At 41.7% G+C, this 1,139,386-nt stretch overlaps 3 protein-coding genes and 1 pseudogene across 5 annotated transcripts; 2 read left to right on the top strand and 2 right to left on the bottom strand.

Moving 5' to 3' along the window:
* Positions 1–6,453: 6,453 nt before the first annotated feature.
* On the top strand, positions 6,454–144,498 carry LRCH2 (leucine rich repeats and calponin homology domain containing 2). Of its 2 annotated transcripts, XM_040323666.1 has the most exons (21): positions 6,454–6,844; positions 44,757–44,901; positions 45,038–45,164; positions 45,286–45,391; positions 46,673–46,809; positions 49,318–49,451; positions 53,624–53,711; positions 53,926–54,034; positions 59,890–59,987; positions 60,070–60,137; positions 63,753–63,863; positions 66,590–66,667; positions 75,453–75,498; positions 77,838–77,948; positions 90,195–90,239; positions 100,627–100,677; positions 102,500–102,557; positions 105,736–105,848; positions 127,602–127,739; positions 138,755–138,832; positions 143,467–144,498. In XM_040323666.1, exons 1-21 carry the CDS (start codon positions 6,520–6,522, stop codon positions 143,584–143,586), a joined length of 2,286 nt encoding a protein of 761 aa, XP_040179600.1. In that variant the 5' UTR covers positions 6,454–6,519; the 3' UTR covers positions 143,587–144,498. The 2 variants fall into 2 exon arrangements, with proteins under 2 accessions (XP_040179600.1, XP_040179602.1); XM_040323668.1 differs by lacking the exon at positions 66,590–66,667.
* A 142,702-nt stretch (positions 144,499–287,200) lies between these two features.
* Positions 287,201–362,414, top strand: IL13RA2 (interleukin 13 receptor subunit alpha 2). 2 transcript variants are annotated; one of them, XM_040323664.1, is made up of 10 exons: positions 287,201–287,325; positions 330,886–331,013; positions 336,587–336,735; positions 341,011–341,164; positions 346,553–346,667; positions 349,477–349,661; positions 350,197–350,342; positions 352,562–352,709; positions 359,247–359,364; positions 361,814–362,414. In XM_040323664.1, exons 1-10 carry the CDS (start codon positions 287,216–287,218, stop codon positions 361,860–361,862), a joined length of 1,302 nt encoding a protein of 433 aa, XP_040179598.1. In that variant the 5' UTR covers positions 287,201–287,215; the 3' UTR covers positions 361,863–362,414. The 2 variants fall into 2 exon arrangements, with proteins under 2 accessions (XP_040179598.1, XP_040179599.1); XM_040323665.1 differs by lacking the exons at positions 336,587–336,735; positions 341,011–341,164.
* A 99,363-nt stretch (positions 362,415–461,777) lies between these two features.
* Positions 461,778–1,107,943, bottom strand: LOC120913597 (5-hydroxytryptamine receptor 2A-like). Its single transcript, XM_040323663.1, has 6 exons — positions 1,107,233–1,107,943; positions 891,667–891,901; positions 778,241–778,352; positions 620,858–621,462; positions 497,532–497,732; positions 461,778–463,332 (listed from the first exon to the last, which is right to left on the bottom strand). The coding sequence occupies exons 4-6, from the start codon at positions 621,237–621,239 to the stop codon at positions 462,497–462,499; spliced, it is 1,419 nt and encodes a 472-aa protein (XP_040179597.1). The 5' UTR covers positions 621,240–621,462; positions 778,241–778,352; positions 891,667–891,901; positions 1,107,233–1,107,943; the 3' UTR covers positions 461,778–462,496.
* LOC120914705 lies at positions 747,281–747,416 on the bottom strand (annotated as a pseudogene).
* Positions 1,107,944–1,139,386: the final 31,443 nt, after the last annotated feature.

Here is a 1,139,386-nt window from a genome sequence, read left to right as displayed (position 1 = left end):
TCTCCATGTGTTTGGGCAGTCTTGCATGGTGTAGTAAGCAGCAAGCTGCACCTTGGTGCAGCAGGTTGCCGGTTTGGATCCACCATGAGGCTGTTACCTGTGACGCTTTTATTTATTTTTCTTGTAAAAAAAAACATTAAGGTACCCTATTTTAGAATGTTTAAAAATACCCCTTATTTTTAAATAAATAATTCTTTAACCACTTCCCACCCGGCCACTGTACATATACGGCCGGGCGCTCTCTGTTTCTGAGTGGATGTTCAGGAACGTCCCTCAGAAGGAGGGGGATCGCACACGCACGTTCCCGATGCACTCGCGTCACCTGGAGACGGCGCATCTCAGATCTGCAGGAGGGCTCTGTGATAGGCCCTCCTGATCACATGACGGCCGTCTCCAATCACAGCCATCATGTGATGTAAACTAAGCCGGTTGCTAGGCGATGGGCTCTCCTCTCCTCACACAGAAGTTGTCGGTGAGGTGAGGAAAGGAGAGGAATCGCTGCTGATCAGTGAGTAGGAGCTGTTTTTTTACAGCTTTTTACTCACTGATCACCAGCCTAGTACAGGGCCGGATTAACATAGGGGCTATTGGAGCTGCAGCTCCAGGCCCCTTTCTCAAGATAGGCCCATTTGCCCAAAAAAAAAAAATCGAAAGAAAAAAAAAAAAAGATTGACTTCGAAGATTGTAGCTCGGCGACCAGGGGCCACAGAGACCCCACATTTGTAGCTGAAGACCCATCCCACATCTGGTCAAAATATGGGGCTCCTATCATTTATGGTTCCAGAGATTTGGGGCTGTCAGAAGCTACATAGAGAACGGCCGGTTTAAATACAAGCTGACACACTCTGCAGCAGCAGACTAAGAGGATGAGATCACAGGGCTTATAATAATTATTTGTATATTACTTACGGTAATTAACCCCTCGCCACCCAGGCCGATTCTGACACTTCTCTCCTACATGTAAAAATCATCATTTTTTTTTTTTGCTAGAAAATCTCTCAGAACCCTCAAACATTATGGGGCAGATCAACAGAGATCTGCACCCGCGCAGCGTATCAGACATACGCTACGCCGCCGTACCTTACCTGGCTTTAGTTTGAATCCAGGAAGATTTTGCGCCGTAAGTTACGGCGGCGTAGTCTATCTCTGGCGACGGAATTCAAATCGGCGATTAGGGGGCGTGTTTCATTTAAATGAAGCGCGTCCCCGCGTCGAATGAACTGCGCATGCGTCGTCCCGCTAAATGACGTCGCTAGGACGTCATTTTTTTTAACATAGACGTGAGTTACGTCCATCCCGATTCACGGACGACTTACGCAAAAAAAAAAAAAATTCAAATGAAACGCGGGAACGACGGCCATACTTAACATGGCAAGTCTAACTATACGCCACAAAAAAACAGCTTTAACTATACGCCGGAAAAAGCCGACTAGAGACGACGTAAGAGAATGCGACGGCCGCGCGTACGTTCGTGGATCGTCGGAAATAGCTAATTTGCATACCCGACGCGGAAAACGACGCAAACTCCACCCAGTGGACGCCGAAGTATTGCATCTACGATCCGAAGGCGTACGAAGCCGTACGCCTGTCGGATCGAACCCAGATGCCGTCGTATCTTGCTTTGAGGATTCAAACTAAAGATACGACACGGGAAATTTGAAAGTACGCCGGAGTATCAGCAGATACGCCGGCGTACTCTCTCTGTGGATCTGCCCCTATATATATAAAAAAACACTAAAGTTAGCGATTATCAACCCTGTCCTCAGGGCCCACTAACAGGCCAGGTTTTATGTATTACCTTGGAGAGATGCACACTAGAACACTGCAGTCACTGAGCAGCAAATGATATCACCTGTCATGTATTTCAGTTATCTTGCAAACCTGGCCTGTTAGTGGGCCCTGAGGACAGGGTTGATGACCACTGTCCTAAGCGATGCTTTAAATTTTGTTTACAGGTTACATGTTTAGAGTTACTGAGGAGGTCTAGTGCTAGAATTATTGCTCTCGCTCTAACAATCGTGGCGTATGTAACCTGTGTGTATCTGGCTCTGATACTAGCCAGGGCCTTCCCAGGGACTGACTAGTACCTCTCCCCGGCCTGTGCCCACTCACAATATCACCTGCTGACCTGTGGATAGGGGAATCACTTCTGCAGTGTTATTGTGTTCTGCTTGTGAATACAATGATCAGTGTTTCTAACTATAGCTGGCAGCACTGATTGTTTTGGGAAAAACCTGACAGGTTGGTTGTACTCGAGTCAGACAATAGATTGACTTGTGTAAAACCAGCTAGCCCATACATAGATCGACTATGGCTGGTCTCTGCTTAATTGGCATAATTTCAATCCATGTATGTACCGCTTAACCACTACGCAGTCCCTAAACATCCTTCCACAAACCTTTACATTTTTCCTTCACAGATTCCTTCATCCTCCTCACCTGTACATACTCTCCACACTTCTCTCCTGTACATACTGCTCACTGTCATACCCTCCACACTTCTCTCCTATACATAGTGCCTGCTGTCATTCCCTACACACTCCCCTCCTGTACATAGTGCCCGCTGTCATACATTTCTCTCCTGTACATAGTGCCCCCTATCGCACTCTCCACACTCCTCTCCTGTACATAGTGCCCGCTGTCATACACTTCTCTCCTGTACATAGTGCCCACTGTCATACCCTCCACACTTCTCTCCTATACATAGTGCCCACCATCATACTCTCCACACTCCTCTCCTGTGCATACTGCTCACTGTCATACCCTCCACACTCCTCTCCTATACATATTGCCCACTATCATACCCACCACACATCTCTACTGTACATACTGCCCACTGTCATACCCTCCACACTCCTCTCCTGTGTATACTGCTCACTGTCATACCCTCCACACTCCTCTCCTATACATAGTGCCCAATGTCATACCCTTCACACTTCTCTCCTATACATAGTGTCCATCATCATACCCTCCACACTCCTCTCCTGTACATACTGTTCACTGTCATACCCTCCACACTCCTCTCCTGTGTATACTGCTCACTGTCATACCCTCCACACTCCTCTCCTGTGTATACTGCTCACTGTCATACCCTCCACACTCCTCTCCTATACATAGTGCCCATTGTCATACCCTCCACACTTCTCTCCTATACATAGTGTCCATCATCATACCCTCCACACTCCTCTCCTGTACATACTGTTTACTGTCATACCCTCCAAACTTCTCTCCTATACATAGGGCCCACTGTCGTACCCTCCACACATCTCTCCTGTACATACTGCCCACTGTCATCCTCCCCACTCTTCTTCTGTACATACCGCTCACTGTCTTACCCTCCACACTCATCTCATGTCCGTACTGCTCAGTTTCATACCATCCACACTCCTCTCCTGTACATACTGCTTGCTCTCATACCCTGCACATTCCTCTCCTGTACATACTATTGTACATACTATTGTCATATCCTCCACACTCTTCTCCTGTACATACTGCTCACTGTCTTACCCTCCACACTCATTTAATGTACATACTGCTCAGTACCATACCATCTACACTCCTCTCCTGTACATACTGCTCACTGTCATACCCTCCACACTCCTCTCCTGTGCATACTGCCCACTACCATACCCTCCACACTCCTCTCCTGTGCATACTGCCCACTATCATACCCTCCACACTCCTCTCCTGTACATACTGCTCACTGTCATACCCTGCACCCTCCTTTCTTGTACATACTGTAACCCAACCTTGCCCCCCACACTCCTCTCCTGTACATACTGTAACCCAACCTTACCCTTCACACTCTACATACTGCCAACTATCTTTCTCTCCACATTCCTCTACTGTACATACCGTCCCCCCCCCATCATACCCTCCACACTCCTTTTCTGTACATACTGCCCACTGTCATACCATCAACACTCCTCTCCTGTACATAGTGCCCACTGTTAGACCCTCCACATTCCTCTCCATCACTGCACATAATTCCCAGTTGTATACCATCCATACTCCCTCCTATGCCTCTTACCCACAAAAACAGTTCTTTAAAATTATACTGAATATCCTCAATGTTACCAGCTCTAGAATGGGCACACTTTTGTTAGTTCAACTAAAGGAAATCTTCTCAGTCCTCATATTTGTTCTGCCCATACTTATTTAATTTTGTGATTATGACTGTGATGTATAAAGGAACATAGGGGATCTCAGCTACTCTAAATATAGCGCTTGTAAAAAAAAGTGTCCCTTAAAAATATTTTTGAAATGTTGGCAACTATGCACTTAGGCAATGCCCAAGAGCACCGGGTCAGAAAGGGGCTCCATGAGAGGCTCCTGTGATAATAAAGCGGTAGTAAACTTCACAAAAAATACTACTTTTTAGAGGCCCTGAGGTAGGTTATGCCACAATGTACAAGAATGCACAGCATATTAGCACATTAGGGTACACTTAAATTGTCAGACTGAGCCCTCCAGTGCTGCGCTGTGATCAGTCCGGCGGGTCCCAGGCGCTTCCATCTTCACTCCGGTCTTCCTTCTGGGCTCTGTGCCTTCGGTCACTTGCCTTGGCTGTGCTGCGTTGATGTCATTCCCATTCATGCTCATGTGCATTCTCTCTCTCTCATCCCCCCCTTTCTCTCTCATCCTCCCTCCCTTACCCCTCACCCCTCTCTCATCCTCTCTCTCTCTCTCTCTTTCTCATCCTAGCTCTCTCTCTCTTTAATTGTATTTATTATAACACATTTTTTTGTATATTTGTGTATTTATTATTTATAAAAGGCCCACCAAAATCCTCAGCACCAGGCCCATGACAAATGATGGAGCAATCACTTGTAAACAAACCGGTGTCACGTCCGGTTCCTCTCTCCCCTCTCTGTACCGATCGGCACAGTGTGAGCGGAGAGGGGAGAGATCGGGTGCAGCAGCGATGTGGGCTGCAGCTCTAGTTCCCACAGCGCTGCTCTGTGCCCATTGCGGCACTCATCCACCCATCCATGCTCAGGCATCCCAACCACACTCAGCCATACCCAACCATACTCAGCCTTATGTTTGTCATTTCATAGAAAACAATAATAATCCCTCTTAACGTCAAGTTTGGACATCATTCCTGAACATAGAGAGTATGTCTGCTAAAGATTGATCTGATATGACCAATTGTTCTGACTCCAGGTCACATCTTGCTTCCCATTATACTCTATGGGCATTCCATTTTGTCTTATGTTTGCCATTCCATAGAAAACAATAATAATTCCTCTTAACGTCAAGTTTAGACATCATCCCTGAACATAGAGAGTATGCCAGCTAAAGATTGATCTGATATGACCAATGGTTCTGACTCCAGGTCACATCTTGTTTCCCATTATACTCTATGGGCATTCCTTTCTATTTTTTATCTGTCATTCCATAGAAAACAGCTGTAATCCCAAATAATCTCAATCTTACAATCTGCTACTGTACATGTGGAACACCTGTGGGAAAGGTGAAGTGGCTATGTCTCCAAGATCTGTGTGGAAATGAGTTTATATATTCCCTTCTGTCATTTACCTTTTTATGGCATAAAAAAAAAAAAAATCCCAACTAATCTCAATATTAAACACGGCAAATGATATTTAAAAGTAGGTTTGCAAAAAATAAATTTGATATGTCTAAAGACTCTGTCGCAAATGAATTTTTAATTTTACCATTATTCTCTATGGGCATTCCACTTAGTTCCATTATTCTATATGGGCATTCCATCTCCCTGTTAAAGTCTATGGGCATTCCATTCTGTCATTCCTTTTAGTATGTCCCTAAGTATATGACTTTTGATTGACAGCATCAAGTTATACTGATTGGATATGCCTCCTATAGAAAAAAACAGAAGCAATTGCAGCAGCAGTCATCTGACAGTTAAACTATCACTTACTCTATAGATTTCTCAAGGTGTTTGGGCAGTCTTGCATGGTGTAGTCTAGTGGGTAGCAAGCTGCACTTCGGTGCAGCAGGTTGCCTGTTACCTGTAACGCTTTTATTTATTTTTCTTGTAAAAAAAAATGAAGGTACCCTATTTTAGAATGTTTAAAAATACCCCTTATTTTTAAATAAAGAATTATATACACATATATTACTTTATGGTTTATACAACGTGCGCTGAGAATGTCCACCAAACATTTGCGGAGGTGAATCATCCAGGTACAGGCACAATGCTTCGCCTGCAGTGAACGTCATATCCTCTGTGGCAGAAAAGAAAGTTCCACTTCTCCATGCAGTATTATTGTCGTTTATTATGAACACCTCAGTGTGAGGCCTGGAGTGCCTCCCTCAGTGTATTGAGCAGGTTGGATCCCCCCCCATACAGCGACATTGGCTCACTGCTCTCAGAGTTGCAGCTTTGTTTTGGTTTGTCCCCCGTGCAGGTTTCAGAACCGCCCACCCCTCCTCCCCGGCTTTTGGTACGGCCCCTCTCTCAGCGGCGGACGCGCATGCGCACAGAGCCAAGCACTTGCTAACGGAGTCATTCTAGCAGGGCTATACCCTGGCAGAAATGGCGGCGAGTCAGACAGCGGCGGTAGCCGTTGTGGGGTTCCCCGGTGGACAGGGAGGAGGTGGTCCCGGCCCGGGAGGGGCGCTGCCTGGTGCGGGGGTATTGCTGGGCACGGCGGGTGGTATGTTCCCGGGGGTAGTATCAGGGGTGCCCAGCTTCCCCCATGGACCGCACTGGAGTACGGGCACCATTCACCAGAACACGGCGAGGAGCCTGGACCGGGCCCTGGAGGAGGCGCTCTACTCCGGCATCCTCAACCTGAGCGGGAGGAAGCTGAGGGACTTCCCGGGCAGCGGCTACGATCTGACGGACACCACACAAGCAGGTGCGGCCATTGTCAGTCACCCCCCGACCGATCCCACCACACCATTGTCCTACACCGACCCTCCATCATACCTCCCATCATCACTCCCATCATCCTTCTGTCATCCCTCCATCATAACTCCCATCATCCTTCTGTCATCCCTCCATCATACCTCCCATCATCCTTCTGTCATCTCTCCATCATAACTCCCACCATCCTTCTGTCATCTCTCCATCATAACTCCCACCATCCTTCTGTCATCTCTCCATCATACCTTCCATCATCCTTCTGTCATCCCTCCATCATAACTCCCATCATCCTTCTGTCATCACTCTATCATACCTTCCATCATCCTTCTGTCATCACTCCATCATACCTTCCATCATCCTTCTGTCATCCCTCCATCATAACTCCCATCATCCTTCTGTCATCCCTCTATCATACCTCCCATCATCCTTCTGTCATCCCTCCATCATCCTTCTGTCATACCTCCATCATCCTTCTGTCATACCTCCATCATCCTTCTGTCATACCTCCATCATCCTTCTGTCATCCCTCCATCATCCTTCTGTCATACCTCCATCATCCTTCTGTCATCCCTCCATCATCCTTCTGTCATCCCTCCATCATCCTTCTGTCATCCCTCCATCATCCTTCTGTCATCCCTCCATCATACCTCCCATCATCCTTCTGTCATCCCTCCATCATCCTTCTGTCATCCCTCCATCATCCTTCTGTCATCCCTCCATCATCCTTCTGTCATCCCTCCATCATCCTTCTGTCATCCCTCCATCATCCTTCTGTCATCCCTCCATCATCCTTCTGTCATCTCTCCATCATAACTCCCATCATCCTTCTGTTATACCTCCATCATAACTCCCATCATCCTTCTGTCATCCCTCCATCATAACTCCCATCATCCTTCTGTCATCCCTCCATCATAACTCCCATCATCCTTCTGTCATCCCTCCATCATAACTCCCATCATCCTTCTGTCATCTCTCCATCATAACTCCCATCATCCTTCTGTCATTCCTCCATCATACCTCCCATCATCCTTCTGTCATTCCTCCATCATACCTCCCATCATCCTTCTGTCATTCCTCCATCATACCTCCCATCATCCTTCTGTCATCCCTCCATCATCCTTCTGTCATCCCTCCATCATCCTTCTGTCATCCCTCCATCATAACTTCTATCATCCTTCTGTCATCTCTCCATCATCCTTCTGTCATATCTCCATCATAACTCCCATCATCCTTCTGTCATCCCTCCATCATAACTCCCATCATCCTTCTGTCATCCCTCCATCATAACTCCCATCATCCTTCTGTCATCCCTCCATCATCCTTCTGTCATACCTCCATCATACCTCCCATCATCCTTCTGTCATCCCTCCATCATAACTTATATCATCCTTCTGTCATCTCTCCATCATAACTCCCACCATCCTTCTGTCATCTCTCCATCATAACTCCCACCATCCTTCTGTCATCTCTCCATCATAACTCCCACCATCCTTCTTTCATCTCTCCATCATAACTCCCATCATCCTTCTGTCATCCCTCCATCATAACTTCTATCATCCTTCTGTCATCTCTCCATCATACCTCCCATCATCCTTCTGTCATCTCTCCATCATCCTTCTGTCATCTCTCCATCATCCTTCTGTCATCTCTCCATCATCCTTCTGTCATCTCTCCATCATCCTTCTGTCATCTCTCCATCATCCTTCTGTCATCTCTCCATCATCCTTCTGTCATCTCTCCATCATCCTTCTGTCATCTCTCCATCATCCTTCTGTCATCTCTCCATCATCCTTCTGTCATCTCTCCATCATCCTTCTGTCATCTCTCCATCATCCTTCTGTCATCTCTCCATCATCCTTCTGTCATCTCTCCATCATCCTTCTGTCATCTCTCCATCATCCTTCTGTCATATCTCCATCATAACTCCCATCATCCTTCTGTCATCCCTCCATCATAACTCCCATCATCCTTCTGTCATCCCTCCATCATCCTTCTGTCATCCCTCCATCATCCTTCTGTCATCCCTCCATCATCCTTCTGTCATCCCTCCATCATCCTTCTGTCATCCCTTCATCATAACTCCCACCATCCTTCTGTCATCCCTCCATCATCCTTCTGTCATCCCTCCATCATAACTCCCATCATCCTTCTGTCATCCCTCCATCATAACTCCCATCATCTTCAATCATACATCCAAAATGCTTCTGTCACCCCTCCGCCGTCACCCTTCTGCATCCTTCCAACCTTTCCTCCAGCATCCCTCCAACCACTTTCTAACCTTTTTTTCAACTAACCCCAGCACCCCTCTAACATCTCTCTATCATCCCTCCAACCTCCCTCCAGCAAACCTGTAAAATCTCCCCAACATCCCTCCCACCTTACTTGGACATCTTCCCAACTATTCCTCCAACACTTTTTCAGTCTGTTCTCCAGCATCACACCAACTTGTAACCAAGACTTCTCGTCTGCTCAGCCTAGCAGGGGTGGGCCTGGACCTTTACAGAGGCGTAGGGTTAGGATCTCTGGGACATCTCCTCCAAGCTCTGTGTTTCGTGTCCTCTCTACTAGTCCACAGATCTGTATAATTTCATAGCTCCTTATTACATTTAGGACTTTAGGGCCCTTGCACACTGCGGTGTCCAGGTATTGTATATGAATTTCAGTGTTCTGGTACACCCAAGAAGCACAGGTGTTGCTGCACCAAGTAGTACTTGGGTTTAGGGCCCTGTGAGCTCAGGGACAAATGCCCACTCAGTACAGCTTTCAGCTCTGTCCAGCCAAAGCCTGCTGTAGACTTTGACAGGGGGGCTAAAATGCCGGGATGCACACACAGCAGCTAGACTCCCCCCCTGTGCAAGGGGCCTAAAGCAAACCTGTCACATAGTCTATAAAGGTAAACGACCCCCATTGTGCTGCAGACACAGTCCAGTGATATACATCCAACTGTTGTGATATTTATTTGCCAGTAGAATGTACTAACAAGGCCCCATTAAAAACCTGAACATTGATGCAGAGGGCACTCTTCTTGGCTTGCCACAACGCAGTGCTCTGTGAGAATAAAGTCCCAGTCAGGTCCCATTCACACTGTTGCGCTGTTAGTGCATTATGCCGCACATTGACATGCATATTAACTGGCTACCTAAGGCACCAAATGTTTTTGTAAAGTCGGAAGATTATTTTTTTTATCTTGCATTAAGATAAAAAGCTTTCTATGTGCATCAGCCCCCCTAACACTTAGCTGAGGCCCCTCTCTGTCCAGCGATATTCCTTCCTGATTGGCTGAGACACAGCAGCCGTGCCATTGGCTCCCACTGCTGTCAAAGTCAGTTAGTCAGTCAGGGGAAAGAGGGGGTGGGGTCAGGTTGGGACCCCCCGTCTGAATAGACACAGGGAGCTGTGATTCGGCTTGGGTGCCCCCATAGCAAACTGCTTGCTGTGGGGGCACTCAACAGGAGAGAGGGGGTCAGAAGCATAGAACAGGGACCCCAGAAGAGGAGGATCCGGGCTGCTCTGTGAAAATCCACTGCAACAGAGCAGGTAAGTATAACTTTAAGCCTTGCACCCCAGTGCATGGTAGTGTGTTACTGTGCATTGCGCTAAATCGCATTTTCATTGGCAAGGTGTGTGCCATTCAGAATGATGCACAATGGTGTGAATGAGGCCTCAGACCTGTTTATTTTATTTATTTTAAATCTGTTTATTAAGGTAATAAACACAAACCAAAACAACAAACAAACAACACTGTGTTGTGATTGATTCTTTTGGAGGTGTTTTGGGTTAATGTGTTGTGGTGTCATTAACAATAAGGGGCATGGCAACATGCTAACACTCGGGAGAGGTCTGACTAGGCAATAGGCTCCAATTAGTGCTGTCACTTTAAGGTATTCTTATAGCCCTGATGGGCAGCTTGTTGCCCTTTGGTACTTGTATGGCATGCAGACCCCAGCAATTGATAGTGATTTGTAAAAGATCTGTAATGGCAGTGATTTGTTGCATGTGGTTAATCTCTATCATCTACAACATGTATGCCTACAGTCTTCTCTAGAATTTCACACTCTGAATATTATGTGTGGCCCCTGGGTGATGTACAAGGTTCCAGGAAAGGTCTGTTGTATCTTATAAATTTGGCCTAGACCAGGGGGTCTCCAAACTATGGCCATCCAGTTGTTCAGGGACTACAATTCCCATCATGCTTAGTCATGTCTGTGAATGTCAGAGTTTTACAATGCCTCATGGGATGTGTAGTTCCACAGCAGCTGGAGGGAGGGCCATAGTTTGGAGATCCCTGGCCTAAACTAGGTGTTTTCCACTTTCAGATGGTGGATCTGCATGGTGTCTTTGGTGGTGTAGACCAAACTGAGATGAACATATTGATAATTAGATTGGGCACTGGAGAGCGCTGGGGGGGTGGTTATGTTTTTTTTTTTTTTTTTTTTTTTTTATAAGGTTTGTTTCCAGTCTCCTATTGTGTGAAAACTCTAAATCGTTCCTTTTGTTTATCAGAATAGGAAGCAACGCAAATACCCAACCTCTATGCATTACCATATACTTGTCATTATACAGGGGAGCTACTGATGCTGGCTACCCTCCATTACTTGGTGTCCCAAAACGTTACTGGCTTTGTAAGGCTACTTTCACACTGCCAGTACGGGGGCGACTTACCATCGTTTTTGCGGCGCTTTTAACCCCCGCTAGCAGGCACAATGGGTTAAAACTGGCCGCTGCAGCAGTGCTTTGCTGGCGGATCAGCGGAACTGCCCATTGATTTCAATGGTCAGGAGCGGTGTATACACCGCTCCTACAGCACCTCAAAGATGTGGCTTGCAGGACTTTTTTTTTTACCGTCCTGTCAGCGCACCGCTCCAGTGTAAATGCCCTGGAGTGTGAGGGGCGGCTCTTTCAGGGCACTTTGCAGGCTCTATTTTTAGCGCTATAGCGCCTGCAAAGCGCCTCAATGTGAAAGGTCATTGACTTGGTAGTAAGAGTTTACAAGTCAGAAAGCTTTTAGATTTCTGTCCTGATGGCTTCTTTTTATTGTAAAGGATTACAAGTTGTATGGAGAATTTGCAGCTTTAAGTAACAGAAAAGGAGAGCTCTGCTGTGTTGAACTGTTGGGTAGTTTACCTATCTTGGGTGATGTTTTAGGGCTCTTTCACATCACTCTAAAAGCTTCAGTTTAGTGTGCTGGCAGCTATCAATTTTCGCAGTGAGGGGGCAGAGTGATGTGCGTTTTAAGTGCATCACACCGTCCCCCCCCCCCCTTTTATTTTATCAAGTTCTATTTGAAGTGCACTAAGTGACATTTCATTCATGTCTCTGCACAGTAGTGCAATGTGCTGTGCAGTTGTGCAGTGCCATTCAGCGCTTACCTGTGCGCTGCCATAAGATGCTACATGTCTGTGTTTTACCACATTGCAGTGTCAATGGGGCCCTTGGAAAACAATTGTTTTCTATGTGCCCGGGCGGTGTGGAAAAACACCAGTCACTGCAATATGTGGGAATGAGTTCTTAAAGCGGCTCCATCAGTTCTTTCACATCACTAGTACTTCACTTCTAAAGCTGGCCAATGGCCATACACAGAGCAACTTTTTCCCTATGAACAAGTCGCTGTACCACGTGTCAGGGAAGGAGCCATGTGACGCCAGCCTGCCGACAGGAGGCAAGTGGCCATTTTAAAACTTTCCACTGGATGGATGTTTCCATGTAAAAGGACATTTCTGCATATGGTGATACCTGCCTGAGAGTGAGAAGTGTGATGTAGTTTGATCCTGAGGTCTGTTAATGTTCTCATGGAGTGATTACACCCAGTGGTCTGGGAAGGCTTGTGCTGACCTACCTTTATGGGGGTCTCCAGATGAGGCAGCTTGAGTACAGAAGTGATTACTATCTGGCACTGCATTATAAGGGAGCACACGTGTGTGTGTATATAGAACACAGTGAAACAGAAAAATATATCGGGAGTGGACTGATTTGGCAAGGAACTGCACAGAGGTGTACTTTTTTTTTTTTATATATATATATATATATATATATATATATATATATATATATATATATATATATATATATATATATACACCTTTTTGTAAATTGATACACTTTAAAATTAAAATATATTTTTGTATATGCTGATGTATAGATTTGCAATATATTGATTATAGATATACAGTAAAACTTTGGTTTGAGATTAACTTGGTTGGAGAGCGTTTTGAAATAAATTTTGCCTTAATATACAAGCGATTGTCTCGATATAAGAGTAGCATCATGTCACAACTAAGTATAAGACCTCATTCACACTTGGCGGACTCCGTTGCTATGTAGTCCGCCTGCTCCTGTCGGCTCAGCGGGAGATCAGTCCGCAGATCTCTGCTGAGCTGATGGATTACAAGCTCCTCTCTGCTCACTGAGCGGGGAGGGGCTTGTCGGGCACCGCTGTGTCCTATGGAGTGATCTGATGAAAACGGACAGCATGTCTGTTTTCATCAGATCTTATCCGATCCGCACGTGGACCCCATACCTCTGTTTTTAATGGGTCGGATCAGGTCGGATGTCAGTGGACATGTCTCCGCTGACATCCGACGCTCCATAGCGATGCATGGAGCGGCCGTTCAGGTCCGTGACAGACGGACCCGAACGGCCCTAAGTGTGAATGAGGCCTAAAATAGAAGAGAGGCGCCTCCTAAGTGTAGCAATATGATTACATTTAATGAAGGTACAACATTTAGAAACTCACATGGTTGATGATTAAAACAGACACATCTAAGTATGCAGGCACCCGGGGTAAAGGTGTCCTCATAGACCATCCTCCTCACCGCCATTGTGGACACCTTTACCCCGGATGCCTGCATACTTAAATGTGTGTCTTTTAATCATCAACCATGTGAGTTGCTAAATGTTGTACCTTCATTAAATGTAATCATATTGCTGCACTTAGAGGCGCCTCTCTTCTCTTTTATACTCTGTAGCTCCTGCTGGATTTTGCTTCTAATCCCCTTGTGGAGGCTTCCATTTGTGGATGGACATGTTATGGTTAAACAACATATCACGTTGCTATAATCTTTTTATATGGACTATAAACTGAAGGACCTATGAATAAATGGTTGTGGAACGAATAATTGGAGTTTCCATTATTTCTTACGGGGAAATTTGCTTTGATACACAAGTGCTTTGGATCACAAGCATGCTTCCGGAACAAATTATGCTCGCAATCCAAGGTTTTACTGTATAAATATTTGTTTGGCTGCGCCACACTTTTTTTTTTTTTGTTTAACCACTTCCATACCGGGCCTATTCTGGCACTCCTCTCCTACATGCAAACATTAGCAGACACCCTAGGAAATAAAATGGCGGTCGCTGCAACTTTTCATCTCACACAGTATTTGCGCAACAATTTTTCAAGCGCTTTATTTGGTGGGGAAAAAAAACAGTTTCATGATTTAAATAATAACCCAATTTTTTTTGTATAATGTCAAAGATGATGTTATGTCGAGTAAATAAATATCCAACATGTCACGCTTTAAAAGTGCGCACACTCTTGTAAACATCCCTTGTAACAGGAATCGTTTGTGACAGGTCCTCTTTATGGAGAGATGCGGGGTGAGTAAGACCCCACATTTCTCCTCTAGGCTGGAAAGCATGAGATTGGGGGGAAAAAAATCATGATCTCATGCTTACCAGCCATGATTGCGGCTTTGTTTACAACCGCGGCCCGGACATGACATCATAACGTTGCTCCTGGGCCTCCAACGATCATAAAGATGACTGGGGACCATCTGGTCATTGGAAATCTCTGTGGACTTGTATTGCCATTCAATTGTATTGGAGGCTGTATGTGGTAAGCCAGGTGCAGGAAAGTGTTGGGGGTTTTGTACACAGGACCTGCTAAGTGTGTATGGGGCTGTAGTAGTGAAGAGTCGTTATTCCAATGCTACTGTGCATTTGACTCAACAGCCATCTTTTTTAAGATTATTCTGTTCTGTGTATGCTGGTTATTTTACACATCAGTGTTGGCTTTGTTATTATTGTAGTTGGTTTAGTATATGATCAGACATGAAGAGAGTACTAAGACTTGTCATGATTAATATTCTCCCTTTACTAGTCAATCCTTGTATAGTGACCTAATGGTTCCTTGTTGGCTCAGGAATCTAATAATTAGTCTATGATTTTTTAATGCACATGTAGGTCTCTTTCTACTCCCAAGGTACCTCTGCTTCCACAGGCATTCTGCTTATTCAAGGAATTCCCCTCCTCCTTCTCCCACTCAGGGAATTCATTTGTTTCTAGTATTCTCTCTTCAGTCTAGATATGTTATATTGTTTAGTTCTGCCACCCTTGAATGTACTGTACATACTTTAAAGGGGTTGTAAAGGAAAACAAAATTTCCCCCCTAAATGGCCTCCTTTACCTTAGTGCAGTCCTCCTTCACTTACCTCATCCTTCCATTTTGCTTTTAAATGTCCTTATTTCTTCTGAGAAATTCTCACTTCCTGTTCTTCTGTCTGTAACTCCACACAGTAATGCAAGGCTTTATCCCTGGTGTGGAGAAAGCCTCTTGAGCGGGCGCGCAGGAGGGTCAGGACGCCCACTAACACACAGCTCCTTTCTCTATCTGCAAAAAGACATTTAAAAGCAAAATGGAAGGATGAGGTAAGTGAAGGAGGACTGCACTAAGGTAAAGGAAGCTATTTAGGGAAAACAATTTTTTCCTTTACAAGCCCTTTAACCACTTGACACCCGCCCGCCGTCAAATGACGGCGGGCGGAATGCTCTATTGTTCTGACAGGACGTCATATGACGTCCTGTCATTTTAAAGCCTCTAGGGCGCGCACGCCGCCGGTGGCGCATGCGCGCCCGTCGCGTCACTGGGAACACAGTGCCCGGCGGCCGTGATGGCCGCCGGGCACCCGCGATTGGCCAGTAACTGAGCAGGGACGTGGAGCTCTGTGTGCAAACACAGAGCTCCACGTCCTGTCAGGGAGAGAGGGGACCGATCTGTGTCTCTTGTACATAGGGACACAGATCGGTCACCTCCCCCAGTCACCCCCCTCCCCCTACAGTTAGAACACACCCAGGATACACATTTAACCCCTTCCCCGCCCCCTAGTGGTTAACCCCCTCCCTGCCAGTCACATTTATACAGTAATCAATGCATATTTATAGTACTGTTCACTGTATAAATGTGAATGGTCCCAAAAATTTGTCAAAATTTTCCGATGTGTCCGCTATAATGTCGCGGTCCCGAAAAAAAACCGCAGATCGCCGCCATTCCTAGTAAAAAAAAAAAAATCATTATGTCCCCTATTTTGTAGGCAATATAACTTTTGCGCAAACCAGGTTATTGCAAAAAAAAATTATTAACCAAAAATATGTACAATAATACGTATCGGCCTAAACTGAGAAAAAAAATATATATTTTTAAAAAAAATTGGATATTTATTACAGCAAAAAGTAAAAAATATTGTTATTTTTTTTCAAAATTGACACTCTTTTTTTTTTTTTTGTTTATAGCCCAAAAAATAAAAACCGCACAGGCGATCAAATACCACCAGGTACCAAGAAAGCTCTATTTGTGGGGAAAAAAAGGACGTCAAATTTGTTTGGGAGCCACGTCGCACGACCGCGCAATTGTCAGTTAAAGCGACGCAGTGTCGGAAGCTAAAATCTCGTCTGGGCAGGAAGGGGGTGTATGTGCACTGTAGGCAAGTGGTTAAAGATGCCATAGCCACTTCCTGCTGGTTGCTTGTTGGGAAAGCATAAACCTATTTCTTGCCAAATGGCATTGACCTTGTTTTGTGCCCGTTACTCATATTCAGTCAAGCTCTCTAGCTGGAGAATTGCTTATCTGTGTTTAGTGTGCATGGTGCTTTTTAGAATCTCTGTTGGTGAATACATTTAGGTGGTCTGCCCTTGGAGCACCCTTATGTTATTGTAAGGTAATTGTCTTGAGCTTGCTATGGGGACGAGAACATCTACAAGGATAATTGCTCCAATATTTGCCGTCATATTTTTTCATGTATTTTTATTTCATTTGCAGTGTGTGTGCAAGTACTGTGTGCCATTATATTTCTATAATTGCATATTTCCCTGTCTTGTCTCAAGGAAGTAGTCTGCTTAGCCATATTACAATCTACTTAACGCAAAACTAAATCTGCTTATTTAACCACTTCCATACCGCGTCATTGTGAAATGACGGAGGCAGGAACCCCTCCTCGATCCGGGTGAACGTCATATGACGTCCTGTGTTTCCCGGCGATCTAGGGTGCGCCCGCGGCAACGCTCGTAAAACGTTGCGGGTGCCCGCGTTTGCCGCCGGGCGCCCGCGACTGTCGGTAATTACAGCAGGAGTGTGGATCTGTGTGTGTAAACACACAGATCCACCTCCTGTCAGCGGTGAGGAGACCAATGTGTGTTCCCAGTACAGAGGAACACACATCGGTCTCCTCCCCTTGAGAGTCCCCTCCCCCCTACAGTTAGAACACGCCTTAGGGAACATATTAACCCCTTCAACGCCCCCTAGTGGTTAACCCCTTCCCTGCCAGTCACATTTACACAGTAATCGATGCATATTTATAGCATTAATCGCTGTATAAATGTGAATGGTCCCAAAAACGTGTCAAAAGTGTCCGATGTGTTCGCCGCAATGTCACGGTCACAGTAAAAAATCGTAAATCGCCGCCAATACTAGTAAAATAAAAATAAAAATGCCATAAATCTCTATCACCTATTTTGTAGACGCTATAACTTTTGCGCAAACCAATCAATATATGATTATTGCGATTTTTTTTTTTTTTTTTTTTTGTTTACCAAAAATATGTAGAAGAATACGTATCGGCCTAAACTGAGGAAAAAAAAAATGTTTAAAAAAAAAAAAAAAAAAATTGTGATATTTATTAAATAAAAAAGTAAAAAATATTTTTAAATTTTTTAAATTGTCGCTCTTCTTTTGTTTATAGCGCAAAAACTAAAAACCGCAGAGATGATCAAATACCACCAAAAGAAAGCTCTATTTGTGGGGGGAAAAAAACATAAAGATTGTCATTCAAAGTGCAACAGCGCTGAAAACTAAAAATTGGTCTGGGCAGGAAGGGGGTGAAAATGCCCTGTGTGGAAGGGGTTAAAGTGGAGCTTCACCCTAATAACATTTTTCTCAGAACAACTTCTTTAGACTTCTAACATGTACAGTCCGCAGGCGCCGTATAGAGCCGAGTAGCAGATCTGCATGTTCGGCTTCTTTCGGAAACGCAGTGACTCGGACGCGCCTACGCATTACGGGGGGCGGGGCCTTATCCGCCGGGGGGAGCTTTTGCTGAAAAGACGTCAATCATCTGGGCGACCTCCCAGATGACATGCCTCCTCAGCTTGGAAACGCCTACTCCCGCGGGGAGAAGTCCCCAGAAGCCGGAATGAAAAGATAGATTATAAGGTATGTACAGCGTAAAAAAATAAAAAAAGTTGCGGACTGTACATGTTAGAAGTCTAAAGAAGTTGTTCTGAGAAAAATGTTATTTGGGTGAACCTCCGCTTTAAGTTTTCTCAAAAACAGAAGTGAAAGTAAAGGCAATAAAATGTGAACAGACAGTTTATTGCAGAAGAGACATGTAATAACTAGATACAGTAAAACCTTGGTTTCAGAGCATTTTGCAAGACAAGAAAAAAGTTTTAATAAATTTTGCCTTGATATACAAGCGATGTCTTGATATAAGAGTAGCGTCATGTCACAACTGTGTATAAAAAAAGAAGAGAGGAGCCTCTAAGTGTAGCAATATGATTACATTTAATGAAGGTACAACATTTAGCAACGTATTGCTACACCTAGAGGTGCCTCTCTTCTCTTTTATACCCTGTAAAAACAATGCTTTGGATTACAAGCATGTTTCTGGAACAAATTCTGCTCGCAAACCAAGGTTTTACTGTACCGAGCTTGTTTACCATCCTCTGTGGAATGTACACCGTGCTAGTGTGCAGGGATGAATATCTACCATGCATGCACAGTAGTGACATCATCCAGCACCAGCCAATCAAGATGGCCCGAAGACCAGCGCCTGGAAGGGTTCAGTTCTGCTTTAAAGCGGGAGTTCACCCAATTCGTTTTTTTTTTCTCTTTTCCCCTTAGATGGATGCTCGTTTTGTCTAGGGGAATCGGCTATTTGTTTTAAAATATGATCCGTACTTACCCGTTTTCGAGATGCATCGTCTCCGTCGCTTCCGGGTATGGGTCTTCGGGATCGGGCGTTCCTTCTTGATTGACAGTCTTCCGAGAGGCTTCCGACGGTCGCATCCATCGCGTCACTCGTAGCCGAAAGAAGCCGAACGTCGGTGCGGCTCTATACTGCGCCTGCGCACCGACGTTAGGCTTCTTTCGGAAAATCGCGACGCGATGGATGCGACCGTCGGAAGCCTCTCGGAAGACTGTCAATCAAGAAGGAACGCCCAGTCCCGCAGCCCATACCCGGAAGCGGCGGAGAAGATGCATCTCGTAAACGGTAAGTACATGATGTACGTCATTTCCTGCAGTGCCTCTGCTCCTGGGAGATGTGTCATTATTCTCAGGAGTCTGTGGGCATCGGCCGCATGATTACATGGTGTTATTTCCAAACAGGAAATGACGCAATGCAAGGCGGATTCAAGCACCACTTCCTCCGACACCACCCGTTGTGATGACAACCAGATACAATCCCTGTGTTACACCCTTTGTGTAATGCGCATGCTTCAGATTGGGAGGTACATTCATGTCAGATCTCAACATGAATACCAACATGTAACGTGATATACTGAAACTGAGCATGATCCCCTCCCTTTAGAGACTGGGCCACGGGGCAGTATTACAACATAATGACCCCAAACACACCTCCAAGACGACCACTGCCTTGCTAAAGAAGCTGAGGGTTAAGGTGATGGACAGGCCAAGCATGTCTTTAGACCTAAACCCTATTGAGCATCTGTGGGGCATCCTCAAACGGAAGGTGGAGGAGCGCAAGGTCTCTAACATCCACCAGCTCTGTGATGGCATCATGGAGGAGTGGAAGAGGACTCCAGTGGCAACCTGGGAAGCTCTGGTGAACTCCATGCCCAAGAGGGTTTGGCAGTGCTGTAAAATAATGGCGGCCACACAAAGTAATTGACACTTTGGGTCTAATTTGGACATTTTCACTTAGGGGTGTACTCACTGTTGTTGTCAGCCATTTAGACATTAATGGCTGTGTGTTGAGTTATTTTAAGGGGACAGCAAATGTACACTGTTATACAAGCTGTACACTCACTACTTTACATTGCAGCAAAGGGTAATTTAGTCAGCTTTGTCACATGAAAAGTTATGTAAATGTGTGTATGTGTGTGTGTATATAATTTTATATATATATATATATATATATATATATATATATATATATATATATATATATATATATATATATATATATATATATATATATATATATATATATATATATATACCTTTTTGTTCACCTTTAAGGATTTTGTGCCTACTTCATAGATAGACATGAGTCTGCATGTTTTTTGCCACTAAACTCTTATGCCCCGTACACACCATCACTTTATGTGATGAAAAAAAACGACACTTTCTGTGAAGTAAAAAATGACGTTTTTGAAACTTCAATTTTCAAAGACGAAGTTGCCTACACACCATCGTTTTTCTCACAATGTTCTAGCAAAGTGAGGTTACGTTCCACCACGTTTTTCCATTGAAGCTTGCTTCATAAGTAGCTTCTGGGCATGCGTGGATGAAAAAACGTCTTAGAAAACGACGTTTTTTGCTACACACGGTCAATTTCTGTGAAGTAAAAAGTGCACTTTTGAAAAACGACACATAAAATTGAAGCATGCTTCAATTTTTTTTGGTCGTTTTTTACAAGACATAAAACGACGTTTTCCCCCACACACAGTCAATTAAAGTGACGTTTTTAAAAACGTCATTTTTTTTCATCACATAAAGTGATGGTGTGTACGCGGCATTAGCCTAGCCTTTGCTGCTCACATATAGCGTGTAGACAAGGAGGTATGTTGGATATTCAGTCATCTACCCCTTTCTAGCATGTGTTGGTTGTATGATAGAACAAGGGGTTAATTTATTTTGTTGTCCTACCTTGTATATGCAAAGGAATGACAGTTTTATCTACTGCTCCAGAACTTGACAAATGATGATCTGATAGTATGTTCTGTGTACTTGAGCCCCTAATTTCACACAGCGCTGTCCTGTGCAGCTCAACATGCTGGCTGCACCATTGTTCTTTTTCATTTTATTGGATCGCTGACTATGAATGAATTGCTGGTGATCCAGAGGAGAAAAAAAAAATATATAATTAAAAAAACAGAGAAGCTAGTAATAAATAGTGTGTGCCAAGCTTAAATTTTGTAAGTGTTGTGGCTTGAAGCATTTCATTGTGTTTACTGACTGTATCCCATTTCTAAATGTATTGTTTTGAAAATGGCTATAATAGAACAATCCAAACGTGGGATTCTTATGGCCAACAGTTCTTATTTTGATTTAATGTTAAAGATTTGATGCTCGTTAAATCCCAGATTTTTTTTTTTTTTTTAATCATGTTAATTATATATGCAGAAACAAGGCTGAGTGTCTATAATGGGTGGTTGCAGAATGAGCGATCATTATCCATCCCCCTTTTTACAATCTTTTTCATGTTAGCTGGCCTATGAGAGGTGCTTTTGTAGCTTGAGGCATGGGCTTATTTATGGTCTTTGTGATGTCTCGCTGTGGAATTTGAATGAGATGAAATTTCTAGCACTGAACATTGTGATTTTTAGTTTGTGTGTCAGATGAGTCAGGTATTTTTTTTAAAATATTGTCTTTTTTTTGTATGTATGTATGTATGTATGTGTATATATAAATACATTTTTCTGCCCTTTTTCACTTCATGAGTGTAGAAAGCATTGTTGTAAAAATCTTATTTACAAAATGAGCTGTTAAGAGTCGGTTCACACTGGGGCAACACGACTTTCAGCACGACTTTGGGAGGCAACTTGAACACGACTTGAGTGTGAATCACAACGCGACTTAGCCCCCGTTCACACCTAGGCGTATATACGCCTGTAGTGCGACGCCGCTGCAGCACCGAGACGCTGGAGGGATGATTTAACATGCACCTCTATGGAGATGGTTCACATCTCCACCCCGAACGCCTGCCGCCTGAAAAAAAGTTCCGGACCTTTTTTTCAGGCGGCTTTCGGCGTTCGGCATAGGAGATGTGAACCATCTCCATAGAGTGGTGAAGGCTGCATTCACAATCACGGCGTTTTGTCGCCGCAAATCACAGTACAAAACGCCGCTATTTGTCGCAGCAATTCGTGGGACAAAACGCCGCGATTTTGTACGCCGAGGTGTGAATGCAGCCTTACAACACGACTTGAAGTCGCCTCCAGGAGGGGGAACTCGATGCCAAATTTTAAATAAAAAACCGGCATGGGTTACCCCCCAGGAGCATACCAGGCCCTTAGATCTTGTATAGATTTCAAGGGGCACCCCCTACGCCGGAAAAACGGCGTGGGGGTCCCCCTCCAAATCCATACCAGACCCTTATCCGAGCATGCAGACCAGCCGGTCAGGAAAAGGGGTGGGGACGGCCGAGCGCCCCCCCCCCCCACCTGAACCGTACCAGGTGGCATGCCCTCAACATGGGGGGTGCTTTGGGGCAGGGGGGCGCCCTGTGGTCCCCCCCCACCCCAAAGCACCTTGTCCCCATGTTCCCGACAACCCTGGTCGTTGGTTGTCGGGGTGTGCGGGCGGGGGGCTCATCTGAATTTGCGTTCAAAGTGCAGTTTTTTGGCGGGAAAAAACACAAAAAAACACAACGCTCAAAACCGCTGGTGCCAGCTTCCCGCAATTCTACCGCAATTCATCAGGTGACAATCGCGGCGAGATCTGGGGGCCGTTGGAATTGATAGGGATATTATGAGGGCATCCCACGATTTGCTGTTTGTGGTCTGGGACGCCTAGATGTGAATGCAGCCTTAGGGAGATTCTCCATTTGTCCTGTTTACCATTTATCATAGAAAGTTAAATTAAAAGAAAATCTAAAAATTTGGGGTTGTGGGACAGAAAGTGAAGGGCAATCTCTGAAATGTAACTCAGATGGCAAAAAAATAATAAAAGATCTGACCGGGGTTATAACCCTCCCTTGCTCTATCCAAAATGAAAAAAAATAAGTATTGCGTATAGTTTTTTAGTTTAACTATTAACTCTTTACTATTGTAGTATATGCAGTTAGTGTTTTATAAACTAGATCTATTTGTCAAAAAGTGTGACGACATCAGCCCACCTCTGCCGTTTAAAGGAAGCTTTGTATTTGTTCACGGAGCAGCTCAGACCTATTCTTATTTTGATGCGGGTGTGAAACGGGAAGTCTCTGTCTCACAGCCTAGCGCTGTGAACGGTATGTAGCTGAAACTCTGAATGAAAAGGTTAACTTGGCCTTTAGGCTGCACACTGTGTGGCACAGCAGGTGTGGTCTGGTGCGTCCCCATTCACCATTTCAGGTCCAAATTAGGCATGAAATTCGGACCTGAAACAGAGCCAAAGACGTACAGGACCCTTCTTCTGTGCGCTTTAGGAAATTCGTGAACTGTCTCCATTGAGAGCCGGTCACACCTCTCCTGCTATGCGAATTGGATGCAGAGCAATCCACATCCAATTTGCAGAAATGTGAACCCAGCCTTAAAGCAGAACTTAAGTAATTTTTTCAAATTTCCATCTATTAAATCTTCTGCCCTTGTTGTTTTAACTTTGGGTAGTAAAACTTTTTTTTTTCTGCCAGTAAATACTTTATACAGCCCACTTCCTCTTTCTTGTCTGGTCATTAGGCTAGGCTTATGACATCATGCACAGCTCTTTCTCTCACTCTCCTAACAGTTTGCCAGGAAGGGAGGGGGGATGGGCCAATGAGGGCTGCAGAGCTGGAGGTGTGCCAACAACAGCTTCAGCTGCCCACAGTTAAAATGGATGCAGCCAGACTCGGTGGAGCGAGATTTCTGCAGCATATTTGGCAATTACAGATGACTATGAAAATTGTAGGAACCCATGAGTAAGTCGCGTGCCTGTGACGTAACGCGTAGGGAGGAGCCTGCGATCGAATCCGAGTGCATCGGATCGAGCTGAGGAAACGGCACACTGAGCGGCGTTTTCATGCTTTACTGAAAGCGGGGATTCGTGAGTGCATATGTCAATGCTCTGATTACATTTTTGATCTGTCATCGAATATTGCGCAATGAGGTTTTTCTCTTTTCTTTCATGCAATCCCTGTCTGTGAGTGCCTGTATCATCTGATCACAGCGGTGGAGGGCTGGATTAGAATTCAGATTGAAGAGAGTGATTTTTCCCTGCATGGAATCCTGCTAATCACTGTGCACTAATTAAGGACATATTAGTAATTCACAGTTTATGGAGTGTTCTCCCTGATTAGTTTTCTTTGTACGTTTTATCACCTTTTAAGTTAATATTAGCGCATCTATATTTTATATGTTTCACTGTTTGGATTTGGTATCACTCAAGATAGCAGCTATATTATTTGGTTTTTTATTTCGGTGCACGTGGAATTGATTATTTAATTAGCGCTGTAGTATATTTTTCACATTATATGAAAATTGTAGATTCACACTGAAGGCATCAAAACTATGAATTAACACATGTGGAATTATACATAACTGAAAATATATTTCATATTCTAGGTTCTTCAAAGTAGCCACCTTTTGCAGCAGACACATCTCTAGAACTGGTAAGAGGAGACTGTGTGAATCAGGCCTTCATGGTAGAATATCTGCTAGGAAACCACTGCTAAAGAATGGCAACAAGCAGAAGAGACTATTTTTGGGCTAAAGAACACAAGGAATGGAAATTAGACCAGTGGAAATCTGTGCTTTGGTCTGATGAGTCCAAACTTGAGATCTTTGGTTACAACCCCCGTGTCTTTGTGTGACGCAGAAAAGGTGAACGGATGGACTCTACATGCCTGGTTCCCACCGTGAAGCATGGAGGAGGAGGTGTGATGGTGTGGGGGTTCTTTGCTGGTGACACTGTTGGGGATTTATTCAAAATTGAAGGCATACTGAACCAGCATGGCTACCACAGCATCTTGCAGCGGCATGCTATTCCATCCGGTTTGCGTTTAGTTGGACCATTATTTATTTTTCACCAGGACAATGACCCCAAACACACCTCCAGGCTGTGTAAGGGCTATTTGACCAAGAAGGAGAGTGATGGGGTGCTGCGCCAGGTGACTACCTCTTGAAGCTCATCAAGAGAATGCCAAGAGTGTGCCAAGCAGTAATCAAAGCAAAAGGTGGCTACTTTGAAGAACCTAGAATATAAAATATATTTTCAGTTGTTTCACACTTTTTTGTTATGTATAATTCCACATGTGCTAATTCATAGTTTTGATGCCTTCAGTGTGAATCTACAATTTTCATAGTCATGAAAATAAAGAAAACTCTTTGAATGAGAAGGTGTGTCCAAACTTTTGGTCTGTACTGTGTGATATATATATATATATATATATATAATGTGTGTATGTGTATATGTATATGTGTGTATATGTATATATGTATATGTATATTTTATTAAAGCTGCACGATTCTGGCCAAAATGAGAATCGCAATTTTTTTGCTTAGAACGAAGATCACAATTCTCATGGCATAAAATCTTTTACATTTATACAAAAAATGGGCTAACTTTACTGATTGGGCTGATTTGGGCGTTTTTGAACGTTTGCATTCCCATAGAAACTAATGGAAACGATTGATTCAAGCGTCTAGCGCGACAATGAGCGTTTCTATGGGCGTTGTTGACGCTTTAATCTGTTATGTGAAATAATAGAATATTCACCCAGGAAGAATATAAAAAAAATCTACAAACATAGCAACAAATGATGAAAGAGATGAGCATTTTTCCTATTGGCTAAAATAAACGACAAAGTTCAAAAACGTCGGACAATGCTGTATGCAAACGCGCAAATACGTAAAAAAAAACGACCGAAAATGCTACGCTCAGGTGTGAATGCAGACTTAATGAAGGTACAACATTTAGCAACTTTTAGCAAAACATTTAGCAAAACATTTAAATTTTCTTTTTTATACCCTGTAAAAAAATGGTTTGATATACAAGTGCTTTGGATTACAAGCATGTTTCTGGAACCAATTATGCTCGCAATCCAAGGTTTTACTATATATCTATCATTATATATATATATATATACAGTGAGGAAAATAAGTATTTGAACACCCTGCTATTTTGCAAGTTCTCCCACTTGGAAATCATGGAGGGGTCTGAAATTGTTATCGTAGGTGCATGTCCACTGTGAGAGACATAATAAAAAAAAAAAATCCAGAAATCACAATGTATGATTTTTTTAACTATTTATTTGTATGATACAGCTGCAAATAAGTATTTGAACACCTGAGAAAATCAATGTTAATATTTGGTACAGTAGCCTTTGTTTGCAATTACAGAGGTCAAACGTTTCTTGTAGTTTTTCACCAGGTTTGCACACACTGGAGGAGGGATTTTGGCCCACTCCTCCACACAGATCTTCTCTAGATCAGTCAGGTTTCTGGGCTGTCGCTGAGAAACATGGAGTTTGAGTTCCCACCAAAGATTCTCTATTGGGTTTAGGTCTGGAGACTGGCTAGGCCACGCCAGAACCTTGATATGCTTCTTACAGAGCCACTCCTTGGTTATCCTGGCTGTGTGCTTCGGGTCATTGTCATGTTGGAAGACCCAGCCTCGACCCATCTTCAAAGCTCTAACTGAGGGAAGGAGGTTGTTGCCCAAAATCTCGCAATACATGGCCCCGGTCATCCTCTCCTTAATACAGTGCAGTCGCCCTGTCCCATGTGCAGAAAAACACCCCAAAGCATGATTCTACCACCCCCATGCTTCACAGTAGGGATGGTGTTCTTGGGATGGTACTCATCATTCTTCTTCCTCCAAACACGGTTAGTGGAATTTTGACCAAAAAGTTATATTTTGGTCTCATCTGACCACATGACTTTCTCCCATGACTCCTCTGGATCATCCAAATGGTCATTGGCAAACTTAAGACGGGCCTTGACATGTGCTGGTTTAAGCAGGGGAACCTTCCGTGCCATGCATGATTTCAAACCATGACGTCTTAGTGTATTACCAACAGTAACCTTGGAAACGGTGGTCCCAGCTCTTTTCAGGTCATTGACCAGCTCCTCCCGTGTAGTCCTGGGCTGATTTCTCACCTTTCTTAGGATCATTGAGACCCCACGAGGTGAGATTTTGCATGGAGCCCCAGTCCGAGGGAGATTGACAGTCATGTTTAGCTACCTCCATTTTCTAATGATTGCTCCAACAGTGGACCTTTTTTCACCAAGCTGCTTGGCAATTTCCCCGTAGCCCTTTCCAGCCTTGTGGAGGTGTACAATTTTGTCTCTAGTGTCTTTGGACAGCTCTTTGGTCTTGGCCATGTTAGTAGTTGGATTCTTACTGATTGTATGGGGTGGACAGGTGTCTTTATGCAGCTAATGACCGCAAACAGGTGCATCTAATTTAGGATAATAAATGGAGTGGAGGTGGACATTTTAAAGGCAGACTAACAGGTCTTTGAGGGTCAGAATTCTAGCTGATAGACAGGTGTTCAAATACTTATTTGCAGCTGTATCATACAAATAAATAGTTAAAAAATCATAAATTGTGATTTCTGGATTTTTTTTTTGTTGATTATGTCTCTCACAGTGGACATGCACCTACGATGACAATTTCAGACCCCTCCATGATTTCCAAGTGGGAGAACTTGCAAAATAGCAGGGTGTTCAAATACTTATTTTCCTCACTGTATATATATATATATATATATATATATATATATATATATATATATATATATATATATATATATATATATATATATATATATATATATATATATATATATATATATATATATAAAAAAAATTAGTGTATGTATAGTTATAGCTTGGTATCCTGACCATACAGGGGGAGGAGTTGTAGTTCAAATTGCACGACAAGTCACACCCTATTGTCCACAAAGGAAGCCGTCAAATCCGTGCTCCAACCTCATCAGAGTCCCACTGATTTTGAAACTAGTTCTTGCATTACTTTTTGCACGTTCCAGTACAACTTGCATAGACATCTTTGCATGAAATCACAGATGCCTTCCAAGTAGCACCTGAAGTAGTATTATTATTGTGCTACTTCAAGTAAATGAGCACAATTCCAATGTTATGTTTACCCAGCCTGTTTTTTTTATTGTGTATCCATGTCTAGAAAACAAACGGGTCGCTATTTTTTTGCTTTATGGAGTTTCATGTTTTTGCTTGCCAGTCTCTGATCTGTGCTGATGACGTACATACAACTTTACATCTACTCTCTTATCTTGCCTAAACACTGGAAAAAAATGAAGCTGATTATCAGTTTTGAAAGTCTGTACTGGTTTACTTTAGAAGCTGTCATGCCCACCAGTGTGTATAAGGCAGCAATATACTCTTCATATAACTGCACTGCTGTAAGTTGCAGTACATGCTGGAGAAATCATTAAAGGGGTAGTAAAGGTACAATTTGTTTTCCCTAAATAGCTTCCTTTACCTTAGTGCAGTCCTCATTCACTTACCTCATCCTTCCATTTTGCTTTTAAATGTCCTTATTTCTTCTGAGAAATCCTTTTAAGAACATTTTAAGAAACTGTAGGAAGTGCAGCTGTCCAATCTTTTTCTCCAGTCCTAACTGTAGGGGGGGGTGGAATTGACTTGGGAAAATGACAGATCGCTTTTCATACATTGTATGAACAGATGATCAGGCATTTCTCCCCCTGACAGGACCAAGAGCTGTGTGTTTACACATACAGCTCCCGGTTCTCGCTCTGTAACGAGCGATCGCGGGTGCCCGGCGGTGATCGCGCCTGCCGGGCACGCGCGTCGGGACCAGGGGTGAGCGGGGGGCGCCCCTATTGGCTGATTAGCGAGATGACGTATAGCGATGTGATCTCGCGCAGCCGAGCCGACCTGCTGCTGTATAACTGCGGCGGCTGGTCGGCTAATCGTTTAAAAGTGCAACTCCAGTTTATTTTAAAATAATTAATTGCAGGTGCTTAAATAAAAATAAATCAATTTTTTTGCAGTGCTCCTCCTCTTCTCCTCCAGCACTGTGCTCTGCAAACCCTCTGCTCTCCAGCACTATCCGGCAGGGGGCGGAGCCAGGATGCTGGTGGAGGACTCTAGAAGAGGAGGATACGGGCTGCTCTGTTTCAAAACTACTGAACAGAGCAGGTAAGTAGAACATGCTTGTTTTATTTAAAAAACACAAAGCAAAAAAAAAAAGACTTTCATATTACTTTAAGCTATGTATATTGTTCATTATTAAATGTATTAGGTGTGGGTGGGGAGGGGAGGGGAGCGGGCAGAGCAAATGCAAAAACCTGGAGCTCTGCTTTAAAGAGTTAAAGGATAAGTTCACCTTTGGAACATGTTCCACCCATTTTTAGGGTGGAACATGTAACATGTTGTTGCATCTGTACCTCCCCTTCTGATCCCATACTCATTGTGACAGCAGTCTGGGGATTAGCTCCCTGTACCCACTGTCAATTTAATAACAGCACGTCCGTGTGGGGCTCGGCCCTCAAGGATGCATCATTCATTCAGTTTCCTGTAAATGGATAGACTACAAGTACCCCAAGGCATTGCAGCTGATGGCTTGTAGTTCTCGCTGAATTACGAGGGCATTGGTGAGTGCTCTAGTAGTTCATTGATCTTCCTGCTCTCAAGTAACTGCCTGCCCGTATTGGAAGAGCAGAGAGATATCCGGAGTGTCTTCCGGAGATGGACCTTGGACTCTTCATTTGCTGATCATGGGTGCAATTTTTTGCAGGCTCCTTAGAAAAATAATAAATGCACATTTTTTCTTTTTTTATGTGCAAAAAGATGTGCATTTTTTTTCTTATTTTCATTGAGTAAACTTGGTTTTTAAAGCAAAACTTTTTTTAGCCCAGGTTCACACTGGGTACGATTTGGTACGATTTGAGATGCGATTTCACATGTCAAATCCAGGGCTGTGGAGTCGGTAGATAAATACTCCGACTTCTCAGTTTTATGTACTTCCGACTCTGACTCTGACTCCTCTATTAATATGCGAATGTATTTTATACATTCCTTGAGGGAAAGAAACGCAACCTACCACAGGACTACTGGCTGGGAAGCCAACAGTCTACTGTATTGCACAGTTTAAGCAAAAGACAAACACAATGAAAACAATCAAGTGGCTGGATAGTAGCAGCAGGCATAAACATCAGGAACGGGATCTTTACCAGTTTAAAAATACAAACCACATTATTTGGTTGTTTTAGAACAAAAACAAAGCTTATCTATAATGAACCAAAAACAAAATCTGTAAAACCTAGAAATGGTTTATACAGGGAGTGCAGAATTATTAGGCAAGTTGTATTTTTGAGGATTAATTTTATTATTGAACAACAACCATGTTCTCAATGAACCCAAAAAACTCATTAATATCAAAGCTGAATATTTTTGGAAGTAGTTTTTAGTTTGTTTTTAGTTTTAGCTATTTTAGGGGGATATCTGTGTGTGCAGGTGACTATTACTGTGCACAATTATTAGGCAACTTAACAAAAAAAAATATACCCATTTCAATTATTTATTTTTACCAGTGAAACCAATATAACATCTCAACATTCACAAATATAAATTTCTGACATTCAAAAACAAAACCAAAAACAAATCAGTGACCAATATAGCCACCTTTCTTTGCAAGGACACTCAAAAGCCTGACATCCATGGATTCTGTCAGTGTTTTGATCTGTTCACCATCAACATTGCGTGCAGCAGCAACCGCAGCCTCCCAGACACTGTTCAGAGAGTTATTTTGCGCCTTGGTTTTTCCACACGCTTCTTGCGACCCTGTTGACTATTTTGAATGAAACGCTTGATTGTTCGATGATCACGCTTCAGAAGCTTTGCAATTTTAAGAGTGCTGCATCCCTCTGCAAGATATCTCACTATTTTTGACTTTTCAGAGCCTGTCAAGTCCTTCTTTTGACCCATTTTGCCAAAGGAAAGGAAGTTGACTAATAATTATGCACACCTGATATAGGGTGTTGATGTCATTAGACCACACACCTTCTCATTACAGAGATGCACATCACCTAATATGCTTAATTGGTAGTAGGCTTTCGAGCCTATACAGCTTGGAGTAAGACAACATGCATAAAGAGGATGATGTGGTCAAAATACTCATTTGCCTAATAATTCTGCACTCCCTGTATTAATCTTGAAATGTAGTTATAGGCTTAGCAAATGCAAATCAATTCAATGTAGAGTTCTAAGGAAGAGAATTGCCTCTGGCAGATCCTCTTTCATAGAGGCTCTTAAGTCAGACTTTATTATTTTTAGGGCTGAAAATAATCTTTCGACACTGACTTGGGTGGGTGGCATTGCAGTAACTATTCTGGCCACATCACTAACGATCTCTGGATAAACAAGGATGGCTTCTTCAACAGTAAGTTTTGATGAGCGATCATACTTTTCAACTTCTTTTAGTGCTTTATAAAACTCCTGTTGGAATTTTTTTATTTGGACACTTACTGGTTCTCTAACATGCGTTCCCTGTAAAAGCAGAACACAATACTATGGAAAGTATAAGTATTGCAGCTCCTAATTGTGCGTTGCGTGCCATATAGTGAAGCACATGAAAAGCGTGCTTCTTCACGGTCACTTAACGTGTTCGTTTTGCGGTTACGTGAGGCACTGCATGCATTGGTCTTTATTCTTACAGTAGAGAAGTCATTAATTATAACTTTTTGTGAATTGCGACATTTAAACTTGCTTTTTTTTTTTTTTTTAATTCCAATCTAAATTTAGTAGGAGTCGGTGCATTGTTTGCCGACTCCGACTCCAGGTACCCAAAATTTCCCCCGACTCCTCGACTCCACAGCCCTGGTCAAATCGGCGGCATTTGTCGGCAATTGTCAGCAATGGCACCGTCCTAATCGATGCGGCGCTCCACCGATTTCAAAAAGTAGTTCCTGTACTACTTTTTGCGATTTCGGGCCGCGATTTACATTGAACACTGCACATATGTCTCTTAAATCGCGGCGAAATCGCAGCCGTAAAATCGCGATTTTTACCACAATTTTGAATTTGCAGCAGTGTGAACCAAGCCTGAGGGTAAAGGCCTTCTCTCATTGTAAGAGGTGGAGATTGGATCAGGTGGAGTGGGGCAGTGATTTCACAATTGGATAAAGCCGTGTATACATGAGAAAATATACACATTTTTCAATGAATGTTGGCAGTGCCGAGTGGGCGATGTCCTTTGAGTGTGCAGCTCCCGCTGTATGTAGCATGGACTACTACAGTGAGTTGCAGCATCCCCAGCTGCCCTTCAGTTGTCACATAGGAATACTTACATTGATCCAAGCTGGCGTGCTTTAAGTATGGAAAAATTATTATTCCTGGAGTTTAGCTTTAAGTACTTCGGTTTTTCCTGATCGGTATATTTGTCTGAGAACAGCGGCTTGGAAAATATTGAAGTCCGTCTCACAGTAGTTTCCTGGGTCAGAGGAGATTTATAGAATAATCCATTGAAGTCAATCTCTATCTTGAATGCATTTCCTGCGCTGTATTTCTTCCTGATGATGTTTCTCTGTGAAATAATCAATAGTCTTAATATCCTGCCAGTCTGCATGCTGCAAGGTTTTCACATTAAAATAGTTCTAATCATACCATATTCTTCTGAACGTTTCCCTTCTTTTAATTAATGCTTTAAACAGCTTTGTGTTGGTATCGTGCTTTTTTACCAAACATCACAGCCAGGTTTAAGACATTGCCTTCTTTCTATGCATCTGATTTGGAGAAAGCTATAAATGCTAATTGAAGTTGCAAATTCACAGAAGACTGGCTGTCTGAAATGTAAATGTGAGGAGATTTTGATGTGTGTTTTTTTTTTTTTTTTTTTTGGAATATGCCATCTGAATATGTCACTGTGGTTGGTTTCTTAAGAGCCCACTCTGTCAGATTGAAATGTTTTATATTTGCTTAAAAGTAGGGGTGCAACGGATCGTCATTGATCCGAACCGAAAAAGATTGATCCGAACCGCACACACGTGATCCGAGGATTGTTTTCTAAAAAAAAAAAAATAATAATAATAATTTGCGCATGTTCAGTCCACACACAGCGTGGTCATGGCGAATGGAGGAGCTTGAATGCCCCGCGTCATTTAAATCCCCTGTATGGGAGCATTTTGTCTTCCATGTCAAATATAATGATGAAGGAAAGAGGTTAGTGGATAAAACCGTGACGGTGTGTAGGCAATGTGGCACAAGAATGCCATACGACAGTGGGAAGACATCAAGTATTGTCACTAGGGGTGCAACTGATCCGTATGGATCAGCACCTTCAGGTCGGGACACACGGCGATCCACGGGCCTCCCGGTCCATAGGAAAGGCCGCGGCTTCGGTCTAGCTATCGAAGGTCCACCCGGCGCGGGGGATGCAGGCTGCTCCTCGGAGTTTGTGGGCACTTGAGCTCAATACGTCATTGACTCCTAACAGCCCAGCGATGAGCTCCATGCTGCACCTTGAGGAATCCACACGGGGAGCCGCTGCCGCCGCCGCACTGGGCGTCCTGCTGCTTGCCAGAGAAGAGAGAGGAGGCGATCGGGGGGATCTGTATGGACTGAGCACATAGGGGGGATTTTCACTAGACACTCAGCCCGCCGATCAATGACACTAAAGGGATCTGATGATTGGGATAGTTCAGGTCACAGTAGGGAACTGGTGACACCACTTTCGTACATGGGGCTGCGACTTCCACTTGGCTGCACATATAAGTATTGCGAGATGCAGTTATTTCAACACAAAACAGAGCTTATACGCTTAAATACAGTATTTGTAAATCTGACGGACTGTTTAAATGTGAAAATCAAGAGGTGTTCTGTCATATTAGCAATAAACAGTCCGTCGGATTTCCAAACACTGTATTTAAGCACATAAGCTCAGTTTTGTGTTGAGAAGAACTGTGAAATCTAAAACTCTGGTGGGTGTAACAAGATTTGTCTTTTTTTTTTTTTTTTTGCTGATCCGAAAATGATCCGATCCGTGACTCCTGATCCGAGGATCGATCCGATCCGTGAGTTTTTTGATCCGTTGCACCCCTACTTAAAAGAGAAGTAAGGGATTTTTATTTTCCCATATTCATACTTGCCTAGGTGTATGCAGCATCGGACCGATTTTTGCATCTGTCCCCCACCGCCTCTTCACTGAGAACCGAGCCACCGAACATCGCCGATGGCTCAGTTTTCTCGCCTCCCTGAGCAGAGAGATGCTGCCTGTAAGTCGGCATCTCTCCTGCTCCTCCATGCTCATTGGAGTGCCGAGCTGGAAAAAAAAACTAAAAAAACTGACATGGGTTATGACCTTCCTGTACGCTATGTTCCCAAAATGGGTAATAAGGTTTTGCCCATGGTTCTACTTCATGGTAAAAAAAACTTTTAGGCTTTAGAAACACTGCTCTAAGCAGGAAAGGGAGGTAAAATTAACTATTTGTGGTTTCCTCGTGCCTTTTGTGAATTATGTGGGAATGAGTGAGTGAGTGAGTGAGGGACTTGTAAAGCGCAACACATGCGAACTGAATCGCCTCTGGGCGCTGTATCCATTTCATGGGTAAGGAACCCCTTGACCTCAGAAGAGATGGGTTTTAATCTTTCTCCTGAAGGCCAAGTGGTCCAACTCCAGTCGGATGGTGGTTGGTAGTGCATTCCTCAGGCGAGGTCCCTGGACTGCAAATCTTCGATCTCTTTTGGACTTGGGTATCTGGAGTAGGTTTTGATTGGTGGATCGCAGAATGCGATTGGGGTTATGGGCTTTTATTTTTTCGCATAGATATTGGGGGGCGTTGCCTTGAATACACTTATGTATTAGGCAGAGTGCCTTGAAAGTGATTCTGTCTTTTTTACTGTCAACCAATGAAGGGATCTCAGCGAAGGTGAGATTTAGTCCCATGGTTTTTTTCCAGTCACTAGTCAAGCGGCCGTATTTGGAACGACTTGCAGACGAGTGATTTGGTATTTGGGGAGTCCTAGATAGAGGGCATTTGCGTAGTCGAGTCTGGAATTGATGATTGTTCCCACCACGACTGCAATGTCCTCTTTTGGGATAAAGGGCGTGAGTCTGCGTAGTAGGCGCAGCAGATAGTGGGATCCGCTGACTACTGACCCTATTTGTGCATCCATTGTCATGTAGGTATCGAACATGACTCGGAGACTTTTGACTTTGGTGCTAGGGGTGATAGTTTTACCCAGAATGGGCGGGGGAGTCCATGTTGACGCGGGGTGATTTTTCCTTTGTAGCGCCACCTTTTACGGCTATCACAGCTCCAAGTCGCTTTGGATAAGTCTCTCTGAGCTTGCCACATCTTACCACTGGGATTTTTGCCCATTCCTCCTCGCAAAACTGCTCCAGCTCCTTCAAGTTGGATGGTTTGCGCTTGTTAACAGCAATATTTAAGTCTGACCACAGATTTTCTATTGGATTGAGGTCTGGGATTTGATTAGGCTATTCCAACACATTTACATGTTTCCCCTTAAACCACTCAAGTGTTGCTTTAGCGTATCTTTAGTGTATTTGGGGTCATTGTCCTGCTGGAAGGTGAACCTCTGTTCTAGCCTCAAATCGCACACAGAATGGTACAGGTTTTGCTCAAGAATATCCCTGTATTTAGCATCATCCATCTTTCCCTCAACTCTGACCAGTTTCCCAGTCCTAAATGCTGAAAAACATCACTACAGCATGATGCTGCCACCACCATGTTTCACTGGGGATGGTGTTCTTTGTGTGATGTGATGTGTTGGGTTTGTGCCGGACATAGTTTTCTTTGATGGCCAAAATGTTCACTTTTCGTCTCATCAGACCAGAGCACCTTCCTCCATTCATTTTGGGAGTCTCCCACATGCCTTTTCACAAACTCAAAATGTGCCATTTTGTTTTTTGCTGAAAGTAATGGCTTTTCTTCTGGCCACTCTGCCATAAAGCCCAACTCTATGGAGTGTACGGCTTATTGTCCTCCTATGTACAGACACTCCAGTCTCTGCTGTGGAACTCTGCAGCTCCTCCAGGATTACCTTAGGTCTCTGTGCTGCCCTCCTTGCCCGGTCCTTGAGTTTTGGTGTGCGGCCGTCTCTTGGCAGGTTTGCTGTTGTGCCATTGCCTTTCCATTTGGTTATGGGATCATCAAAGATTTGGATATTTTTTTTATAACCTAACCCTGACTTGTACTTCTCAACAACATTGTCCCTTACTTGTTTGGAGAGTTCCTTGGTCTTCATGGCAGTGTTTGGTTAGTGGTGCCTCTTGCTTAGGGGTTGCAGCCTCTGGGGCCTTTTAAAAAGGTGTGTATATGTAATGACAGATCATGTGACACTTAGATTGCACACAGGTGGACATCATTTCACTAATTATGTGACTTCTGAATGTAATTGGTTGCACCAGAGCTTTTTATGGGCTTCATAACAAAGGGGGTGAATATATATGCACATGCCAATTATCAGTTTTTTATTTCAGAAAAATAGTTTTATGTATATATTTTTCCTTCACCAACTTGGACTATTGTGTTCTGAGCCATAACATATAATTCCGATTTAAAAAAAAAAAAAACATTGACTGTAATGTAACAAAACAGGTAAAAAGCCAAGGGGGGTGAATACTTTTGCAAGGCACTGTATATAGCCTAAAAGCAAGTGGTCACACCAATATCATGGTTGCAGCTGTCACCTGCCCAAAACTATCACATGGGAGCTTGTTGGCACCCTTTATAATAGCAGTAAGGTTTAAATAGGGAGAAAAACGCAACATGCAAATGCAAACGTGCTCAGAGGTTCCAAAAGCACATGTAAACTGCAATTGCACCACATTCAAGGTATCAGTGGAAACGTCAGAATGAGAACAATAATTGTGACGGTGCACGTGTTTTTGAGTCTTGAGATGTTTGGTATCGATTTGCTCAATGGCAACATCATCTTTTATATGTTTAATAAAAATTGGGTTTTATATTGTGTTTGCTTTAATCAAAAAAAAATGTAGTGTATTTTTTCCTTTAAAATTCATCAACACCTGTGCAAATCCCATGTTTATATAAAAAAAATTGCATCCACCATCATGTTATTCGCCAGGGCCTCTGCTTTCAGAACTATATCATATATGGGGGTTCAAAGTAATTTTTCAGCATTAAATACAGATTGTAATGTGTGAAAAATAGTGGTTAAAAAAGCACTTCATAAACCAATCAGTGACTTGGCAACCAACACCTATCGAGATAAACACCTTGGTCAGAAGTGCTGTATGTAGTGTAAAATGCAGCACAGAGCATAGTGGTTATAAGATCTGTTCACCTTTCCAGAAAAAAAAAAAGTGCATTTTATTTATTTTAGAAGCCTGTAAAGCATTGCACCCACAATCAGCAGATCACAAGTGCAATCTCAGACTCCTGCAGAGACTGTCTGTGTAGCTGTCTGCCTGAACCCCATACTGGCAGGTAGTTACTGAATGACAGGTAGAATCAATGAACTACTAGTGCGCTCACCGGCACCCTGGTAGTTCATTGAGAACTACAAGCCATCAACCTCCAAAAACTGTCGACACTTGTAGTTCATTCATTCACAGAACTCGAATGAACGACGAGGCCATGTGGGAGGAGCCCCGCATGGCTGCATTATTTTCAAACTATGACAGCGGGTGCAGGAAAAAGATACCTGGCCTGCTGTCACAATTGGAAGGGGGATCGGGGAGAGGTCGCAAGAACATTTTTCATGTTCCACCCCAAAAACTTGCTTTTTTCAGGAGTGTGTGACATGGGGTGCAAGTTTTAGGAGTGTGTAACATGCCGGCCAATGTACAACCATAAATCCACCCCCACCCCCAAAGGTGCAGGGCTCTCCGCCCAAATTGGCTCCAGTGTTTCACTGAACTGATATGAAGGGAAATGTGTGAACTTTGGATTTGCACTACTTTGCAATGTGTATGAGACAAGGCTAGAGTGTTTGGACTGCTGAATAAATAGATTTTCTGTGTCTGATTGCAAGTTCCCAACATGCTTTGTCCTCTTCTCTACCACCTTCAGCAATTTCATTTCTGGGATTTTTTTCTTTACTCGCTTTTATAGCATGAGTTTTGCACACAGCCATGCTGACATCACTGTCATGATAAATTATGACGGTTATTATTAACAATCCCTAAATAAACACAGTTGTCTTAGTGGTGTCTTCTTGATGTTGGAAAGATAAATGAGAACTGACTAGCACATTATAAGGAAAGCAAGGGTCACTGCCAATGAAATCTGGTTGTGTGTATGTGTATATAGTTCATATACAGGTGAAACTCGAAAAATTTGAATATCATGCAAAAGTTCATTTATTTCACTAATGTAATGTAAAAGGTGAAACTAATATATGAGATAGACTCATTACATGCAAAGCAAGATAGTTCAGGCCAAGATTTGTCATAATTGTGATGATTATGGCTTGCAGCTCATGAAAACCCCAAATCCATGATCTCAGAAAATTAGAATATTACATGCAATCAATAAAACAAGGATTGTACATCGAACAATAACGGATCTCTGAAAAGTATAAGCATGCATATGTACTCAGTACTTGGTTTGGGCCCCTTTTGCAGCAATTGCTGCCTCAATGCGGCGTGGCATGGAAGCTGTCAGCCTGTGGCACTGCTGAGGTGTTATGGAAGACCAGGATGCTTCAATAGCGGCCTTCAGCTCTTCTGCATTGTTTGGTCTCATGTCTCTCATCTTTCTCTTGGCAATGCCCCATAGATTCTCTATGGGGTTCAGGTCCGGCGAGTTTGCTGGCCAATCAAGCACAGTAATCCCACAGTCATTGAACCAGGTTTTGGTGCTTTTGGCAGTGTGGGCAAATGCCAAGTCCTGCTGGCAAATGAATTCAGCATCCCCATAGAGTTCATCTGCGGAAGGAAGCATAAAGTGCTCCAAAATCTCCTGGTAGACGGCTGCATTGACCCTGGACTTAATGAAGCACGATGGACCAACACCAGCAGATGACTTGGCTCCCCAAATCAACACAGACTGTGGAAATTTCACACTGGACTTCAAGCATCTTGCAGTGTGTACCTCTCCATTCTTCCTCCAAACTCTGGGTCCTTGGGTCCAAATGAGATACAAAATTAGCTCTTATCAGAAAAGAGGACTTTGGACCACTGAGCAACAGACCAGGTGTGTTTTTCTTTAGCCCAGGTAAGACGCTTCTGACGTTTTTTTGTTCAGGATTTATTTGACGAGAAATACGACATTTGAAGACCATGTCCAGGCTCCGTCTGTGTGTGGTGGCTCTTGATGCACTGACTCCAGCCTCAGTCCACTTCTTGTGAAAGTCCCCAACACTTTTGAATGGCCTTTTCCTGACAATCCTCTCCAGGCTGCCGTCATCTCTGCTACTTGTGCGCCTTTTTCTTCCACACTTTCCCCTTCCACATAACTTTCTTTTAATGTGCTTTGATACAGCATTTTAGAAACATCCAACATCATTTGCAATTACACTTTTGAGGCTTTCCCTCCTTATGGAGGGTGTCGATGATGGTTTTCTGCACAACTGTCAGGTCGGCAGTCTTTTTCATGATTGTGATTCCTACTGAACCAGACTGAGACCATTTAAAGGCTCAGGAACCCTTTGCAGGTGTTATGGCTTATTTAGCTGATTAGAGTGGGACACTTTGAGCCTAGAATATTGCACCTTTTCACAATATTCAAATTTTCAGAGATTGTGGATTTGGGATTTTCATGAGCTGTAAGCCATAATCCGTCACAATTATGACAAATCGCTGCTTTATAATATATATATATATATATATATATATATATATATATATAATTTATATATACCGTTTTTATCGGCGTATACGCGCACTTTTTTGCCCTGTAAATCAGGGCAAAATCGTGGGTGCGCGGTATACGTCGATACCCGCTTTCCCGCGCCGAGTTTTGAACACTGCGCCGACCTATACCGAGCGCAGTACACTCGGGTATAATCGGGCAGTCTCGGCAACTTCCGCGCTCACGTCCTGGACGTACAGGACGTCAGCGCGGGTAGCCGAGCATTGCCGACAATACAGGAGTGTCAGAGCACTCTGGCCCTCGTGTATTGTCGGCAATGCTCCGCTACCCGCGCTGACGTCCAGGACGTGAGCGCGAAAGTTGCCGAGACTGCCCGACTATACCCGAGTGTACTGCGCTCGGTATAGGTCGGCGCAGTGTTCAAAACTCGGCGCGGGAAACGAGCGAGGACGCCGCAGAAGGACACCGGACACGCCGCAGAAGGACACCGGAAGCCGCAGAAGGACGCCGGACCCGACGAGGCCGCCGCGCAAGACACCAAAACTGTAAGTACAAAAAAAAACGTTTTTTTCCACAGGATTCAGGGTCACTTTAGGGGTGCGCGGTATACGCGGGAGCGCGTTATACCGCGATAAATACGGTATATATATATATAATATAATTATTCTGGGCGCCTGCCTTTTACATGCACATGAATTTTAATGGCATTCCAGTCTTGGTAAGTAGCGTTCAATATTGAGTTGGCCCTCTCCTTGCAGCTATAACAGCTTCAACTCTTCTGGGAAGGCTGTCCACAAGGTTTAGGAGTGTCTATGGGAATGTTTGACCTTTCTTCCAGAAGCGCATTTGTGAGGTCAGGCACTGATGTTGGACCAGAAAGTCTGGCTCATAGTCTGCTCTAATTCATTCCAAAGGTGTTTCTCCACCCCAAACTTGTTCATCCATGTCTTTATGGACCTTGTTTTTGCACTGTGCTGTCATGTTGGAACAGGAAGGGGCCATCCCCAAACTGTTCCTACAAAGTTGGGAGCATAAAATTGTCCAAAATGTCTTCGTATGTTGACGCCTTAAGAGTTCCCTTCACTGGAACTAAGGTGTCAAGCCCAACCCCTGGAAAAAAAAAAACACTCCATAATCCCCCCCCCCCCTTTTAATAGTTTTTTTTTCATCCATATACAAAATGCAAAGTGAGTGAACAGAAGAAAAATTCAAATCAATCTTTGCTGTGACCACCCTTTTGCTTCAAACGAGCATCAATTCTTCTAGGTACACTTGCACACAGTTTTTCAAGGATTTTAGCAAGTGGGTTGTTCTAAACATCTTGGTGAACTAACCAGAGATTTTCTGTGGATGTCGTCTGCCTTCAAATCCTTTTGTTCTTTTTACGTAATCCCAGACAGACTTGATGTTGAGATCAGGGCTCTGTGGGGGGCCAAACCATCATTTCCAGGACTCCTTTTTCTTCACGCTGAAGATAGTCCCTAAAGTGGATGTAAACCCTCATATACAGTGGGGATCGAAAGTTTGGGCACCCCAGGTAAAAATTTGTATTAATGTGCATAACTAAGCCAAGGAAAGATGGAAAAATCTCCAAAAGGCATCAAATTACAGATTAGACATTCTTATAATATGTCAAAAGTTTGATTTTATTTCCATCATTTACACTTTCAAAATTAAAGAAAACAAAAAATGGCATCTGCAAAAGTTCGGGCACCCTGCAGAGTTAATATCTTGTACTGCCCCCTTTGGCAAGTATCACAGCTTGTAAATGCTTTTTGTAGCCAGCCAATAGTCTTTCAATTCTTGTTTGAGGTATCTTTGCCCATTCTTCCTTACAAAAGTCTTCCAGTTCTTGGAGATATCTGGGCTGTCTGTCACGCACTGCTCTTTTAAGGTCTATCCATATATTTTCAATTATGTTGAGGTCAAGAGCTTGTGAAGGCCATGGCAAAACCTTCAGTTTATGCCTCTTGATGTAATCCCCCATGGTGTGTTTAGGATCATTATGCATTTGTAGAAGCCATCCTCTCTTTAACTTCAGCTTTTTCACAGATGGCATCAAGTTACCATCCAAAATTTGCTGAAATGTTATTGAATCCATTTTTCCTTCTACTCGTGAAATATTCCCTGTGCCACTGGCTGCAATACAACCCCAAAGCATGATAGATCCACCTCCATGCTTAACAGTTGGACAAAGGTTATTTTCATTAAATTATGTGCCCTTTCTTCTCCAAACGTACCTTTGCTCATTCCAGCCAAAAAGTTCTATTTTAACCTCATCGGTCCACAGAACTTGTTTCCAAAATGCATCAGGCTTGTCTATATGTTCATTTGCAAAGTCCAAACGCTGATTTTTGTGGTGAGGACGTAGAAGAGGTTTTCTTCTGATGACTCTTCCATGAAGACCGTATTTCTTTATAGTGGAATAGTGTACCACAACTCCAGTGTCTGCCAGATCTTTCTGGAGGGATCGTGCAGTCAAACGTGGGTTTTGAATTGCTTTTCTCACAATCCTGCGAGCTGTTCTGTCTGAATTTTTTTTCTTGGTCTTCCAGATCTTGCTTTAACTTCCACTGTTCCTGGTGACTGCCATTTCTTAATTACATTCCGAACAGAGGATATTGACATCTGAAAACACTTTGCTATCTTCTTATAGTCTTCTCCAGCTTTGTGAGCGTCAACTATTTTCAGTTTCAGTTTTCTAGACAACTTTGTTAATTAAGTGTTCTTGCATAGCAAGACCACTTACTGTTATCTCACATATATATTATTCTTTTAGCCAAATTTACCACCCTAACTCCTCCCACAGCTTTTACACTACATAGACAGTAATATACCAAAACGTGCGGATTGTTCCTGATTGGTGTGCTATTACTTTGTGGAATGTTTTGCCAAATGGTTCATGAAATATATAGTAGTTTTTGCAGAGAAACTGGTCCCATAGAAATGAATGGCGAAACTAGAGTGGGAGCTGACAAAAGCTGAAAAATCAGGACATGATTTCAAAACTGCCACCACTCCCTCATTTTCAAGCCCACCTATCAAAACGTTCAGCCATCCCTGCTGCCACTACACATGTCCATGCTAAGCCATAGTCCTGATAGTTTTCACAATATGACCATTTGTTTGCAACTCGCGCCATCCATTGACATTCATTGAAACTACACTCTAGCCACCTAAAATTTGAAGGGCAATATCTAAACTGTGACTGTGCCTTCAATTTTAATATTTCAGAGACATACTATGCATCAAAATGTAGGTCTGGGTCTTGTGATTCTCACAATAAAAAAAGCTCTTCGCTGTAGGATTTATAGTTTTTAAATACGACTGTTTGAAGAATAAAATGTATTCAGGAGAGACAAAATACTTTGACCTGTGCTTAGAACCTGCATAAACAGGGCATGAACGTTGCCAGGAAACATAGCTCCTTCCACACAGCGCTGAGGGGAATTGTAGCTCCTCCGACAAAGCTCTGAGGGGAATTATAGCATTATTGCTCCTCCCATACAGCTCGGAGGGGAGTGAGCTTTGGGCAAAAACGTTGCAATTAAATGTGCTATATAAATAAAAGTTGAAATGCATTTCTCACTCTGTCAAGCTTGTCATGTGCACTTATTAAATTTGATCAATCAATTGGTTAGTGTAATGTTTACTATCTTTACTCACTCCAAACACGCCACACAGTTACTCTGCCCACTCCATAAAGTTACTCTGCCCACTCCATAAAGTTACCCAGTCCAACCTTTCTACAGTTACTCCAGCCATTCCAACCACACAACAGTTACTCAAGCCACTTCACCCAGTTACTCCGCCCACTCCAGTTGTAGTCTACTGGTGGAGGCAACAACACTTCACACAATTTCCGCAGAAATTGTAGCTTTTCTAGTTGATAAAGAATAAACTATTTACACCTCTATTTCTGACAGCATTCTTAATTTTACAACATTTTTTCCACACCTGCCTAAAACTTTTGTACTGTGTGTGTATGTATCTGTATCTATATGTATGTGTAATATATATATATAATGTATGCGCGCGCACACACGGAATTATATAGCCTAGCAGCCCAGACATCGGGTTCACCATTCAGGGGCAGCATGGTTCAGCCATACTGACAGACCTGGAAACGCGCTCCCAGTGTGTCCTTCTCAAATGCTGCCTTGGCAATAATGGCGTTTACAAGGGAATCCACCTAAATGTCCTCTTTAAAGCCTGCCACAACCGCTTGCACGTGCACACTTCAAAACTTCAGGATCTCCCCCTTTTGGGCCAAAGCTGCCTGTGGTTAAGCCCTGAAAAGGCTTTCACACTGATGCAGTGTGGTGTACCCATAGGTTTTTGCAGGTTACCTGTGCTTTGCTATAGACCTTTATTTCCTAGGGTGGTTTTGGTGTGTTTTCAGCAAACTGAAGCTCCTCTTTAAGACCCTGCCTTCTCCCCTTGTGTAATAAAGAAGCATAAATGGATATATACTGTATAAGTAATATTTGTACTAATATTAACACAGTTTCAAACTATCATTATCTTTTTTTCTTGTTTTTTGGGGGGAAAAAATCAGACCTCCCCCTTCTCATTCTTAAAATCAGATTTGTAAGTAGATTATAGATGTCAGAATCTAAATTACTGCCCAGCCTGACCAGGGAATACATATATACAGTTACAGCCGGTTCACACTGCAGAGGCACGACTTCGGGGGCGACTCTGCAAGTCGTTCTGAAGACGACTTCAGAGGCGATTAGCAAAATGACTTCTGTATAGAAGTCAATGCAAATCGCCCTGAGCCGCCCCCAAAGTCGTACAAGAACCTTTTTCTAAGTCGGAACGACTTGCGTTGCTCCTATTAGAACGGTTCTATTGCATAGAATGGGCTCAGCCGCCTGACGAGTCGCCCCAGTGTGAACCGGCTCTCAGGCTTAAATTAGGCCCCTATCAGACCTGTGAGTTGTGGTAATGTGTGTTTTTAAATGTGTGTTATTGTAATGCAGTCTATCACATTATTCGTATTAACCCACTTCATTTTTTCTTTTTTAGACCTCTCTAAGAACAGATTTATAGAAATACCACATGATGTTTGTCTGTTTGCACCGCTCGAAACCTTAAATTTATATCACAACTGCATCAAGTGCATTCCGGAAACCATTAAACACCTTCAAATGCTAACGTATTTAAATATCAGGTAAGTGAGCTATTTTCACAAAAGTATCAAGTGTTCCCAGTTGCTCTCACATTTCACCCAGGGTGTTTTTCTTTTCTTTTATTCACTAGCTCTACCTCGTGTTCTTCCTGAACATTACATTTTTTTCTTCTTTCAGTCGAAATCTCTTATCAACATTGCCAAAATATCTCTTTGACTTGCCACTGAAAGTTTTGGTCGTTAGTAATAATAAACTGGTTTCTATTCCCGAGGAGGTTGGGAAATTAAGAGATTTGATGGAGCTGGTGAGCGTTTTGTTTACGTGTGTGTGTGTGTGTGTGTGTGTGTGTGTTTTTTTTATTTTATTCCTGTTGTGATTCATAGTTCTTGTGGTTTAATCTTGATTTGGTTATATGCATTTCTCAGGATGTCAGCTGTAATGAAATACAAGTTCTTCCTTCACAAGTAGGAAAACTCCATTCACTCAGAGAACTTAATTTGAGAAGAAACAATCTGCAAGTCTTGCCAGATGGTAAGCTTTGTTGAAGCTTTAAAAAAGTGCTTTGTCCACAAGTTGCACCAATGGAAATGCTTTGTAGTATGTTCATGTGGGCGTGGAAATGTCTGTCTTCTGATGTAAAGACTCGACCCCCTTACCACGTGATCAGCTGTCAGCCAATGATGGCTGATCATGTGATGTAAACAGAGCCGGTAATCGGCTATTTGATAGCGTAAGGAGAAAAAGAAAAAGCTGGTCACTGATGGCTGTTGGAGGGACATTGGTCCCGATCAGGGAGAGCTCATTTGTGCCACCAAGCAGTGCACAACAGTGCCGCCTTCCAGTGCCCACCAGCACCACCCATCAGTGCCCACAGTGTCACCTACCAGTGCCCATCAGGATACTGATAGGGTGGTACCTATCAGTAACACCCATCAGTGCTGCCTTATCTGTGCCTATCAGTGCCTCCTTATCTGTCCCCATCAGTGCCTCCTTATCTGTCCCCATCAGTGCCTCCTTATCTGTCCCCATCAGTGCCTCCTTATCTGTCCCCATCAGTGCCTCCTTATCTGTGCCTATCAGTGCCCACCAGTGCAGCCTATCAGTGCCCACCAGGGCAGCCTCATCATCGCATATCAATAAAGGAGAAACATTACCTGTTTGCAAAATTTTATAACAGACTATGAAACATGATTTATTTACTTATTTTTCAAAATTGTCCATTTTTTTTGTTTGTTTAGCAAAAAATAAAAACCCCAGTGGTGATTAAATACCACCAAAAGAAAGCTCTATTTGTGTGAAAAAAATATATAAAAATGTCATTTGGGCACAGTGTAGTATGACCGCGCAATTGTCATTCAAAGTGCGTCAGCGCTGAAAATTGGTCTGGTCAGGAGGGGGGTTTAAGTGCCTAGTAAGGAAGTGGTTAAGCTATTTTAGGCAAACATAAAATAAAAATTAGACCTATTTTTATATTATTGGAATGCCAAGAAATTGGTTATAACACATCACTAACACTTTGCAAAATGGCATCTTGTGCGCCTACAGTTTCACAGATGTGTCCGCTGCAGCTAGTGAGATTTGTTAATCGGTGCTCTGCATTACTGATCAGCTGTCAGATGGCAAAGCCCTCTCCTCGGGGGAGGGGTGATTACAAAGCATTGTTTGACTTTTTTTTTTTAGCCAGTGATGACTGTTATTCTCTTTTATAGGCCTGTTTATATTTTTACATTTTTCTTTGTCATTTCTAAATATTATGTTAGCTTGATACTAACTGTGCAAAATATTTACATTTCTTCCTTTGTATTGCCTTAGAGTTATCTTCACTTCCTTTGGTAAAGCTGGATTTTTCATGTAATAAGATTACAGAAATCCCTGTTAGTTACAGGAAGCTGAGTCAGCTTGAAGTATTAATATTGGACAATAATCCTATGCAGATCCCTCCAGCACAGGTGAGTGTTCAGGCCATTTAATTAACTTTTGCTGTAATATAACCAGTTTTAAAGCTGTACATTTAAAGTAGTGCATGCACATTTTTTTTTTTTTTACTTTAAATAAATGTTGACAAGATGGTCTGCTTTAAATTCATATTGGACCTTTCCTAATACTCTCAAGTTACCCAGGGGCAAAAAAATTATATTGCGCTTTTTAGGATCATTATGTACAACTAAAAAGCATATCTACCTGCTCTTTGATTTGCTACCTAATACAGGCGGTCCCCGGGTTACAAACTTCCAACTTAACGATTCCTTCTTAGCGGTACATATGGAGATTGACGACAGAAAGTGAGAGGAAATATACCCCTAGGAAGGAATATTCACTCCTTTTAAAGGGGTTGTAAAGGTTCGTTTTTTTATTTTCTAAATGGGTTCCTTTAAGCTAGACAAAAACAAATCTCCTGCGCTCCGGTATTTTTTTGGAAAAGTGTTTGAAGAAAAGGTGAAACTCAATTGCAACTCAATTAAAAGGTATCTTCTAAAGTCTTGCAGCCCTCCTCTGAATCGTTGGAATTCATAGAACTAAAAGAAACAAAAAGAGGAAAACGGAGGGCGCACCGACCTAGTGTGATACTGATTGGTGGATTTTATTAAAATATTAAAAACAAATCATAATACTCACAAAAGGAGTGTTAAAAACAGGCCTTGAGTAACAATGCAGCAAAGAACCAACACCATCGGCATAACACGATATTGTTTCAATCCGTGACCGTGGCTAGGGCTGACGCGTTTCAGGGTAGAACCCCTTTCCTCAGAGCTTAGTGGTCTGCAGTGCTTCGAAGCACTGCAGACCACTAAGCTCTGAGAAAAGGGGTTTTTAACACTCCTTTTGTGAGTATTATGATTTGTTTTTACTATTTTAATAAAATCCACCAATCAGTATCACACTAGGTCGGTGCGCCCTCCGTTTTCCTCTTTTTGTTTCTTTTAGTTCCTTTAAGCTAGTGCATTGTTGGTTGGTTTTTCCTTCGATTTCCTTTCTATATTTTTTTTTCTTTGTCTGAATTTCTCATTTTCTGTTCCTCCTCAGTAAGCTGTTCAGTAAGCTGTTCTGGCTGACTAACCACAGCTCGGATGATGGTGGAAAGCTTACTGAGGAGAAACAGGAAGGGAGAAATTCAGACAAAGAAAAACAATTTTTTAGAAGGGAAATCGAAGGAAAAGGTAAGCGAACCAACAATGCACTAGCTTAAAGGAACCTATTTAGAAAATAAAAAACAAACCTTTACAACCCCTTTAAGGCTTCATTCAGACGAGGCGGACTCCGTCGCCAAAGATGCTGCTAGCAGGACTTTTTTCACCGTCCTGCTAGCGCACCGCTCCAGTGTGGAAGCCTGAGGGGCTTTCACACTGCAGGGACAGCAGCGGCTCTTTCAGATTGGTTTGCAGGTGCTATTTTTAGCGTTTTTATCACTTGCAAAGCGATCCAGTGTGAAAGGGGTCTTGAGGTGAATTGCTATGTGGACTTGACAGGTAGGAGAGCCTTTTTATGGATTGTGTGCAGTGATGTTGCAAGCTGTCACAAGCAAAAGCATCACTCTTGCACATGCATTTATCTTGCACATTAGATGTTTTCTATAGCCATTGAAATAAAAAATAGATTCTTAAATGGGGCTAGCTGCAGTCATAAATTATCCAGTACAACCTGAAACCAAAACCAGTACTGTAGCCTATGATGTCCACCATTTTTTCCCGTTTATTCTTTATTGTGTTGTTTGCAGCTGAATACGTCTGTGTATGTGTATATGTGTGTGTCTGTGTGTGTGTGTGTGTGTGTATATGTATGTGTGTGTGTATATAATATATATATATATATATATATATATATATATATATATATATATATATATATATATATATATATATAATCCGTATTTATCGGCGTATACCGCACACTTTTTTGCCCTGAAAATAATCAGGGCAAAATCGTGGGTGCGCGATATTCGCCGCTTCCCGCACTGTGTTCCAACCACTGCGCCGACATATACCGAGCGCAGTATAGTCGGGCAGGCTCGCCCGAGTGTACTCTGCTCGGTATATGTCGGCGCAGTGGTTCGAACACAGCGCGGGGATCGAGTGGGGAGGACACCACGATGGCCACAGAAGGACGCCGGACCGGACAAGGCCGCCGATGGACTCGATGGACGACGGGCAAGACACCGACAAGGGGCATCCAAACTGTAAGTATTTTTTTTTTTTTTTTTTGCAGGAATTTTCCTTCAAGTTCAGGGGTGCGTGCTATACGCCGGGGCGCGTTATAGCCCGATAAATACGGTATATTAGCACTGCACTTTTTTTTACATTTAGAATAACAGCCCAGTGGAAAAAGTTCTCTGCACAATTACCTTGTTGTATTTGTCTTACCTATTACGCTGTGCTTTTTATTAATTTGTGTTTATGAATACACCTGTTTCTAGTGATTTGCATTGATGTAATAGTTTCATTTCTTTTGATTTAATACAGATTTGTCTGAAAGGAAAGATACATATATTCAAGTTTTTGAATATTCACGCATGCTGTCGGACAGAAAAGAAGCCCGATTCATTGGACTTGCCATCATTAGTGAAAAGACTGCCTTCACAACCTCTCACAGACAGGTATGCCATACCGATGTTTGTTTGATGTCCTTGCATTGTAATGAATTCCAGGCATCTACATTTCTGAATGAAACTTGGCATCAGTTATATTTGGTTTCATTTGGCCCAGTCAACAAGTAGAGGGCGGAACCACATTGAATGGCTATTTCCATCAGATGCTACTGAAACCTATGACAGGTTCACTTGATTTCCATTTTAAAGTAAAGCTGCAACCTTGGAAGAAATGATTTGTGCAATTCACACATTTCAGTATACAAACAGATTCCTCACTGTATGGAACCAATGGTTCAGCACGCCTATGCATTGTTTTCACCTGAAAGTCTTACCTCTCTCAAACATTTTATCCTGGATGGGAGGATTCGGGGGATTCCATCTGCAGGGTTGCACGTTCTAATTAAGTTCAGAATCCTTCCTGCTGCTGCAGTTTGTAACAGACATGTATACCTGTTTTGTTGTAATTTTGCTGAAAATCTTAAAGATGTGGGTGTGATTTTACATATACTGGATATGATGGAAAAGCAAACCATTAGTTCTATGGGCTATTCAGCAGGGGGGAGACTAGTGTTTCCATTGCTGCTTTGTTTTGTCTACCTTCTCACTGACTGAGGTCCACCCTGAACTCTATTCTTCATCTTGCTTCCTTATCTCCATCTATAATTCAGTGCCTGAAAACATTTAAAGCAGGGGTATTGAATTAAAATTCATGGAGGTCCGATAAGTAAAATTTTCTTCCAGCCGAGGTCCGCATCGCAGTTTCGTGCAATTACCCCAATTCTTTACATTGCAGCCCAAGGGTGCAGGCACGACACACCATTCGTTTGAATGGGCTGCTGCGCCTGTGTTTCTGCTGGGAAAAGGTCCTGGCATCTTTTTAAAAAGGCAGCCACAAGGAAACTGCATGATGCGTTTGTACCATGCAATTTCCATGTGCAGAAAATTGCACTTTGCATTTTAGTGCATTTAGGAGTCAATGGTACCCCTTTACGTTTTCTGTGCAGCACCTCATTTTGTGCGCAGCTGGTTGTCCGCTTCACATCTTCCCCACCACAGCCCTGTCCCCCTTCACATATCCCCCCACACAGTATTACCCCCTTCACATATCACCCCCTTCACATATCGCCCCACACAGTATTACCCCCCTTCACATATCCCCCCACACAGTATTGCCCCATCACATATCCCCCCCACACAGTATATTACCCCATCACATATCCCCCACACAGTATTGCCCCATTACATATCACCCCACACAGTATTACCCCATCACATATCTCCCAACACAGTATTGCCCCATCACATATCCCCCACACAGTATTGCTCCATTACATATCCCCCCACACAGTTTTGCCCCCTTTACATGACCCCATCACATATCCCCCACACAGTATTACCACATTACACATCCCCCCACACAGTATTACCACATTACACATCCCCCCACACAGTATTACCACATTACATATCCCCCCACACAGTTTTGCCCCCTTTACATGACCCCCATCACATATCCCCCACACATTATTGCCCCATAACATATCCCCCACACATTATTGCCCCCTTTACATGACCCCATCACAGATCCCCCCACACAGTATTGCCCCATCTAATATCCCCAAACACAGTATTGCCCCATCACATATCCCCCCACACAGTATTGCCCCATCACAGATCCACCCACACAGTATTGCCCCATTACATATCCCCACACAGTATTGCCCCATCACATATCCCCCCACACAGTATTGCCCCATCACAGATCCCCCCACACAGTATTGCCCCATCACAGATCCCCCCACACAGTATTGCCCCATTACATATCCCCCCACACAGTATTGCCCCATTACATATCCCCCACACAGTATTGCCCCATCACATATCCCCCCACACAGTATTGCCCCATTACATATCCCCCCACACAGTATTGCCCCATTACATATCCCCCACACAGTATTGCCCCCTTTACATGACCTCATCACATATCCCACCACACAGTATTGCCCCATCACATATCCCCCACACAGTATTGCCCCCTTTACATGACCCCATCACATATCTCACCACACAGTATTGCCCCATCACATATCCCCCCCCCCACAGTATTTCCCCTTTACATGACCCCCATCACAGATCCCCCCCCCATACAGTATTGCCCCTTTACATGACCCCCATCACAGATCCCCCCCACCATACAGTATTGCCCCATCACATATTCCCCCCCTCCACACACAATATTGCCCCATCACATAATTCCCCCCACACAGTACTGCCCCCTTTACATGATGCCCCCTTTACATGACCCCCCCTTCACACACACAGCACTGCCCCCGCTCCCCATCCTTATCATTTTCATACATTTTCCTCCCTTCCTCCCTTCCCTCTCCACTCCTACCTTTCACAGAGCGCGGGGCGGGAGGCGGGACAGTCGTGGACTGAAGGCGCGGGAGCTGTCGGGTTGACTTTTCGGCGAACTGGTGATTGGCTGCTAGGACCGCCTCCTAGCAGCCAATCACCTCCCATCTAACACGACAGGCAGCTACCTCTCTGGTCCCGCCTCCCGCTGTCCGCTCCTCTGCTAATAATAGCGGAGGAGGCTGGGGACCAAAGCGGCGACTAAATGGCGCGATCGCCGCGGTCCGGAAAGAGCAGCAGCTCGGGCCGGACGCGGACCGCGGGCCGCCATTTAGTGATGCCTGATTTAAAGGGTTGCTAAACCCAGGACCCTGTATTCGCTCTATCTGGTCTCCCACAGTACTCAGAACATGGACATGCAATTTTAGCACATCTAAACTGCTAAATACCCTTTCTCATCAGCAGTTAGAGCAGTCTTGTGACTTCTGTCAGTCTCTGGTTAAAGCTTGTAGGAGGAGTTTTCATTCTCCCCTAAATGTCCTATGAGGCTGCAGGACCCCTGACTCTGTCTGGACAGTGCTGATTGGCCCTGTGCTGATCACATTCTCCCAAGAAAAACAAAACAAACAACTCTCTAGCAATACACGCCAAACTGAACATGTTTCAGCTTGCCCCTAAGGCTCTGTTCTATAAGCAGATTGGGGACAGTGGATGAAGAGGAGGATCAGAGAAGACAGGATCAAACACCTTTCTTTACACAATAAGGAGGATTAACCCCTTAGGTCTCGCAGTGAGTATAGCAAGCATGCTTTACTGCATATACAGACTGATTTTACTGTTGTGGGTTTAGTAACACTTTAAGGTTAGCAGGCTTGTGAAATGCAGTTGCAACTGTTTGCCCTACAACATTCTACCTTGCTCAGATTTCTTTTTTTCTGAAGATTGTGGGGTAAAGTAATTTTACAAGTAGTATATATATACTGTACGTATGATTATTTTTTACCGAAGTACATTACTGTACTTCCTGTTTTTTTCCCTTTTTAGTTAACAGTCTTTTTACCAGGAGTTATATGCAGCTACCTTCAGGTAATTGAACACTGGCGAGGAAAAAAAGAAAAAAACCTATTGGAGAATTCCCTATATAAAAACCCCTTTCCCAGCAAGCTTTTTTTTTTTTGCTAGTCTTTCTAGGTAATGGACCTCTTCTCTCTACTGAGAGGGGGTTACCTTCTTCTATGGAGGTTTTTTCTCTCTTTTCTGATTCTTCTTCTATCAGGATGTTTCATCTACCTGGCTGTACCGTAGCCACTTTTTAGCTTCTGGATCGGTTGACTCTTCTGCTGGGTTTCTGGGTCCACCATGGATAGCGATGCTAGGATGGAGTCTGACCCGCTTTTATTCCTGCCTATACAGGACATCTGCCAAGAGTGCAAGATAGAAGCCCTTTAAACATTCTGGCCCGGGTGCCTAGATATATGCCCTTAGCAGGAAAAGGATTTTGCTGCGACTTCAGACTGTAGTTGTCCTGGGGACCCCTATACTATACAGCAAAAAGTTACTTTGCATTGCACTGTTTCCAGCATGTCTGCACTGCATCCTTCTCACCAACTGCCAGTGGCTGCGTTCCAACTGTTGGTGTACATGAGTTCATAGTGTTTAGTATAAAGTTGAAGATATGTTACTTTAATATTCTGTATACATTTTACTGTGCAAAGGTGTATATTCCTGATGGGTAGCAGTGTGTTTACATTGCAAAAAATATCTACATCCTTTTAAAATAAGTTCCATTTGTTTATTACAAATGCCTGTGTGTCTTGTTGCAGCATTGAAGACTTTTATCCAAGTAAAAATCATGGTCCTGACTCTGGGATTGGTAGTGATAATGGGGATAAACGTCTTTCGACGACAGAAGTAAGTTTCTATAAACTTTGTATGAAGCCAGTTCAAGTTTAGAAATAGTTTATCGCTTATAGCAACTGATAACATTGTATTTATCATTTTTGTTTGGTATTTTTATTAGGTGTTAAGGCAAAATATATTTTTCCACTGCACTTTGTAAACTGGGTTTGGTGGAGACTGGTTAATCAAGGTAATTCTCAGTGATCCAAGCTTTCTCTCTTTTCAGCCTTCAGACGATGATACAATCAGCCTTCACTCTCAGGTATCAGAATCAAGAGACCAGGCTCTGAAAAATGACAATCACCTAATAGGGAATAAACAGGAGTCCCAAAAAGGTAACCATATTTTGGCACAGTTTGTTACTGACAGAATAATTATGGGGAAGACCGAATATATTGCATATATAACAGTGGAATTATTAAATCTATTTATTATTCTTATTATTGAACTGATAAGATAAAGTTCTCAAAATATAACTTTTTATCTTTTTTGCTTGTGTATTTATACTGTCGCCTAGTATGTATTTTTTTCCCCCTGCATTTGGTGGCCAGACAGTTCAAACATGGGTAAATATGATGGCACTTCCACCAACAGTCATGATTTCTTACTTGTCTATTGAGGGACACAGGAAGTCTTAAACCTTTAGGTATACTGTTGCCTATAAGATTGGACATGGGGAAAAGCCCCAAAAATATAGGCCGTCCCTGGGTCAACATGCCTCAGCTTTTACTAATCTCCTGAAAGGACATGTGATTTTTTTTTTTTTTTTTTTTTTGCTCGGCTGACTTGTCTTAATCTATTATTTCTTGCAACATTCTTTTTCTCTTTAATCAATTTTATTCTCCAGGAGGTCTCTTTGCTTTTTTGCACCTACCTGGCAGTTGTCCTCTATCTCAAATGATGGTCTTATTGTGAATGGACCCCACCAGACTGGCTAAGTTTGCTCTGGAGTACTTTCCAGGCCCAGAAGTGTAAGCATGGCCTTTGCATTGCAGATGCTCTGTCTCTGTATACTCTTCTGTGAGTGGGCCATTTGGGCCAGGTACTGGGAGCTCTCTTGTTTTTCATTAGTCACTGGGTACCTAATTTTGAATCCCTTATCTTCCTCCGGCTTGCCGTGGGACACTGTGGAACTCAATGGTGAAGTCATTCTACGTGAGTGTTGCATGCATGGGCTTCACAACCTCTTTTCTGCCAGACAGCCCTGAGAAAGCGTCTCGCCTGCTGCTTCTGCTTCAAGAGACACATGAAACTTCAATCCTGGATCAGTTTTTGGTTACCTTCGAACTTGAGTACTGTACCTTGATGACTGCCCTTGTGGCTGCAGCATGTTTGATTCTAGATACGGGGTGGAAAGTTCAACTATTCCGAGTGTAATGCCACACTGTACACTAACAAGTTGAGGTCTGCCTGCAGCGCGTACCTTGAGAGGTCTGACACACATAGTGTGCAGCAGTGGTAGTGACCAAGGTTGTGTCTGTCTTGGTGTCTTCTAAATGCTGCTCTGACATTGGGGAAATAATTCCATCCAATTTTTTGAAAGAGCCAGTCTGTCAGGCTGGAAGGAGGAAGGTTTGTATATGTTGTTGTTGTTCATGGAACCATGGGATCAGTACACCACAATCTATGGCTTTCCTCCCTTGACACTTCTTCCTCGACTGTTTTGCAGGATCAAGATGGAAGGTCATTCTGGTAGTTTTCAAAGTTAGATTGACCTAGGAGAGTGTGGTATGTGGACCTGGTAAGACTTCTCGAAGATGCAGATACAGTGGGTTTTTGTCAGAACACTTGGCTCTTTTGGCCCAAGAAGCAGTTTACTACCCTACTTTTTGGTCACTGGCTTTAACAGTGTTGTTGTGTTGTTACTGAAGCTCAGGTTACGAGGGACAGGGGCACCACTTTTTCTCTGCCATGCTCAATTCTAGGAAGTCTACTTCCCAAAGCCACAATTTGGCCCTTAGTGCGATCAAGGGTCAGATCTCCACTCTTGCCTTTGTATTTCTATCTAATAAAGGTTTCACTTTGCTACACTTAGTTTGATGCTTTTTTGTACTCGATTTTCCCGGACTGTTGGCTTCCTACTTGCTGATCAAGACATTTTGTGCAAGGGGTCACCAATGTTTCCCTAGTCAATCCCCTCTTCCTCCGTAAGGTTTGAGTTTGGTCCTTTCAGTGCTTCAGAAGCGCGTTTGGGAACCCATCAAAGACATCCATCTTTCTAACTCTAACTTACAAAGCAGATTTCCTTGTTGCTATCAACTCGGTTAAACGAGTATCTGAACATGCAGCCTTTTCTTGCAAGAAGCCCTTTTTGGTCCTGCTCAAAGAAGGTGATGTTGAAATCTAGACCTTTCTTCCCAATGTGCTTCCCCCTAATCAGGTCATTGTCCTTCACTTTTTGTATCCAGTGTATCCAAGGTGGTTTGGGCTGTTTGAGTGCACCTCTCTGCTACTTCTGTATTCTATGAAACCGATTATTTCATGTTTTTGCCACCGAAGGCTCAGGTTCCACTCTTTCCAGTCAAGGCTTTCTCCAGCAGGACTGCGAGTGCTTTTTGAGTGCTTGATTATCAATCTTTTGTCTCTCAGATTTGTAAGGCTTACGCTTGGTCTTCAGTTCACAAGTTTTCCACCTTTTACCACATGGATGTTTCGGCCTTTTCTGATGCAAGCTTCAGACTTCATGTCCTTCAGGCAGCTATTTGATGTACAACCAGTCCAGAGGGCATAGGCAGATAGATAAAGCCAGTTCAGTGGAGTTCAAGTGAAGGGCCAGATCTGGTTAAGCTTCTGGAACTGGACAGCTGCCGGCTCTGAGAAGAGATAGAAGGTACTCTGCATGAAATAAATAGGAAGAAAGAGCAGCGCCATCTAAGTGCAGCAATTGAGGCAACGTTTAATGCAAGGTGTGTGGAATAAAACTTGCAGGACAATGGATAAACCTTATAAAGGAGCACGCATGCTTCTAACGCGAACCCCACCTTCTCCACCTTCCACCCGAATGTGATGTCAGCGGTTCTTCTCGAGTGTGCACCCGAGTCCCAGGAAGCGCCGAAAGCCACCAGCGCAGCCGAGATGAGTGGCCACCCAACCATATACCGGACCACGTCTTCCCCCTAAACGGATTAACCTTGTTATTTTAAATGCGTTGGTCTATTGTACTGTGAGTTTTATTCCACACATTGCATTAAATATTGCCTCAGTTGCTGCACTTAGATGGAGCTACTCTTTCTTCCTATCCAAGTTCTATTTACTTTCAGCTTGTTAGCAGTTGTTTGCTATTAGGGATGGTCCTGATGTTCGAATCAAACGTAAGTTCGGCTCAAAACATCAGGTGTTCATTTGTCCGCAAACGGACCGAACATATGGGGTGTTCAAGGCAAATTCGAGCACCGCGGAGTGCCCCATAATGCACTGCGAGATTGCAGTGCAATGATGACTGCTGATTGTTCAAAGCATGCACCTGACCTGCATGCTTTGGCCAACCACAGGGCGATCTGCTGGGAGAGCCATGATTGGCCAAAGGCATGGTGCCTTTGACGAATCGTGGCTCAGGGGCCTAAGTCCATGCCCCACACTATATGAGGCTGCTTACACAGCAGCTGTATGTAGTGTGATAACGTGAAGAGATTGAGAGAACTTGAGCTAGATTAGGCAGTTAGTGGCGTGCAGGCAGTTTAGTGTATGTATATATATATATATATATATATATGTGTATATGTGTGTGTGTATGTGTGTGTGTGTGTGTGTATATATATATATATATATATATATATATATATATATATATATATATATATATACACACACACACAGTGCAGGTACAGTGCCTTGCAAAAATATTCACCCCCCTTGGCTTTTTACCTATTTTGTTACATTACAGCCTTTAGTTCAGGGGTCTCAAACTCAAATTACCTGAGGGCCACAAGACAAGTTTTCATATGCCATGGGGGGCCGCATGCAAACTTTCAAACTTCAAAAACAACAGTACTGGTGTCAGCGAGCGCATTACTAACCCCCAGCACTGGTGTCAGCGAACACATTACTAACCCCCAGCACTGGTGTCAGCGAACACATTACTAACCCCCAGCACTGGTGTCAGCGAACACATTACTAACCCCCAGCACTGGTGTCAGCGAACACATTTTTAACCCCCAGCACTGGTGTCAGCGAGCGCATTATTACCACCAGCACTGGTGTAAGTCAGGGTTTGACAAATTTGCTTGGAATCTAGGATCCAGCTAAAAAAGTTAGGAGCCAGAAAACGCACCCCGTCCCGACGAGCTTGCGCGCAGAAGCGAACACATACGTGAGCAGCGCCCGCATATGTAAACGGTGTTCAAACCACACATGTGAGGTATCGCCGCGATTGGTAGAGTGAGAGCAATAATTCTAGCTCCTCTGTAACTTAAAACATGCAACCTGTAGATTTTTTTAAACGTCGCCTATGAAGATTTTAAAGGGTAAAAAAGTTTGTCGGCATTTCACAAGCGGACACAATTTTGAAGCGTGACATGTTGGGTATGAATTTACTCGGCGTAACATTATCTTTCATAATATTAAAAAAAATGGGGATAACTTTACTGTTGTCTTATTTTTTAATTAAAAAAAGTGTAATTTTTTCCCAAAAAAGTGCGCTTGTAAGACCGCTGCGCAAATACGGCGTAACAGAAAGTATTGCAACGATCGCTATTTTATTCTCTAGGGTGTTAGGATAAAAAATATATATAATGTTTGGGGGTTCTAATTAGAGGGAAGAATATGGCAGTGAAAATAGTGTAAAATGACATTAGAATTGCTGTTTAACTTGTAATGCTTAACTTGTAATACCAACGGCTCACCACCAGATGGCGCCAGCTCCCCCCACTTCCACCCTGCCTGCGGGCCATTTATAACTGCTCCGCGGGCCGCAAATGGCCCGCGGGCCGGTACTTTGAGACCACTGCTTTAGTGTTTTATGTGTTTTTTTTTATCTGAATTGTACGTGATGGATCAGAACACAATAGTCTAAGTTGGTGAAGTAAACCCTTTAGTTGAACTGCTTTTGGATTTCCCAAAGGTGTAAGACTTCTATAATTCCTTACTCGACTAGAAAGAAAATAGAATTTTTGTACTCTTTAAAATCTTTTTGGAGTTCAGTGGGAAACCGTTACCTTCCCTCTGAGTTTATGATCACTGCTTTGCTACTGAACCATGACATGTTGGTAGTAGAAGGGGTAATCCCAGGCCTGGTCTGAAGTTTTTGTTTTTGTTCAAAGTAAAATTGGCTTTTTGATATTTTTGGCATATTGTGCTATGATATCCTAGAGTTGTGCTATGAATTTGGCTTAAGACTGTGCTAAAATAACATTGGTAAAAAACAACTCTAGCATGACTTAAAGAGGTGGTTCACCCTCAATAACAACATTCTAGCATCAAATTAAGCATAGTAGCGCGAGCTACAGTATGCCTTTATTTATTTTTTTTGCCCTGTACTCACTGTTTAATCCTATAGTGAAGATTCAGACTCCCCGCGGGGAATGGGCGTTCCATACCTAGAGGGAAGATGATTGACGGCCGGCTATGGCGCGTCACGCTCCCCGAAGATAGCCAGAGTAGGTTTCGGCTCTTCACGGCACCTGCGCACAGACTAGGCGCAGGCGCCGTGAAGAGCCAAGTCCTATTTCGGCTATTTCCAGAGAAGCGTGACGCGCCAGAGCCAGCCGTCAATCATCTTCCCTCTGGATAGGAACGCCCATTCCCCGCGGGGAGTCTGACTCTTCACTATAGGATTAAACGGTGAGTACGGGGCAAAAAATAAAAATAAAGGCATACTGTAGCTCGCGCTACTATGCTTAATTTAATGCTAGAAAAAAAAAAAAAAAAAAATGTATAGGGTGAACCCCCTCTTTAAGCGCTTCATTTATTTTGCAGCTTGATAAATCAGGACCAGTAAGTGGTGATGTTGCTGCTAAATATTTACATACTACATTGTAGCATTAAAACTCCCAACTAAAAAAAGCCAAATCTAAAAAAGTTGTCTTTCATGTAGAAATTTTCTCATTCCTGAACAAACTCTTGTATATAGTCTGTGGGGTGAAGGCATGTGTTTTTTTTTACATATTTAGATGGCAAGCTAATGGCAGAAAACATGAAGCTGCACAATCTCTAAGCAGATAAGTAACTTTTACTCTCTTCATCATCATAACAGGTCAGGATGGCTATGAATATGATCCCAATGGTGAAGATGCTACCCTGTCAGATCATGGTGATGTACAACTTAGTGGTCCTTTTGTTTCTTATATTAAGGTAACTTTTACGGAGTGTTGATGAGCTTCGCTATACTCTTATGAAATGCCCAATCCTAAGATTTGTGCCATTGGGTTTTTAGGAACGTGGAAAACTTTGTGACAAGTCGGAGAAGGCAGATGAGAATGAAGAATGGGAAGAAGAGCAAAGGTAGATAATTGAGTTCATTCCGTGGCAGTAGTTTAGAAGCCGCAGCTTTAGAGGCGATCACTAATGGACAGCTCTTCTGACCTTTCCTCGCAACCTTCTTTGCAGCTTAAAGGATAAGTTCACCTTTGTTCACTTTTTTTCTTCTTCTTAATTCCAGCTCCCCTATGTACCAATAGAGCATTCTTGTACTTTTTGTGCAAAAACATTAACGCTTTCCATTAATTCTACGTACACTTACTCTACTTGTCTCCTCGTCTCATCATCCATGTTTACAGACTTATCTATTAGTAATGTCTTACTTCTTGGTCAGACTATAGGTTATGACACAGGAAGGAGTGGACCAGCTGACGCAACCCACAAATAGTCAAAATGTCCCATTAACCACATGTAGTGCAGCCAATTGAAATCAACCGGCTGCCCTATGCTTGTCTCAGGAAAAACGAAAACGTTTGCTCCCACTATGCTAGATGTGAATGGGGCCTGAAAGTGACATTTTTAAAGCGGTCGTTTTTTTCATCATTGGTATCCACTTCAGAACTCCTAAAAAACGACCGTTTTTAAAAGTTTTTTTTTCCATTGATACATGTTTCCTCGGGCAAGACCCGGGTTCTCAAAAACGTTTTCACAGGCATACTATAGACACCCAGCAGGTTCAATATTTAAAGGAATTATTTTATTTTTATTTAAGCATCATTAAAATCACTGCTCTTGAATCTTTAGGTGCAAACTACAGAGCACAAGTGCAGTACACACCAAGTAGTTTAGGTGCAAACTATAGAGCACAAGTGCAGTACACACCAAGTAGCTTTAGGTGCAAACTAAATATTTGTCCACTCACTTCTATGTACTTGTATAAAGATGGCCATACACTATGCAATCTCATTGTATATTTTGTATTTAGTGAGAAGGGTGATCACTGATTGATTGCATTTCATTTCATTTAAAAAAGTCCAGCTAGGAGTGGGTGGGTAGATGATGCAGAGTGTGTGCTAATGAGATCTGCTGGTCAACTCCTTCCTGTGCCATAATAGTCTGTCCAGGAAGTAAAACATTACTAATGGATACGTCTGGAAACATGGATGAAGACAAGTAAGAGTCGTCTTCAGGACGCCTTGCCGAGTCGCCCCCGAAGCCGTGCCGCCCCAGTGTGAACCGGCTCTAAGTGTATCTGGAATTAATGGAAAGCATTGATATTTTTTGCAAGAAAAGTACGTAAATGCTCTATTGCTACGTAGGGGAGCTGGAATAATAATAATAATAAAAAAAAGGGAAACTTGTCCTTTCATTTTCTGAGTCACCGATTTTGCTTTCTGTATTCATCAAAAGCCTTAAACTAATAACTTGTAACTGCTGCATATAAGCAGAACTACAACCTTATCATTTAGTTTTATACGGCTTCTGAGGACAGACCTGAAACTGATAAGTTGAAAGAAAGCTTATAATGGCTTGTAGTCATTTTATTTAACCCCTTCAAATCCTATCTGAACACAGTTTTTTTTAACTTTGAAGAACTCTACATATCACAACTTCTTGGTGCATCTTGGTGGAGTATACCTTGTTTTTTTAGGACAAATTGGGCTTTTATTTCGTGGTAACTGGTAATGGATATCTTCTGATTTTTTTTTTTATTAACCAATTAAGGACCAAGCCTCTTTTTCAGACTCAGTGTTTACAAGTTAAAATAATTTTTTTTGCTAGAAAATTACTTGGAACCCCCAAACATTATACATTTTTTCTAACACCATAGAGAATAAAATGGCGGTCATTGCAATACTTTGTCACACCATATTTGCGCAGCAGTCTTACAAGCACACTTTTTTTTTTTTTTTAAATACACTTTTTTTTAATAAAAAAATAAGAGTTGGCCCAATTTTTTTTTTTTTTAATATTGTGAAAGATAATGTTGCGCCGAGTAAATTGATACCCAACATTTCACGCTTCAAAATTGCGCCCGCTCGTAGAAGGGCGACAAGCTTTTACACTTAAAAATCTCCATAGGCGGCGTTTAAAAAATTCTACAGGTTGCATGTTTTAAATTAGAGGTTTAGAATTATTGGGCTCGCTCGAACGATCGCGGCGATACCTCACATGTGGTTTGTACACCGTTTTATTTTACTTTTATTTTATTGATTTTAAAACTGTTTAAAAAATAAAATAAAAAATTGGGTCACTTTTATTCTTATTACAAGGAATGTAAACATCCCTTGTAATACAAAAAAGCATGACAGGTCCTCTTAAATATGAGATCTGTGTTTAAAAAGACCTCAGATCTCATATTTGGACTTAAATGCAATATAAAAATAAATAAATAATTTGTCATTTAAAAAAAAATAAGTCAAAATTGGCCCTTTAAGAGCTATGGGCGGAAGTGACATTTTGACGTCACTTTCGCCCTGCTAGGGTATAGAGACGGATGGGGGCTATCTTGTCCCTCACTCGTATTCATACCCAGGAAGGAGAAGGACCCGATCGCCTCTGCTGCTACCGACGGCTCTGGTAAGCTGTGGAGAGCGGCGGGAGGGTGTAACGGTGATCTTGTGGCGAATCTGTCACAGAGACTACCATTATCGTAAACCGGACCGCCGGCTGAAAAGATGGATCCCTCAAGTATGGCAGCAGCTGCTGTCATAACTGAGATATCCAACTTTAAAGTGCCGAAGTGTATATATACAGTGGGCGGTCCGGAAGTGGTTAAATGGCTTTTTTTTTATTTAGCTGTATATTTCTTGCTATTACCATAACCTACCCAAGACAGGTTCTCCTACTGACGATTGCAGCAATACCACATATGTGTGTGTGTGTTTGTTATTTGTACTCATCATAGGGGCCAGAAACAGTTGTGCACATTTTGCTTTTTTTTTCCCCTACATAAAACACATGCTTTTTTTTATTATTTAAATCCTACCTAAAATACCCAGACCTATTAACCTAGATCAAGGAGAAAGGGGTACAATCTATCTCTCCATTTAAAGTGGAACCTCACTGCATCTTTGCTCCACAAACCAAAGTGCTTTTTAATTAATTTTTAATATTCAAAGCAGAGCTCATCCATCCATGTTTCATAATTTTATATTGCTAAGAAATCACATTGAACCCCCCCCCCCCCATGGCCATCTTGAGTAAGACCAGATTAATTTAGCTTTTACTTCCTGGAATCCATTTGCCCTTAGCTGAGGAATGCAGGCAGAAGGGTGTGCTTGGCTAAGAAAACCCCTCCTGAAGACTCCTCAGATGTGCGACAATAAAATGCATATGAATTTTGTTGGGTTTTGAAAAAAATGACTGCCATTTGAATTGGAATGGTAATTTTTTTATATAATCAAAGCCCAACTCAAGCCAAACTTTTTTTTTTTTTTTTTTTTTTTTTTTTTTGTTTAGTTGTTGGGTATGTTGTACCAGTCAGAACCTCTCTCAGCCTTTGTACTGATGTTTGTCTCCCTGCTTAATTGAACCTTCTTCTTTCTGTCTGATGGTGGTCAGAACCAGACCTGAGGAGATCACCCCCTTCTTCCCAAGAACCCCCATCTCGCAGAGACACATTTTCTTTTGATAAGGCAGATGATGATTATGGCAATATGTAAATTTGTTAAGCTTTGAGCTTTGGTTTCCCTTCAGGCTTCAAAAAGAGCAGCTTTTAGTAGAGGCAGAGGAAGAAGATGAAATAAAAGAAGTTACAGATCTGAGGAAAATAGCAGCACAGTTACTACAGCAAGAAAGGCACAACAGGTGTGTATATTGTGTTTGTGGATAAGCCTGGAGTGACTTTTTCATTTGGACCTTTGTGAACTCCAGTGACTTAAAGAATAAGTACTGCTTTTTTTACTTATTTGCTCTTATAAAATATCCTTTAAATGCATACATATGGTATTTTATAGAAGAAAGTAGGTTTGGCATGTGAATTACTACTTAACTAGCTGGGGATTGGCTGACAAGGCTCAGCATAATGGCTTTAGATGTATATATGTCATTGGCCAACAGAGATCATCTAAAGGTTTCCTGTTTCCAAGTATTTTTTCTTTCATACAGTTCTGAAAAACTGTAATGCTTTCTAACACTTCACAGTCGGCGTGTGCTGTATAGAAGTAATTATTTTGAGGCACTTATGAGGAGCAACATACAGTGGATATAATAAGTCTACACACCCCTGTTTAAAAATGTCAGGTTTCTGTGATGTAAAAAATGAGACAAAGATAAATCCTTTCAGAACTTTTTCGTCCTTTTACTGTGACATATAAACTGTACAACTCAGTTGAACAACAAACTGAAATCTTTTAGGTGGAGGAAAGTAAAAAATAATAATAATATGGTTGCATAAGTGTGCAGACCCTTAAAACGAATACTTTGTTGAATCCCCTTTTGGTTTTATTACAGCACTCACTTTATGGGTAGGAGTCTATCAGCATGGCAGTCCTTGACTTGGCAATATTTTGCCCACTGTTCTTTGCAGAAACACTCCAAATCTGGCAGATTGCAAGGGCATCTCCTGTGCACAGCCCTCTTCAGATCACCCCACATATTTTAAATCAGATTTAGGTCTGGGCTCTGGCTGGGCATTCCAAAACGTTAATCTTCTGGTGAAGCCATTCCTTTGTTGATTTGGATTTATGCTTTGGGTCATTGTCATGCTGAAAGATGCAGTTCCTCTTCATGTTCAGCTTTCTAGCAGAAGCCTGAAGGTTTTGTGACAATATTGACTGGTATTTGGTATAATTCCCTCTGCCTTGACTAAGGCCCCTGTTCCAGCTGAAGAAAAACGGCTCCAAAAGCATGATGCTGCCACCACCATGCTTCACGGTGGGTATGGTGTTCTTTTGGTGATGTGCAGTGTTTTTGCACCAAACATATCTTTTGGCCAAAAAGTTCAACCTTGGTTTCATCAGACCATAACACATTTTCCTGCATGCTTTTGTGAGACTTCAGATATGTTTTTGCAAAATTTAGCTGGGTTTGGATTTGTTTTTCGGAAGAAAAGGCTTCCGTCATGCCACTCTATCCCATAGCCCAGACATACGAAGAATACAGCAGATTGTTGTCACATGTACCACACAGCCAGTACTTGGCAGATATTCTTTCAGCACCTTTAATGTCCTGACTGGTTTTGTTCTTGTTTTTCAATCATTTTTGGGGGGGCATACAGTTCTGTTGTGCCATATTTTCTCCACTTGATGATGACTGTTTTCCATGGTATATTTGCCGCCCTTATTTACAATGAGTAGGCTGAGGTTCTTGTATCATTGATGTTTAATGTACATATCAAGTTCTTATACCGATATTTGCATCAACACTGTAGAACTGAATAAAGAGAACAAATATGAAGGACAAATCATCAGACATACAGTGAATTGCATTTAAAACAAACAGGACTTGAAACTAATAACTAGACAGAAATAAATCTACGTACCACTTTTGACTGCTTGTGAGCTAAGAGAGGGGTTTGTATCTTGAAGATTCTTGGTAGATGGCTTACTTTTACACACCAAAAAAACAAACACTTTAAACCTTGTGAGGACAGCACAGATAATCTTATTTTAGTTGTAAGAAAAACAGACAGGAAGCTAGCATGTACTGCATGAGGGGGGAAATAAATGAACACGCAAGCACACGTGCGCCATCTAGAGGAAATTAACTGTATAGTTACAGAAATGTTGTGCTTGCCAGTACAGTATATCTAATGCCTTGAAAATTCTTTTGTACTTTTCGCCTGACTGATGCCTTTTAACAATGAGATCCCTCTGATGCTTTGGAAGCTCTCTGCGGACCATGGCTTTTGCTGTAGGATGTGGCTAAGAAAATGTCAGGAAAGACTTGCTAGAACAGCTGAGCTTTTATTTGGGGTTAATCAGAGGCACTTTAAATGATGGCAGGTGTGTACTGACTCCTATTTGACATGAGTTTGAATGTGACTGCTTAATTCTGAACACAGCTACATCCCCAGTTTTAAGAGGGTGTGCACACTTATGCAACCACAATATATATTTTTTTTAACCCCCCCCCCCCCCCCAAATATTTCAGTTTTGTTTTAATTGAGTTGTACAGTTTATAGGTCACATTAAAGGTTTAAAATGTTATGAAATTATTTATCTTTGTCTCATTTTTTTTACATCAGAGAAACCTGACATTTTAACAGGGGTGTATAAACTGTTTATATCCACTGTATGTTCTTTGTTTATATATACATACATACATACATACATACAAGATTGCACATATTCTTTGAGTCTTTTTCTAGAACCATTTATCGTAGGCACTTGGCATGCAGTGCGGCATCATTTGAAACTCCCATTTGTTTAACATTTCTATTTTAATCTCTTTCATTAAATGAAATCTTTTTTAATTTTAATCTATCTCTTCTCTTTTCCTTCTGCAAAACTAACATTTCCCTCGCTTTCTGGTCTCTCTCCTTCTTTCCTACATCTTTGGGTTTGGTTGGCATGTTTGAAATATGGCTACAGACGGAGACCATTAAGTTATAGAACTTCATTCAGTGAAAAGCTCTTCCAGAGGACGAGAGCCGCTGGGCGGGCTTCAAGGTATCCCATTTGAGATTTATTGGGGCCTGTGACTTTGAGAAATTAAACTTCTTTAAAAGCAAGACATTTTTAAGGAGAACTACTGTCAGATGCTTAAATGCATAGTTGAAATGCATGTATGCAAATTATTTACCAGACAAAATATTTGTAAATCTGTTCATCCTTCCTTGTGATTCACCATCCTCTGTCATTCTATGTGACTAGGCCAGTGACACCTGTCACCCATTTCAGTTTTCAGGGTCACTTGCCTGCCCTTTGAACAGTGTAAAAGCGCTTTTGTTTGTTCCTGGTGTTTTTTTTTTTCTTGTGCTTATTCTCATACTTCAAAGGCACAGACCAGTAATAGGTTTGCACATAATCTGTGTGAATGTTCAGAGACAGACAGTATTAAGGTTAGATGAATCCCAGCAACCAATTTTTTTTTTTTTTTAGGAAGAGCTAAATGGTAAAAAAATATTTGGTGGCTTGCAAGGTACTGAAGCCAGGTAAGGGAAGGCTGCTCCAGAGCCCGTACACCGGGGGTTGGCAACCTGTCGATCACGATAATCTGACAGGTGGATCGCAACCTGACATGCTGCAAGCTTCTGATCAAGCCTGCCACCTGTCGCATCAGAGCTACAGCAACAGTCAAGCAGAGCTGAGCTGCTGCATGTGTGATATGTTCTGATCGCAGTGAAGTGCCATGTTAACTCCTCCACTCGGTACCAAAGTAAAAGGCATACATTTTGCCAGGCGGAGTAACCTCTACCCGACAGATGGGTCGGAGGGGGCGCTGAAAGGGTTAATAATGAGTGTGCAGCATGAAGGGGTTAATGTGCAGTCACTGGTGCATTAGTGATCAATGGCGGTTAATTAACACCTTTGTGCTGCATTAGTGGCACCAGTGTCACTGTTAATTAACCCCTTAATGCTGCAGCATGAAGGGGTTATTAAACACTGCCCCTGACCACTAATGCAGCATAAAGGGGTAATTAATATTGACACTGGTCACTAATGCATCATAGAGGGGCTGACTAATTGGAACTGCCCACTGCCTCACCCATGACCATCATTGTAGAGAGGCAGCGGGACGAGGGACACTATTCCGTCACCTATACAAGCAGTCCAATGTCTAATTGGCTTCTAGATTGCTTTTACAAAAAACTGCATCGCCTGCCTGAAAGAAAAAAAAAAAAAAAACGATACCGGGGGGGTTTCCCGTAGCTGAAGGCATCTCGGTATACCACTTGGCAATGTAAAGGTACGTTAGCAGGTCTTAAAGTGGTTAAAGGAGAATTCCAGCTCCAACCCAACAAGCTTAAAAAAAATAAGGGACACACTTAAGTAATTAACTGCTATAATGCTTCTTTATAGATCAGCATTCCAGTTAAAGGATTTTTTTTATTAAAGGCCAAGTTCACCCTTTTCACAAAATTATTTTTGGAATCAAGGGACATCATTAGGTTTTACAACACTGTACAGCTTTGTAAAATGTTGATTAAAGTGGAGTTCCACCCATAAATATAACATTACATCAGTAGTTTTAAAAAAATGTCATTAGTCCTTTAAGAATTTTTTTTTTTTTTTAAATGCCTTCAAAGTGTTGTTGCTAGGCAGAATAGTTAATCTTCCCTCTTCCTGCACCTAGGTGCTTAAGCTTCCTAACCTACACCGCACAGACTCCTGGGAATGTAGTGGGTGTAACTTTCCAGGAGTCTGTGCACTCCCCAGTCTCGAAGAATCATGTGACTTGGACAGTACAGGTGCTGAAACCTTATCTGAAACCTATTACACTGCTTGTGCAGCACTGAGCATGTGCGAGATCTGCAAGGCTGAAATCCAGGAAGTCATACAGTCTGGCTTCATGATGCCCACACTTAAGATGGCCCCAGTCAATTTCTATTTTATAAAGTGTCTAAATGCTGTAACAACCTAACAAAACGGACCTTAGTTTACAGACTAACTTCACTAGAATACATTAAGCTTGTGTATTACAGGGGTATTTATATTTAAAAAGTGAAATTGTGGCAGGAACTCCACTTTAATTTAAATGGCATACCTGTAGACCATTTGCCCCCCCCTGGAAGCCCAGCTGAAAAACTTTGAGTTGGCAACCCCCACATCCTGCTATTTTGCCAGGATGTGAAAACTGTCGATTTCACTCCTGTAATGTTGGGACTGCGCTTCCATTGGTTTTCCATGTTCTAGCAGGATGTGGGGATTACTATTTGGGAGTTTTTCAGACACATTTATGGGATGGCCAAAATGGCATACGGGTATGACATTTATAACCTTCAACAAAGCTAAAAAAAAAAATGTAATTGGCACACACCTTGACTGCATATTTAGTTTTCTTGAAAGATTGAACTTCACTTTTAAGTATGTGCCAAAACGACTTTGACGGTTGCATCACTGCAGTCTGTAAAATATTTATTTCTAGACTTCTAAAGTGATTTAACAAACCGTGACATGAGATCTAGAAATGACTGGGACTGTATGTGGTTTAACCCTTTCATGACTAAGCCTATTTCTGACATTTGGTGTTTACAAGTTAAAATCAGTATTTCTTGTTAGAAAATTACTTAAAACCCCCTGAACATTATATATATATATATGTGTGTGTGTGTGTGTTTGTGTGTGTATATGTATATGTATATGTATGTATGTATGTATGTATGTATGTGTATATATATATATATATATATATATATATATATATATATATATATATGTATATATGTGTGTATATGTATATATGTATTTTTTTTTTTTTAAGCAGAGAATGAAATGGCAATTGTTGCAATATTTTATGTCACACGGTATTTGTGCAGTGGTCTTTTAAATGCAACTTTCATGAATTAAAAAAAAAAAAAAAGAAACATTAAAGTTAGCCCAATTTTTTTGTATAATGTGAAAGATGATGTTACGCCAAGTAAATGGATACTAAACATGTCGACCTTTAAAATTGCGCACACTCGTGGAATGGCGTCAAACTACAGTACCTAAAAATCGCCATAGGCGAAGCTTTAAATAAACAAATTAACGGTTAGAGTTACAAAGAAGGTCTAGTGCTAGAATTATTGCTCTCACTCCGACGATCGCGGTGATACATCACATGTGTTATTTGAACACTGTTTACATATGCGGGCGCGACGTCCGTATGCGTTTTTTATGCTGCTTGTGGGGACGGAAGCGCTTAAAAAAAAAAAATCTTTTAATCACTTTTATTGCTGTCACATTGCAGATTGCAGAAAACTGCGAGTCTGAATACCGTATTTTTTTTTTTTTAAACTTGCGCCATTGGCAGCCGAGTAAACCGGAATTGACGTTACTTCCGTGTTTACAGAGAGAAGACTGGAACAAAGCCATTTCCGGCTTCATGCCAGTCTGTCTCTAGCCTCCGGAAGCGGCTGATCGAGGATCGGGTCTCCCGGTGGGACGAGAGGCCCAGTTAAGAGCGGTGGGAGGGATGTCTCCTCCTGCTCCTCCTGGATAACAACTGAGCAGCTTTTAGCCGCATCAGTTGTTATCCCTGGAAAGCCAACCGCCCGCTCTAAAAAACGGTACGGGATGGTTCCTGCAGCTGCGGTCATCATCCCGATATAACCCCCTAAAGCCGAGGACGCATATATGCGTACACTCGGCACAAAGGGGTTTTTAAACAGTGTTGCATAGATCAGTTAAGAGTTATTCTGTAAAGCACTCATTCCAGCGGATGTATGTCATTCAGGGTTCATAGACAATGCATAACCAGCAAGAATTGGAAGAAAATAAATTGGTATATATTTTTTTTTAATTTGATTTGTGTTAGGGCTATTTCACACGGCCGGCCCGTTCAGGTCTGCCTGCCAGTTTTTTAGGCTGACCTGAACAGGCGCTCCGTGCTTCTCTATGGAGCCGCGGATGTCAAAGGTGACATGCCCGCTGATATCCAACCCGCTCCAATCTGCCAAAGTGTGACGGAGGAAAAACCTACTTTTCCATCCGTCTGGCGGATCGGATCGGGTGAACATGGACAGACGGTCCGTGTTCATCCGATCCCCCCATAGGGGAGAGCGGAGAAAAGACAGGGCGGTCCCTGCACAGTGTGCGGGGACCGCCCTGTCATCTGACGGCTCAGCGGGGATCAACGGAGCGATCCCCGCTGAGCAAGCGGAGGTTCATGGGGCGGATCATTACTGATCCGCCCCGTGTGAAAGGGGCCTTACTGTCTTCGAAATCTATTATCTAGAGCAGGGGTGCCCAACCTTTTGAATAGCTAGTGCCACTTAAGCGACTTGGTAAGCGTTCGTGGGCCACATTGAGCAGAGTGGGCGGATGACGGGTCCGTGTCCGCTCTGGATGACGTGTCCGCTGTGCACGAACACAGCCCACTCTACTCTTTGGGCCCTTCGATTCGGCCAAAACAGAAGGGGACAGATCCCCTTCTGTTTTTTTTTTAAGCGGCAGAGAGCTTGTGACTGTGAATCACCGGTGTCTGCTCTGCCCCTCACTGGAGCACTGTGTTGTGCAGGGGGTGAGAGTGGTTGGCTCAGGCTCTCAGCAGCTCGCTGAGAGCCAGAGCCAGGTGATTGTCCAGGCATGTGGGAGGATCCCGACCATATGGTTGCGATCTTTCCCATGCCTGGAAAAGCTCTGTGACGTCAGCCAACAGCGTGCTTTAAACAGCTGTTTGTTGAAAACGGGTCACAGGAGTGCTTTTCCTTTTAAGATTGTAAAAGCGCAAGACCAGATCTATCTAAAGTCAAATCTACAAATAAATAGTTTTACCAGTCAGGAAGCGAGGGAAAATCTGCAATACAGACAGAAATAAAAATTAAACCGTGCAGGGGTCTAGTCGTCACCAACTCTACTAAAGAAAGCAAAAGCATTTTGTCAGTGTTGCTGTAGAGAGTTCCCCCTACTTTCTGTTTGATAAAATGTTGTCAGCGGCAGTACAGGAAGTGAGGGCATATCTCTGTAATGATGCCCTGGATTGCCATAAAAATCACACCTGGCTTCCAATCCTTCTGGGCAAACACTTTAAGAAAAGGTAAGCAAACACATCCCTATGTAGAAAGTAGTTTAAAAATGATAGTATTTTATTGCATAAAGCAATTTTTATAGATTTGATATCTCCACACACTACATATCCCCGTCATGATTGATTCACCACGCCACCAAAGCACATTAAATTTTGTATCACTCCAAGGCTAGGTTCACATATGTATATGTCTGGTTGATGCGTTTTTATGGCATGTTTTTTTGCGCATGTTCAAGTGCGTTTGCATGCCTTTTTGTGCATTATATATATTTTTTTGGAGGACTGGTTGTTGTATGGGATGGGGGGGGGGGGGTGATTCCTGAATCTTTCCATTGCAGTGAATGAGACCCGTAGGATATAATGTTAACTGGATTGTAGTGCATTTCTGTGCTTCTGCAGATGCACTAAAGATGCATAGATGTGAATATTTGTAAAGTATTTGTTGCGTGTTTTACTTATTTTGCAAAGTTACACAATGTTTATTATTTAAAATGTTTTTATGATTTTTTATCCATATTATTTCATCTATAATGTTGTCTGTACTCTTCTTTTTAGAGCGGCTTTCAGTAAATGTCTAGCTATAGACTTGGAAGTGTAGTTTCATTAATGTAATCTTTTGTAGCCACTGGGGATAACTGTTAATTTACCGCATCAAAACTTAGTCCTGAGGGTGCTGTGATCTTTATTCATTTCTCAAATAATGCTTCAAAGGGAAAGCCTTCGGGTTTGGTCTTTATAGAAATAGTCATTCGTCTTCCAGGTGAATTTCCAAGAGTGCCTCACAATATGCTTTTGAAGCCTCAGTCTAAAAACAGAAATGGCATATTTAGCTTGCGATGATTTTTTTTTATAATTGCCACATGCAAAACAGCCTGCATTGAAAGCCTACATTTAAAACCTTAATGATTCATTAAATATTAAAGTAGTTGTAAACCCTTTACAACCACTTTAACCTACAGGTAAGCCTAGATTAAAGGGGTTGTAAAGGTAAATGTTCTTTCACCTTAATGCATCCTATGCATTAAGGTGAAAAAACATCCGACAACAACGCCCCCCCCCCCCCCAGCCCCCGTTTTACTTGCCTCACCCCTCAAAAGTCCCGCGCTCGTCCCCGTCATCCTGTTCGGTTCCCAGCCTGGCCGTTGATTGGCTAGGTTGGACGGATTGATAGCAGCACAGCCATTGGCTGGCGCTGCTGTCAATCACATCCAATGACGCGGCGCACCAGGGGGCGGGGCCGAGTGATGCAGTTGGCGGGTATGGCGCCAGCTTTACGATCACGGGGGGGTTGAATCGAGATCGTGATTTTTTTTTTTTAACGATAAATCGTGCAGCTCTAATCTATACCTATAGATGTATACATTTCCAAATTTTGAAAAAAGAAACAACACCCCTTCAAATGTCATTATAAAGATATTTTGCATGTAAACAACATACCATTTAAAATTAAAATGTAAAAAGAGGGCAGCGCTAAAAACAAATATATATAAAGTGCATTTGTGCTAATGCAAACAAATGTACTAATATGCAGACAATCAATTATATATAAATAAGTGTGAATAAAGTCTGAAGACACATATGCAAAATAACATTATATGTGAATAAAGTGCAAACAAATTCATATAGCGCTGGATTCCATCAAAGAAAGTCCCATGGGAGAAAAGAGTGTTTGCCGATTATACATCTGACGGCATGACACTCACCACCATAATCAAAAATGGAGGCTTACCGGAAAGCCAGCAACCCCTTTTACTCAGAGAGGTCACACAGTGCTTGGTTGAATTTCTGATCCGCTGAGGAGGTAATCTGGATGTTCCTCTCCTATGGCCGTGGATAGTATACACCAGGAGGTTCACAGCAACTCGGGGTACAGAGTACAGGATGCAGTATTGGGAAGCCTCCATAGCAGAATGTTTAGTAGACAAAAAGACCCCACATAGTGTGATACTGTCTCAACATTCAGTTTATTAAACAGTACACTTGCATAAAAGTCCAAGCTATGTTAATGTCACAATCAACAAATGAAACGGATAAATTCCTTGTGAGTTTTAAGCAGTGATCGCACAGCATGTGTACGTGGCTATCCCGACGATCGTTTCATCATAAATGACATCGAGGGTATGTACACATGCCCAATGCTTCTCTTTAAATAGTTCAATTGAGAGACAAGGAAGCGTTGCCATAGGTCAGATAGAAATGACCTTGACATCCATTGGAAAACAAAACATGTCTCACCATAGGTTAAATGAATGACCTGTGCAACCATTGGTAAAAGAGTATGCCCATCAATCAAGGCAAACAGTTATTCATAATCCACTAAAAAAAGGGAATTGAATGCACAGCGCCATCTTGTGGATCATGCAAAATCCCCATAAATCTAAAAACCTGAATATTTCAATTATAGTGGACATGATTCCTCGTCATCCCAAGTATTCACAAAATAGTTTATATAATAATAAAAATAAAAACAATATAATCATAATTCAAAAAATGGTTAAAATATAAAAAAAATCTAATTATGAGGTTTATATTACGATGGAAATATTCAGATTTCCGTTACTGCCACGCCAATGGGGAACATATTTAAGGGCAATGAAAGTGGTGCCCTTGGGGTCCCTGTTGTGTTTTAAATAATCTGTGTTGTGTTTTAAATATTTACAGAGCCGAAACCAATTGGATGTACAAATTAGGCTCTCATGTGCCCCATGGTTTGAATGTTGACTGGGACATCAACTGTTTTATTACTAACAGTTGATGTCCCCTCCACCACAAACTCATCACCATTTGTCCTTCTAATTTTATGGTCAAATAGGATAATTAGATGACTTTAGGGACACATAATCATCATATGTTGTCCGATTTTGAGGTTAAATTGAATGGTTTAGATGCCCTTAGGGATACATATGTTGTGTATGCATGTGTGGTTCTATAAACCTCATCGTATTACTGTTTAATATTTTAACCATTTTTAAATTATGATTAGATTGTTTTTATTATTTTATATACTATTTTGTGAATACTTACTATGTATAATACAGCAAATGCCCTGCTTTCTGCTCACTGGAAGTCTACGGAGACCCATGGATCTTTAAAGTATAACTAAGGGCAAAACCTTTTTTAGTTTTAGAGAGTGGAGAGAAATTCTAAAATCAGGTTTTTATTGGTGTCCCCCTTAGACCCCATACACACATTTTTGTAGAGATTTACAAAAACCATATAATACGAGGTCAAGCCTTAAGAGTTTCAATTTGTATGCAGTCAGGCAGGCCCTTGTACTACATGTTTTGGTAAATCTAGGGACAAAAATCTGCAGAAAATCTAATAGTGTGCACCCAGATAGAAATTTGTGGCAGTATTGGAGGCTCGGTTCACACCAGTTTTCTGCTGGCTTTTTTTTTGTGAAGTAGTTGAAAACTGTAAAAAGTGTACTGGTGCTGTATTTCGATGAATGAGCTTGACACTGCATTGTGACTGCTGTTTCAGATTGGCAATCAGAGAATGCAAGTCTAAGCTGCCCAGTTCTAGTCGAGATGCCGGTCTGCAAGTACTTTGGTGTGTGGTGATGGAAACTTTTCCCATGTCAAGCTGTAGCTCAGATCTTTACATGTCTATAGTCGGACTTCAAATGTCCGGAGGGCACAGGAGATGTGGAAGCAGTTATTCTGTATACCTTCTGCGGATACTCAAATATATCCGATCTATGTTCTAGTTTACTGGTAGGCAGGGATTGCTAGTTGTACCGTTTTTCTAGTACTGATGTGATGTATTGTGTGCTCTTTTTAGTGGCCCATCTGGAGATCACGCACAATTATCACCATGCAGCTGGCCGGTAAGGAACAGTACTTGATAAACACATTTTCATTCCTAGACACCCTGAATGTTATCTGTCCAGAAACATTACTATGTTATTTTGGCTTGTAATGTGTAGCTTAAGCTCATTCAGGCTGGCAGGTTTCCCAGTGTGACTTTTCCAGGACCATGCCTTTGTGATTGCCACAAACAAACCACACTGAGGAACCTGCCAACTTCAGTGCTTCAGCTACACACAAGCCCATTTAGCTTGTAGGTGGGTAGTTTTAAAGTGGTTGTAAACCCTTACATTTACCCAGTGAATTGACTGGTCTTGGGTGATCTGTAGTCTTCTCTACATCCACATAAAGTCCAGAATTTCCAAGCTTGTCTGAGTTGAGAAAAAAGTGGGTGGAGAACTGAGGTTACACTCTGCAGAGCTTAGTGAGGAGAGCTCTGAGAGCTGATTGGAGGCAATTGACACAGGCTGTCAATCAGCTGGAGGTCCCTTCCCTGTCACATTTTTTCTCTTGGTGTCAGGATAACATGTCAGAAGTGATTAATGCTGGCTGATAGCAGAGTTACAAAGCAGCAGACAGAAGTGACAGTTAGGTGTTTATTTACTAAAGCTGGAGAGTGCAAAATCAGGCTAGCTTCTGCATAGAAAGCAATTGGCTTCTAACCTCAGCTTGTTCAATTAAGCTTTGGCAAGACAACCTGAAAGCCGATTGGTTTCTATGCAGAAGTGAGCCTAATTTTGCACTCTCCAGCTTTAGTAAATTCCTTTGTAAGTAAAAGTGAGATGTACACACTATAGAGGGATATGCTTTGTTCATAATTCATGTCTGAGGATTGCAACCACTTTAAGATACACATATGTGCATAAACAGCCATTGAATAAGGTGAGGGGAACCATATAGTCACCCAATTTATTTCTTATTAAGAGAGGAATTCTTAGACATACTTTACCATGTATTTTTTTTTCTTCAGTACACCATGGGTATAACTACCCTGATTTTTTGACTAAGCTCTATGATGTTCTGTTAGAATGCCCAGAAGGACCACTATTCTGAACATATTGTATTTTTATTATTGTAATTAATACAGTTAGTGACAATATTCGGAAAATTAAAAAAATAATAAACATTTGAAATAGGGTTGATGTGGTCAAAAGCCCAATTTCTTTGCTTCAGTTTCTGTTAACCTTGTGACTGCAGATAACATTTTGATTACTGTACATTACATCATGTCTGACCCTCTCTTACATGACTATTGTTACTACCTGCTGTTTTTTAAATGATTTTGTTGTATTTTCTCTATAAAAAAAAATGGATTGATAGAGTTCTCTGAGGATCTTCAGGCTTATAAAATTTAGGAACATGGGGTTTTAAATTTTAATATGTGATTCAGAGGCGTAAGAAATATGGAAACATTGGCTGCACCATCTATGTTACAAGAGCAAGCCGGTGTCACTCAGTGGGCTTTTTAAATCTTTTAACACCTCTGTGTGCTGTGCCTAACTTTGCTTGCAGATGTAAATTTGTATTTTACACTTGGGAGCAAAATGGCAGCCAACAAATTTGTATTTGCTTTTCAGGTGTGACTGTTTTTTTTTTTTTTTTTTTAATTATTTTATTAATTTGACAAATATAAAAACATTTTGGGCTTGTGAATGAAATCTGGAGAAAACCTAAAGTAGTTCCCCCATATCAGATATTTGTGTTTAAAAATAAATTAAACCCTGATGGGGTTTACTGCCTCTGTCTCCCTGCAAAGTTAACGCACAATGGGCTACTATGCATCGCATAGTAGCCCATTATGTGACACTTGCCTGCAGGAGATGCCTGCGATGTCACCATCTTCCTCGCAGTGGGCATCCATTCTTCTTCCGGGGGGGCACAAACTCCGGGCTCTGTGACTGGCTGGAGTCACATGACGTCCCTCCCGCACATGCGTGCGGGAGCCTCCTTTAACGGCATGACCCCAGGTTGAAAGGGCACAGCGTGCCCTTTCAAGACGGCGCATGCACCGTTGAAGGAGTCGCTTGGGGAAATTGCAAAAATCTCCTAGACCGTGTAGGTCTCTGAGATATTGCAAGCACCTACAGGTAAGCCTTAATCTAGGCTTACCTGTAGGTGTAAGTTCTCCCTGAGGGTTTACAACCACTTTAATACTTTATAAAAGGGAAGAAATCTGATTGGCTGCTGGGTATAGTGGTTCCACTTTTTTTTGCTTTTGTTTTTTTTTTTAAATACATCAGCTCCATTACAGCCTCTGTGATTAGAAACAGTTTATTTTGGGAAGCCACGTGTGGGCTAAATAGATTTACTTTGCATAATCTGTTTGTCATTGATATCCCTTTCTTGTCTATTTCTGCAGGGAGGAGAAAAGGAAAGGGGTAATGAACGAGGCTGGGCAGTAGCAGAGAGTTCAGTGTGGCAGACAGAGGAAAGGCGAAGGTCTAAGCAGACCAGGAAAGAATATTTCAAGGTATTTGAATATACAATACAGTGTCCCTTTGAATGTTGCTTTTTATTAAAACCCTCTTATGCATTTTTATTGGTATTTTTGCTGGGTTAATGTGCTATTTTTTTTTTTCTGTATTAATCATTTCATTTTGCACTCTTCATTTGCATATAGAGCTGATCAAGGTATCACTGCCCTTGAAAAGCAGTTCATGTGTATTACTATGGCTTTGACTTCTGAACAATTTTTATAGAACCATTTGGAAAGCAAGTGCTATCTGCAGCTCTCCCTGTGTCTTCCTCTGTCCTCCTCCCCCCTCCCCTACCTGCCTCTCAGCTCTCACTAGTGCTGCTCTGCTCCTCTACCCACTGCTTCAAAACAAACTTCTTATTATATCACCCCCTCTGTCACATAAAAAGCTGTGCTTTATGAAAAAAAAGTTCTACCTGATTTTAACAGTGTCTTCCAATGATCACATGACTTCAGATGACTCCAGGCTTTCTGCTCCTCATCTCCCCAGCTGACGTCAGCAGCTGAACCCCGCCCGCTGGAGCTATCGCACGAGGATCGCTGGAAGACACTGTTAAATCGGGTAGAAATCGCCTTTTTTTTTTATATATAAAGCAAATGCACCATGACTGAGCTTTTTATGTGGCAGAGGAGAAGATATAATGATCAGTTAGTGGCTTAACAACCACTTTAATGTACACGTGACATTTTAAAACCTCTCCTGAACAATTTAACTTGACAGATAGTAACTAACATTTAAAAAACTTTCTTTTTTTGCCACGTTTACATGCCATGTTTAGCGTGTTTGCGCTTGGAGACGTGTTTTTTTTTTTTTGTCAAAAATGTATCTCCGTTGAACGCCTGTAAAGGAAACACGGTTAAGCGCGAGTTACCGCGTTTACAAGCTGTTACAGGCATTTGGCGTTTCAAATGCCTCTGAACATCCGTCCTGAAAGGATTTTCTTGCTTTTCAAAAAATGCTTCTAAACTCAACTGCCTAGAAACGACTATGAACGACCCTGTGTACATGTACTGATACGATAACTTAGAGGAGAGTTCAGGGGCAGCTGAAAAAAAAACACCCAACTGCTCCTAAACGTCCATTTACCAGCAACAGTGTACATGAAGCCTAAATGACACCTAACCTTTTCTGTATAACACATAATTCCATTACATGAGGTTGTGCCTAGTATCTCCCCAAACCTTATTTTCCCATTAACCTCAGCTGCATTTTAACAGTCATACACTAGGTGGCAGCATTGACCCACAAATACTTTATCATATATTTATATATAGAGATATGTGTGTTTATATGTATATAGAGCGAGATAAAAATATAATTTTTAACAGCCCTAGAATCACAAGTTTAGTTTCCAGAAGTTTGCAGTACCTGCGTTTAAATTCATTTCCCATATCTTCAACAGTTTTCTCAGTTTTTCCCAGTTACCACAAAGATGCATACACCTCCCAAGGGGGTCTACCCCACCATTGCATGCATGCATGCTATGAAACCTAGTTAAATTAAGAATTTATGGGACTTGTACCTGACCACATTTTAAGACAAGACTGCTGCACTAAATACATTTCTGAATACTGGACCACCACAATTTTTATTTTTTTTTAAATAATATTGCGCTATTACTTAACTACTTCAGCCCCGGACCATTTGGCTGGCCAAATACCACAGCGATTCAGCACTGAGTCGCTTCAACTGACAATTACGCGTTCGTGCGACGTGGCTCCCAAACAAAATTGACGTTTTTTTTCCCCCCCACAAATAGAGCTTTCTTTTGGTGGTATTTGATCATCTCTGCGTTTTTTTTTTTTTTTTGCGCTATAAACAAAAATAGAGCGACAATTTTGAAAATAAAGCAATATTTTGTACTTTTTGCTATAATAAATATCCCCAATTGTTTTTTTTAAAAAAGCAAATTTTAGGTCGATAAGTATTCTTCTACATATTTTTGTAAAAAAAAATTGCAATAAGCGTATATTGGTTTGCGCAAAAGTTATAGCATCTACAAAATAGGGGATAGTTTTATGGAATTTTTATTTTTTTACTTGTTTTGGCAGTGATCTGCGATTCTTTTTTTTTTTTTTTTTTTTGACTGCGACGTCCATCCAAGTGCACGAAAAATGCTCTGTGCTGAAGGTTTCTATGAAAATGCTTTTGTATCTCAACTGTGCTCCTCAAGGCAAACAGGCTGCTTACCAGACCAAAAGATCTCACAAAGGAGATCATAAGTGCTTAAAGGTGTTCCCCTCTGGATGACTGACACTATTCTTGACCAATCCCTACTTGTCGTGGTATATTCCACCAGCTAGGTCCCGCATGTGCACGGATTAAAAACAATCCCATTGTGTAATGTATCAAGTAGAAAGTCATTGCTGCTGAAAACGCTGAGGTAAGTAAATCCAGTCTCTTAAGATCTGGGTAATAAGGATGATGGCCAGGCCCATTGGCCTCTGGAGCGTTGAGGCAATGGATGAGGAGGTCGCTGGCGGTTATCTACATTAAAGGAATGCTAATTCAGCACTTAGATATGTGTGATGTTTAGAAACATAAAGGAGTTGTAAAGGCAACAGTTTTTTTTTATCTTAATGCACTCTATGCGTTAAGATAAAAAACCTTTTGTGTGTAGCAGGCCCCGCAGCACCCCCTAATACTTACCCTGAGACCCATTTCCAGTGATGTCCAGGATTCCCTCAGCCATCCAGGACTCTCCTCCTGATTGGTTGGGGCACAGCCGTGGCGCCATTGGCTGTCAATCAAAGTCAGTTAGCCAATCAGGAGGGAGAGTGCGAGGCCATGTCGGGTTCCGTGTCTGAATGTATACATGGAGCTCTGACTCGACTTGGGTGCCCCCATAGCAAGCTGCTGGTCTATGGGGGCACTCATCAGGAGGGAGGGGCCAGGAGCAGAAAAAAGGGACCCGAGAAGAGCAGGATCCGGGCTGCTCTGTGCAAAACCAACTGCACAGAGGAGGTAAATATAACATGTTTGTTTTTGTTTTTAAAATAGAGCTTGAAGGAGATCTGGATGGTAGAGTGTGAAGGTCTTGTTTTCTTTGTGGATCATAACATGTAGGGGATACAGTGAGGGGAAAAAAGTATATTAAATGCCCACTGACAAAGACATGATCAGGCTATAATTTTAATGATGGGTTTATTTTAACACTGAGAGACAAAATAACAAAAATAATCCAGAAAAAATAATTTAAAAAACGTTAAGTCTTGATTTGCATTTTAATGAATGAAATAAGTATTTGATCCCCCTATCAATCAGCAAGATTTCTGGCTCCCAGGTCTCGTCTATACATGTAACGAGATGAGTTTAGGAAGACTCTCTTTCTTAGTCCGGGTTCACACTAATACGAAAAAAGCTCCTACATTGGGAGCTCATGATGCATGACGTGTGAATGAAAAATCAATGTTTCCCTATGAGAGTCATCTTAACTGGTCCGACACTGAAGTCGGATTGCCGTCTTAATTGATCCGACTTTGGCATGAGACTTGTGCTCTGATGATTTTGAAGGGGAACTCCACGCCAAATAAAATAAAAATGGCCTAAAAAAAATGGCCTGGGTTCCCCCTCCAAGAGTATACCAGGCCCTTTGGTCGCAAATGGATTTTAAGGGGAACCCAAAAACCACAATACCAGACCCTTACCTGAGCATGCTGCCAGGCAGGTCAGAAAAAGGGGGTGGGGACTAGCGAGCACCATGAGATTCTGCCCCCCCACCCTATGTGAATGAGTGTTGGGTACATTGTACCCCTACCTTTTCACCTAAAAAATAAAATAAAAAAGTATCAAAAATAAAACACAGTTCACAGGTTTTTAAAGTAATTTAATAAAACGGCTCCGGCGTCGCTTCCAATCTCTTCTTCCCTCTCCGGCTGTTCTGCCTCCACCGCTGATGTCTTATGCCTCTGCCGTTTCTTCTCCCCTCTCAGGGTCTTCTCCGCTGATGTCTTCTAGTCCTCTCTGGTTCTAGGTCCTGGGACCTAGATCCTCCCTCCACCCCAGGGTGATCTCTACATCCCTTCTTTTCCTGTCACTGAGGATTTTATCCTCCCTTTCCACTGTCCTATCTTGAAGAACACTAAGGAGATTTCACTCCATATACAAGTATAATAAGTGGGGTGTTTGTGCGCTACTCAAAGTGTCTAACGATTAATATGTGTGAGAGTGTTTGAATCAATATGTATAAAGCTGCTGAACTTCTAAAGTGTCACCAACACCAAATGATAAATTATAACAGTTAAGTGAACAGCGCTATATAAAAACACTCCAAAATGACCAATAAATGCAGCAAGATAATAAAGTGCTAAATAAACGTAATATAAAGTGCTAATAATATTATTGTATTGAGACTAATATAAGGTCAAAGTGCAACTGTGCAATAAACGATAATTAAAAAAAAAATTGTGCATAACATTTTCATAAATTGTTTATAGTCTCTTCAGCTGTGCAAATTAGTGCAAAAAAGGAGTAGAAGAAAAAAGTGTTGATGTGCAAAAAATGGGATTGAATGTGATAATGAATTGCAGATCCCTTATACCAATCCACACCCAGTGTGCTCCTAGCTGCTCACTTCCAATATAGACCCCAATGGGTCTAGTCAAGCATCAAGGTAATCACTTGTGGTAAGCTGTGTCTCCTTCCTCTGTTGTTTCCGCTGAAGAGACCATGAATTATTTATGAAAATGTTGTGCACAATTTTTTGAATTATCGTTTATCGCACAGTTACATTTTGACCTTTTATATTAGTCTCAATACAATAATAATAATAGCACTTTATATTCCTTTTATATAGGACTTTATTATCTTGCTGCATTTATTCGTATTTTTTTTGTGTTTTTATATAGCGCTTCTTCACTTAACTGTTATAATCCTATATGACCTTATAAAAGCAATTTGGGTTTAGAGAGAATAGCCATCGTTTAATAAACATGTTCACACTATGCTGTTCTTAGCCCCCCTTTTCTTTTGTGAAGTCCTTTTGAAAAGATATACATTTAATTTTGAAGATGGAGATCCCAACATTATTTGGAAGTAAAATGGCTTCTTTCATAGTTAACCACTTGCCGCCCACCAATGACACATTGACGTCGGCAAAGTGGTTGCAGAATCCTGACTGGACGTCATATGACGTCCTCAGGATTCTGAGCCGCTGCGCGCCCCCGGGGGCGCGCATCGCGGCGATCGTTGTTGCAGGGTGTCAGTCTGACACCCTGCAAAACCGATCAAGGTAAAGAATCTATCACGGAGACTCTTTACCATGTGATCAGCCGTGTCCAACCACGGCTGATCACGATGTAAACAGGAAAAGCCAGTAATCGGCTTTTCCTCACTCGCGTCTGTCAGACGCGAGTAGAGGAGAGCCGATCAGCTGCTCCTGTGACGGGGGGGGTTTGTGCTGATCAATTATCAGCACAGCCCCCCCGAGGATGCCCACTGGACCACCAGGGATTAAAAAAATAAAAATAAAGGTATGCCACCCTAGACCACCAGGGATGAGGACACAAAAAATGGATGCCAATCAGTGCCGCAATGGATGCCAATCAGTGCCCACAATGGGCATCACTGATTGGCAGGCATTGTTTGGCACTGATTGGCATCCATTAGTAAAACACATACAATAATGCCCATCTGTGCCGCCTATCCGTGCCCATCTGTGCCGCCTATCCGTGCCCATCTGTGCCGCCTATCCGTGCCCATCTGTGCCGCCTATCCGTGCCCATCTGTGCCGCCTATCCGTGCCCATCTGTGCCGCCTATCAGTGCCCATCCATGCCGCCCATCAGTGCCGCATATTAGTGACCATCAATGCCACCACATCAGTGCCACATCATCGGTGCCCATCAGTGCCGCCTTATCAGTGCCCGTCAGTGCAGTACCATCAGTGCCCATCGGTGAAGGAGAAAATGTTTTATAATGGAAACACAAAAAAAAACGTTTTTTTTCAAAATTGTCGGTAATTTTTTTTTTTTTTTTGGCAGAAAATAAATATCCCAGAGGTGATCAAATACCACCAAAAGAAAGCTCTATTTGTGGGTACAAAATGATAAAAATTTAGTTTGGGTACAGTGTAGCACGACCGCGCAATTGACATTCAAAGTGCAACAGCGCTGAAAGCTAAAAATTGGTCTGGGCTGGAAGGTGTATAAGTGCCCTGTATGGAAGTGGTTAATATCTTTAAAAAAAAAAAAAAGGTTTGAAAATTTGTTAGACTAATGTTGATGAGTATGCTGTAACTATAATCTACCTCAAGATGGCACTGGAGTTCATGTAGTTGAGAACTGGGCTAAAAATAGCACCTGTAAAGCGCCTGAAAAACGGCTCCCCTGCAGTCTGTGTGAGAGCCCGAGGGCTTTCACACTGAGGCGATGTGCTGGCAGGATGTTAAATAAACTCCTGCAAACAGCATCTTTTGAGTTGTGAAGGAGCGGTGTGTACACAGCTTCTGACCATTTAAATGAGTGGTCAGCGTGACCAAAGTGCCGCTTGCAGGTGGCTTTAACCCTTTTTTGGCTGCTAGCGGGGGTTAAAAGCGCCCCGCTAGTGGCCGAATACTTCCGCATAAACGATGTTCAAGCACCACTAAAAATAGCGGCGCTTTGCCGCCGACGCCTCAGTGTGAAAGCAGCCTAAGAGAGGCTCAAACTATTTTATTAACCACTTAAGGACCGCCACACGACTATATACGTCCTTAGTTTGAAGAGGGATATCTCTGTAATCATAGGCTATGATTAAACACTAGGAATAGTGTGAAACGCATCAGCTGTCCCGTTTTGCTGTGGCTTGTACTGCTGTTGTATTTTAATAAAGGCAACGTTTGTTCGGAGCGCGGCTGTCCAGAAATATACTTCTTTATTCCTGTCTTCAGGCGGTGGTCCTGTAAACGATAATAGTGGTCTCTGCAGCGGATTGGCCGTGAGATGACCGTTATCTGCGGCGGGAGAGGGGGCACACCTCCCGTTGCTCTCCCACGCCGCTTACCGCAGCCGTCGGCAGCGGCGGAGGCTATCGGGTCCTTTCTTGTGCTGGTTATGGATACGAGTGAGGGCAAGATGGCCCCCACCCATCTCCATACCATAGCAGGGCGGAAGCCACGTCAAAACATCACTTCCACCCATACGTCTTAAAGGGACAATTTGTATTTCTTTTTTATTGCATTTTAGTCTAAATATGAGATCTGAGGTCTTTTTGACCCCAGATCTCATATTTAAGAGGACCCGTCATTCTTTTTTCTATTACAAGGGATGTTTACATTCCTTGGAATAAAAGTGACTAAATTTAATTTTTTTTTCTTTAAACAGTGTAGAAAGCAATAAAATCTAGTAAAATAAATTAAATACATTTTTTTTTAAAGCGCCCCGTCCTGACGAGCTCATGGGTAAAAGTTTGACGCCATTCCACGAGCGGGCACAATTTTGAAGCGTGACATGTTGGGGATCAATTTACTCAGCGTAACATTATTCTTCACAATAAAAAAAAAATTGGGCTAACTTTACTGATGTCTTATTTTTTTTATTAAAAAAAGTGTTTTTTTCTAAAATAAAGTGCGCTTGTAAGACCGCTGCGCAAATACAGTGTGACAAAAAGTATTGCCATGACCGCCATTTTATTCTCTAGGGTGTCAGAATTTTTTTTTTATAATGTTCGGGGGTTCTAAGTAATTTTCTAGAAAAAAAACAACTTGTTTTTAATGTGTAAACACCAAGTCTGAAAAACAGGCTCGGTCCTTTAAAGCGGGGGTTCACCCTAAAAAAAAAAATTCTAACATTACATCCAGCATACGAACGACATTTACAGTATGCAGGTCTTTTTTTTTTTTTTTGCCGTACATACCGATATAGTTTGATTTTCTCCCCGGGTTCTGATTCCTGCGGGACTGGGCGTTCCTATCCCTGGGTTAGATGATTGACGTGTTGTGAAAAAGTTCCCATGTCGCACAAGGCGCGTCACCAGTTTTCCATAAATAGCCGAGCTGTGAGTCGGCGCTATACGGCGCCTGCGCCCGCCGTGTAGAGCTGACTGCACAGGCCCCGACTCGCAGCTCGGCTATTTACGGAAAACTGGTGACGCGCCTTGTGCGACATGGGAACTTTTTCACAACACGTCAATCATCTAACCCAGGGATAGGAACGCCCAGTCCCGCGGGAATCGGAAGCCGCGGAGAAAATCACACTAACGATATGTACGGCAAAAAAAAAAAAAAAAGACCTGCATACTGTAAATGTCGTTAGTATGCTGGTTGTAATTCTTTTTAGGGTGAACCCCCGCTTTAAGTGGTTAAAGCATGCATTAAGCATTCCGGGTGGAGCTTTTGACCTTTTGCTGCCACTTTATCATCCTTTTATGCTTTGCTTTTAGTACAGGAGTATTTTGAATCAAATCTGTCAGACTTGGTGGCTAAAACGGGCACTCTGATTGTTGTGGATGCAATAGGTGCCAGGGCTTAGCTAGGGAGGAAGCTTGAGTTCTTCTGTGCAAAGTAAAACCAAGATCAGAGAGGCACACAGGAAAATCTTGTCTGGCTTACAATGTTAACACAACTCAATTAAATAAGCGAGTCATTTAGTTGAAAGTAGGGTTGTCCCGATACCACTTTTTTAGGACCGAGTACAAGTACCGATACTTTTTTTCAAGTAGTCGCCGATACCGAATACCGATACTTTTTTTAAATGTGTCCCCAAATGCAGCCATGTCTCCCCCATATGCAGCCATGTCCCTCACATATGCAGCAATGTCCCTCTAGCCATGTCCCTCACATATGCAGCAATGTCCCTCTAGCCATGTCCCTCACATATGCAGCAATGTCCCTCTAGCCATGTCCCTCACATATGCAGCAATGTCCCTCACATATGCAGCAATGTCCCTCTAGCCATGTCCCTCACATATGCAGCAATGTCCCTCTAGCCATGTCCCTCACATATGCAGCCATGTCCCTCTAGCCATGTCCCTCACATATGCAGCCATGTCCCTCACATATGCAGCAATGTCCCTCTAGCCATGTCCCTCACATATGCAGCAATGTCCCTCTAGCCATGTCCCTCACATATGCAGCAATGTCCCTCTTGCCATGTCCCTCACATATGCAGCCATGTCCCTCTAGCCATGTCCCTCACATATGCAGCAATGTCCCTCTAGCCATGTCCCTCACATATGCAGCAATGTCCCTCTAGCCATGTCCCTCGATGCGGCGGGGGGGGAAAGGGGGGGGGAAGTATTCTATTTAGGTATCGGGGGTATTTGCGCGAGTACGAGTACTCCTGCAAATACTCGGTATTGGTCCCGATACCGATACTGGTATCGGTATCTGGACAACCCTAGTTGAAAGTACACCCACTTCAAAGCTCTTTTTTTTTTTTTTTTTTTTCAGGATGGCTGACATTAAAATCAGAGTTTTTGCCAATAATAATAGGATACCTTGTTTTCAAAAATTAAAAGTATCTGTTACTGGCGGTTGTGCAGATTTGAGAAAAGTGACATATATGAGCGTCCACAGCTGGGTGTGCAGTTGATAATAGTCACTGCTTTGCACACAGTTTGCTTCCTGCTATCATGTTGCTATTAAGGATTTAAGATTTATTTGAAGCATAAATTATAATCCAAAAATGTGTAAATTTGTAGTTTTCCTTGGCAGTAATGTAGTTTCCCAGGGCCAAATTATACAGTGCAAAGTAGAAAATATAATCAGCGCAATAAACCACATAAAAAAACAAGCAGCTGAACACTGGGATTCAATTAATAAAATTCCTTAGGGTGAATATAAAGTAGATAGTGCAGCGCTTAAAAGTCCAACAATAGAAAGTCCAAATAGAATCTTTTCTAAAGTGACTGGTGATGAGTAGAAATCATGCAGGTGCTGTAGCGTGGAAATAAGAAGAAACACCTCCACCAATGGTAGTAATGGCCGCTCACCTCACAGCTATGACCCTCTGTTAGATTAGGTCATAAACAGCATTCCCATAAGGGTATATCCAAAAGGAAATCCAGCAATGATACAAATGGTCTCCAAAGCAAGGTCAGCAATCAAGCATCAGATCCAAATCTTTTTTCCGTTTTAATCCTCAGAGGATTAAAACGGAAAAAAGATTTGGATCTGATGCTTGATTGCTGACCTTGCTTTGGAGACCATTTGTATCATTGCTGGATTTCCTTTTGGATATACCCTTATGGGAATGCTGTTTATGACCTAATCTAACAGAGGGTCATAGCTGTGAGGTGAGCGGCCATTACTACCATTGGTGGAGGTGTTTCTTCTTATTTCCACGCTACAGCACCTGCATGATTTCTACTCATCACCAGTCACTTTAGAAAAGATTCTATTTGGACTTTCTATTGTTGGACTTTTAAGCGCTGCACTATCTACTTTATATTCACCCAAATTATACAGTGCCTTGACAAAATGTGCAACATTTCAAGAGGGTAGGCCCTTGAAATGTTGCACATTTTGTCATGTTGCAACCAAAAACTTAAATGTATCTTATTAGGATTTTATGTGATAGACCAACACAAAGTGCCACGTAATTGTGAAGTGAAAGGAAAATGATAAATGGTTTTCAATTTTTTTTTACAAATAAAATTTGTATTTAGCCCCCCTGAGTCAATACTTTGTAGAACCACCTCTTGCTGAAATTAGTCTTGTTGGGTATGTTTCTACCAGCTTGGCGCATCTAGAAAGTGACATTTTTGCCCATTCTCCTTTTGCAAAATAGCTAAAGCTCTGTCAGATTGGACGGAGAGGGTCTGTGAACAGCAATTGTTAAGTCTTGACACAGATTCTCAATTGGATTTGGGTCTGGACTTTGACTGGACCATTCTAACACATGGATATGCTTTGATCGAAACCATTCCATTGTAGCACTGGCTGTATGTTTAGGGTCATGGTCTGGCAGGAAGGTAAACCTTCGCCCCAGTCTGAAGTCTTTTGCAGAATCAAAACAGGTTTTACCCTGTATTTGGCTCCATCCATCTTACCATCCTTGACCAGCTTCCCTGTCCCTGCTGAAGAAAAGCATCCCCACAACATGATGCTGCTGCCACCACGTTTTGCGGTGGAGATGGTATGTTCAGGGTAATGTGCAGTGTTAGTTTTTTGCCGCACATAGCATTTTGCTTTTAGTTAAATTTTGGTCTCATCTGCCTAATAACAGTGGTCATCAGCCCTGTCCTCAGGGCCCACTAACAGGCCAGGTTTGCAAGATAACTGAAATACATGACAGGTGATATCATTTGCCGCTCAGTGATTGCAGTATTCCAGTCTGCATCTCCCCAAGGTAATACATAAAACCTGGCCTTTTAGTGGGCCCTGAGGACAAGGTTGATGACCACTGCACCTTCTTCCACATGTTTGCTGTGTCCCCCACATGGCTTCTTCCAAACTGCAAATGGGACTTCTTATGGCTTTCTTTCAACAATGGCTTTCTTCTTGCCACTCTTCCATAAAGGCCAGTTTTGTGGAGTGCACAACTAATAATTGTCCTGTGGACAGATTCTCCCACCTGACCTGTGGATCTCTGCAGCTCCTCCAGAGTTACCATGGGCCTCTTGGCTGCTTCTCTGATTTAATGCTCTCCTTGCCCGACATGTCCATTAAGGTGGGTGGCCATGTCTTAATAGGTTTGCAGTTGTACCGCACTCTTTCTATTTTCGGATGATGGATTGAACAGTGCTCTGTGAGATGTTCAAAGCTAGGGATATTTTTTATAACCTAACCCTGCTTTAAACTTCTCCACAACTTTATCCCTGACCTGTCTGATGTGTTCCTTGATTTCATGATGCTGTTTGTTCACTAAGGTTCTCTAACAAACCTCTGAAGGTTTCACAGAACCGCTGTATTTATACTGAAATTGAAATTAAATTACACACACAAGTGGACTCTATTTACCAATTAGGTGACTTTTGAAGACCATTGGTTCCACTAGATTTAAGTTAGGGGTATCAGAGCAAATGCACGCCATACTTTTCAGAAATGTATTTGGAAAACAATTAATCAATTTCTCTTCACTTCACAATTATGTGGCACTTTGTGTTTGTCTATCACATAAAATCCCAATAAAATACGTTAACGTTGTTGGTTGTAACATGACAAAATTTGGAAAATTTCAAGGGGTATGAATACTTTTGCATGGCACTGTATTTTACATGTTTAATTATTTTGCAGAAAAAAAAAACCCTGAAAATAATGGTTACAAAATCATCTAACGCCTTTATTCTTTTTTTATTTTTTTATTCTGTTTATATTTACAGTACAAGTCTTCTCGGAAGTGCTCAGGTGGAAATGACAACGATGAGGTGAGACATTTATGGTAGTAACCTTTCGTGCTTAGCAAGGAAACCTTTTTCTCCAAAAAAATGTCAGTGCAGCATTGAGAGAAGGCTCCTCCCATTGTCCACCATTATATAAAAAAGAGCAACACACCCCTGAGCCTCAGTACAATGTGTTTGCTCCGGAGCAACAAGAACCATCAGATGTTTGTTGTTTTACACAAATCTTTCAGGCCGACGTGCTTGTTGCAGGGACCGACCTGTTTGGCTAACTATCACACTTTTTTTTTTTTTTTTTTATACCGGTTTGTATGCCTAGACAAGGTATGTAGGAGAAAAAAAAAAACACAGCTGTGGTGCATTTGGAGAAGATCCCCCCCCCCCTTCCCCCGCTTTATAGCAGTTTCCCAGCAAACTCTATTTTTCTCTGCCCTGAGGTTGTGGCCCAGGCGTCTGAAATAATGGTGGCACATCCGCGTGGCTTCCAATATGTCATTTTAGGCCTTAATCCTGATCCGGGATGACATACGTCCGGTCAAAGGGTGAGCTGCGCAAAAACACAGCACTGCAAACATATTTTTTAGTCTCAGCTGAGACCAGGGAAACAGCAGAGCAGGGAAACTTTGAGTTTCCACCATACATAGCTTGGGAATAGCTGGCGGAGGGGCCAGAGCTGAAGTGTGGCTAGAAATTTGGAGGCAAATGGAGCAATATGTAGATGACCATGTCAGAATCAACACATTACCTGCCCTGCAGATCCTGTCACACAGGAAAGCTCCAAGGTAAGCTGGGTATTGCACATGGCAAACCTCCTTGTTACTTACCTGCGAGCAAGCAAAGCTTCCCCTTTTTGTTGGATATACGCTTTAAGTGGTAATCTACACAACTCTGCTCCCACCAATATCAAAAAAAGCCCCATGGTCCTGCAGGGGCTCAGGCTTCAAATACCATGCAGGGCACCTGACATTTGCTTTAAGATGTGACAGAGGACAGAGTTCTTGCATATGCAAGAATGTGCGTCCGATGCATCCCTAGTTGGTGACTGGCAGTCTAGCAGTTTCTGAGTATTTTTTTTCTATAGTGATCAAAGGGCTCATTTCATTTTGCCCATTTGTACACTGATGGACAAGGGCATTATTTGTTTAGACCCGACGGCCTCCAAAGTACAGCCCATGGGCCACATCTGGCCCACTAGGATGCTTTTTCCGGCCCACAGCTCAAGTCCTCAGGCTCACTGCAAGGTCATTCTCTGCTCAAACTGTCGGGTTGCAGGACCTGCACTGCATACTCACCTCTGTCAGAATGCAGCGCAGCTCCCACAACCCAAAAAAGCCTGCCTAACCCAGCACCTCACTGTGTTGGTTGCTAGGACCGCTGGTGTCCTGACTACTTTATTGCGCACCTCCCAATTCCTGCCCAACTGTTGGCATCAGTGTCCTTTTACCACTGTCATTTTTTATACAATGTGCCTGTGTAACCCTGATGGGAGCCAGGAGGTGCAGCTCTGCTCTGAGCCTGGTCTAAACAGTCTAATCAATGTAAAGGACACTGGTATAAGTGTGGGAGACTGCTGGTGATATAAATATGCAGGGGGTGCGGGATGTGTTTCTCTGATGGGGACACAAGTGTGACGGGGAAGGGGGGGGGATTCTGAGTGGGGGGACAAATGTGGGAAGGGGGCTCTAATGGGGACACAAATGTGGAAGGGGCCACAGATAGGGGGGGTTCTGATGAGGCCACAAATATGCAGAGGGACTCTGGTGGGGACACAAATGTGCAGGGGGAAGGGGGGTTTTGATGGGTATACCAATTTGTGTGGAAACACTCATGAGAACACCAATTTGGGGGGGGGGGGGGGGCATTGAAGGGCAGACAAATGAGCAGGGAGCTCTGATGGGGACACAAATGTATGGGGAAACTCTGAGGGGGACAAAGGTGTGTGGGGAAAATCTGATTGAGATAGAGATGTGAGGGGAGACTCTGATAGGGACCAGATGTACAGGGGGGGGGGGGTTCTGGCGGGAACATGTAAAGGTGTAGCTTCCGTTCATGAGGCTCTGGCATTAAGGTGTGGGCAGCCTGTCAATATCTATTCTTTCTTGCTGCCTCTGATTCATTTATAAATAACCAGATTTTTTTTGCCCCAAGAATTTGTAAAATATACAGGATAAAAAGTTTTGAGATGCTTGGTTTAGGCCAGTTTCTAAGTAGTAATTTTGGGCACTTCAGGAGTTGCAGTAGCATGCTTTAGCTATCATGAAACCCTATTATTCTGTTTTTTTCCCAGTCTTTGTGGTTCTTACAATAGTTTATCCCAAGACAGGGCTTAGGAATTGATGATTTCCTCCCTATTCTCAAACCCATCCAAAGACAAAGCAACGTCTCCATACTTGCTGTGGCTGATTGGCCTCCTGTTGGGCCAAAGATCAGTGGCACTCTGTGAGCCATTCTGCGTTACAGCAATAAGCGTTTTCTCATTGCTCGCAGATGAATTGATTTTTGATAAAGGATTCCTGAAACCTGTAATTTACTTCAGGGGTCCCTTGGAGTTAAAAACTGAGAGGCTGCTATAAATAGTTTTAAAGGTAGAACCTTTTAGTGTATTTAGAAGTCATTTCACAAGTCTTTGACTTCAGTATGGACATAAGAGGGGTTTGCATCAACACCTCTGCAGAGCTACCACCCTTTTCAATTTTTATATGGTGTTTCAACATATCCATATGACCCTACTCTCCTGTCAGGAGTAAGCCCCATGGAATAGGTCCTGCAAGCAGTACATCCCCACTTTAAGATATTATTTCTTGTTAATCCTCTCAGTGTCACCCTGCAAGATGACTTGAGAAAATGGGTAACTCATTTGTTAGGAATCTTCTAGGGCTACGCAGCTTCCCGTCCCTATGCTCCTAATACTTTTAGAGGTTTTTATTTAGCATTTTGTGGTTATATGAATGTTTATCTGTTCCCTCAGTACTGTTATGTTATTGAGGCTCAAAGATATTTTGCTCTTTTTTTTATAATGTTGGATGATATGTTTCCTTTTTCTAAGTGAGAGAAGCCTTCTCGCAAAGCTACCCTGGACGATTCCTAGAAAATTATTTATTAGGTACCTAAGTGTTTTTTGTGAAATTTATAAAAGGAAGTCTCTTTAATACAAAATGCTTGGCTTGATAAATCCTCAGTGTCACAAATTCAAATTTCCTCTATTTAATGGTGCTCAGATTTGAACTAGTTAGAACAAGCATAATATTGGCAGAATGCTTTGCAGCTGTGCACAGAAAGTTGTTCAGTGTCTCTCACCTGCCTCTTAAGACCAAGAATACCAGTGTGTTCCGTACACACAGAGATTCCTGCAAACAAGTGCTGACCTGTACTCCCTGATGCATATTTCGCTACACAGAACTTCAAATCCCTTTGCAGTGCTGCCACCTGGTCCTCTGCTGTTCTAGCTTTGTGGACATTCAGGCTTCATCTGATGCCAGCTTTATTAAGTTGACCTTCAGGTGGCTCATTGAGCAACAGGCAGTCCTCAGTTTTCTGTTGTCTTGTCCTTTTAATGACCCCAGATCTCTCCATAAAGAGGGCCTGTTGCCACTCACAAGGGATATTATAAAAGAAAGGTGATCTGGTGTCACCGGTGACCCACCTACATCTCTGTAATATGCAACAAAAGATTTGCCCTTTTAGGACTTTAAATGAGGTGGACACCATTGGGCCAATAAACATAGTAGCAGTAAATGCAGTATAAAGTAGATACGTTTATTCAGATAAGAGTAATGCAATGCATGAATGGATATCATCAACAGTGGCCAATTCTAAAACGACATACATATAAATTGTAAATTGGTACGTGTATAGTAAAAGACATGTGATACACGGGCATCTAATGTACCCGACATGACATGTTTCATGAGACCCAGCTCACTCTTCAGGGGTGGATGCGTGTACCTAGGATGGAAAAATAAAGGTGGGTATGTGGTATAATGTTGGTGGAATGAGCATAAGGTATAGGGAGCCGTGGTAACGGATCCCATACTCGCCACTAAATAGGGCCAGAACAGCAGGTGGGTGGTTCCCAGAGGCAGCAGCAGGTGTCTCACCGGGGAGCTGAGGAGGCGGAGCCAACCGGGACCCGAGTAGGGCAAAATAGAGGACAGTCACGGTGTGGATGTGAGGAAGTGTCCCCAGTGGGCTCATTATATTGTTCATCCCTTGTGATATCAATAAAGTTCAATCAAAATAAAAATTATACAGTGTAAAATTTTGTTTAATAAAATACTAACATTTTTTTAAAGTGCATAGATCGCACCACAAATGTGAGTGAGGGCAATAATTGTAGCACTAGACCTCCTGTTTAACTCTAAACTGGTAACCTGTAAAGGCTTTTAAAGTGTTGCCTATGGATAATTGAGTGTACCCTAGTTGTCGCTATTCCACAGATGTGCACCTTTTTAACCACTTCCTGACGGCCGTACGCCTATATACGGCCGCAGTGTGGTTCTAAATCTCCGGGACGCCGTCTTTTTACGGCCTCCGCTCCTCCGGGCCACTGGGGGGCGAGCGCGCGCTGCCGGCGGCATCACGGAGATGCCGTTGCGTGTGCCTGGCGTCCGCGATGTCCGCCAGGCACCCGCGATCGGCGGATACACAGACAAGGACGTGGATCTGTGTGTGTAAACACACAGATCCACGTCCTGTCAGGGAGAGAGGAGACCGATCTGTGTCCCTTGTACATAGGGACACAGATCGGTCACCTCCCCCAGTCAGTCCCCTTCCCCCACAGTAAGAAACTCTATGCAGGGTACACATTTAACCCCTCCCTCACCCCCTAGTGTTAACCCCTTCAATGCCAGTCACATTTATACAGTAATTAGTGCATATTTATAGCACTGAGCAGTATAAATGTGAATGGTGCCAAAAATGTGTGAAAAGTGTCCGATGTGCCCGCCATAATGTCGCAGTTCCAATAAAAATTGCAGATCGCCGCCATTACTAGTAAAAAAAATAAATAAAAATTCTGTCCCCTATTTTGTAGGCGCTATAACTTTTGCACAAACCAATCGCTTATTGCGTTTTTTTTTTTTTTTACCAAAAATTTGTAGAATACGTATCGGCCTAGACTGAGAAAAAAAAATGTTTTAAAAAAAATTGGGCTATTTATTATAGCAACACGTAAAAAATATTACATTTTTTTTTCAAAATTGTCGCTCTTTTTTTGTTTATAGCGCAAAAAATAAAAACCGCAGAGGTAATCAAATACCACCAAAAGAAAGCTCTATTTGTGGGGAGAAAAAAAGGAGGTCAATTTTGTTTGGGAGCCACGTCGCACGACTGTGCAATTGTCAGTTAAAGCGACGCAGTGCCGGAAGCTGAAATTTCACCTGGGCAGGAGGGGGGTATATGTGCCCAGTAAGCAAGTGGTTAAAGCTTGACATGTTGGGTATCTATTTACTCTGCATAACATCATCTTCAATATTTGACCAAAATATTATTTGTGTTTGTGTGCACTAAATTCATTACTGTATTTTCCTAAAAAATAGCTTTTAATTAACCACTGCACAAATCATGTGACATGCACAGTTGCAACACCCAGCAATTTATTCTCCAGAATAATTTGGCATACAGAAAATATATACTGTTTGGGAGTGCCAAGTAATTTTTCTATAAAAAAAAAAAAAAAATGCTGATTTTTTTTCCCATGTGTATGAGAAATGTTTAAATTGGCCTGGGCAGTAAGTGGTTAACGGACACTTGTGCTCGCGGTAAAAAAAAAATAATCTTATTTTGGAATCCATTGTACTGATGATCATGCTGTTGGTATACAGTAGCTTTGCAGTATAACTTCCTGAAGGTGAATTGTTTCCTGTGTCCCTCCTGTGTCCCTCAATGAATTTTATGAAGAGCACAAAAATTTTTTTTTTTTTTTTTTCTCTTTTTTTTTTTTTCTCTTTTTTTTATATAATTGCTGAGAGTACAAAGGGAGGAAGGAAAAGGCATGACTGAGAGGTGCCCCTGACCTGTACATACTTTCAGATGTCAGAACGACCTTCTGTGCTCCTAATAGAAAAGGTGCGGTGTTCATAAATTAAGAGTTCTGGCAAGTTTCCCAGAATACAGTTCAGATTCTCAGTTGGCTGTTGACAGCTTGGATCATGAACTTTACCTCGTCAGGTCATGCAGCGCAATTTTCATAGTACAAAAGTAAATTAATTGAAAAAAAATGTATCTCCATTGTCAGCTCAAGCCGCATCTGAAATCGCACAACTGCGAACCAGGGCTTGGCCTTTTAAAACTTTTAGTGGTAAGTGTCTTGCCTAACACCAGGCACTACAGGGTTGTGGGCTACTCTACGTATACGCCCTGGGCTCAAGAATGTGTATAGAGGAGATTTTAAGGTTTTTCAAATTAATAGCAGGCATTTTTTTTGTGGGTAAAATGTTTAATTTTAATTCTAAATGGTTAACGGCTTTACTTTTAAACTTCTAAGAAGACTACTTTTGACAGACACAAAGGAAAAGAAATTACAATATACCGGATCATTATCAAACATCATTTTCCACCAAGACATTTTTTTTAGGAATTGAATGCATGTATGTTTGTGTGTGCATTTAAATGTACTAGTATGAGGTCTGGAACTTTTAATCTGCAGTGATCTCATTATATTTCCAGTTACCGATTTTGTCTTTTTGTTCCATAAATATTAATCAACCTGCATGTCACATTTTACATGAACCATGTTATACAACGAGAGAATCATTATATAATTGGCAAAGCTAGGTGAAACCAACACTGTTTTCAGAAAACTTTTTCTCAGTGGACACCATCCTTAATTTTTTTTTCATAAATAGCTTCCTTTACCTTAGTGCAGTCCTCCTTCACTTACCTCATCCTTCAATTTTGCTTTTAAATGTCCTCATTTCTTCTGAGAAATCCTCACTTCCTGTTCTTCTGTCTGTAACTCCACACAGTAATGTGAGGCTTTCTCCCTGGTGTGGAGTGTTGTGCTCACCCCCTCCCTTGGACTACAGGAAAGTCAGGACACCCACTAACACACAGCTCCTTTTTCTCTCTGCAACGTAGAGAGCGTCCTGACTCTCCCGTAGTCCAAGGGAGGGGGCGAGCACGACACTCCACACCAGGGAGAAAGCCTTGCATTACTGTGTGAAGTTAGACAGAAGAACAGGAAGTGAGGATTTCTCAGAAGAAATAAGGACATTTAAATACAAAATCGAAGGATGAGGTAAGTGAAGGAGGACTGCACTAAGGTAAAGGAAGCTATTTAGGAAAAAAAATTGGCCCAGATTCACAAAGCACTTACGCCGACGTATAACACGTTACGCCGACGTAAGTGCCAATATGCGCCAGCATATGTGGGCGGCAGACCCACGAACCAACATGCGCCTAAAAACAGGCTACACCCCGCCGATGTAGCTTGCACACGCCGGCGCAGGGTGGGCGCACATATAGGCTGGGCGCATGGTGCTGCTCCCATTGATTAGCCATTCAAACATGCAAATGAGGGAAATACGCCGATTCATGAACGTACGTGTGCCCGGCGCATGCTACGCAAGCTGCGCGTAAGTTGTACGTCCGGCGTAAAGTTATTCCCCATAAATGAGGTGCAACCCGGCAACAGACATGCACAGGTCTGCACCAGGGAACACAAGCCGGCGTATTGTGCGTTGGACATGTGTCTGGCTGGGCGTACGTTATGTTCACGGCATACGCGGTGATCCGACGTAGCTTAGGCAGTTGTGCCGGCGTGGTTTTGAGCAGGCGCAGGGGGGTGCTGTGTATGCGTCCACGTCACGGCGCATGCGCAGGTCGTGATACGTACCTGTCTGGCGCTCGGCCCATCATTTGCATGGAGTCACGCCCACTTCCACCTACGCCGGCGTGCGCCTTCGAAACCTACGCCACGCTGGCGCAGCGTTGGGAGCACTGGCTTGCTGAATGCAATGCTTTCCTCTCCGCGCTACATTGGCGTGGCGTACGGTGTGTGCTCTACGGCCGCGTAATGTGCGCCTTGCTCTCTGTGAATCTAGGCCATTGTTCCTTTACAACCCCTTTAATTGAAACATAAATTGAAGGCCCAATGCTGCCTTTAAAAGGTGGGAACAGGCTAATACGAAATTTATATGTGCCACAGCGAAATCACAGAATTATATAGGATCATTCCAGTCTTTATTACAAAGTAAAAAAAAAAAAACAGTCAGACATAGATATTTTAAAGAAATCTTCTGTTTTATGCAAGTATCTGTTATATCGGATCAGCGAGTTTCAGGAAAGATTCGCTTCCCAGGATCTCAATCACCGGGACATTTATATAAAATTACTCTGCTTAGACGCCATGGGCAATATATGACAGATGCATTTAAAACCAGGAGGAGTATGTAGGCCTAATATTATGCTCTGAATATATGGGGGTCTCCATTTACATCTTATCACTATCCCACATCTTATCACCTGGCGCTCAAACTTATTGTGTGAAGTTTGGGAACTAACAAGATGGGACCCTGTTGCATATGTAGGCCCCTTTCACATGTGCGGACCGTATGTCCACATTTTCATCCATCCGTTTGCGGATGTAAACGGGACATACATTGGTCCCTATGTGATTGTGGGTGTCAGCGGATTAACATCCGCTGACACCTGTAATCACCGCCTCCGCAAAGCTCCGTTTTTGCGGACGGAAGAAAATCCTATTTTTTCTTCCGTCTGCGGATCGAATCGGATAAACACGGACACACGGTCCATGTTTATCCGATCCCCCCATAGGGGAGAGCGGAGAAAAGACAGGGCGGCTCAGCGGGGATTTTACGGAAGATCCCCGCTGAGCTGACGGACACACGAAGGCGGATCATGAATGATCCGCCCCGTGTGAAAGGGGCCTAAGGTTCTTCCTTTGTCTTGGTGAATATTTGTGATTTAAATGAATGTCCTGACAATTTCCATATGGTAAGACACCCTCTGTTTTAAAGAGAATGAATTGACTTACTGTATATGTAAGGGGCATATGGATCCTGAGGAAGGGAGTCTTTTTCGTAAAATGCTTCGACCCAAGATGCCATATATACTAGATCAGTGTTTCTCAACTCCAGTCCTTTAGGCTGCCCCAACAGGTCATGTTTTCAGGATTTCCCTCAGAGGAAATGGCTGTAGTAATTACTAAGGCAGTTAAACTGATCAAATCACTTGTGCAAAATAAAGGAAAGCCTGAAAACATGACCTGTTGGGGCTCCTTGAGGACTGGAGTTGAGAAACGCTGTACTTGATACTTGCATATACAGAATATTTCTTTTAAATGTCAGTATTATTGTTTTTTTACTTTGTAATAAAGATTGGAATGATTTTATATAATTGTGTGATTTCTCTGTGGCATCTAAATTCACAATTGCCTCTTCCTGCCTTTTTAGGGGTGCGGTATAGGGCCTTCAAATTATATGAATTGGCTCAGCTGGCTATATGATGCCTGTATAAATTAATGTGCAATATGTACACTATAAAAGCTAGACATGCTTTCAGGTTTCAGTTACTGTATAAAAACAGGGCATCATTGGCTAATGCCACGTACACATGATTGGAAATTCCGACAAGAAAACCGTTGATTTTTTCGACTGAATTTTGGCTCAAACTCGTGTTGCATACACACTGTAACAAAATTCCGACCGTAAAGAACGCGGTGACATACAACACTACAACGAGCAGAGAAAACGTAAGTTCAATGATTCTGAGCATGCGTGTTTTTGTGCGCATCGGAATTGCATACACAAGAACTTTTTCCGTCTTAAAATTTTTGCTGTCTGAAATTCCGACAAAGTCTGATGGGGCTTACACACGGTCAGAATTTCCGACCAAAAGCTCACATCGAACTTTTCTTGTCGGAAATTCTGATCGTGTACGCGGCATAAGAATATTACTGTGTTTAAAAAAAACAAATCTGTTAAATTGTTTGTCATCACTGTGATTTATGGCATTAATCACCTTAATACTGACAAAACCATGACTTTGAATAATAAATACATTACAAACAGCGATTCAGTCTCCAAATATGTACATCTGGATACAGTTACAAATGTACTTTACCGTTTTTATAGCTGTATTATTTATTTAAAATGGTAAACACATCAGTTTTATTTAATGTGTTTAGTACGCCAATACTTGATTAAAAAGATTACATTTGACATCCGGAGAGCAGTCACTGGTTTAATGTAATGTTTACACTTGTTAAAACCAAGTTGTATTTTTACAATATACTATTGTTTGATGGTTTTTCCTAAAGCGGTAATTCCAGAAAATCTTAAAAACAGAATTGCAGACATAACATTCACATAGTTCACTGCTTGGTCTACACATGTAATGTAGAATAACTACAGTCTGATAACTATTTTATTTATTTTTTTTCATTTCATTTTAGCAAAACAGTGATAGTGCAAATGTGTCACCTTCATCTCCAGTGTCATCAGAGGTACATGTTATGTTTTGGTTTTCTTTTATTTCTGGGTCTGGTCCACCTAAATCAAAATTTTAGTTACGAATGAATGCTGGAGAGATAAATTACACACTGGGTGTCCTAGCTGCTTTGGCTTCCATGGAGGCTCTGCTTCTGTTGCTTTCTTCATATAACAAAAACAGTTTACATTTTAAAGTCGAACTATAGGCAAAACGTATTTTTTTCAATTTGGATAGTGGGGGGGGGGGTTCACCTTCACTTCCTGCCCCGTAGCCAAAACAAGAAGTTAGAGGAAATCCCTGCCACTTAAAGGAGCTGTAAAGGTTTATTTTTTAAATAGGTTCCTTTAAGCTAGTGCATTGTTGGTTCACTTACCCTTTTCCTTCGATTTCCCTTCTAAATGTTTTTTTTCTTTGTCTGTCTGAATTTCTCACTTCCTTTTACTCCTCAGTAAGCTTGCCCCCATCATCCGAGCTGTTCTGGCTGGGGGTTAGTCAGCCAGAACAGCTTACTGAGGAAGAACAGGAAGTGAGAAATTCAGACAAAGAAAACAAAGAAAAAAAAATTAAAAGGCAAATCGAAGGAAAAGGTTAGTGAACCAACAATGCACTAGCTTAAAGGAACCTATATAGAAAATAAAAAAACAAACCTTTACAACCCCTTTAAAGCAATCTCTTGGGGATCCTAGGTCACCAGAACTAGTGTCCCCATTGGGAAATGTTCCCTCTATTACTTTTCTGGGGACAGACCAAATTTGGGGATTTTCTTTTACTTCCACTTTAAGTGATAATGGTAAACAGGACAAACAGAGAAGATAAATCTCCCTAATGGGGGCACATACAGCAATAAAAACTGACAGGGGGTTCTACATCCTCTCCCCTCTTATCCAAAACTTAAAAAAATGTTTTGCATTTAGCAATACTTTAAATGTTACTAAATGAATAACACCCTCCTCTGTTGTGCTCTTTTGGGAGGCCATAGCTGGGAACATGGCATGGTATTTCAGTTTAAATCTTGAAATATGTACATTAATCTAGTGTGTGTATCCATTGGCAGCTGCTCGCAACTGAAATAATAATTTGGATGAGCCAACCATTTAAAATGTTTTATGTTCCATGTTTTTTTTTTACTAGAAATTATTTTGACATGTTTAATTCATGGTTTAGTTTTTTTTTTTTTTTTTTTGCTGATCTCAGCAGATAGTGGGCTGAGTGGTCTGCCTGTTCAGCAACACACACTGAGCTTTGATGGCATAGGCTAAGCAAGTTGAGATGTTTTCAGAGAAAATATTATCATTTTTTCATTTTCCATTTGAACAACACCAACCGGCCTCCAATTAAACTTGTGATGAACAGACTAAAATGGATCGTGGGTGCAAGCACTGGCCCTTTAAAGACCACTTCAACCCAAAATTGATTGCAAGAGAACGAAGCCAAATTCTGATCTCTTAAAGACTCCAGTGGCAAACTTTCCCCTTAGACATTTCTTCTGAAATTCAGGAATTTGTTCTACCTTGTGGGAAATCCAACGTAATGGCTTGACAGGAGCAGTAGGCTGAAAGTCAATTCTTACCACTGGAGTCCCCAAGAGATTTGAGATGCCAGCTTGTGATTCAACTTCACAACATTCTCTGAAAGATGAAAAATCTGAGTTGCCTGTTAATTGGAAAAATTGAATATACATTACCTGTGTAGCCTTTTTATCTTGTTCTTTGTATACCAAATGAATCATTATCTATTATTTGCATAGACCCATCAGTACATGAGCTAGAAACACGTCAATTTAATTTTGAAGAATATCTAGTTCATCATAACTTTAATGTTTATTTCTATTTTAGGACTGTGAACGGTCACACAGTAGCTCTCCAACGCCATTTGGATTAAAGCCAAGATCAGGTAAGCATTACCAAAAACTGAAGTTTTTTTCCTTTTATTAAAAACATTTGGTTGATGAGCATAGGGTGTCAAACCAGGTTATTTTGGAGTCCAACTGAGTGAACGCCCTTGCCATTTTCTTACAAAGTAAGTTGTCATTTCAGATTTTATCTACAGCACAACCTACAGGTTAAACAACAATGACGGATGTAATGGTACTTTTGGCTAAAAAATAGCTTATATATTGCATTTAATTGATTTGTAAGATTTAAACAGCCACCTCTCCGAGGCAGAGATTCTTAAGTTGAAGCATTCAAATCCAAAGCTATGACAACCAAATGATGGGTGTATGGAATTTGACCTTAAAATACTTAAAAATAAATAATAATAAAACGTTTAAACCAGATTTCCTGCACTATTGAACCTGAAATCAAAGTAGAGAAATTGTCTTGCAAATTAAATCATGCTTTGCTGTTTTTTTTTTGCTATCTTTTGGATCAACTGTGGGTATAGGGCTGTAAGTTTTTGTTTTTGGATTTTATTGGTTGAACTAGCTGTACTTGTGTCTTTTTCAACCAGACTAAATATGTAACTATGTCATCGGTTATATGCAGCGTATCATCATGTCACTGGCAAAAAAACGTCCGGAGTTGAGGTTCATACACACTATAATAAAATCGGGCAAACATTTTCATCCAAAGAATTCTCGTACGATTTTCGAACTTTCGATTCTGACTTTTCATACGAAAATTCCCGAAGCGACAAACTCCAAAAATGTTCTCGTATGGGAACAGAATGAATGAATTTAGTTTAATGTGTACTGTTTTCGTACAATTTTTGTACAAGAAAAATCAGAAAAGAAAGACTGCGTAAGATCTGAAACAATACACAACAAAAAAAAGCCTTTTCGTACAAATTTACATTTCTTGGTTCCGATTTGCTGTGAAACAACGAGGAAAATTGGACGATTGTTTGCCCGATTTTTTTATAGTGTATACCCCACTTTAGTCTCAGGATGATGATGTAGCCGCAATACTAGTGCCACCTTCTGTACGTGTATTGACCTGGCTTTCTATTGATATGTCAATTTATTTTTGTATGCTTTGCAGGATATCTCATGAGCAGCAGCATTCTGCATCTGTTAGGTTTAGGCCTCATGTACACTGCTGCTGGTTAACGGACGTTTAGGAGCAGTTTGGCATTTTTTCAGCTGCCCCTGAATTCTCCTCGGTTATCTTATCAATACATGTACATAGGGTCCTTTTTATAGTCGTTTATAGGCAGTTGAGTTTAGAAGCATTTTTTGGAACACAAAAATGCCAAATGCTTGTAAACTCATGTAAAAGCTGTAACCGGAGCTTAGGCACATTTTCGTTTATAAGCGTTCCTAAGGAGGGAGACAGGCAGAGAGGGAGGGTGACAAGCGGAAAGAGAGAGCGAGAGAGGCAGCGAGGCAGCGAGGCAGCGAGACTGACACTGACACACACACACACACACACACACACACACAGAGAGAGACGCACAGAGAGAGAGAGAGAGAGATTGGCACAGCGCGAGACAGACTCCATAGTTAAAGCACACTGCTCTCTCTTCTCACAGAATGTCTGAAATAGTTAATAATTTACATATTTTCCTGCATTCTGAACATTTGGGAGGGTCTCCTGAGGTTATATTTAAAAAAGCTTCTAACCTCAACTGCTGATAACTGCTGCTATGCTCAGTATGTAAAAGCTGTTAAACGGAGGTTTTTCACTGACATTTATCAGCTGCCGGTTTCCAGCATTCAGAATATTTTCAACTGCCCCGTGTACATGAGGCCTTAGGGCCCTTTCACACGGAGCGGATCCGTATTGATCTGCCCCGTGTGTGTCCGTCGGCTCAGCGGGGCATCAGGGAATCGGATGAATACGGACCGTGTGTCCGTATTCATCCGATCCGTTCCGCCAGACGGAAGAAAAATAGGGTTTTCTTCCGTCTGAAAAAGAGCATCTTTGCGGACGCGGATCGTTACGAACGTTATCGATTTCATCATCCGCTAACGTCTGCAATCCCATAGGGATACATTACAAGTCCGTAAACGGTCCGTTCGTCCGCCCGTGTGAAAGGGCCCTTATTGTACACGGGACATTTTAAAACCTCTCCTACGATTTAACTTGACAGATAGTAACCAACGTTTAAAAACATCTGTTTCGTTGCGTTTACATGCTGTGTTTGCATTTTAGAAGTATTTTTTTTTTTTTATCTCCATTAAAAATGCCTGTAAATGAAATGCGGCTAAACTCAAATTACTGCATTTACAAGCTGTTACAGACATTTGGCGTTTCAAATGCCTCTGAACATCCGTCCTGAATGCAATTTTTTTTCCAAAAAATGCTTCTAAACTCAACTGCCTAGAAATGACTATAAACGGCCTGAGTTCAGGGGCAGCTGAAAAAAAAAGCCCAAGGGCCCTTTCACACAGGGCGGATCAGTAATGATCTGCCTCCGTGTGTCCGTAAGCTCAGCGGAGAACGCTCTGTATATCCCCGCTGAGCCGGCGGCTGACAGGGCGGTCCCCGCACACTGTGCAGGGACCGCCCTGTCTTTTCTCCGCTCTCCCCAATTGGGGATCGGATAAACACGGACATTGTGTCCGTGTTTATCCGATCCGCAGACGGAAGAAAATTTTTTTTTTTTATCCGTCCACAAAATCGGATCTTTGCGGAGGCAGGTGATTACGGGTGTCAGCGGATGTTCATCCGCTGACACCCGCAATCACATAGGGACCAATGTATGTCCCTTTTTCATCCGCAAACGAATGGATGAAAAAGCGGACATACGGTCCGCACATGTGAAAGGGGCATAACTGCTCCTAAACATCCGTTTACCAGCAGCTGTGTACATATGAAGCCTTGCAACCCACCAGCAAAAAGAAACAGATTTGCACCACCTCATAGTAGGCATATTATTGAACTGCTGTCCAACAGTTTCTAATTGCTTTAGCGGCCATAGTGGCGCAGTACAGGAACATTCTTCGCTGTTGGTGTGTCCTCTATTTAAGTCTGGATTGCAAGATCCTAAAACCAGACCAATGCAAAGTCTTTCATAGTGACCCACAGTAGAGTTAGTTGTCCTATAATGGGTTTGAGATATTCTCTGTTGCAAAAAATGCAAAACCTTACCTGTTCTTTGAGAGTATTAATTTGTGTTCTTCCTGCAGCTTTTAGCCGTTCCTCCCGACAAGAATATGGATCTTCAGATCCGGGCTTCACTATGAGAAGGAAGATGGAACATCTGAGGGAAGAGAGAGAGCAAATAAACCAGCTGCGTAATGTATGTTTTCAGAATATAGTGCTGGCTGTGGGAGCATGACTTCATTTTTCTGGGAAGTAAAAAGGAGACTCTTAAGCCTCGTACACACCATGAGAATATCGGACAAATGATCATCTGTTTTTTTGCATGCTAGTCTCGTATGAAAAATAAAGAGGTTACTCAACAGAATACAATTTTGGAAGTGATGTAACGTATTGTAAAAAGTCCAAGCCTCTTTGCAATTCCCTTGTCTACTTCAATTAATAGTATGTGGCACCTATCATTTTAGGCCCCGTACACACGACCGGATCTATCCGCTGAGATTGATGCGCAGTTCAGTTCCAGCAGATAGATCCGGTCGTGTGTACATCCGAGCGGACATTTCCCAGCGGATAAAAATCCAGCCGACGGATTCCCAGATAAAAATTTCTTAGCATGCTAAGAAATCTATCCGCTGGAATCCAGTCCCTCGGACTCATCCGGTCGTCTGTACAGACTCACCGGATAAGTCCGTCCGATCCCATCCCTCGCATGCGTCGTAATGATTCGACGCATGCGTGGAAGTATTTACCTTCCAGGGTCGCGACGGCGCGGCCACGTCACCGCGTATGTATTCCGCAGGGATTTTGATCTGATGGTGTGTACAGCCATCAGATCAAAATCCGTCAGAGGATTTATCCGCTGGAAACGGTCCGGCGGACCGTTTTCAGCGGATATCCTCTCCTCTGTACGAGGCCTTAGAGGTATCCACAGGACCACTCTGTGTTGATACAACCAATATTGTTCAAACGCATTGTAATGTATTCTTTCATTTCCAAGCATGCATTGCCTTTGTCTTCAAAAAATGTTTTGGACATAAACTGTACTGACTAAGCCAAAATTGTATGATTTGGTATCGTACGAGAAAAATGTTCGTGTTTGTCCCTTTTGGATAATTTCAGATGAACTGTCGTGTACTAAAGAACAGATTATCAGACGATTGCTTCGAAAGCGGTATTTTTCAGCTGCTTTTCTCATAGTGTGTACTGGGCTTTAGTGGGGTTTACAAACATTACTGCCCTAATTTATTTGAATAACCGGGGTCTGCCATGTACTAATTAACCACTTAAGGACCTTGCCTGTTTTTCAGACTCGGTGTTTACAAGTTTTAAAACAGGTTTTTTTGCTAAAAAAATTACTTGGAACCCCCAAACATTATATATTTTTTTCTAACACCCTAGAGAATAAAATGGCGGTCATTGCAATACTTTGTCACACTGTATTTGCGCAGCGGTCTTACAAGCGCACTTTTCTTTGGAAAAAATTAGCTTTAAATTAAAAAATAAGACAACAGTAAAGTTAGCCCAATTTTTTTTAAATTGTGAAAGATAATGTTATGCCGAGTAAAATGATACCCAACATGTCAAAATTGTGCCCGCTCATGGAATGGTGTCAAACCTTTACCCTTAAAAATCTCCATAGGCGACGTTTAAAAAATTCTATAGGTTGCATCTTTTGAGTTGCAGAGAAGGTCTAGGGCTATAATTATTGCTCTCGCTCTAATGATTGCTGTGTGTGGTTTGAACACCGTTTTCATATGCGGGCGCTACTCACGTATGTGTTTTCGCTTCTGCGTGCGAGCTTGTCGGGACAGGGCTCTTTAAAAAAAATAGATTTTATAAATGTTTACACTGTTTAAAAAATAAAAAATGGGTCACTTTTATTCCTATTACAAGGAATGTAAACATCCCTTGTAATTACAAAAAAGCATGACAGGTCCTCTTAAATATGAGATCTGGGGTCAAAAAGACCTCAGATCCCATAATTAGACTAAAATGCAGACGGCTCCGGTAAGCGGCAGGAGGGGGGCCCCTCTCCAGCCACCGATTAACGGTGATCTCGTGGCGAATCCGCCACGGAGACCACCGTTATCGTTCAAAGGACCAGCCACGTTAAAGATGAATATTCCGGTTGTGGCAGCAGTTGCTGCCGTTACCGAGATATTAATTTTTAAAGTGATGACGTGTATATATACGTGAGGCGGTCCTAAATTCTAGAATTTTTTTTTTTATTCATAATAGTTTGAATATATGAAAATGGTTTGTGATAGATGCGGTTCTGTAAGTATAATTCATAATTCATAGTAGAAAAAAAGCACAACGGATGAAGCAATCTCCCTTGCCAGATCTTGTATTTAACCACTTACCCCCCGGACCATATTGCTGCCCAAAGACCAGAGTACTTTTTGCGATTCGGGACTGCGTCGCTTTAACAGACAATTGCGCGGTCGTGCGACGTGGCTCCCAAACAAAATTGGCGTCCTTTTTTTCCCACAAATAGAGCTTTCTTTTGGTGGTATTTGATCACCTCTGCGGTTTTTATTTTTTGCGCTATAAACAAAAATAGAACGACAATTTTGAAAAAAATGAATATTTTTTACTTTTTGCTGTAATAAATATCCCCCAAAAATATATAAAAAAACATTTTTTTTCCTCAGTTTAGGCCGATACGTATTCTTCTACATATTTTTCGTAAAAAAAAATCGCAATAAGCGTTTATTGATTGGTTTGCGCAAAAGTTATAGCGTTTACAAAATAGGGGGTATTTTTATGGCATTTTTATTAATATTTTTTTTACTAGTAATGGCGGCGATCAGCGATTTTTTTTTTGGTATTGCGACAATATGGCGGACACTTCGGACATTTTTGACACATTTTTGGGACCATTGGCATTTTTATAGCGATCAGTGCTATAAAAATGCATTAGATTACTATAAAAATGCCACTGGCAGTGAAGGGGTTAACACTAGGGGGCGGGGAAGGGGTTAAGTATGCCTGGGTGTGTTCTTACTGTGGGGGGGGGGGTGGCCTCACTAGGGGAAACACTGATCCTCGGTTCATACAGTGTATGAACCGAAGAAAAGCATTTCCCCTGCTGACAGGAACGAGAGCTGTGTGTTTACACACACAGCTCCCGTTCCCCGCTCTGTACCGAGCGATCGCGTGTGCCCGGCGGCGATCGCGCCCGCCGGGCACACGCACGGGAGTCGGGGGCGAGCGGGGGGCGCGTGCGCGTGCCTCCGGCGGCGCGCGTGCGCCCCTAGTGGCGGCTAAAAGGTAGGACGTCATAATACGTGATCTCGCCTAGGAGAGCCACCTTGTGGACGTATTATGACGGTGCGGCGACGGCAAGTAGTTAAGTAGGCACAAAACCCACAGCTGACTGAATACTTGGGACAGTCAGACATGGCCATCGATGTTTTAGATCAGATGGAATTTGAGTCTTGTATGGGTAGCTGTTAGACAGTTGCCACCAGAATAGGTGTCCCTTTGAAAGATTTCCCGTTACTTTTCATTATCGGTGACAATTGGCATAAGGACAGAAAGAGGGGGTGAATCTTCCAAGCAGGGACATGGACCGCATTTATTCTTGACAGTGATTTGTACATACTCTATCCAGAAGAAAGAAAAGTTTTGGGTTTACATACACGTTAAGAAATAAGAATTTTGTTCAGGCAGATCACATTTTTACAAAAGTTCAGTTTTAAAGTCCTTCACAACCTGTAACTAAAAATATATAATAAAACTGACCATGAGCCATTCTATTTTTCCTACCACCAAACGATTGTATACAGCCTCGTATAGAAGTGAATAAACCAGGATCATGGTTGAGGGCGCAAGCATGATCCCGGTATCATTTTTTTTTTTCTGCCAGCTGCTGGATTATTCTGGATTTAGTGTCCCACCCCCCTCCCGCTGCCATCTTCTCCTGGGTTCTACTGTCCGATCGAGGAGTTCAGTAAGGGTGCAAACGGGAACATCGGCTCCCCCAGACACCGTGAAAGAAGCTGATGTTCCTCCCACCGTGTGATGCCAGAAACCGGAAGTGACGAGGATTTTGTCACTTTGGTTTTAGTTTGTTTACAAGCAATTGCTGGCTTGTGAAGCAGCAGATATGTTATTCATCCCTTGTGATGGCAATAAAAGTGATAAAAAAAAATTAAAAGTACAGTGTCAAAATAAATAAAAAATTATTTTATTTTTTTAAATCCCCCCCGTGCTCATGCGCAAAGGTGAACGCACGTGGCTGTCCAAAAAGCACATGTAAGCAGCAATCGCACCATGCACGCCCACTGGACAGAGGGAGAGCCAATCAGCGGGTCCGTAAGACCCGATGTCCGCGGGCTACCTGCGATTGTTTCATAGAGAGGCAGAACGGTGATTTTCCTATGTAAACAAGGCAGATCGCCATTCTGACGGGGGAACACGGAGATCTTTTGTTTCTGCTAAGCTGGAGGATCTCTGTGTTCACCCAGTCAGCCCATCTACCCACACAGTTAGCAAGAACCTCCTAGAGACACAGTTAACCCTTTGGTTGCCCCTTCCCTGCCAGTGTCATTAGTACAATAATGGTGCATATTTCTCTTTTGTTCATGGACGGACACAGCCTTAATCTTGACAAAGTGGGTATTGGCCTTCATTCAGGAGTGACTAGGCAGAAACTTATAGAAAGTGTTAAACACATCACACACCATACAGTACCTCTCTCTGCATCTCACAGATCAGTTTTTTCTTCCTAGCTAAGCAGAAGACATGGCTCCCTTCGGGCCCATAGATCTGGAGATCTATTCCAAATTAAAAACAGTTTGATTGTTCCTGTGATCTACGATCAACCACCGACTGGGTGAGAGGCTGGATCCCAGATCCTTGTAGTCTCCCCAGTTTCGGCCATCGAGCGTTTGCGGACTGTAGCTATGCGCTGGGTCGTCCACGACATGCCCGTCGCTCTACGGGTGGCTCGTGAGCTACACGCTCCAGGGCTAGCATATGACTAGTCTATAGGGCCGAGTCGCAGAGGCCGGGCCGACAGTCACCTCCGTAACCATGCGGAAGATGGTCTGTCTGGGATGCTTCCAGCTGAATCCACGCAGGAACAGTAAGTAGTAATCCCCTGCTTCGGCAGGAGGACATAACTGGACATTCCCAGGGAGGTCGAGTAGGGGGTCTCATCCTTCCTTTTCTCCCTCCCTTCCCTCCTCCCTGGGCTCTCCGAGCTAGGCTGACTGCTGGGGTCGGGGGTTCACCTGGGGGGCTTCACCTGTGAGGGAACTGCGCTGTACGTCCGCTTACAAATGCTATAAGCTGCCATTAAAAGTTTGCTTACCTGTGTGTAAGGATGAGCTCTGGCGTGTTCGCATAGAACACGTGCAGAGCCCGCCAGGAAGTGTGCACGGCGCTGCGCTAATCACAGCCAGGGAGACATTGTCCTGATGCTCGGCTGCAGGGATCGTGAAATGTCTCCCTGGCTGTTATTAGCGCAGCGCCGTGCACACTTCCTGGCGGGCTCTGCACGTGTTCTATGCGAACACGCCAGAGCTCATCCTTACCTGTGTGTTTCCCTCCATGCTGTCGGCAGCCATTTTGTCTGTGTTCTACACTGTGTTTGGCCTCTATCTGCTAATCGGTGGCCATTTTGCCTGTGATCCACACTGTTTTTGCCTCTAGCTGCCGCTCGGCGGCCATGTTCTTGTGGCCTGCGGCGTTTGGCCTCTATCTGCCGCTCAGCAGCCATTTTCTTGTGGTCCACGCCGGATCATATCATTTAAATGGCACAAGCTTGCAGACACACGCAGCGGTCAGACTGACACAGACAGCTGACAAGGAAGCAGCTTAAGCAGGAAGCGGCAGCCATACTATACTGTTCCAAGGGTGGTGAGTCCTCTGGGGGGGAACCCCTCGTCTCTCTCGCAGCTAGGAGGGTGGGTTGTTGTACCTTGCCTTGGAGTCCCTGTGGGTGTCAGGCGCGTGGGTCAGCATGGCGTCAGAAGCAGACGCCTTTACCCCTGAAACACCTGGGCTAGCAATTGATGCCCCTGCACCCGATGTATGTCGGCAATCCTTGATGCTTTTGTTGCCAAGGTGGAAGCGGCGCATAGGAACACTGGGGGTAAAACCGCCCCCCGCCATCTTCTGGGGACAACTCTGATGCAGAGCCGGGTCCAGCTACAGCTCATGACCGTGGCTCTGATGTATCTGAGGACCGGCCGGACAGTGAGGATGACTCCGGATTCGGGTCAGCACGTGAAAAGGCTCTGGTCGGTGATCTTCTCACCGCAGTGCGAGATACTCTAAAAATAGAGGAGTCTGCGGAAGCAACAGAGACTTCAGTCCCTTTTGGGTTCCGTAAGCCAACCCGCACTGCTAAGGTGTTTCTTTGTGAGCCTTATCTAGACAAACTTTTATACAAGGAATGGAACAGACCACAGAAGATTTTTTTCTGTCCCTAAAAATTTGGCGGTGCGTTACCCTCTTGAGGATCGTTTCCTGATAGTGGACCCTCCTGTGTCCAGACTAAACAAGGTAACCACGATTCCGGTGGAAGGGGCTCCTGCTTTCAAGGGCCCTTCGGACAAGAAGGCTGAGGCGATCTCCCGCAACCTATACACGGTGGTGGGCTTGGCTGTGCGCCCAACGATAGTTGGGGCCCTGGTGTCTCAGACATTCACTGAATGGGCAAAGATGCTGCACAATGGGTTGAAGGCACATCAGGCTCCCTCGGACGAGGTAGCGCTAGCCGACCAGTTGGTGCAGGACCTAATATTTGTCTGCGAATCTGCCTTGGACACTATTCCTCGAGCTATGCAGTGGTGTTACGCCATCTGCTCTGGCTAAAGTGTTGGTCTGCGGAACAATCTTCCAATAAGGCCCTGATGGATTTGCCCTTTAAGGGCGACAGACTTTTTGGAGCATCCCTGGATGACATTATTAAAGATGCCACAGGGGGTAAGAGTACGCTGCTCCCACATTTCAAAAAGGGTAAGGAGCCACGCCGTAGGCAAGGGCCCTCATTCACCTCGCACAATCGTTTTTTTGTCCTCCCAGCGCGGCCAGTAAACGATTCCAGGCCAATAAAGCACTTGCTAAGGGACAGAAGGGTCCCTGCTTTTGCAAGCCCAACAAGCCTGCGAACAAATCCACGTCCACATGAAGGTTTGCCCCACCCATCTCTCGGGTGGGGGGACGTCTTCGCAAATTTACGACAGGGTGGACCGGTGTGTTTGAGAAGTAGTTTCCTCAGGGTACAAGATAGCTTCTCTCTTGCCCACCAAACAGATTTTTTCCCTCCAGCCTCAGCCGACCCGTCGGACAGCCCTGTTTGGCACATTACAGGATCTGCTGGTATGCGGGGTAATCATTCCTGTCCCTGTACAGGAACGATTTTAGGGGTTTTACTCAAACCTGTCGCTATCATGGGCTACTTGTACTATTTTCTGAGGGCCACTTCAAGCTCAGAATTGGAGGTAAGCGTGTCTATAACCTGTCAGACCCTCCGAGATTTTGGTTGGGTGCTGAACTCTCAGAAGTCAGTATTGGTGCCGACTCAACGCCTAGTGTATCTGGGGTTGATTTTGGACTCCTCAGAGGCAAAAGTTTTTCTCCCTGTGAAAAGGTTGCAGACTCTTGGGGCTGCAGTGCGGCAGTTCATATCCCAAAGATGCTTGTCACTCCGCTTTTGAATGCGAGTCCTGGGTCTCATGGTAGCCTCCTTCGAGGCAGTACCGTATGCTCAATTTCACACTCGAGTGTTGCAGAAGGAAATTCTGTCCACATGGGATTGTCAAATCCGGGTGAGCCACATAGTCAGGACCTCCCTGGTTTGGTGGCTGACATCACCGGCTCTTCTGTCCGGGAAGTCGTTCCTTCCTTTTCACTGGATGGTGGTCACAACGGATGCCAGCCTTACTGGTTGGGGGGGGGGGGGGGAGTCTGGGGGGTCCAGTCGGCCCTGGGTCACTGAACTCCGGTGGAATCCCACTTACCGATCAATGTCCTGGAACTCCGGGCAATCAGGCTGTGCCTCTCCACATGGTCTCAGAGGCTACAGGGGCGTCCAATCAGAATCCAGTCGGACAACGCCACGGTGGCGTTTGTCAACCATCAAGGAGGAACAAGAAGGTCGCCCACATCCTGAGGTGGGCAGAAAGGAGCATACCGGCCCAGTCGGCCATATACACTCCGGCCGTGGAAAACTGTCAGGCGGACTACCTGAGTCGCCAGATGCTGGACCATGGAGAATGGTCTCTGCACCCGGTCTCTGCACCCGGAGGTGTTTCAGCTCCTTTGCCAAAGATGAGGCACGCCAGACGTAGATCTCCTGGCATCTCGACTCAATCGGAAGGTATTGAGGTTTGTGGCCAGGTCAAGAGACCCATGGGCAGACGCGACAGATGCGTTGGTGGCACCGTGGAGTCAGTGCCGGCTAATCTATGCCTTCCCTCCTCTGAAGCTCCTTCCTCATCTGCTTTGCAGAGTGGAGGCAGAGGGGATCCCAATGATTCTAATTGCTCCGGATTGGCCTTGGCGTCCTTGGTACGCCGACCTAGTGCGTCTAGTAGCAGACGTCCCTTGGCGTCTGCCGCTGAGAGAGGACTTGCTGTCGCAAGGTCTCCTACTTCATCCTGCTTTACAGTCGCTGGCTTTGACGGCATGGCTATTGAAAGCCAGGTGCTAAGAGACCGGGGCCAGTCGGATTCAGTGATTTCTACCATGAGGAGGGCTCGGAAGCTATCCTCTAGGAAGATTTACCATCGCACTTGGAAGGCCTACATATCCATTTGTGAGGAAATTAGGTGGAATTTGAATACTTATTTCGGTTTCCAGAGTCCTACTGTTCTTACAGCGGGGGGTGGACCAAAAGTTTGCCTTAAGTACCATCAAGGGGCAGATTTCTGCCCTGACTGTCATTTCAATGACCCCTGGCCGCTCACTCCATAGTGAGTACATTTGTGCAGGGGGTTCTGTATGTGGCCCCTCCGGTCCATTCTGCACTACCTCCGTGGGACCTGAACCTGGTCCTCTCGGTGCTTCAGAAACCACGGTTTGAAAACATTAACTGAGGCTGTTGCATCAGTTAGACGGGTTTCTGAGCTGTCAGCCTTGTCATGCAAGGCGTCCTATCTAAACTTCCACAAGGATAAGGTGGTGCTGCGTCCACAGCCTTATTTTCTTCCTAAGGTTGTTTTGGCCTTCCATCCAAAAAGGACATTGTACTTCCATCCTTGTGTCCTTGTCTGTCGCATCCTAAGGCGGCGGCGTTGCATTCCTTGGACGTTGTCCGAGCTCTGAGAGTATACTCGTTTGCTACTGCTCTGTAACGGAGGTCAGACTCACTTTGTCGGTGGCTGGTCCTAAGAAGAGACTCGCAGTCTTGTTGGCCACCATCTCTAGGTGGATCCGACAGATCGTGATTCAGGCTTGCGGCATAAGGGGTTGGGCACCACCCTTTGCTATCATGGCGAATTCGACCGGGGCAATAGGTGCATCTTGGGCTTTCCGACATCAAGCGTCTGTTTCCCAGGTGTGTAAGGCGGCGACCTGGTCGTCCGTTCACACTTGCACTCACATCAACCTTATAAAATTGAGTGTATCTTCGAATGCTTCTTTCGGCTGCAAAGTTTTGCAGACGGCTGTTTAGAGTTGCAACTCCTCAGTTGAGGAGCTCTGTTTGTGTTTTGGGGTGAGGTTATTTTTATGCTGTTCCCACCCCTCGTTTTTGACACTGCTTTGAGACGTCCCACTTTGTCAAGATTAAGGCTGTGTCCGTCCATGAACTAAAGAGAAAATTGGATTTTTGTACTCACCGTAAAATCCTTTTCTCCGAGTTCATGGACGGACACAGCACCCACCCCCTCCTTTTTTATGTTTGTACTGCTTTTTGATGAACTGATCTGCGAGATGCAGAGAGAAGGGTTATACCCAGAGGGACCTCCCCTGGGTGGTACTGTATGGTGTGTGATGTGTTTAACACTTTCTATAAGTTTCTGCCTAGTCACTCCTGAATAATACCCACTTTTTCAAGATTAAGGCTGTGTCCATCCATGAACTTGGAGAAAAGGATTTTATGGTCAGTACAAAAATCCTATTTTTTAGCACGGATCACTGTAATAATGTCACTGGTTCCCAAAAAAGTGTCGGGTGTCCGATTTGTATGTCACAGTCCTGCTAAAAATCACTGATCGCCGCCATTACTAGTAACAAAATAAAATAAATAAAAATACCATAAAAATATCTCATATTTTGTAAATGCTATTATTGGGATTTTTTTTCCAAAAATATGTAGCCCCAAAAATAACAGAGGTGGTCAAATACTACCAAAAGAAAGCTCTATTTGTGGGGGGAAATTTGTGTACAGCGTTGCACGACGCATGCTGATTGTTGACAGAATTGGCTTGGGCAGCTTGTGGTTAAAAAAACGTTTCACTGATTATTTTTGTTTTTTTCCCTGGATGAGGTAATGTTTCTTGGGAAAGTACAAGCTGTCAATTGCAGTTCCTTCAACCGATTAAAAAAGTGTCAGGTTACTTCAGCATTTTAAAAGGCGTATGTTTGTTTTTTTAATTTCTTTGTAAGGCACAGCTTGTCTCTTACCTCATAGTACTAAACCATGCAAAACTAAAACATATGTTGTGCAAGACTTTTTACTTAATGGAATTGTTTTGTTTATGTTGTAAGTTTCCTAGAATCCAATATGTTTACGTATTTTAGTGGAAATTTGGAAAGCTACTGAAATAGCAGATCCAGCCTTCGCCCATCACAGTGCGTAATGTGCCAACCATGGGTTCCCACTTAGAGGAACCTCATCCCTGGACATGTAGAAGATTCTGCCAGTAACTTTTCGTGCCACAGTTGTATTAGTACACCAAAGCCTGGATCCCAGAACCCAGACCTCCGCAGAGAGACATTACAGGCAAAACTTGTTTCTTCTTTACACAAGGCCAGGGTGCCACCCATCTTAGGCTTTTGATATCGGCCCGAGGCATGGATCCGATTATAGCTCCTAGGCCTCCGCAGAAAACCATGAAAAGAGCTTTTTTCTTCTTGGCACATGTTCAACGTGACCAATCACCTCAGAAACTGGGGGGAGGGGGAAACAACTGAGGTACTCTCTATTTGGGAGGGGTTATATAGGGGAGGAACTCAATTCGAATTGGGTTTGCCAGTGTCCAATCACCTGTGATTACTACATAACCCATTAAGTAATTAAGGCTCTATGTCCCATGATGTATGAGCAAGAAATTTGGTTTACTTTTTCACAATCCGACTTCAAACCAGAGGAAAGGTTATTTAAAAAAAAAAAAAAAAGCTGCAGGTACAGCCAGATGTTTGCATTCAGTTGTGGGTAGGAAGCCTATACAAATCAATGTCAACATTCCTGGCTACATTCACACACACAAGTGAGATCATGGAGTACAGACGTAGTCGCCCTCTAACAGGAAGTCAGATCACAGAAACAAAACAAACGGTGTTAAAAACAAAAAATCACGATTCAAAGCTTGGTATCATGTAGATTTTTACAACAATTTCCACCCAGCCCCTATAAAATACTCAAACACGTCTTCCCTTTTGCCATGAGGAGTTCACTACAAGACAGTCAACACCTAGGTTGCTATGTGTCCTTCTCCAGAGATGCTTCCCCATGAGTACCGCACACAATGACAGCCTAAGGGATGTCAACAAGAGAAACCAGGCGCAAGGATACTGTGGCAAAAATTCAGGCAAACCTTTGCTGTTTTAAGGATTTGCAAAAGGCTCAAAGTGACCATTCTTCCCTTGCACCAGAGGAGGACTCTATTTTAACACTGGTCTCTGCACCTGATTTTAGCTGTAATTCAGGCATTAAGGGCCAGATCCTCAAAAGGGATACGCCGGCGTATCTACTGATACGCCGTCGTATCCCTGTTTCTATCTATGGAACTGATCCACAGAATCAGTTTCACATAGATAGGGAGAAGATCCGACATGTGTAAGGGACTTACACTGTCGGATCTTAGGATGCAGTACCGCAGCCGCCGCTGGGGGCATTTCTCGTCGAAATGCCGCTTCGGGTATGCAAATTAGCACTTACGGAGATCCACAAAGCTTTTACGCTTCGTTTTTTCTCCGTAAGTGTTTGCCGTCGCAATATTAGGGCTGCTTTTACAAGGACTAAACTGTTTAGGCCTTGTAAAAGTAGACCCTTCTATCCCGCGTCGCTGTCTTCTTTTTTTTTTTTTTTTTTCCAATTTTTTTTTTCCCGCCGCAACTCGTATTTTTTTTTTTTTTTTACACCCGTCGCGATTCTCAAAACCCGGCGCAAAGTAAAACCGTGCAAAGCACGTCGGGAAAATGACGTCGTGAGCATGCGCAGTATGGCCGGCGCGGGAGCGCGCCTAATTTAAATGGGACTCGCCCCATTAGATTAGAAACGCCTTGCGCCGGCCGGATTTAAGTTTCACAGCCGAAAATTTCTAGGTAAGTGCTTTGTGGATCGGGCACTTAGGTAGAAATTTTCCGGCGGTGTAACTTAAATCCGAATATTTAAGTTACACCGGCTGGCTGTGGATCTGGCCCTAAGTGACTGGTCTATCTACCAAGAGAGATTTCTCTGCAACTGTGTGAGACTTTCAAAAACCATTGCAGCTGCTTCCCCATCTCAACCTTCTATACCTGAGTTGAAAGTGAATCGACATGCTCTAGAAGCAGTAGAAATAGGAGACTGAAAAGGACCACTTGGAGTTGGTAATGGATGATGTTATAAAAGATTTTTCACTCCCAGGCTCCTATAAATCTGATACCCTGGCTTCACCAAAATACTTTCTCGCCTATACTGTGTGCAAAAAACCTTGGCATAGTAAAGCTGGCAATACATAATATAATTTTCTTATTCAATTTCCTTTAGATTTACCTTCAACTATGTAGTACAAGGGCCTGCCTAATTCCATACAAATTGGGTACTAAGAGACCTGCTATGTCTAAAAAGATATATTGCATCATGAACAAATAGAATAGGAGTATGTCTAAAAAGACTTTCATTTCTCTAAAAATCACTGCTGAGCTCTATCCAGTGGAAAATGAATTCAGTAAGGCCCCATTCACACCTGAGCATAGCGTTTTCAGGCAGAAAGTCGGGCAATTTTACCACAATTTTTGCGGCGTATTTTTGCTGCCTTTTTGCCGTGATTTTGTACAGGTCAAAAGGTCACCAATGTAAAAAGCAGAAAAACGCCCAAATCTGCAAAAAAAAAAAAAGTCCCAGAACGTGTTTGAGCTTCAGGTGTTTTAGAGCTTCTGGCTTCAGGCGTTTTGGAGTGGAGATGTGAACCATCTCCATAGAGAATAATAGATTTTTTCCCCTTCAGCGTTTTGTAGCTTCAGGCTTCAAGCTACAAAACGCTCAGGTGTGATTGGGGTCTAAAATGTGGACTGTTCCTGTAGTGGACTCTGCTGTCTGTCTTAAAATGTTACTGTGCCTTTAGAAAATGTTCCTTCAGTTAAGGGTTTTGCAGATTTGAGATGTTCTTCAAAACTCTTTTCTCTAGCAGGCTCAGCTCTGTAACCATCTATTGATACTATCTCCATTTGTCAAGCTGCTTGAAGCAATAAATGGGATCCTGTATTCCGAGATAGTTCAGTGTCCTAGAACAATTCATGGTGCAAATTAAATTTTAAAAGTGGCCCTCATTAATGTCCAGATATGCAGAATCGTGTGGCAAAAATTGTAGACCGCTGAATCAGCCTGCAAGGCTCCTTTTAACATGGGGCAGACTGTTTTGATTAGCAAGCCATCTGTCCACTGATCCCCTGCTGAGCAGAGCAGGTTGATGACAGGTCCATGTCCAGCTAGGCAGGTGTAAACAAACACAAGTCGGTTTACATCAGTCAGTCCATAATGGGGAAAGGACCCGTCCGATCATCTCAGCCTGAAAAACTGACTGACTGACCTGATCAGAACAATTCGGTGACAGGGGTCTAATAGATGTCTTGCTCATATGCCCTCTGATTTTGGACATCTCTTTAGTGATGCACTTGACATGTTAATTAAGGAGGTCACAGGAGGAAAGGCAGTTCTCCCACGATGAAAGGCTCCAAAACCTCCCTCTTAGGTGGCGTTTACTTTCTTTAAACGAAGAGCACTTTGTCGCGCTCTCCAGGCTTCACCTTTACAGCCAAAATTTAGCTCTTCCTTTTGAGTGCAAGACTTGGAGCACTAAGTCCACCAAGCTCACCAACTCCTTCTCCACAGTGAAGAGTGAAGAGACATCTGTTGCAGTTTGAACCTATTGGTCTGGGTTGTCTGAGACACAGAGGGATACATTTGGTGGTTTCCAAAGGGTACAAAATTATTTCAAACCCTATCCCTTCACCAGTTTCTTCTCTCAAACCATCCAAAATCTGCCGAATGAAAGTCAGATTTGCAGACTTTTCTTAAACTTTGTCTTGTCCTGATCCTGTGGGGATATACCTCCTATTCTGGATCTAAAATCCCTAAGCAAGCACCTGCAGGATCCATAGTTTCACATAAAATCAGAAGGTTGGTAATGACTCCTTTGAGAATATCTGTATTCTAATAATTTAATAATCTGTATTTATTCAAGAGGCGTATCTGCACGTTCCCGTTTACCCACCTCATCAGCGTTTTCTGCATTTTGCAATAGGAAACAAGCATTTTCAACAATTTGTTGCACTGCCATTTGGCCTATTCTATGCCCCCAGAGTATTCAGAGGTGCTTGACCTAAGAACTTTTCAGGTCATAGGGTACTTAGACAACCACTTGAAGAATCCATCACCTTGTATCCCCATTTAAAGTTACCTGCAAACATCCAAATGACTAGGCAGATGCTCCAGGTCTTCGCCTGGGTAATTAACCTTCAAAAGTCTGTTCTCCATCCTTCACCTTTTTTAGAATACTTGGGCCTCATTCTAGACAGGACCCAGGTAAAGGTTTTCCTCTTGCAAACAAACTTGCCTCTCAAAGATCCCTTGGAGCCTAAAGGATAATTTCACCTTTTGACAAAAAATAATAAATGCACATTTTTTTTCAGGTTATTTTTTTGTTGCAGAAGCCTGTAAAGCATTGCACCAATGATCAGCACATCGCTGGTGCCATGCAGGTCTCCAGCAGATCTGTCGGTGTATTGGCTTCACACAGCACTGTGATAGTCCATGGAAAATTACAAGCCTACAGTTGCAAAGGCTGCTGGACCTTGTAGTTTTTCATTCACAGAGCACTGTGGTGGGGCAGACGGAGCCACACACGACCATGTTTTGTTTTAAAGTTTGACAACTAGCGGGGGAAGGAGATCTGTTCATAACCTCTTACACCAATATCCAGGGTGTAACTTGTAATGATAGATGGCTTTTTTTTTTTATCTTAAAGTATAAGTTCACCCATCTATGTAAATCTTCGTAAGGGTCCTAGGTCTCATGGCAGTCTCATTCGAGACTGTTCCTTTTGCTCAGTTCCACTCGAGGCCTTTTCAGCATAACATTCTGTTGGCCTGTAACAATGGATGGAGGCTGAGGGGAGTGTTCCAGTCTCCCGCAAACCAATGGAAGCCAAAACTCCCCATCAATATCCCGGAGCTCATAGAAATAAAACTAGCTATGCATCACTGGAACACCCTTCTTTAGGGTGCAACTGTACAAAGCTACAACAGTGGCTTATATGAACCATAAGGGGGTTTTCAGAAATCAAGCAGGAATTAAGCCTGATTCTCTCCCAAGCTGAGAACCATTGTACAGCAATCTCTGCTGTTCACATTTCTGCAATGGACAATTGACAGGCAGATTTTCTTAGCTGTTACCACCTGGGCCCCATCCCAACATCTTAGATCTCTTATGCCAGAAATGGGGAACTCCAGATGTGGACATCCTGACCTCCAGAGTAAACAACATTTACTCTATTTGTGGCCAAGACCAGAGATCCTTTAGCCTTGTTAATTCCCTGGACTGCATTGTGATTAATATAATATATATATATGCCTTTCATCCAGTGCAGATTATTCCCTTAATGTATTGCAGAATAGAAGAACAAATGGCTACTTTCATTGCACTAAACGGGCCCAGATGGATTAATATTTTTAATGTGAATTTAATAATTCACTTCTTTACGCTATGGATTCCTAATTATATGTACATGGAATGCTCAAATGGGGTCTGTTTCCTGGAGTCATATAGAAAAAAGCGCTAATGGCGCTACATTCTAGTTTGTTTTCTGAACAGATGGCTGGAAGAGATACCATGTGGATTGAAATGGAGTGAAGAGTGAACACTATATGGGACTTAATTATATTAACCCCTTATATTGCTGGAAGATTTAAGACATCGAAGTGAGACTTATAGGCCATTCTGGCAAAAAAAAAGTTAACTAGACACTTTTTTGACTATTTTCACCTGGTCATGCTGCTTTTTGCAGTATTTTGCACAATTTATGCTACAGTCGCACTTTCTAGTTACATTTTTGTACATATTAGGTTTACATATGAGTAATATAAATGGAAAAAGTTTAGGACACAAGATTTATGGACAGGAATTACACAAGCATAAGATATTATTATATAGGACCTGTTGTTTATATTTTTGCACATACCAAGTTTATATATGAGTACTTGTACAAGAATTTTCGGATATAAGATTTATGCCCAAGTACAGCAGAATAATTGAATAGGATTTACGAGTTTTTAAAATAAAATTTGGATTTTATTTAGCCCTGTAGATAACATACAGTACATATTCATGAGGGGTTCCCACCATCCCTGCACTGAGTAACCGGGTCTGTACACCAGCTGTGCTCATTATGAGGGGTTCCCACCATCCCTGTGCTGCATCGGCCCCGGCACCCCACATCGGCCCCGTCACCCCGCATCGGCCCCTGACACAGCACCCCGCATCGCACCCCGCATCGACCCCCCGCATCGGCTCAGGCACCCCGCATCGGCTCAGACACCCCGCATCGGCTCCGGCACCCCGCATCGGCCCCCGACACAGCACCACACATCAGCCCCCCGCATCGGCTCCGGCACCCCGCATCGGCCCCCGACACAGCAACCTGCATCGGCCCTGGCACAGCACACTACATCGGCCCCGGCACCCTGCATCGGCCACAGCACACCGCATCGGCCCCAGCACATCTCATTGCCCCCTGCCAAATTGCATCACATCGCACCAGCACATTGCATTTCCCCCCCACCAAATAACATTGCCCCCCCCCCCCCAAATCGCATCGCCCTCCAACAAATTGCATAACATCGCACCAGCACACAGCATCGCCCACCACCAAATCGCATCGCCCCTCGCCAAGTCGCATCGCCCCAGCACATTGCATCAACCCAACACAGGGCATTGCCCCCCGCCAAATCACATAGCCCCCATCGCACCAGCACATTGCAATACCCCCCCATCAAATCACCGCGCCCCCCACCAAATTGCATAACATCGCACCAGAACATAGCATCGCCTGCCATCACATCGCCCCAGCACATTGCATCACCCCCCCACCAAATCGCATCACCCCAGCACATTGCATCGACCCTCGCCAAGTCACATCGCTTCAGCACATTGCATCAACCCAACACAGGGCATTGCCCCCCGCCAAATCGCATAGCCCCCAGCACATTGCAACGCTCCCACCAAATCGCATCACCCCCAGCACATGGATGCGCTTTACGGGCACAGTGAAACAGCGTTGGGCACAGTGGATGTGTTTGATGGGCACAGTTAGGCAGCGTTTGGCACAGTGGATGCGTTTGATGGGCACAGTTAGGCAGTGGATGCGTTTGATGGGCACAGTTAGGCAGCGTTTGGCACAGTGGATGCGTTTGATGGGCACAGTTAGGCAGCGTTTGGCACAGTGGATGCGTTTGATGGGCACAGTTAGGCAGCGTTTGGCACAGTGGATGCGTTTGATGGGCACAGTTAGGCAGCGTTTGGCACAGTGGTTGCATTTGATGGCCCAAGTGAGACAGAGTTTCATGGCACAGTGAGGCAGCCGTTTCATAGCACAGTGGCTGTGTTAGCTGGGTGCTTTCTCACACACACTACACCCCTCGTCGTCGTTCTCCCCCCCCCCCTCCGCCGAGTACATAACTATTGCGGTGGGCGGGGCTGTTAACCATGTCTCCGCCTCCGCCCGCCCGCTCCGCTCTGCTCCATCTCCCAACACTGTCCCCCCCCCCCCCCCCCGCCGAGTACATAATTAGTGCTGCGGTGGGCGGGGATGTTAACGTTGTCTCCGCCCGCTCTGCTCTATCTGCCGACACCAACATTCGTCCCGCCCGCCGAATACATTATTAGTGCGGTGGGCGGGGCTGTAAACCATGTCTCAGCCTCCGCCCGCCCGCTCGAGTTTTTTTTTTACTGCGGCTGAAGTCCCGCGATACTTCTGCCTCCTGGGCTCGATAACAAGCATCTCCCCAGGAGGCATAGCAGCGCTGAATCCGCCGCGGCGGGAGAAATAAACTTATCGGCAGAGCACAGTGAGTTTTTAAAAAAAAACAAAAAAAACATGCCAAATCTATTTAAGGGGGCAGTATTAAAAGGGATGGTTCAAAGTTGTAAAATAGGGTGGAACTCCGCTTTAAGTCCCTAAAATCGTTTTTTAGGACGCTCCATCTGCCTCTGACTTTGTCATTGGTGCCTATGTGCACCATGACGCCGGGTCTTCCCCAGCCCTTCCAGTAATCGGTCCACCAGAGCTCCTGGTAGACGGCATACAGTTTGGCGCTTCAGGTCTTTGTTACAGGTTGCCCTCTCTGTCCTTCTAAGAATTGAGTCCCCTACCACCAGAATCTCTTTCCTTTCCCTTCGCTTCCCTCCCACTCCCACTGGAGAGTCCCTCAGCTCCAGCAGTGCTGGTCCCTGACTGGTTTCACCAATGTTACTCAATGGAGTGTCCTTATTGTGATGTTCCAGCCCAGGGTTGGCCTCCCTTGCAATTTCTCCTCTATCCTTCCTGACTGTCGCCCATCTACTCTTTTCAAGTGCCTGCACCTCTTTGTCTCCACCCGCCTCTGTGCTGGTTCCTGCCACACTTGCATTCCCGGCTCTCCTTTGGTATGGAGGGTCTTCTCAGTGCTGACAGTTGCTCAACTAGATTCAGGACCTGGGCTTCCAGGGAAACAATGTGCTTACATTTTGCACAGCAGTATTCGCCCTCAGTTAGGTGATCAAGCAACATATACATGCCGCGAGATGTACACCCCCTGGGCATCGTACCTACTAATTTAATGAGTATTGGAGATTATACCCTGTCCAAATTAACTAACAATTAGCTTCCTGACACTACTACTCAACAATACACGGGCACTCGCAGCCTACATGCACTCATATACAGGTACTGTGTGCCGGTCTGCTTGTATGAAGCAGCTACATTGACATTGTGTGTGTGCGGGCCGCCCGCCCGTGTCCTGACATCCAGTGATGTCATTGGTTGCTAGGGGCAGATTGGGCACCCGCACAACTTTCTGGGTTGCTGCTCTGGTGCTTTCTGGGATAAGCTGATTGCCTGTTCTGTCTGTGCAGCTGTGGAGGCCATGTGCGTGTGTGAGAGAAGAGAAAGAGGGAGAAGGCTTGTCAGTGGCTACACATGAGCTCCTGTGAGCTCTGGAGGTACAAGGCTATAGTGTTTTTTTGATGGTGGTAATTTACCTCAATCAAGCTTTGAACGTTAATGCAGTAATGATGTTTTTACCACTTGGACTTTGCATTTAAATTGTTAAATATTAAATGTAATGCATATATGTTTTTTCATATGTGGTTTTCATTAGTTATTTCATATGTTTACTTATGTGGTATTGGTGGTTCTGTTTATGTTGGAGGAAAACAAAACTGGACTTTATAGGCACTAATCGTTGAAACAAAAATATATTTTATTTGCATCAATAAAATATATTTTTGTTTCAACGATTAGTGCCTATAAAGTCCAGTTTTGTTTTCCTCCAACATCAATTTTTCCTACTACAGTTAGGATGTGGCACTGTACTACTTTAAGACACCCACAGCCCATCCTGTGGTTTGTGTACTTGTACTTCTTTGAATTGGTGGTTCTGTAACTACTATAGCACTGTCTCTCATTTATTATATGGCTTTCACACTGCCCCCTTACGGTTTGGCTGCTGTGCATAATGCTGTCATAATGGTTGTAAGGACTTCGGCTCCTCTGAAAAGCGATCCATACTCAGATCACTTTTCATAGGCGTTTGCAAGGTGGTGCAGAGTTGATGTATGTCTCCTTCTCAGCCCCTGTTTTAACGCCCTAAATGCAGCCGACGCGGTGTGTAATGATCGCTGTTGCAGGGTGCTTGCAGTGCAGCCCTATTCACCTGGGAGTATACTTCCTGCCACGGCCACAGCATGTGTATGACCTTGGCTGCTGCTCCTGCAGCTAAAGGGGGAGCAGTTGGGGATGATAAAAACAGCTCAACCATGTGGCTTTTACCGTCCCTTTGTTCACTTTTCTCTGGCCGAGTGTAGGGCAGCCTATTAATTTCAGTGGGCTGTCCTACCCACCGAAAATTGTGTCGAACTGAAAATGTACCTTGCTTACCAAAGCGTACAAGTACCAGTAAGTCTGCATGTCGGGAACGCGCGCAATTTTACTTTTGTTCCCCAACACACAGCAATGTGAATAAAGCCTTAGACTGGGGTGCCTCGAGACTAAAAATACTTTTTAGGAGAGCCCTGACTGGAAAACAGTTAAAAAACACTGCTCTGCTGTACAATTAAGGTGAAAGAAATTTTGACTTGCCTGAGAATCCCATTTCTTGGTGTACTGGGACATGGGCCACCCTCCCATCTGTTCTGTATTACTCTGCATTGCTTTCTTGCTAAAAAAAATCACAAAAAGGGGGCAGAGTTTTGGGGCATACCCAAAAGCTTTGACAGTGTCCAGCTTATAACTCTGTCTCCATGAATATCCAGCCGTTGTCCTGTACTGTACTTCAAGATATGGAATTTACAGGCAAGTTAATATTTTTATTTTATTTTTGTTTTTGTGACTAGAACTTTTACTTACTGACCAAACACAAATTAAGGGCGCACAACCAATATTCTATAGCGATATACCTATAGGTAAGGTGTGAATAACGAGGTTAATCAAGCTCCAATGAATAGTCCATGTAACAAACAAATGGTTTAAAACACTAAAATTCCATTCACTAAGCGCAGGCGCCTAGTGGGAGTAGAAACAGCAGAAGAAAACAAAAAGAAGAGGAGCCTCTAAGTGTAGGAGTATGGGTTAATTTTGCCATTTGTCTTAAGTAGAGTTGAGCTCCGGCGTGTTTGCAGAGCCCACCAGGAATTCGGCACTGCGCTGTGCTAAACACAGGCAGTGAGACATTTCCCAATACAAGGCTGCAGAGATCGGGAAATGTCTCCCTGCCTATGATTAGCGCAGCGCAGTGCCGACTTCCTGGCGGGCTCTGCAGGTGGGCTTTGCGAAAGTGCCGGAGCTCATCCTTCGCCTTAAGTCATTAAATTGTGCCATACTCCTACACTTGGAGGCGCCTCTTTTTGTTTTATTTTACTGACCAGCACCCGCCCATTTTTCCTTGAGTACACAATTGTCTCCCGGGGTACATGTCCCTGTTATAAACTACAAGTCAACATGCATTCACATGTCTGAGCATCATAAAACAGCCTAGTAATGCACTAGGTCACTAGGAAATTTCGTGTTTTTTTTTTGGATACTTCACTTGTATGTGCACCCCACACGGCAAAATGATTGCAAACAAATGGAAGGTAGTAAACTAACATGCATGTATGTAAAGTATTAACATGTTATATTTTCTCTAATAAATAAGATTATTAAAAACGTTTATATGCTGTTTCACTAAGGGGGGAATTTAATGAACATTACTGTTTTTATTATTGTTTAGTTCTACTTTATGTGTTTTTCATGTGTTTTCATTGTGTATTTTCTAGAATTGCAGTTAATACAGTCCAGAGTAACAGGAGAATATCATTACACTGTTTTCACAGAATCTGGAGTCCAGGCTTAAGGTTATTTTACCAGATGACATTGGAGGAGCACTTATGGATGGTGTTGTGTTGTGCCATCTTGCTAACCATATACGACCCCGTTCAGTTGGCAGCATTCATGTTCCATCACCAGCAGTGGTAAGATATTCTGTTTATATATGTACGTGAATAGTCCACTTGCACAGGAGTTTGCACGTGGAGCTCTCTGATGTGGACCGTGACCACCTTCTCTGAGATGGCAGGCCCAGATCACCGGTTGCCGACCTGCCATCCTAGAGCATCAGTGTTTGGAATAAAGCCGGTGGTAGATGAAGCAAGTGGCTGTGCAGCAGAGCCACATAAGCTGATGCTTCCTGTATAGCGCTGACTCCTGTCACAGGCGGAGTGATATCAAATGCACTCCCGCGGGACATCAAAAGCCGGGGGTACCTGAATAGAAGACTTATTAGAGGTACGTTTATTATTAAACTCAGTGTATATATGCTTTGCAGTGGTTACTGGGCTGCTTTCAAACTGATCCACCGATGCAGCACAGTGTACCTGCGGGTTAACTCCACTGAGACAGAGCTGTTATTTCCTGCGGGTTTGGTGCGCTTTCAGAGAGTGCATCACACCTGCAGGATATCATAGAAGTCTATAGCAAAGTGCAGCTAACCTGCAGGAAAGCCACAGGTACAGTGCTCTGCACCCACGGGGTTGGGTAAACCATAGCACATCAGTATGAAAGCAGCCTTAGGCCATTTTCACACGATCGGTCGCAATCTGATCCTCTATTCAGATGTAAACGAACACAGTCCATTAACAACCGCCAACCTCCAATCCAATCTGCTAAAAAAAACAGAAGGGGATCTGTCCCCTTCCATCCGGGACAGATTGGAGGGCCCATAGAGTAGAGCGGGCTGTGTCAGTGTCTGCTCTGCATATGCAGAGCGAACACAGACCGGTCATCCACCCACTTCGCTCATTGTAGCCTGTGACTGATTACAAAGTCGCTTAAGTGGCCCTCGCTCTTCAAAAGGTTGGACACCCCTGTTAGAGACTGTCAGCAGACCATACTATATTTTTACACACTTCTTTGTAGGACCACTAATATAATGCTAAGTAAAGCACCACATATACTAAATATCTACAAAATATCTGGCCTTAAATACCTTTATATAAGAGCAGTAGTTTATATACTTTTCTATGAAGTGCTACCGCAGGTTTTGAACCACTCATTAGAAAATATATAGTTGCGCTAAACCTTGAATAACGTTAATAAATTGTGTTACTAATGGTAGTGGACAATCCTGGCGAATCTCCACTGCCCAAATCCCAACAAATTGATTAAAATAAATGTGAAAAAACATAATTCCAAAAAAACGTAATTAGTGTATAGACAAATATAGTGAATAATAATCAATCCATAGAAAATTGATCTTAAAGTGCGTGAATGATAATGCAAGTGCGCCATCAGTAAAGTGGCCACATATCATAAAGTGCAAAAAGAGTTCATATATTTTAACAATAAAGTCCACATGAATTGCGAAAATAATTCACATGTTGTAATAATAAAGTCCACCCGTGAAGATATCCAAGTGACAACCGACTGTTCCGCTGAGTGATTGACAAATGCAATCCACCACCATGGAGTAATGTAGATCTGCTTACCAGAACAATTTGGTCCCTTATGACAGAGGACCTAAGGTCACATGTAATGAATCCCAATTGGATGGTTAACCCCTATGTCTGCAGCCTCAACGATCAACACCTCTCACAGTGTTAATGGTGGAAACATATAAAAAGAAAGGAGGTGGAGCCTCGATAGTGTAAAATCCTTGATGTTTAATATATAGACAATACATAAAAACACACTCACATTATAAAAATGAAGAAGAGCCTTAAGCCTGTTGTGCTGGCCGGCCGCAAACAGGCAAACCCGTCTGTATGGAACTCGAGCAGTTGAGGGTGATGACGTCAGCACGCTGCTTGTTCCGCCCTACGCATTTCGTGATAGGTCACATCGTCTCGGGGCGTGATCAGTCGCATCGTTTCGTGATAGGTCACGAAACGTGTAGGGAGGAATGAGCGGCATGCTGACGTCATCACCCTCCACTGCTCGAGTTCCATACAGACGGATTTGCCTGATCTACATTAATCCTATGGTGGTGGATTGCACTTGTCAATCACTCAGTGGAACAGTCGGTTGTCACTTGGATATCTTCACGGGTGGACTTTATTATTACAACATGTGAATTATTTTCGCAATTCATGTGGACTTTATTGTTAAAATATATGAACTATTTTTGCACTTTATGATATGTGGCTACTTTACTGATGGCGCACTTGCATTATCATTCATGCACTTTAAGATCAATTTTCTATGGATTGATTATTAGTATACACTGTATTCACTATATTTGTCTATACACTAATTACGTTTTTTTGGAATTGTGTTTTTTCACATTTATTTTAATCAATTTGTTGGAATTTGGGTAGTGGAGATTCGCCAGGATTGTCTGCTACCAATAGTCACACAATTTATTAACATTATTCAAGGTTTAGCGCAACTATATATTTTCTATTGTTTATCCACTGTTTTATGTTTTCAGGTTAGTTGCTGCTCATAACGAGAGCTTCAGGCATTTTCTTTTGCCAATATTTGTCTCGCAGCGCAGTTTCTTTCCCCCCTTTTTTGAACCACTTATGACACTGGGAGAGTTTGGAAAAAGGTATTGGGCTTTGTATAAGCACAAATCCATGACTCTAAAGCTGAACTGTAGACGAACTGCTACAATGTACAATGTTGAATTATATAAAGGAGACTGGTTTACCTGCCAGAGTATTTTTACAGTGCCTTGAAAAATATTCACACCCCTTGAAATTGTCCACTTTTTGTCATGTTACAACCAAAAACGTAAATGTATTTTATTGGGATTTTATGTGATGGACTATCCCAAAGTGGCACACAATTGTTAAGTGGAAGGAAAATAATCAATGGTTTTCAAAAGTTTTTACTAATATATATCTGAAAAGTGTGTACATGGCCGTCCACCTAAATTGACAGGCCGGGCAAGGAGAGCATTAATCAGAGAAGCAGCCAAAAGGCCCATAGTAACTCTGGAGTAGATGCCGAGATCCACAGCTCAGGTGGGAGAATCTGTCCACAGGACAACTATTAGTCGCGCACTCCACAAATCTGGCCTTTATGGAAGAGTGACAATAAGAAAGCCGTTGTAAAAAGAAAACCATAAGAAGTTTTGTTTGCAGTTTGAAAGAAGCCATGTGGGGGACACAGAAAACATGTGGAAGAAGGTGCTCTGGTCAGATGAGGCCAAAATTGTACTTTTTGGCCTAAATGCAAAACGCTATGTGGTGGAAATCTAACACTGCACACCATCCCCACCGTGAAACATGGTGGTGGTAGCATCATGAATAGGGAATGCTTTTCTTCAGCAGGGATAGGGAAGCTGGTCAGAGTTGATGGGAAGATGGATGGAGCCAAATACAGGCAATCTTACATGAAAAAAAACGGGGTGGAGGTTCACCTTCCAGCAGGACAATGACCCTAAACATACAGCTACAATGGAATGGTTTCGATCAGCGGTCTAGTAACTGTGGCCCTCCAGTTGTTCAGGAACTACAATTCCCATCGTCAGGACTCGCATTTGAGATGCAATTCATTTGAATGACACCTAAAATCGTGTTGCGGGTCTGCCGCCCAAAAGTAGCTCCTGAACTTTTTTGGGGTGACATGCTTCACGCATTGCGGGTTACCACGATTTATTGCGCAAGACCCGCATTGCAATTTTAGGTGTCATTCGGATGAATTGCATCATCACCATCATCACCATGAGCCATTGCAAGGCTGGCAGTTACAAGCATGACTCCCACAGGCAGAGAAATTATGGGACTTGTAGTTTTGCAACAGCTGGCGGGCCAGTTCATGAACTGCGTCAGATTGGCTCTCCTGGACGAAATCCTATATATATATATATATATATATATATATATATATATATATATATATATATATATATATATATATATATATATATCTCTCTATTTGTGGGAAAAAAGGACACAAATTTTGTTTGGGTAAAGCATTGCATGACCGTGCAATTATCAGTTAAAGTCACGCAGTGCCAAATTAATACAACTTGGTACTCAGGCTGCCCTTCGGTCTGTGATTGGAGAGAAGCATCAATAGAGCTCTAATTTGCTCAAACTGCTGCTCATCCCTCTTCCAGACTATGTAGGGGATTACAGAAGTGTTATGGGGACATAGCCTGAGTTTAGCTACACTACAGCAGTCAGAACCTGCTGTAGACGATCCACTCACGACTCACAAGTTTCTATAGGTACAAATGTTTGATGTTTGCACTATGTCGCAGGGCAGGCCCTTTCTAATGCTTCAGTGTTAATGCAATGTTGAAAAAGTAAAATTAAGTTGTCTGGTGGAGCCTACATACAATTTTAGCACATTCTTGGGATAGCTGTACTTCAAATTGTATTGGAACCAATGTAAAGCATGTGTGCTGCTGCATGATGAATAGAAGTTAAAAAAATAACTGGTTGGAGTAGTTTTTTGTTGTATTTTGAAACTGAATTTAGATGGTTCAGCAGTTTTTTACATCACCTTCCACTTCATGTTGTGTGAGAGAACCTGTGAACTACTGTGGCTTCACATTCACACATCCAAACGGATTCTGAAACCGGCCATAGATGGAGTAATTTTCTTTCCTGCAACCACAGGAAAATAGCTTGATTCTCCTATCGGCACAGGCAATAATCACATGGAAAATCTGACAGGCAGGCTGCTGAACCGGGCAAGATTCAAACCGTCTATGGCCAGCTTAATTTATCTAGTAGATTTGTTGTTGAATTTACAAATGAAAACGAAATTTACCTATCTATTACTGATTGTATAAAACATTGTTCAATATTACACACAGTACCAGTGGATCCAAAGTGTAAGGCATTTAATGCAGACTACCAAGACTAAATTAGCGTTTCATGTCCTTTCATAACAGCACATGTAGTAAACCAAACATACTCTGGTTCCTGACCTACAGTGCACTTACGTTTCTACTTTAAATAGCTCTTATGTGCAAGCATCATAGTTAGTATTCAGGTTATTTCTGTGCCCTAGAATCCCTTGGACTTCAAGCCAAGTTCTTCATGGATGGGGCCTTGAATACTGTCCTAGATCAGAATAAGCCACACCCTTCCAGCTCTAAGCCCTATTAAAGAGGACTTCTGCAAAGAGGAGCTGTTGCCACGATTGTCTAGGGGGAGCCTAAAATTAATGTCTGCAAGGTAGACAGACCGAATAGTGTAATGATTCTGTTAAAAAAAAAGAGTAAATACCTATCACCTCCGGCGTTCTAGTTTCTGTTCTCTCATTCACTTCCTGGTTTGTGGCGCTCGTTCATGTAAGACCTACATTTCCCAGTATGCATTGCGGGAAGCCCAGTAATTCACACCTCCTTGAAGTCTCTAACACGTAGAGAGCGTCCTGCCGCACAGATGTAGTTCCCAGGAGGGGGTGAGCACGTCACTGACCACCGCAGTAAAGCCTCCCTTTACGGTGGTGAGTAACAATCAGACAAGTAGGAAGTGAACAGAGAAGAAATAGAGCAACTTCTGAGCAAAAACAAACAATGAGGAAGTGAAAAGAGCAATGTCTGCAGGTAAAGGATGCTTATTATGAAAACATTTTTTTTCCTTTACAACCCCTTAAATAATAGTTCAAAATAATTATTGAGCTTTGAGCCTTCACACATCAAATCGGCCCAATTCCTGCACTATAGACTTTAGATAACCCCATTTCCTGCACCTTCACACCTCAGATCAGTGCCAACTCCTGCACCTTCACACCCCAGATCAGCCCTATTCCTGCACCTTCCCATCTCAGATCAGCCCCAATTCCTGCACCTTCACACCTCAGACCACCCCAGTTCCTGCACCATCACATCTCACATCACACAAATTCATGCACCTTCACATTTTGGATCAGTCCAATTCTTGCACCTCTGAATTGGTAGTTCCCAATAGCTGGTTAATTACCAGTCCAAAATAAGAGCAGGCAGCTTGAAGTGTCTGACTCAACACCAGTACCAGATCTAGCCTGTCTGATTTGGGGGTTGCAGTAAAAAATGCCAGCAGTGCAGGGGACAGAAGTTAGTAGGGCAGAGGACTGGGGTCAGCACGGCATGGGTCAGCATGGCATGGCTCAACTGCAGCTGGCTTTGCTGATGCGTGGGAGGTGAGTGTCCCAAGCACCCCCCGCGTGCCAGCCTAATGTGGCTGCATACCATACCTGACACGTGTGTCGGGGGTTGCTGACCCCTGGTCTAAACTTTGCAGGAGCCAAGGCCCCATGTACAGCCTTGGACTTTAATCCAAAGGACTCCATTGGGTACGACTTGGTGGGGTATATAGATATGTGCGGGCATCACAGGGTATCGGCACCATATCACTGATACATTTTAGGCAGGGTCAGTTTTTTGCTTCTTTTATAGCAATCTCTCCCTAATTATTAAGTCTCATGTGATTTGTTAAAGACGATGGGGTGCTGATAGGCCCTCTTTGTAAAACTCTCCTCCTGTGTGTTTTAGTTTTGCTTTGCAACTTAGGGCTTGACTTCTATGATGTCATTAAAATTTTTACAGACGTTTTTTTCAATAATCCTCGTAATGATCTATCTGTGTGCAGTTACTAAAAATATGCTACACATTCTTTCTCTTTTATGGGTCTCATGTGGCTCAAAGCAGTGGTGGTCTGTCTTTATTATTCTGATGAAGGTGGAAGAAAAAATAGTGTAGACATCCCAGCAAAACATTACATGCATAACGCCTTCACAGCTTTACCAAGTAAATTAGTTATTTGGAAAACTGATTAGAAAGCAACATTTTAAAAGAAAGCACCAGACCTGTGACTGTGCAAAGGATCATTGGTTCAGTTACTGGAAGAAAACAATAAACCTTCTGTCACAGATCCTTAGATCTGCAACTGATGAATGCAGAATAAACAGTTTACAGTGCTTCAAATTCCCTCTCAAAGCAGGCATTCCTTCACAGAGTTTGGTATAGGCTTTCTATTACATGTTTAACTTTTATGAATATGAAGCTTTAACAAAGTAAATAGTTTCAGATATTCTGGGGAAACATGATCCTAAAGGAGCAGTAGCTCAAAAATGAAAAGCTTGTCAAAGTGGACACATTGTTATAGAGGAACCAGTCAGTTCAATCCAAAAGTCTGTTACTGAAATTATATCATAGTTCCTACTATGTGCCATTTTCTTTCCCTGATCAAAATTGACTAGATTTACTGGTGGAAAAAGCCTTTACTCCCCATTGCAGATGCTGTGGCTGTCTGGAGCCCAACTTGGTACTACTGTGCCTACACAAGCGCATTCTGTATAAATGAATGGGGCTGTCTGGCTCTTCTGCCTGTAGGCCTAAAATGCCAATGGGGACAAATAAATACACATAGTAGTCACTGTCTTTTCATTTTATTTACTCATTTAAAATAGTGGTCATTAAAGAAGAGGCAAGTTTCTAAATCCAGTGTTGCAAGCCATTCTCCAGGTTTTACAGGCTGCATTCTAGTAGCTTCCCTTACATTGCATCTGAAAAAAGTTCCACAGACCAGTTCAGTGCACTACTAGTCCCCACTTTCAGAAATGTCCGTCAGGAATTTCAGCAAGATTCAAATGGCTATCAGTATGCAACAGGAATCATGCAGCCTCCAGTAGAGATCTGGGGAGATCCAGTACGCTCAAATGACAAAAGAATAGTAGAGTGAGATCCTCATTAGCATAGTAAGAATTATTTATTGAACAATTAAACTAGCACACTTACATGTAGGATTTTTGACATTCAGCACAAGGATTGCATGTGGACAGTGCAAAGCTGTTATTGATGTGCATTGGTAGCTTTTGCTTCACAAGCCAGCATAGGGAACCAGATTTGACGGCTGTCAAAAAGCCGCCAAAGCCTGTGGCAACCTCTGTGATACTGAAAGGATGGACCGGTGCAAGGGGGTGGTAACGTGTTTCAAAGTAACAGTCCTTTTTTGTCAAAAAAAGTTTTACATTAGATCTAAAAAGCTTTGATTTCGATGTCCAAAACAATCCTTCCTGGGTAAATTGTGTGCATTGTAAATATGTTTGCAGAATTCATTGCAGGGTCCATAATATTTTGCCCCTTGATGCTGCTGTGATTGTTTTAGTTGCCAGGATAGGGACACATTTTTTGGCAGTGTTAGAAGATGCTAGCAGATTGTCATTGAAGACTGTATATGAAGTTCCAATTATGTATACGTGCATATACATGTGTGTGCATCTGGAAAGTATTCATAGCGCTTCACTTTTTCAGGATTTTGTTATGTTACAGCCTTATTCCAAAATGGATTACATTAGTTATTTTCCTCAAAATTCTCCAAACAATACCCCATAATGACAACGTGAAAGAAGTTTGAAATTTTTGCAAATTTATTAAAAATGAAAACAATCCCATGTACATAAGTATTCACAGCCTTTGCTCGATACTTTGTTGAAGAACCTTTGGTACAAATTACAACCTCAAATCTTTTTGAGTATGATACTACAAGCTTGGCACATCTATTTTTGGGCACTTTCTCCAATTCTTTGCAGGACCTCTCAAGCTTCATCAGGTTGGATGGGGAGCATCGGTGCACAGCCATTTTCAGATCTTTCCAGAGATTTTTAATGGGGTTTAAGTCTGGGCTCTGGCTGGGCCACTCAAGGAAAGGAGATTCGCAGAGTTGTCCCATAGCCACTCCTTTGTTATTTTGGCTGTGTGCTTAGGGTCATTGTACTGTTGGAAGATGAACCTTAGCCCCAGTCTGTGGTTCAGAGTGCTCTGGAGTAGGTTTTCATCAAGGATGTCTCTGAATAATGCTGCATTCATCTTTCAATCCTGACTAGTCTCCCAGTTCCTGCTGCTGAAAAACATCCCCACTGTATGATGCCACCGCCATGCTTCACTGTAGGGATGGTATTAGCCAGACGATGAGCGGTGCCTGGTTTCCTTCAGAGATGACACAAGTTCAATCTTTGTTTCATCAGACCAGACAATTGTTTGTTTCTCATGGTCTTTGAGTCCTTTTAGGTGCCTGTTGGCAAACTCCAGGTGGGCTGTCATGTGCCTTTTACTGGGGAGAGGTTTCTGTCTGGCCACTCTACCATACAGGCCTGATTGGTGGAGTGCTGCAGAGATTGTTGTTCTTCTGGAAGGTCAATTTGGCCTGGTCGCCTGCTCTAGGAAGAGCCCTGGTGGTTCCAAACTTCTTCTGTTTACGGATGACAGAGGCCACTGTGCTCATTGGGACATCCAATGCTGCAGACATTTTTCTGTACCCTTCCCCAGATCTGTGCCTCAATACAATCCTGTCTCGGAGGTCTACAGGAAATTCCTTGGATTTCATGGCTTGGTTTGTGCTCTGACATGCACAGTTAACTGTGGGACCTTATATAGACAGGTGTGTGCCTTTCCAATCATGTCCAATTAACTGACTTTACCACAGGTAGATTCCAAGTTGTAGAAACATCTCAAGGATGATCAGTGGAAGCAGGATGCACCTGAGCTCAGTTTTGAGTGTCATGGCAAAGGCTGTGAATACTTGTGTACATGTGATTTTCTTTATTTTAATACATTTGCAAAGATTCCAAACAAACTGCTTTCATGTTGTCATTATGGAGTATTGTTTGATAGAATTTTGAGGAGAATAATGAATTGAATCCATTTTGGAATAAGACTGTAACATAACAAAATGTGGAAAACGTGCAGCGCTGTGAATACTTTTCCAGATGCACTGTATATATCTTGTCTATGTAGAATGTTTTATGTGAGCTGTTCCTTGAGGCAAAAGGAGGCTTACTAGTGGCAGTTGTCCAGGATTTGACTGGACTTGACATTCGTAGTAAATGACTTCCTTTGGTATTAGAGAACATGAAGTACTTTTACTGTAATCAGGGAGATTTATGGGGTGTAACATGGACTAAGTGTTGGATGTTGTGAGACAGATGTATTCTAGCAAATTGATAAGATGCCCATCTTCCTGTTTAAAAGTAACTCTATCAGTATAAAACATTTACCTGACCACATCTTGGGGGCATCTGTGTTTTAAATGATGCAAGCACAGAGATAAAACTGACATGGATTACAAGCTGTGCCAGATTGCAGACCTGAATACAGATAATAAATTAAGAAACACGTATGGATTTGTACAAGATTGGGACATAATTCTAAACCAGGTTTGATTTTAACCACAAAATGCAATTGAAAAACAGAAAGGCAGTACAAACAAATCTACATCTTTTATACTTTTAACAGGTGCAGCTTGAGGAAATTTCATAACAAATGAGTAAACCAATATTAAGATGTAATCTACTCCCATCATGCAATGCCTGGGTCTAGCTATTATTTGTTGGGTCTCTAGACATTGTCAAGTGATGACATGGCTCTTTGTAAACTTCGAAGCATGGTGTTTTGCTGTCACGTGAGGGGAATGAGTGCCAGGGGATTGTTGCAAAAACACTAGGAAGGCGAGAATAACTGAGCTGGTGGGTGGATTGTAAAATAAATTCTGTCTTTTTGCCCAGAGTGGGCAAGTTGACAGAGTCTCTCTTTAAAATCCTAAAGGAGATGGGCTTTGTCAGTGTGGATATAAATCTATTGATTGTGGATTTCAAAGCTGGCCATATATGGAGCAACTTTCAGTCCGTTCCTGATAAACTGACCAGATTCGCTCAGTGGGTTAGCCGCTTCCTTTCCAGCATCCCTAGATTGATCATTTTCCACCCAGCTCCTTCGGTTTATGTTTTTTTATGAACAATGCCTGCATCTAATCAGATGCAGGCACCGTTCTGGTATTTTGAGAGCTGGCAGGGATGGCTGTAAAATACAATTGCCATGGCAGTAGATTTGTCCATTTATACTGTGTAGCATGGATCCGGGAATCTGATAAGATTTTTGTATGGACATTTTAGAGATTTCTGTGGACAGTTAAGGATCCACTGTTTCACTCTTCTTAAGAAGGGTGTTTTTATTTTACTGTGTATGTTTTGTGTGTACGTTTGTGTGTTTTTTTAAATCAGTATTATGTATTTCCAAATTAACTGTATGTGGTCATTGTATGTGTTTTAGCCTAAACTCAGCATGGCAAAATGCAGGCGCAATGTGGAAAACTTTTTGGATGCATGTAAAAAACTTGGAGTTCCACAGGTGAGTCTCGTTTTCATACTTGGGTTACAAATACAGATTATTTATCAGTTTTACTGTCAGTGGAGTGTTGTAATCATTTCAGCAGTTTAGCTTTCAGCATGCATACTAGTTTTTAGTACATTTCACCCTCTCTGCCCAGCTCTGGTATCCCTTTTAAGTGGGTTTATGATTAGCTGTCACAGGGGTCACCTGATCGGGAGACCATCCTGCCGCCTCCCATCCGTATCAAGAGACCAAGTGCAGTCAATGATGGCTTGGCCACTATACTGGGATTGTGCAGTGCGCATACTCTTAGTACAGAAACCTCAGCTGTGCTTGGACACATATATGCATTACATGGGCAGCAAGAGGTTACTTTTTTAATGTGTGAGGCTTTCTAGAGTGTTTGTCGAGTTTGGTCAATTTAGCTGTTCTCTATCACTCTGATCTTTATTTTGGTTACTTGTGTTTTCTATTTCCTTTTATTTATTTTTTGTTTAAATCAGAGCATGCACTGAAATGCAAGGTATGCTTATTTCCCAAGGTTTTTTCCCTCCCCCGTGCCAAAATGCTGAATTACAATTACAAAACAAAATGACCCCCACTTTCTCCTGCAGCTACTGGATGAGGGTAGTGTCACCATTCTTCCAGTGAGATCCTGTGGAATACTGAATAGCACAAATCCAGCAAAAAAAAAAAAAGCGCTTTTACACTGTACTGGAGTGTCATCACATATGTTTTGGGCTATTCAACATGCCTTAGGATCGATCACTTGTCAGTTGGCCACGGTGACATTGCGTTGTATGACAAAATACCAGAAAAAATCCTAATATGGTTCTGATCCTAGCGCTCTATGGTGAAAAACAATTGAAGCAGTATAGCAGCTATTATAAAATAAAGTAAATTAAGTCAAATATGTCTCATTGATAATAATAAAACATTAACAGCGCTATAGCTGCTATACTGCTTCAATTGTTTTTCACCATAGAGCGCTAGGATCAGAACCATCTTAGGATTTTTATTGGTATTTTGTCATACAACGCAATGTCACCGTGGCCAACTAAAGAAATGCAGAGCTTTATAATCCTGGGCCTTCTGAATAGTGTATATGTTTGCACAACATAAGTGCACATTATGGAAGATTTATCTGGAAAAGTGCAACATTTTTATGGCCAGTCAAGCTTTAAAAAAAAAAAAAAAACTTGTTATTTTACGTCTTACCTCTGGCATTTTTTTTACTGCAGAAAATGACCCCACTATCCTTCAGAAGTGATCAATCCTAAGGCATGTTGAATAGCCCAAAACATATGTGATGACACTCCAGTACAGTGTAAAAGCACTTTTTTTTTGCTGGATTTGTGCTATTCAGTATTCCACAGGATCTCACTCGAAGAATGGTGATGCTACCCTCATCCAGTAGCTGCAGGAGAAAGTGGGAGTCATTTTGTTTTGTAATTGTAATTCAGCATTTTGGCACGGGGAGGGAAAAAACCTTGGGAAATAAGCATACCTTGCATTTCAGTGCATGCTCTGATTTAAACCAAAAAAAGAAAATAGAAAACACTTGTTTCTCTGACAGATGAAATAAAGGTGTAGGTGTCTTCCTCAGCAGATTTACACAAACCAAAATAAGAAAGGGCTACTTACCAGATCCGTAGGATCCCTATCACAGAGATCAAGCGGGCTCAGCACAACACTCCTCACCTGGTTGAAAAGCTTACCGATCTCCTCTTCTGCTAGCAGTCTGGGGATACTACGCCAATCGCCTGCAGATTCCTTCTAGGAGTAATACACCTCAGGGTGTTTTGTGGAAGCATGTTGGTAAAGGAAGAAAAAAGTGCTTCATGGTGCAGTATGTTTTAAAAAAACATCTTTAATTCCGCTCGCTGGATAAAGCTGACCTCATAAAAGCTTCAATAGTTACAAAGTATCCGATAAGCATTTGAAAAAACAAACAAACCAGCCACGGTTCGAGCCAGCCAGCTGGGGGCGTGGTGACGTAAGTTGCTATCGCTCCACCCGACGCTGCGTTTCTTCCTAATGGGCATTGGCTGGGAAAGGATGCCCATTAGGGAGAAACGCAGCGTCGGGTGGAGCCATAGCAACTGACGTCACCATGCCGCGGCTGGTTTGTTTGTTTTTTCAAATGCTTCTTATCGGATACTTTGTAACTATTGAAGCTTTTATGATGTCAGCTTTATCCAGCGAGTGGAATTAAAGATTTTTTTTTAAAACATACTGCACCATGAAGCACTTTTTTCTTCCTTTACCAACACGCTTCCACAATACACCCTGAGGTTGATCCTACTCCTAGAAGGAATCTGCAGGTGATTGGCGTAGTATCCCCAGACTGCTAGCAGAAGAGGAGATCGGGAAGCTTTTCAACCAGCTGAGAAGTGTTGTGCTGAGCCTGCTTGATCTCTGTGATAGGGATCCTACGGATCTGGTAAGCAGCCCTTTCTTACTTTGGTTTGTGGAAATCTGCTGAGGAAGACACCTACACCTTTATTTCACCTGTCAGAGGAACAAGTCCGTATTGGAGTTCCTATAATCGTGTGTTTATTGAAAGGACACTGTTTTTATTGTGAATTCCGCTATTGGAATAAGGACACTTTTTGCAATTTTCATTGTCTTTATTTGGTTGCGCATTTTTTAAAAAAAATTCAAAGATGATAGGTATCTATTTATATCTAACATGTCATGCTTTAAAATTGCGCACCCTCGTGGAGTGGCACCAAACTTCGGTATGTAAAAATCTCCATAGGCAATGCTTTAAAACTTTTTACAGGTCGCCTGTTTAGAGTTACAGAGGAGGGCTTGGGATAGAATTGTAGCTCCCGCTCTAACATTTTTTTTATATCACTTTTATTCCTATTGCAAAGAATGTAAACATCCCTTGTAATAAGAAGGTCCTCTTTACAGTGAGATTTGGGGTCTATAAGTCCCCAGATATTGCCTCCAGCCTGGAAAGACTGCAATAAAAAAACAAAAAAAAAATCTTATGCCCTGTACACACGATCGGTCAATCCAATGAGAACGGTCTGATGGATTTTTCCATCAGTTAACCGATGAAGCTGACTGATGATCGGTCGTGCCTACACACCATCAGTTAAAAAAACGATCGTGTCAGAACGCAGTGACGTAAAACACGACGACGTGCTGAAAAAAATTAAGTCCAATGCTTCCAAGCATGTGTCGACTTGATTCTGAGCATGCGTGGATTTTTGACCGATGGACATGCCTACAAATGATCATTTTTTTTCTGTCGGTTAGGTATCCATCGGTTAAATTTAAAACAAGATTGAATTTTTTTAACCGATTGATAAATAACCAATGGGGCCTACACACGATCGGTTTGGTCTGATGAAAACGGTCCATCAGACCGTTCTCATCGGATTGACCTATCATGTGTACGTGGCATTAGCCTTTCCAACCGAATACACTGAAGTGTTTACGACTGTCGGCCCAGACGTGAGTTCATAACATCGTTCCCGGCCTCCGAAGGTCATATAGACTGTTGGGGACCATCTGGTCGCAGTATCCTCTATGATGGTCTTCCACTGCCAGCAGATTCCTTCCCTGGCTCGCAAACCGCACCGCTGAGATGGTAAAAGCACTTGAGGGCATCGGTATAGGGGGCACGTCCCCTTCCACCGCCTGTAAAAACAATTGAGTGGTTGAACAGCTGTTTGTTTTCACAGTGCAGGAAATCATCGGCAGTAAAGAATGATATATGAATGATGCCTGTAGCTGCAGGCATCATTAAGATATACCCACTCAAAGCCCAAACACAGGAAGGAGTTAACCAGCTGATTACATTAGCACACACCCTGCATCATCCACCCACAGCTGGTCAACTTGTTTCTATGTAATGACCTAAAGTCTGTCCAGGAAGTAAGGCAGAAGTAATAGATGAGTGTTTTTAAACAGCTATGAAGAGAAGTGAAGTAAGCATGTGTAGAATATAAATGGAAAGCAAAATAAGAACGTTAATGCTATATTGGTACATAGGGTGGCTGGAATTTTAAAGAAAAAAAAAAGGTGAACAAAGGTAATCTTGGCCTTTAAGCTCTGATGAAGGATGAGTGTTTTTCTCTTTTAAAACACATTAAAATTATTCTGCTATGAATTAGTTTGATCATTAAACTACCTTGGACTCTTGGAAGTTTGGCACTCTCATCGGATTATATGTGTGCCAATCCTAATTTTTGTCCAATCTCCACTCCAACAGGGCATGTTGGGTGGTGGTTAAGGATGAGCTTTGGCGTGTTCGCATAGAACACGTGCAGAGCCCGCCAGGAAGTGTACACGGCGCTGCGCTAATAACAGCCAGGGAGACATTTCACGATTCCTGCAGCCGAGCATCGGGACAATGTCTCCCTGACTGTGATTAGCACAGCGCCGTACACACTTCCTGGCGGGCTCTGCACGTGTTCTATGCGAACACGCCAGAGCTCATCCTTAGTGGTGGTGAAGGGAAGGGACCAGGGGTTCTTACATTAGAACACCACACTGTCCTCTAACGGGGCAACGTTTTTAAACGCTTATTTGAATTTTCGAGTTTTAGAATTCAGACTTTGTATGCCCGCCCTCCATTTCTGTCATGATCACTTGAGATTTCATAGTACATTATTTGTCTTTTGTTTGCTTTGCAGGACAAGCTGTGTTTACCCCACCACATCCTAGAAGAGAGGGGATTGGTAAAAGTTGGAATCACCGTTCAGGCACTGCTAGAACTTCCACTGCTGAGAGCTTCACACCTTTCTTCAGTTTAAGCCCAAATTTAGTACGGACACTAAGGACGTGATCTCAAGCCTCAAGTCTGGACTGTTCTGAGATCCGCTCTTCCGAAGCTATGTTAGCCCTAAAAGGGAATTGTGCACACCTGCTGTATTATCACTATTTCTAGTGAACCACAGTGGTATATTTTTAGACATTTAACATATTTTAAATTATTTCTGTCTGTGAAATGAATCTGTAAGAGGTGTCTTTTTCTGCATGTTTGTGTGTTTATGAATATATGACATATTCATAAATACACAGTTTTAACACCATGAAAAGCCACCTTAAAGTGAACCTGTTAGTTCTGGCCATAATATTCCCTTGTATAGAGCATAATGCCCTTTGCAGTCAAGCAAATGCACAGCAGTTTTTGGACCAGTGTTCTCATCAAAGGGAACATGTTAGAATTTATCAGCTTAGCCTTGAAGTTTTGTATAAAACATGTCTAGAAAAGTGGGGGATAAAGTTGGCCTGTAAAAGAAGAAGCTCCATTACTTACCTTTCCTGGGGTGGTGTGTTGAAAGAAATGCACTTTTATTGAAGGACATGTTACCATAAACTCCAGGACATGTCGTATACCAGCAACACTCAGAGCTCTTCAATAGAGCAAATGTTTCACACACCCCTGCCAGAAAGGTAGGTATAAAGCTTTTTTTTTTTTTTTTTAACAGTCGGAAACTGACAACTTCTTATTTTCGCCCAATCATAAAGTGCTCTATGCAAAATATAAAGGGCTACTCTGACTGAAACTGACAGATTCTTTTTTGATTTCTTATAATATAGTGCTGTAGAACAATGTAAATAATTTAATCTAGTCCTTGTAGTTAATTTTTCACCAGTGAAATCAGTTTAAAAATTATTAGTTTTGAGGTATTATTTATTGCACTTACAGTAATTTATATGTATGTGTGTGTATATATATATATATATATATATATATATATATATATATATATATATATAGTCTTATTTTAATTTTTTTGGCATCCTGGGTATTTTAAGTTTTGTGATTTTAGTGACTGCAAAAAAAGGAAACTGACCTAATTTCTCTGGGTTTTATATATGTATATATTTGTAATTTTTTTTTAGTATTATTTTTATAATCTGAGTTGGTGCCAAAATATGTTTTTTTTTTTTTTTCTTCTTCTGTTGTAGACTGTTTACATGTGAAGTGCCTGTGTAACTGACCTTTATAGAGTCCACATTTTCACAAAGTGAACTGAGACTTCCCAATGTCAGTTTTGTAATGTCAAAAATTTAACAGGGTTTCACATATTTGTTTTTTGTTACTTTTTAGGTTACTTTGTAATGTGGCATTTACTTTGCAGACTGAGCACTGGATTTCCATTGTAAATATTTTTTTTATATAGTTTTGAATTTAAGCTAAAACAATGTTTGAAGACTGGATCTTTGATTTGCTCGGGTAAACATTCTTATTGCATTTCATTATTGAAAGTAAAGATCTTTTTATATAAATACTCAACAATCCGTGTGCATTGAAGAGTGACGTTCTCACTTATTTGTACATTCAACACTAAGTAGAATCTACTGTGTGAGAGAAAAAAAATGCATCAAGTCACATTTCTTAAAGTGCCCCAAAGAAAAAAAAATGTTGGCTAGGAACCTGCTATCTTTATCTCCCATGCTTTAGAAAAATTAAAAAGAAGAATGTGATCTGATAGTTTTCATCTGCAGCAGTCTCTTCTTTTCTTATTAGAGGCTCAATCCGCCACCATTGCCAAAATGCATTGCAACTCATTTTAAAGCATAGTCCTTTCTAAAAACTTATTGGGGTTCTTGTTTTTTCCTTTCACTTCTCCATTCAGGGTCTTGAGCTGTATATGTACGAAGATTATCTCCTAGTTTTTGATTGGACCAGAGAATAAGAACTACAGCAGTAAAGCAATGCTGGGGTTACAGCTGATGCACCTTTGAGCCCAAAGCCTTGAATTTAAGTAAACAACTATGCTCTACTTGGAGCAGGATATTGTGTTCAAATAGGGAACAGATAAAGTCCACAGATAAAGTCAATAAATATACTATGAATCACTATCACTTCCCCTACAAAGTCAGAGCAGATATTGTGCAGTCCAGTGTCTTGGTACTCAAAAACATGTTGTGTGCCTATCCCCTTCCTTAGTAATATATTTGTAGAAAGAGGTTAAAGGCCAAGTTCACATTTCCAGAAAATATCCTATGCTGTCAAGGGGCCCCAGTTGTATTGCAAAACTGTGTGGTTTTGTAAAATGTTCATCAATGTAATACTAAAGGCATTTTATTTTTTTTATAAATAGGAGGTTATACTTTACCTGGTAAATGACATAATATTGCACAGAAACATTTCTTTCCTCCTTATATGGCAGTCCCCACCTGCGCTATCCGCTCCTCCCTCCTTTAGGTGCATGCTCCTGTTGGGTTCTGAGTCAGGCTGGGTGTGTCCTTAGACACATACAGCACTGGTAAGTCATTACCCCCAATACCTCCTTACAGAAACGTGACTAGCGGCAGCAGGAGCCTATGGTCCCACTGTCCTCAGTTACTCCTGTGATAGCCAGAAGTGAGGGGAGCTAGGTGTTTGAGGACAGGGAGGGAAGGACAGGTAGTGGGTGTTTTTTTATTTTTTACCTTTAAAGTGGTTGTAAAGTGACATTTATTACTTTGATCCTCTGTTTTGTACAGTGTTTGTCTTTTCTTAAAATTGTAATGCTAAATACCTTCTTTGCACAGTGCTGCTTTACAGTCATGTGTCCAACCTATGCTTTCTTTCCTGATCTAAGAGACTACAGTGGGAGAGGATGAGATTTCCTTCTCATGTATGCAACATGGTAGATGGATGACACGTGACTGCACAGCAGTACTGTTCAAAGAAGGTATGTAGCATTAAAATTATGAAAAACACACACACACACACACTGTACTAAACATGGAGCTAAAACAGAGAGGATCAAAGTAATCAATAGATGTGACTTTACAAGCCCTCGAGCAGCTGCAGAGAATAGTATTACTCAAGGCAGGAGGGGAAGGGCAGGGAAGAAAATTGGCTTCACAGTTCACACGCAGACTACGAAAATGACAGGGTGAGGGGGAGGTTGAGATACAGAGCCACAGAGGAGAGAGCAGGATTATGGAGGCACATAATTTGACCACTATATCCTGGATCTGCAGCCATGATCAGCATTATCATGACACATAAAGGAAGACGGGAACAGGCAGGATGAACCAGATGTATTGACAACATGGAAAGTTCCAACAGGCTCTGCAGAAGCACTATGCTTTTCTTCTTTGTATTTATTTTTTAGGGCTACAGCCACTTTAATGCAAAGAATGGTAAACAATGTAGACCACATTCATTTTATTGTCATACCTCTAGGCCATTTAAGCGCTGAAAAACTTCAAGTTACTAATCCCCACATCCTGCCTTGTTGCTAAGATGTGAAAACCTATGGACACTCACTATCGGCATTACAGGATTGAAAACCAACAGTCTATGTGTACTAGCAACAAGTCAGGACATAGGGGTTACTAACTGGGAATTTTTCAGCCAGGTTTACAGGGGTGCTTAAATGGGCGTCATTGACAATAAAATTAATAAGCATTTTACAAATCTGCACAGTTTTATAATGCCTACTGTGGCCCCATGACTGCGTAGGCCGTTTTCGAAAAAAAAAAAAGTTAACTTGGCCTTTTAATGGTTGAGTTGTGTTTTTTTCTTTTAAAGGCCCCTTTCACACTGGGGCTGGGGCGGTGTCTGCGGTAAAGTGCTTTACCGTCAATTTTGCAGCGATATTCATCCGCTAGCTGCATAGCGGCGATTTTCCGGCGGTATAGCCGCGGTGCCCCATTGATTTCAATGGGCAGGAGCGGTATACACACCGCTCCAAAGATGCTGCTTGCAGGACTTTTTTTTTTTTTACCGTCCTACTAGCGCACCACTTGGGGCTTTCACAATGGAGAGACAGCAGCGGCCGTTTTAGGTCGGTTTCCAGGTGCTATTTTTTGCGTTTATAGCGCCTGCAAAGCGACCCAGTGTGAAAGGGGCCTAACTCTTCTGTATGTTATATCTCTTAAAGGAGAAATAAACTTGTTATGAGAAGAAACATACATACTGCTTTTGGTAATCACTGCTGAAATATTTTTTTTTGCGTGGTGGTCACAATGACCCCCTTGCTTCCCCATTTTAAGTTGGTGTCCAGGAAAGAGTACAAAGAAAAGAACTTTTGACTTTCCTGATCAGAGTATTTGTTGAATGAAACCAGTTTATTAGCAGAACAGCCCAGCAAGTAGCATTTTCAGATGTCGGCATAGGGATCCTCTGTGCTTTTCTTTTGACAATTTTTTCATAGAAGATAATGGTTCTAGTTCCTGTAGCATTCTGGGTTTCTTTGCTGCCTCTACTTCAATCGGACATCGTATTGGCCAGGGTAGGATCTTCTAGGTTTTGGAGGTGTTGTAGAACACAATTCCTTGGTTACTAACGGTGCTTGTTTTCCTGATATCATAGATCACATGGCCAGTTACTGTGGCCTACTGTAGTCTTGGTTTATACAGCAAACACAGTTCATGTCTTCAGTGTACGGAAGAGGAGTGTGTTCAGGGTTTTTCATTTGACTGTTTTTCTGCAGCATTAATCTGAAAATGTTTTAATATGCTCCTATGATTTTCATGATCGTATTTGATACAAATCTCAGTTTGTTATGGCATGTATTCCACAAATATTCTTTTGAGATTCTGGTCAAAGTGCATTGCACAATTTATATTGATTTGTCAGCTGCACATTCATGCTGTGAATCCTTACTTCTGCCACATCCCTAAAGTGTTATATTGCATTCAGATCCAGTGACTGGCCTACCATCTGTGCGTCTCAGCAGAAATCAAGATTCATCAGATCACGCTACATTTTTTTTCTGTAGCCTTTCTGTCAATGCAAACCAGTCTGTCTTTTTAACTCTGACCTCTCATCAACAAGGCATTTCTGTTCACAAAATTGCTACTCCTAGGATGTTTATCTTTTTGCACCATTGTGAGTAAATTCTACAAGCTGTTGTGTGTAACATCTCGGAAGATCAGCAGACATACTAACTGACATGTCTGGCATTTTGGAAGTTCAGCAGTTATAGAAATACTCTAACCAGCACATCTGACACCAACAATCAAGTCCTGTCAAAAACGCTGGGATCACATTTTTTCCTATCCTGATGTTTTCATGTGAAGCTCCTAAATGTATCCGCATGACTTTATGCATTTTGCTGCTGCCACCTGATTGGGTGATTAGATACTTGCACAAATTATCAGGTGTTCTTAGTAAATCTGTGTGTTTGTGTTAGATATTTACACACATACTAAGGACTGAGAGAGAGTCTCATGCTTTTGAGAGTGGTTCTAGCAAAAACAGTCTAGGATCTGTAGCATCCAAAGTGTATGTTTTAAGGAAATTTCAACATTGCAACGAACCTTCATCATTTATCAAATCCTGTGTTGTATATCGCACACACACTTTTATAATAAGCAGTACTTTTGAAGCCATATTGAAAAACAAGGGTCCCTGTAAAAAAAACCTGGAGGACAGTGGAGTGTAATGTGATGATCTATCTGTCCTCATTCTATTGCAGGTCAAATCATGAATGCAGGCAGTTGTTTGAAGTTGGTATCCACTTTTCCTCCAGTGTTTTATACAATACCCTTTACTACAGCCAAGGTGAAAGCTGCTTTTACTACCTCTGTATAAACATTGAAGCTCTGTATTTTGGCAAACATAAAAATATAACACCTTGTTATATTGTGATTCCAGGTAAAATGTATTTTCTTTTCATGATACAGCAAGCTATTTTTAGTTTTTCTTTTTTCATTACTTATTTTATTGCTTTTTGTTTAAACTTTGCTGGAAGGAAGGCACAAATGTACACTGGATGTAACTGCAGAATTAAAAAAAAATTGTGCTGCAGTTAAGTGGTTGTGTTACGTTTCTTCCATATAATGTCCATGCAGTTTCTTTTAAAGGATTAGTTCACCTTTACCAAAAAACTGCCTGTGCAGAGAAGTGACATCTGTAGATGAAAACAAGCTTGTGCAACTTTGGCCGAAATTGAATAATATCCTTGCTATATTTGGTCATTTACATACCTCATGAGACTTAACCTGAAAATTCCCTGGTGACGTATTTATGAGCTCAGAACTTGAGAGCTCACTCCTGTGATGGTGAACAGTAATAGCTGGGCCTAACTGTGCAATGTCCTGGAAGATTTCAGGACACCAATAAATGGCCTACACCTATAACAAGGGATTATTCCACGTTCGTCAAGTTTCACAGTGTGTGTTTATCTACAGATGCCCCTTATCTGCATTGGCAGTTTTTTGGTAAAGGTGAACTAACCCTTTAAGTGTTTGCTCTATGAAAAGGAGGTCATAGGCCACCTACCTGAGTCCAGTAACAACCTGTGGAGGCCGTGAGACTTTCCACAGGGGCCAGCAGAAGGGTCAGAGATTTTAAATGTTAATTCAGGCACAGAAATTGCTACACTTTGGCTTTGTATATTTACAGCACTGTTTGAACCTGTTTATGCCTAAGGCTGCCTTTCTTTTGACCTTATTCAGATAAAAAAAAAAGTGCAAAGACATTTTATTGGTAGTGAATATCATGCTTTTAAATATTATTTATAATAGTTTATTGAAACACATGACAAATTATTATTGTTTCATACCCATTTAATACTTTAAAACTGTATTATCAATATGACCAACTTCACAATTGGAGTGATAAACATGTATCAAATGCCCATATTGTGGGGTGCCAATAGAAGCGGTTATATGAGAGTTGCTTACTTTTTCATGCAAACTTTTTTTGACTACATTCATCCAAGGTGTTGAGTGTTATAGTGGATAACAAATCTAACAGCGTTTGAGAGCAAACTATTTATGGACAGAATTTAGGCAGAGAAGATCTAGGACTATAGCCAGTACTCTGCACATGTGTGGGCAACTATAAGTGCCTGCTGGCTCTCTATTGGCCAACCTGAAGGTCATATTTTTTTTTCCATGGTTCATAACTTCTTTTTTGTATACATTAATGTAATGCAAGGAGCCTTGCTATCCTGCGCCTTTTATAATAGTTGCATGGTCTATTATATATAGTGTTACACCCTTGATGGTGTACTGCAGTGCAGTATTGTATGTGGGCTTCATTTTTGCAAGATTGAAGTGCACTGACCTGACCACTATATTTGGTAGATAGAGAATGTTCTTTTAGTTGAGATGACTGGAATTTGCTTTATTTAATCGTTTGTACTCCATTGTCTTAAGCACTTCCTTATTGGTGAAATTCTTTTGAAATGTTTGTCATCTATTTTTACTAATTCTGCAAAAGTTAGGAACCCGCCGCAATGGAAAGTTTATTTTCAGAGGACATCTGTTTAACAAAGCTTTTGACAATGCCAAGTTCTTGCCTGTGTTTTGTGAGTAGACAGATGTGCCCAGCTACCTGTAGCAATAAGGTGACTACACACTGTCCAATATTTTAATTAGGTGTTAATAAATCACACCTCTTGTGCAGGGTTTGCATCCTGTCAAGTTTCCATAGGAGTTGATGAGCACGTACCACCACTATTCATCTTTTCCATGCAGATTTTCCAACTTGCAAATGTTGTTCTTTATCTTTTCTAAAAAGAGCATCTCATCCTGGGTGCACTACTATATTTTGTTGGCCACATGCACCAGAATATCACAGGAAGACCTGAAAAATTATGAAGTTTGACTGCCCATAATTCTCTGCTATCTGTCTGTCATTGTCCACAATTAGAATTTGGTTGTCAATAAACAAAGAGATCAGGCAATAGAAATGCAATGCCTGCATATCGATGCTCGCATCACAGAACTGCCATGTCATCTTTATAACTTTAGTGACATGCAGTTCCCACGTAAAGACTTGCTTTCTTTTTACCATAGAAAGGGAAATAATCAGTTAACAGTTACACAGACATTTCTTATTCTTTTGGAACAATTTCTATGATAGGGAAACTGGAGGGTGGGAGTTATATCAATAATTAAGCATGTGCAATTAAATGTTCTGCACTGCATGGTCCTTACAGGCATACACATCTGAAAGAATCACAAAATATAGCACTTGTGTGGCCATGCATCCTTCTGAAAAATTACACTGGATGTGGGTTTACATGGTATTCAAATTTATTTGATTTTTTTTTACAAATTTTTTACTAGTTTGAGAGATCTAAACATCTTTAAAACTCGTGAATTATGGAAGTGATTATGTTTAGAGTTCTTCAAAGTAAGCTTAGTGCCTTATATGGCTTGACAGCAAATCCTTGGGAAACCGCTGTAGATTTCATGCAGGATGGAGATTGAGAAGCACTTTTTATTCAAACTGTTACTCAGATTTTGCCTATGTGTGTTTTTCCTTGTAATTCTTCTCTTACACAAGAGTCTATGCTTGGAAGCTCTGGATACACTTTAAAACGTGTAAATGTGATGCAAGAATCGAAGTATATCTAAAGCAGGGAGCAGGAAACTAGTACTTTGTGGCCAGGAAAATCCATAGTATTGCAGAAGAAATAACATTTTTTTCGTACCCTAACATTACAGCTGCAGCTTTCAAAATTGACCTGTAAACTCTTAAAATGTTACTAAACCCAGGACCCTGCATTTACTATATCTGGTCTCCCACAGTACACAGGACATGTAAATGCAATAGTTTCAGTAAATATAAACTGCTAGATACCTTTTCTTATCAGCAGTATATAGCAGTCTTGTGACTTCTATCAGTGTCTGGTTAAAGCTTGTGTGAGGAGTTTTAATTTTGCTCTGTCCTATGAGGCTGCAGGACCCCTGGCCCTCTGTCTAGACAGTGCTGATTGGCCCTGTACTGACCACATGCACCCCCTCCCAAGAGAAAAAAAATACTCTAGCAATACACACCAAACTGAGCATGTGCAAAGTGACTCCAAATGCTCTGTACTTTTAGGGGATGGATTGGGGACATTGGAAGTAGTAGAGAATCACAGAGAACAGACTCAAACAGCTTAAAAGATGGAGGATTAACCCCCTAGGTTCCACAGTGAGTATAACGAGCATGCTTTACTGCATATACTGACTGATTTTACTGTTGAGGTTTAAGTAACACTTTAATAGGTTGTGTATTTTTTAACATGACCAAGATTAACCTGGACTAAACACAAAAAGTCACCTTTCCATTTGCTAAGAAGGTATACAAGAGCAGAGTCTATATTTTTTCACCGAAGGAGTAAATTAGTTTGTGATGGTTGGCAAAAATCACCTTTGTGTACGTGAAAGAATTTTGCAGAGAACATGTAGAACTTTATACTTCTGCCAGTGCATTTCAAATCGATAACAATCTCAAATCTCAATCTCAAAGAATGGCAATGATTATAGCATATTTATTGGTGTAAATTATTTTCATTTAAGTTTTCTTTTTAGATGTCTGATAAGACAGACCTTTTTCCATTTTATATTTATTACTTGAAACTAGGGAGGGGAAATCTGCAATCGCACTCGGTGTGCTGACTTAAAATGGACTTATTAAAATATTTTGTTAGCAGTCTTTCTAGGATGGATTTATTTGAACTAGTAGATGGACTGAAATGCTTTTCCTAAACAAAATGCCTGTTGCCTTTGGTGCTGGCCACATATCAGAAGGCCTAGGTAGAGTTAGGAATGTGGTGTCCTTTGAATGAAAGCATCAGAGTTCAAATTGGCTGATCCTCCCCTTTACTGGAGATCATGTGACAAAAATATTAGGACTTCACACATGTCCAACACTGATGGCAGCATGGAACAGTATCTTTTTAGAAAGGATAACTAAACCATTTTACTCATGTCAGTCTTATCTATTGCTCTTCCATTCCTGCATGACTGTTATTTGAGAATAAGGCTGGGTACACACAGACCGACCGGTCACATTTAGGTCCTTGTGTACAGCTCCCTGTCTGACAGCCGGTCTCACGACCAACTTCTGTCAAACGAGCATGCTGGGAAAACCCAACATCTCTGTGAGCACTGATCAGTGTGTTCTGGTGGGGAGGCAGTCCCCCATCAGAATTTAATAGCTCAGTGGGGGAGATTGCCACACTAATGTCACTTGTGTTGGTACGGCGATCTTTGTTTTTTTGTTTTGTTTTTTTTGTTCAGCCCGCTGGGTTGAACGAAAAAAACTTGGTGTGTACCCTGCTTAAGTTCAGTTTAAGATCATGTCTCCATTAACTTTCTTTAATTTGTTCACCGTTGGCAGATTTTTTTTTAATTTGTTTATGTAAATATTTGTAATACCGACAACATAATGAACATGTAAATACTTTTAAATCTTTAACTTTTTCATTCTTAAAAAAAAAAACTGCCATTTTTTTGTCAATGCTTCCAGATTTTCTATGTTAGTCTTCAGATTGTTTTTTTTCCTGCAACTGTAAATAGGTTTTTACTGATCTTGCATGAATAACTTGCCTAAAGCTGTATATATTCTATGAATAAAATACAACTTTCATTAACAAAGTTGTAAGGAGTCTTTGTTATGCTTCTACAGCAAGTCAGAGCATCAATTCTACAGAAAACCTAATTTAAGAGAAATGCTTTTGCAGACATCTTTCTGGAAATGCAAATTATCTGGCAATCATGTTGATCATTTAGTTCTGTTTCACTGACCTCTGAACAAGTATTCAAGAATAAAGAATATAAGGAACAAGAATTGCAGTTATGGTCTGCTCATGACCGCAGGCAACTAGCATTTTCATGTTCGGTTTCCTTTAATAAGTTATGCGTTCCCTAAAACAAACAATGTTAAAAGGTAACAATAATGTATCATATTTCTTATTTTTATGTTATGTAGTTCTGACTCTTAATAGGAAATAATATACAAATTTGCTAAATGTTTGCCTGAATTTTATGTTGGTAGCTTAGGCTGGTAGTTGGGGGAATGCAAGTAAAATGGGTACTGTAGTTCTGGAAATCGGTGGCTCCTATTTAGCACATGTTCATAAATAATACTGCTAGACAAGTATGCTTAGGCCTTAACCCTGTCAAAACCACTCCAGTCCCTTTTATAACTGTTTAGTCCACAGGTGTCAAACACAAGGCCCACGGGCCGAATCCGGCCCTCCCCGGCCATTTCATGTGGCCCTCGCACCTCTCCTGCAGCTGCAGGGAGCTCCAGCCCTCCTCTGGTCCTCCACCAGACCCTTACTTTCTGCTTTCAAACAATGCATCCAGCTTCTTCCCAGCAGCAGCATAAGGAAAGGGGGGTGCACTGTGAATTAAGGGATAGTGGGGGACTCAACCTCTGATTATGGTGTGGCTCTTGACATCTAATGTAAGGGGAGGGAATGCGCTGGACATCTAATCTTACAGATACAACCGGCCCTTTGAGAACAATCATAATGCTGAAATTAAGTTTGAAACCCCTGGTTAAGTCTATAGATTTGGTAATAGCTTTGTCTTTAGTTTATAAAAATACATATTTTATATAATTTTTGATAAAAGTAAGGTTTGCTCTTGGCATTATTGTCTTTCAAACATTGTTTTATTTTCTTTGCAATCTATAGATAAAAAGTAACTAAATAAAGAAAGCACTTTTCTTGGCCCAATGTCATTTAATAAACAAATGTTAAATTTTTTAGAAAAATGCATAATAATGTACAGTATAATTTGTCCTCTTTTTATATAAGGACACTAAAATCGAGTTTTATTTACAACTAGTTTTAACTACCATTGGTGCACGTTTTTCTAAAATATGTACCATTTTCAATGACACTGAAATTATGCATACCTTTATTAGAAAGCATGGAGAAGTTACAGTGAGGGGAAAAAATGTATTTTATTCCCTGCTGATTTTGTACATTTGTCCACTGACAAAGAAATGAACAGTCTATAATTTTAATGGTAGGTTTATTTTAACAGTGAGAGACAGAACAACAACAAACATATCCAGAAAAACGCATTTCAAAAAAGTTATAAATTGATTTGCATTTTAATGAGTGAAATACGTTTGGGGCTCCATGCAAGTTCTAAATATAAATAACAGTCGCACGTGTTCAAAGTGAGCCTCAGCAAAGCCAAGGAACAATATACAAAATGTGTTAAAACAAGTTAGTATTAAGACACAAATATGTGCGACAATATGGTAAGCGTCTGTCGAGTAAAAGTGACCAGTGAAATCTTGAATCCACAAATAAACAATTGTAGTGACAAAGTTCCAACAGGATTAAGTCTTCCAAAGTTTTACACCACCACCAAGGGGAAAATAAGTTTTCGTGTGAAAAAACACTGAGTGGGAACTCTTACCAGACCTCTTTATGAGTGAGGTCATATGCTCTTGCAGATAAAGCCCTCTGCAGGGTCCGATGGCTCGCCTTGTCCCAGAGCTCCCTGGCACTCGCTAGAGAGCCTCCTCGATGTCCAGTATGCATCTGAATTTCATCTAGGGGTCTCCATCAGCTCAGTAACGTAAGATTTCACTGTCACTTTTACTCTACCAAGACACTTATCATATTGTCACACATATTTGTGTTGTAATACTAACTTGTTTCAGCACATTTTGTATATTATTCCTTGGCTTTGCTGAGGCTCACTTCTTACAATCACTTTTAACAAGTGCGACTGTTGTTTATGTTTACCGTGAAGATCCCTGCGTTCTGTTGTTGCTTTTTATACTTATTGATCACATTTTTTTTCTTCTCTTTAGAATTAGCATGGTATTTTTTTTTTTTTTGTATTTGATTTCCATGCAATATCTCACCTCGTGGCGTTTCAGTGATCATGAGAACGGTGCGGAATCAGCCCAGAACTACACAGGAGAATCTTGTCAATGATCTCAAGGCAGCTGGGACTATAGTCACCAAGAAAACAATTGATAACCCACTACACCAAGAAGGACTGAAATCCTGCGGCGCCTGCAAGGTCCCTCTGCTCAAGAAAGCAAATGTACAGGCCCGTCTGAAGTTTGCCAATGATTCAGAGGAAGACTGGGTGAAAGTGTTTTGGTTAGATGAGACCAAAATCAAGCTCTTTGGAATCAACGCAACTCTTCGTGTTTGGAGGAGGAGAAGGAATGCTGCTTATGACCCCAAGAGTACCATCCCCACTGTCAAACATTGAGGTGGAAAAATTATGCTTCCGGGGGTTTTTTCTGCTAATGGGACAGGACAACTTCACTGCATCTAAGAGACAATGGATGGGACCATGTACCATCAACTCTTGGGTGAGGAACTCCTTCCCTCAGCATGACAATGATCCGAAACACACGGAGTGTCTCAAGAAGAAATGCATTTTTCAGGATAATTTTGTTGTTCTGTATCTCACTGTTAAAATAAACCTACCATTAAAATTATAGATTGATAATTTCTTGGGCAAACATACAAAATCAGCAGGGGATCAAATACCCTTTCCCTCACTGTATTTACAAATGAAAGTTAAAAAGTCCCCCCCCCCCCCAATTTACTGACATTTAAATGTCCCTAAACAAGTGAAGTAACAAAATAAATGAAATTGGATAAGAAATTGAAAAGCAACTAAATAAGGGGGAGAAATTGATAACTTGGGGTTTACAGTATACGGTTGGAAGAAGTGATGCCTTATTTGCACAAATATAATTTTTCAGAACACACAAAAAATTAACTTTTGTGTCAAACACAAGTCAAAATGTTCTCAAAGTTTTCGTTTTCTAAATCAATATTAGATGCATATTTATAACAACTTTCAACTCCTATAACTGTCTCATTCAATCTCATAAATATTTACGGCTTCTGTGATTATTTTTCGCTATCATTGGTAAAGCATGTGGTCAATATTCCAAATAATTTTTCTAGTTTAGTGAATCAAGCATTTTTGCCTTAAGTATGACAAATAGTTGACTTTTACCAATTTCTGTGCTTGCATAGTTTCTTTTGATCCATAGTACATGAAGGAGATCACTCGGACATTGAAAAATAGTGGACGAGTTCCAACCTAAATGTTCGGTGGGAAGTCAGAATCTGCAAGATGCAAGGATTTTTAGTGTTATTGTTCTTTAAAATTTATAGAGGAAATCCTTTATGATACCCTGACAGTTCTGTGGAAGTGTTTTTTTCTTTTTAATGTGGATTTCCTAAGAGAGACTGCCAAAAGCTTGTGGAACACAGGTTGACGGCAAAATAAAAAAAAAAAAAATATGTTCTTGCAATGTAGTCTGCATTTAGTGTGAAAATGTTTTTTTATATATATATATATATATATATATATATATATATATATATATATATATATATATACACACACACACACAATCCTAAATAGTATGCATGTTTAAAATTAGTATTGTTTTTTCTTTAGTTAAATTTACCCAGAAAATTATTAATTACTGTAGTAGAAAAATATTTGCAGACCTCCGCTTCTGAAAATGCTAGTTGTCTGGCTGTCTAATCGTCTTACTTTGATGCTTTAAATAGATAAAAGCCCTGCCCTGATTAAAATGTATTTAACTGCATGCTCAAATGTCAATGCAAACTATTCAAAGCAGGGAATCAGCATAACAGTTGGCCAGCAGCATTTTTTTTTTTTTGTATCTTTAACAACCCTAAGCGCAAAATTTAAATACTTACCTGTCTGCAGGGCATGTCAGGTTAGGGGGGGTCATGTCATCTGAAGGCAGAATGAGGAGTCATGTGACCCACAAAAGCTCTGCATTGTGTGTAGAGTATTCCTTTACTTTCAATAAAGATTTTGTCACCATGTGTTTACTTTGTGGTTGTGGAGTCTGCTTACAGGTAAATATTTAATCTGTAGAACATTTCCTTCCCCTCAACTCTACCTTCTTTAGGGTTCAGTATTTGTCTTAAAGTTGACCTTTCCAGCAGAGTAGTAAAAATATATGGTGCGTGCTGCTCCTAAAATATCTGAACATTTACCTTGTAAAACAACTTTTTTTGTGTAAAATAGAAATGCAAGGCAAATACTTTCTAAACACGTTTTTTTCTTTTTTTTTCTTCCTTAAGTGATTAGCTGCATGCATAAGAGTGGGGTGGAGACTCCCTGTAGAAATGATTGGTGGAGGGGCAGAAGTAGCTTCTTGAATGGAGCAGAGATTCAGTCCAGTGTAAAATGCAAAGACAGAAATACACAGTGAGGAGCTGCTGCAAGGGGCATGTCAGCAGAAAAACGGCAGTACATTTATCTCCCTAGTGAAGAGCTGTACAAGGGGGGGGGGGGGGGTGTCAGCAGAAGGCAGATAAACAGCAGTACACTGATCTTCCCAGTGATTAGCTGTGTAGGGGCATGTCAGATTAAGTCTGACCACTGGAGTACAGGAAGGCTGTGCTCCCAAGTAAAATGTTAAGAAGCAAACTGACCATGCAAAGATGGATGTGCTTCCACCTCCTCATGAGGTCAAAAATAAATAGGAAAGGCAGGGGTGGATTGGTGGTCCCACATTCCAAAATACATTTCCTGGTGTCTCAACTCCAACTGGCTGGATGGGGAATTGGAGAAAATTCAGACCCTATAGCTCAATTAATCTCTCTATCCAACCCCACTTTTACAGCCGATTCTCATTTAGAAATGGATCTCCCGGGTATTCCCCTGAATTCACACCTATGCAGTTTTAGTGCTTTTTGCAGATTTGCACTACAGTCCATTTAACATGGTTTCCTATGGAACACGTTCTGCAGGGCAAATATGCAAAAAGCAATAAAACTGCATAGGTGTGAATTTAGCCTTGTCTGTCGCAGGCCCTATGGACTTCACTCCATTGGGAAATAATCCTAATTATCTTGAATTGTGTAGATTGCAGGGATTATCCTCATGGAAACAGCATGGGTTCTGGTTCTTTCTCCAGCTGTATAATGGTAGTACTTTGAAGGCATCTGATCAGCTGTGTGCGGAGTTCTCTCTGCAAAATAAACAATTCTATCAATCTCTTCAACTCTGACATGCAATCCAGACGCAAGCACGAACGCACTCCTTAGTTATATCTAGCTCCTTGCTAATGCGAGAAATCCTATACGCTAACACTCACAAGGGTCTGATATTGAGGGCCTACTCTGCCTTGCTGTCCTCTATTCAGGATCACACATTGTTAAAAATTAGGGCTCGTTGGGTCACTGATATTGAAGCCATAGATGGGGATCAGTGGGATATGGCCATAGAGGGGGCTCCCTGCTGTATCGTCCTCTGCACATAAACTTTCCCAACTTTTTTTATCTTACACAGAGCCTACCGTACCCCTTATGTGCTGTACGATTGGGGCCGAAGGGACACCCCCCCCCCTTATGCCCAAAGTGCTGGATGGTCAGGGGAGACTTTACACACATTTATAGCTTGCCCGATATTAGGCAGAGATTGTGTAGGTTATTTCTGATCTTGCCCAAATACCTATACCTCTTGATCCTCTAGTGTGCTTATTGTGTGCAATTGATGCTGGTTATTCTACCTAGCTAGAAAGCTGATCCCCCAATTATGGTTGGCCTTCTAGGGCACAGTGGGTTGCCTACGTTAATTATTTTCTACTTAGAGAGCAGTTGGCTTATCGCCATAGAAAAACAAATTTAACCTCATTTGGCAAAGTTGGCTTGATAACCCAAGTCTTGTCCCACCACAATTGGTGATGGATACATCATTACAATTATAAGACCACTTGGAGTTATCATGGTTATAGCCTGAGTTTTTAGAATTTCTCTATTGCGCATCTTAGAGTAGACAAAGGAGACTTCTGCTAAACCTCCCACAATTTTTTTTTTTTACTGTTTTTGTGTTTTAAAAAAAAAAAAAAGTTTGGGATATGCTTTACATATGATGTGATGCTCTGTACCTGGTCCTATATGCCATGTTCAATACAAGTGTTGATGGTTGACATTTATGTCTTCCAACTTTATAATGTACAAGCACTTTTTTTTTTCTTCCTTGTCAATAAAAAAAAACTTTTGATTAAAAAAAAAAAAAAAAAAATAGGAAAGCAGGGGGACTGGTAAAGTAACCAAGGCAAGAAAGATGTCATCAGCACATACAAGGATCTTCAAAACAGGTCCAAAGCTTCATTTTTTTTTTTTACAGGTACTTACAAAGGACATGCCTGATGAAGGAATACTGTGATGCTCTGAAACGCTGCCTTTGTTCATATGATGGAATCACTGAATAAAGCCATATAAAGACTTATGCCGCGTACACACAATCCGATTTTTCTATCAGAAAAACCTTGAATGGTTTTTCCGACAGAATTCCGCTTAAACTTGGCTTGCATACGCAAGTCACACAAAAGTTCTCTGACCTTTTGACCGTCAAGAACGTGGTGACGTACAACACTACGACGAGCTGAGAAAATGAAGTTCAGTGCTTCCGAGCATGCTTTGGAATTGCTACAGACGATCGGATTTTCAGATAGGAATTTTTTCCATCGGAAAATTTGAGAACCAGCTCTCAATCTTTTGTTGGCAGAAATTCCAACAGCAAAAGTCCGATGGAGCATACACACGGTCGGAATTTCTGTTCAAAAGCTCACATCGGACTTTTGTTGTTGGAATTTCCGATCATGTGTATGGGGCATAAGGGTCTATCAGGCAACGGGCTAAAGAAGGGGGCTGAAATAGTGGGGAGGAGCAGGGCTCAAACTAGATGGCAGAAGTATTGCTTAAAAAAAGTAGTAATGATAAAATATTACATGCTAATACAAAATTTAAAGGTATGTTCACAAATTCAAGATGCTTTGCAAACAAAATGCATGAGCCAGAACTTCTGTTATTCAAGAAGCACTTTGACTTTGTAGAAATGTCAGAAATTTGGACAGTCAGAACGCCCACTAACAGAGCTCCTTTCTCTATCTGCAACATAGAGAGCGTCCTGACTCTGACACATATGCCGGCGCATATTGGCACTTACGTCGGCGTAACGTGTTATACGTCGGCGTAAGTGCTTTGTGAATCTGGGCCAATTTTTTTCCCTAAATAGCTTCCTTTACCTTAGTGCAGTCCTCCTTCACTTACCTCATCCTTTGATTTTGTATTTAAATGTCCTTATTTCTTCTGAGAAATCCTCACTTCCTGTTCTTCTGTCTAACTTCACACAGTAATACAAGGCTTTCTCCCTGGTGTGGAGTGTCGTGCTCGCCCCCTCCCTTGGACTACGGGAGAGTCAGGACGCTCTCTACGTTGCAGAGAGAAAAAGGAGCTGTGTGTTAGTGGGTGTCCTGACTTTCCTGTAATCCAAGGGAGGGGGCGAGCACGACACTCCACACCAGGGAGAATGCCTCGCATTACTGTGTGGAGTTATAGACAGAAGAACAGGAAGTGAGGATTTCTCAGAAGAAATAAGGACATTTAAAAGCAAAATCGAAGGATGAGTTAAGTGAAGGAGGACTGCACTAAGGTAAAGGAAGCTATTTAGGCAAACAAAAATTACCTTTACAACCCTTTTAACACTCATTTTATTGCCATCTCACTAAAGGTACCTCTGTGGTTGAAGGAAAAAAACAGGTAGAAAAGGGACTCTTGATGTGAACAAATCACCACGTCCAGATAGTTTACACCTGCTCAGCCTTAGGGAATTTTGCTCAGTTATAGCCAAGATGGTATTTTAATGTTGAACCCCTTCTCACCCACCCTATAGCTGAATGACAGCTACAGTGCAGGCTTACTTTGCCGAGAGAATGTCTATTGACATCCTCCCGTGATTTCGCTTCCTGCGTGCCCCATGTGATGCGCTCTGTGATTGCCGAGCCCTTCAGACGCAGCTGATCACAAATCGGGTCAAAGGGCCAATCACAGTGGCCCTTTACCACGTGATCAGCTGTCAGTCCATGACAGCTGATCAGAGTGGTTAAAAGCTTATACATTTTTGTTAAAGGGACATTGACACTGATTATCAGTGCAGTCCCAATAGTGCCCACCGGTCCCGCCAATTCGTGTCACCTATCAGTGCCATCTCATCAGTAAAGGAGAAAAATTACCTGTTTGCTAAATTTTATAGCAAACTATGAAAAATATATTTTTCTTGACTGTTCCTATAATTTGCTATTCTATTAACACTGTGATGCTATAACCAATATTGACTATAATAATAATAAAAACAATGCTCAAAGAAGAAAAGAAACCGAAAAGTTTACGGAATATATAGAAATAAAAGCGCAATGATACGTAACTTAAAGCATTAGTATGTGTAGGGGTTGGGGTGAATGTGGAATCACAGACTCCTACAAAGGCACCATCCCTTGGAAATATGTTACAAAAAAAGGGGGAAATTGGAACAAGGTGGGACTTTAGGTGTGCCTTTGAGGAGTGTAAAAAATGAAATTCACATACAATAATTTATGAAAAAGTAGAAAGGTTTTTATTATTCTGCTAACAAGCAGTACATACTAAAACCAAAATAAAAAGGATTTACAGTCTTGGAGTATTGAATATGGGGTGTGCAGGTCCCAAACAATGAAAACAATAGGGCCAATGCGTTTTGCAGACAATTCTGCTTCCTCGGAGGCCTTGAGATTTGCACAGCAGGATTCCAAATAATTTATATGAATGAAATATTGATAAACAAAATATTTAAATAACCAAGTTTACCTATGTAAAAAATTCAAGTACATAATACATACATTAATATATTCATTTAATATGAATCAAACATGCATTTCCTTTAATATTATACAGATATTATTGTAAGGATTAAAAACAGTCATATTTTTCTAAGATACACTACGCCGCCGTAACTTTTTTTTCGAATCCTCAAAGAATTTGCGCCGTAAGTTACGGCGGCGTAGTGTATCTTTGGCGGCGTAAGGGGCGCGGAATTCAAATGGATGTGATGGGGGCGTGTTTTATGTAAATACGTTGTGACCCGACATAAACAACGTTTTTTTTTTTAAAGGCGCATGCGCCGTCCGTGGGGGTATCCCAGTGCGCATGCTCGAAAATAAACCGGAAAAAGCCAATGCTTCCGACGGTGACGTCATTCTAGGCAAATCCCTATTCGCGAACTACTTGCGCAAACAACGTAAAAAATTCAAAATTCGACGCGGGAACGACAGCCATACTTAACATTGAGTACGCCTCATAATAGCAGGGGTAACTATACGCCAGAAAAAGCCGAACGCAAACTACGTAAAAAAAATGCGCCGGCCAGGCTACGTTCGTGGATCACTGTAACTAGCTAATTTACATACTCGACGCGTAATTCGACGGAAACGCCACCTAGCGGCCGGCGGAAAAATGCATCTACGATCCGACGGCGTACTAAGACGTACGCCTGTCGGATCGATCCGAGATGCAGTCGTATCTTGTGTTGTAGATACAAAACAAAGACAGGTTTTTTAAAATTACGCAGCGTATCAATAGATACGCCGGCGTAATTCTTTTGTGGATCTGCCCCTTAGTATTTATAATGAAGAGGTACAAATACACAAATGTGCTATAAATTCGTGTTCTCATTCAACCATATAACGAAATGTGTATAGCATTTATGGGAAGATATCCGAAGGGAAGATAAAGGTGAGCTTCACAATTGGTGATAGCCTGGTCGGAGAGATTCAGAGACCAGGTTTAGTAATAGAAAACAAAACAAAAAAAAGTCAGTGTTAATGCCCAGCAGGGGAATGAATGTGTGCCTTACCTAATGAGCTTCAGGGGATGTCTTTCCTCCACGTCTCTCACATCCAAAGAAGTGAGCCGCTGGGGAAAGACTGAAGCAGACATACCTTTTGTAGGCAGGGAGGGGCCGCCATTGGTTGTTCACAGGGCGTGCAGGAGGGAGGTCCTTAGGGTTGCTTCAGTTGCCCGGATCAAAACAAAAAGCAGTAGTAAACCACTGGATATTTTTTATTTGTTTGTACCCTGCAGTGTAATGTCATAATGTGTCTAGTATGCATTGCAAACTAACACATTATGATAAACTTACCTTAAAATGAAGCCCTTCCAGTGCCAAGATGTCAGAGCTGCAGGCACTCCCATCTTCACCCGTCTTTCTTTTGGGTTCATTTACTCCAACTGTGTGACTAACCAGAGCCACAATGATGTCACTCCTGCACATGACAGTAAATATCTCCTAAACGATGCACGTTTAGGAGATATTTACACTACCGGTATGTATGCTGCCTTATAGGAGTTTATTTCCACTTTAAGCCCATCCTCAAAGTTCTCTGTCTTGGCTGGGCTCCAGGAAGAAGAGAGGGGACCATAGCTGTCCCCCCTCACATTTTATACCACTCATAAACAACACCCACATTGGCCCCTGTCTGAGAATTATGTTGCTGTTCTTCAGCAGATGATGTGGTCACACTGCGGGCAAATGCCTGGACCCAAGTCAGCAATTCAGCACCAGCTAGCCCTTCAATGTTCTGGTAGAAACTAGACACTTTAACCTTCACATCACCAGAAGGTCTGAGGCAAGGCTCTCATAACCATATCCCACCAACGGGGTATCCGTGAATCCTTTTCCAGACAAAGAATCCTTATATGTACTCTTCTGTTATGCACACCCTGCTGGGTAATCATGCTCCACTGACATCCCAATATTACCCCCAACAGTGTCCAGATTACTTAGGTAAGACCAAATGTAAGCAGTCTAGAAATGCCTGATATTAAAAACATGTTGTGACTTCCAAAATCATGTGATACTAAGGCTTCATGTACATGGGACATTTTTACAACCTCTCCTGAACAGGGATTGGAAGGGTTGGGGGGATTATCACGGTGCCAAGATAGAAACCAGACAAGTTATTTTATATCAAAAGTAGAATTTTTTTTTTAAGGTTTTACATAATAAAAATCTGATTCAAGATACAATAGAGCAAAAATAGATTGTGGGAGCAATTTCTAGAGATATATTTTTTGATCGAGTCAACCCTACTAGTTTCGCCAGACACTGGCTTCTTCAGGGGAATTAAGACAAGATCGTCTCTGTGAGATACTCTAAAATAAAACAAAACAGTTTTAGCACACACATAAAATGTAAATTACATTAAATATATAAGCATTGTTGTACAAAAATTTGACGGTATGTATGGTATATAAGTTTGGCTGGGATGAGTGGCGAGGCATTAGAGACCATAGTCCCTAAAGAATTAAGGTGCACACAAACTACCCAATACTTCCCATCACCCCGTGCTAATCAACCCATGGGAGGGGTTGACAGCATTATCCTTAGGGTAGAAAAATGCAAAACCTACCCTTAGCTTCATATACAGCCCGCCAAGGTAACCCCTCAGGGTAGATGTTAAAGTCTTGACCCAAACGAGGTAGCTGATATATTAAAGAAATATTGAAAAACATTATTGGAATATAATATATTGAAACCACATATTAACGCAATAAAGCAGGAGTAGTTATGTCAGAGAAGATAAGCAAAGAGAGACTATCTAAGTAATCCAACCATACCTTAAAGAATGATAAATAAAATCAAAATTGGAAGGAAAGGGCTTAAGATGCCTACAGGGACACTGAATGACCAAGATGTATCTGGAGAAATAATTGAAAAAAAAAGAGAGATATATATGTATCATCATATACTAAGAATTGAGAAGTATATCCATTTCCCAGTGTAGAAACTTACATAGATTGTAAAAAACTGGATAGCCTGACTACAGACAAGCATCAGCTGATATCAATCACATGCAGGTGTTTGTTGCAGAGGTCAGGGAAAATCCTTTGAACAGACAAAAGAGAGGACAACAGAAAAATTAGGCAAGGAAGGTTCCAAAAGTGCTTAAACAAAGCACAAAAAGATGATGAAGGTTTCACAGCCAGGACTTACCTTTGGGGAGAGTAGAGAACCACAACAGTGTCCCTGCTGATAGACAGGTTGTGGACGAGCGGCGCATCGCCTACACTCCCCACAGTCCTTTGCGCTCGTATGGCTGCGTCATAGATAGGCGTCAGCCAATCGGCAGCGCAACGCCCGGGAATGACGCGCATGTAAACAAAAAGGAAAAGAGACGCTGGTCTAAGAATAAATGAATAAGATCAAAGCAGGGCCGGTGCCATTCACACCAACAAGTGCACCAGGCACGCGCGACCACAGGCCAAATTCCCAACCTGATCCAGACATAGCAGAAAGCTATATATACCTGAATAAAATTCTATTCAATGCAAGATCGTATTGTTCAATATGTGGTTTGGGAAGAGAGGGACCAAGAGCGGGGCAGTACAGAGCGGGGGTGTATAGAAGCTGATGGATGGAAGTGGGTGATAAAGGGAAGAAGGGGGCACGCATGCACCAAATCAGGGACTAGTTAGGGTTCAACCCTGTCCCACTTATGGGCGGACCCAGATTTAGGTTACAATGCCTAGCCAGAGATCCAAGCCAAAGAAGAAAAAAAGAATAATAAAAAATATATCCATATAATAATAATGTTGTAAATTATACACATCTGTGAATTAATTCTCAAAACCATTATAATATTTATCGGCTTCTATATTTCCACCTATGAGAGCTACAGTGGTCTAATCATCCTCTTCCTCCCATATTCCATCCTGCTTCATTTGTCATCTTCCCAAGGGTCTAACCCTAAGCTGACTCTGTGATAATCAATTCATGCCCCACACTCCATTTATGGGGTAGATTTCGGTTTGGGCTAACTCAACTGGACTTTAACATCTACCCTGAGGGGTTACCTTGGCGGGCTGTATATGAAGCTAAGGGTAGGTTTTGCATTTTTCTACCCTAAGGATAATGCTGTCAACCCCTCCCATGGGTTGATTAGCACGGGGTGATGGGGAGTATTGGGTAGTTTGTGTGCACCTTAATTCTTTAGGGACTATGGTCTCTAATGCCTTGCCACTCATCCCAGCCAAACTTATATACCATACATACCGTCAAATTTTTGTACAACAATGCTTATATATTTAATGTAATTTACATTTTATGTGTGTGCTAAAACTGTTTTGTTTTATTTTAGAGTATCTCACAGAGACAATCTTGTCTTAATTCCCCTGAAGAAGTCAGTGTCTGGCGAAACTAGTAGGGTTGACTTGATCAAAAAATATATCTCTAGAAATTGCTCCCACGATCTATTTTTGCTCTATTGTATCTTGAATCAGATTTTATCCTGTAAAACTTAATAAAATATTTTCTACTTTTGATATAAAATAACTTGTCTGGTTTCTATCTTGGCACCGTGATAATCCCCCCAACCCTTCTAATCCCTTTTCTTAACTACCTAGGGATGAGGTGCTGTATCCCTACTAGGACTTTCGATCACTAACCCCTCAACCTCTCCTGAACGTTTTAACTTGACAGATACTAACCCACGTTTAAAACGTCCTTTTTGCCGTGTTTAAATGCCGTGTATAGTGGCGTTTTGCTGCATTTGCGCTTTGAAGCGTTTCAAATAAAAATATATATATATTTTTAAATAGACAAAAATGCCTATAAACACCGTCTGAACACATTTTTTTGCTTTCCATAAAAAAGTCTCTAAACTCAACTGCCTATAACACATAAGATAACATTGAATGAGTTCAGGGGCAGTTGAAAAAAGTGTCCAACTGCCTCTGAACGTCCGTTTAGCAGCAGCAGTGTACATGAGGCCTAACTTATAAATAGTAAATCTATAAAAGGTCTTGAGATCGTATATACATAAATAGGAAACTGGTTACATGAACTGGTCCAAGGAGTAGTGACAAATGACTAATTCTCTCAATAGTCTAGTTGGGGTGCCCTAGGGTTCTTTCTTGGGGCCAATGATGTTCAATTTGTTTATTATTGATATAGTGGTTGGAATTAGGAGCTCAATTTCAGTTTTTGCTGATATCACATTTTGCTAGGAAATAACTTACAGGATACAGCATCATTAGAGATAAAGCAAAAATTCTACCTCACGTTCAGCCTCATCCTAAATATGCAGTTCAGTTTTTGTCACTTGAATTAGAAAGAGTTCAGCAAAGGGTAGAAAAATGAATAAAGGGGATGGGGAATCTCAGCTATGAGAATCGATTACAGTTATTCACTCTGGGGAATAGGCTTGCAAAAGGGGATATTATTACAATGTACAAATATATCAAAGGTGACTCTAGTAACTGACAAACTGTTTACACTAAGGTCCCTGCGGAGGCCATATGGCCACGATTTAAGGTTAAAAGATAGAGCAGGTAAAATGTAGAGCTCCCTCCCAGGCTGAGAGTGTCAACTTCTTAAAAGAGAAACAAACTTTTGGATGTCTTCCTCAGAAAGTGAAATATACAGGTCTACGGGAATTGTTAGAGAATAAAAATTACACATACAGTACACTAGATTACCAAAAGTATTGTGATGCCTGCCTTTACGCGCACATGAACTTTAATAGCATCCCAGTCTTAGTCCCTAGGGTTCAATATTGAGTTGGCCCACCCTTTGCCGCTATAACAGCTTCAACTCTTCTGAGAAGGCTGTCCACAAGGTTTAGGAGTGTATTTATGGGAATGTTTGACCATTCTCTCAGAAGCGCATTTCTGAGGTCCGGCACTGATGTTTGAAGAGAAGGCCTGACTCGTAGTCTCCACCCCAATGCCACGTACACACGATCGGAAATTCCATAAAAAAAAGTCAAATGTGAGCTTTTGGTCGGAAATTCCGACCGTGTGGAGGCTGCATTTGAGAGCTGGCTCAAAATCGAGTTATGCCCATGGCACGGAGCTCTGAAGGGATGGCACAGTGCTATGATGTTACAGTCTGCATGCAGTTTGAATATCTCCTAAACAGTGCAAGTTTAGGAGATGTTTACCTGTATGTACAGTAAATCTTAGCTTAGGGTTACCTCTAGGTACAAGTGAAAAAAAGGCTTTACTGCCACTTTAAAATCTAATAGCCAGATTCAGAGAGAGTTACACCGGCGTATCAGTAGATACGCCGTCGTAACTCTGAATCTGCGCCGTCGTAAATTTAAGTGTATTCTCAAATTGAGATACACTTAAATCTAGCTAAGATACGACCGCGGGCGCCATCGTATCTTAGCTGTCTATTTAGGCCGGCCGCTAAGGGCGCTGATTTACGCCTAGAATGCGTAAATCAGCGAGATACGCCTATTCACGAACGTACGCCCGGCCGTCGCAGTAAAGATACGCCGTTTACGTAAGGCGTTTTCAGGCCTAAAGATATTCCACCAAAAAGATGGCGCAGCCAATGTTAAGTATGAACGTCGGACCGCGTTGAATTTTAATATTTTTACGTCGTTTGCGTAAGTCGTCCGTGAATGGGGCTGGGCGTAATTTACGTTCACGTCGAAACCAATAAGTATTTGCGGCGTAATTTGGAGCATGCACACTGGGATATGTCCATGGACGGCGCATGCCGTCAATCACGTCGGGTCACGATTCATTAGCATAAAACACGCCCACCTCTTCACAATTTGAATTAGGCGTGCTTAGGCCGGCACATTTACGCTACGCCGCCGTAACTTAGGACGCAAGTGCTTTGTGAATACAGCACTTGCCTCTCTAACTTACGGCGAATTAGCGTATATAAGATACGCTACGCCTGCCTAACGTTAGGCAGGTCTACCTGAATCCAGCTATATAAATTTTCCACAATCTGGGCGAAGGTCTGCCTTTAGTGAACCCAACCTCAAAGTTAAATCCATGGAAAATCTCCTTTTTCATGAAGGCCCATTCCAGCCACAGGAATGACCCTTAACCTCAGTGTTGCCCAACGTTCTCTGTGGTTTGGAGTCCGACCATTGAGGTAAAAGGTCTCATGACATCTAATTTCAGCAGCAGGGTACATATCTAAATTCACATCTCTGAAAAAAATAAGGAGTTTAGGATAGGTATACTCTTTGGAGGTAATTTACTAAAGGCAAATGGGAATTTTTCTTTAGCCTGGTGACTGGTCAAAATTCACTTTGCAAAGAATACCCAATCACATGCAAAAGGCAAATCCACTTTGCACTACAAGTGTGCTTGGAAGTGCAGACGCTGTAGATCTGAGGGGGACATGCAAGGAAAGTAAAAAACATAATTTTAGCTTGCACATGACTGGATGATAAGATCAGCAGAGCTTCCCCTCATTTCAGATCTACCCCTCAGATTTACAGCGACTGCACTTCCAAGTGCATTTCAGTGCAATTTTAAGTGCACTTTTAGTCCAAAGTGGATTTGCCTTTCCTAAATAACCTTCTATGTGTTTTTATTGGATGCTTTATTTATTTTTTAAAGGACGATGGCAAGGACCCCCCCACGGAATCCTTGACTTCCTACATGTTGTCTAGGTAGATCTCAACCTCTGAAAGGCTGCCTACCCCAGGCTTTATAACACTAAATATAAAGAGCCAAGTGCAGTGCCACTTTAAAACACTGATAGGTAGATTCACGTAGGGGCGCCTAATTTTAGGGCGGCCTAGTCTTTTTAGGCTACACAGCCGTAAATTAGTTAGGCTAGTAGTGATTCTCAAACCACTTACCTGCTAATTTTCGGCGGCGTAGCCTAAAACGAGCGGGCGTAAGCGCGCCTAATTCAAATGACTTGGAGGGGGGCGTGTTGTATGGAAATGAGGCTTGACCTCACGTTTTTTGACACTGCGCATGCGCCGGGTGACTACATTTCCCAGTGCGCATTGCGGCTACGTAGGCCGTACGGGCCTATTGATTTTGACGTGTACGTAAACAACGTAAATCCCGATTCGTGGACGACTTGCGCAAACGACGTAAAAAATTCGAACCTCGCGGCGGGAACGGCGGCCATACTTAACACTGTTATTCCACCTCATAGATGGAATAACTTTAGGCGGCCTATCGCGTACGGAAACGATGTTAATCGACTGCGGCGGCCTCGCGTTCGTTCGGGAATCGTCGTAAATGCTCATTTACATAATCTACGCCGGCCACAATGGAAGCGCCACCTAGCGGTAAGCCAAAACATTGCAATCTAAGATAGGACGGCGCAAGCCGCCCTAGCTTAGATATGTTTAAGTGTATCTCTGTTAGAGAATACACTTAAACATAGGTCGGCTTAGATTCAGAGTTAGGTCGGCTTATCTGTAGATGAGCCGGCCTAACTCTCTGTGAATCTACCTATGAGTATCCCCAAGTGCAGCAAATGCTTTTCACAAAACCGTAGGATCTCTAAATTTAAATAGGTCTAAGAACAATTGGTTGACACACAGCCCTGACAGCCTTATAGTACCCAGCAACACCAGCTTGAGCTCACCAACACATGTAATGGAGCAAAACAAATTAAATCACAATACATTCCCCTCTATAAGTGCATAAATATAAACGATCACCATACACCATTCCTACAGTCAAGCACTGAGATGGAAACATTATGCTTTGGTGCTGTTTCTCTGCTAAAAGGTTATAGGCCAACTTTGCCGCATTGATGGGCCAATAGACGGAACCATGTATTGTAAAATCTTGGATGGGAACCTTTTTCCCTCAGCCAGAACACTGAAGATGGGTTGTGGATGGGTCTTCCAGTATGGCAATGACCCAATACATACCGCCAAGGCCACAAAGGAGCAGCTCAAGAAGAAGCACATTAAGGTCATGGAGTGGCCTAGCCAGTCTCCAATCCTTAACCTTATATATATGTGTATGCAAACTTGGTAACCAACTACAAGAAGCATCTTACCTCTGTGCTTGCCAAAACGGGTTTCTCCACCAAGTATTAATCAATGTTTTACTTGGGGATCAAATACTTATCTTACTCACTGAACTGCAACTCAATTTATAACATTTGTATCATGTATCTTTTCTGGATATTCTGTCTCTATCATTTAAAATACACCTATAATAAAAATTATTCCTATGTGAATTGGCATTACATGCTCACTTTCTAGCAGATAAACAGGTATTTTTTCTGTACTTGCAATATTTTAAAGAGATGCCACAAGGAAAATAGTCGTGTATTGGAAAGATGCACTGTATATGTTTAATTGTTTCCAAGAAACTGCAACACAAATGCTTTAAGTCTAACCACAGTACTGCCCTATTCTTAGAAAACTGGTTCATATGTATTTCAACTAACCACACATTACAGATATATTTTAAAGTGATTGTAATATAGAATGAGCTCATACAATTACATTGATTTGTCAGACAGTACAAAGAACATCAAATTATTCCATCAATGCATTTCCTGATACAGAGTCCTTAAAACAGAAATACTGGAGAAAGGAAGAAACGTTTCCTGAAACCCAAAAAGCCACGCAGAGTTTACGGGGCGACATGGAAGTCAAGTACATCGGGGGCATAGTGGTGTCATCCTAAAAAAAAAATGTGTCACAGCTATATTGTGTGATTGTATGTTAACGTGATATTCAGAGACTTTCCCAAGTATTAATTTTAGGTATTATCTGGATTTTTACTTGGAACAAATTGGAGTAATATATATCCCAACTAATGTGCGCTTAAAGTGTTTGTAAAGGAAAAAAAAAGTTATACTTACCTGCTTTGAGCAATAGTTTTTGCACAAAGCAGCCCTGATCATCCTCTTCTCGGGTCCCCCTTGCTGCTGTGATCTGACTTCCTATTAGCGGGTGGCTATGTTTGTTCTCCATGGTTCCACTGTAAGTAAAAGCATAGCCACTCTCTCTTTCTCAACCTCTAGATGATGCCACCACTATCCACCTCTTCTTATATAGCTGAGGACAGGGTTGCTTTTATTCATCCATGGAGATCAGTTGTCTGTTTTTTCCTGCAAGTTGGCGGTCATTGGGCATTGTGACTGATGTGGATATCTTTTGCTAGACTTGATCGATGATAGATTTACGACAAGTGTCATTTATGGTGGGAGGGTTTATTTTTTTTTTAGGCTAGGCAATTAGTAATTAGAAACAGGTCATCAGCAGCCGTGGTCCTCTCCAGGTTGTTTTATGACCAATTTCCTTTGGGGGAAAATGATTATGCTTTCTGACATATTCCCTTAGGGTGGGTCCACATATATGCGAATTAGTTGCATTTTAAACCGCATCAATTTGCATGACATGTGACTGTAAGCGGCTCTCACGGAGCCTGATCATACATGCCTGGGGCGGTCGCGATGCCGTTTTAAAAAGGGTCCTGTGCGTTTTGGGTCTGGTTCAGGTGCGAATGCAGGCAAAAATGTGTACCTGAACCAGTGAATAGAAACACACCGGTCTCCAGACTGAAAACCACAGCCGCACATATGTGAACCCAAGATTAAAGTAGGAAATAAATGATGACAGGTAGGATTTGTTTTGACTGTTGTAACTTCTTTCCTCTGCCTGTCAGCGTTAAAGAAAGCTAAGCCGCACATGCACATGTAGCCTTGGTCCACAGTACTGACATAAGAGGTGTAGCTGCATGGACCTAGCTGTCTTTTTGGATTGCTTGAATTGCTGTGAATGCTGGAAGAAACTGAGGATTGTGGGAGAGATAGTTCCATACAGACTAAGCCTGATTTATGCACTGGGGCAAAGGAACTATATTTCCCAGGTTCCCTGGCGCTCTGTGTGGAGAAAAAAGGGAAGGCTTGTTCCTGGGCTTAGGGAGATGTGAGGACATTCTGAGAGGCAGACTTTGCATCTGTTTGCTTGCAGGCTGCTTCCCAGAGATGAGCTAAACGCTCCCCCCCCCCCCCCCGGTTTGGTTCACACCAGAACTCTCAAACATCGCAAAAGTTCAAGCCTGTACGACGAACCCCATAGAAGTCTATGGGACCTGTACTGTAAAAATTAAAAGTCCCTATTTTGAAGGATTATATGCAAGGTATTGCCCATAAAAAAAGGGTATGGGGGCCCAGGTACTGCCCTGGGGGACATGTGCCAATACAAAAAAAGTAAAAAAAAATAGTTTTTGAAGGATTAACATTTTTTTTTATTAGCCTGGTGTCTTTTTCGCAGACTTTGAATATAAGTAATAGGTGCAGAAAAAATGGGCTTTGGGTGTTGGTGGTGCCTTCACACCGTAACCTTCTAGAGGTGCTCTTGATGAAGGATAGAATTGGCCTGACTGTAAAAAATGTAAATTTGATGCCTATGTCAAACAGTTGTGGAAAAATTGGTCTTTGGGTGTTGGTGGTGCCTTTACCTCGTAACCTTCTAGAGGTACTCTATGAAAGCAAAAATTGGCCTTGCTATTTATCTGTCACAAAACCTGCAGCAGCAATGAATGCCTGGTCAGAAAGCACGCTGGATACAGGGCAGCCCAGCAGCTCTATTGCATACTGAGCAAGTTCTGGCCAGTGGTCTATTCTCATGACCCAGAAACCCAGTGGATCGTCTCCATGTCCGTTTTTGCTCCTAGATAATCTTACACCATATGATGCATATGGGATGTTAAAAATGACAGCCCTGGCGCTGAGGACTTATTTTTTTTTTATTTAATGCATCATTGTTCACAGGTGTGGGTTTGTTCACAGGTCTTCACAGGTGAGTATAAAGTGGCTGTACCAGCTCCCAGAGGAGCTGGCTCCCAGTTGATGGTGGCCTCACATGTGCATTCTTTGATCAAAAGTGCCGGAGTTAAAAACCTGGAGTTTGAAACAGGAGGTAAGACAGGAGTCTCATTATTTTTTCCAATCACTGAAACAGAACAAGCTTGCAGCTAATAAAGTTGGAACTCTTGATATACCGAGAGCCCCCGACGGCAACTCTGTATTCCCCGGCTTGGCGCCCCCCCCCATACACCATTCACCTGCCAGCTGCACATCAATCCCCCCTGACACCAGCAGGACCCCCCTCTTCCCTAGGGCCAGAACTGCATCCCGGCAGCTACCGGCGCACGCTTCCTAGGAGTAGGAGGTGTGGCCCACGGGATGTAGATAGGTAGGGCCCCATCCCCCTCCCTTCATCGCCGCGACCGAGTGGCTCCCCACTCCTCCCCTCCAGATACCAGCCTGCTACCCCCTTGTAATTGGGTCACCTACCACCATCTCCTAACTCAATAACTACCAGTTGGCTATCCCCCCCCCTGTCCCCCCCCTCGAGGTCACCACCTTGGCTCTTTGCAGCCGGAGTGGTGGCCATCTTGCAACACCCTAGCCCCACTCCCCCTCTCTCAAATACCATTTGTACTTGATCCAGGGTTTGCCCGATCGCCTCTCAAGGGGTCAGGAAGGAATTTTTTTCCCTGTCGTAGCATATTGGCTTAGCACAACCAGGTTTTTTTTGCCTTCCTCTGGACCAAGTCAGGATCGAGGATTTAATTAATCCTTGATTAATCCCCCCTCCCTCCTCCCCCTGGTGTTTGGCGACTATGGTTAATCTGCAATATTCTGCAGAAACCATTGGGGATCTGAGACAATATGCCGCAATACTACCAGCCATCACTAAAAAAGCCCTAAGAACTGAGCGACTTTTGAGAATCGATCGACGATCGACTATCAAAAATCTCAGCCGTTTACCCCAGCCTAAGCATATATCGTGTGCTTTGATCAACACAAGATCGGCAGTAAAACACCGACTGGAAATCCATGATTTCATTCTACAATATGATTTAGACTGCCTCTTTATTACAGAGAGCTGGCTTACAGCTGACTGTAACACCATTCTCGTGAACTGGTGCCAGAAAACTATTGTATCATAACTGAAAACAGAATAGGGCAAAGAGGAGGAGGACTGGCGGTGATCCATAAGACTCATCTTGCAATCACTAAACCTGTCCTTCAAAACCCTCTTCCATTTATGGAAACCCTTACCCTGCAACTACAAACAAACTCCCAGGAGACCGTCCGGATTCTACTCTGCTATAGGCCACCTGGCCCAAAATCGCAGTTTCTCCCATCATTGACGGACCTTATCTCCACCTATAGCCTTAACAGCAAACACCTTTTGCTGCTCGGGGACTTCAATCTCTGGGCCAACTCCCCGCAAGACCCCGTTGCCGACGCCTGCATTGATCACTTCGAAGGATTAGGGCTACAACAACTAGTATGTGGGCCCACACATGCTTCAGGTCACACGCTCGATCTTATTTTCAGACAAGATATGGAAATAAAAATCTTGGAAAATGAACCATTGCCATGGACAGATCACCATGCAATTAAATTCATTATTTCCGATTTCCCACCCTTAACTAAAACATCAAATCTAGTGACAACACACTGGACTAAATGTCAGAAGAAGCTCCACTCGGAACTCTTCAAAACCACGTTAAGGAAAAAAATAAATACAATTCAGCCGCATCAAACGGCTGAAGAAACGCTGGATACCATAAACACAGCCCTATTACAGTCAGCCGACTTAATAGCGCCGAAACGTAAAACCCGCATTCGGAAAAATAACTCCAGCTGGTTCAATAACCAACTGGCATTACTGAAGCAAGAGCGTAGAAGGGCGGAAGCCGCCTGGAAAAGAAGCTCTTCAGATGAGAACCTTATCGTCTACAGAGCAACAACAAGAAAATACCACAAAGAAATCTTCAAAGCCAAGAAAAACTATTTTTCCGAGGCTATCAACAGCGCCCTTAATCGCCCACGCGAACTCTTTAAATTGGTCACTGAGACCATGAATCCAAGATGTCTTGAAGCCCCCAATTCGGACTCACAAGAATTTTGCAGTGAATTGTCGGATTACTTCATTAATAAAATCAAGGGGATCCGACAAAGCATTCAGCAAAATAATTCCCCCCTCAACTCTCCCCGTAATGATTTACACAATACCTGCAGTAATTCACCACAACCAGGTAAGTTCACGCTGGAACCTATCTCTATCCATGCCACTAAAAATATCATCGGTACTCTGCGTAACAGCACCGCGCCGAATGATATCATCCCCACTAAACTGCTGAAGGAATGCGCCGACATCCTGGCACCTCCTATCACGCAGCTTATCAACCAATCCTTCAGGGAAGACATAGTGCCCTCCCAGTTGAAGGAGGGTATAATTCGACCCATCTTGAAGAAACCCAACCTGGACCCCAAGGACCCACTCCACCGTCGTCCAATAACAGGTCTAAATGTACTCTCAAAGGTAATGGAAAAAGTAGTGGTACAACAGCTGCAACATCATCTAGATACCCACAACCTACTTGACCCATTTCAATCGGGATTCCGGCCTGGACACGGGACAGAAACCGCATTGCTCAAAATATGGGACGACGCTCTTGAGGCCGCAGATGAAGGAGAATCTTGTCTTCTGGTTCTGTTGGACCTGAGCGCAGCCTTCGACACAGTAGACCACAAGCTTTTATTGACTCGGCTAGATGAAGTAGCCAGAGTCGCAGAAGGCGATTTATCTTGGTTCTCCTCTTTTTTGGAAAACCGATCGCAAATAGTGAAGTTAGGACCTTTCACTTCTGAGAAACGCACGATATCGTGCGGAGTCCCTCAAGGATCCCCCCTGTCGCCGGTGTTATTCAACATCTATCTTCGCCCTCTTTTTGAGATTATTAGCAGTCAAAAACTGCTCTACCACTCATATGCAGACGACACGCAACTATATTTCCGCATTTGCAATAAAAAGGATCATCACCTCAATCTAGAGACATGCCTCTCTTTGATAGAGGACTGGATGACAAAGAGTTATCTTAAACTCAACGGAGAGAAAACAGAACTTCTCCTGTTTCACACCAAGCGTATGAATCAACCTACAACAACTTGGACCCCCCCACCCATTCTGGGCAAAATCATCACCCCTAGCGCCAAAGTCAAAAGTCTCGGGGTCATCTTTGACTCTCACATGACATTGGACGCACAAATAGGGTCAGTAGTCAGCGGATCTCACCATCTGCTGCGCCTACTACGCAGACTTACTCCTTTTATTCCCAAGGAAGACATAGCGGTCGTGGTGGGAGCTATTGTAAACTCAAGATTGGACTATGCAAATGCCCTTTACCTCGGACTCCCCAAGTACCAAATCGCTCGTCTACAAGTCGTTCAAAATACGGCCGCTAGACTTGTGACTGGGAAAAAACCTTGGGAATCAATCTCACCTTCACTGAGAGCCCTTCACTGGTTACAGGTAAAAGACAGAATCACTTTTAAAGCACTCTGTCTAACGCATAGATGTATCTATGGGAATGCTCCCCATTATCTATGCGAAAAAATAAAAGCTCATAATCCCAATCGCGTTCTGCGTTCCACCAATCAAAATTTCCTCCAGATACCCAAAGCCAGATACAAGTCCAAAGGAGAAAGGAGATTCGCTGTCCAAGGTCCCAGACTATGGAACGCTTTACGAACCAGCATTCGGTTGGAGGAGAATCACTTAGCATTCAGGAGAAAGATCAAGACTCATCTCTTTTGATACCAAAGGAGACAGGAACAACAAGCGCCCAGAGGCGATTAAATTTGCATGTGCTGCGCTATATAAGTTTTCATTCATTCATTCATTCATTCATTCATTGACCAACAGAAGCCTCAAAACTAGCTTTTCCATGAGACTGTATCCTACCAGAGTCTGGAAGTTGTTACATAAACTCTTCTTTAAGGTGTCCTCAATATATTTCATCCTGTGCTCCCTCTGCGAGGACAGGATGAGTTTGAGACCTTTCCCCTTGTATTGATAGTCAAGGAGGGTTGCCAACCTATATTGATCCTTATCCTTGATGCCACAAATTCTCTGGTCCTTTCGCAGGCTTTGAAGAAGGCTTTGAAGAATAAGGAAGCCCCTGCGAAGGCATGAGAAACAGAGTCCTCTGGGTCACTGAGGATTACAGTATCTGGGACTGCCTCCTCCAGGCCATGTACTATTTCCAAGGGTTCTGGGGGAAGCAAAACCATCTTTTAAGGGTTGGCGTATGTCTTCTCTGCTTCTATGCCTCCAAAACTGCCAGAATCCTCCCCCTCTCCTCTTGTGTGTTCCGTAGCCTCACATGAATAGTGTCTGTATGAAGCGGGCCTTGGGAGGAAAATAAGTCCTCCTCTTCCTCCCGCTGGTTTGCCTCGAGTGCCCTGTCCAAATGCCATAAAGTAGAGTATGCTCCATCAGGAACAAAACAGGAATTGTGTTACTGATGCACGCATTGTCACGGCTCACCATCCTCGTCGCCTCTTTAAATGGTGACAGTACAGTGCATGCATCCTTTATCAGCAGCCAGTGACTTGAGGAAAAAAAAGCTAAGGTGCCTTGAGCCTGTCCTTGTGCCATACTGACACAGGTACTCATTGGCAGCCCTCTGCTGCATGTGCAGCTGCTGCAGCATTGCCAAAGAGTGATTTCCACCTGGTGGGCATGTCACAAATCAGGTGGTTTATAGGCCGGTGGAATTCACACTGAATTTGAGTCATCCAAACACTGGCTGTGTATGGCTACAGACTCTTCTGGCCTACTTTAGAAGATCTAGCAAACCTTGGTATCTGTTTAAGAAACGCTGCACCACCAAATTGAGGACATGTGCCAGGCATGGCACATGTGTCAACTTTCTCTGTTGAAGGGCGGACAGAAGGTTAGTGCTATTATTACACCATCCCTGGCTGAAATATTCTCTGTTCTGGTGTGGCTCCTGTCCCCTAGACAGACCAGCTAAAGCACTGCATGGCATCTTTTAGCCTGACTCGTTGAATGGCCCATTGAATGCTTAGGTGGTACTGGTGGATCATAGGACAATCCAGCAGAGGAGAGCATAGGGGAGGAGGAGGGGGTGGAGTTTACAAATCTTGCATCATCACCACCAGCTGTATTGTGCACAACAAGCTCCAGCACTGAGCCCTGTCCTGCATCGTTCCTAGTTTCAAGCAGAGTTACCCAGTGTGCTATGAACAAAATATATCGTCCCTGATCATGCTTGCTGGACCACGTGTCAGCACTAATGTGGACCTTGCAGTTGACTGCCTTGCCCAATGATGACAAAACATTGCCTTCCACGTGATGATACAGAGCTAGAATGGCCTTGTTCCCTCCTTCACTGCTGATCAGGAACAGCAATCTCTGTGTTGTCCCAGTGACCCCAGCCCCCACACAGTTAGAACATACCCAGGGAACACAGTTAACCCCTTGATCGCCCCCTAGTGTTAACCCTGTCCCAGCTAGTGTCATTTATACATTGATCAGTGCATTTTTTTTAGCACTGATCACTGTAATAATGTCACTGGTCCCCAAAAAGTGTCACTTGGGGTCAGATATGTCCACCGCAATGTCGCAGTCCCGTTAAAAATTTCAGATCGCAGCATTTACCAATAAAAGCATAAAAAGTGAGTCCATAAATCCATCCCCTATTTTGTAGACTAGGGGCCAGATCCACGTAGAAGGCGTAATTTTAAGCAGGCGTAGCGTATCGTAGTTACGCTATGCCGCCGCTACTTTGACAGGCAAGTGCAGTATTCTCAAAGCAAAGTTGCGGCGGTGTAGCGTAAATAGGCCGGCGTAAGCCCGCCTAATCCAAATATGGAACATATGGGCGTGTTTTACGTTAATGTATTGTGACCCCGCGTAAATGACGCTTTTTACGAATGGCGCATGCGCTGTCCGTGAAAGTATCCTAGTGCGCATGCTCCAAATTAACCCGCAAAAAGCCAATGCTTTCGACGTGAACGTAAATGACGCACAGCCTTATTTGCGAACGACTTACGCAAACTACGTAATCGACAAAATTTTTTACGCTGGCCCGACGTCTATACTTAACATTGGCTGCGCCTCATATAGCAGGGGGTAACGTTACGCCGGAAAAGCCCAACGTAAACGGCGTATCTGTACTGCGACGGCCGAGCGTACGTTCGTGAATTGGCGTATCTAGCTGATTTACATATTCTAGGCATAAATCAGCGTACACACCCCTAGCGGCCAGCGTAAATATGCAGTTAAGATACGACGGCGTAGGCGACTTACGCTGGTCGTATCTTAGCAAAATTCTGGCGTATCTTGTTTTCTGAATACAGAAAAAAGATACGCCGGAGCATCCTAGAAGTTATGCGGTGTATTAATAGTTACGCCAGCGTAACTTCTTTGTGGATCTGGCCCACTATAGTTTCCTGACAGACTCCATGGCAGCCTACGTGTGGGTTAATCCCGCCCCTCATACCTCATAGGACCCTTCTCTCATAAATCTTTGCTCTGGGCCAGAGGCTGTGTTCCTTTTTTTGTCCTCCTCCTAGGACCAAGATATAGTCTTACCTTTTCATTAAGTTTACTGTAATCCAGGCCTGGTGGTGTGCACGGCTATACGTTGGTGGTTAGTGGTGATCCTCTCTGCAGTCCAGCAATCCTAGCTATTAGCAGGTGGAAATGGGCGATATGATGCGATACCAGGCAAGCGGCAATAAGGCCAAACATCCCAGCTATTAGCGGGAGGCCTTGAAAACGCCCGATCATGCAGTGGGTCGAGCGAACAGCTCTTCAGTCCCAGGTTCTGGTCCGGATTGTGCCATGGTGGTGGTAAAGTACAAAGAATTTTTTTTTATGGCAGCCGTATCTCTATATTTTGTTTGTCTCCTTATTTTCTATCAAACTCCAGTGAGGGGTCATGGCGGCTGGAGCGCAGCTGCGTTCCAGCTCGCTGCTTCAGGAAGTCGCCAAGACCTGTCTGCGCATCTTCAAGCCATGAACGAAGATTCTGTGCTTGGTTCGTGCAGGCGCGGTTTCGCCAAAATGGTAGCGGCGGTTGCGCGCGCAATTGGTCGCCATCGTGTCGCAACGTTTTTCCAGCGCAGGCGCGCTGTGGGGGCGGTGACATCATTATCGGCGACAGATTTAAATAGCTATTCCTTGGGATGACTTGCAGGCTTGTGCAGCGGTTTCCCTAGGCACTGGTCTCTGGTTTACAAGGTAAATTGTTTGCTGCAGGCTCCCTAGGTGCTGGCTATGTTTGTTATGTGTTCTCTCATGCCTGTTGTCACTCCTGTTTCTCATAAGGCTTTAATGGTTCATTTCAGTTTCAAACTGCCTTCCCATGCATATGTCACCGCCCTCCTGTGGCCCACCCTTGCGCTGCAGATAGGATTTAGTTCTTTTCTGCCTCTGATGCTTGGGTTCACTCATTCAGGAGCTATTAACCCTTTCTTTTTCACACAGCACTTCTAGGTCTGAACACCAAAGGATGGCAAAGACCGTCCTAGGTCTCAACGTCGTCACTCCTCTTCAAGCTCCAGATGTCATAGATCTCCCTTTAGATCTAGGTACCACAGAGAGGAGTCTAAAACCACCTCTGGGCGACACTCTCACCATCACTCCAGCAGCTCTTTGTCAGGAAAGGTTCCATCCGCTGGTGCTATTTTGGTCTGGCTCGCAGTACTGCGTTTCACCAGCAGGTGTCTCCTGACAGTTCCCAACTGTCAGGAGAACTTCTCCCTGCTGGTGTTATATCACCTTTGGGACACAGTACTGGTCTCCACCAGCGGATAGACCCTGGCAGTGTGGAGCATACGGCCCTTCCTGCGCTCAGGTGTGACCTGAACTTGATTACCACACCTCTATATATACCCGGCGAGTGCAAGCATACCTCGCCCTGGTATCTTTCAACCATCCGGACCCTGAGCCTGCTAGCCCGACCCTGAGCCTGCAATCCTGACCCTGCTCCTGATCCGACCTGATCCCTATCCTGAGCCCATCTTGGACCTATCCTTTCTGTTACCTGTTTACCTTGGATCCTGTTTACCTTGGATTCCTGCCCCGCAGCCTGTCCATCCATCCTCTCCCTGCTCTGTTGTGTTCCCATCCTCACCAATCTGCTGTTATTCCCTGGTATATGATCTCGGCCTGGTTTTGTTTAGGATTACGGTATCTCCCCTTGATTTGTATATACTATTTGCTGTTAATTGCGCACTGGTTGTTGTCACATGTTTGTCACCTTGTAAATAAACACCTTTTTATTTCACTTACATACATGTTTGGTTTCCTCTGTGTAGTCACACAGTCTGGTCTACTAGATTCCTTGACACTCTTTGAGGAAATCGTGCTGGGTATGCGGGGCCCAGGTTCCTGAAGGTAAATCGTTCTGCGAGCGATGCTTTTATAAAGTCGCAAAAGAGAGGGTGGAGACCAACAAGTGGAAGCACTGGACAGAAAGGTGGTCCATGAATCCCTTAGTAAAGCAGATTCTGGTCATACTCACAACCCTGCTGGCAACACTGTTAGTCCCTATTAGGGATGATCTCGAGGCCCCAGGCCCTTCACAGCCGAGCCATTCCTCAATTGAAGCCTCAGACAGCGGGGTGGAGGTAGATGACCCTGGTGCAGGTTTTGAATTTGCCCCATTACCACAACTGGTCAAAGCTGTCAAAGAAGCTTTGAGATGAGAAGAGCCAGTGGTGGCACCCTCCAAAAAGAACGCCCTAATCCCTACTTTTTGGGTGAACTTGGCGCAATAATTACCGATGAATGTGGTGGTGTTGAAAGGAAGTATTGTCTGTTAACAAAGGTGTCAAAAATGTACCCATTTAAAAGCAAGGATGTAAAACACCTGGAGTCGGCTCCTCTTATTGATGCAGCTCTAATGAGGATTTTGAGGCACGTCACACTGCCATTGGAGGATACTGTTTCCTTTAGGGATGGCCTAGAAAGGAACATTGAGACCAACCTCAAGCGGATCTACATTACAGCGGGTATGAGATGCAAACCAACTCTAGCTCTCACAGCTCTTTCTAAAGCGATGGAAGTCTGGGCGGACAACATAGATGCTTCTCTGAGGAGCATCTCAGAAGAACTGGCCAGGGGCTCATCTATTCATGGGCTAGGGTTGGCTGGCTTTTTTGGGTGAGGCTTTCCTAAACATAATTCGCCTGGTGGCTCAGATCATGCTGTCATCTGTCACGGCTAAGCGTGCATTGTGGCTGCGCCAATGGGTAGCTGACCCTGCCTTCAAGCAGGCATGGTGCAGGATTCCCCTTGAAGGTTCGTCCCTCTTTGGGTACAAATTGGACAGTGCCATCACCCATGCCAAAGGGGGCAAGTCGGGGTTCCTTCCCCAGGATCGCTGTCTGCTAAACCAGAAGAGAACACAGCCCAGGCAAGGTTCAGATCGAGCAAGGGATGCTCGCTACTATAGGCCTGGCCGTGAGTTCAAAAAGACCTGGAAGAAAAAATAGCCTTCAGGCCAGAAGTTTTCAAAAGGGGCATCTTCCGGTGGACAAGAATCCCCTAAGTCTTTATGATATTGCGCCTGCCCAGACAGAGTGAGTCGGCATCCTTGCCTCTCTCGGAAGAGAAAAAGCAAATTCTTCTGTCCTATGCAGACACTCTTGTGGCTCACGGCACTTCAATTCCAGTTCCAGCCGACAAAAGGTTTCAAGGGGTCTACTCGCCCCTCTTCATGGTGTTGAAGAAAAATGGCTCCTGGAGGCCAGTTATAGACCTAACCCACTTGAATAATTTTATCAAGAATAAGTTCAAGATGGAGATACTACTCATGATCAGTCAAGCAATCTAACCAGGCGATTGGCTTGTGTCTATAGACCTGAAAAACGCCTACTTCCATGTTGCGATAGCGCCAGAATTCCAGAAATACCTTTGCTTTGCTGTCGATCAAATCCATCTGCAGTTCACCTGTCTCCCCTTCGGGCTTACGACATTGCCTTGTGTGTTTTCAAAACTCTTAATGGCTGTCGTGGCTTTGATCAGGACCAGAGGTATCAGTCTGTATCACTATCTAGACAACCTGCTTTTGTTATTTCGGGGCAGGGAGCAGTTGCTAATCCACAGATCCCAGGTCATCTCCACTCTGCTCGAGTTTGGTTGGCTTCTGAATCTGGAAAAGAGCCATCTGGATCCTACGCTGTCCCTGGTATTCCTCGGGGCACACGTCAACACTATCAAGAGCATCATCTTGTTACCCCTGGAAAAATACCAGTGATCCGGGACAGAGTTCGGCTTGCAATGTCGTCCTCATCTCTGATCATCGGCACCATGGTGGCAACAACACCCATGGTAAAGTGGGCTCAGTGGAAAATACAGCCCTTCCAGAAGGGTTTCCTTCAGCAGTGGAACCCAGGGCTTCGGGATCACTCTATCCAAATAATCTCATCCATGCGGGAGAGCCTTCCTTTGTGGCTACAACAGAGGAACCTCCTCAATTGTCACTCCATCGCACCTGTGTCTTGGGTCACCATCACTACAGATGCCAGCAACACGGGCTGACAGAAGTAGCCCAAGGCATATGGAATTTTTCCTCACAGGATAGTTTCCAATGTTCTGGAACTCCGGGCAGCGTTCTGCGCTCTGTAGGCCTTTCACCACTTAACAGCAAAAGCCTCAGTCCTCTTAAGACTGGACAACACGACGGCAGTCACATACATCAAGAGACAGGGGGGTACTGGACCCAGCCTTCTCCCTTTTTTGTTCACAGGTGGGCAGGCTGAATCCCAAAATCCCAGAAATAGCAGCACACAAATTAACTCTTCTTCCCCTAGCCTGGGCCAGCCACAAGCTAAGCTTTATAATTCTATAGGCAACCTGCCTACAAGCCTGCCATAATCCACTAATATGCTGTGCATACTAGCATATTATGGCTAACAGCGCCTGAAGTCCCATTTTTTTTGTTGCAGATCATTTTGAAATATACTGTATTTCTCCCTTTCTGTGAATATTATTTGGTAAACTTTTTTTCAGTGAAACTATAGGTAATTTATTACCTGTTATATATTATGGGCCTAATCCTCAAAAACCTGGCGCAACGTAACTTTTTCCATTTAAGTTACACCGCCGCAAAATCTCTAACTAAGTGCCCGATCCACAAAGCACTTACCTAGAAATTTTGAGCGGTGTAACTTAAATCCGGCCGGCGCAAGGCGTTCCTCTTCTCCAGGGGGCGATTACCATTTAAATGAGGCGCGCTCCCGCGCCGGCCGTACTGCGCATGCTCGTGACGTCATCTTCCCGACGTGCATAGCGCGAAATTACGTTACGTCGGGCTTTGTAGATTGCGACGGGACAATAAAGTTGCGTCGGGTAAAAAAAAAGATACGGAGCCAAAATTTTTTTTTACAATTTAAAAAAAATCGCGTCGCGAGCAAGAAAGGTCTGTTTTTACAAGGTGTAAACAGTTTACACCTTGTAAAAGCAGCCCTAATTTTGCGTTTGCAAAATAAAACTTACGGAGAAAAAACTAAGCTGAAAAGCTTTGTGGATCTCCGTAAGTCCTAATTTGCATACCCGAGGCGGCATTTCGACGCAAAATGCCCCCAGAGGCGGATGCGGTACTGCATCCTAAGATCCGACAGTGTAATTCAATTACACATGTCGGATCTTCGTCCTAACTATGGGAAACTGATTCTGTGGATCAGTTCCATAGTTAGGACCAGGGATACGACGGAGTAACAGCAGTTACTCCGTCGTATCTCTTTTGAGGATTTGGCCCTATGTTTTTACATTGAAGTGATTAAACATGACTGTTGGAGTTTTTTGGAACCATAGGGCAATAATTCCCTGAGTCAGAACTAAGTAAAATACTTACTATCCTAAACTCGATGAGTACACAATAAGTCATACATTTACTATCCACATGAGCTCATGCAGTTTTAAGGACACTACATTTATGATAAGCATCTGGTTTCAATACCACTTTTCTTTTTCCTTAGATTTAAATGAGCCCTATTGTATATGGTTATAGTAAAAGTATGTGTTTTTTTTGTTTCATTTTTTCTAAATATGTTTATTGATTTTTAGAGAAAAGATAGCAGTACAAAAATCCAACGAAGATTTAGGAACAAATCATAACACCTTCGCAGTACGCAGTAAAAGAAGGCATGTAAAAGACATTTTCACACATTAGGCCACAACATGACACACAGCAGGATAATTGCTAGCTTGAGATACGTGCAAAAGTATGTGTTTTTTTTAACTCAGCACCCTAACTTCTTTTAGACAGAACACAAACACTTTTAAACATGCATGAATGCACACGTAAATGTATTTCAATGGCCAGAATAATTCACATTCTGCCAAGTAGAATGCATATATGCTCAAAGGCCATACGCACATAAACGTGCCTACATATTGTAGCTACCAGACTGACTCTCTGGAGATCTCTCAGGGCAAGGTAGGTAAGATTTAAGCACACCGCTATCTTCCAGAGAGACCTGCTACATGTGGTAAGTCTCTGCACCGTGCTGTGGTACTCACACTGTCCTGCTTGCTCCTGCTGCCTCTCAGGGAAGTCTCCTTTCAAACTTTTCCTGTTGTCAGAATCCTCCCAGGCCAGCTCCTGAGCCCTAGCGCAAGGCAGAGCACCCCCCCCCCCAGACTAGTGGTTCCACCTCAAGGGCCACCGACAGTCCCCTCAGCACTCCATCTTCCACCTGGCTCCCCTCCCAGGATGACTTATCCCTATCTAATGGCTCATTTAGTCCCCTGCCAGGCCCCTAAATATGCAGAACAGCCGTCCTAGCTTCTGCCCTCCAGTTTCAGAATGTTCTCAAACTTTCCAGAACCACGGGGTGGCACCAAAGAGCTGTCTGTATGAGTCATGCTGCCCTGAACAATTACAGATTCACTGGAGGGTGCCACAGGAGTGCTAACAGCCAGAGTCACCTGAGTGCAGAGCAGAGAATGCACTGATCACTGTGTGTGACCGGATGGTGAGATGCAGTTGTGCTGGGACTGGTGAGCTGCTGCTGTGGGGATTTACCAACTGTTGCTAGAGAGTCTGAGCCCTTTAGGAACTGACCATACAGACACCTAGTAGCCTTATTGCTGCTTCAAGCTTGACTGAGACTATTCTCATATGCACCAATGGTACAACTGGTCCCCATAGATAGCCAGCTAAAGAGTTAGGATTAAAGACTGCTACACAGAGAAAATGGTTACATGGCAGTCCATAAAGATGGTAAACAGTCCTATAATAAATTGGAAGGAGAGAGAATTGTAGTACTAACAATTATTGTGCCATGTTCTTTGTTCTATTTTCTAATTCCCATTCAAAGGTCACAGCCCTCAGTCCCTAATAGGGATGAGCCGAACACCCCCCCGGTTCGGTTCGCACCAGAACCTTCAAACGGACCGAAAGTTCGCACAAACTTTAGAACCCATTAAAGTCTATCGGACTTGAACGTGCTAATTTTAAAGGCTTATATGCACGTTTTTGTCCTAAAAAGGGTCTGGGGACCCGGGTTCTGCCCCAGGGGACATGTATCAATGCAAAAAAAAGTTTTAAAAATGTCTGTTTTTTCGGGAGCAGTGATTTTAATGATGCTTTAAGTGAAAAAAAAAGTAAAATATTCCTTTAAATATAGTACCTGCTGGGTGTCTATAGTATGCCTGTGAAGTGGCACGTGTTTCCCGTGTTTAGAACGGTCTTGCACAAAATGACATTTATATAGGAAAAAAAAAGTCATTTAAAACTGCTTGCGGCTTTAATGTAATGTCTGGTCCCTGCAATATGGATAAAAATCATTGAGAAAAATTACATGGGCCCCCCCCCCCCCTGGTCATTACCAGCCCCTTTGGGTCTTGTATTGATATTAAGGGGAACCCAGCACCCAAATAAAAAAATGGAAAGGCGTGGGGCCCCCAGGCCCTATATACTCTGAACAGCAGTACACAGGCGGTGCAAACAAGACAGGGACTGTAGGTTTGTTGTTAAGCAGAATCTGTTTGTAATTTTGAACTGGTACATTTTTAAAGTGCAGCTCCAGCCACAAAATCTATTTTTAAGCTTTTTGGAAAACATAGGAAAGGGTTATCACCCCTGTAACATTTGTTTTGCTGTCTGTGCACCTGTTCTGAAGATTTCACCTCACTTTCTGTTCCAATGACAATTTTTTTGTTGTTGAAAATTCAGGGTTTTTAGTGAAACAAGGATTGGTGATAAAGCACCAGTGGAGAGGTGACACCCTTTTCCCATATTAACTCTTACAGGAGATAATTTCCCTTCCTAGGGGTAGATTTCCTCTCACTTCCTGTTGTCTCCTTCCGTTTGCAAGTAGGAGTCGTTTGTAAGTTTGATGTTTGAAAGTAGGGGCCTGCCCTATATACTCTGGCGAAATTTGGGCCTTACGTGTTGGTGTTGCCACAACACTGTAAGCCCTCACAGTTAGTCTTGGTGGGTGCTGGAACGCCCTGCTGTGAACTGTTATATCAAGAATTGTAATTACATGCCATTGTTGAACAGTGGTAGAAAAATTGGGCCTTTGGTGGTGGTGCTGGTGCCACAACACTGTAAGTCCTCACAGTTACTCTTGATGGGTGCTGGAACGGGCCCTGCTGTGAAATATTATATCAAGTATTGTATCTACCGTATATACTCGAGTATAAGCCGACCCGAATATAAGCCGAGGCACCTAATTTTACCACAAAAAAATGGGAAAACTTATTGACTCAAGTATAAGCCTAGAGTGTCCATTTGCATGCCTCACTGTGCCTCACTTTGTCTCAATGTGTCCATGTGCATGCCTCACTGTGTCCATGCCTCAATGTGCCCATACCTCACTGTGCCCATGCCTCACTGTGCCCATGACTAGACTGACGTTTTAACATGGGAGTCTATGGAAGGGGTGCCCGGCTTTGAAAAATCGGTGCTCCCCAGCCATAGGTCCCCCAGACAATAAACAGCTACGAGTAAGCATCACACAATGTGAAACATGTCAGCCATCCTATTCCTTTTGTTCACTTCTTTTTGACTGCAACATTGTTGGTTGTTTTTTGTTTTTTGGATTTCACTTGCTGAATAAAGATATCGTTTGAAGGAGTGCGGCAGTCCAGGACCTCTTTGACCTCTTTGACCTCCAAGACAATAAACTTTGCACACTTGTAGAGGAAGAGTGTGTACCAAGTTTGGGGTCCAGGGGACCTATGGCCAGCCGATACCGGGTCCCCAAAGTCCAGGAGATCAGGTGCAAAAAGGTTACTTGAGTATAAGCTAAGGGGGGGGGGGGGCATTTTCAGCACAAAAGAATGTGCTGAAAAACTTGGCTTATACTCGAGTATATACGGGAAAATGCACCCTTCGAACAGGGGCATAAAAATTGGGCCTTTGGTGGTGGTGGTGGTGTTGCCACAACACTGTAAGCCCTCACAGTTACTCTTGGTGGGTGCCGGAATGGGCCCTGCTGTGAAATATTAGATCAAAAATTGTAATTACATGCCATTGATGAACAGGAGCAGAAAAATTGGGCCTTTGGTGGTGGTGGTGGTGTTGCCACAACACTGTAAGCCCTCACAGTTACTCTTGGTGGGCGCAGGAATCGGCCCTGCTTTGAAATATTAGATCAAGAATTGTGATTACATGCCCCTGTTGAATAGGGGCAGAAAAATTGGGCCTTAGGCACTGGTGCCACAACACAGCAACCCCTCACAGATACTGTAGTTGGAGCGCAGGAATGAGCCCTGCTGCAAAGTATTGCATCAAAAATTTTAATTGTACGCCCCTGTTAAACAGGGGCAGAAAAATTGGGCCCTAGGCACTAGTGCTGGTGCCACAACACTGCAACCCCTCACAGATACTCTAATTGGAGCGCAGGAATGAGCCCTGCTGCAAAGTATTGCATCAAAAATTGTAATTACACGCCCCTGTTAAACAGGGGCAGAAAAATTGGGCCTTAGCCACTGGTGGCAGTGCCCAGAACCAAAAATGTTCTTACAAGTGATCAGCATGATCATTGAGGAGGAAGAGGATAGTCACTCAGCATAACAGGATAGTAACTCAGCATCAGCATAGGCAGTCTTGAAGGGATCTGACATTTCAAAAAAAATATTCGGTTACATCAGCATCAGGTGCTTGGTAGCTGGTGGTGATCCAAGACTGATTATTTTTTCTGAAGGTCAGTCGATCGACCGAGACGGTGGAGAGGCGCACCCTGTGATCGGTTACAAAGCCTCCAGCAGCACTGAATGTGCGTTCTGAAAGAAGCAAGCTCTGGCCAGTGATCCATCCTCAAGACCCAGTAACCCAGAGGATTTTCGATGGGAAATGTGTCAAGTCTGATCTTGCCCCTAGGTATTCCCACACCATGTAAAACAGACACTGGCGATGGTTGCTGGAACCGATCATACCTTGGGGCTGCGGACTAAAAAATTGTCTGAACGCATTGGTCAGACGGCCACCTTCTCCTCGCTCCTTCTTTGACTGACTGAAGCCTCAGCAACACGTTGTCCAGAATCAGGATTTTGTAACCTCCCAGTCTCTGGGAACGCATTGCACAGACCTTTCTGCAAGGCCTCCCGAAGATGTTTCATTCTTTGCTCCCTCTGCAACGGCAAGATAAGGCCTGCAACCTTACCCTTGTAACGTGGGTCAAGGAGGGTTGCCAGCCAGTAATGATCCCTCTCCTTGATACCACGAATACGAGGATCCTTCCGCAAGCTTTGCAGGATCAGGGAGGCCACACAGCGTAGGTTTGCTGAGTCCTCTGGGTCACTCAGGATGACATGATCCGCAGCCACCTAACATTGCAAGCAATTTAAATACAAAAATATAAGGCCCAATTATCACATTCCTCACCCCCTCTGATGCCCATTATAAAGATTTTAATGGGCTGAATGAATTTGGGACCCCCCCAAAAAATAAAAACTCTCAGAATTGAATGTAAAAATATACTTTAGAACACATTTTGGGGGGGGGGGGGGTAAAGCACTACAATGGAGCTGACAAAATACATTGGGAAGTGACTAGGCTAGGTGTGTTTGGGCCCAGGATAGCATGCTGGAGAGGTTAGTGAAGGGAAATATGCATGTAGGCCAAAAAAGGGGCATTAGAGAATTACACCATGCATGGGGAAAAAGGGGACATTCACAGCATATTACAATCATGGTAATTAAGATGAAAGAAATACAATACATTAGCAAGCATTAAATACATAGAATGTGATGTTAAAGGAGAAAACTTACCCTCATATAGTCCTCCTGCAGGACTTGTATTATGGCAGAGCAGGTTTCTGAGATAATGATCCCCAGAGCCTGGGGGGGAGATGCCTGTCATGAACTTCAGGTCCTGCAAGCTTCTCCCAGTCGCCAGATATCGTAACGTGAGCCTTTGCTCAGCTGTGATGGCTTCCTGCATAAAGGTGTCCTGCCTGGTGATATAGGGGGACACCAAAGCCAACAGATGCTGAAAACGGGGTCAGACATCCTAAAAAAATCCTTTAGTCATTAGGGTTATTAGGGTTATTCTCCTGGATCTCCCGCAGCAGAGGCATGTGACAGAATTGGTCCCGCTGAACGCCTCCTCACCCTGTTCATGGACTCGTCTTAGTCCAAAACAAGAAGACTAACACAAAATGACTGCACAGTACGAACTCTATGACGAGAACGTACCCGCAACATGGCTAGAAAATGAACGTCTGATCAGATCGAACTAAACAGAACGCACTGAAGAACAGCAAGTCTTATGAAGAACGACCTGAAAATCAGAAACGAGCGGACAGGAACGCAATGTAAAACAAATACGACCTGACTACACGCCCTGAAAGACAAGATGCGAACCCACAAGCACAAACTGAACTGCAGAAAACGATCTGAAAGCACGAAGACTGAAAAGCGCAAATTGTCTCTCACCAAACTTTTACTAACACACGGTAACACGAGATTAGCAAAAGCAGCCCAAAGTGTGGCGCCAGTAGAATCGACAAGATTTTGGCTTGACAGTGTGTATGTAAGGAAAGCTGAACAAGAATCCCGTCAAGCTTGACAAGAATCCCGTCGAGAAAAACAACGTTTTTTTTACAACGGGATTCTCTAAACTACTAATACTCACAATACTCTAAATTACTCACAGTACTCCACGTTACTCACAATGCCCCAAGATACTCAGTGGATCAGTTACTATCATTGACTGTTTGATTTAGTTGGCTGGAATCTTTTCTTGATGCAGCCAATAACTTTGTCAAGCTTTCCTTTTTTCCCTCCAAATCCTAAGAAGAAAAAAAAAAGTAAGGCTTGGATAAACAATGTTTGACCTTACATACTCAGAATTGGTTTGCCTGAAGGCTTCATTTAAAGATCTCTTTATCATTATCATTTAAAGACACTCCTAAACTGTACTTAAGTGAATGTTACACTTGTTAAAATATGCTTCTGGAGAGCATCCACGTGTTCCGCTCTTTCAGCACCCAACTTATCTCAATCATAAGTGTTTGTTTTCTGAGTTATTAAAGCCACACATCACATAGTCATTTATTACATGATAAAAAAGATAAGCAGGAAGTAAAGCCAACTTGTGTAAAAAAATAAATAAATGATATATATATATATATATATATATATATATATATATATATATATATATATATATATATATATATATATATATATATATATATATATATATAGTGGATATACAGTGGATAAAAAAAGTCTACATACCCCTGTTAAAATTTCAGTTTAAAAAAAAACTGACAAAAAAATGAGACACAGATAAATCCTTTCAGAACCATTTCCACCTTTAATGTGACCTACAAACTGTACAACTCAATTGAAAAACAAACTGAAATCTTTTATGGGGGAGAAGTAAGAAAAAAAAATGATGTGGTTGCATAAGTGTGCACACCCTCTTAGAACTGGGGATGTAGCTGTGTTCAGAATTAAGCAATCACATTCAAACTCATGTTAAATAGGAGTCAGTACACATCTGCCATAATAAGTGCCTCTGATTAACCCTCAAAAAAGTTCAGCTGTTCTAGTAAGTCTTTCCTGACATTTTCTTAGTTGCATTCTACAGCAAAAGCCATGGTCCGCAGAGAGCTTTCAAAGCATCAGAGGGATCTAATTGTTAAAAGGTATCAGTCAGGAGAAGGGTACAAAAGAATTTCCAAGACATTAGATAAAAAATGGAACACAGTGAAGACAGTCATCATCAAGGGGAGAAAATATGACACAACAGTGACATTACAAATAACTGGACACATCTTAAAATTTATGAAAATACGAGAAGAAAACTGGTCAGGGAGGCTGCCAAGACCAAGAGGCCTACAGCAACATTAAATGAGCTGCAGGAATATATTTGGCAAGTACTGGCTGTGTGGAACATGTGAAAACATAATTCCAAATGATATGTTTGGTACAAAAACAACAACACTGCACATCACCAAAAGAACATCATACCCACGTGAAGCATGGTGATGGCAGCATCATGCTTTGAGGCTGTTTTTCTTCAGCTGGATCAGGGGCCTTAGTCAAGTTAGAGGGAATTATGAAAATACCAGTCAATATTGGCACAAAACCTTCAGGCTTCTGCTAGAAAGCTGAACATGAAGAGGAACTTCATCTTTCATCATGACAACAACCCAAAGCATCTATCCAAATCAACAAAGAAATGGCTTCACCAGAAGGAGATTAAAGTTTTGGAATGCCCAGCCAGAGCCCAGACCAAAATCCAATTAAAAATATGTGGGGTGATCTGAAGAGGGCTGTGCACAGGAGATGCCCTTGCAATCTGACAGATTTGGAGTGTTTTTGCAAAGAAGAGTGGGCAAATATTGCCAAGTCAAGATGTGCCATGCTGATAGACACATACCCAAACAGACTGAGTGCTGTAATAAAATTAAAATGTGCTTTAACAAAGTTTTCGTTTAAGGCTGTGCACACTTATGCAACCATATTATTTTATTTTAAAAGTTTTACTTCCCTCCACCTAAAAGATTTCAGTTTAAAGGTCACATTAAAGGTGGAAAAAGTTCTGAAACGATTTATCTTTGTCTAATTTTTTAACATAACAGAAACTTGATATTTTAACAGGGGTGTGTAGACTTTTTACATCAACTGTGTGAATGAATGAATGAATGAAAAACTTATATAGCGCGGCACATGCGAACTGAATCGCCTCTGTGTGTGTGTATATACAGTATATATATATATATATATATATATATATATATATATATACATACACATACATACATACATACACACACACACACAGTATCTCATGCATTTCATTTTTGTAAATATTTTATTATATCTTTTCATGTGACAACACTGAAGAAATTACACTTTGCTACAATGTAATGTAGTGAGTGTACAGCTTGTATAACAGTGTACATTTTCTGCCCCCTCAAAATAACGCAACAAACAGTCATTAATGACTAAACCGCTGGCAACAAAAGTTAGTACACCCCTAAGTGAAAATGTCCAAATTGGGCCAAAAATGACAATATTTTGTGTGGCCACCATTATTTTCCAGCACTGCCTTAACCCTCTTGGGCATGGAGTTCACCAGAGCTTCACAGTTTGCCACTGGAGTCCTCTTTCACTCCTCCATGATGAAATCACTGAGCTGTAGACATGTGCATTCGTTTTCGTCCGAATGCATTTTCGTCCGAATTTCAGGTATTTTCGTTATCGTTTTAAAAAACGAAAATGAACGCACAGAATACGAAAACCGAAAGATCCGACATAAACAAATGCTTTATTTTTGTTTTCGTTGGTCGAATGTGCCTAATCTTAACTATTAGTCCAAGATTATTCTACATAGAGAGAAAAGATTCGACATTATAGAGAGAAAAGATTCGACATTATAGAGAGAAAAGATTCGACATTATAGAGAGAAAAGAATCGACATTATAGAGAGAAAAGAATCGACATTATAGAGAGAAAAGAATCGACATTATAGAGAGAAAAGAATCGACATTATAGAGAGAAAAGATTGCTGCTGGAATTGGGTGGGGGAAGTAAAATAAAAATAATGATGAATGTTATTGGCTGATTGTAACCAAAGAGGAGGAGCAGTAAAATAGCTAGAACTAACTTGACAATTCAACATGAACGACAAAGATTCGACAAAGCATCGAAAAACATACAAACGTCGAATCTGTCATTGAAGGCTTATGGTGTCTGTTGATAGTTCTAAGAAGATTTGACGGAGCAGCTAAACTGTACGACGCTGCAATCGTACATTTCCGGTCAAATGCTCGGCCCATAGGCTATAGAAAATGTGAATGTTCGTTGACTAGTAATAATAATTAAAAAATATAATTATTACTAGTGTCATACAACATTAGAATTCTACTATAGCTTGTAGGCGGTACATTCGACCGGAAAAGTATGATTGCAACGTCATACAGTTTTGCTGCTCCGTCGAACTTTCTTTGAACATTTGACAGACACCATAAGCCTTCAATGACAGATTCAACGTTAATCCGTTCGGATTTTCAGACGAATGCAATTTCCAAAGATAAACAAAATATATAAAAACGAATTTCGGTAGTAACTAAATATATGTATTTTTCGGGCGAAAACGAAAATCCGAAACAAAATATTTCAGTATGCACATGTCTACTGAGCTGGATGTTAGAGACCCTGCGCTCCTCCACCTTCCATTTGAGGATGCCCCACAGATGCTCAATAGGGTTTAGGTCTGGAGACATGCTCGGACAGTCCATCCCCATTACCCTCAGCTTCTTTAGCAAGGCAAGGGGGGGGATCATGCTCAGTTTCAGTTTGTCACAGTACATGTTGGCATTCATGGTTCCCTCAATGAACTGTAGCTCCCCAGTGCTGGCAGCACTCATACAGTTTTGCTGCTCCGTCGAACTTTCTTTGAACATTTGACAGACACCATAAGCCTTCAATGACAGATTCAACGTTAATCCGTTCGGATTTTCAGACGAATGCAATTTCCAAAGATAAACAAAATATATAAAAACGAATTTCGGTAGTAACTAAATATATGTATTTTTCGGGCGAAAACGAAAATCCGAAACAAAATATTTCAGTATGCACATGTCTACTGAGCTGGATGTTAGAGACCCTGCGCTCCTCCACCTTCCATTTGAGGATGCCCCACAGATGCTCAATAGGGTTTAGGTCTGGAGACATGCTCGGACAGTCCATCCCCATTACCCTCAGCTTCTTTAGCAAGGCAAGGGGGGGGATCATGCTCAGTTTCAGTTTGTCACAGTACATGTTGGCATTCATGGTTCCCTCAATGAACTGTAGCTCCCCAGTGCTGGCAGCACTCATGCAGCCACAGACCCTTACACTCCCACCACCTTGCTTGACTGTAGGCAAGACACACTTGTCTTTGTACTGCTCACTATGGATGAGCCGAACACCTCCCCGGTTCGATTCGCACTAGAACCTGCAAACGGACCGAAAGTTTGTGCAAACTTTAGAACCCCAATAAAATCTATGGGACTCGAACGCTTGAAATCAAAAGTGCTAATTTTAAAGGCTAATATGCAATTTACTGTCCTAAAAAGGGTCTGGGGACCGGGTCCTGCCCCAGGGGACATGTATCAATGCAAAAAAAAGTTTTAAAAACTGCTTTTTTTTCGGGCGCAGTGATTTTAATGATGCTTAAAGTGAAAAAAATTTGAAATATTCCTTTAAATATCGTACCTGCTGGGTGTCTATAGTATGCCTGTGAAATGGCATGTGTTTCACGTGTTTAGAACTGTCCCTGCACAAAATTACATTTCTATAGGGAAAAAAGTATTTTAAAACTGCTTGCGGCTTTAATGTAATGTCTGGTCCTTGAAATATGGATGAAAATCATTGAGAAAAATGCCATGGGTTCCCCTCCCCCAGGCCATTATGAGCCCCTTTGGGTCTTGTATGGATATTAAGGGGAACTCCGCACCCAAATAAAAAAAAAAGGAATGTCGTGGGGACCCCAGGCCCTATATACTCTGAACAGCAGTATACAGGCGGTGCAAACAAGACAGGGACTGTAGGTTTATGGTTAAGTAATTTTGAACTGGTACATTTTTAAAAGTGTAGCTCCAGTCCAAAAAATCTATTTTTAAGCTTTTTGGAAAACATAGGGAAGGGTTATCACCCCTGTAGAAGAAAAAAAAATTTAAGAAAAAAGGTAGGTTGTGCTCAGAGTCACAACAGATAATGTGAAAAATACAATAAACAAAATAAATATAATTATAAATGAAATAAATATGTGCAAGTGTATCAATTGAATTAGAAATCCATACAATACCCAATAGGTATAAACAACATTGGAGGCATTCAGGATACCATGTGGACCAAGCGCTAATTGTCTCTAATATGCTATTAAGAATAGCACTAATCGCATAAAGCGCAAATGAGCAGTCCCAATATAAACAGAGCAGTGTCCAAATAATAAGGGCAATAGAAAAACAGTACGATCCAATAATCAATCCACCATCAGATTCAAATTGATGAAGAAGAGTACTGCAATCACATCAAGGCAAGTAAGGATATGCTCTTACCAGATCCAGGATTTTAACAGGCATGTCAATCCACTGAAGCCATGGAGTAGAGGCACGAACTCAACCACTTCCGCTGTGTTGGAATGTCCACTGGGATATCTTCCGTTGCACTCAAAACTCCACATCCCATGCAGGGAACCGTGGAAGAAATAAGGCTCAGATGGTGAAGTACTGATAATACGGTTTATTTAAAAATTGTGCAGCATATGCAGCATATACAGCAATAAAAAATCCGGCTAACCAGGCTTACAAACAACAGGGTTGCAAAAACTACTACGTGCGCCCGTGCTTCCGGGGTCACGTAAACGCGGTGACGTTGGTGCGTGGCTCCGCCCTGACTGGTTTCGTCATAAATGACGTTGTCAAAGGGCACGGGCGACGCACTGAACGTCCGCCTTAAATATCTGTAGAGCGGCAACCAAGCCTCTCTTTAATTTTACAGCATCCAATGAAATTCAGCCGCAAGACTAGTAAACACGGAAGTGGATGGCGTCTGGGAACCCGGAACTAACCTCGCAGACGGGACTCGCCGGTGACACAGATAGGAATATCCTATGTCTCCCGCATCCGGTCCCGTTCTTAAATGTGTCCTCATTCGCCCCCAGACACCAAATGTCACACTTCTTATGAATAATACCAACTGGTTATCGGATTACTGTCTGTCACAATATAGGTTAAAACAAACTTATACATACAAGTAATCCCGTATTAATTTAAAAAATATTAAGAGGTAGACTCTTCCATGCCTCAATTCCGCGATCTGGCGAATCGCAGAAAAGGAGCCATCAAAAATCAACACTTCTCAAAATAAATTTAAAATTTGAAAATTAAAAATTAAAATTAAAAATTACACCATAGAGCAACCCCAATTGAGGCAGAATGAAAAATAGAATTAATTATATCACACACTACCTCCTCAGAGCTCTCCAATAGTTATAAAGATAAAAGAGCAATACATCACCACTAATAGCAACACATGCACTTAAACCTATCTCTACTAGTGAACTGCATGATCAGCAAATCCATTAGTTGCCATGATACGTACAATTCAATCACAAATTCTCATAGAAAAACTTACATTATTAGTCTCTATGTTGAATGAGGTGGAACCATGAATATTATACTTATCTTATATATCAAAAACATATATCCAACATTTATGTCCGGGTTTGAATGCAGACATAGTTGCCTAACTCAAAGGTAAATAAGAAATAAGAAAGGGGGGGGGGAGAAAAGAAGGGGGAAAAGAGAATATTGAATTCAAAAACTAAGATCCTGAGGCTGTTCAGGGACTGCCGGACCAAGAATTGTGTCCTCTTTAATGAGATGCCAATGCTTTCGGACCAATTTTTTAATCAAATAATGTTGGCTCGAGTAGCTGGTGACAAAGGGAGATATAAATTGATTGTTTTCCATAGTAGAGGCCCGTAGAGGCCCGTTTGTCCTGTAACAACAGACCTCTATCAATGGTTTCAACTTCGCATGTCTGTTTATGAAGATCTTCCGCTGAATACCCCTTATCCAGAAACCTAGATGTCAGCATTTTTGCTTGTTCCCCAAAGTCTTCAATTTTGCTACAATTGCGTCTGAGGCGCAAAAATTGGCTCCTAGGGACTGAATCCAACCAAGCTTTGTGATGACAGCTATCACGGGGGATAAAGGAGTTGCGATCCGTTGACTTGAAATAGGTAGAGGTCACAAATACGCCCCCCTCTACTCTAATTTCAAGGTCCAGGAAGTTGATCTTCCCCTGGTCCGCCTCGTATTTGAATTCAATCCCCCTATCATTGATATTGAGAGAGCTCATAAAGGCATCCAGGGATTCCCTGGATCCCTTCCATAGGAGGAGGACGTCGTCAATATACCTGGCCCACAAGACTCGGATTCTTGGTCCGGCAGTCCCTGAACAGCCTCAGGTGGTCTTTAGAGGGGTTCCCTCATTAAGAGATTCATTGGCCCCAGGAGTCATCGACCCTCCACGGAATAAACCAATGTTCTTTCAGAACATTATTGGTTATCATAAATGTAAAAAATGTGCTGTATGCAAAATCAATGAAGTCAGGGAACGTAAGACTTTGAGCTTTGTCTCAAATAGTACCTCACAAACATTCAATATCCGGTCATTTATTACATGCTCAATGACCCATGTGGTGTATTTAATAACTTTCCCATGTGGGTTACAGTATGTTGGATGTACAGTGAGAACCTTTCAGATAAGAGTCAATGAGCATATTGGAAACATAAGAAGGGGATACAAAAAACATTCTGTTTCCCGGCATTATAGAGAAGTGAACGCCAGGGACCCGAGTGGCACTTCCTTTATCGCCATTGACGTTCTTAAGCCTCACTGGAGAGGAGGATCAAAAAGGATAGCTATATCAAAACTAGAAATGAGTTGGATTTATTGCATAAAATGTCTTAAGCCGCATGGTTTGAATGTAGACATAGAAGTCAATGCTTTTTTGGACAACTCATAGAGATCTTAGTTTTTAAATTCAATATTCTCTTTTCCCCCTTCTTTTCTTTCCCCTCCCCCCTTTTCTTATTTCTTATTTACCTTTGAGTTGGGCGACTATGTCTGCATTCAAACCCGGACATAAATGTTGGATATATGTTTTTGATATATAAGATAAGTATAATATTCATGGTTCCACCTCATTCAACATAGAGACTAATAATGTAAGTTTTTCTATGAGAATTTGTGATTGAATTGTACGTATCATGGCTTCTAATGGATTTGCTGATCATGCAGTTCACTAGTAGAGATAGGTTTAAGTGCATGTGTTGCTATTAGTGGTGATGTATTGCTCTTTTATCTTTATAACCATTGGAGAGCTCTGAGGAGGTAGTGTGTGATATAATTAATTCTATTTTTCATTCTGCCTCTATTGGGGTTGCTCTATGGTGTAGTTTTTAATTTTAATTTTTAATTTTCACATTTAAAATTTATTTTGAGAAGTGTTGATTTTTGATGGCTCCTTTTCTGCCAGATCGGGGAATTGAGGCATGGAAGAGTCTACCTCTTTATATATATTTTTTAGATTAATACGGGATTACTTGTATATATAAGTTTGTTTTAACCTATATTGTAACAGACAGTAATCTGATAACCAGTTGGTATTATTCATAAGAAGTGTGACATTTGGTGTCTGGGGGCGAATGAGGACACCTTTAAGAACGGGACCGGATGCGGGAGACATAGGATATTCCTATCTGTGTCACCGGCGAGTCCCGTCTGCGAGGTTAGTTCCGGGTTCCCAGACGCCATCCACTTTCGTGTTTACTAGTCTTGCGGCTGAATTTCATTGGATGCTGTAAAACGAAAGAGAGGCTTGGTTGCCGCTCTACAGATATTTAAGGCGGACGTTCAGTGCGTCGCCCGTGCCCTTTGACAACGTCATTTATGACGAAACCGGTCAGGGCAGAGCCACGCACCAACGTCACCGCGTTTACGTGACCCCGGAAGCACGGGCGCACGTAGTAGTTTTTGCAACCCTGTTGTTTGTAAGCCTGGTTACCCGGCTTTTTTATTGCTGTATATGCTGCATATGCTGCACAATTTTTAAATAAACCGTATTATCAGTACTTCACCATCTGAGCCTTATTTCTTCCACGGTTCCCTGCATGGGATGTGGAGTCTCGAGTGCAACGGAAGATATCCCAGTGGAGATTCCAACACAGCGGAAGTGGTTGAGTTCGTGCCTCTACTCCATGGCTTCAGTGGATTGACATGCCTGTTAAAATCCTGGATCTGGTAAGAGCATATCCTTACTTGCCTTGATGTGATTGCAGTACTCTTCTTCATCAATTTGAATCTGATGGTGGATTGATTCTTGGATCTTACTGTTTTTCTATTGCCCTTATTATTTGGACACTGCTCTGTTTATATTGGGACTGCTCATTTGCGCTTTATGCGATTAGTGCTATTCTTAATAGCATATTAGAGACAATTAGCGCTTGTTCCACATGGTATCCTGAATGCCTCCAATGTTGTTTATACCTATTGGGTATTTCATGGATTTCTAATTCAATTGATACACTTGCACATATTTATTTCATTTATAATTATATTTATTTTGTTTATTGTATTTTTCACATTATCTGTTGTGACTCTGAGCGCAACCTACCTTTTTTCTTCTATTTGCTTTGCGTGTATATCACATGTTTAGTGTTGCTGCTAGATTTATTCATTTATACATTTATTCACTTATTATCTCAATTTGATTTATGCACTTAATCAATCACAATTCTTTAGCGCGAGAAAATCCCCTTTGTTATTATCACCCCTGTAACATTTGTTTTGCTGTCTGTGCACCTGTTAAAAAGATTTCACCTCACTTTCTGTCCCAATGACAAATTTTATTAGAAAATATGTGGTTTTTAGAACAAGGATTGGTGATAAAGCATCAGTGGAGAGGAGACACCTTTTTCCCGTATTAATTCTTACAGGAGAGAATTTCCCTTCCTAGGGGTAGATTTACTCTCCCTTTCTGTTGTCTCTTTTCGTTGAAAGTAGGGGCCTGCCGTATATACTCTGCAGAAATTTGGCCCTTAGGTGTTGGTGTTGCCACAACACTGTAAGCCCTCACAGTTAGTCTTGGTAGGCGCTGGAATGCCCTGCTGTGAACTATTATATTAAGAATTGTAATTACATGCCATTGTTGAACAGTGGTAGAAATATTGTGCCTTTGGTGGAGGTGGTGGTGGTGCTGGTGACACAACACTGTAAGCCCTCACAGTTACTCTTGGTGGGCGCAGGAATGGACCCTGCTGTGAAATATTAGATCAAGAATTGTAATTACATGGCCCTGTTGAATAGGGGCAGACAAATTGGGCCTTAGGCACTGGTGCAACAACACAGCAACCCCTCACAGATAGTCTAGTTGGAGGGCAGGAATGAGCCCTGCTGCAAAGTTTTGCATCAAAAATTGTAATTACACACCCCTGTTGAACAGGGACAGAAAAATTGGGCCTTAGGCACTGGTACTGGTGCCACAATACTGCAACCCCTCACAGATACTCTAGTTGGAGCACAGGATTGAACCCTGCTGCAAAGTATTGCATCAAAAATTGTAATTACACTCCCCTGTTAAACAGGGGCAGAAAAATTGGGTCTTAGCCACTGGTGGCGGTGCCCAGAACCAAAAATATTCTTACAAGCGATCAGCATGAGCATTGAGGAGGAAGAGGATAGTCACTCAGCATAACAGGATAGTCACTCAGCATCAGCATAGGCAGTCTTGAAGGCATCTGACATTTAAAAAAAAAAATATTCGGTTACATCAGCATCAGGTGCTTGGTAGCTGGTCGTGATCCAAGACTGATTCATTTTTATGAAGGTCAGTCAATCGACCGAGTCAGTGGACAGGCCAGTGGACAGTACAAAGCCTCCAGCAGCACTGAATGTGCGTTCCGAAAGAACGCTGGATGCAGGACATGCCAGTAGCTCAATTGCGTACTGTGCAATCTCTGTCCAGTGATCCATTCTCAAGACCCAGTAACCCAGAGGATTTTTGGTGGGAAAGGTGTCCAAGTCTGATCTTGCCCCTATGTATTCCTGCACCATGTAAAACAGACGCTGGCGATGGTTGCTGGAACTGATCATACCTTGGGGCTGCAGACTAAAAAATTGTCTGAACGCATCGGTCAGACGGCCACCTTCTCCACCGCTCCTTCTTTGACTGACCGAAGCCTCAGCAACAAGTTGTCCAGGACCAGGATTTTGTAACCTCCCAGTCTCTGGGAACGCGTTGCACAGACCTTTTTGCAAGGCCTCCCGAAGATGTTTCATCCTCTGCTCCCTCTGCGATGGCAAGATAAGGTCCGCAACCTTACCCTTGTAACGTGGTCAAGGAGGGTTGCCAGCCAGTAATGATCCCTCTCCTTGATACCACGAATACGAGGATCGATCCGCAGGCTTTGCAGGATCAGGGAAGCCATGCAGCGTAGGTTTGCTGAGGCATTCGGTCCGGACTCCTCTGGGTCACTCAAAAGGACATGATCCGCAGCCACCTCCTCCCAGCCATGTACAAGTCCTAGGGTTTCTTGGGACTGTTATTGATCCCTTGAAGACTGCTGCTGATGCTGAGTGCTAGGCTCCACCTCTATGCTGACACAATCCTCCTCCTCTTCCTGTGTGATAGGCAGGCCAGCAGGAACACTGTCTGGATAAAGGGGGCCTTGAGAGGTAAGGAAGTCCTCTTCCTCCCTCTGTTCTGCCTCAAGTGCCCTGTCAATTATTCCATGCAGCGTGTCCTCCAACAGGTGGATAAGAGGGACAGTGTCACTGATGCATGCACTGTCACTGCTCACCATCCTCATGGCCTCCTCAAATGGTGACAGTGCATGCATCCCTGATCATGGCCCACTGGCGTGGGGAAAGAAACAAGCTCCCCTGACCCTGTCCTGGTGCCATATTGCCACAGATACTCATTGATGGCCCCCTGCTGCATGTGCAGCTGCTGCAGCATGGCCAACGTAGAGTTTCATCTGTCACAGATTAGGCTGTTCTTGGGCAGGTTGTATTCTTTTTGGAGGTCAGCCAGCCGAGCACTGGCATTATATCACTGGCGGAAATGCACACAGAGTTTCCTGGCCAGCTTCAGGACATCCTATAAGCCCGGGTACCTGCCCAAGAACCGCTGCACCACCAAGTTAAGGACGTGAGCTAAACAGGGCACATGGGTCAGTTGTCCCTGTCAGAGGGCAGAGAGGAGGTTGGTGCCATTGTCGCAAACTACTATTCCTGGCTTGAGCTGGATTGGCAGCAACCACAGCTGAACTTGCCCCTGCAGAGCTGACAGAACAGGTCAGGTTCCAAGGACAAAGCACAGGAAGAGGCCATGGAGGAAGAAGAAGAGAAGGGGTGGAGGATAGAGGTGTGTCACAATCACCAGTAGTAGCATTTTGGAGGTGTTGTGGCGGAACAACCTCCAACACTACTGTACCTTGTCCTGCATCCTTCCCAGCTGCCAGCAGAGTCACCCAATGCGCCGTGAAAGATAGGTAACATCCCTGTCCATGCCTGCTGGCAGGGAGTCAGCAGTAATATGCACCTTACCACTGACCACCCTGTTCAGCGAGGCATGGACATTGCCTTCCACATGCCTGTAGAGAGCCGGAATCGCCTTCCGTGAGATAAAGTGGCATTTAGGAACCTGCCACTGAGGTACCGCACATTCCACAAACTCACGGAAGGGGGCAGAGTCTACTAACTGAAAAGGCAGCAGTTGAAGTGCTAGCAATTTAGCCAAGCTAGCATTCAACCGCTGGCCATTTGGATGGCTGGGAGCAAACTTCTGTCGCCACTGCAGCAGCTGGGGCAGGGAAATTTGCCTGGAACAATCTGACGTCGGTGTACAGATAGCAGATTGGCCCACACCAAAGAACTTTTGGAATAACGCGGCGAGAAGCAGCGCCCTGCACATGCGGAGCTCTGCGGTGTGATGCAGTCAGTGTGCTGCCCTTAAGCTGCCCTGCCTCGTTGGAGATGTGCCTATTCCTCCTCCTCCTCTCTCCTATCAGGAACCCACGTGGAGTCAGTGACCTCATCATCCCCTCCCTCCTCATCACTGGAGCAAACCTGGCAGTATGCTGCAGCTGGGGAAACATGACTTCCAGATTGCTGTCCTTCTTGGTTACCCCCTCTCTCTGGGCTCATGTTACTGCCTTCCTCTAGCTGGGAACCATCATCAGAGCCTTCAAAAAGCTGCGCATCCTTCTGCAGCATGTACCCAACACTGTGGTCAAACAGTTCGGGACTCCTCAGGGGGACATAGTGGGGGCTAGGGAAGGGAAGGAGTGACTGATGCCATTGAGCAGAGGGAAGAGGCCGCGTTGGCAGCTGCTTTGCCAGACAAAGTACCCTGAGCCTGGGTGAGAGAGGATGAGGAGGATGAGGAAGGCTTGGTCATCCACTCTACCAAGTCTTCGGCATGTTGTGGCTCAACACAGCCAGCTGCCGAAAAAAAGGACAAGCATGTCCTACGGCCACGTGCTGATGAGGATGCACCGTGTCCACAACCAGCACCGTTGCCTCTGGATGCAGAGCCTGTTTGCCCTCTTTTATCGGCTTGTGACTGTCTGCCTCTCCTTCTTGTCCTTCCAGACATACTAATGGCCTGCAGGGAGATGTAGCTGCACAAGGCTGGGATGTAATATATATATATATATATATATATATATATATATATATATATATATATACTGATTATACTGCAGCTAGCAGAATCAACTGCCTGCCTGTAGTATTATTAGTAGGAGAACACCAGCAATTGTCTTCAGTTAACTTTAGTTGCACACTGTGCAAAGGACACAGTACACTAAGTGAAAATACTTGCAGCTCCATGCCTGTGCTATTAGTATGAGAATACCAGAAATTGTATTCAGGTAGCTTTAGGTTCACACGGTGCAGGGGACACAGTACACTAAGTGAAAATACTGCAGCTCCCTACCTGTGGTATTAGTTTGAGAACACCAGCAATTGTATTCAGGTAGCTTTAGGTGCACACTGTGCAAAGGACACAGTACACTAAGTGAAAATATTAGCAACTCCCTGCCTGTGGTATTAGTATGAGAACACCAGCAATTGTATTCAGGTAGCTTTAGGTGCACACTGTGCAGAGGACTCAGTACACTAAGTGAAAATACTGCAGCTCCCTACCTGTGGAATTAGTATGAAAACACCAGCAAATGTATTTCGTTAGCTTTAGGTGCACACTGTGCAAAGGACACAGTACACTAAGTGAAAATACTTGCAGATCCCTGCCTGTGGTATTAGTATGAGAACACCAGCAATTGTATTCACATAGCTTTAGGTGCACACTGTGCAAAGTACACAGTACACTAAGTGAAAGTACTGCAGCTAGCACAATCACCTGCCTGCCTGTCAGTATATTAGGAAGAGAATACATGAACGGATCTAGCTAAACTGAATACAGTGTATAAATATATGTACAACACCTGGGATGCATATTTATCCTCTACACACTGTAACTGCTGCTAACTGACTCGCCTGCCTGCTCTATCTAACTCAAATGAAATGACACTCTCTCTCTCTCTCTGTCTTTCACCACCGCCGCAACACACTACACAAGGCCGCCACGCAGGCAGCCTTATATAGTGTGGGACGTGTACTAAACCCCCTGAGACATAATTGGCCAATGCCACCCCTTTAAACTCTGCAGTAATACTGGCAGCACTCTATTTCCCAAAGACAACCTCTGTATATGACGCAGAGCATGTGCACTCAACTTCTTTGGTTGAGCATGGCGAAGCCCTATTCTGAGTGGAACCTGTCCTGTTAAACCGCTGTATGGTCTTGGCCACTGTGCTACAGCTCAGTTTCAGTCGACCAAAGAAGTTGACTGAACATGCTTAGCATCTTATCCAGAAGTTGCCTTTGGGAAATAGAGTGCTGCTTGCATTACTGCAAAGGTTGAAGGGGTGGGGAGTCAGCCTGTCAGTGTTTAGCCCATACGCCACACACTGCACGAATTTGGTCTGCATGGCTGTCATCCCAGAAGGATGCCCCTGCTAAAGATGATGCACAAGAAAGTCCGCAAACAGTTTGCTGAAAACAAGCAGACTAAGGACATAGATTAGTGGAACCATGTGCTGTGGTCTGATGAGTTCAAGATAAACTTATTGGGTTCAGATGGTGTCAAGAGTGTGTGGCAGCAACTAGGTGAGGAGTACAAAGACAAACACACCTCAATACAACCACTGCCTTTCTAAAGAAGCTGAGGGTAAAGATGATGGACAGGCCAAGCATGTCTCCAGACCTAAACCCTATTGAGCATCTGTGGGGCATCCTCAAATGGAAGGTGGAGGAGTGCAAGGTCTCTAACATCCCTAGCTCTGTGATGTTGTCATGGAGGAGTGGAAGAGGACTCCAGTGGCAACCTGTGAAGCTATGGTGAACTTCATGCCCAAGAGGGTTAGGGCAGTGCTGGAAAATAATGGTGGCCACACAAAATATTGACACGTTGGGCCCAATTTGGACATTTTCACTTAGTGGTGTACTGACTTTTGTTGCTAGCGGTTTAGACATTAATGGCTGCGTGTTGAGTTATTTAGAGGAAGAGCAAATTTACACTGTTATACAAGCTCTACACTGACTACTTTACATTGTAGCAAAGTGTCATTGTCTCATGAAAAGATATAATAACAAATTTACAAAAACGTGAGGGGTGTACTCACTTTTGCGAGATACTGTATACACACAGACTGTATATATTGTATATGTGTGTAAGCCAAGTAAAAAGAGAAACCACAGTTAACATATAACTTTCATTCAGTCAGTCAGGCTCATTCACAGCATAGTTGTTCAATTCTTAATGGAAAACAGACTACTGTATATGAACTTGGACTTGGTCGCAAACATTCATGAAATTCTCCAAGACTAAAAAATAAATTTAAATAATAATAATACAAAATAAATGTCCTTACCCCGCATTCATGCCCGTATGCAAGCACTTGTGTAAATGGCAATTGCATAAAATGTGTTCATGTTGGGAGAATGATTCTAGGGCCATCATTTAAGATTAACTCTAAATTGTTGAGCTGCACAGGTTTTCATAGCATCTACAAGTATGGGTATTAAAGTTTTTTTATCATTTTGGCAGAGCAACCATTTTTGAAGCTCAACGTACTTGGTATTTATTTAGTCAAAACAGTCTTTAATTTTTAACAGAAAATTTGGAGATTATGTTGCATTTGTATGCATGAAAAATTAGTTTTGGTGTATTGTTTTTTACCTAAAAATATAGATTTATAGTTGCCTAAAAATAGCGCATCATTTTATTCTATAGGTCCTCTGTCCTCAGAAAATATATATTGTTTTGGGGGTATCAGGTAAAAAGCTATGTAATTGTTAATGACATTAGATAATGTTAGCATGTAACAGTTAATAAATGAATTGTTTAAAAAAAAATATATATGCTGACTGGAGCAATGAAAACTATCCAGGGAGGTTATTTCAGAGTAAAATGATTTAAGTTCTAAACAACTTTTTTTTAGACTTCTGTTTGCAGTACAATGGAATTGCAAAAACATTACCGTGTCTGCAGTTTCATATACTAAAAAAGAGGAAAGGTCTGGTGTCCCCAGTAACACAATTCCACCCCTGTTAGATATAGTCAAAACAAAAGGATTCGCCCCAGGACTTTAAATTAAGTGGGTAATGTTTCCGCCAGTAAAGATAACAGTAATTGTATAGTATATAATTTATTCAAGTAAAATTGTTTACATGCGTAAAGTAAAATTGTTACATACATAGATAACACCAACAATTGCCAATTGAAACGATACATAAACAATAAATATTAATACACAAGTATAATAGTGGACAGAGTACACGGGCATCGTACTACCCGACTAGCCTAGTTTCGCAAGATCCAGCTCGCTCTTCAGGGGTGTGTAACACTGTACCTAGGATGAAAAAGTACCGTATTTATCGGCGTATAACACGCACAGGCGTATAACACGCACCCTAACTTTAAGAGGGAAGTTTCAGGAAAAAAACATTCCACAGCCCCCTGCGTATAACACGCATGCACAGTTTACTCTCTATTTTCAGGGTAAACAAGTGAGTGTTATACGCCAATAAATACAGTATATATGTTTGGCAATCTGGCACAGTATTAGTTGTAAAGGCACAGGGCAGGAGGGGTTGTGGGTCCCCATACTCACCACTGAGCTTGACCATGGCTACAAGTTGTAGCCATGGTCAAGCTCAGTGGTGAGTATGGGGACCCACAACCCCTCCTGCCCTGTGTCTTTACAACTAATATTGTGCCAGATTGCCAAACATATATACTTTTTCATCCTAGGTACAGTGTTACACACCCCTGAAGAGCGAGCTGGATCTTGCGAAACTAGGCTAGTCGGGTAGTACGATGCCTGTGTACTCTGTCCACTATTATACTTGTGTACTAATATTTATTGTTTATGTATCATTTCAATTGGCAATTGTTGGTGTTATCTATGCATGTAACAAATTTACTTTACGCATTTAAACAATTGTACTTGAATAAATTATATACTATACAATTACTGTTATCTTTACTGGCGGAAACGTTACCCACTTCATTTAAAGTCCCGGGGCGAATTCTTTTGTTTTGGCAGTTTCATATACTGTACATTTACTTCACAAAGAACTGAGAAAAAAGCCTGAATATATTTTAAAAAATTATAACTGGATTATTTTCTGAATCTCAAAACAACAAACATGATTAATGGGATCAGTAACCTGACAAGTATGATTAAAAACGTGATTAGATGATGATGGAGCAAAGAGTACATGAATGAAAGTCTAACTTTTACCAGGAAACAAAAGTTGACCCCTAATTGGTGGTAATGGGCAACAGCTACTATGCAGCAGAAACATGAAAAAGAAGAATTACTCATGTTTGCAAAGAAAATAGATTTAAAATTCTTAGCAATTTTCCAGGGGGTTTACGAGTAGACTAAATATACAAATAATTGTGTACTCAACAGTTTTAATTAGGATAAATTAGTTATTTCTCCATTGTTTTCCCAAATTTCTACCATTTAACAATATACAGTGCCTAATTCCCTTATGTTCCCCCTGTTCTCTACCCATACAATCCTCCCCTTTCTTATCTTTATGTCTTAATCTCCCTTCAACCAATCTCCATATCACCGATACAAATATCACCTCTCCTAAGTGATGAATATTTGCACAAGTCATCCCCTTTACATGTACCACTCCTTCCGAATATTTCTTTCCAACATTCCACACCATCCCTCTGAGGATCTTTCTCGGATCCCCTCCTCTTCAATTCACATAACAGATACAGAACACATATTTTCCTTAAGCTATAAAACTGCAGATTAAGCCTACTATAAAACACTCCTTCCTGTAGAGGTTGCTAGTGGTCCTGTGACCGTAACCCTACGTGTAAACAACACTTCTAAAACCAACAGGCTACTAACAGGAAGAATTATGTAACCATTAGGCGACAATAGATTATATATTTCTTATAGCTTCCTATTTAGTGAGCTTACCTACGACTACTTCTAATCCCATTACCATATACTGTATGAGACTTACCCCGGCCTATTATGTAACCAGTAGGCGACAATAGATGACATACTTCTAATAGCTACCCCTTTAGTGAATTTACCTAAACTACTTCTAATCCCATCACCATACATGAGATACACCCCAGGCCTATTATGTTACCACAGATTGGCTCTTATTCCTAAGGTCTGACCTTGTCCCACTATATATTTTAAGCTTTTTATTTTATTACCCATACACTTACTCCACTGATATTATTCCTTTGGGGTCTTAGTGGGTATTATCTATACAGCCTTATTATCTGTTATGTTTTATTAAGCTGCTTTTTTCACTGCAGTAGATTCCTATTTTGCGGTTAGCCCCTGTGGAACGCATAACGGCGTCCATAGAGAGGTTTGGACCGCACAGTAGTTTCTCTCCAGACCGCCCCCACCTCCTCTGACACTCACATCGCAGTGTAGTCATGTGCACCTATCCGCCTGTCACACATGGCTACACAGACTCCCTATCAGAGTGTGGTTTCAAAACGAGGCGTGGAGCGCACGCTCCGCCGCCATCTTGCTATACCCTGGAAGTGCGGAGATTCAGCACTCCTTATTTCAGGCTACCAGCCCCTTTTAAGGTTTTTTTTTTTCTGATCTTGTCTGCAAATCTGCTATGGGGCAGCCACACCCATGACACTTGGAGCACACACAAGGATGCTATTAGACGCAGGTGCTAATAAGAGTAAGCTAATTGCCTCCTCCCAGATGGTGAATTGCATTGTGGGGGTTTTGTATAAATATTGTTGCTGGCCACAAGAGAGGAATACCCCTTTGAAAACGTGTGTTGACACGAAATGCATCAGGGATGACCTCATTGTTGCCATGCGCTGTATTCCTTACCGATATGTAAGTGCAAATTTTTTATTACATTTTGATTGATTTTTACGGTGTCACACTATGGCGTCCCCCCTTCTCTTTTTTACATTCATGTGGGATCTGTAAACACGGATGTTTATCTCCTGCAATTCCTGAGTGAGAGGTTCTCCAGTCTGGTTCCATGTTCCAGGAATTTCGCTTCACATCCATCCTGCAGAGATTTCATACCTAGTGTTCAAACACTTATCAAGCCCGATCGACTCTGGAAAAGTAATTTTCACAGAGTCCATTCATTCTGGTAAGCCTGCATCTATACCGGTGGTGGGATTTATTTCTTTATTTGGAATTCTAACTCCATTCACATTCGCTTCATCACTGAAAGTTATTGTTTTAAATCACTCAATTCCGGTTTGAGTTGATTGGTCTTTGGACTATATGATATTCACTCATCACGTGGCACCATTTGGACTTTATATGTATATTGTTTGACGTATTTTTTCCTTTTCATGTGCATTTTTCATTTATTTTGTTTATGCAAAAACAATTTTTCTGACTTCATTGTCACATTTATTTTGATTGTATCAGAGCGCTGCACTCCTTTGTCCACATTGTTTGTTTGCTTCTCACTTTTCAGTTGCCGTGTTCAGCAGCTTGATACTTATATGTTTTGGCAGCGCAGTAATTCATACCACACTACTATGTTACCACAGATAGAATATATAAGAATTGATTGTCCAAAGCCTCTCTAACTAGTAGGCTCTCTGATATACACCACAATGGAAATTACTACACAAAGGGCCAGATTCTCGTAGAATCATGCAAAACTGCGGCGGCGTAACGTATGTCATTTACGTTACGCCGCCGCAAGTTTTACAGGCAAGTGCTTTATTCTCAAAGAACTTGCCTGTAAAGTTGAGGCGGCGTAGCGTAAATCCCCCGGCGCAAGCCTGCGTAATTCAAATGAGCCGGGTAGGGGGCGTAGAGCATTTAAATTAGGCGCGTTCCCGCGCCGAACGTACTGCGCATGCGCCGTCAGTAAAATTTCCCGACGTGCATTGCGCTAAATGACGTTGCAAGGACGTCATTGGTTTAGACGTGAACGTAAATTGCGTCCAGCCACATTCACGGACGAGTTACGCAAACAACGTAAAATTTTCAAATTGCGACGCGGGAACAACGGCCATACTTAACATTGGATACGCCACCTAGGGGGCATGTTTATCTTTACGCCGCGTATCTCTTACGGAAACGGCGTATCTTTACTGCAACGGGCAAGCGTACGTTCGTGAATGGGTGTAATGACTCATTTGCATATTCTACGCCAACCTCAATGCAAGCGCCACCTAGCGGCCAGCATAAATATTGCACCCTAAGATACGACGGCGCAGGCTGTCGTATCTTAGGCATGTTTAAGTGTATCTCAGTTTGAGAATACACTTAAACATACGACGGGCTTAGCAGTCTCAAGAATGTTCGCATATTATTACTCATCATTTCATCTTCTATAATACCTAGGAGGCCCAGGAGTGGACTACATATGTTCGGGAGATCAAAAGTGTCAGCAATAAATTGGGTAACCTGTGACCACAGCGGACGAATCCTGTTACACTCCCACACCATATGAATAAAGGTACTTTCTGCCACCAGGCACTTATGACAAACAGGATCATCTCTTCTGCTCATCCTATATAATCTGTGTGGAGTGTAATACATTTGGTGTAGGTACTTTAGTTGTATCAGTTTGTCCCTAGCAGAGATTACTGTAGGTAGATGAGACATCAAAACCTCCTCCCACTGAGTTTCAGTCAATTCAGGGATCACAGTATTCCATCTGAGTCTCACTTTCTCCTCCCTCGGCTGCTTCCTACCCATAAGCACAGCATAGTAAGCCGAAACTCGTTTGGTGTGTTCAGGCTCCATTATCAATAATTCAAACTTAGCAATAGGTAGGTATGTGTTGTCTTTCTGCTGCGTTTGAAGGCCCCATGGTCTCAGCGACCCCCATGTGGAATGGACTCAGTTGACCCTAGAAGGAGTGCAGGCCCTATGCCAGGGGGCCGAACTCCAGGTGGGAGGAGGATCCCGGGCCAAAGAGATTAGGGTTACGCCTGTTGGGGTACCCAAATGTTATTGTACCGTAACACAAGTGGGAGAAGAAGGCTTAACAAAGTTGTCTAAAAAGGACTTAAGGAGAGATCAAGAGGGAGTCTCTCTGGGAAGACTAGTATTGAAGGCATTAGAAGAACAATGCCCAGATATGTTACTCACAGACTCTCCGAAGGAGGCCTGACTGTTACATAAAGAATGGGACCGGTTGCAGATACATAAAGATACGTCTAGAAGAGAAGTGGGAACTGTTCTTACCCACTAAACACAGAGAAGCGGTTTTAACTGCCCGTCAGAACAATCATGGTCATCTAGGGCCTGAAAGAACCTTCCAATTAGTGAGAGACAGGTTTTACTGGCCCTACATGCGGGCTGAAGTGGAAGGTTACTGCCACTCCTTTATGCGGTGTATCCAGAGGAAGACCCTGCCTCATCAGGCCACCCCAATGGGCCATTTTCAAAGTCAGGGACCCATGGAGCTGGTGTGCATTGATTTCTTTTGCCTAGAGCCTGATCTGAATGGACAAGGGAATTTTTTAATAGTGACTGACCACTTTACTCGATATGCTCAAGCATTCCCAACAAAGGACCAGCAAGCTTCCACCGTGGCGAAGGTCTTAGTGGAAAAGTTATTCGTCCATTATGGATTACCCCAACGTATACATTCAGACCAGGGGAGAGACTTTGAGAGCAATCTCATAAAAAAACTGTTGGATTTGTTGGGCATTAAAAAGTCCAAAACCACTCCTTATCACCCTCAGGGGGATGCTCAGCCGGAACGTTTTAATCGTACCCTCCTAGACATGCTGGGAACATTGAGCATGGAGAAGAAGCAGCAGTGGAGTAAACATGTAGCCGCCATCGTGCATGCCTACAATAGTACTACAAGTGATTCAACGGGGTACTCCCCTTAACGGCTGATTTATGGAAGAGAGGCTCGACTTCCAGTGGATCTGGCTTTTTGCATATACCTTGACCACACGTCAGCAACCTCCCACAAGGGGTATGTGGATCGGCTGCGGAGAAGTCTGGAAACGGCCTATGAGAAAGCCCAAGCTACATCAGATCAAAGAGGGTTAAGGAATAAGAAGAACTATGACCTCAAGGTCAGGATACAGGACTTGCAGCCAGGGGATAGAGTACTGCTGAGGAATCTGGGCGTTCCTGGAAAGCACAAGTTGGCAGACCGCTGGAAATCTCAGCCATATGTTATCTGCAAGCAGCTACTGGGCCTTCCAGTATACCAGATCAGGCCGGAAGGGAACACAGGCCCACTAAAGACTTGGCACCAGAATCACTTGTTGCCCCTGTCTGAAGCAGTTCGCCTACCTCCGGTGTCAGATTCCCAAATGGGCTCCTCAACTTCTCGAGAGTTCCGGTCAGTTACCCGGTCTCAGTCAATAATCCAAGAAATGGAAGGTGAAGATTCTGAGGATGAGGAAATGGAATCAGATTGGCTGTGGTCGTCTCAATTGTCAGAGCTCCTCCATCCCCACCTGAGGTAACTGAAAGTGAAGGCCCCTGAGTTTGTACCTTGCAGTATGTTTCCTGAGGAGTCAGAGAGTAAATCAGATTCCCCGTCAATAGGAGACCGCGAAGGGGCTTCATATCTTTCAGAAGGAGAGCCAGATGCTCCAGAAGAAGTAGAACCCAGTGAGGAAGAGGAAATAGTAACAGAAAAGGGTTATAGAGACAATGGAGTCTGCCGCTCTTGAGACTTTGTCACCAAGGGAGCAAAGAGAAAGAAGAGTTATTCACCCCCCTAAAAGACTGACTTACAATAATATGGGTGAATGCTCTGAAGAAGCAGTTTTTACTTCCAAAAGGACAGTTGATATGCCTGGTCCTTCCACTGTGAATTTAGTGGAGGGAAACCCTAGCTCACCCCCTGGCACATCTTGTCAGGCTGTACCCATTGAGGTGGCCTGTGGACAGGGCAGCCTCCTTTCCAAAGCTTGGTGGGAGGTTCCTCTGCCTGGTTCTTTTGTGATGGTGAACTGTCTTATGTCTGTGTATACTAACCATGTTTTTCCCATGTTTTTCCCCCATGTATTTGAAAAGCATGTACCGGGTTGTGAATTGCAACTATCTTTGGGGGACCAAAGACTTTGAGTGGGGGGAGTGTGTAGCAAGGTGCCACTTTTGATGTGGATAAAAGACTACCGTTTGCAGATGCAGAAGGAACTCAGCTCCCTCTGGTGGCCAATTGTTGTTATAGCCACCTCCTGTTTGGTTTTACCCTGGTGCAGCAAAGGAGGATAGGAATTGAAGTACAGGGACATAAAGACTCCATTGCCCTGGTTAATTGACAGACTGCAATGTCCAGAGTGCAACTGTGCCATCCCAAAGTACTTTGTACCCCGCACAGTTTGCTGGGTGAAGGAATTTAAGGAGGAGGACGTCTTTCTACTCGCTCTCTTGGGACCGCCTCTTTAAGCAAGTAGGAGGCCTGTGTTGAGGCCTGTCTCTGGAAGCCTAGGTCTGAGAAGCCTGGGCCTACACACACCTGTGCGGATCGCCCTAAAATTTTCCTTGGTTAAGCGCAATTCTGTGTGCAGTCTATCTAGTGTCTCGTGTGACCAGAGGGCAATATAAGGTAACAACTTATGTTGCAAGTCTTATTATAGTGTGATATTATTGTGTTCCCCAGGAACCAGTGGGTTCCACAATCTTTGCCTATACCAGTTGTGCCAAGGCAGGGTTCGAGACAGTTTCAGGGGTTGATAACCAGAGTACAGATCCAACTAAAAACAGCATAAATGGTAGATAAAATATCCTCTTTCATAGATAAAAACGCCAATCTCTTTTAGCCTGGCTTTTCTGGGGATCTTTAAGTAAAACTGCAAGTATGGTGAGAGGTTTCCTCCCCTGGTGCAGTTAGTTCCCGATAAGGGGCACCACAAGGACAGAAATGTATTTGTTTATCAGTTGGCCCATATAGGAGAAACTTCTCTTATTTAAATTCTTCATATTAATTATTTAACATTCTAAAACTTTACTATCATTTTAATGATATGTCTTTATCTACAAAATAGTAGTATTTATTCTAAGAGGTCACCTACCAAATCTTATTCATAACAAGATGTACCGTAATGTACTGAATTGTAATATTTATTTTCTGAAAATAAAATATTTCGAAAGAAAAAAAAAACCCTCTCCATAACTTCCTGGACAGACCTTGGTATGTAAGTTCAACAGCTGACCTGATTAGCACACACCCTGCAGCTGCCTTCTACTTCCAGAAGATCACTCCCACCCACCTTCTCAGGTGCATGGTTTTCCTATGCAATGAATCAGTGACCTCTAGTCTCAATAATACACAGCCAATGTTTTTATTTTTTACTTTAACCACTTAATCTCCAGAAGATTTTACCCCTTCGTGACCAGGCCATTTTTTTCTATTTTATGCAATTCTATTTTAACTAGCAATTTTGCGGTCATGCAATGATATATACAAATTAAATTTATATCATTTTTTTTTACATAAATATAGTTTTCTTTTGGTGGTATTTGATCACCACTGGGTTTTTTATTATATAAATTAAAAGCTTAAAAATTTGGATAAAAAAACCCAATGGCCCAAATCCACAAAGAACTTACGCCGGCGTATCTATTGATACGCCGCGTAACTTCTACGATGCCCCGTCGTATCTTTGTTTTGTTTTGTATCCACAAAACAAGATACGACTGAATGTGGGCTCGATCCGACTGATGTACGTCTTAGTACGCCGTCGGATCTTAGGTGCATATTTACGCTGGCCGCTAGGTGGCGCTTCCGTTGATTTCCGCCTAGAGTATGCAAAGTAGCTAGATCCTCAAACGTACGTCCGCTCCGGCGCATTTTTTTACGTCGTTTACATAAGGCTTTTTTCGGCGTACCGTTACCCCTGGGTCTATGAAGTGTACGCAATGTTAAGTATGGACGTCGGGACAGCGTAAAATTTTCCGTCATTTACGTTGTTTGCGTAAAACGTTCGCGAATAGGGCTTTGCGTAAATTACGTTCACGTCGAAAGCATTGACTATTTGCGACGTGATTTTGAGCATGCGCACTGGGATACCCCCACGGACGGCGCATGCGCTGTTAAAAAAAAACGTCATTTACGTGGGGTCAAGTTGAATCAACATAAAACACGTCTACATGTTAGTCATTTGAATTGCGCGCCCTTACGCCGACACATTTACACTACGCCGCCGTAACTTATGGCGCAAATTCTTTCTGGATATGGAAAGTACGCTGTAAGTTACGGCGGCGTAGTGTATCTGAGATACGCTACGCCTGCCTAAAGATGGGCAGATCTTTGTGGATCTGGGCCAATATTTTCTATTTTCTGTTATAAAACATATCCAATAAAAAAAATCATAAAATCGAAATTCATCATAAATTCAGGCAAAAATGTATTCTGCTACATGTCTCTGGTAAAAAAAAATCCCAATAAGTGTAAAATAATTAGTCTGTAGTAAAGTTATAGGCCCGGATTTAGAAAGGAGTTACGTTGGCGTATCTCCAGATACGCCGTCGTAACTCCGAATGAGGGCCGTCGCATCTCGGGGCCTGATTCATAGAATCAGATACGCCTCAATGTTGCCTAGATACGAGCGGCGTAAGTCTCCTACGTTGTCGTATGGTGCATATTTACGCTGGCCGCTAGGTGGCGCTTGCGTAGATTTCCGCGTTGAATATGCAAATTAGCTTGATACGCCGATTCACGAACGTACGTGCGCCCGGCGTATCAAGATACGTCGTTTACGTAAGGCGTCAGACCGCCGTAAAGTTACCCCTCATAAAGCAGGGGTAAGTCATGTTAGGTATGGACGTCAGAAACGTACGAACAGCATCTTATTTTACATCATTTGCGTAAGTCGTCCGAGAATGGGGCTGGGCGTAGGTTACGTTCACGTCGACTAAGCATTGAGCGGGCGGAATTTACTTTGAAAATTCGACGTGATACTGCGCATGCGCCGTTCAATAACAGCGTCATTTACGCGGGGTCACAAAACATTTACATACACCATGCCCCCTACCAGCCTAGTTTGAATTAGGCGGGCTTACGCCGTGTCAGATACACTACGCAGCCGTAACTTACAGCGCAAGTTGTTTCTGAATACGGGACCTGCCGCTCTAAGTTATGGCGGCGTAGTGAATCTGAGATACGCTACGCCCGCCTAAAGATAAGGAGATCTCTCTGAATCCGGGCCATAGCGTCTATAAACTATGGCATACTGTATATATTTTAAAATTTATCAATCTGCTGATCTCATTTCTTGAGGCCCTTAAAATATCAGGACATTACAAATATCCCCCAAATTACTCATTTTTAGAAAGAAGACAGTATGAAGTATTAAGTGAGAGTCATGGCAAGTTTTTTAAAGTTGTATTTTTTGTTGTCACAATTTTTGGGAAAATTAATGAATTTGTTCTTTTTCACAATTGCCACGCCCCCATTGTTATTTAACCACTTGACCACTGGGCAATTAAACCCCCTTAATAACCAGACCAATTTTCAGCTTTCGGTGCTCTGACAGTTTGAATGACAATTACTCAGTCATACAACACTGTACCCAAATTAAATTTTTGTCCTTTTTTTCCCACAAATGGAGCTTTCTTTTGGTGGTATCACTGTTATTTTTTTTATTTTTTGCGCTATATAAGAAAAAAGACTGAAAATTCGGTAAAAAAAAATATTTTTCTTCGTTTGTTATGAAATTTAGCAAATTTGTAATTTTTCTTCATAAATTTTGGCAATTTTTTTTTACTGCTACATATCTTTGGTAAAAACAAGTACAAATTGGTATATATTATTTGGTCTTTGTGAAAGTTATAGAGTCCACAAGCTATGGTGCCAATATCTGAAAATTTATCACACCTGAAGTACTGATGGCCTATCATTTTTTGAGACCCTAACATGCTAGAAAAACACAAATACCCCCCAAATGACCCCTTTTTGGAAATAAGACTTTCTAAGGTATTTCGAAAAAGGCATGGTGAGTTTTTTGAAGTTGTAATTTTTTCCCACAATTCTTTGCAAAATCAAGATTTTTTTTATTTTATTTTTCACAAAATTGTCATATTAGCAGGTTATTTCTAACACACAGCATATGCATACCACAAATTACACCCTAAAGCACATTCTGCTATTATGAAAATGGGGGGGAACTAATGCGCAAATCAACCTAACCAAGGTAATAATAAGCTAAAATACAATAGATAACATATATAACAGCTAATAAGCAGCAGCCACTACTAAAAATGCTCACGCACTCAAAGTAAATGAATAACAGGTTGGGTGTAGTAGCGCTTGCCCAATAAATAAAATAAAATAAATAAGGTGACAATCCAGAATAAATGAAGGTAAAAAACGTCAATCCACCACCGACTGTGGGTCTAAAAGTGTTCCACTCAAATTAATGTCCAAAGAATGACCACCCAACATTTAGAAATCAAATGTGGTAAGTCATGATGAGTGGTAAATAATAATGGATAAAGAAACAACAATTATGCCAATCTCAGCACAATGTAAATCATTAAGAACAGTGATCACAATAAAGATAGTGACATCCAAAAAAGTGCTTCAATCAAAAAAGTGCATGGTGCAACATGATGCAATACAAAATAGTCCACAAAATAATCCAAAAAAGTAGCATGCATAAGTGAGCATGAACAAAAATAATTAAAAATTGTAAAATGTGCCAATCAAACAAGAAAATCAAATGAAATACTGGCAGTGCAGTGTTAAAAAAGTGTGTCCAGTGCACAATCCGTGCAGAAAAATAAATAATGTTCTTTAAGAAATATTTCAATCAATAAAATTAAATAAAAAGGTGAAAATCTATATATACAATATAAAGTGCAAATAGTGCTCCAATGAATCCATTAAAGAAAACTTGAGTGGTTGATGCTGAACGTGCAATCGTGCTTGTATAGAATCCTTCAGGCTCCCCACAGTGTCTGGAGAATAGTGTGTTCCAGCCCCTTACCTCTGGAGGGCTTTTCATAAAGCCTCTATGTTAGTAATCCCAAATACGGCGGCTTGCTGCTCCACTCCCATATAACACGGCTCATGGGTTAAAGATGACTCTCAAATGACAAAAGGGAAGCCTCCATAGCATAAAATCTTACGATTTATTAGGTAAAACAAAGTAAAAAACACTCACAAACAGATGAATGTAAACAGCGTGTCTGTCGTTGTGTCTCCGCTCTGCGGCCGCGAGTGGATGACGTCACCAGCAGCTCTCCACGTCCTCACGCGTATCGTGACTGACAAAACGTCACTTAATCATAGGATCTCCTATGATTAAGTGACGTTTTGTCAGTCACGATACGCGTGAGGACGTGGAGAGCTGCTGGTGACGTCATCCGCTCGCGGCCGCAGAGCGGAGACACAACGACAGACACGCTGTTTACATTCATCTGTTTGTGAGTGTTTTTTACTTTGTTTTACCTAATAAATCGTAAGATTTTATGCTATGGAGGCTTCCCTTTTGTCATTTGAGAGTCATCTTTAACCCATGAGCCGTGTTATATGGGAGTGGAGCAGCAAGCCGCCGTATTTGGGATTACTAACATAGAGGCTTTATGAAAAGCCCTCCAGAGGTAAGGGGCTGGAACACACTATTCTCCAGACACTGTGGGGAGCCTGAAGGATTCTATACAAGCACGATTGCACGTTCAGCATCAACCACTCAAGTTTTCTTTAATGGATTCATTGGAGCACTATTTGCACTTTATATTGTATATATAGATTTTCACCTTTTTATTTAATTTTATTGATTGAAATATTTCTTAAAGAACATTATTTATTTTTCTGCACGGATTGTGCACTGGACACACTTTTTTAACACTGCACTGCCAGTATTTCATTTGATTTTCTTGTTTGATTGGCACATTTTACAATTTTTAATTATTTTTGTTCATGCTCACTTATGCATGCTACTTTTTTGGATTATTTTGTGGACTATTTTGTATTGCATCATGTTGCACCATGCACTTTTTTGATTGAAGCACTTTTTTGGATGTCACTATCTTTATTGTGATCACTGTTCTTAATGATTTACATTGTGCTGAGATTGGCATAATTGTTGTTTCTTTATCCATTATTATTTACCACTCATCATGACTTACCACATTTGATTTCTAAATGTTGGGTGGTCATTCTTTGGACATTAATTTGAGTGGAACACTTTTAGACCCACAGTCGGTGGTGGATTGACGTTTTTTACCTTCATTTATTCTGGATTGTCACCTTATTTATTTTATTTTATTTATTGGGCAAGCGCTACTACACCCAACCTGTTACACATTCTGCTATTCCTCCCGAGTATGGCAATACCACATGTGTGAAACTTTTACACAGCGTGTCTACATACAGAGGCTCAATATGCAGGTAGCACCTTCAGGCGTTCTGGAGCACCCAGGCCAATTCTGACATTTCTCTCCTACATGTAAAAATCTTAATTTATTTGCTAGAAAATTTATAGAACCCCAAAACATTATATATATATATATATATATATTTTTAGCAAAGACCCTAGAGAATACAATGGCGGTCGTTGCAACTTTTTATCGCGCACAGTATTTACTCAGCAATTTTTTTGTGCTTAAAAAAAAAAAAAAAACATTAAAGTTAGCCCATTGTTTTTGCATAATGTGAAAAATGAAGTTACGCCGAGTAAATATATACCTAACATGTCACACTTCAAAATTCCACACGCTCGTGGAATGGTGCCAAACTTCGCTACTTAAAAATCCCCATAGGTGACGCTTTAACCTCCTTACAACCGCACGCCGTCAAATGACGGCGGGCGGAATCCCCTGTTGTTCTGACAGGATGTCATAGGACCCCATAGCTGCTAGGGGGCGTGCGCGTGCCGCCGGTGGCGCGCGCGCACCTGTCGCATTACTGGGAACACAGTGCGCATGCCCGGTGGCCTCGATGGCTGCCGGGCACCCGCGATTGCCCAGTAACTGAGCAGGGACGTGGAGCTCTGTGTGTAAACACAGAGCTCCACGTCCTGTCAGGGAGAGGAGACCGATCTGTGTCCCTTGTGCATAGGGACACAGATCCCCCCACAGTTAGAACACTGACTAGGCTACACATTTAACCCCTTCCCCGCCCCCTAGTGGTTAACCCCTTCCTTGCCAGTCACATTTATACAGTAATCAATGCATATTTATAGCACTGTTCACTGTATAAATGTGAATGGTCCCAAAAATGTGTCAAAAGTGTCCGATGTGTCCGCTATAATGTCGCAGTCCCGAAAAAAAAATTGCAGATCGCCGCCATTCCTAGTAAAAAAATAAAGAAAAAAAAATCATAATTATGTCCCCCTATTTTGTAGGCAATATAACAAACCAGTCACTATACGGTTATTGCGATTTTATTTTTTACCAAAAATATGTAGAAGAATACGTATCGGCCTAAACGGAGATAACATTTTTTTTTTTTTTTAATGGGATATTTATTATAGCAAAAAGTAAAAAATATTGCGTTTTTTTTCAAAATTGTCGCTCATTTTTTGTTTATAGCACAAAAACTAAAAACCGCACAGGCGATCAAATACCACCAAAAGAAAGCTCTATTTGTGGGAAAAAAAGGACGTCAATTTTGTTTGGGAACCACGTCGCACGACCGCGCAATTGTCAGTTAAAATGATGCAGTGCCGGAAGCTAAAATTTAGTCTGGGCAGGAAGGGTATGTATGTGCACAGTAGGCAAGTGGTTAAATATTTTTACTGGTTACATGTTTTTAGTTACAGAGGAGGTCTAGGGCCAAAATGATTGCTCTCGCTCTAACGTTCGCAGAGATACCTCATGTGTGGTTTGAACACCGTTTTCATTTGTGGGCAGGACTTACGTGTGCGTTCGGTTCTGTATGCAAGCACACAGGAACAGGGGTGCTTTAAAAAAAAAAAAAAAAAAAAATTGTTAATTTTATTTATTTATTTATTTATTTTCGTTTTGACAAATTTTCCCCCCAAAATAAATGTTTTGATCACTTTTATTCCTATTACAAGGAATGTAAACATTGTAATAGGAATATGGCATGACAGGTCCTCTTTACAGTGAGACATGGGGTCAATAAGACCCCACATCTCACCTCTAGGCTGGGAAGCCTGAAATAATAAAAAAAAAACGTTCCTGGCTTCGATCGTTGTGGTGAGTCGGTAGAAGCATCGGAGGGCGAAGGCATTTTTTTCCAGAGTATTTTACAGGTATTTCAGAGTATTGGCCGGGTATTGCAGAGTATTGGCCGCGGTATTGCAGAGTATTGGCCGGGGTATTGCAGAGTATTGGCCGGGGTATTGTAGAGTATTGGCCATGGTATTGCAGAGTATTGGCCGTGGTATTGCAGAGTATTGGCCGTGGTATTTCAGAGTATTGGCCGGGGTATTGCAAAGTATTGGCCGGGGTATTGCAAAGTATTGGCCGGGGTATTGCAAAGTATTGGCCGGGGTATTGCAAAGTATTGGCTGGGGTATTGCAAAGTATTGGCTGGGGTATTGCAAAGTATTGGCTGGGGTATTGCAGAGTATTTGCAGGGGTATTGCAGAGCATTTGCAGGGGTATTGCAGAGCATTTGCAGGGGTATTGCAGAGTATTTGCAGGGGTATTGCAGGTCATCAAATGATGCCGTTTTGTTTACAAGTGATCGCTCCGTCATTGGACGGAGCGATCACGTGGTAAACGGCCGCTATCAGCGGCTATTTACCACGATCCGTGATGCGCTAGGTCCTCTGTGCACGCCCCAGGAGCGTGATTCTGGGAGGGCGTCCATAGACGTCCTCCCAGAGTTAACGAAACACCGTGTAGACGTCTTTTGTCTATGGGCGGGTCGTTAACTGGTTAAGAAATACAGGACATCGACAACGACAGATCAGCGGGATTCAGCATCGGAGGAGGGTCGTCGGCAGAGGAAGAAGAACACCGGAGAAATAAGAGCGTAAGAAGAAGCAGGGGGAGAAGGAGGAGAATAGAGGAAGAAGATGCGGGAGGAGATGGAGGAAGACCGGAGAAGAAGATATTAATAAAAGACTTGTCAAAAACTGTCTACTGTTGTTGTTAACACAACACTACTTTTTTTTTGTGAATGGGTAGGGGTACAATGTACCCCATACTCATTAACATAGGGTGGGTGGGATCTGGGGGCTTTAAAGGGGGCTTCCAGATTCCGATAAGCCCCCTGCCCGCAGACCCCGACAACCACTGGGCAAGGGTTGTTGGGAAGAGCCCCCCCTGCCCCAAAGCACCCATTCCCCCATGTTGAGGGCATGCGGCCTGGTATGGTTCAGGAGAATGGGGACACTCGCTCGTCCCCTCCCTTTCCTGACCTGCCGGTCTGCACGCTCGGATAAGGGTCTGGTATGGATTTTGGGGGGAACCCCACACCATTTTTTTTATTTGGTGTGGTGGGGGGGTCCACTCCGAATCCATACTAGACCCAAGGGCCTGGTATTGAGCTGGGGGGACCCCAAGTTGTTTTTTTTCTTGATTTTGTTTTTGCCGGCAATTTTTTTTTTTTTTTACATTCAACCGGAAGCCCGCTGACAGCTGATGACTCATAGGTTGTTAAGGATGCGGTGGCCAGCTCCCCATCCCCCTCCTTGGCAAACAGCTAGATACAGTGTAAACAAATGCAAATCGCTGCAAAATAGCAGTAAAATCGCGGTAAAACGCATATCCAAAAATGCGGCAAGCACCGCAAAAAACACTGCAGAAATGCTCAAAAGCAACATGCATAGATGTGAATCGAGCCTAAGGATGCATGTCTAGATGTGTCTTCTTGACAAATCAAATTATTGCACAGGTTGTAAAGTTGACATATGCCATGCCCCTTGTGCCCTTATTACCAGCACTGTGCTGACATATTGTAGTTGGTGGGTGGGTAACAAGTCAAACAATACATCCCCAAGTACCTAAACAGTTTGATTAAAGACAACAGTGGAGAAAATATAAGTATTCCACCAAATTACATGACAGGTGACAAATAACTGCTTCTATTTCAGATTCCCTTGTGAAATACAAGTTGGCTGGATGTTATGTCGCTCTTCCTTCTTTGCTATTAATCAGACACTGACCTTGAATAACTATGGAAATTGGAGGTACTTCCTTCCATGCTACTTCTAGATATGTGACTTACTAAGAAATATATTTATAGACTGCCACTTAGTGTTTTTTTTAAGAATCATAGAGTTGCATAATTTTTATGTCTTTTTTAGTTTATTTTTATTTATTTATTTTTTCAAAAAGTGACTTGTAGTTTCATCATATGTCCTTTCTATTCATATTTTTTTGATTGATTTATTTCATAAAAATATATATTTATAATAGGGCTGCGGAAATTAACTATTAATTCTTCGATTAATCGTAAAACATTTTGATAAATCAAAATTCTTTTGATCGGTACTAGCGGTGCAACGGATCGTAAATGATCCGTGATCCGAACGGGTCACCATATGCGGATCGGCACACCACGTAATCCGCGGAGCTCCTCTGCTGCCTCGGCCATAGAAAAGGCCGTGGCTTCGGCCTAGCTCCCGGAGCTGCGGCCATCTTGGTCCACCTGGCAGGGGCCTAGGTGAGCCTGGAGCAGCGCACTAACGTCATCACCCCGCCTCAACTGCTCGAGTTCGGCCGGCTTCTCTGGTAAGACTAAGCAAGCGCTAATCTTCCTATACAGTAGGGGAGATGTGGACCATATTACAGTGGGGAGATGTCTGTGGATTACAGTGGGAGATGTCTGTGGATATTACAGTGGGGAGATGTCTGTGGATATTACAGTGGGGAGATGTCTGTGGATGTTACAGTGGGGGAAGATGTCTGTGGATATTACAGTGAGGGAGATGTCTGTGGATATTACAAGGGGGAGATGTCTGTGGATCTTACAGTGGGGGAGATGTCTGTGGATATTGCAGTGGGGAAGATGTCTGTGGATATTACAGAGGGGGAGATGTCTGTGGATATTACAGTGGGGGAGATGTCTGTGGATATTACAAGGGGGAGATGTCTGTGGATATTACAGTGGGGATATGTCTGTGGATATTGCAGTGGGGGAGATGTCTGTGGATATTGCAGTGGGGGAGATGTCTGTGGATATTGCAGTGGGGGAGATGTCTGTGGATATTGCAGTGGGGAAGATGTCTGTGGATATTACAGAGGGGGAGATGTCTGTGGATATTACAGCGGGGGAGATGTCTGTGGATATTACAGCGGGGGAGATGTCTGTGGATATTACAGCGGGGGAGATGTCTGTGGATATTACAGTGGGGGAGATGTCTGTGGATATTACAGTGGGGGAGATGTCTGTGGATATTACAGTGGGGGAGATGTCTGTGGATATTACAAGGGGGAGATGTCTGTGGATATTACAGTGGGGATATGTCTGTGGATATTGCAGTGGGGGAGATGTCTGTGGATATTGCAGTGGGGGAGATGTCTGTGGATATTGCAGTGGGGGAGATGTCTGTGGATATTGCAGTGGGGGAGATGTCTGTGGATATTACAGTGGGGACCATATATGGTGGTGATCTGAAAAATGTATGTGCGTTATAATTAATCGAAATTAGTAGATTAAAAAAAATCGATTAATCGAACACGAACATTTTAATCAGTAACAGCCCTAATTTATAATGAATTTACCTTATCTCTTAAAGTTATTGCAAGTACATTGAGGAGGCACCACTATTTTCCTGCTTACATCTCTTGTTTATATTTAGGTCTCATTTACACTGGCACCTGTGTTTATTTTCATCTATAGGACATTGCTGAATGCATATAAATACATGTAATGTTTTTTCAATGGTGCTATTCATACTGTACGCGTACCTGTGCTTCCGTATGTAGCACCCTCTAGTGTGTGCTACTAGTAGTGTGAGTAGGACAATTGTACTCTGACTCATGGTACATGGTGAGTCTGTAATTGGGTCAGAGATATAGGAGTCCAGGGCTGGATGACTCATCCTGGCAGCTCTTTGGTGCCTCCCCCTGGTATCTGAGAAGTTGGAGAATGTTCTGGTACTAGTGGGCGGAAGCTAGGAGGTGCTACATTAAATATTTATGGGTTTTCAGCCAATTCCCAGGAGTGGGCGTGGCAGTGAACTATGAAACCCTTAAATAGACATGGGTCATACCAGCAGGGAAGTCAGATGGAAGATGGAGAAGCAGTTCTGAGGAGAGAATGTCAGTGGCCCTTGAGGGACCCCCACCGGGAAGTTACCTCAGGGTGGAGTTCGGGAGGCTGGCCTGGAAGGATCCCACCAAAGGAGACAGGTGGAAGGATTCACGCCGGAGAGGCAGCAGGAGAAAGCAAGGAGAGACAGCAAGTAAATAAGCATGGTGCAGGGACAAGGGGAGAGACTGCTAGCTGTAACAGTGCTATTTGGAAGACCGCAAGCAGCCAGGTGGGCTGGTATTTCTGTAGTGGTAAAACTGGGCTATGTGTAAAAACCAGCTCTGGAAATAATTTCATACCAGCCCTATAACATTATTATACCAGCCCAAAAGCATAATGTAATTTTTTCTTGTTCATAAATGGAAAAAACATGCAATTTAAAGCACATTTGAAGAGTGTATTATACTCACCAGTGCCCATCAGCGAAGGCTCATTAGTGTGCATTAATGCAGCCTCACCAGTGCCCATCAATGCAGCCTCACCAGTGCCCATTAGTGCTGCCTGATCAGTGCCCATCAGTGCAGCCTCACCAGTGTCCATCAATGCAGCCTGATCACTGCCCATCAATGTAGTTTAACTAGTGCCCATCAGCTCAGCCTCATGAGTGCCCATCAGTGCAGCCTGATCAGTGTCCATCAATGCAACATCACCATAACCCAACAGTGCAGCCTGATCAGTGCCCATCAATGCAGTGTCACCAGTGACCATCAGTGCCCATCAATGCAGCCTCACCAGTCTCCATCTAATGCAGCCTGAACAATGCCCATCAGCTCAGCCTCACCAGTGCCCTTCAATTCAGCCTCACCAGTGCATGGGGAGAGAGTAGAGCTGCTGAATTACACAGAGCGGGGATCTCCTGCTTACCCAACGGCATACCAAGTCCAGCCTCCTAGACTGGCTCATATGATGGACGTCACAAGTCCTGGCAATGGACCAGTGTGACGTCCATCATAGGAACTGGTACAGGAAGCAGGACTTGGTATGACAGCGACCACCAGGTAAGCGGAGATCCCCGTTCTGTGTAATCTGGCGGAGCTCCCCCCTACCCATCAGAGGCAGCCCAATGTACCCAGCGGCGAAACCCATGGTAGGGCCGGCCCTGGGCGCCCCACTTTGCACCCACCCTGGGATCGACCCTGCAAAGTAGCCCCAGGGCAGATGGCCTACCGGGAAATTTTCCCGCTATACCGGTGGGCCAGTCCAGCCCTGTCTACACGGAAGCAGAAGGACACGCTGTTCACTCCACATTTGCTACCTTATCCAAAAAAAGTCTGTAATGGGCTGTTGCTAAATTAACAAAGAGAAAGCAAGGGAGGCACACCTAAGGGTAGTATTATAAAAATATGGTTTAATGCACAAAGTATTGAACTTACATTATAGAGGAAATATAGACATATCTGTAATAAGATGTCCTCCTCAAGGGGTGCCTGCTATCCGGTATCTCTCAGTGTCCAGATGGTGTCAGAAGGCTGAGCAAACGCTTAACCAAAACAGGAAGTGCAGGGGATCCAAAGGCTTGGACCGCACAGAGGGATATGACGTCACCCGGTGGGTGGGCCTCGATGGAAGGATAGAGGACTGAAGACTAAGCTACACGCTCAAAGCACACAGCTCCTTCTACTGGCAGGCACCCCTTGAGGAGGATGTATTTTTACAGATATGCCTATATTTTCCTCTATCTTGTAAGTGCAATACTTTGTGCATGCCTGCCTGTAGAAGGAGCTGTGTGCTCTCGGCGTGTAGCTTAGTCTTCAGTCCTCTATCCTTCCATCAAGGCCCACCCACCGGGTGACATCAAATCTCTTTGTGCGGTCCAAGCCTTTGGATCCCCTGCACTTCCTGTTTTGGTTAAGCGTTTGCTCAGCCTTCTGACACCATCTGGACACTGAGACGCCAGGAAGCCTTTGGATCCCCTGCACCCCCTGTTTTGGTTAAGCGTTTAAGGATGAAGGGTGAGCTCACTCACCATATGGCAGTCAGCACCTCTCATCCACATGCATTTGAGGCTGCTGGACTTTAAATTTCCATCCCCAACTTTCCTTTTCTGAGGCACAGCGGGTGGGGGGGAAGAGGTGCCGATCGACCCTCTCTCCTCTCCTGTCTGTGTGTGTGGGTTTGGGCGGGGGGGGGGGGGGGTTTGTTAGTGCTGCTTTGGGCAGTGTGAAAGAGTGTAACCGACACTCTCAGCTTAGCCAACTGCAGCCAGCAACCCTGCTGCGAAGCCATAGTCTAGTCTAAATAATGTGTCCAGTTTCAGACGGTCTAAAACTCAAACGCATGATTCCAGACCCGAACTGTCGGGTGAATCCTGAACAGGTGGCAGTCCTAGAACCAGCTCTAGGCAGCATTCATAAGTAAACATACAAATTGTAAGCTCTAACTAGCAGGGCCCTCTGATTCCTCATGTATAGGGATGAGCCGAACACCCCCCCGTTCGGTTCGCACCAGAACCTGTGAACAGACCAAAAGTTTGTGTGAACTTTAGAAACCCATTAAAGTCTATGGGACTCGGACGTTTGAAATCTAAAGTGCTAATTTTTAAGGCTAATATGCAAGTTATTGTCCTACAAAATGTTAGGGGACCGGGTCCTGCTCCTGGGGACATGTATCAATGCAAAAAAAAAGTTTTAAAATGGCAGTTTTTTCGGGAGCAGTGATTTTAAATGACTTTTTATCCTTCAGAAATGACACTTTGTGCAGGGACAGTTCTAAGCACGGGAAACACGCGCTGCTTTACAGGCATACTTTACACCCCCCAGGTACGAAATTTAAAGGAATATTTCACTTTTATTGTTTCATTTTAAGCATTATTAAAATCACTGCTCTTGAAAAAATTGCTGTTTTTTTAAAACTTTTTTTGCATTGATACATGTCCCCTGGGTCAGGACCCGGGTCCTCAAACCCTTTTTATGACAATAACTTGCATATAAGCCTTTAAAATTAGCACTTTAGATTTCTCCCATAGACTTTTCCAGGGTGTTCTGCGGCTTTTCGAATTTGCCGCGAACACCCCAAATTGTTTGCTGTTCGGTGAACAGGCGATGTTCGAGTCGAACATGAGTTCGACTCGAACTCGAAGCTTATCCCTACTCCTGTATTGAATTGTATTGTAACTGTACTGTCTGTCCTCATGTTGTAAAGCGCTATATAAATCCTGTATAATAATAATAAAAGCATATGGTAAGTTTACCAGACTCCTTTATGTTATGGACATTGTTAACCACTTCACCCCCGGAAGGTTTTACCCCCTTCCTGACCAGGGCACTTTTTACAATTTAGCACTGCAACACTTTAACTGGTAATTGCGTGGTCATGCAATGATGTACCCAAACAAAATGTGCCCCCTTTTTTTCCCCACACATAGAGATTTCTTTTGTTGCTATTTGATCACTTCTTTGTTTTTTTTTGTTTTTTGCGCTATAAGCAAAAAAAAGCGACAATTAAAAATATAATTATATTTTACTTTTTGCTATAATAAATATCCCCAAAAATGTTTTTTAAAAACAAATTTCTTCATCAGTTTAGGCCAATATATATTCTTTTACATATTTTTGGTAAAAAATTGCAATAAGCGTATATTGATGGGTTTGCGCAAAAGTTATAGGGCCAACAGAAGAAGTACGCCGGCGTATCTACTGATACGCTGGCGTACTTTCAAATTTGCCACGTCGTATCTTTAGTTTGAATCCTCAAACCAAGATACGACGGCTTCTGGCTTCGATCCGACAGGCGTACGGCTTCGTATGCCTTCGGATCGTAGGTGCAATACTTCGGCGCCCGCTGGGTGGAGTTTGCATCGTTTTCCGCGTCGGGTATGCTAATTAGCTTTTTCCGATGATTCACAAAGGTACGCACGGCCGTCGCATTCTCTTACGTCGTTGCTAGTCGGATTTTCCCGGCGTATAGTTAATGCTGCTATTTCGTGGCGTATAGATAGACCTGCCATGTTAAAGTATGGCCGTCATTCCCGCGTCAATTTTTTTTTGGCGTAAGTCGTCCGTGAATAGGAAAGGACGTAACTCACGTCTATGTTCAAAAAATGACGTCGGTGCGACGTCATTTCGCGCAGAGAACGGCGGGAAATTTCAAAACGGAGCATGCGCAATACGTTCGGCGCGGGAACGCGCCTAATTTAAATGATCCACGCCCGGAGGCGCATGCGCGCAGCATTCAAGATGGCCACCGGCGTCTGAAGCTCCGCTCCACCACGGCCTAACGCTGCACACCGGAGCTGACTGAGCGCCCCCACAGCTACCACACCGGGCCGATCAGGTAGGGGAAGCACCCCCGAACCCGCGGATGTCGTTACCGCCAGTCCGGAGGGACTTAACAGGCCAAATGGCGGCGTCTCCCGGCCCCCTCAGCTATGCCAAGATGGCGGCTCCACGAGGCCCAGAAACGGAGCAGAAGGAGGACTCCATAGCCGACCAGGATCATTCCCCCCCGCAATCCCCAGGCACTGGATTCCCCCCCTTAGCAGCAGCAGCTTCCCCATCATCCACTGAATCACTGCTGGGCAGGATGGGATCTGCATTCCCCACTACCCCCATGCTGGACCCACATACAGGCCTGCTGCTTACTGTCAGTGAGGTGCAGGAGGAGGCCCCCATTCCCACTGACTTTCCCTCTATGATGGCTGCTTTCTCCCAAATGCTGTCCAGGAGCCTGGCACTGAACGCAGCACAGATCACATCATCCATCCATGCAGACTTGCTGCAGCTGGGGATGAGGATGGACACAATAGAGCAAAAGGCGGACCAGGCAGTGGCGCGAATCAATCAGAATTCCACAAGGTTGCAAGAGGTGCAGGATCAACTGGAGATGGCTTTTTCTAAGATCGACGACCTCGAGAACCGTTCGAGACGCTATAATTTTAGGGTGCGGGGGCTCCCGGAGTCGGACAAGGAGGTGCAAGCGGCAGTGAAAACCCTGATTAAAAGCCTCATCCCTGATATCGCTGAGCACCGTCTTGAGCTAGATAGAGCACACAGAGCCTTACAATCCCCCCGATCGGATGGCCTGCCCAGAGACATCATTGTGAAACCGCACTACTATGCTGTCAAAGAAGAGGTGATGAGGAGAGCTAGGAGATCAGACAACCTCACTTTGAACGGCCACAACATCCAAATTTTTGCGGATCTGTCACCTTACACAGTGCAGAAGAGGCGCTCACTTAAACCGCTGCTGCAGGTCCTTATGGGAAAAGAAATCACGTACAGATGGTCCTTCCCGCTACGAGTGAACTTTTCCTACAGAAACAAAAATTTTGGCTTCTCATCATTCACAGAGGGGGAACGCCTGCTAACCCAACTAGGACTGATTGTCCTGGAACCGCCATCCTCACAGTCCGGCAGGGGGACACCTGGATCCACGAAGAGACCGCCGCCCGCAAGCCCGCTGCAGAAGAATTGGCTGACACAGAACCACAAGCGCTCCAAGGAGAACTCTTTCACATGAGATTCATCGGCTGAAGTACTACCAGTCCTGACTGGTCTGAACCACTGAAGAACTACCCATCCCTTACGGGGGTGGAGGGTCCCTCTTTCCCCCCCGGTCCCATCGTTGGCCCTTGTGGGAACTGACTTCCTATACCACTATTGGGTTGCCTTGTTGAGGCCTATCGGAACTCTGATAAGCAGTTTTATTTATCTTTTTATGTTACCGTTGGCGTATGTTGCTTTTTCGGCATGGTATAGGGACTGGGACTCTGGCCTGGGACTCTGGGGGGGGGGTATAGTTTCGGGAGCTCTGGGGCTCCTGGGGGGCCCATTTTCTTCAGCTTGGTCGCTAGGGATTGTTGAATATCACACATCTTATTCTTGCTGGGGAGACTAGGGGGAAAATCAAGGTCACAGTTTGATAGAGCGGGGGGGGAGGGGGGGTCGCAGTTCTAGGAGACGTACTAGGAGAAGGGGGGGGGGGTGGGTTCATGGCCCACAGGCCCCACAGGCGGGCAGCTTTTATTACGGATTAAGTTACTGGATGCTGGCCCTTTTCCTTCTCTCCCTCCTCCAGTTAGTTCATGTTGGGGGCTCGGTTACAGTTTGTGGGTCTAGCCTACACGGTAGGGGCGTTCAGTTTATGGGTATCATAGGCTCCCGGTTAGCCCTAAGTGATAGATTAGAGGTGACGGGCCGTGGTGGACTCAGTGCACCTCCATTGGATCAGGATCACCCTTGGTGAAGCCAGATCCGTTACCGGTAGCCCGGCTTTAGGGTTATTTCGGTGCCCTAAACTTTTTGGGGTGAGGGCAGTATTGCCCACTACACCCCGGGGTGGGGGGGGGTCAGGGGACCCCCGGAATACGGTCAAGAAATGTTTACCGAGTTTGAGGTTTGATTTGCTCGGCAGCAGCTATGTATTAATGTTATCTTTTCTTCTCCCTTCTTTCTCTTTTTCACCTCTTTTACTTCTGTCTTCTCCACATTCCCCTAGGGGTGCTCCACGATTCCGGGGTGTGTTCCAGAGCCTCAGTCCAGACCCAGGTCTCGCGACGCTGCAAGGACCAGAACTGCGGAAGGAATACTCCCGACAGGATCCAGGTAGGCAGCATTGGTATAGGGGGGCTCCCAAACCTCTGATCCATGGCTGACACATGTCCCCCCCCACCAACACTTAAGATCATCTCCCATAACACTCAGGGACTAAATTCCCCCGTTAAACGCAGGAAGCTCCTCCAGTCATACCACTCTATGCACGCTGAAGTCCTCCTACTGCAGGAGACACATTTCCCGTCCACCTACAGACCCACATTCCTCCACCACAGTTACCCCCAATTTTATCTTGCCTCGGCTGACAATAAAACGAAGGGGGTGGCCATATGTTTCGCCAGACACATCAACCTGTCTCTGATGGAATCTATAGTGGACCCGCTGGGCCGCTATATCCTGGTTTCAGGCCATATCGACGGGGAACTATACACCTTCGTCTCCTACTACACACCGAATAAGGGCCAAAGACCCTTTTTTGAATCACTATTACGCAAACTACAACCACACTTGAGGGGCACTGTCTTCCTGGGGGGAGACTCAAATACGGCGTTTGACTTCTCACTGGATAAGACGGCTAACGGCGCACCTAAACCTAAACGCCCCTCCAAACAGAGCGCTAACATAGCCAAGCTCCTCCATTCGGCGGGGTTGATTGATGTCTGGCGGGAGGTAAACCCACGCACAAAAGATTACACCCACTTCTCTGCCCCCCACAACTCCTATGCCAGGATTGACCACGTTTTCACCCACGCCACGACACTGCCATTAATTTGTAACGCCAGGATTGCTGACACCCCCCTGTCAGACCACTCAATGGTCACTTTGCTTACTAGGAGGCCAACGGGTTCTAGAAACCCGCCTCGCTGGCGCCTGAATGAGTCGCTTCTAAGCGATCCGGTCCAATGCTCCTTACTAGAGAAAGACATTAAGGAATATTTCCTTATCAATACAACGTCTGAAGTCTCCCCTTCCACGGTCTGGGCAGCGCACAAAACGGTCATCAGGGGGAAACTGATACAGGTAGCCGCTAAACTCAAAAAGGAACATAGGGCTGACATTATCAGGCTTACAGAGTCCTTTAACAAGTTGAAAAAAGCACACAAACGCCAACCCACGGCTGACTCTCTTGCCCGACTGGACGAAGCGAGAGCGCTTCTGAACTTAGCACTGACAACTGCGGCCGAGAAGCACCTCAGATGGTCAGGGGCTAGGTTTTATTCCCAAACTGACAGGATAGGCTCACGCCTGGCTACCAAACTGAGCCCCAAACAGCGGGCGCTTGCTTTTCCTAAAATACGGGTCCCCACAGGGGAGCTGACGCAGAACCCAACTAAAATAATGGACTCATTCCTTCAATTTTATGAGGGGCTATACAAGCCTGCTCAAACTCCACCCTCCCCTATAGGAAGGGATTTTCTAGAAGATCTCCCATTGCCATCCCTGACGGGGGAACATAGGGACATCATGGAATCCCCTTTCACTCAAGAGGAAGTATTGTCCACAATAAAGGCCCTCAAACTGGGCTCATCGCCGGGTCCAGATGGCTTCTCCACTGGTTACTACAAGAAATTTGGGGCATGCCTGGCCCCACACCTGACACGACTGTTCAATTCTCTCAGGGATGGAGCCCAACTGGGGACAGACCTAAACTCTGCCTACATCTCGGTCATTCCGAAACCGGATAGGGACCCGAGCGAGGTGGGTAATTATCGCCCCATCTCACTGATTAACAACGATATTAAAATCATGACAAAAATACTAGCGAATAGGCTGTCCGGCTTCATAGCCTCATATGTACACAAAGACCAGGTGGGCTTCATCCCTGGGAGACAGGGGACAGACCAGATCAGACGGGCTATAGACATCGTTTCCCTTCTGCAATCACAGTGGGACGGAGGACCGCGGCAGGAGGGCTTCCTGTTATCTATAGACCTACATAAGGCCTTTGACACTATAGACTGGGAGTACTTGAGGGAGGTTCTGAAAAGGTGGGGGTTTGGACCCAACTTCATGGGCCTCATTGGGTCACTTTACTCCAACCCCTCCGCCCAGGTGCGACTTATGGGCAGATATTCTAAATCCTTCCCAATTGGCAGAGGGACCAGGCAGGGGTGCCCTCTTTCCCCGCTCCTATTTGCGGTGGCTATCGAAACGCTGGCAGTAGCAATTAGGACGAACCCTGATATCAAGGGGGTATTCTGTGGACCAAAGGAACACAAATGTGCCCTGTACGCGGACGACCTCCTACTCTTTGTCACTTCACCCCTTACATCCACAACAAAGATACTCCAGACCCTAGGGGTATTCAGTGAGGTGTCGGGCCTGCGGGTAAATGTGGGGAAATCTCTAGCTCTTAATATTTCAGTCCCCCCGGACCTACTTAAACAGCTTACTGATAACTTTGATTTCCAATGGGCTTCCTCACATATTACGTACCTAGGCATTAAGCTCACATCCCATATCGGAGGCCTCTTTAAAGTGAACTACCCCCCGATGATCAGCAAGTGTAGAGGGGACTTGGGGAGGTGGGCCAAATGTGGGCTGTCCTGGCTGGGCCGGGTGAACGCGGTAAAAATGACCCTTCTGCCACGTTTGCTATACCTGTTCCGATCGCTCCCGATCGCGGTACCGAAACATTTCCTTAATAAATTCCAGGCAGAGATTACCCGGTTTGTGTGGGGGAAAAAGGGGTATAGGTGTCCATCGGGAGTTCTCTATCGATTGAAAACTCAAGGAGGTATGGGGCTACCAAGTTTATGGGGGTATTTTCAAGCGGCCCAACTAACACAAATTTCGACGGCCTTCCTCCAGGGACCGAAACCGGACTGGCTTGCAATGGAGAGGCAGTCCATACCATCACATACCATTGATTATGTCTTGGGGTGTGACCCCAAACGCAGACCAGCCATCTTAGCGCCCACGCTATCTCACTCCGTAGCCCTATGTTCTAAACTATTTTCTCGTCCCGGACTGATTTCCCCTCTGAAACCCCTCTCGCACATATTCCATAACCCAGACTTTCCCCCAGGGATGGACATCAAGGCGTTCCGGTGGTGGACAGATAAGGGAATGTACAGGATAGGTCACTTCCTGGCGAGAGAGGGCCCACTGTCACTAAATCATTGCAAAAAACAACTTGACATGCCCGATGAGGAACTCTTTAGGTTATCTCAAATATCCCACTATCTCCACACTATCTGGAAGGACAAGTCAGCGCCCCCCAGGATATCGCCATATGAAAACTGGTGCGCAAACTCTAGGGATCAGAGGGGTGGGACCTCGTTAATTTATGTGACCCTGGAGTCCAAGACGGATAAGCCCTCGTATGCCTGGGTCTGGGAGGAGGAACTGAACACATCTTGGAGCACCGCAGTCTGGCACCGAGCAACGGAGCGAGCATATAAAGGTATTCTCAATACATGTCTCATTGAAGCTAGTCTTAAGGTGATGTTTAGGTGGTATTACGTCCCCTCTAGACTGGCTAGAATGTTCCCTGGGTCCTCTCCATTATGTTTTAGGGGATGCGAACTGGAAGGTAACATGCTACACACGTGGTGGTCCTGCCCCCGCATTAGATCCTTTTGGAAAAGAGTTTTCCGCACTATGGGCTCCGTGCTAGAGAAAAGGATACCCCCTCAGCCTAACACGGCGCTTCTAAACCAGTGCATCCCAGGCCTACCTAAACACTCCAGGATATTATCAGTTTTCATTTTATTGGGGGCCAGGATGACCATAGCTAAAGCTTGGAAGAAACCCGCAGTTTCTTTCCGGATGTTTAGGAGGAAAGTAACCTGGATTATGTCACAAGAACAAATAGTAGCGAAGCGGGCGGATCAGACTGACAAATTCAGGTCTATATGGGAACCCTGGGCTACCTTCTGCAATGTTTCTCTCCTGCCTGGGGCACCGCCTGGAAGCGGGAACACTCCACTCCGATCTTAGCTAGACCTCTCTGTCATTTCTCTCTTTAACACGTTTCTCTATCTCTTTCCCTCTACCCCCCTGTAGGCACCTCCCTTGGTGCTAGATGCTGCTGTTGGGTAAAAGGTTAAAATCCAGGTGGCACCCCTTTTAGGGGGGTTGCCCTGAGAGCGGGCAGACCTCTTCCCCCGAGGGGGCAGAGCGCGACTGATTTAAGCCTGCCCGGGCCCCTGACCCTGGTACGCGGGACGCAGCGTGATCCCTTGTAGGGGCGTACGGTGTGCCAGGGGTTACGGGATCTGGGCGGTACTAATGTATCAGGAGGCACCCTGAATTGACGCTCACACTACCTGAGTTAACAATGTGGGCTGCACGCTCTTGAAGAGTAAATTGAATATGTTTTTGTTTAGGGATAGGGGAGATTATCTCCCGACATGTATATGTGAGATGGAACTGTCGCTTCATAAACATGTACCAATGTTAACTGACATGTTGTGCTTTTGAAAAATCTCAATAAAAACATTTAAACGATAAATGATCCACGCCCCCTACCTGGATCATTTGAATTAGGCGGGCTTGCGCCGGAGGGATTTACGCTACGCCGCCGCAACTTTACAGGCAGGTGCTTTGTGAATCAAGCACTTGCCTGTAACACTTGCGGCGGCGTAACCTAAATGCGATACGTTACGCCGCCGCAGATGTACCTGAATCTGGCCCATAGTGTCTACCAACTATGGGAAAGATTTATGGCATTTTTATTATTATTTTATTTTTTACTAGTAATGGCGGTGATATGCAATTTTTAGCAGTATTGCGGCATTGCGACGGACAGATTGGACACTTTTGACACATTTTTGGGAGCATTGAAATTTATATAGCGATCAGTGCTATAAAAATGCACCGTTTACTGTGTAAATTTCATTGGTAGGGAAGGGTGTTAACACTAGGGGGCGATCAAAGGGTTAAATGTGTGTTCCCTCGGTGTGTTCTAACTTTATGGAAATGGGACTGAGAAGGAGAGGAGACATATTGCTGTTCCTACTTACTAGGAACAAAAGACATCTCCTCCCCTCTGACAATGCAGGAATTGGTGTGTGTTAGCACACACCAATCCCTGTGCTGGCGCTTGTGCATGTGATCGCGTGTGGCTGGGGGCAATTGCGACTGCCGGCCATGAGCATTTGTTCCCTTGCCATGCAGCGTGGGTGCGCGAGCCCCTCCAGCGACTCTTAAAGGAAACCCTGTATGGGTACAGGGTTTTGCGCAGGGGTGCCATTTTGCCCCCATAATGAGACGTGAGCCGGTCGGGAACCGGTTAATGTCATCAACAGAGCATATAGGTTTATCAATAGGTGATAAGTAAAAAAAGAATAAAGAGACATGGGATGCAAGGGAATCAGGGAAGGGGAGCATGGGGGTAGATGGGGGGGGATTTCCCCCCTCAATGGTGCACACAAGTATGTTAAATCCTAAAGGCTCTAAGGTTCAAGAGGGCATATGAAGACCATGGTATCCATAATTTCAAGAATTTTTCATAGTTATCTAAAAGATAGCTGACAGCTTCTCTTTAACTAGTTAAGACCTGGACCATTATGCAGGTTAAGGACCTTGCCCCTTTTTGCGATTCGGCACTGTTTCGCTTTAACTTACAATTGCGCGTTCGTGCAACGTGGCTCCCAAACAAAATTGCCATCTTTTTTTCCCCACAAATAGAGCCTTCTTGTGATGGTATTTGATCACCTCTGCGTTTTAATTTTTTTGCGCTATAAACAAAAATAGAGCGACAGTTTTGAAAAAAAAATAATATTTTTAACTTTTTGCTATAATAAATATCCCCAAAAAAGATATAAAAAATGTTTTCCTCAGTTTAGGCTGATACATATTCTTCTACCTATTTTTGGTAAAAAAAAATCGCAATAAGCGTTTATCGATTGCTTTGCGCAAAATTTATAGCGTTTATAAAATAGGGGATAGTTTTATGGCATTTTTATTAATATTTTTTTTTTACTACTAATGGCGAGGATCATCGATTTTTTTCGTGACTGCGACATTTTGGCGGACACATCGGACACTTTTGACACATTTTTGGGACCATTGTCATTTTCACAGCGAAAAGTGCTATAAAAATGCACTGATTACTGTGAAAATGCCAATGGCAGTGAAGGGGTTAACCACTAGGGCCTGCTGTAGGGGTTAAGTGTGACCTTATTTGTTTCTTACTGTAGGGGGGCGTGGCTGGACATATGACGTCAGTGATCGTCATTCCCTATATCATGTAACAGACGATCACTGACATTGCCACAGTGAAGAAAGGGGAAGCTTTGTTTACACTCACCTCTCCCTGTTCTTCAGCTCCTGTGACCCGATCGCGGAACACCCACGGCGTTTGGGTCCGGTCACGGAGCTTCGGACCAGGTCGCGAGGGCGCTGCCGGAGGCGTGCTCGCGACCCACCGCTGGGCTCTTAAAAGGGACGTATATATACGTCCATGTGCCCAGCCGTTCCATTCTGCCGACTTATATAGTCGTGCGGCGGTCCTTAAGTGGTTAAGAGCCCTTTCATACTTACAGCGCTGCCGTGCTAATGGTAAAGCGCCACTATGTTTAGCGGCGCTTTACCATAATTTTTGAGGAGCTTTTTGGCCGCTAGCAGGGCGCTTTTAACCCCCGCTAACGGCCGAATATTGTGTTAAAGGCGCCCTAAAAGTGCCTGAAAAACACCTCCAGTGGTCTTATAGTGGTTCCATTCAAACTTCCGAAGTTCAGGGTGGGAGATTTCTATGAGTAAGGTGAAAAAAAAGGTGACGATTTTTGCTGTTGAACGTGAGACACCCTTAAGGGGCCGGATTCAGAAAGAAGATACGACGGCGTATCTCCTGATACGCCGTCGTATCTCTGAGTCCGGCCGTCGTATCTATGCGCCTGATTCATAGAATCAGGTTACGCATAGATATGCCTAAGATCCGACAGGTGTAAGTGACTTACACCGTCGGATCTTAGGCTGCAATTCCAGGCCGGCCGCTAGGTGGCGCTTCCATATCTTTTACGCGTCGAATATGCAAATGAGCATTTACGCCGATTCAGAAACGAACGACCGCCCGGCGCTTTTTTTTTACGTCGTTTGCGTTCGGCTTTTTCCGGCGGAAAGTTACTCCTGCTATAGCAGGGGTAAGTGCGGCATATCCTATGTTAAGTATGGCCGTCGTTCCCGCGCAGAGTTTTGAATATTTTACGTCGTTTGCGTAAGTTGTTCGCGAATATGGCCGGACGTAATTTACGTTGACGTCGAAACCAATGACATCCTTGCAACGTCATTTGGAGCAATGCACGCTGGGAAAATTTGCAGACGGCGCATGCGCTGTTCGATCGGCGCGGGGACGCGCCTGATTTAAATAGTACACGCCCCCTAGCCGCAAAATTTGAATTCCGCCGGGGGATTTACAATACGCCGCCGCAACTTTAGAGGCAAGTGCTTTTTGAATAAAGCACTTGCTTCAAAAAATAGCGGCGGCGTAACGTAAATCAGATAGGTTAGCGGATCTTTAGATCTACGTAACCTATCTGAATCTAGCCCAAGGGGTTTATTCAGTAGTTCTTGTGAAAGAAAATGTTTCATAGAAGGCTTTGTTCACATTAACAAGGAGCAGCTCACAGCAGGAGTTAGGTGTGTCTCCATTCACTGTTTTTATTCAGAATTCATGTACGATAATCTATGATGATTATTATTATCATTGTTTTTTTATGTTTATTGTGTCAATGTATAAATACATTTTATATCCTTGCAAAAAAAAGTTTTTTTACCTTCAGAGAGTCTCCATACAATGGTGATTCTCATCTATAGCTAATTGCATTGACTAATGAATGGGAGTTGTTCTAGTCATTTGTATATATGTTGGTGCTGGTTATGTGGGAAACTATGCTGTTAGCAAGGTTCTTTGCTGAAGCATGTTAGCAGTTACTTTGTACTTGGTGTATATCGAATAAAGAATTTGGAGGGATTCCAGAGTGCGGGTTCTTTCCATATACAGTATCCATTCACAGTTTTAGGTCCGATTTCAGGCCACATTTTTGGCTGAATTCAGACCTGAAATGGACCAAAAGACGCACAGGTCTTCTGTGTAAATCACCCGCTGCTAGGGTTGCCAACTCATCCCTTTAAAACAGAACACATATTAATTACACAGGTTCTGAGGCTAATTTAATGCAAATAAGGCACCAAGTGAGTTTAATTACCTCCTTAATCAGCCACAGAACCTGTGTAATTAATATGTGTTCTGTTTTAAAGGGATGAGTTGGCAACCCTACCCGCTGCAGAGATATGTGAACCATCTCCATGGAGAGCCGGTCACAATCTCCTGCTATGCGAATTGGATGCAGAGAAAAAAAGGTGTGAACTCAGCCTAAGATTGTCAAAACTAATGTAGCCAAGTCTCGGGTCCCCTTTGGTCTAATGAGAACCTCCAGAGTTAGGGATAGCTGACATCCTTCTATGTAGAGTGGGTTATGAGACATGGTGAGTGTGATGCACAGTAGATACATGGGCGCCAGACACTTCTTGAATGCAAAGAGATTTATTGTCTCTTAAACTGTCAGAACTGTGTGTGAGAGGGTTTAGGGCCAGGACACCCTTTAGTAGTTGCGATGTTAATTGGCAGACTCCGAGATATCTATAGGTAGACAGCCATGCTGGGAAAGGCGCCCAGCCGGGCACCACATCTGCATGTGTAGACTCGCTGTCTCCTATAGCAACAATCTTAAACAGTTACTAACAGAGGTTACAATGAACTCTTTCACTTCCTCTACAATCTACCTATTGTAGATCTTCACTCAACTGAGCTCTCAGTCTCTCTCTCTAGACTTGCTGATCCGCTGCCACTGGATCTCCCAAGCACTTCCAACCTTCTCGCTCAGTATCTTCCTCAAGGGTCACCCCTGCATACCTGCTGGGTCCCTAGCTTGGCATCCAAGAAACTTCCCAAGCGTCACCCTGCTGGCCTGCTCGGTCCCTAGCTTGATACACATGGCTGCTCTGCAAGTGTCACCTGCGCTGGCTGGGTCCCTGGCTTGACTTCTGCTGAAGCTTCCCAATTCTTCTCCGTCTCTGGTTTGTGAGAGTAATGCTCTGGTACTTGCTTCCGCTACTTACAGTGGTCCCTGGTAACAAGGTGGATGGTCCCTTAGTGGCGACAGCTTGCCCTCTACCTCCATCCATGACAGGTTCTCCAGCTGGCAGTACTGTCACTTCTGGTTGGACTGCAAGCCGCAGTCTCAACCCTACACTGCTCTTTTGCTTCTGAATAGACCCTCAGACAGCCTAGCAGCCAGATGTCCCTGGGATATGCCTCAGGCTCTGGCCTAGCAGCCCGGGACAGCATAACACATGTTCACCAAGACAGCCATCCAGGTGGCACAGAACCCCAATCACCTGACCTCATCCAAATGCCCTACTGACACATCCACTTCCCTACTGACACCATCCACTTCCCTACTGACACCATCCACTTTGCTACTGACCAAGTCCACTGTGCTACTGACACTGTCCACTGCCCTACTGACATTTAACCTCTACCCTACTGACACTGTCCACTGCCCTACTGACATTTAACCTCTACCCTACTGACACTGTCCACTGCCCTACTGACATTTAACCTCTACTCTACTGACACTGTCCACTGCCCTACTGACAATTAACCTCTACCCTACTGACACCATCCACTGCTCTACTGACACGTCCACTTCCCTAGTGACACCATCCACTGTTTTACCCCAACCTCTACCCTACTGACACCGTTCACTGCCCTACTGACACCAACCTCTACCTTTCTGACACAGTCCCCTGCCCTACTAACACTGTCCACTGCATTGACACAAACCACTGCTCTACTGACACTGTCTACTGCTCTACTGACACCACCCACTGCTCGTCCACTGCTCTACTTACACCAACCTTTACCCTACTAACACCATCCACTGCGCTACTGACACCATCCACTGCTCTACTGACTGACACTGTCCACTGTTAAAGGGGTTGTAAAGGTTTGCTTTTTATTTTCTAAATAGGTTTCTTTAACCACTTGCCGCCCGCCAATGACAAATTGACGTCGGCAAAGTGGTTGTAGAATCCTGAGTGGACGTCATATGATGGTAATCGGCTTTTCCTCACTCGTGTCTGTCAGACTAGAGTAGAGGAGAGCCGATCGGCTGCTCCTGTGACAGGGGGGGGGGGGTTGTGCTGATCGATTATCAGCACAGCCCACCCGAGGATGCCCACTGGACCACCAGGGATTAAAAAAAAAGTATGCCACCCTAGATCACCAGGGATGAGAAGGACACAAAAAATGGATGCCAACCAGCGCCGCAATGGATGCCAATCAGTGCCCACAATGGGCATCACTGATTGGTAGGCATTGTTTGGCACTGATTGGCATCCATTAGTACAACACATACGATAGTGCCCATCTATGCCCATCCGTGCCACCTATCAGTGCCCATCCATGCCGCCTATCAGTGCCCATCCGTGCCGCCTATCCGTGCCCAGCTGTGCCGCCTATCCATGCCCAGCCGTGCCGCCTATCCGTGCCCAGCCGTGCCGCCTATCCGTGCCACCTATCCGTGCCGCCTATCCGTGCCGCCTATCAGTGCCCATCCATGCCGCCCATCAGTGCCGCATATTAGTGCCCATCAATGCCACCACATCAGTGCCACCTCATCGGTGCCCATTATTGCCGCCTTTTCAGTGCCCGTCAGTGCAGTACCATCAGTGCCCATCAGTGAAGGAGAAAACTTACTTCTTTACAATGTTTTATAACAGAAACAAAAAAAAATTATTTTTTCTAAAAATTGGTCTGGGCGGGAAGGTGTATAAGTGCCCTGTATGGAAGTGGTTAAGCTAGTGTATTGTTGGTTCACTCACCTTTTCCATCGATTTTCCTTCTAAATGTTTTTTTGTCTGAATTTCTCACATCCTGTTCCTCCTCCACGTATTATGGGCTACATGTTTTCTTTTGTTTGAACAAAAATGATATGCGTCCGCAGGGGATTTATGCTGTAAGTAATTTTCTCAGGAAGAGAGTCTTACTGCCTTTACTGGGTTACTGGGTTTTCGAGGATTAGCTGGAAAGTACAAAATATCGCCATATATTGCGGTATCACTGACAGTAAATCTTAAGCCAAATTCTTTCAGTCTGTGCACACAGTTATATACAAGCTGGATTTATTCGCTACACATTACCAAATATTTTCAGCTTACAGTAAAACTCTCTTGTGCTACCCTAGATTTAAAGGAAATAGCTATTGCCTGTTTACAGTATTTGTATCCATAATGGTAATATAAAATTACACCAACGTTCTTTTGCAATTTTTTTTTATTTTTAGAAAGAAAAAAAAAAACTCAGTTTCATTAAATCTCCATTGCTCATAACTGTAACTGTAGGAACACAAGAACCGATTTGGAGTTTTGAGTTTCCTTTTCTGGTTGTGTGTTTGATGCATTGTACTATACTGTAATGACGTGTTATACCTGTAGATCTTTTATTTAACACATACTTCATGAAGATAGCACTTTTCTGTCCCCTTCAGTGATCAGGCTAGGTTCACACTAATGTGGGGGAGGGAAACGCACAGTGGAATTTGGTCCGATGAGAATGAACCGAAGTTCATTTTCATCGGACCAAACCGACCATGTGTATAGGCTATCGGTCTGTTTTCCTTCGGTCCAAAATTTTAAAACATGCTTCAAAATCGAACCGATGGACCGCTGCAGTTCAAAACCCGCGCATGCTCAGAATCAAGTCGACGCATGCTTGGAAGCATTGAACTTCGTTTTATTCAGCACGTCGTGTGTTTGACGGCTCTGACCCGATCGGATTTTGGACTGACGATGTGTACACATATCAGGCCGTACGGCCACTTCAGAGGTGAACCGATGAAAACGGTCCGTCGGACCATTCGCATCGGTTTTGTCCAACAGTGTGTACGGGGACTCACTCTTAAAGCGGAATCCCACCCAAAAGTGGAACTTCCTCTTTAAGGCCTCCTCCATGGCTTCTGTTTGTGAAACTGAGCTTTTTGAGAGGAGGGCGGAGCAGGTACCCAAATTTGACAGGTACCTACTCCCACTTCCGTTCTGGTCGCCTAGGCGACCAGAAGCAGAAGCTCTCCTTCCCCAAGTCTTATGGGACATATGAAAGATCCTAGAAGACTTCGGGACCAATCACAGACAGCAGCGCCGCTCGTGCATGCGCAGTGGGCACCCAATTGTGAAGAAACAAGCTGTCACAGCCGGGTGCCCACATTACAGTTGTCGGCTCCGCTGAGGGAGAACATGGTTGTGGTGAGTACACCGCTGGACCGTGAGACAGATGAGTGGCTGTTTATTAAAAGTCAGCAGCCACATTTTTTGTAGCTGCTGACTTTTAATAAACAAACAAATAACTGGAACTCCGCTTTAAGTGTGACAGTGCCAGAGCCAGACCCTCCAAACGGAAACCTAAGCAGGAGCCCAGGGTCAAGTGGATGTCCATGGGCACCAGTTAAAGCTCCTGCAGTAAACCAGGGAATAACACAATTGTTCAAAGCTGTGCAGTTCGATGTCTCTTCACAATGCAGGATGCACTTGGGGGTCTTAATAGATGACAGGCTCAGCAATGGCATGCAATGCAAAGCTGCTGCTAACAAAGCAAACAGAATATTGGCATGCATTAAAAAGGGGATTAAAGAGATACAATTATAATTCTCCCGCTCTACAAGACTCTGGTCTGGCTGGACCTAGAGTATGCTGTCCAGTTCTGGGCACCAGTCCTCAGGAAGGATGTACTGGAAATGGAGAGAGTACAAAGAAGGGCAACAAAGCTAATAAAGGGTCTGGAGGAAACTAGTTATGAGGAAAGGTTGCGAGCACTGAACTTATTCTCTCTGGAGAAGAGACTTTCGAGAGGAGATATGATTTCAATTAACAAATATCGTACTGGTGACTCCACAATAGGGATAAAACTTTTTTGCGGAAGTGAGTTTAATAAGGCACGTGGCCACTCATTAAAATTAGAAGAAAAGAAGTTTAACCTTAAACTACGTAGAGAGTTCTTTACTGTAATGCCTCGTATACACAATCAAAATTTTCTACAAGAAAACCACGTTTTTTTTTCCAGCAGGAAAACGGCTGAAATTTGTCTTGCATAAACACAATCACACTAATCTTGGCTGAAATTCCGACCATCAAGAATGCGGTGACGTACAACACGTACGACGAGCCGAGATCAATGAAGTTCAAAAAGCAGTTTGGCTCTTGCTTGATTCTGAGCATGCGCGTTTTTTTGCGCGTAGTAATTGCATACAGACGAACGTGATTCGCGATAGGAAATTTTTCCTGTCACGAAAATTGAGATCCTGCTCTCAATCTTTTCTTGGCAGGAAAGCTGACAGAAAAAGTGTGATGGAGCATACACACGTTCGATTTTCCTGACAAAAACTTCACATCGCACTTTTCCTGTCACAAAAAACGATCGTGTGTACGAGGCAATAGAGTGGCAAGGATGTGGAATTACCTTGCACAGGCGGTGGTCTCAGCGGGGGGCAGCGATAGTTTAAAAAAATTATTAGATAAGCACCTGAACGACCACAACATACAGGGATATACAATGTAATACTGACATATAATCACACACATAGGTTGGACTTGATGGTGTCTTTTTTCAACCTCACCTACTATGTAACTTGTACACAGTCATTGATTTATAGGACATGTCATACCAGTACAGGCAAGCAAATGGGGCAGCTTCTCTGTACCAATTACAATCCTTATCAATGTAAATGGTGTCGACCCGTCCATTAAGGGAGCCTGAGTGCCACCCCCTCTATCCACAGATGCCACCCCCATGTTCTATCAGCCTCCATCCCCTATTCATGCATCCGGCCCTTTTCAGGATGCCGCACGCTTGAATTCCAGTGGTGGGGTTTTCTTTTTTTAAGCACCTGATTAGAGCCAGAGGCTCTAATAGGCTTCAAAATAGGATGGGCTTGTGGCGCAGAGCATTGCGCTATGAGCCCACCCAGGTGCTAAGGGAATTTGCATCTGACTATTCCTGGCTGCACATTGCCCAGGTCATTGTGATGCTGCAGTGGGATTTGAGCAGGTGTTTCCAATTAGGTGTGACTGCTATTGCCTGTATAAATCAATGATGGGCTGAGAGGCTCAACAGCTGTCCCCATATAGTGCAATTACCTGGGGTTACGGATAGATGCAAACAGTGTGCATACAGAGAAGGTCATCTGTCCCTATCTGCATTTCTACTTGAGCAATTATGTACGCACAGTATCAGCCTGTCATTGATTTGTATTTGTAATACATTGCTCTGGGCAGTGTGTAGCCACGGATGAAGATGTGATTGTACCTCAATGCGCATATGAGATTTTAGTGATTGGGTCTAGACTTGACCTCCGAAAGATTTACCCCCTTCACGACCAGGCTATTTTTTGTGATACAGCACTGCATTAATTTAACTGACAATTGCGCCATCATGTAACTCTGTACCCAAATAAAATGTAACATATTTTTCGCTCCATAAGATGCACTTGACCATAAGACACATCTAGGCTTTAGAGGAGGAAAACAAGAAAAAAAATATTCCGAACCAAATGGTGTACTAAAATATTTAATAAAATATAACAGAATAATATTTCTACACTGACAACCAATGTAAGGAGCACCCTACACTGATCCCCAATGTAACTGGGCAGTGGCGTAACCAGAGTTATGGGCGCCCGGGGCAGAATTTTTTTTTTCGCCCCCCCCCCCTTATATAAACATCCACTCTGGCCCTCCAAGAGGATTACCAATAATAACACTTCCAGGAATCCCCCGTGTACGGGAATCCCACTGCCCGCTGCACCCCCGGCTACAGGGATCTGCCAGGAATCCTCCGACCCGCTTATGATGGAAGCAGTGAGGACCCGGCCGGCACAAATACATATGATTAGCACTGACACAGGGAAATGCGGGGCCAGCCGGTGTGGTTGCCATGACTACAGTGCGGCCCGTCTACACCAGCGGCCTGGCAGTGCCGAGGGAGGGGCAGCAGGCCGGGCTCTTCTGTCTCTCCCCAAGTTTGGTTCCAGCCATCAGCTGCCGGGCCGCCATCTTTATTCTTGCTGCCTACAAGCTGAGTAGGAGGGGGAGACACCGAGAGCTGTCATATAGGATGGACCGAGGGGCTTCCCCCGACAGCCCGGGCCGAGGGGACACTTCACAGCTACAGTAATCAAGAAAAAAATGTGCAGGCAGTGGAGCCATGGCTCGGATTTCTCTGCAATGCATAGAATGGTTTTTGCATCCCCCCCACTCATGCTATGCAGGAGCCAATAAAGAAGGCACTGAGTTACTCTGAGCTTGCCTTAACAAATCTTATGGCAAATAAGTAATTTATGTCTGGTTGTAAAGTGTACTAGGCTGCAATTGCCCTGCTTTATCACCAGCTAGTATAAAAGCAAATCTTGTTTTTTTATTACAAAGCTAAATGCATTAATTACCAGTACAGTAAATGCATGCATTAGATCAGTCATCTATGATCTAATGCATGCATTTACTGTACTGGTAATTAATGCATTTAGCTTTGTCATAAAAAAAAAAAAAAAAACAAGATTTGCTTTTATACTAGCTGGTGATAAAGCAGGGCAATTGCAGCCTAGTACAATCACTGAACTTCGGTAAAAGTGTCGGAACAAAGTGACAGTGCTGAAAGGCTTTCAGGATTTGAGGTGCCGGTGGAGAACACACACTCACATTTAATCGCCCGCTCCTTTTCAAGTTGCTGTTACTTCTGTCCTGTCTGTGAGAGAAGGCATCCTTGCATCCCTGTGGATGTCCCTTCTGCCTGCTCGTCCCTCTGTCTCGCTGCATCAGCCCAGCTCCCACAGCTTCTTTTAGCATCAGCACCCAAACGGTAAACTTTACCGTCCTTGGTGGACATGGCTGGGGTGGCCGCTCGGCGCTGTCGGTGACTCGGCGAGCGGGCGGCCTCCTCCTGGCAGCTCCGGACTGTGACCTCACAGTCCGGAGCTGCCAGGAGGAGGCCGCCCGCTCGCCGAGTCACCGACAGCAGGGAGCGCCGAGCGGCCACCCCAGCCATGTCCACCAAGGACGGTAAAGTTTACCGTTACAGTCTGTGAGGGAGGGAAGAGGAGAGAGGGAGGACACGAGCGCGCACGGCTTCAGAGTGACGGACGGTAGCCGCTGCTAGCAACATAGCGGCGCCCGGGCTGACACAGCGCAGGAATCCGCCCAGCATCCCGGTATAATAACCGGGGGGGGGGGCGACGTCGCCCCCCCTCAGCTTAGTGCCCGGGGCAGACGCACCGGCTGCCCCCCCGGTTGTTACGCCAGTGTAACTGGGACATTTACACTGACCTCCACACAACAGGAGTATTTACACCAACCACCAATGTAATTGAGACATTTACACTGATCAGTGATGTAACATGTGTATTTACAGTAAACTCCCTCATCTCTCTGCTAATTTAAAAAAAATATATATATTTTTTTACTTTCTGCTATAAAATCTATTCAATATATCTTTTTTTTTTTATTGAATTTCTTTATCAATTTAGGCCATTATGTATTCTGCTCTATATATTTGGCAAATAAATCCATTAAGCGTATATTGATTGGTTATAGTTATAGCGTCTACAAATTATGGGATGTTTATTTGTTTTTCATTTATTTTTTTACTAATAATGATCAGCAACTTAAAGTGGAACTGCAATATTGCGGCGGACATTCTGACACTAACTGACACGTTTTGGGGACCATTGAAACGAATACAGCGATCAGTGGGAGTTGCTTTTACTAGGGGAAGACATGGATCCTAGTTCCTGCTTTGCAGAGACACAGGATTCATGCCCTCTCTCTTCTCAGAACCACAATCTGCCTTGTTTACATAGGCAGACCACTGTTTTGCCTCTCTGATGGATGATCAGTAAATGACGGCGGACATCTGATCAGCAGGACCTGCCACTGGGCTCCCGCTGTGTGTGATCACAGTGGGAGTGAGCCTGGAGCGACATGCATGTGTGCTCCCTACCTGGAAGAACTGGATCACGTATATAAATGTGATCTGGCGCACAGGTGCTGCCCTGTAGCAGTAAAACTGATTTGGAACAAAGTCCCTCTGTCCTTCTTTCCTCCTCATTTGTCCCTCATTTTGGTCTGATCTATATAGTTGTATATAAAATGTACTATTTATCTTTCAAAAAGTGTTTCCCAGTGCTATTTATAAATTGCTGCATTTGTAAATTTCAAAAGCCAATATAAAGGAATGGTAGTGGTAAAAAATGCACCTGTGGGTTTAAATAATAAAATTTTTGGTGTAAGTCACCTTTAAGGGGGCATGGCAGGGGGTGTGGCCTATGCCTACATATTTTTGTTGATAGGTGTCCCTCGTTTCCATCTCAAAAAGTTGGGAGGTATGGTTTTGGTACATTTTTGGTACACACTGAGGCAGTTTTCAGGCGTTTTAGTGTAAAAATAGCACCTGTAGAGCGCCTAAGAACTGCCTCTCATGCCCCCCCAAATGTGAAAGACCGAGTACTTTCACACTAGGGCGATGTGCTTGTGGATTGGGTAAAAAATTCCTGCAAGTAGCATCTTTGGGATGGTGTAAGAGTGCTGTATACAGCGCTCCTACACCGCCCCTGCCCATTGGAATGAATGGACAGTGCTTGCGAGGGTTAAAAGTGCCCCACTAGCGCCCAAAAATCACTGCTAAAAAGAGTGGCGGTTACAGTGTAAAAGTAGTCTTATTGATGTTGTTATCATCAATATCTCAAAAGGATTTAACTGTGTGAGTAATTTTTGTTTAAAATTGAAAAATATTTCCAGGAAACATTTCTGCTAAGGATGTTACTAGATATATATTAGCAAATAATGGAAAAATCAACTTGCAGGCAGTTGGCCAGTTCCCCTCCTGTGACCCTGTTTATAATAATAAAATCAGCTTAGTGGTCATTTGTTTATTAGACTAGTTATCCTGACAAATGCAAGCACACTAATAAGATTTAAAGCGGAGGTTCACCCAAATAACATCTATATAAGACCAAATTATTTATACTTCTAAGGCCCCGTACACACGACCGAACATGTTTGCTGAAACTGGTCCGCGGACCAGTTTCAGCAGACATGTTCGGTCGTCTGTACAGCCTAGCGGACAGGATTCCAGCGTAGATTTGCCCGCCAGACTGTTTGAGCGGGCAAATGTTTCTAAACTTGCTTAGAAACATGCCCGCTGGAATCCTGTCCGTCGGACATGTTCGGTCATCTGTACAGACTTACCGTACATGTCCGAGCGGCCGCCATCCCTCGCATGCGTCGAATGACTTTGACGCATGCGTGGAAGCATTGAATTGCCAGGGCCGCGCACGTCGCCGCGTCATCGTCGAGGCGACGGCGCGGCCTCATCGCCGCATATCGTGTATGCGCGGATTTCTGTATGATGGTGTGTACAGCCATCATACAGAAATCTCCGGGCGGGCATGTTCGCTGAAAACGGTCCGGCGGACCGTTTTCATCGTACATGTTTGCCCGTCTGTACGAGGCATAACATGTACAGTAGGCATTTTTTTTATTTTTTAGGCTGTACGTACCTTATAATCTATATTTGCAATTCGGCTTCCGGGTACTCACTCCCGCGGGAGTAGGCGTTTCCAAGCTGAGCCGCAATGTAATCTGGGAGTTCGCCCAGGTGATTGAAGTCCTTTAGAAAATGTTCCCCCCGGCGGATAAGGCCCCCCCGTATTGTGTAGGCGCGTCACGAGAGTCACAGAGTTTCCGAAAGTACCCTAACATGTAGAGCCGCGAGTTAGCTCTACATGGCGCCTGCGCACCTACTAGGAGCCGTGTAGAGCTGACTGCGCAGGCGCTGTATAGAGCCGACTCACAGCTCTACATGTTCGGCTCCTTTCGGAAACTTCGTGACTCTCGTGACGCGCCTACGCAATACGGGGGGGGGGGGCCTTATCCGCCGGGGGGAAATTTTTCTGATAGACATCAATCATCTGGGCGAACTACCAGATTACATTGCGGCTCAGCTTGGAAACGCCTACTCCCACGGGAGTGAATACCCGGAAGCCGGATTGCAAATATAGGGCCAGATTTTCGTAGTTCGGCGTATCTTTGCGCGGGCGTAATGTATCCGATTTACGTTACGCCTCCACAACTTAGACGGGCAAATGCTGTATTCTCAAAGCACTTGCTCCGTAAGTTGCGGCGGCGTAGCATAAAAAGGCCGGCGTAAGCCCGCCTAATTCAAATTTGGAACAGGGGGGCGTGTTTTATGTTAATAACTTGTGACCCGACGTGATTGACGTTTTTCATGCGCTGTCCGTGGAATATCCCAGTGTGCATTGCTCCAAAGTACGCCGCAAGGACGTATTGGTTTCGCTGTGAGCATAAATGACGTCCAGCCCCATTCATGGACGACTTAAGCAAACAACGTACAATATTAAAAATTTGATGCGGGAACGACGTCTATACTTAACATTGGTACGCCGCATGTACACCACCATATAGCAGGGGTAACTTTACGCCGGGAAAAGCCTAATGTAAACAGCGTAACTGTACTTCGTCGGCCGGGCGTACGTTCGTGAATTCACGTATCTAGCTGATTTACATATTTCTAGGCGTAAATCAGCGTACACGCCCCTATCGGCCAGCGTAAATATGCAGTTACGATCTGACGGCATAAGAGACTTATGCCGGTCGGATCTAAGCGTAACTGATTCTAAGAATCAGGTGCATAGATACGACCGCCCAGACTCAGAGATACGACGGCGTATCTGGAGATACGCCGTCGTATCTCCTCTGAGAATCTGGCCCATAGATTTATAAGGTATGTATAGCCTAAAAAAAAAAAAATGCCTACTGTACATGTTAGAAGTATAAAGAATTTGATTTTATATAGATGTTATTTGGGTGAACCTCCGCTTTAAGAAGAAAAAAAAAAATTTCCAACCAGCAAAAATTTTAGTCATTGTGGTTGTATGAATTTAATTTTGGCTGCCTAGCAGTATTACACATTTGTCCAATAGTTAAAGAATGTGGTTTACTCACTATGTGTGTGAAAGCCACAGAATGAAGCAGAGTATGAACTTTTCCATTCACTGGATACAATTATTTAAAGAAAATTTTAGGTGGTATTAAACCCAGCATCAAAAATGCAATATATTGCAGCTTACCAATCATTAGATGTGGTGGCTGCATTAACTTTTTCTTTTTATGCCGCGTATACACGACCCTAAATTCCGACAAGAAATCCGTGGATTTTTTTCTGACGGAATGTTGGCTCAAACTTGTGTTGCATACACACGGTCACATAAATGTGGTTGGAAATTCCAACCGTCAAGAACGCGGTGACGTACAACACTATGACGAGCCGGAAAAAATTAAGTTCAATGATTCCGAGCATGCATAGGATTTTTGCGTGTCAGAATTGCATACAGACGATCGGAATTTCCGACAAGAACTTTTCCCGTCGGAAAATTTGAGAACCAGCTAAGCTAAGCTAAGCAGGGCAATAACTTCTCCGCAGGATGTGGAAACCTTACAAAAAGATCTGAACAAATTATTGGGGTGGGCAACTACATGGCAAATAAGGGTTCAATGTAGAAAAATTTTAAATAATGCATTTGGGTGGCAAAAATATGAATGCAATCTATACACTGTGGGGTGGGGGGGAGGGGAGAACCTCTGGGGAAATCTAGGATGGAAAAGGACCTGGGGGTCCTAGTAAATGATAGGCTCAGCATTGGCATGGCTGCTGCTAACAAAGCAAATAGAAAATTGGCATGCATTAAAAAGGGGATTAACTCCAGGGATAAAGCGATAATTCTCCCACTCTACAAGACTCTGGTCCGGCCACACCTAGACTATGCTGTCCAGTTCTGGGCACCAGTCCTCAGGAAGGATGTACAGACGAGGACAAAGAAGGGAAACAAAGCTATTAAAGGGTCTGGAGGATATTAGTTATGAGGAAAGGTTGCGAGCACTGAACTTATTCTCTCTGGAAAAGAGATGCTTGAGAAGGGATATGATTTCAATTTACAAATACCATACAATAGGAATAAAACTTTTTTGTTGAAGGGAGCTTAACAAGACACGTGGCCACTCATTAAAATTAGAAGAAAAGAGGTTTAACCTTAAACTACGTAGAGGGTTCTTTACTGTAAGTGCGGCAAGGATGTGGAATTCCCTTCCACAGGCGTTGGTCTAAGCGGGGAGTATTGATAGTTTCAAGAAACTATTAGATAAGCATCTGAACGACCACAACATACAGGGATATACAATGTAATACTGAAATATAATCACACACATAGGTTGGACTTGATGGACTTGTGTCTTTTTTCAACCTCACCTACTATGTAACTATGTAACATAATTACAGTTCATGAGATTGTGCAAGAGGAATATTTCAGGGCAGTCAGTACGAAGTGCAACATGATTTGTAGTGTACTGTCCAAGCACTAAATATTTCTAATTGAGTCTGTGTAGCAGCAAGTGTTTGTAAAATTGTCTAATACATATTCAAGAGTAGGGATGAGCTTTGTGTTAGAGTCGAACCCATGTTCAACTCGAACATCGTATGTTCGATCGTTCGTCGAATAACGAACGTTATGGGCCGTTCGCACCAAATTCGAGTGGCGTGTCACGGCCCATAATTCACTGCGGCATCGCAGTGCATTGCTGGCTGATGATTGGCCAAGCATGCACTATGACCCGCATGCTTGGCCAATCACAGCTTGCAAAAAACGGGTTTAGTACACGCCCCACACTATAAAAGGCAGCCTGCAGGTCGGCCTTGTGTAGTGTGTTGCGGGGGTTAAGAGAGAGAATACAGAGACAGAGAGAGAGAGAGAGAGAGAGTGTCATTTTTTTGTAGGTAGATAGAGCAGGCAGGCTAGTCAAAGTTACAGTGTGTAGAGGATATATATGCATCCCAGGTGTTGTATATATATTTATACACTGTATAGTATAGCTAGATCCGCTCTTCCTAATTTACTGGCAGGCAGGGGATTGTGCTAGCTGCAGTATTCTCACGTGGTGTACTGCCCGTGTCCTCTGCAGTTTGCACCTAAAGCTACGTGGTGTGTACTGCCCGTGTCCTCTGCAGTTTGCACCTAAAGCTACGTGGTGTGTACTGCCTGTGTCCTCTGCAGTTTGCACCTAAAGCTACGTGGTGTGTACTGCCCGTGTCCTCTGCAGTTTGCACCTAAAGCTACGTGGTGTGTACTGCCTGTGTCCTCTGCAGTTTGCACCTAAAGCTACGTAGTGTGTACTGCCCATGTCCTCTGCAGTTTGCACCTAAAGCTACGTGGTGTGTACTGCCTGTGTCTGCTGCAGTGTGCACCTAAAACTACGTGGTGTGTACTGCCCGTGTCCTCTGCAGTTTGCACCTAAAGCTACATGGTGTGTACTGCCTGTGTCCTCTGCAGTGTGCACCTAAAGCTATGTGATCCTCTGCAGTGTGCAGGTCATTAGTATGTCTGGAAGGACAACAAGGAGAGGCAGAGAGTCACGAACCGATAAAAGAGGGCAAGCAGGCTCTGTGTCTAGAGGCAACATTGCTGGTCGTGGACACTGTGCATCCTCATCAGCACAAGGCTGTGGGACACGCTCGTTCTTTTTTTGGCAGCTGGCCGTGTTGAGCCGCAACATGCCGAAGACTTGGTAGAGTGGATGACCAAGCTGTTACTCATCCTCCTCATCCTCTCTCACCCAGGCTCAGGCTACTTTATCTGGCAAAGCAGCTGCCAAGGCGGCCTCTTCCCTCTGCTCAATGACATCAGTCACTCCTTCCCTAGCCCCACCATGTCCTCCTGAGGAGTCCCCCAAACTGTTTGACCACAGTGTTGGGTACATGCTACATGAGGATGCGCAGCATTTTGAAGGCTCCGATGATGGTACACAGCTAGAGGAAGGCAGTAACGTGAGCCCAGAGAGAGGGGGTGCCCAAGAAGGACAGCAATCTGGCAGTCATGTTCCCCCAGCTGCAGCATACTGCCAGGTTTTCTACAGTGATGAGGAGGGAGGGGATTATGAGGTCACTGACTCTACGTGGGTGCCTGATAGGAGACGGGGAGGAGGAGGGGGCACATCTCCAACGAGGCAAGATGCCCTCCAGGGGCCAGCTTAAGGGCAGCACACCGACTGCATCACAACGCAGAGCTACGCATGTGCAGGGCGCTGCTGTCTCTCAGCGTTATTCCAAAAGTTCTTTGGTGTGGGCCTTTTTTGAGACGAGTGCATCAGATCGCACCGCTGCTATTTGCAACATATGCCTCAAGCGTATCTCGCGTGGCCAAAACATCACCCGCTTGGGCACCACATGCTTGACCAGACATATGTCGACCTGCCATGCAGTTCGTTGGCAAGTATACCTCAAAGACCCACACCAAAGAACAAAGTGGACCTCCCCTTGCTCCTCATGAGCTGGGATCTCCAACCCCACTATACCCTCAGTGCTCTCTGAAGCCTGCACTGATAGGACTGAAGGTGTAGAATTAGGTGTGTCACAGCCAAGTACTTGCTGGCAATCTACTATCGGTACACCGATGGCAGATTGTACCAGGCAAATTTCCCTGCCCCAGCTGCTGCAGCGCCGGAAGAAGTTCTCTCCCAGCCATCCACATGCCCAGCGGTTGAATGCTAGCTTAGCTAAATTGCTAACACTTCAACTGCTGCTTTTTCAGTTGGTAGACTATGTCCCCTTCTGTGATTTTGTGGAATGTGCGGTACCTCAGTGGCAAGTTCCCAAATGCCACTTTTTCTCACGGAAGGCGGTTTCCGGCTCTCTACCGGCATGTGGAAGGCAATGTCCATGCCTCGCTGGACAGGGCGGTCAGTGGTAAGGTGCATATTACTGCTGACTCATGGTCCAGCAGGCAGGGACATTACCTATCTTTCACGTCGCATTGGGTGACTCTGCTGGCAGCTGGGAAGGACGCAGGACATGGTACAGTAGTGTTGGAGGTTGTTCAGCCACCACGCCTCCAAAATGCTACTACTGGTTGGGACACACCTCTCTCCTCTACCCCTTCCTCTTCTTCTGCCTCTGTGGCCTCTTCCTGTGCTGATGTGTCCTCGGAACCAGCGGTGCTCCGTAGGCGTTTAAGGGGCTACGTAGGAATGCAGGCAAAGAGATGCCATGCAGTGCTTGAGCTGGTGTGCTTGGGGGGAAAGGAGCCACACTCGGGCAGAGGTTCTGTCAGCTCTGCAGGGGCAGGCTCAGAGGTGGTTGACGCCACGCCAGCTTAAGCCAGAAATGGTGGTTTGCGACAATGGCACCAACCTCCTATCTGCCCTGCGACAGGGACAACTGACCCATGTGCCCTGTTTTGCTCATGTCCTTAACTTGGTGGTGCAGCGGTTCTTGGGCAGGTACCCGGGCTTACAGGATGTCCTGAAGCAGGCCAGGAAGGTCTGTGTGCATTTCCGACGGTCATATAATGCCAGTGCTCGGCTGGCAGACCTACAAAAGGAATACAACCCTCCCAAGAACCGCCTAATCTGTGACATGCCCACCAGGTGGAACTCTACGTTGGCCATGCTGCAGCAGCTGCACATGCAGCAGAGGGCCATTAATGAGTATCTGTGCCAATATGGCAGCAGGACAGGGTCAGGGGAGCTTGTTTTTTCCCCCCATGCCAGTGGGCCATGATCAGGGATGCATGCACTGTCCTGTCACCATTTGAGGAGGCCACGAGGATGGTGAGCAGTGACAGTGCATGCATCAGTGAGACTGTCCCTCTTATTCACCTGTTGGAGCACACGCTGCGTGGAATAATGGACAGGGCCCCTAAGGCAGAACAGAGGGAAGAAGAGGAGGACTTCCTTACCTCTCAAGGCCCCCTTTATCCAGACAGTGTTCCTGCTTTCCCATCTATCACACAGGAAGAGGAGGAGGAGGATTGTGTCAGCATGGAGGTGGAGCCTAGACTCAGCATCAGCAGCAGTCTTCAAGGGATCAATTACAGTCCCAAGGAACCCATGGACTTGTACGTGGCTGGGACAAAGTGGCTGCAGATCATGTAGTCCCCAGTGACCCAGAGGACTCCTCACCGAATGCCTCAGCAAACCTACATTGTATGACCTTGTATTCGTGCTATCAAGGAGAGGGATCATTACTGGCTGGCAACCCTCCTTGATCCACGTTACAAGAGTAAGGTTGCGGACCTTATCTTGCCGGCACAGAGGGAGCAGAAGATGAAACATCTTCGGGAGGCCTTGCAGAAAGGTCTGTGCAACGTGTTCCCATATACTGGGAGGTTACAAAATCCTGGTCCTGGACAACGTGTTGCTGAGGCTTTGGTCAGTCACAGAAGGAGCGGTGGAGAAGGTGGCCGTCTGACCGATGCGTTCAGACAATTTTTTAGTCCGCAGCCCCATGGTATGACCGGTTCCAGCAACCATCGCCAGCGTCTGTTTTACATGGTGCGGGAATACCTAGGGGCAAGATCAGACTTGGACACCTTTCCCACCAAAAATCCTCTGGCTTACTGAGTCTTGAGGATGGATCACTGTCCAGAGCTTGCACAGTACGCAATTGAGCTACTGGCTTGTCCTACATCCAGCGTTCTTTCGGAACGCACATTCAGTGCTGCTGGAGGCTTTGTAACCGATCACAGGGTGCACCTCTCCACCGACTCAGTCAATCGACTGACCTTCATAAAAATGAATCAGGCTTGGATCACCACCAGCTACCAAGCACCTGATGCTGATGTAACTGAATATTTTTTTTTCTAAATGTCAGATCCCTTCAAGACTGCCTATGCTGATTCTGAGTGACTATCCTGTTATGCTGAGTGACTATCCTTTTCCTCCTCAATCATCATGCTGATAGCTTGTAAGAACATTTTTGGTTCTGGGCACCAGCACCAGTGCCTAAGGCCCAATTTTCTGCCCCTGTTTAACAGGGGAGTGTAATTACAATTTTTGATGCAATACTTTGCAGCGGGCTCATTCCTGCGCTCCAACTAGAGTATCTGTGATGGGTTGCAGTGTTGTGGCACCAGCACCAGTGCACAAGGCCCAATTGTTCTGCCCCTGTTTAACAGGGGCGTGTAATTACAATTCTTGATCTAATATTTCACAGCAGGGCCCATTCCTGCACCCACCAAGAGTAACTGTGAGGACTTACAGTGTTGTGGCACCAGCACCAGCACCAAAGGCCCAATTTTTCTGCCACTGTTCAACAATGGAATGTAATTACAGTTCTTGATATAATAGTTCACACAGCAGGGCGTTCCAGTGCCCACCAAAACTAACTGTGAGGGCTTACAGTGTTGTGGCAACACCAACATCTAGGGCCCAAATGTATGCAGAGTATATACAGCAGGCCCCTGTTCAACAGGGGCATGTAATTACAATTCTTGATCTAATATTTCACAGCAGGGCCCATTCCTGTGCCCACCAAGAGTAATTGTGAGGACTTACAGTGTTGTGGCACCAGCACCAAAGGCCCAATTTTTCTGCCACTGTACAACAATGGCATGTAATTACAGTTCTTGATATAATAGTTCACACAGCAGGGCGTTCCAGCGCCCACCAAAACTAACTGTGAGGGCTTACAGTGTTGTGGCAACACCAACATCTAGGGCCCAAATTTATGCAGAGTATATACAGCAGGCCCCTACTTTCAAACATCCAACTTACAAACAACTCCTACTTGCAAACGGAAGGAGACAACAGGAAGTGAGAGGAAATCTACCCCTAGGAAAGGAAATTCTCTTCTATAAGAGGTGTCTCCTGTCCACTGATGCTTTATCACCAATCCTTGTTTCACTAAAAAAAAAAACATTTTCAAAAATCATTTGTCATTGGGACAGAAAGTGAATTGCAATCTTCTGAACAGATGCACACAGACAGCAAAACAAATGTTACAGGGGTGATAACCCTTCTCTATGTTTTCAGAAAAGCTTAAAAATAGATTTTATGGCTGGAGCTACACTTTAAAAAAGTACCAGTTCACAATTACAAACAGATTCTACTTAACAACAAACCTACAGTCACTGTCTTGTTTGCACCACCTATATACTGCTGTTCAAAGTATATAGGGCCAAAGGGGCTCGTAATGACCTGGGGGGAGTTGGGGGAAACCCATGCTATTTTTCTCAATGATTTTCATCCATATTGCAGGGACCAGACATTACATTTAAGCCGCAAGCAGTTTTAAATTACTTTTTTCTTATAGTAACCTCATTTTGTGCAGGGACAGTTCTAAACATGTGCCACTTCACATGCATACTATAGACACCCAGCAGGTACGATATTTAAAGGATTTTTATTTTTTTCACTTTAAGCATCATTAAAATCACTGCTCCAGAAAAAACGACCATTTAAAAAAAAAAAAAATTCCATTGATACATGTTCCCTGGGGCAAGACCCGGGTTCTCAAACCCGTTTTCCAACGATAACTTGCATATTAGGCTTTAAAATTAGCACTTTTGAATTTGAACGTTCGAGTTCCATAGACGTCAATGGGGTTCTAAATGTTCGAGCAAACGTTCGGTCCGTTTGAAGGTTCTGGTGCGAACCGAACGGGGGGGTGTCCGGCTCATCCCTATTCAAGAGTTAAAAGGAGGGGAAGTGAGATGTTCATGGTCACAGTATATAGGTTATAAAAGAGGTTTCAAAGGGGATTGGAGTTGAGCGCTCTCACAGCCTGGTGGAAAAAAAGTTGTTGAGCAGCAAATTTCTGCATACTAAATCTAGGATTTTTTTTTGCTATTTCAGAATTAGGCAGAAGGAAATTATCATTCATTAAAGTTGTTTTGTAACTGAAACATCTTTTCTCATGTGGTAAGAATCAGGGCTCATTCACTTCATAACACATGCAATAACAGGTATTTAATTGTGAGTAATGACTCTTAACTTTTGAAAGGCTTAATTTGAAATTCCTTGAATGGTAAACAGCAGAATAGTGCACCCAAAATACAAGATGTTTTTTTTACTGCACTGGTATGAAATGACTACATTGGAAAGGATAGGTCATCTTATCTTTCTGCCCTGGAAAATAAAGTAAGATATCAGTGCCTGTGGGGGAAAGTCAGTGACCTTATCCTCTGGTTAGAAATTCTCAGGAACCCGATAAAAGAACAAATAGTTGTATCATAGTGTTAGATAAATATGCAAAGTTTGTTTCATATTGAGAATTTGTTCCATTCCACAAGAACAATAAGCTGCTTTTAACTCTGTCCAGTAATACAGGCTCGTCCTTTCTAATCCAGTAGTCCATCATTAATGAGCTCAATGCCCTCCATGGGTCAGTCTATACAGTATAAACATATACTTTTTAGCAGGGCATCTGTCTGGTAATGATATCATACACCCATAATTGAATGTCTGGAATTGATACTACACCCTCATTTAAATTTCTGCACATTTGGCTTTTTTGTTATTTATAAAGTTGGACAGAGCTGAATAAAACTCATTATGGTTTTGAAATGCAACATTCAACATTTGAAAAAAAATAATAATGAAAACCAGTTTGAATTGTGTGGTATATGTGGGGAACTGCGCTGTTGTCCAAGAAGAAATACTTTGGAGAAAAAACGAGGGGGGGTAAGCTACACTGCACTCTACACTCTAGACTTTGCATTTATTAATCTAATCTTAAATTTATTTGGCAGGGTGGAGGGCATTATGATATTTGAATATATGAGTATAGTGAGTGGTGGCATGCCTGTTCGTGTAAAAAGACCTATTTGTGTTTGTCCATTATTCGTCACGAAGAACAATGACCAAATCGAAGGACTACCACAAAATGGCTACCAATAGCATTACAGATCTTCTCCATATTTAGTGGTTGGCATCAGACATTGTGGCTTAAATTCATTATTTATCTTTCTTCAGATTTAGGCCCATCTAAAATTATATAAATATGTATAAATATATATGAATGGTGTGAAAATAACCCAAAAGACCATAGCTTTTTTTTTTCCATTCCGAAGATCATCATTGTGTGCCTTACATGAGTTTATACTTCTTTCTACATAGCCTTGGGTTATACTGTAAGTATATAGTATTTAGATTTTTGTGTTGAAGGGGAATCTCACTTAAGCCTCATACACACGACCGGTTTTCCCGGCAGGAAAACTGCCAGGAGAGCATTTGGCCGGGAATCCCCGCCGTGTGTATGCTCCCTAGCAGTTTTCCCAACAGGAAAACTGCCAGAAAAAAATAGAGAACCTGTTCTCTATTTTCCAGTCGGGTTTCCCGGCAGAGTGTTTCTTGCCGAGAAAACCGGTCGTCTGTATGCTTACCTGAAGAGGAAATAATGCTTGATAACAATTAGACGCATGCGTAGTAGCATAGAACTTAATTTAGCCGGCTCGTTGTAGTCTTTGACGTCACCGCGTTCTTGCCATTCAAAAGAATGGCAGGTCTTTTGTGTGCCCGTGTGTATACATGTCTTTTCAAGGCAAGCTTGGCAGGAATCCCGTTGGGAAAACTGACGGTTTTCAAAAAGACGGGATTCCTGACCGTGTGTACAGGGCTTAACAGAAACAAAGCAACAGACCCCCCCACCCTCCCAGAGGTTTTAACCCTCTTTCACCATGTCCAAGCTCCAAAAAGAAAAAAAGAAGATCGGCAAGAGTTCAACTTTAATACCCCGTACACACGATCGGAATTTCCGATGGAAAACGTCAAACTGACTTTTTCCATCGGAAATTCCGACCGTGTGTATGCCCCATATGACTTTTTTTCTGAGGAATTCCATTGGAATTTAGATAGAGAACATGTTCTCTTTTACGATGGAATTCCGATGTAAGTTTGGCCGGGCAAAAGCCTGATAGTGTGTACGGGCATTATGTGAGAAATTTGCAGGCCAAAAATAACAGGTTAAATTAAATCCCAGAATGCTTAAGTATGCCTTCCCTTTGCTTTCCTGCACACAGCTCTGATGACCCTGATGATTTTGTTTAAGATCGGGTTCCCTGCATTCAATTCGCAATAGCAGGACATTTTGACCTCTCTATGGAGCTGGTTCACATATCTCCACTGTGTTTCCAGTGCAAATTTGCACAGGAGCCCTGTGCGTCTTTTGGTCTGTTTTAGGTCCAAATTCATCCAAAAATTCAGGCTGAAATTGGACCTGAAATGGTGACCAGGGACGCACCGGACCCCTGCTGGGAGCTGCATGTGAAGATAGTGTGAATCCAGACTTAATAGGGCAGAACAAGTCAAACCTATGTCTGAACTGAAAAACTCCAGTTATGTCCTCTTCAAAATATTATTATCCTAAATGTGCATGTTATTTTACAACAAATTGTCCTATATGTTTAAACTATTTGTTCAGCAAAGATATTCGGGTGTACATAATTATAATTAATATTATATCTGTTATTATGGCTTAGCTCGCGGGTGTCTAACTCAATTTCATCGTGGGCCACATCAACATTATGATTGCCCTCAAAAGGGCTGGTTGTATCTCTAAGATTTAATGTCCAGCGCATCCCCCCCCTTACATTAGATGTCAAGAGTCAACATCACAGTGCACCCCTCCCCCTCTTACCTTATGCTGCTGCTGGGAAGAAGCTGGATGCATTGCTTGAAAGCAGAAAGTAAGGGTCTGGAGGAGGACCAGAGGAGGGCTGGAGCTCTCCGGCAGCTGCAGAAGAGGTGCGGGGGCCACATGAAATGGCCTGGAGGCCGGATTCGGCCTGCGGGCCTTGTGTTTGACACCTGTGGCTTAGCTGAAGGTTAAAATTTCACATCTCTAAAAGATCTTTTTTAGACCTAATGTCATCACTGGGCATTTGTGCAGTGCAATCAGCTCAGGGATGGTGGTAAGGGCCAGCAGAGTGCTGTACATGGCTTCCTGAAAACATCACAGCATCTTGCTGTACCCTTTCCCTCACCAGCTCTACTCTCAGCTCTGATGCAAGCAGTTATGCAAATATTTCATTTGTTTGATTGGTGGATTAATTTTAAGGAGTGGGCATCCCTAGGAATGCTGCCTTTGCATAAAAGCCCCTTTATGTAACACCCACATGGAATCCCTCTGACATCAGACGGGGAGATCACATGGCTGTTCAGCCCCTCCTGCGTAGCCCTGGAAACCGGCTGAGAGTCATGTGACCGGCCTGAAGATCGTACTAAACAGGTATTTACAAGCCTCAATTTTAATAAAGACTTACACGGTGTGCTATACCAGGCTCTAATAGAGGAGCTGGCAGTGAGCATTGATCATTTTTTGTTTTAATAATAGTGGTGGGGGGAGGGGGGCGGAGACAGAGACACAGACATGGAGCTGACAGGTAGGGAAGGAGGGGGTGAGGGGTAGAGAGGATAACAAAGAGGAGGGCTGCGGATGACGAAGGGACGTATGCTGACAAAGATGGTGGTCAGTAAAGAGAGGGGGATACAGGAAGTGGCAGGATCAGGGAGTTTTTTTTTTTTACAGTTTAGAAAGGGGCATATTACACAGCACAAGCTGTGCTGTGTAATCTGTTTTAAGGGATCAGGATCTGCATTTTTTTTTGTTGGGGTTAACAAACACTTTAAATAAATAAAAGCTGGCCATTTTAAGCATCCCTGTCAGTAGTAAATAATTTGTCTCAACACTGCTACATTTGCAGGAAAGCTTGTTCCGTTTAAAAACAACAAACTTACTCGCTGAATGACCAGATGAAAATAAAGGAAAGCAAACCTAAAAAAAAGAATGAATACAACCATCATTAAACAAAAAAGTGCTAGAAATTGCCCTAACTACAAAAGCACCGCTCAGCGCTTAGGATCTAGCAATTAAGAAATAGAACAGATGCAGTGAGATGTGAAACCTAAATATGAGCAGCTGCTTAAAATTTGATACACATGGGAAAAACAGTATTATTAAAAAACTTCTAAAACTATAAAAAGTCCAGAGTTCAAAATTATTGCTGTAGCAGCGCTTGAATCAAAAGCTTGTTTGAAACAGTTCTCTATATCAGCTGAATATAGGTAGTGATAGTGATGTGGATGGAACTGGAAAAAAAACATCAGTGCAGAGTGCTCCTTTCACCAAAAAGATGTCCACCACGTGGGGGGAAAAAACTCCCCTTTTGGGGATGCACTTACCAGAGGTAAGGATCAGAATAGGCATAAACCAATGCTGTCCATCCGTCTATACTGCTGCACTATCCACCATCTAGTTCTATCAGTTTTTATTATACTTCAAATACGACCCACATTCAAAAACAGGTTTCCGAGTAGCAGGTGAGGCTTCTTCTTCCTCCTTATTTTCTCTTTTCAATTATTCCTGCTCTCCCCGGTTCGCACACAACTTCCGGTGTTGCCTTACGCCGGTCGAGTGACACGGAAAGTCAAGAAACACACGTTACGAATATCGGATGAATCATCGTCTGTTTTTTTGGTTTTTTTTACAAGCTAGCCTCATATCGAAAACCAATAAGTTACTAAATGTATGAAAATTCTTGTATGACAGAAAACAACTTTGGAAGTGATGTAATGCATTGTAATCTATTCTTTCATTTTCGAGCATGCGTGGTCTTAATCACACAATTTCTTTTGAACAAATACCATACTAATCAGGGGTCAAGTCCTGGGGAAAAAAGTGTGGGAACTCCCACCCAAGATCCACTCCCCCACCAAAAAAAAAAAATGATACGCTCATATGCATAATTACTAAACCGCATGTTTTTTTTTCCGATCCACTGTACGTTAGTAATCCTTTGTTACTGGCTGCTTCCTGTATATGGATTCATCGGGTAGTGTGCGGGTATTCCGTCACTTCCTTGATGCCGCAATGTCTCCTGGGAGCTTTTGAAAGAAGCAATTTTTTTCTAAATCCTGCGATAGCTCGCGGCAGACCTCCTATTGGTTGGCCCGGCTCCCAACGTCACTTCTGGTGCGAAGAGGGTACGTTGCGCTCCACGTTGACACGCACGCTGTCTTGAGCGGCGCATCTGGTTCCCTGCTTCCTGAGGCTCCTGAGATACTAAACCTACGTTACATCCAGCGCTCCTGTTGACCGAGGAATGTGGATCGGGACCAAGCTACCGCTGACCACCCGTAGTGACATTGGGTCTGCATCATCATCTACATGCCCATTTTACCTCTCATGTTTGTGAGTAGTCATTTGGCTGTTTATGACATATTATTCCTTTAATAAATATCCTGCTTACTGCACTTAGATTGGCGCATCTCTTTCTCCTTCTACTATATGACTTTCTGTAGCTTTGAATGCATACTGTGGGAAGCTAATAGTGTGCAATAAAATCAGAATAAGTGATTTCTGTACAGAAGAGGAGCCTGGAAGGTAAGGCTGGAGTTCCGTCTTAAAATGACTAATTTATTCGCTAAAATACAGGAAGTGACTTCATGTAAACAGCATTCATAATTGTTTCATTGTTCTACTATTTGCACATACTTCTTACAGAGAATGTAAAACAACGTTTTTCTTGGCTCTGCAATAAGGCACATGTTTGGAGTGAAATAAAAACACTTGTCATACACTTCGAAATGTCTACAAGCCCAGAGAATTTGCACAGGCAATATGGCTCACAGGTTATTTGAGGCCATCGGAGAAAGGTGAAAGGCCCACATCCCTGCCAAGCTGCTCTCACTGACACATCACACTTTATAGAATTATAATGGGGGTTATTTCCGAAAGGCAAATCCACGTTGCACTAGAAGTGCACTGCAAGACAAGTGCACTTGGAAGCGCAGTCTCTGTAAATCTGAGGGGGACATGCAAGGAAAATATATATATATATATTTTTTAGCTTGCACATGATTGGATGATAAAATCATCAGATCTTCCCCTAATTTCAGATCTTCCCCTCAGATCTACAGCGACTGCACTTACAAGTGCACTTAGTGCAAAGTGGATTTGCTTTTCGTAAATAACCCCCAATGCTGATATTGACATGTTGGTCCTAGAAGTGGCAGCCAATAGGACCCATGCACACTGGAGGCTGTACGCATGTAAATGTTGCACACACGCTACATGCATATAACAAATATGCAAAGTCTTTCTGACAGCCTCTGCCACTAAGACCCCTCCATATTATATATATCAAAGTAAACTGCGGCAAGTAGGAAACCAGATATCAGGCTGGTAAAAAGCAATCTTAATAGATAATATGAATAAAAGCACATTCAGTCCAATAAAAAGTTCGTAGCAGCACCATTGTCAGCAAAACTTCAGTGTGAACACACCACCACCAAACTGAAAACCGCTTACCAGAACCACCCAAACATTAGGCAGATTCTATTCAATGGGCTCCACATCAGATTAGCATCAGACTGGGGAGGGATCCAGGGAGCAGATCTCAAATTGCACCACATCGATGATTGAACATATCCTCGGTATATATATAAAAACGGACCATAGCGTGATACCGTACGAAATATTTAATAAAAATGCATAAGAATAAGTACTTACAAACATCTCATGATTAAAAGCTTGTATGTATGCCGGCTGGCAATAGGAGCCCTTCCTCCTTCAGATGGAACGCGGTGACGTCAGTGTGCACCTTCCGAGACGACGTTTCGTCATTAACAGACGTTCTCAATCCAACGTTCTCTCCATATTATGTGGACGCAATTTGAATATATCTGTGTGAAAATAATTTTCAAAATGTTACTTTTTATTAGAAAGTAAAGTTGTATATATGGAATCTATTTAACTTGCTTTGGTTACTCTGAATCTTTGAAAGCTATAACCCACGTTAGCAGACCTTAAAGGGTAACTCCACTTTTGTGGGGGAAAAAAAAAACAAATAATGAAAATAATATAGCGTGTACAATTGCGACACAAGTCATATTGTATTTAACTGTTATTAAAAATGACCTTTCCTTTTCAATCTGCAGCTCTGAATTTCTATGCAATATGCAATGCAGTATGGCTACCTGGATGTGTTCTGTACACAGAATGTGTACAGAACACACCCCCAGAAACATAATTTCCTGCTTGTGTGATTGGCTCACTGATTTTCCTAGAAGTCTGTTGTAAAATACAAGTCTGATTTCAGGCATTCCCTGCAACAAAAAATTATTTTCCAATAGGAAATCAGGTCTAAATTGATGCAGGCCAAGAATAATACCCTGCAGTTGCTTGATAATTATGAAACCACTCCCATTAAATTCACTTTCAACATGGACATAACAAAAGGTAGGAATCTGCAACAACGTTTGTTATAATCCTTGCAATGTACATAGATCACCCAGAGGGGAATGATTATATTTTTTTTCAACAAAAGTGGAGTTTGCAGATAGGGAAAGAATCTGTGTGTTAGTGGGCATCCTGACACTCCTGCTCGCATCCCTCCCCCCACAAGAGGCTTTCTCCACACCAGGGAGAAAGCCTCGCATTACTGTGTGTAGTTACAGACAGAAGAACAGGAAGTGAGGATTTCTCAGAAGAAATAAGGACATTTAAAAACAAAATTGAAGGATGAGGTAAGTGAGGGAGGACTACACTAAGGTAAAGGAAGCCATTTAGGGATTTTTTTTTTTTTTACCTTTACAACCCCTTTAAGGACCGAGCCTGTTTTTCAGACTCTGTGTTTACATGTTAAAAACTATTTTTTGCTAGAAATTTACTTACAACCCCAATCATTATACATTTTTTTCTAACACCCTAGAAAATAAAATGGTGGTCATTGCAATACTTTTTGTGACACCGTATTTGCGCAGTGGTCTTACAAGCGCACTTTTTTTAGAAACATTTCAATTTTTTCAATAAAAAAATAAGACAACATTAAAGTTAGCCCAATTTTGTTTTATTATGTGAAGGATAATGTCACGCTTCAAAATTGCGCCCGCTCATGGAATGGCGTCAAACTTTTACCCTTAAAAATCTCCATAAGAGACGTTTAAAAAATTCTACAGGTTGCATGTTTTGAGTTACAGAGGAGGTCTAGCTCTAATGATCGTGGCGATACCTCACATGGCGATACCATCACACCATTTTCATATGCGGGCGCTACTCACGTATGCATTCGCTTCTGCGTGCAAGCTCGTCAGGACGGGGCGCTTTACATTTTTTTTTAATTATTATTTCTTTTACTAGATTTTATATATTTTTACACAGTTTTTTTTTTTTTTTTAAATTGGGTCTCTTTTATTCCTATTACAAGGAATGTAAACCTCCCTTGTAATAGAAAAAAGAATGACAGGTCCTCTTAAATATGAGATCTGGGGTCAAAAATACCTCATATCTTATATTTAGACTATAATGCAATGTATATATATAAACAAAATGTTGTCATTTGAAAAAATTACAAAAATAAATTGGCCCTTTAAGACGTATGGACAAAAGTGAAGTTTTGATGTCGCTTCCGCCCTGTTATGATATGGATACGGTTGGGGGGCCATCTTGTCCTCACTTGTATCCATGCCACAGCACGAGAAAGGACCCGATTGCCTCTGCTGCTGCGATGGAGGCTGCGGGAGAGCAGCGGGAGGAGGGCCCCTCTCCCGCCGCTGAGAACGGTGATCTCACGGCGAATCTTCTGCAGAGACCACCATTATCATTTACAGGACCGCTGTAGCTGCCATTGCCGAGATATCCCTCTTCAAACGTAGGAACGTATATAGTTGTTGCGTTGGTCTTTAAAGCAGAACTGCACTCGTCAAGTCCTGCTGGTCTGCTCCCTTTCCCAAGTCTGTAACCGAGTTACATTTTTTTTTTGGTGGGAAGGGAGCGCTGACTTTTATTGGTTCCCGCTCTAACTTCTGCAATCCTAGCCTAGGCACCCCTTTTCACATCCCCTCATACAGCCAGGCTGTAATACAAATTCACAAAGCACAATGTGAGCATGTGCAGCAGGGTTCTGGCTGTGGTTTCTCAGAAAGCCACAGGCAGCTCCTGTATCCAAGATGGTGGTGCCAGGGACCCACAGCGGTAACAAGAACTAGCAATGGGAGCACAGCGCTGGATCCCAGGCACTGGTAAGTACCTGATTTTTAAAAGCCAGCATCTACTGCTGACTTTAAAAAAAATTTAAAAATAAAAGAAAGTTTCTCTTTAACTAGTACAAAAAGTTGATGCAGCAAGCTTCACAATTATTTCAGTAATAAGAAAATGCCAGACGTTCTAGGATCTTCCCTGATTACAGGGCATTTTTGCTTGCTGACTCATCATGAACATGTAACACAGAAATAGAATAGGATGTCAGTTAGCCAATTAATGATTCAGATTTTGAAACAGAAGTACAGAATTTAAAAAAACATTATTTTTGTTTAGAAAAGTCATAGTTCAGCATTGTAGTGAGGATCAAATCTGGAATCTTTGATTTTTACATGGAATTCTGATTTGCCTAAATATTTGCATGTAGATCTGTCTGATCACTGAAGACTCATAAAAGTCAGCGTTCCCAGCAATAGTGAGACATCAATGTGAGACATGTTTTGATGAATACCATACCTGCATTGAATGGTATTCAAATGCCAGTGGGCTGTAAGAGAGCTTAGAAAAGTGTGTACAGTATGCTTTTTATAAACCAACTTCTATTATGTGCTAGAAATGCTATTGCAATGACCAACATACAGCTGCTTTTAATGTACCCAGCCCATGTAGCATTCCGAACATCCAATTCTTCTTTTATATAAAAAGCAGGCATTCAGTCTGGAAGGAATTACACTTCATTAAGTATAATTTTGCTTAAAGCGGAGCTCAGCCGTAAAAAAAAAAAAAAAAGATATTAAAAGCCAGCAGCTACAAATACTGCAGCTGCTGACTTGTGATAAGTGGACACTTACCTATCCTGGAGTCCAGCGACGTCGGCAGCAGAAGACGAGCAATTGCTCGTCTCTCGGCTGCCCCCACCGCCATCATCGGTGAGGGAATCAGGAAGTGAAGCATTGCGGCTTCACTGCCCATTCCTTACTGCGCATGCGTGAGTCGCGCTGCACCGTCCTCACTGTTACCCGCTGTGTTCTGGGAGCCGTGTGTGTTTCCCACAACACAACAGAGGGGGGGGGGGGGAGTGGCGTATTGCCCATAGTTTCCCGCAGGCTCTATGCCCGGAAGTGGGTGCAAATATCTGCACCCCCCTGAAAGGTGCCAATTGTAGCACCGGAGGGGGGGAGGAATTTGATGAGCGGAAGTTCCACTTTAGGGTGGAGCTCCGCTTTAAGGTAGAACTGAAGAGTGAAGACAAAACATATTTTGGATAGGGTTATAAGCCCTGTCAGTTTTCTTTTGGCCTGTTTGTCCCATTGGGGGGATTTAATTTCACTCTCTGTCCAAAATTCAAAACAGCTATTGTGTAAAAATCCATCCACAGTGAGGAAATTCCTAGTTGTCACCAGAATCCCCAAAACTATAGCGTCCCTGTTGTAAGATGTCCCCTCTATTCCTGTTCTGGTGACAACCCAAAATTTGGGATTTTCTTTCACTGTCAAGTGTAACGATAAACAGGACAAATAAGGGTTGGTTTACTAAATCAAATAAATTGTGCACTTTGAAAGTGCAGTTTTATTAATTTCCCCCAGAGTTTAGTGATTGTGGTAAATGTTCTCTTTGTAAACGATACCCAATAAGGTGCAAGAAGAGTTAAAAATATATATTTGGAAATTTGAATGATGAAAATCAGCAGAACTTCACTACATTTGCTAAACTATGGGGAAAATAAGTGCTACTTCATATGCAAAGCAAACAGTAGTAAATCAACCCCATACAGAGGGTGAATTTCTCCAATGGAGGCACATGCAGAAATAAAAACCTGACAGGTGTTCTAATCACTCTCTACTCCATTCAAAACTAAACAAAAAAAACTTTTCAGTCCTAAATTTTCAGTCCTTTTTCCCCCAGGTACTATTATTCACTTACATGCATATATATGTTTTTAAAAAAATCTGAAAACGATACTCATTTTCATGCTGAATGAAAGTATTCATGGAGTATTGTATGTTTTTATTGAAAAGTGTTTAATAAAAAATGTTTTTGAAAAAAACTAAAAACGAATCCTAATAAACAAATTACATTTTTTTTACTTGGACTACAATTTAAAAGACATTTTGATCAGGATCAACAATGCCAATGAAATACAAGGGGAAGAAAATATTATACTATCAAAACTGTGCAGAATTGGTGAAAAATTAACACCTGCTGTTTTTTTGCCTGAAATAATAATTTTAAATAATTAATAAAAGTGCACATACATAATACTAAACCCCTGCTGATGATGGCCATTCATTTTGAATCTAGCGGTTGTAATAATGTAAACTAGAGATGGGCCGAACACCCATGTAACCTGAATGGCGAACTCTATTGAAGTCTACGGGAGCCGAACAGGGAAAATCAAAAATGCCCATGTTTAAGGCTTATATGCGAGTAATTGCTCATAAAAGGGGTATGGGGGTCCGGGTACTTTTCTTTATAACAATTGTTTTTTTAGAAGCAGTGATTTTAATGATGCATAAAGTGTGACAATAAAAATAAATAATTCCACTAAATATAGTGCACGGGGGGTCCTCTTAGTCTGCCTGTAATGTGGCACATCTGTAGCATGAAAAGGTATGATCCCTTGTGCTACCAAGTGAACTATGTAAATAAATAAATAAACCAAAGAATGTACGAAAGATGCTGCTGGATCTAAAGTGAACAAGTGCACAAAAATTGAATATGAATAAATAATGATCAGCGCAACTTCCTACATAGTGTATAATAATAAAGATATAATTAAAACGTCCACACTTTTCCACAATCCAAAAAGCGTGGTTCTTCTAAGTGGTGCAAAATCAAAAAACAAAAAGCACATATTAATCTTCAAAGTGTGACAAAATTCTTACAAGTAATGTGTCAAAAAGCCTTCTCAATCTCATGAAACCAGGGCAAACGCCAACTTCCGATCTCCCAGGATCTTGAGTTCACGATGATGCAGTAGCCAGTTAGGGATCTCCAATGATACTGATGGTTTTCTAGATTTCCAACTAAATGTGGATCTCCCGGTTTCAGATTTAATAAAAAGATAAAAAAGAGCCTCCCATGGCATAAAAACTTATGATAAAATGATTTATTAAATGGCCAAATGGGCTCTTACATTTAAAAGCAGTAAAACAAACAAATCGCCTTCAACGTCACTTCTGGTTCCCATGGTATATCCGCCCTCGCCCTACGCATTACGTCATGACACGTGACTTCATCAGGGGAACCTGATTGAATCTCAAATGCTTCCATTTATACGTGAAAACAGGAAGTGAATTGGCGGCCATTTTGTTGGAGAAAATGTCTCCATCCTGGTGGCGGCCATCTTTTGAGTGGAGAAAACAAACTACAGCGGCCATTTTGCTGGAAGGGACTAAAAACATGTCTTAATCCTGATGGTGGCCATTTTCTTGGTGGATGCTCTTAAAGCGGAGTTCCGGCCACAATTTCACTTTTTAAATATAAATACCCCTGTAATACACAAGCTTAATGTATTCTAGTAAAGTTAGTCTGTAAACTAAGGTCCGTTTTGTTAGGTTGTTACAGCATTTAGACACTTTATAAAATAGAAATTGACTGGGGCCATCTTAAGTGTGGGCATCATGAAGCCAGACTGTATGACTTCCTGGATTTCAGCCTTGCAGATCTCGCACATGCTCAGTGCTGCACAAGCAGTGTCAGATCAGGTTTCAGCACCTGTACTGTCCAAGTCACATGATTCTTTGAGACTGGGGAGTGCACAGACTCCTGGAAAGTTACACCCACTACATTCCCAGGAGTCTGTGCAGTGTAGGTTAGGAAGCATTAAGCACCTAGGTGCAGGAAGTGGGAAGATTAACTATTCTGCCTAGCAACAACACTTTGAAGGCATCTAAAAAATTTTTTTTTTTTCGGAAAGGACTAATGAATTTTTTTTAAAACTACTGATGTAATGTTATATTTATGGGTGGAACTCCACTTTAAGGTTAAATACTGAAATACGTTCACTGTATCAACATATTGTAATGCAATAGGAATAAAATACAATACAATACAATACGAAATCAGACTATGCAAATTACACTTATTGTATACCGATAAATGTCCAGCAACATTAATCCAATAAATAATTTAATAAAAAATCTTAATATATAAAAATTGTAATTATATATTAAAATATATGTATCATAAAATTATCGACCTCTAGGTGGAATTGAACTAGACTAAAAACTTGGACTAAAATCACCAACCATCTAGGCTGTAGAGGTCTGTGCATTGCTCCATGGATGTGCCGCCTCAGATCATCATTGACCCACCACCAAACCGGTCATGCTGAACGATGTTACAGGCAGCATAACATTCTCCACAGCTTCTCCAGACCCTTTCACGTCTGTCACATGTGCTCAGGGTGAACCTACTATCTTCTATGAAAAGCTTAGGGAGCCAGTGGTGGACATGCCAATTCTGGTGTATAATGGAAATGGCCCATTGAGCTCCACGGTGCTGGGCAGTGAGCACAGACCACCCTCATGAAGTCTGTTTCTGATTGTTTGGTCAGAGACGTTCACACCAGTGGCCTGCTGGGCGTAATTCTGTAGGGCTCTGGCAGTGCTCATCCTGTTCTTCCCTGAACAAAGGAGCAGATACCAGTCCTGCTGATGGGTTCTATGACCCTGTCCAGCTCTCCTAGAGTAACTGCCGATCTCCTGGAATCTCCTCCATGCTCTTGAGATTGTGTTGGGAGACACAGAACATCTTCTGGCACATATTGATGTTGGACTGCCTGTGCAACCTCTATAGGATCCAGATATCGCCTCATGCTGCCAGTAGTGACACTGACCATAGCCAAATGCAAAACTAGTAAAAAGCAGTCAGAAAAGAGGAGTAGGGAAAACAATTTCAGTGGCCTCCACCTGCAAAACCATTCCTGTCATCTCATTGTTGCTCATCTAGTGCACCTGTTGTTAATTTCATTAACACCAAGGCAGCTTAAACTGATGTTGGAAGAACAACAGCGTGTATTTTAACTATGTAAAGTTGTTTTAGCAATGTGTAGCAATAAGTTGCTAAATGTTGTACCTTCATTAAATGTAACCATATTACACTTAGAGGCTCCTCTCTTAGCTATGAGTAAGCATCGGTTATTGATGTGAAACGCGTCAGCTCTGTTACCCCACTGCTTGCGTTTTTTTTTGCTGTTGTAGTTTTTGTTTTACTGGAATAAAAGGCACCATTTTTTATACTTTATTGGAGTGCGGCTGTCCATCATCTCCTCCCTCTTATTTATGTTGCCATCACAACGGCCGGCGTACTGAGTAGGTCACGCCCCGTTGTGAAGACATACACTGCGAGTCACGTGACCCGCGAGATATTGAGGGATTACAGCACAGCGCGTCTCCTGGGATTCTCATCACTCACTCCCAGGAGACATAGTGCTTGTCAGGGGAAAATCTAATACATGCCCACTCCCGCGGGGAAACGCTGATTGACAGAAGACTAATTGCTGGATTACAAAGGTAAAGATGCCGATTAAAAAAAAAAAAAAACGGATTGGGTATAGTCGATGGGTAGTGGTTTAATTCAGGGAAAGTTGTATTTTTGGGTGAACCTCCGCTTTAATTAAATAAAAATAATGCTGCGATAAGTGAAACAAAAAAACAAACAAATATTAAAGATATACTCTTACCAGAGAGCATTGACCACCTATTACAGGGGGTCAAAGAAGGCTTAGTATCTCAACTGCTCGGCTCCATCTCCATAAGCCTTCTTTGACCCCCCGTAATAGGTGGTCATTGCTCTCTGGTAAGAGCACATCCTTTATTGGTGGTGGTTTATCACATGGCGGAAGATTTCAGTTGGTTTATCAACAATCAACATACTCATCTATATTTGTGTCACCTGTGTGACTCATAGACTCACATTGTTTGTTTTTTGTTTCACTTAGTGCAACATTATTTTAATTCTTTCCTATTTTTGTGATGTAATCTCACTAGAGTGTTGCATCTTATATTTACTTTGTTATCACTAATGCAGTTTATTTCTGTTTTCTATTCTAGCACTTAATTGCAATATTCTGCACAATAGGTTATGGGCCCAGCAGGCCCCTGCAAACCCAGCAGCACTCAAAGACACTGGAAAGAATTCTACAGTGAAGTAATGAGTACTGTAAACAAACAAACTACTGAAAGATGGCAAGTGGATCAGATGTGAAGTTTGCTATAGCAAAGCTGAACAATGCCAATTACCAGCTATGAAAGTTTAAACTAGAAATGTTTCTGAACAAGGATGACGTATATTGAACCTGAAGAGTTTACTAAAGTAATGAAAATTCTCTTATGACAGAATAAAAAATTGAAAGTGATGTCATATTTTGTAGTGTATTTGTATTGTATTTTCGGACAGCAACTGTCCGAAACTGATTAGACAAAAATCGTACGATCTGGCATCGTACAATTTTTTTTTCCGCGTTTGTCCAATCGGATAATATCGGATGAACTGTTGTGATCGGCTCTCGAAAGATCTGTACTAACAATCCGATTATTGTATGATCGCTGTATTTTTCTTCCGAATTTCGGATTGTGTGTACGAGCCATTAGCCGCAGCAAGAGGTAAAGAATCTCTATCTTTCCAAGGACATAAATATCAACTCTTTGCAGACTTGGCTCAACTAACCATCTATGAAAGATTGGCTTTGAAACCTTCAAGTGTTGCAACGCAATCAACTAACTTACCAATGGGGTTTTCCCTTTTCTGTATGTTTTGCATATCAAGGCTCCAAATATATCGTATTGCAAATGACTTACAAAACACCCTTTAAGACATGCATTTGATGGATCCACCTCAAGACCCAGAAGACACACATCGTAAATCAACCTCATGCTCAGCACGCAAGTCATCTACCCCATCAGGAAGGAGCGAACATCACAGTTCAAACAAAAGAGGTCACTTTAGGCCCCATGCACACAGGACGCCGGTGCAAACTCTGCTGAACACACGTTTTTAAAGGCTAAAACCGGTGTTTAGAAACATCCGTTTTGCCGCGATTTTCGCAGCGTTTTACCGCGTTTGCGTTTATAAGCGTGTAGTTAAGAAACATCATAAGACAATGCCTAAGCTCAAAAAACAGTATTATTTAACCATTTCAGCCATTTTGTGAGACCAGAGTGAGTAGCAGCTGAGCGAGCAATAGTGTACTTGTATTTAGCATGTCACTTGCCACATCACCTGCCACAAGTTGTGGATTGTCCACTGGCCATGTCACCTGGCCACGTAACCTGGCCACGTCACCTGGCCACGTCACCTAGCCACGTCACCTGGCCATGCCACTGGCCACAAGTTGTGGATTGTCCACTTGCCAAATCACCTGGCCACGTCACCTGGCCACGTCCCCTGCCACAAGTTGTAGATTGCCCAATGGGCAACTTCACCTGGCCATGTCACCTGGTCATGTCACCTGCCACAAGTTGTGGATTGTCCACTGACCACATCACCTGGCCACATCACCTGCCACAAGTTGTGGATTGTCCACTTGCCACATCACCTGGCCACTTCACCTGCCATGTCACCTAGACATGTCACCTGCCACAAGTTGTGGATTGTCAACTGGCCACGTCACCTGCCACGTCAACTGGCCATGTCACCTGCCACAAATTGTGGATTGTCCACTTGCCACATCACCTGGCCACGTCACCTGCCACGTCACCTGCCACGTCACCTGGCCATGTCACCTGCCACAAGTTGTGGTTGTCCACTGGCCATGTCACCTGCCATGTCACCTGCCACAAGTTGTGGATTGTCCACTTGCCACGTCACCTGGCCACGCCACCTACCACAAGTTGTGGATTGTCCACTGGCCACGTCACCTGGCCATGTCACCTGCCACAAGTTGTGGATTGTCCACTTGCCACATCACCTGGCCAATTGACCTGCCATGTCACCTGGACATGTCACCTGCCACAAGTTGTGGATTGTCCAAAATGCAATGCAAGCAATTACAGTTTTTTTTATATTTTTTTAATGGTTTTTCATCATTTGCCATCATTTTTGAGATTTCTAATGTAAAAAAATAGGTCACCTTTAAAAACGCTTATAAACTAAATCGCGTCAAAACGCTGGTACCACTTTTAGTGGCGTTTAGCCGCATTTTGCGCCTGAAACATGGAAAACTTTTGCGTCTGAACCCATTTTATACAGTACTGTGATCTGTAAGGAGACACAGCAGAGGAGCTTGCACACACAGCGGGAACACGTTGTAGGATCCAGGGACAAGGTAAGTAGCTTCCCCTGTATCCTGCAATGCAATCCTAAGTCTGGCTCGGGGTTACCGCTTTTGGTATGTAAAATTCACCTCGAGCCAGACTCGGGAATACCACTAAGGAGGTTAATAAACATATATCCTTAAAATGTTTATTTTTATTTTTTTTACCTTACTCATATGCATTTAGCTATGGGATATTTTATTCGTTTTCATATGCTCAACTTTATATGAATTATTTATCCCACTCCTTCGCAAGCTAAGACAGATATCATTTTTTTTCCATCCTTTTCTGGTTGAACATGTAGTACGAGCTACCTTAACTGATTTATTACAAAGTGTTATCGATACCACTTTGTTTCAGACGTAAACAGTAATGCCCTGTACACACGATCGGATATCTGATGGAATCTAATCCGATGAATTTTTTCGTCGGAATATCCAAAAAAGTTGACTTTCATCAGTCTTGCCTACACACCATCAGTCAAAAATCCAACCATGTCCAACGCGGTGACGTCAAACACTACAGTGTGCTGAGAAAAATAAAGTTCAATGCTTCCGAGCATGCGTCGACTTGATTCTAAGCATGCATGGATTTTTCTCCAATGGAGTTCCACACAGACGATCGTTTTTTTTTGTATCAGTTTTTTATCCATAGGAAAATTTTAAAAAACACGTTGTTTTTTTTTCACCGATTGAAAACAAACTGATGAGGCCCACGCACAATCGGTTTGTCCGATGAAAAAGGTCCATCGGTCCGTTTTTATCAGACAAACCGATCGTGTGTACAGGGCTTTAGAGTTATATGAAATGTGAGTCCTTCTTCAGTAACCTTATGTTATAGTTTTCAGGCCCTCAATGCATGCTTGGGCAATTTAGTTCTTGTTTATTAAATATTTATGGTAATATATTAATAGTTGGCTTTCCTTATCATTCAGGGATGCTCCCTGCTCTCCCTAATTGCTACCCTCAGTTTGCTCATAATAATAGTGGGCAGCTGACAGTTGCTAATGTACCCTTAGTGGGAGATTTTTTCTCCCCTCCAATGTACATGTTATTTGAATATATATGTTTTATTTAATATTCACAACATTTAATTTTTTTATTATACTTTTGATCTTTCCCCTTTTTCATCTTTCGTTATCTCCCCTCCCCCGGAAGCAAATTCTTTCACATGTTGTTTTGGACTACCTAAAAATATACCTTATATTTCTAAATTTCCATGGCTCCCTTAAACATATTATCCCTGAATTTACAGGGATTCAATATCCCACAAAAACACACCAAAACCTTCAGCTCCTTTTCCTCTAGGAAGGCACATATTTTATGCCTTCAGGAGACACACTTTACAACACAATTCACTCCTAAATTTTTCAGTACGCTATATCCCTAAGTATGTTCAGTCTAATGCATTCACTAAACAGCATAGTGTACTTATTGCATTTGACTGCAATGCTCCATTTACAAAAGGAGATTAAACTGCGGGCAGGGGGCTTATCAGAATTTGGAACCCACTTTAACAAGGGGACCCTCAGATCCTGGCTCCCTCCCTTATATGAATGAGAATGGGGTACATAGTATCCCTACCCATTCACCAAAAAAGTTGTCAAAAAGTAATAAAACACAGTAATAAATAAAAAAAAAAAATTGACAATTCCTTTCGAACTTTATTACCGAAACCTCTATAACATTCCTTCCAATCCTAAATGCCCGCAGAAATCAGATAAAAGAGCGAAACTTATACAAGACTTCCTAGAACAATATGGCCCTCCCTAAATTTCAGGGAATGCTGCAAAAGAACTAGAAAATCCCATCTCAGGCCCAGAATTTGACAGAGCTATCAAAGAAATGAAGATAGGCAAGGCCCCAGGCCCGGACGGCCTACCCTTACAATACTATAAAACTTTCACCGAAATACTGAAACCGAGGTTCTTAAAGACGTTCCAATCTCTTCACTCAGAACAACACCCCCCCAAACAACTTCTAGAAGCACACATTACGGTGATACCCAAAGAAGGTAAAGACGCGACCCAGGTTACCAATTACAGGCCTATCTCCTTAATAAACGTAGACGTGAAAATCTACGCTAAAATCCTTGCAAATAGGATCCTCCCCTTATTAACTTCTTTGGTTTCCTTAGATCAAGTGGGATTTATCCCGGGTAGGGAGGGTCGCGATAATACAATAAAAGCTCTTAACATAAATCATTGGCTAACCTCTAAGCGGAAACAAGGCTTCTTCTTGTCCCTAGACGCCGAAAAGGCGTTCGATAGAGTGGCCTGGGATTTTATCGATGCAGTACTAAAACATATAGGTTTTTTGCCCCAAATGAGATCATATATTAAGGTCCTGTATTCTAATCCAACAGCAAGAGTCAGGGTCAATGGCCACCTATCGAATGCCTTCAACCTTCGCAACGGAACCAGACAGGGATGTCCCCTATCTCCACTATTATTTGTTCTAACACTTGAACCCCTGCTTAATAAAATTAGATCAAATAGAGACATCGTGGGAATCGAGATTCATGACAAAACATATAAAATAGCAGCCTTCGCTGACGATATGCTTCTTTTTCTCTCGAATCCTCATATTTCCATACCTAACCTTCTAAAAGATCTAGATCACTTCCACTTACTGTCAAATTTTAAAATCAACCACTCCAAATCCAACGCCCTCAACATCTCATTACCCAATGATAAGGTAGAACTATGCAAGAAAAATTTCCCATTTAGGTGGGCCAACCACAGTATCACATATTTAGGAATTGAAATCTCATCAAACATGAAAGACCTCTTCCGCCTCAACTTCGAACCCGTTCTAAGAGAAACACAGGAAGATCTGAAAAGATGGAATGCCCTAAATGTATCCTGGTTTGGTCGAGCCTCCCTGATTAAAATGACCATCCTACCAAGGTTTCTCTATATTATGCAGACAATCCCAATCAAAATCCCCTTCATTCAGAAAAGCTTGCTCCTTATTCATTTGGAGGGGTAAATTCCCTAGAATCAAATTCTCGCGACTAATTTTACCCAAGAGCAGAGGTGGAATTGCCCTACCCGACCTTAGGGAGTACCATCAAGCTACCCTACTGACGAGAATTGTAGACTGGAATATACATCACACAGTGAAAGACTGGGTCTCCCTAGAACAAGCGCAATACCCTCATGAGCTAAAAACTTTACCATGGATCAACCCCAAGTATCACCCAAACTTCCTAAAAACGCATCCACTTATTGGACCTACACTCGAAAGCTTCTGTAATACTTTTAAAGTAAAAAATCAGTCTCCATGGCTCAGCCCCCTTACACCGCTACGACACAACCCTGACTTTCCCCCAGGCATGGAAAAATCGTTTCCAACACATCAATGGCCATACAAAGAGATCCTAGCAAAACACTTTGTTAAAGATGGGAAATTACTCTCTAGAGAAGACATCTTAAACGATATCAATCCGTCCCTCTTATCTCAATGGAATTATATTCAAATTAGACACTTTTTAACCAATAACGAGAACATCCTTCACTGGAAAAGACCCCTCACTTCGCTAGAAAATCTCTGCACTAAAACATCCCCACACAGACATATTATCTCGACTGTTTACAACTCTCTATTTGAAGACGACAATGACTTCTCCAGCTCATCCTGTAAAGCATGGGAAAGAGACCTCGACATAGAATTGACTGAAGATGACTGGGAGACAATTTATCTTTACGCACACAAAGGATCACTAAATGTGGCCACACAAGAAAGTGGCTTCAAGATCATCACCAGATGGTACAGAACCCCTACATTTCTTCATAAAATTTCACCCCTGGTGTCTGACAGATGTTGGAGATGTAAAAGAGAGGAGGGCTCTATGCTACACATTTGGTGGTCATGTCCTCTAATTCAGTCCTTCTGGGTATCGGTACATGAAACAGTTAAATTAGTAACATCGTCAAACCTAAGCTTTACCCCGGCCCAGTATCTATTACATTTCAGTTTGTTGCATAACAATCAGTATTTGAAATCACTCCCCATGTTCATGATTAATGCAGCACGGCACTGTATCCCTTCTCACTGGCGGTCTTCTAACACTCCAACAAAAGCTGAGTGGTTTAGGAGAATAAATAGCATGGAAAAAGTTGAGGAACTCATTAGTATTTCCCAAGAAAGAATTACTAAATTCTACGCAACCTGGTCCAACTGGTCAACATTCAAAGACTCTCAACATTACAAATCTATTATAAAATAAAGTTATAGATAGGAGTAGATATTGAAACATTTCAGGACTTCTAACCTTTTTTTTTTTTCTTTTCTTTTTTCTCTCTTTCCCTCCCCCCTCCCCCTCCTGTCCCCACCCCCCCCTTCACAAATTTGCTTGACCAAGCAACTATATTCCCTCATCTTAGTTCTATAATAAAGGGACTTTTGCTACATATATGCCTTTATGAAATTGATTATTTGCAACCGCTTTATGATTGTTCATTTTTTGATGTATACAATCCTTCACAGTTATTGTGCTTCTGTAAGTGTTTGATGTATTATGCTTTATTATTCACCCAATAAAGACTCTTTGTGAAATAAAAATAAATAAAAATAAAATAAATCAATCAAAAATCACTATATCAATGCACCACCGACCCAAAAATGAAAACGAAGAATAATCTCTCTGCCCGCCATAAAGGCAAACAGCCGAATGGCTGGCTTGCCATTTGACAGTTCTTATATGGCTAAGGGCGGGGCTACATAGTGACGTCACCTAGTGGCACAGCCCCCTGTGACATCATCAACTGGTGCATGATGGGGCGGTAATGTGACATGGGGGTGGTGCCAAAAAAACTGCCTGTGTTTTTTTTTTACTTTTTAAAACTTTTTTGGTGAATGGGTAGGGATACTATGTACCCCATACTCATTCATATAGGGGAGGGAGCCAGGATCTGAGGTTCCCCTTGTTAAAGGGGGCTTCCAAATTCCGATAAGCCCCCACAACCACAGCCCAGGATTGTGGGCAAGAGACCCTTTAGGGGCATTTAGGCAAATTTTTTCAAGGAGTTAAGTATCTTCATTTAACCACTTTCCGACCAGGTTATAGCCAAACAACGGTTACAGCACAGTTGCCTAGTTCTGGGATGCCAACATTTCTTCAGTTACTTCCTGGTTTCTTGCCTAGGCAAATTATGTTATACATCCCAGGTGTTATAAGGAGGGGTGGATTTTTTTTTTATCAGCTACGTACAACCTCCTGCCTGAGCTAAAGGTAGATGGATTTTAGAAAGTAAATGCCTCATGAATCATTTGCCCTTACTCAAGATGGCCACAGCCAGAATACTAGGGGATATTTCAAGGTGATTTCTCAACAAAATAAAACACAGAGACATATTAAAATTAAATAAATAGGGGCAGATCTATTGATACGCCGGCGTAATTTCAAAATTCCTGCGTCGAATCTTTGTTTTGAATCCTCAAAACAAGATACGACAGTATCTCGGCTTGATCCGACAGGCGTACGTCTTCGAATCTTAGATGCAATTTTTCGGCGGCCGCTAGGTGGCGTTTCCGTCGAAATTCGCGTTGAGTATGCAAAGTAGCTATTTACAGCGATCCACGAACGTACGTCGGCCCGGCGCATTTTTTTCCGTCGTTTGCGTTCGGCTTTTTACGGCGTATAGTTAAAGCTTCTGTTCTGAGGCGTACTCAATGTTAAGTATGGCCGTCCTTCCCGCGTACAATTTTGAATTTTTTGCGTCGTTTGCGTAAGTCGTTCGTGAATAGGAATTTGCGTAGAATGACGTCACCGTCGTAAGCATTGGCTGGTTCCGGTTTAATTTCGAGCATGCGCACTGGGATACCCCCCAGGGACGGCGCATGCGCAGTTAAAAAAAAAACGTCGTTTACGTCGGGTCACGACGTATTAACATAAAACACTCCCCCATCACTTCCATTTGAATTCCGCGCCCTTACGCCGCAACAGATACACTACGCCGCCGTAACTTACGGCGCAAATTCGTTGAGGATTCAAACCAAACAAAAGTAAGTTACAGCGGCGTAGCATATCTTAGATACGCTGCGCCCGGCGCAGATGTATGTGGATCTGCCCCATAGTGGGCCAGATTCAGGTAGATCCGCGCAATATTTGCGTGGGCAAAGGGCAACGATTTTTGCTCTGCGCCCACGCAAATATTTTGATATGCCCGCGATTCACGGAGCAGTAGCTCCGTAAATTGCGCGGGCGCTATGCTAAATAGCCCGGCGTAAGGGCGCCTAATGTAAATGATCCCGCCAGGGGCGGGAATCATTTAAATTAGGCGCGCTCCCGCGCCGAGCGAACAGCGCATGCTCCGTCGGGAAACTTTCCCGACGTGCATTGCGGCAAATGACGTCGCAAGGACGTCATTTGCTTCTAAGTGAACGTGAATGGCGTCCAGCGCCATTCACGAATCACTTACGTAAACGACGTGAAATTTAAATTTCACGAGCGGGAAGGGCGGCTATACTTTAGCATTGGCTGCCCCTGCTATAGCAGGAGCAACCTTGCGCTAAAGTCGCCGTACGGAAACTCCGTACCTTGCGTGCGCAGGGCCGCGCAACTTTTGTGAATCGGTGGTAGTATGCAATTTGCATACTATACGCCGATCACAATGGCCGCGCCCCCTAGCGGACAACGCAAGAATGCAGCCTGAGATATGAAGGCATAAGGAGGCTTATGCCTGTCATATCCTAGGCTGCAGTCCGCGTAGCGATGTTCCTGAATCAGGGGCATTCGCTACGCGGGAGCAAAACAGCTATTGCGCCGCGCAACCTATGGTTGCGCGGGCGCAATAGCTTCTTGAATCTGGCCCAGTGTTTTTAGTTTGTGGTGCTTAGATGCAGTGAAGATCTGCTGTAATTCAAAAAATTTGATGCCTAATAAGTAAATATATTTTCCTTTTAAAATGTTGTTGAATACTGCAATAAAAAGTGACTTACTTCCTGATAAGCACATGGATAGTGAGTGATAACGTCATGACTCATAGTATTATATAATACTGTGTAATAATGATATTTTTCTACAATTGGGTGTTCGGGTGTTTACTGGCAAATGCTTCTTTTGGCCACACCTCTCCCCTTTGTATACATAAATCTCTACTACAACTGTACACTGACAGCAGCAAGAGGCACAGATGTGGATGCTGATCCAACTAGCTCTAGGTGAGTGTTATTCAGCTATTGGGCTCATAGGGGATATTAGAAGCTGCAGATTTTGTAATAGAAATAAAAAAATTCCTTGTTGATGTAACACCTTTTTAATCTTTACCTTTAATGAACAGAAAGAGTAGGATAACAGTAAAAAATGAATCTTTTTAGATAAGTTGTTAGAGCTAGTCGTTTATTCCTTAATGTCTTCTAATATGTACATATTTTTCATTTTCTACATTAATGTCCTAGCTCTAACAATTATGTCATTGAGCTATTATAAACATTTGATACATTTATGTTATTTCATTTGCAGTTTAGGTTAGAAAAGAATCTATCCAAATCTCAGAAGATATAGGAATATGATGTCTTGCATAATATTTTTCATTTATTTTGTTCCAATATTTATTTAACTATTTTTTACCCCCCCCCAACCACCGTGTTTCTAGAGCCGTTTCTAAACATATTAATTCTGATTGAGTATAATGATGCTTTTATAGTCTATTTAAAGAAATGAAATGTTTTATAAGCAATGTGAGGACTTCCATGGCTAATCTTCTAAACATGTAAATGGCTCAACTGTTATACTAATTCAATGGCTTCAATATTTTCATAGTATGTGACCCTGGAAGAAGTGACAAAGATTTGACATTATTCTGATTTCACATGCTGCATTCTTGTTCAAAGTTAATAACACATAAAGCATTGACCTTAGAGACCACCCAGCAGCCGTTGTTCAGAACAGGGTCAGCATGTTTTTTTTTAATGTGTATGTTCAGGAATAAAATAACCAAAATGTTTTAGGTTTTATGTGTAGTGGGGAAAGAAGAACCATTGTCAGGTTTTTTTTTCTTTTACCCTTAGCTTCATTAGAGAGATTTCTGTATATACATTTATGGAAACCTGAAAGAACCCCTTTTTGGGTAAACACAGTTTTCTGGAGTCAGACCAATAAACTGTAAGTTATTACAGTTTAACCACTTCCATACATGGCACTTATACACCTTCCTGCCCAGACCAATGTTCAGCTTTCAGCGCTGTTGCAATTTGAATGACAATTGCGCAGTCATGCTACACTATACCCAAACAACATTTTTATCATTTTGTTCCCACAAATAGAGTTTTCTTTTGGTGGTATTTGATCACCTCTGGGATTTTTATTTTATGCAAAAAAGAAATGAAGACTGAAAATTTTGAAAAACAAATGCTTTTTTTTTTTCCGTTACAAAACTTTGTAAATAAGTATGTTTTCTCCACTGATGGGGCTGCACTGATGGGCACTGATAAGGGGGCACTGATGGGCACCGATGAGGTGGAATTGATGGGCACTGATGGGCACTAATATGCAGCACTGATGGGGCACTGATAGGCGGCACAGATAGGCGGCACGGATGGGCACAGATAGGCGGCACGGATGAGCACTGATAGGTGGCACGGATGGGCATGGATGAGCACTGATAGGTGGCATGGATGGGCACTGATAGGTGGCATGGATGTACTGTATTATATTGTACTTATGGATGCCAATCAGTGACAAACAACAATGCCTGCCAATCAGTGATGCCCATTGTGGGCACTAATTGGCATCCATTGTGGGCACTGATTGGCATCCCTGGTGGTCTAGGGTGGCATACCTGGTGGTGGGCATCCCTGGTGGTCTGGTGGCATCCCTGGTGGTCTAGTGGCATCCCTGGTGGTCTAGTGTGGGCATCCTCGGGGGGGCTGTGCTGATAATCGATCAGCACAACCCCCCCTGTCAGAGGAGCAGCTGATCGGCTCTCCTCTACTCGTGTCTGACAAGGCTGATTGGACAAGGTGGTAAAGAGTCTCCGTCAGAGACTCTTTACCTAGATCGGTGTTGCGGGGTGTCAGACTGACACCCTGCAACAATGATCGCTGCAATGCGCGCCCCCGGGGGTGCGCAGCGGCTCAATATCCTGAGGACGTCATATGACGTCCAATCAGGGTATTGAAACCACTTTACCACCGTCATTTTGTAATAGGGTGGGCGGCAAGTGGTTAAACATAATCATTGCCCTGCACTTTCCTATTGAAGAACCACCCTATCTGGTCCTTCTCTTTAGTGGGAAGTTAAGTAAAATGGTATTCCTACTACTCTCTAGAATACCTCAGCTGTCATAGGGAGAGAGGGGTGACACTTTACTGCTGAGTTATGCCGTGTACACATGATCGGAAATTCCGACCGTGTGTAGGCTCCATCAGACATTTTCTGTTGGAATTTCCGACAGCAAAAATTTGAGAGCTGATTCTTAATTTTTCGGCGGGAAAAGTTCTTGTCGGAAATTTCGATCGTCTGTATGAAATTCGCAAAAAATCCTACACATGCTCGGAATCATTGAACTTAATTTTTCTTGGCTCATTGTAGTTTTGTACGTCACTGTGTTCTTGACGTTCGGAATTTCCGACAACATTTGTGTGACCGTGTGTATGCAACACAAGTTTGAGCCAACATTCCGTCGGAAAAAAAATCCATGGTTTTCTTGTCGAAAATTCCGATTGTGTGTACGCGGCATAACAGATGGAAAACAAAGAAATTTCTAGGTAGCATGTGCTGATGTGCTACTGAGTAATTGGTAGGTGTTTATGACAATTTCTAGGCTAATAGTGCTGCTGTGCAATGGATGAGTGCACAGAGACATTTCCATGGGCATTATGATCCTAAGCTGGGGTGATCCAGTGGTATTTGAATGTGGGGGGGGGGGGGGTTATTTTCCCTGGGACACTACATTGCTGGTTTGCAGATGAGAAGAGTGATATCTCTACATAAAGTTATTGCTGAGGCACAAGTGCATTTCAGTGCCAGTTCACACCGCTGCATTGTCCAAGATCAGATGTGATTTGCCCCGCACTGCAGTGCAGATCACAACTGATCTCTGTGCGATGCGATTTCAGCCATACAAATAGTATGGCTGAAATCGCAACAGGACCCTTTTTTTTGGGCCACAGCAGAATCAGATCGCTTGGTGTTCACACCAATGCGATCCGATTCCTGTTCGAATTTGCAGATTGCACTGCGATATGCAAACTGATTTGGGGGTGTCATGAACTTTTAACTGCCACTGGGAGACATGCGATGTGGGAACTCGCAGTGGATTTACAGGGTTCCTGCATCGCAGCAGTGTGAACCGGCCCTAAAGGGACATTTAGGCTGATTTATTCAAGGAGTTAAGTATCTTCATTTAACCACTTGCTGACTGCGCTATGGCTGAATGACGGCTACAGCGAGGTCATCTAGTTCTGGGATGCCATCATATGACAGCTTCCCATGATCGCGCCTGCCATGCACCCACTCAGGTAATGACTAAGCGCTAACATTTGCGCGAAACGCGTCTACCTCTGCTCCATCTGTTAACCACTTGTCAAATAAAGCTTAAAAAAAAATAACTTTTGGAAGTGTTGCTGTCTGGAATAATTTCCTTATGTTACAAAGGGTGCCAAAAAATACCTGGACACTGCTGATCACAGATTGGTTCTTTAACTCAATCAGTGGCTCTTTACCATGTGATCAGCTGTGTCAAATCACAGCTGATCACAGAGCTAACCAGATGGCGGTTATCAGCACACCTTTCCTCATGCTGACAGCATAAGCAGAGGATAAGAGAGTCGATAACTGGCTTCTATAAAAGGGACATCTACACTGATAATCAGGGCACTGATTATTAATGTCCTGATTATTAGTGCAGTCTCAACAGTGCTGCAAATCTGTGCCCACCAGTGTTGCCAATCAGTGCTGCCAATCAGTGCCCATCAGTGCTGCCAATCAGTGCCTCCTCTTCAGTGTCACCTATCAGTGCCGCCTACCAGTGCCCATCAGTGCTTACCAGTGCCCAAAAATGTAAAAAAAATGTTTGGATACAGTGTTGCATAACCAAGCAATTGTCATTCAAAGTGTGACAGCGCTGAAAGCTGAATATTGGCCTGAGCAGGAAGGGGGTAAAAGTGTCCAGTGGGCAGGTGGTTAACATTTTATGTAAGTTTTGACTTTAATTATCCAATTATGTGAAAAGCTATTTCCTATTCATGTTGAATACCCGATCTGAGTATTGCATATTTCAAGACTGAATAATTAAATTGAATATTTACTCACGCCATCAATAAATCAGCCCAAATGTGGTGCTGAATGGGGTAAATGTAAATGATAAAAGGGTGCTGTAAAATAAATTAGTGCTGCTGTTAATAAATTACAGCTATACGTGCAATGTCCTGCAGTGATTCTGAGAAGTCAGATCAGAAAAAGATTTTTGGCATAGTTTCAGCACAGATTTAGAGTGCCTTGACCTGATATGTTTTCCAGAGAAATAAACTGCAATGTAAAATGTTTTACTATCAATTTCTCCACAATGTTGCTATGAAATTCCGCCATATATTTCTCATACTGACAAACTGTATATCCCGGGATTCTGAAAGTAAAATGTTTTAATTACATTTGGATGTTCTTATGTTTCTTCTCTTAAAGGATTTATCTGGGTGGGATTTGATTTTTTACTTTACACAAGTTAGTTTAATTAGTTTAAAAGTATAGCTATATTGCTTTTTGTTTTTGGGGTGTGGTGTTCTTATAATTGATTTAAAGGGTATCTCTACTGTCATGGAAAAATTGCCAATATAAAAAAAATGATAAAAAATATTGCATATATAGTACAATTGCTACACAAGTCATTTTGTTGTAGCAAACCCCCGAGGGAGCTGCTTTTGTTTGTTCAGTCCATTTCAACCTCAATGAACTGTCCCAGCCCCTCTGGCACACCTAGTAATGTGATTCATAGAATACCTCAGCAGGAATACACAACACAGCTCTTCTTGTAGTTTACTTGAAGATAAGTAAAATTCAGGTTAACATTAGTCAGCTAGGACCTGTGTAAGGCACAGGACTTGGTTGAAACAGTTTAAAGAAAACAGTCAGGAACACTATGCAATCAACAAAAGCAATAGGTAACAATATGTACAGATTAAATAGACTCCCCAATATCTTTTGGTGTGTGTGGGATGCTGTGGCTAAAGGGGAACCCAAGGCCGGCCTACGATACCTTTAGTACACACCCAGTGAAATGATCTCAATATCCGTGGTGTGTCCCCTTTAAGAGAAACCGTGGCAATGTCCTGGAAGCAAAGCTTTGTGTTTTGTTATCTTCACTGGCAATGTAAGAGCTCTGTGGACAATATTTTGATGTGGTATTCTATGAAAAACATTAAAGGTTCCTGGGCAAAACCCCCTCACCAAATCCTGTACACAGTCAGTGGTCCTCCCCTGAGCGATCGATAGATCTTAGATGCAAGTGTGTCGCAGTGGCATTCAGTCCTTGAGCTGTTGCAGGGTGTCCTTCTTTAGCATGGGTAGTCTGTTCCTCTGGGCTGGAGCTGCATAAACAATCTGTTCCTCTGGGCTGAAGCTGCCTGAACAATCTGTTCCTCTGGGCTGGAGTTGCAGGCTGTGTGCCCCTTGGTAGGCCACAATTCCACACACACATAGAGTGCAGATGCTCTCCTGATGGGGTGCAGGCAAAAAAGAGGTTCTGGCCTAGTTCCTCTGTCTTTTTATCTCCTCTCCCACAGTCCTTTGATGTTGTCTAATGATTGGCTCAGGCTCTTCCAATAGGGAGTTTCCAAACAAGCAGTACTGAGTGTCTGTGTGTGAAGAGAGAAAAAGGGGGGGTGATAAAGCCCACGCTACTGCAGCAGACAGCTGTCCCCTAATAGATTAGATCAGTCTGGAGAAGTACCTGCTACATTGTAATTTAAACATTTTGATCTGCAGCCACTGTCATTTTCTATAAAAATCAATACACTATGGCAACCTGGAGCCCAGACTGCCCCCATAAAAGAAATGTTTTGCTTGAGTGATTTGCTCACTAATTTTTCCAGAAGACTGCCAAGTCACATTGGTGGGTCACATTTGGTGAGATACTCTACAAGGGTTAAATGTTTCTAAAGGAATGCCAACACTGCAGCATTTCTCATTAGAACACTGAGAGCACACTAGCTGATTATGATGAACCAGTACTTCCCATTTAGAATCAGTATCCGAAACTGTGAAAATAAACAGCTTTTTCTTCAGAACAAAAAAAAGATAGGAATCTGCAATATAGTTTTAAAATCCTTGCAATGATCACCCAGAGGGGATAGAACAAAAATTGGCTGGACGCCCGCACTCTGTTGCAACATCTTTGTGTATATATATATATATATATATATTTTAATCTGTTCATCTGTTTTGCCAAAGAATTTGTATTTCCCTCTCAAAAAAATAAGTTGCACTAGTGATCAGAATGTCAGTAAATAATAGTAATTAATAAAGTCCATCCGATGAAGTGACATTAACTGGCAATATATAACAGTGCACCCAAGGAAATGTAATGCGTAAAGGGATAACTTCCACTTCTAGTTTCACTGCCACTTACCGACTCCCTATGATCTCCTATTACGGGAGATCACAAGCGCTTTCAGCTTAATACCCAGCCAGGGCCTTTGATGCACACAGCAGCAGCGTGTGCATAAACTTCCATCACCCATAGAGGACACGATGGCACAGGATCCCCAAGAAGAAATAAAATCTTTGGGTGTTTTAATGTTAAAAGTGTTGTACACTTACAATTAAGCAGATAAATTCAAGCATAAAAACAAGTCAGCTGGCTCAAATCAGCCTGTCACTCCGGGACCTGCGCAAACTTGGTGATGTCAGCATGTCGCTCTACCACGCGCGTTTTGTCACAAATGACGTCAGCCGGGGTCACAGGCGGCGTGCTGACTCGCCACCTTAATTACATCTTAAGGAAAAACCCTGTCTCGTTCTGAGCTTCAGGTAGCGGGTTCCTAGGCTACTCAATTTTAAGAAAAGGAAAAAACACGTCTGTGGAGAGATAATGCTGCTCACCCCGAGAGCAAGTATCAAGGGTATTTTCCCCAATGGGGTTTTTGGCAGCTCAATTAAGGAATTATAGACAATGTATAAAAAGGGGGGCTTTTTATTTTATATCATGTACAAAAAGGATGTAGTAGTGGTTAAGACATGAGTTACGGTAGTACAAAAATATTTAAAATTCCATACATATAATAGGCAAAAGACAACAATTTAACATACAGCTTGGAATGTGTAGGTACAAGCATGTAGCAATTTCTAACGCATTTCAACCCTTAACTGGGTCTTCTTCAGAGGTTTTGTTGTAGCTAGGAGAGATTACAAAATTATTGTTTTTTTTTATAAATGTCCCCCCTATATATATCCCCCTTTCCCCCATTGATTGCAGGGGGAAGGAGAAAAAGAGGGGGGGGATACACAAACAGGTTTACATAAAAAATTAGCAAAAAGGTCAATATGTATGGGTATGGAACAATCTGGACCGAACTCTTCAATCAAATAAAGGAGGCCCCAAGAAAAATCCCCAGGCTGGTATTCCGACCCCTCTGCACCCCAGTGAGGATCACTCAATTTTAAGGAAGGGCAAATTCCCAAAACTATGATAACCTACAGGGAATGAGGAACTTGTAAATTAGCAGTGATAAAAACTATTTAAAAATCTAAACTTATAAGATTCAAACAATCTTGAAATTTTCCATAATCCTGATGTAAATGAAGATACTAATAAAACTCCTATGTCAATGTGCAAATTCCATCAGACTTAATTTGGTTAACATATATTCCCAACAAAATCAAATCTGATTGGGAATAATTTCACCTATTGATGGGTGCAAAATTAAGCACCACCTACTTCTCAGGAAAGAAAAAAATAAAATTATTAATAACAAAAAAAAAAGGAAGAAAGTTCTCCGCCAGTCTATTAGACCAAAAGAGAGTCAAAAGGCATTACAGGAGACACCCACTTATAGAGGCATAGCGGGCTCTAGTGGTAATTCCTCTAAGCGAAAATATAACAATCCAACATGTTCAGTAATTGTGTAAATAACATATTTATCTCTAAAGCGGTGGTGCATCAACTTCCAAGATTTTCGATGTTCACACCCTCTTATACTCTAAAATGGCTATCCATGTTCGAATGGCAATGATAACATTTCAGCCATCATTTAGGTGTCCTTACCAATTAGACAATAATGCTGGTCCAATTGTGGAAAAAATAGCTATGATTGTTTGATTTTCGCACTTAGGAATAAATAAATGGTAAACTAAAATTATTACCCAGTTGAAAATAATTTTCACCCCTCCCCCATGGCCTAGAAGGAGATAGAGAAACCTGATTAGGGACATCCAATCAAGGAGCCTACCAATCACTTCCAAAACCCACACTAATACATAATCAGTAAAAATATAAGATTATTTTGGCAACAACTGGGTCTGCTACCCTGAAGCTCAAATTGAGTTTACATGTTTGAATGTGTCAATCTAAGATGTCTCAAAAATGGCTTTTAGGAATTATCAATAAAAGCGTTCACATCCACATCCATATTCAAACCATGAGGGGTATACAGTAGCATCGATTCCTATGTATCCATGAAATTTCTAATTTTGACAGCTCTCTCACCAAGGAGCTACCCCTCCAGTGGGCATTACATCTATCTATAGCTCAAAAAATTGTTTTGGCTGGATCTTTATTGCGGTGTGTGTCTGTAACAGGCGTTTCCTGCGCCGTCCTGGTATGTCCCGGAGTGGAGCGCATGCCGTGACCGCGCGATGACGTCATCAAGTGGCGCCGCGTGCGTTCCACCGTGGAATGCGGAAGTGCGCCATAGCTCATGCCGGTTCTTTTCGAATCAGTGCTAATGCACTGCATCTGGTCCCTATCCTTTAAACAGAGCGGTGTGCTGACTGCACACCGTTCTATTATTGTCAGCCGTAGCTCGGCCATGCTACAACCAAATGTGCCATCATTCCCCATGCTGAGATTCTGATCAGCCTGCAAATCCTCCATCAATGCTGCTACACTTGCTGCAACAGACTGTCGTTTCCGGGGACAACCTTTGAGACCTTCCTTGCTGGCACCCTACACTACGAAATCCCTTGTTGCTACACTGAAGCTCTTCAAACGGATAAGTAGCAATTGTGTCACTTGTAGTTCTATAGAAACATCTGCTGCATACTTTCCACCTGAAACAATTGCTGATATTTATAATGGCTTGTGGCTGTTAACATACTACTTGGGATAGATTGTTGTGCCTATGACTTTAAGGAATATCTTAAAGGGACATCTACTCTCAATTACCTGAACTATAATTGCATTTCATATGCAACTACAATTACCTGAGCTATATTTGCCTCTCATATGCAACTATTAGTTGTCTTAACAACTCCTATTTACTACGTGCTTGACATAAGTGGAAATTGCTTATGGGCCTTGCCCTGACTTGCTGAACATATTCGCTCTAACTTTTCTATGCTAAGGGTTGATGGTATTTCATACCAACTCCCTCAGTGGCCTAATACATCTCTATATGTTTAAGTGATATGATGTAGAGAACCCCCAAACTCCTGTTTTCGTGGAGTGACGCCTGGGGTTCCATACCGATAATCACTTGCATATAGAGGTGCATTGGATTCTTTAAAGAGTATACTATAATTTTAAACGCTAAGCTCTGGTCGCATGTTGTAATGTGTCCATCCTTAGTAGCTCAACGCTTTCTTTATGTAAGACACAGATGATGTAGAGAACCCCTGTTTGTTTGGAGTGACGCCTGGGGTCCAATACTGAATTCTCACATAAAGAAGTGCATTGAATTCCTTGCTAACCACAGTTGTGGTTCACTCCGTTCACCAGAGCTGTTACAGTGTCATAATGTTTAGAAACCGAATAGAACTTGAAACCATTTTTGATATTGTTGATGTGTTCACCAAGGCACGCTTGGTCCTGCCCACATATTGCAACCCACAAGGACATTGCAATAGGTAGACTACACCCGTCATAGAGCATGTGATAAATGGTTCAATCCGATGGTCAACAGATGTACTTGATTAAACAAAGACATCCTCCCTCCTATTTTTACATATATTTAAGGAGCAAACTTGACACTTCAGCATTGATAATAGCCAGTTATTTAAATTTTGAAAAAAGCCAAGGCTCATAAATGTTGGGAGCAATTTTATCCCTAAGTAAAGGGACACCCTTAAGGATGTAGCTGGAAAAAATGTTTTAATTACTTGATCATTGCCCAACAAGTGCCAATGTTTGTGCCAATGAGTTGTTTAATCTGATAATGTTAAATGGAAAAAGTGGTGATAAATGGTACTGAAGTACCCCACCACCATCTCCATTATGAACTTTCTCAATCAGCAAACTTGATCTATCTACCACACCCACCTGTTCAATGGTATTTTGAAAAGACTCTGAGCTGTAACTTTTTTGACAAGCCTATTCAAAATACTAGCCTGAGTTCTAAAGTCTCCTACCTCTGTGTAATTGCTCCTTATTCTCAAAAATTGGCTTTTGGGCATCGACTTGAGTCAAGAAGTAGGTAATAGTATTGAAGCCCTCCCTTCTTGGAAATAGTTAGATCCAAGAAATTTACTTCTGACAATCAGTGGCAAGTTGAGACTAGCCTCATGCACAAACCCTATCATTATTATTAAGGGAAGTAAAAAATGTGTCCATTTCAGGACCGGTGCCATCCCAAAGGAGGAGGACGTCATCTATATATCTAGGCCACAGAATCAAATGGGGATTCCATTGGGAATAGATGACTTCCTCCTCCCACTTGGCCATAAAAAACATTTGCCAAACTAGGGGCACATTTAGCCCCATAGCAACTCCTTGTTCCTAAATAGGGATGAGCCGAACACCCCCCTGTTCGGTTCGCACCAGAACTTGCGAACACACCAAACGTTCGTGTGAACTTTAGAACCCCGTTAAAGTCTATGGGACTTGAATGTTTGAAATCTAAAGTGCTAGTTTTAAAGGCTAATATGCAAGTTATCATCCTAAAAAGTGTTTGGGGACCTGGGTCCTGCCCCAGGGGACATGTATCAATGCAAAAAATGTTTTAAAAACGTCTGTTTTTTCGGGAGCAGTGAATTTAATAATGCTAAAAGTGAAACAATAAAAGTGAAATATTCCTTTACATTTTGTACCTGGGGGGGGGGGGGTGTGTAAAGTTAGCATGTGAAATAGTGCATGTTTCCCGTACTTAGAACTGTCCTTGCACAAAGTGTCATTTCTGAAAGAAAAAAAGTCATTTAAAATCGGACTTGCTGCTATAATGACATGTCGGCTCCCGACAATTCAGAGAGGATTCATTCATAAAAATAAAAAAAAATAGCGTGGGGGTCCCCCCAAATTCAATTACCAGGCCCTTCAGGTCTGGTATGGATATTAAGGGGAACCCCGCCATCAATTAAAAAAAAAATGACATTGTGGATTACCATCGCTGGATTTTTTTTCTTTTTTTTTATTAATAAAGGACTTTTTTCTACGGTGTGTGTGTGTGTTTTTTTTTACAACTATTTACACTTCCTTCGTGAAATGGTAGGGGTACAATGTACCCTATTACCAATTCACATAGGGGGGGCCAGGATCTGGGGGTCCCCTTTGTTAAAGGGGTCTTCCAGATTCTGATAAGCCCCCCGTCCGCAGACCCCCACAACCACCGGCAAGGGTTGTGAGGATGAGGCCCTTGTCCCCATCAACATGGGGACATCCTCCCCATGTTGAGGGCATGTGGCCTGGTACGGTTCAAGAGAGGGGGGCGCACTCTGTCCCCCCCTCTTTTCTGCGGCCGGCCAGGTTAACGTGCTCGGATAAGGGGTCTGGTGTGGATTTTTGGGGGAACTCCACGCCATTTTAAAAAGAAAATTGGGGTGGAGTTCCCCTTAAAATCCACACCAGACCTGAAGGGTCTGGAATTGACATTTGGGGGAACCCCCACGCTTTTTTTTTTTTATGAATGAATCCTCTCTGAATTGCCGGGAGCTGACAATTCATTATAGCCGCAAGTCTGGTTTTAAATGACTTTTTTTATTTCAGAAATGACACTTTGTGCAGGGACAGTTCTAAGTACGGGAAACATGCGCTATTTCACATGCTAACCCCCCCAGGTATGAAATTTAAAGGAATTTCACTTTTAGCATTATTAAATTCACTGCTCCCGAAAAAATTATTTTTTGCATTGATACATGTTCCCTGGGGCAGGGCCCAGGTCCCCAAACACGTTTTAGGACAATTACTTGCATATTAGCCTTTAAAATTAGTACTTTAGATTTCTCCCATAGACTTTAACAGGGTGTTCCGCGGCTTTTCGAATTTGCCGCGAACACCTCAAATTGTTCGTTGTTCGCTGAACAGGCGAACAGGCAATGTTCGAGTCGAACATGAGTTCGACTCGAACTCGAAGCTCATCCCTATTCCTAAAGAAAGAATTGGATATTAAACCAGCTGCAAATTCTCCTGTTGAACTCCTGTTGATTAATGGGCAAATTTAATAGTTATTCTAAATAGGATCTCAAATTGCGACGTAATAGAGTCAATGCCACTGACTATGGGACGTCCCTAGGGTGGGGGCAAGTAGCACTCTTGTATATTTTGGGCAAGTAGTACAGGATTGGTATGCAGGTGGCCTTAGGCACCAAAGACACTATCTTTTTTACTTAAAACATTAGAATTGGATTCAAAGCCTTTTTTGACCAGTGCTTCTAATGCTTTCTTGTATTTAATGACTGTATTTCCACTTAACGGAGTGTAAGTGTCACGATCACCTACTATTCTTTGCATTTATTTCAGGTAATCACACCTATCCAGTACAATAATCCCCCCTCATTTATCTGCGGGGCGGGTGACTAGGTCCTTGTTGTCACAAAGAGAGTCTAACCCCTCTTCTAAATTCTTGGTGATTTTGGAGTTAACTTTTATGGTTTCTAATTCTCTCAAAACTACATCCCGAAAGATCCTCAGAGATGGGACAAGCACACCCAGAGGGTTAAAGAGGGAGGCATTCGAGAGACCAGAATGTTGATATTCAGGCAAAGTCGATCCTGCCTCTTTAATAGGGTTCAACACAAAATGACGTTTCATGTCAACACTGCGTACGTATTTATGTAGGTCCATATAGGTTTGGCAATTTGTTTCAATACCCGTGTATATTCATATGACGTCCTTGGGCCCGCAAGTGCTGATGCGCATGCCTGGCGGCCGCAATGTCCGCCAGGTAACCGTGATGGGCAGTTACATAGCCAGGGACGTGGATCTCTGTGTGTAAATTCAGAGATCCACATCCTGTCAGGGAAAGGAGGCCGATGGCGTGTCCCTTGTACATAGGGACACCGATCGGTCACCTCCCCCAGTCAGTCACCTCCCCCCACAGTAAGAATCACTCCCTAGGGAACACTTTTAACCCCTGATCTCCCCCTAGTGTTAACCCCTCCCCTGCCAGTCACATTTATACAGAAATCAGTGCATATTTATAGCAATGTTCGCTGTATAAATGTGAATGATCCCAAAATGGTGTCAAAAGTATCCGAACTGACCGCCGCAATATCACAGCCCTGATAAAAATCGCAGATCGCTGCTATTACTAGTAAAAAAAAAATCATAAATCTATCCACTATTTTGTAGGCGCTATAACTTTTGCGCAAACCAATCAATATACACTTATTGCGATTTTTTTTACCAAAAATATGTAGAAGAATACATATTGGCCTTTAAATTGGATATTTATTATAGCAAAAAGTAAAATATATATTTTTTTTACAAAATTGGCAGAATTATTTTGTTTATAGAGCAAAAAATTAAAACCGCAGAGATGATCAAATACCCCCAAAAGAAAGCTCTATTTGTGGGGAAAAAAGGACGCCAATTTTGTTTGGGAGCCACGTCGAACGACCGTGAAATTGTCATTCAAAGCGTGACAGTGCTGAAAGCTGAAAATTGGCCTGGGCAGGAAGAGGGTGAAAATGCCCGGTATTGAAGTGGTTAAATTTATCTGCACAACCCCAGTGTTAGTAAATTAGGTGCTTATGGCGTGGGATAGTACCCATGTGACTTAATCCTGGACAGTTGGGAGGTTTTTAGACTTCCAGTTTTTGTAAAATAAGCTTTCAAGCCTGAAATAATGCTCTGGAAACCACCTCTCTGGTATGTGCCTGTTTTATAATATCATCTAATATAGCCAATATACACTACTTAAGCTCCATTTTGACATCAGTCTGGAAAGCTATGTTAATCCTGCTTACAACAATGGGCCAGTACCTAGGAAGCTTGGGGCAGAGCCATATCATATGTATCAAGTTATCGTGAGCTCTACAACATTTATTGCAAATCACTTGTAGCAGGCCCAATTCTAAACATATAACCTGTTTTTATGAAAGAATTTTACAGTACAAAGTGAAGCCTTTGCCAAGGGCATCTCTAAAGTGATTAAACTCTTGACAGTTAATTGGGCACAATGACATAAACAGTCTCACAACACAAATGTATACATCTATATACATTGTATACATCTCATTAGACATCTTAAAGTGTACATATATATGGATAGAGTAATATAGCTAGATTCAGGTAGGGGCGCGTATCTTTAAGGCGGCGTATTTACGCTACGCCGCCTTAAGTCAGAGAGACAAGTACTGTATTCACAAAGCACTTGCCTCCTAACTTACGGCGGCGTAGCGTAAATGGGGCCGGCGTAAGCGCACCTAATTCAAATGAGGATGGGGGGCGTGTTTTATGTTAATGTTTGGTGACCCGACGTGATTGACGTTTTTTTTACGAACAGCGCATGCGCCGTCCGTGTACATATCCCAGTGTGCATTGCTCCAAAGTACGCCGCAAGGACGTATTGGTTTCGACGTGAACGTAAATTACGTCTAGCCCCATTAACGGACGACTTACGCAAACAACGTAAAATTTTCAAATTTCGAGCGGGAACGACGGCCATACTTAACATTGGCTACGCAACCTAGGGGGCAGCTTTATCTTTACGTGGCGTATCTCTTACGGAAACGGCGTATCTTTACTGCGACGGGCGCAAGTACGTTCGTGAATCGGCGTATCTAGGCTTTTATATATTCTACGCCGAACTCAACGGAAGCGCCATCTAGCGGCCAGCTGAAAAATTGCACCCTAAAATACGACGGCGCTGTCGTATCTTAGTTAGGTTTAGGTGTATCTCAGTTTGAGCATACACTTAAACTTACGACGGCGCAGATTCCGAGTTACGTCGGCGTATCTACTGATACGCCGGCGTAACTCTCTTTGAATCTGGCTAATAGAGGGTAAAAAGTCCTTTCAGTTTATTTTTTGCTGTCTCTCATTGAGGAGATTTCCCTTCACCTTGTGTCCCAAAGATGCAACAGGAAGTGATAGGAAATTTTAAGAAGGGAGAAAGGGAGGGAGGGCCATTTTACTGTAGCCAGTATAGGGGGGAAGCTAAGGGTTTGGTCTAAATTTTGCATGTTTAGTGTTTGGTGAGTGGCCAATCTTAATGAGGCATTCAGATGAGATAACCCTCCAGCTGTGAAACTTTTAGAACCAATATTACAACTAGTATAGGGACAGCTTCCTGTTTAGGCTGATTGTTAGGGAGCCAGCAGCCACCAGTGTCCAAACAGCCAGTGAGGCATCCTCACCCAGCTCATTCAGCTGTCAGTTGGGATTCGCAGCTGACAAGTGTATGTAAACAAAGAGGCTGGGATGATGCCTGGCATAAAAAAAACTGTGTTGGGTCCCCCAAATGTAAAAAGATTTCAGGGGGAACCCCATGCAAAAAAACAAGAAAAAAACATCATAAAACCATAACAATCCACATAAGGTTGTGCAGGTCTACAGGCAGGTGACTTATTGGAACCTGGAATCCCTCTTTTAAAATAATGGGGGCCCCATATATCCATCCCTCCCTCATTTCAACTCCTCGACTCATCATTACTAATTGTGCACTATGCAGCACACTGATTGTACTTAACTGCCCTCTCATCTCACTTGACATTTTTGGATTGAGTTCTGACAATAGGCGTTTGCTGTAATAAATGTAACTTCCAGATGACTTCTTTAAAATAAGAAATTTATGGAACAGTAATTTGGAAAGAAGGATAATTACACTGCTTAGCATACAGATTGCCACTTAAAGGGTCACTAAAGGAATTTTTTTGTCTCGCTAAATAGCTTCCTTTACCTTACTGCAGTCCTGGATTCATGTCCTCATTGTTCATTTTTTGCTCTGATGTTGCTGTAATTGTTCTCTGTTCTGGACACTTCCTGGTTGTCTGTTTCCTGAGGACCACAGTACTGGGAGATTCTAGTTTCATTTTCCAAACCATCACTGCTCTATGGCTCTGTACATGCACACAGGCAGGATAACATGCAAAAGGGAAACTAAATGCAAAAACGAAAGTAGATGCAAAAACTAAACTACAGGTACATTATATGATTGATTTGTATCTATTTTTAATCAATTTTAAAAGGAATCAGAGCCAATATGTGCCTATATTTCACTGTCAATCAAAATATGACAAAACAAAAGATAAAAAAAGTATAAGTGGTCTATGTTGATCCAGATGTTTTAAAAAAAAGTGAACCACCTTCTTTTCATCAATTATTTTCATACACACATCATATTTTCTGTGACTATTTTTGACTATTCCTATGACTACCATTTTCTATAGATCTAGCTATCTCAAAAAAGTTAGTATTCTTTACCAACATAGCTTTTAGCTTTCCTTTTGTCCTTGCATTCCCTATATAAAATAAATTTAAAGCCAAAACTTTGTAATGACTTGTTAGCACTCCTCTCAGAATTCGTTTTTCCATCTACAATATATCCCATTGGGGGAGATTTCCCTTCATGTCTAGTCCTGGAGACACAACAGAAAGTATCAGAAAGCTCTTGGTGGTGGTGGAAGATACATCTTAGATGTCACCATTAGGGATGGGCGAACAGTTCGGCCCGAGCATAAGTTTGGGCCGAACTTTCGTTGTTCGGTCGTTCGGGAAACAGCCGAACTTCCCGGGACGTTTGACAGTCTGTTCACACCCGAACCGACCACAATGCATTGCGGCGCTGAACAGTGCATTGCAAGCCCTGATTGGCTGAAGCAGTGAAAGCTTCAGCCAATCAGGGCACAGAGCACTGTCAGAGTCATGATTGGACACTGTCATCATGACTTTATCCAATCATCCATAGTATAAAACTATTCTTGCAATTGCAGCCATTATCAGTCTGTTTTTGGCATCGAGAGAGATAGAACAGGGCTCTGATCAGTGCTTTTAGTTAGTTAGTGTGCTATACTGTGCTTTTTTGCTTCAATTGTCAGTGTAGAATATTAGTTTAGTGTCAGTCTAGGGATAGTGTGAGTGTAGTGAAGAGGACCATCATTCAGCTTTGCATAGTGTGCAGCTAGAGTAGGAACAGCTCAGATCGTTTCAGTGTAGTGATGGTTGAACTTCGTCTATTTGATTGCGTTACTGCCAGTTTAACACCATTTACTTCTGTGTGCTTTACTGCCAGTTTAACGTCATTTACTTCTGTGTGCCTTACTGCCAGCTTAACGCCATATCGTTTTGTGTGCGTTACTGCCAGTTTAATGCCATATAGTTTTGCGTGCATTACTGCCAGTTTAACGCCACATCATTTTGTGAGCGTTATTGCCAGTTTAACGCCATATAGTTCTATGTGCGTTACTGCCAGTTTAATGCCATATAGTTTTGCGTGTGTTACTGCCAGTTTAATGCCATATAGTTTTGCATGCATTACTGCCAGTTTTTAACGCCATATGGTTCTGTGCGTCACTGTACATTTGGCGCATTATATTGCAGTATATTATATTATATCTGTGGAGTGTGTCTGTGTAGTGTGAGCACTCAAATTAAAGGGCACCAAACACCTCTTTACATTGATTAAAGTGCATCTACGTACAGATTTCAACTTCTCCTTTACATTTGCTAATAAGCACCGCCCCCTCCCTCCCAATAATGTCTTGGAGGACAACAAGGAGAGGCAGACATAAGGAGGCCAGCAACAAATGTGTCGACAGGCAAAGGGGCACGTGGTGGTCAAAGACCAATTTTTCAGCACCTGTCTGACAGGTCCATATAATTGCAGTTTTTTACAGCAAGGCAAATTCTTGCTTTCATCAAGATTATTTATAGGGTTACGGTGGGAAAGCGACACGACACCCAAAGACCAATTTTAACGCACCCGTTACTTCTATCCAAAGTGACACCAGAATGTATCCCAAAAATCACTAATCTTGTTCCCAGTGCACTACATTGTGGCCTCATCATACACACTGGTTCCCCAGCTGTTGCTGAGCAAAATATAGGCAGTTTGCAGGAAAATTCAATTATTGCTGCAGCAGATTCTAGACATGGTACAGATCTGCCACTTTACAGTTAGACTAACTGGCACTATATTGTAAAAAAAAATATATTTTTAGACTTTCACTTTAAAAAACTCACTGCTCATTTAAAAATTATGTTTTTCACAAACTTTTTTTTATTGTCCCCCAGGGCAGGACCCGGACCCCTATAACCATTGTATGCCCAATTACTTGAATTTAAGCCTTCAAAATTGGCACTTTTGATATTTGACATTCGGGTTCCATTGACTTTAATGGGGTTCGTTATTTGGGTCTGAACTTTTGCGGTGTTCGAAAGTTCGGGTCTGAACCGAACAGGGGTCCATTCGGCCCATCCCTAGTCACCACAGCAAGTGTCGCAATTGAAAGATTTCCCCTCTATTCTTGTTTTGACTGCTCTATACTTAGGTTTTACCCTGATGTGGTTCTGATCACATTGGGCAACAGGAAAAATAGAGATAGTGATTGTTCCCAGTGGGTTCACAGACAATTACCTCACTTACAGTCCTGATAACAATGGTTACCAGAACAATGGTTGCAAGGACAGATGCAGAGAGTGACTCTACTTAGCGGGATACATAAATCATATTAGAACAGAGACTGCAGTGTCCAAGATCAAGAGATCTGGCACTGTCAATCCCTGAGTAAAAAAAAGCCCCAATGATGTTGGATATGTTTCATGTCATACACTAATGAGTGATTTTTGTTGTTCAACTGGCTGGAGCTTCCAATAATTCTGTTCACAGCATTGTTTTCCTACCTCCACAGCAATAAAAACCACAGAAGGCCAAACAGAAGTTGTAACCCATCACCATTCTATGCATATTGAAAACAAAATGTTTTGGCTTTTGCACTTTCCTGAATGTTTGAGATAGAAAAGAGTAGAGAGGCTGAACTGTAAAGTAGAGCTTGTGACATATAAGGGGACATTTTTTTCCAACAAGAAATAGGAACGTTTAAATGAAGGCCAATAAAGACCAGTATGCATGGAGGATTTAAAAAAATCCTAGGGATCTATTTTGAATTAGTGTTTTTTGGCAAAATTAGCTGATTAACCTTTTGCCGACCTGCAGCAGTAAAAATACTGTGGCGGGGCAGCTCCTACAGGTACAGCGATGTCCCCGTACATTGGTGCCTGTCTGTTTGTCAGCAGATCCTGGCCAATGATTCATGGCCAGGACCTGCTGATCAGCTTTGTCAAATCACAGCTCAGAGCCCTGTGTTGACAAACAGAGGGAATGATCAATTTGTTTCTTTTCCCTGCCAAGCAGGGAAAAGAAACAAATAGATCGGTAGTAAAAAGCAGCACCTAGCTGTGGAAAGGTGACCTAAGGGAAATTTAGGTTTATGGCAAAAAAGAGAAGGCATGAGAGGGATGAGTGTGTGAAACGGATGATGATGAGGAAGAAGATTGATTGGTTAGGATGATAGAATCAGATGGAGAACTAGATAGATCTAACTGTAATGCCGCATATAGGGATGAGCCGAACACCCCCCTGTTCGGTTTGCACCAGAACTTGCGAACACACCAAACGTTCGTGTGAACTTTAGAACCCTATTAAAGTCTATGGGACTCGAACGTTTGAAATCTAAAGTGCTATTTTTAAAGGCTAATATGCAAGTTGTTGTCCTAAAAAGTGTTTGGGGACCTGGGTACACGCGGCCACGTCACCGCGGATCGTGTACGCGCGGATTTCTGTCTAATGGTGTGTACAACCATCAGACAGAAATCTCCGAGGGGACATGTCCGCTGAAAACGGTCCGGCGGACCGTTTTCAGCGGACTGTCCCCTCGTCTGTACGAGGCCTAAGAATTAGTAAAAAATAAGAAAATGTCTCAATAAAGAAATAACTTTTTTTTTTAAAAAGCAGCACATATTACACACATTACACATTGTTAGGAACCCAAATAACTCCTTGATTGCCCCTAGATGTTAACCCCTTCTCAGCCAGTGTCATTAGTACAGTGACAGTGTATATTATTAGCATTAGCACTATCACAGTCCCACTATAATAGCTTTGAAATAAAAGGATAATGAATTAATGCCCTATTGAACCCTCCCAATTTATTCCTGTAATGCAGTTAGGCTGCATATACAGTAATAAATATTCCTCCTTTTGTTTACCAGGGTGGCAAGGTTTAAAGGAGCCTATGCTGCCAGCACAAAGCAGAGTCAGACTGCAGCTCTTATGCCGCGTACACTCGACCGTTTTTTGTGATGTGAAAAATAATTTTTTTTATGTCATTAAAAACGATCGTGTGTGGGCTCCCGAGCGTTGTTTTTCATGTTGTCATTTTTAACGTCGTAAAAATTGGTCGTGTGTACGCGGCATTACACACACGCTCTCCTGTGTCCCAACACAAACATTTAGGCACTGCTTTAGTCAACATTGTTTTGCTCCCTGGGCATTTCTGTTAATAGGTACAGTGTTTATAAGGATTGACTTAAAGTGATTGACTGCTGTGACTTTCCAGAATGAATAGTAGAGGCATTTTAATTATTGTATGTACAGCCTGGCTATATTACAATAATGAATTAAGAGGGTTCAGGTGTACATTAATGTGATTTAGAGGTTGACTGGAACTACTTAAAAGATTGGCATTGGCATAGAGGTTACAGACAGTGATTAATGAGGTGAGAGTCATTTCAAAAGCTGACTCGTCAGTTTTGAGGTAAAGGAAGGGAGGTTTAAAAGTCTTTTGTGTTGTGTAAAGGGTGTATTTTTATACATGCAATATGTGTCAGGCTCCATGCACACTGGGCTTAAAAGGCGTTTTTTATACAAAGTTTAGACAAGTTTAGGAGAGTTTTGCTCTTTTTCTGCCAGAAAGCTCCAATCAGAAACGCAAACCATGTTGAAGCTCTACTTGGAACCTTGTTAAAGCGGGAGTTAACCCTAAAAAAAAAATTTAAGATTAGATTGATGCTCATTTTGTCAAGGGGAATCGGGTAGTTTTTTTAAAAATGAAGCAGTGCTTACCGTTTTAGAGATAGATCTTCTCCGCCACTTCCGGGTATGGGCTGCGGGACTGATTGATAGTCTTCCGACAGGCTTCCGACGGTCGCATACATCGCGTCACGAGTAGCCAAAAGAAGCCGAACGTCGGTGCAGCTCTATACGGCGCCTGCGCACCGACGTTCGACTACTTTCGGAAAATCGTGACGCGATAGATGCGACCGTCGGAAGCCTGTCGGAAGCCTGTCGGAAGACTGTCAATCAAATAGGAACGCCCAGTCCCGAATACCATACCCGGAAGCGGCGGAGAAGATCGCTCTCTAAAACGGTAAGTACGGCTTTGTTTTAAAAAAAACTACCAGATTCCCCTTGACAAAATGAGCATCAATCTAATGTTAAAAATTGTCATTTCCGGGTGAACCTCCACTTTAAGATCCAACAATGTAAAATATGATTTTTTGCCATTTTTCAAGTGGTCTTAAACTTTTGATCAGGACTGTTTATGGTTTCAAAAGTGTAGAGTCCATTAATGGAGTCTTTAATAAAGATAAATATATCTTGGTGTTCAGAAAGCTGAGCCTCTAGTGAAAATTGGCAACTATGTTGTATTGCAATAGCAGCCACTGTGTTGCTCAGGGAATTTCTAAGGTAACACAAGTTATCGTCCTCACACACTAGCGGACCGTTCGTCCGCTCATTACAAGTCCGTTAACGGACTTGTAATGAATCCCTATGGGAACGCGTCCGTTAGCGGATGGAGCATCCGCTAGCGTCCGCGTCAGTCGGGATCCGCTTTTCCGAACGGAAGAAACCCTATTTTTCTTCCGTTCGGCGGAGCGGAACTGATGCAGACGGACAGACGGTCCGTCTGCATCAGGTTCCCCATAGGGCAGAGCGGAGCAGAGACAGGGCGGTCCCTGCACTGTGTGCGGGGACCACCCTATCCGCCGACAGCTGAGCGGGGACCCCCGCTGAGCCGACGGAGACACACGGAGCGGACCCGGAAACTGTCCGCTCCGTGTGAAAGAGCCCTTAAACATATGTGTGGGTAATTAAGGCACAGAAGACAGTCAGTAAAATTAGTCTCCTGGAGCATCATTACACGTGGAGCCAATTGCTTGAGCTCATTTTAGAGTTTGTTCCAGTTAGTGGGTAAGCATAAACCTCTGATGTTATCTTTCATTACTTCAAGTCTCAAGGAAGCCATAAGAAATATGGTGTGTAACTGGATAAGCTTCCCTTAGAATACAGACTCGCACATAGCCGGAGAGCCCAGAAAATGCACGTAACATGGAGTAAACAACATATAAACAAGATTTTAACAGAACTATTTCTCTTCTCACGGTGGGGCCACCCACAAACCTAAGCGTGGTGTATCTCCCATCTGAAGAGTGACCCAGCATTGGTAATGCTCTAGTCTGTTGAGCTTGGCCTATTTGGGGAACATGGGCAACCATTCTGGGGCCTAAGGACCCCTGCCATCTCCCAATTGTTTAATTGGCAAGGGGATGTTAAAGATGGCCAAAAAAAAAAATGGCTATCTTATGAAACAATCAGTGAACATACATTGGCCAGGTAGGTATGGTAGGATGGCTGACCTCAAACAGGTAAACGTATATGAAAAGTATGTCCTACTCCTCACCACAGTGAAGTCCAGGAGAATATTCTTTCTTGGGATTTGTTGCAAGGCTACACATACAGTATCTCACAAAAGTGAGTACACCTCTCACATTTTTGTAAATATTTTATTATATCTTTTCATGTGACAACACTGAAGAAATTACCCTTTGCTGCAATGTAAAGTAGTGAGTGTACAGCTTGTATAACAGTGTAAATTTGCTGTCCTTTCAAAATAACTCAACACACAGCCATTAATGTCTAAACCACTGGCAACAAAAGTGAGTACAACCCAAAGTGAAAATGTCCAAATTGGGCCCAATTAGCTATTTTCCCTCCCCAGGTGTCAGATGACTCGTTAGTGTTACAAGGTCTCAGGTGTGAATGGGGAGCAGGTGTGTTAAATTTGGTGTTATCCCTCTCACTCTCTCATACTGGTCACAGGAAGTTCAACATGGCACCTCATGGCAAAGAACTCTCTGAGGATCTGAAAAAAAAAAAATTGTTGCTCTACATAAAGATGGCCTAGAGCAGGGATATGCAATTAGCGGACCTCCAGCTGTTGCAGAACTACATGTCCCATGAGGCATAGCAAGACTCTGACAGCCACAAGCATGACACCCAGAGGCAGAGGCATGATGGGACTTGTAGTTTTGCAACAGCTGGAGGTCCGCTAAATGCATATCCCTGGCCTATACTATAAGAAGATTGCCAAGACCCTGAAACTGATCTGCAGTTCCACTCAGAACAGGCCTCGACCAAAGAAGTTTAGTGCACGTGCTCATTGTCATATACAGAGGTTGTCTTTGGGGAATAGATGTATGAGTGCTGCCAGCATTTCTGCAGAGGTTAAAGGGATGGGGGGTCAGCCTGTCAGTGCTCAGACTAGACACTGCACACTGCATCAAATTGGTCTACATGACTGTCATCCCAGAAAGAAACCTCTTCTAAAGATGATGCACAAGAATTCCCACAATCAGTTTGCTGAAAACAAGCAGACTAAGGACATGGATTACTGGAATCATGTCCTGTGGTCTGATGAGAACAAGATAAACGTATTTGGTTCAGATGGTGTCAGGCGTGTGTGTAGCAGTAACCAGGTGAGGAGTACAGAGACAAATGTGTCTTGCCTACAGTCAAGCATGGTGGTGGGAGTGTGATGGCCTGGGCCTGCATGAGTGCTGCTGGCACTGGGGAGCTACAGTGTATTGAGGGAAACATGAATGCCAACATGTACTGTGACATACTGAAGCAGAGCATGGTCCCCTCCCTTCAGAGACTGGGCCACAGTGCAGTATTCCAACATGATAACGACCCAAAACACACCTCCAAGACGACCACTGCCTTGCTAAAGAAGCTGAGGGTAAAGGTAATGAACTAGCCAAGCATGTCTCCAGACCTAAACCCTATTGAGCATCTGTGAGGCACCCTGAAATGGAAGGTGGAGGAACGCAAGGTCTCTAACATCCACCAGCTCTGTGATGTCATCATGGAGGAGTGGAAGAGGACTCCAGTGGCAACCTGTGAAGCTCTGGTGAACTCCATGCCCAAGAGGGCTGGAAAAAAATGGTGGCCACACAAAATATTGACACTTTCGCCTCATACACACGACCGGTTTTCCAGTCGGGAAAACTGCCATGAGAGCTTTTGGCCGGGAAAATCGGCCGTGTGTATGCTCCATCGCAGTTTTCCCGACAGGAAAACTGCCGGAAAAAAAAAAGAGAACCAGCTCTCTTTTTTCCCGCCGGGATTGCTGGCGGTTTTTAACCCGGCAGTTTTCCTATAGGAAACACTGCGATGGAGCATAGACACGGCCGGGATTCCCTACCAAAGCTCTTATGGCAGTTTTCCTGTTGGGAAATCTGGTCGTGTGTAGGGGGAAAAAGTTACCGAGCAGGTTCTCGGTTTTCCCCTCAGGTTTCCTGGCGGACTTTTTACCGTCGTGTGTACGAGGCTTTTGGGCCCAATTTGGATATTTTCACTTAGGAGTTTACAATTTTTTTTTTACCAGCGGTTTAAACATTAACTACTTCAGCCCCGGGCCATTTCGCTGGTTAAAGACCAGGCCACTTTTTGCGATTTGGCACTGCGTTGCTTTAACTGACAATTGTGCAGTCGTGCGACGTGGCTCCCAAACAAAATTTATGTCCTTTTTCCCCACAAATAGAGCTTTATTTTGGTGGTATTTGATCACCTCTGTGTTTTTTTTTATTTTTTGCGCTATAAACAAAAATAGAGTGACAATTTTGAAAAAAAAACATTATTTTTTACTTTTTTCTATAATAAATATCCCCAAAAAATATGTATAAAAATATATTTTTTTCCTCAATTTAGGTACGATACGTATTCTTCTACATATTTTTGGTAAAAAAAAAAATCACAATAAGCATTTATGGATCGGTCAAACACTTTTGACACATTTTTGGGACGATTGTCATTTTTACAGCAACCAGTGCAATAAAAATGCACTGATAACTGTGAAAATGTCACTGGCAGTGAAGAGGTTAACCACTAGGTGGTGCTGTAAGGGTTAAGTGTTCCCTAGGGAGTTATTCTTACTGTAGGGGGCGTGGCTTGCTGTGACATGCCACTGATCTTTGTTCCTGATGACAGGGAACACGATCAGTGACAGTGTCACTAGGCAGAACGGGGAGATGTTGTGTTTACACTAACATCTCCCCGTTTTATCTCTCCGTGAGACAATCACGGGTATCACCGCGGGGATCGAGTCCGCGGTCAAACTCACGGAGAAGGCGGCAGGGTCGCAAGCGCGCCGCCAGCGGCCCACGCGCGACCACGTGGAGGCATCTTAAAGGGGACTTACCTGTACGTACCTATGCCTGTCCGTGCCATTCTGCCGACGTAAATATACAAGCGACGGTCCTTAAGTGGTTAATGGCTGTGTGTTGAGTTATTTTGAGGGGACATCTAATTGACACTGTTATACAAGCTGTACACTCACTACTTTACATTGTAGCAAAGTGTAATTTCTTCAGTGTTGTCACATGAAAAGATATAATAAAACAGGGCTCAAAATTTCAAGTCCTGAGCTACTAGCCAGGCCTTAAGAGTTACTCGCCACCAGTTGCCCCACCCAACCCCTACCCTGCCCTGCCCATAATTCCGCCCCTAAACACGCCTTCATAAATTATCTCATTAAATTAAACTGTTAAATGTTTTATGCAGAAACAAGTTACAAAAATAAATATTAACAACTTTATCAGTGCCCATCAATGAAGCCTATCAGTACCCATCAGTGCAACATATTGGTGCCCATCGGTGCAGCATCTCAGTGCAGCTTATCAGTGCAGCCGCATCAGTGCCCATCAATGCAGCCTCACCAGTGCCTATTAATACAGCCTCACCAGTGATTATTAATACAGCCTCACCAGTGCCCCTCAATGCAGCCTAATTCGTGCCCATCAATGCAGCTTTACCAGAGCTGATCAGTGCCCATCAGTAGAGCCTGATTAGTGCCCATCAATGCAGCTTTACCAGTGCACATCAATGCAGCCTCACCAGTGCCTATTAATTCAGCCTCACCAGTGCCCATCAATGCAGCCTAATTAGTGCCCATCAATGCAGCTTTAACAGAGCCAATCAGTGCAGCCTGATCAGTGCCCATCAATGCAGTCTTGCCAGTGCCCATCAGTGCAGCCTCACCTGTGCCCATCAGTGCAGCTTTACCAGAGCCCATCAATGCGGCCTGATCAGTGCCCATCAATGCGGCCTGAACAGTGCTGATCATTGCAGCCTCATCAGTGCCCATCAATGCAGCCTCATCAGTGCCCATCAATGCAGCATCATCAGTGCAGCCTCATCACTGCCCATCAATGCATCCTAATCACTGCCCATCAATGCAGCCCCAATGCAATGCAGTGAAATTGGAGGTATAGGTATGATAGATTGGGGTGGGGGTGGAATTGGAGGCATAGGTATGATTCAGACCTATGCCTCCAATTTTACCCCCACCAAATCCATTATACCTATGCCTCCAACTACCCCCCCCCCCACAAGCACATGTACTGCTTCCAATCACAGCACACTGGCACATTGTCATAGTTACCATTGTCCTGCAGCCACAAGGGTTAAGAATCGGTGCACACTGAGGGTGGACCGAGAGGGTTTGAGCCTGCCCACTTAGAACAGGCTTGAGGCATGCACCGCCCCACTCCTTAGATGTGCAGGGGCGATTTCGGGCCGCTGATTGTTCCTGTTGAAATGCCCATGCTGCTGGAGGCAGGGTGTGCAGCAAGAAGGGAGGGAGAGGGGCGGTCGCATGGCAACTGACTATTGCTATTGTAATAACCGTGCTGCGAATGCGAGGGCGGGATGTGTGGCAAGGAGGGAGGGAGAGGGGTGGTCCCCAGCAGCTGACTATTCTTATTGTAAGGCCAGCGCTGCGAGTGCGGGATGTAGGGCAAGGAGGGAGAGGGGCGGTCCCAGGCAGCTGACTATTACTATTGTAATGCCCGCACTACGAGTGCGGGGGCGGGATGTGCGGGAGGGAGAGGGGCAGGCAAAGGCAGCTGACTATTACTATTATAATGCCCGCGCTATGAGTGCGGGGGCGGGATGTGCGGGAGGGAGAGGGGCGGTCCCAGGCAGCTGACTATTACTATTGTAATGCTCGCGCTGTGAGGGACAGCGCAGCCCTGTACATACTCGCACTTCTCATAATTCCACTCACAAAATGCGAGCAGGCGAGTGGAATTTTTGAGGGCTGTAATAAAATATTTATAAAAATGTGAGGGGTCTCACTTTTGTGAGATGTAAGAAAGCCACCAAGTGCCATATCAAGTGTGCCAATATAGATCAGTAGATCCTGGATACATCATTCAGGGGGTCTTTATAAATGTGTGTTAGGCTACACAAAAGAGAAACATGGTTATTGCATTGTGAAGGCATGGTATCTCCAGAGAGAGGTACTAATGGTAGTACTAGCAGAATTGAAAATCCAGAGCTTTATATAGAGGACTTTTCCGGCATTCTGGCTTTGACCTGGTTCAGCATCTCTGTTGCATAATCTGGAGTACTATTTACATGAATATTCTAGTGAGTGTAGGAATCAAATGCTGAGATTGTGTGGGTTCTTGAGGGTCTGTTAAAGGTATGTTTTGCTTCTATTCTTGTTGTAATCAAATTGTCATCAAGTTGCAATAATGAAGATTCAGGGCCATATTCTCAGAAGAGTTACGACGGAGTATCTCAGGAAACTCCGTCGTATCTCTGTTTTTTGACCCGCGTATCTATGCGAGTGATTCCTAGAATCATTTTCGCATAGATACGCTGTAGATCCGACAGGTGTAAGTCACTTACACTGTCGGATCTTAAATGTAATTCGCCGCCGGCCGCTAGGTGGCGTTTACGTTCAGGTCTCATTTATTTATGCAAATGAGCCTGATACGCCGATTCCCGAACGAAATCGCGTCGCGTAACCGCCGCTTACGTCGTTTGCGTAAGCGTAAGGTTACCCCTGCTATATGAGGGGTAACCTTACGCCAGTCCGACGTATGCCATGTTAAGTATGGCGTCGGGTCCGCGTCGTCTTTTCCCGTCGGGTACGTCGTTTTCATAAGTTGTTCTTGAATACGGCTTTACGTCAATGACGCACACGTCGGCGTCATTGACGTTTTCCGCCGAGAACTGGAGCATGCGCACTGGGCTATTTTTAGCCCGGCGCATGCGCAGTTCGATCGGCACGGGGGCGCGCTTAATTTTAAATATAAGCCGCCCCCTTTGAATTACGCGGGGATACGCCGGGCCTTTTACACTACGCCGCCGCAAACTACGGAGCAAGTGTTTGGGGAATACAGCACTTGCTTCTGTAAGTTGGGGCGGCGTAGTGTAAATAGCTTACGCAACGCCACCGCAGGATCTTAGAGAATCTGGCCCAGTGTTTTTAAGTCTTTTCTTTTAAGAGCTCAAGTAAGTGAATCGCATCATCATATTTAGCCTCCAACGTCTCTAATCTATGTTCATGCTGAGTAGTTTTAGGTTTGAGCTCCATATTCTGCTTGAATTTTTTTTACTACTCTGTGTAGGAATTGCTCCAGTCCAGATATGCTTTAGTGAGTAGTGATTTAATGTGTAAGATTAAGGATCCAAGTCCTGGTCTATATCTTCTACGTCAGACTCTGCTGAAAGAGCCGTGGGAGCTGGTTGTAGTAGGACAACTCTATTTATCTATATCTCTCTGTGGACTAGGAGCTGTATCTACAGAGATAGCAGAGAGAAAATCATCCCAAACAGTATGTTATGACACCATCTTGGATGTGGCATGTGTTTCCAAGTGCTGTTTTGCTAAAAAAAAAATGCATACAGGCACCGTTAATAAAGGAAAAAACCCTCCAGCTTCCATATCTACATACATAAACTAAGAAAGTACCATTTTGTGGTTGTGATACTGCCCCACTGTTGTTGGCTGTGGGCAGGGGCGGACTGACCCTCTGGTCTCTCGGGCACTGCCCGAGGGCCCCATGTGTTTTTTTTACATCTGTCCCTGAGATGTCCCTTACCGTCATCCTTTTGGTCTAAAAATCCCAAGATTATAGCTGTCCCGCCTCTCCAGTACCTTTTCAGTGTGTGTATGTGTATTCTGTGTGTATGTATACTGTGTATGCATACAGTATTTGTGTGTGTATACTGTGTGGCCCCATAATCTCCTATTGCCTGGGGGCCCCATAATCTCCTATTGCCCGGGGGCCCCATAATCGCCTATTGCCAGAGGGCCCCATAATCTCCTATTGCCAGGGGGCCCAATAAGTTGTCAGTCCGCCCCTGACTGTGGGGCACTGTTTAATTCCATCTACCATGCAAGGCTCATGACAGTCTGATTCTAGTCCACTCTTTCTGTAAGTGCAATTCATACTTATGAAAATAGTATACTTAACCACTTGCTTAATGGGCACTTAAACCCCCTTCCTGCCCAGGCCAATTTTCAGCTTTCAGCGCCATTACTCTTTTAATGACAATTGAACGGACATGCTACACTGTACCCATATTATATTTTTGGCATTTTTTCCACACAAATTTAGCTTTCTTTTGGTGGTATTTATTCACTACTGGGGTTTTTATTTTTTGCTAAACAAACCAAAAAAATAAAAAAGACTGGAAAAAAAAAGCAATTTTCATAGTTTATTATAAAATTTAGCAAACAGGTAATATTTCACATTCAATGATGTGTGCTGATGAGGCTGCACTGATAGGCAGCACTGATGGGCACTAATAGATGGCACTGGTGGGCACGGATGAAGCTGCACTGATAGGTGGCACTGATGGGCATGGTAGGTGACACTTATACCGCGTACGCACAATAATTTTTCGGGTTGTAAAAAACAATGTTTTTCATCCTCTAGAAAAAGTTTTTTCAAACTTCATCATTAAAATGACATTGCCTACACACGATAGTGAAAAAAAAAATGCTCTAGCAAAGCGCAGTGACGTACAACACGTACAACGGCACTATAAAGGGGAAGTTCCATTCGGATGGCGCCACCCTTTGGGCTGCTTTAGCTGCTTTTGTGTTGGTAAAAGACGATTCGCGCTTTTCTGTCTGTTACAGCGTGATGAATGTGCTTACTCCATTACGAACGGTAGTTTTGTCAGAACGAGTGCTCCCGTTTATAACTTGCTTCTGAGAATGCGCGTTTTTTTCACATCTTTAAAGCCCACACACGATCATTTTTTACAACCCAAAAAACAACATTGTTTAAAACGTCGTGAAAAAATAGAGCATGTTCGAATTTTTTTTGTGGTTTTTCATAACCCGAAAAATGCTCTGAAGCTCAAACACGATCGTTTTAAGTTACATTTTTAAAAAACTTCATTTTTTACAACCCGAAAAATTATCGTGTGTACGTGGCATTATGGGCAGCACCAATAGGCGGCACTGAGGATGAGGCACTAGTGTGCATTGATAGATGGCACTGGTGGGCACTGCTTAGCAGCAGTGGGTCTGGAGTATGCAGGACTGATTACTCCAGACGGTGATTGGCTTTTTTTTCTCCTCACGCTAATAGCATGAGGGGAAAAAAGCTGATTACCGGCTCTGTTTACATCACATAATCAGCTGTCATTGGCTGACAGCTGATCATGTGGTAAGGGCCCAGGATCGACACTGGATCTGTGATCAGCCGAGTCTCATGGACTCCCTGATCACAGAGCAAGCCGCTCGTGCCCCGCAGGGTGTGCGCAGGCATCACATGCATGGACACCCTCCCGGCAATTTAGGCCCACGCTGTAGCTGTCTTCCGACTATAGTGTGGGTGGCAAGAGGTTAAAAGCTAAGGCTAACTTCACTTTAAAAATAAAATAAAAATTAAGACCCCCTATATAACATTAATGTACTTCTTTTGCAGAAAAAAAAAAAATTTCTATTTTCCTTAGACCAGGCATTGCCTCGGTGTCCTGTTAAACTCCTCCATTAGCTGTCCTGATTTTGGTATTCAGTATGGGAAAACCAGTAGAAGGAAGTAGTTCATCAGCTGACTTTATTAACACACCCTGCACCTGCCCTCCTCCTCCAGGAAATCGCTTCAACCCACCTCCTCAGGTGCATGCATTTTAAATGCAATTAGCGACCACCATTCTTACTAAATATACAGCCATCGATTTTTTACATAGATTGCACAGATCACTCATTTGGCAGAGTGTGCTGGAGCTGAACAATCACAACTTATGTGGAAGGAGCTGTAGTTTTAAAAACAGGAGAAGTGTGTCCTTGAAGTCATGTAAGCTCACCATACACTATATAATCTGATTGTGCAATCTGCTTTAGATTTACCATTAACTATGTAGTGCACAGGCCTACCTGATTGGCTACAGAGTGATTGGATAGATAGATGTCTCCTCCTATTAAATAGTTTTGGTAAATCTAAAAGGAGATCATACAAAGATTGTACAATCAGATTTTATAGTGCATTACCACCTAAAATAAACTAGTACAGTAATAAGCTGTTGGTGACATTAATAATGACACCCAAACACAAAAGCAAAAATTCAACAATATACACAGTAAAAAAACATGTAAACTGCAACATGCCAAATGCCCTGTACACACGATTGGTTCATCCGATGAAAACAGTCTGATGGCTTTTTTCATCAGATATCCGATGAAGCTGACTTTCATCAGTCGTGCCCACACACCATCGGTTAAAAAACCGATCGTTTCAGAATGCGATGACGTAAAACACAACGACGTGCTGAGAAAAAAGAAAAGTTCAATGCTTCCGAGCATGCGTCGACTTGATTCTGAGCATGCATGGATTTTTAACCGATGGACATACCCATCGTTCTTTTCTATCGTTTTTTTAACCATCAGATCATTTTAAAACAAGTTTCCAGTTTTTTCACCGATGGATAAAAAACCAATGGGGCCCACACACGAACGGTTTGTCTGATGAAAATGATTTTGTTGCCTATAAATGTAAAGGCATTCTGTGACGGTATTGGTATGATATCCCCGTCAACGTTCCCTTCTTCCCATAATGAAAATTACCCCAATATTCCACGAGAAGGAATATCCCTGGAGTCGCCCAGAAAGCCACACATGCCAAGCTTACTGCTGGAACAACACAGAGTTTAATGTTATAACACACACAGCTTATATGTCATTTCCAAAACTGTTACAATGACAAATCTCCGCCCCCCTCTTACACAGTGGGGGGTCTTCAATACAGCTCCTTTGAAATAAAGATATTTCTTTGAACTAATCAGTATCTAGCCGGTTCGGCACCGCATATAGAGAGATAATTACCACAATGAAGCAATCAGCATAATTAACATGAGCCACTTATCTAATCACAGTAACCAGTAAACACAGGGCTAGAACAATTAACATTTGAAACAGGACTAGCTGCAGAAGGGTAAATACCATAACAGCCTTAAACAAGCAGGGAGGATTAAACTGAAGCATATAGGTAAAAAGTCCTTCACAATGGCCCCCCTTTCTCCCTGCTCCAGCAAACCCGGTTGGACCTTCCCTGGTCCAGTAGGGTTGACGGGTTCAGAGCTTTTAGTCCGAGGTTAACTCCATTTGGCGTGACTGACCTCCCTTGGCAACTGCTTCAGACTCAGGTATGCCACCGGGTCGTCAGATCACACGCCGTTCAGTCCCCAAGTCTTTGTGCGATCTGCAGAGTCACCAGAAGTCAGTGTGAAGACGGCGAATGGGTCTGTGCGCCGCCGTCTAGGTGTCCCGCTATGGGAGGGGCAGGCCATGGCTCTGAAGTGACAGTCACAGGAGATTCATAAAAAGAAAAAGTTATATTTGTTGAAATGCTGTAGCACCAGTGCTCAGAGTCCGGGGGGGGGGGAGGGGACTCAGAGCCCCATAAGGTCAGCCACCCCCTGCTCCCTCCGCAGCCGCCGGTTCTCCTCTTTGAGCTTCTCCAGCTCCATCTCCAGTTCATGGAGCCTGGGGGGGTCAGCCCGCTGTGACCTCAGGTGGTTGTTCTCCTCCTCCATGCGGCTTATGCACTCCTCCAGCTCTATGTACTCACGGATCAGATCCTGCTTGCTCATGTCCTGCAGGCTTTCCACGTGGTCCTTCATCATCAGGAACTGGGTGGTGGTGTAAGGGGCCACCGGTGGGCCCTTGGCGAACATCTCGGCCCGCATCTGGGACGCCCGCTGCGACTCCCTCTCCTCCAGTCTCTTCGGAGGCGTGGGTTCGAATCCCACTGCTGCCACACCAATTGTGACGGTATTGGTATGATATCCCCGTCAACGTTCCCTTCTTCCCATAACGAAAATCACCCCAATATTCCACGAGAAGGAATATCCCTGGAGTCGCCCAGAAAGCCACACATGCCAAGCTTACTGCTGGAACAACACAGAGTTTAATGTTATAACACACACAGCTTATATGTCATTTCCAAAACTGTTACAATGACAAATCTCCGCCCCCCTCTTACACAGTGGGGGGTCTTCAATACAGCTCCTTTGAAATAAAGATATTTCTTTGAACTAATCAGTATCTAGCCGGTTCGGCACCGCATATAGAGAGATAATTACCACAATGAAGCAATCAGCATAATTAACATGAGCCACTTATCTAATCACAGTAACCAGTAAACACAGGGCTAGAACAATTAACATTTGAAACAGGACTAGCTGCAGAAGGGTAAATACCATAACAGCCTTAAACAAGCAGGGAGGATTAAACTGAAGCATATAGGTAAAAAGTCCTTCACACATTCCAAGTGCGGATAACAGGCATGCGTTTGCCCTGTGGCAAATGCTCTGCAAACACACCAAAAGAGCATGGGGTGCTTAACCACTTGAGATCCGCGCTATAGACGAAATACGTCCGCAGCGCGGCTCTCAAGTGCCAAGTGGCCGTTTAAAAACGGCCTTTATGTGCATTACCCGCGCGCGCCACTGGGTGGCGCGCGGCGGGTAAAAACTGTCCCGACGCATCGCCGAAGACCCGATGCGTGTACCTGGCGGCCGCGATGTCCGCCGGGTACACGCGATCGTCGGTGACACGGCAGGTGACAGCAGGGACGTGGAGCTCTGTGTGTAAACACAGAGCTCCACGTGCTGTCAGAGGAGAGGAGACCGATCTGTGTCTCTTGTACATAGAGACACAGCATCGGTCCCCTCCCCCAGTCACCCCCCTCCCCCCACACAGTTATAACACACCCAGGCTACACATTTAACCCCTTCCTCACCCCCTAGTGTTAACCCCTTCACTGCCAGTCACATTTATACAGTAATTCGTGCATTTTTATAGCACCGATCGCCGTATAAATGTGAATGGCGCCAAATTTGTGTCAAAAGTGTCCGATACGTCCGCCGCAATATCCCAGTCCCAATAAAAATCGCAGATCGCCGCCATTACTAGTAAAAAAAAAAAATAATAAAAAAAATCATAATTCTGTTTCCCATTTTGTAGGCGCTATAACTTTTGCGCAAACCAGTCGCTTATTGCGATTTTTTTTTTTTTGTTACAAAAATACGTCGAAAAATACGTATCGGCCTTAACTGAGAAAAAAAATAGTTTTTTAAAAAAAAATTGGGATATTTATTATAGCAACAAGTAAAAAAAATATATATTTTTTTTAAATTGTTGCTCTTTTTTTGTTTATAGCGCAAAAAATAAAAACCGCAGAGGTGATCAAATACCACCAAAAGAAAGCTCTATTTGTGGGGAAAAAAGGACGCCAATTTTGTTTGGGAGCCACGTCGCACGACCGCGCAATTGTCAGTTAAAGCGACGCAGTGCCGGATGCTGAGATTTCGCCTGGGAACGAAGGGGGTTTATGTGCCCAGTAAGCAAGTGGTTAACGCTTCTAGGGCATCTCATTCAAGTGAATGGGCTGCCCTGCATGTGATGAGTGGAAACTTACCCCCCAAAAATGCATGCAAGAACGTGAGTCCCCACTATGAGTCCCCACCACGCAGAGATGTAAACGAGGCCTGACAGCTGAGTGTCTCCATCCACTCCCTCCTATATACTTGTTGTGGTATTGGGGTTGTTAGCTCTCGTGGTAGATGCGTTTTCGTGTAGTGAGTCGACACCAAACAGGCGTATATCGTCAAGGGCCTGGTAGCCCACGTTTATTAAATGAGAAAAACAAAACAAAAGTCCACTCAGGAATCCCACACAGGGGTTTAAACGATGATCAGAAATAACTGAAAATACTAGCCCACCTGGCTACTCTTTGACAGCACTGCTGCCATAGGTACTGGTCCCTTAAACCAGCTGCTCCTCCAGACCCCCAGTCTTGGGTGCACAAGGCTTTGAAGCCGTCTGTCCCAACACAGAGACACCAGCAGCCACTGGTCCAACTCCACCTTCCTCTCACTTCTGTTCTCCCCAGCCCTTCATTATATGAGCTGTGTGCACCTGGGCACACAGGTTGCAGGCTGTCTTTAAGCCCTGGTTCACATTGATGCTACTTTAAAATCGTGCTACTTTACTTGAAGTAACGCGATTTCAAAGTAGCAAGGTCAGCGCGATTTCAGATGCTACTTGATAGACATTTGTGTGGCTTCATGCACAGATGTCTATTAAAATCGCACCTGAATTTGGCAAAAGTAGTGCAGGAACTACTTCTGCAAATCGGTGCGGCACCGCAAAATCGGTGTCGCACCGATTGGAACAGTGCCATTGCCGCCAATAGGCTACGACTTGTCATGCGATTTTATCTCTCAAATCGCATGACAAATCGCTCCAATGTGGACCTAGGCTAAAACCCGGACACAGGGTTGGAGATCCCCTCCCACCTATATCTCTGAAGGATCTCCAAGCCACAGAGCCCCATGTAGAGATAGAAAAATATGAGAAAACTGCCAGAGTAGTTTTCTCTGTTTTTAAATTTCAGCCGATATGCAGACTCTGTGTCCATTTCAACACCATTTTCATTGGGACAGAGCCTCGCTCTGCCACATAGTATAAAGATGGCTATACACTATGCAATCCAATTGTATGGTCACTGTAAAATTTCCTTTAGATTTACCAGAACTATTGAGTAGGAGGACACACCTGAACAATACATTACATTTTTATCAAATCGGACAGGCTCGTGCTCTACATAGCTGATGGTAGATCTAAAGGAGATTGTACAATCAGATTGTACAAAAAGTAGTTAGAAATAACACAAGAGTAGGTATAGTAATGAGAAAGGTGTGGTCCAGACAGATTAACATGCCCTAGTATGCCATAAAGACATTTTTAAGAAACCAAATAAACAGATGAAAATGTAAAGCTTCTATAGAGGGGGTAAATGAGAGATAAGCACATTGGGATGGCTGGGCCAGCGGAGGTCCACCCATTTAAAAGTCAACAGTTACAAAAAGTGTAGCTGCTGACTATTAATAAACAGACACCTGTCCCACGGTCCAGCGATGCGGGCACGCTAAGTCTCGCCCCTCTTACCCACCTCTCTGCGGCGCCGGCATCGTAACTGTGGATGCCCAGCTGTGGCTTCACAGCTGGGCACGCACTGCGCATTGCGCGAGACGCGCAGCACGTTGTGAATGTCCGGGTAATCTTCTGGGACCTGTGATGTGACATCACAGGTCCCAGAAGATTGCAGGGAGGGAGGGGGGAGAGGTGAACTTCTCCTGCGACAGGAAAGAAAGTGGGAGCTGGGTGCCTGTCAAAACTGGATACCAACTATTTTTTCATCTCCTACAGGTACATGTTCCCACGTTCCTTACGTATATCTGTGAGAGTTCTGTCAAAAACGTTTTCCATTCTATATTTTTGCTCATTCTTCCTCGTCCTTCTGCCATATATCAACCAAGTGGTTGTTTTGTTTACGGATTGACGATAAGACAAGGGTTTTTAAACAATATATTTGTACCCATAACCCACTCATGGTAGCACCAAGGGCATAAGGTGTTTAATCTTATACATTTTAGTGCTCAGCATGATCATTAATATATGTCTGTATATGTTTTAAATTATTTTATTTTATTTGTTTTTTTGACTAGAGTCCATTCAATGTGTTGATATACATGTATTTGGTTATTATGAAATACTATAGCTGTTAGATATGGTTTATATTTTCAATCTCATCTTTATTCCTATTCATGATGTTCTTTATGTCATTGAGTTCTAAACTAAACATTCCTTGATATGGATGTCTAGTTATTGTTATATGCGCAGTTATTTTCCTAATGCTCAGCCTACGGCTAGTTTGACATTATATTCTTTGGGCTTATGGACACATGTGATTGGGAAACACACCCTACACACAACAATTTAACCAGACATTGCATGGTGTTTTCAACTAGCAAGACACTAGCTCTTTCTGGCCTGCCCTTTCTGGTTAACCCATTGGTTACCATACTTGCCTGCATGTAACATTTCTCAGCACTACAATTTTTACAACTATGAAACATTGATAGGAAGTGTAAACCCCCTTCCTTTTTTTGCAATAAATATCGCTCATGGGATATACCGCACTATTAATGCAGTTTAGTATTACTGTTCATTTTATTGAGGAGACATTTGCACTCCCTTTGTCTAACTAGGATATTTGCTTCTAAATAGCTATATTAAGAGTATTTCTTATTCCAATTCCATGTTATCATCAATAAGTTCTTTATATCTGTTTTTATACTAGTTTTTAAAACATGTTCACCATCCAGCATTTTGGAAAGGATATCACGGCAGTTTCATCACATCAGTATAACACAGTATAGTATAACATAACATCGCAGCTGCATTAAAGCGGATGTGCCACGGGGAAAAAATATTAAAAGCCAGCAGCTACAAATACTGCAGCTGCTGACTTTTAATATTAGGACACTTACCTGTCCTGGAGTCCAGCGCCGTCCGCAGCAGAGCACGAGCGATCGCTCGTCTCTCTGCTGCTCCCCCCTCCATCCACGCTCAGGGAACCAGGAAGTGAAGCGCTGCGGCTTCACTGCCCGGTTCCCTACGGCGCATGCGCGAGTCGCGCTGCGCCCGCCGATTGGCTCACACGCTGTGTGCTGGGAGCCGAGTGTTCCCAGCACACAACGGGCGACAGACGGGATGTGACGGAATGCCCGTCTTTCGCCCGTAGCGTGTGGCCGGAAGTGGGTGCAAATACCTGTCTTTAGACAGGTGTCTGCACCCCCCTCCCCCCTGAAAGGTGTCAAATGTGACACCGGAGGGGGGGCGGGTTCCGATCAGCGGGACTCCACTTTAGGGTGGAGAACCGCTTTAACATCATTATACCCCGTCTTTTAATGTCCCGGTGTATCAGTCATGATTGATTACCTGGATCCATGACGAGACGCCCCACAATTTTGTTGAGATTTTTAAAATTTTTAGTTTTAACCACTTCCTTACTGGGCACTTAAACCCCCTTCCTGACCAGAGGACTTTTTGCGATTCGGCACTGCGTCGCTTTAACTGACAATTGCGCGGTCTAGCGACGTGGCTCCCAAACAAAATTGACGTCCTTTTTTTCCCACAAATAGAGCTTTCTTTTGGTGGTATTTGATCACCTCTGCGGTTTTTATTTTTTGCGCTATAAACAAAAATAGAGCGACAATTTTGAAAAAAATGCAATATTTTTTACTTTTTGCTATAATAAATATCACCCAAAAACATATATAAAAACATTTTTTTTCCTCAGTTTAGGCCGATACGTATTCTTCTACCTATTTTTGGAAAAAAAAGATCGCAATAAGTGCTAAAAAATAAATAGCTCAATTTTTTTTTTTTTCTCAGTCTAGGCCAATACGTATTTTACATATTTTTGGTAAAAAAAAAAAAAAAATCGCAATAAGCGAATGGTTTGCGCAAAAGTTATAGCGCCTACAAAATAGGGGACAGAATTATTATTATTATTATTTTTTTTACTAGTAATGGTGGCGATCTGCGATTTTTATCGGTACTGCGACATTATGGTGGGCACATCGGACACTTTTGACATCGCGGCCGCCAGGCACGCGCATCGGCATTCCAGTGATGCGGCGGGCGCGGGCGCCCCCCAGTGGCCAGGAGGAGCGGAGGCCGTATAAAGACGGCCACTCAGAGAAGTAGAGCCACCCTGCGGCCGTACAAAGTCGTACGGCCGTCGGGAAGTGGTTAATGTGGGTTTATAATCATGCCGATTTGCTACAGATCATTCTAGTCCTTTCACAAACCAAGAAGTTCGAAGTTCATGCGTAATGTTTGAAATCTGAAGCTCAGAATAAAACAAGTCAGAAGAATAAGAACTAAAAACAAATAACAATAATTAATAATGAAAAAACAAAAAGTGAAAAATAATAACAAATAATAACAAAAAACAAGAAACCAAGATTGAAATGTAAATTAATTTTAATTAATCTTCACTCTCATTTATTATTAGTATGTTTATTATTATTCACTAATATATAACATATTTTTTAGCACTATAATACACATGATCCGGAGTATAGGGATCTTGTTTAAAAAAAAAAAAAAAAAATTCCATACATGAAAACACACGTTTTCGGGTCACCCTATGCATGATGTTCACATCTTGGCTCTCACTATATATTTTCTTGTTTGTTTTGTTTCGATATTCATCACCCAATCCACAAACAACACGTATAAACAGTGGTTTTTGGATACATTCACACCTCACCGCATTACACATTATGTTTAGCATTTATCACTATATCACTATTTTTTGTGATCTTTATTATTTCTTCTTACTACACACTAATATATTCGCTACATATACATTGTTTGACCTCATTTATTTATGTATTTCTTTATTCATTAAGTCACCCCACACAACATATCAAGATACAATTCACATTCATTGTCACATTTTTTTTCCCCTTGTATTATCACAACATCCAAACAAACAATACATATAGATTTGCAGATAGTGTGTGGGTGTGTGGAGGGGAAAAGGTTTTTCAATCACATGTCTGGATTCACCTGGGTTCACAGGAGACACTTGTTTACCAGTTTATTGCTCGTTCACTAGGCCTCCAATCATCATCTCGCTGATCATGTGACCAGTGAGGTGAAGTATATATATTTTCAACAATCATTTGATGTGTGTACTAGCTATGACTAAGCACTGAAGCTACAGTGCGAAACGTTAGCTTTTGTTCCAATCTTTTTTTTGCTGTGGCATGTTTATTTTGTGATCGATTTTAATTAAAAAAAACATTTTTGGAGTGCGGCTGTCCAAGTTTCTCTCGTATTTTTGCATTGTAGTTTTTTACGTCGTAAAAAATGATCGTGTGTGGGCTTTAACGACGTGAAAAAAATGCGCATGCTCAGAAACAAGTTATGAGACAGGAGCGCTCGTTCTGGTAAAACTAGCGTTCGTAATGGAGTAAGCACATTCACTGAAAAGCGCGAATCGTCTTTTACTAACACTAAATCAGCAAAATCAGCTCAAAGGGTGGCATCATCCGCATGGAACTTTCCCTTTATAGTGCCGTCGTACGTGTTGTACGTCACAACGCGCTTTGCTAGAGCATTTTTGTTTTCACGATTGTGTGTAGGCAAGGCCATTTTAATGATCGGGTTGAAAAAAACTTAATTTTTTCTAGACCCTTAAAAACTTCATTTTTTACAACCCGAATAACGGACGTGTGTATGCGGCATTAGCAGCAATTGTCTCTGACAATCACCAATCTTTCCTGATTTATTTAGAGGTATCGCTTGGTCCTTTCCGGTCCTTGCATCTCTACACCTTTTTTCCTATAATTGGCAGTATAAAGGGGAAACACACCCATATTTGAAATTGATCACAATAATGTTTGTTAATTGTATTATATGAAAAAATATCTAAGCAGGAATCTGTATTAGCTTAATCCAGTGAACATATCATGTGCATGACTATTCCAGGTGATACATTCTCTATTAAACTCTTGCATTTACCTGTCAATGCAATCATCCCATACAATTGTTTTTATTTACTGTAGAAGAGACCTGCAACAAAATCTCTGGTCCAGACATTAGACTTTTCAAATCAGTTTATTTTTCCCTCTTTCACTGAGAAACAACACATTGCTACCTGAACACTTAACACTTCTACCACCTCTCCAAACATTTCCTTGTTGACTTGAATGAGGTAACTAATATTTTCTTGAAATGTCATAGTTCAAACGCTAAAACCGCTTGATGAAGGTTCAGTTCACTCAGAATAATTAATTAATTAATTGCTGGATATTGGTAGTGTGAACAAATATTGTGACCAACAGTGAAATCTTCCTGCCTGAGTTCCCCAGTCTGTGTTGAATCTGTCAATGACCCTCTCTTTCGTGTTTCCCTCCGTAAACTATACTTTCCATAACATAGGACAAACAAGAGTCCAACAGGGAGAATAAAGTATATCTATAGCCAAAAATGTTTTTTTATTTCTTTTTGGATGGAGTAGGGAATGGGTTAAACCCATCCGATTTGGTTGTTGCATTGAATACATTTCTCTTCACTTATTGTCCTGTAGACTTAAAAGTGAGAAGAAATATCTTCAAAGTGTGGTGAATCCCTTCTTAGACAGCTGTCACTAAAATGAGTGTCACCATTGAGATTTCCCCTCTATTTCTATTTTGGTGACCACTCAAAATGTTGTGTTTTCACCTCACTTTTAGTCCTAATGGCAATTGTTATTGGGACAAATGTAAAGAGTAAGTAAACAAGACAGCAATAAAATCTGACCATGATTCTAAACCCCAAAAACTCTATCCACAATAAAAAAAATCAAAATAACTAGCTTTTAGATACACTTGAATCACATTTTGAAATGGCTGTGGCTATAGGTTGAATCTGGGATTCAATGCAGAATCTTACCATTATACAAAAGATAAATAAAAAATTGGGGTGTTCATTCAGTAGCATCTACCTACAACCAGTGGCGGCTGGTGCTCAAATTTTTTTGGGGGGGGCGCAAACAAACGAAAAAAAATCAAAAAAACAATTGCAGCCTCACTGTGCCCATCAATTGCAGCCACTTTGCCCATCAATTGCAGCCACTGTGCCCATCAAATGCAGCCACTATGCCATACCATCAATTATCGCCACTGTGCCATGCCATCAATTGTTGCCACAGTGCCATGCCTTCAAATTCAGCCACTGTGCCATGCAACACAGCCACTGTGCCATCATTTATCGCCACTGTGCCCATCAATTGTCACCACTGTGCCATGTCATCAAACGCAGCCACTGTGCCATCAATTGTCGCCACTGTGCCCATTAATTGTCACCACTATGCCATGCCATCAAACGCAGCCACTGTGCCATCAATTGTCGCCACTGTACCATCAATTGTCACCACTGTGCCATGCCAAACGCAGCCACTGTGCCATCAAACACAGCCACTGTGCCATGCCATCAATTGTCACCACTGTGCCATCAATTGTCACCACTGTGCCATCAATTGTCACCACTGTGCCCATCAATTGTCACCACTATGCCATCAAACACAGCCACTGTGCCATGCCATCAATTGTTACCACTGTGCCCACATCAATTATTACCACTGTGCCCACATCAATTGTCACTACTGTGCCCACATCAATTGTCACCACTGTGCCCACATCAATTGTTGCCACTGTGCCCACATCAATTGTCGCCACTGTGCCCACATCAATTGTCGCCACTGTGCCCACATCAATTGACGCCAATGTGCCCTTTAATTGTCGCCACTGTGCCCTTTAATTGTCGCCACTGTGCCCTTTAATTGTCGCCACTGTGCCCTTTAATTGTCCCCACTGTGCCCTTTAATTGTCCCCACTGTGCCCTGTAAAATGCCTTCCTCTTGCCCCCCCGCGTGGCACTTACCTTTCTGGGGTTAGCCATCCTCCTTCCACGGTCCCTCAATGTCTTCTCCCGCCCTCGATGACGCTTCAGCCAATCAGGTTACTGGTAACCAGAACCCGGTGAACCTGATTGGCTGAGACGCCTGTCAGTCTTATCCAAGGAACACACCCTGTGTTCCCTGGATAACTATTTGGAAGCCGATTACAGTCTGAGGGCTGTAATCAGAAAGGCTATCAGAGCCACTGGCTCTGATAGGCACTTCTATAGCCGGTTAGCTGCCATTATTCAGATGGCCGGTGCTCAACGGGCCAGCCATCTGAATAGTGGGCGGCAGCAACAATACACAGATTCATGCAATGCATGAATCTGTGTATTGTATTCAGCGGTGATGCGGGAGAGAGAGGGGGGCGGCTCTCCTGCGCCCTCTATGGACGCACCACCACTGCCTAAAACTGCAATGTCTTCTGACCATTGAAAATGAATCTGTTAAATGAGTTAGAAAACAGACACAATTTGCTTCCAATATATATGTTTTTTAAATATTATGTTGTTGTTTGAAGGAACATGTGGAACCTAAACTCCAGAACTGGATCTAATGTTGTCAGAAGTTTACATTTTCAATACATATCTGGAATTATGATCTACCTCATAGTAAAAGCAAAATTGGCAACACCATCTGTGATAGACGGTAGGTATTACATTTATGTATTATTGTAAACCTTCCTTCTACCCTTCACTACTTTTCTCTCTTTGTCCCTCCTTCCTAAAATGAACCTAAAGGCAAATGTTAATTGTTAGCCCAAAATGTTCCGTTTAGTTTTGGATATACAGTATCTCACAAAAGTGAGTACACCCCATTTTTGTAAATATTTTATTATATCTTTTCATTTGACAACACTGAAGAAATGACACTTTGCTACAATGTAAAGTAGTGAGTGTGCAGCTTGTATAACAGTGTAAATTTGCTGTCCCCTCAAAATAACTCAACACACAGCCATCAATGTCCAAACCAATGGCAACAAAAGTGAGTACACCCCTAAGTGAAAATGTCCAAATTGGGCCCAAAGTGTCAATATTTTGTGTGGCCACCATTATTTTCCAGCACTGCCTTAACCGTCTTGAGCTTGGAGTTCACCAGAGCTTCACAGCTTGCCGCTGGAGTCCTCTTGCACTCCTCCATGATGACATCAAGTTGCTGGTGGATGTTAGAGACCTTGCACTCTTCCACCTTCCATTTGACGATGCCCCACAGATGCTCAATAGGGTTTAGGTCTGGAGACAGTCTATCACCTTTACCATCAGCTTCTTTAGCAAAGCAGTGGTCGTCTTGGAGGTGTGTTTGGGGTCATTATCATGTTGGAATACTGCCCTGCAGCCCAGTCTCTGAAGAGAAGGGATCATGCTCTGTTTTAGTATATCACGGTACATGTTGGCATTCATGGTTCCCTCAATAAACTGTAGCTCCCCAGTGCCAACAGCACGCATGCAGCCCTAGACCATGACACTCCCACCACCATGCTTGATTGTAGTACTCCTCACTTGGCTGCGACCACACACGCTTGACACCATCTGAACCAAATACGTTTATCTTGATCTCATCAGACCACAGGACATGGTTCTAGTAATCCATGTCCTTAGTCTGCTTGTCTTCAACAAACTGTGGGCATTCTTGTGCATCATCTTTAGAAGGACCACAACCATGCAGACCAATTTGATGCAGTGTGCGGCGTAAGGTCTGAGCACTGACAGGCTTACAACCCACCGATTCAACCTTTGCAGCAATGCTAGCAGCACTCATACATCTATTTCCAAAAGACAACCTCTGTATAGGACGCTGAGCACGTGCCCTTAACCTCTTTGGTCAACCAAGGTGAGGCCTGTTCTGAGTGGAATCTGTCCTGTTAAACCGCTGTATGGTGTTGGCTACCATGCTGCAGCTCAGTTTCAGGGTCTTGGCAATATTCTTATAGCCTAGGCCTTCTTCATGTAGAGCAACAATTCTTTTTTTTCAGATCCACAGAGAGTTATTTGCCATGAGGTGCCATGTTGAACTTCCAGTGACCTGTATGAGAGTGTGTGAGCAATAACACCAAATTTACCACACCTGCTCACCATTGACACCTGTGACCTTGTAACACTAAGGCCCCGTACACACGAGAGGATCTATCCGCTGGAATTTATCCGTGGATCGGTTTCAGCGGATAGATCCGCTGGTGTGTACGACCCAGCGGATATTTTTCGGGCCGATGGATTTCCAGCGGATAAAAATTTCTTAGCATGCTAAGAAATCTATCCGCTGGAATCCAGTCCAGCGGATTGATCCGGTGGTCTGTACAGACTCACCAGATCAATCCGTCCGATTCCCTCCCTCGCATTCGTCGTAATGATTCGACACATGCGTGGAAGTCCTTATATTTCAGCGTTGCGCACGTCGCCGCGTCATCATCGCAGCGACGGCGCAACACGTCACCGCGGAGGGAATTCCGCGCGGATTTTGATCTGATGGTTAAATCCTCTCGTGTGTACAAGGCCTAAGATGTCACATGACACTGGTGATCGAAAATGGCTAATTGGGCCCAATTTGGCCATTTTCACTTTTCTTAAGAGCGGTTTAGACATTTATGGCTGTGTGTTCAGTTATTTTGAGGGGACTGCAAATTTACACTGTTATACAAGCTGTACACTCACTACTTTACATTGTAGCAAAGGGTAATTTCTTCAGTGTTGTCACATTAAAAGATATAATAAAATATTTCCAAAAATGTGAGGTGTGTACTCACTTTTGTGAGATACTGTAAGTATGTAAATGTTAAAACTCTTGTCAGTTTCTAAATTTATGTTTGCATCACCACTGCATAGTTCCTTAAAACCAGTACAGAAAGTGATGTAAAATACAACATTTTAGAGCTGCCACCATAACAGAGGGTGAGAGGAAATCTCTCAGTAAGGATACCTGTTCTAGTGGCAATTTTCTAAAAGGGAATTTCCCATCGCTTTGGCGAGATTTGCACATACTTCCTATTTTGTCTCTCAAAACAATTGCTCTTTTACTCCGTAAATATCAATTGCAGAGTTTACAGCATCTTTTGTAGTTTGAAGTTACACATCTCATTACATCTAAATGGCAAATTTTGGGATCTTCTCCGACCATTTTGTCCCAAATAAAAAATAGTCGCATTTGCTCATAGGCATTTGTGTACCATGCATGAGCTCAAAGTTTGGAATTGTTGATAGATATTTTTTTCCTACGAAATTGCCTCCGCAACTATGCAAATAGATTATACATATTTTAACAGCAGTTAAAGATATAAATATCAATGATCCATTGTGAAATGCTTTGTATGTGTTTTAGAGTGGAAGTGAAGGCAAATTTTCTTTTTCTCAGTTAGCTATTCATATTTCTAATTTGTGTGCCTCACTTTTTACATTTTTATATTCCAGACACATTGTTAATATAATAGGCAGTAAAACTCGGAAACTTCCGCTGCCGCAACAGTTTAATGTAGTCACTGGAGCTAAAAATGTTATATCAATATCATTGCAAGGTTTATCAGCATGACCAGGGCTTTTTTTCAGGGGGAACTTGGTGGAACCCAATTTCACCACCTCTGGCTCAGACCCTTGAGGGGGGGGGGCTGCTCACCACAATCACTTGTAAATACAGAAGTCCGGTTTTGGTGTTTACAAGTGACAGCTCTTCACTTTGTGTGTAACCCCCCTGAACTCTGCACTTTGTATGTAATGCAATCCTGGTATTTAATTCCCCCTTAAAACCCTACTACTGTTTGTGAAATTTGACTGACCACACCCACTGTTTGATGTTATTTGGAGGGTGTGTGTGGGTGGAGAGGTTTTGGGGGGTTGTGGTTGAGTTCCAGAACCTATTGTTTGAGGGAAAAAAAAGCCCTGAGCATGACCATATAGGTTTTAAAACAAGGAATATAGTATATATTTGTTTAGTCTTCCAAAAATGACACAAATAATGAGTCGTGGTTGCATGGTTTCCTAAAGAGTACAAGTCTTTGAATATCAGACAAATTTGCACAGAAATTTAAAGTGGAATCAAAATGTACAGAATTGACGATTCTTTCTTGATTTGATTATTGGTATTTAAAAAGTAGCTCTGCCACATACAAAAACATTATTAAAAAAATATGTACATTTAAAGAAGCTTAAGAATATTTACCTTTTCCCCTGCCCACACCGCCAAACACTTGGATGTTGAGAAATCCTTGGCCAAAGTTTCTTCAGAGACTGAGGGCCTAATCCTCAGCCTGGAAGCGTAACTTAACTTTCAGCAGTTAAGTTACACTGACTTAAAATTTCTACCTAAGTGCCTGATCCACAAAGCACTTACCTAGAAATTTCAGGCCGTGTAACTTAAGTGCCTCCGTCGCAAGGCGGTCCTCCTCTCTGGGGGGCGTTTAAAATTTAAATGAGGCGCGCTCCCGCGCCGGCCGTACTGCGCAATGACAGCGTCGCTCAGCATGCATTCCTGAGAGGGAGAACTCCATGCCAATTTTCAAAGAAAAAACCGGCATGGGTTCCCCCCCCCAGGAGCATACCAGGCCCTTAGGTCTGGTATGGGTTGTAAGGAGACCCCCCCACGCCGAAAAATCGACGTAGGGGGTCCCCCTACAATCCATACCAGACCCGTATCCAAAGCACGCTACCCGGCCGGCCAGGAATGGGAGTGGGGACGAGCGAGCGCCCCCCCCCCTCCTGAGCCGTGCCAGGCCGCATGCCCTCAACATGGGGGGGTTGGGTGCTCTGGGGCAGGGGGGCGCACTGCGGGCCCCCCACCCCAGAGCACCCTGTCCCCATGTTGATGAGGACAGGACCTCTTCCCGACAACCCTTGCCGTTGGTTGTCGGGGTCTGCGGGCGGGGGCTTATCGGAATCTGGGAGTCCCCTTTAATAAGGGGGCCCCCAGATACCGGCCCCCCACTCTAAGTGAATGGATATGGGGTACATCGTACCCCTATCCATTCACCTGGAGGCAAAAAGTTAAAGTTATTAAACACACAACACAAGGGTTTTTAAAATAATTTATTAGTCTGCTCCGGAGGCCCCCCCTGTCTTCTTTATTAGCTCTAATACCAGGGGGGGCTTCTTCTTCCGCTCTCCGGGGGGGGGGTCTTCTCCGCTCTCCGGGGGTCTTCTTCTATCCTCGCCGCTCTCCGCTGTTGACTCGGCGAACCCCGGTTCTTCTGCAGCTGTCCGGTGCCTTCTTCTTCAGCGCTGGCTGCCTGCTATCTTCGTGTGTTAGCTCAATTACTAGCAGGCAGCCATCGCGGTCTTCTGTGACGTCACCTTCTTCTCTTCTGTTCTTCTCCCCTCTTCCGATGTTGACTCGTCGCCTCTTGTCACTGCAATGATGGAAGCGCGCCTTGCATCCCATTTATATAGGCATCACCGTCCCATCATGCTCCGGCAGGTACCCACGTGGTGGGTGCCTACCCACGTGCACCCACCACGTGGGTACCTACCGGAGCATGATGGGACGTCGATTTTTCGGCGGAGGGGGGGTCTCCTTACAACCCATACCAGACCTAAGGGCCTGGTATGCTCCTGGGGGGGAACCCATGCCGGTTTGGATTTTACAAATTGCCGTGGAGTTCTCCCTCGGGAATGCATACCAAATGCCGTCGCTTGAATGTGCTTTTACATGGTGTTACTAACTTTAGACCATGTAAAAGCAGCCCTAATTTTACACTTGGCAAACTAAAACTTACGGAGAAAAAACGAAGCTGAAAAGCTTTGTGGATCGCCCTAAGTGCTAATTTGCATACCAGAAGAGGCATTTCGACTCGAAATGCCCCCAGTGGCGGATGCGGTACTGCATCCTAAGATCCGGCAGTGTAAGTCCCTTACAGATGTCGGATCTTCTGCCTAACTTTGGAAAACTGCTTCTGAGGATCAGTTCCAAAGTTAGAACCAGAGATACGACGGCTTACGCCGGAGTATCTCTTTTGAGGATTAGGCCCTGACTCTTTTGGATTGTCAATTTCCTGGGTCCCTGCAGTTCTCAGTGTTCCTCATGCTTACTTTCATGTCACTACTGTATACTGAAATTTGTGTAAGTAAGCCAGAAGAAGCACTGAGAAATGCTAGAGACCCTTTTAAAGGACTTTTTTGGTAAGCAACAGTGTCCTTTTAAAGTTGTAAAACGGGAAATTATGATTATAATGCATACTTAGCACCTAACTTATAAACAATAATGGATTTAACAAATTGTGCATACTGTGACTACTATTTTAGTTGACCCGCCTTTGAATGTTAGGGTTGAAGATCTTGGATATTTGGGATTGATGGATGTAACCTGGGAGCCTCCAGTTTCACTAAATGACAGTCAGTGCACAGCACGATATGAATTACAACATTATGATACTAATGAACAGCGTTGGAAGGTAAGATTTAATTTATAAATAGTGTTTTAAGATTTTTCCGTTTCAAAGTTCTTATTGAATCTTAGCAACAAGAAATCAACAATAAGAACATAAGAAGATGTCAAAGATGTTTAATTTTTTTAACTGATGGCTGTAGCCAAAATTGAGTTATAGGATTTGCACAGATCCTGATCCTATAGTGGCATAATTAAATTGTTACTAAAGCATACTGCCTGCAGCAATCAAAAAGCAATAAAAATGGGTTGTGCATGTGTACTGGACAAATTCAACATAATTATGGTAAGTTAATTAAATGCATTGAAAATGTATTTGCTTGCTTTTGATAGGACTTTGGTTCCTTGTGCTACAGTACATCCTCTTTTAGCAGGTTTGTTTGCTGCTTTTGAATGTGTACTGAAGTAAGAATATTAAGGATTTTAAACAGCTTCAGCACCTTTGCATGTTTGTTACAACCTCTATGCCTTGCAAAGTGCACTAATTACAAAAGAAGAATATTATTGAAAACCCCATCTTAAAGCGGAGTTACACCCAAAAGTGGAACTTCCACTCGTTGTACTCCTCCCCCCTCCGGTGCCACATTTGGCACCTTTCGGGGGGAGGGGGGCCGGGATAGCTGTCTTTCACAGGTATCTTGTTCCCACTTCCAGGAGCCTCAGCTGCTGGTATTGACGTCACCACCCGGGCTCCCTCTTCCTCCCTCCTCCATCCCTGGCTGCCGGGCCAGTAGGAGAGAGGAGCGGAGCCTCACGCATGCACAGTAGGGTTCGACCTCACTGCCGGGTTCCCTCACTTGCAATGGAGGCGGCATGCACTAGACAGCTGATGGAAACATTGCTGGACTCCAGGACAGGTAAGTGTCCGATTATTAAAGGTTAGCAGCTGCAAACATTTTTGCAGCTGGGGACCTCAGACCTCGGATTTAATATAAGTTAGAGTTTTACATGTTTTATGTTAATTACATAGTCAGCCAACTAAATTTTGGCGTTGGATAGATGCTTTGTATGTCTTGGAGATTATGTTAAATGTCTGTGTTTGTATTTTTGGGTGTGTTCATGCGCTGAGGTGATAATGATGGGTCCTACTAAGTGATGTACCTAACACGTCTGGCACTGGGATGGGGGAATAACTGCACACTAAAGGTGGGAGCAGAATTGCCCATGTGTGGGAGGGGAGACTAAACTTAGCACATCAAGCAATACTTTGTGCAAATTGTCTAGGAGGGATCCCTTGAAGGGGATCAAAAAAAAATCTATTGCGTTTAACTTGCTGCACGCTGATCATTTGGAAGTGTGGCTTGCCGAATAAGTGGGTGTCACTTCATGGTGTATGGCTTGTAGTGCAGGAGTAAATAAAACCCATCACTTGTGTTAGTGGCAGTAATAGTAGCCCCCAGCACTGGCGGAAGTAGCTGCCCCTTTATTGATGGTCAGTGGTAGGGATGAGCTTCGAGTTCGAGTCAAACTCATGTTCAACTCGAACATTGCCTGTTCACCGAACAGCGAACTATTTGGGGTGTTTGCGGCAAATTCGAAAAGCCGCGGAACACCCTGTAAAATTCTATGGGAGAAATCTAAAGTGCTAATTTTAAAGGTTAATATGCAAGTTATTGTCATAAAAAGTGTTTGGGGACCCGGTCTTGCCCCAGGGGACATGTATCAATGCTGTTTTTTCGGGGAGGTGTGAATTTAATTATGCTTAAAGTCAAACAATAAAAGCAAAATATTCCTTTAAATTTCGTACCTGGAGGGATGTACAGTATGCCTGTGAAGTAGCGCTTGTTTCCAATGCTTCGAACTGTCCCTGCACAAACTGTAATTTCTGAAGGAAAAAAAGTCATTTAAAATCACTTGCAGCTATAATGAATTGTCGGCTTCTGGCAATACAGAGAAAAGGCATTGAAAGTCATTAATAAAAAAAAATGTGTAATGTGTTTAAAGACTTTAACAGGGTTCTAAAGTTCACACAAACTTTTGGTCTGTTCGCAGGATAAGGAATTGTCGGCTCCCGGCAATACAGAGAAAAGTCATTGATAAAAAAAAAATGCGTGGGGGTCCCCCCAAATTTAATTACCAGGTCCTTCAGGTCTGGTATGGATATTAAGGGGAACTCCACCCCAAATTTAAAAGTAAATGATAAATGATGTGGGGTTCCCCTTAATATCCATACCAGACCTAAAGGACCTGGTAATTAAATTTGGGGGGACCCCCACGCATTTTTTTATCAATGACTTTTCTCTGTATTGCCGGGAGCTGACAATTCCTTATCCTGCGAACAGACCAAAAGTTTGTGTGAACTTTAGAACCCCGTTAAAGTCTATGGGACTTGAATGTTTGAAATCTAAAGTGCTAGTTTTAAAGTCTAATATGCAAGTTATTGTCCTAAAAAGTGATTGGGGACCAGGGTCCTGCCCCAGGGGACATGTGACAATTCAAAAAAAAGTTTAAAAAAATGCAGTTTTTTCGGGAGCAGTGATTTTAATAATGCTTAAAGTGAAACAATAAAAGTGAAATATTCCTTTACATTTCCTGGGGTGGGGGGTGTATAGTATGCCTGTGAAGTAGCGCTTGTTTCCGTGCTTAGAACTGTCCCTGCACAAAATGTAATTTCTGAAGGAGAAAAAGTCATTTAAAACCACTTGCGGCTATAAGGAATTGTCGGCTCCCGGCAATACAGAGAAAAGCTAGTATTGCCAGGAGCCGACAGTTCATAGCTGCAAGTGATTTAAATTACTTTTTTTCCTTCAGAAATGACAGTCTGTGCAGGGACAGTTCTAAGCACGGGAAACAAGCACTACGTCACAGGCATACTATACACCCCCCCCCCAGGAAATTTAAAGGATTATTTCACTTTTATTGTTTCACTTTAAGCATTATTAAAAGCACTGCTTCGGAAAAAACTGCAGTTTTTAAAACTTTTTTCTGCATTGATACATGTCCCCTGGGGCAGGACTCGGGTCCCCAAACACTTTTTAGGACAATAACTTGCATATTAGCCTTTAAAACTAGCACTTTAGATTTCAACACCTTCTACAGTAGAGTTCTATAAGGTTCTATTGCAGAAGTGATGTGCTTTATATTAGAAGTAGGAGGCAGTTGGGGTCAACAAACAAGTAAGTATTATTTCATGCCACCCATTGCAACGCTTGCTCTTCTGTGGTAATTTCACCCTACCTTATTGTGAAACGTAGGCCTTAAAACCTTTGTATTTTTCAAATTTTTAATGAGCTATCCTTTTTTGTTATTTTACTCTTGGGCTTTTATTTATTTTTTAAATCATACTTACCTAGGTGGATTCTGCATCTGTCCCCACCAGCTCTAAAACAGAGAACCAAGAAATCAAAGACCACTGATCGCTTGGTTCTCAGAGCTCCGTGAGCAGAGAACTGGTCAGTCACCATTCTCTGCTCTGCACCCCCCATCCTCACTGAGAGGCTGAGCCAGGTGCCGCTCCAGGCATGCGGGCGGATCCTGACTTTATTGTCATGATCTTGCCCGAGCCTAAACTGGCTGTCTGCTTTTCCTTTAAAGAGTATGTAAACCCAACATTTCATATTCCTGATATGTACCTGCTGTCCCGTGTACTTATATAAAAAAAATATCCTGTTCTATTTGTATTGCTTCCTTTTGTGAGAAATCCCCAGTGTTCCTGCCAATTCCTCTGCTTTTCTATTAAAAACTGACCACACTAAACAGAGAGCACACCATGGTTAGTGCTGGGAACTCAGTCTGCTTTCCTCCACTGATCAGACTTGTCCCGACATGCCTCCCCTGCACAACCTTTCATTTTAAAGAGCAATGTGCTGTTGCTTCTCCTCTCCCAGTAACAGAGGAAAAAAGGTATTTATAATGTTTTTTATATCTGTAAACAAAAGTCTTACCTTAAATTTCTATTTTTAACTGAATGGGTTGTTATACAAGGTGATCATTTACAATCCCTTTAACAACAACTTTGTTCTTATTTTACAATATGGTATAAATAGAAGTGATGTGCAACAGCTTTTATCGGGCATTTTAAAAGCAGCTTGCATTAGCCTACCTAAACTAAGCAGCTGATTGACTGCACTTTTATTTGTTAATAAACAATCCCCGCTGTGTGATGTATTGCCTCACAAAAAACCTTGAGTCCTTTATAGTGTGGTTGCAAGATTTTTTTTTTGTATATAAACAATGGCTTACTCACCGGAATAATTCTTACCGTAATTTAGAAAATTATGTCACAAATTTAATGGCATTTCTAATTTTTCATGTCAAATGTGTATTTTATTTATTTTAAAAGTCAGTTAGGACAAAGCAACAAAAGTACAGAGCTGCATTTAATTTTGGGAAGGAAATTGTCATAAAAATTCGAACTTACTTGAAAGGAGCATGTACAGAAGATGAGGAAATATGGAGCAAGTGGATACAAATAAATGAATCCATGCCTATGCAAGGTAGAATGAATTAGAAAAATAACTTTTTACTATGATTGATGTTAATTGTAATTTGTTATGAGAAGTTACGAATGATAGCACAACAACAACATTAGTGAATGAACCTATACCTACAATTTTTGTATAGCACTATTTTAACATATTTGTTTTTATCATTTTATGTTGTAACCCAGTTATAATTTAATCTACTGTCTTCAGTTTCATTTAGAATGCACACACAGCTGAATGTGTCAGAGGCAGTAAACATATCCTCCCTTTCTCTATTTTATATGACTCTATGTAATTTCAATGAGTGAGAGACCCGTTGAAATTCTCTCAACGAGTGAGAGAACAGCTAAATCAGGGCTATTTAATTTGAAAAATAAACGCAATAACAAAGTAAGATAGAAGCAATTAAATATGCCTACCGTATTTTAAAATGAAGACTTAAAGAAAACGATATAACAGATTAGGTTACACATTTGTAAACCTATATAAATAATTAAATAAAATGTAACAAAAATGTATTGTTTTATTCCATAAAAAGTAGTTTATTTTGGTTAGCTGTACTTACAAACATAAAAAAATTAGGGCTGTGGAAATTAACTATTAATTCCTCAATTAATCGTACATTTTTTTGATCGATCAAAATTCTTTTGATCAGTACTCACCTCTCTGCTGGCTTCTGGGTGTTCAGGGAGTTCCGCCGAAGATCCGGTGACGTCACGGACACCGGCGGGGCTTGCCGTGTCCATCTGAAGGGCTCCTTTGCTGTGCCTTCATATCTGCATGCCGGCGGGACCTTACTATCTGTATTTTTCAAATTTTTAATGAGCTATCCTTTTTTGTTATTTTACTCTTTCCCTTAAAAGAAAAGTTGGGATTTTATTTATTTTTTAAATCATACTTACCTAGGTGGATTCTGCATCTGTCCCCACCAGCTCTAAAGCAGAGAACCAAGAAATCAAAGACCACTGATCGCTTGGTTCTCAGAGCTCCGTGAGCAGAGAACTGGTCAGTCACCATTCTCTGCTCTGCACCCCCCATCCTCACTGAGAGGCTGAGCCAGGTGCCACTCCAGGCATGCGGGTGGATCCTGACGGAGACCCGTTGAAATTCTCTCAACGAGTGAGAGAACAGCTAAATCAGGGCTTTTTAATTTGAAAAATAAACGCAATAACAAAGTAAGATAGAGACAATTAAATATGCCTACCATATTTTAAAATTAAGACTTTATAAGCTTAATTTTAAAAAAACGATATAACAGATTAGGTTACACATTTGTAAACCTATATAAATAATTAAATAAAATGTAACAAAAATGTATTGTTTTATTCCATAAAAAGTAGTTTATTTTGGTTAGCTGTGCATATAAACATAAAAAAATTAGGGCTGTGGAAATTAACTATTAATTCCTCAATTAATCGTACATTTTTTTGATTGATCAAAATTCTTTTGATCAGTACTCACCTCTCCGCTGGCTTCTGGGTGTTCAGGGAATTACGCCAGAGATCCGGTGACGTCACGGACACCGGCGGGGCTTGCCGTGTCCATCTGAAGGGCTCCTTTGCTGTGCCTTCATATCTGCATGCCGGGGGGACCTTACTATCTGCCACACGCAAGGGCTGTTACACTTCCCTCTATCACTTCCCTCTATCAACTTGGGATTCTACAGCCATCCACTGGGAGTTGTGATAGTTCCCTTCACAGGACATCTACATGCCGACAGACTAATGTTAACCCCTCCTCATCTGGATTCAGCAGTGGTATTGTTGTACACATTTTAATATCAATATCATACTTAGCTACATGTTTTTATGACTGCTTTTGCTACCGTTTGGTATTACTCGTACCATTTTTACAGTTTATATAGCTACATTGATTTTATCTCCAGTACAATATTTATTTTATTATCTACTTGAAGACTATAAAAGTTTTAATGCTATTCCCATCGAGCGCTGCCTTTGTGTGTTTTTTGTATCCTGCTATCCATTTTTCCAGTGGTTGGTAGCTGCACTGGGAATCAGCCTGCAAGGAGATCAGCTAAAAGTGGTTGGATCTGTATGTGCATTATAATTAATTGAAATCAGTTGATTAATCGATTAAAAAAAATGTGATTAATCAAACACAAAAATTTTAATCAGTGACAGCCCTAAAAAAAATGTATTGAATAAAACCAGTTTATAAATATCACGATAAAACTGAAATGTCAATTCAGAAGAGATCACAAGAAATTCCAATTAAAGAAAATATTATCATCATTTTTTTAGTATTCTGATTAGAGCAGTGTAAGGATCCCGATTAGATGCTGGTTTCTGCCATGTTTACTCCAGACATGACCCACTTCTTTGCAGGGATAGTCACCTACCTATTGTTTAGGAGATACTCCACCATATTGTGTCACACTTTTCCCTACTGGCCTGAGGCCCACCTCCACCATTTTCCTAGCGACAGGCCTGCTACCCGGAATAAATGAATGTACAATCCAGTCGCATTTTAAACTAGGCAACTCAATCAGTGGTTTAGTACAACTCTTGTAAACAGACACTTTACAGCTTAGCGTCTAATAATATGACTCACTGAGCAGAAGTCTGATGTGTGGAGCACTATTCCTCCATTACATGAATTCCTGAACAGAACAGCAGCCCCTCAAGTGCAGAACACTCACAATGTCACAGAACCATTACAGCCATCTTCCCAGACAATATCAGCATCTTATCCCAGCACATTATGACAGACTTACATATACAATGGAGCCCTCCAGTGGTGCATTGTCACCTCTGCCAGTGCTTCCATCTTCACTTGGTCTACCTTCCAGGTACGCAAGCTCCGGCTGTTTTATTGGCATGTGCACAAGAGTCATGATCGTGGCACAGCTGTTTGGATTGATGGCACATTCGGTGTCCCCTTAATTCAAAGTGAGTTACACATGCACCAGTGATGTCACCAGCTGCAGAATTTGTATTCCTTGTGCCTACCAGTGGGCTTTATTATAAGCTTATCTGTGGATAAAGTGACCAACAGAGTTTGCTCCCGCTTTAAGTACCCAGGTCAGCTGCTAGAAATTATAAGAAAGGGTTAGAGTTTAAGAAAAGAGTTCCAAGTTAGTGGACATGTGAATATGTCTTAATGGAGATCAAGTGATCAGTGCTGCACCTAAATAAGGAAATTTGAATTATTGACGATACCATATAACAATGTAAGTCTTTTGTGCAAACATGTAGGTAATATTCCAAGTGATAAATGTACAATGAATAGGTAAAGGGAATCAGAGACCGTGCAGAATAGATAAAATTAGACATATGTTCTTTGCTAGCTAAATGATCCCCTCTGGTGGCCAGAAGTAGTACTGTGCCATTTTATAATGTGATTTTGGATATGAGAATTGTGTGGAAATTCTTGCAAACCATCAACGCTCAAGAAACAGGAATGAGATTCCAGATCACAAAATCCAATATTTTTTTTAAAACACTCAGCTAAGGATCGCAAAACACATTTTTCATCTGTGTTGTCCCAGGATTAAATCAGTCAGCATACAGCATGTCTAATGCTGCACCACCTCAGCCCTGTGAACTGTCATCCTCTAGTCATATACTGTATAATAGTATCGCCAATAAAAACAAATATTAATTTTCACAAAGTCTGCTGCCTCCATTTTTATGATGGCAATTTGCATATACTCCAGAATGTTATGAAGAGTGATCAGATGAATTGCAATTAATTGCAAAGTCCTTCTTTGCCATGAAAATGAACTTAATCCCATAAAAACACATTTCCACTGCGTTTGTGAAGCAGGCTTCAGGGCACCCAAGAAAGTCCAGCAAGTGCCAGGACCGTCTCTTATAGTCGATTCAGCTGCGGACTCAGGGCACCACCAGTGCAGAGCTTGCTCAGGAATGGCAGCAGGCAGGTGTATGTGCATCTGCACGCACAGTGAGGTGAAGAGATTTGGAGGATGGCCTGGTGTCAAGAAGGGCAGCAAAGCAGACACTTTTCTCCAGGAAAAACATCAGGGACAGACTGATATCAGTAAAAGTTAGAGAGTCTACAAAATAGGGGATAGATTTATTATTTATTCTTTTACTAGTAAAAGTGGCGATCTGCGATTTTTTTAGCAGGACTTCAACATTGCGGCGGACAGATCGGACACTTTGGACACATTTTTGGGACCATTGACATCTATACATTGATAAGTGCTATAAAATGCATTGATTACTGTGTAAATGTCACTGGCAGGGAGGGGGTTAACACTAGGGGTGATCAAGGGGTTAAATGTGTTCCCTGGGAGGTATTTCTAACTGTGGGGGGATGGGACTAACTGGAGGAGGACAAAGATCGCTGTTTCTAATCACTAGGAACAGCAGATCTATCTCTCCTCCGCTGTTAGAATGGGTATCTGTCTGTTTACATTGACAGAAGCCCATTCTGGGACTCTGTAAATGGGATCGTGGGTGGCATCGGCTCTGACATCGCGCCGCGGGCGCCCTCTAGAACTCTCACATCTGTCACCAAAACAAAAGGTGACGAACTCTTCCAATGGGACCACCTGTTCTGTTGACATCTGTCCTAAAGGGAAATACCTCTCACTTTGTAGAGATTTCCTCTCATATCCTGTGGTGTCTTAGGGACAGAAAGTAATAGGACACAAACTGTAAAAGTAAATCTGTAGGGGTTTAAGCCCATCCCTTCTCTATCCAAAACAAAAAAAGAAAAATAGTTTTGTCTCTGCATACACTTAAATTACATTTTAAAGCTCCAAATGTTCTATTAACCCCTGCAGCACCAGAAGATTATGGCAGTGAGGGGGTGGGGGCCATGGACAAAGGAGGATCTAACCTAATAAAAGTGACACATCCCACTGACTTTAGGTTATGTCCCTTGTAATGATTATTGTGTTTTTTGATTTTGTCTGTACTTAAGCTTTACCTGACAATTGTTTAATGTCAATCTTCAACAACTATTCTTTTAAAAAATCTTTAAAAAAATGTGTATGTCAGATATTTTTTTTGTCTGTCCCCCAAAGAAGATTTCCATTCACTTTATTCACTTCCTTACCCCAGTACTAGGGGGTCAGGAAGTAGAAAAAAAATCTCAATGGTGTAGAAACATCAAAAATAAGTAGAGTGAAAAAAAAAGGCTAGCACCTCTTTTAAGGTTTAATTTGCTTATGTGTTTTTGTGTCCCAGTGACACCCATCTACCGAGTTACTTGCTGTCACAGTGACAAAAAGTATTGGAAATCTCTGCAATGGGATCACAACCAGCAATTTTTAACCAGACAGATGTCCTATACATTCCTCACTCTATCCAATACTAGAAAAAAAGTTTTGTCTGAAATGTATTTTTAATTAAAGTTTGCACCTATACTTAAGACCATACAAATTGAGAGTCACCTTGTTAACCTTTGCAGGGGATCCTGAATCAAGCATTAAAGGCTTTTACTGCATCTATTACAATTTTGAAACATTGAGATGTGAGTGGAAAGCGGGAAAACTCAGCAATGGCAATTACGAGTTACAATACTGGTTTGTATTCTTTATTTACAGAACCTCACCTAAACGAACCTCACTGTATTTACTTTCACACGACTCGCTCCTTCTTGCAATTTTGGGTTTAATGTGTATGTGAAGCCAACATTTTTTTTAAGGATACCGTATTGAAGGGTTTAGACCCTTATCAATTTATTGACTGTCTGCATCAGACTGTGGAGATTTCCTTTTACTTCCTGTCCTGGAGACGCAACAGGAAATTTCTCCCAAAGGCTCCCTCTCAGGGAATATCTGAACAATTAATTCAGTCAGCTTAATCATTTAATTGACTATACATATAGGCCCAGATTTACGTAGCACTTACGCCGACGTATCTCGAGATACGCCGCGTAAGTGTAAATGTGCGCCATCGTATCTGTGCGCCGTGCCCACAGAACTAGAAATGCCTTAAAATAGGCTTCTTCCGACCGACGTAAGTTTCCTAAGTCGTTGTATCGTGGGCGCATATTTACGCTGGCCGCAAGGGGCGCTCCCATTGATTTATGCTTCAAATATGCAAATGAGTGAGATACGCCGATTCACGAACGTACTTGCGCCCGACGCAATAATATACGCGGTTTACGTAAGTCGAACGTCCTGCGTAAAGTTATGTCTCATAAAGCAGGTGTAAGTCAGCAGCATCAATGCAAATGGCTGCACCAGGGAACACAGCCGTAGTTATTTACGTCATTTACGTAGTACGTGAATAGGGCTGGGCGTAGGTTACGTTCACGTCGTAGGCAGTGATTCAACGTATCTTAGGTGTTCGATCTGACGTTATTCTGAGCATGTGCACTGGGATACGTCCATGGGTCGGCACATGCTCCGTTCATTATTCGTATCTTGATGGTGCTCGTCCCATCATTTACATGGGGTCACGCCTCATTAGCATGGCTCACGCCTACTGCCATTTACGACGAGTTACGCCGAGGGAACCCAGCGTAGATTTGGGGGCAAGTGCTTTGTGAATACTGTGCTCGCCGCTCCGCACTACGTTGGCGTAGCGTATATTCGATACGCTATGCCGGCATAACTATGCGCCAAGGTATGTGAATCCGGGCCTTACAATGTAAATAGAAAGTTTGGTCCCTCACACTCAAGTGAATCAATCTAATCTAAATAATAATGTGGAAAATTTCTGCCAGACCTAAAGTGTACACAGTGCACAAAAATCGGTAATAAATAAAAAAGTGATCAGCACAACTTTCTAATAGTAAAAAAATCACATGTATGTGCTAAACTGACTAATAAATAATGCAAATATCTACTGTGCAAAATGAGCAATAATCATACTGTGCAAAGTAAGCAATATATCAAACTGTGCAAAATAAACAAAATGTCAAAATGACTGTGCAAATAAGCAATAACAATTTTAAAATAACTCTGATAAGAAAAGTGCTGAAATAACGTCCACAATATCTTTTGTAAACAAATAAATAAATATATATATAATGTTTGGGGGTTCTAATTAGAGGGAAGGAGATGGCAGTGAAAAAACACATTAGAACTGCTGTTTTTTGCTACTTGTAATGTAATGTAACCTGTAATGCCAACGGCCACCACAAGATGGCCACTCCTAGATGCCTCAGCTTCCTTCTGTGAAGGCCGCAAAGCCGCGGCCTCAATTACCGGCCAGCCCGCGCTGGCCTCAGCTTCCTTCTGTGAAGGCCGCAAAGCCGTGGCTTCAATTACCGGCGGGCGTGGGCCCCGCGCCGGCCGGTAATTGAGGCCACGGCTTTGTGGCCTTCTGCAGCCCTAAGCTTCATCAGGCGCCAGGTCACAATTTCAGTAGAGATAGATTAGTGGAAAGCGAATTTCCAGTTGATTAATATGAATAAGAATAACTTTAATTTGTAAATCATAACTGGTTCTTGGCATATGCAGATATTTTCCAAAAAACAGAGTTTTTTAGTGACTATAGAAAAGCTGAGGTATCCCTGTCAGTTAACATGGTCTCCTCTCCTGTGGCCAAATGAGAACAAAACATTTTTTGATGGAGTTTTAAATGTCATATTTGGCCCAAATTAGCCAATTTTGGTTCTAGTTGTGTATAACCATATCTATGGAATGTTAAGTCTTCCCTGTAACTGATTTGGCCATCACTAATGGGGCCTACACATTATATGATAATCGAAAGGATAATTGCGTATTCAGAATAATCATAAGATTTTTATATAGTGTGTACACAAATCTCAAGAGTTAATTCAGACCTTCCAAAATAAAAATACTTAAGGAGCATACTGCAAAACATAAAGGCAAGCACAGGGCTGTATCCGGCCTCTGAGCCACAGTTTGGAGACTACTGGTCTAGAGCAGGGGTCTCCAAACTTTTCAAACAAAGGGCCAGTTTATTGTCCTTCAGACTTGAGGAGGGCCAGATTGTGGACAGCAGGGGCAGAAAATGTCACGGGCCTGGCATGAGTGAGAATAAATATGGCCTTAGGGTTGGTGGTCAATAGGAGTAGGAGTAGTGTCCCTATTAGTAGGAGGAATAGTATCCTATCATTGGTATCGAGGAAGAAATAGTGCCCCATTGTTGGTGTCAGTGGGAGGAAAAGTGCCCCAAGGACCGGAAAAAGGCTAGCAAAGGGCCACATCTGGCCCTCGGGCCGCAGTTTGGAGACTCCTGGTGTAGAGCATTATACATATCCTTGCTGGCACAGAAGGTTAATGTATTTACAAATATGGGCCCAGTAATCTTAAAGCCCAACTGTAGTCTTCTCAAAACCTGTAAAAACCAAGTCACCTTGATTCAAAAAGCAATTGCTAGGTGGATGGATGCAGTAAATATTCTTTCTTTTGAAAGGCAACAGGGGATGTCTGAGAAAGAGACCTGCGATCACTACTTGAAAACAAATGGAAAAAACACTGGATGTACATTTGGAAGACAGGAACTTCAGCTATTCTCCAATTTGTTTGTTTGTGTCACTGGATTCCCTGGCATGGATCCAATTAGACCTTCATACTTTACTTTCCAGCTTCAAAATATAGGTGAGACATCGGAATACCCTGATTGTTTCATTTTGAAATGGTATGCACTGCTATTGACCAATTTTAAAGAAGATCTATAAATCTTAAATTTGCCATGCTCGTTCCCACAACTGACCAGATTTTATATAGATAGTTTTAGTAAAGGCCTACCCAATATAGGACACTGCGATTTCTGAAACCCGTGTTTGCAAGGTTGTAATACTGTTCTTCCTATTTACTGTATATTAAAAGAAAAAAAAACAATCTCTAAATGTCATCTGACTATGTGCTGTAATAGAAAATACTGTTTATATGGTTACTAGGGATGAGCAGAGTGATTTCCACAAAACTGATTTGACTGTTTATCATTTGCAAAAATCTGGAAACTCTCAATTTATACTCACTGAGCCGTGTAGTTGAACATAGCTTGAACAAAAACCTGAGCTGTCAGATTTGGTTTCCTTAGCACAAATGTCCATAAGAATAGTTTACTTTTGGAACTAAAGCAAATGTAGTGTGGAATTTAAAAAAAATCACATTTTTATTAATGTAATAGGTAAACCTGGTCCTCCAGAAGATGTAAATATCAGCAAAAGTCAGGTTGATGAATTCACATTGGATTGGACACCACCCAATGGCAAAATTCCTTCACACTGTTTAGAATATGAAATTCAGTATAAAGACCAAACAGATACTTGGAAGGTTTGTATTCTGTACATTTATTCTTCCAACCTCTTTTCCATATTTAATTTCCTACATGTTCTGAAGATCCTTCTACTTTTTATCATATAGTTTATTACAGGTTTGTTAGAAATGTTTTTGTAATGTTTAGGAGTCTAATAAAATCAAACATTTTTTTTGTTTGCAAACATTCTGTATTTGTTGAGTCCTGCCTGGGGTATGTGCCTTCACTTTTTGCCCTAGCCCATTGTCAATTGTACAAGTGTCCTCACAGAAAGTTTTTCCCTCACCTCCTGTTCATGTGATAACATAAATATCAATGATGGCAACACGGATAGTAATAAAAATCTGTTAACTATTGCCATTACCTGTTTCATGCAAAACAAAAAAAAAAAAAACTATTGTAAAAAGAGAAGTGTCAGCTCCTAGATAACCTCAGCATTGATCTGAGCTGCAGCTGTTCCCCACTGGCACTACATTGAGAACTAAGTGATCAAAGACTACTGATCGCTCAGTTTGTAGGTTTGCTCTGAGGACAGAGTGGTGGCTGTCAGTCACCAGCTGTGTGCTCTGCCCCTCCAGCACTCACTCAAGTCCCAGACTGTGCAGGGGGCAGGAGTAGATGGCTCAGGCTCTCAACGGCACACTGAGAAGCTTAGCCAGTTGCAGCTCAAAAATCTGGGCAGATCCCAGCATTATTGTCAGGATCCCTACCCAGCCTGAACCATATCTGTGATGTCAGCCGACAGCAGACTTTAGCCCGCTGTTGGCTGAATCTGGAATCACAGGCGTTCAGAGCTAAGTGCACTCCTGTCACTCACTTTAGATGCATGGCCAAATAAGGTTTGGCTATACTTATTTTTTCATTATACAGAATGTACTTTACTAAACCCTGACTTATACAGAATGGATTAGGATCAGTTGCTGTGAGCCCTGCTGTTCACCATTGACAAGTGGTTCCTTGAAGTAGCAGCTTCCATCACTGACATCTGCATGCAAATGACAGATGTGCATCTTCTGATTCATTCAGAAAACATCTGCATGCAAATGACAGATGTGCATCTTCTGATTCATCCAGAAAATGTACTTAATGGGGGTAAAGATTGGGGTAAGGATGGGGTAGAATTGTAAGGGCCCATTCACACTTATTTAGTCCTATGCACTGCATTTTTGTGCGTTGTGTCACACCATAACATGCAATGTGTTAAACTAGCCTTTTCAATTGGAATGGGCTGCCAAAACACAGAAATGTTCCAAGAAATTTAAATTCAGTAGATAGTGTATTGCCATGGGTTGTGCTGCACTACAATGCAGGTGATGTGTCTTTGCTTTGCCTTAATGCTAACACACTTAACATGCATTGCTTTGTGGTAAAGTATGTGTTACCACAACACACCACAGTTTAAAGGTGTGCTTTGGCCCTAAAGGATAAGTTACCTTATTTTGAACATTGGCATCTTCACCTTGGGTGCTTGAGTATCTTGTTTCAGCACTGGCCATACAGACCCCAGATGCAGATGTTATTTTCCATGACTTTTCCCTGAAAGTACAGTTTAAAGTAAAACCTCTTTCTGAAAATGATCAGCACTCAGCACTTTTGAATTGTTAGGGCTTGTTTACACTTACTTCAAAACATGGCTACAGACACCGTTCTCTGATTGCTAGTCAAAGCTCTATCACTAAACAAAATGGTTAGCTTACAGTCCTGTTTAAACCTTGCGTTTGCTTTAAAAATAATTCACCATGTCGCTTTAGTGGTGCTTCAAAGCATCTTCAAAGCCTCCTTGAGAGGCTTTTAAATACAGCTTTAGCTTTGCTTTGTTTTGGAGGTATTGCAGGTATAAAATATCAACACACACACACACACACACACACACACACTGCATCTGTCAAGCTTTATTAAAGCTTTAAACAAGCACCACTGAAGCATCATAGAAGTGTCTCAGAACCTTTAAAAAGTAGTCGCTTTCATGTGTGTTGAAGTCGAAGCAAGTGTAAAGGAGCCCTATCAGCCATTGTTTCCAGAACTCGTAAAACTATACACAACTTTAAAATGTTGCTTGGCTTTGACCTGACCTCTAAAGTCCTTTTTTATTTATACACTTTTTACAAGGGTTCTAACTGGTTACAATTTTGCAAATATTCATTGAGTCCTGTTCTGACTGTGAATAAACCAGAAGACCTTTAAATTGTTTTTAATACTTTAATTTCAATTTATTTGATCTTCTTCCTTCTTCTAGACAATTGCAGAACAAAGAGAGTCCTTTCATAGCTTTAACATGTCTGGGCCATTGCCTGGATTCTGTGTCCGTATCCGTGGAAAAACAAACAGATACTGTGCAGATGATGGATATTGGAGTGATTGGAGCTCCGAAAGCTGTTGGGAAGGTAATGTGTAAACTGTAATTACATTGTCAGAAGAAAATGGAGAAGACAATGCAGGTTGAATACATGCAAAAAGAATATCATTAATGGTTTCCCCCTCTACTTCTGTTTGGAACGCATCAAATAGACAGGAAGTTAGAAGAAGTATTTCAAATGGGATTTCCAAGCAAATGTAGATAAGTGCATTCCATAAAGCATACATACCTCCTAAAAGAGTAGATACTATAAAGACATAAATAGATGGTGTGGTTGTTAGTAGAGCAATGCAAAGCGAGGTATGTCACCTGAATAATAACATAATTCCCATCAGGATTTACTGGAGTCACATAACAGAATGATGCAATGTTTCGGGGGGCTCAAGTGGACCTCTTCATCAGGAAAATAGTGACCATCACTCCTGAGACACCAAATAAATATCCTCTTTCTGTTATGTGAATACAGAAAATATTGTTTTATGGCAAATATGCCAGTGTGCTGGTGAGACATCTCACTTTATATTTCAAATAGGGACATACAACTGAAAAATAGTCTAATCCTTTTCTGTTCTATAAAACCCTAAATTAATAAAAGTTTTTCGCTGGAATTGGGCTTCAACACATTTTCTATTTTATGTTATTTTTATGACATGTCAACTAAGTACTAAAAACAGTGCTAGATCATAAAATGTTACCGTGAGAAGATCTTAGCTGGCTTATACTATTTAACATCATTGCTGGGAATTCAGTCAAATAAAATATTGCGCACAGCGGTGTGGAATTTCACACCACATGAAAACAGATTTAATCATCTGCCTCATAGACTAACCTGAAAAGGTTTTTGATCATGTTCCAATCTATCCTGGACAACAAGTTTTACTTTAAAGGAACGCGTACATCCACATTATGTAGAAGATACAGAGGTTCAGCACTACTAGCAATTTTTGGATATTACATAATTTCCCAAGGATTTTTTGTTCTGTTTACTATAGAGCAGGGCTCGAAATTTTTAAGTCCTGAGATACTAGCCAGGCCTCAAGAGTTACTCGCCACAAGTTGCCCCACCCAACCCCTACCCTGTCCCGGCCTAAACATGCCCTCATAAATGATCTCATGAAATGACACTTACATGTTTTATGCAGAATTAAGTTAAAAAAATAAATATTGTTGGAGCTGCGGTGGCTCAACGCGATTGGCACTACGCTGACAAGCCATTCACCTCTGCAGCTAGGGGTTCGGATCCCGGTCTCGGCTACATGTGAATTGAGTTTGGTGGTCTCAGCCCGGCTCCCGGTGGGTGTGCTATGCGCGGTAAGCCTGCGCTTACTACGCCCACTCCCCTCCCACAAAAACCACCACACTTACACGCACTCGAAATTGGGTTAACATGCACGCACTTTGACCACGCGGTCTCTAAAAAGAGAGGCGAAGGACTAACGGGGCTGGTTGAGCGGGCTAGATCCTCTCACTCCCTTATAGGGGGTCCCTCTGCCCCGTTGGGCTTCAAAGCGGAGCAGGTAGGGCGGGCTGTGTGGGAGGACCCCCTCACACACCCGCCATTGCCACCCGGGGCATGGAGAAAGGTGGCAGATTGCCTCTGGGGGAGGCCTGCCTACTCCCAACTCCTGCAGTCCGGCTCCTCTCTCGAGTACACGCACAAAATACACTTTAAGCCGCATGATCAGAGCACAGGGAATTTCACAGCTTTCATTTCAATTGCTGTGTTTTCCCACGTACCGTCACATACAGCCCCTCCTCTTTGTCCGGGCACTTTGCTACACTTTGCTACACGTCACCTGTCCCAGGATTGGACAGGTGATCTGTCTATGAAAAGTGCACGGACAAAGAGGAGGGACTGTAAGAGACGGTGTTCCGCCAGATAAGGTGACACTTCAGAATGTGTAATGGAAGTAACGTTTCGTCACCGCCATGTTGCTACACCCCACTCTCCTCCAAAGTAAGGATACACTGAGAAGGTGCAAGCAGACATCTTGTTACACCCACCAGAGTTTTTAATTTTACACTTTTTTACAGTAAACTGAGTTTATATAGTGAAATACAGTACTTAGAACTCCATCTGACTGTTTAGATGTTGAATTTCAAAAGCAGCGGCAAGCCTTCTGATCTCACAGGTTTGCTAATCGGACAGAAGTTTGCTGCTTTTAAAATTCAACATTTGCACAAAATTCTAAGTACTGTATTTCACTATATAATCTCAGTTTACTGTTACAAAAAAGTTTAAAATGCAAAACTCCAGTGGGAGTAACAAGATGTTCGCTTGTCCCCTTCTCAGTGTATCCTTATTGTGGAAGAGTGCGGGGTGTAGCAAGATGGCGGTAACGAAACGTCACTTACGTTACACATTTGGACGGGTCGCTTAATCAGACGGAACAACGGCATGTAGCGGGGGAATACACAGCAGTTGAAATGAAAGCTGTGAAGTTCCCTCGCGCCCTGATCATGCGGCCGCCGGCTGCTCTCCTCCCTCTTCTCGGATTGGAAAGGCTCCCACCTGCCAGTAGTGCTCACCCCCCTGCCAACAGGCAGCCCTTTCCCGGCACCCCTTAAATTCCACTCGCAAAATGCGAGTAGGCGAGTGGAATTTTTGAGGGCTGCTATAGAGTCATTAATGCTACCTTCCTTTTTGGTTTGCACAAATATCATAGCTTCCAGTGGCTTCTTATTTGGAGGGCCTGTCCTTCTTTTGAAACCAAATCCCTTTGCACATCAATGCTACTCATACTTTGATTAAATGTATGGATCTGCTTTTTTCAATACCCTTTACCAACTAAAAGTGGTATACTAAATTAGACCATTGATCCAACCTATAAAAGATTGCATTTTTTTTAAAGCCAGTATAAAGAAAAATTAAAGGGGTTGTAAAGGTTTGTGTTTGTTCACCTTAATGATGCGCGCGCAGGGGGGCGGGGGCGATTTATACAGTCAGCGTCTATGGACGTCGAGTGTATGACTCAGGACTGCACCCACAAGGTAACCCCCTCGGGAGAGCGCTTCTCCAAGGGTGTCAGCTAAAGCGGGGAAGAGCCGCGAGAGCCGCAGAGTGACCCCAGAAGAGGATGTTTGGGGCCACTCTGTGCAAAACGAGTTGCACAGTGGATGTAAGTATGACATGTTTGTTATTATTTTTTTTTAAAAGGAATTTTTAGTGTCACTTTAATGCTGAAACTATGTGCTTATGGATTCATTCATACATTTTTAAGGTTTCTTTTGCCTACCTACCTTGTGCCAAAAGTTGTTCCTCATACCTCAACCCAGCCATTGAGAGGTATTAAATACTTACTGGCAGGTAAAATTACTGTCTACCACAGAAAATTTTCAATTTAATGTTTTTTTTCAGCTTACTTCTCCATGTGTTTGGCTTAAGAGACCAGCCGCCCTGGCTGCTTAAGTAATCTCTCCCCAAAGCATGGCTCTATCCCAGCCCCTATCAGGGAGCACTGTATTAATCTGTGCACTGCAAGCCTGTTTGGCTTCTGTGTGTTCCTTGCTGTGCATTCTACGTCTCATTCTAGTTACCTATCTTGGCTTGTTCTTGACTGTCTTCGTCTGCTTCCTATCCCGACTCTTTTGTGTCCTTTGACTATCTGCTTGTTGCCCCAATCTTTGGCTATCTCCTGAACTATCCTTTGTTGTCACAGTCTGCTGCTTCCTCTTTTCCTTCCTGTAGTCTACTGTGAGCATGAGCTGGGAGGACCTGGGGGTCACGACCTGGAGCCAGACTGCAGCTAAATCCATCCCCACCACCCAGTGGCTCTTAGATTCTGCATCCTGGGAAATCTCATGCTCTAGCTCCCAGTGTGATCTGTCTTGGTGCTCCAAAATACCTGCTCTCCTGAATCACCCAGAGTTCCATCCGCAGCAGTCAGTTGTAGGGTCCACTACTCTGCGGTGCACTCCTGACCTCAACGGGGTGCAGCTGTCACCTGGACACCTGACAGTTTGATCAGCCATGGACCCTGATGTCCCGCTATCTGCAGATGTTCCGTTGCAGGGCATAGTCCGCAAACTTGAGACTCAGGAATCGAATTAGGCTCAAGTGATGCGATTTCTCCAGGATCTGGCTTCCTGCTTCGAGCAGCTTCAGGCCTCCTTGTCAGCAATATCAATTACAATTGGCGGCTGTACCTATCCCAGTCGCAGTCACAGCCACACATTCACTACAACTGCCATATCTGTCCCGTTTCTCTGGGACTCCAAGGCCTGCAGGTGGTTCCTCAGCCAATGCACCATTCACTTTGAACTCCAGCCTCAAAACTTCCTGTCTGGTCGGGCAAAAGGTAGCCTTTATTATTTCCTTACTCTCCAGGGAAGATTTAGCCTGGGCTGCTCCCCTGTGGGAGAAGAACGATCCCCTGTGGTTTCCAGCCTGTCCGACTTCTTGAAGCTCTTTCGGAACAGCTTTAAAGAACCGACTGGAATTTCTTCAGCGGCCAGTGCCCTTTTATGTCTTCACCAAGAATCTTCTTCAGTGGGACAATATGCTCTTCAGTTTCGTATCCTCAAAGATGAGTTGAGCTGGAACAAAAAGGCCCTAGTTGCAACCTTTTTACATGGCCTTTCCTATCGAGTGAAAGATGAATTAGCAGTAGGAGCCATCCCCACTGGTCTGGACAATGTAATTTCCTTGTGTAACCAGATCGATATTCATTTTCAGTCCCTAGATAAAAGATGCTAGCACTCCCTGGTCCCTAGCCAGTCTGACCTGCCATCCCTTCATCCCATGGAGCATCTGCTGTCTGCTAAGGAACCTATGCAGCTGGATCGGACCAGGCTAACCCCAGAAGAATGTGTTAGGCGGCAGCACAGAACTCTGGGCTTGTGTCTCTATTGTGGGGGCAAGGGTCATTTTCGTGACTCCTGCTCGCTTCATCCGAGGAACGCTTGGATCTAATACATCTGGAAGGTGGAGTATTGGACCCAGAAACATCACCTTCTTTCCTGTGTTCATTCATGTAGGCGCTGCCCCTTAATCAATGTTTGCATACCTGGATTTCGGGCTGCTTGCAATTTTATGGACTGGAGAACTGCTTCTTCCATGAAGCTTACCCTTTCGCCCCTCACTACACCACTGGTAGTCTCGGCAATTGATGGCACTGTTTTCCCAGGGGGCCCTATCTGCTTCCAGACTCTCTGTATTAAGATGTCTGTAGGGATACTCCACCAGGAGTGTATATTCTTCCTTATTCTACCCAAGGCCTCAACCCCCATTGAATTGGGCTATCCTTGGCTACAACTCCACATGTGGACTGGGCTTCTGGGCAGATCCTGGCTTGGGGTTCATGTTTCTCGTCCTGCCTTCTCAAGGTGGCCCCCAAGGTGAGACTTCCGGTTGCTACCACATCTGTATCTTCTGTTCTTACCGCTGCATACAGTAATTTTTGGGATGTGTTCTGCAAGAAATCAGCTGAGGTGCTTCCTCCTCACAGGTCCTTTGACTGTGCTATTGACCTTGTTCCCAAAGCAACTCTGAAACAAGGGTCGTATCTACCCTCTGTCCATCCCAGAGACCCAGGCCATGTCAGAGTATGTCATCGAGAATCTAGAGAGAGGTTTCATCTGGAAATCCTCATCACCTGCAGGAGCAGGGTTCTTTTTCGTTTTCGTAGTTTATTGGCGTCTTGGCTTTTTTTTTTAAAAGCCCAAAACTGCATTCTATGTTAGCATATGTGTTAGCAAAACGCTAAAAAAAGCAAAACCCAGATAAACACTAATAAACGCTCAAAAACCCAGCTCGCCAGTGTTTTCCGCGTTTTTTTATCCATTGAAAAAAAAAACTAAGGAACGCTACACTGAAAAATGCTAATAAACACTATTGCAAAAACGCTAAAAAACATTGAAAGGTTCCCTGCAAAGCTGCTGCTGTTTTTTATAGTTTTTTTTAGCTTCCGGTGTGCATGGAGCCTTATACTGAGACAGGTCGGCTCTCCTGTGGAATACTGATTTGGGTTATTTTCACCAAGGAAATGTAGCAGAATACATTTTGACCTAAATTTATGAAGAAAGATTATTTATTTGCAACATTGTATAATAGAAACAAAGAAAAATATGTTTTTTCAAAATTGTTGTGTTTTTGTTAATTTAGCAAAAAATAAATACCACCAAAAGAAAGCTCTATTTGTATGAAAAAATAAAATAAAAAATAAATTCATATGTGTACAGAATTCCATGACCATGCAATTGCCATTTAAATTGTGACAGCGATGAGCGTTGAAAATTGGCCTGGGCAAGAAGGGGGTAAAAGTGTGTTGAAGTGGAGAAACAGACATACTCATAAAAACTAGAAAAAGCAGCGCTGCTTTCTATGAAACCATTTAGATGATTGGTTCCAATTTCTCTGCATCCCTTTCACTTTAGTTTGCACTAGACTTCACAAACCATCCCCTGAACAAGCTATCCCTGCAGAAAAGCCTTGATCTGTTTGCAGAGTAAGATCCTTTAAATATTTGTAGAATACCCATGCTATAATAACATACTGTAGATAGAGTTTGCTTTAGGTAGACTTTTGCCATGATAAATACATAATGAAATCTTTTCCTTATTTTAGAGTCATCGCCACTACCTGAGATACCTAACATGAAATGGGTCTACTGCATTGGTGTTTTTGCTGCAGTTCTATTGGGTTTCTTTGTGATTGCAGTGCTTTATGTAGTCAGGAAGAAAAGGTAAGTGTCCACAAATAAAATATTTATTAGATGTAATGATGTAATATTGTTTCTGTTGGAACTTAATGGTATTACTATAGTTTAAAGTAGGCAGGATCCCCCATAACTGCATGAAATTTGATTTTCTAAAATGTTGTGTATCAAGCACAATTTATTTTTCATCCCAATGCTGCTGGTTTCCTGCAGCCTCTTTTAGCTCTTTTTTTGTCTGCATGCACTCGCATAGCATCGGCTGCACATCTGTGCCCTGGACCAGCTTCCTGATAGAGACAACAATGGACCTTCCCTAGATCCATCAATGATTTATGTGACAGGGGGACAACACAGGAGCACAACTGGGCTACAATTGTCCCCCTACCACAGGAAATGCCTGGTCTTAAATCTCAAATGCTTAGCAATTATGCAGACAATGTCCTGTTTTTCCTTTTATATTTTGAAACCTCATTAAATACAGTGATACAAATGGTTGGGGAGTTTGGACGATTTTCTGGCCTGGTTATCAATTGGGAGAAGTCGGCCTTGTTGCCGGTTGACCCACTTGGTAACCAATTGACCAATTTCTGGCCTGGTTATCAATTCTCCCAATTGATAACCAGGCCTGAAAATCGTCCAAACTCCCCAACCATTTGTATCACTGTATTTAGAGAGGTTTCAACATCTCCAAGGAAAAACACTCTAGCTGGAACTCCCCACGTAAAAATAGTTGCAAACTTGAAATATCTGGGTGTTTGGATTACGAGCGATATAAATCAGTACATTAATAATATTACTTAAATTAAAGCAAAAGGGAGATATCTGGAACCGACTCCCTTTATCTGTAGCAGGGCATTGCAAATTAATAAAGATGATATAGTTACCGCAGATACTATACCTGTTCCACAATTCCCCGGTTTGGATAGGTCAAAAGTGGTTTAAAAGAATAGAATCCCTTTTTATGGAATTAATTTGGAAGAAGGGCCAATCTAGAATTAGCTTGAAAACTATGCAATTACTGATTAAAGAAGGGTGCATGGCGGTTCTGCAACCAAGATCATATTTTTTGGCATCCCAGCTGCAACATCTAGTGGGCTGTGGAGCCCTAAGAGGTGGGAACTCCAGCCGCAGAATGATGCTAACGGGAGCCCCACATAGTATTTTAGTGGAGGCAGACTCATTTATCCATAGATTCCCAAAGAAAAGTGTAGTACTAAATAAATATGAGGAGGATACCGAAATGGATATCATAATTAGTATTACAAAATTAGTGATTAACACCATGCTAGAAAATAATGACTGAACAAACTAAAGTGCCAATCACATATGAAAGTCCAATAAATTCAGTGACTGAAGAAATTGATAGAGGATCCACCACCAAATGTCTGAAGGCTCACCGGAGAGATTGAACCCAGATGAGCATATACCCACTAGGTCAAACAAGCTTGTTAGCAAGGCGACAGGAGATTTTATTCCCATGGTGTGGAAGTGCCTGAAGTTATTTAGATATTGGGTGGAGATAATAGATAGGATACATTAAATCTTCAGGACCACATTAGAACCAGCGGCCAAGACATGCCTGCTAGGGAGTATGGAGGAATGTAGAGTCCCGGCCAGTACTACTGAAGTAGTGCTGTGATGCCTATTTTAGGCGAGGAAATTAATCACACAGAAATGGCAGGCACAGACCCCCCCAACGGTGAGAAATTGGGTTGAGACCATTAACTCAACAGTTTGGAGTGAGAGACTGACATACATTAGGCGTGGTAATTACGGAACGTTTGTGAGGATGTGGAGGCCTTGGTTGGATGAGATGGGGTATCGCCTATGAGGGGATGGTGGTGAGCGGATAAGAGTTTCTTCCCCGCCATCCCTAATGGGACATTGGATTCCTTTCTTTTCATTGTCATTCGCCCCTTGGGGCCCTTTCACACGGGTAGACCGTTCAGTTCCACCTGTCAGTTTGTTAGGTGGACCTGAACGGGCGCTCCGTGCTCCTCTATTGAGCCACAGATGTCAGCCGTGACATGCCCGCTGACATCTGACCCGCTCCGATCCACCAAAGTGTGATGGAGGAAAACCTTACTTTTCCATCCATCTGGCGAATTGGATTGGATGACAAAGGACTAGAAGGAGTGATCCCCGCTGAGCTAAAGTGGAGCCCGCACACGGACAGCCCCGTGTGAAAGGGGCCTAAGAGTGTTTTTCCTCTTATTTCCCCGCTGAGGCTTTACAACTAATGGAAGTATATATATATGTAATTAATGATTGGGTGGTGTGGGGAAGGGAAGGTAAAGTAATAATTGTTTTATGTACTGTAAGACATCATATAACGTTTCACAGTGGTGTATTTTTCTTTGCTACTTGAGAAACAATAAAGTATTTTAAATAATAAAAAAAAACACATGCTATCCTATTGTTTGCTTACAGTAGAATTATTACCATCCTAAAATTAAGCTCTTATTTGTTTTTACAGGCACTGGTCAGAGAAGTTACAGCACAAAGCTAAAGAAATTGTTTACTGATCGTTCCAATGCTATGAACAGAATTATGGGTGATGCATCATACAATACAATAAAGGTCATCAGACAGCAGCAAGATGAACGTTAACGCATAGCTTCCATGTTACACTGGACTTACCATGTTATAGCACTTTACAATGAAGAGCATTTAAAAAGCTACCTAATTACAATTTCTTATGCTAGCTGAAATTTCCAAAATGGCCACATTTCAGACTGTTTAAATCTTTTTTGTTCCTATCTTTTTAATAAAAAATCAAAAAAAAATCCTAAATCAAGCCTTCTAGTTGTGCCCCTTAAAGGGGAATTTTTAATTTAAGCCTGGTTGGGACCCTTCCTTGTAATAACACAGAGATATCCCACCTCCAGCAATCCACAATTTGGAGCGAAAAATACGGAAGCATTACAGTATCTAAAAAATATATTTTTTTCATTGTAACTGTTAATATTTAATAGTTATTCCTATGTATTTTATATGTCTATTTTTTAAAATGATGTAAAACGAAACTGTCTGTAAATGGATGATTTATCTATTTATAAATAAAACAATTTAAACTATAATGTTGTAATCCATACAAAGCACGTCTGATGTCTGGAGTTTGCTTTAAAATTGTTAGTAAAAAAATGAGCTTTTATTTCTAGTAGAAATAGTTTATTTGGAGGCACTAACTCCCACACTGCTTTTTAAGGAAAACTGCCAGGGGGAAAAAACTGCTACCTGCGCACACCAGCAGCAGTTATGGCTGAATGCTGGGCCAGATAGATGCTTCATGATAATGCAGATGCTTGCCTGTCTCTTGTGTGTTTAAAGTAATAAGCAAATGAGAGTGTGTATAGGATGGAAGGTAACCGTAAGTTTTGATACTCCCTAGAAATGTTGGAGCTTTGGCAATCATAACAGCATGGGGTTTGCCCATACCTGCAGGCTGAAGCCTCGTACACACGACCGAGAAACTCAACGGGCGAAACACAAAGTTTTGCTCGTCGAGTTCCTTGTTAGGCTGTGGAGGATCTCGGCAAGCCAAATTTCTCCTTCCCGTTGAGAAAAAGAAGACATGCTCTCTTTTTGGCTCCACGAGATCCTCGACAGTTTCCTCGTCGAAAAGTGTACACACGACCGGTTTCCTCTGCGAAAAAAAAATCCCAGCAAGTTTCTTGCTGGTTTTTGCCGAGAAACTCGGTCTTGTGTACAAGGCCTAACAAAAGGTTGCTGCAGATAGTTCAGGCACTTTTATATGCCTGTAATTTATCCCTGCAGCTGTTCTTTTTTTATTTATTTACAGAGACTCTTTAAAGCAAGGGTCCTCCAGCTGTTGCGAAACTACAAGTCCCATGAGGCGTTGCAAGGCTGACAGTTACAAGCATGACTCCCACAGGCAGGGGCATAATGGGACTTGTAGTTTTGCAAACAGCTGGAGGGCAGCCAGTTTGAGACCCCTGCTTTAACCACTTCAGCCCCGGACCATATTGCTGCTCAATGACCGGGCCCCTTTTTGCGATTCGGCACTGCGTCGCTTTAACTGTCAATTGTACGTGCGACGTGGCTCCCAAACAAAATTGGTGTCCTTTTTTCCCCACAAATAGAGCTTTTTTTTGTGGTATTTGATCACCTCTGCGGTTTTTAGTTTTTGCGCTATAAACAAAAATAGAGCGACAATTTTGAAAAAAAATGAACATTTTTTGCTGTAATAAATATCCCCAAAAATATATAAAAAAAAGTTTTTTTTCCTCAGTTTAGGCCGATAAGTATTCTTCTACATATTTTTCGTAAAAAAAACGTATCAAGCGTTTGTTGATTGGTTTGCGCAAAAGTTATAGCGTCTATAAAATAGGGCATAGTTTTATGCCATTTTTAATAATATTTGTTTTTTACTAGTAATGGCGGCGATCAGCGATTTTTATCAGTACTGCGACCTCATGGCGAACACTTCGGACACTTTTGACACATTTTTGGGACCATTGGCATTTTTATAGCGATCAGTGCTATAAAAATGCATTGATTACTATAAAAATGCCACTGCCAGGGAAGGGGTTAACACTAGGGGGTGAGGAAGGGGTTAAGTATGTTCCCTGGGTGTGTTCTAACTGAAAAGGGGGTGGACTGACTTGGGGAAATGACTGGTCGCTGTTCATACATTGTATGAACAGACAATCAGGCATTTCTCCCCCTGACAGGACCGGGAGCTGTGTGTTAACACACACAGCTCCCGGTTCTCGCTCTGTAACGAGCGATCGCGGGTGCCCAGCGGTGATCGCGTCCGCCGGGCACGTGCGTGAAGACCAGGGGCGAGCGGGGGGCGCGCGCCTCCGGCGGCGCGCACGCGCCCCTATTGGCTGATTCGCAAGATGACGTAATATTACGTGATCTCGCGCAGCCGAGCCGACCTGCTGCCGTAAAACTGTTTTACGGCAGCTGGTCGGCAAGCGGTTAAAGAAAACCTGTTGCTGATTTACTAAAGGCAAATAAGCTGTTTGCTTTACAATGAAACTTTTCTTTTGTTTAGTGAATGAGACTTTGCTAACTTCCGTCATCCAATTGCCAACAAAAACATTTTTTTTACATTGTTCTTGCACATAATTGGGTATGCGTTACAAACCGAATTTTCAACATATTAACTAAGCTAAGTTAAAATTCCCTTGTAAAGTGAAACTTCATCATGTGAAATTAACATGCTCTATTTTTTTTAGTAAAATTACCAAACATGTAACCCCACTAGTCTTTGCAAGGGGGCCCCCAAAAAAAACCACTTTTTATTTAAGATGTTTTATTTATTTTATTTATTTAAGATGCTTTAACTCCCCTTTGCTTATGTCTCTTTTGCAACCAATGGCAATACCCAGCATTTACGCGTATGGGGGAGAATCTTACCTCCTCTCCTTTGACATTGCTTGGGTCTAACAGCCAATTGTTAGCCCCATGTACTGATTTATGACCAAAGAAAGCACACCATATAGTGAACTTGGTATTGAGTTATTCGTAAAAGACAAGTGTGGGAGAAATGCTTTGACAGCATCTATGGGTAATGTGACGTTAGTAAATATAGATGTAGGCTTTGAAGGGCCACTGATAAGGCTCCTCCAAGCTCGTAATGATGCTACAAAAGTGTCTGGAAGAGAATCTAGGGGTACCGGAGACCAGGTATCTGCCAATAAAAGCGATCCCAAACTAGAGACTGGCGACATAGAGGTCTTTATATTCACCCAGAGATTATCCAACATGGGGGTGAAAAAATGTTTCATTTGATCTAGCAGAACAGCTATATAGTTGTCATTAATATCGACTAGGCCTATTCCTTTCATTGACCTATGTTTCATGATTTGGGAATTGTTACGGAAATATTTATATCGCACTTAAAAATTTAAAATTAGCGATTAAAACCTTTTTGTCTATATAAAAATTAAATCAAAGAACAGCGGTGTGAAAATGAGAAACGAATAATATTCATTTACATAGAAAAGGAACTTGTATTAATCCAATATTCGTGACTATAACATAACAAATACCACCTTTAAAACCAAGATGATACCCATGTTACACAATAATACAAATAGGAATATGGCTATAATGGACACATCAGTAAATACTGACAAGTTGTAGTTAAATGAATCTATGTGGAAAGCAAAGGAGAAGTGAGATTAATCTTAGGCCAAATCTTAAAATATTAGGGTGAGAGAGGGAGAGAGAGAGAGAGGGGGAGAGAGATAGAGATATTACGTCACCATGTGGGTCAGGTCACCATCTCCAGGGAAGAGCCCTCTCAAAGCTTTCTGTCTGACCTTTATGCTCCCCTGCCCTCCTCTACCCCCCCTCTCCAGGATTCAAAATCCTTAGGATGCTATTGGTGTAAAATTGCCTTACAACTGGATTAGTTTAATCTCAAGCCTAGATATTCATTGTTTCTGAGTTCCATCAGAATCTGATTGGTCGCATCTCAAGCTTCTTTCTAGCATGGCCAAATCTAAAAAACTCTCAGTCTATGGTATGTCAAACGATCCTTTGATGCGTAGTTTGACCATTTGCTACATTAGCATGCTAAGGGCCCATGCTGTGATGGAGCCTTTCAGTCTGTCCGAGCTTCTCTTCAAGACAAAAGGATGATTTAACTAATTTAATTAACACCTGACACCTTTTACTGGTTCCCAAGACAGGAGATGAATACAGTATAAGCAGGGCCCTGTCTTCATAGACCAAATATAACCAGTCCAGTAAGACATGTACATCCATCTTTTCAATGGTTCCCCTGGTATAAATATGAATTTCAACATTTCTATCACAGAATAGGAGCACCTGGCTCTCTTTCGTTTCCAAAGGTACCGCTTGAAGGTGGACATGAAGGTAGCCAGGAGGGATGGCTGGAGGGGAATAGGGAGGGCTCCGAAATAATATAACTTTTATGGAAGTATAAGAATTTTCAAAGTGGCCAATCTGCCTGACCAGGACAGTTCAAAGCTAAAAAGATGTTGTAATTCTGTAGTAATTTTATCTATCAGGGGTTTAAAGTTGGATTCAGCTATATTGGCACAGATGGGGGTTAAAGTAATACCTAGATAGGATATCCCAGACGCTGCCCAGGTATAAGGGAAAGAGTAACAGAAAAAAGTGCTGTACTAAAAAATACCCCTTTGTGTTTTTTACACATATATACACACACTAGACTATGTAGAAAACCACATGAGAAATACTATAATGACACCACTAACTCAAATAACTGTAACTCTGTGCTCAATTATAGTGCAGCATGTGAACTATTAATTAATTTGTTTCTCTACTTATCCATATATCCACGCTCTATTAATTGCCTATAGATCACATGCATAAAGTGCTACTTAGTGCCACAACTTAATTCGAATTAAAGTGATTCTGTGCGACAAATAAAAATGATATGCAGTAATGCTAAAATAACAACATCTGTCATAAAATACATCCAATATAATTGTGCTCAAAGTATTCACAAACATGTTCCCATGCACTACAAAAGTCATATGTGCAAAGTGCTATTTTGCTTGATTCACAAACTGACATGCATAATATATGTACAGTCCATTCACAGTTCAAAAAAATCCAAAGCAACTGGTGATAGCAAAATGGGTCCTTGTGTCCACTCTGGTGCTCCCCCTCCTGTATATGCGCTCACCTTAGAGCGTGTGACCCTGCAATTAAACCTGGTCGGAACACGCATATATACCACCTCTGGGTTCAGTGATTATGTTGGAATCTTGTGCTGGTTGCTGGTAACGTGTTTCACATGTGTATGATGAAAAAAAACAGATAGAGTGATATAATTTAAACAATTTATTGTGTAAATAAAACGTAGCCCCTACGGTGGGGTACTCACCTTTCGTGGGTGCTACAGTGTACCACTCTTTACAAGCTCAGGGATACTGCTGAAGTAATGTGTCCTTAGGCTCCACTGCCTCCTGCACCATCCTGTCCCCTCCCCTACGCATGTCAATACTGAGATTAACTTGTATCTTCCTCAGGGTATCTTCCTCATATCCCCCTGGGGAAGATACAAGTTAATCCCGATATCAACGCACGTAGAGGAGGGGACAGGATGGTGCAGGAGGCTTGATGGCCTTTAATGAAGCCTATCTGATCTGGTTTAATAAGGGAGGGCATAATATTCATTAGGCAGTATGGTAAAACTTTGGCATAGAGTTTAATATCTGAATTTAATAAGGATGCCAGCCTAAAGTTAGAGGGGGTGGTAGGGTCTTTCCAAGACTTTGGGAGCAAACCAATGTGTGCTTTTAACATCTCCTGTGTGAAAACAGCTTGAGATTGTGTTGCGCTGAACATTTTAGTAAGATAAGGGGATCGGTGTGGGCTAAAGGCTTTATAATATTCATTTGTAAACCCACCTGGGCCAGGTGATTTTCCCGATGGTAAGGTTTTAATAACTTTCAGACGCAGTAAAAGGGGCATTCAGAAATTCAGGGTGGGAGTCAGAAAGGGTAGACAATTTCAATTTCGACTAGAACTCTGTTATCTCACTGTTTGATGGTTGTGGAGTAGCCTGGTAATTTTAAGTTGTAGAGAGAGCTATAGTAGTCAGCAAACGCATCAGCAATGCACTGGTGATTGAGCAGCTTCTGGGAGGTAAACTAGTGATAAAGAAATGGGATTTTCTCTTTAGCTCATCTGGCTTTAAGTCTGCTAGCTAAAAACTTCCCAGCTTTATTATTGTGAGAGTAGTACTGGAGCTTCAGCATTTGTCGTGTTGGGGATAAGAATGTTCATTAAGTTCTGTTCTCAGTTTGACAGGGCAGGTAGAAATAGAGTGACACAGATTTGTTTTATTCTGGAGCTCTAAAACATGTATGTTGCTTAGGAATTTGATTATTATTTAGAGTTGAGTGCACACCCCTCATAAGTGCCTTTTTGGGCATTTCAAAGAGTAAAAGCATCTACATCAACTGTATCATTAGAGGAAAAATAGTCATCAATAGATTTAGATAGTAACTTCTTATTTTTGAGTTCAAGATGTTAGGGGTGGCTCCAATCTGGAAATGGATCTTCTGAACTGCCAAGATATCAGCTTAATGTTTTTTTTTATTATAAATTGTATATTTATTGAGGTTTTTCAAAGAATTACAGGAAAGGAAAAACAAAAAGCAGACGTTGAGAGTCATAAACAATAAATTTGAAATAAATCACATACATAGTGGAAGAAATCGGACATATGATAGGACGTGTGAAGAAGCAGAAGAAGAAGGGGGAGGTGAATCAGCAGAGCAGGCATAAAAACAGGCATAAAAACATCACAGAACATGAATTAAAGCTCTCTGGATGAACTATCGATAAGGTTCCAAGAGTACTTAAAACTGAAAAACTACAGTACCCTAAGGAAGTTTAACTAGAGGAGGGGTGGGGGGGGGGGGTAACACCATGGAAGATAGGGATATAAGATTAGAAAACTGACAAGGCATAAATGTTGATGTAAAATGGGGGGAAGCTGGTTATATCGAGGTTAAAGGTATGGCGTTGGGGTTATGCTCAGAATGATCCCGTAGGTCCCAATTTTTGGAAAACTGAGGTAGAGATGGTGTTTAGGCAAGACTGATCAAAGTCATATCCGATGAAAAAATCCATCGGATTAGATTCCATCAGATATCCGATCGTGTGTACAGGGCTTTAGTCTTAGGACTAAAATGCCAGTTTTAGTCCCATTTTAGTCTTCTGCAATTGTTTTAGTTTTAGTCATATTTAGTCAACTAAATCTCCAGGACATTTTAGACGACTAAAATCTCTAGTACATTTTTGTCAACTAAAATCATTTTAGTCAAATAAAATCAAATGGATGTAGTTAAATTGTAATGCGTTATGCATTTCTCTACAAACGCATTATATACTGCTGGAGTGAAAAATCGAATATGTTATTATTTATGTTATTGAGTTATGAACATGCACTACAGAGTCCAGTGTTAATTTTGACGTCAAATTTAAATTTAGTATTAGTCTTGGTCTTTTGACTAAAATGGCATTTTAGTTTACACACGGCTCTCCCCGTTCTTCAGCTCCGGGGATCGATCACGGGACTCCAGCTGCGATCGGGTCCACGGGTCCCGGAGCTTCGGACCGGGTTGCAGGAGCGTGCCCGCGACCCACGGCTGGGCTTAAAGATCAACATATACGTTGATGTGCCCAGCCGTGCCATTCTGCCAACGTATATCGGCATTAGGTGGTCCTTAAGTGGTTAACTAAAATGCCTTTTTAACCTCCCTGGCGGTATGATTATTTCAGATTTTAGGTGCTGAAAGAGGTACCATTATTTTGCAAGGAAATTTGGCGTTTTACATTTTAGGCCTGTAATTCTTATTCTTAGGAATAACTCACTTAAATCTGTCCAAACAAGAGTCTAGTAGATATCTCAGGTATGATAAAGTTTGAAAAACAAAATCATAAATTATAATATAATAAATAACTATAAATAATTATAACAAATAATAATATAATTATAATAAAAATTATTCAATAATGTAATCAAATAAAAAACAAATTGCTCAGTTGCAGAATTGTTGCTATCATTACTTTTATTTTTTTATGACGAATTTCCCCACAAATCGCTATCGCTCAATTCTGCAAGTGATTATAATTTATTATCGCTGTTTTCTAGCTGGTCTAAAACCACTTTTGATATAAAGGGACAGTTTTTGGTTGCTATGGACAATCTGCAGTTTCCAGGCAGAAAGAACAGTTTTTAGTATACAAAAGTACATGCAGGATACTGGGCAGACCACTAGGGACAAAGGGGTGTGTATTTTTTACATACAGTACTGTAATCTGTCAGATTACAGTATACTGTATGTATTGTGTTTATGTACTTTTTTGAATTTGGCGCCGTTCTCTGCCACCGTGCGTCGTAACGTCGCAGGGAAGGGAATCAGGGGAACACAGTGCAGGGGGCGGAACATCCGGCCACTGTGCACTGTGGAAATACATCGCTGGATCCCAGGGAAAAGGTAAGTAACCTTTTCCAGCATCCAGCGAGGCAATCCCGAGTGTGGCTCGGGGTTACCGATAGTAGCTCAAAAATCTCACCCAGAGCCACACTCGGGAATACCGCTAGGCAGGTTAATTTTTTTTAGTTTAAGTCGTATTTTAGTAGACTAAAATGGAATTAAGTTAGTTGACTAAAATGTTTTAGTCGGTTTTAGTCGACAAAATTAATACTGGCTCCTACAGGTAAGGAAAAATCCTTCCTATTCCTCAAAGGCAAATAACTTTACAGATCATCAGTCTAAAATGCCTGTTCTTACAAATATTAGTAGCCATTTGTATTTGGTGCATTTACAAAATGTGTGATTCACAAAGCATTTACTTCCTGAAATCCATTTACCCTTAGCTAAGACACACAGGCAGGAGGGTGTGCTCAGCTAAGAAAGCCTCTCCCTGCCACCATATTAAAGGATGTATGACATAATTTTGACCTAGGCCAGAAACCAGGAAGCAGCTGAACTAATGTACAATTTTTTTTTTTAAACTAGAAAATATAATATCTCTTCCTCTTCTGTTACTATTGCTAACAGCATAAGGATTAAAAATAGTTAATGTTGATTGAGAGAGTTTAGTTGTGCTTTAATAATAACTGTCTCCAAGAAAACATGAGAATGGCATGACTCAGTTCAGACACGAGAAGCAGAGGCAGCCAATGTCAAAATAAATTGTGTTTACCACTGGTTAGTATTAAGATAGAAAATTTTAAAGACAAATCATTTATTAAAAAAGCAAAATTCATAACTTTACATACTGTACTATACATACATGTAGTTTGCTTAAATATGCCTGTGCATACCCATACCTCCCAACATTTTGAGATGGGAATGAGGGACACCTACTAGCAATTGTATGTAGGCACATGACACGCTTCTGCCACACACCCTTAAAGAACAATTAACCTCAAATAAGGTTAATTAAATCCACAAGGCTTTTTTTACCACTAATATTCCTTTATATTGGCTTTTGAAATGTGCAAATGCAGCAATTTAGATATTGGATTAAAGGTTTAGCACTGGGAAACACTTTTTGAAAGAAAAAAAAGTACATTTTATATACAACTATATAGCTCAGACCAAAATGAGGGAAAAATTAGGGGGAAAGAGGGACGGAGGGACATTGTTTCAAATCAGGGACAGTCCCTCGAAAACAGGGACAGTTGGGAGCTATGCATATCTTAACCGGTTAACGACCGCCCACTGTACATATATACGTCCTGTTTTTAAAGATGGATATCTCGGTAACGGCAGCAGCTGCTGCTACAACCGAGATATCCATCTCTTCGGTGAGTGGTTCTGTAAACGATAACGGCGGTCTCCGCGGCAAATTCACCGCGAGATTGCCATTATCGGTGGCGGGAGAGGGCCCCCCTCCCGCCACTCTCGCGCACCCTCCGCCGCTTACCGGAGCCGTCGGTAGCGGAGGAGGCGATCGGGTAAGTCGCGTAAGTCGTCCGTGTAAGGAGGCGATTGCGTAAGTCGTCCGTGAATCGGGATGGACGTAAGTCACGTCTAAGTTTAAAAAATGACGTCCTTACGACGTCATTTCGCGCAATGCACGGCGGGAACAGTGCTGGATCAGTGAGAGGAGTCAGATAAGTGTTTAAAGAGAGAGGTGGTTAGGACAGTTAGTGTGGTGTTTTTCACCTTAATGCAGTCAAAGTCAAAACAAACAAAAAAAGATTTGACCACTTCATGATCTGTTTCATCTTCAGACTTTAAGGGGCTAAGGTATGTATGGTGTAATTTTGTTTTAGAAGCGTAGGGACGGTGGGGGATTTATTTAGCAGGATTTGTGCATTAATACACATTGATAACAATATTTCATTTGTATATATTGTTAAAAGCAATGAAGATATTCCCCTTACACAAAAGAAAACAACAAAAAAACAACAAAAAGAAACCTCCCTGGACAGAAATTTACAGACCATTCCCAAACCCTTTAGAGCAGTGGTCATCAATCCTGTCCTCAGGGCCCACTAACAGGCCAGATTTTATGTATAACCTTGAGGAGATGAAGACTAGAATACGGCAATCACTGAGCAGCAAATGATATCACCTCTGATGTATTTCAGTTATCTTGCAAACCTGGCCTGTTAGTGGGCCCTGAAGAGAGGGTTGATAACCACTGCTCTAGAGCGTTCTAACCCAATAGAACACATAAACCGCTACAAAGTTAGAAAACATCTTCAAAACCTCAAACGGTATTAGAATAAAGGTAACAAAATAAATACGCCTATGACAACAAACTAGTGCTAGCCATATACTTAGCAACATGATTGTATGATAGTAATCAATAGTAGTAAAGTAAAGCAACTGAACATGGCGAAAAGCATGTACGAACAAAGCATTTCTCTGTAGTGTTAGACAATTTTTTTTTATTATATTTTTCATTGATTGAATCTCTGATAGATTCACCATTAATAATGCCAATGGCATGTATGGCCAGCATAAGAGACATCTCAGCTATTTTGTAATAACTGCTATAACATCTACACATGCTTACATAAATCATATATAAAAAAAATAATCTAGAATTTATATCAGCACATATGGGAGTATTTATAAAAGTCTTGTTTAGTTCAGAAACATTTATCTGTTTGCAGTCAACCAGAATTACTATATATTTACTGTCATAATTCACAGCCTGTGTATATGTGTAAGCGAAAACTGATAAGCCAGGAATGTTGTGATTCACAAATGTCAGTGAATGTTAAATAACGGAAGGCACCAGGTAAGCAAATAATAGAAACATAGCAACATAGAAAAGTGATAGCAGAAAAGAGACCAATAAATATATTCTATGTGTGTAACTTTACAGTGGAATAATGTTTCAAGAGCTTACAGTCCATACCATACATATCAGGGTATAGTATATCAAAGAATGCAATCCAGATAGGAGCAAAACCACAATCTGTGTCCTCTCTAGAATTCACAATCTAATATAAAACAATCTAATGTAAGAATAAAAGCATCACTCATAGAAACTTGCAATCAAATGTTCCAATCCCTGTCTTTTTGAAATGACAATTTAATCTAGCAAGCTGAAAGCCTAAACTGTAATCATATTGAGAGTCATGCCTATTAGGGCCTATGATCTGGTATAAAGTAACTGCAATTTCCCGTTTCCCATGCCACCACCAAATTGCTGCAGATATTCTAATTAGAAGAATGATGCCTGTAAAAGGCTCCCAATTAAACTTGGTAAAAAAAATCTTTGCTTGTAACAGCACACATCTAATAAGTAATATCCTTCCGTTAGAGCTCAGGATCTGCCAAGAAATATGCACTTACTTCTGTTTTTCACAACAGGGACAGAAAACGAAAAACTGATCTTATGTATTAGGTAATATCAGATTATGTCCTAGGACAGGTCTGATCCCAGCCCTCAATGGATATAATAAAAAATAATAATAATAAAATAAAATAAACGCAGAAAAGCAGCTATTATAACAAAAGTATGTGAAGTGAAAAGATATGTCTCATAGAAACATTAACAGCGCTATGTGAATATTATAATATAATTCAACTGAACCAAGTGTTCACAATCTGCTATAATCAAGGGCAATAGTCTCACAGGGGTTCAATCCTATGATTCTTCCAAGCAAAAAAGTATAAATAAACACAAAAAGTCCCAAATTACTATTTAAACATCATGTGGTCTCCTATTCAGATTGCTTTCTTAATGTTGGGTGGTTGTAGTGATCATTCCTGGTATATCCAGACAATCCTCCAAACGTTGTCCCCCTTAAGATGTTCTACTCACCAGACTTCAGTGGTGTATGATGCCTTAAGATCTCCTTTTAACCAGGGATCATCAGTCACTCTCCTCCTGGCCCCAACTCAGCACAGCGTCTGATACTTTCCTCCCAGTGCGTGTTGATTCAATACAGTGGGTGCATGCATGCGGCATAAGCGGCCCTGTGTCTCTCCTATCTGGTCTGATGTATTATTACATATTTTTCCTAAGAATTGGAGTTCCTCCTACTAGGTTTCACTTAATAATAATAATGTCTTCCCTGAATATATTGACACTTAATGTACAAGTGAAAAGGGAGAAAAACTGCGCTAATCTAAAAAAATTATATGGTGAGCAGCTACACAAGCAATATGACAAAAATTGAATAGAAACAGTGGAAAATATATGCAGCGCTAGTAAAAAAAAAAACACTTATAAGGAATATATAAATGCAAACCATGCATCAATGTGATAGGATCACAGTGACCTGTGAATATGTGTCCATACAAATGAAAAAAACACAAAACAAAAGTCCATTAATAGGAAGTATATGGCCACATCCTCATGATAGGAAAGACTTTCTGCACGGTGAAAACAGGAGTAGATGGAATACTCTTACCGGATAGCGTGGATCTGCTTGTCAGCGACAACAGATCGTAAACGCATGGAAGGACTCCACTCGAATCTGCTCGGCTGGACGATGGCCCAATAGTAGACTCCACACAGGATATCCCGATGGATGGCTGTAAGCCTAGACTGGAACCTCACCGTGGGTGTACTTGCTCCAACTCAGATTCGTAGACAGTCACCCCCCTGCTTGTGTCGTCTGCGAACGGTTCTGCCTACTGTTATTTCTATTCTGTTTTTTACACTCCACGATTGTGCTCACCTTCCTTCAGTGGACACCACTGTCTACACCATCGTTTGTCGCTTTGAACAAGCTGACCTTCTGTTTCTGTCTACGAATCTGAGTTGGAGCAAGTACACCCACGGTGAGGTTCCAGTCTAGGCTTACAGCCATCCATCGGGATATCCTGTGTGGAGTCTACTATTGGGCCATCGTCCAGCCGAGCAGATTCGAGTGGAGTCCTTCCATGCGTTTACGATCTGTTGTCGCTGACAAGCAGATCCACGCTATCCGGTAAGAGTATTCCATCTACTCCTGTTTTCACCGTGCAGAAAGTCTTTCCTATCATGAGGATGTGGCCATATACTTCCTATTAATGGACTTTTGTTTTGTGTTTTTTTCATTTGTATGGACACATATTCACAGGTCACTGTGATCCTATCACATTGATGCATGGTTTGCATTTATATATTCCTTATAAGTGTTTTTTTTTTTACTAGCGCTGCATATATTTTCCACTTAATGTACAAGGTCTCAACTCTCCCCAGAAACTAAAGCATTTAAATAATTATTAGCACATGTAGTTTGCCTGTGAGAGACACACTTTACCCCACAATCTGCAACAAAATATTTTAGCTGCAAATATCTCCAAGTTTACACTAAATACTAAAACGAGGGGAGTACTAATTGCATTCCACCCCTCAACACTGTTTACCCCAAAAACAGAACTCCAAGACCCTGAAGGTAGATAACTGATCCTATCTGGATTACTAATGGATAGTAAGATTACGATTGTCTCTTAGGCCTCGTACACACGACCGGTTTCCTCGGCAGAATCCATCAAGAAACTTGGTGGGAGAGCTTTTTTGCAGAGGAAACAGGTCGTGTGTACGTTTTTCATCGAGGAAACTGTTGAGGAACTCAACGAGCAAAAAAGAGAGCAAGTTCTCGTGTTCCTCGTCGGGCTGGTTTTTGACGAGAATCTCGAGTGTGTATATGCTAAGAAACCCGCGCTTGCTCAGAATAAAGTAGGAGACAGGAGTAAAAGTAGCATTTGTAATGGAGATAACACATTTTTCAAGCTGTAACAGACTGAAAAGTGCAAATCGTCTCTTAACAAACTTTTACTTAACACGCAAACACATGAGATTAGCAAAACCAGCCCCAAGAGTTGTGCCAGTGAAATCGAACTTCCCCTGCCGTTGTATGTGTTGTATGTCACCGCGTTTGAGAATGAGGAGATTTTGTCTTGACAGTGTGTACGCAAAGCAAGCTTGTCGAGTTCCTCGACAAGCCTAACAAGGAACTCGTCGAGGAAAACGATGTGTCTTTTCCGACGAGTTCCTCGGTCGTGTGTACGAGGCCTTAGTATGCCCATAACAAAAATCCTGTATCATTTCTTTCCCATCTTTTTTCAGTTATCGAAACACATAAAATAGGTACTCTCGTAATTGTTGGTGACTCAAACCTAGACTCAAACCCATTCCTTGACAAATCCCCAACCCCACTTAATGCACCTAAAAATTCTTACCAGAAGCTTATAAACCAATATGTTCTTCTTGATACTTGGCTAGAACATAACCCTGCAAAACGACAATACTCTCATTATTCTTATCCTCATAAACAATTTTTTGCATATATGATCTTTTTGTTCCTGTTAGTACCTCAGCTCTCATTCTAGACTCACAAATTATTCCATGCACTTGGTCAGATCATAATGCGGTAGTAACAACCCTTTCTTCCTTGGTCCCAAAGCCCAATCACCGAACTTGGTACATTTATAATAGTATGCTGGCAAATTCTTCATATCAATTGGAGTTAGAAAAAGCCATAAAGGGATGTCTATACCACCTACCTGCCCTTATATGGTCACCCATCCTCAGGAATTGGTTTTATGGGTGCCCAGTCAATCCACTAGTGCATGCAATTAAGAAAAAGTTTTGAAAAGGCACAACACACAATTTTTAAAAATATTTTTTTTGTAATATTTACCTTTTTGGGTTCCAGATGTCCTGCAGCATTTAATCCAGAGCCAGCAGATCAGAGCAAGTCAGAGGAAGAAAATCAAATTTTAGCACTGCCAGCCTTCCTGCCACTGGCACGGATTATGTACTGTACATATGGTACTCTGGCAATGAAGTTCCATGTGACATTATTGCTAGTGTTGAGCAGAATACGCCATATTCGATTTCGCGATATATCACGAATATATAGCCGAATATTCGAGAAATATTCGCTAAATTCGAATATTCGTGATATTTTATCGAAATGGAATTTTTGCGAAATTTCGCTATTGCGAATGCGAAAATAATTGCGAAATTTCGACAACAGCGGAAGGAGCACTCTGATTGGCTCAGAATATTCGTGATATTTTGCACTCTGATTGGCTCAGAATATTCGTGATATTGTATCGAAATTTCGCAAAATGCGAATGCGATATTGATGGCGAAATTTCGGAAGGAGCACTCTGATTGGCTCAGAATATTCGTGATATTTTACAATACAAAATAATTGCGAAATTTCGACAAATGCGGAAGGAGCACTCTGATTGGCTCAGAATATTCGTGATATTTTACAATACAAAATAATTGCGAATATTCGGCAAATGCGGAAGGAGCACTCTGATTGGCTCAGAATATTCTTGATATTTTACAATAGAAAATAAAAAGTGTTTTGCATTGGTGGTGATTCTTTACTCTATCCATTTGTCACAGCCGTTTGTCAATCAAACACCTTGAAGATTGAACACGTTCATGCTGCATGCTTTGGACTTTTTTTCACTTCACATATCAAAGACATTTTTATGAAAGATTATTTTTCTATTATTGGGACTATATTTCTTTATATATTTGTTTCACTGTGTATTTCACAAGTTATTTGCGCTTGCTTATTTTATAATTTGCCCACATGTCTTGTCACTAGACATATTTTTTATTCTTGTAGAGCGACTCCATTTTCTGTCTTGTATTAATTTATGTTGTATAACATTTTTGAGTTGCTGCTGTATTCTCCCCTTTTTTTAAGGTATGCGCAATTTTTTCCTTCTTACAAAAAAAAATAATATCAAACATACAAATATTCATAACAGAAACATACACAAAGCCCCCCCCCCTTTTGCATCAGAGACAATCAGAGTTCTCCTACCACAGTTATCGAAAATTCGCAATCATTTTCGCATTCGCATTAGCGAAATTTCGCATTTTTTTTTTTTATATTCGGCAACATAAAAGGATCGTCTCAGCTTAGCTACTCGGCCCAGGGTCTCTAATCATACCAGCAATGCTTTTAGACGTCGATAGGATGTGATCTGTTTTAAAAAAAAAATTGAAAAAATGCGAATATTCGGAATAGCGAATATTCACCGCGAAATTCGAAATATATCGCGAATACTCGAATATGCCATATTCGAGCCGAATATTCGCAATACGAATATTCGTGAGCAACACTAATTATTGCCCATATTTGCACTACCTTTGTCAGCATTCACTACTGTATGTATGATGCTGAAACTGGGGTTATTTACTAAAACGAAAGAGTGCAAAATGTGGTGCAACTGTGCATGGTAGCCAATCAGCTTCTAAATTACGGTAAATTAATTCTATTGTATTAGTAAATCAACCCTACTGTGTTTATATATTGTTTCAGCACCAAGGACAGAAATTGTCAGCAAATCCTGTGATTTAACATGATTCGCACAAAAGATATCCACACAAATTTGTCCAAACATGAAAAATAGCTACTATTGTGCTATCAAGGTTTGCCATTACTGTACTAACAAGATCTTTCCAGTAAATGACACATAATACATAAAGCTGTATTTAAAAAAAAAAATACATTCTCATGTATAAGTGTCAGAAGAATTTCCTACAACATCAGATGATCAGGTGGTGTATTTTCTGTTTTATATCCATGAAAAATGTTTATCCAACACAGGAAATAGCCTAATAACTTTTGTTTTTTGCCCCATTCACACAGAACAAATGTACATGCCCTTTCACTTGATGAATTGATATGCACAAATAGTGTGAATCTGATCAGAGGATGATGAACAAATCCTGGCCAATTCTTTTTTTTGTAAACAATTCTGCTTTCTGGTATATTTATAATGTAGCTCTAAATGTGATAACATATATTAATTGCTTAGTTTTTTTCCCCAAGTTCCACCCAGAAAACCAGCTAAAGTGGTTGGTTAATGTGTTCAGTCACATGAATTTATTTGGTGAGCTGACGTTAGTTCAGTATACTTTATGCCTTGAGTGAGTCAGGGCTTATAGTATGTTGCTGTACCTTTAAGCAGGATGGGTCTACCTTCAAGGTTTCAGTTTGATAACCTTCCAAGACACATTCAATAATAAACAACACTGTGATTGATCTGGTAATCACTTCAAATTCCAACATGCCACTACCCACACTACAGACTTTGATGGTCTTTGACTGAAATGCAACAGAACGCTAGAGTGCGCTGGCATAGCATAGTAAATTGGAGCATATTATATTTTAGTAGGAAAAAATAAAATAAAAAATATATATATAGATATATGGATATATATCTATATATATATACATATTGACATAGATAGTTTAGATTTAGTAGCTTCCCAGACATTTTCTGAAACGACTAATATTAGCAACACTAATCTCTAGATGGCAGTAGCTGACTATGAAAATACTGCCAAAGTTCTATGCTGCAGAAGTTCAACGCTGAAATTGAGTTTCTCAAACTATTTTAACATGATAATTGGAATTTTGTTCTCTGCAGACATATGCAGAGATAATTTTGCTGGTCTGTAACCTTTTTTTCATCAGGACAACACAAATGTGTAGGTTATCAAATTCTATTTCTTAGTTATTTTTAACACAATGTCCAACATTCTAATGCACATATGTACTTCTATATGTAGCAATGTTTACTAAATAATTATTTTAATTTAGGAACATGTTAATGAAAATATGTCCAACTAAATTGAAATGTTATGTATATTAAGTGTTTAAGAATATAAATCACTTTTACAAATGTAAGCCTATTTAATATGGAGGGTCAAATGTGTTGATTTGAATTAACCAGAAACTACATTTTAAATATGTAAATGTAAACTAAAGCCCCATTGGTTTCTATGAACCACTACGTTTTATAGATCATTGCTCTGAATAATTCCAATACATTCATTGTAATCTAATTAAACTTCTACATGTACAGATGAGGCAGCTGTGTCTGCACTCATAGCTTTGGCTAAAGTCTGAGTAGCAGCACCTGTGCATTTACAGTGTGGTGCTTGGGGACTCAAAGGCCTCCCTACGCACAGAATAAAAACAGATAATATACAATCTCATAAAGAGGCAACATCTTATGGCGGAGAACACCTAACACTCCAAGATGGATCAGAACAAAGTCAGGAGATATGATAGGGGGATCTCACTGGTAAATTATTCAAAACATATATGAAGCAGGGGGCTGACATGCACACCTACAATATTCCATTTGAACCAAATATTACATTTACACCAAATATTACATCTGGTGGACTGTTCACCTAGTTTCTCATAAATATAACCATTTTTGTATACCTTAGCATAACATTAGTTGATTGTGCAATGTGATTGTAAAGTTGTATCCATGGAACTGGTTTTGTAGAGAATTGCAGGCTTCTAAACAGAGGGCACCGAAGTAACTTCTCCACTTGAGATTAACTTTTTCTATAAAAAGTAGTGATGGAGGGTAGATTGGTCAATCATCTTACTAATCTTTATGGGCCAGATCCACATAGCGAGATCCACATACTGATACGCCGGCTTACTTTCAAATTACCCACGTCGTATCTTTAGTTTGAATCCTCAAACCAAGATACGACGGCTTCTGGGCAAATTAGCTTTTTCCGACGATCCACGAACGTACGCGTGGCCGTCGCATTCTCTTACGTCGTCTCTAGTCGGCTTTTTCCGGCGTATAGTTAAAGCTGCTATTTTGCGGCATATAGATAGACTTGCCATGTTAAAGTATGGCCGTCATTCCCGCGTCAAAATTTGAATTTTTTTTTGCGTAAGTCGTCTGTGAATAGGAATGGACGTAAGTCACGTCTAAGTTCAAAAAATTACGTCGTTGCGACGTCATTTCGCGCAAAGCACGGCGGGAGATTTTGAAACGGAGCATGCGCAGTTCAATCGGCGTGGGGACGCGATTCATTTAAATGAATCACGCCCCCTACCCGCCAATTTTAATTCCGCCTCCAGAAATACACTACGCCGCCGTAACTTATGGCGCAAAATCTTCCTGGATTTGACTTAAAGCCAGGTAAGATACGGCGGCGTAGTGTATCTCTGATACACTGCGCGGGTGCAGATCTATGTGGATCTGCCCCTATATATTTAATTTGAGCTTCAGTTATTGCCCTTGCCCTAAACAATTAGTTATTTTAGCCTATCAAGTAAATCTGCCATATGACCAAACTTTGCTTGAAATGTTCAAATCTGGAACTAATGCACTTGCTCAATGCCAGGGTTTGTACACTGTATGAAAACAATATTTCAGCATTTTTATAGTATTTCTATATTCTTAAATGACTGAAATGACTCACATTGTGGGAGCAATACATGTAAATCAGGTGTCACCTGGATGCTTTGAGCATACTCTAGTAGATGTACCAAAGTGCAAGTAAAAGCAAACATTCTGCTATGCGTTTATTTCTATTGAGCCATCTGACTTAATATCCCCTTTAACTAGCATCCACAGTGCATATTTTATATCTACATGTACAAGGTCTTACATATTATTCATATATTACTAGTAAAGACAAGGACATGTAGGAGAAGTAAGGTACTATAGTGTTCAGTGTTCTTCAATTATTTTAAGCAAAATAATATTGTTTTTGAAATGGCAAAGTAAATGTGATGGCATAAACAAAACATATATTGGAAGAGTCAGGCTGCATAAAAAATGTAGAATATCTCTGTGTGCGTGCTTTTAATGTGTTATGTTAAAAGTAATTTATTAATATATCAATCTGCCCTGTGCTGATAGCATATTGAACAGCCCTACCAATACCCTAACATAGAACTCAGGGATCCATATCTCAAGCAGTCAGACATTTCCTCTGCACAGTGATCCAAACAACCAGCTTCGCACTCCCCAAGCCAAGTTGTTAATTGAAGCACTGTGCAGCGGGAGTATTGGACTTCTTTAACATGTCTAAAAAATATATCTCAAGACCTTAGGATAGCAGCTCAGTGTGTACTGGGAGCCCTGAAACCTTTTGTGATATTTTGCAAATCTATACATTATCAAAGAAATTCAAGCTTCCATCTATCTCTCCTACCATAATGAAAACTGATGGTGGTCTGCCTGGTCAGGTGTAAGGACTCGTACACACGACCGAGGAACTTGTCGTACATGAAACATTGTTTTCCTCGACGAATTCCTTGTCAGGCTTGTGGAGAAACTTGACAAGCTTCCTTTGGGTACACACTGTCAAGACCAAATCTCCTCATTCTCAAACGTGGTGACATACAACACATACGACGGCAGGGGAAGGTCGATTCCACTGGCACAACCCTTGGGGCTGCTTTTGCAAATCTCATGTTACTGCGTGTTAAGTAAAAGTTTGGTAAGAGATGATTTGCACTTTTCAGTCTGTTACAGCATGACAAATGTGTTATCTCCATTACAAACACTACTTTTACCGAAGGTGCGCTCCCTTCTCATACTTTATTCTGAGCATGCGCGGGTTTCTAAGCATACACACGAAAACCAGCCCGACGAGGAACACGACGAGGAAATTGAGACTCCTGTCGAGGAAAAAGAGAACTTGTTCATTTTTTTCTCGTCGAGTTCCCCGACAGTTTTCTTGATGAAAAACATACACACAACCATTTTCCTCGGCAAAATTCATATTCTTACCGTATACTAGTAGTAGAGTCAGTTTGATGCTGTTGGTGCCCCAAGTCTATTTTCAAAGCACCTTAGGCCCCGTACACACGACCAGTTTCCTCGGCAGAATTCAGCTTCCGACCAAGTTTCTCGCTGAATTCTGCCGAGGAAACTGGTCGTGTGTACACTTTCGGCCGAGGAAGCCGACGAGGAGCTCGACGAGGAAATAGAGAACATGTTCTCTATTTCCTCGTTGTTCTATGGGAGCTCTCGTCCCGCCGAGCTCCTCGGCGGCTTCAGGGCTGAACTGGCCGAGGAACTCGATGTGTTTGGCACGTCGAGTTCCTCGGCCGTGTGTACGAGGCCTGAAGGTGTCATCTACCTGTTACCCGCTTTCGTTTTGTTGTTATGAAGATACCTTTATTTGAAAGTTAAATTTCACTTATAGACACAGCTCTCGAATAAACTTTCAAATAAGTGAACTTTTACTGTGTTGAATTTTTTTTTTTTACGAAAGTTGTCAGAATTAAGATCAGAGATAGAGATAAAATACAGTGAAAGCATGGTAAAAAAGAACTATATTTTACAACAAGATAATTGGACTGTTAATTTATGAGACACTAGCATATTATAAGGATTTCAATAGTTTGCTTTTGGCAATATATTCAAATACCACTTAATAGTCATTTACCTTAGGACAGAGCTTTAAAGGAAAATTTCAAAGGATGTGCTACGTCTGCAAAAATGGTTCCTTCAATTATTACATTTTTAACTCACGGCAAAGTAAAAACTCTCTAAGAAGAAAAAGTATGCAGAAAAAATGTTAATTACACTGTAGATAGATTTAAGGACTTATCATCTGCAAATTTAAAGGAATCATGTAATGGTAGAAACATGGGAGCTGCCATTGCTGACTTATTTATTAAAGCGGAGTTCAGAAATTGAACTCCGTTGATCGGACTCTTCCCTCCCTCTGGTGCCACATTTGACACCTTTCAGGGGGAGGGAGGAGCAGATACCTGTCAAATCCATATATTTGCTCCCACCTCTGGGCATAGATCGCCACACAAAGTACGCAATGTCCAGCCCCTCTTCCTTCCCCTGCTGTCTTCTGGGAGGCACACAGGTCCCATAAGACAGCAGAGACCATTCAGATCGTGCAGCACATCTCTCGCATGTGCGGTAGGAAACAGGCTGTGAAGCCGCAAGGCTTCACTTCTTGTTTCCCTTAGTAAGGATGTCGACACCTTCACCCGGAGCCGAGGGACGGGTTGGCTTTGAGTGAGGACATCGCAGGCTCCCTGGACAGGTACGTGTCCTTATATTAAAAGTCAGAAGCTGCAGTATTCGTAGCTGCTGACTTAAAAAAATCCCAGCCGGAAATTCGCTTTAAGGTGCATGCTACAAGTCTGTAATTTCTATGCTTCCTTTATTTCCAGATAAATCACTAATCAATCATTTTAGGATAGCTGACATACACAAAAACCATATGGCCAAAAGTATGTGGTTACCTGACGATCAGGCCTACTGTACTGTCAACACTATGGGAACACTCCTCTGACTGAGTTTGCAGTGAAGGGTACTGTGAAAGCTGAACTCCAGGAAAATTACTTTTGCAGTGGGAATTCCCCACACTGCTAGGTTTAAGGGCTTGTTTTTTACCTATGGTTCCAATAAAAAGCAGTCTTACTTACCTTAACCTTATCCTCCTCCCTGTGACTGGTCCCCGCTTTGATGCTATATCCTTTGTTTGAACTCTGACATCATCATTCACAATGCAGAACCAACAATCCGGCATTGTAAATAGGGATACTGAGAACCCATCCACAAGGGAAGAGGAACGTGCTGACTGTCAAAGGTGTGAGGGGTAAGGTAATCTGATTGGCCGTTCGTGGCGATCTGTAATTGGCTGTGTCCAAGGGACATGGCCAACACAGAGTTTCCCAGCTGCGCGCTCTGGAGCGCGCGCAGGGAACACCCAAAGGGGCGGACGTCAATTGACGTCCTGTTGGATTTTGGGATCCGCGCTGTAGTCGTCATTTGACTATAGCGCGGGTCCCAGGAGGTTAATAAACTACAAAATGTTATTAATTGGGAGAGATGGGGAGTAAACTATATTATACAATTATATGATGGAGGAGTACTTAGGGATTTCCAGTCCCTATGTGCGGAATTTGATCTGCCCAATAAGCTTTTTTTTAAATATTTACAACTGCGACATACTATTTTGGCGCAGGCTTCAACATCTATATGGGAGCTTACCAGACCAGTAATGCTTATGAAGCTAACTATGGCACCCTCTAGGAAAGGACAAATTTCGTCCCTGTGTAGCGCCCTCCTGGGCCACGTCTCTACAGCGACGACTCTGAAGTGTAGAGCTGGCTGGGGGGACGACATAGGACATATTGCTGATGATGAGTGGGATACAATATTAGGTAATGTTCTCAAGGTAACATTGTCTTCAACTCAGCAGCTCACCCAGATTTTTATTATTCATCGTACATACCGTACACCTGAAAAATTGTATAAATGGCGCAGAAGGGATGACCCATTTGGCCCCCGCTGTCTAGTGGACAACGGGACTCTTGTGCATATGCTTTGGAAGTGTCCGAAGCTGCAGCGCTATTGGGGGGCGGTGATGGCCACTTTTAATAGTATATGGAATCTTCAACTGTCTATGGATCCTAAACTTTGTGTGTTGGGATGGTTAGACGAAGAAAAGTATATGCCATATACTTCTATTGCTATTCTAAGGGCCCTATTTTTGGCCAGGAAACTTATTGCTAGGAAATGGCTGTCTGTAATGGCCCCCACACACACAGAGTGGATAATATCGGTAAAGGATTCACTCGTTAGGGAACAACTTATGTATAAACACCGGGGTAATCTGGGGAAATTTGAGAATATATGGGTCCCCTGGCTGGATACCCCAGGTCTAGCACCATTGCGGTTGATGCAAAGTAGAATTCTTGGGGACAGAGATGTAGCGGCCATGGGGAGGGAGTAGAATGAACAGGTGAGAAGGGAGGGTGCTATATTTTTGTCTTGGGTGAGATAGTGGGAGGAGAAAGGGAAGGAAAGAGAAAAAAATGGGGAATAGGAAAGAAATATATATATATGAAAGGTATACTCAAGGTCTTTTGATATAATACACCCAATATAGTGCTGAAGAATATAGAGGTGCTATGTGGATACGTATGTTCTGGAAGATATGTGAAATCTCCTGTGGTGAAATGTACCCTGTACTATTTTTTAATGTATTTAAAAAAAAAAGAGAAAGTATGTGTTTTGTATGTTGGAAACTCAATAAAAAAGTATCTGATTAAAAAAAAAAAAAAAACAAGCTGTTATTAGATTGTAAAAGTTTTTAGAAGCAGAGGAGAGATCTGGGATCTAAAAGAGATAGGTCTAAAAGAGAACCTATCACTGCCCACGCTATCAAATGGGATGTTGTTAAAGAGACAGTGTAAAAAATAAATAAAAAAAAAAGATAATTGATAAACGTTTTTACAAATTTCAAGCACCCCTGCCAAGGTGCTTACACGCAAAGGCAGGTGCATACATAGGTCCTGCATGCATATGTAAACAGTGTTCACTCCACACTTGTAAGGTATCGCCATGAACTTTAAAGCAAGAGCAATAATTCTAGCACCAGACCTTCTGTGTAACTCTAAACTGGTAACCTGTAAAGGCTTTTAAATGGTTGCCTATGGAGATTTTTAAGTACCATAGTTTGTTACCATTCCACAGGTTTATGCAATTCTAAAGTGTAATATGTTAGGAATCATCTTCTATATTTTACCAAACTGGGCATTATATTGTGTTTTTGTGCATTAAAATTCATTAAACTGTATTTTTTCCCCCAAAATTTGCGATTGAAAATACAACATATAGGACAAAATATATAATAATTGGGTTTTATAATAAATTTTCTAGCCAAAAAATACAGATTTTTACATGTAGGAGAGAATGTCAGAATTGGCAGGGGGTTAAGTAGTTAAAAAGGAAGGGTGATTTGATGAGCAGGCTTCGGTGTATGAGAGGCAGAGACAACCCACAAAAGCTTCTGTTATGTCTATTGATGATGCTGATGATAATAAAATATGTACCAATGTTAGTGACATATTCGTTAAAAATTATGGTGAAGGCAGGATATCTCCTGTGATGACCAGAGACAGAACTATAAAGTTGCCCATGGAGTCCTTCAAAGGACTCTGTGTGTTGAAGCCAGAGACTTCCAGGACAGGTCTGATTTGAATATGACTAACTACTACTAGATATATCATGACCTGGATAAATAAGATATTCACATATACAGTGCATCCGGAAAGTATTCACAGTGCTTCACTTTTTCCACATTTTGTTATGTTACAGCCTTATTCCAAAATTGATTAAATTCATTATTTTCTTCAAAATTCTACAAATAATTCCCCATGATGACAATGAGAAATGAGTTTGTTTGGAATCTTTTCAAAATGATTAAAAATAAAAAATAAACTGAAAAAATCGTACATAAGTATTCACAGCCTTTTCCATGACACTCAACATTGAGCTCAGGGGCATCCTGTTTCCACTGATCATGCTTGAGATGTTTCTACAATTTCATTGAAGTCCACCTGTGGTAAAGTCAGTTGATTGGAAATGATTTGGAAAGGCACACACCTGTCTATATAAGGTCCCACAGTTAACAGTGCATGTCAGGGCACAAACCAAGCCATGAAGTCCAAGAAATTGACTGTAGACCTCCAAGATAGGATTGTATTGAAGCACAGATCTGGGGAAGGGTACAGAAAAATGTCTGCAGCATTGAAGGTCCCCCATGAGCACAGTGGCCTCCATTGGGGAGGTGACCACAGGGCTTTAGTCAGGGAGGTGACCCAGCGTTTCTTTGTGGAGAGAGGAGAACCTTCCAGGAGAACAAACATCTGTGCAGCACTACACCAATCAGGCCTGTATGGTAGAGTGGCCAGATGGAAGCCACTCCTCAGTAAAAGGCACATGACAGCCCACCTGGAGTTTGCTAAAAGGACTCTTAGACCATGACAAACAAAGTTCTCTGGTCTGATGAAACTAGGATTGAACTATTTAGCCTAAATGGCAAGTGTATGTCTGGAAGAAACCAGGTACCGCTTATCACCTGGCCAATACCATCCCTACAGTGAAGCATGGTGGTGGTAGCATCATGCTAAGGGGATGTTTTTCAGCGGGAGGAACTAAGAGATTAGTCATGATTGAAAGATGAATGCAGCAATGTACAGAGACATCCTTGATGAAAATCTGCCCTAGAGTGCTCTGAACCTTAGACTGGGGCAAAGGTTCATCTTCCAACAGGACAAGAACCCTAAGCACACAGCCAAGATAACAAATGAGGGGCTACGGGACAACTCTGTGATTGTCCTTGAGTGGCCCAGCCAGAGCCCAGACTTGAACCCAATTGAACTTCTCTGGAGAGATCTGAAAATGGCTGTTCTCTGACACTCCCCATCCAACCTGATGGAGCCTGAGAGGTCCTGCAAAGAAGAATGAGAGAAAATGTCCAAAAATAGGTGTGCCAAGCTTGTAGCTTCATACTCAAAAGGACGTGAGTCTGTAATGCCAAAGGTTCTTCAGCAAAGGCTGTGAATACTTATGTACATGTGATTTTTTTATATTTTTTTAAAATAAATTTGCAAAGATTTCAAACAATCTTCTTTCACGTTGTCATTATGGGGTATTGTTTGTAGAGTTTTAAAGAAAATAATGAATTTAATCCATTTTGAAATAAGGCTGTAACATAAAATGTAGAAAAAGTGGAGCTTCCCAGGTGAACTGTACATTTAAAAAAACACAGCTTATAATTTTAAACTTATTTGTAAATTCATTTTTTCTGACTTTGATTCTAACAGTCTTTCCCTTTAACCACTTAAGAACCTTGCCTGTTTTTCAGACTTGGTGTTTACAAGATAAAAACTTTTTTTTTTGCTAGAAAATTACTTAAAACCCCAAAACATTATATATATTTTTTTCTAACACCCTAGAGAATAAAATGGAGGTCATTGCAATACTTTTTGTCACACCATATTTGCGCAGCGGTCTTACAAGCACACTTTTTTTTGGAAAAAAAACAAACACTTTTTTTAATTAAAAAATAAGACAACAGTAAAGTTAGCCCAATTTTTTTTTATATCGTGAAAGATAATGTTACGCCGAGTAAAATGATACCCAACATGTCACGCTTCAAAATTGCGCCCGCTCGTGGAATGGCGTCAAATTTTACCCTTAAAAATCTCCATAAGCGACGTTTAAAAAATTCTATAGGTTGCATCTTTTGAGTTACAGAGGAGGTCTAGAGTTAGAATTATTGCTCTCGCTCTAACAATCACGGTGATACCTCACTTGTGTGGTTTGAACACCATTTTCATATGCGGGCGCTACTCACGTATGCGTTCACTTCTGCACGCAAGCTCGTCAGGACGGGGCGCTTTAAAAAAAAAAAATAGTTTTCTTATTTATTTTTATTTATTATATTAATTTTTACACAAAAAAAAAACATGGGTCACTTTCATTTCTATTACAAGGAATGTAAACATCCCTTGTAATAGAAAAAAGCATGACAGGTCCTCTTAAACATGAGATATGGGGGTCAAAAAGACCTCAAGAAAATATGCCTTTAGGAAGCATGGGCGGAAGTGCGTTTTGACGTCGCTTCCGCCCTGCTATGCTATGGAGACGGGTGGGGGCCATCTTGCCCTCACTCATATCCCAGCCGAGAAGGACACAGGACGTGATCGCCTCCGCCTCCCTCTCCCGCCGCCGATAACGGTGATCTCACGGCGAATCCGCCGCGGAGACCACCGTTATCGTTTAAAGGACTGCTCACAGGAAAGATGGATATCTCGGTTGTGGCAGCCGTTACCGAGATATCCATCTTTAAAGTGATGACGTATATATATGTGAGCGGGTCCATGTCTTCTTCTGTGTGAGGCACAATGACAGCTCAATGAGTGGGTTTTTTAATCAACAAACTCATGTGATCATTATGATTCTCACTCACTGGTCTGCTGGGGAAATGTGGAGAACAACTGAATAGCAAGGAAGCTCTGCTCATTCTCCCAGAGGATATTTATTAACATATGTCCAGCACAGGGCAGTGTGCTGGCATATGTTTTATGAATGGTTAATTGAGGGCTACAGCATGGTACATTTTGTGAAAAGGTTATCCTTGCTCATGTTTTTCAGTTATATTTGAGCGTCTGTTGTATCAATTTAGAAATATTTTAAATTCACCTATACAATTTTATCAACCAATAGCTGCCTACATCTGAGAATAAAATGCACATGTTCAGTTTATTCATGTGTACAGCCAAAAACTGTAACCCCAAAATTAGTGACTATAAGGGTTATTTACAAAAGACAAATCCACGTTGCACTTCAAGTGCACTGTAAGTGCACTTGGATGTGCAGTCGCTGTAGGTCTGAGGGGAAGATCTGAAATGAGGGGAAGCTCTGCAGATTTTATCATCCAATCATGTGCAAGCTAAAATGCTGTTTTTTATTTTCTTTGCATGCCCCCCTCAGATCTACAGTGACTGCACTTGAAAGTGCACTTTCAGTCCACTTGTAGTGCAAAGTGGATTTGCCTTTCGTAAATAACTCCCAGTGTTTCTAAATGCAGAACCAGACATTTTCAGGCATCCCAACTTGAGTCCATCAGCCAGGCTGAATTTCCTTAGCTGTTGTTTTTCCCAAGAGATGGGTTGGTGCAAGGGACATTTGCCTTTTAACAGGAATACATTTATGCAGGAATGTGCAAACCATTAAAAGGTCTTTCATCTAGTAGCTGCAGGCAGCTTAGTTGTGGACCTTACAGCAACATCATCAACATTTGGCAGAAAATAAAGATGGTGCTTTTTCCAACCCCCTAAAATGCCACCCCTTTCAGTTATATTTTTGAATGTACAACCCTCTTTATCTTGCTGGACAACTCCAGGCAATGAAAAACAAAAAAAAAGTTGATGAGCTACTACTAATGCTTTTCCACAAATACTGCAATTGTGCAAAATTGGGTCTTGTATTTCCTGTAACTTATGCAGTGGAACACTCTCTGTACTTTTTGTACCAGTAATCACATACTTATTTTCTAGAAATGTTTATCATTTAAAAAATGGTATGTTTAAGAATGACTCTTTTCCATCCTAAGAAAGGGTTCTCAGATCACCAACAAAAGGATAGACTGGTATGCTACATTCCTGAACAAAAAAAGTGAACCATACAGAGAGTAGGCTCCTTTTATGCATTTCAGAGTGTATTTTAAACATTTACCTGCATGTACCTTTAAGTATACTAAACTTTTTTGATTTTCTAACTTCTAATATTATTTACATAAATCATAACCTTAGTAGTTGAAACTTTCTTCATTCGTTCCCTCTAGAAATATTTGATACCTGGATATAATTTGTAATATCTCTAAAATTGTCAGTTTATATATTCATAAGCCTCGCATTTGTCAATTTCAGCTGGTTGTAGTTCTGAATCTTTGGAATCAAGGCCGCTTAGGCAGCATTAGTCAAAATGCAACTTGCTAGTCATTTTGTGATTCCATCCATTTCCTTGTCTTCCATTTACTGCCCATGAATTTTAATGGAAATATATTAGCACAGGCTATATTCTGTGAAATAAGGCTTTAAATTCTTCTTGTGCTTCCAAGCATACTATATTATCAAAATGCCGACATTCAGTTAACCCAGATACAAATTATTTCTTTTCTTTATATGAAATGTGAATTTTTCTAAGAAGCTTGCCATTTTGAACTAATAACAATTACTATAGATGTTGTCTTTCATCAGAACTTCAGAACTGAACTGCAATCAAACAAGAAAACCCATCAGGCTGGTGATAAACAATAGGCGTTTTGTCACTTTTTTATGATGGAGTTTTCTTGACATAGAAAGTTCATCCCTTGTTTCTTAAGCAACCCAGAAGAAATGCCAACCTCCGCTTTACTTTTTTATACAAATGCTCAAAACGTCACATTGTCAAAGCAGAAATGCTCATAATGTATCAACATGTATCTATGCAGTGTGTTATATTTTGTACAATCCATTTTACCATTGCTTCTCAGGAAAACTTGTTTACATTAACTACCGGACTCTGTTTCAGTGGCTCCAGAGTTTTTTGACAGGGGTGGGTTACAGAGGGTCCTTTCTATCTCTTGTCATCTGAGAACTCCTGTTAATTTGGTTATTGGGGGGTTGGACCAGGTTTTGACAAAAGAGAAGGGAACTGTTTTGGAAGGATCCTGCGCTAGCCCTAAATTATTATAAAAAGATCCAGTGAGTTTTGGTTGGGCAGAGATCCCCGTGTGCAGGTTTTGGGCCTGGAGATGGGCCCTAGTAGAGATTTTTGGGTGAAGGCACTAAATGGTTTGGAACTTAGCAAGTTCTCCCATTTAGTAAAGTCTCAGGGTATCCTAGTTACTGTAATGCTGCAGCATGACACTCCACCTAAACACCCATTACACATCTATTTACAACAGTATTACTACACTGTATGCAAGTTTGACTTCAGAAAATAAAATGAGATATGTACATGTGAAAGACAATATTCCTTGTAGCTATTGTCAAATGTACATTTAACCACATGCTGACCAGCGCACGACAATGGGCGAATGGGCATACAGGTATGTCGCCTTTAAATCGCGGCATTGTGGGCGCATGCCAGCCGCGTGCTCCGTACCATGCCTTTGTTAAAAAAGGAATTTCCCTGTTCTGTCTAGTGATCCTGTGATCAGGAGCAGTGATCCATGTCATGTCACTGGTAGCCCATTCCCCACAATGTTAGAATCACTCCCTAGGACACACATAACCCCTTCAGCGCCCCTAGTGTTTACCCACTTCAATACCGCACACCGTCAAATGACGTCCTTGAATTTGTGCGGGGATATCTGAATGATGGGTGCAGCTGCAGGCATTATTCAGATATCATTCTTTGCAGCTGGAAATTCTGTGCACGATAAGAATGATCCTAGCGGCAGTTCCACCGCTTGATTGTTTTTATAGGCGGCAGGAGGGGACATCCCCCCTCCCACCGCCATCCGGTGCTTCTCCGGGCTCTCCCGAACCATCGGGGGCCCAGAGAAGGAATCGTCCAGTGCCGGCTCACAGCGATAGAGATTTCCAGTGACCGGATGGTCACCAGTCATCTCTATGACCGTTATGATGTCACACCCGGGTTCCTGGAAGTAAATAAAGCTGCAATCTGGGCTGTCAGCATGACATCAGTGAATTTTTTCCCCTGATCTCATGCTTTCCAGCCTGGAGGAAATGTGGGGTCTTATTGACCCCGCATCTCTCCATAAAGAGGACCTGTCACAATAGATTCCTATTACAAGGGCAGCCAAATCCTCTGGGGCTGAAATGGTTAAGTTGTGTACAGGAATACAAATTTTAATTTAAAAGCCTTGAGTGAAGGTTAAATAGGATGCGTGGCATGGCTATCCCAGGAAGTTTCAAATGGAGGACATCTGTATTTCATTCTTTCCCCCGACAAATTACATAAGCAGAGGAGAGGGAATAGAGTCAACCAAAGTTAAAGTGAGTTTTCAAACTTTCGAAATACATTAGCTTTCTTTGTCATGCATTATACAATTTTGGTTCTGAAAACCACATATTTACTGTGAACATATTACAACAGAGATAGAATGAAATACATATATGTTCTCTGGATTTTGGCCTGAATAGGGACATAAATGGTATATGCCACTATAATCAATATTTTTGCAAAAAATCCACAAAAATCATTATTAGCAGATCGAAACACAGCAAATTTGACAAGTTCCTAAATATAAAAGCTTAACCTGTACTGTTAATAAATAACAAAGAAAAATCACTTTTAAATTGTGCCTTTTTTTGTGAGATCGAACAGACGCAAAAGTGTAAATATCCAAATTTCTCAAAAAAACTGAAGGTTTTATTTTTTCCCTTACAGCTTTCAGAATTTGTGAAAGACCCCCATATATTTTCTGAAAGCATATGATCTCCAGAAAAAAAAGAAGGCACTACAGATTTTTTAGACCCCGCGGTATTTGCGCAAATGCTTATCAAAACAATTTGCAAAAAATACACAAAAACCATTATTAGTATTAAAACACAGCTAATTTGACAAAATTCCTGCTAAATGCCTACTAAATTTGAAAGCTTAACCTGTATGAAGTTAATAAATAACAAAAAAATTGAATTTTTACATTGCGCCTTTTTGCAAAATGGTGAAAATCGAACGTATGCAAAAATGTAAATACCCGAATTTCTCAAAAACTCTGAAGGTTTTAATTTTTCCCTTACAGCCTTCAAAATTTGTGAAAGACCCCCCATATATTTTCTGAAGGTATATGACCTAGATACATACTAGAATAAAAAGAAGGTGATACTGATTTTTTAGGCCATTATTAGCAGATAAAAACACACAATTTTACAAAATGCATGCTAAACTCCTGCTAAATATAAAAGCTTATCCTGTGTTGAGGTAATAAATAACAAATATTTGTACATTTTTAATTGCTCCTCCTTACAAAATGGTAAAATTCGAACGCACCCAAAAATTACTCTAAAAATCTGGAGGTTTTAATTGTTCACAGCTTTCAGAGTTTGTAAAGTACCCCCCAAACCATATATTTTCTGAAAGCATATGACCTCTGGAATAAAAAGAATGTGCTACTGATTTTTTAGGACCCGGTATTTGCGTAAATATTTAGCAAAACAATTTTTTCACCAAAAATACACTAAAACCACTATTAGCAGATAAAAACACAGCTAATTTGACAAAATTCCTGCTAAATCCAGACTAAATATAAAAGCCTGATCTGTATGGAGTTAATAAATAACAAAAAATTAAATTTTTACATTGCTCCTTTTTGCAAAATGGTGAAAATCGAACGTATGCAAAAATGTAAATATCCAAATCTCTCAAAAAATCGTAAGGTTTTAATTTTTCCCTTTCAGCTTTCAGAACTTGTGAAAGACCACCAAAACCATATATTTTCTAAAAAACATATGATCTCTAGAATAAATAAATAAATAAAAAGAAGGTACTACATATTTTTTAGACCCCACGGTATTTGCTCAAATGTTTATCAAAACAATATATTGGAAAGTGCCCCGAATTAGTGGGTCCTACCCTAGTAATAGAACGAAAGATTCTGTGTCTCAACCATGGGAGCCAAACTTCTCTATGTGGGAGAACTGAAGGGAATTCTCCTATGCACTGGTGGCCACTAATAAAAGGTAATGATGAGGGGCAGGGGTGCTCTTATTAGTGTCCACCAGTGCATAGGAGGAATCCCTTCAGTTCTCCCACATAGTGGAGTTTGACTCCCCATGAGACGCAGGATCTTTCATTCTATTACTAGGGAAGGACCCACTAATTTGGGGTACTTTGTCACAGTAAGTGGGCTTAGCACTATATGACCATATAGTGTGACCAAATCCCGATATTTTTTTGATATGTTCAGGTGTTTTTTAACCACTTAAGCCCCACAGGGGGCGCTGTAGGAGTTAGTGTTCACTTAGTGTGTGTTTACAACTGTAGGGGGGTGTGGCTGTAGGACTGACGTCATCGATCGAGTCTCCCTATATAAGGGATCACTCAATCGATGCAGCGCCATAGTGAAGCATGGGGAAGCCGTGTTTACATACGGCTCTCCCCGTTCTTCAGCTCCGGGGAGCGATCGCGACGGAGCGGCTATAAACGAATAGCCGCGCTGTCGTCCCGGATCGCTCCCCGTGGGAATCCGACCGCCGCATGTAGCGGGGGGGGGGTCTCGATCGGACCCCCCACCCGCTAGAAGGCAAGGACGTACATGTACGCCCATGTGCCTGTACGTGCCATTCTGTGGATGTACATTTACATGCGGCGGTCGGGAAGTGGTTAACTAGCCTTGCAGGGTAAATGTCATTCTTGAATATGTGCGCTATAATCTGTTTGGTACTGGGTGTGCCCCAAGTATGTTTTTGTATATTGTAGTAGACCCTGACCATTTTTTTAGGGCTAGAGAACCCCTCCTAAGAAAGGAAAGGGGGCTAGTAAACATATTTTTACCAGCCCCCTCACTCTCCATCCTGACACTGCATTCGCTGATCTCAAAGGCAGCAGCTGGGGCCGCCAGGGATCTTGAATGAGGGGGGCACTGAAGGGGGTGACAGTGTGTGTGAGACATCATTTAGGAAAAAAAACTAGTTGATGCTGGGGGGGGTGAAAATTTGTGTTGGAGGTATAGATGTAATAGGCAGATCACAGTGTGGGGGGGGGGGACAGAACAAACATTTGAGGTAGTGCAGGAGGGGAGAATACAGCGGGTGACTGGTAGAGAGGTGGCGGGGGGTGGGGGGTGTCATTTTAGCTGAATAACTCTAAAGTGGCATATTTGTGTATACAACCTACTAGAAACTAGACATGTGCACACTGAAATATTTTGTTTCGGAATATCGTTTTCGTCCGAAAAATAAATGTATTTAGTTACTCCCAAAATTTATTTTTATTTATTTTGTTTCGTTAAAAAATGCATTCGTCCGAAAATCCGAATTAATTGAGGTCGAATCTGTCATTGAAGGCTTATGGTGTCTGTCGAATGTTCTAAGAAGATTCAACGGAGCAGCTAAACTGTACGTCGAATCGTTATGAATGTTCCGCCTACAAGCTATAGAAGAATTCTAATGTTGTATGACTAGTAATAATTATATTGATAAATTATTATTACTAGTCAACCAACATTCAAATTCTTCTATAACCTATGGCCTGAGCATTTGACCGGAAATGTACGATTGCCACGTCGTACAGTTTAGCTGCTTGTCGAATCTTCTTAGAACTTTCCACAGACACCATAAGCCTTCAATGACAGATTCGACCTTAACTAATTCGGATTTTCGGACGAATGCATTTTTTAATGAAACAAAATAAATAAAAACGAATTTCGGGAGTAACTAAATAAATGTATTTTTCGGATGAAAACGAAATTCCGAAACAAAATATTTCAGTGTGCACATGTCTAGTTTCTAGTTTCACAAGTCTTCAATGACAGATTCAATGTTTGTTGTTTTTCGCTGCTTCGTCAAATCTTTGTCGTTCATGTCGAATGGTCTACTAGAACACTGTCTCTACAATGTTGAATCTTTTCTCTCTATGTCAAATCTTTTCTCTCTGTCGAATCTTTATTCTCTATGTAGAATAATCTTGGACTAATAGATTTAAGGTTAGGCACATTCGACTGCAGGCTTGATAGACACAGATTGCTTTTGTCAGCGTCATGTTGAATCTCCTATCTATATCGAACTGTTGTAGCAACGAAAATAAAGCATTTTTTTATGTCGGATCTTTCTGATTTCGGATTTCTGCACGTTTGTTTTTGTTTGTTAAAACGACAACGAAAATACCCAAAATACGGACAAAAATGCATTCGGACAAAAATGAATGCACATTTCTACTAGAAACATAAAAAGACAAAAACCTAACATAGCTCAACCTCAATTGTACACACTGCATGCTGTATGCATAAATACTGTAGCTGTAACAAGACCCAGTGATCTGAAACATGTTTAACCACTTCAGCGGTAACGATAATGCACTGAAATCCATTGACAGACAATCCAAACCCATTCGACTTAAATGTCACCGTAAATGTCACTGGGTAACCCCACAGTGTTTCACCGTTGCGTCAGAGGGGGGCAGAATTGGATCGGTGCATCGTGTTTTTCCGTATACCGGGTCGAGGAAGGATTACATTGCTGGAACTTTTTTTCTTTTTTAATAAAGGACTTGTCCCAAGCTGTGTCTGTGTGTTTTTACCATTTTTGACACTTTTTTTGTGAAATGGTAGGGGTACAATGTACCCGTTATAAATTCACATATGGGGGCAGGATCTGGGTGTCCCCTTTGTAAAAAGGGATTTCCAGATTCTGATAAGCGCACCACCCGCAGACCCCCACAATCACTGGACAAGGGTTGTGGGGATGAGGCCCTTGTTCAGGAGGGGCTGGGGCCGCTCTTTCGTCCCCCCCTTGTTTCCTGTGGTCTGCCAGGTTGCATGCTCAGATAAGGGTCTAGTATGGATTTTTGGGGGGATGCCCATGCCATTTTTTTTATTTTGGCACAGGGCTCCCCTTAAAATCCATACCAGACCTGCAGGGTTTGGTATGGATTTTGAGGGGGACCCCTACACCAATTTTTTTTTTTGGCACAGGGTTCCCCTTAATATCTATACCAGACCTGACGGGCCTGGTATGGAATTTGGGGAGACCCCCACACAATTTTTTTTTAAATTTGGTTCGGGGTTCCCCTTAATATTCATACCAGATCCATAGGGCCTGGTAATGGACTGAGGGGCGGGGGACCCATGCCGTTTTTTTCAATTACTTTTATCTGTATTGTGGGACTCGACAATTCATTATAGCCGCAAGCAGTTTTAAATGGCTTTTTTTCTTTTAGAAATGTAATTTTGTGCAGGGACTGTACTAAACACGGGAAAAATGCGCCACTTTACAGGCATACTATAAACACCCCCCAGGTACAAAATTTTAAGGAATATTTGACTTTTATTGTTACACTTTAAGCATTGGTAAAATCACTGCTTCCAAAAAAACTGACAATCTCTAAACTTTTTTTGCATTGATACATGTCCCCTGGGCAGGACTCAGGTCCCCAAATACCTTTTATCAAAATAACTTGCATGTTACCCTGTAAAATTAGCACTTTTGATTTTTCACATTCATGTCCCATAGACTTTAACTGTGTTCGCGTGTTTGAACACATTTTTTGCCTGTTCGTATGTTCTGCTGCAAACCGAACTGGGGGGTGTTCGGCTCATCCCTAGTAAAGAGCATATATCAGCAAAATAATAAAAGCCTCTCCCAAAGATCTTTTCCTGCAGATGCCAAAAAACAGGGAAAGATCATGTGACCACACAACAGCACTGCATGAATAAGGTACATATGATACATATGACTTATGTGAATGAATTATGGCAATTAACACTTTTTTGTTTATATCACTTTAAAAACTCCCAGTACATGCTGTATTTATATGCTGTTCATACTTGAAAAAAATGGTTAATCTTAGTGTTCACTGGCCCTTGCTCCTTATCTGTTTCCTCGTTGGAGCCTGAGATTGTGTAGACTTGCTGTTGCAACATCTACTAAGCATGCTCCAGTTTCAGTTCCTTTCTAAATTGCATTGCCTGCTTTTTCTTATCTGTGCATCCCATAGACACAGGTTGTAAGAGTGTGAAACAGTCTATTATTGGCAGAACCTCCCCTGGATAGCCAACATTGTGTTTTTGCACACAAATACAAGGATTTTAGTTCAAATACATATTTGTATGATGATTTAAAACATTTATTTTATATTAGTTATGTATTTTTTCATTTGTATTTCAAAGGCAGATTTTTTTAACATTTGACTGGCTGAAAAGAACTTGAAGCTCCTCCCACCGACGATGGGCTGGGAAAAAGCTGGGCCACATGCCTGCCGTATTTAAATTATAAAAAAAGTTACTTTGATTATTTTTTTAATTAAAATAAACACAGGGCTATCATCTACTGTATATAGATCAAGAGAAAGGATAATGTACATTAAATAGTATTTTCAGTATCAATTAAAACAGAGGGGCAGATTCACAGAGCAAGTATGCCGGCGTATCTACTGATACGCCGGCGTACTTTCATATTTCCCGCGTCGTATCTTTTGTTTGAATCCTCAAACCAAGATATGAAGGCATCTGGGTAAGATCCAATAAGCGTACAGCTTTGTACGCCTTCGGATCGCAGATGCAATACTTCGGCGTCCGCTGGGTGGAGTTTGCGTTGTTTTCCGCGTCGGGTATGCAAATGAGCTTTTTCCGATTATCCACGAACGTACGCGTGGTCGTCGCATTCTCTTACGTCGTCTGTAGTCGGCTTTTTCCGGCGTATAGTTAAAGCTGCTATTTTGTGGCGTATAGATAGACTTGCCATGTTAAAGTATGGCCGTCGTTCCCACGTTGAAATTTGAATTTTTTTTTGCGTAAGTCGTCCGTGAATAGGGATGGACGTAAGTCACATCCAAGTTAAAAAAATTACGTTGTTGCGATGTCATTTAGCGCAATGCACGGCGGGAAATTTAGGACGGACGCATGCGCATTTCATTCGGTGCGGGGACGCACTTCATTTAAATGAAACCCGCCCCCAACCCGCCCAATTTGAAATACGCTGCAAGAAAAACACTACGCCGCCGTAACTTACGGCGCGAATTCTTCCTGGATTCGAATTTACGCCAGGTAAGGTACGGCGGCGTAGCGTATCTCTGATACGCTGCGCCTGTCAAATTGTATATGAATCTGCCCCAAAGTGTGCTCAATTGTGCTTCATTAAATGAAATATTTTTTTTTTTCTTGCTATATTGGGGGCAGAATTTCCTGTCAGACCCACAACCCAACGCTCGGGTCTACAACACCATGCTAAACAATCATAATTTGACTGGGAACAGTGATGGTTTTAAGTTTTAAGGACAGTTTTAGATTTCCTTTAAGTTTTAAGGAAAGTTATCTAATATTAGCCACAAATATAATTTCGCCACCAGTTAATGTCCAGCAAATTCATATTTATTATAAACCAATATAATCAGACAACTTACAAAATCTTGAAGTAGTGGAGTAGACTATCCCTAGGTGATTATGCACTAATGAATATTAATGATACACAGATGGCTATGTTTCTGGCAGTGTTATGCAGATATCCTTTACTACCTGGAAGGCAGCCAGAGAGTGGCTAGTATGTATTCAAATTTATTTCCTTAGTAAAAGACTTTAAATCCAAGCCTTCACTATCTCAACTGCTCTTTATTATATCATATCCCCAGTGCACTTCAGCCACACAGATTTACAGGATGAACCAGCAGTAAGACTTTGATCTGCAGCCCACATCCTCTGAATACTGCAGTATTGATGTTGCACATTATTAGAACCTAAGCATAATCAGGATAACAAGCAATACTTTTGGAAACTTCTGTACTTGACCTATTAGGCTGTTTAGAAAAATGTGAAATATGAAGGTATCCTTAAGAAACATTAAACTGCATTTTTAAAAAATAGTTAGAATAAATACGCTATAACATTACCAATAACATTAATTAATTGCAGATATTTTGTTATTTTAAAAAAAGTGATAATAATGTTGCATAAAGCAGGTACTGAATACAGTGCATGGGTTTACCATGGTCTAAAATGTTATCAGGTAATCAGATTGGTAATGATAAGCCTTGACCATCTCACAGACATCAGAGAGCAGCCATTTATGCCCTGTACACACGATCTTTTTTTCCGTCGGAATAAACGCCGATGGGTTTTTCAGACAGAATTCCGCTCAAGCTGTCTTGCATACACACGGTCCCACCAAATTCCGTCAAACGTGGTGACGTACAACACATAAGACGAGCCGAGAAAAATGAAGTTCAATGCTTCCGAGCATGCGTCGACTCGATTCTGAGCTTGCGTTTTTTTTTCTCTGTCTGAGTTCCATACAGACGAACGGAATTTCCGCTAGAATTTTTTTTCGTCTGAAAAAAAGAGAACATGTTCTCTTTCTAAGTCCGTCGGAATTTCCGATGGAAAAAGTCAGATGGGGTATACACACGGTCGGAATATCCGATAAAAAAATTCAGTCTGACTTTTTTCATCGGAAATTCCGATCGTGTTTACGAGGCATTAGACATGACCTGATAAGTTCTTACTTGAGGATTCATCAAGTGTATATTGATCAAATAACTCAACCCAGTACCCTAAAACGAGAGCATCAACTGTGTGTTGTGGATTTGAATTTGTGACAGCACATTTTATTAAACACTATGGTAATATGGACTTTATGCTTTTGAAACATTCAAAGATAACGCAGGAAACTTACTTCAAATAAAGGGCAACATTTATCACCAAAAATTAACCAGAATGACTATTCAAAGTCACTTCTAGATAGACAATATATACAATTGTACCCTCTCACATTCTATTCTACAATAAAACTTCAGGAAGTTGCAAATGGACCAGGCCTGGGCAACAACCATTAATAACCAAAAATGTGGGGGTCCCAATTTCATCAAATAGGCATCTCCATTTACAAAATTAGCTCAAGTCTTCCAAAGACCTCCCACTGATGACTATTCTCCCCATACAGGGCCAATTGTTAAGAAACAGCAAAACTTCTATGTGAAGGTACTCTTTTCAGGGTGAGCATCTGACACATCCCATTGAATCATACAAATATGGGGACCTGTCGGACAAAATCAAAGAGGAGTTCCAGTCTGTAAAAAAAAAAATAATTAAAATTCAGTAGCTACAAATACTGTAGCTACTGACTTTGATTATAAGGACACTTACCTGTCCAGGTGTCGTCGGCACCACTAGCCAATTCATCAATCGGTTTTGGGTGCAGGCGCCAGCATCTGTAGTAAGGGAAACAGGAAGTTTCCTATTGCACATAAACTTGTCATGCTGTGCTTTCTGAATGGTCCCTGCTACACAGAGGCCCCAGAAGGCAGTGGGGAGAAGGAGGAGGGGTAAAAAATGTTGTAGATCACGGTGCAGCGATCTTACCCAGAAGTGGGAGCGGGTACCTGTCAAAAACAGGTACTCTCTCCCCCCTCCCCCCCAAAAAGTGACAAATGAGGCAGTGGAGGAGGGGAGGCTGCAAAGTCATAACACATCCTGAATTAACCATAAATAAAAAAATAAAAAAAAACAGGGAACAATACATGGTTTCTCAGTCAGTGAATCAAATGTCAGTGTTAAATAAAACCCTTATGTTTATTTGTCTGAATAGATAAACTATCCATTGAAGCATCTAGTGAAGTATGTTGTTGGTCAACATCATTTGTGAATAATAAAGACCCTACAGAAGCACATCGGACACATCCTAGTCATCCCAGCATAATTGTGCTACCATTTGTTTTTACTAATTCAACAATTACGGTATTCACATTCTTTTTCAATAGCCCAAACAATGAAGCTAATATCTCTAATTAAAATAAATAGAAACAATGGCAAGAAAAATGGTGGCTTGCATAGGTTCCAAATAACAGGTTTTTACTTGATTGGGCAAAATATATTTTCCCCACTGTAGATCCAGCCTCTGATCTATAGTATATATAGAGTACCTACCCAACTGTTAAGTCTCTACTATAGGAGATAATTCCTCTAAAGCTGAACTCTAGGCAGATGGAGTCCACCAACATATGTATTGTATTTATAAAAACAACTAGTGTAAGTACTTAAATATAATTTGGCATTAGCCTCTTTGAACCCCTTTACAGCAGAGCTCAAACTGGGACAGGGAGAATCACCAAAAGGAACAAATCTACTGTACTGCAGTGTTAATAAGCTAACAAGGAATACTGGTAGGGGGGGCAAGCTTGGAAACCAATAGAGAGGCTCCCACTGACCAGCAGGATAAGTACACAAGCAGATCACCCTGGCAGATGACACAGACTCACCCGAGGTGTGGAGACTAGCACTAAGCTGTCTTTACCAAAGTTCCTGATGGTGGAGATGGGCTTTGCTGCATGCTAGTGCCAGATCACGATTCTCAAGATCATCCCACCAGGGGGTGAGCAAGTCTGGGCCCAGTAGCAGATGTAGCAGGTAGGGATCAAGCAGTAGCTTTGTCAGTAAGCAAGCATAAGGTTGGTAATAAGTTATTGCAGTTTGGAACCAAGTGCAAGCGTAGTTGAGGAACAAGCCCAAAGTTGATAAGAAATGGTTTTAGATTTGGATCAAGTGGAAGCATAGTCAAGGAACAAGCCAAAGGTCAGTAACAAGTGGTAGTGAAGATATAGATGGCAGTAGGAGTGAAAGCAGCAAGATATTGGCTGGAGAAGAGCACAATAATCTGGCAAACAGGAAGTGCAGAGATATGGCTTAGATTAGGAAGTTCATGGGAGGAGCAAATAGTTCACAAATCATCAGAAACAAGGTACGTGGCAAAATTGTCCAAGGTATCAGACAGATAGCTGTCCAGTATCTTAGGTGGCACAGCAAGAATGTCAGCCAGACACGGCACAAGCTGCAGGTTCAGATCTCACAAATGGGGGAAGTGACATAGAGATGACCTTTACAGTCTTCTGCTTTATCATCACTATCTAATCACTGGCGGAGGGCTTGGACAAGACCTAGTTGTATTACTTAAAAGTCAGATTTCCAGGCTGGCTATGCTTCATGGCAGGAATAAGTAAATCTCAGGAATTAATGGACAGAATTACAATATATATTTAATCTGTGTATTTAGCTGATTGGAGTTCAGATTCCATAAAAAGTTTTATATGGCTGAGTTGCTGGCCCAGCGTCCAACACTCCTCTTTTCTCAGCACAGGCTTGGGACCAACCATGGCAGAGCTAATGATGATCCTTACCAGAATATTCAGTAAATGCTGACAAATGCAGCATATTCCTAGTGACTGGAGGAAAGGTGTGCTCCACAAAGAAGAAAATGCACTTATACATTCCTGTGTAGCTGCTGTGTCATAATTAACATCAATGTGCAGATGGGGCAGATGAGAGTGTTTACATGTTGCGATGCTTCTCTTTGTGCCTGTGGCAAAGTAAAAAAAAACTTGTAGGAATCGGCGGGTAGCAAACCTGGCAAATGCCACACATTCAAGTCAATGGGGAAGCACTGAAAATGCCCCACAACTATGTGAAATACATGTGGTTAAGGCACATTTATCGGCATAAATGGGGTTAAAACAGGCACCTGTTAGTAGCATCCGGAGCATGATCTGAACTCAGATTGGGCTTCAGAGGCATGTCTAAATCGACTCTTATTATGTCTATTTTTGGAGAGACTTTAGAGGTCTAAATAGACCCTTAATGTCTCTTTTTTTGAGACAGCGGAAGGGACTAAAAACAGTCCCTTTCTTTGCAGCCTGAGCTGCACTGTGGATGAATGGTCAGGAGTTTCTGTATATAGACTCCTATTCATTCATGAACTGAAGCATAATTACCACTGTTGACTATGCTTCATTTACAAACAGAAACATAGTAAACACAGTTTACTAGGCTTCAGAAGAAGATGAATGAACACAGACGTGATCGGTATGACTGCTGACTGCATTAATTCAGAAAGAAAGGGGGGGGGGGCGGTAAACAAATGTTTACCATCCTGACAGCGATCTATGCTGACATTTATAAATTAAAGTAATATATGAGCAGAATTACTATAGGAAGTAGCTTTTTAAAGCTGTATTCATGGCAAATATAGCTAAATACATATATTAAATACTAAGGGGCAGATCCACAAAGCGAGTACGCTGGTGTATCTACTGATACGCCGGCGTACTTTCAAATTTCCCGCGTCGTATCTTTGTTTTGAATCCTCAAAACAAGATCCGACGGCATCTGGGTTAGATCCGACAGGCGTACGTCTTTGTACGCCTTCGGATCTAAGGTGCAATTCTTCAGCATCCGCTGGGTGGCGTTCCCGTCGTAATCCGCTTCGAGTATGCAAATTAGCTATTTCCGACAATCCACAAACGTACGAGCGGCCGTCGCATTCTTTTACGTCGTCTCTAGTCGGCTTTTTCCGGCGTATAGTTAAAGCTGCTGTTTGGTGGCGTACTCAATGTTAAGTATGGCCGTCGTTCCCGCGTATAATTTTAAAATTTTTTTTTCGTTTGCGTAAGTCGTCCGTGAATCGGGCTGGACATAATTTACGTCCACGTCAAAACAATGACGTCCTTGCGACGGTGCATGCGCAGTTCGTTCGGCGCGGGGACGCGCTTCATTTAAATGAAACACGCCCCCTACTCGCCGATTTGAATTAGGCGCTGTTACGCCACAAGAGATACACTACGCCGCCATAACTTACGGCGCAAATTCTTTCAGGATTAAAACCAAAAAAAGTAACTTACGGCGGCGTAGCGTATCTCAGATACGCTGCGCCGGGGCAGATCTTTGTGGATCTGCCCCACACTGTATATGAGAGCTCATTCACCTAACAGAGGATAGTTTTTCTGTGCATCCATTTCTGCAGGAGATGGGTCATGTTTACATCCCGCTGAAGTTACATTTTTACTTAAAGCGATTGTATTGTCCGCTGGGTCATTTTTACCTACAGGTAAGCCTATAATAAGGCTTACCGGTAGGTAAAATGAATACCTCCAAAACCTGGACGGTATAGGAGATATTCAACCTTTATTCAGTAGCTGACATCAGCGGTGCATTCGTGCTGAAGATCCGGCGGTTCGTGGCGGAGCGGAGAACAACATTGCGGCTCCGGCCACTCACAGTACCGAGGAACGCAACCCGCAAGAGATGCAGAGGGAACATGTCAGCCTGCTCAACGGTGACCGGGTGAGCTGCGGGAACTTTGTTCTAAGGTAAGTATTTTATAATGTGCTAGTATGCGATGCATACTAGCACATTATGCTATTGTCTTGCATGTAATTTTTTTTTGGGGGGGGTTGACTGCTTACTTCCGCTTTAAAGGTCTCCTCAGTCCACCATCTGACTAAATATTGAAATGAGAAGCAGCTCACTAATGAATTTACCTCTCTGTCCCCCTCCTTTTTCTCCTGTCAACATACTCCTAATCTTGTGCTTTGTCTCCCTCCTTTACTTTGGGCTCTCTTGTACAGTAGACTGCTAGAATTTTAAACTAAGTCAACTCAGGTACTTACTTTATTTTTTTTTCCACCATGTCAGACTCTACCATAGCAAGAGACTTGCTCATGATTTCATTCATTCACAAATATTGTCTCTTCTTCGGTTTCGCATCATTTGTGGTTATCCGTATACTATTTTATATATTTATCTTTTGCTTCATTCATTTTATTTTTTCCCCATTACTATTAGTTTACGTATCAAATTTAATTATAGACAAAAACCCTCCCCCCGCCCCCCTCCCTCCCCTTTTCCCTAATAGTTTGTTCCTTCCTCTCTATTCCTCTGTTATTTTTCCCAAATATTCCTCCGGTAATTTAAAGTCTTTCCACTGTCTCCATTTTTTAATATGTTTTTATTAAGTTGGCCCGCATCACAACTACATAGATATTCCATTTTGTTGTAGTTTTCCACTCTTTCAAACCATTCTTTTATATCAGTTTTTTTTTTATACTTAGCCAATTTTTTGGTATCAGTCCTTTTGCGGCATTTATTAATGGTGGGATTCATGTTTTCCTATATCTTATGCTTGATTCTTTTGATTCATGGAACACACGAGCTTGTATACTATTAGATATCTTTTCTCCAGTTATTACTTCCACATATTCCCGAATTTCCTGCCAGTATTCCTTTATCTTTGGACAGTCCCACCATATATGTGTAGTTTTTCCGATCTGTCCACATTCTCTCCAACACAATGGGGTTTTGTCGTTATTATATTTATGAATCACTTTGGGTGTCCTATGCCATCTCGAAATGCATTTGTAGTTCATTATAATTGTGTTCATATCAGGTGCGGTGTTATATATGGATGCTATTATTCTTTCAACTTTTTGATCCTCAAATTTCTTACCGTATTTATCGGGGTATTGCGCGCTCCGGCGTATAGCGCGCACCCCTAATGTGGACCCGCAATTTTTGTAAAAAAAAACTATTTAGTACTTACAGTTTTGGTGTCTTGCGTGGCGGGCTCGTCTGGTCCGGTGTCTGTCTGCGGCTTCAGTGGTGTCCTCCCGGCTTCTCCTGCGCTGCCTTCCCGTTGAATCGCCGCTTCCCGCGCTCAGTTTGAATGCCTCCACCGACGTATACCGAGTGCAGTACACTCGTCTACATTCGGCCAGGCTCGGCTTCGCTCATGCTCACGCTCTGTGACGTTTATGCGTGAGCACGAGCGAAGCCGAGCCTGGCCGAATGTAGCCGCGTGTACTGCACTCGGTATACGTCGGCGCAGGCATTCAAACACAGCGCGAGAAGCGGGTATCGGCGTATATCACGCACCCACAATTTTTCCCTGATTTTCAGGGCAAAAAAGTGCGCGGTATACACCGATAAATACGGTAATTGTTTCTTTTTCCCATTTCTCTATGAAATAAGGTTTTCCTTGTAGCTGTAATTCTGTCAGAATTTGATATACTCTTGCTATCGCATGCTTTACTGGGTTTTGCATAGAGCATAGTTTTTCTAGTGCAGTTAATTTCTTTTCATCTCTTATGGGTATGGGTATTGAATTTATCAGATGTTTTAGTTGTAGATATTCCCATTCATTGATATCCCACCTGTTTTTTCTTTTATCTCCAAAAGTGTTTTTATCTTTCCCTGTTCTGTGATATCCTTTATTTGTGCAGTCCTCATTTTTTTCCCCAACTGGGTCCCTTTCCCCGGTATAACATTTTTTGTTTCCGTGAGTGAAGTTAAGGGTGAATTATAAGTCCATTTATTCTGTCTGTGTATTAAATCCCATACTTTAAAGACATTCTTTGTTAGTCTGTGCGTGTCTACGTCCAACACTCTATACTTTCGTGGTATCCATACATTTTTGTGAAGTGCTGTTTTACTTATAATATTTTCCATTCAAATCCATTTTTTTCATTCTCTTTGTGTTTATTTCCCCATTCTACCATTCGTGCAATGATCGTGGCCTTGTAATATCTAACTATGTCCGGTGCTGCTAATCCTCCATGTTTTTTTCCATATATATTTTATCAACATTTTTTTAATGGTCTTAAAAAAACTCTGTGGAATGTCTATGGGTAACATCTGGAATTTATATGTTATTTTTGGGAGGATAGCCATCTTAAAAGCGTTTATCCTTCCTAACCATGAAAGTGGTCTTGTTATGTTCTTTTTTTAGGTCTGTTTTTATCTCATTTAGCAGGGGGATATAGTTAGCAAGATACAGGCCATCTACTGTAGGTGTCAGTTTAACCTCAAGATACGTCAACTCTCTTCTCACCCACGTAGGCTTAGTGTTATTGTGGATTAGGGTAATCTCCATATCATATTCCACGAAAAAAATCTTATTTAAAAATAGCACTGGTAGGTACCATCCCTAATGACGAACTGTAGTATTATGGATCTTCATATAGGAATATAAATCGGACTTTAAATATACCTCCTCAGTTTCTTTTTCCCATTTCTCTATGAAATAAGGTTTTCCTTGTAGCTGTAATTCTGTCAGAATTTGATATACTCTTGCTATCGCATGCTTTACTGGGTTTTGCATAGAGCATAGTTTTTCTAGTGCAGTTAATTTCTTTTCATCTCTTATGGGTATGGGTATTGAATTTATCAGATGTTTTAGTTGTAGATATTCCCATTCATTGATATCCCACCTGTTTTTTCTTTTATCTCCAAAAGTGTTTTTATCTTTCCCTGTTCTGTGATATCCTTTATTTGTGCAGTCCTCATTTTTTTCCCCAACTGGGTCCCTTTCCCCGGTATAACATTTTTTGTTTCCGTGAGTGAAGTTAAGGGTGAATTATAAGTCCATTTATTCTGTCTGTGTATTAAATCCCATACTTTAAAGACATTCTTTGTTAGTCTGTGCGTGTCTACGTCCAACACTCTATACTTTCGTGGTATCCATACATTTTTGTGAAGTGCTGTTTTACTTATAATATTTTCCATTCAAATCCATTTTTTTCATTCTCTTTGTGTTTATTTCCCCATTCTACCATTCGTGCAATGATCGTGGCCTTGTAATATCTAACTATGTCCGGTGCTGCTAATCCTCCATGTTTTTTTCCATATATATTTTATCAACATTTTTTTAATGGTCTTAAAAAAACTCTGTGGAATGTCTATGGGTAACATCTGGAATTTATATGTTATTTTTGGGAGGATAGCCATCTTAAAAGCGTTTATCCTTCCTAACCATGAAAGTGGTCTTGTTATGTTCTTTTTTTAGGTCTGTTTTTATCTCATTTAGCAGGGGGATATAGTTAGCAAGATACAGGCCATCTACTGTAGGTGTCAGTTTAACCTCAAGATACGTCAACTCTCTTCTCACCCACGTAGGCTTAGTGTTATTGTGGATTAGGGTAATCTCCATATCATATTCCACGAAAAAAATCTTATTTAAAAATAGCACTGGTAGGTACCATCCCTAATGACGAACTGTAGTATTATGGATCTTCATATAGGAATATAAATCGGACTTTAAATATACCTCCTCAGTTTCTTTTTCCCATTTCTCTATGAAATAAGGTTTTCCTTGTAGCTGTAATTCTGTCAGAATTTGATATACTCTTGCTATCGCATGCTTTACTGGGTTTTGCATAGAGCATAGTTTTTCTAGTGCAGTTAATTTCTTTTCATCTCTTATGGGTATGGGTATTGAATTTATCAGATGTTTTAGTTGTAGATATTCCCATTCATTGATATCCCACCTGTTTTTTCTTTTATCTCCAAAAGTGTTTTTATCTTTCCCTGTTCTGTGATATCCTTTATTTGTGCAGTCCTCATTTTTTTCCCCAACTGGGTCCCTTTCCCCGGTATAACATTTTTTGTTTCCGTGAGTGAAGTTAAGGGTGAATTATAAGTCCATTTATTCTGTCTGTGTATTAAATCCCATACTTTAAAGACATTCTTTGTTAGTCTGTGCGTGTCTACGTCCAACACTCTATACTTTCGTGGTATCCATACATTTTTGTGAAGTGCTGTTTTACTTATAATATTTTCCATTCAAATCCATTTTTTTCATTCTCTTTGTGTTTATTTCCCCATTCTACCATTCGTGCAATGATCGTGGCCTTGTAATATCTAACTATGTCCGGTGCTGCTAATCCTCCATGTTTTTTTCCATATATATTTTATCAACATTTTTTTAATGGTCTTAAAAAAACTCTGTGGAATGTCTATGGGTAACATCTGGAATTTATATGTTATTTTTGGGAGGATAGCCATCTTAAAAGCGTTTATCCTTCCTAACCATGAAAGTGGTCTTGTTATGTTCTTTTTTTAGGTCTGTTTTTATCTCATTTAGCAGGGGGATATAGTTAGCAAGATACAGGCCATCTACTGTAGGTGTCAGTTTAACCTCAAGATACACCAACTCTCTTCTCACCCACGTAGGCTTAGTGTTATTGTGGATTAGGGTAATCTCCATATCATATTCCACGAAAAAAATCTTATTTAAAAATAGCACTGGTAGGTACCATCCCTAATGACGAACTGTAGTATTATGGATCTTCATATAGGAATATAAATCGGACTTTAAATATACCTCCTCAGTTTTATGCAACAACCATGATAACAAAACGTCCAATAAAAATATTGTTTTTATTATACAAATTTTAAAACAAAATAAAAAAAACCCTCTCAATTGGAATAAAGCAGTCATATTCTAAACACATAAGCTTCTGTCTACGTGTTTCATAGCTTGGCACCACTTCTTTAGGACATTCATTGAAGCAGTTTACATGTCAAGTAAAGTGGGAAGACTGGATTCCATTTGAAAATACAATAAAATGTTAATGTCTGAAAATTACAAGTCTATCCATATTCATTTGCACAAACACGCAACAAATTATAGTTTAGTAATTACGTTACTTATCTACCATATTCAAACATATTCAGTTACTTGATTAATGCTTTTGTGCATTGCAATTACCTGCCTTGCAACAATATATTCACTTTGTGTACTGTCGAGTAGCATGTGGTGTATTTCCTGTGTGCTAATATAGTGCGTGGTATACCAATACCTAATTTCCAACCAGGCATATCAGAGGGGACTAAGTGGTTTGCAAAGTCATAGCAGAACAGAAAACCCATCACACCAAGTGGCTCCTGCAGGGGTAAGCGCTACACAAACATATGCCAATATATTGTGTTCAAAGGGTCTATCGGGCAAAGAGCCCCAATCTTTTCTGGACACAGTCCATGTGCTCTAGGAACCTAAATATTTTGCCCAAGTACTAGACATTTTTTGAGGCAATATGAATTAGATTCTACATAATCACCAAAGTTCACCCAAACAGACAAAATCCTCCTGATTCTCTTCTGGTAAAAATCCCTGAAACTCCATTTGAAAAGGAAACAGAGCATCTATTATATTTCTGTATTTACAAGGGTGTATTTTGCTTTGACATAAATGTTTCGTTTTAGGGAAGACAAAACAAATGTATGCCAAAATTTGATAACAAACTGAAATTTTAAATAACGAATTCAATTTTAAGCAATTAATGGTGTATAACAGGTGCTTAATTTCAGAATGAATCACAATTCTCCCCAGAATTCCAGAGTAATTATAATCAGTAATAGTTTCAACATTACAATATTTTTTGCTGCTCCTTTCTATATCCAAGAAACTGGCCAAGTGCCTCAACACCAATGGTTGTGCCAAACAGCTGCAAAACCTTTTGATCTGGCTGCGTCTGTAAATAAATGGAAATTATCAACTGAAATATCTTGCTAGAAAGATCTACAACTGCAGATGTTAAAAACTGAAACATATAACTAAATCCTTGTTTAAATCGTGAATCAATCTAATATTAGAAAATGGGGATTTAAAACCTGCCATGGCTAATTATAATTGTCCTAAGAATATATGCGCAACTGGCAATATTCTAAACACAAAGGCCCAGATTCTCGTAGGAGATATGCCGGCGTATATCCAGATACGCCGTTGAATCTCTGAGTCTGAGCCTTCGTATCTTGGCGCCTGATTCAAAGAATCAGATACGCCAGAATTTGTATAAGATACGACCAGCGTAAGACTCCTACGCCGTTGTATCTTAACTGCATATTTACGCTGGCCGCTAGGGGCGTGTACACTGATTTACGCCTATAGATATGTAAATCAGCTAGATACGCCAATTCACGAACGTACGCCCGGCCGACGCAGTACAGATACGCCGTTTACGTTAGGCTTTTCCCGAGGTATTTTTACCGCTGCTATATGAGGCGCAGATGAGGCGTAGCAATGTTAAGTATGGACATCGGAACAGCATCGAATTTTTCACGTTTTACGTCGTTTGCGTAAGTCATTCGCGAATAGGGCTGTGCATCATTTACGTTCACGTCGAAAGCATTGGCTGGTTGCGGGTTAATTTGGAGCATGCGCACTGGGATACTTTCACGGACGGCGCATGCGCCGTTCGTAAAAAGCGTAATTTACGTGGGGTCACATTAAATTTACATAACACACGTCTACATCTTCCACATTTGAATTAGGCGGCTTACGCTGGCCTATTTACGCTACCCCGCCGCAACTTTGGTTTGAGAATACTGCACTTGCCTGTCAAAGTTGCGGCGGCGTAATGTAAATAGGATATGTTACGCCCGCACAAAGATGCGCGCTTCTACGTGAATCCGGGCCAAAGACTAATAAACCCTACTAGTGACTACAGATCCTTTAAAAAACTTTCTTTATTCTCAAGAAAAAATAAATACGATCTTAAATGTCAATGTTCACAATATTAGAAATAGCAATTATGACTTAAAAATAAACATCTGCAACACACACTGTCACCACAGACAGGTATATCCAGAGATGTATCATATAGTAGCGGTCTTCAAAGAGACAGGGATTCTTTAAGTTTTGAATTTGTGCATTAGAGACAATATTAACACTTTTCAGAACATGCTTAATAATAGAATAGGTAAACAGTGGCAATAAAATGTTTACCGGAAAAGTGCATTACAAAGGGAAAAGCGACAATAACGCAACAGAAAACAAAGAGGCTTTAAGGGTTTTTAATCTCATTAAATACTACATATACTAAGTTACAGTCTGGTAACATGTATATTATTGTCCAGCATGAATTTACCTTCTACCATGTTTCTCCGAAAATAAGCCTGGGTCTTTTATTAATTTTAGCAACAAAAGACACAGTAGGGCTTATTTTCAGGGTAGGTCTTACCATGTAATGTACGGTCTTCTCTTCCCCTCTCTCTCCCTGCCTGTCAGGAATCTCCAGTGTTAACCGAGTTAAAATGCTTGTAAAATCCTACAATTTACTATATTACAGTATTATATAAATGTACATTGTGTATGTTTCTGTAATATAATTGTGCCAAATACCTTCATTATAGCGCCGCTCTGTGCTTCTGTGACCCGCTGGAGCTTTCTTCCCGCAATTATATTACAGAAACACACACACATTGTACATTATATACTACTGTAAGAGTGGATTATAGGATTTTACAAGCATTTTAAACTAGGTCTTATTTTCGGGGTAGGGCTTATATTGCAATTCCCCTGGAATATAACGCTAGGTCTTATTTTCGGGGTAGGTCTTTTTTTTCGGGGAAACGCGGTAAGTGAATCCAAATATAATTGGTATCGGATAGCTTTTACACCTAGGAGAGGTAATGTGTAGTTTGCCTCAAGTACCTTCTAATATAGTAGTGTGTGGGCTTAAAATACTACTAATTATTGATACAGGTAATTATGTTCGTATCCTGACTGTACTGGTATTATCTCAAGAGTTATTAAATACACTGAAGTTTTGATTCTACCAGAAAAGATAGCGAGTAATGTATATTTTCCACCCACTCCAGCTAAGCTATTTAAGATGGGGAGTTATATTAGAGGATGTCTGCTTGCTTTTATAATCTCACTTAGCCCTGGGTAAGACATTTTGTGGCATGCCATGTACTCCTATTAGGTTTGAGTACCTTGTTAACCACGCATGGCGGAACTGAAAGATTCTGTTACAGTTTTACTATGGGTAGAGTTGAGCGGACACCTGGATGTTCGGGTTTGGACCCAAACCCGAACTTTAAAAAAAAAGTTTGGGTTCGGGAACCCGAACCCGAACTCCAAACCCCATTGAAGTCAATGGGACACGGACTTTTAGTAAAAAAAGCGGAGGTCCCCCCAAATTCAATAACCAGACCCTTTTAGGTCTGGTATGGATATTAAGGGGAACCCCCGCCGTCAATTAAAAAAAAAATGACGTAGGGTTCCCCCTAAATATCCATAACCAGACCCTTCAGGTCTGGTGTGGATTTTAAGGGGAACTCCACCCCAAATAAAAAAAAAATGGCGTGGAGTTCCCCCTAAAATCCACACCAGACCCCTTATCCGAGCACGTTGACCTGGCCGGTCGCAGAAAAGAGGGGGGGACAGAGTGCGGCCCCCCCCTCCTGAACCGCACCAGGCCACATGCCCTCAACATTGGGAGGGTGCTTTGGGGTGCCCCCCAAAGCACCTTGTCCCCATGTTGATGGGGACAAGGGTCTCATCCCCACAACCCTTGCCCGGTGGTTGTAGGGGTATACGGGCAGGGGGCTTATCCGAATCTGGAAGACCCCTTTAACAAAGGGGACCCCCAGGTCCTGGTCCCCCCTGTGTGAAATGGTAATGGGGTACCATTTCACGAAGAAAGGTTAATAGTAGTTTTCAGAAAAAAAAACACACACACCGTAAAACAAATTACTTATTAATTAAACCAAATAAAAATCCAGCAGTGAAAATAGACGATCGTGTCAGAACGCGGTGACGTAAAACACAATGACGTGCTGAAAAAAACGAAGTTCAATGCTTCCAAGCATGCGTCAACTTGATTCTGAGCATGCGTTGATTTTTAACCGATGGTTGTGCCTACTAACGATCGGCTTTGACCTATTGGTTAGGAATCCATTGGTTAAATTTAAAGCAAGTTGGCTTTTTTTAAACGATGGTTAACCACTTCCCGACCGCCGCATGTATATGTACGTCCACAGAATGGCACGTACAGGCAAATGGGCGTACTGGTACGTCCTTGCCTTCAAGCAGGTGGGGGGTCCGATCGGGACCCCCCCGCTACATGCGGCGGTCGGATTCCCGCGGGGAGCGATCCGGGACGACGGCGCGGCTATTCGTTTATAGCTAGCTCCGTCGCGATCGCTCCACGGAGCTGAAGAACGGGGAGAGCCGTATGTAAACACGGCTTCCCCGTGCTTCACTGTGGAGTCATCCCTTTTATAGGGAGACTCGATCGATGATGTCAGTCCTACAGCCACACCCCCCTACAGTTGTAAACACACACTAGGCGAACCCTAACTCCTACAGCGCCCCCTGTGGTTAACTTCCAAACTGCAACTGTCATTTTCACAATAAACAATGCAATTTAAATGCATTTTTTGCTGTGAAAATGACAATGGTCCCAAAAATGTGTCAAAATTGTCCGAAGTGTCCGCCATAATGCCGCAGTCACGAAAAAAATCGCCGATCGCCGCCATTAGTAGTAAAAAAAATAAAATAATAAAACTATCCCCTATTTTGTAAACGCTATAAATTTTGCGCAAACCAAAAATAGGTAGAAGAATACGTATCGGCCTAAACTGAGGAAAAAAAATTGTATATATGTTTTTGGGGGATATTTATTACAGCAAAAAGTAAAAAATATTGCATTTTTTTCAAGATTGTCGCTCTATTTTTGTTTATAGCGCAAAAAATAAAAACTGCAGAGGTGATCAAATACCACCAAAAGAAAGCTCTATTTGTGGGGAAAAAAGGACGCCAATTTTGTTTGGGAGCCACGTCGCACGAGCTCGCAATTGTCTGTTAAAGCGACGCAGTGCCGAATTGTAAAATCGCCTTTGGGAATTTAGCAGCATATTGGTCCGGGGCTTAAGTGGTTAAATAACCTATGGGGCCCACACACGATCGGTTTTGACCGATGAAAACGGTCCATCAGACCGTTGTCCCATGTTTAACCTATCGTGTGTACGAGGCCTAAGAGAAAAAAGGTATATAAAGAAAAAGAAACAAAAAATAATGTGTTCCCTCATATATGCAGTATGTAAGAAATACTTAAACATAGCTAAACATACTCAGCCTGAAATATCACAATTTGTCCCAACATGACTCACTGGTGATTCTAGTTTGTACGGTAGTTTGTCTTCCACAGTATTTTTCCCACTGATACCAGTTTTTGGTGAACTCTTGCAATCTACCCTCTCTGCGGGCTATGGATTTTTCGTATGTGTAGGAATCTTCAACCAATTTTAGAACCTCTCCTAAGGCCTCGTACAGACAACTGAACATGTCTGCTGAAACTGGTCCGCTGACCAGTTTCAGCAGACATGTTCGGTCGTGTGTACGGCCGACCGGACAGGTTTCCAGCAGACATTTGTCCTCCCGACCGTTTTTGAGCGGACAAATGTTTCTTAGCATGCTAAGAAACATGTCCGCTGGAATCCTGTCCGTCGGACATGTTCGGTCGTCTGTACAGACTCACCGTACATGTCCGAGCGGCCGCCATCCCTCGCATGCGTCGAATCACTTCAATGCATGCGTGGAAGCATTGAACTTCCAAGGCCGCGCACGTCGCGGCGTCATTGTCGCGGCGACGGCGCGGCCTCGTCACCGCGTATTGTGTACGCGCGGATTTCTGTATGATGGTGTGTACAACCATCATACAGAAATCTCCAGCCGGACATGTCTGCTGAAAACGGTCCGGCGTACCGTTTTCAGCGGACTGTCCGGTCGTCTGTACGAGCCCTAAGAAGGGAGCTACCGACAATTTCCATTACCTAGCTATTACTAACCGGGCCGCATAAAGGATGTGCATCACCAGCGTACGGCCAGGAAAGGGATAAACATCCATATCTACACTTAGTAGGGCTTGTTCTACTCTCAATTTGTTAAGAATTCCCGTCATTTTCACTATCAAACGTGCTATTGCATCCCAGAAGCTACGAAGGGAAATACAGAACCATAGCATGTGAGCTAAAGTGCCCACCTGGCCACAATCTCTCCAACATAAATTAGAGGAGTGGCCTCCAAACTTCACTGTTGTATAAGGAGTCCTATACCACCTCATTTGTATCTTCTGGGCTATCTCCCTGAAATTAGAGCATTTGGTGTATGTATAGTTAGTTTTAATAGCTCGCCTCTATTGCTTCTGGGATATAGATAAGTCCAGGTCTAATTCCCATTTTAAAAGTTGTTTTGGGGTTTTAAAGTGGAGTTTGCCATTAATTAAATTATAGAACTCTGTTATTCCTTTTTTAGGTCTAGGGGAAGCATACCATAGGTTATAAATAGATTCAGGAATCTTAACATATTGTACCTTGGTGACCGAGAGAATACTAGATACTCTGACGTATTACATAAATTCCTTGGCGGGGATAGAGTTTGTGAGTTGTAGATCTGAAAACTGTTTAATGCAGTCCCGGTCAAACAGGTCTGACAAATTTTTAATACCATATCCCTCTGTTGCTTTTAGTAATTGTATATTTAAGAATTAATATCTCGCATATATGATATATGGTTAAAAATAAGAGAGTTCAATCGTCAGAGTGGAAGTTTCAACATAACACATTTATTAGAGCTTATACAAAGTCTAGTCTAACACACAGAACCTATCCATAGTCTAAAAACAAGACCGTAGGTTAAAATACATACATTTACATGAAGGAATCTAGAGTATATTCCTCTAAAACCTTAGATTACAAACATGGGCAGTTGCTACAAGTAATTATCACATGCCTATACCATAGTTACCCCTTGTACTGAGACCCATCCTTTTAGGTCAAGTCTCCATCAAGACATCCTTCCAACAAGTGGTGGTTCCATAAAGTGCACTCCATTAATTTGTGCTGTGGAGTATATCTTTCTAAGCTGACATCCCATTGGTTGGCCTAGCTAGGATCATGATTGGAGGCCCGACTAAATAAGCCAGCCCCCTTTCATGCAAATCTTGGTGTCTATATCCGACAGCAGAGTAAAGTGAATTTTTCCCAAGCTTAAACAGGATGTGGCTATCTTGATTGAACATCCCAGCATGGGGTCCCTCACATAAGGTGGTTTAATTCATTGGCTCCACAATGTCTGTTACCAAACAATGAACTTTGCTATATGCTAAATGCCATGAATTAGCATGCTAAATGAATCATATACTCTGTACTCTGACTGAAATGTCTCCTGCTCTACTTAGGCCTTGTACTCACGGCAGGACATGTCCGATGAAAACGGTCTGCAGACCGTTTCCATCGGACATGTCTGGCCGGGGACTGCCCGGGGACTTCTGTTCGATGGCTATACACACCATCGAACAGAAGCCCGCGCGTAAACATTACGCGGGGCGTGTCCGCGGTGTCGCCGCGTCGATGACGCGGTGTCGCCGCGACAATGACGCGGCGACGTGGGCGGGCCGCCTTAAATATGCTTCCACGCATGCGTCGAAGTCATTCGACGCATGCGAGGGATGCGGGCGGCAGGACATGTACGGTAGGTCTGTACAGACGACCGTACATGTCCGGGCGGACAGGTTTCCAGCGGACTGTTTTAAAACAAGTCCGGGAAACAGTTGTCCGCTGGAAACCTGTCCGATCCGTCCCAAAATGGTCCGCTCGGGCCAACACACGGCCAAACATGTCTGCTGAAACTGGTCTGCGGACCAGTTTCAGCAGACATGTTTGGTCGTGAGTACGGGGCCTTAGAGAAATATATTCATAATTAGAATATATATATCTTTATATTCATACACAGACACAGCCATATACATATATATATATATACCCACATATCTCTATTTAATCTAGATTACCCAAAAACCATATGGCAACAGATGGCCCCTTGTGGCCAGTTGAGAATATGAGACTCGGCCACACCTACAATAATGGTTTTATGTGTAATCTTTCATTTAAAACTTTTTGGCCTTGCCCTCTGAAATGATATACACCTCTGTGGGGAAAAAAAAAAACGTTTTAAACTTTCCGTCTCTACAGTTCATATTTCTGGATCCCAGTACTGGTAGTCATCACTTGTTCTGGATGTAATAAGTCCATAATAAAAACCATAAGATACCAAACATACAAAAAAAATTAAGGGGGGAAGAAAACTGGAGGATCCTTGTTCTCAACCGTCCAATAATAATAGTGCGAAAGTCCATAATGTCAATCGGGTCCTGTTTGCCTTGCTTCTGGGACAGCCTTCCTTGGCGATTCCAATTGGATACATCATACAGTAATGGCCTTTGGACCACCTTTATTGGCTTTCTGTGCTTGTACTTTATTAGTGTGGGCAAAGTTAGAGAAGGAAAAACACGAGTACTTTTACAACATATGCCTTCCAATGAATGCTTATCTTGTCATTCTGAGTATTAAGGACCTTTGATTAAAATTGTTATAGATATACTGTGACCTAATATGAGGCCCTTTACCATTGTCATGTGTAACAATTTAAATGATTGCGCCCATCAGCCAGCTAGTCTGATTGCCATCTCCCATCTTTCTTCCTCCTTTGTCATATGCCTGCAAGTAACTCTGCCCCGCCTTCTGCGGATTGCCCCTGTGTGTGTGTGTGACCCTTCCAGTTTCCAGGGGGATCTTGTTGCCATCGCAACTCACCACAAACTCCTTTTACTGACGCTGTGTTCAGTTATCCGAACCCTGATGGGTTGAAGCCTGGGGGGTGCTCCACTTTTGTGCATATAGCTCCGTCCTTGGAGCTGCTGTATGAGTCCTGCCTTTAGCAGACTAGGGAAGAGGTCATCACTTTAAGAGGTCTCCGTGCAGATTTAGGCAGTGTCATGTAAGCAGACAAAAATAACTTGATTTCAGAATGTGGATAGGTGTGATGTTACCAGTTACTTGTGGCTTCAGGAATGATTAGACTAAATTACTTAAGTACAATTGTACTATACTCTGTTATTTGCCAATCACTATGAGTCTCACCAGTCCCAGTATATCTATATGATCTTCAAGCATTGCTTTTTGAACTTAGTTATGGCACAAAAAGAAAACTGACAAACATAAAAAAAAAATTACCCATGACCACATACATATGATGACTGTCCAATATTAGAACTGTAGAGAGGATACAATGTCACCTATACCAGGAAACTAGTCACATGACTGTTGCTGACTATTGTCATAGTTGGTAATAGCTACAATGTCACACATTTATATAAAACATTTATCCAGTGTCAAAAGAGAAAAACTGTTGGAACTTTGTCTCATCCCCAAAATGATATAGGGAAGCTTTAATATTCTATATCAACATTTTTGTTTTGTTTTAACTGTTCTAAATGTTGTCCATATAATGTTACCCCTACTCCCCTCTTTTTTTTTTTTTTTCACCATAGCAACCTCCAGAATCACCAAAAATAAAGTGATATAGGAAATGAAGAAAAATAGTTTTCTTTAGAAGAAAAAGGAGGAAACAAAAAGTACACCCAAAAGGGTATATACAAAAAAAAAACAAAAACAAAAAAAAAAAAATTCAGATTCAATGCTGCCCCAACCTTTGTATTGTTAAAGAGCATTGAATATGTATTTTGTTAAACCAAAAAAACTAAATAATTAAAAAAAATAAAAATAAAAACAAGTAAACACTAAAAAATAAAAATTGCATTGCTGTTATACAAAAGGCAATGTCCTCTCTGTAGTGATTACCATATTAATTGATTCTCAGTGAAAATCAATTTTCCAGCCCAACAGGCCACAGGAAGTGGTATCAGAGAGAGAAAGAGAGAGAGAGAGACCCGGCCCTGTTTAATGAAACAGACCACTAAAAAAAAAAAAAAAAAAATGTAAATAAAAATATTTTAGAATTTAGTTGGGCCTGACTCTAATTAATTCTATTCAAGGATTGTCCTTAAAACAAACATTAAAAAACTATGTTTTAAGGTCCTCTGTGTTTCACAGTATTTTGATCAGTCTTGGTTTCGATCATCTGTCCATGTGTGTATTTCTTCCTAAAATACAAAAGTCCAAACCATTAATAACATCTTACTGTACCTCTTCTGAGGAGGTTTATGGGCTAACTGACAGTATATGCTTGCCAGCGGAGGTAAGGAGTCTATCCACCGTAAGTACAGTGACCCATGTAACTGACTCCCTCCTATATCTGTATTTTAACAAACAAAAATTATAGGAAAAATATGGTGGGATTTGTAAGTACTTACCGTCTAAGAAGACCTCCTGCTGACCTACCCCCTTTACGCATATTACCAGCACATGCGTCAATTTTGGAAGGAGAAAAACAGAGAAATATAGGACCTACTGGATCCATAATATGCCACAAGGTGCAGCATAATGTTTTATGTAGTTTCCAAGTGTCAGAGTGAATGACACTTCACTCTAACCCCAGGAAAGGAGAGAGAAAAACGAAATAAACTTATCTTGTACCTGTGCACAGGGTTTTTATTCGCGAATACATTTAAGTTATAGAAAAAGTATAAATTTAAACTGGTACCAGTATTGAGCTCATTACAAACAAGAGATTGGGGAAGAGAGAGAGAAAACAATTATGAATTCCATAAAAACAGAAAAAAAATCAAAACAAACAAAAAGAAAAAGTCTTGTTTACACATGGACCATTCATACCCTTTCATTCCATGACCCACACAAACACACCTTCGTTTATCTTGAATCCCCTAGCTTTGGTAATTTGCAAATGAATTGCTAGGTGTTTCTGGCCATTGGGAGAATACAAAGGGACCGAATAAGAGAAAAACAAAACCCTATACTTGACCTTTTGTTACGCATATGTACAGCTTTCTGTGATTCACCCTGAAAAAAAAACTTGCAGCAAAACAATTATTACTTATCCCACTTTTTTCTTATTTAAAGCCAACAATACAACATTCTTACATGTACCTTGGTAAACTTTGATCTAGTGAAACTAAATGTCCTAGACATCTAGAACCCTTCTAAATTTACTCCATCCATTTTTCAAATTCAAGTCAATAATGTTTCTTTTAAAGGACTGGAATTCTTTCACAAACTCATCCCTTTCCTGTTTCATTTGCCTAATCTCATACTGTAAAGCCTCATTTTGGGCCTTAATATTTGAGGAAGGGATGTATGAATTTGTATTTTCATATTTCTTAGGCTTTTCACCCCAGCGAGGTGAGTACACTTCTACGTCACGCCTCTTTGTTGTATACTGATTTGGCTTTAATATCTTTTCACCAGAAGCTAAACAAAACTGGGAAATGTGTCCGAATAAACCACACGAGAAGCATTTTATCTTTTGTAAAGTATTAAAGCGTCTTTTAACAACTGGTGTGGTTTTAGGCTGTGAACATTCAATGGCTACAACCTGATTAACACCGTTTGCTGTAAGAGAAATGGAGGTTCTTTCAAAAGAGCTCCCATCTTTCAATGAGCTGTTGGCATTATCACCTACTCCAGACGCAGGTACTTTCCTGTTGCAACTAGAAATACTGAAACTTGTTGCATTACAATCTATGGTATGTGTAGATTGTACCGTCTGCACTGTGCTGGAAGATGCAGATAATTGTTCACATTTACTGTCTTCAGCATTCAGCCCCTGTATTGTTGGCTGCTGGTGGCTAGAATTCATATTTGTCATAGAAACTCTTGGAGTACTGATTTTACTTTTGGCAATTTCTAGATCTTGCTTGAGAGAAATGGTCTGCAATAATAATGACCTATAATTGTTGGCTAACCAAAATGCAGCAAAAATTAGTGCGGTCTTACCCTCACGTTTGCTGTATTTTCTCTCTGTAAGTTTTATATTTACATACTCTTGTGCATGGTGCCATGGGCTTTTGGATTCCTCCATTGTCCTTATTATCTCTGCGCTATTTTTAACTTTAGCCATCCTGGCCATCAATTTCTCCATGATTAAAGTTCAGTGGTGATACAATAATACACCACAGAACCGACTATCAAAGTCTAGAACTTAGAATTTGCCCCAGAGTGCAGATACCAGTTTTAACATAACACTACTATCTTCACAGAATGAAGTCTACACCAAAACAAAAGGGCTAAGATCCACACCCACGGAACAATAGGTTTGCTTTAGGTGCACAATGGGAATGTAAACACAGCTATGTTTACCCCAATATTTGCTACACCCAATTCAGTTTAAAAAAAAAACAAAAACAAATCTCCCACCAACTTAGATTATTAAATTATTAGTACTTGGTAGGGTTTATCCTTAAAAAAAAAAAAAAAAATTCAAGGTATAAAATACAGTATGCTAAATGCACCTTATTTTATCCTAATAATCTTTTGCAGAAATTCGTTTCAGTTGCAAGCCTTCCACAGTCTTGTACTTTAACTAACAACAATGAGAATATTACTACTTGTAACTTTACACCGTTAGCAATAACACCTAAGTAAAAAAAAAAAATCTTTTGTAGATTTCCAATGTCCTCCAAATTAAAATTTTAGTGGACATACGATTTAAATAAAACAAAAACTTGTTGGATTCTTTGAACAACAAACGTCCAGACCACTATTTCAGTGTCTTTCTACAGACAACAGACAACCAGCACGTTTCTGTGTCTTAAACAAAATTGTATAAATTGCGAAAAAATAATAATCATTTATTTTTTTCCACAAACCCAATGACCCACTCTTTCAGTGTGTCAAAGCTGTTTTTATCCCGGTATCTCCTCCCCAATTAAATGGTACATCCAAGATACATTATGATTTTGGGATATTAATGACACACAAAAAAAAAAAAAATCAAATAACCTTAGAAAATATTAACATATATTTTCCCTAGCTAGGATAGGATAAACTGACTCAGTTTGAACTCCTACTAACCTTAAAAATAACTCGTGGGTAAGCTGACTCAGCTTGAATCCCTTAGTAAAAAAAACTTGTGGTGTATATTGTCTCCTAATACCCACTAAAAAAAACAAAAATATTTACTTATATGTTCCCTAGATAGGATTGGATAAGTTGACTCAACTTGAATTCCTCCTACTAAGCTTTAATCTCTAATACACAATATTCTGCTATTATATTAAATACTTCCAGTCTGTACATATTTCTGTGGTCGCCACTGTTGCTTTTAGTAATTGTATATTTAAGAATTAATATCTCGCATATATGATATATGGTTAAAAATAAGAGAGTTCAATCGTCAGAGTGGAAGTTTCAACATAACACATTTATTAGAGCTTATACAAAGTCTAGTCTAACACACAGAACCTATCCATAGTCTAAAAACAAGACCGTAGGTTAAAATACATACATTTACATGAAGGAATCTAGAGTATATTCCTCTAAAACCTTAGATTACAAACATGGGCAGTTGCTACAAGTAATTATCACATGCCTATACCATAGTTACCCCTTGTACTGAGACCCATCCTTTTAGGTCAAGTCTCCATCAAGACATCCTTCCAACAAGTGGTGGTTCCATAAAGTGCACTCCATTAATTTGTGCTGTGGAGTATATCTTTCTAAGCTGACATCCCATTGGTTGGCCTAGCTAGGATCATGATTGGAGGCCCGACTAAATAAGCCAGCCCCCTTTCATGCAAATCTTGGTGTCTATATCCGACAGCAGAGTAAAGTGAATTTTTCCCAAGCTTAAACAGGATGTGGCTATCTTGATTGAACATCCCAGCATGGGGTCCCTCACATAAGGTGGTTTAATTCATTGGCTCCACAATGTCTGTTACCAAACAATGAACTTTGCTATATGCTAAATGCCATGAATTAGCATGCTAAATGAATCATATACTCTGTACTCTGACTGAAATGTCTTCTGCTCTACTTAGAGAAATATATTCATAATTAGAATATATATATCTTTATATTCATACACAGACACAGCCATATACATATATATATATATATACCCACATATCTCTATTTAATCTAGATTACCCAAAAACCATATGGCAACACCTCCCAGTGACGCACATATAAATCTGGGGATAGGAAGGATAGAGCTGCTATCGGGATGGATATTTTCCTGTGAGCGATTGAAGGTTTTTCTTTGCCATAAAGTATTCCAAAGCTTGTAACGTAGCTGTAATGGTTGGATAAACCAGTTGTTTTTTAAAGGAGGTCAGGAGAAGTACATTTTTTATCTCACCACATCCCAGTTGGGTTTGTTCTGCTCTGCACCAGTGGATTGGATTCAATGGATCAAACCACGATTTGGCTTGGTCTAAAATAGCTGCCATATGGTAGTCCCTGATATTGGGAACCCCCATACCTCCAACACTTCTGTGTTTCATGAGAATATTGTAGGAACTTCTTGGTTTCTTCCCCTCCCAGATAAATTGGGACAATGCCCGTTGCATTTGTACATAAAACGAGAGAGGTAATTGAATCGGGAGCGCTCTAAAGTAATACAGAAGCTTTGGAAGAATAATCATCTTATATACAGCTAGTCTACCTGACCAAGAGAGATAAAACTTGCCAAACCTCCACATTTCTTGTGCAAATGCATTCAATAGGGGTTCAAAATTAGTGCTGTATAGTCATAGTCAGACCAATGAGTCAGTTACCCTGATGCCAATATATTGAATTGAATACTTCGCCCAGGGATAAGGCACCAAACCCTGAAAATGGGCTCTTGTTGCTTGATCTACTCCCAAACCTAATATGTTCGATTTGGTAGCATTAATTTTGTAATATGATACTGTATTAAACAATTCCAATATTTCATGAACCGATTGTAGGGACTGAGCCGGATTGGAGAGTGACAGAATTATATCATCTGCGAAAAGCGTAATGGTATGTTCCTCTTTACCCATGGGAATATCTGTAATTTGGGGGTGGGACCTAATTTTTTCAGCCAAAGGCTCCATCACAAGGGCAAAGATCAGGGGAGACAAGGGACACCCCTGCCTTGTGCCGTTGCTGATAGGGAACTGCTCAGAGAATATGCCATCGGTAAATACCATAGCGGAAGGATTGGAATATAAAGCCGAAATTGCTGAACACATTTGGCCCGTAAAACCAAATTTCACAAGAACCTGTGACAGATAGCCCCAGTGGATTATGTCAAAGGCCTTCTCGGCGTCCAGTGACAGAAGTACCGAGGGCCTTTTGGTTTCGGACGTGGAGTGTATTAAATTCAAAATTTGGCGTGTTGCATCCGTGGCTTGTCTACCTGCCACAAACCCAACTTGGCCCAATCAGTGTGGGAAGTATAAGTGCTAATCTGTTGGCCAATATTTTGGCATAAACCTTCAGGTCAACATTTAGGAGTGAAATAGGTCTAAAATTCTGTGCTCTGTCCGGCTCCTTACCTGGTTTAGGTAATGTGACCACCGTGGCCTGTAACATCTCTGGGGGATATGAGCAGAGGAGGCAGCAGCATGAAACACTCTAAGTAAAAATGGTGATAACATACCAGCAAACATTGTATAGTACTCCGAAGAGTATCCATCAGGGCCAGGTGACTTGTTGTTAGGAAGATTAGCTATAGTTTCTGCTACCTCCATAATAGAGAATGGAGAGTTTAGAGTATTCAAATCAGACTGGGACAATGTGGGAAGGGAAATGTCCTGTAGGAAACTTTCTATAAGTTCCGGAGTAGGCTGAGAAATCTCCGCCTCCTCCCTCAGGTTATATAGGCCTCCATAATAGGCCTATATAATAGGCCTATAGGCAATCTCCTTAGGGTTTGTCAATTTAGATCCATGTTTGGGGTGCAGTAAGAATGGAATGTTATGTTTTATTGCCTTTTCCTTGATTTGGAAGCAATTTACCAGCCTTATTGCAGTGAGTATAGAAATTCGTCCTATATCTATGTGTATTGCGAACATGCTGTGAAATGAGCAAGGTCCGAAGGTCATCTCAGGCCTTGGCCAATTTATTGCTAGAGTCAACAGAGGGAGTTTGCTTATTCTGAAGCTCTAAATCCGCAATCTCCCTCAGAACAGAATCCATATGCTGCTCCCTCCTCCTTCTCAACAAGGCGCTGTGTTTTATCAACAAACCTCTGATATATGCCTTATGGGAATTCCACAAGACAAACGGGTTTACCCCATCAATGTCATTATTTTTGAAAAACTCCAACAATGAATTCTCAATCTCTGATGACACCGATTAATCTGAGAACCAAAAAAAATAATTTTTCCATCTCATGGCTCTGGTCGAAAACTCATGTCGCCCCACGGTTACAGATACCGGGGCGTGGTCAGACCACGTAATACTACCAATTTCAGAATGAGATATTTTTTGTAACAAATGTCTATCCTTGAATATGATAGGTGAACCTGGGAAAAAAAAGAAAAGTATTTCTCGGTAGAGTGTTGACATCTCCAGATATCATACAATTGGTTCGAGCTAGCAAATTGGGATAGGGTTGTCCTAAACCTCTTTTTGTCAGGGGCATTGGAAGTGTCCAACTGAAGATTGGATATGGCATTCAAGTCCCCGCAGAGTATGACGTGACCAGAACTTTGTCGTTTAACCTTTTTCCATAGCTTATTCAAAAAGTTCAGTTGTCTAGTATTCGGAGCATATGCATTGTGAATAGTGTATGCAACATTATTGATTTTGCATGAGAGGATAATATACCTCCCGTCTTTGTCACATTGGCTGGAAATATGTTTAAATGCCACTGTATGTTTCACCAATATAGCTACTCCTTTTTGTTTAGTGGGGCACATGCAAAAAAAAAATGCGGAAATAGGTTGTGCGTGAGATTTGGGTGATTTTGTGCCTTAAAATGTGTTTCCTGGATGCAAAATACATCACAATTTTGGGTACGAGCTTCCCTCCATAGCATATGTCTCTTTTGTGGGCTGTTCAAGCCGTTGACATTCATGGAAGTAATTTTAAATGCCATGGTCAGGTTGGCGGAATACCTTTATAGATGAAAACAAATATATATTCAGTAATGTCTCTCCCCGTTGTAGAATTCACTGCTTTGGTGTAAATAGTTGGCAAACAGAAAGACCTCAATCTCGCCAGCAATGACCAGAAAGTGTGTTCTGCAAGGGATTGGAATGTACTATCAGGAAAGTGTCACTTACGTGAAACAACATCTGGTAGCAATGTTGCTGGTTTTAAAAGTCCTTTGGTCGTTGATACGCTGGTTCAGGTGAACGTTGCTAGTAACGTTGCCGCTGCCGCTAGTCGTCCTCTGGTCAAGAACAGGTCCACTGTTGATATGGTGGAAGAGTAGGAATTGACTCAACAGTCTAGAATGGTGGCAGTATAGAAGAAACACAAAAATAAAAATAAATATAAAAGAACAACAGTAGTGCAAAATAACCAAAGAAATGTGCAGAACCAAGCACACCTTTCTTCCTTAAAAATTTGCGATTTCTGAAGAAATCTGAGCAGGAGATATTCCTACTAATATAGGGGTTTAAAGAAGCAATTTCACTCCGGTTGGAACATCTGGAGCCTGATATGAAAATAATCATGAATGGGCAGTGTATTTACTTTGTGTCTAGAAAGTCAACCCACAGATCTCTTCTGAGGTCAAGGGGTTCCTTACCCATGAAATGGATACAGCGCCCAGAGGCGATTCAGTTTGCATGTGTTGCGCTTTACAAGTTTCTCTCTCACTCACTCACTCACTCACTCACTCAGAAGTATGAGAGGGATCAGATAGTAGTTGTTCCTCCTCTGCATTGTTAGGGAGAATTTTCCACTTTTTCAGCAGCTGCATACCATCCTCCAGAGTAGTTACCAAAAACTCTTTTTCCCCCTTGGTGATTATCAGGGTAAGCCTAAAGGATATGGGTTCTATTTTAGGAAATATGGGACGTTTTACAAGGAAGGTTAACAAACAGATCTGCTACTTTACCTTCAGCAATCTCATTAAAAATGTTTTCCCTAACAAAATTTGAAAAATCTACTGACTTTTTTTTTCCACAATTTTTTAACCATTACCATAAACATAGGCATTCTAAAGCCCTGACTATAACTTTCATTTTGAAGCTGGGCCTTCTCTTGGCCTGTGTACAATTCCAGCCAATACTGCATTTTATCCAGCCTCACTGATATGTAGGCTTTTTGGAAAAAAAATCTTCCTGTGATTGTTCAGAAACATTAGCTTTTTTAAATACCTATACAAAGAATGTGCTGCAGCACAAAAAGAGCATGTTTGCATATATTTGCAAGCTAAAGCCCATTTATATTGACTTTGATTAAAAGCGTAATAACCACCTTTTCTCAGCAAGGAAAGATTGCTAAAGTAGAAGGTTGACAGAAGGATGTGGATCTCTGGGGTAAAATAAAATGTAACCAAAGATCAACATCCTTAATGGCCTATTTAAGATTTCGATAAACAGACATGTTTTTGCCTAAATGATTCATCGCGATGTAGCCATCCCTGGCCTCCAACATTCTTATTGGCTACCAAGTGGTGATAGTTTACAAGGAAATGCTTCTTTAAGACATGTTTCTGGAATACTTTGAGCTCTAAAAATATTAACATATTTATTAACATTCACGGATTCAGCTAAAGTTTCAACTAGAGAATAAACAGGTAGAGTGATAATGTTGCAAACAAGTGTAACATTGGCAGGACTAAAGCAGATGTTAGCAGCCAGGGAAGAGAACGGTAATATCTAGCAAAACCATCTCAAATTCTAAACCAAGAGTTCACCAATTTACTTAAAAAAAATCAGTTGATTCAACTCACCAGCAGAAGTGACACCTCTGCACTGCTGTGGTGTAGATCAGCACAGACCAAAAGGGTGATGTGAAGTAGGATTATACTGAGCCAGCTTGGTCCTGTGCCTTGTGTAAGGCACACCTTCTTGGTACCCTTGTGGATAGAGGCAGATGCCGGTGGTGCAGCAGAAAACTCTCCCTGAGTGTGCCAGCCCAGCTGCCTGTTTCTCCGCTGGATTGTTCATCCAATTCTAGTGGATGAGGCTTGTTGAAATGATCTGTTACCTCTGGCCTGCCCACTTGCACTGTTGTCAGATGACAGGGAGAAGGTCCACCTTCCCTTCCTTACTTTCTTGGCAAGACCTCCCCCAATGCTGACATCACCTGGCTGCAATAATTCTTCTGTGCTTTCAATGCTGCAGGTGGATGTGTCACAAGGGTGCTCTGGGGATCAGCATTGCTGAGCTTGCCAGGCTGCATAATCATACAGTACATCACTCTTCATCACAATTTCAGTGTGCTTGGATGTCAGACAGGGGGTCCTTTTCCATTTGGGGGTTTGATCGGCCGCTAAGCATTTCTTTAGCCTGGCTTGCTCTGCCTGTTCCAGGACCTGTTGAAACAGTTTTTTCATGGCTGGGTTTTTTAAGAGGCACAGTCAGTTAAATGTATTATAGCACAGTATTATAACTCAGGAGCTCACTGTACTTTGGAATCCCAATCCACCTGATGCAAAGACATTTATCCTGTCCCAACATATAGATGCACAATGAATCCTTGTTTTCCTACAAGCCAGGTAGGCCCTAACAGCATTTAAAGTATCTCAAAAAGAGAGGACAGGGGAAAAAGCATATAGGGGGCCACCACAAGTCCCATATAGGTGGGCACAAATAATTTGTCAACCCCCCCCCCCCCCGATTGCCACTCATTATCTAACACTGTATTCTTTATAAATATAGAATTTGATTTACAAAAGCCATATACTGTACACAGCAATACACACAATTATAAAATCATGCTAGTTTGCATTAATTTCCCCCAAAAATATTATATAAAGAAGTTGATTCTGCCCCTTAGCAGCCACAACTATTTGACCTCAGAATACAGACAGGGTTGGGATACAGCTTTACCGCCTCCTGTTTATTATGGGGCTGTGACATGGAAGCTGCAACAAGTAAACTGAAGGTGATATTCCTACAAAGATGTTCCACAATCAGTTTCATTATCAAACTCTTCAGCTAATGTACATTTTAACAAGTGTTATAGAAGAAAGGATCACTAATGATCTTGAAATGTGGTATTTTCCAATTAATTCAGATTTTAATTCACACTATTTTAATTAACCAGTTATCGCTGGTAATCATTTCAGCTAGATATTGAATTCTTTCTGCATAAATGTATTTTTCATTAGACATTAAGCTATATTGTATTGATCAGCATCAAGTGCTAAATAACTTTTGACCTGTGCATATGGGCAATCTTTAATGAATCAGTGATGAAAAGGTCTGTATATCATCTTTATTCGGTTTTAAGGTGAGGATGAGAAAAATAGCTAGATTTTTTTACAATATAAATAAATGAAAGTGTAAATTACTTATTTAAAGTGCATCAACAGCAAAAACATTTTAGTTTTAGATAGAATGATGAAAGATTGGTACGAATGTATGATTTGTTGCTTTCTGTGTTGCTGGGGAAAGTGATTTTCCCCAAGGCTCAGCCGCGGTTTCAGCACAATTTTTTAAAGGGGTCCACTTCAGTTTTGTTCCCCGGTTTAGGTGCACTTCAGGTAAGAATTTTTACTTGAAATCACACCTGAACCGGAATGAAAAAAGCACATGACACTTTTTTCCCTAACTCACATTCATACGCACCCATACTAGGTCTAATTTAGACAGAAACCAATTAACCTATCAGTATGTCTTTGGATTATGGAAGGAAACCAGAGTCCCCGGAGGAAACACATGCAGGCGCAGGGAGAATGTAGTTTCGTGATTGGGATTCAAACTGATGACCCTAGTGTTGTGAGGTGTAAGTTCTAATCACTTAGCTATTGTATATATACACTATATTAGTCTGTAGGGTTCAATATTAAGTTGAAATTACACCAGTGATGGAACATCATCTCTCCCAGTGACACCAACAATGGGGCCAAATGACACCAATAATGGGACACAATTCTTCCCACTGGCATCAAAGACGGGGCATTATTTTCTCCCACTGATGTCAGAACCTTTTCTTCTCCCAATGGCCACAGTCTGGCCGTCCTAAAGTCGGAAGGACAGCAAACTGGCCCTTTGTTATGAAAGTTTAAAGACCCCTGATTTAGAGTCTCTTAGTAGCTCATACCATAACCCACTTAAACTCACCTCTCCATGTTCCTCTGCTGCTAGGGTCCTCCACAGTAATAACCCTAGGAAAGCTCTGTGTCCAATGGTCCTGTAGCTTACACAGGATTAACAATCCCACCTAGTCTTTCATGTGACAGTGTTCAGGCCTAATTCTCTGCTTTTTGGATCCAAGAACTGCATTATGGGAGAAGGTCACATGTCCAGTCATACCCAGAGTATTTAATAACAGTTCTGCTGAAGGTAAATATAGGTGAACCAGGGTGGACTTCAAAGATGCTCTGTGAGAGTCTATTTAAGGGCACAAGCTATACCAGGTTTAAAATTGGGACTTACGATATACCTCTGGGAGTCAGAACAACTTAAACATTTTTCATAAAAAGTAATTTTATTATTGAGTACGGTATAACCTTAAAAAGTCAAACATATGACCATTATAAAAGTTGTGAATTACAGTAAAAATTGGTCACTCCTATTGCTGTCATATGTCCTTAGTTGGTCTATGCTTTTTGCGGGATCTTCTGCTTCATCAGGGCCAATAGTAGTTATTGATGACATAGAATGAAAGTACAACGAAGAGAACTCGCGCGTAATTCAAATGTGGAAGGGGGGCGTGTTTTATGTAAATCTATGATGACCTAACGTGGTTGACGTTTTGTACATATCCCAGTGTGCATTGCTCCCAAGTACGCCGCAACGACATATTGGTTTCGACGTGAACGTAAATTACGTCCAGCCCTATTCGTGAACGGCTTACGCAAACAACATAAAAAATGAAAATTTCGAAGCTGGAACGACGTCCATACTTATAATTAGCTGCGCCTCCTAATAGCAGGAACAAACTTACGCCGAAAAAGCCTAACGTAAACGATGTAACTAAATTGCGCCGGCCGTACGTACGTTTGTGAATCGGCGTATCTAGGTAATTTGCATATTCTATGCGGAAAACAACGGAAGCGCCCCTAGCGGCCAGCGTAGAATTGCACACAATTATACGCCGCCGTATTCAAGTTACGTCGGCGGAGGAAGCCTATTTTTTGAGCGTATCTGCCTTTGAGAATCAGCGTAACGATACGCCGGCGCAGATTTGAAATTACGGTGGCGTATCTGGAGATATGTCGCCGTAACAGGTACCTGAATCTAGCCCCATGTTTCTTTCACATTTTTTATTTCATTTTGTTTATATAGCAAAAAAACAAAGAAAACATGGTGGAAAAAAAAGGATACAAATTTCATTTGCGTAAGGTGTTGCATGACCGAGCAATTTTTAGCCATGTCATTTGTAATTATCACATGTCACTACTTACATTAAGTTCACATCATGCCTGAACACAGGTTGCAAATTCAAACCAGATTAATGGAAGAAGTGCCTATGCTGGCTGCTACATTAGCAATGAAGTGGATATCTGTTCTCTCTCTCATATGTGTAATACGGGTAGTGTAATTTAACAAGCAATAGAGTTGGATGTAGCAGCTGTTTAAACAGATGTTTAAAAATACATATGAGGAAGAGCAGTTTAGATGTTTAGAGGCAAAATCCTCATCAAATAATTTAATCTTTCTGGCTTTGGTTCCCTCTGTCTTCAGAGAATGTATATACTGTATATAAAACTAAAAGGAAACAACTGGAATTAAACTGAGTAGACACTTTTACAGTTCCACATTAAGGTTCATTTGCAATACACACACAAGGCCTTCCTATTGATTTCTAAACAGATGAAGTGTATTACAATAGGACATGCTGCATTTACTAAACAAAATGCAATGCCGCACAAGCATGCAGTAGTGCGCCATAAGGTTGAAATCTAACTTTAAACATTAAGAGTAATTTTTTACCATCAGTATGCATTCAGACACAACTCATCTGCTTCAGATGTTGTATCTTCTGTGGTTCAAATGGCTCTTACTCACTTGGAGAAAAGGGAGCTTTATGCTAAACGGCTTTTTTATTTTTATTTTAGTTTTGCCTTTAATACTTTAATGCCTCGTACACACGATCAGTTTTCTTGACAGAAAAAACGGCTGAAATTTGTCTTGCATACACATGGTCACTCAAATCTTGGCTGAAATTCCGAACGTCAAGAACGCGCTGACGTACAACACATATGACGAGCCAAGATCAAAGAAGTTCAATAGGCAGTTCGGCTCTTCTGCTTGATTCTGAGTATGTGCGGTTTTTTTTTTTTGCGCATCGTAATTGCATACAGAAGAACACGATTTGCGATAGAAATTTTTCCTGTCACGAAAATTGAGATCCTGCTCTCAATCTTTTCTTGGCAGGAAAACTGACAAAGTGTGATGGAGCATACACAGTCGGAATTCCTGACAAAAACCTCACATCGCACTTTTCCTTTTAGGAAAACTGCTCATGTGTACGAGGAATTATTCTACAAACCCTAATGCCGCGTACACACGATCGGAAATTCCATCAGGAAAAGTCAGATGTGAGCTTTTGTTCGTAAATTCCGACCGTGTGTAGGCTCCATCGAAATTTTTCCGACGGGAAAAGTTCTTGGAGGAAATTCAGATCGTCTGTATGCAATTTCAACGAGCAAAAAAACACGCAAGCTCAGAGTCAAGTATGAGACGGAAGCAAAGCAGGAACAAAAATGGTCTCTGACTAAGCACTAGTTTCAGTGTGAAACGCGTCAGCAGTCGGGTTTTTATTTCATTTTGCTGTGACTTGTAGTGCTGTCCTTCGTTTAATAAAGGCTACAATCTGTTCAGAATGCGGCTGTCCAGAGACAATTTTTGTTTCTGCTTTGCTAAGTGCATTGCCTGCACCTGAGTTATCTGCAGCGGAGGATATTCATCTGGGTTCCCACCCTTTTCCCATGAGACGGAAGCGCTCGGTCTGGTAAACCTAGCGTTCGTAATGGAGATATCACATTCGTCATGCTGCAAATTATTGGATCATTTAATGCAATTTCTTCTTTATAATGCTAGAATAATTAAGTTGTTTTGCTGCTGATATTCACACAGAGTTCTGACAAACCTATTTCTTTATTATTTCTAGTGATCTCATGAATAATCTTTTTCATTTTTAAGGCAGATCTCCATAATAATGTTTTTTTTTTTTTTTAATAGTCATCTTTGTTCCTTTTTTTAGTTTTTATTTTCATTTTAATCAAGATCTCCTTTTTTTATTATTATAAAAAAAAAATTCTAGTGATCTCTATATTTTTTTTGTGTGTGTGTCAAGTTACCACAACAACATTATTACCTTGTATTTTTTAACCTCAAGGAGGTTGGTTGGTGCCCCTTGTTAATTTAACATTGCATTTTTGAAATGTACCTGCCTACTAACAAACTGTCCTTTTTGAAGAAAAACACATAGGCAAGTATTTGCTGAAAAAAAAATCCATTTATTCTGGCTCAAAAGAACAAACATGGGCCTAACAAAAGGAAGAGGAAGGCAACGATGGAGAAACTGCTGGAATTTGCGAAAGCTTTGGACTCCAGGGCAGACTATTTGAAAAACAAAATTGGTAACCTGAGAAGTCCATATAATAGGGAGCACAATCTGGTCAAGGACTTCCAGAGATCAGGAACAGCAGCAGATGACATATATGTCCCCAGTCTGTGGTACTACAACAGCCTGCGTCTTCTGTCAGACCAGACTGAACCCATCACTTTCTTGTCATCTTTACACACTTCCCTCAAGCCTTCCCTCCAGCCTTCCCTATACGCTTCCTTGGAGGCTGTGGCTCTGGAGGTGGAATTGTGGCAGGAGGAGGAGAAGGAGGAGGTGGAGGAGGAGGATGGTCAAGCTCATATAAGTGGGATGTTGGTGTCAGTTGCCCCACATCCCCTTATTAAGGGCCATAAAAATAATTTCCTCACAGAAGTGGCATCGGTCCTCCTCCATTTTCTAGATTTTAGCAGCTACCAAGCAGCCATAGGACTCTTCAACGTCGGGGGGTTCTCAGGGCCTCATTAGCCTCCCTAATGAGGCCCAGTGCTGCCTCCCCTTCCTGGCCCCTTTTGGATAGAAGGCAGAGGGGAGGCACCTGGGATTCTGTGAGGCTACTTGGCCCGGCCTCCTCCTGGCTGCCACTTACCCCCGCCACCTCCTGGCTGCCACTTACCCCCACCTCCTCCTGGCTGCCACATTCCAGAGCCTCGTCCTGGCTGAGGTCTTCCTCAGCCAGGACGTGTGTATGGCATAATAGGACGTGTATACGGCATAATAGATACATGGAATGAGCTTTGTGCAACTAGGCCCAAGCTTTTTTAACCACTTAAGCCCCGGACCATTTTGTTGCTAAATGACCGGCCACTTTTTTGCGATTAGGCACTGCGTTGCTTTAACTGACAATTGCGTAGTCGTGCGATGTGGCTCCCAAACAAAATTGATGTCCATTTTTTCCCAAAAATAGAGATTTCTTTTGGTGGTATTTGATCACATCTGCGTTTTTTTTTTGCGCTATAAACAAAAATAGAGTGACAATTTCGAAAAAAATGAAATATTTTTTACTTTTTGCTATAATAAATATCACCAAAAAATATATCATTTATTTTTCCTCAGTTTAGGCCGATACGTATTCTTCTACCTATTTTTGGTAATAAAAATCGCAATAAGCGTTTATCGATTGGTTTGCGCAAAAGTTATAGCATCTACAAAATAGGGGATAGTTTTATGCCATTTTTATTAATATTTTTTTTTACTAGTAATGCCGGCGATCAGCGATTTTTATTGTGACTGCGACATTTTGGCGGACACATCGGACACTTTTGACACATTTTTGGGACCATTGTCATTTTTTACAGCGTTCAGTGCTATAAAAATGCACTGATTACTGTAAAATTACACGGGCAGTGAAGAGGTTAACCACTAGGAGGCGCTGTAGGGGTTAAGCGTGCCCTAGTGAGTGTTTCTTGCTGTAGGGGGGATAGTATGTGTGTGACAAGACAGTCATCACCGCTTCCGATTACAGGAAGCGGTGATCACTGTCATTGTCACTAGGCAGAGCAGTGAGATGCTTGTTTACATTAGCATCTCCCCGCTCTATCTCTCCGTGAGATGATTGCAGGTATCCCCGCGGCGATTGAGTCCGCGGGACCCGCGGTCAGGTTCATGGAGCTTGCGCCACTCGTGCACAATGGCGCTTCCTTAAAGGGGACATATATATAAATCCTTCTGCCTAGGAGTGCCATTGTGTCGATGTATAAGTGCGTGCAGCAGTTGGGAAGCGGTTCATAAATAGACCCAGTCTATTAGACCTTCAGTCATTTTTTTCATATCTCCATTAAATCTGCTGCACTTGTTGTTTTAACTTTGGATAGTAAAACATTTTTTTTTCTTCCAGTAAATACCTTATAAAGTCCACTTCCTCTTTGTTGTCTAAACATTAGCCTAGCATAGCTAATATAACATAAATATAACATAAAGAAGACCAGGGGGTTAATTGTGTACATTAGGAAGACTACTCACCCTCCTCGCTATTAGGGGATCTCTACAACTGTTGAGATGGTCCCTTGCTTTATATATTTGAAAATCACTGATAACCTCACCTAGCACACTAATACAGTTAGCATAGTGAAGTCAATTTATCAACACCTTTACTTTTTGAGTAGATTAACGGGTGCTGGCCTTGGTACTTCAGGCCTTAACTCATTGTATAACTGTGTGGTTGAGAGCATTCTTACATCTTGCATTAACATGTTGTACATTGATTGGCATCAATGTGTCCACCAATAATAATAGAACAGCAAAAATAGGAAGATGGCCATCATGGCCTTCAGCAGGGCAGAGCACAGGGGGTCAGGAAGGTACAGTAAAGGGGGGCAAAAGGGCATATTACATAGGGAGCAGCAGGGCACATTACATTGGGAGCAGCAAGGCACATTACATGAGGGTAGCAGGGCACATTCATGGGTGCAGCAGGGCACATTACATATGAAGGGAGAAGGGCTCTAGGACCCAGCATCTCCACCAGCACTTCACATGGGCCTATATAAAGAAACCTGGCAGTGGTTTAAGTTGCTGACTGATCTCAGCTTGTTATATGTGTTCCTGTTATTACTTGCTTCTGTGATCCCTAGTTTCTGACCCAGCTTGTTCCCGACCTGTCTCCTGCCTATCTCCAGTCCCTGACCTCCGGCTCGTCTAAAGGATACCTCGTGTTTGAGCCAAGGTGTTTGACCTTGGCTTCCATCTGACTTTGTCTGCTCTGCTTACCACCTGATTCCCGACCCTGGCTTGTGTTGACTACCCTACTATCTCAGTGATTTTACAGACCTGTCACACCTAACAGGTGCCACCTGCCACCAGACTGTTCATCATATCAGTATTCCTGAGTTCTTCTGCAAGCAACTCCACAGACAACCTGTGCTACTTGGTACCAGACTCCTTCTGTCTCACCTTCAGGAGAGTCTGGAACTTAGCTGCAAAGGAAGCGCTCTCTCCATTGGCCTCCAGCACCTGGTACGTGATAGATGAACAGGAGGGGAAGAGGAAGCAGCCAGGAGCAACACAGGCACTCATTATTTCCCTGCACTACTCTGCATGTAGAAAAAAAAACAGTAGAGTGTGGGGATGTGATTAACCTTTCAGCTGCCTGAGATTGACATGCAGATTGCAGTAGAAGCCCCTGAGACTTCTTCTAGTTGACATGCAGTATTGGACCCCTGGATTAATTATCTTACAACTACTTAATACTTAAGACTGATCCCGGGAGTTCCTCCTTTAGGGTTGGAGTGCACCCCCTCTTCTTTCCCTCTTTCTATTCTCCCCCCCTCTTTTTTTTCTTTCTTTTCCCTTTACTATATTTGTTCTCTTTCTTTCCCCTTCTGATTTAAATTTGTTATTATTAGATTGGTCCCTAAGATCATATAGAGGTTCAGTGAGTGGATTCTAAGTCTGATTTAAATTTGATTATAACGACTTAATGATGTAATGAGGAAACTCGAATCCACAGCTCTTCTTTGAATGTATCAACAAAACCTGGGGAATGCCCAGGGAAAAACCAAGCCTACTTTGAATGTATAACTGAATATCTCTTTCATTACAATGACAAATATTATTTGTTGTATCTGTATCTATAAAATTTCAATAAAAACATTGAAAAAGAGAAACCCTGCTATCTCTAATTAAAGTGTAATTAAGACCAAACTTTTTTTTTAAATTTTAGGCAGAGCTGTGAGGTATTGGAACACCTGCCAGATTTTTACTGCTGGATTTGTACACATTAGGAGATTTACTCTCTTTTCATCCAAAATGTTGAGTTGTCACCGTAGCAAGAATAGAGGGAAAAATCTTCCAAGTGGGAACTGTCTAAGAAGAGATTTATTATTTCTTCTTGTTGTGTCCACAGGACAGGAAATGAAAGGACATGTCCCAAGTGAAAAAAGGCTGGGCTTGAGAATCACTTTAAATCAAGGATGTCCAACCTTTTGACCTTCCTGGGCCACATTGGAAGAAGAGGAATTGTATTGGGCCACACATAAAATACACTAACAGTAAGAATAGTTAATGAGCTGCGGGCTATTGTGCTTCTATTGTGAGTGTAAAGTGTCAGTTTAGAGAAAATCTAGTGTCTAGTGCGAACGTTCATTTTTAATTTAGTGTCATTTTATTTTGTCAGGGCAGGTTTTCTGCAGTATATTTCAGTGTGTTACTGCATGTTTACCACAGTATATTGCAATGCGTTGGTGGACGTTTAATGCAGTATATTTATGTGCGTTAGTGCACATTTAACGCAGTATATTTCAGTGCATTATTTAAGGTTTCCCACAGTATATTGCAGTACGTTAGTGCAGGTTTAACGCAGTATATTTCCATATGTTATTGCAGGTTTACCACACTATATTGCAGTGTGTTAGTGCACATTTACCGCAGTATATTGCAATGCTTTACTGCATGGTTAACGCAGTATATTTCAGTGGGTTATTGACTATTTACCAAAGTATTATGTAGTGCGTTACTACACATTTAACACAGTATATTTCAGTATGTTATTGCAGGTTTACAGCGGTTTATTGCAGTTTGTTAGTACACGTTTAACACAGTATATTTCAGTGTGTTATTGCAGGTTTACCGCAGTAAATTGCAGTGCTTTACTGCGCGTTTAGTGCAGTATAATTCAGTGCATAGTTGCAGGTATGCCACAGTATATTGCAGTACAGTAGTGCATGTTTAGCGTAGTATACTTCACTGCCTTATTGCACGTTTAGCACAGTATATTGCAGTGCATTACTGCACTTTAAATGTAGTATTTTTCAATGCGCCATTGCAAGTTTACCGCAGTATATTGCAGTGCATTACTGCACCTTTAATGCAGTAGATTTTAGTGCATTATTAAAGGTTTTCCGCAGTATATTGCAGTGCATTACTGCACATTTAATGCAGTATATTTCAGTGTGTTACTGCAGGTTTACTGCGGTATATTGCAGTACATTACTGCACAATCCTCACACATGGCTAATGTGTAAAGTAAAGTCTACAGGATTGGAAATATCAGTGTGTAAATCGATAGAAAACTGGCTAAAAGACATAATTCAGAGAGTAGTGGTTAATGATTCTTACTCTGAATGGTCTAAGGTTATCAGTGGTGTACCCCAAGGTTCAGTGCTGGGACCTTTACTTTTTAATATGTTTATAAATGATATTGGGTCTGGGATCAAAAGTAACATTTCTGTCTTTGCAGAAGGGCAATCAAACTGATAAGAGGCATGCATTTATTCACTCTTGAGAAGCGGAGATTAAGGGGGGATATGATCAACATGTATAAATATATAAGGGGTCCATATAGTGAACTTGGTGCTGAGTTATTCACTTTACGGGCAACACAAAGGACAAGGGGGCACTCTTTACGTCTAAAGGAAAAGAGATTTCACCTCCAAATACAGAAAGGTTTCTTCACAGTAAGATCTGTGAAAATGTGGAATAGACTCCCTCCAGAGGTGGTTCTGGCCAGCTCAGTGGATTGCTTTAAGAAAGGCCTGGATACTTTCCTAAACGTACGTAATATAACTGGGTACTAACATTTATAGGTAAAGTTGATCTGGGGAATATCCCATTGCCTCTTGGGGGATCAGGAAGGAATTTTTTCCTCTGCTGTAGCAAATTGGATTGTGCCCTCCTGGGGTTTTTCGCCTTCCTCTGGATCAACTTTTGGTATAGAATTGGGTATATGGGATTGTATGATATTTATTATTATTATTATTATTATTATTATTTTTTTATGGTTGAACTGGATGGACTTGTGTCTTTTTTCAATCTAACTAACTATGTAACTATATTTCAGTGCATTTTTGCTGGTTTACCACAGTATATTTCAGTGCATTACTGCAAAATTAACACAGTTTATTTCAGTGTGTTTTGGCAGGTTTACTGCAGTATATTGCAGTGCGTTACTGCACACCTAACTCAGTATATTTACTGTGTTATTGCAGGTTTACTGCAGAATATTGTAGTGCATTACTGCACATTTAACACAGTATATTTCAGTGCATTATTACATGTTTACCGCAGTATATTGCAGTGCTTTACTGCAATTTTTTTTCCAAATAATTTTTTTTATTGTTGACTGTATTGCAATACAAGGATACATGAGTTTAAATGTACAGATCATATTATGCATCATTTCTGTTATACAGCCACTTGCAGAGTCTTGCAATATACTTAAAGACAGTAGTTACGTATCTAAATGTCAACAAGGGGTGTCCAGACCGGTGCCCAAACAGTCATTTGGGTCAGGTCATTCACTGTGAACAAGTGGGGATGTGGGAATGTGTGCTAAAACTGGAAAGTCCATGCAATGCCAATCGCTCTTAATACACAGTCACCAATGGTCATGAAAAATACTTTTACGTGGCATAAATATAGTGTTACAGTCCGTTCAATATTCGTTTGGGTCAGTATGTGTATAAGAACATCAATAGGAAAGTGAAAGAAGTCTATCCCAAAGTCAGTGTGGCTGTGTGTTGAGTTAATTTGAAGGGGCAGCAAATTTACACTGTTATATAAGCTGCACACTCACTACTTTACATGGTAGCAAAGTGACATTTTTTCAGTGTTGTCACATGAAAAGATATTATAAAATATTTACAAAAATTGGAGGGGTGTACTCACTTTTGTGAGATACTGTAGCTCCAACCTTAAAGCAGGACATTGAATATTAAATACCCCAGGTCTTTGTGATTTTGACTACCAATTTTTCCTGCTTTTATTTTCAAGGCTCAAGCCTATATTGTCTAGTATGGCTACACTTTTTCTGTTTGTTGATGCTTAATGATTTTCACTATGCCTTACAGCTTTCAAGCAACAGTAATCATTTAAAACTTACAAAGACCTAGTGAATTCCAAGTAAATAAACTTTAATAATACAAAAACAATATTGCACTCACAAAGATCCTACAGAGTGGGAAGTGTAGGCAGTCTAGGGAAGATTAAAACTTAGCATCCTGTGACCAGCAGTAGGGCTGTGTGTAGGAGTATGATACAAGCACAGTATTTTGTTACTAGAACAGCTGGCCCGCATAAAGCTAGTTGAAAGTGGCATCTTGAAGGGCCAGGTACAAACCAAAACATTCACTCCCCTGTATCGGGGGGAGCAACGCAATGCATTTTGGGGGAATCCTGAAACCCTCCACTTTGTTAAACATATGAATCTATGGGGGGTGTAAGAGATATAAAGCCACCGGTCCCAGTCTAAATAACAGAATGCTAATGATGAAGTTAACCTATCTTGAGAAACATGAGAATGAAAATAGGGGCAACTTTATAAAACATATTAAGACACAATTAAACATTGCTGGCATAATGAATAAAATTAAACAAAAACTTTCTAAACTATGTATAATCATTAAACAACAAGTGATCTGTCCCTTCAAACCACCCTAACATACAACCTCTAAATAAATGAATTAATTGTGCAAATAATTAATATTTTATATTTCATAAACATATATAATAGGTGTCAAATTAAATTATGCAAAATATGAAGAGCTCTTTAAAATGTAATAAAATAAAGCATCCAAGGAAATAAGCTGTGTCCCAGGATCATGCCACCATAGAGGGCCTCATCCCTACAACCGTGGCCAGTGGTTGTGGGAGTCTGCGGTCATGGGGCTTATAGCCCCCCATGTGAATGAGTATGATTTACATGGTACCCCTACCCATTCACCAAAAAAGTAATAAAACCAAGAGACAAGTTTTGGGCAGTTCCTTTATTAAATAATAAAAAATAAAAAAATTGTGCCCCTCAATGTAAATTCATCGTCAATCATGCCACCCACCTGGAAAAAGCGATAAATGCTCAGCCTCCTGGGACGGCTGAATGCCTGCTCTGCGCTTTGTCATTACTTCTATAGGTAAGGGATGACATAAGAAATGTCAATGCGCAGACCAGGATTTCGTCAGCAGGCCATCCCAGGAGGCAGATTTTTTTTTCGGGTCAGCGGGCAGCAAGATTGATGATGGATTTACATTGAAGGACACTATTTTTTTATTTTTTAATACAAGAATTGTCAAAAACTTGTCTCTTGTTTTCATCACGTTTTTGACACTTTTTTTAGTAAATGGGTAGGGGTACGATGCACCTGATACTCATTCACATGAGGGGCAGGATCTTGGGACCCCCTTGAATGGACTCTATTTTAGAAATAAAGTTACACTCTTCTGTCCATGAGTGCACTACACAGATGCACCATCTCTATTGACAGTTAACATACAGACATCACCCCAAGGTGATGAGGAGTCGTTGGCTTTATGAGTTGCCTGCATTCCAATGATTGAGGAATTAGGTTTACTTATGAGTGGTGTCACACTTGCATTCACTTTGGAGATTTTCAAGTCTTGGGAGTTTTTACATACTAGGACCTTTTGAAAAAAAAAAAAAACAACTGGAATGGATACATTCCAATCGGAAGTTGTCATCACCCCCTTCTGGCTAAAAGATATACTTAGAGGTTAGTTTCCACGTATACGTGGAAACTGTACCAGGCATGAGGATGATCAAGCACAAGCAGTTATACTAATGGAGAGGGCTCTTGGAGAAAAGGTGTGAAGGCAAGCTTCTTGATGCAGAGATTGAAAGGGTGGGTACCTAGATCATAATGCATTATTGTTCCCTAAGGACAGGGCCTGTGATTTCAATGGAACATTTGAACAGTCCTTTTATACCACTTATTCTAACTAACATAGATTAGTAAAGAAACTTGTATCTAGACATTGGAATATGCTTAAAAATGCCTATATTACCTGCACATTCGAAGGTCATTTTCAAGAAAGCATAAACTTTGAGAAATACAATTTCAACCAATGTTGTAGAAAACGCCCCAGCATTGACTTTTTTGGGGAATTTAAACGTTTTTTTTCTTTGCAGAAGATGTAACATCTGCAAAAATAATGTGACAGTGTGTACTCAAACCTTCCAATCCCAGGTTATACATATGACTTAACAGAGAGAGTCCTTGTGGTTTAGAATATGTTGGTCAAAATACATGGAAACTAGGGGTGAGAATTGGGGAAAAATTTGATAATATTAACAATGGGTTCAGAAGACATAGTTTATCTAGGCTTTTTTCCCTATGCCACAATAAGGATCCCTCACAGTTGTTGGAATAGATAAATCCTCCCCACATTGGACAGGGAGTAATAATAGGAGGGTATTTCACAAATGGAAACCCATTGTATTTATTGGTTAAAAACATATTCTCCACTGTGTTTAAATACTGATTGGGATATCACCTGTTATATAAGTAACAGTTGAACCCATTTGGTGTTTTGTGGGTTAATTCCATATTGATAACATGATTGTAAATGATCCTGGAAATGTGATTCTGGAGTTAATTTTATAGTACACTGGTAGTTATTTTTCTATTTGAGCATTAGATGATGTTTGTGTTTTCCTAAGCAATAGCATCTTGGCATTTGTTTAATCCAACTCTAGCTGGTGTCAGTTTTTTTGTTTTTTTTTTATGCTTTTTAATGTTTTAAATATATATTTTAATTTATAATTACCATTTTTTTACATACATTTTTATGTTTCTGCTTTTGTTTTGTTTTTTAAATGAGTGTATTAATTGTATCCATGTTGGTATTGTAACATTCCCCTCCAGACTGTATTTAATGGATGGCTGTGACGTCTAGTGTTTGCCTTTGACCCCCTGAGAATGCTTGTTACAGACAAATGTGTTGGGAGGCACCATACATGTAATGTCATACCGCACACCCCAGAGAACTCCTCGTGGTGATGGCTGTATGTTAACTGTCGTGAGTAAAAAGCTTATGTTTACTGTGTTACTCTTCTATGTTTTCATTTTTGGTATATGTCTGCATTATACGGAGAGGAATTTGGCTTCTACCAAAGAAGATCAGGGCTGTCTTTGGCTTTGTAGTGGCAGAGCACTCACGGATCACTCTGCACCATCCATTCATGTCTACCAAGACGAGGGTGAAAGAAGTTTGTTCTTCAGTGATTGATATCTTAATTTGCTGCCGAGCAACAAGGTGATTTATGATCTCTTTGTGGGGTCCAACTACCCTCTATGATGGCATGATCCTGGGACACAGCTTCTTTCCTTGGGTGCTTTTGTGTTTTTATGTTTTTTGTATGGATTTGGAACTTTATTTTATGAACTTTTAGAGTTCTCTTGATATTTTGCATAATTTCATTTGACATCTGTTATATATGTTTATGGGATCATATCTATTAATTATACAGTGAATTATTTTATTTATAGTATGTTTGGGAGGTTAGAGGGGATAGCTTACTGGTGTTTAGTTAAAAAAAAATTCACACGTTACCCAATGTGATTCAGGTGCCGCAGTCCCTGATATTGTATGGTGTACCAAGCGCAGGATTATTTTGCCTTTTTTTACTCTGTATAATTATTATTACTGAGGAGAATAAAAAACATACAAGACTCCACTTACAGCTCATAGTCACCATAAAATCTACATTTAGAATATGTAAATAAGAAAAAAAATTTTTTTAATATGAGACTTTTAAAATTAGACTAATAAAGGGAAATTTACTAAAACAGGTGCACACAAAATCTAGTGCAGCTCTGCATAGTAACCCATCAGCTTCTAGATTTTATTGGCAAAGCTTAATTGAACAAGCTGAAGTTAGAAGCTCATTGATTGTTATGCACAGCTGCACCAGGTTCTGTGTGCACAAATTGTAGTAAATTTCCCCCCTAGTGTATGTATGTAGGATTTACTAAGAGAGGAGACACCTATGCCTACCAGCTTCAGGCAGCCCTTTGTTCTTGTAACTGGAAATTGTGCTGGTATTGCTCTCCCACGCAGCCCTATTGCTGGTCATGGAGAGCTGATGCTCCTATACTGTCTACATGTGCTACTTATCTCTGTGTGTGCAATATTGTTTTTTATAATATTCAGGTTTTTACACTTGACACACACCTCTGTGGTTTAATCTTACATTCATCCCTGTCCATTGTTTTAGTGCTACAAAACCAGTTTTAAGTGAAGCATATCTACTTGTTTGACATTGCTGAGCCATGTTTAGCCTAAGACACTCTCTTGTCTAGAAACCTGAATGTAGGGTATCATTTGCTTTTTTATATCATTAAAAATATGGTCATCAGAGGAGCCACCCACTGCACTATAACAGAAGTTTATTTGTTGGATGTGTATAAAGGGGGGATTTTGATTAAATATGTGCCAGTGAAGAGTGTCATCCTTATTAAAAGTATATAGCACAAGAGAGTAAATGGTAGGACTTTAAATACCCCTCCAGTGAACACGCAGAGACATTCATATATAGAAACATACACATTTTTATTTCTGACAATAAAATGTAAAAAAATTCATATCAAATGTCATATTAATACCAACAAACATTGTCCACTGCAAATATGCATGGCTATTGGTCAAAATAGAGAGCTTAGGTTGAAGCATTTCACTGAAAACACTGCTTCCTCAGGACTTCCTGTCTTTCATATAAGTGCATATGACCAAATAAATATATTCTAAAGACAAAAAAAAACATATGTATAAGTTAAACATGACAAAGAAACATAATTTGAGTTTGTTTATAATAATCATTATACTGCATTGTGTCATTATACACCCTCATTTACAAACCTCTCACACCCTTTAACACAATTTCATACTTTCAACCTATCAGCCAGCTATCATCATCATATGCTCTTTTATTTATTTATTTATTATATATTTTTTACATCTTATGAAGAGCTCTACTCTGGGAATGATCACTCTCCCATGGGCTGGCGAGACCTTTACCAACACTATATAACTTCCCACTATTATATCTCCATATACAATTTGGCAGCTGAAAAAATATATTATACATGTCTAAAGTTATTCCGAAAAAAGGTAGAATATTTATATATATTGTTCTCCTCTCCACCCCAAGCTTTTATTGAGGATAAATATCATGTACCTTTCTAATCTAAAGCGTTTTTTCCAGCCAAAAAAAATAAAAGCTAGCAGCTACACATACTGCAGCTGCTGGCTTTTAATAATAGGACACTTACCTGTCCTGGAGTCCCTCGATGTCGGCACCACAGCTGATGTTTCCATCAGCTGTCGGGTGCTGCCGATGCCATTGCGGGTAAGGGAAACCGGCTTCACGTGGGGAACCCTACTGCGCATGCACGAGGCCCAGCTTCTCTCTCCTATTGGCCCAGAGGCCAGTGGAGGAGGAGGGAGCCCCGTGGTGACATCACGGGCCACGGCCCGGTCTCCAGGAAGTGGGAAAGGATACCTGTCAAAAACAGGTATTCTGTCCCCCCTCCCCCTAAAGGTGCCAATTGTGTCACCGGAGGGGAGGAGGAATCAGATGAGCGGAAGTTACACTTTAGAGCCCTTTCACACGGGGCGGATCAGTAATGATCCGCATCCGTGTGTCCGTAAGCTCAGCGGGGATCGCTCCGTATATCCCCGCTGAGCCGGCAGCTGACAGGGCGGTCCCCGCACACTGTGCAGGGACCGCCCTGTCTTTTCTCTGCTCTCCCCTATGGGGGATCGGATGAACATAGACCGTGTGTCCGTGTTCATCCGATCCGCAGACGGAAGAAAAAATAGGGTTTTCTTCCATCCGCAAAATCGGATCTTTGCGGAGGCGGGTGATTACGGGTGTCAGCGGATGTTTATCCGCTGACACCCGCAATCACATATGGACCAATGTATGTCCCTTTTTCATCTGCAAATGGATGGATGAAAAAGCGGACATACGGTCCGCACGTCTGAAAGGGGCCTTAGGGTGGAACTCCGCTTTAATGATTAATTTTTGTTTTGTGTTATGCAAAACAAGTCAACCTACACTCTCTATTTCAACCAATAGCGATGCACATTTGCAGTGGACAATGTTTGTTGGTATTAATGTGACATTTGATATGAGTTTTTAAACATTTTATTGTCATAAATAAAATGTTGTATGTTTCTATGTATGAATGTATCTGCGTGTTCACTGGAGGAGTATTTAAACTCCTATCATTTACTCCACTGCACTATACACACTATTGAGAAACCAGACTCTACCTCAAAAAGAAGCTGAGCTTTTCTTCACTGAGTGGCTTACAGCGGAGCAGGCTACTTTAAAGATAGAATCTAAGTTGGTGAGATTAAAGGCTTGATGTTGTTATGGGACTTTTTCCAGCTGTCATGTTACACAGAACTGTTCATTGAACCACAAAATTATTTAAAAGTCCACGCAAATGTTTATTGAGGCACACATTATTTTTGGTAAATAATGCAATTAGAAAAAAACATTTACCCAGCCTTGGGAGAAAGAAAAACGATTTTTCATGGTGTTTCCCACCCAACAGGGACGATCCTAGGGTCACAGGCACCTGGGTGCAGAAATATTTCTGGTGCCCCCACATAGGTGTGGTCATTTTACTAACTCCTCCCATTTACAAATGTTTCTATGGCAACGACTCAACCACAGAAATGCTCCCCCACAAAGTCTTCATTACCCTGGGATCCTTACATGATCTCATAACAATAAACAAAATACAGGAAGAGAAGCAGAGTACTTTATTGGGACCTGGATGGGGGCCTCTCTGATGGACACAGAGAGGGCTTCTGTTAGAGAGTGTTAGAAAGACCCCCAGACATACTACAGACATGATACAGGAGATGGTCAGAGACTTCAGACATAATACAGGAAATGGTCAGAGACTGCAGACATTATACAGGAGATGATCAGAGACTGCAGACATGATATAGGAGATGGTAAGAGACTGCAGACATTATACAGGAGATGATCAGAGACTGCAGACATGATATAGGACAGGGATATGCAATTAGCGGACCTCCAGCTGTTGCAAAACTACAAGTCCCATCATGCTTCTGCCTCTGAGTGTGAGGCCCCATACACACGAGAGGATTTATCCGCAGATACGGTCCAGCGGACCGTATCCGCGGATAAATCCTCTCGAGGATTTCAGAAGATTTCTATGCGATGGCGTGTACACACCATCGCATTGAAATCCGCGCTGAAATCCTCTGCCGATGACGTGTTGCACCGTCGCCGCTATTATGACGCGGCGACGGGCGCGACGCTGTCATATAAGGAATTCCACGCATGCGTCAAATCATTACGACGCGTGCGGGGAATCCCTTTTGGACGGTAAGTCTGTACAGACGAGCGGATCCATCCGTTGGAATGGATTCCAGCAGATGGATTTGTTGAGCATGTCAGCAAATATCCATCTGCTGGAAATCCATCCCAGGGGAGATTTATCCGCGGATAAATATCCGACGGAGTGTACACACCATAGAATCTATCCGCAGAAACCCATTTGATGGGATTTATCTGCGGATAGATTCTATGGTGTGTATGGGGCCTTATGCTTGTGGCTGTCAGAGTCTCGCTATGCCTCATGGGATTTGTAGTTCTGCAACATCTGGAGGTCCGCTAATTGCATATCCCCGATATAGGAGATGGTCAGAGACTGCAGACAATAGTACAGAAGATGGTCCATTAGACCCCTTTCACACTGGAGGGGTTATTCTGGCACTTTAGCTTTACAAATACCACCTGAAAAAAGCCTCATCTGCAATCTCAGTGTGAGAGCCTGGGTGCTTTTACACTGAAGTGGTGCACTTGCGGGACGTCCAAAAATTTCCTGCAAGTAGCTTCTTTGAGGCACTTTCGTGTGTGTATACACATCGGCGCCCCCACCTCTGCAGGCGCCTGGGTGCAAAGCCTGCAGAGGTGGGGCCTAGGATCGGCCCTGCCACCCAAGTCATACTTAGTAAAATAAGGATTCAAGCAGGTGAGTCTTTTATTAACACAAATGCACAGCCTCCTGGACAAAGGGGATCTTCCCTTTATCACTGCAATGAAGCTCGACATAAAAAGCTTGGAACTGTTAACCATTCCCTGGGGGCACATTTTTCAACTAATAGATTATTGTTAGAGTATGTTGTACAATGTTTAATCTAATTATGTTAGTAAACTGAATTGCTGGAAAAAAAGCATATATTTCTCAAGCAGTGGTCTTTTTCATGGGAAATACGATTTGGACAGGAGAAACATATGCTGTTCTTGACAAAAGGAATATGAGAAAAAAGTGTGTGTTTGTACTGAATACAATTATTATTTTTCTATTAGTGCATCGGGTTTATGTAATTTTGCCAAATCAGATGCAAAAAATATGCAATGAAATTCTTTATAAAGGTTAGTCTGTTATGAAAACAAAACAAAATTATACTAATTGGGCATTTGTATTTTATGTTACATAGAATTTTATAGAAGGCCAATGTCATTTCAGAGTAAAGAATTTTCTGTGTTCTGTGGCTGATGATGTTTTTTTGTCTAAATGCAATTGCTGGATAACGCCAGAGATTATCATTCACCATCTGCTGAGAATTCTGTTCTTACATAACGAATCAACACTTTACCCTTATAATGAATGAGTTATAAAAGGCAATTAGCTAAAAAGAATTGATTTCTTTTTTCCCAGAGAAGATAAAGCAGACTTGTCAGAACAGAAAGAGATTGTACTGTCTCCAAGTGATTGAAGAAATTAAGTTTATCACAGCAAGTCCGGGAAATTTCTTAAGTGCATCTGGTGAAGGACCAGATGGGATTACTCGGAAACTTTACGTTTTAATTTTGGCTGGTACAGATTCTTTCACTTGCTATATTCTCCAGAAATATATATTCCAGTTTAAGCTCAAGCTGACATAGGTTGCATTATTACTTGTATTTTTTTTACTTTCTTTGTCTTTTTAAGCCTTTGTTACATTTCTTATCTTTTTTTTATAATTTTTTATTTAATCTCCAATTCTACTCTTATATTCATATTCATATGTGTATATATATATATATATATATATATATATATATATATATATATATATACAGGTGTATTCAAAATTATTCAACCCCCACTGAAATTGATTGTTTTGGCCAGTTTGACATTGATTTTGATCATTCAGTCATCCTGCTTACAATTAAATCAAAGAGGCACATGTAGGTCAGACAAATATAACATAACATTTATAATGAAATAACCACAAGTGTCTTTTCTGTGCTCACATCATTATCAGTTTTATTCAACCCCCAAGTGACATTCAATCTTAGTACTTAGTACAACATCCTTTTACAGTTATAACAGCTTTTAAACGTGAAGCATAGCTTGACACAAGTGTCTTGCAGCGATCTACGGGTATCTTCGCCCATTCGTCATGGGCAAAAGCCTCCAGTTCAGTCACATTCTTAGGCTTGCGCACTGCAACTGCTTTCTTTAAGTCCCACCAGAGGTTCTCAATCGGATTTAAGTCTGGTGACTGCGATGGCCACTCCAAAATGTTCCAGCCTTTAATCTGCAACCATGCTCTAGTGGACTTGGAGGTATGCTTGGGATCATTGTCCTGTTGAAGGGTCCAACGTCTCCCAAGCCTCAGGTTTGTGACGGACTGCATCACATTGTCATCCAATATCTCCTGGTACTGAAGAGAATTCATGGTACCTTTCACACGCTGAAGCTTCCCTGTACCTGCAGAAGCAAAACAGCCCCAAAGCATGATTGAACCCCTGCCATGCTTCACAGTGGGCAAGGTGTTCTTTTCATCATAGGCCTTGTTCTTCCTCATCCAAACATAGCGTTGATCCATGGGCCCAAACAGTTTCATCAGTCCACAGAACACAATCCCAAAACTTTGTGGTTTGTCCACATGACTTTTGGCATACTGCAGTCGACTCTTCTTATTCTTTGGAGACAGCAAGGGGGTGCGCCTGGGAGTTCTGGCATGGAGGCCTTCATTACGCAGTGTGCGCCGTATTGTCTGAGCAGAAACTTCAGTACCCACATCTGACAAATCTTTTCTCAGTTCCTCAGCAGTCACACAGGGACCTTTCTCCACTCTACGCTTCAGGTAGAGCACAGCAGTCGAAGTCAGCATCTTCTTTCTGCCACGACCAGGTAGCGTTTCAACAGTGCCCTTTGCCTTGAATTTGCGAATGATGCTTCCTATGGTGTCTTTTGGTATGTTTTGGTAACATCTTTGCAATCTTCTTATAGCCATTGCCCTTCCTGTGAAGAGTAATCACCTCTTCTCTTGTCTTCCTGGACCATTCTCTTGACTTCACCATGTTTGTAACCACACCAGTAAATGTCTAGAAGGAGCTGCGTATCACAGTCATTTTAAAGCTGCCTAATTAATACTTATTAGGCTTTATTTCTGCTCCCTGACATCCACAGGTGTTTTCAATACCTGATTGAATACACTTCAATGAACCTCTGTTCTTCAGAGTGGTAGTCTTTAAGGGGTTGAATAATTGTGTAAATGAAGAATTCACAAAAGAAACATTTTACTACTGTATTACAAAACCAATTGATGTAATTTTAGTTGCATATGGTTCTTTAAGAAGTCCTTGTAGGATTTCATTCTAAATACAATTACAAATGTACACTAAATTCCCTAAAACCCTTTACAGCATTGGGGGGTTGAATAATTTTGAACACAACTGTATATATATATATATATATATATATATATATATATATATATATATATATAAATGACAATCAATTTATTTGTGGGTATTTGTATGTCTTTGAAATGGTGCATTTTAAATTGGTGTGATACTTGTCAGTATAAAAAAAAGGAAGGATGGTTCCTGGTCCCATTTGACAAAGGGTGACAAGATATTTGTCATTCTGGGAAAGTATAGAAAGGGTCAGTGGATGCCTGTAAATTGTGCTAATGAAAGGCCTTAATTAGCTTAAGGGATGGGGATTAAATATGGTAGGTGTTTGTCAGTCTGGGAGGGTTGTGGGGAACTCATCAGTTTGAAGGTATGCATGTGTTATCTGTCAATCCAGGTCTGAGTTGGAGTGGGTGGCAGAAAGTTGTGCATCATTAGACAAAGTTGCTAAACTCCTTTCTTACTCCCATCTTACCAACTGTCCCCTGAACCCTATTCCCTTGCAAATACTGCAGTCACCCTCTGACTCTATCCTACATTCTCTGACCAACATCTTCAATCTCTCCCTCTCATTTGGCACCTTCCCCAACGTTCTAAAACATGCACTGGTCACTCCCATACTTAAAAAGCCATCCTTGGACGGTACCAATCTTAACGCCTCATAAAGAATACCCTTCTTGATCCCCTTTGATCTTGATTTTGCCCTCAACACTCCACAGAAACTGCTCTTCCAAAACTCCCAAATTACTTACTAACCGCAAAAAACAATAGACACTATTCTGTACTCCTACTTCTGGACCTTTCAGCTGCCTTTGATACGGTTTGGCCACCCCCTCTTTCTCAAGAAACTTTACTCCCTCTGTCTCCGTGACTGTGCTTTGCCTGCAGCCTGTACTGACCCATCTTCACGTCTGACTGACTATGCGAATGGAAAGTCTACTCCATTTAAAAGTAACCTGCAAAGGTGATTTAAAAATGAATCTGTTGAGAAAAAAAAAGAAAACACTACTGCCCCCGGTTCTAATATTTTCTGGAGGTGCAGGTCACATCACCGCGCCTCACCACTGCCTTTTTTGACAATGGGCTGGAATGCATTCTTACGGGATTTTAAGATCCAGCTCTCTCAAGGAGGAGGTATGATGGTGTTTGCCAAAAGCACATGGCAGAGAGCACATGATGTTATCAGCTCACACGATTTCTTGCAACATCAGCATTTGTTTAACTTCTTAAACAGATACAGTATAACAAAATGCTGTCAAGAGTAAGAGAAGTTCATTGTTTGGGGTTACAAACCCTTTAAAGTTTCAGTCTTTCCATTTATTAACTGGCTGCCATGAAATCACACTGAGTGTGTAAATGTGTTGCTTTGTTAAATATCTGTCTGAGCTTGTTATGTAAAAGTGTATCTTTACTGGAAATATAGCTAATAAAGAAAGTCAAACAGGGTCAAAGACACAGGGGAAAGTCAATCAATGTATCTAATTTACAAAAATGTAAGCATATAACAATAACAATATATAACAATATAACAATATAATACACAATTAATTCCTACTAAGCTTCAAATTAGGGGCTTCAATTAATACTTCTCAGTTGCTCAAGGAACATGGCCATAACTGATCAAGCTTCCCCTTCCAATCTCCTTTACTTCATTACAAACTTCCAGCTCTGAGTCTAGCAAATCGCTGTGTGATCTTCTTTCTACCTTTCTTCCTCCCATTTAGTGCTAACATCACTTTTTGTTTAATCAGCTCTTTTACAAAAAAAATTAATTAGCATTTGAGGATGCTCCTAAATTCAATATGGTAGTTATTCTTCTGCTATAAAAACAACTAAAATAGCTACAGCAACACATTGCACTTCTTGATTATTATTATTATTTTATTGAAAACATAGCATTTATCATCAGCTTTCAAAGCCTTTGTCCAGAAAAGGATAAAATACCCCTCCCCATACTTTATATGGGAGGAAAATGTCTCATTTTGACCCACCTATATTTTAAATGATCAAACTGCCTTGACAAGTGTTTCCCTTAAAGTCTAAATAGTGTAAAATTCCAGGTGACAATAAAATTCCAGGTGACAGTCCAATCTAATTTAGTCATCAGGAAATTATCTGCATCTTCTTCATGTTCTTATTTCATCTTCTGGTCTGCTGCATTTCATCTAGCTTTGTCATCTGGTCTGCCTGCTCAAAGTCTCGATGTTTATTTCCTTAAAAGTGAAAAAAAAAACAGACAGATGTGTCTTTTTCAACTGTAGCAAAATACATTGCTCAGTGCTTACAGTTCTCTATCTGTCCATTTCTGGGTGCTGTACACTCAATACTTTACATTGTAGCAAAGTGTAATTTCTTCAGTGGTGTCACATTAAAAGATATAATAAAATATTTAGTAAAATGTGAGGGTGTACTCACTTTTGTGAGATACTGTATAGACATGTGCTGTTCCCCATACAAAAAAAAACTGTTTGGATATTCAACCTCTTTTTTATTCCTAAAAAAAATCACATCCAGTGTGTTTTATACATTAACAGTTACACCATTTAGGGTTTTAATTAGATTGACACCCTACAAATTGTGCAAAGTTTATTTTTTATTAAACTCTGGAAAAAAGATTAGCTTTCAGTTTGTAGATTAATTCAATTTACCTACAATGTATGTTTTGTTAATCCTCTCCCTTTAGATGTAGGTGGATTTTGTTAAGATCAATAGGTTTTAAATGATCTGTATTTCCATTGTGTTTAAAGGTAAAATTGCATTGCATTATTTATTTTCATTGGGGAGTATTTATGTCCTGGATCTCACAAGATGAGGGGTACAAATTGTAAATACCGTTGTAAATATATACATTAGGGCAGTGATGGTGAAACTTGGCACTTCAGATGTGTTGGAACTAAATTTCCCATGATGCTCATGCACTCTGCAGTGTAGTTGAGCATCATGGGAGATACAGTTCCAAAACATCTGGGGTGCCAAGGTTCGCCATCACTGCACTAGGGTCTCCCTTGAGAGTTTGAAGAGCCTCGCTGTGTAAATGCTGGCCAGATTGCTTCTTAAAAAATAGACCCCATAATGTGCTAAAAAAGATGTGCTGCTGATGCAGGATGGGTAGATTAAACCTGGAAACTGTGTGAATTTAAAGAAGTTGGGGCTCTTGTTCAGGAGGCTGGTGTTTTTATGCATTGTCTTTGATGTAAGTTTATAATTTTGAAGGATACATGTGGGGTAACAAACCATGTGGACTTACCTGCTGTTTGTCATTACCACTTCATCATCTTATCTCTGGCTCTCATTATAGAGGCATTTGCTTGTTTAGCACCTGTCCCATATTTAAATCACCTTTCAAGTTGTGAGCACTTTCAGAAGGAAAATCGATGAATATGTCCAATTTATATAAATCAAGTCAAAGCACAGCATACCTCTCTTCAATGCTTTGTAGATAAGTATTTATTTACTCACCATGCTCAGTTGCAGGTGCAGGCCTCTTTAACTCTCATTTCCACAACTCCTGCTCATGACCAGGGAAGTTAAGTTCCTCAGCTTCACTCCCTTAGCAGCTCAAAGAGGTCACACCTGATAAGACTGAGGTATCTGGGCAAGTGATCTGGAGCCAGGTAAGTAGCCTTTTGCTGTAAAAATATATGTGCAAGTAGTGGGACAGAAGCCAAATAATGTGGAGCTTCTCTGTAAGATCCAGCTACAGTGGACTGTATTACCATTCATATGTGATGCATTTCATTACTGTGGCTAATACATTTACACTTTTTTAAAGAAAAGACTATGCAGTAGTAGTGCAATGTATTTTATTTTCTTATTTGAATGGACGTTTGCAATGCACATTTAATGCAAAACATTTTTATTATAGCTCATGAGGCAACGTGTCATTAGGTGGCCAAGTAGTCATTTTTATGATGTATTCCAAATACTAGCTAACAATTGTTTAAATTAAAATGACACATGCTAAATGTGTTCATGTAGTGTTAGATTAAAGTCCCAAATATGTCAAATGGCACAACAAACAGGTGAATGAGCTTTACATTAAAAAATAAATAAAATAAATAATCCACATGGAATGAATCTTTAGGCATTATAATAAACATGTTTCAAATAACACATGTAGCATTGGCAGATTCTTAAGACATCATGTTAATCCTTTGGAATGCATACATTGTACCCTAAGGGATTACTGTGGATTATAAGAATATTAAAAGCTATAGAGTTTTGTATTAAAGTGAAGGGTTTAATATTAGAACAAGCCATATTACCCTGCATTTAATACACAAATCACATTAAAGCATATTTAAACCCAAGAACAAAAATCTAATATTTTGCAGCTTACCAGATGTGGTGGCTACATTCCCTTTTACTTTTTCAGCCTCTTTTCCTTTATTTTCACCCATTGATCCATCCAGTAATATATTTCCTGCCCCAGGGTGCCGACCCTCACCTGGCATACAAGATCTATTGAGGTGCAGCATTTTCACCCTGCGTTAGAGGTACAATAACCCATTTCTCACCTCTTCTCTATAACATAAAAGGTAGGGTTATGTAGTCCCTGGAGACCAGTGGGAACAATGTAACTAATAACAGTTCAGCACAGGATGTTTTCAGACAAAAATATTTCTGTCAGGATCAACAGATGTTTTATTTTACTTATCCAACATATATAAGCTATTTCAATTATATATTTATGAGACCAAATGTGTCCAAATAAAAATTAATTCTTAAGGTTTACATAGCTTTAATTTCAACCTATGTATCCTATATACCAGTCTTTTTAAATGTATACAGTAATCAGTATTATTTGATCATGGATTAAATGATGAAAAAATCTATTTTCATGGATTAAATGATGAAAAACTCTGTATTATAAATTGTAAGCACATAAGATGGTACATAGATAAATAAGACTATAAAAATCTTCAACAATGTCTGTAACCTAATAATTTACATTTGTTGGTACATTATAAGTCATGTGTAATGATTTCCAATATACGTATGTTTTCAAAAATATAAAGAACATTTCCTTTTCTTCACTCAAAAAGAACTGTAGACAAACAGCTAAGCACACAGGTAACATTTTTAAACACAAACTGCTTTACCCACCATTTGCACCCACTCTTGTGATATGTCTACCCCTGCCAACCTACAGATAGATAGATATTTTTTGGTAAGACTGTTTTGTTGCTCACTGTTCAAGCCTGCCTGAATAACTTACCCCCTCCCTGCTCCATTGTCTTTATTGCCTGAAATATTAAACCAACACTTCTGTATGATGAGAGAGAGACACGTTTTGTTTTTGGCTCCTTCAACTACAGTTTTTCTTTGACTGTAACAAGCTACAGAGAGCAACATCTTACAGTACCCTATGTTATAACAACATCATGTTACCCCTCTATGTCAGTTGCTACAGCTCTAGTAGACTGATTCACAAGCACCCACTCTTATCCTGATTCCTGGTGTGTAGGGAATCGCGTACGTTAATGCCTACAGTATATGCTGTAGATTTAAAACAACACTGTTTTCTCACACTTTTCAGGGTGCTTACATATACAAAACTGAGAGTAGAAGAAAATGCTCAATTAGGCAAAGTTTAAAGCTTTGCCTCACACTATTGATAACCATGCTACTTACAGTTAGCCATAATTGTACAGCTCCATCTGCAGTGTGTCAGTGAGAGGCTTACTGCAGGTGATGGGAGGGAACTTTCTTCTGCCTCAACAAGAGATAGCACACCAGAAGTCAGAGGGTGACATCACGGTCTGCAAATTCAACCCCTATGTCTAACCTATCAATGACAAACAGCAGACATAGCTGTGTGATCACTTGACTGCTCGTAAGATGTGCCAAACTGTTTTTTAGCAGTGAGGAGGCAATGCATTAAAAAAATGTTGATTTTAGCCTTCACTTCACTACATTAAATGTGCTTTGTTAGGCAATCCCTTGGCATTCTGGGGCATAGTGGACCTAGAAGATGTAGTTATTGTTTTTAAAAGCTAAGTATACACACATTGGGCCAGATTCAGATAGATCAGCGGATCTTTAGATCCGCGTAATCTATCTGATTTAAGATCTGCCGCCGCAAGTTTTAGAGGCAAGTGGGTAATTCACAAAACACCTACCTCCAAACTTGCGGCGGCGGATCGTAAATCCCCCGGCGGAATTCAAATTCCGCGGCTAGGGGGAGTGTAGTATTTAAATCAGACGCGTCCCCGCGTCGATTTAAATGCGCATGCGCCGTCCGCGAATTTTCCCGGCGTGCATTGCTCCCAATGACGTCGCTAGGACGTCATTGGTTTCGGCGTGAGCGTAACTTGCGTCCAGCGCGTTTGAGAATCGACCTACGCAAACAACGTAAAATTTCAAAATTTGACGCGGAAATGACGGCCATACTTAACATTGGCTGCGCCTCATAGAAGCAGGGGTAACTATATGCCAGAAAAAGCCGAACACAAGCGACGTAAAAAAAGCGCCGGGCGGTCTTCCGTTTCGGAATCGGCGTATCTCCTCATTTGCATAATCGTCGCGTAAATAAAGCGAAACGCCACCTAGCGGCCGGCCGGGAATTGCAGCCTAAGATCCGACGGTGTAACACAGTTACACCTGTCGGATCTTAGGCATATCTATGCGTAACTGATTCTATGAATCAGTCGCATAGATACGACCGGCCTAACTCAGAGATACGACGGTGTATCAGGAGATACACCGTCGTATCTCTTTGAGAATCTGGCCCATAGTTTTTTTTTTTATTCAATTTGCTGGTGATGCGGATGGAGGAATCCTCCCAGCTGTGCTATTGTATTCTGACAGTGGGACTCCTCCACTGTCAGAATACATCAATTTGCAGTGCTGCCCATTGACTGGAGCAGCTGATCAAATTAAGTTTTCCAGCAGTCATGTTTGACAAAAGTCGATCTCCAGATTGACTTCTGTTGGACAGGGAAGGCCACAAACAGATAGATCGACTTCTGTTGGACAGGGAGTGCCACACGCAGATCGAACTTTGGCCGGTATCTGCTGAACTGGCTGAATTTTGTTCAATGTGTATCCAGCTTTAAAATTATATGACCCTGGTGGGAATTTCAAATTATTGAAGTGATCAAAAATCCCATCTGACAGTTTTAGATAAGCTAACTCTTAAAACATTAATATATTTATCTAGAGATGGACTTGGGTATGTTCGGGATCCCACCTGCCCAATCCCACCAGGAAGCCAACACTGCACATGGCTAATCACAGGCAGTGAGACATTTCCCGATCTGTGCAGCTTCTGGGCTTGTTCTGCAATGTTTCATTTCCAGTTGCACAAGCTAGACTATTACTAGCTATTCTATGGTCTGGATAAATGAGAACCTTCAAATACTGTATAGTAAAAACACATTTCTTCCTTAGTTTTCTATAGCACAAAGTAATATTATATAAAAACAAAAAAAATAATGAATGTATTACTACTTGGGAGATTCACCCTATTTGCCTTGTGACAATGCTGCCCAGATAGTAGGTTATGGGAAATTAAAATTTTTAGAGTTCTCACCAAAACATGAGGGGCCAGATTCAGGTAGATCGGCGTATCTTTGTTCCGGCGTAGCACATCTCATATGCGCTACGCCGACGTAACTCTGAGAGGCAAGAGCAGTATTCACAAAGCACTTGCTCCATAAGTTACGGCGGCGTAGCGTAAATGGGCTGGCGTAAGCCCGCCTAATTCAAAGTAGGCAGGTAGTGGGCGTGCTACATGTAAATGAAGGGCCGATTGAACGGCGCATGCGCGCATGCTCAGAATCACGTTGCATATACTCCCTAAGATACGACGGCTCAATGCGTACGACGTGAACGTAACCTACGCCCAGCCCCATTCCCGTATGACTTACGTAAACAACGTAAAATCCGACGGCTGTTCCGACGTCCATACCCTAACATGACTTACCCCTGCTTTATGAGGGATAACTTTACGCTGGACGTACGCCTTACGTAAACGGCGTAGATTACTGCGACGGCTGTAAGTACGTTCGTGAATCGGCGTATCTAGCTCATTTACATATTCGACGCGTAAATCAATAGAAGCGCCCCTTGCGGCCAGCGTAAATATGCGCCCAAGATACGACAGCGTAGGAGACTTATGTCGGTCAGATCAAGCCAAAATTCAGGCGTATCTTGTATTGAGAATAAGGCGCATAGATACGATGGCGCATCCTAGAACTTACACGGCGTATAAGGCCTTGTACACACGGTTGGACAGAACCGATGTGACTGGTCCATTTCATCGGTTCACCTCTGAAGTGGCCGTACGACCTGATATGTGTACACACCGTCAGTCCAAAATCCGATCGGGTCAGAACGTGGTGACGTCAAACACACGACGTGCTGAATAAAACGAAGTTCAATGCTTCCAAGCATGCGTCGACTTGATTCTGAGCATGTGCGGGTTTTGAACCAATGCTTTTCTGTACTAACCATCGATTTGGTCCGATGGGGCAGCGGTCCATCGGTTCGGTTTTGAAGCATGTTTTAAAATTTTGGACCGAAGGAAAACAGACCGATGGCCTATAAACACGGTTGGTTTGGTCAGATGAAACTGAACTTTGGTTCTTTCTCATCGGTTCGGTCCGACTGTGTGTACGGGGCCTAAGAAGATACGTCGGCGTAAGCCGTTCGTGAATCAGGGCCGAGGTTAGGAAAATTGTCCAGTTGGGACTATTCAAAAGCTTAATTCCTGCTACCTTGCAGAAATTTCCTCTCACTTCTTGTTGTATCTCTGGGATAGGATGTAAAGTGAAATCTCTACATAAAGGCACAGAGAGAAAAAAAAAACCTTCCCCACTCTATCCAAAACAGGAAAAAAATGGTTATACATACACTTTAGTTGCTCACTTACAGTTTTTCTATGTAGTATTTTTTTTCTAAAATCATTAAACAAACAGAAAAGTTAAGGAAACAAAATGTGAATGTTGGTAGCATTTGAAAAATGTATGTACTTTTTAATGGATCAATATTTGTATGTGCAGCAATTTTATTACGTTTTACATGTCATCCAATGACATATTAAGAGCAAACTTTTTTTCATGCATGTTATTTTAAGCCATCCCATTCCACCAGCCTTGAATCCAAAAAAACAGTTGTTGCCCAAAATAATGGGAATTTACCTTGACATAAATAATTGGACTGAAGCACTGTACCGCAGGGAGGTGTTTAAAAAAAATTCCTCCGATAAGTAACAAATATTTACATTATTGTCTGACATGACTTACATTTTTTTACACAAATATTTGAAACTGACCTAAGTACTGAAAGTCCATTGGACCTTTTTGTTTTTTAAACACAGCTAACTCGTTCACTTACAACATTAGAACTGTTTAAAGATAGTTCAGAAGTCCCAGGCTGCATTTCAATAGCCTCCTCTGTCATATCTAAGTCCATGCTAGTTAGTTCATGACCGTTTCTATAATGATTTAAATTAAGGTCCTTGCCATACATAACAGTTGATGCTGGATTATGATGACACTGGTTTTGTTGCAGTATTGTCTTTCTGCTATTGTGATACTGACAGCGGATGTAGTTGGAAAAAGCTCTTCGATACGTTCGGTTGAAAAGTGTGTAGACTAGCGGGTTGATTCCTGAGGACACATAACCAACCCAAACAAATATATTCAATAGTTCCACCATGAGGTCCTTATCACAGGCCTCTTTGCAAAGTACAGACATGATGTTTGTGATAAAGAACGGACACCACATGATGAGAAACAAGAAGAATACTATTCCAAGGACTTTGGAAGCTCTGCGCTCATTGTTAATTGACTGCATAGTCCCCTTTCGAAACAGAGCCAGTTCTTTGTTCACTGGAGAGTTCATGTGGGAAGTAGTCTCATGATTTTGGATCATTGAAATGTTTTCGGTGTTGTTGTCTTTCTTTAGCCCACTTAAACTGTTTTTTCTCTGCTTTGGCACTTCCTCATACATGAACACAGTAGCTTGTTTCTGAAGCACCTGAATAGTCAGGCAGTAAGTAAATACCATGATGATCAGCGGGATAAAAAATGCCACAAAAGATCCAACCAGTACAAAATTTTCATCATTTAATACACAGCTCCCATTTACAAACACTCTGGAGTCATCTTGAAGACCAATCACTGGAATAGGCATTGAAATACCTGCAAGAAAAGTACATTTTTTATATGCTTTTTTTTTAATATATTGAATATTAGAATAGCATACAGTACTAAACTTTTCAAATACTATGAGCATTCCTGGGAATTATTATTATGTTTTTTTTTTTTTATTGAACTTTACAATATAAAAATAAAAGGAAAAAGAAGAATACAAAAAAAAATTGAAAAATGTAACCAGTTGACAGCAAACGCAGGACACAACTGTGTAAAATATAATGAGAAATGTAGCACAACACCATAACATCACTCTCTTGGATCTAAGAAAATATGTTCCCCATCCACATAATAGCACCATGAAATTGTCAAAAGCCAGAGTTACAGCTTGTCCCTTGACACTGGTCTCTGACAAATCACACAACACGGCTCAACCAAGCTCTACACTCAATAAGAATTGTATGAAGGTGGGACTAACCATTTGTCTCAGATGTAGATATCCAGCTACCCCAGACTTAATCACATTGTTTTGGGCAGCCCCAATGTAGATACAGTATGTGGTATTAGAAAATGGTAATGCAGCACCCACAGACAGACCCATATTGATCTCCATGCAGTTTGTTAACCAATTGCCATCATGCTTTATGATCACATGTAGGGATGAGCCGAACACCCCCCTGTTCGGTTCGCACCAGAACTTGCGAACACACCAAATGTTCGTGTGAACTTTAGAACCCTATTAAAGTCTATGGGACTCGAAGGTTTGAAATCTAAAGTGCTAATTTTAAAGGCTAATATGCAAGTTATTGTCCTAAAAAGTGTTTGGGGACCTGGGTCCTGTCCCAGGGGACATTTATCAATGCAACAAAAAGTTTTAAAAACGGCAGTTTTTTCGGGAGCAGTGAATTTAATAATGCTAAAAGTGAAACAATAAAAGTGAAATATTCCTTTAAATTTCGTACCTAGGGGGGGGTGTTTCCCGTACTTAGAACTGTCTCTGCACAAAGTGTAATTTCTGAAAGAAAAAAAGACATTTAAAACTAACTTGCGGCTATAATGAATTGTCGGCTCTGGCAATTCAGAGCGAATTCATTCATAAAAAGAAAATAAAATAGCGTGGGGGTCCCCCCAAATTCAATTACCAGGCCCTTCAGGTCTGGAATGGATATTAAAGGGAACCCCGCCGTCAATTAAAAAAAAAATGACGTGGTGTTACCACAAATATCAATTCCAAACCCTTCAGGTCTGGTGTGGATTTTAAGAGGAACTCCACCCCAAATGTAAAAAAAAATGGCGTGGAGTTCCCCCAAAAATCCATACCAGACTCCTTATCCGAGCACGTTAACCTGGCCGGCCGCAGAAAAGAGGGGGGAACAGAGTGCGCCCCCCCTCTCCTGAACCGTAACCAGGCCACATGCCCTCAACATGGGGAGGATGTCCCCATGTTGATGGGGACAAGGTCCTCATCCCCACAACCCTTGCCCGGTGGTTGTAGGGGTCTGCGGGCGGGGCGCTTATCAGAATCTGGAAGACCCCTTTAACAAAGGGGACCCCCAGATCCTGGCCCCCCCTATGTGAATTGGTAATGGGGTACATTGTACCCCTACCATTTCATGAAGGAAGTGTAAATAGTTAAAAAAAACACACACACACACCGTAGAAAAAAGTCCTTTATTTATAAAAAATAAGATAAAAAAATCCAGTGGTGGTAATCCACTCTGTCCCGGCTTTCTGCTCCAACGTTGTCTGTATCTTCGGGTGATCTTCGGTCCATCGATGAGAAGATCCATCCATCCAGAGCGCAGCATCGCCAACCTCCTCTGGGGGGGGGGTCACGTGACAGGTGGCCCGCCTCCCCTATATAAGAAATGTCACAGCTTCACCCGCGTCATTCTGCTGGGCTGTGTCCGGCGGAGAGAGGCGGCCTCCGATGCTGTGCTCTGGATGCCGGAAGATCTTCTCATCGCTGGACCGGAGAGGAGATCACCCGTCGCTGGATACAGACAACGTTGGAGCAGGAAGCCAGACCGAGAGTGGATTACCACCGCTGGATTTTTTTAATGTATTTTTTTATTAATAAAGGACTTTTTTCTACGGTGTGTGTGTGTTTTTTTTAACTATTTACACTTCCTTCGTGAAATGGTAGGGGTACAATGTACCCTATTACCAATTCACATGGGGGGCAGGATCCAGGGGGTCTCCTTTGTTAAAGGGGTCTTCCATATTCTGATAGCCCCCCACCCGCAGACCCCCACAACCACCGGGCAAGGGTTGTGGGGATGAGGCCCTTGTCCCCATCAACATGGGGACATCCTCCCCATGTTGAGGGCATGTGGCCTGGTACATTTCAGGAGAGGGGGTGGGTCTCACTCTGTCCCCCCCTCTATTCTGCGGCCGGCCAGGTTAACGTGCTCAGATAAGGGGTCTGGTGTGGATTTTTGGGGGAACTTCACGCCATTTTTTTTTAAATTTGGGGTGGAGTTCCCCTTAAAATCCACACCAGACCTGAAGGGTCTGAAATTGATATTTGGGGGAACCCCACATCATTTTTTTTTAAATTGACGGCAGGGTTCCCCTTAATATCCATTCCAGACCTTTTTCATTATACATTGCACGCAGTCACATGTAGACATGTGCAGAACGAAAATATTAGTTTCATTTTGATACATTATTTACATAAATAATTTTAGTTAACTTTGTTTAATTCCTTTTTGAAATTTGTTTTGTTGATTCAAATTCGAATTATATTTGAATTGCATTCAAATTCGAATCAAATTCAAAATAAAATTTATTCTGTTCGAAATTTGAATTTTGGAAGATGGTTATATTCTTTCTATTCCATTCTATCACATTGTTTTTTCTATTCGTTTAGTTTATATTCTATTCTTTTCTATTCAAATTCAAATGTATTCTATTTGAAATTCGAATTTCAGAAAACCATTATATTGTTATATTCTTTTCTATTGTCTATTCTATTATTTTATTTTATTTTCTATTGTTTGAATTTCTATTCTATTCTTTTCTTTTCTATTCTCTTCTCTTCTATTATTTTCTATTCTATTCAAATTACATCCAAATGATAAAAAATTAAAAATTTGGCAGAATTTAAATTTAAAATTAATTGTAGTCACATGAGCTGGGCTGACACCTGAATATACTGACAGGGTGTAAAAGATAGTGGCAGCTAGTCTACCTGGGGCATCGGTTTGTTTTGGAAAAAACAAAGACATCATTAAAAATCTGACAGCGTTTATAATTTTTTCCTATTCTAATGAAAACTAAACTGGCTTAAGCTAAATGTTAAAAGTCTAAGGTTTAAATGGTTTATGATATGTTGTTGATGTTTGTTAGCAAAGTAATTAAATATTATTTTTAATCCAGATTAACATAATTCTATGATGTACAATGTGAAATATAGGGGATATTATCTGTAAATAGGGGTTCTATTAAAACATAGCCATCAAGTTGCATGATATTTGTATGTGAAAAAGGTTGTCAACACACGGAGGGGCATTCATCCATACAAAGACCATAAAGTATAATTATATGAGATACATTTGCTGATAGCAAATGATTTTTTTTCCCATTTAACACTAATTATTGTATGCATGGTTAATTTATAGTTCAATAAATAACCATTTTATTGTTTAGCATTGTATTCTGTCTACTTGGTTTAATTACTTCACAACATAATTGTGAAGTAATTAAAATAACAAAACATTGAAAAGGCAGACAAATCCAGAGTATTATATATTAGATAAATACTATTATGCAGGATGAAAAGAGAAAATTTAATAGGGCTAAAAAAAAAAACACAATGCGCATTAATTCCATCATGACATTTTCCCACAGGGCGAGGGACAGATCCAAGAGTTAAGCCCTGTACACACGGCCCGGATTCTCATCTGGAAAAAAACATAGTTTTTCCTGACGAGATTACTGGCAAGATTCTCTTGCCGGCCGAGTGTACACACGTACGATTCAAAAGAACCACCGTTCTTTTGAATGACGCAAATGCGGTGACGTCATCGACTACGACGAGCACGTGCTCGTCACATTCGATGCCATCGACGCCATCTTGCTTCACCCTACCTATGCCTTGGAAGCTACTGCGCATGCGTCAAAGTCATTTCGAGCATGCGCGGGTTTCTATGGAGACAGGTAAGTATACACACGCTCTGGTTTCTCGCCAGAAAAACACAACAAGAAAACAGAAAGCAGGTTCTCTATTTTTCTCGTCTAGATTCTGGGCAGTTTTCTTGACAAGAAATCTCAAAGCCTTGTATACATGCACGGTTTACTCGGCAAGAAAGCTCTGCCAGCAGCTTTCTTGCTGTTTCTTGCCGAGAAAACCGTGCATGTGTACGAGGCTTTAGATAATACGTTTGGGCAGTTGAAAAACACTCTGTAACTTTCTATGCATTGATTTTCCATATTGAAAGTTAAACTTAATGTGTATAACCTGACAAATATTCAGCCAAAAAACTGTATTTCAGACAAATGATTTTAGCACCACTCCTAGCAAATGACTTAAATGATATTGAATGCTTTTTAGAGAATTTAACTACACGGCTTCATCATTCTGTCACAATGTAATTTTGATTTAAATACATTTTCTTACTCAAATATGACTTTGCCCAACTCCCATGTCTTATACTCCTCTGTTCACTGTTTGAGCAGATCGGTTATCCTTTACATCACTGGGTCATATGAGAAATGGGATCTCTTTAGGGAATGAAAGGGATGCATGCTCAAAAGACTTTAGGACCAAATAGGATAGTTTCCAGCTGTGGTTTTATGGTTTCCTCTGGTAAACACAGTACGGCTCTTCCAGGATTGTGGACCCAGGACTGTGAGATCTTGGGAGATGGTGGGGGAGTCATTTAACCGCTTGCCGACTGCCTCTTGTAGATATACGTTGGCAGAATGGCATGGCTGTGCAAAACAATGTACCTGTACGTCGCTTTGAATTTGCCACTGTGCGAGCGTGCCCCTGCCATAAATCTGCCATAAATCTATCCCCTGTTTTGTAAACGCTATAACTTTTGCACAAACCAATCAATATACGCTAATTGCGGTTTTGTTTACCAAAAATATGTAGAAGAATACATATCGGCCTAAACTGAGAAAGAAATTTGTTTTTTTATACATATTTGGGGGATATTTATTATAGCAAAAAGTTAAAAAAATCGTTTTTTTTTTTAAATTGTCGCTCTTTTTTGTTTATAGGAAGCCAAAAATAAGAACCTCAAATACCACCAAAAGAAAGCTCTATTTGTATATTTCTATATCTATACGACCGCGCAATTGTCAATTAATGCGACACAGTGCCGAATCGTAAAAAAATGGCCCGGTCATTGGGAAACCAAATCCTCTGGGGCTATAGTAGCTAAAGGAAAATTACATAATTAGTCTGGTTGAAAAAAGACATCTAGACCAATAAAGAAAGATTTTTTTTTTTTTTACAATCCTATACCCACAGTTGACCCAGAGGAAGGCAAAACAAGAAAAAACCCAGTAAAGCATGATCCAAATTGCACCAGCAGGGGACAAACTGTATACTTACTGGGAAATAAGGCTGTCTCAAATGGAATGGCAGGTGACAGGGCTGAGCTATTGAAATACAAGCATGGCTTCTGGTTTTAAATAAATATATCAGCCGCATTAGCATAAAATTACTCCTTTATACCGCTTTCACATGGATGGCCAGGCTGGTCGTAAAAACAGATAGTTTAGCTGTGGTTTTACCACCCCTTGATTGCACACCTAAAACCTAACATACAGCCAGAGGAGATTGTACACATGCCACATCCACAATGCTTTGTGTTGCAGCCACAGCAAATTTAAACTTGGTTTGGCAAGTCAACAGGTGGTACCCTATATGAAACTCTCCCATTCAAATGAATGAGACCATGCTGCAACCAAATGCTTGATATGTGGTTGCGGCGTGTTAGTCCCAATCAAAATTTCTGCTTGACAAAGGAAAAAGAAAATAGGCATTAGGTGGGCATCATTATTGTCTATTGAATTCATGGAAGCATCAGCTTACCTGCTGTAGTATGAACTGAACCTAACCTAAATAATCTTTAAGTGCCATATCATTTCAGTGCTTTTAAAACAACCAAGAGTTTACCTTTTTATGCAAAGTAAAATTGTCATGAACGACAGATGAAAGATAGATTTAGTGACCTTGTGACAGCCATTACTTTCCCGGCTCCAGTGATAGCACCTTGTATGTTTTCTGTGGTTGTGAACATTTCCGGGTACTGTCTATGGTGTCCTGGCTGCCTCATATGATGTGTCATGGGGCCAGAAAATGTACTTAAGTTAGAGCAGGACACTCTATCACCAATCAAGCATTTTATTAGTGTTCCCCTGCTCTATGTGTACCAAAGGACTTGCTGCCAGTCAGTAAACCCTGCCACTGTACACCAAAGTCAAGTCTTGCTCCAGGATTTCCTGCCTGTCTGTTACAGTGAAATACTGCTACAGTCTACTACAGTTAGCTATATGACAGTCCTTCTACAGTTTGCTACCGCCCCACTACAGTCTGATACAACCCTGCCACAATCTGCTAAAGCTAGTCCAGCCACAGTATGCTACAGCTTTTCTATAGTTTGCTACACTCAGTTGTGCTACAATCCGCTATAATCAAGCAACTATGGTTCTGCTGCCAATCTTACTACCAGTATGGATAGCTTCCAGGCTGCCCACTATTAGTACAATCTTGCATTCAGCATACCTTGGTACCTGTCTTATCCATCCACCTATTCAGTTTTCTAGACACCTACCTGGCTCTAAGGGATGGGAAAAATGCGCCTATTTCCAGTCGCCGACAGCCGCTTGCGCTCCAGGCTGCAACGTATGCCACTGCGGGGTTATTTCCGGCTCTGCAGACATCCATCGAGCTCTACTACGCTCCCCCCATCACGGCACGGATAGTTTAACACTGGAGGAGGTACATTACTGCACGGAGCATCAGCCGACAATGTGATTCCTACAGAGTGACCCCACTATTCTTTCTACACATTTACCACTGTATTGTAAGTAGCTACTTGGCTGATTTTTACTAATAAACCTATCATTTTTTGACATACTGCACTTAGTAGAGGCATTTTTTCCATCCCTTCTTGCCATTTCAGAGATCTGCTTCACTCTTAGGCCTAGTACACACGAGAGGATTTATCCGCGGATACGGTCCAACGGCCCGTTTCCGCGGATAAATCCTTTCGAGGATTTCCACGGATTTGGATCCGATGGAGTGTACTCACCATAGGATCGAAATCCGCGCCGAAATCCCATCGCGATGACGTGTTGCGCCGTCGCTGCGATGATGACGCGGCGACGTGCGCGACGCTGTCATATAATGAATTCCACGCATGCGTTGAATCATTACGACGCATGCGGGGGATCCATTCGGACGGATTGATCCGGTGAGTCTGTACAGACCAGCGGATCAATCCGTTGGGATGGATTCAAGCGGATAGATTTGAAAGCATGTCTTCAAATTTTTATCCGATTTTTATCCCAGGGGATAAAAATCCGCGGAAACAGATCCGCTGGATTGTACACACCAGGGGATCTATCCGCTGGAGCCGATCCGTGGATCAATTCCAGCGGATGGATCCTCTCGTGTGTACGGGGCCTTAAAGTGCTGCCAACGGTGCCTATGTCATTTTGAACTTTACCACATATACAGACTTTATTCCCTTATATAAATGAGACATTTACCATCATTGTCAGTTTTATTATTATTTTATTACCATTACCATTTCCATTGTGTGTAAGTCACACATTTCAACCTTTTATTATTAATATTGTATTGTGTTTCTGGCTTTTCTCTCACGCCGTCATTCTGTTTGTAATTTCACCTACCTGGCTCTGCATTCACAAGTACCTGTTGGGTGATTATGGGGTAGTCTGAAGCTATTTCAAACTCCCATGAGGGGATTCCTGGCAGATCACCAGCTATCTCTTAAGCCCCATACACACTATCAGTTTTCCTAAAGGTTTTCTCTTCAGGTTTACCAAAACCATCTAATATGAGGTCAAACCTCAAGAGTTTCAATTTGTATGCAATCAGGCAGGCCCTTGTACTACATGGTTTTGGTAAACCTGAAGAGAAAACCGTCAGGAAAACTGATAGTGTGTATGGGGCTTCAGTCTCTACCCCCAAGAAAAGTGGTCATATCAAGGCTAGGGTCTACTTCCATGTCCTGTGACATTTCAAGATAGGGTATTACCTGTAGATCATGATAGACCTTCTGAAAATGGTAGCATATTGAGTTTCCTACTGACTCTGCGGCTTCAATGCTTTCAGTCACTGACCAGCAATGGCAGCACTTGTATTTCTCTTATGATGGATTAACTAAATTCTATGTATTTTTTACAAAATCCAATAATAAACACTAAGTCTAAAATAGAAAGCTTGAAGCCAGTGAACACAACAAATAAACACTTTAGACAAATCATTAGGTTGAAAAAATTGGATCCCCAGTGTTCTGGTTCAATGTGAAATTGATCATCTATGGGAAATGCTGTTACAATTAGCACTTACTCAGGAGATAAGACTGTACTTGAAATGCATACATACAAAAGATGCTAAACTGGATCTTGCCATTTAGACTTTGAATGCTTCACAAAAGATTTAAAAAGTATCAAGGAAAGTTTTTAGCTTTGTGCATGCTAATGCCCTGTACACACAATCGGTTTGTCTGATGAAAACGGACCGATTAGCCGTTTTCATCGGACGAACCAATCGTGTGTGGGCCCCATCAGTTTTTTTCCCCATCGGTGAAAAAAAATAGAACCTGCTTTAAAATCTTCGTATGGTTAAAAAACTGATAGAAAAAAACGATCGTCTGTGGGGAAATCCATCGGTCAAAAATCCACGCATGCTCAGAATCAAGTCGACGCATGCTCGGAAGCATTGAACTTCATTTTTCTCTGCACGTCATTGTGTTTTACGTCACTGCTTTGGACACGATCGGATTTTTAACCGATGGTGTGTAGGCAAGACTGAGGAAAGTCAGCTTCATGGGATATCTGATGAAAAAATCCATCGGTTCGTTTTCATCAGACAAACAGATCATGTGTACAGGGCATAAAAGGGTTTGATTCGCTAAAGGCAAATAGGCCTTTCATTTTGCAAGGGAATTTTTCACTTTGCAACAGAATTTTCTCTAAGGCCTAGTACACACGATAGGATTTATCCGCGGATACGGTCCTCCGGACCGTTTCCGTGGATAAATCCTCTGAGGATTTTGATCCGATGGAGTGTACTCACCATCGGATCGATGATGACGCGGCGACGTGCGCGACGCTGTCATATAAGCAATTCCACGCATGCGTTGAATCATTACGACGCATGCGAGGGACGGGTTCGGACGGATCGATCCGGTGAGTCTGTACAGACAACCGGATCGTTCCGCTGGAGCCGATTCCAGCGGATAGATTTGTAAGCATGCTTACAAATTTTTATCTGCTGGAAATCGGAAATATCCACGGATAAATATCCGCTGGAATGTACACACCAGGGGATCTATCCGCTGAAACCGATCCGCTGAGATTTTTCAGCGGATGGATCCTCTCGTGTGTACGGGGCCTTAAAGTGATTGTAAAGTTTGTTATTTAAAAAAAAAAAAAACATGTTATACTTACTACTGTTTTTGCACAGAGCAGCCCTGAACCTTCTCTTCTCAGGACCCCCACCAGCGCTCCTGGCACCTTCTCTCCTTCAAGTGCCCCCATAGCAAACTTGCTTTGGGGGCACACAAATGCATGCTTGCTCCCAAGCTGTGTGTGTGTCTATGGAGTCATGCTCTATAGACACACACAGTGTGGCTCAGCCCTGCCCCTGTCCCTCTTTACAGCAATTGATTGACAGCAGCTGGAGCCCATGGCTCATGCTACTGCCCAAGTTCCTGCAAGGAGAGGAAGAGAGGAGAGAGAAGAATGCTGCCTGGCACAGCGGGTTCTCTGCTAGTACTCCTGGCTCCTCCCCCTGCTGGGTGCCCCAACAGCAAGCAGCTTGCTGTGACTGTGTGTGATTTGAAATCCCAGTTGCTGCAGTCCTCAACAGATTGAAGCTGAACTATAGACAAACATCTGAATTACACAGATTAAATATGTATCTGAGAGCTATTTTACCTGTCAAATGAAATACTGAATGTGTTAGATTTGAAATATTACTATCGCTTTAATATATATCTCACATGTTATTTCTTTTACAAAAGAATATTATTCTAAGTGTAAAACCAATATAGATCAGTCATAAAAGATAAGCATACCATTTTGGACTGAATAGGACTGAATTGTCTAGATTTCACTAAACACGTTTGAAGGTTTTATTTTTTTCTGCCCATACATTGTAATAAGAAAAAATTATGAGCAAGCATGTAAAAATAAATATAAGCAGAGGAGATTAAGGCTTATGATTTATCTGTGCCATTTGATTTACTGTAGCTGTTTAACTGTATAGCCTAATATAGTTCAACATCTTGGAACACAAGAAAAGAAAAGTAAGTCTGCGTATTTCTCTTCTTTGAATTTTATTTATTTGCTGGTATATTTAGGCTGTAGCTTTACAGCTAGAGTAAAATGGTACACTGACTTGATAATGCTGTCCAGTGTACATTTTGATTTTGGAGCAGGCTTTCAGGATTATTTCCCTGCATAATTCGATATCATCAGCAAACACTGAAATGGAATTCTTCATTACAACCTCTATATAATTAATAAACAAATTGAACAGAATTGGCTGTTCCCTGTCCCCACCACTCACAACTTTGGATCATTCAGAGAACAAGTCATTTTTATTTTATTTTTTATTTTTTTTAAAGTGTATTTTGTGCGTGTACTCGAGAGAGGAGCCGGACTGCAGGAGTTGGGAGTAGGCAGGCCTCCCCCAGAGGCAATCTGCCACCTTTCTCCATGCCCCGGGTGGCAATGGCAGGTGTGTGAGGGGGTCCTCCCACACAGCCCGCCCTACCTGCTCCGCTTTGAAGCCCAACGGGGCAGAGGGACTCCCTATAAGGGAGTGAGAGGATTAGCCCGCTCAACCAGCCCCGTTAGTCCTTCGCCTCTCTTTTTAGAGACCGCGTGGTCAAAGTGCGTGATGTTAACCCAATTTCGAGTGCGTGTAAGTGTGGTGTTTTTGTGGGAGGGGGGTGGGCGTACTAAGCGCAGGCTTACCTCGCATAGCACACCCACCGGGAGCCGGGCTGAGACCACCAAACTCAATTCACATGTAGCCGAGACCGGGATCCGAACCCCTAGCTGCAGAGGTGAATGGCTTGTCAGCGCAGTGCCAATCGCGTTGAGCCACCGCAGCTCCAACAAGTCATTTATCACTATTCTCTGGACCTGTTCATGTAACATGTTTCCTAGCCATATTCTGTATATGCATACAATTTCATCAACTCCAATAGAGCTGGTTTTATAGATTAAAAATGCTTATGTATGTACTGCACCAAATGCCTTTGAAAATCTACCACTGGACTTCCACCATCCCCTTTCTTACTGAAAATAGTAGTATTTTATAAGATCATGCTGGTTGTCACTTATACCATCTTTATCAAAGACACATTTCTGTACATACCTTACCTTTTATTGATGTTAGGCTGACTGGTCTGTGTTTTTTTTCTGCAAATTAGTACTGTATCTCATTGGTTCTACACCAATCAGTTGGTATCATTCCAGTCAGTAAGGTATATTTAAAAATTAGAAATAGTGGCTTGGCTATAACTGAGCTATGTTCCCTAAGGACTCATGGGTGTAAGCCATCTGGACCTGGTGATTTAGCTACATAAAATTTCTTTAGTCTCTTTTGTACATGGTTTTCAGTCAACAACTAAGGTACCATCGGTGAAACATAACTACTTACTGTTAAAACTATCAAACCTGTCTTTTTCATCTGTAAAAACTGATGAGAAAAAAATATTTCGAATATTTCCCTTTCCGTCATCTATGACCAGCCTCTGTGCTTATCTGTTAAGGGGCCTGTCTGTACTATCATAATCTATTCAATATTGATACATTTTGAAAACAATGGGATTTGTTTTACTTGCTGTAGCAATGTCTTTCTTATATTCTATTTTAGCTGCCCTAATTGCTTTATTGAGTTTCTTGTGTTGTCCCCTCAGGATTCATAACAAACGCTGCACACGTGTAGAATTGGCGGGAATCCAAGTCGGATCTCCCGTCGCTTCTATGACGCGCATGTTGGAATGTGCTGTCACTATTCCAGTGAGTGCGAGATGTCGGCGAGATCTCGGCACCATGTCGCCAAGAATCAGCGCGATGCTGTCGTGCTAAAAACACAATATCACAAACACCTACTGTAAACCACCTTGGCAAGGCCTCACAGTCCCATCATGCTCTGGTACCTACCCATGTGATACCTACCCACGTGGTACCTACCGGAGCATGATGGGACTGTGAGGCCCATATAAGTCCGACGCAAGCCGCGCACCCGTCATTGCAGCAAGAAGAGCCCGGCGTGTCAACATCGGGAGAAGAGAAGAAGAGAAGACGTCACAGCACAGCGGCCTGAAGGGAGAAGTAGAAGTCGTCACAGAACAGCGGAAGAAGAGGAGAAGACGTCACAGAACAGCGGAAGAAGGAGAAGGCACCGGACAGCGGGAGGAAGAACCGGGGTGCACCGAGTCAAGAGCGGAGAGCGGCGAACATAGAAGAAGACCCCCCGGAGCGGAGAAGACGTCACAGAAGAGCGGTGAAGACCCCAGAGAGCAGGAGAAGACCCCCGGAAATCGGAAGAAGAAGCTCCCCCTGGTAAAAGAGCTAAAGAAGACAGGGGGAGCCTCCGGAGCAGACTAATAAAATATTTTAATACCCTGTGTTTTTTATTTGTGTTTTTACCACTTTTCCTCCAGGTGAATGGGTAGGGGTACGATGTACCCCATATCCATTCACTTAGGGTGGGGGGCCGGTATCTGGGGGCCCCCTTATTAAAGGGGGCTCCCAGATTCCGATAAGCCTCCCGCCCGCATACCCCGACAACCAACGGCCAGGGTTGTCGGGAAGGGGCCCTGTCCTCATCAACATGGGGACAGGGTGCTCTGGGGTGGGGGGGCCCCGCAGTGCGCCCCCCTGCCCCAGAGCACCCAACCCCCCCATGTTGAGGGCATGCAGCCCGGTACGGCTCAGGAGGGGGGGGCGCTCGCTCGTCCCCACTCCTTTCCTGACCGGCCGGGTAGCGTGCTTTGGATACGGGTCTGGTATGGATTGTAGGGGGACCCCCTACGCCGTTTTTTCGGCGTAGGGGGGCTCTCCTTACAACCCATAACAGACCTAAGGGCCCGGTATGCTCCTGAGGGGGGAACCCATGCCGAATTTTTATTTAAAATCCGGCGGGGACTTCCCCCTCAGGATTCATAACAAACGCCGCACACGTGTAGAATTGGCGGGAATCCAAGTCGGATCTCCCGTCACTTCTATGACGGCTCTGTCTCCATCGCGGCAAGCCAGCTAGGCGCTGGATCCCGCGATGGGGCTCGTAGGTGCTCAATCTCGCCGAGAAAGGGAGCGAGATTGACACAATATCGCGTGCACCTACTGTAGGTTCACACTGCTCTTGCATTTTTTTTCCCCTTCAACTGAATATTATTACCATTATTTTAAAGGATTCGTATAGTGCAACACTTTACAGAATAGATGGAGACATAACGTTTACAATACAATTCTATACAACATGGATGAGAGAGCCCTGCTTGCTAGAGCTTACAGTTAATAAGGGATGCTTTGCTATTCTGCAAACAAGACAAAACAGATGGTCAGTGACAATTAAATGCTGCACTTTGAGAACCCCACAGAAGCCTTGCTGCAAAAAATAAAAAAATAAAAACAAGCCCCTATAAGCCTAAAATAATAAACAATATACCCCTAATATAGATGTAAAATCCCCCCCCCCCCCCCCACCAACACAAAAGCCTAATTTGTTTTAAAGAAAAGCCTTGTAGCTGAAAAAAAATTACTATGGATGGGACAGCAGTTAATAGTAACTGTTAAAATCAACTAGAACATAGAATTGAAATAAACAAAATAAAATTCCCAAATAATAACAAAAAACTGATGCCGCGTACACACGATAATTTTTCGGGTTGTAAAAAATTACGTTTATTAAAAATGTCATTTAAAATGATCGTGTGTGGGCTTCAGAGCATTTTTCGGGTTCTGAAAAATGAAAAAAAAAAAATTCGAACATGCTCTATTTTTTAATGACGTTTTTGTTTTTCGGGTTGTAAAAAATTGTCGTGTGTGGGCTTTAACAACATGAAAAACATGCTCAGAAGCAAGTTATGAGATGGGATCACTCATTCTGGTAAAACTTCTGTTCGTAATGGAATAAGCACATTCATCACGCTGTAACAGACAGAAAAGCACGAATCGTCTTTTACAAACACAAAATCAGTAAAAGCAGCCCCAAGGGTGGCGTCATCCGCATGGAACTTCCCCTCTATAGTGCTGTTGTACGTGTTGTACGTTACCGCACTTTGCTAGAGCATTTTTTTTCACTATGGTGTGTAGGCAACGTCGTTTTAATGATGAAGTTGAAAAAAACTTCGTTTTTTCTAGAGGGTGAAAAACTTATTTTTTTACAAACCGAAAAATGATCGTGTGTACGCGGCATAAGAGGTGGATTACCCAAAGAGCTAGCAATTAGAATTAAAGTACACACTCCTAACAGACTATAATCTTTCCCTATGCAGTTTCTTGGATTTCTCTGTTCTTTTCCGACATCAGCTTTCAATGCATTAATTCTGTGCATGCCCAGTGTCCCCCCTTTTATAGTGAGGGGGTTGGCTTCTCCACCCACTCATCCCCATTGGCCCATCTAGCAGTAAAAATGTATATCTTCCCTATTCAGTTCTAGGTAGGAAAAAATAAGAACAGGGGGCCAGATTCACAAAGGAGATACTCCATCGTATCTCAGATACTCCGTCGTATCTCTCAGAGTATCTATGCGACCGATTCATAGAATCAGTTACGCATAGATAGCCCTAAGATTCGACAGGTGTAATTGTTTTACACTGTCGGATCTTAGGATGCAGTACCGCGACCGCCGCTTGGGGGAGTTCGCGTCGTAAACCAGCGTCGGGGTATGCAAATTAGGAGTTATGGCGATCCACGACGGTTTTTCGCATTCGCTACGTCGCTGCTAGTCTAGTTTCCCGTCGCAAATTTAGTCGTCGTTTTGGGTGCCCTAACTTTACACAGCACACGTATCTCAGTGTATGGCCGTCGTTCCCGCATCGAAATTTAAAAATTCACATCGTGTGCGTAAGACGTCCGGGAATACGGAAGTACGCTACGCACGTCGCCATTCGAAAAAATTACGTCAGTTTGCGCAAAGCACGGTGGGAATTTCAGAACGGAGCATGGGCAGTAGGTCCGGCGCGGGAGCGCGCCTAATTTAAATGGCACACGCCCCTTTAAATTACACGGGCTTACGCCGGAGGCCGCCAGTGTAGGTTTTCATTGCAAGTGCTTTGTGAATCAGGCACTTGCGATGAAAACTTGCGGCGGTGTAACGTATCTACGATACATTACGCCGCCGCACTTTTACGTGAATCTGGCCCTTGGTTAGGAAGGGTACTCCTGAAGAAGCTCACCCTGATAAATATAACAGTTTAGCTGATATTGGGGTTCATATTGAAGATATCAGATAAGGAGTATCAGTGTGCAACAGCACATGTTTCCTAAGTTAATCATTTCTAGAGTTAAGGTAGGAGAAGAAATGTAGTACAGGCCAAAAAGAAGGTTAAAATATGGACATACCTGAAAGACCAGTAAGCCAAGAGTAGGGTTGCATAACAAGGTGGTTATCTCCAGTGCTCAAGAACAAATCATGAATCAAATCATTAGAATAGTGGGTGTTGGTAAAGAGGACCCAATAGCCATGGTATACATTGGCACAATGAAAAAATGGGATGCTCTTCAAAAAATGTAAGGGAATTAGAAGATAAATCTTCCATATAATAAAAATACTTCCAGTATAATGTGCTACAATTGGGGGACGGTATGAACTTAATGGGGTAGATTCACAGAGGAGATACGACGGCGTATCTCCAGATACACCGTCATATCTCTGAGTCTGGCCGGTTGTATCTATGCGCCTGATTCATAGAATCAGTTACGCATAGATTTCTATTAGATCCGACCGCTGTAAGTCTCTTACACCGTCTGATCTTAACTGCATATTTACGCTGGCCGCTAGGGGCGTGTACGCTGATTTACGCCTAGAATATGTAAATCAGCTAGATACGCGAATTCACGAACGTACGCCCGGCCGACGCAGTACATTTACGCCGTTTACGTTAGGCTTTTCCCGGCGTAAAGTTACCCCTCCTATATGAGGCGTATATGCGGCGCACCAATGTTAGGTATGGCCGTCGTTCCCGTGACGGAATTTGAAAAATGTACGTCGTTTGCGTAAGTCCTCCGTGAATGGGGCTGGACGTCATTTACGTTCACGTCGAAACCAATGACGTCCTTGCGGTGTACTTTGGAGCAATGCACACTGGGAAATTCCACAGACGGCGCATGCGCCGTTCGTGTAAAACGTCAATCACGTCGGGTCAGGGTTAATTTACATAACACACGCCCACCTCTTCACAATTTGAATTAGGCGGGCTTACGCTGGCCTATTTACGCTACGCCGCCGCAACTTTCTTTTAAGAATATGGCACTTGCCTGTAAAAGTTGCGGAGGCGTAACGTAAATAGAATACGTTACGCCCGCACAAACATACGCCGTTCTACGTGAATCTACCCCAATGAGTTCAATACATGGTTGAAACAATTATTGTGAAAAAAGGTTTTGAGTTTTGGAAGAATTGTATTTGTCTTCAGACGTTTTGATAGAGGTGGGCTTAATTGTAATGTGGTGGGTACAGCTGTTCTTAGAGGGAGGGGAAAAGTAGAAAAACAAAAGGTGGCATTTAAGAGAATGAAAATGAAAAAATATAATTATGAAAGGTTAAAGTGGGACATAGTAGAGAGGGAATAAGAAAAGACAAAAATAAAAATGTGGTAGGAAAAACCAGTGGTAAGAAAAATATCAAATATACCGTATTTGCCGGCGTATAAGGCGGCTGGGCATATAAGACGATTGCCTAATATTCTGTTTAAACCGTTGGTTTTGTGTTCTACTCACCATATAAGACGACCCCCTTGTGCGGTAATACCGTATGTTCAAAAACAAAGAGGCTGCAGCCCACCGGATGCTCTGTAAAGCTGTATGTATTCAGTATATGCGCCGCTCAGCCAATCCCGGTGGGCAATGCACTCTGTTGATGACTACAGAGCCTGCTAAGCCTGCTCGGATTGGAGTAACAAGCTCTGCCAATTATAATGTAACCTGCTCAGATTGACAGAGGTTGTTACTCCAATCCGAGCAGGCTTAGCAGGCTCTGTAGTCATCAACAGAGTGCATTGCCCACCGTGATTGGCTGAGCTACATACAGCTTTACAGAGCACCCGGCGGGCTGATATCCATCTGGCGGCCTCTACCCCTGCTTTTTGGCTTTGGGGTAAGGTTGTCTTATACGCCGGAAAATATGGTATGATTGCTTTTATAAGAACTCTTACAAAGATATTTAACAAGCATGAATTTATGATAATTGCAATGATTATGAAATTGTGAGTATATGATGCAAACCCGTTTGAAAAACATTTTATTATGAGTTTCAAGCTATGGTAGCTATTTTAGAAAAAGGTTGTATGAGGCCCCATACTCACGACCAAACATGTCTGCTGAAACTGGCCCGCAGGCCAGTTTCAGCAGACATGTTTGGTCGTGTGTGGGCGCGAGCGGGCCGAATTCCAGCAAACATTTGCCCGCCGGGCCTTTTCCCAGCAGACAAATATTCCTGGACTTGTTTTAAAACAGCCCGCTGGAATTCAGCCCGCTCGGACATGTACGGTCGTCAGTACAGACCTACCGTACATGTCCAGGCGCCCGCCGTCCCTCGCATGCGTCGAATGACTTCGACGCATGCGTGGAAGCATTTTAAAGGCGGGCCGCCCACGTCGCCGCGTCATTGTCGCGGCGACACCGCGTCATCGACGCGGCGACACCGCGGACACGCCCCGCGTATTGTTTACGCGCGGACTTCTGTACGATGGTGTGTACAACCATCGTACAGAAGCCCTCTGGCAGACATGTATGGTGAAAACGGTCCGACGGACCGCTTTCACCATACATGTTTGTCCGTGTGTACCCGGCCTGAGTGTAATATTACTTATCACAGAGGTACCAACACCTCTAATTATTATAACAGGCACGTACAATATCACATAGCACAAGAGAACTTTTAGGTTACCAGTATGAGCCATAACCAAGTCGAACTAGTAATATCATATCAAAGTGTTTTATTTACAAATTATTAAAATATTCTTACTCTGAAGATTTTGCACATGAAAATACAGGCGTATACTTCATCCATGTCTCATCAATCCTGGTTTGAATCCCTTAATGCCAATGCTGTCCTATCATATGCATTAAGCACCACAGGAGAACTACCTGTAGTTGCTATCTTCAGTTTATCCCTTGCCATCCTTTGTCCATCATATATTACATCCACAGGACTGCCTAATGCATGACACATTGATAACAGAGTTGTTATTGTTAAAGGCCATACAATAACATTAATATCTATCTAGTATAGACTAGATCTTCCCGTTTTGTTCTTTTGAAAAGGAGAACTAGAGGCCTCAAAAAGGCATATAAATGTATTGTCTCTCCATTTCCACCTTCCAGAACCTGACCTAGATATTATTACTGTACAATATATGTAAAGGCCATATTGGACATCAAAGGATACATACCTGGGTAGAAAAGACATGGAAGAAGAAGTGTGTGTCTACTGTATATTTTCTTGTACATAAGCATCCAAATTAAAAATATTTAAATAATTTGTTTTTATATGAATTTAACAGTTGGATTTGGTTATGACTCATTGGTATCCTAAACGTCCCATTGGATTTTGCGATGTGGTCTGGGGCTAATAGAGCAAATTTTAATTTCTTAATAAAGGCTAATAGGCATTGCATGTGAATTTTTACTAAGCTTAGTGAATGTAGTAAAAGTCACTTTCCAAAGACTACCCAATCACTTGCAAGAAAAAAAACGTATTATTGCTGGCACATCATTGCGTGAGCTTCAACTTTTTCACTAAGCTAAGGGAAAATGTACTTGAAAAGCAAACAACCTATTTGTTTTTTAACAAATCAACCCCATTGAGTTATCTTCCTTCTGTAAATTCTTAATCTTCACATCCCCAGTGTAAAAAAAAATGAAGAGACAAAGACATGTTTGGGTCCATTTTGGGCAACAACCATGGCTTTTTCCATAGATACACTGAAGTAGTGTGTGCAGACACCCAGGGAAAGAAATTGTTTTATTTGCAGGATTACCAGATAAAGAAATAAAGGAACACTTAAAAAAAAGAATCTGCCACATATAAAGACTGATAAACAGAAATAAGAAAAGCAAGGAGGTGCAGTATCAGTTGTAAGGCTATTTATTTGCAACAGATTGAAAAACTCACAAGATATAAGTTTAGACTGTACATCATGAATAGGCAATGTCTGCCACTTGTCTCTGTCCTGCCTATTCATGATGAGCGATCTTACAACTTAGTGAGTCGGAACACCTTGACCATCTGGTAAATAGAAGTATATTAAAAAAAAATATTTTGAGTTTAGATACACTTTAATTGTTTATAGAATATGCAATTGTAAATTACAATTGCTTTTCTACTCTTAACATTATGAAATATTCCTTATATTGCAATAATGTAGTACTGAAGGTTGGCTTGAAAGAGTACAGAAAGCTTGTATTTCATTTCTAATATTGTGGGGAATTTGTTGTGACAGGTAAATAATGTACAAGCTACATACAACAAGGACATACAGTATATGCTACACTGTATTTTCAAATCTTTCCCAATGAAAAATTCATTCATATCCTTCAGTCTAGGACATAATAAGTAGCTGTAGAAATCTGATTGTATTGTGACCTTGTGGTTTATATGACAATATTACACTTTTACCGGCAGGAAATATTTGATCAAATTTAGATTGGCAGTTACAGAACATGCACATATTTTGGTATCCTGGAAAAAAGCTAAATAGTTTACAACTGACTGCTAGTATTTTTTAGACCTATGGTATTGCATTGCTTCTACTGAAACAAATAAGTAAAACTGTTGTTCAGATAAACATTATTACATACAAAAAAGAAAAATAATATTATGCTGCTACTTTGTGAGCCTTTTTATACTAGACTGCATAAAAACAAATAAAGTGTATGTAACCCAAAACATTTTTTTATTCGTTTTGGACAGTGGGCAGGGATTAGAGCTCCTGTCATTTGTGTAGAGAACACCTCTCAGTGTTTATAAAGTTCTAGTCATTTCTATATCAATGTTATAGCATGAAACATTATACCATATAAGGCGACTGGGCGTATACGACGACCCCCTAATTTTCCAGCTAAAATTTGGGTTTTGGTATATACTCGCCGTATAAGATGACCCCCTTCCTACTAGTCTGTCTGGAAGCTGAGGGGTAGCCGGAACAACCGCTGACAGGAATCTCACTGTGCCATTACATGCCTCACTGTGCCATTGCATGCCCCACTGTGCCATTGCATACCTCACTGTGCTCATTGCATGCCTCACTGTGCCATTGCATGCCTCACTGTGCCATTGCATGCCTCACTGTGCCATTGCATGCCTCACTGTGCTATTGCATACCTAACTGTGCCATTGCATACCTCACTGTGCCATTGCATGCCTCGACGATCCCATACCTTATCCCAGTATGCAGAGTCAGTCAGACTGCGGGCGTCCATTATTCAAAAGCCGCGCCTCCTCGTGCTGTTCCGTGATAGGCAGAGCCTGTGTTCGGTGTTTCACCTGTCATGGATATCCTCTCATCCAAGGCCAAGGATGAGAAGACATCCATGATAGGCGGAACACTGAACAGAGGCTCTGTTGGGAAACTGAGTGTTCCACCTATCATGGAACAACACCAGGAGGAGGCGCGGCTTTTGAATAATGGACGCCCGCAGTCTGACTGAGACAGGTACCGGCATATAAGATGACCCCAGAGTTTTGAGGCAAGTTTTTAAGTACAAAAGGTCGTCTTATAAGCCAGAAAATACGGTATTCCTGCTCTTTTATGTTGGTGACTAAATGCTCACCTGTGAGTTGAGAGAAGATCTCACTCAATTGGCAAGATATTCTGTAACCTTGTTCTCCCCTACTCATATACCAACTCTTATTTTCTATACAAAGCATGCAAGAATTGTCTGCTGCTCTGTACAATGTTCATATTGCTTTCTCTCTTTTATTTTTTTTTTAATAAAAATGATTGAAACAGAACACCTGTCATTTCATTAGTGTTACCCATGGCTCTGCTGACACTGGTTTTACCAGACAGGAAGTGAGGGGAAATTTGCACCAGAGGCATAAATAGAAGTTAAAAACTGATTCTCTGCTAAAAAAAATTGTATTTTTATTTCTGTCTGTATTGATGTTGGAGATTTCCCCTTACTGCCTGTCTGGTAAAACATTGCTCTCCTTGAAGAGCCGACAAAATGTATTATTTTACAGTATGTAAAAAAAGGTAGTAAGATGCATTGAATAAAAAAAATAATTGGATACTGGTAATTGTAAAAAAAAAACAGAACTTTTTAAAAACTCTATTATCCACTTGCCGACCGCCCAGCAGTACATTTACGTCATTACTTTGACTTAAAATAATGTTATTATGGCAGCATATTGTTGCCATAAACCCAGTATTATTTTGCACTGTGGGTGATTCTGTGTCTGATAAAAGTGGTCCCAGCAGCGGATTTGCCATGGAATTACTTTTAGAGGCAGCGGGAGTGGTGACACCCCCTGTCCTGCTGCTTTCCGGTCGTCTCCGAGCTTACCTGAGCCATCAGTAAGCCCGGAGCCAATCCCTCAGATCCCTGGTCAGGAAGCCGAGTGAGGGCAAGATAGTCTCTATGCCCTTGGAGGACCAGTGCAACATCTGATGTCACTTCCGCCTCTCAGACATAAAGGGCTGATTTTTTTTCTGTTAAAGGCAAAATGTGCTTTTAACCCTTTCACTGCCAGGTTCGCACTGCGCACAGACCTACAGAACTGCTTGCAGCTAGCCCTATGGACCTTATTCCTCCTTGTGTTATAAGCTCATGGTCACTTCAGTGACCAAAAGCTTATATCAAAACTGTTCAACAGACTCTGCTAAACAAAACATTTGCTCTGATCAATGGATGACAATCCGTTGATCATAGCTTTAACCCCAAAAAGGTGCCAACCCCCTGCCGCTGCCGCCGCTGCTACACTGACATTTTGCCCTGATTTATTTCCCCAACCTAACTAATCCCTACAGCACCTCTCTCTAACTCTGTACACTAACCCCCCCACACCCCAGCACCAATCCTGCCCCCCGCAATACAATCCTCCCCTGCAGCCTGCACTTTCTGCTTCCTAGCTCTGCCCCCACTGTGATGTAAGGATGGGTGGGGGACCCTTGATTTATGATGGTGGGGGCGGGGGCTCTTGGCATCTAATGTAAGGGGAGATGGTGCTCTGGAAATCTAGTCTTACAGATACAACTGGCCCTTTGAGGGCGACCATAATGCTGATGCCGAACAAAATAAAATAGATTTTGACACCCCTGCATTAAGGTGTCTGTGCTATCTAAAAGAATATAAATGCTGGGGTATCTTCTGGAAAGCCTGAATAGAATAACAACTGCTAGCTGTTAAATGGAATCTTCATTGACAGCTGGACTTTCTTTCATTAGATGTTTCTACTTTTGTTTTTACTATTTACTATTCTGCCTGTACTATTCTGCCTGTATGCAATATACTACAAGAGACACTAAACTTAAATGTTTTAATAAAATAAAATGGATTTAATATGTTTAATATAACTAGAATGTACCTTCTATGGTATGTGTCTGTTCCTTTGTTTCATCCCTCCAACTCCAAGCTTGTTTCTGCTAATCTCAGACTTCCTATTCTAGGGTAGCTAAGTTTGTTCTTCATGCCCCCGTATGTGAATGTAGCCAGTCCCTCCTGCCTCCCGCTGAGATTGACTACACATCTACATGCAGACATATTCAGCTTTATGAGAATTGTAGTACACGTAGAATGAAGCATGTGACCAAAAATAATGGCACTACTCTCTCTATAAAAATAGCTGTGAGATGATGCATCAGTGGATCATAGGGAGCCTACACAGGGCAAAAAGGAAGCCTGAAAAACAACAGAAAGAGCCTTTTTAAACAAACAAAAAAAGAAACAGAGTGATGGTACTTGATATTTTTGAACAAGTGATATAAAAACTTTTGAGGTTATTGTTGCCTTAAAGGTAATCTCAGCTTTTAGCGAAGTTTAAATAGTTAGTTTGGATCAAGCTGATCCAGATGAACTATTACCTTCATTAACACACGCAGGCACTTTAAGTGCTGTATAAACTGTATGGAGCCTCATCTACATATATTATACAGTGCTGGGTATACAGTGTTGGGTTCCTGCAGCAGGCCAGGAACTTCCTGTCCTGCTCCTGGAGCAAAATTGTGCCAAGCTAAGCGCTGCTTAGCTTTTCACAGAAGGTTTTGTATTCTGTGAATGAAGCAGAGAGGAGAGCGTATTATGTTACAATCTATGCCTCAGCCAATCAGAAAAAGCTTTGCACTCATTCGAAAACAAACAAAGCTCCCTGTGAATGGCTGCACATTGCTCAGTCCAAGTGATTTTGTTCTTGGAGCAGGAAGTTCCAGGCCTGCTGCAGAAGCACAGAGCTGTATACTGCATGTAGCTGAGGCTATGTAGAGTTCTCACGGTGGGCATATGTGCTATTGAAGGTAATAGCTCATTTGGACCAGCTTAGTTCAAACAAACTATTTTTACCTCTAAAAGCTGGAGATCAGTTTTAAAGAACATCTTTATATCTGACTGTAGGAACAGTGATACAGGTTTCATAAGCAGGTGGTGCTACATGTTTGGGTTTGATTCTAAAGGCCACTGTAGGTTATTACACAGCAAGGTAAAACATAAATGAGGATTTCCTTTTCATATGAATGATAAACACAGAATATTTTCAGCAGCTTTTGAATGGAGCAGTCAGTGCTACTGAACAATTGTTGCATGAGTTATATTTTTGGAAGTTAAATGTAACTCATTTTAATCTTCCCATCAGTCCCAAGGAGATTGCTATACAAAAATGTATAAAAAGAAAGTGCTCGGGGCACATGATCTTATTAACAGAAATTGGTAGGATAAAGAATGAATAATTGAATATCCATAATATCCCTAATTAAATTTCAAGTATGACGTTATAGCACATCAATAACATTTTTACTTTAAAATGCAAATGTAAGAACCATTTTAGATATGGTTAGAATTTTATATTAGAAAAGATACATTCTTGATTGAATTAACTATTATAGAATGCTAAGCACACAACAAGGCCATTCATTTAGATTTGCATATTAGTGGAATACTCCCTCAATGGAATCATTCAGGAACCATGGTCATTATCTATGCATAAAGTGGACAACAATGACTGGCTTGCAACCAGATGAGTGCCTTAAAGTGGTTGTAAACCCTTATCTATACCTAGTGAAGTGACTGGCCTCAGATGATACACAGAGATTAAACAAATCCTCCTACATAAGTAGTATCTATTCATTTGCAGACACTTGTCCTTTAGATCCTTGTAAAACTCAGAGATGACCAGGATTTTTCACAGACTCAAAAAGCATGAGGCGGGGAGCTACAATTACACCCTGTACAATGGCTCTGAGAGCGGATTGGAGGCAAGAGAGACACGCCCCCTCACACACACACACACACACAGGAACAGAGCTGAGACTGTCAATCACAGGCTTTATACTGGAGATCCCTCTCCTGTCACCTTTTTAGGACAGTAAACTGGCCTTTTGTTTAGAACATTTGCAATGCAGTGCATTATAGTTTGAATGCTCTGTTTGAAGCCTCTTGAAGATTAAAAAGGCTTTATTATCATAAAAGGAAAAAAAAATAAAAAATAAAATGCCATTTCTGAAACAAAAAACTATGTAACCAAACAGTGTAACCTAAGTTTAATAGAAGCCATAGCAACTTAAAATAAAAATCAATATACCGCCCAAATAACTTATAAAAGGGAAGCCATTCAACAAACATACATGGACCTCAAATCGGCCACAAAATAAAATGAAACAAAAAAATAAAAATAAAATAAAAAAGGTGTTGATTGCCCAAAGAATCAAAATTAGAGAACAGTTTCCTAATTGATCCTAATGTCTCCCTATGCATTTTGTCAGCTTACCTTGTCCTTTCCATACAGCAGCTTCCACTACATTGATACTATGGTTGCTCGATACCGCCTTCTTCCATTTTATAGAAAGTAAGCTTGCTGGCCATAGTTCAAAGGGAATGCAGTGCAAATACAAAAGGCCATGCAATGCAAATACAACATTTTCATGGAATCCCAAATCTCAAACCCACTGGATTCACCCTAAACCCATGGTAGCAGCGAGACTGAACCTTGTCCTGATCATATTGTCATGAAAAAATGTGCTGGTACCCTTATGCCGCGTACACACGATCAGTTAAACCGATGAGAATGGTCTGATGGACCGTTTTCATCGGTCCAAACCGATCGTGTGTGGGCACCATCGGTTAAAAAAAAGCCAATTTGTTTTAAATTTAACCGATGGATTCCTAACCGATGGGAAAAAAACGATCATTAGTAGGCACAACCATCGGTTAAAAATCCACGCATGCTCAGAATCAAGTTGACACATGCTTGGAAGCATTGAACTTCATTTTTTTCAGCACGTCATTGTGTTTTACATCACCGCATTCTGACACAATCGTTTTTTTAACTGATGGTGTGTGGGCGCGACGGACCATCAGTCAGCTTCATCGGTTAATTGATGAAAACGGTCCGTTCTCATCGGATTGACTGATCGTGTGTACACGGCATTCCAGCAGACTTTCTCAACTCCAGTCCTCAAGGCGCCCCAACAGGTCATGTTTTCAGGCTTTCCATTATTTTGCACAGGTGATTTGACCAGTTTCACTGCCATAGCAATTACCACAGCCGTTTCATCTGAAGGAAATCCTGAAAACATGACCTGTTGAGGACTGGAGTTGAGAAACACTGCCTTACAGTATCGATAAACTTCCAGAAGTTTATATACACAGAGTTCTTAAAGACAAACATTTTATCTAGTTGAAGCCTAGAACTTAGCTATTTAGTAAGGCATGAGTCACTGATACTTTTTTTGAGTTTTGTGAACAGCAAGCTCCTTTCAGCAAAGCTAAAAGCTAAAATAGCTGAATATGTGAAACGGAGACTAAAGCTCCATAGACTTCAGAAAATGGCACAATAGTAATCACTTCAGATTTCACGCCTGTAAACCCACTATAGACCAGAGCAACTTTTTTATCTTCAGTTATTTCTGCTATGGCTCTGTTGATTCTACAAAAACCTTATCATTACTTAGGAAAACAAAATAATATATATATGGATTTTTTTAGGACAAACAAGGAATTCTTTTGAATTCTGTTGGCGATATTGTCTTGCAAAAAATATTTTATTTTCATGCAGTCCATAAACAAAAATGTGCACTTTTTTTACTTCAATGCATTATTTGTTCTGTATATACTGACAAAATTAAGCATCTGGTATACTTGAAAATTAAATTACTTCTCAATGTGCCACTTTTTTATTGCTACATAAAAAATAAATAAATAGCAAAGTAGAAAAAAAATGACAGGAAAAGGGAGAGAATAGCTGCTGTATTTAGCCACCTCAATACCGGACACTTCCTTTCCTTTCAAGGTTATTTTAAAGTTTTTAGCACTGTAACACTTTAACCGGTTCCCGAACGTCTCCTGTAGATATACATATATATACTCGCCAGCACACCAGGAATCATAACGTCCAAAGATTTAATGCATATCTATTATGTCAAAAAGAGCTAGATATATATATGATTTGCTTTCCGGTTCCCAGCCGGTGATCGTTTCAGCACCCTTTTACTACTTGGCCATTTTGCCGGAAGGTGTGCAATCGGAATATTTTTGAGATTCCTGTAGATATACGTCGGCAGAATGGCACGCCCCTGCCGCGAGTTCTGTGACCGTGCCCGCGGGACCCGCGAAGTCAAGGTCCGCCGATGTCCCGTAATCAGGTCACAGAGCTGCAGAACGGGGAGAGGCAAGTGTAAACATGCATCTCCCCGTTCTGCCTAGTGACACTGTCACAGATTGTCTGTTCCCTGTGATTGGGAACAGCAATCAGTGATGTGTCACATGTAGCCACGCCCCTAACAGTAAGAATCACTCCCTAGGGCACACTTAACCCCTTCAGCGCCACCTAGTGGTTAACCCATTCACTGCCAGTGTAATTTTCACAGTAATCAGTGCATATTTATAACACTGATCGCTGTAAAAATGACTGGCCCCAAAAATGTGTCAAAAGTGTCCGATGTGTTTGCCATAATGTCGCAGTCATGATAAAAATCGCTGATCACCGCCATTACTAGTAAAAAAAAAAAAATATTAATAAAAATGCCATAAAACTATCCCCTATTTTGTAGATGCTATAACTTTAGTGCAAACCAATCAATAAACGCTTATTGCAATTTTTTTTACCAAAAACATGTAGAAGAATACGCATTGGCCTAAACTGAGCAAAACAATTGTTTTTTTAATATATTTTGGGGGATATTTATTATAGCAAAAAGTAAAAAATATTGAATTTTTTTCAAAATTTACACTCTATTTTTGTTTATAGCGCAAAAAATAAAAACCACAGAGGTGATCAAATACCACCAAAAGAAAGCTGTATTTGTGGGAAAAAATGACGTCAATTTTGTTTGGGAGTCACATCGCACGACCGCGCAATTGTCAGTTAAAGCGACGCAGTGCCGAATCGCAAAAAATGCTCTGGCCTTTGGCCAGCGAAATGGTCCGGGGCTGAAGTAGTTAAATGACAAATACTCAGTCATGCAACACTGTCTGAAAATTACATTTTTTTTTAGACAGTGCTTTCCATTAGTAGTACAGTATTTAATCACCACAGGATATTTTACTTCTAGGTATATAAGCAAAAATATACTGAAAATATTTTTCAAAAATAAATGTTTTTCTTAGTTTCTGTTATCAGATTTTGAAAATAAAAAATAATTTTTCATAAATTTAGGCAAAAATGTATTCTGCTAAATTTCTTTAATAAAAGTAACCCAAATCAGGGTATATTATTTATTCTGTGTGAAAGTTATACAGTGTACAAACTGTGGTATATACAGTACAGACCAAAAGTTTGGACACACCTTCTCATTCAAAGAGTTTTCTTTATTTTCATGACTATGAAAATTGTAGATTCACACTGAAGGCATCAAAACTATGAATTAACACATGTGGAATTATACATAACAAAAAAGTGTGAAACAACTGAAAATATATTTCATATTCTAGGTTCTTTAAAGTAGCCACCTTTTGCAGCAGACACATCTCTAGAACTGGTAAGAGGAGACTGTGTGAATCAGGCCTTCATGGTAGAATATCTGCTAGGAAACCACTGCTAAAGAAAGGCAACAAGCAGAAGAGACTTGTTTGGGCTAAAGAACACAAGGAATGGAAATTAGATCAGTGGAAATCTGTGCTTTGGTCTGATGAGTCCAAACTTGAGATCTTTAATTCCAACCCCTGTGTCTTTGTGCGACGCAGAAAAGGTGAATGGATGGACTCTACATGCCTGGTTCCCACCGTGAAGCATGGAGGAGGAGGTGTGATGGTGTGGGGGTGCTTTGCTGGTGACACTGTTAGGGATTTATTCAAAATTGAAGGCATACTGAACCAGCATGGCTACCACAGCATCTTGCAGCGGCATGCTATTCCATCCGGTTTGCGTTTAGTTGGACCATCATTTATTTTTCAACAGGACAATGACCCCAAACACACCTCCAGGCTGTGTAAGGGCTATTTGACCAAGAAGGAGAGTGATGGGGTGCTGCGCCAGGTGACTACCTCTTGAAGCTCTTCAAGAGAATGCCAAGATTGTGCCAAGCAGTAATCAAAGCAAAAGGTGGCTACTTTGAAGAACCTAGAATATGAAATATATTTTCAGTTGTTTCACACTTTTTTGTTATGTATAATTCCACATGTGTTAATTCATAGTTTTGATGCCTTCAGTGTGAATCTACAATTTTCATAGTCATGAAAATAAAGAAAACTCTTTGAATGAGAAGGTGTTTCCAAACTTTTGGTCTGTACTGTATATAAATATTTGAAAATTGATCAATCCTGATGTACTGACTGTCTCATTTCAGCAAGGTCCATAAAGACATAACGACATGGATGAGTGAGTTTGGGGTGGAGGAACTTGACTGGCTTGCACAGAGCCCTGACTATAACCTGATAGAACATATTTGAGATGGACTAGAGCAGAGACTGGAAGCCAGGCCTTCTTGTCCACATCAGTCCCTGACCTCACAAATGCACTTATGGAAGAATGGTCAAACATTCCCATAGATACATTCCTAAACTTTGTGGACAGCCTTTTTAGAAGAGCTAAAGCTAGTATAGCTGCAAAGGGTGGTCCAACTCACTATTGAACTGGTATCTCTAAGGAATGATGTCCTACAGGTTTCATCGGGGGTTTCATCTAACGGCTCAAGAGAGGTAGATGGATGAAAGACGACCGCCCTGTAGTGTCAGGAAGTCCACGTTATCCAGTGTGGACCGCAGAGAAAATTACATCACCAGAGGAAAGAAGAAATGGGGCTGAGGCTGGCAAATTCACAGGCTACGTGCTCGGAGCCTACAGCTCCTTCTATGCTATGGCTATCATCAGGGACACTGTAACTGGTGTGGTGGTCATCAGGGAAAATGTAACTTATGTAATGGTCATCAGGCACACTGTAGGGCCCCTTTTACATGGCTGGTTTGGTGCTGCAGGAATGACTGGGCTATGCAATCAGCAGCGGTCGCTGTCAGGCTGCCATTAGTTTAGGTTGAATATATTTTTTTATTCAGTGATTTTCAAATGAAACAATAAGGGATACAGAAGGAAGAAGGGAAAACATGATAAATGGATGCCAAAAATACACAAAAAGTCTGCTACTAGTTTAAATGGGCTGTTCATATGTAGCCACAAACAGAGCAGTTAGCTGCGGTTTGGAACATATTTTCTACCCTGGATATGGCTCATTGCATAACTTGGTCATTCCAGCAGCAAGAATCCACAGATTTTCGCCACTGGAATCCAGTAGCTGCACCAACCTGGCCATGTGAAAGGGGCCTTAACTGTTGTGGTGGTGATCAGGGACAATGTGACTGGTGTAGCTATGAGTGATTAAGAACACTGACTAACAGTATGTAACAAAAAAAAAGAAAAAAACAACTTTTTTTTTACATTTTTTTTGATACTGTATATTGTCAATAGAGTAGTGCAATGTCACTATAGTGCTACTCTAGAAAGATAATCAGGATTTTGTGTACAGTGTGATTGCTAGTTACAGTGATGATCACTGTAACAGCAAACATTTTAACTGTTGTGACTGGCTTTCATTCATGACTCTTGTTTACTATTGTTATGCTGTTATTAGTCACAACTGGTACATGGTACATGGCTACTGTAATTGGACATGTACACCATGTAATCACTGTGACCAATTACAACATCACAATAGTAAATAATATGCTGTCTAGCTACCCCTGGCTTGGCTCCATTAGATTTCATTCTTGATAGGCTATTGACTTAACATGGGAACTCAACCACTTAGTGTGTCCTCACCCTTGGAGTGAGTTTAATTTAAAGTACTAGGGAAGAGATATGATGAAAATGTCTTCCTAAACCATTTCTAGGGATGCATACACTGTGAGATATAAAACGACTAATGACATCTCGGGTTCAACCTGTTTTATAAACCTGCTTTGTCTATGTACAAGAACATTATTCTACTTTGTATTTTGTGAAGGTATTGTATAACTGTAATACTTCGGAATGTGCATTGTTTATTGTATTGTTAAAAATTGTTAATAAACCTTATTCTGATTAAAAAAAAAAAGTAAATAATGAATGGCTGCCATTCATGATAGTTATTTACTTGGTGACCATGTGATCACTGTGATTGGTAACATTGATCACATAGTACCTGGGCCAATCACATTGGCTCAGTACTGATCACCCAGTCTGAGGTGCGTGACTTGGAGGACACCATATGAATAGTAAAGCACCCACCCATAAGGTTTACATAAGGCTGGGTGAGAAGTGGTTACATTTAAATACAATTGTAAAAAAGGAAATATAATGCAAGAAAACATTTAAAATACCAGATTTTTCAGAGCTTTTAAATATTTTTTTTTTAAGTTGGTTTTAGGGTCTCTTTAGGTGCTCCCAAATAGGAAAAATGTAATGAAAGATTTTTTTTTTCTTAAAAAATTAATTGTTTTCTATCATATAGTCTACTTAAAAAAGAAAACTGTGCGAAAAATTATATATTGGATATACTGCACTGTGCAATAAGTGAACACAAAAATTAGCTGTCAACACAGCTAAGACAAAGCAAAAACTGGTGAATATGAAAAAGTGTAGTGCTTATTTTTGTGAAAAGGCAGTTAACAACACATATCAAATGTTGTAAACGTACATATATATATATATATGAAGTCTTAATTTCAGTGCCACCAAGTGACTGAGTGTGATCCGTGAAAAAAATATAAATCAGAATGAATCAGTCTTATATAGTGACCACACACAAATAACAAAAAACTGCAAAGTTAAAATTAAGAGTCCCACATGGATGTGACCCTCTATGTGAAAGGATAGAGCCACCACCACTGATGTAAGGGGGAGGCTTACCAGATGGTGTTGACTTGGTGAGGTTTATACGACCCAAGTCAAAACACTCCAGATGATGACTGACACACACATCGCTCTTGCACTTTGATGCCTATGATGTTCTTCCAAATGTGAGTGTTAATTTTTTAATCTTTTTACAAAATACTACCTTTTACGGTATCACACTATGTGAGTTTTTTTCCCATTACGCATGTTATGTGGTTACTGTATCTTTGGCTCCAACAAGACTACATGTATTTACACTTCCTGGTGTTTACTGGAATTTGCGTGCCGACTGATATGTGGATTCAGGACCAGCTGGATACATCTGATTATATAAGCCTGTTTTGACTTGGGTGGTATAAACCTCAACAAGTCAACACCATCTGGTAAGCCTCTCCCTTACATCGGTGGTGGTGTCTCTATCCTTTAACAGAGAGGGTCTCATCCATGTGAGACTCTTCATTTTAACCTTGTAGTTTTTTCTACACTTTTGGACTGTTATTTGTGTGTGGTCACAATAGAGGACTGATTCGTTCTGATTTATATTTTTTTCACGGATCACACTCAGTCACTCAGTGTCACTGAAATTAAGACTTCATATATATGTATGTTTACAACATCTGACATGTGTTGTTAACTGCCTTTTTCACAAAAATAAGCCCTACACTTTTTCATTATTACTATTTAACCCCTTCCATACAGGGCATTATCACCCACTTCCTGCCCAGACCAATTTTTAGTTTTCAGCGCTGTTGCACTTTGAATGACAATTGCGTGGTAATGCAACACTGTACCCAAACAAAATCTTTATGTTTTCCCCCCCACAAATAGAGCTTTCATCTGGTGGTATTTGATCATCTCTGCGGTTTTTATTTTTTGCGCTATAAACAAAAGAAGAGTTTTACTTTTTTATTTAATAAATATCACTGTTTAAAAAAAAAAAAACTTTTTTTTTTCCCTCAGTTTAGGCCGATACGTATTCTTCTACATATTTTTGGTAAAAAAATCGAAATAATCATATATTGATTGGTTTGTGCAAAAGTTATAGCGTCTACAAAATAGGTGATAGATTTATGGCATTTTTATTTTATTAATTTTTTTTGCTAGTATTGGCGACGATTTGCGATTTTTTACTGTGACCGTGACATTGCGGCGAACACATCAGACACTTTTGACACGTTTTTGGGACCATTCACATTTATACAGCGATTAATGCTATAAATATGCATTGATTACTGTGTAAATGTGACTGGCAGGGAAGGGGTTAACCACTAGGGGGCGCTGAAGGGGTTAATATGTTCCCTAAGGCGTGTTCTAACTGTAGGGGGGAGGGGACTCACAAGGGGAGGAGACCGATGTGTGTTCCTCTGTACTGGGAACACACATTGGTCTCCTCACCGCTGACAGGAGGTGGATCTGTGTGTTTACACAAACAGATCCACACTCCTGCCGTGATTACCGGCAATCGCGGGTGCCCGGCGGCAATCGCGGCCGCCGGGCACCCGCACCGGGTCACGAGCATTGCCGCGGGTGCGCGCGCGCTCCATAGATCGCCGGGAACACAGGACGTCATATGACGTCCACCTGGATCGAGAGAGGGTTCCTGCCGCCATCATTTTACAATGCGCCGGTAGGGAAGTGGTTAAAAAAAAAACATATTTCTAACTTCAGACAAAAGAATAAAGCTGGCCATACATGAAGGACAATTTGTGCAGTTGCTGAAAAATCTGACCAAATTTACTCAGTCGGTGGCCCTGCTTTAAAAAATGAGTGTAACCCTCTATTAGGCCTGATAGCATGCTGTCAGGCTGCAACAAATGTAAAAGCCAATGTTACATTTTACATATTGCTATAACAATTAAAGTAGAACCTCAGGCTAACTGGTTATTTGTGAGGAGTGGGCAAAGGTTAGACATTTAGGTTCTATTGCTATGTGTACCCACTGTAAAGGTCAAATATAAAATGTAAAATCTAAGAATGTAATATTTTGTAATTCTACACAAAAGACTAATGACATTTTATGGTGAAGAAGATGTACTGCAGAGGGACAGCACTGGAGAAGAGGTGAGTATTACAGTCAGAGGCAGAACCCCCAAGGGAACTTCAAGTAATGCCGGCATCCATGTCACTTTTGTTGGGACACTTTGGTCTGCCTGTATATATAAAGTAAAGGAAAAAAAAATGCATGCAAATTTAAATAAATCAATAAGGTGCTGTATACTATTACTTTATATTTAAACCACATAAAGTGTTTTCCTGTAGTGGTCACCCGTGATAGCTTCAAACTTGAGTATTAAAAAATCCTTAGGGATCAGAGCTAAACAACAACTTTACTGCTTACCCACTGATATAGTCCATACAGCGCCAATCTTCATCATAGCTTTAGTGCGAGAATTGAATCGGCTGTGCTCTATGGGGTTACGTATTGCTACATACCGATCAAGAGAAATAGCACAAAGATGCATGATAGATGCAGTAGAAAATAAAACATCCAATGAGATCCACACAGGACACAACTTCTGTGGCAAGGGCCAGGCATAATCTGCAGTGAAAATGAACAGGAAAATGCAATTAAAGTCTTTGCAAAAAAAAAAAAAAGATTTAATCACACATATTTTATATGACTATGTTTAACAACTTTTATATGTGCCTTTAGAAATACATGCTGATAATATAAAACCACCCCTTAGCCCCTTCATTTCCAAGGGGTAAATAAAACATTTGTAAAAAAAACATATATTGTAGTTTTAGTATGTATGATTAAAAGACGGAAGTGTGTATATTTTTAGATTTAAAGGCATCAGGATTTTTGCTCATTTAAAAATGTCAGTAAATCTTCCTATTTTTTAAAAGCAAATGAAGGAGGGTATTAAAAATGTCTAATATTATAAAGTTGCATTTTTTTCAACTTTCTATAACTTTGAAGGTGCTTTTGCATTTTTGGTGTGTAGCAGTAAGGTGTGGCTAGCTTGTTGACCTGTCATTCCTTTTTAATGGCACTCCAATATACTAAGGCAATGCAACTCTGAGGCCCCGTACAGACGACCAAACATGTCTGCTGAAACTGGTCTGCGGGCCAGTTTCAGCAGACATGTTCGGTCGTGTGTAGGCCCGAGCGTGCAGTATTCCAGCAAACATTTGCCCGCCGGGCCTTTTCCCAGCGGACAAATATTCCTGGACTTGTTTTAAAACAGTCCGCTGGAATCCTGCCCGCTCGGACATGTTCGGTCGTCTGTACAGACCTACCGTACATGTCCGAGCGCCCGCCATCCCTCGCATGCGTCGAATGACTTCGACGCATGCGTGGAAGCATTTAACTGGCAGGCCCGCCCACTTCGCCGCATCATCAACGCGGCGACACCGCGGACACGCCCCGCGTATTGTTTACGCCCGGATTTCTGTACGATGGTTAGTACAGCCATCGTACAGAAAGCCCCGGGCAGACATGTACGGTGAAAACGGTCCGGCGGACCGGTTTCATCGTACATGTTTGCTGGTGTGTACACGGCCTGACAAGTATATTTTGCAGCACACCTCAACACATGGAAAGGCACTACCGTGTATTGTGGGTGCTGTTTTGGAGAAGATGCTGTATGTACTTTTTGTCTCTTCTTATGTGATAGGGGCCCATTTAAAGTGAGTGATTTGCATTCACATATCACATGTTAACACATGACCTCAGAGCCCATTCACACTTTTTCATTCTTGAGTGTTGCGGTGTTACATGGTGTATGGCATGTTAACATACACTGCATTTTGCATGGGCTGTGCATACACATAACAGACAAAAAATGCATGCTGCTTTTTTCCAATACAGCTCACCACAATGATTTAGTATGTGGTTGTACAATAATGTAAATTGTGGTTGGCTGCAATGCATGTGCATCTGAGCTGCCTAGCCCTAGTGTGTTGGGGTACCTTTTTAAAAAGAATTTCACCACAACGTGTTAAAGCACATCTCAATATTATAAATGTGATGCAAATAAAGAAAAAAACATCATATTTTTCTACTATGGTGTCAGTTTTTTTTTATTACAAATGCAGTATGCAAATGAGCTAAAGCTCCTTATTATTTACTGTAAAAATCTATTACTTTAGATTTTGGGGAGAAAAATGACTGCATTATTCATAGGATTATTACTTTAGATTATTAGTGGTGTAAATTTTCTTTTTTCACGCTGCAACGTTTTTTTGACAGCAAAGTTTTCCAAAGGTTTTAGAAGCTAACACTTAAAAAAAAGTTAATAAATAAGTTAACAAATAAGTGGTTTAAATCAGAACTAAGGTTTCACAACAAAACAATTTCTAGGAGTAATGCCGGGTACACACGATCGGAAATTCCAACAACAATGGCTCAAACTTGTGTTGCATACACAAGGTCACACAAATGTTGTTGGAAATTCTGAACATCAAGAACGCGGTGACGTACAACACTACGACGAGCCGAGAAAAATGTTTATTGATTCCGAGCATGTGTAGTATTTTTGTGCGTTGGAATTGTATACAGACGATCGGAATTTCCGACAAGAACTTTTGCTGTTGGAAAAATTGAGAACCAACTCACAAATTTTTCTTGTCAGAAATTCCGACAGCAAATGTCAGATGGAGCCTACACACGGTTGGAATTTCCGACAAAAAGCTCACATTGAACATTTGTTGTCTGAATTTTCCGATCATGTGTACGCGACATTGGAGTTTTTTTGGCAGAAAAACCTGCATTATGTGAAAAAATGCAGTGCTCATATATATGCTCACAAAAATTGTGACTATGGCCCAGATTCAAGTACAGCGGCGTATATTTGTGCGGGCGTAATGTATCCTATTTAAGTTACACCTCCGCAACTTTTACAGGCAAGTGCCGTATTCTCAAACGAAAGTTGCGGCGGTGTAGCGTAAATAGGCCGACGTAAGCCCGCCTAATTCAAATGTGGTAGATGTGGGCGTGTGTTATGTTAATTTTATGTGACCACACTTAAGCCCTGGTTCACACTGGGTACGATTTGGAACGATTTGAGATGCGATTTGACATGTCAAATCGCATCTCAAATCGGCGGCAATTGTCGGCAATGGCACTGTCCTAATCAGTGCGACGCCGCATCTGCGATTTCAAAAAGTAGTTCCTGTACTACTTTTTGCGATTTCGGGCCGCGATTTACATTAAATTGCGTCCGAAATCGCGGCAAAATCGCAGCCGCGAAATCGCGGTAAAATCGCGCATTTTACCGCGATTTTGAATTCGCAGCAGTGTGAACCTAGGCTTAATGACGCTTTTTACAAATGGCGAATGCGCCGTCCCTGAAGGTATCCCAGTGCACATGCTCCAAATTAACCCACAAGTAGCCAACGACGTGACGTGACGCCCAGCCCTATTCGTGAACGACTTACGCAAACGACGTAAAATTTTCAAAATTCGACGCGGGAACGACGTCCATACTTAACATTGGTATGCCGCATGTACGCCTCATATAGCAGGGGTAACTTTACGCCGGGAAAAGCCTAACGTAAACGGCGTATTTGTACTGCGTCGGCCGGGCGTACATTTGTGAATTCGCGTATCTAGCTGATTTACATATTTCTAGGCGTAAATCAGCGTACACGCCCCTAGCGGCCAGCGTAAATATGCAGTTAAGATTCGACGGCGTAAGAGACTTACGCCGGTCGGATCTAATACAAATCTATGCGTAACTGATTCTAAGAATCAGGCGCATAGATATGACGGCTTAGACTTAGAGATACGACGGCGTATCTGGAGATACGCCGTCGTATCTCCTTTGAGAATCTGGGCCTATATGTGGATATTAACACAAAATTAACGTGTGAACACAATTAAATGTAAATTGACAATTGTGAACCAGTTATGGAAATACACAAATAGAAATAAAAAATATAAGTAATAGATGAAAACTGTGTCATAGGTGACTATTAAAGTCCTAAAATCAAATTTACTAAAACCGAATAAATGAGAAAAACCTGCATGTTTTATTTTGCCAAAAAACGGAAAATTGTATACTCACCTTTCCGTAATTTTCCTTTCCTGACGCATCTTCATGGCAGCACACACTGGGTTGTGACTCCGCCCCCACAACCTGACAGGATTGGTTAGCTATAAATTCGAAGAGGAGACACCCGGCATCATTCTCCGTAAATATCATCATCATTGAACAACAGGGTGGGCAGCTGTGTGCTGCCATGAAGATGCGTCAGGAAAGGAAAATTACGGAAAGGTGAGTATACAATTTTCCGTTTTCCTGACGCATTCATGGCAGCACACACTGGGAAATAACTCGCTAGTCGGGCGGGTTCAATGCAAAAAGTTTTTTATTTTCTTATAGAGCCGAAGAATTGGCCCTGAAGATAGATCTGCCAAATTCGGAAGTTGCCAACAGAGCGGCGTCCACCCTATAGTGGGTGATGAAGGTATGCCTGGAGGACCAGGTTGCTGCTCTGCAGATGGTCTCTGAAGAGACTCCACAATAAGCTGCCCAAGAGGTAGCCACTGCCCTGGTTGAATGCGCTTTGATGCCTTCTGGGATCTCCAGCTGTTGAGTGGAATATGCTTTCCCGATCGCTTTAACTAGCCAAGAGGCGATGGTCCGAGAGGAGGCAGCCTGACCTCGTCTGGCTCCGTGAGGTATAATCAGGAGGGCGTCTGTTGACCGAAGGTGGATAGTGGCCGACAGGTAGTTAGAAATTGCAGACTTAATGTCCAAGGCATGCGGTTCACCCTCTTCGTTAGAAAGACATGGCAAGACGATGTCCTGGCCGTAATGGAAGGCCGAAGTAACCTTGGGGAGGAAGCGATCCGAAGGCCTTAGTATCACCCTGTCGGGCAGGAAAACTAAGTATGGCTCTTTCGACATGAGAGCTTGCAACTCCGACACTCTCCTAGCCGAAGCAATGGCAATGAGGAAGGTCAATTTCAGGGTCAGGTCCCATAAGGAGATAGAGTTGAGTGGGAAGAAGGGAGGATTGGACAGCGCCTCCAGAACTACCGAAAGATCCCAGGCCGGAAAGGATGGTTTTCTGGGCGGCCTAATCTTAATACATGCCTTCATGAACTGAATTATCAACGGGTGTAGAGCCCATCTAGTGCCCGTCTTGGCAGACAGAGCGGAGATCTGTACTTTCAGGGTGCTTGAGCTCAGGCCTTTGTCAATGCCTGTCTGTAGGAATTCTAGGATTTGGTAAGGATCCGGAGAGGCGTGATTCCAACCTTTGAGTTGTGCCAAGTGGGCGAATCTTTCCCAAACTCTGGTGTAGACCGTGTTTGTGGTGATCTTCCTGGCCTGCATTAAGGTTGCTATAACTGCCTGGGAACATCCTTGTTCTCTAAGCCTAGCCCTCTCAACCTCCATGCTGTTAAGTGGAGTCTGTCCGGAGCCGGATGGAGGAGCTGACCCTGGTGAAGGAGGTCTGCTGAGACCGGTAGGTGGATTGGAGGTCGGGTATTGAGTTGCAGGAGAGTCGTGAACCACGGTCTCCTTGGCCAGAATGGTATTATTGCGATCACCGTGGCCGATGATCTTCGGAGCCGGGATAGGAACCTTGCTATCAAGGGAGTTGGGGGAAAGATGTACCCCAGGTTGAAGTTCCATGGATGAAGAAGGCAATCTGTCCCCTCTGCTTTCAGAAAGGGAACTCTGGAAAGAAACCTCACGCATTTGGCATTTGCTGGTGTTGCTGCCAGGTCGATCTCTGGAGCCCCCCATGCCTCAGTGAGAATGGAGAACTCCCGGAGGTTCAGAGACCACTCGTTGTTTGAACGAAGTTCCCTGCTCAGGAAGTCGGCTAGCGTGTTCTGTGCCGCTGGAACGTAAACTGCTCTCAGGTCTAATAGTTGAGCCTGTGCCCATTCCATTATGGGGTGAACCTCCTCTAATAGAGTGTGGCTTCGTGTACCGCCCTGTCTCTGGACATAGGCTACCGCCACCTTGTTGTCCATCCGGATTAAAACAGTCTTCCCCTGTAGCAGAGGCGCGAAGGCTAAGAGTTCCTGGAACGCAGCTCGGAGCTCCTAAATGTTCGAAACTGTGCCCCGGGCAGGGAAGTGCCACGGTCCCTGGGCAGTCTGGTCCCGGTAGTGAGCTCCCCAGCCCTTCTCGCTGGCATCCGAGGTCACGATCTCCGGACTCGGAGGAACTATAGGTCTGGATCTCCTGAGGTTGGGAGGATATGTCCACCATACAAGAGCTTGTTTCACTTGACTGGGGATTCTGATATGTTGGTGCATTGAAACTCCGTCCCACTGTCTTAGAAAGGAGTTCTGGAAGGTCCTCATGTTCCATTGGGACCACTGCATCATGGGAATAGTTGAAGACATTGAGCCCAGTACGCTGAGGCAGGTTCTGGCTGACGCGAGTTTGGAGTTTAGTAAATTCCGTACCTTCTGAACTAGAGGTTCCACCTTCTCCAGGGGCAGCTGTACCCTGTTCTGTTTGGTGTCCAATTCTGCCCCAAGGAATGTCATCACCTGTGAGGGTTGAAGGCTGCTCTTCCGCCAATTGACCAGCCAGCCGAAATTCTGAAGGGTAGAGATCAGGATTTCCCGCTGGAGGAGCAGAGTCTCCTGGCTTGCTGCTAAAAGCAGGATGTCGTCTAGGTAGTGATGTACCCGGAGCCCCCTCTCCCTGAGGAGGGCTATGAGAGGTAGGAGGACCTTTGTGAACGTCCTGGGTGCCGAAGAGATGCCGAACGGTAGGCAACGGAATTGGAAGTGATGTTGGCTGATGGAAAAGCGTAGAAACTTCTGAAAGGCAGGATGGATTGGCACATGGAGGTAGGCGTCGGAAAGATCCACTGACAGCATCCAATCCCAGAGATTTACTGCCAGAAGAATAGACTGGAGGCTCTCCATCTTGAAAGCTTCTATCTGAATTCTCCTGTTGAGTCGCTTGAGGTCCAGAACGGGCCGAAGGTCCCCTGATTTCTTTCTGACCAAAAATAGAGGGGAATAAAATCCCCTGCCTCTTTGGTGCGAAGGAACTTCTGCGACTGCTCCCTTCAGGACTAGCTCCGAAACATATCGGACGAGAAGCTTCCTCTTGTCCGGAGAAGATGGAATCTTGGTGGGTTGGAAGACGGTGTGAGGTAATGCCCCCATAAAGTTCCACTTGTGACCCTGATCGATCGTGGAGAGAGTCCATGGGTCGTTTATGTGCTCTGACCACACTTGTGCGAAAGCCCTGAGCCTGGCGCCCACCTGAGCTGGGTGGGCAGGCAAAGCTTCAAAAAGATTTTGGTTGTTCCCTTGCGGTAACGGCTTTGGCCTTCTGAGCCCTTGCAAAGGGAGGGCGAGAAGCTCTCCAATCTCTCCTAAACTCCCTGCCGGGGCGATAGGTTCTGGCATCTCTGTATCTGTCAGGCAGATTTCGCCTGAAGGTAGGGCCCCTCTGCGGTTTGGGCCTCCTGTCCGAGGGAATAAGCCCCGACTTTCCTCCCGTGACCTTGGAGATCGCTGAATCCAACTTAGCGCCGAACAAGTTTGTGCCGTCGTATGGTATCTTGCACCAATTGGATTTTGATGTTGTGTCAGCGACCCAGGGCTTCAGCCATAAGGCTCTGCGGGCCATCACTGAGGCTAGCATGGATCTAGCCGAGGAGCGAATGGCGTCTACTGAAGCCCCCGCCACAAAGTCGCCCGCCAGCCTGATCTCCTGTAAAGAGGATACCACCTCCGCCTGGTCAGTACCTTCTAGGAGGGCCTTCTCAGCATTGGCTGCCCATGCGGAAATGGCTCTGGCAACAGCCGCCGTGGTAATAGCTGGTCTGCAGGCTCCCCCTGCCGTAGAGTATGCCTTTTTTAGCTCCAAGTCAATCTTGCGGTCGAGAACGTCTCGGAACGAGACCGCGTCCTCTATAGGCAGCGTGACATGCCTGGCTAGCCGCATTAAGGATGAATCAACGATGGGAGCGTTGATGAGAGAAGAAACCTTAGACTCCCTCAGAGGGTATAACTTAGCGAGCTTATTAGACAGACCGGGCCGCTTATCTGGTCTTTCCCACTCGTCCTTGATGAGGTCTTCCAATTCCTCAATGAAGGGGAACAGTTCGGGGTCCCTCCTTAATTCTGGAAAGTATTTCCCCACCTTTGGTGGTTCCGCCACAGGCTCTTCCCATCCTATGGCCTCTTTAACGGAGCGTGCAAAGGGCTCGACCAAGCAAAAATCAAAGCCTGAAATCATCTCCTGTTCCTCCTGATCGGGAAAGGATCCTGCCGGCTGAGCATACGGATTGAAGGCTGAAGAGGTGCCCGGAGTGGGTTCATCGCAGGCCAGGGGGGCCATGGTCCAGGCTGCTTCCTGCGTAGGCTCTCCTGAGCGATCAGAAGCGACTCTGGTATCCGTCTCCCTTTCCTTCGTTGCTTCGTTGAAGCATGAGTGACAGGCTAGTTTTCCTGGCATTGCAGTAGCACCGCATACCCAGCAGGCGTTTGCTGCAGGACGGGCATGGTAATGTTCACGGTGCGATGAGGGAGACCGTCTGCGGTGGGACCGACTGCGACGGGAGCGGCTGTGGCGTGATCGGCTGTGCCTTGATCGATGGTAACGGGAGGAAGACCTCGACCGACTTCTGTGGGACTTCCGGCTTGATGCATGCCTGGATCTCTCCCTGCGTCGTGGGCTTGCGTCTCTTGGCCTGGGACTGCAAAAAAAGGCAGTGTTCAGTGGCCGGCTCTCTTTTGTTTCTTCGCTACTTACCCGTCATATGATGGCCTCCATACCTCGTTTGTTGGTGGTGGTCTGCTAGGGCAGTGGGTTCCATGAAGAGGACAGGGACAGCAGCAGATATGGAAGCTGGAGGAAAAATGCATAAAGAGAGGTTAAAAAAGGGCAGGAATAGAAATGCCTGGAAGGGAATATGAGCTGGAGTACCTGGGAAAGAAATCCAGAGAAAAAACAGCAGAGCAGCAGCCTAGGGAAGGAAAGCAAAAAATGTCATTTTTTTTCTTTCTTTTAAATTCGGCGCCGCCGTCGCGGCGCTGATGACGTCATCGCGCATGCGCAGTAGCGCCGCGCGCATCCCGCCGCCATCTTGGAAGAGGGCGAAAGACACTGGCGCTGTCATCAGTGTGCTGCGCCCAGCGCCGAATGGACAGGAGGACGCAGGTAGGCGGGGAAGAAGCATGGGACTACAAGGACCTGCAAGCCCAGCATAAGGAGGTACACTAAGGGCAGAAATAAATAAGGTTAAGCAGGCAAAAACGAGGGTGCATAAAAACACAGCAAGAAACACAGCAGAGCAGCAGCTCTATGGTAAAGGATACTGATCATACAGAGTAACCCACTGCCGAATCTAAGCTTGTTTAAAGCTTGTAATATGCCAGGATATTGCCGGGATTTAGCCCTTGAGACCACCAGAGCAGGGCTCCCCCCATAAAGCTCTATTAGAGACTGCACAGGGGGACTTCCAAACAGGAGAGGCTGAACCTGCAGGGGCGATAGCGGTAGGAGGCAGCTGTACGTCCACGTCCTTGTCAGGTGAGGATAAAAAAGAGAATGATGCCGGGTGTCTCCTCTTCGAATTTATAGCTAACCAATCCTGTCAGGTTGTGGGGGCGGAGTCACAACCCAGTGTGTGCTGCCATGAATGCGTCAGGAAAAACACTTCTTCCTGGCTCCTAGTGAATTTTTTCTATTTAGTGTACACTACATTTGCTCTGCGGTATACAACCTTGCTTTACTTTTGGCATATATTTTGGCATACATATTGAAAATAAGTCTGGTACAATGTTACTCCTGTGCTCATGGATGTACAACAGGGATGGACTGGCCATAGGGACTACAGGGAGTTTCCCGGTGGGCCGATGGCTCAGTGGGCCGTTTAAAAAAAAAACTGAGACTCTCTCAGGCCCCCCCTGTCTCTCAGTCCCCCCTCTTTTAGCCCCCCTCTGTCTCTCAGACACCCCCTCTGTCTCATTCACTCCCTAACTCTTATGCCGCGTACACACCATCACTTTATGTGATGAAAAAAAACGACACTTTCTGTGAAGTAAAAAATTACGTTTTTGAAACTTCAATTTTCAAAGACGAAGTTGCCTACACACCATCGTTTTCTCACAATGATCTTGCAAAGTGAGGTTACGTTCCACCACGTTTTACCATTGAAGCTTGCTTCATAAGTAGCTTCTGGGCATGCGTGGATGAAAAAACGTCTTAGAAAACGAAGTTTTTTGCTACACACGGTCAATTTCTGTGAAGTAAAAAGTGCACTTTTGAAAAACGACACATAAAATTGAAGCATGCTTCAATTTTTTTTGGTCGTTTTTTACAAGACATAAAACGAAGTTTTCACCCACACACAGTCAATTAAAGTGACGTTTTTAAAAACGTCATTTTTTTTCATCACATAAAGTGATGGTGTGTACGCGGCATTAGGCTGCTTTCACACTGGGGTGGGCATGGACGGTAAAACACTGCTAGTTTTAGCAGCACTTTACTGACGTTTTAGCTGCACTATTCGGCGTCTAGCAGGCGCTTTTAACCCCCGCTAGCAGCCGAATTCAAGGTCAAATGCGCCCGTGTATCGCTGCTGCTGAAGTGCTTTGCATGCGCTTCAGCAGCAGTGGCCATTCATTTCAATGGGCAGGAGCGGTTTGTACGCCGCTCTTCCACCGCCCCAAAGATGCTGCTTGGAGGACTTTTTTTAACGCCCTGGCAGCACCCCAGTGTGAAAGCACTCAGGCTTTCACACTGGGACTGCAGCGGAGGTGTTTTTCAGGCGCTTTACAGGTGCTATTTTTAGCCCAAAAGCGCCTGAAAAACGCCTCAGTCCTACACTCACCCCCCTCTCTCATCCACCCCCTATCACCCCCTTTCCCTCAACTCACCCTCTCATGATATACAATAATGGATGTAGGGACCTTTTGGTGGGCGTGATTTTTCGGGGGGTGGGGGGCAGCATTTTATTGAATTAAAGTGGGCCGGTCTGGATGAAGTCCAGGGCCAAATTTTTGTCTCAGTCCAGCCCTGATGTACAATGGCTGTATACTAGTGCTGCAGACCAGGATAAAGCCAAAGGAAGACAGTGATGATGAAACTGAAGATCCAGAACCTGCCAGACCCCCATGATTCAGACTTTACTTCAGCCTTACCTACTTTATGCAATATTTGTAGATAAAGTAGGGTTGCTACATAAAGAGAGTGAATGTGTCTTTCTTTCTACACTACTTGTGACAGCTACCTGCATGAAAGGAAAAATTAAAGCATGTTCAAATAGAGCAGAAATGAGATTAACAGTTGACTGACTCCTTCCCCTACTGTTGTTGGTGAGATATCTGCCTGTGTTAAGCTTGGTTCACATATATGCGGTGCAAGAAGTGCAGCGAATTTTGAGGGTTTCCCGCACTGCACTAAAATCACACTCCATTCATGCAATCTGCCACTGGTGTCAATGTTAAACCAATAACACCTAAAAAAATAAACAAGTACCATAATCCGAGATAAATAGTGAAAAAATTGACCAGGTGAGCATAGGGTGAGGGCTGCTAGTGCCGTCTGTCCCATGAATGGTCACCCAGCATGGGGATGTTGATTTGGACTTTTCTAGGTACTGATAACACAACAGGTAAATAATATAAAAAAATGTATTGCACATAAAAAAAATACCAAATTAAAAACATTTGAGCCAAACCCCACAATAGAAAACAGCATTTGTTAATAACGGAAGGCCGTCGCGTGTCTGTTGTAGTGGAGAAAGGTGAAAACCTCAACCAGTTTTGTGGTGGAGGGGGGAGGGAGGGAGGGGGGAAGGATGGGAGGGACGATTGACATCGAACCGTATACATGATGTTAAAATGTTATAGCTTTAGATCAGGGGTGTCAAACTGGCGGCCCTCCAGCTGTTGCAAAACTACAAGTCCCATGAGGCATTGCCAGGCTAACAGTTACAAGCATGACTCTCACAGGCAGAGGCATGATGGGACTTGTAGTTTCGGAACAGCTGGAGGGCCGCCAGTTTGACACCCCTGCTTTAGATGTATTATATTTATGTTCTTGTTAGTTATTTGTATTGTATTATGTATCAATACAGACCCTCCTGAAGAAGCGGTGTCAACCGCGAAACCGGTTGAGGTTTTCGCCTTTCTCCACAACAACAGACACGTGACGGCCTTCCATTATTAACAAATGCTGTTTTCTATTGTGGGGTTTGGCTCAAATGTTTTTAATTTTGTATTTTTTTATGTGCAATATTTTTTTTTGATATTATTTACCTGTTGTGTTATCAGTACCTAGAAAAGTCCAAATCAACATCCCTATGCTGGGTTACCATTTATGGGACAGATGGCACTAGCAGCCCTCACCCTATGCTCACCTGGTCAATTTTTTCCACACCTCAAAACAGATTGCAAAACTCAGTGCGAGTGCAAGAATCGGATCGCATGGGTGTGAACGGCAAAAAAAAAAAGACGCCTGCACCTTTTTGGTGTGGTGCACCTTTTTTGAGTCCATGTAAATTGAATGGGCTCAAATCGCACTGCAAAGAACCACATGTGTTCTGAATAGAAATGCGGTGCGATTCCCATCTGAATCATATGCAGTGTCCAGTGTCAGTTATGTGAACCCAGCCTTATGGCGGGACATGCATTGCCTGATAAAAAAAAGCATTGTTGCTATTGTGACTATCCCTTGTTGCAATTTGGTATCTGGGTCATAAAAAGGTAGACCTTTTCTATCATTGTTACATTTTTATTACTTAAATACCTAATTCAAAATGATCGAATATCTCCCTGACTGTACTCAGATTGTTCCTCTTTAGTGTGGTGTGTACAACACATTCACCCATTGGCTGAATTTGAGTTAAAGAAAAAAATACAAGTGGGTACTGGTAGCATGTAAATTATTGAAAGACAGAAAGTTTTTTACACCCCTTTCTTCTCTATAAGATGTTTACCAATCCATGGCCTTTACATCTGCATCCTCAGCATGTCTCTTTAATACTTAAATATGTTGTCTAAAATAAGGAAACATTAGGGCTTAAAGTGGTTGTAAACCCTCATATATATCTAGCAAATTGAACAGCCTCACATCGGAGGAGGTGAAGAAATGCAGCTACACTGTGTGACAGCTGACTGGAGGAAAGGAAAACCCCCCTCTGAAAAGCAAACAAGAGTGAAGGAAGGATACAGAGCTGTGTTCTAAATAGGCAAGCTCCGCACTGAGCTCCCTCCCCCGTCACAAATTTATCTCACGTCGGGAAAACTTCTCAGAAGTGAGACATGCTAATAAGAGAGGAACGAAGCACCAGACAGAAGACACTTAGATCTCTGGATACAGAAAAACATTATAGTGCTTTATTCTGATTTCATGACTGACGTTTACAACCACTTCAGAGGATAAATCCTTTATCTGAGCAACCAATGGAGTCTATGTTAGGGATGTACCAAAAGAGTGGATTTTCAATTTTTAGTTCAATCCTAAATTATTAGGGCCTGATCCACAAAAGGGATACGCCGGCGTATCTACTGATACGCCGTCGTATCCCTGTTTCTATCTATGGAACTGATCCACAGAATCAGTTTCTCATAGATAGGCAGAAGATCCGACATGTGTAAGGGACTTACACTGTCGGATCTTAGGATGCAGTACCGCAGCCGCCGCTGGGGGCATTTCTCGTCGAAATCCAGCGTTGGGTATGCAAATTAGCACTTACGGAGATCCACAAAGCTTTTAAGCTTTGTTTTTTCTCCGTAAGTATTAGTTTGCCGTCGCAAAATTAGGGCTGCTTTTACAAAGTGTAAAGTTAGTACACCATGTGAAAGTAGACCCTTCTTTCCCGCGACGCTGTCATTTTTTTTTTTTAAATTTTTTTTTTCCCGCCGCATCTCTTTTTTTTCCCGACGCAACTTTTTTTACCCGGCGCGATTCACAAAACTCGGCGTAACGTAATTTTGCGCAATGCACGTCTGGAAAATCGTGTCGGGAGCATGCGCAGTACGTCCGGCGCGGGAGCGCGCCTAATTTAAATGGGACTCGCCCCATTAGATTAGGAACGCCTTGCGCCAGACGGATTTAAGTTACACTGCTCAAAATTTCTAGGTAAGTGCTTTGTGGATCGGGCACTTAGGTAGAGATTTTGCGGCGGTGTAACTTAAATGCCAAAAGTTAAGTTACGGACGGGTTTTGTGGATCAGGCCCTTAGTTCATCTTGTCTAAATTAAGGATACATCTGGTTTTAATCTACAGAGGATACAAAATTTGATCTGAGCAACCAATGGAGTCCATGTTATGAATATACTAAATGAGTGGATTTTCTATTTTAAGTTCATCTTTAGTTTGAAGCAAGTAAACATCCAAAGCTATCCCTTTAATGGAAACATGTTTGTAAGATTTAATTGACACATTTGTGTCCAATTATAATTTCACTGTGTTAATCGAATTTTATGAAAAAGATTACCCTGGAAAAAGATATTATGCGGGCTAAGCACTGATTTTATAATTCACCAAATGACTATATTCCAACATTCCTCTTCCATAAAGCTGTGATTAAAAGATTTAAAATTATGGTACATGGACTAATCAGTAAATCCTTTTGACTGAGGCTGGTCCAGTGACATATTGTAATGCAACACTGACCTCTTGAATACTGTAGAGGTTACATTTTATAGAATTATGGGGATGAGAAATTTCAGATAAAAGGGAAACATCCAATCTGTTTTCTTTTTAAATAATAAGCCACAAAAATAAATCCTTTAGTTCTTATTAAAATCCTGAAGCAGAGATCTATGCCAAGCTAGGCAGTGTTATACATGTTATTTAAAAATGAAGGGTAAATGAATGAGAAACATAATTACTGTACAATTACTAGGGGGAAAAAAAAGTTAATTGGGCAGATAAGTGCCTAACAGGATTTAAAATGGACTGAATGCCACTTGTTGAGTTCTAGACAGGACAGACTAACAAAAGGTCAGCTTTCAGTACATATAATAAAGATTTATTTTACAATTTAGAAACAATTAGGATTAACTTCTTGGATGCTTAAAGAAGACTTTCAGCTAAAACAAAAAAAAATTAAGCAGGCATATTAGGAATTTGGATAAAACTATTACAGGGCAAACGACAGTACGTAAGAAAAAGTAACAGATTTCAACTGATATAAATATGGACTATTTTATCAGGAGTTTTCTTTAAAACCCTATAACTTACTATCATAATATAACATGATGTTAACCCGCAAAAAATAATATGTTGATTTGTAGTAAATAAAAGCATAATTCATATACAGATTTGTGCATTATGAGTTTGACAATACGCAACTGTTACAGAACATTACAAAACTGGTAAATTCCACTTACGTTTTATATAATCACAAGCATTTGTAGTTAAAATGTGTTATTCCCTTTGACATCAATTCTGACATAAGCTATATTTCAAATGCATGCATTTGTCTCTACTTCACAAAAGAGTTTCTACATTTCATAACTGTGATCGATATATATTCAACTATGGACCTTACTTCAATTACAAGATTGATTCTGGTATTTTTGGTACAGCCTAATGAAATAATAGAATGAAGCCTTGACAGATTGAGAAACATGCTCTTTTCTGAAAAATGAGGAGACCTCAGGATTGAATCTATAAGTATCTTTATTCTCTAATGTCGAAAAAATTAAACAATGCAATGTTAAATATAAAAAAATGGTAATCAGTAATAATTTCCGGCTGGTTTTGTTTTTACATGCAAACTTTTTAACATACCAAATGTAAGTGCAATACTTTTTTATAAATTAAATTCATCAGACTGTATTACGCTATGGTCAGTCTTTCTTTCTGGATCAATTGCTGGGTTTAACAACCACGGACTTCATAGATGGTGCCAGGGCTTGGGAGATCAATCGCCACCCATCCTGTGATACTGGAATAATCATCTGTGCAATATCATCTGTGCAAGCTAAAGGCCTTGGCTGTGCTATAGCCACATGCCCTTTTTGCTTGCCATCTGGTAAGCAGTTTTTTTTAAGGTGACGGGGCACCTTTTGATTGGAATCACTGTGGTGCCACTGGGAAGAGGATTTATTCCATCCTATATGTTGATCAAAAATATGCCTTTTTAATGAAGAATCTTTCTGCAATATTTGGGACTATTTAGAACAGCTTCTCTCATCTTTCTAAGTAATAGCCTGGCATTGTAACATTACCTAGAAAAAAATACACTACACCACATTTTAGGTGCTAATGTAAGTAAAACCAGTCGGTATATGGAGTAAAGCATGCTTGTTATACCCACTGTTGAACCTTAGGGGTTGATGCTCTGCATTGTGACAAAAGGCTGTTTGATCCTGTATTCTCTGTTCCTCCCCTTCTTTCACAGTCCCCAACCAATCACCTGATAGAATAGAGGATAAGAGACAAGCTGCACATGCTCAGTTTGGTGTGTATTGCTAGAGAGTTTTTTCTTTTCTTGGGAAAGTGCATTTGATCAGGCCAATCAGCACTGTCCGGATAGAGGGTCATGAGTTCTGTAGCCTCAAAGGACAGTCAGAACAGAATGAAAACCCATCCTAGAAGCTTTAATCAGACACTGATAGACATCTCAGGACAGCTCTAACTGCTGATGAGAAAAGATATTTAGCAGTTTATATTTTCTAAAATAATTGCATTTCCATGTTCTGTATACTATGACCAGATATAGTGAATTTTATACTTGAAATCATTGTACACAGTTTTGAATAAACAACTCTATTATATTAGGTTGTATCTGTGCTATAAGCCAACAGTTCTGAATGTATACTTCACTCATGGACATAAAGGACTGCTTTGCATGGCCTTGCCCAATATCCTAAAATAAGTAACAAATAACTAAACCTCCCTTTTTGGGATTTGTCATGGAAGTGATACATGCAGCAACCTTCTGTCTTAAGTTGGAAATGTTTTGCTCCGTCGCACCCAGCGAATTTTTTCAGACGTAACAGGGTAGCCCCTCACTATCACTAGTAGACACAGCATCCTTACACCCTGCACTCAGTACGTAGTGCACCCCTGAACCCTGCACTCAGTACGTAGTGCACCCCTGAACCCTGCACTTGGAATGTAGCGCACCCCTGAACTCTGCACTTTGCATGTAGCACACCTCTGTTCTCTGCACAAATAAGGTAGCACCCCCCTGAAACTGCACTCTGTGTAGTGCACCCTTGAACTTCACACTAAATGCACTCATGGTATATATTGCCCCTTTAAGATCCTCCCACTGTTAGTTCAATTAGGTTACACCCACCATTCAATGTGGTTCAGCAGGGGTGGGGATTTGAATTTCTGCAACTATTCTCTAGAAAAAACAGCCCAGGATAAATGTATATGGTCTTACAGATATAACCGACCCTTTGAGGGCAACTATAATGCTGATGCGGTTCTTTAATGAAATTGAGTTTGACACCCCTTCTCTAGAGTTTATTTCTTAGCTTCTATGCTGTAAAGAGTGTTTTTTATCAATAACGCAACTGCTGAATGAACCAGAGCAGATATACACCCCATTCCCTGTTTTTACGACTATATGAAATATCCATTAGACAGAAACAGCACACAACTGACCAACTACTGGTGTATTAGAAAGCCCAAAATATTCTGTCGTGAAAGCATCATATATTAAATGTTTATTACTAAAATCATGATATACTCAGGCAACTAAGAATGACATAAAAGATCAATTAATGAACCCTTTGCATAAAAAAATAATCAAAATATAATTGACCATATAACTTTCCCTTTAAACAATAAGCTTTTCATAAATTTACTTAAAACTTAATGGTCAGGAAAAATATTTCTATATAGTAGATGTTATTGCCACATTAGAACAGTCACACTTTACTAACACAGCAGAGAATGGGACCCGCCTCTCCAGAGCATCAAACAGAGTGCAATGCAGAGGGACTACTTGTAAAGTTGGAGCTGTAGTCGGGAGCAAGAACCGCATAAACCAATGCCTCCTCTGAAGCGCTGGCTCTGATATGCTGCGTTTTACCCCCTCTGCGGGTGCAGTACAGTGTACCTGCAGTTTTCCTGTGGGTTAGCTGTGCTTAGCCATAGACTTCAATTATATCCTGCGAGTTTGGTGCACTTTCTGAATGCAGGAGTTTTGATGCACTTTCAGAAAGTGCACCCCATCTGTAGGATATAATAGTTTATTCTATACGTTTATTGCAAAGCGCAGATAACCCAGGTAATAATCACAGAAGCACTGCACTGCATCCAAGGTGCAGGTAAACTGCAGCACATCATTGTGAAAGAAGCTTTATAGAGGGCTCAGAACAGTAAGGGTTCATTTACATTTGTAATTTGGGAGGTGGTACAATCCCATAGTTATGTGCTTTTACCACATTCACCTCAACCACACCCCTTTTAGCTGCAGTGGCCAGGGGTGTACACATGTTGCAGCTGCAGCAGGAGCCCGGTCATGGTTGGCAGGTGTAGCACTTGCCAAGCATGACATATTCAAGTAAATGAGATCGCTCCACAAATGCACTGCAACCTTGTGCAGTACAGCAAACAAGGTGTTAAAGCAGGGCAGCGTTGTGTTGCTCTCTAACCACCTACTTTAACCCCTTGGACCCCACAGAAGCATGCAGTTGCAGGGCACTTGCAGAGTGGCCCCATTTACTTGAATGGGTTGGGATATGACAGTCAGTAGTACCCACCAAAAGCAACAGGGGGTTTAATTCTTGCTGCTGCATGAGTACACAACTGAAGCAGCAGCCAAAAGGGAATAGTAGGGATTGGGGGTGGTAAAACCTCTCCACCCCAACATTACGTCTGAATAAGCCCTAAAGGTGCCGCTGGCGAATGCAGCAAGCAAGAAGGAGTGTGTTTGACAGGTGGTAAGGAGGTGACTGTATGAGAGTGACTGTATGTTGCCTCCTCACCACCTTATTTAAACCCATGATTGCCATGCAATGCATGTGATAGTACAGCAATTCAAGGTTTAAATCAGGTGTGAGGAGGCAACACTGTGCCCCATGAACTTTGACTCCTCCCACGTTGTTCAGGTCAATCTCCACCTCAAATTTTCTATGCCTACCCCTGGCATAGAAAATTTGATATTTTGAAGAAAAAATGGAAACTGCATCCATCTTTAGTCTTACAAAACAATTCATAAAGTCAGCACATTCAAGCCCTCATTTTACTTGATCATTAAATAAATATAATTTTTTTTTATGCTGAAGCTTTTTCAGTCAGCATGGTGCCATGCACAGAGTGTTCTTTTCTATCAATATCTGATTTGTCAAGCTAATTTCTTCACTTCGTTTCATGCTTGCAAGTTGCAGAATCACTCATTTCATAGTCAAGTCACACAACAAAAACAATACATTTCTTTTGGGCTTATACTGTAGCGAAAAATCAAGTTCATCGTAGAGTAATTTTTTTTTCAAACCTCATTGACCTGTACGTTTTGTTGTACATAAGCAGAGGAGTATCATGAAAGACCTTGTAGGGAATATATGGTAGTTTTAGACATCTCTTTCTTTATTGAATGTAAATATCTGGTTATTTATTTATTATATTAGAAATGAAAAACATTGTTTTTAAATACTATAGGTTTGATTTACTAAAGGAGCAGCACATGTTTACTTTGCAAAGTGATCAACTTTTCAAATCATTTTCATTTATCTTAGTTAATGTTATGAAAATTCACTTTGCAAAGAATACCCAGTCACATGCAAGAAAATTTTAAATAAACACATTGGGGTAGATCCACAGAGCGAGTACGCCGGTGTATCTACTGATACGCCAGCGTACATTCAAATTTCCCACGTCCTATCGTTGTTTTGAATCCTCAAAACAAGATACGATGGCTTCTGGGTTAGATCCGATAGGTGTACGTCTTTGTACGCCTTCGGATCTAAGATGCAATTCTTCGGCGTCCGCTGGGTGGCGTTCACGTCGTTTTCCGCATCGGGTATGCAAATTAGCTATTTCCGACGATCCGCGAACGTACGAGCGGCCGTCGCATTTTTTTACGTCGTCTGTAGTCGGAAAATTTAGGGACGGCGCATGCGCAGTTCATTCGGCGCGGGGACGCGCTTCATTTAAATGAAACACGCCCCCTAATCGCGGATTTGAATTCCGCCGCCAGAGATAGACTACGCCGCCGTAACTTACGGTGCAAATTCTTTGGGGATTCAAACTGACCTAAAGTAAGTTACAGCGGCGTAGCGTATCTCACATACGCTACACCGATCTATTTTTATGTGGATCTACCCTATTGTTGCTTGCACAACCAAATGTTGGCTTGCTTGCACATGATTAGATGATGGAAGTCAGCAGAGCTTCACCTTATTCACTAAACTAAGGTGGTGAACAGCCTATTTTCCTAGGAATTTGCAGAGATTTGATCCATCTATGGGCAGACTGAGTGTGCCCAATCGATCCATTGATCAACTTGGGTACAACCAGCCTGTTTGATTTTTAACATGAGATTGCTGCCAGTGGCTATAAGATGAATAATTGAATGTGATAGCGCTGCTGGAAAACCAAATTGAATAAACTATACCAACATGAATGTGAAAATAGCAATGCCACTAAAGTTCATAAAGTGTACACAGTTCAAATATAGCCCATGTGTGACTTAAAAGTTTGATATGAAAATCTTCTTATAAAAGGTGCATAACAAACTTTTCCAAATCCACGATTGTCAGCACTTCCTTAACCACTTCCAGACCTGCGCACGACGATGTACGTCCATTTTTTAAAGGTTGATATCTCGGTAACGGCAGCAGCTGCTGCCACAACCGAGGTATCAATCTTTAGTGTGCGCGGTCTGGTAAACGATAACGGCGGTCTCCGCGGTGGATTCGCCGCGAGATCACCGTTATCGGTTGCGGGAGAGGGGCCCCCCCTCCTGCCGCTCTCCCGCGCCCTCCGCCGCTTACCGGAGCCGTCAGTAGCGGCGGAGGAGATTGCGACTGTTCGGCAGCTGAGCGGGGACGAGACTGAAGGGAAAATCTCCTTCGCCCGTCCCCATAGCTCTGCTGGGCGGACGTGACGTCAAAACGTCAGTCCCGCCCAGCCTCTTAAAGAGACAATTTTTTTTTTTTTGTCATTTGAAAAAATGACATTTCCAAATTTTTTTTGCATTTAAGCCCAAATATGAGATCTGAGGTCTTTTTGACCCCAGATCTCATATTTAAGAGGACCTGTCATGCTTTTTTCTATTACAAGGGATGTTTACATTCCTTATAATAGGAATAAAAGTGATCAATTTTTTTTTTCAGTGTAAAAAGTAATAAAATAAATAAAAATAAATAAGAAAACAAAAAAAACATTTTTTAAAGCGCCCCGTCCCGACGAGCTCGCGCACAGAAGCGAACGCATATGCGAGTAGCGCCCGCATATGAAAACGGTGTTCAAATCACACAAGTGAGGTATCGCCGCGATCGTTAGAGCGAGAGCAATAATTCTAGCCCTAGAGCTACTCTGTAGCTAAAAAAATGCAACCTCTAGAATTTTTTAAACATCGCCTATCGAGATTTTTAAGGGTAAAAGTTTGACGCCATGCCACGAGCAATTTTTAAGCGTGACATGTTGGGTATCATTTTACTCGTCGTAACATTATCTTTCACAATATATAAAAAAATTGGGCCAAATTGATTGTTGTCTTATTTTTGAATCCAAAAAAAGTGCGCTTGTAAGACCGCTGCGCAAATACGGTGTGACAAAAAGTATTGCAATGACCACTATTTTATTCTCTAGGGTGTTAGAAAAAAATATATATAATGTTTGGGGGTTTTAAGTAATTTTAGTTTTAGTCTTGCAAACATCAAATCTGAAAAACACCTAAGGTCTGGAAGTGGTTAAGAGTCACATATGCTCTGCACAAAGTGCAATATCCTTTGAATATGGCTACTATGGCTACAAGGATGGCTCCACATTGCTCTCCAATAGTTCCAAAGTGACATAAAAAACAAAAGTGCTTCTAATAGTTCAGTACCCAAGGTATTAGATGGACAGAACCTCACTACCCCGGCTTAAAATACACTCACATTTATTAAAGTAAAATACAGCATGCAAACATATTTCAAATAGGCATGAGCTTAATGTTCAGGTCGAACATGAGTTTGACTCGAACAATTGTCTGTTCGCCCATTCGCCGAAAAGCAAACAATTTGGAGTGTTTGCGGCAAATTCGAAAGCTAGTTCGCTGGAGATCGAGAATGGATTACATCGCTGGAGATCGAGAATAAATTACATCGCTGGAATCTTTTTTAAATTTTTTTATTTTAATAAATAAAACTTGTCCCAAGCTGTCTCCTGTGGTTTTTAACATTTTGACACTTTTTTTACCCATTACCAATTCACTTGGGGTGGTGGGATCTGGGGGGCTTCCAGATTCCGATAAACCCCCGCCCGCAGACCCCACGACCACCAGGCAAGGGTTGTGAGGATGAGGCCCTTGTCCCCATCAACATGGGGACATCCTCCCCATGTTGAGGGCATGTGGCCTGGTACGGTTCAGGAGGGGGGCACTCTCTTGTCCCCCCCTCTTTTCCTGCAGCCTGCCAGGTTGCGTGCTCAGATAAAGGTCTGGTATGAATTTTTGGGGGAGCCCCACACCATTTTTTTTTATTTTGGCACAGGGTTCCCCTTAAAATTCATACCAGACCTGAAGGGTCTGATATGGATTTTGAGGGGGACCCCTACGCCATTTAAAAAAAATGGCACAGGGTTCCCCTTAATATTCATACCAGACCTGAAGGGCCTGATATGGCATTTGGGGGGACCCCACGCATTTTTTTTTAGTTTGGTTCAGGGTTCCTCTTATTATTTATACCAGACCCATCTATCTATTAACCTCCCTGGCAGTATGATTATGTCAGATTTTTGATGCTGAAAGCGGTACAATTATTTTGCATGGAAATTTGGCGTTTTATATTGTAGGCATGTAATTCATAGAAATAACACTTAAATCTGTCCAAATCAGAGTCAAGTAGACATCTCGGGTATGATAAAGTTTGAAACACAAAATCATAAATTATAATATAATAAATACTGTATTTATTGGCGTATAACACTCACTTTTTTACCCTGAAAATAGAGGGTAAACTGTACCTGCGTGTTATACACAGGGGGCTGTGGAAAGTATTTTTTCTGAAACTTCCCTCTTAAAGTTATGGTGCGTGTTATATACGCCTGTGCGTGTTATACGCCGATAAATACAGTAACTATAAATAATAACAAATAATAATAAGAATACTTTTTATACAATACATTTTAGTCAATAATATAATCAAAACAAAAACACAGAATTGTTTTGGCCAAACGAGGGTGCAATCTTACTAGTCATATTGCTTCAGTAAACATCCCGGGTATGGTAAATTTTGAAAAATGGGACTACACAAAGTCCAACGTCACAATCAGGACAATAGAACCCGGTTTCATTTTTTTTTTTAATTGACAGCGGGGTTCCCCTTAATATCCATACCAGACCTAAAGGGTCTGGTTATTGAATTTGGGGGGACCTCCGCGCATTATTTTTTTCCCGAACTCCGAACCCGGACCCGAACTTTCAGCAATTATTCGGGTTCGGGTCCGGGTTCGGGAAAAACCTATTATTCCTATTACAAGGAATGTAAACCTCCATTGTAATAGAAATAAAGAATGCCAGGTCATCTTTATGGAGAGATTTTGGGTCCATAAGAATAAAATAGTTTACTTCAGCCCTATACCGGAAGTGATGTCATGACGTCACGCTAGTCCTGCTAGATCATAGAAGTGATCTTAGATGATCTCTTTGACCAGCCACATGAGCCATTGGATCATTTCATGGGTTTGCTGGTAAAAGTGATCCAGCGGCTAATTAGCTGCTCAGACAGTTTTACTGAGAAAGAGAATTGATGGGTAAAAAAAAAGTACCGGGGTTATGTATTCTTGTGTTGAGAAAAAAAAGGTAGATACTAATCATTAATATATCAGAAGTGATGACTGGGGACTTTTCATTTTTTATATCAGAAGAGAGTCCAAACCATCAGTGGGAGGAGCAGTATTGTTTATTCTGGTGCCTGTCTACACTAGGGGAGTGTTGGACCTATGATGAAGAAATAAACATATCTCATAAATTTCAGATGGAGATGAGAGGGTGCAAAGGCCTCAAAACAGAGGTGAAGCCCAGGGCAGTCACATGAAAAAAAAAATTCAAAGTAGAACATACTGCGTTCTTATCACTCAGTTACAGATCTGTAAATAGATTTCTGATCAACGTAATATGTAAAAAGTATATTTTATGATCTCTAATAGGGATAGCGACTCGAAAATCGTATGTTCGATCGTTTGTCGAATTACGAACGTTTTGGGCCGTTCGCGCCAAATTCGAGTGGCGTTACGGCCCATAATTCACTGCGGCATCGCAGTGCGTTGCTGGCTGATGATTGGCCAAGCATGCACTATGACCCGCATGCTTGGCCAATCACAGCTTGCAAAAAACGGAGAGCTATAATTGGCCAAAGTCAGGGTGGCTTTGGCCAATTATGGCTCAGGGGGTTTAGTACACGCCCCACACTATAAAAGGCCGCCTTCAGGTCGGCCTTGTGTAGTGTGTTGCGGTGGTTAAGAGAGAGAAGACAGAGAGAGAGAGAGAGAGAGAGAGAGAGAGAGAGAGAGTGTCATTTTTGTAGGTAGCTAGAGCAGGCAGGCAGGCAGGCTAGTCAGTTAAAGTTACAGGGCTGGATTCAGATACGAGATACGACGGCGTATCTCCAGATACGCCGTCGTATCTCTGAGTGCGGGCCATCGTATCTATGCGCCTGATTCAGAGAATCAGTTACGCATAGATTTCCCTAAGATCCGACCGGCGTAAGTGTCTTACACCGTCGTATCTTAGTGTCTTACACCGTTGTATCTTAGGCTGCATATTTACGCTGGCTGCTAGGTGGCGCTTCCGTATAGTTACGCAAGGAATATGCTAATTAGGTATTCACACTGATTCAGAAATGCACGTCCGGCCGGCGCATTTTTTTACATTGTTTACGTTAGGCTTTTTCCGGCGTAAAGTTACCCCTGCTATATGAGGCGTAGCTAATGTTAAGTATGGACATCGTTCTCGCGCCGAGTTTTGAAAATTTGACGTCATTTGCGCAAGTCGTTCGCGAATAGGGCTTTGCATAAGTTACGTTCACGTCTAAACCAATGAGGCTTTGCAGTGTAATTTCGAGCATGCGCACTGGGATTCTTTCACGAATGGCGCATGCGCCGTTCACAAAAAATGTAAAATATGCAGGGTCATCTTAAATTTAAATAAAACTCGCCCCCAACATCCCCATTTGAATTAGGCGGGCTTACGCCGCCACACATACGTTACGCCGCCGTAACTAATGGCGCAAGTTATTTCTGCATACGGAACTTGCGCCCAAAGTTACGGCGGCGTACCGTATCTGACATACGTTACGCCGCGCCGGCAGATACTGCAATGTATCTGAATCCGGCCCACAGTGTGTAGAGGATATATATGCATCCCAGGTGTTTTATATATATTTATACACTGTATAGTTTAGCTAGATCCGCTCTTCCTAATTTACTGACAGGCAGGCAGGTGATTGTGCTAGATGCAGTATTCTCACGTGGTGTACTGCCTGTGTCCTCTGCAGTGTGCACCTAAAGCTACGTGGTGTGTACTGCCTGTGTCCTCTGCAGTGTGCACCTAAAGCTATGTGGTGTGTGTACTGTCTGTGTCTGTGCTATTTTTCTCAATGATTTTCATCCATATTGCAGGGACCAGACATTACATTAAAGCCGCAAGCAGTTTTAAATTACTTTTTTCTTATAGTAATCTCATTTTGTGCAGGGACAGTTCTAAACACGTGCCACTTCACAGGCATACTATAGACACTCAGCAGGTACGATATTTAAATGAATTTTTCATTTTTTTTTCTTCACTTTAAGCATCATTAAAATCACTGCTCCAGAAAAAACGACCATTTTTAAAAACTTTTTTTTCCATTGATACATGTTCCCTGGGACAAGACCCGGGTTCTCAAACACGTTTTATGACAATGACTTGCATATTAGGCTTTAAAATGAGCACTCTTGAATTCAAACATTCGAGTTTCATTGACGTCAATGGGGTTCTAAATGTTTGCGCGAACAGTCGGTCCGTTCGAAGGTTCTGGTGTGAACTGAACGGGGGGGGGGGGGGGTGTTCGGCTCATCCCTTATGTCTAAACAGGATTCATTTGAGAAGCCATTGTTTTCCCAGGTAAGACAAGCCATTATCGAACAACGTCTTACAAGAAAATTGTGAGGGATGTTTACCCAGCTGGACACTTCTAAGAATTTTTAATTAGACAAGAGTTAATAGATATCAAGCTTGTCTACTTAAAATCCTAAACCATGTAGAAATTCAAATACATCACTTATAATCTATGGACATTCTATAATGAATATCATAATGTTTTTGGGCGGGAAATATGAAAACAGCAGATTCCTCTGTGTCACAAAGATGATCTGATCTTTTAGCCTGGAAATGTGGTATTTCCTTTTGTTTTATGTGCCTGCAATGGAATGACCGTGGCTGACTAAGAGAACAGAGGAAGGTTTGCTTGCGAGTACTGACATTAACACGCCAGTCCTCTTGCACTCTGTGGTAAGGTCACATCCCAAAGGGGGATACCATCACATTACCTGGTGAATCTATTGATAAGGTTTAGGGTGCACTAATACCTGGTCTTTTGGTCACCTAGCACACCACCTACGTTCTTATTTAAAGCTCCTATTTTGGGGCTAGACATCAACAATCTCATAGCGCTGTTTATATCATTGAACCACGGTTCCATAGTCTTTTTTGATACTCTGTTTTATATCTTTATTGGGTTCTTTACCCTTTTTTAAATAGCTGCTTTTCTGGATTTTTATCAATTTTAATCACTTTTGATATATCCAACACACCTGTCTCCACATCCTTTTTCCTCACTTGGGATCAAGTGATTTACTACCCATTGGCGCCGGAAGTGCATTTAGGTTCCCATTTGTCTAGTTTATGCACCTCAATTTTAATATCATAATGTGCCTAATATGCCTAAAAGGAATTATTGCATGTTGGTTATATGTTTAGGGCAATCTTTATTGAACATTGTACCTTTTATGCAGATATCTCACATGGTATGAGTATAAGATTTTAACTTGATTTATTTAAATCTCATGAATTAGAGGAAAGTCATGACTTTTCTTGTTTGCTGATGTAATAATAATATTGTAGGTACATTATATGTATTAATCTGATTTAGAAATATCCCAGACGGAGAAATGGTTTAAATATACAGATTATTGTATTTAGAGATATTAATTATAACTATATATCTATATACCCATAGAGCTTTCTGTTTTTACCTAGATGTGTAGTTAATCATAATACTGTATATATATATATGTAAACATTTATTCTTAAACTGTATATTTTACTGCTTTCGAAATGCAAAAACATTTAAACAGGGTTACCAGACCTCATAAACCTTATAGATATGTATTAGAAATATCAGATGGCCATGCCTACACCATGAGAAAAGGGACATTTTTACAAAAAATACACATTATGAAAATTGAATTTATTACTTAGATAATATTTCAGAACAAATATTTCTGCCCCTAGACATGCCTGGCGGTTCAAAGAGATATTGCCTGAATCAACAATAAGATACTCAATAGATCTTTCAACCAATGGAAAAGAAGTTACACCTTCTGGGCTAGGCTTATTATAAATTTGATGAGCCTATTGTTCGAGATGGTATTTAGGATCAGGATAGATGCCATGGAGGGACTCTATCAGACACGCAGACACACACACTCCATTCATCAATTCATACCTCTACATTCATGAAGATTCCTGGACATCTTATGCTTTGAAACTCGGAGGTTGCAAGAAGTAATTCCTCTTTAAGAGTAGCCATCTTGAAAGCTACAGCAGCCATTCTTGGTAACTAGCAATTCAGACCAGTTATGTTGTCTTGATTTTTATCTTATATTCATTTGTGTTATCTTAAATATTTACTTATTGATTATTATACAGTTGGATAACTATTTCCCTCAAATTAGTAACCGCCTTGTAGATTTTTCACTAAGCTTCAATTTTTCAATTTTTCAATTCATGAATTCATGAATTTGTGAAATACAGAAGTTTTGTCTTATTATTATTTTTTACAAGGCTTTTGATTCTACAGAGAAGTTTATAATTTCTGTGTCATTTAACCACTAGAGGCCAGCGCTATAGTCAAATGATGGCTACAGCGTGGGCCCTGAAAATCCGGGAGGACGTCAATAGACGTCCTTTCCTTTGCACGCGCAACACGCGCCCCATGCTGTAATCACGGAGTCACTGAGACTCGGTGGATCACAGATTCGTCCCGGCCCCTTACCACGTGATCAGCTGTCAGCCAATGACAGCTGATCACATGATGTAAACAAAGGATCGGTATTCCCAAACCGATCACCGGCTTGTTTACAAGGGACATCTGTCCCGAAGAGGAAGGAGGCACATCTGCCCCAAAAATACTGCCTGCCAATGCCACCTGCCATTGCCACCTGCCAGTGCCCACAGTGCCACTTATCAATGCCCGCAGTGCCACCTATCAATGCCCACAGTGCCACCTATCAATCCCCACAAGTGCCACCTATTAATGCCCACCTGTGATGCCAATCAGTGCCACCAAGTAATGCTGCCTATCAGTGTAACCGATCAGTGCCCATTATTGCCACTCATCAGTGCCCATCACTGCCACTCATCAGTGCCCATCACTGCCAGCTATCAGTGCCACCTATTAATGCCACCTATTAGTGCCACTTCTCAGTGCCCACCAGTGCCACCTATCAATGCCCTTCAGTGCCACCCATCAGTGCCACCTCTCAGTGCTGCATATCAGTGCCGCATTATTGATGCCCACCAGTGCCCCCTTATCAGTGCCCATCAGTGCAGCCCATCAGTGACCATCAGTACAACCTCATCAACATACATCATTGAAGGAGAAAAATTACCTGTTTGCAAAATTTATAACAAAATATAAAAAAATATAATTTAAAAAAAATCTGTCTTTTTAATTTTTTTTAACAAAAAAGAAAAACCACAGAGGTGATCAAATACCACCAAAAGAACGCTCTATCTGTTGGAAAAAAATGAAAAAAATTTAATTTGGGTACAGTGTTGCATGACCGCGCAATTTTCATTCAAAGTGCGACAGTGCTGAAAGCTGAAAATTGGTCTGGGCAGGAGGGGGGTTTAAGTGTCCAGTAAGCAAGTGGTTAAAAAGTACAACACTCCCATTAGCAGGTGTTTCAATTGATATTCTTAATTTTATGTAGCACAATCTGTATTTTTTTATTTTATGTAACGTTTGTTTTTGTCACGACAGGAGTATAAATAGCTGAAAAACAATTGCTAGAGTTTTAGGCTCTTTTGTATTCAAACATTGAAAGGGCTGTATAATGGCATCTGATTTATGTATTTCTACTTTAAATACCGAAAATTATTTAGCTGTATAGCTTTATTTTATTGTGCAGAATTATCTGTTTATTATACTTTCTTTCACTGAAGCTTGGCAAATGTATAGCTTGATTTGGGTAATAAAAAATGCATGCTCTACTCTTTGTTTTATGAAATCACGCTGATAATGCTAATTAAACACCTCCTGCTGTCCTAAAGCACTGTTCTGTCTACCCAGTCTTTTCAAAATAAACAATGCAATTACTTTATCAAATCATCCAAACATACTGTGTAGAAAAAATATATTGTAAAGCTCAATATTTGACTGCACAGAGGGGTTCCATTAAATGTCCTGTACTGCACAGATAACAGAACCTAAAAGTTTATAAACTCAGCTAAAACAAGTAGTTGAAATAAAGTACATTTGAAATATTTGTAAATTATGAACAAGAGAAACAAACATGTACATTTTATAGATTTAGAGAGACAAAAGGGGGTTGATTTACCTTGCAAAAAATACCCAATTAAGTGCACAGACAAAAAAAGCATTTTCACTTGCACATGGTTGGATGATTTAAGTCAGTCAAGTTTTATCTAATTCACTAAACTCTGAGAATACTTCCCTTGCAAAGTGAACTATCTATTTACCTTTAGTAAACCAACCCCAAGGTCTTGAAAGGGGTTTGTTTTCGTGTGTAATGAGGTTTAGCCCTAGACTGGGTTGAGAAGTGTCCATAGGCACAGTGGGTTAATTTGAGAGGGATTTGGCAAGTCATTAAAGAATTGGGCTGCCAACTTTCTGGGAGATTGCCAGAGAACTCAGCTTGGAAGGTTCCAGACATAGCAGTGGTGGGGGTGATGTTAACCAGGGTCATTTGTACTGAGGCAAGTTGCTTGGCAGGAGGAGAAAAGTGTGGATCCTATAAGGATCTGGTCACTACCTTTTCTCTTTTCTGTAAGAGAATTCCAGTACGGCGACTGGCGCATAGATATATGCATGCGTATAGCATCACTCATAGAAATGACCATAGGCTTTTTTAAGCACACAGGAATGCTAGCACGTGGGAGAATGCCCACAGTTTCTGGCACCCAGACGCCCACTAACACTAAGGTAAAGGAAGCTATTTAGGAAAAAAAAATTGTACCTTTGCAACCCCTTTAAAGTCATGGAGAGCTGCTAGGTTAGCTTGGCTAGTTTAATTTGACAGAGGGCACAGTACGGAATCCAGGAAGTTCCCATTGATGTGTCAAGGAGTGGGTTAAGGAGCAGGGTAAAATCACCTCCCATAAAAAGGAGACCTTCCTTAAATGTGGCTAAAAATTCATATACCTTGTAAAAGAAACACATATTTTATTGGGGCAGTAGATGTTTCCTGAGGAAAGACACCCAATACACCATGGCTTGCCTTAGTTCCAACATTGGCCTGTGGTAGTATCTCCACCTACAGGCAAACAGGGAAATCCCTCCAGGCACAGCCATAGTCGGAACAGAGGCTGATTTAGCCTTAATTAAAAAAGCCTGAGCTAAACCATCAGCTCAGACACCCTCTAAATTTAACATAGCGCCTGGTCATCAGGAGAAGGGCGCTACAGAGCAATAACTTATTAAACTTTCTAAAATTGGGATCTGGCATTTTGATAACAAATTTGTAGCAAGTCTGGGTTTCCCCTTGCATCATAGGGGGGTGGGGTCAAGTGACGGGTGGCCCTGCCCTCAGCTACATAAGACCTGTCAGGCTACGGTGATGATATTCCCAGGGTGTCTCCGGTGGAGACAGGATGCGCTGCGCTGGATATCTCATCGCTGGAGCCTGGACCTGAATAGAGAGGAGATCATCCTTCGCTGGACCCCGGAGAGAAGAGCATCCATCGAAGGATACCGACAGTGTTGGAGTGGAGACCGAGACTGGATTACCACCTCTGGAATCTTTTTTTTTTTTTTTTAATAAAGGACTTATCCCAACCGTGTCTGTGTGTTTTTTTTTAAAAATGACACTTTCTTTGTGAAATGGTAGGGGTGCAATGTACCCCATTACCAATTTACATGGGGGGCGGGATCTGGGGATCCCCTTTGTTAAAGGGGTCTTCCAGATTCCGATAAGTCCCCCGCCCACAGACCCCCACAACCACCGGGCAAGGGTTGTGGGGATGAGGCCCTTGTCCCCATCAACAATGGGACAGGGTGCTTTGAGGGGTCACAGACCCCCAAAGCATCCTCCCCATGTTAAGGGCATGTGGCCTGGTATGGTTCAGGAGGGGGGCGCTCTCTCGTCCCCCCCTCTTTTCCTGAGGCCTGCTAGGTTGCATGCTCGGATAAAGGGTCTGGTATGGATATTTGGGGGAACCCCATGTATTTTTTTTAATTTAATGTAGGGTTCCCCTTAATATCCATACCAGACCTGAAGCGCCTGGTAATTGAATTTGGGGGGACCCCACGCATTTTTTTTTATAAATGACTATAAATGAAGTTTCTCTGTATTGCCGGGAGCCGACAATTTATTATAGCCGCGAGTACTTTTAAATTACTTTTTTTTCCTTCAGAAATGACACTTTGTGCAGGGACAGTTCTAAGCACGGGAAACAAGCGCTACTTTACAGGCATACTATAAACACCCCCTAGGTAAAAAATTTAAAGGAATATTTCACTTTTATTGTTTCACATTAAGCATTATTAAAATCACTGCCCCTTTAAAAAACTGCAGTTTTTAAAACTTTTTTTGCATTGATACATGTCCCCTGGAGCAGGACCCGGGTCCCCAAACACTTTTTATGACAATAACTTGCATATAAGCCTTTAAAATGATCACCTTCGATTTTTCATGTTCGAGTCCCATAGACTTTAACAGTGTTTGGATGTTCGAACAAATGTATTGCCTGTTCGCATGTTCTGATGCGAACCGAACTGGGGGGGTGTTCGGCTCATCCCTATTCTTTAGATATATGCTATCAATCTGCTTAACTGAAGCTTAAGTTATATATAGCTAAACTGCTAAATCTCCGCTTTAGCATTGTCCCAGCATTGCAACGCATTACCAGTTTGCTGTTATCTCTGTGACTGTAACCAAAACTGTGACTAAACACTATCCTATTGGACTGCATAAATCGGAGACCTGAAGTGGTTAGCCTTGTTTTGTAAAACCCAGCAGTTAATGAACTATTACCATTAGATATTTGACTATGGATATTGATAATAGCTAATTGAACCTTCTGGGGTAATTGTTGATGGCAGTTACCTATAGATGGACAGACGTAAATAGCAAATGACCTCAAGTTTCTTTGGATATCTTTAATGTCAAAGTAGATATTGCTAATGAATGGTCCTTGTTAACTAAAAAAAAAATGGCATATTGATGGACGCTGTTAATTGCTGGGAGGATGCGATTTATTGAAAAAGTTACAACAACTTACTGTTAATAGGTTAATATGACTTAGGGCCCTTTCACACTGGTGCGTTTTTCCCGCTTTTTCCCCCGCGTTTTTACCGCGATTTTACCGCGTTTTTAATTCATTTCAATGGAGAGGGGCATGGGGAGCGTTTTAATAGCGCTATTTTTACAGCGAAAATGCAGCAAAAATGCGGCAAAAAAGCACCAGTGTGAAAGGGCCCTTATTGTTACTGATTATTGAACATACTCTGCGTATTTAAAAGTTATATTGAATGGCTATTAAGGGCTCTATTAAATAGAGAATAATTACAATTTGCCAGTGAAAAAATGATATGTGCTTAAGGCAGGGTTTCTCAATTCCAGTCCTCAGGCCCCCCCAACAGGTCAGGTTTTCAGGATTTCCCTCAGATGAAAAGGCTGTGGTGATTACTAAGGCAGTGAAACTGATCAAATCACCTGTGCAAAATAATGGAAATCCTAAAAACCTGACCTGTTGGGGGGGCCTGAGGACTGGAATTGAGAAACACTGGCTTAAGGTAACAAATCGCCAACAGTCAACTATTATAAACTATTACTAACAGCTGAACGGAGGCTACGTGTCTGGAATTATAAGCCCCAATTCATTTTTTCTGGTGGGGTGTGCTCCCCCTTTTTTGATACTACTGCTGGCTATTTAAACTGGTAAAGAAAGCACAGTAGAATATGACACAACAAAGGAGGAGGGAACAGGAAGCAGAATTGGAGAAAGCATTTAAAACCAATGGGAGTCCTATATAGAAGGCCCAGATAAAAAACAATCTATAAAAATTCAGAAAGAGCAGAAAAAATGCCCTAAAGGAAATTTAGCAAATCAAGGGACAGATTCTGTTAACCAATTAAAAATTACTGTGAAAGAAAAAAGCAATATACAGACAAATTCGCACACTTTGGAAGACTCTCAGATGGAGCCTGAAAAAGCACAGATATCACGGATACCAAGAGTATCATGGGGGATGGAGAGGAGATCGATGGTAAACACGTTGGTGGCATCAGTAACAGACAGTAATGAACATATGGAGATACCAGATTATGAGATGAATAGACAAGCAATGGATGAAACACAAACAAGTAAAGATGCACATCCACGGCGGAATTCCCCCACCTCCCCCTTGACAGCAGAACAAACCTTGAGGGACGTTCTTATAGCAGTACAGGCCTGCAACAACTAGCTGTTATCCTTAACAAACCAGATGACAGATCTGAAGGGAGATATTGCAATTATGAGACATGAAAATCAGAAAATATGTGAAAGAACCACTGTGGTGGAAACAAGAGTAGGAGAATTGGAAGACTCAATGCTGTTGATAAAAAAGTATCTACATCAGATAAAAACACAAATTACACAAATTAGGGATCAAACACAAAGAATGGAAGGACTGGAGAATATACACTTTTGACACATTTTTGAGACCATTGTCATTTTCACAGCGAAAAGTGCTATAAAAATGCACTGATTACTGTGAAAATGACAATGGCAGTGAAGGGGTTAACCACTAGGAGCCGTACCATTCTGCTGACGTATATTGGTGTTAGGCGGTCCGTAAGTGGTTAAAAAGGGTTTTGAAAAAATGGCACAATGGCCCGATGTTCCAACAGTGATAATTGGGGATTTCAATAACATACTAAATGAAGATATGGACAGGCTAAGTAATAAAAAGAGTAATTGGAGGGGAAAGGCAACAAGATTGGCCAGACAGATACAAGTGGTGGGTCTATTTGATGTATGGAGAGTAAGATTCCCAGCTAGTAAAGGATATTCAGGCTATTCAAGTACACATGAATCATTATCGAGAATTGACATGGCTCTGGGTAATGGTAATTTTTCGTCATTAGTAAAAATAATTCAGTACGAAGCAAGGGGAATCTCTCCATTAACTTTGTCTATGGAGTGGATGGAATAGTTGACTCACCCAATGTGAAAAGTCAATCAACAATGGCTGTCCCCGATTCCAAAGAGGCGTTAAATAGAACAACTGTTAATAAGCTTCTTTGGAGATAATAAGGGATCAACCTCAGCGATGATGGTGGGGGATACAATGAAAGCATATCTTAGAGGCCTAATAATTAAAGAAATATCTAAAATTAAATTGGCCACAAGACAGCAGGAGGAAGAGGTAACCCAAATAGTTAAGAAAACAGAACAATAATTCACATTAGATCCCAATAAGGAGAAATTTGGAGCATGGCAGGATGCTCAGACACTATATATAAATTTGGTTATAACTAAGGCAGAGAATAGCAGAGTGGGCCATATGTTGGCAATGATAGCATGGAATCAGGAAGGCTCGTCTGGTATAGTTGCCATTGAAGATAGAAGGGGCATAGTGAAGTATGATACAGAGGGTATGACTTACAGCTCATGAAAACCCCAAATCCACAATCTCAGAAAATTTGAATATTGTGAAAAGGTGCAATATTCTAGGGTCAAAGTTTCCCACGCTAATCAGCTAATTAAGCCATAACACCTGCAAAGGGTTCCTGAGCCTTTAAATGGTCTCTCAGTCTGGTTCAGTAGGAATCACAATCAAGGGAAAGACTCAAAAGGTAATTGCAAAAGAAGTTGGATGTTCCCAAAGTGCTGTATCAAAGCACATAGATAGAAAGTTATGTGGAAGGGAAAAATGTGCAAGAAAAATGTGCACAAGCAGCAGGGATGACCGCAGCCTGGAGAGGATTGTCAGGAAAAGGCCATTGAAAAGTGTTGGGGACTTTCACAAGGAGTGGACTGAGGCTGGAGTCAGTGCATCAAGAGCCACCACACACAGAAAGATCCTGGACATGGGCTTCAAATGTCATATTCCTGGTCTGTTGCTCAGTGGTCTAAAGTCCTCTTTTATGATGAGAGTTAATTTTGCATCCCATTTGGTAACCAAGGACCCAGAGTATGGAGGAAGAATGGAGAGGCACACACTGCAAGATGCTTGAAGTCCAGTGTGAAGTTTTGACAGTTTGTGTTGATTTGGGGAGCCATGACATCTGCTGGTGTTGGTGCACTGTGCTTCATTAAGTCCAGGGCAACACAGCCGTCTACCAGGAGATTTTGGAGCACTTCATGCTTCCTTCTGCAGACGAGCTCTATGGAGATGCTGACTTAATTTTCCATCAAGACTTGGCACCTGCCCACACTGCCAAAAGCACCAAAACCTGATTCAATGACTGTGGGATTACTGTGCTTGATTGGCCAGCAAACTCACCTGACCTGAACCCCATAGAGAATCTATGGGGCATTGCCAAGAGAAAGATGAGAGACACGTGACCGAACAATGTAGAAGAGCTGAAGGCCACTATTAAAGCATCCTGGTCTTCCATAACACCTCAGCAGTGCCACAGGCTGATAGCTTCCATGCCACTCCGCATTGAGGCAGTAATTGCTGCAAAAGGGGCCCAAACCAAGTACTGAGCACATATGCATGCTTATACTTTTCAGAGATCCGTTATTGTTCTATGTACAATCCTTGTTTCATTGATTGCATGTAATATTCAAATCTTCTGAGATTGTGGATTTGGGGTTTTCATGAGCTGTAAGCCATAATCATCACAACTATGACAAATCACGGCTTGAACTATCTTGTTTTGCATGTAATGAGTCTATCTCATATATTAGTTTCACCTTTTAAGTTGCATTGGTGAAATAAATGAACTTTTGCACGATATTCAAATTTTTCGAGTTTCACCTGTATAACACTTACCTCCCTCCAGAATAAAGATGCAGTTGCCCAAATATGTCATTGTTGCTTATTTATCCAGAGTGTAGGCACCCTAGTACAGGAGGTGTGTTACTGGCCAGGTCACCAGGTGAAAACAGAGGGAAAAAAGCTTAAAAAAATGCAGCCACCACATCTAAGGATTGATAAGCTGTAATATGTAAAATTTAGTTTTTTGTTTTGTTAGAAATTCTGTATATAGCCCTACAGAACAAATAGTGCACAGTCCACATGGGCTTTGCTGCTTAATTTCAGACTGGACATAGGAAACTTTATTATACAGAGAATAGACAGAGTTTTACCACAGTGATCAGCTCTAAACCTATAAACACTGTCATCGACTGGTTAAAAAATATATCTCTACAAAATACTGATGTACAGTAGTGTTGCACAAAATACAATTTTGTCTTCCAATACTCAACAACTACTCTTTATATTAGTCCCATTTCGGATGTCAGTTCCATAAATCTGTTTCTTGTAAGCGGTTTTGTCAAAGCTTCTGATCCACTTTTGTTTCTCATGCGTTGGATGTCTTTGCATCTTATCCCATGAATCTGGCTCTGGTTTTAATGCTACTCAAGCAACATAGGACAGACGTCTGGCTGGAATGCCTTTATTGCCCCTGGTGGATTTCCTGATTGAAGCCTTTTGTGGCCTGGTTTCTGATTTTATAGCATTTGGATTGCCTGCATTCATTTTTATTTTTGTGTGACTTTGTTGCTTATCTTCATGTGGTACTGATATGGAATTTCCCTCAGTTTAAAGTGCTCATGAAATTTTGAACACACTGAAGTCTCATCGACAATTACACTTCTACTGATAGTTACCTTGTTTGTGTCTTGGTGTAGAATTCTGTATCCCTTTTGAAATTCACTGTACCCCACAAGTATACTTTCCTTTAAGTAAAGTACTGTTCATTCTTTCTGCAACCTTATTTTGTTTTGGGTTGTATGGTACTGCAGTTTGGAATATTATGCCATGCTTTCTGAGGATCTCCTGTGTGTTATCGCCTATATATTCAGTTCCATTGCCTGTGAGTAATACACTCTGCATTTTGCCAAATTTGTTGCTTACTTAAGCCAAATACTGTTCAAGTTTCTCTAAAACTTCACTTTTGTTGTGTGGCAGATATAGTGTAGTATACCTGGAGTAATCATCTAAAAAAGTAAGAAAATACCCTTTCTTTCCTGGAATTTTTTCATTGGATCACAAAGATATGAATGAATTAAGCCCAGAGTTTTTCTTTTCCTTTTATACAGCTGGTGCATTTCATTGTTTGATCACATAGACTACTTTTTATTCCACTTGCAATATTCATTCTCAGTTAATTTTTCTAATATGTCAGGACTTCTGTGCTCAAGTTGTCTGTGCCAAGTGTGAATGCAGTTTGAATGTTTTTCTCCTTGGCAGTGTTAACCACCTCATTGCAGTTCAGCTGATACAGTTATTCTGTACTTTTAGCCTTTGCAAGTAAGATATCCATTTTGTGATGACAAAACTGCCATCTTAGAATGTCACTCCATTGCCTTGTTTTGTGAGCTTCTTCACTGACAAAAGATTCATTTCAAGAGCAGGGACATAGAGGACATTTTTCACAGGTATTCTTCAGGTGACACTCTGGTAAATAGGACAGTAAAGAAAACTAACTCCTCATCTTCTATTCCTTCTGATTATAATATTTTCCCATTAGCTGTGGTGATTTTTTCTGTTTTAATCTGGTAAAGGTGAATAAAGAAATTTCTGTAATTTGTTATGTGACTCTTAGCTCCCGAATCAACACACCATGCCTGCAAAGAAGAGGGGCAAATTTTAGATTGAAAAACATATTCATTATATGAAGAAAAATCTGTTTCTTCTATTTCACTTTTGGCCTTTTGTAGTTTGGTTTGTTTTTGCGTTCTAGCTTTCCAGATCCTGCAATCTGCTTTTAAATTACCTTGTTTCTTGCATACAAAACATTCACGTGTTTCTTGTTGCATGTTACTGTGTTTATTCCTATTTTTGTCTTTAACCACATGCCAACTGCCGCACGCAGATATACGTCAGAAGAATGGGACGGGCAGGCAAAAGGACGTATATATATATATATACACGTCCCCTTTAAGAAGCGGCATTGTGGATTGTTTTATGCTTATATTCATCTACAAGATTTCCCTTAACATATTCCAATGTCAGTTTATCATCTGGATGTGTATCAAGTGCTGTGACAAGCGTTTCATAACTATCTACTAAACCCTTTAGTAACAGTGCTGCAACATGAAAATCTTTTATTTCTTCTCCTATAACTCTCAGGCATTCAACCATTTCCAAGGTGTGCCTTATGTAATATCCTGTCCTTTTATCAGCTTGGTTTGGTATAGCTTCCTAATCAAATACAGTTGATTGATGATATTAGGTCTTTCATACACCTTGTGTAATCCTTCCCACATTTTTTTTTTGGGGGTTCACCCAAAAATCAACTTTCTGCCATTAGACCCAGCATACTGCTGACATCTGCAGTATGCTGTTTTGTTTTTTTGTACTTATCGTTTTATCAGCCTTTGTTATCCGGCTCCGAGCGGGGATTCCTTCTGGGTATAGGTGTTCCTAAGCCAAGCGGAGTTGATTGACGGACTGCTAAAGCGCGTCACACCTTCCGAAAATACTCGAAGTGACACTCGAGTGTTTACGGCGCCTGCGCAGTCAGCTCTACACGGCAGGCGCAGGCGCCGTAAACACCTGAGTGTGACTTCGGGTATTTTCGGAAGCCGTGACGCGCTTTAGCAGCCCGTCAATCAAATCCGCTTGGCTTAGGAACGCCTATTCCCCGCTGAAATCCCCGCTCGGAGCCGGATAACAACGGCTGATAAACGATAAGTACAAAAAAAAAAAAAAACGCATACTGCAGATGTCAGCAGTATGCTGGATCTAATGGCAAAAAGTTGATTTTTGGGTGAACCTCCGCTTTAATGTAGCTGGTTTTGACTGGGTTCTCATCGTTTCTCTGGGTCGGTGACGCAGCTATGTCTGGGCCCATAACCTATTAGAAATTCTATAAATAGCCCTACAGAACAGACAGTGCACAGTCCACATGGGCTTTGCTGTTTAACCACAGACAGGAAATAGGATACCTTATTTCACAGACAAAAGACATAAAGTTCTACCACAGAGATCATCTATAAACTTATAAACACTGCCATCTACTGGTTAAAGGATATATTTCTACTAAATACTGATGTAAAGTAGTTGTTACACAAAATACATGTCTGTATTCCAACAGGTTTAATACCACCATAAATCTAAATATCACATGGCCAAATACAAAGATTGGCATTTGAAAATGCAGAAATGGCTCTTTTGAAATTACTATACAGAACAGTGTTGGCTAGATTCAGGTGGATCCACGCATTTTTACGGCGGCGCAGCGTATCGTATTTACGATATGCCGCCGTAAGTCAGAGAGGCAAGTGCTGTATTCACAAAGCACTTGCCTCCTAAGTTACGGCGGCGTAGCATAAATGGGGCCGGCGTAAGCGCGCCTAATTCAAATGAGGATGAGGGGGCATGTTTTATGTTAATTATTGGTGACCCGCCGTGATTGACGTTTTTTCCGAATGGCGCATGCGCCGTCCGTGGAATTTCCCAGTGTGCATTGCTCCAAAGTACGCCGCAAGGACGTCATTGGTTTCGACGTGAACGTAAATTACGTCCAGCCCCATTTACGGACGAGTTACGCAAACGATGTAAAATTTTCAAATTTCGACGCGGGAACGACGGCCATACTTAACATTGCGTACGCCTCCTAATAGCAGGAGCAACCTTACGCTGAAAAATCCTAACGTAAACGACGTAAAAAAATAGCGCCGGGCTTACGTACATTTGTGAATCGGCGTATATAGGTCATTTGCATATTCTACGCCGAAAACTACGGAAGCGCCACCTAGCAGCCAGCGTAAATATGCAACTAAGATACGACGGCGTAAGAGACTTACGCCGCTCATATCTTAGCCTAATTTAGGTATATCTGGTTTCCAGAATACGCTAAAATTTACGATGGAGTAGATTCAGAGTTACGACGGCGTATCTACTGATACGCCGGCGTAACTCTCTCTGAATCTAGCCCTGTGTGTGTGTGTACCTATATACAATTTTTCCTGCATATAAGAGCAATGTAGTAAAATTTGTTGTTAAAGGATGTCATGCAAATTAGACTTTATTTACAGTTAAGGTTTAGCAGCAGTGTTAGCAGATATGCCATGTAAGCACATCTATATATTTTGAGCCTTCAAATTTAAACTGTGCAATTGTTGGCACTGATATAGCTTCAAACCTGAGGCACATGTCACCTTTTTTCACAGGAGATTGCTCATTAACCTTTTGAAGTTACACAAGTTGGCAGTAAAGCCACTGAAAACTGCCAATCACCACAGTGGGAGGTGTAAGTGAAAAATAGTCTTCTTAGGCACTTTCCACTTTCATGAAAAACTTAAAAACAAAACACCTGCTTTTTCAAACTCTCTGTACTCTTGCCATCTCATAGATGATATAAATGTACTACTTTTCCAATAATTACCTTTGAGAATGTGTACATCTTTCAATAATTATAAATCAGCTAAACTAGTTATCACATATAAATAGAATAAAGTGAGATTTTTTTTATTTAGAGAGAGAGAGATGGAGCATATCTATCCAAAACTTTTTTTTTTCCGTTGAAGATAGTGTGGGGAAGAGTTAAGCCCTGTACACACAATCTGTTTGTCTGATGAAAACAGACCGATGGACTGTTTGCATCACACAAACCGATCATGTGTGGGCCCCATCGGTTTCTTTTCCTTTGGTGAAAAAAAATAGAACATGTTTTAAATTTTTCCTATGGATAAAAAAACGATAGAAAAAAACGATCGTCTGTGTGGAAATCCATTGGTCAAAAATCCACGCATGCTCAGAATCAAGTCGACCCATGCTCGGAAGCATTTTTTCAGCACATCGTAGTGTTTTACGTCACGGCATTTTGGCATGGTCGGATTTTTGACTGATGGTGTGTAGGCAAGACTGATGAAAGTCAGCTTCATCGGATATCCGATGAAAAAATACATTGAATAAGATTCCATCAGATATCCGATCAATCGTGTGTACGAGGCTTTAGAGTGCCTTTTTGGGATTTTTGCTGTTATATGGGGCTTGGTTAAAGAGATTTTCCCTCACTTCCTGTCCTGGTGACAACAGTTTTATCAGACAGATGGCTAGGATAAATTTCCAACAGCAGCACAGACACAGTTGCTTTTTAGTAGAGTAAGGGAAGGCTAGAACCCACATCATCTTGTCATTGTTGAATGTGCCCCTGTTCAGGTTTTTCTTCACCTCCTGTCTTATAAAACTAATGTCACTGGGACAGAATGTGAGGTATACTCTATGAGAGAAGCCCCAGATAGCAAAATCATAATCCTTCCTTACTCTACCCAAAGCTAGAAAGAAAAAAGTTTTTGCTAGGCATATACTTGTAAAAGAAAAAAAAACACTATTAAATGTCACAGTCAGAGATCAGGCTCAGAGACCAGTAGCTATAGCAGTAGTGAGTGCAGATTATGTGGGCTCACCCGAGGTGTGAGGTCTAAGCGCTAACCATTATTCCCCAGAGCTTCTGATGGTGGAGTTGAGTTTAGCTGCATGTTTTTACAATGTTGCGGTCCTGAGCATTAGGGAATGATCCCAATGTTCGAGTTGAACGTAAGGAACAAAGGAGTTGAACAAAGGAACATATGGGGCGTTCGCTGCAAATTTAAGCGTCGCAGAGCGCCCCATAATGCACTGCGAGATTGCAGTGCATTGATGGCTGGTGATTGGCCAAAGTATGCACCTGACCTGCATGCTTTGTCCAATCACAGCACAATCTGCTGTGAGAGCCATGATTGGCCAAAGGCAAGATGCCTTTGGGCAATCATGGCTCAGGGGCTAACTTCACGCCCCACACTATATAGGGCTGCTTACACAGCGGCAGTATATCGTATTTATGAATGAAGATTAGGCAGGGTATTTAGTGTAGTGTAGTGTGTGGTAAGTCAGCCTATTGTATATAACAGTGTAAAGGCTCATACACACGGTAGGACATCCAACAAAATTTCCCTTGGATTTTTGTCTTAATTGATTTGTCCGATCACACCCATAGCATACACACGCTCGGACTTTTCTGCAAACTTTTCTAACACTTTCCCAACATCACGTGGTTTTACTTGCTCTTTACCGCCACCCTTTGGTTAACTTCTGCTATTGTTGGTTGATTTTGACATTGGTTCTGAGCATGCGCATTTGTACTTTGTCCAAAAGTCCGATGGTTTGCTGTACACACGGTCGCACTTTGCACAATCGGACTTTTCGGAACAGAAAGTTGGTCCGTTCACAGACCCAACTTTTTGTCCGATTGAAGCCAAAAAAGTTGGTCCGATGGAACGTACACACGGTCGGACAAATACGAAAAGTGCCGGATTTTGAAGTTGGTTGGGCAAAAGTCCGACCGTGTGTACGGGGCTTTAGGCAGAGTATATATGACAGTGTAGTGTAGAGTATATAACGGTATAGGAGTCTATATGACAGTGTAGTGTAGCGTATATAGCACAGTGTAGGGCAGAGTATGTAATAGTGTACTGCAGAGTATTTTGTACAGTGTAAGGCAGAGTATATATGACAGTGTAGTGTAGAGTATATAACACTGTAGGTGTATATATGACAGTGTAGAGTATATAGCACAGTGTAGGGCAGAGTATATACACTAACAGTGTACTGTAGAGTATATTGTACAGTTTACTGCATAGTATATAGCACAGTGTCGGGCAGAGTATATAGTACAGTGTAGTGAGCAGTATATAGTACAGTGTGAGGCAGAGTATATAACACTGTGTACATATAATACAGTTCAGAGGATATAGTGCAGTCCGTATAGCAAATATAAAGCAGTCCAGAGTATATAGTGAAGTCCGTATAGTGTATATAATACAGTTCAGAGTATATAGTGCAGACCGTATAGTATATATATATATATATATATATATATATATATATATATATATATATACTGCGGTTCAGAGTATAAAGTACAGTATATATATTATATATAAGGCAGTTGAGAGTATATAGTGCAGTCTGTATAGTAGATATAATGCAGTTCAGAGTATATAGTGTAGTCAGTATAGTATTGTCAGGGACCTGCCAATAGGCTCCGGCGTGCACGCATGCGCACACTTACTGATGGTCAGAATCAGCACCAATCGCCTATTCATGTGCGCAGGCGCGTCCCACATGCACACGGATATGAGCCAAATGCGCGCATCTGTGCGCCAAATGTGCGCGCTCGTATGCGCGCGCATGCGCCTAATACACGCGCACGTGCACGATGGCGGGAACGCGCGCGTGCGCGTTAATGCGCGATTGGCGCCACTCAGCCTTTAAAAAGCAAGCAGCTGCAGTGACACTTTGCTGTCTGATCTGCAGCATTGTATCTGTGAAACTTGTGACCTGTTGTAACCTGTTACCTCAAACCGACCCGGCTCCGTCTGACCATCCGACCCTCTCCACTCCGACCCCTGGCTTGCTCTGACTCCGCTCTGCTCTCCTGCCCATCGTTACCAGACCCTGTGCCTGAATCTGACTACACTTGCCTAACCCACCTGATTATCTGCTAACCCGGTTTTGCTTTACCAGCTCCTGCTATCCAGTGCCTGTGCCAGCTCCAGAGACGCTGTCTCCTACAACCACCGTCCCGAAGGACCACCACTGGTGCCGAGCTGCTATCATCACCAGGCACTCCTACCTCGCCGTGCTCCCGAGCTTGCTGTCCCAACTCCAGCAGCTCCAGAGCCGGGGCTGTAAGAGAGGCCTCCTCCTGCACACTAGGCTCTGGCTACAAGGTACGTTCCAGTACATAACAGTATATATACTGCAGTTCAGAGTAAATAGTGCAGTCTGTATAGTATATATAAGGCAGTTCAGAGTATATAGTGCAGTCCATATAGTATATATACTGCAGTTCAGAGTATATAGTGCAATCCGTATAGTATATGTAATTCAGTTCAGAGTATATAGTGCAGACCCTATAGTATATACACTGCCGTTCAGAGTATATAGTGCAGCCTGTATAGTCTATATAAGGCAGTTCTGGGTAACTAGTGCAGTCTGTATAGTATATATACTGCAGTTCAGAGTATATAGTGCAGTCAGTGTAGTATATATAATACAGTGCAGGGTATATAGTGCAGTGCAGAGAATATACTACAGTGTATTGAAGTGGTTCAGGGGAACCCTATGACAGAATTAAGAAAAAAAATGGCATGGGGCCCCCAAAATCCACAATAGGCCCTTTGGGTCTGGTATGGATTTTAAGGGGAACTCCATGCCAAAATTGGAAAAACTGTTTTGGTGTGGGGTCCCCCCCCAAAATCCATACCAGACCCTTATCCGAGCAAGCAGCCTGGAAGGTCAGGAAAGGGGGGGTACTCCCCTCCTGAACCATACCAGGCCACATGTCCTCAACATTGGGAGGATGCTTTGGGGTCCCATTGGTTGTCACAGTCTGCAGGCAGGGGGATTATAAGAATCTGGAAGCCCCCTTTAACAAGAGGCCCCCAGATCCCGACCCCATGTGAGTGGGTATCGGGTACATTGTACCACTACCCATTTACCAAAAAAAAAGTGTCAAAAAGTAAAAAACTACAACAGACTGTTTTTGACAATTCCTTTATTAAAAGAAAAGTGTCCGCGATGTCCATCCATCTTCTATCACGCCTCCCGACGGACCCAAAAAAAGAAAAAAGCTCTGCCTCGATGGGAGGCCTCCCGCCTACTGCTGTCTCTTGGCTGAGACAGCTGTTATATAGGCAAGGGTGGGGCCAGTTGGGGAGGGACGGGAGGGGGAGGGGAATGTAAGGGGGGTAAGAAAAAAAATAGGGGGAGGGAGGGGAAGTGGGGCCTACGAGATTGGGCCAGAGAGTTTAACCTGGGCTTCTGCCTCTACTATGAGGAGAGAGGAAGAATAGCTATGGGAGGTTCACTTAAATCAACTACCGGAGGTGTGTGCAGACCTGCTGACCCACCTAATTGGGGATGGAAAGGGCCCTGAAGGGAAGGGAGCAGGGGTGCCGGGTATGTTCAAAGGGGAGCCTGCCACTCTGAGATGGGAGAGAGGTCTAACAATTGGACACCTAATAACATAGTCCAACTAAGGCATGCAAACATGAAAATGATACTTCAAAGGAGAGGCTTCAGCCCTTCTGAAATGGGGCGAAGCAGAGAGGAGGAAGAGGCTCCACTTACGAATACCCTCTTGTGCTGTATTATAACTAAAGAGAGTTTCATGGAACACAAACCAAACTACTTGGGTTGCCTGGGAGCCTGCACTGCAGAGCATATCAGGTACTTGGGGTTCAAAGGTCAACGGGCCTGTGCTATCACAGAAGCACGTTCCCAGCAACCCAGAACTGTACATTCAAATATAGTAAATAATAGTGCAAACTGCAGCACCAGTTAAACTTAATCATCCACAAAGTTGCACACAGGGGGCCAGATCCTCAAAAGAGATACGGCGGAGTAACTGCTGTTACTCCGTCGTATCCCTGGTCCTAACTATGAAACTGATCCACAGACTCAGTTTCCCATAGTTAGGACGAAGATCCGACATGTGTAATTGAATTACACTGTCGGATCTTAAGGATGCAATTCTAGGCCGGCCGCTAGGTGGCGAGGCCATTGAGGCCGGCGTAGAATATGCAAATGACCAGTTACGGCGATCCACGAACGTTCCGACGGGCCCGTTGCTCTAAATCTACGTCGTTTACGTCGAGTTCCGCCGCGTAAAACTAGGGCTAAGCCCTAGTTGTCTTAAGCCATGTTAAGTATGGCCGTTGTTCCCGCGTCGAATTTTAAATTCTACGTCGTTTGCGTAAGACGTCCGTGAATGGCGCTGGACGCCATTTACGTTAACGTCTAAGCAAATGACGTCGGAGCGACGTCAGTTAGCGCAATGCACGTTGGGTAATTTACCCGACGGAGCATGCGCAGTACGTCCGGCGCGGGAGCGCGCCTAATTTAAATGGGACTCGCCCATTTGAATAGGAACGCCTTGCGCCGGACGGATTTAAGTTACAGCGCCGCAAAATTCCAGGTAAGTGCTTTGTGGATCGGCACCTAACTTGGGAATTTTGCGGCGGAGTAACTTAAATCCGAAAAGTTACGTTGCGCCGCGGCTTTGTGGATAACCCCCAGAGTTTCTCTCTTGTTGCGAGCAAGAAGTAAACTCTGAGAAATAGGCCCTCAAGGTCAAACAATGGGGCTTACTCATTAACACCCTCATCCCTCCAACTTGGAGAGTGGGGCTCTAAAGATAAGGACATCAAAGCCTTATGGTCACCTATCACATGAGGAGGGTTGACCTTCGTCTATAAGAGAAGCCCAGGTGTTCGACCCATGGCCTCCACGGGGCACCACAAGTCTGCAAATGACACCCGATTTTCTGCAGGGACTCTGATCTAAATATAGGGGCTATCGGGTATACATCCCAGCATGATACACATCATAATGTGATTTCTATTCTCGTAAGATCTCAGCATGAACATTGTCACTGTGTTAAGAGCACTTATCAACCTTACGCAATAGGAAGGGCATATAGGAAAGACGATCAACGATCATTGTCCCCAGGTATCCATACTTCACAAGGATTAAAGACGTTCACGATCTTGGTGTCTCAGGGGGTAGCCTAAAAAGATTAAAAAAACAAGAAGACACACACAACAAAAAGAAAAAGCCCAGGTCCCTGATAGTCCTAAAATGCACCACTGGTACTAGGCAGCCCCCAAGGCCTCAAGGGTTAGAATGGTGTAGCAGTCCGCATACTAAAATGAAGTAGAAGACCATCAGGTAACAGAGGTGCCTGTCTCTCACAGAAGCCTAAGGATGTTAAGCCCGTACAAGGAGATAGCAGTTGTGCAGTACTTGTGTCCTTTAATTTAACTATTCAGTCGGGCAGCTAAGTAACAAACTTTGTAAGTTCACTGCCCATCGCCAAGGTAAGGTGACACAATAAGGGGATTCAAGGTGCTCCAGGTCTAGAGCCTCATCATAGTCCTGGGTATCAGGTGGGAACAAACAGAAATAACAAGGCTGTCAATAAGTGGGCAAAAAGCCAAACAAACAGGTACCTTATGAAGTGTTCTGAGCTGGACTTAGCAATCAGTTTTCCAACAAGAAGCTGTTGGTGATGATCTGGGGCCTCGATCAGTAATCATAGCTTTCGGCCCCTCTGGGATGAATCGGAAGACGACCTGCAACGTCTCTGTCTGTGGTGCGGGGATGCAGAGTCATCTCCTGCTGAATGGGGATCCATGGATCTGATTGTATGAATGAGCTGAACCAGTTTGGAAAGGAGACCACTGGGATGCCCAAGGTGTCACAGAAAGCTTGGAGCTCTATTGGTGTGTGCAGGGAAGCTGTGCGGTTTCCCACCGTTGCTGTCAGGCAGAAAGGGAATTACCAGCAGTATATAATGACATTAAGCAGAGGACGTAATGCTCTTCTGTGTTGCAGTGTGATAGCCGATAAATCTTGAAAGATCTGAACGGGGTGGCCATCATGTTGTAGCTGCCCTTGATTGCGTGCATGGTGCAATATATCCTCCTTCTGGGCAAAGCTGACAAGGCAGCATACTACCTCCCTAGGTGGGTCAATGTCACATCCTCTAGGTCTCAGCGCCCTGTGACAGTGCTCCATTTCTATGGGGGCATCTAATGGTCTACCCAGCACAGTGTTGCAAAGTGCCCATACTACCTGCTGTAACTGAGTCCCTTTTACTGATTCCAGGATTCCCCTGAAACTTAGGTTCCATCTTCGACCTGTGTTATCAAGGTCCTCAATGTGACGATGCATGTTAATCAGGTGTTGGGCATGAACGCTGGTCACTTGCTGCACTTGTTCTATGGCGGCTCCATGTGTCATGGCCGCTGCCTCCACATGGCCAAAAGCGAGAGGCCACAGCTCCGAGCTCCATTTTGAGGTCCGCAATCGCAACTGTAAGCATGCTTTTAATATCCATCACTACAAGTTGCAAGTCAGCTAGATTGAGGAACGGTGGAGGCTGGGGACTATGAGCGTCGGTGCTCTGCTGTCCCACGGAATCCAGTGTGTTGGCTTGACTCACCGTAGCTCCGTCTGAAGCCTGCCTGGAGGCATGTGAGCCAGCTTGCTGGGCCTGGAATATAGCCGGGATAGTGCGGTTATATAGTCGGGTTTGTCTGCGATCGGGTGAATGAGGAGCTTCTTCCAGCCATCTCCCTTCTCTGTCAGGGAAGCCAGTTCGCCCATGGTAGCTTAATTTGCAGCCTTAGCCGTCAAAGCACACACGCTAAGCTGCCATCACAGTCCAGTGCTAGGCCACTGTTACTGTTTGCTTTAGTGTGCAGAGGATGTGTTTCCTGGCATTGGAGCAAGAGGACCCAGTAATGCTGGGTTATGATAGTATATGTCTCCCTGGTCAGCCACTAAGAGGTTTATTGCTAGTGGTGCAGCCTAGCAGTGGATCTAAATAGTTGGGTGTGATTTTGTGATCCCTCCAGGATCCTGCCTGGGGGAGGGTGTATGCTTTATATTTTATCCTCCTAAGCCTACTGTCTAGGGAGAGCACCCTTGTACTTGTGAGACAAGTGGCTTTTCCCAGAAGATGTAGAATCAATCCTGGGAGGAAGTTTGACTGGAGGTGCCTAAAAAGCTGGCTTGCATATTACAGGTAGCCTGTTGTCTTACCCAAGGTGGTTGTGCAACATATGTTTGTGAATTGCAGGATCTCAATCTGGTTTAAAGGTCCTTTAGCTATGACAACTGTAGGTATGATTTTTTTTTCTTGAATTTGACTGTGTTCTTTGGGTGTCCTGTGTCCTAACTCTTCCTTCCATGAGTTAATACACTCTTTATGTAGCTTACATTGACTGATATCCATCTGTCCACAACCCCACCCCATTATACATCATCGACAATACCCTAAAATTTAATACCTTAACATTGGGCTCTTTGGGGGTAGGGTGTGCTACAATAAATGTTGTATGTTAGGGCTTATCATACTTACATCTTACTGTAGTTTTCATTATATTTTCCTATCCTACTCCTAATTTTATATAATCCATTTTATGTAATGTTTTTATATGTCTCCAAATTTAATGAATGAGTTTTGAAGTTATTCAGTTTTAATTGAAATACTTGAGAAGAACATATTGACCACACTCCAAAGTATAGAAGATAATAGTATAGTTTAGATTATTCCAGGTAAAACATCAAGGTAACAACGATACAGACATGGACCAACAGAGATTGTCGTGTTTAACGAATCAAGTTCGCTTAATAATAATAATATTTCATTGAGATACTTACCATGCATTTTATATGTACTTACCTCTATGTATATACATTATATCATTGTATATAGAATAAAAAAAAATATGTGTTTCTTTTTTAAACAGTCAGTTCAATTAACATAAAGCTTGCTCACAGCATAATTAACTTCCAAGTAAATCCTGATAACGAAATGAGTGGTTCTAAACTAATAGGGGTCATTAGATGTTGAATTATTTATGAAGAAAAACCTGTAGCATCAATTTTCCCCTTTCCCTTTTAATCATTCACCAGTTTAGTTTAAACATTCTGCTTTAAACATCATGAGCATACTCTAGAAAATGATTTAACAAGGGCCATGGAATCCAAATTATAAAATGTCAATCCAATCCTAATTACACAGGAGGGCAAAAATGATTGACATGCATTTAACATGTTTCTTTTTCTGTGTAAAAGAACATATTTTGTGGGGATAGCTGAAAGAGTTAAAGGGCATACCTTCTTACTTCTACTTACTACAGTCTTTTCTATGCATTTCATCTTTGTACTTTGTATTTACTAAAGTATTCCCACTTTAACATCAGTGATATTAACATCAGGAATTAGGTTTTATTAATGTCTTTACATACTTCTGAAAGACTTTAAGTGAACCTGTCATTAAAATTCACACTTCACATGAATAGAAAAGGTATGTATTTACCTCACCAAATCATATTCTTGTTTTGTATCAAAACTAAGTAAAGTTGAAAGCAGCATTGATTCAAGGCATAAAGCTAGATGTCTTTTTATTTCAACCATTTGCTTAGGCCTCATTCACACTTGCACTGTCAAACCTGCATTTATACATGTTTAGATGACATTTATAAATGCATCTACATCTTGCTGTCCCCCAACATACAAGACTCTGGTTCCTGGTGGCATATATCCTGATTGGCTCCTTACAATTCGACTGTAAGGACCCCAACGGCACTCATAGCTGCACATTGGACACTGGGTGGGCCCCTGCAATTTGGCTGCAACATAGGGCCCCTCCCTCTCTTTGGTTGACTATACATTCCTCCCTCTTATTGTGATTTTGCCATTACCAACAGAATCCACTGAAGAAGCCTTTGGCAAAATGCATAGCGATCTATTGGTGTTATCACAGTGACTTTGGAGCTGGCCCCTACACCCATGTGCAGGATTACCACATATGTCTTATTTTACTTGTGAATAACTTGTGGGCCAATTCATAAATGTGTCTATTTATAGCCTTGTGATCTATACACATGGGGGAGATATATTTAGACAACATGCCTATATTTCATATTGTTTTTAATATGTAATTGTATACTTATACTAAAATGTACATGTTATATATACATATGTGAGAATTTTCGTTTTTCAATTTGGGACCATAGTGGCACCTTTAAAAGTCCATTATTCCTCTTCCTCCCCTTTTTTGCAAGCCTGTCATTAAAATTCACACTTCACATGAATAGAAAAGGTATACATTTGCCTCACCAAATCATATTCTTGATTTGTATAAAAACTAGAGTTAAACGCAGGATTGATTCAAGGCATAACAATTTGCTTAGGCCTCATTCACACTGGCACTGTCAAACCTGCATTTATACATGTTTAGATTACATTTCTAAATGCATCTAAATGCATGTAATGATACAATGCAGTGCATTCAGGATACGATACGATTAGACAGTCTAAGCACTCATTCACACTATGTGTGGTGACCTGCATTTTTCACACCCGATAAATGCAGGTCACTACTTGTATTTGTGTCCTGTAAACACCACAGTGCTGGTTTGATACGCAAGGCTTTGCAGTGCAGAAAAAATGCAGCATTTTTCTGAACCACACTGGATAGCACCACATCACAGCACAGTAATTCAGTGTACTATGCTGCTGCACAGCGACATGAATGAAGTGTCCTGCCAGAGTCGCCACGCTGCGTTTTACCATACAGGCTAGTGTAAACCTTAATTATTGCAGGCAGGAGCACAGATAATGGACATGGATAAGTGTTAGAAGTACATTTAAATCTCTCTTAAGGGGTTAAGGACAACAGTATGTTGTATTATTTTTTCCCTAATTGACAATATAGATACCATGACACTCTATTTTATGTTTAACTTTCTATTAATTTACAGTCCTGATATTCTTTTTGTAATATATACCAGAGGTCCCAAATCCCTGGGCCAGACATGAATTCGCACTGCAGGCTGCAGTAGGGGCAGTGTGGAGTGCAATTCAGCGCATCACATGGCTCCTTTTTTTTGTACACATTTTATTTTAAGTATACAAAATGTACAGTCCATTTATGGCAATGTACAGCAAGCTGCACTGCTGTACATTGACATGCAATATGGCAAGGTGTTCATCAGTGCACCAACACCTTTGCAGCCATTGTGCTATATGCTGGGTGCTTGGTGTGCTCTTGTACCTTTAAAGGAGGGGTGGCTTCCCTTCAGTTCACCTGCCCCTGTCTATCCATTAAAATGCATGTGCCTCCACTGTGGGGATGCTCATTGTTTAGTGTTAGGACCACAGATATTACAGGGTGCCTTGGCGCGGCTCTGTGGCTCACGCATGCGTTTGCAAATGCGTGCGGACTGAACCCCTGTTTTTAACGCATACTTTAGACAGGTTAATTGGTTTTCTGCAAGCTGGTCGGTAAGTAGGCTTGGTTTTTCCCTGGGCATTCCCCAGGTTTCTGTTGTAATATGGCAAGGTGTGCAGCAATAAAAATTCATAGGCTAAATGGGACACATAGGAAACAATTGCTTCCTATGTGCCCTTGCATGACAGACGTTTTACAATGCATTAATCTGTCATCACACACTGTGGGAAATACTAGCTCCCCTCCAATTAACAGAAAAATTGTCTTCCTTGAAACAAATGTATTGGCCCCCTTTTATAGGTAAAACTCTCCCTGTGTGCCCACAGCAGCTGCCAGTGGGAGGGACAGAAAGGGAAGCCAGCAGTGCTAGGGGGCACAGGGGGGGGGGCGGCCATCAGGAAGAAGCGGGTGGATTGGATGGTGGACAGGAGGGGGTTATCAGTGCATCAGGGGAAGGCAGGGGCATTTACAAGAATCAATATATCTGCAGCTGCTGAAAGCCAGTGGGAGGGAGAGGAGGAAAAGCTGGCATTTAGTGGCTGCAGAGAGACATACACAGGAGTATGGTTCCTGAAATCCCCCCCCCCCCTCTTACCCTGCAGCATGATCTTTCCCCTCTGCCCACCATCTTATTCTTCCTGATGCCTCCTCTTTTCTGTGGTGCTGCAGTCAGGACACATGGCACCACTCTGCTCTCCTTCCCACTGCCTGTCACATGGAGTGCAAATTGGTGCTGTCAGTTCCCTTCTGTTTAGGTGCAGAGCTGTGTGGAAAACTGCAGACTTGCTACATAATTCCATACAGCTCCACGTAGCACATTACACCTGCATTTTGTTTTGAAAGAAACACAAATAAAACAATTGTTTTCCATGTCTCTTGTGTCTTCCAATTGTAGGAAAAAAACAAGTCTCTGCAGATGGTGTGAACGAGCCCTTAAATTTGATTAATAGGTATTGGATGACATAGCTGCCATCTTGTTTTGTATTGTTTGGTAGCTTTTAAAATTCTACTACAAGTGCAAACTACAAGTGTAGAGTGCACTTGGATTGCACTGAAGGTGCACTTGGAAGTGCAGTTGCTGTAGATCTGAGGGGGACATGCAAAGAAAAAAAAACAGCATTTTAGCTTGCACATGATTGGATAATAAAATCAGCAGAGCTTCCCCTCCTTTCAGATCTATCCCTCAGATTTTCAGCGACTGCACTTCCAAGTGCACTTTCAGTGCAATTTAGGCTGCATTCACACCTCGGCGTACTAAATCGCGGCGTTTTGTCCCGCAAATTGTGGCGACAAATAGCAGTGTTTTGTACCGCGATTCGCGGCGACAAAACGCTGCGATTTAATGCAGCCTTCACCCCCTCTATGGAGATGGTTCACATCCCCTATGCCGAACGCCGAAAGACGCCTGAAAAAAAGGTCCGGGACTTTTTTTCAGGCGACAGGCGACAGGCGTGGAGATGTGAACCATCTCCATAGAGGGCAATGTTACATCATCCCTCTGGCGTGTCTGGGCGGCAGCGGGCGTCACACTACAGGCGACAAAACGCCTAGGTGTGAATGGACTCTTAAAGTTGATTTGCCTTTCGTAAATAGCCCCCTATATCATTTGTGTAAAGTAGGGAAATATATATTTGGATTAGGTGAAATTAAAAGGACAAACATTATGCAAAAAATATGCAGAATCATGACATTTTAACTCATAACAATCATAATTCAGCTCACACACATCTGTCATTCCAAACACTTTCAACAAACTTTCCATCACAGAAATAACCAAATGAATAGAACATATCCTCAACAGTTGTAAATATTTTACTTTAGCTCTAAAAAAAAAAAAAAAAACTGTTGACAAAAGTTACCCTTAATTCACCCATTTTAAAAGATGTCACACACATATCATTGTAACCAATTCAAGGTTCTATGTCCCTCCTCCTCCTGCTGTGAGTGCCAGCAATCTCTGAGTTCTGTCATTTTCCAACACTATCTTCATATGAAAGTAAAGAAGCCACACACTGCTGATCCCATTCAGACAAAAACTTTCTCTATTCAAGTCCTCTCTCTGACATGTTTCACCCCATTTTGAGGGCATATTTGTATAGCAGGGAGACAAATGCAGAAGGATGTGGTTGGGGTGTGTCTGTCACTGTTGACAAAATACAATTATTGTATTTGTATACAATAATTGTATTTTGTAGCACCACTCCCGGAGGAGCCGCTGGTTAAATTTTGTCCTCTGTTTTCTGCCTTGACTCCAAGAACAAACTCAGCCCCTCTGGCATACCTGGTTAGATATAAAATCACTACAAACACTTTCAACAATACAAGTAGAAAATACTGATATCCTGGCCGTGGATTGTTACAAGAAACAGACAGACACACTCTTGGTAATGATAAAGCAGATGTGATAATAGTGATAAAGCACTGTTAAACCTTGCTTCAGAGAATCAATACAATAGAAATTACAACATCAAATATTTAGCAACTGTAAATATGAAAAACAAAGCCCAATAATCTACATGTCCATTGCACAGGTGCTGAGAGCGCCTGTGTACGCTCTTTGGACCACAATCACCATTGAAAGTAACAACACAAAAGAAAAAGAAGAAATTGGTTAAAAGGTACAGTAAGCACAGTTCCCTAAAATTACAGGTCCTGGGGTGAAGAGTACTAGTATCTTCTGCTATCAAATGTTGGGGGCATTTGTAAAAAGAGTAGGTTTAATCAAGCAAAATGGAGACGGTAATCATCTAGGATATTCTGTTAGTGGCTAAAGGTGGCAGCTCCAAATAATCATCCTCCGACACTAGAAAGGGGAATAGGTGTCTGCATGCAGTGTCTGTGTTGTGTTAACTACTTGCCGACCTGCCGCCGTCGTTTTACTGTGGCAGGTTGGCTCCCCTGCGCGAGAGCCTGTAGCTCTATGTCGGCTCTCGCGCTGGCCACTAGGGGAGCGTGCACGCCGCCCGAGGCGCGCACGCAAGCCCCCCGCTCGCCCCCGACTCCTGTGCGTGTGCCCGGCGGGCTTGATCGCCGCCGGGCACACGCGATCGCTCGTTACAAAGCGGGGACCGGGAGCTGTGTGTGTTAACACACAGCTCCCGGTCCTGTCAGGAAGGGAAATGCTGATTTTCTGTTCATACAATTTATGAACAGAAGATCGGTCATTTCCCCTAGTGAGGCCACCCCCCCTACAGTTAGAACACACCCAGGGACATACTTAACCCCTTCCCCGCCCCTAGTGTTAACCCCTTCACTGCCAGTGGAATTTTTATAGTAATCCAATGCATTTTTATAGCACTGATCGCTATAAAAATGCCAATGGTCCCAAAAATGTGTCAAAAGTGTCCGAAGTGTCCGCCATAATGTCGCAGTACCGAAAATAAATCGCTGATCGCCGCCATTACTAGTAAAAAAAAAATATTAATAAAAATGCCATAAAATACCCCCTATTTTGTAAATGCTATAACTTTTGCGCAAACCAATCAATAAACGCTTATTGCGATTTTTTTAACGAAAAATATGTAGACGAATATGTATCGGCCTAAACTGAGGAAAAAAAAAGTTTTTTTATATATTTTTGGGAGATATTTATTATAGCAAAAAGTAAAAAATATTATATCTCCTTCTCTCTATCTTCTTCTGCTGACAGCACTCTCTCTGTAGTACTGTGTGGAAGCCTCTCTCTCTCTCTCTCTCTCTCTCTCTCTCTTCAATCACCTCAGCCTTCCCTCTCTTCAGTCTTCTGTCAGCACCATCTCTGTAGTGCTGTGTGGAAACCTGTCTCCCTCTCTCTCTCTTCAATCACCTCAGCACTTCCTGAAAACCCCCCTTCTTCCCAGTGTCCTCTCTGTTTCCTCATGTTCAGGAAGCAAGGGTCAGCCTCCCCCTATCTCCATCTTGTGGCCAAAAGGAGAAACTGGTTGGATCAAACCGACTTACATTATAATCTATGCATGTCCTGAAGGGGCCAATGGCAGAATGCCTGTTACACAAAGGATTGTGGGGTTTGGTAGTTGGTTTTTACTAGGTGATTGAATTTGTCTCAAAATGTATGTTTATGGCTAACATTAAAAATGGATTGTCGAATGGTTGCTATTTGTCACTGCACATTTTCTTTGCCATATTAAATAAAAGGGTTTATGTAAAGTGACAGAATATTATTTGCATACAAATGTATGGTATTTTCTAATCTAACAATATTACACAGCTTGTTAAGAGGATTTATAACAGGTTTGGACAAATGTACCTTGGTAAACCAAAAGCAACAGCAAGCACAATTGATGCTGGGACATTCATCAAGAAAGCAAGCCAACTTTCCCCACATCACAAAGCACAGTTTTGTGTGTTAAGTTAATTTGCCTAAGTATTCATAAGGGAGAAAGAGAAGGGGATTTAATTCAGGCAGGAAGCCAGGCGATGCAGCACCGAGAAGTTATTTTATTAAAAATGAATACAAGGCTGCCAATGCATGACTATCTTCAAAATTACTCCTATGTTATCAAAGATTTTCAGGAATGTTGGTTTCCCCTGACTCTTCAGCATAAACAATCTTATTCATTAAAGCAATTTCCGACTTTTGCCAGTTTGACATATAACTGGGGCAGAACTTTCTTTGGCAATGTAATGCCTCGGAAAGCAAAACACCATTGTTAGAATTACTATAAAAGCCCAATTGTTCTAGTAATAAAACATTAAACTGGATATCCTATTGTGGACATTCAACATATTAGTACACAAAAAAGGACAGAACTAGAAATTTTGATGAGGATAATTCTAATGCTGTTCAGGTTTGGTTCAGCTGTGGAGGTATTTGTATATTGCTCGGGTAAGCGGGGGGACAGCAGTGACAGAGTGAATGTTATTTGTTATAAACTGTAACTGTCTACTACATTCATGCACATTATATGTTAACCTCAAATGAATACTATATTGTCATTGTTTTTTTTTGCTTTGTTGTAGTTCTTCAATCATTAGTGGTCTTCAAGTCCCCTGAGCAAGCCATGATTGGCAAAACATGCCAGGAACAGATACCACAATACAAGCATTTATCAAAATCAGTATGACTACATTATGGACATGTATATTTTAACTTTGTCCTTTCAACAATGATCATGTTTCAACTATGTATCAATAAAAGTTTGTAACTTTTATATATTGATTGATATTGTTACTAGCACTGCTATAATCCCTTCATCCATCCGTTGTTCTCTATATTAGGTTTGGGAAAAAATGTTTTCACAGTCCCCTCCCCAGTACACAGCCCCCCCATCCATTATACATCCCCCATCAAGTACACATCCCCCCTATCCATTATACATCCCCCATCCATTATACATCCCCCCCATTACCCCCCCATCCAGTACACATCCCCCCTATCCATCCCCCCATCCTTTATACATCCCCCCATCCATTATACAGCCCCCCTCCCAGTATACAGCCCCTGTCCATTATACATCCCCTCATCCAGTACACATCCCCCTATCCAGTACACAGCCCCCCATTCACTATACATTCCCCCACATCCACTATACATCCCCCATCCAGTACACAGCCTCCCCATCTATTATACATCCCCCCATCCAGTACACATCCCCCCCATCCATTGTACAACCCAATCCATTATACATTCCCCCATCCAGTACACAGCCACACTGCACTCCCATGACACCCCCAGTCTCCTGGGACAGTGCTGCCAGCATTCTCTACAGTTAAGTAAAAAAAAAATCACTGTCAGCCCCTTCCACACTGCTCCTCCTGTGTCACTCCTATTGCAAACTGAAGCTTCCATCTACCTCAATAGCTCCGTTTTTTTTCACTGACCTGGTCACATGACTGCTCTCCTCTGATGTTACACAGCAGGTCATGTGACTGCTCTCCTCCTCCAATCAAAGCTACATTCAGAGGAGGAGGAGGAGAGCAGCCAGAAAAAAACGTAGTTATAAAGATATTTACAAGCTTTGTTTTACAATGACACTGACACAGGAGGAGCGGTGTAGAAGGGGCTGGCAAGTGACTTTTTTTTCCTCAACTTCAAAGCATTGTTCCAGGGCCAGGGGATGTGGGACAGCCAGCCTGACACCCCCCCCCCCCAATGGGTGGCTCCTGGGGCGGACTGCCCGATCCCCGCCCTGTATTGGTGAAACATGATTTCAGAGGAAAAAAGTGCGTGTTATACGCCGATAAATACGGTAATTTAAAAAAACAGGAGCTTCAAATCATAAAGAAAAATTCTAATTATTACCAGAAAATAAAAAATAAGTAAAAAAATAAAGAAAAAGTAAAGAAAATGGAAGGAGAGAAGAATGGAATGGAAGGGGTCCGCGAGGTCAGGCTGAGAGCCTCCACCCCAACTAGAGAGAGATGTATTTGTTCCTATTGTTCTAGTCACCATGGCAAGAGTACCGTATTATCAAAAGATGATGGCATAGCATATGCCAGACCTCAAATTTTGCACTCGCTTACTTGCATTTTGCGAGTGAAAAACGAGGTCTGGCGAGGAGCTGGGCTGCCTGGGAGTGGGGGGGGGGCGAGCACTGCAGCGGGCGGGGTCAGGAGCTGTTCTCCCACCGATCCTCCTGATGGCGTTAGAACTTACATTTCCTCCGCTCTGCTCATTCACACAGCCCCGCTCTGCTTGTTCACACAGCCCCGCCTCCTCCTGACCTCGCACCTGTGATAGACAGAATGGGGGTCTAATGCTGGGATGTGTTGTCTATCACAGGCGTGGGGTCAGGAGGAGATTGGAGGAGATAGGAGGCTGTGTGAACAAGCAGAGTGGAGATAATGTATCAATGCTCAATGTCTCTGCAATCTGGGGGCCACAATGACTCTGCAATCTGGGGGGCACAATGACTCTGCAATCTGGGGGACACAATGACTCCGCAATCTAAGGGGGACACAATGACTCTGCAATCTGGGGGGCACGATGACTCTGCAATCTGGGGGGCACAATGACTCTGTAATCTGGGGGGCACAATGACTCTGCAATCTGGGGGGCACAATGACTCTGCAATCTGGGGAGCACAATGACTCTGCAATCTGGGGAGCACAATGACTCTGCAATCTGGGGGGCACAATGACTCTGCAATCTGGGGGGCACAATGACTCTGCAATCTGGGGGGCACAATGACTCTGCATCTGGGGGGCACAATGACTTTGCAATCAGGGAAAACAATGACTCTTCAATCGGGGGAGGGGGGCACAATGACTCTGAAATTGGGGGGCACAATGACTCCACAATCTGGGGGGCACAATGACTCCGCAATCTGAGGGGGCACAATGACTCTGCAATCGCGGGGGGCACAATGACTCTGCAATCATGGTGGGCACAATGACTCTGCAATCGCGGGGGGCACAATGACTCTGCAATCGCGGGGGGCACAATGACTCTGCAATCTGGGGGGGCACAATGACTCTGCAATCTGGGGGGGCACAATGACTCTGCAATCTGGGGGGGCACAATGACTCTGCAATCGGGGGGGCACAATGACTCTGCAATCGGGGGGGCACAATGACTCTGCAATCGGGGGGGCACAATGACTCTGCAATCGGGGGGGCACAATGACTCTGCAATCTGGGGGGGCACAATGACTCTGCAATCAGGGAGCACAATGACTCTTCAATCGGGGGAGGGGGGGCACAATGACTCTGCAATTGGGGGGGGCACAATGACTCTGCAATTGGGGGGAGCACAGTGACTCTGCAATTTGGGGGGGCACAATGACTCTGCAATCTGGGGGGCACAATGACTCTGCTATCATGGGGGGCACAATGACTCTGCAATCGCGGGGAGCACAATGACTCTGCAATCACGGGGGCACAATGACTCTGCAATCGGGGGGCACAATGACTCTGCAATCGGGGGGCACAATGACTCTGCAATCTGGGGGGACACAATGACTCTGCAATCTGGGGGGGGCACAATGACTCTTCAATCGGGGGCACAATGACTCTGCAATCGGGGGGGCACAATGACTCTGCAATTGGGGGGCACAATGACTCTACAATCAGGGGGGGGCACAATGACTCTGCAATCGGGGGGGGCACAATGACTCTGCAATCTGGGGGGCACAATGACTCTGCAATCGGGAGGGGCACAATGACTCTGCAATCGGGAGGGGCACAATGACTCTGCAATCTGTGGGGCACAATGACTCTACAATCGGGGGGCACAATGACTCTGCAATGTGGGGCACAGTGAGGCTGAATTGATAAGCACAGGTGAGGCTGTGCTGAAGGGAACTGATAAAGTTGTTGTTAATATTTATTTCTGTAACTTAATTCTGCATAAAACATTTAAGTATCATTTCATGAGATCATTTATGAGGGTGTGATTAGCAGCAGAATTAGGGGCGGAGCAGGGTAGGGGTTGAGTTGGGCAACTGGTGGCAAGTAACCCCTGAGGTCTGGCTAGTGGCTCAAACTGAGGGATCACGTCAGTGGGCCAGATTCATAAAGCACTTACACCGTTTTTTTGGTAGATGCACGGCGTAAGTGCAGATTTGCACCGGCGGATCGCTGCGCCTTACCCAGAGAACCAGATTACGCCTCCAAATAGACTTCATCGCCTCGGTGTAACCTTTCCACGCTGCGCGGCGTTGGTGCAGATTTACGCTGGTCCGATCTGGCGTGGCCATGGTTTTTTTGTTTTAAATATGCAAATTAGGTTTTTGGGCCGATTCATCAACTTAAGCTTGTCCGGCGCAGGCTACTCCCGGTGAGCGGAGCTGAAATTTCCGGTGCAAAGTTACCCCTCATAAAAGCAGGGGTAACTTTGCACCAAACTTGCAGAGGTCAGCTGGAGAGCAGCTAAAGCAGCAGCGTTACAAACGAACTGAGCAACAACACTTGCTGGACAACACATAGAGGCGGTCCCCATGTTGGGAGAGGCCCTCAATAATTACAGCCCTCTCCTCTGGGCTGAAATTGGTCATCCGCCCACCTGAGGATTACTCATCAGCCATAACTGCCCCACCACAATGCAAATGACCTAGCTTAGAAAAAAAAAAGCTTCAGTACATTTGCACCTGCAGGGCGGAAGTCTGGGCTGATTCATAGACTGGGCTTTGGTAGTGGGTCGGCGTAGCTCAGGGATCACGCCGGGGCGCAGTTCTGAGCATGTGCAGATTGGGGCATTTACCCCTGGATGTCACTGAGCATGTGCGGTCTAAGATGCGCCCCGGCGTGACCCCTGCGCCACGGTCGGCACTTCATTAGCATAGGGTGACTCCCAGTTGGCCTTACCCCGCCTTACGCCATCTAAAATCCGCCCCGCTGGGGCATCGTAGACAAAAAAAGTTTCTTGAATCACCTAACTGCCTCTCCGCGCTGGACCGGTGTAGTCTAAAAATGATGCACCACGCCGGTGCAAATCTGCACCAGTATCTATAGCTAGCATCTTGGCATGGATCATAGTGTTGTTCATTTTAGTCACCGCTTCATTTACCACTAACTTTGAAGATCTCCATGCTTTTGCCAAAGTCTGTTTAGCTGCTGTGAAAAGCTGCAATAGCAATTTAAATTGAGAATGCAAAATACCTTCTGGTTCCAAGTTGAGAAGTGCCGTGGCAGGATCTAAAGGAATATTCTTTCCACTTAGTATTGATGCAATCTTGAATATCCCTATCCAAAATATCTGAGCTTTCGGACATGACCACCAAGTATGGAAATGTGTACCTATGTCAGAACAACCCCTGAAACATTGTGCAGAGTAATTCTTTGCGTATTTAGCTATCCTAGCAGGTACCAATACTCTATAGTTTGCCTTTACCGCCTGTATGTTGGGTAAAGCTGTTTTTGTGGTATTCCATATCTGATTCCAATCTGAGTTGTCTAGTTCACGCCCTAGATCCTCCTCCCATTTCCGGACATAAGGTGGTTTATCTATTCCAGATTGGACTAATGCATGAGAATATAAGGTAGATATTATGCCTCTCGCATGGGGGTCTTTCTTACAAAACTAGTCAAATGAGTGAAAGATATTTCGGTATCCAGTAAGGGTGTGTAAAGGTTTTTTATTTGAACATATATAAATAGCTCCGATTGTGGAAGGCCATGTGTTTCTCTTAGGGTTGGGAACGGAATAAATGAGGATGCGTTTACAAATTTATACAAATATAGGACATCCCGCGAAGCCCATTCTTTAAAGGATCTAGGGGAGACCCATGCAGGATAAAAGGCAGGGTTTTTGTAAAATGATAATAAAGGATTATAGAGAGATTGGAATCGGTTTCTAATTTTGAATCTATCCCAAAGGAAAAAAAAAAAGCTTAATAATGGGGTTTTGTAGCCCTTTACGGTCTTTTGGGGAAGTCCAAAGTAAGTTGGAAATTGGAATCGGATCATATTCAGTTGCTTCTATTGACACCCATAGTGGGGTTTCATTTTGTGCATGGTAATTGGTGAGAGTTGCTATGTGTGCCACCCTGTAATAGTATGCAAAATTAGGACATCCAAGACCTCCATTTAATTTAGGGAGATATAGAGTACATTACCTGTCGCCGAGAATGTGTTTCCAGCACAACAGCATCGCGCTGATTCTCGGTGACATGGTGCCGACATCCTGCACTCGCTGGAATAGAAAAAGCACATTCCAGCAAGCGCGTCATAGAAGCGACGGGGATCCGACTTGGATTCCCGCCAATTCTTGCCGCGGCGTTTGGTATGAATCATGAGGGGGAACTCCACGCCAAATTTTAAATAAATAACCGACATGGGTTCCCCCCCAGGGGCATACCAGGCACTTAGTTCTGGTATGGATTGTAAGGAGAACCCCTACGCCGAGCGCCCCCCCTCCTGAGCCGTACCAGGCCGCATGCCCTCAACATGGGGGGGGCTTGGGTGCTCTGGAGCAGGGGGCCTAGGTGAATGAATATGGGGTACATCGTACCCCTACCCATTCACCTGGAGACAAAGTGTCAATAAAATAAACACACAACACAGGGTTTTAAAATAATTTATTAGTCAGCTCCGGGGGTCTTCTCCGCTCTCCGGGGGGGTCTTCTCCACTCTCCGGGGGGTCTTCTTCCATCTTCTCCACTCTCCGCTGTCGTCTCGGCACTCTCCGGTTCTTCTCCCGCTCGCTCTCCGGTGCCTTCTTCAGGGCTGGCCGCCGCTATCTTCTTTGTAGCTCTCTTACTAGCGGCGGCGCAGCCCGCTCTTCTTTGCGGTCTTCTGCCTTCTTCTTTTCTTCTTATGTTTACGCGACACTTCCTCCCGCTGTAATGCCAGGTGCGCGGCTCGCACCGATTTATATAGGTCTCTTATGATGTCACAGTTCCATCATGCTCCGTGGGTACCGGAGAGCGCCGAGTGGAGAAGACCCCCCCCGGAGAGCGAAGAAGACCCCCGGAGCTGACTAATAAATTATTTTAAAACCCTGTGTGTTAATTTTATTAACACTTTGCCTCCAGGTAAATGGGTAGGGGTACGATGTATCCCATATTCATTCACCTAGGGTGGGGGGCCAGTATCTGATAGGGGGCTCCCAGATTCCGATAAGCCCCCCGCCCACAGACCCCGACAACCAACGGCCAGGGTTGTCGGGAAGAGGCCCTGTCCTTATCAACATGGAGACAGGGTACTTTGGGGTGGGGGGGCTTTAGGCACCCCCCTGCCCCAGAGCACCCAACCCCCCCATGTTAAGGGCATGCGGCCTGGTACGGCTCAGGGGGGGGGGGCGCTTGCTCGTCCTCACTCTTTTCCTGACCGGCCAGGTGGCGTGCTTGGATACGGGTCTGGTATGGATTGTGGGGGAACCCCCACAAAAATTTTTTGGCATAGGGGGGGGTTCTCCTTACAATCCACACCAGACCTAAGGGCCTGGTATGCCCCTGGGGGAACCCATGACGTTTTTTAATTTAAAATTTGGCGTGGAGTTCCCCCTCATGATTCATAACAAATGCCATGGCTAGAATTGGCGAGAATCCAAGTCGGATCCCCGTCGCTTCTATGACGGCTTTTTCCCATTGCGGTGAGCCGGCTCTGCACTGGCTCCCGCAACGGGGCTTGTTGGTGGTCAATCTCGCCGAGAAAGGGAGCGAGATTGACACAATATCGCGGTCACCTACTGTATGTAACTTTATTCTGGGTTTAGAAGTGCCCCAGGTAAATGACGATACTTTCCTTTGCAATATTCTTAAATAATATGCTGGAATTTGGATAGGTAATACTCGGAATAAATATAGTAGCTTAGGTAGTATCGTCATTTTGACTGCATTGATTCTTCCAAACCATGATAGTGGGAGTTGAGACCATGATTCATTAGATTCAATACTTGTTTTAGAATTGGAGGATAGTTGTATAAGAATAGTTCTGTCCATGCTGTTAGATGTATCCCTAAGTAAAGGATAGATCTATCAGTCCATGTAAAGGGTAAACCTATTTTAGCAGAGCTCAGTTCCGTACTAGTAAGAGATATATTTAAAGCTATACATTTTTTAGGATTAATGTATATTTCAGAAAGTGTTGCAAAGTTATTGAGGATTGGGATGAGATTAGGACCTGATACTTGAGGGGATGAAAGAAATAGGAGGATATCATCTGCAAATAGACATATCTTGTGCTGGTGTCCTATTTCAATTCCAGTAATTTTGGGGTCGGATCTAATTGTTTGCGCAATCGGTTCAATTAGGAGAGCAAATAATAATGGAGAGAGTGGGCATCCTTGCCTAGTCTCTCTCTCAATATTAAATGGGTCAGACTTATATCCTGCATATGTGACATATGCTTTTGGTTCATTGTATAAAGCCATTATCCAATTTGTGAAGTTTGGGCCAAAACCCAATTTTTGTAATGTGTATGTCAAATAAGGCCAAGAAATAGAATCAGAAGCTTTTTTGATGTCCAATGAGAGAAGACATAAGGGGAAACGACGTGTTTTAGCAATATGCGTTAAAAGGACCGCTCTACGTACATTGTCCCCTGCCTGGCGAGAGGGCATGAAGCCAACTTGGTCCGGTGAACAAGAGTACCAATGATTTTATTGAGGCGACTTGCTAAAACTTTTGCTAATAGTTTGATATCCGTGTTTAAAATGGAAATAGGGTGGTAATTTGTACTAAGGGTATCATCTGTATGCAGTTTTGGAATCATGCATATGATAGCCATCAATGATTCTTGCCTAAAGGATTTATTTTCCAGTAAGTCATTAAATGCTTCTGCTAGTAAGGGGGAGATTATGTCCTTAAAAGTCCAGTAATAAAGGGCAGAGTATCCGTCTGGGCCTGGTCTCTTATTTGTTTTAAGCTCTTTAATAGCTGCTGCTACTTCTTCTCCTGTAATGTGTTTTTATAATATAATTTTTTGAGATTTATTCATCTGTGGAAGGTTGATATGTGAGAAAAAAGAGTCTGCAGCAGCAGTATTCAAGGTATTTGATTCAGTATAAAGTGCTTTTAAATGAGAGCTGAATGTCTGCACTATTTTAAGTTGGTTACTAGTAGATGTATTATATGCCAATTTAAGTTTAATGGGTTTAAATGATTTGTTGATGGACTACAGTGTTCTAGCCAGAAGTGTTCCGAATTTGTTAGATTTCATGTAGAACGTGTGTTTGGTTTTATGCAGTGATTTTTCGGTCTCTATTGAAACATAAAGTGCAAAAGTAAATATGTAATTTAGCTTTATAGATTCAATCAGTTTGTGACTCCGACTATTGGGAGTACTTTCATCTTTATCCTAAAGACTTTACTACTTGTTCGAACAATTCTCTTTACATGAGGTATCCTTTCTATACTATAACATAACATAATAAAAAATCAATTTTATACTATTCAGTATTCTTCCCTCCAATGAGATATAAGTTAAAAATTGTTTTTATTTTATTTAAAATCATTCCTATTTCACTATTGTGTCTTGAACTATTTCTATTTTAAAGAAAGACAAGCTGGGAATGATTGAAAGGAAGAGGAATGTGTTTTATTTCTAATACTTTTCTAATACTCATATGATTCCCAGAATAGAATGGGAAATGTGTTAAAAGGTACAGATTAGGAATAGGTCAAAAGGCTAACTGAAAGTGTAATTGGGGAAGTTTACTGGGTATTACTTTAGACCAGGCTTAGGTATCTTCGCAAGATCACCAACATGTGCCTTGCTCCTTTAAATAAGACTCGGAGGTGTAGACTCCTTGTAATGATAAGGGTTCCCTTATCAACATCACTCTTTTCTGGACACTTCGATGTCAGCTTGTCATTGAATAAGAACCCCTAGAATGTACTTCTCAACACAATAAATATGATTTATCATCATATTCTGTGGCACACATATTTTACTGTTAGACTTTACATGTGTTTACAACCCACGACATACACTTTCCTACTTCTCTAGACCTTTGGGAGGGTATAATATGGATGAAATCATGCAATAGCAACTGCTTGTCTTCGTTCCTTATCCCTTTGAAATTTGTGAGTATATCCTAAAATCTCAACGATTCAAAATAAACTGAATATAAGAATATAATACATTTTTCTGTATTTTCCTTCAAAGCGCAATTTGGTTATTGAAAATAAATAATAAAATGAAGCTAATCAAAAAGTTATCCACACTGAGGTAAACAAAGAATTCATGCATTCTAATTTGCTCGTAACTTTGCATTTTTACAAATTGACACTACAGCATGCAAGTTGTATGAGTGATACACATTTTCTTTCCTAGAGAAGCTTATAAAATAAAGTCACATTTAACAGAGATGTGTATTAAAAAAAAAAGAAGAAAGAAAAATATTTTTTTTAAAGAAATGCTAAAGTGAATTATAGATTTGGACACTGTATTTTATTCTAGATAAACCACGTTAAAGTTTAAGAGTCACAAATGGAGGCCTCCTTACTTACTACAGATATGTTAAAGAGAAAGTTAATACTACTGCTAACACCGGCTTTAAAGAAACAGACCTGTGCCACTATACTGAGAGCATGTTATCAGGATAAAAGAACCCATCATTGAGAACATCATTGATCACTACTATGACCTATATATATATGCTGTTACCTTACAGCTATAAGGTAACACGCCTTGCATTTTGCACATTGCATTTATCTGCACAATCTGTTTGCACAAAAAAGTCACCTTATACCTGCACACTGGTGAGAGGGAATACAGCACTTTATTTATCTTTTTCACTGCATAAGACTGTTGTTTTTTTTTTTGTTTTGTTTTTTTGCACAATTCTTTCATGTGCATACTGCTACCTTTAGCACTTTATTGAATTTTTCACAGTTTAGGACATCCTTTAACATATATTGTCTAGTTAGTAATAATTTTATTTGGCTTTATTTATTCATCTTAATAACAGCGCAGCACCATATACTTTATGGGTCGGATTCAGATACATTGGCGCATATTTATGCAGGCGTAGCGTATCTTATTTACACTACGCCGGACCAGCGTGGAGAGGCATGTACTGTATTCAGAAAGATATTGCAAGATGCGCCAGCGGAACGTATTTTCGACGGCGTAAGGCATAAGTGGGCGTCACCCCATGCAAATGATGGTCCGACCGTGTCGCAGAGAGATATGTCGGGCGTATCTTAAACGGCGCATGCGCTGTGATGGCGACGGATTGTCTTCCCCCCTCTGCACATGCGCACAACTGCCTACGATACGCCGGCCCACTGCCTACGCCCAGTGCATAAATACGCCCAGACATGCGCCCGTCAAGTGCAAAAGTACCCAAGCATTTTTTCTTACTGCTAGGACTTTTGTTTTTTGGTAGAGGCATGTCTGCACCAGGTGCGAATAGAAAGAGGAAGCTGAATTTCTCCCCTGCTGAGAAGACTGTGATTATAGAAGGCCTGGATAAATATGGGGCTTGCCTCTATGGGGCACAGGCTGGCACTACCAGCAAGGTGGAGAGGGATCGCATTGTCCTGAAATTCACAACCCAGGTCAATGCCCTTGGTGTTACGGGTCGGAGCAGCAGGGATATAAATAAAACATTTAATGATTTACGGCGTCTTGTGAAGGAGAAGCTGGGCAAGATGCGTAGACATGTCAGTGGCACAGGAGGAGGACCAGCCACCAGCCTGACCCTCAATGCCGATGAGATCATCATTGCCAGGTGCCTGCATAGGGATCTTGTGGAGGGCCTGGCAGGCTTTGATTCTGGCGAACAGCCCTTGAGAACAGGTAAGTGTGTTTTATCTTCTCTCTGGTGTGTATCATGTGTAGGGGGGCAAGGGAACATGTGACAAGTGTGTGGGTCCTCCAACATGTGAATGTTTTGTGTCATCCACAGATGTGCAAGAGGTTGCTGGGCCGTCGTCGGCTGCTGGGCGATCGACCCCATCCCTGAAGTAGAGTGACCCATTCTCACCTGTTGAGGAAGTGGAAGAGGAGCAGGTCACTCTGGAGGATGGGTTTTATATAGTGGAGGAGACCCCCAGACCTGTTACCTCTCCAACATCCTCCCCCATCAGGGATAGCCCCTCAAGGGCCACCCCATCCAGCCTGCCCCAAGCCTCCTCTGCCCCCAAGTAAGGCGACCCGGAAAACAAGGGGTGTCCCTGAGCAGTTGGAGGAGAATTTGGCGAGGGACCAGGCCCGCCAAACCCACCACATGTCTGCATTAGTGGGGGACCTGCATAAGGTGGCAGAGAGTCTGGCCTCCTCGGCTCAGACCCAGGCTGCCTGTGCGTTTTCAGTGCAGCAGGCACTCACCCAGCAGCAGGGACATAATGTAGAAGGACGTGAGTGCCAATATGGCTGCCATGCAGGTGGACCCACCCTCTTCTCATTGGCTCACGGAATAAGATTGACAGCAGTAGAAACCAATGGGCTCCTGCTGCTGTCTCAACTAATGAGGAGGGAGAGTCTCAGGACAGCCAAGGCTATAGTGAACATCGCTTGATCAGAGGGAGCTCAGAAAGGAAGTAGGGGGAGCTTGGAGTGGGGGCTGCTGCACATAGAATGCATGAAGGTAAAACACCTTCAGCCTTTAGAACCACTTTGTCGAAAAGCAAAACAAGGGTGAACAGGCTAAAGATTTTGAATGCATAAGGGACATGCTTTGTTTCTTCTGAATTAAAGCTACTTACCTGCCTGTCAGCCCCTGTATGGTAAGCTTCTATTGAATGGTTAGAGCATTAATATAAAATGATCCAGTCCAGTCATAGAGGCAGTCTCGCTAAAGGGAGCTTAGAGGGGCTGTAACCAACCCCTTCCAGACAAATATATAAATAAGTCACTTTGTTGCTATGCAAAATGATTTGTATGGCAATCCACTGAGTCTTTATATTATTTAGTCACCATCTAGATTCTACAGCAAGATTCATGAGACAAAATCAAGTTTATACTTGGAATTGAGCAGAATTGCATTTGTTGGTATTGACAGAGCAGACATAATTTATAGTTCAGCACATACATGGAAGACAAATCCCAAAATAATAAAATATAGGTTGGACAGCTGTGGTGTACTGCATATCATAATTACACCAGCTTTTTTGTATAATGTTTGTAGATGAATTCCATCTACCTAGGACGACAAAAGCTCACACTGAATAGTGGTATAAGGATAATTCCTGCATTGAAGACTTTACAGAGACTATATATTAGGTGCATATTTTTACGGCAAGCAATGACTCTTGCAGGATTAAAGCTGGATTGTGGTCACTATCATTTTATTAGCTTTAGAGGAATTAGTAACTATTTACCTCTGATTATCAGAAATTAAATATTTTATTTCTTCAAACAGTAAATAAAAAGTGTTTTGCCTACCTTCTGCCGCCCCATGTTGAGGGCATGTGGCCTGGTATGGGTCAGGAGGGGGGGCACTCTCTAGTCCCCCCTCTTTTCCTGCAGCCTGCCAGGTTGCGTACTCGGGTTAGGTATGGATTTTTTTTTAATTTGGCACAGGGTTCCCCTTAATATTCATACCAGACCCAAAGGGCCTGGTATTGGACTGAAGGGAACCCATGCCATTTTTCTCAATGAGTTTTATGTACAATGCTGAGACCCAACAATTCATTACAGCCACAATCAGTTTTAAATGACTTTTTTTCCTTTAGAAATTTAATTTTGCTGTGGTAATGTTCTAAACACAGGAAAAAGGCGCCACTTTACAGGCATACTATAGACACCCCCTAGGCATGACATTTTAAGGAATATTTCATTTTTATTGTTTAAAGGGGTTGTAAAGGTACAATTTTCCTAAATAGCTTCCTTTACCTTAGTGCAGTCCTCCTTCACTTACCTCATCCTTCGAATTTGCTTTTAAATGTCCTTATTTCTTCTGAGAAATCCTCACTTCCTGTTCTTCTGTCTGTAACTCCACACAGTAATTCAAGGCTTTCTCCCTGGTATGGAGTGTCATGCTCGTCCCCTCCCTTGGACTACAGGAGAGTCAGGACGCCCACTAACACACAGCTCCTTTCTCTATCTGTAACGTAGAGAGCGCCCTGACTCTCCCGTAGGGAGGGGGCGAGCACAACACTCCACACCAGCAAAATCGAAGGATGAGGTATGTGAAGGAGGACTACACTAAGGTAAAGGAAGCTATTTAGGGAAAAAAAATGGTACCTTTACAACCCCTTTAACTTTAAGCATTATTAAAATCACTGCTCCCGAAAAAACTGTGTTTTTTAAAACTTTTTTTGCATTGATACATGTCCCATGGGGCAGAACTCAAACACTTGGCAATAACTTGCATATAAGCCTTTAAAATTAGCACTGATTTTTCACGTTCGTGACCCATAGACTTCACCGGTGTTCATGTGTTTGAACAAATTATTTGCCTGTTCGCAAGTTCTGGTGCGAACCGAACCGGGGGGGGGGGGGCGCTGTTCGGCTCATCCTTAATTGTGAGCAACACTGACATGTGGCATGGGTATTTGTAGTTGAAAACAGCTTCACCATATCACTAATTAAAGGAGAATGGTTTATTAAAATCATTACAACAGCCAAGGAATCTGTCCTCTTTCCCAAGCATTTAAGTTTTACCAATTCAATTCCATCTGTGTATAACTAGCTTTCCTTAATTACATTTCTGTCTCCCACTGTGTGATACCAAAAGGTGTTTAAAGTTTCACGAGACGGTACAATTCCTGCTCCTGAAATCAGCACTGCAGGCATGATAGACATGGCTGGAGGGCTGATGTTGGTGGAGAGGCTGAAGCAGCACTTTACTAACTGATGAAACTAAAAACACTCTCTGTATGAAGAAAGCAAACATTGGGGGTTATTTACGAAAGGCAAATCCACTTTGCACTATACAAATGCAGGGGGACATGCAAGAAAGATAAATAACAGCATTTTAGCATGCACATGATTGGATAATAAAATCAGCCCAGCTTCCCCTCATTTCAGATCTACCTCTCAGATTTACAATGCACTTTCAGTGCAATTTTAAGTGGACTTTGCACTTGTATAGGTAGATTCACGTACATTGGCCTAACTTTAGGGCGGCCTAGCCTAGCCTTTTTAGGCTACACTGCTGTAAATTAGTTAGGCTAGTAGTGATTCACAATCTACTTACCTGCTAATCTACGGCGGTGTAGCCTAAAACGAGCGGGCGTAAGGGCGCCTAATTCAAATGACTTGGAGGGGGGCGTGTTGTATGGAAATGAGGCTTGATCTCACGTTTTTTGACGTTTTTTGACACTGCGCATGCGCCGGGCGACTACATTTCCCAGTGCGCATTGCGGCTAAGTAGGCCGTACGGGCCTATTGATTTTGACGTGGACGTAAACGACATAACTCCCGATTTGCGGACGACTTACGCAAACAACGCAAAAATTTTGAACCTCGCGGCGGGAACGGCGGCCATACTTTAACATTGTTATTCCACCTCATAGGTGGAATAACTTTAGGCCGCCTAAGGCCTTACGGAAACGACGTAATGCGACGGTGTAGGCCTGGTGTACGTTTGTGAATCGGCGTATCCCCTCATTTACATAACCTACGCCGGCCGCAATGGAAGCGCCATCTAGCGGCCATCAGAAACATTGCAAGCTAAGATAGAACGGCGCAAGCCGGCCTATCTTAGCTTTGTTTAAGTGTATCTCTGTTTGAGAATACACTTAAACAAACGCCGGCGTAGATTCAGAGTTAGGTCGGCTTATCTACTGATAAGCCGACCTAACTCTTTGTGAATCTACCTAGTAGTTTGCACTTGTAGTGTAAAGTGGTTTTTCCTTTCATAAATAACCCCTTTTTGGTCACTTCTTTAGTGAAGTCATTTATTGCTAGTATAAAGAAAAAAATTGTGGGTTTAAGTTATCATTCTTGCACTTTAATTGAATTTGTAGTCCATGTTTTCAGTGAGGTCGTTGTGGCAATAGCCATTCTGTGCTAAAAAGCTCTCCCTCTTTACCATCTCAGGGTGGTAGGGACAAAAACATTTGGGTTTTCTTATTTTATCAATGTGTTGTACATGCAGAAAAAAATATAAGCATACCTTTGAAGATTGAAAATGCTTTAGGGTTTCCTTTAATGAAAGTCATACATTATCGAGGTGAAACTGACAACTGAATGGAAGGAGGCTAAATGCTGATATGGCAATACTGTCAGGAAGATAACCCCACTTATTACTGAGTAAGCAAAACTGGATTATCAGCGTTTCTACAAAACAGATTTTCTAATATGCATAATTGAAAAGCTGACAAAAATGTAATGTTTAACTCCCATGACACAATATTGGCCTAGATTGTTAAACATGTTCTGTACTGATATTGACATATGGTGCTTTAATATTCCAGAACTAAACAGCTAAAACATTCTGACACCTGTTTAGTTATTTTTTTTTATTCTTGATCCTTGAGGAAATATTCACATATAAACATGGGGATAAATTTTGTACTTGTGCTTGTCAACAAAATATGCACAGTGTATTGTCTGGAAATGAAAGGTATTTTCATGAATTGATGAAAGCACTGTGCCAGAGTTTTATATATACGTTTTAAAGTGGTTATAAAGCCTCAAGGTTTTTCACCTTAATGCATTCTATGCTGCAGCTCTCCCCAGACCCCCACCCTTTTTTTACTTGAGTCCGATCCAATCCAAAAATGTGCATGAGTGTAGTGGCACCAGCCGCTGTCTCTTTCCTCATTGGACAGATTGATAGCAGCAGGATCCACAGGCTAAAACTTGGAAAGAAGATATGGACAGTCGCACACCAAAAAAACTTAAAAAGGTAGCCTTTTAATGGTAAAGGAAAGCAGGCACTACAAAAAACAGCAAGCAGTGGGGTATATAGCTGACGCGTTTCGCGCTGGGGTTCAGTGCTTAGTCATAGCTAAACGTTTTTAGCTATGACTAAGCACTGAACCCCAGTGTGAAACGCGTCAGCTATATGCCCCACTGCTTGCTGTTTTTTGTAGTGCCTTCTTTCCTTAAAAGGCTACCTTTTTAAGGTTTTTTAGTGTGCGGCTGTCCATATCTTCTTTCCAAGTTTTTGCTCCGTGCATTGCCGGCACCCATCTGGTTCTGAGAGGACACTGAATGCTTAGTACACTCACCTGGAGCGGCAGTTCTCCCCTTTCTGAGGATCCATAGGCTCCCGCTGCATTCAATCAATTTCAGGCCAAGTCCTACTGTGTTTGTCAATGGACGCAGTAGCGAGACTCAGGATTGCCCCAGGGAAAGCGGCTTTCCATGGGGGCACCTAATGAAGAGGAGGGGCCTGGAGCTCTAGTAAGACCCCAGAAGAAGAGGATCAGGGCTGCTCTGTGCAAAACCATTGCATAGAGCAGGTAAGAATAACATGTTTGTTTATATATTTTAAAACTAGGGTTTACAACCCTTTAAGTCATGGGTGCTCAACCTGTGGCCCTCCAGCTGTTGCTGAACTACAAGTCCCATCATACCTCTGACTTTGGGAGTCATGGTTGTAACTGTCAGTGGATTGCAATGCCTTATGGGACTTGTAGTTCTGCAACAGCTGGAAGGCCAATGGTTGAGCACCCATGCTTTAAGTCTAGTAAACTGAATTCCTCAAACAATCTGTGTCTATGAATTGTCAGATCCACCTACTGAAAACAACCATTACAATGTTGAACAATTTACCATTATAGACTTTCCTTTAACTTGCCAATTCAATGGCCCCAGCTTTGGCTGAGCTGGTAAGGTCATCAGAGGGATCACGAAACAGGAATTTTCAAAAAATCTAAGATTCCTGTTCTTCACCCCAGCTGGGGCTATCCAAAGAAATATCAAAATATATTTTTGTTTCTCACAAAAGGTTTATGATATGATGGTGATGGAAATTTAAAAAAAAAAAATCTTTTCAATATTTTCCACTTGAGCAGTTGTTTTCAAGATGAAATTCACCCAAAACTCACAACTAAAATAAAATGTTAAAATACAGCAATAACGTTCAAACAAATCTGTGAGGAACAAAGCTAGCAAACATATATTTACCATACCCCACTCGCATCCGCAGTGCCTAGGTCTGGTTAAAGTCACCATCCTTTTAGTGAAGTTTCAGGAAATGCTTAAAACCTCAAAAATCACAAGATGATGCTCTATATGCTTGAGAGATAGGACTAGTGGCAAGCCGTAATCCCCAAAATACACTGTGGTCATTGTAGTTTGCTTTGGATATAATAAGTGAAAAAATTCAGTGCGCTACTGTGAGTAAGCAAATATGATAATATAGCAGTGATATAATGATATATAAAATGAATCTGAGGCCGCTATATCTAGGAGTGTTCACATAACACAAAATACAAATCAATAAATAAACAAATGATAAGCGCTTCAAATAGGTGATCAAATTCACAGTAAAGGATAATACCAGTGATGAGTGCACAAACACAATTAGTGATTAAATGTGATAAATACCAAATAAAATTATGTTCCAAAATTATCACAACGGATGTGAACCTGGGAAGGTGTAAATGGACCTTGTGCAATTAAATGTCCTTCAGCAATAGATGCAAGCAACAATTGATGCAAATAGTGGTTCAAAAAATAAAATGAATCAAAAGGAAAGAAATAAATGGATGATTCAAAATATGACAGACAGTCTATATGGGATGGATCAGATGGAATCAATTTCTAAATCTCTGCTCTCTTCCCTCAAAAGGTAAGCGGATTATCCTCATAAGTAATATAGTTCCCTTACCTGCAGGGTACTATATATGAGCATATAGTATTGTCTCCACAGCGTGATGATCCTGCTCCTCCAAGTGTGGGTAACTCCTATTGCTCCAGCTGCTAGGTCTCTCCAGGCTCCGTGATCCAGAATGAGCGGTGGGATGAGGGAGAAAAGAAAAAGTGCCTCCAATGGTGTAGTGGGTTTGAGCTCAATCCAGTTTATTGTTGTAAAAAAGTATATATATGCAGATACATTCAGCAAAGATGGGCGCATGCAGGTAACAAATTTAAAATTCCCGGGGACGCGGCGTTCTAAGTACCGCCTGACGTCTGATGGCCTCCGGCTTGTGCGGGTGTGTAAATATCGGTCTGACTCCCTGACACACACACAAAGGGAGTCAGACCGATATTTACACACCCGCACAAGCCGGAGGCCATCAGACGTCAGGCGGTACTTAGAACGCCGCGTCCCCGGGAATTTTAAATTTGTTACCTGCATGCGCCCATCTTTGCTGAATGTATCTGCATATATATACTTTTTTACAACAATAAACTGGATTGAGCTCAAACCCACTACACCATTGGAGGCACTTTTTCTTTTCTCCCTCATCCCACCGCTCATTCTGGATCACGGAGCCTGGAGAGACCTAGCAGCTGGAGCAATAGGAGTTACCCACACTTGGAGGAGCAGGATCATCACGCTGTGGAGACAATACTATATGCTCATATATAGTACCCTGCAGGTAAGGGAACTATATTACTTATGAGGATAATCCGCTTACCTTTTGAGGGAAGAGAGCAGAGATTTAGAAATTGATTCCATCTGATCCATCCCATATAGACTGTCTGTCATATTTTGAATCATCCATTTATTTCTTTCCTTTTGATTCATTTTATTTTTTGAACCACTATTTGCATCAATTGTTGCTTGCATCTATTGCTGAAGGACATTTAATTGCACAAGGTCCATTTACACCTTCCCAGGTTCACATCCGTTGTGATAATTTTGGAACATAATTTTATTTGGTATTTATCACATTTAATCACTAATTGTGTTTGTGCACTCATCACTGGTATTATCCTTTACTGTGAATTTGATCACCTATTTGAAGCGCTTATCATTTGTTTATTTATTGCTTTGGATATAGGCTAAAAGGTGTCATAATTAAACACACCTACTAAATACTACCTTGATGTTAATAGGAAATTCAATAGGGTGGCTGATTTATGTGTTTAGAGTTTAACAAGGTAATACATTGATGTTCACCTGATACAGAAATTGCACAACCTTGATTTTTTCCTAAGTAGGAAAGAGCTAGGATTTTACCTTGTCAGTAGTTACCTACAACAACTAAGGCTGGCCATAGATGTCTAGTTTTTTTTCAATCAGCCATACTTATCAGCAGCTGCACAAGTTTGATCGACTACAGTTTTCCAACAATCCTATCATTAGATTGACTTCTCTGGAGTGGGAATGGCCATAGCTTGATCGAAATTTGTCCGGTTTTTAATGAACTGGCCGAATGTACAGTTAAAGACAGGAAGATTTGGCTGCTTAATGACCAGGCCATTTTTTGCGATACGTCACTACATCGCTTTAACTGACAATCGTGCAACGCTGTACCCAAACAAAATTGACGTCCTTTTTTTCCCACAAATAGAGCTTTTCACCTCTGTGTTGTTGGTCTGAAGTCTGCTCTGACATCACTGCAATCAGTCGAGGCAGAGCATCATCCCGACTTAGGAAGCTGGGATCTGCCAGCTGCCTTGACTGATGGCAGTCTCAGCAAGCCAGAGAACCAAGCCATCGGTAGTGTTCGGTGGCTCGGTTCTCAGTGCAGAGATGCAAAACAAAAAAATCACCGCTCTAAGACAACTATCTCTCCTCGAATTAGCTGTCTCTGCAATGACATGGGTGTCAGCTCTGTTTGCAACAGCGATACAAAATCAAAAATACGCTAGACAGCCACATTAAAAAAAAAAAAAACTTTTTATTGCATAAAAAATACAAAGTTCCAAGACATCCAGGTGCACTAACGCGTTTCACACCAAATGGTGTTTAATCATAGCTAATAAGTGCAAAGATGCCGGGGGACAGGTGCAGCATATGTTTATAATTCTCTTAAGTTAAATACCGTTTATGGACCAGGCCTATTTCTGACATTTGTTGTTTACAAGTTAAATCAGTATTTTTTGCTAGAAAACTACTTAGAACCCCCAAACATATATTTTTCTTTAGCAGACCCTACAGAATAAAATGGAGAGTGTTGCAATACTTTATGTCACACCGTATTTGTGCAGCAGTCTTACAAATGCAATGTTTTTTTGAAAGACATAAATACCAAAAAAAAAAAAAAAAACCTGTAAAGTTAGCTCAATTTTTTTGTATATTGTGAAAGATGATGTTACGCCACATCTCACATTTAAAATTAAAAGCAAAACATTTTTTTTCTACTTATACACAGAAAACAAATGGGCCCTTTAAGGCCAGAGGGCGGAAGTGAGGTTTGACGTTGCTCCGCTCCTCCAATGGCATAGAGTCAAGTGAGTGCCCTCACTCGACTTCTTGCCCATCCGTCCAGCACATCGGATCATTTTCGTCACTAAGCTTCGGTAAGCAGGGAAAATGTCCGGAAAGTGGTCCCACTGCCCATTAAAGTGATCCAGTGGTAAATCCGCTGCTGAGACCACTTTTATCTGAACGAGAATTGCCTGCTATAAAATATACTAGGGTTATGGCAGCTTTCTACTGCCATAACCATGGTATATAACGTCAAAGTAGCGACTTGTGTGTGTGTATATATATATATATATATATATATATATATATATATATATATACACACATTAAGAAGTCCAAAATTGGATAAAGTCAGTTTCGGGTTTAAAGGAAACATGTATTGGGGAAGCACTGAGGCTGCCATTCAGTGTTCTCAATCACTGTTCTGGAAAAAGTAGGCAGATTAGGAAGTCTGCCTTCCCTGATCTGTTCCCAAAAAGTATTAAAGGCAGAGAGCCTAGTAGAAGGTTCTAACGGCAGCCTTTATGCTTATTTTACTAAAAGTTTCTTTCAGAGCATAACTCTGGACAAATAACTGAAATATACAGCTGAAATGTGTGTATTTTGAGATTCTGAGAATGCCAATTAATGTTAATTAGTTGAATATGTATAATTGTATGAATTTCATTGTGCATACACCCAAACTGGTTTAGAATGTTTATCAAAAACAGCAAAAGACATTTTACAACTTTATTATCTTACATTTTTCCGTAAGGGATAAAGATGAAAATCTCTCACAATTAGTACTCACTGACTGACCTAGGTCACAGGTATAAACTTGTGATTAACTTCTGTCAATCATGTCTACAATTAAGCCAAGTTAGTATAAAAATGTTTACTGTTGCTGAATGTATTATTATTTCTAATAGCAGTGTAAGAACATCTGATATTATTTAGCACAACATTATTCATATTTGCAAAAAGCTTATAATTGCCTTCAAATTAAAGCTGAACAACAATATAACACTTATTTTTAACCACTTAAGACCCAGACCATTATGCAGGTTAAGGACCTTGCCCCTTTTTGCCATTCGGCACTGCGTCGCTTTAACTGTCAATTGCACGGTTGTGCAACGTTGATCCCAAACACAATTGGCGTCCTTTTTTTCCCACAACTAGAGCTTTCTTTTAATGGTATTTTATCACCTCTGCCGTTTTTATTTTTTGCGCTATAAACAAAAATAGAGCGACAATTTTGAAAAAAATGCAATATTTTTTACTTTTTGCTATAATAAATATCCCTAAAAAATATATAAAAAATGTTGTTTTCCTCAGTTTAGGCCTATACGTATTTTTCTACATATTTTTGGTAAAAAAAATCGCAATAAGCGTTTATCGGTTGGTTTGCGCAAAATTTATAGCTTTTACAAAATAGGATAGTTTTATTGCATTTTTATTAATCATTTTTTTTTTACTACCAATGGGGATGATCAGCGATTTTTTTCGTGACTGCGACATTATGGCGGACACAATTTTTTGGGACCATTGTCATTTTCACAGCAAAAAGTGCTATAAAAATGCACTGTTTACTGTGAAAATGACAATTGCAGTTTAGGAGTTAACCACGAGGGGGCGCTGTAGGGGTTAAGTGTGACCTTATATGTGTTTCTAACTGTAGGGGGGCGGGGATGGACGTGTGACATCATTGATCGTCTTTCCCTATATCAGGGAACAGACGATCAATGACACTGCCACAACGAAGAACAGGGAAGGTGTGTTTACACACAGCTCTCCCCGTTCTTCAGCTCCGGTGACCGATCGTGGGACACAGCGGCGATCAGGTCCGCGGGTCCCACGGGCGCGGTCATGGAGCTTCAGACCGGGTTGCGAGCGTGCCGCCGGCGGCACGCGTTCGCGACCCCACGGCTGGGCTTAAAGAATCACGTACAGGTACGTAATTGTGCCCAGCCGTGCCATTCTGCCGACGTATATTGGCGTGAAGGGGTCCTTAAGTGGTTAAAGAGTGCTTGTTGACAAATCACAACCAGATCAACGTGGTTCAATTCTATTATAATCAATATATGCTAGAAATTACTGTCTTAAAACAGGATGTCATATTTAATGACAATCAGTGGGACCATGTAAATCAATTTTTTTTTCCAGGGTATGAAAATTAAACCCTTATTTTTAAAATGACTGTGAAATTTTGAAACACACACTTCTAAAATAAACTGTACATCTAAGGCCCTGTACACACGAGAGGATATCCATTGGAAACGGTCCACTGGACCGTTTCCAGCGGACATTTCTGCTCCCGATTTTGATCTGATGGGTTGTACACACCATCGGATCAAAATCCCCGCGGAAAACATACGCGGTGACGTGGCCGCGCCGTCACCGCGACGATGACGCGGCGACGTGCGCGACCCTGGAAGGTAAATACTTCCACGCATGCGTCGAATCACTTCGATGCAATGCGAGGGATGGGGATCGCTTGGACTTATCCGGTGAGTCTGTACAGACGACCGGATCAGTCCGACGGACAGGTTTCCAGCGGATAGATCTCTTAGCATGCTAAGAAATTTTTATCCGCTTGAAAACCGTCGGCTGGAGAAATGTCTGCCGAAAAATGTCCGCTAGGCCGTACACACGACCGGATTTGTCTGTTGGAACTGATCCGCGGATAAATCCCAACGGACAGATCCGGTCGTGTGTACGAGGCCTTAGTGAAACGATCTCCTGTTAGCTGAAACCTGGCAGGATGGTAAGTATCTATCATTGGAGACTGTTTTGTCCAGCTTGTGGAAAAAAAACATTTGTTTTAGTGCAATATGATACAGTGAGGGCTTCACTACAACATGGTTGCCAATGCACCACTCGGTTTTACTTACTATACTAATTTGCCATTGAGCCATAGGTCTGCTGATGTATTGCTCTATGGACTTATCCAAATAGTGGTATTGAGGGAAATGGGGAGGGGGGGGGAGGGTATAAGTGAACTTGTGCTTTATAAAAGGATAAGTTCACTTTTACAGAAAAAAAGTATAAATACATATATTTTTGCAGAAAAAAAATGTTCATTTATTTTTCCTACAGGAGTCTGGAAAGCATTGTACCCACTATAAGTAGATTACCGTCGCAATGTGGGCTCCTGCAGACATGTCATCCAGCTTTCTGACCGTACCTCTGTACAGACTTTCTGTTTGAAAGTCGGAAAAGAATATTGGTCTATGACAGCACTCATCAGCGCACCCGCAGCCCATCGATACCACAAGTTCATCTTTCGCAGTGGCAGACGGTACTCGTACTTTATTATTTCTTATGAATATGTGGAATAAGCCCCCCCCCCACAGCTGTGCTGTTTTTAAAAAAAACTGACAGTGGGCATGGGTAGAAGGGGGGGGGCGGAAGGAGAGGGGGGCAGGATCTGGTACATGTTACACGTTCCATCCTAAATATGGGTTGAACATGTAACATGTTCCAAAGATGAACTTATCCTTTAAAGTATGAATAAAGGCAATTTTCTTTTTAGTTTTGAATCAATTGGAGATGAATTATAATACCTGATGGAGCCCTATTGTTGCCTGTGCCCTCGTTAGAGAGATTAAACCTCTGTATTTGTTATGTTTACTGTTATCACTACTTTAATTCCTTCCTGCTGGCTGTATGCATTTATATGTGGCTTTTTGGCGGATGGCTGCATATATGTGTACCTAAGGATGAACAGAGCTGTGCACAGTTATCAGCGGCTAATGGAAAGCTCCCAATCTCTTCTTGCAATCAGGAGCTGTCCAATCATGTGACAGCTGTGACAGCCTATTACATTGGTCATGAAATGGGAAAAAATACCCTCTTATGTAATTCTGAAGGCAACCAAAAAATAAAAATGCATAATCATTAATATATAAAACCAATTTGTATTTAAAAAACTCTAAAAAGACATAGCCTTGTTAATAACATGTGGCCATATTTGAGGCCAAGATTCATTGTACACATCAATACACAGTTGATACTTTGGCAATGTTACAAAGCTCTTTGAAGGATTTGATGTTTAGCAGAATTTGCTTGGGCATCATACATCCAACAGGGTGGCAGGATCGAGTCAGCCTTTCTTTTTTCTTTCTCTGTATCCTCGTATCCTCACTCGAGAATGCATTTACATCGCTGTATCTTTTTTATTTTTAATAAAGGAATTGTTCCAAGCTGTGTACTGTGGTTTTTAACATTTTTGACAACTTTTTTTTGTAGAGGTACAATGCACCCCGTTACCAATTCCCAAAGGGGGCCGGGATCTGGGGGTCCCCTTTGTTAAAGGGGGCTTCCAGATTCCGATAAGCCCCCTGCCCGCAGGCCCCCACAACCACCGGGCAAGGGTTGTGGGGATGAGGCCCTTGTCCCCATGAACATGGGGACATCCTCCCCATGTTGAGGGCATGTGGCCTGGTATGGTTCAGGAGGGAGGGGGCGCTCTCTCATTCCCCCTCTTTTCCTGTGTCCTGCCAGGTTGCATGCTCAGAAGGGTCTGGTATGAATTTTTCGGCAATTTTTTGTTGCACGGGGTTCCCCTTAAAATTCATACTAGACTCTTCAGGGTTTGCGGGCGACCCCTAGCCCATTTTTTTTTATTTGGTGAAGGGTTCCCCTTAATATTCACACCAGACCTGAAGGGCCTGGTATGGAATTTGGGGGACCCCCACGCATTTTTTTGTCTCTAATTTTGTTTTGGGGTTTCCCTTAATATTCATACCAGACAAAAGGCCTGGTAATGGACTGGGGGGAACCCATGCCGTTTTTTTTTCAATGACTTTTATCTGTATTGCCTGGACCCGACAATTCATTAGTAGTTTTAAATTACTTTTTTTTAAGTCTGATGAAAATTGAACTTTTTGGCCATCAAAGAAAACGCTAGGTCTGGTGCAAACCCAACACATCACATCACACAAAGAACACCATCCCCAGTGAAAACATGGTGGTGGCAGCATCATGCTGTGGGGAAGTTTTTCAGCAGTCAGGACTGGGAAACTGGTCAGAGCTGAGGGAAAGATGGATGGTGTTAAATACAGGGATATTCTTGAGCAAAACCTGTACCACTCTGTGTGTGATTTGAGGCTAGGGCGGAGATTCACGTCCCAGCAGGACAATGGCCCCAAACACACTGCTAAAGCAACACTTGAGTGGTTTAAGGGGAAACATGTAAATGTGTTGGAATGGCCTAGTCAAAGCCCAGGCCTCAATCCAATAGAAAATTTGTGGTCAGACTTAAATATTGTTGTTCACAAGCGCAAACCATCCAACTTGAAGGAGCTGGAGCAGTTTTGAAAGGAGATATGGGCTAAAATCCCAGTGGTAAGATGTGACAAGCTCATAGTGACTTATCCAAAGCGACTTGGAGCTGTGATAGCCACAAAAGGTGGCTCTACAAAGTGTTGACTTTAGGGGGTGTATAGTTATGCACATTTACTTGTTTTGTTATTTTATCCTATTTGTTGTTTGCTTCACAATAAATAATAATAATAAAAAAAACATCTGCAAAGCTTAGGTCATGTTCTGTAAATTTAATTATGCAAATCCTCAAACAATCCATGTTAATTCCAGGTTGTGAGGCAAAAAAACACGAAAAATTCCAAGGAGGTGAATACTTTTCCAAGACACTGTGGCCCGGATTCACAAAGGAGTTAAAAAACGACATTTACGTGGGGTCACAACACATTTACATACAACACGCCCCCTAACAGACTAGTTTGAATTAGGCAGGCTTACACCGTGTCAGATACACTATGCCGCCATAACTTAGGCCCCGTACACACGATAGAATCTATCCGCAGATAAATCCCATCGAATGGGTTTCTGCGGATAGATTCTATGGTGTGTACACTCCGGCGGATATTTATCCGCGGATATTTCCGAATTCCAGCAGATAAATATTTGTCGACATGCACAGAATATCTATCTGCTGGAATCGGATCCCACGGATGGATCCGCTCGTCTGTACAGACTCACCGGATCCATCCGTCCAAAGGGATTCCCCGCACGCGTCGTAATGATTTGACGCATGCGTGGAATTCCTTATATGACAGCGTCGCGCCCGTCGCCGCGTCATAATCGCGGCGACGGCGCGACACGTCATCGCCAGAGGATTTCGGCGCGGATTTCAATGCGATGGTGTGTACACGCCATCGCATAGAAATCTGCTGAAATCCTCGAGAGGATTTATCCACGGATACGGTCCGCTGGACCGTATGCGCGGATAAATCCTCTCCTGTGTATGGGGCCTTAGAGCGCAAGTTGTTTCTGAATAGAGGACATGGCGATCTAAGTTACGGCGGCATAGTATATCTGAGATACGCTATGCCCGCCTAAAGATAGGCGTTTGTATGTGAATCTGGGCCTGTGTGTGTATATATATATATATATATATATATATATATATATATATATATACACACATACAGTAAAACCTTGGTTTGCGAGCATAATTCGTTCCAGAAACATGCTTGTAATCCAAAGCACTTGTATATTAAATCATTTTTTTACAGGGTATAAAAGAGAAGAGAGGCACCTATAAGTGTATCAGTAACTTGCTAAATGTTGTACCTTCATTAAATGTAACCATATTGCTACACTAAAGCCGCGTACACACGATCAGTCCATCCGATAAGAACGGACCGATGGACCATTTTCATCGGTTAACCGATGAAGCTGACTGATGGTCCGTCGCGCTTCCACACAACATTGGTTAAAAAAACGATTGTGTCAGAACGCGGTGACGTAAAACACAACGACGTGCTGAAAAAAACAAAGTTCAATGCTTCCAAGCATGCGTCGACTTGATTCTGAGCATGCATGGATTTTTAACCGATGGTTGTGCCTACTAACGATCGTTTTTTTCCCATCGGTTAGGAATCCATCGGTAAATTTAAAGCAAGTTGGCTTTTTTTTTAACCGATGGTTAAATAACCTATGGGGCCCACCCACCATCGGTTTTGACCGATGAAAACGGTCCATCAGACAGTTGTCCTCTGTTTAACCTATCATGTGTACGAGGCCTTAGAGGCTCCTCTCTTCTTTTTTATACTCGTTTGTAACATGACGCTACTCTTGTATCTACATATTTCTGTTTATATGTATGTACATTTTATTTGTTTATTGTATATGTACATCCACTGGCCCTGCAACTTTCAAGTTTTATTGTTGCTGATTGATGTATAACAATTGTAATAAATCTTTATATATTTACTTTCATTTGTGCTGTGTACTATTATGCCGGGTAACTCATAATCATTGTTGTTTGCCGCTTCGTTACATAACACTTTGAAAATAATACATAGATTTTGTCTCATTGTTCGTTGTGAACATTGGCTAAACCTCTCTGACCTCATTCAAAGTCCCAGGGCTGCCCCCTTTTGTCTTTTTGTCTACTCTTATATCAATGCAACGCTTGTATATCAAGGCAAAATTTATTAAAACATTTTGCTTGTCTTGCAAAACGCTCTGAAAACCAAGTTACTCTCAAACCAAGGTTTTAGTGTATATATATATATATATATATATATATATATATATATATATATATATATATTTCCTTTTTTGTTCTTTTTCTTCCAGTGCAAAACACAGCTGTCCTGAGAGACATGTCAGAGATTGCCAGTGCTGACCTTTTTGTCTGAAAATATTAGTTGTCTGTCATGCTGATGCTTTGTTTCCAACACACTCTGAACCATTGACCCTGAAAAAGCATAGATATAAGAAATCCTTACTTTTGGACTTTCATCTAGCTTGTTCCATGTTTGTTCCACAGGAGTATTGATGACAGCCAGACAGCAATATTTTAGGTTCCATGCACACTGGCATAAAAAAACGTCTATTTTCTCACTTTTACTCCGTTAGCTATGAAATTGAAAACATTTTGTTATATCTGTTCAATACATGTTGGTCCTGCCAGAAATCCGGTGCTGCCCTATGCATTCTGCAGTCTAATCTGGAATCAAGATCAGCCTTGCTTAGTTCTCTCTATAGACTACATAATACACCCATATTTTATAGATAAGAGGAGAGGGGGATGTGTTCTGTGGTCCTAATGCTTCTTGTTGTAGGGTGACAATGTCTCTCCTTCCCAGATGCAATACAGTGAATAAGCATTGTCAGCACAGAACAGAAAGTGTTACTAAAAGATTACCAGGTGACAATTGAGAAAAAATACAGAAAAAAGAAAACAAATGCATTTGCATCTAAGCATAGTAAGATTAAATATATTACATTTTTGTAATATGGAAAAGTAAGGTTTTAAAAATATGAAAGTCAGTTGAAAATTGTGTTTAGCTGAGCAGTGCAATCATAACCAAAATATGTGATTTCTGGAAACACGTTATATATTTTTCCCTTAAGTTGCTGTTCAAATATAAAATTTGACAGAGTAGGAAACAGGAAATACATAAAAGGTTAATACATTTGTTGGGTAATCTATTAATTTTCCAGTTAGAAGTCTACATGTTGTTCCCAAAAAGGTGGAAATATATTTTACATGACAACAATTCAAGATAGTTTCACGCATAACTAAGCCATTTTATCTTAGAATAAGGAGAAACTAAACGCATCTGTCTCTGCTGACAGCCTCGCTAAATACTGAATACAGTACCGGGTTGCCTGAATTTAAAAGATCTTAAGAGTAAGCTGCGGAGCTGATGGATTTTTACGCTAAAACTTTTATTTTATACCTTACTGGGCATGATGAAATGATTTCATTTTGGGAGCTGTGTAGATGAGTTGCACAGTCCCAAGGGAGGACTTGCAAACAGAAGCTTTACAATTCATTACGCCAGTAAATTCTCCAGCAAATCACCAAATCTGTTATGTTTTCAACTAAAATGCATTGTATTCCAGCAGGAATAAACATAACAGCAATATTCTAGTGCTTTGCAGAACAGATGCAACAAACAAAATACATTCATTATATAATTTCTGCGGTTTGTGTTTTATTTCAGTGTTTGTACTGTAATTTTAAGATACATTTAAGATACCTAGAGACATACAATGATTATCACCTTTTGGCAAATCACAGAACATAGTGTTCAGATAATCTGAGCACCATTTCAAGTCTATAGGTGCCTTAGGGTCTGTGTGAATGGGCTTTTGTTCCCATCAGATAAGTTTTGCACCACCATACATGTCTATGGGAATACAATATCAGCTTCTAGCAGGTCAGAAGGAAGTCAACTGCAGGTCAAATGCACCAGTCAATGGATTTTGAATGATCCCAGTAAGGTGCTGCATAAATTACCGGTGCTATATAAATACTACTGTATATACATACTTGTAAAAAATAAATATATCAGCAAAAGTGACTCATTCAAAGCACAACAAAATATATTATTTTATTAACCTCTGTAGCTGCAGGTATTTTAGAACAAATCATCCTAAAAGTTCACAGAAGAAGCACTGAAATAACTCAAGTCCTCTTACGGGGGGTGGCTTTGCTATGGTTTAGACAAAATAGGGTCTAGGGGTACCCTAAAGAGATTGTGGGAGTAAAAAAAGCCCCATGGTTTGTGTCAGTGGCAGCAATATTAACCCTCCCCAGGAAGTGTCATGGCCAAAAAATCCCCCAGCATGTGCAGGGCCAATTAAAACAACCCCCAGCATGTGCCAGGGGAGCAAGGAAAAAAACAGCAAATGTCAGGTCCAAAAAAAAAAAAAACTGCATGTTTTGATCCAACAAGTACAATCTCCTCCATGTGAGGGAGCAAAGAAAACCTCCAGCATGTGTTTAAATAAATCCTGTATAATAATAATAATAATAATAATAATAATGATGATGCATTAGTGCAGCAAAAACAACCTCCAGGATGTGTCAGGGGAGCAATAACCCCCAGCACAATAATTACTGCCAACACAGTCATATAATCATTGGCGGAATTAGATAGAGAACATGTTCTCAATTTTTCCCAATGAAAATAATTTCTATCGGAATTTCCATTTGTCTGGATGCAATTTCTGACGGACTAAAAACCATTCATGCTCAGAATCAAGTCAACGCATGCTCGAAAGCATTGAACCTAATTTTTTTCGGCTTGATGTAGTGTTGTATGTCACTGCGTTCTTGACGGTCGGAATTTGGTGTGACCGTGTGTATGCAAGACAGCTTGAGTGAAATTCAGTCAGAACTCCGCCGGAAAAACTGTTGGAGTTTATTCCAATGGGAAAACCGGTCGTGTGTACAGGGCATAACTGGTTCAGATGTTTTAAACACTGAGGACTCTTTCACATGGGTGGACTCCGGCAGCAGATCAGCCTTGGGGTCTGTCAGCTGATTCCCACTGAGCAGGCGGATGACAGGTTTGTGTCTGCTCCGCATAAACCTGCTTTTCTCTGAGGGAGGTCAGATGTACGTTTACATCTGACTGTCATCCCATCTGATCCACCAGATGAATGGGGAACGGATCCCCCATCTGTCAGTTTTAAGCAGCTAGGATCCAATGTGGGGGGGTCTAAATGGTCACATGTCTTTTACATTCGATGCTCCATCGTTAAGCAACTGACAGGTGGACCTGGAGGGTCCACCAGTGTGAAAGAGCCCTTATTTGTTTATTTTGAGGAACAATCCTTTCTGTTGGATCTTTATCACAAGAGCCTCACTCTCTGTTTGATGCAACACAGGAGATGGGGCTAATTGTGGTGTGATGTTTGTAAATTGTAATGTATGAAATATTTGTGAAATAAGCTGAAATCCTACCAGTAGTTATGCTATATCACAGTGAACGGAATTGTTTAAAATTGGTGCACAATTGGTGACATGCCATTTACATTATTGGTATGCATACAGCCCTGCGTGGCTACATCTCCTTATTCGGGTGGGTGATTGGGGTGGTAAAACTGTGTCTAAACTGCTTGATGTTGCAAGGAGAAACAATATGAGTGTCAAGTAGAGGTCCATACTGCTTCTTAACACAGGGAAAACCTGAAACATGTCCATAACATATCAACTTAAACAACAGATACAAATTAAATAGAGGCAATAGAATGCCATTCATTTAACATACCTATGTGCAGGGGCAGACTGACAACTCATGGGGCCCCCAGGCAATAGAAGACTATGGGGCCCCGGGGCTTATGCGAGCACGTAACCTGGCCGGCCACAGAAAAGAGGGGGGGACAGAGAGCGCCCCCCCACCTCTCCTGAACCGTACCAGGCCACATGCCCTCAACATGGGGAGGATGTCCCCATGTTGATGGGGACAAGGGCCTCATCCCCACAACCCTGGCCGGTGGTTGTGGGGGTCTGCGGGCGGGGGGCTTACACACACTGTGGAAAAAAGTCCTTTATTAAAATAATTAAAATAAAAAAAAATCCAGCGGTGGTAATGCATTCGGTCCCGGCTCCCCGCTCCAACATTGTCAGTATCCAGCGACGGGTGATCTCCTCTCTGGTCCAGCGATGAGAAGATCGTCCAGGATCCAGAGCGCAGCATCGCCGGCCGCCTGTCTCCACCGGAGGCAGCCCGTTGAATGACGCTGCTGAAGCTGTGACATTTCTTTTATAGGTGAGGCGGGGCCACCCGTCACATGACCCCGTTCCCCTCTGACGCACCCTCTGCTACGTCACTGGGGAAGCCCAGGCTTCCCCCTCATGTCAGAGGGGGCAGGGTCACGTGACGGCCCTGCCTCACCTATAAAAGAAATGTCACAGCTTCAGCAGCGTCATTCGCCAGGCTGTCTCCGATGCTGCGCTCTGGATCCCGGACGATCTTCCCATCGCTGGACCGGAGAGGAGATCACCCGTCGCTGGATACTGACAACGTTGGAGCGGGGAGCCGGGACCGAGTGGATTACCACTGCTGTATTTTTTATTTATTTTTTATTTTTAATAAAGGACTTTTTTCCACGGTGTGTGTGTTTTTTTACAACTATTTACACTTCCTTCGTGAAATGGTAGTAATGTACCCCATTACCAATTCACATGGGTGGGCAGGATCTGGGGGTCCCCTTTGTTAAAGGGGTCTTCCAGATTCTGATAAGCCCCCCACCCGCAGACCCCCACAACCACCGGCCAGGCTTGTGGGGATGAGGCCCTTGTCCCCATCAACATGGGGAGATCCTCCCCATGTTGAGGGCATGTGGCCTGGTACGATTCAGGAGAGGGGGGGCGCTCTCTGCCCCCCCTCTTTTCTGCGGCCGGCCAGGTTACGCGCTCGGATAAGAGATCTGGTGTGGATTTTTGGGGGAACTCCACGCCATTTCTTTTTTAAATTTGGGGTGGAGTTCCCCTTAAAATCCACACCAGACCTGAAGGGTCTGGAACGGATATTTGGAGGAACCCCACGTCATTTCTTTTTTTAAATTGACGGCGGGGTTCCCCTTAATATCCATACCAGACCTGAAGGGCCTGGTAATTGAATTTGGGGGGACCCCATGCTTTTTTTTTATGAATACATTTTTTCTGAATTGCCGGGAGCCGAAAATTCATTATAGCTGCGAGTCCGGTTTAAATGACTTTTTTTCTTTCAGAAATTACACTTTGTACAGAGACAGTTCTAAGTACAGGAAACATGCGCTATTTCACATGCTTACTTTACACCCCCCCTAGGTACGAAATTTAAATGAATATTTCACTTTTATTGTTTCATTTTAAGCATTAATAAATTCACTGCTCCCGAAAAAACTGCAGTTTTTAAAACTTTTTTTTGCATTGATACATGTCCCCTGGTGCAGGACCCGGTTCCCCAAACACTTTTTAGGACAATAACTTGCATATCAGCCTTTAAAATTAGCACTTAGAGTCCCATAGACTTTAACGGGGTTCTGATGGACCGTTTTCATCAGACCAAACCGATCGTGTGTGGGCCCCATCGGTTATTTATCCATAGGTTAAAAAAAAGCAATCTTGTTTTAAATTTAACCGATGGATACCTAACTGATAGAAAAAAACGATCGTTAGTAGGCACAACCATCGGTTAAAAATCCACGCATGCTAAGAATCAAGTCGACGCATCCTTGGAAGCAATGAACTTCGTTTTTTTCAGCACGTCGTTGTGTTTTACATCACCGCGTTCGGACACGATAATTTTTTTAAACGATGGTGTGTAGGCACGACTGACCATCAGTCAGCTTCATCGGTTAACTGATAAAAACGGTCTATCAGACCGTTCTCATCGGATGGACCGATCGCGTGTACGTGGCATTAGCCAGTTCTGTAGTCATCTTTCGGCTATGGCTTTTGAAACTGTTGGCACAAGGGATAATGGGCCAGCCTGCTGCCAACTGTTTTATTTTTCTATAACCCTTTATATCCATAGCAGAAAAAGAGTTAAATGGGGAAGTCTATATAGCAGGAGGACACTTAGGCCTCGTACACACGATAGGTTAACCAGAGGACAACGGTCTGATGGACCGTTTTCATTGGTCAAAACCGATCGTGTGTGGACCCCATAGGTTATTTAACCATAGGTTAAAAAAAAGCCAACTTGCTGTAAATTTAACCTATGGATTCCTAGCTGATGGGAAAAAAACGATCGTTAGTAGGCACAACCATCGGTTAAAAAAACATGCATGCTCAGAATCAAGTCAACGCATGCTTGTAAGTGAAAAATAAGTGTAGCGCTTAAACAATGTCCATCATCACACTGCTATAGGGTGGACCTGAAGTAGTTATTTACTGCTAGTATGTCAATTTACTATGACAAGATTGTTTTGTATGTGGAAATATGTAATATTATTTTGTATCTTAATTGAAACCATCTATGTGTTTTCATTTTGTATGGAAATATAATTAAAATTTTTAATTTGATAATGATTAATACTTCATTCACCTGTGTGTGTGGGGAGGTATTTTAAACATTGTGGAGTATTGGCATTTGACCAATAACCAAGGTCGTCTCTCTGTAAGTTGCAAAGTGTTAGTGGTACTGCAGAAGTTTTTTACATGTTGAATACACTTAAAGGGGTTGTAAAGGTTTTTTTTCTTTTTCTAAATAGGTTCCTTTTAGCTTGTTGGTTCACTTACCTTTTCCTTCGATTTCCCTTCTAAGGCTCTGTACACACGATCAGTCTAAACCGATGAAAACGGACTGAAGGACTGTTCTCATCGGTTAACCGATGAAGCTGACTGACGTTCTGATGCCTACACACCATCAGTTAAAAAAATGATTGAGTCCAAAGCAGTGACGTAAAACACAACGACGTGCTGAAAAAAATGAAGTTCAATGCTTCCAAGCATGCGTCGACTTGATTCTGAGCATGCGTGGGTTTTGAACCAATGCTTTTACGTTCTAACCATCGGTTTTGACCTATCGGTTATCAGTCCATCAGTTCAATTTTAAAGCAAGTTCTAAATTTATATATATAATGTGAAATTAATATATCGTATGGTTGTAAATGGTTGAATGTACAACGATTGAAAATTGCAAATAAAGTCCATATAAATTTAAATTCCACCACGTGAATGAGTAAAGGATATTCAAAACATAGTGCTGACTTCTTCTGTGTGTGGTAATAACCCGCCACCAATAGAAATGAAGGCTTACCGGAGCCAATGGACTTAGGGGGACGTATGCCACCAAAAGTCAAAACAAGCTTGTGAGATATGGTTCCCAGCCAAGAATAGAAGAATCAAACTGGCATACACATCCTGGTCTCTGATGGATGATGATTCAGTAAAGCACCAAAGTATGCGATAATGGATGATATTCCGGATCTTATCTCTCAATGGTATCAGTAATATAAAGAGATAGGAGAGAAAAGTGGCCACATAGCGTGATCTCGTTTAAACCAATAACAAAGATTTATTTTACAGCTGTTACACTTACATGTAGGCTGAAGTATCACACGTTTTGTGTATACAAGGTGAGGCGGCAGTGGAGTCGACCCCAATGCTTGGAAGCATTGAACTTAGTTTTTTTCAGCACGTCGTTGTGTTTTACGTCACCGCGTTCTGACACGATTGTTTTTTTAACCAATGGTGTGTAGGCACGACAGACCATTAGTCAGCTTCATCGTTTAACCTATGACAACGGTCCATCAGACCGTTCTCATCGGATGGACTGATCGTGTGTACGAGGCTTAATAGGACCAGGGACTGGCTTCATAGAAGTGCAATGATCTATTAATTTGTATTTTTTAGGGAATACCCCAGTAACTACAAAATGGCACACTTACCTAGGTATAGCCTGTTTAGCAGTTGGTTTATTTGATGATAAAGTTCAGGATGTCACTTCCCCAAGGCATACGCACACTGTCAGAGCCATATGTATAAACTACTTAAAGGTATCATTCTGGGACATTAGCGCAGCTTATGCGATATTATAGAATGTATAATACACTTTTTGTTCACTGAATATTTATTCATTTAATTTGTCAGTGATGTTGCCAGCTTAGTCAGAAGCTTGGGATACTAAAATAGTATTACGCTAATTAAGGATTTGCTAAACTATGCAACGATTCAAAATAATGAATATACCTTTGGGAAATGTCTCTTCTATTTTCACTTTATTTTTTCTCTCCAGTGTCTTTTGGATATTTTTTGTACAAAAACACAGCTGTGTCAATTTTGGAAGTGCAGCTGTTATACCAAAGAATAGCCAGGAAGGCTTGTTAAAAAGACAAAGTACAAGTTAGAAGCTCTTAATGGAGATGGGATATTTGCTATCTCTAATCACTTTTTTCTGGGCAACATAAATTCATTGGTGCTTAGGAAGATTCCTTTCAGCATAAAGTGATTGTATACCTTAATTTATATATTTTTTTAAATAACAAACATATCATACTTACAGTACCTCCACTGTGCAGTTAATTTTGCACCTGGGAGAAGCGTTCTCCCGTGGGGTTACCTAGCGAGCATGCTCCCGAGTCCAGCATTTGTGTCCATAGACACAGAATACCAGACTCGGCCAGGCCCCCTGGCACCCATGTCATTGGATTTGATTGACAGCAGCGGGAGCGAATGGCTGCACTGCTATCGATCTATCCAATCAAGAGCCGAGAACCCTGGGCAGAGAGGAAGAGTGCGTGTCCACCGTGGGAATTACAGGGCTCAGGTAAGTAAAATGGGGGGGCTAGGGGGCCGGTCACTGTCGGAAGTTTTTTCACCTTAATGCATAGGATGCATTAAGGTAAAAAAACACAAGGGTTTACAACCCATTTAGAGAGGCTGTAAAGGTTCATTTTTTTATTTTCTAAATAGGTTCCTTTAAGCTAGTGCATTGTTGGTTCACTAACCTTTTCCTTTGATTTCCCTTCTAAATGTTTTTTGTTTTCTTTGTTTTCTTTGTCTGAATTTCTCACTTCATGTTCCTCCTCAGTAAGCTGTTCTGGCTGATTAACCCCCAGCCAGAACAGCTCGGAGGATGGGGGCAAGCTTACTGAGGAGAAACTGGAAGTGAGAAATTCAGACAAAGAAAAAAAACACTTAGGCCCTGTACACACGATCAGTCTAAACAGATGAAAATGGACTGAAGTTCAGTTTCATCAGTCCAAACTGACCGTGTGTGGGCCCCATCAGTCAGTTATCCTTCGGTCCAAAAATTTAGAACTTGCTTTAAAATTGAACTGATGGACTGATAACCGATAGGTCAAAACCGATGGTTAGAACGTAAAAGCATTGGTTCAAAACCCACGCATGCTCAGAATCAAGTCGACGCATGCTTGGAAGCATTGAACTTCATTTTTTTCAGCACGTCGTTGTGTTTTACGTCACTGCTTTGGACTCAATCATTTTTTTAACTGATGGTGTGTAGGCATCAGAACGTCAGTCAGCTTCATCGGTTAACCGATGAGAACGGTCCTTCAGTCCGTTTTCATCAGTTTAGACTGATCGTGTGTACAGAGCCTTAGAAGGGAAATCGAAGGAAAAGGTAAGTGAACCAACATGCTAAAAGGAACCTATTTAGAAAAAAAAAAAACCTTTACAACCCCTTTAAAGCGGTAGTTCACCCTCCTTTCCATCATTAGACCATTAAATTCGGCATCGTAGCGCGAGCTACGGTATGCCGGTCTTAAATTTTTAATCCCCGTACTCACTGTGGTATCGCTGATTGAAGAATCCGACTCCCGCGGGGAATGGGCGTGCCTATGGAGAGGGAGGATGATTGACGGCCGGCTCTGGCACGTCACGCTCCCCGAAGACAGCCGGAGTAGGTCTCGGCTATTCATGACGCCTGCGCACAGGCTATGCGCAGGCGCCGTGAATAGCCAAGCCTATTTCGGCTATTTCCAGAGAAGCGTGACGTGCCAGGGCCGGCCGTCAATCACCTTCTCTCACCATAGGAACGCCCATTCCCCGGATTCTTCAATCAGCGATACCACAGTGAGTACGGGCATAAAAAATGTAAGACCGGCATACCGTAGCTCGCGCTTCGATGCCGAATTTAATGGTCTAATAAAAAAAAACTTTTTTTTTTTTTTTTAACAGGGCGAACCCCCGCTTTAAGTGTATTCAACATGTAAAAAACTTCTGCAGTACCACTAACACTTTGCAACTTACAGAGAGACCTTGGTTATTGGTCAAATGCCAATACTCCACAATGTTTAAAATACCTCCCCACACACACAGGTGAATGAAGTATTAATCATTATCAAATTAAAAATTTTAATTATATTTCCATACAAAATGAAAACACATAGATGGTTTCAATTAAGATACAAAATAATATTACATATTTCCACATACAAAACAATCTTGTCATAGTAAATTGACATACTAGCAGTAAATAACTACTTCAGGTCCACCCTATAGCAGTTTTACTGATACAGGACGACACCTACTGAATGTGCTGGTTCACATATATATATACGTAAATACAGCTTTTTGTCCACATGAACATATTTCACTTATTTTCCATATGAACAATGTTGGAGTCTAATAGTAAAGCCACATAAGTGAAAAAAAGAGAAACAAAAAGGAAGGCGCCCACTAAGATAGTGGGATATCCAACTCTAATTTACTCACATAACAACGCAAGGTTCGACATGTGGCTCTGTGAAATGAGGGTTACCTGGGGGCATCTGCACCGGAAGCTGTGTGAGTACTGCCCGCACCCACCAACGCATGGTTAGGAGGACTTGCAAGGGAATAGTGGATCTCCATTGGATAGTATGTGGTTTCATGACTGGTAATCCCAGGGAATTCTATAAAAACGATTAATATAAAATAATCAATTACCAATTAACTACCAATTAATATCCCACAAAAGGAGAGAAATTATGTGAAAAAGAAGGTTTGACTCTAAAGGGTGTATGAAAGTGTCGTCATATTAATATAATTTGAGCTAGATTCACAGAACACTTACGCTGGCATATCTACAGATACGCAGAGTAAGTGAACAAATGCGCCGTCGTATCTATGCGCCCTATTCTCTTAACTAGATACACCTGAATTTGGCCTCCATCCGACCGACGTAAGTTTCCTACGCCGTCGGATCTTGTGCGCATATTTACGCTGGCCGCAAGGGGCGCTTCCATTGATTTATGCGCCGAATATGTAAATTACCTAGATACGCCTATTCACGAACGTACTTGCGCCCGTCGCTGTAATCTACGCCGTTTACATAAGGCGTACGTCCGTCATAAAGTTATCCCTGCTATAGGTGGCACAACCCATGCTAAGGTATGGACGTCGGAACAGCCGTTGAATTTTACGTTGTTTACGTAAGTCGTACGTGAATGGGGCTGTGCGTATCGTTCACGTCGTTCGTATTGAGCCGTCGTATCTTATGGAGTATATGCAACGTGATTCTGAGCATGCGCGCGCATGCGCCATTTGATCGGCCCTTCATTTACATGGGGTCACGGTTAATTAAAATGTAGCACGCCCACTACCTGCCTACTTTGAATTAGGCGGGCTTACGCCGACCATATTACGCTACGCCACCACAACGTACGGGGCGAGTGCTTTGTGAATACTGCTCTGGGCTCTCTGCGCGCCGTCGGCATAGCGTATATTCGATACGCTACGCCGGCAAAACTATGCGCCAAGCTACCTGAATCTAGCTCAATGTATATTAGGAACCTAGGGCGATAAGGTGCCCAGGAGTAGCCAGAGATGTGTGTAGGTTAACGTGTGTCTAGATTAAAAACATGAAGTATTAGCGAGAATAAAGACCCATAAGAGAGTATACTGTATACCAAAGGTGAAAGTCCCTGAAAGTGATGGATTGCTGTGAAAAGCAATAAATAATTTTACCAGATAGAATACCTCATATGGTGCATAGCGTTGCCATGGTCTAGGTGCAGATTGTCTCAGAGAAAGAAGAAAAGTGCATATAAATGTGTGTGGTCCCCGATAGGATGGTATTTATAGCAATGGCGTGGCCAGGGGTTACTCCCAGCATCCCGCAAGCGCCCACGATTAGGGAGGGTTTCCCATCTGAGTGATATGGAACCACTCAGGCATTTGCGCCAAAAATGTCCTCATGTTGCGAGTGTTGATGTGTAAACCACACACTGGCGTCTCAACATCAGGGAATGATATTATACGTCCAGCACAGGATGCGTGGTGCCGATAGACATTGGAAGCGACCTGCTTGATCCCCCGTGCTCAGGAAGGGGGAGGGGTCCTCGAGTGCCTCGCAGCTCCCGGTGTTAGCTCAATGGGGATCACCTTCCCTGGGAAAAAATTGAAGGTTTTCTTAAAAGCACGAAAAAAAAAAAAGAAAACCAAAAAAAAATCCTTGCCATCCAGGCACTAACTAAACATTTCAGGTTCCTAACTCACAGGTCACCCACAAAACAAAGATAATGCATATGGAAATGGTGGATCGCCCCTTTTTATGCACACCCAAGGGCTTTCCTTCTGGTTAGCCCGGCTCCTGTCAGCGCTATCGCCAGCCAGGCGATTTGTCCCCGCCCTCTCCTTTGGCTATCACGCCCTCTCTCCCTTTGTTGGCCCACTGGAGGCCTCCTCATTTTCAATTGGGAGGTCTCTTTGCCTCGTCGTGTCCCGCCTCGTCCCGACGTGTCCTGTGCTAGATGGGCACTCCAACCATCCCCTCCCTCTTGCCGCAGGGGACCCTGAGGATTGTAACGAACGAACTGCGCATGCGCCATCCCTAAAATATCCCGGCGTGCATTGGTCTAAATGACATCGCAAGGACGTCATTGGTTTTGATGTGGACGTAAAGCACATTTTTTGGTGCTGAAAATGCCCCCCTCGGCTTATACACGAGTCACCTTTTTGCGCCTGATCTCCCAGACTTTGTGGACCCGGTAACTTGGCAAACGTGTAGCCCCACTCTTTCTCTACAAGTGTGCAAAGTTTTTTGTCAGAGGGACCTATGGCCGGGGAGCACCGATTTTTCAAAGTCGGGCACCCCTTCCATAGACTCCAATGTTAAACTGTAATTTCTCCAATAAATTTTGGGAACCGGTACCGGCCAGCTGTAGGTCCCCTGAACCCCACACATATAGCCCCAGTTCTCCTCTACAAGTGTGCAAAGTTTTCTGTCTGGGGACCTAGGGCCCGGGAGCACCGATTTTTCAAAGCTGGGCACCCCTTCTATATACTCCCATGTTAAACGTAAGTCTAGATCAAGTGAATGAAAAAGGTTTATTGCTGCATAAAGGAATAAAATGGGCACTCACATTTAAAAACACTCATGAGCCGAGTGTATGCTGTAACAGCGTGTCACAATCAAACAGCGGCGATGATCGGGGGGACGTCCATAAGGGGAGGAGCTACGCAGGACGTCACCCCGATCATCGCCGCTGTTTGATTGTGACACGCTGTTACAGCATACACTCGGCTCATGAGTGTTTTTAAATGTGAGTGCCCATTTTATTCCTTTATGCAGCAATAAACCTTTTTCATACAGAGAGCACTAGATATCTTCTGTGTTTTTTCCTATGTATGGTGGCTTGCTGGTACCAATGTTGGTATGGTGTTTCCATTGGAGGTCCGTTACTAATTGAGATTACTGCTGACATGCTTTGTGACCTTCACGGGTCAAAGCATTAAGGTGAGAGTCCATCTTGCATGCGGTGGTGGATTCCCTATTGGTGTCTCATCTTCACCTTCACTCCTTTTGGATTCATTTGTGTAATCATACACTCTTATAAGGACTTTTTTTGGACACGTGGACATTTGTTATCACTGGTTGATATTACTTATTTATTTATAGTTTTCACTGCTCATTTGATTCACTGTTAATTGTATATGTATTAGCATTTTGTTTGCGCTGCACTTTTTCACTTGATCTAGACTTACGTTTAACATGGGAGTATATAGAAGGGGTGCCCAGCTTTGAAAAATCGGTGCTCCCGGGCCCTAGGTCCCCAGACAGAAAACTTTTCACACTTGTAGAGGAGAACTGGGGCTATATGTGTGGGGTTCAGGGGACCTACAGCTGGCCGGTACCGGTTCCCAAAATTTATTGGAGAAATTACAGTTTAACATTGGAGTCTATGGAAGGGGTGCCCGACTTTGAAAAATCGGTGCTCCCCGGCCATAGGTCCCTCTGACAAAAAACTTTGCACACTTGTAGAGAAAGAGTGGGGCTACACGTTTGCCAAGTTACCGGGTCCACAAAGTCTGGGAGATCAGGCGCAAAAAGGTGACTCGTGTATAAGCCGAGGGGGGCATTTTCAGCACCAAAAAATGTGCTGAAAAACTCGGCTTATACTCGAGTATATACGGTAATTATATTTCTGAGAAACATTAATTCATCCGTCTTTTTTCTTATATGACAAGTCGTAAAGGTGGAGAGTAGTCCTGCAGATAAAGCAGATCTATACAACTAGCAATAGCGCATTTGTTTTTAATAAAATAATCATATGACACAAGGAGTGTAACTTTATAGAAAAAAGGGTTTCAGCATTCATATGTGCCTAAGACAACAGGATCTCTAAATATGCCTCTGCACCAAGGGTTGTATAGTGGTAAAAATCAGAGAAAGTCAAATTCTTCCCCATACCCAGAAGTAATGGATAAGTTCAGTAAGAACAGCAACAGGGAAATCCCGTAATTGGTGGATTAATAAAAGCAGCATTGGGAGGGTGGTTAAGTGAACCTGTTACTTTGCTAATGGAAAACAATCAAATCTGTGTCATCTTATTATTGCTAGTTTCAGCCAGTGCTTTGGGAGTTGCATAAAACAACAGCAGAGAAAAAACAAGTTCACATATTCGAATTTAAATGTAAGTTTCCCATTTGATATTCACTCCACATTGGGTAGAAATTCCCCTCTGAAATGTTTTTCTTCTAGCTTCATGGCAAGGAAGCAGAGCAGTTAAGAAAAATGCTACTCAAAAGGATCTAGTCCTGTCAGTCACTTCGGGAAGTTTCTTGTAGCATCAACTGCTGCAGTGAGAAAGATGCTGAGAGTGGCACAGCAGGAGGCACAGTCTGAATTTATAACAAAGAGAAGTTTTAACAATAGAAATAAATGTAAGCAATTAGAGAATTTTTCAGTGTAAAAGTTGAGGATATGGAATGATAAAGTTAGAAGGCTAAGTATACACACAGAAAATACACAGCAAAATTACAGGAGTTATACCATCCCCTGCTCCACAAAATCACTTTTACAGGCAGCGGGAGCGGACCCCCCCTCCCGCTACTCTCTGGTGCCCTCTGCCGCTTACCAAAGCCGTCGGCAGCGGCGGAGGCGATCGTGTCCGTCCCCTGCCTGGGTATGGTGACAAGTGAGGGGAAGATGGCCCTGACCTGTCGACATATCACTGCAGGGCGGAAGTGACGTCAAAACGTCACTTCCATAAAAATGTTCTTAACCACTTAAGGACCTAGCCTGTTTTTCAGACTTGGTGTTTACAAGATTAAAACTGTTTTTTTTGCTAGAAAATTACTTAGAACCCCCTAGAGAATAAAATGGTGGTCATTGCAATACTTTTTGTCACACCGTATTTGCACAGTGGTCTTACAAGCGCACTTTTTTTTTAAAAAATTCACTTTTTTTAATAAAAAAATAAGACAACAGTAAAGTTAGCCCAGTTTTTTTATATTGTGAAAGATAATGTTACGCCAAGTAAAATTATACCCAATATGTCACGCTTCAAAATTGCGCCCGCTCGTGGAATGGCGTCAAACTTTTACCCTTAAAAATCTCCATAGGCAACGTTTAAAAAATTCTATAGGTTGCATCTTTTGAGTTACAGAGAAGCTCTGGGGCTAGAATTATTTGTCTCGCTCTAACAATCACGGTGATACCTCACTTGTGCGGTTTTGAACACCGTTTTCATATGCGGGCACTACTCACGTATGCGTTCGCTTCTGCGAGCTCTCAAATATGAGAGAGGGGGGCCGCGGAGACCATCGTTATCGTTAACAGGACCGCTCACAGGAAAGGTGGATATCTCGGTTGTGGCAGCAGCTGCTGCCGTTACCGAGATATCCATCTTTAAAATGCTGACGTATATATACGTGAGCGGGTCCTTAAGTTGGTTAAAGGGCCATTTTTTTCTTGAATGACATAAATGTATTTATTAATTTTAGTCTAAATATGAGATATTAGGTCTATTTGACCCCAGAGGATTAAGAGGACCTGTCATGCTTTTTTCTATTACAACGGATGTTTACATTCCTTGTAATAGGAATAACAGTGACCCAATTTATTTATTTTTTTAAAGCGCCGTCCCGACGAACTCGCGCACAGAATCGAGCACATATGTGAGCAGCGCCCGCATGTAAAAACGGTGTTCAAACCACACATGTGAGGTATCTCCATGATCGTTGGAGCGAGAGCAATAATTCTAGCCCTAGACCTCCTCTGTAACTCAAAACATGCAGTAGAATTTTTTAAACGTCGCCTATGGAGATTTTTAAGGGTAAAAGTTTGTCGCCATTCCACGAGCAGGCGCAATTTTGAAGCATGACATGTTGGGTATCAATTTACTCGGTGTAACATTATCTTTCACAATATAAAAAAATGGACTAACTTTACTGTTGTATTATTTTTTAATTAAAAAAAAATTGCGCTTGTAAGAAATTTCAGAAAGAGGCTCGCCTCTTAAGTGGTTTAATAACAATAATGCGGTATCTACCGGAAAAAATAATCACAAACAGACCAGGGAGTAAAAAAGCATGCAATATTAACCACCAGGGTTTTTCTTACGATACCACATGCAGAATTTGACAAAAAAACAGCAAAAAGCTGGCTGCTTAGGAGCGGGCCAGGAAGCAGGCCACCGCGTCCTTAACAACAGATGACTCATCAGCTGTCACGTTCCCTGCTGACAGCTAAATGTAAAAAAAGCCGACAATTAAAAATGATGAAAAAAAACAGCGTGCCCCCTTGGGTCTGGTATGGGGAACCCAACAACCACTGGCCACTGTTGTGGGCATGAGGCCCTTGTCGCCCTGCCAAAAGCACCCACCCCCCCATGTTGAGTGCATGTGGCATGGTATGGTTTAGGAGTGGGGGAGCTTACTCACCCCCGTTTCCTGACCTGCCAGGCTGCATCTTTACATAAGGGTCTGGTATGGATTTCGGGGGGAGACCCCACGCTGGAAATGTGCAAATGTAAACAAATGGTAATGCAAGTTTTTGAAACACATGGCAAAGCATGCTTTTTCTTGCAGGTTGCCATGCATTCAGTTTTGCCCACAATTCGAAATCCCTGAGTGTGAATGTATCCTAATATCTACTGCAAAAATAAATAAAATGCAGGGTTCATCCTTAATATTAATACCAGACCCTCATCCAGGATTAATGTCTGCTATAAAGGATAAAGGATAAAACTACCACAAAACAAAAGAATGGGGTTCCCCTTTAATATTCATACCAGACCCTCAACCAGAATTACAGCGTGCTATGTTGAGCTGTCTGGAGTTCCCCTTTAAAATTATTGCAGAGCCTCATGCAGAAATAGGGTAAATATAAAGGGCAACTCTACCACAAAACTAAGCTATGTATACCAGACCCTCACCCAGGATTAGGTTTGGTTAGAAAAGAAAAATGTATTGCAAAAATTAAAAGTCCTGTAGGGTTCCCCTTTAATATCAGACCGTTTTCATCAGATGGACCGATCGTGTGTACAGGGAATAAGGGTTTACAACCACTTTCAGGAAGGAAGTACTGAACATTGAAATTCAAAGCATGTATGAAAAATAGATGAATAGAGAGATGTTATATTAAAATAAAAGAGATTGAAATTAACCGTTGGTCTTTTACTACGTTGAAAAGGTAAGAGGGTGTATTTACCAGATTTCTAGGGATGGGAGGATGGTAGTAACTTACTTAAAGGTGGGTCAGCAGCATACATTCCCAAAAATTGTACTATGGTCAATCCGTCCACTTTTGTTGTAATTTTCTTTTGCCCAGTTTATATCAATGATGTGTTTTTTTTTTGTTTTTTTTTTTACTTTTGAATAAAAGTAAGCATTTAAAGCATCCTAATGGCACAGCTATTGCCAGAGGATGATTTTCAATGACACTTCCCAGTATGTGAACTATGTACTGATTACTTTTTCATCTGCCTCACTACAGTCCTGTTTAGTCTCCCTCTCTTTGGGTGATTTATTTAAGTATGATTGATTCTTTATATCCTTAGGATTATAACACTCTGTGCACAGTTATAAAAACGAATAGGACGTTTTCAGTTGATTTAGAACCTAAATATAAATTAAATAGCATTTGAGTCATTTTCAAACTCTTGAATAAAACCTGAAGCAATACTTAGGAACATATATTAGTGTCATAACAGAAAGGAAGTCATCTACATTTGCTATTCTTAAGATGATCTTTAAATATTATGCACCAAACACAACTTCCTGACCTTTTCAAAGTGAACAGCATTAAACTAACACTTTAGCTCCATGTTGTACTTTTTCCATAGTGTGGGGAGACAAAGCACATTATTTGTAAATCTAGCTCATGGCTATAGCTATTGATTCATATCAGTTGGCTGTGTCAGGTAGATCAAATGCAAGATGACTCAGACCAAGGATTGAGCAAAATGGCTTTAAAAAATGTTTAAGTCCAAATGTTTGCATCCCAATATTGTTATGCTCCTGTGTTAAGTCTGTCTCTTCTATCCCTACCTGGCTATTACTTTTTTTCAATGTAGATGCCTTTTATCCCATGTAATGTAGTTAGAAGGATAATAAAGATAACTGCAAAATAAAAATTCCAACTTTTAAAAAATGATATTCTGTAAGGCAATGCACTGCAACAATTAAAAAAAATCTAGTCATATTACAGATATCACCCCCCCCCCCACATCTTTCTCTTGCTGTTCGCTATTAAAAAAAAATGTAAATGCTTGCTAACACGTGGCACTGGCTCCATTCATTCTCCAGACACCCTGTCCTTCCCAGCTGTTTTCTGTTTCTAGCAGGGGTGAGTGACTACATCTGTCTGAAGCAAAGACATTGGCTGATTGCCCAGGCAGTGGACCTTTCAGTAAACCTACAAGTCAACATGAATACATTCCAATCACAAACTGCAGCAATAGTATTTAAAAAAAAAAAGTTTATCAATACAATTTAGACAGAGAGGAGAAACTCCAGCATTTACCCAAACGTTTCACACATATAATTTTGCAAAGGAGTTAATGAGACTAAGTGAAAGTTGGGGGGCACAGCTGGGAGGCAGCAAGACCAGATTAATAATTCTTGCACCCCATGTAAACTGTCTTGTGCAGATCCTTCTAATCCAGTCACCTTGCCAGCTTTAGTATCACACTAACAAAATGTGACATTATACACACAAGGCTACACTAAAGATGGGGTCTTAAGGTCTTAAACAGGTTTGTCCACTCTGCATCAGCTTATCCTGAGAACTGAAGAGTAAATCATTATCCAAAGTTGCTAGTAGTACAGTGATAGGTGTATGTATTCCACCAACAAATATGCACAAATTGTGCCAGTCAGGACCAATGAGGATTTTCATCCAGATTGTATTGGCAGCTAGAGCGACAGTCTGGAACCTTTTATTATGACAGTCAGTAATGTGATGTATGAATAAAAATGTGCAATCACTAAAAGTCTGGTTATCCTAGGAACACCGTCTGTGTTGGCTATAAAGAAATCTGACCCTGGAAGATAGATGCTTCTGGTTGATTCCCAGAGGATTTACATTATATCCAATATTAAATTGTTGGTATCGCATAGGTTCACCTTTTAATCACACTTTCATTACACTATATTTTGTCTTTCTATGCACATATACTATGTCCTTATATTATTGTATTAGAGCTCCTAAATGTGCTTTATGTATCTAGTTTGGAGTTTACAGTAGATGCTAGACTGCTCATATTAACCCACTGGCAACAGATGCTGCCAACAATTTATATCTTCTTGAGTGTAATAAAAAATGTCCTATGTTTTTTTCTTGATGTGTTTCTGAAAATTGATATTGATGACAAAAGTCTACAACTCAATGACCTCAATTAGGCTATGAGAATTAGTCTTGCAATTGTCAGGTTTTGTGAGTGTAGTTTTTTATTCACCTATCTAACCATTTTCTTTTCCATTGAACTTTTCTAGATATTTTCTGAAGCAAGAAGTAGAGAGAAATTGGTTTTCTAAAACTTATGAAGACTAATAAAAGTTGCAACTAAAGATGTGCTGTTAACCACAGCAACCAGTTTTGGTCAACAGCACCAACTACTATGTTCTTATAAAATTAAATATTGTATTTGAATGGGTGTTTTAGGCAAAATATCCAAATCTGTCCAGTTTTCTGTGTTTCCATTTTATAAATTAACATTTTCTGGCATAATAGCTGTTGACTCATTTAATGTCTTACTTTTTGCAGTATAGTAGCATAGAGAAATTTAATTACACTTCTACAGGCTTAGGGGTGAAAGCTTTGGCTGACCACTTGTGTAAGAATATGACATATAACCTTCACTCTACAGCAACAAGGACTAACTTTATGCTCATTGTTTTTGTAAACATTGGCAATAGACAGATTTCTGATCCACTGACCACTCTCCTAAAACCTTTGTGTAGCCGAGTGTAATAAAGAATAGCTTATAACCAGAATCAGAAATAATTTCCATTAAAAAAAACATATAACAGTAAAAAAACAGTAGAAAACAGTAAATACAAAGGAAGTAGTAAATCCAAATCTTCCAATTTAGTTATTTCTATCTGACAAACAGGAATGGTAGAAAATGACACAGTGCTGTGTATATTGTAAGAATTGCCTTTTTGTCCTGTCCAGACATGAAATTCTCATACCAATATTGTTGGCCTAAGATCCCAAGCTTAGCTGAATTGTTTGCCTTTCTATATACTGCTATAATTGCATGATAGGTACAGCTTTTGTATCTCACCTACATTGTTTAAATTGTGTATCTGGAATTTGCAGAATTAAAGTGGTTGTAAAGGCAGAAGATTTTTTAACTTAATGCATTCTATGCATTAAGATAAAATGCCTTCTGTGTGCAGCATCCCCTTCAGACCCCCTAATGCTTACCTGAGGTCCATCTAGATCCAGCAATGTTGCACAAGAGACTCAGCTGTCTGGGACTCCCCTCCTCATTGGCTGAGACAGCTCCCAGTGCTGTCAATCAAAGTCAGTGAGCCAATGAGGAGAGAAAAGGGGTGTGGCCGGGTCACGGCTCTGTGTCTGTGTGAATGGACACAGGGAGCTGCGGCTCGGCTTGATGTGGGGGCACTCAACAGGAGAGAGGGGCCAGGAGCACCAAAACGGGAACTGAGAAGAGGAGGATCTGAGCTGCTCTGTGCAAAACCACTGCACATAGCAGGTAAGTATAGACATGTTTGTTATTTTTAATGAAAAAAATGTATTATCACTTCAAGCTTCTCCTGTTCTGAATACTCATAAGCCTAAGGTATTAAAATGTACTTTACTGATGTTCCTGTAAGATTTTAAAAACATTTTATTAATTCCTATTTATACATTGCAATATTGTTCTGCAGATCTGTAGATAAAAAATAAATAAAAAAATCACATAAAATCACAGGGAAGGCTTTACCAGGATTTATGGCCTCAAGGTCAGTGTTATGATGCAGTAATTTATATGATCATGTTACAAGCTCCAGGAAACATAACATAACTCACAGAGCTGTACGGCTGTTTTTCTATGAATATTTACACACTGAGACTACATTTACACAGACTTCAAAAGTGAGCTCTTAGCTTCTATGTAAATCCTTGCCGAATTCTTACAGATTTAAGATTTTAAAGGGTGTACTCAGCCCATGTTTGTTGGGTTGTGAATTGTATTGCCCTGACCCAAGCATTGTATACAGCTTTCAGCACTGCTTTTCTATTGACTTCAACTGCTACTATTACATTCTAAGCTTAAGGCAGAATAATACAAATGCTAAACTTGTGAAGGTGCCATGTTTTTGTAAGTATAGCCTTAGTGCACAGCACTCTGGTGTCTTGAACTATGGACTAGAAAAAAAAATTGTTTTGTGAAAGGTCAAGCAAAAGTGAAATTTCTGCTAAACTCCACATCACTTCTGTCCCTGTAATGGCGTAGAGGTCAGCAGGAGAACTAGTGAGTGCTGTGGGGGACTCGGAGATCATAATTTCTGAAAGTACTGGTTTCCCAGCAGACTATGGGGAATAATTCACTAATAAACAAAGTATTCACAGTCTTCGTTTATCAGTATGCTTTTTTTTGTAAATGTTTAGTATAGCAATGGGTTGCTCTAAACTGAGTTATTTAATAGTTGCATCTACAATCAATTTTGAACTTTTATTTTAAATGAATCGCTAACCATGGAAAAAAAACCTGTGAACTATATGTGCAAAAAACTCTGTGTGTCAAACAAAAACTATATATAGAGAGAAAAAAAGTCCCAGTGCTCTTCTTCAAAGATGGGTAATAAAACCCCTAAACAAATCACGGTTCCTGAAGACGCATGATTGGATGTGAACCGTGTAGAAGCTTCTGGGTAACACCGACGTCACATCCTGTCCCAGATCCGCACGAGATTTAGGCTTGTAATGCATGCCGGCTCCTGTAGACAGAACGGTGAGCACAGACTTTAAACAGGTTGATGGAAGGACTTGTTCCGGTCTATAAGCACCATACTTTATCCCCATAAAGTGGAAATGTTATGGAATGAATACTGAGATACCGGTTGGGAAACCCTAGATATATTCTGATACGGAGTGACTGATCCAGGCTTAAACAAGACTTTTTTAATATTGGTCTCTGGTGAGTGTTCATTTTGGAAGGTGGTGGTGTATCACAGATTGGTGGAAGTTTAACACAGCATCGTGATTTGTTCAGGACGGGTTGATTACCCATCTTTGAAGAAGAGCACTGGGACTTTCTTTTATATATATATATATATATATATATATATATATATATATATATATATATATATATATATATATTGGACACACAGAGTTTTTTGCATATATAGTTCACATAGTTTTTTTCCATGGTTTGATTATTAATGATTATAATTGAAGGATGTAAATTAGTGCTCACTGTCATAGGTATTTTTTTGGTAATATTTGGTTGAGGGTTGGCGCAGTCATCCACTATAATTAACACATTGCACATCCCACGCCATTGGTAGGGAATTCATGATTGAAGCAGACCCAACATATAAATTTAAAGAAAAACATTTATTTACTTTTTATTAAATTTAATTTTTGCGTCGGTGGCACAAAACTTACACAGGTACATTTTGTGACCCAGGTCTTGGAATTCAGACAAATCATAAGAGAATCTCAACATGGTCTTGCTGTAATTCTTGACATACAACCATATACAACCAATGAAAGAATAACCTTGTATAGCTATAATACATTCTGGAATTAATTCATTCTTTACACTAATATATATTTATGTTTTAATAGAAACAGTCATTTATTTTAGGAAGCAGAGTAGCTTAACACAACATTAATCTATCTAGCTAGTGAAAAATGTCACATCCAGAAATCCCAGTTCACAGCTAATACATCATTTAATTATAAATAAATGGATGACAGGAAGGATTATTATACAAGTCTTTATGTATTGGTTTACACTTCCTGTCATTTGTTAGTTCTTTCCAAAGTACTCCCTTATTTGTAAGTGTCCAAAATATATAATGACACTAACTATTTATAAAAGTGTTAAATGGAAACATTACCTTGCACATGAGCCAAAGAAGGTTCAATTTATCAAAATATCTACTGACAACCTATATATTTGAAAAGCTATTTGTTGTGCTGAGTTGTTCATCAGAGTTTTAAAGGAAACACAAGAGAAATTAAAAGCTATCTTTGTTTCCTTTCTTCTAAGAATGCTAACTGCCTGGCAGCCTCTTGCTTTAGTACTTTCTTAGACACTGACCTGGAACAAACATGCAGATTAGAAAGTAAGAGAAAATTCAGAACCTAAGGCCTCGTACACACGATAGGTTAACCAGAGGACAATGGTCTGATGGACCGTTTTCATCGGTCCAAATCGATTGTGTGTAGGACTCATAGGTTATTTAACCTTCGGTTTAAAAAAATACAACTTGCTTTAAAATTTAACCAATGGATTGCTAACCAATAGGGCAAAACCGATCGTTAGTACGCAAACCATCCGTTAAAAATCCATGCATGCTCAGAATCAAGTCGACGCATGCTTGGAAGCATTGAACTTCGTTTTTTCAGCACGTTGTTGTGTTTTACGTCACCGCGTTCTGACACGATCAGTTTTTTAACCGATGTAGGTCGGTCCGTTCTCATCGGATGGACTGATCGTGTGTACGCGGCTTAAGATGTGTATACCTGTCAAAGAGTCTGCACCTTAAAGTACTGACAGGTCAACAATGATGATCTTCTTGTTCTCTTACCCTTTACTTGAAGCCTGACTCTACCCCCTCCACTGTAGAACCCCCACAACTTTAATGGAGCTGTGAGCTTACATGTTGATCACATGGCTTTGCTGCTAAAAGCACAGCCATGTCAGTAATGGCTGCCACTGGATTTATTTCCAGGTGGATGTGATATATAGTTACAAAGGAATACATTTCTCAGTGCCCGGTAAAAATTATATTAATAAAAAAATATTTAATTTCATTTTTTCTAGCTAGTAGGGTGCCAGATTTTACCATAATAGAGGGCCCAAAACCATTAAAAAGAAACTCCACGTTTGCTGAGAAAAAAAGATTCCCCTTTGGGTTATCTATCGACAATGCAAAGTTTTAAACAAACTTTGTAGAAGATTCCTACCTTTTGTTATTCTGAAGAAATAGCAGTTTGTCTGTGCCCATATGCCCAGCGAATCTGTATGGAGTGGTTTTATAATTATCAATCAGCTGGTGCACCTGCAGTGCTCTAATGAGGAGATTTGCAAGGTTTGCATCCCTCTTAAATGGGACTTCCCTTTGGGAGAACCTCACCAAAAATGAAATTTTTGCTGCAGGGGATGTCAAAAATCTTAAGTATCTTAGTGCAGACTTCGAGGAAAATCAGTAAGCCATTTACTCAGGCAGAAAATGACATTTTCAGGGGGTGTTCTTGACACGATGCGTGTACAAAACGCCTCTAGTTAGCCATATTGAATTGCATTTTACAGAAAATTACAGCTCTGCAGATTAAAAAGGAAAGGTAATTTTTAAGAACATTTAAATACGATTTGAGTTGCAATTGTATACACTATATTATTTTTTAATTAGCTATTTTTTTCCCACAAAGGTGGAGTTACCTTTACATAGAGTTTCCTTAACTCTCATGAGTTATTTAAAGCCCACCACACCCTGAAAAAACTTTGCCTGCTGTATTGACTATGATGCATTTTTTAAAATTTCAACTAAATGTAAAAAAAAAATTGAACTTGAAATTTTTTCCAATTTTGACTAAACTAAAATTCCCACGTTGATTATCCTTGATAATGTAATAGAACGCATGACATTATAATACATAATTAGGCAACACATCTGAAATATATATATATATATATATATATATATATATATATATATATATATATATATATATATATATATATATATATATATATACATATATACATATGCAAAATCAGGCTCACTTCTGCATAGAAACAAATGAGCTTATAACCCCAGCTTGTTCAATTAAGCCTGGTAATAAAATCTGGAAGTTCATTGGTTTCTATGCAGAAGTGAGCCTGATTTTACACTTTCCAGCCATAATAAATAAACCTCATTGTGTACTTAAAAGTGGGGTATGCCTGTATACTGTATATACTATATATACAGTACATCCAGGAACTATTCACAGCGCTTCACATTTTCCACATTTTAAAGATGTTTAATCGGGTATAAGTCTGGGCTCTGGCTAGGCCACTAAAGGACATTCACAGAGTTGACCCATAGCCACTTCTTTGTTATCTTGGCTGTGTGTTGGAAGATGAACCTTTGCCCCATTCTGAGGTCCAGAGCACTCTGGAGCAGGTTTTCATGAAGGAAGTCTCTGTATATTGCTGCATTGATATTTTCCTTGATCCTGACTAGTTTCCCAGTTTCTGCCACTGCAAAACAAAGCATGATGCTGCCACCACCATGCTTCACTGTAGGTGTCTGGTTTCCTCCAGATATGATGCTTACCATTCAGACTAAAGAGTTTAATCTTTGTTTCATCAGACTAGAGAATTTTTTTTCTCATGGTCTGAGAGTCCTTCAGGTGCATTTTGGTAGGTTGTAATGTGCCTTTTAGACCCCTCTCACGTCTGATGGACCGTTTTCATCAGACGAACCGATTGTGTGTGGGCCCCATCAGTTTTTTATCTATCAGTCAAAAAACTAGGAACTTGTTTTAAAATTATCTGATGGTTAAAAAAATGATAGAAAAAAACGATTGTCTGTGGGTACGTCCATCGGTTAAAAATCCATGCATGCTCAGAATCAAGTCGACGCATGCTTGGAAGCATTGAACTTCATTTTTCTCAGCACGTCGTTGTGTTTTACATCACCGCGTTGGACACGATCGGATTTTTAACTGATGGTGTGTAGGCACGACTGATCATCAGTCAGCTTCATCGGATATCTGATGAAAAAATCCATCAGACCATTTTCATCAGATGAACTGATCGTGTGTACAGGGCATTACACAAGATAATTTCCCTTCCTTAGGGGTAGATTTCCTCTCACTTCCTGTTGTCTCCGTCTGTTTGGAATTCAGAGTCGTTTATAAGTAGGATGTTTGTAAGTAGGGGTCCACTTGTGTGTATATGTATATATACGGTATATATATATATATATATATATATATATACATACATACATATATATATATATATATATATATATATATATATATGGAATAACTAAAATGAATGGACACACTTTCTTAGGTATTTCAAGCAGAAACAATCACTGTACTGGGACTTAAAAATGTTCTTCTCAGCAGAACTAAATGTAATGAATGACATATTTGATAATCTGGTAACTCAGAACATTCCCCACTGGACTCTTTTTAAGATCTCAGTTTACAGTCTACACGCCTTTACCATAAGCACTGTCCACTAGAAACAATGTTGACACAACTGTAATAGCATTTTTTTATTTTTCAAAACAATGGAAAAGATTTTCTAAAGCTGGTTCATACTAAATTTGGTGCAGCTGTGCATAGGCACCAATCAGCTCTTAACTTCAGCTAGTTCAATTAATCTTTGACAATAAACCCAGAACCTGAATGGTTACTTTTCACTGCTGCACCAGATTGTGTGTGTACTACTTTTAGTAAATCTCCCAATTATGTACATGTTCAGCTTTATTATTTCTCGCTAATCCTTCCAAAGTAACTGTCACCTTCTTTGCTACTCTGGGGACCAGAGTTCTCAACAGGGTTCATCCAAGTTTTTGCAAATTAGCAACAAATTGTAGATACATTTAATGACATATCCTAAATCTCATGCATGCCCCCTATATAAATTGCCACAGCAGTATTAATTATAATGTTTCATGGTAAGGATGATGTGTGTATCTGTAGTGCTGAATATCTGTGCAACAAGTTGCCTTTTTTTTTAATCAGTACTGTCACTGAAAGTATTTCGCCAGGCACAGTGGAGCCCTAGCAACTCCTTTTCTGCTAAGCATCTGCAGGGTGTTTGATGGAACATAAGGGGTTATTTACAAAAGGCAAATTCACTTTGCACTACAAGTGCAAACTACATGTGCAAAGTGCACTTGAAATTGCACTGAAAGTACACTTAGAAGTGCAGTAGCTGTAGATACGAGGGGGGCATGCAAGTAAAATAAAAAACAGCATTTTAGATTGCACATGATTGGATGATAAAATCAGCAGAGCTTCCCCTCATTTCAGATCTACCCCTCAGATTTACAGCGACTGCACTTCCAAGTGCACTTTCAGTGAAATTTCAAGTGCACTTTGCACTTGTATTTTGCACTTGTAGTGCAAAGTGGATTTGCCTTTCGTAAATGACCCCCATAGCCTTATCTTCTAAACCCTCCCTCCCTCATCTGAAATACAGATGGCAGGGTTGTTCTCATACTGGGATGCTTTATATTAAAGAAAATAGTCTGAACCAACCTCAATTAAGCTTCATTATGTTTCAACAGTGCATCCCTTTAGCATAGCCAGGCCAGATTTTAGCATTGTTGACTTGAGTTGCAGTTTGAGCAGTCTCGCTGATTCCAAAGATTGATGGCATTTTAAGATATAACTAATGTTGTGACATAGAATTTAGGCAACATGTTCTGCATACTGACATGATATGTGTTTTCTTATATCAACAAATTATGCATATTAAGCAATGTCTGCTGGCAATGGCATGTTATAGTCATAGGTAATGTGTCCTGACAGCGATGTGTTATGACAAGTAATATGTTATCACATAGTGATATGTTCTTTTATGTGCACTTCCATGTAGCATATTTTATTTATTTTATTGCATACACATTTTTATTTTTCATCACAATGCAATAATGTGTTTTGATCTTCCTACATTTCTACTATTCAGCAGTGCACATACAGTGCAAAGAGTGGTGTACGTGTAGGAATCTGAAGGATCAGACTGAGGAGTCCAAGTTTAATGTATTTAGAGAAGAGAAAAAAACTGATGGAATATACAGTAACAAAGGCTTGGTCTTGGTAATTTGTTTTCTTTTTTGTCATCTATAGACTGACCTATTGTTTTTTTTTCTTATTCTCACACACAAAGTTATCCCTGTTTATCTACCTGTACTAGCATTAAAAACCTTACTAATGCTAGAGAATGGGTTACTGAATCTAATTCTCATATGTAATTAGAGAATATGGAATATGTAGCTCAGTTTTGGGTACCAGTTCTCAAAAGGGATATCAGGGAACTAAAGAAAGTTCAGAGAAGGGCAACCAAACTGATAAGAGACATGGGGGAGCTCATTTATGATTAAAAATTAAAGGAACGGAATGCATTCTCTCTTGAGAAGACTAGATTAAGGGGGGGAATGATCAACATGTACATATACATAAGTGGTCCATATAGTGAACTTGGTGTTGAGTTATTCACTTTAAGGTCATCACAGAGGACAAGGGGGCTTTCTTTACGTCTAGATGAAAAAAGATTTAATCTCCAAATACAGAAAGCTTTCTTTACAGTAAGAGCTGTGAAAATGTGGAATAGACTCCCTCCAGAGGTGGTTCTGGCAAGCTCATTAGATTTGCTTAAAAAAAGGCCTGGATACTTTCCTAAATGTACATACAGTAATATAACTGGTGTAAGGGGTTAGCTCGGTAGCGGAGTGTGTGACCCCCTGGATGGGTTTACTACACACTGAATTTATACAGACAGGCAGTCGAAGACGGTTGAAAACAAAGATTTTGGTTTATTCTTCCATCTTGCTGGAAACAAGTGCAAGCATCCAAACAGCATAAACAAAATCAAACATAAAATAAATCCTGGCCACTTGGGGCGTCTACCTTCACCACACAGGAACCTATCTAGGGAGTCTGGCACAGCCTAGTGCTGGGCAGACACTGCTGGTCAAACAGCAGAAAAACAATAGTCTTTTGATTTTTATCACACAGAAAAATCAATCACCACCTCACCTCCTCAGAAGACTTTCAGCTACTGCTCTCCTTACTCACAAAGCCTCAGGATGCAGTAAATCAGTGGTAATCCTCTGGATTACTTATAGAGGCCTTAATTGCCTCATTCTGAACAGCTGAAGTTTTCCAACGCCCTTAAACCTTTCCTGACTACTTTTGCAGCCAACGCCTAATAACAATTGGTGTATTGTCTAAACAAGGCAGAAATGTATCTCCCGTTTGTGACAACACCCACAGATTTACCTGACTTCCTGTCACACTGGGTACTAACATTTATAGGTAAGTTTCGCTTTAGTTGTGATGCTTTAGGAAAGTCAAAAAAGTTTCAGAGAATTATTCACTTTAATATGTAAGTAATAAGCTAAACATATAGCTGAAATACTTATAGTATGTGTGAACTGTGTTATCTGACAATAAACTGTGATTCTTTAAGCAAGTTTTTTTGTAATACTGATGTCTTTCCCAGATCACTTACTTTTCTTCACTGCAAGCAAAGCAATAAACAAAACACACAAAAAAAGCTCAGAGTGGAATATTACAAACTTTAAAAATGTGTGTAGCTCAGGTACTATTGTCCCAAAGACAGAAAAAATAAAGTAAAAGGGAGGAACTCTAAATATAGCACCGAGACATCGTAGATAACCAAATACAATTTCCAAACTTTTATTAATAAACCATATATAATTTACCACACATAATAATCCATAAAACCATATGTACATATTACAGCTACCATCAATAATATAAGCGCAGGAGGGCATTAAGGGCTGACAGAAATGAACTTTTCATATTATCAAGATGGTGATTGGTTGCTAAAATTAACTGCCAGCTCCCGCTCCCATCCTCCATCTAGTGCTGCTGTGCCCCCCCCTAGTCTGTGTGCCTGAGTAAAGTAGAAAGTGAGGAGCTGGAATGTGATGGAAGGAGAATATCTTCAGGGTGATCTGTAATGTGAATTGGGGGGCTGTGGGTGTCTGTGATGTCAAGGGGGCAGAGCTGTGGGGGTCTAATGTGGAGGGGGCAGGTCTGTGATGTAAAGGGGGGGGGCAACTGTGATGTGAAAAGGGGATTGTGATATGCAAAGGGACTGAGGACAATAATGTAAGAAAGGGATTGTGAAGTAAAGGAGGGGGCCTGTGATGTGAAGCACCTGAGTCATTGCACAAACATGTTAATTGGACCACTGCTGGAAGACATTTTTACTAATCGGACCTCTGTGAATTTTAATTAAATACCCCGCCATAAGCAATGCACACTGTTCATTATTTATAAACCTTTTATTACATGTTTGCGGTGAATTCTGCTTTTCGAAACTGGGTTGATTTATTGCTATGGCTGTTCCACATTACATTCTATATTAGACAGCCATGGTACACTAAATAATCATATATTATAGCCAAACATTTCAAGGCATATTGCTACATATTTCAAATTATTTACAGATGGCATGTAAAAAAGCTCTTCTTCAAGGTCCCAGAAATGGGACAACATCAAGACAAAAGCAAGATAAACAAAAATTACCCTGTATTATCAAAACCACCATTTGTAGTTTCCACTAAGAAGGTGTCAGGGCTTGGATTTGAACTAGAAATCTCAGCTGTGTCAGGCAAGGTCTCTTTTCGTGGACAATTCCTTGAATGATCCTGCTTTGGACCTTGTTGGTATTGAACCTTGAACTCTGTGCTCCTCCCATGAACTTCCATATTCAAGCCATGTCTCTGCACTTGGACCAGATTATTGTGCTCTCTGGCCAGTATCTCACTTCTGTCTTTCCTGCTGCTGTCCATATCTTTGCAGGTAAGATCACAAGACTACAAATACTATCATCAACAAGGAAGCGACTAGTGCATATAGTGACTCACATAGATTTTCACTCACCAGAGATATAGTTATCGCTAGTATGGGAAAATGCACTTGTGGGGCATGTCTCCTTTAAATCCAATGTCTCCTGTGCTAGATCTGATTGATGTTGACAACCCGATCATACCATTATGAGGTAAATAATAAGAGGAAACCCATAGTGTAAAATCATTTTTTTTTAATTTAATTAAGTAAAAGTAAGAGGTACACTCACTTGTATTAGTGCCACTTAAAACAAGGCACTTTGTGTGTACAGCATTGGTTATAAGCTGGGCCCCCTGTGTTGTTTCCGCTATGGGAAGCGTGGCCCCTCCCCATCCTCATCATCGGAAGTTACAGCACAATGATGAGGGTATAGCTTCAACGCACTTCCATCTGATTGGTCATCCTCAGGAGCTTCCAGAGGATGACCAATCAGGTGAAAATGCATTGAATGTTGAAGCTATACCGTGTCATAGTGACGTAACTTCCGCCGACACCATCTTTGGTCAGGGACCCAGGCTGCGCATCCCAATATGGCAGGCCCTGCTTATAACAAATGCTGTACACACTATGTGCCTGGTTCTAACCAGCACTAATACAAGTGAGTTTACTTCTTACCTTTACTTAATAAAAAAAAAAAACGGTTTTACACTATCCTCTTCCTATCATTTCCCTCTGACTGGTATGATCGGGTTGTCAACATCGAGCAGATCTAGCAAAGGAGACACTGGATTTAAAGGGGACATGCCCCACAAGCACATTTCACCATACTAGCGATAGTTGGTCATACTGTATATCTCTGGTGAGTGAAAATCTATGAGGTCACTATATGCACTAGTCGCTTCAATGTTGGTAGATGCTAGTATTTGTATTCTTGTGATCTTACCTGCTGATTCTTTTCTCCTCCACCTCCTCTCCAGCTGAGTGCATGGGGTATGGCTGTGGTTGATTCAGGATATGTCAGGTGGGGTTTGGGGTAGAAATACGGCATATGGATTGATGCCTATGGTGTGAAATGTTGGGATTTTTGTGTTGCCATTGGGATTTATGATGTATGGGGATGTTGTGAGTAGGAGATGGGGTAGTTGGGAAGTGTGGTAGTGTGAGCTAGAGTAGGCCCTTGTATGCTGTTGTGTATGTGGGGGTGAGTATGTATATTTGAGGATAGATGAGCATTCTCCATGGACATGGGTCTATGTTGTGCTTGGATATTGGCAGGTACCTGGAAGTTTGGGTGAATGTGAGGATGTACAGGTGAATGTGGTCATATTGTAGTTGTGTGTGCATGGTTATGTATGTGGTTATGATTTTTAGTGTTAGGGTGATATATATATATATATATATATATATACATAGGCAGAGATTGTTGGTGTATGTATGTGCGGGCAAAAGGTTATTTTATCTACGTGTAAGTGAATTTGTGTTTATATACAGGTATGCTATTCTGTGGGAGGGGGTAGTCTACTCTATGGCCCCGTACACACGGCCGAGGAACTCGACGTGCCAAACACATCGAGTTACTCGGCCAGTTCAGCCCTGAAGCCGCCGAGGAGCTCGGCGGGACGAGAGCTCCCATAGAACAACGAGGAAATAGAGAACATGTTCTCTATTTCCTTGTCGAGCTCCTCGTCGGCTTCCTCGGCCGAAAGTGTACACACGGCCGGGTTTCTCGGCAGAATTCAGCCAGAAACTCGGTCGGAAGCTGAATTCTGCCGAGGAAACTGGTCGTGTGTACGGGGCCTATGTCATTTCTGATCTTGTTTCTGTTCGATTTTAGATTAGGTATATAGAGATTATATTTTGGTCTAATTTGTTTAATCCTAGTAGTAGTGGCTAGTAGCCTGGTGATGCCCTCACCTCCCTGAAGTGCCAACCCCCAACATATTTGGACAAAGTTGAGGGGTTATGTGGATGTAGTGTATTGTGGTTACCTCGTGGTGCCCTGGGGTGAATTGCATGCCCAAAAGATCTGTAATGAATGTGGTAAGTTTTTGTTGATAGGTATATAGTTTACTATAATGTGAAAAATCATCAGTGTTTTGAATTCTTTATATTCTTCTTCACAGTCCCAACAGAAATGGCAATCACACCTGTGAAACTAGTTGGGCTTTGGAGCACGGAAAAGCATGCAAGCACCATGATGGATTTTGTTTTTAAAAATATATATATTTGGTAGTGCAGTCTATTTTATGTATTGTAAATCATGGTATATACAAGCAATGGTTTTAACCACTTGCCGTCGCCGCACCGTCATTATACGTCCACAAGGTGGCTCTCCTAGGCGAGACCACGTAAATGGGTCCTACCTTTTAGCCGCCACTAGGGGCGCACGCGCGCCGCCGGAGGCGCGCGCGCGCGCCCCCCGCTCGCCCCCGACTCCCGTGCGTGTGCCCGGCGGGCGCGATCGCCGCCGGGCACACGCGATCGCTCGGTACAGAGCGGGGAACGGGAGCTGTGTGTGTAAACACACAGCTCTCGTTCCTGTCAGCAGGGGAAATGCTGATTTTCTGTTCATACAATGTATGAACAGAAAATCAGTGTTTCCCCTAGTGAGGCCACCCCCCCCCCCCCCACAGTAAGAACACACCCAGGCATACTTAACCCCTTCCCCGCCCCCTAGTGTTAACCCCTTCACTGCCAGTGGCATTTTTATAGTAATCTAATGCATTTTTATAGCACTGATCGCTATAAAAATCCCAATGGTCCCAAAAATGTGTCAAAAATGTCCGAAGTGTCCGCCATAATGTCGCAATACCGAAAAAAAAATCGCTGATCGCCGCCATTACTAGTAAAAAAAATATTAATAAAAATGCCATAAAAATACCCCCTATTTTGTAAACGCTATAACTTTTGCGCAAACCAATCAATAAACGCTTATTGCGAATTTTTACGAAAAATATGTAGAAGAATACGTATCGGCCTAAACTGAGGAAAAAAAATGTTTTTTTATATATTTTTGGGGGATATTTATTACAGCAAAAAGTAAAAAATATTAATTTTTTTCAAAATTGTCGTTCTATTTTTGTTTATAGCGCAAAAAATAAAAAACGCAGAGGTGATCAAATACCACCAAAAGAAAGCTCTATTTGTGGGAAAAAAAGGACGCCAATTTTGTTTGGGAGCCACGTCGCACGACCGCGCAATTGTCTGTTAAAGCGACGCAGTCCCGAATCGCAAAAAGTACTCTGGTCTTTGGGCAGCAATATGGTCCGGGGGGTAAGTGGTTAATTACGTGACAAAAAAAACTTTGTATTATTTATTTATTTTATTTGGTATATTTTTGTCTGAGTGCAGAGCTTTTAAAGACCCTCTCCTTTGGGAGAAAAATTCTGTTGTGTTTGTATATTTGAAGTACACAGTATTTAGGTATTCTGAATTAAAGAAGAAATTTATATTTGACTACAGTCACAATTTAAGCACTGGCTGATGCACATAGGCATTAACTCTCCCATCACCACCACTGTGGTAAATTCCATTATATATCAAGATGAATAAAGCAGACCTTGCTCCTAAAAGCTGTATATTTATCTACAACAAAAACAAACAAAGAACTTAGAGCCGGTTCACACAGGCGTGACTCATCAGGCAACTTAGCCGCCTGACAAGTCGCGCTCCATTCTGTACTATGGAACTGTCCTAATAGGAGCAACTCAAGTCGCTCCGACTTAGAAAAAGGTTCCTGTACTACTTTGGGATGACATCAGGGCGACTTGCATTGACTTTAATATAGAAGTCATTTTGCAAGTCGCCTCTGAAGTCGTGGGCAGTTCGCCTTGCCGAGTCGCTCGGCAAGTCGTGCTGCCCCTGTGTGAACCGGCTCTTATCATCATGTTCAGACATCTCACAGGAAAAATAAAATGTTTACAAGAAGAGTCCCCTCTGATTGACAATGTAAATTCAAGCCAAGCCATAATAAAATATGTCTAATGGACTAAAGATGTATCTAGACACCACACAGGGGAGGGCTGGCAGCCTTAGGGCTGGGGGGCAAGTTCAGTCAAGTGGCCATTGAACCGCCAAATCAGCTCACCGTCTATGGCCCATCTGGTTTTTCAATGCAGCCTCACCAGTGCAGCAAACTCCAGTGCCCATCAATGCAGCCTGATCGATCACTGGGGCAGGTTACATGGGGTGTATGGGGGGGGGTCAGCTATGGGTTTCATTGTCTCACCCCAGTGATCTAAGCAGGTCCTTGCACGCCACAGCCTCCTGGGGGGGTAATGCTTCTGGCCCTGGAGTCAAGTTGCAGCCAGAACCCAGCCCTGCTTCCCGACTCCCTGGGACACACTGCCTCTGCCTGCTTCCAAAAATCCAGTCTCCGGGAGTTGTAGTTTCCTCTGCGCTGCTCTGTTTTCCACCCACCAGGAGCTTGAGCATGGACTACAACCCCCAGAATGCAACAGCTAGCGGTCGACCTTTTGAACATAAGTCAGGGCGGCCTGGGAGGCAATTGCCACCCTGCCCCCTGGCCCAGCCCTCCCCTGACACCACATCCCCATGAGAGCATAGATACACATTGTACACCTGTACTGCTTGGGTGTTTCAAACAAAGCCAAACACTTAAACCACAGTTCTTTCATTGCTTTCTGCTTTTTTGAAAATGGCAAGTTCTTACCAAAAAAGTGTTAATGCTTGTGTTTCCTTAAAGATATATATACAAAAAAAACACCTATAACTTTGGAAGTTGTACTGAGATATGCAATCAGCAAGCAGATGAAAACATGAGAGTGTCTTCTGTTAAAGTTAATTGCATTATATCAAACAGCTATAATTCTGACCCATACAGCATAAGAAAACATAAACGTAGGTCTCAGAGAGGTTAATGGAACCATACAATCTGAAAGCTAGGCTGGAGCAACATGTTTTTTTTCTGACAAAGAATGCACACAAGCATAAAAAGCAGATAACGACAATTAATCACTCAACATAATAGTTACTTTATTATAATTATTATAGGTTTTGTTTGAAGCTTCCTATTCATAATATAATATGTAATACATGGGAGATAATAGGAAGGAAAATCGTCTTGCTCAGCCATATTCTTTTTTATAGGAACAAAGCACCACAAATTAATGGTAAGTACTTCAGCTCTATCTCTGAAACAAGGGTAGTTTACTTTGTCTTTTTTATAACATTTGTAAATATATATTCCTGTAAAAGTAACACAGTCTCCTGACAAAGAATAGAGGTTCAAATCAAGAGCTACTCCTTTCATGATAGTTTTGCAATTGTCCATTCTTCTGAATCAGACTCTGTAGTATGGCATTTATGTATATCTACACTGACATTGACAGTATTGTATTATAAAGCGAAAATTGCTTTAGAATACAAGACTGTCTGTAATACTCTCTTAAGACAGTTAAACGATATACTAACTGTGCCCCCAAGGTGTATTTCAGTAAGACACTCACATCGCTATATTTAACAGCTCCTGTAAGTTGATCCAACACTCTTCCTTAGCAGTTTGGATATTGGGACACTCTTGAAAACATTTAAAATAATCCTCTCTATCTGCTACATTTTATCAGTGAGTCTGCTTTTAGATTCAAGTGCAGCTATGCTTAGACTATAGACATTAACTGCTTCCAGACCAGCCACCGCAGTTATACTGTGGCAGGTTGGCTCCCCTGCATGAACCGTTGTAGCTGTACATCGTTCCCTTTAAGGGTGCTAGCAGGCGCTGGCCACGAGCAATCGCGAGCATGAGAGGCAGAACAGGGACGTGTGTGTGTAAACACAAAATCCCTGTACTGTGAGGAAAGACAGATTGTGAGTTCTTAATAGCTAGGAACCACGATCTGTAATTTCCTCTAGGGCAGTCCCATCCCCCTACGGTTAGAAACACACTAGGGAACACAATTAACTCCTTGATCGCCCCCTAGTGTTAGCCCCTTCCTTGCCAGTGACATTTTTACAGTAATCAGTGCATTTTTATAGCACTGATTGCTGTACAAATGCCAATGGTCCCAAACATGTGTCGAAAGTATTCGATGTTTCTGCCATAATGTAGCAGTCCCGATAAAAATCGCAGATTGACGCCATTACTAGTAAAACAAATTATAATAATAAAAATTCTATAAATTCAGCCCCTATTTTGTAGACACTACTTCTGAATTGCAAAGAGATCCAACGGGGGTAAATACAGTCCCTTACAAACAGATATTCTAATATATATATATATATATATATATATATATATATATATATATATATATATATATATATATATATATATATATATATATATATATATATATACATATGCTAATCAAAACAGAATACACACTAAAGGCTTGGGTCACCATTTTCTGTCCCAAAATTATAGATCTGGTAACAGTCAAAAGTATAGTATTACTAGGTACTGAGGTAAAAGTTATCAAATGCAAAAGGGAGTACAGAAAATTGATTTCAAGAGATTTTTTTGGTTTGTTTTTACATCTGTCTTACATTTACACAACTTCTTTTGTCAATAGCCTCTGAGTTTATAGAATGATTTCTACTACTCACACTTTGCAGATAATATCCTACTGATGTAATTGCACTGCCCCTATTTAATTCTGCTAAGATGGAACTCCAAAAACAAAAACCCTCTTTTTGTTTTTCATGTTGGACAGAGTAAGGGAGTGCTTTGACTGATATATGCAGCCTCTCCCTTCTTATACTAGTGACAGCTGGCCACCAAAACATGACAAATTGAGAAATCTTCATGGCTGGACACCAATACCAATAAAAAAAATGTCTTCAGTTGCACAGGGAACAGCTAGAATTGTCAGGTTTTATTCCCCCTCAATCCAAATTCAAATGCATTTAGCTACATTCCACCTTAAAATTTTTAAAAAGTAGAGTTGTTTTTATTTTCATTTAATGGAAAATCAAATATAAAATCATAAAAGCATATCAATAAAAAGCAATGTAATATTAAATTGCAAAGAAAAAAACTTACCGTACAGAATTGTGACGAGAGAAACTGGCATAACTAAAATTCCCACAAGCATATCAGCCACTGCCAGTGACATGAGGAAGAAATTGGTTGCGTTTTGAAGTTTTTTCTCCAGTGACACAGCCATAATAACCAGAATGTTTCCTCCTATTGTTAAAATAATGATAATTAAAGTCAAAAGAGCATACCAGTTCTTATCAAGTGCTGGGCGGAATACCTCATCCGTTTCAGACACATTGGCTGGATCCGATGTGGGCAGACTCTGGTTTAATGTCACATTGTTGTTAATGTGCCAGGCCATCAGTCCATTGTGTATGCTGATGTCCAAGGTAACTGAGACTGTTGTCAGGCCAATCAACATTCCTGTGCTGCTAAAAGTGCTCATTATCTGAAGGAGGCTGTTGTGCTAAATGGAAACATTTAGTTTCAAATCTAGAAAGGTGAGCAGCAATGGAAGGTACCATCCCCTTTTAATGAATCCAACTGGAGTGAGATCTTTCATATTATCCCAAATTTTACTTTTGCATTGGCTGTTAGATGTTAAGCAATGTTTCATCCAAAAGGACAGATGTGTCTGAAGTGTCCACTTCATTCTCTGGTCCAGCATTCTGAAATTAGAATAAGATAAAATAAAATGTAATAAACTACCTTTATATCTGTACTGGATGTGTACTGCTTCAAATCTTCTCTTAAATGGTCAGTTGACGAAAAACTGACCCTTTAACCGTGTTCCAATGTTAAAGTGCTACAGTGAGGCCCCGTACACACTTCCGAGGAACTCAACGGGCAAAACTCATCATTTTGCTCGTCGAGTTCTGTGTGAAGCCGCCGAGGATCTCGGCGAGCCAACTTTCCTCATTGAACAACAAGGAAATAGAGAACATGTTCTCTATTTGGCTCGACGAGGAACTCGTCGGCTTCCTCGGCCGAAAGTGTACACACGGCCGGGTTTCTCGGCAGAATTCAGCTCCGATCGACTTTCTGGCTGAATTCTGCCGAGGAACTCGGTCGTGTGTACGGGGCCTGAGTGTTATCTCTGCACATGAGTTCCTATCTCTGGTCATTTGTCCATTTTTTTATAATCATATTTTATTAAAGTTTTTACGAAGTATAAATATTTGTCTCGCATCATCTGACATTGCAGAATCATATGGAAATAATTGTATGCAAACAGTCAAGTAGGTTCTATGAATACATGCAGTGGAGTAGACAAAGACAAGCCGTAAACAGTGTCCACTCAAAGCTGCCCATTCAAATCTGTAGCTGGCAGTTAGCATGAGGATAGATGATGTCAGCAATATCAATTGGAGCAAATAAAAAAATCTGAATGGGAGAAAAGACACATTGAAGGGGGAGAAACAATCCATAAACAAAAAGTGTGCTACGGCTTACAGGGTCATAAGGGCTTACAAAAAAAATAGTGCACTGTCGATCTAATTTATATATTGCTTTCAGATTAATAAACAGGAAATGTGTAAAAACAATGTGAAAAAGTATATAAATCACACATATCTCTTTAACATCTAATAAAGTGCAAGCATAATACAAATGAACTACATAAGAAGTGCAAAAGTCCACAATATTCAAATCCTGATACAAAAAAAGAAAGAATGATTAATAGTCCATTGGTATAAAAATGCTTGATTAGCAGTAGATTTTCAAAGTGCTGAGTGCTCAAAGGTGCTCCTTTAAAAAGATAGCCGCTTGCCCCACAGTGTGAATCCTGTGTTACAGGGATCAAACAAGCATGCAATCCACAATCCACGTTTACTCCGTATAAGCAAATGGCATGAACAAGCTCTCAGTCTTCCTTAAATCGCTCATCAGAAGTTTCCATATAAAACAAGCAAGGAGAATCGCAATACAGCTTAAAAAGTGTTTTCAAGACGATCATATTCACTTACATCAGAGCAATGACAAATGGGATTCACATAAAAGCTATGTAGAGAAACACCATTTTGGCCACTTCCCCTCCTTGATTTCATACCAGGGAATATTTGCGCTAGGCGAGCAGGGGTTTTATACCACCTGGATAAAACAATTGCATGATTCCTGCACTTTACAGCTTATAGAAGAGGAGTGTCTGAGACTTATGATCTTTTGTAGTTGGGTTGTGGAGAACTCTACACAAGTTTCTTCTCCCATTCTCAAAATAAATATAGAGGTTGTGGATCAGGAAGTTTTAGGAGCAATTTATACAGTTGGGAGAGGAGATGTTTAGTAACTTGAGCTGCAGTGCACAAATACTCAAATGCAGAGAGATTAGAGTTTGCTCCAAGCTTAGGGGTAACCTTCCTAACAAAATCAGATGGTTGTTGATATCTCCAGTGGTTCATTGGTAAAGACCCAAATTAACATCTCAAAGTTTTCAAGGGGAGTGATTTTTCAGTGGAAGCTAACTTGGCACAAGTGGTATCATCATCAGTGCACTATGAGCAGAAAAAATGGACATCCTCCCTAGGTTCAAACCAGGAGAAACCTCCCAACGGAGCCAGCAGAGATGTTTTGGTCATTTAATTATTTGTTACTCATTTACGAAAATCAAAGCTGCAGAATCAAGACTTCTTCAAATGGGTTTTTATTTAAGGTACTTATATAGTACTGTGAATTTATGCAACGAATTTATGCAACACTTTACATATATATATATATATATATATATATATATATATATATATATATATATATATATATATATATATATATATATATATATTATACATTCACATCAGTTCCTACCCTCAAGGAGCTTACAATTTAAGGTCCCCTACTCACATTCATACTAGGACCAATTAAGGCAGGATCCAATTAACCTACCAGCATGTCCTTGAAATGTGAGAGGAAACCCACACAGGCACAGGGAGAACATGCAAACTCCAGGCAGGTGGTGTCATGGTTGGGATTTGAACCTTTTTACTCTTTAGTGAAAGTACTAACCACTACACCACTGTACTGCCCATACATCTGCAGCTGGAGGCATGTCTGGAAATTTCATCAAGGATACCTCACCAATAACCTACTTGATAGATATATTTATGTAGTGTGGGTCACTGACCATACCAGTAGGTTGTTGATATTTCTATTTTGTGTGGCCAAACAATTTAAAATATTCAGAACATTGCATAGCAAGCATCCAATCATGATTACATGATGATTAATGGGTTTACAGAAAGTATAATTACCCTCTTTGCTACCCACTCTTACTTAATTAGCCTACTTTTCTCTGTCCCAGCTGTATACTTACTGAGTTCTTGGACATTGTTCTGTAGAGCCAGGCCCTGTACACACGATCGAACATGTCTGCTGAAACTGGTCCGCGGACTGATCCGACCGTGTGTACAGCCTAGCAGACAGGTTTTTCCAGCATGCTTTAAAACTTATCAGCTGGAAACCCATCAGTCCGACATGTCCGCTGGTTAGTACACCTAACCAGCTGACAGATATCTCCCGCATGCGTTGAATGGATTCGACTCATGCGTGGAAGTATTTTACTTCCTGGTTTGGTGACGTGGCGGCGTCAACGTCACCGCCACGTCACCGCGCTGTCTGTCTGCAGGGATTTCGGTTTGATGGTGTGTACAGCCATCAGACCAAAATCTCCAAGCGGACATGTCCGATGAAAACGGTCCGCGGACCGTTTTCATCGGACATGTTCGATGGTGTGTACGAGGCCCCAGAGTTTCTTACTTTGGAAGATGACCCCATAAAAGTCTTAGGGCCAAATCCACAAAGATCCGGCGTAACTTATTTTTTTCCATTTAAGTTACAGTGCCTTAAAATTTCTACCTAAGTGCCCGATCCACAAAGCACTTACCTATAAATTTTGGGCTGTGTAACTTAAATTCTGCTGGCGCAAGGCGTTCCTATTCAAATGGGGGCGATTCCCATTTAAATTAGGCGCGCTCCCGCGCCGGCCGTACTGCGCATGCTCGTGACGTCATTTTCCCAATGTGCATAGCGCGAAATTACGTTACGCCGAGCTTTGTGGATTGCGGATTTCAAAATTTAAAAAAAATCGCGTCGCTGGACAGAAAGGTCTGCTTTTACATGGTGTACTAACTTTACACCTTGTAAAAGCAGCCCTAATTTTGCGTATGCAAACTAAAACTTACGGAGAAAAAACGAAGCTGAAAAGCTTCGTGGATCTCCGTAAGTGCTAATATGCATACCCGAGGCGGCATTTCGACATGAAATGCCCCCAGCGGTGGATGCGGTACTGCATCCTAAGATCCGGCAGTGTAAGTCCCTTACACATGCCGGATCTTCTGCTTAACTATGGAAAACTGATTCTGTGGATCAGTTCCATAGTTAGGAACAGGGATACGACGGCGTAACAGCAGTTACGCCATCGTATCCCTTTTGTGGATTTGGCCCTTAGAAAATTGACTATGCAGTCAGAGATTGCAGCTGGAAGATCTGGTGTGGTTTGACGCCAGCCTTATGGTGGGCCTTGACTGAAGGAACCAGTTAGTATACAACTGGATGAGGGTTAGGATAACACAATTGAGGTTAAGGGTGTGGGGGAGAGGGGAATAGAATATGTATGCTTTCTATGAAAAAACTGTATATTTACTCTAATGGCCGACGTGGTACCTATAATCTCTGAAGGCTTTCTTGGAAAAGCTAAATTGGAACCATTAATCCTTGCAAAAAATCATGGGATACAAGAATATATATATAATGGCTGCCCTAGGGGATGTTTTGGCAGACCTGTAGTAAGCTACTGTCATCACTGATGTTTGCTGGTTAACTATATTTCAGAAGTTATATGATAACCCTAATAAGCTTATACTTTTCAATAAGGTTTTAATTTTTATTTTGATCAATGTGCATGTTTAACAAGAAGCATAATATTAGCTAATTTACAAAAGTAAAAATTCTTCTTACTGCAGAATTCATGCCGTTTTATGTACATCTGCAGATTTTATTTAGGTGGAATAATTATACATCTGAGTCTTATAACACCTGCTTATTGTGCTAGGGGTGTCTGTTTCATTTAGTTCTGTGCAGTTACTGATGATGTGTGTCATGAAAACCCTCAATGATTTAATGGAAATGGAGCAGAATGTTGTTTCTTTATTTTCTATAGAACTGTGCAGAATTGGTTTGCTGTCTGATAAGATGAAATCTTCTTAAAGGCTTCAGAAAAAATAAACACCCCAGAAAGGCACAAATAACTATGGCAAATGCTTCAAGAGTTTTTATTTTGTGGAACTGTTTATGAAGTATGGCTTACAATAAAACCAGTCAGTCAGTGTAATTTTTCAAAGAATCAGAAATTCCACTGATTTTAACTTAACCGTTTTCCGACCAGCTCACACATATATACTGTGGCAGAATGACTCTCCTGGGCAAAATCCCGTACATATATGACGTTGCCCATGAGAGCCACCAGAGGGTGCGTGAGCCCTGCTGGAGACACGCACGATGCGTGTTTACGGTGGGGGCATTCTACGTTGGCCAAGTGTGATCTTGTTCACGAGCGGAAGCATGGGGGTTTGTGTGTGTAAACACACAAATCCCTGTGCTGTCAGAGGAGAGAAGACAGATCACGTGTTTCTACAAAGTAGAAATATCGATCTGTCATCTCTCATAGTTAGTCCCATCCCACCACAATTAGAACACACACAAATAAGGAACACAGTTAACCCCTTGATTGCCCCCTAGTGTTAACCCCTTCCGTGCCAGTGACACAGTGCCGTATCGCGTTCTTAATGGTCGGAATTTCCGACAACATTTGTGTGACCGTGTGTATGCAACACAAGTTTGAGCCAACATTCCGTTGGAAAAAAAATCCACGGTTTTCTTGTTGGGAAATTCTGATCATTTGTACGTGGCATTAGTCTAGCCAATTAACCTAAACTCAAGAACAAAAAGGGTGCTGGTTTTGACTTTTTTAAGGGCCAATGAAATTGTCACTGGTTACACTATACTGTTTCCGGTTCAGCAGCAGTCCACTAAAGGGTGCCACTCTCAGGAAAAAGGAAAACTTTCCAAACAGTAAATCACAGTGCAGTCCATTTAAGCACAGTTAGAATTTTTAATTTGATACTAAAGTCTTGTTTTTTTCTGTTTAAAAATAAAACATGTTATACTTACCTGCTGCTGTGTAGTGTTTTTTCACAGAGCAGGCCATGTTCTCCTCTTCTGGGGTCCCTCACTGGCACTCCTGGCCCCTCCTTTCTGCCAAGTGCCCCCACAGCAAGCAGCTTGCTATGGAGGGGGCACCTGAGCACTGCTCTGTGTGTTCATTCTGACATGGAACCATGGCTCTGCCCCACCCCCTCTCTCTCCTCATTGGCTCACTGACTTTGATTGACAACAGTGGGAGTCAATGGCACACACTGTGTGTCTTAGCCAATCAGGAGGGACAGCCAATTCTCTCATGCAACATTGCTGGATTCAGATGGGGCTCTGATAAGTATTAGGGGATGTTGAAGGGGGCTGCTGCACACTGAAGTTTTTTTTATCTTAACCACTTCAGCCCTGGAAGGATTTACCCCTTAATGACCAGGCCATTTTTTGCGATACAACACTGCATTATTTTAACTGACAACTGCACAGGTGTGCGACTCTGTACCCAAATAAGTTTGATGTATTTATTTTTTCCCATAAATCAAGCTTTCTTTGTTTTTGTTTTTTGTGCTATAAAATAAAAAAACTGGCAATTAAAAAAATATATATTTTTTACTTTTTGCTATAGTACATATCCAATAAAAACATGTAAAACAATTTTTTATTTTTTTTATAAATTTAGGCCAAAATGTATTCTTCTACATATTTTTGTAAAAAAAAATGCAATAGGTGTATATTGATTGGTTTGTGCAAAAGTTAATAGGAAATAGATTTATGTCATTTTTATTATATATTTTCTTTTACTAGTAATGGCGTCGATTACCAGTTTTTAGTTGGACTGCAACATTGCGGCTGACAGATTGGACACTTTTGACACTTTTTTGAGACCAGTGGCATTATTACACTGATCAAAGCTAAAAATATGCACTGATCACTGTATAAATGACACTGGCATGGAAGGGGTTAACACTAGGGGTGATCAAGAGGTTAAGTGTGTCCTAGGGAGGTGTTTCTAACAGTGGGGGGAGTGGACTGACTGAGGGTACAGAGAGATCGCTGTTCCTGATCACTGGGAACAGACAATCTCTCTGTACTCCCCTGTCAGAACGGGGATCTGCTTTGCTTACATAAGTAGATCCCGGCTCTGCCTCTCTAAAGGAGTGATTGCGGGTGGACCCACGCATCATCCCCCCACCCCTCTGTGCAGCTGGTGTGCACCCCAGTAGTGTAGCCTCCATGAAACGGCGTACGGGTATGTTATTTTGTTCAATAGGGCTGCCCTGCCACAGTATATATGTGGTGGGTGGTCCTTAAAGCAGAGGTTCACCCAAATAACATGTATATAAGATCATATTCTTTATACTTCCACCATGTACAGTATGCCCTTTTTTTTATTTTTTACTCTACATACCTTATTATGGCTATTTTCCACCCGGCTTCCGGGTACTGACTCCCGCGGGAGTAGGCGTTTCTATGCAGAGGCGCAATGTCACCTGGGACTTTGAGAAAAAGTTCCCCCCCGCGCCCGCCTATTGCGTAGGCGCGTCACGAGAGTCACAGAGTTTCTGAAAGTAGCTGAACTGCGAGTCAGCTCTATACGGCGCGTGCGCAGTCAGCTCTACATGGCTCCTAGTTGGTGCGTAGGCACCGTGTAGAGCTGATTCGCAGTTTGGCTACTTTCGGAAACTTCACGACTCTCGTGACGCTCCTACGCAATAGGCGGGCGCGGGGGGGGAACTTTTTCTCAAGGACATCAATCATCTGGGCGAAGTCCCAGGTGATATTGCGCCTCTGCATAGAAACGCCTACTCCCGCGGGAGTCAGTACCCGGAAGCCGGGTGGAAAATAGCCATAATAAGGTATGTAGAGCCAAAAAAAAGGGCATACTGTACATGGTGGAAGTATAAAGAATATGATCTTATATACATGTTATTTGGGTGCACCTCCGCTTTAAGTGGTTAATGCATTAAGATAAAAAAAATGCCTTTAGAACCACTTTAAGCTCTGATGAAGAAGGAGTATGTTTGGCTTCCAAAATGCATTGGCTTTCTCTGCTAGGCATCAATTTTATCATTACATGTGTTTGTTTGTTTGGCGCACTCATTGGATTGTATGTAGGCAATGTAACTTGGAGCTCAAGGACTGTTTATTGTGACATCAGGAATTTATTCAAACACTCTTCTAAATGTCCAGATAGGTCCACTTTAAAGGAACACTAAAGGTTAGTTTTTTTATTAGATCAATTGATTGCTGTAAGCTAGAGCATTTAAATATCACTTACCTCGTTTTTCCTTTTGACCTCCAAAATACAGTAATCCAGGTTTGAAAATGCCATTTCCTGTCTCTCCTCTTCTTGCTTTCCACCAGCATCTGAGCTGTTTTGCATGGTGGAAAGCAGAATGTGCTCACCCCCTCCCTATGACTACAGCCCTGCCTGAAGATGCTTGCTTATCCCTCACAGGCATGGAGACTAAGCCTAATGGGAACTGTAGTTCCCATTAGGCTGGGATGTAGCAAGAATGAATGCGCACCGCAAACCAGGAAGTCAGTGAGTATCACGATTCAGGAGTGCTGGAGGTGAATAAAACAGCTCAATTTCAACAGGTATCAAACTAGTTATAATGCAAAACATTACTTTTTACTTTATCAGCTACTGTCAGACTTTAATTTAAGAGGAAAATATTTTTGTCTTTACAACCCCTTTAAGCTCTTAGAGCCGGTTCACACTGGGGCGACTTGGGATCCGACTTGAAGTCGCCTCAAGTCGTCCCAAGTCGCGCTGTCGAGAAAAACAATGCAAGTGAATGGGAGCGGTTTTAATTCACACGACTCGAGTCGCTCCGACTTCAAAAGAAGTTCCTGTACTACTTCAATCCGACTTGTAGGCGATTTGTACCCATTGATTTCAATGGAAGTCGCCTCCAAGTCTGATCCAAGTCTGATCACTGTCTTAAGCGACTTTCCAGGAAGATAACATACATTTCTCAGGCAAACCCCTCCCTCCCCCTCCCCCTCCCTCCCCTAGAGCTGATTGTTGTTTGATTGGCCACTGGAAAGTCTCCTGTGCTGGAGACGACTTCAAGTCGTGTTGTAAATCGCCCCAGATCGCCCTGTGGTTCATGCTCAAGTCGTGTTGGAGTCGCCTCTGAAAGTCGCGCTGGAAGTCGTGTCGCCCCAGTGTGAACCGACTCTTAAGCTCAAATTTGAGAAACCTTGTCTTATGTTTGTTGTGGGTTCCCAATTCAAACAACATAACTACAATATGTTTTAAAAACATTTTTTTAGCTACTTAATTGTTTCTTTAGAACAGGTTTATACATAGGACTGCAGGCTGTTCTGAACAATTTCAATTTCAGGGACAAAGTGAGGGACACACTAAGGGAATTGCATTTACATACAATGTATCACCTGCGTTTTGAGATTTGAACCCTTTGTTAGGACAGACAAATGTTCACATTTAGTAATAATGAAATGTATTGGCACTGTGCAGACAGGGTTAAGGTGTGAGTAAAGGCTACTATACTGTAAGGCCCCGTACACACGACCAGTTTCCTCGGCAGAATTCAGCTTCCGACCGAGTTTCTGGCTGAATTCTGCCAAGAAACCCGGCCGTGTGTACACTTTCGGCCGAGGAAGCCGACGAGGACCTCGGCGAGGAAATAGAGAACATGTTCTCTATTTCCTCGTTGTTCTATGGGAGAACTCGGCCCGCCGAGGTCCTCGGCGGCTCCAGGACTGAACTGGCCGAGGAACTCGATGTGTTTGGCACGTCGAGTTCCTCGGCCGTGTGTACGAGGCCTGAGAAAATGTTACAAATGTTGTCTCTCCCTCTTAATACAGTACCTATGCTGCATACCGTTGTATAAGAGATTAGTGTAAATACATTTTTCTCAATTAAGTTTGGTGCAGTCATTTAAGTAAAAAGCTGCAGCTCCCTTGTATCATACAAAACTGTATTCAGCATAGGTTTAAGGAGGGGCAAAAGCAATGTTTTTAAACAGACATAATAACTTTTACTTTAATAATTGTAAAGAAAAATTCCACAGCCTCTTCTATAACAATACATAAAAGGGCAAACTGAGGCATGAGTTTTAAGCAAGTAAAGGAATAAACAGCATTTTTCCCTAATGTTATGTGAATAGAAACACATATTCATGGAGGAGCTCAGCTACGAGGAAAGATTAGAGGAACTGAATTTATTCACTCTTGAAAAGAGGAGATTTACCCAGGGTTTGGAGGCGGGAGTAGGGGGAAAGGAGAGAAGGAAAGGGAAACTCCCCCCCCCCTTTTTTTTTCTTTCTGGTCTGATGATAAGAGACACTTGGGTATATATATATATATATATATATATATATATATATATATAAAGGAATGGGTTGGGTGCAGGGGGGGGGGAAGCAGGCACAGACTATATGGAAGTGCTTGGATAAAACCCCCTCGCTCCTGCTCCCTCTTTTCACTAGGGTTTTTTTTTCCTTTTTTGGGGCTAAATATAGGGGGAAGGGAGAGGAGAGGAGAAGGGAATTTGCCCTAGTTTAAAGAATATCATCATAGAGGCAGTATTATAAGGATGGACCTAGCTCTGTACCCACACAAATGTTTTTTGTATTTTTGTAGTATGTAGTTTGTATACGTTAATGTTACATGTATGAAGAACTTGTGAATTGTATAATGGTAGTTGATTTTAAAAACATTTTTTTAAGAAAGTTTGTAAAGTTTTTGTAAAGTTTTTCTATCTATGTGAAAACAATAAAAATAATTTAAACACAAGAAAGGTCTGGTTACTTTCCTAGATGTACATAATATAACTGGGTACTAACATTTATAGGTAAAGTTGATTCAGGGAAAATCTGATTGCCTCTTGGGGCATCAGGAAGGATTTTTTCCCCATGCTGTAGCAAATTGGTTCGTGCTCTGCTGGGGTTTTTTGCCTTCCTCTGGATCAACTGTGGGTATAGAATTGGGTATATGAGATTGTACGATTTTTTTTTTTATGGCTGAACTGGATGGACTTGTGTCTTTTTTCAACCTGACTAACTATGTAACTATGTAACGTAACAAATATAAAGCTTGTGTAATCCCAATGTCTCTGCAAAAATGGAAATACACTTTAAGCAGAACTGTAAGTACAGGTGTATAAATGGTGCTTTTCTATGTTGGATTATACATTTAAAAAAGAATTTACAGTATAGCATTAATTTGTTGTCTCTTACAGCATTTGTTTCTATGGTTAAATGTAACTGGCCAAAATCTAATGCCGTGTACCCACAATCAAAAATGCCGACAAGAAAAGTCTGATGTGAGCTTTTGGTTGGATATTCCAACCGTGTGTATGCTCCATCGGACTTTTGCTGTCGGAATTTCTGCCAACAAAAGATTGCGAGCAGGTTCTCTATTTTTCTGATGGAAAAAATTCCTATCAGAAATTCCGATTGCCTGTATGCAATTTTGATGCACAAAAAAACATGCATGCTCAGAATCAAGCAGAAGAGCAGAACTGCCTATTGAACTTCATTGATCTCGGCTTGTCGTACGTCTTGTACGTCACCGCGTTCTTGACGGTCGGAATTTCTGACAAGATTTGTGTGACCGTGTGTATGCAACACAAGTTTGAGCCAACATACCGCCAGAAAAAATCCACAGTTTTCTTGTTGGAATTTCCAATCGTGTGTATGCGGCATTACAGTCATTCTAAAAGTTTTTTATTTTTTTTGCTAAAGTGCAGTAACCTTACATGAAGCAGTATTTTGTGCATACAAATCAGTCAAGTAGTTGTGTTTAGAAACTCTAGCTTTATGCTCTGCTAAGCAAGGCCCTCTGCACTTCTGTCTGTAAATTTGTTTCTTGGCAATGCATTATGTATTTCTATGCAAAGAAAAAAATTGTAAATGTTTAGGATAAGATCTGCTAGTGTGCTGAACATTTTTGTATTTACTATTTGTTTATTATAATCGATCTTTTGATGAGAATAATATGGAGTAGAAGGCAAAGAAAGAAATTGCTAGTTAAATAAACAGAAAGAGCTGTTCCAGACATGTCCAACGCAGAGGTGACCTTGATGCAAATCTACAACATACTGAATGCAAAATATCTATCTATAATCACTGGACTGACTTTGAACCCTCTTGGAAGATCTTCAAGCAAAGGTCGGGCAAAGAAACTGCCAAACACTCTTGTTTACCTTATTGGGCCCATTACTGCCAGAAGTACATGTAGATTTAGAATTGTTGTTTTCAAGATATATATAACAAACAGTTACAAACAGGTCAACTTTATTTATATAAAAGTAAATATATAAAAAATCTAGACAATTGAGCATATGGGGAAAGCGCAGAAGCAGTGGTTAGTTTCCATGAGAACTGCAGTTTGAATACGATGTATTAGTAGGTATAGTGACATAGGTAGCTAAAATGTATGTGAAAATTTTGATTTCTCCTCTAAAAGTTGAGTTTAACCCCCTTAGCGGTAATCCCGAGCGTGACTCGGGGTGTTTTTTTATGCTGTTATCGGTATCCCCGAGTCACGCTCGGGGTAGCTGTGCAGAGCCTGCAGCGGGAGTTCCTTACCTTCTCCTGGCGATCCAGCGATGATCTCCCATTGCTGTGATCGCCGGCGAGACCCCCCTGCTCCGTCCATCGGCATCTGACTTCCTGGTTCCGTTCCCTGCAGCAGCAATGGTGCATGGGAGCGGAACTGGGAGGGAAATTTAAATGTTAACACAACACAAACACATAAAAAGGAGGTGATACAATGTAATCTGAGAGGATTACACTGTATCACCTTGGAATCTGAAGCCCTTTCAGTGCCCCTTTCCATTGTCATTTGTGCCCATAAAAAAAAATCTTTTGAAAATGGCATCAAAAAAGCTCTTTCCTACAAAGGCGCTTTTGGATGAGTTGAGCGACAGCGGCAGCAACACAGAGCGATAGTGAGTCGTGGGGAGATTTGTCATCTGGATCTGACACTGATCCAGAAAGTGACAACGGCGATGATCCCGCACCTGACCTCAGCGATGTGCGCACTTGGTGCCCTATAGACAGCGATACGGACCAGGCAGCGCCCCCCGAGATTCCGATTCACTGGATCACCTGGCATGAAGGTAGATGTGGAGAGTGACAACCCTCTGGCGTATCTGCAATTATTTCTTACTGAGGAGGTAATTTTAAAATTCGTCACAGAAACCAACCGCTACCATGATCAGCAATCCGCTACGCTGCGTGCCAGGTTTTCCAGAACCAGAAAGTGGGAACCGGTGACTAAAGAGGATATCTGGCAGTTTCTGGGACTCATCGTCATTCAGGGGGTGGTGGGGAAACCGCTACAGAAATGGTATTGGACCACCAATAAGTTACTGGCCACTCCATTCTTTGGCACCGTGATGTCCGAATACCGTTTTTCATGAAGAATTTACACTTCACCAACAACGAAGAGTTTGACGAGGCCACGCATCCTGTGCCCAAACTAAAAAAAATCTGGGAGGTATGCCAAATGATTGTTACCATCTTCCAGCGAACCTACGTGCCAGAAAGGGTCAGTGTGGATGAAAGTCTGATGGCCTACAAGGGACGCCTGAGCTGGATACAGTTTATTGCATCCAAAAGAGCGTGGTTTGGCATCAAATTTTACATGCTCTGCGAGTTATCCACTGGATACATCTGGAATGCGGTCATTTACACCGGTAAAGGCACCAAGTTCAACCCCAGGTACAACCGCTATGGGATGGCCACATCATCTGTCCTTACACTGCTGGACCCATTGCTGAACCAGGATATTGTGTGACAACGGACAATTTTTTCACATCTCCGGAACTGTATGAGGTTTTGCTCCTAAACAAAACTGATGGGTATGGTACCGTTAGGCCAAACCGACGTGACATGCCATCAATGTTTGGCAAGAAAAAGCTAAAAACCGGAGAAATGGTTGCCTTTCAAAAGGGTAAAATGATGGCAATGTGATGGCGAGATAAGAAGGACGTGTGTCTCATGAGCACCGTGCACAATACCTCCACTGCCATGGTCCGCACAAAACATGGGAAAGATGTTCTGAAGCCGCAAGTCGTGATTGACTATAATCACACCATGGGAGGTGTCGGCAGAGCCGATCAGGCAGTGACATTTTGCCCGGCGATGCGAAAACAGCAAAATAAATATTACAAAAAGATTTTCAGGCATCTCCTGGAACAATGCCTTTGGAATGCCTATATCCTTTATAGAGCAAACACTGAAATACCTCTTGTTCATTCTGACTTTATCTGGAAGGTGGCTGAGCAGATTTTTGTCAACCACCCGACACCATCAGTAGCTGCTAACAGACCCGGATGACGCGCTGTTGACGTTGTCAACCCAGAACGCCTGACAGGTCGTCATTTTATGGACTATATACCGCCAACCGCAAGAAAGGCAGCGCCTACCAGGATGTCGTTTGCTGTTCCAAGAGAGATGGCAATGGAAAAAAAGTCAGAAAATAAACAAGGTACTATTGTCCTGATTGCGACGTCAGACTTTGTCCAGTTCCATGCTTCAAAATGTTTCACACTCAAGATGTTTATTGAATTTCTTTGTTTGACAAATTTCATTATTTTTTATTACATTATTGAATACAATTATATTATTTATTAGATTATAATTCATGAGTTTGTGTTTCAAATTTATCAAATCTGGGAATTCTACTAGAGTCTTGTTTGGTCAGGTTTAAGTAAGTAATTACTAAGAATTGCAGGCCTATAATACATATCACCAAATTTCCATGCAAAAAAATGTACTGCTTTTGGTATCATACCACCAGGGAGGTTAAATCACCTCTCAAGCCTTCACTATTCATCACCAAGACCTTCTGTCACATTAAAGAAGAGTAAGTAATCACAACTTGCCTCTCTTCATTCTACTTATGAATGCCCTATTTGGACATACTGAGTAAAATTAGCCTGTTCTCCCCTCACCTTCTGTAACCTAATATGGACCCCTCCATCCTTAAGACCCAACATTTCTGATTCTTTCCTAAGACACCTTCTCCAACCATGGGACTCCAGCAATCGTATCTCTCCACATATACCACTATATTGAATACATGACACTCCTTCCTTTCCCCCAGCTTATGAAAACCCTCTTGCATTCCGCTGGTGGCATCTCAAAAGCATTAAATATTTATATGATTTTTTTTTATTTGATTGTAACAAATCCTTAACTTTTCTCCAATAACACTGGAATATACCGGAAAAGGAACACTTTCACTATACAGTAAAACTTTGGTTTGAGAGCGTTTTGCCAGACAAGCTAAATTTTTAAATACATTTTGACTTGAGCAATGTCTTGATACACAACTAGCATTATGCCACAGCTGAGAATAAAAGAGAAGAGAGGTGCCTCTAAGTGTAGCAATATGGTTACATTTAATGAAGGTACAACATTCAGCAACTCACATGGTTGATGATTAAAACTTATCCCAAACTTACTGATCTCTTTCTCCCCCCCCTCTCCCCCCACCCCGCTCTTCTCTTGGCTACTTTCTTCTTTCCTTCATTTATTTATATACTTTTCAATTTCTACTTCACTTGACTTAATTTACGAAAGTGTACAATATATTTAATATTGTATAACTTGACAGAGTTTATGCTCTGTGTCATTCTTAGACATGTTTATTCGCTTTTGGTCGAATGCATTTTCGTACGAATTTCAGGGATTTTCGTGTTCATTTTAACAAAAGATAAAGAACGTGCAGAATCCGAAATCCGAAAGACCCAACATAAAAAATGTGTTTTGTTGCACCAACAGTTCGATATAGATAGAATATTCGACATGACGGTGACAATGGCGATCTGTGTCTATCGAACCTGTGGTCGAATGTGCCTAACCTAACTCTATTAGTCCAAGAATATTCGACATGGAGAGAAAAGATTCGACATTATAGAGACATGAAGATTTGACGAAGCAGCTAAAAACATACGATCGCCACAAACTGACATTTATGGTCAAATGCTTCGCCTATAGGCTATAGAAGAATTCTAATGTTGGTTGACTAGTAATAATAATAATGAACAAATATAATTATTACTAGTCCTAAAACATTAGAATTCTACTATAGCTTGTGGGCGGAGCATTAGACCGGAAATGTACGATTGCGGCGTCGTACAGTTTCGCTGCTTCGTCGAATCTTCTTAGAACATTCGACGAGCACCATAAGCCTTTAATGATAGATTTGACCATAATAAATTCGGATTTTCGGACAAATGCATTTTTTAATGAAACAAAATAATTAAAAATTAATTTCGGGAGTAGCTAAATAAATGTATTTCTCGGGCAACAACAAAATTGCGAAACAAAATATTTCAGTGTACACATGTCTAGTCATTATAATTATTTCATAATTTTACATTTTTTTTCATAAAACTCAATACAATTTATTGTAAAAAAAAAAAAAAAGGTAAGGTGATTAAGATGTTTGAGAAGATGGGTGAAAGCTAGATTTTACTGGAAATGTTAACATTTCCACATAGTGTCAGCTGCCTATACCTAGAGCTTTTTGGGCTCTGGAAACATGTTCTCTGCTTATTGCTACAGAACTTAAACAGATGGTATCATCTGCTTATACATTTTGTTCATTATAAGCTCAGGATGGCTTTTGTTAGAAGGTGACCTTTATTTCTTAAGATATTGTTGGCTTTCTTTCATTGCTAAAATTTACAAACCCAATTCATAAAATCAACACATCAATAAATACTCTTATTTTCAAATGAGAGAGAGAGAGACCAATGTGATTTCAAAATTCAAAATAGCTCAAATTGAGCCTATAATGTCAAAAAAGTTATCATTAGAGCTTATTGAACTGAGACTAACATATAAAGAGCAAAAATGTGCTTCTACTTCAATAAGGAACCATTTTTTTCAAGTGTGAAGCCTCGTACACACGACCGAGGAACTCAATGGGCGAAACACATCGTTTTCCTTGTCGAGTTCCTTGTTATGCTGTCGAGGAACTTGACAAGGCAAGTTTCTCCATTCCCGTCGAGGAAATTGAGAACTTGCTCTCTTTTTGGCTCGTCGAGCTTCTCTACAGTTTCCTTGATGAAAATGTACACACGACCGGTTTCCTCGGCAAAAAAATATCTCCCAGCAAGTTTCTTGCTGGTTTTTGCAGAGAAACTCGGTCGTGTGTACGAGGCCTTAGAAGTTTAGTTCAATTCAATGGATAAAACATGACCTAGCTATTTACCGGTACCTATTAGTTGCTACTGGCTTGCCTTTTACTTTTGTTTAACCACCACCAGTACGTGATTCCTGTTGTTGGCTCTGAAGCGTGTGCGTGCCAGCATCCGGAGCCACGCTCCCCTGTGATTGGACACAGCGGGAGCCAAACAGCAGGTCTGGCGGCTGCGATAGCAGCCTAAACCATGCTGATCATTTGTAGGAGAGGCAGACCGCTGTTCTGTCACAGAGGGAGAGAGAGATCTTGTGTTCCTGATAATCAGGAACACAGATGTCTCGCTTCCTCCATTCAGTCCATCCCCCACAGAGTTAGAAAGCATTCCCTAGGAGCACGTTTAACCCTTTGATCACTAGACATGTGCATTCCTTTTCGTCCGAATGCATTTTCATCCAAATTTCAGGTATTTTCGTTATCGTTTTAACAAACGATAACGAAAGCGCAGAAAACGAAAACCAAAAGATCTGACATTAACAAATGGTTTATTTTTGTTTTCGTTGCGGTCGAATGTGCCTAACCTTAACTCTATTGGTCCAATATTATTCTACATAAAGAGAAAATATTCGACATAGAGAGAAAAGATTTGACATTATAGAGACATGAAGGAGACTCGACATAGAGAGAAAAGATTTGACATAGAGAGAAAAGATTTGACATTATAGAAACATGAAGAAGAGTCAACATAGAGATAAAAGATTTGACATAGAGAGAAAAGATTCGACATAGAGAGAATATATTCGACATTATAGAGACATTAAGATTCGACATGAAGTAGCTAAAAACATACGAGCGGACATTTATGGTGAAATGCTCTGCCTATAGGCTATAGAAGAATTCTAATGTTGGTTGACTAGTAATAATAATTAATAAATATAATTATTATTAGTCATACAACATTAGAATTCTACTATAGCTTGTAGGCGGGACATTTGACCGGAAATGTACGTACAGTTTCGCTGCTCCGTCGAATCTTTTTTTTTTTTAAAGACTCCGTCGAATCTTCTTAGAACATTCTACAGACACCATAAGCCTTCAATGACAGATTCAACCTTAATTAATTTGGATTTTCGGACGAAAGCATTTTTTAACGAAAAACAAAATAAATAAAAACGAATTTCGGGAGTATCTAAATAAATTCCAAAACGAAAACGAAATTCCAAAACGAAATATTTCAGTGTGCACATGTCTATTGATCACCCCCCATGTTAACCCTTCCCTGCCAGTGTCATTTATACAATGAGTCACTAGTCCCCAAAAAGTGTCAATTAGCATCAGATTTGTCCGCCACAATGTCGCAGTCACGCAAAAAAAAATGCTGATTGGCGCCATTACTAGTAAAAACAGTAACAAATTTCAGTCCATAAATCTATCCCATACTTTGTAGACGCTACAACATTTGCACAAACCAATCAATAGTTGCTTTTGGGTATTTTTTTAACAAAAATATGTAGCAGAATGCATATTGGCATAAATTGATGAAGAATTTTTACATTTTATTATTGGATATGTTTTATAGCAGAAAGTAAAAAATATATATTTTTTTGTTTATAGCACAAAAAAATAAAAACCACAGCGGTGATCAAATGCCACAAAAAGAAAGCTATATTTGTGAGAAAAAAAGAACATCAATTTTATTTGGGTACAGCGTCACACGGCCACATAATTGTCAGTTAAATCAATGCAGTGACATATCACAAAAAATGGCCTAGTCAGGAAAGGGGGAAAACCTTTCAGAGCTGAAGTGGTTAATGAAAGCTATAAATTGCTTGATATGGTTTGACATTTACCCAACTACTTTATATTATATGAAAATAAACTGTATTTTTAACTAAAGGAGAAGAAGATAACGAATCCCATACATAAATTATTAGTGTATTAACATAATCTTCTTTGGACGTTGTCAATCTAAACAGTGTTTAGCTTCTTGACATTTGAGCTTCAGATATATACTGCTGACTCCTATAGCAATTCAATTAAGTCAGATTTTATAATTTGTTCTTGGTCTATAGAAAATTAATCCCTAAGAGCATTTAGACTTTTATGGACTTTATATTGAAAACAATTAACACTAAATTTTTCAAAGAGAACATACAAACACATTGACCTTTTGACTTGCAAAAAAATATTAATTATTTTTTACATTACTCTGTTTGGATTTTCTAGCTTTTATAGCATGCAAATCAGACTTGTAACACATTAAAAAAATATCTAAAAACAAAAGCATACAAAAACAGAATTTTAGATAAATATTCATATACATTTTTTTATAGAAACTCCTCTCACTGCACTACAAGAAAAAAAAATCAGCATTATAGTTTGAACAAAAATCCAGATATATAGACAAAGTATATATCTGCTATTATTCTTACAAGCAGGCAAACATGTTCCTATAAGGTAACATCTTCCACAAATGTTGAACATGTTTACAAATTCTACTATTGCTGACTAGTACATCAAGTTTTCTAGTTTTGAAATGTTATGAAAAAAAAATTTGTAGCATGTTTGTTCAGTATGCAGTCCGTGTTTGTAAATGATGAAAATAAAATTAGGGTTGTTCAATAATGGAGTCTCAATAATAACCATGTAAATTGATGAAGTGAAGGAGTGCTTTACTTTCTTTACCCTGGTGCAAGCTGGTAAAAAGCTCCATCTCTGCATCAATTAGTATAAAAAAAGGAAGCAATTAAACTGCACCAAGTTTATCATCTGCTTGATAATGGTGTGATGGCTTAAATGTAAGTTAAAGTGCCATTAAACCCCCCAAAAAAGTCGAAGCTTTCCATCATTACATCTGGTCAAGTTATATACATAGTTGATCCTGCCACTGCCATGGAATTCCCATTTGGCTTTGGCTACACTATCACAGCTAGTCAGCTGGCTTAGAAGGACCAATGTTGAAAGCTTTGTTATGTGTCCGTCCCCTAACTATAAAAAGGTGATTTCCCAGCAGTCATTTGTCAGTGCGATTTTTTAATTTTTTTTTTAATATACATTATTACTAGTTTTCACATTATAAAAAATATCCAAACATTTATTCATAGCAAAATCTTTCCAAAAATACCACATAGATCCTCGCTCTTCTTCAACCCCCCCCTCCTCTTTTTTTATATATATTTCTCTCTTTCTTTTTCACCTCCGTACTCTTACTTAGTCTATTTCGCTTTTCTTCCTCAAATCAGTATATCTTCTTGTACCCTTAAATTCATCCCAATCCTTCCATATATTTACACATCTTTCTATTTTATCTTTCCCGGCATGGTATATCTCTTCCATATTATGTATTAGCCCTATGTTTTTAACCCAATTTCCCTATGTTGGGCCTTCTGGATTTAACCAATATCTTGGGATTAAACTTTTTGCAGCATTGATCATAGGGGGTATTACAGTTTTTTTTATATTCTTTGATTGTTAATTTGGTATTATGCAATAAAGGCATACCCCACATTTAAGTACACAATGGGGTTTATTTACTAAAGCTGGAAAGTGCAAAATCAGGCTCACTTCTGCATAGAAACCAATGAGCTTCCAGGTTTTATTACCAGGCTTAATTGAACAAGCAATTTCAGATATTTTTCTTCTTTTTCACTCAATTTTACGCCAAGTTCCTCTTTCCATCTTTCCAAAAATAGCAAAACTACTTTCTCTAGTATTCCGCTAATAATTCTTATAAATCTGGGAAGTACAGTGCTTCGGCGCAATCTGTGAGCTAAGGATTTTTTATAATGGTAATATATTTTCATTTGACCTTATTAGTTAAGGTAATGTCTCTAAAGAGTTAATTGATCATATTTCAGCTCATTTGTCGATAAAATATCCCTTTTGTGTCTTAATTCCTGTATGGTGCAAATCACCCATTCTTTCATTGTATCTTTTAGTTGTGCATTTTTTTCTTAATCCAACCTTTAAATAATGTTTCATTCCCTGGTGGAAAATAGTTAGGGCCAGATTCACAGAAGAGATACGACGGCGTATCTCCTGATACACCGTTGTATCTCTGAGAGTATCTATGCTGCTGATTCATAGAATCAGTTACGCATAGATAGCCCTAAGATCCGACAGGTGTAATTGACTTACAGCGTCGGATCTTAGGATGCAATACTTCGGCCGCCGCTGGGTGGAGTTTGCATCGTTTTCCAGCGTCGGGTATGCAAATGAGCTTTTAATGCGATCCACGAAGGTTTTCACGTTCGTTACATCGTCGCTAGTCGTTTTTTCCCTTCGCAAAGTTATGCCTGCTTTAACATGGCTTAAATTTAGACGAGCCATGTTAAAGTATGGCTGTCGTTCCCGCGTCGAATTTCAATTTTTTTTTTTTGTGTGTAAGACGCCCGGGAATACGAAAGTACGATACGCACCTTGCCGTTCAAAAAAATTACGTCAGTTCGCGCAAAGCACGGCGGGAATTTCAAAACGGAGCATGCGCAGTATGTCCGGTGCGGGAGCGCGCCTAATTTAAATGGTACATGCCCCATTTGAATTAGGCGGGCTTGCGCCGGACGCCTTTACGTTACACCGCCGTAAGTTTACACGCAAGTGCTTGGTGAATCAGGCACTTGCGCTGAAAACTTGAGGCGGTGTAACGTATAGACGATATGTGAATCTGGCCCGCAGTTATATGTGAATCTGGCCCTTAGTTCCTGTAAGTGGTATTAACAGTACTTTTGGTACAATCCCCATTTTTCTAATATTTATCCAACCTACCCAGGATAGCGATCTCCTAGAGATTTTTCTTACTTCTTTATTGATTTCATTTAATAAAGGGATACAGTTAGTTTGATATATGTCTTTCCACTTCACTGTTAAATATGTCCCTAGGTATTTATATTTTTTCTGCCATTTAAATGGGAGTTTTTCTTGTAGACATTGTTCTTCTTTCTGGTCTATATTAATATTCAAGATTTCTGACTTTGATGGATTTATTTTTAAAGTTTCATAGCTCTCCATATTCTTTCAGTATTTTCATTATGTTAGATAATGTTATTCTCAGGTTGGAGACATAAAACAGGATATCATCTGCGTATACTGCCACCTTATATTCCTCATTTCCTATTTTCACACCTTAGTGTGAATGTGATATAATATCAAACCAAAGACATTGGTGATCACTAGTACCCCAAATTTTCTCCCACCTCAAAATCAGTCAATCGATCACCATTTGTTAGTTATAGGTCAAGAATATGATCCTCTTGGGTTGGGCTTTTTACTAACTGTTTCAGAGAAACTCCTTTCAGAACCTCCATTACATCCCTGCTCCTGCTTGTAATTGCAGTATGAGAATTCCAGTTAATGTCAGGCAAGTTGAAGTGACTCATAATTAAAACCCCTCCTTCCATTGCCATTTGAGTTTTTTCATCGATTAACAAGTTATCGTAAACCTCAGACTGTCCTAGGGGTCTGTATACTACACCAATTCTAAGGCTAAAATTCCTCTCTGTAATCTTAACAAAGTCCAAGTTGTCCCTAGCTGTTAGCTCACAAAGCTTGTTGCCTAAACTACAAACATTAATACACAGGACCTGACTTATCCTGCTATCTACCGCTGTATTTTTAAAGGATAAGTTCACCTTTATAACATTATAAATGCAGGTAAATAAATATGCATTTATTATTATTATTTATTTGTTAGGAGCCTGTGAAGCATTGCACCAACGATCAGCAGATATTGGGTGTATTACCACAGTTCATCAGACTGTCTGTGTACCTGTCTGTCCATACCTCTGATATGGGCAGGCAGTTACTGAATGACAGAAAGCTCAGTGAAATACCTAGAGAGCTCAACAGTCTCCTGGTAGTTCATTGAGAACTACAAGCTGACAGCCACAAAGGCTGTCGGTAATTGTAGTTTTCACAGGCACAGAGCAATTTTTTGTTGGTTGTGACTGTGAGCAGGGGGAGAAGATCCCCATGCTCACTGTCAAAATTGGCAATTGGGGGGTGCAGAGGCTGGTGCATCTGTAACATATACATGCTGCACCCTGAATATGGGTGTAACATTTTACATGTTACAGAAAGTGAACGTATCCTTTAACACCAGAAAATGCAACTGAATTAACTACCCCATAAGCCAATTACATTTGTTTTAACCTGCTGGGGAAAGAAAAGTTCCTCATCAATAAAATCTCTGCCCCCATTTCTCAGTTAAAATGCATGTCCAAAAAAATCCTGAATTCCGTACTAAGAAGCTCAGTGCTCTTGCGTGAGGGATGCAGACCATCTCTTTTGTACAACTCACTATCAGACAATCTGATAGGATCATGACTAACATAACCAAAACCTTCAACTCGACGCCAATCTTTAAACCAAATGTTGAACTCTGCTATACAAGGATTTTCCCTTGTTGTGCATTATGGACAGGTAAGACCTCTGAAAACGTGAGAGTGAAGAACCCAAATTTTGAAAATTCTTCTTTACAGAATGCACATCATTATGCGACAAATCATTGGTGCCAAGGCGCACAACAAAATCAACATTACACTATTCGCTAGCTTTCTTGACAGTAATTAAAATGTGCCTTTTATCTCTCCTGACAGTAGCAGCAAGAACACATCTAACTTTCCTTTATTATGTATTTAATGTATTTAGGTAAAAAAAAAGCTAAAATTGGACCTTGGTTGGCGCCTCCTAATATGTGATTTTCTTAGCAAAAACTAAAAGCAAATTTTTAACCTAAATTCTAGGTAAAAGTATAATGTGAGGATTTTGTTCATTCCTGCCTACCAAGGCCAACTGCATTACCCAAAACTCACATTCAGTTTTCTATTTTGTTTACCACATAACGATGTGATAAATATGGATATCTCACCAACACACTTGACTTTATTCAGATGTATAGAGTGCCTGGACCACTGGGGCCAGACTAAAAAATATAGTGGACAGACTTCATTAACAATTACAGGCCCTAAGGCCCCGTACACACGATAGAATCCATCCGCAGATAAATCCCAGCAAATGGGTTTCTGCGGATAGATCCTATGGTGTGTACACGCCAGCGGATCTGTTTCCGCGGAGAAATCTCCTCTGGGATGGATTCCAGCAGATCGGATATTTGCTGTGTTGCACAACAAATCCATCTGCTGGAATCCATTCCAACGGATGGATCCGCTCGTCTGTACAGACTTACCGGATCCATTCGTCCAAAGGGATTCCCCGCACGCGTCGTAATGATTTGACGCATGCGTGGAATTCCTTATATGACAGCGTCGCGCCCGTCGCCACGTCATAATCGCGGCGACGGCGCGACACGTCATCGGCAGAGGATTTCCGCGCGGATTTCAATGCGATGGTGTGTACACTCCATCGCATCGAAATCTGCGGAAATCTTTGAGAGGATTTATCCGTGGAAACGGTCCGCTGGACCGTATCTGCGGATAAATCCTCTCGTGTGTATGGGGCCTTAGACTTTCCCTCTCAACTGGTAAAAGACAGTGGGTTACTGCCTGTAACACTTTTTCCACTTACACTAACAATTCATTTTTCAGGAGGACAAGATTTGGATGGTCTTCTCCCTTCATCGTGGTCTAATTATTAGTTATACACAAAGGTTTAGCAGAATGCTAACACAAATCTCCAGACAACAATCTGTGAAATCACACACACATGCTGGGACACATTGAGAAAAAGCTAGCCAACTATGAAGCAGAGAAGTGGCCTATGAAATGGGAGAGGGAAAAAAGAGTCATGGATCTATGAATGGTCATACAACTATTTTATAGTGATTTAGAAATCTAAAGGTCCATATTGAGACTGCTATCTCTTGTGTACAGAATTATCATTGGTAGTTTAAAGAATTTATTTTGCAGAGAATTTTTAAAGTTTGCTCATCATGACCCACAGATGTGCAGATGTTACATTCATCCAGTAACTGTCTCTTTATGAAAATAAAATTAAAAAAGCATTCTTACCAGTCTTAATTATATTGCATTCTCTGAAGCTGAAGTTTACCTTGCGCCATCTGCTTTCACATCCCCATATTTGAATTTCTACCAGTCAAAACTTGCTGGTATGTTTGCACCATAAGAATTTGCAAATGTGAAAAGCAGAGAACCAAACACAAAAAAAAGCTGTCACTCTGCAAAGTACCAAGTGTCCAGGATGTGGTTACTTTGGGATATAAGATGTTATAGGAACCTATAAGAGGCTTTTCTGGTTATTTACGAAAGGCAAATCCACTTTGCACTACAAGTGCACTGCAAGTGCAATTTTAAGTGCTGTAGATCTGAGGGGGACATGCAAGGAAAATAAAAAAACAATATTTTTGCTTGCATATGATTGGATGATAAACCCAGCAGAGCTTTCCCTAATTTCAGAGCTTCCTCTCAGATCTACAGCGATCTACAGTGACTGCACTGCACTTTCAAGTGCACTTGCAGTGCAAAGTGGATTTGCCTTTCGTAAATAACCAATGTGAGTTTGACCGTTGTAGTGTTTTTAACTTTACCATATTAAAGCCAAGTTACACTAGGGCGGCTTTGCTCTCTCTTCTTTTGTGTTTTATCTAGATGTGTTCCTGCCACCCAGAGGATCCATAGAGAGCAGCAGCACCCTTTGACTTGTTTAATTATCACCAATATCCAGCTGTAGAGCTATACCAAACTGTTGATCAGCACACCTGCTAGTTTTTTCTTTTCTGTGAACAGTATTTTTTGTCTGCATTTCTTAGGACAGGCTTCCTGATACTAAAAACACTGGACTAGGCTTGCGTAATGTGAATTAAAGAGCCACTTGCTTCCACTGGAAGCCCGTGTGCAACAGCATATTTGGAAGCCTGGGTCAGAGTGTTGTCACCTTAAAAATTACATGAAAATAGACCGTCATAGCAACAAGCTGTAAAATTTAAAATATCTAAAATGACTTTAACCTGTTACAACTTTAATGGCATTTACTGAGTTTATATACAATTTACTATACAGTAATTGTTAGGTTAGAATTCATAGAAAATCTAGTCAGCTAGATAATATTCACTTTTTTTTGTATGCTGCCTTTTTAAACATTCATTAGGTTCTTGATCATTCTGACCTCTTATTTTTGACAAATTACATAAATAAATGCATACATAAATATAACTGTTTAAGTGCTTAGTAGCCCAGAACACATGTGAGGAAATCTGCAATTATGCAGGGCAGAATTTAACTACAGAGGCATTCAAACCAGTAATCCAACTTAAGGTCATAGAAGATATTTCTCACCCTCTCATAGTCACTCCTTTTCATTGTGAATAAATGTGTGATGGTGTGCTAAGATCAACCTTCTAATATAAACCACAATTAATATGATAAATGTAATAAAATCCAGCTGATAACACATAGATAACAATGCAGCTGTTAAATGTGCAAAATCTGTGAAGAAATTAATCAAAATAATAAAAACGTCCTGGTAGAGTGTAATCACTGAAAACATTTCCCTGGTGTTTGGATTAATCCTATCCAGAATCCAATTAATAACAGACTTCAGGTGTTTTAACATATATTCCTCTCTCGATTGCCTTGTGTAGCGTGACACTCAAATGAAACACAAAAGATAAAAAAATAAGCAATAAGCTGATACTGGTCACTCGGTCTGAGATGTAAAGAATATAACTCACATTCAATCATGTGACCATCGCGTTTGTAAGAACGATCAGACACAATGTAGCAAGCTCCTTACTCCGCATCTCCTATGTTTGGACGCGGTGGGTGTCATCACTTGGCTCCTCCCCGACATGTTGCGTCACTTGTCACATGACGTTTTCAAGGGTCCTTGTATAATTGTATAATGATAAATCAGACCAGATAACAGAATAGGCTTATCTATGAATGGCACATTTCCCATTATTACAAATGTATCATATATTGTTATTCAGTAATAAAGATTGTATACTTTCAGGGTACTCATATATAGTACATGGAGGATAAAGCTTGCATGGGTATTCTTATGAATGACACATTTTCACAAAATATCACATATAGAAATAAGGATTCTATGATTGGGCAGTGATGTGCTAGGACAAGGAGGACAAAATGGGTTAGGACAAGAGTTGGGGTTTTGGGAAATGTTTAATTCACAAAAAAACTGTTTAAGCAGTTATGCAGTTTAAGCTATAGAAGCTTTGGCAAACCAAGAGAATCTGCAAAGAGGGATTGGCATTAGGATATTTTACACAGTTTTAATTTTTCTGTTATGAATTACACAGCCTGTTGCAAGTGTGGGCTAAGCAACAAGACTCTTCCCAGCCACTGCAATGAGTCTGAACTTTTACAGGCTCAGCGTCACAGAGGAACCTAATTTGCTGGGTCTGTCTGTGTGACTGGCACATCATCTGGCCATGGAGCTCAGTGACAATGAGCCTGTAGTTTTACCAGCTCTACTGAACAGCACAAAGACTGAAGTGTCCATGTGGACACTCTGACCCCAGTGCCGCCCCCCCCCCCCCCCAGTTCCTTAAATAATTTGCAACCAGGAAGGAACTGGTAAAATATAGTGTTTTAAGTCTAGTGGTCCTCCAAAGAGACTTTCCATAAACAAAACAAAAACTGCTGCATCAAACAGCGCATCCAGATCAACTTGTAAGGCAGTGACTTTGTGAGCCTCATTCACACAGAAAAAAGGCACAGACAGCAGCAAGAGAGAGCATATTACTGTGACTGGACTGACACAAAGTTGTATACTACTGCCGCTGTTCAGTTTTTACAAAGCAATACTAGGCCAACAGGCCTTTCTGATGATCTTCACATGTATCCACACATCGAGCAGCAACCTGTGGTTAAGTTTAGATGTCCAACCCTGGATGCACACAGATGCATTCAGAAGCAAACATCTGTCTCTAGCCATAGGTAACCATTGGATATACAGATACAGTACATGCAAACAGTGACTTCTGTCAGTGTGCCATTGCTTTGTAGAGGCTGGGGAGCCTCAGCTCTTTACATCCACTTGTAAGTCCATCTGCAGCAATATACTGGTCAATACACTGGGCTTGGGGTTTACTAAAGGCAAATAGACTGTACACTCTGCAAGAGCAGTTTCTCCAGAGCTTAGTAAATTAGATAAAGCTTCACTTCCCATGCAAGGAAAATAAAAAGAACAGCATATTTACTTGCACATGATTGGATGATGGAAGTCAGCATAGCTTCTGCTCATTTACTAAGCTCTGAAGCAACTACTCTTGCAGAGAGCAACTGTACTTTGAAACGTGCACAGTCTATTTGCCTTTAGTAAATCAACCCAACTGTCTCTTGCCATTGTCTGTGCTCGTTTGTCCATGTGAATGAGGCCTCATAGGAACTTTATTCCACACCTTAGTGTTCTGTCAAAAAAGCTTTTAAAAATAAATCTAATGCAGCAACCACATCAAAGGACTGATAAGCTGTAATATATTGCATTGGTGCTTAGATACACTTTAAAACGGTTGCAAGTGCTCTTTAACCCTAAGGCCAACATGCTGAAAAGTTTTTTTGTAACTGGGCTGATTCAGGAGTATCTTAAAAAAAACATGTTTCAGGTTAGCTGTGGACGTTATGTCTTTTGAGCCCAAGGCTGATTATTATTGTTATTATTATTATTATTATTATTATTATTACCTTTTAGACACAACCATCTCTTCATAGGGGTTGTGGTTGCACATGATTGGACTATGGAAGTCAGCAGAGCTCCCCCTCATTTATTAAGCTCTGGAGCAACTGCACTGGACAGTCTATTTGCTATTAGTAAATCAACCCCATAGAGTAGTATGGGATGTCCCACCACCTTCCAGGCAGGGCCGAATTACTGCATAGCTGACATAAGGTGAAAAGGCTGCCAGGGTTGGGAAAACTTGTGTAACTTTGACAACTTGTTAGTGTCATACCAAGGCTAACCAGTTGACATGTGGTAGGAGGAAAGCAGTATGTAACAATTGATTTAGGATGGTAGGGATTATTATGGACACTCACTTAACACACTGTTCTTTCAAGACATCTACCCATTGATGGCCAATAATAAGATCACAATCTTAAAGGAGTTGTAAAGGAAAATTTTTGTTTTGCTGAAATGACTGTTTACAGGGTATAGAAACATAATAGTTAACTGATTCCTTTTAAAAATGATTAAAAATAGATACAAATCAATCATAAAATGTACCTACAGTTTAGTTTCATTTTTGCCTGTTGCTTCCTGTCTCTCTGATGTACAGAGCCAGAGAGCCAATAAAGGGCAGTGATGGTTTGTAAAACGAAACTGGATTGGTGCTGAGGGGTTTTAGACACACAGTAATCACACCTCCTTGATTAGTGACCACAGAGAGAAGTCTCCCAGTACTGTGGTTATCAGGAAACAGACAACCAGGAAGTGTCCAGAACAGAGAGGAATTACAGCAACATCAAAGCAAAAACGAACAACGAGGACATGAAACCAGGACTGCAGTAAGGTAAAGGAAGCTATTTAGCTAAAAAGAAAAATACCTTTAGTGACCCTTTAAGCAAGCATATTTCAGCATAGTTGTTGAAGTTATATATATATTTTGTAGACAAAGTTGATTTTAAATGGTTTATTCATCTTTTGACACAGCTTTGCCATATATTGTATAATCTGAAAACAGCATTTTATGTATCAATCTGATCTAAACTAAGGGGGGTTAGAAGATGGGATCATTTGCTGCCAGACACAGCAATGAATTTCTATTGGGAATTTTATTTGAGCTTTGTATGCAGCTGGGGGATAATCCTGCAGAGAGGCTCAGCAAGTTGTTTTTCTTTTTCTTTTTAGCGAACGCCACATTGCATGCTTAGGCTTGTAACTTTTAGCAACCGTACATGCAGAACATAACCTGGGTAAGTTCAGCGTCCAGCTGAATGTGCCTCAAATGTCTGTAATACTAAAATATTAAGTGCTGTGCAGTGTTCTAGAAGGTAAATTCTGATTTCTTTTTAAGTTCTGAACTGTCAGGGGAATCCAGGGTTTGCATGGAATCAATCTGTGTTTCCAGGAACAAGCAAATCTGCAAATACTACTTATTAATCACTTAAGGACCGGACCAATACGCAGCTAAATGACCCAAGGGGTTTTTACAATTCGGCACTGTGTCGCTTTAACAGACAATTGCGCGGTCGTGCGACGTGGCTCCCAAACAAAATTGGCGTCCTTTTTTCCCCACAAATAGAGCTTTCTTTTGGTGGTATTTGATCACCTCTGTGTTTTTTTATTTTTTGCGCTATAAACAAAAATAGAGCGACAATTTTGAAAAAAATGCAATATTTTTTACTTTTTGCTATAATAAATATCCCCCAAAAACATATCTAAAAAAATTTTTTTCCCTCAGTTTAGGCCGATACGTATTCGTTTACCTATTTTTGGTAAAAAAAAAACGCAATAAGCGTTTATCGATTGGTTTGCGCAAAATTTATAGCGTTTACAAAATAGGGGATAGTTTTATTACATTTTTATTAATTATTTTATTTTTACTACTAATGGCAGCGACATTATGGCGGACACTTCGGACAATTTTGACACATTTTTGGGACCACTGTCATTTTCACAGAAAAAAATGCATTTAAATTGCATTGTTTATTGTGAAAATGACAGTTGCAGTTTGGGAGTTAACCACAGGGGGCGCTGTAGGAGTTAGTGTTCACTTTGTGTGTGTTTACAACTTTAGGGGGGTGTGGCTGTAGGACTGACGTCATCGATCGAGTCTCCCTTATATAAGGGATCACTCGATCGATACGCCGCCACAGTGAAGCACGGGGAAGCCGTGTTTACATACGACTCTCCCCGTTCTTCAGCTCCGGGGAGCGATCGCGACGGAGCGGCTATAAACGAATAGCCGTGCCGTCGTCCCGGATCGCTCCCCGAGGGAACCCGACCGCCGCAAGTACCGGGGGAGGTCCCGATCGGACCCCCGACCCACGTCTAGGCAGGCACGTACAGGTACGTTGATGTGCCTGTCCGCGCCATTCTGCCGACGTATATCTACATGAGGCGGTCGGGAAGTGGTTAATACATGTTTTAGTTTATTTGTTATACTTCTAAACCTCTATATCATTTTTACATATCTGTTTCTGTCTGGTTCCTTTCTTGAAAAATACATTGGAAATGCTTCCTAACTCACTTAAAAGGAACGTATAGTGGTTTTGTACAATGTATATAATTTGTATTTATGTATCATAGTTAGAAACAATAAGTATACATTGTAAAAGTATATACCGTATTTTTCGGTGTATAACACGCACAGGCGTATAACACGCACCCTAACTTCAAAAGGGAAGTTTCAGGAAAAAAACTTTCCACAGCCCCCTGCGTATAACACGCATGCACAGTTTAACCTCTATTTTCAGGGTAAAAAAGTGAGTGTTATATGCCAATAAATACAGTATATATATAAAAAAACAATTAGGTAAATATTAACTATTGATAATGACTTTTTGATATTTTCACTTTTAGTGAGTAGGTAATGCTAGGGGCAAATTTTATATGTTTTCCAGGCTTTTCTGCACTGTTTTGCTAATATATATATATATATATATATATATATATATATATATATATATCAGGTTGAAATTTACATACAGTACACAACTTAATATGTCAGAAGACTCCATCTCTACCCTTTCTCGCTTGCTGTGTTGAGGCTTCAGCCTATATAATTTTAATCAGTGAAAGATTCTTAACATAAATATCTTTCTCTGTGCTCTTCTGACCAGCATTAGAGAGCCCTCACAGAATTGCAATACATTGATTGAGTTCCACCAAACTTTGAGTACAGCACCCTACCTCTCCAGGGTCATTTGTCTGTATTGTCTATTTTTTCAGGGCTTAAAGGAGTTGTAAAGGAAAAAAATTGTTTGCCTAAAATTAATGTCTGCAAGGTAGACAGACAGAATAGTGTAATGATTCTGTTAAAAAACGAGTAAATACCTATTAAATTCCTTCATCTATATCACCTCCGGCATTCTAGTTTCTGTTCTCTCATTCACTTCCTGGTTTTTGGCTCTTGTTCATGGAAAACTACATTTCCCAGTATGCATTGCGGCACGCTCAGTAATTCACACCTCCTTGAAGTCTCTAACACGTAGAGAGCGTCCTGCCGCACAGATGTAGTTTCCAGGATGGGGCGAGCATGTCACTGACCACTGCAGTAAAGCCTTTGAGTTTTAGTTATTCGATCGGTTTGGTAACGCCTAAAACTATTACACTCAACCAATAGGTTGACTACACATACATAATCAACTCCATTACAAGGAGCTTCAGGACCATGCCACCAGGCAACTGATGGGAGGACACCCATATTAGGTCTATGGCAAGTCCATTCCAACCCAAGTTGGATTGGAAGTTGCTATTTATCCGACCATAAACAAGCTTATCCAAAAACAGGAAACTCTTTCGTGAAGAATTAAACCGTAAAACGCAACGCAAATTTGTCCTACACCAAAAGCTTTTCTATGAATTTGGCAACAAATGTGGAAAATACCTAGCTAAGGCCCACCAGACCAGGAAAGCTCACACAAATATCCACATCATCAAAGATTCTCAAGGGAAGTCCCATTATCACCCTGACAGACATCGCAGCCCAATTTGAGACTTACTACTCCAACCTATACAATCTCCCCAAACATACAACCAACCATATTGAATCTGACACTCGACTCACTTCAATTGAGACTTTCCTTAACTAGTTTTGCCCAAACCCATAGGCAAAGAGGAAGCCCTTCAGTTAGAAAACCCTATTTCGGAAGAGGAACTCAAATTGGCTATCAAGCAGCTTAAAAATGGTTAAAGTCCCGGCCTTGATGGGTTTACGGCTACCTATTTTAAAACCTTCACGGACACCTTAGCCCCACACCTCATTAAGACTTTTAACTCCTTAACATTAGCAGCTCTCCCCTTCCATAAACTACTAGAAGCCCACATCACAGTAATCCCGATGGAGGAAAAAGATCCTACATCAGTTAGTAACTACAGGCCGATTTCTTTATTGAATATCTACATAAAGCTGTATGCCAAAATTCTAGCCACTCATATTTTACCTCTTCGATCCTCCCTGATAGGGAGAGACCAAGTTGGCTTCATCTCTGGTAGAGAAGCCAGGGATAACACGATCAAAGCCCTGAATATACACCATTGAATTACGACCCACAAACATGAAGGATTTTTCCTGTCGCTGGATGCAGAGAAGGCATTCAACAGGCTGGCTTGGGATTACCTGGGGGCAGTCCTGAGACATTTGGATCTCCAGGATCGGATGGTCAATGCCATTATGTCCCTCTATACTACTCCAGGGTTTGGGTGAACGTCCACCTGTTGAACGCCTTCTCCATAAGTAATGGGACAAGACAGGGATACCCACTTTCCCCAATCCTTTTCATCCTGACCCTTGAACCCTTCCTCCAAAGTCTCAGATCCAATGACAATGTCAAAGACTTTCTCATCACCGATCGCACTTATAAGTTAGCTGATGACTTATTACTATTCCTGAATGAACCACACATTTCGATCCCAAATCTCCTGAAAGAATTCAAGCTCTTTCATAGTATTTCTAATTTCAAGATGAATGAATGAATGAAAAGCTTATATAGCGCGGCACATGCGAACTTAATCGCCTCTGGGCGCTTGTTGTTCCTGTCTCCTTTGATATCAAAAGAGATGAGTTTTGATCTTTCTCCTGAATGCTAAGTGGTTTTCCTCCAACCGAATGCTGGTTGGTAAAGCGTTCCATAGTCTGGGACCCTGGACCGTGAATCTTCTTTCTCCTTTGGACTTGTAATTGGCTTTCGGTATTTGGAGCAGGTTTTGGTTGGTGGATCGCAGAACGCGATTGGAGTTGTGAGCTTTTATTTTATCACATAGATAATGGGGAGCATTCCCATGGATACATCTATGCGATCAAAGATCAATTTCGCAAAATCCCATGCCCTTAATATCTCCCTCAAGAATTGGTAACACAATGTAAAAATAATTTCCCTCTTTCAATGGAAGCGTGACCAGATTAAATATCTTGGTCTATACCTAATAACAAACCTTTCAGACATGTTCTCAAAAAATTACCAACCCATCCTTAAACCATTATGAACAACCTAAATAAGTGGAAAGGCAGCAATTTTAAAGATGAACATACTCCCCCGCATTTTATATTTAATTCAAACCATCCCCATTAATCTCCCCCAACCTTCTTTCAATCATACAAATGACTGTGTACCAGATTCCTATGGAGACAGAAAAAACCTAGAATAGCTTACGAACAACTGACAAACCCAAAACAAAGGGGGGGGCTTGGGTCTCCCAGACCTTAAGAAATACTACTGGGTTTTCAACCTCTCTAGAATTGTAGATCGGTCACTACATGGCCACAACAAAGATTGGGTCGTTCTTAAACACACATTTTCCCCCTTACCACTGTGATCGCTGCCTTGGATCTCAACCCATCACACCCCACGGAACCTAAGAAACCACCCTCTCATTGACCCGACACTCTGTTGTTTTAAAGAAACCTGCCAAAAGCTGCATATCTTCTCTAAGTCTGGACCCCTCACATCTGTAAAACTCAATCCACCCGATATGTCCACACACTTTTGAGGGGATATCTGGGAACATACAGAGGTTCTAGCCCACTACTTTTTTTCGAAGGGTTTACTGCTGGAACGTTCCAGTTAGCACTGACAACACTACCCTTCCTCTCTGGACATATTTCCAGATCAGACATTTCCTAAAAGAAGCTGATCGACACTCCGCGGTCTCTTGTCCGCTCACCCCCTTTTAACAGCTATGCTCTTACTCAGCACCACAACAGCATGTAATCTCCAACGCGTATAATATACTCTCTTGATAACTCGATGAAAACCAACAAAGCATGTCTAAGCTGGGAAAGGGACTTAAAAACAGAGATGACAGAGGCACAATGGGAACACATATCTACAATAACACACAAAGGCTCCCTCAATGTCTCAGTCCGGGAAAAAAAACTTTAAAATCCTAACCCGCTGGTACAGAACCCCAGTAATCCTCAACAAATAAAACCCTGCCCTTTCTGATAAATGCTGGAGATGTATTGGAGAAACATACACTCTAGCACACATTTGGTGGTCCTGCCCCCTAATCCAGCCGTTCTGGACCTAAATCCGAGAAATCACGTCACACAATTCTACATACGCCTTAGAACACACCCCAACACAGTTTCTCCTCCACCACTCGAATCTGCCGACACACCAATACCGCAAAACACTAATACTACCCTTAATATATGCTGCCAAAATGTGTATCCTTCCTCATTGGGGAACAACCCATGTTCCGACCGTTCCTGAATGACTCAAATGAGTGGAAAAAGTTCTGGAAATGGAGGAACTAATCTCCATAACCAAAGACTGTCCATCCAAATTTTCACATACATGGACCAGTTGGATCTACTTCCGCACCACAGCTAGATACAAATTATTGATTAGCCAAAGTCCTCCAGATTTCACACACCAAGACAATTGTAACCCTTAATGACTCTTTTCCTGCATTTCAAAAACAAACCCTGTCAACACATGAGACAATAGACCTCCCTCCCCTAAACAAGGGAAGATTGACGGAGGACGCTTCTCGAGTTTTGAGTCTAAACAAACACCCAAAATTCCTCAGATCATGTTTCTATATACACCTTACACCAATCATTCGGGAAGTGTGGTGGAGACTGTGAGGCAAGTCAACACACTCCCCCCCCAACCCGATCTTTCCCTTTCCTCTTTTTGTCCCACCACCTCCCCTCTCCCCTTTATCCACTTTTCTACCTCTCTTCTTGGGTTTACACCCTAAATCACTCCCTATACTCTATAGGGCCCTATTTCACCAAACATCAATATTTAATAAACTTTGGTTTCATGGTTAATAGGAGGAAACTAATACTAAAAGTTGGTTACCATCCCACGAACTAGCAAATCTCCACATCTATCCACAAATCATGCCCAAGCCTATACTAGCACCAGACAGAAAAACTGTTACTGTGATATGCATTGTAATCTACTTTGTCGACCCAGGCTGGAACTTCTTGTTCTGCTACTAATATTGCCTGCTAGTTCTGAATAACATTGCTATAAAACCTTTTGTTATGAACAACAATGCCTCAGGCACCTTGTTTAAATTCATTGTAAACCTTTCTTTTTTCTTCATCAATAACATATTGTGGAACAAAAAATAAATAAAAAATAAAAGTTAACAGATGCTTGCCTAATTCACCAACCTAAGGGTAAATTCACTTGCAAAGTGAAAAGCTTATTTGCCTTTATTAAATCAATCAGAAATATGACAGTATGTAAATAAGTAAAAATTGATATGGATAACAGGTACTTTGAAAATAAATAATCACATTCAATGACAATTATAATTGTTCCAGCTGGAGTATGGAGTACAGCAAGCAAGGAAATTAAAAGTTGACAAGATATTGCATTTTGTTAGCACTTTGTCATTTTGTTCAGTCTACCTGCAATATTACGTCAAAAGCTGACTTGCTTTTTATATTTATTTACAAAAAAAGTGTATGTTTGACCCACATGAGTTCATTTATAAGCTATGTATTGCCCTGATATTGCTGAATAAAATATGAAATTAAGACTAACAAAGCATATTTCTGTATGAATGTATATGTTTCCCTAATGGCAGCTAGGTTCAGCTGAATCTTCACAGTGCGATGTGAAGGCAAGTGTCCTATTTTATATTGGCAACATAGTCAGTTTTAATTTTCACCTGTTTGATAGAATGCCAAAGCCCTATAGAAAGCGTATTGTACATGGGATAGGTTGGGATGGTAAGTCTTCACTTTTTTATAATTATGAAGCTATTGGGTTATTTTATATGGATGGTGTTAAAGTCTTGCTACAGCCATTTTTTAAGATAGCAAAAGGGAAATATAGGGACACATATTTGTATTATTTTTTTGTACAGAGGTACAGAGGGTTAGAACTTTGACAAAATATTTGGTGGTTATTTATTGTTCTTATGGCACTTTGACATCCAGAATTTGACAGTTTACGTGTGTACAGGGATGTGACTTAACAAAAACAAGTGTCATTTTTAAAATAATGCAGTAGGCTGGTGGCAAAAACTTCCTCATTCTTGTGGGGATTTTGGTTTTTGGAAGTATAACTTTCCAATCCACTTATACATTAAAGCCAGAGGAATTCAGCATTCTGTTTTATTGTGGATATTTGAGCCTGAAAAGCTGACAAAACAGCCAAGACAAAAAAACACTTTTGCTGGTGATGTTTGGGGGCTTGGTGATGATGAGGGTTCTGGGTCAGAAAATCTTGCCATCCTGTCTCTGTTGCCTTTTAACGCTCTGTTTTTAGAGTTAGGCCCTTTTCCTTATGTCTTTCTCGTTAGTTTTTTTTTTTTTGTCAATTCTTAGACCAATCTTACTTCTAAAATCAATTTGTTTTTTGATGTTGATTTCTGGGACAGAGTGTGGAAATATATCTTGTTGTCAGAATTGCTTCCTATATTTTCCATTATAGAAGGTTTACTGGGCCTACCATACCACATCTGTTCTTCTGTTTTGTGGTTCTGTTATGATCCTCCCACACTTTTTGTATTGTATACAATTCAAAAATTCAATAAAATATTTGAAAAAAAATGAGTTCTCAGCTATTTTATCAAGATTTTTACTTGCCCTGACTGTAGGAACACCACAACCAGTGAACCACTACAATTCTGGGATACAGGCCAAGCCACATATTGTATCTACTATGTTTTGTAACAAAATTTGGAACTGCAGAACTTTCAAAGTTCCATTTTATACTCCTATGAGCATATTATACACACTGGATAGAGATCGCACACTCCCAAGATTAATAGTTATTCTTCATTTCTTCACCTTGTGCACTTTTGACAGTTTTCATACATCTTTGGATTGGGAACTAAACTAAGAGCTGACATGGTCTATTATACATAAAAAAATGTTCATCCTGCATAGATCAAATACAATCTTTTATTCATTCATGAATTCTGAAGCTTGTCCAAAATGAAATACATTGCTTGAAACAGGATTCAGTTTTTTTTTATTCTCAGGAATTGCAAAAATATGTCTCCATGTCTCCAATGCGACTAGGAAATCATTTTAACTATCTTTAGTTTGCTGCTTGAGTAATGCACATGGATGTATACAATTTGATTAATAAAGCAGATCTTTTAAGGCAGTAGCTATTCTGCACTGTATATTAAATATCAAGGTACAAGTAATTCATTCGTAAAAGGTAGGAATTAAAGCAATTTCAGAAAAAGGATTTATAAGAGATGACCTAGGACTAGTCACGCAAGAGGATATTTAATTTTACAAGACTTTAACTTGAAATAGCAATATAATTCAATGAAAAAGTAGAATAAATATTGAACTGTCATTTTTAAAATACTCTCTGCAAGGTATAGTTTAATAACAATATGCACTGCTTTTAATCTCATTTTAAATATTATTTTTCAAAGAAGTTTACAGTTACTTTTCTGACAGTTTTCTGACAGTATGTGTACCAAGTGATGGTTTGATAAAAAAAATACAGTTAAGAAGGTCATGTACAAAAAATATTAAAACAATTAATATTAAAATACATATTATCAATGTGTACAATTGATTTGACCCAACATGTATAATAAAGGCCAGGTTCAATTTGTTTAAGTGTTCTTTATTTTATCTTTGGTTATTTCTAGGTCAACCCATAAAAGTATTACAATTAGAAAAGCTGTTTTGTATTTACCATATTTATATAACACTGAAATACTCTAAACTTATGCACACTCTGGGGCTATTTTAACAAGCTACCAATTTACCTAGAAGCATGTTTTTTTTTTCAATAAAAGTGGAGGTCCATCCTAAAAAAAAAATTGCCAAAAAGGCTAAAAAATAAAAAAAAATTATACTTACCAGAAAAGGCTGTTACTAGGCAGATCGTCCTTATCTGTCTCTTCCTCGTCCGCGGTGAGATTCTGTGTTCTCTTTCTCGCATTGCCTCCTGGGAAATGGAGGCGCGCTGCCTTCTGGGACATACAGGACGGTGTGCCCATTCACAAAAAGCCACGTGACTTGTCGGAAACAGGCGGTGAAGCCGCAAGGCTTCACTGCCTGTTTCCCTTAGTGAGGATGGCGGGGCAGGGACCCGGTCCAAAGGACGGATCGGCCTCAGGCGGCCGACATAGCGGGCAACCTGGACAGGTAAGTGTGTTTATTAAAAGTCAGCAGCTACAGTGTTTGTAGCTGCTGACTTTTATTTTTTATTTTATTTTTATCGCTGGACCTCCGCTTTAACCAACACAAACATTGAGAGAGCATACAAACTCCATGCACTTGGGGTTTTACTTACTAAATTAGTAAAACATGTTTACTTTTCAAAGTGAATGTTCACTTTGCAAATACATTTTTACTTAGCTTAAAGTAATGGTAAAGTCTTGTTTTTCTATAACAACAACAAACATATTATCCTTACCTACGCTGTTGCAGTGGATTTGCACAGGTCAGTCCAAATCCTCCACTTCTCGGGTCACTGGCTGGAGCTCCTGGCCCCTCCCTCCTGTTGAGTGGCACCACAGCAAGCAGCTCGCTATGATGGCAACTGAGCCTAGCCGTAGCTCCGTGTGTCCATTCAGACATGGAACTATTGCAAAACATTTAAGATTGGACTTTATAGGCACAACAGTAACCAATATTTTAAATTCATTATCTTTATTTAAACATGATTACAAAGAAACAATAATTGCTTAAAATCACACTAATGATTAATGTCTGTAGAGTAAATTAAACACCACTAATTATACATCAATAATGGCATTTAATAGGGATAAATACAGTCCATCCTGAACCCTTAGATATGATTCCACGAAGCTTGATGTATTCTGATTGTGGCGTAATGTAGCTTAGCTCAAAGCTATATTACGCCACTATCAGAATACATCAAGCTTTTCTAATTATTATACTTTAGCACTTTTATGGGTTGTCTCTCTTTTGACCCTTTCAACAGCTGACCTAGAAATAACCCAGGATAAAATAAAGAACACTTAAAAAAATGTAACCTGACCTTTATTCTACATCTTGGGTCAAATCACTTGTACACATTAATAATATGTAGCTTAGCTCAAAGCTACATTACACCACTATCAGAATACATCAAGCTTCGTGGAATCATACCTAACAGTTCAGAATGGACTGTATTTATCCTTATTGAATGCTATCATTGATGTATAATTAGTAGTGATTTATTTACTCTACAGACGTTAATCATTAGCGTGCATTTAAGCAATTGTGGTTTCTTTTTAATCATGTTTTGAAAAATAAGTAAAACTATTGGTCACCGTTGTGCCTATAAAGTCCAATCTTCAATGTTTTGCAATAGTTCCTTAGTTAATCGGGACATGGCACATTTCTACCTTGGTATACACAGCACCATCATGTGGTGAAACTAAATGACTCAATTTCATTCAGACATGGAGCTGTGATTCAACTCTGCCCCCTCTCTCTGCTGATTGGCTAACTTTGAATGACAGCAGCGGGAGCCAATGGCACCACTGCTGTGTCTCAGCCAATCAGGAGGGAAAGTCCCGGATGGCCGAGACACTCGTGGACATCGCTGGACAGAGATGGGGCTCAGGTAAGTATCAGAGGGGCTGAGGGGGCTGCTGCACACAGAAGGCTTTTTATCTTAACGCATAGAATGCATTAAGATAAAAAACCTTCTGACTTTACAAGACTCATATAAACTTATAGTGCATATTTATGAACATGGTATGTACGCAAATCCTAGGAACTTAGGATCTGATTTAAAGATTTTTCCCTGTGGCTTTTTTTAGTCGGGGACTCCTTTAAATTATACGCCACACACATGATATCTCTTGTTTATTGTTTTAACCTCCCTGGCGGTATGATTCTTTCAGAAAAAAGGTGCTGAAAGCGGTACCATTATTTGCAAGGAAATTTGGCGTTTTATACTGTAGGCCTGTAATTCTTAGGAATAACTCATTTAAATCTGTCCAAACAAGAGACTAGTAGGCCTCCCGGGTATGACATTTTTAATGTATAATAATAATATAATTATAATAAAAATTATTCAATAATGTAATCAACTCAAAATCACTGAAATTTGCTCAGTTGCAGAATTGTCGCTGTCATTACTTTTATTTTTTTATGACGAATTTCCCCACAAATCGCTATCGCACAATTCTGCAAGTGATTATAATTTATAATTTATTATCACTGTTTTCTAGCTGCTCTAAAACCATTTTTGACATAAAGGGACACTTTTGGTTGCTATGGACAATCTACAGTTTGCAGGCAGAAAGAACAGTTTTTATTATATAAAAGTACATGTAGGACACTCGGCAGACCACTAGGGACAAAGGGAGTGTGTATTTTTTACATACAGTACTGTAATCTATAAGATTACAGTATACTGTATGTATTGTGTTTGTTTACGTTTTTGAATTTGGCGCCGTTCTCGGCTCGCGTGCGTCATAACGTCGCAGGGAACGGAGATCGGCGGCACACAGAGGCACTGTGTGAATCGAGCGAGGACGCGCTCGCTCACACAGCGCGGTGGCATTGCTGGATCCAGGGACAAGGTAAGTAAACACTGTCTGTGGATCCAGCGAGGCAAGCCCGAGTCTGACTCTGGGTTACCGATCGCAGCACAGAAATCTAACCCCAAGTCAGACTCGGGAACACCGCCAGGAGGGTTAAACCACTGCAATTTCCATTATCACCACAAGATGTGCCCCCAACTATACTATGACATAGCACACTCTGATTGAAAATCGATTTCTTTAAAAAGCAAACTAAAATCTGTGTCATTTGTTCTGAAGAAGTGCACGGTTAGTGCACGAAATGCATTAATGCAGGGGTCGCTAGACCAGCCCCACGATGCACTATGCGTTCCAGCCAACGTGTGTAACATCTCTGCACGTTTACCACCTGTGGATCCATCTGGATTAGTCTGCTATGTTAGGACTTTTGAGACCTTGGATCCACCATAGCTAAAGAACTTTTCAAACAGCTGATTAAACAAATCCCTATATTCAGCAGAGATACCACTGATTGCTCTGCACAGCTAAAACTGCAAACTGCTTTTTTCACCCACAAACTTCATCACTGCGGGAGGATTAAAAAACACAGTGAATGTCCATGGAGACAACGGAGATCCCGGTGTGGTCGGTAGAAGGGTAAGGACCTTTGGACTGCAAATTGTACTTACCGCTCCTCTCCCCTCTCACTTTACCTCCATAAGTGCAGTGATTAGATGATTTATTTTGGCTCCAAACAAGGTGAATCCACTATACATCCCCTTGTTATTCCTTCATTATAATAGCCACAATATTATAGCAGTATATCGGTTTCATGGATGTTTTTATTTTTTTTATTGACTTTACAACCCCTTTAACCTGCCTGGCGGTCTTCCCGAGACTGACTCGGGGTTAGATTTTCCTGCTACGATCGGAAACCCCGAGTCAGTCTCGGGCTTGCCTCGCTAGATCCACAGGCACTTTTTACTTACCTTGTCCCTGGATCCAGCGATGCCACCGCGCTGTGTGAGCGAGCGGGACCTCGCTCGATTCACATAGTGCCTCCGTGTGACGCCGATCTCCGTTACGACGCAGGGGAGCGGAGAACGGCGCCAAATTCAAAAACGTAAACAAACACCTTACATACAGTATACTGTAATCTTATAGATTACAGTACTGTATGTAAAAAAAACACACCCCCCCTGTCCCTAGTGGTCTGTCCTGTGTCATGCATGTCATTTTATATAATAAAAACGTTTCTTTCTCCCTGCAAACTGTAGATTGTCCATAGCAACCAAAAGTGTCCCTTTATGTCAAAAATAGTTTTAGATCAGCTAAAAAACAGCGATAATAAATTATAATCACTTGCAGAATTGTGCGATAGCGATTTGTGGGGAAATTCGTCATAAAAAAAAAAAAAAAAAGACAGCAACAATTCTGCAACTGAGCAAATTTCAGTGATTTTAATTTGATTACATTATTGAATAATTTTTATTATAATTATATTATTATTTGTTATAATTATTTATAATTATTTATTATATTATAATTTATAATTTTGTTTTTAAAAAAATGTCATACCCGGGATGCCTATTAGAATCTTGTTTGGTCAGATTTAAGTGAGTTATTTCTAAAAATTACAGACCTACAATATAAAACGCCAAATTTCCTTGCAAATAATGGTACCGCTTTCAGCATGTTTTTTCGGAAAGAATCATACCGCCAGGGAGGTTAAGCTGATCAAACATTATACAATTTTCTCATTACATTTTCTTTATGTTTACCTTCAACTATGTAATAAGCGCCCGGTTGCATACAAATTGAAAGTGTTTAGGTTTGACCATATTATATGGTTTTGGTAAATAAAAAGAATATGTAAATGTAAAGAATATTTTACAAAAAAATTATATAATGTATGGCCAGCCTTGGTGAATGCGGTGAAAATTCACTTTGCAAAGAATACCCAATCAGGTGCAAGGTTAATTAAAAAAACAGCATTTTGCTTGCACAGGATCAGTCAGTGGAAGTCAGCAGCAACTAAGCTAAGGGAAAATCCCTTGCAAAGTAAAAATGCCCATTGCTTATTTGAACACTCGCTTTGCCTTTTAGTAAATCAACTTCATAATGTTCTCGTGTGATTTAGTCTAGGTTCCAGAGGTACAAAACAAGGGTGATATGGACTTAGCCACTAAAAGATACAGAGTAGCAGTTTAGAGTTGTAGGAGACAGGGAGACGTGTGTGTAGTCCAACCCATTTCTGCAATGATAGGCAAACACTTCTCTTATGACAAAATACTTAGAATAAAACTGTAGGGAACCCCATTGTTTTCCAAAAAAACAGTTTGTTTATACTGTAAAGATATACAATAATCTCCAGAAAATAAGCATTTAGCAGCAGCATCACACCATACTGATGGAAACAAGATTCACCCTTAATATTGATAACCCATCGTATTGGCATTTTTAAAAATATGCTACAAAAAGAAGTGCAATTGCACATTGTTTAGCGAAAGTGAAGTAAAACATCTAGTCGGCTATTGGCATCAATTGGGGACACAACTAAGAACTGTGCTGAGATTGTGATAGGTACTTCTTTTAATTTTTTTTACATGTTGAATTGTTTATCCATATCATACTTTATAACAGCAATTTAAATAGTATTATTCTTTCCTATTAAATGTAACTTTTGCTGTAGGTAGGACATTGTATACATTGAACTTGTGCACCACTTCACTGGCAAGTGAAGTGTCTTTGCCCCACTAATGCTTGCAGTGCCTGGTCCTGAGACAGTTGTGGTCCAACTTCTTTGTTGCATGTTTTTATTTGGGGATGGGGAGGGGGGGATCCAAACTTTGCTGAAATCAATATTTGAAACAAATCCTGGCCACTTTCTTGTCATTTTCAAAGCTAATAAGCAAGGACTTGTCAAACAAATGGGCATGGGTGCTGACCATTGCCCTGACGGATGTGTACCAATGCAAAAAAATAAATAAACACACACATATATAAATAACCATATGGCAGGGAGCAGCTTGTTTAAAGATGTTTAAGGTGAAACATTTTCCTGTGTAGAAGATGCTTGGGTAGTGTCATAAACTTGCCAGTGAAGTGGTGCACAAGTTCAATGTATACAATGTCCTACCTACAGCAAAAGTTACATTTAATAGGAAAGAATAATACTATTTAAATTGCTGTTATAAAGTATGATATGGATAAACAATTCGACATGTAAAAAAAATTAAAAGAAGTAATAAAAAAATAGAAAAAAAAAAGAAAAATAAGAATACATAAAAATGGCATGTAAAATAACAGGATTTTTTTCTTTAATTGAAGTAAATTGTATTGGTGCCATAACAGATAACTAAATATAACTAAAAATAAATAAATAAATAAAATGTTTATACAAAGGAAACCCATTGTTTTATTGTATAAAAAAACAGTGATGAGGATCTGACTGCTACATTAATTAAATCTTACGTGCTACAAAGAAATACATTAGCATAATACAAAGGATTCTCTGTAGAAAACTATAGACTGACAAAATGTTAATCTACAGTATAAGCTTAATGCTTGGTAGTGAGTCAGGCCTTTATGTATGGGGTTCAAATTAGTTTTCTATTAAACAATAAAATTAAGATAGGCAGTGCAGGCAAAAACGCCTTGGATTTTATTGCTTTTTGATCAACATTTTTTACTGTAGCTATGAAATCTAGATAAAATTATCCTCTAACATATATATTATATATATATATATATATATATATATATATATATATATATATATATATATATATATATATATATATATATATATATATATATATATATATATATATATATCAACTGAATGACTGTTTTTACATTATTATGTCATTATTATGTAGACATATTTTATCACAGGGTTGGTGGCCCATTAAAAGGGTGTGCTTAATTTATTTTTTCCTATTTGATTTCCTTGAACAATTCTAAAAAAAGTTCTTTGTAGAAATTCTATATGTCCCAGTATTCATATATATCTTATTTGTTCCTGTTTGTTGAGCAAAGGCTTGACAATTTAAGTGGTGGTACTGAGATCAAATGCCATGGTGATGTGCTGCAGTGTCACCTTCTCTGCGGTTTCAGTGATGAGATATTCATAGTTTAGGTTGAAATCGGTGCTTCTGGCAAAACACAAAGGTTACATTCAAGAAAATGTGTAATTTTGTAAAGTCATTCTTTTGATACAGTCTTCTTTGAGCAGTAGATAAACTATTTGCATAAAGGCCTTTTGGGACTTGGGTTCCATCTTTAATAGACTGGAACCCCTCCCTATCTGCACATATCTATCTATCTATCTATCTATCTATCTATCTATCTATCTATCTATCTATCTATCTATCTATCTATCTATCTATCTATCTATCTATCTGTCTATACATCACATTGAATTGTTTGTAGTTGAGTATTAGTTGGCCAATAATTGTTTTTACAAAGCAGCCCCTTAGTCAATATGTTCACCAATGGCTCTCCTTCCTGGTTGAACATTACTGCTAACTGGACAGAGAAGATGATTAGGTAGTAGGAGCTTTGGATTTGAGTCAAACTAAAATTTGGTTTGAATTTTACCAGTTTGAAGTTTGGGTTACAGGCAAATTAAATGGGGTTAGAGTTTTTCCACAAGAGTTGATGGTGGTGGAGTGAAGTCATTTGCAGCTTTATTACTGTATTTTTATGTTGAATAATAATCTTTTGAAGAATACTCAATCTTTTATTACTGTTTTATTATTTTGGCACTTGTTAATATTATTTGCACTGGATTTAGGAGTTGGATTACTGTTTATATTATGTTTAAGAATGTGTTTAGCTCATGTGTTTGAGTACATAGGCTTCAACATTGAGTAGTATTTTTCAGTGTTGTTCCATTTATTTTTACACGTTTTAGCAAAGTTCATGTTTTGGGAACTGCAGCTATTGAGGAATTTGTGGATGGGGTGAGTGCTCAAATATTTTGGAGAATTAAGTAAAGCTATTAAGTTGTGAATGCCAAGAGCAAAATAAACTTGAGATGCTAGACTCAGACTTTGATTTCATTACAGTGTCTCATAGCTTTCATTAGCTTGAGTTTGGCCATTTCAAAAGCACAAATTGAGGGGTCAATTCTACTAGATGGGTGCCACCTGACTTAATAAATTCAAATGAGAAAAAGCATCAAGAACCAGAGGATCACATCAAATGTCCATATAGTGTTATTCTTGATTTAGAAATGATGGCTATCACTTTGGAGGGGGTGGGGGTACAAGTATCTCCTTTCAAGAGGACTTGGGTTTCTATGCTACAATTCCTATATGAACTATAGTACACCCTCCTAAAAGGGGATCTCCAGCTGCAGAGGAATGCTGCCATTCACAAAAACACAAACACATGACAACATAAGGCAACAGATACTACACCTGCCCAGTTGACAGTAGGGTAGTATCTAGTGGATTGTGTTGGTGTGTGGTTGTACTTTTTCGTGAATCGCAGCTGCTCACATTTACAAGCCAACAGTCTTACTACGCCACTCTCTAATCCTAATAGCTGATAACTGGAACAGTTTTTTTTCTATAACTGCTAATTGTTATTTAGAAACAACATGGGAGAAGATCAGAGGGGGCACAGGGGACTGAATGATTACACAGCAGTGCTTCAGAGACAAGAAGGGGTGAGGGCTTCAATTCTAACTGCAACTCCTCTATGGAAAGCTTTAGAGGGTGGAGATACAACCAGCACTGACAAACACAAACGTGGTTTTATTTCTAAACCACAGCACATATTTAAAAATGACCAAATGCACTAGGTGTCCTGTGAGATTTAACAAGTTTCACCTTCAACTGAGTGCTTTTGTAACTGTTTAATTAAGAGCTATCAAATGTATTGAGCAGTGCATACAATGAAAATAAGGAATATTAGTAGTGTTGGTGGAGCCAGATAGAGCTAATGGTGCAGTGAATGGTGAGATATGTGCCTCTGTACCTTGATATACAACATGTTGGAGATGCCTTGTAAGACAGACTCCTGCCACATGAGACTACAAGATGATGTGCACATGTGTGTTTTAGTTTAGTTTTTAAATAATCTTGTAATAAAGTATATACTAGCATTCCAGAGATAAATAATTACAGGCTGCAGGAATGACAGGAGATATATTAGTCACAGCTCATACATTTTCATTTAAAAAAATCAGCAATTTATTAGCAATATAACTTTTTATTTATATAATCCAATACAAGCTTTTGAGTACTGTCTGGCTGCTGCCCATCTTGTTTGACAACTTCCTAGATTTCCTACATGCTTCACAGCTTCATCTTTTGTTTAGTTTTACATTCTAAGGACTATATACCCCATAATACCTTGAAGCCTGCAATCAGTGATGATGTGGTTTTGTTCCCTGTACTGACTGTCTCTCCTAACACTCCTCCTTTCAGCACCTCTGTAATTCAGAAGTCAGGCTATGTGAAACATGTGACATAGCAATGCATACTCACTAACAATTAAATGTGTGAGATTCTTCACAAAGTAATTATAAAAAACTTCATGATCATTCATTAATACAAGTAAGCTAGAAATAATGTGGAAATTAATTTATGACTTTACATTCTGACCATAGATACTTTTTTTAAAAGGCCAGCATTGCCACCGCACCCTATTAGACTCATGCTTTAATTTCTCTACAAGTAGCATAGTTTAATAACTGAAAGAAATAATTTGACTGGTCACTAGGGACAAAAAAAAGTAATTGCTTTTACTGAATTTGTTTTAGGTGTTTACAGTGGCAGCATGCCCCCTCTATTGTGAGTTAAGAGAACGTGACTTTGCATTTGCACCTAAGGTAACAAATACATCATGAGAGCCTTGAAAGGAATATAAATTCAGTCCTGTTGTTTCAACTATTTGGGTGATACAAGTCTCAGGGGCTTTTTTTGTTCATAAACAAAATGATAAATCTTAGCCGTATACCAGATAGCAGTAAAGCTTGTCTTGCACAAAATGCAGCTTCTCTAATAGTCATTGGTACAGTTGTGCTTTAGATACATTTTTCATTCAACAGATTTGGCTCCAAGAAGAAGTAATACTGTATGTCACAATGTTTAAGAACAAAATATTATTTTTACACAGAACAGCATATGGTATATGGTTATTGGGCCACAGAGTAGTAGATGCATACATCTTAAAATAATCTTGTAATAGGGTGTGCAGATTGCCAGCTACTTTAAAAGCACACATATAAATCATTAGAGGATTAAATTAATCTCCATATGATATGACTGCCTTGGCTGGAAGTGGCAGCAGGGTTGTGTAAATAAAATACTGCCTGCATTAAAATGATTAAAACTGAGGACAGACTGTCCTTGATTACTAAGTAGTTGCTTGCACACTTTAACAATAGTAATTATTTTATACCTATTGAGGTATATAAACTGCAAAAAACATTACAACCTGTCATATACCTTTGAACTTTGGTATTAGGTTATGAAATGAATCTTATACATTTGGAGGATTCATTGTTTCCTTCTTTAGTTTATGTAAAAGCCTGTAGGCAGAGTGCATGTGACGCTATCTAGAAGGACCGATCTTAAATTTCACAAGCCAAAGGCAGTCAAATCGGTAGACAGGTGAAACTGCTCTCACCAACCTGCAATTTTTGGGAAGATACTAAGCACCACTTAGTATATAAGTGGAGCAAGCTTCACATATAAGTGGGGCACCATATAACACAAGCGCTCCATGCATGAACAGTGCAGGTCTGGGTAATTTTTTAATTTCCTGCTGATAAAGCACCTGTAAAAAATGTGTCACGTATCTAATCAAATCTTTTGCTTTTTAGGGTACTGATAAAAAAAAGCATGGTGGTCCTTGGTGCAAATCCTGCTAGTTAAATATTAAAAATGTACGCATGGAGCTTGGGTGTTTTTTTTACCAGTAGGTTACTTGGCATCCAGCTATAAAGGCTGTTGTGTCTCTATGCGAGTTTATATGACTGGCAGGGGCATTCGGTTGTACGATTCTTAAGAGGCGAGAATCATGCAAATCCTTCTACAGTACAGTATTCTGTAAAGTATTCTGCAAAGCCCAGGATAAGTAGTCACTATATCAGTGAATGAAACAAACATCATATACACATCAAGTGTGTTGTCCATATTTCTTTAGCCACTTGCTTACTGGGCACTTTTTCCACCTTCCTGCCCAGGCCAATTTTCAGCTTTCAGCTCGGTCACACTTTGAATGACAAAGGACGGTCGTGCAACACTGTACTCATATAAAATGTTTATTATTTTTTCACACACAGCCGATAAAAGGCACATCCTTGTTTACCTGTGACCAGCTGTGATTGGACACATGGGTAAAGAGCCGCATCATCAGCTTTTTACTGAGACTGGGGTTGTGCCGTGTCCTAGGAACACAGCGATGTCACAATCACCACGCTGCGCACCCCTGCGGGCGGAAGAGCGGTGGTTTTGGGGCGCCATCATATGACATTGTCCCAGAACGAGAGTGCATCCTGCATTTTACTATACGGCAGGGGGGAAGTGATTAAAAAAGTAGCAGTGGGTTTGAGTACCTGCAGGTCTCTTGGCAGCATGGAGGGAAAAACAGTGAAACTGACAGGGCTGCTGACAGTCTCATACTCCTAATGCTGATTAGTTTTAAGCCCACCTGGCTCAGCCTCCTTGAAAGAACTGTCCCATGGATCTATCCCCCAGGCTCCCACAGCTCAGAGAGACTGGCTTTTCCTGAGTGATTCTCATCAAGTCCTTCTTTGGTTTCGCCTCTGCCCCCAAAGTATATACGGATATGTCGTTTGGAAACCCAGCTGCTACATTACATGGTTGTTGCTTTGGACCACACTTCCCAGGGTTTACAGTGTTCTGCACATACGTTTATGGGTTTACTTGGCTTAGTTCTCCCCCCTAATGACAAAAGAAAGGATAGTGCTGTATGGTATCACAGAAAATAAAAAACAACAACATCCTGTGCCACATATTACTGTAGTCCAGAGCCTGGCTACACAAATATAAATGCATATCAGTTTGTACCTTTTACATAAGCAGAATTTTACACATGTCAGGAGATGTTAATTCTATCCACAGAGCCCAGGTGCTAAAAAAAAATGCCTGTAAAATGGCCATATAACAAGCTTATTTTGACTGCTCTGTAATAAAGGGTCAGAGCATTCTGGTAAGCAGGAGCCATTTAGTGTTTGGTGGAGGTACACATATATGGACACTTGCTGAAGATTTCACACCATTCAACACACAATGTCTGGCATACATTTCTGCCCTTGCTTCTGCTCACCAATCATGGGTGTGTTGTGTCAGGGTTACGTCGCCATCATCATGGGATCACATGACAAGCACCATTGCCTTAACGACATTGCGGTGAACCTCCAAGCCTTGTTGTGACTGTAATCACGTGATTCCTGACGTGCCAGCGAGGCACAACGTAGCTGCGATGCCCGCTACATCATGATTCGCAACATCCAGACCCTGCCCATATGTGTCAAACTGGAACCTTAGGAAGACAATCATAAAGTTGCAAATGACTAACACCCGCCACTCTAATAGGACAAGGAATGGTGTTGAAAACATCACCAATTGTGCAGCTGGTCGTATACCACAACATCTGAGACCGATACATTTTCATAATGTATAATATTCAACAGTTATATAATGACCATATGCAACAGTTAGAAATTTAAAAAAATACCACATACATAGTACTATAGTAATGTGAGACATAGAATGATATATATACATACAGTATATAGACCTTGATATAAATCATATGTGTGAATATGACCTGGTGTATAGGCTTTAAAGTGAAGGTAACAGTAGTGTGGCAGTGCACAAAAATAAGGGAACATGGACCATAAAAAGACTTATCGACAATCTAGAGTCAATGCTTTATCGATAAGAGCTTGTAAATCCAGAATGTTTCTAGACGTGATATCCCCCGTAGGTAGTCAACTCTCCTATGAGGGACAAATTTATAATGTGAAATTTGGTACCTAATGAGTTCTTATTCTTATTGTGGTGGTGAAGATAATGCCTAGGCACACTGTGATTAATGCAGCCTATTTTAATAATGTGTATTTTCACCCTCACTGAAAAAGAGCGTAAGCGAGGATACATGCCATCCACCAAGAATGTTCCTAATTAAGCCTTTAATTATGGTCTAATCAGTTTGTTAGTTTTTATATATATAGCGCAGTGTGAGTGAGCAGGCTTACACCCCAGTTGAAGTCCCATAAGACGAAACACTTTGGGTTATTGCCTGCTAAGCTCTACACACTGCGCCTGTTTTACAAGCTTTTTGTGATCACATTTTATTGTACACATCTTGAGCGATGTTTGTACTATTCGTTTATTATTAAAGCCATACGTTGTTTGATCTACGTCATGTGGAAGCCTTCCTTTTTTCTTTTATGATCACCATTTTTCCATTGCTGGAGGAAATCTTTAAGGAGACTGCACAAACTAGGAGATTGTGGTTTAACTACTGTTTTCCGGTATTGCTGGTCTGCTGCATCACTGTGAGTGTGCGTTTATACCCTTCTAAGCACAGGAGATTGTGGCATGAGATACAGGTTTCCATCAATGCCTCTTTGACCCACCGCCGCTGGCGTGTGTGTTCACATCTTATTGTAAGAGTACCTACCCCTCCCCTGGGTGGTGGAAGCACAGTCCTGGGTGTCTTGGAAACACTGGAATATTACCATCTATGTTTTTGGAGATCCATCAACATATAGTACCCACGCCACCATGGGTTGTTCCAGAGGAGGGCATCATGATATCCATCATTGATGGACTTTACACTATGTTATAATGTGTTAAAGTTATTTTGATTATTCCTTGATATAAAATGTACACTTGGTATTTTGTTATATGTGCTTTTTTTCTATTTCGATCTCAAGGTGTCACCTGATCACATGGTGCCACTTGATCTATGTCATTATTGATTGCACTGGATTTATTGTTAGTGCACACCTTATTTGTATTTTTCAAACATTTTTAAACACTTTCAGTGTTTTGTTTCTAGCACTTCGCGCATTCTAGCACAATTGTTATTGTGTATGTCCACCCACCTAGGTTCATAACTGGGGTATATATGTATTTGTAGCGCTGCACTTTTTCTATCACATATTTACATACAATTAGTCCTATTGTTGGTGCAGTCATTAGTAGTGCAGTCATTTTTTATAAAACCACTTACACGATTTGTCACCAATAGCTAGGGTGAGGGCCTCTTTGATATCGTAGTAGTGGAATCGGGTGACAATGCCCCTAGGTCTCGTTCCCACAGGCGGTTTAGGGTCCAAAGATCTATCAACGCCAATCAATATCTACTACGTTGGGAGCAAGGGTGTTAAAAAGACCAAGGAGATAAGGGTGCAGATTAGGATCACCAACAGACTCTGGTATTCCTCGTACGCACAGATTCTGATGCCATTCTGTGTTCCAAAGGTTTTCCTTCTGTAGTTGCAACTGAGAAACAGTACGCTTTAAGGCAGGGTTCTTCTCTTCTAAAGCCTGAACATATTGTACTAAATCATCAAACTTTGTCACCAAGGCATCTGTACACTCACCAATCTGAGCAATCTCACCACAAAGTTTGTGTGAGAGCTTCCCCACCTTCAGGGCTATATTGTGTGTTAACAGGTGTAAAAAAAAAACAGCAGCTTTTCATCATGCCATTTCATGACAGGCAAAGATGCAGCCTCAGTAGCATGCAAGGGAGTCCCAGTGCCCAGAAGAGGATCCATGGGTGAAAACCGGTCTGACTGGGTAATTGAGGCTGGGGATTGTGACCTAGATAGAAAGTGGTCCATGCCTGCCTGTGTCTGTGGCTCTGGCAGCATGGGAAAGGTGCTCTTCTGATTACCAATTTTGCCCATGGGGTGCCCAGAAGAGGTAGGAAGGTAAGACACCTACCCCCATTGCTGTATATGCGATGAGAAGTGGAGCGGGGTCAAGGAGAGCTGATGCGGACCGGAGTTTTGGAACTAAGCATCTGTCATAGCCAAGAGCTGTGCATGTGCCCCCTCCCCAGACACTTTAATGAGCATTACCCATAAAAACGTTCATGCCACCTCATCAACTTGTCTCTTTAATTTACTATTTAAATATTTACTGAGTGCCATTATTGCTATACTTCTCGCACTCCAACATCAGACCTTCTGGTCTCAGCTCCAGTGGCTGCAGAGTCACTGCAGAGTGCCATGCAGCCATCCCCTCCCCTCCTCCTGCCTAGACACAGATCACTTCATATTATTCTTATTATGTAAAACCATTTACAAACTTTAAGGCCTTCTGTGAATAGACAACTTGGGGGCAGAGAAATGGAGAGAAAAAGAGAGTAGAGGAAAGAGAATGGAGTGGACTGGAGAGATGCAGGAGGGAGATGAGGTAACTGGAGACAAGAGAAAATAAAGTTAGAGGAGAATAGAGAAAAGAAAGAAAGAGTGAAAAGTAAGGGACATTTACAAAATCACTAGCAAGATCTGAAACTTACTAAAGTGTAGAAGACTACAGCAGTATACAAGAGGAAACTAGCCCTACTGTCACTTCATCAAGGTTTTATATATACTCTTAAAAATGTTATTCATTAAAAAAAAATAACTTGATGGGTCAATGTCTTTTGTCAGCTTCAGTAATATTTAACATAAGATCACAGAAATTACATTTTACATTGCTTTTTATAAAGTTTAAACCACAGAGAACTATTTAGTTTGCACATATTGTCAAAAAATTATCTTAGCTGATAGAGATACTCTCACAAGCTCATTTGCGTCCTACTGGGAAATAGTTAACTTCATATAAAACTAGCTGCTATGGTGTCAAGGGAAGAAAATCAATTGAAATAATTGCTGAAAAAATATTGGATCTAAATCTTATTATTAGTTTATTTGAAATATCTTTCTGAAGTTCTTGGTAAACAATGCACTGTATTTGTCTGGGGTTAAAATCTCAAGTGAAAAATATGGATCTAAAAGAGAATACTATATTCTGCCTAATTATCATTATAAATTGTAACATGTTTATAAACTTTAATAAACGTACAAATGTCCCTGTGGGCGCTACAACCACACACAGGGCCTGATTTACTATGCTATGTGCGCTGCGCTGGTTCATGCGTTAATTAGTACTCCGGGTGGAGGCTTAATTGGGCGCATGAACCAGCGTAGCAGCCGGCGCATTGAAACTAATATGTAAAGCCGCGCCGAACTCCCTATAGAAGTCTATGGGAGAAATCAAAAGTGTTCATTTTAAAGGCTAATCTGCAAGTTTTGTCCTAAAAAGTGTTTGGGGACCTCAGTCCTGTCCCAGGGAACATGTATCAATGCTTTTTTTATTTTTTAAAACGGCCGTTTTTTCGGGAGCAGTGAAATTAATAATTCTTAAAGTGAAACAATAAAAGTGAAATATTCCTTTAAATTTCGTACCTGGGGGGGTGTAATGTCAGCATGTGAAATAGCGCATTTTTCCCGCACTTAGAACTCCCCCTGCACAAAGTGACATTCAGAAGGAAAAAAGTCATTTAAAAATTCACACGCGGCTATAATGAATTGTCGGCTCTGACAATTCTAAAGGGATTCATTCATAAAACAAACAAAAAAATGTGTAGGGGTTCCCCCAAATTAAATTACCAGGCCCTTCAGGTCTGGAATGGATATTAAGGGGAACCCCGCCGTAAAAACCAAAAAAAAAAAAGACGTGCGGTTCCCGGCAAATATCCATTCCAGGCCCTTCAGGTCTGGTGTGGATTTTAAGGGGAACTCCACCCCAAATTGAAAAAAGAATGGCGTGGAGTCCCCCTAAAAATCCACACCAGACCCTTATCCGAGCACGTTGACCTGGCCGGCCGCAGAAAAGAGGGGGGGACAGAGTGCGCCCCCCCCCCTCTCCTGAACCGCACCAGGCCACATGCCCTCAACATGGGGAGGATGTCCCCATGTTGATGGGGACAAGGGTCTCATCCCCAAAACCCTTGCCCGGTGGTTGTGGGGGTATGCGGGCGGGGGGCTTATCAGAATCTGGAAGACCCCTTTAACAAAGGGGACCCCCAGATCCTGGCCCCCCCCTATGTGAAATGGTAATGGGGTACATTGTACCTCTACCATTTCACCCCAAAAAAAATGTCAAAGTGTTAAAAATGACAGTAGCCGGTTTTTGACAAATCTTTTAATAAAATCTTCTTTTCTTCTTTCCTTCGGGTTTCTTCCGCTGCTTCTTTCTCGGGTCTTCTCGTCCACATCTTGCCCGACGTCTTCTTCTATCTTCTCCGTCCGTCCTTCAGCCTTCTGGTCACGCATCTTGCCCGTTGTCTTGTCCTGTCTTCTTCTCCGTCCTTCCGCCAGCCTCCTCGCATCTTGTGTCTTCTACGGTCTTCTTCTCGGTCCGCCAGCCTTCTCGTCCCCGGACCCAGCGTTTGAATTTGATTTGGCCGCCGTGTTCCCGCTCCTGGGACCCGCCCCCCTCTGACGCCACAAGTAAACTCCTTAGAAGGTCATGTGCGTCAGAGGGGGGCGGGGTCACATGAGTGTGACACGGCGGGAACTTCTTCTCCGGGCGGCGCGATTGAAATTGAATTCCCCCGCTGTGTGACGCTCTGTGACCCCGCCCCCCTCTGACGCACATGACCTTCTAAGGAGTTTACTTGTGGCGTCAGAGGGGGGCGGGTCCCAGGAGCGGGAACACGGCGGCCAAATCAAATTCAAACGCTGGGTCCGGGGACGAGAAGGCTGGCGGACCGAGAAGTAGACCGTAGAAGACACAAGATGCGAGGAGGCTGGCGTAAGGACGGAGAAGAAGACAGGACAAGACAACGGGCAAGATGCGTGACCAGAGGGCTGAAGGACGGACGGAGAAGATAGAAGAAGACATCGGGCAAGATGTGGACGAGAAGACCCGAGAAAGAAGCAGCAGAAGAAACCCGAAGGAAAGAAGAAAAGAAGATTTTATTAAAAGATTTGTCAAAAACCGGCTACTGTCATTTTTAACACTTTGACATTTTTTTTGGGGTGAAATGGTAGAGGTACAATGTACCCCATTACCATTTCACATAGGGGGGGGCCAGGATCTGGGGGTCCCCTTTGTTAAAGGGGTCTTCCAGATTCTGATAAGCCCCCCGCCCGCATACCCCCACAACCACCGGGCAAGGGTTGTGGGGATGAGACCCTTGTCCCCATCAACATGGGGACATCCTCCCCATGTTGAGGGCATGTGGCCTGGTGCGGTTCAGGAGAGGGGGGGGCCGCACTCTGTCCCCCCCTCTTTTCTGCGGCCGGCCAGGTCAACGTGCTCGGATAAGGGTCTGGTGTGGATTTTTAGGGGGACTCCACGCCATTTTTTTTTTCAATTTGGGGTGGAGTTCCCCTTAAAATCCACACCAGACCTGAAGGGTCTGGTATGGATATTTGGGGGGACCCCACGCCATTTTTTGTTTTTTTTTTTACGGCGGGGTTCCCCTTAATATCCATTCCAGACCTGAAGGGCCTGGTAATTTAATTTGGAGGGACCCCCTTTTTTTTTTTAATGAGCAATGACTCTATTCTTTATAGCCATGAGTACTTTAACCACTTGCCCACCGGGTTAATTCTGGCACTTCTCTCCTTCATGTGAAAATCACAATTTTTTTGCTAGAAAATTAATCAGAACCCCCTTACATTATATATTTTTTTTAGCAGACATCCTAGGGAATAAAATGGCAGTCATTGCAATACTTTTTGTCACACCGTATTTGCGCAGCGGTCTTACAAGCGCACTTTTTTTGGATAAAAATCACTTTTTTGAATTAAAAAATAAGACAACAATACATTTTGCCCAATTTTTTTATATATTGTGAAAGATAATGTTACGCCGAGTAAAATGATACCCAACATGTCACGCTTAAAAATTGTGCCCGCTCGTGGCATGGCGTCAAACTTTTACCCTTTAAAAATCTCGATAGGCGACGTTTAAAAAATTCTACAGGTTGCATTTTTTGAGTTGCAGAGTAGGTCTAGGGCTAGAATTATTGCTCTCACTCTAACGATCGCGGCGATACCTCACTTGTGTGGTTTGAATACCGTTTTCATATGCGGGCGCTACTCGCGTATGCGTTTGCTTCTGCGCGCGAGCTCGTCGGGACAGGGCGCTTTAAAATATTTTTTTTGGGTTTTCTTATTTATTTTTATTTAGTTTTATAATTTTTTACACTGAAATAAAAAAATAAAAAAAAAATGATCAGTTTTCTTCCTATTACAAGGAATGTAAACATCCCTTGTAATAGGACTAGTGAATGAATGAATGAATGAATGAAAAACTTATAAAGCGCGGCGCATGCGAACTGAATCGCTTCTGGGCGCTAGTTGTTCGTGTCTCATGACATCAAAAGAGCAGAGTTTTGATTCGTCTTCTGAAAGTCAGGTGGTTTTCCTCCAACCGAATGCTGGTTGGTAAAGCGTTCCATAGTCTAGGACCCTGAAAAGCAAACCTTCTTTCTCCTTTGGACTTGTATTTGGTTTTTGGTACCCTGACCAGATTTTGGTCGGTGGATCGCAGAACGCGATTCGAATTGTGAGGTTCTATCTTGTCGCAAAGATATTGCGGAGCCTTCCCATGGATGCACTTATGTGTCAGGCAGAGTGCTTTAAATGCAATTCTGTCTTTTACTGGCAGCCAGTGAAGGGTTCTCAACGAAGGTGAGATTGATTCCCATTTTTTTTTCCCAGTCACAAGTCTGGCGGCCGTATTCTGTACGACTTGCAGACGAGAGATTTGGTACTTTGGGAGTCCGAGGTAAAGGGCATTTGCATAGTCCAGTCTGGAATTCACGATTGTTCCCACCACGACTGCTACGTCTTCTTTGGGGATAAATGGAATAAGTCTGCGTAGTAGGCGCAACAGATGGTGCGCTCCGCTGACTACTGACCCTATTTGTGCGTCCATTGTCATGAAGGTGTCGAAGATGACCCCAAGACTTTTGACTTTGGAGCTAGGGGTGATGATTTGGCCCAGAATGGGCGGGGGTGTCCAGGTTGTTGCCAGTTGACTCTTTCGGCTGGCGTGAAACATAAGGAGTTCTGTTTTTGAACTGTTGAGTTTAAGATAACTCTTAGTCATCCAGTTTTCTATCAAAGAGAGACATTTCTCTAAACTGAGATGATGATCCTTTTTGTTGCAGATGCGAAAATACAGTTGCGTATCGTCTGCATAAGAGTGATAGAGTAGTTCTTGGCTACTGATAATATCAAAGAGAGGGCGAAGATAGATGTTGAAAAGCACCGGTGACAGGGGGGATCCTTGGGGGACTCCACATGACACCGTGCGCTTTTCCGACGTGAAACAACCCAATTTAACTGTTTGTGATCGGTTTTCAAGAAAGGAAGAAAACCATGGTAAATCACCTTCTGCGACTTCTGCTACCTTGGCTAGTCGCATCAGTAACAGTTTGTGGTCTACCGTGTCAAAGGCTGCGCTTAGGTCCAGCAGAATCAGGAGACAAGATTCTCCTTCGTCTGCGGCCTCGAGGGCATCGTCCCATATTTTGAGTAAGGCCGTTTCTGTCCCGTGTCCGGGACGGAAGCCTGATTGTAATGGATCCAGTAGATTGTGGGTATCTAGATGCTGTTGCAGCTGTTGTACCACTACTTTCTCCATTATCTTGGAGAGAACATTTAGGCCTGTTATGGGACGGCGGTGAGTTGGGTCCTTGGGATCCAGGTTAGGTTTTTTCAAGATGGGCTGGATTGTGCCCTCTTTCAACAGGGATGGCACTGTGCCTTCCTTAAATGACTGGTTTATAAGCTGTGTGATGGGTGGTGCCAGGATGTCGGCACATTCCTTCAGCAGTTTGGTGGGGATGATATCATTGGGCGATGTGCTGTTCCGCAAAGCACCAATGATATTTTTTGTGGTATCGATGGAGATCGGTTCCAGAGTGAACTTTGTTGATTGTAGAGCGTTTCTGTGGGTGTTTTGTGGTTGATTGACGGTGGGGTTGAGGGGGGTATTGTTTTGCATGATGCTTTCCCGGATTCTTTCAATTTTGTTGATGAAGAAATCCGATAGTTCATTGCAGAACTCTTGGGTGTCTGAGTTGGGGACTTCAAGACATCCTGGGTTCATGGTCTGGGTGACCATCTTGAAGAGTTCGCGGGGGCGGTTTAGGGCGCTGTTAATCGCCAAAGAAAAATGATGTTTCTTGGCTTTGAAGATTTCTTTATGATATCGTGTTGTTATTTCCTTGTAGATGATGAGGTTATCCTCTGCAGGACTTCTTTTCCAGGCGGCTTCCGCCCTTCTGCGCTCTTGCTTCAGAAGCGACAGCTGGTTGTTGAACCAGCCGGACTTTCTTTTTCGGATGCAGGCTTTGCGTTTCGGTGCTACTAAATCGGCTGACTGTAGCAGGGCTGCGTTTATGGCATCCAGTGTATCTGCGGCTGTTTGATGTGGATGGATTGTTTTGATTCTGTTTCCCAAGGTAGATTTGAAGAGTTCCGAATGGAGCTTCTTCTGAGATCTAGCCCAGTGTATTGTCACCGGCTTGGGTGCTTTTATCACTGGGGGAATTTTGGAGATTATGAAATTAATTGCATGGTGGTCTGTCCATGGCAATGGTTCATTTTCTAAAATGCTTATTTTCAGATTTTGTCTGAAAATTAGGTCGAGTGTGTGACCTGAAGCATGTGTTGGCCCGCATATAAGTTGCTGTAGCCCTAATCCCTCCAGGTGATCAATGCAGGCGTCCGCAATGGGATCCTGTGCGGAGTTGGCCCACAGATTAAAGTCCCCGAGCAGCAAAAGGTGTTTGCTGTTAAGGGTATAAGTGGATATAAACTCCGTTAATGATGGCAAAAACTGCGATTTTGGCCCAGGTGGCCTATAGCAGAGGAGAATGTGAACAGTCTCCTGGGGGGAAGTTTGAAGTTGAAGAGTAAGGGTTTCCATGAATGGAAGAGGATTTTGAAGGGCTGGCTTAGTGATTGTAATGCGATTCTTGTGGATCACCGCCAGGCCTCCTCCTCTTTGCCCTATTCTGTTTTCCGTTATAATGCGATAGTTTTCTGGCACCAATTCTCCGAGAATGGTGTTGCAGTCGTCTGAGAGCCAGCTTTCTGTAATAAAGAGGCAGTCTAGATCGTTTTGTAGTAAGAAATCGTGGATTTCTAATCGGTGTTTTACTGCCGATCTTGTGTTGATCAAAGCACATGATATGTGCTCGAGCTGGGTTAAATAGTTAAAATTTTTGATGGTCGATCGTCGATCGAATCTCAAAAGTTGCTCTATTTTTAAGGCCTTTTTGGTGACGGCTGGTAATGCTGTTGCGAATTGTCTCAGACCCCGAATAGAGTGCGCAGAGTATCGCAGATTAGCCATTGTCGCCAGTCACATTGTCATCAGTCTTTCCTAATTGCGGCGGCCGCGAATGAGGCCTGGTCTGGCGCGGATGCGGGAAGAGCCGCGAGACGCCGGACGTGATGGGTGGAAGACTGTCCAAGTGAGCCGTCACTCGTTGAGTCTTCTCTCCCCGATTGGTCCAGAGGAAGGCGAAAAACCCCAGGCGTGCTGTGCCAATCTGCAGCGATCGGGGGAAAAAATTCCTTCCTGACCCCTTAACGGCGATCGGTGCAACCCTGGATCAATTGGCTAGGGGGGTGTGGTGGACCCTGCCTGGCTGCACTATCCCTGGGGAGAGCCGACTCGTTTGAGAGCGTCCTGCTCTCACTATCCCTGGGGTGAGCAGACTAAGATGAGAGCGTCTGCTGCACCGCTGAATCTATATAGCAAGAGTTCCAACTTTATTAGCTGCAAGCTTGTTCTGGATCAGTGATTGAAAAAAATAATGAAGACTCCTGTCTTACCTCCTGTTTCAAACTCCTGGTTTTTAACTCGCACTTTTGATCAAAGAATGCACTTCTGATCAGAGAGTCCACATGTGAAGCCACCATCAACTAGTGTGTGACAGGTCCTCTTTATGGAGAGAGGCGGGGTCAATAAGGCTGGAAAGCATGGTATTGAAAAAAAAAAAAAAAGTTCTCATGCTTTCAGCTGCAATCATGTTCGTTCACCACAGTGGTGTAGTGTATAGCACTTTGACCTAGCAGCAAAAGAGTCGTTGGTTCGAATCCCGCCCGTGACAGCATCTGCATGGAGTTTGCATGTTCTCCCTGTGCCTGCGTGGGTTTCCTCCCACAATATAAAAACACGCTGTAAATCGGTTCCGGTCTAAATAAGCCCTAATATGCAGTAGTATATTTAGGTTTTGTTCTGCCCTAGGCCTGACTACATATCTGCACCTCCTAATAGAAAAATGACCCACCCCTTCCTGTCAAGGTCACACCCTGTTTTTGTATAACCCCGCCCAGTAATTTTCAGGGGACCCACACACTAGTTCTGGGGGGGCACTGGATTCCCTTAACCACTTCCATACCAGGCACTTACGCACCTTCCCGCCCAAGCCACTTTTCAGCTTTCAACACTGTCGCACTTTGAATGGCAATTGCGCGGTCATACAACACTGTACCCAAACAAAATTGGCGTCCTTTTTTCCCCACAAATAGAGCTTTCTTTTGTTGTTATTTGATCACCTCTGCGTTTTTTTTTTGCGCAACAACTAAAAAAAGACTGCAAATTTTGAAACAAAAAAAAGTTTTTATTTTTTTAGGTTAATTTTTTTGTAAATAAGTTTTTCTCTTTCAATTACGGGCACTGATATGGCGGCACTGATGGGCACCGATGAGATGGCACTGATGGACATCGATGAGGTAGTACTGACGGGCACAGATGAGGTGGCATTGATTGGCGGCGCTGCTATGCGGCACTGATGGGCACTCATAGGCGACACTGATGGGCACTCATGGGCGGCACAGATGGGCGGCACTTATGGGTGGCACTGATGGATACTTATGGGCGGCACTTATGGGTGGCACTGATGGATACTTATGGGTGGCACAGGTGGGCACTGATAGGTGGGCACTGTGCATGGATGGGCACTGTGGGGTGGCACTGATGGACACTGTGGGGTGGCACTGATTTTCCCAGTCAGTGCCCATTTGTGGCCACTGATTGGCATCTTTTTTCTTATTTTTTAATGCTTTTTGTTTTTTTGTTCTATATTTTTTATTTTTTTGCACACCCTGGTGGTCCAGGGTGGGCATCCCTGGTGGTCCAGTGTGGTGATCCGAGGGGGGGCTGCGCTGATAAACAATCAGCGCGAACGCCCCCTGTCAGGAGAGCCGCCGATCGGCTCTCCTATACTCGCGTCTGTCAGACGCGAGTGAGGAAGAGCCATCGATGGCTCTTCCTGTTTACATCGTGATCAGCCGTGATTGGACATGGCTGATCACGTGGTAAAGAGTCTCCGTCTCCGTGAGAGACTCTTTACCGAGATCGGAGATGCAGGGTGTCAGACTGACACCCCGCATCACCGATCGCCGCGCTGCGTGCCCCCACAGGCGCGTGCGGCATGAAATCCTGCAGGACGTCCTGTCAGGATTGTGTAACCACTTCCCGGACGTAAATCGGCCATAGGCTGGGCGGGAAGTGGTTAATTTGCATAGTTTTTCTCTCACTTCCTGTTTGGCTATGGGGCAGGAAGTGAAGGCAAATCTCCCCAATTGGACACAGATAATACAAAATAAACTGACAGGGCCTATAACCCTCCCTCACTCTATCCAAAATTAAAGAAAATAAAACTTGTTGATTATAGTTCTTGTCAGGGGCGGACTGACCATTGAGTCACTCGGGCACTGCCCGAGGGCCCCATGCCACTAGGGGGCCCCATCCGGGTTGCCAGGCTCAGTAAAACCAGGGACAGTATGTAAAAATCTGTGTTTTTTTAGATCTGTCCCTGATATGTCCGAAAATGACATGCTTTTAATGTGAATATCCCAAGATTTTAGCTGCCCGCCTCTGCACTACCTCCTGGCGTGGTGGTCATCTGTAAGCCAGAGGGGCCCCATAATCTTCTATTGCCCAGGGGCCCCATGAGTTGTCAGTCCGCCCCTGGTTCTAGTTTAAGCACAAATTTCATAGAGTTTTATTGAGAGGCCTAAGAAAATATAACCATGCCAATAGGCCAGGATACAGCGTGGCTAATATGTAGGAATGTGTGTGTTAGAGCACCCCACCCAATGTTAACTAAAAAATGATTAATTTGCAAATAAGTATTATCTGCTCATTTTTTTGGGGATGTCTGCACCCCTGATAGTGACAACATTTGTGAGGTGTCTTCACCCTTTCTAATTCATTCACTTCCTGTCACATAGCCAAACAGGAAGTGAGGGTAAAACCTTACTAATATCTTTTATTGGGGACACAGAGATCAATCTAAATAGTTTCCCATTATGTAAATTGCACTCTAGCATTTTGCTGTGTACACCCCAAATTATTAGGGATCTTGGACTTTGGGGTCCAAAAGGCAAATCCACTTTGCACTACAAGTGCAAAGCAAGGAAGAAAGAAAACAAAACAACTTTGCTTCTACAGGATTTCAGCTGCAGCTGTCAACATATGTAGCATGAAAAAGTAACAAAAGACAAACTTAACAATTTTAAAGTAATTTTTATTGGTCAACAAAACAAGGAAAGCGAAAAAAGACAAACAAACAAACACAAACAAAAATAAATTTCAAAATTCTAAATAACCATAGCTTCACACATTTTTCATAAAATAAGGCCACATAGACAAATACATCAAAGTGAACATCATTTAAAAATAAACCAAAACCATTGGCAAAATAAAACAAAACCCATGCAACAAACCACATTTGTGTTTAGCAACAGCATTTCTGCCAGCCTGCCCCTTCTGAGGGCAGCTGAGGACTGATCGATCCAAGCTTTTTATAACAGTGCTAGTAATGAAGCAATTGAAATCACATGAACAAATTGCAGTCTCTAGTTTGGGTGAGCTTGTAATTGGGCACACCTGCAATTAACCCAAACCACGCTCTATGAGCATCCAAGGAGTGTTTTTCACCTTTTAAAAAGAAAGGATATTTTTTTTCTAAGTGTTTGAGCATGCTCAGTTCATCACACATGTAGGAACCAAGCTGCAATGGAATGAGAGCTTTTTTTTTTTTTTTGTTTCCCCTGATCTGATGCTTTCCAGCCTGAAGGGGAGGTGTTAAAGACAGAAGTAAACACGCACATTTAATAATCTATTTGTGGGAAAAAAAAGGTTGCCAATTTTGTTTGGGAGCCACGTCGCACAACTGCGCAATTGTCAGTTAAAGCGACGCCGTGCCGAATCACAAAAACTTGCCCGGTCATTGACCAGAAATATGGTCCGGGCTCAAGTGGTTAAAAATTAACAAAACACAAAAGTGAGCCCAATTTTTGGGGATAATGTGAAAGATGATGTTACACTGAGTAAATAGATACCTTACATGTCACGCTTTACTATTGGAAACACTCCTGCAATGGGGCCAAAATGAATTCCGTGAATATCCCCATAGGCGACCTTTTATTTTTTTTTCCAGGTTACCAGTTTATAGTTACAAAGAAGGTCTAGTGGTAAAAGTATTGCTCTCGCTCTAACACACGCGTCAATACCTCACATGTGTGGTTTGAACGATGTTTATATATGTGGGCGGGACTTGTGTAAGTCCCGCCCACATATGTAAAAATTATTTTTACTTTTTGCTATAATAAATATCCCCAAAAATATATATTCTAAAAAAGAAAAAAAACCTCAGTTTAGGCCGATACGTATTCTACATCTTTTTGGTTCCAAAAAATCGCAAATAGCGTTTAGTGTTTGGTTTTGGCAAAAGTTATAGCGTCTACAAAATATATATTTTTTTGTTTTAACTAGTTATTGGGGCGATCAGCGATTTTTATCAGTACTGCGACATTATGGCGGACACATCGAACACTTTTTTGGAACCATTGGCATTTTTCTATCGATCAGTGCTGTAAAAATGCATTGCTTACTCTAAAAATGCCACTGGCAGGGAAGGGGTTAACACTAGGTGCGAGGGAGGGGTTAAATATGTTCCCTGGGTGTGTTCTAACTGTAGGGGGGGGACTGACATGTGTAAATGACAGATCGCTGTTCATGAAGGGGAACTCCAGACCCCCCCCAAAAAAAATAAGGTGGGTTCCCTCCAGGTGCATACCAGGCTCTTAGGCTTGGTCTGGAACATAAGGGGTTAAACCCGCGCAAAAAAAAATAGCGTGGGGTCCCCCCCAAGATCCAAACCAAGCCCTTATCCCAGGCACGCAGTCTGGTCAGACAGGAATGGGGGTGGGGACGAGCGAGCGCCCCCCTCCCTCCTGAGCCATACCAGACCACATGCCCTCAACATGGGGGAGTGTGTGCTGCCCCCCCACCCCAAAGCACTCTTGTCCCCATGTCGATAGGGACAAGAGCCTCTTCCCGACAACCCTGGCCGTTGGTTGTCGGGGTATGCGGGCGGAGGGCTTATCAGAATCTGAGAGACCCCTTTAATAAAGGGGTTCCCAGATTCCGGCCCCCCACCCTATGTGAATGAGTATGGGGTACATTGTACCCCTACCCATTCACCTGGGGAAAAAAATGGAAAAAAATAATACACCACACATGAATAAATTAATTTATTAGTCAGCCGGGGGTCTTCTGCCGGGGCCCCCCACCACCACCCCATCAGGCCCCGGGCTTCGCCATCTTCACCAGGGAGGCTCCTGCCTTTGGGGGAGGGTCCCGGGCTTCCACGACGGTTTCTGCGGGGGGGGGGTGCACTGGCACCCCACCCCCGTCTTCAGCGACGTAATTCACCGGGACCCCCTTCACCAGGGAGGCTCCTGCCTTTGGGGGAGGGTCCCGGGCTTCCACGACGGTTTCTGCGGGGGGGGGGGTGCACTGGCACCCCACCCCCGTCTTCAGCGACGTAATTCACCGGGACCCCCTTCACCAGGGAGGCTCCTGCCTTTGGGGGAGGGTCCCGGGCTTCCACGACGGTTTCTGCAGGGGGGGGTGCACTGGCACCCCACCCCCGTCTTCAGCGACGTAATTCACCGGGACCCCCTTCACCAGGGAGGCTCCTGCCTTTGGGGGAGGGTCCCGGGCTTGTACGGTGTCTTCCGCCGGAGGGCGCCACTCTCCGGGCTTCTGCGATGCCTTCCGCTTCTGCCTGTCTCCTCCGCGGAGCACAGGGCTTGTCTCCGCTGTCTTCTCCCTTCTCTTCCATTCGTTGTTGACACGACGAGGTCCGGCGCTGGAATGCCGTCTGAGCAGTGGGCATGGACTTATATAGGGCAATGCCACCATGTGACCTCAACCCATGTGACATCACATTCCCATCATGCCCAGGGAATGTGATGTCACATGGGTTGAGGTCACATGGTGGCATTACCCTATATAAGTCCATGCCCGTCGCTGACACGGCATGTCAGCGCGGAACCTCGTCGTGTCAACATCCAATGGAAGAGAAGGAAAGAAGGAAGAAGACAGCGGAGACAAGCCCTGTGCTCCCGGAGGAGACAGGCAGAAGAAGGAAGAGAGAAGAAAGAAGACGGAAGAAAGCCCTGGCTCCGCGGGGGAGCCAGGCAGAAGAGGGAGCAGAGAAAAGACCGGGAAGTTGGCGCACCCCCGGCAGAAGACCAGGAAGACCGGAACCCTGGCGGAAGGCACCGGAAAGACCGGGGGATAGGCGCCATCCCCCGGCAGAAGACCCCGAAGTCCGGATGCCCCTCCCTAATGAAAAAGAGCTTAAATGGGGTGGGGGCATCCGGCGGAAGGCTCCGGAGAGGACCGAGGGATGGCGCCCTCCCCCGGCAGAAATCACCGAAGCCCAGGGTCCCGGCAGAAGATCGGGAGAGAAGAAACCCCCCCTTCTAAGAGAGCTAAAGAAGAAAGGGGGGGCTCCGGAGCAGATTAATAAAATATTTTATTCTGTGTGGTGTTTTATTTTACTTTACATTTTCCCCCAGGTGAATGGGTAGAGGTACGATGTACCCCATACTCATTCACATAGGGTGGGGGGCCGGCATCTGGGGGCCCCTTTATTAAAGGGAGCTCGCAGATTCCGATTAGCCCCGCCCGCATACCCCGACAACCAATGGCTAGGGTTGTCGGGAAGAGGCTCTTGTCCCTATCGACATGGGGGCAAGAGTGCTGTGGGGTGGGGGGGGCAGTGCCCCCCTCCCCCACAGCACACACTCCCCCATGTTGAGGACATGCGGTCTGGTACGGCTCAGGAGGGGGGGGGCGCTCGCTCGTCCCCGCCCCCATTCCTGTCCGGGCCAGACTGCGTGCTTGGGATGAGGTCTTGGTTTGGATCTGGGGGGGACCCCCGCGCCGAATCGGCGCGGGTTTAACCCCTCACGTTCCGGACCAAGCCTAAGAGCCTAATGTAGCCCTGGAGGGGGACCCGCGCCGATTTCAAGTTTGAAATTTGGCGCGGAGTTCCCCTTCAGGGCTGAAAACAGCTCGGAGATTCCCGTGCGCCGCGTCACGCAGCGCAATCACGGGTACGCCGCTTGGTATTTACCAAGATTTTCACGGCGTACTGACAAGGCGCACGGAAATCCCTGACTTTTCTCTCTGCGCATGCCCAGTATGCAAATGAACCTCCCGAGGTTCAGGCGCACTGTGCAAGCGTACGGGGATCTGTTTTCAAAAAACACTTTCCCTTTCAATTCGGCCCGCCAAACACTTCAAAACACATGTCACTTCACTTCCCCTGCATCCCCCCACCTCCCCCCCTAATAAACTCCCGCCCGAACCCCCGCAATTTACAGTTTAATGTGCCGTGCGCCAGGTCTGTACTGGTGCACAATGCACCCTCTCCTGGGCGCACGGAGCACATTAGTAACTAGGGAAATACACTGCAATAGCAGCGTATTTCTTTAGTAAATCACCAAACGGCTGCTACTCCTGCTTTTACTCCATGAGTCATGGAGTAAAGGCTTGGTAAATCAGCCCCTAAGTGTGACTCAGTCCAACCTGTAAAGTTAAAAGTAACCGATAACCAGTGCAGCCGCCAACCACAAGCAGACACAATAACAAAAAAAGCCGTTGCACAATGGATAAAGGCATACAACTTTATAGTCTAAAAGATAATGTAGGTATTACATGTACTGTAGTAAACACACACAGTTATTAAAATAATCATGAAAAATTTAAAAACATGACATATGGTATAATAATAGTATAATAACTAATCTAATAAGAGTGCCACTGAGAAGTGTGTGATGAAAAGGTTGACATCAGATCCTGAATCACCCAGATAGTTCTGCCTATCCTTTAGTGTAGTGATCGCCGAGACACAGATGGAGAAAGCAAGTGCAGTGGCTCAAAAGTACCTGTTGTGATGGATGGCCTGCAGCAAAGGATGGAAAAAGCGTGGTGTGAGGATCCCACATATGGTAAGGACAGCAATAGCTGGCAGGCAAACTTCCACCGAGAGCCGGTAATGTAGCCGCGATACGGCGGGGGGTAACCTATAGCACACACGCAGCATCGCCAGAGGACCAGCAAATGGAAGACAGGTCACACTCTGATGATGTCAACAGGGAGCCGTGATTCTGCCAATCGGCAAAAGCGTCAATAGCAGAAACAACAGGGAGGGAACTGGTGAGGAAACACAGACAGGACTAAATCATCAGTGGCAATCAGATGGACTTGTGGGGAGCCGTGACTGACATGTTTCACGTTCTAACGCTTTTCGCTTATCGCCCAATGATACCAACAACAGGGCACTATTTCTTACTTGAAACCAACATTGGGGCAATATTGCTTCCAAAGGCACTAGGTAATTTGATGCTCCCACTGCTTACTTGCCCATTTTTTACTCTTACAGATTTCCCAGTCTTGGGCATTGTTTACTCCCACTGATACCTGAAAAATTTTCCTCTCACTGGCCATAATCCAGGGGCCAAAAAAAATGTTATTCTAGACAGTACAACTGTCCACTCCTACCAAAATGCTTCCATGGTGTAAGAATAAGATAATAATAGAATAAGGAAATAATAGTTATAGAGTTATAGATAGTTATAGAGAATACGAGTTATAACAGAATATGGAAAACTATAATTGAAGTGACAATCAGTGATAAAGTCCAGATACATGCTTAATCCAATGTAAACTCAGATAAACCCAACACTTTTGAGTGGTATACCTTGTCCCTTGTAAGAAGCTGTGTATGCAGACTTGGTATTGTCAGAATTAATAGTGTAGCATGGTTTGACTCCATGCTCATCAGCATCTTGTTTTTACAGCCACTATATCCCAAAATTCATTTAATACACTGTTCCTTAACCTTCATGCTCTGAGGAAAGGGGAAAGGCATTGCTTCCAAAATGCATTGGTTTTATCTGATTTTGCATAAACTTCTATTAGACTTTTTTTTTTATCACAGTGTGGCACTCAAGACTCTCTTATTCCAGCTGCATTTTGGTAAATGTGGTATTGACCTTTATGGGAAGGATGTGGTATATTTTTATGTATGATAAGCACTTCCGTCCTATATCTGGGCCTGTGTGGTCTCTCTCTGTAGATCTAACTACTATCACTTCACTATCATAGATGAATAAAAAAACAGAGGAATCGGTTACCTAAAAAAAACTCCATATAGAAAGAACTAATTTGTTAGAATGCACCTTTAAAAAAACTGCTGTTTGCTACAGTATGTATCAGGGGCTATAAAAACATATTTCATAAATCACTTATTTTGTTTGTGATTTATCTACAAACACGTCATACTGCTTATGTGGTATTCCCATGAAGACCATCAATATGTTTGAGCTTGTGTTTTCCTAAGGCTTTTATAATGCATGAACATAAATTCATAACAACATGGACTAATGGTAGAAAAAAAACGAAATCCGGCAAAATACATTTTGGCTTTTAGCTCCTGGCTGGTGTTTTAAAGAAGGTACCCCTTGGAGCACTCCCTCGTTCTACAGAGACACCATATGGTATGCCTATTGTGCCAGGCTGTTATAGTTTAAGGGTGTGTGGGAAACTTTTTTTAAAGTATTTAAAAAAAGCTAAATTTGTAGATCTAAACTCTCAGATTTGCCCTTGTCATCAAGCTGATTGTATATATGATCTTGGGCCTGATACTTTTTCACTCATTTTTAATACCGTATTTTCCGGCGTATAAGACGACTTTCTACACCCATATTATTCTGCCAAAAGAGGGGGGTCGTCTTATACGCCGGGTGCAGAGGCCGAACTGTTAATTTTACTTGTTTTGGGTGCTCAGTACCTGTTATGGAGGCCGCCAGGTTGCAGAGGAGATGCCGCGGTGCTCATTACGGCGTGAAGACGCAGTTAAATCCATGCTTAAACCCCCACTTGTTCCTCTCTAGTGAAGTTGTCCCTGTCGGGTGCCGAGCATGCAGTGTAATACAGTGCATGCCGCTCAGCCAATCCCGTGCTCTGTTGCACTCTGCTGCTGACTAAAGCCTGCTCGGATTGGTGCGGCGCAGGCTGATGATGTCACAGCCTCTACCAATCCGAGCAGGCTTTGCATCCATCAACAAGGTAGTCAGATGCATTGCCAGCCGTGATTGACTCAGCGGTGCACACTATATTCTGCACTGTAACGGACCTGAATAGAAATTTTAAAGGTCCAGTAATACAATTAATGATACGGTACTAAAAGATTGTTCTGCCAGCCAATTATTCAGCTAAGGTATTAGCTTAGCTAATTATTCAGCCAAGGTATTTCCTGATAAATGGAAAGGGGATATGAAAGAAAATACATGTTAAACGTCCCGTACTACAATTATACAATTAATGATATGGTATACTAGATTATTCTGCCAGCTAATTATTCAGATTTTAAAAGATGTTTTTTTTTTTTAAATGGTGTTGTCTCGGAAGGGGTTAGTCTTATACGGCGAGTATAGCCCAAAACCCACGTTTTCACTGGAAAAATAGGAGGTCGTCTTATACGCCGGAAAATACGGTAAACACCCTATACACACAATGAACGTATATCAAATCTCTTTCCACTCCTGCTAACATTTTTTTTTATTTCACACTGACTGAGATTCATTGCACAATACACTGTACAGTAAGATCTGGATGCAAGGCAATGCTACTCCAGTATGCATATGCAGGAGTTACATCATCAATGGCCAACGGATGGATAAAAAACAAGGGTCTCAGAACCAAAACAAGACCAGGAGAAGATGGCAGTGGCTTCCATGGAGCAATATGTGGAAGAATGGAACACATGCTGTTGGAGGATGGCTGGCACACTAGTTTGCCATGATATAATCTGGGCTTACAGTTACAACAAGACCTATAGAGGCACCCTGTGAATACAGGTCTGCTTTAAATATCTTTGAGTAAATCTTTGATAATGTACTGCATAGAAAAATGTAATCTGTTTTCTTAAAGGGGTTGTAAAGGTTTGTTTTTTATTTTCTGAATAGGTTCCTTTAAGCTAGTGTATTGTTTGTTCACTAATCTTTTCCTTCAATTTCCCTTCTATATGTTTTTTCTACTTTGTTTTCTTTGTCTGAATTTCTCACTTCCTGTTCCTCCTCAGTAAGCTGTTCTGGCTGACTAACCCCCAGTCAGAACAGCTCAGATGATGGGGGCAAGCTTACTGGGGAGAAACAGGAAGTGAGAAATTCAGACGAAGAAAAAAACATTTAGAAGGGAAATCGAGGGAAAAGGTCAGTGTACCAACAATGCACTAGCTTAAAGGAACCTATTTAGAAAATAAAAAACTAACCTTTACAACCCCTTTAAGTTCTGTATTTATAATTGTATATATTTTAACATTTAGATCGTATAATACTCTTGCTCTTTTAAGTACCATGTAAGGACAGCTGGTCCTTTTTAACTTGAAAGCCCAAAAAGTTCATGATTTTTAGCTGTTTTTACGGACTCAAAGATAATGTTTTTTTTTTTCTTTTAACTGATGAAGATGTGTCTGTTTTTTTCTCTTTGAAGCCAATTGAGAGTTTCCTTGGCTTTGTGTTTGGGATCATTGTCTTGCTGAAACGTCCACTCCTGTTTCATCTTCATCATCCTGGTAGATGGTAGCAGATGAAGAATGTCTTGGTACATTTTTACATTCATCCTTCCTTCAATGACATGAAGCCATATGCTGAGAAACAGCCCCACACCATGATGTTCCCACCTCCAAACTGTACTGTTTGCATGGTGTTTTTGGGGTAATGTGCAGTACCATTACATCCAAACATGGTGTGTATTATTGCATCCAAAGAGTTCAATTTTGGTCTCATCTGACCAGACTAAATTCTCCCAGTATTTCACAGGCTTGTCTAAATGTTGTGCAGAAAACTTTAAATAAGCTTCAACATGCTTTTTCTTCAGCAATGGATTTTTGAGTGAAGAGCATGCATACAGGCCATGGTGGTTGACTGCATTACTTATTGTTTTCTTTGAAAAATTGTACCTGCTAACTCCAGGTCTTTCTGACGCTCTCCACATGTGGTCCTTGGCTCTTGGACAACACTTCTGATAATTATTTTTACTCCTCTGCCAGAAATCTTGCGAGGAGCACCTGGTCATGCCTGGTTTAGGGTGAAATTGTGTTCTTTCCACTTCTGGATTATGGCCCCAATAGTACTCACTGGTACATTCAGAAATTTAAAAATCCTTCTGTAACCAATGCAATCAGTATGTTTTGCAACAATAAGGTTGAGAAGGTCTTGAGAGAGCTCTTTGCTTTCACTCATCATGAGATGTTTCTTGTATGACACCTTGGTAATGAGACACAATTTTTATAGGCCATTAATTGAGACTGAACCAGCTTATATTCATTTGCCTTTTTCACCTCCCTTTCTTCATGTGTTCAATTCTTTTTCCCTGTGTCATTCCATTTTAATACACATTACTTAATTTCTGAACTTATTTGTATTGGTTTCTTTGTATGTATGGATAGCATGGGTTGTTATCGATATGTGGTGAAAATTTCATGTCAATAGCACCTTTAGAGCCAGTTCACACTGGGGCGACTTGTCAGGCGACTTAGTCGACAAGTCGTGTCCCATTCTATTCAATAGAACCGTTCTAATAGGAGCGACGCAAGTTGCTCCGACTTAGAAAAAGGTTCTTGTACGACTTCGGGGGAGACTCGGGGCGACTTGCATTGACTTCTATACAGAAGTCATTTTGCAAGTCGCCTCTGAAGTCATCTTCAGGACGCCTTGCCAAGTCGCCCCCGAAGTCGTGCCGCCCCAGTGTGAAGCAGCTCTTAGAAATATATTTACCTAGAAAAATGGTGACATGTTCAATGTTTATTTTACCCGCTGTAGCTAATGTGCATTATTAAATTGTTAAAGGTATTTTTTAAAGCAATTTGTTTTAGTACCTAAATTTGACTTGTTATTGGTCCCTTTTAATATTTACTCAGCACTTAAACTGGAAAATTGAGGGGCAGAACTGAGAGCCAATTCTGTGTGTTGCATGTATATGTGCTGACAAGGAACATGCTGATAGAAGGAGAGAGATGAATGAGCAGAGGGATGCCTTCATCAGTCTTCTACTGCACCTCATTATCCAAACAGCAGGCTAGAGAGGAAGGTTACAGTTAGTGCATAGCCACAACTCGTGCTTTATTGCTCTCTATAGAACATAAAGGGAATTCAGAATGCATGCATGGGCCCAGCACTGATGAGGCAGCAGAGCTTATGCTGGATTAGAAACAGGTTTGTATAAAACTGGCTAGGGATGAGGGTTAGGATAACAGATAACAGAATACGTGGGTGTAAAAAAACTGTGCATGCTCCTAATTCCAAGCAAAGTCTCTCTGCAAGACATGTATAAGCATACACATGCAAATGTATTACTGTGCATGCTAAGCAGCGTGTGGGTGCACATACATGCACACTTGGCACTGCCATTGACATCACATGGCATATTTAAGCTGGATTGTAACATGAACAGATTGCTTAGTGTTCTTCCGCTAGTTCCTGCTTTACCTGTACCCTGACCTGCTATATTTACTTTCCTGTGCATGACCCAGCTTGCCTCTAACCTGTCTTCGGATTCTTGCTTAACTATTGTGACCTTGGTGCATATCCTGATTTAGCTTCTGCCTTACATTCCTGTACCTCACTGCCGGGCTGTGAACTGATCCAAGAGAGTATCCTGTCTCTGTCTGATGTTCCTGTACCTTGCTGCCCAGCTATCAATGATATTTTGGCTTGTGTCCTGGCCTTGCTCTTTTGAGTGTACCCGTGTTCTGTATTCTCTAACTTCTGGTGCTGCCCACTACATAAGCTCTAATGCGACTCTGTGTCCTCACGCCTCCTGTCACCACTACTAAGGCTGTTAGACAAGAGGTGCAAGAGAAGCCAGCTTCAGTTAGATCTTCACCAGGTACATTACACTGGGACTACGCTATAGGTTCAGGTATGCTTTAATTATTTATTCTGTGTATTTAGTAAAAAGCAAGATGGCGCATGGGAAACAATAGGTTAATATGTTTCTATATTAGAAAGACTCAAAGAATGGCTTTTTGTGCTAATAATACAACCAGAGTAAAGTGTCCCTTTGCTCATTTTCAAATGTCATGCCACATAGTCCTGCGCTTTATCAGTGCATTGCAAGGCAGCCAGTCAACACAAATCAAACTATAAACATCCCACCAAAAGCCATAGCAGTGGGACATTTCTGTACTGCTTGACATTCAAATTTTTTTCTACCCGAGTGCTTGCATTGAAAGGAAGCCAACACATCGTTTAGGCTGAGAGCAATGTCTTATTTGTGATGAATTGACAGTGTGTGGGTTTGCAAGCTTGCACAACTGACATATGTCTATTAGAGCAGCAATTTATATTCCAAGCACAGATGATCTTGGAGGTTCATTTAACACGAACACAAGAGTTAAAGCCAAGGACAGGTGGATATCATATTGTCAAATCCTTCCGGACATTTTGAAATTTTTATAAGCTTTCATCACATATGCCTTATCTGGAGGAAAAGATAAACACAGGAGAATGCCAATCTATTATGCACATGCTGTTAAACGAGTCTTTGAGGACTGCGGAAAGAATTGCTGGACTGGGAAACCTCAGATTATATGTAAAGCTAAGATAGCAAAATGTAATAATATTATGATAGGATATAATAAGCATAACAAGGCAAAGTTAAACTGTTAACTAGACACAGTAATATCTCTCTAATAAAAATGTAATGCCATATTACAGTATTTTGCTCTTGAGATTTGTAAGAAGTCTTTTATTTGTAGTGCAATGGTTTGTGAGAATAAATGAAGATTTGCTGCACACTGTGGATAGTATCCATAAGCCTAGGTTCACACTGCTGCGAAATCAAAATCGCGGTAAAATGCTGCAATTTTGCGGCTGCGATTTTGTCGTGATTTCGGCCACAATTTAATGTAAATCGCGGCCCGAAATCGCAAAAAGTAGTACAGGAACTACTTTTTGAAATCGCAGATGCGGCGTCGCACTGATTAGGACAGTGCCATTGCCGACAATTGCCGCCGATTTGAGATGCGATTTGACATGTCAAATCGCATCTCAAATCATTCCAAATCGTACCCAGTGTGAACCAGGGCTCAAAGTCCTTTATTCCATGACACAGGATGACAGTAGGATATGCAAAACAGTGATAGCTAGATTCAGGTACGTTGGTGTAACTTTGCGGCGGCGTAGCTTAAGGAATTTTAGCTACCCCGCCGTAAGTTAGCGAGGCAAGTACATGATTCACAATGTACTTGCCTGCTAAGTTACGTCGGCGTAGCCTTAATCGGCGGGCGTAAGGGCGCCTAATTCAAATGTGGGGGGCATGTTTTATGTTAATGGCGCTTGACCTCACGTTTTTTACATTTTGTTTTACTGCGCATGCGCCGGGCGCCAACATTTCCCAGTGTGCATTGCGGCTAAGTACGCCACACGGGCCTATTGACTTTGACGTGGACGTAAACGACGTAAATCCCGATTCACGGACGACTTACGCAAACGACGTAAAAAAATTGAATTTCGATGCGGGAACGGCGGCCATACTTGACATTACTATTCCAATAGAGCCTAGCTCTAACTTTACACGGCCTATCTCTTACGTAAACAGCGTAAAAGTACTGCGTCGGCCGGCGTACGTTCGTGAATCGGCGTATCTCCTCATTTACATATTCTACGCCGACAGCAATGGAAGTGCCACCTAGCGGCCATCTAAAATATTGCAATCTAAGATAGGATGGAGCAAGCCGTCGTATCTTAGATATGTTTAAGCGTATCCCTGTTTGAGCATACGCTTAAACATAAGTCGGCGTAGATTCTGAGTTAGGTCGGCTTATCTACTGATAAGTCGGCCTAACTCTTACTGAATCTACCTATGAATGAATGAATGAATGAAAAATTTATATAGCGCGGCACATGCGAACTGAATCGCCTCTGGGCGCTGGTTGTTTGTGTCTCATGCCTTCAGAAAAGCAGGGTTTTGATCTGCTTTCTGAAAGACAGGTGGTTTTGCTCCAACCGAATGCTGGTTGGTAAAGCATTCCAAAGCCTGGGGCCCTGGAAAGCAAACCTTCTTTCTCCTTTGGACTTGTATTTGGTTTTAGGAACCTTGACCAGATTTTGGTCGGTGGATCGCAGAATGCGGTTGCAATTGTGCGGTTTGATCTTGTCGCATAGATATCTAGGAGCCTTCCCATGGATGCACTTATGTGTCAGGCAGAGTGCTTTGAATGCAATTCTGTCTTTCACTGGCAACCAGTGAAGGGATCTCAGTGAAGGTGAGATTGATTCCCAAGATTTTTTCCCAGTCACCAGTCTAGCGGCCGTATTCTGTACGACTTGAAGACGAGCGATTTGGTACTTGGGGAGCCCGAGGTAAAGGGCATTTGCATAGTCCAGTCTGGAATTCACGATTGTTCCCACCACGACTGCTACGTCTTCTTTGGGGATAAATGGAATAAGTCTGCGTAGTAGGCGCATCAAATGGTGCGCCCTGCTGACTACTGACCCTATTTGTGCGTCCATTGTCATGAAGGTGTCAAACGTGACTCCTAGACTTTTGACTTTGGAGCTAGGGGCGATGATTTGTCCCAGAATGGGCGATGGTGTCCAGTTTGTTGCCGGTTGTCTCTTCCGACTGGCATTGAACATAAAGAGTTCTGTTTTAGCGCTATTGAGTTTGAGATAACTCTTAGTCATCCAGTTTTCTATTGAAGAGAGACATTTCTCTAATCTGAGATGATGATCCTTTTTGTGGCAGATGCGAAAATACAACTGCGTGTCGTCTGCATAAGAGTGATAGAGTAGTTCTTGGCTACTGATAATATCAAAGAGAGGACGAAGATAGATATTAAACAGCACCGGTGATAGGGGGGATCCTTGGGGGACCCCACATGGCACCGTGCGTTTTTCTGACGTGAAAGATCCCAGTTTCACTGTTTGTGATCGGTTTCCGAGAAAAGAGGAGAACCATGGTAAGGCATCTTCTGTGACTCCGGCGACTTCTGTTAGTCGTCTCAGTAGCAATTTATGGTCTACTGTGTCGAAGGCTGCGCTTAGGTCCAGCAGAACCAGGAGACACGATTCTCCTTCGTCTGCGGCCTCGAGCGCATCGTCCCTTATTTTCAGTAAGGCCGTTTCTGTCCCGTGTCCGGGACGGAACCCGGATTGAAATGGATCAAGTAGGTTGTGGGTATCCAGATGCTGTTGCAGCTGATTTACCACCACTTTCTCCATTATCTTGGACAGAGCATTTAGACCTGTTATGGGACGGCGGTGAGTTGGGTCCATAGGATCCAAATTAGGTTTTTTCAAGATCGGCAGGATTGTGCCCTCTTTCAGCAGGGAAGGCACTATGCCTTCCTTAAATGACTGATTTATAAGCTGTGTGATTGGAGGCGCCAGGATGTCGGCACATTCCTTCAGTAGCTTGGTGGGAATGATGTCATTGGGTGCTGTGCTGTTCCGCAACGCACCAATGAATTTTTTGGTGGTATCGATGGAGATGGGTTCCAGCGTGAACTTAGTTGATTGTAGAGGCTTTCTGTCGGTGTTTTGTAGTTGATTGAAGAGGGGGCTGAGTGGAGTATTGTTTTGCCGAATACTTACCCGAATTTTTTCAATTTTGTTGATGAAGAAATCCGATAGTTCATTGCAGAACTCTTGGGTGTCTGAAGTGGGGACTTCAAGACATCCCGGATTCATGGTCTGGGTGACCATCCTGAAGAGTTCGCGTGGGCGATTCATTGCGCTGTTAATCATCATGGAAAAGTGAAGTTTTTTGGCTTTGAAAATTTCCTTGTGATATCGTGTTGTTACTGCTTTGTAGAAGTTGAGGCGGTCTTCTGAAGGACTTCTTTTCCAGGCGGCTTCCGCCCTTCTGCGCTCTTGCTTCAATAGCGACAGCTGGTTATTGAACCAGCTGGACTTTTTTGCCCGGCTGCGGACTTTGCGCTTTGGTGCTGCTAAGTCGGCTGACTGTAGCAGAGCTGCATTTATGGCATCCAATGTATCTGAGGCTGCTAGCTGAGGAGGAATAACCCCAATTCGGTTTCCCAGGGTAGATCTGAAGAGTTCCGAGTGGAGCTTCTTCTGAGATCTAGCCCAGTGTATTGTCACCAGCTTGGGTACTTTCATAACTAGTGGAATTCTGGGAATTATGAAGCTAATTGCATGGTGGTCTGTCCATGGCAAAGGTTCATTACCCAAAATGTTTATTTTCAGATTTTGTCTGAAAATTAGGTCGAGTGTGTGACCTGAAGCATGCGTGGGTCCGCATATAAGTTGCTGAAGTCCTAACCCTTCCAGGTGGTCGATGCAGGCCTCCGCGATGGGATCCTGTGAGGAGTTGGCCCACAGATTGAAATCCCCGAGCAGCAAAAGATGATTGCTGTTAAGGGAGTAAGTGGATATGAACTCCGTTAATGCTAGAAGCAACTGCGATTTGGGCCCAGGGGGCCTATAGCAGAGGAGAATGTGAACGGTCTCCTGGGAGTGAGCTTGAAGTTGAAGCGTAAGGGTTTCCATAAAAGGAAGAGGATTTTGAAGGACCGGTTTAGTGATTGCAATATGAGACTTATGAATCACCGCCAGGCCTCCTCCTCTTTGCCCTATTCTATTTTCCGTTAAGATGCGATAATTTGCTGGTACCAGTTCTCCGAGAATGGTGTTGCAGTCGTCTGACAGCCAACTTTCTGTAATAAAGAGGCAGTCTAGATCGTTTTGTAGTAAGAAATCATGGATTTCTGATCGGTGTTTAACTGCCGATCTAGTGTTAAGCAACGCACATGATATGTGCTTGAGCTGTGTTGAATGGTTGAAATTTTTGATGATCGATCGACGATCGAATCTCAAAAGTTGATCTAATTTTAAGGCTTTTGTGGTGACGGCAGGTAATATTGTTGCGAATTGTCTCAGACCCCAAATGGTTTCTGCAGAGTATCGCAATTTAACCATTGTTGCCAGTCACCGTGGGCGGGGGTGCGGGTGTTGGGTGAGAGAGGATTCGCCGAATCCTTGCTCGAGGGAATTTTGGTCCAGAGGAAGGCAAAAAAACCCTGGGCAAGCTGGCCAATGTGCTGCGGCAGGGAAAAAAATTCCTTCCTGATCCCTGAAGGCGATCGGATCAAACCCTGGATCAAAGACTGAAGGCTATGGAGGGGAAAAGGGGGGGGATGCTGGGTGTCACTGCTGCTGGGGTGTACCAAAAAGGCCGCCAGGCAAAGCACAGGACCCAGGCTGGGGGGGGCTGTCAGCTTGGTAAAAAACAGTAATTTTACCGATGAGGTTGCTGAACAGGGGGTGGAGGGGACCTCTAGGGGTGCGGGGGCGAAAATCCAGAGCGATCTGCACTATTGGAAGTAAATGCAGGGAGAACGGTCGGCGCGCCGGTAGGCCGTGGCTGAAGCCGCGGACTTTCCTAAGGTGCGGCGGCCGCGAAAAGGAGCAGGCTGGCGCGGGCGTGTAGAAACGCCGAAAAACGCAGAGAATACACCCAGGGGGGGTGACTTGGGACCACCACAAACGTGGGTGGCCGTGCGGGCGGCGATGCCGGGCGAAAGATGGGGCAGAGAGCCGCAGTGTGGGGTCTGTGTGACGGCTGCCCTGATAAGGACGGCCGTCAGTGGTTCCCCAGGATGTCAGGCCCTGAGAGGCAGGGTCTTACCTGCGGAGGAAAGAGGAGTCCACGAGGAGAGAAAGGAGCTGGTTCCTGGTTCCAAGGAGCAGTTTCTTGTTCAGCGCAGTTATGGAGAGTCTGCCTAGCTTCTGACTGCCAGGTCTGGGTGAGAGCAGGCTCGTAAGCGGAAGGTCCGAAGCACCCTACTCCACCGCTGACACTGACTGACTGACTGACTGACTGACTATAAATGTGTTTCACACGAAAAGTGGATGTAAACCACTTTTTTTTTTTTTTATGTCACAATATAGAGAGTAAGATTTCCTATCATCTGTGCTCAGTCTTGCCACACAGAGTTAATCCAGCTCTGAGCAATCCTTTTTTATTGTTCAGTAAAAAATAAAAAGACATGCAGAGAAAAACCTGTCTAAATAAAAAGTCCTTTCCGCCCCCTTGCTTTGAGTGACAGGTTATTTACATATCTCATGCACTAGCTTGGACACATGCACAGCCTGTGTAAAAAGTTCACAATTCACATCCCCCTCCCCTCCCTTCCTCTCCTCTCCCCTCCCCTCCAGCTCTCCCAGGATTGGCTTCCTTTCCTGGATGTTTATCATAATATGGGGTGTGATTCACAGTTCAGCGTGATGAGGAAATATATGGTGCAGTGAACAGCCATCAGAATAGACATAGACAAGTGATTAGGGGAGATGTATTTAGTGGGGGAGGGGTGGATTTCCCACTTTTTATACTTACACCCAGTTAGGCTGAATGAACTTAGGGCAGGTTCACATTAGTGCGCTGTGCGAGATCGCAAATGATTTGCACCGCACAGCTGTTCAGATCACATGCAATGTCTGTGCGATGCGATTTTAGCCATACAAACTGTATGGCTGAAATTGAATCTCATTTGGACCAAACACGCACAGGGCCCTTTTTTGGTCCACACCAGAAACGCATGAGTGTTCACACCTATGCGATTCGATTCATGTCCTAATTGTCAGTTCGCAGTGCGATATGCGAGATGAAATGGGGGTGACATTACCATTGTATGACATTCCCCAGCAGTTCGCATATGGCAGTGTTAACTGCTGTGCGATTCGGGTGCGATGTGGGAACCCGCAGTGGATTCGCAGGGTTCCCGAATCGCACCAGTGTGAACCAAGCCTCAAAGCATACAGCCTACAAATGTCACCTGACTGCTACCACCAAGGCTCAGTTCACACTTGTGCGATTTGGGAACCCTGCAAATCCACTGTGGGTTCACACATCGCACCAACTCGCACAGCAGTTCACACTGCCATATATGCAAACTGCTGGGGGGTGTCATACAATGGTAATGACACCCCCATTTCAGCTCGCATATCGCACTGCAAACTGACAGTTAGGACATTATTCAGATCGCATGGGTGTGAACACCCATGCGATTCTGGTGTGGACCAAAAAAAGGGTCCTGTGCGTGTTTGGTCCAAATGAGATGCAATTTCAGCCATACAGTTTGTATGGCTGAAATCGCATCGCACAGACATTGCATGTGATCTGAACAGCAGTGCGGTGCAAATCACTTGCGATCCCGCACAGCGCACTAATGTGAAACTGCCCTAAGTTCATTCAGCCTTACTGGGTGTAAGTATAAAAAATTTGAAATCCACCCCTCCCCCACATAACACATCCTGGTAATGTAGGAATGTTGCATATGTGATCAGGTGACCTCAGACACACCACATTGCAATAGAACAATAATAAGAAGAAGAAGATCTCTCAAGCTTCTACTCTGCCCAGCTCTGACTAAATACATCTCCCCTAATCACTTGTCTATGTATATTCTAATGGCTGTTCAAACATCCAGGAAAGGCAGCCAATCCTGGGAGAGCTGGAGGGGAGATGAGGGGAGGGGAGGGGGATGTAAATTGTGAACTTTTTACACAGGCTGTGCATGTGTCCAAGCTAGTGCACGAGATATGTAAATAACCTGTCACTCAAAGCAAGGGGGCAGAAAGGCCTTTTTATTTACACAGGTTTTTCTCTGCAAGTCTTTTTATTTTCACTGAACAAAAAAAGAGAATTGCTCAGAGCTGGATTAACTCTGTGTGGCAAGACTGGGCACAGATGATAGGAAATATTATTCTCTACATTGCCACATCAAAAAAAAAAAAAATGTTGGGTTTACATCCACTTTAAACATTACTGATTAAGAAATATTTGTTCTAATGATGTAAAAAAAATGTTCTAATAACTTTAATGGGGGAAACCATTTCTTTGTCTCTGCCCCTACAGGAACTTGGTGATCTGAGATTTATGTGTCTTTACTTAAATTCTTACATAGTCAGAGCTATATAATTGTATTTGTTTATAGAAATCCGTATTACACTGAATCCATTGATATATTTATCAAAAATGTTTAACTTGCTTCTCTAAATGTTAGGCTTCCATTTAAAGACCTTTGACATAAAATGCAATACTTGGCCATTTTGTCAATCCCTGATTAGACAAGGGGACATACTTCTTGCCAAATCCATTTGTCCATTGCTTATTGGAACAGGGTTATACAAAATTGATTTTACTATAAATGTAATTGATTCCTAATAAAGATTAAAAAAATCAAGGTGCCTGGCAGTACCTATATTTCAACACAATTGCTCCTTGTGCAGTTGAGGGCTGCCTGAACCCAGACAATGCTCTGAAAATCTTGGATCTCTGGGTCCTCCTCTATCCCATACTGTAATTGAAAGTAGGAATTTCACTATCATAAATCTATGCTGTTGGATTGTGGAGAGGAAAGCTACATTTTTCAAGGGTACAAGGCAGGACTTACCTTTAAATAATGGTTAATGACAATCGCTTTGGATGTCTTCTATAAGGGTGCACTTTTAGTTTGTTAGCATTTTGGCACCATAGGTTTACTTTAAGTAAATGGTTTATTTTACTTAAGTTCTACAAACATGGCAGAAAATGTTACCACTCCTGAACTATATAATTGATTTAACCCTCTTTCTGTTTTTAGATCAGCTTTTATAAAGATCTAAGAATTTAAAAAGAGGAAGGTAATCGTTTATTGATTTTTTCACTGGCCTCCAGACAAAGGTGAAGAACAATAAAAGAGGTTCAAATTCTCAAATTTTAAAAGCTTTCTGGGAGAACATACAACTTGAATCTACTACGGACCTGCAGAAACACATGCATACATAATAAAAGTTAACTGAGGTCAACCAACAAACTTTTTTATTTCATAATGTGAATGCTGTAACATGACTTTACGCTATTTCTTTTATAGGTTATAACGTCTCCAAAATTAGATGGAAAATACCTAAAGGAGGAGCATTCCTGTTTAGAAGAGGGGAGAACCACTATATTGTGTTTAAATTATGTTTATTGTTTTCACATAAAATAGAAAAACTTTACATATATTCTTTAAAAAGAAATTCAACAATCATTATAAAATTCACAAGTTCTTCATACATATAACAAAACCATGTACAGACTACCTATTACCACATTACAAAAATAAAAATAAAAAATTTGTGTGGGTACAGGGCTAGGTCCAACCTTACGCTACAACCTCTATAGTGCTGTCCTTTAAGCTAGGAGTGTATTACCCTCTCCTCTCCCCCCCCCTCCAAAAAAGGGTGAGAGAAGTGAAAAATTAAAAAGTGAAAAAAAAAGGGGGAAGAATCAGGGGCAGAGGGGTTTTTCCATGTACTTCCATATAGTCTGTACATGCTCCCCCTCTGCACCTGACTTATTACTATTTATTAAGGGCTCCATGTTTAATAAAATGTATACTCTAGTTAACGTCTACTGCCCTAATGCGCACCCCTGCCTCTTTTTTGGAAAAGTGCTAAATAAGCTAGAAAAGTTTAGAGAGGGGGGTGTGATTATGGCATGGGACCTTAATTTTGTATTTGATCCTGCTCTAGATACTCAACCCCTTTCCCTGCGTATGGAAGGAAGGGCTCTAAAGACCATTAAAAGAAAATTACATCAAGAACAATTAGTAGAAATTTGGAGGATCCTCCACCCTAAAGGAAAGGATTTTACATACTACTCTCAGGTACACTCCACATATTCAAGAATTGACCATATTTTTTTAGACCATCAACTCATGGAAGGGGTAACGAAAGTGGAGGTGAAGTCCATAACACTCTGGGACCATGCTCCAGTGATGGCCCTTCTAGATTTAGAAGACGTTCCGATTAGGCAAAAATCTTGGAGATTGGATGAATCTCTCTTGCATGATCATAGTGTAAGTGACGCTCTGGAAAGGGACCTGAAGCTGTTCTTTGAAGAAAATAATGTAGAAAATATTGCGCCATTTACACTGTGGGAAACCCATAAAGTATTTATGAGAGGGAGATTAATAGCGGAAGGGGCAAAAAGAAGGAAGATTTGGACAGCAGAAAAAAAACAGATACTACAAGAAATTCAGGAGTTGGAGCAGGTACATAAAAAGTCAATTCATAGTAAAATAATGGAGGAATTAACAACAAAGCGTGAGGTATTGAAGAATTTGCTGGAACAGGAGACAAAAAGAGTATTCTTAAAAACAGCCAAAAAACAATATGAATTCGGCAATAAGTCTGGGAGATTGCTGGCAGAAGCAATTAAACCCAGACGAAACCGGAATTATGTTGCAAAAATAAAAGACAAAAAGGGGACCTTGAAACATACAATGAGAGATATTACTAAAAACTTCCTTGAATACTATCAATCTCTATATAAAGTAAGCGACAGCCAGGATGAAGAAGAAATACAGATTAGGAAAGAGAAAGTTGAACAGTCTATATCTATTGATACGCCGTGTAAGTTCTACGATGCGCCGGCGTATCTTTGTTTTGTATTCAAAAAACAAGATACGCCTGAATGTGGGCTAGATCAAAATGACGTACGTCTTAGTATGCCATGGGATCATAGGAGCATATTTACGCTGGCCACCGTTGATTTCTGCGTAGAGTATGCAAATTAGCTAGATACGCCGATTCTCAGAACGTACGTCCGGCGCATTTTTTTTACGTCGATTGCGTAAGGCTTTTTCCGGCGTATAGTTACCCCTGCTCTATGAGGCGTACGCAATGTTAAGTATGGACGTCGGGCCAGTGTCGAATTTTCCGTCGTTTACGTCGTTTGCGTAAAACGTTTGCGAATAGGGCTTTGCGCAAATTACGTTCACGTCATCTAGGCATTGAGAGGGCGTAATTTAATTTGAAAATTTCGACGTGATACTGAGCATGTGCGCGCATGTGCCGTTCGAAAAAAGCGTCATTTACGTGGGGTCATGCTTAGTTTACATAAAACATGCCCCCTGGTCCTCATTTGATTTAGGCGCGCTTACGATGGCACATTTACGCTACGCCGCCGTAACTTTAGACGCAAGTGCTTTGTGAATACAGCACTTGCCTCTCAATGGTGCGGCGGCGTAGCGTAACTACGATACGCTACGCCCGCTTAATTTTACGCCTATCTACGTGGATCTGGCCCTTAATGTTTAACAATTTACTTTTTTATTAACAATTTGTAAATACATTTATATATGGTGCAAAAAGTGATTTTGCCCTGAAATTACTGATTTTGCTGCTGCCAAAATTATGCCGAAGCATAATCACTAATTTTCTCTCATTAGGCCACTTAGGTAACTATTTTTGTTTACTGTTTGTGCATGACTTTGATTTTATTATCTGCTCTCACTTTTGCATCTTATTTTCCCTTTTTTGCTTATTATTTTTAAAAAATAAAGTGTAAAATAAGGCAAATGAGGGTGTATTATTTGACACAGGTACCGGTCAGTTGTAAGCAGATTTTGGAACCACTAGAGGCCAATAATAGCCCATTGAACCCTTAAAAACCACCTTCAATTACCCTTCTCCATGTACCCCAGTGAATTTTCACCAAAATCTTCCCTTTTTTTATTCTTTACTCATTAAATGTATTTTAACTGTAATCATGCGTACACAGGCATGTTGGGATTTCCATAAAAAAAAAGTTAATAATGAATTTTAGATAACCAATTGAGATGTTCAGTTGACTGATTATCTTATATTTAGAAGGTATGGGATAACTTGACAAAATTAATGCAATTATAAAGTGTATATTATTATCATTGTCCACTTCGTGTTTATAGGCATTACTTGAAGCAGACTTAAACAAAGTATCAAACGTGTGCTTATGGTTTCAGTTTAGTATTGCACCCAATAGTGGCCATTAAAAGAATTGCACCAATGTTTATTGTTACAGTAAATAGGTCCCATCTGTCATTTGCATTACACACGCACCTATTTTATACTGTACTTGACTCCCTAAATTGCCCCTAGTGTTTCTGAATGTAATCTACTTATGTAGTCTAGCCACATAAACTTATTTTCCCAGAGATACTTTACATTCTTTTTGTCCTAATGCAAAGATGTAGTTTACACACATTTGTTTGATGATTAATTCTGTAGTTAAATTTTTCTTATCTCAAGGGCAATTCAACATATCATGTTGTGGAACAGCTGTGCGTGCATAATGAAACAGCGCTGGGGCCTATGACCAGATTGGCATCACGAATATTACTCCCTGACATTTTTCTATTATGAATAAATGACAGTTTCTTTCACATGTTTTTTCAATAGTAAGCTTCACACCTAAAGACAGACATCTTATTTTCCATATGTTAAAGTCTAATACTGTGTAATGGGATATTTTCAAAGGGACGTTAAATGACAGCTTTGAAATATGCATGTGATTTGATGAGTTCATCACTCTGTGCTTTTTAGTAACCATAATCTTTAATGGGTTTTAACATCCATAAAAACAAATAAATCAGTACATTGCATTAGTGGGCAGAGGTAAAACTTCAGTGCCTAAGTTAAAGTAATATTAAATGACAAAAAAGCCATCTTAATTTCACATAAAAGTCCATAAAAACAGTAAACTCATAGTGGGGGAGGACAGGCGTGGTTGATGATTTCCACACTGTTTTCAGAGCTTACTCATAACTACCTGAGTTATCCACCTAATATAGACACAGGAGACTGCTCAGATGGAGTTAATCACAATAAGAATTTTGTAGAATTATATCTACCAGTGCCAGTGGCTGAACTATCAGGGTCACAGCAGTCACACTTGCGACTGGGCCCTGGAATTCCGCCGCTGTGGGACCGCCTGTTCTCCATGGACAAGGGCCTGTCCGCCCATTCTCCATGGTCAGAGGGGCTCACCCACCCATTCTTAATCGTTCTGGCTTTGCTTATCTACTGTTGCCCAACCCTTCGTTCCGCCATGGTGGGGCTGTCGCCCACTGGCTGCTAAGAAAATGCTGCTATCTGGAGAGGGAAGTCATGAAGAGAGGCAGAGGCAGACACTGGAAGAGAAAGTCAGCTGACCAGCTGACATCAATGGAGTGAAGGGGGAGGAGCTCTCCCCTCTGCAGGAGACCCGATAACACAGGAGCATCCCTGGCACAAAAATAATGGATGGGAAGGAATCGACTGACTGGGCAGTAAGTAAGTGACAAATTGTCAGTGCCACTCATCCCAGCCGCCACCACCTCTGCCTCTTACTGATACACCCCCACCACCACATATCTCATCCCTATCCCCCATCACCTGTTCAACAGGTGATGGGGGATAGGGATGAGATATTTGGTGGTGGTGGGGGGGTGGGATCAGTATGAGGCTGAGGTGGTGGTGGGGGAGGATGGCACCACCACCGCCACTGATCCCTACCCCCTCATCACCACCACTATCACGGATCCCACCCTCCCTCACCACCACCACTGATCCCACCCCCACCACCACTGTCGCTGATTCCACCACCCCCTCAACACCACCACCGCCACTGATTCAACCGCCACTGATCTAACCCCCCTCACCATCACCACTGCCACTGATTTGGGATTTTACTCAGCATTATGAACAATGTATTTTGTTTGGGATTTAATTAGTAGTTTTTATAATATGGGCTCTGACAAAAAAATGTATAAGGTGTTGTGCACAATTTAGCATCTCAGATATGTTTTTATTTATCTTTTAATAAATGTGGATTGTGTGTTTTTCCACTTCCCTCCTGTATATAAGACCCCCTTCACACTGGGTCGCTTTGTAGTCGCTATAACGCTAAAAATAGTGCCTGCAAAGCGACCTGAAACAGCCGCTGCTGTCTCTCCAGTGTGAAAGCCCCGAGGGCTTTCACACTGGAGAGGTGCGCTAGCAGGACGGTAAAAAAGTCCTGCTAGAAGCAACTTTGGAGTGGTGAAGGAGCGGTGTGTATACCGCTCCTCCACCGCTACTGCCCTTTGAAATCAATGGGCACCGCGGCTATACCATCGGCAAAGCGCCTCTGCAGAGGTGCCTTGCTGTGGATTTAACCCTTTCTCGGCTGCTAGCGGAGCCCCAGTGTGAAAGGGACCTTATGCTGCGTAAAACATAATTTTGGTAAAAAAAATAAAAAGGATTTTATATTTAGTGTGTATAGATAGGACCAAAAAATAACCCCCCAAAAACAAAAAACAAAATGCATACTTTTTTTTCTTGGTATTACTACAGGTCCAAAGAACAAATGACGCACACTTATGTGGTATCACTGCAATTATCTGAAGTAGGAGACTTTGTTTTGTATTTGTTTGGTGTCGGGTAATGGCAATGGCATAAAAATAGAAGAAAAAAGGGGTTAAAACAAGGTCACTTGCATTCTTTACCAAGGGCACATCTGAAAGAATAGCAATGCAGGAGCACAATTAGAAGACAGTTGCCACCTCACAGCAGGATATGAATGACCTATATTACCTGATCAGCAGGTATATTTAATTAAAGTTACAGATTTTAAAAGACTTCAAACAATGTTTGAAATTATATTATTGTGTGACAGCTTATATAAACTTTTAGTCACTGTGTTTAGATGTACTTTAATGCTGCATAACATGTATACATGTGGAGATGTCATATTTTTTGTTGTTTTTTCAAATGCTCTTTTTTCTGCTCATTAAAATGGGAATGAGGATTGTTTGGCTACAATAGTTCTCTCTATATTCAACAGATATCCTGAAATGTGAATGTGCTTGGCAGCCCGGTGTGCTGGGGTACCCACAAACATTTAAATTATTATTTTGTGTTCATTGATCTGCACATATGCAATTATATTTCAAGAAACAGCAGAAACAGAAGGCAAACAATTTACTTTGAACTAATATTTCATATCTTTCTTGTATTTGCAGTGTTACATTTATGCTCCCACATGCGCTGAACTTTTCAGTCCAATGCTACATTATTTTTTTGACATGCACCTGAATTTCCAGTGAGTAATTTCAGCTGGACTAATTGAATCTGTTCACCAGGGACTCTGGAAGAAGCCGGATGTTGAGATAATATTGAGAAATTTCTTCGGAACGAAAAAAAATAAACAAGATTTTTATGTTTGTGCCTGTTTTGTGTGATGTGAAATGGCCATTAATTAAGCAAAGTATACATGTTCCTTTTTTTCTTTTTTGGAATCAATATTCAGTTTTTTTTCTAACATTATATTTACAATATTTTCACTAAAAAGGAATGTAAGGAAAAAATAAAAAAAAATAGCTAGAAGTAGCTGCTGTCACATTATTATTAGCAATACCATTGCTTTTCATCTGCACTCATGGGTCTCACCAACCAGCACTAATATTTTATCTATAGGGGAGTATGCTCTGCTCAGTCACAAACTAGTTTATTACACCTCTTGGCCATCCACTAGGATATTCCTATAATGGTTCACACCTCAGAAATACCACTACAAGATTCCAAAATACTTGGCTTCATTAGTAAAAATATAAAACTACTGATGCGTACTGGTCTTGCTTCTTAACAGACTAGAGGTTCTCTTACCACCCTCCTCCCTTCACGAATCCACTCCTCCAAAGTCACACTACTACGCCATCACTCCTCCACCCCCTTTTTCCTTACACTTTTTTTGCTTTCCTCTCCTCACCCACCCCAGGACCAGCCTACCGAGAAGATCATGATTATTTTAGCCTTTTCCTGTGACCCCTACAGGGCATATTCTATGCTGGGTCCTCCCCGGTCTAACAGGCCACCTTACACTTGAGCTTTCTTATTATTACTCTTAATCTTGCCTTCCTTTCCCTATTATTACAGTAAAATCTTTTATGGTTTTCTACCTTATCTGTTATCAACCTGAGCTGTATTCTTTCTTGATATACTGTAAATAAAGAATTTGTTAGAAAAAGAGGGTCAGACCAGGCAGATTTTAATTAAAAAAAATCTAACTTTGAGTTTATTGTTTCACAGAAAACAGACAGAAATATTGTACAGACTTGATTAAGACTATATAAGCAGCTTTAGCCGGCAATGATGTTGACTCTATGTTCAGTGTTTAAGCACATTTACTGGGCCATGTTTTTACCAGGAGAGACATCAGCCAGCTTTAAATAAAATAAAAAAAATCACAGTTGAGTGTATTTATGTTGATGTAAAATGCCAACAAAACCATTATGTAACTTTGTTCATAGTATTTAAGCACTTTCAATGGGATACATTTTTAAAGCTGAAACCAATAAACTATTATAAAAAAAAAAAAAAAAAAAACTTTACAGTGCATTTATTTTACAAAAAAAAAGTACAGAAAATGTTTAATGATGACATGCACAGTATTTAAACACTTTCACTAGACCATAATTTGAACAGGACTCACACTGGCCAGCTTGTAATAAATAATCAATATTACAATGAATTTAGTTAACGGAAAAGGTTACCAAAGTATACAATTGACTACAGACACTGTATTTAAAGCGGGGTTCCAACCACATTTAGCATTTTTAAATGTATGTCCTTTCATCATGCGTTTTTATAATATAAATCCGGTCACTTACTATTTTACAATCCGCCGCCGCTCCGCATAGTTATTCAAAAAAGCTAGTTTATAAAACTATGTCCACACCATTGTCATTTTGCTTGTGGGCATTGTGAAGCCCACAAGCACTTACTTCCTGGAAGTCTTGGATGGGGAGTGATAATTAGGTAGTGCACTGCATCCTGGGAAATGATGACACACATTTCCCAGAAGCATTAGAGGGAGATGATGTCAGAATCCTGGGTGATTACAAAGGCAGATTTCGTGGGACCGCAAAGCAACAGGCATTTCCAGATTTAGGTCTAATGAGCACAATAATAAAAAAAAAATTTGGGATGAAAACTCCACTTTAAGCATTTTCACTACGCCAGTTTTTGATCAGGACAGGAACCATTTACTTTGAACAGGTCTACCACAAGGCATTTTAAAATAAAATAAATAAAAATTAGAGTCCAAGTTATTTACAGAAATAAGCCCCCAAAACATAGTTGTGCCCATATGTACAGTTTTAAATCATTTAACCACTTCAGCCCCAGAAAGATATGCCACCTTAATGACCAGCCATTTTTTGCGATACAGCACTGCGTCACTTTAACTGACAATTGTGACGTCGTGTGATGCAGTACCCAAACAAAATGTAGGTAATTTTTTTTTCCACAAATAGTGCTTTCTTTTGGTGGTATTTGATCACCTCTGCGGTTTTTATTTTTTTGCACTATAAACAAACAAAGAGAAACACATTTGAAAAAAATTACTTTTTTTTAACTTTTTGCTATAATACATATCCCCCCAAAAAATATAAAAACATTTATTCACCGGTTTAGCCGATATATATTCTTCTACATATTTTTGGTAAAAAAAATATCACAATAGGCGTATATTGATTGGTTTGCGCAAAAGTATCTACAAACTATGGAATATATTTAGGGACTTTTATTTATTTTGTTCTTGTTTTTACTAGTAATGGCAGTGATCTGTGATTTTTAACGAGACTGCAACATTGCGGTGGGAAAATCTGACCCCAAATGACACTTTTTGGGGACCAGTGCAATTATTACATTGATCAGTACTATACAAGTGATCAATGTAAAAATTACACTGGCAGGGAAGGGGTTAACACTAGGGGATATCAAGGGGTTAAGTGTGTTCCCTGGGTGTGTTCTAACTGTAGGGAGGATGGGCTGGCAGGCACATGACAGAGATCACTGTTCCCGATGATTGAGAACAGTAGATCTCTGTCATGTCTCCTGTCAGAATGGGGATCTGCTTTGTTTACAAAGGCAGATCATTCTTCTGCCTCTGCACTAGGCGATCGTGGGTCACCAGCGGAAATAGACTGCACCCGACCTGCGGGTAAACTCCCGCAGCATGCAGCAGGAGTGATTGAGCGCCACTGGCGATCCTTACCTACCGGCCATCACGCTTGCGTGAGCGGCTGTACAGCTATGGTGATTTGCCCAGGAGAGTAGAACTGCCGCTGTATAACGATGGTGACTGGTCGGCTAGTGGTTAAACTAGACCCCATTGTAGACAGGGCCCCTACTGAATATTTCTAAGTATAGAAATCGACATTGGACTATAATTTCTTTGCAGAAAAAAAAGATTGTAGTTCCTACAAATATTTGGTTATTTGTATTAGGCCCATTTTAAACAGGAAACTAACCAGCAATTTTAAAATCTTGAAGTCAACATTGGAGCACAATTTGTTAGAAAAAAAAAAAAACAGAAGAAGATTGTAGTTCCTATGTGTACAGTAATTATACATTTATATTAGGCCCTATTGTGGACAGGACAGAAATTAGCGTTGTCATCTTCTTGGCCCAAAAGGCATTCCTTGCTCCTAATGTAATCAAGTTTATAAACCCATTCTGAGTCAGTGTGTGCATGTTGGAATCCCCAATGGCACAGGGTCACAGTTCTAGCTGCAAGGAGAAGGTCTCTGAGAAGTCTTTTTTTTTTATTTATTTTTTAGGAATTGTGGAGCATATAAAGCATGGTATTTATACCTAAGTGTGACATTTTTAAAACTGGCCTCTTGAATTATGGTGACTAAGAAAAGGCAAAAAGATCCAATAAAAGCTTTCTCAGAGCTTGGAAGAGGGAGATACATGCAGTTCTGTTATTTTGTGTAGGTAGGGAAAACGGGTGGTCACATATTAGTTACATGTGTTGAGATGAGTCTGCAGATGTAGATTCTCAGGCCCCATACACACGAGAGAATTTATCCGCGGATACGGTCCAGCGGACCGTTTCCACGGATAAATCCTCTCAAAGATTTCCGCTGATTTCTATGCGATGGAGTGTACTCACCATCGCATTGAAATCTGCGCGGAAATCTGGCGATGACGTGTCGCGCCGTCGCCGCGATTATGACGCGGCGACGGGCGCGACGCTGTCATATAAGGAATTCCACGCATGCGTCAAATCATTACGACGCGTGCGGGGAATCCCTTTGGACGGATGGATCCGGTGAGTCTGTACAGACGAGCGGATCCATCCGTTGGCATGGACTTCAGCAGATGGATTTGTTGAGCATGTCAGCAAATATCCATCTGCTGGAAATCCATCCCAGGGGAGATTTATCCGCGGATAAAGATCCGCTGGCGTGTACACACCATATGATCTATCCGCTGAAACCCATTTGCTGGGATTTATCTGCGGATGGATTCTATGGTGTGTATGGGGCCTCAGTCGTTGTTGACTTTTGCAAGTGAAATTAGTAATGGTAATACTCTGCAGGTCACCCTACTCTTAGCGGAAGGCTCTGACATGAGGAAATTAAAACCCTGCCTCCCCCAAAATGGCCACCTCCACACAGAGCCACAACAAAGAATAAGGCATAGTAAGTGATTAATGCACGAAAGATACGGTTCAGAAAATCCACGGGCAATTCTGGTGGCTAATGCTTTGCCCTCTACCTCCTTAAAGGTTGTGGACATTGTACTTTTCTCTATTGTAAGATGTTAGTTGTTTTTAGATAGCTGACTGGCTGGCTTCCTGTCTTGAGATTTTTTTTAAAATCCTGCCTGTTTTTTAAAAGGCTAAATAATTTTACATCTGAAAACAGTGTCGCATCTTTTTGAAGACATATTGATTATACATTCTAACTTTTTGGTGTAAAATGCAGGCACTTTTTATGCAGCCCCTTCTTTTCCTATAAAGCTTGTGGAATTTTATCAACAAAAACAATGACATTCTATGTTGAAATATGTTTAGAATAATGCATTTGCTCATTTTCAATTAATTCAGTGACTTTATCATGTACTCCAGCAATTTGCAAATGTTACAGGAATTCGTTGGAGTTACATTTCTTTTTCTCCATTAGGTACTTGAAGAGATATATATATATATATATATATATATATATATATATATATATATATATATATATATATATATATATATCATGCATGCTTTAAGTGCTTTTACTTCACCAAGTACGTACATGCTGGTGTGTTCAAGTACTGCGTTAATGTCATCCAATCTCGTTTTCTGATTAACTGCTTTACTGCTCTCATTTAATATAGAAGATGATGATTGCATCTCGTGATTTATGTTATTAAATAGATGATTTCAATATAATAATGCTAAATGGTTCTAAATATGCTATGGAAAAGAGTTCAAATCTGTTTCATGGTGAGGATGTTAATGTGAATTCTACGGAAACAAATTTGTTGAGTCAGCAATCTAACTTCATGCTATTATTCTTAATTAATCTTAACTAGCCAATATAACCTTATGAACCCCCAAAGAACTGCAACACAGTGTGGCCAACTTCATAATTCTCAGGTTTCAAGCCCCTGAGCTCCTGGCAAACAGCTATATAGACAATTGAAATGCTTCTAAGTGAACAGTGCCATCAACCAAATGATTTGTAATTCTATTCAGTGATATAGATAACTCGGCAAGGACCTTGATCCTACTAAAGAAAACCAACAGACTTTTCCCTGTGCAATGAAGCAATAGCAGCACTCGTAAATCTCTCTGCTCTTCTCTAAGCATGTTCACACACATCACTATGCCAAGTAATGGAACCCTAATTGGTCATAACACCCCAGCCTGCTGATTGAACAATGAAATAGGATTAACACACATATGAATCATCACTCCAATTCTGATTACTTTTATCTTGTCAGCATGTCTCTTGCCGACACATGTGCACTATAGTAAAGTTTGATTGACCCCTGAAGCTGTCTTTCATTTATTCCATTCTGAGTGCTGCTGTGCATGTGATGATTACAGGAGACCAATATGAAAACAAATTCAGGTACTGAGATGGCCAAGCATGTTACAATATAATTTTGTAATCTTTAGCATTATCAACAACTAGGTATAGTGAGGGGCCTACCTGTATATAAGATGAATGGATTGTTTAGGCAGGTCCCTGCGCTGCAAAGTTGTTGGTAAATTTAATGGTGATTCAAATACATTTTGTACAAAAATATTGCAAGATCAGTGTCCATCTTTTAAGAAATGAAGATATACTTCAACCCCCTTAGCATTAACCCTTATGCCCTGTACACACGATCAGTTCATCCGATGAACACGGACCGATGGATTTTTTCATCAGATATCCGATGAAGCTGACTTTCATCAGTCGTGCCTACACACCATCAGTTAAAAAAACGATCGTGTCAGAACGCGGTGACGTAAAACACAACAACGTGCTGAGAAAAATTAAGTTCAATGCTTCCGAGCATGCGTCGACTTGATTCTGAGCATGCGTTGATTTTTAACAGATGAATTTCCCCACAGACGATCGTTTTTTTCTATCGTTTTTTTAACCATCAGATAATTTTAAAACAGCTTCTAAGTTTTTCACAGATGGGAAAAAAACTGATAGGGCCACGATCGGTTCGTCTGATGAAAACGGTCCATCAGACCGTTTTCATCAGACGAACCGATCGTGCGTACGTGGCATTAGAGTTACTCAGGCTCAGAATATTAAAAATGGTTAATGCATGTTACGTGGGGTAACTGTTTTTACATGCCCGAGAAATGCTCAGGTAACACATAGGAGGCTTGGGATCTTTAGGATGGTAAAAAGAGGGAGGTTGGCAAATGGAACCTCCCACATTTTGTGAACCTGGAGGAGCTCTGCTTCACAGCTGTCACCAGCCAGCATTCTAAACAACTTGAGTGCTGTCAGTACTTGATTCATCTGCTAGCAGTGCAGTATAGACACCAAGGGTCCAATAGATCCCAGATGGCTCTATAAAGAGGCATGTCTCATAAAATATCAGACCTTTTGTGACAGCATTAAAAGTAAAGGGAAACATGTAAAATCAAATATAATAAATTAGAAATGTTTGTACATAGATAGTGATCAGGTGACACATATTGGGTATCTTAACACATGTTAGAATGAGAAGAATGTTCCTAGGACCATCATTTATAGTTAACTCTACACCAATAAGCTACTACGCTTCTGAAAGTGTTGTCTATGAACAATTTTGATTTTGTTTATCATTGTTGTTTGCTGTTCCAAGGATACATGAAAGTTTAAGACTTTTGAGTTTGCCCTCATTTATCATGAGCTGAACTCAAAGATCTACGGCTTTTTCTATGTACACAAAAGGCCTATTTCTCTCAAATATTGTTCACAAATCTGTCTAAACTCGACTCGATCATCGGGTGTTTGCCTTTTTGGCAAATAGCAAACAATTTGGGGTGTTCGCCGCAAATTCGAAAGCCTCGGAACACCCTTTAAAAGTCTATGGGAGAAATCAAAAGTGCTAATTTTAAAGGCTTATATGCATGGTATTGTCATAAAACTGTTTGGGGACCTGGGTCCTGTCCCAGGGGACATGTATCAATGCAAAAAAAGTTTTAAAAATGGCAGTTTTTTTGGGAGCAGTGATTATAATAATGCTTAAAGTGAAAAAATAAAAAATGAAATATACCTTTAAATTTCGTACCTGGGGGGTGTCTATAGTATGCCTGTAAAGTGGCACATTGTTCCCATGTTTGGAACAGTCCCTGCACAAAATGACATTTCTAAAGGAAAAAAAAGTAATTTAAAACTACTCGTGGCTATAATGAATTGTCGGGTCCAATACAGATACAAGTCATTGAAAAAAAACAGTCCATTACCAGGCCCTTTGGGTCTGTTATGGATATTAACCACTTGCCCACCAGGCTAATTTAGGCACTTCTCTCCTTCATGTAAAAATCACAATTTTTTTGCTAGAAAATTAATCAGAACCCCCAAACATTATATATATATTTTTTAGCAGACACCCTAGGGAATAAAATGGCAGTCATTGCAACTTTTTTTTCCGCACAGTATTTGCGCAATAATTTTTGAAACGCCTTTTTTTTGGGAAAGAAAACAGTTTCATGAATGAAAAAAATAACAAAACAGTAAAGTTAGCCCAATTTTTTTGTATAATGTGAAAGATTATTTTACGCTGAGTAAATAGATACCTAACATATCACGCTTTAAAATTGCGCACATTCATGGAATGGCGCCAAACTTCGGTACTTAAAAATCCCCATAGGTGACGCTGTAACATTTTTTACTGGTACTATTTTCGAGTTTCAGAGTAGGTCTAGTGCTAGAATTGTTGCACACGCTCTAACGCACGCAACAATACCTCACATGTGGGGTTTGAACGGCGTTTACATATGTGGGCGGGACCTACATTCGTGTTCGCTTCTGCGCGCGATATAACGGGGACAGGGGTGTTTTGAAAAATATATATATTTTTTTTTACTTAATTTCTTTTATTTTTACACTTTTTTTTATCACTTTTATTCCTATTACAAGGAATGTAAACATCCATTGCTATAGGACTCAGTGTGACAGGTCCTCTTTATGGAGAGATGTGGGGTCAATAAGACCCCACATCTCTCCTCCAGGCTTCCAAGCATGAAATCAGTGGAAAAAAAAATCACTGATCACATGCAGACAGCCGCGATTGTGGCTTTGTTTACTTCCGGGTACCGGGTGTGACTTCATAACGTCGCGCCCGGTCCTCCGACGGTCATAGTGATGACTGTGACCGTCTGGTCACCAGTCATCTCTATGGTACTGCAGCGAGCGCCGGCCGATTCGCTCTCCGGGCCCCCGATGGCACGGGAGAGCCTGGAGAAGCACCAGATAGCGGCGGGAGGGGGGGTGTCCCCTCCCGCTGCCTATAAGAATGATCAAGCGGTGGAACCGCCGCTTTGATCATTTTTATGGTGCAGAGAATCGGCGGCTGAAGACGGTGGTATCTGAATGATGCCTGTAGCTGCAGGCATCATTCAGATATCACCGCTCAAAGTGGAGGACGTCCCAGGGACGTCCTCAGTGGTAAAGAGGTTAAGGGGAACCCCGAACCGAAATTTAAAAAAAAATTGCGTGGGGGTCCCAGAAAATTTAAAGGAATATTTCACTTTTATTGTTTCAATTTAAGCATTACTAAAATCACTGCTCCCGAAAAACCTTTTTTTTGTATTGATACATGTCCGATTGGGCAGCTCCCAGGTCCCCAAACACTTTTTATGACAAGAACTTGCATATTAACCTTTAAAATTAGGACTTTTGATTTTTCAAGTTCGTGTCCCATAGACTTTAACGGTGTTCACGTATCCAAAATAATTTTTTGCATGTTCAACTGCGAACCGAACCGGGGGTCTTCGGCTCATCCCTATTTGTGAGCACTTATGTTGGTCTAGTCCTTTTCAAAGGCTGTATGAAGTTGCTGGATATTGGCAGGAACTGGAACACGCTGTTGTATACGCTGATCCAGAGCATCCCAAACATGCTCAATAGGTGACATGTTCAGTGAGTATGCTAGCCATGCAAGAAATGGGATGTTTTCAGTTTTCAGGAATTGTGTACAGATCCTTGCAACATGAGGCCGTGCATTGCTGCAACATGAGGTGATGGTCGTGGATGAATGGCACACCAATGGGCCTCAGGATCTCATCACGTTATCTCTGTGCATTCAAAATGCCATCAATAAAATGCACCTGTGTTCGTTGTCCATAACATACGCCTACCCATACCATAACCCCACCGCCACCATGGGCCACTTGATCCACAACATTGACATCAGCAAACCACTCACCCACACAACGCCATACATGCTGTCGGCCATCTGCCCTGTACATAAAAACTGGGATTCATCCGTGAAGAGAACACCTCTCCAAAGTGCCAGATGCCATTGAATGTGAGCATTTGCCCACTAAAGTCGGTCACAACGACTAACTGCAGTCAGGTTGAGACCCCGATGAGAATGACGAGCTTGTGGATGAACTTCCCTGAGACAGTTTGTGCCGGTAGGTACAGAAGTTGGTGCAAATCAATTGTTGCAGCAGCTGTCTGTGTGGCTGGTACCAGACGATCTTGGAGGTGAGGATGCTGGATGTGGAGGTCCTGGGCTGGTGTGGTTACACGTGGTCTGCGGTTGTGGGGCCGGTTGAATGTACTGTCAAATTCTCTGAAACGCCTTTGGAGAGGGCTTATGGTAGAGAAATGAACATTCAATTCAATTCTAGCTTTGGTGAACATTCCTGCAGTCAACGTGCCAATTGCAGGCTCCCTCAAAATGACGTCATCTGTGGAATTGTGATGTGTGATAAAACTGCACATTTTAGAGTGGCCTTTTATTGTGGCCAGTCTAAAGCACAACTGTGCATTAATCATGCTGTCTAATCAGCATATAAATATGCCACACCTGTGAGGTCGATGGATTATCTTGGCAAAGGAGAACTGCTCACTAACACAGATTTAGACAGATTTGTGAACAATATTTGAGAGAAATAGGCCTTTTGTGTACACAGAAAAAGTCATAGATCTTTGAGTTCAGCTCATGACAAATAGGGCAAACACAAAAGTGTTGTGTTTAGAATTTTGCTCAGTGTATTAACTCATCACAGGCTCTCAAATTTCACAGAAATAATTACCATATTTATTGGCGTGTACCGCACACTTTTTTGCCCTTAAAATCAGGGCAAAATCGTGGGTGCGCGATATACGCCAATACCCGCTTCCCGCGCTGTGTTTGAACCACTCCGCCGACATATACCGAGCACAGTACACTCGGGTATAGTCGTGCAGGCTAGGTTCCACTCGCGGTCACGTTCTGTGTGTCCTGTATGTCCTTTACGCGAGAGGAGCTGAGCCTGCTCGAGTATACCCGAGTGTACTGTGCTCGGTACATGTCGGCGGAGTGGTTCAAACACAATGCGGGAAGCGGGGATCGGCTGAAAAACACAGCGGGGAGGACACCACGATGGCCGCAGAAGGACGCCGGACCAGACAAGGCCGCCGATGGACGGCGGGCAAGACACCGACGAGGGGCATCCAAACTGTAAGTATTTCTTTTTTTTCCAGGAATTGTCCTTCTAGGTTGGGGGTGCGCGCTATACGCCGGGGCGTGTTATATGATAAATGCGGTATATTGTGCTTGTGTGCACTAAAATTAATGTTAGGGTATTTTTTGTACTCAAAATACAGGTTTGAAAACCAGCTGTACAAATATCCTGCAATTTAAAAATGTGCAACTACTACCTTTAGGGTCTCAGAAAATTTGCTTTCAGAAAATATATCATATTTTATATTATATTTTGTAATATTAAGTACTTTTCAGGTCTAAATTGTGAATGTATCATGCAATGTATTTTAACCACTTGATCACTGGGCACTTAAACCCCCTGCCTAACTAGACCAATTTTCAGCTTTCGGCGCTCTTACAATTTGAATGACAATTAAGCCTCGTACACAAGATCAGTCCATCCGATGAGAACGGACCAATGGACCGTTTTTATCGGTTAACCGATGAAGCTGACTGATGGTCCGTCGCGCCTACACACCATCGGTTAAAAAAACGACGTGCTGAAAAAAACGAAGTTCAATGTTTCCAAGCATGCGTCGACTTGATTCTGAGGTTAAATTTAAAGCAAGTTGGCTTTTTTTAACCGATGGTTAAATAACCTATGGGGCCTTCACACGATCGGTTTTGACCGATGAAAACGGTCCATCAGACCGTTGTCCTCTGGTTAACCTATTATGTGTACGAGGCCTTACTCAGTCATGCAACACTGTACCCATATACAATTGTTGTCCTTTTTTTCCCCACAAACAGAGATTTCTTTCAGTGGTATTTAATCACCACTGGGTTTTAAATTTTTTGCGCTATAAAATAAAAAAGACAAAAAATTCTGTAAAATATAAATTTTTCTATTTTTCTGTTATAAAATTTTGCAAATTAGTAATTTGTCTTCATAAATTTTGGCCAAAGTGTATACTGCTACATATCTTTGGTAAAAATAACCAAAATCAGTGCATCAGTGTATATTATTTGGTCTTTGTGAAAGTTATAGAGTCCACAAGCTATGGTGCCAATCTCTGAAAATGTATCACACCTGAAGCACTGACAGCCTATCTTATTTATTGAGACCCTAACATGCCAGGAAAGTACAAATACCCCCCAAATGACCCCTTTTGGAAAGTAGACATTCCAAGGTATTTAGTAAGAGGCTTGGTGAGTTTTTTGAAGTTGTACATTTTCCCCACATCTAATTTCCTGACTACCTCTTACACTTTTGAATGCCCTGGAGCACCAGGACAATAGAAACACCACAAAAATTATCCCATTTTGGAAATAAAACACCCCAACTTATAATCTATGAGTCTTTTGAACATGTCATTTTTTTCTAAAAGTTTTTTGAAAATGTGGAAAGCAAATGAAAACGCATTTTTTTACACAAAGTTGTCCATCCATACAATATTTCTAACACATAGCATGTACATACATAAATGACACCCTAAAATTGATTCTCCTACTCCTCCTGAGTATGGTGATACCACATGTGGGGGGAGACTTCCACAGCCTGGCCACATACAGAGGCTGGGTATGGCTGGGTATGGCTGGGTACTGCCAAGTATGGCTAAGTATGGCTGGTTATGGCTAGGTATTGCCGAGTATGGCTGGGTACGGCTGGGTATGACTGGGTACGGCTGAGTATGGCTGAGTATGGCCGAGTATGGCTGGGTATCACTGAGTATGGCTGGGTACGGCTGGGTATCACCTAGTATGCCTGGGTATGGCTGAGTATGGCTGGGTATCACTGAGTATGGCCGGGTATGGCTGAGTATGGCTGGGTATCACTGAGTATGGCTGGGTATGGCTGGGTATCACCAAGTATACCTGGATATGGCTGAGTATGGCTGGGTATCACTGAGTATGGCTGGGTATGGCTGGGTATCGCCAAGTATGGCTGGGTATCGCCTAGTATGGCTGAGTATGGCTGGGTATGGTTGAGTATGGCTGGGGGTGGATGGGATGGATGGGATGGATGGCTGAGCATGGCAGAGTATGGAGGGATGGCAGAGTATGGTGGAGGGATGACAGAGTATGGTAGAGGAATGGCAGGATGGCAGAGTATGGTGGAGGGATGTCGGGATGGGAGAGCGATGGCGGGATGGCAGTGGGATGGCAGAGGGATGGTGGGATGACAGAGGGATGGTAGAGGGATGGTAGGATGGCAGAGGGATGGCAGAAGGATGGCAGAGGGATGGCAGAGGGATGGCAGGATGGCAGAGGGATGGCGGGATAGCAGAGGGATGGCAGGATGGCAGAGGGATGGCAGAGGGATGGCAGGATGGTAGAGTATGCAGGAGCGATGGCAGAGGCTGCAGTTGTCACAGAGCAGTGCTGTTGGCACTACACATCCAGCTCACAGCGCTGCTGCAACCGTTCTCTCCTTCTCCCCTCGCACTGTATCGATCGGTACAGAGAGGGGAGAAAGGATCCGGACATGACGCCAGTTTGTTTACAACTTACAGTGATCGCTCCATCATTTGAGTATGGCTGGGTACGGCTGGGCATTACCAAGTATACCTGGATATGGCTGAGTATGGCTGGGTATCACTGAGTATGGCCGGTTATGGCTGGGTATCGCTAAGTATGGCTGGGTGTCGCCTAGTATGGCTGAGTATGGCTGGGTATGGTTGAGTATGGCTGGGGGTGGATGGGATGGATGAGATTGATGGCTGAGCATGGCAGAGTATTGAGGGATGGCAGAATATGGTGGAGGGATGACAGAGTATGGTGGAAGGATGGCAGGATGGCAGAGTATGGTGGAGGGATGGCGGGATGGCAGAGGGATGGCAGCGGGATGGTGGGATGACAGAGGGATGGTGGGATGGCAGAGGGATGGCAGAAGGATGGTGGGATGGCAGAGGGATGGCAGGATGGCAGAGGGATGGCAGGATGGTAGAGTATGCAGGAGCGATGGCAGAGGCTGCAGTTTTCACAGAGCAGTGCTCACATCGCTGCTGCAACCGTTCTATCCTTCTCCCCTCGCACTGTATCGATCGGTACAGAGAGGGGAGAAAGGATCCGGACATGACGCCGGTTTGTATACAAGTGATCGCTCTGTCATTTGTCGGAGCGATCACATGGTAAATGGCCGCTGTCAGCAGCCATTTACAGTGATCCGTGATGCAGAGGACCCGGCGGTCACAAATATTCCTGTGTGTGTGCCCCGGGGGTTGCACGATTCTCGCAGGACATCAATGTACGCCCTCCCAGAGTTATCGAGCCATGCTGTAACCGTCATTCGGCTATGGCGTTGTCGGCAAGTGGTTAAATGGGCATTTTAAATACAGCTTGTTTGTCCTGGGGAAAATTTGCTCTAAAGATGTTAATGATTTTGGATTGACCGCCCGCTGAATGAAATGGTATTTCTGCCCAGCTTTAAATCAGTATTTTAGGGCAAACAATGTAATAAATCTGTGTCTGCATTTTTGGATGAACGCTTTGGAAGAAACACATAACATCTACTATGGCTTTTGTTCTAAAGCATGATGTGAAACCTAGTTTGAGCAACTTCTTGCTGTAGTCCATTCTGGACACAATCCAGCAATTCTGGCTACACACATATCAATTGTATCACAAAGTACTGATTGTGTTCTCTTTATTACCTCTTTAGAGCAGTTCCTTCCCCATTGGGAAATTAAAACATGAATGATAAAGCTAGTGCTTGTATATATGGAAAGCCACATTGGATTAAAATAAAAGGGCTTGTTGTAATTTATTCTGATCTACAGTATGTTATCTTTGACGGCATACAGTTAATGCTATAATTATTAACCATCCTGCATCCTGACAGCCATAGAGAAGTATTATGTGAGAATTATTTGACATGTCTTATACTTTTAAATATAGGACCATTTAATAAGCAGCCTGTATCCAGAACTTCCCATCTGGCTCATGTTTTAAAAATGTTAGCAATATATAGGAAACTATGGTTCACGTTATCTCCAGAACATACGTAGGTAGCATTATATATTAAACCTGAATGAAGTCCTTGCAATTTATGTAGTGGCCTTGTAGTTTTAAACAAATTTGGAATTTTACATTAGAATGTCTAGAAATGGACATACAACTGTATGCTTACCCTTATTTCCAGTATGTTTGACATCATGTCTCACTGTATACAATTTTCTTCAAGCATATCTAAACCTCAAAAGAAAATTTAATAAATTGCAGCCTATCTGTCCTTAGGTGAGGTGACTATATTATTTTACTTTTTTCAGGCTTTTCTCCCTTTGTATTCAGCTTGTGACCCTGCTCTTCCCACCCTTACACCCCATTCATGTCTACACTTGCAGTAATTTAATAGGACTAGTAGTTTATATAAAAAGATAAGAATGGTTGGTCCTTTTTTTAACTAAGAAAAAGTGACAAAGACACTGGCTTTCTGGCCAGATAAATAATTTCTATATCGGCTAACATTTTCTTAGCCTAAACTAATTGTAGACGCCATATCAAAGGATTAGAAAAGCTGCAATTCACCACCAAAGAGAAAGCCAAACTAAGGGAGCACATTAGCCATCCACAGCATAGCCAGGGTTTAGGTGAAGGTGCTAGGACAACTAGGACACACAATTGAAAGAAATCAGATATTTGCTGCAACACTTCACCTTTATAGATCCTTCATGCAAAAGACATCACAGACAGTCTGGGTATAGTAAGTTGACCTGCTACACATAACCTCAAGCATAGGCATGCGCACAGGGTGTGCCAGGTGTGCCCAGGCACACCCTAATCACCCTTTACAGCACAGATTCCCCTACTTCCCTGGCTCCCTCCTTCCCCCTGCAGTGCTACCAGCTTCCCTCCTCTCCCGCCAGCTGTTGCTGCAAGGATGTTTTAGGATGAGTGGAGAAAGTGGCCGGTAAATATATAATTGACTAAAAAAATGCCATAAAACTATCCCCTATTTTGTAGACGCTATAACTTTGTGCAAACCAATCAATAAACACAGGGAACATACTTAACCCCTTCCTCGCCCCCTAGTGTTAACCCCTTCCCTGCCAGTGGCATTTATATAGTAATCAATGCATTTTTCTAGCACTGATCGCTATAAAAGTGCCAATGGTCCCAAAAATGTGTCAAAAGTGTCCGAAGTGTCCGTCATTAGGTCGCACTACCGATAAAAATCGCTGATCGCCGCCATTACTAGTAAAAAAAAATATTAATAAAAATGCCATAAAACTATCCCCTATTTTGTAGACGCTATAACTTTTGCGCAAACCAATCAATAAATGCTTATTGCAATTTTTTATACAACAAATATGTAGAAGAATACATATCGAAATAAACTGAGGAAACAATTTAATTATTTTTTGCATTGATACATGTCCCCTGGGGCAGGACCCATGTCCCCAAACACTTTTTATGACAATAACTTGCATTTTAATATTTAAAATGAGCACTTTTGATTTTTCATGTTCGTATCCCATAGACTTTAACGGTGTTCGCGTGTTCAAACAAAATTTTTGCCTGTTTGCATGTTCTGCTGCGAACAGAACCAGGGGGTGTTCAGCTCATCCCTAACAATTATAAGACTGAGAAAGCTCTTAAGGTTAACAAGGGAACAAAGCAAAGAAAGCTAAGCTTGTTTTCACTTTAAAAAGACTGGTCATCTGAAAAAGGACTGTTTAATGACTGAACATAACTGTTTATGACAAACAATAAGACCTTATTTACAGAAATGTATTTCAGTGCAAAAGACAACGACTTCCTAGCAAATGGGAAAAGTATTAGTGCAGAAGGTAGAGGACAAGTGTTCTTAAATTGCCACACATTGTAGCAAAGTGTAATTTCTTCACTATTGTCACATAAACCTCATCAGCGTCTTCCTGCTTCCTGACTCCACCAGCATCTGCATTTTACCAACAGAATCACTGCCTAACTGAGAATTTTTGCCTATTGAGCTGGTGACCTGGACTCTTTGCTATGCACTGATTCTTCCACATATCCGTGAGCTGCCTTCTGTATGTGTGTTTACCATGCATTTATATGCTGCATCTAGTTTGGTGCTTTCTGGTGTTTTCTTAATGTAGCACCTGGCTATTTTCAGGGCCGGTGTTATTTGAAGTTTAGGGGGATAGTTCAGAGAAGTAGTTAGCTCTGAATTAGTTTGATTGTTTAAATTTGGGTCTCTGCTCTAGCTTGGCTGTACTGTTGGCTATCCTTTTGTCCGGGGACTCCCGTCACCCCCGGATGGCAGGTGGCAACAGTGGGGTCAATTGTGTCTGAGTATCACTCCTTAGCAGCCAGTCAGGGGTTGGGCCACCTTGCTGTGCATGCTGGGGAGGGGTATAAAGGGGGCAGACGCCATTTCTGTGGGTTCTTCCTCGTGTGGCGCCCACCATTGGGGTAGCCATTCGACGACACCCCCGCATATGGCCCTCCTGGCCAGGGTGTGCGTCGGTAGCAGTGTTCCTGGTTCCGGGACCACGTTGGCCCAGAGCAATTGATCAGCTGTACGGATCCAGTGATTGACTGGGTCCCCAAACTGAAGGGCGTCCTGAGCTGTCCGTCCCATTGGAGGAAGCTGACCGATGAGGAGTCTGTCCGAAGGATACCAAGCACGAGGCTGGTGTTCCAGGAGGGGCCTGTCCATTCATCGGGGGACAACCTGAGTTCTGAGAGGCTGGATGTTGGTCGCCTCTCAGTTGCTATTTCACCAAAACTACCTGAAGGAGATCCGGGTGCTGAATCTACTGAAAAAAGGATTCCGGACCATAATTGTCTTCAAACCTTTGGGAGGGTCTGTGGCAGAGGTCCTGTCCAGATGCACTATACCCACTCTGGCTGGAGTGGCGATGTAAAGTTGTCGTTGGAAGCAGGACTGTTTCCCTATCAAGTTACACCTGAATTTGCCATTTCCTTTTCTCCTATCTCTTCACTCAATCCTACTATTATCGTTTTACCCGGCTGGGTAATGAAAACACAGAAAAGAATGTTCCTGCGCTACTTTTTGACAGTTTCATTGAGACTTGCGTGGACTTCAATTGTATGAAGTCGCAAGCCGCAATGAAGTCGGTAGTGCAAATCACACTGATGTGCGGCTTTGACCATTCCCTTTATTGCAGCTCTCATCAAATGCCCTAGACGGCGGAGATACAGAGGTAACATGCCACCCAAAAGAAACCAGCAGCTCCTTCGGGGGTAGTGCTAGATTTACTTTATAGGTATACCCACCTGAACACTTTATACTGGACTGGAATCTGACTTACTACCATGCTGTGATCTAAACCACCCAAGCCTGACTTTGATTATAAGCAAACCTTTACTAGCTATATGTGAGTTGCCAATTTGCTGTTTTTTATTAATAAAGCTACTTTACCTACTACGGTCAGATCACGCCCTCTGCTTATTGTATTTGCATAATTACCAGCTCTAATAGGCAGCCTAATGTGAAACTGAAGGAGTAAACATGGCAGGCTGATAAAACCGCCCATAAGTGCAAAGCAGGGTCTCAGCCTGCAACAGCATTTGTTAATACTGGTAACAGCTAAAAATCTTTGCAACAGATTCACAAAAAAGTATTTTCTTAAGAAAACTGTGTACTGTGAAATGTATAAAGTGAACTGAAAAATTTATTTTGGGTTAATATACATATTGTAGGCTCAGTCATACTAAAGTGATCTATTGTGTTAACACCTGGTATGGTTTGTATTATAACCACTTCAGCCCCTGACCATTTTGCTGCTCAATGACCGGGCCCCTTTTTGCGATTTGGCACTGCGTCGCTTTAACTGACAATTGCACGGTCGTGCGACGTGGCTCCCAAACAAAATTGGAGTCCTTTTTTTTCCTACAAATAGAGCTTTCTTTTGGTGGTATTTAATCACCTCTGCGGTTTTTATTTTTTGCGCTATAAATAAAAATAGAGCGACAATTTTGAAAAATAAAGAATATTTTTTACTTTTTGCTGTAATAAATATCCCCAAAAATATATATAAAAAAAAATTTCCTCAGTTTAGGCCGATACGTATTCTTCGACATATTTTTCGTAAAAAAATCGCAATAAGCGTTTATCGATTGGTTTGCGCAAAAGTTATAGCATCTACAAAATAGAGCATAGCTTTATGGAATTTTTATTAATATTTTTTTTTACTAGTAATGGCGGCGATCAGCAATTTTTATCGGTACTGTGACATTATGGCGGACACATCGGACACTTTTGACACATTTTTGGGACCATTGGCATTTTTATAGCGATCAGTGCTATAAAAATGCATTGATTACTATAAAAATGCCACTGGCAGGGAAGGGTTTAACACTAGGGGGCGAGGAAGGGGTCAAGTATGTTCCCTGGGTGTGTTCTAACTGAAGGGGGGGTGGGACTGACTGAGGGAAATGACAAATGCCAATAGGCGTGCGCCCCAATTGGCTGCTTGGCGAGATGATGTAGATCTACGTGATCTCGCCCAGCAGAGCTGACCTGCCGCTGTAAAACTGCGGCAGCTGGTCGGCAAGCGGTTAATGTGTGTTGCCATTAGGCAACTCATTCATTATAAATGGTCTGCCACAACAAATGAAAAAACATGCATGACCTTTTTTTTTAAAATACATTTACAGTATATATATATATATATATATATATATATATATATATATGTGTGTGTGTGTTGTGTCGCACTACAGTTCAAGTGTGCATTGTGTTTACCTGTACAATACGTTGGGAAGCCATACACAATTAAGTGCCCCACAAATAGAACAGCTATGTGGCCATACACTGTGGCAAATGCTGTGGTCAAAGCCGCACATCAGTGTGATTTGCACTACCGACTTCATTGCGGCTTGCAACTTCATACAATAGAAGTCCACGCAAGTCTCAATGAAATTGTCAAAAAGTAGCGCAGGAACATTTTTAAAAGTCGCTGCGACATGAGCCGAATGTATTCGAACTGTTCCATTGGCGACAATGATGTGCCATTTATCATGTGATTTCGAACTGTCAAATCGCATGACAAATTGCACCGGTGTGAACAGGGGCTTGATTACCGGGTTTTAGCACACACTGCCACAATGTACAAGTGAGAATGACCCCTAACAGCTCATATTAAATTTAAAATGAGTTGCAATCCAAAGCTGATCAATAAGTAAATAACAAATTGACTAAGGCAAATTGTAGAGTTTAGGGACAGTAACTAAAAGCAAGCAGCAGCTGGTAAGAATGCCAAAACCACTAATCAAATTTTTGGATTGGCCAGAATAAACAAAGTTGCTTTTGGATTAGTTGCTTTGGCAAACTACTTTTTCTCATTGCTATGACATGCGAAATAAAGACAGTTATTCATTTTCTGCCAAGTGTGAACTAAATAACTACTAAAATTAGCAGAGAAATTAAAAGCATTAGCTTGTTTGCCATTGTCCCTGTGCTACATAAGTCTTTTAATCGCTGTCATATTCAGCTTAAATTTAGTAGACAAGAAAAGAGTTGACAAGTTAATATTTTTTCATTAAATTATATTTTTTTATTTTATTTCTTTCTTATAAAATATCCGAAGCTTTTTTTTAATTTAGTGATATTAGTATGATATTAGTTAATATGTAGCTCCTTAGTTGGCTTCATGATGAGTTCTATGCTTTTATGCTTTTATTACAGTTGGGCCCCATACACACGAGAGGATTTATCCGCAGATACGGTCCAGCGGACCGTATCCGCGGATAAATCCTCTCGAGGATTTCAGAAGATTTCTATGCGATGGCGTGTACACACCATCGCATTGAAATCCGCGCTGAAATCCTCTGGCAATGACGTGTCGCGCCGTCGCCGCTATTATGACGCGGCGACGGGCGCGACGCTGTCATATAAGGAATTCCACGCATGCGTCAAATCATTACGACGCGTGCGGGGAATCCCTTTGGACGGATGGATCCGGTAAGTCTGTACAGACGAGCGGATCCATCCGTTGGAATGGATTCCAGCAGATGGATTTGTTGTGCATGTCAGCAAATATCCGATCTGCTGGAATCCATCCCAGAGGAGATTTCTCCGCGGAAACAGATCCGCTGGCGTGTACACACCATAGGATCTATCCGCAGAAACCCATTTGCTGGGATTTATCTGCGGATGGATTCTATCGTGTGTATGGGGCCTAACACATCAGTTATGAGTATCAATTGCTAGAATTGGTGTTCTTGCATTCTGAGCACAGGAGGGAATCTTTTTTTATATCTCAAATCTCTCTTCTTTACGTTCATTATTTATTTTTGACTCAATTAATCAGCAGCTACATCAAAGCCTTTATGATTTTTACAGCAAAAGCCATGATGGGTAAATAGTGATGCTACCCCCCACCTGTGAAACACGTTTGTTTGCTTTTGATTGTAAATCAATTCAGCTTCTTCTAAGTTAACATATTGATTTTTACATGTCTGATCTTTTATGTATTCTTTAGCTTTTTAAAAAAAAAAAAAAAAAATCTTTTTTTTTTAAATTAACAATGCAAATAGCTGATTTTTGCAAGCTCAAAGTAGTGCAGTGAAGGTGAAATACATTAAAGGGAAACTAAATCAAAGCCAATAACAACTTGAATGTCCTCCTGCTGCTTTTAAAATATACAAATTGTTTGCATTGTAGGCAGTGGGTCAGGCCAGTTAGATTCTCAGCAGTAGGTTCCTGGCAAGTATTTAATTTATCTTGTACAGGGCTTGGTATTTATCAACTGCAATGTTTTTTAATCCAAGTTTAAATCAGGCAATGATATGGAAACAATAAAAGAAATCCAACAAACACCAGTTACACCTGAATTGGTTCTTAAAAAAATTCCACTGTAACTTCAGAGAAATAGCGACTCTCTTGCCCCTAAATTGTACAAAAAAACGAAAAAATCCATGCCTGCGTGCGTTTACTTTCTTCTCTGTTGGTTACAGCAGGTAGCTTTTGAGTCATACAAAAACAGACCTACAACCCCTTGGTTTCCAATTAAGATGAAGCTCTTTCTACACTAGTTGATGCTTTGGTCCTCAAAATCATAGGTTGATTTAATATAAAGTAGTTGTAAACCCTGATGCCACGTACACACGATCGGTTCGTCTGATGAAAACGGTCTGATGGACCGTTTTCATCAGACGAACCGATCGTGTGTGGGCCCCATCGTTTTTTATCCATCAGTGAAAAAACTAGGAACTTGTTTTAAAATTATCTGATGGTTAAAAAAAACGATAGAAAAAAACGATCGTCTGTGGGTACGTCCATCGGTTAAAAATCCACGCATGCTCAGAATCAGGTCGACGCATGCTCGGAAGCATTGAACTTCATTTTTCTCAGCACGTCGTTGTGTTTTACGTCACCGTGTTCTGAAACGATTGTTTTTTTAACCGATGGTGTGTAGGCACGACTGATGAAAGTCAGCTTCATCGGATATCTGATGAAAAAATCCATCAGACCGTTTTCATCGGATGAACCGATCGTGTGTACAGGGCATTACTTATAACTAGTAAAGTGACTGGCCTTAGATGATATACAGGGATGAAACAAATCCTCCTACATAAGTTTTACCTGTTTAGCTGCAGTCTTATCTTATCTTATCTACAGCCATTCAAAGTCCAGAATTTCTAAAGCTTGTCTGAGCTGTCAGAAAAAAGAAAGCAGAAAAGGTGAAGTGAGGAGAGTACAGAGCTGATTGGAGGGAAGTGATCACGCCCCCCTTTGCACAGCACACAAGAACAGAGATGAGGCTGTCTGCTGGAGATTCCTCCCCTGTTACCTTTTTTCTTTTGGTGTCAGGAAAACTTGTCAGAAACAACTCAGATGCAGATAGCAGAGGAACAAAGCTGCAGACTTAAATTACAATAAGTACTCTGAATAGAGACAAGTACACACTATAGAGGAATATGCTATGTTCATATTTCATGTTTGAGGTTTACAACCACTTTAACCCCTTGATCACCTGCTACTTTAACTGGCAATTGCTCGGTCATGCAACACGGTACGCAAATAAATCTTTTAGCATTTTTATTCACACAAATAGCGCTTTTGTTTGGAGGTATTTAATCACAACTGTTTTTTTTATATTTTAGTACATATTAAAAAATATTGAACATTTAAAAAAAAAACACATTTTTTAGTTTCTGCAAACAAATCTTTCTTCATAAACCTAGCCCAACATGTAGTCTGCTAAATTTTTTGGGTAAAAAAAACCCAAAGTGGTGTATACTATTTAGAATGTTAAAGACAGTACACTTTTATGAGGTTGTATTATTTTTGTCACATTTTTTGGGGAAATTTTAGAAATTAAAAGTAAGTAAAATGTATTCTTTTCACAACTTTTTTTTTACAGATTCATCATATGACTGATGTAGCTGTAATCAGGGATAGTAAATGGTGACAGTTTGTAAAAAAATATATAAGATTTTTTTATTTTTTTTTAAGATTTTTTTATTTTTTTACATAGTAAGCAAAACAGTCATGAATTTAAGCCATTTGTGACTGTTTTGTTTACATTGTAATTATGTGATCGCTATGACCAATCATAGTGATCACATGATATCCTGGCTCACAGCATCCGGGTACCGAATGCCACAATCCACTGTGTCAAGTGGACAGGGTGCTTTTGGCCAATCATGGCTCAGGGGGCCAAGTCCACACTCCACATGATGTAAGGCTGCTTACATAGCGGCCGTACATAGTATAATGAATTAGCGCCGCACAATTACATTTCTAAAGGAAAAAATTGTATTTAAAGCTGCTCACGGCTGTAATGTGTTACAGCTTGCAGCTGTAATGTGTTGTCTGATCCCGGCAATATACATAAAAATCATTGAAAAAAACCAAGTCCCCCCTAGTCCATTACCAGGCCCTTCAGGTCTGGTATGGATATTAAGGGGAACCCTGCGCCAAATTTTTTTTAAAAATGGCGTGGAGGTCCCCCTATAATCCATACAAGGCCTACGCGTCTGGGCAGAGGGAACCACGCATTCGTCTGAGGCTCGCCAGTTCCTCAATGTCTTGACGGATAATTTCATGGTTCAGATTGTTGACACACCATCTAGAAATAACGCGTTATTGGATCTACTGATTACCAACAATAAAGACCTGATCACGGATGTGGAAATATGGGGCAATTAAGGACAGCGATCCAAGGTCATTTGGCTTCAGTATGAATCACACAAATAGGAAACATAAGGGGAATACAACTTCAAAAGAGCCAACTTCCCTAAACTACAAACCTTGCTAAACAGCATAAATTGGGATAAAATCTTAGGAACAAAGAACATGGAGGAGAGATGGGTTTTCTTTAAGAGCATATTAAATAAGGGCTTTAGCCAATGCATCCCATTGGGTAATAAATGTAAAAGAGTGAACAAAAGTGCTAGATGGCTTAACTCCAATATAAAAATACATATAAAAGCAAAGGAGAAGGCCTTCAAAAAATACAAGGTTGATGGATCATCATCCGCCTTCAGATTTATAAAGAATGCACCAAGAAATGTAGGGTGCAATTAGGGCAGCTGAGATAGAACACGAAAGACACATAGCAGAGGAGAGCAAAAAAAAATCCCAATACTTTTTAAAAGTTTAGTTTTAATATCAGCTGTGTAATAAAGCCATAAGAGGTAAGTGACAGTTCACTTGGAGCTAACTCCTGTTTATTAACCTATATTTTAATTGTGTGTGCAATAGGGAAGTTGGCTAGATTAAGGGTATGTGCAGGGCTTTTAAATAATTTTTCTAAGCTGCTACAGCTGTTTTACTGGGTTTCCATCGATGCTTTGTCCACTTCTCTCAGATGAGAACCTGATACACAGTATAAAAGTATGTCATACAGTTCAGAACAACATATTAATTCATTAAATTATAGAAAATGTCTTCTGATCATGCGCTAATGCTAATGAATTGAAGATTGAAGGGATATAGACACCCACAGACATAGTGAAGGTAAGATATAATTAGAAAGTTGACCACAATAGAAAACTCAAGGGGTGCTTTATGTAAAATTGATCTCTCTTCTATTACCATGCTAGATTGTGCAGCACATCAAAAGAGTATACTTTAATATACACCTTGCAGGTCTCTATAAACAATCAAACACATTCGTGCAGCACAAAAGGAACTTCTAATAAGTGTTAGACCTTATGAAAACCACCCCCTATTCAACAAGTGCTAATACATTCCTGGCAAGAAAATAATAAAATAGTAGGACTGTTTACAGACGACCCTAAAATCCCTTTCTCAGACATAGTTTTCATAATGAAAATGGCTGTTTTGTTTTCTCCTTAGCTTTAAAATTGTAGATTGGTGTATATGACTTGGCCATGGTTGATTTCTCTTCATCTTTTTACTTTTCTTTTTTTTTACATGAAAAACACAAAGCGTATTGAGATCTGCAGGTGATAGAATGCAGTATTATTGTAGAAAACACGTACCATGAAGACAAAGACTGAATAAATATGAATTCCTATGAATTTTAGATAACAAAGACGACTGGCATAGACTTTTAGCAATCAGCTCTGCCAAACATTTTATAAAACTTGGATGGCAAACAGCAATCAGGTGCACAAATAGATTTCACCTTAAGCTGTCACATCTACGTGGCTTAAAGGGGTTGAAAATGTATAAAAGGAAAAACATTCATTTAAACTCAGTTAATGAGACATCTGCTCATAAATGAGATAGTGACACATGGTGGTTTTATACTGCCATAGATTAGTTTCACCATCGCAGCCTTTGATGACTGTTGGCTACCACAGTGTCAAAGTGTGTGTACCCTGCTGAACACATGCTATTCATTCAAACTGATGAATATGTATTAAATGTAGCATTGTATGAAGTTGCTTTACCATATCCACATAAATTACAACTAAAGGCTCCTCATGACAGCCCAAACAAGTACAAAATCCAGTTGCAATAAGCTTAAAAAAAATGTAGCTCATTGTGTCTCATATGCTTCCCTCCCAGATAATGCAGCTCACAGGAGGAGGGTTTTAGCAGCAGAGACAGTGTTGTCAAATCAGAAAGCAAACAGTAATAGATGTGTCCAGCACAGCTAATTGGCAAACTACAGGATTGTAAACCAGCAGTGGATAACGCTCTCTGCAACAAAAAAAAAAATGCAAGCAGGCACAACCTACAAGAGAGTGACAACTTAGTTCTGAATTCAAGAGCAGTGCAGAATCACGTACCATCACAGGAAGCTACATTATGCCTCGTACACACGATCAGGCTTTTGCCCGGCCAAACTAACATCGGAATTCCGAAGTTCTAAACTTTGATGGAAATTCTTGGAAAAAAGTCAGATGGGGCATACACACAGTCGGAATTTCCGATTATGTGTACGGGGCTTTAGATGAACTTCAGCAGATATTTGAGGGATTTTGCACTCGTATTTAAGTGTAGCTTATTTTTAAATGGGAGGCCAACCCTTACACATAATCACCTAGGTGGACATATTTTGGTCTACAAATCTATTTGAATATGTTTTAGATAATTATATTTGTTGTTTCTTTTGGACTGCTTTACCTTTCATTTCTTTTGTGGATTGCTTATTTATTGGACATCAGTTTAAAACATGTGGAGGGCACTTTTTTCTTTGAAGGGGGATTTAGATACAGGTTTGGAGATTTAGTGTCTCCCATCTTCCCCTCTTATGTTTACATGTATACAGAACTTTCTTTCTCTGAAAATAGGTGCATAAGCTCAACTACCACCCCTTAAAAACCCCTCACCCACCCCACACACCCTCCAAATTGGATCAAATAATAGGTGTGGTCAAAATTCACTAACCGTGGAAGGGGCAGTAGGCTCCTTTCCCCGCAGAAGCCCGTTTGGACGAAACGCCGTGTCGGGTGGAGCCTAGCTTTTGCTGACGTCACCACGCTCACCAGCTGTTTGGTCTGCACCACAGCTGGTAGTTACTACACACGCTGTTTCAATTTTGATCGTGAGGACTAATGTATGCAGTGTGGAACGCATTTAAGCTTATGTCAGCATCAAACTGAATAAAACTCTTTTAACAATACCTACTGCACTATGAAGTCCTTCCTCCTCCTTTTAACCCCATGTACTGTCTGAGCACAAGGATTCGTTTCTTGCCATATCCTCGAGCACAAGGTGGGGAATCCTACGTCCGTGTACGTGAGTGTCCCTAAGAAGACAGCACTGGAATAGCCACCTGGACCCAGAGAGCGACATCTTCATTGAGTGCCTGACTGACCCCCCGTGGATCCATCTTTCTGGTAAGCGGACATCATTTTCCTCTTTGGGATAGATGTTACCTGCCAGTTGATTCTCCTTCAGCAGCATATGTTTCTGAAGAGCCAAAGTTTTTGAGAACCCGTTTTTTGATGTTTCCCGGATAGGACTCACTCACCATTTGTTTGCACAGCCTGTTGATATTTATCATGGGGCATTTGAATTTATTGCTATCATTACCAATTTAATTCACATTTTTTACATATACTTCTTTGATGTTTGATAGTAGCGCACTTTTTTCTTTGCTTATATATGTTGTTTGGAGCCCAATATTAGGCTCCTTTGTATTGAAGTGCAGCACTTCACATTCAAGTACAAGTCACATTCAATTTTTTTTCAATTTACACAATCACTTTATTCGGGGTTAGCGCGGATTGCCTGTGCCTTCCAGTATATACCAGTGCATGGTGCTTCACACAGAAGCACCATGCAGTACGTATATATTTTGGGGGTGGGCTATGTACACAGTGCAGAGTTTAGGGGTGCACTACACAGAGTGCAAAGTTCAGGGTTTCACTACACACAGTGCAGAGTTCAGTGGTGCACTACACACAGACTGCAGAGTTCTGCCTTCTTCTACAGTTGCTTACCTCTGCATCGCCTATCCACATCTCACTTTCACCCCTCTTCCACTGTGACCTGTTCTGCATACAACTCCCCTTCCACTGCCCCATCTTCTCCCTTTGACCCCGTTTCACACCGGTGTGACTTGGCATGCAATTTGACTGGTCAAAACGCATAACAAGTCACACCCTATTGCCGGCGATGACCAACTTTGTGGTGCTACACCGATTTGAAAAAGTAGTTACTGCACTACTTTTGGTGATGGTGGTGCAGTACCCCCACCATCTTCCACCTGTCTTAGTTATGTTGCTGTATTATGCTGAAGCACCCAGCCGGCTCTAGTACCTCCCTGCACACTGTAGATGGCTCTTCCTGTCTCACTTGCAGGGAGATCATCCAGTGGGTGTGTTGGGCTCTGCACTGCACCCTAGGGACCTGCATCCCCCTTTTCTCCCCATTGTGTACTCAGTGGCAGCCACTCAGGAGATCAGATCTGTGGGAGCCTTTGGAAGACAAGTGATAGTGGGGAGCAGAGTGCAGAGGGTCACCACCACATTTTGGATTTTGCAAGCTTTACATGTTGCAATTGATGAAACATTTGATTTTAAGGCTCCATGCACACTGAAGCTGATAAACTGCAGTTAATTGGCGTTTTAGGCTTTTTTTTAAAAAGCCCATAAACTGAACTCTATGTTAGCCTATGTGCCCATGCACACATGGGCTTTTTTTAGTGTTAATGAGCTTTGGAGTTTATTGGCATTTTTCTGAACGCCCGAAATTTGCGTTCAAAGTGCAGTTTTTCGGTGAAAGAAAAAAAGCAAAACGCCGGAAAACGCTCAAAAACGCTGGCGCCAGCGTTTTTAAGCATTTTGTTATCCATTAAAAAATAAATAAAAAAAAAGTAAAAAAAAAGCTACACTGAAAAACGCTGATTAAAGCTATTGCAAAAATGCTAAAACACTTTGAAAGGCTCCCTGCAAAGCTACTGGCGTTTTTTATAGCTTGTTTTAGCTTCAGTGTGCATGGAACCTAAAAGTTCTATTGTTAGTAGCTTGTAACTGTTGAAAACTTTTGCAAAACAAGGACAGCATGGAAAATTATTGATGCCACATTTATTTAACACCTACAAAATCCAGCCATGTCCTATTGTGAGTACCTGATCTAAACTCACTTGGAGACAGGGAATTACTTAAAGAAAGTGCTTGATGCTTTGAAACCCCTTGACAATACTTTGGCATATATGTCATCCTCATAAAGGATAGAAATATGGCGTGTTATAATGAAACTCAAGGCTTAAAGGGGTTGAGAAAAACTGAGTATTAACGGAATCGCGTCTTGGCATCCTATCGCACAAAAGTGTTTTTCTCTCTGTATTCTCTGCAATATTGATAGCCCTACAAAGTGTATACAAAATGCATTCTCATCATAGCCCCTCCTCAAATCACTCATGTCCTTCTTCTCACTCTGGAAATCCTATTCTTTACTACACACTCTCCGTAATCTGAGAAACTGACAAACGGGTATGCATGATGGTAACATGATGGGGATGTCCTGAATCAGCACAGAGAAATGTATTACCAGAATTAGGTTTCCTGTAGATACTAGATTGAATATGGCCATCCTCACTAAAGAACGTGACATTCAATAAGTTGATCAATTCACCATTCATTTGTCTGGTGAACTGCAGGTTCAAATAATTGTCATTTAGATAATCAAGAAAATGATCCAAATCACCCACCGCATCCAAACAAACTAATAGTAAATCGTCTATATATCTGCAGTAGAACTTGACAATTGAATGAAAGGGGTTCCCATCTCCAAAGATGCGGCCCCCTCCCACCAACCCATGTAAAGGTTGGCAAAAGACAGGGAAAATTGAGCCCCCATGGCTGCCCAGCACATCTGGAGATAGAAACACCCACCAAAGGAAAATACGTTGTGGGTCAGCAAAAATTCTAAACATTCCAAAATATTCTCCTTATCTATGGAAGAGTAATTACTGGCATGATTCATAAAGAATTAGACATACCGTAAACCTATATGAGGTATAGATGAAGAAAGGCTAGATACATTACAAGTAATCCAGGTGTCACCATTCTCCCATACTAAACCATTGCAACATTGTAATAGGTTACTTTATGTACTTGGGATTTTTTTAAAAAAATGACATTTTTATATTTGTACAAATACAAGTTTTATCTTTTATTTACTTTTTGTGGTACCATTAAAATCTTGATAGTTTTTTTGGGCTAGCAAATTTTCTTGTGGTTGTAGATATAGGATGTGGTATCGGACAAATTTATTGTACTTACAAGGTCTCCTTTATTTGGATTCCTTGCTCCCACCATTTGGTTGTTGTCTAAGTACCAAGAATAGGCACATATATTACACAGAGTGGATATAAATAAACATAATATACGTTCCTATCTATTTACCATGTCTAGTAGCATAAGGATTAAAAATACAGTAAAACCTTGGATTGCGAGCATAATTCGTTCCAGAAACATGCTTGTAATCCAAAGCACTTTTTTTCCTTTATTTTCCCATAAGAAATAATTAAAAATTTAGATGATTTGTCCCACAACCATTTATTCATAGGTCCTTTAGTTTATAATCCATATAAAAAGATTATAGGAATGTGACCAGGTTGTGTAACCATAAAATGTCCATCCACAAATGGAAGCCTCCTCAAGGGGATTTGAAGCAAAATCCAGCAGGAACTACAGAGGTGCCTGACGAAGAGGTCCTGCGTGGCCTCGAAACGTTGCTCTTTTGGATCAATAGATATGCATTACATTTTTGGACGTTTTTTTTAAAATGATCCCTGGTGTGCTGGCGAATATATATATATGATTTGCTTTCCGGTTCCCAGCCGGTGATCGTTTCAGCACCCTTTTACTTCTTGGCCATTTCGCCGGAAGGTGTGCAATCGGAATATTTTTGAGATTAAAAGAGAAGAGAGACACCTCTTATGCAACGTACACACGATCGGTTCATCCGATGAAAACGGGCCAATGGATTTTTGCATCAGATATCCGATGAAGCTGACTTTCATCAGTCTTGCCTCCACATCATCAGTTAAAAATCTGTTCGTGTCAGAACGCGGTGACGTAAAACACTACGACGTGCTGAGAAAAATTAAGTTCAATGCTTCCAAGCATGCGTCGACTTGATTCTGAGCATGCATGTATTTTTAACCGATGGACTTGCCCACAGACGATCGTTTTTTTCTATCGCTTTTTTAACCATCAGATAATTTTAAAACAGGTTCTAAGTTTTTTCACCGACGGGAAAAAAAACGATGGGGCCCATCCGACCGTTTTCATGAGACAAACCGATCGTGTGTACGCGGCATAAGTGTAGCAATATGTTGCTAAATGTTGTACCTTCATTAAATGTAACCATATTGCTACACTTAGAGGTGCCTCTCATCTCTTTTATACTCATTTGTGACATGACACTACTCTTATATCAAGACATTGCTTGTATATCAAGTCAAAATGTATTAAAAATGTTAGCTTGTCTTGCAAAAACGCTCTCAAACCAAGTTACTCTCAAACCAAGGTTTTACTGTAGTTCATATTAATTGAGAGAGTTTCGTTTTGCTTTAATGCTGCTTCCAATCACAGCTGGGTTACAACATGGCAATTCCCTCATGTTCTTAGAGGAGTGTGCCTTATATAAATTTAGGGATCATGAAGTGCTGAAAGGATGAGATCTTTAATTGAGGTTAATTTCCATGATCCTATTAGCACTGTTTGTGTGACAAGAAACAAATTAGTGAAATTAAAACACCAATCAAACTGCCAAACCCTTTCTATTTTTCATAGGAGAGGCTAAAGAAACTGAAGGGGCTGTTTCTAATAATACACAATATAATTCACCTTTAATCCCTGCACTTGTCCTTGGGAAATTAACTGGGGAACTGGACTGGTTGCTTTTTGGCAGTACCTTCATATATTTGTTTTCATTTGTAGATGATGCAGTGCAATCTACAGTACCTTTCCATTCAGGAGTAGTGTAGAACTGAGGGAAAAACTGTCATTAAATTAACAGAAATTTGTGTATTGTCAAATGTATGCAACTTATAAACAATAAAGTCTAAAGCCTCGTACACACACTCGATTTACTCAGCAAGAACCAGCAAGAAAACTGCTGGCAGAGCTTTCTTGCCAAGTATACCGAGCGTGTGTACGAGGCTTTCAGGTTTTTCGACAAGAAAACTGCCCAGAATCTAGACGTGAAAAATAGAGAACATCTTCTCTATTTTCTCGTTGTGAGATTCTCAGCAGTTTTCCTGCCGAGAAACCTGAGAGTGTGTATACTTACCTGTCGCCGTGGAAACCTGCGCATGCTCGAAATGACTTTGACGCATGCGCGGTAGCTTCCTTAGGCATAGGTAGGGTGCAGCAAGATGGCGGGGACGGCATCGAATGTGATGAGGGCATGCTCGTCGTACGCGATGACGTCACCTCGTTCTTGTCTTTCAAGAGAACCGTGGTTCTTTTGAAAGGAGAGTCTGTACACCTGGGCGGCAAGAGATTCTTGCCAAGAATCTTGTCAGGAAAAACAAGGAGGAGATTCTGGCCCGTGTGTATAGGGCTTTACGCTATCTAGACTGGACAAGACCACTACATACCAGTTTATATAAACAGGATCTAAACAGTTTAGAGAAAGGAAGATTATGAAATATAAAAATGTAAAGTTGAGAGAAATACAAACTAAATGTTTTTTTAAATAATTACCAGTTCAATCACCAGACCAAGAAAACTGTGGATATAAAACTGTTACCAATAAAAAAATTCAGTTGGAAAGTCAAGAACTTGATCACAAATTCCAAATAACCTTCTTTAATTCCCCAAAAAGCCCCTCCAGTACAACAAACCTATAAATGATGACAACGATGATGATGATAGTAATAATAATAAGAGGGGAAAAAAAGACAACATTTTGCATGGATGTTTTTTTTTCAATACAATAGCAGTTAGAGTATATCCAATTTCATTTTTTTTAGGTTTAGATAGAGTAGGGAGTGTCAGATTTGTATTGCTCTCTGTGTCTATTCTAGGAAACTTTACATTCTCTGATATTGAGCAAAAGCCACAATCTTGAATTGTCAATTTTGCGGTGTTACCGAAAAAGTAATATCTTCCAATTGTGGTGACAACCTCGAGAGCATTTTTTTCTCAGAAAATGAAGAGAATTTTTCAAAATGTGGTACAGATGACAAAAAGACAAGATTACCGTATTTACTTCTTTCTGCCCACATAACGCATAAGTATGGCCACAATACATGTGAGCTTTAACACCCACACCATGCAAATGCGTCCATAGATTTCAGAGCTTTCTATGCTGAAAAAGTACTAATTGAGCACTTCCATAACAGTTACCAAGCTGTCAAAGACAGCTCTCGGTCCTTAATAATTATTGGAAGTTGGAGGGGTCGGCTCTTGATCATATGACCACTGACAGCCAACCACTGTGGTCACATGACATGACAAGCCGATCCTTCCGACTCCCCTGAGCTTGCAGACCCTTTTAAAAAGATGTGGGGGTTGATCAAGAAGGGCTTAACAATTACCAGCTAAAAAAAAATAAGTTTGGCTTCAGGTATGTTTTATTGTTGGAAAATAAAAGAATAAGAGGTTACATTTTAGGGACATGCATTCTTTTAAAAGCTTTGCTTACTAAAACCAATTTTAATATTTCAAAGTTTAAAGACAGGCATTAATGTTTGCATTTTAATCAAATAATATTTTCAGCATATGCCTTTTAAATAATTATTTTTTTTCAGCTTGATTCAAATTTGATCTTTATTTTGATGAGACATTCTTTACACAGGTGGAGATAGAGACCTGAATGTTAATGCGCTCTGAAACCAAATTGTAAATATTACAAATACTTGACTTAATTCCCAGAGACTTTGTTTGAAAACTGCTTTGCTAATATTACTAGATATTTTTCATTTAACAATCTGCTATTTCTAGTATTGCATATGTAATATATTATGCAGAGTTATTTTTATGGCAGACTTCCAAAATTTGGAAGCATAATTAGAATAGTAGCATGTCACATGTACAAGTATGGGCAACAAGCTTTATATGCAAAAAAATTGTTTAATTCATTTTATATCGGCCTTTGGGATTATAAGGCCAGATAGGCAGATTCTGCACCATGGGCACTAAGTTTGGGCATCTATACTAGAGATTCCCAAACATGATCTCAGGCTGATCCTGGAGCATTTTTCTCTGTTTCTGGAGTAGATTCAAAAAATCAGGTAATGCTTGTAAATCATCAGTACATGATTGAGACCACTTCTCATTTAGTTCCTTTTGTTCTGTTAAATATATAATTAAAAACGTTAGTTATACTTGTTTGATAAGTTAGACAAATATCTATTCATCTTGCCAGAAATCTTGTCAGCTGATAACTACCTGTGCTCTTGGACTGTGCTGACTATCTTAGTGATAATGTTCTTATGCCCCGTACACACGATCAGAATTTCTGATGGAAAAAGTCAGACTATTTCCATTGGAAATTCCGACAGTGTGTATGACCCATCTGAGTTTTTCCAATCGATATTTGAAAGAATTCAATCAGAGTTTAGATAGAGAACATGTCTTTTTTTATTTCAATGAAATTCCGTCGGAATTCCGATGTGAGTTTGGCTGGGCAAAAGTCCGATCGTGTGTACGGGGCATTAGTTAGCTAAGGCCATCCATACACGGAGCAAATTTATTTTCTGTAACCACAGGGAATGGGGGGAACAGGGAAAGAAATCTTATCTCCCCCATCAATGCAGACAGTGTTAATGCAGAAATCCCTCCTGCTGGGCTATTGTCTTTTCCGCGTGGGGGGCGGCAGAGGACAGGGGAAGCCTTCCCCACCAGTGATTATTGCTAGCGGCTATAGCAGCATATAGTGATAAGCGCAGGTAAAACCAGGCATGCTGGTCGATCGCCAAACTTGGTACATTCAGCCTGAACATACACGGTTTGAATCTCAGTCAGTTCCTGCTGAATCTTTTTGTGGACCAGTGCCATGGATGCATCACCAGACTAACCACTACAAAGATGTGCCTGCAATTGTCATTTTAAATGGGTACATTTTTACTATTGTGATTTACAAATACATTTAACAGTCTGCACTTAGAGGCACCTGCATTCTTTTCTTCTTTTACATATCCTGGAGATTTCTTCTGCTTCTCTGCATAAGGCTCCCCCCGACAGGGGACTTTTTTCCCCCTTCTCTTGTTTGCTACAGCTTACAACTGTTAGCCAAAAAAACTACATAGATGTTTTAGTACAGTGGGATCTGTCACAGATTTGCTCCACACATGTATGTTAGTTTGTGCTGAACTGGCTGAGATTCGAGTTGTGTGTGGCCTGTCCAACAGCAATGTACCAGATCACACTCCTCTGTTATAGAAAAAAGAGAATGGTGTGCTTCTATGATCTTGTTTTACATTGTCTTGACACAAAAGGGCAAGTAAATATTGAGATTGTAGGACAGGAAGTGTTACAGGCAGAATAAACAGGTGAAAATAAAGGGAAAAAAATGATAATGCCACAACATATAAGAGATGGTCCACTGAAATATATAAAAAATTGGGGGGGGGGGGGGGATTGGGTTTAGCTATGTTTTAAAGGTAGGTTCACACTACCAGCAGAGAAAAAAGTTCAGTATTTATCTGTGGGTAGTAATCTCAGCTGGGGAGCAATGCCTTGCACTTTTATAATGTAAGGCACTGTTTCCCCTTATTTTTTTTTATAAACTTTAGGCTGGGTTCACACTAGAGATCACAGCAGCTCACAGCAGGAGTCCGGTGTGTCTTCATTTACTATTTCAGGTCCGATTTCAGCCTGAATTTTTGGCTGAATTTGGATCTGAAATGGACCAAAAGACACACAAGGCTCATATTTCTATTGAAAAGCCTGTGGCGTGCAAAACACAACCCAAAAACTCCACCCAGTGCAGAAAAAATGTGCACACACATAAAGAGTGAAACACAAAAACGTGCAACGGGTGCTGCGTCAAATGGTCCTCCGTAAGAAGGACCCAACCCTGATCACCCGGGGCATTAGGCTCCAGGCGGGGACTGAGGTACTGTGGTCCGAGCAGCCGAAGCCGACACGTACCCAACTTCCTTGGAGGGTCTGCCGAAACAGAACCCTCCCAGTACTAGGTGGGGCTCCCCGAAGGGAGACCCCATAAGAGCGGGCGAACTAAGCCAGAAGGCCATGTCCACCCACTCCCATGACGTTCAGTGCTGGCCCGAGGACCGGCACCCTACTAATCACACACAAGTGTACATAAAGTGCACCAACAAAAAAAAGACATAAAGTGACAAACAGGGGTAAAATAAAAAAGAAAGTGGGGGAGAAGGAAGGTGGGAGATTGAGTAGAAAGGTGACTATTGTGCAATACGATGGCTGGCCCTCCGGCCAGGAAACAAAAATTCCTCTGGTCCCAGCCAAAAGGCCCAGCCCTAGAGGCAGGTGGTAAAAAAGTGTATGTGGAGATGTGACCAAGGTGCCACACTTGTAAGTGCCCTCCCAAACACTTGTGCAAGGTATGGCATTCCTGGACTGCCACTCCAGTGGCACAATCTCCACAGGCCAATAGGCTACTCCCACTACTCCCATCCCTCCCTTCTAATCACGTTCGGGAAATACCAACCGCTCCCCCCAAGGGGAAGGAGGAGCTAGTGTTCTCTCCTGAAAAACTGACCGAGGCAGGCACCACAAAATCCAGGCCAGAGGCCAGGGGCCCGGCCCCTCAGCTTCGACATCATGTTTCTCCGTCCAACCTCCACGCCAGCAGGTTTAGCATCTGCCAACTGCCATCCCTTTCCACCTTGCTGTGTACTCAGGATGGTTAGCATAGCACCACCTACTGGCAACTGATAAGAACAGAGACTACACTTGATCTTAGCCAAAAGGCGGAGAAGCAATTTACACCGGCTCCATAGAGAGATGTTCGAAATCTCCTGCTATACGAATTGGATGCGGGGTCTACCTTTTTCAATCAAAGACTCTGCTCTACAGTGATATAAGAACACACTGCTGTATTTTTAATGAGCAAAAAAATATGTTAATTTGCAATACCATACTATAAACAAAAGCCAGGTTTTAAAAATATTAAAGTGTATCAATGTTAATTTTTTTTTATCATTATATTAATTTCCACATTGAGGGTGATTTACTAAAACTGGATCATGCAAAATCTGTTGCAGCTCTGCATTGTAACCAATCAGCTTCCAGATTTTATTGTCAAAGCTTCACTGAGCAAACTGAAGCTAGAAGATGATTGGCTACCATGCACAGCTGTTCCAGAATCTGAGTGCTCCAGTTTTAGAAAATCAAACCCATTGAATATTAAATATTTATATCCTACTTCTGATACTCTGAACAATCTGGAAGGTTGTAAACTTACTCTCTGAAGTTCTACACACAATTCTGTGACATGTATTTACTATGCCCCGTTGATAGATATTGCTGTGCCAGACATTTCACAGAGCCTACCTTCTGAACTACAAAGGTGCTGAGAGGAGGAGTTTCAGAAGCCAGAGTCAGTACAGGAATCAATGCTTGAAGGCAACAATGTACCGTGGGATATGCAGTAAAAAGCAGAGGAGAATCTGCAAAGCATGTAGGGAATTCTCCTCTGATCATAGATTTTTCTTAATTATGAATTATGAAAAAATACGATATTTTGAGATTTCTGGACCAATTTGGGAACTTGGGAGGGGCCGGCTCGGGCTCTGGACACAGTCTTGAACCCAGATGGGGGTGTCCGGAGCTGGAGACGGTCCTCCTCTAGAATACACCTCAAGAACACCTAGACTTGTTCCTCCGTTAGCAACTGAGAACTACTGCAGATAATTGTGCACTGTTATCACCTGTTGAAATGACATGGCGTTGTTTGACCGCCACATTTGCTCTTGTATTATTTTGTTTTATTATTTACGACAAAGCTCTGCTTGACGGAAATGATCTGATTGTACTGTAAAGTAAAAACCTTAATAAAAATCTATTGTGAAAAAAAAAAATACGATATTCAAATCTCTTTCATCATTCTAAAAGCACCATAACCCCCACCTCGCCCGCCGCACCCCCTAAGAATACAAACCCATCATGCATACCACAAGGCTGAAAACTGGCAAAAATTACATTTGCATAGAATTGGACAATTGGACTAGCTTCTAAGAGTAGTCAATAAAGTTTATCTTTAATTTTATGGAAACATTAATCACTTAATCAATTTAAAAAAAAACAGTAAAGTTAGCACATTTTTTTTGTAGAATGTAAAATATGATGTTACACCAAGTAAATAGATGCCTAACATGTCAGACTTTAAAACTGAGCACACTCGTGGAATGGCGCCAAACTTTGGATTTTCAGTAAAAATCTCTACAGGGGAAATTTTTTGTACAGGTTACATGTTTAGAGTTCCAGATGAGGTCTTGGGCTAGAATTGTTGCTTTTGCTCTACCTCAAGTGGTGATACCTCACATGTGTGATTTGAACGCCGTTTACATATGTGTGCGTGACTTACGTATGTGTGTGCTTCTGTGCGCGAGCACGAAAGGACAGGGATGATTTACATTTTTTTTTATTATTTGTATTCTTTAATTTACTTTTATTTCTTTATTTTTATACTTTCTTTAAAAAAAGGAAAAATATATATCACTTTTATTTTTATTACAAGGAATGTAAACATCCCTTGTAATAGGAATAGTGCATGGCAGGACTTCTTTATAGAGAGATGTGGGGGCAATAAGACCACACATCTCTCCTCCAGGCTGAAAAAGCTGAGATAAAAAAAAAATCTCTCAGCCTTTCCAGTTGTGTCCTCGGCTTTGTTTACTTCTGCTGGCCCGGAACGTGACATCATAACATTGCACACTGGCTTCCGAGGGTCATAGAGATGACTGGGGACCATCTGATCACCAGAAATCTCTATGGTAAACTTCTGGTGATGACCGATTCATTCTCTGGCTCCCCAATTGCACGGGTGAGTCGGAAGAAGCAATGGAGGGCGGTGGGGAGGGACGTCCATTCCTGCTGCGTGTAAGAATGATCACGGAGCTGAACTGCCACTATGATTGTTCTTTCAGTGCACAGAATTTCCGGCATAAAAAATTATATCTGTATGATGCCTGTAGCTGCAGGCATTATCCAGATATCCCCACTCAAAGTACATGACGTCATATGACGTACTTTGGTCAGGAAGTGGTTTTCAGTTTTGACAAGGCCGTCTTTCTCCTCTCTCACATGACAGCTGCAGTGGAAGGGGCAGAGAATCCCCCGCTAATGTCATTCAGGTAGGAAGGAGGAGAGAGGCGGCCCCTTCCGCTGCAGCTGTCATGTGAGAGAGGAGAAAGATGGTGGGTCACGTGATCTCAGATCTGCGCTCTGTAAACAAGGTATATAGCTGAATTCAACAACCAAAAGGATAATGTAAATTATACCCTAATTTGAGCAGCAGAAGGGGAGGGGGTGGGCACGGCATGGAGGTCACAGACAGGGAGGGGAAGGGGGAGGAGGACAGAGGAGACAGAGAGCAGGGCTGAGGATGATGAAGGCACGTAAACTGAGCACAGTGTCAGGGCTCAGCAGCCATAATATACTGTGGTCAGTTTACAGGGGGAGGGCAGAAACTGGCAGGATCAGCCAGGTATTTCAGCTGATAAAAGGTGCCAAATGATCTTTATTTTTTGGGGTTAACAATGCTTTAAATTTCTCTTGATATGAGCCTCTTGCAATCTTACGCATAGCAGCATATGAACTGTAAGAGAAAGGGCCAGCACTAGAAGTTAATAAGATGTGCTGCATTTGCACATAGAACATAAGACAGAAACAGAGAGTAGAAAGAGCAGAGGGAGTAAGCTCAGGGCTTTTTTTCAGGGGGAACTTGGGGAAACTCAGTTCCACCACCTCTGGCACAGACCCTTTGGTGCCTGCTCACCACAATCACTTGTAAACACAGAAGTCTGTGACAGCTCTGCACTCTGTATGTAACCCCCCCTGAACTCTGCACTCTGTATGTAATGCAATCCTGGTATTTAATTCCCCTTTAAGACCCTTCTACTGTTTGTGAAATTTGAACAGGGTCGTGGTTGAGTTCCTGCACCTATTTTCTGAGAAAAAAAAAGCTCTGGGTAAGCTCATTAGTCTACTGTTGTGTCTCCCTTACTATTAAGTTACAGGCTGGAGGCATGGAGGTAACCAAGCTTTATAGAGAAGTTATGTGGTGGCTAAGCTGGGTGGCAGGGTATGGTAAATCGCAAGACTACTTGGACAGATACCAAATCCATTGGCAGATAAAATAGCTAATATTATTGTATTTGTGTTTCTGTGTATATCTTTAATCAAAACTTTTTCTTTGTTAAAGACACAAGATGTGAGCTGAAATCTATCCAGAGTGAGTGAGGCAAGAAGTGGTCTTGAAGACTAATAAAGAGGGCAAAACTCCTCAGAGGGGACACAAACAGCAATGGAAACTTGTCAAGCTTCTAACTCTTTACACCAACTTCTGTCTAGAAAGCAGAATTTCTTCATGCTGTATTACTTTGCTGTACGTTTTCTCTTGCAGTATCTTCTACTTTTTTATTTAAAAAAAAAGTATGGGAATTTTTTTTTTTCAAGTCATACTTACCTAGGTGGATGCAGCATCAATCCGATGCTGCATCTGCCCCCTGCTGGCTTTAAGACTGATAACTGAGCGATAAAACACCACTAATCGCTTGATTCTCAAATCTCTGTGAGCAGAGAGCTGGTGACTGTTGGTCACTACTGTCTGTTTTGCCACCTCACCCTCATTGTAGTACTAGAATGTCGAGGGGGCTGGAGCAACTGGCTCAGGCTCTCAGCGGCTTGCTGAGGGACTGAGCCAGGAGCCAGTTCAGGGTCGTTGGTGGATCTTGGCCATATTTTCACTTTTTTTCCACTGGCTGGACCGACCAGCTCTTTGACGACAGCCGACAGCGGGCTGCACTCCTGTGATCCACCACAGAAGTACAGCCAAATGAGCTTTAAAAAAGTGCTAAGGGAAGGCTTGAACAGAAAATTAACACACATCTTAGCCTATTATGAATGAATAAAACAACATTGTTACATTGCATTTGCTCACAGTTCATATTATAAAAAAGGTTGATCAGATTAGATTTTAATCACCCTAAAAAATAAATATTGAAGTCCCATGAAGTTTAATGTTTTACATTTTCTTTCGCATTGGTCATAAGTTTTGCCCTTTTTGGATGTCAAGGATAAATTTGAAACTGACCTGGTTGTAAACCGCTGGATGTTTTTTTTTTCTGACCTGCAAGATAATGTCATGATGTGCTAGTATACATTGCATACTAGCACATTATGTTAAACTTACCTTAAAACAAAGCTTTCTCAGCGCCGAGATGTCAGAACTGCAGGCGCTCACATCTTCACCTGTCTTGCTTTCAGGTTCACAGACTCCGGGTCTGTGACTGGCCGGAGCCTCAATGACATCACACCCGGGCATGCGTGTGGGAGTCGCCGTTTACGGTACAGGGCTCTGAAGCAATGGCACCAGTGCTGTTCCTTTAGAGCGCATGTGCCACTGATGTCACTGGCTGCATGTACAGTGCATATCTCCCAAACAGTGCCTGTTCAGGAGGTATTTTCACTACCTATAGGTAAGCCTTATTATAGGCTCACCTATAGATAAAAGTTAGTGATGGAAGTTTACTTCCACTTTAAGAAAACCTGTATCATAATATTGCATAATTGTGGCACCAGAAAGTAACTGCATAATTAGATTTTATTCCTTAACAATTTAATATAAGAGGTTAAAACAGCAAAACAGCACAAAGAGAGCAAAGCATTTGTAGGGGTTTTAAATACCCCCTACTCTATACAAAACCAAAGAAAGTTTTGGTTTCAGATAACCTTTAGTGTCAGGAAAATAAAATAATTGTTTGTTGTACAGTGCCTTTAAAAAGTATTTATACCCCTTAAAATTTTCCACATTCTGTCATGTTACAACCAAAAAGGTATATGTATTTTATTGGGATTTTATGTAAAAGACCAACACAAAGTGGCACATAATTGTTAAGTGGAAGATAAATGGTTTTCATTTTTTTACAAATAAATATGTGAAAAAGTGTGGCATGCATTTGTATTCATCCCCCGATCACCACCTTTTGCTGCAAGTTTTTTTTGGGGATGTCTCTACCAGCTTTGCATATCTAGAGAGTGACATTTCTGCCCATCCTTCTTTGCAAAATATCTCAAGCTCTGTCAGATTGGATGGAGAGTGTCTGTGAACAGCAATTTTCAAGTCTTGCCACATATTCTCCATTGGATTTAGGTCTGGACTTTGAATGGGCCATTGTAACCCATGTACACTGCTGCTGCCAAACGGACATTCAGAGGTAGTTGGACACTTTTTTCAACTGCCCCTGAACTCATTCAATGTTATCTTATGTGTAAATGTACACGGGTTCGTTTACTGTCATTTTTAGGCAGTTGTGTTTATAGGCCTTTTTTGAAGGCAAAAAAAAATCGCTCCAATGCCAAAGTTTCTGACGTTTCAGATGCCAAACGCTTCTAAACGCGGCTAAACGTGGCTAAAAGTGGTAACCCGCGTTTTTCAGCCTTTCGTTTATAGGCATTTTTCGTTTTTGCCCATTTTAAAAAAATATTTAAAAAAATTGTATTAATTTTTATTTAAACACTTCTAAACGCAAACGCGGCAAAACACCGCTAACGCCGCAAGTAAACATGGCAAATTGGACGTTTTAAATGTGGGTTGCTATCTGTCAAGTTAAATCGTTCAGGAGAGGTTGTAAAAACGTCCCGTGTACATGAAGCCTAATGCCGCATACACACAGTCGTTTTACAGCATGTCCAAAAAACAAAGTTTTTCCAACTTCATCATTAAAAACGATGTTGCCCACACACCATCGTTTTTGAAAAATGATGAACAAAGCGCGGTGACGTACAACACGTACAACGGCACTCTGAAGGGGAAGTTCTATTCGCCTTTGGGCTGATTTTAGCTGATTCCTTGTTAGTAAAAGATGATTCACGCTTTTTTGTCTGTTACAGCGTGATGAATGGGTCTTACTCTATTATGAATGGTAGTTTTACCAGAACGAGCGCTCCCGTCTCATAACTCGCTTCTGGGCATGTGTGGGTTTAAAACGTTGTTTTAGCCCACACACGATAATTTTTTACAACCCTGAAAAACTACATTTTAAAAAACGACGTTAAAAATGCAGCATGTTCTAATTTTTTTTGGTCGTTTTTCAGAAGCCGAAAAACTATGCGAAGCCCACACACGATCATTTTAAATGACGTTTTTAGAAACGTTGTTTTTTTCCATGCCGAAAAACGACCGTGTGTATGCGACATAAGTCATGTAGGTGGATGAGAACACTTACAGAACAATATGCATTAAAGCGGGTGTCCGCTGAAAAAAAAATATTAAAAGCCAGCAGCTACAAATACTGCAGCTGCTGACTTTTAATATCGGCACACTTACCTGTCCTGGAGTACAGCGCCATCCGCAGCAGAGGACGAGCGATCGCTTCACTGCCCGGTTCCCTTCAGCGCATGCGCGAGTCGCGATGCGCCGTGCTGACTGGCTCCCACTGTGTTCTGGGAGCCGAGTGTTTCCCAGAACACAACGGGAGGGGGGGCGGGAGGTGACATCCTGCCTGCAGTCTACCCGCAGACTGTGTGGCCGGAAGTGGGTGAAAATACCTGTCTTTAGACATGTATCTGCACCCCCCTCCCCCCTGAAAGGTGTCAAATGTGACACCGGAGGAGGGGGAGGGTTTCGATTCGCGGGAGTGGAGGTGGAGGGTGGAGCTCCGCTTTAAAGACAAACAAACAGTTATAGCTATTTGGCACATCTTGGTGCTGCTTCTATCCTGCAGACACTCATTACTGGGTGATGGGATGAGCAGGTGGCTAGGTGGGGGGACGAGGAAGGGATGCTTGTCACACTCTCCTAGCACTCTCCTGCATGCCATTGGCATCCATTCTAGATGTGATGTCACACAATAACTGTCAAGTAGAGAGCTGTGTGCCTGGTGGGGGTTTAAAGTGGAGATTAAAGAGCAGTTCACTCCACATGCTGGGGACCACAGGTTTTGAATTTACATGTAATGTAAATAAATGTTCTTTCAGCAGGCTGAACTGCACCTGAGAACAGTAATCTACAGATTTTGAATGGAAATGAACATAGTGGTACCTTCATAATCTACAACATCACTTATTTCAAAACACTCTTTCCTCTAAATGAGTAGTCTAAGAAAACAAAACATTTCTGTCATTTATTTGAAAATGTCAGCACTTCGTTAAAAGTCAGAAGTTAAGCCTTCAGCTCTTCTGCTCTTCGATGGTCACTGATGAATGCCAAGGGCAGTGATGATCGTGAAAAAGGACAGAGGTGTCTTTGATAGTAGGTCCTGACTGACACCCTAGCTTCACATGCTCTATGTTGTGCAAGTAGCAATATGGGGTACCCAACAAAAGAACTATAAATCTCAGGGGACAAAGTTTTGTTAATTTACTATTTACAGTGACTGAGGACTTTTACATTTACCTTGGCCTAAATAGAGCAACAGAACCCCAATGTATTAATTTCAGCTTCAAAAAACATTTGTACCTATAAACCTATAATAAGGCTTATCTATAGGCACTGTAAATATCTCCTAAACTTGCACCTTTTAAGAGACATTTACTGTATACTGCCCCGCACACATGCAAATTTGCCGTGAACGGCGGCTCCCGCACACATGCAAATTTGCCAGTTGCACCAGCAGTGCCACTTGCTTTTAGGTCCTGATACAAGGAGAAAATCAATGATCCAATGCCACCATCCCAGAAGGAGTCCAAAATGCAGCTTTATGAGGAGGTACTGCATAAAAAGCTCTTTACATCATTTTCTGGTGACAGCAGGCTTCCCTGTAATGACCAACATATATAGTTCCCTCCCTTTCCCAAATCATGAATATCCAAAGAAAAAAAAAGATAGACATACTAAAAGGAGAGGTAAAGGTAATGTTACATAGAGTGTGGTGAGTCGTGCTAATACGACCTCTTCCCCTCATCCACTTCGTCTTTTCCCCTCTTTACCTCTTTCTCATCCACCTTCTCATCCTTTTTGATTATAGCATGAGGGAAGGCTCTGTGAAGCTGAGTTATATGAGGAGTAGGAATGAGATTACCTGCTTCCCAGCGTATGTACTGTATACACCGTACACTGTATGGCGTGAGCAGCAAGTGGTTATATCAAACCCCTGATGTCTCAATAAAGAGTACCTCTCAATGGCTTAAGCTATCACAAAAGGTGTGTTTACCCCTTGTGATAGCAATAAAGTTGAAATGAAAAAAAAAAAAAAAAAACATTAAAAGTGTGAAAAAAATAAAGAAAAATAATAACAAAAAAATTAAAAGCACCACCATTCCCTCAAGCCCACACACAAATGAAAACATGCATGTAGGTCCTGCAAGCTGATGTAAACAATAATTGCACAACAAATGTTATATATCACCGCAAATTCCAGAGTGAGAGCAATAATTCTAGTGACATAGCTCATACTCTAAACTGATAACTTGTAAGAGTATTTACTGTACAGGGTCACGTATGGTTCATTTTAGGTACTGCAGTTTGTTACCATTTAAAGGTGTGCACGATTTTGAATCTTGACATATTTCCAATCTGTTTACTTGTTTCAACATCATATTACATTTTTTACAAAAAAAAAGGGGTATTGTATAGTGTTTGTATGTACTAAAATTAATTTAAGTGTGTTTTTTTTCCTGAACATTTGCACTTGATAAATAGCTACTTACATATGGTCTGGCATATAAAAATTAAACAGCCACCATTTTATTCTCCAAGGCCTCTGCTTATAATTTTTGGATGTTCTAAGTAATTTTTTAGCAAGAAAAAAAATTATTTTAAAATGTATGTGAACAATTAAAAGATTGCCCTGCTAGGCAAGCAGTTAAGGTTCAGTCTGAACACGTTTGTTGACCAAATGCCCAAACATTTACTGTACTTGATCCGCCAAGCTTGGATGGCGTCTATAATAGCGGTATTGCTACCACTGTTATATTTGACAGCTTCCCATTGTCAACGTTTGTTAAGAATGTTTACAAACAGAATGAAGCAGCTAGGAGCTGTCATTTTGCCAAAATTTTAAACACACTTTTGTCTTTGTAAATGTTAGTTTTGATGTAACAAGTCGCATAAATTGCATAAATGATCCACTTCACAGGAAGAGATAGGGCATTCCCCAGGCATGTTAATTAAAGTAAATTTTCATTTTTTTCTTTCACTTTAGGCACTAAATTCACTGCTATCACACCAAACAGAATTGATTTTCATACATGCTCCCCATGCCTAGTCTAGTCTAGTCTAGTCTTTTAAGCCCGGCCATTAACAGTTTGAGCCGAGATTCGAATCATGTATGGGTAGGCTGAAAGTACCCAAGTTGATCGATCGATTAACTTGGGCATAACCAGCCTGACGGATTTTACATTCACTAATGAGGAGAATATGCCAATTGAATCATGTCTTGTGAAGTAAAAAAGCCCCCTTCCTCCAGATCATGGCCTGGGCAATCCCATATTAACATATTCCTACCTAGATTTTATAAATCTATTTTAGTTTTTGTTAATATTATTTACAGATATTCCTTTTCAATTTTTTTATTTTTCTGCAAGGCCATCCCTGCCCCTGACCTAGTCAACAATGGGCAGGTACAGCGATGCAATCTGGGTAAAAATAATGACAGATTGGGAGGAGAACACAATTGGAATTTGTGGGGCTGCCTCATTTCAATCCTTCTTGCTGCTTGCTGGCCTTTTCCTATGGGTCTTTCTCCACGGAAAAGAGGGGAAGCGTGGGCAGCTGCAAAAATTACCGGTAACCATACAATCATATGATCATCGTACGACCATCCTACCCAGGGATGGACTGGCCATAGGGACTACAGGGAGTTTCCCGGTGGGCCGATGGCTCAGTGGGCCATTTTTTAAAAGAGAGATGCTGCTTGGAGGACTTTTTTTAATGCCCTGGCAGCGCCCCAGTGTGAAAGCACTCAGGCTTTCACACTGGGACTGCAGCGGAAGCGTTTTTCAGTCACTTTACAGGCGCTATTTTTAGCCCAAAAGCGCCTAAAAAAATGCCTCAGTGTAAAAAGGGGTCCTACACTCACCCCCTCTCTTTTACACTCACTCTCTTTTTCTTACACTCACCCCCCTCTCTCACCCCTTTCCCTCAACCCTTCCTCTTTCTCACCCTCTCATGATATACAATAATGGATGTAGGGGCCTTTTGGTGGGCGTGATTTTTCGGGGGGTGGGAGGCAGCATTTTATTGAATTAAAGTGGGCCGGTCTGGATGAAGTCCAGGGCCACATTTTTGTCCCAGTCCAGCCCTGATCCTACCCCAGAAAAAGCTTTTAAACCAAAGCAGCACTCACCAACACCCACACCACCATCTCTAGTAACAACTATTCCATGTCCATTTTTTTGCTAAAGTGGAAGAAAAAAGTACCCCTCTTTAGGTAAAGAACATTATCAATATTGCGGCTATGAAAAGATAGCGAGAAAATCCCCACACTGACTTCTGTGAAAAGAATGTGCATGCACACTTGTCACCTCTGTGGGAGGTGGGGAAAGAACCTATTGACCCTCAAATTATAGAGAGGTCAACAGTAGCATACAAGGAATCAAGGGCTGGATGAAACAGCCAGAACCCCGCTATATTTCTCTTCTTAACATATGTTACACTGGGAGGATTTGTGTATGAAGTAACGTTGCTTAAACCTATGGTGGATACCCATTGATGTCAATATAGTGGAATATCGTTGCCTGGTTTCACTGCCTGGCCCCATTGGAGCTGTGCTTGCTGTACCTCTCCCTTTTTTTTTTTACACCAACAAGCTCATTCGATCCTTCAGGCATATGCCCTGCTGGGTCCATCTTGTCTGGTAAGACTTTGATCTAGTGACCTGCAGCATTGGATGACGCAAAGATTATAGCGGGGTTCTAACTGTTTCAGCAAACCTTTGATTCCTTTAACTGCTTGCCGACCAGCTGACTCAGTTTTACGGCGGCAGGTCGGCTCTGCTGGGCGGGAGCACGTAGCTATACGTCACCTCACCCAGCAGCCAATAGGGGCGCACGCGCGCACCCCCCCTTGTCCCTGACTCCCGTGCGCGTGCCGGGCGGGCGCGATCACTGCCGGGCACCTGCGATTGCTTGTTACAGAGCGAGGACCGGGAGTTGTGTGTGTAAATACACAGCTCCCGGTCCTGTCAGGGGAGAAATGCCTGATGTATGAACAGCGATCAGTCATTTCCCCTAGTGAGGCCACCCCCCCTACAGTTATAACACACCCAGGGAACATACTTAACCCCTTCCCTGCCCACTAGTGTTAACCCCTTCCCTGCCAGTGGCATTTTTATAGTAATCAATGCATTTTTTTAGCACTGATCGCTATAAAAATGCCAATGATCCCAAAAATGTGTGAAAAGTGTCCGAAGTGTCCGCCATAATGTCGCAGTACCGAAAAAAAAATCGATGATCGCCGCCATTACTAGTAAAAAAAAATCATTAATAAAAATGCCATAAAACTACCCCCTATTTTGTAAACGCTATAACTTTTGAGCAAACCAATCAATAAACGCTTATTGCGATTTTTTTTTACGAAAAATATGTAGAAGAATACGTATCGGCCTAAACTGAGGGAAAAAATAGTTTTTTTTATATATTTTTGGAGGATATTTATTATGGTAAAAAATGTTAATTTTTTAAAAAATTTACGCTCTATTTTTGTTTATAGCACAAAAACTAAAAACCGCAGAGGTGATAAAATACCACCAAAAGAAAGCTCTATTTGTGGGAAAAAAAGGACGCCAATTTTGTTTGGGAGCCATGTCGCACGACCGCGCAATTGTCAGTTAAAGCGACGCAGTGCCGAATCTCAAAAAGTGCTCTGGTCTTTGACCAGCAATATGGTCCGGGGCTGAAGTGGTTAATGTTGCCGTTGACCTCTCCATAATTTGAGGGTCAATAGGTTTTGGTAAGCAGGCTTGCCTCCCCTCATAGAGGTGATGAGTGCGCATGCACATCCTTTTCACAGAAGTCGGTGTGGGGATTTTCTCGTTATCATTTTATATATGAACTTTAATGTAATTTTTTTTTTATTAGTGACTTTTGAACATTGAGTTAGCGCTGCACACTCTCTGTATTATGTATGTTGTATATGGTGTGTAATCAGCCTAATGGTGCTTGCTAGCTGCCGACATATAATGTTTTTTTATCCAAGCGCAGATATTGTTTGGGTTTATATTAAATAATGCAGCTATGACTTCACCTTTTTTCTAGTGAGGGGGCTATCTTATCCAGAAGCCAACTGACCTAGGTTGAAATGTCAGGCTTTGAATGATTACTACATCAAAATCCTGCATTATTTTGCTGAGTTCATTAACCTTAAAAACACAGGATTCACTGTCAACTTTCCTGAATTAAAGTGATTGTAAAGCCAAGACATTTTTTTACCTTAATGCATTAAGGTAAAAAATACCCAGTATTTGACCTCACTTGATTCAGTGCTGTGCCTGCCTGTAGTGGCTCTCTTTCTACCATTACAGGCTTTGCTGAGGCAGAGAGAGCCATTGGCTCCTGCCACCATCAATCAAATCCTTTAATCCTGTTAGCACAGAGCTGGGGCCAGGCTGGAGTTGCACACACACACAGCTTAGCTTGCTATGGTGGTTTACAAAGAAGAGGAGCCTAGACCACTGGTGGAAGACCCCATAAGAAGAGGTTTAGGGCTGCTGAATTGGAGTTGCACAGAGCAGGTTATTATAACATGTTTTTTTTTTTTTTTTTTTAATAAGCCTTCCCCACATCCAATTCACAATTCTCTATAGAGCCAGTTCACATATCTCTACTCCGGTATGAAATTGCACAGGAGCCCTGAGGATGCATCGGACCCCTGCTGTTAGCCGCATGCAAACTTAGTGTGAACCCCTCCTCAATGTTGTAACATGAAACGATATAATAAAATATTTACAAAAATGTGAGGGGTGTACTCACTTTTGTGAGATACTAAATGTTTGAATTCCAGCCTGTGTAACAACTATGGTTCTTTCAGTAGACACCATGGAGAAGTGAGTGTGAACAGGAAAGGACAGGGAGTGTGTCATTCGCCGCATTACCAGATAAAAAGTAGGGAAAAGTCCAAAAAAAGAAAACAAACAACCACCACATCTAGGAACTTCTAAGCTGCAATTTATAATTTTTTTTTTGTTTTTGGGTTTAGATATGTTTTAAGGCAGAATCCTTATGCCCTCGTACCCAAGCAGATGTCGTTATTATTGGGAAACTATTATCGCTTCTACTAGAATTAAGCCAATATCAAGACGTACTAGCATAATTTCCATCTCTTTCTGAGAATATGAGGAGCCAGGAGCACCAGCTGGGGTATCCTAGAAGAGGAGGATTGGGGCTGCTTTGTGCAAATCCATGACACAGAGCAGGCAACATATACAAAAAATACCCTTTACAATCACTTTGAATGTTTTAGCCTCTAATGTCGCATACACACGGTCGGAATTTCCAACAACAAATCTTTGATGTGAGCTTGTTGTCAGAAAATCTGACCGTGTGTATGCTCCATCGAACATTTGCTGTCACAATTTCCGACAACAAATGTTTGAGAGCTGGTTCTCAATTTTTCCGACAACAACATTTCTTGTCGGAAATTCCGATCGTCTGTAGGCAATTACGACCAGCTACCCCAAAAAAATAAAGGCTGCAAATTCAGCCTGTGCAGGGATGCTTTCTCGCCTCCTTGCCAATGTTAGTTCTGTGTGGAGACTGGGGAACTGGGAGTAAGTGATTTTGCACGCAGCATGGCACCTCATTGGCTGGATACCTCTTCTTCACAGATTGGATGAAGTTTGCAGGAGACGGCCTAGTCTCCAGCTATAATTATCGAATCCTGTTGTGGTATGCAAACTCCAGTGCAGCGTGTGGGGACCAGAGCAGCCATCCTTAAATAAGGGACCCCTGAGTTCCTCCTTACACCAGAGTCCCCATTACATCAGGGTCCATAGAGCCCTCCTTACATCAGGGTCCCCAGAGCCCCCTTACATCATGGTCACTAAAGCGACCTTACCTCAGGGTCCCTAGAGACCATTCCCGCTCAATAGGGACCAAAGTTATAAGGGAAGAACGGAGTGGGTTAAGGAGAGGGGAGAGGTTTATGAGAATAGTTGGGGTAGTTGAAGGGGAAGAGGGAGTATTATGAAAACCCCAGCTTACATCAGGATCCATTCCTTCTCATTGCAGCAGTCAGCTACAGAACAGGTGGAAGCTGGAAGGCTGGGCACTGGGACCAGATAGATGTGGGGGAGATATTCCCTCCTCCACTAAATGCAGGGCACTGGGGGAGAGGCAAGCATGTGGGTGGTTGTTAGGACATGGACGGTCCTAACAACCAAAACCTAGCGCTGAGAACAGCAGACATGTTGGGTTGAGTTTGGAGCTGTAGGCAGCTGCCTAGTTCACCTAGCAGTAGCGCCGGCCCTGCTTCCCTGTAACACCAAAACTAGTTTTAACTCTAAACTCTCCCTTTAATCTTCATCCCTACTGCTAACTCTTATATAACCTTCCCTGAAAACTCTAAGCCTATTATTGACTTTAATGTTCCCTATAACCCTAACACTAACCCTTAATCTAACCTCTCCTGTAACACCAATCCCAACATTTACCCTTACTAATGTAAACCTAACCCCTCTTCTTTGTACTTACCTTTCATTTTGCCAGATTCTGTGCACTAAAAGATACCAGCAGTAAGGTTCTGGTACATTGCATGGAATCATAACAAAAGTAAAATCGGACAAATTACCATGGCAACCTGTAAGATCTTTATTTAATTTCCTAACCATCACTTAAAAAGTGATATCTAACTTGTTGTAATTATTTAATTGATTTTTATAAATATTGCAGACTGTTCAATACAATCCAGGGTAATTACTTTTTCCTTTCTTTTTTCTCTACTATGTCATGATTAGAATGGTCTGAAATGTTTTGTGTTTATTCAGCACTTAAATGCAACATACGTAAAATGTCAGAAGTTAATGAGAATTCTGTTTGAAAAATGCTTTTGTGTGTGTCTATTGGTCTGAAGTATTTACCAACTAAGCAAGTTTTTCTTGCCACTGATGTAATGCAATAAGAAAAAGAGGTAATAATTGGAAAAAAAAACATATATTACATTTAATACATCAACTGTACCTTTTTTTTTCTTAAATTACACATCAAGGTGAAAACTTGTCATAAAGTTATCTTTTAAATTAGCATAATTCTGCACTATGCCAAGAATTTCTGCTGAATGGGTATAGAATTTCCCAGAAGAGAATGTAGAGAATTTTTCTCCCTTCCAGCAAGAATCTAGATAACATAATGCATTGACTTTTTTGATGGCTGACTGCATACATAGCATTGGACTAGATAATACAAAATACAGCACGTCTTTAGCTATATTCACACTGAGTGAGCATAAAGCAAAATTATGCTGACAGGGAGGTATTTCAATGTCAAACTGTTAAAGTTCGTTTTTTTTAGAAAAGAAGGCTATGACTAATTTAATAAGTAGTATAATCAATGTGTTTTTTTTTTTTTGATATGTGCTAATTCATCAGGGACTAAAGGCAAAATGTAACCTGCACTTTGACTAGTTCAGTGGGATTTTTTTTATTATTCTTTTTTTTACATCGTTCAATAAGGCCCAATTTCACCTTTAGAAATCTGTTAAAGAATAAAATCTAGCTTGTGCAGCAAACTCTTGGTAGCTGTCAAGAAAAAAAAAAATGTTCTGAGAAGTACATCCATAGTGTTGGCTCAGCTTTCTTATGCAGTGTTTGCTTCTTGCTGCTCTTTCTTGTCCTTCCCTGTAAAATCTTGCCTAGATATCCATTGCATGATCAACTTTATAAATAAGGCTGCAAATCATATTAAAAGAATTTAAACCCAAAAAAAAAAATGTAATATATTACTGCTTACCATTTCTGAGATTTGGTGACTGCTATTTTCCTTTATTTTTCATTTGGTGATCCTGCCAGTAACACACTTCCTGTCCTGGATGGCACTTCTCACTCACTGTTCTGTATACATTGAGACAATATTGTCACGCTAGGTCAGCACTGCAGAACACCTCACCCTCTCCTCCTACTTTTGGGGGAGGGGGGGGGGGGTCAGGTGTTCTGTATTCCACAAAGATAGCTGAACACAGGTAGCCATCATTTCATACGTTTTCTGGTAGGATTATTTAATCTTTTGAACTGATTAAAACAGATATAACAAAACACTTTCAATTGCATATTTAATGGCTTGACGACCGCCGCCAGGAGATATACATCGGCAGAATTGCACAGCTACGCAAAGCAACGTACAAGCATGTTGCTTTGAATTTGCCGCCGTGGCAGGATTCGTGTATTTTTATTTTTGCACCGATTTATTTATATATATATATATATATATATATATATATATATATATATATTTAACAGCTTGCCGACCGCCAGCAGAAGATATACATCGGCAGAATGGCACGGCTGTGCAAAGCAGCGTACGTTGCTTTGAATCCACCGCTGTGTGGGCGCGAGGGTGCCGCCGGCAGTGCGTGCGCCCCTGCTGTGAGCTCCATGACCGTGCCCGTAGGCCCCGCGGACTCGATATCCGCAAGTGTCCGCGATCGTGTCAGGAAGCTGCAGAACAGGGAGATGCCTATGTAAACAAGGCATTTCCCTGCTCTGCCTTGTGACAGGACACTGATCTACTGCTCCCTGTCATCTAGAGCAGTGATCAATGTTATGTCACTCATAGCACCAAAAGAAAGCTCTGTTTGTGGGAAAAAAAGGACATCAATTTTGTTTGGGAGCCACATTTCACGACCGCGCAATTATCAGTTAAAGCGACGCAGTGCTGAATCGAAAAAATGGCCCGGTCATTGGGCAGCCATATCCTCTGGGGCTGAAGTGGTTAACAGATCAAAAGGGAGAATATAGCAGAAGCCATTGTTAGGGTTTATAGACACTTTAGGGTTAGTTCACCTTTATCAAAAAACTGCCTATGCAGGTAAGGGAGGCAACATCGCCTGGGGCATGATGAGGTGATGACATCACATGGGGCGTGGCCTCCAACTTATGTCATTGGGTGGCCCCGCCCCATGCCAATATAAGTCATTACACACAGCGGACCCAGCATTACACCAGGAGATTACGTTGAGTCAACATCGGAGGAACAACAGAGGAAAGAAGACCCAGCAAAAGAGCAGAAGACCCAGCAAAAGAGCAGAAGACAATGGAGAGAGGAGACAGCGGAGAGGGGAAGAAGGACCGGTAGAGGGAGAAGACATTGCCAGAAAAGCCGGAGCTGCCATAATAAAATATTTTAAAAACCTGTGTAGTGTGTTTATTTTTGACAAGGTGCTTTAAAGGGGGCACAGGGCCCCCCTACCGCAAAGCACCAAACCCCCCCATGTTGAGGGCATGCAACCTGGTATGGTCCAGGAGGGAGCGCTCATTTATCCCCCCCTTTCCTGACCTGCCGGGCTGCGTGCTCAGATAAGGGTCTGGTATAAATCTTGAGGGACCCTCACACCATTTTTTTTACGTGGGGTTCCCCCTTAAGATCCATACCAGACCGAAGGGTCTGGTATCTTCTTGGGGGGAACCTCACGCTTAAAAACGCATATGCCAGCTCCTAAACTCCTTGGTTGGCATGAGGCCATTGGCTAACATGGAGAGGCGCTTTGAAGCTGTGAAAAACACTCCTAAAAGCAGCTGTAAAATGTCCATGGGCATGAGGCCTAAAATGATGAAAGAGAAAGATTTAAGTAATCATTTTCTTTTCCCATGCAAGGCAAATAAATGTGAAAAAAATGTCTTTGTCTCTTCTGTTCTAAAAGTTAATTACTTGTCTGCCCCCCCCCCCTTGTACAGTAAACCGCGCACTTGCAGCTCCTTGCACAAATTTGGAAGTGCCAAAGCTGAATGAACCCAGCATGTATGCAGGAGAGATGTTATCTCAACCTACCCAATGAAAGTGGTCAGCGATTGACCTGGACACTAGAGACCAAAAGATATCAGCAGTTGGCCTGGAGCTCTGAGACATACCATTGCTGGGTGAGTGGAGGTGAAGGTGAGTATTGTTCCACTTTAACTCTCCCCATCACAGAAGCATGCATGTTGTACTCACTTTTTCTACATTACTCTAATCATCCACCACATGCAAAGTGAAGTTACCCAACACGTCTGGGTAAAGTTGAGCATGTGACTCACTCTTACTTTCCCATGTGGTAGCATTAAGTGCATCCTAATTGGCCCAGCACTGTCACATGGGTACAGAGTGCATAACCCTGTGTAAACTCGGTGATCTTGATTTTGAGCATTCTATTACTGGTCCTGGTGGCTGAACAGAGTGGTGCAGAAGTAAAAAAAATGTAGACACATGATAGTGAGTGGGTAGATGGGAGTTATATTATATGTCAACCCATATACAAAAAATATAAATGTTTAATAAATATGTTCACTGGACATCTTGCTTCGGGACCGGAGGAGTGACTGCTGGATGATTCCTCTTGTTCTTTGATGTGGAACAGCAAGCGTAGATGGAACATATATGACACACAAGCCTTATTTGACCCCCCCTTTTTTTGGATGGTCAATACGCTCTGGTAAGAGTACATCTTTTATTATGGTGGTGGTTATTACAATGTGGAGGAATTGAACGAACAAACTTTCCTGCACTTTTTATCAAAGTGAATGCATTACACTAATGTCAGTTGGAAGACACATGGACTCAGTTTTTTACATTTACATATGTATATTTAAATTTTTGTATAGCGCAACATTTTTACTATACATTCAATAAATACCTGTTGACCCTGATAGTTTCTGCTCACTCTGAGCCCTACCTTCAACAGACTAACAACACCGTCCCACCAGTTCCCAAACAGTAGAAGCTTTGTGACTACCCTGTGTAAACTACAGACAGCTGTATTTTGCTCTAATCTAACTCAGTCAATGTCTACTGCTAGTTGATAGACAAGTCCTCTCAACAGCAGAAACTGGAACTTCATATAATTATAACTACCACTATTCATGGACAGCTTGGTCTCTAAAAAGAAGGGGTAAAATAATAAATATAGTATAGTCAAAAGTAAAAAAAAAAACTATTGCCATGGATAAGCACAGTGGTGCAGTGAGTAGCACTTTTGCCTACCAGCAAAAGGGTCGCTGGTTCGAATCCCGACCACAACACCATCTGCCTGGAGTTTGCATGTTCTCCCTGTGCATGTGTGGGTTTCCTCCGGGTAATCCGGTTTCCTCCCACACTCCAAAGACATGCTGGTAGGTAAATTGGATCTTGTCCAAATTGGCCAAGTATATATATGTATGACTGTGTGTCCCAAGCGTGTCACACAGGCGATTCAGTTCGCATGAGTTGCGCTATACAAGTCATTCATTCATTCATAAGGCACCTGCTCCCACAAGGGGCAGAGCGGCTGACCATGACTTGTGTTGTAGCAGCTGGGCAGATGGTGGTGAAAGCTACAGAGTAGGCACAGAGAGTTTACCATGCATAGCTCTGGGGTACATGTTATATGAGGCAGTAGGTAAAGTAGGAGTGCTTGGGAACACAGAGGTACAGAGAAGAAATACAGGCTGGGAGTGCACAGGTGCTGATAACGAGAGGTGTGCTGGAACTCACAGGGAAACACACTGGTGCAGAAAAGCAGGTAATGGATTGAAGTTCAGAGGGACACACAGTGGGGAATAGTTACATAGTTAGTCAGGTTAAAAAAAAGACACAAGTCCATCTAGTTCAACCATAAAAATAAAAAATATCGTACAATCCCATATACTCAATTCTATACCCACAGCTGATCCATTGAATAATGACTGAAGGCTGGCAGGACTACAGGATGCAACAGGATGCGGGCTGGGGAACATGAGGATCACAGGAGTGGACTCGGGGTCACAGGCTAGGAGTATACAGGGATTAAAAGGCTAGCCTGACTTATGACACTAGAAAATGCTGGGACTATGGAGACACACAAGAGCTGAAGACAGGCACTGGGAACATTGGAGGTCATGGAGAGAATACTGCAGGGCACTAGACAAGTCACTTGGGAACACAGAGGGTCTAGCACCTAGAATGTGGATGCATTGCCTAAATATTGAGCAACACAATTGCCGGCCCTTTAAGACAGAGCCTGCCCATGGAGGTGCTGACAGCTGATAATTGGCTGACATCAGTGGCCTCACACAGTGGAGAAATCTTGGTACTGGAGCATTGAACAGATGAGTGTGAAAAACTATGTTATTGGGTAATACAAACAAAAAAAGTGTGTAAATGCTATTGAAAGGCAGCATCATATATCACATTGTTTATTTTGGACATATTTCCACTTCAAGTGACCCTTTTACTTTACCCTGGATGGACGTTTTACATTAGTATATGTGCACTTACGGCTGGAGACCATGTAGTAATCTGTATCTTCTGAAGCACTGCTGTGAAAGCTTTTAGCTGTGACTGTGAAGCAGTACAGCACCACAAAGAACGTTGTAGATATCCATATGCTTTCATCCATCTGCCTCATTATTAAGATGGCAATGAGCATTTTTAGATTTCTGAACAAACATTTTTGGATGTGAACCTTCAAAACATTATTACCAGACTCTAATTGTACGTACCATCAAATGTTCTCGAAAAGGAATTTAAACAGTATGTAAGTTGTGTCTGTAGTTATATTTGGCACTTGCAATTTTACACAAGGACATTTTTGCTATTGTTCATCATGAAAAAAGCTTTACAGATATGTTGCTGACATCAAACGAAACTTGAGCCTTTCTTTTTATAGAACACGAACACGACTCTCTTTTTCCTTTTTAAATGCAGCAGCCCACAATCAATGTGTCATCCTGAGAAAGTGATATTAATGCCAAGGATATTTCTGTAGTAAAAAAAATACTTTATAATTTTCCTATTTTTGTGCAGTCCTTGAGTCAAGCACATCCTGTAAAATTCCAATATGTAAACAATAATTGAAGTCTAATGTCGCGTACACACAACCGTTTTTCGGGTTGTAAAAAATGCAGTTTTTAAGGGTCTAGAAAAAACAACGTTTTTTTCAACCCGATCATTAAAACTGCCTTGCATACACACGATCGTGAAAAAAAAATGCTCTAGCAAAGCGCGGTGACGTACAACACGTACAACAGCACTATAAAAGGGAAGTTCCATGCGGATGGCACCACCCTTTGGGCTGCTTTTGCTGATTTAGTGTTAGTAAAAGACAATTTGCGGTTTTCAGTCTGTTACAGCGTGATGAATGTGCTTACTCCATTACATACGCTAGTTTTACCAGAACGAGCGCTCCTGTCTCATAACTTGCTTCTGAGCATGCACGTTTTTTTCACATCGTTAAGGCCCACACATGACCATTTTTTACAACATAAGAAACGACAACTTTAAAAATGACGTGAAATATTAGAGCATGTTGAAAATGTTTAATGCCCATTTTTTACATTGTGAAAAATGCTCTGGAGCCCACATGATCGTTCTTAATGACATTAAAAAAAAACTTCATTTTTTACAACCCGAAAAACGGTCATGTGTACGCTGCATAACTGAAGCAGTAGGGGTAGTTAAAGAGATGAGTGATAATAAATAAGGCTTAGACGGTACAATTTTCTATCTTGCAAACTCCAGTTACAGAGGTGTATAGAAAATACAGAGGGCACTAACAAATCTAATTGGCTGTGCTATAACAGTATAAAGTGCAAACCATTAATTATTGCAAATATCTCACATGTCAATTTAAAATACTTATATAGAGCAAATGCTAATCAGTGAAAAAAAGATCTAGTACAGTATTATAATGAACAATACGTGAATATTTAATCAATTCTGTGCACCTCCACCAATGAATTAAACCATCATAAATATCACCCAGTGGGAAGTGAGTGTAGAGCCTACTCACCAGACCACCATGACCCCTTTACTTAAAAAGCAGGTCAATAAGCGCCAGTAGTAAGAGAATCAAGGGTCTTCCAACATGTTATTTCAACATGTCTAGGAATCTTAAGTTTCTCCACCAGAATAGCACATTGAAAACATAGATCAACAAATGATCATAGTGTCAAATTTGTAGAAATAAAAATACAAAATGCCAAACGGGGTAAGAGAATCGGCTTCCTAATGACGTTCTAGGAACGAAACCTACGTCGAGGCGCATCCCTGTAACGTCACTTTGGGCCACTTCAGGTTTCGTACATCACGGCGGTGGAATGCACATCGGACCCATTAGCGGAAGCTGAACAACTTCCACACTCCAAGCCTGGTGTTACATGTGTAGCAGGTACTTCTCCAGACTGATCTAATCTATTAGGGGACAGCTGTCTGCTGCGACAGCGTGGGCTTTTTCACCCCCCCTTTCTCACTATTGGAGGTTGTCTGTAAACTCTCTAGTGGAAGAGCCTGAGCCAATCATGAGACAGCAGCAAAGGACTGTGGGAGAGGAGATAAAAAGCCAGAGGAACTAGGCCAGAGCCTCTTTTTGCCTGCACCCTATCAGGAGAGCATCTGCATTCTATGTGTCTGTGGAATCGCGGCCTACCATGGGACACACAGCCTGCAACTCTAGCCCAGAGGAACAGATTGTTCATGCAGCTCCATCCCAGAGGAACAGACTGTCCATGCTAAAGAAGGACACCCTGCAACAGCTCAAGGACTGAATGCCACTGCGACACACCTGCATCTAAGTTCGATCGATCGCTCAGGGGAGGACCGATGACTGTGTACAGGATTTGGTGAGGGGGCTTTGCTCAGGATCAGGAACCTTTAATACTTTTCATAGAATACCACATTCAAATATTGTCCTCAGAGCTCCTAAATTGCCAGTGAAGATAATAAAATGCAAAGCTTTGCCCCTAGGACATTACCGTGGTTGCTCTTAAAGGGGTCACACCACGGGTATTGATATAATTTCACTGGGTGTGTACTAGAAGCATCATAGGCCGGCCTGGGATTCCCCTTTAGCAACAACATCACACACACACCAAAAGTTATCAAGGAGTCTATTTAATCTGTACATATTGTTACCTATTGCTTTTGTTGTTTGCATAGTGTTTCTGACTGTTTTCTTTAAACTGTTTCAACCAAGTCCTGGGTACTTACACAGGTCCTGGCTGACTAATGTTAACCTGAATTTTACTTTTCTTCAAGTAAACTACAAGAAGAACTGTGTTGTGTATTCCTGCTGAGTTATTCCATTAATCACATTGCTAGGTGTGCCAGAGGGGCTGGGAGAGTTCATTGGGGTTGAAAGGCAGAGTAACGGACTGAACAAACAAAAGCAGCTCCCTGTGGGGTTTGCTACACATGTTTTATTCCTAGTGCCAGGAGAAGGTACCGATAAATGTAAGCGCCCGTTTGGCATTTTGTATTTTTATTTCTACAAATTTGACGCTATGATCCTTTGTTGATCTATGTTTTCAATGTGCTATTCTGGTGGAGAAACTTAAGATTCCCAGACATGTTGAATTAACATGTTGGAAGACCCTTAATTCTCTTACTACTGCGCTTATTGACCTGCTTTTTAAGTAAAGGGGTCATGGTGGTCTGGTGAGTAGGCTTTACACTCACTTCCCACTTGGTGATATTTATGAAGGTTTAATTCATTAGTGGAGGCGCGCAGAATTGAAGTTGGATTACTATTTCTACTTGGACTTCTTTATTTAATGAAATATTCACTTATTGTTCATTATAATACTGTACTAGATCTCTTTTGCACTAATTAGCATTTGCACTTTATATAAGTATTTTTTAATTGACATGTGAGATATATGCAATAATTAATGCAGAGGCGTAACTAGAACCTACAGGGCCCCGATTCAAGAAACCATGGAGGGCCCCCCTGACCTCCGGCCAGGGCCCTTCCCACTAATCCTGGAAGCAGCAGGACCTAGATAGGAGGGGGAACAAATCCTCTTTATTTTCCTCCTACTGCCACTGAATGCCTATCGGAGGGAGAGGAGGAGAAGCAGACTTTTGGTGGCGGCAGGAGAAAAATGGAGGGCATTTGTTCCTCTAAATGCCCCCCATCCAGGTGTTTAGGGGCAACATGTGCGCTATTGCAATTGTGACCCCTGTAGTTACGCCCCTGGGATCAGTGGCAGCGGTGGTAGTGGGGGATGGGATCAGTGGTGGTTGGGGAGGGATAGGATCAGTGGCATCGGTGGTGGGGGATGGGATGAGTGACAGCAATGGGGGGGGTGGGATCAGTGGCAGCAGTGGTGGTTGGGTGGGGATGGGATCAGTGGCAGCAGTGGTGGTGGGCATCCGTGGCAGTAGTGGTAGTGATGTAGGGGGCATCAGTGGTAGTAGTGGTGGTGATGTGGGGGGGATCAGTGGCAGTAGTGGTGGTGATGTGGGGGGATCAGTGGCAGCGGTGGTGGTGGGGGATGGGATCAGTGGTGGTTGGGGAGGGATAGGATCAGTGGCATCGGTGGTGGGGGATGGGATGAGTGACAGCAGTGGGGGGGGGATCAGTGGCAGCAGTGGTGGTTGGGTGGGGGTGGGATCAGTGGCAACAGTGGTGGTTGGGTGGGGATGGGATCAGTGGCAGTAGTGGTGGTGATGTGGGGGGCATCAGTGGTGGTGATGTGCGGGGGATCAGAGGCAGTAGTGGTGATGATGTGCGGGGGATCAGAGGCAGTAGTGGTGGTGGGGGGTATCAGTGGTGATGATGTGGGGGGGATCAGAGGCAGTATTGGTGGTGATGTGGGGGGGGATCAGAGGCAGTAGTGGTGGTGATGTGGGGGGGGGGGGATCAGAGGCAGTAGTGGTGGTTATGTGGGGGGGGGGTCAGTGGCAGTATTGGTGGTGGGGGGTCAGTGGCAGTAGTGGTAGTGATGTGGGGGGATCAGTGGCAGTGATGTGGGCGTATCAGTGGCAGTAGTAGTGGTGGTGGGGTGGGCACCAGTGGCAGTAGTGATGGTGATGTGGGGGGGTTCAGTGGCAGTAGTGGTGGTGGGGTGGGCATCAGTGGCAATAGTGGTGGTGATGTAGGGGGGGAAATCAGTGGCATTGTTGATTTAGAGGGATGGGTGCCACTCACTTGCAGATCTCTTGGTTCCCCCTCCTTGCTAGGTCTTCTTTGGGGGCGAGCAGAGAGGATCGGCAGGTCCTGCAAGTACCAGTTTGTGCAGGCGTAATCTGAGATCGGCAGAGCGGGCAGGGATTGTGCCGTGAGTGCGGGTGGAGAGGATGGGTGGAGTGGGCCAAGAGGATGGGCGGAGCCGCAGTGTACTGTACCATGAGTGCGGGAGGAGATAATGGGCGGAGCGTGCAGGGACTGTGCGCTGAGTGCGAGAGAGGAGAGGATGGGCAGAGAGGATTGGCGGAGCGGGTGGAGAGGGCGGGGACTGTGCCGAGGATGGTCGGAGTGGGCAGGGACTGCAGTGTGCAGTCGTTTGGGTAAATGACCAATGTACTATCTCCCGGGCGGCGCGGGCCCCCCTACAGTAGCAAAACTCAGGGGCCCGGTCGCAAGTGCGACTGGTGCGACTATGATAATTACGCCACTGAATTAATGGTTTGCACTTTATACTGTTATAGCACAGCCAATTAGATTTGTTAGCGCCCTCTGTATTTTCTATACACCTCTCAAAATTTAAAGATTGCACATTGCAATCTTTGGGGGAGCAGATTTATTTTCTTTTATTTTACTTTTATTAATATTCAATAGCGCAAAGTTCTTTTTTCTTTGTCTGATCACCAGTTACAGGAAAGAAAATTGCTTGATTCCCCCATCAACACAGACAGTGTTGACAGGGGAATCCCTCCTATGGAGCCAATGTGTTCTGACAGCACGGGGAGGGTAGGGGAAGCCTTTTGCTCCGGGAGAACACAGTGATTATTGGTAGCGGCTAAAACATTTCAAAGACACCAAATGGTCTTCTCTTTGACCCATTTTACTAAAAGGGGCCAAGCCCCAACCACATGCAATGAAAAAGTTTTTAGGGCTTAAAGCAGGTGGTGGTGGGGTTATATAATGCACCCTCACAGCCTGTCAAATGCCCTCTGAAAAGCTATACACTAAGATCTGTGTAAACAAAATCTAAGACGGATTCTTTAAAATGTTGTTCCTGTCTTACCTCCTTCACAGCCAAATTATTGACGGTAAGGCCTCGTACACACGACCGAGGAACTCGTCGAAAATGAAACATCGTTTTCCTCGACGAGTTCCTTGTTAGGCTTGTCGAGAAACTTGACAAGCTTTCTTTGCGTACACACTGTCAGACCAAATCTCGTCGTTATCAAACGCGGTGACGTACAACACATACGACGGCAGGGGAAGTTCGATTCCACTGGCACAACCCTTGGGGCTGCTTTTGCTAATCTCATGTTACTGCGTGTTAAGTAAAAGTTTGGTGAGAGACGATTTGCGCTTTTCAGACTGTTACAGTGTGACAAATGTGCTATCTCCATTACAAACGCTACGAAAACCAGCCCGACGAGGAAATTGAGACTCCCGACAAGGAAAAAGAGAACTTGTTCTCTTTTTTTCTCGTTGAGTTCCTCGACAGTTTTCTCGATGGAAAACATACACACAACCGTTTTCCTCGGCAAAAAAGCGCTGCCACCAAGTTTCTTGATAGATTCTGTCAAGGAAAACGATTGTGTGTACGAGGCCTAATGCTCAAATCTGTTTATACAGATTATAGTCTTTATGTTACCACAGTGAAATCTAAACTGCATGTAGATATGAAAAAAACATCTATTATCTATTCATTAAATTCATTACATTTACCTTAAAGAAAAGTTTTCTTGAAAGAAAACCCCTTCCTAAATTCAATGACAGTATTGATGGCAAGCCATTGTCTGCTCAAACCCAAGCCTTGCACTTCATTTACAGAAGCATCAGGTATTCTGCTCCGCTCCAGTAGGACAACAAAGGTGAGTATTAACAGCTAGGGGGGTTGTTCTCTAAAGAAAACCTTTGACTTTTCTATATTGGTTTCATGAATTCATAGAAGATTTTAAAAAAAAAGTGGTTTTAAATGTAACTTATATAGATAGATACCTGAATCTATCATGATATCAGCCTCTCGCAATAACCTGTACAGTAAAACCTGGACAAAGAGTAGGAATATCAAAACTCTCATATAGTAAAAGAGCAAAATTTGCCACCACTCCTTAATTACCAAATCAAAACCTGGGAAGGGAGGCGGCTGTAATGCGTTGCACCCTCAGCCCTTTTCTGGGAGAAGATTTTCCAACTCATTGGACAACAATCTAAGCACGAGCAGACCAAAAGTGAACATAACTGTGGCTGATTGTCTTCACAATTAACCCTTTGCATTGTCAAATGGTAGCCACCACCAATGTTAAACAGAGACACAAACCAATCATAGCATCCACTGTAGCATTTATAACCTTAAACAAAAGTATGTGACACTTGTTACCACACCAAGATGGAAAGTAATAGAGGTTAAAATGTGGTACCTATTTTTAAAGATATAAGTATTCTTTAATTTCTGATTCAGAACATTTGGAGATTCAATGATTTAAAAGAATAACCAATAGGATTTAAAGTAAAAAGTACTTAGCAGAGTTAGCATGGCCCTTTGATTTGTGTACAGTTGACACATTCCAATTGAAGAGATAGCCCAATCCGATGTAGCACTGTCACTTACTCTCTCATAAATGACTTTCAGCGATCCTTTGTAGTTTCAATGGATATGAGAGATACTAAGCTGTAAAATCAAATATTTTTTGATTACTGAAGGAGTGCTTTATAGAAATAATTCTACCAATCAAAGGGTCTGAAGGGGTGGGGTGAAGAAGCATTGAAGTGCTTTATGATATTCCAGTTGACACTAATATCAACTTTTCTAACCATATCTATGTTTTCAGATAACAAAGTTTCTCTATCAAACAACCAACATATTATTAAAAAGAATGCAATTATGATTTGATGGATACTTTATTAATCATCTGTTCCTCATATTATAGGTATAGATGATTATTATTTTTATACAGGCATACAATTTAGATGCCTCTATTTATCAGACATACGATTTAGATGCCAGTATTTATCAGGCATAAGATTTTAATTTGACTAGTTTTATTGCAGTCTTCAGTATTACTTCCCCATTCTCTTCACACAGTTTAGGATTTTCCAGACATTATTATTGATCACATTGGCTGGGCTGTATTGCTCAAATGCCTTAGGGGAAAAAAAGGCCACATTTCTGATTGTACTGTCTGCCAATACTCTTTAAATTCCTAGATTGGATGGACAAAATTACATATATTTGGCAGGTACAACAGCTCTCTTTGCTCATGCTGTTGCCAATCACAGCCAGTGAACCAATGAAGAGATATAGGGGGCAGGGCTGAGCAGCGGCTTCATGTCTGAATAGACACGCAGAGCTGTGTCTCTGGATTGCGCACAAGCTGCTTGCTCTGGGGGCACTCAACAGTAATGAGGGGCCAGAAGTAGCAGCGGGGGACCCAAGAAGAGGAGGATCGGGGCTTCTCTGTGCAAAACCATTGCACAGAGCAGGTAAGTATGGCATTTTTGTTATTTTTTAATTTTGCCTTTAATATCACTTTAATTGTCCAATATATGGCTAGGACAGGTCTTTTACCAGAATGTATTGCTTAACTGCACTGTAGTATCACATCTCCAATATGTTTTCTGTTTTTCCGCTACAGTATTGTATAGTAATATTTGACTAACATTGAAAAACACATAATGCCTCCAAACATGCAATCCAATTATCTGTGATATGATTGTTAGACACATCAAAGCACATTCTCATGGTTTTGGATGTTTTGATTTGGACTGTGTTCACAATGTATTCCATAGAGATCTATTAGAAGTGGCAATTGGTACTGGCATTCTGGGTAATACCTACATTTCACTTCAAATAATGTCACTACAGAGTTGATGTTTCAAAAGTGTGAAGTACCCCCAACTAGAGTGTCAGAATTTGAAAATGAACCCATGGAAGCAGGAATATTATAACCTGTCATTGCTGGTTTACTTTTAAAAGTACAGACAACAAGGTGGTCATCCTGGTTTTCCCTTCATTGAAATAAAATTAACTGAGATCCCATCCTGCATACTTGTTCCAGGTCAACAAATAACTAAGTAGTAAAGTCAGAATCAGGATGACATCCCAAATGCCTATACCTTTCAAAACAATTTACCAATGGTACCTCCCATATTTATGTCTGCACTCTTTTACCCCTTCCCGTTGACAGGTAACAGATATGCAGCCTCATGGAAGTGAGTCCTTATCTAATGCATACCTGTCTTTGTGATGGGAGTGCACCGCACAGTTCACAGCCACAGGTCTCGTACAAAAAATTGGGATCCATTCCTAGTCATTTGATCTCTGTGATAGCCACAGATTGGATATCACAGTGATCAGTCTCTGTATAGCTCTCCCTTGTGTTTTCTTTCTCTTCTGAATGAAGAGAAAGATACATTGGGGAGATTTACTAAAACTGGCACACTCAGAATCTGGCACAGCTGTGCATGGTAGCCAATCAGCTTCTAACTTCAGCTTGTTCAATTAAGCTTTGACAATACAATCTGTAAGCTGATTGTGGTTTCTATGCAAGCTGCACCAGATTTTACACTTTCCAGTTTTAGTAAATCTCCCTATTTGCATCTTTCTCTCCTTGCAGGTGAGAAAGATGCAAACAAACAAAAGTCTGTAAAATAATAATAAATTAAAAATAAAGATTTGATATAGGTCAGAGCCAAGGTTAGTATTAGGCTCAAGATAAATGTCAAAGGTCAAGGTCAGATCAATGATCTGAGTCGAAGGTCAGGGTCAGTTTATTTTGGGTAGGATTTTTTTTTAAAGCATTTTAGTTAAATTAGTATCAGTGTCAGTATGTTTTAGATAGGATAAAAAAGCACTATTGTTTCTCAGGCCCTACTACAGGTGCAAACAACAGCTAACATACACATATGTGGTATTGCTGTGATTGTCAGGAGCATGAGAATGTATTTAGGATTGTTCTTTGGTGATAAGTTATGGTAGTAAAATGAAATATACTGCTACATTTAATCAGAAAGACCATTTACCACAAAAAGAAAGACCAAGTTATCTGTTAAAAAAGCGGTATAATCCACCAGGATACACAAAGTAGTTGCCATAAGCATTAATGTTTGTTTTACCCTCAGTTACTAAGGGGTTTAGAAATGTGTAGTACTGATAGCTAATGTAGCAGCACTGCAGTCTATGCCCCTTGCAAAGCAGTCCCCTGGTTGTGACACATGAATCCGCTGGAGTCTTCTGAGGCCTCAAAGATTTCTGCTGCTGGACAGCCAAAAAGAGGTCCATGTCACCCAGGCAGGCATATAAGCACCCAAAGAAGGAGCCTCCCAATGTAGAAACTCTACACCTTGCATGTCCCATAACCACAGATTTACTGTACGTGAGTAAAGTGACTTTTTTTTACTTTCTACAGTGATTTGTTAGGAGGGAATGGACAGTACAGTATTGTTGGGGAGTTCCCAGCTAGAGAAGGGCTTAAATTCTCAAGTACATGTTATCTAAATTGACTGAAAACCAGTACAAATTAAAAAAAAAAACAAACATTGTACCTAGTCACTCTTGCTTGTGGACTTGGTTATACAATATGTTACCATCAAAATGATAAAAACTTACCTTAATGATTGTCTTCTTTTATTTATCTTTTATTTTGTCCTTGTTGCTTAGTGTCTTTTGATGGATAGTTTCACTATATTCCATTATGATTTTCAGAAATCTCTTTAGCCTCCTTTAAAGCAATCACATAAAGTAAAGTTATTTTTGTATTACAATGTACATGCTTCTGGTTTTCTTCTTCTACATAATTAAAGCTGAAAACTGTGCAGAACCATACAAACATACTGAATGACTAAGTCTGTAGCTTATAGACAACAATTAATTGAATGTCAATTATTTATTTTCCTAATTAGCAGCTGAGTTTTCTACCATGTTAGCCACAGCGGAAGGCAGAAAGTTTGGGGTGTGCATATTATTTTTTATTAACTAACTTAGTGGACAGAAAATGCAAGCTTTCAGTGCACACTAGTATTTTTATCATCATGCCTGGTAAAATATAGAATTTGAAAATCAAATTTTTATCAACAAAGCTACAATATAAATGTTCTCTTTCTGACACACATGTGTGGGTGTAAAGTGTGCCAAGAAGTCTTATCTGCAAATCACGAAAACAAAAATACTTGGGGATTTTTTTATATGCAAGTCATTTGTGAATCCCTCAATAAATCTCCTAAATGATGATCAGTATCTGTAAATCCTAAAATTTTAAATAGCTTAAACAACCCAAGTGTGTCAACAAAATAGCATGGTGGAGGGAGAAAGTTAACACAACTGTCATTACTAACTTATTTTCTTCTTCGGAAAATAAATCATCTCTTATGTTTGCAAAGTGTTATCTGCTCCAGATTACTTTGATACTGTCACGTAATGACAACAGAATTTTCGAAAAATGTTAAACATCCATATTAAATGTCTATGCCTAGAGAGAGTCAATCCAGAAGGGTACTGACTGGATTAAAGGTTCGATTACCGATTCTCCTGAATTGTGTGGTAGATATTCAAGTATAGCAATACTAAACCTCATAAAGTAAATAATGCTACTGCATAGTACATGTGTGTCAGTTGCAAGGTCATGCACCCAGGTCAGATTGAGCACCCCCAATGTACTGCATATTAGTGTAGCAGAAGACAGCCCTTGCCAGTTGCTCTGGGCTCAAAACAGTGTATTGTGGCCAGTTGTGGTTCTCAATCTCTGTTTTTCCTACAGTATCTTTGGGTACATAGCCTGCCAGTCATTATCCACATCCTGGACATTCTCTGCAGCTAGTCCAGGATCTTCCCACCAACCTGGAGTGGGTGGCTACTGCCAGGGGTACATTGGCCACATCTCTGCCCAGCAAGAAGGGATAGAAGAAAAATTACTTGGCATCCAGCTCTACAGGATGCTCCCACAGCAGAGCCACTGCACCCAGGCCCCAAATAGAAACAGATTGCCCTTGCCAGTTTATGGTGGGAGAGAGCAATTGCTTTGCCACTTCTTGAAGCTCACCATCTGATCTCCCTCTGCATGCTATTCAGTCCCTCCATCGAAACCAATATCTTCCTGGTCAGATCTCAACATGATCAGATATGGCTCCCCTAGTGTGACTTTTGAAACTGACATAATGCACGCATATAAATACATTCCCTGACAAGCTAGGAAGCAAAGAGTTTTTGACACATCCAGCAATGATAGTAGAAATCCCTTATACACATCACAGAATGATATATTCTGGTATGATATGTCATGAATACCATCTTTCTATATTTAGAGGGTTAATATTTAGAGGGTTAACAGTCCACTAGGATGGAGATTTTCCAGAAATATTTGATTATTACAGTAACTCAACATTGTAGATTACAGTAACTCAACATAAACGTGTGTATTTATAGGGATTTTTATGCAAGCAATCAACAAATAAGGAGTACAAATGTAAAGAGTATGAAAAATCAATAACTTTTCAGTGACTTCATAGTATCTTGTTCAATGGCTTAGCTGTAATATCTGTGAACACATGTTGTTCATATCCCCCCTCAGTTCAGCTAATCTTTCCTCATAGCTGAGCTCCTCTATGCCTCTTATTAGTTTGGTTGCCCTTCTCTGCACTTTCTCCAGCTCCCCGATATCCTTTTTGATGAACCGGTGCCCAAAACTGAACTGCATATTTCAGATGAGGTCTTACTATTGATTTGTAAAGGGCAACATGATATCTTTCTCTCTGCAGTCCATATCTATTTTAATACAGGATTTTGCTTGCTTTGGAAACCACAGTTTGGCATTGCATGCTATTATTAAGTTTATAATCTACCAGAACACCCGGATCATACTCCACCATTGATTTCCCCAGCTGTACTCTCCTAGTATGTATGATGCATGCATATTCTTAGCGCCCAAGTCCATAACTTTACATTTATTAACATAAAAAACACTTTGCCACACATTGAGGTCAGCTTGTAAGTGGGAGACATCCTGTAAGTACGTTATTCCACTGCATAGTTGGTGTCATCTGCAGGGACTGATATGGTACTTTTAATACCAGACCCTATATCATTTATAAATATATTAAAAAGTAATAATCCCAACACTGAACCTTGGGGTACATCACTAATGAACTTTCAGAGTATGAATCATTAACCACTATTCTCTGAATATGGTCTTTTAGCCAGTTTTATATCATATACAACTTTTTCCCAAGCATTTAGACTTTAGCTTACACATTAGCCGTGTGTGGAGAACTGTGTCAAACACATTTTCAAAATCCAAATATACTACAGTATGTCCACAGCACCTCCCGTGTCTAAGGCGTTGCTTACCTCCTCATAAAAACATCTGATTTGTTTGACAATTTTTGTATTTCGTGACTATTGCTTCTAAAACCCATCTATGTGGTCTTTTATTACACTCTCCAGTATCTATCCTACCATAGAGGTTAAACTAACAGGTCTAAAGTTACCCGGTAAAGACTTTGACACATTTTTAACTATAGACACCATATTGGCCTTTTGCCAATCCAAATGTCAGTCTTTAAAGAGTCCCTAAAAATTGGAAACAGAGGCTTTGAAATGACTCAATTATTTTAGGATCCATGGGTGGATGTCATCTGGTCCAGATGCTTTATTCACCTTTATTCTGTCTTATTTCTGAACATATGAATTTTAAGCCATAGTGGATCACTTGGGGCTGTGTCAATATCATCCTGATTATAGACATGAACTCTCCCATGCTCCTTTGTATACACAAAGCTGAAGAAGGTATTTAATACATTTACCGTCTCTTTGTCCCCAGTCACCCACTCCAGATTATTTTCTGTAGGGCCTACATGATCAGACCTGACCTTTTTACTATTAATATATTTGAAGTCTTTCTTTGGGTTTTTCTTACGCTCTTTTGCAATCTGTAGTTCATTTCAAATTTTTTGCTGCCTTGATTTCTTTTTGATATATTCAGTTTTGTTTTTTATAACATTGAATTGATGATAGTATTCATTTATTTTTATATTTTTTAAAAGCTATTTACCTATTGTTTTTAGCTTTTTAAAATTTGTCCATGAGCCACATAGGTTTTATTTTTAGCCTTTTGAACTTATTGCTCATGGGAATATATTTTGCAGTGTATTCGCAGACATTAATTTTGAAGAATTCCCATTTCTGTTCTGTGTTCGATGCCAATATTCCCTCCCAGTTTTAGACTTGGAGAGCAGCCCTCAGCCATGAAGATTTGATCTTTTAGAGTTAAATGTTTTTATCTTTCCAGTATGTATTTGTTGTTTACTGCTAGCATTAAATGAAATCATGTTATGATCACTGCTACCCAGATGTTCTTTTTATATGAATATTAGTAATAAGTTCTACATGGTTTGAGATTACCAGGTCCAGCAGAGCATCATTCCTAGCTGGGGTCTTAATGAACTGTACCATAAAATTGTCTGTAATAGGTTAATTCATTTTTGCTCTTTAACTGCTCCAGCAGTGCCAAACAATATAGGCTGCCATGGGATAGAGAAAAGTGCTCTAAATTCAAAGGAATGTGAATGGAGCTAGGAGTGGCTATTTACTGATAAGCTTGTTAATGGTGTCAACATCAGTAAGGGTGACAACTGTGCAGTAATTCCAGTGCATTGTCACTTTTTCAGAGGAAATGCCTACCCAATGTTACTACTTGCATAATCAACATGTTTTTAAAAAATATTTACATGGGGTGTTTGGAAAAACAGAGAGTCGCCTCTTTTTGGGTAGGGCCGCCATGTACCCTGGCTTCTTCTAGACAGCTTCAATGCTAAGAGAAGAGAGTGAACTGCAAGCACGCTAGTATTTGAATGGGAATTTCAGCAGAGAAGCCTTAGAGAAGCCTGTGCACTTACTGCCCCTTCCTTCTGGGTGATGCCAGTGGTCCTGCCTCAGTTTTGCTGTGAGAGTAAGAGCAAAAATGACCCACCGATATGTCACTTACATTAAACATAATTTTACCAAGCTACAGTGGTTGATTTACTAAAGAGTGCAAAATCTGGTTCAACTGTGCATAGAAACCAATCAGCTTCAGGGTTTTTTGTCAAAGCTTAATTGAAGAAGCTGAAGCCAATAGCTGATTGGCAACCATGTACAGCTGCAGCAGATTTGCTCCGGTTTTAGAAAATCTCCCCCACAGTGTTTTAGAGGGGATCCTGTCTCCCTAGGCATTTTTTGCTAAAAAGTGAACACAGTCCCTTAGAGCCGGTTCACACTGGGGCGACTCTTTAGGTGACTCAGCCGCCTGACAAGTCGCGTCCCATTCTATGCAATGGAACCGTTCTAATAAGAGCGACGCAAGTTGCTCCGACTTAGAAAAAGGTTCTTGTATGACTTTGGGTGCGGCTCGGGGCGAGTTGCATTGACTTCTATACAGAGGTCATTTTGCAGGTCGCCTCTGAAGTCGTCTTCAGGACGCCTTGCGGAGTCGCCCCCGAAGTCGTGCCGCCTAAGTGTGAACCGGCTCTTAATGACATTTACTTCTACAGTAAGTACCTGCTATTTATATATAACATTATTGCACCGCTTACTAACCTGTTAGCTTCTGCAAAAGAAAATATTTAGTATAGTATTTTTTTGTTTTGTTTTGTCCTACTCTATAAAAGAGTAGGACTTGTGTGTTGAGAAATAATAAAAAAAAAAATAATTACAGCTTTCAATCAAAAGGTAATAATTGTGAGGGATGAGCTGAGGGAGAAAATAAAAGTATTTTTTGGGTGAGTGGTAGATAATGGAGGGATTGACAATGAGTGGTAGCAGACACTTAGCAGTTTGTTAGGTGGATGAGTCCGGCAGCAGCATTCACAATGGACTGAATAGGGGACAGCCTATTGAAAGGTAAGCCAATGAAAAGGGAGTTGCAGTAGTTGAGGCAAAAGATAACCAGGGAGTGAATTAGTAGTTAGGAAATAAAAAACCAAGAATAAAAATAAAAATTGACTTTAAAATACATTCACAGGAAAAAAAAAGAAAGAAAATTAATTAAAGCGGTTGTAAAGGTACATGTTTTTTTTTTTACCTTAATGCATTCCATGCATTAGGGTGAAAAAACATCCGACAATTAGCGGCCCCCCTGCCAATTACTTACCTGAGCCTTCGAAAGTTCTGTGTCGTGAATGCGCTGGATTCTCGGCCAGGTTTCTCGGCTCATTCATTGGATGATTGATAGCAGTGCAGCCATTGGCTCCTGCTGCTGTCAATCAAACCAATGATGTGACACCGAGTGATACAGTCGGCGGCTATGGGCACCGACTGTATCATGAAAGCTAAACCCCTTGGGAGAGCGCTTCCCAGAAGGGGGTTAGCTCTTGCAGGGAGGAGCTGAGACAGCTGCCGAAGGGACCCCAGAAGATGAGGATCGGGGACACTGTGCAAAACGAGCTGCACAGTGGAGGTAAGTATAATATGTTATTTTAAAAAAAAGGAACCTTTACAACCCCTTTAAGGTCAAATAATATACTTTAAACCCTGTATATCACATACTTGTCTGTTTTGCTTTACTACTTTTGAATCTTCGATATTATATAACTATGGATTCGGAGATTAGATCTGTAGTTCTGGGGGTAAAAAAACATTTTGAAAGCTGAACAAGTGTATATAGCCTAGTCATGTAAGACAGAAGAATTCAGTACAACCAATATACACTTGAGTTCAAATTACTATAATCTAGTCTGGAATTTTTTGAAACTCTGGAGCTTTCATCCATTCCACATAATGTTGTTACCCAGACAAGAAGAGAATCTGCAAGATATGTATTAAAAACTTTTTGGAACCAGCAGAACCATTTTTTAAGAGTAAAAGGATAATTTAAACTAACTACATAAGCCTCTTTTCCCAAGAAAAAAAATACATATACTCTACAAAGCATTAGTATCTTAGAATGAGATAAAGCTAGTAGATTTCAAATTGTAGCATTAACCAGAGTATTGCTTGCTTGCGCCCTAACATAAGACATTCCACTCAGTGTTTATCTTGGAAGCATTGAGGTGCCTTACTCTAATATTGCAAAATATTTGCAAAATATTTGCCTTGACATTGTTTTTACAACCTCATTTTGTAGCTGCCGATGTTACGCTGTAAACCTGCTTTTCATTTGAATTGCAAAACAAACTGTCATTCCCTCTTGTAAAAAGTATCATTTTTTTTCCTTCAGAGAACAATGTAGTTTAATAATTTGCATGTGAACTTGTAAATTAAAATGTTGGTTCTCTTTTTAAAAAGAGTGTATACAACCGATAATACCACCAAATAAAAGCTCTATTTATTTATGTCCAGCATCACATGACTGTGCAATTGTCAGTTAAAGTAACTCAGTGCCGTAGCGCAAAAAAAATGGCCTGGTCATGAAGGGGGGTAAATCTTCTATAGCGGAGTGGTAATAACAGAACATTTTTTTAGCACGCAATACAACACCCGCCAAAAGAAAAACCTATGTGTGTGAAACAAATGATAAAAATTTCATATGGGTACAGTGCTGCATGACGACGCAATTGTCATGCGAAATGCAACAGTATTGAAAGCTCAAAATTGGCCTGGGCAGGAAGGGGGTGAACCAGCTACTGTGATAGGCAGAACACTGGTCCAATGGCGGTGGCGGAGGCGGGACTGTGTGTGTGTAAAGTGAAAGCAGAGGAGCCGAACGGAGAGGAGATGACAGCTCTGAGGTACGCTATCGACGTATAACATGCACCCCTGCTTTGTCCCCGATTTTCAGGGGGAAAAAATGCGCGTGTTATACACCGATAAATACGGTAAATAAAATGTGTGGTTTTTTTTTTCACAAAGTTACCATTCTATAATTTTAGTTGTAATGTAGAGCATAAATTACTTGTCTAATTTCCTGACTATCTATCCTATTTCTTGAGTCCCTGAAATGCCAGGACAGGGGAAAAACCCACATAATTACTACATTTTGGAAAGCAAACATCCTGAGGTATTTTCTGAAAGGCATAGTTAGTCTGCAGTTAGTCAGCAGAAGGAAAATAATCGTTTTTTTTTTTACACAAATTTGTCAATTAATAAGATATTTCTAATACACCACAGAGGGATACTTAGAAGTACACCCCAAAACACATTCTACAAATTTTCCCAGTTTTGGCAATACCATGTGTGAGATTATTTCACAGCCTAACCAGAGGCTGAAGGAGGCTGGAGGCTGAAGAAAGGAAAAACAAGAGTTCCTGGTGTTCCAGGAATGTAATTGTCTACAGGGGATGGCTGGAACTGGTGTCTCACAGGAACATAGTCACTAGGATTTGCAAAGGGGTTAGACATGGTTAGCAAACAGGCAAAGGATTGGTTCAGGCATCAGACAGAAATCTGCTAAATAAATAGGCCAGGGTCAGTATGGGCGGCAGGCAGAGGCAACTCAGGCAACACTACACTGGTGTGCCTGTGATCAGGAACATTATTACTGGCTTTACTGGCTTTGGTGACACTGTACTGTACTATGTGGGGGTGATCAGGATAATTTTGATGACTGCACTGGCTGTGGTGGAACTGTCACTGGTGTGGCATCAGTCAGGAACACTGATGGTGGCTTACACTGGTCTGGTGACACTGGGACTAATGTGGTGGTGATCAGAGACACTGCTCTGGCTTACACTGGTCTGGGGACACTGGTGTAGCTCCAATTAGGAACATTGTTTCTAACTACACTGATCTGCTGACACTTTGACTGGTGTGGTGGTGTCGGTGATCAAAGATACTGACTGGCTACACTATTAGGCACAAGTGAAGTTGGAGGGGAGGGGTGGTAAAATCCCCCAGCCACTACCCCCTTTAGTGGTAGGTAAAACCTTGTGAGCTGCCAAACTACTCCCCTAAACAATGAAAAATTATAAAATAAACAAATAAATACAAAATGAAAGACCGCTGCGCAGATACGGTGTGACAGAAAGTATTGCAACAACCACCATTTTATTCTCTAGGGTGTTAGAAAAAAAAATATATATAATGTTTGGGGGTTCCAAGTAATTTTCTAGAAAAAAAAACAGTTTTTAACATGTAAACACCAAATCTCAGAGCTAGGCTTGGTAATGTAGTGGTTAAAATAAGCATATATTTTATTAATACAGTATGTATATTTTCAATATCTCTCATAAAACAAGCATAAGCCAAAAGGATTTTGTCTTAACAGATGTACAGTTAATGGCATCATCATATCATATATGTTGCAACTGGTAAGAATAGCTTCCACTTACAATTGACCCATTGCTCCACATGTCAAATTTCTTGCATCTTTGCAGAATCACAGGAAACCCTATTTAGAAGAATAACATGCTTTGTGGGGTGTAGGTATACTTTGTGCAGTGTAGGTACAGATCTTGAATGCATTTCTCAGGCTCTACAACCAACTTCATACAAAAGCGGTGGATGTGTTATACTACAGTAGTAGGGATGAGCTAAACACCCCCCCCCCCCCCGTTTGGTTCGCACCAGAACCTTCGAATGGACCGAATTTAAAAGTGCTCATTTTAAAGCCTAATATGCAAGTTATTGTCGGAAAACGTCTTTGAGAACCCGGGTCTTGCCCCAGGGAACATGTATCCATGGAAAAAAAAGTTTTAAAAACGGTCGCTTTTTCTGGAGCAGCGATTTTAATGATGCTTAAAGTGAAAAAGAAAAATGAAAAATTCCTTTAAATATCGTACCTGCTGGGTGTCTATAGTAGTGGCACGTGTTTGGAACTGTCCCTGCACAAAATAAGATTACTGTAAGAAAAAAGTAATTTAAGACTGCTTGAGGCTTTAATGTAATGTCTGGTCCCTGCAATATGGATGAAAATCACTGAGAAAAATAGCTTTTGGTTTCTTTAGGTGCAAACTACAGAGCAAACTACAGAGCACAAGTTCAGTACACACAGTAACAGTCTGTTTCCGGTGCAGAAACTTACAGGAAACTTACTGCATGATGTGAACTAGAGCCAACTAGAGGCATTGGAATACATGGAAAACACTGTGCATGCATTTTGTGCAGAAAAAAAATCACACAAAACTGAACGGAACTGCGTCTGGTGTGACCTGGCCCTTTAAGTCAATGAGGCAATGCTGCAACCACAGACAAAAAGTTGTATTCTCAGTTGTGGTGCACGAGCCAAATACTGTATAAACTGGCGTTCAACAAAAGAAGAAAAAAACAGCATTTAGGAGGCAGCAGGATCACTCCTGAATGCCTGACAGTGGCTGTTTAGCTGCACTCTGAAAAGTGATCCACTGCAGATGTCATATACTTGTAATGGAATAAGGATGACAGAGTTCATCTCATGTACAGTAATATGAGAACCTACTTAAATTATCCAACCAATCTGTATCCAATTAGCCAAGTCCTTGTATTATGATGCTAGATACTGTAGACTGAAAAATTAGATTGTAATAAAAACCCATGAATTAGATTTCCATACTGAAAATCTTGATTACTGCTTTTTGAAATTATTAAAAGTTTGTAGCAGCTGCACTTGTAATGTTCTTGCAGAGACATTAAGTATTCTCCTAAATTGTAAGGTCAGCAATAGATGATATCAGTGCACAATGAAAAGTATCAACTACCAAAAAATGACAGTATTATCAATATCTGGGTCAAACTCGGAATATTTATACATTTCTAACTTTCTCAGATAAGTGTCTCTGCACTGCAATATTAACCTTACCATCATTAACATAGTGTCATGAAGGGCACCTGCTCATTATGACAGTTTGGGGGATTTAAATTATCTTCCCGTCAATCAGGCACCTTTCTTGCTTAACAAATTATTAAGGTAGAAGGGAAATAACTGATTTAAAAGTGTCATCTGTAATTTTCATACTTGGTGCAGTATAAGGTTGAATACCGTATTTCTGACGTATAGAATACTGAAACAATTGACATATGCAGATAGTTAGCTGTTTGTTTATTCAGTAGTTATCTGTACTTCTGAATCTTTAAATAATGAAAAAGAATGCACATATTTATTTTGTTTTCAGTTCTTCCAATAACCTGTTGTTATTTTCTATCAATAACAGGATATACAGTATATTGTTGTAAATAATATGTGTGTATAATTAAAAGTAATATCTTATTTTTTAGCTACATTTTACAGATTTATTTTACATTTTATGGGCCAGATCCACATACATGTAGAACGGCGGAGCGTATCAGAGATACACTGCGCCGCCATACCTTACCTGGCGCATTTTCGAATCCTCAGCGATTTCGCGCCGTAAGTTACGGCGGCGTAGTGTATTTCTGGCGGCGGATTTGAAATTGGACGGGTTGGGGGCGGGTTTCACTTAAATGAAGTGCGTCCCCGCGCCGAATGAACTGTGCATGCATCGTCCCGAAATTTCCCGCCGTGCATTGCGCTAAATGACGTCGCTAGGGCGTCATTTTTTTAACTTAGACGTGAGTTACGTCCATCCCTATTCACGGACGACTTACGCAAAAAAAAAAAAATTCAAATTTCGACACGGGAACGACGGCTATACTTAACATGGCAATTCTATGTATACGCCGCAAAATACCAGGTTTAACTATACGCCGGAAAAAGCCGACTACAGACGACGTTAGAAAATGCGACGGCCGCGCGTACGTTCGCGGATCGTCGTAAATCGCTAATTTGCATACCCGACACGGAAAACGCCACCCAGCGGACGCCAAAGTATTGCATCTTAGATCCGAAGGCGTACGAAGACGTACACCTGTCAGATCTAACCCAGAAGCCGTCGTATCTTGTTTTGAGGATTCAAAACAAAGATACGACGCGGGAATTTTGAAATTACGCGGCGTATCAATAGATACGCCGGCGTAATTTCTTCGTGAATCTGGCCCTATGTATTTAAAGCACAATAGAGCCTTCTTAAAACAGAAGGTATTCACGTCTCACTTCATAACAGATTCTTAATATTAAGATAATATATGGAGCCATGCAAATCTTTTCTTTATGCCCTATACTTCTGATCTATAGTCTAATATTATAGAGCTATTTAGTACATACAGTTTTTTTGGTGGGTTTGCTGGCCATTCCCAGTGCAATACATGGAAACAAGGGCTTCTATTTAAGTCCATTTCCTGAGGTGGCACCTGGCTGTGCGGACACTGGTGTTTGTGAGGCTGGACATCACACGTTCCAGGACCTGTGCTCTTTTCCAACTTCACCCTTTGGTGTCGGTTAGGGGGTTCGCATTGTAAGAATCTGGTCCCCCCCTCCTCCACAACTCCCGGAGTGAACTTTGTAGACCATTGGGTGTCTCCATCTGGTTTGCCATTAGAATTCACCTGGAAGACCCACTTATTTTATTTAAAGTATTTATATTTTATTTTCTTATCTGTTATATCACTATACATATGTGGAAGTTCCCTGCATTTAAACAACATACATACTCATCTGTGCCTCTCCTGAGGAAGCGAGTTCTTTATCTCGCGAAACATGTAGAGAACAGTAGCACAGATTACCCATGTTGATGGAAGCCTTTCAACTTTTATTGTTTCAATATTGTATACTTATGCACTTTCACTGTGTATATATATGACAGTATGGGCCAGATTCAGATACATCGGCGTATCTTTAGTGCGGCGTAGCGCATCTGATATGCGCTACGCCGACGTAACATAGAGAGGGAAGATCACTATTCACAAAGCACTCGCCGACAACGTTGCGCCGGCATAACGTAAATAGGCCGGCGTAAGCCCATGGGCGTGATGTATTTAAATGAATCGTGACCCCATGTAAATGAAGCGCCAACGTAATCTTTTGAACGGCGACGTGCGTTACGTCCTTTCCTATTCACGGACGACTTACGCAAAAAAAATATTAAAATTTGACGTGGGAATGACTGCCATACTTTAACATGGCTAGTCTAAATATAAGCCACAAAATAGCAGCTGTAACTTTACGCCGGGAAAAGCCGACTAGCGACGACGTAAGAGAATGCAGTAAGCTACGCCATTTACGTCGTTTGCGTAAGTCGTACGTGAATGGGGCTGGGCGTAGGTTACGTTCACGTCGAAAGCATTGAGCCGATGTATCTTAGGGAGGATATGCGACGTGATTCTGAGCATGCGCCGTTCGTTCAGGAATTAATTTACATGGGGTCACGGCTAATTTTAATACAACACGCCCACTACCTTCCTAATTTGAATTAGGCGGGCTTACGCCGGCCCATTTACGCTACGCCGACGTAACTTAGGGAGCAAGTGCTTTGTGAATGCTGCTCTTGCCTCTCAGAGTTACGTCGGCGTAGTGCATATGAGATGCACTACGCCCGCACAAAAATGCGCCGCTGTCTCTGAATCCGGGCCTTTGTGTTTATATTTTTTGCACAGACACATGTTTACCTAACTGGTTCAACAGTTTGTAGTGAAATTACAATTTTTTTTGTTTTTTAGGAAGGGTCAAGCATTAAAATGGACTCAATATTTGTATTGCACATTTTTAATAACTGGTAAGACATTCATATACAAAATGTGCAAAACCCACAAATTAAGATATACAGGTATAAGATAAATTATTGTTAACTGGAGTGCTTTTCAATGAAAGGCAATACAATTTATAAAGAATGGTCATCCTAAACCGTTTCCTACGATTCTGCACAGATTGAAATATTCAGGAAAAGCAAAGACTGATTTATCAATCATTCTAAATAAATTCCCATAATAGTATAATAATCAAATGCAAGATGTAGAAGAGAGAATGACCTTGATAGGTCCTGCTAATTTATAACAAATGCACAATGACAAGTAAACTGTTTCACAAATCATGGAATTTCAAATGTTATTTTTCTTCAATTGCACGATTCCCTGCAGTAGATTGGACAGACTAGTATACAGATATTAATCTGAATTTAACAACATCTGTAAATTACTAACTGCTGCTAAAATAAATACAATATATCTTTATGTATGTATCTAGCTATTAGAAATGCCAGTTTTTCAACGTTCTGTAGCATTTAGGCCAAAATTCCATGGGGAAATACAGCCTCCAGGCATCCATTATTTCTGCTTGGTTGCCTGGACAGAGTAAGAAGCACACCTCCAGTGTTGTATGATCTGAACTCCCATGTTATTCCTGGCCTTGCACTGGTCTTTTCTTGCTCCAGGCAATGAGAAGAATGGAATTGTGAATGTTCCGTAGCAACCTAAATGTGCCTTTATTATAAAATTTCAGCAACTAATTTAATTTCTCATTCAGTGAAGCTCAATATTATGTTTTAAGAACTTTTAGCTGAGAGAACTCACATGTACTTTCTTTTTTATAATGCTTAAACAATTATCCTGTAGAATACACAGTTGTTTTCCTCATCTTGGCTTCAATATTTAAAAAGTAACTCAACTTTCATAGAAAACATTATAGCAAAAAATAAATAAATAATAATTATAATAATATAGCACATAAAGTTGCTACACAAGCTGTTTACATGGAAGGAAAAAAGAATATGCCACCTTAACCTCCCTGGCGGTATGATTCTGTCAGAAAAAACATGCTAAAAGCGGTACCATTATTTGCAAGGAAATTTGGCGTTTTATATTGTAGGTCTGTAATTTTTAGAAATAACTCACTTAAATCTGACCAAACAAGCTTCTAATAGGCATCCCGGGTATGACATTTTTTTAAAAACAAAATTATAAATTATAATATAATAAATAATTATAAATAATTATAACAAATAATAATATAATTATAATAAAAATTATTCAATAATGTAATCAAATCAAAATCACTGAAATTTGCTCAGTTGCAGAATTGTTGCTGTCATTATTTTTTTTTTTTTATGACGAATTTCCCCACAAATCGCTATCGCACAATTCTGCAAGTGATTATAATTTATTATCGCTGTTTTTTAGCTGATCTAAAACTATTTTTGACATAAAGGGACACTTTTGGTTGCTATGGACAATCTACAGTTTGCAGGGAGAAAGAAACGTTTTTATTATATAAAATGACATGCATGACACAGGACAGACCACTAGGGACAGGGGGGTGTGTTTTTTTTACATACAGTACTGTAATCTATAAGATTACAGTATACTGTATGTAAGGTGTTTGTTTACTTTTTTGAATTTGGCGCCGTTCTCCGTCCCCGTGCGTCGTAACGTCGCAGGGAACGGAGATCGGCGTCACACGGAGGCACTGTGTGAATCGAGCGAGGACCCACTCGCTCACACAGCGCGGTGGCATCGCTGGATCCAGGGACAAGGTAAGTAACTTGTGCCTGTGGATCTAGCGAGGCAAGCCCGAGTCTGACACGGGGTTTCCGCTCGCAGCAGGAAAATCTAACCCCGTGTCAGACTCGGGAAGACCGCCAGGCAGGTTAATGAGTTTATAAAATGAAAAGAACATTCCTGTCGAAAGAAAATGTTCTCTCTATCTTTGCATTATTTCTGTACATGATTCTCAATGCTATATACAGTAAATAACATTGCTTTTCCCACTTCACCTTTTTTCTGGGCAAATAAGGTTCACTATATACATACCTATAGGACAGATTTTCTCGACCTTTACACTCTAAGGCCCCGTACACACGAGAGGATCTATCCGCTGGAATTGATCTGCGGATCAGTTCCAGCGGATAGATCCGCTGGTGTGTACATCCCAGCGGATCTTTTTTCGCAGATTTTTTTCGGCCCGTCCGATTTCCAGCAGATAAAAATTTCTTAGCATGCTAAGAAATCTACCTGCTGGAATCGGCTTCAGCGGATCGATCCGGTGGTCTGTACAGACTCACCGGATCGATCCGTCCGATTCCCTCCCTCGCATGCGTCGTAATGATTCGACGCATGCGTGGGTATCCTTATATGACAGCGTCGCGCACGTCGCCGCGTCATCATCGCGGCGCGACACGTCATCGCGAAGGGATTTCGGCGCGGATTTCGATCCGATGGTGAGTATACTCCATCGGATCCAAATCCGGGGAAATCCTCGAGAGGATTTATCCGCGGATACGGTCCGGCGGACCGTATCCGCGGATCAATCCTCTCGTCTGTACCCGGCATTAGAGGAACTTATGAAATAGAGTTTAGGTATCATGAAACTCTAAAAATGATGTGCATCTAATGATAATTTAGCATGATCAGTGAGATGTAAATGTATTCATAAATAAAATGCCCTGTATAATCATAAAATTTAAATAAAATAAATAATAATAATGATGAGAAAAGGAAACCAGACAGTACATCAGTGGTCAGTGGAGAAAGGACCCATAGATTGATCATAGAAAAGGAGCCCCTACATGAATGCCCAGTGAAGACTTTTGATGGTTAGCAGAAAAGGGCCTTTTACCTTTATGGTTAGTGGGAAAAGGGTCCCTTCACCAAATTGGTGGACAGTTGAATGATGAATGTCCTTTATATTGGTAATTATTGGAACCCCCCCACCCCCTTACTTTGGTGGCCTATGCAAAAGTGCCCCCTACATTTATCAGAAGAGCTCGTATATTGGAAAACAACTAGATAAAGAAAGTCCTTTACAATAGTTGTTATATTATTGAACCCCTAATTACCTTTTATAGGAGCCTTAAGATTCCAGAAAACCTTGGTTGAGAAAGATTGTTGTAGAATAATCAGAAATAAATACAAACAAAAGCATGTCAGAAAACTATTTATAATTCAATAACTATTTTTCTTTCTAGTATCCTCATCTTGGGGCTCTGCCTTCCATTTGTATACATGCCCCCCCAACCCAAGTCTATTTATTACAACATATTTAGGCATGTATACATGCCCCTCCCAACCCAAGTCTTTATAATACAACATATTTAGGGCTACAGACAGGCTAGGCAACAGAAACCTGTGTACCAGTTTTTTTTTTCTTCTTGTGACGAGCAAGAAATTATATAAACCAAATATAAAGAATAAACAAAGGTGCTTTCACATAGAAAGGGTCTAACATAACCAAGTAATGTTATTCAAGCAAATTAAATATGTAATAACTGAAAGTTTTTATGTTTGCAAAACCAATGCCAATTACCCCTTGGAAAATAATAGACTATTTAAAACAATATTATTAATTGTCTATGATATCATATCAACATATTATTACATTACAGATAGACTTTCCGAAAGCCTCAATTCCTTTTTACTATGCCCTGTAATAGGCAAGATAAAATAGATGGTATATTTGTACAAGAAAATCAATTTGATGGAAAACATACTTATCACCCCTGCATGAAATACGTTATTAAGTTCTAAATGAAATCCTGTTTGATAGAAGACTAGTTGAATTCTAGGTTGATTGAATAATAATTTAGAGTAAGTCAATATTTTATGATTAAGTAGCATATAAAAAATTACTATAATACCACATACGGCGTACTGTTCTTAATTGTATTCTCCCTATTTTCAAATATTTCCTTCCTTTGACAAGTTATTTTAACCAGCGGATAAAGAAGAAATAGATTAAGCAATAAAGTGACAACACATACAGGCGTATTCAATGAAGAGAGTGCAAAAAACAATAATAAAATGCAAAAGCATAGTTGTCAGAAAATCAGCAAGTATGAAATGCCGTTATTGGGTAGACATTCAAAATCTTTTTTTAATTACCTAGTACAGGGGTTATCAGTGGGTCATGACTAGGGTTGAGCGAACCCGAACTGTAAAGTTCGGGTTCGGTACGGACTTTGGGTTTTTCCCGAACCCGGACCCGAACCCGAATAATTGGAAAAAGTTTGGGTCCGGGATCAGAGTTCGGGAAAAAAAAATGCGCGGAGGTCCCCGCAAATTCAATAACCAGACCCTTTAGGACTGGTATGGATATTAAGGGGAACCCCGCCATCAATTAAAAAAAAAATTACGCGCTGAAGCTGTGACATTACTTATATAGAGGAGGCAGGGCCACCGGTCACGTGACCCCGCACCCTCTGATGTACCCTCTGCTACGTCACTGGGTAAGCCCCGGCTTCCCTCTTCCTGGGCTTCCCCAGTGACGTAGCAGAGGGTACGTCAGAGGGTGCGGGGTTCGGACCCGAACATCCAGGTGTCCGCTCAACTCTAGTCATGGCCTAATGGGAATCCCACTTTTATTAACTAACAGGAAGTTAAGGGGGAGATAACCCCCTCCTGTGTTCTAATAGGGAAGTCTGGAACGAGTGGATTATCACCGCTGGAGTTTTTTTTTTTTTTTTTTAATAAAGGACTTTATTCTACGGTGTGTGTGTGTGTGTTTTTTTTACAAGACTTTACACTTCCTTCGTGAAATGGTAGGGGTACAGTGTACCCCATTACCATTTCACACAGGGGGGGTTCAGGATCGGGGGGTCCCCTTTGTTAAAGGGGTCTTTCAGATTCTGATAAGCCTCCCACCCGCATACCCCCACAACCACCGGGCAAGGGTTGTGGGGATGAGACCCTTGTCCCCATCAACATGGGGACATCCTCCCCATGTTGAGGGCATGTGGCCTGGTGCGGTTCAGGGGAGGGGGGGGCGCACTCTGTCCCCCCCCCTCTTTTCTGCGGCCGGCCAGGTCAACGTGCTCGGATAACGGGTCTGGTTATGGATATTTAGGGGGAACCGCACGTCATTTTTGTTTTAAATTGACGGCGGGGTTCCCCTTAATATCCATACCAGACCCGAAGGGTCTTGTTATGGATAATTAGGGGGAACCGCGCGTCATTTTTTTTTTAATTGTCGGCAGGGTTCCCCTTAATATTTAATATCCATACCGGACCTAAAGGGTCTGGTTATTGAATTTGCGGGGACCTCCGCGCATTTTTTTTTCTTCTAAAAGTCCGTGTCCCATTGACTACAATGGGGTTCGGAGTTCGGGTTCGGGTTCCCGAACCCGAACTTTTTTTTTTAAGTTCGGGTTCGGACCTGAACCCGAACATCCAGGTGTCCGCTCAACTCTAGTCATGGCCTAATGGGAATCCCACTTTTATTAACTAACAGGAAGTTATGGGGGAGATAACCCCTCCTGTGTTCTAATAGGGAAGTACTTCACTAGGCTCAGATAACGGGTCTGGTTATGGATATTTAGGGGGAACCGCACATCATTTTTGTTTTAAATTGACGGCGGGGTTCCCCTTAATATCCATACCAGACCTGAAGTGTCTGGTTATGGATATTTAGGGGGAACCGCACATCATTTTTTTTTTAATTGTTGGCGGGGTTCCCCTTAATATCTATACCGGACCTAAAGGGTCTGGTTGTTGAATTTGCGGGGACCTCCGCGCATTTTTTTTTCTCTAAAAGTCCATGTCCCATTGACTACAATGGGGTTCGGAGTTCGGGTTCGGGTTCCCGAACCTGAACTTTTTTTTTTAAGTTCGGGTTCGGACCCGAACCCGAACATCCAGGTGTCCGCTCAACTCTAGTCATGGTCTAATGGGAATCCCACTTTTATTTACTAACAGGAAGTTATGGGGGAGATAACCCCCTCCTGTGTTCTAATAGGGAAGTACTTCACTAGTCTACTAATAAAACAGGATCTTAACCTGGATTTATTTAGTTATTGGTGGCAAGTTTTGAAAAACATTGTTCAGACTAACTGGTCTAACTGGACTGACTAGATAAGCTAGGGCATGATTTCTTAGGCCTTGTACACACGGTCGTTCCAAACGGATGAGACTGGTCCGACGGACCGTTTTCATCGGTTCACCGCTGAAGTGGCCTGATGGTCTGATGTGCGTACACACCATCGTTCCAAAAACCGATCAGGTAAGAACGTGGTGACGTCAAACACACGTCGTGCTGAATAAAACGAAGTTCAATGCTTCCAAGCATGCGTCAACTTGATTCTGAGCATGCACAGGTTTTGAACCGATGCTTTCTGCACTAACCATCGGTTTGGACCGATCAGGCAGCGGTCCATCGGTTCGGTTTTGAAGCATGTTTTAAAATTTTGGACCGAAGGAAAACAGACCGATGGGCTATACACGCGGTCGGTTTGGACCGATGAAACTGAACCTCGGTCTATTCTCATCGGTTTTGTCCGACCATGTGTAAGTGGTTAAGCTACTATGGGTTGAAACTCTTGGGACATCCTCATTCCTTTTACTGTTGTCTAAATAAATAAACTTGACCATTGTTATGACAGATCGAACATAGAGATACAAATACATTGTATCAGGTGACCGTGGTTACCTGGAAAAATAATGGTGGTGAATCTCACCAATAGGAATGCAGGCAAAAAACATTTTGGGATGAAGGCTATACATAAATTTTAAGGCAGTAATAGATTTTTATACCCATAGTACTAGATGTCAAGCAAAGCCAATCAACCTATTATCAGCCTAAGAACTACAGAGCCAGTGTCTGGTTTGCATTTCTTTTTTAGTGGTACACTGTAAAGTATAGGAGAGGAACATGTTCTCGAATTTGACATATCAAAGAACATAAAGTGCAGAAAAATATGTCAGTTGTTCTAATTCATCCCCTATATCTAAAATATGTTGAACTTAATTCAAAGGAGATTACTTCTTGCTGATGTTAGAAGAATTTGGCTTAGTTCAGGAAAGAAGATGAGATTATCTAGCAAATATTTTAAAAGATATCCAATGTCATTGTAAGGATTTGTCACATACTTTTATATCCCAGGGACTTTACAAAGGACAAGTAGACATCATTTGCGCATAAAGAAATGGAATTTTTTTCACCTGTATAGGAAAGGGCTCTTTACAGTAATTGTGGTTAATCTGTTTGATCCTCTACTATAAGAGGTACAAATCTCAAAATCAGTATTGAAGTGAAAAATGATTTCCTTATATCTAATGTTTTTCAATGTAATAAGGTAACATTTATCTAAAGTATTCCTATTATGTTAGTGGGTAAAATGTCCAATGGGAATGGTGATGCAACTCGGTGCTCATCCTGCGCCATGTATACTTTACTCTTCAAGGGTGAATACTGCTGTGCAAAATGTAACTTGTTTCCTTGGAAACCAAGATCCTGAATCTAAGAAGGCAATTGGAAACACTCTGAAGCATTGTAAACCTGAAAGGGTATAAAGAAATGAAAAATAGACCACACGCTTATAAATATCAAATAAGAAGTAAACAATTGTGCAAAAAGTCTCTGGTATCCAATCAGTGCTCTGACTTTATTAGGGGCCACATGCCCGAACACATCAATTCCCACATATATACAACAATGCCGCCATCTTGCTCCTGCTTCATCTAATAAAAATCAGGGCCATCCTACTTTCAAAATACACTATATTCTCTTAAAACATATCTATACTAATTAAATCTTACATCATTTTTGAAAAAATAAACAAATACCATTTTTAGGACAGGACAATTTCATGTGTCAATTGGTGGATGTCCCAACTAATATAACTCTAGTAGCTTGACCTACTAATTACCAATAACACAGAACTGATTTTAGATGTGGAATTTCCAACAGCAAAAATTTGAGAGCTGGTTCTCACATTTTCTGACGGGAAAAGCTCTTGTCAGAAATTCCAATCGTCTGTATGTAATTCCGACGCGCAAAAAAACACGCATGCTCGGAATCAATTTGACGCATTCTCGGAATCATTGAAATTAATTTTTCTCAGCTCGTTTTAGTTTTGTTCGTCACTTTGTTCTTGACAATCGGAATTTTGTGTGACCGTGTGTAACACAAGTTTGGGCCAAAATTCACGGTTTTCTTGTCAGAATTTCCGATCGTGTGTACACAGCATAAGGTTTACAACCATTTTGAAATCTGGCTAACAAAATATCCTAAATGCTAAATTAAAAAAAAGGTTGACGGCAGTTGAGCTCTACTCTTCAAAGGAGTAGTGGCTCAGTGTGCACCAATATTAGCTGAGGACTTGAACTAGATGAAGTAGCAGGTTGTAACAGTAATATGACAATGATTATGTATTGTGCAAAGAGGAGAATTCTGAAAAAAAAATTATGGAATTTCTTCAAACATAATCATTTCAGACGTTAAATAAAATACTTAGGGCCAGATCCACATACATGTAGAACGGCGCAGCGTATCAGAGATACAGTACGCCGCCGTACCTTACCTGGCGCATTTTTGAATCCTCAGCGAGTTCGCCCCGTAAGTTACGGAGGCGTAGTGTATTTCTGTCGGCGGATTTGAAATTGGGCGGGTTGGGGGCGGGTTTCATTTAAATGAAGCGCGTCCCCGCGCCGAATTAACTGCGCATGCGTCGTCCCGAAATTTCCCGACGTGCATTGCGTTAAATGACATCGCTAGGACGTCATTTTTTTAACTTAGACGTGAGTTACGTCCATCCCTATTCACGTACGACTTACGCAAAAAAAATATTCAAATTTCGACGCGGGAACGACGGCAATACTTAACATGGCAAGTCTACCTATACGCCGCAAAATACCAGCTTTAACTATATGCCGGAAAAAGCCGACTACAGACGGCGTTAGAAAATGCGACGACCGCGCGTACGTTCGTGGATTGTCGTAAATCGCTAATTTGCATACGAAGACGTACGCCTGTCGGATCTAACCCAGAAGCCGTCGTATCTTGTTTTGAGGATTCAAAACAACGATACGACGCAGGAAATTTGAAAGTACACCGGCATATCAGTAGATACGCCGGTGTACTTCGTCTGTGGATCTGGCCCATAGACTGCATGTAGTATGAATGTATAGGGTTACAGAACTAATAACTGTCAATAAGTTTACAAAGAGATAAAATAAACTTTAAAGTTTAGCAGCGCTTTGAGAATACAACAGGGCTTCTTCTCTGTATGCATATACAGGTATAGAGATTAGCGTCTCTTTCTATGGAAAAGTGTGACCCATCAGCCATGGCTCTATAATGAACCATTATCTGAAACTGTTAGTTAACTACTAAACAACATATTTTCACAAAAAGTCTAATATTTTGACATGGAATCTAATAATAATAATAAAATGTTGGTGCATTTGCTGTGTCATGAGTTTTAAGATTCACGTGAGTAAAGAAAACTTAACATAACAGAAAACTGCTTTTTAAATGCACTTTCTCATTAAAATTTAAAACTGAAGAGTGGAAATCGTTACAGAAAGCACATCTTACTTTCTAAGGGCTCTTTCACACAGGTTGTCCAATCAGGCCAGCCTGTCAGTTTTTCAGGCGGACCTGATCGGACAATCCATTCACCCCTATGGAGCAGTGGATGTCAGCGTTGACATATACACTGACATCCGCCAAAATCCTGTCCATGTCTGGCGAATCAGATTGGAACAGATGAAAACGGACAGGCAGTCCATTTTCATCTGATCTCCCCATAGAGGAGAGTGTGACTCTGTCTGTCTCTGCTCTGCACAGTGAGCGGAGACGGATCTGTCATCCATCTGCTTAGCGGGGATCAGCAGAGCGATCCCCCACTGAGCAAGGGGAATCTGTCAATTGGAGGGGCCCATGTGAAAGTGCTTTAGGGCCTTCATTAACCAGGCATTGCTGCCACGTATCAGACCAACACATGCTTTAAAGTCCCCCTGTTGACTGTAGTTACAGTGCTGCAAAGCACATGTAAGGATCTAACAGAATCACATGTGGGATAAGTAGAGATGAGCTCAAGGTTGGTCCATATACAACTATGAACCAACCTTTACTGTAACTGTCTGAGCATATTTGGCTGAACTCCTGAACATTTTCTTATTCGGTGGGAGCTGAATGTCATTTATAAAAGAGGTATTCATTCTGCTATTACACATGACAGCATCCTGCTGTCAATGGTTGTTAAGGACACTGGCAGGTGAAAACACTGCTGAGTCCATAACAACCAGGGACTTTGTGAGTTGTTAACTCATTTTATTTATACTAGCCTGCAGAGATGAAATAAGAAACCTAAACAGACACTTCATCCAGATTTACAGTTACCCAGATTGCTGTACTTTATGTAGCTGACATGAAAGACATAAAAATACCTTTTCTATGCCTTTTGTAATCTGTGTACGTATTTGCAAGAACTCAGAAGCTTTTGGATCTTCTCCACTGTGTCATTCCACCAGAGAAAATGTATAATTGTGATCCAGTAATAACAGTTCTTTTCCATCACTTTCACATAGCCTTGTTAATAATTGTTCTCCAGCATGTACAGGATGTTACTATAAGCTGTTCTCCAATCATTTGTCCTGACATGCCCAGGTGCCGTTCCTGTCTCTATCATGTTAAGTGAAAGAAGTTTATTGTTTTACTGTTCTTTTACAAAACAAAACCATGACTGGGTTGCTTCCTTGTTATTGATCCCATTATTGATTTTGATTGAAGAATAAAACATATACTTATTGTAAGATCTCTACTTGAATATTACCTACAGATATGAAAAGTGGTAAGGATACACCATACACTGGCCACATACAGACGATTACTGGGAACCTTTGGCCCGGGGGACAAATACGACCAACTTTCATGGTAAGTAGGGTTGAGCGAACCCGAACTGTAAAGTTCGGGTTCGGTACGGACTTTGGGTTTTTCCCGAACCCGGACCCGAACCCGAATAGTTGGAAAAAGTCCGGGTTCGGAGTTCGGGTATGTTTTGGCGCGCTGCACGGCAGCCAATCGCCATTCGTGTTACTACTGTGACTGGGAACTGATCACAGCCATGCCTACTTATGGCATGGCTGTGATTGGCCAGTGCAGCATGTGACCCATCATGTGACGTGCCTCTATATTAGATAGAGGCACACAGCATAGATCGTCACTCTGCTTCACTCTAGATAGGGAAAGGCTGCTGGAATCTGCTGCTTAGGGAAAGTCTTAGGTGTATCTGTCTCGTTTTCACTGTATTTCACTTATGTGAGGGAAAGGTTGCTGAATCTGCTCAGGGAAAGTGTTAGGTCTATGCTGTTATACTGCTCCAGAAATATCAAGAAGCACACTTTGGGCCAAATCCTCAGAAAACTAGCGTAACTTAACTTTTCCGAGTTAAGTTACACGGCCTTAAAATTTCTACCTAAGTGCCCGATCCACAAAGCACTTACCTAGAAATTTCAGGCCGTGTAACTTAAGTGCCTCCGTCGCAAGGCGGTCCTCCTCTCCGGGGGGCCATTACAATTTAAATGAGGCGCGCTCCCGCGCCGGCCGTACTGCGCATGCGTGTGACGTCATTTTCCCGACGTGCATCGCGAAAAATTACGTTACGTCGGGCTTTGTGGATTGCGACGGGACAATAAAGTTGCGTCGGGTAAAAAAAAAGTTACACGCCGGGAAAAACAATTCAAAATTTTAAAAAAATTGCGGCGATCGAAAAAAAGTTCTGTTTTTACAAGGTGTTACTAGTTTACACTTTGTAAAAGCAGAACTAATTTTACGTATGCAAAACGTAACTTACGCAGAAAACACAAAGCTAAAAAGCTTTGTGGATCTGCCTAAGTACTCATTTGCATACGCAAAGCGGCATTTCGACTCGAAATGCCCCCAGCGGTGGATGCGGTACTGCATCCTAAGATCTGACAGTGTAAGTGTCTTACAGATGTCAGATCTTCTGCCTATCTTAGGAAAAATCCTTTTGAGGATCAGATCCAAAGATAGGCACAGGGATACGCAGGCTGAACAGCAGTTCCGCCTGCGTATCTCCTTTGAGGATTTGGCCCTTTATTTCTTTGATATCTGCATCATCTTATGGCATCTGGCTCGTTGTCACTGCTTCACTTATGTGAGGGAAAGGTTGCTGAATCATAGGGACAGTTTTAGGTGTATGTTGCTCCAGAAATATCAACAAGCACTCTATTCCTGTGACATCTGCTGTGCTTCATATAGTTTAGGAATTTTGTTTAACTATAGGGGCAGTTTGCAATCTATAGGTGACTCTGAATATTTCAACAGCAGTACACCTGCCACACCACCTGTGCACCTGTGATATACTGTGTTTCTGTCAAGTACATAGTCAGGGAGAGTTTGCTGAAATATTTTTTCTATGGTGGCAGTCAGCACTCTATAGGTGACTGAGTATTTCAACAGCACTACATTTATTACAAAAACCAATTGATGTCATATTAGTTGCATATGGTTCTTTTATACAATTACAAATGTACACTAAATTCCCTAAAACCCTTTACAGCATTGGGGGGTTCAATAATTTTGAACAAAACTGTATGGACCTCGTCCTCAAAAGGTCAAAAATCATTATATTTTTTTTAATGTTATTTTAAGTTATTTCCCTATCCAAAATTTTTTTCCAGAGTACTTGCCATGCTCTTCCTGAAATGTTGCTGCCATTTGCAGCCCTCCAGCCCTTTTCCTTCGTTTTTTAGAGACATTTTTGTAGTCAAAAGTCCGGGTCCCCATTGACTTCAATGGGGTTCGGGTCAAAGTCCGGGTTCGGGTTCGGTCCCGAACCCAAACTTTTTTTCAAAGTCCGGGTTCGGGTCCGAACCCGAACATCCAGGTGTCCGCTCAACTCTAAGGCCGGGTACTCACGACCAAACATGTATGGTGAAAGCGGTCCGTCGGACCGTTTTCACCATACATGTCTGCCAGAGGGCTTCTGTACGATGGTTGTACACACCATCGTACAGAAGTCCGCGCGTAAACAATACGCGGGGCGTGTCCGCGGTGTCGCCGCGTCGATGACGCGGTGTCGCCGCGACAATGACGCGGCGACGTGGGCGGCCCGCCTTTAAAATGCTTCCACGCATGCGTCGAAGTCATTCGACGCATGCGAGGGACGGCGGGCGCCTGGACATGTACGGTAGGTCTGTACTGACGACCGTACATGTCCGAGCGGGCAGAATTCCAGCGGACTGTTTTAAAACAAGTCCAGGAATATTTGTCTGCTGGGAAAAGGCCCGGCGGGCAAATGTTTGCTGGAATTCGGCCCGCTCGCGCCCACACACGACCAAACATGTCTGCTGAAACTGGCCTGCGGACCAGTTTCAGCAGACATGTTTGGTCGTGAGTACGGGGCCTAATGGTAAGGAAAGATTCCTGTTGGCTAAAAAAGGTGTCCCATGCAAAGTTTGCCAATGTACCACATTAATTAGTGGGCAAATGAAAAGTTGGTCTTCCTAAAAATATGGTTTATTGTGACATACATTTTGACATTTCCAGTATCAGTTTCATTTGTTTATGTGACATCTCAAAATCACAAAGGAAATTGGTGTTGTAAGATAGCCATCTAATGTCTATTCACTGTCTTTGTAATGTCTGAATGGGACAATATTTTCACTCAGTGACACCAGCCCAACATATCTTATTACTACTTGCTCTGGTAGCAAATGCCCCCCATCTTAGTCCTTTCCTGGGGCCTTACAATGGGCTATTTAATGGGCTATTTAAGACTTCCTGTTAACTTTTAGAAATATACTATGTATATTTGTATAAGCAAAGTTATTAGAGAAAAACCACACTAGCTATCTGATCTCCCTGTAATCCTCAGTGCAGAAAATCCCTAGTCTCCAAAAATGTCCTTTCCCCAGGTTATAGGAATACAATTTATGTTTTACATAAGAGCCAGTGACAAATAATATTTCATCAACATGACCATGCTATGCTACTAAAAACTTGATTTAGACCTAACCTAAAAACAACAGTGCTGAAGTGCAGGCAACTTAGACCATAGGTTAAGTAAACTATTGTCATACAAAGGGGATTGTAGGCTTGGGACATGCCTTAAAGATGTATGTGGTGTAATAGAACAGGGTGCTTAAGCACCCAGTAAAACTCAGTATAACACAGTATCTCTATAGAACAGAATTGTCAGCTCTCCATAACAGCACCAACATACACTGACAATATGGCTGCTGTGACTTCTCCATTTTACAGTGGGGGCTGATTTATCCATAGATTAATAGGTCTTGTGAGTCAGCTGACCAGGCCCAGATGTTAACACTGGAAACCTGCTTTGAACTCAAGGTTGAGGTGAACAGAAACCTTATTACTACAACACAGTAAAAACAACCTTAAGCTTGTTCTAAAGTAGCCGTATAACAGTCCAGCTAATATGTTTTAGTCATAATGGCTTTAATCATAGCTTAAAGCAGAACTATAGTCTCTAGTTCTCCAGCACTGTGATCCCCTGGAGCTCCCTGCTGAGATTACGTCACACACACACATGCATGGGAAATCAGTCATCCTGGCATTGCCAAAATTCCACACTGTGTTGCATGTGGTCGGGCAGGTAATATAAATTGAATGCAGACCGGACATGGTATGTCTCTTCTGCAATAAAAATCCTGCCTGTTAGCACTTTCTTTTTGGTAGATTAAGACTAACTAACTAACTAACTAACTAACTAACTAACTAACACATTGGCTGTCCTTTGTTTAAACCACTGTTGAGATGGTAATTTGTACTTAAAATATTTTATAATTATATAATGTCAGTGGTGGTATTTGCCATGTACCCTCTGAACTCAATTGCCCAGTTTTCTACATGCTTTTCTATATTGTTTTTTTTTTTCTGTGTTTTTCCACATTTTTGCCCAGGTTCCTTCTGTCACTAAGATTGTAGATTGTATATTGTAGATTGTGCTTTTGTGGAGCTGTTTGAATATCATCAATAAACACTTCTAAGGACTCGTGCCATGTGCAGGGCTTTTAGTTGGATTATTGTTCTGTGTATAAGTGCACAGGAGCCTTGGACCTAGCACAGGTGAGTCCCAACAGCACAATGAGATGCAGAGGTAGAGCAATTTGTTTTTGTTTCATTAGTACTAAAATGGTTCTACCCTCCCCACTCTCTTTAAAATGACAATGAATTTGTTGGTATTCCACTTTGAGTTTCAGATGCCAGGTAAATTGTAATACAGTCGGACACTGCATATAATAGATTAAAAAGGAATGCTTTAAAGTCTTGATAAAGTAAACTTGAGATTGTCAAGCCTAGATTATTGTCCAGGAAGGGGTTATATTTTGCACGTTCTGCACAACAATTTTTCTCCTAATGTTTCAGATGGATTGGAACTGTTTTGTTAAGCATCCATTTTCAATTGCACCAGTAATACATGTAGCTAAAAATGCCACCCTAAGCAGCTTTGTGCAGTATGTAATAATTTGCTTTTCGTTTATTACCCAGTATAAATCTAGCATTTTAATTACAATGACTTCATGAAACATATTCATAAGCAATTTTATAGGCTTTTAAAAAAAATTCACTCATAAAAATGAGCTCTATTCATTCTATACTGTCGATCGACTCACTTGTCAAGCTGTGACTTGACTGTGTACTGTCATGCTACAAATAAAAAAGGATTATTTGATGAATATCGTTGAAAGGGGTTGTAAAGGTTCGTCTTTTATTTTCTAACTTGGTTCCTTTAAGCTAGTGCATTGTTGGTTCGCCTTTTCCTTTGATTTCCTTTCTAAATGTTTTTTTTCTTTGTTTGAATTTCTCACTTCCTGTTTCGCTTCATTAAGCTTTCCACCATCATCCGAGTGGTGGAAAGTAATTTAGAACAGCTTAATGAACACCTTACTGAGGATGAACAGGAAGTGAGAAATTCAGACAAAGAAAACAAAGAAAAAAAACATTTAGAAGGGAATTGGAAGGAAAAGGTAAGTGAACCAACAATGCACTAGCTTAAAGTAACCTATTTAGAAAATAAAAAACGAACTGTAGCACTATCCCCGCAGGAGCCGCTGGTTTGTTGTTGGGACCGGCATATTAAGTTACCTCAGTGTTGTCTAGGGGTGTAGTCGGTGAATAAAGCAGTGAGCGAATGTCCAGTACATGAAGGAGGTGTTTCAAATGCTTTATTTCGTGCCCAACATAGTCAACATCAATATGCAGTATAGGAAGGAAAAGGTTGATGAAGCGATAGAGAACTTTGCGGTATCAGGCCTGGATATAGAAAAAGAGAAATCCTGCTCTCAGTAGCACAACAATGGTAGTCACAGTTCGTCACGCCACTCTAGCCAGAGTGGGTGAAGTGCCCCCGAACAGACTTCTGCCACAAGCCTGGCAGCCGAAGTGTCACTTTGTGTTGCTGGGAGGAACAGGCCTCTGCCACAGGCCTGGCTCTAGGGCCTCTGTCACAGGCCTAGTAAGAAGATGAGCTAAATGAATCGAGCTGATCCTCCCAGTAGATTTAGTTAGGGTCACCGGGTGACAGTGTACCTGTCAATGTCCCGGTCACCAGATCCCCGATGGTTCGTTTAAGCCCTGTTGGACAACCTGCCTCCAGGTTCTCCTCAAGCCGACACCCCAATCGAGCGGCACCCAGCCTGGGATCTTCTCAGTAAAGCAGGGGACCCAGTAAGTCACTGGGGCCCCTCTCTGCAACATGAAGCTCCGCGTAGCATGCGACCTTGGCCTGGAAGGGTCCGTTGGATGCGTGCACCCTAAAGGTGGCTGCCGCACCTGGAATCCGCAGGAAGAAACCCCCTCTCTCCAAAAATCATGCTGTCTGCCACAGATATACCCCTCCCCGGCATGCCCCACAAGGGAAAACTCCTCCAATTGGCTGCTGGGGAAAAGTGGCTCTGCCAGAACCCCTCTAGCGCCACCTGTCGCCCAGGGGAGGAAACAACACCCCTGGAGCGCAGACTGACCTACAGGACAGTTCAGGAACGACAGCAGCCCATAATTTAGCAAATTGTGAATGGGAGCAAAATAACCCTCCCATTCCCCACTAACTTTAGCGTAGTGCCAATACTGAAAGTAAGGGGGCGCTACAGAACCTTTACAACCCCTTTAAGTATGAATTTGTTGACTAAGTAATTCTGATTATTATGAATGTTTACTATAATTTATTTAATGTGTCTTCTTTTTGTCCTGATTTGCATATGTTATCATTAGGGATGAGGTTCAGATGTGTCTCTACAGTGGGTATAAAACCAATCCAGCATGTTCTCCCCATGAACTAATGCTGGATTTCACTGGTCCAAATGATAAACATAATGCACTGCCTGGCGTTTGAACTTAGATCAGCTAGTTTAGCAGAGACAGAAATTCAGAGATGCCCACAGCCCTTTCTAGGACTACCTATTTGTGTATGCCAGTAGTCATTGCAATTATATAATGACTGCATTCTTAGAAAGTGGCCTAGCCATACAGCTACAGTATGCACAGGTGGGGTAGTTGGGTGGTTAATAAAGCTGCCTTCTTCCTCCTCCCAGGTAAAGTGCAGACAGGTGTCTGCAACTGCTATTAATGTACCCTATTCTTCTTCCTCCACTTTTCCAAATTCTGTCATAGCCCTACAACATGGCAATAAGGAGACAACAGAGTTATGTAATCACACAATCAATGACTTGCTGCAGGAGGATGCTCTTGGTCATGCACAAGCATTCCTCCTATTAGATAGTGATGATAAGGAAGAAAGGACCACGACCATACAGGGAGGGGACAGCAGGCAGGTAACAGCAAGAGGCAGTGATATTCCAGCAGCTGGAACATGATTCTGATTGAGCTCCAGCAATGAGGAGTTGGCGGATGCTAAAGTTGCAGACCTTCTTTAGGTGCCCCTGAAAAAAGAGGCTGACAGTTTTGAGGGAGAGGCAGAACAACAACAAGGGAAGATCGTGTTTTGAGGAAGGGGAATCTATCTGGAGCCACTGTCCCATAGGTACATGCCATTGTTATCCCTAGGACCTTCAGTGTTTTTTACACATCTTCTACCAAAGACCTCTTTTCAACATTTCCTAATGGTGGCCTGATGGATGCCTTGGCAATACTTTTAAGAATTATTTAAAACCACAGCAGACAGGCCTGAACAACATGGTTCCTAACCACATGGGGGTCCAGGGTTGATGTCTACACTCTTAGAAGCAAAATTTCCATTGACTATGCAGTGTTCATGCTGGACCAATAGCCAGAGCTTGCAGAGTATGCGCAGGAGCGGCTGTTTTGCGGTATAGCTATTGTGCTGTCTGAGAGGGTCTTTAGAACAGCAAGAGGTTTTGTTATGGAAATGTAAATCTGTGTGTCGCATTATGGTGTGGTCTGATACACTTTATTAAAATGAAATTAATGTTGGATTACTAATAAACATAAAATCTCTGCTGCTGATGTTACAGACTAAAATTTGTAATGTTTGTTGCACCGTAAAAGTACCACTAAAATGATCCTACCACTGGCATCAGTCAACATGACATGTAATGAACTGGTGCAGTTCATAAAAAAAACAGTTTGCCAATCTACAATATGCTACAGAAAAAATATAACCAATCACACACAGGATACCGACTCACTATGACCAAAACTAAAACCGTTAAGGTAATATGGCTTCAAATATGTTCCTCAGCCCCAGGAGAGGTCCATCAGATGTGTCTCACCCCCTAGTGAGGTGATCTCAATGATTAAGCCCACTAGAGGGCAAGACACATCTGTGTAGTTTTGGTCACAGTGAGTGAGCATCCTGACCATTTTGGTCAATAAAGTCACTCAGGATTTCTGGTCAGATTGTTTACATACAGTAGCCAGCCAGGGATCTCTTAGATAAACATTGTCGGATGGGTGTCATGCTAGTAAGTAAGAAGGGGGGTCATCATGATTGACATTCAGACTAAATTCCGGCCGTGCCAAAACGCGGTGACGTAAAACACTACGACAAGCCAAAAAAATAAAGTTCAATGCTTCCGAGCGACTTGATTCTGAGCATGCATGGATTTTTCTCCAATGGAGTTCCACACAGACGATTGGAATTTTCTATAGTTTTTTTAATAACTAGGAAACATTTAAAACATGTTCTATTTTTACACCGATAGAAAAAAGACCGATGGGGCCCACACATGATCGGTTTGTCTGATGAAAACAGTCCATCAAACTGTTTTCATCGGATAAACTGATCTTGTGTACGCAGCATAAGTCCCCCAAAACCCCTAAAGCTTCTTGGGGACAGGATGTGAGGATGAGGTCCATGTCCCCTCAATATAGTGCCATGGTACCTGTCAAGAAGGAAATGCTTTGCCACCCCTAGTGTCTATCTTTGAGCTCACCTGCCTAATAGACAGTGCTGTGGGAGATGCACCGCCTATTCCAAGCCAAGAGTCTGAACACCTGAACCTGGGCAATAGACCCTTGAAAAGATGTCCACATTCTGATGCAATCTCCAAGCTTTATGCACCATTTTAAGCTTAAAATCTTGGAGATCAAGAAAGCACCTGATAAACCTGTGCCATCCAGGTAAAGGGGGCATAGTCTGTCAAAAGTGTCTTCAACCTCTTTGCCACCGCGCCATATACAAAAGACGTCTACAGCGCGGTGGAGTTGTTCTGGGAGGACGTCCCTGGGACGTCCTCCCAGTATCCTCCTCTCGCGCGCCCCCCGGAATCATCCGTGAGCGCCGGGTCTCACAGATCGTGGTAAATTGCCGCTGATAGCGGCCGTTTACCACGTGATCACTCCGTCAAATGACGGAGCGATCACTTGTAAACAAACCGGCGTCATGTGATGACGCCGGTTCCTCCCTCTCCGTACCGATCAGTACAGTGTGAGAGGAGAGGGGGAAGAGCGGAAGCAGCAGCAGCTGCTGTGGGCTGGATCTGTGTCAAATGCAGTCACAGGTCCAGCCATCCCTCCCTGCGCAATACTTTGCAATACCCCCCATACTCTTCAATACCCCCCATACTCTGCAATACCCCCCATACTCTGCAATACCCCCAATACTCTGCAATACCACCAATACTCTGCAATACCACCAATACTCTGCAATACCCCCAATACTCTGCAATACCCCCCAATACTCTGCAATACCCCCAATACTCTGCAATACCCCCAATACTCTGCAATACCTGCTAATATGACAGAAACAATATATTTTTTTTTTTTTACAGAATTTTCAGTGTTTTTTCTTTTATAGCGCAAAAAATAAAAAAGGTGATCAAATACCACCAAAAGAAAGCTCTATTTGTGGGAAAAAAAGGACAAACATTTCAGATGGGCACAATGTTGTATGACTGAGTAATTGTCATTCAAATTGTGAGAGCACCGAACGCTGAAAATTGGTCTGGTTAGGAAGGGGGTTTAAGTGCCCAGTGGTCAAGTGGCTAAAGCCCACTTTATCATGAGACACTCCATTTCCAGAACGTATAAGCTTTTCTCAGGCAGAGTGAGTTTCTGGCTCAAATACATAACAGGGTGCCCTTCACCCATAACTAACTGGGGCAAAACTTTCTAAAACTAGTTTTGAACTTTCCTCCTGCTAGTTTAAAGCCATGTGGGTTATAGGGGTGCACAGCTAGATTTTGTTGTTTGCACAAGATAACAATTACTTTTTTACTCCTAATAAAGATCCTATTTGGAGCGAAAGATGTTACATTTTCTTTAGGATATGCACCTTTTTGTTTCTTTTTTGTTTATTAATGGGCACTCATGTTTTTTTTTAGAGGGAGTGATCTCAAATAATTCTCCTGTTAGTGGAAGCAATATTATAAGAGCATTTGTAATTATTGCTATTACCTTTAAACTCATTGATTTTGTTTGACACATCTCCTCTGCTGTATTTTGAATTTGTTTAAGTGGGCTGACTATTTTGGTGGGAAAGTTGTTATTCAGTCTCCATAGTTGATACCATACAAACCAATTTATACAGAGCAAATGTGAGATTGATGTTATATTACAAATTATAACTATATTGCCAAGAGGTATTGTTTGGTGTTTCCAATTTTTAGTATAGAGCAGAGATTTATGCCCACAATTTACTTATTTTTTCTGAATTTCCTTTGGTGCTGCCATAATGTGTGAATAATTCAGATACTATTTCCTATTTTGGTCTGGAGATTTCTTGTGTTTCCCCCTCCTATAAGTAAAATCACACACAATGATCCTATCTCTCATTTAAGTCATAATAAATGTTAGGCTACTTGTTCTCCCTTTGGCCTTCGTGCGTGGGTATGCACATCTCTGTATTGTCTTTAGCATATGTAAGTGCCATATAAAGGGTGTCTTTCCTGATGAGATACAGCAGGCTCTAGTTCAAGTACATAGGGTTTGAACATGTCTTTGCCTACAGTGTACGCCAGATAGTAGACCTCCTCTAATCCAATCTTTCTTTTCTCAAGGTTCTCCACGAATCCCAATTCTCAGTCTTGGCTAAAGACAATCATCTAGGTAAGTTCCTTATGGAGTCTCGGGACTTTGTCCATGGCTTTCTGAAAAGTGACTGAGGCCCTGATTGACATTCTGGCATACTGTCATAAATCCTTTGGTGTGACAAATGCTGTTTTTTTACCTTCATGGAGAATGGGATCAGCCAGTAACCATTCATTAAACTGACAGTAGTAATGTACTGGGTTGGACCTAATATTTTAAATAATTAATCTTTCCAGACAAGCATGTCGTTTGGAGACATCATTTAACTTATGAAAGTCATTACAGAATTTCCAGTTACCATTTGGCTTAGGCACTACATTTATAGTGCTTGACCAACTTCAGGAGGACTCCTCTGTGATCCCAAGCTCTATCATACCTTTAAGCTTTTCCAATATAATCTCATTGTAGGCTTTAAGTATATGATATGACCTAACATTCATGGAGATGTCAGTGATGGGGGAACTGCACATGCAGCCTAGGTTGCTGGCTACAGTGTTAAATTATGAGCTACAACAACCTGAGGCGATCCAGGCCCCAGGTTGCTGTGCTTTACCATTTAACATTGTAACCTGGTACCTTGGGGGGATTACAGTAGGGTGCCTCATCTGAATGCTAAGATAATTTTCTATTGAAATCCTGAAATTGGGCAGGTCTGGCTCAACGGCTGGGGATTTAACTTCTAATCCTGCAAACAGCTCCAAAGATACCCAGGTCAGTCTTGCAGGTTCACATTACTTCTGACACTTATCAGCCTTGTTTATAAGCTGAAGCGTATTATAAGTTAGTTTGTTTCAGGAAATGCGTTTGAACCCTTCAGCTTTTATTCATATAAGACCCACGGTATCTGGTAGTCTCCCCCAAGCAGCAAGTCATTTTGAAACCCCCAACCTTTAGTCAAGCAGTTCTGACTGGGGTTGGCAGGGTTACACAGTGTGTAAAATTCAAACTGCTAACCACAACATACAAGGCCATTCACAACATCACTCCCATCTACATCCCAACCTCATCTGCAGATATCACCCAAATTATCCCCTCCACTCTTCCCAGGACCTCCTGCTCTCTAGCTCCCTTGTTACCTCCTCCCATGCTTACCTTTGGGACTTCTCCAGAGCCTCTCCCATCTTCTGGAACTCCCTGCCCCGGTATGTCCGATCAGCTCCTACCCTGTCCACCTTTAGGAGATCCCTGCAAACTCATTTATTCAGGGTAGCCTATCCCACACCCACCTAACAACTGTCCCCGAGCCACTGACATCAAATCAGTCTCTGCAGCTATTACCTTTTGTACCACCCCCCTCCCTTAGTCCCCTTTCACACTGAAGTGTTTTTACAGCGTTTTAGCGTTAAAAATATCGATATTAAAATGCTCATAAAACACTCTCCTGCATCTCAATGGACCATTTCAAACTGAGTCCTGCAAGCAGCATCTTTGGAGCAGCTTTTGGGCGCTGAAAAAAACGTTTCAAAAACGCCCCTCTCCATTGAAATGAATTGAAAGCGCTGTAAAAACGCCTTGCCCTTTCACACTGAGGTGTTGCATTGGCGGGGCGTTAAGAAAAGTCCTGCAAGCAGCATCTTTGGAGCAGCTTTTGGGTGCTAAAAAAAATGCACCAAAAACGCCCCTCTACATTAAATTGAATTGAAAGAGCTGTAAAAACGCCTTGCCCTTTCACACTGAGGCACTGCAAAAACGCCCTAAAATGTTAGGGTCTTAGCTGTGCTTTACCAGCGTTTTTCGGGCGTTGGCAGTGTGAAAGGGCTCTGAAAGCACTCGGGCTTTTACATTGGGATTGCAGATGAGGCTTCTTTCAGGCGCTTTACAGGCTTTTTTTTTACGCCAAAGTGCCTGAAAAACGCCCCAGTGTGAAAGGGGCCTTTAGAATTTAAGCTCTACGAGCAGGGCCCTCCTGTACCTTCTGCATTGTACTATAATTGTGCTGTCCCCCCTCTACATTGTAAAGCGCTGTGTGAACTGTTGACGCTATATAATGTTTGTATTATAATTATAATAATAATAAAGATACAAATCAAATTTTGTGCACCCCCTGCAACAAAAAAAAATTTTTTTGGTGAATACACCCAAAGGGAAATCACGTCTAAAGCAATGCAAATCTTGCCGATTTCCTCATTAGAGACCTACAGGTGCAGAATCTAACTGATAATTATAAAACCACTCCCATACGGATTCATGGACATTATTTTCTGAATAACAAAATGTAGGAATCGACAACAAAGTTTGTTAAAATCCTTGCAATGTAAAATGATTACCCAGTGGAAAAATAAATTCTCTCAACAAAAGTGAAGTTACTTTTTAAGCATGGCGAGATATGTACTTTGCTTCAGCACAGTACAAAAAGTTAATTACACAGACTCACCAGTCAAAGGAGAAATTCCTTGACAAACAAGCAGTGGTGTATTTTGGTTTTGTGCTGCCCTAGGCAAGACTAAATTTGTCCCACCCCAGCTTCAGTATACCATTCTTGTCTCAGGGTCTGATGAGGAAGATGCAGCCTTTCACAGTGATGAGCTGTGGCATCCTCATCAGATCCTGAGACATGATTCGTCCAAGTGCCACATGTGTGGTCAATGGAGCAGAGGATGGGGCCAGCGGAGCAGAGGATGAGGCAGCACTAATGGGCACTGATGAAGCTTCACTGATATGCAGCACTGATAGATGTCACTGATAGGCACTGATAGGCAGCACTTATTGGCACTGATTGGCAGCACTGATGGACTGATGGACATTGATTGGCAGCAATGACTGGCAGCCCTGATGGGCACTGATTGGCAGCACTGGTGAGCACTGTTGGGAATGCACGAATAATCAGGACACTGATGATCAGATATCCTTTTACACTGACTGGAGACTCTCTCCTTTCCCCACGCTGTCACAAGAAAGGAATGCCGATAACCAGCAAATGTATTTACATCAATATCAGCTGTAATTGGACACAGCTGATCATGTGGTAAAGAGCTGCTGTGATTGGCTCTTTACATACTGGGGTGCCCGCCGCAGCAGGCAATAGACACATACCCAGAACTGGACGACTGCTCTGTAGCCATCAATCAGCTATAGTGCATAATGTCTGCTACTGCATATTTAGAAAATAGGTATGAAAATTTGAAAGGCCCATTCAGATCTATGATCAGATCTATGCACTGCAGTAATGCTCAGTTAAACAGGCACTGTTGAACGTGCATTACTGTACAGTATAGCAAGACGTGTACCAGGGTGCACTGCAGTACATAAAAATATATGTTTGCTAAAAAAATAAAATAACATAATAATAATAATAATAATAATAATAATAATAATAACATAGTCACATTTTTTTTCAGGTAAAGACATGTACCAGGGTGCAAAGCAGTATATAAAAATATATGTTTTATTAAGAAAAAAAAACATAATAATAATAATAATAATAATAATAATAATAATAATATAGTCACATTTTTTTTCCGGTCGAGAAATGTGCATTTATATATATATATATATATATATATATATATATATATATATATATATATATATATTTACTAGGAGCCAGAGGAGCATTACATCTGTGATCAACAGAGCACAGGTGCAATGTCAGGCTCCTGCAGACTCCCAGTACACTGTCTGTCTTTACCTCATGTACAGGCAGATAGTTACTGAAGAGCATGAATAATCAATGAACTATGAAAGTCTCACCAGTGTCCTCTCAGTTCGTTGAGAACTACAAGCCATCTGCCACAGTGACAGATGGGACCTGTAGTTTACTCATTTACAGAGCATGTGAAGGAATGATGCAGATGTCTAGGCAGAGCCCCACACAGCTGCACTGTTTTTCAGTTGTGACAGTGGATGCTGTTATGAACAGACCGGCTCCCCAATCTGACAGCTAACGGGTGATCTTTTCCTTTTCCGCTAGCTGTCACTATTTGCATCATTCATTCACAGTCCTCTGTGAATGGAAAACGAGTCTGGCAGCCTTTGCAGTTGTCGGGTTGTAGTTTTCCATGATCTACCACGGCGCTGTGAGTTAATTCTCTTTTCCTGTCAGCATGTATCGGCTTCCTCATACAAGGAGACCTGCATGGAGCCAGCGATCTGCTAATCACTGGTGCAATGCTTTACAGGCTCCTGCAACAAAAATAATAAAAATAAATAATAATAAAATAATAATAAAAATAATAAATGTGCATATTTTTACCTGCAAAAATTTGCATTTATCCTTTAAGTTTATTGTGTTGCATTGGCAGACCATTTACATGAATGAGCTTTCAAAAAGCAATGTACGTTATCTTGCAACATAATTCAGTGGAACCTTGGATTACGAGCATAATCCATTTCAGGAAAAAGCTTGTAATCCAAAGCACTGGCATATCAAAGCAAGTTTTCCCATAGATGTCAATGAAAAAAAAAAATGTGTTCCACATTGATTTCTATGGCATGCATAACCGCATGTGGCCAGAGGTAGGGGGCGCCGGAGAGACTCGGAAAAACTCAGAGACAGTTCGGCTGCATTCGGAAACCCTTGAAAAGGCTCGGAAACACTCGCGATCAGAGGTTCCACTGTACATCTTAATGCACACTGTGACAGACCAGATAGGTCTAAATTGTCCCAGGTGTTACAGGTTTTTATTTTATGGTGATAGGCAGTCATGGAAGTCTTTATATTATAAATGCAGATGAAGGGTTATTTCCAAGAGAAAACAGCATACATCAGTCTGACCTTGCTTACACTTAACAAATATAATCAGGCCACTGTGGTTTCAAAAGTTTAAGAATTGAATCTATATAGGCAACAAACAAATTATTCTTAATTCATATTTTCTGCTAGCTTGGAAAATAGTGCATAATAATCAGAGGTATTTAAGAAGAGCAACACTTAGATCTCTAGGTAGTTGTCACTTTGGCTTTGATGTGTTACTGTTTAATTCACCATCACTTTTGGATAAAAAGGATATGAACAGCATGTACTCAGCATGTAATTTGCTTTTCATGTAGAAAACAGAACTTAGATTTTGAGCAATATTGGATTGAGATGCTAGGCTTTTAGCTGAATGGTATCATCAGCTTTAGATTGTGACAATTCATGAGGTTTATAAATTAACTTGTCAATGCCAAGAATAAGGATATGTTACTCTTGGTCCTTGGTGAAGTTTAAAAGCTTTAAGCAGTCATTTTATTAAATCATATCTGTGACTGTGTTTAAAATGAAAAGGCTATACATCTATCCAGTCGTTCTCAGTGGATTGTTATTTATTGCAGTTGAATTACATGTCTGTCTCAAGTCCACTTTTCCTATGAAAATTAAAAGCACGGCAATAACTTATTATACATTTTCCTTCAATTTGTATTGTCTCTTTAATCCCAGCTTCAGCCATTTTTTTTTTGTGCTTTGAATGGAGTGGAAAAAGATAAAAACTTTTGCTAGGTTTATATTTCTGTGAGTTTCTCTCAATTCCTATGTAAAGCAATAAAAGCATGACAGAGTTAGGTTTTTGAATTATAACACATACATGCAAAAAATCCCCAAACGCTTACCAGCTAGCCTGCAAAAAAACAAAAACAAAACAAATTGATCCTGCCTAACAATTCATGTTAAAAACAGTTGCACACATTTGCAATTACATGTACAGTAGAAGCCACAGTGCCTACGTCAATGCGCCTCTTCCTACTGCAGTATTTACCTTTCCATGTGAACCTTATTGGAAAGGTTAATTATTAATTGGAGTGGTTTTCAGCTTTTTTTTATAGATCGTTTGCTTGATTTGGCATGGGGACACATTGGATTCATCCACCTGCCATTGTGCTCAGTAGCAAAACTACAAAGCGCCTATGATCTCAAGTGGAGTGACTCCTCGATAGAATACTTGGGGATCACTCTCACTTTCTACCCATATACCAGAAACTTGAGTCTGACCTGAAGAATTGGGCTGGGGGGAACTATCCTGGCTAGGAAGAATACACTCCATAAAAATGACACTCATCCCCAGACTGCTCTACCTATTCAGAGCCATCCCGATTAATATAAGGAAAGATCACCTGAAATCTTTCCAAAGGAAAGTCAACAAATTCATTTATGGCGGGGGGTCTTGTAACATGTTACCCATAAAAAAAACTTTTTCCAACTTAGGACATGGGGGGGTTGGAACTACCACGCATGTTGTGGTATTTTCAAGCAGCAAGAATAGCACAACTCTCCACTGTGTACTGCAGACTTGAAAAACCGCACTGGATACAAATAGAGAGGCAGGCTGCCCGTACCTTCACCTTAGACTATCTTCTATGGGTCACCTCCAAGGAGCGACCCCCAATACTCTAACCTATCCTATCCCTGACTCTATGGGATACAATGAGAACCAAGACCTCCCTGACCTCTGAATGCCAGTCCCTAGCCTATATGTTCAACATTCCAGACTTCATCACTGGCCAAGACATTAAATCTTTTAAATGGTGGTTGGACAAGGGGTTGTATCGAATCTGACACTTTTACACTTCCTCTGGACTAATATCTCAGAATTTCTGTGCGCAGCAACTGGAGATCCTGACCTCGGAACATTTCAGATTTCAGCAAATACATGACTTTCTCCACAAAATCTGCAAGGGGAAACCCACCCCACCAAGATTCACACCCTAAAAAATATGGTGTGGACAGACCACAGAACAGATGGGTGGAATCTCCGTTATCTACCACTCACCTGCCCACCAGTCTTGCAAAGCCCCACATATGGTGGCTTGGGAAAACGATCTTCAAATACATTGGGACATTGAGAAGTAGCAGGCATCCTTTTCTAGAGCCTTTAAGGGGATAAGGAATATGTCCCTAATTGAATCTAGCCTTAAAGTAATTACCAGATGGTACATCACCCCTGCCAAATAGGCTACCATGTACCCCACAGCAAACCCTCAGTGCTTCAGAGGGTGTCATCTTATAGGCTCAATGGCCCATATTTGGTGGGAATGGCCCAGAATAAGGTCATTCTGGAACAGGATGTTTGCCTTGATCCAAAAAGTGACAACCTTCCAGGTCCCAAGAACCCCAGCCATTGCCCTCCTCAACACGATCCTCCCCAAGACTTCCAAAACCAACCGCAAATTGATCCACTTTATCTTACTAGGTGCCAAGCTGACAATAGCCAAATCATGGAAACAACCCAGGGTCTCCTTCTTAGCTCCCAAACGTAAAATATTGTGGATTATGTCCCAGGACGAGTTGACCGGTATCTTATTAGATTCAACAGCGCAGTTTGAATCAATCTGAGAACCCTGGGCCCTACACATTCCTGGGGTACAGACATAACAAATATTCATCTTCACTTCACCTCACCTCCTGTTGATTGTCTCTTCTTCCTCGCTTCTTCTATTCCCCTGACCTACCTATCTCTCCCCTCCTTTCTCTTCTAGAATATGGCCCACTACAACATCCAAAGTGACCCTTTGGATTAAGCACCTCTAGGACTATTGGACAAAGGGCCCTTCCCTTGAGGCCTGAAGGCTTGGTACCCAAACTCCTTTTCCATATGCAAAGCTCATTGCTTAACCATGGTGATTGTTTTCCTCTGGTTATTTGGGGGTGGTCCTCTGGACACAGTATGAACCCATTAGTTTGTGTCATGCAGGGAATACAAAGCCGACCCAGAGCTATCTGCTAGACATGTGCATTCGTTTTCGTCCGAATTTCAGGTATTTTCGTTATCATTTTAACAAACGATAACGAAAGCACAGAAAACGAAAAACGAAAGATCTGACATAAACAAATGCTTTATTTTCGTTTTCGTTGCGGTTGAATGTGCCTAACCTTAACTCTATTAGTCCAATATTATTCTACATAAAGAGAAAAGATTCGACATTATAGAGACATGAGGAAGAGTTGACATAGAGAGAAAAGATTTGACATTGAGAGAAAAGATTCGACATAGAGAGACATGAAGAGTCAAAATTATTTTTATTTTTTTATTTTTTTTAAGATTCTGTTGAATCTTCTTTTTTTTTTCTTAGAACATTCAACAGACACCATAAGCCTTTAATAACAGATTTGACATAGAGAGACATGAAGATTCGACATAGAGAGACATGAAGATTCGACATAGAGAGACATGAAGAGTCGATTTTTTTTTTTTAAAGATTCTGTAAAATCTTCTTTTTTTTTAAAAAAAAACATTCGACAGACACCATAAGCCTTCAATGACAGATTCAACCTTAATTTGGATTTTCGGACGAATGCATTTTTTTAACGAAAAACGTAATAAATAAAAACGAATTTCGGGAGTAACTAAATAAATTTATTTTTCGGACGAAAACACATGTGCACATGTCTATTATCTGCCTTACCTTACCTCAAGCGCTGAACTTACTTGTGATCATATAGGTTCTTATAATGCCTCGATGGAAATAGTGTATTTTAGCTATTGATAGCAGTTGACACTCTCTTTCATATGGGCAGTTGACTTTTAGTACTCTTAACCGATGTACCACAATATCATCTCAAGGTTGACCGTATTTATGAAACATCTCCTTCCAGAAAGAGCCGTTCCCTTTCTTTGTTTTACATCCCCTTTCTACCACTCTTTTCCTTCCCTCTACTCCCTTGTTTCCTTTTCTATCTCTGTAATGTTCAGCACCCGTTAGCTGATCACTTAGAGGTGGACGTGACTTGTAGACATGTGGAATTTGCTTTGTTACGAATTTGTTTTATTATTAACGAATATCGACAAATTCGTTAATTTGCATATTTTCCATTTGACAATTTTTTACGAATATTCATAAAATGAAATATTCAAAATTTCGGAAATTTGTAAATTCGGAAATTCAAAAATCCGAAAACCTAATAAAAACATTTTATTATTATTTATTATTAATTCATTCTGTTCCATAGGTTTAGATGTGGCATTCGTTATTTGAAATTCGAAATTATTATTTAAAAAAAATTAGCTATTATTAGTAAGTTAGTTATTCTTTAGAATTTTAGGATTTTCTTACTTATTTTCGGATTTTCGTATTTTCTTATTTACTAATTTTCGAATTTACAAATTGCGATCATACTGAATGACCCAAAAAACGAAAAAACAAACAAACAAATTAAACAAAAACAAACACCTTTTTTTAGCAGTGTACATATTTAGTGACTTGTTTTGCAGAAACTGACCAAAAACTGACTGCATGGTGTGAACTAGAGCCAACTAGAGCCATTGGAATACATGGGAAAACACGGTGAACTGGCCCTTAGTGTAGTTGAAATATCATCATCTTTCATTTTGGCTTTTTTTTTTCTTGATGATGCACCCCCTATTTAAACATGATAGTGATGTCTTGGAGTTTTTCGGACTCTACTTTGTTTATCCCCTACTCATTAACCAAATGTTTACCCTTACAACTTCTATACCTGTTATTAGCTATACTGAAGCAGACTGGATTACAGGTTGTTTCATTAATGTAATAAGATGCATAGTGAGGGTTGTTGTTCATTCCTATGATGTGGTGGTCTATAAAACTTTGTGGTATTCCTGCATATAAAGCAGACAGCATGATGCTTCCAACACTGCTTTCCAACAGCATTTTTTACTAAAATAATCACAGGATAAAAGGAACAGAATTTGTACAAAAGGGCATTGTTATTCAGCCACTTGGGGTACTGCCTGTGGTCTTTGCCTTATGGAGGTAGTTTATGAAAACCGAGGAACATTTTTGAAAACACACACTATATATATATATATATATATATATATATATATATATATATATATATATATATATATATATATATATATATATAGTGTGTGTTATATATATTCTGGAACTGTATGTTTTATTATGTTTTATCTTGTTATCTTTACTATGAATACCATTTACAATTGTCCTAGCATTACTTAACTATAGAATATATAATGCATTCAAATACATTTACCTTCAAGCTACACAGCTCTCAGTGAACAGAATACATGGTGTCGTTTTGATCTGAAATTTAAATACCTTTGGTGTCAGGTATTGAGGGCAAAAATCATTCTGAAGTAAATCTAACTGTACACTGCAGAAACTATATTTGATATGGAACATAACTTACTACTAGAACAGTAACTAAAAAAATGTTGGCATGAAGTTTGACCCCAAGATTATATGCAGTACTGGAAGAAAACTATGTAAGCTACCTCTAGTAAACCAGTCAGTAAAAAATATGATGGAAATTGGGGAACCCTAGTTTACAAAGATTTGAATAATATGTTTTTTTAAAGTGTAGGTATGACCTAACATAAAAAAAAAAAACATGAAATCCAGTTATGCATTCAATAAAAAATTAAATTAGTACTTTGTACTGTCTGAATAAGCCAGGTATTCAGACAGTACAGTAGCTGAATTATCTAAATCATAGATATGTTCGGCTTGAATACTCAATCATGTGCAGATAAAACAAAAAGGAATTACATTTTTCATGTTTGAAAATTGAAGTTAATCTTAACTTATTTATTGAACATGCTCAACACCTTTAGTAAATCTGGCGCAAAGCCTGTAATTGAGTGTATTTATTAAATGTGACTAAGAAGTTCATTATTAATTTAATTATTGGGGGGAGTTAAAGTGGGCATTTTAACCACAAATAGGAACCAGCAGAGCTGTGGTAGGATATGGTTGCAAAGAGAAACTTTTTAAGTTAAAGTGAACCTTTAGTAAAGTCTATATGGGTAACTAGCTAAGATGGAAAAATGCAAGCCTCACCTGACAATTTCTATTTAAAGCATACGTAAACCTTCACCTTGTAAAACAACCCATTCAGTTTGAAATAAAAATGAAAAAAAAATGTGTGTAAAAAAAATATATATATATTATACCTGTTTTTCCTCTTTTTGTATAAGTGATAACCTTATACAGAGCTAAGAGAGGTGGGGGTGGAGAAACATCAGCAAATTTGTCTTCCCAGTAAATGGCAGCATTGAAGGAGAGCAGGCTGAGTTTTCAACACAGCTATAAAACTGACCATTCTGTGCGCTTGTGCCTAGTGTGGTCAGTTTTTTTTTAAGGAAAGCAGAGGACTGTCAGGGACACCAGGGATTTTACACAAAGGAAGCCATACAATTATAACAGGATATATTTTTGTAAAAGTACATTTTCGCACAGGAATATGAAATTAAATGAATATGAAATGTTGGGTATTCATATTCTTTAAACCTGGAAGCTTGGGATGATACTGTCTCAAACATAATAAATAAAAATAAAAAATAAAATCTGGGAGCCTGATGTAGTGATTAATAAGTGGTGCCGCTCAATATGAAAGCAGGGTGTATTAACACTGCATAATACCATAAAAAAATGTATACACCCAGGGGCTACCTCCTAAAGTTTATTGACGTGTAAAAAAGACAAGGATAAAACAGCACAGCAATATATACAAAAATAACCAGTACTGACACTCCCAGGCTCCCCCTAAAAGTGTGTACCCCCACACTCACTAGTTCCTCTATCCCCTATGCCCATGGACCAATTCTCTGCGACCCAGAGGAGCTGAGACAGTGCGGCTTTACCACAGCCCCCCTTGAAAATGATGAATCTCCTGGTGACTGCACCTGCAAAAATGTGTATTAAAAACAGCAGGGATTCAAGCATTTACACCAGAACCTGAATGGTAAGCACTACACCTTGAAACCGCTATGGGCAAATCCATCAAATCAGGTTAACCTGGGGGTACAAAAAGTCATGAATGATTGGAGCCCGCTGATTAGTTCTAATGTACTGCATCCTGCATTGCCTGACTAACGTTGCTTAATTGATGGATCTATAAGAGGTTGGAATTCTGAGATACGGGATTACACTGCTTAGATTATAGCCTGCTGCCCTGCTTCTGCTGTGTGCTTTATTGGACACCTATCATATCTGAGATCCTTGTGGTTTGAACCATTTGCCGGGAATATCCAATGCCTGCATTGCCTGCACTAGGACACCTGCGAGGATTTACACTGCACTTGTCTGCTAAATTAATTGGCTGTGAAGACTTGAGGCTATCCTAATCATCACATGAACCTCTTGTAGTCGTCCCTGGAAGAAAATGGGACAGTGAGCAACCAACACGCAGACAGACTGATCATATCGGCGGTATTCACAAGATACTCAGAGTCTATGGGACATAGGGGGTTATTTACGAAAGGCAAATCCACTTTGCACTACAAGTGCAAACTACAAGTTCAAAGTGCACTTGGAAGTGCAGTCGCTGTAGATCTGAGGGGTAGATCTGAAATGAGGGGAAGCTCTGCTAATTTTCTCATCCAATCATGTGCAAGCTAAAATGCTGTTTTTTTATTCTCCTTGCATGTCCCCCTCGGATCTACAGCGACTGCACTTCCAAGTGCACTTTCAGTGCAATTTCAAGTGGACTTTTAGTGCAATTTCAAGTGCACTTTGCACTTGTAGTTTGCACTTGTAGTGCAAAGTGTATTTGCCTTTAGTAAATAACCCCCATAGTGTTTTATTACTGTCCAGATCAGATGTCTAGTGTGCTTTCAGATATGTTACAATTCACTTTGTCTCGGGTTATGTCCAAGTTGATAATTAAGTGATGATGTTACTGCCTCATTTACATACCAATTGTCAGGGAATCCTTGTAAGGCGTCTGGCACATAGTTATGCGCAAGCGCATAAAGTTTGCCATGGAATGGCGAACAGGCACGTGCGCACCCACCAAACAGCCTATTTAAGGGGCGTCCTGTCTCCCCTGAACTCTGACATGCAGTTCACCCGGGACCTTCCTCTTCAGGCACTTGTGTCCCTTTTGTCCTTCGACTTCCTCTGTCTCACCTTCAGCGGAGCCAGGACAGGAGATATAATAGAGGTCGACCTCGTCAATTCAGTCTCCCACCTGTTCCCTGGCACCAATTTAGCGGAGTAAACAATGGATACATTCATCATCCCTTTATATGGTGTTCTAATATACATACTCATAGTAGACTACTGGACACAATCTCTCAGCACTATCTACCACTGTGACCAGGTCATACAGGCAGTTAAGAAAAAAGAGAGAAGAATGGAGGGCGCACCGACCTAATGTGATACCACTTAAATGAATTTTATTAAAATATTAAAATCAATCATTATACTCACAATTGGAGTTTAAAATCAGGCCTTAAAAGACAGTACAGCAAAAATCCAGCAACACCTGCAACACCTGCAGACCACCGAGCTCTGAAGAAAGGGGTACGCCCCCGAAACGCGTCAGCCCTAACATCGATTGCAGATTCAAGTGATTATCGTGTTCTGCTGGTGTTGCTGGATTTTTGCTGTACTGTCTTTTAAGGCCTGATTTTAAACTCCAATTGTGAGTATAATGATTGATTTTAATATTTTAATAAAATTCATTTAAGTGGTATCACACTAGGTCGGTGCACCCTCCGTTCTTTTCTCTTTTTTCTTAGCTTCATGAATTCCCACGATTCTGAGGAGGGCTGCAAAACTATGGAAGATACTTTTTAATTAAATTACACCATCCCATAGCTCCAAAAAAATACCAGAACGAAGGAGATTTGTCTGTGTTTGTTATCTTTTTCCATACAGGCAGTTATCATTACCTGAGATTCAGGAATACAAGCAATATATCACACAGAACTGGCAGGTAGTGTGTGAGTCAGCACTCACTGGCAGCTATAAGGTGGATCATAAGGTATCAATAACATGGAGGGGGGGGAACAACAAAATATACCCAAAATGTATTAATAAGAATTAGTCCATACAGTCCATAGCAGTAAGGGATATCAAAGGGGAAATCCACAGGATGGATGGATCCACAGATGGATTGGGGTTTGCACGCACAGTCACCGGCAGCTCCTCAGCAGGAAATGGGAGTTTCCTCAGACACAAACAAAAACAGCAGAAAGAGGGCGCCGGGGTCGTGGTGATAGTAAAATAAATTGTAACACTTTATTGAGATACATGTCACGAGGGATGAGAAGACGTGGGGATAAGCTCAGATCTGCCATATGAAGGTGTATAAAGCTGCAACGTGTTTCAGAGGCGCCACCTCCTTCTTCAAGGTGGTGCCTGGAAATGCATTATGGTCCGCCTCGGACAAAATTTGGTCTCATGCTAGCTCTGTGAGGCCCCTGTAGGTTCTGTAGACAGAGACATGATGGATGCTTTTATTGTGACATGGTCAACTTGGCTTACGGTAATTTCAGACACTTTGTAGATTTTACTTTGTACCTGTGAAGCACTTGTTTTGAGATTTACCCTCCTTTCTTGTACCTCTCCTCAGTGAGGGGTGGATGGGAACAGTGCCCTGTTGTGATTTTTACAAATTAGTTTTTCTTTTTTTTGTCCCTTTTTGCTCTGTTCATGCATTTCATGTATTCCTTACTTTCACCAATTTTATTTGCCTTCTTTGTCATTTCCATATAGATAGAACATTCTTTTATTTTTCCTGACTTTCTCTCTGTGTTCTCTAGATAGCATTTCCAGGTTTATAATCCCTCTATAGCTCAATGACTGTTGGTTTAGTTTTTTGGCTCTGAATGACACCAATTCTGTTATATCTACCTATTGTCTACAACCCCCTTATTCCCTTAATATAATGAACCCCTATGTGCATGTTTATCACAATCTGATGGTATCTGTGCATTTGTAGCATGGATGTATAACTGAGAATACTATGTTTGATGTTTTATTTGATTATGTCTGCTTGTGTATGCTTATGGATTTGTATTGGTTACTAATGGGCTTACTGGTACTGTATACCTTAATGCATGTTGTTTATGGTTTATATGTTTTATATTCTTTCTGGATAATAACAAAAATAGATTAAACATAAACCTAGACACCCCAGATGGAAGTTTCCTTCGCTGTTGCTGACTCAAAACAATTATGTAGGATGAGAGTCCTGACTTATGACATGTAGGTACAAGCAGTTTATCTATTTTATCCTTACAAGCTGCTATTAAACAGTAAAAAAAATCTTCCCTATCACCTGCCTGATCTCAGAGGTTTAAAGGGGCCAACTGATCATCTCAACAGACACATAGGGCTAGATTCAGATACCTTTTTGCGGGCGTAGCGTATCTCCTATACGCTACCGTAACTTTGAGAGGCGAGTATGGTATTCATAAAGATTTTGCGGCCGAAGTTATGGCGGCGTATCGTATTAGGGCCGGTGTAAGCCTGCTTAATTCAAATGTTGAAGCTGTGGGCGTGTTTTATGTAAATTAAGTGTGACCCCATGTAAATGACGTTTCTAACGAACGGCGCATGCGCCGTCCGTGAACGTATCCCAGTGCTCATGCTCCAAATCACGTCGCCAATAGTCAATGCTTTTGACGTGAACGTAACCTACGCCCAGCCCCATTCACGGACGACTTACGCAAACGACGTAAAACGTGAAAAATTTTACGCGGTTCCGACGTCCATACTTAACATTGGCTGCGCCATGTTTTTGGTGGTTTATCTTTACACCTGAAAACGCCTTATGTAAATAGCGTATGTTTACTGCGACGGGCAAGCATACGTTAGTGAATAGGCATATCTTGCTGACTAACATATTCTTGGCGTAAATCAGCGTACACGCCCCTAGCGGCCAGAGTAAATAGGCAGTTAAGATACGACGGCATAGGAGACTTACGCCGGCCGTATCTTAGCAACATTTAAGCGTATTTCAGTTTGAGCATACGCTTAAAGTTGCGACGGCGCGGATTCGGACTTACGATGGCGTATCTACTGATACACCCATCGTAAGTCTATATGAATCTGGCCCATTGTATTTTGAAGCAATGTATTATTCCGGGCACCCTAAGTCTACTCTACCCTATATAAATAAAGGCTGCACACCAAATAATTATGTTCCCACAACTGAAATTAAATCAAAACTGTGTAGATTGGCTGCGCCTAATCTTCAACAATATATGCAAAATAAAAACCATCCAGTGACATAATAAGTGAAAACAAACAATCCGAATCTTTGAAGTATAGACCTGTCTCCAGGGCACCCCTGAGGAAGTCAGGTCTGTACTTGAGGTGAGGGCAGTGGTATATACTGTATATATTTATACCCAGGCAGGGCAGCCATCAGAAATGTTGGGGCCCCTTTACACAGCTTTAGGCAGGGCCCCCCCTGGAGCAGAGAACCGGGGGGGGGGGCTCCTCTCTCCGGGGGGATTTTGGTAATGAAAGTCTCATCTCTTCTCTTCTCTCTCCTGCCTCAAGATGAGATGATAAGCAGGACGGGGGGTTGGTGCTAACGAACAAAACAAAGTCAAGTCTTCTCTCTCCTGATGCAAGTTGCTAAAGTCAGATGATTTTTTTTTATTTAAGGGGGGGCGGTCCCCTGCCGCAAGTTGCTAAAGATGGGGGGGTCAGACGAAAAAAAATGAAAATAAAAAAAACGGGGGAGCGGACCCCTGTCGCAAGTTTCTAAAGGTGGGGGGGTCAGACAAAAAAAACGGTGGGAGGGGGGGACTGGGCCCCTGAGGACCATCGGGCCCCTTACATGTGTAAAGCCTGTACCCCCCTGATGGTGGCCTTGTACCCAGGAGTCACTAGGGTGAAGAAAAAGAACATCATAGGGATTACAACTTTAAATAACTTAGGCTAAGGCTGCTAAGATCATCTTGCAGATTATACTGATTTATGAGCATCAGGCAGAAAAAAAACATACACAAGAATATCTTTGTTTCTGTCATGTGTATAGTATGCACTACCATGGACAGACTAGCATCATGGGATTTACTATGTACACACATGACATATGGAAGTTTGTACACAGGCTAAAACATATATACATAGGATTTCTTAACAAGTGTGGGCTGCTATTGCTTGCATGCTCCATGGTCCAAAAACTGCATTAAGAGCACATGCCTATCATTGGAAGGGACTGTAAAAAGCCAGATTTATAAAGCAAAATTATGATGCACAGATGCTGAAGTGCATCTTATATGAACAGAAGGCACTTGGATGTTCACTGTGCACTGTAAACTAGAGCCCTATCATTCACGTTCAACATCATGCTATTAGCTAAATTGCATAGTAAATGCAATAGCTATGTGTATGTACATACACACGCATGTGCACCTGCAGTACAAGTGTGCCTTTACTTTATTTATTAATGCTCTGGTCCAGTTGCCTAATAAATCAGTCTCACTGTATTTGTTGCAGCTTACTACACTTTAAAATGTACCTAAACCCAAAACAAAATAGAATACATTGCAGCTTATGGTCCTTAAAAGTGTTGGCTATCTTTTTATTTTTATTTTTTATCCCAAAGTAAAAGTTCTGCCTTATGAGGGGTACAGAGATTGCTTTTTGTTCTTTTTTTGGGGAAAAACCTGATATAATCAGACAATATGAGCATACATAATAGAATGTATAGGGCACCAGTTTCAATTAGCATTCTGAAAAACCAAGTTGTGAATTTCATCGTTAATTCCTGCTGTCTGGTAAAAAATTATTCCCACAACATATGTCAGCGCATATTTTTTTTATAACAGTGTATAATAAATATATCTATATATATATTTTTTTTCTTTATTATTATGTTTTTTTCCTATTTTACCAGTTAGGGACTGGCAATTGTTTTTATAACTGTCATAAATTATTTATCTATGGTTCACAGTGTTCTGTTTTAAATAGCACTTGATGCATTAACATACCTACCTATACCCAGTCTGAGTAGAAAGTATGGTCAGCTGCTAGCTTGGCAGCATCCATAGACAGGGGATATAAGACCCCATACACACTATTAGACTCTCTGGATTTGACAAAATCTGGAGACAGTGGTGGAAAAAAAGTAATATCCAAATCTAATGAATAGTTGGGGAAGAAGGGGAGAGATGATTCAAGGAAATAGAGGTTAAGCAAGAACGATAGAGGAATGAAAGTAGATGGATGCGAGAGTGGGATAAATGTGTTTGACAGGAGGGGGAAGCATAACTGGAGGGAAGACAAGGGAACGATTGCTGAAAGGAATAGTATAATTATAAGAAATGGGGAACTATTTACGGTTTTTAAGATATATTATGACTAGGGTTGAGCGAACCCGAACTGTAAAGTTCGGGTTCGGTACGGACTTTGTGTTTTTCCCGAACCCGAATAATTGAAAAAAGTTCGGGTCCGGGATCGGAGTTCGGGAAAAAAAAATGCGCGGGGGTCCCCGCAAATTCAATAACCAGAACCTTTAGGTCTGGTATGGATATTAAGAGGAACCCCGCCGTCAATTAAAAAAAAAATTACGTGCGGTTCCCCCTAAATATCCATAACCAGACCCTTCTGGTCTGGTATGGATATTCAGGGGAACCCCGCCGTCAATTTAAAACAAAAATGACGTGCGGTTCCCCCTAAATATCCATAACCAGACCCGTTATCCGAGCACGTTGACCTGGCCGGCCGCAGAAAAGAGGGGGGGACAGAGTGCGCCCCCCCCTCTCCTGAACCGCACCAGGCCACATGCCCTCAACATGGGGAGGATGTCCCCATGTTGATGGGGACAAGGGTCTCATCCCCACAACCCTTGCCCGGTGGTTGTGGGGGTATGCGGGCGGGAGGTTTATCAGAATCTGGAAGACCCCTTTAACAAAGGGGACCCCCAGATCCTGACCCCCCTGTGTGAAATGGTAATGGGGTACACTGTACCCCTACCATTTCATGAAGGAAGTGTAAAGTATTGCAAAAACACACACACACACACACACACACACACACACCATAGAATAAAGTCCTTTATTAAAAAAAAAAAAAAACTCTTGTTTCTTTCTGATACATGTTACAAAGCAGAGACAAAGTATAAGAATGAAAGAGAATGTATTTGTACCATTGCCTTTTCTACTGTGGTAATTTAAAACAACTAATAAAGCAAGTGTTTATGCATATGGCTTTGGAAAGCAATGAAAGGTTGCAAGGTTGCAAGCTCAGTTATTAATCAGTATAATGTTAATAAGCTTGCAATAAAAAGAGTCCACATTTAGCCTGCTTTCCAAAAGCCCGTATTTATTGGCAGGACTGGCTCTTATACAGAATGGTCATCATTGTACTCTTTAAAAAAGAAAAAAGAAATAAAAAAAATATTATTTTTTGCTATCAATTTATTTTATTTTGTGCTTTTGTTTTTTTTTTTAATGCATTTACTGCAGCTTTCAGAAATAAGGACTCTATATTTACAGCTGAGAAGAGATCAATCTAGCTGTAAATGTACATTTTAACAGCCAAAGATCCCTCAGTATTTATAATATTAAAGAGCTTATCCTCCAACAGAGGCTGCATAGAAATATATATTCTGGAGAATATTGGCTGAATACATAACATGCCTCCCACTGATATACTGTATACCATAACTAAGTTTGCATCTGCACACATCAATCCAGCTTCTTGCAAGGTAACATCTTATGACTGCAAACTTGTAGGTATGTGATGATTTATTTTACATCCTGTAGCAACAGCAGAAACCTCAAAGTCTTATTTTTGCACAGTGATCACAATAATTGATCCCAGTGTTGAGGAATGTATCAACATAAAGACCAGATATACATTTTTCATTTTATTTCAATACAGTCCTGTGCCTGTTTTATTATTGGTATTCATTCCACTCTGATTAAAGAGGCATGACCAAGATGGCGAGCTGAGCTCTGCTGGTGACAGTTTTCTCCTATTCTGGGGCTTTCTCTACTCCTGTGGTGGTAAAATGGCTCTGGATGCCTCATAGACACTCAAGAGGGGATAAGAAACTCAGTTTTCCCCGTGTGTAGTGGAGTTAGCTGGTCTGGAGCTCCAATACGGCCACGCAGGCTGACCAGGTCTTGAAGAAATACACTGTATTATTTACTCCAGCACCTTCTGTTGGGAACTTAGTTTATTTCTTTTTTTTTCTTCATTTTATTTTGGACAACCTGAGAACCTCCACACAAGTTCACATCCTCCAAAAAAATTTTTGCTCCTATAGGGCTTGTTATAGGACTTCATTTTTGAGGGCTAGGCAGGGAAAGGTGGGTGTTTTCCAGCCGTTGCTGGCTCTGTTTGTAACCTTAATTTGGTTTTGGGTTGTCAATTCTGTCTTTATCTATGTGGCATAGACTTTTATGTTTTTATATACAGTATATTGTCCTCATGACATGTGGTACTTTGTATGCATATGGCTGGTCTTCCCTCTGGAGGCCACCCCTTCCTGATTCAGGCCTACGATTAGTAAGTTGCTCACCATTACCTTCACAGTTATACCTTCTCTTTAAAGCATGACAGCGCTGTTGATATTGTCGTGGAATGTATGAGGTCTTAAGTCAGCTGTTAAAAGATCCCTGGTATTTAATTACCTTAACCACTTGATGACCAGCGGCTGCAGTTATACTGCTGGTAGCTGGCTCAGCTGCCTGAATCGTCATAGGTGTATGTCGGGTTAGTTTGTGGCTTTCTGTGGGTGCACGCCGATTGGCCAGTGGGGGAGCCAATCAGCAAATCCAGCGGACTCGATGTCTGCTGGCCACCCGCTATCGTTCTCCGCGGAGGCAGAATGGGGATCTGCTGAAGTAAACAAAGCAGATCGCCATTCTGACAGGGGATCAAACAAAGATCTTGGTATGCAGGAAGACAGATCTGTGTGTTTTTCCAGGCAGCCAATCCCCCATACAGTTCGTAAACACACCCAGGGAATACAGTTAACCCATTGATCGCAGCTGATGTTAACCCCTTCCCTGCCAGTGTCATTCGTACAATGCCACTGCATATTTTTAGCACTGATCACTGTAATAATTTCACTGGTTTACAAAAAAGTGTCAACAATGTCTGTTAGGTGTCTGATCTGTCTACCGAAATGTCGCAGTCCCGCTAAAAATCACTGATCACTTACCATTACTAGTAAAAATAAAATGCCATAATTTTATCACATATTTTGTAGGTGTAGTAACTTTTGTGCAAACCAATCAATATACGCTTATTTAGTGTGTTTTTTTTTTACCAAAAATATGTAGCAGAATATATATTGGCCTAAATTGATGAAGAAATTTGATTTTTGAAATGTTTTATTGGGTATGTTTTAAAGCAGAAAATAAAAATATATAATATATAAAAATATAGTCTTTTTTTGCTTATAGCACAAAAACTAAAAACTGCAGAGCTGATCAAATATCACCAAAAGAAAGCTCTATTTGTGGGGGAAAAAACAACATCAATTTTATTTGGGTACAATGTTGCACAGCTGTGCAATTGTCAGCTAAAGTAACGCAGTTCTGTATTGCAAAAAAATGTCCTTGTCATTAAGGGGATAAATCCTTCCATTCCTTAAGTGGTTAATAAATTTGCCCTGTACCTGTGCATCCTTTAGAACAGCCACCTCTGGGGCTCTCCTGTTCTCAGGCCCGAAGAAGGTGTGGGTGGGTGCTCACTATCACCCACCTAACTATGCTGGGGGTTAGTATTTTATAAATCTTCACCATATTGACCTGTTGATGTAAAAAAAAAGACCCAGATGGCAGATGTCATAGTGCATGCTTTGATTGCGGATTTTCTTTTGTGATTGTTGGTCTCTGACTTACTTTCCCTAGCCAATGTGAATTTTTTTACATATTAGTGTAGATGGTCTCACAGTTTGACAATGATAATATGCTGTTACTGTGTGATTTTAATCTGGTACGATCCCTGTATCTGGAGAGACTTCCCCCTACCTCTAGATGGCTCCCTGACTTTACCTAGTGGGCGTCTATTTTTGCCTTGACTGATGTCTGGCGACAATTTCATCCCTCCAGCAGAGAGTTTACATTTAACTCAGGCACTTTTTAAACTTTCCCCATATTGATTTGATTTATTCCACTTCTGTTGTTTTGCCTGGAGTAACCTCTATCCAGATACTCCCTAGAAGTATCCCTGATTATGCCCTCTTGCAAATAATTTTGATTACATCTCTGTCCGCTGGTCAGTTGTTGTAGAGGCTGTCCAGGATTAGAAGATTCAGGAATCTATCCCTGAGGCTCTGTCAGTTTTGGATAGCTAATGCTGATTCAGCTAACCCCTTGGTTAAATAGGATACTTTTACTACTTGGCTCAGAGGGGAATAAATCTCTTGTATTGCTGCAATGAAAAGATATTATATTCATTCCCTTGAGCTGTTATAGCTTCGGCAGAGGAAAGCTGTTTACGTGGAAATCTCAGACCGTGCTTATTATGTGTCATGGCATCATGCCATGAGGGAAGTGGCATTGTTACATATTGATCTGACTAATAAATCCCTGCTTTACACAGCACAATTGGCAATCAAGTATGGCGGTAACAATGGAAAGTTGTTAGCTTGGTTAGCTAAGGGTTAATTTACAGTTACACATATTGGGCGCATTAGGGATAGCGATGGGAGTTTGCTTACATCCCCTGAATTTTTCCCACCCTGGATACTGCTGCTCGGGATATCTCGCTTGATGATGTACAGGAAGCAATAGGCCAACTCCCACCTGGAGTTGATGGAATTCCTGTTGAATTCTGCTCACGCTACTTAGAACTTCTGGCACCTAGGTTTATAACCCTCTTTGGTCAGTTTAGTTTCCAGGGCTCCCTCCCTGAGTCTTTGTCTGAGACCCTTATTGTGCTTGTGCTCAAACCTGGCAAAGACCCAGAGGATTGTGTCTCTTAGGCCAATCTTGTCTCTTAATGTTAACACAAAGATACTACCAAAGACTCTAGCCAACTGCCTCTCTCAGTTGTTAGATGATCTTATCTAAGACAACCAGATGGGCTGTATGTTGGGGACCAACATAAATATCCGCTGCCCTTTCTTAAATTTGTTCACTGCCCATGCTAATTATGGTATGAGGATTATAGCCTCCTTAGATGCTGAAAAAACTTTTGACTCAGGATTTGGGCCTAGGTTTCTGAAATGGTAGGCATGCTTTCCAGACATTCCGAGCCAGAATAGTCACTAATGCCAAAATTTTAGTGCTCAAGGCAAGGTGTCCCCCCTCTGGAATGTGAAAGGTGGTATAGGTATTAATGTAAAAAAAATATTTATTGAGATTACACAGTAAAATTGCATAAGCAAAATAAATAATGATCAAAGGTATGTATATATAAAAAAGCTATACAATATTGGTAGCAAAAAGGTTCGATGAAAACAGTTGCATGAATCTCAGATGTCCTGTGTGCATTGATGGGATAGCGATAGTACATGTTACAAAATGACGCCTGACATGGTTCGGACCATGTAGTCCTTACTCAGAGGCTTACTGTCATTTGGAGAAGCAAAAAGTGTTCTACAATGTAGATATAAAGGATATTGGTACAGTTTAGTAAATAACATGCTATATATTTCAAAAATCCATACTAAACTGTATTAAACTACACATGCCAGTTTTTTTTTTGGAGTAGGATTAAAAAATGTCCCCAAACCCCTCACATGCCCAGCATTAGGGATGAGCCAAATATAACCGAGTTTAATTTGGGACAGGAAAAGGGCATGGGGTTTCCCCTAAAAATATTTTAAATATATTAACCGCTTAACGACATATACGTCGACAGAATGGCACGGACAGGCAGAACGACGTGCCTGCACATCGCTGCCTAGACGTGGGTCAGGGGTCCGATCACCCCCGCTACATGCGGCGGTCGGAAATCGTCGGGGAGTGATCCGGGATGAGGGCGCGGCTATTCGTTTCTAGCCGCCCCCTCGCGATCACTCCCCGGAGCTGAAGAACCGGGAGAGCCGTATGTAAACACGGCTTCCCCGTGCTTCACTGTGGCGGCTGCATCGATCGTGTCATCCCTTTTATAGGGAGACACAATCGATGACGTCAGACCTACAGCCACACCCCCCTACAGTTGTAAACACACACTAGGTGAAACATAACTCCTTCAGCGCCCCCTGTGGTTAACTCCCAAACTGCAACTGTCATTTTCACAATAAACAATGCAATTTAAATGCATTTTTTGCTGTGAAAATGACAATGGTCCCAAAAATGTGTCAAAATTGTCCGAAGTTTTTTTTTATAAAAATGCAATAAAACTATCCCCTATTTTGTAAACACTATAAATTTTGCGCAAACCAACTGATAAACGCTTATTGCGATTTTTTTTTTACCAAAAATATGTAGAAGAATACGTATCGGCCTAAACTGAGGAAACATTTTTTTGTTTAATATATATTTGGGGTATATTTATTATAGAAAAAAGTTAAAAATATTGCATTTTTTGCAAAATTGTCACTCTATTTTTGTTTATAGCACAAAAAATAAAAACCGCAGATGTGATCAAATACCACCAAAAGAAAGCTCTATTTGTGGGAAGAAAAGGACGCAAATTTCGTTTCGGTACAACATTGCATGACCGCGCAATTACCAGTTAAAGCAGCACAGTGCCAAATTGTAAAAACACCTCTGGGCATTTAGCTGCATATTGGTCCGGGGCTTAAGTGGTTAATAGTAAAAAAAGAAAAAAGTCAGAATATATTGGCCCCCCAAAGGATGATCAAGGGAAAGATGAAGAACTTTATTGAACACATTCTTTACCCTGGTTTTTACTATGGAAAAGGAGGGGTAAGATAGGCAAGATGATAGGGTTAGCAACACAACAAGAATGTGCCTTTGTGGTTAACAAAAGCCAGTGTTCTAAAAAGACTAGAAAAACATCATATTAAATCACCAGGACCAGGTGGCTTGCACCCAAGAGTTTTCAAAGAACTTAACCAGGTCATTGCTATACCATTACCCTAATTATTAAGGAATGGTACCAGCTGATTGATGTAAAGCTAATATGGTACCGATATTCAAGAAAGGGCCAAGATACATACCTGGAAAGTACAAGTCAGTCAGTCTTACATCAATAGTTTGTAAACTTTAGAAGGGATGATAAGGCACCATATCCAAGAACTTGCAGATAAGAATAGCATCATTAGTAGTAACCAGCTTAGATTTATGAAAGATTGTTCTTGCCAGACCAACCTTTTAACATTCTATAAGGAAGTGAGTGGTAATATGGCTAAGGTAGGCCTGTTGATATAGCATATCTATACATAAATTCTTAATCTACAAATGTTTGCAATAGTATATGTACCTGGATAGAAAACTGGTTACAGGGGCATGCCCAAAGGGTCGTGATAAATAATGTATTTTACAAATGGTATTTAGTTATAAGTGGGGTACCCCAGGGCTCTGTCATGGGACCAATTCTGTTTAACTTGTTCATAAATGATACAGAGGTTGGTACTGTATAAATAGTTTAATCTCAGTATTTGCTGATGATATACTGTAAAGTTAAGCAATAACTTTTAATAACTTTACAACAAGGTAAGGAGACTCCACAGGAAGAACTCAATAAATTGGAGGAGTGAGCAAACACAGAAAATGAGGTTCGATGTAGGGAAAACATAAAATAATACAATTGAGGTAAAAAAAATACAAATGCAAGTTACACGCTAGAGGGAGAACCTTTTGGTGAATCAAGGATTGAAAAGGATCTGGGGGTTCTGATTGATGATAGACTCAGCAATAGCATGCAATGCCAACCTGCAGCACACAAAGCTAGCAGAATCTTAGCTTGCATTAAAAAAAGGGATTTACTCATGACATAAAATATAATCCTACCACTTTACAAAATTCTAGTTAGGCCATATCTTGAGTATGTCATCCAACTCTGGTCAAAAGTCCTCACTCAGGAAGGATGTACTAGAACTGGAAAGAATCCAAAGAAGGGCAACAAAGCTAATAAGATGGTGGGAGGATCTCAGTTATGAGGAACGACTACAGGCATTAAACTTATTCTCCCCAGAGAAGAGATGCTTAAGAAGCATATGATAGCGATATACAAATATCTTAATTATGATTTCAGCATTGGAAGGAAACTATTCAAGCTCAGGACGCTCATGAAGACATGTGGCCACTTAATGAAGTTGGAAGAGAAAAAGTTCAACCTTTAACTGTGTAAGTTCTTTTTTCACTGTTAGAGCAGAAAGGATGTAGAACTCCCTTCCACAATTGGTCTATGCAGCAGGTAATGTTGTTGATTTAAAAAAATTCTTAGATCAACATCATATTAAATACACTATTTAGGTATATGGGATAAGGTAGGGGCATAATTAATTATGTACATGCTTGACCCTGATGAGGTTCTGAAATAAAAGTTAAAGGGGTCCCCCCAAAAATCCTTACCAGACCCTTATCCATGCATGGACCATGAAGGAAAAGGGGGGATGAGCTTGTGACCCCTCTTCCTGAAACATACTATGCCACATGCCCTCAACATAGGGTGGTACCTTGCCAGGTGGACCCCCTGACACAGCACCTTGCTCCCATGTTGATAAAGAGACTGCCTGTGGTAAGTGGGTGGAGGGCTTCGTGGAATGTTGAATCCCACATTAACAATAAGGGCACCGCCAGATATCGCCTCTCATATGAAATATAATAAACTGTAAATTTTAAATAAAGACACAAAGCTTTTGAAAAGTATTTTCTTTAAAAACAAAAACAAAGTCCCACAATCTACATCCATTAATAATGTTGTCATTCAGCAATATAGATCCACATCCAACCACACAAAAACTTGATTACAGTCTACTTTAATATGTAAACTTTAAAAAATAAAATGAAAACAAGGAAAAGGGGAGATGAGACTGCTGTGACCATAAAATACACCAGATATATATTTTATTCATATACACACACACACACACACACACACACACACACACACACACACACACACACACACACACACACACACACTTAAAAGCACCATGGTGGACAAAAAAAAACAACAATGTTTGCAGGCTGCTAAAGGTCAGAATTGTGTCTGTTATTAATGCAGCTAAAGAACATACCAATTGGGTAACTTCAACAATGCTGCTATTGCATGACTATAACAATTATTCACAAACATAATAATACCAGCATAGGTATGTAGCGCCCCCTTACTTTTAGTATTGGCACTACGCTAAAGTTAGTGGGGAATGGGAGAGTTATTTTGCTCCCATTCACAATTTGTTAAATTGCAGGGCTGCTGTCCTTTCAGAACTCTCTTGTAGGTCAGTCTGCACTTCAGGGGTGCGTTTCCACCTCTGGGCGGCAGTTGGCGCTAGAAGGGTTCTGGCGGAGCCACCTTTGCCCAGCAGCCAATTAGAGGAGTGTTTCCCTCGTTGGGCGTGCTGGGGAAGGGTATATCTGGGGCAGACGCCATTGATTTTAGGTCCTTTTTCGCGGGGTCCGAGTTCCAGGTGCAGCATCCACCTTCAGGGTGCGCGCATCCATGGACCCCGCCACCATGGCCTACCTGGCGGGAGTTGCGCACCATGCGGAGCTCCATCCTGTTGCTGAAAGGGGCCCCAGCGACTTGCTGGGTCCCACCCTTTGCTAAGAGTATCCTAAGCTGGGAGCTGTACGGTGGGGAATCGGCTCAGGGAGAACCTGGAAAGAGGTTATCCATGAGGCCTGAATGAACCATCGGGGATCTGGTCACCATGATGCTGACAGGTACATTGCAGCTGTCAACCGGTGACTTTAACTAAATTTACTGGGAGGATTCGCTCATTCCTATCATCGCTCATTGAAGTCCTAAGCCTGTGGCAGAGGCCTGCTTACTCCCAGCGATCTACAAGTGACAACTTGGTTGCCAGGCTTGTGACAGAGGTCTGTCCGGGGGCACTTCACCCACTCTGGTTGGAGTGGCGACGAACTGATTTCATTACTACAAAGAGCAGGACTGCTCTTCTCATATCCAAGGCCTGATACTAAAGTTGTTCTTATGCTTCATCAACCTCTCCTATCTTGTCTCATGTTGATGTTGTCCATGTTGGGCCTTGGAATAAAGCATTGAAGAATATCCAATTGATGACTGGACCTTCGCTCATTGCCTCAACTCACTAGTATCACCCCTAGACACCCTGCCAGGTAACTTAATACGCCGATCCCACAAACAACCAGCGTCTCCTGCGGGGGTAGCGCTACAGGTAATTATATTCACTATCATAGTATGGAGTGCATTCAAATGTATCTATCAGTTTGCAATACATTCATATATTTATTCAATAATGATTTGAAAGTCTAAACTCCAGAAGACCAATGTTGCTTATGCTATCAGCAAAAGCTTTCTAAGTGATTTTTATCTATGCATAGCTGACACCACCCGACAGAGGCACCTGTAAAAACTGTATATATCATAGGAACATGTACAGTATTATTCTTTAGATAGTAAATAAAAGCAATTTTAAGTATCAGTATATCACACCCTGTGACTGCAGGACCATGCCAGGTGAAAGTGGTATGCTTAAATCAAACAGCTATAAAAACCCAACAAGGGTGGCGGTAAGACCCAGATAATTAGAAAAAAAACGTATGTCCTAATTCAAAACGTGTCCCTTAGGATGTATGGGGGATCTGTTCATGAGATGTGAATGTTATTGATTCTTCTTTTCAGAAACAGTATGTCTCTGTAATCTATCAAAAAAAGGCTATAACTGTAGAACAAATATGCTCAGAACAAATGACTATGAAGTAACATCAATTCAAGGAGTAGCAGATTAGAAGTTTTTAAGCTGGTTCATTATATAGTTTCAACATTTCCAACCTAGCCTAAAAGGCCAAATATACATGTGCACACAGACAGATACAACACTAAATATAAAAGTAAATGTCATATGCTGCACCTAAGCAGCTGGACAATTGACTGCACCACCTGTAAAAGGCAGCCGCTTTAAAAATAATTTCAGTGCAACACTGAATGCCCACAGAAAGATGCTATAGGATCTGGGTGTCTCATGGAATGTCCATATATAGGCCACAATTGTACTGTTTAAGACATGTCATGAACTGCTGCACTGCACATGAAACATCCAATAAGGTCTCATTTCTGCCAAAGGTATATAAAGCGCCAGTAATACATCCATAGTATATATTCCACTTCTACCTGAAATGGTGGGAGGCAACAGGTGGCTCAGTCAGAGAGATCATAGACCAACGTAGAAACCTTCACAGGCACAAGTGAGCAAGTATACAACTCCTTTTGTATAATCTACCTGACCCCTGCACCTGGGGAGCCCTCCCTTGGACAATCATAGAGTGGTGGCCTCCACCATAAAGATAAAAATGTCACAGCTTCTGCATTATGGGACCCTCTTTTGTCAGGTGAGGTCACAGTTCGTCAAGAGATCACCCAATGCATGGACTCTACAAAACCACACATTGAGGGAGTGTTGATATACATTTTTTTTATCATGGATCAAGTCCAGAAAAGTCACTCTGGATGAATCAAAAGTGCTTATAACCATAAAGAGATTGTAAAGGTAAACATTTAAAAAAAACAACAACCATATCTAGTTGTTTGTGTCCCATAGACTTTAACGGTTTTCGAACAAATATTTTGCCTGTTTGCATGTTCTGCTGTGAACCGGGGGGTGTTCGGCTCATCCCTAATGACTAATAGTTTTCCTGTGGATAGATTCTCCCACCTAAGCTGTGGTCCTCTGTAGCTCCTCCAGAGTTACCATGGAACGCTTGTCTGCTTGTCTGATTAATGCTCTCCTTGACCAGCCTGTCAGTTTAGGTGGAGAGCCATGTCTTGGTAGGTTTCATACTCTTTCCATTTTCGGATGATGGATTGAACAGTGCTCCATTAGATGTTCAAAGCTTGGGATATTTTTTTTATAACCTAACCCTGTTTTAAATTTCTCCACAACTTTATCCATGACCTGTCTGGTGTGTTTCTTGACCTTCATGATGCCATTTGTTCACTAAGTTTCTCTAAAAAAAACTTTTTGGGCTTCACAGAACAGCTTAATTTATACAGAGATTACATTACACACAGGTGGACTCTATTTACTAATTAGGTGACTTCTAAAGGCAATTGGTTCCACTAGATTTCAGTTATGGGTATCAGAGTAAAGGGGGCTGAATACAAATGCATGCCTCACTTTTTTAAAATATTTATTTGTAAAAAAAATTGAAAACCAATTTTCATTTTCTGTCCACTTTACAATTATGTTCCACTTCGTGCTGGTTTTTCACATAAAATCCCAATAAAATAAATTCACATTTTTGGTTGTAACATGACAAAATGTGGAAAATTTCAAGGGTATGAATACTTTTTCAAGGCACTAATAATAATAATAATAATAATATTATTATATATATGTGTATCTATCTATCTATCTATATATATATATATATATATATATATATATATATATATATATATATATATATATATATATATATATATATATATATATATATATATATAAACTAGCCAGCATGTGTTAGACTGAATAAATTACATACCTGTGAAGTTTCATTATTTTGTAACACATTTTTGCTACATATTGTAGATAAAATAACAAATTCTGAATGAGAATGTCATTCAGCATAAAAATACTTTATATTCTATTGCTGCAAGGATATGAGAACATAACCTAATTTGTCATTCTCTTTTCTTTTATCCTTTGTTTCAAAATGTACTATCAGGGGCAAATTTACATATTGTAATTAAGATTTCAGGGTATAGAGATCCTGAAGCATAACAAATGTAATGTCAAAAAAATATTTTATGAAGTACTTAATTTTTCAAAGACATCTAAATAATGGAGCTGTTAATCAGCTTGTTTTATTTCTTTCCATGCCACAGTATTGAAACACTATTTTTTTTAAATCAGAAAAAAAAATCTTGAAGAGAAATTAGTGAAGTATTTTGACAAATGGTAGCACAGATGAACATCACTATAAAGTAAAAGCAATGTTTGCAGTCTTTTGAATTAGAACAGATGAACAGTCAATCTGTATAATGAAACAAGGGAAAACATACAAGTAACCTACTAATAAAATAAATTAAACTAGTTTCAACATAATAAAAAAATAACATTTAAAATAATTCAGTAATTGTAGACCTTAGTTTAAGTAAACCCCAAAGAGTATGAAGACAGAATGATGTCACTGGTTTCTGACCTCGAGACACTACAACATTTCGTGCACTCAGGAAAATATAGTAATGAAGACCTCTACATTCAGATAAAAGAGGTCCTAAAAAACAAGACGTGCATTTGTACCTTAAAAAAAAACCAGCAGAAATGTTTTATTTTTAGATTTTTGTGAGGAAATATCCTCCAGTCAAAACAGAAAATTAAGCTTTGCAAAATATGTAGGCATAGCTTTAGTGTACCAGATTAACTTACTGATTCTGCTGGTAAATCTTGTAGGAACTCTCGTAGGGACCTTGATCTTAAACTTATTCAAATTTAGTGTGTTTTGCAACTAGGCCGAGCCATCTTGAGCTTTGATTATACTTTTTGTGTTTGGTAGGTTTTATCTAAGCTCAGGACATTGATTATTTCTTCTGCTGTTGAATTGTCTCCAGTAGTTATTATGAGAGGTAATGATTTAGGAGCTATGAAAGTGTATATGTCAAAGGCAATTATTGAGAGTTTTTGGCCAGTGGTGTGGTCTGGGGGGAGATGATAAACATTTAGAGCAAGCTTCTAGAAGGGTCCTCCCCTCCTGGGCTTTGGAGGATCCAACATTGAGAAAGTCTCTATGGGCCATGCCCAGACCTGGGCGGTTGCTGAAGCCTCACTGAATCTAAGCTGGGCTGGGCTGTGCTATTGCCTTGAGAATCTGATATGAAAGACAACTACATATATGGAGGAAAACTAGAACAGGACGATAAATATTTGTAAAGGCGCATCTTCAGAGGAACTAGAACAGAGAAACAGAGGGGCGGCTGTCTCTATCAAGAATCTCAAAACAATAAGGCAAAATAACCAATATATGTACCCACGCAACAAAGTTATAAAACAGCAAGCCCGCACAATCTGTGAATCATTCACAGAACTTAAATTATAACAATAATATGAGCAATAAATTGTGTGCAGCGCTAATCAATAAACATTGCAACAAATGATAAGGGTAAAAATGCATTATTTTCGATAATAAGATGGTTATGTGTTCGTAAAAAAATCAACACAAACTTAAATAGTGATAATGGTGGAATTGTAGAAGCACCGGCTCTGTAATCTTGCAAAAATATATGTGCAAAAAAATTGTATGTTAACCATTAGGGATGGGCTGAACAACCTCGGGCTTGGTTTGCACGAGAACACCTCGAACAGGCAAAAAGTTCTAGCGAACATGCAAACCCTATTAAAGTCTATGGGACACAAACACGAAAAATCATTGATTGATGTTATTGCCATAAAAAGTGTTTGGGGACCCCAGGTTCTGCCCTAGGGGACATGTAACAATGCAAAACAAAGTTTTTTTAAAAAATTGTTTTTTTCCGGGAGGTGATTTTAATAATGCTTAAAGTGAAACAATAAAAATGAAATATTCCATTAAATATTGTGCCTGGGTGGTCCCCTTAACCTGCCTGTAAAGTGGTGCATATGTGCAATGTATAGAGCAGTGCAGTATCAATATTGACATTTCTAAAGGAAAATTGTAATTTAAACTTGCTTGTGACTGTAATGTATTGCCGCCTCCCAGCAATAAAGATGAAAAATCTGTAAAATTTTAAGGGGAACTCCATGCAAATTTATTTTTAAAAATTGGCGTGGGGTCCCCACCAAAATCTATACCAGAACCTTATCCGAGTATGCAGCCCGGAGGTCAGGATGGGGGGACGAGCGAACTCCCCTCCTCCTGAACCATACCAGGCCACATGCTCTCAACATGGGGGTGGGTGCTTTTGGGGCAGGGGGGCTCACATGGGGGGCAGAATCTGGGGGTCCCTTTATTAAAGGGAGCTTTCAGATTCCGATAAGCTCCCGCCTGCAGAACCTGAAAACCATCGGCCAGAGTTTTCGGGAAGAGGCCTTTGTCCCCATCAACATGGGGACAAGGTGCGTTGGGGGGCAAGCGGCCTGGTATGGTTAAGGAGGGGCACCCCCCTTTCCTGGCATGCCAGGCCGCTTGCTTGGATAAGGGTCTGTTATGTATTTTTGGGGGGGACCCTATGCCAGAGTTCCCCTTAAAATCTTGCCAAACCCAAAGGGCCTGGTATGGATTTTGGCGGGACCCCATGCTGTTTTTTTTTAAATTCCTTTATTAAAGAAGGAAAAAAGTGTCCCCCGATGTCCATCCATCTTCAATTATGCCGCCTGATGGACCTGGCTTTTACAGCTGTTATATAGGCAAAGGCGGGGCCACCCGGTGACGTAACCAAGTGTCACCTTATGACGTCATGTGACTCCATGTGCTGCCAGAAGGTGCAGGGTAATCTGGTTACGTCAGCGGGTGGCCCCGCCCTTGCCTATATATGTGCTGTCAAAGCGAAAAGACAGCAGTTGTCCATGTTGAGGGCAAGCAGCCTGGTATGTAGTTCCCCTTAAAATCTATATTCTCCACTCTATTATATATACCACACTGACTGCACTATATATTCTACAATGTAGTATATATACTAACAAAGGAAAATAAGGCACCAGCATGTATAGTAAATATAACTGCTTTTCCGGAGATTGGGACCTGTCTCAGGTCAGGTATAGAAATTTAAGAAAATTGCAGCTTGTATCTGGGAGAGTATGTACTCAAGCCCCATTAAGCCAACATCAGAAGCAAAACACGTCCGTTTGGATAAAAACATGTTGGGCAGGGTATGTGAGCACACTCTAGGAGAGTGCAGAAATGTTTGAATTAACAATTGCAGTATGTCCTGCATAGAATTAGCAATTCACTAATCAGTTCCATTTGTTTAATGAAATGCAATTAATTTATTTTTTCTAAGTCTAAGCATTCAGTATCCTTCAATTTATCGTTCTATCTATTTTTGTATATCTTAGCCAAGTTTCTTCTGAGAAAGAGATATAAAAGCTCAGATCCCATAATGCAGTAGTTCTTGTTCTGCTCCTGCATACATTGTAATGTACAGTAAATCGGCACAGTGTGTTGCAGTGTTGTTGTGCACAGTCACAACACAGAAATTGACTTCACATCCAATAAATGACAGCTGCACACTGTAATGTGATCTTGACATAAACGTTATTGCATGTTATGCCTGACTTTCTTCCTTTTGAGGTTAACTGTAAAGTGAAGAATTTGATTTATTTAAGGTATAACAAAGGGCAAAACATTTTCCTGACGCCACCAAGGCAGCATACTAGTGATAGGCTCCACCTTTCTTCCACTCCCTCAGGACCAATTCTTCTTTTTTTCCTCATACCTCCATGCACCAGTGAAGAGCAAGCAGTTCTGTGTCCCCACCTCTGCCTCCGGGTAGCATTCGTCTGGGTTAAGCCACTCCCAGTGCGAAGTCCCAGCGTCAGGCTGATAAATGCGCCAGAGTAGCTTGGGAGCCCCTTCTGTGGGTCTCAATGGGGCCCTGCAGTGAAATCTGCTTTTAAAGTCAGTGACTGCAGTGCTTGTGGGATTTGGGGGGGCCAGCTAGGCGTCCTTTCTTTACCTTTGCCCATGTCTCTGCTATATCTCTCACTTTCTGTACCGTCTGTTTCCTTTCCTCATGCAGTGGTTCATTTCTAGGTACATTACTCTCCCCAAAGTGAGATCTCTGTTCCTTGCTTCTTAGCATCCCTTTAGGCTGAGTGCGGCCGCCCAGCTCTGTTTTTCTAGGCTGGGACATGCTCTGTTACATCATCAGAGCGCGCCGACTCACACATGCCCACTGGCCTGCCAGGAGATTGGGCGCCATTTTGGCTGTGGGCAAAGTTGACTTTTGCCAATAATGGAGAGTAAAGTCCAGGTAAGAGACGTTCTTTCTCTCCAGAGATTAGTGGCCTCTATAGGTATAGGTGAGTGAGCAGTAACCATAGCTCCAGCATGTATTTCATTTTTTCGCTCCCTCCACAGAGACATTTCCCGCTGGTGACCCCTGCTGTAGGTATAGCATGGATATGTGGGCAGGTATGTGGGCAGGTGTGTATATGTATATATGTATGTATGTACTGTATATATGTATATGTTTGTGTATATATGTGTGTGTACATATGTTTGTATGTATGTATGTGGAGGGGTGTATATGTTTTGTATCTATATATTGTGACAGGAAGTCAGGTAGATCTGTGGGTGTTGTCACAGATGGGAGATACATTTCTGCCTTGTTTAGACAATACACCAATTATTATCGGGTGTCGGCTGCAGAAGTAGCCAGAAAGGTTTAAGGGCGTTGGAAAACTTCAGCTGATCAGAATGAGGCAATTAAGGCCTCTATAAGCAATCCAGAGGATTACTACTGATTGCTGCATCCTGAGGCTTTCTGAGTGAAGGAGAGCAGTAGCAGAAATACTTCCGAAAAGGTGAGGTGCTGTTGATTTTTCTGTGTGATAAAAATCAAAAAGAGACTATTGTTTTCTGCGGTAGGACCAGCAGTGTCTGCCCAGCACTAGGCTGTGCCAGACTCCCTAGATAGGTTCCTGTGTGGTGAAGGTAGACGCTCCAAGTGGCCAGGGTTTATTTTATGTTTGATTTTGTTTATGCTGTTTGGATGCTTGCACTTGTTTCCAGCAAGATGGAAGAATAAACCAAAATCTTTGTTTTCAACCGTCTTCGACTGCCTTTTTGTATAAATTCAGTGTGTAGTGAACCCATCAAGGGGGTCACACACCCCGCTACCGAGCTAACCCCTTACAATATATATATAGATATATACCGTATTTGCCAGTGTATAAGGCGACCGGGCGTATAAGACGACCCCCTAATTTTACATTGTTTTAAGATTTTTTGCCTGTACTCACCGTATAAGACGACCCCCCTTTTTGAGGCTTCCGACGCTTCATATTTCTTCCTTCTGGAGCCATATTCTTCTTCCTTCTTGCTGGAGCTGGAGCCAATCATGGCAAGCAATGTATTCTATTAATGAATTCAAAGCCTGCTTGGATTGGCAGAGGCTGTAACATCATCAGCCCACGCCTATCTGACTCTCAAAGCCAATCCGAGCAGGCTACTGTATGTAGCCTGCTCGGATTGGCAGAGGTTGTTACTCCAATCCGAGCAGGCTCTGTATTCATTTGAATACATCGCTCACCGGGATTGGCTAAGTGGTATATACTGTATGTAGCCGAAGCTACAAACAGTATTACCGCACATCCAGCAGGCGTCCAAGCAGATGACCCGGCGTATAAGACGACCTCTGCTTTTTGGGCAGTTTTTTTAGGTGTAAAAGGTAGTCTTATACGCCAAATATATATATATATATATATATATATATATATATATATATATATATATATATATATATATATATACACACACATATACACACACACACACACACACACATACATACATATGTATGTTATAAAAAAGAGGATATATATATATATATATATATATATATATATATATATATATATATATATATATATATATATATATATATATATATATATAAAAGAGAGTGAAGGGGAACCGCTTTATTCCTCCTCTTTCTCTGTCGTTTCTTCAGCTATCCATTTCTCAGCTGGCTGTCCCATTTCTCTACAGATCAGGAATCAGTCACCACCCATCCAAAAGACCCTCAACACTTAGGGTGGGGTCCACCATGTCTGTAAGTTTTTAGGAAAGAGTGCTCTCTCATGTGGATTGCTTTTATTTGCATCAGCCACACTCTCAAAGATCAGAGCCAGAGGCCAGAGAAAGGCGGGCCGTCTTCAGAGGAGCATAGCCCAGATGCCACACCCACTCAGGAGAAAGGTTTCAAGGGAGACATCTTAGCTCCTCTTTCCTAGAGCCAGCGCCCCAACAATAGTCCTGCAGGACCTGTGGCGCAGTGCCTATGCCCAGGAGGCTGATGAGTAGAGTCTGCCTGTAGCCTAAAGCTATGTCAATAGATTTGCTGGTGTTCTTATATTTTTTACCACAGGCAGGGATCAGCAAGTATTGTCAGTATTTGTGCAGCTACATCTCCCTGCAGGCCATTAGTATGTCTGGAAGGACAACAATGTCACGCAGTATATATAGCGGTCTGCGGTGATGGAAAGACCTTCAGGATGTCACGAACCGTTAGAATCATTGGACTGGATCGTGGTTATGTATCATAACGGCAAGACATCCTGGAAGGCGCACTGCGAGGGACTTTCGGTCAAGGCAAGCAGAGATTCCCAGCCAAGGAGGGTAGTCTTGAAAGAGCTGGAAGTTCAAGCTGATTTTTTTTATCACTTTGGCGTTGCTTCACATAATCATGGGAGACCAGTCATCTTTCAGTTGAGAAACAGGACAGCAATTAGGTATATTTGGCTCCAGGGAGGAACTTGTGGCAATATGTTATTGAGAGATTTAAAACTCATAACGTATGGGTCAGAAGATCACCAGCAAATTCTGCAAGCAATTTACCTCCTTGGGCACTTGAATACAGAGACAGACTGTCCATCATGCAAACTTGCCAGAGCACTAGTGGGAAGCTGGTTCACAGGTGGCCTACCACAGACAGACGTCTTTGCTTCTCACAGCAATTACCAATTTAAGAAGATGTCTGACTCGGTTTCCACACCTCAAGGCAGAGAGGACAGAGGCTGATTTTTCTCCATGAAACTGCAATCAAGCCTACAGTATGTACATTTTCCCCAACTTCTCTCGTAAAGAAATTCCTCTTAAAGCTTTCAAGAATGAACATAGTAGTCACAACCACTCTTCCATTCTGACCATGGGACTCTTGGTTCTTCCTGGCCATTCACTTCAGAATACAGAAGCCAATTTCCCTTCGCACATGCGCAGGCTGGAAATGCAAGCATGGTGGCTGGAAGGGGGAACCAGAGAACCTAGCTTGTGCCAGAGTTCCTTCAGAGTGAGCTCTACTTTGTGGAGTGCGAAAAGGCACTCTACTAATGACTTATTTGCCAAGATCTGGAACAAATTTGCCTTTTTTCTTTTTGGCATGGTGAGATATTGATCCTACTGTGCTTCCGATGGCAGCTGTTCTGGACTTTTTGTAGGTCAGATTAGACATGAGCCTTACCCTATACTATTTTGAGGTTGCAGGTGTCATCTATGCTGGCAATAACAGGGTTTAAATTGGCCTAAGGACCTTTAGTTTGCACAAGTTTTGAAGACAGCCATGAGGATTCGTCAACCGTGAAAGAGAATCTTTCACAATAGAGGTTATCGATGTTTCTGGTGTTTATTTCAGTTCAACCATTTAAACCAACAGAGCAGTGTTTGGTTTAAGACATTGCTTACTAAGCAGTATCTAGCACAAACTTCAAACAGAAGGTTATTTGAGTTTAAAGCTCTTAGAGCTTCAGGAAAGCATATTGCTTTTGTTACAGAAGGATTAGGCCCCGTACACACGGTCGGTTTGGTCCGATGAGAATGAACCGAAGTTCATTTTCATCGGACCAAACCGACCGTGTGTATAGGCTATCGGTCTGTTTTCCTTCGGTCCAAAATTTTAAAACATGCTTCAAAACCGAACCGATGGATCGCTGCCCCATCGGACCAAACCGATGGTTAGTACAGAAAAGCATCGGTTCAAAACCCGCGCATGCTCAGAATCAAGTCGACGCATGCTTGGAAGCATTGAACTTCGTTTTTTTCAGCACGTCGTGTGTTTTACGTCACCGCGTTCTGACCCGATCGGATTTTGAACTGATGGTGTGTACACACATCAGACCATCAGACCACTTTAGCGGTGAACCGATGAAAACGGTCCGTCGGACCATTCTCATCGGTTTTGTCCGACCGTGTGTACGGGGCCATACAATTGCATCCTGTAGATCATCTTATATCAGAAGTAGTGACAGCCCTTTATATAACAATCATCTGTCTATTATCTACCTTTCTAGACATTCACACAAGAAAATACAATGGTGGTCATTCCCAGAACTTGAAAGAACACTCTATCCACTTTTCAGTTCATGTGATAAGTCTTTCATTGTTCCAGCTGGAATTCATCAGGCAAGAGAGGTTACCTCCTGGACTCTAGCAGGCTTGGTTGTGCAGATGGGCGATGGGTCGTGAGCCTCCTTCAGTGGCAGGATGCATACTCTTCCAGAGTGGTTACGGCCTCATGGGCAGCCCAGTAGAAAGCATCTATGGAATCAATTTACAGGAAAGTGTCATGGTCTTCCCAGCATACCTTTTCAACCTTTAGAGAGTAGATCTGGGTGCCTTGTCATCAGTGGGCTGTGGAGGAATGACTGTTCAGTCTTCTGTCCCATTTTAATAATAAAAAAAAAAATGGTTTTTCAAGTAGAACCCACCCTGTCAGTTATGTATCACTAGTATGCTGCCATGGTGGTGTCAGGAAAACTGAAAATGTTATCAAATACTTACCGTAATTTTCCTTTCCTGACGCCAATCCTTGGCAGCATACGGACCCACCCTTGTGCATTTCGGTATCTAGTCAATTATGAAGAATGAGGCAGGTCCTAACTAAGCTTTTATTTATGCTAGTCATTTGTCCTGAGGGAGTGGGAGAAAGGTAGAGCCTATCACTAGTATGCTGTCATGGGTTGGTGTCAGGAAAGGAAAATTGCGGTAAGTATTTGATACTACTTTCCTTTTTTTTCTTTTTAATTTTTGATAGAGTTAAGATGGATTAGAACACCTGTCAGGTTTTTTTTTTATATCTTTGCCAGTGATAGAGAGATTCGTCCTCTCTTTTTGCCCTGTTTACCGTTATTATCAAAAGTGAAAGCAAAAGAAATACAGAATTTTGGGTTGTCTCCAGAACAGGAACAGAGCGGAAAACTTCAGATGGTAACACTAGTTCTGATGACCTGGGGGCCCCCAATGGATTCCCTTAATTTGAAGGGATTTCTTCACATGTCCTGTTTTTCATATAGAACAGGAAGTGAAGGTAATTCTCCCCAATGGGACATAGATGAAAAAAAAAAAAAACCTGATGAGGTTATAAGGGTTACTATATCCAAATAAATATAAAATAATGTTTTTCCTATAGTTCTACTTTAATGAAGGATGCTGGCAAGGCTGATCAGCGTCCATTTACCCTTGCTAGCCAAATCATTTAGGATTTCACAAACAAGCACACATTTTTGGCTTTTTTTTCGTGAACTAATTAGGGATGCTTATAGACTCGTGGACTTAATTTGGGACATGAGCTGGCACCAAAGAGCTGCTTTTTTATTGCAAAGCAAGCTGATAATATTATTTGGTTACATATGGGGATGCAACAAATTCTTATTTTGAAACAACATTTTCCTAATGTGCTATTTCTCACCAACAATTTTACTTAAAGTGAACAACATGTAAACAGTTACTATTCATGTTTGTGAATTCTTATCCGACAAACTTTATTTTTCACTGCCAAACAAAATAGTATCTACTTTTCTCAACTCCAGACAAAGCATTAGGCTAAGACTATGACTGGCAAGTGAAGCAGCAACAGCTCACAAATGGGGTCATATTAGTACTCTAATCAGTAAGCTAGATTTTTTAATTCACAGCATTGTGATTGACTTGTAGTAGTGACACTTAATTTCCTTATATAGTGATATGAATAGATTACAGAGGGTTAGTGCATAGATATACTGATTTACTATTTTAAAATACACCACGGGCCAGATTCATGTACTTTTACAGAGGCGTAACGTATCCCATTTACGTTACACCGCCGCAAGTTTTCAGCCTAAGTACTTGATTCCCAAAGCACTTGCCTGTAAACTTGCGGCGGCGTAGCGTAAAGCTGTCTGGCGCAAGCCCGCCTAATTCAAATGGGGCGCGTACCATTTAAATTAGGCGCGTTCCCGCGCCGAACGTACTGCGCATGCTCTGTTTTGAAATTTCCCGCCGTGCTTTGCACGAAATGACGCCGCCCCGACGCAATGTTTTGAACGGCGACGTGCGTTACGTACTTTCGTATTCCTGGACAACTTACGCAAAAAACTAAATTGAAATTCGACGCTGGAACGACGGCCATACTTTAACATGGGCTGTCTATTTTTACAACACCTAAATAGCAGCCGTAACTTTGCGACGGGAAAAGCCGACTAGCGACGACGTAAGAGAAACAGCTAATTAGCATACCCGACGCGGAAAACTACGCAAACTCCACCCAGCGGGCGCCGAAGTATTGCATCCTAAGATCCGAAGGCGTACGAAGCCGTACGCCTGTCGGATCTTAGCCAAATGCCGTCGTATCTTTGTTTGAGAATTCCAAATAATGATACGACGCGGCAAATTTGAAAGTACACCGGAGTATCAGCAAATAATCACTAAAAATATTTCAGCCAGGTTGAACAAAGATGAGAATGAGAACATGGGCCACAGGCAGAGAAAACTGAACTTGTTAAGGAAATTAACTTTCAAGGTTCAGGAGGAAGAGGAGTATTAATTATTAATAGGGAGCCAATAGTAAAATAAAAACGTGTCCTTTACCTCGGGGTAACGCAAAGTGTAAAATATAGATACTCATTCAGACAATTTACTAGAATGTATTTCAATAGCTAAAAAAGTATTACAATAAAAATATGCATAGTCATTTTAACACACCGTTGAAATATATTTGGTGCATTTTGGATGGCTTACTCTGGTATTTTCTAAATTAGCTTTCCCAACCAATAATTCAAGGCCTCCCAACTGGACACAAGTTAAAGGGTTATTTTACCTAAAACTGCTATTTTACTTTTTTATCAGATTTTGAAATGTAAAATTTAGAAACTTTTTGGGGGATTTCAGGGACCCAAGGAATAACATCTGGTCAATTGATTTTTTTGTGGTCTGCACATGCATCTTGATTTGTCTTCTGTCATGGGGAATACAAAAGGATTACTAGGATCACTCCAGTGAACACAAAAGCTGAGCCAATAAAGTACAGTATATGTGAACCTTTACCTTGTAAAACATCCCAGTTTAAAATATAATAATTTATATATAATAATATAACACACAGTATCTCACAAAAGTGAGTACACCCCTCACATTTTTGTAAATATTTTATTATATCTTTTCATGTGACAACACTGAATAAACAACACTTGGTTGCAATGCAAAGAAATTAGTGTACAACTTGTATAACAGTGTAAGTTTGCTGTCTCCTCAAAATAACTCAACACAGCCATTTATGTGGCAACAAAAGTGAGTACACCTCTAAGTGAAAATGTCCAAATTTGGTCCAATTAACTATTTTCCCTCCCGGTGTCATGTGACTTGTTAGTGCTACAAGGTCTCAGGTGTGAATGGGGAACAGGTGTGTTACATTTGGGGTTATTGCTCTCACTCTCTCATACTGGTCACTGGAAGTTCAACATGGCACCTCATGGCAAAGAACTCTCCGAGGATCTGGAAAACAAGAATTGTTGCTGTACATAAAGATGGCCTAGGCTACAAGAAGATTTCCAAGACCCTGAAACTGAGCTGCAGCACAAAGGCCAAAACCACTCAGTGGTTTAACAGGATAGGTTCCACTCAGAACTGACCACGCCATGGTCGACCAAAGAGTGCACATGCTTGGCATCATATCCAGAGGTTGTCTTTGGGAAATAGACGGAAGAGTGCTTCCAGCATTGCTGCAGAGGCTAAAGGGGTGGGGGGGGGGTCAGCCTGTCAATATTTTTAATGATGTATTTTGTTGCCTGATCATATTGTACTAAAAGCATAGTATATCATACATTTTGTGTAGCTTTAGCTGCTTGTTATTTAATTGATTCTACAGTAGATCTTTGTCATGGAAATTGAGTTCTGAGACATTAGCAAGACAACTTTGCGATATCAATCCACCAATATGCTATAATATTTATCCCTGCTTGGAGTTCCTAAAATAACAGTCTAACTCTCCTCTAATGGATCATTGCAAAGAAGCAGTAGCTCTGTTGCAATGTGTTTCAGGTTCATTAAATATCTAATCAGAACAAAACCAGCAATCTTGCACAAAACTTCATTTACATTCTTGGTGTTGCCAGACATGGTTTGTTGGGTATTAGTCCTATAAGTGACTATCTGGCTAAAGTAAAATGTTTTAAAATTACAATGTATATGGAGAAAAAAGGTCATTGCTCTCATATCATATTATAATACAATAAATGTTTTTACCACTTAACACCCGCCCGCCGTCAAATGACGGCGGGCGGAATGCTCTATTGTTCCAACTGGACGTCATATGACGTCCTGTCATTAAAAGCCTCTAGGGTGCGCGCGCCCGTCGCGTCACTGGGAACACAGTGCGCGTGCCCGGCGGCCGCGATGCCCGCCGGGCACCCACGATTTCCCAGTAACTGAGCAGGGACGTGAGCTCTGTGTGTAAACACAGAGCTCCACGTCCTGTCAGGGAGAGAGGAGACCAATCTGTGTCCCTTGTACATAGGGGCACAGATCGGTCACCCCCCTCCCCCTACAGTTAGAGCACACAATAGGCTACAAATTTAACCCCTTCCCCGCCCACTAGTGGTTAACCCCTTCCCTGACAGTCACATTTATACAGTAATCAATGCTTATTTATAGTGAATGGTCCCAAAATGTGAATGGTCCCAAAAATGTGTCAAAAGTGTCCGATGTGTCCGCTATAATGTCGCAGTCCCGAAAAAAAAACGCAGATCGCCGCCATTCCTAGTAAAAAATAAATAAAAATGTCCCCTATTTTGTAGGCAATATAACTTTTGCGCAAACCAGGTTGTTGCGGTTTTTTTTTAACCAAAAATATGTAGAATAATACGTATTGGCCTAAACTGAGAAAAAAATATATATTTTTTTTAAAAAATTGGATATTTATTAAAGCAAAAAAATTTTTTTTTTTCAAAATTGACACATTTTTTTTGTTCATAGCCCAAAAAATAAAAACCACACAGGCGATCACATACCACCAAAAGAAAGCTATAATTGTAGGGGAAAAAAGGACGTAAATTTTGTTTGGGAGCCACGTCGCACGACCGCGCAATTGTCAGTTAAAGCGACGCAGTGCCGGAAGCTAAAATCTTGTCTGGGCAGGAAGGGGGTGTATGTGCACAGTAGGCAAGTGGTTAATGTTCACTTAGGGCCCATTTAGGTTTGCATATTGTAGAAATGCATGGGTATAATGCATGTTACATACTGTATTGCAATTGCCATAATTTTCAATAGCACCCCATAAGGCCTCGTACACACGACGGGACATGTCCGATGAAAGCGGTCCGCGGACCGTTTTCATCGGACATGTCCGCTGGCGGATTTTGGTCTGATGGCTGTACACACCATCAGACCGAATTTCCCGCGGACAGCGAACGCGGTGACGTGGCCGCGTCGATGACGCAGCGACGTGCGCGACCCTGGAAGGTCAATGCTTCCACGCATGCGTCGAATCACTTCGCGGACCAGTTTCAGCAGACATGTTCGGTCGTGTGTTACGGGGCATAACACTAACTATGCATTGCAGTGTGCAACAGCGTACATCATTACTAGCGTGTTGTATTAAAATAAAAGTTTGCATCTGATTTTTGGCACATGAGGGTGCGTTGGCAGACCATTTTAATTTGAATGGGCTGCCTTAATGCATTGCATGTTAGAGTGTGTGAAATAACACACATTAACGTACATGCATTAAACCACCACAAAAAATGTAATGAGCCCTTAATGTTTTCTCTACAGAGGTTATCTTTATAAAAAAAAGGGGGGTCTTGGGACTTTAAATGAGATGCATGGATCCATGCTCCTCCATCCCTATACATGTGTAAAATAAGGTGGTTGGGACTTTAAATGAGGCATAATTTTACAGGCTATGAGATTTAGATTTTAGATTTTAGAAAGCGTATATTCATTATATCATGGATGACAAAAACATCTCACAAAGGGTACTGTGAGGGGTTAGCTCGGTAGCGGGGTGTGTGACCCCTTGGTTGGGTTCACCACACACTGAATTTATACAGACTGGCAGTCGAAGACGGTTGAAAACAAAGTTTCTGGTCTATTTTTCCATCTTGCTGGAAAACAATTGCAAGCATCCAAACAGCATAAACAAAATCAAAACATAAAATAAATCCTAGCCACTCTGGGCGTCTACCTTCCACACAGGAACCTATCTATGAAGTCTAACTCAGCCTACTGCTGGGTAGCCAGTGCTGGTCATACAGCACAAAACAATAGTCTTTTGACATTTATAACACAGGACAAAGTCAATGGTCTCCTCACCTCATCAGGAGAATTTCTGGCACTGCTCTCCTGTTCACACAGCCTTAGGAGTGATGCAGCCAATTAGTGGTTATCCTCTGGGCTACTTTATAGAGGCCTTTAATTGCCTCACTCTGAACAGCTGGAGTCTTCCAACGGCCCTTAGCCTTCCTGGCTATTTCTGGCAGCCGACGCCTAATAATGATTGGTGTATTGTCTAACAAGGCAGAAATGTATGTCCCGACTGTGACAACACCCACAGATTTACCTGACTTCCTGTCACAGTACATACATATGAAATCAAAATCATACCTGCTGCAAAACCATATAGCACATAAAAAAATGAATAGCATAGCACATGGCATTATAAGGTGTAAAAGGTTGGCCTCAATGTCAGGGATGACATTTTGTAATAAATTATTGACTATGATGAAGTAAAAAGGCTTGTACTGCCATCTGTGTAAACATGGTGCATCCAATATAATCCCAACACGTTTCATTGGATAATACCAACACTTCAGGGACAGATGCAACAATAATCTACAAAAAAAAGAGAGAACATGATAACCAGGGATCTAATGTATGTCTAAAGGATGGAAAGAATAGTAAATAAAAGGCACAGACTTGCTGTCCCTTAAAGTACTCACATATGCTGTATCTGTAAGGCTAGAGGACAAGGACTGTAAGAAATATCTTCCATGGGAGCTGAGGTGACAGAGGCAAGTGGAAATGGCCAGAAGCACATGTGGAGTGCCAAAGAAACAATGTCCAAATGATGGTGGTTGTGGGCTCCCCTTCTGTGGATATAAGTGAATTATATAATATACCGTATTTATCGCGGTATTACGCGCTCCCGCGTATACCGTGCACCCGTAAAGTTGCCCCCAAAATTCCTGTACAAAAAAATGTTATATGATTTTATTACTTACAGTTCTGGTGTCTTCCCAGCGTCCATCATCCGGTCCTGCGTCCGTCTGCGGCCTCGATGGTGTCCTCCCGGCTTCTCCAGCGCGCGCCTCAAGTCGAGTCCCCGCTTCCCGCGCTCAGTTCGAACGCCTCCGCCGACATATACCGAGTGCAGTACACTCGGGTACATTCGGCAAGGCTCGGCTTAGCTCGCGCTCACGCTCTGTGACGTTTATGCGTGAGCACGTGCGAAGCCGAGGCTGGCCGAATGTACCCGAGTGTACTGTACTCGGTATATGTCGGCGCAGGATTTCAAACTGAGCGCGGGAAGCGGCTATCGGCGTATATCGCGCACCCACGATTTTCCCCTTATTTTAAAGGGAAAATAGTGTGCGATATACGCCGATAAATACGGTAGATGTGAAGTCTATAGTAAAGTAATGAAAGTCCCAAAAATAGGAGGAGCCCAAAATGAAGAAATTGAGTGGGACAGTGGTGTCCAAAAAGCATAGTAGAAGTGACAAAAAGAAAGCTGGTGATACTGTGAGTAAAAGATAATCCCCTATGGCTGAAGAGTGCAAAAAAAAAAACAGAAAAGAAAGAACTCTCAAGATGATTACCTTGAGGTTACAAAGGACTGTGATCCAAAAGCAAAGTGCATGTGAAAGCGGGATGTGCTGCACAGGGGACTGACTTCCACCAAGTGAGCGTGTTATATGGTTTTACAGCATGTATGATGTTTTCGAGGTTATCTGTACTAGTAAAGTTGCAATGAAGAATAGACTTTTCACTTTAAATTTAGGGAAAGCCAGCTTAATAAAATAAACTCTTAATTATCTTAAATCAAACAATATGCATCTGGGCCATGTTCATCTTAAGATATGAAAATTCTTAAGGAATATTGAAAGACTTATTAGCATGACACACTAAGCGTTATGTAGTTTAAAAAAGATTAATGACTCATCGTTGTGGTTTAATTTAATCAGGACAATTTGTACATCAGCAGAATTTGCTCTTTATGTTTCCAAAGAAGTGATATATAAAAAACTGATCTAGTCTAGTCTTAAAATTCTGTGACACTCAGGCAGAGAACATTTTAGACAACTTAACAAAGCTGTAATATTTCATGAACAACATCATTATATCAAAGCACAACAGGGTCTTCCTGAAACAAAAGAATAGCATGCTGTCACTTGTACCACATTCAAAAAAATATTGGGTTTATTCCCAATTAAAAAAATTGACAGATACATTTATTCCTACATGTCTTTGGATGCCTTGTACAACCAGAACCACCAGTGTATAGCACAAATATAGCCCACTTCTATAGAGACACAGTTGATCCATCAGTGCATAAACAGATAGCCATCATTAGGGCAGGTTATGGAAACCATCACTTTCATGAAGCTAGGCTTTGGGAATATAGCAAAAAACATGAATATATAACCAGACAGGTTAATACACTTCAATAATCTTTTGCAAAGCATGCCAGTGGCGTGATGGACCATCAGTCAGCTTCATCGGTTAACCTAAGACAACAGTCCTTCAGACCGTTGTCCTCTGGCTATCCTATCGTGTGTACGAGGACTGTACTTTGGGGTGGATTATTGAAGTGCTTTTTGGTTCCTTTATAGCTTAACCTCAGGAAAACATATATATGAAAGACACACGAAGAATCTTTTTTTTTTTTTTTTCATTGGATAATACCAACTCTTCAGGGACAGGGCGGGGTGGGGAAGGGGCACACTACCGTCTCTGCTAAATCTACCAAGAAACTGTGATTGCTGGGAGAAGGGGAAATAGGAAAGAAAGTAAGTAAGGGGGGGACATACTAAAAAAAGGGGGGAAGGGAAGGAGAAAAAAAAAAGGGGGGGGTGAAGAGGGAAAGGGGAAAATAGAGTGACCCAGCACCGAATATGCCCAGCACCGATGCCGCCAGGTCCTCTGTTTCTGTGGCCTCCGGCATTCCCCTTAGCCGCAGGTTGTTCCTCCTGCTGTGGTCCTCCATTATCTCTTACTGAAGTTGCTGCGAGAGGACAGCAGCAGCCTGAGATGACTGCAGAGTCTCAACCGCGGTCATACGTCTCTCTATGGCAGTCACCGAGGTTTCTCCCGCCCATCCCTCCTTTCTCACCGCTGTCATCTCCTTGCGGTGGGCTGCCTCTAGCCTGATGGCCAGTGCCTCAAAATCATCTCTCGTAGGAAGGGCCCAGAGCAGTGCCCTCAGTTCAGCGTCAGCTCGCAAGGTAAGCGGGGTAGCATGCGGGGGGTGTGGTTCCTCAGACTCTGATGAGAAGACGGCCGGGGTGTTGAAATCCATGTCTGGGACAAGGGACGATGTCGTGGAGGGAGAGGAATCCTGTGGCTGCTGTGCACTACCAGAGCTGTGCCTCGTGGCGTCCGCCATCTTGGTGTCCGGTGGGGCTCCGCAGGTGTTCTGGAAGAATCTGCTTATTTCGCTGTTTGGATGTGGTTTAGGAGGGGTTTTTACCTTGTTCTTCCCTCTGTATTGCTGTGAAAGGCCAGGCCGGACCGGGAGCTCCACAAGTATGCAACTTCACTCAGCCATGTTTAGACCACGCTGGTGAAAAATCTATTTTACCTTCTGAAACATTTGTATTTATGATCATCCAGTACTGAAATTTCACCCCCCCCCCTTCACACAAACAGAACACAACCAACTGGATGCCACCACTTACTGTATAGGAACCAATTGTTGTCCTTTTTTCAAGACAGCCTTCTAAGTGGAAAGTAAATGAGCAGTGGGTCCTTATCAAGATAAGGAAGATAACAAGCAAGATAATACATCTGATCAGTTCTTTTGCTGATCTCACCACACTATCCTTACTTGTTATACTTTTATTTAGAAGATAGGTCTTTGCACCTGTTTTGCTAATGCTAAAAGTGGCCCACAGAAATCCAGAATTTTGAACCTCTAAACTGTGTTATTTTTTTTATTGTACATAGTTGATCGCTGTGTCAATGCTGAAGAGACTGACCAAGGCTGTAGCACTAGAACAGATAATAAACTAAAAAGACACCCTGCCAAGAAAGATAACTATACTACCCTTTTTCTAAAAAAGAGGATTTTCATCTACATTTATTCAGAATGTGACAGTGCGAAAGCTGAGAAAGATACATAAGAACCAGGAGTATTTTATATTGGATCCCCCTCAGCGCTTCATCACAGTAAGGTATTAATGCTACTATTATTATTATAATAATACAATATTTATATAGTACCAACAGTTTGCACAGCACTTAACAAAATTAAGGCAGACATTACAGTTACATTACAATTTGGTACAAGAGGAATCAGAGGGCCCTGCTGATTAGCGCTTACAATCTAAAAGGGAAGGTCAATTGATACAAAAGGTAATAGCTGTGGGGGATAAGCTGATGGAGAAAGTAAAACAGTGTTTTAATTAGAAGCAGGATAGGCTTCTTTAAAGAGAAGGGTTTTCAAGGATTTTCTAAAGATGGATAGATTAGGGGACAGTCTGACAGATTGGGGTAGGGAGTTCCAAAGGATTGGAGAAGCTATGGAGAAATCCTGGAGGTGAGAATGGGAGGAGGTGACAAGGAAGATATAGAATATAATAAAGAAAAAGTCTGTGCTAACCTAATAATTAGAAAGGGTGCTGCAGCTTGTGAGTAGCCTAAATACTAAAGCACAAAAACATGTGACATAAATAAACAAGCGTGCATCCACTTGACAAATACATGAAAATAAATAATAAATCTCATACAGTCCTTAAAATAAAATAAAAAAATAAAACTGTGGGGTGAACTGGCCCTATTGGCCCTGGACTTTCTGGGAGTATACACACGGCTGACTTGAAGCTCTACGGGGATGCGGGGCCCACCACATTGGGGGGTCCCTGGTGTGCTCCCCGGGAGCCGTGGACTTCCTTTGTCTGTTGTCAGAGAACTATTATGAATTTTCACATCTGTTTAAAACAGGCTGTTATTGTTTCCCAATGGGCTGTGTTTTGTTGGATTTTGCACACTTTTTGTATGATGTTGGGGTCCACGTGGACCAGTTTTTACCTGCTTTGAATAAAAAAAAAAAAAAGACACTTTATGCAGGGACAGTTCTATGTACTGGAAACATGCGCTATTTCACATGCTAACTTTACACCCCCCTAGGTACGAAATTTAAAGTAATATTTCACTTCTATTGTTTCACTTTTAGCATTATTAAATTCACTGCTCCCGAAAAAACAGCCGTTTTTAAAACTTTTTTGTGCATTGATACATGTCCCTTGGAACAGGACCCAGGTCCCCAGACACTTTTTAGGACAATAAATTGCATATTAGCCTTTAAAATTAGCACTTTAGATTTCTTCCATAGACTTTAACAGGGTGTTCCGCGGCTTTTCGAATTTGCCGCGAACACCCCTAATTGTTCATTGTTCGGCGAACAGGCAATGTTCAAGTCGAACATGAGTTTGACTCGAACTCGAAGCTCATCCCTACTCATGGTCCGTACAGGGGGGAGGGTACAACCAGGCAGGATCAGCCAGGTATTTCAGGTGATAGAAAGGGCCAAATTACACAGTATGAGCACTGTGCTGTATAACATGCTTTAAAGAAACATGATCAATTATTTTATTTATTTTTTGGGTAACAAATGCTTTAAGTACCAAACAAGCATTATACTGTACACATCAATAAATTCTATCCAATTAAATTAGTCCATCCAGCATCCAAACAAATGATTAGGCACATATAAGCCTTAAAACACATGTGATAGCCACACAGTAGTGTTCACAAAAGTCCTCTTTCTATTAGACAGAAAATAATGTTCACAGTAGTGCTTTCCTCCACTATCTGTTGGACACACAGTCACCAACTTTAATTGCCAATTTTTGTCAAGAAAGGCAAAATCACTTTGGAACAGACTGGCCACAAGTATACGTATTCGAGAAGCACTGAGTCAGGTTGAGAAAGAAAGTAAAAATAGATCTTTCTCAGAAAGTAAAAAGAGATCCCTCATAGTGTAGTATTAAAAAGCACCTATATTTATTAGAAACAGTAATGCACTTACATATTAACAACAGTATTCAGTCATGAACATAAGCTGTCAGCTTCCCCAGCACAACAGGCCCTCTCTCTAATGATACAACCGACCATGCAGAATGTGGATAACCTCTGCTCTGTAAGCTGAGAAAGCACACACCGCTAGGCTCCATACCATAGACATTTTCTGCATTCTCTGTTTGCTGCTGTCCCCACTCGCCGGCCTACCCAGCAGTTAACAGACTGTAGGAGAAGCTGAAGCTGCCAATGCGCTCCCCTCAACACTGCACCAAGGGAAGGTACCTCTTTGGCACCGAAATGATACAAAAAAGGGCACACCAGCCGTGTGCATTATCCTAAGATAATTTATTAATAACAAAAATTAGTAAAATACTACTCACAAACATCTGATGAACAAAAAGCTTGTGAAGACCACTTGGACGAGGCACCCAATCATAGAGCCGACAGTTTCCAGAACGCAGAGAGGAGGACCTCAGAACCACTGCGGGATGACACGTTTCGAAGGAGTGCCTTCTTCCTCAGAGCCTCTTTTGGCCCCCTCCCCCCATACCCCGTCCTAGACCTATGTACATGTACAAATGTGTTTTACGGTGTTGTAAATGTATATAAGATGTATTGATTGTTTGTGATAAAATGTAATTAGGATAAAATAATAATAATATAAAGGAATATGTAAACACTGTATGTCTTGACCATAGGTTTACTTTTAGCAATAGCTTTATACCTGTTATTCTGTTTAAGAATTATTAAATATAATAGGTTTTTATTTTTTACTTTTACACATTACAATATAAAAATAGTGCTCAATTTACCATCAAAAGTAGCCATACATGTGTAAAGAAATACTTTACAGGCAATTACTGTGCATACATTGTGTATATATATATATATATATATATATATATATATATATATATATATATATATATATATATATATATATTTTTTTTATTTATTTTTTTTGTATAATTGTAGTTGGTTTACTAATTAGTCCTGAAAAGTCTTAAAAGTTGAGGCTACTCAAATTAAACTGAGTTAGCCTCAAACACTTAATTAAGTGGGCATTATTTTAAATGTGTTTTTGAAACACTTTGCAGAATAATTAAAGTGTTATTCTTAAAATGAATAGTTGAGAAGTTGGGAACTATTTTATTTTTCCATAGCAATACTCCTATGTAAAATACCTCTTTCCTGTTTCTTACTGAAGCTAAGGCTGAATAATAAAATAAAAATAAAAAATATCAGGAATCACTGGGACATTGTATTCTGACAGTGATGTAACCCATTGATCAAAGAAAGTTTTCCAGTAGACCCATTCAACAGAAGGAGATCTAATGATCGGCTTCTGTTGAACAGGGAATGCCACAAAAAAAGCAGATGTCCTCTGGTGTGGTATGTCTAACATGTTTTCCTACTTGGGAGCTTCCTGTAGTCAGATGGCTGCTCTCCCTTCCCAGCCCTTTATAGCCTGAGTGAAAGCTCTTGGGAACTTGCATGCCAGCATATGCTGGTGAGCATCACTTTCATTCCTAACTTTAGTTGAGGCTGGGGGAAGAAGGACCTAGGGGTCAAGTGAAACAGAGGTAGGGTGCAACTACCCAATAAGATGAGTTTTTTTTTTTAACGCTACCTGGGTGCGGAAAGGCAGTCGCACAGCTGCAATGGCAATCATGAAAACAGATAGTCTGCAACACCTTACTTGACCATTTCACGTGAAAAAACATACCTGTATGTCATTTTGAGGAAGTGGTTGTACCAGGGAGAAGCCTGCAGCTGCAGACTTCACCGCTGGTGCCATTTTTTTTGGAGCTTGCGGTTGGCTTTCTGGGGATAACTAATGCGGCTCAGCAGCAACTCAGCCATTATAAGGGACTCCCCCCACCCCGCGCCTTCTGCACTCCGCCCGGGTCTCCCGTCCCACCTAGTGAACAAGGCCCACAAGGCTAAAACACATTTACATTTGTTGTCTGTTACTATGTCTTTTATAGAAACCCGATACATTTTGAAGATTTTAAAGAGCAATCAAGGAGTTGCGGACTATCTCTTTTCATAGTGGACAAGTGGTCACCAAAAAAACAAATATCAGAAATATTTTATTTACTATTCTTTGACTTTATAGACGCATTATAGTTACATATTTGCATTAGAATACATATACATGTACAGGTTTAGTAAACTGTTTCTGAAACTGAGTAGGCTCAGAAAAGTGCCTATATAAACATAACATATTTGTATTTTACTGTTATATGGTGTTTCCATGGAGCACAGGCTCCCCATCCAGCATGAAAATTGCTCCTTTACTAAACCTCTCACTCAGCTGATGTTTTCTTGCCAAAGTGTTTAGGATATTTAATATAAATAAACAGATCATGCCAAAGAGGTTACCGGGAATAAATCATAAAAGTGTCTTCTTATAACAAGACGATAGAATCTTTCTGGAAATAAAGAAACATCTGTGTAATTACAATTTAGAAATAATGTATCTATTCATTAAATGCTGATACCAATGCAGAAATTTAAATGTGCAAGACTGACATAAGGATGAGTAATTGGAATCCCTTGAGCATCAGGCATACATATTAAAAATGTGTCTGAACTAGGTGTAGGCAAGTAGCATTTACATATGCAATACATGATTTTCATTAATTAATTAATATTTTCTAATTAAAATACGGACAAGTACGGAGGTTTTAACATTTTTATATATATACTGTGACAGGAAGTCAGTTAAATCTATGGGTGTTGTCACTGCTGGGACATATGTTTCTGCCTGGTTAGACAATACACCAATCATTATTAGGCGTCGGCTGCCAGAAATAGCCAGACAAGGTCTAAAGGGAGTTGGAAGACTCCAGCTGTTCAGAATGAGGCCATTAAGCCTCTATAAGAAGTCCAGAGGGTTACCACTTGTTGGCTGCATCACTCCTAAGGCTGTGTGAACAGGAGAAGCAGTGCCAGACAGTCTCCTGAGAGGTGAGGAGACCATTGACTTTTCTGTGTGATAAAAAGTCCAAAGACTATTGTTTGTGCTGTAGGAGCAGCACTGTCTATCCAGCGGTAGGCTGTGTTAGACTTCATAGATAGGTTCCTGTGTGGAAGGTAGACGCCCAGCGTGGCTAGGATTTATTTTATGTTTTGATTTTGTTTATGCTGTTTGGATACTTGCAATTGTTTTCCAGCAAGATGGAAAAATAAACCAGAAACTTTGTTTTCAACCGTTTTTGATTGCCAGTCTGTATAAGTTCAGTGTGTGGTGAACCCATCCAAGGGGTCACACACCCCGCTACCGAGCTAACCCCTCACATATGGTGGAGAATGCGGGCAACTAAAGTGAACCCAAAATGGAGGAGATACTGAAACAGCTGGTTTTATCAAATGCAAATCAACAGCAGATGAATGCAGATTTGGAGCGGAGCCTTGCAGCTCAACAACAGGCTCGCCAAGAGAGCATGGCAGCTCAACAACAGGTTCACCAAGAGAGCCTTGCAGCTCACCGAAAGAGCATGGCAGGCTGGGAACAGAGACACCAGCAGCAAATGGAGGCCATCATGACACAGCAACAAAGCCCAGCAGAGAATTGTCTGTTGTTGGAGGAGTCCAGAGACTTTGAAATATTTAATTTGTTTACTGGTATCCTTGGAAACAGTCCACCCTTAACATCTCACTCAGAGCGGTGGGATACATATTGTGAGGATCTGACCAAGTACAGAAAGCTAACTAGTTTGGAAACATGGGGAACAAAAGAGCTGGATTATCTTCGTCTTGATGACTTTTCAAGTCCCTATCCGGATGAAAAAGTTATCAGTAAAACCCCCACTCTTGCTCAGCTAAACAGTGAGGAGCTCTGTGAAGATCCATTTGAAAGAGTCCCCATACCTGTGCAAAAGGCTTTGAGTGGTGCTGAAATAAACATGGAGGAAATTGATCACGTGATCATAGTGGGTGGAGCCACTTGTGTACCTAAAGTTCGAGATGCAGCCAAGGAAAATACTTGTTTTTGTGGTGCTGAAGCCAAAAAGCAGGAAAAGACAAATGAAGATTTTTTTCAGTGTGAAAGTAGTACAAAATGTTTTGAGAAGAAATACCGCTGTGATGGGGTGCCACAGTGTTCTGATGGATCTGATGAAAAAAACTGTTGGAGACCAACAGATCCTTTTGTTTGGTGTCTTTCAAAGACTTGCTGCGTGCCTCAGAATTGGATCTGTGATGGTAAATCAGACTGCATTGATGAGCCTGATGAACAAGGCTGTGAACGTAAGGAATGTGGCAGTAACAAGTTCCAGTGTAATAATGAACAGTGTATTCCCTATACTATGCACTGCGGTGGAGACCGTGATTGCGGTGACCATTCAGATGAACAAAACTGTACAGTCACTAAACACGTCCGCTGTCAAAGTGGGGAATTTAAATGTTCATCTGGTGAATGCTTGCTAATGGAATGGAAATGTGATGGTGCAAAAGACTGTAAAGACGGAAGTGATGAAAAGCACTGTAAATTGGAGACGATCACTTGTGAAAATGAGCAGTGGGCTTGTGCTAGTGAAGATCAATCTATTCCGACCTTCTGGCGGTGTGATAGTCGCACGGACTGCCATGATGGCAGTGATGAAGTTCACTGCAAACTACAGATGTGCAAAAGTAACGAGTATCAGTGTAAAAATCTTAATTGTGTTCCAATCAGTGCTGTTTGCGGTGGACAATCTGACTGTCTGGATGACTCGGATGACGGTGGTGCAACCTCAGTTCAAGATGGGCGTGACTCTGATGATTCAGAGGATGGTGAACCTGGGGAGCGAACATCCAGCGATGTAGAAAATGGTGGCAATCGTAGTGCTAGTGACTCTGAAAATGAAGATGCTCAAAACTGAATTGTCAGTGATTCGGAGGATGAGCCAACAAAAAAAAAAAGGCATGAATGAAATTGAGGTTGGGCTAGACGAGGAGGGATTTGTTTACCTTTCATTTGAAAACCCGGAGCCAGTTGACAATCCGCAGTTCCTCTGGTCAAAGGACTACAAGGGAGCTCCAGACTCAGAGAGAACAGACATTTCTACCGATGGAAATAAGTCTAAACTTATTCTAACAAACCCTTCTGAGGAAGATGTAGGCACCTATGCTGTTGAAGTGCCAAATACAGATGGAGTATCTGCTAGTCACATGCTAACAAAGGAAGAACTAGAGGAACTGATGCGCAAAAGCCAGGATGTACGACATCCACTGATACGGAAAATCTCAGGCTGGAATTTGGATGTACTGGAGAATGGAGATGTGCGCCTCTGGTTACAAGTAGAAAAACTGTCCTCTGATGCAGTTTTGGAGATGATTCTTAATGACAAAGTCATCCAAAATACCAAAACAGAGACCACGCTCAAGTGGTCTGTGGACAAGAAACCACTATCTAACGGTCAATTTGATAATCAAACTGGGTCAGGGACACTTGTAATGAAAAAGTTTACAAATGAAGATAAAGGACTTTACAAAGCTGTGGTAAAAGATAGCAGGGGAGACGACACGACTGAAATGGATCTTACCAAAGAAGGTATTGAAGATCTAATGCAGGAAATTCGTAGAAAAAGTGCAATGTCTGCCTCCCCACTGAAAGGTAAAGGCACAGCTGACGGAATTAAGCTTTACAGCGATGTGAAATATTTCATGGAGAACATGAATCCTGTGTGGTACCACAAACATAATAAGGTGGAGTTTACTAGAGAGGTGGAAGAAGACAATGAAGATGACAAACATGATATCAGTGATACCTTTTCAGAGCCAGATTATGAAAATGATTCTGTTGAAGATTTGAAAGGAATAACTGCCGTGTCATCGAGGAAAAGAGGAAAGCGAAGGTATTTCTGGGAATATAGCGAGCAATTAATGCCTTCTCAACATAAAGGGATACTGAGACGTTCTGAATGGGACAGAGACACGCTTCCCAGAAATATGTACCAGAAGAAGGGTCGGCATCACGGCAAGTACACTGTGAACAAATCTCGCAGGACAGGTGTGGAAGACCTGACTCCAAATCCAAGAAAACTTCTGCAGATTGGTGGTGAACTGCGTAAACTGAATAAAGTAATCAGTGACCTAACACCCGTATCGGAGCTTCCTGTCACTGCCAGGCCACGATCTCGTAAGGAGAAAAACAAGCTGGCTTCCAGAGCTGGCCGTCAAAAAAAGAAAGCCCAGTATGAAGCCAATAACGTGAAGCTGTGCGGCCTGAATACTGAATATGATAATTTGCTGTTGGTGATCAATTCAATAAAACAAGAGATAATGACACAAATACAAATCCCCTGGGTGAAATGGGCTTTGGATTCTCTCCGGTACTACCTCGTGGGTAGACTGTTTGAACTGGTGACGGATCACGCCCCATTAAAGTGGAGGGCACAGACTAAAGATTTAAAGGCACAGATTGAAGATTTAAATGAGCTACAACTAAAGCTTAAAGAGGCCCTAAAAACTAGCCAGGCTAGAGAGAATAACCTCACAGAAGACCTGGAAAACCTAAACCAAGAGTTGCGAACAAAGCAGAGAACCATTAAAAAGCAACAGAAGGGAAAAGATGAATTAAACAAGGAAAATGAAAAACTGAGAAAAAGGGTGAAACATTTGATGAGCAGCGTACAGAGCAAGTCCCTTCTGGACAGTAAACAGAGCATGGTAGATGAGCTTCAGAAGAAAATTAAAAAGCTTGAACTGGTAACGCATCGCCCCGGTGCTAAAGTGGGGAAGGCAGATGGGTTGTCCCGAGTGCATGCCTGCCTGGTAACCTGTGTCCCAACCCTAGGGTTGAAACAAGAGGGGGGGGTATGTGACAGGAAGTCAGTTAAATCTATGGGTGTTGTCACTGCTGGGACATATGTTTCTGCCTGGTTAGACAATACACCAATCATTATTAGGCGTCGGCTGCCAGAAATAGCCAGACAAGGTCTAAAGGGAGTTGGAAGACTCCAGCTGTTCAGAATGAGGCCATTAAGCCTCTATAAGAAGTCCAGAGGGTTACCACTTGTTGGCTGCATCACTCCTAAGGCTGTGTGAACAGGAGAAGCAGTGCCAGACAGTCTCCTGAGAGGTGAGGAGACCATTGACTTTTCTGTGTGATAAAAAGTCCAAAGACTATTGTTTGTGCTGTAGGAGCAGCACTGTCTATCCAGCGGTAGGCTGTGTTAGACTTCATAGATAGGTTCCTGTGTGGAAGGTAGACGCCCAGCGTGGCTAGGATTTATTTTATGTTTTGATTTTGTTTATGCTGTTTGGATACTTGCAATTGTTTTCCAGCAAGATGGAAAAATAAACCAGAAACTTTGTTTTCAACCGTTTTTGATTGCCAGTCTGTATAAGTTCAGTGTGTGGTGAACCCATCCAAGGGGTCACACACCCCGCTACCGAGCTAACCCCTCACAATACACACACATTATTGTTGCCTGTGTGAAATTTCAGATATTTCTAATTTAAGTAAACTTGTCATAAGAGAAATGATGATTAAGGAAATTCAATGCAATATCCCATAGTCAGTTTGGTCCAACTTGGTTAATGACTTGAATAACTACAAATAGAATTATCTTGCCACTAAAGCTCAACATATCTTGCCATTAAAGCTTTCTAAGTCTTCGTCAGGAACATAAACAAAAGCAATAACACATTTTTAGTAGGGTGAGGAAGAGCTAAAACCACTGATGCCGGGTACACACGATCGGTTAAACCAATGAGAATGGTCTGATGGACCGTTTTCATCGGTCCAAACCAATCGTGTGTGGGCGCCATCGGTTATTTAACCATCGGTTAAGAAAAAGCCAACTTGTTTTAAATTTAACTGATGGATTCCTAACCGAGTGGGAAAAAAATGACCTTTAGTAGGCACGACCATCGGTTAAAAATCCACGCATGCTCAGAATCAAGTCGACGCATTCTTGGAAGCATTGAAATTCTTTTTTTTCAGCACGTAGTTGTGTTTTACGTCACCGCGTTCGTATTTTTAACCAATGGTGTGTAGGTGCGACTGACCATCAGTCAGCTTCATCGGTTAACCGATGAAAATGGTCCATCGGTCCGTTCTCATCGGATGGACTGATAGTGTGTACGCGGCATGACATTGCTTTTATTGCTGTCTTTGTATTCCTGTCCTTTTGATTACCACTCACCCAGTATGTTGTGCATGCATCATTTGGTATTGCAGACACAAATAAAGACAGACATTGCAAATCTTGCTTGCCTTATCTAAAAAAAAAAATCAATTAAAAAAAAAACTTTTTAGGGTCTATTCACACCACAGCATTCTGTTTCAGCAGTACAATCAGAGCAACAGTAAACTTACAAAACCTCAAAGTGAAGCCCTCCAGCGATGCAATGTCTCCACTGCAGAGGCTTCAATCTTTACACAGTCTTCCTTCCGGGTTTGCGAGTTGTGGCTACTTCAATGGCTGTGCCACAATGACATCACTCCCACACGTGTGCCCAGGAGTCTCGGCCATGGCACACAGCTCTGAAAAAATGGCTTGGGTATTCCGTTCCTGCAGAGTGCATGCACCAGTGACATCAGAAGGATGCTGCTCACTGGAATATCTCCTAAACTGTGCATGTTTAGGAGATTTAAATCTCACTTACAGGTAAGCTTTATTATAAGCTTACCTGTAGGTAAAAATCACAGAGGCGATCTCGTCCTTCTCCCTGTTAGGTATGAAGATGAGTAAGGGAAAATGGCCCCCATCCGTCTCCATACCATTGCAGGGCGAAAGTGTCGTCAAAACAACACTTCCATCCATAGCTCTTAAAGAGACTTTTTTTTTTCAAACAACATTTTATTTATTTTTTATATTTAACAGGTCCTGTTATGCTTTTTTTCTATTACAAGGGATGTTTACAATCGGCCAGTGCTCGCTGCAGAACCGTAGAGATGACTGGTGACCAGACGGTCACAGTCATCTCTATGATCGTCGGAGGACCAGGCACGACGTTATGACGTCACGACCGGTATCCGGAAGTAAACAAAGCCGCAATCGCGGCTGTCGGCATGTGATCAGTGATTTTTTTGTCACCGATTTCATGCTTGTAAGCCTGGAGGACCTGTCACACTGATTCCTATTACAAGGGATGTTTACATTCCTTGTAATAGGAATAAAAGTGATCAAAAAAAAAAAAATTCTAAACGCCCCTGTCCCCGTTATCTCGCGCGCAGAAGCGAACACGCAGACGGTATTGTTGCTTGCGTTAGAGCGTGTGCAATAATTCTAGCACTAGATCTACTCTGAAACTCGAAAATAGTAAAAATGTTTGAGGCCTAGTACACACGAGAGGATTATCCGCTGGAAACGCTCCTCCGGACCGTTCCCGCGGATAAATCCTCTGGCGGATTTTGATCTGATGGTTGTACTAACCATCAGATCGAAATCCGTGCAGAATCCATCCGCGGTGACGTGTCGCGCCGTCGCTGCGATGATGACGCGGCGACGTGTGCGACGCTGGAAGGTAAAGACTTCCCACGCATGCGTCGAATCATTACGACGCATGCGAGGGAGGGGATCGGATGGATTGATCCGGTGAGTCTGTACAGACCACCGGATCAATCCGCTGGACAGGATTCCAGCAGATAGATTTCTTAGCATGCTAAGAAATTTTTATCCGCTGGAAATCCATCGGCCCGAAAAAAATCTGCGGATAAATATCTGCTGGGCCGTACACACCACAGGGTCTATCCGCTGGAACTGATCCGCGGATAAATACCAGCGGATAGATCCTCTCATGTGTACGGGGCCTTAGCGTCACCTATGGAGATTTTTAAGTACCAAAGTTTGGCACCATTCCATGAATGTGCGCAATTTTAAAGCGTGACATGTTAGGTATTTATTTACTCGGCGTAACATAATCTTTCTCATTATACAAAAAAATTGGGCTAACTTTACAGTTTTGTTATTTTTTAATTCATGAAACGTTTTTTTTTTTCCCCAAAAAAGGCGTTTGAAAAATGATTGCGCAAATACCGTGCGAGAAAAAAAGTTGCAATGACCGCCATTTTATTCCCTAGGGTGTCTGCTAAAAAAAATATATAATGTTTGGGGGTTCTGATTAATTTTCTAGCAAAAAAAAATTGTGATTTTTACATGAAGGAGAGAAGTGCCAAAATTAGCCCGGTGGTAAAGTGGTTAAAGAACCGTGTAAAAATAAAAAGGAAAGGTAAAATAAATAAGAAAAAAAAATGTAACCGCACCCCGTCACGCCGAATTTGCATGCAGAAGTGAACGCATACGTGAGCAGCGCCTGCTTATGAAAATGGGGTTCAAACCACACATGTGAGGTATCGCCACAATCGTTAAAGCAAGATAAATAGTTCTAGCCCTAGACCTTCTCTGTAACTCAAAACTTGCAACCTGTAGAATTTTTTAAACATTGCCAATGGAGATTTTTAAGGGTAGAAGTTTGTTGCCATTCACGAGCGGGCGCAATTTTGTAGCATGACATGTTGGCTATCAATTTACTTGGTGTAACATGATCTTTCATGATAAAAAAAAATGGGTCAACTTTACTGTTTTTTTTTTACTTTTAAGAAAGCTGAGCAATAACTGTGTGACAGAAAGTATTGAAACAACCGCCATTTTATTCTCTATGGTGTTAGAAAAAAAATATATATATATATATATAATGTTTGGTGGTATAAATTATTTTCTAGCAAAAAATATGTTTTTAACTTGTAAACACCAAATCTCAAAATTAGGCTCAGGGCTGAAGTGATTAATTGAACAAGCTGAAGTTAGAAGCTGATTGGCACGCTAGAGTTGGCACGCTCCAGTTTTAGTAAATGAACCACAGTTTGTACATTCTTCTTTATTTGCATTGTCTTCCTTCAGAAGCTTTTGCGTATTCTCAAAAACATGCTTGTAAAGTAACTGAAACATTAGACTGTTAGCTCTTTTGGATGTAGGTAGTGAAATGCATAGTTCTATGCAAGTGTACAATAAATCTGTAATCAGTTAAGTTGTCTAATGCTGCGTACACACGATCGGTTCGTCTGATGAAAACGGTCTGAGGACCGTTTTCATCAGACGAACCGATCATGTGTGGACCCCATTGTTTTATTATCCATCAGTGAAAAAAATAGGAACTTTTTTAAAATTATCTGATGGTTATAAAAAAAACGATCGTCTGTGGGCACGTCCATCGGTTAAAAATCCACGCATGCTCAGAATCAAGTCGACGCATGCTTGGAAGCATTAAACTTAATTTTTCTCAGCACGTCGTTGTGTTTTACGTCACCGTGTTGGACACGATCGTTTTTTTAACTGATGGTGTGTAGGCAAGACTGGTGAAAGTCAGCTTCATGGGATATCTGATGAAAAAATCCATCAGACCGTTCTCATCGGATGAACCGATCGTGTGTACAGGGCATAAGGCTTATACATAAATCACTTTTCATACAACCAATTTGGAAAACAGACAGAAGAGGTAGAAAGAATGGCATGCTTGTGATGAACCAAATCACTGTGGAATAGGCAGCATAGTATTTAAGCTGAAAACCAGGTACACAAATCAATACTTGATGTTTTCAAGACAGCTGCGTAGTTTATATGGCAATAAGAGACAATTTGTAATCAATAACAAACTGAGTCCAAACCAAGCTAAGCTCTTGGCAGATATAAAAAATACCAATGGATGAAGTTTTGGATAAACAAAATACATGTACAGTACATGCATTTTTAACAATGACTAGTGTAAGCAAATGAAATTAACTTGATAACACCTTCTTCTAAAAATCCCTGATGCACGCAGGCTTGGAGGGACAGCAATAGGTACTAATTAGGTTCTTCTGTATGCATATGTCCTGGTAAGAAACATACTGACAGAAGAAGAGAGCAGAGTAAGGAGAAGAGATCTGTAGTGTGCCGATAATGAGATGAAAAAGATGTATTTTCAGTGGAGAAAGGTCGGGACACCAGCACAGCTAATCTGTTTTTATTAAAAGATGTCAAATACAAAAATAATTGTAACATGAGCACAGTGGCTCGCGGTTCCCATTTAAATATATTGCAGGCAATCCCCAGTGCCAGGACAAGGCACCATTGAATGTAAGCAAGCAATTTATGTATTTGACATCTTTTAACAAAAATAGTATTGCGCTATGTACTCTTCCTTTGTCTTTTATATGGGAAATTTTGTTGGAGAGAGGTCACAGTATAGAAGAACTATACACTGGCTCAGGGCATCCATCCAGGATTTCCCACACAGCGCATTAGACCTTCTTTTTAATTAAAGAGGTCATGTTCATCTGGTGAGCAGATTTCTTATTTGAGCACTTTTGGGTGTGTTTTGAATTGCAAGTGGTGAAAGAATTATTTTTGTGGTTCAACTATTAAGACTAAACACCAAATTTGATGGACTCGTTAATTCAATAATTGGTTTAATCTTTTGTTGCACTATATGTATATGTTCACTTTATTTTGAAGTTATATGGATTTATCATTTCACTAATTGGTTTAACAACTGTTGCACTATATGCACATGTTCACTTTATTCCATGTTACATGGTCTTAAAACAGCATATACAGAAATTCAAAGATATATTTAGCGCCCCCTACCATCACTCTTCAACCTGCACAGTGGTACGTCCACTATTTGTGGAGCAGCTATATAGTTATTTAATTATTATTTTTTGATTATTTTATTTTTTTGATTAATTTTGCACAAGGTTATTAAAGTGGTTGTAAACCCTCTCTGACATGTTTTACCTACAGGAAAGCCTAGATTAAGGCTTACCTGTAGGTGTTTGCAATATATCCTAAGCCTACATGGTTTAGGAGATATTTGCCAAAAAGAATGCACCAATGTCTACGGCGCATTTGCGCGCCATAGACAACGGCGCAGGCACACTGAGAATCCCGGTTTTGTGAATGGGTAATTCCCGCTTTGACGGCTTCCGCGCGCATGCGTGGAGTGACGTCTTCACCGTTCCAGCCAATCACAGCGCCGGATCAGGGATACCCGGAAGTAACCTCCGGGGGAGATGTCTACGGCCGGAGGAGGAGACGAGGACGGCTTTGGGGGCTTTGATCTAAGGGAAGTAATTCATGCTAGTCATACTAGCTCATTATGCCTTTGTCTTTCAGGTTTTTATTTAAAAAATTGGGGGTTTACAACCGCTTTAAACACACTTTTCACAATGGTCTATGATACGTAGCATTTTTTGGTATTCAGTCAGGGCCCATTTAAACCTATATGTTCCATGCATGTGTTACTGCAATGCACATTAATGCATCACATGTGTTAAGGCCTTGTGGTGTTCTGCATTGCTAATAATGGTGTATGTCCATTTTATGGTCCATTGTGGTAGGTTAGCAGCCCATCTAAATGGGTTGGGTTGCCTTAGCACAGTGCAAGTTAAGACATATCTTGGTGAGAATGGGATCTCATCTTCTTTAAAGGGTAACTCCAGTAAGATACAAAGCATCAGGTAATTATCACAAAAAAATGTATCTGTTCATGTAATGATAGTATTTAGTGATCAAATTCAAGACATTCCACATCTTTATATTTTTCTCTATAAGCTTTGTGTCGGATCTGCTTGTCATGTTTTTTTTATGTATTTCTCATGATTTAAAACTTCTTGGCAGTGTTGTGCCCCATACACATGATCAGGCTATTGCCCGGCCAAATCACATTGTAATTCTGACGGAATTCCATTGGAAAAATATATAACATGTTCTATATCTAAACTCCGTTGGAATTCATCGGAATTTCCAATGAAAAAACTCAGATGGGGCTACACACGATTGGAAAATCTGATGGGAAAAGTCCGTCTGACTTTTTCCATCAGAAATTCCAATCGTGTGTATGGGGCATTAGGCCCCTTTCACAAGGGCTTTCCGATCAGGTCCGCTTGTCAGTTTTTAGAGCGGACCTGATCAGACACTCCATTCACCTCTATGGAGTGGTGGATGTCAGCGGTGACATTTCCGCTGACACATGCTGCTATCCGATCCAATCCTCTCCATTAAATCCAGACGGATGGTGACCCCATTTTCCATCTGTCTGGTGGACGGGATCTGATGGTATCAGATGGGATAATACAGGCAGACCATTTTCATCCGATTTCCCCATAGAGGAGAGTGGGTCTCTGACAGGTCCGTCTCTTCACAGTGAGTGGTGACGGACCTGTCATCCACCTGCCCAGCGAGGATCAGCAGATCCCCCATTGAACAAAAACAGAGTCTGCCCTTATCATTTGTCAGAAACCCTATCACTTTTGCTGCATAGTTTGCATGTAAACACAGAGAAAATATAAATAAAGTTGTGGAATTGAAAAGGGGAATTTACTGTACAGTATATACTAAACATTTCAATATATGCATTGACCATATACTGCTATCAGAATATGTTTTTTTTTTCAGCTTTAAGACATCAGTTTAACAAAGAGTAAATCAACTTCACTAGACAATTAAAATACATGTGCAGATATTAACAAAAGACCAATAAAAAATGTACATTCCCAAGAGATTTTTTTTGTTTGTAGAATATAACTCATAATCAGTATTTTTTCTTGTACAGAATTGTTAATGGTTGTACAGTCTTAAGCTAGTGTAAAATTGGGGGAATTAAACTCAAGTAGCAGGTGCATTTACAATGAGCAGCGCCAGTCTAAACTGTAGTTTTAGGGCGTGGCAGCCCACTTTTATTGAGTAAAAGAAAAGTTCACTTATACATCAGTTGCCCATGCAGGGTTTTATTCCACAAAACAAGAATGAACAAAAATACCAAGCCACCTGGCTTACGCGTTGGCAGCACTGCTGCTCCTCTTACCAGTCCTTTGACTGTGTCATTCAGCTCTTTCGCACACTTGGCTCTCTAGCCTTCAGTTACAGCGCCGAGCAGGTAAGGAGGAGGGGTCATTACTGGGCTCCTATCACGTGACTGCACCAGGGTGGGTGTCTATGGGGGGTGCACTGGTTGTATGTGGATGAAGTTTGCATCCTGTCACCTGCATGAACGAGGCGCCACACATCTGCTATCATTGTCCTGTGACATCCCCAGCCACTGTCCTGTGCTCGGTATACAATCATCTCTGGATAGAGCAGTGTGAGGAGGAGTACTTACCTGTACAGTGGGTGCACTTCATCACCTGAGGGCAGAGGAGTGTACAGCACAGTGACAGCGGGCTGATCACAGCCAATGAGAGGATGATCACTACAACCAACCAACCACCACAACCAATGAGGGGCTGATCTCCTCCTCCCCACCAATGAAGGGCCGATCTCCTCCCCCCCCACCAATGAGGGGCTGATCCCCTCCCCCCCCACAAATGAGGGGCTGACCCCCCCCCCACCAATGAGGGGCTGATCTCCCCCCCACCAATGATCGTGGGGCTGGGAATGTTGTGGAGGTGGAGTGTGATGAATCTGATATTGACATTGTACAGTATTGCTGGGCATGTGGAGGTGGAGTGTGATGAATCATATTGTACAGTATTGCTGGGCTGCCCACCAGAAATACTGTACAATATCATCACACTCCACCTCCACATGCCCAGCAATACTGTACAATATCATCACACTCCACCTCCACAACATGCCCAGCAATACTGTACAATATCATCACATTCCGACTCCACGTTCCCAGCCCGGGCAGGTGGAGGTGGAGTGTAATGATGATATTCTACAGTATTGCTGGGCAGGTGGAGTGTGATGATATTGTACAGTATTGCTGGGCATGTGGAGGTGGAGTGTGATGAATCTGCATTGTAGAATATTAAAAAAAAAGTCAGTTACTTTGCTGAGTAACTAATTACTTTGCCAATGAAGTAACTGAGTCACTAACTCAATTACTTTTTCGGACAAGTAATTTGTAACTGTAACTAATTAATTTTTTAAAGGAAGATGAGCAACACTGCTCCTGACACCCCTGATAGGAGCCGACCTGACTCCTGGTCCAAGATCTGCTGTCTTGGGGCTGGGTCCTCTGACCCCTTGATGAGATCTCTGTCCAGAGGCTTCTGGCTGGGCCCCCCTGACCCCAGGTGAGACCTTCCAGACACCAATTTGGAATCTGTCTCCTAAACGAGAGCCCTGAGCAATTCTCAGACCTGATGACTATATAATGACCCTGCACACCTGTGTAATGAGTCAGGTTGCAGGCATCTAGCAAAACCTGGACCCAGGATTGAATGTTCTGATTCATAACTACAGAATCTGGAGAGATGCTAGTTCTGAACCTTGCATTAACCCTTAATAAGACTCCTGGGTCACCTTTTGATATAAACTTATAGTGACAGAGCCTCTCTCTGTCACATTAGCAAAACATTTTAAAAGAAAAATAACTAAAAAAAAAGTGTATGGAAAATTTTCAGCATGTTATTCCCGTCAACATCACACCAACATCAGCGCTGAAATCTCAGTATTTGGTTACTTTAGTTGCTGTTGACATCCAATATGTCCACATTGCATGCGCTGTGTAAGTGAGATAAATACACACAGCATGTACAATGAGGACAACGTGGAGTCATATTCTGCATCCGACATGAAAATAAACCAGGGTTATTGTTATGCTTAATCTCTTATTACATTCAATTTGGTACAAAATGTTAAAAACATATTTAAATGCAGAAGGTCTACAGTAACACCAGACTAAGGTAAACTTACTTTATTGTAATATATAATAGACCTTTTATTAGATTTGATAAAAGACTTTGGCTGAAGACTGAATGAAGGTCTCGAAGAAGATAAAACTGAAATGTAAAAAAAGCACAGATGTGGGGTTTTTTGGTCTGTCAAATTGCCGGATATCTAAAAATGTGTTTAACAATTTTTTTATTGGTATGTGTGTCATATTTTCATATATGTTTAAAAAAAATACAGATTTTTTTTGGTCTGTCAAAATAACAGTTATCTGAAAATATTTATGTGTTTGTCAAATTTTCATGCTAACAGTAAAGATGGCATTAACCCTGTTGATGGCAAAGCAATTTTTGCATTTTTTTGGACATGTTTAAAAATAATTTTAGGTCTGAAGATTACAAAAAAAAATTAAAAAGTAAATATTTTCTGAAAGCAAACACCCTAGAGAATAAAATTGTGGTAGTTCAAATTTGTTATTTCACTTGATATTACCACAAATCTAGGTAACGCAAAATTTCAGTAAGAAAATAAAGTGAATTTTAGCGCAAACAAACACAATAAGCTACCCATAAAATATAAAAGATGAGGTTGTACTGAGTAAATAGATACCCAACATATCAAATTTGAAATTTACGCATGCCCCTGAAAAAATGGCGACAAGCTTCAGTATTCTATATTTTCTATAGTCAACGCAAAAAAAACCTATAGGTCATCAGTTTAGTGTTACGGAGGAGGGCTTGTGCTAAAATGAATGAGCTCATATGCGGTCAGGGGAATCACTCTCGGATGTTACCATATGGAAAGAAAAGGGGTGTATATGGTATTTTCCGAGAGTGATTCCCCTGACCGCATATGAGCTCATTGCAGTAGCTGCTGGGTTACATGAGGTGCTATATGCTGTCATTAAAACAGCTTTGAGGTAAGCTGCTTGGCATCACTGGAGGTGTGTGCACTTTTGGAGTTGTTTACCCCCCCAACACGTGTGCTGGTTTCCTGGATTCACCACTCAGAGAATCTCTCTATATCTGCTGGACATTTAGTCTAGCTGGTGTAAGAGTTAAATTCACTGGTTTGGGTTTCCTACCATCTGGCTGATTATATAATCGGATGTGTATCCCATGAGAATTATCAGGTCTTTAGAACAACAGCTGTGAGGTAAGCTGCTAAGAAGTCACAAGAGGTGTCCTTTGCACACTAAAGCTCCTCATTTCTCAACACTTGGTTTTTTGGGACCACCACTCAGAGACTTTCCTATATATATTTTTTATTTATTTATTATATTATTATATATAATATATTTTTTTTTGCACGTATTCTATGCTGATTTTGCTTGGCTCTTACATTTATTTATTATATCAAGTTTACATATTTATGCATTATTTATTTGTTTGTGTATAGTGTGGCACTCACTTTATTGTAATTTATGTTTTTCTGAGATATTTGTTTCACTTATCGATCCAGGCAGAGATCTGAAATATTTGGTAGTCTATATGCATATAGAGTGTATTATAGTCACATTATCTATCTTCCTTTCCCCTCCCCCCCCCTTTTCTCTGTTACACAGCACAGACACCATGACCTTTTTTCATTTGACACATTTTTTCTATTTAGGATAGATCACTAGGTGTCTGCAGCAGTGTCCCCTTTAGCTTAAACACCGCCCCAGTTTCACTTGGTAGGATCTTCTGACAGCGCGGGAGTACCTCTTGTTTTTACATACTAGTTCATTATGTGTCACTTACCTGAGAACATAGCCCCCGAAGTCTGCCTCGGTCCCTTCCACCGCCATGTCCCCTGGAGCTTCTTCCTGTTTTCAACGCTCCGGCGCTGTGATTGACCAGAGCAGCTATGATGTCACTCCCGCACATGCAGGCAGGATCGGCAGATCCCCGTGCATGCGCGAAAGCACGGCATTAACCCCGCTAATGCCATTCACAAAAACGGCACCGCTCACCGAAAGGTGATGCATATTAGGCATGGACTTGCAGTTCGGTTTGAAGACAGGTTCAGACTGAACTTCGCTTGTTCAGGATTTTTGTCCAAGAAGCGGACGTTCAGCTATTTCAGCAGAAGCTGAACATCATATATAGCAGCAGGATTTTCTCATGCTGCTATATATGACAGCTTCCCCCTTCTTGTCAATGGTTGTTAAAGGAATGATGGGTACTTGCACTTTCCAAATTTTTAGCAATCAGTAACGTCACTCAGCCCCTTTCATTTACTGCCCAGGAACCCCCAGCCATGTAAAAAAAAAGGAGTCAGGAATAGTTAAAAAATGGTGTTGAGGTCCCCCATAATTCATGCAAGGCCTTTCAGGTCTGGTGGATTTTTTTTGGGGGTCCGATGAAAAAATCCACACCAGGCTTTTAGTCATGCATGCAGACTCTTATCGTGATCCACATTCCCTCAACATGGGGGGGGGGGGGTACCTTACAAGAAGGGACTCCCCAACAGAGCACCTTGCCCCCATGTTGTTGAGAACAAGGGCCTCTCCCACAACCATAACATACTGTAAGTAGGTTGGTCCAAGATACCAGAACCCCATATGAATAAGGGGTACATAGTACCCTAATCTATCCCTCCAAAAATGTAAGTGTTCCAAAAAAAAGACATGCCCTATTTACATTATTGCTCCTCTGTAACATGGGTCCCCTATAACATGATATTTGTGGAGCAGATCCTGTCGGTGATCAGTGTTTTTTTTTTCTTTTAGTAGGGTGGTATGTATCATTTATTATGATTGAAATGGATCTGTGTCACTGTATGGTGTGATTGATAATGGATTTACATTGTGGGGCTTTTTAAAACGTTTTATTTTTTTAATAAAGGACTTGTTAAATCTGTATTTATTAGCAGGAAGACAGATAGCAATGAAAATTGGTAAAAGTTAAGATGATTGCAAACCTCAAACATAAAAAGTGAACAAAGTACATCCCTCTAGAGTATCTGAATCCAGCACCAAGTGTGGTACTTCTCTGATATCTGAATGCTCTGCTAATATATCTGAATTTTAAGCTGACACCTCAGCCTCCAGGAAGACGCCCAGCACCCCCTCTAGTACACAGCAGGTGACTCAAACTGGACTTGCTGGGTGTTGTAGTCCCTCAGCCAGATTAGTCTTTATTCAGAGATAGCCCCCCTATTGCCTGATGAAGGTGTATGCATTCTCTGAACATGTGTCATCCTGTTGCTCCTGTACCCGGAAGTGACATCATCTATGCCTGTCCTGTGCACCCTAGAGTTGCCACCTCATCCCTTTAAGACCAAACACAATAATTACACAGGTTATGGGGAGAATGTAATACAGGTGAGGCACTAAGTGACTTTAAATTACCACCTTAAACAGCTACAAAACCTGGTTAGTTAATATGTGTTCAGTTTTAAAGGGATGAGGTGGCAACCCTAGTGCACCTGTGTCTACTTGCATGCTCTGGAAGCAACCAGCACAGCTGAGGGCAGGCACCTTGGCATTGGCACTCAAAAGATCCAGGCCAGAGCCCCCCAGCAGATCTAGTTGTTTGACACATTTCATTACTTCTGTGAGTTGACAATTTTCAGATGAAATACATTATTTGACGTATTGCTACAACTAGATGGTGCTGCTACTCCCTTCTCTATCCAGAATGGGAGCTCGTTATAAAGTTCTGTTTTCTATTCAATAAGCCACAATATATTTTTTGTGCTCAATTTCAATTAAATTCAGACTACAAAAGGACATTACAAGGAACAAGCACTTTTTAAATAATGTGATAAGGACATATTAAAATTAGAAATAATATAAAAATAATAAATATTATTTCCCAAAACACCAAGCTAATCAGACTTATTTGAGAATGATGAATGATGATGAATACAAAGTGTTGTAACACACAGCAACCAACCTGAAGTCTTTCAGTGGTCTGACCTTAGCCATTTGAAATGTAATCAGAAGTTCCACTCTGGATTAGCTTTTTCATACTGCTTTACTGTATAGGCCTAATAGATATTATAATCAAGACTGCTTGCATTACTGTGGGGCTCATGGAGCTTCTTTGGAGTTTTGTTTTTCTTTTACAGTTAGGTTAATTTCAATTGATTATATAGATTCACCCATTCCTTCCCTTCAGCTGTGTTTCTTTAATCCCAACATTTGATGAGCTTGACTATCTGCAGCTGAGTTATCCTGGTTGAGTGCTTTCCATGCAATTTGATATTATGGGCCTTTGAGTTTGATTTCCTGTTTATTAACTGTTTCTGACCAAGTGACTGGTTACTTGAATGGTGAATTCTACAGAAATCTCAGACCTGTATACAAAAGCCCTTGTTTTATTAAACTATGCCTCTTCTTGACCCTCAGAATTATCTTGAATTGCTATTTAATACAGTACATAAACATACTGGTATAAATTGGTGTGCCCAAAGGGGATCTACAATGTTTCAGGCTGTTTACACTATTTGCGCATGCGGCTCACTGAATAAGTGCGGAACGTCCCCATTTATTGATTCGGGTCCGATTTCAGGCTGAATTTTTGGGCTGAATTTGGACCTGAAATGGACCAAAAGATGCACAGGACCCTTGTGCAACTTCGCACCAGAGCCGCAGGGGAAATATGTAAACCGGCTCCATAGAGAGGCAGACACAATCTCCTACCATGTGAACTGGATGCAGGGAAACCCTGCATCCAGTTTGCATAGGTGTGAACCCAGCCTTATATTTTTTAAGGGCAGCTTTGAACTTCTTTTAGCCAAAAAATTTGAAGGAACTGCCAACATTTAGTTACTTCACTAGGGCAACCATTGTTTCCCTGTTTTGGTGGCATCATTTAGCGTGGTAGTGGTACTACAACTTATCATTACTGCAATGCAGGGACACTCAAATGCGCTTGTAACATCATTAAGTGGCATATTCAAATTCTACTCTGTGTTCAGATATCGTTTGAGCAATTTTGTTCCTTTGCAGCACCGTGATGTTTGATACAGTATGTAGCTATTGCTTCAGATTTTTTTTTTTTTATTTGAAAAGACTTTTGGATTTTGTTGCATGTCTGCTTTGATTTACCCCACGTTATTAAAACTGCCCAAGCACTACCTATCCAAGAGATTTTTTTATTCATATACTTTCTGTCCTCCTTGACTTGTACCGCCACCCACTCTTTTATACAGGTGCGCATCTTCACTGGTCTCACGATTCGATTTGATTACAAATATCCTGTCAACGATTTGATTTGTATCACGATTACTCCCCATGGTTTTCATAAAACATTCAAGCAGTCTGAAGAACTCAAATTTTTTTCTGCTCTCAAAAAAAAAAAGGACACTCCCTGCATTTTGCAGACAACAACAGTATTTTTTTAGAACAGTGAATCTTAAATGGCATATCCCCCTTTATATTACACAGCCCCATGCACATTAAACAGCCCCCTTTACATTTAATAGCCCCTGCACATTACAGAGTCCCTCTTTATATTACACAGCCACATGCACATTAAACAGCCCCCTTTTACATTCGACAGCCACCCTGCACAGTAAACAGCCCCCTTTACATTCCACATTTCCCTGCACATTTACAGCCCCCTTGCACATTCTCTCCTTTAAATATCTTATATCTCTGGTCACTTGACCTCTGGCCGCTCTTCTTCTCTGATCCAAAGGCTACAGCTGAAGGAGGAGAGCAGCCGGAAATCATGTGAATGGCCATAAAAAGATTGGACATAAGGTATTTAGAAGCATCTGTTTACACTAACACTTACACAGTGTAGGATGGATTTATGAAACAGGGGGGCTGGCAGTGATTTTTTTAAACTTTAGAGTACAATGGCAGGGCTCTCTTAGAAGACTGGGGACCTCCTGGGATTGCAGGGGGGCTGTGCAATGTAAAGGGTCTGTGCAATGTAAAAGGGGGCTGTGGAATATAAAGGGGCTGTGGAATGTAAAGGGGGGCTGTGGAATGAAAACAAGCTGTGGCGAGGACGGGTGTTGCTGTGGTGACATAATTAATGCAATTGCGATGCAGTCGTTCCCTACATCGATGCAGAATTGTTCAAGGTTGCATTGTTATGCATTGATTCAACATCCCTACTCCTATCCCACTGTCTAACCTTACCATTACATAATAAATATAAGAAATTATGGGCATACAAAGTTTTGGGTAGACTGGCTTAAAAACACAATTTGTCCAGTATGTCTTGGTAAAAATCTGACCCGTTCTACATTTCTGCCTGAATGCTGTCTACCACACCTTTTTTTCAGACCATGCTCTTGCATATTGACATGGTAGCTTTCTCTTTGGCCTGCATGTTAACTGTCTCCTGTAGTTTACACTTGAGGAATGCCACATTGAATTGCTGCAGAACAAACCACATGCATCCTTGTAGAAATATGTGGGGGGACTAAATGCTCATAGATTACAAAATATAGTAAAATCCACAGCTACTGGTGGTGCAGAGGGTCCATGGGTCCACACTAACTAAGTATCATTATTTAGCCAATTATCTCAAGTTTTTTTTTGTATCTACAGAACTTATCACTTCTATTAAAGCTTATAAACCTTAAAGTGGTTAAAAAAACCTTAAGGTTTTTGACCTGAATGCATTCTATGCATTCAGATGAAAAACTTTCTGTGCTAAAAAATCCCCCCAGCCCCCCTTATACTTTCTTGAGCCCGATCCCATCCAGGAATGTGCACAAGAGCAGTGGTTTTCACTGCTGTCTCCCTCCTCACTGGGCAGAATGATAGTAGTGGCCTAGTGGGTCACTGTTTTCTTTTTTTTGGAAGACTCAAAATCCTCCTGTAGGAGGCAGCATAACCCAAAGATTACTTAGCTATTCCTATGCCACTCAATGAACAAAAAAGAAAAAGAAAATGGGTCCCCAAGAGATCTTTACTAACATATTTGCATATTCTGGCACACTTGCCCAGCAAAGTGATAACCTCCCACGCTGCAATGACTAACAAATCCTGACAGGCCTTGAGAAGCCTTTATGACAGAAGAGGCATGTTTCAAATCGGCTTCAGCTTGTTTAAGCGTATAGATGAGCAGCATATTTTTACAAAACATTTGCAGAGATTTCAGCAAGCTCTGTCAAAGTTTTTGAAGCACCATTTAACTCCTAATGGGACTGCTGACTGCCAATTCTAACAAGCTGCCAGCAGGCTTCATCACTTCTAGAAAGCTGGCAGAAGCCTGCTAGCAGCTTGCTTAAAATGGCGGTCAACAATGCCATTAGGATTTGTGTTCAACATTTACAAACTGGAGTTAAATTGCACTTTAAAAGCATTAACAAAGCTTGCTAAAAGCTCTGCCAATGCTTCGTTAAAGCCTGTTGCTCACAGTCCTCTGATACATCTGGAGCCTGTGTAAAACAAGCCCACGGAGCCTTAAAAAAACCTAACATGCCAGTGTATTTTTAAAACTGGGGTTTACTTCTGCTTTATTAAACCTCATATCTTGACAGCTACCAGTAGCACTTTGCATAGCTAGTTACTGGCAAGCCTGGCTGACAGTTTTTGTGGTTCCTAAATATGTGATCACTTTGACAGCTATAATCAAACGTTTGTTAAAAGCGTAACTAAAGGCAAAACTGTTTTTTAAAGTGTTGGACCGAGTGGAGAGGGATTAGAATACCTGTACATTTTTATTGCTATCTGTGCCCTGTATAAGGGATACTGATTGCAGGTTTCCAATGGCAGTGGGGATGACAAGTTCAGTGTAGCTGATATGTAGCTGCATATAATTCAAATAAAGTTTATTAATGCACACAACACCTATCGAAGACACAATTACTAGAATCTGCTGACTGCTGGAAGACAGCCGTTAGTGGCCATCAGAACTGTGCCCTTTAAGTCTGGTAACCTTAGTGCCACCAGCAGGCAATCTGGGTCCTGACAACCAAATAGTGAGATTCACCCTCTTTTTTTGTCCTGTTTATTATTATTGCTGAAACTGAAAGAAAATCCCAAATTTTGGGTTCATATCACAACAGGAATAAAGGGGGACACCCCGGGATTCCCTCACATTTTTCAGTTTTGACTATGGGACTGGAAGTGGATAAAAATATCCCCTATGGGATATTTAGCAAAAAAAAAATCTAGCAAAAAAAAAAAAAACTCACATAGATTTTAACTCTTCCTTACTCTATCCAGAATGTGAAACACTTTAATACTGTCAATGTCTAGTTAAATCTGTTTATTCATATCTATCTTCAATGACCTCTGAGTCCAGAAGGGTTAATAAAACCAAACAATTACAATGTTTGTGTTTCAGTTGTGAACTGTAACTGCCTTTGCACTTAGAGCTGCTTTTATTATGTTCATCACTGAGTATATAGTGTATAACCTGGAGGAATCATTATTGACTATCCAATCACTATTATTGACTATACAAAATAGTATGAACACTTTTCAGATATCTATATTTTGTGTTCCAATATCAAACACAAGTCTTTTTCATTTACTGTCTTCATGACCTTTAAAAGCAGCAAAAAACAACTTTCGTCTTCAATATACTGATATTTCATGTGACAATTACGTTGTGAACTTTTCATTTGGCTATTGGTCAACAGAGTCTGTGTGTATATTAAGTGCTGTTGTCTACCCGACCAACATCATAGTAAATAGAGCAGGTGCGTGTTGGACAGAAGACATGACCTTTTCATTTAAATAAGTCTGCCAGATCCATCTGTGTGTAAGCAGTCACGTGACCAGAGAAAGAATAATTTACTAGTATTTAAAAAAGATCTATTTCACAAAATACTTGTATTGCTATGCTTAAGTCTTAAAGAACAAAAAAGAAGAGGCTGCCTAGATAAACCAATCAGAATCTGGTGATCTTTTTTTGGTGAGTTTTAGATTTAGCTGCAACAGTCATCTTGGTTACTATACAACCAATTTTCTAAATTGGATAGCTACATTTTATGTTATTCTTACACTATGGCCCAGATCCACGTACCTCGGTGCATCTTTAAGTCTGGCGTAGCGTAGCTCAGATACACTACGCCACCATAACTTACAGCATATTTTCCGTATCCACAAAGATTTTGCGCCGTAAGTTACGGCGGCGTAGTGTAACTGTGTCGGCGTAAGGGCGCGCAATTCAAATAGATAAGATGTGGGTGTGTTGTATGGTAATTCCTATTGACCCCACGTAAATGACGTTTTTTTTAACGGCGCATGCGCCGTCCGTGGGGGTATCCCAGTGCGCATGGTCGAAATCACGCCGCAAATAGTCAATGCTTTTAACGTGAACGTAATTTATGCAAAGCCCTATTTGCGAACGTTTTACGCAAACGACGTAAACGCCGGAAAATTCTACGCTGGCCCGACGTCCATACTTAACATTGCGTACGCCTCATAGACTCAGGGGTAATGTTACGCCAAAAAAAGCCTTAAGGAAACGACGTAAAAAATGCGCCGGTCGGACGTACGTTTGTGGATCGCCGTATCTAGCTCATTTGCATACTCCACGCGGAAACTTAACGGAAACGCCACCTAGCGGCCAGCGTAAATATACACCTAAGATCCAACGGCGTACTAAGACGTACGCCAGTCGGATCGAGCCCACAGTCAGTCGTATCTTGTTTTGTGGATACAAAACAAAGATACGACGGGGCATCGTAGAAATCACGCGGCGTATCAATAGATACGCCGGCGTAATTTCTTTGTAGATCTGGGCCTATGTATTTAAACCCATGTGCTCCCTTAATTAGCAACACTGCCAATAAACCCCCAAACAGGTATTAAATTGCGATGTAAAGTATGTATTTATTAAAAATAATGAAATGTATTTTACATAAATTCTACATATCCGAATAGGTGCTGGTTTTAACCCCATTTAATCTAATTGTCAAATACCCCTACACTGTGAGAGGGAACGTGCAGTGCTATGAGCCAACTAGGGCTCTACTTCTTAACATAGACTGGTCAATCCAGAGTTTCAGCATGATCACATTAAAAAAGAGTGATGATATCATCAGTCATCAGTGTGCTGCTTTTTCTTCATCATCCAATCAAAAACTGAAGGGAGGTTTGTGACCAAGTTGTTTGTTTAACAGTAGTTGAAAAATTTAGGTCAACAACCTGACAGGTGTTCATAGATCACAAGACTGGCTGAACACAATTAAATCCCTTGACAGGTAGAACTGAACAAATGCATTCCCTATGTGTACTTGGCCATTTTTCTTGAATTCAGACTAAAATACCAAATGCAGCCTTCTACTTCTGGCAAGTTTGAATCAATAAACTAAAATGTCTGACAGGAAATTCATTAGTGAAATTCTGACTTTGGTCAGTAACAATAAAATGGCATTCCCCCTAGGTACAGATTTCTTAGATAACTCCTACAAATGTGGGGGCAGATTTAAGCTACATTTTTAAAGTATTTGATAATCTTTTGTGAATAATTCAAAAATTAAAAGGAAAAGAAAAATAACCTAAACATTTTGGCCCGGATTCACATACATCGGCACATATATATATGCCGCCGTAGCGTATCTCTTTTACGCTACGCCTACGCAACGCAGAGAGGCAAGCATGGAATTCACAAAGCAAATGCTCCCAGTGTTGCGCCAGCGTAACGTAAATTTGTAGGCGTAAGCCAGCCTAATTTAAAGTAGGTGGAAGTGGGCGTGATCCATTTAAATGAAGCGTGACCCCATGCAAATGATGGGCCGAACTAACAGCGCATGCGCCGTCCCGTGGACGCATCCCAGTGCGCATGCTCAGAATCACGTCGAAAATACTCCCTAAGATACGTCGAATCACTGCCTACGACGTGAACGTAACCTACGCCCAGCCCTATTCACGTACTACTACGTAAACAACGTAAAATACGACGGCTGTTCCCTGGTTCATACCTTTGCATGAGTTGCGCCTCATAGATGGGGAATAACTATACACCGGACGTAAGCCTTACGTAAACCGTGTATATTAATGCGCCGGGCGCAAGTACGTTTGTGAATCGGCGTATCTCACTCATTTGCATATTCGAATCGTAAATCAATGGGAGCGCCCCTTGAGGCCAGCGTAAATATGCGCCCACGATACGACGGCGTAGGAAACTTGCGTCGGTCGTAGGAAGCCTATTTTCAGGCGTATCTAGTTCTGTGGGCGCGGCACACAGATACGACGGCGCACATTTACACTTACACGGCGTATCTTGAGATACGCCGGCGTAAGTGCTACGTGAATCCGGGCCTTTATGAACATTCACTTCATGTGAAAATTCCCATTCCCTGGCAACCCAATCAGGTGTAGAGGCATTATACAAAAAAATTAACATAGTTAACCATCTTACTAAATCAAGCAACAGAACCTTACTTTCATTTATTTTATGAATTTCCATGTCTTTAATATTTTAGGAAATTTGAAACAATTGTATTTGGTATGAGAATGGCAGTTTCCTGCATTCCTGTGAAAATCATTCCCTTTAATTTAAACAAACACACCAAGAAGATTACCCTGCAGTGAATATTTGATGAATGTAACATTCACTGATTTATAAATATACTCCGATTTTTCTTTGAAGAAAATCTCTGATCTGTAGGCTCCCAGAAGTTATATTTGCATTCATGAAGATTCTAGCCTTGTCTCAGCCACATATAACAAAAAGGCATAAAATAATAAAATAAAATAGAAACCTATTTAGGAAATAAAAACAAACCTTTACAACCTCTTTAACTTGTGCCCCATCTTGTCTAATTACAGCATACCCTTTAAATAAAGTCATACATAGCTATATAGTGCATACATATTGTTATTTTTAGGTGACTACTTACTAGTTTCAGGGTCTTGGGAGGTGGCTACATGTGACGTCTTATCTTATGTCGGCAGGACTCCAGCCATCATGACATAACTTCAGACTTTCATCTTGCTTTCCTATGGTCACATGGTGCAGATGCCTAAACTTATTCCAATCTCAAATGTTGGCTAGGATGTAGAAGGCTTTGCAGATGCTGGTTCCCAGGTATTCTCAAGGTGGAGTGTCATCCAAGAATGTGGTCTCTGGAGGACCTACAGGAATAAACAAATTTTCTAAGTAACAATAAACATGCTCATTCTACTTTTTGTTAAAATATTCTTTATTTCAAGCAACGAAAAAATGCTAGATAAATTGCTGTCATTTGCACAAGTTTAACCTAAATGTTAAGCCTAACAAGTAGCTTCTATGTTTTGTTCCCTTTGTCTCTTAAAAATACGATTGGAAGTGTTTTATTGTATCTGTTTTCTAAGTACAAAAAAAAATCCCTGTTGGTCCTGTCAGAAATCCAGTGTTGTTTTGTGCTTTCCACAGTATTATATCAAACAATTTTGTCAATAAATGTGTTAACAGTACAGAAAATCCCCCCCTTATATTATGTAGAAGAGAAGGGGGAAGGAGGTTGAAGTCTAGGCATGTGCAAAAGGGAAAATTTCGTTTCGTTTTAATTCGTTATTTAATTAATTTCGTTAAGTTAGGTTCGTTACATGTGTTAAATTCGTTTTCGGAACTTTCGTTACGTTTTTCGACCGAATTTCGAAAAATCCGGTCGAATTCGAAAGTATTTCGACCGGATTCGACAACTAATAGTCTCTTTTCGAATATAATTTCGAAATTTGATCGGAATTCGAAAAAAAAAAAAAAAAAATCGAATTCCAAATCGAAAACCCGCGGACGAAATTCGATCGGAATTCGAAAAAAAAAATTCAAATTCCGATCGAATTTCGTCCGCGGGTTTTCGATTCGGAATCGAAAACGTTCGTTCGGATTCGGTAAATTCATTAATATTGCAATTCGGGAATTCGTATGCATCCGAATGTCCGAATAATGAAAAATTTGTCCGAATTTCGATTCGGAACGAAACGAAATGCACATGCCTATTGAAGTCCTGTTATACTATCTGTCCTATAATGACAGCATTGCTCTTTTACAGATACAGTACAGAGAGCAGTTGTTCATCTAGGATAGGAAGTGTGTTACTGGTAGAATCACCAGATGCCACCATATCTAAGGACTGGTAAGCTGCAAAATATATTTTTTTTGTTGATGGTATAGGGGGGGGGGGCTTGGGGTAGCTGCACCCAGAAGAGGCTTACCTAAAGGCTAAGTTCACCTTTTTTTTCTTCTAAATTCCAGCTCCCCTATGAACCAATAAAGCATTTATGTACTTTTTTTGCAAAAATATCAACGCTTTCCATAAAATCTACAGACACCTACCTTACTGTCCTCCATCCATGATTGTATACATATCTATTGCTTCTGTCTTACGTCCTTACAGACTGAAAGACATGATACAGGAAGGAGTTGACCAGCTGACCTCATTAGCACACGCCCTGCATCATCCACCCAGCTGCACGTTTTTTAAATGAAATGCAATCAACTAGTGATCACCCTTCTCACTATATATACAATCAGATTGCATAGTGCATGGCCATCTTTACACAAGTACATTGGAGGAAGTGGACAGAAACACTCAGCTGTCAATCGCCGCTCACAGCATTTGCCACATTTGCCCCTCATTTTTACACATGCCAAAATGTGTGTTTGCTTCTGTGTTTGGTGTGCCGTTACTAATAAATGGCACTAAAAGTTAAACTAGTAATTTTAGGTGTATAAAGATGACCATACACTATCAATCTCCTTTAGATTTACCACATTTATATAATAGGAGGAAACACCTATCTAGTCAATCACTCTATATGCAATAAGGTAGGCCCTTACATTACATAATTGATGACAGATCTCGAAAACAGCTCATAATTACCGTATTTATCGGCGTATACCGCACACTTTTTTTGCCAAAAATCGTGAGTGCGTGGTATACGCCGATACCCGCCGAGTTTGAATACTGCGCCAACATATACCGAGCGCAGTACACTCGTGTATTGTCGGGCAGTCTCGGCTCCTCCCGCGCTGACGTCCTGGACGTACAGGACGTCAGCGCGAGTGTAGCCGAGCATTGCCGAAAATACACGAGTGTACTGCGCTCTGTATATGTCGGCACAGTATTCAAACTCGGCGCGGGAAACGAGCGGGGAGGACGCGAGGACGCCGCAGAAGGACGCCTGACCCGACGAAGAGGACACCCGAAGCCGCAGACGGACGCCGGACCCGACGAGGCCGCCGATGGACGCCGCGCAAGACACCAAAAATGTAAGTACAAAAAAACTTTTTTCCACAGGATTCGGGGCAACTTTAGGGGTGCGCGGTATACGCGGGAGCGTGCTATACCGCAATAAATACGGTAGCTTGTTTTTTTACTTCCAGATACTTCCAGCTATGATCCATTACTTTAACTAAAGGCACCTGTTTGACAGTCTGTTTAAGTCCCCAATTCAGTTATTATCAATTGCACAAACCTCAAAATTTAAAAAAATACAAATAAAATACTGCTTTTACTTTCCCTGACTGGCCCAAATCCTTGTTTATTTGTGTTTCACACACACACCTCTGCCCAGACACTGCAGCTCACAGTGGCAGGGTTTAAACAATGGAGGCAGTGCTGTACGCCCAGAAAGCAGTGGGCAGGATTAGGTATAACCAGCTTCTGGCTGGCAAGATGCAGGCTTGTAAGTGAGCAGTGACAATGATGATAGTCACACCCCTTTATATCTTCTTATCCCATTGTAGCGCAAGCAGGCACAATGTGCTCTAAAACCAATTTTTTTTAACAGGAAGCCATATTTCTACTTTAGTGTGCAATATCTGTTGCAAACAGTGGCACTTAAAAAGTGTAAATTGTTCCTGCCTACAGAACAAAGAAATGACAACTAATACTTGGCTCACATTTAGAGCCTTTCACACTGGAGGCGTTTTTCAGGCGCTATATTGCTAAACATAGCGCATGTAAAGTGCCTAAAAAAAATGCCTTGCATGCAGCCCCAGTGTGAGAGCCGAGTGCTTTCACATTGGAGTGGTACGTTTGCAGGACATTAGAAAAAGTCCTGCAAGTAGCACCTTTGGAGCGATTTCGGAGCGGCGTATACACCGCTACTCCACCGCCCCTGCTATTGAAATGAATGGCCACTGCTGCCAAGGCACCTGCAAAGCGCAGTGGCACTTTGCGGGTGCATATATCCCTTTCTTTGGCCGCTAGCGGCAGTTAAATGCGCTACTAAAATGACGGTAAAGCGCTGCTAAAATGACGGTAAAGCTAAAACTAGCTGTGCTTTACCTAAAACTAGTGGTGCTTTACCACTGAAACAGAGCGGTGCCAGTGTGAAAGGGGTCATACGGTAGCCAGGGGACTTGACTTTGGTTTCCCTAAAACAAATTGATTATTACTCCTGTTTTCTGATTCCTGCATTAGACATGATCTGATGCATTAAACCACACTACTTTGTAAGATCTTAAGCCCTGTATACACGGGTTGATTGTGGACCGGTTCCACAGAAACCAGCCGACTTTCAGCCCATGTGTATGCTAGCCTGCTAGACAAAAGTCGGATTCTGTCGAACAGGCATGCTGGAAAACCAGCATCTAATCAGCACTGGCAGCCAATGGCTGTGAACACTGACTGGTGTGTTCTGGTGGTGGGGGCATGTCACAACACAATAGCTCAGTGGGGAGATCACTGTATTAACATTGCTTACTTAGTACAGCAAGCTCCCCTGAGCACTTCAGTTTTTTTTTCATCCAGCCCACTGGGTTGAACAAAAAAAAATGTTAGTGGTTACTAGACATTGCACTTAAATATACTCTATATAATAGATGTTTTAAATGGGCAATTTACTGGACTATACTATTGGGCTTGCAAAGCCTGTTTCAGGATATGCTAAACTAGTTTTAATATGCAGGACAACAATTTTCCCAATGGTCCCTATAACTTGGTAATTGTGAAGCGCTACTAAACAAGAAGAAGAGTGTGCATACAAATACAAATATACGGTTTCTCCCATGCAAAAAAACATTAATAAAACGTCCACAGGTGTCATTTAAAAAAAAAAAATGAGGTCACACTGACAATATTATCTTTTAATTACTCAGATCGCATGTAATATACAGTATAAGAAAACTGCAGAGTACCTTTAAGGAATTCAGGGATGATTAGAATTGTACAGAAAACCTAGGGTTATTTTTAAGGTTACTTTTTTAACACACATGTGACACATTTTCAAACATAGTACAAAGATCAATGTGGTGACATTAATGCTAAAATTCTGTCAAAGCAGGACTGTGAAGAGGAGATTTATGAAAGTACAATTCATTTGTATTTAAATGTCGTGTCTTTAAGCCGCTCAGAGAATGTGATAAATTAAATCTCCTGTTGTTTTGAAAATTACTTTTAAACCTTCTGTTAAAAGTGGATTGCCATCATATTTTCTAATCACCATATTTTCATATTAAAATACAGTCATAAGTATGTACAGTAGATTGGGTAAAATGCTAGCAATTGTTTGTTTTTAGCTAGACGGATGACCTGTGGTTCCAGCTCTGCATGTAAAAGAAAATTAGAATTCAGCTGTACATAGCGTTTCTCAGAGTTCCTCCACCTTCTAATCATCTGCGGCTCATTTTGCCCAGAGAACAAAGTCCTTCACATATAATAAACACAATTACTTCTTTTCACTCCCTCAATATAATGCCAGAACAACTGTACTTTCTTGCAAAACTTAGATTATCCCAGGAGAAATAGCTAGAATATAATTTGCATTTGTTTAGAAGTGTTAATGTTGTATCATGGTCTAAGCCAGGGGTTATTACAGGACGCTCTATTTAAAATGGAACTCCAGCCATACGATTTCAAGTTTTGATAAAATAGGGTTAGAACTAGGGATGAGCCGAACACCCCCCTGTTCGGTTCGCACCAGAACTTGCGAACACACAAAATGTTCGTGTGAACTTTAGAACCCCGTTAAAGTCTATGGGACTCGAACATTTGAAATCTAAATTGCTAATTTTAAAGGCTAATATGCAAGTTATTGTCCTAAAAAAGTGTTTGGGGACCTGGGTCCTTTCCCAGGGGACATGTATCAATGCAAAAAGAAGTTTTAAAAACTGAAGTTTTTTCGGGAGCAGTGAATTTAATAATGCTAAAAGTGAAACAATAAAAGTGAAATATTACTTTAAATTTCGTACCTAGGGGGGGTGTAAAGTTAGCATGTGAAATAGCGCATGTTTCCAGTAAAAAATAGCATGGGGGTCCCCCCAAATTCCATTACCAGGCCCTTCAGCCCTTCTGCCGTCAATTTAAAAAAAAATGACGTGGGGTTCCCCCCAAATATCTATTCCAGAACCTTCAGGTCTGGTGTGGATTTTAAGGGGAACTCCACCCCAAATTTTAAAAAAAAATGGCGTGGAGTTCCTCCAAAAATTCACACCAGACCCCTTATCCGAGCATGTTAACCTGGCCGGCCACAGAAAAGAGGGGGGGGACAGAGTGCGGCCCCCCCTCTCCTGAACCCTACCAGGCCACATGTCCTCAACATGGGGAGGATGTCCCCATGTTGATGGGGACAAGGGCCTCATCCCACAACCCTTGCCCGGTGGTTGTGGGGGTCTGTGGGCGGGGGGCTTATCAGAATCTGGAAGACCCCTTTAACAAAGGGGACCCCCAGATCCTGCCCCCCCCCTATGTGAATTGGTAATGGTGTACATTGTACCCCTACCATTTCACGAAGGAAGTGTAAATAGTTGGAAAAAACACACACACACACCGTAGAAAAAAGTCCTTTATTAATAAAAAATAAATTAAAAAATACAGCGGTGATAATCCACTCTCGGTCCCGGCTTCCTGCTCCAACGTTGTCTGTATCCAGCGATGGGTGCGGGTGATCTCCTGTCCAGCGATGAGAAGATCCATCCATCAAGAGTGCAGCATCGCCGACCTCCTCTCACCGCTGGACACAGCCCAGCGAATGACGCGGCTGAAGCTGTGACATTTCTTATATAGGGGAGGCGGGGCCACCTGCCACGTGACCCCTCACACTCTGACGCACCCTCTGCTACGTCACTGGGGAAGCCCAGGAAGGGGGAAGACTGGGCTTACCCAGTGACGTAGCAGAGGGTGCGTCAGAGTGTCGATCAGTGCTCATCAGTGATGCCTGTCAGTGCCTCCTCATCAGTGCCTCCTATTATTGCCCATCAGTGTCACCCATCAGTGCTGATCATCGCCCATCAGTGCCATCTATCAGTGCCCATCATTGCCACCTATTAGTGCCCATCAGTGCTCATAATTGCCCATTAGCGCCGCCTATCAGTGCACATCAGTGCCCATCATTTCCACCTATCAGGGCCCATAAAGTCTGTCCATAAAGTCTGCCCATCAGTGCGCCTATCAGTGCTCTTTAGTGCAGCTGCATCAGTGCACATCGGTGAAGAAGAAAACATACTTATTTACAAAATGTTATAACAGAAACAAAGAGAACACCAAAAGAAAGCCCTGTCTGTATAAAAAAAAATGTTTGGGTTTAGCATTGCATGACCGCAATTCTTATTAATAAAGCGATACTAAAGCCTTAACACCACAGAAGTTCTCAAAGATCACTTATCTGGCACTTAGGAAAATAAACAAGTGGAATGCGAGAGCAGCTGCTATGGTATAAACCAACATTTCAAAAAGGGGAAGCAATCAAAACTAAAGTTAAAATAGTACTTCAAACTTCAGCAGCGCTATAAGTTTTTAATTGTTGCATAAAAAAAAAAAAGTAGTGATCTGTAAATCCAAATGGGACCGAAGTTCAAAAGAAAACTTTGTATGTAGCAGTTCATGAGTGATTCATCAGCTGTGTTGAACGTTTGATCGTTATCACATCTAGTGCTTAAACTCCCTATAGGAATTGCACTCACCAGATTCCAGATCAATGAAAGCCTCTGTATATGTGTGAAGTGGCTGGGATCACTGCCAAACGAACATCCGTCCGACCCTCAGAAAACGATCAGACAGCAGGTAAACAGACACTTGCATCCTCTGATTCACCAGGATCCAATCCTACTTTTTTTTTTATTCAACAATTTAAAGCTTCTAGCGCTGCTGAAGTTTGAAGGACTATTTTAATTTTAGTTTTGATTGCTTCCCCTTTTTAAGATATTAAAACCTTAGTTTTTGTTTTTCTAAAATAACAAACATGTTATACTTACAGTAGGTGACCGCTATATTGTGTCAATCTCGCTGCTTTTATCGGAAAGATTGACCACCTACAAGCCCTGTCGCGGGAGCCAGCGCCAAGCTGGCTCACCGGGAAAGGAAAAATGTGTTGAAGCTGACACACGTCCGACTTTCAATGAACGGGGATCTGACTTGGATTCCCGCCAATGCCAGGCACTGTGTTTGGTATGAATCATGAGGGGGAACTCCAGGCCAAATAAAAAAAAAAACGGCATGGGTTCCCCTCCAGGAGCATACCAAGTCGATCTGTCCTTTGGCTCTCGGGTGGAGGTGTTGCCATCTTCGGTAAGGAAATCAGCAAGTGAAGCCGCAAGGCTTCACTTGCTGGTTCCCTACTGCGCATGCGTGAGTCGCGCTGGTGTCACTGGTCCCTGCGAGTCTCACTGGTCCCTGCGAGTCTCACTGGTCCCTGCTGTCTTCTGGGACCTGTGTGTCTCCCAAAAGACAGCAGGGAAGATGGAGGAGGGGCTGGACATGGAGTAGATCACGGTGGCGATCTATGCCCGGATGTGGGAGCAAATACCTGGATTAGACAAGTATCTGCTCCCAGCTGAAAGGTGCCAAATGTGACAACGGAGGGGGGGGGATCCGAAAAGCAGAAGTTCAATTTTTGGGTTGAACTCCGCACCATTTTTGTATTATTATTGGTGTGTTGGGTTTAGTTCAGGTCACGTTATGACTGGGGGGAGGATAACAGAAGAACCAAACATCTCAGCAGCTCATTCAGAAGCTAGAGCTACAGGAGGATGAAGATTAGAACTACTGAGAAGCTACTGAATGCACAATTTTCAAATTTAACTGGATTGTCCCCATAAAGGACCTCTAGATTTTGCTTTTGAGGTAACCAACCATAAAGAATACTTTTAACAAATATGTGTTTCTCCTTTTATAAAAAAAAACTGCTGACGGTGCATATCGCCTGCTTATATAATGTGTCTTTCCCTTCTGTGTAATCTAAGCATTAATTCTTTTCTTTGAGCATGTAATGGCAGCCTGTAGATATCTGATGTTATCTCTGAAAGGAAGGCAGGATACACGTATTACAGAACTGTCACTGTTTCAGGATGCATGTACTTATTATCTGACACATCCTTTGTCTGCAATCAAAATAGATTGTGTTTTGCATTTATTGCTTCACAATGAATAATCAGCAATATACAACTATGATTTGTGCTCACTACCTGTTTTTTTTACATTTTAGATGACCTGCATACATTAATTACAAAAATAATAACATTTTAAGATCTATGTAAACATTTGAGGATTTTACTAAAACTGAGGATGAGATGATATTATTCTTAAGGAGAAACACTTTAATTGGACAGTTTGCATCCAGTTCACTAATCCAATTGAAAGTTACTACCAGCAATCTCTGATAAGCCTATTTTTAGCCTGAAATGGTTTCTCTTACAAATACCATTGCTTCAAAGAAAATGTAAATAGAATAACAAAGAAAGCTGTGAACTTTTACAGGAACATTTAGATACCTTTTTCTAAATGGGATAGGTAAATATAGTGCATAAAAGTCCCCCTTCCAATAAGTACAAACTTAAAGTATACTGTAGGTAAACTCATTCACTAAAACCTCATATACGCTTAATCTATACCCTAGATATACGGCGACAAGGCAACTCGGCTTCGCCAGATCACGTATCTAGTATGTGATCTGACTCTTTTGGGTAGGGGGCACATAGGCATGCCACCAGCGACCCTGCCGCGCTGTGATTAAACACAACTGTGGGTATAGAATTGGGTATATGGGATTGTACGATATTTATTTTTTATGGTTGAACTGGATGGACTTGTATCTTTTTTCAACCTGACTAACTATGTAACAATGTAACTATGTGTTGATCACCGGGTGCCAGCCAATAGAATACTGCCGGCGCCCTGCGAATGTCATGACTTTACATGGGACAGGGCTCTGCCTCTGTAAACAAGGCAGGACCCTGTTCTGTCAGTGGGGAAGTAATAGATTTTCTTTCCCACAAAAGCAGGGAACAAAATCTATTACTTCACAAAGTAAAAGCAACACAGAAAGTACACATAAACATTGGCTAGGCACACATGTAACCCTTTTATTGCCGTAGATGTTAAACCCCTTTCCAGCTGGTGTCATTAGTACAGTGACAGTGTATATTTTTAGCACTGCTTACTATATTTGTGTCGCTGGTTCCCAAAAAGTGTCAAAAGTGTCAGTTAATGTCCGAATGTCTGCCGCAATGTCGCATTCCCGCTATAAGTCACTAATCGTTGCTAATACTAGTAGAAAATAAATAAAAATTCCAGTATATATCCTATCATTTGTAGACACTATAACCATAAAAAATGTGCATCTACTTTTTTTTTTCTCAGGAGCCTGCAGAGCATTGTACCTGTGATCAGCACAGGTACCCTTGTAAAGGTTTCCTGTGTGAAAGCTGTGTGAAAAGCCACTGAACTACAAGAGCGCTCATCGGCACCCTCACAGTTCACTGAGAGCAACAAGCCTTCTGTCTCAGTGGAAGATGGAATGTGTAGTTCATTCCTTCACAGAACTCTGTGAATGAATAATTGGCTTTGGGTCAGGGGTCAAGTCCTGGGAAAAAAAGTGTGGGAACTCACCCAAGATTCCCCACCTCAAAAATACACACATATATATATATATATATATATATATATATATATATATATATATATATATATATATATACACACACATATATATATATATATATATATATATATATATATATATATATCAGGAACGGCCCAAGACATTGTGCTGCCTGGGCCCAGGAATGAAGTGCTCCCCCCCTCCAAAAAAAAAATATTGCCCACCAAAAGGCCCCCACATTAATTATTTTATATCATTGCAATTAAAACCCAAATGAAATGTATCAGTAAGTCAGATTTACATGCAACAGTGATGGTGGGGTTCAGACACAGCCAGGGGTGGTGGGGGTTTATACACAGCCACGGGTGGTAGGTTAAACACAGCCAGGAGTGGTATTGAGGGGCGTTAAACACAGGCAAGGGTGGTAGGGAGGGGGTAAAAAAAAAGGTAGGGGTGGTAGGGGGGTTAGACACAGCCAGGGGTGGTAGGGGGGTGTATACAGCCAGGGGTGGGGCGTCACTAGGGTTGGTGTCACCTGGTGCGGTAAGAAATGGTGTCACCCCCCCCATTGTATTTTTTCCCATATAACACTGCATATAATGCCAATAGTAGTGCCGTTAACAACTATAAAGCAATTAGCACATTTAACTAACAATATGATATGAAAAAAATTAGAACTCCCCAGGAAATAACAACCCCCCATTCGGATCAGTACCCCTTTCAGCAATAATAGCTGCCAGTACAGTGTCAGTTTCTGCAAAAATAATTGTCAGCATTGGTGTCCATTTCTACAATGATTCAAAGCATTGGTGCAGTAGCTACAATAATAGCCCTGGCATTGATGGTCAGTGGCATTAATGTTTTTTTAAAGCCCTGCAGCACAAGGAGTTAATTTACACTGCAATGGATCACTAATGCAGTAGTGGCCAGTGGCTGTGTTAATTAACTCCCTTGTGCTGTATTAGTGGTCAGTGTTAGTTACCCCTTTTTATTGCAGCATGAATGGGTTCATTAAGACTGACACTGACCACTAATACAGCACAAGGGGGTTAATTAACTTCTACTGGGCACTACTGCATTAGAGATCAATGGCAGTATTCATTAACTCCTTGTGCTGAATTAAACATTAACAAGTCCTGTGCACTGGAAAAGAGTCACTGCAACATATATTTTCCACAGTCTGCTCACTTACCTAATGCCAGCAACATGCACATTCCCGCGCGGTACCTCTCTCTCTTCCTGTCCAGCCTCTGAATGACATCATGTCAGAGGCGGGGACTAGAAATAATCTGTCGGGTGCAGTGGAATGGATATCTACTTTGCTGAGTGTAGGAGTGCAGGGATCGTTCCAGCACTCGGCACCTCGCTGCAGCTCTGTGCGGGGTCTGACTTTGGCAGTGATCTGTTACTGTGTACCGATGTGCATGCAATGTTCATCTGCCATCGGGCGCAGTTAAGCCTACACTGCACGCACTGTCATCTCTTCACGCTCCCCCCCCCCCCTCTGCCTTGGTGTCACCCGGGTGCAACTCCCGCCCCCCGCTAGCAACGCCACAGAGGAGGAGGGTGTCGCATACCTCATACAGGCCAGGCTGGACTCTGATTGGACTCTGATCGGCTCGGGTGGCTCGGCTAGTCCTGCAAAGGGAATGCGCGTTCCTGCTGTAAAAATAGTGCAGGGGCGTTGTTCCCGCAGGACTCGAGCCCTGCTTTGGGTGGCGTCCCACACAGCCGCACTGTTTTTAAGTTGTGACTACAAGTGTGAGAATAAGGTCGGGGGGTAGATCAGAAGGTGTGGGCAGGTGCTTTTTAAGGGTACACCCTAAATATGGCTGTAACATGTAACATGTTGCTAAAAGTGAATTTAACCGTTTGATGAAAAAAACATGTTGCTGCTAAATCTACCTGAAATACATTTTTTAACTGAAATGTATCATATTGGGGTGATGTTACTTTATGAAAGCTAGGGTCATTGTAAAATAAAAAAATCAATTACATAGCTAAATAGGTGCTGACAGTGTACACTGTCTCCAAAACTGTCCATGAACATTGTACAGTGTTGAGTAACACCACATACAGCTTTAAGCGGACCTTCAGTATTTTTTTCATCTAATAAATCTTCTGCCCATGTTGTTTTAACTTTGGATAGTAAAACATAATTTTTTTCTGCCAGTAAATGTCTTATACAGCCCACTTCCTGTTTCTTGTCTGGTTATTAGCCTAGGCATATCACATCATGCACAGCTCTCTCTCTCACTCTCTGGAAAGTTTTCCAGGAAGGGAGGGGGGAGGAGTTCTGAAGATGGCCAATGAGAGCTGCAGAGCTGGAGGTGTGCCTCTGTGTGTCTGGGTAAATCTAGGAAGTGAACAGGCAGTAGCCTCAGCTGCACACAGTTAAAATGGATGCAGCCAGACTCAGAATGGCAAATATGTTTTAATTACAAATTATGTGAGCAGACTGCAGTTCCTCTTTAACCACTTGCCAACCGGGCCAATTCCGACACTTCTCCCCTATTTTTTTGCTAGAAAATGACTTCTAAACTCCAAAAAGGTTTAATAAATTTTAACAGGTTACCAGTTTAGAGTTGCAGAGGAGGTCTGGCACTAGAATTATTGCTCTTGTTCTGATGTTAGCATTCACATTTGCACACAAGCACAGGGGGACCGGGCGCTTACATTTTTTTTATTATTATTTCTTTTATCTAAAACAATTTTTTTTATACTGTTACTTTAACTGCTTGCCGACCAGCGCACGACTATATACGTCGGCAGCATGGCACGGACAGGCAGAAGAACGTATATATACGTCCCCTTTAACCTCCCTGGCGGTCTTCCCGAGACTGACTCGGGGTTTGATTTTCCTGCTACGATCGGTAACCCCGAGTCAGTCTCGGGCTCGCCTCGCTGAATCCACAGGCACTTTTTACTTACCTTGTCCCTGGATCCAGCGATGCCACCGCGCTGTGTGAGCGAGCGGGACCTCGCTCGATTCACATAGTGCTTCCGTGTGACGCCGATCTCCGTTCCCTGCGACGTTACGACGCACGGGGACGGAGAACGGCGCCAAATTTAAAAACGTAAACAAACACTTTACATACAGTATACTGTAATCTTATAGATTACAGTACTGTATGTAAAAAAAACACACCCCCCTTGTCCCTAGTGGTCTGTCCTGTGTCATGCATGTCATTTTATATAATAAAAACGTTTCTTTCTCCCTGCAAACTGTAGATTGTCCATAGCAACCAAAAGTGTCCCTTTATGTCAAAAATAGTTTTAGATCAGCTAAAAAACAGCGATAATAAATTATAATCACTTGCAGAATTGTGCGATAGCGATTTGTGGGGAAATTCGTCATAAAAAAAAAAAATAATGACAGCAACAATTCTGCAACTGAGCAAATTTCAGTGATTTTAATTTGATTACATTATTGAATAATTTTTATTATAATTATATTATTATTTGTTATAATTATTTATAATTATTTATTATATTATAATTTATAATTTTGTTTTTAAAAAAATGTCATACCCGGGATGCCTATTAGAATCTTGTTTGGTCAGATTTAAGTGAGTTATTTCTAAAAATTACAGACCTACAATATAAAACGCCAAATTTCCTTGCAAATAATGGTACCGCTTTCAGCACCTTTTTTCTGACAGAATCATACCGCCAGGGAGGTTAAGAGCGTGGCATTGTGGACACGCGCCCGCCGCGAGCTCCATGAGCCCGACCACTGGGATACCCGCGATGGCCTCACGGTAAGGAAGAATGGGGAGAAGCTGATTTAAAGAAGCATCTTCCCGCTCTGACTGGTGACAATGACAGTGATCACCGCTTCCTGTAATCAGAAGCGGTGATCACTGTCACGTGTAGCCCATCCCCCCTACAGTAAGTATCACTCACTAGGGCACACTTAACCCCTACAGCGCCACCTAGTGGGTAACCCCTTCACTGCCAGTGTAATTTTCACAGTAATCAGTGCATTCTTATAGCACTGATCGCTGTAAAAATGACAATGGTCCCAAAAATGTGTCAACAGTGTCCTATGTGTCCGCCATAATGTCGCAGTCACGATATAAATCGCTGATCGCCGCCATTACTAGTAAAAAAAAATATTAATAAAAATGCCATAAAACCATCCCCTATTTTGTAGACGCTATAACTTTTGCACAAACCGATCAATAAACGCCTATTGCGATTTTTTTAATCAAAAATATGTAGAAGAATACATATCGGAGAGTGATGGCAGATCAATCTCTATTCCCATGGTTTGCTACAGTTGGCTATCCCTATTCGCCAAAGGAACACCACAATACCTGTTTGTGGGTCACAGTGTTCAGTGTATGCATTTTTATCTATTCTGTGTCACTAGGAATATGTAAAAGGGTCTTTATATGGACAAGAATTGTATATACATTTTTTTTGTATAGATTTGTATCCTCCAAACCCTGTGGTGATGTTTTGTAATGTTTTTTGTAGTGTGTAGTCCTTGAAGCTGCTCCCCAATACATGTGGTGTCCTGCTGAACCCACAGAGGGAATAAAAAAAAAAAAGATGGGAGCACCACACTAATTTGTACAGTCCATAAAAAAAATATTCTGCAAAAAAAAAACACATTCATCCCTTAATCAGAGCATGTTCAGGTCATGCAGGTGCCTGGACAAAGATAGGATTTGTCCAGGTGCCTGCATGATCTGCACATGCCTATTTGAGCCCCAAACTACAGTCCAGGATGGTATCCCTCACACTATGATTATTGTTTTTCAAGCCCCAATAAAGGGGAGTGTTGAGCCCTAGCAACGCAATGGATTTTGTTGTAGAATAAAATATTTTATGGACTGTAATAACTAGAGTGGCACTCCTATCTTTTCATTTTGTTTATAAAGAAACTTGTCAAGAATACAACATGTAGCTTGCCACTGCTGACTTCTTTCTTAAAGGCTGACTATTCTCTTTATGACAGGTTTAAAATAATGTTCCCTGGGTATTTCCTAGTGGCAGCTAGCTGCATCATTTATTCCAATATTTAATAAAATTCTTTCATTTCATTAAAATGTTCTGAAGACTGAAAATGGAAAACAAGGATTTGCTTACTGCATCTTCATACTGATAGCTGTTAAACTGTCTAGACTCTATGGCCATCTGTTTCCCTGGTACAGTAGCCAATGTGGCTGCTGCATGCCAGTTTGATTGGGCCAACAAATGTCATTCAGAGTTTATTATAATTTTGCAGCTGACAGGAATGAACTGCAGCTATCGGCTGGTTTTCCTTTCTTTTTTTTTCCTTTTTTCTTCATAGATTAAAAGATGATATCAGCGTGTTTTATTGCACAATAAAATAAAATGATGACCTAGTGAAAGATATACGGGGTAGGAATCTGTAGTCAAGCAGCAATTTACTGTAATTTTTCAGCCTACTGAGGCACAATGAATGCAGCCAAAGCCTAATGGCCTATACAGGTTTTGTGACAGAACAGACAAATTGACTAGGTCTATAGATGTCATTTGAACTTCTTTTTATTTGTGTAAGATGTTTTTTAGAAGCTTTGGAGTTAGAATTATATCATTCATCCCTAAACAAAACATAATGAAAATGCAAGTCATATTCATTACTAAAATAATATTTAATAAGAGAACAGGGTTTCTCTTCTTTTCCTCAGTTTAGGCCGATATGTATTCTTCTATCTATTTTTGGTAAACAAAAAATGCAATAAGCGTTTATCGATTGGTTTGCACAAAATTTATAGCGTCTACAAAATAGGGGATAGCTTTATGGCATTTTTATAAAAATGTTTTACTAGTAATGGCGGCAATCAGCGTTTTTTTTTTCATGACTGCGACATTATGGCGAACACATCGGAAACTTTTGACAAATTTTTGGGACCATAGTCATTTTCACAGCGAAAAGTGCTATAAAAATGCACTGATTACTGTGAAAATGACAATAGCAGTGAAGGCGTTAACCACTAGGGGGCGATAAAGGGTTAAGTCTGCCCTAAGGCAGTGATTCTTACTGTAGGGGGGCGTGGCTGTAGGTGTAATGTCACTGATTGTCGTTCCCTATATCAGGGAACAGATGATCAGTGTCACTGCCACACAGAAGAACGGGGAAGGTGTGTTTACACACACCTCTCCCTGTTTTTCAGCTCCTGTGACTGATCGCAGGACACCAGCGGCAATCGGGTCAGCGGGTCCCGCGGGCGCAGTCAGGGAGATGTGGACCGGGTCGCAAGCTTGCCGGCGCGCTTGCGACCCCACGGCTGAGCTCTTAAAGGCAACGTACAGGTACGTTCCTGTGCCCAGCCATGCCCTTCTGCCGACGTATATCGGCGTGAAGGGGTCCTTAAGTGGTTAATTATAAAGACTGAGGAACATTCTATGTGCAACCCCTTTTTCTGCTTGGAATTTATTGTTGGAAGCCTGGATGAACTTTGGTCCTGCACCAACATCCAACAGCCAGAAACAAAAGCTGCTATTACAACTGAGACAAGGAGGGAACGTTATGGGAAACATTTGATATGTGTTAGAAGTCTGCCTTCACTACAGAAGCAAGCTCTCTGCTTGACCTACTAATTACAAATAACACAGACTGCCAGACGGTTTACAATGTTGCTCAGATGAAGAAACAGTCATAATATGCTTCATGTGTGCATGCTGTATCCGAAAATAGCAAAGGTCAGGGCTGAAAGACCTGATACTTTCCAATATGAGATTGTTTAAAGCCCCATTCACACTAATGCAATATCCCCTGCATCTGCTGTTATTCTGCAATGCATAACAAAGGAAATACATTTTTTCTCTTTGGTGTCTGTTCACATCCATGCAACAGGTGCAGTAGCTTCTTTTGGTGCAGCCTACTGCATTTGTGGCTCCATAGACTTAAATGTTAGTAATTAGATAAGGTTGGAAATCCCAATTATTACTTAATTATGCCCATAGAAAAGTATGTATGTCACAATGATTGACCTGTCAATCAAGCATAGAAAAAAGCTTCAGTTGGTTTAGGATCAAAAATTTTGGAGTAAGCCAGGGGTCTCAAACTGGCAGCCCTCCAGCTGTTGCGAAACTACAAGTCTCATCATACCTCTGCTTGTGTGAGTCATGCTTGTAACTGTCAACCTTGCAATGCCTCATGGGATTTGTAGTCTCGCCAGTATGGGCATAAGGTGAGACTTTCCTTTGCTCAAAATAAAAGTGTTAATTAATACCACTCTTCCCTTGCTACTCCACTCTGCTGCCCGGAGTGGGAAAGAAAGCCTTATACAGGCTCCAGGCCTGTCAGAGCATACACAGGATTGTGGTCTGAGCTCCCTGTGACAGTGTTGGTAAGGAGGATTGTTAAGTGACCATTTTTCTTTGCCCTGCATGGATAAAAAAGGGTAATTTTGAACCTAATGACCATAAACTGTTGGCACTAAAGATGTAAACAATGGTCGAAACCAACGTGTTGACATCATAAGGGGAGAGTACAATTCTAAAATGTCCACTTGCTTGCAAAATGGCACTTCTAACCTGAGGAATTTTTGATTTTAGTTGTAGATTGTATCAACTGTGGACAGTGCCGGCCCAAGACATTGTGCTGCCTGGGACCAAGAATGAAATGCTGCCCCCCCCAGAAAAAAAATCACGCCAACCAAAAGGCCCCCACATTCATTATTTTATATCATGATAACTAAAGGGGACCCGTCATGGCTCTATACATGTATAAAGGAGTATAAAGAGGACCTGTCATTGCTCTATACATGTATAGGAGTATAAAGAGGACCTGTCATGGCTCTATACATGTATATAGAGGACCTGTCATGGCTCTATACATGTATATAGAGGACCTGTCATTACTCTTTACATGTAAAGGAATATCAAGAGGACCTGTCATGGCTCTATAAATGTATATAGGACTATAAAGAGTACTTGACATGGCTCTATACATGTATAAATGAGTATAACGAGGGCCTGTCATGGCTCTATAGATGTATAAAGAGAACCTGTCATGGCTCTATACATGTATAAAGAAGTATAAAGAGGACCTGTCATGGCTCTATACATGTATATAGAGGACCTGTTGAGACTCTTTACATGTAAAGGAATATAAAGAGGACCTGCCATGGCTCTATAAATGTATATCGGAATATAAAGAGGACCTGCCATGGCTCTATAAATGTATATAGGAGTATAAAGAGGACCTGTCATGGCTCTATACATGTATAAAGGAGTATAACGAGGGCCTGTCATGGCTCTATACATGTATAAAGAGGGCCTGTCATGGCTCTATACATGCATATAGGCATAAAAAAAGGACCTGCCATGGGCTCTATACATGTATCCAGGAGTATAAAGGGACCTGTGAATTGCCGGCGGCCACAATGTCTTTTGCGCAAACTAATCAATGTACGCTAATTGTGGGGGTTTTTTGGTACCAAAAATATGTAGAAGAATACATATTGGCCTAAACTGAAGAAAATAGTTTATTTTTCTAAATGTTGGGGATATTTATTATAGCAAAAAGTAAAAAAATATATATATTTATGGCACAAAAAATAAAAACCGCAGAGGTGATCAAATATCACCAAAAGAAAGCTCTAGTTGTGGGAAAAAAGGACATTGATTTTATTTGGGTAGCGGAGCTGGCAGAACAGGCTGGCAGGCATCAGTATGCTGCCCCCCTAAAAGTGCTGCCTGGTACCCATGGTGCCACCCAGTCCCATCATAGGGCCGGCCCTGACTGTGGAGATAACTGGAGCTGTTTAAACTATACATATTTGCAGAGAAATAACCATGAAAGAAGAAACAAAGGACTAACCAGTACATATTAGCTCCTGGTTTGGTCCAAACACTGGTTTGAATTGAACACTGCTGGTCAGGTGTTTGTCTGAATGCTGGACTTTCAGCCTGTTTGGCATTAGCCAAATAGCATAAACGGGGTTTTATAATGCTATCAAATTATGTAGGGTCCCCCCAAATCATACCAGGTCCTTTTAGTGTGGTATACATTTTAAGGGGAACTTCACATAAAAATAATGCTTGGGATCCCCCAAATTCTATACAAGACTCGTTGGGTCTGGTATGGATTTATAGGGAGCTTCCACAGCTGACTAATATTTATGAAACCACTCCCATTAGACCTACTGAGCACAGAGGCACAGAGGAAAACAGGGATTTCTTCAGAATAACAAAAGGTAGGAATCTGCAACAAGGGTTGTTAAAATCCTTATAATGTACATAGATCACCTGGGGGGGGGGGGGTGTTTCATAACAAAAGTGGAGTTACACTTTAAAGGGGTTGTAAAGTTTTTTTTTTTTTTTCTAAATAGGTTCCTTTAAGCTAGTGCATTGTTGGTTCACTTACCTTTTTCTTCCGTTTCCCTTCTATTTTTTTTCACTTCCTGTTTCTCCTCAGTAAACTTGCCACCATCATCCGAGCGGTGGTTAGTCAGCCAAAACGGCTTACTGAACAGCTTACTGAGGAGGAACAGGAAGTGAGAAATTCAGACAAAGAAAACAAAGAAAAAAAACATTTAGAAGGGAAATCGAAGGAAAGGATAAGTGAGCCAACAATGCACTAGCTTAAAGGAACCTATTTAGAAAATAAAAAACAAACTTTTACAACCCCTTTAAGCTGAACCCCACTAAATACTGTATATGTATATACTGTACCGACCAGATTTCATGATTTCTTCAACAAACATTTGATTTTCCTTTTTTTCATAAGAAACTAATGTTCAGTTTCTGGTGGTGACATTTCTAAACACATGCCAATCATAAATGCTTGTTTATTAAAGGCACAATAATACTACTTTTGAATCAAGACTCTTGTCTGGGATTTGCACCAAAATTATTGGAAAACTTGTTTGAAATTTGCACAAAAACAAAAACAGATATGCAGTTGCATTCCCATCAAGAGGCCTTTTGCCATGTGTTGCTTAAAAAACAGACATTAACTTTTTCAGTCAATACATTTCACATATATGAACTAGCACCATGGCAAACCTATGTTAACATGACCTACAGGGCCCATGTTAAAATGCATAGGTGTGAATGTGTTCTACATAGTTTAAAAAATGATACAAAGGGCTAGATTTAGAAAAGAGATACAACAGCGTATCTCCAGATACGCCGTCGTATCTCTGAGTGTGCGGCGTCGTATCTATGCCACTGATTCATAGAATCAGTTACGCATAGATTTCCCTAAGATCCGACCGGCGTAAGTGTCTTACACCGTCGTATCTTAGGCTGCATATTTACGCTGGCCGCTATATGGCGCTTCCGTATATCTACGCGAGAAATATGCTAATTAGGTAGATACGCCGATTCAGAAACGTACGTCCGCCCGGGGCATTTTTTTACGTCGTTTACGTTAGGCTTTTTCCGGCGTAAAGTTACCCCTGCTATATGAGGTGTATCCTATGTTAAGTATGGACGTCGTTCCCGCGTCGAGTTTTGAAAATTTTACGTCGTTTGCGTAAGTCGTTCGCGAATAGGGCTGTCACGCCTAAGCAATGACAATTTGCGGCGTAATTTCGAGCATGCGTACTGGGATTTTTTCACGAACGGCGCATGGGTCACCATTCATTTAAATAAAACACGCCCACATCATCCCCATTTGAATTAGGCGGGCTTACGCCGGACAACATACGTTACGACGTCGTAACTAAGGGCGCAAGTTCTTTCTGAATACGGAACTTGCGCCCTAATTTACGGCGGCGTAACGTATCTGAGATACGTTACGCCCCCCCCCCCTAAAAATACTCCAAAGTATCTGAATCCGGCCCAAAATCTTTTAATATTAGGTTTTATAAACAACTATACAAAATGCAAAGATTTTTACAAAATATATTATGTAAATACCTCTTTACATTATCAGCTAATGATGTCGGTGTTAAATCATGTCATGCCAGGTATGATTACAAAGCATAATTAGGTGCTAATTCTACTAATTACCATCATGAGCAGCAATTGACTGCTACATTAGCTGACTAATAAAAAAACATCATCATATTTATTTTCTGGATGTCTGATGATAGAGCTTCGATATGTCAGAGCAGTACACTGAAGGGCACAATGTGGAACGTACTGCAAAGGTCAATGAACTACAGAGCAGACACAAGCTGGAATACAATATTTTTGTAATGTAGTGCCGGGTATGAGACATTAAACTTGCAATTGAAGGTCACAACAAGAAAGTGAAGTCAGATTTCATAAGTTTCATATTTCCAGGAGCAAAAATGGGTGAAAATATATTTTAATATGCAACAAAAAAAGTTGTAGAGATTGATATGGTAAGACGTATTTGAAAAAAATACAATAATAATTAATATATATATTTTTTCATAAAATGCAACAAATTAACCTCCATGGCGGTATTTCCGAATCTGGCTCAGGCTAAGATCTCTGTACCAAAAGCGGTATCCCGAGCCAGACTCAGGATCGCCTCGCAGTAGCCACAGTCAAAGTTACTTACCTTGTCCCTGGATCTTGGGATGCCTCCCCGCTGTGTGAGTGAGTGGCGCCCTCGCTCGATTCACACAGTGTCCCTGTGTGCCGCAGCCGAATAGCGCCGCTATAACAGCAGTAAAGTGCCGCTAAAACTAGTGGTGCTTTGCCGCTAATGCCCGCACCGCCTCTGAGTGAAAGGGATATTAGATTTATTCATGCAAAATCTTTATCCCAAAAGTCTGTTGTTGTAATTGAGTGTGTGAACTGGAGTTTGTATCTAAATCTGCTTGTACATACTCCCCTCCCCTCCCCACCAGACAGACAATTCTACTCTCAAAAGCTGTCCCTGTGCTCCTTCATCCGGAGTGGGGTCACTCTAATACAGGAAGTGTGTTACTGGCCAGATCAGCAGGTAAAAACTGTGGCAAAAAAAGCCTAAAGAAATTAAATGAAGCCACCATATCTAAAGCTTTGAAAGTTGCAATATATTACATTTTTGGTTTTGGGTTCATTAACGCTCTAAGGTCAGAAAGGAAATTGTACTTTTAGTCTGATTGCTAGCTCTGATTATTGGGGACTTTCATTTTATTTTGTAGTTAATTTAAGGTCTCTATTTACTATTAGCAGCTGTCTGATCTATAACATACACCTTTTATCCTGCAAAGCGTCACTTTTAAAAACACTAGCTTTTGTTTTAGGGGGTGGTATTTGGGGGTTTTCATCTATTTGGGGTTATATTGTTTATACTTTTATGTTGATAGGGTCTTTATCAGTGTTGGGGTTTTTTTTCAGCAAGGCCCCCCCCCCCAAAAATCGAGACAAGCTCATCCCTACTGAAGATGCGGCTGGACCAGAGTTTTTTTAAATTGGTAATAACTCTTAAATACTATTTTTTAAATGCATGCTAATATTCTGCTTGCTTTGCTTGCTGCAGCTTGACATTGTATGCCATTGCTAGGCCAGTAATCTAATAGAACGCTTTTTATTTTTCATTGCCAAGGGTTTCTGGAGGAAAAGATAAAAATGTTCACATAAATTCTAACTACAGTTTTTAGAGGGAAATTAGCTAACATTTTTTAATTAGAGTAGGTATGGGTAGGTCAAAAAAACTAAGCAAAAATAGCTTTTTGGTGAAAAATAATTATCACCAAGGCTCATTATTTAAGGCCAATTGCTTAAAACGTAAACATTTATTGGTCAGATAAAATCACATCACATAATTTTACGTATTTTATGCACTACCTAAAAAGCCTTGTAGCAAGTGATTGACAATGTCTTGGGGATTTTCATTTAAAAATAAATATTTAAGCTTTTTGGAACTGCTGTTTTAAATAAAGTTTCTTTGATCTCACATGTACAAATTTCCATTGCAAGTGTGTTATCAACACTTACACATACCTTTCAATTTCATAGCTTATAAGGCTTCACCTTCTCAAAATGTTCAAGGTTAAACTGTTCAGTTATAAGACAAGTTGCCAGTTTCATTTAAACGTTATATTTCAAGAAGTCACAGGAGCATGGCAAGAACAAGACAACTGCTACCAGGATACCGCACATGATTTTAGAGCACGTCACAAGTTCATCTTCAATTACACTACATTGCCCACCTGTAACATAAATTAAAAAAAATAAAATAAAAAATTTCAACATGTAAGACGTTGTAAATAATTATATTCATATGTAATTAGCGATCTCTAAAAAAAGTTTTAAAATGATCATATATTCATGTTATTAAAAATATATATATACAGTATATTTGTATAAATTATTGATTATCCATTTCAAAAATTTAACATTTCAATAACTATTTCTACTGTGCAGATATCTACCCTTTGAAATTGTCTTATTCTTTAAAAAATGTAATTGACACTGAACTAAAAATTATATTCAAGTATGTATTTTTAATGCACAAAGCCTTCTATTGCTCAAAGTTTTCTTCAAATTTCCAGATTCCTTTTTTTCAGCTGTGATCCAGCTTCCTGTTAGAGTGTGGTTACCTTTATTCTCCACTGTATGTAGAAACATAGCCACCCTCAACTGAACTAGGGACTATGGACGATGGTATTTGTAGTGTGAATGTAGAAGTGACTAGAACTAACATTCTTGTTCCAAATACACAGAAGTGAGAGGGAAAAGAAGTTCCGTAAACTCATAGAGGATGTTCCATAGAGGCAAAAAAAAAAAACACAGTAAAAAACACATTCATGAAAAATAGATTAAAGGGTCATTAGTAGTTGATGTGTATGGATTATTTTTAGAGCATAAGGCTATAATTTAGTGCAGAGGCCATGAAGGGCTTCCATGACCCCCCCCCCCTTTCTACACAAGCCCCGGGTTTCCAGTTTTGGACATCCTCCAAGACTTCTCCCTTCTGCACACCCCCTGGGTCACCCATACATCATGCTCTGTGATTGACAGATCATGGTAAAAGGCCAATCACAGCAGGCCCTTTACCATATGATCAGCTGATTATCACATGTAAACAGACTTGCAAGTTTTAGGAAGTCCAATCTTGGGTTGCTGTCTAACTACGGTAGATAACATGTGGATGTTATAGCCAGGCACTGGTGGAATGCACACACGCTGAGATTATCAACAAACGGCAGGTCCAGTGAGCTAGACCCAGATTGCCAGGGGCAGTGTGGAGGCTGATCAAGCTGGTGTCGGCCAGGGCACATGTGAATGTGAGCATAAGAATCATTGTCTGTTTTTAAAAAAAAATTATTAAAACGGTGTTGCGCTATTACCTTGTTAAATGTTTATTTTTATGAAAACTGCTGCCATTTGTTGGATGGAGATAGATCTCTAAAGAAAAGGTGCATATAAAAGGCTTATGAGTCTCTGCAGGATACACCTTTTATAACAAAAAAGATGTGATTGGTCCTGGTGACCTTGGGCTTTGGTGAGTGCATTCGTTTTATTGCACGTGGTATATTTTAAGGAAGAGCTTTGAAACTTTCAAAGCATGGTGGATGGTCACAAAGATCATTGTTACTTTGCAGAAAAGTGGACTGTTTTTTTTACCAATTCTGTCGCTTTTCAGCATTCATGTCAATATTTAATTTGATTGATTTTTTGAATTGTTTGTGTGTTTACCAAAAGATTATATAGATGTATTTCTTGTTCATATTTACTGATATATTATATATTACTAAATATTTTTGATTATTTGTAGGCACATTAATTAAGGTTCATATGCATATGTTTTGAGCAAATTTCAATGTAAAACATTTTTCACAAATAGAAGAGGTTTATAGAAAAAGATTTTTGGAAAGGATTTTGTGATTTTCAGGTGAATACAAAAACACAGTGCCTTACTTTACTGTTTTATAAAAAATATTGTTAGTGTGATTCGCGCTTAAAGGGGTTGCAGACGTTTGTGTTTTTTCACCTTAATGCATCCTATCTTGATTATATAGATTTATAGCACCACAGCCATTAGCTCCCGCTGCTGTTAATAAAATCCAATGATGCGGGTGTTTGGGGGGCGGGGCCAAGTCATACATTCGGCAGCTATGGACGCCAAACTCTGGACCCGGGAGCGCGCCCGCAAGGTAACCCCCCGGGGAGAGTGTTTCTCCTAGGGGGTTATGATATGTTTGTTATTTTATTTTTTTAATGATCGAAGCTTTACTATCCCCTTAAAGGGGCAGCAGTTTATAGGATTAACAATTATAGGTGGGCGCCTTCCTTTTTGTGGTTATCTATAGAAGAGGAGAAGCTAAGATTGCTGGCGAGGAACCCCGGGAAGAGAAGGTTTGGGACCACAATACCATTGCTTAGAACAGGTAAGTATAAATCTGTTTATTATTTTATTTAAAAAAAAATTACTTTACATCCTTTTTTAATTTTGTAGTCTTCCCTCCACTTTACTGTTACAGAAGTTGTTTAGGGTGTCTACATATGACTGTGCAGCCCAAAAGGTACCAGAGTTATATCTAGTGCACTAAGCAATCAGCACACAATGTGACTTATTTTCTAAAAAAGTAAAGCATGTTCAATTGAGTGAAAGTGTTTTTTTATTTTCAGTAAATTTTGACTTACATCATCAAATGTGGAGAAACCTCACTTTGCAAAGAAAACCCAATCACAGAAAAATTAAATAAAACATTTCCTCGTGATTTGATAATAAGGTGGCACAGCTTCCCCCTATTCACTAAGCTAAGTTTAAATCCCCTTGCAAAGTGAAAATTTATTTTTCAAAGTGAACATGGTGTGATCTTTTAGTAAATCAAAAAGTATTAGACCTGGTTGACACGTTCCCTCCTTCTTGTGGGATCACTTGAAATTCGAATTTTGGCTATTACTCAGCTATACAAAGCATTAACATGGGATGCAGAAAGCAGAGAAAAGGGTAAAGTGGTTTAAAAATCAACCACAAGTTATAACATCAGATGATGTAGGACTATCATTATTATTATACAGGATTTATATAGTGCCAACAGTTTACACAGCGCTTTATAAAAAAAGGGGGACAGTACAATTACAATACAGCTCAATACAGAAGGAATAGGAGAGCCCAGCTCGTGGAGCTTACACTCTAAAGGGAGGGGGAAGGTAATGGCTGCAGGGCATGATCTGATGGAGGGGACTCAAGTGCAAACCTTTGGTGGAGGTGGGATAGGGTTCCCTAAATAAGTGAGTTTTCAAGGATTGCCTAAAGGCGCACAGGGTTGGAGCTGACCTACTGGGGCAGGGAGTTCCAGAGGAAGGGAGAGGCTCTGAAGAAGTCCTGTAGGCGAGCATGGGAGGAGGTAACAAGGGAGCTATAGAGCAGGAGGTCCTGGGAAGAGCAGATAGAGATAACCATGTGAAACCTACAATTGTGCTATAATAACAGTGTTGCAAAGGAAGTTCAACAACCTCTTAAGACATGCTGAAAATAAATATTTTCTAGGAAATTAGCAAAGCCTCCTGAGGCATTAGGAGCAGGGATAGGGAGTTTGAGCAACAAAGTTCCTCTCCTGCACAAACATGGTATAGAGGGAAGAACAGATCTGATCTACTGTCTCCTTTTGGAAAAATGGCACAGGCTTTATGCCTGTGTCATTTTTTAATTCTTCTTCTTGTGTAGGTGAGAGAGTTAACATATACCATATGTATTTCAACTATAGTTACTGTGTTTTTTTGTTTCCCCTTCAGGTGTTGTTTCATGCAGCTCTTACCAAAAGAATCCTCCTACCGTCATGATGAGTCATTAATTATTTCTCCCTTTTCTGCAAATACTCCCCTTGCTCTAACTTTATGTTTCTCCATTAGTTGCTCTGCGTCTGGATCAAACATGTCTCATACTGATGCATTATTTTTTTTATCTTTTCCTTTTTAAAATGATTTAAAGCAATATAATTACACAATGATAACTAAAACTCAGTTCTAGGAAACTAGAAACAAATGCATCCATAATACATTGAAAAAAAATATATATATATATATTTTTTTTTCCATTTTACTTGTTACAATTATTTTGCTTTAAAATGTCACAAAAATATGGAATAAGCAGGCATAAGTAAAAAAAAAAGAAGAAAATTCAGTAAGTTGTTTACATTTCTTTCCCTAAGTTACTCTTCAGACAACAGTATTTCCTTTTGTTGAAGACACTGTCTTTGTTGTTGTTAATTGAACATATAAATGGAATACCTCAATAATAATGTCTCAGCTCTGTTTTTGCCAGCACAGTAGAGTAATTTCCATAGCCGTTTTCTCTAATTAATTAAATTCTTTTAAACATCTGCTATCTTTTGAAAAAATACAATATGCTTACTCTTGATTAATATTATTGTTGTTACAGTAGCAAGCCAAACAAACAGAATATTTACATGAAGGATTAAAATCTCTAGTTTTTACATTATATTCTTCTTTAACCTTCTTATGCCAAACGTATATGTGTGTCTGCTCTCTTCTGAAGGAAATCCAAACCTTTGTGGATTATTCTTTACTTTTTCTTAATACATTTTAAAAGGAAGGGGAGTTCGTTTTATAAATTATATATATATATATATATATGTATATTTAACTCTGCTTGTGCTATATGTCACCTGGGAAAGAGTTGGAGAACAATTTTATCAGCTCATCAAGAAAGGAGAGAATGCGTGTTGCACTACTGAAAGGTGTTTTGGGCTGTAACATTTTTGGAGAACCCTATGCACATCAGCCATGGAGCTTGGAGCGGGGTCTAGCATGTTTACAAGCATTTTGCTATAGGGATACTAGACCATGGAGCTTATGTACTGGGAACAACTCTTTTGTACAAACACGTTTTCGTTTTTAAAATGCTACAGTCTGTTAACTCACATGATATTCCTGGATATTTGCTATCCACAAAAAAAGGCTGATCTGGGTTATCTAGGTGGTGACTAGTTAGAGACTCAAGTGTGCAAATCAAGAATTACGACTTTGCTCTGACTTTCCAGATCTGTATGCTTCTCCTAGGTCAATAATGTATTGCAGCCAGAGACAGCCAAGTAATGTGCATGCTTACAAATGGGTAAGCAGTGATTGGCTCTCCATTACTTTTGCTGTAGTTTTCCATTCAATTTCACACCTCAGGGTGCAAAGGTATGCTGTTCCTTCAGAGTGCCCGCACCGGTGACATTACCAGTGGCTACACAAGTAAATATCACCTATAGGCTTACCTGTAGGTAAAATGTCAATATACAGCCTTTGCTGTCACTTTAAAACTTTCCCCACCCTTATGTCCCTACCACAGTCATTAATTCATGTATACAGCATTATGCCAGTTCAATCAGAAGTCAGTATATCTGCAAATATGTTTATTGATTGTGATGAACTTAGACAACCCAGAGGAAACTCTTAAATGATGGATGGAGATGAGAGTTTCCTGGTGGTAAGGCCTGATCCCAGAAAAGCAAGACAACGTTGCCATACCTGATTTTATTAGCCTACTTTGAAATGTGAGTGATAAACTTTGGAATCCACAAGGAAAACGCATTATACCCTGTTAGAATCTTTGGTATTAAAGCGGAGTTCCACCCAAAATTGGAACTTCCACTTTAAGTGCTTGTGAGCCTCTGACATGCCACATTTGGCATGGAAGGAAGGTAACCTCTCCCCACACCCTTTCTGCAATCTTATCCAGTCCTGCCATTACCACTGCTCTACTACACAACACAGTCTTTTCTGGCAGATCAGGAGACCTGAATTTTCTCAATTGAAGCAGATTAACACCTACAAATATGTTTCTTCTCCTAGCCTGTAACTGTACAATGAAAAGAGAGGCAGCAGACTAATAAGCTCATCTCTCTGTCACAGGATGTAAACACCTCCTATCAGAATGTATCTTGCTTTGAGTATGTGTATAAGTACAGTATGTGTATGTGTATGAGCACTGACTGTACCTCAAATTCCTTGTGATGATTCTTTGCAATGATGTCAGTAAAAATATACATTTAACTATGTATCAAAAATAGCTTCATTCATTTGTGTTTTCTAGCTATAAACCCTATATTCTCAAGTAAAGACTAAAAATACTAACTCTCTTTTATAATAAGTAGGGATGAGCCCGATGTTCGAGTTGAACGTAAGTGTTCGCCAAAATGCGAATAATTTGGGGAGTTCGCGTCAAATTCGAGAGCCGCAAAACACCCTTTAAAAGTCTATGGGAGAAATCAAAAGTGCTAATTTGCATGGCATTGTCATAAAAAGTGTTTTGGGAGCAGTGATTTTAATAATGCTTAAAGTGAAAAAATAAAAGTGTAATATTCCTTTAAATTTTGTACCTGGGGGGGGGGGGTGTCTATAGTATGCCTGTAAAGTTGCGCATTTTTCTCATGTTTAGAACAGTCCCTGCACTAAATGACATTTCTAAAGGAAAAAAAGAAATTTAAAACTACTCGAGGCTATAATAAATTGTCGGGTCCTAGCAAAACAGATAAAAGTAATTGAAGAAAACGGCATGCCCCCCACCCCCAGTACATTAACAGGCACTTTAAATGCCACAGGGTTACCCAGTGACATGTACGAGTGACCTCACCCCCCTCTGGGAAACCCCCATTGAATCAGAGGGGGGCAGGGTCACCCATGCACGTGACAGGTGGCACCGCCCTCAGCTATTTAAGAGCTGTCACGACGGGTATAGCGTCATTCGGTGGGCGCCTCCCATGGAGGCGGATTGTGTCTGCGTTTTTTTTTCTCCGTACCCTCCGCTTGAGAATGGATTACGTTGCTGGATTTTTTTTTTAATAAAGGACTTGTCCCAAGCTGTCTACTGTGTTTTTTAAAATTTTTAACACTTTTTTTGTAAAATGGTAGGAGTACAATGTACCCGTTACCAATTCACATGGGGGCGGGATCTGGGGGTCCCCTTTGTTAAAGGGGGATTCCAGATTCCGATAAGCCCCCTGCCCGCAGACTCCCACAACCACTGGGCAAGGGTTGTGGGGATGAGGCCCTTGTCCACATCAACATGCTTTGGGGTCCAGACTGTTCTAAACAGGGGAAAAATGTGCCACTTTACAGGCATAGTATAGACACCCCCCCAGGTACGAAATTTAAAGGAATATTTCACTTTTATTGTTCCCCTTTAGCATTATTAAAATCGCTGCTCCCCAAAAAACTGCAGTTTTAAAAAAAAGAATTGCATTGACACATGTCCCCTGGGGCAGGACCCTGGTCCCCAAACACTTTTTATGACAATAACTTGCATATTAACCTATAAAATTAGCACTTTTGATTTTTCACATTCGTGTCCCATAGACTTTAACGGTGTTCAAGTGTTCGAACAAATTTTTTGCCTGTTCGCATGTTCTGCTGCAAACCGAACCGTGGGTGTGTTTGGCTCATCCCTAATAATAAGTTATTGTTTAGTGACTGTCAAATCTGCCAAGGTTTTATTCTCTGAGGTTTTTGTGAATCTAGTACCCAAACCCAAACTTAAAGATGTACCCTGGGATGCGGTGAATTGAATCTTGCTGTTAAATTCTGGCCTTTTTTTCGGGCCAAGAGACACGATACTGTCAAAAAGGTATTGGAAGATGGCCACCCAAACAAATATATATATATATATATATATAAATACTGTACAGACAGAAGAGAGTCTTTTCATCTGGCCTTGAGTGCCACATTGAAAATACGATGAAGAGTTTTAATTACACATCATGTACAGGCATGTGTTTTGCTGCAGAATTACGAGACTGCAGATGCAACAGTAAGGCCTTATACACACGACCGGGTTTCTCGGAAAAAAACAGCAAGATTCCCGTTCGTGTGTATGAGGCATTCAGGTTTCTCATCTGAAAAAACTGACCAGAATCTCGACGAGAAAAAGAGAACCTGCTCTCTTTTTTCTTGTCGAGATTCTTGTCGTCCTGTTTCCCGACGAGAAACTCAAGAGTGTGTACCTGTCGCCGTGGAAACCTGCGCATGCTCGAAATGACTTTGACATATGCGTGGTAGCTTCCACGGCATAGGTAGGGTGAAGCAAGATGACGGCGATGGCATCGAATGTGACAAAAGCATGCTCATCATCTTACGCGATGACGTCATTGCGTTCTTTTCTATTCAAGAGAACCGCGGTTCTTTTGAAATGAAAGTCCGTACACTCCGGCGGCAAGAGTTTCTTGCCAAGAATTTCATCAGGGAAAATTACGGGTTTTTTCTGACGAGATTCTCAGACGTGTATACGAGGCCTAAGACTGTCCAGCAGCAGGGAAACTTTACTGAGCATGGCTAGGCCCAAATGTATAGAGATAAAGAGCACATCCTGACTTTTTATTATCAAAATACAAAATGTAAATAGCTCTAACAGGTTGTGCAGCATTTTACAAAATAAAGGGAGACAGTACAGTTACAATAAAATTCAAGACAAGAGGGTTGGAGGCCCTGCTAACCTACAATTTAAAGGGAAGGGGTTTACTACAAAAATTAGGATACAACAGTGAAAAATTGTCCACTAACAGGATATTTTTAAACAGGAATAATAGTCCTAACTGGTGTATGCCCCTTATTTTACTTTATTTTTGGGGATGGGAGGTGAATTGAATGTGATTGATATACAGTAATATGAAGTGGTTTAGATTTGCACTGTTCTTACACTTAGTTTTTCCTTTTAAATTATGCAGTAGAATGCTGCAACCAAAGGCAGCTAAAAGATGGTCATTAAAGCTGACCATACATGGATAGAAGTTTGAATGAGAAATTCTTAGAAAAAGTCTTAGGAAAATATATATGACAATTCTCAGGACTTTCTCATAACATTTGTCATTCAAAAGATTTTGTTTCCTATAACATTTGATTTTGGAATGAATGGACTTTACCAAATGAAAACCACACACACTGTTAAATTCGAAAAAAAAAAAATCCATCCTATTTCTTCGAATTTTCCCGCCACTGCTGCAAAAAACACACATCGATTTGACCCACTAATTATTAGAAAACTGAACAAATTTTCTTAGAATCTTCTTTTCCTAACAAAAAAAAAAATCATTCAAAATTCTACCCACCAATGGCCAGCTTAACAGGTTTCCAAACTGACCCCAATCCTTCCCTATGCAGTTTTATTTTCTTTTGTATGCTTTCCCTACAACAGCTTCTGGTTCACTGACACTGTGGTTTCTATGTGCCCTCTCTTTTATAGTAAGGGGGTTGGCTTATTCAAAATCCCTCCTATTTTCTTTTACTGACACAGCATATATGTATGGGTAGGCTCCGCCCCCTGCCCTATCTCAGGACTGGTTATACTATAAAAGTACAGTGCGGGACTCCACGCTCACACGCTCTGCGCATATGCGATCACTTCTACGCGTCTTTTGTTGTAAGGAAGCTCCTTGTTTTTTCCTTGTTTAATGAAAATTGGAGACTCGGTGGAGTCAGATTACCTATATGCAGCATTCACATGTAGCATTGCACCTGTTTTATTTCATTAAATCTACTTAATGAGACAATATCACACTGGAGTTTTTTTTTTTTTGCATATTTGGATATTCGAGACACTTGCTTTGAATACCGCCCCGGGATATGGAGGCTCCTGGTGGGAGACGCCCAGGAGATCTGGATATCCATGGTTGGGGATCTCAGATCCAATTAGCACATTGTGACCTCCCTGAGTAAGGGGGGTCGCTGAAGTTCCCGTAAGCCTTTCATCTCACTGGGGTGACGGTTCTCACAAGGTCAAGCATTTGTACCATGTCACTTTATTTCCAGGATTTTTAGTCACTTATATGGACTTTTTATCACATATATCACCTTTTATTATTGCACTTTATTATTGCATCTTATTGTATGGCACATGGTTTTGTTTACACATTAATTGATATATGCATATTTAATTTTATGTAGTTGCATTTTTCTGCACATTATCGATACAGGAATATTGATACATGTTTTACAAGCGATGCACTTCTTTTTATCCATACAATAAAAATAGGTCTTCTCCCTGCTTGCAGCATTTGCTTTTTTTTCCTTACTGCTACAGCCGGTTATGCTACTGCGGAAAGCAGGATTTTTATTTTTCCCTTATTTTGCCGGACGCTTCTGGCCAAGCGGCACAGGTTCAAGCCTCTCCTGTGTTGAAGCTCCCCGCTTTACAGGCAGACATGAACGCCAATATGGGGGAGTCCCCCCCCCCTCAGGATCCAGGAAAAAAGGGGGTGAGTGCATCTGGTCTCCAGGGATTGCTCCTTCATCATGACGCCATGAATGGACATTCATTGGACTTTCTGTTTAAACATGAAGCATGCAAGTGGTAAGGCACCACACGGTGCACAAATCCATAGTATTCAGTTACTGCTGCAAGTATGTTGTTAAGCTTGCATCTCTGAAAAGTTGTGGCTTGTGTCTACAATACTGCTAATACTGATAGCAGGTGTGCTGTGCTGGGCTGAAGCCTTCCTATTAACTGAGCAAAGCCTGGCCCTACAGGCTTGACTTATTGTTTGCAGGTATGCTGTTAGTTTGCATTTCTGAAAAACATATATCACACATGCAAATCTTACTGGCTGTCCATAGTGCCACTTACTAATGTTTCACAGGTTGAAGTCTGTGTCTGCAGTATTGCTAATGCTTAGACTGATAACAGGTGATACTGAGTCCATTCCTATTAATGCAGGGCCTGGCCCGGCAGGCTGGGGTCACTGTGTATTGATGCTTGGTTGTGGTATGATCCTTGGTGGTACATGTGTCTATGGTAGGTTAGCCTGCTAGTGCTAATTGTCGGATGACTATTAACTTGCATGCCTGTGATTACATTAAGTCTACAGTATGAATGACTGCTATGTGTTTATTTCTATGCATTTTCATGCTGACCTTGGTGCTAAAACAAAAGTCAGGATCTGCTAAGTCGCATTTCCTTACTACTTCCCTGTAGCAATATGTAATTGCTTGTGTTAGTTGTGGTACCCCCACAAGAGAGAGATATGTGGTTTGTAGTGGTTACTACTGATGGCAAATACTCCCAGGCATGGCGCCAGGCTTTCAGCTCATCTGTGGACCAGTAGCAATCAGCCTTCCTAGAGACCAGCAACTTTAACTAAGGTGAGGGCAGGTAGGTATATGCTATAGCAGTGGTTCTCAACCTTTCTAGTGATAAAATTTCCCAAATTGTGGGGACCCCTAACAGTAAAAAAAAAATTGTAGCATGGGTTGTCAGCACCCAAGGCAAGACAAGAGATTCACGCCCCTATCCCATGGACATTTAGGGCTCCAGGAGCCCCTTCAAATTGTACAGTATTAAAACCCCTTATGGTACATCTTAGGGTGTACCACTCTTTCTCTTTGTTCTCCTTTCTTTCCCTTTTATCTCTCTGTATCCTAATTTGTTTTGTTTCCCCCCTTCCCTCTCTCAAGCCGTGTTTCTTGTTCTTTCTCTTATTCTTTATCTCCCTTTTTCTTTGTTCCTCCCCCACTATTCCTCTCCCTTCCATGTATTCTCTATTTTTATTCCTTCTCTTACTTCTTGGTGGTGGGTGGGGGGAATGGGATGAGTGGCAGTGCTGGGGGGAGTTCTGATCAGCCAACTTGGGGGCTCTTGATCAAGGTCATCTTATAATGGTAACTATAATCACAGGTAATGTTTCTCACTGTGTCTCTGGCTTTGTGGTGTCTCGTAGCAGTGACACCTATGCCAAAATCAAGAGATAGGGTCTCCTCCAAACCATCTCACGTCACATTCTTCACCAGTCAGCTGACCTCTAGTCTCTGCCCCTCCCCCAGCCAAGCTTTCAACTGAATGGGCGGCCACAGGCTCCAGGGACAACCCTGCTGGGTGTCCGCAAAAAGGCTGGGAGAGCGTGCAGGCTTCAGGAACGGCCAATGATTTGGTGACCCCTGGCAAATCATCATTCGACCCCTGAGGGGGTCCCGACCCCCAGGTTGAGAACCACTGTGCTGTAGCCTAAAAGAGTGCACATTATGGGCATAATGAGTGTAAATCTAAGATACTAAGATACGAGAATGTTGCAAGCAGGGAGGAGACCTACTTTTATAGTATAACCAGTCCTGAGATAGGGCAGGGGGCGGAGCCTACCCATACGTATATGCTGTCATGCGTGCATCAGGAAAGGAAAATTACCGTCAGGTAAGTATAACATTTTCCTCCTTCCACGTCTGTTATTCATAGTTCAAAGGCCATGCAGTGCATTATGATTTTAAAAGCATTCTCCCAGGTAAATGTGCACTAAAAATTGCTGAGACCATGATACTTAAACCTGTAGGATTCACCTTGAACCATTGGCAGTGGCAATCCCATACTTAAAGGATTTGTAAAGGTTTTTCACCTTAATGCCTTCTATGTATTGAGGTGAAAAACCTTTCTATGCTGCATCTGCCCCCCAGACCCCCCCCCTTTTTCTTACCTGAACCCATTTGTTCTAGCGACAAACATAAGCCCAGCAGCTCAAGCCACTGTCTCATTAGATAGATTGATAGTAGCAGAAGCCATTGGCTTCCGATGCTGTCAATCAAATCCAGTGATACAGGAGACGAGGGTGGGGCCGAGTCCTGCTGTCTGTGTCAATAGATGTGGCAGCAGAACTCAGGAGCGTGCCCGCACAGGTGCCCCCATGGAAAGCAGCTCTCTGTGGGGACACCCACTGAAGAGGAGGGGCCAGCAGCATCATCGGGGGACCCCAGAAAAGGAGGAGTGGGGCTGCTCTGTGCAAAACCATTGCACAGAGCAGATATGTATAACATTTTTGTTATTTGAAAAAAAATAAAAACTTTACAATCACTTTAACCCCTATTTATCTTAACAAAGCTGCTTATCCTGACACATCGTAAACCAACATTAGAAACATTCAACAAAAGTTCTTAGGCACACCAATACCAACACATCAATTCCCTTCCAGTTAAATATTAATGATAGTAAGAAAAAATAATTGCATTTTCATGCAAAAAAGTGAGACCATTGAAAGCTTGCCCAAGGTTACTATACATACCTTTAAGGTTTTTTTTTTGCAGCTCATTGACATTGAATGTTAAATTATAATATTCAGCATTTAGAGATAAATTCACATTTCACATTAATAATACACAAAAACTGAGTTTTGACACTTCATTTCACATGAAAGGCTCCTTGGCTAATATAAATATTCAATTTTTCTAGGAAAGACAAAAACATTTTTGTTGGCTGAGTTGAATCCTGTGATTATTATTTTTTTCTTTCTCTCCTTTTTGCAAACAACAAAGTGGCAGTGTTTAAATGGCTGTAAATAGACACAGCTTTGTACCATTTACAGCTGTCAAGGAAAAGCTACAGCACATAGATGTGCTTTTCCATGCATAGAAATATTTTTTTTAGCTGTAAGAAGTAGCATGAAAATAGATTTGATGAAATTAAGTGTTTTTTTGCTGGTTATATCGCAGCTGTAGATATTGAATATGCACATTATTTAAACTTAGTATTTGAAAACAAACTGTAAGTAATAAACTATTTTATTAATGATGTATGCATTTAACCACTTGAGCTCCAGAAGGTTTAACCCCCTTTATGACCTGAGCATTTTTTGTTATCCAGCACTGCGATACTTTAAAGAGGTTGTAAACATCCCTTTGCGAATTGTACCTATAAGTAAGCCTAGAATAAGATGTCTGTCGTTTAGAAGATATTTACTGTTTACTGCCAGTGCTAGTTCTTCAGGCGAGTGTGTCATGACTGGCGGCTCCCACGTGCATGCACGGGAGTGACGTCACGCAGTTCTGGCCAGTCACAGAGCCGGAGTCCGCAGCCCAGGAAGGAAGACAGGGGAAGATGGATGTGGCCTGCAGCGGGAATGATGCAGGCTTTGGTTGCAGGTTGCAGGTGTCACATAATGTGCTAGTATGCAATGCATACTAGCACATTATGCCTTTACTTTGCAGGGAATTAGAAAGGAAGAAAAACCCAAAAGGGTTTACTTCCTCTTTAACTGACAATTACATGGTCATGCAGCACTGTACAAAAATTAAATGGTTATACTTTTTTCACAGGAATAGACCTTTATGTTGATAGTATTTGATCATCACTGGGTGTTTAATTTTTTATTTCTTGCCATATAAACAAAAAAATTGTAAAAAAAAAAAAAAAGAACTACTTTCTGTTCTAAAACATACCCAATAAAAAAAAAATAATGAATGTAGGCCAAAATGTATTCTGCTACATGTCCTTGGTAAAAAAAAATCCCAATTAAATGTACTGTATATTAATTGGTTTGTGCGACAGTTATAGCATCTACAAACCATGATATATATACTGGAATTTACGCAGCTATGGCATTATAGTAATGACGGTGATGAGTGGAAGCGTGATAGTTCTGTGTTTTTGTAAATTATGATTTGTCACAGTCAATCAGCTGACAAAATCATTGGTTGAAATCAGCTGGCAAACTGTGATTGGACAAAGCACGGGCCGTCAGGGGGCGCACGCAGGCACACCCAAACCTGGAAAAGAGGCAGCAATGTATAAGGCCTCTTACACACGGCCGAGGAACTCGACGTGCCAAACACATCGAGTTCCTCGGCCAGTTCAGCCCTGAAGCCGCCGAGGAGCTCGGCGGGACGAGAGCTCCCATAGAACAACGAGGAAATAGAGAACATGTTCTCTATTTCCTCGTCGAGCTCCTCGTCGGCTTCCTCGGCCGAAAGTGTACACACGGCCGGGTTTCTCGGCAGAATTCAGCCAGAAACTCGGTCGGAAGCTGAATTCTGCCGAGGAAACTGGTCGTGTGTACGGGGCCTCAGTGCGTTGTCTGGCCTGCAGCTGCCACCTGCTCACAGTACAACTATTGTGTGCAGGCTATGCCATGCCATGCCAAACCATGCCCCCAAAATGTTGCGCCCCGCCCCCAGGGCTTAATAATGGAGAGACCTTTCCCTACTTCTACAGTGTGCTTTGTGTCTGGACGAATCTTTCCCCAGCCTGCACCTTTACTAGTCAGTGGCATCCAATTACTGGACCTTGTTAGCCTGATTGGGGACCAGTAAGCATTTATCTACATTTTCTTGTTTTTATTATCCCAGGAAAGCACTACCCATACATAATGAGAGCTTCATACAATGACTGTATCTGTCAAGTTTTCGTGGTCATTAAACTGCTGTTTCCTTTGCGCTTTTTTTTAAAAAGAGAATGGATAACTGTTTTGCATATAATCCTTTTATCTAGGACTAATCCCTTATCCTATATTAAACTACATTTGTAAAAGGAAGAATATGAATGCGTGTGTGTGTAAAAGAAAAAAAATGATTTTCTAATTTAGTCAGCAGGAAGTGGGGGAAAAGCAGCAACAGAGACACAGGTAGAAATATAAATATGACAGTTTGTTAGCCTTCCTGTACCTTACGAAAGAAATCAGTCTGTGTTGCTTTTAGAGATTTACCCAAACCTCCTGTCAAGTATCATGTTGTCTGCAGGACAGAAAGCATTGATATTTAAAGCAGATGTCCCAAAACACAATAGGGGGGGGGGACTTATGTTCTGCCCGCAGTCTACCCGCAGACTGTGTGGCAGGAAGTGGGTGCAAATACCTGTCTTTAGACCCCCTCCCCCCTGTCAAATGTGACACCGGAGGGGGGGAGGGTTCCGATCAGCGGGAGTTCCACTGTAGGGTGGAAAACTTCAAAAAAACAAAATTTCAACATTTTTGGGCTCCGAATGGCTCCTAAAAGTTACAGAAATCTCATTTAATTCTCTAGGACCTGCCTTCTGCAAAAAAAAAAAAAAAAAAAAAAAATCTCTGTCCTAGCCTTGTTAATTTATAATTCTTTCAACAACAATGACATTTTAAAAATAACCAAACAAAGTGACAGTAGCCAAAAACAAACAATAAACTACAATACACACACATAAAAACCTACACCCTCAATATAAAGAAGGTACATTTTAACTTGTTTTTTTTTTAATGTTTATTTCTTCCAAGTAACTCAATGAGCAAAAAAAAAATTCCACTTTGGAAAAATTTCACAAATGTTAAAATTGGCAATTTTGCTGCAAAATAATTTTTACTTAAATCACCTCACTCATCTCTATTCATTATGTATGCATATCATGCACATATAAACTACAAAAAAAATGAAACAAGACATGAAAACCATCTAGTTATAGAAAAAGGGTTAATGCAGTTCCTGAATTACCGTATGTTTTGCCTTGTGGATACTATATACTATATATCTGTCTTTATGGTTTTAGCTAAATAGAGATTGCAGTGTTATCTTCCACATAATTAACAAATAAGAAACATGGAGGATAATTTGTAATTCAATATCCTGTATATAAAGAGCTCTTAATAGCTGTGTTAATGAATTCAAGGGCAAAATACAGAATGAAATGCTTAAGAATGGTTTTCCTGTAACCTTTATTAATCAATTATAGGATACATTGCCATTTGCCAGATGATCATTATTTGATAAATTACGTAAATCATAATTTCTTTTAGAGATTTCATGCCTGAAACTTTCCTGCCAGAAAAGCCTTTTTGTGCTCCAGAGCTGTCATTTTAATACTTAAATGTCACCCTTTAGCACCTCAACTGTTTACAGCTTTTACATGTCTTGGACGGCTGTCCACAACATTTTGTGTTCTGTTATCATTTGTACCTGCCCAGCTAAAAAAGTATTTTTGATTCCAGGTACTAATATTGGTAGGGGAGACTCATGGTCTTCCACAACATTCTTTCTGAGAGCCCTAAAGAGCCCTTTTGAATTGATCTCGTCATGATGACACAGGACAAATCAAAAAGAACACCAAACCTTAGATGTCTGTGGTTTAAGAAAGACAGATTCCATCTGCATACTCCCTAAGGAGGTTCTAATCATTGGCACCCATTCCGGACCACCAGATTCAAATTCCATGGATTTTAAGTTGTAGTGAATGTAGGGGTTTTCCACCTGACAACTCCTGTTTTTTTCTTTACTTTAGTTTAAAAAAATGAATATACTGTACCATGTTAGTTTTTTGTGTCATTATTGCCTGTATCTGTAATACATACAGCCAATTCCCTGTGGGACTTCTTAGGCAGCGAAGATCATTTTTTATGAAATCATTTTTTAAAATGTTATTAATACATCATTACATACACAAAACATTTTATCCTTACACTGATTTGATGCACTTTGTGTTGTGAATAGGCTGTACTGGAACCACATATGTAGGGTATTTGTTTATGTATGTTTTTAATGATGTATTAATAACGTTTGTAAAAATGACTTTATTGAAAATTATCTTTGCTGCCTAAAAAGTCCCATGGAGAATTGGTTGTATGTATTGCGTTCTTTTTAGGGACGTGGCAGCTTTTTACTCTTTCAGAGTGACTGTTCATATTTACTGTTTGTCTTTGCCTTTATCTGTAGGCACTGTTAGAATAATGATCTGTCTGTTCAAATATCTCAAAGTCAAGTTATTTTTTCAAATGAGTATATGTGTGTGTAGATATACATATAAATATATATATATATATATATATATATATATATATATATATATATATATATATATATATATATATATATATATATATATATATATAGTGCTAGTTTCAGATCGGTTAGCGGATCTTTAGATCTCAATTATGATACGCCGCCGCAATTTTTTAAGGCAAGTGCTTTATTCAGAAAGCACTTGCCTGTAAATTTGCGGCGGCCTCTTGTGAATCCCCCGGCTGAATTCAAATTCCGCGGGTAGGGGGCGTGTAAAATTAAAATCAGGCGCGTCCCCACGCCGAACGAAGGGCGCATGCGCCGTTCGTAAAATTTCCCAGTGTGCATTGCTCTAAATGACATTGCTAGGACGTCATTGGTTTCGATGTGAACGTAAATTACGTCCATCCGTATTCGCGAACGACTTACGCAAACGACGTAAAAAATTCAAAATTAGACCCGGGAACGACGCCCATACTTAACATAGGATACGCCGCATATAGCAGGGGTAACTATACGCCGGAAAAAGCCGAACGCAAACGACGTAAAAAAAAAGCGCCGGGCGGTCGCTCATTTCTGAATCGGCGTAACTCCTCATTTGCATATTCCTCGCGTATACAAACGGAAGCGCCACCTAGCGGCCAGTGTGAGATTGCAGCCTAAGATCCGACGGTGTAAGTCACTTACACCTGTCGGGTCTTAGGGAGATCTATGCGTAACCTGATTCTATGAATCAGGCGCATAGATAAGACGGCCGGACTCAGAGATACGACGGCGTATCAGGAGATACGCCGTCGTATCTTCTTTATGAATCCGGGCCATAGTGTCTCACAAAAGTACACCCTCACATTTATTTTATTATATCATTTCATGTGACAACACTGAAGAAATTACACTTTGCTACAATGTAAAGTAGTGAGTGTACAGCTTGTATAACAGTGTAAATTTGCTGTCCTCTCAAAATAACTCAACAGACAGCCATTAATGTCTTAACTGCTGCCAACAAAAGTGAGTACACCCCTAAGTGAAAAAGTCCAAATTGGGCTCAATTTGTATTCGTACAGCATGTTATCTCACAGTATATGATCCTCAAGAGTTCTTAGCTGAGCAGCAGTAGGCATGATCAGAAAGATTACCAATACTTACCTGACAGGTAAATGACCTGAAATACGGATGCAAAAACAGATAGCAAAGCCAAAAATGTTGATTCTACAGGCTTTTGACATTTTTTTCACCTTCCTGTAGAAGCACTATTGTATGCTATGGGCCTTTGCACATTAAAACGACTACAGACATTTTCTGACAGGGACGTTCAGAGGCTGGAAAAAAAAATCTCAATTGTAAAAATGTCAATCACTCCTAAACTCCTGTTATTTCTTGTGCACGTCAAGTTTCAAAGTTTTTTTTTATTTGGACGTTAACTTTTGCAGAGGGGAGTGTTGTTAAGTGCAAAAAAAAGCCTGTAAACTTAAGTGCTCATAAACTCTCATAAACTCGCCTAAACTTTGTACAATATGCTCTCAATCACGTTTTTTATGCTACGTTTTTCTATTTAAAATTTTGATTTTTTATGCTCTTAGGGCCAGATTCACAAAAGGGATACGACGGCGTATCTCCTGATACGCCGTCGTATCTCTGTGTTAGGGCCATCCTAACTATGCGACTGATTCATAGAATCAGTTACACATAGCTAGCCCTAAGATCCGACAGGTGTAATTGAATTACACTGTCGGATCTTAAGGATGCAATTCTAGGCCGGCCGCTAGGGGGCGAGGCCATTGCGGGCGGCGTAGAATATGCAAATGACTAGTTACGACGATCCCCAAACGTCCGCGCTGCCCGTCCATCTAACTTTACGTCGTTTCCGTCAAATTACGCCGCGTAAAATTAGGGCTGAGCCCTAGTTGTCCTAAGCCATGTTAAGTATGGCCGTCGTTCCCGCATCGAAATTTAAAAAACAACGTCGTTTGCGTAAGTCGTCCGTGAATGGCACTGGACGCCATTTACGTTAACGTCAAAACAAATGACGTCCGTGCGACATCATTTAGCGCAGTGCATGTCGGGTAATTTACGTTCGGCGCGGGAACGCGCCTAATTTAAATGGTGCCCGCCCCATTTGAATGGGGCGGGCTTGCGCCAAGCTCATTTACGATACACCGCTGAAAGTTTACAGGTAAGAGTTCTAAGAATCAGGCACTTATGCTGTAAACCTGCGGCGGTGTAACATAAATCACATACGTTACGCTGCCCAGGAGCAACGTAATTCTATGTGAATCTGGCCCTGGGTGTGCATGAAGCCAAACTCTTTAAGAAGCTGAAGCAAATACAGATTGTCAAACAGAATGAGACATTTTAGGCAATACAGATTAAATCAGGATATACCAGACAGTTAGGGCCAAGCCTGAAAAGATAAAGACTGTAGACTGTAGATTCTCAAATAGATACACCAGCTCTTCCTGGTGAAAGATGAGCCACTAAAAAGCTAGAAACAAATAACAGATAAGTCACTTGAAGGCAGACTGACAGTACAGCCTTGACATATAAACACACCAGGACCAAGGCATTAAAGGGAAAGCACACTAAACTTGTGATGCTTATGTTCTCTTTATGTTGGAAACAATTGACCCTGAATGACAGATTTTTCTAACTTTCTTATGTCAACTGTTATCAACCTATAAAAGAAACAAATGAATAACAAAAGTTGTCTACGGTACTTACAGATAATATGTAGATATAATTGTCAGTTGAAAATTGGTTCCCCCAAAATACCATAAAGGAGACAAATAATTTGACATGAAATAACACAACAATTTGCTTTTGTGATATAAGACAGAATAGTGAAATTAAAACTGTTGATAAAATGTCTTAATCAAATTTAAAAACAATTTATCAGTTAATATTGTAACAATAATGCATAGACCACCATCTCCTAATAAACGTGTCAGATTAGTCAATAAAAGTTGATCATGTTAGAGTCAAATAAAATATATGTAGCATGATTAAAAGCTCAATGTTTAGCAAGTTTAGCGGTAAACTCCCAAGTAAAGTAGTGGTAACAAAGTCCCCAATCAAGAACAAGTAGGAAAGTTGAATTTAGGGTCCACAATCAAAGGTAGAAAAAAAATGGATTAGAATGAATTTTGAAATCTCCAGCTGTTTGAAATGAAATTTGTTTTTATCTTATCCCTATTTTTATTAAATCTCTGCATCCATCTATTTGGTTGCCAATCTAGACACAACAATATTCTGCAGAGGAGTCACTGCCACTTCCAAGTATACAGTAAATAACACTGATACAATGCTGTTGTTGACCAAATCAATTTAGAGTCTGAAAAAAGGATATCATCAAACACAGTCAGCGTGAGCTTTGGCTTTCGCACTTTCACTATGCAAACTAAACAAAAAAATGCCATTAGACAATTGCATTGCAAAAATATGATGTAAGATGAGTGACTGCCAAATAAAAGATCATACTCTTTTTCTCCTAATACTGTTTTGAAGTCTGAATGTGAACATTAATTTCTTGCTTAGTAAGGACACTTTCCTTTAATAGGAAAAAAATATGTTCTTAGAAGGTCCTTGAAGGAAGTACAGCAGTATAAATTACCAGAATAAGCTTTGCAAATGCAATATAGCTGAATGGAAACAGAAGCATAGCATCATTCAGAGAAAAAATATTATTAAGAGACTTTCAGAGAAGAGAATCTGCTTGGCAATAGTGATATTTTAAAAGTAAAGTAGACCTGGACTAATAGTCTAGCAAAATTGGTGCTTATAAGAAGAGCTTGTATGTCAGAGAGATTTTGATTGCTAGGGGGACCTACAATACTCTGCTCAGAATCAACCAGTGCTGTTTCAGTAACAGAGCAAAACACAGTACGCATTGTAAATGTTCCTTTTTGACCCACAGTACATCAGCACTCTTCTATGGTTACATAGTTGAAACCAAATATGAAATCCTAGAAATCCATTTACTAGTCCAGCAGACTTATATGAACAAAAGCAGATGTCAAATCCACACATGGCACACTGAAGCTCTGGGCAGAAAGGAGGAAAGAGTCCACTTTGAGTCAGCACATCACAAGTCAGTGAAAGCTGACACTTTATTCTGCCTAAAAGTTAGGCTTTAGGTGTATAGCCCTTTGGTGCAAAACACTGGCCTGAGGACCACATGTGTGGTTCTTAGAAACCAGTATGCATGGGAACAGCATTTTTAGAGAAAAGAGAGACATGGCAATGATTTCCAGCACTTTCATGTAGATTTCGTAGGCGCCAACTGTCTCAACTTCAACTGTCTTCCAGTTTCCAACCACACCTGCAGCATGTTCACAGTCTATGACCATCTCCTGTTGCATGTTTGCAGTCTCTAGATGTTTTCCAAATACTACATGGGACCCTTTGAGAATTTAAAAGCATTTATTATGTATAGACATGTGTGATAATAACAATAACAATAACAACACAATGGGGTTAAGTTAGTAAAATTTGGAGAGTGCAAAATCTGGAGCAGCTCTACATAGAAACCAATCAGCTTTCAGTTTTTTTTTTGTCAAAGCTTAATTGAATAACCTGAAGTTAGAAGCCGATTAGCTACCATGCATAGCTGCACCAGACTTTGCACTCCCTGGGTTTAGTAAATCAACTCCAATGTGTGTTATGCTGTATGCCATCCCCAATAGCACTACCTCTAATGCCCTGTACACACGTCTGAGGAACTCGACTGGGCAAAACTCATCGTTTTGCTCGTCGAGTTCTGTGTGAAGCCGCCAAGGATCTCGGCGAGCCAACTTTCCTCATTGAACAACGAGGAAATAGAGAACATGTTCTCTATTTGGCTCAACAAGGAACTCGTCGGCTTCCTCGGCCGAAAGTGTACACACGGCCAGGTTTTTCGGCAGAATTCAGCTCCGATCGAGTTTCTGGCTGAATTCTGCTGAGAAACTTGGTCGTGTGTACGGGGCCTGAGACTGTCATCTGTCCCATATAATACAGAAAAGATTGTCCCAGATTTCAAACTAAACTAAAACAAGTCAATACATGATGCAGTTTATCTCATATTTGTGTGCATGTCTGTCATGCAGCTGGCAGCACATTTTAGCAGCATTTACATGTATACAAAGTACAGCGTGATTGAACTCTATTGGCAACCAAGGATGCCAGGTGGCAGGAGTCAAATGTGTCCTAGTAACCAAGGATACTAGGCAGCAGGAGTGCTGGCATCCAATAAACCAGCAGGGGCCACTAGAAATGTGGAAGCAGAGCACTGATGTAAAGGGGTCTCCTGATAAGAAGAGGGAACTGTAATGTGAAAAGGGGGCTCTGATGTAAAGGTCACAATGGAGATATTTGCCAGCAGACCACACATCTGCAAGTTGAGTTCAACCTTTTTTTTTTTAATAAAGCAAGACAGTGCAACATTTTGTAGTCATGCAGAACCCCTTTGTCAGGCATTGTGCTTAAAAAAAAAAAAAAAAACATTTGGACTTAACTTGAAGACCTGTGGTGTGCTGGCAAATGTCTCCATTGTGGCATTTATGATCCAGTCTCCAACTGGTGGTTGCTGCAGCACCCAGTATCCTAGAGCATTTTCCAGGAATGTATGCAATGGAAATTTAGATTCTTTGTGATGTAAAGGTGACATCTGCTGAGAAGAGGGTGCTCTGATGTGATGGGAAGACTCCCCCGTGGCATCAGGGAGAGAATGACACCAGTTTAGCATGTCACCACAAACACTGATGTTAGCCCCTGCCCCAATTGTATCCCTACTCCAGCCCCTATATTGCCCCCTGTTCTGCTCTTCTGTACCTTATTTCGCCAGAAGAACAAGGTGGCAAACATACCTGCTTCTCCAGGCCATAGCCTACATTGGCTATTTAGAAATCCAGCCTTTCTTAGAAACCCAATATAGGGAGTGCAATATAAATTTGTAGTAGGAGGGAAAACTAACACCTGACTTTAAATTGAATTAATATAAATATATATACATTTGAGAACTAATCGTGATCAACTTTAAAGCCTCGTACACACGTCCGAGGAACTCGACGGGCGAAACACATAGTTTTGCTTGTCAAGTTCCTTGTGAAGCCGCCGAGGATCTCGGCGAGCCAAATTTTCCCATTCCCGTTGAGGAAAAAGAAGACATGCTTTCTTTTTGGCCCTACGAGATCCTCAACGGTTTCTTCATTGAAAAGTGTACACACGACCGGTTTCCTCTGCAAAAAAAAAAAACAGCAAGCTTCTTGCTGGTTTTTGCCTAGAAACTCAGTCGTGTGTACAAGGCTTTAGGGTTGATCAGGTTGAAGTGGATGAACTGATGTCTTTATTCAACTTTGCCAACTACAGTGGGCATAAAAAAGAATCACCCTTCTTTAAAATAATCACATATTGTTGCTTTGCAGCCTGGAATCAAGACAGACACCATTTTTGTGGTATCCAGCTGTATTTACTCAGTGCAACTTATAGCATCCAAGTGAACGATATAACACCAACATGTCATAATTAATAAATATAAATTTAAAAACAGAATTACTGAGTTGGAAAAGGGAAAACCCCTGTGTGTCAGAAAAAGTGATAACTGTATGAATCTTCTGAGACACTTGTTGCCAGTGGAAATTGCTGATCCTGTCTTGAATAAAGTATCCACTGCAATTATTGATGCTGTTCCAGAAAGAAGGAAAGTTATGCATAACATGTTCAACCTGTGCTCGCAGCCTGTGGTAGGGGTTAAGAAGCATATTGTCACTATTACTGGGAGACAGTGCTGTGCTTACTCCTATCATACTACATCAAGAAATACTTCCCAGGTATGCTGAACGCATACTACTATCTTGCAAACTTGGGACTTTATCCCATTTAACTAGACTGTGTCATTATCAGAAGGCCTAACCAAGCTGACTTACGGCATTACATCACTACCAGTGCTTTAACTGGGCCGGAACGCGGCGGTACTCAGTACCGCCACTTCCAAAAATGGCCCTGGAGAGTACCAGCACCTCTCCGTGCGCCCAGTACGTGGGTTTACAGTACCGGAACGCAGCCGGTGGGCTTGTTGAGTTGCGGGCCGGTAATGTGTGTCAGACAGGCAGCGCAGTCACAATAGAAACTGTATGCCGCCCCGCCGGAGCCGACTCACTGCTGCCGAGTGCGCTCCTGGCTCCCTTTCCTCTGTCCTGTCACTCCTGTCCTGTGCGTTTCCTCGACCCCCCCCCCATGGAGGAGAGTTGGTTCATTCCCCAACGTCACGCCGGAGGCGAGGTTAGAGGTGAGAGGAGGACTCGCGCAGGGAGCTGTGTCGGCGGCAAGGAAAGAAGCCCAAGTCACGAGGAGCCTCAGCTCAGCCTGCGTCTACAGTTCCTAGTGCTGCTACTGTCTGGATCCTGGACTCAGGACTGCAACAGAAGAAAGTAAGAAAATAATTGACTGTATTGGAGGGAGGGGGGGTTGGACTGAGGTGACCATCAGTTTTTTAATAAAAAAATGTCAGAAAAAAATATTTTTGAGTTATTTTGAGCTTGCCTTCTCTAACTAAAAAAACCCCCCATTAATTGCAGCCTCACTGTGCCACCAAACGCAGCCACTGTGCCCATCAAACGCAGCCACTGTGCCATCAATTGTCACCACTCTGCCCATCACACGTAGCCACTGTGCCACCAAACGCAGCCACTGTGCCATCACATGCAGCCACTGTGCGAACACACGCAGCCACTGTGCCATCACATGCAGCCACTGTGCCAACTCACACTGCCACTGTGCCATCAATTGTCGCCACTGTGCCATCACATGCAGCCACTGTGCCCATCAAACGCAGCCACTGTGCCATCACACGCAGCCACTGTGCCATCACACGCAGCCACTGTGCCATCAAACGCAGCCACTGTGCCACCACACGCAGCCACTGTGCCACCATCAATTGTCGCCACTGTGCCCATCAAATGCAGCCACTGTGCCCATCACATGCAGCCAAGGGTATTTTCATGTTCAGTATTGGGGGGAGGGGGGGCGGGAGCACCGGCGCCTAATAGAGTACCGGCACCTCTTTTGGCCCACTTAAAGCACTGATCACTACCATTGGATCATCTGGGAAGCCAATTCAACTACCTGATGCTCATTACTACTGGTGATGCCACAAGCCGTTATTGTTCTCAAGTCCGCATGGAACACAGCTATGTTGCTCAGTCTAGCTGTGTTTGTTCCACAGGAAGTAGTACTTCACATGGAAAAAATGTTGTTGTTGGGACACTCCTGCCTATACTGTTTGCTGCTGGACTGTGTCGCTGATACCAACAGTTGCAAGAAGTGCCCTGAAAAGTTACATACTGCCACTATGCCTTATCCTCCATGTGCAAGGAAAAAAGCCTCAGCAAAAGGCTGAGTTATATTTCAGGTTATCTGTGTTGCCTGTTCGAAAATCTTTAGTCGCTGGAATCGGTGACTAGGGAAACCAACTGATTGTTACTTTACAATGGAACTTTGTGATACTCAAAACTAAGTAAAGTACCAGTTAAACTTTGGTGTAACAGAGCCAACAAGAATGCTCACATTAAAGTGTGTGCCCATTGTACTCCAGGGCCCCAAATACAATGTTATATTCTAGTTAGGTGGACAAATAAGCTGTACTTTTGGTCCTGGGGCAAACTTACATCTGAAACCTATACTTCATGGACTGAAAAGTATGTTCAAATTAACTTTTCCATTTGCTGTAACCAGATGGTAGAAAGGGAGCCAATCTGATTGAAAAGTAAGCTCTTTATCTTTATAGTGATATGCTTAGGAATCTAATGCTTTAAGCATATTGATTGATATAACATGTCAGATTAATAACTGCAACATTGGGCCCAAACTAATTTCATACAATTTTTTGAGACATATAGAATCACTTTTGATTTTGTTTTTCTTTTTTAACCACTAGGGGCCATATCCTCAAAAGGGATACGCCCGCGTAAGCCGTCGTATCCCTGGTTCTAACTTTGGAACTGATCCACAGAATCAGTTTTCCAAAGTTAGGCAGAAGATCCGACATCTGTAAGGGACTTACACTGCCGGATCTTAGGATGCAGTACTGCATCCGCCGCTGGGGGCATTTCGAGTCGAAATGCCGCTTCTGGTATGCAAATTAGCACTTAGGGCGATCCACAAAGCTTTTCAGCTTCGTTTTTTCGCCGTAAGTTTTAGTTTGCAAGTGTAAAATTAGGGCTGCTTTTACATGGTGTAAAGTTAGTAACACCATGTAAAAGCACATTCAAGCGACGGCATTTGGTATGCATTCCTGAGGGAGAACTCCACGGCAATTTGTAAAATCAAAACCGGCATGGGTTCCCCCCCAGGAGCATACCAGGCCCTTAGGTCTGGTATGGGTTGTAAGGAGACCCCCCTACGCCGAAAAATCGACGTAGGGGGTCCCCCTACAATCCATACCAGACCCGTATCCAAAGCACGCTACCCGGCCGGTCAGGAATGGGAGTGGGGACGAGCGAGCGCCCCCCCCCCTCCTGAGCCGTGCCAGGCCGCATGCCCTCAACATGGGGGGGTTGGGTGCTCTGGGGTGGGGGGGCCCGCAGTGCGCCCCCCTGCCCCAGAGCACCCAACCCCCCCATGTTGATGAGGACAGGACCTCTTCCCGACAACCCTTGCCGTTGGTTGTCGGGGTCTGCGGGCGGGGGGCTTATCGGAATCTGGGAGTCCCCTCAAATAAGGGGGCCCCCAGATACCGGCCCCCCACCCTAAGTGAATGGATATGGGGTACATCGTACCCCTACCCATTCACCTGGAGGCAAAAAGTTAAAGTTATTAAACACACAACACAAGGGTTTTTAAAATAATTTATTAGTCTGCTCCGGAGGCCCCCCCTGTCTTCTTTATTAGCTCTAATACCAGGGGGGGCTTCTTCTTCCACTCTCCGGGGGGCTTCTCCGCTCTCTGGGGGGGTTTCTTCTTCCGCTCTCCGGGGGGGTCTTCTCCGCTCTCCGGGGGTCTTCTCCGCTCTCCGGGGGTCTTCTTCTATCTTCGCTGCTCTCCGCTGTTGACTTGGCGCACCCCGGTTCTTCTGCAGCTGTCCGGTGCCTTCTTCTTCAGCGCTGGCTGCCTGCTATCTTCGTGTGTTAGCTCAATTACTAACAGGCAGCCAGCGCGGTCTTCTGTGACGTCACCTTCTTCTCTTCTGTTCTTCTCCCCTCTTCCGATGTTGACTCGACGCCTCTTCTCACTGCAATGATGGAAGCGCGCCTTGCATCCCATTTATATAGGCATCACCGTCCCATCATGCTCCGGTAGGTACCCACGTGGTGGGTGCACGTGGGTAGGCACCCACCACGTGGGTACCTACCGGAGCATGATGGGACGGTGATGCCTATATAAATGGGATGCAAGGCGCGCTTCCATCATTGCAGTGAGAAGAGGCGTCGAGTCAACATCGGAAGAGGGGAGAAGAACAGAAGAGAAGAAGGTGACGTCACAGAAGACTGCGCTGGCTGCCTGTTAGTAACTGAGCTAACACACGAAGATAGCAGGCAGCCAGCGCTGAAGAAGAAGGCACCGGACAGCTGCAGAAGAACCGGGGTGCGCCGAGTCAACAGCGGAGAGCGGCGAAGATAGAAGAAGACCCCCCCCGGAGAGCGGAGAAGACCCCCCCCCGGAGAGCGGAAGAAGAAACCCCCCCCGGAGAGCGGAGAAGACCCCCGGAGAGTGGAAGAAGAAGCCCCCCCTGGTATTAGAGCTAATAAAGAAGACAGGGGGGGCCTCCGGAGCAGACTAATAAATTATTTTAAAAACCCTTGTGTTGTGTGTTTAATAACTTTAACTTTTTGCCTCCAGGTGAATGGGTAGGGGTACGATGTACCCCATATCCATTCACTTAGGGTGGGGGGCCGGTATCTGGGGGCCCCCTTATTAAAGGGGACTCCCAGATTCCGATAAGCCCCTGCCCGCAGACCCCGACAACCAACGGCAAGGGTTGTCGGGAAGAGGTCCTGTCCTCATCAACATGGGGACAGGGTGCTCTGGGGTGGGGGGGCCCGCAGTGTGCCCCCCTGCCCCAGAGCACCCAACCCCCCCATGTTGAGGGCATGCGGCCTGGCACGGCTCAGGAGGGGGGGGGGCGCTCGCTCGTCCCCACTCCCATTCCTGACCGGCCGGGTAGCGTGCTTTGGATACGGGTCTGGTATGGATTGTAGGGGGACCCCCTACGTCGATATTTTGGCGTAGGGGGGGTCTCCTTACAACCCATACCAGACCTAAGGGCCTGGTATGCTCCTGGGGGGGAACCCATGCCAGTTTTTTCTTTGAAAATTGGCATGGAGTTCTCCCTCTCAGGAATGCATGCCGAGCGACGCTGACAATTTGTCTTTTTTGTTTTTGTTTTCCCGGCGCTTTTTTTTTTTTCACCCGTCGCAACTTTAGTGTCCCAAAGCAATCCACAAAGCCCGGCGTAAATTACGTTCGCGCGCTGCACGTCGGGAAAATTACATCACACGCATGCGCAGTACGGCCGGCGCGGGAGCGCGCCTCATTTAAATTTTAAACGCCCCCCGGAGAGGAGGACCGCCTTGCGACGGAGGCACTTAAGTTACACCGCTCAAAATTTCTAGGTAAGTGCTTTGTGGATCGGGCACTTAGGTAGAGATTTTGCGGCGGTGTAACTTAAATGTCAAAAGTTAAGTTACGCAGGGTTTTTGTGGATGAGGCCCTAGGTTTTTTATTCAAACATTTTGAAAAAAGTTTCCTTACTTTCTGTTATAAAACTTAGCAAGTAAAACAGCTAGAGCAGTACAAAAAAAAGGGGGCAGCGTCCTGGGTTTAGACTATTGCGAATTGGATGCGGCTTTACCCCCATTAAATTTGCATGTCAGGAGATTGTGACCGCCTCTCAATGGAGCCATTTCACACAACTCCGAAGCAGCTCCTGAGTGAATTGCACAGAAGTCCTGTGCGTCTTCTGGTTCATTTCAGGTCCAAATTCAGCCCAAAATTCGGACTGAAATTGGGCCTGAAATGGTGAACAGGGATGCACCGGACCCCTGCTGTGAGCCGCTCCATACTGTAGTATAAATCCAGCCTTAAAAGTGGTATAAAAGGGAAAAATGTATTGAGTTACTAAGTTTGAGTACTTCAATGTATAAAGTACCTTAAAGCGGATGTCCGCTGAAAAAAAAATATTAAAAGCCAGCAGCTACAAATACTGCAGCTGCTGACTTTTAATATTAGGACACTTACCTGTCCTGGAGTCCAGCGCCGTCCGCAGCAGAGGACAAGCGATCGCTCGTCACTCTGCTACCCCCCCCCCCCGCCATCCTCGGTGAGGGAACCAGGAAGTGAAGCGCTCCGGCTTCACTGCCCGGTTCCCTATGGTGCATTTGCGAGTCGCGCTACGCCTGCCAATTGGCTCCCGCTGTGTACTGGGAGCCAAGTGTTCCCAAAACACAACGGGGGGGACGGGGACGGGAGGTGACATCATGCCCGTAGTCTTCCCGAGACTGTGTGGCCGGAAGTGGGTGCAAATACCCGTCTTTAGACAGGTATCTGCACCCCCCTGAAAGGTGTCAAATGTGACACCGGAGGAGGGAGGGTTCCGATCAGCGGGAGTTCCACTTTAGGGTGGAGCTCCGCTTTAAAGAAGCTATCAATGGACCATCAATATATCTAGAGTATATCTGATCTAGAGCTGCTACATATAGTAGATTTAATTGGTAACCATAGCAATCCATCATATTTAAGGAAACTAAGACAGTTTCAAAGCTATGAACCATTTAATGGTTTTAAGTGCTGCTCTGGGCGATGAGATGCCAGTTAATTAAATCATGAAGTACATGCCTTTATAGAAAGCGTATTTCAAGGGCATTAGAAGTGATTCACAATGGGTAGTGATAAGACCGAGTTTTCTCTCCAGGCATCATGTAAGAGATGCATAATGTCAAAATTAGATCATGTTTTTCCCCAAGTTCGGAATGCACACATACATGCAGTGGTACATTGCTTTGTAAATTAACAGTAATACCAGGCAGGGTCCAAAGATGAAAATAATTTGTATGGTGCAAATGTATGGTGAATTTCAGGCAAACAGATTATTCACAGTTGTAAAAAATAATATGAGAGCTGTTGTATCTGGTAAAGGATCTGCAGTTCTGTCCAGCCAGTTCTATGATTCATAAACCTCTGCTAGACAGCACTGCCAGGAGGGTAATGCCATTTTCTCCACGAAGTAAGTTTAAGTTTACACTAGCAGCTGCTCTTGTCTCCCCTCTGAAAAGCAGTGAGGAGGTGATATGTCTCTTCCTCAACTACCATTTTAACCCTATGAACACTGTCCCCTGTAAATGATGCACCACCTCACCACAACCACGTGCACTGCATGTTGTTTCAGGATGCTTGCATTATGGCCGCAGCATATGTACAATACCATCCAGCTGCTATGGCAGCTTAAGGGGGGGCAGCTTTAGGGGGGCAGTCAGGGGATTGAGGGGTGGGCAGTAAAAATGTGTCTTAACTGTCTGTTTAATGCCAGCACACACTGATAGCTGCACTTTTTAATAATCCAGAATTCCCTCCTTGTTTACAGCGTCATCAATTTCAGTGCTGGTTAACTAAAGGTCTGTATCATATTGGGCATTTTCTAGATCACAAAGGCATTTGAAGCACAATTTATTTTCTCAAACAACTGAAAATGCCATGGTCTAAATCTTTTTGCTTAATGTGTTAGTAAAGGCAAAAGGTTTTTTTATCTTAATGCATTCTATGCATTAACCATTTCCCGCCAACTATATAGCAAAATAACGTGTGTGGTTAAGTTATCCTGACTGGACATCATATGACATATGATAAGTCGCGATTGCGTACCCGCAATCGTTGGTGTGGTGTGTCAGTCTGACACACCGCATATCCTATCTAGGTAAAGAGCCTCTGATGTAGGTTCTTTACCATGTGATCAGCTGTGTCCAATCACAGCTGATCAGAGTATAAACAGGAATAGCCGTTTATCTGCTTTTTCTCCACTTGCACTGACAGACGCAAGTAGAAGAGAGCCGATTGGTTTCTCTCCTGACAGGAGGGTCTGCGCTGATCAATTATTAGTGCAGCCCCCCGAGGATGCCCACTCATGCCCACCAGGGATGCCCACCCATGACCACCAGGGATGCTAATCAGCGCTCATTAAAGGTGCCAATCAGTGCCCATTATAGATGCCCATCTGGTGCCTGCCAGTGCTTACTCATCAGTGTTGCCTATCAGGGCCATATATCAGTGCCCAGCAGTGCCACCAATCAGTGTCCATCAGTGCCACATATCAGTGCTTATCGGTGCCCATTAGTGCCATCTATAAGTGGCCATCAGTGTCACTTGTATGTACCCATCAGTGTGGCTTTTCAGTGCCCATTAGTGTCACCTATCAGTGCCCATTAGTGCCACCTATGAGTGCCTATCAATGCCCATCAGTGCTGCATATCAGTGCCACCTATCAGTGCCCATCAGTGCTGCATATTAGTGCCCATCAGTGCCACCTAATCAGTGCCCATCAGTGCCGCATTATCAGTGCCCGTTAGTTCAGCCTCATTAGTGCCCATTAGCGAAGAAGAAAATGTACTTATTTACAAAATTTAAGAACAGAAACAAAGAAAATGTTTGTTTTTTTTCAACATTTTTTTTTATTTTTTTTATTTGTTTAGCAAAAAAATACCCCCAAAAGAAAGATCTTTGTGAGAACAGAATGATAAAAATGTTGTTTGGGTACAGTGTTGCATGATCACACAATAGTCATTTAAAATGTGACGGCACTGAAGGCTGAAAAATTGGCTTGGGCCTGCATGCAAAAACACATAAAAAATGTGTTTAAAAATGCACAGCAAAACACACCAGAAATCACATCAACCGCAAATGCAAAGATGTGAACCTAGCTTAAAGGAGCATCTCACCAAAATGTATATTTCTGTTGTAGAGGAGGCCTAAATCTATAATTGTATAAAAGTACAGACTTCTGGGAAAATCAGAGAGCCAATCATACAAGCAGGAAATTACATTTCTGGAAATAAGTACTGTACACCAACAGTGTACAGAATGCCTGCAGGTTGCATATTGCATTGGAATTTACAGTTCACGGTGAATACATTGCTGATGACTTAATGTGGTCTTTGTTCTTTCTTGATAGTGTGGAGAAAAGCCAGTGTCATGCATTTACAGCCATTGGCATTTTAGCTCAACATGCCCTACACTCAGCAGTGCAATAAGTATCTTCCATGGTTTTCATAATTCCTACATTAAAGTGTTACTAAACCAGCAACAATAAAATCAGTCTGTATATGCAGTAAACCATGCTTGTTATACTCACTGTAGAACCTAAGGGGTTAATCCTTTGCATTGTGTATAAAGGCTGTTTGATCCTGTCTCCCTGATCTTCCTCTTCTTTTCACTGTCTCCAAAAAATAACCTGATATTCACAGAGCCAGGGAACGGGCTGCACATGCTCAGTTTGTTGTGTATTGCTAGAGAATTTTTTTTTTTCTTGGGAGGGTGCATGTGATCAGCACAGGTCCAATCAGCACTCTCCAGAGATGTCCAGACAGAGGATCAGGAGAGAATGAAAACTCCTCCTACAAGCTTTACTTTGAGACTGATAGAAGTCACAAGGCTGCAATATTTTTCTGATGAGAAAAGGTATTTATTAGTTTGTATTTAGTAAAATAAATGCATTTCCATGTTCTGTGTGGGAGACCAGATATAGTGAATGCAGGTTCTGGGTTTAGTAACACCTTCGCAATTTATAAGCTCTGGTGTGTGCTTATGTAAAATTTGTCGCTGTTGCTAGTCTTCAATTTTCAGCTAACCTCTGCATTGCCATATGAAGTTAGGGGAAGAGGTTCTGGACTGGCAATATAATGTAGAGGTTGAACTTCTCTGAACTAATCAGCCTTGCGCTGGTTACAGCAGCATAACGAGAACTTTTAATTTCCGGCAGTAATCTCGCTATGTGCTTTTTTTACATTTTTAGATTGCCATAACTACTGTATATATAAATGGACTTTTTTATTGCAACTATTTTTCTAGTCGAGGAAAAAAAACTCCTAGCAATTACCTCAGTTAACCTTCTGTCATTGTTTTACAGCCATAGAGATTACCAGAGACTCTCAATTTGATTGCTAGAAAAGACTTAAAAAAAAGATTAAAGTGATAAAGCTTAGATAATAATGGTGTATTGTAAATTCTGTTTTCAAGGGTATGCTAGAGACTCCAATCATTTATACATTTTGAGTCAAGCAGAGGTAAAGCAAACAACTTTACTGAATGAACAAGTCCTTGGACCATGTATTTTTTTGGTGTAAGAAAAGAGAGAAGAAAAATTGAAAGCACAGTTTTAACTAATCTTATGCCGCATACACACAATCATTTTCAGGCTGTAAAAAATGTTGTTTTTTAAAAAATGTCATTTAAAATGATGGTGTGTGGGCTTCAGAGCATTTTTCAGGTTCTGAAAAACGACAAAAAAAAAAAAAAAATTTGAACATGCTCTATTTTTTAATGACATTTTAAACGGTGTTGATTTTCGGGTTGTAAAAAATGATCGTGTGTGGGCTTTAACGACGTGAAAAACCCACGCATGCTCAGAAGCAAGTTATGAGAAGGGAGCGCTCGTTCTGGTAAAACTACCGTTCGTAATGGAGTAAGCAAATTCATCACGCTGTAACAGACAGAAAAGCGTGAATCGTCTTTTACAAGCACAAAATCAGCAAAAGCAGCCACAAGGGAGGCGTCATCCGCATGGAACTTCCCCTTTATCGTGCCGTTGTGCGTGTAGTACGTCACCGCGCTTTGCTAGAGCATTTTTTTTTTACGATCGTGTGTGGGCAACGTCGTTTTAATGATGAAGTTGGAAAAAACGTTGTTTTTTCGAGAAGCCGAAAAATGATCGTGTGTACGTGGCATCAGAATCTGCATCCCTTCATGTGTTTGTGTACATCTATAAACTGTGAACATGTAACATATATGTTCATAGGTATATGTGTGATTTTTATTTTTTACCTTCTACTTGTCCACTATACCTTAGTCAGTGAAATAAATACCGTATTTATCTGCGTATAACACGCACTTTTTTCCCCTTAAACTCAGGGGAAAATCGGGGTATCGCAATTGCATATTTAGGTTGCAAATGCACATTTATATTATTATATAAATAATATTGATATTCTTTATTAATATTATTACAGCAGTAGTAAAGATTCTTGGAAAAAAAAAATTACCCTGCAAAGTAATGTCATAATGTGCTAGTTTACAGTTCATACTAGCACATTATGAAATACTTCCCTTAAAACAAAGCCCTCCAGCGGTGCACTGTCACCGCTGAAAGGGCTTCCATCTTCACCCGGTTCTTCTGGCCAAGCGCAATGACGTCACTCCTGTGTGTGCGCACAGGAGCCCGGGCACAGCACAGAGCTCTGAAGGAACAGCACAGATACGCCATTCCTTCAGAGCGCATGCGCCGGTGACGTCACAGGCTGCTGCTCACATGTTTAGGAGATATTCATTTTACCTACAGGTAAGCTTTAAAGGGGTTGTAAAGGAAACATTTTTTTTCCTTAAATAGCTTCCTTTACCTTAGTGCAGTCCTCCTTCACTTACCTCATCCTTCGATTTTGCTTTTAAATGTCCTTATTTCTTCTGAGAAATCCTCACTTCCTGTTCTTCTGTCTGTAACTACACACCGTAATGCAAGGCTTTCTTCCTGGTGTGGAGAAAGCCTCTTGAGGGATGCACTGTCACTGTACACTGTCACTGTACTAATGACACTGGCAGGGAAGGGTTTAACATTAGGGACGATCAAAGGGTTAACTGTGTGCCTAGCTGTTGTTTCAGTGTAGTGTGGGAGGTGCTTTTACTAGTGGAAGATATGGATCGGTGTTCCTGCTTTACAGGAACAGAGAATCCATTCCTTCTGTACTGACAGAATGGCAACCTGCCATGTTTACATAGGCAGATCACTGTTCTGCCTGGGTACAGAACGATCAGCGTGTGCCAGAGGACATGGGGTTGTGCCCGATACCCAGAAGTGCAGGATCAAGTATATATACATGATCCTGCACAGCGTGGCCACCCTGTAGCAGTAAATGTGCTATAGGAGAGTCGGCAAATGGATATAGACTGCCTTACTACATGAAACAGTAGAATTTAAACAGTATTTACATTTGTCTTTGAAATCCTGCAAATATACCAAATAGTAGGGTTGTCCCAATACCAGTTTTTTAGGACCGAGTACAAGTACCGATACTTTTTTTCATGTACTCGCCGATACCGAATACCGATACTTTTTTTAATGTCATGTGACAGTTTTCAAACCACAATACAGACTAATGATATGAAGAATGCTCTTTACATTGGGAAGAATGATCCTTACATTGGTGATCAGTGGGAAGAATGCCCATTACATTGGTGGTCGGTGGGAAGAATGCCCATTACATTGGTGGTCAGTGAGAAGAATGCCCCTTTACAGATAGCAAAAACATTCATTGGGGTCACTATTTTGCAAATTGGAAATTAATCAATGCTGCTTTTTGGATTTTAGCTGCAATACAGAATAAGGCCTCGTACACACGGCCGAGGAACTCGACGTGCCAAACACATCGAGTTCCTCGGCCAGTTCAGCCCTGAAGCCGCCGAGGAGCTCGGCGGGACCAGAGCTCCCATAGAACAACGAGGAAATAGAGAACATGTTCTCTATTTCCTCGTCGAGCTCCTCGTCGGCTTCCTCGGCCGAAAGTGTACACACGACCAGTTTCCTCGGCAGAATTCAGCCAGAAACTCGGTCGGAAGCTGAATTCTGCCGAGGAAACTGGTCGTGTGTACGGGGCCTTACTGTCAGCGGGTGGCACTGTCCTCCTTAAGAGTTAATTCTTATTTTCTTATTCATGAGAGAAAGGCAGCCCCCTCCCAGCTCTTCCCTCCCCCTGGGCCATGCTGAGCTTATCAAAAAAAATCGGATCTAAAATAAAATACAAATCTATAAATAAATGTATTAATTTCTTCTAAATGAGCAATGTTATTTAGAAAACAGAAAACATGCAATGCAGTAGACAGTGACACACGGCACTTCTGCCAACTGCACATAGCTTGCAACTGTGATAATGTCTAATACTGTGTCCTACTAGTGACAGTATTCATTCAGCTATAGACACTTCACAGTTCATACAATCTTTTGCTTGCCGAGGTCTGCCTGCTACAAGTCCGTCCTGCTCGTCCTGATCTCCGCCCATCTCCGCCCACTCTCAGCCCCTTTCCGCCCACTCTCTACCCCTTTCCGCCAACTCTCAGCAGTTAGCACGATCTCCGCTGCTAGCTCTCCGCCCCTTCTCAGCCCCGCTCTCCGCCCCACTCTCCGCCCCTCTAAGCAAATACAATGATCTCCGCTGTCTCCCCACCCCTTCTTAGCCCCCCGCTCTCCACCCCCTCTCTGCACCCGCTCTCCGCCCCCGATCTGCCCCCGCTCGTCACCCGAGAAAAAAAAAGTATCGGCAGAAGCATCGGGAGCATTTGCGCGAGTACAAGTACTCGCACAAATGCTCAGTATCGGTCCCGATACCGATACTAGTATCGGCATCGGGACAACCCCACCAAATAGTAAACTTTATCAAAGTTAAATGGATTCCTATTTTTCTGTTTCTATGGATCTGCGTAAGTCTGTAAAAATAAAGCTTACGCTTAATAGTAAATTTCCAAATGTAGAAATTTAGATAAATGAACTGTATTAGCTTCTTCAAGGTTTGGGGGGGGGGGGTAAGAGGAAAATGATGTTACAAATCGGAAGCAAATTAAACATTTTCCTTGTAGTTAGTCATACATAACATAAATTAAACAAAGCTTAATCATGTTTAAATAGATTTATGCTAACATACGTGTTTTATGCTCAGTTACGCCAAATTATCCTTTGTCCTCTTAATTGCGTGTATGGTTTTTAGTATAATGACAAATCAAGATGCAATGCCTGGTCTAATCGCATTTAGTGACTTAGAGAGCCATGCACTCATCCTGTAACAGATGATCCAGCATTTGAAGGGTTAATTTATTTCTGGAAATGAGTTTGCAGCTGTTCCAGAAGGTCAGGTTTGCCTTCCATCTCATAAGCTCTTTATGGTCTAGTAGGTGTCTGGTTTAGATAAACAACATGGTGTGTATAAAGAAGGATTCCAGAGTGTTCAATTGGATTCTTTAACAGAATTCCATTTTGCAAAGAGCACCCAGTAGAAATGCTCAGTATTTTCAACTATTTACAGGAGTGGTAAAACGTTTGTAAAACGTAATTGCTAACATTTACAGATACTAAAGCTAACTCACTAAGGCAACACAAATTGCAGTCTCCATGTAAAAAGTGCAGTAACCCATGGAAGCCCAACATGCTTCAGTGGCTTATGACTACACTAAAGTGAAAGGTCATTTGCTGCTAGTTCTTACTGCAAACGCTATGTATTCACTGTACTACCCCAGTAAAAAACCCAAACCGTGTTTAAAACGCTCAGATGCTATTTACAGTATACTCTAAAAGAGGAGAATGCAAGTAAATAACAGCAAATACACCATCCCTGAAAGGCAAGGCTGCACTATTATAATGTGTTAATGTAGGGCTACCCTGGTTGGAAGCACTGACTAGATTGAGTCCTCTGTTCGTTGTTTCAACCTTCTCAAGAACCTCAGCCCCTCTGACACACCAGGTTAAAGTATACAAACATAAAATAGCACAAAAATTCACTGAAAGGAATAATTCGTACCCAACAGCAGTGCTGTATCAAAGAAAAATAGGCACCAAACCAGGTAGTAAAGGAAAAACATAATATACAGTCACCCAAAATGGTTGGTAACTAGGCAACAATAAAATGGATTAGCAATGGTAATAACACAATTTAGCATACAAAGTGATTAACTGTAGGGACAAGGTATAGGATGACATTTGGCATCCAGATTAGTACAAACAGTAGCAAGGCCATCTCAAGTGCAGCAGTGAGCAGTAAAACAGTTCTATCTATCAAGTGCTGGAACTATACTGTCTGATCGCTAGTCCTAGACCGACTGGGTATGCACTTTCCAAAAGAAATAGAGAATGGTAATAGAGGAGGCAGGGGAACAATGGGGGCTTGCAGAAACATTCTTTTGGGAGGGTCAGTCTTTTAAGATGTTCTTCTGCCGGCTCTCATTGGGACCCTTTAAGAGTGTCAATACCCTTCATGCAGTATAGGTAAAGTATATATACAATATAGTCTCGGCACAGAGATGTGGTTCAGGTGTGGTAAAGGTTTGGTGTAATAGAGTAAAGGGTTGCTATATGTGCATTCTAGTTTTGGAATACGTGCAATATAGAGTGCAATATGGGTGCACGATGGATTTGGTACACTTGGTGTCTTGATCTCAGTGGCTCAGTCCCTGCTAGCAATATCAGCAATGGGTGAATAGCCCTCTGACCAGTCCCTGGGATGCTGCAGTGACCTCTTAATGTAGAAGGGGTACCCCCTTGGAATCCCCCCAAAAGTCTCCGAAGATCTGCGCTAGGAAGCAGAGGGTGAGTGGATGCTCCATTCTCCCTGCGGCAGCAGTGCAGATGCTGTGATATGGGAGGTGCTGCGCTGACCCTGGGTGTCCTCACTCCCAGTCTCAGACTTGGATCTCCGCTGGTATAGTCTCCACCTGGCAGGCAAATATCCAGACAGAGGTGCTCTCTCTCTAACTCTACCAGTGCCAAGTGGAAGAACTTTCCCAGGCAGTGTAATACATTTTTTTTTATCTTTCCACCCTTCCTTTTGCACAGTGCCTATTGGTATCTGTAGTGTGAAGAGTCTATTCATCCCATTATGTGTCTGCTTCTCAAACTACAATTCCCAGGATTCTAAGCACTCTGCATTGAAGTCTATTGGCTTACTTGGCTTTAGCTCTCCCCCTGCTGGCCTGGAGGAGAATGCCCACTCCATATTTCTGTATCCCAGCACCTGGCTACATGAAGAAATGGGGATTTGTATTCTTAAAAATTACAATTTTCTAAAGCTTATATTCAAAATGTAGCTATAATGAAAGCTTCCTGTCTGTAAAAAGGATGCTCAGAAAGTGAGGGGGAATTCTCTAACAGTAATACAAACAGAAGTAGTTTATTTATTTTTACATTGAGAGGGGGGATGCTACAACCTTTTTAGGGTTGCCTGTGTCACTTTTACAGATTTTCTCTCACTTCTTATCTAGTAAATTGTTGTCCCCAGAACAGGAAATAAGGGAAAAGATATTTAACAGATCCCCAGATAGCAGTAAAACCTGATGGGCATTCTAACCTTCCCCAATTCTATCCAAAATTGGGCAGCATGAGGTCACAAGGTCTGTAACTGCATTATTGTATTGCACATTTTAGAGTGGACTTTTATTGTGGCCAGCCTAAGGCACACCTGTGCAATAATCATGCTGTCTAATCAGCATCTTGATATGCCACACCTGTGAGGTGGATGGATTATCTTGGCAAAGGAGAAGTGCTCACTAACAGAGATTTAGCCCAGGTTCACACTGGGTACGTTTTGCTTCGATTTGAGATGCGATTTCACATGTGAAATCGCATCTCAAATCGGTGGCATTTGCCGACAATTGTCGGCAATGGCACTGTCCTAATCGGTGCGACGCTGCATCTGCGGCGCTGCACCAATTTCAAAAAGTAGTTCCTGTACTACTTTTTGCGATTTCTGGCCTCGATTTACACTGACATCTGTGCAGAAACCTGCACAGATGTCTCTGTAATCGCGGCCGAAATCGGGACTGCCGGCGGGAGTGAAATCATGCGAGTTCAGCTGAACTCGCACGGCTTCACTCCCGCAGCCCAGTGTGAACCAGGGTTTAGACAGATTTGTGAACAATATTAGAGAGAAATAGGCCTTTTGTGTACATAGAAAATGTCGTAGATCTTAAAGTTCAGTTCATGATAAATAGGGGCAAACACAAAAGTGTTGCATTTATAATTTTGCCCAGTGTATTTTTTGCAAAATTCTATTCCCCACTAAATGACAAACTCTGGGTTTAGTGGTCCTTAAAATGGCTTCTTTATTGGAAATTACTGAAAGTTGCGACATTGCTGATTGAATTTGTGGAAACTACAGCCATACAGTAATTCCCGATGGGACATCAATTCTATTCAGTAAAAATTAAGATCACAATGCATCCAAAAGCCATGTGCCTATGCATTTGTTGTGAAGTGCTCTCATCCATACCAGTCTAAGCTAAGTTATTAACCTGCCAACGACCTTATCATGTTCATTATCTCACTACAGTTTATAGATTTATGACATTTTCAAACCATTCTTTCCGTAGGGTGAATGCAGACAAGACTAATACGTTATGACCTTCCTCTTTTGCTACTGTCTTCTGTTTGTAATATATGGGAACATTATTATCCTAATGCAGAATCTATAGAATGGTTTATCGGGAATGGGAAAGATTAATGGATTCATATGGGATTAAATGACTGACTTTACATACATGAATTAAATTCCTCCACTTACATCTTTCTCATTTTAGCTATAACATAAATTATCAACACCATAATTAAGACTGTTTTGACATTAAAGTCATTCTTTTAAGGTTCTGCACTGGTTATCAGATCCCCCACTGCAGCCAAAAAAACATGCATATGTAAATGTTTACTGAATTGTTCAAATATTGTGCTTTTTCTTGTAAAAGTGAGAATTTAAAGTTAACTTGTGACAAGATTATGTAAAATAAAGTATTTATATATTCTGAACAAACAGAAAGGGAACTTTAAAAAAAAGCCTTTATTCACCCAGCTACTGTATAAGCATAGTGAGAGAAAGTTACCTTCAAAGTTCCCAATAGATGCATTGAATTGACACATTCTTTCCTTTTTATTTTTTTATGGAGCGCAGAATCTTGGCAATGTAAACGTACATTAGGTGTTTCTAAACTATTAGATGCTGACAGAAACATGAGTCTTTCTTTGAGGATAAATTACTTCACAGTGCATGCAGCTAGAAATGCAGAGGTTGGTTTGTTTTAACCACTTGACCTCCGGAAGATTTGACCAGGATATTTTTGGCGATAAGGCACTGTGGTACTTAACTGCGCGGTCATGCAACGCTGTGCCCAAATTAAATTTATGTAATTTTTTTCACAAAAATAGAGCTTTCTTTTGGTGGTATTTGATCACCACTGGGTTTTTTTTTTTTTTTGTTTCATAAAGTTTTATTAGGTGAATATGAAATCAAACATAGCATCGTATAGATACATCATATAACTGCATATTTTAACAATAATAATAAATAACCGAAAGAGTGACATCTGATCTATTTTAGAACCGGACTGAACTCTCTTTATTTAGGAGCAACCTAACAGCAGTTGCATTACATACATTACATACTTTTGGTCTCACCACTCTGTACAATGTAAACTACACACTTCTTGCAGCAATATTCTCTATACTATGCTGTATGCGACTACAGACGTTTAACTGCTCAACTTTAGCCTTTAAACTGTACTTTACATACTCCTGATGGCACCACTCAGTATGTGTTATATACCGATGACTGCTCTATTCTGTATGCTTTAAGCCCTGTACACACGTCTGCTGAAAACCAACCAATGGACTGTTTTCATCGGACAAACCGATCGTGTGTGGGCCCCATCGTTTTTTTTTCCATCGATGTAAAAAAATAGAACATGTTTTAAATTTTTCATATGGATAAAAAAAACGATAGAAAAATCTGATCGTTTGTATGGAACTCTATCGGTCAAAAATCCACGCATGCTCAGAATCAAGTAGATGCATGCTTGGAAGCATTGAACTTCATTTTTTTCGGGTCGTCGTAGTGTTGTACGTCACTGCGTTTGGACATGATTAGATTTTTGACTGATGGTGTGTAGGCAAGACTGATGAACAAAAAAATCCATCGGATTAGATTCCATCAGATATCCGATCGTGTGTACAGGGCTTCACTGTTTTCAATATACTCTAGACCAGAGGTCCCTAATCCCTGGGCTGTTGACTGCTGCTGGTCTGTGGCCTGTTGGGGGCTGGGCCATGTGGTGAGATGAGTGAACGAGGCTTGATCTGCATTGGCGGCCACACGCTCTGTTTCTTGTCTGGCTGACGGTGGGGGCCCTGCTTCTCGCTGCTTGTGTGGGGGATCTGGATTCATGTGTGGGTCTAGTGCACTGCCCCCTCTCACCACCAGAGAGTGCCCGCTCCCCTTCTCTCAGCAATACCTCTCCTCTTTTCCTTCTTTGTGGTCAGGTCTTTATGTATGGCTGATCACATGAGCCCTATGTTATTAATAGTATTGAATTGAGCTCATGGAATCAGCCAAACAGATACAAATAAAGATTTATTTTTTATTTTGATATAATAACATTTCTTCATAATAATAATAATAATAAAACATTTCTATAATTTGCTTTCCATAATAATAATAATAATAATAATAATAATAATAATAATAATAATAATAAAGCTTGTGTGGTCAGCCATTCTATTATTATTATTATTGAAAAAAAATCATCATTATATTATTACAATAAAAAATATTATTATTGAAAAAAAAATGTTTAATCTTTATTTGCATCTGAATTGTAATCAATATTAATAAATAGGGCTCATGTGATCAGTCAAACCGATACAAATAAAGATTTAAAAATACATTTTTTAAATCATAATAAAAATTATATTTTTCTCATAATAATAAATAAATAAATACAAATATACATGTGAGTGGGAGGTAAGGAGACAGGCTGCAAACCCCCAACAACAACCCCCCCTCGGTCTGCAGAAGGGGTCTTCTTCCGTGAGGTCGGTCCCTGGTTGGGAAACGCTGCTCTAGAATGCTTTATTTTGTATACTGTACTCTAGTCAGTGGTTCCCAATCTCAGTCCTCAAGTATCCCCAACGGGCCATGTTTTGGGACCTTCCCTTAGGTAAAATAGCTCTTATCAATACCATGTCATTGATATTGATTTAAAGCAGCTGTGCAAAGTAATGGAAAACCTGAAAACATGTCCCGTTGGGGGTGCTTGAGGACTGAGGTTGAAAACCACTGCTCTAGGTTATATACTCTTTACTGCCCAGTCTGTGCACTGGGCATACTCAGATTATAAAGATTAATGTCTTGTTTTTTATTAGACATGGAAACAATTGTAGGGTGACCACTTATGCAAGCTTTGCTCTGAGCCGACCAATGTCTTAAAGCGGCTTTGCCACATGTTGCCAACAAAAAGACAAGTTGGGTTTCAGACCAGCAGTTATTGTCTGAATCAGTGTCAGGTAGACTCTGCCCACAGTTTAACTACTTCAGCCCCGGAAGAATTGGCTGCCCAATGACCAGAGAATTTTTTGCGATTCGGCACTGCGTCTCTTTAACTAACAATTGTGCGGTCGTGCAATGCTATACCCAAACAAAATTGACATCCTATTTTTCCCACAAATAGAGCTTTCTTTTGGTGGTATTTGATAACCTCTGTGGTTTTTATTTTTTTGCGCTATAAACAAAAAAAGAGCATACATTTTTAAAAAAACACAATATTTTGTACTTTTTGCTGTAATAAATAACCCCAATTTTGTTTTTAAAATAAGCTATTTTTTTTTCTTTTTTCCGCAAAAGGCGTATCTATACAAAATAGAGGATAGATTTATGGTATTTTTATTATTATGTTTTTTACTCGTAATGGCGGCGATCTGCGATTTTTTTTGAGACTGCGACATTATGGCGGACATATCGGACACTTGACACATTTTTGGGATTTGGCATTTATACAGCGAATAGTGCTGTAAAAATGCACTGATTACTGTGTAAATGTCACTGGCAGGGAAGGAGTTAACACTAGGGGGCGATCAAGGGGTTAACTGTGTTCCCTAATGTGTGTTCTAACTGTGGGGGGAGGGGACTCACTATAGAAGATGCCAGATCGTGGTTCCCAGCTTGTAGAAACTCACGATCTGCATCTCCTCTCCTCTCGTGCCTGTTATGCCTCTCGTGCCCACAATCGCTCGTGGCCAGCAGTCATTGTGACCGCTGGTCAGGAGCATCGGCACCCTGGCTGTGTAGCACATGCGCGCTATCCCCCTTAAAGGGACCGACGTACAGCTACCAGGGTTTGCGGGAACGAGCCAACCTGCCACATTATAATGACGGTGGCTGGTCGGCAAGCGGTTAATGAAAGTGAAGATATTCTTTAAGGACTCATGCACACTGCATCTCAAAGAAGCTGCTCCTACAGGCTTTCAAGCTTTATTTTCTGTCTGTAAACTCTCCTCCATGTTAGCCAATGATATGCACACTATGGCTTTTTCAGGAGCTTAAAGGCATGTACTCTTAAGCCCCATACACACCATCAGTTTTCCTGCAGGTTTTTCTCTTCAGGTTTACCAAAACCATGTAGTGCAAGGGCCTGCCTGATTGCATACAAATTGAAACTCTTGAGGTTTGACCTCATATTAGATGGTTTTGGTAAACCTGAAAAGAAAAACCTGCAGGAAAACTGATAGGGCTAGATTCATAAAGACTTACGACGGCGTATCAGTAGATACGCCGTCGTAAGTCCGAATCAGCGCCGTTGTATCTTTAAGCGGTATGCTCAAATTAAGATACGCTTAAATATTGCTAGGATACGACCGGCGTAAGTCTCCTACGCCGTCGTATCTCAGTTGAATATTTACGCTGGCCGCTAGGGGCGTGTACGTCGATTTACGCCGAGAATATGTAAATGACGTAGATACGCCTATTCACGAACGTACGCTCGCCCGTCGCATGTAAGATACGCCGTTTACGTAAGGCGTTTTCAGGCGTAAAGATAAACCACCAAAAAGATGGCGCAGCCAATGTTAAGTATTAACGTCGGACAGACGTCGAATTTCATGTTGTTTACGTCATTTGCGTAAGCCAATTCAGAATGGGGCTGGGCGTAGGTTACGTTCACGTCGAAAGCAAGGAGTATTTGTGATGTGATACTGAGCATGCACGTGCATGCGCCGTACGATCGGCGCTTCATTTACATGTATGGTAATGAATTGTGAATTCATTACCATACAACACACCCCCTACCTGCCTATTTTGAATTAGGCGGGGGTTATGCCGGGCCATTTGCGCTACGCCGACGTAACTTAGGAGGCAAGTGCTTTGTGAATACAGTACTTGCCTCACTATCTTACGTTGGCGTAGTGCAAATGGGATGCGCTACGCCGGCAGAAAGATACGCCGCCGTACGTGAATCTAGCCGATAGTGTGTATGGACAGGCAGAAAAAAAAAAACTTGTGTTTTTGAGAGGAGCTTTTGAGCATAAAAGACGCCTAAGTGCAAAAAAGCGTGAAATTGCGAAAAAGCTCAGAAAAGCTTGAAAATACAGTAAGAACAGTGCAGTAAGAACAAAAGTTTACCAAATCAGTAAGCACCTAGCTATAATTTCTAAATTGGTCTTGTTCATAGGAAAAAGGGACTAATGTGAGAGCGGCACATTTCCAGAGAAAACTGAACAGATTCACGCAGTAAATGAAAAGCCGATAAGGACTTTTTTTAAATAGATGTACTTTTTATACTGTGAAGCCAGTTCTTAATTTGAAGAATCTAAATACTTCCCTGCCTCATAAATAACACACGGCAAAATGTTCCAAGAAGACAAAGTACTTTCATTTGCATGAAATTTACTTTAATTTAGGCTCTAACCACTGGTAGTTTAGCTTTGAAAAAATATTTTAGGATATTGCATGTAGTATATTACAGTCTGTTCTAAGAGCTGTGATTGCTCTCATTTAGTTTTGCCACAACTGTATATTCTTTAGCATTAGTTTTATGGTTAAAGTATATCTACATCCATAAAAAGGGGTTGAAGTAGTGAGTGATTAAACCCTTGCCAGTTTTTTTTTGCTTGTTTTCTTTTCTCTTTCCTATTTGGGAAACCAAATGCACAACAGGATGTGGGAGGAAATCTCTCTACATTTTTGTTCTTGAAAATTGTCATTGGAACGGGTATCTTCATTTCCCCTAAACAGTAAAATTTGGGATTTTCCAACACTGACTTGATTGTAAAGATTTCAATAGACAAATGTTACCAACCACTGATATACATAGGTCCTTCAGTTTATAGTCCATATAAAAAGATTATAGCAATGTGATGAGGTTGTGTAACCATAAAATGTCCATCCACAAATGGAAGCCTCCTCAAGGGGATTAGAAGCAGGAGCTACAGACTATAAAATAGAAGAGAGGCACCTCTAAGTGTAGTAATATGGTTACATTTAATCAAGGTATAACATTTAGCAACTCAGATGGCACATCTAAGTATGCAAGCATCTGGAGTAAAGCTGTCCTGTGCACCGCCAGCTCTCACGGCTGTCAGTCTGCAATCATGATTATAAAGACTGCCATGCAGGAGAGCTATTTTAAAGTGAGGCTTGAAACGCTCGTGGAGTGCAGAGTGGAAGAGATGACACCGATGGCAGTGAGGAGGATGGTTTATATGGACATCTTTACCCCGGATGCCTGCATATCTAGATGTGCCTCTTTTAATCATCAACCATGTGGGTTTGCTAAATGTTGTACCTTCATTAAATTTAACCATATTGCTACACTTAGAGGCTCTTCTCTTCTCTGTTATACTCAGTTGTGACATGATGCTAATCTTATATCAAGACATTGCTTGTATATCAAGTCAAAATGTATTAAAAAATGTTGCTCGCCTTTCAAAACACTCTCAAACCAAGTTACTCTCAAACCAAGGTTTTACTGTATATATGGATATATAAATATATACAACTTTCAGAAATGTAATTGTATATTTTTTGTCAGTTAACAAAATGTAAAGTAAATGAACAGGCAAGAAATCTTAATCAAATACATTTTTGGTGTGACCACACTTTGGCTTCAAAACAGCATCAATGCTTCTAGGTACACTTGCACACAGTTTTTGAAGGAACTCAGTAAAACCTCTTGGAGAACTAACCACAGATCTTCTGTGGTTGCACTGCACTACTCTAGGGACGGTATGAAATATATATATATATATATATATATATATATATATATATATATATATATATATATATATCATGATTTGTATACTCTATAACTTTCAGGCCTCGTACACATGACCAGACATGTCCGATGAAAACGGTCCGCGGACCGTTTTCATCGGACATGTCTGCTGGGATCATTTGGTCTGATGTGTGTATACACCATCAGACCAAATTCCCCGTGGACAGAATACGCGGTGACGCGGCGGCGACGATGACGCGGCGACGTGCGCGCACCAGGAAGTTCAATGCTTCCACGCATATGTCGAATCACTTCGACGCATGCGTGGGATTTCGGGCCAGCGGACATGTCCGATGAGTCGTACTGACCATCGAACATGTCCGACGGACAGGCTTCCAGCGGACAAGTTTCTTAGCATGCTAAGAAACTTTTTTCTGATGGAAACCTGTCCGCTAGGCCGGAAAACTGTCCGGTAGGCCCTACACACGGTCGGACATGTCCGTGGAAACTGGTCAGATGGACCAGTTTCAGCGGACATGTTTGGTCGTGTGTACAAGGCCTAACACAGACTAAATAATATGCACTGATTTGGGTTATTTTTTATCAGAATATATTTTGGGCTTAATTTATGAATAAAGATTATTATTTCTTCTCTCCTTGCAGGCAGAAGAAACAGACAGATAGCTGATCTGTGTACAGAGTCTGTGTGTATGTAAATACAGAATTTTGAGTTGTGATTGTCTACAACCGATCAGCAGGTCTCAGCCATAAATCAATGGCTGGGACCTGTTGACAAAATTCTGCTGTAGCCAGTGACAGCATGGACTAGCATGATGCACATGCATTTCCACCCATAACAAGAGATCCAGCCTGTATGTGCCGCCCACCTGTAGTAAATGTACTATGGGCATATGGAAACTGGTTATTGCATTGTCTGAGTTAGGGTAAAAAAACCTTTCTGCTGTAGGATCCCCACCCCATCCAAACCTGACCTCATACTTATTTGAGCCCAATCTCAATCCAGTATTGTGCCCTAGAGCAGTGGCTTTCTCTTGTCTCTCCCTCCCAACAGGCAAACTGATAGCAGAAAGAGGCATTTGCTCCTGCTACTGTCAATCAAATTATGTGACAAAGGAGCAGAGGGTGGGGACAAGCCATGGTATCTGTATCCTTAGAGCCTGAATGAGTGCCTCCATAGGGAGAGGCTTCCTATGGGAACACTCAGTGGAGAGGAGGAGCCAGGAGTACTGGTGGGGCATCCCAGAAGAGGAAGATCGGGCTGCACACATTGCACAATAGGAGAGGTAACTGTCAGCGCAGATACAAAGTACATATATGGGTAGGAGTATGGTGATTAGTCCATTGGAAATAGTAGTAACAGGCAGTTCAATGGTTAAAAATGCAGGTAATGTGGCTGTTCAATGGCGGCTGCTGTCCTCAGAGAGCTGACTCTGTGGTAAACAAAAAAGGGGTAGAGAAAGGAAGCGCCACCTAAGTGCAGTATTAAAGAGGTTCTTTTAATGACACATTGTAAAAACCACACTCAGGCCCCATACACACGAGAGGATTTATCCGCAGATACGGGCCAGCGGACCGTATCCGCGGATAAATCCTCTCGAGGATTTCAGAGGATTTCTATGCGATGGCGTGTACACACCATCGCATTGAAATCCGCGCTGAAATCCTCTGCCGATGACGTGTCGCGCCGTCGCCGCTATTATGACGCGGCGACGGGCGCGACGCTGTCATATAAGGAATTCCACGCATGCGTCAAATCATTACGACGCGTGCGGGGAATCCCTTTGGACGAATGGATCCGGTAAGTCTGTACAGACGAGCGGATCCATCCGTTGGAATGGATTCTAGCAGATGGATTTGTTGTGCATCACAGCAAATATCCGATCTGCTGGAATCCATCCCAGAGGAGATTTCTCCGTGGAAACAGATCCGCTGGCGTGTACACACCATAGGATCTATCCGCAGAAACCCATTTGCTGGGATTTATCTGCGGATGGATTCTATCGTGTGTACGGGGCCTTACAAGAAGGTAAGGAAAGAAGGCTCATCTGTAACATCCTGTAGTCCTCGTCCCGGATCCATGGGCTGCTTTAGAAGTGAAGAAAGCAGATTGTGTGGAGTCTTCAGGCCTGTCCTGTGGCCTTCAGGATGTAGTCTGTTCCAGCCTCACAGGTCACGTGACAGGTCACGTGATTACTTCCCAGGAACACTTCCGGGAGGAGGGTCAAACAGGGAGAACAAAGGCTGATTGGGCTACGCGCTCGGAGCCACTGCTCCTTCTATTGGCCTGATGGTGAGCTATAGAGGCTGGTGCTTTTATGCTTATGTCGGTGCAGTGGGACTACAGGTCCCAGCGTGGCCCAAGATAGCAGCAAACTAACAAGTAAATATGATGGCATAAGTAGAAAAGCTGGATAAAATACTATAAAAGACGTGTAAAAAAAAAACAAAAAAAAAAAACATGTATATAAAAACTGGGGTGTATAAGAACCAGGATAATTAAACATATGTATGTCATAAAACTATAGAGAATATACACATATATATATACATATACACAATATATAAAACATGGGGCCAACAGAGAATATATGTAAAATGAATATATATATATATATATATATATATATATATATATATATATATATATATATATATATATATATATATATATATATATATAAACATTAAGTATATATTAAAAATGCAAAAAATAAATAAATAAAATAGAAAAAGAATAAAAACATGTTTGTATGGATTATTAGAAGGGACCTATTCAAGAATATATATATATATATATATATATATATATATTTTTATAACACATGGGGATGATGCTCAGAAGCCTACAGCACCTGGTATTCCCAGGCGGTCTCCCATCCAGGTACTAACCAGAGCTGACCCTGCTTAGCTTTCGAGATCAGGTGCTTTCAGGGTGATGTAGCCATGGGTGATCACGTACCCAATTAATACATGATTAAGATCAGCTAGAAAACGGACAAAATATCACTATAATTGGGTAACACCAAAGGATTATAAAATATAGGCAAAATTAGTTAAAAGAAGAAATGCTAAAACCGTAGTTGTAATTATTACAGCTAATTATTATGATACTTACTATGGTAGCAAATCGGACAGAGGAACTCAGTACAGGTAAGGGACATGGGGTAATTAGGTGATTTGCCACACATAGACATATATATATATATGTATATATATATATATATATATATATATATATATATATATATATATACATACATATATATACACATAAACAATACACTACGCTGTGCAAGGGATACACATAGTGGGTGTGCATACACATATGCATGCACGTGTACACATATAGGTATGCATCTAAATGTGTAGAAGAGGCGCGATAGATGCACACTTACATACACAAAATACACACATTAGCATATAAGGGAAGGAAGGAGGGTAAGACATATCTACACAAAATAAAAATTGAGTTCACAACAATGTGTGAACCTCAATCTCCTCGTTCAACCCCCCAGGGGCAAGAGTGCCCAGGGAATATATCCAATAAGTTTCTTGCTGACACAGGCGTTTGTACCGTTCAGCGGCAGTGTAGATGGCAGGGATGGACTCAACCACCCACACCTTGAGACCAGCTGTAGATTGGTCATGGTGGGTGAGGAAGTGCTTAGGAACACTGTGGTGGTCACGGCCCTTTTCGAGAGATATCATAAGGAGTCAGTTCAGTACATGACAGATTATAGATTTTGATAGTTTTCGCATTTTCCCCATTCTTCCTACTTCTACCTCTGCCCCCCCCTCCGTCCTCTTCTTCTCCGTGCTTTCTTTTGGTGAGGATCGGTGGGGGGGTAGCTCCTAAAAAATCACTGTCTAAGCTTGGGATCAGAGGGTTGTTTGGAGCAACTATATTTCTGGGAGATTTAGGTTTATGCAATTGCATCAGGGGCAGATTATCTATCCAGGCCAAAGATGGCTGTACTTGAGTAGATTCAAACTGTTCAACTAGGGTACTGGGTAGGCCATCTAGAATGACTGTATTTGAAGTGGAAGCGGATACTGGTATACATTTGGATGTATCTATTGAATCTGTTCCCTGGGAAGACATGGAAGGTTGAATGGAATGGTCTTCTATGGAGGCAGATGTTACCTTAGTAGGGCCCATGGAGGCTTTCCTAGGTCTATTCCTAGTGCGTTTGGGTTTGGGAGTAAAGGGTTTTGATCTCATGGCAGACTGGGGGGTGTGCCAGGGCAACAGCCACGGCTTGAATGTGTCCTGAGATGGACGTGGGGTCATAGGTCTGGATGTTTGACTTGGTCTGGGAAGAATCTCATGTGGCAGAATAGACATAAGTGGGCGGGGGCCAGGATAGTTGCCATAGTGGGGAGGATGGGTCTGTTTCCAATTAAAAACTCTGTTAGTGTTGTAGTCAAATAGGTCCCTTCTAAATTTGCCAAGTTTGTTGGCAATAATGTTATCCTCATTTCGGATAGTGTTCCGTTTGAGCATACTAAGCCAGGTGGACGGTAGGTGTGGAATACTATCGCAAATGGTTTTGCAAAGGGTAATAATCCTATCTTTTAGAGCTATATATTTCCTATGTCCCAACAGAGGGATAGGAAATATATAGCTCTGGGGAAAATGCGAAAACTATAAAAATCTATAATTTGTCATGTACTGAACTGACTCCTTATGATATCTCTCTCCTTAGTAAGGGACTTACCTTTGCTCCCACTATGCAGCCTAATCCGTTTACACTATTTAAAGATCTCAATAAGTTTATTAGAAATCTTACGGTTCAGAGACATTTTAATATACAAGCCTCTAAGGTAACATCTGCCTCCATAGAAGACCATTCCATTCAACCTTCCATGTCTTCCCAGGGAACAGATTCAATAGATACATCCAAATGTATACCAGTATCCGCTTCCACTTCAAATACAGTCATTCTAGATGGCCTACCCAGTACCCTAGTTAACAGTTTGAATCTACTCAAGTACAGCCATCTTTGGCCTGGATAGATAATCTGCCCCTGATGCAATTGCATAAACCTAAATCTCCCAGAAATATAGTTACTCCAAACAACCCTCTGATCCCAAGCTTAGACAGTGATTTTTTAGGAGCTACCCCCCCACCGATCCTCACCAAAAGAAAGCACGGAGAAGAAGAGGACGGAGGGGGGGCAGAGGTAGAAGTAGGAAGAATGGGGAAAATGCGAAAACTATAAAAATCTATAATCTGTCATGTACTGAACTGACTCCTTATGATATCTCTCTCCTTAGTAAGGGACTTACCTTTGCTCCCACTATGCAGCCTAATCCGTTTACACTATTTAAAGATCTCAATAAGTTTATTAGAAATCTTACGGTTCAGAGACATTTTAATATACAAGCCTCTAAAAATGTACCACCGTTGGACACAGCTAATTTGACTTCACCCACGATTGACAACAGTACCCTTGATGATACAGATCTGCCTGCACTGGCTTTATTAGAGGAACTATATGCTGATAATGCCTATGCTGATCTGGAGTGGCTTACTCAGCACTGTCCTACTTCACCCCCAGTCAGACATACTACATTGCGGGCAAAATCTACTTTTAATCCCACATACCACAAAGGCCCGTATCTGCAAACCTTTTACCAAGTTGTATATGCAGACCTTATTAAAATGTGTAAAGCTGATTCCCAACATGCCTATTCTAAATCCAATCTCTCACCATTAGAACTTAAGGCTCTCGAACATCTGACTCAGAACGAATTAATAGTCATTAAACCTGCTGATAAGGGGGGCAGCATAGTGATTCAGGATAGAACTGACTATGCCCGCGAATCACATAGATTATTGTCTGACACTAAGACCTATTCAGCACTTCCTAGTGACCCCACCTCTCAGTTTGCCCTTGAAGCTATGAACCTTGCTGACCGAGCTCTCAAGGACAAAATTATTTCAAAATCTGAAGCCACATTTTTAATTAAGAATTTTTATAAAGTCCCCTATTTTTATCATTTACCCAAAGTCCATAAAGATCTTACCAACCCCCCTGGCCGCCCTATAGTAGCGGCCATGAATAGTGTCACTAGTGGCTTTTCTATTTATATCGATCAATTTCTCCAGCCCTTGGCACAAGATCTTCCCTCTTACATACGGGATGGTTCTCATTTGCTTGAGATGCTTAAACATTACACCTGGGAAGACAACTATTGGTGGCTTTCTCTTGATGTGTCATCTCTATACACATCAATTCCCCATGAGATAGGCTTGAGGGCCGCCGAACATTTTTTGGCCAAAGATCCCCTAATTAATTCCAGACAAATCAATTTTATATTAGAATCCCTAATGTTCTGTTTAAAACATAACTACTTTGAGTCAGATGGAACACATTATCTACAAGTCCATGGCACAGCTATGGGGGCAAACTTTGCTCCCAGCTATGCCAAACTCACAATGGGGTTTTGGGAGAGCATGTACCTTGCAGCTGACCACCCCTTTGCCGCCCAGGTGGTGTACTATGGTCGATATATTGACGACATAGTGATCATCTGGGATGGCACAGCTGATGATATCGCTGGCTTTGTGCAATATTGCAATTTAAACACTTTGGGCCTATCTTTTACCCATGTGGCCGACCCACATACCCTAGCATTCTTAGACCTTGAACTTTGCCACGAGAAAGGTACTATCTATGCAAACAACTTCAACAAACCTACAGCAGGGAACCCATTAATTCATTACAAGAGTTGTCACCATCCTAGATGGGTTAATAACATCCCCCGCAGTCAGTTCTGTCGCCTACGTAGGAATTGCACCAAAGATTCCGATTTTGAGGCCCATGGCCAATTGCTCTCCCAGAAGTTTTTTGAGAAAGGTTATCCCAACGCACTTATTAGTGATGCTTTTAACAATTATCGCAACCCAACTACAGGCCCACGAATTCCACCACCTGTTACTAAGCCTCCCACACGTTTTATTACACAGTTCCATGACAAGTACAAAAACATGGAAAAGATTTTAGCGGCACACTGGCCCATTTTAGTTGAGGACCCTCATTTGATAACTACCATTGAAACAAAACCCAAAGTTGCATACAGAAAATGTAGAAATATAAAGAGCAAAATCGCACCCAGTAAAAGTAAAAATAAGTAAGTCCAACCCATCTCATCACGACTAGTACTCATACCCCTTAGAGGGATGTACCAGTGTAAAAAAACACTCTGTTTGACTTGTCAGTTTATACACCATGGTCAAAAAACTTTTTCCGTTAAAGGGAAAAGTTATACCCTTAAGGAATTTTATAATTGTTCTACAGAGTTTGTTGTGTACTGCCTCACCTGTCCATGCGGGCTCTTTTATGTCGGCAGGACAATTAGGGCACTTAGGGCGCGTTTCGGCGAGCACAGGCGGTTTATGGAAAAGGGCCGTGACCACCACAGTGTTCCTAAGCACTTCCTCACCCACCATGACCAATCTACAGCTGGTCTCAAGGTGTGGGTGGTTGAGTCCATCCCTGCCATCTACACTGCCGCTGAACGGTACAAACGCCTGTGTCAGCAAGAAACTTATTGGATATATTCCCTGGGCACTCTTGCCCCTGGGGGGTTGAACGAGGAGATTGAGGTTCACACATTGTTGTGAACTAAATTTTTATTTTGTGTAGATATGTCTTACCCTCCTTCCTTCCCTTATATGCTAATGTGTGTATTTTGTGTATGTAAGTGTGCATCTATCGCGCCTCTTCTACACATTTAGATGCATACCTATATGTGTACACGTGCATGCATATGTGTATGCACACCCACTATGTGTATCCCTTGCACAGTGTAGTGTATTGTTTATGTGTATATATATGTATGTATATATATATATATATATATATATATATATATATATATATATATATATATATATATGTCTATGTGTGGCAAATCACCTAATTACCCCATGTCCCTTACCTGTACTGAGTTCCTCTGTCCGATTTGCTACCATAGTAAGTATCATAATAATTAGCTGTAATAATTACAACTACGGTTTTAGCATTTCTTCTTTTAACTAATTTTGCCTATATTTTATAATCCTTTGGTGTTACCCAATTATAGTGATATTTTGTCCGTTTTCTAGCTGATCTTAATCATGTATTAATTGGGTACGTGATCACCCATGGCTACATCACCCTGAAAGCACCTGATCTCGAAAGCTAAGCAGGGTCAGCTCTGGTTAGTACCTGAATGGGAGACCGCCTGGGAATACCAGGTGCTGTAGGCTTCTGAGCATACTCCCCATGTGTTATAAAAAAATATATATATTCTTGAATAGGTCCCTTCTAATAATCCATACAAACATGTTTTTATTATTTTTCTATTTTATTTATTTATTTTTTGCATTTTTAATATATACCGTATTTATCGCGGTATAACGCGCTCCCGCGTATACCGCGCACCCGCAAAGTGACCCCCAAACCTGTGGAAAAAAAGTTATTTTTGTACTTACAGTTTTGGAGTCTTGCACGGCGTCCATCGGCGGCCTCGTCGGGTCCGGCGTCCTTCTGCGGCTTCGGGTGTCCTCTTCGGCGGGTCCGGCGTCCTTCTGCGTCGTCGGGTGTCCTTCTGCGGCGTCCGGTGTCCTCTTCGGCGGGTCCGGCGTCCTCTTCGGCGTCCTCGCTCGCTTCCCGCACCGAGTTTTGAATACTGCGCCAGCATATGCCGAGCGCAGTACACTCGGGCAGGCTCGGGCAGGCTCGGGAACTGTCACGCTCACGTCCTGTACGTCCAGGACGTGACCGCGGAAGAAGCCGAGACTGGCCGAGCCTGCCCGAGTGTACTGCGCTCGGTATATGCCGGCGCAGTATTCAAAACTCGGCGCGGGAAGCGGGTATCGGCGTATATCGCGCACCCACGATTTTGCCCTGATTTTCAGGGCAAAAAAGTGTGCGATATACGCCGATAAATACGGTACTTAATGTTTATATATATATATATATATATATATATATATATATATATATATATTCATTTTACATATATTCTCTGTTGGCCCCATGTTTTATATATTGTGTATATGTATATATATATGTGTATATTCTCTATAGTTTTATGACATACATATGTTTAATTATCCTGGTTCTTATACACCCCAGTTTTTATATACATGTTTTTTTTTTTACACGTCTTTTATAGTATTTTATCCAGCTTTTCTACTTATGACATCATATTTATCTGTTAGTTTGCTGCTATCTTGGGCCACGCTGGGACCTGTAGTCCCATTGCACCGACATAAGCATAAAAGCACCAGCCTCTATAGCTCACCATCAGGCCAATAGAAGGAGCAGTGGCTCAGAGCGCGTAGCCCAATCAGCCTTTGTTCTCCCTGTTTGACCCTCCTCCCGGAAGTGTTCCTGGGAAGTAATCACGTGACCTGTCACGTGACCTGTGAGGCTGGAACAGACTACATCCTGAAGGCCACAGGACAGGCCTGAAGACTCCACACAATCTGCTTTCTTCACTTCTAAAGCAGCCCATGGATCCGGGACGAGGACTACAGGATGTTACAGATGAGCCTTCTTTCCTTACCTTCTTGTAAGTGTGTTTTTTACAATGTGTCATTAAAAGAACCTCTTTAATACTGCACTTAGGTGGCGCTTCCTTTCTCTACCCCTTTTTTGTAAAACCATTGCACAGAGTAGATAAATATTACATGTTTATTTTATTTTATTTTTTACGTTTTACAATCACATATGAAAAAGGAGCAAATACAACAGATTTATGGTCATATATAATTTATGAGAAGACAGAAATTGATTTAGTGTGAACAAAGATGATAACATGTATGTTATCTGAATACAACACATCTTGGAATGGGGTGATCTTGTACAAATGACTGTTAGAATAAGCCTGATATTTGGAATAACATTTTCAGGGAAGAGTGAAACAACTTTAAGGGACTTGAAAATACATTTGGTAAGGAACCTTGATGAACTGGGAGGGAAGAAGGCTAATGCCGCGTACACACTATCGGTCAAACCGATGCGAACGGTCTGATGGACCGTTTTCATCAGACCAAACCGATCGTGTGTGGGCCCCATCGGTTATTTGTCCATAGGTTAAAAAAAAGCAATCTTGTTTTAAATTTAACCGATGGATACCTAACCGATAGAAAAAAAACGATCGTTTGTAGGCACGTCCATTGGTTAAAAATCCATGCATGCTCAGAATCAAGTCGACGCATGCTTGGAAGCATTGAACTTCGTTTTTTTCAGCACGTCGTTGTGTTTTACGTCACCACGTTCTGATACGATCGGTTTTTTAACCGATGGTGTGTAGGCACGACTGACCATCAGTCAGCTTCATCGGTTAACCGATGAAAACGGTCCATCAGACTGTTTTCATCCGATGGAACGACTGTGTGTACAGGGCTTTAGAGAATATTTATAAAGCAGTGGATGTGCTGAATTACCAAATATTCGCTGATGGTGAACCTTCCCAATGCATGTGTTTTACATCCCAGGAAAGCATCAATCACCTTTTAAATGCTTAGTGAATGTCACATTCACTGCTCAGCAAATATGCCCCTCCAACTGGGATATCTACATCAAAATTTTCATTCACATAAAATGGACTTTGATTGCTTTTTAATGTTTTTTTTAATATATATATATATATATATATCATTAGCATCAGCGCCTGTATACACTATAAAGAATATGTGCAACGGTTGTACTCTTCTTGTTTGCCAATAACCATCCTAGAACCCATGGAAGGCCTATTTTATGGAATAGTATTATTAATTTTGTTTTTTATATTTGTTTTATCATTTAACAGTTTTTTTTAATTGTGTCAGCATCTGGGTCAATATATTGTAACTGCCATAAACCAATGTAACTTATATGCAACAGTTATGTGCTTCTTGGTTGGCAATAACCATCCTAGGACCTATGGGGGACCTTTTTCATGAAACAGTGGGCCAGATCCTCAGCCAGCGGTGCAAATTTAGTTTGTCCTAACTTATGTCATTTAAGTTACGTTGCCCTAAGTTGGTGTCGTAAGTGCCGTATCCACAGCGCATTTGCGTCTAAATTTGCGCCAGCGTAACTTAAATTCAGAGGCGTAAGGCGGGGTTTTCGCAAGTGGGAAGGAAGTGGGCGTGCTTCATTGTAATGAGCCGTGACCCCATGCAAATGAGGCGCCGGCCGTACTGCGCATGCGCGCACGAATCGGGACCTCACTGGGCATGTGCAGAACTGGTCTCGGCGCAATCAGTGAGATAGGTAAAAGGCCAAGTGTACTTAGTTTGAGGATCGCCCTGTGTCTAAAAAGCCCCACACACACACACTTCTCTTGCAAAAGTATATCCCATTGTTTCCCTTCCATGAGCAATTTGCTTCTGCTCTGTTTGTTTGTGTGTTGGTAAGTTGTGTTTGTGAGAAAAGTGTTTGAGGAGTTGGAGAGTCTAGTTGTTGTTTGTTTTTCCAAAGTGTCTTTATTTAATTTGTTTGTTAGTGTTTTTGCTGATTGTTTTTTGGTGTTTGTTTTTTGTTTTTTTGTTTGTGCGTGTTTGTTTGTTTTTGAATTTATATTAGCTGTGTCCTTTCGTGTTTATATTTGTTTTAGTTTTTTGTGGTGTATATTTTTGTCTGTTTTTTGGGTGTGTATTCTAGATTGTTTGTCGGGTGTGTTTGTTGTTGCTGGGTGGTGTATGTGATGCCCCCCAAACGCAGGAAGCTTAATTTCACCCTGGGAGAGAAGCAAATTCTTGCTCGGGGCATTGTGAAATATGGGCGATTTCTGCATGGCCCTGAGAGCCAGAACACCACCCCGGCCAGGAGGAGGCAGCTTATTAAAAAAATCACGGACCAGATCAATGCGGCGGGGGGGGGGGGAGACCAGGACCCCCGCTGGCATACAGAAAAAAAAAATAATCTGAGGAGCGTCGTCCGGAATAAGATGGCAAGGATCGACGCCCATACCAGGGGCACTGGAGGAGGGGGACCCTGCCCAGTCAGACTGACGGAGGAGGAATGGGCAGTGGCCCAGTGTTTCCACCCACAGCAGGTGGTGGGCCTGCCTGGCTATACGTCAGATGTTCCGAGGAGGACAGGTACGTTTTTTTTTGGAATCTCTGTTGATTAGCATGTGTGGGTGGGGGAAGGGAAGATGTGCCAAGTGTGTGGTTCCTCAAACATGTGATTGTTTTGTGTCCTCCACAGATGGCCAGGAGGTTGCAGGCCAGGAGGTTGCAGGCCCATCGGGCCAGGCTGCTGCACCACCCCCAAGACAGGCTGATGATGAGTCCCAAGAAGGGCAGGATTCCCCAGGGGAGGGGATTGGCCGAACCTCCACTCATGAGGAGGTTGAGGGGGAGGAGGATGAGTGGGAGGAGGATGATGAGGGGGAGGAGGACGAAAATATGCAGATTGGCCGGGAAGTCCTCCTGGCCACTGATATGATGACCTTTGAGTCTTCCCCTGAGGCTACCCCTGAGGCTGGCACCAGTCAGGCCACCATCAGGGGTAGCCCCTCCCACTTCTCCCCCAACAGGCCTCCAGTCACAAGGGTCACTCTCTCCCCTCCTCCAGGCCCGCAAGACTCAGCGGCAGCCAGGGGGCCAACCCAGGAGACCGTGGCTGTGGGCGAGCGTCTGTCGGCCAGTGTGGTGAAGGACAATGCCCGGCAGACCCGCACTCTTGGGAAAATACTTGAAAAAATTACGCAGATGGAGCACAGCCAGGGTGAAATGATGGAGGCACTCGGTGATGTGGCCACCAACTCAACGGCGGTCATTACATGTTTGAACGACATACAGACCGCCACAACACGCGTGGCCCATGAGCTGAGTGCCCTGACCCAGGCTGTGCAGGACAATACTAGGTCTGGCCAGGCCAATGCGGCTGCCCTCACTGCCTGTCTCACTCGAATTGCAGGGGCCATGGAGGGCAGGCCAGCAGGGGCGGCTCCTCCTTCCCCAGCTCACCCCCCCCAGGAGGCTCCTCCTTCCCCAGCTCACCCCCCCAGGAGGCTCCTCCTTCCCCAGCTCACCCCCCCAGGAGGCTCCTCCTTCCCCAGATCACCCCCCCCAGGAGGCTCCTCCTTCCCCAGCTCACCCCCCCCAATGGACATCCTCCGCGATGGCGTGGCCGTGCCCCTGCCCGTGCCCCTGCCCCTGCCCGTGCCCCTGCCCAGCCAAGGCGTAGCAATCGCCGCCGCTAATTAATTAGCAGGGATACTTTTGTTTTTTTGTTTATGCATTTTTTTTTATTATTATTTAATTTGGTCTTCTGTACTTATGATTTGATTTATGTGTGTGAATGATGTGTGAATGTGGGGGGTGGCATTCCTGATAAATTAAGGGTGTCACCCTCAGTTTTGGTGGAGTAGGGATCCCCAGGACCAGGGAGAAGTGCAATCCCAGGTTCCTGAATGGTGTATGAATGCACAGTGACATAATTGGAGCCGTGGCGTGGCGTTACTGCTCCCAAGTCCCAAAGGGGGGGGGGGACTTGGATCTAATCCAATTCGATGTGCATGTGATGTGTCTGTGCTAGGAACCACAGTGGTGTGCATTCATGCATTATCATTGTGACTTTATTGATGTGCATTTACAGGGAAAAGATACATTCTTATTGTGACATTATTCATGTACGTTTACTGGGAAAAAATGCCTTCTGCAAGGCGTCTCCTGGCTGCTGTGCCCTCAGCAGACCGGGTAGAGTTGGTTGGGGGGGTATTGCCTGGGTCGGGGGTCAGGTCATCACATAAGTCAATATGCAGTCCCCTTCTCAGGGCAAAGTTGTGGAGTATACAACATGCCCCAATTATTTGGCACACAAAGTCTGGGGAATACAGCAGTGTACCCCCAGACTTATCCAGGCATCTGAAGCGGGACTTCATAAGCCCAAATGTACGTTCAACCACTCCCCGGGTACGTATGTGCGCCTGGTTGTAGCGTTTCTCTCCTGGGGTTTGGGGGTTCCTGAATGGGGTCATCATGTGAGGTCCCAAGGCATATCCAGAGTCACCTGTAAGGGAAAAGACAGGAGGATATTAGTCATGCATGTGCCCCTTGTGATGTCAGCATCATGGGGGGGACATACCTGACACACATGTCACTCACCAATCAGCCAGCTGTCTCCATACATGTTCTGGTCCAAATCTCTGGAGATCTGTTTTTGCCGGAAAATATAGCTGTCATGGCAGGATCCCGGAAATTTAGCACAGACGTGCCAGATGAGGCCATGGGCATCTACGATCACCTGCACATTTATGGAATGCCAGCCTTTACGATTCCGGAACATGTGCTCAGTATCATGGGGGGGTTGTAGTGCCACATGGGTACAATCAATGGCCCCGATGGTGCGTGGGAATCTGGCAATGTGATAGAAGTCTGTCATGGTCTTCAAACGCTGGTCCTCCTGGGTGGGTTTTTGAAATTGATTTCCCATGCGCCGCAGGATTGCAGGGACCACTTGGTGCACACACCTGCTCATGGAGGATTGTGCCATCCCAGCCACGCCTCCACTTGTGCGTTGGAAAGAGCCAGTGGCAAGAAAATGCAGAGTTGCCAGTACTTTGATGAGTGGCTGCAGTGCATGGGAGCGTTGTGTTGGGCTGGTGAGATCATCCTGAAGGATTGTGGTTAATTCCAGGATGGCCTCACGGTTAAATCTGAAGTTGCGGAATACCTCAGAAGCAGGCATGCCAAACACATCTTGGCGTGGGCGGTATACCCTCTCCTGTGCCCTCCTCCTCCTCCTCTGTGCCCTCCTCCTTCTTTGCGCCTCTATAGACACTAATGCAGCTAGGATCATTGATGGTCCTGGCATTTTGGCAGACAGATTGTAGTCCTGAAAGTGTGTGTGTGCTGAGCTCTTCCTCAATGGTGTTGCTTCAGCAGACATTCAGACGGCATGTGTAAAATTAGGGCTGCTTTTATAAAGTGTAAATTCCCACCGGGAAACTAACAGGTGCGCACAGGGCGTAATCTACGGCGCACACACTTAATTCTGTGGATCGCCCTATCTCCCTCATTTGCATCTTTGCCTATCAAAAAAAGCGGCGTGCCTAGCGTAATTTGCGCCCGAGAATGCGCCGGTGTAATTATTTTAGGTAGGACGGAAAATCCGGAATTTCAGGCGCTTCTCGTTTTGAGGATCGGGCGCAAAGATACACGCCGTGTAAATTTAGAAAACTCGAGTTGGCGTATCTCTTTTGTGGATCTGGCCCAGTATTCATATAATTTTTTGACCACCTATGGGGCACTTTTTTATGGAACAGTTTTCTTATTATACACACGTACCAACATTTTTGTGAGCCAATACTGGCCTCTTTTTAGGAATACTAGTTTTCTGGCTTTCTCTGGCTTCAGTACTTTCTGAGCTGAGGACTTAAAACAAGCTTGTAAATAAAGTCAGAGCTGCTGATCTGTGTTCTAGTACTAAAAAGTACTAAAGTCATTAAATGAATGACAGCCAGGCACATATAATGTTCTATGAATAAGTCAGCAGTGACAGTCCCCATATTATCTATGTAGAGGTTATCTATGTCTACATATTTTCTTCATTATTTGTAAATAGTGCTGAAAAAGTTTGTTTGGTTCCTATGGACTGTTACTATGCTGATTCAAAATAAATATGTGGGAGGAGGTGGAAGTTCTTCATTTATGATTTATAAATAAAAAGAGATCTATCAAGAGATAGAAAATGACTAAAGATCAATGGGTTGATCTTTAGCCATTTCAGTTTGCTACAAGCTCATTGAAGGTTGCTAAAAGTTTGTTTAAAGCTATAGCCAGCCCGTCCATTAACCTCTTGACCACCGCCCCATGTCAAAAAGACGTCCTGTTTTTAAAGTTGAATATCTCGATAACGGCAGCAGCTGCTGCCACAACCGAGATATTCATCTTTTCAGGGGGCGGTGGTGTACACGATAACGGCGGTCTCCGCGGCGGATTCGCCGCGAGATCGCCGTTATCCAAGGCCCCCCCCCTCCCGCCGCTCTCCCGCGCCCTCCGCCGCTTACCGGAGCCGTCGGTAGCGGCGGAGGGGATCGGATGTGTCCGGCAGCTGAGCGGGGACGGGACTGAAGGAGAAATCTCCTTCACCCGTCCTCATAGCTCTGCTGGGCGGAAGTGACGTCAAAACGTCAGTCCCGCCCAGCCTCTTAAAGAAACATTTTTTTTTTTGTCATTTGAAAAAATGACTTTTTTTTTTTTTTTTTTTTTTTTGCATTTAAGTCTAATTATGAGATCTGAGGTCTTTTTGACCCCAGATCTCATATTTAAGAGGACCTGTCATGCTTTTTTCTATTACAAGGGATGTTTACATTCCTTGTAATAGGAATAAAAGTGATCAATTTTTTTTTTTTTTTTTCAGTGTAAAAAATTATAAAACTAAATAAAAAGAAATAAGAAAACCAAAAAAAATTTTTTTAAAGCGCCCCGTCCCGACGAGCTCGCGCGCAGAAGCAAACGCATACGCGAGTAGCGCCCGCATATGAAAACGGTATTCAAACCACACAAGTGAGGTATCGCCGCGATCGTTAGAGTGAGAGCAATAATTCTAGCCCTAGACCTACTCTGCAACTCAAAAAATGCAACCTGTAGAATTTTTTATACGTCGCCTATCGAGATTTTTAAGGGTAAAAGTTTGACGCCATGCCACGAGCGGGCGCAATTTTTAAGCGTGACATGTTGGGTATCATTTTACTCGGCGTAACATTATCTTTCACAATATATAAAAAAATTGGGCAAAATGTATTGTTGTCTTATTTTTTAATTCAAAAAAGTGATTTTTATCCAAAAAAAGTGCGCTTGTAAGACCGCTGCGCAAATACGGTGTGACAAAAAGTATTGCAATGACTGCCATTTTATTCCCTAGGATGTCTGCTAAAAAAAAATATATAATGTTTGGGGGTTCTGATTAATTTTCTAGCAAAAAAATTGTGATTTTCACATGAAGGAGAGAAGTGCCAGAATTAACCTGGTGGGCAAGTGGTTAAAATATACAATATTTTAACATTCCTGGAGCAGTTCAAGAAAAGTTATTAAAGCTAGTAAAATGTTTTTGTAAATTCTTGAAGATATTGTTGCTACTCAGACTAGTATTTACAAATTAAAATACTGTAAAACGGTGCCTATTTGTATGGGCCCTAGGGGACCTATGTGTGAGGTCAGACTGTTCACACAGGTCAGACTGTTCGTAGCCAGCTCATAAAAGGAAAATGATCACATCAGCAACTGCTTGGACCTTTATCCAGAGATCTGTAATATTGTGTTGAATTGGCCACTAAACCTAAAGCCAAAAAATCCATTATGTATAACAGCGGGTACATTTTTTTTTCGATAAGAGCCAATTCATGCTTGTGCGTTGTGACATGAGGTGATCCTAAAGGAATGGCTGTTAGAATGAGTCTGAGATTTGGGGTAGCCATGAAAGAAAAGGGAGATGACTTTACAAGACATAAAAATAAATTTAGTAAGGAACTTTGATGAATTGAGTGGAAAAAAGGCTTTACCAAATATTTACTGCAGGCGAACCTTCCTGTTTCATGTAATTTACATTCAAGGGAAGGATTAACCACCTTCTAAACTTTTAGTGAATACCACATTCATAGCTTTATAAATATGGTCAGAAGCACCTGTAAAGGAACTCAGATGGAACTCAATAGCATCTCAAATTGATCACAAAAACTAAGTTAAGTGCTCTTAGGCCCCGTACACACGGTCGGACAAAACCGATGAGAATGGACCGAGGTTCCGTTTCATCGGTCCAAACCGACCGTGTGTATAGCCCATCGGTCTGTTTTCCTTCGGTCCAAAATTTTAAAACATGCTTCAAAACCGAACCGATGGACCGCTGCCTGATCGGTCCAAACCGATGGTTAGTACAGAAAAGCATCAGTTCAAAACCCACGCATGCTCAGAATCAAGTCGACGCATGCTTGGAAGCATTGAACTTTGTTTTATTCAGCACGTTGTGTGTTTGACGTCACCACGTTCTGACCAGATCGGTTTTTGGAACGATGGTGTGTACGCACATCAGACCATCAGGCTACTTCAGCGGTGAACTGATGAAAACGGTCCGTAGGACCATTCTCATCGGTTTGGAACGACCGTGTGTACGGGGCCTTAGAAGCATGTCACATTTTCTACAAAAGTTGTTACATTGATGACGTCATGAGTGGATAGGTTCTAGGGGCAGCTTGGTAGTAGCGTGCACCTCTACTAATATTAGGATGGGATATCCAAGGACTTAAAGCAGAGTTCCACCCATTTAAAATTCAGCAGCTGCAAAAAGTGTAGCTGCTGACTTTTAAAAAACAGACACTCACCTATCCCACAGTCCAGCGAAGCTGCCACCTGAAGCCTTGCTTCTCTCCCCCTCTTCTCTGTGGCACCAGCATTGCAAGTGTGGAGCACATTACCCATTATAAAGTCTCTACTAGATGCTCAATGATTCATCTTTTTGGGATCCGGTGAACATTTTTTAAATTTTACCTCCTGTTTAGTTGCTGAAGCTGCCACACATACAATATGATTATAAATGTTTTATTAGATCTGAAATCACCTATGTAGTGCAAGAGCATGTCTAGTTTGATACAAATTGTACAGACCATTTAGGTTTGTCTGCATTACATTGTTTTGGTAATTCTAAGGGAGACTGTACAATGTTTGTACAATCAGATTGTACTGTGTGTGTGGTCAGTTTAGGACAGGAAATTAGAGGGCATTGTTCTAATGGAGGCGCAGACAGCAATAATAATAATAATTAAAAAAACAGAAGTTTTTAATGTTCCCTATCCTATGCAAACTTTAAAGAAGGATAGAGATAAAGTAATATTCCCAGAGAACGTAAATACTAATAAGTCAGGGACAGGGAGAATTATATTTCCAAGCACAGAATATTGTTCAGACAGGTCTGGGGTCACAGTGACTGTGATACTGAAATACGGTTGAGTGTTTGCAGCGACACTAATGAATCAAGGAAGAAGGCACTAACTTGACAAGTGCAACGTGCCCCAGACTCAGTAATGGGTACAGAGATATTTAAAGGGACACTGTCTTTTTACTGTTTGATGAATGTGCATATTTCTGCTACTTCCTTTTAAAAACTACACAATCGCCACTGAAAATTATATTGTTTTTCTAATAGAATGAAAAAGCTCCCACAATTTTTTGTAAATGTGACCTGATTTATTATTTCATTATTAAAACATGTTATGGTTTAAATCTATTTTTACACAAGCTACAAGAACTATGATTTAACCACTTCCATACCAGGCACTTGCGCACCTTTCCGCCCAAGCCAATTTTCAGCTTTCAGCGCTGTTGCACTTTGAATGGCAATTGCGCGGTCATGCTACACTGTACCCAAACAAAATTGGCATCCTTTTTTCCCCACAAATAGAGCTTTCCTTTGGTGGTATTTGATCCCCTTTGCGATTTTTTTTGCGCAACAACTAAAAAAATACTGAAAATTTTGAAAAATATTAAGTTTTTATTTTTTTCTGTATTTTTTTTTGTAAATAAGTAAGTTTTCTCTTTCAATTATGGGCACTGATATTATGGCGGCACTGATGGGCACCGATGAGATGGCACTGATGGACATCGATTAGGTAGTACTGATGGGCACCGATGAGGTGGCACTGATGGGCACTGATTGGCGGCACTGATGGGCACTCATAGGCGGCACTGGGCACTCATAGGCGGCACAGATGGGCACTCATGGGCGGCACTTATGGGTGGCAATGATGGGTACTTATGGGTGGCACAGATGGGCACTGATAGGTGGGCACTGGGCATGGATGGGCACTGTGGGGTGGCACTGATGGACACTGTGGGGTGGCACTGATGGACACTGTGGGATGGCACTGATGGATCCATGTTGCCAGTCAGTGCCCATTTGTGGGCACTGATTGGCACCTTTTTTTTATTGCCCTTTTTTTTTTACTGCCTTTTTTTTTTCTTTTATTCCCCTTTTTTTTTTTGCCCTTCCCTGGTGGTCCAGTGTGGCGATCCGAAGGGGGCTGCGCTGATCAACAATCAGCGCGAACCCCCCCTGTCAGGAGAGCCGCTGATCGGCTCTCCTCTACTCGCGTCTGTCAGACTGACACCCCGCATCACCAATCGTGCGTGCATGAAGTCCTGCAGGACGTCAATAGACGTCCAGTCAGGATTTCAGAACCACTTCCCGGACGTCAATCTGTTATTGACCGGGCAGGAACTGGTTAAAGTTCAAGCGAAATTGTAAAACAACACATAATTGTAACCTTAGAGAACAGCAAACATAACATTAAGCACTCTTTAGTTTATAGAAAATTCTCGAAATTATTGTTATTATTATACAGGATTTATATAGTGCCGACAGTTTACGCTGGGCTTATATCGTGCAAATCACAAACACATTTTACTGAGTTATCACATACCAACTCGAAGCTGATCTCTGGCTTGCAGAGCAAATTCTCTCCCTTTAGCTGAATGAACTTGGTGTAGACATTATCATCGTGTTTATATTCACTAGCATTCCAGAGAACATGAAGCGTAGTAATGTCCTATGTTTGTTAGCTCTTGAAAGTTTTGTCGCCTTCCTTATAAAAGGAAACTATACCCTACAGCCTGGGTAAGTAGATGAGTAGGGTATGTACATTTTTTTCCAAAGGGTTATGTAGATGGACTAGTCAGTTTACACAAGCTGCCAACAAGCACACAGTGCCTTATCCATACCGAGTACATAAACAATTATTTGTAAAATCTTTTTCTTTTTATAAATATTGTTTACATAAAATACCTTGAAGTGGAACAAAAGTTGTGCAGCTTAGTTTACATTCTGGCACAGTGTCTGTGTACAAGACTAACTGTACTCCTGTGCATGCACAAGAGTGATGTCTTCTTGCTCTGGTCAATCAAGATGGCTTAGAACTGACATCTGAAGCTGGAAAAATATGCTGGCATTGGCAAGGGACCTCAGACTATTGAAGCAAAGGTAAGTATTAGTTCCACTTTAAAGAAGAATATAAAACATACTTTATAATGTGATTTTATATTTGTATACTACATTTTTAAACCTTAAAAGTAAAATAAAATAGACTTAAAAAAAAAAAGATATATTATTTTCCTGAGCTATATGACATCTTACAAAGCTGTACTACTGTACCTATATTAATTAAGGTGGTATTCTATTCCCACAGTAAAGCTTGTTCTTTCCTGTGTTGTGTAAAGACAGCCCTCAACAAACCTCAAATCACAAAGAAAAAATGTACCTACACTTCTTTTGGGCACCACAATGAACAGTGCAAGAGAAGGTGCATTGGCTTATATTGTATATGTGAGTTGTACTGTATGTCATTCGGACACAATGGCAATGCACATATACAGTATTTCTATGCATGCATGCTAAAGCATAATGTAGCGCTACCCTTGTAGGAGCTGCTTGATAGGATGGGTTCTTTTTTTCTTTGCCTTGACCATCATAAGCACCTCAGCCCCTCTGACACACCAAGTTGAGTGTACAAATATACAAGGCCACATGAATTCACTGAAAGTAATACTTATTACCCAATAGTAGTGCTATATCAAAGAAAACAGGCACCAAACCAGGTAGTAAAGACAAATGTATGATACTGTCACCCAATATGGTTGGTAAGTAGCCAAACATAAAATGGATTAACAAAGATAACACAATTTAGCATACAACATGATAAACAGTCGGGACTAGGTATAAGATGACAATTGGCATCCAGATCAGCAAAACAATTGCAAGGCTGAATTAAAGCGGAGCTCCACCCTAAAGTGGAACTCGCACTGATTGGAACCCTCCCCCCCTCCGGTGTCACATTTGACACCTTTCAGGGGGAGGGGGGTGCAGATACCTGTCTAAAGACAGGTATTTGCACCCACTTCCGGCCCAGCATTCACGGGCAAAAGACAGGCATTGCATCACATCCCATCACCCCCCGTTGTGTGCTGGAAACACTCGGCTCCCAGCACACAGCGGGAGCCAATCGGCGGGCGCAGCGCGACTCGTGCATGCGCAGTAGGGAACCAGGCAGTGAAGCCGGAGTGCTTCACTTCCTGGTTCCCTCACAGTGGATGGCGGGGGGCAGCAGAGTGACGAGCGATCGCTCGTCCTCTGCTGCGGACGGCGCTGGACTCCAGGACAGGTAAGTGTCCTAATATTAAAAGTCAGCAGCTGCAGTATTTGTAGCTGCTGGCTTTTAATTTTTTTTTTTTGGCCGCACATCCGCTTTAAGTTCAGTATTGAGCAGGACCTGTATTCCCTTAACTATGCCCCACTGCTCCAAACTATACTGAAAGACTTAAAAGGATGGTCCGCAGGATAGCAGTGGTCAAAATGAATATCCTCCCCCGGGTACTATACACCATGCAGGCGATCCCCATCAGGCTCTCCCCGGATTTCTTCTCATCCTACAAGTCGGCATGCACAAAGTTTGTGTGGCACGATACCCGCCCGCACCTGAGTTACTCCAGGCTCACGGTCCCTAAACTACAGGGCGGTCTGGGTCTTCCAGACTTACACAAATACAACCTGGCCTGTGGCCTGACCAGAATTGTTGACTGGGCAGCTAATGAGGAGAGAAAGAATTGGGTAGAGCTAGAACAGTCATTCTCCCCCTTCCCCTGACCCACCTGCCATGGGTTACACAGAGCAACACCACACCAGTTTGCAAAGATCACCCCTTAATACACCCCTCCCTGCTGGCCTTTCAGACGGCATGTGCCAAACATAAATTGTCAGACCGGTACGGCCCCATGACTCCCCTAAGGCTCAATCCTGATTTCCCCCCGGGAATGAGCCCTACCTTCTTGTCTGACGGTTGGCCCCACGCAACTGTACGGGCGGGTCAATTTTATGTCTCGGTTTGCCTCTTACTACAAACAGAGCTGGCCGCCAAAACTGGTAGAGACGAGTTCCCATTCTGGACCTACATACAGCTTAGACATTTCTTCGACAAGACAGCTTCTAGCGTACACTGGTCTAGGCCCTACTCCCCCTTCGAAAACCTCTGCAACTGTAAAACACCGTTGCGACACCTTATATCGATCGTATACGGTTTACTGCTCTCCTCGCATTCACCTAAACTTCACTGGGCCAACCAACAGTGGCAAAGTGACCTCTCACTCGACCTAACAGAAATGGAATGGGAACACATATACAGGCTTTCCCACAAGGGATCGATTAACGTCCAGACACAGGAGAACGCTTACAAACTCATCTCCAGATGGTACAAGACCCCACTCAAACTACACAGATTTAACCCTGCACTTCCCAAAGTTTGCTGGAGATGTCATCTGGAGAAGGGCTCCTTTCTCCACATCTGGTGGACCTGCCCCAAGCTCCAACCCTATTGGACGGAGGTCCACAAATACATCACACGCATAACTACCGACACTTTGGAATACACGCCTGCCTAATTCCTCCTTCATCATGCCAAGTCGCTCCTGAGGAGATATTGCCGGTCCTTAGCTATGCATATGGTGAATGCCGCACGTATGTGCATCCCGCTCAATTGGCTCTCCCCGCATCCTCCTTCTCTAGCTGATTGGTTTAAACGCCTTCAGAAGATAATGGAGATGGAGGAATTAATCCATCAATCAAACGACACTCCTGCGAAGTTCATGGAGATCTGGGCCTGTTGGCTGCATTTCACTTCGACTGACGAATACAAAAGCATTAATCCCTGACGACATCGTCCATGGATCCCCTGACACCACTTCCTTACCGAGCTATGGTGGATTACCCCCTCTCCCCCCCCATGATCATGACACTCCCTCTCGTCCGGGCCCATATCCCCCCCCCCCACATCTCTACCCTTCCTAGTAACCAGGAAGGTGCTCATAAGAGTCCGCAGGATGCCGGACTTTGTTGCCTTAAGCGACAGGTAGATACTAAAGACCAGCCTAGGGAATGAAGGCAAAGGTAGTTGGTTGTTTACTCCGGGTTTGCCACTGCCACCTCCACGAGCACCTGGAGTTCTAAGCGGGTATCAGTCTCTCTGACAAGGCTCTTCCCATACTTCGTTATATTAGGGGGGTGCACAACTGTAAACGATATCTATACTTTGTCCTGAGATCTCGCTAGTTATGTTCATTGCCTAACACTATCTCTACTGTCTGTTGGCATCCACTATGAAGACAATGTCATTCTCATTCTCAGATAACCTTTTCTGCTCTAGACATATTGTGGTGGCTGCGCCCGCAAGTTTTTCACAATGTTGGTTTATGTATACTGTTATTATAACTGTCAATGCTGAAGAAAGAAAAATAAAAACTTTTGGAAAAAAAAAAAGTTCAGTAGTGAGCAGGAGCAAAGTTTAATTTACTGGGTAGTAGAACTATACTATAGTGGTTTTATGGCCATGATGCTAGCTTTAGACTGACTTGGTTTGTCATATCCAACATAAGTCATGGATGGTAGTGGAGGAGGCAGGGGAATAAAGGGGACTTGCAGAATAATTATTATGGAGAGGCAGTCCTTTGAGATGTCCCTCTGCTGGCTATCAATGGGGCCCTTTAAGAGCATTGGTTCACTTAATGACAGTCCCAGTTATCCTGCATGCAAGATAGGTACTCTATGGGTATGGTATAGTCTCAGCACAGGTTAAAGGTAGATGTAATTGAGATATGGAAAATGTTTGGTATATAGTAGTAAAGTGTTGGTATAGGTGCAATCTAGATTTGGAAAAAGTATGGTATAGTGTGCAGTATGGGTTCAGTATGAATTGGGTACACTTCGTTTCCTGTTCTCAGTGGCTTAGCCCCTGCCAGCAGTATCAGTGATAAGTGAATAGCCAGTCCTCGCTCCCAGTGTCAGGCTTGGATCTCCACTGGTATAGTCTACCACTGGCAGGACAGTATCCAATCAGAGATGCTCTCTCTAACTTCCTCAGTGCCAAGAGGAAGAACTTTCCTGGGCAGTTTCATTACAATCATCTCTCCACTCCTACTGCAGAGTGCCTATTAGGAGCTGCAGTGTAAAGAGTCTATTCATACCATTATATGGCTGCCATCTCAAACTACAACTCCCAGGATTCATAGTGATCTGCATAGAAGTCTAATGGCGTACTTTGCTTTAACCTTCCCCCTGATGGCCAGAGGAAAAAAATTGCAGCATAACACCAGTATCTCAGTAGAGGGAGAGAAGAATAAAATATCTCCTTCTCCATGTTGAGAAAGGTCCATGAGCTGCTTTTTGGCTCATTTTTAAAATGTTATTTAACCACTTAGGCCCCGTACACACGACCAAACATGTCTGCTGAAACTGGTCCGCAGACCAGTTTCAGCGGACATGTTCGGTCGTCTGTACGTCCGACCGGACAATTTTCCGGCGGATCGGACAGGTTTCCAGCGGACAAATGTTTCTTAGCATGCTAAGAAACATGTCCGCTGGAAGCCTGTCTGTCGGACATGTTCGGTCGTCTGTACAGACTCACCGGACATGTCTGCTCGGCCAAAAGCCCTCGCATGCGTCGAAGTGATTCGATGCATGCGTGGAAGCATTGAAGTTCCAGGGCCGCACATTTTGCCGCGTCATCCCTTGTAATAGAAAAAAGCATGACAGGTCCTCTTAAATATGAGATCTGGGGTCAAAAAAAAAAATTGTCATTTGAAAAAATGACAAGAAAAGGTCCCTTTAAGAAGCAAGGGCGGAAGTGACGTTTTGACGTCGCTTCCGCCCTGCTATGCTATGGAGACGGGTGGGGGCCATCTTGCCCTCACTCGTATCCCAGCCGAGCAGAGGACAGGACCCTATCGCCTCTTCCGCTGCCGACTGCTCCTGTAAGCCGCGGAGGGCGCAGGAGAGCGGCGGAGACCACTGTTATTGTTTAGAGGACCACTCACTGAAAAAATGGATATCTCGGTTGTGGCAGCAGCTGCTGCCATTACCAAGATATCCATCTTTAAAAAAATTACTTATATATACAGTGAGGGGTCCTTAAGTGGTTAATTAAATGGTAAAACATTTGTACACCGTAGTTCTTTTGTCTTGACTTTCTGCAATTTTAGTACTCTAGCAGCCCAAAAAAAAATTCTACCACCCTGAAGATTTCTACACAGTCTATAAACTGATTTTATTTCTACAAGGTTTGCTGTTGCCCATTGTTTATTATCTAATAATTACTGTACACAACAATAAATGTGCTTTACCGTAAATTTATAGCAGTTCTGTAACATTCAGCCACTGTGCCTATGTAGAAGAAATAATACTTTTTAACGGGGACTCTAACAACATCAATCTCAGCCTCAACGTTTACCAAGGTTAGAGATAAAAGCTGCAAAGAAAATCAAACCACAAAAGCTCTGAACCTCCTTAAGTCTATAGCGAAGGAAAGCTTATTTTATTGTTTTTCCTTTGACCCTGAGACTCATTAGAGGTCAATCTGAGCTCCCTACTTCCCATATTATACGTAGGTACATAAAACAGTCTACATATCATAAAACAATCTTGAATTACAGTATGAATTGATGCTTGTGTTGGTCTTATACAATATGTGGCTTTTTCTCTATTCTTGTTGTAGCATTGACCTGTTTAGCTAATGCTATTATACAGTATGTATTATATGTTTCATGAAAGGATATATGTATTATATATTTTTAATAATAGGTAGAGTAGAACAATAAGTATGTGTCAAATTCACGTGCAAATTTTTTGTTTCATATATGTGCTTTGCAGACCATTCTTGTTAATAATGGCTCTATTTTAAAAGTTCAGAAAATGCATACAGTATCTAAAAATCATTTATAGGTTTAATCTGACACTGTATTGCAAACTGGTCCTTACAGTGCAATATACTTGATTTGTTTCTGTGTTAGCCATAGTGATCATACTGTAAGACTGTACAGGGCTGTGTTTGCCATATGGAATGTGCCTAGGGAAGCAGGAATATAGGGGAAGCTCCAGGTATCAAAATTTACAAACCAATTATTTTTTCATAATTTGATTACCTCTTCTGTCGCGTATGGTCATTTGTAGCTATGGTATTCACAAAGGCACTGCTGAGTCGCGGATAAGTATGATATTATTTCAAAGGCATTTCAGTGCAAGATGGGCCTAACTATAGCCATATCAGTCCATGTGCCCGCTGTAGTACCTAAGGGCAAGATGAGCTACTGTAAGTGGGATCATCTATTCTTGCATTATCCTGGTGTTCCTGATTTTAATTTAAATTCTGCCTTACTGCACCAAAACATTTTTATTTTCCTCCTATTGCACTTCTTCCAGCCAATGCTATCATATGTAATGCAGGTTTTATGCCCTGGTTGGCTAAAGCAGCTGGCAATCAGAGATCAGGACCTGCGTTACATTTCTTCACTAGAAGGAAAGCGTTTATCATTCCCTAGTAAATACGAGAAAAAGTATTTGTGGAGGTATGCTGTTGAGAATGATCTGCTTGGGAGGCACAAATATGGTGGATTAATTCTGCTGTGGATAAGGTTTACTGAAAGAGGGTAAGATATACAGAATGCAATGTTGGGAAGGATATGTGTTAATGCTAGAGGGAGATATATTTCTTGAAAGTAGAAATGCTACTAGAGTGAAAACATATTTCTGGTTGGTGGAATATGTGATTGGGACTCCAAAAATAAACTATCTGTACTTTACAGCCATTCCAAGATATACAGTGCCTTGAAAAAGTATTCATACACCAAATTTTCCAAATTTTCCAAATTTTGTCATGTTACAACCAAAAATGTTAATGTATTTTATTGGGATTGTATGTGATAGACCAACACAAAGTGGCACATAACTGTGAAGTGGAAAGAAAATGATAAAGGTTTTTCAGAGTTTTTTTACAAATAAATATGTGAAAAGTGGGGCGTGCATTTTATATTCAGCACCCTTTACTCTGATACCCCCAATTAAAATCGAATGGAACCGATTGCCTTCAGAAGTCACCTATTTAGTAAGGAGTCCACCTGTGTGTAATTTAATCTCAGTATAAATACAGCTGTTCTGTGATGCCCTCAGAGGTTTGTTAGAGAACATTAGTGACCAAACAGCATCATGAAGGCCAAGGAACATATCAGACAGGTCAGGGATAAAGTTGTGAAGAAGTTTAAAGCAGGGTTAAGTTATAAAAAAAATCCTAAGCTTTGAACATCTCACGGAGCACTGTTCAATCCATTATCCGAAAATGGAAAGAGTATGGCACAACTGCAAACCTACCAAGACATGGCCATCCACCTAAACTGACAGGCTGGTCAAGGAGAGCATTAATCAGATGACAAGAGGCCCATGGTAACTCTGGAACAGCTGCAGAGATCCACAGCTCAGGTGGGAGAATTTGTCCACAGGACAACTATTAGTCATGCACTCCACAAATCTGGCCTTTATGGAAGAGTAGCAAGAAGAAAGCCATTGTTGAAAGAAATTCATAAGAAGTCCCATTTACAGTTTTCGAAAAGCCATGTGGGGTACACAGAAAACATGTGGAAGAAGGTGCTCTGGTAAGATGAGACCAAAATTTAACTTTTTGGCCTAAAAGCAAAACACAATGTGTGGCAGAAAACTAACACTGTACATCACCCTGAACACACCATCGCCAATGTGAAACATGGTGGTGGCAGCATCATGTTGTGGGGATGTTTTTCTTCAGCAGTGACAGGGAAGCTCATTAGAGTTGATGGGAAGGTGGATCGAGCCAAACACAGGGCAATCTTAGAAGAAAACCTGTTAAAGTCTGCAAAGGACATGAGACTGGGGCAGAGGTTGACCTTCCAGCAGGACAACGACCCTAAACATACAGTCCGAGCTACAATGGTGTGGCAGGAGCGCTGTACTGTGAGGAGGGGGCGGACTCAATCTCGTGCTCCCCTCCATCTTCTGATGTCGCCATGCTGCTGAGTCCTTGGAAGTAGTCTGTGAGCCTCCGCGGGTGTGAGGATCGGCACGCAGCGGAGCTCACAGACATCCCCAGTTGTCAGGGGGATGATAGCTGTCGGATCAGGTGTCTGTAGGAGAGACGCCGCCGTGTGTGTTGCTGTTCCCAGCCGGAGCTCCTAGTTCAAGCGGCCATACTGCTCTGTGGCCAGGCTTCGCCTCTACTTTTGCAACATAAATGTCACTCAGTTAGGGTTTACATCTACCTTAAAATCACTTTTCTGAGAGCTCATGCTACTGGGACATTTGAAACTGCAGGCAAGGTGTTGAAACTGCAGGCAATCCTGATGTCTCCCATATTGAAGTGTGCTAGCAAAGAATCATGCAAAGAAAAAGACACCTAGAAATATAATAGGTATTTCATGCATTAAACCAGCAATAAGCTAAACAATTCTCAGTTTAAGGTAAACTGAGCGGCTTGGTCAACTTGCCAACATAGTTGCTTTTCTCTGCACATTATTATTTTTTATTGTAAAGCTGGTTTAACATTTTTGTATTTACTAGAAACATGTGATTATCATTTTTAAGAACAAAGATTTTAGAGCAATATTAGAGAAGTTTAAAACTGTCTAAGCAAACTTAACATAGAATGAATGATTGTATGTATTCAAACATGAGTGTCTGTTTTTATTTCATTCATCTGGACGTACATAAGGGACATGGGGCCAGATCCTCAAAAGGGATACGCCGGCGTAACTGCTGTTACGCCGTCGTATCCCTGTTTCTAACTATGGAACTGATCCACAGAATCAGTTTTCCATAGTTAGGCAGAAGATCCGGCATGTGTAAGGGACTTACACTGCCGGATCTTAGGATGCAGTACCGCATCCGCCGCTGGGGGCATTTTGTGTCGAAATGCCGCCTCGGGTATGCAAATTAGCACTTACGGAGATCCACAAATCTTTTCAGCTTCGTTTTTTCTCCGTAAGTTTTAGTTTGCAAACGCAAAATTAGGGCTGCTTTTACAAAGTGTAAACTGTTTACACCTTGTAAAAACAGCGACGCGATTTTTTTTTGTTTTGAATTTTTTTTTTCGCGCCGTATCTTTTTTTTTTCCCGACGCAACTTTATTGACCCGTCACAATCCACAAAGCTCGGCGTAACGTAATTTCACGCTATGCACGTCGGGAAAATGACGTCACGAGCATGCGCAGTACGGTCGGCGCGGGAGCGCGCCTAATTTAAATGGGAATCGCCCCCATGAAAATAGGAACGCCTTGCGCCAGCGGAATTTAAGTTACACAGCCAAAAATTTCTAGGTAAGTGCTTTGTGGATCGGGCACTTAGGTAGAAATTTTAAGGCAGTGTAACTTAAATGGAAAAAATTAAGTTACGCCGGATCTTTGTAGATTACCCCCTAGGTGACTAGGTCATTCATCAAACCAATCATGAAAACAGGTAACTCTGTTTTTTTTATACTTCATATCTGTGTAAATATTTGCCATGCATGTAACTGCACATCCGTGAATTTATAAGATTTGCAGTCTCTGATATTCTATCTTTAATACATACCACTGGCTGTCCATCTGACACAGTTGCAACAATTTTAAAAGGGAAAACCAACAACATGACCCAGATGTGTGCTGGCTAGACTTGATCTCTTTCATCTATCTTATAAGCACACAAATCAGCCTACCAAAAAAGTCCATGAAAAGGTATTAGGAATACTGACAGTTCATTTAAAATGATTCATTTTGGGATTTTGCCTCTGCGGTTTGGATGATGCCTGGCAAGTTTACTCAGCTTTGTTTCTAGAAGAAGGAAGATTTGCAAAAACTAAATGGCATAGAGTTTGGAAGTAGTAATTATATTGCTCTTCTTTGTCCTTTGAGTGAAGGTGAAATGTATTTCAGTTTGCTCTCCAATGCCTTTATAATGAAGATACATACTTACTCAATCAGTATATTTCAAGATGTATTTTGGTACTTATAAATCCGAATAGTCTATGCTGCTTTGCATTATTACTTTAGCCTGCAGATCATTTAAAATGTATCAAATGTTTCATTTTCTAACCTAATCATGTAGACCCTTTGCCATAAGTATGTCAGTCGATGAAAGAAGAGTTATTCAAAGTTCATTAAATATGCCAAGTGCATTCTCAAAAGAAGTTCACTGTGAAACAATACACTCAATGAATGCCTTACAAATTACTGATTATTAATGTTATTATTATGGTAATGAGCATCTTAAACCAACCATGAAATAAGCATCTGATAAAGTGATGGATCCTTGCATAATTGTAAAATAAATTAAAATAAATAATAAAATGAAATAAAATGAAGGAAATTAGTCATAGTCCTTGGATGGAAAAAGTAAAACTTGTGCTAAACAAATGAAAGTATTCTCTTTTCTGAATCAACCAACCAACCAACGTGTATGAGTGTGGTGGTCAAAAGACCAAGACACTGAGTAGTGAGTACTTACAAAAGAGGGCTTGCTGCTTAACTCATTAGGTTCAGAGGCTAAAAGTCAAAGCCCATCTCCCCAACAGTTAGCAAGCACTCCCAGGGAAAACCCTTTGATCAACCCTGATGTTAACCCTCTTCCCTGCCAGTGCCAATGACAGTGCATTTTATTAGCATTGATCACTGTATTGGTGTCACTGGTCCCCAAAAAGTGTCACTTAGTGTCATATTTGTCCGGCGCAATGTCGCCGCCATTACTAGTAAAAAAAACATAAATCACACACCAATACAAGCATTTAGGCAGTTTTAAATTTTATGTCACTGAGATCCAGTGGTAGCCCGTCCATAGAGGGCGCATGGACGCCACCTCCTTTATCCATGCATCTGGCCCCCTGATCTACATATCAGAGCGTTGGACCATGGATTCCAATGCGGGCGGTGTTTTTTTGAAGCACCTTATTAGAGCCAGAGGCTTTAATAGTATTCAAAAAAGGGTGACCTCGGAGCACAGAGTATTGCACTCTGAGCCCACCCAGTTGGAGTGCTTTGTCGGAAGAGGAGACACACGGTGTAGGAAGCATGAGGAGCAGCCACCACTGCCCGCACTCCAGGAGAGGAGGAGAGGACACCACAGCCCTGCCACACGAGCAGGTAAGTACCGGACTACCCCTGGGGGGGCTGTCTCAGTGCTACACCACCAAGGGGGGTGTTGTTTGTTTGCCGCACCCCCCAAAAGAGGAACCCATCAGCCGCCACTGCTGACTAATTAGACAAATTGGCAATGGGTCAGTAACATGACTGGGTATAAAAAGCTTTTCTCCCTTTTTATTTTGTAGCCAGTCCTCCCCCCAGGAGTAGTGTGGATGGTGGTCCACAGGCCCATGACTCCAGTCTGAGATTAATTTCTTATATGTCTTGTGGTATTTAAAGCGGAGCTCCACCCAATGCAAAAAGTTCTGCTTTTTTGCATCTCTCCCCTCTGCTGTCATATTTAGCACCTTTTTTTTGGGGGGGGGGAGCGGGTACCCATCCCCACTTTACTGCGGTAAGGCCCCCCAGAAGTTTGCCCCCCCCTCCTTCTTCCACTGCTGCCAGGCCATTCAGAAAGATCAGCATGCTTTATGCATGCACAGTAGGGAACCCTTAAAAGGAATAGTGGCGGCAGCACCCAAGAGCCGGTTGAACAATTGTCTGAGGTGCTGACATTGTGGGATCCCCAGATAGGTAAGTTTCCGAATATTAAAAGTCAGCAGCTACAGTATTTGTAGCTGCTGACTTTTAATTTTTTGGAGGGGGGCTGGAGCTCTGCTTTAAGAAACTGTGTTTTATAGTTTCATAGAACCTGAGGAAGTGGGGATGGATAATCATCACATTGTTTCCCCCAGTTGGACTACAATTTCTATCTAGGAGTCATATTGTGTTGAATGGAGCGATTGACTATGAAACACATTGAAATAAGTTTGATGTATTTGTATTGTGCAACAAATATGTAAAACAAATGATAAGAGCAACCCCACTTTTGTTAAGAAAAAAAAAACATTCCCCTCTGTGTGATCTATGTACATATTAAGCATGTTTACAAATGGTGTTGCAGATTCCTACCTTTTATTATTCTGAAAAAAAATTATGTTTGTCTGTGTCCATATGCCAAGTGAATATAATGGGAATAGTTTTATAATTATCAATCAGCTGCTGCACCTGCCGTGCTCTAATGAGGAAATTGGCAGGGTTTGCATTCCTTTAGAGGTGACTTTGCTTTGGGAGTATCTCAGTAAAAATGAAATTGTTGTTGCAGGGGATGCTAAAAATCTGAATTGAATCTGAGTGCAGACTTCTGGGAAAATCAGTAAGCCAATCACTCAAGGAGGAAATTACATATCTGAGGGGGGGGGCTGGTGTGATTGGATAGATTGATAGCAGCGCATTGGCTCCCACTCCTCTCAGTTAAATCCAATGATGCAGGCACCAGGGGGCAGGTGCGGGGCTGAGTCTGGCATTCGGGATTGGACGCCGAATGCTGGACTCAGAAGCACGCCCACAAGGTGACCCCCTTGGGAGAGCGCTTCCCAGAGGGGGTTATCTAATGCGGGGAGGAGTCGCAAGATCCCAGTGGATCTGGGCCACTCTGTGCAAACCGAACTGCACAGTGGAGGTAAGTATGACATGTTCATTATTTAAAATAAACAAAAAACAATTCTTTACAACCTCTTTAACTCCAAGTCCTAATTTGAATTTGTTTTTAACTTTTTTTTATAAAAAGAAACGTTTGAATTTTACAGGATACGTTTCGGTACCTTAACTCCCATAACTAAAATAATTATTTTTTTTGCTCATTAAAGGATCACTAAAGGAATTTTTTTTTTAGCTAAATTGCTTCCTTTACCTTACTGCAGTACTGGTTTCATGTCCTCGTTGATGTCCTCATGTGATCTCCACACTTCCTGCTTGTCTGGCTCCTTATGAAAAATCTCATGGCAGCTTTTCACTGTGGTCCAAGCTGTGTGTCTAAAACTCCTCAGAACCAATCAGATTCATAAAAACAAAACACTGCCCTGGATTTGTTTGTTTTTGTTCTGTGGGTCTCTTTACTTCACAGAAACATGAAACCAGTTTAAAAACTAAAGTGAAACTGCAGGCACATTATATGATTGAATTTAATCTATTTTTAATCATTTTTAAAAGGAATCAGTTAACTTTTATGTCTCTATACCCTGTAAACAGTCATTTCAGCAAAAACATTTTTTTCCTTTAGTGACCCTTTAATTTTAGGGCTGTTCGTGCTCACTTACACAACCCTGGCATCAAATGAATATAGGATCTTAGCAATATCAATTTAAAATGAGAACTGGGGTTTGTGAATTGACTGAGATTGTGAGTTCAGTAATGAAAGATTATAAGGCATAGACCCCAATAAAAGATGATACAAATGAATAATTATGCTTATGATATGGATAATCTTAACTGTCAGCAATAGGACACTAAATAAACCTGAGAAATGTATACATGTAATAGTTCAGGTATACTCTTATGCGGCGTACACATGACTGTTTTTCATGACGAGAAAAATGCCATTTTTTAAATGGGTATTTCAAAACGATTGTGTGTAGGCTCCAGAGCATTTTTCTCGACGAGAAAAATGTCCATTAACAATTTAGAACCTGCTCTATTTTTTCTCAACGTTTTTCACGTCATAGTTTTTCTCGTCGTGAAAAATGGTTGTGTGTAGGCTTTAACGACGGGGAAAAAATGTGCATGCTCAGAAGCAAGTTGTGAGCAGGGAAATTTGCATAATCAACCCAAAGGGTGGTGCCATTCGAACGGAACTTCCCCTTTATAGTGCCGTCGTACGTGTTGTACGTCATAGCGCTTTGCTTGAGCATTTTATTCCACGATCGTGTGTATGCAAGGCAGGCTTGACAAGAATCACGTAGAGAAAAACATATTTTTTTTAAAAATGGTCGTGTGTACGTGCGGCATTAGAAATGATCTCTTTTCACATTATAAATAAGAGAAAACAATTATTATATGAACTCTTCTCCCAATATTTATAAAACTATCAAATATTTTCACAGATAACAACAAAATGGTGGTATATGTGACTTCCTGTCCAACTCAAATATTTTGAGCACAAATTTGTCGTGCCTAGGCAAGTTCAAATTATTCAGTCCCCTTGCATGCTGTGAGACCAATCAGAGAGAATTAGTCACTTGAGAAAAAACTGCTGACAACAATTTCAATCCATTTATTTGAGTCAATTGTTTCCAGAGAGGGTTATTACCAGGAAAGAGTTTCAAATCACTTCTGTAGAGATTTTGTGAGTTGTTCTCTATCCTATATTGAGGTTATGAAAAAAACCAAAGGTGTTATTAATCTTAACTGACTGGGAACATCCTAAAAAAAAGCAAAAGTTCTACCAGGCAGTCTAGAAGTGGGATTTGCGATACGGCAATATGTACACTGCTGCTGAATCGGATGTTCAGAGGCAGTTGAACGCTTTTTTCAACTGCCCCTGAACTCATTCAATGTTATCTTGTGTGACCATGTACACAGTCTCGATTATAGTAGTTTTTAGGCAGTTGCTTTTAACAGCGTTTCTTTAAAAGCAAAAAAATGAGTTCAGACGCAGGAGATTTCCACGTTTCAGATGCCAAGCGTTACCGGCGTTTAGCCACATTTTTGTTTATAGCCGTTTTTCGTATTTGGCCATTTAAAAAAAATATATATATATATATTTTTAGAAACGCTTCTAAACACAAACGTGGCATGTAAACGCACCAAAACTGATGTTTTAAATGTGGGTTACTATCTGTCAAGTTTAATCATTTAGGAGCAGTTGTAAAACCGTCCCGTGTATATGGAGGCAAAACTGACAATTTGCGTGGTCATGCGACACTGTACCAAAATAGAATTGACGTCCTTTTTTTCCCACAAATAGAGCTTTCTTTTGGTGATATTTGATCACCTCTGCAATTTTTTTGCCGCTATAAACAAAAAAAGGCCGTCAATTTTGAAGTTTTTGAATTTTTGCACAGGCTCTGTGACTGGCCAGAGTCTTGACAGCTGAGTGTTTCCGTACACTCCCTCCTATGTACTTGTATAAAGATGGCCATACACTATGCAATCTGATTGCACAATCTCTATACAATTTCCTTTAGATTTAACAGAACTACGGATTAGGTATACCCACCTAGTTATCCATTCACTCTGTATCCAATCAGGCAGGCCCTTGCACTACATAGTTGATGGTAGATCTAAAGGAGATTGTACAATCAGATTGTATAGTGTATGGTAAGCTTTCGAGAACCCAGGACACTTCTCCTGTCTTTAATACTACAGCTCTATTCACATAGTGAAAAAAGTGAGAAACGGCTGTATAGTGCAGACTGCAAAAAAAAAGAAAATGTAATGAAAATTTAATTTAACCACTTGCCGACAGGCTCACACCGATAAATGTCAGCAAAGTGCTACTATCCTGCAAAATAACGTATGGGTACGCTGACCCATTTAAGAGCGGCCGGAGGCACGTGCGCTCACCCTCTGCACAGCAGGGGACCCGATGCGCGTGACCTTGTTCAGGGACTTTCTGGTATAGGGTGGCAACATACACCTTAATTCAGTAAGTGAACCAGTCTGAATATAACACAACTAGGACACATGACAGGAGGACAAACAAGGTTTAGTTTTGTTCTTTGGCCTGGTAGCAAGGTACATGTTGTCACTGATTACTAATCTGACAAACATATTGTAAACAAAGACCCAGGGCTGGCCCAAGACATTGTGCTGCCTAGGTCCAAGAATGAGATGCTGCCCCCCTCCCACATCCATTATTTTATTTCATGATAATTTTAACTAAAATTGAATTTATCAAGAAATCTGATTTACACGCAACAGCACATTGTCTATATGCAAAATTATATGACATACCATTATGCTCAATTCCAAACCACAAACTCCATAGCACAGACTCCTCTCATCACAGACCAATACCATCACAGACTCCCCTCATCACAGACCATCCCATCACAGATCCCCACCATCACAGACTCCAATCATTACTGACCCACCATTACAGCTCCATTAAAATTACAGACTGCCCCTTCCATAAGATTGCAGCACTAACCCTCCCATACCTCATTAACACAAGATGGGAAGCATGACAGGTCCGAACAAAGGGCAGGACTTTTCATGTGAAAGGCAGGTGATTGATTTCTGGAACCGCCCCGCATTCTAGTAAACAATCACCTGCTTCTTAACTTGAAAAGTCCTACCCTTTGTCCAGACCTGCCATGCTTCCTGTCTTGTGTAAGTAAGGTATGGGAGGGGGATTGCTGCAAAATTATGGAAGGGACAGACCTGCCGTGCCTGCTGGCCCAGGTGGAGGGAAGCTGTACATCTGATCTGGTGCCGGCGGTGTGCGATGCTGCTCCACGCTAGTATTCAGCCTATATCCACTCGCCAAATGCGAGCAGGTGAGTGGAAATTTTGATAATGACACACAAACCTGCTGTAAAAAATCTTCTTGGGAGTCAAATTGCCGCCCCTCTCAAAATTCGGCCTAGGTCCAATGGACCCAGCGGGACCCATAGTAGAGCTGGCCTTGCAAAGACCTCATGTTGTTCATAGCTATTACTATTACCTACTTTACATTTTTGTACTGATTTGCTTTGCTACATTAACACTGCTAACAAATGCCTGCTAGAACTTTAGATTTTAAGTAGGCTCACTATAAGTAGAACTAAACCCAGCCATTATAACCACATGTAAGCTTCAACATTTTAATTACATTTTTGAATTATCAATTTAATTTCTGTAGCTTTTATTAAACGAATACCTTGTGATTCTGCCATGATGGGCCTTGCTAAGGCAAGTCCTGTTATAGGATAACTGTTTCCTGATTTTGCTTTTGTGTTGTCACTTTGTACCCTGCACCCCTGGTGAAGACTACAAGAGGCCATCCTGTCACACATTGCACATTCAGGGAAACAATATGCAATCAACACAAACAAATGAATGTAAAGAAAACTTAACTGAAAGAGGCTGAGGGAGATCAGTTGTAGGGATGGTCAAAAAAACTTTTTTTAGGTCGTTTTTTTCAAGTGGCAATAGGCGTGAAATAACTTGTGGAAGTAGCAGCCACAACAGTTCTAAAAACTGCCATACAAAAAGCTAGTCCTTAAAAGGACTGTTGGATATCTGATCTTCGAAAATGGGGAGTACACAAGAATATGTACCCCACTACACTGTTATCCACAGTAAAGCAGTGCAATATAGCACAGTAACTAACTCTCTCTACAGAAATGGCAATGTCTTCCTAAACTACTCCAACACACACTAACAAATGGCTCCTGGGAACCCACCGTTTTATAATGAGTGGGCTGGCACATAACCTAGCCCCCTATTGTTGGCCCTTCTAAGCCATTTGAATGTAAAGTAATTCTAAATGTATTTTTTTTCTTTAAAATAACATGTTATAATTACCTGCTCTGTGCAATAGTTTTGATCCTTCTCTTCTCAGGTCCCCAGCCAGCACTTGTGGCTCTATTGACACAGACACCTTGGCCCCACCACAAGCTCCCTCATCGGTGGCTGTGATTGACAGCAACAGAAGCCAATGGTTCCCACTGCTGTCTCTGAATCCCAATGAGGAGAGAGCAGATAGAGATAGATACTCTGCTCTTTTGCACATCTCTGGATAGAGATTGAGCTCAGATAGGTATAATGGGGGGGGCGGGTTGGGCCTGGGGGGAACTGCATGCAAAATGTTTTTTTCCTTAATGCACAGTAAAAAATTATTTTGCTTTTGGAAAAAATAAAACCTTTGTCTTTAGATGTATTTTAAAGGACAAAGAGTGCATTATGTTTACTGGCAAATGTCCATATTAGTTTTCTAGTACTGCAAATTTCAAGCATGCCACAACTCCTGTAAACCCATGGTAGCGGTAAACCTGGCTTTTATCACTAATCACTAATATAATGAAAAAAATGTATAAAAAATTGTGAAAACGGTATTCTATGAGAAAATCATTAATGACACACAGTATCTTAGCAAAATACCGTGTTTCCCCGAAAATAAGACCGGGACCTATATTAATTTCTGCTACAAAAAACACACTAGGGCTTATTTTCAGGGGAATATCTATGTCCCCTGTTTTCTCTCCCCCATTCCCCCTGTCAGCTCAGGAGTCATCATTATGACATCCATAATACCAAGAATAAACAAAAATACGCAGTAAGTTTTGTAAAAATATAAATTCCAGGGAAACACAGTAAATGTCATTCAGATAGGGCTTAGATTTCAGTTAAAGTGTTACTAAACCCACAACAGTAAAATCAGTCTGTATATGCAGTAAAGCATGCTTGGTATACTCACTGTGGAACCTAAGGGGTTAATCATCTGCATTGATTAAAAAGGCTGTTTGATCCTGGCTCTCTGATCCTCCCCTTCTACCAAACTCCCCAATCCAGCTCCTGATAGAACATAACACCAGGTGACAAGCTTCACATGTTCAGTTTGGAGGTTTCTGCTATTTGTATTTTCTTGAGAGAGTGCACCTGATCAGCACAAAGCCATTTAGCACTGTCCAGACATGGGGGCCAGGGGTCCTGCATTCTTGTAGAACAATCAGGGGAAAAATTTAAAACTTCTCCTACAAGCTTTAACCAGACACTGATAGAAGTCACAAGACTGCTCAAACTGCTGATGAAAAAAGGTGTTTAACAGTTTATATTTACTAGAACTATTGCATTTCTTTGTTCGGTGTACTGTGGGAGACCAGATATAGTGAATGCAGGGTCCAGGCCAGGGTTTAGTAACACTTTCATTTTTGACAGTCTCTTGTATAAAACATATTACAAATGACATAAGAAAAATTAATAAAGTATCTATTTTTCATAGGAAATCCTGATAGGACATGAGTGCTAGATAAAGCGATCAGTTGTATTTGCAGATTTTTTCATTGTGATCAGACTGGTTGTCACATTGATCACATGACTAGGAATTACAGTGGTTGGCTGCAGGACAATTGTAAAACTGTGAGCCAAATCCTACAGATTCACATATCTTTTGTGAGGTGGTGAAAACAAGCCAGCAAAATATGCTATATATCTTCTCCCAGTATTCAAACAAGCTATGCTTTTATTGACAATGTTACCATGGAGACTTAAAATGAAAAAAGTGTATTGCATAAGGTTACATGAACAAGCAGAGACATTGCTGTCCTACCGAGTACGTATGAGGAGAATATAATGCGCATTCACTATTCCTCCATCATTGGTCAACTAGGAGCAATGATGTAAATCATTAAGCAGAAAAACTAAAATAACATGATTTGCATTCTGTGACCTAAAATCCTTCCTTGCACCTGCCCTGTAGAATGAAGAGAATGTATCATCATTGAACAGCATTTTTGACTCATGATATCTATTTGTATTATGTAGACAAAAACATGTTTATTATTCAGTCAGTATTAGTAAAGATGAGCGAAGAGATCCACAGAATGTACAATATATGGTGGTTCTGGATGATTTTTTGATATCTGTGAATAACTGGTATATTGATGTTCAACCCCAGGAATTAGACATAGTAGTGTTCCTCCCCCTCGACCAGTGTCCCAATAGCAAGCCGCTTGCTATGCCCTCAGTGCACTGGTGTGTGCTTGCTCCCGAGCCTCGCTGTATGCATCCATAAGACACATTGAGCCGTGGCTCGTCCACGCCCCTACTCTCTCCTCATAGGCTAACTGGCTGTGATTGCGATCAGTGGGAGCCAATGGCTCCCTCTGTTTGTCTCAGCCAATGAGGAGAGGGAGACTGGGACAGCCAAGGATTCTGTGCACATTACTGAATCAAAAGGGGTCTCAGGTGAGTTTGAGAGTGAGCTTTAGGGGAAGCAGCACTCAGAAGTTTTTTTTTATCTCCAGTCTTTACAACCACCAACAAATAAATTTAACCTAAACTTCATTGAATCCTGGCTATGGACAAGCAGCAAATGCAAATTAGCTTTAACCCTTTCACAAGCAGATCATTTTTTTTACACTTTGCTGACATCTTAACATGCATATTTTAGGCTTGAAGATCAGTTAAACCTCCCCAAACATTATATATTTTCTTAAAGCAGAGACTCTGGAGAATAAAACAGTTCAATATGTTATTTAACACTATATTAGCACAACTGTTTGTCAAGCTCATATTTTCAGAAAAAAACACACATTTTAGTGCATGCAAACACGATTTAGTACTTGATGAAACATATGAAAGACATATGTTGTTTCAAGTTAATAGATACCAAACATGCTAAACGTGTGATTGTGCCCATGAAATGGTGACAAACTGTGGTGGCAAAAATTGTTCAAAGTTTTAAAAGCCTTTACATTTCATCAAGTTGTGAATCATGGCTATAGAATTATTGCTCCTACTCTAGTGTGCATGTTGATATCTGGGTACAGGGCCAATGAAATTGGCCTTGTACCATGTGATTGCTGTGATCAATCACATCAATAACAAACATAAACACAGACTTCTGTTGCAGCCATCATCTCGCTGTCTCTTCACACAGAAAGCGTGTGTGAAGAGAAGGAGAGCGGATCTTTGCCAGTCTGTGAGGGATCAGTGAGTTTACTGTGATTTGAAAAGCTTTTACTGTCAAACACACACACTGAGAGGACATCTACATAGTCCTGATTGCAGATTCACCAGTGTGACACATACCAGTGCAGCATCAACATCTGTCAGTTTCACAAGTGCCCCATCAACATCTGTCAGTATCACCAGAAAACCATCAACATCTGTTGGTGTCTCCAGTACAACATCACATTTGTTGGTGTCACCAGTACACAGTATCAAAAGTGCCCCATTAACATCTGTCTGACAATGTCACAAGTACACCATCAACATCTGTCGGTGTCTCAAGTGCATCATCAACATATGTCAGCATTAACTGTGCTCCATCAACATCTGTCATTACCAGTGTACAAATGTACCAACATTGTCTTTCACCTTCGCCAGTACAGCATCAACATCTTTGCATAGTGTCACCAGTGCACCATCAACATCAGTCATGGAGGGATTTATTGAAACGGGTGCACACAGAATCTACTGCAGCTGTAATTAGTAACCAGCTTCCAGGTTTTATTGTCAAAGCTTAATTGAAAAAGCTAAAGTTTGAAGCTGATTGGTTACTATGCACAGCTGCACCAGATTTTGTATGTGTGACCCCCCCCCCCCCTCCATAGTGTCACCAATGCAGCATCAACCTGCAGAGTATTACCAGAGCAAGTAAAAACTTGAAAACCATTTCCCAAAAACTATACACAAGTGATTGAGCATGACAGACAAGAAAAGCTGAAATTCTCACTGTCAGATTCTGTTTCTGAATATGAACCTATAGAGCAGGGATATGCAATTAGCGGACCTCCAGCTGTTGCAAAACTACAAGTCCCATCGTGCCTCTGACTCGGGGTGTTATGCTTGTGGCTGTCAGAGTCTTGCTATGCCTCATGGGAATCATAGTTCTGCAACAGCTGGAGGTCCGCTAATTGCATATCCCCGCTATAGAGAATAGTGGTTCAGTAACTGATTCAGAGGAGGAAAGTCTTCCAACAAAGAGATTCAGATGTTGCGAAGAGCAGTAGGTAACCACCAGCAGTGATGTACATCCTGGTGAAGTGGAGAGCACCAGCAGTGCAATATACCCAGGTGAAAGGCCAAGTTCAAGTACTGAGGTATCACATCAGCAAAACAAGAATTAGGGCTCATATTAATGTCCCAGACATGCTTTTAAATCCTGTACAGCTTCCCTTTAATTCAGCTGCACCTATAATCCCCCAATTTACAGGGCAGCCAAACCCTCACATAGTAACTGAAAATGTTACTCCCGTTTATGGAAGGTATTGATTATAAGGAGCAAATGATACAGCCCTACAGTACCTAGTCACCAGAATCCATCCATTGGTGCAAACAAGTGTCCAAAAGTGTGAGAGGCTTCAGAGTATCGTTTCAGAGCACACAAAACAAAGCTTTTAATTTTCTCTGGGGCTCCCAGGTCAGTGTCTGGAGACTGAAGACTTAGAAGAGTTTTGGGTAGGAAGAAGCCTCTACCCCTATATCCAGGTCTTACCTGACGGAGGCCCTAAGCCTGATGTTTTTTTTTTTTAACAATACATTTTTATTGTAAGTTATTAATTAACCATACAGATTGTCATTCACTTTAGTCATATGTAACCAACATAGTTACAGTGATTCAGAAAAGTTTTTGAGTAAGTATATAATATTTGATACCAATCTATACCAGTCTACCCCTAATGGGTTCAATAAGCCTGGTGTTTCTTTCTGCTGCTTGTACCAATCCTGTACTGACCCTAGCCTGTTTATGGATTGTGTTTCTGCCCGCTACCTGGGCCAATCCTTTATACAAAAAGAAAAGGCATAAAAATCACAGCTTAGATAACAACCATATTTAAAGAAACTAGTGGCATGAAAAAGTATCTCAGAACCAGATTAGCACAATCTCAAAATTCCACATTACACCAACAACCCTCCTCTTGGGGTGTATAGATTCCACAAAAAGCCTACTGGCTATTGGCAACAACGAATAGCTGGTTAACCAACCAATAAATATTCAATGATAGTTAACATGCATATATATACACATATGGAACTAAAGCAATACATTAGCTTAAAGGGGTTGTAAAGGAAAACATTTTTTTTCATAATAAGCATCCTTTACCTGCAGACATTCCTCTTTTCACTTCCTCATTTTTCGTTTTTGCTCAGAAGTTTCTCTATGTCTTCTCTGTTCTGTTCACTTCCTGATTGTCTGATTTTAACTCACCACCGTGAAGGGAGGCTTTACTGCGGTGGTCAGTGACGTGCTCACCCCCTCCTGGGAACTACATCTGTGCGGCAGGACGCTCTCTACGTGTTAGAGACTTCAAGGAGGTGTGCATTACTGGGTGTGCCGCAATGCATGCTGGGAAATGTAGTTCTTACATGAACGAGTGCCGCAAACCAGGAAGTGAATGAGAGAACAGAAACTAGAACGCCGGAGGTGATATAGATAAAGGAATTTAATAGGTATTTACTAGTTTTTTAACAGAATCATTACACTATTCTGTCTGTCTACCTTGCAGACATTAATTTTAGCCCAAAAAAATGTTTCATTTACAACTCCTTTAATATAAATATCCAGCCACAGTGCTAATTCTGTGAGTAATAGGCACTTTAGAAAAAAATATCTCTCATAGTGTAATAAATTGTTACTTACTGCTTGCTCTGAAATTATTTATGTTGGATGCTAACAAACATTGCTGGTGTTAAGATCAGTCTTGTAGATGCAGTAAACATCAGTGTACAACTATGAGTATCTGTTAAAGGCAAAGAACGATCGATATATGGTACTATAAGAGATCTTTTGTTCAAAAAGTGCTGATTAAGGCTTTATGCACACTGGTTTACTGTTTTGCCTGACAGGAGAAAATCAGCCTTAAAAACACACCTAAGCTGAGCATTTTCAAACATGTTAATTGGCCAGAATTGTTATTTGTTCTAGCCATTGAATTGAATAATCACTCAAGCACTAAATTCACCTAGTGCGAAGGTACACTATATTGTCAAAAGTATTGTGATGCCTGCCTTTACAAGCACATGAACTTTAATGGCATCCCAGTCTTAGTCCATAGGGTTCAATATTGAGTTGGCCCACCCTTTGCATCTATAACAGCTTCAACTCTTCTGGGAAGGCTGTCCACAAGGTTTACGAGTGTATCTATGGAAATGTTTGACCATTCTTCCAGAAACACATTTGTGAGGTCCGGCACTGATTGCGGAGAAGGCCTTGCTCAAAGTTTCCGCAAAAATTTATACCAAATGTGTTTTATCGGGTTGAGGTCATGACCATTCAAGTTCCTCCACCCCAAACTTGCACATCCATGTCTTTATGGACCTTGCTTTGTACACTATTCCAAATCATTTGGTAGAGGGGGGTTATGGTGTGGGGTTATTTTTCAGGGGTTGGACTTGACCCCTTAGTTCCAGTGAAGGGAACTCTTACAGGGGCGTTTCAGGCTTTTTTAATGTTTATTACATGTCAGCAGCTACAAAAAGTGTAGCTGCTGGCTTTTAATAAACAGACACTCACCTGCTCCACGGTCCAGCAACGTGCCGGCCAGAGCTCCGCTCCTCTCCCCCCTTCTCCGGCCGGTGTCTTCATTCTTAGTGTGGGTACCCAGCCGTGAAGCCGAAATTGGGCACTTACTGCACATGCGCGAGCGGCACTGCGCACTCTGATTGGTCCGGCGATCGCCTGGGACCTGTCATGTGTCCCAGGCGATCACCTACAGGGAGGGGCCGCTGTAGGCGATATGACGTATCGCCTAGGCAGTCCCTGGGCGGAGGGAGGAAGTGGGAAAGGAAGTCCCACTCCTCCTGAAGCCCCAACTTCCCCCCCCAAAAAAAATACATGCCAAATGTGGCATGTACGGAGGCAAGGAGTGGATTAAGTGGAAGTTCCACTTTTGGGTGGAACTTCACTTTAAGGAGTCAGCATACTAAGACATTTTGAACAATTTCATGCACCCAACTTTGTGGGAACAGTTTGGGGATGGCCCCTTCCTGTTCCAACATGACTGTACACCAGTACACAAAGAAAGGTCCATAACATGGATGAGGGTGGAGGAACTTGACGGGACTGCACAGAGTCCTTAACCCGAGGCAGGTGTCCCAATAATTTTGACAAAATAGTGTATGTTTAGACGCGTTTAGACATTTTTTATGCCCAAAAGCTGCTCTCCTGAACATGATTCTTCTGCATTCAGGAGAAGGAGCTTTGACTGCCTCTAAACTCTGCTGCTCCTAAACTCCTCTAAAAGCCTATGTGTTAATTTTCAAAGGCAAATTCACTGTGCACTTGGAAGTGAAGTCACTGTAGATGCGAGGGGAAGCTCTGCTGATTTCTATCATCCAATCATGTGCAAGAAAAAATGCTGTCTTTTATTTTCCATGGATGCCCCCCTCAAATTTACAGTGACCGCACTTCCAAGTGCACTTACAATGCACTTGTAGTGCACAGTGGATTGGCCTTTAGTAAATAAACCCCATAGGCTTTTATTGGGGTGCATTCAGGGGCCCAGAAAAAAATACCAAAAGCTCCTAAAAACACCAGTTTAGGAGCAACAGCGTGCACGAGGCCTAAATTCTACAAAAAGAAACCTATCAGTTTCGAAAATTTTTTAAAAAGGAATTTGGGTACAGTCTTACATGACTGTACCCATGTCATTTAGCCCTGGTTCACATTGATGCTACTTTGAAATTGCGCTACTTCATATGAAGTAGCACGATTTCAAAGCAGCAAGGTCAGTGTGATTTCAGGTGCTACTTGATAGACATCTGTGTGGCTTCATACACAGATGTCTATTGAATTCACACCTGAAATCTGCAAAAGTAGTGCAGGAACTACTTTTGCAAATCGGTGTGGCACCGCAAAATTGGTGTTGCACCGTTTGGAACAGTGAATTGCCTCCAATAGGCTGCGACTTGTCATACGATTTGATATCTCAAATCCCATGACAAATCGCTCCTCTGTGAACCTAATGCCGCTTACACACGATCATTTTTTGGCATGAAAAAAACTTAGTTTTTCAAAAACGTCATTTAAAATGATAGTGTGTGGGCTTCACATCATTTTTCAGGTTCTGAAAAACGACAAAAAAAAATTCGAACATGCTGCATTTTAAACGATGTAGTTTTAAACTATGTTGTTTTTCGGGTTGTAAAAAATGATCGTGTGTGGGCTAAAACTACGTAAAAAATCCACGCATCCTTTAGAAGCAAGTTATGAGACGGGAGCGCTTGTTCTGGTAAAACTACCGTTCATAATGGAGTAAGCACATTCATCACGCTGTAACAGACAAAAAAGCGTGAATCGTCTTTTACTAACACGGAATCAGCTAAAGCAGCCCAAAGGCGAATGGAACTTCCCCTTTATAGTGCCGTCGTACGTGTTGTACGTCACCGCGCTTTGCTAGATCATTTTTTTAAAATGATGGTGTGTAGGCAACGTCATTTTAATGATGAAGTTGGAAAAACTTCGTTTTTTCGACATGCTGAAAAACAAAGTTTTTTTTCATGCTGAAAAATGATCGTGTGTACGCGGCATAAGTCTCAATGTGTAATTGCGCTAAAACTGAAAAATAGCCTGGGCAGAAAAGTGGTTGAAACAGTACAGTCTTGAAATAGTTAAAACAAGGACTCATTTACCTCTGTAGTTGTAGACACTGTAGAGCAATTTATTTATAATGTTCACAGCAGCACCCTGCTCCCACCTTCCATAGCACCTGCTGTGAGTTTACATTAGAAGTGCTATGCAATGAACAATGAAGATATGTTGCTCCACATTGCCTACAGAGGTCATTGATGGCTTGTGTCAAAACTATAAACGATTTCTGCAGTGCTCACACACAAATCCTTTGTGTAAAAATGAACATAAAATAAATAAATGTAATTTATGTGTTTGTGAGCGCTGCAGGAATTGTTTATAGTGTTTGATTTGTGCTGCTCCTGGAGGATTCCGGCTCTCCTAGCTTGATGTCCCACAGATCTTTTTAACCACTTGTTGTTCTCTTATTTGCACTTCAGTCATTTATTGTCAGTTTGTGTCAAAACTTGATTGTTTTTTGTTAAGTCTATGTAAATATATTAATGCCAATAGCCTGGCCACAGGTTTACTTTAAAGTGGTGTTCTGGCCATAATTACACTTTTTAAATAAAAACACCCCTATAATACACAAGCTTAAAGCGGGGGTTCACCCTAAAAAAACAATTTTCTTTATCTACCATCTTATCCAGCATACTAGCGTCAGCTACAGTATGCTCTTTTTTTTTTTTTTTGCGCTGTACTTACCGTTTAATTGTCCAGTTTAGTTTCAGACTCCGGCGGGGAAATAGGCGTTCCTATGAAGAGGGGAACATGATTGACGTCCGGCTATGGCGCGTCACGCGTTCCGAAAATAGCCGAAATAGGACTCGGATATATACGGCGCCTGCGCAGTGAGCTCCTAGTCTGTGCGCAGGCGCCGTATAGTGCCATGAAGAGCCGAGTCCTACTCCGGCTATTTTCGGAATGCGTGACGCGCCATAGCCGGATGTCAATCATCTACCCCTCTTTATAGGAACGCCTACTCCCCGCGGGAGTCTGAAACGAAACTGAAGGATTAAACGGTAAGTACAGCGCAAAAAAAAAAAAAAAAGGCATACTGTAGTATGCTGGATGAAATGGTACATAGTTGTTTTTTAGGGTGAACCTCCGCTTTAAAAAAATACCTGTTGTGATAGAAATATCTGGGCTGCCGTTGTTGATCTTATTTTGAAAATGGTATTTGTCTAGCTATCAGAATTTTTAAAACACAGACAAGCAAATAGTAAATGAATGTCACAGATATATGTTTTCATCATATTTCTACACTTGGTACAGTTCAGTGACTCATTTTGAACCCTTTCAAAACAAAATATCCGCATAACAGAAAAAAGTAGCATTTCCATTTCTCATACCAAAGTTTTCGGCAGATATGTCTCTTGTGATAACAGTCATTACTGATGATAACACACATTACTTTAATTTTAGCACAAGCAAGGAGCCTGCATATTTGGGTTCCCCTGCTTGGGCTGATGGTTGGTCTTTTGGGAATATCGCTTTTTATAAGAAATATCACGTTAAAAAAAGAAACAGCTAAATGGAAATGTTGTACCTGAAGAACAGCAATATAGGATCAGGTAGGAAAAAAGCAGAAATAACAGTTTTTAGAAGAGGTTGGCTTCCAAAATGTAACACTGTGGCAAAATGCTTAAAAAGGAGCTCCAGTCTCCCCCCACAAAAAATAAATAAATAAAAGGCAGCTGATACAAATACTGTAGCTGCTGACTTTTAATATAAGGACACTTACCTGTCTATGGATCCAGCGATGTCGACATCCAAGCCAATTCCTCAATCGGCTTCGGGTGCAGGTGCTGGTATCTTCACTAAACTGGCAGTGGAGCCTTCAGGCTTCACAGATGGTTTCCTACTGTGCATGCCTCAGTCACACTGTGCTCTGTGAATGATCCCGCTGTCTTCTGTCACCTATGTATCCCAGAAGGCAGCAGGGGAAGTAGGAGGGGCGGTACATACTCGTAGATTGTTGTGACAATCTTACCCAGAAGTAGGAGTGGGTACTTGTCAAACCAGGTACTAGATCCCCCCTAAAAAGTGCCAAATGTGGCAGTGGAGGCATGGAGGGTGCGAATAAAGTGGAGCTTCCCCTTTTGGGAGGACCTCCACCTTAATTAATTTCAAACTCCATGTTTACTGTGCCTTTAAATAGTTCATTTGGGCCAAGCTGGCCAAAATGAACTACTTCATTCACTAACAGATGTGTCTGCCCGGCATACTGTATAAAATGCATGTAGCCTCAGCTACATACAGTAAACAGTGCTGTGTTCTGGTGGCAGTATGAAAACAAAATCGAGTTGGGATGCATGTTGCTCAGCCATTCACAAGAAGCTTTGTATTCTATGAATGGATACAGTACTTCCTCTGACTGGCTGAGACAGAGAGGTGGGTGGATGACATTGTAATCTCCACCTCACCAAATCAATGCACATTTTTCATTTAATTTATAGAATACAAAGCTTCCTGCGAATGACTGAGCAGTGCTCAACCTGACACTATTTTGTTTTTGGACCAGGACAGGAAGTTTCCATCCTGCTACCAGAACACAGCACTGTATACTGGGCCCAAACAAACTCTTTAAAGTCACATTAACCGATTTGTCGCCCGCCAGCCGTCAAATGATGTCTCGTTCATATGACGTCCTCGGCTTCCTGGCCCTCTAGGGGGTGCGCGTGCGCCCGCCGGGTCACTCAGGAGCCGATGTCCGATGACAGAGCAGGATCGTGAATCTGTGTGTGTAATCTGTGTGTGGCCTATGGACGGGCCGCCACTGTATAAATGTCACCCTTACAAAAAAAAAATGGTTGTCACATAAAACAAAACCTTTATCCATAATGTAAAATTTCACATCAAAGTTAATATTTTAGGAAAAACAACTGCTTATACCTCCATCAAATGATGAAGTTGAAGGATTAATGGACAGAGCCCATATGCTGCACATGGGTAAGCCAGTCATATTAAATTTTCTATCTCTTCCTAAATCTGCAGCAGAGGGAGGAATCTGCATTATTCTGCCAAGTGTAATTCTCTCTACGTAAATAAATTACAGCATAGGACAACATGCTGCTAAAATGACTGCATGGCTTTCAATAGATTAATGGGTCTTATTGTTTCTTGTTTTACGCTCCATGTATTAAGTAAAAGAGCCATAACTGTTCATTTTGTTCCTTCTGTGGTCTAGAAAACAGGATATAGTATTATTCTATAGAGCAATCTGTGTTTAAAGAAAAGATTGTATTGCAAACAAAAAATCAAACAATGCATTTTGGAAACTGCAAATGGAAAGTGAAAAGCTGGTTAGATTTCTTGCACATGGGTATCTGGCCTATGTTTCCTTTCTGAGATTGGGTGACAATACAATCAATAAATGGCACTTCTGGCAACTTATTTGAAGCAGTAAATGGTTAATAAAGTCCAGGAAGGTCAACTGCATCATTATTATAGGGAGCAACCATGCATAGTGTCAACAATATAACACACATTACAGAAATCACATCTATCTGGAGATTGGAAGTGAGTGTAGGGTGTGTATTTTGAAATGAAGCATGGGATACAAAAATGGACTGGTATGGGGTTCTACGGATCTATTTAACAATTCACTTACAGCTGTACTTTAGCCTTACCTTCAGTTATGCACAGTTATACAGGCTCCTCTTCTGTACTTAAAGCGGAGGTCCTGCGAAAAAAAAAAATATTAAAAGCCAGCAGCTACAAATAATGCAGCTGCTGACTTTTAATAAATGGAAACCTGTCCAGCGCGCCCACAATGTCGGCAGCAGAATACGAGCAATCGCTCGTCTCTCGGGTGCCCCCGCCGCCATCCTCGGTGAGGGAATCAGGAAGTGAAGCCTTGCGGTTCCCTACTGCACATGCGCGAGTAGCGCAGTGCTTTCCCAATGGTCCATGCTGTCTCCTGGGACCAGTGTGTTTCCCAGAAGGCAGCGGGGGGTGGTTAGTGGAGTGATTTTTGTGGGAGTCTCCCCCCGGAAGTGGGTGCAATTACCTGCACTCCCCTCATCCCTGAAAGGTGCCAAATGTGACACCGGAGGGGGGAGGATTCCGAAAAGCGTAAGTTCCATTTTTGGATACTTTTGGATCAAATTGCATACTTTGACTTTGCTGCACATTATGAGTCTTAAAAAGTGTGCATTGGAAGCAAAAGCAAGTCACATCCTGCCTCAAGTTTTGGATGGAGGACATCCAGCATTATCTTATTCTTACCCCAGCCTTACTGTCCCTGGACCACCCCTTTCATTGCAGTACTACAAAACAACAAAATAGGGCACACAGCCTATCTCATAATCATAATACACAGTTTATTGATGAAGAATGGTAATAAAGTGCAGCGCAAAGACATAAAATTTAAATAACATCAAAAGTGATCAAATATAAAAATTCTGATAATGACACAAAGAAAAGTCCATAAAGTGCATCAGTGAAAAATCCAAAGGTGCTCCAAATAATGAAGTGACTATTAGTGATGAACATCAGAAACGGTGATCAACAGGAAAGGTTCCTCCACCACTAACTACAGATGGCCCCTCACCTCAGCCATTCGACCATGGCTAGGTCACAAAGCTTTTTGAAAACCTCCAAGGCAAGCACAGGACACTTCCAAGTTAAAGAGATGTACAGCAGGCAGCAAAAACGGCTCAGCACTCCCAGAGACCATGGAGAATTTATATAAAACAGAAAGGGGACAAACTAGTGCTCTCTGTCTTAAAACTGGATTTAATGAACGATATAAATCAAAATGAACTCACATTAAATAACACTCAGAGCCGAGTGTAGAGCGTGGCAGCACAGCACGGAGCTCCAGGGCTTCCGGATCTAACACAGCTCACACGTCAGCGTTGGGTCGGCGAGCGCGGGTGACGTCACGAAGCTCCTCCCCCTCGTACGCGTTACGTTCCTATGGGCGGAACTTCCCCACGCTGAGGAAGTTCCGCCCATAGGAACGTAACGCGTACGAGGGGGAGGAGCTTCGTGACGTCACCCGCGCTCGCCGACCCAACGCTGACGTGTGAGCTGTGTTAGATCCGGAAGCCCTGGAGCTCCGTGCTGTGCTGCCACGCTCTACACTCGGCTCTGAGTGTTATTTAATGTGAGTTCATTTTGATTTATATCGTTCATTAAATCCAGTTTTAAGACAGAGAGCACTAGTTTGTCCCCTTTCTGTTTTATATAAATTCTCCATGGTCTCTGGGAGTGCTGAGCCGTTTTTGCTGCCTGCTGCCTGCTGTACATCTCTTTAACTTGGAAGTGTCCTGTGCTTGCCTTGGAGGTTTTCAAAAAGCTTTGTGACCTAGCCATGGTCGAATGGCTGAGGTGAGGGGCCATCTGTAGTTAGTGGTGGAGGAACCTTTCCTGTTGATCACCGTTTCTGATGTTCATCACTAATAGTCACTTCATTATTTGGAGCACCTTTGGATTTTTCACTGATGCACTTTATGGACTTTTCTTTGTGTCATTATCAGAATTTTTATATTTGATCACTTTTGATGTTATTTAAATTTTATGTCTTTGCGCTGCACTTTATTACCATTGATCACTATTGGGATTTTGTATTTGAATTTATCCTTCAGTGCTGGCTTGCAATTTTTTAGGTTTATTTAGTTTTAATTTTTCCAGCGCTGAATTCCTTTACTAATATTGATGAAGAAAACAAATATTATTTTCACAAACAATGTGATTAAATAAGCATATCAAAAGAACCAAGAGCCGACTGTCTTCAGATCAGCAACACATATCCTATAATGCAGGTAGATGCCCTATGCGTCCAATATGGTTTACTTGCTTCAAGGGACAATCCCTCTTCTTCAGAACCAAATCTGATAATGTCTGAAGTCTGATATAAATAGCCCAATACCATACTACAAAAGAGACATACAGTAGACCCCACAAACTCAGGGGGGTTGGTCCACAAAGGACCAACCTACTTTCATTATGACATCCAAAATAACATACAGTATACATACTTCTATTAATATATATATGTGTATATGTATATATATATATATATATATATATATATATATATATATATATATATATATATATATATATATACATATATAAGAAATATACTGTATATCATATTGGCTGTCCCTCATGTGTATAGAAAGCTGACCATTCTTATTTGCACTTGGGGACTAGTTTATTCTTGGCAGATTTGTGCTGTTGAGCAAAGGGATCTCAATTATAATACCCTTGTTTCACCTGCTTCAGTACTGTTTTTACAAATTATATGCTGATCTATAGACTGGTGACATCCAGAACAACTGTATGTCATAAGTGAAGTGCCCTGGAATGCACTCTGCAACATTGGTTCAGATGTACGACACACTTATACATTCCAGCCGACACCCCCCGGGCCGGCCTGCATGTCACTTTCGGTCATGCGGTGCACCATATTTGTATTATATATACATTTGAAGAAAATTATATATATATGTTGTATTGGATGTCAATATAGAAGTAGGGTGGTCTTTTGTGGACCAATCCCACTGAGTGGGAGGGGCCTATCTCTCCTTTGTAGGTTGATATTGGGCTATTTAAACCAGACTTCAGACATTGTCAATTTGGCTCTGACATAGAGGGGTTGCCCTTCGAAACATGTAAACCACATTGGACGCATAAGGGGTCTTCCTGCATTATAGGATAAGCGTTGCTGATCTAAAGATAGTGGCCTGGTATGGTTTTGGATGTGGGGGCTTGCACACCCCTCCCCTTTCCTGGCCTGTCAGGCTGCAAGCTTGGATAAGTGTCTGGTATGGATTGGGGGGGCCCGCTGTATTTTTTCTGAATTTTCTATTGCCGGCATTCTTTTGTATACATTTCAGCTCATTAGTTGTTAAGGATGTGGTGGCTGGCTTCGTAGCCCACTCCTTAACAATCAGCTATTATTCCCACAGAATCGGTCAATTATTTTTTGACCGATCTAAATTTAAATCCTTCAGAAGATTTGGAATGTATTAGAAGATTAATCAACAAAATTAATTTAAACAAATCTAAATGAAATTAATTCCAAAACGAATCAAAGGAAACAAAATTAGTAACATCGAATCTCTGATACAAAAACAAAATAAATGTTTCCGTTCTGCACATGTCTAATAACATTTATTTTTATTAATCAATAAACAGTGTATTAAGGTAATGTGCTAGGCTGGTGTGCTTTTTTTTTGTTTTGTAGTGCTGCTTATTAAGGAATAGCCATAGTCCCAAGAGGGCTGCAAGGCTTGTGAGTGCCGTAACAACAAACTTGAAGAGCACAAAGTCTGTTAGACCCCCTAGCACCACATTAGAGCGCAGGAGATATGGCATACAAAATATTTCCACCCCTTTCATTCGTTGTATTTTAGTTCTTTCGATTATGGAGGCTCAGCATCGCATATGAGCATTGCCTAGGGCATGCAAATGCAGTGTGTTAAGAATGCCCACTTCTCCAAACTGGCATTCACCCATCAAAGTATTTTTTTTATTGTAAAAATGATGCCAAGAACTATCCTTCTGCTTGCATGAAGATTGAGGGCTTTTAAAAGGTATACTGAAGCAGGCTGCTGTGATTTTTCGAGGAAGCTATGTACATCACCTTACTGGTCCTCCCACCAGTTATGATCTACCTGCATTACATAGAGATGTATAAAAACTGAGTGATGACATCACTAGGTCTAAAATAAGGTATGTAATGAAAATAGAAAGGCTTTATTTAAAAAAAATGCCCTTAGTATGACAACAGTGGACCTAACTTGTATAACTAAAAGTGCCTACAAATGTACCTTAAATACAGGATCACCAGGTATTATTTTACATTTGTTTCAAAATCAAGATTTTGAAAATGGCCGCTGAAATTACATCATGTTAAAACTTATATGGATTTAGGGTTTGCATATACTTTAATGTAAAATTATTGTTTACCAGTATTATATATAGTCTTGATTCTAGAAGAAAGTAACTGTGATAACTTCAACCTTTAGCCTCAATTATTACTCTCCTTGATTTCTGTGCATACATGGTAGTACTTTGAAAAGAGAGAAATATATTTGTAATAATAAATACATCCCGAGCAGGCTTTAAAATGAGAAATATACTATGGGTATAGCATTATTTCAGCAATCAGCACTATACACTTTTTTGCCAAAAAATAAAAAGCTATTATGGAGGCTGTCCATGCTGAAAATGCTTTTCTTGGCCTTTCATAGCTGCCTCGTTTTCCAAATGTGTGCTCATATTGGGATAGCAGTATTGAAAAATGATAATGGCACTAAATTAAATTTCTCATGCAAGAATAAATATTAAGAGTTAGTGAGTTAGTAGTATCCCTTGTGTATTAAAATGCATACTAAACGCAATGAAGATGTTCCAAATGTGCTCTACTTTTTAATGTACACCTTGAAACTCTTGTAATTGGCATTTTGTAGAGTTATAAAATGAAAGTTATTAATGTTCATACCAAGGAGTATACAGTGACCTAGGGCTAAATTGATAAAAGTTGAAATTATTAAAAATGTTGGTGGTGTATCATTTTTTACATGAAACATTTCTAAATTTGAATTCATGAGTCACAATCTAAAGAAGTCTATAAAATATTCATGAAATGGCTGCCAGACTTTGCAGGTATCTTGGTGCCCATATGCCAGGAAATCTAAGTAAACTATACAGGTTGAATTTCCTTTCCTTTTAAGAATTCTAGCAGCATTAGCAACCTGAAATAAACAAATCTATAAAGGTACGGGAATAACCTAGCTACAATAAAAAGGAAAATACTCCTTATTTTTCTCTACAGAATGCCCGTTTTATGACCTTTTTCAATAGACTCATGTAGTCAATTAAAATTTTTATATGAGCATAAAAAACATGTTGACCCACCAGATGTAACTGAACAAAAACTGGAGGAAAGAAAATGTTAACAAAAGTGGAGATCTTTGCAATAGCAACCTGATTATATCTCTCCTTTTATGCAATGATTAATTTTTATTGTATTTTAAGTGCCCTTTACAAAGAAAGATTAAGTATGGCAATATATCCAGTTGCATCTGAATGTTTCATAAAAAAAATAACAATGCACAGGCATTCCCCAGGTTACATACATACGACTTACATACGAGTTGTGAACAAGGCCGTTGCGGCTAAAACGCGTCTACCTCTGCTGTACTTTTATCTTTTATAGAGATAAATTTGAACTGATTTAAAGAGCATGTATGGAGTTGCAGATTGTCCTTTATCTATTTATCACACTCGCACAGTACCAGTGTCATTCATAGGATGCTTTTTTCAATGAATACAACGTATTCTCTGATTGGCTAAGGTTGATATTGTAACATCACTCACCCTCCTGTATAGCTGTAAGTAAACAAGTATTACATATCATATTTAGTCTAGTTTATACTGCTATAATTAAAAATAATCTGACTAAATAGAAAATACATAGCGATTTGCAATCTGTCATGCATAGAGTAAACTGTTAAAATATATTTACTATTATCCCAGGGAGTCCTAAGTCAGCACTGTAAGTGGCCTCGGCTTAGAGGGAAAGAATGAGAGACCTTATATATTAATGTAATAGCTCTTCCAAATTAGGGTTATCCCCTACAAGTCAGTATACTTTTAAGATCCAGCCTATAATACTCAATGATAGGTGAGGATCTCAACCTCCAGGGTGGAAGATGGGCTCGTCGAGTGAGCTAAAAAGGCATTGATTCCTTTACTAGTTCATTGAACAAAAGGCAGAATATGAAAACATCTACCTGACAAGTTGAATAAGACACCCTGCTCACTGGGAGAGAAAATTCTGTGATTTTTGCTCATCAATAATATTGAACAGTGCTCAAGAGATCAAGACAGACTACAAATGTACACAATTGGGTATATACACCATTCAGCCATCATTTTATGACCACTGAGAGGTTAAGTGAATAACATTGATTATCTAGTCACTAGGGTTGTCCCGATACCACTTTTTTAGGACTGAGTACAAGTACCGATACTTTTTTTCAAGTAGTCGCCGATACCGAATACCGATACTTTTTTTAAATGTGTCCCCAAATGCAGCCATTGTCTCCCCCATATCCAGCCATTGTCCCCCCCATATACAGCCATTGTCCCCCCACATATATGCAGCCATTGTCTCCCCCATATCCAGCCATTGTCCCCCATATGCAGCCATGTCCCCCATATGCAGCCATTGTCTCCCCCATATCCAGCCATTGTCTCCCCCATATCCAGCCATTGTCCCCCCATATACAGCCATTGTCCCCCATATGCAGCCATTGTCCCCCCCATATACAGCCATTGTCCCCCCCATATACAGCCATTGTCCCCCATATGCAGCCATCGTCTCCCCCCATATCCAGCCATTGTCCCCCATATGCAGCCATCGTCTCCCCCATATAGAGCCATTGTCTCCCATATGCAGCCATTGTCTCCCCCATATCCAGCCATTGTCCCCCATATGCAGCCATTATCTCCCCCATATCCAGCCATTGTCTCCCCCATATCCAGCCATTGTCTCCCCCATATCCAGCCATTGTCTCCCCCATATCCAGCCATTGTCCCCCATATGCAGCCATTGTCTCCCCCATATACAGCCATTGTCCCCCATATGCAGCCATCGTCTCCCCCCATATCCAGCCATTGTCCCCCATATGCAGCCATCGTCTCCCCAATATACAGCCATTGTCTCCCATATGCAGCCAATGTCTCCCCCATATCCAGCCATTGTCCCCCCCATATCCAGCCATTGTCCCCCCCATATCCAGCCATCGTCCCCCCCATATGCAGCCATCGTCTCCCCCATATCCAGCGATGTCCCCCTTACCTGTGTCCCGCTGCCGCCGAGCGCCGACTGGTAATACGCGCGGGAACATAACAGCTAAAGCTGTAATGATTCGCGCTACGTATAGACACTCCCCCTTGCTCGGGATTGGACAGTTCACCCGAGCAAGGGGGAGTGTCTATGCGCGATGCGAATCATTACAGCTATTCAAAGCTGTAATGTTCCCGGCGTATTACACAGTCGGCGACAGCGGGGATGCGGCGAATGGCGGCGGATCGCGGCGGATTGCGGCTTCAGTGGCGGCGGCGGGAGGCGACGGGGGGTGGCAAGTATTCTATTTGTGTATCGGGGCGGGGTATCGGCGTCTGAGTACCGCCGAAAAAACTCGGAATCGGTCCCGATACCGATACTAGTATCGGTATCGGGACAACCCTACTAGTCACAATGGCGTCTGAAAGTTAGTGGGATATATATATATATATATATATATATATATATATATATATATATAATATATATATTTTTTATCAGAAAAAAATATTAATTAAAAACAAAAATACACATTTCCAGAGCAATCATCATTCACATACAACATGTGCAGGTTAAAAGCATTCCAATGATGCAGTACCAAAATACATCAACATGCAGTTGGTACATGCAGTTGGTATTATACAGTAGGTCCCACAGATAGACGTCTACACAATAAATCACAATAAATCAATGATCTAATCAGAGGGACAATATTTTATCAAATTTGTTGAGACAACCACTACGCTTGTAAATATATCTTTCCAGTCAGAGTGTATCTCCCAAATACCTTATCCACACCATATGTGTGGACGGGTCTGCAGACTTCCAGTAAAATAGGATAAGTCTATGATACTCTCTTGAAATAAAGCCCTTGCAATAGCACGTCTGGTAAATATTTGTAATTGTAATGTGTCTTGGATGTCCAATACACCTTGTTCAGGGTCTGTCTAAATTGTTACTTGGAATACTGTATTCAACATTTAAATAATCCCCATCCAATTGATATGCAGCTTAGGGCATTGCCATAATAAATGGATTTGGCATTTGCTGCATGAGGGGTCGCCAAGGATACCCATCTTAACCACTTCAATACAGGGCTTTTATACCCACCTCAATACCGGGCCTATTCTGGCACTTCTCTCCTACATGTACAAATCATCATTCTTTTTAGGGTTGTCCCGATACCGATACTAGTATCGGTATCGGGACCGATTCCGAGTTTTTTCGGCGGTACTCAGACGCCGATACCCCGCCCCGATACACAAATAGAATACTTGCCACCCCCCGTCGCCTCCCGCCGCCACCACCGAAGCCACAATCCGCCGCGATCCGCCGCCATTTGCCGCATCCCCGCTGCCGCCGACTGTGTAATACGCCGGGAACATTACAGCTTTGAATAGCTGTAATGATTCGCATCGCGCATAGACACTCCCCCTTGCTCGGGTGAACTGTCCAATCCCGAGCAAGGGGGAGTGTCTATACGTAGCGCGAATCATTACAGCTTTAGCTGTTATGTTCCCGCGCGTATTACCAGTCGGCGCTCGGCGGCAGCGGGACACAGGTAAGGGGGACGTAGACATTTAAACCACCATCCCAGACACAATAGTGTAAAAAGTCCTAATAACCAACTCTTTTCATCTCGGTGGGGGAGTGACCCTCTCCTGGAAGCCTAATTACATTGACAAGTTGTTTTCTTGTTTACATTGTCCCCTGCTGTGTGCATCTTTTTGCTCCTTTTACGCCCTCCCAGCATGTTGCTAACGGGCGGCTTGGCTGTGTGCCTGCGATGGGTCAGGAACGGCACCCATGATTTTGGCTCAGCTTTTGATATGCTGCACATATATTGCTACATGTTTGTGTAGTCAGTCCTGTTTCAGTCATTTTAGATGGCAAGCTCCTTTTTTTTTTTTTTTTCTTTCTTTTTTTTTTTTTTTTTTCTTTATACCCAAAACTGTGTAATAAGGTAGAATGACTTGGAGGAGGTTTTTATTTATTTTTTATTTCCTACATGTGTTTCTGAATGCTCTTCTACTTCAGGTCATGACAGTTGGGTTCCTACTTCTGAATCCTCCCGCCGCCGCCACCGAAGCCGCAATCCGCCGCGATCCGCCGCCATTCGCCGCATACCCGCTGCCGCCGACTGTGTAATACGCCGGGAACATTACAGCTTTGAATAGCTGTAATGATTCGCATCGCGCATAGACACTCCCCCTTGCTCGGGTGAACTGTCCAATCCCAAGCAAGGGGGAGTGTCTATACGTAGCGCGAATCATTACAGCTTTAGCTGTTATGTTCCCGCGCGTATTACCAGTCGGCGTTCGGCGGCAGCGGGACACAGGTAAGGGGGACATCGCTGGATATGGGGGAGACGATGGCTGCATATGGGGGGGACGATGGCTGTATATGGGGGGAACAATGGCTGGATATGGGGGAGACAATGGCTGGATATGGGGGAGACATTGGCTGCATATGGGAGACAATGGCTGTATATTGGGGAGACGATGGCTGCATATGGGGGACAATGGCTGGATATGGGGGGAGACGATGGCTGCATATGGGGGACAATGGCTGTATATGGGGGAGACAATGGCTGCATATGGGGGACAGTGGCTGCATATGGGGGAGACAATGGCTGGATATGGGGGAGACAATGGCTGGATATGGGGGAGACAATGGCTGGATATGGGGGAGACAATGGCTGCATATGGGGGACAATGGCTGGATATGGGGGAGACAATGGCTGCATATGGGAGACAATGGCTCTATATGGGGGAGACGATGGCTGCATATGGGGGACAATGGCTGGATATGGGGGGAGACGATGGCTGCATATGGGGGACAATGGCTGTATATGGGGGAGACAATGGCTGCATATGGGGGACAATGGCTGTATATGGGAGGGACAATGGCTGTATATGGGGGGGACAATGGCTGCATATGGGGGACAATGGCTGTATATGGGGGGGACAATGGCTGGATATGGGGGAGACAATGGCTGGATATGGGGGAAACAATGGCTGCATATGGGGGACATGGCTGCATATGGGGGACAATGGCTGCATATGGGGGACAATGGCTGGATATGGGGGAGACAATGGCTGCATATATGTGGGGGGACAATGGCTGTATATGGGGGGGACAATGGCTGGATATGGGGGAGACAATGGCTGCATTTGGGGACACATTTAAAAAAAAGTATCGGTATTCGGTATCGGCGACTACTTGAAAAAAAGTATCGGTACTTGTACTCAGTCCTAAAAAAGTGGTATCGGGACAACCCTAATTCTTTTGCTAGAAAATTACACAGAACTCCCAAACATTATATATGTTTTTTTAGCAGACACCCTAGGGAATAAAACTCCGGTCATTGCAATGTTTTATCTTGCACGGTATTTGCGTAATAATTTTTCAAATGCCTTTTTTTGGGAAAAACATTGTTTCATGAATAAAAAAAATAACAAAACAGTAAAGTTAGCCCAATTTTTTTGTAAAATATGAAAGATTATGTTACACCGAGTAAATAGATACCTAACATGTCACGCTTTAAAATTGCGCACACTCATGGAATGGCGCCAAACTTCGGTAATTAAAAATATCCATAGGCAACGCTTTGAAATTTTTTACAGGTTACCAGTTTAGATTTACAGAGGAGATCTAGTGCTAGAATTGTTGCTGGCACTCTAACGCATGTGGCGATACCTCACATATGTGGTTTAAACAGCGTTTACATATGTCGGCGGGACTTACGTTTGCGTACGCTTCTGTGCGCAAGCTACCGGGGACAGGGGCGTTTTAATTTTTTTTTTTATTCTTTTTTTTTTTACTTTGTAAACATCCCTTGTAATAGGAAATGTGTGTGACAGGTCCTCTTTATGGAGAGATGCAGGGTCAATAAGACCCCGCATCTCTCCTCCAGGCTGGAAAGCATAAGATCGGTAAAAAAAAATTCACCGATCCGACGGTCATAGAGATGACTGGTGACCATCTGGTCACCAGTAATCTCTATGCTTCCTGCCTGCACCGGACGATTCTTTCTCCGGGCCCCCGATGGCACAGGAGAGCTCGGAGAAGCACCGGATGGTGGCGGGAGGGGGGATGTCCCCATCCCGCCGCCTATAAGAACGATCAAGAGGTGGAACCGCCGCTATGATTATTCTTATGTTGCACAGAATCGCCGGGACTAACGAATGATATCTGAATGATGCCTCTAGCTGCAGGAATCATTAAGATATCCCCCCACAAAGCCCAGGACGTCATATGACGTCCACCCAGGATGGGAGATCCCATCTGTGGACGTCAAATGACTATGGGCGGGTATTGAAGTGGTTAAAAAGTTCTTGGGGGTGTGATAAACATGCAAAAGGATATACAATTGCATAAGCTTCTGAGTTACATTAAGGGAGCATCTCTTAATCAATCACCATCAAAAGGTCCAAAAACTGTAGCCTAATATTTATCCACTCTAAAAGGATAACTATCAAAAAATGTAACTAGTAGTTTGGCATAACATTTAAAAACAAACCCTTTAGCGGTAGTGTTTTGCATTGTATTGAATACTGAGTTGGGGATTGGTGCCATATAGTTGCTTCACCCTGAGCCTTAACTGCATGTTGTAGCAGCAGATAGTAGAAAAGAGATAGAAAGAAATACAGTAGATTGTGGCAAACTAAATTGGTTTTGCAAATCAGAGAAGGAGGCCCATAAGGAGCCATCCACAAAAATGTGATGCAAGTGCATTATTCTGAGCTCCCTCCGGCCATGTTGGAGTTTGGCCAGTTCTGGATACGTGTTAGCAGTGGGATATATGAAATTGTGTTGAAAACAGAAAAATGGGCATCACAGTTTGTTGTGTATGGAGCTGTGTAGTCACAGATCAGTGAGGGTTTCCACACGGACCCGTCTCCACAGCCATGAACACCTACAATGTGCACATGAGCATCAGAACTGGACCACAGAGCAATTGAAAAGGTGGCCTGGTCTGATGAATAATGTATCCTTTTAAATCATGTGGATAGCTGGGTGCATGTGTGTCACTTACCTGGGGAAGAGATGGCACTAGGATGCAGCATGGGAAGAAGGCAAGCCAGCAGAATGTGATATTTTGGGCATTTTTCTGCTGGGAAACCTTGGGTTCTGCCACTCATGTGGATGTTACTCGATACATATCAATAATTATTTGAGGAACACAACAATGATTTTGAGGTGTTGACTTTGCCTCCAAATTTTAGGTGGGTAGCCATAAAGTTTTATCTGTTTGGTGTATATTTGAGCCATCTGGCCAATGGGTCTTATTTAAAAAGCAGTGAATGTGACCTTTGCCAATGTGACCTTATTCACTGCAAGTGAATCTTTCTGATGTGTGTGTTTTTTTTTATTACAGTGATGCAATTTTCTGTGAATGTCACATGCATTGCTTTTATAAATATGACTTAAAGTCAGATTTCTAATAATCTAGAGAAAACGTCAGACACCACTCCTAGGTGAGATTGAAATCAGGAGGACAACGATACCCAGATGATCAGGTTTAAAGTCTCCAATGATGTGATGGATTGCTTTCAAACCTTCATAGCTTTCAATCCTTCATAGACCCGTGTTGCTCAAAAAGAAAAGAGTGACTTAACTTATTGCACAGATAATTAGACTGGGAATGACATGTAATAAAACCACAGTTGCACTCACACATCCCCCGAAATATGATCGCATATAAGAAGGTCAGTTGCATAACAGAACTCCTCACACAGCACTGAGGTTGATGGCTCCTCCTTACACGTTACATCACAGGACACATGACTTTTTTATCGTTTCATTGCTATAAAACATTAGGAGATAAATAGGAACATAAGGGAAACAAGAGAAAAAGGCAGGCTGCTACTGATGATCAACTTATAAAAATGATTGTTATCTGTTCTGCTGATCTTTTGGTTTTGTTGCCTTGCTAAGGTCAGGAGTTCTAGCTTCACTTACTGTTTGCTTGTTCAGAGTCATTAAGTCTTAAGTGTACAAAGACATTTTGGTTGGCTTGGCAGATACCCATTTCAGTCTCACTCTAATTGAAAGAAGATTCCAATAAAGCTCAGTTTTAGAAAGATTGAGTTTGAGGAAGTGGTGTGACATCCATACCGATATGTCATTCAGTAAGTTTGAGATCCGTGAGAGATGGGGGTGGGTGAGTTGAGGAGTGGAGAGATAGATCTGAGTGTCATTGGCATAGAGGTGGTATTGGAAGCCATAGGAGGTTATCAACTGGCCCAGGTAAGAGATATAGAGTGAGAATAAGAGGGGCCCAAGGACAGAACCTTGGGGTACCCTGACAGGGCGAGAACGAGGAGCAGAGAAGATGGAGTTGTAAGTGACACTGAAAGTGTGCTGAGATAGGTAGGAGGAAAACCAGAATAAAGCAGAATCACGGAGGCCAGGGGAGTGTAATTTGCTGAGGAGGAGCAGGTGGTCAACTGTGTCGAAGGCAGCAGAGAGGTCTAAGAGTATGAGTATGTAGTAATGGCCATTGGTTATAGTTATTTTGGTTATAGATATTAGGTATGTTCTGAACCTGTGCCACGTCCACCCTACAGTTGATGCCCGTGACATGGGCTCAACCTTCGTCCATCCAGGACTCTCGGACCAGCTCTTGGTCTCTTGTAAGTTGTTCACCATTGCGGCCATTAAAGTTTTGTACTTCTACTCTTAGATGGTGCTTCCTCTCTTCTTGTTTTCCCAATAGATAATAACTGAAGGGGATAGACTGATGGAAAAGATAAAGGTACAGCTCTCAGGTGGAGGCAGAATAGGAATCTGCAGGACCCTGGGATTTAGTTGAGGACCCTGGGACAGTCACACGGAATCTGTGGCGGTTGGTTAGTATGAAATATACAGTATATAATGCTAGGTTCTCTTTAATTTAGTGTGTGTTACTGTTTTAACATAAATAAACAGAATACATAGTTCTGTTTATTTGTTCACTCTGTACTGATCAACTTTCATTCCTTGCAGCCTAAACATAAGTGTTCTGCACGGATAGAAAGCGGATTAACTTGATACTGCAGGCACAAAATATCAATATTGCGAGAAGTAGTATAATCAACATTTTTCTTTTGAGAACTGCAAATTTAAGATTTTTTATATTGATTTTTTTCTATACCCTGAAGATAAACTATCATTCACAGTTTAATCTCACAACCCATGTATCTAGAGCAAAGACAAACCCATCTTCACCAGAACTTTAACTGTTTTGTGTTTGTATATGACTTTACTGTCATATTACAGGCATGCCCCACTTTAAGTACACAATGGGGTTTATTTACTAAAGCTGGAAAGTGCAAAATGTTGGTATAAGAAGTCATATGTTTTTCACATACAAGTAAATCAACAAGTTAATATTAAGGCTTCACCCCTTCCCTTCTTCCCTTGCTGCTCCATTCAGCTGCTGATAGAGAAAAAATAGGGGAGCATGAAGCAAATTCAAGTTCACAATGCTAGCACTTGGTGATATGTCTAGCACTGTCACATGGGGATAGGTAAAGGTCTGACTAGAGCAACATCGTGACTACACAGAGCTTACTCTTCGTCCCTCCCCCTTCACCCCAGTGGGCAATCATGTGAACCTGTTGCTTTGCCCTTTGTTTTCAAGGTGCTGTATCAGGAGAAAAAATGTGAGAAACCTTAGATGGAAACTGTCTTTTATGACTGCCAAACCACATAGCAGTTTGAGGGCAGTGAAACCTTTAGCTTAGCAGCCTGATTGTTCTGGTAATAATATGCTGTCCAGAGGCTTGGGAATACATGTGCAGATACGTTTTAATGTATCACACATTTAATGGACAAATCCCTTTTGCAATTTTATTGCAAATATTAGTATATAAATTGTTACAAGTTGTAATAATTTAATGGACTTTTAACAACTTTGAATACAACTGTCAATGAGGTAAACAAGTTGTCCTTTTTGATTCTTATTTTTAAGATTTTTAATTAGATCTCTCACTGTAAGTGCAATCTTAATTATAAAATGATTTGCTTTCTCAAAAATGTATTTAATCTAAACAAACATTGGACTGATAATCTTATCACCCAATAAAATAAACAAATGTTTTCTGATTATTCTTTTGATTTATACAGGTTTTGGAACTATTTAAAAAAATTAAGCAACATTTAAATTGCAGTCGCTTTTCTTTGGTTTGGATTGTTATAAGATATTTTTTATGTCTATGATGACTGCCCTCCAAAGAGAAGTTTCTAACATTTCTTTCTTGTACCTTTCTCCACAAATTGTTGGATGAGCAGTTCAGCTTTTTCCCTGAAGTCTTCTACATGACTACGGTGACATCTCATTTTAACAAATTGACTCACAGGGACATTAGATTGCCACCTTAACAGATGGAAACTAGAAGATAATACAATATGTTACTGCATTAACAGGCTTTCACAATGTTTTAGTAAGACTTTTACCATCTTGCATATAAAACACTTTCCAAAGAACTGATATTCATATAACTATGAGGTCAAATAAAGATCAAATTATAAGCGTTCTTGTTAATAGCATATATAAAGTAATTGAGATTAGGAGGATGACAACCTTGCCTCTAACAAATCCTATACATCCAATCCAATACATTGAGTAAACTGTTGAGTTGATTTACTAAACCTGGAAAGTGCACAATCTGGTAAAGCTGTGCATGGTAGCTGATCAGCTTCTAACTTCTGTTTGTTCAATAAAAAAATAAAAAAAAGAATTAGGAGCTGATTGGTTTTTATGCAGAGATGCACCAGATTTTACACTCTCCAATTTTAGTAAATCAACCCCATTGTCACCTTAGGTAAGGAATTGTATCACTGGCAAGATCACCAGCTGAAAACAAAGGGGAAAAAAAAATGCAGCCAGTTTTACAAATTGTAGTTAATTGCCCCATCAACAGGAGAAGCATGGTAGAAATTTAAGCAGATTGTACTTTGGCTGAGCATTAGAGACAATTAGCTAGATTCAGGTACAGTTAGGTCGGCGTATCAGTAGATATGCCGACCTAACTCAGAATCTGCGCCGACCTATGTTTAAGTGTATTCTCAAACAGAGATATGCCTAAACATATCTAAGATACAACGGCTTGCGCCGTCCTATCTTAGGTTGCAATATTTAGGCTGGCCGCTAGGTGGCGTTTCCATTGCGGTCGGCGTAGAATATGTAAATCAGTAGATACGCCTATTCACGAATGTACGCCTGGCCGCCGCAGTACATTTACGCCGTTTACGTAACCCATTAGCAGGCCTAAAGTTATTCCATCAAATAGTTGGAATAGTAATGTTAAAGTATGGCCGCCGTTCCCGCTTTGAAATTCAAAATTTTTACGTTGTTTGCGTAAGTCGTTCGCGAATAGGGATTTACGTCGTTTACGTCCACGTTGAAATCAATAGGCCCGTGCGGCGGACTTATCCGCAATGCACACTGGGAAATGTAGGCGCCCGGCGCATGCGCAGTTGAATAAAAAACGTCAATCATGTCGGGTCAAGCCTCATTATCATAAAACACGCCCCCTCAGACAAATTTGAATTAGGCACCCTTACGCCCGCCCACTTCAGGCTACGCCGCCGTAACTTAGCAGGCAAGTACTTTGAGCATCAAGTACTTGCCTCGCTAACTTACGGCGGCGTAGCCTAAGGGGGCGGGGTCACGTGACGGGTGGCCCCGCCTCACCAATAAAATAAATGTCACAGCTTCAGCCGCGTCATTCGCCGGGCTGTGTCCAGCGGAGAGAGGAGGCGGGCGATGCTGCGCTCTGGATCCCGGATGATCTTCTCTTCGCTGGACCGGAGAGGAGATCATCCATCACTGGATACCGACAACGTTGGAGCGGGGAGTCGGGACCGAGTGAATTACCACTGCTGGATTTTTTTTTATTAATAAAGGACTTTTTTCTACGGTGTGCGTGTGTTTTTTACAACTATTTACACTTCCTTCGTACCCCATTACCAATTCACAAAGGGGGGGCCAGGATCTGGGGGTCCCCTTTGTTAAAGTGGTTTTCCAGATTCTGATAAGCCCCCCGCCCGCAGACCCCCACAACCACCGGCCAGGGTTGTGGGGATGAGGCCCTTGTCCCCATCTACATGGGGACATCCTCCCCATGTTGAGGGCATGTGGCCTGGTACAGTTCAGGAGAGGAGGGGCGCACTCTGTCCCCCCTCTTTTCTGCGGCCGGCCAGGTTAACATGCTCGGATAAGGGATCTGGTGTGGATTTTTGGGGGAACTCTATGCCATTTAAAAAAAAAATTGGGGTGGAGTTCCCCTTAAAATCCACACCAGACCTGAAGGGTCTGGAATGGATATTTGGGGGGAACCCCACGTCATTTTTGTTTAAATTGACAGCGGCGTTCCCCTTAATATCCATACCAGACCTGAAGGGCCTGGTAATTGAATTTGGGAGGACCCCCACACTTTATGAATGAATTCTCTCTGAATTGCCAGGAGCCGACAATTCATTATAGCCGCGAGTCCGGTTTTAAATGACTTTTTTTCTTTCAGAAATTACACTTTGTGCAGAGACAGTTCTAAGTATGGGAAACATGCGCTATTTCACATGCTTACTTTACACCCCCCCTAGGTACGAAATTTAAAGGAATATTTCACTTTTATTGTGTCACTCTTATGCCGCATACACACCATCACTTTATGTGATGAAAAAAAACGACATTTTCTGTGAAGTAAAAAACGACGTTTTTGAAACTTCAATTTTCAAAGACGAAGTTGCCTACACACCATCGTTTTTCTCACAATGTTCTAGCAAAGCGAGGTTACGTTCCACCACGTTTTTCCATTGAAGCTCGCTTCATAAGTAGCTTCTGGGCATGCGCGGATGAAAAAACGTTGTTTTAAACGACGTTTTTGCTACACACGGTCAATTTCTGTGAAGTAAAAGTTGATGTTTTGAAAAACGACACATAAAATTGAAGCATGCTTCAATTTTTTTTGGTCGTTTTTTAGAAGACATAAAACTACGTTTTCCCCCACACACGGTCAATTAAAGTGACGTTTTTAGAAACGTCATTTTTTTTCATCACATAAAACGACCGTGTGTACGCGGCATAAGCATTATTAAAATCACTGCCCCCGAAAAAACTGCAGTTTTAAAAAAAAAAATTTGCATTGATACATGTCCCCTGGGGCAGGACCCAGGTCCCCAAACACTTTTTAGGACAATAACTTGCATATTAGCCTTTAAAATTAGCACTTTAGAGTTCAAATGTTCGAGTCCCATAGACTTTTACAGGGTTCTAAAGTTCACACAAACATTTGGTGTGTTCGCAGGTTCTGGTGCGAACCGAACAGGGGGGTGTTCGGCTCATCCCTAATCGTTACCCCCAGAGTGTTAGGCTCTATCTGCTGGTTTCTAAATTTTACCAGCATTGGGCTTAGGTGAGTTTATTTAGTACATGCAGTAGTGGAGAGCACTTTATTTTTGTGAACATCTTCAGTTTGCTCTAGTGCGCATGTGCCGATGACATCGGCACATGCAGGAGACAAGGGATATCTCCTAAACCGTGCAGGTTTTGGAGATATCCTGGGTAGCTACAGGCAAGCCTTATTATAGGCTTACCTGTAGCATAAAGTTGTTGTAAAGGGTTTACAACCACGTTAAGGTGAATGTTAACCCCAAATATATTTAACAGTATAATTGACATTATACAGTATCTTACTGTATACAGTTTAATTCAGATAAATGAACAAAATATATATATATATATTTGCTTAGGAAAATGTATATGGGGTTACTAAGCATGGCAATGGTTCATGGAATAAATTCCAGCATGAGAATGTGAGTGGTGACCTGAGCATAACAAAAACGTTCAAGTGAAAATAAAAAGTACCAATTTTCTCAAGGCAAAATAAAAAATATAGGACTCTCAATGATTGTTTATACCTCTTCTACCAAACCTGTGACCCAAGGCCATCATTCAGCCATTGGTGCTTGCCAATGTTACCTTTGTATCCCAGCAGTCAGAAGTTAGAGTTTTGAAAATGTGAAGGGACTGTACATATCCCACACTCCCTGGGTCTCTTAGTCTAGTGCTTTGCAGGTGAGAACTTCACAATAATTAGATTTGACGTAGGTAGAGTAACACAGAGAAAATGGGTATGCATGCATGGAACATTGTGACCCAAAACAAAAAGTTGCCTATCCCTCTGGTGATTAGGGACAAGCTACATTCAGCAATACATGGGCATAGGGGAATCAATCAGCCATGGCACTAGAAACATGTGAGCCCATCATTACAAGGAAAGGCAAACAAACAACACAGGGACTTACAATACTAATTCCTAGATAACATTTGAAAGTGTACAATGACTTTAAAGGAAACATGTACATTTTCCAGAGAATAGCCCATACAGTCAAGGGACCTGAGCAGATATTAAAAAATGTGCAGCTTTGTTAAATGTTCATTAAAAACCGTTGGACACTCACTTCCAGCATTACTGGAGAAAAAACAAGCATATAGGGGGCAATACAATTAATAAACACTTTTTTGTAGCTTTCTCAACAAGGCTCTGTTCACACCAGGGCGTTTTGTTTTCAGGCAGAAAGTCGCACAATTTTTGCCACAATTTTTGCAGCAATTTTTCTGCGTTTTTGCCGCGATTTTCTACAGGTCAAAAGCTCACCAATGTAAAAAGCAGAAAACGCCTGTAATTTGCCCAAAAAAAAGCTCCTGTACTTTTTTGAGCTTCAGCCATTTTGCTTCAGATGACAAAACGCTCACATGTGAACAGGGGCCATTGAAATGGAATGGGATTTGTCTTGTTGGGCATGTTTAGATCTGAGGCTTACAGCAGATGCCTAGGTATGAATAGAGCCTTTACAGGCAGACCAAACTGTCACAATGAGAAGGGTTTAGACAAACCAGCATTCTACTTAGGAGGAAGAGTGGGGTGCAGTCCACACTGGGTACTAGATCCCTGGGGGTGGTGGCTAACCACCCGACATTCTTTTTTTTGTGGCACAATGCAACAAAAAGGATGTCTGTACTGGAGAAGGTCTGTACTGAGGAGGGTCTAGACTGAAGGGTGTCTGTATAAGTGGAGTCTATACTCGGGGGGGGGGGTCTAGAAACTGAAGGGGGGTCTGTGGGTAGTATGAACTGGGAGTATCTGTGTAGGGGGTGTCTGTACTAATGGGTGTCTGTACTAAGGGGGCATCTATACTGAAGGGGCTGTACTGGGGGTGTCAGTACAAATACTGTCTGTATTGGGGGTCTGTAATGAGGGGGATATGTACTGTAAGGAGTCTGTACTGAGTGAGTCCGTATTGAGGGCTCAAACCAAAAATTGCAAGTGCCACTCAAGACTCCACCAGGTCCTCTTATGTAGCAACCACTTGGGGTGCAGACAAGGAAAGAGCTTGTCCCACACCTGGTTGGAACCCAGGCTGAAGCTGCCATATACCTTCTTACAGGGTTTTGCAGAGATGTGCAACCCCCAAGACATTTACCTGTTTCATTTGTATTGAGGGGGGGGGGTTCTGTACTGAGGGGGGTCTATACTGAATGGTCTGAAATGGGGGGGTCTGTACTGAGAAGGAACTGTACTGTGGACTATACTGGGGGGGTCCATATGGGGGGCAGGTTGTACTGAGGGTTTAAGCTGGGAGTGAGGACTGTACAGAGAGAAGATTTGGGTTGTGGGTTGAGATCTGTACTGTGTGTGAAATAGGCATGGCAAGGGGAAGGTGAAGATTTGTACTGGCAGGAGAGGGTAAACCCTTTTCCTGGATAGCATGGTCTGCATGTGAGCCTAGAGAAAATAAAAAGGACATGTTAAAAAAAAAGATCCATATACTGAACACTGTTATTTCATGTTTAAACTGTATACAGTTATGAGTATATACTATATATTTAATGATAATAGTAATTTAGAAAGGAGACTTAATTATGAGTTTGTTATTCAACATCTTACCCTGAAAGGGTTACTAATCATCTAGCACTGCAAAATCAGACATCCAGTCATTTTCAATATAGCTGTATAAAGCTGCAGTCTTATTCGCAGCAGGCACAAAACTGTATGTAATTCATAGAATAACATTTTCCAGAGTAGCAACTGCAGTTCCCTGATGTCTTTATAAATCATCAATATCAATCTCCAATCTTCAGCACATTTAAAGTAGATCTATAGCCAACTTGTTAAAAACACAATTTATTATTTATGTGAAATTTTAGTGTCAAAGGATTTGTAATTTAATTTAGTCAGTTTTACAAATCAAACATTGCTGCTACACTGCTTGGTCAGATATTGGCACTACTATTTAAATTCTGCAGATTGAAGGTAGGCATGAGTGAAATTGAGAGTTTGTTTTCAGCTAAATACAATAAAGTGAATAGGGAAGGCAAATTCAATGTTTTGTGTTGTCTTTTTATACTAAACTCTGTAAAAATTCACCTTGTAGTGCCTCCCCTTTCGCAACACTACAAGGGTTAATAACTTCAGCCTTAGAAGGTTTTACCTCCTTAATGACCAGGCCTTTTTTGTGATATGACACTGACATTTTGTTACTTTAACTGACAATTGCACATGCGACCCTGTACCAAAATAAAACCCATGTCATTTTTTTCCCCACAAATAGAGCTTTTCTTTGGTGGTATTTGATCACCTCTGCCGTTTAATTTTTTTTGCAGAATAATCAAAAAATGAGCGACAGTTTTGAAAATTAAACAATGTATTTCTTTGTATATACTAATTTGTTTCGAATAAACTTTTTTTATCTTGATTCATGCATTAGGTCACGCACCTTTCTTCTTCTTTCACACATAGCCTTTTGGACTTCCCCTAGTCAGCCTAGGCAGCGGGGCATGCATAATCACTCTATATTTATTATATTATCAGGAAATACTACCATTTTTTACTAAGGCCCTCCACACTAGCGCAGGAGAATATGTTTACTGTTTAAACTTATATGCAGTACATGTACATTAGGCGGTTGGCAATGGCAAGTGGTTAAATGTCTTTTTTGGAATAAGCAAAAAAGATCCTGCAGAATTCCTTCTTGTTCTATGACTGGTCTCCAAAGCTACTCCTTTTTCGCTGCTCGACCAGTTGCAGTTTTATAATGAAGAAGATTCGGGAGAAAATGGACAGCCGCACTCCAGATGAACTTGACATGTTTCGCACTACATTCGTGCTTAATCATGCTTAAACATGTCGGCTGTCCCTTTCTGTGGCTGTGTCTTGCTGTGTATGCCTACTTTTATTGAATAAAGACAACTTTCCGAAGTTCATCTGAAGTGCGGCTGTCCATTTTCTCCCAAATCTTCTTCCTTGCCTTGTGCATTGCCAGCACCTTGGTTTCATGAGAGGTCTCTGATTGCTCACAAGATCCACCTGGAGCGGTGACTCCTTGCAGTTTTATAATGTTGAGAGCCTTCTCAATTAACAAGAGCATCAGACACAGCAGAGGACTTGCTTAATGTCTATGGAGAGACCACTGCTTCCACATAAAGAAGTCCTTCTCTGCCTTTTGTTGGAGGGAGACAGGCTTTTCTATTCAGGCTGTGGCTGCTTTCCTAAGGTAAAGAACTATAATACTTTGTAGTACTGTATTTGTATTTTACAGATTTAAATTGAAGGTTCAGTTGGTCTTTAAAAATACTCTTTATATTTTCTGAAATTTAAAACGGACCAATGTGTTTTCTCGGCTTCTCCTTACACTTTGTGTGTCAGTATGTGTGTAATAAAATGAGACCAGTGACTGTTTATAAAATAGTTTTTCCCTAATAATTTAAAGCATGCCTTCTATGAATAAAATTAAGTTCATTTATCTAATTTGTGTCCAACAGAAGTTTAATTCGTTTATTCAATAAAGCAGGGCAAAGAGCACTCCCTTAGTGAACAAGCAGCATAACAGCAAAATAGAAACCAATGAAAGTCAGTGTGTATTAATTCTGAATGGTTGCTATGGCCTCTAGTATTTCGCACATCATCATTGTTTTATGTTCTGCCTTTAGCAGCTTTGATGGGAATTCAATGTTATCTTAAACTTTAAATATATTAAATATAATAAAACAAATAATCTTAAACTGTGGTATGATTGGCCGCGGACCCTTTATTACTGGTATGACGATACACAACCAATAAAAAACAATGTTTATTTATTTGACGATATAATACTTTCTAACCTTACATAAATGAACATACCAAAAGTTCAGCTTTAAAAGCTCAAACCAACCAACTTATACCAACAAACTACTATCCCTTTCAAAAGAAAGGATTTTCAAAATGGGGGAGGGAGGGAGAGATGCATTTTCTTCTGCTGCAGCCGTTGTTCTGTTAAAAACTGTTGGTTTGATGTCTTTTATAACCTCTTCTTTTTTCCTATAGGTTCGTTGAATCACCTGACCAACTGTAGAATCTTCTAGAAGTTAAATGTCAGCTGACAGGTAAGTGACCAATAATAACTGTATTTTATTTTTTAAATTTACAGTGCAGCACCCTATTGATTTGTTCCTATTCCTATAGGTAGGGGAAGCTATTGCGTTCCCCCTACTTTCATTTTGTGAAACCCAACTTTCTAAAATTCTGCTAATTTTCTGGGTCCAGATATCAAGTAAGATAAGGTCATTGTTATTATATCCTTCCTATGATTACAAACCTTTGTGGCCATACAGATATTAACATCCTGGGATGCATAGATAAATGTATAGATGTATTTGCAGTATCTAATGATATCCCTGATTTGTCATAGTACGTTTATCAATTATCACCTTTCATTAATGGAGATAAATAACTAGGTAACAATGAGTCGTTGCAAACTTGCACTTTTCACTATTGCATATCTGTATGGAAGTACAAATGACCATACTCAATAGAATAACTCAGAATTCAGAGGAAGGTTTTATGGTATATGCTTCTGCCTATTGCATGCATGCTTCAACAAATCAACAGATTTAATATAATGTTATCCCAACTAGTAGTTTAGTTGGGATAGGGCTCTTTGATGTGCTCCCAGCAGCTTCTACTTTTCTTCATCAAGCAAATGATTTTATACTTCCTATTGGGGCAAATGTCGGCCTGGTCTGGATGTGTGTTAAGTTCCTTCATATCATTTTTGTCAGTGCTAACCTATTAAGAAATGTCAGATCACAAGACCTAATATGGTCAAATGTGAGAGCCAATACATTTTAGGTCTATTTTCCATACTATTTGGGGTTATTTTGAATATAACAGCTGTATTTCTTCTATCAAGAAGCTATAATGTTTCTCCTGCTCATAAACGTATATGTTGTTCCTCCCAGATCACATTTTTTTTTAAACTTCCCACTAAGGAATGCTGAGGGACCTTGGGATAGAACTATGGCAGTAGCAATTAAACTGCATATCACAACTCTGCTGTCACACAGAAGAGCATGTCACTTTGGCAGTTGCAGCAATTCGCACCAGACTAAATCAGTGCAGTCACAAAACTCAAATGCAGAAATGTCAGCACCAGAGTCTCTGAGAGTTATAAGAAAGAGTCTAGCATTTACCAAAATCTGAAAAATCAGTTTAGAGTAGACTGTCCTGGCCCTTTAAATAAATGACCTGATGTTTTTATATATATTTTTTACTCAAGGAAGGCTTAGTACATATTTGAATATTCTGCATCTAAAGTTACATTCCTTATGAGAATAGAGGTGTTTTACCAAATTCCATTCTTTAGCTTCATTTCCTTGATTTTCAAAGTGCACAATCCTGAGATAGCAGGTAGTTATTACAGTTTCACTTACATCTCTATAATTCCCTTAACACAAGCTAGCCCTATTCTTTTCATGTCAACACCATGTCAAAATATTTTAAGGAGCAAAATGTTTACAAAAATACTCAACACTAATTAGTACCATGCCTCTCCTCAGAGCTGAAGGCTCAATTTCTTTATAAAGTACAAGCTAAAAATAATTTGGAATATCTTGTGTACTTTGAAATCCGTTTAATCCTTTTATTCAAAAATCACTTCTTAGCTTTTTTTTTTTTCTTCTTGTTTCTTCTTCCTATGACAATAAAATATGCCTGCCCATGTTTCTTTCTTACAAATTATAATATTTTTTTAATGGAATAATTTAGGACATCATCATTGATATGGATAAATTATCTAAAGCCGACCATACATGTTACCAATTAATTGTATACTCAGATAAGTCTAGTTAGCGTTTTGCAGAAATCAGAATGTGTGTGGGTTTGCATAATATCCAATGTATTTGTTGAACTGAATTTCAAACTGGATGGCGTTGTATAAAATAATGATTGCATACGGATATTAGAACATGGCCACAAACCTTAGGCCCCATACACACGAGAGAATTTATCCGCGAATACGGTCCAGCGGACCGTTTCCGCGGATAAATCCTCTTGAGGATTTGTGCGGATTTCCATGCGATGGAGTGTACTCACCATCGCATTGAAATCCGCGCCGAAATCCTCTGGCGATGACGTGTCGCGCCGTCGCCGCGATTATGACGCGGCGACGTGCGCGACGCTGTCATATAAGGAATTCCACGCAGGCGTCGAATCATTACGACGCATGCGGGGGATCCCTTCGGACGGATGGATCCGGTGAGTCTATACAGACCAGCGGATCCATCCGTTGGGATGGATTCCAGCGGATAGATTTGTTTAGCATGTCAGCAAATATTTATCTGCTGGAATCCATCCCAGGGGATAAATATCCGCGGAAACAGATCCGCTGGAGTGTACACACCATAGGATCTATCCGCTGAAACCCATTCGCTGGGATTTTTCAGCGGATGGATTCTATCGTGTGTATGGGGCCTTCCAGTATTTCTTCCAATCACTTACCAATTACTTTTATTTTAAATATTTACCTTGTTTATTACTACCTTATAAATAGAGGCCGCCATTTGTCCCATAAATGCCCCAAACCAGATGGCTTCCCAATTGAATGGAACAAACAGCATTATGACACTTTAACCACTTGCTTACTGGGCACATATACCCCCCTCCTGCCCAGGTGAAATTTCAGCTTTAGGCACTGCGTCGCTTTAACTAACAATTGTGCGGTCGTGCGACGTGGCTCCCAAACAAAATTGACGTCCTTTTTTCCCCACAAGTACAGCTTTCTTTTGGTGGTATTTGATCGCCTGTGCGGTTTTTATTGTTTGCGCTATAAACAAAAAAGAGCGACAATTTTGAAAAAAATACAATATTTTTTACTTGTTGCTATAATAAATATCCCAATTTATAAAAAAAACAAGTTTTTTTTCTCAGTTTAGGCCGATACGTATTCTTCTACATATTTTTGGTAAAAAAAAAAAATCGCAATAAGCAACTGGTTTGCGCAAAAGTTATAGCGCCTACAAAATAGGGGACAGAATTATTATTTTTTATTATTTATTTTTTTACTAGAAATGGCGGCGATCTGCGATTTTTATTGTTATGGCGGACACATCGGACACTGTTGACATATTTTTGGCGCCATTCACATTTATACTGCGATCAGTGCTATAAATATGCACTAATTACAGTATAAATGTAACTGGCATTGAAGGGGTTAACACTAGGGGGTGAGGAAGGGGTTAAATGTATTCCCTGCATTGTGTTCTAACTGTAGGTGGAGGGGGGGTGACTGGGGGAGGTGACCAATCTATGTCCCTATGTACAAGGGACACAGATCGGTCTCCTCTCCAGAGACAGGACGCTGTCTCTGTGTAAAACGGCAATGAGAGATGATCTCATATGTTTACATATGAGATCATCTCTCATTGGCCGCACAGATCGCATCGCAAATGGCCACTCTGATTGGCCGTTCGTGGCGAGCTGTAATTGGCTGTGTCCAAGGGACACGGCCAACACAGAGTTTCCCCGCTGCGCGCTCTGGAGCGCACGCGGGGAACGCCCTAAGGGGCGGACGTCAATTGACGTCCAGTTGGATTTTCAGGTCCGCGCTGTAGCCGTCATTCGGCTATAGCGTGGGTCTGAAGAAGTTAATCCTTACTTTGCAGTCCTTTTATACTTACTTTTTTGACCAGAGGACTCTCTCTTGGAAAGTAGACAGTTTGAGGCATGGTGAGTTTTTTGAAGTTGTCATTTTTAGTCACAATTTTTTTAATCTTCCTTATGGATTCTTTGAGTGGACACATGCACACGCTTATTATTATTATTATTATTTAGGTACTTATATAGCGCTGTCAATTTACACAGCGCTTTACATATACATTGTACATTCACATTAGTCCCTACCCTCAAGGAGCTTACAATCTAAGGTCCCTAACTCACATTCATATACTAGGGCCAATTTTAGACAGAAGCCAATTAACCTATCAGCATGTCTTTGGAGTGTGGGAGGAAACCGGAGCACATGGAGGAAACCCACACAGGCACAGGGAGAACATGCAAACTCCAGGCAGGTAGTGTTGTGGTCGGGATTCGAACCAGCGACATTTTTTACTGCTAGGCGAGAGTGCTACTCACTACACCACTGTTTCATGATGGTGAAACAACTAAATATGGGTCAGTGCATTAAAGTGTAATAATAACCACAATTTTTTCATCCAGAATGTGCTGGTACTCCATGGGGGGCCTCCAGCACTGGCCTTTTACTCACTAACTTGCTGCTGTCATTTGAAAACATAAAAGCCAGTAGAAGAAATGTACTTGCTTCCTCTGCCAGTTTCTGTTCTTGTAAGTGACAGCACACCTCTCCTGACAGATCAAAGGCACAATCTGCCTTGTTCAGCACTGTAATTATTCACAGCCACACCAGTCTTGTGACAGAGGATCCTACTGCAGCCCTTGCCCCAGCTAGAATTGAGAACTTCTCCTGTAGTGAGTGCTAGCTGCTCTTTCACAGCAGACTCTCTTTCTGCCACTTTGTACTGGGAAAGGGGGAAGAGGAAATTGGCGCGTGGGAGGATAGCTATGTTGAGAGGGGTTTTGAAGAGAGCTCTGTACTGGGGGGGGGGGTTTAGTGGGAATGATGTCTTTGGTTGTACACTGGCCTGTGTGTTACCCCCTCCTGTGTCCCACTCCCTATTCAATATGCACTGCTTAGCCCTATATGATACACACCCCTGAGCCATGCACCCTGTGTAATATGCACTGCAAAGCCCTGCCCTGGATAATGCATCCTCCCAATCCTTGCTTCATGAACAATGTGTACTCCTGGGCCCTGATCTCTGGGCAATTTGCCTTCATCAGCCCTGTGCTTTACACACTCCTGAGCCCTGTGCCCTATGCACTTCTGAGCCTTGAGCCCTATACAATATTAAACTACGAACATACCTAAACACTATGGAGTGCTGTGCAATATGCAGCCCTGAGGCCTACATACTTCTGAGCCCTGCGCTCAGGAGATATGGAGGTTTATTTATATTTTGGTTGGTTGTTTTTTTTTACCTGAAATTGAAGAAAAGCCTAATTGCATTTATTCTTATGCTTGTTCCTTCCTTCCTCCATCTATCCTGGCTAATCTGTCTAAAAAAGATCTGTATAGTTATCTTTTTTTAAATCCAGACAGGACATGCAATCCCACAGCTCTGTGTATGGGAGAGCTTGACAAAAGCTCTGAATTCTGGGAGGTGTGAAATCACCCATGGGCTCCCATAGCCCATCCATTGTTGGCCCACCCCCCTCTCCAATGCAGCAGCTGCTCACTGATATGGGGGAGCCAGAGCTGTGGGATCACGTGACCAGACCATACCAGAGCGGAATAAATAGACATAAGTATACAGGTCATTTGTGTACATATTAGGCAGGATAGGTAGAAGGGGGGGTCATTTATATATAGTGATGAGCCGAACACCCCCCCCGTTCGGTTTGCACCAGAACCTTCGAACAGACCTACCGTTCGCACGAACATTTAGAACCCCATTGACATCTATGGGACTCGAACATTCGAATTCAAAAGTGCTAATTTTAAAGCCTAATATGCAAGTTATTGTCAGAAAACGGGTTTGAGAAGCCGGGTCTTGCCCCGGGAACATGTATTAATGAAAAAAAATAGTTTTAAAAAATGGTCATTTTTTCTGGAGCAATGATTTTAATGATGCTTAAAGTGAAAAAAAAGAATAATTCCTTTAAATATCGTACCTGCTCGGTGTCTATAGTATGCCTGTGAAGTGGCACATGTTTAGAACTGTCCCTGCACAAAATGAGATTACTATAAGAAACAAGTAATTTAAAACTGCTTGCGGCTTTAATGTAATGTCTGGTCCCTGCAATATGGATGAAAATCATTGAGAAAAATAGCACAGACACAGACAGTACACACACCACGTAGCTTTAGGTGCACACTGCAGAGGACATGGGCAGTACACACACCATGTAGCTATAGGTGCACACTGCAGAAGACACAGGCAGTACACACACCACGTAGCTTTAGGTGCACACTGCAGAGGACAATGGCAGTACACTACGTGAGAATACTGCAGCTAGCACAATCACTTGCCTGCCTGTCAGTAAATTGGGAAGAGTGGATCTAGCTAAACTATACAGTGTATAAATATATATACAACACCTGGGATGCATATATATACTCTACACACTGTAACTTTAACTGACTAGCCTGCCTGCCTGCTCTATCTACCTACAAAAAAATGACTCTCTCTCTCTCTCTCTCTCTCTCTCTCTCTCTGTGTCTTCTCTCTCTTAACCACCGCAACACACTACACAAGGCCGACTTGCAGGCGACCATTTATAGTGTGGGGCGTGAACCAAACCCCCTGAGCCATAATTGGCCAAAGCCACCCTGGCTTTGGCCAATTATGGCTCTCCGTTTTTTGCACGCTGTGATTGGCCAAGCATGCGGGTCATAGTGCATGCTTGACCAATCATCAGCCAGCAATGCACTGCAATGCCGCAGTGAATTATGGGCTGTGACACGCCACTCGAATTTGGCGCAAACGGCCCAAAACGTTCGTAATTTGAGGAATGATTGAACATACGATGTTCGAGTCGAACATGAGTTCGACTCGAATACGAAGCTCATCTATATATATATATATATATATATATATATATATATATATATATATATATATATATATAGTTAGCTTTTCTTCTACTTTAAACAAAACTTCCATGTTTGCTCATATGACACAAGTCATGTTGTAATTTAATGTTATTAAAAGCAGCTTTACATTTAAATTTGCAAATGCTGCTATTTTCTGAAATTGACATAAAAGAAATGCCTCCTTGCAACATGCCAGCCATTGGTACACAGAGCGCCCACAGATAACTTTTTCTGTGTTTGTAGGGTGTGCACCCCAAAGATCAAACACACATACCTTTTCCTGCAGCCGCAGCTGCATGGGGCAGTAAATGAATATGAAGCGCTCTGTGCTGAACAGTTGAGAATGAACACAGTGAGTGAGTGTGTTCACTGCGTTCATTTAGAAAAGAAAGGGGCTGGTAAATGAGATATTTACTAGCCCCTTCCCTACTCTCCATTCTGAAACATTCCCTGCAGTATCCGGGCGGGAGGAGAGGAAGGAAGCCAGCAACACTGCAGAGAGGCACAACATGGGGGGAAGCCCAGGCAATAGGAGGAATCGGCACCACACGCAGTGATTAGGCACACCCATGCACACCTGGCACGCCCCCTGCACACGCCTATGAAAATACACATGTTATATATAGTTCACCTAGAAGGGATTTTTTTTTCTTTCTAAAGAAAAATAGAGTTATACTCCAGGTTTTTCCAAAGAGCACTTAATGAAGCTTATTTAGTAAGACAGAGCAAAGGACTATGACTTTATGTAATGTGCAGTAATCCTTAGCATCAAATCCAAAATCATTACTTGCAATCTGGGTACAGCTGACAGGAATGATATATTTTTGGCTACTGCACTTTGCAATCTGTCATAATATTTTGAGTTGTCTTATTAAAGTAGAACTAAGGGCAACAGATTTGTTTTAGTTTTGGATAGAGTAAGGAAGGGTTATAATCCATTACAGTTTTTATTTTTATATTAGTCATATTTGTCTCATTGGGGAGATTTACCCTCACAGGTGTCAGGGATGTCTCATAGCCACAACAGGAAGTGAGAAAAAATCTCTCCAAATCAAGTAAAATCCCCACTGATCACCAGGGACACCAGAACTTGTGTCCCTAATCAAAGACACCCCCTCTATTCCTAAAGCTCTCCAGATGGTATTTGTACATAATAAAATAAAGTTCTACTTTAACCAGGAAAATGGCATCCAGTGCTGCACACCAACATTAAAACACCCAGCAGCTTACCAGAGCATGTTGACCCCCAAGCTATGGTCAAGTGTGCTCAATAGATAAGGAAGGCATCCACCCAAATCAAGCCAAACTAACAACTATGCTCTCCAAATGAGGTCTCCCACTTTCCAGGGGCAGCATGCCAAGTGTATAGACATAAAACTCAGAAACAAATGCCTCCAATCAGGTAGTAAAATATAGCCAAGCTTATTTAAAAAGGATTAAAAACACTCACATGATTATATGAATGAAAGAACACTGGGGCAGATCCACATAGCAATTTCCCCTGGTGTATCTACCGATACGTCGGTGTACTTTCAAATTTCCTGCGTGGTATCCTTAGTTTGAATCCTCAAACCAAGATACAACGGCATCTGGGTAAGATCCAACAGGCGTACGGCTTCGTACGCCTTCGGATCTTAGATGCAATACTTCGGCGCCCGCTGGGTGGAGTTTGCGTCGTTTTCCGCGTCGGGTATGCAAATTAGTGATTTACGTCGATCCACGAACGTACGCGCGGCCGGCGTATAGTTAAAACTGGTATTTTGCGGCGTATAGATAGACTTGCAATGTCAAAGTATGGCTGCCGTTCCCGCATCGAAATTTGAAATTTGAATTTTTTTTGCGTAAGTCGTCCGTTAATAGGGATGGATGTAACTCACGTCTAAGTTAAAAAAATTACGTCCTAGTGACGTCATTTAGCGCAATGCATGGCGGGAAATTTCAGGACGACGCATGCGCAGTTCATTCGGCGCGGGGACGCGCTTCATTTAAATGAATCACGCCCCCTAATCGCCGATTTGAATTCCGCCGCCAGAAATACACTACACCGCCGTAACTTACGGTGCAAAATCGTTGAGGATTCAAAATTCCGCCAGGTAAGGTACGGCGGCGTAGCGTATCTCTGTAATTCTCTCTGGATCTGGCCCACTCTGTATAACAATTAGGAATCCTGCTCCATACAATCCATAGTACTCACCAGTAACCAAGATGGTATCTGTTTGTCCTGAGCTCAACTTCAACCTCAAGCCCAACCTCAGCTCTCCCCCTTTAACTTATGTCACTTGCAGCACCCCCAATACCTTGTTTATAAAAAAAAGCTGTATACATAACGTTACGATGCATTCTCCTGTGAGTCTAGGGCAGCTGGATGATCTACCACAAGGTTGAATGGGACCTTAAATTCTTGACCTCACAGGAAGTAGGTTGAATGATTCTGGGTGTCATTCAACCTGGAATACTGATGACATCTTATGATGGAGAAAATGTACTGCAAGGGACCACTCAGGACTAAAGGTTAGTATTACAGCAAAAACTAACAATTGTATTCTGCCTTTGTCTGGACACTAATTTAGATTTTTTTGTTAAGATGAAGATGGTCTTTAACCACTTCAATACCAGGGACTTTCGCCCCTTCTGCCGAGGACAATTTTCAGCTTTCAGCTCTGTCACATTTTGAATTACAATTGAGGTGGTCATGCAACACTGGACCCAAATCAAATTTTTAACATTTTCTTCCCACAAATAGAGCTTTTGTTTTGGTGGTATATGGTCACCTCCTGGGGTTTTTATTTTTTGCTAAACAAACTAAAAAAGACCAACATTTTTGATAAAAAACAGTCATATGACAGTTTCTGTCATAAAATTTTGTTTTCCCCTTCACTGACGGGCACTGATGAAGTGGCACTGATGGGCACTGATGAAGTGGCACTGATGAGTTGACACTGATGAGGAGGCACTGATATGTAGAATTGATGGGCACCGATATGTAGAATTGATGGGCACCGATATGCGGCATTGATATGCAGCACTGATGGGAACTGATAGCCGGCACTGACATGCAGCACTGATGGGCACTGACAGGAGGCTGTGATGGGCACTGACAGGAGGCTGTGATGGGCACTGACAGGCGGCACTGTTTGGCACTGATAGGTGGTACTTTATGGCCTCTGAAATGTGGCACTGATGGGCAGAACTGATTACGAGGTACTGATTAGTTACTGACATGTGTTACTACTGGGCACTGATTGGCACTGTAGTGGGCTCTGATTGACACTGTGGTGGGCACTGATTGTCACTTTATTGTGCACTGGCAGGGGGTTATGATGGGGCACTGACTGGACACTGATTGGCAGCTTATGAGTACATTTGATGGGGGCTGTGCTGATAATCAATGTGCTGATTATCAGCACAGACCCCCCTCTGACAGGGAGAGCCGCTGATTGGCTCTCTCTGTCAGCGCAAACCGAGGAATGACGATTACCGGAACTTCCTGGTTCACGCAATGATCAGTTGTTTGGCTTCTTATCACAATTGGATATGCGCACTCACGATCACCGCGCTGCACCCCCCACGGGCACGCGCCGGCATGTTATCCTGCTGGACATCAATGGATGCCCAGTCAGGATAACAGATCCACTTCCAGGCCGTCATTCTACATAAGGCGGGCGGGAAGTGGTTAATGTTGCTATACAGGAGAACTAAGACTACTCCTGCTGCAATAACGTGAAGTCAAACATACAGGGCTGGTGCAAGGATTTTTGACACCCTATGAGAAATGCCATTTTGCTGCCATCACCTCCCCTGGCCCCACCCCTGACTCCACCCCCATTCACCTGACTATGTATACCCAACTTTTTAATTAAGCGCTCATCAAATGCAGCCCACCAGCACCCATCAAAAGCTGCCTCACCAGTGCCCATCAATGAATGGTTGCTTGCTGTCATTCATTCGGGAGTCGAGACACAGTCCTCCGCTGCCTCTGCACCTCTAACTCTATGTGCAAACAGAGCTGCGGCTGCCTGCTGATTCTGAGACTTAGTTGCTTGCTGCAGAGAGAAGAAAGTAGGAACACCAGTGGCCGGGTGCCCTAGGCAGCAGTGCACCCTAGTCGGCTGCCTAGTTTGCCTAGTGGTAGCACCGACCCTGCAAACATATTGTAGGGAACCTGTATCATCCAATCCACAAGCATTTACTCATAACCAACACTAGTCCTGGACAGTCAGAAAGCAGCATTTTTTTATCTATTTTTTTTTTCACAATGGTATTCTGCCGGCTTATTTATATGGTCACTCTACCCACATGCACCTTTCGGCATGTTTGACCTCCAATACTGTTCACTGCTAAGTGAACAAAATTCAAGCTTTTTTATACAAAGATTTTAGTAAACCCATTGGAGAAAGTACTAGCGATTATTCAGGAATCAGGATGGAAGCTGCAATGTTCACTGAAGCAATGCAATTAGACATGTTTTCAACTCAGTGTTCTTTCTGAATGCTCATTTGGTTAGCTACCATGTATTCAATAATGCTCATTGAATTACTGTATATCTGGATTTGGGAAATGGCATTCAAAGTGGAGTTGCCATAGAAGCATGAACAGCTCCCATTTCGGAGATTTTAAAGTGCACTCTGATTAAGCATGAAAAAATCCTTTTAAGCTGACCCGGGAGACATAACTTTTCTGCTGAGCTGCTTTAATTCTCATGACTGTCCCAGTCTTTTCTGCTGTCTAACACCATAGCTGCTGGTATACATACCTTCTGAATGGTCTTTTATTCAAGACTTTGTTTAAATAGTGCACCATGCTTTCAACACCACCTTAAATCTGAGCATGCCACAATTTCACCAACACAAGTAATGAACTTTATAACTGTTAAAGGAGAAGTATGGGATAGGCTAAACAATTAACAAATATTAGCATAATCATGAATCAGCTGTTATTTCTTTCCTCCTTGCTTTATTTTCTCTAGTAGAGCAGTAGTGGGCTTAAGCGCCATATGACCACATGGTGTGACCAAATCCCCATATTTTTGCTTATTTGCTGAATATGTTCAGGTGTTTTTAATAGCCTTGCAGGATTTAAATGCAATGTTTTATGTGTGCTCTGTAATCTTCTGTTTGTATGGTCTTATAGCTGCCTCATCTTTACAGTAGACATTTTAGGCACTGTGCTATTCCTTTGGATAGCCGAAAATATACTGTATAAGTGGTATAGACATGGCTGGTACTAAGGGGAGGTATTGGGGAAAGCTGTGCCCCCATCCTCCATGGAAGCTGTGTCGCTTGGACTCCTTCTCAGGCCTCGTACACACTACCGAGTTTCTCGGCAAAAAACAGCAAGAAACTTGCTGGGAGATATTTTTTTGCCGAGGAAACCGGTCGTGTGTACATTTTCGTTGAGGAAACTGTCGAGAAACTCGACGAGGCAAAAAGAGAGCAAGTTCTCTATTTCCTCGACGGGAATGGAGAAACTTGCCTTGTCGAGTTCCTCGACAGCCTAACAAGGAACTCGACAAGGAAAACGTTGTGTTTCGCCCGTCGAGTTCCTCGGTCGTGTGTACGAGGCTTCACATTCCTGTTCTGCACACAGTCTGAGCATAAACAATGCTCCTCTACCCCTCATCCTTCCTCCTCTCACACAGCACACATCTTGGATCAATTCTCCTACAGACAGTCTCTATCTGCAAACTGCTATGCAGCGCAGCCCTTTTTATCTGTGAACTTCACAGGTCAGAACTGCAGCTTAGCAGGAAGTTACACAGTGTGCAGATAGATGTTGCCTACAAGAAAATTAATCTAAACTGTGTGCTGTGTGAGGGGAGGAGGGAGGGAGAGAGCAGATAGCACAGAGCTGACATCAATCATAGGAGAAGGAAAGGACGTGGATCCCCACCGGATTTTAAGCATAAGAATCCAGAGAAGACTGTAGCCCCTCCCACAGGTATTTACCATGATTTTAACAGAAAGAGGGCTAGAAAGCTTTTTATGTATTAGCAGCTTTCAGGCAATAGGATGACGTTAAAAAAAGGAAAATCATACTTTTCTTTTAAAGGGGTTGTAAAGCTTTGCATTTTTTCACCTTAATGCATCCTATGCATTAAGGTGAAAAAACATCCGATGCTTACAAGCCCCCCAGCCCCCGTTTACTTACCTGAGATCTCGAAAGTCCTGTGTCATGAACGCGGTGGCTTCTCGGCTGTTCTTGGCTCTTCATTGGAGATTGATAGCAGCACAGCCATTGGCTCCCGCTGCTGTCAATCTAATGAATGATGTGGCTCGCCTAGGGGGTGGGGCCGAGTGATACACTTGGCGGCTATGGCCACCACTGTATCACATCAAGCTAACCTCCTTGGGAGAGCGCTTCCCAGAATGGGGGTTAGCTCTTACGGGGAGGAGCCGAGACAGCCGCGGATGGACCCCAGGAGACCAGGATCGGAGCCACTCTGTGCTAAACGAACAGCAAAGTGGAGGTAAGTATGGTATGTTTGTTAATTAAAAAAAATTAACCCTTACAACCCCTTTAAGGTTAATTAAAGGAAAATTCTGATTTTACCACATATGCAATGTTTCCCGGACAACATAAGTACATTGTAGATAAACTTTATTTATTGCCTAGGTTTGCTCCTCAAAGTAAGAGTGCAACCTGGTAGAAACTACTAAGCTATGTTAGGATATGAACCAGAATGCATTTAGACATTTTTTAATAATGAAAGTTTATGTGTGGAATGACTATTAAATATGATGAGGGGAGACCAACTGAGACCACACAAGTCACCACAACTACATATACTCTGAGGTACCCCCCTATATCTGGTGACTAGCAAGTTCCACCTGGGAGTTCCCAGCAGGGGATTTTGCTGTGTGTAGTGACTATTAAATATGATGAGTTTATGTTTCAGGCTTTTGGAATGTACAAACAATAATTGGTTGCCAATATCCCACTATCATGTAGAAGCTGCGATTCTTAATACAGAGATAAACACAACGATCCTCTATTTGCTGACTCGTCAGTCAAGGTGTAATCCGGGTAATCATAGGCAAATTACTAAAATAGACAGTTGAAGAAGAACGTACACCTCATGGATACCTGGTAACCTGATGTATGTCTACAGACATAATATTTGGGCTGTGTACTTCACGTTCCTATCATACTCTATGCATTTCTTGCTGGGAGTTTCAGGACATTATGTATAGCTACTATCTTTGTGACAGATACCTGAACAGAAGATTACAGCGCACACATACAAAAATGACATTAAAATCCTGCAAGGCTATTTAAAGCGGTTGTAAACCCGCATAAAAAAAAAAAAATTCTCCTGCAAGGCAAAAGTCATAATGAGCACCGCATATTAGCTCATTATGAAATACTTACCTCGGAACGAGGTGTGTAGAACTTACCTGGTCCACCCTGAGCGAGATATAATCTTGACTCGGCGTGTCTTCCAGGTATCGCCGCTCCAGCGCTGTGATTGGCTGGAGCGGCGATGACGTCACTCCCGCGCATACGCGCGGGAGATTTAAATTCGGCAAGGTCCGACGGATGCCGGTCCTTTCGCCGTAGATCCCCCCTGCGCATGCGCCGCTGCAATCAGCGGCGCATTGCGAGGGGAATATCTCCTAAACCGTGCAGGTTTAGGAGATATTCTCCTTACCTACAGGTAAGCCTTATTATAGGCTTACCTGTAGGTAAAAGTCAAAAAAGTGGGTTTACAACCACTTTAAAAACACCTGAACATATTCAGCAAATAAGCAAAAGTATGGAGATTCGGTCACACTTTTGTCATATTTTTGCTCATTTGCTGAATATGTTCAGGTGTTTTAAATAGTCTTGCAGGATTTAAATGTTATTTATGTATGTGTGCGGTGTAACCTTCTGTTCTGTATGTATGGTCTTATAGCTGCACCATCTTTAATGTGATGCATTTTTAGGGTGTAACCCCCAAGTGTTTGTCTATTGTATGGGTTCAGACTCTTTGGCCTGGAGCACCCCATTCCCCTGCCATTACTCCTAATTAGTGTCCACCTGTGTTATATGAGGAGTCCTCTTAGTTCTCCCATAAATAGGAGTGTATTTATCCCATGGTTGAGAAGCAGGATCTTCCATTCTATGAATAGTGTAGGACCCACTGATAATGGGGTACTTTGACGCAGTAGTGGGCTTAAGCACCATATGACCATATGGTGTGACCAAATCCCCACATTCTTGCTTTTTTGCTGAATATGTTTTGGGTGTTTTAAATAGCCTTGCAGGATTTAAATGTATGTTTTTTTATGTGTGTGCTGTAATCTTCTGTTCTGTTTGTATGGTCTTATAGCTGCACCATCTTTAATGTAACACATTTTTAGGGTGCCCCCAAGTCTTTGTTTGCCAAATTACCTGGACATACTTGATCAGGCTCTATAGCCTAATACATCATTCTTAATTGATCCCTCTATAGAGAGTTTTGATAAAGCATATTAGTTTGTATATCTGGTCTTGGCTGGCCAAACATCGGGGGAAGTGGGAACCTGGGTTGTTTCTTTGGTGTCCTCCCACTTCTCTCTGAAGGAGCCCCTGTGTTCACCCCAAGGATTGGCCCTCGTTCAGATCCTTACTTTTAAGGCTTATCAGCACCCACCAAATCAGTCCTGAGGAAGCAAATATATCTTGCGAAATGCATTGACTTATACGCATGGAGCAATTGTATACCTAACTCATGATATCCACATCAATATTTTTAGAACATTTGGGGTTAAAAGAATATACATATAGGCCTTTATATTATGTATATTATGTATTTTTCCTATTTTTCCTATTCATATATATTATGAACAATACTAAAGCCATTTTGGATCTTATTTTCTCTCCAAGAGGTTGAAATCAAATCCAAAATATCTACAGCGGTTTTCTGCCTTATAAGAAGGCATTGTTTTTCTGTATCTTTATCCCAGACCATAAATTTGAAGGTTTGACATCTGAAGATAAGGGGGGAGTAGTACAGACTGTTACAAACTGTGTAGTGTGGTCTTTGTATAATGAGACCAAAGGGCTTATTCACAATTCCTGTGGAATTATATATATCTTAAATTGTTTCTTTCTAATATCTTAACAATATATGTGTATCAGTAATTCATATATAAACCCGTTTAATACATATATATTATTATCCTTACAAATGTGAGCTCCTAACTGTGAAGAACATTAGGAGCTGCATTTGTCAAGTATAAGTTAAAAGGTATTGCCAATGACTTCAGCTTTGAGGAATGTAAACCCCTAACTAATGATCTCAACTGAATGTGGGCAGATTTTCCCAACGCACAAATCAAAGCTAATGCCAGGATGTCTGAAACTAATTGACAATTCTTTGACACCCATAGACAATTAATTGTGTCTTTCTAAGCCTTGGTCAAAAGGGATCATAAATTATTATTAGGCCTCAGTGACCGTATAGTTGGTTGCTATGGCATCCTACTTAAACATAGCATCATTTGACATTGTCAGTGACATAGTAATGTGAGATACACACCCACTTCTTGGGTGTGTTAAAAAGGTAGTTGCATAAGACGGGGGGGGGGCAATCTTTGAGGGTCGCTGGTCGCAGATCTCTTTCTAGCTCTGGAGGAACGCACTCCCTGAGAGGAAGGCCTCGTACACACGGCCGAGGAACTCGACGTGCCAAACACATCGAGTTCCTCGGCCAGTTCAGCCCTGAAGCCGCCGAGGAGCTCGGCTGGACGAGAGCTCCCATAGAACAACGAGGAAATAGAGAACATGTTCTCTATTTCCTCGCCGAGCTCCTCGTCGGCTTCCTCGGCCGAAAGTGTACACACGGCCGGGTTTCTCGGCAGAATTCAGCCAGAAACTCGGTCGGAAGCTGAATTCTGCCGAGGAAACTGGTCGTGTGTATGGGGCCGATCTCTGAAGGAAGCTGGAAGGGAGAGATAGAATGCAAACATGTAGCAATGGTAAAAGAGGTCCCTCTTGGGACTTAGCTTCTCAAACAGATAGAACTCTTAAATACTGGTAATGTATTATTTTGTTTATTTACCCTTTGGTAATTGAATGTTTTTGCATACACATAACAAAAACCATTTAAATATATATATATATAGCCTATTTGGAGTTATCTTATTTTTAACTGCAGTATGAAATTATTATATTCCAAATATTAAGAGACATACACAATTTTTGTTTGTCTTTAAAAAGGTAAATGCCAACAGTTGTACAATGGTTTTAGGGTGATGTCTGTGAAAATAAATTCTCTCCAAATTTAAAATAAGCTTGATTGTATTGTCAAGAGTGTGTACAATATGACCTTTGATCTGTACACATATAAGAAGTAAATAAGGAGATCTGTTTGTGTTGAGAAGAGATAACATAATGCAAACAAAAGCTATTTACTAAGCTGTGTAGTCACAGAAGGTTATTTTAAGAGTTAACAAGTTTCAAATATACAAGGATGATTTAAATCGGAGTGCCACCTAAAAATGGAACTTCCGCTTAACCCACTCCTCGCCCCCTTACATGCCACATTTGGCATGTAATTATTTTGGGGGGGAGTGGGGGCTTCAGGAGAAGGGGACTTCCTGTCCCACTTCCTCCTTCCGCCGAGGGGCTGGAAAGGCGATTAGCTTAATCGCCTTTTCACAGCCCCTCCCTGTAGGCGAGTGCCTGTCCAATCGGATGGCGCCGCGCCACTCGCGCATGCGCACTGCCGCTCGCACATGCGCAGTGGGTGCCCGGCCGTGAAGCCGAAAGCTGTCACTGCCGGGTGCCCACACTAAGAATGAAGACGCCGGCCGGCGAGGGGGGGCGAGGAGCGGATCCCCGGCCGGCGCGTCGCTGGAGCCGTGGAGCAGGTAAGTGTCTGTTTATTAAAAGCCAGCAGCTACACTTTTTGTAGCTGCTGACTTTTAATAAACTTAAAAAAAAGGTGGAAAACCCCTTTAAGTAAGAACTGTGAATATACCTTGTCATATATTGTATGTTAATATTATCTGAACATTTAACCATCATTTATCTCTGATTGTAGAAGTAAACTTATACCTGATTTAAATTTTGCACTATATCTTTAGTTAATAAATAATATATATATATATTAAGCAGAATTCATTTGAGTTACTTGTCTTCAAAATAGCACGGATAAAGAACTTTGGATTTCTTATTTGATATTGTAGGAAGTTGTAATTCTCCCAAAGCACAGATTTGCATATTTCCATAAATACAATAATATTTTTATATTTCAGTATAAACATTCTGACAGTATATGGAGGCACTATGCCGCGATACGTCAATGGTTCTGACAATATGAATCTTACTCCCTACTAATGGACTTCCATATATTCCATATGATTGGACCCATGCCTCCATGTTTGAGTTTGGGTATTTGTTGACTCGTTGAGAAGTATGAAAGTGTTGCTATTATTTTATGATATTTGAAGGAATATAAAAATTGTTAATTTTTTATACTACCTGCCTCAACGTCTCATTTTGTGCCCACAAACTCCACCATTTTCGAGAAAGTAGGTTCTACTTTCTTGACCTTTTTTATATATATTTGAAAGTTGGCAATGTAAGGGTCCTCCATTTCCCTCGACAGTTTATGTGTATTTTGGAAGAGAGCACATTGATGTGATAAAACTACTTAATTGTCAACAAAATGGGGAGACATTTTTCTGTAAAAAAAAACAAACAATTTTTTTGCTGTTGCAACCCTTGTACTGCCCATACCTGGTGTCATATTCCATGAGAACGACATGGGAAGGGGCATGTTAATGGAAACTGTTCTGCAGACTAAGGGACACTTATAAACTAACAACTGTAGTGTAAATGTAAGGCGTTTGATTATTATTATTATTATTATTATTATTATTATTATTATTATTATTATATAAAAATTGCCACTGATAGCTAACACTTTGGCATATTTTATCTTTTTTTTTTCTCAGTATGTTGAAGCATAAGAGGGAACGTGGTAACATAATTTGGTTGGCCTAGGTATTTTCAGGTCACAGTTAATAGATATCGTTATTATTCCCTTTTGTTTCTTTGTGCAATGTCATTTTTCTTCTCAATAACAATATATTAACCCCTTAACGCCCGCCGCACGACTATTATGGCACGGACAGGCAGAAGGGCGTATATATACGTCCTTGCCTTCTAGCGAGTGGGGGTCCGATCGGGACCCCCCCCCGCTGCGTGCGGCGGGCGGATTCCCGCGGGGAGCGATCCGGGACGACGGCGCGGCTATTCGTTTATAGCCGCTCTGTCGCGATCGCTCCCCGGAGCTGAAGAGCGGGGAGAGCCGTGTGTAAACACGGCTTCCCCGTGCTTCACTGTGGCAGCGTATCGATCGAGTGATCCTTTTTATAGGGAGACTCGATCGATGACGTCAGTCCTACAGCCACACCCCCCTACAGTTGTAAACCCACACTAGGTGAACCCTAACTCCTACAGCGCCCCCTGTTGTTAACTCCCAAACTGCAACTGTCATTTTCACAATAAACAATGCAATTTAAATGCATTTTTTGCTGTGAAAATGACAATGGTCCCAAAAATGTGTCAAAATTGTCCGAAGTGTCCGCCATAATGTCGCAGTCACGAAAAAAATCGCTGATCGTCGCCAATAGTAGTAAAAAAAAAAAAAAATTATAAAAATGCAAAAAAAACTATCCCCTATTTTGTAAACGCTATAAATTTTGCGCAAACCAATCGATAAACACAAATTGCGATTTTTTTTACCAAAAATAGGTAGAAGAATACATATCGGCCTAAACTGAGGAAATTTTTTTTTTTATATATATGTTTTTGGGGGATATTTATTATAGCAAAAGTAAAAAATATTGCATTTTTTTCAAAATTGTCGCTCTATTTTTGTTTATAGTGCCAAAAATAAAAACCGCAGAGGTGATAAAATACCACCAAAAGAAAGCTCTATTTGTGGGGGAAAAAAGGATGCCAATTTTGTTTGGTAGCCACGTCGCACGACAGCGCAATTGTCTGTTAAAGTGCCGAATTGTAAAAACGCGTTTGGGCATTTAGCAGCATATTGGTCCGGGGCTTAAGTGGTTAAACCAAAATGTAAGGCTCAGGCCTCGTACACACGACCGAGCTTCTCGGCAAAAACCATCAAGAAACTTGCTGGGAGATATTTTTGCAGAGGAAACCGGTCGAGTGTACATTTTCGTTGAGGAAACTGTCAAGAAACTCGATGAGCCAAAAAGAGAGCATGTTCTCTATTTCCTTGACGGGAATGAAGAAAATTGGCTTGTCGAGTTCCTCGACAGCCTAACAAGGAACTCGACAAGGAAAACGATGTGTTTCGCCTGTCGAGTTCGCTTAAGAGATTCAACAGGCACTGTGCATTTCACACATTATAAGCCTGCTTCACCATAACTCAGCAAATCACAGCTCGAATCATTACAGAAGCAGTATAGCCACAAGTATAAATGCTTGTTAAATCCCCCAGGAAACCCAATGCACATTGCACCTGTCCCTGCTCCAATCTGAGCAGTGCTTAGATAATAAAATGTCAGTCTTATTACTGTCAGGGCTGGCTGTAACTCCTCCCCAAGCTGAACCCTAAATTATGGGTGTTACTTTGAGGGAGTTACAGCCAGCATTAAGCCCCCATTCCCTTCACATTCTGCAGTCCGTGTAATATTGCAGCCCTGCCTGTGCCTCCTCTGCTACCTTTCAAGTACATAAAACATTAACTTGACTGAGCTCAGAACCACATTCCAGTGACCTACTATTTTGGTTGAGAAAGACGATCAAGCTGTGGGCTTGTTCTCATAGGAATGACAGCAGTTACAGAAGAGCTCTGTTATCCACAAAAGCACAAGCACAAAACAACACAAGCCAGATACTATATTTGTCTGAAACAGACTAGTGTAGTAGGTGACCTGTTGTTGTAGGCTTATGTTCTTGTTAACGATGGTGCTTGCTTGCAGCTGTTGATAATCACAAAAAATCAAGCCAACAGCTTGATAATTTCTTCCAAAATAGAAGGAGAAGTTGGGCTCAGTTAAAGAGGAACTGCAGTCTGCTCACTTGTATTGTAATAAAAACATCTTTGCCATTCTAAAGTTTCCCTCCAACCACTTTGCATATTATTTTATACATACTGTGATTCTGTACTTAACAAATACGCAGAAATCTCCCTACACTAAGTCTGGCTGCATCCATTTTAACTATGGGCAGCTGAAGCTGCTGCCTGTTCACTTCCTTAATTTACACAGACACACAGAGGAACACCTTCAGCTCTGCAGCTCTCATTGGCCCCCTTATGACACATCCCCTGTCCCTTTTGGCAAACTCTTACGAGAGTGAGAGAGAGAGCTGTGCATGATGTCATAAACCTAGGCTTTTTACCAGACAAGAAACAGGAAGTGGGCTGTATAAGGTATTTACTGGCAGAAAAAAATGTTTTACTTTCCAAAGTTAAAACAACAAGGGCAGATGATTGAACAGATGGAAAGATAAAAAAAATGACTGAAGTTCCACTTTAAGCTAGTGTTTTATGTACATGTAATGGAGCAAAGGAGGCGTAAGGGGTACTGGCAGCTTGCAGAGGAGGGGGAGTGGAGATTGTGCATGCTCTCTGTGCACGCTCCATACCACTCCCTTTCCTCTGAGCTGTTACTAAGAACTTTGTCTCCTTCGTCCAGTGTTGTTGGATTGCAGAGGAGGAGGAGAACAAAAATATTTTGACTCAAGTATTGAAACATGTTAGGGAATTTCCCTTGGCAGGATCGACCACTGGAGAAATTCTAGAATAAGATCAGTAGTACATGTGCCTGCCTCAGATAGGGGTTCAAGTGCATAAATTAGGGTATACATTCTCTTAGATTGTAAACTCTCACGAACAGTGCTCTCTCATTCTACTGTATTAAAGTTTATTGTGATTGTATTGTCTACCCTCAAGTTGTAATGCACTGCTAAAATTGTCGGCACTATATAAATCCTGTATAATAATAATATACCAGGGCTTGATTGTTTTTTTAAAGTGTAATGATTTTATTGTGTATCAATAAAATTGTAATACATTTTATTTTATAATGATGGAAGTATTTATTGCCTGCATTTAAAAGTCCCAAGGGGAACCAATAGGTTTTGTATCACCCTGGGGAGGAGGAGCAGAAGAGCTATACAGAAATGCTTACTAGAAACAGTCGCCAGATTTTAGGAAATACTGTGTGCACTTGACAGATTTAACAAACATTTTATACTTGTGGCGATGCTTCTTCTTCAAGTGTCACTAAAGAGTTATTAAACATTTATCATGTAGAGGTAATTTAAGCTTTGTAGTTTACCAGTAATGACTACAGCCAAAACATATGACCTGTGAAGTACTGTAATAATTAACACACAGCCATGGTAGCAAGTATGAGAATAGAAGCACTTTATTGCAAGGTAGATAGCCCAAAACAATTATATCAGATATTGTGTAACTCTTATTTTTTAAATGTCTTAAATTTATATATTCACAACATCTACATCACCAACCTCTTCTGCAGATATCGCCCAAATCGTCCGCTCCACTCCACCCAGGACCTCCTGCTCTCTAGCTCCCTTGCTCGTCTTCAGGACTTCTCCAGAGCCTTTCCCATCCTCTAGAATTCTCTGCCCCGGTATGTCCGATCAGCCCCTACCCTGTCCACCTTTAGGAGATAGAAAAAAATGTGTTTGAACAAGAAAGTCAAACCAAAAAGAAGGACTATAAGGAAAATCAACTGACTAAATGATTATTCAAAAGTAGAAAAATGTATTAAATATGAAAAATGTGTAATACATATAATGGAAGAACTTGATTGGATAGGGAACAATATTATAAAAGATTACAAATTTTTCATATTTAATAAATGTTTCTACTTTTGAATAATCATTTAGTCAGTTGATTTTCCTTATAGTCCTTCTTTTTGGTTTGACTTTCTTGTTCAAACAAATTTTTTCTATATATGCAGCCAAAGGACTGGAAACCTGACATATTTACATATGTAACAATCACAAGCCTCATATCTTTATATCAACTATATCACCTTTAGGAGATCCCTGAAAACTCATTTATTCAGGGAAGCCTATCCCACACCCACCTAACAACTGCCCCCTAGCCACCCACATCAAATCATTCTCTGCAGCTATTACCTTTTGTACCACCCCCCCTTCTCTTTAGAATGTAAACTCTACAAGCAGGTCCCTCCTGTACCTTTTGTATTGAACTGTACTGTAATTGTGTTGTCCCCCATATACATTGTAAAGCGCTGTGTAAACTGTTGGCGCTATATAAATTGTGTATTATAATAATAACAATATAATAAGAATATATAATATTTCAAAATCTTTAAATTTAAAGGAGTAGCAAAGGCAGAAGGTTTTTTATCTTCATGGATTCTACTATGCATTAAGATAAAAAAACCTTCTGTGTGTAGCAGACCCCCCCCCCCCCCCCCAGCACCACCCTTTTACCTACCTAAGCTCCTTCACTCTCCAGCAATGTCCACAATCCCCTCAGCCATTCAATACACTCCTCATGATTGGCTGAGACAAAGCAGCGGCACCATTGGCTCATGCGGCTGTCAATCAAAGTCAGTTTTGTTTATGTATGTTCATGTTTTATCAAAAGCAATCTGAAGAAATCAAAGTAGCAACAGGGATGACCTCAGCAGATCATCTGTTTTTTGTAAATATTTACTATCCAATTTTGTTGTTTTATTAAAATCTTGACCTTTTCTGTAATCATTTAGCTGGACCTCACCCACTCACCAACCAAGCAACTTTATTGATCCTTTAATATGATTTGTGGCTTCGCTGACTAAGGCCCCGTACACACGACCAGTTTCCTCGGCAGAATTCAGCTTCCGACCGAGTTTCTGGCTGAATTCTGCCGAGAAACACTTTCGGCCGAGGAAGCCGACGAGGACCTCGGCGAGGAAATAGAGAACATGTTCTCTATTTCCTCGTTGTTCTATGGGAGAACTCGGCCCGCCGAGGTCCTCAGCGGCTCCAGGACTGAACTGGCCGAGGAACTCGATGTGTTTGGCACGTCAAGTTCCTCGGCCGTGTGTACGGGGCCTAATAGGTATAAAGATGCTGGCCAGACTTGAAATTTACAAGAACCAAGGTTTGCATATACTGTAACTTCAGCTGCCTATCGCTTTAGATCTGCTAATATTATTGGCACTGAGGATAACCTCTGCTTAAGGTTTTTCTGGGCCTTTGCTCACTCTGTTTTGCTGGATTAATTAACAGAGTTATCTCGCATGAAAATGCAGCCTGTTGTGCCTTATGCCAAAACTTTATTCTTTACCCAATTCGGCACTGGTAGAGACGGTTCACAATGTTGAATCTCAGTAGTAAGGATGGGAAAGACAAGTATGATTTTTCACAAAAATTGCCCTATCACTCCGCACTCAAAGAGAAAATATTGGTTTGAGTTGGAGGTCCTGTATGAACATGATGGTGTAACTGGAAGTTTTTGTTTTTTTTTCCTCCAACTTGATTAACTATCGTATGTAAAACAAAAAATAAATGGTAAAGGGAATCTACAATTTTGTGGATTGATTATTTTTATCATTTATGTTTAATGCCAAAAAGTTAAATACCCTTTAATCAGATGATTATCATTTATTACATTTGAATTTTTAATTTACTAATTGCAGCCAGCAGATAGAGCTCTATGCCAGTTGTATTCTCTGTAAAGTCTCTTTCTTTCAGCCAGCTGCAGCCGCTTTAATTTTCTGTAAAATTCAATGCAACATGGTGCCCTTGGGGTGTTCTGTACACCGTTGATGTTCCAATAATGTAATTTTCTGCTGGTTTAAAGAACTCTGCAATAAGATACAAGTCAGATTTAAGGCATCTTCGGCAGCAAAAGCTTCATTTTGGGTGAGGTATTCCCTAAGAATTAATTATTTATTAAGGGATACTGTATATACTCTGAAATGTTTCTCATCAGAACACTGGTGCACCAGCTGATTGTAATGAACCAGTCCCTTCTATTCAGAATTACTCTAGACAGGAGATTGTCAAATAAAGATCTATTCCTTCACCGCATAAACAAGTAGGAGTCTGCAACAAGGTTTGTTAAAATCCTTGCAATGTACTTTTTTTTCTCAACAAAAGTGGAGATACCTTTTAACTAGTAAATTAACACAGTCTACAAAAAAACATAATGGTATTTCTGGTCTGTCTGATTGGAAAGTCCAACATGCTTTTCAAACAGAGGGCCATGAGTGCACATTTTAATAAATGTACAATATATTTGTAAAATAATATTTTGTACAAATGTAATAGTCCTAAATGTAAACACTAACATTGATATGCAACAATTTTTAAAGATTATTTTATAAGGTTAAACAACTAGCACCATTTTAGACAAATTTATTATATAAAATGTCCTCCTATTATCAAACCTAGTTTTTTTATTCATACAATAAACACTGGAAAATATCTCTAAATGATTTCATCTCTAGCTAGGTCTCAAAATAATCTTTTATAATACGATGGTGTGCATCACATTTTATTATTCAAGACACATAATGATGCAGACAAATACTTTTTATAGCTTTTTAACATCTGCCAATTTTTTGTCAGTTATAGAATTCACCTCTACTAACAGCAGAGCATTGCAACACTATTTATTGAAAAAGCAGTATACATTTGAAACAATACAATGAGCAGCTACAAAAAAATAATGCACAAACAATCGCATTGACTTTTTAAAACCAGAGTGTTAATTAAAAGAAATACATGTAGGCTGACATTGATGATCTCCTAAAAATTATAGCTGCCTAAGCTGCAGACCCTCTGCCTTTAGAGTGTACTAATTCACTGATGTGGAAGAACTATGCAGGTCTGAATACCTTCCTTACTGATTGCTTTTTGTTGGGTTAATAAATATGGTTTAATGGCCAGCCAGAGAACTATCTTTATTATAAGGGGGCCAATTACTGACTACATATTTCTTTCTTTACAGGTGCCCCAAAACGTCTCTCGTTTTGAATAGAGCAGGGAGGGGTTAAAACCCCTTTCAATTTTTTTGCTGTTTGTGTCTCCACTTAGTAGATTAATCCCTGCTAGTCGTCCAGTTGACAAGGAAAGAAAGTGATGGAAATGTAACATTTCACAGTTGTCATTAGAACACGAGATAAGGGTAAACCTTTCAATGGGAACATCTGCTTTGGAGACAGCCATCTAATGCCCCGTACACACCATCGTGCTTTTGCCTGGCTAAATCACATCGGAATTCCATCAGAGAAACATAGAACATGTTCAATATCTAAACTCCGATGGAATTAATCGAAATTTCTGATGAAAAAACTCTGATGGGGCTACACACAATTTGAATATCCGATTGAAAAAGTCTGTCTGACTTTTTCCATCGGAAATTCAGATTGTGTGTACAAGGCATAAGAGTGGAATGCCGCTTGCTTTATAGAGATTTACCCTCACTTCCTGCTGCATCTCTGGAACAGCAAGAAAAAGGATTTAAACCCTTTTTACTCTCTCAAAAATTAAACAAAATAAAGTTCTGACTATACATAAATATGAAGTGATGCAACCTGTGACAGATCTCGAATACCCCAGGTGGTCACATCCGCCAGACCTGTGTCTCTTGTGCTCCAAACGCACCTGCAGCCTGCAGATTCGCCATAACCAGCCCTTAACCCCCCAATCACGAGACAATCCACACAGGTGTTGACGGTTAAACATGCAGAGCATAAACTGTTTATTAAATATCAGACATACACTTTTACACACAGTTAGGGACACTCCCCTTAGCCTTGTCATAGAGGGGAGGGGGTAGGGGACAAGAAACAACCAATGGGAACTGAACACTTGTACATTGAAACAGAAACTACAGATAAACATAAAGGGATTATGGTAAGCAGGCAGCCTCTCAATACACATCCCCTGCAGAAAGATGTCTCCAGTCCAGACCATTGTCTATGTGCCATGAACCAACACAATTAGACACAGCAACAAGAGGGGGGGATGGGGAGAAGGGATGTATCAATACATTATCTCAATGCCAGCTTGTCCCCAGGTCTCCAGTCTCTTCTGGGCCATAATCTGTGGGTAAGAGGTCCGCCCACAGTCCCTTCCAAAACACACAGTGACAGCGGGTTCTGTCACACAACCTTTTTTTAAACAGTTATCAACTGTATATGTTATCCCTTTCCTTTGGATCCTATGTGTATGCCCCAGGTCATAACATTAACAGGCTCTCATTGACTAGGCAATATATCAGTTAACAAATATCTGATATTACAATACACTGCATTCAAATTAAAATATTTATTTTACTGATACACTCCATGGCAGCATACGTTTGGGTAGCTACACCCTCGCTCCTACCCAATAGTACCCCATTCTCATAAATTTTGAGGCTGAGCCAGAGGCCACATTCCTTTTTTGTCCTACTCATAGGATCCTTAAGGTTTGGAGTTTTTCTTACCTCTTGGAAACATCAGCGGCCAGATCTTGCACAGGAACAGCTGTGTGTGGGTACATGGAACGTCCTGTGGCATCCCGGGCACCCCACCCTTTTTTTTTTGGGGGGGGGGGGGCGCTAGTTAGTTCCCAAAAGTATACTCTGCCATGGAAGTCTAATCAGGAAAGCTGAACATTTCTAGTAGTCTAGTCTAGTCTAGTTACGGAACGCGGCCCCTGGCTCAGCCTTAAAATGTATGCGAGTGGGATCCTTTGGAGTCGAAGTGAGGGCGGAGCTACCTAAATGTATTCTGCCATGGAAAATTACAGTAAGTATTTGATAGGAAATGTAAACTTTTTCTTAATTTGTAGATCCACCCAATAACCACTTGAATATGTTAATAAATGACCTGTTGTTTGCACAAAACACATTTTCATTGTATCTTGGTCACCTCTAGTGTTTACAATTTACTTGCAGGAATCCTTAACAAGCAGAATCCCTTCAGCAAGCAGTGATGTGTGTATATACCGTTAACAATGGCAGAAAACCTGATGACTACTTTCTGTAGTGTAAAGGACTAATGGGGGCGGAGCCATGACTGCCTGAGCTCTGACTTACTGAGACTGGGTGTCATTCAAACAGGAAGTTTTACAACAACAATGGAACTCTCTGGGGACAACAATGATGGCTCTGCTGGCATCAATTGCTAAAGCCCCAATCAGAATCTTCAGCATTTGCCACTTTCACTAGTGTAAGAACCCCCCCCCCCCCCCCAGCATTTGCTGTGGTTCCTTCTGTTGGCTCTACATCACTACAGGACACCGATGTAAAGACTCTGGCAGAGGCTTTATTTTTTTAAGACTGTGGAGCTTGAACAACCTCCTAAAGAGGTAAGTATTTAGTATCTTCTATTATAAGAACCATGTTGTTTTTATTGATTTATATTGAGAATCTGATGTTGTTTTTTAATTATGTTACACAAGAAAACAAATTATGATTAACCACTTGCTTACTGGGCACTTAAACCCCCCCTCCTGCCCAGACCAATTTTCAGCTTTGAACAACAATTGCACGGCCATACAATACTGAACCCAAATGATTTTTTTTTTTTCTCACAAATAGAGCTTTCTTTTGGTGGTATTTGATCACCTATGTGGTTATTATGTTTTGTTAAACAAATTAAAAAAGACTGAATAAAAAAAAAAATACAAAACCGTTTTATATTTTGTTATAAAATTTTGCAAACAGGTAATTTTTATCCTTCATTGATGTACGCTGATGAGGCTGCACTGATAAGCAGCACTGATGGGCTGCATTGATGCACCGATAAGGCGGCACTGATAGGCGGCACTGGTGGGCACTGATAGGCGGCACTGGTGGGTACTGAGAGGTGCCACTGATGAGTGGCACTGAAGGGCATTGATAGGTGGCACTAAGAAGTGGCACTGGGCACTGATAGGTGGCAGTGATGGGCACTGATGTATGGCAGTGATGGGCACTGATCGGCTCTGCTAGGTGGCACTTATGAGGCCTGATTGGCACCACTGGTGGGAATTTATAGGTGGCACCCATGGGAATTGATAGGTGGCACTGTTTTGCACTGGTGGGCACTGATTTGTGGCACTGGGGGAACTGGCAGGTGGCCCTGGCAGGTGGCACTGGCAGGCGGTACTGATTGGCACAGATGAGGAAGATGTGCCTCTTCCTCTTCCGGACCAAAGTCCCTTGCACAGAAGCCGGCAAGCATGAGGAGAAAAAAAAAATAACCGAGCTTCTGTTTACATCACATGATCAGCTGTCATTGGCTTACAGCGTGCAAAGGGGAGGACGTCTATTGACGGCCTCCTGGCAAAGTGAATCTGAAGGAGTTAAAAAAACAAAAACATTTTTTTAAAAAGAAGGAACAATCATTTTAGATAATTAGCAAAAATAAAAATAAAAACTACTCTCTGTGTAAGCCACAGGAGACAAGACCTAGAAACAAATATATTAAAGCATTTTGTTTTTATTATTCTTAAATGGCCATAAGTAACTTTCATAACAATTCTGTAAAACTATATATTTTTTTAAATAATGAGGAAGTGTTTTACAGTAGTTGCCAAACTGTTATTTATGAAAGCATTACTGCTCCTTAATAAATAATCTGCTGTGTCAAGCATTTCCAGTGCTTTTCCAGAGAAAATCATCTATCACGCATCTCATGTGGACTGAAGTTTCAACAATGGGGGGGGGGGGGGGGAGGCTTTTTGTTATTCAGAAATTCTAAATGACACTGCAGTACATAGACGCTTAGTGTTCTTAAAACCTTTTAATCCAAACAACAAGTAATGGGGGAAATAACTACTCAAGGGTTGTTATTTATTACGCTTAAGAAATATTCTTAAAGTGGTATTAAACCCAAAAGCATACATGCATTATTTTGCAGCTTACCAATTTTTAGATGTGATGGCTGCATTTATGGCTTCCTTTATTTTCATTCGGGGATCCTGCCAGTAAGTTTGTTGTTTTTAAAAGGAACAAGCTCCTTTTCAGTCTCGAGGCACCCCAGTCAAAGGCTTGGTTCACTTTACTGAATTTTCACTTGTTCCCAACACACAGACAAATGTGCTGCTTAATGGTACCTCCACACATTGGCAAATGCAGTTCGTTTTTATTTAAAAAAAAGGGTGTTGACTTCTTTCCCTGTTTTTCTGTGGGTATAGAAGTCCACTGAAATCAATGGGCTGCCCTTCATGCAGCACCCAGCTGCACAGATTTGAACCAAGGGCTCATTCACACGAGAGGCTGGGGGATGGTAGAACCATGTGGTTAAGCCTCGTTTTTACCACCCCCCAACGGCTCTCCATTTAGCTGCAGTGCCAATGGTCAGGGATGAACACAATGATGTGGGCGTGGCTGAAAGTATACCACTAGGTGAATGGGGCCACGCTGCAACCATTCCGTAACCACAGTGCTCCTTCAGTGTTACCTACAACTCTGTCTCCTCCTCTCCATTGCCCCTTTCTGTGGGTTTCCCCTCAAGGCTTTGTTCTTGGACCCCTTCTCTTCTCTATCTACACCTCCTCCCTTCATCACTTGATAACGGCACAGGGCTTCCAATACCATCTATACGCTGATGACACCCAAATCTGTCTACTTCTCACCTCCTCTCGCATTACTAACTTACTATCAGCATGGATGTCGCATTAAACGTAAAGTGGATGTAAACCCACTCTCATCCTTTCTAAACTACTGCCATAGTGCTGATCTATACAGTGCCTTACCTGTCAAATGTCTCCCCTCTGTCTGTTATAAGAACTGAAAACTGCAGATTCTGTGGGTGGATCTGTTGTCTGGAGCTCGGTGGGTGGAGTCCTGATGTCAGTAGACTCCCCGCCTTCCTCTACACTCCCCTTGTCAACATGTATTTTTTTCTGTGTATTCCTTACACTAAATTCTGCTATGATCACTAACATCCAGTCAAAATCCAGAAAAGTAACCACAGAAAAGGAGTGGGGGTGGAAATTAAAAAATAATGTCTGTCTCCAGGCTAGTGCATGAGATATGTAAATAACCCGTCCCTCACGGCAAAGGGGCGGAACGGACTAAGGTTTTTCTCTGTAAGTCCGTTTTATTTCACTGAACAATAAAAGAGGATTGCTTAGAGCTGGGTTAACTCTGTGTGCCAAGACTGGGCACAGATGATAGGAAATCTTATACTGTACATTGTGACATTGTGACATGGTTTACATCCACTTTAAACTTCTCTAAAACTGAGCTGGTAATATTCCCCCTGCCTGTGCCCCTTTTTAACAAATCAAACCACAAAGATACTCATTAACTCCCATGTTATCTCTCGCTTTGACTATTGCAATTCCCTTCTCATTGGCCTACCTTTCTATATGCTATCCCCTCTTCAGTCTGTCATGAATACTGCTGCCAGACTCATCTACCTTACCAACCGCTCAATTTCCACCACCCCTCTTCACCAATCCCTACACTGGCTTCCTATTGCCCAGCGAATTAAAGTCAAAATACTAACCACAACATACAGAGCCATTCACAACTCAGTCCCGAGCTACATCACCAAACTTATCTCCAAATATCATCCAAACAGTCCTCTCTGCTCCTCTCAATACCTCCTACTCTTAAGCTCCTTTGTTTCCTCTTCCCAGACTTCTCCAAGACTTCTCCGGAGCCTCTCCCATCCTCTGAAAAACTAAAAAACAAATGTCCAGACACATAGAAAAAATTCCAAGCAAACAACCAAAAGAATGAATAGAGATGTGGCCGCTGCTGTCCAAAACTCATAGGCCAATGAGATGAAAATAGACAATCAGGAGAAAAGACAGCACTGAACAACAGGCATATACAAAATCCTCAGGTGTGAAGTCTGGAGATCATATGGCCATCACATTGTCTCCACTCCCCTCCCTGATAGAATAGAGAAATAAGAAGAACATTCTAGAAGTCACCAGAGAGATCATCGAATAGAGGTGAGCAGTGCTAAGAATTCTGGGACATTATCCAGTAACAAATGTGATCTTTCTTGCTCCACTGGTACCAGCAGCTTTTGATTAGCCCCAGCAGCAGGGTTTGCTCATAGTTGTAGGATCTCCTTTGCTAGCTTCTCCCAGACTGTGATGTCACTTCTGGGCACCGGATGCAGTTCGAATGGCCATTGAACACTGGCCCTTACAGTTCCCATAGCTACAGTACAGTTGTGGCCCCCCCTCCACCAGACACCTGACCCTACTGTTCTGGTTGGGTCCCTTGCCAGAGTCGCTACTGCACTTTCTGCTCCACAGCTCTGTGTAGTTTTCCCTGAGCCCCTGTGACATCCATGTGGCTCCAGCCTCCAGGTATTGCCAGCTCCTTATCTAAGTCTCTGCATGACCATCTATAGACTGCTGTAAAAGTTGGTGATTACCTTCACCTTTTATAAAATAAAGAGTCTTTGCTTCATACCTGATGATTTTGTATATGTCTGTTGTTCAGGGCTGTCTTTTCCCCTGATTGTCTCTCTCCCATCCTCTGGAACTCTCTACCTCAACCTGTCCGACTTTCTCCTACTCTAGCTACCTTCAGACAATCCCTGAAAACTCATCTCTTTAGGGAAGCCTAGCACGCCTCCAACTAATCTTTTACCACTTCAATCAGCTCCTTCCCCACAGTTGCAATATTTTGTACCACCTGCCCCACCCTATTAGATTGTAAGTTCTTCTGAGCAGGGCCCTCTTAATCCTCTTGTATTTTATTGTATTGTAACTGTATTGTCTCCCTTATATTGTAAAGCCCTGCGTAAACTGTTGGTGCTATATAAATCCTGTATAATAATAATAACCAGGTGCATAGCATGTAGTTGCAGCACAGTGATGCTGCATTTAGGGAGTTAAATAGGTGGGGAGGAGGCATAGCATAGATTGCTTTTCAGATAAGTGGCCGTCTTTGTAGTTAATATGAACGTTCCCTTAAAAGGTATACATACATACATACATACATACATATACACACACATATAAATACATACACACACACATATATATATATATATATATATATATATATATATATATATATATATACACCCACCTGCATATGGATGCATACACACACACTTTCTAAAAATTGCAGTACACTGCAGTACACTGGGTACTGCATTGCCAGGTCCTGCCCTCTGGGGGGGGGGGGGGCAGAGAGCTTAGGACGCCACCTCCCTTTTCCATCAGAACAGGAAGTGAGGGGAGATCTCTGTAACAGGGCCCCTGACAGAATCTAATCTCTCTCCATTCCATCCAAAACGTAAAAAAAAAAAAGATACGCCTTAAAATTAATACAATTTGCCAAACTGTGCCACCCCCAAAAAAAAAATAATCAGTGCCGCACTACCAATCTCTATATAAAATGTGTTAGTATCATGAAACCTTTAAAAACATAAATATTCTCATAAACAATATAAAAGTGCAATAATAGAAAAATTAACTATAAACTAATATGAAAATATCCACTGAGTAGTTAATATTTTGTGGGTGCATTAATTGATATGTGTGTAAGGTCGGCAGGGGTTAATCACAAACATTAATTTGTGTCACACTAACCCTACTCAAAAATCCCTCATGAACCAACCAAGGTAACCACCACTATCCAAGCACTACCTAAGTAAAAAAACAAAACAATTTCCATTTTGCACTGTAATGTTTCTTAACATGTGTTTATGGGGGTCACTGGCAATGCATAATTGTTTCATTGCTAGCAAAAGTTATAATTGAATACCAGTGTAAATGTAATTTTCTTTCTTTTTATCTCCTGGTCTCTAGAATAAAGGAATCTTGCTGCATAAACAAAACAATAAAGTCTTACATTAATCATAGAATGTTAAAGGAAGGATTGTAATGCAAGCCCTAACAGGGAAACATATCATGCTAACAATATTTAGAACTTTGTAACCTTCTTAAAAAAAAAAAATCTTTATTGTAATGACTGCAATAGAACAAACATTTATGAATATGAAGGTTTATTTCTTCATGATAACAGAAGTTCAACCCAAAACCTATTGTAGCACCCTCCTAGTTTGGCTGCTAGGTAAAATTAGTTTTTGGCTTCTGCTGTAATCAAAGAGGCAGTGATTGTTTGGTTTGGTCTGCTCAGAGCTTCACAGGCTGACAGTTTGATTGCTTCCCCTGTTTGTAGAATTAACTACTTATGGACTGCCTGCCATCGTTGTACATTGGCTGTTTGAAGTGGAATATAGTTATGGCAGCAGCTAGCTGCCATAACAACAGTATCCTCTTCAACAGTGGGCGGTCGGCTTTCAGATAAAAGTGGTCACAGCGACAGAATTGCCGCAAGATCACTTTTATTGGGGGCAGGAGAGCCAGGTCCTGTCCCTATGTTGTCTCTGCTGCTTACCGGAGCCATTGGTTGCGGCGGAGACGATCGGGTCCTCTCCTCTCAACAGCCTGGAGCCAAGTGAGGGAAAGATAGTCCCCACTCGGCTCCATACCATTGGATGGTGGAAGCGATGCCAAACATCACTTCCGCCCAATGGTCTTAAAAGAAAAAAAAAAGATATAATTTTTTTTGCATTTTGTGGAAATGTGAGATCTGAGATGATTACATATCTTGTAATAAGAATAAAAGTGACCCATTTTTTTTTTTAAAAGGACAGTGTAAAAAAATAAAAATGAAAATAAGAAAAAAAAGTAAAGCGCCCCGTCCTGCCGAGCTTGTGTGCAGAAGCGAATGCATACGTAAGTCAAGCCCACGTATTAAAACGGTGTTCAAACCACACATGTGAGGTATCGCTGCGATTTTTAGAGCGAGAGCAATAATTTTAGCACTAGACCTCCTCTGTAACTCAAAACTGGTATCCTGTAGATTTTTTTAAACATCAAGATTTTTAGGGGTCAAAGTTTGTCGCCATTCCACCAGTGGGCACAATTTTGAATCGTGACAGGTTGGATATCAATTTACTTGGCATAACATTATCTTTCATAATATAAAAAAAAAATTATTGGGCTAACTTTACTATTGTCTTATTTTTATATAAAAAAAAAGTGGGTTTTTTTTTCAAAAAAACTGAGCTTTTTGGCAATATCATTTGCAGGAGGTTTGCTTTCCAGAAAATCAGCATGTGTTCACAAGCGTGACAGCCTTGGATAACTATCCAGCTGTTACAGAACAAATCAAAACATGCTAACTAATAGGACATGCTGAGACTTGTAGTCTCACTGCAGAAGAAGTGTCACAGACTGTTTATCACAGTGTCAAAGAATCAGCAATATTTACTCGCCTGAAAGACACTTTTCTCATTTAACAAATTATCAAGTTAGTGAGCTGACATCAACACAGTATATAAATATTTCTGTAAGCAGCAAACTGTATATAGTGAGGCATGATACCAAACATACTGAATTTATTTTTTTGGAGTTTACATACACTATATTAACCATGAGTTAATGCTAATTCAGGCAAAGAGAGGAGAGGGAATCCTTAAGCAGCATACAGTTTATTCAGTATATTCAGTTCAAACACATTAACTTGCGTGAACAATGTGGCGTGCACTTACAGAGTACTAGAGCGGGTAGGAGCTTCCACATGCAGCATCATAGGATAACAAGAGAAAAGTCGAGATGCCTTCTATGGAGGAATCCACAAGTAATGGGCGGCTCCCCAGTTTGACAGCTATGGACCACTCCCACACAGAGACACATATCCGGCGTCTCTCTGAGGCTCATTGAGGCTTCAGCTGCTGCTAAAACACGGAGCTCGTTCACACAAATTAATGTGTTTTAACTGAATATACTGAATAAAACTGTATGCTGCTTAAGGATTGGCTTGGCGCTTCTCATTCCGCCCTTTCTTTTTCCCACAGAGACCGGGTCCCCCAGACTGCACCTGAAGCAGCCTCACTCCCTCTGCAGCACCTATTCAGAGACTTTATCCAGAGTCTCCAATCTATAAACGTTCACCCGGAAAAAAGGGGGGTATATTCTGCGCTAATCGGACTGAAAAAATATTGATGGGGAAAAAGTGAGGAATCAAAGCTGCAACATAAACATGTGACAATCATGTGAACAACAATAAGGGGAACAATATAGTTGCGCTAAGTGAAACAAAATGGATGAATAGTCATAGTGAAATTGACATTTAGAGCAATAAGTGATATGAGAGAGTGTACTCCAGAAAGCAAGTACCTCTATATGCATACACAAACACCCTACATGAACATATAAAAAGTGACTCAAATATATTCAGGTGAGTAACAAATATACATTAGGTGTCCTGATCAGGACAAACGTGAATGTCTAATAGAACTAAAAAAGCAGAATACGTGAACCAGAACACAGAACAGTTCCAATATGTTGAGGCAAAAAAACAGTCTGATATAAAGAGAAAGGACGTCCGGGTTCCATACAGTAGGGGATAGATGTGTGAGGCAAGGATGAAGCCACTAACCACCACCACCACCACGTTGTAACTTTCTCCAGTGCCAAACAAAGTATTAGGGGGGGACCCTTACCAGATTTGTTGGACCTCAGAATATAAGGTCTGATGCGCTTTTGCAGATACAAACCTCTGCAAAGGTTATGGGTGAACTGGATCCTCCAAATTACAGCCCTCTCCAAATCTCCTCCTCTGGAACCAATATGGGGGTGATGTCATCTGCTCCAGCGAGTACCAGTCCGTGGATCATAAAAAATTAGCAAAGAAGAGGCAGCATGTGCGTTATCTTCTTAAAACGGGGGGATGTTTATTGCAAAGCTCCAATGCATTTACACAAAAAACAGTCATAAAAAGTTAAAATAAAGCCGGCATAGCTTAAAAAACAGTACGAGCGCCCGTGCTTCCGGGGTCACGTGGGAGTGTGGTGACGTCACTGGGTAGCACCGCCCTTTGAAAATGACAATTCTGTCAAAACTGGTCAGGGCGGTACTGTATGGAACCCGGACGTCCTTTCTCTTTATATCAGACTGTTTTTTTGCCTCAACATATTGGAACGGTTCGTTATGTTCATGTTGGGTGTTTGTGTATGCATATAGAGGTACTTGCTTTCTGGAGTACACTTTCTCATATCACTTATTGCTCTAAATGTCAATTTCACTATGACTATTCATCCATTTTGTTTCACTTAGCGCAATTATATTGCTCCCCTTATAAGCGTTCACCCCCCAAAACTTTTCATTTCATTTCCATACTTTTATATCTTATATCATACTTTTTAATTTTTATATTTTATTTTCCATTTTTTTACTTTTATTTATAAACATTTTTCATTGTTGCACCTATGTATCAGCATACAGATGCATGCCTTCCTATTTTAATCTCAATCATCAGATGGACATTATACCAATTTGGGTATGTGTTTCTTCTAACTCTAATTCAGCATTGCTTTTTGAACTGGTAAACTAAATGACAGTGGTTTGTCCACATCTATTGAACATTTTTCACTTTAGAAAAGCAATTTTGCCTTCTTGTCATGGTTTAGTAAGCATAACACAACATGCTTTTTTGCTTGGATAGGGTCAGAATGTTGAAAACCTATGCAGGGCGTAGGCAGGTAGTAGTTGTAAGTTAGTTGTGTTTTGGGGGACTTTCTTGGTGGGTTTTTCTTTGGTCCTACCCCCCTGGTCCTGTGTGCTATAAAGGGGATGGAGGCCCGTTCCCTAGCAAGGCCTTGGGGATTTTTTGTTGCTTTGTTGGTTTGGTTCTGGACAGTTCGTTTTGGTCGTACCCGTTTGTTGCTGTTGCCCGAGTCTGGACATCTGGACTCCAGTAGTATACCAAGGTCAAAGTTCCCACTGCTCAGAAGGATTGCTGGAACTTGCAGTGCTTTCTGAAGATACCATTCATAGACACTGCCAAGAATGAACTCTTTCTTATGCACGTATGCTAGGGCAGCCACAAGCCTGAATTAGGGACTAGGGATGTGAGCAAAAGACTGCACTTTATGTTAAACTGCTATCTGTCTGTCATCATGTTCATTTATTCAAGTAAAGCATTTTAAACTGGCCTGAAATTACTCAAGTGGTGTAATGCAAGTAACTGGCACCTATAGTCTACAGCCCAGGTAACAAAAATACATATGAAGATATCGGTACAAGAGTTCATACAGTGTGAAGACATGAGTGGTTACCAGGGATAATAAAGATCTCTCTAGCAGTCTGTCATAAGTGTGTACATTTGGCATGTAAGATAGTCTCTACCAAAGGGGAGCAGATCTGTACTGCCAAGTCCCTTATCCTGTACACAGGTACAGAAGAGCAAGAGTTAAAGTGGTTTTAAACCTCAGTCATGAAATCTGAACCAAGCACATACAGTATATATGTAGTATTCACTTGTCTATCTCCAGAGTAAATAATGCGCATAGGTACACAAAAACTTTTGGTGTAAGATACAGCATAAATATCAAATATGGTAATAAAAGTCAGGAGATGACAGTTTGGGATAAACTGATCAAGAAGTCTGTGTTTAAGAATGAAGTGGGTAAAACACTTCCAGGGCTGCCATTAGAGGGGAACAGAGACCATGTTCCGATTTCTAGAAAAAAGGCAAGGAGAGAGGCGCCTCTGGGTGTAGTAGCTTAAAAACAATTTAATAGTTAAAATCAGACACATGTGGTTGTTACACTCACATTTGAGCAGTATGGAACAGGCATGTAATGGTTTCTTTTAGCTGGGTGAGCTGTCATCCGAGGAGGGGAGTTCCTTTTCCAGTCAGAGTATGGTATAGTATAGTATGCTTGAGAAAGGAGTGTAAGCAGCCAATCCATCAGCTGCTTTGAGACTCTGAAACGCGTCGCATACCAGTGACGTCATCCGCCCTCGCCAGCCCTCCACGTGCGCTTCAGACCTCGGGTTGAGAACCATCTACATCCCCATGGATGCCCTCCTTCTGATGAAGCAGTGACCTCCCCGCACAGCGCTCCCTCTGACTGGAAAAGGAACTCCCCTCCTCGGATGACAGCTCACCCAGCTAAAAGAAACCATTACATGCCTGTTCCATACTGCTCAAATGTGAGTGTAACAACCACATGTGTCTGATTTTAACTATTAAATTGTTTTTAAGCTACTACACCCAGAGGCGCCTCTCTCCTTGCCTTTCCTCTATTATCAGCATGGGTCACTTATGAAATGTTTTCCCAACACATAAGATAAATTTGCACAGCACAAGATTTATCTATTCAGAACACAGCTCTGTATCCTTCCATTTTTTGTGTACAGTGTGTAACTGCAGCTATCCACTCCCTCATCTCTGCTCCTCACAGTAGCAGAAGGATTTTATCACAAATCTGCACTTTAGAAAGGGATGTAAAGAAGAGATGGCTGCAGATAAACAAGTAAAACATATGTAGGGGGATTTGTTTCATACCTGTGTATCACCCTAAGCTATTCACTTCACTGGGTATATGAGAGGGTTTACAACCACTTTAAATGACGTGCCAACATAGAGTCCACACTAGGTGCACGTTTGGACCTCATACCACTACTGGGAATGAGGTAGCGATGATATGCTGGACAGGTAGAGAGGTCAAGGACTCTGCGCATCCCTCCTAATTGCACAAGTGACCATGGTGATGTACAGTAACACCCAGAAAGTTCTTTAGAGATCAGTCGGTTGTTTCAGTAAAGGTACCCCAGTATAAGTTAGTGACCCTATTCAAGTGCCTAGCAGTGCCTAGCATAGCAAAGAGAAATGTGATACTGCGCTAACTAACTACACAAACAAAAAATAAAAAATAATAAATGAGCTGCAACAAAAATTGTGATATACACACAATATACATAAGAAAGGAGAAAAATAGTTGCGCTAAACCATGAGTGAATAAAAATTAAAGTGAATAATAAAAATTGAGGTGAATAATAAAAAATATAAATTGATATAAATAATGTCCATAAAGTCCAATGGGCAAATAATAGTGAAAGTTCACATCAAGTGGGTGAATTATTGAATGAAAATGTTATATTCCATACACAACGTGACTGGCAAACAATAAATCCTCCACCAGTGAAATGGATAAATATATGGTTATGCGCTTACCAGAAGGGCAAGCAATTAAGGCTTGCAGCTGGAACCCCCAGCTAGGGTCTTTATCAGGAACTCTAGATGGTGATCCTCCAATTGTGTGGATAAGATGAAAATCCAAGGTACATGAAAAAAATATATCATATAGTGATGTACCGCAAATAAATCGAAATATAGTAGTACACCAAGGAAAAGCCACCACCGATAGGTATCACCAAATAAGGGGGACTCTTATCAGACATATAAAAACAAAACGCTTGTGGCCAAACCCAGCCAGGGCCTTTAAAGAGATTGCCTCCAATTCACCAGCCAGAGCAACGGAAACTCATTCATTGTGTGCTGTATCCAAGCAGGGGGGTGGAGGGTCCAGGGTGGGACGGGTCAGTGACCCGCTCACACACCGAACCTCCCCCACCCCCCGTGTACGTACACCGGATTCCTCTGTATTCCAGCGATTGAGGTGAGCAGGAGACCACCTCTCCCCACAGCCTATTCCTCCGCACTCCCCCGTCCCGCAGTGGTACGTTCCGTGTAGAAAAGGGTCTCAGGGGCTCGGAGCGGCTCAGTGTGATCAGGCGGTGCTGCTGCTGGGAGCGGCTGTGTGTCTGTCCGGCCAGCCAGGGGTCTTCACTGACCCGTCCCACCCTGGACCCTCCACCCCCCTGCTTGGATACAGCACACAATGAATGAGTTTCCGTTGCTCTGGCTGGTGAATTGGAGGCAATCTCTTTAAAGGCCCTGGCTGGGTTTGGCCACAAGCATTTTGTTTTTATATGTCTGGTAAGAGTCCCCCTTATTTGGTGATACCTATCGGTGGTGGCTTTTCCTTGGTGTACTACTATATTTCGATTTATTTGCGGTACATCACTATATGATATATTTTTTTCATGTACCTTGGATTTTCATCTTATCCACACAATTGGAGGATCACCATCTAGAGTTCCTGATAAAGACCCTAGCTGGGGGTTCCAGCTGCAAGCCTTAATTGCTTGCCCTTCTGGTAAGCGCATAACCATATATTTATCCATTTCACTGGTGGAGGATTTATTGTTTGCCAGTCACGTTGTGTATGGAATATAACATTTTCATTCAATAATTCACCCACTTGATGTGAACTTTCACTATTATTTGCCCATTGGACTTTATGGACATTATTTATATCAATTTATATTTTTTATTATTCACCTCAATTTTTATTATTCACTTTAATTTTTATTCACTCATGGTTTAGCGCAACTATTTTTCTCCTTTCTTAGTGCCTAGCATAGCCCAGAAGAACCCACCCCGGAGTAGACCACCCATGTAACTCACACTTGGTGCCCAATGAGAAAAGGAACATGGAGGACGTGACGACCAACCACACCCCACCTACCCTACGAGGGTGAATATATTTTTGTGTATTGAAGTATTCCATAAACAACTGTTGAAAATTGTAGCAGCTTCGAGCAGTTTCTCATGGTAACATACAAAATGTGAACATTGCCCAGCTGGACAAAATGCATTCAAAATCTGGGCAATAATAATATAGTAAAACATGTATTTATCTTGATAATGTATAGATTTATGATATGGCTGCTCTGCTTTACAATACCAGCTTGTCAGACAGCTGGAATATTTATTATACAAATGATAAGCTCCCATGACAGTTTGCATAATTTTTCTTACCGATCACAATCTGTTAGAGAAGCTGTAATGCTTTGAGCTAAACTCTATGGAATTTACTGCCAGGACCTATGCTTATGTATACGAATGTGGCTTGAAAAATGCTAGCGATGAGTGCATTGATCTTTAAAATGGACTAATCTACAAAAAGCATATTTTTTTTATTAAACTGGTTCTATTCCTTCAGAATTGTTCAATGTATAGTTTTACCATTTCCATATCATAATCAATTCGGAATCAGGAACTGCATAATTCCTAGGGTAAACCTGATGCAAATATTCAAGTGAAAGTAAAGTATTGCGAATTAAAGTAAGACAACTTGTCAAACTTGGCAAAGGGAGCAAGCAAACATGCATCTTCATGGAACATCAACATTTTAAAATAGTGACAAAGGATTACCAAAATCTAGTCTTAAAGTTTGTCACTTCCTGGTATCATTGAAGGTTAGCCAGTTCACAGCAGTGCCATGATGGTGCCTCCATGTATTCAGTGCTGACCAATTTGGGTTTGCCAGGAAAAACAGAGAATGAGGCACAATATTTACTCACACCAAGTAATGCAGGTTCAGTTTGTGATGCATAGGACAGTGGTTAAAATTCAGCAGGCTCAAAGGGAGAAGCTACATCTTTCACCAATATTCAGAAAGCTGGGACTGACCAGAGAGAAAGGCACCAGGAAAAGCTAGATAGGATGGCACCAGGCAATTTGCAGGAAAAGAGTTATGGCTGTGGATGGACAGTTTAAAGCACAATACCCCCCAAAAAACACCAGTCCCAGTACAGTAAAAGAAATCTTAAAGGACTCACAGGAAATACAATCAGTCGGGTCACCAACCACAACAGCCAGATCCAATCTGTTGCAGGAAAAAGAATAAGATACAAGTCACACTGGCTAGACCTGCAATCTCAACCGCTGCTACTCAATTCCCCACCAAACTGATAGTCCCCTCCCTTGGGGTGCCTTTTAAGGAGTAGGCATTTACAGAAGAGCTTTCCTAAATTCAGGTGACACTGCTATATCAATATTTCTACAACAAGCACCGAAAAAGTACCAGCCCCTTATGAGAGCTTAAGGATTTAGAGATGGCAGCATAGAAGTTCCCCTACAGTGGTTACCTGCAGATCCAGCTTTCATTTGTCCCTTGATGATCGGTCAACCATTTATTTTCGACATTCCAGCCATTTTGTGTTCCTTACCCCTGGGGTTTTCAGAGGGTTCTTTGATTGTGAGAACCAACACGTATTTGGTTAGATTGCTTCTGCCTCTAAATGTCAAGGAACAAATTTGACCTCCCATGAGATTATGCCTAGTACACATGACCAGTTTTCCTGGCAGGAAAACTGCCATGAGAGCTTTTGGCTGGGAATCCTGGCCATGTGTATGCTCCATCGCAGTTTTCCCGACAGGAAAACCACCAGGAATCCCAGTGGGAAAAAAGAGAACATGTTCTTTTTTTTCCCGCCGGGATTCCCGGTGGTTTTTAACCCGGCAGTTTCCCTATGGGGAAAACCTGCGGTGGAGCATACACACAGCCGGGTTTCCCGACCAAAGCTCTCATGGCAGTTTTCCTGTCGGGAAACCCAGCTGTGTGTAGGGGGAAAAAGCTACTGAGCAGGTTTTCGGTTTTCCCGGTGGACTTTTTACCGCCGGGAAAACCAATCGTCTGTACAAGGCATTTGGGAAACATTTCAGAAGAGGCCATTACCACAGTACACAGATCCAATGAAAAATAAGTACAAGCCACCGTATCAGTGGGCGACACATACTGCCCTTTACCTGACACCCAATGGTGGGAAGCTATCTAGTTCTATGCAAATGTTGACTTAAGTTTAGTTAATTTGTAACTACAATGTCTGTTTCTTTGGGGACTAAAGACTTTCAGTGGTCAGGCTGTCACCTAGAGCAATGAATATGTTATGAAAAAAGTAATGAACCAGCAGGAACTCATGACGAAATTATTAGCTTCTGACACTGCCAGCAATCAATCTATTTTTTAAAAGACATGCCACACATCATGCTTTCAATGACATCTCTGTTCAGGAAGGACATTGAGCAAAGACTATTGCTACACAAGGCACCAAACAGAGGAATAGGTGGTAAGGATGGATGGAAACATCTTTTACTGCTACCCATTTCATTTCACTTAAAAAGTCATCATCCCACACTGTACATGTGCAACTATCAAATGTTTTTTTTAGAAAAATGTTCTTATTCTTAAAGTGGAACTCCAGACAAAGAATAATATAAAAAAGGACATAGATTGTAACTCTTCTCCACTTTGTCAAAAGCTAAATTGATGTTTGTGTGTAGCTCTACTGCATGGTATAACAAAAGGAAAAACAATCTACGATACCCACTGTTAAAATATGCCATAGTGCAGTGTAAAAAAAAAATATTTGTGCTTGTAACCATAAAAATTGTAAACAGAATTGTGAATAAAATAACACAATTTTATTCACAATTCCATTTAAATTTTTATGCTTACAAGCACAAACATTTTTTATTGTTTTTTGCATTGCACTATGGCATATTCCAACAGTGGGTAGCGTAGCTCTTTTGCTTTCGTTGTACTTTTTACATGTGGTTAAATACCACAAATTAGCAGCTGCAGCAACCCCTCCATTTTTTGCACATCTTTGTGCTAGTAATTGCACTAAATATTGTACTGCAAAGTATGATTTTAGGGATTGTTCACACAAGAGTGCGCTGCTGTCAAACATATGCCTCAATGCACTTTGGCATACATTACATTATTGCTGCCTATTAATTATAATAGGCCTCAATGCAGGAGAAATCGCTCCTGCTGTATTTCTCTTTGTATTGCAGAGCACTGCAATGCTCTCATGCCTTATAGATTACAAGTGCCCTCTGAAGATGTGTTGGTGATATCACAACAAAATGTTATGAACGAGCCCTTATTTATCAATGTAGACGTGCTGCACTAAAGTAAACCAAAATTGACCAATGAAATAAATCACAATTTCATATTAAATAAATATATAAAACATACATATATTCAATATTTATATGACATGCAATTGTGATTTCTTTCATTGGGAAATATTGGTTTAGTGCTGCACTTCTACATTTATTATTTCTAGGTTCACTTTTTGCTTTCATCTTTTTTACACACATTTTCATACCTGGTGGACAGAATTTATTTTCATATAAACAGTTATTTATAATAGTATGTTTAATTCTTTAAGAAACGGTAAACCCTTTTATATTTTTTAATGTCCCTTTAGGTTATCCTGCACTTATATGAAAAATGAATGAAGTTTATCAATGGCCTTGACAGGTTTTATAAACAGCTAATTAGAATATCCATGGGGGCACATTTGCCTAATTAATAAAACAGAATGATCTTGAATTTTGAGGGCTTATTAAACACACTCAGGAATTGCCACTACTAACCAGCAGTTTGCATAGGTAGAAATCTCATGTCTGAAACCCACACACTGCTTTGGAGATGAGAACATTCTCTGAAAAAAATAAAAGCAGCAATTGAGGAAACTGCAGGAAGCTGAGTCATTTATGTTAAGATTTGTCTATTTTCTGAATGAACATTGGGGCCAAGCTACCAAAGACAATTCCTGGGCCATAATTACCTGTACATGGGCTGCAGAGAGTGCAGCTGCCCCTAGTCATGATAAGTTAAGAAGCCCAATCATATTGGTTTTTCCTATTATTAATCAAGTGTGTGTTTAAAATACAGTACATTTCATACAATATAAAGTAGCATTTCAATTTTCTTCACCCATTTCTTCCTTCTGCTATCAATCTTTTGAGCCTCCAGTAGGCTAAGTTTCTAGTGTGCTACTATGTGACCAACATTTATATCATGATGACATTTATTTGCTTTTGTTTTTAAGTTTTTAAAGGAATGTATATCTTTGAAACACATTATATATTCAATAAAATGTGGCCTCATGGCTAGGTAGGATTTTACTAAGATTATATATCAGCCGGAAGCATCCATGATTGCCTAGAGAGGCAAACCTTGCAGTATTTAGTATATTAGCTGGAGCTGAAGAGAGTCCAGAGAAGGAAAACTAAATTATAATGGGATCTGGAGGACATCAGGTATGAGAAACGACTACAAGTGCTAAATGTATTCTCCCTGGAGAAGAGATGCTTGAGAGGAGATTTGATAGCGATATACAAATATCTCAACAGTGATCCCAGCGTATTAAACTTTTCAGTCCCAGGGACTGTAAGAGGACAAGGGGCCACACAATAGGAACTGAGCGGTTTAACCTTCTACACACACACACACACACACACACACAGGTTTAACTGGGTGGACTGTTGTCTTTATTCAACCTTACCAACCATGTAACTATGTAATTCGTGAGGCAACATGTTATTAACCACTTCAGCTATGAAAGGTTTTAGTCCCTTCTGACCAGGCCATTACTTGTGATACTGCACTGCATTGCTTTAACTGACAATAGTGTGGTTGTGCAACAATCTGCCCAAATAAAATTGATGCCCTTTTTTTCCCCACAAATAGAGCTTTCTTTTAGTGGTATTTTATCACCTTTGTGGTTATTTTTTGCGCTATAAAACGCAAAAAGGACAGACAATTTTGAAAAAAACACAATATATTTTACTTTCTGCTATAAAACCCATTTAATAAAAAAATAAAAATAAATATAACTTCTCCATCAATTTAGGCCAATGTGTATTCTGCTATATATTTTTGGTAAAAAAAATTCCAATAAGCATGTATTGATTGGTGTGCACAAAAGTTATAGTCTACAAAACTATGGGATAGATTTATGGACTTTTTTTTTTAATTATTGTTTTTACAAGTAATGGCGGCGATCAGCGATTTTTAGGAGGATTGCGACATTGCAGCGGACAAATCTGACACTAAGTGACACTTTTTGGGAACCAGTGACACTAATACAGTGATCAGTGCTATAAAAAATGCACTGTCACTGTGTAAATGGCAGGGAAGGGGTTAACATTAGAGGCAATCAAAGTGGTAACTGTGTTACCTGGGAGTGTTTTCTAACTGTGTGGGGATGGCTTAACTGCAGAAAGACAGACATCTGTGTTCCTGCTTAGCCTTAGTCTTTCTTACTAGCAGACCTGCTGATTGGCTCGCATGCGTCCCAGAGCCAAAGAAAGGAATCAAGTACAGACATGTGATTTTTCACTTAAGGGTCACCCTGCCACAGTATATGTACGTGGGGCGGTCCTTGATCTGTTCATACTGTCAGTGTGTGGGCAGGGCTTAACAGGCCGAAGTGGGGACTCACTTATGTTTGCTAATGCCTGTACACACAGGCAGAGTCCACTGTCACCTGAAATCATAGTTATGGCAGCACTCCAACTTAGAAGCGAGTGTACTTTATTTGCACAGTTAACCCTTACTGTAAGTTCCTCTTTCTGTATTTTGCACACCTCATATTGGGCTTGCTCTGTAACTTCTACCAATGGATGCAGCAATTCTGAGTGGGTACCAAAGAGCCTGTACCACACTCCACCAGCACAACCTAATGTGTCACCTTGCTCCCAGTAACATTACAATATGTCTATCTGACACAAGAGATCATCTCTTCACATGTTCCTGAGATTCTCCTTTCCCGAGGCCTCTCACTTTCTCTACGTCTCTTCTGTAACACCTTTGGCTAGGTACATAGGATACCCCGTGCCAGGATATCAGATCATGTGTGTGGGGGCTTCTTCTCCCTGCAGGTTATCCCCCTTCCAAGCCCTGTTCTTTGTTACACTATGCATGCATCCCTATAATGACTTCAGACTAGGCAGATGGATTTAACAAGTTGTTTTACTGAAGTAGTTCATTTAACAAGTAAACAGTTCTCATAACATCTTCCATACACTTTCCTGTACACAGTCCTCTGTGTGCCCCTGGTGTTTCTTTGTGCCCCATAAGCTGGACATACCCTTAATAGGTGAGAAAGTCCATTACTCCATTTAGCAGCAAGGTCTATATTCCTTGGAACCCCCAACTGGGTTCCCACAAGGTGTAGTAAAGGTGGAAAAGTGGCAATTGCATCTTCAGTGGCACTCTCTTTATCTTCCCATACAGAGAGCAAACAGGACTTAGGATAGAGTTTCCTTTTTTATATGCGGGCGGTACTCTTCAGAAAAGTCTGGGAACACTTGGCTAGCAGAGTTAACTCTTGCCTACCAAATAGCACCACTCTTGCTGAGCAACATTAAAGTGATTGTAAAGTAACATTCCAAAAAAATAACAAACTTGACTATACTTATCTGCTCTGTGCAGGCCCCCAGCCTGTGCTCCTGTCAGCTTTCCATGGGGGCACTCCTACATACCCCAGCAAAGCCAGCAAGACCTGCAAGTGAGGGGAGATAAGCGCTGCAGACATGTGTTGGATCGAATGAGGGCTTAGGTAAGTTAAAGTTGGGGGGGGGTTAAGGGGGTTGCTGGTGTCTTGCATTAAGGTAAAATAAAATTGGTTTTAGAACAACTTTAAGTAATGCAACTTACCCAGGCAGAGAACACACTTAAGGTCCGTACACAGGGTCGGACTTTTGGCCAACAAACTTTAAAATCAACAAGTTTTCAAATTTGTCCAATCGTGTGTACGCTCCATCGGACCAACTTTTTCGGGTTTCATCGGACAAAAAGTTCGGTCTGCAAACGGACAAACTTTTCGACAACAAAAGTCCGATGGTGCCTAGTCCGACTGTGTGTACAGCAAGTGCAAATACGCATGCTCAGAACCAATGTTAAAATCAACCAACAATAGCAGAAGTTAACCAAAGGGTGGCAGTAAAGAGCAGAAAAGAGCAGAAAATCCACGTGATGTTGGGAAAGTTTTAGAAAAGTTTGCAATAAAGTCTGAGCGTGTGTATGCCATGGGTGTGACCGGACAACTCACTTCGGACAAAACTTTGTCGGATGTCCGACCGTGTGTACGAGGCTTTAGGCAACAAGATCAAAGGATGAAGGTAATGTGTTGGGGCGCTCGCTAATTAAGAATAATAATTAGTAAATAAAAAATCTAAAATCCCAGAATAAAAAATCCCATGCAATTTCCGTGCACCAAGTGCATGACAAAATACAACATCAAAAATGTGCAGCACTAAGGTGCATGATAGGTAATAAGTGCAAATCAGGTGCATCCATACATTGAAAATAAATTCAAGCAAACTGCACTGGATGTGCACTGGATGTGCAAAATAAGTCCAATGTAAACAAATATATATATATATATATATATATATATATATATATATATATATATATATATATATATATATATATATATATCTCTTCATGCAATTGTGCAAATTCCATTTCCAAAGATCAAAGGATGCAGGTGGGCAGTAACAAAGGCAACACTCCTAACTTGATAGATGACTGGTAGATAACATCAAAATAAAGGGACTCAGGACTGAAACAGCCAGATGAATGGATTTCACAGTCATCAACAGGAGTTTGAACCCAGTATAAGAAAGGAAGCAATCATAGTGAAGCCCATAAAGATAAACCATACAACATTCATTGTAGTCTACTTACAAGACAAACAAGAATAAAAGGCATATAAAAAACTCTACGGCTCTCAGCGTGGTTGCATCGGCCAGACTGAGAGCACATTGGTGTGGTGTGTTTTTCCTGCACACTGAAGTTTGGTGGAGGTGTTCATACCTGTTTTTCATCTCTTATTGATTTCATCATATGGACTTTAACACCTATTTTTTTCACTGAAAAGCTGCGTTTTTGGACTTTTTTTTACTTATGTTTGCTGAATCAACGAACTGTGCTAGCTGCTTTATTATTATTCATTTGCTATGTGTTTTGAGATTGATGTCCTCAAGCTTGGACTCACCTTCTGTCCATCTATAGGGGGTGATAGGTTTCAAATGATCAAAGATATTCATCTCTTTGCTCGGAAATTAATGTTCAAGGTTATTTATAACAAACCATCCTTAGAGTCAGATACTAGCAATTTTGAACAACTTAAAAATGATGCCGATGAGATACAGGCTATTGAGACCTTGATGGAATTGTGGGAGGAAGGTCACGTGGATGATGATAACCCTTTGGTACCATCCACTCTGGGAATTTGTGCCCCAGAGGTCATCTTTCCTTCACCTATGTCCTTTAAACCCAAGTCGCTAAACTTTCCACTTCTGAACAAAAATGCCAGTATATGGTCGTTCATCCAGCAGACCACGAAAGAAGTGGAAAAAATTGACCTCTCCAACAACACCCCAAATCTCACCTTTAACCAACGACAAGCTCTCAGAAGTCTTCAGAACAATCGCTCTATAATAATTAAACCCTCTGACAAAGGGGGTAACGTAGTAGTCATGAATATACAGGACTACGAACGTATGTGCTACAAGATCCTTGAGAACAAGGACTGGTACCGTCCGATATCTCAGTCAGTAATTCTAAGCTTTAACAATGAATACTACTCCCTTGTCACTCGGGCCTATCACCAGGGCTTGATTGACAAGGATACGTGGAATTTTCTCAATACTCAGGAACCTAGGGTCCCCACAATGTACGCCCTACCGAAGATACATAAATCTCTAAAATGCCCACCCGGCAGACCTATAGTATCAGGCTGTGCGGGTCTAACAGAGAATGCCAGTTCCTTGGTTGACAATTACCTTCGCCCACATGTTACCGCTTTGTCCTCGTACATCAAGGACACGATTGATCTGTTGCAAACTATCGATGGCATATCAGTCCCACCTAATACCTGGCTGGTTGCAATCGACATTGAAAGCCTTTACAACGCAATCCCCCATGATAGGGGTATTGAAGTTGTGGGTAAAATTCTTAAGGATAGAGGCGATCAGGCAGAACCCTACAATTTATTTGTTCTGGATCTATTAAAGTTCATTCTTACCAGAAATGTCTTCATGTTCGGACTCTCCCACTACCTCCAGGTGCAGGGGGTTGCGATGGGGACTAAATGTGCCCCATCGTATGCCAACCTGTACCTGGGGGGGTGGGAGAAGGAACTTTTTTCTGGTGATGAATCCTCGATGTATCTGTGCCACGTAATTGCGTGGTACAGATACATCGATGACGTTCTGCTATTGTGGTCTGGTAGCAGAACGGAACTAGAGTTGTTCATGAATACACTGGCCAAAAATACCTTTAATCTAAAGTTTACCATGGATTGCAGTTTAAAATCCATTAATTTCCTTGACCTCACCATCTTCATTGGCTCCGATGGAGTTGTATACTCCTCTCTTTATCGTAAGCCATCTTCAGGTAATACTATTCTACATGCCTCCAGTGGCCATCCTCAGTCGCTCGTAAAAAGTATACCCTACAGTCAGTACATTAGATTAAAGAGGAATTGTGTCCTCAATAAAGATTATGAGATAGCTGCTAGAAACCTATACTCTCGTCTGAAGGATAGAGGTTACAGTCATAATACCCTGAAGAAGGCCTATAATCGAGCCGCTAGTATTGGATTGGATTGGATTGGAATAAATACTTATAGAGCGCCGAATGCGAGTTGTGAAACTATTGACCGCAGGGATTTGATTTTTCCCCCTAGAAGGGTCAACTCCCTGCAACCAATACGCCTGCTTACTCAATACTCTACTTGCCATGTACAGTTTAAGGAAATTTTGGATAGGTATTGGCCCCTGCTATTGGCTGACAATACCGTAAGCAAATTTATTAAGGATCGACCGGAAGTCACTTACCGCAGAGCACCATCTTTACGGGACAAACTTGTCCAGAGTCATCATAATCCTTTAGAAAATTCAGCATACACGATCAATGGCACTTTCTCATGCAAGGGATGCAACATGTGCCCCTTTATCCTGAGTGGATCTATAGTCGTGTTGCCTGGTGGACGCACCCACACCATTCGGCATCGGGTCACATGCCAAACCATCGGCGTGGTATATCTGGCCAAATGCATGTGCGGGTGCTTCTACGTGGGCAAGACGAAAAGACCATTCTACAAGCGTATATCGGACCACATAGGACCTATACGAAAAAAGCTGTCCACCACTGCCACTACCCGGCATGTGGGACATGAGCACAATTTTGAGCCTACTATGGTCAAATTCACTGCCCTGGAACATGTGCCCACACATGTCAGGGGTGGGGGCATTGATCGCAGTCTTCTGCAACTCGAAACCAAATGGATACAAACTCTGAATGCCACCCAATACCCAGGGCTGAACGAATATATCAGCTTCAAATCTTTTTTATAGGGGCTGTCTATTTTATGTTCTTCAGTTCTATCTTCCCTGGGCTCCATCGACTAGGTCGCCACGCTGTCTCCAAACGACCGCCTGGGGTGCCCCAGCATGAAATATATGATGCTTGTCACTCCGCGTCATTTGTCTGTACTGTCTCCCTTTCCCCTTCCTTTTGTTGTTATCTTTATGGTCTTCCTGACATGCTCTCCCTTTTTGCTCCCCCCTGTCTTCTTTCCTTTTTCTCTCTTTATTCCCCCTTCTATTTCACTTCCTCCTCTGCCCCCCTCTCCCTTCCCCCCCTTCCCTTTCCTTTTTCATGTGTGTTCCTCCTTTTTTTCCCCTTCCACTGTATGTCTTATCTTTCCTTTTCTCTTTTTTCTTTGTCTGCTTTCCACCTTGGGCTACTTTGGCATTTTGTTAATTATTACACTTATATAAACGATACTTACTGTATAAATGCCCTATGCTGTAATAATTATGTTGGACCTTGATTATTATTTTGATCATGTATACATTGTCTGTCTGTAAAAACACCGATGTGAATCGCTCTGCCACTGTATATGTGCCTTTGCCACCCTGCCTTTACCCTTGTTGGTTTTTCTCTGTCCCTGCCTCTTGTTAATGTATGGGTCAATATCCTTATATATCAAGTTGTGTATCTTCCTGCCACTTGGGTATCTTTATACCACTCTGCAGGACTTGTCCACTCTGGTGCTGCTGCGGCTGTTTGGTCCCCCTTATTTTTTTCCCCTTCCATTCGGACACCCAAGGGCTTCACTTTGTGAGCCCGTTTTTTGTTAGTGTTCTTCTCCCCTTGATCGCTGGCTTCCTGCCCACTCTATCGGCGGCTCGGCCCCTCCCCGCCCTCGGCCATTGGTCCTTCCTTTGTGCCTATTGGATGCTCCGCTCTGCGGCGTCTGTCCCTCCCCCGGCGCTGTGATTGGCCGATTCTTCGGCTTTCCTCGCCTTCAAACCCAGGGGTTGCTGGGGATTGTAGGCCCATGTCCAGCGCTAGTACGGGCGTCTGCGCACTGACACTCTGTGTCCGCCCACGTCCGACCGCGCCCCCTTGACGCGCGGACGTGTGGGAGGGGTTTAGGGGTATATCAGGACCCTGCTCTGCTGTGGAGCGTCAGTGTGCTGTACATTCCTGTGGAGCTAACTTATGCTGCTGACACTGATTGGCCAGGTACTTCTTTGCCAGCGTTAATGCTGTCTACTATACATTGCTTGAACCATACTTCTGCCTTTCCTATATATCCTTATTGTGCCTCTGTGATGTTTGATAGTAACTTTCATGCTCTTCACTAAATGTCTTTCCCCTGTTCAAAAGTATACTATATATACACTCTTCTGGCTTGTTGCTATTTATTGGTAAATTTACTCTTTATGAGTGGATCCTGTTTATCCTAATATGGACCAGCTGTATGCTGAAGGTCCTCAGGATCGCTACATTTAAACTTATATATACAAGAAAACTGTTTGCTTTATTTCTCTTCCCTGGCTGTTTCTTCTTTCCGAGTTTTTGACATTATATTTCTTGGATCAGCTTCTTATAGATCTGGTGAGCCATTTCCCTCAAGCGTAGGTGGATCCCTCCACAGATGCTATATATGCTTATTTAAGCACTGTGAGTGTACATTCCACTTATTACTTTGTACATTTATCCTTTGTTAAGCACTTTCTTAACAGATACTGATATTACTATTTTTCTTCACAGCTGGTCATTTTGTCCTTGGTGCCGCCCCCTTTGCCTCTCCGATGGTTGGGGAATGTGTGACCTCCATCTGCGGCAGCTCCCCATCTTTCCCTGCCTAAGATATCCCTGTGGCTGTCAACTTGTGCTCATCCGGCCTGATTCTTCAGGCATGTGATGTAATCAGGGCGTACATGCACCCTGTTGTCTTTTTACTCCAACCACGGACCAGCAGGTTGGCAATATGCGATATACATTGGCAGAGCGACTTTATTATTTATGTATGTTTAATATTTTTGTGAATGTTTGTAAACTTATATCTTTCTGTATTTCACCATCAGAATCGAAACCCTGATCTCAACCACACCCCTGAAGAAGCCTGACCGGGCGAAATATATAGGGTTTACCAACCTGGTTGCGATCTCTGTTACAGTATTGGCTGTCTGTTACGGGAATTTTTAAATTAACACTGTATTATCAATCAGGTTATTGATGTGCCTAGTGGGCCCTTGTTGGGTCTATAGTGTGCTATGTAGCTTGATGCTATTTTGCTCTTTTTTAATAAATTATTAAAATTTATATCATTGCTCTATATCGCTTTATTATTGTATGCACCGTTATAGTCCCGCCACTGCTCTATTTTCCCATATATAAATTTGGGATGAGGTGCTTTTGTTAATACATAAATTTTCTCAGTCTAGACCAGCCAGATCCTATCCTCTTTTCCCAATTGCTATGTGTTTTATTTGTATTTTGGTTAGCACAGATATCCGTGCACCCCTTTTTTCAGAGAAGACACTTAACCAATTGAATCATGAACACACTCCACACAGTAATACCTCTATAAGCACCTGCTTGCAATTGCTCCAGGAACTAAGAATATGAGGATTAAGTGCCTGGGTCCATTTCCTTTAATTAGTACTTGCATCCATAATAAAAACACACAACAAATGAAAAAAACTAATATATTCAAAGACATAATGGAATTGATTTATAAAGAATTTGCATAACTAATTGCTCAGTGAAAGGGCATTACCATTTATTCTGTGCGAAATGGGCAAAAACGAATGTAAATAGGTTATATACTGTAATAAAAAAAACAACGTATTCCCGCGCTACTCGACAGAATTACTTTAATTGCTGCAAAGCACTAAAAGGGTTAGTCCATAACCACAAGAAAAGGAATAGATATATAATAAGTATTATAATGACTGATGAAGTCACGTGACTGTGACGATACGCGTCGGGACAGACAGGCACTGGAAGTGACGTCAGCATGCGAGCTCGCTTCTCATGGTGATTAGACTTTTATTTTTACCTTGAAATGTGAGTACCTGAAGCTGTTTAAATATTAAAGCATCTAAAAAACTTTACTACACTATCTGGATTCCCCCTTCTTCTTTCCTATATACCATACCATTTGAGAGAGGGATATCATTGCCGTTCCTGGCTCTAAAGCCGCGTACACACGATCAGTCTATCTGATGAGAACGGACCGATGGACCGTTTTCATCAGTTAACCGATTAAGCTGACTGATGGTCCGTCGCGCCTACACACCATCGGTTAAAAAAACGATTGTGTCAGAACGCGGTGACGTAAAACACAACGACGTGCTGAAAAAAACGAAGTTTAATACTTCCAAGCATGCGTCGACTTGATTCTGAGCATGCATGGATTTTTAACTGATGGTTGTGCCTACTAACGATCGTTTTTTTTCCCATCGGTTAGAAATCCATCGGTTAAATTTAAAGCAAGTTGGCTTTTTTCTAACCGATGGTTAAATAACCTATGGGGCCCACACACGATCGGTTTTGACCAATGAAAACGGTCCATCAGACCATTGTCCTCTGTTTTACCTATCATGTGTACAAGGCCTAAGGGAGTGGATATACACTACCATACTGAGAGTGTTGCATCAAGATAAAGACGATTCTCTGGATCGGCGTATAACACACACAGGCGTATAACACGCACCCCAATTTTAAGAGGTAAGTTTAAGGAAAAAAAAATTCACAGCCCCCCTTTACAGTACACAGCTCCTCATCCAGTACACAGCTCCCCCCATCCAGTATACAGCTCCCCCATCCAGTATACAGCCCCCTCCATTCAGTATACAGCCCCCTCCATCCAGTATACAGCCCCCTCCATCCAGTATACAGCCCCTCCATCCACTATACAGCTCCCCTATCCAGTATACAGCTCCCCCCATTCAGTATACAGCCCCCTCCATCCAGTATACAGCCCCCTCTCTGCACTCCCAGGAGACCCCCAGTCTCCTGGGACAGCGCTGCCAGCATACTCAACAGTTAAGAAAAAAATCACTGCAGCTCCTTCCACACTACTCCTCCTGTGTCACTCCTATTGTAAAATGAAGCTTTCGTATATACCTCAATAGTTCATTTTTTCCCACTGACCTGGTCACATGACTGCTCTCCTCTGATGTTACACAGATGGTCATGTGACCGCTCTCCTCCTCCAATCTAAAGCTACACTCAGAGGAGAAGGAATGGGAGGAGGAGAGCAGCCAGAAAAAAGCTATTTACAAGCTTAGTTTTTCAATGACACTGACACAGGAGGAGCGGTGTGGAGGTGGCTGGCAAGTGATTTTTTTTTTCCCTCAACTTTTTTCTTAACTATGCAGGGAACGCTGTCCCAGGGCCAGGAGAGGTGGGACGGCTGGCCTGACACCCCCCCAATGGGTGGCTCCCAATGGTTGGCTCCTGGGGCGGATCGCCCAATCCCCGCCCCCTGTTGGTAAAACGTGATATCGGCATATAACACACAGGCACTGTTTACCCTCTGCTTTCAGGGGGAAAAAGTGTGTGTTATACGCCGATAAATACGGTATATTGAAAATATCCGCAATTTTTAAAGATATATATATATATATATATATATATATATATATATATATACACATGCTGTTACTTTATAGCTGTAAGGTAAGAGGCCACCTTACATCACAGTATATCGCACAGAAGAGGACAAGTCACTTGGCACTTTATATTTATCTGTATAACTTTCCTGCACAGAAGAAGAAAAGTCACTTGGCACACTGCAATTATCTGTATTGCCGGGTACACACGAGAGGATTTATCCGCGGAAACGGTCCTCCGGACCGTATCCGCGGATAAATCCTCTGGCGGATTTTGATCTCCTGGTTGTACTAACCAGGAGATCAAAATCCCCGCGGAATTCCGTCCGCGGTGACGTGTCGTGCCGTCGCCGCGATGATGACGCGGCGACGTGCGCGACGCTGTCATATAAGGATATCCACGCATGCGTCGAATCATTACGACGCATGCGAGGGATGTGTTCGGATGGTTCGATCCGCTGGAGCCGATTCCAGCGGATAGATTTCTTAGCATGCTAAGAAATTTTTATCCGCTGGAAATCGGTCGGCCCGAAAAAAATCAGCGGAAAAAGATCCGCTGGGTTGTACACACCAGCGGATCTGTCCGCTGGAACTGATCCGCAGATCAATTCCAGCGGATAGATCCTCTCGTGTGTACGGGGCCTAAGTCTTTTGCACAGAAGAGGAAAAATCATATATATATATATATATATATATATACAGTACAGACCAAAAGTTTGGACACACCTTCTCATTCAAAGAGTTTTCTTTATTTTCATGACTATGAAAATTGTAGATTCACACTGAAGGCATCAAAACTATAAATTAACACATGTGGAATTATACATAACAAAAAAGTGTGAAACAACTGAAAATATATTTCATATTCTAGGTTCTTCAAAGTAGCCACCTTTTGCTTTGATTACTGCTTGGCACACTCTTGGCATTCTCTTGATGAGCTTCAAGAGGTAGTCACCTGGTGCAGCACCCCATCACTCTACTTCTTGGTCAAATAGCCCTTACACAGCCTGGAGGTGTGTTTGGGGTCATTGTCCTGTTGAAAAATAAATGATGGTCCAACTAAACGCAAACCGGATGGAATAGCATGCCGCTGCAAGATGCTGTGGTAGCCATGCTGGTTCAGTATGCCTTCAATTTTGAATAAATCCCCAACAGTGTCACCAGCAAAGCACCCCCACACCATCACACCTCCTCCTCCATGCTTCACGGTGGGAACCAGGCATGTAGAGTCCATCCGTTCACCTTTTCTGTGTCGCACAAAGACACAGGGGTTGGAACCAAAGATCTCAAGTTTGGACTCATCAGACCAAAGCACAGATTTCCATTTGTCTAATGTCCATTCCTTGTGTTCTTTAGCCCAAACAAGTCTCTTCTGCTTGTTGCCTTTCTTTAGCAGTGGTTTCCTAGCAGATATTCTACCATGAAGGCCTGATTCACACAGTCTCCTCTTAACAGTTCTAGAGATGTGTCTGCTGCAAAAGGTGGCTACTTTGAAGAACCTAGAATATGAAATATATTTTCAGTTGTTTCACACTTTTTTGTTATGTATAATTCCACATGTGTTAATTCATAGTTTTGATGCCTTCAGTGTGAATCTACAATTTTCATAGTCCTGAAAATAAAGAAAACTCTTTGAATGAGAAGGTGTGTCCAAACGTTTGGTCTGTACTGTATATATATATATATATATATGATTTTTCCTCTTCTGTGCAAAAGACTTAGGCCCCGTACACACTCTGTATATCTAGCCTTTAATTTATTATTTTTTTGGTTATATATAGCAGTGCAGCACTATTTATTATATATCTAGGCTGTACACTGAGCTGTTTGAATCATTGACTCAAAATGGAAAATACAACATTAGCCCACCAGATGGTGATAAGCATCATAGAAATTTTGAATAATACTTACTGTAGCCATTTAGTGGTATTTTCTAAATCAATGATTTCCACTCGACCTGTACAGGATATGGTCTACTTACTTCCATTCACACAGAATGGCCCCTTCATGCCCTTTCACTGGGCAAATCAACCATAAACTATCCATTTATCTCACCCATTTTTAGTAAAGACTTCATAGGCCCCATACACACGAGAGGATTTATCCGCAGATACGGTCCAGCGGACCGTATCCGCGGATAAATCCTCTCGAGGATTTCAGCAGATTTCTATGCGATGGCGTGTACACACCATCGCATTGAAATCCGCGCTGAAATCCTCTGGCGATGACGTGTCGTGCCGTCGCCGCTATTATGACGCGGCGACGGGCGCGACGCTGTCATATAAGGAATTCCATGCATGCGTCAAATCATTACGATGCGTGCGGGGAATCCCTTTGGACGGATGGATCCGGTGAGTCTGTACAGACGAGCGGATCCATCTGTGGGATCCGATTCCAGCAGATAGATATTCTGTGCATGTCGACAAATATTTATCTGCTGGAATTCGGAAATATCCGCGGATAAATATCCGCCGGAGTGTACACACCATAGAATCTATCCGCAGAAACCCATTCGATGGGATTTATCTGCGGATAGATTCTATCGTGTGTACGGGGCCTTAGGCCTCGTACACACGGTCGAGAAACTCGACGGGCAAAACACATCGTTTTGCTCATCGAGTTCCTTGTGAAGCAGCCGAGGATCTCGGCGAGCCAAATTTTCCCATTGCCGTCGGGGAAGAAGAAGACATGCTTTCTTTTTGGCCCGACGAGATCCTCAGCGGTTTCCTTGTTGAAAAGTGTACACACGACCGGTTTCCTCTGCAAAAGAAAAAAACCAGCAAGCTTCTTGCTGGTTTTTGCCGAGAAATTTGGCCGTGTGTACGAGACCTGACTCAATTTTTTTCTCACACTTATGTATTATTAGCCAGATCTTGTCATACAATACATTTCCATTAGTGTTTTACTTTATTTCTTTTATTTCTCAAACCTCCAGATTGCATAGAGCATGAAGAGTACTTTTACTGTTGGCTGAAGTCATCATAACTTCAAAGCTGAAGAATTCTCTAACCAAAGCTCTAACAGTTTGGGGTGAAACAGGAGGTGAGCAGACAGCATAGGCAGGAATTCAGACGTCTGTCAAGAGGTGGAGTTGAGACTCAACAAAAATAAATACGGACAATACAACTGGAAGCATAAGAGTGCATTGTCTTTTTCCAAAGCTTTTAAGATAATTGGTAAAGCAATTGTTCATATCTTTTTCTATTATACATTTTTATCGCAACAGGCATGGTTCTAAAGAAAAAAAAAAAAGATGTCAGTAAAGTGACATTTCATCAGCTTAAGTGCTAAAATCATGACGCTATTTACTGTTTAATGTCATGAAGACAAGCCCCTGTTCCTCAGCAAACACTGATTTGTCTGTGCTAATTTACAAATGCTAAAATATTCACAAGAAAAGACAGGCTTCTAATTCACCTTAATGACAGTCCTATAAGTAGTCTCTGTATTGACAAATGGGATGGTGTGGAATCTCACAGATAAACAGAATTTCATTACAATTCATGGCAAATGTAAGAAATGCGTGCCTATTAATTACAATCTGCATCATCTGAACAATGGCAGCATGATATCTGGAAAGCTGCCACTGCATTCATCATGACTGGTCTTGGATTCTTCTACAGTTTATGATCTCTAATTACACAGCCTGTAGCATCTGTATACATAGGTGGCTGTGTGAAATTGATCAGGTTTCAAATTTATTTTAATTAAAATCGAAAAGAAAGGGAACATTAGCATCGTTTATTGCACCAAATGAATAAAAGGAATATTTGATCTTTTTTGTTGATTCTTGAAAGGAAACATTTAAAGGGTCTGTAGCCCTAAACTAGAACATTGTTTATTAGACATGTGCACACTGAAATATTTTGTTTCGGAATTTCGTTACTCTAGAAATTTGTTTTTATTTATTTTGTTTAGTTAAAACATGCATTAGTCCGAAAATCCAAATTACTTAAGGTGGAATCTGTCATTGAAGGCTTATGGTGTCGGTCAAAGATTCGATGGAGCAGCTAAACTGTACGACACTGCAATCGTACGAATGTTCCACCTACAAGCTATAGAAGAATTCTAATGTTGTATGACACTAGTAATAATTATATTTATAAATTATTATTACAAGTCAACCAACATTTGAATTCTTCTACAGCCTATGTGCTGAGCATTTAACCGGAAATGTACGATTGCCGCATCGTACAGTTTCGCTGCTTCGTCGAATCTTCGTCGATCATGTCGAATGGTCTACCCCAACACTGTCTCTATAATGTCGAATCTTTCCTCTCTATGTAGAATAATCTTGGACTAATAGAGTTAGGTTAGGCACATTCTACCGCAGGTTCAATAGACACAGATTGCTATTGTCAGCATCATGTCGAATCTTCTATCTATATCGAGCTGTTGTAGCAACAAAAATGACGAGCTGTTGTAGCAACGAAAATGAAAGTAAAGCATTTTTTTATGTCAGATGTTTCGGATTTCAGATTCTGCTCGTTCATTTTCGTTTGTTAAAACGATAACGAAAATACCCAAAATTCGGACGAAAATGCATTCGGACGAAAACAAATGCACATGTCTATTGTTTATCTAACGCACAATGGGCCACATTTTTCAGTGTGAAATACAAGGACAGTCTGTAAGGCCACAGTAACAATCAGATCCAGTTTTTAAATCGCTAAGGCAGGGTTCACGTCTATGCAAATTGGATGCAGTGTTCCCCACAGTGTTCCCCACATCCAATTTGCATGACAGGAGAGTGTGACTCGCTCTCAATGGAGCTGGTTCGGAAGAGCTCCGGGACAGGCACAGTCCGCATTGAAGAAGCATCTTCTGGTCTGATTCAGGTGCAAATTCAGGTAAAAATTTGGACCTGATTTGCACCTGAATCGGTGAATGGGGATGCACCGGACCTCATGCTGTGAGCTGTGGATGCAGCATATGTGAACATAGCCTAAAGGCAGGTTTAAATTTAATTGTTGCATAGGGATCAAATAAACAGGTGTTTTAAGTTGGCCAACTGAGGTCCACTGGGACAGGTAATAACCAAACACCATTGCAAGTTGGTGTAAACATCTGTGCTTAACTCCTAGGGGTTTAGGGTAAAAGGGGTTAGGGCGCCTAAGGGTAAAATAAATCTTAATGCCTAAGCATTCTGCAACTTTAACATGTAGTAAAACAGTACATATCATCACAACTACTTTGTGCATCCAGGTGGATTAAACCTTGTTTTTTTCAGAACAAATTGGGCTTTCATTTGGTGGTAAATGTTAATGAATATCTCCCGATTTGATTTTTTATTATTAAAGGAAAACTACTACCATAACTTTCCCTCAAAGAACAACCGAAAATAAATAAATTCTCCTGCTCCTGATGATCACAGCAATACCACATATGAGTATAGTAGTTGTTGTTTGTAGCCTAGAAACAATAGTGCATATTTTGCATTTTTTTTTTACTGACCCTGACCTTGACCCAAACACTAACCCTGGCACTGACCTAGATCAAACCTTGATATAGGTATTTTTTTGTATTCTGTATGTTGTATCTCTCTCCTCCATTCACAGAGAGAAAAAAACACGGGGGTGGGCTTCACAGTGACTGATCACTGTGGTAGTCAGTCAGAGGTTATCACAGCAATCAGGTGTCCCGGAATCGTTCCAGGTCCTGATTGTATATACGGGGCCCAGAACTCTTGGTGAGACCCCTGTGTCTGTAATGGGAGCTCACTGTGTGGTGCACTCCCAACACAAAGGGAGGTCTGCAAATATGCAGCCACATGAAAAAAAGCACAGTCTAGTAGGGCTACACATTTGTGAGAGGTCGGCGTTGAGGGGTTAAGCATGTCCAAGGTGCTGGTCTGGATTGTTTCTGCCAATGTTATTATTAAAATCAAAAAACGGTCATTGTGCTAACTAGGGTGGCTGAAAATCTTCTTTGCTGCAACAAACCATACAAGGTACAAATCTTAAAGGGGTTGTAAAGGTTTGTTTTTAATTTTCTAAATAGGTTCCTTTAAGCTAGTGCATTGTTGGTTCACTTACCTTTTCATTCGATTTCCCTTCTAAATGTTTTTTTTTCTTTGTTTTCTTTGTCTGAATTTTTCACTTCCTGTTCCTCTTCAGTAAGCTGTTCAGTAAGCAGTTCTGGCTGACTATCCACCGCTCGGATGATGGTGGAAAGCTTACTGAGGAGAAACAGGAAGTGAGAAATTCAGAAAAAGAAAAAAAACATTTAGAAGGGAAATCGAAGGAAAAGGTAAGTGAACAAACAATGCACTAGCTACACAATGCAAAGGATTAACCCCTTAAGTTCCACAGTGAGTATAACAAGCATGCAATGTTGCATATACAGATTGATTTTACTGTTGTGGATTTAGTAACACTTTAAATCTCTTTCACAATAAAATGTCTTTTGAGAAAAATTCCTTATTACCATGGACAAAGTAAGATTTTTTTTAGTACGAATCATATGCCATTGTTGTTTGTTACATAAACTGAACTTATTTTTATATTTTAGTTTTTTGTACTTTTTGTTTTTGCTTTCTTTCTCTTCCTACTTTGCCATGGGCACCTTATGCAAATAAGTGCATCATTCGAAAACAAGCTGAAATCCTTACATGTCAAACACACCTCTGAAAGATGCCAAGCTCATTCATCTATGAGTGTTTCTTACACTTTTGCCTGGAAGTGAGAAATTGTGGATATGGACAGAATTTATAAGCATACGTACAAGCTATCATTGCTAAAATGTATTCTGTACTTGCTTTTTTAAAGCAGATATAGGGGAATGTGTTGACATTCCCTTAGGTTGGAGATCATTTTAACATCAAATAATGCTGCATAGTTATTTTTTGACTAACAAAATGCAACACTATCAATTTTCTTCAAGTAAGCTTGTTCTGTATCCATGCAGGGCAAAACAACAGGTTTACTTATCATCCTGCTTTTTCGACAGAAAACACTTCCTTTTACCTATCTTTCTCATTCATCCATTTTGCTGTTAGGAGCAAAGACAAATATGGGACCATGTAACTCCCTCCTCTTCATGCTAAATGATTTTGCTGATTCCTAGCGATTAACCCAGCACTGTCTCATTGGATGGGGAGCGAGCTCTCATACTCGTGTGAACCCCAAATCACAATTTGGAGCTTATGAGGTGCAAGGGAGCAAAGGATATGCAAACATGTGATGCTGCGGATTGGTGAAGTTAAACTCAAGTCAAGTTGGCCACACAAGTCAAGATTTGCATATATTGCGCCAAAAGTGAAATAGCTGCTAAACACCACAATCAGACAAAAAATGTAATAGTGCAAAATATATATATAAAGTGTAGCACTGTGAATGTAAGTAGATGGGGTGAACCATCAATATCAAAATGACATAAACAAAACCATGAAAATGTGTGATGAATCACAATGTGCAGATTGATAAGCCCTTTTGATATATGAACAAAATTGAGAATAGCACATATACCCAAAAAGGGGAATATATAAAGTGCAACACAATATGAACCATAAAATGTGTTAGAAATAAATACAGTATATCAAACAGTCTACAACAAATTAATGTGAATAACAACAGACACCCCTAAAGGATTGTATCCTCATAGGGGTAAGTGCTCAAACTAGAAAGCTGTAAATGTTAAACAGTTCATCCATAAGTATCCAACTGGAGGGAGACTTGTCCAAAGTAGCAATGTACACAATGCTTAAAGTAATCTATATGCTTGGTGTGATGTGCAGAATATCACCCGGGAGTGCCTTCACCAATGGGCAAAGTGAATACTCTTAGGCCCCGTACACACAAGAGGATCCATCCGCTGGAATTGAATTTTTAGATACTTTTTATATATATATATATATTTTTTTTACCTTTTTGCATTTGAAATTTTTGCATTGAGAACAGTTTGTTTGCTTTTTTTGGCTTTTTTACAATAAAGCTTGTCAGCTTTTGGATTTACACTATGTGGAGGCCTTTTTTCTTTTTATATGCCCTTTAAGCCTGGTGAAATCCAAGCTTTGTCCTGTTGGAATCCAACATACCAGACCTGGATATAATAACGGTTGGTCCGATACAGCAGGCCGTTTCCGGTGGAGAGGAGGAGGTGTTCTGCAGATCCAGACCTTTCAAGTCCTTTGATGCGATTAAGCGCATGCGATCCACCACCGTATGGTGAGTTGGATCCACTCCAGGGGGTAAGAGTTTTCATATTTCCCCCTGCCCATTGGTGAAGGCACTCCCGGGTGATATTCTGCACATCACACCAAGCATATAGATTACTTTAAGCATTGTGTACATTGCCACTTTGGACAAGTCTCCCTCCAGTTGGATACTTAGGAATGAACTGTTTAACATTTACAGCTTTCCTGTTTGAGCACTTTACCCCTATGAGGATACAATCCTTTAGGAGTGTTTGTTGTTATTCACATTAATTTGTTGTTGACTGTTTGGTATACAGTCTCACTGTATTTATTTCTAACACATTTTATGGTTCATATTATGTTACACTTTATATATTCCCCGTTTTGGGTATATGTGCTATTCTCAATTTTGTTCATATATCAAAAGGGCTTATCAATCTGCACATTGTGATTCATCACACATTTTCATGGTTTTGTTTATGTCATTTTGATATTGATGGTTCACCCCATCTACTCACATTCACAGCGCTACACTTTATATATTTTTTTTGCATATAAATGTATTTTTCTAAATGTGTCTTATAAAAGACTACCTGCCAGCCTTTAAACCAAATGGGTTGTTACACTAATATTGGCAAATGTAATGTAAAACTGGTCATTGTAACATGCTTTTAGCTGTAATGCTCTAATATGTCCATATATTATCCATGAGAGGAAAGAAAATTCATGCAGGTCTGCTTCAAATCAATCACAATGCAAAAATATAAATACTCACTGTATTCTAGACAATAATGAAAATATAGTTCTGCCACAGCAAAGGCCAGTCTTTTCAAAATAGATACATATTAAACCTATTGCAAAGTTTAGCAATTCAATCAGAGCAGGGGTAGGCAACCCCCGGAACTGGTGCTGCCAGCGGCACACAAAGCCTCTTTTGCCGGCACCCGACTACCTCCCCATCAACAGACCAGCTAAGGGAAGTGTCAGTGAGACACTAATACATTCCAATCTCAGACTTGCCCAAGCCGCACTGAGGGGGGAGGCACTGTGCCCCCACACATTGTAAAATATGGGAAACATTGTTTGGTTCTCTAACTTTGCTGTATCTGCGATTGTCAGCTTTTGTGATGGGGAAGAGATTGGGTGCATTTCGGCTGGGGGGGGGGGGTGGGGTTGGGGTCCCTGTTTCCAGGAGGAGGAGGACTGTCATTGGCCACTGCTAAAGCCAATCATAGTCCTGCTAGCCCCATCCACCATCTGGGAGGAAGATGACACTACCAATCTCAGAAAGAAGAGATTTCACTGTGATTGAGAAAACCCCAGTTAGGTGACAGTTTGTGGAATTACTGTTGAGCTTCTGGGAACTTTGTTGACAATATTCCTGAACCTTTGCGTCACTTACTACTGAACCCCTGCACTCTGTGTGCCTTTAAGCCACAGCCAGTATTCAGCGCAATGAAAATCACACCCAACTTTTGCTGCAGAGTTTCGCGCCACACTTTTCCTCAGCTGTGGAATCCCAACTTATGATCCTGCACACAGGCCCACTGATTTTAGAAAATGTGCCTGACCTGAGCTCATCATTGTGCATCTATTCCAGATGCTTGTATGTGATATAACATACATCCCATACAACACATATATCCCATACATCACATACATCACATACAAGCATGTGGGCTGGATGCGAGAGGTAGATCAGCAGGATGTGTGTGCCAGAACAGGTAGATGTGACTCATCTCTGCTTCCTTTCACTACTCGGCATATCACGCATATCATAGAGGAGAAGAGGGTACATCAGTGGGGAAAATGAGCAGGAGGGGTGCGACAGATCAGGAGGGCACAATGGTGGGGTAGATGTGCAGGGAGGTACAGTGGTGAAAAAGATTAGAAGGGGGTTCAGCAGTGGGACAGAAGAGCAGGGGGTTACAGTGGTGGGACAGGTGAACAGGGGGGTACAATGGTGGGACAGATGAGCAGGTGAATTGGGGATGATCTGAGGTTTGAAGTTACATGAACTGGGGTGATCTGAGGTGTGATGGTGCAGGAATTGGGGTGATCTGAGGGGTGAAGGTGAAGGAATTGGGGTGATCTGAGGGGTGAAGGTGAAGGAATTGGGGTGATCTGGGGGGTGAAGGTGAAGAATTGGGGTGATCTGAGGTGTGAAGGTGAAGAATTGGGGTGATCTGAGGTGTGAAGGTGAAGGAGTTGGGGTGGTCTGAGGTGTGAAGGTGCAAGAATTGGGGTGATCTGAGGTGTGAAGGTGCAGAAATTTTTGTGATCTGAGGTGTGAAGGTGCAATAATTGGGGTGATCTGAGGTGTGAAGGTCCAGGAATCGGGGTGATCTGAGGTGTGAAGGTGCAGGAATTGGGGTGATCTGAGGTGTGAAGATGCAGGAATTGGGGTGATCTGAGGTGTGAAGGTGCAAGAATTGGGGTGATTTGAGGTGTGACGGTGCAGGAAATGGGGTGATCTGAGGTGTGAAGGTCCAGGAATTGGGGTGATCTGAGGTGTGAAGGTGCAGGAATTGGGGTGATTTGAGGTGTGAAGGTGCAAGAATTTTGGGCTGATCTGAGGCGTGAGAGTGCAGGATATTAATTTCTCACTACTACGTTGTTTAAAGAATTTACGTTCTAAAAAATCCTTTTCGTTATTGAGAGTGTGAAGTTTACTTTTTTTGTTATTAAATCGGCACGCTCAATTTCTTTGAAAACATTTTCGGCACACTGTGCTCAAAAGGTTGCCTACCCCTGAACCAGAGCATACAATGCACCTACACCTCAAAACAATCAACAATTGTGGAGTTATAGAAAAGATACATTTATATGAAAATCTTGACTTTTCCTGACTTCTCCAACCCTGCCTCCTAAGCTTCTCTAATTGGTTCTATGGATGGGTTTAAAAACCAACATGGAAGCGAGAAGGGGGACAGCTTTAAAGTGGTTTTAAAGGCAGAAGTTTTTTTACCTTAGACCCCTTTCACACTGGGGTGTTTTTCAGGCGCTCTTGGGATAAAAAATAGCACCTGTAAAGTGGTGTATACACCACTCCTTTCCATTGAAATGAATGGGTAGTGTGGCCGAACCGACGGCAAAGCGACATTTGGCAGGTGGTTTTAACTCCTTTTCGGCTGCTAGAAGGGGTTAAAAGCGCCCCACTAGTGGCCGATTACCTCCGCAAAAGCAACGGTAATGCGCCGCTGAAAATAGCGGCTGCCCGCGCCCCAGTTGAAAGCAGCCTTAATGCATTCTCTGTGTGCAGATTCCCAGTTCAGCCCCCACCTTATACTTACTTAAAGAAGAGCTTCACTCAAAAGGGGAAGCTCCACTTATTTGTCTCCTTCCCCCTCTGCTGTCAATTCTGCCACTTCTGGCTGAGATCACCACGGCCATGCATAGTAGGGAACCAGCTGTGAAGCGGCAAAGCTTCACTATTGGTTTCCCTTAGTGGAAATCAGCTCGGGTGAGGACTCCACAGGTAAGTGTCCTAATATTAAAAGTCAGCAGCTACAGTGTTTGTAGCTTCTGACTTTACATTTCTTCTGAAGGAGCGTGAAACTCCTCTTTAACGTGTTACTAAAGTAAAAAAAAAATGTTTTAATTAAAATAACAAACATGTTATACTTACTTGCTCATTTCCAAAGGGGGCTCATTCTCACTTTTGGACATGTAATTTATCTTACATTATAGACAATACAGAAAGGTTGCTTCAGACCACTAGCCCTTGCATAGGTACATTACAGGATAAATCCAGACAAGCACCCTCCGATACGTCAGACTTGCGTGCTGAAGACAGTGCTATGTAATTACTATGTAAAAATGTGCCCATTCTATCTATGCTTTATGAGACATTCTCCACATCATCCCACTCTGTACTCTCTACTGCAGGGGTGGCCTCCGCTCGTTCTGCAGCCATGAAGGCTTACAATGCCGATCTGGTGCCCGCCCCCTTCTCCGCCCTGTCTCCGCCTCCACCGCCGCTTCCACTCGTTCTGCAGCCGTGACGGCTTACAATGCCGATCTGGTACCCGCCTCCTTCTCCGCCCTGTCTCCGCCTCCACCGCCTCCTCCGCTCTTTCTGCAGCCATGACAGCTTACAATGCCGATCTGGTACCCGCCTCCTTCTCCGCCCTGTCTCCGCCTCCACCGCCTCCTCCGCTCTTTCTGCAGCTATGACAGCTTACAATGCCGATCTGGTGCCCGCCTCCTTCTCTGCCTCCACCACCACCACCACCCTGTCTCCATCTCCAACCTGCCTCCCCAGTCCTTCCAGCCAGCGATGCCGGCTTTTTTTGCATGCCACTGAATGTTGATAGTGGCAGAGATTGCTGGCATTTTTGCACTGTGTGCTGCTATTTTAGTTATCGTAAAAAAAAACAAAAAAAAAAACGTACTGATAACACAGGAGATCCGCCCACAGAGGGATGGTACCACTATAGCCCAATAAAAAAAGGTACTATAGCCCAATACAAAGGGAGGGAGCCGCCTATACAGGGAGGTACCAGAGCTGGTCCAGGTAGGAAGGTAGGAGAGAGTACAGATGTGAGGAATTTTTAGGCGCAATCCTGACCCATGCACTGTATACGTAGCGCAATCCTGACCCCTGCACTGTATACGTAGCGCACCCGGCCCTTTGAGGATAACCATACTGCTGATGCGGCCCCACGATGGATTTGAGTTTGCCACCCCTGCTCTACTGGATGTGAGATATTCCATCTTGCCCTATTCTCTACCCAGTGCAGTATGTTACCTGCACCATACTTCTTCAGTTTGGATGATGCGTTATAAATGATGTACCATAGATGTTTCCGAATTCCACCTTATCAGTCAACATATTAGGATACAAAATATCTACAAAAAGTTACACTTATTAATTTATTTGTTTTTTTGAAGATGTGGGTTCTACAACTATCATTCTGATGCAGGCTTCAGTACTTAATGAGCCACTAACCTAGAACAAGCATGCTGCCAGTGAAATTTGAAGTATTAGAACTCTCATTGTACATATTTGTGAGTATCTCATTAGTTAGAAAAAACAGGATTAGAATGACAGCCCTAAGCCTGAACATTTGTTGAAATATAAGCATTGGCAGTTTCCATATTCCCATTCTCACTGATTTGCCTTTATAATTCAGCAATTGTCTTTATTAAACCTTACCTACTATTTAACTACTGTATGTAACATCTCATGCAAAAATGAAAATATTAAAGCTACAGTATGTACATTTGTCTTTATCAGTTTGATCTTCTTACAAGCCCATCTAAGCTAACATGCACTTATAGTTCTATCTACTCACATAAAGCACCACTGCCATTCAAGCATTGCCAAATAGCTGTGTCTCTATTGAATTAGTATTTCTGAATGGCATGATATGCAGATGGCCCCATTACATTCTTTTTAAAAAAAGAAGCAAACAGCACTGTCGGCTTCCAAATAGCCTGGAAGAATAGAACTGTTTCTCTAAAACAATGGTGTGAAGATATGAAGAGCAGCAACCCATGCTAATCTCTGCAGAGAAGCAGCAACAAGCATCTGACTCCCTCTACCGACTCTGCTGTGTGCTGGTGCTGCTGACACTGGCAGACAGGTAAATCCCACACACAGGAGAGCAATTGTATTACCAATGGATGACATTCCAGTCTTTACTTTCTGGGGGTGAAAAAGAATGACAGCAGCAACAGATCACATCCCAGGCATATGAAACACACTGTATATTCTGGAGACATAGCAGGAAAGTTATAGCATGTCTTGTGTTCTACCGTAGCTGTTCAAATATTATTTTACTTACAAAAAAAATATGAATGGAACTAACACATCACAAAATGTTTTATACCTCTCTATGTGTCCTCTCTGCCACCCTCTTCCCAATAACAGTATGTATAGGCGATGTACATTGACTGCTACCGTAATTACACATTGCAGCGCAGCTCTATCAATGCGAGAAGCTTATCATCATCATCGTCCCTGTTATGGCATGCAGAGGCAACCGCAGCATAACCTGCCATAGCGCGGTGCCAGTCAGAGAATGCAGCATGGTCACATCCTGATCCTTGCCACTTCCAAGCTTAATTACTTTCCTTTGCAAGGGTCATCACCGCTAAAATGCAATAATCTCTGATGCAAAATAACATTAGCTGAGATATTTGTTCTTATATATAGCAATCTGCATTGACAAGATAGATTCCTTCTGCAAAGTGAGTTCAACTATGCATGTGCCCCTGCGATCCTTGGCGCAAAAAAAGTACATGGACTATTCTCAATAAATGCACATACTCAGTCAATATTGCCACTTATTGTAAGAATCTGTATAGATATATCTATATAAAAAAATCTATACACATTATATATATATACATATATATAGGCAGATATCTATATAGATATATATCTGTTTATATTTTATATATATATAAAAGATATGCAGATATATTTTATTTCTATATATATATATATATATATATATATATATATATATATATATATATATATATATATATATATATATATATATATATATATATATAGAAATAAAAGATATGCATATATATATATATATATATATATATATATATATATATATATATATATAAATAAAAGATATGCAGATATATATATATATATATATATATATATATATATATATATATATATATATATATATATATATATATATATATATATATATATATATATATATGCACACACATACATAGATAGATATATTCACAATATGCAATTAAATAAGCAAAATGCGCAATAAAATTGGCTATAAATAGATATCTATTATAAGTTGAATATCTATTACAAATTCACACATACATTGGATATTATGCACAGCGACAATTCACAGCAGCAAGTAAATGTATAACAGAAGAACTTTAAAAAAATAAATGGAATTGAACAAAATTGCAGATCTGACCACAGGTGGGGGAATTATATGCAATACTATAAGACTAGAAATAAGCAATACTGGATCTGAGCATATGAGAGAGTGGGTACTGCTGGATGTTGGCATACAAGTAGACTTGGCTGGTACAATGGGGTGCCCTGCAGTATGCCCCTCATGCAGTTCCCAGATGTTAGCTCACCTCCAGATCCAGTTGCAGTTAGCTAATTATCATCCCCACTCTGGGGAAACAAAAACAAAAAAAAAACTCCCAGCATTTCCAGGAAATCAGGACTTACCTGCTCTGTAGACATCCAGAAAAGTAAGCAGCTCACCCATTCATTCCACCTGCCCCTTGATCCCTGTACTGAATGAAGTCAGTTTTTTTTTTTTTGGTCTGTGCGAGTTGTCCAAAGCTTTGCCTTTCTTTCTTTCTGTACAGTGCAGACTGTAATCCCTTCTGAGAACAGCCCAGTCTGTTATCCTTTATCCTGCACACCACAACACAGCTCCACATAGCATCCTCTCCCCTTCAGTTCTATGGTGAATTAGGAGGAATAAACTAGAGAGAGAAATGAGACAAGCTTCTCCTGCAAGCTATAATAATTCTAGGAGACCAGAGCTTTCATACTACCCTCCTGCCAACAGCTGCTTGTTCTAGCAGTACATGGATCTCTGCAGAAAAGCTCACACCAAGTGCTGCCCAGCATACCATTAAACTGGCAGGTACACTTCACCCTTCCCTGACATAAATTGAACTATTTACACAGTAGCAGCAAAGGGAAGTGTGCCCAGCTGTTTTCTTCTTCTGCAATCAATTTTGATAAATATTAATGTCAGATTTTTTTTCTTCTGTATGTTTCCAGATATCACTTGCTGTGAACCTTAAGGCTATTCCAAGACACTGTTAGCTTGGGTGCATTCCAGAACTAACCTTGACAGCAAAGTGAGTTAAAACCATTGTGCAGCTTACATAAATAATGTTGGAGAGCCTAACCCGCCCAAGACAATTGCAGAGTAATGCTTTCCAGAGAAATGTGACCACTATCTGTTTTATATCAGTAAAGAAAAGAGAGAGCAAACACTGAATCACAGCTTGGAGGTAGAAAATGTACAGTATATATTTGTAATTGTTTTTGGCTGTTCAGTCAATGTATTTTTTTATTTTATTTTTATTAAAATAATGCTTATTATCATCTTTTTGCAGAGCATACTGGGCTTTCTATTAGGACAACCCAAAACTAGATTTTCACTATTTTTCCAAAGCAATATCTCCTTCTGGTCAGGTCCATTTATAACACTCCATACCATTTAGTGAATTTTGGACAAGTTTTCTGTAGCAAGGGAGTAAAAAGTGTATGTAAAGGCATTTTTGTTAATAGAATGTGGAAGGATTAGAGCTCCTGTCAAGTTTTTTTGGGTGTCTGTGTGAGATTATTCCTCTTTTTGTCTTGCTGAGCAATGTCAATGACAGAAATTGAAGGAAAATATTTTTTTTGGTTTACAGACTGTTTTTTTTTTTTTTAAATATTGTAAAACAATAAACATTACAATATATCAATAATTTAGTATTCAGCAAAAAAAAAAAGACTTTATATGCATACCAAAAATAAATAAATCACTATAGTGAGTAGTATTTGTATATAATATAGTAAAGGCAAGAGATAAATAAAGGAAAATACACAATTTTCAAAGCCTAAGTGCAGTTTAAATTAAAAGCAAAAATCAAAAATTAGCACAAGGGACACAACTTACAGGCAGTAGGATGTGTTTATTGTGCTGATGCCTTTTCTTATTTCTAAAATCATCCTCCATCGATGCTCCCCCCCCCACCCTTGTAATCTTCTGCTGAAGCGGGGGCTAATAGAACACTTGTAGCCCAGCTCCTCCATTCATAGAAGCCGTACTACGGCATTTATGAATGAAACAGGATTTATGAATGAAGGATGGATGAATGATTAAGAGCTCTGTTCCTTCCATTCATAAATTGTTTCATTTTTAAAAGCTGTAGTACTGGCTTTTATGAATGGAGGAGCTGGGTGGAAATAGTGGGCTTAATTGGGAACTCTTGGTGAGAGCCTGTGACAGCTACCACAGTTATATTTGCCCCCAGCACACCAGAAGATTGCAGTGGCAGGAATTCAGAGAAACATTGATGCAAGAGGATTTTAGAAGTACAGAAGAGGAATCAGCAGAAAGGACATATCCTACTGACTGCAAGTAATGTCCCTTGTTCTGATTTTTATATTTTTTATTTTATTTTGAAAGTATGTAAGCTTTAACTCTTCCCAGTGGTGTCACTAGGGTTTGGTGTCACCTGGTGCGGTAAAACCTGGTGTCACTCCTCAAATCATTTTTGCAACCAGCAGGAGAGAGTGAGGGCAGAGAGAGAAAAGGGACAGGGAGAGAGAGGGTGGCAGGGGGAGAGAGAGGGGGCAGGGAGAAAGAGAGGAGAGGCAGATAGAGAAAGAGAGGTGGGCAGGGAGAGAGAGAGAGAGGGCAGGGAGAGATAAAGGAGGCAAGAAAAAAGATGTGGCAGGGCGAGGTGGAGGGGGCAGGGGCAGAGAGCTAGAGGGGCAGGAAAAGAGAGAGGGGGCACAGGGATAGAGAGAGGGGGCATGGGGAGAGAGGGGGCAGGGCGTGAAAGAGAGAGAGGGGGCAGGGAGAGAGAGGGCAGGAAGAGAGGGGGCTGGGAGACAGGGGGGTAGGGTTTGTTCAGTGCTCACTCACTTGGATGGTCCCAGGGGCTTCTCTTTCAATGTGGCTGTCAGCTTCACAGATGGAGCACACAGGCAGGGAGACAGGGGCAGGAGAAGGGATGTGTGTCATGCTCAGGAATGCTGGAGGTGAACCGAGCAGTATAGGGGATCCCCTCCTTCCAGGACAGCTCCCGAGCTAGTTGTCACCCATCAAGGACGGAGTGGTCATCGGAGGAGGGGGGAGAGGAGCAGGTGAATAGAGCTGGGGGCTTTTCCCCAGCACTGCATGTCTGCAAGCCTTTCAGGGGTCATCAGAGTGGCCTGGCTCAGTCTGCCCCTGGTGTCACCCCTTTGGTGGGTGTCCTGCAATCCTATTTCTCACCCACCACACCCCCCTGGTGACACAACTGACCCTTCCCTTTTCTATCCAAAAAACAAACAAACGGTTTTGGCTATACAGTATATACACTTTAAGGAACAATCCAGGACAACTATCCATTATCTACTAAAGCTATCCAGCAAACACTGCAACTATGCTGAAATCAGAATGTTTATTCAAGTTACCTTAAAGCCAAATCATAGCCAAAAGATTTATTTAAAGGAGAAATATGGCCAAAGCTTTTTTGGGTATACTTGTCCTTTGTATTACAGGATTGAAGTTCGTTCTGCACGCCTGTGATCTGTTTTCAGCTGACAGCAGTCAGAGAGCAGAGAGCTGCTGACTGAAAGCCATGGCTCTCTGCTCAGAGTGGAGGGGGAGAACTAAGGCCTCGTACACACGACTGGACATGTCTGATGAAAACGGTCCGCGGACCGTTTTCATCGGACATGTCCGCTGGCAGATTTTGGTCTGATGGCTGTACACACCATCAGACCAAATTTCCCGCGGACAGCGAACACGGTGACGTGGTCGCGCCATCGCGGCGACGATGACGCGGCGACGTGTGCGACCCTGGAAGGTCAATGCTTCCACGCATTCGTCTAATCACTTTGACGCATACGAGGGCTTTCGGCCGAGCAGACATGTCCGGTGAGTCGTACAGACGACCAAACATGTCCGACGGACAGGCTTCCAGCGGATATGTTTCTAAGCATGCTAAGAAACATTTGTCCGCTGGAAACCTGTCCGATCCGCCGGAAAATTGTCCGTTCGGCCGTACAGACGACCGAACATGTCCGCGGAAACTGGTCCGCGGACCAGTTTCAGCAGACATGTTCGGTCGTGTGTACAAGGCCTTAGTGGTCAGTGGTGTTTGATTTTTCTCAGTTCTAACTACAGAGCCAGCAGGGGACAGATGCAGCTTCGGATCACTGCTGCATCCACCTAGGTAAGTATAAATGTTTGTTTTTCTCAGAGTTCCATCCATTTAAAAGTCGGCAGCTACAAAAACTATAGCTGCTGACTTTTAATAATCAGGCACTCACCTTTCCTACAGTCCAGCGATAGAGGGGTATGAAGCCTGGCTCTTCTCCCCCTCCTCTCTGCGACGCCGGCATTCTGACTGTGGGCGCCTGTGTGTGGCTTCACAGCTGGGCATGCACTGCCCATGCATGAGCCGTGCTGCATGCTGGGATTGGCTGGGCAATGTTGTGGGACCTGTGACGTGTCCCAGATGATTGCACGAAGGGAGGGGGAGAGTCAGCAGAAGGGACATATTGTACTGACTGCAAGTAATGTCCCTTGTCCTGATTTTTATATATATTTTTTTATTTTGAAAGTACGTAAGCTTTAACTCTTCCCAGTGGCGTCACTAGGGTTGGTGTCATCTGGTGCGGTAAAACCTGGTGTCACTCCTCAAATAATTTTTGCAACCTGTGGGAGAAAGCGAGGTCATGTCACAAAATGACATGCCAAATGTGGCATGTCAAGGGGTCAGCTTCACTTAAAGTGGAACTTCCATTTTTAAACCTCAAACTTATTTTTTAGGTTTTGGATAGAGTGGTGTAGACATATAAACCTGTCAGGTTTTTATTGTCCATTGGGGAGGTTTCTATTTTCTTGTTGGGAACGGAAGTGATGGGAAATCTCCCCAGAGGTGACACTGACAGCAAAACAACACAAGTGTTTGTGCAATTTCTGTGTGCATTGGTCTGTGTGCTGAGGCCTCAGTGGGAAGGTATATTTAACACATGTGTTAAAAGTATTGAGGATCTATCTCCCTGTACACTTGTTCACATATACCCCCATTAGGTTGTTACTGGGTACAAGTGTGTGATATTATTGCATTGAACAAATACCTCTTGTCAAACATAATCTGTGTTTATTCATCTGTTACTCATACCATTTCCTTGTGTTATTCTTTACCATAGTAAACAATTACAAGTGGTTCATTGATATTGTATGTGAGTCTCTCTTTACTACAACAGCTGGTGATGTGACAGGACCCAGGGCCTCTGTAAATATACTTAATGGTTTATCATTATTGTGTTTTTGCTCTGTTGCTGGGTTCCACACTAATATTATCAAGCAGGTGTGCCAGAGGGGTTGAGACTGTTCTTGGGGTTGAGAGGCAGAGAACAGAACCAAACATACATTAAGCGTCTCCTACGGGGGTAGCGCTACATAAACAAGGCAGACCGCCGTTCTGTGAGAGGGGAATGTAATAATCCTGTGTTTCTGCTAAGATTCTGCTTTGCCTTCCGCAAGTCAAAGCACCTCCCCCACAGTTAGTAATCACTCCCTAAGAACACATTTAACCCTTTGATTGCCCTTGATGGTAACCCTTTCCCTGTCAGTGTCATTAATACAGTGACAGTGCATATTTTTTAGCACTAATCGCTGTATTAGTCACTGGTCCCCAAAAAGTGTGAAAAAAAGTGTCAATTAGGTGTCTGATTTGTCCGCCACAATATCACAGTCCCGCTATAAGTCACTAATCGCCACCATTACTAGTAAAAAAAAAAATATATATATATATATATACACTGGGTTGATAATGTTTTTAATGCCAGCTCTTTTTTTATTTACATTCTGCTGTCAGCAGGGATTCCCCACTGACAGCAGATGAGTCACTGGTCGTGAAGGATGCGGCCACTGCGGCGGGTGCCGACTCCCTAACAACCAGCTATTTACTGGTTGTTAAGGATGCTGGGGAGTGCCCATATAAACAAAATGCAGTGCTTCTACAGAGCTTCTACCTTATGAAGTCGACTGTCATTCTAATGTCACCAGCCACCGTGCCACCAAGTGACAGAAGAGAAAAGATGCAGCAATTCCAGAATTAGAGAGGAAACAATTGATCTTCTTACAATTAGCCAGGAAAATTACAACCTGGCAAATTAAATTTATTAGCAACCCTGCCTAAACACCAGGGTGCTACATCCATTGAAGCTTTCCTTACTGCTTCTTCCTCTCACACTCCAGCTCAGCTGTACAGGGTCTGCAAAAGGCTAATATCAGGACAAATTCAGGTATTTACACTGTTTGGATTGGGAATTGGTTGGCACAGAGTGCACACAAATATGCAGCCTCTTGGCCGCCAGGCCTTTATCCCGAACGGCCGCATATTTGCATGCAATAGCGCCAATAGAGCTGTGCTGAGAGCGCTCCCCCATTTTACAGATCATGTGACCACTGTGACAGCCAATCACGGCAGTCACAGGGCCATAAGCCCTGCCTCCCAGCATTATAAAGCACTGAAAGGGCCTGCAAGAGCCAGTGCTAAGCGGTTAAAAATACATTAACCACTTCCCGCCCGGCCTATAGCCGATTTACATCCGGGAAGTGGTTCTGAAATCCTGACAGGACGTTCCAGAATGTCCTGCAGGATTTCATGCCGCGCGCGCCCGTGGGGGCGCGCAGCGCGGCGATCGGTGATGCGGGGTGTCAGTCTGACACCCTGCATCTCCGATCTCGGCAAAGAGCCTCCGGCGGAGACTCTTTACCATGTGATCAGCCGTGTCCAATGACGGCTGATCACGATGTAAACAGGAAGAGCCGTTGATGGCTCTTCCTCACTCGCGTCTGACAGACGCGAATAGAGGAGAGCCGATCGGTGGCTCTCCTGACAGGGGGGGTTTGCGCTGATTGTTAATCAGCGCAGCCCCCCCTCGGATCGCCACACTGGACCACCAGGGATGCCCACCCTGGACCACCAGGGTGGGCAAAAAATAAAAAAAGCCTGCAAAAAAAGAAAAAAAGAAAGTCTGAAAAAAAATTAAAAAAGCATTCAAAAAAATAAAAAAGATGCCAATCAGTGCCCACAAATGGGCACTGACTGGCAACCTGGGAAAATCAGTGCTGCCCCACAGTGTCCATCAGTGCCACCCCAGTGTCCATCAGTGCCACCCCACAGTGTCCATCAGTGCCACCCCACAGTGCCCATCCATGCCCAGTGCCCACCTATCAGTGCCTATCTGTGCCACCCATAAGTATCCATCAGTGCCACCCATAAGTGCTGCCCATGAGTGCCCATCTGTGCCGCCTATGAGTGCCCATCAGTGCCGCCCATGAGTGCCTATCAGTGCCGCCTATGTGTGCCCATCAGTGCCGCCTATGTGTGCCCATCAGTGCCACCTATGTGTGCCCATCAGTGCCACCTCATCTGTGCCCGTTAGTACTACCTCATCAATGTCCATCAGTGCCATCTCATCGGTGCCCATCAGTGCCCGTAATTGAAAGAGAAAAACGTATTTACAAAAAAATTAACAGAAAAAAATAAAAACGTAATTTTTTTTCAAAATTTTCAGTCTTTTTTTAGTTGTTGCGCAAAAAAAAAATCGCAGAGGTGATCAAATACCACCAAAATAAAGCTCTATTTGTGGGGAAAAAAGGACGCCAATTTTGTTTGGGTACAGTGTAGCATGACCGCGCAATTGCCATTCAAAGTGCGACAGTGCTGAAAGCTGAAAATTGGCTTGGGCGGGAAGGTGCGTAAGTGCCTGGTATGGAAGTGGTTAATGAATGTATTGATAATTACAGAGGTATATTATATTCTGTCTTTTATATCTGCCTACAGTTCAGCTTTAACAAATGGCTTTCAGTCATGTTTTTTCTGTAAATGAGAAGTGTCTTGTAAAGTGTTACTTAAAACTATATCTATTCAACAACACATTGATGAAATGTACTGTATATTGCCAACATCACATTTAGGGACTCCCATTTATGTCAATTTGACTTTTCTTGTAATATTTTTTAACCTTTAGCCTAATAAATTGTCCTTACACTTCCCTCTGCCTGTCTCCAATTCATGCTAGGATCAAAATCTCTCTTAATATAATTTGGCTCAGATAGTAATAATACAAGGTGAAATGCTATTGGGGAACAGCACTGCTTGTAGAACATACGAAGAATTGAGATTCATGCTGCATCATAAATTAGCTGGAATGCTAAATGAATTCAAGAGCCAAGTCAAATGATTACTTTATGCCATTGTTAATTAAGTTTTGATTTTTGTGGTTGTGTCTAGTAAATGTATTGCCGTGCTCTCCTGACACACTGCTGTTTTTAGTGTATTTTGTATTTTATTTTATTTTCATGAAAAGCATATTGTTTTCTTGACAACATGACTGATTCCTTATGTCACTTATCTGTGATTTCCCACCGCACTGCCATGTGTATTTTAAAAGGACTTGTCATGTGTTAGAAATAAAAAAAAGGTGGTAATTGATTTTTTTTTCCTTCTGATTTTAAGGTTTGATTTCAAAGGCTCATACTTAAAGCTGAACTTTAGGTAAATATAAAAACACTTTTTAGGAGGCGCATGCCTGGCGGCTCCTAAGATGGCCGCATAGATCAGGAGCTCCCCTCTGCTCCAATGACACAGGCACACAACACGCCTAAACACCCTCTCTGAATATGGCCACTGAGGTACAACAAGTGATGGTATCGCCCCATGTCAGCGGGACCAATCACCGGGGCCCTGAAAGCGCAGATTACCCAAGCTGGAAACACTCCTCAGGAATCCAAGATGGTGGCTGTGATCCAGCCTCATGGACAGGATAAACAGGGGAACTCTATGCACAGCACAGCCCCGGATTCCCTGCTCTTCAGCCCCGTCTCAGGGGCACCAGTGAGTATCCACCAAGCAGGGGCTGCCTCACTGGCATCCATGGAATCCCTGATAGGACACACTATGGAGGAGTTACTATTATCCCATATGGAAGAAAGCTCCACACTTCCACAGATGAGGGAGGCTCACCTTACCCTCCAGCCTGAACTGCCCACTTATATTGCAGACATATTCTCCAGATTCTCAGACATGCTCAGCATTGGTCTGTCCCAAACCGCTGCAAAAATTACAGGGGACATTAAAGTGGAGGTTCCATCAAAAAAACAATTTTGCTTTAAACTGTAGCTTACGACTAAAAAAGAAAAAAAACATTTTTTTTTTTACTCATCTGGAAATGCCTGTTGCTATGCGGCCCCACAAAATCTGCCTTTGAAACCACCTAGGATTCTGACATCATCTCCCTCTAATGCTCCTGGGAAATGTGTGTCATCATTTCCCAGGATGCAGTGAGCTGTCCAATTATCACTCCCCATCCAAGACTTCCAGGAATTAAGGGCCAGATTCACGCAGAGCGGCGCATATTTAGTTCGTCGTAACGCATGTCATTTACATTACGGCGGCTTAAAGCAGGAGTTCACCCAATGATGTTTTCTTTTATCTTTTCCCCTTAGATGGATGCTCGTTTTGTCTAGGGGAATCGGCTAGTTGTTTTAAAATATGAGCCGTACTTACTGTTTTCGAGATGCATCTTCTCTGTCGCTTCCGGGTATGGGTCTTCGGGAGCGGGCGTTCCTTCTTGATTGACAGTCTTCCGAGAGGCTTCCGACGGTCACATCCATCGCGTCACTAGTACCCGAAAGAAGCCGAACATCGGTGAGGCTCTATACTGCGCCTGCGCACCGACGTTCGGCTTCTTTCGGAAAATCGTGACGCGATGGATGCGACCGTCGGAAGCCTCTCGGAAGACTGTCAATCAAAATAGGAACGCCCAGTCCCGCAGCCCATACACGGAAGCGGCGGAGAAGATGCATCTCGTAAACGGTAAGTACAGCTCATATTTTAAAACAACTAGCCGATTCCCCTAGACAAAACGAGCATCCATCTAAGGGAAAAAAGTCTTATGTACGGGTGAACCCCCGCTTTAATTTTGTGACCTAAGTGCCGTATCCACAGAGTATTTGCGCCCAAATTTGCGCCAGCGTAACGTAAATTCGGAGGCGTAAAGCTGGGTAATTGAAAGTGGGAAGGAAGTGGGCGTGCTCCATTGAAATGAGCCGTGACCCCATGCAAATGAAGGGCCGGCCGTACTGCGCATGCGCGCATGAATATGCACCTCACTGGGCATGCTCAGAACTCGGCCCGGCGCAATCAGTGAGATAGGAAATAGGCCAAGCATACTTAGTGAGATACGCCCTGTGTATAAATAGCCCCAGACAAACGCCCTTCCATTGCAAAAGTACATCCCTGTGTTCCCTTTCCTGAAGTAAGGTGCTTTTGTTCTGTTGTCTGTGGCTGTTTGTTGGTTAGTGTAGTAGTGTTAGAGTAAAGATTTATTGAAGTAGGAGATTGTAGTATTGTAGAATTTGTATTAGCTGTCTGTTTGTGCGGTTTGATTTTGGTGTCTGGTTTTTGCTGTCTGATTTTTATGTTTGTTTGTTCTGTGTCTTTTTGTGTTTGTTTTTTCTGTGTCTTTTTGTGTCTGTTTGTTCTGTCTGATTGTTGTGTCTCTTTGGTGCTGAGTGCTGTGTGGTGATATGGCACCAAAGAGGAGAAAGCTCAACTTCTCGGTGCATGAGAAGCAAATCCTTGCTAGGGCGATCACCCGATATGGGCGATATTTGCATGGCCCTGAGAGCTGGGACATCCCCCCGGCCAGGAAGAAGGCGATCCTTCAGCAGATTACTGATGAGATCAATAAGGGGGGGGGGGGGTGAGACGAGGACCACCAGTGTGTCAAAGTGTATCATTTCACTTTGATGCACATTTTTGTATTTCACCAATCTTTGGACTTTCAGGCCGGGTTGACACCTATGTGAATTGAGTGTGGCCTAAACCGCATCCAATTCGCAGAACATTTCTAAATACATTGTTTTCAATGAGGCTGGTTCACATATGTGCGATGAATTCGCACCTCGCATTGCCGAAAAAACGTGTGCGTTTTTTAGGCCTTGCGGTGCCGCTCAGGTGCGAATTCAGACCCATTATCTTCTATCGGCACGCATCTGATTCGCACATGTGTTCATTTCTCTTCAGGATTTCTCTCATTCTACTCAATACACTTCCCCCTTCCTCTCACCTCTCCCAGGTCTCCAAATTCGCAGCTAAAACAGAGATGATCTGCTGAACAGTTCTCTTATCTCTCTGCAGAGATAACAGAGCTGGAATTCGCACCGCACTAGTGTGAATTCGGCCTCAGACATAAAGTTATTTTTATATTCGTTTCACATATGGACTTTTTTTTAATAACAATACACTGAATATATGTCACTATATACAGTTAGCCAGATTCAGATACAATGGCGTATCTTTTGGCCGGCGTAGCGCATCTCATTTGCACTACGCCGACATAACATAGTGAGGCAAGTACAGTATTCACAAAGCACTTGCTCCGTAAGTTACGTCGGCGTAGCGCAAATGGGCTGGCGTAACCCCGCCTAATTCAAAGTAGGCATGTAGTGGGCGGGCTACATTTAAATTAACCGTGACCCCATGTAAATGAGGGCCGTTCGTACGGCGCATGCGTGCGCATGCTCAGAATCATGTCGCAAATACTCCCTACGAAACAACGTCAGCTCAATGCTTTCGACGTGAACGGAAAACCTACGCCCAGCCCCATTCACGTACGCTTACGCAAACGACGTAAAATACGACGGCTGTTCCGTCGTCCATACCTTGCATGGGCTGCGCCATCTTTTTGGTGGTTTATCTTTATGCCAGCGCATGTCTTACGTAAACGGCATAGCTTACTGCGACGGGCGTATATACGTTCGTGAATCAGCGTATCTTGCTCATTTACATATACGACGCGTAAATCCACGTACACGCCCCTAGCGGCCAGCGTAAATATGCACATAAGATACGACGGCGTAGGAGACTTAAGTCGGTCGTATCTTGGCAACAGTGAGGCGTATCTCATTTTAAGAATGCGCGCAAAGATACGACGGCGCGCATTCGGACTTACGCCGTCGTAAGTCTTTCTGAATCCGGCTAAGTATATTTATCTTTTACACAATTTGAATATTGTTGTTTTATTAGCGTTGTACTTACTTTATACACTTCCATATTTTTGCAATTTGATCCACCGCTGTGTTGGCTGCTTTTTGGTTTTATAAACAGCACAGTATTTGTGCTCCTAGACTCCCCATGTTGAGGGCGTGTGGCCTGGTACAGTTCATGAGGGGTGGGGCGCTCCCCCCCCTCTTTTCCTGTTGCCTGCCAGGTTGCGTGCTCAGATAAGGGTCTGGTATGGATTTTTGGGGGAAACCCTATGCCATTTATTTTTGTAATTTTGGCGCAGGGTTCCCCTTAATAGCAATACCAGACCTGATTGGTTCAGGCTTTCCCTTAATATTTATACCAGACCCAAAGAGTCTGGTAATGGACTGGGGGGGGGGGGGGGCATTTTTTTTTCCAGTGACTTTTATCTGTATTGCCGGGGCCTGACAAAGTGCACCACTTTACAGGCATACTATAGACACCCCCCAGGTACGAAATTTAAAGGAATATTTCACTTTTACTGTTTCACTTTAAGCATTATTAAAGTCACTGCTCCCGAAAAAACTGACGTTTTTAAAACTTTTTTTTTTTGCATTGATACATGTCCCCTGGGGCAGGATCCAGGTCCACAAACACTTTTTATGACATAACTTGCATATTAACCTTTAAAATTAGCACTTTTGATTTCTCCCACAGACTTTTAAAGGGTGTTCTGCGGCTTTCAAATTTGCCGCAAACACCCCAAATTGTTTGGGGATGTCCCCTTCCTGTTTTAACATGACTGCACAGCAGTGCACAAATCAAGGTCCATAAAGACATGGATGAGCGAGTTTGGGGTGGAGGAACTAGAGTGGAGACTGCGAGCCAGGCCTTCTCGTCCAACATCAGTGCCTGACCACACATTCTGGAAGAATGGTCAAACATTCCCATAGACACAATCCTAAAGCTTGTGGACAGCCTTCCCAGAAGTGTTGAAGCTGTTATAGCTGCAAAGGGTGGGCCAACTCAATATTGAACCCTACAGACTAAGACTGGTGTGCCATTAAAGTTCATGTGCGTGTAAAGACAGGCGTCCCTTTCTTAGATAATAAAAAGTCAGGCGTTCCAATACTTTTGTTAATATATAGTGCAATAAAGTGTATGTGAATGGAGCCTAAAGCCCTGTACACACGATCGGTTTGTCCGATGAAAACAGACAGATGGACTTTTTTTTTCAAACCGATCGTGTGTGAGCCCCATAGTTTTTTTCCCATTGGTTAAAAAAATAGAAAATGTTTTAAATTTTTCCCATGGATAAAAAAACATGCATGCTCAGAATCAAGTCGACGCATGCTCAGAAGCATTGAACTTAATTTTTCTCAGCACGTCGTAGTGTTTTACGTCAACGCGCTTGGACACGGTTGGATTTTTGACCGATGGTGTGTAGGCAAGACTGATGAAAGTCAGCTTCATCGGATATCTGATGAAAAAATCCATCGGATTAGATTCCATCAGATATCCGATAGTGTGTACAGGGCTTAAGTGTCTCTAGGCACACTCATGTACCTGGAAGTGCACTGCTATTTTTCAATAGGTTTCCAGACAAAATATTAGTTAGGCACAGTTAACATTTCCAGATATTCCCTATAGCCAATCATACTGTAAATGTTTAATTTACAAAATATGATCTATTTGTGTTGAAGAAATTGTACATGCTTAGGAAACTGATTAAATGACCAGGTCCAGCGGATTGTGAGACATGACTCATTCTCCAAACTATCCAAGGTTGTGAGTGGTGGGCCCCTGGACACCGTCTTGCTGTTTTTATTTGTTTATTATTGATATTGAGGTTGGAATTAAGAGCTCACATTTAGGGTTTCCCCTTGATACCAAGCCATGCAAGAAAATACATTTGACACAGGTTATGCACGTGGGCGCAAACAATATGCATGAAAAAAATTCATTAGAAAGGGCTCTAGTGGGAAAAACAGTAGTGGAAAAATATTTAGGAGTCCTTGTACTGTAGATTACAGACATAGCAATGGCATACAGTACTTAGCTGTAGCCAAAAAGCCAGCAGAATATTAACATGCATTAAAAGGGCATACGTCCAAGAGATAAATTAATAATTCTACCCCTTTACAAAACACGGGTTCAGCCTCATTTGGAATATGCAATTCAGTTTTGGACACTAATCCACATGATCCTTGAATTAGAAAGAGTTTAGTGAAGGGCAGTAAAATTGTTAAGAGAGCTGGAGGTCCTTCGCTAGGAGGAACAATTACAAAGATTACATTTATTCACTCTAGAGGGGAGGCACTCAAGAGGGAATGCAATCACATGTATAAATATGTCAAAGGTGTCTAGTAACTGTAATAAATTGTTTAAGGTCCCTGAAGAAGATACACAGTCACAAATTGTGATTGAATGAAAAGAGGTTTAACTAGTTTAGCTCTTTGGATGTACATTATACGTTCAAAGAGTGAACCGTTAAAGTAATTGTAAATTGCTTTTTTTCCCCAATAAAAATAATAAACATGTTATACTTACCTGTTCTGTTGCAGTGGAATTGTACAGAGCAGTCCAGATCCTCCTCTTCTCGGATCCCTCTTCTGTGATCCTGGCCCCTCACTCCTGTTCAGTGCCCCCACAGTAAGCGGCTTGATATGGGGGCACCCGAGCTGAGTCACAGCTACCTGTGTCCATTCAGACACAGAGCCCTAACCTGTCCAATGGCACCGCTGCTGTGTCTCAACCAATCAGGAAGGAGAATCGGCTGAGACACTCATGGACATCGCTGGACAGAGAGGGACCATAGGTAAGTGTTAGGGGGGCTGAGGGGGGCTGCTGCACACAGAAGGCTTTTTATTTTAATGCAAAAACCTTCTGCCCCTTACAACTCCTTTAAGCGCATACTGATGGCTGCAGTAGCAGTGGCTCATTTTACAACGGTTTAACTAGTTCAGCTCTTTGGACATACATAGGATGTTCAAAGAGTGAACCGTTAGGCACATGCTGATGGCTGCATTACCGGTGGTCGATTTTACTCAGGTGATTCCTGGCTGGTGCCAGTTCCTTCAATATGGTTCTATTACTGTAAGCCTGGGACCAGATCCAGCCTGGGAGCCTTGGACTAGGATTTTGTCACTTCAGGTTTCAGAACTTCCATTCCCTGGCTGGTACAGCCAGCAGAGAATGTAACTGAGCAGATCTCTGCTTGGTTAAATACAGTGGAGGGCAGGGGAGACACTGAGCTCTATTTGACCCCTAATGTCTCTATACATAATATCTGTCACCTGCTCAATGCTATTACACAGGGATCTGTTAACTCCTTGTGATAGCAATAAAGTTAATTTTAATTTTACAAATTTTAAAAAATATATCAAAATTATAATAAAATGTATTAAAACAAATTTGAGTACTGTAGTACTGCCATATTACAAGTGCACACCATTTTAAGACTTGGCATGTTTGGTATCTATTTACGCAATGCAAACTCATCTTCTATATAGATGGCCTGCCGGTTCGCCCGGAGGTCGTTTCGCGGCGAACTTTGGTCGTTCGTGGTCCGCATAACCAGCGGACATCTGGCAATGTTCGCGGCGGTCCACAATGTTACATGGGTAAGAAATTTGACCTATGACACATCCATCAGGTGGTGCAGAACAGCCAATTGAGACATTTCAGCACATGGACATACCCCCTACCTTATAAAAAGACCTGATCACCTATCAATGTCCCCAAAACCCGTTTGGAAGCTCTACAGAGAGAAATCAACAAATTTATCTGGAACGATATAAAACCCAGAAGCACCTATTCTCTTATGTATAGATCCCAACTTAATGGCGGCCTGGGTCTCCCTGACCTCTGGTCCTATTTTCTTGCTGCTAAATTGGTACATTTGGCGCAATGGTTTTCCGCAGATTTGGACATCCCATGGCTCAGATTCGAATCTTCCTCGATATTGCCTCTAAACCTTAGGGGCATCTTGTGGTCAAACGCAATACCACACCATACTCTCTCCAAGAAAAATATTATAGTCGCCCAAATGCTCCAAATTTGGAAAAAAATTAAACTTAAAAACAATCTCTCTTCTCCGACCCCTCCTCTAGCTTCTTATATTGGAGACACCAGATTTCCCCCTGCCTTTCTAGACAAGACCCCTTTCGATGTATGGATTTCCAGAGATCTCACCACGTTAAAATCATTCACTTCCAACTCGAAATTTCTCACCTTCGCTTCCTTACAATCTAAATTCCATCTTCCTTCCTCTAGTCTTCCCCAGTACACACAAATCCAAGACTTCTTTTCACTATACTTCTCCACACAAATTTCCCCTCCTAGTACTCTATTTGAACATGTTTGCTTATCCTGCCCTAGAGACAAAGGGTTAATCTCTAGTTTTTATAATAACCTTATTCCCTCTCTCCAACCAGAAAAATCGGCCCCAATGTTGCGCTGGGAAACGGAACTTAACTTCTCTTTCCCTGTTGATCAGTGGGCTGATATGATTGAGAATCTCCGTAAGAGCAATCGTGCTGCTGCCTTTACAGAAACCCCCCTAAAAGTATTCACCAGATGGTATATGACCCCTGCCAAAATCCACTCCTTCTATCCTAATACCTCCCCGAACTGCTTCAGAGGTTGCCCTGCAGTGGGTAATTATCTACATATTTTTTGGGAATGCAAACTCTTAGAACCTATATGGCTCGCACTTGTGAATAGACTAGAAACCACCCTCAACAAGAAAATCTCCCTCACCCCACATATATGTTTACTTTATGCCACGGTCTCTGATGTTCCACCTCCATGCAATAGACTGATCCATTCTCTAATCAGTGCCATACAATGGATGATCGCCTGTAACTGGAGATCACAGAACCTACCATGGCCACAGGTAATTTCCAGAATGGAATCTATTAGACTATCAGAAAGAATCCATCACACACTGTCCGACAATATGCATATCTTTACTAATAAATGGATTTATTGGTCACCGACACCTTAATCTGGCTCCATAACTCCATCTTCCCACTATAGTAAAAATTCTCTTGTGATAGCTTGTTCTAATCCATATCCTCAACTAATTGAATGTCCCTCACTCCATTATATGTAATGAGTCATGTATAACTACTGCGCTCAGGTAAATGGTTGCAGGCTTCTCTTCCCTCTCTCCATGCATCCCTATTTCATTCATGTTCCCAACCTTCTCTCTCTTTTGGCCCTTATGTTGCAGTCCCTGTGTGATTCCCAACCCATTGCATTGTACTGAACTGTATTATTTCTTGTCTTCCAAATAAAACCTTTTTGAAAACAAAAAAAATAAAAAGACCTGATCTGGTGCCCATCTTACATTTTGCTTTTTGTCAGTGTAGGGAGAGGGTACTGTTTGGAGCAGGGACAGGCTGTATTCATTCAAATAGCTATCTAAAAGGTCCACACAAGTCTGACCTCACAAATGCGCTTCTGGAAGAATGGTCAAACATTCCCATAGACACACTCCTAAACCTTGGACAGCCTTCCCAGCCTTCTCAGAAAAGTTGAAGTTGTTATAGCTGCAAAAGGTTGGACGGACTAAGATTAGGATGCCATTCAATTTCATGTGCATGTAAAGGCAGGCGTCCCAATACTTAACAATATAGTGTATATTATGGTTGTATGTACAGTATAGAACACCACATTTTTGTAAACAGTGCATGCCAGCTCCATGAAAAATTAGATTTAAAAGAAAAAAAATTATATCTGCCTGAAGTAAATTTATATGGTTATTTGAATGGTCTTTTCTTTTTTAATAACAAAAAACTCAAAACAATATGGAGGTTTAATTTATCCGCGGATATATCTCCCCTGGGATGAATTCCAGCAGATCGGATATTCGCTGACATGCAGAACAAATCCATCTGCTGGAATCCATTCCATTGGATGGATCCGCTGGTCTGTACAGACTCACCGAATCCATCCGTCCGAAGGGATCCCCCGCATGCGTCGCAATGATTCAACGCATGCGTGGAATTCCTTATATGACAGCGTCGCGCACGTCGCCGCGTCATAATCCCGGCGACGGCGCGACACGTCATCGCCAGAGGATTTCGGCGCGGATTTCAATGCGATGGTGAGTACACTCTATCGCATTAAAATCTGCTGAAATCCTCGAGAGGATTTATCCGCGGAAACGGTCCGCTGGACCGTATCCGCGGATAAATCCTCCCGTGTGTATGGGGCCGACAAGTTTCTGGTTGTTTGAGTAACACTTGTTCCTGAGCCCCTTCCGTCCAATCATTCCTAACCTGACTTCTCGTGGACTGATCTTTCAGATAGAGTTCTCTTTCTCTACCGACTCGTTCTCCTGATTACGTTTGTCTGCTGCCAGTCCTGACCTTGGCTCGTTATCCGGCTCTCCTTTTGCTGCATCCATCCCTACCTGCACTGTCTCTTCGTGGTAGTCTCCTCGTGATCAGGGTGGACCTGGGGTCAGCACGCAGCCAAGTCCAAACTCCCAAGATGGGGTCCCTGGCAGAATACCAGCTGCCCCTTAGATTCCATGCCCTAGGGGATCCTGTGTCACCTGCTCACCTGTGGGCTTACATCAGTAGCGTTGTGACATCTGCCTTTTATACCCGCATCCTAGCATGTAGGGAATTGTGTCGGGGGTCATAATGACCTGGGGTAGGGAGAAGGAGAGATAATAAATGTGCTTGGAGAAGAGATTGGGGGAAGAGTATATTTGTTGTCATGAATTACCTCGGCCACCAGAGGGCGCTAGCGGCGCATCGGCATGCGCAATGCGCGCGCAATCGCGGCATCGCGCTCGTGCACGCGCGCACCGGCGGTAACGGCGCGCGGGAGCGCGCATCGGCGGTAACGGCGCGCGGGCACGTGCAGGCGTCCATCTGGCGCCAAAACAAACCTATTTAAAGTGTCCTGGGAGCCTGGCCCCTTGCTGTCCGGTCTGCAGCGTTTCCTGAGACCACCTGTACCTGTACCTGTACCAACTACTCCTGCTTGATCCAGATCCTGATACCCGGCTTGTCTTCGTTGTTCCTGTCTTCCGCCTGCCCTGACCTCGGCTTGCTCTGACCATCCTTCTGCCTGATCCCTGGTACTCCGCTGACCGCCTGTTGCCGACCCGGCTAGTCGACCTCTCTGTTACCTGGGCCTCTCCTGTTACCAGTCCGGCTGCTCCTGCTTCTCCGGTCTTCTGGGACCCTGTTCAGTCTTCTGGGACCTGCTGCGGCCAGACTCTCCGAATACCTTCCTTTCCGGCTTACCTGCTGTTCCAGTGTTCCTGCATCCAGGCTGCTACCTACCGGCCTGCACCTGCCTTTCAGAGACTTCCTCGGACTCCGCAGAAGCTCCATCTGGCCCCTGCACCAGCGTCATCCCTGGCGCTTGTGCGACTCTGCATTCCCGCTCCCCCTGTCTACTCTACCAGGGGTCCGGGATCAGAGGAGCAACAGCAGCCACTTCCTGCACGTCGGGCTCACCCTTAAGGTACGTGACATTTGTGCTGGGAGGTAGATTTGGATGGGAGACAAAGATTTGTTCTGGGAGGGGGAATGATTTTTGCCAAGCGATAACATGGGGGAAAGTATTGCTTGCAGGGGAAAAGTTTGACAAATTCTTTATTAAAAAATAAAAAAAATTGTGTCCCTCAATGTAAATCCATTGTCCATCCCGCTGTCTCCTGGGGCAGCCTCCCACCAAATACTTACTCTGTGCTTTGACATTTCTTATATAGGTAAGGGACAGGGCCAATGGCTACGTCACCCAGTGGCAATGCTTCTTACCTATATAAGAAATGTCAAAGTGCAGAGAAGGACGTTACGGACTGGTGTATGCTGGACATGTGCTTTCACAATGGGCCCTTACCTACTGTATATTACAAATGTCAATGTGCAGAGGAGGCATTCGGTGGGAGGCCATTCCAGGAGGATTTTTTTTATTTTTTATCTTTTGGGTCGACAGGCGGAGTGATTGACGATTATTTTACATCGATGGGACACTCTTTTTTACCCTTCTGCTATAAAATACATCTGATATATATTTTTTAAATAATCAAATTTCTTTATCAATTTAGACCAATATGCATTCTGCTACCTATTTTTGGTAAGAAAAACCGAATAAGCATATATTGATTGGTTTGCACAAAAGTAATAGCGTCTATAAACTTTGGGCTATTTATTTATTTATTTCAGGTACTTATATAGCACTGTCAATTTACGCAGCACTTTACATAATCATTGTACATTCACATCAGTCCCTACTCTCAAGGAACTCACATTCATACCTACACATACTAGGGCCAATTTAGACAGGAACCAATTAACCCATCAGCATGAGTGTAGGAGGAAACCGGACTACCCGTATTTTTTTTTGTTTACTAGTAATGGCGGCGATCAGCGACATATAGCGGAACAGCGATATTGTGGCACACAAATGGGACACTAACTGACACTTTTCAAACTTTTTTGCGGATTAGTGACACTAATACAGTGATCAGTGCTAAAAAATACTGTATGTGATTGAAGTCCATTTATTGATTATTCCATGCAAACAATGACACACTCCACAGTTGCAGTTGCAGAGATGGACTAATTTTTCACAGCTACAGCTACACTGTGTTTACTCATCCAAGCTTTCTTTTCATAATATTTGATCACCTCTGCGTTTTTTTATTTTTTGGCAATATGTATTATGCTACATATTGTTGGTAAAAAATACCAATAAGCGTATATTGATTGGTTTATGCAAGAGTTATAGCGTCTACAATTTATGGTCTATGCCAGAACCTTGGCACCCCAGATGTTTTGGAACTACATTTCCCATGATGCTCAACTATACCACAGAGTGCATGGGCAGCATGGAAATTGTAGTTCCAAAACATCTGGGGTGCCAAGGTTTGCCATCACTGGTCTATGCTATATACCGGAATTTGTTTAGTTTAGTTTTTTACACTAGTAATGGCAGTGATCAGAGACAGCGCAGACAATTAGACACTGACACTTTTAACACTGCATGTAAACCAGTGATCCTAATACAGTGATCAGTGCTAAAAATACAAACTGTTAAGCCTCGTACACACAATAGGTTAACCAGAGGACAACGGTCTGGAGGACCATTGTCATAGGTTAACCAATGAAGCTGACTGATGGTCCGTCACGCCTACACACCATAGGTTAAATAACCGATCGTGTCAGAACGCGGTGACGTAAAACACAACGACGTGCTGAAAAAAATGAAGTTCAATGCTTCCAAGCATGCGTCGACTTAATTCTGAGCATGCGTGGGTTTTTAACCGATGGTCGTGACTACTAAAGATCGGTTTTGACCTATCGGTTACCAATCCATAGGTTAATTTTAAAGCAAGTTGGCTTTTTTTTAACCTATGGTTAAATAACCTATGGGGCCCACACACGATCGGTTTTGACCAATAAAAACGGTCCTTCAGACCTTTGTCCTCTGGTTAACGTATCGTGTGTACGAGGCTTAACTTTACTAATAATGACATTGGCTGGACAGGGGTTAAACACTTAGGGCGATAACTGTTTGCCTAACCAGTGTTTGTGTGAACTGCATGCTGCTTTTTCTAAGGGAAGTGATGGAGTTTTCATCACATCTCCCATGTCAGAATGGAGCTCTGCCTTGTCTTTATAGGCAGAACTCTGTCCCCTGTCTCTGCCCAACGATCTGCGGGTGCCAGCAGACATCCATTGCCCAACAACTGCAGATTGAATAATCACAGCAGAAGCGGTGCGCTGGCGGTGCATGCGCACGCCTCCTAGGCAGAAGTGCAGAATCACTTATATACTGTATATGTGATTCTGCACAGAACGGCCGCCCTTTAGCAGTATATCTGCTATAGGGCAGTCGGGAAGTGGTTAAATCCCCTGCATTGTTAATGCAATTTAGCCATATCCTTTGTTCGCTGTGGTGCACGATGCACAATGCACTATTACTCTCCTTGGGGTGCCCAAAGGTGCCCCATGTATGTTACAATCCATGCAATACCCCTCTTAGGATATATACAGTATGGCCCGGATTCACAGACATCAGCGCACATTTATGCCACCGTCACGTATCTCCTTTATGATACGCCGACGCAGCGCAGAGAGGCAAGCACTGGATTCACAAAGCCAGTGCTGCCAAAACTGTGCTGGGTTTCCTAGGCATAAGCCGGCGTATGTGGAAGTGAGCGTGAGCCATGCAAATGAGGCGTGACCCCCATGCAAATGATGGGCCGAGCGCCAGACAGATACGTATAACGAACCACGCATGCGCCGTCCCGTGAACGCATCCCAGTGCGCATGCTCAGAATCACGTTGGAACTACTCCCTAAGATATGCCCGATCACTGCCTACGGCTTGAACGTAACCTACGCCTAGTCATATTCACGTCCTACGTAAACTACGTAAAATACGTCGGCTTGTGTTCCCTTTGCATGGATGCTGCTGAGTTACACCTTCTTTATGGGGCATAACTTTACGCGCACTGCGTCGGATGGATGTACATTTTGTGAATCGGCGTATCTCTCTCATTTGCATATTTGAATAGAAAATCAATGGGAGCGCCAAATACGTCCGGCGTAAATATGCGCCCACTCTAATCCGGCTTGGGAAAGTTACGTCGGTCGGATGAAGCCTATTTTCAGGCGTATCTTAGTTTCTGAGTCCGGCGCATAGATACGACGGCGCATATTTGCACTTACGGGGGTATCTGGAGATACATCGGCGTAAGTGCTTTGTGAATCTGGGCCTATATTCCTAGAAATATGTCAATACAATTAGTTAAAATAGAATAGAATATAGATGTCCCATATTTTAAGTAAATTCTTCTATATTGTCAGTTTACTTTTGCAGTGTTTTACCATTTTATTTTTGAAGTCTTTTGTTATGCTCAGAATCTGATGTATTATGCATATCTGAAAGCCTGCGACTCTGTCATGGCACTTAACAAATAAACCTACATGATCAGGGAGCAAGGTATTTATTTATAAGTCTAATCTCATTTTTCTTTAATCATATTAAAAAATGTACACATAAATTAAATAGTGCATGCATTAATGACGTCATGCTGTGCTCACTGTCCTGATTTTCAGGATCATATTTAACTGAAAGGTTGGATGTTAGCCCGTCTGTGATCCTAATTGTGTGATACAGCTTTCTTCCTGTTTTTTTTTTTATTATTTACTGTATTTTCCGGCGTATAAGACGACTGGGCGTATAAGACGACCCCCTAATTTTCCAGGAAAAATGTTGGTTTTGGGATATACTCACTGTATAAGACGATCCCCTTCTTACTGTCTTTCTGGAAGCTGAGGGGTAGCCAGAACCGCTGACAGAAACAGGCTTTTTCAAATCTCACTGTGCCATTACATTACATTCCTCACTGTGCCATTACATTACATGCCCCGACTGTGCCATCACTTGCCCCTCTCTGTGCCATCACTTGCCCCCTCTCTGTGCCATCACTTGCCCCCTCTCTGTGCCATCACTTGCCCCCACTGTGCCTGGTTATTGATGGCATTTTTATGTATACAATCTACAGACAGTAATTCCCAAATAATCCTGAGTGCTAAAGTTCCCATTTATTTCACATCATGAACTATGAGAAACTTAAATACAGATGGGATGAGGCCAGGTTTTTTTTTTTTTTGTTTTATTTAGCTTTCCTGAAGGAGTTATTCATTGTAAACTTTTGCATACCTTTCCCTTTTATGGCATTAGCATTGTCCCCCCAGTGCCATCACTCACTTTTTTTTCAGGCGGTGCGGTGCGGTGACAGTCTCCGGGTGCTGCGAGCGTCATGATTTAAAAGACGCGCCGTCTCCTCAGACTGTCCTGTGTTAGGCGGAACACAAATCTTCCCAGCAGCGCCTCTGTTCTGTGTTCCGCCTATCAGGGACGTCTTCTCATCTCGTCCGAGGATGAGAAGGCATCTGTGATAGGAGGAACACAGAACAGAGGCACTGCTGGGAAGATTTGTGTTCCACCTATCACAGAACACGCTGAGAAGAAGGAGCGTCTTTTAAATCACTGACGCTCGCAGCACCCGGAGACTGTCACCGCACCGCACTGCCTATTCACAAAAAAGTGAGTGATGGCAGAGACCGTACCCGGTGTATAAGACGACCCCCGACTTTGGATGCATTTTTTTACATCCAGAAAGTCGTCTTATACGCCGGAAAATACGGTACAATGTTTTCTGAATATCAGGCAAACCTACATATTCAGAAAAGTCAAGAAGTGATGAATAATCAGTTCTCTTGATTCATTGGTCCCTGGTGATGATATTCTAACTAATACCATAGATCAACTTGATTTATATTAACCTTTTATTATGGTAACGTTTTTAAAACCCTTGTTTCTATATACAGTATTTTGTAATTACAGTATTTATGGACATAGTAGCAGCCATATTAGTTCAATACATACTCAGGCTCTGCTTCCTACTCTGCAGTGCTACACAAGGATTTATTTACTAAAAGAATGGATGTTGTTCACCTTAAAGTGTTTGCCTTGCATTAGTAAAAAAAATAAAGTTGTTGTCACATCAATCAATCAATCAATCAGTGGCGGCTTGTGCTCAAAATGTTTGGGGGGGGCGCAAACGAAAAAAAAAAAAAAAAACAATTGCAGCCTCACTGTGTCTATCAAATGCAGTCACTGTGCCCATCAAATGCAGCCACTGGGCCCATCAAATGCAGCCACTGGGCCCATCAAACGCAGCCACTGTGCCATGCCATCAAACGCAGCCACTGTGCCATGCCCTCAAACGCAGCCACTGTGCCATGCCATCAAACGCAGCCACTGTGCCATCAATTGTCCCCACTGTGCCAAGCCATCAAACGCAGCCACTGTGCCATCAATTGTCGTCACTGTGCCATGCCATCAAATGCAGCCACTGTGTCATGCCATCAAAAGCAGCCACTGTGCCATCAATTGTCACCACTGTGCCATGCCATAAAACGCAGTCACTGTGCCATGCCATCAAACACAGCCACTGTGCCATCAATTGTCACCACTGTGCCATGCCATCAAATGCAGTCACTGTGCCATGCCATCAAACACAGCCACTGTGCCATCAATTGTCACCACTGTGCCATGCCATCAAACACAGCCACTGTGCCATGCCATCAAACGCAGCCACTGTGCCAATTGTCGCCACTGTGCCCTTTAATTGTTGCCACTGTGCCCATTGTCGCCACTGTGCCCATTGATGCCACTGTGCCCATTGTTGCCACTGTGCCCATTGTCGCCACTGTGCCCATTGTCGCCACTGTGCCCTGTAAAATGCCCCTCCCCCCGCCCGGCACTTACCTTTCTGGGGGTCAGCCATCCTCCTTCCACGTCCCTCGATGTCTTCTCCCGCCCTCGATGACACTTCAGCCAATCAGGTTACCGGTAACCAGAACCAGTGAACCTGATTGGCTGAGACGCCTGTCAGTCTTATCTAAGGAACGCACCCCCCCGTACGTCCCTTAGATATGTTTCCGGAAGCCTGAGGGCTGTACTCAGAAAGCCTATCAGAGCCGCTGGCTTTGATAGGCACTTCCACACAGCCAACCAGCTGCCGTTATTCAGGTGGCCGGCGCTCACCATCCGGCCATCTGAATAGTTGCGGCAACAATAACATAGATTCATGCAATGCATGAATCTATGTTATTGTAAACAGTGGCGGTGCGAGAGCCAGAGGGGGTGGCGCTCCGGCGCCCTCTATAGACGCACCGCCACTGCAATCAATCATGTGTTCCTAATATGTTCATCTGTCCCCTTCTATCTTGCTTCTAGTTAGCATAGTCCCTTGCCAAACACTCTCTGCTTTTCCATGCTGTACATTTAGTTTCACTTTCCAGTGCAGAGATGGAGCTTAGGAAAATCATTGTCTTCTTATGTTATAAAAGACTGGAAAAGGATTCTTTGCATTTCCCCTATCTAAAGTAAAACTACATTAAATTCCACATATACTATATGTCTTAAAGGGGTTGTAAACGCTCATGTTTTTTCACCTTAATGCATCCTATGGTATCCCCCCCGGGAGAGCGCTTCTCCTAGGGGGTTATCTGATGCGGGGAGGCCTGAGAGCCGCAGAGGGACCTCTGAATTTGAGGATCGGGGGCCACTCTGTGCAGCCCCATGCTTGTGGAACTACTGTATAAGAACTGTTGTTTGTAGAACTTTACTTCTGTTAGAAATGCTGTGTTGTAAACACCAGTTCCTCTGCATAACCTGTTACTGCACGCATTTACAGTCACGTGTCTTAGCAAAGATCTGTTAATTCTGTAAAGACAAGCCCTCTACAAGACAGAGAGGCACCATTACCACCTTTAAAATTAAGCTGATTTGCAACAGGCAGAGATATCTTCTATGCATTAAGATAAAAAGTCTTCTGTGTGTAGCAGCCACTCCAACACCCCCTAACACTTACCTGAGCCCCATCTCTGTCCAGCGATGTCTACGAATCCCTCGGACTCTCTCTCCTAATTGGCTGAGAAACAGCAGCAGCGCCATTGGCTCCCACGGCTGTCAAAGTCAGTTAGCCAATCCAGGGAGAGAGGGGGAGGGTCAAATGGCAGCTCCATGTCTGAATGAACACATGGAGCTGCAGCTCAAATTGGGTGCCCCCATATCAAGCTACTTGCTGTGGGGGCACTCGACAGGAGGGAGGTGCCAGAAGCAGCAAAGAGGCATCCGAAAAGAGTGGGATGCAGGTTCCCCTGTGAAAAACCAACTGCATAGAGCAGGTAAGTATAACATGTTTGTTATTTATTTATTTTAAACAAGACTTTACTATCACTTTAAGCCTTTCTTGAAGCTTAAAATGATTGTAAAGGTAAATAAAATAAAAAAAGACAAAACATGTCTATACTTACCGCTTCCCATGGGGGCACTTGTGCGTGCTCGAACCTGAGCGTCCATTGACACAGACAGCGGGACTCAGCCCTGTCCCCCGCTCCCTCATCACTGACTTTGATTGACAGCACACTGAGCCAATGGCTCCCGTTGTCCCAGCAAAGCCAGAAAGATCTGGAAGTGGGGGGAGAAAAGAGCTGCAGGCGTGCACAGCACTGGATCAAATGAGGCCTCAGGTAAGTAAGGGAGATGCTGACACCTAAATATTTTTTACCTTATTGCAAAGAATGCAGTAAGGTAAAAAATGTTTAGACTTTACAACCACTTTAAACTGGTTGTAAACCCTTACATATACCCACTGAAATGAACAGCCTCAGATGATACATAGAGATTAAACAAATACGCTGTCACGTTCCTGGTGGTTTAGCCCAGTATGCAGGGAGTGGCCTCTCGTATATATCTCTGACTCAGAAACCCCTGATAGAGTAAAAAAGAGCTTGGAAGTGCAAAGGGGCACAAGTGCCTGACAGGATAGCTGATGTAGAGGACTGGTCCGAACTTCTGACAGGGATCAGATAATCAGAACAACAAGTAGCAGGGGTCTCAAGAAACACTGTAGACTGGACAGCAAGGCAGCAAGGCATCAGTCTCCTTTAAATAGCGCATCTGGCACCAAGCGCTGTCACGTGGTGCCATTGCGTGCGCGCCGTACGGCTCTTCTAACTGGGAACCTGCGCACAGGGTATTCCTCTGTCACTCTGATTGCTGGGATGGTTGCTGGAATGCCTTTCTTGACAGGACCTGCGCACAGGTATTCTTCTGTCACTCAGATTGCAGGAACGCCTTACTTGACATTGCCCCTCTCCCATGGGCAGCCTGAGGATGCCCAACTTTCTTGGGTGAGACCTTTTAAAGGCTAGAATCAATCTTTCAGCATGAATATTGGATTCTGGTTCCCAAGAGTTTTCCTCTGGGCCATATCCCCTCCATTTTACCAGATACTGGACCTGGTTACGTCTTCCTACAATCCAGGGTGGATTCAACCTCAAATGCTTCCTCACCATTGATGAGTACTGGTTCAGGAGGACCGGTATTTCCGGTTGGTGAAAGGGCCCGGAATTGTAGATTTAAGTAGGGCCATATGGAAAACTGGATGTATCCAAAATGATTTTGGTAGTTTTAATTCATAGGCCACGTTGTTGATCTTCCTTGTCACTGTGAAGGAACCCACAAATTTAGGGCCCAATTTTTTAGAAGGGCATGCAAGTTTCAAATTCAAATTGGACAGCCAAACTTGATCTTCGGGTTCTAGGTTAAACTCCCCTCTCCTCCTTTTGACAAACACCTCCTTGTTATATTTCTGGGTCTTTGCCATTGTCTCCTGAAGTAATTTTTTATTTGTATAAAAAAAGTTCTGAGTTTCTTGGGCAGCTGGTACTGCGCACTCCGGGATGTTGTTGGACATAAACAAAGAATGGAAGACGTAATTCGCAAAAAAGGAGACATGGCAGAGTGAACAGAGTTATTATAAGCAAACTCGGCGAGAGGTAGTAGGGGTGCCCAATCATCCTGGGAAAATGATGAGAAATAGCGCAAATACTGCTCAAGCGTTTGATTTGTTTGTTCCGTCTGACCATTAGTCTGGGGGTGATAGGCAGAAGAGAAGGAAAGGTCAATCTTTAGGGTTTCACATAGTGCTCTCCAGAACTTGGACGTAAACTGTACCCCTGGTCTGATACAATATTTGCAGGTACTTCGTGGAGCCTCACAGTTTCCTTAATGAAGATCTTTGCAGTTTCAGGGGCAGAGGTTGTACCCCTCATAGGCAGGAAGTGAGCCATTTTGGAAAGTCTATCTACTACCACGAAAAACCTGCAACTCCTGAGGTACACAAATGTTGTCCTTGTACCACAATAGGTCATCTCTTGTCTGTAGAGTAACATCTGATGGAAGAGGAGACCCTATAGCCTGTTTAATTTGATATAGCAAGTCCCCTTGGAGCATGGGGGCTAAGATGGTATCTGGAGGTAAGGAAGCATAAGATTCACTGAACATCCGGGAAAGCGCATAGGGCTTGGTATTCTTCGACCCTGGCCTGTAGGTAATGTGGAACGAGAATCTGGTAAAAAAGAGTGCCCATCTAGCCTGATGTGGTTTCAACCTCTTGGCAACTTTCAAGTACTCTAAGTTCTTGGGGTCCATGTAGACGAGAATAAGGTGTGCTGCTCCCTCCAAGAGGTAACGCCACTCCTCAAGTGCAGCCTTGATTGCTAATAGTTCTCGGTCCCCAACATGATAATTCTTTTCGCTTCGGATAATTTGCAAGAGAAGAATGCAACTGGGTGCAACAGAGCCTTGGGCCCCTGTCTCTGGGAGAGTACTGCTCCGACTGCTATTTCTGAGGCACCTACCTCCAGAATGTATGGCGATGGTTACCGGCAATGATGATGTTCAGAGAAATCATTTCTTGCGTGACTTGACCAGACTTAATAGCTGATCCATCGGCCAGATGTACAGAAAGTCCCTTTGCTCTAGGCTGCTGGGGAACTTGGTATCTGATGGCAAAAGACAAGTCCATAAAGCCGCTGCAAGCTCCGGAATCAATTATGGCGTGTCCTGAGTATGCCCTCCTGGAAGCTGTAGAGAAATGGAGACAGCCAGGTGAGTGGTATTGTTAAGCAAGGCAGGTGTAAAAGCAGAAGAGATGGAGGAGCACTTAAGAAGCTTTGCGGGACAAGTCCTCACGTAGTGTCCTGGTGTCAGAGAAGCTAGTAGACCAGACTGTGTGACTAGACAGAGAAGACCAAAAACGCATGTAAGTGAAAATATAATAATTTAAGATAAGTGAACAACACGAAACCAATAAACAGTGACCCAAAAATAACTATAGACAATATGTACAAAAATGGGAGATACCAGATGTAACGGTCACCACCGTTTATGATATTCCCATTCCATCGCCCCACGACAGCTTGTCCGACAAGCCAGCAGACACAATCCATAAGAATTCCCTCAGAGAGACGAGACATACGCCCTGCGTTCTGAGTCAATGTAATTTATCATTAATATTTCCCAGTCACCCTATGCCCATGAGTCATTAGTGACGCTGGCACAGGAGTACCCCCCATCCTTCAAAAGTCTCTGGTTGTCACGGGTCATTCCGTTACACCAGAATCGTAGTAAAAGCCAGGCTGAGGTCATACCCAAGGGGATATCAGCAGGTGGGTAAGGATGTAAAATCAACAGGAACAGGGAGGGGATGGAAGGAAAAGCTGCAGAGTAGGGATCCAAAGTAATCAGGTAACAGGAGGACAGGTACAGGATGGGTTTGGGATAGGGATCGGGTCGGATCAGGTCAGGTCAGGTAAGATGCAGGCTCAAAGTCAGGATAGCAGGCTCAAGGTCAGAGAGATAGAAACCAAGGCGAAGTGTGCTTGTACTCGCCGGGTATAAATAGGGATGTCAATGATTGGCTTCAAGTCACACCTGAGCGCAGAAAGAGCAGTACGCTCCACACTGCCAGGATCCATCCGCTGGTGGAGACCAGTACTGCATCCCAAAGATGATATAACACCAGCAGGGAGAAGTTCTCCTGACAGTTCCAAACTGCCAGGAGACACCTGCTGGTGGACCACAGTACTGCAAGCCAAATAATAAATATTACCAGCGGATGGAACCTTTCCTGACACCTGGTTCCCCACAATAGAGGCACAGATTATTAGCCCACCAGCGTTGACATTCCTCAGGAGTAAGTGAAGGACGAAGCAAGACCATTTCCCCTAGTGAGTCCACCCCCCCTACAGTTAGAACACACCCAGGGAACATACTTAACCCCTTCCCCGCCCCCTAGTGTTAACCCCTTGCCTGCCAGTGGCATTTTTATAGTAATCCAATGCATTTTTATAGCACTGATCGCTATAAAAATGGTCCCAAAAATGTGTCAAAAGTGTCCAACGTGTCCGCCATAATGTCGCAGTACCGGAAAAAATAAATCGCTGATCGCCGCCATTACTAGTAAAAAAAAAAATATTAATAAAAATTACATAAAACTACCCCCTATTTTGGAAACGCTATAACCTTTGCTCAAACCAATCAATAAACACTTATTGCGATTTTTTTTTTACGAAAAATATGTAGAAGAATACGTATCGGCCTAAACTGAGGAAAAAAAGGACGCCAATTTTGTTTGGGAGCCACGTCGCACGACCGTGCAATTGTCAGTTAAAGCGACGCAGTGCCGAATCGCAAAAAGTGCTCTGGTCTTTGACCAGAAATATGGTCCGGGGGTTAAGTGGTTAAGTCTACATTAAATAATCTAAACCCTGCTGTTGAGACAACATCCCATACATGCACTGACAGTAACAAGATTGAACTTAAACAAGTGATTTTAGTGATCTCCAAATACCAAGATCTTGAACAACAATGCTAATGTTCAAGTACTGTCTGACTATCGGCTCTTAATCACTATTTACCTCAGTAGAAGCTACAGAATTGCTCACAAAGGACCAGTTGCAACCTCAGACTAGTCCTGACATCAACAAAACTACACCTGATAACTGCAAACATCCCTTCAGTTATAGAACGCTGATGAAAACTTCAGTGTCTTTGATTCTTCAACCAAATATATTACAAAAAAACGACTTCATTTTATACTACTAGTTCTTTTGTTATATTTTTCCCCAAAAAAATCATTGCCATAGAAGAAGTATGCAGATTAAGAGTTACCACTTCTCTCTGACATCTCGGGTCTGCATGATTGTTCCAAGACAGTGATTTAGAAAATATCAAAGCTGTTGGACAAACATAAAAACAAGGGAACTAGAATTTTTTTAGATTAATAGTAATAATGGTATTTAAAGCAAACATAAATGTACCTTATATATTAACACATGCTTTGATTTGTGAGCAACCTATACTACTTTAGTAAATGAACCCCAGAGGGTCTCCTGATAACCAGACAATTTAACATTTTCAAAATGAGTACAGTAATCAGCAAAAGCAACCTCCTTTTTTTTAGCTATTGCTTTCCTTATTTTTTAAAAAAATCAATAAAAATATGTAGAAAGCAAATATATTTAAACATGTTTTTAATTTGCATATATTTTTTATTCAAAACATTGTTTTTTTTTGCATTGTGTCAGCTTTGTTATGCTTTTCGAAAAGCCACACCAAAGGCCTACATTTGCATGTTTTAAGAATACTGGAGTTCTTCATGGTGCTATTGTTAGTTCAATATATTAATTTTTCCAGTTAATTTATTATTTACCACCCTAAATAATAATAAAAAAAACATCCATATACATAATTATGTGCAAACTGAATTATTCAGTGTAGCTAATCATTTCTTCAATTATTCTGCCTACTGATTTAAGCATATCAAGCAGGTAGTGCACAAATGAATGTCATACAGTGTGTGCCTGACACTTTCACCTAGCCATTCTGAAAGTTACAAACATATTTAATGTATTTTTTATTAGATTTCATGCTTCTGCCAAAGAACACCTCTTTAACACCAAAGGGAGAGATTAGGATGTTCAGTAATTTAAACAAGGGACCTTTCTAGCACAGAGGTGCAAGTAGGCACATATTCATATATAAATCATGAAACAAATGCCACAAAATGCCTCTCTTAGCATCAGATAATATTTTAGCAATCAATCAGATTTATTGCGATTGGGACAATGGAAGGGATAAAAACAGAGCAGAACTGTGGCTCCAGTAGTGGTTGCTAACACTGAAGGTGTGCCATTTTTGGACAG

Source organism: Rana temporaria, chromosome 9 (genome assembly GCF_905171775.1).
Source record: "Rana temporaria chromosome 9, aRanTem1.1, whole genome shotgun sequence".
Lineage (NCBI taxonomy): Eukaryota > Metazoa > Chordata > Amphibia > Anura > Ranidae > Rana > Rana temporaria.
This window is presented reverse-complemented; position numbering and strand designations above follow the sequence as displayed.

Excerpts from the sequence above, each read along its gene's own strand:
- LRCH2 (XM_040323666.1), top strand. The coding sequence starts at position 6,520 with ATGGCGGCGAGTCAGACAGCGGCGGTAGCCGTTGTGGGGTTCCCCGGT. Across the intron at positions 49,452-53,623 it reads TCACAACCTCTCACAGACAG|CATTGAAGACTTTTATCCAA; the intron begins GTATGCCATACC and ends GTCTTGTTGCAG. Across the intron at positions 100,678-102,499 it reads CATCTCCAGTGTCATCAGAG|GACTGTGAACGGTCACACAG; the intron begins GTACATGTTATG and ends TTTCTATTTTAG.
- IL13RA2 (XM_040323664.1), top strand. The coding sequence starts at position 287,216 with ATGCTTCTTTTGGCCACACCTCTCCCCTTTGTATACATAAATCTCTAC. Across the intron at positions 346,668-349,476 it reads AATTACGAGTTACAATACTG|GCAACAGGGGATGTCTGAGA; the intron begins GTTTGTATTCTT and ends TTCTTTTGAAAG. Across the intron at positions 350,343-352,561 it reads ACCAAACAGATACTTGGAAG|ACAATTGCAGAACAAAGAGA; the intron begins GTTTGTATTCTG and ends TCCTTCTTCTAG.
- LOC120913597 (XM_040323663.1), bottom strand. The coding sequence starts at position 621,239 with ATGAGCACTTTTAGCAGCACAGGAATGTTGATTGGCCTGACAACAGTC. Across the intron at positions 497,733-620,857 it reads TCTCGTCACAATTCTGTACG|ATTATGCCTGGCCCTTGCCA; the intron begins GTAAGTTTTTTT and ends TTTTCACTGCAG. Across the intron at positions 463,333-497,531 it reads TGTATGGACTATATCAGTGG|GTATTTCAATGCCTATTCCA; the intron begins GTAAGCAGTAAA and ends CTTTTCTTGCAG.